Raw genomic sequence first — 1,040,988 nt, 5'->3', positions numbered from 1 at the left:
ATCTAACAAAAGAGCAAGAACTTCTCCTATATTTATCTGGAAGTGGCAGAAAACTATGTATTTTTATACTGAAATTTTGGAAGTTGCAGTGAAGAACTTGATTGACTACTGCTAAGTAAGCCTCTGAAGTTGTTAAATAGGCTTTTATTGGGACAGCAACAAGTGACTTCTATGGAATGTTTTCCTCATTTTTCCAAAAGCAATGCATTCAAACCAAAAGCAGATCATAGGGGTCTTCTAAGTGGCCAGCTTGTTTTTACTTTAACAATTCCAGTTATATGTCTCACTCTAATACTTGTGCAGAGATGAAAAGTTGCTAATATGCCAGAAAACATCAATTTGCTTCCTCTACTTTCCGTTTTAATTGCTGCTTCTTGAAGTGACATTCTCTTGTCCTCAGACCTTCCCCAGCAAATTTTAAAGGCCCTTGAAGGTCTGTCTGCCACATCCTCACAATGATGCATCAGCTTTGTTGCCCTAAGATGTTAAGCAGAATAATCTGTGGATCATTATACATTTTTGATAATGAGCTCTATAGTTTCATAGGTTTGTCTGAAATGATTTTCATAAGTAATGATTTAATAAAATGGAAAAAGATGTTTTGTGAATTTAAAGCCAAGCATATTTTTTATGATGTCCAGACTGGTTTTAGTTTTAGAGTTGACTGAGGACATGTATCATTATAATTCAAATATAATACATAGATTAGTTCAAGGAGAAATGTGTTGGCCTTGCTTATTTTAAAAGTCAGGATAAATCAAGTATATGTAGACAATGGACGGAATAGTTTTCAATGGTTGCAGAATCAACTTGAATACAAGGTTATAACTTCATATAAAAAAAAAACAACAGATACTGGACTTAAAGGGGTTTTCTGAGAGTATATTATTGATGATAAGAATAGGTCATCAATATCAGATCGGTGGGGGTTTTTGTCACTGATGACCTGTTTGAAGAGGTAGTGCCTCCTCACAGCAAGCACTGCCCCACACATTGTACAGAGGCAGTGCATTGTAATGCAGAGGATAGGTCATCAATATTCTACTACTGGAAAATTCCTTTAAATAAGCTACATAAGCCAACCACTCAACCTAATTTTCATTGTAGATACAAGTAGATAAAGCTGATATCATATTTAGGCTTTCACTGACTTTGGATCTGTACAGTAAAACGTGACCATATCCATATAGCTAGCTACAGACCAAGGCCACATTCATGGGTACAACATGTAATAGTGCAAACCCTCTCACCAAATTATAAAACTTCAGCACCAAGCAGGATTTTAGCAGTGCTTACATTACCAAATGTCTTCTCTACAGATGCTTGTTCTATTGTTGCTAACAGGAAGAGTCCTTATGATATTTTGGCTGTGAGTGACATACGTGGCTCCACACTCAAGCATGGGTAAAGGATACATGGGCACATGTAATGGGGAAAAACGGCTTTACTAATAATACATAGGACCACTGGTTTGATGGTTTCAGGCTAGTCTGGGTATCAAGCTTAAAGGAGTTGTCTGGGAATTAAGAAAATGAAAATACTTAAATATAACCTTATTATAAATATATTGCCAAATATATTTAATTAGTTATAATAGCTTGTTTTGTCAGAGAAGCAGTTATTAGAAAAAATATAATGGTCGCCATCCTACTAGTCCACACTAAATCTTGCAAGAAAATTTAGACTAGAACCTTCAGAATCACAGGTGCATATCCATGAAGCAAACATAATACAAAAAACTAAATGGCTGCACACCGTTATATATACACACAATAGAGCTAAGAAATGGGGGTCATTCTAGATAAAAGTGGTACAATACCGACTATAAATAAGTAATGGTAGCTCTTAGTGCACATACGTGTCGGGCCCATCTACCAGGCGTCAAGGTGGCTTCCGCAGATGGGTCCCTAACACTAAATATACTGCCTCACTTTGGACTTACTTAAGCCTACAATATTCAGGGCAGTGTAGGAACCAGCTACAAACGTACTCTGCTTAGAAGTCCCAGGTAGATGGGCGTGTTCATTCTAAAAGAGGTGCTACCCTCAATATATTGCAAGAAAATTTAGACTAGAACCTTCAGAATCACAGATGCATATCCATGAAGCAAACATAATACAAAAAAATAAATGGCTGCACACCGTTATATATACAAACAATAGAGCTAAGAAATGGGGGTCATTCTAGATGGTACAATACCGACTATAAATAAGTAATGCAAGCTCTTAGTGCACATACGTGTCGGGCCCATCTACCAGGCGTCAAGGTGGCTTCCGCAGATGGGTCCCTAACACTAAATATACTGCCTCACTTTGGACTTACTTAAGGCTACAATATTCAGGGCAGTGTAGGAAGCAGCTACAAACGAACTCTGCTCAGAAGTCCCAGGTAGATGGGCATGTCCAGTCTAAAAGAGGTGCTACCCTCAATATATTGCAAGACAATATAGACTAGAACCTTCAGAATCGCAGGTGCATATCCATGAAGCAAACATAATACAAAAAACAAAATGACTGCACACCATTATATATACACACAGTAGAGCTAAGAAATAGGGGTCATTCTAGATAAAAGTCGTACAATACCGACTATAAATAAGTAATGGAAGCTCTTAGCACACATACGTGTCGGGCCCATCTACCAGGTGTCAAGGTGGCTTCCACAGAGGGGTCCCTAACTAGTCCACACAAAACCTGTCCTAATTACACAGGAGGACAAGTTAAAGAGCTGCACCATCTTCCTTTCTTATTTGTCAGGGATTATGATCCTAAATACAGTTTAATATGATCTTCAGATGAATCTCTGTAGGAATGGAGTTCATTAGGAGACATGAAGTACGGAGAGGATATTGAGGATGTAGATAATGAGCAGCAGCACTTATATGCAGTCTCCATTACCGCAGTCTGTCCTGTCCATCCTCTCTGTACTTCATGTCTCCTCATGAACTCCTTTCCTACAGAGATTCAGCTGAAGATCTTATCATCCGTATTCAGGATCATTATCCCTGACAAGCAGAGCAGAGAGGAGGATGAGGCAGATCTTTAGATCAGCGTTGTGAAGTAATTTGTCCTCCTGTGTGATTAGGACAGGTTTTATGTGTGCTAATAGGATGGCGGACAATTTATTTCTCCGAATGATTGCTCCCTAGACAAAATAAACCATTATAGCTAATGAAATGTATTTGGGAATATATTTATAATAAAGTCATATTTAAGTATTTTCATTTTCTTAATTCCCAGAGAATCTCTTTAATGGTTATAACAGTCTCTTTAACAGGGCATAGGCTTAGTCAGATACACAGTCTCTTTAAAGGAAACCTGTCATCAACTTTATGCTGACCTCACTGAGGGCAGCATACAATAGTAACAGAAATGCAGATTTCAGTGCTGTGTCCCTCATGAACTAAAAGTAAATGTTTGCTGAGAACCAGCTTCATAATGATTACAGCACAGGCCTTGAAAAGAGTCAAATCTACCTGAGAAGAATCAATTTTATTCATAATGTCCTGCTCTCCCTGACCATCTGCTGATGATTGGCAGTTCTTTCCTAGAGAGAAAGGGAGAAAACTAGGTAGAAGACTGTCAGTCATCAGCAGGTGGGCAGGAGAGCAAGAATTCATGAATAACCATGACTCTTCTCAGGTGATCGTGACTCTTTTCCAGACCCAGTTTGCAATGTTTGTGATGTTGGTTCTCGGCAACCACTTACTTTTAACTAATAATGAAAGAGCGCTGAAATCAACTCACCTGTCTCTACTTTATACTGCCATAAGTATGGGCAGCATAAAGTTGATGACCTGTTCCCTTTAAGAGGCAACTGAATTACTCTCTGTCTCAACAGTCCTATCTGGAAGACTCCTTCTGGCTCACAGCAATTATGATACATTTTGCTGATTGACCGACCATGGCACTCAGTAATATCATTCTACAGAATCAATTTTTCCAATTAATAGGGCTATTAGAATTAATTAGTCCAATCAACTGGGCTTCTTCATTTGCATAAGTTCTTCTGTAGAATAATTTCGCTCATCTCTACAACTCGCAGGGTATAGAGATGGCCTTGCGGTTCGCCAAGCGGTCGGTTTGCGGCAAACTTTGCTCGTTCGCTGTTCGCCAAACATATGGCGATATTCGTGACCGCCATATTCTTTTACATTGTGAAGAGCTTTGACCCATGACACATCCATCAGGTGGTACAGGACAGCCAATTGAGACATTTCAGCACATGGACACACCCCCTACCTTATAAAAAGACCTGGTCTGGCTGCCATTTTACATTCTGTCTTTTGTCAGTGTAGGGAGAGGTTGCTGTGTGGAGCAGGGACAGACTGTTAGAGTGTTAGTGACACAAATCGCTAGCTAATAGGTCCACAAAAGTCCTTTTAAGGACTGGTATAGGTGTACTATTGATTGGTGTGCAGTATATAGGGGTGTAAAACACTTATAATATACTTTCTAATATGGAAAGCATATTATAGTGGATTTATATAGTGCAGCATTGTGACTGGTGATCGGTTCTGCAGCGATACTACAACTACAAAGAGGGACAAACGCAATTAGAAAAAAGTATTATAAATGGTGTGATAGACCAGTGTCCCCCAAAACGACATATGGAAGCGGGGTGTTATATAAGACTATACTTTTCAAATAGTGTATTTTGGTACTGCAGAAATGTATCCGCTTTCACTGCGTTACCTCTGCTACACACAGTGAGAAAATTCAAAGGAATTTTTTTTTATAACTGGTGTGATAGACCAGTGGCCCCCAAAACCACATATTGAAGCAGTGTGTTATATAATAATATACTTTTTCAAATAGTGTATTTGGGTACTGCTGAAATGTATCCGCTTTCACTGTGTTACCTCTGCTACACACAGTGAGAAAACTTAAGGGAAAACAATTTTTATTACTAGTGTGATTTTAGACCAGTGGCCCCCAAAACGAGATATTGAAGTGGGGTGTTATATAAGAATATACTTTTCAAATAGGGTATTTGGGTACTGCAGAAATTTAGCGACTTTCACTGCGTTACCTCTGCTACACACAGTGAGAAAATTTACAAGACTTTTTTTTTTTTTTTTTTATAACTGGTGTGATAGACCAGTATCCCCCCAAAACGACATATTGAAGTGGGGTGGTATATACCTTCTTCCACATACACTGCGCTTCTCTAGAGATTTTTGTTACTGGGTCATTTAAAAAATGACAGGCAGAGGAAGAGGCAGACCCTTCCGCAGGGGTGGTAGGAGTAGAGCAGGAGAACCAGGCTGGAGTCAAAGTGGGAAGTTGCAGAAGGTGCGTTCAATTACGTCAAAGGACGCACCAGATTTGGTTGAGTGGCTCACTCAGCCTTCCGCTTCTGCACCCTCCTCATCCTCTCTATCTGCACCCTCTTCACTCTCTGCTGTGTGCACCCCAAAGACACCACCACCATATACCCTCCGCTTGAGTCACAGGAATTATTTTCTGATCCATCACAAGACATTTCCGATGCAAAGCCATTCTTGGCATCGGATCAGGAAGAGGAGGTAGCAACAGCCGCCATTCAGCAGTCTGACGACAGTACCCAGATCAGCACAAGGAGGTTGGTCCCTGCTGTTGCTGCCTACTCTGAGATCTCTAATGTTAGTGGTGGGGAAGGTGACGTTGATGATGACGTGTCTATGGACGTAACGTGGGTGCCCACAAGAGAGAAAGAGGAGGGGAGTTCAGAGGGAGAGATGGACCAGCAGATAGGTAGGAGAAGCAGGCCGAACTTACAATGCAGAGGAGGGAAAAACCAGACTGCTAATGTAAAAGGAGTGAGCCATCAACGATGTACGGTCACATCTGGCGCTCCCAGGACGCCGGCACATGGCTCCGCAGTGTGGGCTTTTTTTAATGTGTCAGCTGCTGACAATAGTGTTGCCATCTGCAGCCTTTGCAGTCAACGCATAAGTCGCAGTAAGCCCAACACTCACCTAGGGACGACCGCCTTAAGAAGGCACCTGGCCTCCCATTCAAATTCCTCATGACAGCCCATATCCGCCACCACCCATAACAATTTATGGTCCCTGTCTTCGGTAAATACAGCGGTATAAAAGGCCTTTTATGTACGTTGAATGCCTAATTTTTAGGGCCTGTAATGGCCGACACTTTTTTTATCCTGTGAATGCCTAATGTACCACTAGGAATAGAATAAAAAATGCTTTGCTGTCAGGTGAACGCCTGTCGGCTAATTTTTGGGGCCTGTAATGGACGACACTTACTTCTTTATCCTGTGAATGCCTAATGTACCACCAGCCACAGAATAAAAAATGCTTTGCTGTCAGGTGAACGCCTGTCGGCTAATTTTTGGTGCCTGTAATGGCCGACACTTACTTCTGTATCCTGTCTATGCCTAATGTACCACCAGCCACAGAATACAAATTTATTTGCTGTCAGGGGAATGCCTGTCGGCTAATTTTTGGGGCATGGCCAACACTTACTTCTGTATCCTGTGAATGCCTAATTTTTCTGACTGGAATTGAAAATCAATGGGTCTTTAAACGTTCCTCTCAATTGTGGAAGGGATGCGGACACATTTTAGAGACGTGTGAATGGACCCTATATGTATTTGACATGTATTTACCGGCTGCTGTCCTTTCTGGCTGATTTAGGCCGAGCTATTACACTAAAACCGAGCAATATTACAAAAAAACAAAATACACGTTATAACTATAAAACGATTTATATAACTTATTAGATAAAATAAATAAAATTATGGCAATTTTTCCAAAAGCATGATCATCTCCTGCACCCCCTTCATGGCCTGGCGTTGCTTCTCCTCCATGGCCTTCATACGCTCCTGAATGGCCCGCATATCGTTACGCTGCTCCTTTTTCATTTTGGCCAATTTGGCCTTCAATGTCTTCATTCCTGTTTGAAAAAAAAATATATGAACATTATTTGCAACTCTTATTAAACCTTTATTTTGTGGTGCATCTGAATTTATGATCGCTTGCTATTACACGTTTTTGTGATAAAAATTGTCAAAAAAATCATACAGCTGGTTGTTACAGATGCGGCAAGACCGAATATTTTTCCGTATTTTTTAGTTATTTCTATTTTACACAATAAAAGCATCGTTGAACCAAACACAATTCATGTTTTACTGTCTCCATATTTTGAGAGCTATATTATTGTTTTTATTTGGCGATCTAATGGTAGGGTCTCATTTTTTGCAGAATGAACTGACCGATTGTTACTATTTTGGAGGGCATATGCCTTTTTTGATAACTTGGTGTTGCACTTTTAGTGATGTTAGGTTGAATAAATTAATATTTTCTTTATAATTGTTTCTTTTTTTCTTTTTAAAGTGTTCACTGGAGGGGTTAGATCATAGGATATTTTTATATAGACGGTCAATATGTACACGGCGGTACAAAATATGTCTGTTTGTCTATTGTTTACCTTTTATTTATTTTATTTAAAGTCTTTATACACATTCACGATTTAAATCTCAATATGTTAGTTAGTGATCTTTATGATCATTATATAGTTTATTAGTTAGTGATATTTCAGTACAGTATAATTTTATTTTGTTTGTTAGTTATAGTTCTATTGAGTTTAATATTATTTGTTAAGTTAATGGTTTTAATGTAGATTAAAGAGTTATTATCCAGTGTTCTTTTTTGTATTACTATAGTGTATGTTGTCGCCTCATTGTTGGCCCTTTTAATGTTTATGTGCATGTTATGGATACATAATCATATTGCTATGTGAGCATATTTACCCTCCTGGAGGGGGCTGGTGATCGCCTCCTCTTCCTCCGAGTCCTGAGATGGGGTGGTGCTTGAGGGTATAGCACTTTCCACCTCCTTCACTTCTCCCACATCTGGTGGGGGTAGCTTAATAGGCTGGGAGGGTCCGGCCTCCTACTCCTCTTCCTCCTCAACCTCCATAGCCTCCGCCGATCGCCTTCTCCGAATGGAGGAAATAGGAACTTCTGTGATCACAGAATGTTCAGATTTTAGATAAACCACTCTAAAATCTTAAGAACATTAGATATAAAGAAATTCCAATATGGCGGGATCTATATATAATTGCAGTGGCTGCCAGCTTTATGATGCATAACCCAATCAAAAATTAACAATATGAAAAAAGACATCCCCTCCACAGTGTCTTGATGAAACAATAGGGCAAGAGGAGACTCATGGGATGAGATTATCTCCTCAGTCTATCATAGGATGATCTACTTCTGTACACCAGAGTCGGCTACTTCTTAATTACATCACTTACACAATAGAACAAAGAGACAAATAAATTAACACATTTATTGAGAGTCTCAGAGCAGAGTTACCCCTTATTGCGTTTATGGATTCACACCATGCAACTTTAATGGGGAATAGGAAAGATGTGGCCTATAAACTCAACCCAAAAATCATGGTTTATAGTTCCCTCTAACCCAAATAGGTCAGAATGGGGGTCTCCATAGTCCTGGGTCCATAGCCTGTAGGAAGGAGACTAGCCCTCAGGCTTCTACTGCAGACACAGTGATGGTTCAATCCATCACTTGTCTAGGACAAATCCAACACATCAAATCACCCAAAGAACACCATCCCCACAATGAAACATGGTGGTGGAAGCATCATGCTGTGGGGATGTTTTTCAGCAGCTGGGACTGGGAAACTGGTCAGAGTTTAGGGAAACATTGACAGGGATATTCTTGAGCAAAACCTGTCCCACTGTCACGACCGCTATCCCAGCAGCAGTAGTGTCGCACTAGACGGAGGGGAAGGGGAACCCTTATCTACGGATGGGAAATAGAACGGTCACCCCTGACTAACCCTAAGCTGACACCTGTCTGCCCTGATACCCTAGACTGGGTGTGAACCCGTGCGGCGAGCAGGATGCCTAAGCCCTCAGTCACCCTAACAAGACTAGACTGGGGAAAGGCAGATGGGAGCACTAGTCACCATCACTCAGGTCTAGGAGAACAACAGGGGAAGACAGCAACAAACAAACAATCTATAACATAAATAGACTTATCCAGTCACGAGCAGAGAAGGTGATCCCAAACAACGACAGTCCACGCCAGACAAGAGCTCCACAGCAATACCGTCAAACGATCTCCTTCAAAGGCCACAATAGCACTGGAAGTAAGGACTATATCTGGCAATGACTGCAAGTGAAACTGAAACTAATATAGTAGCTGGGAGTGGCAGACAGGACTCACCTAAGAAGGATGCTTACAAACTCCCAGTCAGGACAAAAAGGTTCACAAGGCAAAACCCGGATGACATACCCTGAACCACGGAGCAAACTCACAAGCTATCGCGAGTAGCAAGTCGCTGCGACCTTCTCCTCCCAGACCTGTCTGGATCAGTCACAGTCATGACAGTACCCCCCTTTCTACGAGGGGCCACCGGACCCTCAAGACCAGGCCTCTCCGGATGGTACCTATGAAAAGCCCAAATGAGTCTGTCCGCCTTTATCTCTGATGCTGGCACCCACATTCTCTCTTCGGGACCATAACCTCTCCAGTGCACCAGGTACTGAAGAGAGCGGCGAACATATCGTGAATCAACAATCTTTTCTACCTGAAACTCAAGACTGCCATCAACAACTACCAGTGAAGGCGGTAGTGGCAATGGTTCAGGAGGTTCTACATATCTCTTAAGCAGAGATCTGTGGAAGACATTATGGATCCTTAGAGTCTGAGGTAGCTCCAGACGAAAAGCCACCGGGTTAATGATCTTAATTACCCTATAAAGGACCAATAAATCTCGGACCTAATTTCCACGAGGGAACCTTCAACTTGATATTTCTGGTAGACAACCACACTAAGTCATTCACCCCAAGGTCCGGACCTTCCGAGCGTTTCTTATCAGCCATACGTTTGTATCTACCACCAATTCTCTTCAAACTTTCTTGCACACTCTGCCACACTGATGAAAGTGAAGACGCAAATCGTTCCTCCTCGGGAATCCCAGACGGCCCCCCTTCACTAAACATACAAAACTGAGGATGGAAACCATACGCACCAAAAAATGGTGACTTATCGGTGGATTCTTGACGACGATTATTAATGGCAAACTCGGCTAACGGTAAATAAGATGACCATTCCTCCTGATTTTCAGAAACAAAGCATCTCAAATATGTCTCTAGGTTTTGATTGGTACGTTCAGTCTGACCGTTGAACTGTGGATGGAAAGATGAAGAAAACGACAAATGAACCCCTAAACGAGAACAAAAAGCTTTCCAAAATTTAGAAACAAATTGGGTACCACGATCCGAAACAATATCGGAAGGGACCCCGTGAAGCTTCACGATGTGGTCAATAAAGACCTGAGCCAGTGTGTTAGCATTAGGCAATGCGGTAAGAGCAATAAAGTGCACCATTTTACTGAATCTGTCAACAACTACAAGAATAACAGTCTTCCCGGCAGATACTGGTAGATCCGTAATGAAATCCATTGATAGGTGCGACCAAGGCCTGTTGGGGATGGCCAGAGGTAAAAGACGCCCTGCCGGACGAGTATGATCTACCTTAGAATGAGCACAGGTAGCACATGCAGACACAAAATTCAACACCTCCTGGCGCCACTTAGGCCACCAGAACCGACGAGACACTAATTCAGAGGTTGCCTTACTACCTGGGTGTCCTGCCAGTGTGGAGTTATGGTGTTCTTTTAGTATCTCCAGGCGTAAATTTTCTGGCACAAACAGTTTACCCGAGGGGCAGGAGGCCGGGGCATCCCCCTAAGCTTCCAACACCCTCCCCTCTAAACCTGAGTGTAATGCGGAGACCACCACCCCCTTTTGCAAAATAGGCTCTGGTACCTCAACATCACCCCCTCCAGGAAAACTTCGAGACAATGCATCTGCCTTAGTATTTTTTGCCCCCGGGCGATAGGTTATTACAAAATTAAACCTAGTAAAAAATAACGACCACCGAGCCTGTCTAGGGGTGAGACGTTTAGCAGACTCCAGATATAATAAGTTTTTGTGATCAGTAATCACCGTGACGGGATGAACCGCCCCCTCCAAAAAATGACGCCACTCCTCAAAGGCCAACTTAATAGCCAAAAGTTCCCTGTTGCCAATATCATAGTTCCTTTCTGCAGTAGACAATTTCTTCGAAAAGAAAGCACACGGACGCCATTCACCAGGGGACGGGCCCTGAGAAAGTACCGCTCCCACCCCCACCTCTGATGCGTCAACCTCTACAATAAAAGGAAGCAAGACATCTGGCTGTACGAGAATAGGGGCCGAGGTGAATCTCTCCTTCAGAGATGTAAAGGCAGTTTTGGCTGCATGTGACCATTTGGAAAAATCTGATCCCTTTCGGGTCATGTCCGTCAGTGGTTTGACCACCAAGGAATAGTTCTTTATAAACTTTCTATAAAAATTGGCAAACCCCAGGAAGCGTTGCAATGCCTTCAGGTTCTCAGGCAGATCCCAGTCCATAATCGCCCGGACTTTCTCTGGATCAATGCAGAAACCTGAATCTGACAACACATACCCCAGAAATGGCAGTTGTTTTACGGCGAACACACATTTCTCTAATTTAGCAAACAATTTGTTGGCCCTTAATATCTGCAGCACTTGTCTCACATGGATCTTATGTGTATCCAGATCCGGAGAATAGACCAGGATGTCATCAAGATATATCACAACAAATATCCCGATAAGGTGACTAAAAATATTGTTGACAAAATGTTGGAACACTGCAGGCGCATTAGTAAGACCAAATGGCATGACCAGATTTTCATAATGCCCTTCCGGAGTATTAAAAGCCGTCTTCCACTCATCCCCCTCTTTGATGCGAACTAGGTTATAGGCTCCTCTGAGATCCATTTTGGAGAACCATTTAGCACCAGCAACCTGATTAAAGAGGTCGGGAATGAGAGGAAGAGGATAGGGATCTCGGATAGTTATCTGGTTTAACTCCCGGAAATCCAGGCAAGGACGCAGGCCCCCCATCTTTCTTTTTAACGAAAAAGAACCCTGCAGCCACGGGTGAAGAAGAGGGTCTGATGTGTCCCTTAGCCAAACTCTCCGAAATATAATCTTTCATAGCCTTCCTCTCCGGGCCGGAAAGATTGTATAACCGGGTTTTAGGTAGTTTTGCCCCAGGTAAAAGATTAATCGGGCAATCATATGAACGATGAGGTGGTAACCCCTGACAACCCTTCTCAGAAAACACATCCATAAAATCTGACAGAAAGGCAGGTAGAGATGTTACAGAGAGTGTAGAGCACCTACTACTCAAGCAGTTGTCCTTACAATGTTCACTCCACTCCACAATCTCCCCGGCCTGCCAATCCACCACTGGATTGTGAGTCACCAGCCAGGGAAGCCCCAATACCATAGGAGCCAGAAGACCGTCCAGGACATAACAAGAGATATGCTCTTTATGGAGGTCCCCTACCTGCAGATGGATATTATGGATGATCTGAGTTAACTTTCTCTGAGTAAGAGGGGAGGAGTCAATGGCAAAAACAGGAATAGTTCTGCGTACCGGTTCCGGAGTAAAACCCAGAGCCTGAGCAAACCGTGAATCCACCAAGTTGACCCCTGCCCCACTGTCCAAAAAGACGGAACAGATCTCAGTCTTATTGCCCGCCTCAACGGTAGCGGAAAACAAAAACTGAGACATGCGTATGGAGGAAACGAAAACGCCCAGACTGTTATCCTCCGCACAATCTGGGGACTCTAGTTTTCCGGCGGCTCCTTTGTTTGTGGTCTCTTGGGTTCTGAGGGACATACTTTTACAAAATGACCCCTCCCCCCACAACAAAAACAAACCTCTGACCTACGGCGGACCTTAGGAGGATTCACCCGTCTAGTGGCGCCCCCTATTTGCATTGGTCCGACTGGATCATAACAAACCGATCCCTGCCCCATAGAAGCCTCTGTAGAATTTAATAGTCTCTCCCTGAGTCGTCTGTCGATTCTTATGGACAGAGACATAGCAGCCTCAAGAGACCCAGGGACCTCGTATACCGCCAGCGCGTCTTTTAATTTTTCAGACAACCCGTGGCAGAACTGACTCCTAAGGGCCGAGTCGTTCCATGATGTATCAGTAGCCCACCTACGGAATTCGGAACAATATAGTTCAGCAGACCGATTCTCTTGCCGAAGTCTACGTAGCTTAGACTCAGCCAGTGAGACCCTGTCCGGGTCATCATATACGAGACCCAGGGCTTCAAAAAACTCCTCCACTGATCGTAAGGCCGGAGAGTCTGATGGTAGGGAGAAAGCCCAAGCCTGCGGATCTCCTTGCAGGAGCGAAATTACAATGCCTACCCGTTGTTCCTCACCGCCGGAGGATCTAGGGCATAACCTGAAGAACAATTTACAAGCTTCTCTGAAGGTTACAAATTGGTCTCTCCCTCCTGAGAACCTATCAGGGAAAGCCACTTTTGGCTCAGGAGTACCCTGGTTTCCCGTGGCAACGGTGGAACCCAAGGATTGCTGCTGCAGCACTGTTGCTTTTAATCCTGCCACGTCAAGGGATAACCCCTGTAATTGATTTGCCAAAACCGTAACCGGATCCATAGTGGAACAGAAAAATACAAAGCAAAACAGCAAGCAAAAAAAAAAAAAAGAAATGTCACTTTTTTTTATTTATTTTTTAAATGGCCAGATATACTGTCACGACCGCTATCCCAGCAGCAGTCGTGTCGCACCAGACGGAGGGGAAGGGGGACCCTTATTTACGGATGGGAAATAGAACGGTCACCCCTGACTAACCCTAAGCTGGCACCTGTCTGCCCTGATACCCTAGACGGGGTGTGAACCCGTGCTGCGAGCAGGATGCCTAAGCCCTCAGTCACCCTAACAAGACTAGACTGGGGAAAGGCAGATGGGAGCACTAGTCACCATCACTCAGGTCTAGGAGAACAACAGGGGAAGACAGCAACAAACAAACAATCTATAACATAAATAGACTTATCCAGTCACGAGCAGAGAAGGTGATCCCAAACAACGACAGTCCACGCCAGACAAGAGCTCCACAGCAATACCGTCAAACGATCTCCTTCAAAGGCCACAATAGCACTGGAAGTAAGGACTATATCTGGCAATGACTGCAAGTGAAACTGAAACTAATATAGTAGCTGGGAGTGGCAGACAGGACTCACCTGAGAAGGATGCCTACAAACTCCCAGTCAGGACAAAAAGGTTCACAAGGCAAAACCCGGATGACATACCCTGAACCACGGAGCAAACTCACAAGCTATCGCGAGTAGCAAGTCGCTGCGACCTTCTCCTCCCAGACCTGTCTGGATCAGTCACAGTCGTGACACCCACTCTGTATGTGATCTGAGGCTAGGACGGAGGTTCACCTTCCAGCAGGACAATGACCCCAAACACACTGCTAAAGCAACACTTGAGTGGTTTAAGTCAAAGCCCAGATCTCAATCCAATAGAAAATCTGTCAGACTTAAAGATTGCTGTTCACAAGCGCAAACCATTCAATTGGATGGAGCAGAATCAGTATTGCAAGGAGGAATGGGCAAAAACCCCAGTGGTAAGATGCGGCAACTGCTCATAGATACTTAACCAAAGTGACTTGAAGCTGTGATTGACGCAAAGAGTGGCTCTACAAAGTATTGACTTTAAGGGGGTGAATAGTTATGCACATTGACCTTTTCTATTATGTTGTCCTATTTTGTGTATGCATAACCATTAACCAATTTAAAAGAACGTCTAAGTTGTGGGCATGTTCTACAAATTACATTAATTTCAGGGGGTGAGGCAACAAAAAAAAGAATGAAGTAAAGGGGGGTGAATACTTTTGCTTAGCACTGTATACATCGCAAAGTGTTGGCAAAACATACAAAAGTTATTTACGTATGTACCTGGGCATTTTTCGACCCAGATTCTTTTTATAAACCGTGGCAGTCTTCTCCATGTATGACCATTTATTTATTTTTAAATGGTCAGACGGCGGGGTTTTACACACGTTTTGCGCCAGATCTCAAATGCCAGTTCCCGCACAATTTGTTGCTTCTCGGCGTGGGATCGGGTGCAGTTCCGGCCACCACCGCTGTACTGTGATACACTTGTATGATCTATACAAGTGTATTACTGTACAGCAGTGGCGACAAGAAGGGCACGGCATCATAGCGAGTTAGCAACCAATGACGCCGTGCGCTCGTCCACTCTGCAGGACAGCAGGACGGGTTTGTACGGTCCGTAGTTCTGAAAAAACACGCCCGTGTGCATGCGGCCTTACTGTTACGACTAGAAGATGGGATTATATTACGACTGTATTTGGGTGGGGTCTGAGCTATCAGATATTGTCCAGCTAAGCAGAGAAGTACCTGTCTAGTGAAGTGACGGTACGGTATGGGGTGTACAGCTGGTTCGCCTCCCCGGGATGCACCCATGGTAACTCTAAATGAACCAGCAAATACTGGCGGTCTGACAAAGAAAGCTTCTCCTGAGTCCTGACCAACAGGACACAAATTATAATCTATAGACTCTGTTTATGAGTGTGGTATATATAGTGTGTCTGTGTGCGCAGTATATAGTGTGTGTGCGTGCGGTATATAGTGTGTCTGGTATATAGGGTGTGTGTGCGGTATAGGGTGTGTGTGCGGTATAGGGTGTGTGTGTGTGCGGTATAGGGTGTGTGTGTGTGTGTGCGGTATAGGGTGTGTGTGTGTGCGGTATATAGTGTGTGTGTGTGTGGTATATAGTGTGTGTGTGTGTGCGTGTGGTATATAGTGTGTGTGTGCAGTATATAGTGTGTGTGGGGTATATAGTGTGTGTGGTATATAGTGTGTGTGTGTGTGTGCGGTATGTAGTGTGCGGCATGACAATGGATGTACAATGTGCATGTTAAATATATTTCTCTGCTGTCCATACAAATATGCTACTAACATAGCGGGTGTGATGTCACAGGAATACTTAGTGCGAAAATCAATAATATCTAGTGAGACCTTATAAATTGTGAAGTTTTGTGCACTTAAGAAAAATTTGAATTGCTGAAGGTCGCACTGGCGATTTTTTTTATAACACTCTTTATGCATATAAAGCGATTGTTCACTACTTTAATGTAAGATTACTTACAGTCACCAGGAGTTCTTCCTTTTTGTCGTTAAACTTTGTTCCAACCATCGCATCCATCTAATTTCTAGTCGGTGCAAACCAGTTGCTGTAGGCCACGCCTTCCTAGCGCATGTGCTCTTGTGATTAATACTTTGCCGAAATTCCGCCGATAAAAAAAGCATGCTTGTCGATCGCAAATTTGCTTAATACTTCTGGTATGTCAGTGTCCATGTTGTGGGACTGTGTGTGCACATCTAGTAAGTATTTTGTGGCTGCAAATATGACCTGGAGGTTTTTCATGTTCTCCTGCCATTAAAATGAATGGGACCCGCCGCGAACCTGCGGTTTGCGAACATTTGAGTGAGTTTGAGCGATTGCTTTCGCGAACCGTCCCATCAGATGTTTGTCCAACACTGACAGGGTATCACTGCCATATGACAGGCTACCTGTGGTGTTACCACTCACAGTATACAGCTTATAGCATCAGTAGTCGGGGTATTTAACTTACAATAATGCAAATATTTCTGAATACCTCACTGACATCTCACAACGGATTAAAGGCACATTACAGCACATCATATACAACATCAATAAAGCATACCAGACATGGCACACTTAAGTGCACGCTACATAGAATGAAACAGCATTTCATATCATATAAATAAGTACATCACCAGTATATTCAGCAGTAGTTCACTTGAGTGATATCATGACTGTAATGGAGTCAATGGTAACTCATAGCAATGGAATAAAACGGCAAAGGATATAAATTATCTTCTTGTAACACTGTGAGGGTACTTCCAACCATCTTATAAAATAATGGCTCAGTACAACTCAAACTGATAATAAGGTCTACTATGTATTAATAGGATCCTAATGAATCTCATTAGATCTCAGATTTAACACAGAGGCTTATAGGTTGTTTTCTTATGTTGAATACTGTACAAATCAAATTGAAAAGGAAAAAACCAATTAGCACGCTCATTAGATTCTATATGAAGATAGTATTGTTTCCTAGAAGCATTACTTAGGGTAGAATAACTCAGACTTACGTGGTGGCACGAAGCAATGTGCAATCACACAATTCCCTCTAAGCTTTACACTCTCAACTTAACTGAAGGCAGAGCTCCATTTAACTATATAATATGACGTCTAAAACCAACTGATGGTTCCAGTGGTAATTGATGCGCAGGATTACATGTTCAAGACATTTCTGAGGGTTTATGGACCCATTTTGTGGTCTCTGCGTGCAACTGTGTGATTCCTTCATGAGCCACTGTATTCCATGTATCGTATTCTCCCCTAAAAATCAAGCTATATAATTCACCGTTTGTTGGAACTTGTCACTGTTTCCCCTCATGGCATCTGCAAAATTTGAAAATCCCCCATGTGCCTCAATTTAAATTTGTAAGCACACTGAGCTTTCGCATGGGCCCCTTGAAGGCTATAGAAACCAGATTCAGAATCTATGTGTATGAGGCCTTAGGCGTGTCATTTTGTGATTTCTATGATAGAAGATGATTTTGTGGAGATTAGATTTCACTTAAAAAATTAAATTAATATATTTTCCTATTTTGGGATGAAACCCTTAATCATTTCTTGACAAGGGCCTTCAAATGCCTCAATTTTAAATGTTGGCATAACACATTCAGGGACATTTATCAAATGTTTTATGCCATGAATTAAGGCATATGCCATATTTGTGGCATAATTTGCTACTTTCCAATTCTCTTGCAGGTTTCTAAGAGTGTCAAGAAAAATGGGTGGGGATTAATGGCATAAGATTTACTAGTGCTTATGCAAGACGCTGGCATAAATCATAGGTCCAATATATGCCAGCTCATAGCTGGTATAGATTAAAATTTCTGGTGCACAGACTGCCTGGAGATGCGCCAAATGTATTTTGAGGTTTTCTAAGATATATAAAAGAGGTTTTATACAAATAAAAACATGGATTTTTATTTTTTTTAAAGGAAACATTTATTTGGTTTATGATTTGCAGAGAGCCCATGGGAAGCCAGTGCAGAGGATGAGAGTGGTAGTGGCGGTGATATTATAATGTGTCATGATGTACTCGCTCAGACCATTACTCCCTGGTTATCTGTGCAGTGAAAAGGATTCAGACCAGAAGTAGTAGAATAATAATTTCTCTTAAGTGCAAAATAGAAGTTGTAGCACATCCAGCAGTAGTTGTATATAGTACTGGGACCTGTGGTATAATATATTGCTGATATTTATCTCCTGAAATTCAGGCTAATAGCTGTAACTGGCACTTGTGGCTGTAGGTGTCCACTGTGTTATGCAGGCTTTTTTTTAGTTGGTCTGGCATGCATGTGATGTAAGGTTATGAGTGTCTGAGTCATAGTCTCTCACCTGCAGCAGGATCTGTATTGCTATAGTTACTTTGACTGTAACTCTGTAGCAGAATATCTGCAGTTTTTGTCTTTGAAGTCTCTCTGGAATAGTGGTCTCCAGGGGCAGACTGGGAACTTAAAGTGGTCCTAGAAAAAAAAACCCACTATAAGTGGCCCCATGCTATAGGCAGTTCCAAATTGACAGAAGGAAGGGTAATATTAGTAGGTGTGGTCAGCAATATCATAGTGAAGAATAATGTCCCCGCCGAACCATATACCACAATGCAGCACAACATATTGCTCCCAAAGCTGTCCCTCTTTGGTGGCCATCAACAGCTACCATTTTCTGCCCTCCTCCCCCAGTTGTCTCTGATTAAGATTTGGAGTAGGGGCTTAGGAAGTGAGATGTGGGCCACAACAGTTGAATTCAGGAGAGCATGTGTGGTCACTGGCTGGATACCAGTACTTGATTCTTACAGCATTAACTTACCACTGACAGCTTATTATGTACCCTTCCAGTAGCAGTAAGGATGGCTTGGGTCGCCCCCTAGGCATAGGCCCACAAGGAAATTCCCTTATCTTGTCTATGGCCAGTCCACCCTTTGAAAAGAACCAAGAGGATGTTGGTTCTGTTCCAAGCTAACAATTCCCTCCTTTGGCAGGAAATAGGACCAGCCCACTTCTACCTAGAGGGGAGGAAAGGAATGGTTAGCCGCATTCTTGATGCCAAACATACCTCAGCTGCTGATATACAGTGCAAACCTTAAATAACATTCACACTGCATGAGTGATCTCACTATGGAGGTATGTGGGAGCTTGGCTGTGAGTTGGATCTTAGCACCTTTCAGACCGTGATCACACACCATAAGTGGTCTAGTGGTAGGAACCCATGCCACACTGAGATAACTTGACGGTGGTGCAAAAGGTCTCCGATGTGTTCCTGACAGGAATACATTGGCTAAAGTCTCAGTTCTTAACATCAGCTTGACGGATTAGCCAGTGTTGTCTGTTGCATATCATTGTGGTTCACCTTTCGCAGTGATCTAAGTACCTAATATTCATGTCAGGAGAGCGGAAAGACCATCTCGAATTCAACCCATTGAGATCTAATACAACTTTACAGAACAACAAAAAAGTCAGAGCGTGTGAATGTCATGTTATGGTGTAAATATATCTTGAACTTTTTTTTTTTATATCAGTTGAACACATTTTCCTACTATTGGGTGGTGTTTATTTTTTATTTTTTTGCCTGAACCTTTCCACACTGTTTTGTCAATTATGACACTATGAACACGGCTGCATTGCTGCTATTATCTCTTAATGATAAGGCCATTGAACTCCTCCACCACCCTTCCAAGATAACTTGTTAGTATATCTGCTTTGATTTTATGTCTCCGTGTTTCTCATTAAAAAATAGATTTGAGATTGAATAACATGTACATTTTTCATCGAAACAGATTTACAGCTCTTCCTGACATAGCACCTGGAACACTGTGTACTGACACCGGAAATCAATGTCTCTGTAGCACAGATCAGTATAGTAGAGCAGTACTGTAGAATATAAATTGCTAGGAAAATGAGAGAGAGAGCACGAGAGAGTGAGAGAGAGAAAGCAGTGTTACTTAGTTACAATTCCTTGGGCTATTGGAATTTCTATCTGGTTGCTATTTTATTGCTTTTTTGCTTACATATTATGAGTGCCCACTTCATCAGTTGCTAATGTACTGCTTGACATTGGTCATAATGAACTAGTATTTTCTGGGTGTAAATATATTCAGCTTTCATGAACTGGGATACTGTGAATGGCATTTTTAGCTACACTGGAAATATTTCATACATCTTGAAACAGAAAATCATGGATATAATGGAATGTCTTACCAGCACGTGTAAGATTGTAGCAGTATAAACAACCTAGCTTTACTGCATAAGGATTGCAAATTTTAGCAATAGATTCATCTCGAAAATAGATATTATTAGGAGGGGTATTCTTTGAGAAAACAAAATACAACTATAGTTGTGTAACCTGGTGCATCTATATTTGTTTTCATGGAATGATTAAATTGGGTTTCATGTACTGTGTGAGGTCATAGTGCTCGAAAACAGCACAGACACACTTAATGATTCGATTTAATGGGTTATCCCTTGAAAGTTATAACTAAGGAGTGAATAGGGCTTTTTAAAACAGTGGTGCCCCCTGTTGCTTCTCCTGTGACTAAAATTCTGTTCACCTTCTCCTGCATTTAGCACTCAGTAGCGTCCCTGCTCACATCCACAAAAAAATAAAGATAAGCAGCACATAAAAAAAATGGCGGGTGCAATCCCTCTCAAGATCCAGTAAAAATTTAAAAGAAAAGTGGATGAATTTTCTGCAACATTTCAGCTCAACTCAAGCTTGGCAAAGGCTCCATTGAGTTGAGCTGAAATGTTGCAGAACCATGGGTGAATAAAGGCATCCACTTTTTTCACTTTAGTTTGGAGTGCTGCCTCTTTTTCCTTTTTTGTATCCTAGAAATATATATCTTTATATCACTCTTTAGACAGTGGAGAATGAAAATGGGGGGGGGGGGGGGGGGGATTGGCAGTGCATGCTAGTGTTATGTATTAGTGGAATCACTGAGCTTGTGTCAGGGCCTATTATCTATGCATAATAGCAACACATTAACAAGTATTGACTACAATGCACTCCTAAGAGATGCAGGTGCTTGATTTGTCCCATGTGACGAGCTGCTGCCTTCTCACAGAAAGGGAAGAGAGAAATTCTCCAGAGAGAAAAATGGGGGGAAATTACACTGGTAAGAAGCATTCTTTGCATTAATATCATTAAAATCATTGTGTGCTTTACTAGTGTTGAGCGCGAATATTCGAATCACAAATTTTAATGGCGAATATCGGCACTTTGAGAATTCACGAATATTTAGAATATAGTGCTACATATTCATATTTGCTACTAGTGTTGATCGCAAATATTCTAATCGCGAATTTTTATCGCGAATACATTACATTGCCGATTTCACAATCAAGTAAATAATGACTGGAAATCACAAATTCTCGAATATTTGGCCAAAAATTCACAAAATATCGCGAGATCGAAGATTGCCTATGCCACTCATCACTATGCTTTACCCCAGATTTTCCCTTTTTTATATATTCAAGTGGTAATCATATCTAGGGGATTGTATTGTTATCTAAAATATATCTTAAGATAATAAACATGTTTAATTGAGTCTATTGGGGCTATTGTCACAATCACTGTGGGTGGGAAACTCCACACTGAACACAGGAGGGAAGGGAAACAGTGACTGGGCCTGGAAACTAGGGAAAAAACTGGTCACCTCCTAGACAACCTTAATCCGGGCCCTGACTACCTATCAATATGAATAGACCTTTTTTGAACAATAATTTTTATTGAAGTTTTTAACAAAGTAGGTTACAAAATGTTTGAGAACACTCACATGTTCAATTGAACACACAAGTGTAAGGCACATACGAATCTTCAAAGAATAGTAGATATTACACAACAGGTAATAAAGAATAATAAGCCATTAGAAAACTAGCAGGTACATGTATAAAAGAGATAAAAAAGATAACGAGAGACCGGTACTTGTATAAAAAGCATAAACCAGTTGGGATAAGGGCCTATAGCCTGATGGAGGCATCAGGAGGAAGTTTACAACTACTATGGTTTAACCAAACATCCCATCTCCTTAAGAATGTAGACTTTGTGTTCCTAGATGACGCCCACAAACCTTCATATAAGCAGCTGTTATCTAACGTTCTGAAAATTCTGTTAATGTTAGGGAGATTTCCAGATTTCCAACAAGCAGCAATTTTTAGACGGGTTATAAATATTGAGTGGCCAGCTATAGACCTAAAGTGACAAGGAAGATCTACTAAACCAACAGATAAAAGAGCCATCTTAGATGAAGGTCCGATAGGATAACCAGCCAGTGAAGAGATGAAATTGAATATTGAAACCCACAGAGCCTTAACTTTAGGACAATCCCACCACAAATGTAAGAAGGAGCCTGGAGCTTGGTCACATCTCCAACATATTGGCGAAATCTCAGGAAAAATTATATTTAAATATACAGGAGTTCTGTACCATCTATATAATATTTTCCTTGCTCCTTCTAAGTGGTCAGAACATTTTGATAATTTGGATACGGTGGTAAAGGCTTCTATCCATTCTGAGTCAGTGAGGGCAGACCCCAACTCCGAATTCCAAAGGTTCAGAGTATGTTGTAGGGGGTTTATGTTTGTTTCTTTTAATATTTGATAACCCTTAGTAATACCTTTGTCCAAATTGTGGGTCATGTATATCCAATTTAGAAAATCTTGATTATTAGTGTTACAAGTAAAGACAGCTGGTGAATTTAGAAGATGTCTAATCCTCAAATATTTGTAAAAATCTGAGTTGGGAATGTTAAAGTCCTTATGTAATTGGATAAATTCAACAAATATACCATCCTTCCATAATTGGTTGACATTAGTAATGCCTGCTTTTATCCAATTATCAAACCGTAGATCTGGGGTGGCCAATTCACAGGTTTTCAGAGGCATTGAGGACAATGAGGTAGGAATTAGCTTATCAGTTCTGGTAACGGAGTGCCAGGATTTAAGTATTGCATTTAAGGTTGCTAAAGGAGGGATATTTTTGAGACCGAAGGCCGCTATAGCGGAAAGACGTAACTTTATGTCATACGAACCTAAAATACTTTTTTCTAGTGAGACCCATTTTTTTGAGGTATCATCTTTGATCAGATATCTCAGTTGGTCCAAGATAGATGCGGTGTGATAATGCTTAATAGAAGGGACATTAAGACCTCCTGTTTTGAGTGGTTTGTTAAGAATAAGAGCTTTCACTCTGGGTTTAAACTTCCCCCATATATGGCGATTGATTAAGGTTTGTAGTTTGGATATATATCCCTTGGGAATGAAGATTGGAATATTGCGGAACATATAAATGATTTTAGGAAGAATGACCATTTTCAAAGCAGCTATTCTACCTAGCCATGAAAGCGAGTCTAACCTTAGGTTACTTAGGGAATCGTTAATTTTATTATATAAAGGCCAGAAATTAACCTTGAATAATTTGTTGGTAGGGTAGGCAAGTTGGATGCCCAAGTATGTCAGGGAATCATCTGCCCAAGGGAATTTGTATGAACTGGAGATAAAGCGTTTGGAAGCTGGGGATAATCCTAAGTCTAGTATTTGTGATTTATTAACGTTTATTTTATAGAAAGATGCTTTACCAAACATGGAAATAATATCATTAATAGCAGTTAATGCAGTGGTTGGATTGGAAGTGATGATCAAGACATCATCTGCAAAGAGACCTATGCGGTGGTCTACATCTCCTACACGTATCCCTTTAATCAGCGGGGAAGACCTAATATGTTCAGCAAATGGTTCCATTGCAAGAGCAAAAATCAGGGGAGACATAGGGCAACCTTGTCTGGTTCCATTCCTGATATCGAATGGAGCAGAAAGAAAACTGGATGAATATATAGAGGCACTGGGATTGGAATATAAGGACATAACTGCAGATAGGAAAAATTCACCAAAACCGAACTTTTTTAAAGTTGCATAAATATAATCCCAGTGAATTCTATCGAACGCCTTCTCCGCATCCAAGGAAAGAAGCAGAGAGGGCGTTCGGGTGGTATGTACCACATCTAATAAGTCTATAAACCTTCTAGTGCCGTCTGATGACTGCCTATTGGGAACAAATCCAATTTGATCATTGGAAATTAAACAAGGCAAAATGCTAGATAGTCTTTTTGCCAATATTTTTGCAAAAATTTTTATATCGGAGTTTAAAAGTGATATGGGTCTGAAGTTAGCTGGTCTATCTGCCGGTTTACCCGGCTTAGGGAGAGTAATGATTAGTGCATTTAACATGTCTTTTGGAATAGATTTTTGTGTTGCAATTAAGTTAAAGGATCTATTCATGAAGGGGTTTAAAATGTGTGAGAAATTCTTATAATACTCATTTGTTAGACCGTCTGGACCAGGGGATTTGTTATTTTTAAGGGAGTAAATTGCCTCAGAAATTTCTGAAAGAGTAATTTTAGAATTGAGGGATTGATTTTGGCTTGGCGTTAGGGAGGGGAGAGAAATATTACTAAGAAAGTCATTGATATATTCGTTAGTGGGTTGTATAGTGTCAGCTGAGTTTCCTAAATTGTATAGATTTGCATAATAGTTGGCAAATTCTTCTGCTATATGTTTGGGATTAAAAAGTTTTTGGCCTTGAGCATCATATAAAAAGGGGATTCTTGTTTTGACTTCTCTCTTTTTAACTCTATTTGCTAGAATTTTTGAAGCTTTGTTGCCTTGTGAATAATGTTCAGATTTAATTTTACGCAGATGAAACTCATGTTTTTCATGCAGGTGCAGGTAGAGGTGATGTCTGGCCGTTTTTAATTTACTGAAGATTTTTGGGTCTAGAGAAGATTTAGATGATTCCTCCAGGGATTTAATGTCAGCTAATAAGGTATCTAAGGCTTTCCTTCTATTTCTTTTTTGGATGGCCGCATGTTTCAGAAGTACCCCTCTGATAAACGCCTTGTGCGCGCTCCATAATGTGGTGTCTGAGACCAGATTATTATCATTAGACCTAAAATATTCTCTCAGGGAGTTTTCCACATCCAAACGAATAGAAGAGTTTTGGAGCAATGAGTTGTTAAGTCTCCATGGAGAGTATACTCTGTTGTTATACAAATCATCTAGTATGAGAGTTACAAATGCATGATCAGACCATGTGATATTTGAGATGGATACCTCTAATACTTTTTGCAATAACCACTTATCCGAAATAAAGAGATCAATTCTAGAGTATGTACTATGCGGGTGTGAAAAAAAGGTGAAGTCCTTTTCATTTGCGTGATGGACCCTCCAAATATCAAGAAGCCCTTCCTGAAAAAAAAAATCTTGAAGATGCGAGTTTTTATGGGAAGGGGGAGGGGCTGGGAGCCTATCCATTGAAGAGTCAGGGCACATGTTAAAATCACCGCAGATTAGTAAGGATCCCTGTTTGGAGTCCTGAGCCAGTTTAACGGTACGCTTAATGAAGTTTATCTGATCAGAGTTGGGAGCATAAATATTCACTAGTGTATATCTAGAGTTATTAACGTCACAAATAATGATAATATATCTACCCTCCTCATCGGAAATTATCTTATGGCACTTAAAGGCTATGGTGTTTTTAAAACCTATAATCACGCCCCTCTTTTTTTTTATTAGCTGGAGAGTAAAAAATGTGCGGGAAGGAGGGGTGACAAAATCTGCGGGAATCTTCCTCATTAAGATGAGACTCTTGAATGCAAATAACGTCAGCTCTCTGTCTTCTCACCTCATTCCAGCATGTGGAACGCTTAAATGGGCTATTGAGGCCTTTAACGTTTGCTGAGAGAATTTTTATACCATTACTAACCATTTGAAGCTATAAAGAACACTGTTAGAGATTCAACCCAGTATAAGTTTAAAACAACAAGTACCAAATAGTAAAGTACCCAAATGATTCCATGAGTTAATTGAGGGGACCGTGGAGTTGAGCTATTGTACTCAGGCAGATGATGAAGTAAAGACAGATCCCTTGTATGTAACCATGTGAAATAATAAGTTAAAGCATAACAAATAAAACAAATAAAAATTAACAATAACATAATAAGGGTCTAACAATGACCACAAAACTGTGATGTCTATCACTTGGTATGAGAGGCGTGAAAGACCAGTGGATTAGGGAATATGAACACTTAGATCAAATATGTGTTCTGAGAGGTAGAGCAACAGGGTGTGGAACCCCGTAAGTCTTGTATAACATAGCAAAAACCTTCAGAGGTTGTAGTTACTGTCCAGGATGGAAATCACGGAGGGTTTCTTCCTACTTTGGTCCATTCAGGCGTTAGGTTGAGGTGTTTTCTATCAGGAGATGACCTATTGAAAGAGGAGTTCTTTTCTTTGTCTTTGGCGCCCTCTGGTGGCACAATAATGTTCCATTTAGTAAAAGCTTCTGACGCTTCCTGAGGAGAAACTAGCACAAATGATGAGTTTTGATATCTCACAATCAATTTGACAGGAAAACCCCATTTGTAGGGGATATTGTTATCCCTTAGCGCTTTGGTGTAGATTTGAAACTCACGCCTCCTGCTTAATGTCGCTGGCGAAAGGTCAGTAAATAGGAGGACATTACAGAATCTTTCAGGGATATCTTTTCTCTTTTTTTGAGCTTCTCTCATCAGGGAATCTTTTAGGTGGTAAAAATGAATCCTAGCAAGAACGTCCCTGGGAACAGAGGCTGGAAGGGCTTTGGGTTTAGGGACCCGGTGTACCCGGTCAATGATTAGTTCTGATCCAGGGGTATCAGGTAGATATGCCACGATAAGATCTGAAACGAATTCTTGTAGCTGAGAGTCCAGAACACTTTCAGGAATGCTTCTAAATCTGATATTATTTCTTCTGGAGCGATCCTCCAGATCAGCAATTTTAAGTTTAATGGCTGCTATATCGTCATCAACCACATTGTAATTATCCACCAGTGAGTTATGTGCTGCAACAAATTCCTCCATTTTTTCTTCTAAATGAGCGGTTCTCTCTCCTATGGCAACTATATCTGCATGTATAACAGAAATTGTCTCTTTAAAGTCGCCATGGATAGATCTTTTCAAATCTGCCAGCATGTCCTGCATTGTGGCTACTGTTAAACCAGGATCCTTGCCTGGCGATGCAGGGTAAGTATCAAGGGGAGGATTATACAAATGCTGTTCACTCACCCTCTTTTGTTTTTTAGGTTCCTGGAATGCTGGAGGGCTGGAGCCTGTTGAAGAAGGGGACCCAGAAGAGTGCTGATCGCATGTCGCTGCAGAGGAGGGACGGAGCTCTCCTTCTGTGTGGCGGGAATCGGCGCCATTTTGAGAAGACCCTGCGGCTGGATGAAAGAACGCCGTCATTTTCTGAGGCTGCGCTCCCTTCTTCTTCCCTCTCGTCATCATCAGCGATGCAGGTAAGGCCAAGGCTGTCCTGGAGCAGGTAAGTGTAAAATTTTCGCTAGGAATCGCTTGCTTTGTGCCGCTGAGCGGGGTTCCACAGACGGAGCTCAGGCACTATGCGTCCTCTCCTCCCGGCATCCGGCCACGCCCCCCATGAATAGACCTTAAAGGGAACCTGTCACCTCGATTTTGGGTATAGAGCCAAGGACATGGGTTGCTAGATGGCCGCTAGCACATCCGCAACACCCAGAGCCCATAGCTCTCTGTGCTTTTATTGTGTAAAAAAAACAATTTGATACATATGCAAATTAACATAAAAGAGTCATATCTTACTTGTGTGACCAGAGAAGAGTCATATTTTCAAGCTCTGACTCATCTCGGGTTACTTTGCATAAGTATCAAATCGGTTTTTATACACAATAAAAGCACACAGAGCTATGGGGACTGGGTATTGCGGATGTGCAAGTGGCCATCTAGCAACCCATGTCCTCAGCTCTATACTCAAAATCCAGGTGACAGGTTCCCTTTAAAGGTTGAAATATTCATAAGCAATATACTTAGGCCCTGATTTCCTTATAAGGCCCTGGAATATGTATAGTACCAGAGAAAACCCATTCCTCCCCAGATGGACGAATGGAAGTCTCTGTCTCAAGCCCAGATACAAACAAGGAATATAACAAACACAAACAAATGCAACACTTAACTTCTGTAGAGATGGAAGAACAGGAACACCAGAGGATCTCACACCAGCTCAGCCAAACCCAAATTAAGCTATCAACCGCATGGTCAGAAGGGTGGGGTGAGACTATAAAGGGTAGAAGTGATGACCACCAAGCAACAGCTGAGAAAAGGGAAGTGGTCATTAACCCTATCAACACTGAATCAAGAGAAATCAAGGAGGCTGTTAGAATCCTCCACGCTCAGCCAATCTCCTTGATTTCCTGACATCAGTCACCTGAGGGACTGAGACAGCTATAGAATTCTAGGCAATGGAGTTGAGGTTCCCTATTTTGGCCAAAGCTTGGTGTATGGCTAGCCATACACATTAGATAGCTATCAGCTGTTTGCTTGTTTTGCCAACAGCTATCTTTCCAGATTCCTGCATATGCATATATGCTAAAGAATTGCATCTATGTATTTATTTCCAAGTCCTCTGATACTGCGCCTTAATAATATTATTATGCAACTGTTATTACATATAATGTGCCTGGTTGTCCAGCAGTTGGTACCGTTTCCGGTAGATAGAGAGCTTTAGATAAAAAAAACTTACTATTTTATTCTCCACCTTTTGGGCAGAAGCGAGCTAGTCCTGCTTCCTACCAAGAGAGGGGTTGCAGCAAGATATAGTTTGTTGAGAGTTGAAAGGAGATGAGACATTTCGCAGTGAGGGTAGTGCCCCCACCTGAAGCAGGAGTCTTCCAGAGGAAACAGCTGGTACAGCACCCCGACTCCAGGCAGTTCATAGACTGAGTATTATAACAGCCAAAGGCACCCCACTCAAGTGTACATGAACTGCTAGAAAGTCTAATAACCAGATGGAAGCCAGAGAGTACAGCATTAAAATGGATTGCCTCTGTGGAGGCAAAATTTGTTGAATGAAGTTGAGCAATACTTTGGTGAATGAATTCAGTATTAATTTCTGCATCTTTAAAAAGATTTAAAATTCTGAATCCGAAGTCGAGTTTGATACAGGCTGGTACCTCAGTACCAAGCCCGACTTCGGATTGCTATTTTAAAATGTTTTTAAAGACGCAGAAGCGATTGCCAAATTCATTAACCGAAGTTTCACAGAAGCAATGCATTTTAATGCTGTACAGAGACAGGTCTCTGTATAGCATTAAAACAACGTGCTTGAGTGAATCAACTTTGGATCTATGATCCGAAGCTTGATTCGCTCAACACTAGTCATCAATATCAGGGGAAGAAGATAGAAAAAAATGCTCCAGCACCGCGATGGATAGTATGAAAATCCCGGTCTTTATTAACACCACAGAAGAGTCAGGTGTATACAGCAATCGAAGACAAACACTGGTGGTCCCCGGTACCCCGGATCTACGCGTTTCGAACTATTGAGTTCTTAGTCATGATCCTAGGTGTCCCCCATGCTCCAAGCCTCAAATACTGTCCGCCCGCCACTATCCCCTCCTAATAGGGCAAATTCATTAACCGAAGTTTCACAGAAGCAATGCATTTTAATGCTGTACAGAGACAGGTCTCTGTATAGCATTAAAACAACGTGCTTGAGTGAATCAACTTTGGATCTATGATCCGAAGCTTGATTCGCTCAACACTAGTCATCAATATCAGGATCTCGGAAACCCATTTAACAATCGACACAAAGGCAAAAGTAGCATGCTAAGATTACTGCCTATTCTTGTTTTATAAATTCTACTTGTTGATGCCAGATTTTCTATGAAAAGGTTTTAGATTTAATTCCAAAATTACTACTTTATAGCCAGAATTAATGGGGCAATTGCAGATAAAATTTGGCTTGGGACGATTTTCATGGGGTACAGGATAGCCATAATTGGACTGTATAGAAAATTCCTTTGTGTGATAAAAATTGGGAAAATTTCAATTAAATATAGATGAAGAGTTAAACACTATTTACTGCTATTGTGTGGGACGCTTTGCATGTAATGATTCTCTTGTTAACACTTAGATTTGACTACTGTAAATCTCTGTACTATAAGATGGATTTTAATTAGAGGATTTAATTTCCACAGTTTGCAGCGTCATTAACACTTCTTGCTAAATGTCCCTTTCTATTGATGCTGTGCAGTAGCCTTGCTGTGCTTCCTAATTTGCATCCTTCTTACCAGTGAAAGCTTTCTATTTAAAAGCAGTATTGGAAATGAATTGAAAAAAATTATTTAAAAAAGAATAATAAAAAAAGGTGTTTTGTGTATCGAGTTAAGATGAATTACCATCTTTAACCCTTTCAAGACCAAGCCATTTTTTATCTTCGAGACCAGGCCTAATTTTGCAAATCACAGATGTGTCTCTTTATGTGCTAATAACTTTGGAATGCTTTTACTTATCCAAGCCATTCGGAGATTGTTTTCTCGTGAAATCTCATACTTGATGTTAGGGGTAAATTTGGGTTGATATGTGTAGTACGCCAGAGGGGGCACTACCATTCTTACATCTAGCTACTGTCTCTAATGGCTAGCAAAGAATGTCATCTATGTATTTATTTCCAGGTCCTCTGATACAATGCCTTAATAATATTGTTATACAACTGTTATTACATATAATGTGCCTGGTTACCCAGCAGATTGCAGTGTTTCTGGCAAAGGGAGAGCTTTAGATAGAATGGAACTTACTATTCCCTTCTTCCCCTTTTGGGCAGAAGCGGGCTAGTTCTGCTTTTTACCAAGGAAAGGGTTGCAGGAAGATATAGTTAGTTAAGAGTTGGGAGGAGATGACACATGTCGCAGTGAGGGGAGTGCCTAGTCCCCTCCTGCAGCAGGAGTCTTCCAGGAGGAAGCAGCTGGTAGAGCACCTGACTCCAGGCAGTTCATAGACTGAGTATTACGAGAGGGTAGGCTCCCCATTCAAAGGTACCTAAACTACTAGAAAGTCCAGTAACCAGATGGAAGACAGAGATGAGCATAGCAGAGAAAGAGAATGCAAGGTATTCAAGTTCACCTGCCAGTTTACCCTTAGCCTGCTGGAGCCAAAACAAGATCAAGCATTGTTTGGATGACACAAGGTTATTGCAAGTGTATTCAATTAAAAAACATTAAACTTCACCAAGTCTGGACTCAACCTGTTCCACCAACTACAACTCCTTTGATGCTAAGGAGCCTAACGAGGGAGTGACAGTACCCAGTGTCACGACCACCCCTGTTTAAATCAGACTTATGACCGCAAGGACGCCCCAGCTGGGAGAAAAGCCAAACCGAGGGTGGACCGTGACAGGGGAGAGATACAGAATTACCCAAACAGTCAATCCTGGACCCCCCTTATTTTATGCTGCCACTAGGTTTGTGAGTGAACAACTCTATAATTGTAGGTATAGGGGTTCGGACCACTTACAGATCAGCCCCGGTACCACCTACAAGCTAACACCAATCGAGTCATAAAACAGTTATGTCTCTAATATCAGTCGACTATAAATCAGGTAGGTCTCTTCAAGGCGTACAAGTACTTTGTTGCAGTGTGGCTTAGAGCGATAAGAGAGAGACAATTTAAAAGATATAAAAATATATTTTACTTTAAGTAAGACAGAAGTGAAACAAACAATGCATACAAAAATTTACAGACAAAGATTACAATAGCAAGCTGAAAAGCATGTGGAAAAAAAAAGGGGATAAAAAGAGAAATTACTATCTTGGACTTTGCCTATGCAAAATCCAGGCACAAAACTTACGTTTTCGGCGATTATGTCCCATTTTGTGGTAGGGTAAGGGGGGTTGGCCCAGGCAATCGCTGGCCAAAGGCTGTGCAGTGGGTATTCCTGAAGGAGAGTTTGGGAGGGCTTGTTCTCCCCTCCCTGCTGCTGGCCAGGCCAGTTTTCCCTAATTTTACAAAATATGTCCCATAACTTTTCCGGCATAATAAATATAAAAAATTGGGTGCTTGTGCTGTCCCCCATGAATTTATGGACGATTCCATGGGTCAAACCACACCTCTCTCCCCTCTAGGTGACTAGTAACCCATTTCCCAGTCTGGAAAGACCCCAGAGCTGCCAAGTTTGGACTCTCCTAGTTCCTCTGGGTGAGAGGTGCATTTTAAGTGTACCTACATTTTTGTGTCATAATTCCACATAGGCCAAATATGCTTTTTGGGGTTCTCAGAGCACGGTTCACATGTCTCTTCTTATGCGTTCCCCCCTCCCAGCAATCTCTGCTTTTGATGTGTAAATTGACCAGGCTGCAAGGAAGGGCCAACTAGCATGTGTTTAACTTTCGTGGTTTCAAAGTGGCCAGGAGAAGCATGGTCTGGTGTTTGTCCATTGAAGCTGTCCGAGGTGTGAGGTGATCTCAGCAGGGTGTGATTAGAGTCTGTGGTCTACAAAGGGCTATAGGAACGGCCATATACGGGTGTCCTGTTCCCTGGCTAGAAGCGGTTCATTTTTTTACAGTCAACCGGATTCTACTCATAAAACAGTTTTATGAATAAGATTTGGATGGGGACGTGACATCGCGTCACACCCAGGTAGGAGCACAGTGACACAACCCTATCAGAGCAACAAAATGCCACTCAGCATTACTCACAGTGGGACCCAATCAGTCCTGGGTGCCGTCTTTTTGTACATCTTATACCATTTATATTATAAAAAAAAAATCCAAAATTTACAGGAAATTTGCAAAAAAATTCAATTTTCTAAATTTGAATTTCTACACATTAAAGACAGGAAGTGATCTTATTAGATTTTGTACTTCAAATTTTATATATATATATATATATATATATATATATATATATATATACTTTATGTTGACATCATTTTGAAAATTACATTTATTAGGATGTTAGGCTTAGAATTTAAGAAGCGGTTTTTCAAATGTTCTATAACAGTTTCAAAACCAACTCTTTCAAGGACTAATACAGCTCTGAAGTCACATCAAGGTCCTTACATAATCAAAACCACCCATTAATGACCCCATTTTAGAAATTACACCCCTCAAATTATTCAAAACTGTGTTTACAAACTATGTTAACTGTGATGAATACCACCCCTCGTGTCCGCTGACGTCAACCACGTCGAGCTCACGAGACCTGGTATGATCACGGGGTTTACCAAAAACGTGAAGCTACGCCCTCCAGAGGAGCACGTAAGGTCAGGCTGGTATAGTTTACACACACACCTCCTGTCCACGCGGGCACAGAGAGGCAACAAGCTGGAAGGGCCTTTTCACTGCCGCAGTGAAAACAGCCCACACTCAGCCCGGGTAACTGCCACCAGTTTCTCGTTTGATATAAGCCCGGTCCGCTAACGGGATTATATAGGGTCAGAAACCAACCCGCGGTAGCTTATAACTAGGCCAAAACACGGACGTGGGGATTCGTGATCGAGATACAAGATAGCACAAGATTAAATTATAGATTTAATCGCTATAAGAGCACACTAGATATAACACACTATACACAGACAATATATATACAGTGGTCTGAGGTTACAGATTACAGGGTATATGGTTACAATAGGATTAAGCAGTGTGAAAGTAAGTTACCAAGTATGATGAGAGTTCCTTGGCGATGTCCTGAGCCGGAGGCCACCCGAGGGGCTGTGTTCTCCTGCTATTTCCTGGGTCCCTCTAAACACATGTGTAGCATGTGACCCCTCTTCAGAAAAAGACGCCCCCTACTTGCTGGCACCAGGCTTTTAACCTGTAGCTGGTCCATCCCCTCCCTGCCTCAGGGAGGGGTCAACTCCCCCTCTTCTGGGCTGACGGTGAATGACCCACAAAACACTTTAGGGGTCATAGCTCCAGACCAGAGGGTCACAGGGAGATGGTTCTGGGACTAATGGACCTGCCTGGGTTCAGGCTACAATTAGAGCCCAAACCTGGTACCGGTAGGTGGCTTCTATGGGGAGATATGGGTATCTCCCTACCCCGACTGGGTACGAGTAAACAAAGACCATGGGACCGTACCTCGTGGCCACCGGGACACAAATATGTATCCGGTTTGCGTCTGCGGTGGCCAGGTGATTCATAATTCCTCATGAGAGGTAGGTGCCAATATGTCTAGGAAATCTCATTGAACCAGGCAAAAGCAGATACCCCCTGCTGGGGGGAGTTTCCTGCAAGATTCAGCTGGCTCCAAACTGGTGCATGGAGGTGTGAACTTTTCCTTGAAGCAGGGCCCTCCTGTGGAGTTCCTTACCTCTGCAATCTGTCAGCACATGGGGGGTGTAAACTTATTTTGCATGTACCCTGAGTCATGCCAAGAGATGCATAAAATTACAATCAGGGCTGGGGGGCTTTGAAGCAGGGAAATCCCTACCTCTGCTGTCTGTCAGCAAATGGGGGGTGTGAGGACATGGCTGACAGTAAATTTTAATCCATATTCCTCACACCTCCCCCTTTTAGAGGGCGCATGGGGGCAGCACATTCCTGTGCTCCCCCGTGCGCCCATCCGCCCCCTCTCCTTGTCGGGATAGCCCATCGGCGTTCCCGTGGTCACGGCCCCTTTTGTGGCGAATGGTCAAGTGATACTGCTGGAGAGCTAGGCTCCAGCGTAGCAGCCTCCCATTCGTCCCGGATACGGTGTTTAACCAACTGAGGGGGTTGTGGTCGGTCTCCACCGTGAAGCGGCGCCCGTATAAATACGGCTGCAACCGTTGCAGTGCCCAGACAATTGCCAGGCACTCCTTCTCCATTGTGGAGTACGCCACCTCCCTCGGCAGGAGCTTCCGACTCAGGTACAGAACAGGGTGTTCCTGGCCCGTAGTGTCAACCTGGCTGAGTACGGCACCGAGGCCGAAATCACTGGCGTCAGTCTGCACTATAAACGGCAGCGTAAAGTCGGCCGCCTGGAGTACAGGGAAGCTCGAGAGGGCGGCCTTCAGCGCTCGGAAGGCCGTCTCGCAGTCGTTCGTCCAATCGACTGCGGAGGGCAGCTTCTTCTTGGTGAGATCCGTCAAGGGCTTCGCCAGGCTACTATAGTGGGGAACGAACCTCCTATAGTACCCTGCGGTGCCCAGGAAGGACATCACCTGTTTCTTGGTCCTGGGGGTGGGCCAGGATGCGATAGCATCCACTTTCCCGGGCTCTGGCTTAAGGGTCCCCCCGCCTACCCGGTGCCCCAGGTAGTGGACCTCGCTCATGCCCAGCTGGCACTTTTCCGGCTTGATGGTCAAGCCTGCCTGGTGGATCCGCCCCAGCACCTGCGTCAGGTGCTGCAGGTGATCCTCCCAGGTGGGACTGAAGACGGCAATGTCATCCAGGTACGCGGCCGCGTACCTTTCGAGTCCCTTAAGCAGCGTGTTGACCATCCGCTGAAAAGTGGCAGGGGCATTCTTCATGCCGAACGGCATCACTGTGGATTCGTACAATCCAAAGGGGGTGATGAAGGCAGAGCGTTCCCGCGCCTCCGGGGTCAGGGGAATCTGCCAGTACCCCCGGCTCAGATCCATGATGGTCAGGTACTGGGCCCCGGCCAACTGATCGAGCAGGTCATCGATGCGTGGCATAGGGTACGCATCGGTGACCGAGACAGCGTTGAGTCCCCTGTAGTCCACGCAGAACCGGGTGGTCCGGTCCTTCTTTGGGACGAGGACCACAGGCGAGGCCCAAGCGCTGTTGGATGCCTGGATGACCCCCAGCTTCAGCATCTCGTCAATCTCCTGGCGCATGTGCTGCTGCACCTCCAAGGAAACCCGATATGCTGAACGCCGGATTGGGGGGTGATCCCTAGTGTCCACGTGATGGACAGCCAACTCTGTCCTTCCGGGCTTGTTGCTGAACAATTCCCGGAAGGGGTGAAGGGTGGCCCACAGCTGGGACCGTTGGTCCGTCAAGAGCTGTTGGCCCACCTCCACATCCTCGATGGACCCACCCGCCTTCACCTGGGTGAGCATGTCCAGGAGGGTTTCCTCCTCCCCCTCCTCGGGGAGGTTGCAGACAGGGAGGGCACATTCCCCCCTCTCATGATGGGCCTTCATCATGTTCACGTGGAAGGCCTTCCGCCTTCCTCGGGCGTGGTCCAGGGTGACCAGGTACGTCACGGCATTGAGGCGCTGATGCACGAGGTACGGGCCTTCCCAGGCCGCCTGAAGCTTGTCCTGAGGTACGGGGACCAGTACCCATACCTTCTGACCCACCTGGTAGGTCCTCTCACAAGCGTTCTGGTCATACCATCGCTTCTGGTCGGCCTGGGCCCGCTCCATATTATCGTGCACCAGCTGCGACAAGGCCTGCATCTTGTTCCGGAAGCGCATGACATACTCGACGACCGACACTCCAGGGGTGACTACCTCTCCCTCCCAGGCCTCTTTCACCAGAGCCAGGGGCCCCCGCACACGTCGCCCGTACAGGAGCTCGAAGGGGGAGAACCCCGTGGAGGCCTGTGGGACCTCTCGGTAAGCAAACAGCAGATGTGGGAGGTACCGCTCCCAGTCACGCCCGTGGGAGTCGACCAACATCCTAAGCATCTGCTTTAAGGTGCCATTAAATCGTTCACACAGGCCGTTTGTCTGTGGGTGGTACGGGCTGGTCACCAGATGTTGCACCTGTGTTTGCTTACAGAGGGACTCCATCAATTGCGACATGAACTGGGTCCCCCGGTCGGTGAGCATTTCCTGGGGAAAGCCCACTCTGGAGAAAATCTCCAGCAAAGCAGTAGCCACCTTGTCGGCCCGAATGGATGACAAGGCTACCGCCTCCGGGTACCGGGTGGCATAGTCTACTACCGTCAATATGAAGCGTTTCCCGGAGCTGCTGGGAATGGACAGCGGTCCAATTAGATCCACAGCCACCCTCCTGAAAGGCTCTTCAATTATGGGCAGCGTTACCAGTGGGGCTTTGGGGCGTCTCCCCGCCTTCCCCACCCGCTGGCAGGTGTCACATGAACGGCAGTAGGCAACCACATCAGCCCCCATCTTTGGCCAGTAGAAATGCTGGGCTAATCTGGCCCTTGTCTTAGCGATCCCTAGGTGTCCAGCCATCGGAATCTCATGCGCCACCTGCAACAACTCCTTCCTGAACTGATAGGGTACCACCAGCTGTTGGTCCCTAGGCCACGCCTCCTGTGAGCCCGGCTGGACCGTGACCCGGTACAGCCGTCCTTGGTCCCAGACCATCCGCTCGAGGTCTGAGTCCGAGGGGGGCTGTTCCGCTTGCTCCTTGAGAGCGTTCAGGCTGGCGTCAGCCGCTAACGCTGCCTGAAACTCCTGACTGGACATGGCCAGAATAGACGAGACTGCCACGTCCCCCGTCAGGTCCCTGGGACCTGTCTCCTGGCCTCCCTCTGACTCGGTAGCCACTTGGTCGGAAGGGGGAAAGCCATCAGACCCCTGAGGGGCCCCTAGGGCCCCAGCACTCACACTGCGCGTGACAGCAGCTATGGCCGCTGCCACTGCTGGTAGTGCCTGCTTTCCCTCGGCTCCTGACCAAGTCGCCAGTCCAGACGGACTAACCTGGCCCTCTGACATCCCAGTGGGGGAGGAACACTGCACTGAGAGTTCACCTGGCAGTCCTACTTCTCCTGGGACAGCCCTGACCTCATTTGCATCCTCCCCCCCTGCAGCTGTCTGCCCCCTGCTTGTCCCCCCAGTCACCACACTGGAGGACAACAGGGTCCAGCAGGCTTGCTGGCTACACCCTGGGGCTTCCGCCCAGCTGACAGGAATGACCCCCTCCCCACTGAGGGGAGAGGCACACATTACATCCCCCACATCCCCATCAACATGCATAATAGGTACATTCACAGTATTATCAGGGGGGGACATCACATCACATTCTGGGGAATCGGACCTTGGGGTGTCAGCGGCCACGTACTTAGACACAAGCCGCCCCAGGTCCGTCCCCAGCAAAACACTGGCGGGGATATTTGCGGATACCCCCACCTCCCTTACCCCTCGACCGGCGCCCCAGTCCAGATAGACCTTGGCGACGGGCAGCGCCGGTTCCACTCCTCCAATCCCGGAGACAGTGAGGGATCTCCCGGGCAGTAAATCATAGGGTGTCACCAGTTCAGGCCGTACCAGTGTCATTTCAGCGCCGGTGTCTCTAAGTCCCATGGCCACGGCCTGGCCCACGGTGACCGGTTGAACATTGTCAAGGGACCTCCCACCACCCCCACCCACACACAACACCGTGGACGGTTTCCGGGTTGATGACTGGGACGGATCCCTCGGGCGCTGGGGACACATGGCTTTGAAGTGTCCTGGCTGCTTACACAGGTGACAAAGTCGGGGTTCCCCCACCGACGTGGAAAGTGCAGCAGGGGCCGGTGCCCACTTGGGCCTAGGGGCAGGGGTAGCAGGTGCAGCGTGCGTCTTACCCCCTCTCCAGCCGACCGGTTTCCGGGCCTCTGAAGTCCTGTTGTTGGTGTATTCATCGGCCAGGGCTGCGGTTGCGGAGGCCCCCTTTGGCTTCCGGTCACGGAGGTACTGCTGGAGATCCTCCGGGCAGTTCCACAAGAACTGTTCTGTGGCGATGAGCTCCTTCAGCTGCTGGACGGTGGAGAGCTCCAATCCTGTGGTCCATTGGTCGACCGCTCTCAGCAAGGCCCGCATGTGATCGGCCCAGCTCTGGGTAGAACCCCGGTGCAAATTCCTGAGCCTTTTCCGGTACGACTCAGGGGTTAAGTTATACTGCCTGACCAGAGCCTGTTTGATGTCCTCATAGCTCAGGATGGTCTCGCTGGGCAGGTACCCGAAGATTTCAAGGGCTTTTCCCCTGAGCCGTGGCGTGAGGAATCTGACCTACTGGTCCTCTGGCAGTTGGTACTGATGGCAGGCTGTCTCAAATGCCAACAAAAAGGTGTCCAGGTCCCCATCTTTGTCCAGTAGGGGAAAGTCCTCCGCCCGCAGTTTGGGAATCCGGACCTCTGGAGACTCACATTGGGCTGGGGAGGGCTGCTGGAATTGAAGCTTCAGCTGGAGCATTTGTAGCTGGTGCTCACGCTCGGCCTGGGCTTGCTCGCGACGTTCTGCAGCCTCTGCTCGCTCGCGACGCTCTGCAGCCTCTGCTTGCTCGCGACGCTCTGCAGCCTCTGCTTGCTCGCGACGCTCTGCAGCTGCCAGTAGGAGCTCAGAGGCTGCCTGGTCTCCAGCCTGGAGACGGTCCATGGCAGCTTGTAGGAGAGCAGCTGAGCCAGCTTGGCTGGGGGGAGGGGCAGGTGGAGCGAGGCCCGCCGCGGACCTCACCTCTGGCGACTGGCTCCTTGGGGAGCTTTGGTTGTGCTCCCCCTCGCCTTCCACCTCCTCTCCGCCCCCATTTAAAGCATCGGCCATCTCCTTCGATTTGCTCCTTGTGATACTGGCCGTCATTGCAACGGATGGTCACTGACACCACTGCAACCTGATGCACACACACCTTATTGTATCTGCCCTCAGACAGTCTAGTGTTGAACTGATCTTAAGACTCCAGCAGCAAGAGCTACTGCTGGTCGTCTTTAGTGTCTGGAAGTATGGGTCTCACACTCACACACACTAGTATCTCGATCCCACTTTGCTGCCACCAATATGTGATGAATACCACCCCTCGTGTCCGCTGACGTCAACCACGTCGAGCTCACGAGACCTGGTATGATCACGGGGTTTACCAAAAACGTGAAGCTACGCCCTCCAGAGGAGCACGTAAGGTCAGGCTGGTATAGTTTACACACACACCTCCTGTCCACGCGGGCACAGAGAGGCAACAAGCTGGAAGGGCCTTTTCACTGCCGCAGTGAAAACAGCCCACACTCAGCCCGGGTAACTGCCACCAGTTTCTCGTTTGATATAAGCCCGGTCCGCTAACGGGATTATATAGGGTCAGAAACCAACCCGCGGTAGCTTATAACTAGGCCAAAACACGGACGTGGGGATTCGTGATCGAGATACAAGATAGCACAAGATTAAATTATAGATTTAATCGCTATAAGAGCACACTAGATATAACACACTATACACAGACAATATATATACAGTGGTCTGAGGTTACAGATTACAGGGTATATGGTTACAATAGGATTAAGCAGTGTGAAAGTAAGTTACCAAGTATGATGAGAGTTCCTTGGCGATGTCCTGAGCCGGAGGCCACCCGAGGGGCTGTGTTCTCCTGCTATTTCCTGGGTCCCTCTAAACACATGTGTAGCATGTGACCCCTCTTCAGAAAAAGACGCCCCCTACTTGCTGGCACCAGGCTTTTAACCTGTAGCTGGTCCATCCCCTCCCTGCCTCAGGGAGGGGTCAACTCCCCCTCTTCTGGGCTGACGGTGAATGACCCACAAAACACTTTAGGGGTCATAGCTCCAGACCAGAGGGTCACAGGGAGATGGTTCTGGGACTAATGGACCTGCCTGGGTTCAGGCTACAATTAGAGCCCAAACCTGGTACCGGTAGGTGGCTTCTATGGGGAGATATGGGTATCTCCCTACCCCGACTGGGTACGAGTAAACAAAGACCATGGGACCGTACCTCGTGGCCACCGGGACACAAATATGTATCCGGTTTGCGTCTGCGGTGGCCAGGTGATTCATAATTCCTCATGAGAGGTAGGTGCCAATATGTCTAGGAAATCTCATTGAACCAGGCAAAAGCAGATACCCCCTGCTGGGGGGAGTTTCCTGCAAGATTCAGCTGGCTCCAAACTGGTGCATGGAGGTGTGAACTTTTCCTTGAAGCAGGGCCCTCCTGTGGAGTTCCTTACCTCTGCAATCTGTCAGCACATGGGGGGTGTAAACTTATTTTGCATGTACCCTGAGTCATGCCAAGAGATGCATAAAATTACAATCAGGGCTGGGGGGCTTTGAAGCAGGGAAATCCCTACCTCTGCTGTCTGTCAGCAAATGGGGGGTGTGAGGACATGGCTGACAGTAAATTTTAATCCATATTCCTCACATTAACCTTTTTGGGTTTTCCACAATAATTAAAGGAAAATGGAGTTAGAATTAAAATTTTTGTGAGTATTTTTATTTTTTTAATCCAATTTTTCCTATAACATAGCAAGGGTTAACAGCAAAGCAAACCTCAATATGTAATATCCTGAATCTTCAGTTTACTAAGGCACCCTATCTAGCTGTATGGGCACACGGCAGGTTTCAGAAGGATAGGAGCAACATATGTTTTTTAGAGAGCAGACTTTGCTGGAATGGTTTTTGGGTGTCGCGTCATATTTGAAGGCACACTAAGGCACCCCTACAGCAAAAACACCCAAAAAGTGACCCCTATTTTGGAAACTACACCCCTCAAAGAAATTATTGAGGGGTTTACTGACCAATTTGACTCCACAGGCGTTTTATAATATTTAGAAACACTGAAAGATTATATTTTTTACAAGAAAAAATTGCTTTAAGCCCACATTTTTCACTTTAACAAGGAATAACAGGAGAAAATACACCCTATAATGTGTTACCCATTTATTCCTGAATATGGCAACACCCCATATGTGGCTGTAAATTGCTGTATGAGTAGATGGCAGAATTCAAAAGAAAAGGAGCAGCATCTGCATTTTCTAACATTGAATTTGCTTAAATTGATTTTAAGGGCACAACTTATTTTTTTTTTTGGTTGACTGAGCTGTGTGAGGGCTCATTTTTTGTGGGATGGGCTGTAGATTTTAATGGTACAATTTTTGGGTACACATCATAAAATCGCTTTTTATATAAAAAAAATATATATATTTGCATCACCAAATCGAAGATCCATAACTTTTTTTTTTTTTTTTTCTGTCAACATAGTTGTATGAGGTTTTATTTTTTGCGGGATTGGCTGTAGTTTTTATTGGTATCATTTTTGGGATGCATAAAACTTTTTGATAACTTTTTATTCAATTGTTTTGGGAGGTGATGCAAAAAACAGCAATTCTGTCTTTTTTTTTTTTTTTTTTACAACGTTCACCATGAGAGATTAGTATCATGATCATTTTATAGATTAGGTTATTGTGGACATGGCAATACCAATTATGTTTAGTTTTTTTTTCTATTTATTTAATCACTTTTAACATTTTTTCTTTCTTTTAATTTTGCACTTTTTTTTTATCAAGTCCCACTTGGATCTTGAAAGTGCAGTGGGGCTGATGGCTGTACTTTACTTTGCAATGCTGATATATGCAAAACTGGATGACTTTGTAAGGCATCTGGTTGATATGGTAACTATCGGGCCACTGCCATCACAGCATGGCAGCCTGAAGGTTGAGATATGGAGCCCCCTCCCTCTAGTAACCCCATGGATACCTCGGGTGGCTGCAGTGGCATCTAAGGGGTTAAACGTGAGAGGATGGTCCCAGCACTGATTTTGCCCATTAAAGTAGATTGTCAAAATACAGCTGACATTCGCTGCTGATGGCAGCAGCTCAGAAATGGAGCCGCCACTATCATATACAGGGGGACCGCACCAGGGGGCAGGGTGGGCACAGATCTGGAGTTAAGTAGCACACATCAGGGGGTTGGGGGCACAGATCGAGGGCACGGCGGGCATAAATCTGGGGCACAGTAACACATCAGGGGAAAGGGCGGGCACAGATCTGAGGGACAGCTGACACAGATCAGGAGGCTTGGTGGGCACAGATCAGGGGGCATGGCGGGCACACAGCAGCCAGAGCCTGAAACCAACATTTTTTACACTCCTATGCTCCAATTGGTTAGTCTGCACAGACTAAACAATCGAAGCGATCATCGGCAAGGGACTATTCTAATTGGTCCCCTGCCGGCATTTCTGGACTGTAGACTGTTCATGACAGCAGCAATGCAGGGATAGAAGTTTTAATCCAAGCGCTTTACAGTCCTTGGATTAAAGAGCTTCCAGAATGTTTATATATATGCTATCTACATGTGCTATGTGCAGATAGGATGTATATATCCATAATAGCCATATTGTAGTCTTGAAAGGATTAATACACTCCTCGACATTGAAATTGCCACATCAAAAAGGACAATTCATAAGGTTATGCAAATTGAGGAAGTAGCAGGTGTTGCTAAGATCTGCAGATGACTGAATTTTCAAACACCTAGCTCTTATCTGTGGCACATGGGACAGGCATAAAAGCCAGATTGAAAGCAAAGTTTTTTAGCCACATGAAACCTAAAAAATCAGCTTAAGTTATGTAGGATGATTGTGCGATGCCTTTTGTCTGTTGATGTGCCAGTTATCATTATTTGTAGCAAACTGAGAGGGACTGAATCTTTGAACTAAAAGACCTTGGTTTATCACTACAGCAGATTGCTGCATGCCAAGGTTCAACGTTGTATGTCTCGGTGGTTGACCAACAATGAACTGAAATTATAGCAATAGGTGCACGTAGGCAAACCTCTGTATGGGCGGATCGTGTGATTAGAAGAATAGCATGTAGTGCTTCATTCTGTACTGGAAATGAAATTGGACATCACACGACAAGTATGGGGTGGGAAATAGTGCCTACACAAACCATCAGAAGGCATATTTTGCACAACATTGAGCTACAGTACAAGGCAGAAGTCCAGCTACAGGTGTTCCATTGACCTCATACAATCGCTCACAAAGGCTATCATAGTGCACAACAAGACAGCAATGGATTCTGGAATAGAGGTCTGTCCTCCTCAATGATGAATCCCGCTTTTGTCTCTGAGGTAATTATAACCAAATGTTGGTCTGGAGATCACATGGGCAATGCCGTGAAGAGACCTCCACAAGAGAACATCACACTGGTCCAACTCCAGTAATTATGGTGTGGAGAGGCATAATATACATTAGCCAGGCACCTCTAGCTTTAGGTAAGGCACACCAACAGCTTAGCATTCCATTAATTTGGTCGTGGAAACACTGGTATGGCTATTTCTCCAAAGTGTGCCACAAGCCATTTTTCAACAGGACAATGCCAGGCCGCATGTTGCTCGTACTATTGTGAGCATTCTACATGGCTACCATTAGTGTTGATCATGAATATTCAAATTGCTAATTTTTAGCGCGAATATCGGCACTTCGAGAATTCGCAAATATCTAGAATATATTGATATATATTTGTAATTTTGAATATTTGAGATTTTTTTTTTTTTTTATCAGTACACATGATCCCTCCCTGCTTATAGCTTGTGGGCCAATGAGAAGGCTGCAATATATTTGAATTTAGGAGTAGTGTTGATTGCGAATTTTCGGAATGCAAATTTTTTGGGCAAATTTTTCAATTGCCGATTTCCACAATCAAGAAAATAATGACTGGAGATAATGAATTTGCGAATACGCAACTATATGGTGAATATTCGCCCAAATATTTGCGAAATATCATGAATTTGAATAATGCCCCTGCCGCTCATCACTAGCTACCATAGCCTGTAGCATCTCTGGACTTGCAAACAGCGCTGCCAACCAACAGGGGATTTTGATGATTTGCATGCTCAGGTGCATTCAGTAAACAAGGACTACAAGTAGCAAGTAGTTTGTAATGTTCATATACTAAGTATGGCAGTAATGCAGTTTGCATTTATTCTTGTTTTCTATGTTTTCATGTGTCTGTGCGTGAAGCAGTGTGCTGCTACTTGTAGTCCTGGTTTGCTTTTGCATTGCAGACATAGCAGCTTGCACCTGAACCCCTTTTTTATACATAGTTTGGAAGTTCTGGTCTAATTCTCTTTTGGATGGTACATTTGGGGGAGTGACTTTCCCTATTTAGATCTTGCACTCCAGCCCATCTACTTAGTGCTTTTAATCATAAGTATATCATAGTTGGATTCTTCATTGCCCTGAATTTTGTAGGCCAAAAGCCCTAGAAAGGCATGTCTTTTATTGTAGGTCCCATTTGTTGGAAGCCACCTTGTCGCTGGTAGATGGGCCTGACATAATTTTTATTATATATGTGTGCAATGAGCTTCTAATTTTCATATAGTAAGTATCGCAGCATGTTCTCAATGTTTGTGTGTATCTTTGTGCATGAAGCAGTGTGCTGCCACTTGTGGTCCTTGTTTGCTTTTGCATTGCAGCCATGGTAGCTTGCACCTAAACTCTCTTTTATATATAAACATATCAAATTCAGACAGAATAGTAGTGGCGTAGTGGCACTACAAATCCCAGAGTTCCTGGATCTGGATCTGAGACACAAATGTATTTGGGTGATCACTGAGAAGCAGCAACAAGTGGTTCTCAGCCATGTAGGTAAAGATACAATTAGTGCATTTAGTCAGCACCTGTGGTACTACTGGGCGCATAAAAATGCAGTCACTCCTTCTGAGTCAGTCAAACGTGGCCAGATGAAGCGTGGACAACGCGAAACGGCCGTCGCCATGTAACCTGCGATTGTTTCTTGTTTTGTATCCCTCCCCTCTGCTTAAATAAAAGGAAATTTTGCAACATTAGGTGAGTGCCGCCGTTCATCTTTATTCTTTTATATATAGTTTGGAGGTGCTGGTCTAACTCTCATGTGCATTCAGTGTGGATACATTCTTCAGACAACAATTAACCCCTTAGTGACCAGCCTGTTTTTGGCCTTACTGACCAAGCGTTTTTCTTCCTTTTTTCATTGTCGCGTTACAAGAGCTATAACTTTTTTATTTTTCCATATACAGTACAGACCAAAAGTTTGGACACACCTTCTCATTCAAAGAGTTTTCTTTATTTTCATGACTATGAAAATTGTAGATTCACACTGAAGGCATCAAAACTATGAATTAACACATGTGGAATTATATACATAACAAAAAAGTGTGAAACAACTGAAAATATGTCATATTCTTCAAAGTAGCCACTTTTTGCTTTGATTACTGCTTTGCACACTCTTGGCATTCTCTTGATGAGCTTCAAGAGGTAGTCACCTGAAATGGCTTTCACTTCACAGGTGTGCCCTGTCAGGTTTAATAAGTGGGATTTCTTGCCTTATAAATGGGGTTGGGACCATCAGTTGCGTTGTGGAGAAGTCAGGTGGATACACAGCTGATAGTCCTACTGAATAGACTGTTAGGATTTGTATTATGGTAAGAAAAAAGCAGCTAAGTAAAGAAAAACGAGTGGCCATCATTACTTTAAGAAATGAAGGTCAGTCTGTCCGAAAAATTTGGAAAACTTTGAAAGTGTCCCCAAGTGCAGTCACTGAAACCATCAAGCGCTACAAAGAAACTGGCTCACATGCGGACAGCCCCAGGAAAGGAAGACCAAGAGTCACCTCTGCTGCGGAGGATAAGTTCATCCGAGTCACCAGCCTCAGAATTCGTAGGTTAACAGCAGCTCAGATTAGAGACCAGGTCAATGCCAAACAGAGTTCTAGCAGCAGACACATCTCTAGAACAACTGTTAAGAGGAGACTGTGTGAATCAGGCCTTCATGGTAGAATATCTGCTAGGAAACCACAAGGACAGGCAACAAGCAGAAGAGACTTGTTTGGGCTAAAGAACACAAGGAATGGACATTAGACCAGTGGAAATCTGTGCTTTGGTCTGATGAGTCCAAATTTGAGATCTTTGGTTCCAACCACAGTGTCTTTGTGCGACGCAGAACAGGTGAACGGATGGACTCTACATGCCTGGTTCCCACCGTGAAGCATGGAGGAGGAGGTGTGATGGTGTGGGGGTGCTTTGCTGGTGACACTGTTGGGGATTTATTCAAAATTGAAGGCATACTGAACCAGCATGGCTACCACAGCATCTTGCAGCGGCATGCTATTCCATCCGGTTTGCGTTTAGTTGGACCATCATTTATTTTCAACAGGACAATGACCCCAAACACACCTCTAGGCTGTGTAAGGGCTATTTGACCATGAAGGAGATGACCTGGCCTCCACAGTCACCGGACCTGAACCCAATCAAGATGGTTTGGGGTGAGCTGGACCAGAGTGAAGGCAAAAGGGCCAACAAGTGCTAACTATCTCTGGGAACTCCTTCAAGACTGTTGGAAGACCATTTCAGGTGACTACCTCTTGAAGCTCATCAAGAGAATGCCAAGAGTGTGCAAAGCAGTAATCAAAGCAAAAGGTAAAAAATACATATAGTTTTTGTACTTTTTTTAAAAAGGATTTTTTTTTTTTTTTTGCATTACCGCTTCCCAAGACCCATAACTTTTTTTTTCTTTCTATGGAGTTCTGTGAGGGCTTGATTTTTGAGGGAAGATTTGTATTTTTCACTTTTTTTTACTATTTAATAGTCCCACAAGGGGACAATAACAGACAGTATTTTGATTGCTTTTAAAATGCAATGCACTATTCCTACAGTGCATAGGAGTGGCAATGCTATTCTAACATTGTCCAGCAGGCTGCACCAGAGAGGCGTAGCCTGCTGGAAATTACTTAAGGCTGGTCTGGGGCCTACATCAGACCCCAGCCAGCCTTCCCATTCGAGGGGTGCTGATGGGGGACAGAGGGAGTCCGCTCCCTCTGTCACCTCTTTACATGCGGCGGGCGCCATTGCCCGTTGCACGTAAAATGTTAAACAGCCTGGATCAACACTCCTGGTGGTCCGGGCTGCACGGAAAACCCTTAGACTGGGCCATCGTAAAAAAAGCGGTGGCCCTGCTTAAGGCCCCTTAGTGTTCGCCGTAAAAACATGCATTGGTGGTCACTAAGGGGTTAATAACCTCATTCATAGCAAGCCAAGGCATGTACAGTATGTGCATGTATTTTTGTGCGCTGCAATCAAACTTGTGACTGTTTTGTCTGTCGAGATGTTTTGAATATGTTGTTTCCTTTTTTATGTTGAAGAGTGTATAAATATTTGCACGGGTAAATTGATATTGTGTTGTAATACTCTAGATTCCTAAAATTGAATACACCAAAGTTATGAGTGCCAATAGGTTGTGCCTTTTAGCGTTCAAAGAGACAATTGGGGTCATTTATCAAGCTGGTGTACAGTTGAACTGGCTTAGTTGCCCATAGAAACCAATCAGATTCCACCTTTCATTTTCCAAAGGAGCTGTCAAAAATGAAAGATGGAATCTGATTGGTTGCTATGGCCAACTAAACCTATATATGTACAACCCCTTTAATACAAAAGTATTGATTCTTACCAGATTATTTGTTTTTTCCCCATCTTCTTATGGACATTTCAATGATGAATATCTTGTATTTCAAAAGTTTTTCAATAGAGTGTTAAAGGAAAGAAGAAATACCACGTGTTGTACGTAGAACAATCTTTGTACATCCATGCCATGTTGTTTTCACATAATTTGTTTTTATATTTTTGCTATGTGTGTACTATATCTCCAAATGGTTTCACAGTGAAAGAATCTTTTCACTGAATTAACAAGTTGCAAATTTTGACCGCCACAGGTTATCAAATAACAAATCTTCCAGCAGGCTGTTACATCAACAAATTTTCACGTTGAGAAGCTTTCATTTGCAGTTGTTTTGGAGCTGTAAAAAAATAGAATGGAAGCTAGGCATTCACTTAGCCAAATGTTATCACCTTACAAATTTACTGAACTGATAAGAATTAGGTTTTATGTCATTCTTATTATCTATCTATCTATCTATCTATCTATCTATCTATCTATCTATCTATCTATCTATCTATCATTGCAGATAAAGCAGCAGCACAGTCAGATGGTGTGAACTGGGTGCAATTCCTCTATGAAGGCAGGCTTCTCCACCGTAAATACGTCCAAAGAACGAGGCAGCACTCCAGAATAGCATTAAAGGGTGAAGACACCAAACTTTAATCCCCAAGCAACGTTTCGGCCTACTCAATAAAGCCTTTGCCAAGCAATACAACAGTGTAATAACAGGGTATATATACCCAAATCACATGATACAAATTAAGTGTCAATGAAAACACATGATGCAAAGGGTACTCGATCACGTGATATCAGATTCAATTACAATAATTATATTAATTCGCTCATTATAGAATTGCATAAAAAACATCAATTGTTAAATACAGTGTAAAAACATAAGTGCTATAAGTATACAATGCTCATCTCATATGCCAGTTATGGATCCCAAGGCCTGCATCATAGTGCAAATGTGCAAAAGTGCTTGGTTCTGGTAATAAAAGGGTTAAGAGACATCATCTATAACAAAAGTATACAGCCATATAGCATAATTATATTAAAATAGCGTCGCTTAACGTTGGTGGTTCAGTGTGAGCGCGAGTATCTGGCGTCCCCGTTTGTACTGTGCGCATCCGCCGAGCCCGACAGTAAGTCCCATCCTTCCCAGCTCGAGCTGCGTAACCACAGTCCCTCGCTCACATGATCTGCGGCGTAGCGACGTGGAACGCATCGTTCGTATCACAGGGAGAGGAGGGAGCGGATCATGTGACTCAGCATCATCCAATCAGTATAGGGGATGTGTCCAGTCGCCATGGCGACACAGAATGTATGTATACACTCCGAAAAAAGACATCAATGGGAGCATCTAGATAATCGCATACACTGTGAACATAAATCCAATCATATCAGATATGTAAGTAAACTTCAAGAAGCTATGGAGTCACGTCTAGTATTGCTAGGGGCAAACATCATGGTGTCCCTGCGTTACACATGAACCCAACTGGTAACCACCAGGATACTAATGGGCAATCAGAGGTTCAAATAGCGTGTCCTTCCATAGTCCCCACATTCAGATGAACACTTACAGATGACAGAGGTGGGATTAACCCTTCCCTCTATACTACCCTGCTGCCTCTATACCGCCATGACCAGCTTCACCCGCACCTACTGTGTCCTTCTCCCATACCATGAAGTATGTAAGCCCTCACGGACAGGGGCCTCTCTCCTTCTGTACCAGTTTGTAACTCATCTTGTTTATGATTAGTGCAATTGTCTGTATTATGTATGTGCACCCCTTATCATATGTACAGCGCTATGGAATGAATGGCGCTTTAATAATAAATAATAATGGTGTAACATAAGGGAGGAGCAATCAGGCTCCATCCACCTTTGCTATATTTGTGACTGTCAAAGTATACACTATGATCAGCCCCGGCAGTCAGTCGATCACCACCACTGTAGACATCAAAACGTCATCTGCACATCCAACATTTTCATCATACGGAATAAAACATACTCCTAGATGTGACCACTGATATCCAGAGTTCCTTCATGTCATAAATAAGGTCATAATTCGCGGGGACAAGGATCCACTTCGCTAGCTGAAAGAAGACAAAGGGCCTGCAGTATACCCCCAAATTCTATGAAAAAAGGAAAAAAGAAAAAATTAGGTCAGTATATATGAAAATAAACACTGCTGCATATTTCCAATATCAGGCTGGACAAATCAGATCCCCCACGTTTACGGAGTCGACTACACCTTTTAATTACACAAGTCCCATCTAAATTTCGTATTCAAACCCTCCGGTTTAAGTATGTGCAACCGATGAATCCATACTAGTTTGCGCTGTTTTAATATCAACTCTCTGTTCCCTCTTCTTTTAAGAAGGGGAATATGATCGATAATCCTAAATTTGAGATCCTTCTCCCTGTGCCCAACATCCGCAAAATGCTTGGACACAGGGAGATCCTTTCTTTTCTGGCGTATTGTATACCTATGTTGGTTGAGCCTAGTCTTTAGATCCAAAGTGGTCTCTCCAACATAAAGGAGGCCACATGGACACAGCAACAGGTATATAACAAATGTAGTTACATGTTAGGTAATGACGGATCTCGAACTGAGTATTCAAGGTGGGGTGCACAAATTTATCTCCTTTCAGCATATAGCTGCAATTGACACAACTTAAACATGGGAAGCATCCATTTCTTTTAGGGCCTATAAATGTCTGAACAAGTGTTTTATCCCCAACCACATCAGCTCTGACCAATTTATCACTCAAGTTGGGGGATCTTCTATACGACATAAGAGGGGGGCAGCAAATTCCTTAACAAGGTTAAAGTTGCTTTTCAATATTGGCCAGTGTTTTTTAATTACCTCTGCTATTTGGTAACTACCTTCTGTGAACGTGGAAATAAACTGTACCCTATCAGAGGTATGTTTATTGGTTAACTCAGAGAGATCAGACCCCAAAGTATCCCGATGTCTCTGGACCAACTTTTTGGGGTAACAAACTTCTGGATCCCTTATGATTTGCTGAACCCAAAGGAATTGACTGCGTGGTAAAGATTTGATCATAGAACGCAGGTGACAACTCTCACACCTTAATAACTTGTTGCAATCAGTTGATTTACTAAAGAGATCAGTCATTAACATGTTATCCTGACTCCTTACCATAGTGTCCAAAAATTAAACCTGTTCAGTGAAATAGGTGAGCGTAAACTGGATCTCAGGGTCCACCCCATTAAGAAAATGGTGAAACTTAGCCAACTCATCCTCAGTGCCATTCCAAATGACAAACACATAATCTATGTATCTCCACCACCCCAGCACATGGCTGAAGTGGTGGGAGACATAGACATGTCCTGCCTCAAGGTCTGACATGAAGATGTTGGCTTAAGTCGGCAACATATTAGAACACATTGTGGTTCCTCGCAATTGCAGGTAGTAGCCATCTTGGAAGGCAAAATAATAGCATTTTACTAAACTAAACTACACCTAGCAGATCAATATTTGTATCTGAAAACCAAACTTTAAGCTTAATATTTCGAAAAAAAAAGTTGCAAATCAACTTCAAGTTGGAACCAATCTATACCAACTGAGGGGCAGTACGATAGACCTTTAGATAAAAGTTCTATCTATTTATCCTTCTATCTATCTATCCACCATCAATTTGCTTTGCCTATGTCATCCATGAAAGGCTGTAGTCAGGTGTGGGATTACAGAGGATACTATCTACAAAATTTTGAGACAGCTTCAGAGGAGCATGGTAGTCCTTTAGGCCTGAGACAACCCTGGACTAGGTAGAACTACAGCTTAGACAGTGAAGGGGAATGTGACAGAAGCCCTGAGACTGGGTGCTGTTTGGAATTTTCCTATTGTTGGTGTGCGTGACGTGACAGTAAAGTGTGATAATTTAATAGCATCTAAAGGGCTTATTACACAGGCCGAGAATTCCACAGATAATCACTAATGATCATTCATAGGAACGCTCGTTATCGACTATCTGGAAGTGTAAACGTGCCGACGATTACCAGATGAATGAGTGAAACGTTCGTTCATTGAGTAACAGATCACTTGTGCAGTCACAATTATCGTTTACACACAGCAGACTGTGCTGTGTAAACAGCATATTCTGCCAGCAAACCACTAGTCAGTATGGAAAAGAGAGATGGCTTTAGCGATTGCTTCTCCCAATACTGTGGAGGAGATTGTTGCAGGTAATAGCAGTGGTCTTCTCCACTGACAAGCAGCCAACTGCTTCCTTCCAGACAATTTGCTGCTGTGTATTCCTGTGTAAAGGAACCTTAAAAGACAAGTGCACAGTGGAGGCCTAAAGTGTGGTACTGTAGGTGTGTTGTGTGGTGTGATGTGATTATGGAGAATACATGAGATACAGTACCCTTGAGAAGTAGGGAAACTGTTATCAGGAGATAAATCCCTTGAGAGCGGGGGGGAGGGGAATCTGGAAAGGAATTACTGCCTCACACTTGACAATGTGATTGGTTGGAAGTGAGATGGTAACATGGTCTGGGTGTGACATGACATGGTAAGAGGCTGAGTGTAGAATGTTCTACAAATCTTCATTTAACTGTTTGTTTGGCATGTTTAAGTAATTGTGCCACTTGTGTGTTGAAACTGATGGAAGCAGAAGGAAAAACCAAAAAGTGGTGCCATTATTTTTCAATAGAAGAGGATTCTTTACGGTAAGAGCAGTGAGACTATGGAACTCTCTGCCTGAGGAGGTAGTGATGGTGAGTACAATAAAGGAATTCAAGAGGGGCCTGGATGTATTTCTGGAGTGTAATAATATTACAGGGTATAGCTACTAGAGAGGGGTCGTTGATCCAGGGAGTTATTCTGATTGCCTGATTGGAGTCGGGAAGGAATTTTTTATTCCCCTAAAGTGAGGAAAATTGGCTTCTACCTCACAGGGTTTTTTTTTTTTTGCCTTCCTCTGGATCAACTTGCAGGATAACAGGCCGAACTGGATGGACAAATGTCTTTTTTCGGCCTTATGTACTATGTTACTATGTAGTTGTGTTTAGTAAACTTCAACTATTTGATTTTATTTGGCCGGCGTTTTTTATTTTTTTTTGGGTTGAGAAGGATCTGAATGTAAAGACCATCAGGAGACCTCAGATGAGGCAAGAGATTGATGGCTTATGACTTTTATTTTTTTGTGACGCTGGACAACCACTTTAACAATATAATTTATTCAAAGGATATTTATATTGTGGTAAATAAGCTCTTATCAATTGCTGCTGTACTATACGCTTAATGATGTTTCAAACTATCTGTTGTTTCCTAATTTAGATATAGAAGAGAATAAAAATGTGGATATATTAAATGTCACTAGGAAAAAATACCTCATGTAAGAGATGTACAAAAATGAAAGCTATTCACCTGTGCCATGATCGCTTCTGCCCACTGCCTGACCCAGACTATAAGGGCTGTTTCACATGAGCGGATGCCGTGCGTGTCATCTGCTGAGTGAAAGCGTGCCAAGCCCCGCACTGGACAGCAGAGACACGGAGCATTCACATGATTGATAATGCTCTGTCCCTCTCTGTGATCTTTTTAATACAAAATCACGGTGACAACTAGTGTTGTTTGCGAATATTCTAATCGCAAATATTTATCGCGAATATTGGCACTTTGAGAATTCGTGAAAATCTAGACTATAGTGCTATATATTCGTAATTGTAAATATTTTTTTTTTTTTTTTCCATCAGTACTACTGCTTCTTGCTTTTGGGCCAATGAGAAGGCTGCATTATCTTTGTCTGAGCTTAGCAACATCCCTTGCAACCTATAGGAAAGTTGCCTACCCCTTACTATATAAGAACATTTTCTGCTGTTTCTTGCAGTTCTGAGAGAGAGAGCAGTGTCATTGCTGTGCTCTGTGCTCTGACATAGTTAGTTAGTTAGTTTGTTAGTTTGTTAGTTAGCTCATAGATATAATACAGATAGTTAGTGGGAGATAGTGTAGTCTAGATAGTGATATAGTGCAGGGTGTTAGGTAGTGTTATAGAAATTACTGTTTCTCTGCTGTCCATACATACATGTTACAGACATAGTCCTGTGATGTCACAGCAATACATAGTGCACCAATCAGTAATATCTACTCAGACCTGACAAAATGTGAAGTTGCATGTATTGCGCAAAAAAAAAAATATGCGCATCATTAGTGCCGATTTGCGCACACGCGAAAATAATGACCCTCATCACTAGTGACAATTTGTGATTTTGTAGTAAAATGGTCACAGAGAGGCACGGTGCATTATCAATCATGTTAATGCTCCGTGTCTCTGCTGTCCAGAGCGTGGCTTGGCTGTCTTTTACGCGGCGGCTGACACGCACGGCATCCGCTCGTGTGAAACAGTCCTAAGGCTTCTTCTCTTACCAGACTTATAGGGTATTTCAGTAGGCAAGAAAGATATTGGATGACCATGAAATGATTAAACAAATAAACTAGCTGATGCTCAAACCACTGAATCCTTGCACTCTACTTCCTCCTCCCATTTCAACATGGCAGGAAATGGCTGGGAATGCTACTTGGCAATCAACTGCTTGAGGTGGGTCATTGCTGTAGTCAGGGGTGTGTTCCTACATAATCTGATTATGTTAGCAGTTATTGGATAGGGTCAGAACTTTGTACAGGCCCCCAACTGGCAGCACTGAAAGGTCCATCTAATATATAAAGCTTAGTGTATGTGTGTGTGTGTGTGTGTGTGTGTGTGTGAATGTCCACTAAAGGAATTCACACCGTCACATTTACAATCACAAAATTTGGCACACAGGTACATCAGGTGTCCGGGAAGGTTTTAGAACAGGTCTCATCTCTCTATGATGTACCATTCTTGAGATATTCCCCAAAAAATGCATTAGCCAATAGAAGCTTGGTCACATGACCCTTATCAGCCAATAGAAGCTAGCAGGTCCTCCAGTCTCCACATACACACAGTTTTACACCAGGTTTCCATAACAACCCAGCCATTTTTATTTTTACTGTTGTAGGTCAGCTTTAAAGGAAATTTGTCACCAGGATAATCGCTATTGAAGTAAAGCCATGGCCAAATAGCACTTAGTACCTTATTTCAAGGTGTGCCTTTGCTCCAGCGATAGATGTTTTTGTCCTCTGAAAATCTATTTATTTGGAATGCAAATGAGCCAGTAAAGTGCCCAGAGGGGTGTCACTCTTGTAGGAAGGAGCCCAGACACGCCCCCTGCCACAATGTGTCCACCCTCAAAAGACAAACTTAAAACCCCACCCCTAGGTCCTGCTAAGTAGTTAGGCCATGCCCCCTATTCCTTAACTGGGATTGAAAAAAATGAAGTTAAAAATCTACTTCTGTAAGCTACAGAGGTGGGAGGGAGGGTGACTTTCTCTCTATAGCTCACACGGGTCAGCGTCCTCCTCGTGTCATTCGGATTCAGCCGCGGTGCCCGCTCTGCTGATCCGATCCAGACTTGATAAATGGGTTTCCAGTACCCCGAAACGCGTTGTCTATGAATAAAGCGAAAAATAGCTAAAACCTAAATATTGCCTACGACCGGTTGTGTTAGTGTGCCCCCTAAGGTCCACACGCTCGATGTAAAGTTCAGCATTTCTTCTCTTCTAGCTCACACTCAGACAGCACAGTGCTGCTGTCTTAGACTGAGCTGTTCACAAGGACATGCCTCCAATCCAGTTAGGCCACGCTCCCTCCCACTTCTCAGCCGACAGGGATTGAAAAAATGAAGTTAAAAATCAACTTCTAGGTCCCTCTAAGCCACGCCCTGATCTGGTTAGACCACACCCCTCCCACTCCTCAGCTTAAAAAGGGATTAAAAAAAATGAGGTTAAAAATGTACTTCTGTCAGCTGCAGGGGTGGTAGGGAATGTGACTTTCTTCCTGCAACTCACACTCAGACAGCAAAGTGCTGCTCTATGAGAGTGAGCTGTTCAAAAGGACATCCTTGTGTCCATCTAGGCCCTACACCAGATGGAGGACAGGGAGTCTGAAAGTCAGACTGTCCGGCCTAAAACTGGACCTCTGGCCACCCTAGAGGCAGACTGCTGTGGAGGTCACAGTTAAGGGGATGGTCCACTATTGAGGTCAGTGTTAAGGGGCAGATTGCTGTAAAGGCCACTGTTAAGAGGGCGGGCCCCTGTGGAGGTCACTGTCAAGGGGGTGGTATGCTGTGAAAGTCACTGTTAAAGGGGAAGGCTGCTGTAAAGGTCAAAGTTAAGGCTGCTGTGGAGGTCCAATTTTAAGGATTGGGGCACTGTGGAGGTTCAGTGTTAAGGGGTGGGGGCTGTGGAGGTCACTGTTAAGGGGGCGGGGTGCTGTAGATGTCACTGTTATATTGGACAGTGTTAATATCTTTTACCGATGCACACAAACATTAAATGAAATAGATTAAATATACCCGTGTGAAGCCGGGTCGTTCAGTTAGCTCAGGCGAAACGCGCGTCGAGGTTTGCGCTCTAAGGGCTCACACTTATGGTTACCATGTCCTCAGGTACGGTTTTCGTTTAGTATTATATTACTGGGCATGTTCACGTTTGGCTCCAGCTGGCATCCACACTAGATCCACATCACTAGTTGTGGGGGGTTTTATAATGATATATAGTGATCTTATCTATTATACTACCTATACTGGATCCTTGCAAGTGTATATATATTTATATTTTCCTTGCTGATGTGAGGTTCATGTATGATCGGTAGTCCCTTTGTTATTGTAATATGGGATTCAGTCTTATGGTGGGCTGTTCACTTATTTAGTTGCAATTTCCCATATGCTTGTACACAGGATTCCGATCATCCATGTGCCAATATTATCTGTACCTGTGGGTTATCCATGCTTAATTGCATGATTGTACATGATTCCATTTTTGTGTACGGCCCTATGGCTCTCTGTATACTGTTTTCCATCCTGTCTTTTCCCGTAATTATTATTTGAGAATAAAGTGATATTTCGATATACATACCCCTTCCACTTGAATTTTTTGTTTATAGATTGGATGATATCAAGTGATGTGTTCTGTTTAGACTAGACAGAGAGGTTTTTTCTTTTGTAGGTTTAATAGTTTATTCATAAACTTCTAGGAGCGATGAAAGAGGAATGACACAATGTACAGTTTTATGGAAATATGTTCCAGAATTATTTTAGGAAGAATTTCCAATAATAGATATGCCAGGGTTGGTGACTAGTCCTCTTTAATTGTTGAGATCACAAATAGCTTTTCAAATAGAAGACCGGAAAGTTACAGATCCCAACCTACCATGCACCTCGTCTAATGTAATGTTATGCAGCTGAGGGTCTTTGAGACTCCCTCAGGCACAAGGTTACAGTTGCAACTGCTACCTTTAACCTCCCCTATGGCTATGTGCCTGATGTGTACTCAGTTATTAACATATAGAACAGGTTATTAATATAATACATACAAAAACCACAAGGAAATAATGTGCACAATCCTATAAAAATCACAATAATGGTTTTATGTGTTTGCAATCCTTTTTTCATAAAGTGTACAGTACAGCATAGGATGCCAGTGCTGACATTTGAAATCTGGACTTCCCTATACAGAGGTAATGTACCATGTCAATTAGAAACAGTGACCTGGTTTTACTGCTCTGTGTGTGTGAGAGGATAAACCAGAGAAGCTAGTGTTGAGTACTTGACATATTCCATATCAGTGAATGTAGAATCTAGGCTTCCTTTTGTTCCGTATCTCCTTCATTTACTGAGCCACATGAAAACTCTTTGCACTATAAGCATTTCTTTTCTCCTTTGATGCCAGAAGGTCAAGGCTAGGGGAACCAACTGCAGAGCCAGTTTCATCTTACTAAGGGGATTATAGCTTGTTAGCCGAGAAGAAGAGTGTGTTCTGAAAATGAACTTCATGCACTTCATAATAGTAGCAGAGTAGAGTACCGTGCAAGATTTATTTCTAGAAGTGTTGAAGTACAGTATGGAAAATCTCCCTCCATGTATACTGGAAGGCATAGCCCAGATGTTTACAACATTATGCAGTTTTATACATTTGGCATTAACTACTATTATAGTTTTTGACCAACAGGTTTATTCCTGTTGCATCATTCTCTCCCGTGTATTAGTTTGCTTGGGGCAGTGTTGTTTGGGAGGAAGTTACTAATTGAATAACCTTCCTTTAAATATTTTTGGTGCTTAATGTAATCTTGCTAGTGATAGTCTAACTTCTGTTTGTATCCAGCAAATCTCTGTATCTTGCAACATATATCTATCATGTAGTTTCTTGACTAGTTGCTTGTCTGTATAGTTTGGTTTTGCCAATTATTCTCTTCCAGTGACACTAACTTACCTGTCCGAGCTCCAGTGCTGCGGTCTGGTGAGACGCATCGTCAGCCCCCGCTACATCCTACCCCGCATGGTGCGCTGCCTAGGCACATTGCCTGGTGAGGCGATGGGTCCATAGCAATAGAGTGCTTGCTCTGTTCCTCCCCGCAGCGGATGCATGCTGAGGGAGATCAATATGTTATCTGGCTTAGGTGTGTCTGGTTTCGCTTTAGACTGAATGACAGCTCAGTCAACATATTCTGGTGCAACTTGTATGTTGGTCCAATGGACCTATTAGGTCCTTATTCAGGGACTTGAAGCCCAATTTAAATCCCATGCTGGCAACACACTTTTCACTCCCTAGCTGTGCTCCCGGTTCTGTTCTGTGTAGGTTTGTTTGGATTGCTTTTTGTATTAACCTCTGCTTGCCTTTGACCACCGTCTGACTTGTAATTTGGTACTGATTTGGTACTCATGTCTTGCATGTAAGGAAAATCCTTCAGAAATTGAGGGACTATAATCTGTTTGCAAAACTGGAGCTGGAAGAAGTTTCTATCCTTGTGTTCATCAGGGACTTCCAGGGCGTATTCTCCAAAGAATTCTTCAGAAGCTTTGTCTCCCTTTCGAGAATACAGGTTATACCATTGAGCTGGTCCCTGGTGCTAAGCTCCCTAAGAGAAGGATTTTAAATCTCTCTGGGCTCTAAAGACTGACAGTGAGAGACTATATTCAGAATAATATAAAGAAAGGGCATTTGTGACCGTCTTTTTCTCCCATAGAGTCTGGCATCTTTTTTACAATAAAATAACCATTTGGAACCTTCCTCTTATTCCTGATATATTCAATCAGATTGTCGGGGCTTAGTGTTTCTCCAAGATCAACTTGAGGGGAGCCTACAATCTGATTAGAATTAGGATAGGGGATGAATGGAAATGAATGCAATGCACTGCAGCGAGCGGTAGCGAGCTGGCCGGCCGGCGCGTCTGACGTCACTTAGTAACGCTCCTGCTTCCTGAAGTGGGAGGAGCGTTACTAAGTGACGTCAGTCACGTGCCGGCCGGCCACCTCGCTGCCGCTAGCTGAGTACAGAGGCCGGACCTGTTAGGAGAGAGATTGTTTCACCCACACACACACACTAGTAAAACACTTTACACGCAAAAGGCAGTTATGTGCGCAGGGCCCCTTTATATATAATCGCTGCATTTTCGGGTCGGCCAAATCGCGGAAAATGGAATTCAACACCCCAGAAGGGCATTTTGAATACCTGGTGATGCCCTTTGGGCTGTATAATGCCCAGCTGTTTTTCAGAACCTAGTTAATTACATATTTCATGAGTTCTTGGGTCATTTTGTAGTGGTATATCTGGACTGCATTTTGGTCTTTTCATCAGATTGGTCATCTCATGTTTTGCATGTAAAGATAGTACTTCAGAAATCGAGGGACTATAATTAAGCAAATGTGAATTTGGGGTTAGAGAGGTCTCCTTCATGGGTTACATTCTTTCACCTCAAAAATTCTGTAGGGACCCTGCTAAGGTACAAACTGTTGTCAATTGGGCCAGGCCTACCTCTCTCAAGGCTCTTCAAAAGCTTCTTGACTTCACCAATTATTACTGAAAATTACAGTATAGGGGGAATTTTTGTGTTGGTGCACATTGTAAGGGTGTATTTGAACTTGCACACATTATAAGGAGGTATTTTTTGTACTGTTGCAGATTATAGGGGTATTTTATCTACTGGCACACATGACAAGGAGAATTATTACTACTCGGAGACATTGGGGAACATGATTACTAGTATGACTTCAACCCGCCACAGCATGGCTGCTCTATGTGGCTATACCCTAAGGCCCATTTCACACAAGCGAGTATTCCGCGGGGGTGAAATGCGTGATGTGAACGCATTGCGTCCGCATTGACTCCGGACCCATTCATTTAAATAGGGATGTGTACATGAGCGTTGTTTTTCACGCATCACTTGTGCATTGCATGAAAATCGCAGCATGTTCTATATTTTGCATTTTTCAGGCAACACTGGCCCCATAGAAGTAAATAGGGCTGCGTGAAAATTGCATCGCATCCACAAACAAGTGCAGAAGTGATGCGTTTTTCACGGATGTTTGCTAAGAGATGTTGCTTGTAAACCTTCAGTTTTTTATCACGCACTTGAAAAACAATGCACATTGCATCCACGTGATAAAAACTGAACAACTGAACGCAATCACTGACAAAACTGACTCACTGAACTTGCTTGCAAAATGATGCGAGTTTCACTGAACGCACCCTGAACGCATCTGGACCTAATCCGTCACGCTCGTGTGAAAGAGGCCTAAGGCTGAGTGGCCTGAGTATACCTTATTAAGGCCTTATTCACACAACCGTTTTTTTTTTTTCGTTTACGGGCCGTTTTTTGCATTCTGTATTCATTTCAATGGTCCTGCAAAAAATATGGAATATACTCCGTATGCATTCTGTTACCGTGTTTCTGTTTTTCAGTTCCATTGAAAAATAGAACATGTCCTATTGTTGCCCGCAAATCACGTTCCGTGGCTCCACTCAAGTCAATGGGTCCGCAAAAAAAACGGAACACATACGGAAATGCATTTGTATGTTTTCCGTATCCTTATACTGTATATGCCATACGGAAAAACGGAACAGAAACAGAAATAAAAAATCTAATGACAGATCTATGAAAAACGGACCGCAAAACAGTGAAAAAGCCATATGGTCTTGTGAAAGAGGCCTTATAGTGATTTGCAGCAAATTAATTCGTAACAAATCAAATTTCTTGGTGAACCTCTACAACATTGCTGACTCAAATTTTTCTAAACTTTGCTCATCTCTAGTGAGAGGTCCCATTCTAACCTCTGGTAATCTGACAAGTTCACTGCAGGACCACATTGCAGTTAATGGGGATCCGGCAGTGAAGTAGAGTATCTTGCAACGCCGTTTCCGTGAAATCCGGCAGGCTGCCCTGTGCCAGAATAGCATGGCAGATCTACAAACGGTGATGTGAACAAGGCCTTTAAGAACACATGCACTGTCAGTGAGGGTGCACCTATACAGAGGGGGGGTTGGGTGGAATAGCTGTTGTCCAAACAAGCAATGCACCACATGGTACATATTTTATCCAATCTACCACTGGATGGAAGATAAAATAAACTTTTTCCGCTATCCCATTAAACACACGCTTTAGCTTACTGGACTAGAAAAAGGTCAAAGAGTCTAGTTTTGCGGAGAGATCCTCAGCGTGCTCCTAAGTGAGAATGACACAGTGCTGTAGAATACTTGTATTAATAGATTGTTCCAATTTGTCACATGACTGCCTCTTCTCCGCCCTATTTGCTAAATGAAGCTTATCCTGTGAATCACTCAATGGGTTCCCATTAAACGGTACAGCTTTCCACTTTGAAATTGCAACATAAAACAGGAGATGCCAATTATCATTCAGCAACTGGTTGTAAACAAATTGGCTTTGCCACTAATTACTCAGACAATCTAATAAAGCGATGTTATCACTGGAGAAAAAAAAAAAGTAAAAGCTTCCCTCCCCAAGACACACAATTAACCGGATTACTTTCAGCAAGCTGGTAAATGTCTGCATTTTATTGTGTCATAATGTGAAATTAGAATGTGTCCTGTTGCCCCCATTGCTTCCCCGCAGCCTGCATTTTACTCTCCCTATTGGAAATCTGTGCTGTCTCTGCTGGTTTTCTTTTCTCTTAATTGTTTTCCCAGTTTACGCTAGTGCTCTGAAAGTTTGTGTTATATAGGACTAGCATTTGCACTACAGAAAATCCTTCCATCTCCAAAAATAGCAAAATTGTATCTTTAAGGTGTTGCCAAAGTTTAACTTAATGGTACTAAAATCTATTATCATTCTCACCATAAACATCAGATACTGTAGCTGTGTATGGCTGACAGCTATTCCTCTTGACCTACCCACATCCATGCATTTCTGACTCAAATCCAAATCCTCGCTCAGATCCAAAAGATGGGGCATGATGAAATTCAATAGCCTTGTCCTTGTCCACTGTGATACACTCTCATACATATGTATTAAGTTGCCCCTGAAAGTCCTTTTAGTGTGTTCAGATTTTTCCTCTTCCATAGGTATCAATGACATTCTGTATCTGCGACCACGCTGCCCATACATGTAGTAGTCAAAGTATCAGTGGCCACTTGTAGTGGTGGATACTTCCTATACATGTACTTAGGTGGTTCAAACAGTACTGATCACATTTCATATTGTCATCATAAAAATTATCCACACAGTTATGAAGAGTTTATAACTTCTTGTAGTCCACCATAGGGTAAAGTAAGTTAAAGGCTTAGGTTAGGTTCACATCTTTAACATTGTTGTCCGGCAGCCAGTTTCAGCAGAGATGCTGGGAATCGGCCAGACACAAACAGTAGCATGCAAAGGTTTCTATCCAGCTGATTGTCGCCATATTTTTTGGATTGCATCCGGATCTCCTCTTGCCCCCAGCTGGCATTCCGTACTCATCAGGCAGTGTATGGAGAATTCTGACAGGCTGTTTTCTCCCCGAACAGCCTGCTGGAATTGCTTTGGAGATGTTAAAGTGAGGGGAAGGAGTTAAAGAGGAGTTGTCACATCTCCTGACATGTCTTGTATCCCCTTGTAATAACAGTTCTAATATATCTATTCTCATTACTCTATGAGATGCCATTCCTTTCTAATTATTACTAGAAATTACTAGCAGTGTTTAATGAAGGTCCAATGAATGGTGTTACCAATTACCACACAGTTTGGGTGTTTGGAAGTACTAAGGTTGTCATCCAGCCCACAGCCATAGAACCCCAAAACTGCAATCAGTCTTCCAAAACCACTCCACATGGTAGGAAGCTAAGGCTTCCCCTAGATTCTTCACCAAAGCCCGTTGTGAGGCTGGATGGACTTTGCTGCTAGAGATCCAGGTTATGTATCAAGCTTCGGTATGGGAGGGAAACACCACACCGAGCATAGGAGGGAAGGGGGGAACAGTTAATCAGGCCTGATAACTAGGGAAGGAAAAATGACACCTCCTAGTGAAAACCCTAATCAAAATCCTGACTGACTACCAGTATAAACAGACCCCAAAGGTAGGTGAGTTCATATGCAGTAATACCCAGAGTCCTATCAAGCCCTGATACTAATGGCAGGGACGAGACTACCTGTTCCTCTAAAAGGAAGGATGAACAGGAGTCTTCTTCAGGCCTAATACAAACAATAGGGAAATGCAACACACAAAACCCAAACAAAATACAAAAGGGAAAGGAAAGACTTAACTTCAAAGGAGCAATGGAAGCACCAGGAACTCAGCCGAGATCCAACCACAATCTATCCAAAGGTACAAACAGAAGCTATAAACCACACAGCATTGTGGGAGAAGCAACTATAAATAGAGAAGTTTAAATTACCCTAATAGCCACACCTGGGGAAAGAAGGTGTGGCAAGCACAATAAAAACACAGACGTCATTTGATCCAAATGGAAAACATGTCAGATCAAACCACGTGTTTCCAGTCTCACTGATCTCCTGGCACCTGTCGCGGGAACATCCGTGACATTATGTCTATGGAGTTTGTAACAGAAAGCTGGTGTGGGCACACTAGTGACAGACCTTTCAGAATAACCATGGAGGTAAAAATAGAAGTCCTCAAGCAGGGTAAAAATATGGCTGCTCAGCATAGCAACACTCAAGATACAGTAATACATAGTGGTTTGGCTGGATGAATTCCTGGCACTGACAATATCCAATCAGTGATCGCAGTGTCACACTGGTAACACTCATCTGCACTTTCAATGAAAACTGCTACCAATTAATTCTTAATTTATAGTAGAAACAATAGAGGAATGGCACAGCATAGAGTAGATTAATAGATGCACCAGCATTGCTATTAAATAGGCAATGCAAGTAGTTACTAAAACAGACACATCAGGAGAGGTTCCAAGTCCTCTTTAAATGAAGTCCATCATCTATTGTGAATGCTCATTGCATTATCTATATAGTTTTTTTCCCTTCATTGTAATTCTGCCTGTAATGACATTGGGGGGGGGGGGGGCTACTTAGAAGTGATTTCTACAGAACATTATCAGCTCATTATGAAGCACAGTGGTCAGAGTGAAAAAAAAGATTTTAGGATTTCTTAACATAGATAGTGACATTGGAAATGTAAGAACGAGTGGCAGAAATTCTTACCTAACCTAACCTTTGGGCTCTCCACTGTCCTGATTTACAGCAGGACAGTCCCTGCTTCCTACTGGAGGGCCTCTTTCCTTGGGCTGTAAGGAGCACATGCTATCCCTGGCTCTTAAAGGGACAGTGGTGCACACTTTAATTCACCACAGCCAATAGCTGGTCACCTTTGGGTATTTGATGCACCTTAACCTATGGGAGGATACCTGAACAATAGGTTATCTAGCTTGCTAGGTTCTAGCAAAGGTGTTCTGTATTCGTTTGTCTGCCTATGTACCAAATTGTGTCTGATTCCTGGATTCTGACCCTCTTCTGCTTGATCTGACCTGTGCCTGATCTCCATATTGACCCATTGCTGCCTGGCTGGACTTCAGACTGTTTATTGGATTGCTTATACTCTGCTTGCCCCTAACCTCAGTCTGTGCCTGGCTACAATTTTGCATAATCCCTTGGCGCCCTGCTCCGGAGTCTCTGACCCCCATGAGTGAGCCACAGAAAGGCTACTCAATGAGGTAGTGGCCTAGTGCATACACTGCAGCAAAGTCTTGGCTTTTGTATACAAATTAAAGGGTGAATACCAGGGGACTGCCAAGATAACACCATGAGGTTTAGCCCAAAGCCAAATCTTTTACTTGACATAGTGGTTCCACACCCACTGCCATAACATCTGATGAGACATTGACTTTAACATACTGTATAAATAGGGAAGCATTTACTAATAGGCATAGCAGACCTAGGGAAAAATCTAGAAATACAAACAGGAATTCATTTAAATTACTACAAATAATTACCTAACAAGTTTGTCTTAAAAAAAAAGTCATGGTGGGAGTCAAAATTAATTACCTAACTAATGTACCATGACTTTGATTATATTGGGAAATAGAAGTTCCTAGAGAAAAAAGAAACTTTTTTTTTTTTTTTTGTGACTAACACATTCTATGACAATGGACACAAATATACTAATGATATAGTAGATCCCACATTTGATTCCTTACTTTCTTTCAGTATCATTTTGTAAATGTAACTTGATTGCCAGATCTTTCCCCCAATGAGAATATCTGGGATTGGATGGGGAAATAGTTCTCCCATTCACAGCAGCGAGCAACCACCTTCACTAAACTATGGATCCAAATTGAAAGAATTAGGAATGATTTACCACAGGGGGATATCCAGTATCTGTATGACTTACATGTCTGTATCTCAGCAAAGGGAGATGCCACCAGTGATATGTGACCCTGCCTCAACATATACCCTGATGCAGAACCCAAAATAAAGGGTGCACCGCCTTAGTGGTGTGATCATTGACCAAGCACCATTTAAAGTTTATACTTTTCCAATCTCAGCTCAGTCACATTAAGGGACATTTATCAAGGCCTATATGCCAGAACTGTTGCTTAAAAAAGTTGTACATTATGGTGCACAGCATGTGTGCACCCTAATTTGAGAATTTTTGGCTTCTCTGCACTTTTCAGAAGTGCTAAGGGGGCATGGATTAGCAGAAGGGGGCATGGCTCTGTGCAGCCGCCGCATTTACTATAGCTTTCCTCAGAAAGTGGCGGAAGTTATAGCTAAAGTCTACACCAGCCTGTAGCTGGCATAGACTTCAGTTTCTGGCGCAGGGCAGAGATGAGCCTGATTTGTTAAGAAATCAGGCGCATCTCACGCCAATGTAGGGAGATCAAAATGGATCCGCCAGTCTTGATATCTCCTCCACTAAGTTTTCCAGGTGTTGTTTTTTTTCCGATACTGTCAAATAATATTTTGATTTTAATTAATATGCTGGATTTCTTCTTCTAGAGAACATATATGTGGAATCTGTATGTTCTCCCTAACAGATAAAGAGACAGATAGCTACCTAGCTAGATAGATAAATGAAGCAAGCAGTTATTAACTAGTTTGTTGCTTTAGGGTAAAATAGAATGCATTTCGAGACGGTAATTCTGCTTTAATTGAAATACTGATAGTATTATTGTGTTATGCAGAAGAAGAGAATCATGTGGTCTCATTTACTGCTTCAGTACCAAGAACAGATTAGATTGAAGGTCAGCTGGAGTTCTGCAAACATCTCATGTCTCTATCGTTTCCTGCTACCAATTCAATTTGTGTTTGGAACAAGTAATGTGTCTTTAGCATCTTCACCGTCTTGATGCTTTCTATATCTCTCCTATGTGTTTATGGCTTTCTCAACAATAAAAGTGTTAATGCAGTAATCATAAAAAAGTATTCAACAGTATTTCCTTTGAAAATATAAAGCATAAATATGGAAGCTATTAGCTCTCAGGATATAAAGTGCTGTGCAAAAAATTAAAACCAATTTTGTACTTGCTTTAATTACTATAATATTCATTTATCTTATACACAGACATATTTATGTACAGAAGTGATTACAAATTTCTGGTTAGATAATGCTCATTAAAACCTATTTTTATGACATTCATAGATATTGTCAGCACCTAGCATGCAGCTATGGATGTACTTGTAACATCTGTATAATGTATAGTTTATCTTTTTTAAGGGTTTGTACATTTGCACTGTTTCTGGCCAACAAATGGAGCAACTGTACCCTTATTGTCATTGGAAAAAGTGCCCTACTATAAAAACTTTTATTTGAAATGTATTCAAAAAGATTATTCTGGTGGTATTGACTATTGGTGTCTTTGGAGCTCTTAATAAACTTCTCACTGTTGTTTGCAACATCATATTGTGTGCTGCTTCTCTATATACAGTTTATGTCAGCCTATGTTGAAAACAAAAAGTAATGTTTTATTTTATTATGTACACCCTTGTGACTATTTTTATTGATTCAGTGCATTTATTTTAAACTAAAAATTTGTTTGGTAAGTTTTTTTTTTTATTCTTAAAGTGTCCACAGCTTCTATACAGACATGAATTTTTTGTTACAGTCGAGTGCAGTCTGATCCAGTAGTAATGCTTCCTTTCATCTGTCGTCTGAGTTGTCTAACATGTATTAGGCATGTTACTAATAAGTAGAGGACAGAAAGTACATGAAAAAATTTGAAAAAAATAATCACCAAAATGTTTTTACAAATTTGTAATTTTTCATGGCTACAGGTCATGTGCCATGAAAAATAATTTCACTGGGTGGAGCCTGGAGATTAAATTCTACCCTTCCAGACCCGGGCCACATGAAAGGTATATTTGTTAGTAAGATCCGGACATTTTTTCTGATAAATGCTTTCTCAATGGGAAAGCATGCTTTAAAATAGGAAGCTGATACAACTTGTACAAGGGGAGATTTTATAATCTATGGGTGCTTTCTTTAAAAGGCAGCATTGCCATAGACTTACCTCCTGACTCTAAAATTGCACACCTGGAGCAGCAATCAAAAAGTTACAGGCCTTTAAGACCTAGAGGTTGTCAAAACTCTCCACAATGGGCTTAAAAAGGTTGTCCGATGTACATGTGCTAAAATAACAAAAGAAACAATTCTTTTCTCCCCTGTTGCCTCCAGAACTACCCCCACAACTAACATCATTTTCTGCAGTGGTGATGTTCTGAACGGACAAATCACTGTGTGGCCAATCACTGGCCTCAACAGTACATAGGACATCACTGCTGAGGCCAGTGATTGGCTGCAGTGATGAGCAACAATATGTACACAAAATGTCACCACCACAGCCAGCCAAAAAAACACAGGCTGGAAAGACTGCCTCACCTAAATCTCATTATATCACTTGATTGGAGAAATACTAATTTCTCTTCCCAGTAAGTATGCTGCTATTCTGCAATGATAGCATGGGTTCACGAGGTAAGTTAGAACCTTTAGGCAGCTTATTACATAATGGTACCACACTCTGGATGTTGTGGGTAGATTTTTAGTTTTTTCCTGACACTTCTAGTGCTTGTTAGAGGTGTGGATGGGTGCCAGGGTCTCTGTACCACATCTGATGAGAGTGTTCTATTATCAGGTCATTTTGGAGGCCTCCAGTGTCAAACATAAATCAGATGTGTTCCTCATCTCTTGCCTTCACTCCTTAGTTCAGGCACATTTACACTCCACCAATGAGCAGAAAATTATCAGGAAGGAAGCATTTTTCTTTCTGATAACTACCTGCTCGTCAGTGAAGATTTACATGAAGCCAGGGTTGGACTGGCCCACCAGAGCACCAGAGGATCCTTCAGTGGGCCCAAGCTTTGGCAATAATGGACCCCTAGTAAAAAAACAGGGCTCTTAAGGTCCTATATATACAGAGGGTGGGTGGGCCCTCAGAATCATTTCTTCTGGAGGGCCCAAGGGACTTTAGTCTGACGCTGCATTCAGCAATGACCTCCACTGTATGAAGATCAGCGATGGCTACTGTTATCACTTATCCTCAAGCAAATTAATTGTTTCCAGAAACAATGAGTGTGATGCACGCACAAAAGATTATTTTACCCGATGAACAAACATTTTGCTAGGTCACCTTTATACACGACGATTATCTGGGACGAGAGCCCACGCTAATGTTAGTTCTATAAGTCGCGCTGTAGAAATCCACCATTAGTTCTATTGAACCTGGCACCCAAGATATGCCCATTTTCTAAAAACTGTTTAATTGGTCCACTCTTTATGACCACAAAATTATTTGCACGCATTCATTGGTTAAACCCTTCTTCTCCTGATGTTAAAATGAAGATTAGGGGGTTAAACCATACAGTACCAATCGCCTAGCGGAACCATCTAGTTAGAATCACATGTCAGGAAATTTGTTTTGTAGTCCCATTTGAAGGACTGGGTCTTGTCTTCCTTTCCCTAGCTAAAATGTAATTTTTGTTTTAAGTCTGCCATATTCTAGGGTTAAGTTTTTCAGGCGCCGATGTCATGGACATTTTAAGTGCTGCTGCTTCCACTTGTGATATCTTTGTTTTGTTATTCATCGCCCATGTTCTCTGAATTGGTTGAAAGGGTTTTGTCCATCTCCTGTGTGCTAATTGCTTTGTTTATAAGCTCACTTTTAGATAATGGTCTAATATCTTTATATGCAAATCAATAAAAAATTGATTAAAAAAGTTCATGTGAAAGCATAATCCATCGGAACACCTAAAGGGGTATTCCGGTTACCATAAATATAACTTATGTTTTAGACTAATTCATCATTAATATATACCTAACATAATGTAAATTTCACATATTTACCGTTCAGCTGTTATAAAAGTATTTTTCTTCCTCTGCCTACCCACTGTGTTTCCTCATAAATTACTATGGCATCGACCTGTAGTTCTAAACCTTTGTTAGGTCGAGCATGCTCAGTGTGTTGCTATCAGTTCTCTATCTGAATGTCTTGTGGAACAAAGGGCGTGTTAGTGTGACGGTGATTGGTGAGTACAGGGGGTGTGACTGGGCTGTGACATCAGGCAGCCAATCAATAAACATCAACACTCATAGCGGGAAAGCTAGGGATTGTGGGGATTGTAGTTTTGTGAGCTCTGGTGATATGTATAGGTATGGGTTCTGGTTGGGGCACAGCTTGCAGCCTTAATGCAGTTTTTCAAACATTAAGTTACTTTACCGGAATACCCCTTTAAAAAGTGCAGTCATCCCCCATCCCCCCCTCCCCCTACACTCCCCTACCTCCCTCTCTTCTCTTTCTCTGTCTTCAATCACTGTCTACTACTGTCTCTTTATCTTTTGTCTAATTTCTTTTTTTTTCCCTTCTTTCTCTGGCCCTCTATTGGGGCTCCTCTTCATAACCTACGCAGAAGGTTTAAGGGAGGACACTTGACTAACTACAGCAGGATAACTTGTATTACCTTTCACCTAAGAGGAATATACGATAACTGTTTGAATTGAAACCCATAACTGATGTCAGCAGTCAACCAAGATGTACTATAAGTGTTATGGGAGAAGATTTATTGACGGCCAATTCTATGTAAACACTGTTAATTTGTATTCTTTTTTCTTGAAAACTGAGAATAAAGAATATTAAAATAAAAAAAAGTGCAGTCATATGGTGAGGTTATGTGACTAAAATGTGTGCTATCACCTCCTACTGCACATAGCCAGCAACCACTAAATATGTTGATAATGCCTTACATACTGTAGATAAGGGTTAGTTGATAAATTAAAGGAACTTTTATCAGTCTCTGTTCCCCTCACTCCAGGGATGTTGCAATAGTGATCCTAGTGGTGTTGTCACGTAGTTGATACAGCCTGTGATTGACTGCAGCAGTTATGTGTTGATATGCTATGTCATTGCTGGAGCTAGGCAAACAAAGACTGGCAGGGGACCATAGAAGTATTGGCATGGGAGTGGCAGCTGTTTGTAAAATATATAGGCAGGGGTGGCCTTTTCAGTGAAATTGCTTCACTTGGCAAACAGCAGTACAACAGTAATGAATACGGACAGTAGACCGGAAAGGTAAAAACTATTTAAACTAATGCTGATATCCACTTGTACTGTTTTGACACCCACAATGATTAAAAGAGAAAACTGGTTTATTCACTGATTTAGGGCAGAACGGATTCGCTTCCTGCACTTCGGCCACCGGGTTTGCTCTGTGCCTTCACACAGGTTTTGGCTGGCTTGCTGGCTAGACATTTCTTCCTGTGCCTATATGGCGTGCGCCCCTTAGTCCTAAAGAACCAGAGCATGCGTATCCTAATCTGATCTGTGCCTGACCTCCATATTTACACTTTGCTGCCTGTCCTGACCTCAGACCATTTACCTATAGCAGGCAATATGCCTGTCCTGACCTAACTACAATTGTGCCTGACCACTCTGTGCTCTGTACTGGTGTCTCTGACCCCTGTGGTTTATCTGTCAGCCCTACAAAGACTACTCCAGGAGTCAGTGGCCTAGTGGTTCCCCTGAAGTGAAATCCCTATCCCTGTACAGGGGTTAATGGGTGAAAACCAGAGGACTGCCAGGATAACACCTTAGAAGTAGCCAAAGGTCAAATCTGTTTGATAATATAGTGTTCTGAACCCACTGCCGTAGCATAGGTGACATAAAATATGACAGCTCAAACTGGAACCATACTCTGGGCCATTAAATTGTGTCACTTAAAAAATCCTGTGCTGGAGGCAACATTGACAATCACAATACATTAGTTAGTGATTTGTATTAACTTTCTCACCATAATAAATGGGCTGCACAGATGAGAAGAGTTCTATACCAAGTGCAGGTTGTCAAGGTTGTGCAGAAGCTCCACACTGTATACAAATGAACCACAATGGTTACAGTGGTAAAATAACTGTATGTGATGTGTATTGCACTGTAATATGTGAAACATTGCTGGCCATTAAGTTTTAGCTGAGTCTGGGCTGAGTCAGGGGTTAGTGTGAGGGTCATGCCACCAGAGTCCCCACAAAAGCTAGCATGTTCTCCTGAGGGGATAAATAGAATTGCAGGAAGATCTCACAGTGATACACAGTCCTACATCCTAATAGCAGCTGAGGCCTTTAGACAAGACAGGTCTGAGACCAACATTACTCAACATGTGTATGATATATCTTAAGGTACTACCTATCAGTGCTGAAGAGCCCGCAGTGTACAGTAACTCAGATGCCCACAGATTGGTAAATACCTGATTCTGGGTTTTTGTCTGTTTGACTGTCTTGTCCTGCGTTTTTCTTGTTCTTCTTTTATGTTGTCACGTCCAGGGTGAAGGGAATACAGGAGGCTGGACCCTATTGATTAAACTAAATATTGAGCTTGCCCTCTTAAGCACTGATAGGTAGTGGAGACATACGGGAAGTGCAGCGCGCAGTACCTTAAGATATATCATACACATTACTTTGATCAGCAGCGGTGTTGATACCTCTGCGGTACCGCAGCGCCAGAAATCATTAGTGTAAGTGCCTGAGGAGTATAATTAAGAATTACTCAACATGTGCCAAGTGTGCTTTGCTAAGGTGACCAACAATATAGTGTACTAAACTCTATGCAATACTGTGTGTTACAAGGACAAGGATTTTGCAGCTGTGAGGGGACAATGTACTGTGTGTGCTTGTGAGGATAGAGATTCCACATTTCAGGAACGCCTGTTAAAAACTGTCCACATTGTTGAAGACTGTGTTAAATGGAAGGAGAAAACATGGTACATGGAGCAGTTCCTTAGGTGTTTGTTGACTGATTGCTCATTATGGCAATGTACCATCAGCGTATTTCCCCTTTAAGGGCAGAGCACCCATAGACAACAGAACTACAACTTAATTGTGTTATTTGACAGTACAAATAGTGCCAACAAATGTAAATAGTAAAAATATATAAATTAAAAATAAAACCCATTTTCTCATATCTATTCATGTCACAAAACCGGATGTATACACATAGGGGAAATATAGACTGTGCTGAAAAAATGCACTGTGGAGAAAATGTTAAAGGAGACAATTGAACCTTTCCAGTATAAGAGCTGCAGCAAATGAGAAATATATCTTAGAAGAAATCTGACAGGCCTATAAATCGCCTGCACTCTGTACCCTCGACAAGTGGCTTATGAACTTGTCCATGAAGGGAAAAGATTGTCCCCCCAGGTCCCTTGTAATGGATAGGTTGTAATTCATAACCGGTCATCCACAGTGGAATGCAGCCAGCAAACAGTAAATAAGAAATGCAGTCGCAGAATGTGGGGGTGGAGGAAGGGGTTACTTTAATATTCCCAAACTTATATTCACCAAGATGAAACAAATAGAAAAACTATGGTAAAAAAGATCCCATACCTGTACAATCTCTGATGATCCATTCCACCAAAAGCAAAGGATCCATTCCATCATGCACAAAGGAAAAAAATTGGCATAAGCATAGTTTGTCAGATATTTTCTTTTAATACTTTTAGTCTTCTTGTATTTACACAGAGTAGCATCATAAACTGGTTGTACATATTGTTTTACAAAATACATTTAAATAACAAAGTTAGCATGGTGCACAGTAGCCTGTCTGCAATCTGCAGGGAAATCCTTTACACTCATGAAAATCCATATAATGGGCTTTTGAGTTGCACAACCACCATTATTTTGCTGTTGTTGTCTCAGTCTATTATGAACCAAATGGTCTCATTTAAAAAAAAATAATACTAAAATCCACATTGCAGTTCCAGTGTTCTTCATCCATACTGTAGTTGTGGTGCTCCGATGGAATACTTGAATTGGACCGGGACATCGAAATGGTCAGCTGGTTACTTCCCATCGTAGCCTATACTGCATTCCAGCGATGAGTATTTATGGTTGTTTTAGTGTTTTATATATTTGCTTGTCATTTACACAATTTCTGCAATTTACCCAAAATGCTTAATGTTCCTTCACATGTTCTGGAACTGGAAAGGAACAAAACAGTCATTTACAACACTGTATCAATGGACTAGAAATTCTGTTCTGTACTGGTAATGGTGGAACAACTCAAGGATTCCAAAATCATTATTACGAGCTGTCAAAAAAGAAAAAAAATATTGCAAACTGGAAAAAGAGTACAGTAATCTTTGGATAGAAACTATCTATTATGCAAACGAGGCAAAAGTTACACCGAACGTATCCTTTCATATTATTTTACCACTATATTGTACTACACAATTGCAATTTTTTTCACCAGGATTTTAAATGAAAACATATAAATAGATACAACCTGCTTTATTAACTAATCCATATAATGTAATCAATGCTTCCAAAAATATAATAATACAGATGCACACAGATTTATAGCACATTCTGCTGTGTAATTTTCCAGTGCCCAAGTCAAGCTAAAAATGACAGAGTAATAATGTTTTTTTTTTTTTTTTTTTTTTTTATGTAGGCTACCTGAACTTAAACTAATTATTTCACAACCTAGTAGCCTCTTATTTTTTAGGGCTCATGTTCACTGACGTCAGGGCTCTGTGTCCATGCTGTGGACCGCAAAAGGTCCGCAATGCATGGGCACCGACCACAGGGGCAGCGGCATGTGGATCGCGGACCCATTCACCCATTCCGCAGCCGATGGGCCGTACTGCAAAAACTTAGTGCATGCACTACTTTTTTGCGGTGTGGCTGCACGTACAGTAAACCCACGGAAGCACACCGTAGTGCTTCCGCGGGCTTCCGATCCATGCCTCCGTTCCACATCTCCTGGATTGCGGACCCATTGAAGTGAATGGGTCTATGATCAGTGATGCGGGATGCACACGGCTGGTACCAGTGTATTGTGGAACCCGTTGTATGCGGGTCGCAAAACGGCCACGGCCGGGCACCGGCTGTGTGCATGAGTCCTTACTAAAATCTGCAGTATTCATTGGGAGATGCAGTATAAAATAGGCCGGTCTGATTGCACAGGTGACTAGATTATTCTCAAAGGCTTTCCTTCACTAGACTGTGACAGTGTCAATTTAATTCATGATCATTCATTTTTAGTATTATTAATAAAGGAGTATTCCCATATTGGACACTGATGGCGTATCACTAGGATATGCCAACAATGTCATATGCATGTGGGTACCACCTCTCGGACCCTATCTCCAGAATGGGACCCCGAAGTGAACAGAGAACATGCCCAGTCATCCTCTGCTCAACGCCATAGGAGTCCAAAAAATAGAGCGCTAGCATAGTGGTGAATAGAAAGGTGGGCACTATCGGACTTCTGAAAGTAGCCAAAGGCACCCACTTGGCTATTTTCAGACCTCCCATAGCAATGAAAGGAGAGCATGCTGTGCCTGAAAGCATGCTCTCCTTCACCTCAGGGGTTCCTGTTCTCTAGATAAGAGTACCTATCTGACATTAAAGGCATAAAGGCAATATGCCTTAAATGTACAAAGAAGTATATATTTAAGGAAAAGTTTTCTTGGCTAATCCTGCACCTGCTGCCAATACTTATACAGGTTGTTACTGGTAAAGCAAACAGTCAAACCACTGACCACCACTGATTAGCAAAATAAGTGAAGGGACTAAGCTGCAGTGTGAGGAACATCTGCACATATGTATGCTCTGCTGTGACTGAGCAATATTATGCCAGGATTTTTATATTGATCATCTATCTTCAGGAAAGGCATTGATTTATTATCGGCAGGATCTGAAACCCCACCATCTGGCCGGTAAGCTCTTTCAAAGTAGCTCCATAAACTGAAGTTGCCACAAAAACTACTGGACATAGATCCATCCATTGTTCAGTAGATGTAGTAAACCATGTTCCCTCTCACTTCATGTATGTAGTTCTGGCATGACTTACAATAGCAGAGCTAGTATGAGACAGCATATTGAAGGAGTTCCGGGGTGTCAGGGTTATCCTGAGGAAAGGTCAATATTAAAACCCCAAATACCCCCTTAGGATATAGCCACATGTTCATGTTTTTTATTTAGTTTTGGAAGACGAAACACCAGTAGTGAATTTAAAAAAAGTGTATCTGCCCTTAATATTTCCTCTTTTTTATCATCCATACCTATTATGGCTTTCAAAACTGAAACTCAAAATACCTAAACATGTGGCTGTACCCTTAAGGTGTGTCGTCGTCCCCCCCCCCCCCCCCCATACTTTGCTTCAATCTGTGATCAATTGATAGGGATTTTGCATTGCAAAGAGTGGAATCCAAAGCATAAATCTGTAGCATAAATTGACAACCTGCAGAAATAAATTCACACCACATCAAATTCCTGTGCACACTTTTTATGCAGTATATGAATAAGATTTGTTTAAGGGGTTATCCCACAAAAAGTAGTACTATTCATTGAATAAGTGATTTCAAAATGAAATATTATTGCAATATACTTGCAATAAAAAATATTGCTAGGCTTTTTGATCTACATGACATATTCCACTATGCTAGTGTCCCTCATGTTTCCCCTGTGACCAAAATGCTGCTCCACCCTCTGTGTTAAGTAGTAGCTCATTATGCTCAGTAGCTTCCCTTTTCTCTTCCTCAGCACCGGTGTAGGTATCTCAGTGCAGCAGTTGACCCATCCCAGACACATCTTATTTATTTGTTCCTACTTCTAAATTCAAAGATGTATAAATCTATATCTCTCTCTAGACTCTAAAGTAGTAAATAAGGGAGTTATTGTATTCTTATAGTGATATTTCTCAGTGGAATCACTGGGGCTGTGTGTGAGCATATTTTTATGGGGGGAAAGAGTAAGGAAGAGTTGACTGCAATGGACTCCTGGATGATGCAGGTGTTTGATAATCAAATGTGATGAGCTGCTGCCTGTCCACAGAAACTGCAGAAACTATAGTAGCAGAGGGGTGAGTAAACAAGCTAAAAAGAGTGAAAATTACACAATTGCACTGGAAAGCAGCATTTTTTGGCCCTGAAGTTGTTAAAATAATGGTGTATATATATATATATATATATATATATATATTCATGAGATAGCCCCTTAAGATCTCATCTACTTTGATGTCAATTTTTTACTTCAATTCTTCAGTAGAAAATTCACATTGCATATTCCTCGGGTCGGCATACCCTAAAGTCTCTGCTGATCAGCTGGTGTCTTAGAGGTTGGACTCTAAGGATTGTCTATCAATGTATATTTGCAGAAACCCCCTTTAAGCATCATAGCTTATGCTTTGGCTATTTCCACAAGAGATGCCACATTAGCCTTGGTATGTAATCATTTATCACTAATGCTGGTTGGTTAGATTTCGCCCTTGAAGAAAATAATGTCCCTTTGCATCTTCCTTTCTCTTAAAAAGAACCTGCCACTTTCAATATGTCATATTTGCTGAAAGCATGTTATAGAGCAGGGGAGCTGAGTACATTAATATGTCGTTTAAATTATTAAAATACAAGTTATATTGAATATGTTCTACAAATCTATAGACCAATCTGCTCAGCTCCGCCTGAGCTTTACCATGCTGTCCACAGATAGGATGAAATGCACAATATTAAATTTTTCCTTTGTCTCTCTTTCTCTCATAGTAGTTTAAGTACATAATCTATATTTGATTTGTATAAATGGTAAATGTATAAAACCATGTCCATACTGAGAATCATTCCTGCCATAGATGAATTATAATTAATACAGTACTTCTGACTGATATCATAATTGTCTGTTAAAATTACAAAATGCTAAAGGTAGTATTAGATATACTGAATTGGAGAGATGTTCCTCAAAGACAAACTAGTTCACCTCTTCTCTAAATGTAAGCTACAACCAGGCAATGTGTGGGTTCTTAATTGGCTTTTAAACTGATTTTATCACACTGCAGGAAATCAACATCTTTTTGAAGAATAAGTGTGCTAGGAAGTAATTGGATGTTATCTGCCAGTTGCATTACACTGCATGTGCCATGTGAAGAGAAGGAATCTGATGTAGCATGCATATTGTAATTGCTGCCATTTAAAGGTAGAGAAGCAATTTGGCAACCCTGAACGCTCCTCCTGTGACACAATGTGTTTAGTGCCCAGTTAAGAGCTAGCACCAATTTTCTTTCATATATTTAATAAAACCCAACAGCAACAATTACAGTACAAGTGCAAGGACAGAGTCATTTGTACAGATCTGCGTCTGACAATTTTAGATTTTCTTGAGCAATCTAAAGAGAAGATTCTAGGACCAGTTAAATCCAACAAGTTTTCTAGTCAATTTTAGAATTGTAAATAGGTCCAGTAAAAAATTGCAAGATTAGGGATCATTCTGCTTTAGAATTACTAGTGGAATGAGAGCAGGTCCCCCAGAGTACAACTGGTTGTGAGCGATCTCGTTATTGGTACCCCCGACAATTAGAGATGAGCGAAGTTCTCTAAAATTTGTTTCAGCTGCTTTGCCGAATAAAAAAAAAATGTTTTGTGACTAATTACTTTGGAACAAAGCACATTTGTTTGTAAGTACTGGGTGCAATGACAGGCCTGCAGTGGCCTCTACGCAGTTAAATGGATGAGGCAAGTATGATTTTTTTATTTTTTTTTCACAGCCATTTCAGCGAAAATTGATTCGTTACCACGAAGCACGAGGAGATTCGGCTTCGAGGTGAATCAAATTCTTCCTGAAATTCAGATAGACTTCCACTTTGTGAACTTCGATTCGCTCAACACTACAATCATCAGTAATTACCAAATGATTAACCTAGCGACTGATTATTAGTCCTCTTTCATACGAACGAAATGGATTGGCTCAGGATGCGTTCAGTGAAACTTGCACCATTTTGCAAGCAAGTTCAGTCAGTTTTTTCTGCAATTGTGTTCAGTTCTTGTTTTTTCCACACAGGTGCAATCCATTTTTAATGCGTTTTTCACTAGCGTGAAAATAAACCTGAAGGTTTACAAACAACATCTCCTAGCAACCATCAGTGAAAAACGCATTGCACCCGGACTGCATCCGGATTACATCCGGATGCAATGCGTTTTCACCGAAGCCCCATCCACTTCTATGGAGCCAGGGCTGCGTGAAAAACGCAGAATATAGAACATGCTGCAATTCTCACGCATCACAGAACTGATGCATGAAAAAAAAATGCTTATCTGCACAGGCCTATTGAAATGAATGGGTTAGGATTAAGTGTGGGTGCTATGCATTCACTTCACGCATCGCACCCTAGAGGAAAAGTTGCTCGTGTGAAAGGGGCCTTGAACCACTGCATGGTGTCAATTCAAAAAAAATTTAAAGGGGTATATCAGTACTGTCCAGTTTATAAAACCTTTTTCATATATCCAAAGAATCCCAAGTTATTAGAAAGGTCTAGGTCAAAGTGGAGAACAGTTATAAAGAGCATCTCTCTTTCTCTTTGTCTCTGGTGAATCTGTTCTCTCCTCCATTAAATAACAAGTCCACTCTTTCGAACAATAGCAGTATAATAATTCTCTATGTGGTCGCGCTGCAAAGAAATTGAACATTTACTAACAGGTTGCCCCACAGATTACAGCTGATTGCTGGGGGTCCCATTAGGGAGACACTTTGTGATTAGGTTATTGTCAAGGAACCTCCTTAAATGATTCTTCTGTTTTACCACCTATTAGCACATATGGACGTGTCTGAGAATCTGGCATTTAGCACAATGCAAATAGTAGTTGTGAACAGTTCACTATTTTGGAAACTTGTTTAAAAAATTCTGGGTCATCATTTTAGGTTGAGGTTGTCCCTCCTATATTACAGAAATAAGTAAATTTAGTAATCCTTCAATATTATTGATGTATTACCTCCAACAATTAAAATCAGTTCTAGACCCACCATTCATCATATTGTTTGCTAGGGATTCTAGATGCTTATTTTTACAAGAAAAATAGCTGGGTCTCCTGCATGACAAAACACTATGTTATAACACAAAATTTTCCATGAACGTTCAGCCGAGAAAGGAATTTTCCAAGCAAATAATGAAATAAGTAAATTATAAGTTAGCTGCAAAAATAACAATAATCCCATGCTACTAGGGAAACAGTTTAAGCCACATAATTTAAAAAATAAAATTACTTTGGTCCCAAAAATATGAAACGAATAAGTACAAAAATATAATAATGATGAATTATTTTTAAATAAGTAATGTTTCAGTTGTAATAATATGGTAGAACATAGCAAGAAAACAGCATTTCTCTGTTCTATGGAGCCTTATACCATGGTATTTAAACATATGCAGTAGTAAAACATGTCATATATTTATAGAAGGAATATGACAAGGTGATATATGAATGACTTAGCACTTCGAAATTAAAGACATAAAAAAAAAGCTTCTGATGAAATGACAATATTGCTTTGGGCAAACACTTGAGACATATTACACTACCCGCCATACAATTTTTATGCATCCTGAACATACACTCACAGTCTGTAGTCTATACGGTATAACCAGAGGAATTGCTGCATGCTTTAGAAGAGGCTTACTAAAGTATAGGGTATTCTATGGCCTTGACAAATCACTCTTCGCTAATCTTCAAAATATGGGTTCTGCTAAATGTAAGACACAGCATTTTCCAGTTATAGATTGACAGGATTGCAAACAAGTGCCATTTCCAAGTCATTAGAAGCAGACAAGGGATGAATTAAGTTATCTGATTTTTCCAATAATAATAAAAAAAGGAAAAATTGAAATGCCAGAATTATAGGATAAAACTGGAGTCTGTACACTGCATTCATTAGTCTTATAATGTCTCTTGGTTTCATACACAGATGTTACTTCCAGTATGTTTCATATTTTCCACTTTGAAGTATACTGGTCTATGGGTTTTGCAGTTTGCCTCTTAGGGTAATTGTTCATCAGTCATTTTTTTACATGAGTTATGGTACTCCTCTTGAAAGTACAGTACATTGAGATTACTATCCAATGGTATCCACACTTTGGAAAGAAGATACATTGTAGGGGAGTATAAAGTATGCCAATGTGAAACTTTGGCCTCTCACAGCGTTTATACCCTTGGACGTTTTCTGCATATTTTCCAGACACTATCGTGTAACCTGCAAAATAAAAGAAAGGAGATTTTTAAATAATATATACACAAAATAATATCTATAAAATATCTCTACTAGGCCTCCTATGCTTTTCAATCTTGTTACCTGTATAAAAAACACCTGTCCACACACTCAATCACTCACACTCCAACCTTTCTACCATGGCCAAGACCAAAGAGCTGCCGAAGGACACCAGGGAGAATATTGTAGACCTGCATAAGGCTGGCATGGGCTATAGGACAGTAGGCAAGCAGCTTGGTGAGATGGCAACAACTGTTGGTGCAATTATTAGAAAATACAAGAGACACAAGATGACTATCAATCTTCCTCGGTCTGGGGCTTTACACAAGATCTTGCCTCGTGGGATAAGGATGATTCTAAGAAAGGTCAGGAATCAGCCTAGAACTACACCCGAGGACCTGGTTAATGACCTGAAGAGAGCTGGGACCACAGTCTCAAAGATTAGTAACACACTATGCCATCATGGATTAAAATCCTGCAGGGCATGCAAGGTCCCCGTGCTCACGCCGACACATGTCCAGGCCCATTTTATTTTACCATTCACATTGACGTATAAGGGCTTGTTTTTTACAGGACAAAATGCACTTTCTAATGGCATCATTTCCGGTCTCATAAAATGCGGCAAAGAATTCCAAATCGGGTGGAATTATAAAAATAACAGCATTTCTCCACAATTTTTTTTTTTTTTACACTATTTCCTATGCCGTAAACCTGACCTTTTACTTTTATTCTCCAGGTCAGTACGATTATGGCGATATCACTTACATATAGTTTTTCTTGCATTTTAATACTTCTTTTCATCTCCATATTCTGACTCCTATAGCTTTTTTTGTAGTTATGTGTACTGAGCCATGTGAGTTCTCATTTTTTGCAGGACGGTCTGTACTTTTAAATTATATCATTTTGGTGTGTGTATGACTTTTTTATCACTTTTATAAAAAAAATTGTGGAAGGTGAAGTGACCCAAAAAACAGCAAGGAGGGCAGAAGCTGCTGCACAATGCATTCGGCTTCCCCGATCTTCTCTGGTTTTAGTGCATTCAGATGCCGTGGTCATATTTGACCACGGCATCTGAAGGGTTAAATACCCATAACTGGCTTTACAGCCAGTCACAGACATTAGTTTAAAACAGCAAGCACTCGGCGGCTATGGCTCCCACTATGCTTGCGAGTGGGCGCCATTTTTAAATGTCTGGCTAGGAATATAAATTTATATTGGGCGGTTTGGAAAGGGTTAACCCAAAAGATCATTAGAATGTCTCTGGCTGTCTCCATCATCAATTGGAAACAAGGTGGCAGCGGTCACATGATTTACCCATGTGACCTCTTTCTCTCCTGTCCCCAGTGAAGTCATCTACTCAAGTGCTGGACACAATCAGTTTCTGTTCAACACCTACAATGTATAGTAGAGGATGCAGCAGTGACAGCCAAGAAAATGGCCACTTGGGTAAATCATATGACCACTGCCATTTTCGTTACTGTGGACTTCAGACATTTTAGAAATATGTTTAGAATGTGGCCAAAGTTCAGGGGTTAGATTATCAGATAAATAAATAAAAATTTACTTGAAATGGTAAGAAACCTCTAGAAAGAGTCTCCAAAATTGCCCAAAAATACTATCTGTTTTATAATCAGTGACATCTCTTAATAAGTCTACTGCATTTTACTATCTGGTTCTGTAAAAATGTTGTGATTTTCCTAGTACTAAATATTGATGGCATATCTTTAGCAACCCTCCCCCCCCCCTCTAATTGTGGCTCCTTCTATGAATGCCAGGAGTAGGACTCCAATCTAATGCTGATGACTAGAGATGGGCGAATCGAATCCCACGAAGTGGAATTTGATCCGAATTTCAGGATAAATTCGATTAGCCTAGAAGCCGAATTTCCTTGTGCTTCGTGTAAGTGAATCGATTTAACTTGAAATAGTATAAAAAAAACAATAAAAAATAAAACTTATCTCCTCCATTTGCTTGCGATGGTCCGCCAGCCTCCATCTTGCTTGAAGATCTCGGCCAAAATCCTGTGCGGTGCGAGATTACATCATCACGCCGGCTGGCGTGATGACATCATACGTCCCCACGCCAGCTGGCGTGATGACGTAATCTTGCGCCGCACAGAATCTCGGCTGAGATCTTTAAGCAAGATGGCGGTGGCCGTCCCGTCGCAAGCAAATGGAGGTGGTAAGTTTGATTTAAAAAAAGTTATTGTTAATTTTACACTCAGATGCCTCGATCATGTATGAACGCGGCATCTGAGGGGTACAATGATGGGGGCCGGTGGTATCTCAGCTCCCTGTCATTGCACCCGCTACTTACCAAAAAATGATGCGCTTTGTGATGAAGTAATTCGTCACTAAGCAAATTTTTCTCAGAAATTCGGCGAATCTGCAGAATTTTACTTTTAAGAAATTTGTGATGACCTATCCTAACAGGTGCCAGATTTTCTGAATTTTTGAAATTTGGAATTCCAGTTAAAATAAACGTCACAATAAGGCCTCATTCAGACGATCATATTTTGGGTCAGCGTATGATCGGCACTTTTTTGGAGATCACACCTGGAAGTCATCTGTGTGCTGTCCACATCCGTGAAGCTCGTATCACAAATTATAGAGCACACCCTATTCTTGGCCATTTTGCTGACAAGAATAGGCATTTTGACAATGCGGCCCCAATGAAATGTGCCAGATGCACGTAGTCGGTATCTGCATTTTTAGGATCAGCGGTTTGTCAACCTCAAAAATGGATATGACCGTGTGAATGTAGCCTTAACGAGAATTGGAGTCTTTATATATGATGCAATTATTCTTCCACTAAAAAGCTGGCAGAACAACAGGAGCAAAGACATGTAACTAGTCCTACTACATGTAATACTAATTAAGTGCATTTAGGCCACTTCTATAATGTGTAGCTCAATTCCCAGACAGGTCTGAAATGTAATGTGTACTGAGGACCAATCACTTCTGTTTAAATTAAACTCATGCTTCTTCTGGCATGAGTGGACTCCTATCAAGTGAATTTTATAAGATAAAGATACATTTAGTAAGATAAAGTAATTGTAAATTAATTAGATGATCCTATTCCTCATACCTCCTCATTAAAAAGAAAATGATAATTGTAATTATAAAAGATAGAAAGGGTACTTCTTTGCTCTGAGAATGAATTTAGAATTGAATAAAAATAAGGGGAAAAATTACTGGCTCTTAAGCTTCATGGTTGTAAAAACTGTTATATGGCTTGAACTTTCAATTCCCCAAACCAATCCCCATTGCTTAATTTATTTATAGGGAATATGTACTTAGTGTAGATTGGGTCCTCAATTTAAGATCCCCATCTACTACCAAGACTGGAGAATGTAAATTTGAGAACATTCTAAATATACATGTATAACATGTATAGCCCACTGATTTCAATAGGAAGTTCGATGCTTTCTTTCTCCCACAGTGCTATGGCAGGGAAATTAAACAATTTGGCTATTTTATATCACTAAATAGTGAAATCCATTTCAACAACAGTCTCTCATCAAAATAAGACATTAGGGACTCCATCAGCTGTCCAAAGAAGCTGTTGGATCTGGAGTACCACATGAGTCTCTCTGAAATCAGTAGTCAGAATATAGACTATAACAGACAGGGATGTGGACTTTGCTGCAGGGAAACAACCAGGCCTGCTATCTCCTGGAATAGTTGTGGTGTAGTTGGCAGCTGACCCATTGGTTTCACCAAAGGATTAGGTAAAAGGCGCAGTCTTAAAGTCCAAGGTCAAGGCAGGCTGAGTATATGCGTATTCCAGATATAGATTTCAAGGTTGGGGCAGTCGACAAAGATCAGAGTAGTTAGTAAGGCAAGGTGCAATACAATAGTCAAACAAGAGAACACACTCTTTAAAACTGGCCATACACATGATATAACTGAGCTAAATTCTTATCTCTCCTGATCATTCCTTACATATGCATGCTTGGTTCAGTAGAGCATGGATATGTAGTGAATGGTGAAGAAGGAGAAAGCTGTTGCCAGAAACATCTATAAAAACCAAAGCATCAGCCAACTGAAATCCAATTTTCCCAGTCCTTATCTTCCCTGATATTTGCTGTCAAGTGGAAATCAGTAGTGCCCACACATATTAGATAGTAGGCCACACATATCAAAACAAAATCCAGCAAGGTCAGCCAAGATAGATCTAATGTGTATGGCCAGCTTAAGGGGTACCTGCAAATCAAATGTAAAACAAATAATGCATGATCAGGTATGTATATTAAGATGATATCATATAGGGATGAGCGAATTTCATATTTTGAAATTCGTTCACGCTTCATTTTGTAGTAAAAGCAGAATTGCAAAATATAAAAGGAAAGACTGGGCACTCCAAAGATACTTGGTTGCTAGTATTTATTGTATTCAAAGTAAAGGATAAAATACAGTGAAGCACATTAAAATAGCATTTCTACCGTAATACTGCTAGCAGCAATCGAAGACATAAAATCTCAGCGTATTGTTGCTAATGTGTGGCGGAGTGCAGTCACTCATGGGGAGTTGTAGCATGGGACATTTGTGACTCACCGCCTAAACCTTAGGAACAATAATCATACAAATAAAGTGGGTCCGTGATATTTGGAAGTTGACATAGCGCTCGCAACAGTAAAAGAACACAATATAACAATTAAAATGTCACAATCTTGCCAATGTTATGATGGTGAATACTAGATAAAGGTTAAAAGTTTGCTGGCCCAAATAGCTCAAAAACTATAATGTCAGGATGTAGCAGAGTTCAAACTCATCTGATACTTGCTCCCGTATGAAGTAGCGATGTACCGCTATTGATCAATTTATGGAAAGGTGAAATAGTCATAGGCAATGTCCTGCTATGTAAGAAAGTTTCGGGGCTAGAGTGTCCCCTTCCTCAGTAGGGGGACACTCTAGCCCCGAAACGCGTCTGGTCTGACCCCCCAAGTATATGTGAGTGCACCACATCGATCACATTAAGGAACAACTCTGAGCCGATTTGAAATCTTGAGCCGATCTTAAACTTCTGCCCGGAAGGTTGGGATATCTCATCTGGATCCAAACAAGCGGGATCGTGTGCAGTAATCAAGCTGCTAACAGGTGACCCACAGCTGAAAACGAGGGATCCACCTGACCGCCGCAAGAAAACCGGGAGTAAGCTCCGATAGACGGCAGAGGCTTTTACCTGGATGTGACAAGCCTCCAATACCTGTAAGAGTGTTCCTTAATCCAAAGTCGGCATAGTGCTGGATCTATTTCTGACCTAAAGCTGGACGCCGCTGGGCCAGTTACATAGCAGGACATTGCCTATGACTATTTCACCTTTCCAAAAATTGATCAATAGCAGTACATACGGGAGCAAGATCAGATGAGTTTGAACTCTGCTACATCCTGACATTATAGTTTTTGAGCTATTTGGGCCAGCGAACTTTTAACCTTTATCTAGTATTCACCATCATAACATTGGCAAGATTGTGACATTTTAATTGTTATATTGTGTTATTTTACTGTTGCGAGCGCTATATCAACTTCCAAGTATCACGGACCCACTTTATTTGTATGATTATTGTTCCTAAGGTTTAGGCGGTGAGTCACAGATGTCCCATGCTACAACTCCCCATGAGTGACTGCTCTCCGCCAAACATTAGCAACAATACGCTGAGATTTTATGTCTTCGATTGCTGCTAGCAGTATTACGGTAGAAATGCTATTTTAATGTGCTTCACTGTATTTTATCCTTCACTTTGAATACAATAAATACTAGCAACCAAGTATCTTTGGAGTGCCCAGTCTTTCCTTTTATATTTCTTATTTCTATTTGAGCAGCGGGGTGACGCAGCGGGGTGACGCTGCGGGACTGAGAGCACCCTTTTGGTGTATCAACCACCCTATGCATCCTACTAATATATTATTAAAAGCAGAATTGCGTTATGGATTCCGTTACCACGGACCATAACATAATTCTATGACGGAATGCATAACAAAATGTCTTTAGAGGCATTCCGTTACTCATTCCGTCATAATAGAAGTCTATGGGCTGCAAAACAGATCCGTCCTGTTTCCATTATGCAGGGGAGTCCTCTCCTGCATAACGAAAATGTGACGAATGCGTTATGCAGGCCATAGAGTTCTATTGTGACGGAATGAATAACGGAATACCTCTAAAGGCATTCTGTTATGCATTCTGTCATAGAATTATGTTATGGTCCATGGTAACAGAATCCATAATGCAATTCTGCTTTTACCACCAAATGAAGTGTGAACGAATTTCATATCATGAAATTTGCTCATCTCTAATATCATACCTATGTTATTTAATTTACTGGAAAAGGGAAAGACAGTATGCATTGCATAATTGAAATCTATTGAAATATTATAATAAGTAAGTAATATTTCAGATACATGACATACACTGATCTGGAGATAGTTGAATGTTAAAATGAACTGTATCCATTCTACTTCCTTTCTCCAGGCATCATTCCCTTTTAACGTAGATTTTTGCATTATTTAAAAAAAAATGTTTTTTCATTTCTATCAGAACATTGCTATATTTTGATTTATGCATAGAATTAATGATGCAGATCTTTTAATGGAATGGTTTACCATCTGGTCAGATGTCTTAGCTAGTCAGATCATAGTGAGAACAAATGTAAAATTAAAATCAACAACGATGCTGCAAGCTCAACGGAACAATCACTTCATTTTATCTGAGTGAGCAATTTTTAACATTTCAAATCAGGTAACACCTCTTCTGCCAGAAGGACCAAAATCAAATTAATATTAAGCTGCTTTCACGATGCACACATAATAGTGTAATGACAACACCCAAGGAGACGGAATATGTCATGCTCTGTTTGCTTATTTTGCATGAAGAAACGGCAGAACTTTGCTTCACCTTTTAGAAGATAAATATTAAACACTTGTCAATGATTATGTTGAAGAAACTATTTACTTATACAAATAGTGGGAAAATGTAGATTTCTGAAGCAACTGGCACTGAAAGGTCCAGAACATAATAGGGACCCACAGTTATCCATCTAGAAACTGCACCATATATCTATCTCTGTAGGGAATGGGACTCCTGCCCCCCATGGAATTCTTGCTGCCTTCGGCTATCACTAGGGGACTCTCACTTTGTAAAATGCATAAAACATAGGTTCTCCAAATACAAAAGGAGATGGGACAAACCAGGACCATGCCCAATCTGTCCAAGAGCAGCATCCTGCTCAAGTGTTGCATCATACTGCAAACTGCAAAAGAAACTGCAAACTATTTATTTCTGTGTAAGGTGTGCCTATACTGTATATGGACTTTCAGTTGGTAACAACAGGCCATATTCATAGCCAATAATAAAATCGGCTGGAGTCACCGTCCGTATAAATAGATGAGTTGGAACATTCTAGACAGACTAAACTAGAGGGAGCGTGGAGTTGGAGTTTAGCCTAGATAGGCCTAGGGAAAGGAAGCACATGTGTGTTGCTGACACTTTAGCTAATTCTGGACCCAGTACCAACCAGAACAGAACCAGAACATCTACAGGAAGCAGACCAGATGCAAGAGGAGGAGGTGTAGAGAAAGACCAGTAGAGATAACTTGTATAAAAAGGACTCTACGGCACTTGTGTTCAGGAGTTGCCTCCGGTGCCTGAGCATACCAAAGCACAGTTTGTTCCACTATGAGAATCTCCACATCCCAGGGTGGATTTCGTGGAAATTAACTGTGATTATCTCAACCTGTTCAAAGAATGAAGAAGAAGCAGTTTGCCTGCTGTGAGGGAGAACTAACCTTCTGGTTGCATTGCATTTATCTAAAGCAGCGATCAGCAACCTCCTGCTTTTTAGCTGTTCAGAAATGACAACTCCAAGAATGCTTCATTCACTTATATGGGAGTTGTAGTTTCACAGCAGCTGATCCCTAATCTAAAGTATTACAACTTATGTCAGGATGCTTAGTTCAGAGTCAGCTGGCAAAGTGGAGATTGAGGAAGATTGCTTTAAGGAGACACTTTCTGGCCTATTGCTACCTGTGCAACTGTGAAACCTGTAACACCTGTGAACATGCATTCTGTGTATCAACTGCTGGTCCATGGAAGATAAGAACTGTCCTTATCTGTTTGCATTTGAATTACTCAATAAAGAACTGTTCTGCTGGATAGCTACCTCCTCACTGCTTCCTGCACTACTATTGCACTGAAAAGTGATAGTTTCATGACCAAGTCCCTGCCTTGCAACTCAAAACCTACAGTACATCACCAGGCAGGAGAACCCCAGAACCAGAGTGTGCCCCAAATGGAAGAAAATGTAAGCCTTTTCCATCACTGAAAGCTGGCCCATTGAGCTTTAGAACTACTACTACACCCATCCAGCCACTGACACTCACTCGCCCCTGCAGCCTGGTCACTAGTTAAGGACCCCTTGACAAGCGACTGAGCTGCTTCTATAATATGAATGACCTTGGCCAAGACAGTTGTCAGTTAGCTTTTCTTGACTCTACATATCCCACATCTCATATCAGCTCAAATCAAGTAACATTTGATTAGTTTTCCAAACAGATAGATTAGATATAACATGAATGCTGCACACAAAAATGCCACACTGCAACCTCCGCCACACTAGACAGAAGTCATTGCGCTGATATTCGAATTTATCCTGTTATAAATCACTTCTATTAATTTACTCTAGAGAAATAGAAGTACGCTGCTGCGTTCTTTTGTCATCAGCACTTTATACTTGGCAAAATATTGAAATCATGCTTAAATTTGACAAATGTAGCAAAACGATGTACTTTATAAAGCTTGATAAACACATATGCCCTTTTACAGTGTCGTGAAATGATTCAATATTTAAAATTCACAAATCTATATGCTCTTCAGGTTTATAGCAAAATCTTTACCGACTTATCCGAGATTGTGCTGATAATTTAAATGAATATGCCAGCTCTCAGGGGACTGATAAAATATGAGACACATTTAGAAGCATTTGTGGGTAGTAATTTTAATGGGATCAGTAACAGAGTTTTCTAAACTTATGAGAAGCATAAAATGATTGTACATCTTTCTTACAGAGCAAGTACATTATTTTGAAGAAATCTTGAATATCCAGACATTGAATGCAACCCATGGTCACTTATGTCAGATAAAATAAATTACAAATTTTGATAGAAATATAATTTAGAAATGTCTTAAAAAAATGAATATTAATTATATTATCTTACAGGTATTTAATTCTAGAGGCAACTCTATGTCATGCAGAGTTCGATAGAAGGATATTTTAAGGACTACACTGCCCCAGATTTACTAATGTGTCTGCGCTTAAATTTGACATAAAAAGGGGCAAAAATTTGTGAAATTTGTCCCAACTAGGGTTTCTACAACTTTTTTCCGACTCGCTTGCTTAGCAAGAAGGGGTGTGACTTCATGGTAAAGGGGCATGGCCTAGGATGGAACTATCAGCTCTAAAATGGTGCCACAATTCTGACATAAAATTCAGTCTCAAAGTAAGCCAGGCATAAAAAACTAGACAAAGTTTCCACATTTATCATCCAGTACAAGCCCCTGTGATAAATCTGGCATGCCTAGACATTCTAAGTTTACCCCTCCTATTGGATTATTAACTTTGTCGCACTCTATTTAATACCTTTAAATACAGTCAGACATTTTTTTTCACTAGAATTTGTAGTAGCTACAAAAATTGCTAGGAAACTCTTACATCTCACTAACATACATTTGGCAGTTAAGTAAGAACCAGACGGCAGATAGAAGGGACTATAAATGTAGAATCAGAAAGCATAGGAGTTGTTTATATTCTGTAACCATAGACACATATGACTAGCAAAGAGCTGTAAACTTAAAATAATAGGATATTTTTTTTTATTTTTTTTTATTAGATTTTAAATTTTTAAGACCTATTGCTTATTTTTTTATTTATTTTAGAGGCAAAGGATCAATATCAATAGGCGGTAATGGTGGCTATAACCCGCAACCTATGACAAGAATGAATCTAAGTTTTAGCAAAACCTCTGCACAATGTTCAACCATAATATAAGCTAAACTTTGCAATTTCTATAATTCCTAAAAGAATCTTCAATATACCACAGAAATATTTTACTTCTCAAGAAAAGACACTACAGTACATCGTTCATACCTAAAAGTTTCCTGTTGTGTTTTTCAAATTATATCTGTGCGGGGCTGCAACTTCCATAAGGCAAGGTGAGAATCTCACCTCACTCAATGCTCTGTGACGACTACAGAGGGGCATCCAGTTGTTAAAGTTGATGGTGTGCCCCGCCGTGAATAAAGAAAGTGTAGTAACTGCTACAATAGCCTTCAAACACAAAACCCTAGCTTTTTCTCACTTTCATGTAGTCTTCCTCTACAACTACTAAAATAACTGTGCTTCTACTCTCTTTCTATTTTCAGTTTATTAATGCCCTCTTGTCGCAGAAGGTCCTATAATATATCTTAATTTATGAGCTGGGATTCATAGTGCTGCTATTAGAGATGAGCAACTTATTCAAAAGTTTGATTCGGATGATTCTGTGAATTTTACAAAAAAATTGTGGGTGCAATGACAGAGAGCTGCAATAGGGCCGCCCCCCATCATTGTACCCCTCAGATGCCGCGTTCGTACATGATCGCGAAATCAAAGTGTAGAAACAATGTGAAATTAACATTTTTAAAAATTACATCAAAATTACTGGTCTATTTGCATGCGATGGGCTGGCCATCGCCATATTGCTTGAAGATCTGATGGCGTCATCACGTCGGCCAACGTGGAGACGGGATTTCAGCCAAGATCTTCAATCAAGATAGCGGCTGGCAACCCATCGCGAGCAAATGGAGGCGGTAAGATTGAATTTTTTAGTTTTTTATACTATTTCAGGTTAAATCGGTTTGCTTACACCAGGGATGCTTAACCTGCGGCCCTCCAGCTGTTGTAAAACTACAACTCCCACCATGCCCTTCTGTAGGCTGAAAGCTGTAGGCTGTCCGGGAATGATGGGAGTTGCAGTTTTTCAACAACTGGAGGACCTCAGGTTGAGCATGCCTGGCTTACACGAAGTACGAGGAAATTCGACTTAGAGGAAAATCGAATCTATCCTGAAATTCAGATCGAATTCCACTTCGTGGGATTCGATTCGCTCATCTCTAGCTACAATCTTGATACACATTGTGTATAGCATGTGTACCTGGAGTATATTTATTGTTCTATTTCTAAGCACAGTACACCTATGCCCTAATAGAGCTTACAGACATAAAGTGTGTTTATCAATTAGTGGCTCTCATTCTGACACACCCGATTCAGCCATGTTTTACAGGAAGTGCCTTCATTTGAATGGATGGTAGGCATGTAATACTATAGTTCCCCATGAAAGAAAATGCATGACTAGACAATCAGTCTTTATCTCCAGGGTTTTTCAAGCTGGATAAGCCCATATAATAAAAAAAAAGTTTTTATGGAAAGCCATAAGTCATCTGTGACACACTAGATAGATAAATTAGTATATGAAAGGTATATACAATCTTTTTTTAAATAAGTAAAATGCAGGTTTCTTTTTTTATGTTAAAAATCTGCAGCCATATTATCTTACATGCTGTCATATGAAGTATAGTCTTCATAAGAAAAATTATTTTTAAATAATTATTACAAAATTCTTAAAGGGGTTGTACAGGATGCTTTGATCCTCCCGCCTGTGAAGGGCCCGCGTATCTTTGGCACCGTAATTACAGCGCTGGAGGTCCGCGGCATACAGGGGGAGCCCTTGTTTCCTTTGTCCTTGTTATGTAAAGTTATCGGCATCTCCCTCCTGCAGGCACACTGGGGGGGGCACCCACGATTGGGGGACATTATTGGCGACATTAGTTATATAAATATATATATACAGTGCTGCCCATAATTATTCATACCCCTGGCAAACTTGGACATAAAGGTACTTTTTTTCAACCAGCAAGTAATGTTTTGACGGGAAATGACATAGGTGTCTCCCAAAAGATAATAAGAACGATGTACAAGAGGCAGCTTTTATTTACATTTGAGCAAAAAGTGTCCAGTCCAAAATTATTTATGCCCTTCACAAACTGTCACAGTTTGTGGGAAAATTAAAAGTTCTATACCATTCCAAATAGTCCAAGCTGTTCGAAAGCATCCTAATTACCCTGATTAATTGGGAACAGCTGTTTTAATCAACTCAACAGGTGAAAAACTGCAGCTCTCTGCAGTTGGTTTGTGGACAGTCATGGCAAAGACAAAGGAGCTCAATGAGGACCTGCAGCTGCTCATTGTGGCTTCTCACAAGTCAGGAAAGGGCTACAGGGCAATTTCTAAATGTTTTCAAGTTCCAGTGGCTACAGTGCAAAGTATGATTAAAAAATACAAGATATTTTGCATTGTGGAAAATCTTAGAGGACGTGGTCGGAAGCCAACAGTGACACCTGTGCTGGCCAGGAGGATAGTTAGAGAGGTGAAAAAGAATCCAAGGTTCACCACCAAGGCCATCCTGGTGAATCTTGGCTCTGCTGGTGGCAATGTCTCAAGGCAGACAATCCAACGGACACGGCAAACTGCTGGGTTCCACGGATGCAGACCAAGGAGGATGCCACTTCTGCAGATAAGGCACACAAAAGCTTGCTTGACCTTTACAAAAGCTCATCTGGACAAAGAAGAAGACTTCTGGTCTTCTGTGTTATGGTCAGATGAAACAAAAATTGAATTGTTTGGTCACAATGATGTTTCCTACATTTGGCGTAAAAAAGAAGAAACCTTCAACCTAAAGAACACCATCCCCACTGTCAAACATGGTGGTGGGAACCTAATGCTTTTGGGGTGTTTTTCAGCCAATGGACCAGGGAACCTAATCACAGTAAACGGCACCCACCATGAAAAAAGAGCAATACATGAGGATTCTCAACAACATCAGGCAGTCTGCAGAGAAACTGTTACGACCAGAGGATGTGGATCCTCTGTGTCAGCTGATAGAGGACTGGGAATTAGTCAAATATTGCTGACTGCTAACTCTCAGAGACAGGACCCTGGTGTCTGCACCTGTTACCTTGAATGCAGCTACCTGCAGTAGTGTGAACAGAGTCCTACAAAGGCAGAATAAAGGAACAGATGGTCTTTACTGGCAGACAGTATTCAAAAGTCACTTGACAGATACAGGCAACACAAAGTTCAGAGCAATATAGCATGCAGATATAAGCAGTCTCATAGGCAGCGCAGGGTCTGTATCCAGGCAGACTTGCAGGAGGAGATGGGCAGATGCATACTCAGGCAGTGCAGATATAAGCAGTCTCGTTGTCAGGCAGAGCAGGGTCTGGATCAAGGCAGACTTACAGGAGGAGATTGGAAGATGCGTAGTCAGGCAGTGCAGAGGTCTATAATCCAGGTGATCCAATAAACAGACAGCAGGAGTAGTCAAATGAAGCGGAGGTCAGAATCCAGGCAATCCAATAAACAGACACAGTGGAATGCTTCAGCGGGAGTCAATAGGTACAACAACCACGCTTAGGCACTTCATGATGAGTGAAGCTGCCTTAAATACAAAATAGTCCCGCCTCCGGGTGGGGATGGTAATCAGGAACCAGCTGCCTACTCCTATAAGAAAGGGAGAGGTGCGCGCGCGCGTGCTATAGCGCATCAGATGACACCTGGCAAAGAGGACGGATGCGGCGGTATGCTGGTGGGCACCTGCGTCTCCTAGAAGGTAAGCCAGTACTGGGACCTTTAATGCTGCAATGTGTAGACAGCGATCTGCCACCCTGCAGTGGAGACGCAGATCCCATACTGACAGAAACTTGGCCTTGGGCACCAGTGGACATTTCAGCATGACAATGACCCAAAACACACAGCAAAAGTGGTGAAGAAATGGTTAGCAGACATCAACATTAATGTTTTGGAGTGGCCCAGCCGGAGTCCAGACTTGAATCCAATTGGGAATCTGTGGAGGGAGCTAAAGATCAGGGTGATGGCAAGAAAAACCTCCAGCCTGAAAGATTAGGAGCTCATTGCTAAAGATGAATGGGCAAAAATACCCGTGGAGACATGCAAAAAGCTGGTCTGCAATTATAGGAAGCGTTTGATTGCTGTAATAGCCAATAAAGGCTTTTCTATTGATTATTGAGAAGGGTATGAATAATTTTGGACTGGACACTTTTTGCTCAAATGTAAATAAAAGCTGTGAAATGTTTTTTTTTTCCCACAATAATGCCTCTTGTACATCGTCTTATTATCTTTTGGGAGACACCTATGTCATTTCCCGTCAAAAGATTACTTGCTGGTTGAATAAAAGTAACTTTAAGTCAAAATTTGCCAGGGGTATGAATAATTATGGACAGCACTGTATATATAAATATATATATATATGTATATTGGGCCCATACAGGCCATACAGGGCCAACATACAGGGAGTGCAGAATTATTAGGCAAATGAGTATTTTGACCACATCATCCTCTTTATGCATGTTGTCTTACTCCAAGCTGTATAGGCTCGAAAGCCTACTACAAATTAAGCATATTAGGTGATGTGCATCTCTGTAATGAGAAGGGGTGTGGTCTAATGACATCAACACCCTATATCAGGTGTGCATAATTATTAGGCAACTTCCTATCCTTTGGCAAAATGGGTCAAAAGAAGGACTTGACAGGCTCAGAAAAGTCAAAAATAGTGAGATATCTTGCAGAGGGATGCAGCACTCTTAAAATTGCAAAGCTTCTGAAGCGTGATCATCGAACAATCAAGCGTTTCATTCAAAATAGTCAACAGGGTCGCAAGAAGCGTGTGGAAAAACCAAGGCGCAAAATAACTGCCCATGAACTGAGAAAAGTCAAGCATGCAGCTGCCAAGATGCCACTTGCCACCAGTTTGGCCATATTTCAGAGCTGCAACATCACTGGAGTGCCCAAAAGCACAAGGTGTGCAATACTCAGAGACATGGCCAAGGTAAGAAAGGCTGAAAGACGACCACCACTGAACAAGACACACAAGCTGAAACGTCAAGACTGGGCCAAGAAATATCTCAAGACTGATTTTTCTAAGGTTTTATGGACTGATGAAATGAGAGTGAGTCTTGATGGGCCAGATGGATGGGCCCGTGGCTGGATTGGTAAAGGGCAGAGAGCTCCAGTCCGACTCAGACGCCAGCAAGGTGGAGGTGGAGTACTGGTTTGGGCTGGTATCATCAAAGATGAGCTTGTGGGGCCTTTTCGGGTTGAGGATGGAGTCAAGCTCAACTCCCAGTCCTATTGCCAGTTTCTGGAAGACACCTTCTTCAAGCAGTGGTACAGGAAGAAGTCTGCATCCTTCAAGAAAAACATGATTTTCATGCAGGACAATGCTCCATCACACGCGTCCAAGTACTCCACAGCGTGGCTGGCAAGAAAGGGTATAAAAAAAGAAAATCTAATGACATGGTCTCCTTGTTCACCTGATCTGAACCCCATTGAGAACCTGTGGTCCATCATCAAATGTGAGATTTACAAGGAGGGAAAACAGTACACCTCTCTGAACAGTGTCTGGGAGGCTGTGGTTGCTGCTGCACACAATGTTGATGGTGAACAGATCAAAACACTGACAGAATCCATGGATGGCAGGCTTTTGAGTGTCCTTGCAAAGAAAGGTGGCTATATTGGTCCCTGATTTGTTTTTGTTTTGTTTTTGAATGTCAGAAATGTATATTTGTGAATGCTGAGATGTTATATTGGTTTCACTGGTAAAAATAAATAATTGAAATGAGAATATATTTGTTTTTTGTTAAGTTGCCTAATAATTATGCACAGTAATAGTCACCTGCACACACAGATATCCCCCTAAAATAGCTAAAACTAAAAACAAACTAAAAACTACTTCCAAAAATATTCAGCTTTGATATTAATGAGTTTTTTTGGGTTCATTGAGAACATGGTTGTTGTTCAATAATAAAATTAATCCTCAAAAATACAACTTGCCTAATAATTCTGCACTCCCTGTATATATATATGTTAGACATATATACATATATATACATTTAAATTTCCCCCTTCCCTCTACAGAAAGCATGAATGATTTATTCCAGAAACAGCATAACAATTGTTCATTTACCCCATGTAAGTGGAAGAATGGGCCTGAGTTGCAATACCCCCACACAACCTGTGAATAGCTTTGGCACTGTTTTCTTTTTTTAATAACTAGCATTGTTTTTTTCTAATCTGGTAAACTCTTTTAAAGTTATAGAAAGGTCTCAATTGACATACTGGAGCTGGGTAGCTGGATGTGCTCACCTCAAGCTCTCATTTCTAAAATAATACTTTTATTTCTATATACCTAAACAAAAACAAATGAAAGCAGCACAGCAGAAAAAACGTAAATGGTGTGCCTGCAGCTATTGAGACAATCCCGTATCCAAAAGTTGCATAAAGAGGAAAATTCTACGGCACTCCTAGGGTTGTGATTAAAAATAGTGTTCTTTTTTTCACCAGCGTGACGTTTCAGTCCACTCACTGGGACTTTTCTCAAGCAGTGATACATAACAATGGTGCTGGGTATATATACATATAGGCTAAACGATATAATTAATATTAATACATCATTATCAGAAAAATCATAAAAACATTTAAAACACAATATAAATTCATGTGATACTCCCTACCAATCCCTAATGTGATGATGTATAATTCTCATTAATATTCACATAACATAATTATAGCCATATACATAAATCCTCCATCAAGTGACATAATTGATATATTAAAAACTCATGTGCACATCTTAATTAAAAACAAAATTGAGAGCATAGCAGATTACTAACCAGCATGGAAACCCCACATGCGTTTGGCATCAAACAAAGCCAACTGCACATGCGTGTAAGTAAAGTAAATAACTTGTGAAGCGCAGGAAGCGGTACTGAGGTGGAACACACACGCGGCTGTCAGCTGACCATCATGTGAGCGCAATCCACCACATGACTGCTCTCCCCGGCATACTTGGGCTCACGTCATTGATCTCCTCTCACTAGAAATGTACATCTTGTGTGCACTACTAGAAACAATTACTTTTAAAGTAAGCTATCATTATATAATATATTACTAGCCAGAGGGAGAGAAAGGAGATGTATGTATATGTGTAAATACGGAGATACCCCCAAGTACCATCACATAATTATATGCAGATAGACATGGGGGATAGCCACATTGGCCGTTCAGTATCCAGAGACTGGACACCAAATCCGACCCATGTAAGCTACCATTCTCCTATAGGAAAATATAGTATCATAGGGGAATAATGGACATCGATACAGGTCATGTACCCCGTCCCTATTTATGCCCCAAACTATTTGCAGACCCCTGATCCAAATCTTAGACCACTGGGCCTGTGATAAATTAATCCCCACAAGAACTAAGTACAAAAGAAATCACATTTTACTCCCAATAATTCTCCCACTGTCTAAAAAGATGTAAAAAAATATAAAAGATATTATCATAACATAGGCACCCACAATAAACATAGGAGACTAACATCAATGTCGTGTGCCATAATTTAAATTAGTATTCCTTTTTCATAAATAATATTCACAGGATCAATGCTGGTTTTACAAGTAATATTTCTGCTGTCCAACAATTCTGCAAGAGAAAATAAAAATATCTTAGTATATTAGTATATTCAAACATCGTATTTATAGCACCATATATCGAATACTACACATTCTATGTAGCGGTCAGAGCGGATTAAAATGCAAAAGTAGATAATTAAGTAAACATCCATGGTTTATTGTCCACATTCAAGCCATGGGGAAGTAATGTATTTAGTTTAGTTATCCACTAAATGTCACGCCTCTTCAAACTGATTGTCCTATTTCCATCTTTACGGGAGATAGGATATGATCCACCAACATATGCTTGAGTTCACTTTCCCTATGTCCATAATCTATGAAGTGTTTTGACACAGGTAGATCCATCCGTCCTTTTCGGATGGTATACCTATGTTTATTCAACCTTGTTTTAAAATCCAAGGTTGTCTCACCCACGTATAATAGTGGACAGGGAGTCCATAGTACATAAATCACGTATGTGGAGTCACATGTTAAAAAAGGATTTAACTATATTTTTGTAAGGAGGATGGATCAGTAAAGATCCCTTTTTGTACATATTTACAGTTGATGCAGTTTAAACATGAAAATCAACTTTTTTTTCGGGTTGAAAGAAATGTCTGTTGTACACTTTTTTGGGGACCAATATCAGCATGAACCAATTTATCACACAGATTCAGTGGTCTGCGGTAGGACATTAATGGCAAATTGCCAAACTCCTCAATATCTTCAAGGCTATTTTAAACAATGGACCAGTGTTTATTAATACTTTTCCTGATATTTGAACTATTTTGGGAAAATGTAGTCACTATAGGGATCCTGTCCTCACGTTGTAATCTATGCTTTTTTTTATAAAGAAGATCTATCAATCGTTTTCATGACTGTCTCTGGGAAATCCACGGTCCTTAAATGTCTGTACCATTGTGTCTAATATCTTGTCCAAACAGTCAACGTCACTAACTATACATTTAGCGTGTAAAAACTGACTAAAAGGTAAAAGTGATTTTACCATAGTTCTTGGATGCACACTATAATAACGTAAAATGGTATTTCTGTCCGTAGGGTTCACATAAACGTCAGTATGTATTACATTACCTTTTAACATAATAAGAACATCCAGAAATTTGATTTCATTCTCTGAATGTTCCAACGTAAATTTGATATCATTATCAATGGTATTTAAAAATAAAAAGAACTCAAGAAGATCTGTTTCTGTACCTGTCCAAATGAGGAAGGTGTCCTCGATGTATAGCCACCACCTCAACACATACTTAAAGTGGTGGGATACATAGACGCACTATTTTTTTGGGGGGGGAATGGAAGAAGGGGATAGAACAGTTCAGAAGGAAAGGTGAAGGGTAAAAAATATACATAAACCTCTCAAATGTATGTATACTAATGCCAGAAGCCTGACTAATAAAACTGGGGAACTGAAATTAGTGATGTGTGAAGAGAACTATGACATAGCGGGAATAACTGAGACATGGCTGGATGATAGCTATGACTGGGCAGTTAATGTGAAAGGTTACAGTCCTAGAAAGGATTGTCAAAACCGGAGAGGGGGAGGGGTCTGCCTTTTTGTAAAGTCCTGTCTAAAGCCCACACTCCTTGAAGATATAAGTAAGGGACATGAACATGTAGAGTCACTGTGGGTAAAGATACATGGAGATAAAAACAATAATAAATTACTAATAGGAGTTTAATATAAACCACCTAATATACCAGAGTCCACAGAAAATCTACTACTAAATGAGATAGACAATCAAATCATAATGAGGTGGTTATTATGGGGGACTTTAACTATCCAGATCTAGACTGGGAAACTAAAAGCTGTATATCCCATAAAGGAAACAGGTTCTTGGAAATAAGCAAAGACAATACCTCTCCCAACTGGTTCAGGACCTGACTAGAGGGACGGCCATACTGGACTTAGTATTAACCAATAGGCCTGACAGAACAACAGACGTGCAGGTTGAGGGACACCTGGGAAATAGTGGCCATAAAGTAATAACCTTCCAATTATCATTCAAAAGAGCGTTTCTACAGAGGAGGAACAAAAATACCAAACTTCAAAAAAGCAAAATTTAGCCAACTAAGAGAGGCCATAGGCCTAACTAACTGGGACAAAGTCTTCAAAAATAAAAATACTGCCACAAAATGGGATATCTTTAAAAGCATCCTAAAATCTCATTGTGAGAGGTACATACCATATGGGAATAAAAGGTTAAGGAACAAAAAGAAACCAATGTGGATAAACAGAACTGTAAAGAAAGCAATAAAAGACAAAAAGAAAGCATATAAATCACTAAAACAGGAGGGTAGCGAGGAAGCACTGAAAAACTATAAGGAAACTATAGGCCGGTAAGTTTAACATCTGTTGTAGGAAAACTGTTGAAGGTTTTCTAAGAGATGCTATCTTAGAGCATCTGAATGGAAATAAGCAAATAACGCCATATCAGCATGGCTTCATGAGGGATCGGTCATGCCAAACTAATTTAATCAGTTTCTATGTGGAGATAAGTTCTAGACTTAACAGTGGATAGATGTCGTATATCTGGACTTCTCTAAAGCATTTGACACTGTACCACATAAAAGGTTAGTATATAAAATGAGAATGTTTGGACTGGGGGAAAATGTCTGTATGTGGGTAAGTAACTGGCTGAGTGATAGAAAACAGAGGGTGGTCATTAACGGTACATACTCAGATTGGGTCACTGTCACTAGTGGGGTACCTCAGAGGTCAGTATTGGGCCCTATTCTCTTCAATATATTTATTAATGATCTTGTAGAAGGCCTGCACAGTAAAATATAAATTTTCGCAGATGACACTAAACTGTGTAAAGTAATTAACACTGAAGAGGACAGTATACTACTACAGAGGGATCTGGATAGATTGGAGGCTTCGGCAGAGAAGTGGCAGATGAGGTTTAACACTGACAAATGTAAAATGATGCACATGGGAAGGAATAATGCAAGTCACCCGTACATACTAAATGGTAAAACACTAGGTAACACTGACATGGAAAAGGATATAGGAATTTTAATAAACAGCAAACTAAGCTGTAAAAACAAGTGTCAGGCAGCTGCTGCCAAGGCCAATAAGACAATGGGCTGAATCAAAAGGGGCATAGATGCTCGTGATAAGAACATAGTCCTACCACTTTACAAGTCGCTAGTCATACCACACATGGAGTACTGTCTACAGTTCTGGGCTTCTGTGAACAAGGCAGATATAGCAGAGCAGGAGAGGGTCCAGAGGAGGGCAACTCTGGAATTGGGCAACTACAGTACCCTGGAAGATTATCAAAATTAGGGTTATTCACTTTAGAAAAAAAGACCACTGAGGGGAGATCTAATTACTATGTATAAATATATCAGGGGTCAGTACAGAGATCTCTCCCATCATCTATTTATCCCCAGGACTGTGACGAGGGGACATCCTCTGCGTCTGGAGGAAAGAAGGTTTGTACACCAACAAAGAAGAGGATTCTTTACCGTAAGAGCAGTGAGACTATGGAACTCTCTGCCTGAGGAGGTGGTGATGGTGAGTACAATAAAGGATTTCAAGAGGGGCCTGGATGTATTTCTGGAGCATAATAATATTACAGGCTATAGCTACTAGAGAGGGGTCGTTGATCCAGGGAGTTATTCTGATTGCCTGATTGGAGTCGGGAAGGAATTTTTTATTCCCCTAAAGTGGGGGAAATTGGCTTCTACCTTACAGGTTTTTTTTTTTGGGCATCCTCTGGATCAACTTGCTGGGTGACAGGCCTAACTGGATGGACAAATGTTTTTTTTTTCGGCCTTATGTACTATGTTATCTACTCAAGACAGGCGATGGCCATGTTCGCGTACGTGGGCGTGACATTTGTCCCCCTCATCTGCATATAGTATTGGTCAGTACTGTGTGTAATAGTGTCAACAAGAAAACCTGACACCCTAAATAATATTGTGAATGTCTACGTGCATTTTTTCCAACTTCCAAACCAAAGTCGTGCCGAATTGAAGTGTATAGGCTTGCAGCATCCAGGGAAGCCAAAATGGCCACTGGTGGAATACTCACTTCACTCAAATTTTTCAAAAAGTCGGCCGAGTCTTGGAAATATGATTTAGCTGTGACCATATAAATACATAAGACTTTATCCAAAAAGATAGAAATATTGCTGATTATAGAACCCCTGCCAGAGACGCTAGTTGCTGGTTAGTTATCTGCTATGCTCTCAATTTTGTTTTAAATTAAGCTGTGCACATGGGTTTTTAATATATCAATTATGTCACTTGATGGAGGATTTATGTATATGGATATAATTATGTTATGTGAATATTAATGAGAATTATGCATCATCACATTAGGGATTGATAGGGAGTATCACATGAATTTATATTGTGTTTTAAATCATGTTTTTTATGAATTTTCTGATAATTATGTATTATTATTAATTATCTAGTTTACCTATTTATATGTACCCAGCACCATTGTAATGTATCACTGCTTGAGAAAAGTCCCATTGAGAGGACTGAAACGTCGCAGTGGTGAATAAAGAACACTATTTTTAATCACAACCCTGGGAGTGCCGTATATATATATATATATATATATTTTTTTTTTTTTATTATTATTGTTTTTTTGCAGTATTGTCTTGCAATTAAGCTTAATAAATGTTTTACTGATACATATAACCTAAACATCTGCCTAAAGGACACTCTTTTTTATATATATTTGGCAAATGAAGTCAATGAGCCAGTTTGCGTTCAGTATATGAAGTCACAGGTATATGTTATTCAGGGGCGTAGCGTGGGGGGGGCCGGAGGGGCCGTTGCCCCGGGCGCCAAATTGCAGGGGGCGCCAGGCATCCGAAATTTCAATGAGGGCTACGGGAGCCTATGGCTCCCGTCCCCTCCGTTATGCCCCATAGGCTTCAGGCCACTAGGCCTGAAGCCTATAAGGCAGTAGAGGCGAGCGACGCAGGACTCGGTCACGATAACCTCACTGTGACCTCCTGCGTCGGGTCTCGCGAGATGACGCGATGACGCGGCGCAGGAAGGCACAGTGAGGCGTTCGTGACCGCCTGCGGCCTGCGGCGGGAACAAGCGGGGATGGAGATAGGTAAGTATTTTTTTTTATGTTAACTTACCTAATTGCAGAGGCTCTGGCGGCAGTATGGGGGGTGGGAAAGGAGAGGAGAAGAGAAGAGAGGACTGGAGCAGAAAGGCTTCACAGGCATTGGCACAGCAATAAGAGGGGCGATTATATTAGCAAAGAGGGGGGCCAGTACATTAATAACAGAGGGGCCAGTACATTAATAACAGAGGGCCAGTACATTAATAACAGAGGGGCCAGTATATTAATAACAGAGGGGCCAGTACATTAATAACAGAGGGGCCAGTACATTAATAACAGAGGGGCCAGTACATTAATAACAGAGGGGCCAGTACATTAATAACAGAGGGGCCAGTACATTAATAAAAGAGGGGCCAGTACATTAATAACAGAGGGGCCAGTACATTAATAACAGAGGGGCCAGTACATTAATAACAGAGGGGCCAGTACATTATTAATAAAAAGAGGGCCATTATATTAATAATAAAGAGGGGGCCAGTACATTATTAATAAAAAGAGGGCCATTATATTAATAATAAAGAGGGGGCCAGTACATTATTATTATTAATGTAATGACCCCCTCTTCATTATTAATGTAATGACCCCCTCTTTATTATTAATATAATGGCCCCCTCTTTATTATTAATGTACTGGCCCCCTTTTTATTATTAATGTACTGGCCCCCTTTTTATTAATAATGTAATGGCCCCTCTTTATTATTAATAATGTACTGGCCCCCTTTTTATTATTAATGTACTGGCCCCCTTTTTATTAATAATGTAATGGCCCCTCTTTATTATTATTAATGTAATGGCCCCCTTTTTATTAATAATGTAATGGCCCCTCTTTATTATTAATGTAATGGCCCCTCTTTATTATTAATATAATGGCCCCCTCTTTATTATTAATGTACTGGCCCCCTTTTTATTATTAATGTACTGGCCCCCTTTTTATTAATAATGTAATGGCCCCTCTTTATTATTAATAATGTAATGGCCCCCTTTTTATTAATAATGTAATGGCCCCTCTTTATTATTAATGTAATGGCCCCTCTTCATTATTAATATAATGACCCCATCTTTGTTATGAATGTAATGACCCCCTCTTTATTATTAATGTAATGACCCCCTCTTTATTATTAATGTAATGACCCCCTCTTTGCTAATATAATGGCCCCCTCTTTGTTATTAAAGAGGGGGCCAGTACATTAATAATAAAGAGGGGGCCAGTACATTAATAATAAAGAGGGGGCCATTATAATATACAGGGGGAATGAAAGCTATCTGTCTGGCTCTAGCTCAGTATTGGGGGGCAGCAGGATGACAGTGTTGAAGGAAGGAGAGCATGATAGTAAAGTGAGGAACCTAAATTTTTTTCGGTGAAACTCTGCAGAGACGAGAAGCGGCTGAAAGAAGTTATCATGGCGGTCTTATCTCTGAATGAAGACGTCGAGGAGAGTCTACATCACAGGAGACGTCACTGGATGTAACAGGTATGGTGCGGTATTCTACTGTAATAATAATGTCCATCCACATATCTGTTTCATGGTAGGGTTGGGGGAGAAGATTGAGAATTTGGCCCACCCTGCCGCATTCTGGCCCCAGACTTCAGGTCACACTGTACGTGTTCAGAATTCTGGGGCCTCACACCCATCTACTACATTATCTGTACTCAGAGAGTTATCTCTGTGTTATCTGAGGTGTAACATAGGACTGCTAGTGATCTACTACAGTATCTGTTAAAAGTGGCGTGCCTGGGGTAGGCGCGGGGGGGGGGGGGGGCGCAATTTTTGGCTTGCCCCGGGTGCTGGCAACCCACGCTACGCCACTGATGTTATTCCTAAGGGGAGTTATCCCATACCCAATTATTTAACTTTTTATTTTTTCTTCATGAGTTTCCCTTATCAACGCTAATGGTTAAATTGCAGATAGGAGAATCCAGTTAACAGTTTCCACAAGTATTTTCAGAAAATAAACCCACAGTGCTAGCAGTCAGCTTACCAGCAGAGCAAAGTACTGTAAGTCAATTATTAGGCTATTCATAGGTATTTTTTCATGAATTAGGTCATAGTTCAAGTTGTTTCCCTCAAATAAGACACATTTTCTTAAATCAATACAGTTTGCTAATGCCATTGCAATAGATATAAGTCATAAAACTTCCAATTAAAGATCCTCACAGTACATAAAATAATTTTAGAACAATCATGTAGCAAAGAACATTGAAAGCCAATAATATTTTGATCAAGATATTTTTGCACTGCGTCCACCTTTTAGACAAGCAGAATCTGTAACCTATAATTCATGTTATAAAAAGAACGCTGTAGCTACAATAGTTTATTACAAAAGCACAGTTACTACTGTACATAAATTATCGGTTCTCAAAATGTCATGTCTATAGACTCTACAACATATAGAAATATACCCTGGACAGCCATAACATTTAAAACCACATGTCCTTTGACCTGCTGAGGACTGCACAAGATCTGTGAAGGTATCTTGTGGTATATGGCATCGAAATGTAAGATCTTAAGTCCTGCAAGTTGTGAGTTTAGACCTCCATGGATCAGAGCTTCTCTTCCAACAAGTTCAATTGGATTAAGATCTGTGGAATTTGGAGGTGCAGTGGAATGCCTGAACTCTTGTTATGGAAATGAGTACTGAAAACTATTGTGGAACCACTATACCGAGTAACTGGTTTGGCTGCATAAATGATAAATTGAACCGATTAACGAATATTTTGCTCATTCATTGGTAGTTCGGCAGCATCTTTTTGTTTACCGAGAGCGAGTGTTCATACAAACTTTCATTCCCCAATAATAGTCTTCCCAATAATAGTCCTGTGTAAATGTGCCTTTACTGTTCATATTTCTGTCATGAGCAATGCTGCTATGAAGAAGACCTTGTATGAATCCCAGTCACCAAGTCTCTACATCTACACAAAACTCCCACTATTTAATCCAGATAAGAAGCAGTTGTTGTATTTGCTCAATTGAATTCACACATGGTTTCCATGACAACACAAAACCTGACAGAAATCAGAACATGACATGTCATCAAATTCTTTCTTCAGTCATCAATCCTCTAACTTCTAGCGATCTTGTCTCAGCATAGAAGTGAAATCCTAAGAACTGATCTTAATAAACATTAATGGTCCCTTTGAATTCCCTTCTGGTCAGTCATATTTAATTAATGCAACATGTCATAAGAGTAATAGTAACAGCCTAATTTATGTATTTAGAGTGGCATTTAATTTTAGCAATACATTAGTTGTAAACTGTTTGAATGGGCTGTATCTTTTTGGAGACCCTTTATATATACCTTACAGTGCACATGAAGGTAATATAAGGTGTCCCCCAGTCAGATCTCTTCTAGCCAGAGCTGTGATATGTGCCAAGAAAGACACCCATTGACATAAATACACAGGTTGCCCCATACATAAAATGGGTTGTCAAAAAGAGACAATCCCCTATGACTATAACTAGAGATGAGCGAATCAAAGCTAACAAAGTGCAATTAGTTTAGAATTTCAGGAAAAATTTGACTCAGCACGAATGTGAATCTTCATGTTTCGTGGCAACGAATCGCATTTTTCCTAAAATGGCGGCTACATGTGTTAGGACTGAGGACAAGGGGCAAGGAACTCTGGGAAGGCGGGATCACCCAGAGTGACATGCCTGCATTCAGCCAATCAGCAGCCAGCCAGCCCTGTGATGTCACAGCCCTATAAATATGGCAGCCATTTATAATTCTGCCCTTTTCCAGACATCAGAGTGAAGGGACAGACGTGTGAAGGCGCTAGGGACAGCAATTGGAAAAACCTCATTGTGGAAAAAAAAAGACAGAAAAACTATTTATAAGTGCAGGGAATTAATAGGGAGGAATCATTTCACAGCATCTTAGTGCAGGGAGAGACGTCAGAAGGCGCTAGGCACAGTGCCATAAAAGCGATTTACAAGTGCAGGGAAAGAATATTTGGGGATCCAAATAGCCATTGGATAGCTCTGTCATTCCAGCTATTTGTTATTGGCTGCAAGTGCTATGTTGAAAAGCCTTTAGTGGCTTATATTTTTGTATCTTTATTATTTTATATCAGTACTACAAGAAAAATGTATATGCATTTCACTTCTGCAGTTATTTCTGTTGAAAGCGTTTAGGGGCGTATTTTAATAAAAAAAGAAAAATATATACGCACTGCACTGTTGCAGTTTTTTCTGGTCAAAGCGTATAGGGTCGCATTCCAGTACAACAAGAAAAATATGTTCTCAGTGCATTTCTTCAGTTAATTCTGGTGAAAGTGTATAGTGGCCTGTTTCAGTCCAACAAGAAAAATATATTCTCAGTTCACTTATTAGTTATTTCTGTTGAGGGCGTATAGCGCAGAGATGGCCTTGAGAGCTTTGAGCGTTCGCGTTCGCGATTCGACGAACATGTGAACATATGGCGATGTCCGCAGCACTATATTCTTTTGCATTGCACCAAACTTTGACCCATGACGCATCCATTATGTGGGACATGACAGCCAATTGAGACGTTTCAGCACATGGACACACCCCCACCCTATAACAGAACCCGACATGGGAGCCATTTTACGTTCTGTATTTTGCCTGTGTAGGGAGAGGTTGCTTTGTGGAGCAGGGACAGGCTGTTAGGGACACCAAATGCTAGCTAATAGGGCCACAAAAATCCTTTGTAGGACTTGTATAGGTGTGATATTGATAGGTATGATATACTGATGGGTGTGATATACTTATAATATACTTTCCAACATAGAAGTGCATTTGTATTGTGCAGCAGTTGTGTGCGGTTCTGCTGCAATACCGCAGCTATATAGAGGGACAAGCGCTATTGGAACAACTATTTGCAACGGGTGTGATATACCTGTTGTGTGCACCCTTTAAAGACACCACCACCACCACCACCATAGCCCCTCCACTCGAGTCAGAGGAATTTCTTTCCCATTTATTCCCAGACCTTACCAATATGCAGCCATTCTTTACATTGGATGAGGAAGAGGAGGTAGCAATGGCTGCCACACAGCGGTCTGACAGTACCCAGATCAGCCCAAGGAGGGTTGTCCCCGCTGTTGCTGCCTACTCTGAGATCTAAAAATGTCAGTGGTGGTGAAGGTGACGATGATGACATGTCGATGGATGTCATGTGGGTGCCCAAAAGAGAGGAAGAGTAGGGGAGTTCAGAGGGAGAGATGGAGCAGCAGAGAGGGAGAAGAAGGAGGAAAAGCAGGCAGAGATTGCAGGGAACAGTAGGCAAAAAGCAGACTGAAAATGTATCTGGAGCGAGCCATCCACCATGCACAGGCACTTCTGGCGCTCCTAGGACTCCGGCACATGGCTCTGCAGTGTTTTTTGGGTTTTTTAACGTTTCAGCTGCTGACAATAGTGTTGCCAACTTGCCATCTGCAGCCTTTGCTGTCAATGCATAAGTCGCGGTAAGCCCAACACTCACCTAGGGACGACCGCCTTAAGAAGGCACCTCATCTCTAATCACGAGCCCAGTGGGAGCAACGCCGTTAGAACTCACAAAGCCAAACTCCCGGCGCTCCACTTCCTGCCTCCTTTCCTTCTCCTCTCTCCTCCCATTTGTCCTCCACTCCACCTTCCACCATGCCATCATCACTTTCATCTGGCAGAAGGCAGGCTTCCATGGCCCAAATGTTTGAGCGCAAAAAGTTGACGACACTGGATAACCCTCTTGCCCAACGTCTGACAGCTGGCTTGTTGGAACTGCTAGCCCACCAATTACTGCAATATAAACTGGTGGACTTGGAGGCCTTTAGCAAATTTGTGGCCATTGACACACTGCAATGGAAGGTTCCCCGGAAGGAAATATTTCTCCCAGATGGGCATCCCTGAACCATATGGCCAAGATAATAGCTGTAGCAAACCCATTAATTCATCCAATAGCTTCAGGTACAGCAAAGGCATAAATCGTATTACTAAAGTGACATTGTTCTATTGTCATAGAATACATTTAAATTATTAATTTAAAAAAATGCAGGCTTAGGCTTAGGCCTCATGCACACAACCGTGGTTTGGGTCCGCATCCGAGCTGAAGTTTCTGCAGGTCGGATGTGGACTAATTCACTTAAATTGGGCCATGTTTTCACAACTAGGGTAAGGAGTAGGGACAGGAGGGATAAGGATGGACAAGGCTTAATAAATGGGTAAACATATGATATAGACTTATTACATGCAAATCGAGATATTTCAAGCCTTTATTTGTTATAATTTGGATGATTATGGCTTATAGCTTATGAAACCCTACAAGTCACAATTTTGAGGTACCCTTTGCTTAGGGGTTGTGGATTAATTAGCTGACTAGAGTGTGACACTTTGAGCCTAGAATATTAAACCTTTTCACAAATTTCTAATTTTAAGCTGCATTAATGCAATTCCTTTTCATTTGCATTACTGAAATAAATTAACTTTTACACGATATTCTAATTTTTCGAGTTTCACCTGTCTTGTCATTGTCTGTAGCTACTAGAGGCCTATTCATGCCAGGCAGGTTCCCCCAGAAGTATCTTGGTCGATCGACACTCTGTCATTGTGTCATCCTTTGGCTTCCTCATGCTGCTGCCGCCTCCACACTCCATCATTGTGCCACTCTGTGGCCTCCTGATTCTGCTGCCACCTCCACACTCTGTCATTGTGCTGCTCTGTGGTCTCCTCCTGATGCTGCTGCTGCCAACTCCAGACTCTGTTCTTGTGCTACTCTGTTGCCTACTCATGTTGCTTCCACCTCCAGACTCGGTCATTGTGCCACTCTGTTGCCTACTCATGCTGCTTTTACCTCCAGACTCGGTCATTGTGCCACTCTGTGGCCTATTCATGGTGCTGCCACCTCCAGACTCGGTTGTTGTGCCACTCTGTGGCCTGCTCATGGTGCTGCCACCTCCAGACTTGGCCGTTGTGGCACTCTGTTGCCTACTCATGCTGCTGCCATCTCCACACTATGTCACCTTGCCACTCTGTAGTATCCTGCTGCTGCTGCCATCCCCACATTATTTCACCTTACCACTCTGTGGTCTCCTCATGCTGCTGCCATATCCACACTATTTTAACTTGCCACTCTGTGGTATCCTGCTGCTCCTGCTGCCATCTCCACATTATGTCACCTTGCCACTCTGTGTTCTCACATGCTTCTGCCATCTCCACATTATGGCACCTTGCCACTCTGTGGTATCCTCATGCTGCTGCCATCTCCACATTATGTCACCTTGCCACTTTGTGTTCTCCTCATGCTGCTGCCATCTCCAAACTATGTCACCTTGCCAGTCTATGGCCTCTTCATGCTGCTGCCATATCCACACTATGTCACCTTGCCACTCTGTGGCTTCCTGATGCTGCCACCAGCTCCAAACTATGTCACCTTGCCACTCTGTGGTTTCCTCATGCTGCTGCCATCTCCACACTATGTCACCTTGCCACTTAGTGGTTTCCTCATGCTGCTGCCATCTCCACACTATGTCGCCTTGCCACTCTGTGGTTTCCGGATGCTGACACCACCTCCAAACTATGTCACCTTGCCACTCTGTGGTTTCCGGATTCTGCCGCCACCTCAAAACTATGTCACCTTGCCACTCGGTGACCTTATCATACTGCTGCCATCTACAGACTCTGTCATTGTGCTGCTCAGTGGCCTTCTCACGATGCTGCTGCTGCATCCACCACCTCCAGACTCTGTCATTGTGCCACTCTCAAAGTTTTTTTTTTTTTTTTTTAGTAATATTGATGGGTAACTGCAAAACTCATTTTTTCTGTATGAACTGAATTAAGTTGTGGCAAAAAAAAAAATTCTTTCAAATTAGATTTTTTAAGAAAAAATGTATTTTGCTGTATGAACCGAATTACGTCTTTTGAGGTCGTGTGACGTCTGAAAGTGTTAGGAAAATATATATTTTTAGACAACAAATATACAAAAATTACATGAAAACAATGACAACCTCCTGATGCTGCCGCCACCTCCAGACTCGGTAATTGTGCCACTCGGTGGCCTCCTCATACTGCCGCCACCTCCATACTCTGTCATTGTGCCACTTGGTGGCCTCCTCATACTGTTGTCAACTTCAGACTCTGTCATTATGCCACTCAATGGCCTCCTCATACTACTGTCAACTCCAGAACCTGTCATTGGGCCACTATGTGGTCTCCTCATGCTGCTTCCACCTCACCACTATGTCATAGGTCCACCCACTCTATGGACTTCTCATGCTGTTCCCACCCTCACCACTTCATGACTGGGCCACTATTTTGCCTTTCAGCCTGGCTGACATCATCATTTATTTGACCTTTCTTCTGATTTGTCAGAAGGAAGAAAAAATTAGACGCACAACGGATCATGTCTATGTAGCAGCTGTAAGGTCTGTATGGTCCCATCAGAATTAGCTTATGATTTGGTAGCCAAAAGCAGGAGTGGGTACAAAACACAGAAAACATGCAAATATTCCATTCACGTGTCATCTCTGTTTTAGATACACTCATGTTTTTTTTTGTTTGTTTTTTGGCATTAGCAATACTAATGGATTATTGAGCAAATTCTGGCCGACTGAAGGCGTATGCTCCACAGACAGGATCAGTTTTTGTGGGTTATTGTTCTAACGGTTCAGAGGAAAGTATCCTGTCTATGTAGCAGCTGTAAGGTCTGTATAGTCCCATCAGAATTGGCTTATGATTTGGTAGCCAAAAGCAGGAGTGGGTACAAAACACAAAAAACATGCAAATATTCCATTCACGTGTCATCTGTTTTTTGTGGGGGAAAGGCAAATTCATCAGTGACGTCAACAATAAATTTCTACTGACACTGTCTCCTCTCTGTCCGTGGGGCTCTACTTGTATAAGCGTTTAATAGAACTGGTTCTGTTGACAATGATGTGGAATCAGCTGGCGACAGTGTAAAAGGAGTGCACTTCTTCTTGGCGCTAACATCGACCTGTAAGGTGGAGTTCATACGTGAGTTATTTGGTCAGTTTTTCCCCCGTGACTGCCTAAATAAGTGAAGTGTGCAGTGATTCTAAGAGCGACGCCTGTCATCTACATGTAATACTGACTCACAGTATTATTTCACTACCAAAGCAGACTCCCAATGCGTGTTACTGCAAGGCACAGTGTTATACACCACTATAACGGCTCTCAGCAGCCAGGAAATTCGCTGCAAATATATTCGTATCAAATCAAATTTTTCCCGAAAAATTTGGCGAACCGCCGAAATTAATTATTACAAAATTTGCTCATCTCTAACTATAACCTTTGACCAACAAATGATTCATCATTAAGAAGATACAGGTCCTTCTCGAAAAATTAGCATATTGTGATAAAGTTCATTATTTTCTGTAATGTACTGATAAACATTAGACTTTCATATATTTTAGATTCATTACACACCAACTGAAGTAGTTCAAGCCTTTTATTGTTTTAATATTGATGATTTTGGCATACAGCTCATGAAAACCCAAATTTCCTATCTCAAAAAATTAGCATATTTCATCCGACCAATAAAAGAAAAGTGTTTTTAATACAAAAAAAGTCAACCTTCAAATAATTATGTTCAGTTATGCACTCAATACTTGGTCGGGAATCCTTTTGCAGAAATGACTGCTTCAATGCGGCGTGGCATGGAGGCAATCAGCCTGTGGCACTGCTGAGGTGTTATGGAGGCCCAGGATGCTTCGATAGCGGCCTTAAAGGGGTTGTCCGGGTTCAGAGCTGAACCCGGACATACCCTTATTTTCACCCCGGCAGCCCCCCTGAGCCTAGCATCGGAGCATCTCATGCTCCGATGCGCTCCCGTGCCCTGCGCTAGATCGCGCAGGGCACGGGCTCTTGTGTTTACAATAACACACTGCCGGGCGGTAACTTCCGCCCAGCAGTGTGTTCGGTGACGTCACCGGCTCTGAGGGGCGGGCTTTAGCTCTGCCCTAGCCGTTTTACTGGCTAGGGCAGAGCCAAATCCCGCCCATCAGTGCCGGTGACGTCACCGGGGTTCCTGTCAGCCACATAGAGAGCCCCGGTACGTCACCGGAACTCTGAAAAATGCCTTTGCCCTGCGCGATTTAGCGCAGGGCAAAGGAGAGCATCGGAGCATGAACTGCTCCGATGCTCCTGTCAGGGGGGCTGCCTGGGTGAAAATGGAGGGCTGTCCAGGTTCAGCTCTGAACCTGGACAACCCCTTTAAGCTCATCCAGAGTGTTGGGTCTTGCGTCTCTCAACTTTCTCTTCCCAATATCTCACAGATTCTCTATGGGGTTCAGGTCAGGAGAGTTGGCAGGCCAATTGAGCACAGTAATACCATGGTCAGTAAACCATTTACCAGTGGTTTTGGCACTGTGAGCAGGTGCCAGGACGTGCTGAAAAATGAAATCTTCATCTCCATAAAGCTTTTCAGCAGATGGAAGCATGAAGTGCTCCAAAATCTCCTAATAGCTAGCTGCATTGACCCTGCCCTTGATAAAACACAGTGGACCAACACCAGCAGCTGTCATGGCACCCCAGACCATCACTGACTGTGGGTACTTGACACTGGACTTCAGGAATTTTGGCATTTCTCTCTCCCCAGTCTTCCTCCAGACTCTGGCACCTTGATTTCCGAATGACATGCAACAGTCCAGTGCTGCTTCTCTGTAGCCCAGGTCAGGCGCTTCTGCCGCTGTTTCTGGTTCAAAAGTGGCTTGACCTGGGGAATGCGGCACCTGTAGCCCATTTCCTGCACATGCCTGTACACGGTGGCTCTGAATGTTTCTACTCCAGACTCAGTCCACTGCTTCCGCAGGTCCCCCAAGGTCTGGAATCGGTCCTTCTCCATAATCTTCCTCAGGGTCCGGTCACCTCTTCTCGTTGTGCAGCGTTTTCTGCCACACTTTTTCCTTCCCACAGACTTCCCACTGAGGTGCCTTGATACAGCACTCTGGGAACAGCCTATTCGTTCAGAAATTTCTTTCTGTGTCTTACCCTCTTGCTTGAGGGTGTCAATGATGGCCTTCTGGACAGCAGTCAGGTCGGCAGTCTTACCCATGATTGCGGTTTTGAGTAATGAACCAGGCTGGGAGTTTTTAAAAGCCTCAGGAATCTTTTGCAGGTGTTTAGAGTTAATTAGTTGATTCAGATGATTAGGTTAATAGCTTGTTTAGAGAACATTTTCATGATATGCTAATTTTTTGAGATAGGAATTTGGGGTTTTCATAAGCTGTATGCCAAAATCATCAATATTAAAACAATAAAAGGCTTGAACTACTTCAGTTGGTGTGTAATGAATCTAAAATATATGAAAGTCTAATGTTTATCAGTACATTACAGAAAATAATGAACTTTATCACAATATGCTAATTTTTTGAGAAGGACCTGTATGCATCTTGGAAGGTATGTTACAGTTTTTCTTCTTGACAACTTTTTTTTTTCCTTTTTGTAACCAAAACTGGCTGATACCTAGCTTTCTTCCAGTAACTTTTGAACAATAGTTTAAAAAATGATATCATACAGCTATATTTTTGATGTGTGCTCTTTTTTATCTCTGTGTAATTCTAACAATAATACTTTTATCTTGCACTTTGCTCAAACACGGTGCATTACTGTGACCACAATATTCAGCTCCTAAAAATCAATGTGATACAAAAAGGAAGGTTAATTGTTAGGGCAACCCCTGGATGATTTCCCTTGAATGGAACAAAAGGTTTTACTGAGAAAATGCATAACAGATTAAAGAAGAAGAAACAACAAAGACCCCTGAACTCCTGCTTGCTGTGTCCCCAACTGACAGTAGTAATTTTGTCTTTGGCTATTTTTTTCTAGAGTTTGTATTTTAGATATTTCTCAGTCATCATCCCAGTGTTGCCCAAATATGTAGTCAAGACATGTTTGCACCAGACTTTTTCAGGTGAAGTATCTTCTGGCCATAGAGTGAAACCACATATGTACATTCTCCTGTAGGGCTTTTCAAATGGTGACCATACCCCTTCAATAGCTGTCAGACAAATGCTTTATGGCCACCAAACTCCATACTTATGTATGCTTAGTTTAGTCCAACATTTATCTATTTTCAGATGCAATAATGGATAAAGCCACTGCTTGACACTTGGTGGTGGTCTTATCCCCTCCCAAAACAAAAGGATCCGACAATCATATTCAGTGTGACCGATCCTTCTTTCCCTGACATTATCTATCAGGGAAGTGTCGGGAGGACCATATACATATTGAATAGTCAGCTGGCTCGGCAGGTTTGGCCAACAATAATCTAATGTTTGGGGGTCTTGACTTTTTTCAAGTCATTAAATGTACTTGTTCAAAAAAAAAAAAATTAAAACATTTGTGTATCCTCACTAGAAATGGTAAATAGCAAAAGTTTCCCTGATCAATAATATACACATAGAATCAGTAAATTAAAGGGGTATTATGGTTTCAGGAAAAACATGAATGACTCCAAGCAGAGATCTTAAAGACCATAAGCAATGGATACACACAGCTTATTGGAAATTGTAAAATTTTCCTTTATACAATAAATAAACATTATTTCCTGAAAACATACTACGATCATAAAAACACTTATAGCCGTGTGCATGAGCCCTTTGCCCATAGTACATTGCTGTTGCCCATACGTCCTCTTGGCTCTTATATACAGTACAATACACACCAGTGTAATACCCATTTACTTACAACTGAATTTCTTAACTACATATAATTTCATTTTTAAACTTAATCTAACTATTTCTATGCTGTAGCATAATATATTTGAATTTGGGAAGCATGTTTATTAATTTTTTATTTTTTTTTTGCTCCAAGGCATTAGTATGTGTCTGTTTTGAAGGAAATGGAAATAAATGTTAAGACTTATTAGGAAAACTCATGCAGCTAGTCAAATTAAGAACAATGATTGCAATATTAAACAACTGATTAACCGTGACACATCAGTCGTTATTTATTTCATCTCACTTAATTGCACCTTGTCCTGGAGGACATCTTGTAAACCCACGTAAAGAACAGTAGACCGTCTCTCTTTGATGAATGTGTGTGTAAATCAAACACTGTAGATTTACTAAGTATCTTTTACAGAGGATGAAAAACTGGCTTGAGAATGAACGTTAAGCATATTGAAATAGCTAAAGTTATAAATCTAGAAATATGATAACTACAATGCGCATAATAACCAAAAAGCCATTCGATTCGCTATCACTCTCCACTTGGCACTATATTAGTCACTGCTTATTTACATTTGCACTTAGTAAATTACCCCTGTTTGTGCAGAAATGTAATGGAAACACGGCAAAAAGTATACTGATATTACCATTTTCTTCACCTCAACATGAACGGAGTTGATGTTCAATGTTGACGCTACAAATATATCTAAAACTGACTATCAATATGTGGAGATCATCTGATCACTGACAGGTCTAATAAATAAGAACATAAGCACATGGGTAATTGGCCACTAGCTGCAAAGCATCATAAATCTTCTTCATAGACAACAATAAAATGGCTACTCTATTACCATACTGTATGCTATATCAGCATTAACAACATGTTGTTGGAAAGCAATAGATGTACCTCTAAAAAATGCAGGACTTTGCCCTGCAATTAAAGTTGTATGTACTACATTCAATAAAACTATTAAGGAAGACTATATCAAATTAGTGCATGGTCTGCCTCCATTACCATTTTGCTATATTTTATTACAAAAATGATGGCACACTCCTACTACTCAACCACAACTATATGGTTTCTATAACTTGTATTTATGAAACAGTCTAAAGCAGCCACATTCAAGAATGTCTACCACCCAGTGCTAAAACTTAGCTGATCTCTTAAATGTTATTATTCTTTTAGTCTGCACAATATTTCACTTGCTAGGGCAGCATCCTTGCCATTTTAATGTGTGGAATTCCCATACATCCTTACAGCATGTCTTCTGCCTATATTGTATTACATGTACAAAGGCAAGTACCAAGGTTTTCTAGGACAGTATTCTCTGGTGGACCCCATAATAAAACAGGGCCCCTGAGCAGAAGACAATCTCATTTGAAGCTGACCTTGGAACCAATAACTGGATCAGGGGTGGACATACCACGTGTGCAGCCTGAGCAGATGTACAAGAACCTACCACCACCATGCTTCCTAATGTCTACTCTATCATATGTAAAGGATTGTTAACTGTTGTCATAGCTTTAATTGGTGAATTAAAACCTGCAAATTTGTATACTATTAAAGCCTCATTCACATGTCAGTGTTCAGTCTGTGATTTCAATGAAAACCAGGTGCGGCTCTAAACACAGAACAGGTACAGATCTTTCCTTTATACCTTATGTCTGTGGAGGCTCCAATCCTGGTTTTGGATCACAATCACTGATGGGAAAACACTGACGTGTGAATGAGTCCTAAGTCCTTCATGCTCAATAATGCCATGAAAGCTAACTAAATAGTCCAGTATAAGAGAGGGTGGGCCCTTGGAGACAGTTCCTCTGGTGGGCCCAAAAAACTTCAGTCTGATACTGTCAAGTAGTTAAAGTTAGAAATCCTTAAATTAGAGCCCCATACAGTTTATAAACCAGCAATATATTTTCTTAATTTGCCTTATTCAATAGAAAGCAAAAGTAACTCGAATTATGTAGTAAGATGTGTATTTTTTCAACACTATGGGCCTCATTTATCAAAAGTGACAGTAAAAATGCCTTGTGTCCTATAGAACCAATCACAGTTCAGCTTTCATTTTTCTACAACAGTTTAAGAAATGAAAACAGAGCTGTGATTGAATAATTTATTGATTGATTGATTGATTGCTAGGGGAAATAAGTCTGTTTTCCTGTCAGAAACGTTTGGTAATTGAGGCTTAATATTTTAAGTTAGGTCTCCAGAAGATCATTTAGTTATATAATTGGAAATATATTTTAAGACACTTTCAAAATACATAGGGGGAGAGTTATCAAAACTGGTGTAATGGAAATCTAGCTTAGTTGCCCATAGCAACCAATCAGATTTCATCTTTCATTTTCCAAAGGAGCTCTGAAAATGGAAAGGTTGAATCTCATTGGTTGCTATGGGCAAGTCAGTTTCCCTTTACACCAGTTTTGATAAATCTTCCTCCATAGACTTTAGAAACATAATGGAAAAATGTATGCATCTCTACTCACTACATGTAATGAAGCGGGGAATAAATCCCTCATTTTTTTGATAATGTAATGAAAAAAGCCATGTATCTCAGGCTAAGGAAGGCATGGTGACAACATCTTATGATGTGAGTCACGGCAACACAAGCTCAATAGCTCCCTATGGAAATCTTGTTGTGTGTCGGTTTTACATTAGAAATTATAATGGAAAAACATTGATACAGTATTTTCTATGTAAACACTAGAAGCACGCATGTTTTGTCACGTACACACTTTTTCATTTAATGTGTAGGAAATTGCATTATTCATAATTGCATGATCACTGTTTGCTTAAGTAGACATACAGTACAATAAAGAATAAGTGAAATGTGTTTGGTAGCTTGAATAAACTAACAATTAGGGGGATGAGAGTTTTCATTACATTACTGTGAAAATCAGGAAGAAACTGAGCAGAATATTAAAAGCCCTTGCCTTGAATAAAATGATTATAATGATAAGGCAGCCCTAACCATGCAATTTTATGCAAACCAAAACCATTATGGGACTGAAACCCTATTAGAGTATTACATGTTGTAAGGAATTGTATACAAATTGCTAAAAATGCAATAATATATTATTTTTAGGAATCAGTTTTGTTTTGATATGACTTATTTTTTTGCTACTTACTATCATACTAAAATGACTCGTATATAAAATCATAACTTGCAAGACGTCAGAGGTGTGCTCCACCTGAGTGCTCAGAGCTTGTTCACCAGATCTTGGACCTATGGACTCAAATCTGGAAAAGTGCAAATGCCTAGGGACCAGCTTTGTTGTCCCTAACCCAGTAGGCTGGAGGGCGTGCTCGTCAACAGGCAGTGTTGCCAGCATCTTATCTTATCCCCATGGCAACCAGGCTGACCAATCAAAGGCAAAGCCACTATGTCTGGCCCAATGATGCCACATGGGTCACATGACTCCTGGCGTCCCATGTGACTTGAAGGCGGTTAATTTTAACAGGCAACTGTTTGTGTTTTGCTGCTCTTCTGTTTTGCTGCTCTGATTACTGATGTCTGCCCAGACCTTGACTTTGCCTTTGCTTAGTGATTTGAACCCTGACATGACCTCTAATATTGGACCCGGGTTGGTATTGTAATTCTCTTGCTTTCTGATTAGGCTCTGTTGTACTCTCCTGGTTTTGACCCAGTCTTTGCTTTTATTTTCTTATGGACTCTCTTGATATTTTTTTGTGCCTGTCTGTCTTTTTTGTGCCTATTTTTTTTTTTTGTCCGTGGTACTCCCCACATACCGCAGCACTTACTGGTGCAGGGGATGTCGTCTAGTTGGGAGTTGTAACCTAGGGCAGATCACCTAAGTCGGTAGGGACTAAGGATTGGTTCACATCAGTGTTGTTGAATTCCGTTACAGGTTCTGTTATAACAGAGTTATAATGGAATTTAACTGAATTCTAGGACGGAATGCAAAACAGAGGCCTTTAAAACACATTACATTTTGCTCCATCCTAATAAATAGGCCTCATGCACACGACCGTTGTGTGCTTTGCAGTCTGCAAATTGCAGATCTGCAAAACACGAATGGCGTCCGTGTGTATTCCGCAATTTGCGGAACTGCACGAACAGCCATTAATATAACTGCCTATTCTTGTCCGCAAAACATGGAGAAGAATAGGACAGGTTATATTTTTTGGGCGGACCATAGAACGGAGCAACGGATGCAGACAGCACACGGAGTGCTGTCCGCATCTTTTGCGGCCCCATTGAAGTGGTCAAAACTGCGGCTCGGCTGCGGACCAAAACAACGGCCGTGTGCATGAGGGGCAGATTACGGTTTCCGTTTGTTCCTGTTATACATAACGGAAAAGATAGTCCTGTCGACAGGATTATTTTTTCCGTCCTGCATAATGGTAACCAGACGGATCCGTTATGCCTGCCCATAGACTTCTCTTATAACGGACCAAAACGGAATGCCTCTTAAAGGCTTCTGTTTTGCATTCCGTCTACGAATTCCGTTATTTTCCGTTATAACTATGTTATAAGGAAAAGCAATAATGGAATGCATAACGGTGATGTGAACCCAGCCTAAGGGGTGCTCTGTTCCTACCAACTGAGACATTTGTCTGCTTAACAATTAAATGCATGCAGTGCTAGATTTATCTCTAGAGGTCATAGGCACAGATTGCATGGCACCTTAGTTTTCACATACTGTGGAGTAGATGGATACATGCAGCCGACGCTTCCTTCCCAACAATTTGCTGCTCATTGCACCATGTAAATGCAGCTTCATACCCATTAAGAAGGCCCCACCTTAAGTGCCATGCCAGAGGCTATAAGCACAGATTGACTGGCACTGTAGAGTTAATTAAGCCTCACCTTCAATCATGTATGTTTTAAAATATTTGTCTGTTATTACAAAATGAAAGAGTACATACCATGCTTCTCACAACATTTAACAACCTGTGCGGCCTCCCCCATGTCCCTCACTGGATGTACTGACTAAAATCAGCCAGAATGTGGCCAATCAATCATCAGTTGTATCATATGAATGAACAATCCAATCAACCACATGCCCAAAGAAACTGAAAGATCAGGTAGAAAGTTTAAAAACGTTTTAGCTGACAATGGCAAAAAAAAAAAATCTAAACTGACAGATCTCAGCTCTGCCATTGACCGTCATGAACAATGGTTGGTCAAAATGGTTCAAATTGTCCATTTCAGCAGAATTTTCCCTTATGTGTATGGGAAGCTTTACTTCCATAGCCCTGAGATTGAATGATTCACAAATAAATACATATTTAAAATTGTATATGAATGTACACAGTTCTTTGCATTCATACAGTATGTAATTTACTCTTCAGTTGACACCTTGCTTTAGGGTCACCTTTAGTCATAAACACATTGAACACACAGATAAATATGGCCTTGAACATAAATGCTTTGTTCAGTTTCAAAGAGCAAGGCATCTATTGTGTATTTCATATTACTAGGTCCCAATGACAGAATGAGATCAACTAAATAGCCAGGGAAAAGGAATTGCATAATGGTTTACCAGAAACTGCAAGAGTTGTATTTTTGTATATAGCAGAGCCTACTGTGAGAGTCCACCTAATTAAAGAAACATAAACCTCGCAGATCCAATCTAATAGGATCACTTAGCCAATATTTCAAAAAAGAGGGAATCTTGAAAAAAAACATGATGCTAAAAAGAGCATGCCATAGCTTAAATGAATAGGTGGTAGATTTTTTGTGAAAATCATCATTTCAACATTTTCCAAGATTACTCATCAGATTTTCTGGTCTTTTGTTCTACATTAATATTATAGGATGGCAAAAGAAAAAAAAAAGGGTTCAATAAAAACAAACCAATGTGTTTTTCATAATTTCATAATGAAAAGGAAGCAAGATATAATCACTTACAGTTGAAGTGATAAGTTTACATGCACTTTAATCACATTCATTAAAAACTCCTGACATTTAATCCTAGTACACATTTCCTCTCTTAGGTCAGTTAGGATCACAACTAAACTGTATTTCGAGAATGTGAAATGTCAGAATAAGACTAGAGGCAATGATTTATTTCACTTTGTATTTCTTTCATCACATTCCTGGTGGCTCAAAAGAAAACATATACCAAGTTAACTGTGCCTTTAAATAACTTGGAAATTTTCAGAAAACAACATCATGATTTTAGAAGCTTCTAATAGGCTAATTGACATCATTTGAGTTATTTGGAGGTATACTTGTGGCAGTATTTTAAGTCCTGAAGGCCCCATGTTTCTCTCTTCAAATAATAATATGCAAGTTTAAACACCATAGAACCATGTAGCCAACAGTCATATTGTTAAGGAAGGATACAAATCTGTCTCCTAGAGATGAATGTACTTTAGGTGAAAAATACAAATCGATCCAAGAAGAACAGCAAACAACCTTGTGAAGATGCTAGAGGAAACAGGTACAACAGTATCTATATCAGCAGAAAAATGTGTCCCATATTGACCTGAACTGAAAGGCATTCAGCAAGGAAGAAGCCACTGCTCCAGAAACACTATAAAAAAGGTCAGGTTATGGTATGACACTGCACATGGGGGGAACAACCTTAATTTTTGGAGATGACACAAAAATGGAACTGTTTGCCACAGTGACCTTTGTTATGTATGGAGCAAAAAGGGGAAAGCTTGCAAAAAAACACTTATTCCAACTGTGAAGCACATGTTGGGATCATCAAGTCACGGGATGCTTTGCTTCAGAAAAGACTAGTGTGTTTCTCAAAATAGATGGTGCCATGAGGATGGAAATTATGAAGATATTAAAGTAACATCTCATGGCATCAGCCAGGAAGATACAGTTTGGGTGCAAATGGGTCTTCAAAATGGACCTCCAGAAAAGTTGTGGCAAAATGGTATAAGGACAACAAAATGAAGGTATTGGAGTGGCCATCACAATGTGAGCAAGAAGGCTTACAGACCTGACTCAGTTATACCAGTTTTATCAGGAAGAAAGGGCCAATATTCCAGCAAATTATTGGGAGGAGACTGTGGAAGGTTAACAGATAAATTTGACCCAGGTTAGACAATTACATTTTATTTTTTGGAGAAATGTCCTCTGGTCTGATGAAGCAAGAATTGAACTGTTTGGCTATAATAATCATTGTTACAGTATGTATGGAGGAAATGAGAGAGGCTTGCAAGCCAAAGAACACCATCCCTGCCAAAATCATGGTGGTGACAGCATCATGTTGTGGGAGTGATTTGCTACAGGATAAGTGATGCACTTCAGAAAGTAGACAACGTCATGAAGAAGGAAAATTTTGTAGAGATATTGAAGAAACACCCCAAGGCATCAAGCAGGAAGTTAAAGGGGTTATCTCATCATGGACAATGAGGGCATATCGCTAAGATATGCCCCCATTGTCTCGTAGGTGTGGGTCCCACCCTGGGACCCGCACCTATATTAAGAACGGAGCCCCGTAAGTGAAGGAGGGCGCACTGTGCATACACAGCCGCCCTCCATACATTTTGTATGGGACCAGCACTCAGCTATTTTCGGCGACTCCATAGATATGAATGGGAGCGGGGGCCTCCCATTCATTTCTATGGGGAGCCAGCTTGGTGGTGGTCAGACCGGAGTCCTCCAGCCACCACCTTGCAGGGCTCTGTTCTCTATATAGGTGCGGAACCCGCACCTATAAGACAATGGGGGCATATCCTAGCGATATGCCCTCATTGTCCATGATGAGACAACCCCTTTAAAGCTTGGGAGCAAATGAGTCTTCCAAATGGACAATGATCCCATGCACACTTCCAAAGTTGTGACAAAATTGCTTAAGGACAAGAAAGCGAAGGCAATGTCATGACCGTCACAATCCCATAGAGAGTACTGTATATTGGTAGAACTGGCAAAGCCTGTGCTAGTAAGAAAGCCTACAAACCTGACTCAATTTAGACAATTTAAAGGTACTGCTACGAAATACCGACCATGTGAATGTAAAGTTCTGAGCCACTATGAATGTAATGAAAGAAGAAGCTGAAATAAATAATTTTCTCTAGTATTATTCTGACATTTTACATTCATGAAATTTAGTAGTGATCCTAAATGGCCTAATGAATTTTTTTTTTTTTTACTAGGATTTAATGTCAGTAACTGGGAAAAACAGAGTTTTAATGGATGTGACTAAGGTGCGTGTTAATGTATGACTTCAACTGTATGTGGAAGTTAAAACTGCAACCCATCACAACATCATACTATAATGTATAAAATATAGAATTTATAGTATAACAATAGGGTGCTTTACAATGTCCTTTTAAGGAGATAGATAACAACAATGTCACTAAGTTCTCACAGAGTTTTAAAAAATCCTCCCAAACACTGCTTAAAACAATTTAAGGTTCCAGAATTCTATTTGTTTTTCTCTGTTCACATTCCCCTCTAAGGTACAGATGTGCTTTACAACTCTTTCTTACCATTTTTTTCTTGATCGATACAGAAAGAAAGAAAAAAAAGAATAAAATAAAGATATATATAAATAAAAAAGCAGATTAAGTGAAACATTTGTCTAGACTCCAACAGCAGCAGAATGTACTCAGGTGCTTCATGAGTCTCTAAAACACGTGTGAAATCTACCTACAACAGCACAAAAATGCATAATAAATGCTGAGTAGGAGCTGGCAATAAGTTGGATTTTTGTAAGAAAAAAATGTTTTGAAGACTTTTCTGCCAGCTTGCTATATAAAAAAAAAAAAAAATTCTAATTTAAAACCAGCAAACTACTTAATAATGCAAAAGATGACATTTAGGTGAGAATGTTTGTTGAGAAAGTTTATTATCTGTCAAAAAAATAAGTGTCAATAATTGTTAAAACAGAACAAGAATTTCAGTGGAATATTTTTGTTCAAGGAGTGATACAATCTTAGGCGTCATACTTCTGGAATATATATTCTTCTTGAGTCTCTTACTAGGGTGATTATACTCAGATAAAAAATGCCAGATTGCTGCAAAACCCGGCATGCAGGTAGATATGTACAGTAAATGATTAAAGGTGTGTTCTGATTACACACTGGGTCTTGCCACAAGAGGGTGTAAAAGTGCTTCCCCCACTGCACTATACTGGTTAGTATACATATTTCTGAGAAATCGTTGACTGCTATATATGCCTCTATGACACACTTTAAGACATTTTTCCCACCTGATAGACTTTGAAAGGTGATGAATTACTGGATTGAGAGAAGAAGGATGGCAATTTCAGCAAACTGCCCACTATCTAAGCCATTCTGACCTAACTGTTACGTTGTGTTGGGAGCAGTGGTTACATGAGGACATGCACACATAGTAAAGAGTCTCCAGATATCCCAGACAGACCACCAGCAGGGAGAAACATGCGATCTTCTGAACTTTGACCACCATCCAGACATCTTCATTGCACACCTCTGTCTCTGCCTAGACCATTCCCAGGTGCTTAGTAGAAGGAAATTTGGTGTCACTGTGCCTTTTTAGGTGAGCTACCATTGACAGCCAGCCACCGTCACCATCATTTGCAGTGGTGTTGTAATTGGAAAACGTGGACTTCCGCAGTCTTGAACCATATTATCTTTTGTGACAGATCCAGCTTCTGTTTGAGATTCCTCATTGGTTGGGTTAGGGGCCTCGTGTTTAGCACTTTAATCCTGCCTTTTTTATATGGAGAGGCACACTGCCTTAACTGCTAGTATGATGATCTGGGACATCACATTTAACAGTCTGTCACCCCCAGTAGTGTTACGAGAGACACTAACATTTCGACGATATGTGCAACACTTACTGCAACCACATGTGTTGCTTCTCACAGCAGGCTTCCGACTGTCATTTTTCAGCAGGATAATGCTCGCCCAGAAGCATTATGAGTGCAGGACCTACAAGCCCAGCTGCAACATCTATGGACAAATTTGCCACAGGATACTATGAAGAACCTGTATGCCTCCATGTCCACATGCCATCTAGTATCCTGGCTAAAGGTGGGCCAACAGGGCACTAGAGCCTCACTTCAATTGTACTATTTTCCCCAATAAACCTATCCTTTTGCTTCTAATATTGTAATCACTTACATATATCATAATTACATTTTAAACATATAAAGTTTCATTCAATTCCAAAAACTCCTTCTTGGTGTGTAATTTTATTTTGTCAATTAGTGTATATACAGGGACCCATGTAGAAACTTCCTTCTATACACGGTATAGCACAAGACTTGGATATGACACATGACTGGCTATGTGCGTATAAAGTCAACACACCTATAAGTACTCTGGTGTGAAAGGACACAGGGTACCTGGCAGGAACACGACTATGTGATGCACAGAGACAAGGGGCAGATTTAATAATGTATTTAGTTCAGTGTATTATTATATGACAAAGAGGTATCTCCAAAGGAAAGAGAATTATCACGCTAAAGCCATCTTGTAGAAATGGCCACCTATGAGTCAAAATCCAACTTTTTAACAAACCTTGGAAAATGCCAACCCAGACATCCATCCATAGACAAGAGTTTTGGGGTACTTGTCTCCCATCAGTATGGAGTAGAATTCTGTCTGGCTAGGTTTAGGGCAAAATTCCATTCTTGACAGTACTAACAATTCCTTGAAAGCCAGTGCATCAAAATTGCCCTTGTGACTAAATTTAATGGAAAAGTAAGTACATTTTTTCATTGATACTTTGTGCTACTCATTCATGAACTTTTTAGCCACTTTTCTAATCAGAAACGTCTTGCAAAACAACCTCCAGTATCTGACGTTGCATTAGTGGAAAAGACTAAAGCACCACTCAGATGGTGCAACAGGATACTGATATAATGGGTTTGACCAAGAAAAGGTATCTATGGATATGAGTGGTGGGTTGTATAAAATCTACATAATGTAGCTTGCATATTTCTGAGCTCTGTAAAATATGGCTAGGAGTACAAGACATTTGTCACTAGATAATCTACCATGGGCAAGCACCACGGTGTCTGGAAGGTGAGGGGTCTTAGCACTGAAATATGGTTCCTCAAACAAATTACACAGTCAGGGTTTTGGCAACAGATATTTCAGTTCCTTTGTTCACAGCTCTGAGAAAAATGTATAAAGCTGGGTGCTGGCCATACACATAACAATCCAGAATGTGGTCCATCAGTCGCCAATGGGATCATTCATACAAACAATCACACCAGCAACATGCCAAAGAGTTGCTTTATTAAAAACAAAGTGTGCAAGCGCAAAGTGACAAATGATTTTAGCCAAATTCAGCTGATTATGCCATATACTTGTACTTTACAACCAACCAGGGCTACAAAAATCTTCAGACATGCCACATGCCATTTCCATATAATTTCCAAAACCAGGCAATCAAAAAGGATGAAATCTGTTATCTTATGTGCATGGACTGCTCTACACTTCACTTAGTGGTGGGACAGGTCATGGTCTGTTGACCTCGATATGTGCCTAGAGGGAGGTCTTTCATTTACAACTGCAGGGAGCATTTGACGTTGCATTTGTATTTTTGTGTTTCTCATACTTGTCATGTACATTATTCAATAAAATAGCAGTTCATTGTAAACGTGCAGTCGCAATGCATGCGGTCAACTACTCCTCAGGATTTCAATCCTATCAGAACATCAACCATTAATAAAGTATCCACCTGCTATTGAAATCCCTTATTTGTGTGCCACCGAATGAAACCTCTACTGATAAACTGCTGAGTAAATAGCACAACAGCTGCCCTGATCTATTGTTACCGATTCCCAGTAATCTGTAGCTCTGGGTATTATAATACCATGAAATCAATGGGCTTAATAATTCCTACCCTAGTGCTGATCAGAGATGTGTCCTATTCCACCCACCCTATTTTTCCATTCTGTTCATGCTGAGGTTATTAAAAACACCACTATTTATACATCCCTGGCAATTCTATGAAATTCAAGAGAACGGGAACATATTTATGTTTTTTCCCCCATAATGCAGGTACAGCTGGCTGGCTGCTCCGAGGAACAATTTGGCAATTTCAGCTGAGAGGTATTCTAGGCTTGTCTTTCTGCCTCCGCTTAATTAGCAACTGGATTCTATTCAACACACACGGAACAATCTTCATTTTATTTTATGGTGTTTGTTTTTATGCAGTTATTCTTTTAGACGTAATTTTTTTTCTATTTTATTCCTGCCTTCTCTGTACTGCAAATAATGACAGGATAATTTCAGACATGTTGATGTCTAATAACCTATTGTGACAGTCGTCTTATTTACATTTTTCTGGCACCATTTTGGATGGTGAGTAATTGATTTGACATTTTATATTGAACACACTTATTTTTATTTGCATTGGAGTAAATATAATAAGCTGAATACCCTGGCTTGCATGTTTATAGAGCCAGTACCATCTTTTGCACATGGGAATTACATTCTAAGACTTAAATAGGCCTTGTCAGACGTATGTTTTAATAACTGCTTGCATTTTCCATAAAATAACAATTGGTAGATCATCATTGCTTATATTTCTATGTTGTGCCATTCTTTTATTATTTCTATAGAAGTTTATGAATGAATTGTCGAAAGGCAGCAATAGGTCTAACTGGGTGTCACCATTTGGGGGTGTACTGATTGGATAGTGTCCGATTGTTCAAAGACACAACCCTAACTGTTGGACCTACATATTGCAGACTTTCAGAAATGCACTCCTTAACGTCTAGAAGTAATAATACAGGAATGATACAACATACACATATAAGAGGATTATCCATTCCATAGGGAATACAAGTAGTTACTAAAAAAAGACACATCAGGAGAGGTGACAGGTCCTTTAAAGCATTCCTCTACATTTTAAGGCCCAACTTAAAGGGATTCTGTCATCAGATTTTACCCCTATAACCTAAAGATATCCTCATGTCCGGACTAAGAAGAAGAATCCTAAACTGGCCTTATTAAAAGTCACTGAGGCTCTATTTGTCCAAAAAACTGGTTTTTATAACCTGCCAATCACTTACTTAAAGGGACACTGACAGGCAAATTCAGCATATTGTGTTATATATCTGACATTACAGGTCAGATACGGCAGTTGGGAGCGGCTGGCTGGGCGCATTTTCAGATGAAACGCCGCCGCGCATTTTCAGATGAAACGCCGCCCCTTGGGCAGATTGGTGAGGAGACAGGCAAGTTATAAAACCTTATATTTCGGTATTTAGAAGGTGGACAGGGGGGATACTTACATGCTTTTAATAGACTGTATAAGACCTGTAATGTCAGATATATAACACAATATGCTGAATTTGCCTGTCAGTGTCCCTTTAAGGTGCCCAAGGGGAGGTCCGTTAATACAGGGTGCCCGTCCGCACCCCTCGCCGCCCGGTGCCCAGCGCCGCCTTCCGTCTTCATCGCTGCCTTCTACAGCTCAGCGCCGCCCCTGCAATCCTCCCGTCCCTTTGCCAGATCCCGCGCCTGCACACTAGGCTCGGCCTGATGCGCCCGTGCGGACTCCTGGCAGCGGCTTCATTGAGCGAAGTGCGCATGCGCCGGCGTGATGCGCACTTCGCTCAACCCTAATATGACCTGCAGATTGGCCGAGCCTAGTGCGCAGGCGCGGGATCTGGCAAAGGGACGGGAGGATTGCAGGGGCGGCTCTGAGCTGTAGAAGGCGGCGATGAAGACGGAAGGCGGCGCTGGGCACCGGACGGCGAGGGGTGCGGACGGGCACCCTGTATTAACGGACCTCCCCTTGGGCACCTTAAGTAAGTTATTGGCAGGTTATAAAAAACTGTTTTTTGGACAAATAGAGCCTCAGTGACTTTTAATAAGGCCAGCTTAGGATTCTTCTTCTTAGTCCGGACATGAGGATATCTTTAGGTTATAGGGGTAAAATCTGATGACAGAATCTCTTTAAATATTAAAAGAGTGCAAGCTGGAACTATCTAATCCCTGAGCAATATTCAAATGCTTCTTGGCTTCTCTACAGTGCATTAAAGCTGTATGGACTGTTTAATGACAATTTGTAGCCTGTTTTCAATAGAAACACAATAGACTGACTAAAGTAATGTTCTGTAGGCTGTTTTGATCTAGGTGTGAGTTGCTCCTATTTTTAGCAGGAGCAGTTCAGCTAATAAGAATATATTACAGAACTCAATGATTTACAGACAGAATTCTTCTCAAAGTCAATCAAATCCCAACTCTGAGAATTATCTGAGACTAAATCGGTAGGACTATATGAAAATCATTTACATAATATCATTAAAGGGCTTTTCCAGGAGGAACATTTTGAAGAACCGCTAAGCAACTTAATGACGTTAGTGGTGACCAATGGTTGGCTGAGCAGGCCTTTCCTCACTTTTACAGCTTGTTGAGTTGAGAAAAGAAATGGAGAGCAGAAATGCCGAAACAGCATTGTGGATCATTGGGTCAAATAATGATTCTATGTTTGTTTTAACCCCTTCTGAACCATTAAAAATCTGACCAGAAAAAACCCTATAGGAATTCACTTTGTGGGACATGTATCATTTGAGACATTTCTATACCAAAAACATGATGTATCTTGTTTGATAAATGTCCCCTTTGTACCTATGAAACCAATCTTCCAAATTAGACTGCAGCTTGCGCCTGAATCAGGGTGATCCATACATAAAGTAACTGTGTAAAATATCCATCAATATAATATTAGCTTAATGCTTTTAGGAATTGTTGGCCGTATGAAAAATATATTTTAAATAAACAAGAACTTCTAAAAAAAGAAGTCTACCTTAGGAATCAGTTTCTTCTACTTTCATGCATTTAAAATTCAGAATATTTAAAAATTTTCTCTAAATATTTTGCTGTTTCGCAAATACAGCTCCCATGCACATCTATGTGTCTCCATGGTTTCAGACTACAAATATTCCTGGGCAGTCAGATCATGCATTCATGTCTTATTCCTTCATTTCTGCTTTGTCAGAATCAGACTTCGTTCTCCTGTTTTAGGCTCCAGTATCTTCAGATTTTCTGCTTAACTGGGAGGAGCCTGCTCTAGTTCTCCTGGGCGTCTCCTTCTCCCAGGCTGTAGAGCTGGCCAATCGCAGCGCTCAGCTCAAAGCCTGAGAGTTTTTTTTTTCTCCCAGGCTATGAGCTGAGCTCTGCGATTGGCCAGCGCTACAGCCTGGGAGAAGGAGACGCCCAGGAGAACTAGAGCAGGCTCCTCCCAGTTGAGCCAAAAATCTGAAGATACCGGAGCCTATACCAGGAGAACAGAGTGGCGCCCAGGGATAATAGTAAGTGCAGGGAGATCCCTGGGCGCCGCTCTCCATGTCAGCATACTTAGTTTATTGTGATGAAAGGTCCTCTTTAAATTTGGGCTATGCACACACAAAATGGTAGAATATTTTTAAGCTAGTGTATTTGCAAAGTTTCTTACATTTTTGTCAAGTACATTGCAATATATGACACATTTCAAGCTAAAATAAAGCACACGCTCAGGTATTTTCTCAGTTTCCAATGTGTTTTGTGTGTCTCTAGACACAGGTAGGCATTTCCTTTTTAGAAAGCCGATGTTGGTTTTCAAGCGTTATACAGTATGAGGTACAGTTGGTCGGCAGGATGTCTAAATACCACGGTGTCCTTTTTCATAACTAGTTCACAGCTATTTTCATTCCTCACACTATAAATAACTGTCTGCACCAAGCTGACTCCTTCAAAGGCGCTTGTGTCCATACTCCATGTTATATAGCTCTCTAAAGATCACAGATCTCCCTTTAATGTAAACCTTTCCAATCTGACAATCTGTTGCCTCACGTTTACTTCAACCCTCATAAAACAGAATCTCTCCATGGCGTTCTGCTCTACAGAGAATCTAAGCCGTTTCACAATAGGTTGACAAGCTGCTTATATATGGCGAGAACAATGAAAATGGATACAAATAGATATATTTAGTTAGTACATAAAGCAAATTATGACAAATATATTCACGTAAATTCTACTAGATGAAAAGTCAGTGTCCCTGTCTATGGTACTGATTCTAAATAGAGATGAGTGAAGTTTAGTGTTGATGCTTTGCCAAATACCAGTTCGGCTCGAGCATCGTTAAGCTTGGCACATGGCGGTACTCGGCCGAGTACCGCATGTGCTCGAGCGCAATGCTCGAGTCTTCTCCCCGCACCTTTCGCGACTGCTAAGCAGCCAATAAACGTGCAGGTAAGTACTGCCCTCACTCTAATGCCAGTAGCCATGTTGGCTACTGGCATTACAGTAATTGGCTGGATGGAACATGTCATCGGGTGCTATATAGCACCTGATGACGCGTGTTTGGCTCATTCTAAGTCAGGAAGAGCTGAGTATAGGAAGGGACAGAGAGTGTAGAAAGTGTAATTGAATATTGTAAGTGTACAAAAATGTTTCAGGGACCCAAAAGTCCTTGTAAGGACTATTGTGTGTGACAGCAGCAATATATTTTTGTAGCGCAACCTGCGCTAAATTTTTCAGTGTTAGGGAGAGCTGTGCATAGGAATGGACAGACAGTGTAGGGAGTGTAATAGGAAGATTTTTAGACAAAAAACTTTTCAGAGACCCAAAAGTCCTTTGAAGGACTATTGTGTGTGACAGCAGGAATATATATTTTTAGTGCATCCTGCGCTTAATACCGCATAGTGGGCCGGTTGGACAGTTAAATTATCAGCGCCACATCTCCTGTTTAAAGTGTGCGCATCCCTAAAATATCAGTGACATCCAGTACAGTTTTTCCATAGATGGTGTCCATTGCGGACTGTTAAAATATTTGTGCCACATCTCCTGTTTAAAGTGTGCGCATCCCTAAAATAACAGTGACACGCAATCCAGTTTTTCCGTAAACGATTTCCGTTGCAGAGTTTTAAATTATCCGCAACACATCTTCTGTTTAAAGTGTGCGCATCCCTAAAATATCAGTGACATCCAGTACACTTTTTTCTGTAGACACTGCGAACTGTGACATTACCTATGGTACTTGTCCTGTATAACGTTTCCTCATCACAAATACTTCTTATAATTTTTTTGCGCATACACTTCCAAATCCTACGCTACTGTACGTGTGATATACTTTCAAGAATATATCACATTTAAAATGAATAAGGCGAGCAGTAGGGGACGGGGAAGTGGCCGCTATGCTGATGGTGCACGCAGAGGCCGTGGAACTGGGCGCGGAGAAACTGTGCCTGCTGCGAGAGCACAAGAAAAACAATCATCCAAGATACCTAACTTCATGTGCTAGTTTGCAGGGTGGCGCAGGACACCAATCTTGAAGTCAGCCTAGTGGGAGCAGGTGGTCGGTTGGATTGAACCATATAATGCTTCCAGTCAGTTATGCACCACCCTGTCTTCCATCAAGTCCAGTTTCAGTAGCCAGGAGTCTGGTCCACACAATCCTCTCCCCGATCCTACTTCCTCCCACCATTTATAGTATAACCAAACAAGTGATCCCACACTCGGATATTTCGAGGAAGCTCTTTTCAGCGCCATTGCTTGATTTGGCCCTCTCACCAAGCACGCTTGAAGAGGGACATGAGAGCTTGTTCCCTGATTCCCAAACTCTTGAGCATCCACAGTCACAAGAACATGACTGTGGTGGACGGCAATTAGAGTTTAATGAGGTGGATCATGATGAGACACAGTTGCCAATGAGTCAACCGGAATTACTGTCTCAAGAGGTTGATAAAGAGGATGAGACACAGTTGGCAATCACTGAGGTTGTGGTTAGGTCAACAAATCAGGAGGATGATCAGAGTGAGGAAGTGCAAGAGGAGGTAGTGGACAATGAGGTCACTGATCCAACCTGGGAAGGTGGCAAGCCAAGCGAAGAGAGCAGTACAGAGGGGGAGGGATCTGGAGCACCGCATCAGGCTGGAAGAGGCAGTGGGGTGGCAAAAGGGAGAAAGCGGGCCACACCAAACATACACCATGCATAAATCTCCCTTGCCAAAGGGTAGATGCTCCGCAGTCTGGCGCTTTCTTGAAGAAAGTGCGGACAACAAAAGAATAGTAGTTTGCAACCTGTGCCATACGAAAATGAGCCGGGGCGTAAACACTAGCAACCTCACCACCACCATCATGATCCGCCACATGGCATCCAAGCACCGTAATAAGTGGGACGAATGCCTAGGTCCACAATCTGTGTCTGCGGGTAACACAACTGCCTCCTTTTCCCCTATGTTACGTGCTGGCCAAACTCCTGCCCTGCATCTGGACCTTTGCAAGCACCATCAGCGACCACATCCACTTCCGTGTCCCAGCGCAGGGTACAAATGTCCTTACCTCAGGACTTTAAATGCAATCAAAAATACCCAGCCACCCACCCACAGGTCATAGCACTAAATGCACAGCTTTCAAAATTACTGGCCCTGGAAATGTTGCCATTTAGGCTAGTGGACACTGAGGCCCCCCGCAGCCTGATGTCGGAGGCCGTCCCGCGTTACACAGTCCCCAGCAACCACTATTTTTCTAGGTGTGCCGTGCTCGCCTTACACCAACATGTGTTCCCTAACATCACATGTCCCCTGACCAACGCAGTTACTGGGAAGGTCCATTTAACCACGGACCCATGGACAAGTGCATTTGGCCAGGGATGCTACATTTCTCTGTCAGCACACTGGATGAATGTTGTGGAGACTGGGAGAGAGTCGTACCCTGGGATGGCAAAGGTGCTACCGATGACATGGATTGCGGGCCCTACATCGATCAGGGATTCCGCCAGCACCTATGTTAGTGGCTCCAACCTCCACTTTTCCTCCTCCGCCTCCTCCTCCACTTCCACTTCTGATTTATCTATGTGCAGCACCAGTCAGTCATCAGTCAATAGCTGGAACCAGTGTAGCACTGCTGTGGGGAAGCGGCAACACGCCGTGCTGAAGCTGATATGCTTAGCGGACAAACAGCACACCGCCGCAGAGGTGTGGCAGGGGATAAGAGACCAGACTGAGCTGTGGCTCTCGCCACTCAACCTAAAACCAGGCGTGGTTGTGTCTGAAAATGGCCATAACTTGGTGACGGCTTTGGAGCTCGACAAGCTTAGACACATCCCATGCCTTCCCCACGTCTACAATCTTGTGGTTCAGTGGTTTCTCAAACCTAGCCCAATTTGCCTGAGCTACTGGTAAAGGTGCGCCGCAAGTCTCCAACAGCTTCAGCTGGTCTGTCAACACTGCAGAAGCTCTTGAAATTGCCAGCTCACCTGCTGTTGTGTGACGTGAGCACGCGTGACGTGAGTACGCGCTGGAACTCCACGTTCCACATGTTGGCCAGGCTTTGTGAGCCACAGAAGGTAGTAGTGGAATACCAGCTGCAACATGGTCGTCGCCTTTCCAGTCAACTTCCACTATTCACAAGCAAGGAGTGGGCAGGGATGTCTGACCTCTGTGAGGTTTTAAGAAACTTTGAGGAATCAACACAGATGGTGAGCAGCGATAACCATCCCACTTCTGTGTCTACTCAATCGATCGCTGCTCACAATTAAGGATGACCCTTTGCAAGTGGAAGAGGTGGAATTGGGGGAAGACATTACACTGGGTAATAGCCAGACCACGCTCAGTTTGTCTTCTCATTGCAAATTGGATGATGAAGAGGAGGAGGAGGAAAGAGCAGGAGATGGTTGCCTCCGCTACAGAAGGTAGTACCCATGGAAGTTTAATTTAATCTGTTCGGCGTGGGTGGGCAGAAGAGGAGGAAAAGGATGAGGAGATTGAAAGTGATCCTCCTGATGATGACAGCAAAGTCTTGCCAGTTGGCACACATGACTGACTTCATGTTAGGCTTCCTTTCCCACGACCAGTGCGTTATAACCATTTTAGACAACACAGATTACTAGTTGTTCACCCTTATGGACCGCCGCTACAAAAATAACTTCTCTTCTCTCATTCCTCTGGTGGAGAGGACAAGCAAAACGGTGCAATACCAGAAGATCCTTGCTGAAAAAGTTCTCCAAAAATTTCCATCTGACAACGCCGGCGGCAGAGTCGTAGTTCCTTGGCCAACCGAGGAGGGGAGACAAGGGGAACACATAGCAGTTCCAACAGAGGCAGGGCAACACTCTCCAAAGCCTGGGACAGTTTCATGACACCCCGCCAGCACTCTCACCCTGATGCGTGGCCTACTGTTACAAGGAGAGAAAAATTTGGGAAGATGGTGAAGGAGTATATAGCAGACCGTGACAGCGTCCTCAACAATCCCTTAGTGCCTTACAACTACTGGGTGTCCAAGCTGGACACGTGGCACAAACTGGAGCTCTAAGCTTTGGAGGTGCTGGCCTGCCCTGCCGCCAGCATTTTGTCTGAACAAATATTTAGTGCTGCTGGTGGCATTAAGTTTATAACAGATAAGCGTATCCGCCTGTCAACTGAAAATGCTGACAGGTTGATTCTTATAAAAATGAACAAGGCCTGGATTAACCATGACTTCTCAACTCCATCAGAGGAAAGCGGCTCAAATCTTTTATAGGTTCAGCTCTCCAGCAGGCCAGCAACTCAAATCTTTTACAGGGTCCGCCCACTAGCAGGCCCGCAACTCAAATCTTTTACAGGGTCAGCTCAAGTGAAGGCCCTCGCATTTAATTTTTTAGAGGGTCAGCTTACCAGCAGGCCATCACCTACAATATTTTACTGGGTCAGCTCACCAGCAGGCTCGTACCTCAAATCTTTCACAGGGTCAGCTAACCAGCAGACCCGCATCTCAAATCTTTTACAGGGTCAGCTCACCAGCAGGCCCGCAACTCAAATATTTTACAGGATCAGTTCACGTGAAGGCTCTCACATTAAATTTTTTAGAGGGTCAGCTCACCAGCAGGCCTTTACCTACCATCTTTTACTGGGTCAGCTCACCAGTAGGCCCGCACCTCAAATCTTTTACAGTCAGTTCACCAGCAGGCCCGCACCTCAAATCTTTTACAGGGTCAGCTCACTAGCAGGCCCGCACCTCAAATCTTTTACAGGGTCATCTCACCAGCAGGCCCGCACCTAAAATCTTTTATAGGGTCAGCTCCCCTGTAGGCCTGCACCTAAAAACTTTTGCAGGGTCAGCTCTCATGCAGGCCTGCACCTAAAATCTTTTACAGGGTCAGCTCACCTGCAAGCCCTGACCTAATTATACCTAATAGGTAATTTGCGCGCATGCTGCCTTGCTTGGATGTGGTAGCCGTAGCTGTTTCTCAGGCTTCCTCTCTGGAATAAAACACTGATTCCTTGTTACCCATAGTTACAATGATTTGTGCTGACAATAACATCGAAAGTTTATAGGCTAGACATCCGAATGGATCGTCGCCATCACGGGGACGTGCGATCGACCCCAGGTTATCTAGAGTCACTAAAGCGACAGCAGGCTCTCACTCATAATGTTTTACATGGTCAGATCAGCAGGCCCTTGCTCGTAATGTTTAATGTATGATGCCCTCCTTTATGTGTAATAAAGGGTGTATTGCAGTGCTGTTTCCTTGAAATTTTTGGCTGCCCTTTCCCTTAGTGCATAGGCTTTATGAGTGTAGGAGTACCTGAACAATTGTACCACAATGTGAATGAGGCCCTCCTTTATGTGATATACAGATTGTATCAGAGTGCCTCTTCCTTGTAATTTTTGGCAGCACTTGCAATTTATATAAGTAAATATATAGGAAAGAATGTTTCCTATCAATTTTTCCTCTAAAATAGATTTTTTATTTGGTTTGGTGAGTATTATTGTCAGTCTGTAAAAGTGGCGTTCTATTCAGACAACATCATTCCCAGCAGCGATCTATGAGTCCAAGATACAGCCAGACATCCTCCCCATGCTGTTCCAGAACCATTTTGGTTGTGTTTCCGTCAATTTCTGACACTTTCCTATGAACTAGGCACCCTCCCCTCTTCAGAGCAGGGAATACCTGGTTTAATGCTCGGGTTCTCCCATTGACTTCCATTATACTCAGGTGCTTGTTTGAGTACCTGAACATTCCTATGTGTTCGGCCCGAGCCCCTGAGCACCCGAGCACTATGGTGCTCGATCAACACTTTCACAAAGAAATTCAATTTGTGACAAATTACTTGAAGCGTCATGAACCACATTCTTTTGTATGTAGTGGGCGCAATGACAGGGAACAGCAATCACACCCCCCTTCCCCCGGCATTGAGGCTACATTTAGGCCTTTCAATAAGTAAATATTAATAATAAGTAAATATTTACCTTATTCGTTGCGGCCATCTTAACTGAAAACACCATGCAAAATTTTGCACAGTGATGTGATGAAGCACGGTTTCTGCAATCAAGATGGCCGTACAGCATCTTCATGCGCAAATGGAGGAGGTGAGTATGTATTTATTTTATTTTTTTGCCACCATTTCAGGAAAAATAGATTTGTTGCTATGAAGAACAAGCAACTGCGACTTTGCAGCAAATCTATTTTTTCCTGAAATTCAGATCGAAGTCAATTCATTTGGCTTTGATTCACTCAACACTAGTGCTGAATCTGCCATGGGGAACTTTGCAGCATCACTATTGTACATAGGGTATGATTGCTCATCTTCATTTAAGTGAATGGGGCTGAACTGTAGTATCGTAAACAGTCAATGGACAAGAGTGGCACTGTTTCTAGAAATAAAACTGCCTATTATAAATATCATATGAATATCATATACAGTGCTGCCTATAATTATTCATACCCCTGGCAAATTTTGACTTAAAGTTACTTTTATTCAACCAGCAAGTAAGTTTTTGACGAGAAATGACATAGGTGTCTCCCAAAAGATAATAAGATAATGTACAAGAGGCATTATTGTGGGGAAAAAAATTCTCGGCTTTTATTTACATTTCAGCAAAAAGTGTCCAGTCCAAAATTATTCATACCCTTCTCAATAATCAATAGAAAAGCCTTTATTGGCTATTACAGCAATCAAATGCTTCCTATAATTGCAGACCAGCTTTTGCATGTCTCCCCAGGTATTTTTGACCATTCATCTTTAGCAATGTGCTCCAAATCTTTTAGGTTGGAGGGTCTTCTTGCCATCACCCTGATCTTTAGCTCCCTTAACAGATTCTCAATTGGATTCAAGTTTGGACTCTGGCTGGGCCACTTCAAAACATTAATGTTGTTGTCTGCTAACCATTTCTTCACCATTTTTGCTGTGTGTTTTGGGTCATTGTCATGCTGAAATGTCCACTGGTGCCGAAGGCCAAGTTTCTCTGCAGACTGCCTGATGTTGTCGTTGAGAATCCTCATGTATTGCTCTTTTTTCATGTTGCCGTTTTTGATTAGGTTCCCTGGTCCATTGGCTGAAAAACACCCCCAATGTATTAGATTCCCGCCACCATGTTTGACAGTGGGGATGGTGTTCTTTGGGTTGAAGGCTTCTCCTTTTTTACGCCAACTGGACACTTTTTCACTCAAATGTAAATGCCTCTTGTATATCGTCTTATTATCTTTTGGGAGACACCTACTGTATGTAATTTCCCTTCAAAAAATGACTTGCTGGTTGAATAAAAGTTACTTTAAGTCAAAATTTGCCAGGGGTAGGAATAATTATAGGCAGCACTGTAATTGTATAATCTAAGGAGATGGGGGAGATTCTCTATGAGCCACAATGGAGAGCTGCTAAAAAGCAGAGCGGCTTGTGATCAGAAGGAGCATCTCCCTACACAGTGAAAGTAAAAGGTAACATTTTTGGCCTCTTTTAAGTTAACAAGGACGAGAATATATAGTACTTGGAGAAGAGTGTCTCTCTTATGGAAAAAATATAGATCTCACAAACTCACATGACTAATTCTGATTTATCAGGATTTGTATGACTCACATAAAACTTATAACTGCCCTCAGCTAAATTAATCATTGGCCCACATTTACAAATAAGTGCATCTAGATTTTGACATACATTGTGCCAAACTGTGGCTCAATTTTGCGTATCTAGGTTGATAGAAATTATCTGTGTCTAGTCCAACAAAGGCGCGTAATAAAAAGGGGTGTCCTATTGTTCCATTTAATGTCTAAGGGACTGACAAAGACAGTTACTCCTGTAGTCTTTGAATGGTGCATGATGGATTTTTGACCACCACTCATTTCAAATGTCTCTGGGTCCACCATGCTAGAGATCGTGAGTTTTACAGCAGTTGGAACCAAACCAATCAAACATTTATCACCTATTCTGAGAATGCTCTGGCATAACACCTCTAATGAAAGTGATTCCTGTTGTTTTTACGACAATCCAATGAGAAAACTTAATTAGCATACCTACTGTATTAAAACAGTCTCACCTTTGTTGTTTTGACTTTGTTCCCAGTACTACAACTCCATCCTGTCAAATCTGGTAGAACTTTGCAGTCTTCTCCCTCTAAACATGGCTGCATTTGACACCACCATTTCTGGATAACTATAGAAGCTGAACAAAAACATTAGTGGTCAGTTGTTAAGAAAATCAAGGAAAGTCTTAAAATAGTTCTCCAGGCTACAGATATTGATGACCCCTCCTAAGGATAGGTCATCAATATCATACAGTGGGGGCAAGGACAGGACTACCACCACAGCAGCTATATCAGCTGCTATGGGGTTTTGCAGCAGGCACAGGGCAAGGGCCTAGGCTCAGGTCTCACCTGGCAGTACACAAATATGCAGTAATGATTACTGTATCAGTGTATACTGGCAATGGAGGCACGGGCGTAATGGATGACAGACACAACAGCTGGGCTGAGCCCCAAATCTTGGACTTGAATCTGCCTCGTGTGTCTGTCATCTATTAGAGCCTGGGTTTTATTTCTTGACCTGTGCTTTCCCTAGCAGCATGTGCAATGCAGTTACCTAATCACACCTGCAAGGGTGAGTAGAAGAGCACATGGGATTAGGATCATCCCTGACTCTACGCTCTCCTGCTCAGCTCAGCAGGTGCAATGATGTCACTGTATCGAGCCTGCTGGGTAGAGCATGATGTGCTTTGTTTATTGGAGGAACGAGACTATGTATTTTTTTTTTTATTAACACAACAGGGGCAAAACTACTGTATGTAGGCACTAAGAAGTAAAAACTACTGTGCTTGGGCACTAATGCGGCATTCTACTGTATAGGTACTAAGGGGGCATGACTACTGTGTGGGGGTACAAAGGAGATCTAAATACTGTAAAGGGGGCTATAGATGCATTCTACTCTGAAGGGGGCACTAAGGGAACATAACTACTGTGTGGGAGCATTAAGGGGGAATAACTACTTTGTGGGGCACTACAGAAACATAAATACTGTGTGGGGAAATAACTACTATGAAGGGGCAACTAAAGGGATAGTCAACTGTGAAGAGGGTACCAAGAGGAATAAATACTGTGTGGGGGAACTGAGGGGGCTTGATTACTGTGTGGCGGCATTATGGGGACATGACTACTGTGTGAGTGCACAAAGGGACCACAAGTACTGTGAATAAAGGGGGCAATTAAGAGAGCATTCTATTGTGGGGGGAAGGATTAAGGGCCCAGGTAGTATACTATAAAGTAAACTCTTGACTCATCCTTCTGTTCAGCACTAGAATGCTTTTTATTTTCATATTTTTTACATGACAAAGTTGGTGAAGGGTTTTATGGTGAGCGTAGTTGGTGTTGACTAGCCGCTGGATGGGGTGTTAAATGAGAACTCAGATGCATTAGCCTGGCAAGGTCACTACAAAGTGTACGGTGCTGTTTGCCTCCAGCTCCATACAGCGTATAGTTTCTGGCTCCATGGCAGCCTGAAACAGCTGATTAGTGGGGGTACGGGTGTCAGACCCCACCGATCTGATATTGATGACTTATCCTGGGGAGAAGTCAACAATATCTGTAGCCCAGAGAACCCTATTAAGTAGTGTATCAAATGTTTGTGATTACACATTTCTTATAAAATTACCATAAAAGAGCATATCATCATTGTGGTCTATTCTCAAGTCAGAGAATTCATGATAACTATTGAAATAAGTTTTTCTTCTACTTCTACCAAGTAACAAACACAACACCCACATACAGTGAATGACACAGGGCTCAGCTGTGAGTGGAGGCAGCAAGGTGAGCGAAGATACGAAAAAAGTGTTGGACCCCTGCTGCACCTGAAAATGAGCGAGCTACAAAGCAAGCAACAAACATGTAATTTTAAACAGCGCAATAACAAGACTTTGGTTTATACTGTATATTCTTTAGTATTACCTTATGAACGATAGAAGATTGCCTTTTACCATTATAAACCTACATTTATAATAACTGTACACATTCTCTTCTTGATCCATTACAATCTGTTTTTCACACCCGACTTTCCAGAAACTGCCCTCACTAAAATAACAAATGACATCCTGACAGCTAAATGCAAGGTTGACTACTCTTTACTGTTTTTTCTCGATCTCTCTGCAGCATTTGGCCTTAAGGATGCCGTTTTCTCTTAGTTTTCTTCCTATGTCTCTGGCCGCTCCTTCAGTGTGCCACTTGCTGGCTCTACTTCCCCTCATCCCCTTTTGCTGTTGGGTCCCTCAGGGTTAAGTCCTAGGTCCTCTTTTCTCTCTACACAGCCCCTACTGGACAGACTATCAGTAGATTTCTTATGGCGATGACAGCCAACTATATATACTTCTTCCCGTGATATCTCCCCTGCTGTACTAGAACACCAGTGACTGTCTGCTGTCTCTAACATCATGTTCTCTTTCTATCTGAAACTGAACCTTTCAAAAACTGAATTTCTGGTGTTTTCTACTAAACTACCTAACCTGATTTCTCCATCTCAGTGTGTGACACTACCATAACAGTTATGCAACACACTGTCTTGGTATTATGTTTGACATTGATCTTTCCTTCACCCACTATATTCAATCACTTGCCCTCTCATGACGCATGCACCCCAAAAATATCTCTAGAATCTTCCCCTTCTTACTGTGGAAACAACAAATACTTTCATTATTTCCTTGATCCATTGGCGTCTCGACTACTGTAACCCATTACTAATTTGTCTCCCCCTCACCAGACTCTCCCCTCTCCAATCTATTCTGATCGCAGCAGCTAGGCTGCTCTATCTGTCCAGCTGATACTCCCAAGCCTCCGCCCTGTGCCAGTCATTGCCCTGGTTACCCATTCAGTACAGGATTCAATGTAAACTGATTATTCTCACCCACAATACTCTCCACAATCAACTATCACTGTCCTGGTCCTAGGTAGCATCAGTGTGAGGATTGCCACTGTGAATGTGTATTGCAGCCAGAGCCACAACTATTCCCATTCTCTGCTCCCACTCACAATTATATCATATACGTAGTTCAAAACAATAAGGTCTTCATGAAAATGAAACATAAACCAATAAATGTAATTACAATATACACAGATGAAGCAGATCGGAGCTTGTTTTTTAAGTAGCGATGAGCGAATCGAATCCCACGAATTGAAATACGATCCGAATTTCAGAATAAATTTGATTTGCCTCGAAGCCAAATTTCCTTGTGCTTTGTGTTAGTGAATCGATTTAACCTGAAATAGTGTAAAAAGTTACCCATACATACTTACCTCCTCCATTTGCTCGCGACGGGCCGCCAGCCGCCATCTTGATTGAAGATCTCAGCCGAAATCCCGTGACGGCCAGCGCTGCGCGAGATTTCGCTCCAGATCTTCAAGCAAGATGGTGGTGGTCAGCCCGTTGCGAGCAAATGGAGGCAGTAAGTTTGATGAACTTTTTTCTTTTAATGTTAATTTGATATTGTTTTTACACTCAGATGCTGCGATCATGTATGAACGTGGCATGGTACAATGATGGGGGCGTCATGCACTTCGTGACAAAGTAATTTGTCGCAAAGCAAATATTTTTGTAAAATTCGGTGAATCAGCCGAATTGAACTTTTTATAAATTCGATGATCTCTATTTTTAAGTATTTTTTTTATGCTACATAACTGCAATGCAATCATTTGATGCAGCTGAACATGAAATCACTAAAAACACAGTGGAATATTATATAGAGTTGTGCCAAATGACAAAATAGCCCAGCTCATTTTTTTTCTCATTGACTTAATAATGCATGTAAAAAAAGCAAAACCAGCAACAGGCATATAGTACTGTTACCGGAAAATGCATTATTGGTAGTCAAGTTGATTGTTAGTATGTTATAGAGATGAGCAAATTTGTAAAAATTTGCTTCAATTTTTCAATGTGTCAATTTATTTTCTTATTGCACCACATTTCCTGAAATACTTATATATATAGTAGTAAAACATTTTTACACACACTCTCTTCTCAAGGGTGATAAGATGTCTAGCAGTGGCTTATGCCCTTCTCCTAGTTGTGAACACATGCATGCTCAGCCAAACCAAATACTTGTGCATAAGAGAATGCACTACTTGTGTATTTAGAGAAGTCAAGAGGAATAGCTTTTGGCTGAAGACTGTGGAAAGTGCATGGCCACCTAAAGAGTGGACAAACTGGTCAACAAATGTTATAATCTAACCATTTCTAAATGGATAGTCGCATTTCAGACAAGTATTTTAATATTACAGCAATCGTACAAGCTTCTATTGAAAAAGAATAGTTTATATTTTCAATGTTGCTACTGCAGGAGTTGGTATTACATGGCAGCTTCTGAAGTGACAGGCAGGCCATATAATGCTGTACAAGAACAGAAGAAGAGACAGTTGTTGCTTGTTAGTGGATCTCTACTACATGATGGAGTTCCCTGCATGGACCCCTCTGTGATATCCATATGCCTTTAATAGGGCACCTCGACAGGGATTGACAAAAAATAATAAATAATAAATAAAATTACTTAAAATACCTGAATATTACTTTATTATAAACACATTCCCAAATAACATGTAATATTTATAATGACTCATTTTCTTTAGGGCAAAATCATCAGAGAAAATAAAATTTCCACTGCTCTATTAGCACACATAAAACCCATCCTAAATCACAGCTGGAAGGATTAGTTCAAAGCAGGGAGCTAAAGAGCTATCTCAACTCTCCTCATGTCTCTGGTTGTCATGAATTACGATCCTACACACAGCTGACTATCACGGATCAGTGAGTGTGGACCCACTGTGTCAACTAACTGGTTTGGCTTTGGGATAAACTCTAAGGGCACTATTCTGGTGCTCCTCTGGTATTTACCCTTTACCCTAATTTTATTTTATGCATTCCCAGAGAATCCCTTTAAGGCTACAAATCAAATGAACTAAGAATAAAGTATCATCACTGGGCATTTTACAAATCACATTGCAGTTCCCAGGGCATTCTTCCAGCTTAACTGGCTTCAAACTCAACCTACTTCTTACTCCCAATGAATAAGCCATGCAAACCAAAGGCACAGATTTGAGGAACTGTTTTACAGATTTGATGTCTATAACACTTTGTCCCCTTTATTCCTGATTTTATAACTTAGAGACCCAAAAGGAATGATTTCTTTAATTTTAGCTGGCTTGGACAAAGTGGTGTTTGTATTAGTTTTATGAGATCATTATTTCCTCCACCTTTTTCCTCACCTCCAACTTTTTCCTGTCCAGTGTTAAAGGTGTATTCCCATCTGAAGATTTATGGCATATATCAATAGGATATGGCATAAATGCCCAAGAGGTGCTTCTCCCATATCTGGGACCCACTCCTATATCGAGACAGGCACATATGCAGGTTTTCCATGGACTACAATGGGACTTCTTCCATGCTGGCTCAGCTAATTTAAGAAGTACCATAATAGCAAATGGAGAGGATGCTGTGCATTTGCAGTATGCTCTTTATTCACTGTGGTGCCCTGTTCTTGAGATAAGAAGTGGGACCTGTACCTATTTGACATTTATAGCATATGCTATAAGTATGCCATAAATGTCTAAATGGGAGAACCCCTTTAAATGCTCTCTTTTACAAAACTTGAATGCAATTGTAGCATGAGACAGCATTGTTATTTTTTTAAAACCTTCAATAAAAAACGAATTGAAAAAAAAGACCAATAAACAACATCCAAAACATTTACCAGCAACCTATGGCCTTGTTATGTCTATCTTATATCATTGTGCCAACAAAGCACCATATTCCCATATTTAGAGAGACAATTCTTTAATGTGAGGCTTACCATCTACACACGATGGAGCTGCTCTTGTAGTTCCCGCCACTTGCCCAGGAAAACACGAGCATTTTACTGTCTGTGACCGTTCCTCAATCTTGTTCTTATTGCAGCATCTGTGAGCAGCAATCACTTCACAAGTGCCCGGTTCCACATGAACTGTAGAAAGAAGATATAAGGAATATTCAGTAGGGTGGCATAATCAGTTTGTATTCCCATGTAACACATTTTCTTATCTACACCATGCCATCCCTACAATATGGGATCTATAGGATTCTTCTGTGTCCACTGTATCCAACCTTACCTTTCTGCAAATTTTATTAAAGTCTCCCACAATACAAGTTGAATACATTATCAGAACGTTATCTAAACCTTCAACCAGTCACAATTCATATCACCACCACTGAGTGGACGCATATAGACTCATATAACTCCCAACAAAGTATTGTAAAAACTTTTTTTTTTCCCAAAGCTGATCATCTCGCACCACACATCTGTCGAGCCAAGAGAAAAGGTAAGGAAGAACACATCTGCATTCAGAGGCTTCTATTTCTATTCTGTTATGTTGAAAGGCTCTTCACTGCAAAGAATAGAGAGCCTGATCACATATCTTGCAAATAAAGATTTGAGGGAATCTTAGTGATCCTAGGGGTCACAGTGTCTAAATTAACACAGACACTAAATGTCAAAAAACATAAAGGGGGTCATTTACAAACAGATATACGCCACTTTTTGGCATATATCTACTGCAGATTGTGGCGCAAAGGCTATTTGCGCCACAATTTGTGACTTTCCCCGCTCAAGGCAGGTCTAATAAAGGAGGCGTGGTGTGGGCCACCAGGTCCATCTCAAGTATCATTTTCTAACCCTGTTTTAGGTGTAGAAAGTGGTTTAAATCTACACCAGCAAGGGAGCTGGCGTAGATTTAGACAGGCGCTGGATATGCAGAAGTTTTGTAGAGGCCGACGCCACTACATACATTCAGCGCATCTACTGCCAACTAAAGGGGTATTAAGACCGGTCACCGATCTTAATAAATCACCATCAAAGTGTGTACACAGACTTACTTCCTTTCATATACAGTGTCGGACTGGGATACCTAAAGCCCACCAGTTAAATTTATTTTGGGGGCCCACCGTACAGATACATTCAAATATAATAAATATTTTAACAAGTTTTTTATATGAACATAGGCTAGTTGAGATGCTCTGCATTGAATATATGTATGTAGAGCAGTAAATCTACTGTGTTATGTGTCACTTGTGCAGGTGGTGGGAAACTAGGGGCCCACCTTGCTCAGGGGCCCACCGGGGGATTCCCTTGTACCCCTGTGGGCCAGTCCGAGCCTGTTCATATATATTCTATGTTAAAGGGGCTTCTGAGAGTTTAAAAAGGTTGTCCGCTCTTTTCATATTGATGACCTATCCTCCAATGAGCTCCACAGCCTCCACACAGCTTTCAAAGAGCAGCACCATTCATTGGATAGCAATTGGCCTGGTAAAGCAGCTCAGCCTCATTCACTTAAATAGGACAGAGCTGCATCTAGGCCATGTGTTCGATGTGACATCACTGGCCTTGGAAGAGGCTGCAGTGCTCATGGGAGAGCAGCAGTCTGATTAGTGGGGCTGTCAGTTGTCAGACCCCTGCCAGTTTGATACTGATGACATATCCTGAGTATAGGCCATTACACACTAGTAAAACCCCTTCAATATTGACCTGATCTACCACAGGATAGTAATAGCATTAAGCTTCAGCTGTGATATTACATAAAGGTTAAATAATACTGCACCATATTGCCCATGAAAATGTAACGTGTTTTGACCACTAGCACTAGCGCATATTTTATTAACCCATTGATCCTTAAGCTGGAATATTTAAAACATACACACGGTCTGTGACATGTTACTGATCCAGGGCCATGAAAATGAAAGATGTTGAACAGTTTTCACATATTCTGCTTTTCACTATGTACAAAGGTTTCCATGTCCTGAAGGAGTATGTGCACGTGGATCAATAACTACTGTTCGCCCACTACATATTTCCTTTTACCAGTTCATTAAAACAGTAGAATATAAAAAAAGGCAGAGTCGTATTTGAAATGCCAGTGGTGTCCGTTACACTGAAATACATATCTTTAAATATGGCAGAGCTATATGGTAATGTAGGCACTTGCCTTGGTAACAATACTGCTACAATTTAATTAGCTTACATAGCGTGTGCATTAATATTATTTTATAATAAATCTTAGACTATTTTTTTAGTGTGTAGCATGTATTAATTGGCATGATATTGCTACATACAACTTACCGAATCCACCATTATTATGTATTATATAGGTATATATATATATGTATTATGTTATCTATTATTATAATGTTTTATATTCTAGATTTTCAATTGAAACAGCAGTTTTCTGAAATGAGGCTATCAAAAAAACATTTACAGGATATGATAAAATAAGGCAGAGTAATAACCATTACATACTCTAAGGTTAATGGTCCATCTTGTAGTCGTTTAGACCCTGTTCATGTTATCGGTCTGTAAAGTCATGATTTATCTAGGATTAAAGAGGACCTGTCCTCACTCTGAATATGTCTGCATTAGTACATTCTTGTATGCCCCAGGAAATAACAATTCTTTGTAATCTTTTCTTATAAGGCCTCTTCTACATGTCCATGATGACATCGGTGACAAGATGGTTAGTGGTTCATCCGCGAAGATGTCCATGAAGAATTAGTATTTGGTCCATTTTTTCTTCTTTTTGTTATCTGTATTTGACATGCATTGTTAGGCTGAAAATTGGTTTCCAGAGCAACTCCTCCAATGGTCCATGACAAATCACTGATACAACATAGATGCCATCCATGCTGTGTCAGTGGTTTTGATAGACTCATAGTCTATAATATGCATGATGGATCCGTAATGGCGGACAAAATAGGGCATGCTTCCGTGGTGTTACCACGAACCCATGGGCAGTGGAGACCTTGGAAAGCACGTATTTGTGATTATGATGTGTGAAAAAGGCCTAACTTTATGTTACTAGAACCTTTTGAATACATTGATAACTGGATGTTAGTATTTGAGTCCATGTTCCTGCACAATTGGACACTACAATCAGTGCTGTGAGTGTAATCACTGATTGGGCAACACCAAATTGACAAGTTATAGATACATTTCTAGTTGGGAAAAAAGAGGAGCACCAAAGTTGCTATTTCATGAGGACAAGTATGTACGAAAAAAAGGATGTGTCAGGAGAGGCTACAGGTCTTCTCTAATGACTTTCATGAGCATAGTCCAGAAATGAGTGAAGGCTCAGGTCATGGTATGGAAGCCTAGCCCTTGGCTTCGATTTTAGATGTACATGATTGGTGAGAAAAACAGGGGTCATAAAATCGAAAGCCTACAGCAGCAGAAATAAAATATACCTGTGGGTATTTATCACCCTACTGGGCATTAGCCTGCCAGTGCCATTATTACAATCACCAATGTCTTCTCATTTATACTGCTGCAGCTATTCTCCTAGGTGGCCACTGAATACATTGTGCAGATAACAATGTGACTATAAATCCTCTTTGTTTTCCTTGAGCAGTATACTAAGTAGCACTTCATAGCACCATCAAGGCTTTCCTGCCGTTTTAGAGGCATTTTTGTAGGTGTGAATATATGATAAAGCATAATTTTACAAGTCAGATATTAAATGAAAACTGGATTCTTCGGTGATAAACTCAGTGCAATTATGAGCTGATTTTATGTTGCTTTTGACCCAGGAGTAAATTCACCCTTCATCTCACTCTCTCTGGCATTCAGATCAGGAAGCATGCCTTCATTTTATGATCTGATCTTCCTGTCATTAAAATTCTTGCAGCGTGTTCCCTCTGTACCATAAAATAATGATGACCTATGATAGCATAAGGAAAGCACAGCAAACAGTGCACACTGCTGGCCTGTTAAGCTATGAATGTACTGATCCACATTACAAATTAGGGTGGAAGTGCACCATCTCATGAAACCTTCAGAAATTACGATATGTAAAGCTTAATTAGTAAATGTCATTTTGGAATAATAGGAAAAAAATGGGAGGATTAAAAATAATAGTATGTCAGACAGCAAGAGCAGTGTAGGAATTGTAAGCGAGGAGGGGGCAATATCCCTCATCTACAGAAATAGGAACATGGAACACAATCATAATCCCCTTGTTCGCTTCAGAAAAGTATAAGAGAACTTCCACATATGATGTGACAGAATTATAAAGTTTGTGCCTCTAAGGGTATGGTCACATGGGGTAGTGTCTGTCCTATATATGTCCTCTCCACTCCTGGTTTTAAAAACTGCATTAGAAAACATGACTCATTTACCATACAAACATGCCCGCATAACTATTTGTCTAGTAACCAAAATGAAAATCATTATAGAGATATCTGATGATGTTATACAAGATGACATACAGTTAAGCATGGAGGCATACAGGTTCCATATTGTATCCTGCAGCACATTTGACCACAGATATTACTGCTGGAACTGTAGATCCTGCACACTTATACATAGGTTACCGAAGCTGGCATTCCAGCTGGTCCCATAAATGCTGAATTGGAGATAAATATGGTGACTGGGAAGACCAAGGTAGTGGGATTCCTGAGAAACCCTTGCTGTGTGTGAGCGAGCATTAACCTGCTGAAAAATGCCAGTAGAAAGCCCTGCTATGAGAGGCAACATTTGTGGCAACAGGATGTCCTTCACATATCGCTGAGCTGTTAGTGTCCCTCGTATCACTGCTAGTGGTGACCGACTGTCCTATGTGGTGGCTGCCCAGATCATCCCACCAGGAGTTGTCAGCCCTGCAATGAGAGGAAACACTAGCAGAACCTAGATTCTTCATGGACACCGATAAGGTTCCAGTCAGTAGCAGTCCAGGTTTCTTGTTTTATGACACCACTGCAAACTAAGATAATGGGGGCTAACTGTCAATAGCAGGACACGTAATAGGCTCTGTGACAACAAATTTCTCTATATAAGCACCTGAAAATAGTCTGAGCAGAGATAAGGTGTGTGTAATGAAGATGTCACCTGTGTCTGGGTGGTGAACAACCAAACTTTGAGACCAATCTGTTCAACATGTGGGCATGCCCTCACATAATCACTGCTCCCAACATCTCCTAACAGCTAGGTCAGAATGGCCTAGATGGTGGGAAATTGGTAGCAAAAAAATCCTGCTTCTTTAAGTCCAGTAATGTGCCCCCTCAAAGTCAGTCAACTGGAAAAAAAAAATCTTTGAACCACATATTGGACACTATATCATCACATGGATCTATGAGAAATCCACAAAGTGTACTTCGATATGAATTTCAGGGAAAATTTGATTTGCCACAAAGCCAAATTTCCTCTTGCTTTGTGGTAGCAAATACATTTTTCCTGGTTTTGGTTGAGCACCAAAGTGCTCTTGTGCTCAAGTAGAACACTTCCCCTCTGAAGAGGGGAGGGTGTCTGGACTCTAGTTCAGCTTAGGAGTCCATGTTCTGGCTCATTATATAGCTATGTCCATATATGGAGTCAGTGCTTGTGGACAGCCAGTATATTTCAATCTAATTTAGCATCTATTTCTGAAAGGTTTCAGGCAGGATTTGAACTCACAACCTTCTATATTACAGCCAAGAATCTTAACCACTACACTATAGAGCTACATGGCCAGTTACACAAAAAAAAAAAAAAAAAAAAAAATGAGACCTCTGCTGTTACTAGGGCTGTGCAACATTTTGCGCCAGATCTTCAATCAAGATGGTGGCGGCCGGCCCGTCACAACAAAATGGATCAGGTAAGTATGATTTTATAAAAAACATAATTATATTTTATACCTAATTATTGCTATTAGATGCCGCAATCATGTATGAACGCGGCATCTGAGGAATACAATGACGGCGAGCTTTATTTGTAAAATTCTGTGAAGCAGCCAAATCGAATTTTTGAATACTTAACTCATCTCTACCTGAATCTAAACAATAGCCTTCTTTTTAAATTAAATTTGTGTAACTGATCCAGAGAAGATTGGCTTATATTAGTCCTATTATTACATCAACTCAGATCACCTTAGAAATTTGGACCTATTCAGATGGGGTAAATAGGGCAGTTATATGGAAGTCCTATATTTTTTCTTGCTCTTTCATGAACTACAGTATAACATGCAACATGGGATCTCCATACCAGAGATCTGCAAGTCAAGTTTAGCTACCATATATTGATACATAAACTTCCAGTCTCGGCTGCCATGGATAGCAAACTAGTGAGTTTTTCATTAATTTTAACCTTATATTTCTCCTACTAATCTGGAGTACCAGCAGGAGGTATGCAATCTCCCTATTCTAGTTCTTTAAAATATTTTTATATGCCATTCACGCAATTTCTCTGTAAATTGCTTTATTCTAGAGTAGTTGGCAACAATTTGCTATATATATTAAATAATTCATACCAATCAATATTTTCCATTATATTCTTTGATGCTGTAGTATATTATAGTGGATTTACTAACGCACACAATACGTACTGCAGAATATCTGCTCCTGCTTTGTCCACATATTATCAATACGTAACCCGATGGCTATTAGTGAACATATATATAAGGCCTCATGCACACGACCGTTGTGTGATTTGCGGTCCACAAATTGTGGATCCACAAAACATGGATGGCGTCCGTGTGCGTTCCGCAATTTGCAGAACGGCGCAAACAGCCATTAATATAACTGCCTAACCTTGTCCGCAAAACGGACAAGAATAGGACAGGTTATATTTTTTGGCGGACCACGGAATAAAGCGACGGATGCGGACAGCACACGGAGTGATCTCCGCGTCTTTTGCGGCCCCATTGAAGTGAATGGGCCAGCATCCAAGCTGCAAAAACTTCAGCTAAGATACGGACCAAAACAAAGTTTGTGTGCATGAGGCCTAACAATACAAATGTGATACTTTCCACTGATGACTTTATTTAACCCTGTCTATTCTGGAGCTTTTGTAAACCACTGTGTGAGGTTATCCGACGACAAGGCTTACTCCTATAAAGCTCTACATTGTTGAAAATTTTTTACCAAACTTCAATTTGTACAAGTAACAGAGACATTTTTTTTCTGCCAATGCAGCTTTCTTTATTAAATTGCCAACATAACCCAGTTATTCCAAGGCTTGTGTGTTATACTACTATTCAACAGATGGTGACTGTCAGCGGGCTTGACTTTATTCAAAAATTTAACATATATATTACTTTTTACATAAGCTAGAATCACAAGTTCAGATTGTAACAGATTCTTTCAATTCTTCCTGTCGCCCCTGGAGTCTGAACTAACTGCTGCCGGCACCTGCTTAGATAATTTGGACTGGTCTTTTAGAGAAAATTCTAATCTACATGTATTATGCTTTCCTCAAGTAAATATTTTATAGCTAATAGATCCTCAGTCCATACCACATGTAATGACAGGATGTTCTCAATATTGCAAAAGCTTTTAAGACCTTAGAACTTGAACAGAAGCGTGTTTCATTGTAGCAGTCTTCGATAAACAAACATTATATCACAATATATTTTTCATAAAACTATACCAAATATGATGAAATGGGTTGTCCTAAGAATTATCATTTAACAAATGAAAAACAAATTAATTTTGTAATTTACTTTCTGTTACAAAAAAGCCCCAGAGAGATATTGCTTTTGCTTCAATATAATGGCGCTTGCGCTCATTAGTGTTCAATTTGTATACTAAAGGTGCACATCCACCTACCGAGCTGAATGAGAAGGTCACACATGCTCAGTTCTATCCTTCAACTGCCACCAGGTGGATCTGCTTTTAGAAGGGCAGATTGATGCCCTTGACAGCTTATGGAACATGACTTCTTCTCGTTGCACTTATTTTCTACGGAGAGAAGAGATTGAGCTGTGTAAGGAGATTCTCACAATGGAGAACCAGCAGTTTGCATAGAAAAAGAGAGAGCCTGAACATACGGCTCTGCTTAGATTCTACAGATCTCAGCTCTGTCCTATTTTACTTAGCGCCTCAATGTGTGGAAGCTCCAGGCTCTCCATCTTCTTGAGTTAGGTAGAGACAGGCTCTTTCTGGAAAGACAGGCTGCGTGAGACATTTGTAAAGTTTCTCTTAGGGCTCATGCATATGATGACCACTGTCTGTTTTGAGGTCTGCTAACACGGATACCAGCCATGTGCTCTCCACGTTGTGTGGAACGGAACGTCCAGGCCATAATAGAACAGTCCTATAATAATGTGAACAAGAATAGTACATGTTCTATATTTTTGCAGATGCCAAGGAATGGACATACAGATGCGGACAGAACACAGTATGCTGCATCTTTTGCAGCCCCATTGAAGTAAAAGGGTCCATATTTGACTTGCAAAAAATGTAGATCGGATGAGTACATAAAATATGTTTGTGTGCAAGAGCCCTTAGACAGCGACATGGAGGCAGCATGAATAAAAGCCCTAACGCTGGGTTCACACCTGAGCGTTTTACAGCGCGTTCCTACGCGCTGTAAAACGCACAACAGGCAAGAACCAATGATTCCCTATGGGAAGGGTTCACACCTGGGCGTTTTACAGCGCGTACGATCGCGCTGTAAAACGCCCGACGCTCAAACAAGTACAGGAGCTTTTTTTGGCGCGTTTGACGCGCGTTTGGGCCATAGACTCTTTGGACAACACTGCTGTCAATCACCCAAACGCACGTCAAACGCGCGTTCACTATTAAAAAAAACATGCATAAAACGCGCGACAGAAACGCGCGTTTGAGAAACGCCTAGGTGTGAACCCAGCGTAAGAGAAAAGTCATACCTATTGGCTGCCAGGCTGAAGAAGATCTAGCAGAACAATCAAAGGGATGAATGGGGGGATCTCTGGAACCATGTGAGGTACAGGGCTGGTTCTAGCTTTGTTATGAGGAGACTCTGCCATCTAGTACAGTTAATAACTTTTTTACATTAATCATGTTATAACGCTTTTAAAAGGAACCTGTCACCTGTGATTAGCTGCCCTCACTGATTTCAGAGGCCTGTCACTTCTCTGCTTGCAGTCAGTGTGTGTATAGTACTGACAGGTTGAACCGTGCAGTGCTCGGCAGTGCAGAAGCTGAGTCCAGTGAGACTGACTGCCCCATCTCTGGACAATTACTAAGAGGTTTCTTTCATCTGGAGGCAGGGGAGAGTGGGGGACTCATTGTACTCCTCTCCCTCGCCGCAATGGCGGGCTCTGCAGGGTTTGACATGTAACTACTAGAAAAGTACTGACTGCCAGCTCATTAGTGACAGACCACTGAAATCCGTGGGTCTTTCGTTACACTCAGTGATGGCCGCATAGTACAAATGACAGGTTAGATTTTTTTTATGTATTTTTTAAACAATACACTTTATTGATTTTTATTATATTTTTATCCCTTCTATAATACATTGCAATATTTTTGTCTAGTATTGTATTATTATCAGTCTTACACTGACAGACAGCTCAAATACATGACAGACCTAGGGCCATTTGTTATGTCCACAAGTGCTTTAGTAGCCAATCGACCCCCGTGAACATGTAGCAGAAGGGTATACTCTCTCAGTATGGACCAGAGCTTCTAAAGGGTTACCAGCCACATGCCAAAAATTTATGGCATGGTGCTGTGAGGACCTGCTTACAACCCCATATTATCGTTCTGTAAAATGGTAATAGCCATTTTGAGTGATTTATGCGGGATTAATCATTTATGTTTCAGATTTGCCAAAATTTGAATTTTTAGCAAAATCTGTAGTGATTTTTTTAATTAGTGTGGAGCGAGCATGCTCGGCCGAACACCAGTTCGGCTTGAGCATCGCAATAATCGGCACATCGCAGTGTTCGGCCCAATACCGCGTGTGCTCGAACGCGATGCTCGAGTCTCCTCCCCGCACATTTGTTGGCTGCTACGCAGCCAATAAACGTGCAGGTAAGTGCAGCCATGTTGGTTACTGGCATTACAGTGACTGGCTGTCCGGAATGTGTCATCAGGGGCTATAAAGCCCCCGGTGACATGTGGTTCGGCTCAGTCTTAGGCTACTTTCACACCTGCGTTTAGGTGCGGATCCGTCTGGTATCTGCACAGACGAATCCGCACCTATAATGCAAACGCTTAGATCCGTTCAGAACGGATCCGTTTGCATTACCATGAACAAAAAAAATTAAAACATTTTTTTGTTTTTTTTTTGTTCATGATAATGCAAACGGATCTGTTTTGACTTTACATTGAAAGTCAATGGGGGACGGATCCGTTCGAAAATTGAGCCATATTGTGTCAACTTCAAACTGCAAGCAGCATTCAGGTGTCCGCCTGCTGAGCGGAGGCCAAACGGTGCCAGACTGAAGCATTCTGAGCGGATCCGCATCCACTCAGAATGCATTGGGGCAGTACGGATGCGTTTGGGGCCGCTTGTGAGAGCCTTCAAACGGAACTCACAAGCGGAGCCCCGAACGCTAGTGTGAAAGTAGCCTAAATCAGGGAGAGCTGTGCTGTAGAAGGGCCAGATAGTGAAGGGAATTAATTTTTTATTTTTTTTTGTTAGGCAGGGTTGGTGATAGAGATGCAAAAGTCCTTTTAAGGACTATTGTTATATCTGGCAGAATTATACATTTTTGAGCGCAACCTGTGCTAAATAGCTTGCAATTGTTTGGCTGCTGCGGACAGCGACATTATCTCCTGTGTAACGTGTGCACAGCCTAAAAACATCTGTGACATCCAGTGTACTTTTTGCGTAGATTGTGTCCACTGCAGACAGTTACAATACTTGCGATACATCTCCTGTATAACGTTTTTGCATCCTAAAAATATCTGACATCCAGTGAACTTTTCCGTAGACGCTGCGGACAGTGACATTACCTGCGCTACATATCCTGTATAACTTTTGCACATGTTAAAAATATCTGTGACATCCAGTGTACTTTTTCTGTAGATGCTGCGGACAGCGATATTATCTGCGCTACATCTCCTGTTTAACGTGTGTGCATCCTAAATATATCTGTGACATCCAGTGTACTTTTTCTGTAGATGCTGCGGACAGCGATATTATCTGCTTTACATCTCCTGTTTAACGTGTGTGCATCCTAAATATATCTGTGACATACAGTGTACTTTTCCCGTAGACGTTGCGGGCAGTGACATTATCTACCCTACATATCCTGTTTAATGTGTGTGCATGCTAAAAATATCTCTGACATCCAGTGTACTTTTTCCGTAAATTATGTCCGCTGTGGACAGTTACATTACCTGCTCAACATCTCCTGTATAACGTTTGCGCATCCTAAAAATATCTGTGACATCCAGTGTACTTTTTCCATAGACTCTGCGGGCAGCGACATTATCTGCGCTACATCTCCTGTTTAACGAGTGTGCATACTAAAAATATCTGTGACATCAAGTGTACTTTTTCCGTAGACGGTGTCCGCTGCGGACAGTTACATTACCTGTACTGCATCTCCTGTATAACGTTTCCTCATCCCAAATATCAGTGACATTGGCTGTCATTTTTTCTTAGCCGCTGGTGACAGCAGCGACATTACTTGCGCTACATCTCCTGTATAATGTAAGCTGCTGGTGACTGCAGCGACATTACCTGCACTACATCTCTTGTATAATATTAGCCGCTGGTGACAGCAGCAACATTACTTGCCCTACATCCTCTGTATAACGTTAGCCGCTGGTGACAGCAGCGACATTACTTGTGCCACATCTCCTGTATAACGTAAGCCGCTGGGGATCCGCATCACCGCAACAGGCTAGAAGAGGCAGTGGGGTGGCAAAAGGGAGCTGGCCACACCAAACAGGCCCGCAATTGTTCCCCGGAGCACCCCCTTGTGGCAATCTCCCTTGCCAAGGGGTAGGTGTTTTCCAGTATGGCGTTTTTTTTTAGGAAAGTGGGACGGTAAAACAATTGTCATTTGCAACCTGTGTCGTACCAAAATGAGCAGGGGTGTGAACACTAGCAACCTCACCACCACCAGCATGATCCGATTATGAGTTATTATGCCCCCAGCAGCACTAAATACCCGCTCTGACAAAACACTGGCGGCAGGGCAGGCCAGCACCTTTCTGATAGGTAGGCCGAACGCCTGGGTCCACAATCAGTGTCTGTCGGTCACACCACTGCCTCCTCTTCCCCTGTTTTACGTGCTGGCAAATCCCCTGTCCAAGATGCAGGCCCGGATGCCTCACGCCCTGCATCTGGACCTTCGCAAGCACCATCAGCTAGCACATCCACTTCTGTGTCCCAGTGCAGCGTACAGATGTCCATACCCCAGGCCTTTGAACGAAAGCGCAAATACCCAGCCACCCACCCACAGGCCAAAGCACTAAATGCGCACCTTTCCAAATTACTGGTCCTAGAAATGTTGCCATTTAGGCTTGTGGACACTGAGGCTTACTGCAGCCTAATGGCGGCGGCCGTCCCTCGTTACTCAGTCCCCAGCCGCCACAATTTTTTCCGGTGTCTCCTGTAAAACGTTTGCGCATCCTAAAAATATCTGTGACATCCAGTGTACTTTTTCCGTAGACTCTGCGGACAGCGACATTATCTGCACTACATCTCCTGTTTAACGTGTGCGCATACTAAAAATATCTGGGACATCCAGTGTACTTTTTCTGTAGATGCTGCGGACAGCGACATTATCTGCGCTACATCTCCTGTTTAACGAGTGTGCATACTAAAAATATCTGTGACATCCAGTGTACTTTTTCCGTAGACGGTGTCCGCTGTGGACAGTTACTTTACCTGCAATACATCTCCTGTATAATGTTTGCGCATCCTACACCAGCATCCTTACACCAGCGTGTGTTCCACAACATCACCCGTGCCCTGACCAACACAGTTATTGGGAAGGTCCCCTTAACGACTGAGACATGGACAAGTGCTTGTGGCCAGGGACGCTACATTTCCCTGACAGCACACTGGGTGAACGTTGTGGAAGTCAGGAGCTAGCCGTACCCTGGGATGACACAGATGCTACCGACACAAAGGATTGTGGGCCATACTTCCATCAGGATTTCCGCCACCACCTACATTAGTGGCTGCAACCCTCCCTTCTCCTCCTCCACCTCTTCCTCCACTTCCACTTCTGAATTGTCATCTTGCAACTGCAGTGGTCAGGACTGGGTTGTTAATGTTCTGTATTTGTCATGACGCCAATTGCAGCATGCACAGGGTACTATCCTAGGGCCCTTCCAAGGTGTTATAACGCACGTCCCAGATTAGGAGTCCCAGATTAGGAATGCCAGAGTGGTATAATGGCCTATAATGTCTCTGTAGGGTAGTGGTAATTGTGTCACTGTGTCTCCTACCTGGGTACGGCTGGACTCCTGGCTCCTGGGTCACTTGCAATAAATTTGAGCGTAGTGATAGTAGGAGTAATAGAGAAATTTTACAGCACAAATTATGTCCAGACCTTTAGATGAAGTTCAAACGTTTCTTTACTTGATATAACTTGTATCCAAGCAGTATACAGCTTTGGTCTCTTGGTCCCAGCAGGTTTTGGCAAGGATTGTCAGGAATGAGTACTTGTGCTTTGAATGTGACCTCAACTGTGTGGGAGACAGACTATCTGAGGAGGGAATAGCTTCTCCTAGGTATCTGGACTTATCTCTCAGATGGATTCTTAGGGGATGCTTTCTTCCTGGAACTCTGGAGGTTGTCTGTAGTTTTCTGCTTCTTCATCCAGCTGAGGCTGAAGGTGCTCAGACTGGGAAAATGACCAAGTATCAGCTGAGACAAAGTCCTTGCTGTCTTCCCTTTGCAGGAGTAAAAACTATATCTGGCTCTAACAGTTTTTTCCCTCCCTTGTTGTAGGAAGACGGAATAGTCCACCTCTCTTCAGAAGGGGGGCAGAATAGAACAGGATTGTTCCATTCTGAACTGCCATAACATTAAAACTATCTCTACCAATAATGTTGCCACCTGCTTGTATACCAGGAAAATTACATGAACACTTACATTAAACATAGCTTTGATGCACATTTCTGGGGAACATAAGCAAAATCAAATCAGATGACAGTATAAAAGCTCTTAGAAGATAGTAGTGAGGTTGAGGAGTGTAGTAACACAAGTCTGGGGTGTTACACAACACCAATCATCCATCAGTCAGTAGCTGGAATCAGTTTTGCACTGCAGAAGGTGAAATAGCAACAGGCTGTGCTGAAACGAATATGTTTAGGTGACAAACAGCACACCGCCGCAGAGCTGTTGCAGGGTATAAGGAACCAGACTGATATGTGGCTCTCGCCACTCAACCAGGCATGGTTGTGTCTGATAATGGCTGTAACTTGGTGGCGGCTTTGGAGCTCAGCAAGCTCACACACATACCATGCCTAGCCCACGAGTTCAACTTAGTGGTTCAGCGGTTTCTTAAAACCTACCCCACTTTGCCTGAGCTACTGGTGAAGGTTCGCCGCGTGTGTGCCCAATTCCAAAAGTTATCTACAGCTGCAGCCGGTCTGGCAACGCTGCAGCAGTGCTTACAATTTCCAGCTCACCAACTGTTGTGCGACAGGAGCACATGCTGGAACTCCACGTTCCACATGGCCAGGCTTTGTGAGCAGCAGAGGGCAGTAGTGGAATACCAGCTGCAACATGGCTGTCACCTTTCCAGTCATCTTCCGCTCTTCACAAGCGACGAGTGGGCATGGATGTTTGACCTCTGTGAGGTTTTACGCAATTTTGAGGAATCAACACAGATGGTGAGCGTTGATGCAATACTAGAAGATCCTTGTGAAAAAATTGCTCTAAATTTCCATCTGACAACGCTGTCAGCAGAGTATGTAGTTCCTTGGGCAAAACCAAGGAGGAGAGACAAGGGGAACACACAGCAGTTCCAACAGAGGCAAGGAAACACTCTCCAAGGCCTGGGACACTGTCCAGTCGGACAGTTTCATGACACCCCGCCAGCACCCTCACCCTGATGCGCGGCCTAGTGTCACAAGGAGAGAAAAGTTTTGGAAGATGGTAAAGGAGTACATAGCAGACCATGTCAGCTCAATGTTCTCAATGATCCCTCTGTGCCTTACAACTATTGGGTGTCCAAGCTGGACAAGTGGCACGAACTGGCGCTCTACGTCTTGGAGGTGCTGGCCTGACCTGCCGCCAGCGATTTGTCAGAGTGGGTATTTAGTGTTGCTGGGGGCATAATAACTGATAAGCGCATCCGACTGTCAACTGAAAATGCTGACCGGTTGACTCTTTTCAAAATTAACAAGGCCTGGATTGCCCCTGACTTCTCTACTCCACCAGAGGAAAGCGGCTGACCATAAAGGCACTTTAAATGTGGCTTTTATGGTGTATTGAATACACTGTATTCCCATGCATCCCTTCCACCACAAAAAAGGGTATATGTTTTAATCTTCCTTTGCTCATCCTCCTCCTCCATCATATCAATATGCTTATTAGGCTACCCTCGCTCCTAATGTTTTAAAGGGTCAGCTCAGCAGCAGGCCCTCAACCATAATTTTTTCCATGGTCAGATCAGCAGCAGGCACTCGCCCCTAATGTTTAAGAGGGTCACCAGGAGGTCATCAATCATAATATTTCAAGGGTGTGTATGATGCCCTCCTTTATGCGTAATAAAGGGTGTATTGGAGTGCCGTTTCCTTGTAATTTTTGGCAGCCCTTTCACTTAGTGCATAGGCTTTATGAGTGTAGAAATCCCACTATCTGCACAATTGTACCACAATGTGAATGAGGCCCTCCTTTATGTGATCAGAGTGCCTCTTCCTTGTAATTGTTGGCAGCACTTGCACTTTATATGCAAGTAAATATATAGGAAAGAATGTTTCCTAACAATTGTTCCACTAAAATCGATTTTATCTTTGGTTTTGTGCATATTATTGTCAGTCTGTTAAAGTGGCGTACTACTAGGACAACATCATTCACAGCAGCGACCTGGGAGTCCAAGATGCATTTCATTGGTGTTTCCATCAATTTCTGATCTTTTACTATGAACCAGGCACCCTCCCCTCTTCAGAGCAGGGAGTTCCTGGTTTAATGCTGGGGTTTTTCCATTGACTTCCATTGTGCTTTTTCAGTAACTTTTCTTTACATACCTTTCATGCGATATATAATATAGCCCTTCACTTGAAGATATGTAAAATAAAGACACAATTTAACTTCCTAGTAAGCGCTCATGCACACAAACGTATTTTCTTTCTGTGTCCATTCCATTTTTTTTTGCAAACCGTATGCGGAACCATTCATTTCAATGGGTCCACAAAAAATAATTAACTCCGTGTGCATTCCTTTTCCGTATGTGTGTTCCGCAAATAAATAGATCATGTCCTATTATTGTCCAGATTATGGACAAGGATAGTACTGTTCTATTAGGGGCCAGCTGTTCCGTTCCGCAAAATACGGAATGCACATGAAAGTCATCCGTATTTTTTGCAGATCTGTAAAATACATACGGTCGTGTGCATGAGCAGTGGTGTCGCCGGGGGGGGGGGGGGGGGGGCAGAGGGGGCCACAGCCCCCCCTACATCATGCTGTGCCCCCCCATGTACCCCCCCAACTAAAATGCCCCTGTTCCCCCCCCCACCAAGTGAGCCGCCGCCGCCGCCAGGCACAAGGAGATGAGCACTTCCATTGCACTCAACTCCATTGTAATCTGCCTGTGCCAGCGGAGGTGCAGGGGAGGGAGAGGTGTGTCCCTTCCCCTTTCTCTGATAGGCTGCCGGCGCACTAGGCCAGCAGCCTATCAGAGGCCGGCGCAGTCGGCGCGATGACGTCATCACGCCGCCTGAGCCTTACAGCGTAGGACACAGGCCAGAAGAGGCCTGCATCGTATCGCTGACACTGAGGTAAGTATGTGTTGTTGTTTTTTATTACAATACTGGCACATGATGATGATGAGGGGGGGGACTTAATACTGGCACATGATGATGATGGGGGGACTTAATACTGGCACATGATGATGATGGGGGGACTTAATACTGGCACATGATGATGGGGGGACTTAATACTGGCACATGATGATGGGGGGACTTAATACTGGCACATGATGATGGGGGGACTTAATACTGGCACATGATGGGGGGCTTAATACTGGAACATGGGGGGGCTTAATATTGGCACATGATGGAGGGGCTTAATACTGGCACGTAATGGGGGCTTATTAATGGCACGTAATGGGGGGGCTTATTACTGGCATGTGATGGGGGCTTATTACTGCTACGTGATGGGGGCTTATTACTGGCACGTGATGGGGGGCTTATTACTGGCACATTGGGGGCTCTTGTACTGGCACGTGATGGGGGCTCTTGTTACTGGCAGTGGCACGTTATTGAGGGCACTTAATACTGGCACATTATTGGTGGGCACTATAGGGGCATCTACTGACTCCACAAAGAAGGGGTGTTTTATATGGGGGGCTCTGTACAGTAGCATTTTATACTGGGACACATTATGGTGGGTACTATGGGGAAGGGGGAGAGGAGTACTATGGAGTCATCTACGGGGGCCCTAAGAAGGGGTATTTTATACTTGCAAATTATGGGGGACACTGAGGGCATCTACTGGGGCATGATATATGGGGCATTTTATACTGGTACATTATGGGGGGCACTAGCAGGAAGGGGGGAGAGGAGGCATTCACTGGGGGCACTATATAGGGGTATTTTATACTGGCACATTATGGGGGACATTAGCTCAACTGGGGGCATAAGGGGGTATTTTTTGCACTGTCACATTATAAGGAGAATTATTTCTACTGGGGGGCATTATGGTGGGTTTTATTACTCCCCCATGGTATGACCCCCTAGTAGCAACACCAGCCTCTCTCTGCTCTGCTAGCCCTCTGAACATCAGCTCCGCCGAGCCCCCGGCCAAGTGTTGAAGTGGTGTCCGAGATCCACAAGGACCAAGCCAAGTAACTGTAAGTGTTCATGTGAAATATGTTTGTTATATATGTACACTCCTGTGAGAGGCGGGGAGGGAGATCTGTGGATGACACTGTTATAGGGAGGGAGATCTGTGGATGACACTGTTATGGAGGTGGAAATGGGGGTGACACTGTCATGGGGTGGATCTGTGGATGACACATATAGCATAAGATGCTATATACGGTATGTGGCATCCACAGATCCCCCCCATAGCAGTGTCATCCACAGATCCCCCTCTATATAAAAGTGTCATCCACAGACAGCTGGACTTTTCTTCCCTGTTGCAGTTTTAGGTATTGGGTAAAGTATCGCAGCATTTCTAAGCGCACTTGTGTAAATGTATCGTTGTTATAGCTGCCCCCCCTAAGTGCATGAGCCCTAAGTCTGCACTTTCTGGCTATGGTTGTATGTTAATTTCCTTAGTTTGGTTTAACAAACATTCAGCCAAGGGAAAAGAATTTTAGATAATGATAGAAACTATTGACTTATATGATAAATAATAAAGGTAACATAATGTAAGTGATCCTTAAGTGTAAGTGGTCATTAAATAACCAGAAATCAGGATGTTGCTCACTTTGCAGTGGTCAGACCGTTCATTCAGACAATGCTTAAAATGTTTAACAACTAATAGAAAAATCAAATAGTTTCACTTGCAATATCTTTCAAAGCCACTTCCTTTCGATTGATGTTCGTTCGACGTAACCAGCCTTTCTCCTAAACCTAAATGTTTGGAGTATTTCTCCATTATAAATCTATCCAGAAATTCTATACATAATATTATCCAACGTCATTTCGAAGCAAAATCTTAATGTGTATCTGTCAGCAGATTTGTACCTATGACACTGGCTGACCTGATGCATGTGGACTTGGCAGCTGAAGGCATCTGTGTTGGTCTCATGTTCATATGTGTCTGCATTGTTGAGAAAAATTATGTTTTTGTATATGCAAATGAACCTTTAGGAGCAACGTTACACTTGGAGTCTCTGCTTTCTCTGCAACTGCTGCGTCTTCTCCACTTTATTGACAGGTCCTGGCAGGGGAATTGTGATCATACCTGGCCCTGACTTCTCCTAAAGTGCAGAGGGCACAGCAGCTGCAGAGAGAGCGGACGCTCTAGGTGTAATGGCAACACCCTTGTTGCTCCTAGAAGCTCATTCGCATATATAAGAACATCATTTTTCTCAGCAATGGAGGCACATATGAATATGTGACCAACACAGATGCCTTCTGCTGCCAAGAGCACATGTAACAGGTCAGCCAGTTTCAAAGGTACAAATCTGCTGACAGATGCCCTTTAAACACTGTTTACAAGTATCATCCCTGGTTAAAACACATTCCTCTCCAAAAGCATTCACCTTTAAAGGCAGGCCATCCTAGTGAGCAATGGGTGAGTGGAAAGCCATCAATTTGTGATTGGTTGGATCCAAACCTGAAACCCCCCATAGATTAGCTGAATGAAGGAAACAATGTGCTGTCCTGGCCCCTTCAATGTCTATCCAAGAACATCAGCTTGTATAGCTGTGTCTGATACTGCTGGGATTTACTTCTTCATTATCCGTTGGAGGTTGCTCCTCTCCCGTGCAGCGTGCAATTTTGGTGAGGTGCTGGCCTGTTTCTTTCTTGGATGATACTGCAAATCAGCCCCATTCACTTGAGCACTTTAGGTCATCAATGTGCGATCAGCGGGACAAGCAAATTACAACCGATCACATATGAATGTTTTTTTGTTTGTTTTTTCACACACTAAAAGTTATGTAATAAAACAAGATTATTATGGGGTGCACATGCCCAATGTTAATGTCACATTATCTGAATATGAGAAGTCAATAGCTTGATTCATTGACCTTTTGCATTTCAGTTGCAACAGATATAATTATTATGCAAAATAGCTTATTTGCACTAAGCATCTTTCATGCTCATTAACTTTGAGAATAACTGGACAAGACTAAAGCGTTCCACAATCTACATGTTGTCGACTGTGGAAATAATATTCAGGTTCTTACTTCTATGCATAGCTATGTAAGTACAGGATTCCTTTAAAAAATAAAGAGAAATAGATTTTTTTTAAACAATAGATATTAATGTTTGATTTTACAAAAAAAATTCTGCGAAAATAAACAAAAATAAAGTGTTGTGGGTATAGTAATAAAATCAATGCATGCTTATATTGATGTACAAACAAGCCTACATTTTTGGAAATGCCACCTGGGTCAAGATTTATAATTGTACAACTGTTTCACAATGCATTTAAAATGTAATTATTTGCATAATCTAAGTTGTATAAGCTTGTTTAAAGGGGTTGTGCAATATTTATTTTTTATTTTTTTGTTTTTATTACAAGCTCCTTTATTCTGTCGAACCTGCAAAGGAAAGATGATTTGCCTGCTTCCCGCTGTTGGCTTGCGATGCTCCATCAATGTCGAGATCTGGTTTGACATCGCCACAGCCAATCACTTCCCTCCCTCGTGTCTGCCTTGTGTCATGACAAATGATCACCTGATGTAAGGAGAGTCGCATACCACTTCAGTCAGTGATTGTTTGCAGGGATGTCAAACTGGATGTTGACACCGATGGAGCCCAGAGGAGCATTCCAGGTTCACAAAAAATCACCAAATAGTCTAGAAAATTGGTTTAACATGAAAAAATGATTTAAGCAATAGGTCATTTTCTGTTGACACATTTCCTTTAAGATTCCATAGATAATAACGGATAAATGAGTTTCTTGTATATGGCTTGAGGATTTAGAATGGAGGTGAATGTGGAATTCTTGTTAATTAGCAGAACCTTATGCTATTTGGGGTCATATGGCACATTGAACTCTGGTATATATAAATAGGTGGAGGTGAAAGAGCTTGTAGTATGATTAATGTAAAAAATGAAAATCAGATACCATATAGTACATGACAATCTCCTTCTAACAAAGCTAGAACCAGCCCCGTACCTAATGTGGATCCAGAGATATCCCCATTCATTGCTCCAATTTTTCTGCTAGATTTATAGCAAGCTTGCAGGGAATTGTCCTTTCTACTGCAGTTGAGGGGGCGGGTTCTTGCTGCTGCAGCTCTCTCCCTATCACAGCTCAGGAGGCAGCTGAAGGAGGAAAATGAGCATGTGCGGCCATCTCAGTAAGTTGGACAAAGAAATAAGAAAAAACAAACAGCAGGTGGCGCTTTATAGATACATTTTATTGAATAACTCAGTGGCTATACAAACTTTTTAAATTTGTGCAATTACAAAAGTATTTAGATCCAGGTGCTGGTTTGAAACGGTAGAATGTGTTTTTGTGGGATAATCCCTTTAAGTAAAATTAAACTTGTAGTTCTTCAATTTAGGGCTTCCTTGTACTGTACATATATGTATATATAAATGCCCCATGCCTTATAATCTCCATCCACAAGGCTCTGCCATGTGCATGACCACTAAGTCTGATTATAAAGCTACACTATGTGCATGAACCCTAAGCCTGAAGATAAGGCTCCACTATGTGCATGACCCCTAAGCCTGATAAGGCTCCACTATGTGCATGACCCCTAAGCCTAAAGAAAAGCTCCACTATGTGCATGACCCATAAGCCTAATAATAAGGCTCCACTATGTGCATGAAACCTAAGCCTGATGATAATTGAGACAGAAAAAACAATGACCAAGTTTGTTCTGCCCAGCAGGGTTAGAAAATCATTACAGTTCACCTTGCTACAGTCAGGGTAATTCAGAAGTGTTTAGTGTGGTTATAGCACCATCTAGCAGTGTTAAATTGTATTACACTGTTTTCTTGTTACAAGACTACTGCATTGTGGATAGTGCATTGCATTGTGGGTTATTGCAAAGCATCCTGGGAAAAAGAAGCCTCCAGGACACAGTACAGAGCTGTCCTATGCATGTCTCCTTCTCAAACACCACTATCCTTGCAAAAAAATATTTGGTAAGCGATATACCTCTGTTTCAGGGATATTGTGTTATGCAATGCTGTTCAGTTAGTTTGTAATTGTTACTCAGGGAGTTATGACTTTTAGATAGGTATGCAATCCTATGTACAGGCAGCCATTTTACAACTGAGTCCGCACAGAGACATTAAGCAGCCAGCAAATGGGCACACAATGTCCACTATCCAGGCATCATAATTCAGGACCAGGTCACAAGAAAGCAGCATTAGCAGGCTTATCTCGCCTGTGCAGAAGCTGAGGCTGCAAACGTAAGGTCTTACTTTGCTGCACAAGAGATGAAACTAAAGAAAAACAGCATGCCTGCTAGCATCACTGGCAAAAAACTTGCTGCAGAGAAAGAAGCAGCAGCTGCAATAGCCAAAGGAAAGTACCTGGAAGCCATGGAGTTCGCCGAATCTAAGAAATATAGCAAAGTACTTGTGCCAGACCTAGATCAACAAGATCCAGAACAGTGCATCTCAGAATATGTCCCTCAGCATCTTAGGACAGACGACAACTACGAGCCAGTATATCAGTCAGCTTATACAGAGTGTCAAAGATCCTACCTTGAACCACAGTACCTCAAGCAGGACGGTATACGACAAATCAATACCAGCCACAACTACCTACAGAACAAAAGCTCAGAAACCCCTAAAAGGTATGGTGATACACCACACACTCAGCATAACAATAGCACACCGGCTAGTATCAGTGCTAACCAGGCTGCCAAGGACATTGCTAAGTTCTTTGCTAAACGGGAGCTGGTTACCAAAGGACTTTAAAGTTCACTGTTCGGCCGAAAACTGCAGGGCATGGCTAGCCTCCTTCCAGAACACTATAAGGGACATAGATCTCTTAGTAAAGTGGAAGCGAGTCTGCTAAACACAAAAAAAGAATCAGAGACATTAGCATGAACTATCCAGGCAAAGGCCTAAAGATGGTGTGGGAAAGACTTGATGAGTATTATGGGTCAATAGAGGCTATAGAAAATGCTTTATATAAGAGAATTGATAATTTTCCCAGAATAGTGGGTAGGAGTTACCAGAAACTCAGTAAACTCAGCGACTTGTTGATAGAGGTATAGGTTGCTCAGGCAGAAGGAGATCTGCCAGGGCTAGCATTCCTGGACACCTCCAGAAGTGTCAATCCGATCATCCAAAAACTCCCTACAGGAGAAGTGGATCACGCATGGTTCCTGTTACAAAAAGGTCATAATGTACCATTCACCCCTTTATGGTGTTTGTAGACTTTGTTGCTCAACAGGCAAGGATCAAAAAATAATCCCAGTTTTTATTTTACTCTGTCATGTCCCACTACTCCTGGTGTCAAACTTCATAAAACTCCAGTGGAAGTCCACAAAACTAATGCCCCCTGCACAAAAAAACACATTCTTTACTAAAATGCATAGCCTTCAGAGAGAAATGTTTGGAAGATTTCCTGAAAGAAAACAACGTCTGCTTCAGGTGCTGCACTACAACATCACACTTCCTCAGGAACTGTAAGGTTAGTGTGACATGCACAGAAGGCAGTAGCACAAAACACAACACAGCTTTACACCCTGGACCACCCTCTCAGGCAGGGTCGGCTGCAGGTTCATGTGGGCCCTTGGGCAATAAAGCCTCAGTGGGCCCCCTTGTGGCATTTTGCACAACACACGAGGCAATAAAACTGCATGTATTATATATGGTGCAAATACAATAAACAGAAGATATATGTGAATCAATCCTTATGCCTGCCTCTCATTATTGATTACCAGAGGACTGTACTAGTAGAGAGTATGGGAGAGAACTACAAGGCTCAGCATGTCCAGCCTGTCATTATTGATTACCACAGGACTGTACTAGGAGGGAGCATAAGAGCAGAGAACTACAAGCCTCAGCATGTCCAGCCTGTCATCATTGATTATCAGAGGACAGTACTGATGGATAGTATAGCAGAGAACTTCTCTTCTATACTATCCATCAGTATTGTCCTCTGGTAATCAGTAATGACAAAGGTTGGACATGCTGAGCCTTATAGTTCTTTGATCTTAAACTCCTTCCCAGTACTGTCCTTTGGTAATCACTAATGACAGACTGGACATGCTGAGCCTTGTAGTTCTCTGAGAGGACAGTACTGGGGAGGAGTATAAGGGCAGATAACTAGGTTCAGCAATAGCATGTCAGTGCAACTAAGGGTCAGCAAAGAGAGAACTACAAGTTTGTGTCTGAAACCGGTTAGTTACCCACACTTCCTTCCCTCACAGCCCAGCTCCGCACCACACACTGCTAAGACCTGCCCCCACATGTGACTGGTCACCTGCTAATAATAAAACTCCTGTTTTCTTCGGCTGCTATGCTGTTTTCTGTTGCTAATCTCCGCCTCTGCCCCTGCTGTGATCCGTCCTCCTCCTCAGGATGTAATCTGTCTGTGCCGTGTAAATTACTGCTGATCCCACTGTACTCACACAGGGATGCTCCGCAGGCCTGGAGAGCCTGTGCAGTGACATAATGCGCAAGCAGTGCAGCAGCAGTATGTCAATGCCTGGAGATGTTTAAAGGGACCGCAGCTGCCACAATTTTGAAGTGAGGAAATGAGTGGGGCCCCTAAGGAACAGACACCGGCCCAGCTTTCAGGTAACATCCCAAGCAGAGGAGCATAACGGAAAGCAGATAGACACTGACATAGACACCCCAATAGTAAGTTCTCAGTGTACAGAGATCTGTAAAGGACTCTTAGGAGGGAAGTCCTGCTTAAAAATGTTGCCTTGTCAGAGTTTTTCCAGTCGGCCACTGAGATAAGGTGATCAAGGTATATGCAATCTTAGATGATCAAAGCAACAGGTCGTTAGCTAAATCCACCTTCTTTGACAACAGCCAACATCGTAGGGCCCAGTTCTCCCTATTCCTTAAGGAGATGTGCTGATACTGTTGAGACGGCGGGGAGGAAAGCAACTGGTCCAAGGTAGAGTCCATGGGTGGTTGGACCTGCTTGACACTGACAACCATACTGGAGTGCAATTACATTCCTGACAACCGTTATGAGATACCAACACCAGAGATAGTGGCATACCCCCCACACACACCGGAAGCATATAGCTCACCTGATACCGGAACTGGACCCAGAAGCCCCGATAGGAAGAGACATACTACAAGTTCACAAGGCTAGAGGACAGATTAACAGTCCCAAAATGCTCCATACGTCCAGATACTTGACCTAGGGTGGGTCATCATAGGAGACGTCTGTCTAGGAGGAGCACACAAGCCGACCTCAGTCAACAGTATGCTCACCAACACACTTGAAAATAGATGTCCTTCCTTTTTCCAGTCATGTCAGAGCAGTTTCCTGATAAAAGAACTGCCAGCGCTTCTGTGTCTTGTCCTTTTGCAGATAACTCCTGTGAAGACCATGCCTGCGATATTGAGCAAGATCACTTAGGATGCACAGTCTTTCACAGGACAACAAGAGAAGACAACAGGATCACAATGTCCATAGAAGATAAGCTGTTCTTGGATATCATGGATCAATGAATAGTAAAAGACGAGTCAAAAATCTGGGTCGCACCTTTACCGTTTAAAACTCCAGAGACAACTCTTACATAACAGCAAAGAACTTGTCTACAGTCGATTCATCTCCCTCAAACACAAACTTCAGAGGACACCAGAGACGAAAGAACATTTATTTACCTTCATGGAAAGAATATTCCAGAACAATCTTGCAGAAATGGCACCCGTGCTTCAAGACTCCGAGAAGTCTTGGTACTTACCCATATTCGGCATGTATCATCCTAAAAAACCAGAGCAGATAAGAGTAGTATTCGGCTTGAGAGCCAGGCGCGAAGGTGTCTCGCTAAACAATGTCTAACTGTCTGGTCCAGACCTCAATAATAGACTTCTGGAGGTACTTCTCCGCTTCCACAAAGATTCAGTAGCATTTATGGCAGATCCACTGCCTCCTTTTCAAGGAAGAACACAGAAACTAATTGAAGTTCTTCTGGTACTGCAACAACCCCAATGAAGACATTGTAGAGTACCGAATGAGGCTGCACTTCTTCGGAAACAGTTCTTTCCCTGCAGTCACTATCTATGGTCTCAGACATTCAGAGATAGTGAAGCAAGTTATGGGTCGGATGTCATGTCCTTTGTGGAAAAAGATTTCTACGTGGATCACTGTTTGAAATCCACACCCATCAACGAGACCGAAATCAGTCTCCTGAAAAGGGCTCAAGAGATATTTGCTCTATCTAGTCTGAGGTTACACAAAATCGCCTCCAACAGCCCTGAGTTAATGGAGGCCGTCTCACCAAAAGACCATTCAAATGATCTAAAAGACTTGGATCTTTGCATCGACTCCCTTCCCATGCAGCGGAGCCCAGGTTTGCTCAGGGATTTAAAGGCAGACACATTCACCTTCCAAATCAGCAAGGAAGAAAAGCCCTCCACAAGCCGAGGAGTCCTATCTCCCATAAATAGCTTGTATGATCCTCTGGGATTTGTAGTGCCTGGTACTATCCAAGGCAAAATGATCTGAACAGACTTCACCACAGAAAAGTCTGATTGAGATTATTTGCTTCCCATGGAGAAAAAAGACCTATGGACAGGTTGGAGGAAGTCTCTCGAAACTTTGACCAGCCTTTATGTGGCATGACCGTATAATTCAGTGCCATCAACTGAAGTCAAGATGCACAATAACATCAGGAATGAATCTAGAAATCTAATAAGTCAAGTTTTACACGGACAGCAAAGTAGTTCTAGGATATATTTGCAACAAAAGCAGACACTTTTACATCTATATCAGCAATTGGGTGCTAAGGATCAGGAAATCCACTTGTCATAAACAGTGGCACTATGTCCTACACAGCATAATCCTGTGGACCACGTGACTAGATCAGTCGCACCGAGCCACATTAAGGACACAACATGGTTTAGGGGTCCTGCATTCCTGTACCGTTCAACGTTTGGCAGTATCTGATCCGACATGTATCTGTTTGGTCACCTTCAGACCACCAACTCAAGTCCCATAGTTTCAACAGGTTCTCCACCTGGATGTTGCTCAGTTGTGCTATAACCTGTGTAGTTCATTTAGCTCAGTCTTACAAGTCAACATTACCTCTGAGACAGAAGCCCTGCAAAGTTTCGCATCACTGCAAACACACCTTTACCAATCTGGAAAGGTCCAAGAATATAATAATTCGCACAAAACCATGTGAATGTTATGCTAAGGAAAAAGACTACCTCATCAAAGGCCAAACAGTCTCCAAGGATAGAGCTTTGAAAAAGTTTGATGCCTCCATTGACCAAAATAGGTTACTAAGAATAAAGGATCCAGTAGTGGCGTCTGTTGACACCAGGGGTGGAGTGTTCTGCCCATCAGGCTTAGAAAATCATTATAGTTTACCTTGCCACAGTCAGGGTAATTCAGAAGTGTTTAGTGTGGTTATATCATCGGCTAGCAGTGTTAAATTGTATTACACTTTGTTTTCTTGTTACAAGACTACTGCATTGAGGATAGTGCATTGCATTGCTGGTTATTGGAAAGCATCCTGGGAAAAAGAAGCCTCCAGGACACAGTACAGAGCTGTCCTGTGCATCTCTCCTTCTCAAACTCCACTATCCTTGCAAAAGCATATCTGGTATCATCTATTCATTCCCAGGACTGTGACTGTGACGAGGGGACATCCTCTGCGTCTGGAGGAAAGAAGGTTTGTACACAAACATAGAAGAGGATTCTTTACGGTAAGAGCAGTGAGACTATGTAACTGTCTGCCTGAGGAGGTGGTGATGGTGAGTACAATAAAGGAATTCAAGAGGGGCCTGGATGTATTTCTGGAGCGTAATAATATTACAGGCTATAGCTACTAGAGAGGGGTCATTGATCCAGGGAGTTATTCTGATTGCCTGATTGGAGTCAGGAAGGAATTGTTTATTCCCCTAAAGTGAGGAAAATTGGCTTCTGCCTCACAGTTTTTTTTTGCCTTCCTCTGGATCAACTTGCAGGATGACAGGCCGAACTGGATGGACAAATGTCTTTTTTCGGCCTTATGTACTATTTTCCTATGTTACCATGGTAAGAGATCTATCTCTGTTTCAAGGATATTGTGTTATGCAGAGCTGTTCAGTTAGCTTGTAATTGAAACTGAGGGAGTTATAACTGTTACCATGCGCCTCCACTGTCAATGTAATGATAAAGTACATGCTATCTTTGTCATGGTCTTACCTCCTTGCTGTTCCCTTCGTTTGACATGTGCTGGCGGCCATCTTGGTTTCTGGGTTTTCTTGTAGCCTCCCACCCTGCGGCTCCTCCTTCCCACTGGGAGGAGCTGGATGCCTAGCTCATATATATAGGAGGTCTGTGGCTTCAGTTCCTTGCTTGGTCCTCCTGTGTTCACGTGCTTCCAAGACTGCTGCTGCTTCTGGTTCCTGATCCTGGCCTCGTCTGACTACCCCGTTGGTTCCTGATTCCGGCTTCGTCTGACTACCCCGTTGGTTCCTGATTCCGGCTTCGTCTGACTACCCCGTTGGTTCCTGTTCCTGGCTTCGTCTGACTACCCTTCTGGTTCCTGACCTCTGTCTCCGCAAGACCCTGCTTCGGTTTAGCCATCCGTTCGGACTTTGCTACGGCTTGCTCTTCAATAAAACCTTCTTATTTTCCACTTATCTCTTGTTGTACGTCTGGTTCATGGTTCCATGACATTAGGACCAAGCCATGAATTCTGACGGTACAGGGCCACCCTCGCTACCTACGCTGGTTGCCAGACTTGATCAGCAGGATCACCTGTTGGGTCGGTTCGCTGTGGCGTTGCAAACCCTGCTTGAACGCACGGCTCATTTAGCTTCCGTTGCCGATGGGTCGGTTGTCGCTCCTGGGCCCGCTCCTACTGCCGCTCCGGTTGTTGCGCCAGAGTCTACCCTGACACCTGTTGCTGCGCCTGTGGTGTTTCAGGGTATGACCGGTTCTGCCCCCCTTCCACAGCGCTTTGGGGGAGAGCCAACTCAGTGCCGAGGTTTCCTTAACCAGGTGGGCATTTACTTCGAGTTGCTGCCACATGCCTTTCCTACTGAGAGATCAAGGGTGGGCTTCTTGATCTCGCTGCTCTCGGACAAGGCCTTGGCCTGGGCCAGCCCTTTATGGGAGAACAACAATCCGGTGGTTGCCGAGTTTTCCGGTTTTGTTGCTTCTCTTCGGAAGGTATTCGATGTGCCGGCTCGTGCTGCCTCTGCTGCGAAGCTCCTTATGTCCATCAGACAGGGTTCACGATCCGTAGCTGAATACGCCATTGAGTTTCGTACCCTGGCAGCAGAGGTGGGCTGGAATAATGAGGCTCTGGTCGCTGCTTTCTCTCATGGTCTCTCGGATGCCTTGAAGGATGAGGTTGCAGCTAAGGACCTACCAGTGGAGCTCGAGTCCCTTATTTCTTTCCTGATTTTGATTGACACCAGACTCAGGGAGAGACCTTCCTTTAAGGAGAGCCTGCGGAGGTCTCCTAACAGATTGGCGCCTACGTTTGCTGTCCCACCCGTGCCTCCCTCTCCTCCCACGCCTCCTGGGGATGACTTGTCTGGGGGTGAACCCATGCAGCGGGGGTTTGCTCGCCTGTCTGAGGGGGAGAGGGTACTCCGGAGACGCGAGGGCCGATGCATGTACTGTGGTCTCGGTGGGCATTTTCGGTTGGCATGTCCGAACCGTCCGGGAGAACGCTCGCACCTGAGGTCCTGTCGGGGGCAGATCTTGGGTGGAGTCTCCTCGTCCCCGGTTTCCCGTGTTGACAAACCACTGATCACGGTTGTCCTCTCCTGGGTCGGGGGCTCGGTGACGACCCAGGCGTTGGTGGACTCTGGTGCTGGTGGTTTGTTCATTGATAGAGTGTTCGTTGCCGCCAATTCCATTCCTCTGCAGCCTCGAGGTTCCCCACTGGCTCTTGAGGCGATAGACGGCAGACCCCTTCTGCCGCCACACGTGACTCATGAGACCCTTCCAGTGGGGATGGCCATTGGTGCCGTTCACAGAGAGTCGGTCTGTCTCCAGGTTATTTCGTCTCCACACTACTCGGTGGTCTTGGGGTACCCCTGGCTCCAGAAGCATAATCCGACTTTCGATTGGAGATCGGTCGAGATCCTCTCGTGGTCACCGCAGTGTGGGGCTAGTTGCATCCATGGGCCTGTCAAGTTGCTGTGTACTTCCTCGGACTCTCTGTTGCCTCCTGAATACGAAGAGTACCGGGATGTATTCGATAAGGTGCGCGCGGTTGCCCTACCTCCGCACCGCCCATACGATTGTGCCATAGAGTTACAATCCGGTGCCGTTCCTCCTCGTGGCAAAGTCTATCCACTGTCGGTAGCGGAGAATGAGGCCATGGAGGAGTACGTGAGGGAGGCGCTTTCACGCGGACACATTCGCAAATCCTCGTCCCCGGCAGGGGCTGGATTTTTCTTTGTGAAAAAGAAGGGCGGCGAGTTGAGGCCTTGCATCGATTACAGGGGTCTCAATCGCATCACGATCAAGAACGCTTACCCGATACCCTTGATTTCCGAGCTGTTCGATCGCCTCAAAGGGGCCACGGTCTTTACCAAACTCGACCTGAGGGCGGCATATAACCTGGTAAGGATCAAGGCGGGCGATGAGTGGAAGACCGCGTTTAACACCAGGACCGGTCATTATGAATCCTTGGTTATGCCCTTTGGGTTGTGCAATGCGCCCGCAGTCTTCCAGGAATTCATCAACGATGTTTTCCGTGACCTGTTGCAGCAGTGTGTGGTGGTCTATTTGGATGACATCTTGGTATATTCTGCATCCATGGAGGCCCACATTCTGGATGTCAGACGAGTGTTGCAACGCTTACGAGAGAACAAGCTGTTCGGTAAGCTTGAGAAATGCGAATTTCACCGATCCCAGGTAACCTTCTTAGGTTACATCATTTCCGCTGAGGGGTTCTCCATGGATCCTGAGAAGGTTTCGGCTGTCTTACAGTGGCCCCAGCCCAGTGGGCTTCGTGCCCTGCAGCGCTTTTTGGGCTTCGCCAATTATTATCGGAAGTTCATCAGGGACTTTTCCATGCTAGCCAAGCCTCTCACGGATCTGACCAGGAAGGGCAGTAATCCTCAGGTCTGGCCGCTCGAGGCCATCCGAGCTTTTGAGGCTCTAAAGTCCGCCTTTGTGTCGGCTCCGATTCTGTCGCATCCCAACCCTGGGTTGCCTTTTGTCCTCGAGGTGGACGCGTCTGAGACGGGAGTAGGCGCCCTCCTGTCTCAGCGTAGAACACCAGAGGGTCCTCTGCTTCCTTGTGGGTTTTACTCCCGGAAACTGTCTTCCGCGGAGTGCAACTATCAGATTGGTGACAGGGAGTTATTGGCCATCGTGCAGGCCCTTAAAGAATGGAGGCACTTGCTCGAGGGCTCGGTGGTTCCGGTTCTCATCCTGACGGACCACAAGAATCTGACCTACCTCTCTGAGGCCAAGAGATTGACACCACGTCAGGCCAGATGGGCTCTGTTCTTGTCACGTTTTAATTACGTGGTCTCCTACCTACCCGGCTCCAAGAACATCAGAGCGGATGCCTTATCACGGCAGTACTCCGAGCTGTCCGGGGAGGAGTCGATTCCGACTACGGTCATACCCCCGAATCAGATCCTGGCCGCTATTCGCACCAGCCTGACTTCTCCTCTGGGTGAGCAGATTTTGGCGGCTCAATCTGGTGCTCCCTCTGGGAGACCCAACGGCAGATGTTTTGTGCCTGAGGAGTTGCGCACTCGGTTGTTGCGAACCTACCATAACTCCAAGGCCGCGGGGCACCCTGGAAAGAATCAGCTGTCCTGGGCGGTTTCACGTCTGTTCTGGTGGCCTTCTCTACGTTCCGACATCGCCGCATATGTAGCGGCATGCTCCGTTTGTGCCCAGAGTAAGTCCCCTCGGCACCTTCCGTTGGGCCTTTTGCAACCCATAGCCACCGGGGAGCGTCCATGGTCACACCTGGGGATGGATTTCATTGTGGACCTCCCTGCATCCCGAGGCCATACGGTCATTCTCATGATTGTGGATCGGTTTTCCAAAATGTGCCACTGTGTTCCTCTCAAGAAGTTACCCTCTGCACAAGAGTTGGCCTCGATTTTTGCCAGGGAGGTCTTCCGGTTGCACGGTTTGCCCAAGGAGATTGTGTCGGATCGGGGGAGTCAGTTTGTGTCCAGGTTCTGGCGCGCCTTTTGCTCCCAGTTGGGGATTCATCTCTCTTTCTCCTCGGCCTACCACCCTCAGTCCAATGGGGCCGCAGAACGATCCAATCAGGCCTTGGAGCAATTCCTTCGTTGCTATGTCTCCGATCACCAAGACAATTGGGTTGACCTCCTGCCTTGGGCTGAGTTTGCCAGGAACACGGCGGTGAACTCTTCCTCTGGGACGTCTCCCTTCATGGCCAATTATGGGTTCCAACCTGCCGTGTTACCGGAGGTATTCTCTCCCCAGGATATTCCGGCTGTGGAGGATCACCTTTCCGTCCTACGTGCTTCTTGGGTACAGATCCAGAGGTCCCTTGAGGTCTCTGCGCAGCGCCAGAAACTCCAGGCTGATCGCAGACGAGCGCCCGCTCCTTCCTACCAGGTCGGAGACCGCGTATGGTTGTCCACCCGCAACCTCAACCTTCGAGTGCCCACTCCCAAGCTGGCGCCTCGCTTTGTTGGTCCCTTCCGAGTGCTTCGCAGGGTAAACCCGGTAGCCTATGCCCTTGCGCTTCCTCCTGGCATGCGGATCTCCAACGTGTTTCATGTCTCCCTGTTGAAGCCACTGGTGTGTAATCGTTTCACTTCCTCGATTCCTCGGCCTCGTCCGGTCCAAGTGGGCAATCGTGAGGAGTATGAGGTGAGCAATATCCTGGACTCACGCCTGGTCCGCGGCCGGGTGCAGTTTTTGGTCCATTGGCGTGGTTATGGTCCAGAGGAGCGTTCCTGGGTTCCCTCCGCAGATGTCCATGCTCCTGTCTTGCTCCGAGCCTTCCACGCACGCTTCCCTCAGAAACCGTTCCTTACTCCGCGGAGGAGGGGCCCTTGAGGGGGAGGTACTGTCATGGTCTTACCTCCTTGCTGTTCCCTTCGTTTGACATGTGCTGGCGGCCATCTTGGTTTCTGGGTTTTCTTGTAGCCTCCCACCCTGCGGCTCCTCCTTCCCACTGGGAGGAGCTGGATGCCTAGCTCATATATATAGGAGGTCTGTGGCTTCAGTTCCTTGCTTGGTCCTCCTGTGTTCACGTGCTTCCAAGACTGCTGCTGCTTCTGGTTCCTGATCCTGGCCTCGTCTGACTACCCCGTTGGTTCCTGATTCCGGCTTCGTCTGACTACCCCGTTGGTTCCTGATTCCGGCTTCGTCTGACTACCCCGTTGGTTCCTGTTCCTGGCTTCGTCTGACTACCCTTCTGGTTCCTGACCTCTGTCTCCGCAAGACCCTGCTTCGGTTTAGCCATCCGTTCGGACTTTGCTACGGCTTGCTCTTCAATAAAACCTTCTTATTTTCCACTTATCTCTTGTTGTACGTCTGGTTCATGGTTCCATGACAATCTTATACTTATACATGCTATTTGTATTCTTGTAGTTTTACCAATCAATCGTATACAATCACATATATACAACCTGTTGACCATTAAACAAGTTAGACTACAAAGAACAGTCCTCTTATTTGGAAGACAGGAATGGTTTATGTTGACTGTCAGACGGCACGTTGTGTGAACGTGTATGACGACAGAACAAAGTTTAAAAAATAAAAATTTTGGTGGATATAGAGGAATACTTTTCATTTGACAAGAGAATATTTACAAAATATTTGGAAAATGATAGCCATTTTAACAATATGCTGTAATTTTATTTTCACTTTCGTCTCCTCCAAAGCATAACTATTGCGCTCATGGTCTGTCACTTATAAATGAATGACGTAATTGAACTATTTCCACAAACAGACGAGTGTGAATTTGTTATAGCAAAAGATGGGCAATTCTTTGTACAATTCTGCTTTCCTTTGGTTTTCCAATATGCATCTCACTACACATGTTGAACCTGCTTAATAGATCTTACTTTCTCTAGTTCTAACAGATATACTGTGAAATATTTAACAAAAATCTATTTGGAAGTGTCTGGGAAGCAGCTTGTAAGACGTCAGATTGCCAACTGATTGCCAGCTAGTCTCTCATGCAGTTAATCAGAAGACGGCATCATTCTTAAGTGACTCCTAAAACGACCAATTTAGAGTTTGCCGGAGGCCATAGCTAGAAGATACATGTTTGATTTGATTTCACATGCCGACCACATGCATGGTGACCTTGTCTGCTGTATGTGTATCATTTTAACATTCTGTTTTTCAGCATAGACTGCCACAGTAGTAAAATGAATGCATTCAGTTAGCACTTAAAAAAGCAGCAATCGTGTGCATGATATCAAAAGAGTCTTGATTTATTAAACATCAAGGAAAGGCATTTTTGATCATATTTTACAAAGATAGATTAATAATTTATGACTGGAAAGCACAGAGAGAGAGAAAGATTCTCCCTTTCTGCAAGAAGGGCTCAAACATTCTGTAATGCTCGAAAATACTTAGATTAAAATTGCATATTTATGTAAGGCAGTGGCATTTGTTCTCAGATAAAGGCAAAGCAGTATTTACCATATAGTGACATTTATACACACAGAGAGGCCTAAAACATTATGTAGATAGATAGCGAGAGACAAAGACAGATAGATACACATACTAATAGAGACATAAGCCTAAACCCATACAGAAAGGATAGGCATGGATGAATAGATAGATAGGAGATTGAAAATAGATTAATAGATGTTAGATAGACAGAGATAGATAGATAGATAGATAGATAGATAGATAGATAGATAATTGAAAATAGATTAATATATGTTAGATAGATAGACAGAGATAGATGATAGATAGATAATAGATAGATAATAGATAAATAGATATACAGAGATAGATAGATAAATAGATATAAGATAGATAGAGAGATAGATAGATAGAGAGATAGATAGATAGATAGATAGATAGGAGATTGAAAATAGATGAATAGATGTTTGATAGATAGACAGAGATAGATAGATAGATAGATAGATAGATAGATAGATAGATAGATAGATAATAGATAGATAGATAATAGATACATAGATAGACATAGATAGATAGATAGGTTGGAGAAACAAACAGACAGATAGACAGATTACATAGATAAATAGATCGATCAATAGATAGATATGAGATAGAGAATAGATAGACAGATAGATACAATTGTAGCATATTTATTTAACCCCTTCTTTTAAGCACTGATAGTGCCTCTAGAAAGTACCCCCATTTTTGGGGGGTAACAATATCATAATCCTTGAATCAGATCTCAGATACTATTTACTTTTGTCTCCAGGTCTTATGAGAACATATTGTAGACTATTTTACCTGGAATTATATTCAAGTCATGTAAAACAAGTGTGATGAGAACAGCACAGTCACCCTGGAGCATCATAATCCTGTATCACAGCTGTAGCCAGAATACAACATCTGGAAGTCATTGGGCGAGCACATGGTTGCTCACTTGGCATGGAACGGCCAGCTCAGTTGTTACAGACTCATTTAAAATCCCTGTCAAAGATGGAATCTTCTCAGTGCATATGGATGACTTCCACGAATATGTGCCGCACACCTGTTCAGATTGCTTCTTGACAAATAAAGCAGAATGCAACTGTCAAACTGCAAGTGAAACTTGGTCACTTAATCCAATAGCATGGATAGAAGAATAAAAGGCCTAGGGCCCACCAGTAAATTTAATTCCGGGGGCCCACTGTATAGCTACATACAAATATTACCTGCCCAAACAGCGTCAGGAAGCTACAAGATGATTGATTATTGGGGTCCTTGCAGTAACTTGGAGAAGACAGGACCTTGGGCCCCTACATATCATCTCAGCCAAACTAAAGCTTCTATAAGGACTGTTTCACACTGGCGTTTACTTAGCCCAGCAGGCTGTTCCAGCAGTGTACACCCGTGAGCTATGATGGAGAGCGGTGTAGATCCGGTCGCAGCAGGGCAAATACGCAGAGAGGCAGACGTAAGAAAAAAACGCTGCTGGAACAACCAGCCGGATTGAGAAAATGCCAGTGTGAAAGTAGCCTAATAATAAACTGCTTACTGGCTAAATAATCTACGCATATATATATATATATATATATATATATATATATTATTTTTTTTTTATAAATCAGAGGGTGGTTGAAGTGCTGTACAATGCCTAGCTACAGTTGCAAGAAAAAGTATGTGAACCCATTGGAATAATATGGATTTCTGCACAAATTGGTCATAAAATGTGATCTGATCTTCATCTAAGTCACAACAATAGACAATCATAGTCTTCTTAAACTAATAACACACAAATAATTAAATGTTACCATGTTTTGTTTTTATTGAACACACCATGTAAACATTCACAGTGCAGGTGGAAAAAGTTTGTGAACCCCTAGACTAAAGACATCTCCAAGAGCTAATTGGAGTGAGGTGTCAGCCAACTGGAGTCCAATCAATGAGATGAGATCGGAGGTGTTGGTTACAGCTGCTCTGCCCTATAAAAAACACACACCAGTTCTGGGTTTGCTTTTCACAAGAAGCATTGCCTGATGTGAATGATGCCTTGCACAAAAGAGCTCTCAGAAGACAAAGACATACGATTAAGAATTGTTGACTTGCATAAAGCTGGAAAGGGTTATAAAAGTATCTCCAAAAGCCTTGCTGTTCATCAGTCCACGGTAAAACAAATTGTCTATAAATGGAGAAAGTCCAGCACTGTTGCTACTCTCCCTAGGAGTGGCCGTCCTGTAAAAATGACTGCAAGAGCACAGCGCAGACTGCTGAATGAGGTGAAGAAGAATCCTAGAGTGTCAGCTAAAGACTTACAAAAATCTCTGGCATATGCTAACATCCCTGTTAGCGAATCTACGATACGTAAGACACTAAAAAGAATAGAATTTAATGAGAGGATACCACAGATGAAGCCACTGCTGTCCAAAAATACCATTGCTGCACATTTACAGTTTGCACAAGATCACCTGGATGTTCAACAACAGAATGGCTTAAACAGAAGAAAATATGCCTTCTGGAGTGGCCCAGTCAGAGTCCTGACCTCAACCCGATTGAGATGCTGTGGCATGACCTCAAGAAAGCGATTCACACCAGACTTTCCAATAATATTGCTGAACTGAAACAGTTCTGTAAAGAGGACTGGTCAAGAATTACTCCTGACCGTTGTGCACGTCTTATCTGCAACTACAGAAAATGTTTGGTTGAAGTTATTGCTGCCAAAGGAGGTTCAACCAGTTATTAAAGCCAAGGTTTCACATACTTTTTCCACCTGCACGGTGAATGTTTACATGTTGTGTTCAATAAAAACATGGTAACATTTAATTATTTGTGTGTTATTAGTTTCAGCAGACTGTGATTGTCTATTGTTGTGACTTAGATGAAGATCAGATCACATTTTATGACCAATTTGTGCAGAAATCAATATCATTTCAAAGGGTTCACATACTTTTTCTTGCAACTGTATATGTAGTGAAGTCTACAGAAAAACGTAAGGGGGTGGGGGACTTGGGGCCCACCTTACTCAGGGGTCCACCGGGGGATTCAACTGCTTCCCTGAGGGTTACGTGGACTAATGACTGTGAAGGCAGCCTGATGCCTTCCACAGGCTTTGTAGCTGCCTTCTATGGAAGCATGTGAGTACTGGTTCTTAGAAACTGGCTACAAAAAAGCAAGATATTTTTTTATTTTTAAAAATGCTTTTACTGTGTGAAAATAATGCTGAGTCCGTAACAACCTGCTCTATAAAAATAGCACATGATCCACCCCTTAGGCGAATGCCATGAAAAATTTTTTTTTGCCAAAACAGCCATTTCTGGTCAACTTACATCACAAAAACTGTAATACCAAGCAATCAAAAATCTGCATATACCCAAAAAATGGTACCAATCAAAACTTCATCTTATCCCACAAAAAATGAGCCCCTATTTAAGACAATTGCTCGAAAAATATAAAATTACGGCTCTCAGAAAATGGCAACACAAAAACAACATATTAGATATATAAAAAATACCACATAATATACCATGAACAGCCATTTTTGTCGCCTCTAGTGTTGATCGAGCACCATAGTGTCGAATATAATGGAAGTCAATGGGAGAACCCGAGCAATAAACCATGCACCCCCTGCTCTGAAGAGGGGAGGGTGCCTGGTTCATAAGAAAAGGTCAGAAATTGATGGAAACATCACCGAAAAAGTTCGAGAACAGCATGAGGAGGATGTCTGGATGCATCTTGGACTCCCAGGTCATTGCTGGCAACCATGTTGTCTGAGTAGTACCAATTTTACAGACTGACAATAATACGCACAAAACCGAAGATAAAATCGATTTTAGAGGAAAAATTGTTAGGAAACATTCTTTCCTGTATATTTACTTGTATATAAAGTGCAAGTGTTGACAAAAATTACAAGGAAGAGGCACTCCGGTACAACCTGTATATCACAGAAAGGAGGGCTTTCATTCACATCGTGGATTTATTCCCATGACCCGCCGAGACAAACAAAAGTCTTTGGGTTCCGGGGGGGTGTATGGTTGCAAAGCTGACAAAGTACACTGTATGTCCCAGAATTTGCTTTGAAGCGCACACGTTGCACTGTAGATGTGGCCCTGGTAAAGTCACTGTCAGAAGCAGACACCAGTCTATGGAAATATTAAATTTGATGTCACAGATACATTTTTTAAGCACACAAGTTACACTGCAGATGTGGCCCTGGTAAGGTGACTGTCATAAGCGGACACAGTCTATGGAAAAATTACATAGTATGTCACAGATACATTTTTGAAGTACACATGTTACACTGCAGATGTGGCCCTGGTAAGGTCACTGTCAGAAGCGGACACCGACATGTGGCATGAATAATTTAACTGTCTGCAGCGGACACTGTCTACGGAAAAAGTATACTGGATGTCAATGATATTTTAGGGATACGCATACTTTAGACAGGAGATGTGGCACGGATAAATTAACTGTCCGCAGCAGACACCATCTACAGAAAAAGTGTACTGGATGCCACTGATATTTTAGGGATGTGCACACTTTACACAGGAGATGTGGCACAAATAATTTAAGTGTTCGCAGCGGCCTATCACACGGTAATTAGCGCAGGATGCGCTAAAAAATATATATTGCTGCTGTCACACAAAATAGTCCTCAAAAGGACTTTTGGGTCTCTGAAAAGTTTTTTGTATAAAAATCTTCCTATTACACGACCTACACTGTCTGTCCCTTCCTATGTATAGCTCTCCCTAAGGCCTCATGCACACGACCGTATTTTGTTTCTGTGTCCACTCAATTTTTTTTGCGGCCAGGATGCGGACCCATTCATTTCAATGTGTGCTGTCCGCATCAGTATGTCCGTTCCGTTGCTCCGCAAAAAAAATTGTGCATGTCCTATTTTTTTCTAGTTTGTGGACAAGGATAGGCATTATTACAATGGATCCGCAAAAAAAACGGATCCGCAAAAAAAAAACAGATGCCATATGGAACATCATCCGTTTTTTTTGCAGATCCGCAATTTGCGGACCGCAAAACACATACGGTCATGTGCATCAGGCCTAACACTGAGCAATTTAGCGCAAGTTGCGCTACAAACATATATTGCTGCTTTCACACACAATAGTCTTACAAGGACTTTTGGGTCTCTGAAACGTTTTTGTACACAAGAATATTCAATTACACTCCCTACACTCTCTGCTCCCTACACTCCCTTCAGCTCTCCCTGACTATGAATGAGCCGAACATGCGTCATCGGGTGCTATATAGCACCCGTTGATCCGTTCCGGCCAGCCAATCACTGTAATGCCAGTAGCCAGTGAGCTGAAGTACTTACCTGCACGTTTATTGGCTGCGGAGAAGACTCGAGCATGGCGCTCAAACACATGTGGTAATCGGCCGAGGATGCTCGATCGTCACCTCACCTTACATTTCCATGGCCAAGTGTTTCTAAATTCCGTAAAAAAAGCTTATGGGATGAAAGTGCTCAGTACACCCCTCAATAAATTCTTTCAGGGGTGTAGTTTCCAAAATGGGTTCACTTTTTGAGTGTTTCCACTGTTAGGGAACATCAGGGTCTCTTCAAACACAAAATGGTGCCCAAATACCATTCTAGCAAAATCTGCCTCCAAAAACCATATGGTGCTCCTTTCCTTCTGACCACTGCCATGTGCCCCTACAGCAGTTTACCACCACATATGGGGTATTTTTGCAAACTACAGAATCAGATTATTGCATATTGAGGGTTAATTTTCTGTTGCAAGAAAAAATTGATTCACATAAAAAATCTGTAAAATAAAACAACTACATTTTGAAATTTCACTTCCATTTTCCTTCTATTCTTGTAAAACTCCTCAAGGGTTAACAAAGTTTATAACATCAGTTTTAAATAATTTGATAACTGAATTGGTGCTTAACCCCTTAAGGACCGAGGATGTACCGGTACGCCCTATTTCCCGAGTCCTTAAGGACCGAGGACGTACCGGTACGTCCTGACTTAAAATCTGAATTCCGGCGCCGCGGGGGTTAATCGAAACGGGATTTCGGCTGAAATCATTCAGCCGGCATCCCGTAACAACGCAGGGGGGGGGTCATTGGACCCCCCCGTATCGGCGATCGCAGAAAACCGCAGGTCAATTCAGACCTGCGGTTTTCTGCGTTTCCGGTCCATTCGGGTGTCCTGTGACCCGATGAACCGGAAAAAGACTGCGATCGGTGGCGTAATTTTACACCACCAATCGCAGTCCGAGGATTTGCAGAGGCGGAGCTGGCCCTGGTGCTGAACGCCGCTGTCCAGGGTGCCGATTGGTGCAGGGGAGAGAGGCGCGAGATTCAAACTTCCTGCGCTCCTCTCTCCCCTCCTCTTCCTGTCCAGCACCCTGACCGTGCAGCATCGTCCAGCACCAGCTCCTGTGTCCCCCTAAATCGGCATCCATCACCCTCCTGCACCCATCGCCACCCAGGTAGGTTAGGGTCAGTGAGGGAGAGGCACCTTTAGGCAGGGATAGAAGGGAAAAGTTAGAAAAAAAAAAAAAAAAAAGCACATTTATTCCAAACTTTTTTTTTTCAACTTTCAGACCCCAGACCCCCCCTGCCACTTGCCCCCCCCCCGCATCCCCCCCACCACCAGCCCCCCCCCCACCCACCAACCCCCTCCCCCCACCACCAGACCCTTCCCCCACCACCACATTTTTTTTTTTCTGCGTGCGCTGACTGGCCGGCACTTTTTAGCGTCCGTCCACTGTTAGCGCATCGCCCACCCCACCACCCCACCGACCGCTGATCAGCGTTGAACCGCTGATCAGCAAGTTTGAACTTTTTTTTTTTTTTTCCTAACACTTGCCCATTTTTTTTGCCTGGACTTTTTAGTACGTGAACACCCGTGCCCCACACACACGCACATAGAATAAAGGTTTACACGCACGCACATACACACGCACACACACACACCCATGGCCCGCCGGGTGTTCTCGGCCGAGGAGGCATATGCCCAGATTGCCTCCGACTCTGAGAGCCCCAGTGAGGATGAGGATGACCCCACGTTCCTTTTGTCATCCGCATCCTCCTCATCATCATCGGATGACGATGAGCCACCAAGGCAGCGGAGACGCCGCCAGGCGGAGCCAGGGGCCACACATGCTAGGGATCCTGTGGCCCACCCTAGTACGAGCCGCCCTGGGGTTCGTACTGGTTTCCCGGCCCACCAAATAAGTTCACCGGAGCCCCCTGCCGATGAACTTAGCTGGTGTCCCCCAGTGGACTTTGAGCCTGAGATTCCGGATTTCGCTGGCAATCCTGGAATCCAGATTCCCACAGTGGGGTTTACTGAAATAGACTTTTTTAGTTTTTTTTTCAGTAACCCACTGGTGAATTTGATGGTGGAGCAGACGAATCTGTACGCCCAACAGTTCGTCGCTCAAAACCCAGGCTCAGTTTTGGCTAGACCCGGTGGCTGGACGCCGGTCAGTGCAGCCGAGATGAGGACATTTTGGGGCCTCGTGCTGCATATGGGTCTAGTCCAAAAACCCAGTGTCAGGCAATACTGGAGTGGGGACGTCCTGTACCAGACCCCACTGTACAGTATGGTCATGACACGTCACCGGTTTGAGGCCATCCGGAAATGTCTGCATTATTCCGATAATGCAGCATGTCCACCCCGAGGTGATCCTGCCTATGACCGGCTGTACAAGATACGGCCGGTCATCGATCACTTTGGGGCCACATTTCAGCAGGCCTACGTACCTGGAAGGGAGGTCGCGGTTGATGAGTCTCTCGTTGCGTTCAAGGGGAGACTCAGTTTCCGCCAATACATTCCCACAAAGCGGGCGAGGTATGGCGTGAAGCTATACAAAATTTGTGAGAGTACCTCAGGGTACACTTACAAATTTCGTGTGTACGAGGGGCGAGATTCCCGGATTCAACCACCAGAATGTCCCCCCACTCTGGGTGTTACCGGGAAACTCGTGTGGGACCTTATGTACCCACTGCTGGATAAGGGTTACCACTTGTACGTGGACAACTTTTATACCAGCATTCCCTTGTTCAGGTCCCTTGCCGCCAGATCCACGTTCGCTTGTGGGACCGTGCGGAAAAATCAACGCGGCCTCCCTGCCTACCCCCTCCAGGTACCTATCCCCAGGGGTGAGACCCGTGCACTTACCAGTGGAAACCTGTTGCTGGTCAGGTATAAGGACAAGAGGGATGTCCTTATGCTGTCCACAATCCACGGTAACAGCACCACCCCAGTCCCTGTGCGAGGTACCGCGGCAACGGTCCTCAAGCCCGATTGTATCGTCGACTACAATCGGTATATAGGAGGAGTTGATCTCTCTGATCAAGTCCTCACGCCATATAACGCCATGCGCAAAATCCGGGCATGGTACAAAAAAGTTGCGGTCTACATGGTGCAGGTTGCCATGTACAACTCTTTTGTACTATCCCGAAGCGCTGGCAGCACAGGGACATTCCTCCAATTCTATGAGGCAGTCCTCAAAGACCTGATCTTTTCGGACCGGGAAAGAGCAGGCCGGAGTACCTCGGGAACTGGAGGCGCCCGGATCGTCCCTGGCCAACACTTTCCAGGTGTGGTCCCCCATACTGGAAAGAAGGGACGAACCCAAAAAAAGTGCAGAGTGTGTCACAAGAGGGGGATACGGAAGGACACCACAACTCAATGTGACACGTGCCCCAATCATCCGGGCCTCTGCATTATCGATTGCTTCAGGGAGTATCACACTTCCATGGAGTACTAAATTTTTATAATCCCCAACAGTTCACTAGAGAACATAAAACACTATGGCTCTCAGACTTTGGAGACACGAAAACAATTTTTCTTTCCCCAAAAAATATTAGTTTTAGTGCAGGCATCCTCAAACTGCGGCCCTCCAGATGTTGTAAAACTATAACTCCCAGCATGCCCAGACAACCTACAGCCATCATCAGGGCATGGTGGGAATTGTAGTTTTACAACATCTGGAGGGCCGCAGTTTTAGGATGCCTGCTTAGTGTCTCCAAAGTCTGAGAGCCATACATATTGGGCATCGTCGCGTGCGTAAAAGTCGTCGCTATAAAAATAACTTTTTACCAAACGCCTCGGATGAACGGTGTTAAAAATATAAAATAAAAACGGTGCCAAAACACCTATTTTTGGGCAAAATTTAAATTTAAATCCATTTTGCCGGTAATAAAGCAAGGGTTAACAGCCAAACAAAACTAAACATTTATTGCCCCAATTCTGTAGTTTGCAGAAACACCCCATATGTGGTCGTAAATGGCTATATAGCCGCACGGCAGGGCATAGAACGAAGGGAACTCCATACGGTTTCTGGAAGGCAGATTTTGATGGACAGTTTTTTTTTTTTACACCATGTCCCATTAGAAGCCCCCCCTGATGTAGCCTAGACTAGAAACTCCAAAAAAGTGACCCCATCTAAGAAACTACACCCCTCAAGGTATTCAAAAATTACTTTACAAACTATGTTAACCCTTTAGGTGTTCCACAAAACTAAATAGCGAATGTAGAAACAATTTTAGAATTAATTTTTTTGTTACATTGCCTCAAAAAAGAGTAATATAGAGCAACCAAAAATCTAATTTACCCCAAAAATTGTCCCAAAACAACAACCACCTTATCCCGTAGTTTCCTAGATGGGGTCACTTTTATGGAGTTTCTACTCTAGGGGTGCATCAGGGGGCTTGAAAGGGTACATGGTGTAAATAAACCAGTCCAGCAAAATCTGCCTTCCAAAAACCGTATGGCGTTCCCCTTCTTCTATGTCCTGCCGTTTAGCCAAACAGTAGTTTACGACCACATTTGGGGTGTTTTTGCAAACTACAGAATCAGGGCAACCCATTTTGAGTTTTGTTTGGCAGTTAACCCTTGTTTTACTCCTGGAAAAAACTGATTATTTTGGAAAATTTTCCAAAAAATAGAAATTTCTAAATTGTTTCTCCATCTGCCATTAACTCTTGTGGAACAGCTAAAGGGTTAACAAAGTTTGTAAACCCAGTTTTGAATACCTTGAGGGGTGTACTTTCTTAGATGGAGTCACTTTTTTGAAATTTCTATTCTAGGGGTGCAACAGGGGGCTTCAAATGGGACATGGTATAAACAAAACCAGTCCTGCAAAATCTGCCTTCCAAAACTCATATGGTGTTCCCCTCCTTCTATGTGCTACCGTTCGGCCAAACAGTAGTTTACGACCACATATGGGGTGTTTTTGCAAACTACAGAATCAGGGCAACCCATTTTGAGTGTTGTTTGGCAGTTAACCCTTGTTTTACTCCTGGAAAAAATTGATTATATTGGAAAATTTTCCCAAAAATTGAAATTTCTAAATTGTGTCTCCATCTGCCATTAACTCTTGTGGAACACCTAAAGGGTTAACAAAGTTTGTAAACCCAGTTTTGAATACCTTGAGGGGTGTACTTTCTTAGATGGAGTCACTTTTTTGAAATTTCTATTCTAGGGGTGCAACAGGGGGCTTCAAATGGGACATGGTATAAACAAAACCAGTCCAGCAAAATCTGCCTTCCAAAACCCATATGGTGTTCCCCTCCTTCTATGTGCTCCCGTTCGGCCAAATAGTAGTTTACGACCACATATGGGGTGTTTCTGTAAACTACAGAATCAGGGCAACCCATTTTGAGTGTTGTTTGGCAGTTAACCCTTGTTTTACTCCTGGAAAAAATTGATTATATTGGAAAATTTTCCAAAAAATAGAAATTTCAAAATTGTTTCTCCATCTGCCATTAACTCTTGTGGAACACCTAAAGGGTTAACAAAGTTTGTAAACCCAGTTTTGAATACCTTGAGGGGTGTACTTTCTTAGATGGAGTCACTTTTTTGAAATTTCTATTCTAGGGGTGCAACAGGGGGCTTCAAATGGGACATGGTATAAACAAAACCAGTCCTGCAAAATCTGCCTTCCAAAACCCATATGGTGTTCCCCTCCTTCTATGTGCTACCGTTCGGCCAAACAGTAGTTTACGACCACATATGGGGTGTTTCTGCAAACTACAGAATCAGGGCAACCCATTTTGAGTGTTGTTTGGCAGTTAACCCTTGTTTTACTCCTGGAAAAAATTGATTATATTGGAAAATTTTCCAAAAAATAGAAATTTCAAAATTGTTTCTCCATCTGCCATCAACTCTTGTGGAAGACCTAAAGGGTTAATAAAGTTTGAAAAAACAGTTTTGAATACCTTGAGGGGTGTAGTTTCTAGAATGGGGTCATTTTTGGGAGGTTTCTATTATCTAAGCCTCACAATATGACTGCAAACCTGAACTGGTCCATAAAAAGTGGGATTTTGAAGATTTCTCAAAAATTTCAAAATTTGCTTCTAAACTTCTAAGCCTTGTAACATCCCCAAAAAATAAAATATCATTCCCAAAATGCTACAAACATGAAGTAGACATATGGGGAATGTAAAGTCATCACAATTTTGGGGGGTATTACTATGTATTACAGAAGTAGAGAAACTGAAACTTTGAAATTTGCTAATTTTTCAAAATTTTTGGTAAAAAATGTATTTTTTTATGCAAAAAAATTAACTTTTTTGATCCAATTTTAGCAGTGTCATGAAGTACAATATGTGACGAAAAAACAATCTCAGAACGGCCTGGGTAAGTCGAAGCGTTTTAAAGTTATGAGCACTTAAAATGACACTGGTCAGGTTTGCAAAAAATGGCCTGGTCCTGAAGGTGAAAATGAGCCTGGTCCTTAAGGGGTTAAAAATGGTTTTGGAAATTTGGAAAGACTTCTAACATCCTAAAAAATAAAATATATAACATTTACAAAATGATGCCAACATAAAGAAGACATATGGGGAACGTTAATTGATAGCTATTTTATGAGCTACTACTATCTGTCTTAAAAGTGGAGAAATTCAAATTTTGAAAATAAATATATGAATAAAGGTAATATACAGTCCTGATCAAAAGATTAAGACCACTTGAAAAATAGCAAAAAAATCATATTTAGCATGGCTGGATCTTAACAAGGTTCCAAGTAGAGCTTCAACATGCAACAAGAAGAAATGGGAGTGAGACAAAAAAAAATATTTGAGCATTCAATTTAATAAAAACAATGAATAAACTGAAACAGGCTGTTTTTCAGCTGATCAAAAGTTTAGGACCACATGCCTTTAAAAGGCCAAATCTGTGCAAAGATGTGGATTCAATGTCATTTTCTGTCAGGTAGTCACACGTTGTGATGGCAAAGGCAAAAAAACTCTCCCTTTTGAACGTGGTTAGGATGTTAAATTACATACGCAGGGTCTCTCACAGCGCGCCATCGCTGCTGAGGTGGGACGCAGTAAGACAGTCATTTGGAATTTCTTAAATTCTTAAATGATCCTGAGAGTTGTGGAACAAAAAAGTCAAATGGAAGACCCAAAAAAATGTCATCAGCACTGAGCCGAAGGATCCAATTGGCTGTCCGTCAAGACACTGGACGATCCTCGACCCAAATTAAGGCCCTTACTGGTGCTGACTGAAGCCCCATAACAATCAGACGGCATCTGAGACTGAAGGGCTTCAAAAACAAAAAACATCTTCAAATACCTTGTCTCCTTGAACGCCACAGAACTGCTCGTTTGGATTTGCAAGAGAGCAGTGGCGTCGCCAGGGGGGGGCCAGAGGGGGCCACGGCCCCCCTTACTTAATGCTGGGCCCCCCCATGTGCCCCCCCAAATAAACTGCGCCCCCCCCCCCCCCCAAAGTGAGCCGCCGCCAGGCACAGGGAGATGAGCGCTTCCATTGCGCTCATCTCCTTACTACTGCCTGTGCCAGCGGCATTCACTTGACTGATCCGAGTTCAGCTCAGTCACAGGCTCTCTCTCACCTCACGCTGCTGGCAGCAGGGACTCAGGGAGCCAGGAGCCTGAGGGAGGGACGGGGAGGAGCGTAATATGATCTCAGAGTGGAAGCTGGCCTCTGCCAGCCCCTCCCCTCCCCGCCCACCAACCAATCACCAACCAGAGCTGAGGGGGCGGGGCAAGCACAGCACACCAGCAGCTCTGACTCGAGTCACACAAGTGCAAGGAGTCTAAGAATAGAAAGGAATCGAATGAGTCACAAGTTAAAAGAATCTAAAGATCCGACTTAGTTTGTGACTCATTCGATTCATTGAGTTAAAAGAGCAGTGAGTCAGAGGGTAGAGCAGGTTACATTACACTGAGGCTGAGGCTGCTTTTGTTGCAACAGATAGGAGAAGTGACAGATGACACAAGAGTTTAGATTACAGGTTGAATTAAGGCTACTTTCACACTAGCGTTCGATCGGATCCGTTCTGAACGGATCCGATCATAATAATGCAGACGGAGGCTCCGTTCAGAACGGATCCGTCTGCATTATATTGGCAAAAAAAAGCTAACTGTGAAATTAGCCTGAGCGGATCCATCCAGACTTTTACATTGAAAGTCAATGGGGGACGGATCCGCTTGAAGATTGAGCCATATTGTGGCATCTTCAAACGGATCCGTCCCCATTGACTTACATTGTAAGTCTGGATGGATCCGCACGCCTCCGCACGGCCAGTGGAGCGGAGGACAAACGGTGCCAGACTGATGCAGTCTGAGCGGATCCGCATCCATTCAGACTGCATCAGGGCTGGACGGAAGAGTTTGGGTCCGCTCGTGAGCCCCTTCAAACGGAGCTCATGAGCGGACAGCCGAACGCTAGTGTGAAAGTAGCCTAAATTAACCCTTTAGAATCAAATTGGCTTCTCAGGAGATATATATGTTAAAGGCATCTCATTCAGTAGCTATATAACTAAGGCCTCTTTCACACTTGCGTTGTCCGGATCCGGCGTGTACTCCACTTGCCGGAGGTACACGCCGGATCCGGAAAAACGCAAGTGTACTGAAAGCATTTGAAGACGGATCCGTCTTCAAAATGCTTTCAGTGTTACTATGGCAGCCAGGACGCTATTAAAGTCCTGGTTGCCATAGTAGGAGCGGGGAGCGGGGGAGCGGTATACTTACAGTCCGTGCGGCTCCCGGGGCGCTCCAGAATGACGTCAGAGCGCCCCATGTGCATGGATGACGTGCCATGCGATCACGTCATCCATGCGCCTGGGGCGCCCTGACGTCACTCTGGAGCGCCCCGGGAGCCGCACGGACGGTAAGTATGCCGCTCCCCCGCTCCCCGCTACACTTTACCATGGCTGCCAGGACTCCCGGCAGCCATGGTAACCATTGAGAAAAAGCTAAACGTCGCATCCGGCAATGCGCTGAAACGACGTTTAGCTTAAGGCTGGATCCGGATCAATGCCTTTCAATGGGCATTAATTCCGGATCCGGCCTTGCGGCAAGTGTTCAGGATTTTTGGCCGGAGCAAAAAATACAGCATGCTGCGGTATTTTCTCCGGCCAAAAAACGTTCTGTTCCGGAACTGAAGAAATCCTGATGCATCCTGAACGGATTTCTCTCCATTCAGAATGCATGGGGATAATCCTGATCAGGATTCTTCCGGCATAGAGCCCAGACGACGGAACTCTATGCCGGATCCGGACAACGCAAGTGTGAAAGGGGCCTAAGGGTGGGTTCACATCACCTTTATGGATTGTACTGTCAGTGTCAGACTGTTGTCACTGTGGGTAACAATGCACAACAGACAACAATTCACATTGCACACCACAGTGACAGCTTCTGACTCCTGAGTCCTCCTGTCCGGCGTCAGCCTCAGCTTCCCTTTACTATAATAAATCACTCTTCCTGACTCACTCAATACTAGTAATCAGAGTTCAGAGAGAGCTGAAGAAGACGAGCCGACTGCACTGAGTCAGCAGCGCAGCAAGTAGTGAGTGAATCGAATGTATCAAGCATCTGCGCATGCGCACCGGCACCTAGAGTCTTCGGTTCACTTGCGAGTCAGCTCAGCAGTCTGACTCACCAAGTGAACCGAAGATCCGATTCATGAATCGGTTCATTTGAATGAGCTGATTCAAATGAACCGATTCACCTAAAAGATCCGAACTTCCCATCACTAATGCGGCGGTGCAGGGGAGGGAGAGGCGTGTCCCTTTCCCTTGCTCTGATAGGCTGCCGGTCTAGTGCCTGCAGCCTATCAGAGGCCGGCGCAGGCGGCGCGATGACGTCATCGCGCCGCCTGAGCCATACAGCGTGGAACACAGGCCAGAAGAGGCCTGCATCGCATCGCTGACACTGAGGTAAGTATAAGTATTTTTTTGTTTTTGTTTTTTTTACAATAGTGATACTTGGGGGGGGGGGGACTTAATAATGGCACATGATGGGGGGCTTACTTAATAATGGCACATTGGGGGGACTTACTTAATAATGGCACATTGGGGGGGACTTACTTAATAATGGCACATGATGGGGGGGACTTAATACTGGCACATGATGGGGGGGGGCCTTAATACTGGCACATGATGGGGGGGACCTAATACTGGCACATGATGGGGGGCTTATTACTGGCACATGATGGGGGGACCTAATACTGGCACATGATGGGGGGCTTATTACTGGCACATGATGGGGGTCTTATTACTGGCACGTAATGGGGGTCTTATTACTGGCACGTAATGAGGGTCTTATTACTGGCACGTAATGGGGGTCTTATTACTGGCACGTAATGGGGGGCTTATTACTGGCACGTAATGGGGGCTTATTACTGGCACATTATTGGTGGGCACTATAGGGGCATCTACTGAGGCAACACAAAGAAAGGGTGTTTTATATGGGGGGCTCTGTACAGTAGCATTTTATACTGGGACACATTATGGCGGGTACTATGGGGAAGGGGGGAGAGGAGTACTATGGAGTCATCTACGGGGGCACTAAGAAGGGGTAATTTATACTTGCAAAATTATGGGGGACATTGAGGGCATCTACTGGGGCATTTTATACTGGTACATTATGGGGGCACTAGGAGGAAGGGGGAGAGGAGCACTATGGGGCATTTACTGGGGGCACTATATAGGGGTATTTTATACTGGCACATTATGGGGGACATTAGCTCAACTGTGGGCATAAGGGGGTATTTTTTGCATTGTCACATTATAAGGAGAATTATTACTACTGGGGGGCATTATGGTGGGCTTTATTACTCCCACATGGTATGACCCCTAGTAGCAGCACCAGCCTCTTCCTGCTCTGCTATTCCTCTGCCTCTTCTCCAAATCCTTATTATGAAATCTTTCTCATAGGATAAAACACAACATCAGCTCCGCCGAGCCCCCGGCCAAAGTGTGGAAGTGGCGACCGAGACCCCAAGGGCCAAGCCAAGTAACTGTAAGTGTTCATGTGAAATATGTTTGTTATACACATATAGCCTACACTGTGCCCCACAATATACAGTATACCGCTACACTGTGCCCCACAATATATAGTATGCCTCTACACTGTGTAGTCTGTTCTATAAGCACCCTTGTTCTGTGGCGGCGGACAGAAAATAATCTGGAAGTGCCCCTCCCGAGACCAGACTCTGATCCGCCACTGGACCGCTCACAGGAGTGTACATTTCTTCTAAACTGTAATCCGTATCCTCTGACCTGCAGAAATCAGCACTCGCTCGATAACAACTAACAGGCAGGACCTGTAGGCTGTAGCCTGGCCCTGTTACCGAAGCTAGAGTGGTGTAAGGTAAGGTACTAGTAGAGATGAGCGGCCGCTTAATCCTGATTTAAAGTTAAAGTTACTGCAGGATATGGATTACGGTTTAGAAATGTCAAATGTACACTCCTGTGAGTGGCGGGGAGGGGGATCTGTGGATGACACTGTTATAGGGAGGGGCATCTGTGGATGACACTTATAGGGAGGGGCATCTGTGGATGACACTGTTATAGGGAGGGGCATCTGTGGATGACACTGTTATAGGGAGGGGGAAATGGGGATGACACTGTCATGAGGTGGATCTGTGGATGACACATATAGCATAAGATGCTATACATTACACGGTATGTGGCATCCACAGATCCCCCATAGCAGTGTCATCCACAGATTCCCCTCTCTATAAAAGTGTCATCCACAGACAGCTGGACTTCTCTTCCCTGTTGCGGTTTTAGGTATTGGGTAAAGTATTGCAGCATTTCTAAGCATACTTGTGTAAATGTATCGTTGTTATAGCTGCCCCCCCTACTTTTATCCTGGCCCCCAGTGTGCCCCCCCAAAATTTGAAAGCTAGAGACGCCACTGCAAGAGAGCACCAAACATGGGACATTCAAAAGTAGAAGAAAGTTTTATTCTCTGATGAGAAAAAATTTAACCTTGATGGTCCTAATGGTTTCCAACGTTACTGGCATGACAAGCAGATCCCACCTGAGATGTTTTCTACACGCCACAGTGAAGGGGGCGCCATAATAGTCTGGGGTGCTTTTTCCTTCAGTGGAACAATGGAACTTCAGGAAGTGCAGGGGCGTCAAACGGCCGCTGGCTATGTCCAGATGTTGCAGAGAGCATTCCTCATGACTGAGGGCCCTCGTCTGTGTGGTAACGACTGGGTTTTTCAACAGGACAACGCTACAGTACACAATGCCCGCAGGACAAGGGACTTCTTCCAGAAGAATAACATCACTCTTTTGGCCCATCCTGCGTGTTCCCCTGATCTAAATCCAATTGAAAACCTTTGGGGATGGATGGCAAGGGAAGTTTACAAAAATGGACAACAGTTCCATACAGTAGATAGCCTTCGTGCGGCCATCTTCACCACTTGGAGAAATGTTCCCACTTACCTCATGGAATCGCTTGCATCAAGCATGCCGAAACAAATTTTTTAAGTGATAAACAATAACGGCGTAGCTACTCATTACTGAGTTCATGTTTGGAAGTTGAATTTCTGTTTTGGGGGGGTTTAGTTTTTTTTGGGGAGGTGTCGTCCTAAACTTTTCAGCTGAAAAACAGCCTGTTTCAGTTTATTCATTGTTTGCATTAAATTGAATGCTCAAAAAATGTTTTTTCTCACTCCCATTTCTTCTTGTTGCATGTTGAAGCTCTACTTGGAACCTTGTTAAGATCCAGCCATGCTAAATATGATTTTTTGCTATTTTTCAAGTGGTCTTAAACTTTTGATCAGGACTGTATATACTCAGATTTACCACTGTCATGAAGTACAATGTGTCACGAGAAAACAATCTTATATTATTAAAAGCTTTCCAAATTTATTACATTATAAAGTGACACATGTCAGATTTGCAAAAAATTGCCTGGTCAGAAAGGTGAAAACAGGTCTGGGGTAGAAAGGGTACCTGACATTATCAAGCTATGCAACTTTTTTATTTTATTTTTCATGTGTGTGTTGGGGAAGGGGTAGCACTGTTGCCTCCAAATCAACACACACATACAAGAACAAGAATCCAGACTGCCTGTTGCCACTAGTAGGGACAATGTGCATAAGATAGATAGATAGATAAACAAATTAATAAATGAAACCTGTCAACAAATGTAGTGCAATCTGCAGACAGCATGTTATACAGTAGGAATGGCTAAGCATATAGTTTTGTGAGAAAAGATTCAGTATAAGTAAAATTTTATATATTGAATAGTGATTAACAGCTGAGTAGGACTACACCACTGGAATCCTAAGCCCCAAATTAGCAGATACTTAAAGGGGTTTTGTCACTTCAGCAAATGACATTTATTATGTAGAGAAAGTTAATACAAGGCACTTACTAATGTATTGTGATTGTTCTTATTGCTTCCTTTGCTGGCTGGATTTATTCTTCTATCACATTATACACTGTTTGTTTCCTGGGGTTATATGACCACCCTGTGATCCATCAGTGGTGGTCATGCTTGCACACTATAGAAAAAAGAGCTGACCTCTGTGAAGGTCGAGACCATGGGAACTCACATAGGCGATGCTTTTTTCTACAGTGTGCAAGCACGGCCACTGCTGATGGATTACAGGTTATAACCATGGAAACAAGCAGTGTATAATGTGATGGAAAAATGAATCCAGTTATCAAAGGAAGAAATATGGATAATAACTAGAGATAAGCAAAGTTTTCAAAAATTCAATTCAAACGATTAACAAAAATTTTTCAAGAAATTTGATTTGTTCCAAATTAATTTGTCATGAAGCGCAATAAATCAGCTACATCCCAGCCTGCATAGATATTGTATCTAGGTGTACATCACTGTACATTGCAGCAACATGCATAGCTAGTCATATATGGTATCGAAACAAATGTGCGTCAGCATGACAGGCAGGTCTAATACAGTATATGGACGTGCAGGCCACCAACAGTCCTAGCTAACCCCTAGCTAAGCCAAAAGAAAAACACGACCACTGGATGACAGTGGCAGCTTTGGCCTGTTGCTGCGGCTGTTGCTACCACCCACCCCTCTTCTTCTGCTTTAACTTCTGATGGCTCCAGCAACATTTTTGCCACTGCCCGTTCCTTTGGTGGGCCCTGGCCCTGTTGGACATACTGTACTGTAACACTAACTTTATATGGATCCTTTAAGCTTCAGATTTCAGTTCCTATACTGTCCCTGCAGTCTCCCTATGCTCTTCCTATGCTCACCCTACAGTGTGTAAAAACTCTTCATACGCTCTCCCTACACTGTCCCTGAACTGTCCCTGCACGCTCCCTATCCAATATTACACAATGAAACTAACACGTAAGAAGCAGACTGGCACTATTGGGACTGCTCTTCATATGCTGCTGTCGGTGCTTGGATCTCTAATCCCACATACTCCTTAGTGGTGCTGTGTGTCTTTAAAGAATCCATATACAATGTGTAGTAGAGCATCACCCGGGAGTAAAAATCTTCTTGCTTTATTGCTTTCTGATCAAACCTTATTGCGGAAGCAATTAAGGGGAGACATGGTGTTACGACACGTATTAATTGCATGTGCAATTATTAACAGTATGTGGATCTTAAATTTTAAAGGGCTGTGACATCACAGGGGCTGGCAAACTGCTGATTGGCTGGCTGCATGGCATTATGGGTGATTTTGCATTCCCGGGCTTCTTACTTTAGCTTTGTAACACGTGTAGCTGCAATTTTAGGGGAAAAAATTATTTGTTACCACGAAGAGCAAGGAAATTCGGATTTGTTGCAAATCAAATCTTTTATTAACTTCGGATCGAATTCCACTTTGATTCACTCAACACTAATAATAACAATACGTTAGTAAGTGCCTTGTATTAACTTTTTCTATATAACAAATGGCATTTGCTGAAGTGACCTAATTCCTTTAAGAGATAAATTCAAGTATTATCAAATCTTTTCCAATAAAACTACATATCAATCTGCTCAACTCGTCCTGCTCTTTAACATGCTGCCTGCAGATTACACAGCATTTTCATTGTGACAGGTTCATGTTAAGATAGATACTACAAGTACATTGCATTAACCAGCAATCAATGACTTAGATGCCCAGCAGAAGAATATTGACCACTGTAACAGTAAAGCTTACTATTGTTTCCGATCAATATGATATTAAAATGAGACATTTGTGCAGTTCCACCTGTTTTTTAAATTTTACACATTACTTTCTAAAAGTTTGCCTTTTAGCCTGGATATCAGACTACTAAAACTTCAGAATAATGATCACAGAGCTGCCATGCATTAAATTTCTATTACACAGGCACGCATGACTAACACATTGATTTAAAATTAATTAAAAAGCAGCCACACAATTGCTAGGCTCAATATCAGCTAAAGCGCTATCATTCTCACCCCTAGTTTAAGTGGCAACCTTCAACTAAGGTCTAAGATCTCTCCAAGGAAGATTCTTCCCTTAAGAAAAAGTAGACTTTTCAGTGTGTAGGAGTTTAGCAGACTGACCCAGGCATGGTGTTCAAGGGCAAACAATGACATTCCAACCAATTAACATGTTAGGTCTGTGGGATGAAAAGATGTAATTGAGAAGATAGACGCAGAGAATGTTAATTACTTGTAACTTTTAGCCATGTATGACCTAGGACACCTAAGATGTAGGACAGTCAGTGATAAATGTTAACAGATATAGCACACTTAACCTAACCATTATGGGTTTTGTTAACCTCTTTAGTGCCAAAAGATAAGATCAAAATACCCATACAGATGGACCCATACAAAATACCCATACAGATCCTTCTCTTTGATATCAGAGATCTATCAAAATAGTCATAGACAAGAAAATGGTATTGGAATTGATGTTAACAAACATGATCTACACATTTAAAGTGCCTTTAAGAGTCATGGACGAAAAACAAAAAAATCACTTTAACTGTTTAACTACGATAGGCGGAGATATCCAAAGTGGCTGAGTGCTAATTCCCACATAATGACTAATACATCCATGATAATCTCATTATCAACATCGGCCTGGACGGTTCGCGAATGCGATCGCGCAAACGCTATCAAATATTTGCGAACCGTAAGTTCACGGCGGGCCCCATTCACTTTAATGGCAGGCGAACCAGAAAAACCTTCAGCTCATATTTGCAGCCACCTAATACTAAGTAGAAATGCAAAAATAGTCCCCCAACATGGACAGTGACATACTAGAGGGGGGTCAATGACAAAAATTCCAACAAAAAATCTTAATCATTTTTATGCGTCTTAAAGGGAAATTCTCTGAAATGTGCCCTGTTGGAGCATAGACAATTTTTATTTTAGGCCACAGGAGTACGGGCCTTAAAAATTAGGCATTCACCTGACATAACAGAAATTGTGATTATGTGGCTCGAGGTACATTATGCGGTCACTGAATAACAATTTTAATATAGCCTACTTTTTTTCCCACTTTTTTTGGGGGGGGGGGCAACTGGTATATCAGACCAATAGAAACTATTTGTTCCAATGTCCTTTGTCACTATCTGTAGCTGAGGTAACGCAGCTAAACCGCAAACAAATGCTGCACTACCTAAATGCACTATATAGAAAGTATATTATTGGTATATAACACCCCTGCTCCAATCAGTTTTTTTTAGGGGGCAACTGGTATATCACACCAGTAGAAATTATTTGTTCCAATAGCGTTTGGCACTATATATACTTTCTATGTTAGTATATTACACCCCTCAGTAAGTCACACCAATCGATAACACACCTATACCAATCCTTAAAAGGACTTTTGTGGCCCTATTAGATAGCGTTTAGTGTCCCTAACAGTCTATTCCTGCTCCACACAGCTACCGCTCCCTACACTGGCAAAAAACTGAATGTAAAATGGCGACCAGATTGAGTTTATTTATAAGGTAGGGGGTATGTCTATGTGCTGAAACGTCTCAATTGGCTGTCCTGTACCACCTGATGAATGTGTCATGGGTCAAAGTTCTTCACAATATAAAAGAATATGGCGCCGGCGGACATTGCGAATGATCAAAGTTTGCCAAAAAACAACCGTCGGGTGAACCGCAAGGCTATCTCTAGCCTTAAAAAGACAGCCAGGAGCATAGAAAAGCCCCCATGCCTGTAATTGGTATCTAACTATTAGGCCAGGCACAAAAAATATTTCCAGTAAAGCTACTTTTTATATAACTAATAGACCTGACAGGACAACAGGTGTGCAGGTTGGGGCGACACCTGGGAAATAGTGACCATAAAAATACCAAACTTCACAAAAGCTAAATTTAGCCAACTAAGAGAGGATATAGGCCTAACTAACTGGGACAGAGTCCTCAAAAATAAAAGTACAGCCACAAAATGGGATATTGTTATAACCATCCTAAAATCAAATTGTGAGAGGTACATACCTTATGGGAATAAAAGGTTAAGGAACAAGAAAAAAAACTATGTGGATAAATAGATTTGTAAAGAAAGCAATACATGACATAAAGAAAGCATTTAAATCACTAAAACAGGAGGGAAGCGAGGAAGCATTGAAAAACTATAAGGAAAAAAATGAATATGTAAAAGACAAATAAAAGCAACCGAACTAGAGACTGAGAGATTAATTGCCAAAGAGTAAAACTAACCCTAAAATGTTCTGCAATTATATAAATAGTAAAAAGTATAATTCTAAAGGTGTCGGCCCTTTACAGTGTAATAAGGGAGGCGGCGGCTGAGGATCCAGCACACGGCGGGTATTTACTATATTTATGTTTCTCCACATGTCACTCTTCCATTTTCCCTGGTTTTGTCCAGGAGTTTCATGCACCTTATAGACAGGTGAATGTGGATGTCTGCTTTTTTCATGCTGTTCGCAGTGTCCCGTATGTGCTGATCCCTCAGCCTCCTCCTTGGTTTTGTGTCCTCCATTTTGTTACGGCTGTTGTCTAAAATAATTATCTATGTACTGTATTGTAATATTTTACCTTTAATAAAGTTTGTATTTACCATTTTTTCACCGAAGTGTGGCGTTGCTATTTGTTTGTGGCTCAGAGTAATTAGGGGGAGTTGCAGACAGCAATGTATTCACTGAAGAAAATAAACTGTCAGATGAAATGCAGAATGTAAAAGTAAATTCCCCATTAAAAGTCCCCTGTCTGACCCAGGAAGAAGTATAGCTGCATCTTAAAAATATTAAAATAGAAAAATCGCCAGGACCAGATGGCATACACCCCCGTATCCTAAGAGAATTAAGTAATGTCATAGCCAGACCCTTATTTCTGATATTTAAGGACTCTATACTGACAGGGTTGGCACATAGCACATGTGGTGCCAATATTTAAAAAGGGTTCAAAAATAGAGCCCGGAAACTATAGGCCGGTAAGTTTAAAATCTGTTGTGGGTAAACTGTTTGAAGGTTTTCTAAGAGATGCTATCTTGGAGTACCTCAATAAAAATAAATACATAACGCCATATAAACTTGGCTTCACAAGTAATCGTCATGTCAAACAAATTTAATCAGTTTCTATGAGGAGGTAAGTTCTAGACTTGACAGCGGCAAATCAATGGATGTTTTATATTTGGACTTCTCCAAAGCATTTGACACTGTACCACATAAAAGGTTAGTATATAACATGAGAATGCTTGGACTGGGAGAAAATGTCTGTATTTGCTAAGTAACTGTCTAAACAATAGATAGGGTGGTTATTAATAGTACACACTCAGATTGGGTCACTATCACTAGTGGGGTACCACAAAGGTCAGTATTGGGTTCTATTCTCTTCAATATATTTATTAATGATCTTGTAGAAGGCTTGCATAGTAAAATATAATTTTTTGAAGATGACATTAAACTGTGTAAAGTAATTAACACGGAAGAGGACAGTATATGGCTGCATATGGATCTGGATAGATTGGAGGCTTGGGCAGAGAAGTGGCAAATGATCTTTAATACTGTCAAATGTTAGGTTATAGACATGGGAAGGAATAATGCAAGTCACCAGTACATACTAAATGGTAAAACATCATCATTATCAAAATTAGGGTTATTCACTTTAGAAAAAAGACGACTGAGGGGAGATCTAATAACTATGTATAAATATATCCGGGGTCAGAACAGAGATCTATCCCATCATCTATGTATCCCCAGGACTGTGACTGTGACAAGGGTTCATCCTCTGCGTCTGGAGGAAAGAAGGTTTGTGCACAAACATAGAAGAGGATTCTTTACGGTAAGAGCAGTGAGACTATGGAACTCTGTGCCTGAGGAGGTGGTAATGGCGAGTTCACTAAAAGAGTTCAAGGGGGGGCCTGGATGCATTTATGGAGTGTAATAATATAACAGGTTATAGTTACTAGAGAGGGGTTGTTGATCCAGTGAGGTATTCGGGAAGGAAGTTTGGCTTCTATCTCACAGTTTTTTTTTTTTTATGTTCCTCTGGATAAACTTGCAGGATATCAGGCTGAACTGGATGGACATATGTCTTTTTTCAGCCTTTTTTTTCAGCCTTATGAACTATATTACTATATATATATATATATATATATATATATATATATATATATATAACAGAAAAAGAATTTGGCGGCACCAGTCTGTTGGCTCAGGTGCTGTGTCCAAAGGATTGAGCTTCCACCTTCTTATATATGTAGAGAATGGGACAGCACTCCAAGACTTGAAAAAAGTAGAAATCTTTATTCACCCATGTGAAAAATAATTGCAACGTTTCAGCTCACAACTGAGCCTTTCTCAAGCTCATATATGGCCTCATATATATATAATGGTTAACTATAACATCTATATCTGGTACTGCTGCAATTATAAGAACCCTTAGAATATAGGTAACCTATTACTTATACCACACTGCACATTGTAAGGGAGAGAGAGACTGAGAAATGTGTATGTGTCTATCTCAGCACATTTTTTAAGGTGGATACAGAAAGGCTATTCAATATAAACAGCAGGTAGTGCTATACTAATGTTAATTCTCTAATATGTGGTGACAGAATTTTTTTAGTCAGTCTAAATATAAAATATGTTTAGAATAATAGGTTAGATTTAACTATACACCATATTTTTTTAACCACTTCCTGACCCATGGCATGCATGTACGGTGTGGGTCAGGTATTTAAAGATGGCTCTCATTCATCTAATAGGTTTCAGATTTTTTACAGACTTTTGACCTCTCTGATGCAGTGGTAAAATGCAACCAGGGCATGTGAGTGGTGAAATCACACCTGCTGCCTAAACAGCTCCCCTGCACAAAGTTCAAGTGAATTGTTGGGTTGCTATGGCAGCCTTCAGTCTTCTGAAGGTCCTAAGGCCTGTCATAGCAAAGTTCCTATGGAGCCCAACCTGTGGCAGGGCTCCATAGGGTCATAGTGAATCTCCCTTAGGCTGCAATGTTAAAGGGGTTGTGCAGCCTGCCTCTATTGATGACCTATCCTCAGGATACAAACAGCCTGCACAATCTCTTTAAATCATTGCAGTCATTGGGAAAAGCAGTCAGACAATCTCATGTTAAAGTGTCCTAGAGGGACTTGAATTAAAAATAAAGGGGACATTTAAAAAAAAAAAATTAAAAATATATATAAAAAATCAAATTACCCCTATGAAAAATAAATGATTAAAAAAATAAAGATTACGAAATCGCCATAACCTAAAATACCCATACTATTAAAGAAATAAACGTATTTATCCCATATGGTGAATACCTTAAAGGAAAAAAAAATCTAAATGGCCAATTCCCTGCTTTTCTGTTGCCATCCCAAATTATTGGATAAAAAGTTATACACACTCCAAAATAGCATCGCTATAAGCTACAGGTCAATTTTTTTATTTAAAAAAAAACCAAGAAAAACAATATAAATATGGTATTATTGTAATCATAATGAACTGGAGAATGAGGGTAATAAATCAGTTTTACTGCATAGAAAATGCCGTAAAAAGTAAACCCATAAACTGTGGCGGAATTGTGTTTTTTTTCCCCAATTCTATTTGGAATTTTTTTCAGCTTCCCACTACATAGTTTGTAATATTCATTGGTGCCATTAGAAAGTGCAACTTCTCATGCAAAAAACAAGCCCTCATATAGTCATATGAAAATAAAATGTATAAAGTTATGGCTTTGGAAATGCAGGGTCAGAAAGGGTTTAAGTGACAAACGGGTTTGGTGATTAAAGGATTAAAAAGTGCACTAACATTTCCCTGAGACCCAGTATTTTGCAGTATAGTGTGCCTGCCATCCAGCTGAACAGGACATTTTTGGCGGAGTATTGTGAGTTGCTGTTTGCCACGGGCTCCAACCAATCAGCATAGCCTGAAAGGGTTCTCTCATCAGTGCTGATTGGCTCACAGCAGATTACATAAATGTACTGATACCAAGCAGGTTATACAACCACCTATGAAACTGGAGCTTTATAATAGGAGTTCCTAGTTGCTTAACCCCTTGTTTCTTTTAGATATACCATACTACACTATACTGGTTTTTCTCTCACAGCAGAGGCACTTAACAGCTCATGTCTAGTAACTAGTATTTTATGACTGAATACTCTTCAACAGAATAAACAGGCAATACTAACTATACCAAGAGGGCAACTGATAATGGGAACGTCTCTGATCTTGTATTTAAGATATGTTTCTGTTCCAGCCAGTAGCATAATGGACAATTCACTCATCCAGTTTATAGCTGCTATGGTCGAAATGCAGTAAGAAAGGATTGTACTGCTTTCAAAGTAACATTACCCAAAGGTCAGCATCACTCAGACTCGGTGCAAAAAGGACAGAACATGAGCACAAGAACAGAAAGTTCCTTTCTGTAAAGTCCTTCATTACAAAATCTTCTAGTTATATTCCCTGTGACACTTTATTGAGTATCATTCTGCTAGAAACATTATAAAAGGTAAGACCTGTTACATAAAATGTATTGATGGGAGGCAGGAAGGCACACAGAGAGCCTGCTACTAGACAATGCCCATAAGATCTATTGGACGTTCTCTGTATAACAGCAGATGAAGTGGCCCTGATCCAAGCTCTGGGTGGCAATTTTCTGTGCAACTAATGGGCTTCTTGAACTCATTTTTCGCTACCATGTTGTGCCTCTCCCATTTGGGGCATGGATCAGCATGTGTTATAGGATGATGTCATCCATAAAAAATGGCTTCACGGAATAGCTAAAAAGATACATCTATTGAACATGGCTGAAAGAGCAATTATTTCTATTTTCCTTAGAGTGCTTTTTTCTAAAAAGGTTTGAAGGTAAAGACAGGTACAGTTTAGAATGGATCGACATATAACATTAGTGTTGGACTGGTGTGCCTAGGGCCCACAGGTAAAATTTATTTTGGGGGCCCAGCGTACAAATACATTCTAATATTGCCTCCTCACACAAGATGCTAAGATGAAAGTATCCCAGCACCTATAATCTTTGAGTGACGATTTCTTTATTCCAGCAGTGGGTAATAAAACATTGATGGCATAATCTTCACACATTCAGTTACAGTCAGTTACAGTCAACGCGTTTCAAACAAATGAATGTTCTTACTCATGACTTCTCCTCTGTCTGCAGTGCTCCACTTGCTTATGAACTTTGTGATTCACCATCCCCCGTATTCTGGGCGGGCGGTTAAGTTCAGGCGTAAACAATAAAGTGGGTAATCGCAGGCAGAGAGGAAAGACCTAATATAGAAAGACCTAATATAGAAACCACTAATATAGAAAAAAATGTATGGTACAAATAAAAAAAGGCATACAAAGAGGGATAGCATAGATTCAGTAGATATTTTAACTGACACAATGTCAATAAATATTATTATCCTATATTGAGTAAAAAAAAAGCAGTGTCTGAACTGTCATCTGGAGCAAATCAACCTCATGTATAATACAATTAAAAACAAATATATAGATACATGGCTATGTGTTAAATACAGTACATTAGGTCTTTCCTTAAATTTATACCCAAGGGGTATCTTGTATTTAATTTCAAGATCCAAAAAGCTTCCCTTTGGAGAGTTAATTTTTGCGATCTCCTCCCCTTGATGGAAGAAAGATACATTTGATTGCATATGCAGAAAAGGTATGCAGACTTCTGTTGTGCGAAGTAATAAAATGTTTTGCAGCGTTCGAAATATTCACATATGCGCTGATAAGTGTTCCAATAATCTCAATTAAAATTTTCGAGTTGTACAACCCACATACAGAAGTCTGCATTCCACACATTCGATCACATAGACCACTCCAGTAGAGTTACAATTGATGTACGATTTAATGGGAAAACTCAAAAAGTCTTGCAAGGGAGGACATAATCGCATGCTCTACAAGGATGACTACTGCATCGTGTGAACCCGGTGTATTTTAACCAAGTCGGTTTGTGTTTAGACCTGGGTAAAAAAGTGAAGAGAGAGGGAGACAGTGAGGTCGCAAGAGACGGAGGTCGTCTTGAGACCACCCTGTGTCCATCTCTCAGCAATTGATATAACATTGGATCTTCGAACAGCAAAGAGATGCATTTTGAGATGGATTCTCGAATTTGATGGAACTGATTGCTGTATGTAAGTACTGTATGTAAGTACTAGAGTCGGTAATTGTTTGGTATTTTTGAAGGTATTGCTGGATGTTTCCAAACAACAGGTCCCTGCGCTTTTTTCTCTGTGCTATTGCTTGTGCCCATTGTATCATCCATGAGGGATAATTTCTGGATGTAAGTTTTAGTTTGGACTATCTCTCCTTTAATACCTGTCAGGGCTAAATCCCAAAAATTAATCAAAACTGCATTGTGTGAACACATAAAGCGAAGGCCATAAGGGTTGCCGCTGAGGTAACTTTTGAATAGGGGTATGGCAGATACAGCGCCGTCCCACATCAAGAGCACAATATTACATGACCTAACCCCTTTAGGTGAATACCGTAAAAAATAAATTAAAACTGTGTAAAAAAACCAATTATGCACCCCAAAATAGTGCCAATCAAACCGTCATCTCATCCTGAAAAAAATGAGCCCCTACACAAGATTAATGTAAATAACAAAAAATAAAAATGGTGCCAAAACAGCTATTTCTTCTTACCTTGCCTCAGAAAATAGTCCAATATAGAGCAACCAAAAATCATATGTACCCTAAAATAGTACCAACAAAACTGCCACCCTATCCCGTAGTTTCCAAAATGGGGTCAATTTTTGGAGTTTCTACTCTAGGGGTGTATCAGGGGGGCTTCAAATGGGACATGGTGTCAAAAAAACTGTCCAGCAAAATCTTTCTTCCAAAAACCGTATGGCATTCCTTTCCTTCTACGCTCTGCCGTGTGCCTGTACAGCAGTTTACAACCACATATGGGGTGTTTCTGTAAACTACAGAATCAGGGCCATAAGTATTGAGTTTTTTTGGGCTGTTAACTTTTGCTTTGTAACTGAAAAAAAATGGATTGAAATGAAAAATCTGGCAAAAAGTGAAATTTTATCTCTGTTTTCCATTAATTCTTGTGGAACACCTAACGGGTTAATAAAGTTAGTAAAATCATTTTTGAATACCTTGTGGGGTGTAGTTTGTAAAATGAGGTCATTTTTGGGTGGTTTCTATTATGTAAAGTGACTTTAGACCTGAACTGGTCCTAAAAAAGTGGGTTTTAGAAATTTTCTGAAAAATTTCAAGATTTGCTTCTAAACTTCTAAGCCTTGTAACGTCCCCAAAAAATAAAATTACATTCCCCAAATGATCCAAACATGAAGTAGACATATGGGGAATGTAAAATAATAACTATTTTTGGAGGTATTACTATGTATTATAAAAGTAGAGAAATTTTAATTTGATAATTTTTCCAAATATTTAGTAAATTTTTTATTTTTTTATAGATAAAAATGATTTTTTTTTAACTCCATTTTACCAGTGTCATGAAGTACAATATGTGATGAAAAAACAATCTCAGAATGGCCTGGATAAGTAAAAGAGTTTTAAAGTTATTCACACATAAACTGACACTGGTCCGATTTGCAAAAAATGGCCTGGTCCTTAAAGTGAAATATGGCCGTGTCCTTAAGGGTTTAAATTGAAATTGAAATGCAAGCCTCCAGCTACCTAAGATTCTATTAACCCCAGGTTCTTAGCCACTTAGAGTCCTATTAACCACAGGCCCTCAGCCACTCAGCATCATACTTTGTACTCCTCCTTGGTTAAAATACTTCTCAAAAATACTAAGAGGAGTATTTTTACTATGCAGGAAAATATTTAGCGTGATCTCTGACTGCTTGTTTCCATGCAATCTCGAGTGTTGGCCTTGCTTGCACACTATAGGAAAATACTCTGTCCTCGCTAGTGGCCAGGACCATTGGAGGCCACATAGGCTGGTGCTTTTTCCTATAGTGTACAAGCAAGGCCATGTAACCATGGAAGCGAGCAGTGTATAATTTGATTGAAAATTCATTCAACCAGCAATGTGGACAATAACAATACATTAGTAAGTGGCTTGTTTTAATGTTATCTACATAATAAATGCTATTTTTTGAAGTGAGACAACCCCTTTAAATACTCCTTTCTAAGCATATATGCTAGACTCAGATGTTGAGGGACTCTGTGCCTGTCAAGAGACAGTCAGTAGGCTCCAATACACATGAGATTAGCAGTTGATTCTGATCTTAGAGAAGGCTTTTGGAAAGCGTTAGAATTAAAAGAAAGAAGTTCTAATATTGATGTTAAAATGTTCATTTTTATGAAAAATCAATCACATTGAATCTTGTATTATATTGCAATAATAATAATAATAATAATAATTAATAATCATGATAATTATCATCATAATTATCACAAAGAAGAAGAATGTAGAATGTATAACCCATTTTTAGTAAAAAAAAGAAAAAGAAAAACAAGGCAGACATGATAGATGTTGCCACTACACAGTTCAACTCAAGCACACAAAGGTTCTGTCATTGAGGATTTCATGCAGTCTAATCTAACACAGAAAGGTTGAAGGTCTCCGAAACCAGAAATCCCTAAGAGTATATTTAATTAATAGGTGGGTCAGCACTTTGAGGGGCCTTTAATTTTTGATTCGACAAGTATTCCCCTGTGATCATGAAGGAATCCTCACTCTTTCTGTTTTCCTAGTCTTTTCTTTATTAGCCATCTCCGAAGGATGTCAGTCAGCTAAAATATTTATTACAGACAGTATAAAGGCATTGTGACAAGAGCAATGTTGAATGGCAAAAGACAGAAATGAAGGTCAGATGTCACCATTTATGAAAAAGGAAAAAAGATGGTTTCATGGAAATAGTAAACATATTCTTCCTTATATAAAAAATGTGCAAACCTTGATGATGAATCTGAGGTAAAAACAAACAGGGGTGTAAAGGTGGCCATACACATTAGTTTATAGTTGAGCAAAACAGACGATTTCAACCAAAATGAACGTTCCTCTGTTGAAATTTAACAATAAAAGATCTTTTTGGCCGACCAATGACAGATCATTATCATTTGAAAAGAAGTTGGCCATATTTAATATTTTCTTCTGATGATGAAAGATCTTTTGTTCAATGAAAGTTTGCTTGTGAACAAAATATGTTTTTTTAAACAACGTTCCCAGAAAGATCTTTTGTTCATCTCCAGGTTTCATTGAATGAAAATGGGCAGTTTGAACAATTGTAGATTCCAATAACGATTAAAATGTGTATGGCCGTGTCTGTGAAATGATTGTTCACCAGATGATTGTTTGTTCAACTGCGGTTCAACCATCAACCAGCTTCTATCTAATGTGTATGGAGAGCCTAACAAGTAACTATGGAAAATTGGTGTTGGGGCTCCAATCCACCCTGACCACCTTAAAAGGAAAGTTAAGGAAAGCTTTTATTTTGGTCTCCATAATGCACACTGTGATGTCACAGTACTGGAATAATGAATACAGTGATGTCACAATACTGGACTAATGCACACAGGGACGTTACAGTAGAGGAATATGGAACACAGTGATATCACAGTACAGGTATAATGCTCACAGGGATTTTATAGTACAGGAATAATGCACCCAGTGATATAATAGAGGCATGTGATGTCACAGGACAGGGACACTGTGATATCATCGCATAGGAGTGACACGCATAAAGTGTGATATCACAGCATAGGAGAAAAACATAAATATGCCACATAAATTAATAATGCAAATTTGAGGTTTTAGTATAGAAATAAAGTAGTCATTTCACAATACAGGATCAAAGCAAATGCTAGTCCTGTAGGATGGGATAGTGCAAACACTCATTTTACGGTAACTATGAGGCTCCATAGCAAAACTTAGAATGGGGTTGTGTTCAGTTTTTCATGTCAGCTTACTTAGATTTCCCTATTAGGGGTATCACCTTAGAACTGGGTCACTTTAGTTTGTGGGTCCCATGATAGTTATACCCATAGGTCCTGGGTATGTCTCTTATCTTTCTAAGTAGAAAATTAGACAACACTTGAACATCCAAGGTTGGGATAGCCTCATACACATCTCAGCCAACTAGAAAAGTGTTAGGATGTTGGTATCTTAGGTGGTCCCTTGAAGATAAGACCTCCCAGAGCAACCTTAATTTACCATTAACCACTTAAGAGCACCAGAGCAATAGGGGGTTTGAAATTAACCATTTGCTAGCCTAGAGAACCATTGAATTTACAATGAACCCTTTTACCAATGTTGTCAATTTTGGCTGACTTTAATCTGATGGGTACAGAACTTTCAGGTTTACCCATATTTTGGCATCATTGTGGTTGTTCACTCTTTATTTTCCCTCACCTCTACTATTACTCATTTAATAATATTGACAACTTTGCTAATTCCTCTTCAATGCTTTCAAAGGGACTAAGCCTTGTTGAACCAGTGATTTGTGAAAATTGATCAATTAAACAGAAACATACAAGCTGGGTAAATGAATCACATGATAAATTGCTAGAGCTACGGGTGCCTTGGCAAGCATTTAAATCTATCATCATCCAATAACACATGGGCATAAGACTGTAATCTTTTTGCACCTTTTTCTTCTTGGCTAATAATCAATATCCCTACTTCCCCAGACGTAATTTATTTGTTATGATAAAAATAGACATATTCTCTTGTTGGATGATCACCCTGGTGATATTCTACATATCACACCTTATCAGTCCCCAATAATATCTGTCTTTCACAATGACTATGCCTGCCCTCAGTTTTTCATCTTGTTTCTATGATAGCTCTATATGTTTTAGTTTTCTCATAATTAGATTTACCCAAGGCTGGTCATGCACATGATAGACCTGTTGGAAGAAAGCTAGTTCAGCCGACAGCTAGCTCTCGCTAGCTCTCTCTCTCTCTCTCTCTCTCTCTCTATATATATTTGCTCAATTAAACATCTATGTGTTGTCAATGGTGAGAGAGGAGTATGTCACTGCCAGACTACTATCAGGACAGCTTATTTTCCCAAGAATAAAAGGATCAGGAGTGTTGAAAATCACTAGACAGATTTTTATTTCTAATACATCTGATGTTGGTGGGAGAGTAAGAGCAGTGATGGCCAGTTCGCAGTGTTCACCAGCGAACACATGCGGGCTGCCATCTTAACTCACAAGTCTGGCGGTGCACAGGTAAGCCCTTACCTGTGCCTGTGCCGCGAGCCGGTCTGAAACAAATGCAGCCACCGGGAGCAGGCAGTTCCGAGAACAGCCGCCGGGGGCCTTCATCCTGCTGTTCTCGGAACTGCCTGCTCCTGGTGACCGCATTTTATTTCAGACCGGCTCGCGGCGCAAGCACAGGTAAGGGCTTACCTGTGCATCGCCGGACTTGTGAGTTAAGATGGCGGCCTGCAGGTGTTTGCTGGCGAACACTGCGAACTGGCCATCACTGGTAAGGAGGCCCTCACACATATAAAAAGGTCAGCCAGTCCTGCCAATGTTCATGTTGGTAGTGTAAAGTACTAGTACTGTGAAAAAGATTTCATTGAGTCAATATTTGGTATGACGACCCTTAGCCTTCAAAACAGCATCAATTATTCTAGCTATACTTGTTTTTGAAGGAACTCGACATGGAGGTTGTCATTTTGGAAAACTAAACACAGATCTTATGTTGATGTAGGCTTGCACAAATCCTTCCGTCTCTTCATGTAATCCCAGACAAACTGTTGATATCAGGACTCTTGAGGGTCATATCATCACTAAGACTTCTTTTTCTTTTTTACACTGAAGAAAGTTCTTATTGACATAATAATTGCTTGTTTTGGATTATTGTTCTGGTGCAGAATAAATTTGGCAGCCAATTAGATGCATCCTTGATGGTACAGCATAACGGATAAGTATCTGCCTATATTTCTCTTCACTGAGGACACCATTAATCCTGACTGAACCCCCAGCTCCAGTTGTTGAAAACTTAGATGCATCATGCTTAATTCCCTTTGAAATCTGAAGTGTTGCTGTCAACTCAGAACTGGCAGAAACCAGACCCACATACACTCATCTACTGTCTGGACAGAAGTTGTCTTTATGGAAGAATTGCAGCCAAAAAAACATAAAATTGATATTGAAACAAGCCCAGCGACTTAACTATGCACAAAAACATAGGAAGTGGAGTGCAGAAAAATGGTAGCAGGTGCTGTGGGCAGATGACATATTTGACTGTAACGGTAAGTAGTTTGTTTGGAACAGGGCTCTAGAGTGGTACAATCTTGAGTGTCTAAAGGCAAAAGTGAACATGGTTTAGGATCCTTGCAGATTTGAGCCCACATTTCAACAAATGAGTTAGAAATTTGGTTAGGATTACTGGTGTCCTCAATGCAAATACATTCATGCAAATACTTATCCATCATGCAATACCATAAGAGACATGTCTGGCTCCAAATTTATTCTGCAGCAGTGAAACAACCCCTCATACAGCCAATGTCATTATTAGCTGTCTTCATAGTAAAGAAGAACAAGGAGTCCTGGAAGTGATAATATAGCACCCATAGAGCCCTGATCTCCACATCATCGAGTCTGTCTTGGATTACATGAAGACTCAGTGCTGAGTTCCTTCAGAAACTGTGTGCAAATGTACCTAGAAGAATTGATGGCAGAGGGTGGTCACACCAAATATTGATTTATTCTAGTTCACTCACTATGTTAATCGATAAAAACATTCTTATTTTGAGGAAAACATACTTACTTTGCAGGATTTTTTCCACACCATCCTAGAACATTTGCATATTACCGTATATGTCTAGCTTTAGTCTCTATTGAATGAACTGCCTCAAATTCTGAAATTGAAACGATGGAAAATTTTATGGCTTCACCTCCTCTCCACCTAGAAGCTATTTTTCATGCCAGTTTATATAAGCCAATTCATTTTGTAGTCCAGTTCATGGGGCTATTGCCAGTGCTACTCTTACATACATATTTGTGTTACCTATGTTATTTTGACAATGTTAAATCAATAGTTGTTATTGGCACTCACGTTTTATGTGTTTTATTAATAACCCCCAACACCCCCCCCCCAAACAAAAAAAACCAAAAAATATTAACCATATGATTTATTGATTGATCACTCTATGTCTCCAGACATTTACCCCCTGTCACACCATATTAAAGGATGTACATAATGTAATCATATATGGGACCTATAACTTTAAACTGAGGTCAAAAATAGGAAAGAAAAGCAGTCTGCCTGTTTCTGTTTATCATCAATGGTCTCCTGCTACGACCTGGTGACTTGTTTATAGATTTTTTATCGACTTTTATTGTTTTCTGCTTTCCTCATAAAAGTGTCACCTTCATTGTGACTTCTGTGACGGATGTCCCTATGATTTCAGAGAAATGACTCCACCGGGAGATCTTGCAATATTTTACAACTAATTTACTGTATCCAACGGGCAAAATCTCTTTTCTTTCATGGGCTTGCAGACAGTAAATAAGCACCTAGTGTGCATAACATAAAATATTTACATCCTCTTGAATATATATATATATATATATATATATATATATATATACACATACATACATATTGCTGAATATTCTGACCTGTCCTGTTTTGCCGTTTGAAGCAGGTGCCATATATAGCATAGATGGCATAGATATGCAATACTAGCTTTCCTGTGTGGGGGTTCACTTGGTCATTTCATACTATTTTACTATGCATGTATCATTGTGCTGGATGGGTGCAGTAGTCTGGTATGGTGACTTTTATGCACCTTTTGTTCCAGACTGGTTATGTATATCCCAGCTGGACTCATGCCTATTGCACTTTAGTTCTGCTTTTGTTCTGTATGTGTTAACCTTTGCCATTTTTTTACATTTTTATATTTTATTATACAACGGTATGTCTCAAATAAAGGATTTATAGATTTATAATGTCATGCATCCAGTGCTATATGTATTTAAAGGAGGTATTTTTTTTTTACTTTCTTTAGACACTTGAGGCTTACTTTCCTACTCTTTAGGCTTCAGAGTAACATTACCTAGGATTAATGTAGGATCTTATTACAAGAAGGATAAACCTTTAATAAAGGATTCTCTAAAATTTTGTTGTACCTGAGCACTGGATATTTTTTATGTTGCATTGTAAATGGCATTATTGAAACATAAGTCAACCCTTACACTCCTGATAAAATCTCTCCCAATGAAAATTATTATGTATATTCATTGTAGTATATACATTAATTTGCATACATACACAAGTGTTACTTATATGACAAGTGTGCTTATAAAATTTGAACTCTACTGTTGCACCTTTATTAGACTTTGTTCACATTTGTGTTTTTTTCTTTTCTGACAGGGTAGCTTTTACAGGAACCCATGGGGGAGACCAACCGTGTTAAAATCCAATAGAATCAGTCAAATTTTGTGGCTTACAATACTGTCACAGTAAACGTATGATGCATTTCTTCTTATCTGGAGGCCTTGGCAATGCAGTGTTGCTGCCAGGGGCAAAACTACCATAGCGGCACACCATGAGACTACTATGGGACCCAAGCCAAGAGGGGGCCCAATCATAGTTGGGATTATCTCCTCTTTCACTGCAGGTGAAAGGAACAACTTTGGAAAAATGGTCCAAGGGTCATTAAAAAAAGTTTAAGCAGAAACCCTTCAGTCCTGTGTGGGGGGCCTGGTTTGATCCTTTCTATGGGGCCCTTACTTCTCTATGTACGCCACTGGTTGCTGCTTATGCTATAACAGCTGAAAACATATAGTTATATGTGGTTTTACTCATATATTCAGGTATGATATCTATTCAATGTACTGGATATGAACATAATTATTTCAAGATCTTCTGGGTTTAGCGGTAATCCGTGGAGCTAGACACTCCATGTTAGAGTAGGTCCCATCTGATAAGAAGCTACCTTAACGTCTGGTAGATGGGCCCGACCTATTTTTGATCAATAATATGCGCTAAGAACTTCTTCCCTGCTTAATAGTAAGTATTGGAGTCATGTATTTGACCCTGTTCACACATTCACCTGTTCACTCAGTCTTAGTGCATTCAGTAGTGTGCTGCTACTTTTTTTGTTTTTCCATTCAGTGTACTGGATATGAACATAATTATTTCTCTATGAAGATCTTCAGTGTTTAGCGGTAATCAGTGGGGACGTCCATCTCGGATTACCGCTGCCTCACTTGCCTCACAGCACCGCCGCAGGGGAAATGAAGCATTGCAAAAACTGCCTATGTAATTCACAGACTTGCTGGGTCCTCAAGTGCATGAAGTAAGCTGAGAATGAGTCCTGGATTCTGGACCGTTCTCTAAAAACTTAGAATTCTCGAATAAAATGTTTGAAGGAAGTTTTATAAACCAAACAACCCCTTTAAAGCATTCCTTAGGAGAGGTCATCGATTTCAGATTGGTGGGGGGTCTGATGCTCTGCATCGTTACCAATTAGCTGCTACCAGAGCGGCAGACAACTAACACAGTGTATGGAGAAGGCCACTTCCATACAATGTGTAGTGGTTATACCAGTATCCTGCTGCTCAGCTCTCATGCATCAGTTCTGGAAAACTAATGAAAATGGGGGGTGGGCAACATTAGGTTTCTGATTTGAAAAATGGTGTAAAAACTTGAGTATATTCTGTTGTGCCAAAGGAAGTGGTACAAAAACTTGATAAATATGGTGTTCAGCTTGAATGCGACTATTTTCAATGTATTTTCTAAAAAAATAAAAAAATAAAGGATACTGTAGCTTAGCCTTTCACATACGTGTATATAATCTGTACCACTGTCCCTAGAAATATTTCTCCATAAAAAGAACAAGCATACATTAGATGCTTCCATCAGTAATTCCCAACATATGTGTCCAATATCAGAAAACTTTTTAGTGTATTGTTTGAATTTTTTTTTTTTATTCCACTATATCGTTAATGAATGTTCCTTCCTGTTAATATTCCTCCTGAATCACGGACGAGGACACATTTAATTGTGTCTGTACTGTTGATCAGCAAAATGTGAATGTGTTGCATTGAATGATTTAGATTAGTTTTCAGTTGGAAGAAGTTCAACTTTTTCATTTGCAGGGGTCAGAGCTTACAGACTAAATATAAGTTGTTATACCTTTACATCACTGTCAAAGACCAATTACCTAAATAAGTGATAGTTTAGTGTACTGGAGCAAGGAAAATTACATATTAATGGCAATACTCACATCTTAAAAGATGAACTGTAAATTTATGACAACATTTAAGATGAAAGAGGTTTGTTTTATAGGAAGACATAATAATCATCTTAATAATGTAACTAACTTCACATGATAGTTATTAGAGTGAATTAATGGCAAATATAAATTACACAGATGACATTTTGGGAAGTAGCACCTACTCAACAAACTGGCATTGATTTATCACAGTCCAGTACCATTATGGTTGTAAAACCAAAGGTAATGTATATAAGCAAAAGTGTCCCCAGCATAATAATTTATCAACTAGCCCTTTTATAGGATAGCCACCATCTTCTACAGACTAAGCTCTGATTTACTCAACCGTCCTCAGTTCAGGAAATAAGGCGCATTTGTCGGCTACATCTCCTGGACAAGCTGAGGTTCTCTGTAGAGATGAGCGAATCTTTCAAGATTCAGTAAGTTTCAGGTTTGCCAAATTTTTCCCAAAAATTGGTTCAGGCACAAGTGGCTAGCATGAGAAAATATTAGCATTCAGATAATAACTGACTGTATCATAAACCACTATGATGCAGTTGTTTGGGTCAGAGGAGCTGAAATCAGTCCAGGTGACATGGTCAACACACAGCTGTGTTTCCCGGACCAAACACAGTCATGTGAATCAGGTCTAATTCACCCACAAAAACTCAACCTTTACCAATCTATCATAAGCAAAGATCAATCAACCCTTTTTTTTCTACATATTTGCATTCCATTCCTTAGTTGGGTGCGGTCTACCTTCCCTGTTCCCTCCCAAGCTCCTATCTTTAAGCAACCTTTTATTTTCAAACTAAAATTAACTACACATGGGAAAGGCATTGTCAAAATATCGGTTTTCCCCCCTTATGAATTATGTTACCTCAGTTGCAGAGTTCTGGTCCCCAATTCTTTCTTCACAAAATGGCCATAAATGTATTGGACTATACTATGGAGATGCTCTCAGCAAATCTTTGACACATTCTCCCCTCCAAATGGTGCTAATTGCTGTGTTCATTCCATCTGTCTCTACCCTGCAGTTATTGGTACTGGTTCAGCTTCTGTAAATGAGGTCTTAGACTTGCTGAGAGGTCCTTTATAGAAAGTCTAAGACTGCAGTGGCCTCTTTGTAAAGAAGGGGTTGAAGACCAGAACTTTGAAACACAGGCACCAGCATTCCCAATTAGAGACTATGGGGTTCAATCATTATGACTGACATTTTAAACACTAGTCTAAATAACCCTGTGTGCTCCGGCCTCTACATAGCTTCTACATAACATCCACCGCCGGTCTAAATGTAAGCCAACTACTCTCACGAGTAGAGTAAAAATAGTGAGGGTAGTCTTATCATATAAATAAAAAAGAGAGAGTTACCTGTTTCAGCAGTGGAAGTTATTGAGGGGCTGGATCGCAGGGGAAGCGCTGTGGGTGCTATCTTATAAAGCATGTATGGGCTAATCCGAGTGCCAATCACGTGATCGGAGCATTACATTATGTTGGTGGCGCAAATGTGCGCTCCACAGCAGTGTCACATGACCCCGTAAGCTAGAAGATGCGTTCCAACTGCTCTAAATGTTGCAGGCAATGTGTCAGGGCAAAATTGATAGAAAGGGTATTAATAGAAAGGGTATTAATAGAAAGGCATATAAGGAGACTATTTGGTTTACTAATGTTAGAAACATCATGTGTAGAGAATATAAGGAAATTGAGCAACACATCATCAGCAAAAAAGATTACATATAAAGAAATTTCATAACAGATGAAAAACAAAAAAATGAACATTAAACAAAATGAATGGGAAAAATGAAGAATATGAAAAAATAAAACAATGGCAATAAAAGAAATAAAATTCATATTACCACCTGGTTAACTAAAATTCATAAGAGACTTGATAATCCCCCCGGGATGCCCAATAGTGGCCTCTAAGACTGGGTCTTTTCTCCTCTGGATATCTACATGGAGAAAATCCTCACATCTCTTAAGTCATTCAAATAATTTCTATTGGATATGACAGGCTTTCTCAATAAACTACGAGAACTTGACAGAGTACCCAATTGTATATTAATGACATTAGATGTGAATAGTCTATACACATCAATCATACACGAGAAGGGCATATGGGCAACAGCCAGATTACTACACAATCATTCCAACTTAAGCAAAATAAACCAAGAGTTCTGCCTCAAGTTACTTAACATCATATTGACATTTTTATTTTTATTTTTGGAGATACCTACTATGGTCATAAGAAGGGGACCGCTATGGGGTCTAATGTGGCCCATCCATATGCTAATGCATACATGATGGCATTCGAAAAAGATTATGTGTATACATACCCTCTATTTCGCCAATATGCCACCACATGGCTTTGCTTTATCGATGACATATTCTGCATATGTAGGAGCCCAATATTCACCATCCATAATTTTGTACAGGATTTGAATAAGATATACACCGAGTTAAGTTTCACTACCCATACCAGTCAAGAAGAAATTAGCTTCCTAGAGACTTGGATCTTTATAACAAGCCTACTGATCGTAACAGCCTCCTCCACTATAATATCTGTCATCCAAAGGCTGCAATGAAATCTTTACCTCGCTTACAATACACACGAGTAAACTGCATTGTTTCTAACAGTGAGACAAAAAAAGACAGATTAAACAACATGACCCAAAAATTTCTCGAAAGGGGTTATCCACAACCCCTTTCGGATACTACTTTACACGACTTAGGGAAAACAGCTCCGTCATAAAGGATTAATAAGAATAACAAAAACAGATTAGCTTGCGTCACTACCTATCATTGTCTAATACCTAAAATCCACCAAGCCTTGAGGAAAAATTGGTCATTACTTGCAAAGACCTATCCAAACATAGAGGAATTCCATCAACCTCCGCTGACATGCTATAAAAGACCATCTAATATTAGGGATAAACTGGTCAAGGCCAACATAGCGAGTTTTGTCAAATTGTCTACACAATCTTTGGAGCCAGCGACAGGGAACATTCCCCTGCTTAAGCTGTGCCCCATTGCTCAAGTGTCATCAAAGGCGAATATGTCATTTATCCATGAACAGGAAAATTCTTTCCCATTAATGGAATCTTCAAGTGTGATTCAAGCGGTGTGGTGTACTTGCTGAAATGCCCATGTGGTCTCGCATATGTTGGTGAGACCACACAACATATTAGAGACCGTGTGAGTAAACATAAATCCACCATCAGACTGAGACATACCATTTTACCAGTCCCACACCACTTTGTGGAGAAAAAAAACAAGTGTTGCAATTACGATTCCAGATATTGGAGCAGGCACATCCTACCAGAAAGGGTGAAAATGGGATACTTCTCTTAAAACAAAGAGAAGCCTACTGGATTCATAAACTTGGAACATTATCTCAAAATGGTCTTAAATGTGAATGCGACTTCTTTATCAATGCATGAACTTGTTAATATTACTCTTAATGTTTACAGATCTTAAAGATACTTTTGTTCCTTTACAGATCTGCTGAATTTATAATCGCATTTGGTGAGGATAAGGATCTTCTTCCCCTTCCCCCCCATTTTTCCCCCTTTCCTCTTCCCTCCCTTTTTCTTTCTTCCTTCCTTCCCATTCTTACATTACCCTTCCCCCTTAGTTAACCAGGTGCTAATATTGATTTTATTTCTATTATTGTCATTGTTTAATTTTTTCATATTCTACATTTTTCCCATTCATTTTGTTTAATGTTCATTTTTTTTTGTTTTTCATCTGTTATGAATTTTATTTATATGTAATCCTTTTGCTTATGATGTGTTGCTCAATTCCCTATATGCTCTACACCTGATGTTTCTAACATTATTAGACCAAATAGTCTCCTTATATGCCTTCTCCACTATTGGTGGTTTATAACCTAATCATTTAATTATGCCCTCACACATTGCCTGCCACATTTAGAGCAGTTCGAACGCATCTTCTAGCTTCCTGGGTCACGTGACGCTGCTGTGGAATGCACATTTGCGCCGCCAACGTCATGTGATGCTCCAATCATGTGATTGGCACTCGGATTAGCCCATACATGCTATATAAGATAGCACTCACAGCGCTCACCCTGCGATCCAGCACCTCAATAACATCCACTACTGAAACAGGTAACTCTCTTTTTTATTTATATGATGCCCTCACTATTTTTACGTTACTCATGCCCTCTATGCAGCACTGTGCTATAACTAGCCTCACATTTTCTTTTCTGTGGCAACTTCCACCCACAATCCTTCCCTCTATGAGAAACTCCCTACACAGGATTTACAAACATTAGGGACTATTCCCCCTACATCCCCTCTACATTATCACCATCATTATGACTTTGGTACATGGCTTTACTTTCGTGGTTTTTTTTGTATTTTATATTATGATTTACTTAATTCATGATACCTTTCCTCATTTTCTGGCTACATAAATATACTGAATGAACTTTATATGATTTTACCATAGATAAATTGACCGCTAAAGAAGGTCCGTGAGGACTGAAACGTCTGGTCATCATTAGTCATTACTAGTGTTGATCGAGCACCAAAGTGCTTGGGTGCTCGAGTAGAACACCTCGGGATGCTCGGGTGCTCTACCGAGCACCCAAGCACAATGGAAGTGAATAGGAGAACCCGAGCATTAATCCAGGCACCCCCTGCTCTGAGGGTATCTGGTTCACATGAAAAGGTCAGAAATTGATGAACACACAACTGAAATAGTTCGGGAACAGCATGTGGAGGATGTCTGGATGCATCTTGGATTCCAGGTCGCTGCTGGGAACGGTGTTGTCTGAGTAGTATGCCGCTTTTACAGACTGACAAAAATACGCACAAAATAGAAGATAAAATCTATTTTAGAGGAAAAATTGTTAGGAAAAATTATTTCCTGTAGATGTACTTGTATATAAAGTGCAAGTGCTGCCAAAAATTACAAGGAAGAGGCACTCTGATACAACCTGTATATCACATAAAGGAGGGCCTCGTTCACATTGTGATACAATTGTTCAGGTAGTGGGACTCCTACACTGATAAAGCCTATGCACTAAGTAAAAAGGCTGACACAAATTACAAGGAACCGGCACTCTAATACACCCTTTATTACACATAAAGGAGGGCATCGTACATACCCTTGAAAAATTATGATTGATGGCCTGCTGGTGACTCTTAAAAGCATTAGGAACAAGGGCCTGCTGGTGACCCTCTAAAACATTAGGGTCGAGGGCTTGCTGCTGATCTGACCATCTAAAACATTAGGGGTGAGGGTCTGCTGCTGAGCTGACCATCTAAAACATTAGGGACAAGGGCCTGCTGCTGATCTGAGCATGGAAAAAAAATATGGTTGAAGGCCTGCTGCTGAGCTGACCATGGAAAAAATTATGGTTGAGGGCCTGCTGCTGAGCTAACCATGGAAAAAATTATGGTTGAGGGCCTGCTGTTGAGCTAACCCTCTAAAACATTAGGAGCGAGGACAGCCTAATAAGCATGTTGATATGATGGAGAGAAGGATGAGAAAAGGAAGATTGAAGCATATACCCTGTTTTGCTGTGGAAAGGGTACATGGGAATACAGTGTATTCAATACACCTTAAAAGCCACATTTAACGTGCCTTTATGTTCAACCGCTTTCCTCTGGTGGAGCACAGAAGTTAGGGGCTATCCAGGCCTTGTTCATTTTGATAAGAGTCAACCGGTCAGCATTTTCAGATGACAGTCGGATGCGCTTATCAGTTATTATGCCCCCAGTAGCGCTAAATACCTGTTCTGACAAAACGCTGGCAGCAGGGCAGGCCAGCACCTCCAAGGCGTAGAGCGCCAGTTCGTGCCACATGTCCAGCTTGGATAGCCAATAGTTGTAAGGCACAGAGGGATCATTGAGGACTCTGAAACGGTCTGCTACATCCTCCTTCACCATCTTCCAAAACTTTTCTCTCCTTGTGACACTAGGCCGCACATCAAGGTGAGCAATTTTTCCACAAGGACCTTCTGGTATTGCACCATTTTGCTAATCCTCTCCACCATAGGAATGAGAGATGAGAAGTTCTCTTTGTAGCGGGGGTCAAGAATGGTGAACAACCAGTAATCGTTGTTGGCCAAAATGCGTATAATGCGAGGGTCACGGGAAAGGCAGCATAACATAAATTCCCATCCATGTGCGCCATAGTCCCAACAAACAAGATTTTGCTGTTCTGATCAGGAGGATGAATCTCATTCTCCTCATACTCTTTCTCCTCTTCTGTCCATCCACGCTGAACAGATGGAATAACCCTGCTGTGGGTACTACCCTCTGTAGCGGAGGCAACCGTCACCTGCACCTCCTCCTCATCATCATCATCCAATTGGCGCTGAGAAGACAAACTGAGGGTTGTCTGGCTATCACCCTGTGTACTGTCTTCCCCCATTTCATCCTCTTCCACATGCAAAGCATCCTCCTTCATTGTGTGCAGCAAGAGTTTCAGTAGACACAAAGTTGCGTAACACCTCACAGAGGTCAGACATCCATGCCCACTCAACGCTTCTGAAGAGCGGAAGCTGACTGTAAAGGTGACGACCATGTTGCAGCTGGTATTCCACTACTGCCCTCTGCTGCTCACAAAGCCTGGAGTTCAGTGAGCTGGCTATTGCAAGCGCTGTTGCATCGTTGCCAGACCGGTGGCATCTGTAGATGACTTTCGGAAATAGGCACACATGCGGCACACTTTCACCAGTAGCTCAGGCAAATTGGGGTAGGTTTTGAGAAACTGCTGAACCACTAAGCTGAACCACCAAGTTACGGCCATTATCAGACACAACCATTTCTGGTACTAGGTTGAGTGGCGAGAGCCACAGCTCAGTCTGGTCCATTATACCCTGCCACAGCTCTTCGGCGGTGTGCTGTTCGTCACCTAAACATATTAGTTTCAGCGTGGCCTGTTGCAGCTTCCCCACTGCAGTGCTACACTGCTTCTAGCTAATGACTGATGACTGACTAGTGCTGCAAGATGAGAATTCAGAGGTGGAAGTGGAGGAGGAGGTGGAGGAGAAGAAGGAGGGCTTACAGCCACTATTGTAGGTGGTGGTGGAAATCCTGATGAAAGTAGGGCCCGCAATCCTTGCCGTCAATAGCACCTGTGCCATCCCAGGGTACGACTCACTCCCGGCCTCCACAATGTTCACACAGTGTGCCATCGGGGAAATGTAGCATCCCTGGCCAAAAGCACTTGTTCATGTGTTAGTCGTTAGGCGGACCTTCCTAATAACTGTGTCCATCAGGTCACGGGTGATGTTACGGGACACATGCTGGTGTAAGGTGGGTATGGCACGCCATTTAGGCCTGTGGACACTGAGGCTTTCCGCAGCCTGATGGAGGCGGCTGGGGACTGAATAACAAGGGACCACCTCCACCATCAGGCTGCGGAAAGCCTCAGTGTCCTCAGTGTCCACAAGCCTAAATGGCAATATTTCCAGAGCCAGCAATTTGAAATGGAGCGCATTTAGTGCTACGGCCTGTGGGTGGGTGGCTGGGTATTTGTGCTTTTGTTCTAAGGCCTGGGGTATGGACATCTGTACGCTGCGCTGGGACACAGAAGTGGATGTGCTAGCTGATGGTGCTTGTGAAGGTCCAGGTGCAGGACAGGAGGCATCCGGGCCTGCATATTGGACAGGGGATTGGCCAGCATGTAACACAGGGGAAGAGGAGGTAGTGGTGTGACCCGCAGATACTGATTGTGGACCCAGGCGTTCGGCCCACCTTTTAGGGTGCTTTGATGCCATGTGGCGGCTCATGCTGGTGGTGGTGAGGTTGCTAGTGTTCACTCCCCTGCTCATCTTGGTATGTCAAAGGTTGCAAATAGCAATTTTTTTATTGTCCGCACTTTCCTCAAAAAAACGCCAGACTACGGAACGTCTACCATTTGGCAAGAGAGATTGCCACAAGGGGGTGCCTTGGGGAACAGTTGTGGGCCTGTTTGGTGTGGCCCGCCTTCTTCCTTTTGCCACCCCACTGTCTCTTCTAGTTTGTTGCGGTGCTGCAGATCCCTCCCCCTCTATACTGCTGTTCTCGCTCGGCTTGCCACCTTCCCAGGTTGAGTCACTGATTTCATCATCCACCATCTCCTCTTCCACTTCCTTGCTCTGGTCATCCTTCTGACTTGTTGACCTAACAACAACCTCACTTATTGACAACTGTGTCTCCTCATCATCATCAACCTCTTGAGACACTAATTGCCGTGTACTTATTGGCAACTGTGTCTCATCATCATGATCCACCTTTGTGAAACACTAATTGCAATTCCCCACCATCATCTTCTTGTGATTTTGGTTGCTCAAGAGTTTGGACATCGGTGCACACAATCTCCTCATGTCCCTCTTCAAGCGTGCTTGGCGTTAGGCCCAAATTAAAGGAATGGCGATGAAAAGAGCTCCTTGGAATATCCGAGTGTGGGATCACTTGTTTGGCAAGACTCTCCATGGTGGGAGGAAGGAGGATCAGGGTGAGGATTCTGTTGACCATACTCTTGGCTACTGGACTTTGTGGAAGACGGGATGGTGCTTAACTGACTGGAAGCATTATCTGCTGCAATCCAACCGACCATCTGGTTGCAATGGTCTGACTTCGAGAGTTCGCCCTGCAAACTGGGACATGAAGCTAGGTATCGTGGATGAGTGTGTTTCTTGTACTCTGGCAGCAGGCGCAGTTTCACCGTGCCCAGGGCCACGGCCTCTGGATGCACCATCAGCAGCACGGCCACTTCCCAGTCCCTTACTGCTTGCCTTCTGCATGTTAAATGGTATATATGCTTGCAAGTATGTCACATGTACAGTAGCACAGGTTTTGTAAGTGTATACACAAATAAATTAAACTGAATGTCACTGCTATTTAGGATGTGCAAACGTTATACAAGAGATATAGCGCAGGTAATGTCGCTGCTGTCAACAGCAGCTAATAAAAAATTACAGGGAATGTCACAGATATTTTTGGGATGTGCAAACGTTATACAGGAGATGTAGCGCAGTTAATGTAACTGTCTGAAGCGGACACCATCTACTGAAAAAGTACACTGGATGTCGCAGATATTTTTAGGCTGCGCACACGTTACACAGGAGATGTAGCGCAGATAATGTTGATGTCTGCAGTGGCCAAACAATTTAGCGCAGGTTGCGCTAAAAATATATATTGCTGCCAGACACAACAATAGTCCTTAAAAGGACTTTTGGATCTCTAACACCAACTCTGCCTAACCAAAAAATAAAATTAAATTCCCTACACTATCTGTCCCTTCTACAGCACAGCTCTCCCTGACTAAGACTGGCCAAACCACCCGATGTCGCGTTCTGGCCAGGAAATCACTGTAATGCCAGTAAGCAACATGGCTACAGCATTACAGTGAGTGGCAGTACTTACCTGTACAATTATTGGCTGCGTAGCATCCAACAAATGTGCGGGCAGGAGACTCGAGCATGGCGCTCGAGCACACGCGGTATTCGGCACACTGGCGTTCGGCTGAGCATGCTTGATCATCATTAGTCATTAACAAAAGAGTGGTTTCTATCATTACCTGCGAAGAATTATGTAACTGGATCATGAACTTTGTATTAATAAATTACCTATAAGTGCAAATGAACAATCTGAGTGCCACAATTTGATACTAAACACTTTTTTATACCTGGCTTGAGCAGGGTATAGTGGCAGATTGTGCTGCAAATAACCTTTGTACCACAATCTGCGACAGATATACACCAGAAAACTGGTATATAAATGACCCCTTATGTATTTGACATGTATTGTAACATTTTAGCTTTGGACTGGAGGGTTGCCTAAATTATTGTCTATAGCCACAATAGTTAGGTTCAGTAGTAAATTAGCCTCTGTGGTCTACATTCTCAGAAGTGATGTCCTTTAACAAATTCAGACAGGAGCAGAAAACATCACAATGGAAAATGCCATCATGCTACAAGGTATGTTGTGTCTGTTACACAAGTCACACGTTGTTTTCACAATGAACTCAGGTTTCAAGTGAATCTGGGTGCCTCAAGTATCAACCAGCTCCTGGAAGAACTGTAAAGACTTTAATGCACCAAAAGTTAGCAATGTTTTTTTGATCTACTAAGAATCTGCTATACTTTATCCTTCTCCTCATAAGCAGTATGGAAGCACAAATTACCTTTTCCAGTGAGTTCTCCACAGGAAGCCCTCACAATCAGCTACACAGAAGAAACGTTTCTAATAGCTTTTCCTACAACTTTAGATTCATAGAATATAATGACACCTTTATGTTTGTATCAATACTTTTAGAATAGTTCTCTCTAAATACCACACGATCTTAAATTACAAGGCAAAACATATAAAAAAGTTGACCCTATTGGAAGCATATGGGTGGGACCAGAGCTTATTTTGTGCAGTACAAAGAGATGTAGGAGATCTTCATTTCATTTTGTTAGCATTTATTTCAAAACTACACTATATGGCCAAAAGTATGTAGACATTGGTCATCACACTTATATGAGCTTGTTGGACTACTCAATTCAAATTTATGATTGTTAAAGTGAAGCCCTTTGCAGCTTCTACTAGATACTCCTCCCACAAGATTTTGAAATGTGCCTATTTTGCCAAAAGAACACAGCAGCCTTCCAATTTATTACAAAAGAGTTAGATAGAGTTTAGGTCATAGTGCTGTACAGGCCAGTCATATTCTTCTAAGCAAATTTTGCAAACCATGTATTCATGGACCCAGCTGTATGTAATGGTCACAGTTATGTTAGACCAGGAAAGAGCCAGACTGTTGTCACAAAGTTGGAAGCAGGCAATTGTTTAAAGAGTCCTTGAAGGCTGTAGGTCCTTTGTTGAGAGTTTGCATGGTCTACCAATTTGTTGCTGAGGTGTTGTTACTCTTAGATACTTCTACTTCACAATAATAGTGTTTACACAAACTCTCTAGTGGCAAAGGTGGAATTCTAGGAGAATGCAACATTTAAAAACGCTGAGCTGTTCAGTACAACCCAAATAAACTAGATATTTATAACACTTATTTATTACTATATTTGGGTTGGGTTTCCATATTCAGTTTTTTCATGCAGTTTTAAAGGAGCAGCTTTGACCTAAAAACTTCATCAAAAACCTGAATGTGGAAACCCAGCCTTATTAAGGCCTCTTTCACACGACCGTTTTTTTTTTCCGTTTTGCGGGCCGTTTTTTGCGGTCCGTATACGGTCCGTATACGGAACCATTCATTTCAATGGTTCCGCAAAAAAAACGGAATGTACTCCGTGTGCATTCCGTTTCTGTATTTCCGTTTTTCCGTTCCGTTTAAAGATAGAACATGTCCTATATTTGGCCGCAAATCACCTTCCGTGGCTCCATTAAAGTCTATGGGTCCGCAAAAAAACGGAATGCATACGGAAATGCATCCGTATGTCTTCCGTATCCGTTCCGTTTTTTGCGGAACCATCTATTGAAAATGTTATGCCCAGCCCAATTTTTTATATGAAATTACTGTATACTGTATTTGCCATACGGAAAAACGGAACGGAACAACGGAACGGAAACGGAACCACAACGGAAGCAAAAAACGGAACAACGGATCCGTGAAAAACGGACCGCAAAACACTGAAATGGACATACTGTCGTGTGAAAGAGGCCTTATACACGTACAGCATATCAGTGGCAATGTTACTTGCACACATATCACCTATGTGAATTTAACCAATTGACCATATTTAGTTAAAATTAGATTCGGCTGACTGGCCACAACCAGGCTTGATTGCAGCAAGCAATCTTTTATCAAAACTTAATTAAATAATGATCTTCACCATAATACTGGGACAGATTCATAGCTACCATAAAGACAGATCATTAATATTTTCTGAATATTAAAACTCATGAATGTTGCTTGCGACTCTCATGAGCCTTAAGGATCAGCTGACCTTGACATAAAAGTTACTATATAAAAATGCATAAAACACAAAACCAATACAACTGTATACACAATAAATAAATAGACACAAATAAACTCAGTAGGATGCACATACCAATGTACTGCATACACATTTATACGATTGCCATCCGTATAGCTGATTCGTTATTTTGTGTTGTGCTTTAGCTGCTATTCTCTTTGTACCATCTCACATGGGTGCTATGGCCTGTCTCCCAATGGACAGAAACAGCATTGTAATGCATCCTGCACTGCCAATTATGCTTCATAAAATATTCAGAGATCTGTGTAGCACTTAGTTTGTGTGCAGAAGTGTATTTTAAAGAACACCATAAAAATAGCTGTCAACCCATAAGCCTGGATAGTCTTACACTTTCCCCTATGGTGCTCTGTAGCATCTAAGCCATCTTTTGAACCTTTGCAGAACAACAGCTCCACTGCTCAGACGATAATGAAATCTTTCTCCGGAAAGGTACAGATTAATTTTCTGGTAATGAAGATAGCAGGTGCAAATTTTTACTGCTTGCATCTTCCATATTAGAGGGTTTAGAAGAATATTCCCTATTAAAGTGCAAGAACACGAGAAGTATTCTACATAATCTGCACAATATACAGATCTGCCTGCATTGCAGGTTTAGTGATAACGCCATAACTGACTACATTACCAACAGGCAATTTACAGAATCCCTAGAAATGAATTAAATTTTAAAGATATATTCAATCCATCATCATGTATCAATTAGCAATGGGTGCATCCTATTGGTTGGACGCTTATTGATCTAACATTAATCACCTACAGTATATCATGTATAGGTGATAAATGTTGATGGCTGTAGTGCTCCTATAAATAGGTTTGACATTTCAATGTTAGATCTCACAATATAAAAAAACTGTCTTTTATTAAAATGTTGCTATGTTTTCTAATTACTGTTACATACTTGCAGTGGTTCCCCCTGGTGTTCTTTTGATTCCCTTCCTGTTTGTCCATCTTTTGTATCCAAAGCCAGTGGGTGTGCATACCCAGTAGATCAGTTACACAAGAATAATTGCCAACATATCCCAGGAAATTTAAGCCTTGCGCCAAGACCACTCCAAAAGAGACAGGGAATTACCCATTATGGAGTAAATTTGACTGTTCACAACTATATAGACCCTCTTGAACACAGATAGCAGAGGGACTCCTACTATTGTTCAGGCTAGTGAATAAAAAACTATGCACTAGAAGCGACACCTTTTCACCAGCACTGTACACATTAGTTGGATGTTCTGACGGTTCACACCAGCTGGCACTAAAACAAGTATCTATCAGTAATATCTAGACACAAAAGAAGTTTTTTTTTTAGATTATTCCTATTAAAAAAATGTTGTATTGCCTGATCTAACTGATAAATGTAATAATCATCAGACAACCCCTTTCAAGTAATTTCCCCCAAAACATACTTATACAACATACTTTGACCACATACTGTGACAAGTCTCCATGATTCCACAATTCAGTCATTATTCTGACCTAAACCAAAATCTTGAGTAATCTTGGGCAGATTGGTTGTTGGGGCCATTCTGCCTGACACCCTCTTGTGAAGAACTGTTATAAGTCACAAGGCAATGTTAGACAATTAAAATGTTATGCAAACAATTCCAAGGAGTCTGCAGTAAAGGAATTGGGTTTTATGCAGTTTTCTTGTACCAATCTAAACCTACATATTAGTATTGTCTTCACCTTTCAATTTACTGATTATATGCTGTAAATATTAACCTAATGCATAATGGTCCATACCACTGTTATCCTGTCATGCTGCAGTGCTGATATATAACTGAGAGTAAGATACTTAACCTGCATGAAGGATCTCATATATTCATATCAGTCCATTGCTCTTCTCCTTTTGGAGACCCCTAGTAGACATAAGGAGTCTTACAGCCAATATTGCCTGGGAAAATGTATGTAAAATTGTTCAAATTCAGAAGAAGGAAATTGCCTTTGTAAAGCAATCTATAGGTAGTTACCATGTAAGTTCAAGGGCCTTGAAACAAGACTAGAGATTTTAGCAACATAACATTCTTCTCCAAAATAAATGGGCATCTCTTCTTCTGGTGTACTCACAATAATTTGGATGAATCTCAGCAGGTCTGCATGCGCCAACCTGAAATGTTCACCAGCTAGGAGTTGGCAATCATTCCAGGTGCAACTTGTGCCATAAATCATCTTAAATCTATCTGGCCATATAGCTCCAAGCATTTTCCACCCAAACCCCATCCACTTACTTTTTTTTTTATATAAATATATCTTTATTGTTTTTTTTTTCCAAATATAAACAAAATAAAACAGATAGCTAATCACAAAAATACACACATGTATCGAATCATTTAAAACAGTATATCGCTTCCATACCAGAGAGCATGCATATGTAGAAGCACATCTATAATAGAATAACTCAATTTTTGCGTCAATTCTCTGGCATGAATGTCAAAACCCAGAAAAAAACCATCCCCCCCCCTCATCATCCCCCCACCCGTCCCGTCTGGCATTGGTGCGGCCACCACGTGGGGCGGCGAGGTCTCCCTACTCCTTTCTGGGGTATTTCTCCGAGCATTTTATCAATTCCATCTAGTGTGGACAGTGCCGATGGAGTTTATTATATAAGAATGCAAGTAGTTTATTAAATTATGGTGAAGTACTAGTCACAGTAGTAGATGGTCAATAGGTTCCAATCAGAGTGTTTCCTCCCGCCATTTCCCCTCTGTATACGCCCATTCATATGGCATTTCTCACCCCACGTCGTTTGATATCCTCGAAGTGTGTTATTCTGGTCATTAAGCTTTGCCATTCATTTATTATAGGAGGTCTATCTTTCACCCACTGTCTCAGAATTATCACCTTGGCCAAAAGAAGTCCCTTCAACCAGTACGCCTGTTCTTTTTTGGTGGTACTATTTTTGTACTCGGAGGGAAAGAGTCCAAGCACAGCTACTTGGATAGTAAAAGGGGGGTTATTCCTACAGTTTACCGCCATGGTCTGGAATATATTGCCCCAAAAGGTCCTAATGGCAGGGCAGTCCCACAGCATGTGTACAAACCCTGCGGCTGCAAAGGAGCATTTCAGGCAGCTAAACTCCTGACCCTTATTACTGTACATTTTGGATAAGAGACTCGGGGTAACGTATAGGCGATGTATTATTTTGAATTGTATCAATCGGTGTTGTCGTGAAAGGGAAGCCTTCTTAATATTTTGGTATATTTCCCGCCACTGTAGGGGGTTACAATCCCCAATGTCCGTCTTCCATTTATCTACACTTTTAAATTTAGTGATGGAGCTTAATTCCTCAATAAATCTCCTATATATTAGTGAAATCTTAACTTTATTACCTACGATGTTGTAACAAAATAATAGAAACCCCTGCGTGAAACTTGTCAAAGGTGTTTTTTTAAGTGTGCTTACTAATGCGTGTTGTAATTGGCAGTATCTATAGTGCTCTAATGCAGTTATTGGTGTCCGTTGTGTCAATTCTCCTATTGATTTAATTTTCCCTTTCGTGTATATATGTGAAATTAATGTGATACCTCTACGAGTCCAATATTCATTTTCGTTAAGTGTCCCGAATTCTATTAACACGGGGTTATCCCATAACGGGGAAAAGTCCAGAATTTGGGGGGCCTGAATAAGTGCCTTAATTTTATTCCAGGATTTCTGTAGCGCGGCCCCAATGGGGCAGCAGTAGTCTGCGCGCTGAAACAGCCCAGTTTCGAGTGTACTAAAAATATTGTTTGCATGCTGTTGGCGTTGACCTAGGATATGGGATAGTAGTGCTCCGTCCCCAGTATTAACACACCATTGTAGCTGTGCACACAGGTAGTAAATTTGGAAGTGGGGTAAGCCTAGGCCACCATTACTTGGCAGCATTCGCAAATATTGTAATTTAATGCGGACCCTCTTTCTGCCCCATATCAGGTCATTTATCAAGCGGTCAATCAAATTGAAAACACTGTCCTCAATCCAAGCTGGACAGGAACTAACCGTGTACAGTATCCAAGGCAACAGAATCATTTTAATTAGCGCAATCCTGTTAATCTGCGAAAGCGGAAGTTTCTGCCATACCCTTATTTTTTTTTTTATCTTCACAACTAAAGGGGTAATGTTTAGCTTATTATAATCCATAATGGTATTACTGATTTTTATCCCAAGGTAATCTAAATGGTCTGTAGGGGCAATGATTCTGATCCTAAGATCATTCAGGGGCGGCATCCGGTTCAGGGGAAAGAGTACAGACTTTGTCCAGTTTATCTCATATCCGGCAATTCTGCCGAATTCCTCTGTTATCCGCATAACATCGGGAACGCTTCTCCATCCGTCATTCAGGTAGAGTAAGACGTCATCTGCGTATAGACAGATCTTCTCATCTGTCCCTCTCCCCCCGAAACCCACTATACCGGTTTCAGCCCGTATTCTGCAGGCGAGGGGTTCCATGAAAATTGAGAAGAGAAGTGGAGAGAGGGGGCATCCCTGACGTGTCCCCCGCTTTAGGGAAACGGCAGGGGTAAGCACCCCATTAACCTTGATTCTGGCTGTTGCTTCACTGTATAGCAATTTAACCCATCCAATAAATTCCTGGCCCAGATTCATCCTATGCATAACGCACCAGAGGAAGGGCCACTCCACCCGATCGAACGCCTTAGCGGCATCCAATGCCAGGATGGAGCGGTCCTCCCCCCCCCCAATCTGAATATTCAGGATGGTCCGGCGTATGTTGGACTGTATCTGTCGCCCGGGGATGAACCCGGTCTGATCTACATGGACCAGGCGGGTTATTACTTTTTTTAGCCTATTGGAGAGAACTTTTGCAACTATTTTATAGTCTGCGTTAAGCAACGATATAGGGCGGTAATCCTCCACTTTATTGCCCATTTTCTCTTTCTTAAGGATCAGTGTGACCGTTGCTTCAGTCAGAGAGGGGGGCAGCCTTCCACATTTGCTAGATTCATTTAGGACCTGTAACAGTCCAGGCAGAAGTATCTCCGCATGGCACTTGTATATGCCAAATGGGAGCCCGTCCGATCCAGGCACCGAGGAACCCCGGGTCTCATGCAAGGCCACCTGTAGCTCCTCCAAAGAGATGGGGGCGCTCAAGGGGGCAGAGTCCGAGTCCGACAGCACCGGGATCCTAACCTGTTCTAAATAGTCATCTATTTCAGTCACTGAATCTGTCACGCTAGATCGATATAAACTGTCAAAGTACTTAACAAACTCTCTCTCCATCTCCACTCCTCCTTCCAATCTACGCCCGTCACCCGTCAGTATTTGTCTAATTCTTTGGGGGGGCTTTTGGTTCGCTATAATGGAAACCAGTAGTTTACTCGGGGTACCTCCCTCACAAAAATCTTTATAGCCCCTAAAGAATAATTGATTCTGCGCTTTTTTCCTCATGAATATGGTGTAGTGATCTTTAGTGGATTTTAACTTAGTGCGCGTATTCGCATCATTCCGTACACGGATACAACCCTCCAGATATGAAATATCTGCCTCCAATTTTTTTTGCTCAGCAAAAAATTCATTTTTTTTCTTTTTTATTCTGGAGAAGTAGAGCCCGCGTATAAATGCCTTCATGGCGTCCCAAACAAAGTGGACATGTGCTGTGCCATTATTCTCTTGCCAAAATTGCGCAAGTTCTCTATCTATCCCTGCAGAGTCATTTAGTATAGTTAACCAATGTTCATTCAATCTAAACGGTCTGCTAATCCCAGCTTGTTGTCCGGTCTTGATCACTAGTAAGATCGGTGAGTGGTCGGATATGCCGTGGACCTCATATGTCATTTTTAAAACGGAATCAAGCATCTGCTCATTAGCCAAGGCCATATCAATCCTGGACATGGCACTATACGCTTTACTAAAGCAAGAGAACACCTGTTTGTTACCATAGAGCCATCGCCAAACATCTATTAATCCTATCTCCTCACAGAACCCGCGAAGTAGGGCGTGTTTTCCCTGCGCACTATTCCGAGCAGCTGAGATTCTATCCAGCGCCGGATCAAGTACGCAGTTAAAATCACCACATATTAATATCGGCGATCGCTCTATGTTATGCATAAAGAGCACCAGCTGTTTTAGGACTGTCATTGTAAACGGAGGCGGGATGTACAGGAAAGCAAGAACGCACTTTCTGCCGTTCCATTGAGCATAGAGGAAGATATATCTCCCGTCTATATCAATCAGCTGGTCCAGCAGAACAAAGTCAATGCTTTGATGTACATACACACTGATCCCTCGGGAGTATGTCGAGAAGCCGGAATGAAACTGATGCGCCGCCCATCTTTTTATTAGATATCCGGGGATATTGGGTGTCGCGTGCGTTTCTAATAGGGCAACTATTGCAGGGAGGTGTCGAATAATCAGATCAAAAACCACAACCCGTTTTATTCTATCGGCCAGTCCACGCACATTCCATATCATAACTCTATTATTAGTCATGTTATGAGTTATAAAGGAGGCGTCCATCGCCCCCCAGGGGCAACCGCACCCATGCCAGAGTCCTCCCCCGCCCACTGCCCACCCACCCCATTTGACCCCCACCCCTCATCCCCCTAACTGGTTCACTGATGCCAAGCATCATTGTAAACCTCTTACATATTCGCCCATCCGTCCATGGGCCGCCCCCTCTGTTCCCACACCCCCTTCATTGGGCAGGTCTCCTGCCACCAAGACCCGACATCTAAACCCTGACAGAATCTAACCATTCTAAAGTTTCTCTAGGTGAATGGAAAAACATTACAGTATCTCTGTACACCACTCTTAGCTTGGCAGGGTATAACATAGAGTATTTGATATTTCCATCCCGTAATCTTGTCTTGATATCAAAATACTCCCTACGTTTGCTTTGAGTATCCTTAGAGAAGTCGGGGTATATCTGTATCTGGTGTCCGTCGAGGGTAGTCTCACCTAAGTCCCTCTTGCGTCGAAGCACCCAATCTCTGTCACTGGAGGATAGTATCCTAATTAAGAGGGCACGAGGGGGGCCACCCGGCGGAGTCTTTTTTGTAGGAATTCTATGTGCTCTCTCCACACATAGTGCAGGAGTATCTCCGTCTAGTCCTAGCATTTCAGTCAGCCATTTTTGTATGTACGCCGCAGGGTTCCCCCCCTCTACCCCCTCAGGGAGGCCCACTATTCTAAGATTATTGCGGCGTGCTCTATCCTCCATATCGGTTAGTCTTGCATTAATCCGTTTATTTTCTTTGTCCAGTTCTTCTATTTTTTTTGTCATCTGTCGCTGTTCTATTTGAACCTTAGATAACCCAGTGTGTACAATTGATATATCGGCCCTAATTTTATTCATATCTTCTCTAATAAGAGTAAGCTCAGTCTGCAGTGTCTGTACGGTGGTGGAGACATCTAAAACTGACTTTTTTTGGTTTTATGCAGTTTTCTTGTACCAATCTAAACCTACATATTAGTATTGTCTTCACCTTTCAATTTACTGATTATATGCTGTAAATATTAACCTAATGCATAATGGTCCATACCACTGTTATCCTGTCATGCTGCAGTGCTGATATATAACTGAGAGTAAGATACTTAACCTGCATGAAGGATCTCATATATTCATATCAGTCCATTGCTCTTCTCCTTTTGGAGACCCCTAGTAGACATAAGGAGTCTTACAGCCAATATTGCCTGGGAAAATGTATGTAAAATTGTTCAAATTCAGAAGAAGGAAATTGCCTTTGTAAAGCAATCTATAGGTAGTTACCATGTAAGTTCAAGGGCCTTGAAACAAGACTAGAGATTTTAGCAACATAACATTCTTCTCCAAAATAAATGGGCATCTCTTCTTCTGGTGTACTCACAATAATTTGGATGAATCTCAGCAGGTCTGCATGCGCCAACCTGAAATGTTCACCAGCTAGGAGTTGGCAATCATTCCAGGTGCAACTTGTGCCATAAATCATCTTAAATCTATCTGGCCATATAGCTCCAAGCATTTTCCACCCAAACCCCATCCACTTACTTTAACAAAAGTGGTAAGAGCTTACCCAGGACATAGTATGAGCACCACACGCAGAAATACATGCACTTACATACCTTGGCATGCCATCAATGAGGTCATTGATTGCCTGGGGAATGTTTTGCTATGCTGAATGCACATTGGCTTCCACACACCAGAATACAGCCTCATCTTTGTGGGTAAGAATTGATTCTTATCTAATTTAATGGATCAGTATATTGGGATCCACTCTCCCTTTTTTATCTGATCTGTATTTTCATTTTGACCTAGCAGGATGAGGCTGTTTTGGGTCTGTGCGGTTATCAGCACAGCCCACCAAATTTACTGTAGCCTCAGAAACTGGGATCATAATTAGTTGGTCCCCTTATGAGTTGGACTAATGTCTAACGAAACACGTTGGGACGTTAACTAGGGACTTAAGGTAATACTTCAATTGGCAACAGGGCCCTCCACCACAGTGTGACAAAGCTGGGCAGTCTCCATTGCTGTGCAGGGACAAGGAAGGCCTGTTAGGTGTCCATGGGCATCTGTGGGCTTCTACTGAGGCTATTCTGGCCTCCACCTTAGGGTATATCCATTGTAGGGTCAGACTTGTTGTAAGAGACCCAGTACTAGTCTCCCCATTATCCCTAGCTCTTGGCTACCAATGGCACAGCGTGTGGTGTTTATCTGTTGCATCTAGGGATTTATCTTGTAATTAGATTAAAAGTTACGTTTTAAGGTATCCATTTACAGTTGTATATTTTGTGTGATTTTATGGTTATCATTTTTTCTATCTGGCAATGACCAATGCATAGTTTGGCTGTGTTTGTAAGCTGAATGCACATTGGCACACAAATCTAAATACATTGCTAGCAGCTGCCTTTGAAATTGCTGATTGTGCTTGATGGGAGACAAGACTGATGATGCTGCTGGTCATGGTAGCACATCTAGGCTATGCACGCTGCTCATACTAGCACTAGCAACATGTGGTCTGGTGCTGTCCTGTTAAACAACGGCTTCTGGAACACTTTGGAGAAATTACTGTACCACTGGTTCTATGACCAAATCAATGCAACGGTGAGCTGTTAGTGTGCCTGAAATAAAGACTGGAGGGGTCCAGCTACTGTACATTATTCCACCCCACACAATAATCTTGGGGATAGGACCAATGTGACATTCCCTTGTGAAGGTCTCTTCACGGCGTTACGCATATGGTTTCCCGAACAATCTCAAGCGATCACTGCATCTGAGACAAAAGTGGAACTCATCACTGAAGAGGATAGATTTCCATTCCAGCCTCCATTGCCATATTGTGGTGCACCATGATTGCCTGTGGGAGTGGTGGCATGAGGTCAATGGTTCATGTGTGGTTGGTCTCAGTTCAAGGACTCTGTCCCTCTCGGTTTGCGACAAGTAGTAATAACTGGCAGGTCGACCAACAGGATGCACTGCACAATCATCCCACATGAGCTGATCTAATTTTGTTAGGTTTTATGTCTCTAAAATACTTGGTGCCCTGAAATTTGGTCATCTGCAGATCTTTGCAACACAAGCTACTATGCATATCCTTACGGCTCGTCCTTGGTGTTGCAATTTCAATGTTATTGAGTGTATTGTGACTTTTCTATGCCAGAAACTATTATAAAACTTCAATAATTTTTTTTATTTTTATTTTGCTGTCAAATTTCACACATCTTGTTAGGAGACAAGATAATGGTTTCAACATACATTTTCATAGATTATGGTAAACTACTGGAACTTGGGCACACTACAAACTGAAGATGAATTCCAAAATATAAAAATCACAGTAACAGCATCATGCTTAACATCTGATTTACCAATAGCTGTCAGTGTTACAATCCAGTCAAATACCAGAACATTGTTTGATGCTTAAAGCCCAATAAATTTAATCTTCTTCTTCTACACTGACCAAAAATATAAATGCAACACTTTCGGTTTTGCTCCCATTTTGCATGAGCTGAACTCAAAGATCAAACAAAATTTCTACATACACAAAAGACTCAGTACTCTACAATTATTGTTTGCAAATCTGTCTAAATCTGTGTTAGTAAGCACTTCTCCTTTGTTGAGAAAATCCATCCCACCTCACAGGTGTGGCATATCAAGGTGCTGATTAGACAGGTTGAATCAATATTCAACCTGGTGTGCCTTCGACTGCCCACAATAAAAGGCCACAGAATCACACAGCACAATGCCACAGATGTCGCAACATTTGAGGAAGCATGCAATTGGCATGCTGACTGCAGAATGTCTACCAGAGCTGTTGCCCGTGCAATGAATGTTCATTTCTCTACCATAAGCCATCTCCAAATGCGTTTCATAGAATTTGTCAGTACATCCAACCGGCCTCACAACCACAGACCACGTGTAACCACACCAGCCCAGGACCTCCACATCCAGCATGTTCACCTCCATGATCGTCTGAGACCAGCCACACGGACTGCTGCAGCAACAATCGGTTTGCATAACCAAAGAATTTCTGCACAAACTGTTAGAAACCGTCTCAGGGAAGCTCGTCTGCATGCTCGTCGTCCTCATTGGGGTCTGAACCTGACTGCAGTTCGTCGTCCTTAACGACTTGAGTGGGCAAATGCCTACATTCGATGGCATCTGGCACGTTGGAGAGGCATTCTGTTCTGTTCACGGATGAGTCACAGTTTTCACTGTTCAAGGCATATGACAGACAGAGTGTGTGGCGTCGTGTGGATGAGCGGTTTGTTGATGTCAATGTTGTGGATTATTTTTTCATAGTAATGGGTCTTTTGTGTATGTAGAAAATGTTTCAGATCTTAGAGTTCAGCTCATGCAAAATGGGAGCAAAACCAAAAGTGTATATAGTCTGTACCGAGTATGCCTTGTTATATTTAGGTTAAGATTTAACTTTTATTTATATCAATAAAATAAATGAAACTGTGGAGTAAAGTGAACTCCTGTGCTATTTTGGGAAGGAGAATAGGGTCTAGATAGATAAGAATAGGCCTACTAACGTTCCTGTAGGGGGCGTATTGTGTATATTGAGGATGAGCCTGATCAGACCAGTAATTCTCCCTATTTACTAACCCTACTTGACCTAGTCTAGTTAGTGAAAGTGCCTCAATGGCTGTAGTCGGGGCACTCGTCCTTAAAAGAACAAGCCCCAGCCCCAGGAACCTCGGGCCTATACTGTGTGTCCCTATACTCTTACCTCTCTAGTAGAAATATTCTGTGTCATCCTCCGACGCGTTTCGCCAGGGAGGAACTTGGCTCTTCAGGGAAAAAAGGATGTTCAGGCGCCAGGAGCAGTGGCTGTGCGCCTGTTTCGATCATGTGGCAGTGGCAATCTTCTAGTGCTATTGCGTCTCTTTTTACGTGCGTCCCGTTGCACCCATATTCAAATTGACCAATCGGTCAGACTGTGGCCTGCGCACTCATTGCTCCCTCCCCCCTTGGTTACCTGTCAGATCTAAGCGGAGATATGCTCAGCCAGGTGCCGCCATCTCAATGGGACGGTCTCGCTGCGCTCCGCTGCTAGCCGGAAGTGACGTGGTACTGGGGCGTGGCTAGTTGTCATGGGGATCTCACACCGTGTCCCCGGCCAGCTCTATGTACAGCAAGATTCTGAAAGTGTTGCATTTACATTTTTGGTCAGTGTATAATCCAGCATTGGCTCCCATGCTCAAAACTCCAGTTGTTGCACCCTAACAAGGAACCCTAAATTACAAATGTCTTAAACAGTTATTGATGTGCTTAAAGAAATTAAAGGGACTTTTTAATGATAGCCTATGACATCAGTGTGTAACTAGTGGGTAACTTACCCTAGGTAACTCCACAAAGCAGCAGACTATAGGGGTGGCAGTGCCTGCTAGAGCACTATTTTACCTCACCTTTACCTTAAAGGGTTTATACACTATAAATTAATTTACATTAAAGGGATTGGCCACTTTCTGGTTATGTTAAACAATATGTTTGCAAAATGGCTATATGACAAAATAATATAGCCTTTGTTGAAATTCTGCATCATCCATATTTCATAAGATGTGCCCACTTGTTTGCCAAGTCTTTTGTGCTGTCCACATGGAAGTCCTGGCCATAAAATAGCTGCTGATGGAGGGTCATGTGACCAGGCAAATTATTATTATTTTTATATTTAAAGCACCGTTAATTCCATGGGCTGTATAGAGATGAGCGAAGTTGCCCAAAAATTTATTGGGCTGCTCCAAAAGTCACAAAGAAATGTGATTCATTATCAATTACTTCATCACGAATCATATTTCATTGTGTGTGGCGAGTGCAGTGACGGGGAATGGCAATCGCGCCGCCCCCTGTCATCGAACCCCTCAGATGCCACATTCAACACTAATCATGGCATTTAACAGTCATATTGAGACCTTTCAGGGGTTTAAAACAAAAAAATACATACTCCCCTCATTCTTATGCTTGCAGAGAGGCCATCACAGGGTTCTTGATTGAAGAAAATTTGAAAAACCTAGCACACTGTTGTGTGACGCCATCACGCTAGCTGGGCACGGTGAAGTTATTAATGATGCCATATGTTCAACTTATGCTGTTTTCACACTCAAACTCCTGAACATTTCCGGATTATCAGATCCAGAGATTTACTGGAGTTGGCCTTTCACACACGTAGCTATCACCCTGAAGATGTTCCATGCTGGGTGTGTTCTCACCACAGAAGAAATGTTTCAGGTCCCTAGGCAAGGACGGGAACTTTCGGCATGGCCCATTGTGATTTTCTGAAACATTTACTGCTGTTTTCACACATGCGCTCACTCGGACATAACCCAGAGTTATGGTACTTTCACGCTAGCGTTAAAGTTTTCTGGTATTGAGTTCCATCACAGGGCTCAATACCGGTAAAAAAACGCTTCAGTTTTATTCTAAAAGCATTCCATTCAGTAAGCATCAGGATGTCTTCAGTTCAGTCCCTCTTACGGTATTTGGCAGGAGAAAATACTGCAGCATGCTGAGTTTTTTTCTCCGGACAAAATTCCGGAACACTTGCATTGAAATGTACTAATGCCGTATCCGGAACCAAGTGCTCTGGAAAAGAAAAAGGAAAGGAAAGAAAACCAAACAAGAACAAACAATACAATTTGTAAGTTTGATCCAGTGGTGAAAGATGGCTCAATTATATTCTAGCTTAAAGTATGTCATGTTGATGGCATGATTTTGTTCTTCAGTATATTCCAGTGTCTAACCAATTAAAGATGTAAGAACATGCCAGCTTGTGCATTTTAACAATTTACACCCTACCAAAAACATTTTTTGTGCTGAGATATACTCATTACTGTATCGTTATAGTAGTCCTTAAGGTTGAGTGTCCTCACCCTTCAGTCCGTTTGTCTTCTGTACTCTGCATTGTTAAAAACCATATGTAGTTTATTCTCCTCTTTACTGCAGCCTCAACAATGAGTGTTGACTGATTTGAACTTTGGAATATAGATCCAAAGTCTATTCATTCTAACACTTCGTTTTAATGCTGTCTGAGACCTGTCTCTGTACAGCAATAAAATGTATTGCCTCCTTTATCTATATCTTTAAAAACATTTTAAATTCAAAGTCAGGTTTGGTACCAAGCTACTGTATCTGCCGGTCCCAAACCCAACTTCGGTTCCTAATTTGAAATGTTTGTAAAGATGTAGAACTGAATACTGAATTCATTCACCAAAGTCTTGCGCAATTTTGGGTAAAATAATTTTTTACTCAACTTAGGCAATAGATTTTTATGCTGTACGGAGACAGGTTTCCGCACAGCATTAAAACGAAGTGTTATAACAAATCGACTTTGGACCTTTGATCGAAGCTCAATTTGCTCAACACTATCAGCAATCACAGAGGGATCCCTGTTGGTGGGCAGACTATGCAATGATTGTTAGTGTCTTCTCTGCTTGTCAGAGCAGTAAGGGAGCAGGCACAGTAGAATGGCACCTGTACCGTAATTTCTATCTTCTCTGCTATTGATAAAAGTGAAGTGTGCATATCTTTAGCTAAAGCATGGGGAAAGACAGAGGATTGAACAACTGAAGCTATGCTACCCACAATCCCTCTATAGAGCTGTGCGGCTGATGGGTTGATAAGATAGAGACACATTCACTGAAAGGTACCATTTCACTTAAAGGGGTTCTGCACTTTGTTTTAACTGATGATCTATCCTCTGGATAGATCATCAGCTTCTGATCGGCGGGGGTCCAACACCCGGGACCCCCGCCGATCAGCTGTTTGAGAAGGCCTTCTCACTGTTTACCGCCGGGCTGGCGGCCCACTGACGTCACGACTAGTATCAACTAGCGTGGGCGGGGCTAAGCTCTGTTCACTTGAATGGAGCTTAGCCGCGCCCACGCTAGTTGATACTAGTCGTCACGTCAGTGGGCCGGCGGCCCGACGGTAAACAGTGAGAAGGCCGCGGCGCTGCTGGAGCGCCGCTGCCTTCTCAAACAGCTGATCGGCGGGGGTCCCAGGTGTTGGACCCCTGATGATCAGAAGCTGATGATCTATCCAGAGGATAGATCATCAGTTAAATGAAAGTGCAGAACCCCTTTAAAGACAATTTGTGTCAGAGGTTACAGAAATGAATTAATTGGATTAACCATATTAATAAAGTGTGAGCTACAATGCCATGAACAGCCACATGCATAGAGAGGCCATTCTATATGGACTTGCAAAGTTTTTATAAAATAATTAAAAACACAAAAAACCCTAGCAGTAATTTATCGACTCCTCTAGACTAAAACTGTGGCTAGAACTGTGCCCACCAGAGGGTCCACCAATAATTGCTTGCAATTTCTTATATTAGCGTCATTGAATATTTCAGACAATTGCGTATATAGTTACGTACTTGTGACTAAAGTTAGTTTTAACATCTTAATATACAGCCTAGTTCTCACAAAATGCTCACATTGCCAAATAAAATACAGAGCAGGTAGAAATCTCTTACTTCAGAGGCTTATTTTACTAAGCACCATATTAAAGTGCCTCTCTTTGTGTGTGCAGCACTGAGTTATTGTAAATGACCAAATAAACATATAATTTCACTCGCTTCTATAAATGGTACACCAAATTGCACAGAATCTCTCGCTTTCACCATGCCCATTAGAGTCAATACAACTGTGCAAGGCAGAATCATTTAAACGGCTGTAGACTAAATTTAGTCTTATTTACCACTATTTCATGGTCATTTTGTCCTAATGAACCATACCTTTCATCCCCGCCTCTAATAATTACGCAATTACCCATCTCCAAAGTATTTTGTAATCAAAACTCTTGAGGCAAACATTGCTTTCTGGTAAAAGCAGTCCCATTTCACATGTAATGAGGCTTCTCTGTAAAGAACCGAGAAACGAGCTACATACCTTTCTGAAAATAATGTATCAGATAGAAATGTAGCATATATGTGTCTATATACTCATACGCACATACTGAATGAAAATAACTGACATAGATGATCTAGATAATATAGATAATAGGTAGTAGACATATGATATGATATAAGGATAGATGGATGGATAGATAGATTACCAGTTCTAGAATCAAACTTCCGTGTTTATTCACACATAAGGCAAAAAACAAAACGTCCCTTTGCAGTCTTGGTGTAAGTTCACACACAATGGAAAGTCCAACAAAAATCACCTTGTTGGCAGTTCTACCTCCAGCAGTCCATGGCAGGCTTTTAGGGGTCCTGTTTCCCCTAAACAAGCCCTCCAGCACGGAACAAGCCTCAGGTTCCAGCACACACATACCTTACTGCTGAGCCCAGCTGCCTATTTAAGGACAGCTAGGTGCTGCCAAAACCCACACTTAAAATCCAGTCTGGTGTTTGACCCCACCTGGCTGCAAATCAGCCCAGTAGCACACGCTGGGAGGAAATTCCTGTTTTCCCAGACCATAACTATCACTGTGTCACAATATACATAAATATAAGATAGATAGATAAATATATAGATAGATAGATAGATAGATAGATAGATAGATAACAGATGGGAGATATATCCTTATGAATTCAGCTATAGATGGAAACTATTCATTTATACACAGCCATCAGGATCAGGTTTGAAGGAGCAGATGTGTTTGTTCCATCGCTTGGTTTTTAATGTATTTTTCTGTTTGCATGGTAAAAAAAAGGTGAAGACATAAGTAGAACAGGAAAGGAATAGAAAAACAAAATTCACTAATCAAATTACTGTGTGGGACCCTCAGGTGCATTAACACTTAAGCCTTTTTTAATTTCCTTGCTCAGGTTCTGAAGAGAAGGAGAGAAATTAAACTCTGTGTGTCAGTGATGTCTAATTACTTCTATAAGTTAACTGAAATGTGAGCCTAACAAATCCATTACTGCGCGCTCATCTATTTATTTTTTGTCTCTTATTTAGTTTTTTCCACCAGACACCTCCAATTAGTAAGGAGATAATGCCTTGCTCTTTGATTCCCTCTCACCACCTTGATACATAATGGATGGAGACGGACGACCCCGCACTTTTAAGCTGCTTAGTCTCATCAGTTTTCAGTTCTTTATTTCCATAGCAACCTAAATGTTGGAAGACGGCACCACTTATACAATTGTGCTGCGACGTCAATAATAAAGCAATCAATTCATTAATCCTGAACAAACTTAAGCCATTTTAGAAGGAAGATTTAAAAAATAGAATTACCCAGTAGTCTCTCGATGACTGACTTACAGTGAAGCTGTCACACTGAAAATGCTGTCCAGTCCAGTGACGTCTTATAGGACAGGGGGGGCTGGAAAATATTCACTATAGCTTGTATTTTATTCATAAATCTCCGCTGATTCTGGACTTTGGAGTGGTCAGTCTTATTCTGTGATTGGCAATGATTTCTATATGCACACACAGGAAAGCTGGCAATCACTAAGACCACACACACAAGTCCTAAGCCCAGAAAGAGTATATTAAATGAAATAAAAGTAATACTTAATACTTAAAGGGACACTTTTATCAGAAAGGGGTATTTTTTAAAGGGCATCAGTGAGCAGATTTGTAACTATGACACTGGCTGACTTGTTACATGTGCACTTGGCAGCTGAAGACATCTGTGTTGGATCCATGTTTAATATGTGCCCGGATTGCTGAGAAAAATGAAGTCTTAATATATGCAAAGGAGCCTCTAACGAGGGAGTTGCCATTACACCTAAAGGCTCTGCTCTCTCTGCAACTGCCACGCCTTCTCCACTTTGACTTTTGTAGAAATCAGGGTGAGGCGTGATCATGTTTACACTGCATTGCCCTTGGTAGGAAGAAGGTTTCTACACAAACATAGAAAAGGATTCTTTACGGTAAGAGCAGTGAGACTATGGAACGCTGTGTCTGAGGAGGTGTGATGGTGAGTACAATAAAGGAATTCAAGAGGGGCCTGGATGTATTTCTGGAGTGTATTAATAATTCAGGCTATAGCTACAAGAAAGGGGTTGTTGATCCAGGGAGTTATTCTGATTGCCTGATCAGAGTCGGGAAGGGATTTTTTTTATCCTAAACTAAGGAAAATTGGTTTCTACTTCATGAGGGGTTTTTTGTTTTTTTTTGCCTTGCTTTATCGACTTTGCAGGATAACAGGCTGAACTGGATGGACAGATGTTTTTTTCACCCTATGATGCTATGTTAATTAAGTGCACTGAGTGCAAGTCCAAGCCCCTCCGTGTACCCTTCCCTCTGCCTGCCACTCTCTCCATTTCTTGATTGACATGGTCAGGTTCTTGCACAGTCATCTTCCTGGCCCTGTCAATCAAGGAGGGGAGTGAGGGGCTAGCAGAGGAAGCTGAGGAGCAAAGGCGGACAAAGTGGCCACTCTTGGTGCTCATTTACATATGGATTAAAAGTAAGTTTTGTCCAGAATGAATAGATCACTAAGTGAAATAAATCATGGCATTCAGCTGAGCTATCCCTACAAGGTATTGTGCCTGGTTTAACAGTGAATGTCCTGCTGACAGATTCTCTTTAACTGGACTCTTCCTTTCATTGATCGGATCGGTCAATGAACACAGGTTTGGCTTCTGAAATTTCCAGTGATTACTGCTGATATGACCAGCCAAACATACTTCCTGCAACAGTTGTCGTAGGGCGAATGTAGAACTACTTGATGCCGAATTAACGTGCATGGGCATGTAGAGCAATTCTTCACTCAGGCTTCTAAAGTGATGTCTGGTAATAGAGAACCTCTCTAGGACTTAATGACTTATGTTCTCATAGCGTATATAAAAAATGGTTATCTTATCCATTTTAACACATTGACTACAATATTATGGCATGTTTACTCTATATAGTGCTGTTGTATTTCTGTATTTCCTAGAATCATTCATATCCATTGTATTCTGAGTGTGTTGAATGTATAATCTTATGCCATATGAGAAGAACATAAAAACTCCATGATAGTGGAAAAGTTAAAATCATATAGAATGTTTCTCACCCTTTGTTATTCCTTTACAATACCGCAGGGTGGATAGCAGTCTGTGACCAACTTAACTTTCTCAGATTCTTTCTCAAGTGCTATCTACTCTGAGGTACAGTAAGGAATAGCGCGAGAGGAGAAATGCTCTAGATGTGTGAAGTCCTGAATATGATGATCTTCCCAGCCTCTGATGGGGTAAACAAAGTGGTAGATGCTTGATTTATCAGATTTCTGGGGCAAATATCTATTTTGCCCCTTTCTGTAATGTAGCCCTGTTGAGATTATCTGCAGGTTTTAGAAATGTCCACTAACCTGGTTTTAAACTTGTAATTTTTTTTTTATTCCATCTAATTATGGATCCAATTTAATGCAGTTGTAGTAATGAGACATGTCCACTCAAGCTAATTTCACACTACTTTCACAAAAGAAAAACATTTAGGTCTGGCTATCGACTATCCGAAGATGCTCTGCTGTTCAATCACAACTACTTAATTAAACAAATCCAATTTGAGAAAGAATACTCAGACCAAATATCAGCTATAACCAAAGGCTCTTCAGTAGACCACAGGCTCAATTAGAGCACAAATGCAGGATCTACTAATGGCAAGCCTTATTAAATTGTAAATGCATTGAAACAAAATATCAAAAGGTTTCATTGCTTACATATAAATTAAAATCAGGTTGAAATTTTTACTGCAGTCCAAATTAAAGAAAAAAATCTATGCAATATTATATTTCCTGTATGATATAAAACTAATTATCAAGACGGTACGGTATAAAACGAGTTGTGCCAAGCTATACCCTAGCCACAAGATACTAGCTGATAGAGGTCCAACCACTAGGTGTCCTGCTCCCCCATCTCAATGGAGTGGCAGATTGAACATGCACGCTGCTGCTCCATTAAATCTCTTTGGATGATAAAGACATAAAATATATATATATACAGACGTGGACAAAATTGTTGGTACCCTTTGGTCAATGAAAGAAAAAGTCACAATGGTCACAGAAATAACTTTAATCTGACAAAAGTAATAATAAATTAAAATTCTATAAATGTTAACCAATGAAAGTCAGACATTGTTTTTCAACCATGCTTCAACAGAATTATGTAAAAAAATAAACTCATGAAACAGGCATGGACAAAAATGATGGTACCCCTAACTTAATATTTTGTTGCGCAACCTTTTGAGGCAATCACTGCAATCAAACGCTTCCTGTAACTGTCAATGAGACATCTGCACCTCTCAGCAGGTATTTTGGCCCACTCCTCATGAGCAAACTGCTCCAGTTGTGTCCGGTTTGAAGGGTGCCTTTTCCAGACTGCATGTTTCAGCTCCTTCCAAAGATGCTCAATAGGATTGAGGTCAGGGCTCATAGAAGGCCACTTTAGAATAGTCCAATTTTTTCCTCTTAGCCATTCTTGGGTGTTTTTAGCGGTGTGTTTTGGGTCATTGTCCTGTTGCAAGACCCATGACCTGCGACTGAGACCAAGCTTTCTGACACTGGCTAGTACATTTCTCTCTAGAATTCCTTGATAGTCTTGAGATTTCATTGTACCCTGCACAGATTCAAGACACCCTGTGCCAGACGCAGCAAAGCAGCCCCAGAACATAACAGAGCCTCCTCCATGTTTCACAGTAGGGACAGTGTTCTTTTCTTGATATGCTTCATTTTTTCGTCTGTGAACATACAGCTGATGTGCCTTGGCAAAAACTTCGATTTTTGTCTCATCTGTCCACAGGACATTCTCCCAGAAGCTTTGTGGCTTGTCAACATGTAGTTTGGCATATTCCAGTCTTGCTTTTTTATGATTCGTTTTCAACAATGGTGTCCTCCTTGGTCGTCTCCCATGTAGTCCACTTTGGCTCAAACAACGACGGATGGTGCGATCTGACACTGATGTTCCTTGAGCATGAAGTTCACCTTGAATCTCTTTAGAAGTCTTTCTAGGCTCTTTTGTTACCATTCGGATTATCCGTCTCTTAGATTTGTCATCAATTTTCCTCCTGCGGCCACGTCCAGGGAGGTTGGCTACAGTCCCATGGATCTTAAACTTATGAATAATATGTGCAACTGTACTCACAGGAACATCTAGTTGCTTGGAGATGGTCTTATAGCCTTTACCTTTAACATGCTTGTCTATAATTTTCTTTCTGATCTCTTGAGACAGCTCTTTCCTTTGCTTCCTCTGGTCCATGTCGAGTGTGGTACACACCATATCACCAAACAACACAGTGATTACCTGGAGCCATATATATAGGCCCAATGGCTGATTACAAGGTTGTAGACACCTGTGATGCTAATTAGTGGACACACCTTGAATTAACATGTCCCTTTGGTCACATTATGTTCTGTGTTTTCTAGGGGTACCATCATTTTTGTCCATGCCTGTTTCATGAGTTTATTTTTTTACATAATTCTGTTGAAGCATGGTTGAAAAACAATGTCTGACTTTCATTGGTTAACATTTATAGAATTTTAATTTATTATTACTTTTGTCAGATTAAAGTTATTTCTGTGACCATTGTGACTTTTTCTTTCATTGACCAAAGGGTACCAACAATTTTGTCCACGTCTGTATATATATATATATATATATATATATATATATATATATATATTATGTATAAATAATGACCCATCAGGACAACTTACTGTATGTCCTTTTACTCTATTAGGAAATATTCATAGAGAGATATTCAGGCATATTGATAGAGTATTAGGGCATATTCACAGGGCATATTCCTCCTCTCAGGAATCCTCTCTCATAGCTCACATGGATGTCAGTGGCTGCAAGTAGGGGTCTCTATGGCAGAGGACTTAGGGAACCCTTCATTACATGATCTTTCATTCCTTTGAATGGATACTGTATAATACACCATGTCCTATGCCATGTGACTATAGGCGACATGTACAGGTGCCAACAGCTACCTTCAGCAGTAACACCTAGGGGGCTTAAAAATACTGCAAACAGCATTTTTTGTCCTACTAAAAGCTGGCATACATGGTGGAAAATGACTTTATCTCCTCCAGATCCCAAATCTAGGGGTGCCTGGTGGTATCCGACTATGCAGGATGTAGTAAACTCCAGCAGTCCTCCACCGGATTAGACTGCCAGTGTTAACAAAGCAGACTTATGCAGTCAGAAGGAAAATCAGATGGCAAAAAAAGGGCAGGATAGCACTGGGGTTGCAAAAGTGGGTATGTCAGCATATTGTGCCCCACCTAACCAGCCAAACCCCATACAAGCAACAGTCCCTGTTTAAAGGTCCATTAAAGTTGCAGTGTAGCCATTAACAATGAAGATCTTCATTAAATGAAAGGCAGCTGTGGGCTAATTGGCAGCACGGATCTACACCGCAACACTGCCGCCACCCACTCACAGCATGGCCGCTTTGTGTGACCTTACCCTAAGGCCTGGATATACCGGATTTATGGCGATTCTTGATTAATTAATTTGTAATAAATCTAATTTCTTGGCAAACTTCTGCAAAGCTGCCAAATCACATTTTTTAAGACCTTGTTCATCTCTAATAGAGAGTGAACTTGGTTACAGAGTCAAAACGCATGCCTAGTGGGCATCCTACTCCTGGAATTTGTAGGGATCCTAGTGTTTGGAAAAAGTCTTTAATCTGAGTTAGATTCAAATTTCTGTCATCATATATACTCATATGTTAGTAGCAAATTTTGACCAAATTATGTGAGCCCACCTGACAACATCATTTAGATGGTTCCCTATGCAAGAGACTCAAAACTTTCTTGGACCTAACCCTACAAAAAGTACTCAGTATAAGTAGGAACCAGCTTTATTCCTGACTAATTACAGAGATCTCATGTCAATAGCCTACTTTTCAGACGACTCTTTGAAATAGCATTTTTCATATTTTGTCTAAGGCTTTTTATTGGAAACCACAATACAGTGTCAAATGTCAATGGAGCCCAAGGGACCAAACTGGGTCCATAACATTCTGTCATAGTATCTCTTGTTTTGCCAGTAAATATAGCGCTACAATTATTTCTGTGAAAGATGACTGAATCTTTGACGGAGGGCACCTGACCGAGTCTCCGATGCAGATGTGAACATACTGTAATTCAGAAAGAGATGGCTCTGAAAAGATCCAGAATTGAAAACCCTGACAGTCACCACTCCCATAATACAGTGCATCAGTTTTCACACAGTTCTAATTTAAAGGAAAAGGCAATGTTCAAATCAATGGCAATGATGTGATCCTGCCTGCAATATGCCATCATGGTTGAGCAGCCTGACAGGAAAACTCACCAATATGTAGTATATGCAAGTGCCAGAGCAAAGTGTAGAGTGAGAAATTCCCCAACCAAGGCCCCCAGAAATTTCTGCAAGTGGAGGCAACCAGTCCTGCTCACATTCATATTAAAATCATTACCAGAGATTCCCTTTGTCCTATACTGTGCACATGCCATGACTAGGAATAGACTTTGGGAATGTGCAGCATTTTTGCAGATGTAATATAGCAATTATTTCCAGCAGATATATCATATTGCACATTGTTAAATATGTCTATGGATGTTTCTTCAAATTTTACACCACCCACCTACTCGATTGAGATTACACAAATTGTGACATTTTAAAAAGCTGCAATTGATAGGTGTGTCTATATCCTGGCGAAGCCATACACTTTCTACTCCATATTTATAAACTTGCGTGCATGGTGCAATTGTCTCGGACTTCTGTCACACGTGGTTGATAAATGTGTCCCACATCCGATAACAAATAATTGTGGAGTAAAATGTGCCAAAAAGGTGCAAAAGCATTGATAAATATGGGCCCTTAAGTTTTATTGAAGCCCTCGGGATTGGTGTCATCTTAAAATGGGGTCTTTGGACAAGAAAGGGTTGTGCTTCACACCTCCAGAGGTTTTGATCTTTTTGCTATAATTTTGATGCTGTCATAACATGCTTTTATCTTATGAAGTTTTTTTTATTTTATTATTATAGATGTTGATACATTCTAATGATGCATAATGGATGACACACATTCTCTATCCATTTGTAAGTGCACACTGCACAGACAACTTTCACCTGAATACAATGTAGAGTTATTCATGGCATATGAATGGGGTCAAAATAATCACATAGAATTATTTATTAAAATAACACTGCTAGAAATATCCCTCATAAAACTCAAAGTACTTAAGCATTTAATAACCCTTTTAGTGTTACAAGCATCATGGCACTCCACTAAGCATGTTGAATATAACACATACCACTATAAAAATGGGGATTATATTTTTATGAAGATTGCCCTTAAAAGCTAACCACATTTCATCCATTATGTAGATGAAAGCATTGAAGCAGAATTGTCCAAAGGGAAAAGTAACATTTTCCAATCACATGTTCTTCCATGGAGCTAAATCATCTAATATGAAAGCAGTGAAATACTGTATGCTAGCATGCTTAAAGGTGTTGTCTGGGATAGTTAAATATGTGGCAGAAAGCAAGGAAAGTGATAACAAAATAAGTAAGACCTGAAAAATCCTCCACGTCTCCAGCACTGCTGCTCAGGTGCTCTCGCCAGTCTCTGTCATTGACCTGTATTGAAGATGTAGTAACTTTTCAAATGTGACCACTGCAGCCAATCCTTGTCCACTGCAGGACAGAAATGAAGAACACAGGAGTAGGAGAGCCATGGCACTGCTTGGACAGGGGGCGTTCCAAGGCTGATTTTGTTTATTACATCCCCTGCTTTTTGAGAAATGTTAAAATGCCCTGCACAACCCCTTTAATGGGTTTCAAAATCTAAATAAACGGTATGCATGAGTTTACATGAAGACATGTAAGCGTGTGTGTGTGCAGTATACAGCATATATACAGTAGGTGTATAAATCTTCCTAGACCTTGATGCCAAAAAAACAGGCCTCAAATTGCAAGGTTAAATGTAAAGTTATGGCTGAAAAAAATTGGCTTAATCCAAAACACACCTCCACCAAAGAAATCATGTATTGGGGAGGAAACCTGATAACCTTACACCTCATAGTCACCCAAACTGGACAACCACTGTTTGCTACCTCTTAACCAGGGGCGTACATACTGCACAGGGGCGCAGTGTTGGAGGGGGCCATGTAGTTAAGCTGTCTATGTGTCCACAGGATTCACAGACAGCTGGTTGCAATGGTGATGAAGCAAAGAACCACATGCTCCCCACTTCACCATTCATCATCACACCATCCAACATGTAGAAGGCCCACCTTACTATCTGACTTCAGTCTCAGGACGTACTGCATCCACAGCTTTATGGAGCAGTGCCTGGGCAGAACGTCCTGAGCTGCATCTGGGATTGCCCCCCCTCCATCCTCCATACAGCTCAGTCCTACTGTGTAGTGGGCAGCGTCATGAAGAGTTTAACACCAGCTCAGCCAGGCCTGTGCTGAGAAACTTCACTGTGTTGTAGCTCCGCCTCCCATCTAGCAATCTCAGTAGCTCCGCCCTGTCTAGTGTTGTGGTAGCCCCACCCACATCTGGTCCTCTCCTAGTGTTTTTGGTGCTTAATGTGTGAGGCCTACAGTAACAGGAGGAAGTGAGTGAGTACCAGAGACTGCCCCAGTGCCCACTGTCTCTGCCAGACACTTAACTTGACTTGGTATGTTATTTTTTTTTACCCCACCCATCGCCCCTGTCCAGTGTCGGACTGGGGTACCTAGGGCCCACCAATAAGATTTATATTGGGGGCCCACCGTACGGATTCATTCAATTATAATAAATAATCTAACACTTTTTTTATATGAACATAAGCTGGTTGAGGTGCTGTACATTGAATATACAGTTAGGTCCATATATATTTGGCACACTGACACAAATTTTGTTTTTATTACCTGCTTACTAAAACATATTCAAGTTATAGTCATATAATGGACACGGACATAAAGTCCAGACTTTTAGCTTTCATTTGAGGGTATCCACAATAAAACTGGATAAAGGGTTTAGGAGCTTTAGCTCCTTTACATGTGGCATCCTGTTTAAAGGGACCAAAAGTAATTGGACAATTTACTCAAAGGCTGTTTCATGGGCAAGTGTGGGCAATTCCTTCATTATTTTATTCTCAATTAAGCACATAAAAGGCCTGGAGTTGATTATAGGTGTGGTGCTTGCATTTTGAATATTTTGCTGAGAAGTAAACATGCAGTCCTTCATCTTGGAAAACAGAAAAAAAAAACATCCAAGAAATTGCTACACTATTAGGAGTGGCAAAATATACAGTTTGGTACATCCTGATAAAGAAAGAAAGCACTGGTGACCTCAACAATGCAAAAAGAACTGGACGCCCATGGAAGACAACAGTGGTGGATGATCGCAGAATAATTACCATGGGGAAGAAAAATAAGAAGGCTAGATTAGACTTTGCTAAAAAAAAAAAATCTTAAAAAAACAGCACACTTCTGGAAGAACATTCTTTGGACAGATGAAACCAAGATCAACCTCTACCACAATGATGGAAAGAAAAAAGTATGGCGAAGGCATGGTACAGCTCATGATCCATAGCATACCACATCATCTGTAAAACACAGTGGAGGCAGTGTGATGGCTTGGAAATGCATGGCTGCCAGTGGCACTGGGCCCCTAGTGTTTATTAATGATGTGACACAGGACAGAAGCAGCCGGGTGAATTCTGGGGTTTTCAGATACATAATGTGTGCTCAAATCCAGCCAAATGCAGCAAAACTGATTGGTCAGCGTTTCATAATTAGATGGATAATGACCCAAAACATAAAGCCAAAGCAAACCAGGAGTTTAATAAAGCAAAGAAGTGGAATATTTCTTGAATGGCCAAATCATTCACCTGATCTGAACCCAATGGAGCATGCATTTCACGTGTCAAAGACTAAACTTCAGACAGAAGGGCTCACAAACAAACAGCAACTAGAAAACCGCCACAGTAAAGGCCCGGCATAGCATTAAAAAGGAGGAAACACAGTGTCTGGTGATGTCCATGAGTTTAAGACCGGTCCGTGTTGTGTAAATGGGTTAAAAGTGTTGCCCAGATACTTAGGGGGTCATTTATTAAGACTGTCGTTTTAGACACCGGTCTTAATAACCCCTAGACTGGAAGTGGTTCTGCTGAAATTATGAAGAGGTGCCCGCCTCTCCATAACTTCAGCGCATCGAGCACCTGTTTAAATGGATATCATCCAGACTGAATCCTGACCCATTCATTTCAATAGGTCTGTGAAAGGAGGCATATATCTGGCAATAACTACTGTGAGGAGAATATATCTGGCCATAACTACTGTGAAGGGGCACATATCTGGCCATAGCTAATGTGAGGGGGCACATATATGGCCATAACTACTGTGAGGGGGCAAATATCTGTCCATAACTACTGTGAGGGGGCATATATCTGGCAATACCAACTGTGAGGGCCACATATCTGTCCATAACTACTGTGAGGGGGCACATAATCTGGCATAACTACTGTGAGGGGGGCACATAATCTGTCACAATTACTTTGAGGGGGCACATAATCTGGCATAACTACTGTGAAGTTGGCACTTATATGGGCAAAAATACTGTGAGGGGGCACATATCTAGCATAATTACTGTGAGGGGGGCACATAATCTGTCACAATTACTTTGAGGGGGCATATAATCTGGCATAACTACTGTGAGGGGGCACATATCTGGCATCATAACTATTGTGAGGGACACATAATTCTGGCATAACTACTGTGAGGGGAAAATAATCTGGCATAACTACTGTGAAGGGGCACATATCTGGGCATAATTACTGTGAGAGGGCACATATCTGGCATAACTTCTGCGAGGGGGTACATATTTGTCCATAGCTACTGTGAAAGGGGACACAATGTGGATATTACTACTGTGTGCTTGCACAAAGGGACAAAAATTACTATGTAAGGGGACATTAATACGCACCACAGTATCTAAAGGGTCTCCACTATCTTTGATGCCCCTGATCACCCCTTCCTCTCCCTGTAGGATTGGGGGAAGATGACAAATTGGGGTCCCTTCTACTGCAACACCTCATTATATTAATCTTTATCTATGGCCTATGTTCATTTCTATATGTGTGGTTGGGGGGCCCAGGCACATTCTTTGCACAGGGGCGCACTGCTGCCTGTGTCCTCCCCTGTTTTTAAACTTAGTATTCTGATGTCTGTTACTTTCAAATTCTATACAGATGTAGCAGAAGTTAACACACAAACTCTTAACTCAAATGTCCTTAACTCAGAGCTATATTTGAAACAAAAGCCATTAAAAAACAATTGAAGGTGTTTGCATTTAGTTTAGATAACACATTCTCATAAAGCATGTGTGTTACCCTCTACTACATCTGTATATTGGGGTGCCGATGTAGCAGTAGCAGCTAAGTCCAGTAACTTAATTACTCCCGAAGGTCCTGCTTCCTCAAAAGAAGACACCAGTATTATAAATGACACGTAGTAGATGGGGCCAACGTAATTCAAGTTACACTTCTGCTATTTAAAACGCAATCTACATCGCACACCAGGTGTGATACAGTTGCCATAAAATCAAAGTGAAACTGTTTTGCAGAACGATAGTCACAAGACAAGATCAAAACATTCCAACCACAATCATGATATATGGGCAACATGGTATCATCATGGATCTAGACAAAGATCCCTTTGCCCATGATTTTAATTGCTGGCAAGAATGTGTGCAGGGATATCCTTCTCCACAATCCTTGGGGATTAACCAAAGAATCATGGAAATTAAATGGTGGGCTAAAATGGAAGGAATGAAGAGTGGGAGAGAAAGAAAGAAAAGGAAAGAAAGAAAGAAAGAAAGAAAGAAAGAAAGAAAGAAAGAAAGAAAGAAAGAAAGAAAGAAAGAAAGAAAGAAGAAAAAGAAAGAAAAAGAAAAAAAAAGAAAGAAAGAAAGAAAAAGAAAGAAAAAGAAAAAAAGAATGAAAGAAAGAAAGAAGGAAAAGAAAAAAAGAAAGAAATAAAGAAAGAAAGAAAGAAAATTTAATTATACATTGTCATACTTTTCCTTAATATCCCCACAATCTTTGGGATACGACAAGAATTAGGGAAATGAGAGTGGGCGAGAAAAAGAGAAAGAAAGAAAGGAAAGGGAGAAAAGAGGAAGGAAGAGTGGGAGAGGACCAAAGAAAGAAGAAAGAGAAAGAAGGAAAGAGTAGGGAGAGAAGAGAGAAGGAAGGGGGAGAAAAGAAGGAATGAAGAGTGGGAGAGAAAGAAGGAGAGAAAGAAAGAAAGAAAGAAAGGGAGAAAAGAAGGAATGAAGAGTGGGAGAGAAAGAAGGAGAGAAAGAAAGAAAGAAAGAAAGGGAGAAAAGAAGGAATGAAGAGTGGGAGAGAAAGAAGGAGAGAAAGAAAGAAAGAAAGAAAGAAAGGAAGAAAGAAAGAAAGAAAGAAAGAAAGAAAGAAATTTTAATTATACATCATACTGTGCCTTTCCATGAAGAAAATTTCATCTCTACTTAGACTCTCAGGTTAGAAATTCTTTCTGGCTCCGGTAAGGTTGCTTGGTAGCATGCAGAGTATGTGCATTTCTGTTTGATAGCTCCTCATTGACTTAATGCATCAGAGACTTTGATATACAACCTGAGCATTCAGTACATTATCAGTAAACAGATGAGCTGCTTAAATGCACTGACTGTGTATGCAGGAAATGTTTGTAACTGAACCAATCTTCCTAGGGATTCCGATGTAATGATTTAGGGTTAAGGCTAAGACGCAGCTGAGAGGATTTGTGTGTGGGATTCTCAGCCTTGCAGAATACTAAAACCTGCTTAAATTGCCTGGCAAACTCCCCACGTCTTGGCTTGTTTAATGTAATCCGCCATGTGCCTATCAAAGTTCAGTTTTAATAACTTGTGAGAGATTTAAAGCTGATACCGCCACATGAGGAGGGCACCCATTTTCCATAGCTCTAGAGCTTCTCCAGTGGGTAAACGTATGTTCTGTGGCGCTTTCACCTTTATCATAAATAAAGATGAGCTGGAAGACAAATTCTATGAAATAAATATTCATCTGCAGCCACTGCCCCTTTTATAGTTACAATGTACAGGACATTATTATACAAGAAGTGGCCATTAATCACATACATGCCAGTCTACTTATTGTATCTGAATAACATAGATTATCGTTATACTGAATGCTTTAGAAAGGGGTACATCATCTACATATGCTATTCCATAGGTATACTGTATTGGTTAATCAAATTGTTAAGTTCTTGTAGCTCAGTTACAATTTTGGAAAAGAAGAGCTCCTATTCACTTAGTGGGAGTAGTGCTGTAGTAACCAGCTCCAGAACAATGGAATGGAGTTATGTAGTTCTGGCGCTGACCACCAGAGTTACAGTAGAACAGCTAATCGGTGGGGTGCCAATAGATAGCAATGCTCTATCCTGAGGACACTGGATACTCTTTCTCATTATGGAGAGAGTCTAGAATTCCCTAGGAGTATTCGATTACTTCTAATGGAAAGGTAGTTTGCATGTCTTTGGGTTTCTGGGAAAGATATTAAAATTATCTTTCATGACAAAAAGGAAAAGAAAGCTAAGCCTCTCTGAAGCTACCGGATAGAAACTCAATAATGAGAATGAGTGCCCAAGAGTACCATTTCTATATCGTTGAAGACCAGAGAAGCAGTTCTTCGTTAAATTAGTTTCAAGAGCATCTGTCACTTGGCAGAACACTTTTTTTTTAGAGAATATTCCTGCCAATGGGGTTATAGTAGATGATGCTGTGGAGGATGTCTGAAATATTCCCCAATTCATAATCCTTGTTTCCTCAACCTCTCAGATGCCCTGGTCAATAGAAATCAAATGCTGTCATGGAAGCTAGGGCTTCCTACCATGTTATGTAGTAAAACATGGCAACAACTATAACGATTTGGTATCACCATAATTACATTGTCCACAGAATAAAGTTATCATGGCATTTTTAATGGAACTATGTTTTATTCCATTCCATCATTCAACATTAAAGGGTGCCATAAAAAATTTCAGCTAACCTCACAATAAACAAGCCCATATGCCATGTTACAAAAAAAAAGGAAGGACTCTTAAAAGATGGGAAGTGCAAAGCAAATATATTGCCTCCATAATTGGCTTGGTCTTGAAAGGACTAAAGTGAGTGTTCATCTTTTCCTAAAATAGTATTTCATTCTCTACTCTTTACATTTCCCCAAATCATCACATAGACATACAGCTAAATGACAAAATTCTGCTTGCTGATGTCACTACGTGGCACTGAGGAGCTCAATGCCTACTGTGTTATTATTGAGATTAATGTGTAAACGGTATGCAGTATGGTTCCTAGTGGTGAATTTGGAGGAGCATGTTTTCTTCATACTGTATGTTCTTGAAAGGTATCTCACCATGATTTCTAAAATATTGTATACCAGTGCTCCCTAACGACTGGCTAGGTAGACATATGTTGTGCGCACACCCCCTGTGTCTCATCATGGGACTCCTGGGTTATAACCATATGTACTCCCAGTTGACATATTTGCAGATGTATCCTTACCATCAGAAGGTACCAATTTGGAGAGTATAATGCTGGTGCCAAATATATCAGCAAATACTTGCCATTTTTAGTTTCTTTTTTTTCATATTTAATGTTTCTTCTCAATTTTTGAGTTGAACGTAGCTCCTGACCATCACTGATAGTTGAATGCGTCCTACAAGGTACAACAGATTTTGGTACCTACTGTAAATTCTACAGCTTAGTCATATATTTCCAAAGCATGATGAATTTCTGACTTTCTATCATTTACGGTGCTGACTAATCCAATTCAGAATAAATATGAAAGTAAAGTGATATGTACTGTGTATGTATTACTGTATTTCATACTGTATTTTATAGTAGGCCAATCTGTGAGCAGTCATTATCCAGCAATGGTATGGTTAATCTTCCATTTAGATTATTGCAAAGTGTTCATGGAACTCGCTAATATAATGTATGCTCCAGGCAAGATAATGTTCTTTTAACGCCTCTGCCATTTCCAAGCAAAATCTAATGTTAGCCATATAAACCAAGATAATTGCAACCCATATCAGATAATTGACCAATAAATAGTGAATGCTACACGAAGATGACCCCTATTACTAATAATGACCTGTTTCAGATCAGCGTCCTCTTTTAGACTATGTGTATGGTCATGCTCCAACAACCTTTAAGGCTACAATGGAGCCCACGTGGAGCCCACAATATGATATAAGGAGTATTATTTGAGGTTCTATATAATAATAACATGCATAAATTTGAGCATTTAGTACGTCTTGACAATTCTATGAATAGGCCCCAAACACTTGATTTTAGTGTCTTATTTGTAGCTAAACTTCATTAGAAAGAGTAATTGTCTCTGATGAAATCTAACAATGACTGTAGCATATTGAAACAGATATTGGCACACCGGGAAGGCGGGGGATTCCTTGGTAGGCGGAGGAGTATTTATTTATCTTGCTTCTCAGGAGAGATAATTATCATAGCTACTAGGTGGCAGTATCGCACAGCGATGCAGTCTCCTACTGGTGTAAATTGTACAGGAGGCCCCGCAGTATCTTCTAAACTTCCTAGGCTGCTGGCAGTGAAGGAGGAGAGAACATGTCTGCCATCCTTCTGCAATCCCTGCTGTCAGAAAACTGTGGTTGCTGGAGAGAAGTACTCTTATGTGGTGCTGGCTGATTTCCCAGGTGTGTGACAGTAGTGAGCTGTAGGAGACTGCAAGGGGGAAATAGGGCATTTATTTATAGTAGACTCAGATCTGTGTATGTGTGCTGCTCTCTGCAGAGTTTAGAGTGGCATTGGGGGGACTCTGCCCAAGGTCCCCCCAATGCCTCTGCTTTAGGTGCACCCATTAGTGCCACAGCTCCAGATGCCCCCCAATGCCCCCACTCTAAATGCATGGCTAATATTGCCTCTTCTCCAGTTTACCTCTACTCCAGGATCCCCACTATTACCCTGCAGAGAAACAATAATTTCTATAACACTACCTAACCAGCTACACTATCACGATCTAACCTACACTGACTATCTCCCACTAACAATCTGTATCATATATATGGCTAACTAACTAACTATCTAATGTAATTGGATAAGCAATGGGATCCAGATGAAAGCACAGAGCACAGCAATGTCACTGCTCTCTCTCAGAACTGCAAAAAATCTGCAGAAAATGGCTGCCGGGGAGGTTCTTATATAGTAAAGGGGTAGGCAACTTTCCTATTGGTTGCAAGGGATGTAGCTAAGCTTTGACAAAGACATTGCAGCCTTCTCATTGGCCCACAAGCAAGAAGCAGTAGTAATGATGAAAAAAATAAAATTCTAGAATATTTGCGATTACAAATATATAGCACTATATTCTACATCTTTGTGAATTCTCAAAGTGCCGATATTCACGATAAAAATTAGCGATTAGAATATTTGCGATCAACACTAATTAGTAAGTACCTTGTATTAAGTTTCTCTATATGATATACGCCAATTGCTGAAGTGAGACAACCCCTTTAACCCCTTTAAGTTTGCTACACTTAATAGGGTTAGGCATAAATGTGTGTGCATTGCGTGTTTCCTATGTGTGATTGGTGTGTGCTCTACATGTTCTATGTATCAGTGGTGTATGTGCAGTATGTGACATATACATCAGTGGCATGTGAGCCATGTATAAGTGTCTTGTGTGCCACATGTGTCCAATGAGTGATTGGCGTGCGCTGCATGTGTCTTGTTTCTGACTGACCTAAGTGCAGGATGTCCATATATGTGTAAATTCTGCCACTTGTATGTTTGAGCATTGTGCTGTGAATGTCTGCCATCATACTTCATCTTTAATATTTCTGTTATCACTGTAAGTGCTCATGAACACGACCATTGGATATTTTGCAGCAAATTGCGGATCCGCAAAACATGGATAAAGGGTGCGTGCATTTTGTTTGTTTTTTGTGGTCCCATTGAAGTAATGTGAACGGTACAGACAAGGAAAATAAAATAAGCTAGTGTGCAGGAGCCCAACGTTGGCCCCCAAAATCAGTTACACTGGAGGGCCCCAAGTACCCCAGTCTGACGCATCTTGGTCAGTACAAGAATGCTTTAGAAAGAACTGTGCTCTCAGTGGAAGTGAAACAGTTACTTTCTACTCAGTCGTTTCTGCCTACGGATTTTGCTAAAGCGTGATGCAATTTAAAGCAGACAAAACCTACTCAATGCAAGTCACGCTCTTCTTACTTCAAATAGCTGAAAATTGTGGCTGTTCTTTCCACCCGATTCTTAAATTTAGGATTTATCACTTTTTCTTGCATCTTGACATAGAAGTAGAGGATGCATAATTTTTATGGAGCAGAAGCACAAGACGGGTTATAGACACAAGTTAAATATGAAAATGCTTCTTAACAGAAAAGTAAACTAAAAAAAAATAAAAAATGCATCTTTTTGAGCGTGACACTTATTTTATGAATTTTTTATGTCTACTTGAAGGAAATCCCAGAAATGTTTCCATCAAAATACATAATATTTCCTTTATGACCAGGGATAAATGGTGACATTGTCCACGTGACGTTGGAGGGTTATACCCATTTCAGACATTGATGGCATATCATTAGGATATACCCCGATGTCAGATAGGTGTAGGTCCTACCTCTAGGACCCGCACCTATCTCCAGAACAGACCCTTAAAGTGTAAGAGAGCACACCGTGCTTGCGCACGTGCACAGTCAGCTATTTTAGTAAGTCCCTTAGAAGCGAATGGAGGATGCACCACTTATACACGGCCACCTTTCAACTCTTCTCTATAGGACAGAGCTCCAATAGAGGTGAATAGAGGATGGACACGCACAGTGAGCACTCCTTTACAATGTGGGCCCATTCTGGAGAAATAAGCTAGTTCCAGTCCCTATCTGACATTTGTGGCATGTGCTAGCAATGTCTGAGATGGGAATACAGTTTAAAGATAGCCACCCACCATATCAGAGGTGTGAGGCTCTAGGATCTACATTTTGTGTGGTTTCTAAGATGTTTGTGTATATTCATGTCTTAATAGAGTGGCATTTATATTTTTTTCTTGTGAGGTGCAGCCTTTTGTGCATGCTTTCTTTGTTTGGTATGTGGCACATAATATTAAGATGGAACTGCAAAAATTCCAACTGATGATAATGAATCTGGCAAAATTGTAATACAGCAGGTTAAGATATCTGCCGACTGTTGTAGTTGTAACCATGGTATTTTTCGGGTCTCAATGAGACTAATTTTATTATCATTAGTTACAATGAGGCACAGCAACATTGCAATATTCTGTTGCCCAGGGGTGGACTGGCAATAGGCCCTACAGAGAAACTTCTTGATGGGTCAATGTCTACACAGATATAAATGTCATCCTAGAACCTCAAATTTTAAAATGTATACATACTTATTATTTTTTTCAGCTTTTTGGTAGGGTTTAAAAAAATATAATAACTTTTTATAATAGAGCATCAGTATATTTATCTAACATTCAATTTTACACATCTACAGCAGGGTAGGACTGGAGTTTCTTGTGCCCACAAGAGGAAACTATTCCCAGGGCCCAAACAACATAACAGCAATAAAGTCTAGTAGATTGTGATTCAAAGAACTAGACCCTAGTGGCAAGTTAGCTGCAAATGTTTTTTTTTCCTGGACCTTTGGAGCCCACTATGGTCTCCGAGCCTGGGCCCACAGGAGGATCCTCTGGTACTTTGGTTGGCCAGTCCAACACTGATCCACAGTGACAACTTCCAAATATGGGAAAGCTCTAGTCTGTAATTTTCACAATGGACACTAGTCAATCGGGTAGGTGAACAAGAGCATGATGTCCTTTACATGTGTCTGTCCTTGGAAAAAACACTGTCCAGGAGGCCTAATGCTTTTCCTTTGTCAGCGTATGTGTGTGTTGCATGGTCTACTTACTTTTGCTCAGCACATATAATGACCAATTGATTTTATTCTACGTTAGAATTGAAATCAATTGGTAGGACAAAAGGTAATACAGAACATAATTAAGTTATAAAATATTTATACAGCATAATGATTCTCGTCAACCCCCACTCTGACTAGATTAGCTCTTGCACAGGAAGATAGCAAGAAGCATTATAATTGTATTTCTTCTAGAATATATTAAGGGAATGTTAGGAATATGCTTAAAACATTGTATATTATTGCACTATTTGGTATACTTAGGCCTCATGCACACGGCCGTTGTTTTGGTCCGCATCACAGCCACAGTTTTGGCGGCTCGGATGCGGACCAATTCACTTCAATGGTGCTGCAAAAGATGTGCTGTCCGCATCCGTTGCTCCATTCCGTAGTCCGCAAAAAAATATATAACCTGTCCTATTCTTGTCCGCGTTTTGCGGACAAGAATAGGCAGCTATATTAATGGCTGTCCGTGCCGTTACGCAAATTGCAGAACGCACATGTACACCATCCGTGTTTTGTGGAACCGTAATTTGCGGACCACAAAACACTCAATGGTCGTGGCATGATGCCTTAGGGGCACATTTATTAAGACTGGCGTATTAAGACCAGCCTATACATAACTTCGACGTATCCATCGCCGATTCTAAATGTAACACAGCTTCCTTACTGTCTTATATTTAGACCATTTTCTACACCTAAACCAGGCATAGAAAATGGTGAATGAGACAGGACTGCCGGCTCGTCCACTTCCCCGCCCATGCCACGCTCTCTTTTTTAGACCTGGCATGAGCGGAGAAGAAGTCGCAGATTCTGCAGCAACATGACGTGCGACAGAATCTGCCAAAGATATACATTGCAAAAGTGGCTCATATCTGTTTGTAAAAGACCCGCTTACTTCATGAAATTTTACTAAATGACATCACATGTTCAGAATTATGCTAAAAGTAGTAGGGCTTTATGATGAATTTTTATACTTCATCGGTATGGGGCAAAATTGCTGTAAAATTAAGACAGTGTTTCTACCCAAGACCCCCACTTATCAGCTCTTTGAGAAGGCACCGATGCTCACAGTAGCGCCGTTGTCCTTCTGGCAGCTCTGTCTGTAGCATCAACCTAGTGTAATTACATGTACTCTATCCATTCAAGTGTGATGATGGGCATTCGAATGAAGAGGAAGCAGCGCTTGCTTGGAGCGCTGCTTCCTTTTCAAACAACTGACCGGTGGGGGTGCTGAGTGTCCCACCCCCGCCTATCAGATATTGATGACCTATCCTGAGGATATAAGTATAAACCTATTCCTAGGTCATCAGTGTAAACAGGATGGACAACCCCTTTCATGTTGATGAGGTCACAAATCAAAGCTTATATAAAATGGAGCAGCTTCCCAGTTAACTCTTACTTTTACTATGACGATCCCTTTAGCGCATCCTTGTTAAGGACTAATGGCTGGTTATTTTTCTTTAGAAACTCAATACTTCTAGAAAACATATAGGGTGAAAAAAAAATCTTACCAGTAAACCATCTTGGAGCTTTTGATTTGCTGATAAGTTTAAGGCCTCATGCACATGACTGTTCTGTTTTTTGCGGTCCACAAACCGCAGATCCACAAAAAACAGAAGCCGCCAGTGTGCCTTCCACAATTTGCGGAACGGAACGAGCGGCCCATTGTAAAAATACCTATTCTTGTCTGCAAAACGGACAAGAATAGGACATGTTCTACTTTTTTGGCGGGGCCATGGAACGGAGCAACAACGGCGGCTCGGATGCGGACCCAAACAACGGCCGTGTGCATGAGGCCTAAGTGTGTGGCAAGCATTACGTACAGCAAGTGGTAGTACTGAGCCCACCCCTCACTAGTCTGGAGTACTTCGACATGTTTGATTTGATTTAAATTAAAGGAGCCCTTCATGGTGATAAATGCCAAGTAAAGTATTAGATTATAATCTACTGATTTATGGACACTTTAGTCTTGTCTATGCAACATAGGATCTAATCATTTTTAGCAAAATGTACAAATTTTGCAGAGGTCAGACTGGTTCATCCTAGATCATGTTTCTTGGAATATATTTAAATGATAGTGATGAGCGGCAGGGGCTATATTCGAATTTGTGATATTTTACGAATATTTGGGCAATATTCATCACATATTATTTTCTTGATTGTGAAAAATTGGCAATGTAATATTCGCGTAATGCGCGCAAAATGCAGGCGTGGCTCACTTTCTTTGCAATTTTCCAAGCTGCTAGAAGTTTTCTGAGACTGGAGAAAATGGTTGGCAGAACATTAACAACGGCTTTATATGCAGATAGAGTGCTCCAATATATTTGCGATTGAGCAAATCGACACTAACGATGCAAATATTTTGGTGCAATACGTGAAACTTACATTTTAGCAGGTCTGCATGTATGTATGGACAGCAGAACCTATCACACTACCTAACACTGCACTGCAACAGCTACAGTATACCAGGATATAACCTACACTCACTATCTTCCACTAACTATCTGTATATATATATATATATATATATATATATATATATATGCTATCTAACTATCTATCTAATGTAGTGTGGAAAGCACACAGCACAGCAATGACACAGCTGTCTCTCTCAGAACTTTAAAAAAACTGTAGAAAATGGCAGCTGGGGAGGTTCTTATATAGTAAGGGGTAGGCAACTTTCCTATTGGTTGCTAGGGATGTTGCTAAGCTCAGACAAAGACATTGCAGCCTTCTCATTGGCACACAAGCCAGAAGGGAGGTTACTGATGAAAAAAAAATCTTCAATCAAATATTCGAAATTGCGAATATATATCACTATATTCGAAATATTCGCGAATACTCAAAGTGCCGATATTATTCTCGATTTGAATATTCATGATCAGCACTATTAAATAATAGAGTGACAGCATATTCATATCAATCTGTATCTGAAAGCCAGTAAAAAGAAAGATTTGTATCCATCTGTTGATTTCAGGTTGTGTGTATTATGAAAAGAACCAGCTCACTGGAATAGAAAATTATGTTCATAGAGCTGAAGAGAAAATAAGGAAGAGAATAATCAGCAATAAAATGGATAATAGATAGAATCACAAAGTGCATTCAAAAGACGGGACATTTTGGAAAAACGATAGTCACATACTTAGTGTTTAAAGGGAATGTGTCATCAGAAAATGACCTATTGTTTAAATTATGTTATCTATTATTATTTATTTAATATTATTTATTATTATTATGTTTAACATATTTTACAGGAATTTATGAGGATGTTGTTTTTAATTTTCCATGCCAATATCTATATTTAAACTAAAAATATAAAATCCTGCCATTTTCACATGGACCACGAAGCCTAATATTAGACGTCACTTATTGGTCTGTACAGATCACTCTACTGCAGTTATCTACTTATCTGTCATTCTGCCTGTAATGATATCAACCCTGTGTATAGATAAGACAGGATCCACCATTCACAGCAGGTTATTGTCAAAGCTCATATATTCTTTCCTTGTACAATGACCACTACGCAGGTCACAGAGAATGCCTAGACAACTGTCCTATAGAAGTCAATGAGGTCCCCTCCTGACCATTGTGTCTATGGACCATGAGGCTGCGGTAAATACATTTTCTTCTAGATGCTGTAAAGAACAGCTCTGGTAGGATGGTAGCCCCCATTATCATGTTCAGGAAATACAGTATAATAAAAATAAAAAAAACTGAAAATAAAGCAGATGAGAAAAATGGTTTTATCTGGTTTTAACTGGCAGATACAATTTTTGATGACACATTTGCTTTAACATTAAATACCGAAAGCAATAAAAATTTATTATTTGAGTAATTTGAATGAGCACCAGGAAAAATGAATACAGCCTATGTTGACTAGGGCTGGGCTGAGGAGGAGATGCGTGAGTCAAGTCATGTAACGCCCCCACCCTGTGCTAGGCATAAAATAATAAATCATTTTTTCCTGAGAGTTCCTTTAGTAATTAAGCCTAATTTAACAAACAAAACTGTATTCTAATTTGTGTGATTTGGTTGTCTTTTTGGTATGTTTTTTTTTTATTTCTTCTTGCCATTCATTAAAGTATGCACCACATTTTTATTCATGGCAGAACATACTGTGGATCAGTTCCAAATGAGAAAATTCTTAAGCATGGATATGAATTTCAGTGTAATTAGAATGAGCTGCTCTCTTTGTATCATAAGTTATGGTTTGCAGCCAAACATGCAATGTAGATGAGTCCGATACCCATCTCTAACCAATTATGACAATGTCAGGTACATTTCTTCAATGCACATCTTGTGGATTGGGTGCTAATGAAGTGTTATTCCATCATGCCTTAATTATGTTAATTCAAATTTGCAAATCAGTATACACAAAATTAACACAAAATAATTAATCCACATTCAGCAAACGCATAGGTTTCAGGATTTGTTAAAGGAAACAAATTAAAGCTGGAGTAGATTTCACATGATATCATTGTTATAGGCTGAAGCTGTTAGCTAAAACTATGGAGAGCGTCTCGCTGTAAATGACAACATCAGCATTCTCCATTAATTGAGCGCAACAGCGTTATCTTTTCTTTTTCTCTGGCATTTCAAAGTGTTACAAACAAAACATGTGGCACCAAAAATTTCTTTCAGTGCTAGACCGTCTAATTAGGCTTGCAGATTTACAATGAATCCTCCTTGGTCTTGTGGCTAATGGACCTTTTACATGGGCAAATGGAGCAGGCAGTGATCGTAAATGAGGACTTTTATTCCCAATCATTGTCCTTTCATTTGATGCATTTAAATGCATAAATCATTGTGGTTGTATGAGAATGATCACTTGTTACTATGATCATTCATTCCCATACAGTTCGATTGATTGTTGGAAACACATCAGGGTAAGGTGCTGCTAAAAAAAACAAAGATTTTTGGCTGCATGAAAGACATGATCACCTGACTCATTAGTTGGATGATTCCCAGCACCTTCCAGGGGTCTCTGAGGTTTTTAAAAAAAACTTTTGATATGTCAGAGAGACATACCAAAAGTTTTGATTAGTCAGGGTCTGAGCGCTGAGCTCTCATAGGTTGCGGATGCACACAGAGGTAACTAGGAGCAGCACACTATATGTGCGGGGTCTGCTCTCCTGAACATAGATGCACAACCGCATAGGTAGGTTTAGAGAAGGGCCTGCCTGACTGAGACCACCTTGGCGTGGGTAGATGGGCACAGATATGTTTTGATCAAAATATATTAGCTGCTCTCAGATTTTATCATTAGACTGAGGGCTTAGTCCATATGTTATGTTTGCATCTATTGCTATAGAAACCCAAAAGAAGAAAACCCTGTAGAGATACACATACATACACAAAATATGACATTTTATTAGATAATTACATACAAATAATTACAAAAACATGATAAGAAATGATCAAAGTAATGAAGCAGCAATACAGGGGATGTTGCAAATGGTAGCTCACTCGCTGACCGGCATGGTAAGAAATCCCAAAATACAAAATAGACTAGGCACAGTGGCCAAGGCAGCAGTGCCAGGGAAAAAGTACCTGTGCACCAGAAATGCCCTGGAATCCTATCTGATGTTCCTGAGTGTCCTATATAAAAAACGTCCACACTAGGTCCCGCAGGAAACCTCAAGTGGGCATACAGGCAACAGTCAAATATAGAGAAAAACACAGATAATACCTGGGTTATGGTGCAAAGCAGGGATCCAATGACCGGTCAGCTGTGAGCGCACCCCGAGGTACGTTTCGCCTAGCTTTCTCAAGGGGCGTATCGATTAGAGCACTCACCCACCTAATATATCCAGAGATTGATTATAATAAATATTGGGGACCTGTGGATGGACCAATGGAATGATTTCCCTTTGTCCTGGCGAGGTCTAGTTGGCCGCGATACTGAGGGCGGTCGACTCACGATCACGTGACTACGATGGTAAGCGGCTACCTCCTGCCAACTAGACCTCGCTCAGGACAAAGGGAAATAATTCCATTGGTCCATCCACAGGTGCCCCATATATATTAGAATCAGTCTCTGGATATATTAGGTGGGTGAGTGCTCTAATAGATGTGCCCCTTGAAAAAAACTAGGCGAAACGTACCTCGGGGTGCGCTCACAGCTGACCGGTAGTTGGATCCCTGCTTTGCACCATAACACAGGTATTATCTGTTTTTCTCTATATTTGACTGTTGCCTGTATGCCCACTTGAGGTTTCCTGCGGGACCTAGTGTGGACGTTTGTTATACAGGGCACTCAGGAACATCAGATAGGATTCCAGGGCATTTCTGGTGCACAGGTACTTTTTACCTGGCACTGCTGCCTTGGCCACTGTGCCTAGTCTATTTTGTATTTTGGGATCTCTTACCATGCCGGTCAGCGAGTGAGCTACCATTTGCAACATCACCTGTATTGCTGCTTAATTACTTTGATCATTTCTTATCATGTTTTTGTAATTATTTGTATGTAATTATCTAAAAAAAAAACATATTTTGTGTATGTATGTGTATCCCTACGGGGTTTTCTTCTTTTGGATTTCTATATGTTGACATGCATCTTACCAACTGGTTGCTGGTTAAATAGGCTGTACTTATATTTATTGCTATAGTGAATTATTTTCCCTGACTTTATAAATGTAGCCATCCATATCCGCATATTTACCATCATATCGTGCATGATGTTTTGTATCTTTTTTCCCCCAGATTTTTATGTCTCTATGATAGATCAAAAGATTTATAAAAACTCTGTGACCCTTTAAAGGAGCAACACATTGGGAACAAACATTTGTATGAAAGTTTGGTAACAGTAATTGGCCCTTGTAATCAAGTGTAATTTCTTATTTTTTATTTTTTTTTATTTATTTTTTTATCAGTGGCTATGGCCTCGGATGCTGGTAAATGCACTGAGAGGTAGTATTTGGGTGTACTCAGGTGTGCCCAATAGCTAACTGTAGGTGAGCCAAGGCCTTTCAATAAAGCTAAAAGGTTATTTCGTTTGGAAGCACAGGTGCTAAAAATACAAGTGTGGTGACCCTGAGGTACCTGAATCAATAATGATGGGATCGATTTTCATGAACTTCACATTTCTTTTCTAATATCTTTAGGCTAATTACCATACCCATTTTGTGACATTGTAGGGCCTGTGGAGAGGAGATCTTTGCACAAGTTATAACTACCCATTCCGAGATTTTTTAACTAATGACCTAACTTTTGGATAGGCCATCAGTATTTGATTGGTGGAGGTCATACAGAACACCCAGGGCCCCCACCCATCAGCGTTTTGAGAAGGCACCAGCGCTCGCAGTAGAGCCACAGCCTTCTCTCAGCTCACCAAGCACAGCGCCGTACATGGTACTCCAATGGGGCTTAGCTTCGCCTAGACATTGTGACCAATGAACATGATGTCACATGGCCTAGGCAAAGCTGCGAGAAGGCTCCAGCACTACTGTGAGCGCACAGTTAATTCTCAAACAGCTAATTTGCAGGGATCCTGGGTGTCGGGCTCCCACTGATCAGATACTGGTGACCTATCCAGAGGATAGGGGATCATTAAAAAAGTATTGGAAAACTGCTTTAACATATCATAACATAAGGAATGCAGCCATACTATGTTGGTCTTGCTCCCTAAAAAGGGGGCCCATAGCCTGTGCCAAACAACTCTAATATACTGCTGTATCTCCACAATAGTTATTCGTTTGTAAACCATTACACCAATAAATACAAAAGTTTGTAGTAATATGCCTAACACACAATTGCGTCATATTATACCTATGTCTCATATCAATCCCTAAATTTATTAGCTCTGAGATGAAGATATATAAAATTTCTATTGATCTTGGTTTGTATTTTCGTAGATTTAAATATTTAATAAGCATAAAACTTTGATGTCTAGACTATTTACAAATCCATAAACTGAGGTGCCGTATGTGAATTCTGTTTTGTGATAAACATCTATTTTTGTTCTGTCTTGGCAACTGCCAGTCTTTCAGCAACTTAAAGATGAAATCATAGATCCCTCTGAAAGATTACAGTTGAAATATTGCAAGTATCATGGTATGTTAAATTGCATATTGTTCTGTCTATTAATGTTCAGTACTATACGAAGTCTCTAGTGCTCGTGGAGGTGTTCAGCAGCATTGTAGACTGTTGAGAGATCTTAAAAAAATATAAAATAATTATGTACTACTATAGTTGATTGGTGATATTGAATGAATTTTCTGCTTATTAAAACTATATGTGACTTAATCAGAGTAGAAAGTCACTACAAAGAGCATCTTCATCTCTGGAGGACCAAGTACATCCATGCAATTCACAAACAGCTCTCCGATTTCAATAAGAACTATGTAATGTCTCATTTTTTTCTTCACATGGTGTGTGGGGGAGATGTTACAGCAGAAATCAGCCATTAGCTACAGTGACAATGTAATCCCCGTCCAACAGAAAGTTTATCATTGGGGACCAGAGCACTATAGCGGAGGGGCACTGAAGCTGCAGGAACATGCCAGGAGGAAGCCGGTATTTTTTATCTGACAATATTTTTAAGAGATAAATTCCCCCAAAAAATTCTTAATAAAGCAACTTAAACATCTCATGCATGTATTTTTAATACATACCATTTTGTAGGGCAACTAAAACACACACTACCATAGTAGAGCTAGAGAGGTAGCAGTAATATTGGGAGGCCTATTACATTTGGGAAAAAAAGGTGTGTGTGTATATATATATATATATATATATATATATATTGTAAGAAGCTACAAGGAATAGTCGTGGATTATAGGAACGTTTCACCGAGGTTCATGGCCTCGGTGGAGTAAAAGACGTTTTTAATGTGTCAGCAGCAGTTGCTGTTTGACACCTTGATACTTAGTATGGCTATAATAACTGATCAGGAACAGCTCTTACTGGGAGTAGTCAAAGTGCTGGGTGGGTGACTACTCCGCATGTTCCAGGCCAGGTTTTCCCAGGCATAAAAACCAGCCAGCACTGCCAGGTTGAGAGGATTACCTCCGTCTGACAGTAGAGCTCAGGAGGTCTGTATGCTATGATCTGAGGGCTGTGTTGGGATCTGCGGCTTGAGCCGGGCTGGAGGGCTCAGACCCCTGTGAGGGCGAACAGGCCGCCTAACGCTTGCCTGTGTACTTGACAAGGCAGAACTTCAAACAGGGTGTGAAGTAACACCCAGGAGAAAATGTGTCTGTTTTGTATATGAACTTTTCATGTGTGTGAACGATCACCAAGCAACTTCCATTTTTGTTTTGCTTTCATGTGTGAATAAAAAACTGATGTTTTGAACCAAGAACTTGTACTTTACCTCTGTGCTGCACCCGCTAATGCTAACTACCAGGGTGAATCCCCACTATATATATATATATATATATATATATATATATATATATATATTTGAAATGAAAGAAATAGTAGAATATTGGAGTGGAAGAAAAATTGAAGATAGAGTGGTGTTTTAAAATATTAATAGGCAAGCCTTATCATTAACAGATTGTCTTGTGAGCACAGAGACCCTGGTCACTGGGCTTATCTAAAATGTCTTTACCTCTGCTTCTCACCAAAGATGACAGGTTGTCAAATACTGGGGTAGATTGTGGCTTTAAATGAGATGACAGCATTGTAGTGTAAGGTTTCTGCAAGACATTGATATAATAAAAGTCCCATACAGTTAGTGGTGACACATTCGTTACAGATTGAACCTTTTCCAGAACAGATGTTCACACTATCCCATAAGAATCCCATAATGAGAAAATTCTGTGCTGTGGTTTGTTAATGGACATAAATTGTTGACAGTAACTAGGGAAAGGTGAAAAATCTGGTTATAATGTTCATGCTTAGTTTAGTAGATGAAGTTCATTTTTTTATGTCCTGCTGTTTAGTGTTCGGTGAAAGCAGATTTCAGAGATCAAAATTGCATGCTTTTTCCATACTATGGTGTTCACAATATACAGATTTGGCTTCTAAATATTACAGATAGACTATGTACGCTCCAGATGCTTAAAGAACCTAATATAGCTATTGCATTTATACAGAAGCATTCATATTATACAAAATACATTCAGGAGAAGGCATGGCATTTCCAGGGCACCAGTCAAAGTTATGTATGGGGGCTCTAATCAGGACAGCCAGGCAGCAATCTATATTTCCATCAGCAGTTCATGGGATGTCCACAACTATATGAGAGTCTTTAGGATGCAGATAAAGTTGAAAGCTGTGCCCGAGGCAAATTCTAGCTTGAAAATTGAAATGTTGCCTCTTCATATCAAATTCTCAATCCAACCCCTCTCCCCAGCCCTACTGTTAAAGTCATATTTTAATTGGACATTACATACAGCACCACATATCTCTTACATTCAGTAATTTCTCCTCTGATGTAGATGTTCTCTTTCTTCATCTTCTTCATTTGGAACAGACCTCCATGATGAATTATTTCAGACACATCTCGTGTCTGCAGTGTTTTCTACACAGATATCTTAGATTCCTCACTTTTTCATCAATCTCGCCCTCCTGATGCCCCAACAGTACTACATACTGCTGCTGTGTCCATTGTGCTTCAAAATAACCCTGAATACTATACTTATCAAATAAACAGATCCCCAAAGTGCTCCCAAAAGTTCCAAAAATAGTCATAATTCTCTCTCAAAGTGCCCTCTTTACTAATAGTGCCCCTTGCTAATGCATTTTGAAGGTGCCTCTATTAGTAGTAGTTCCATCCACATTGTGCTGTATAATAATAATGCCCCCACATAACCCCCATTAGTATAGTTCAGTTATAATATCCCCATATTTATAATGGCTCCTGTAGTGGCCTCAGTATTTATAAAGGCCCCAATATTTAAAATTGCCCCCTGTTGAGGACCCAGGATATATAATGGTCACCAGTATTTTTTATTCCCCCCAGTAGTGCCCCAGTACTTAATGCCCCAGTATTGCCTTCAGTATCTACAATGGCCCTCTATAGTGCCCCCAGAATGTTTAATTTCCCATTAATTCCCCCTGTAATGCTCGCAGTATGTTTAATGCACCCCATTTATTTATAATATCACATCAGTTGTACGAGTATTTTTAATGCCCCCCAGTAGTGCCCCAGTACTTTATGCCCCCAGTAGTGCCCCCAGTGTTTATAAAGGCCTTCTGTAGTGTCCCAGTATGTTTAATGCCTTCTGTAGTTTAATGTCCCCCACTAGGGCCCCCAGTAATTCATGCCCCCGGTATTTATAATTGCCCCCAGTACTTCCACCAGTATTTAAAATGGTCCAAGTATATTTATTTAATGTCCACCAGTAGAGCCCTGGATAATATAATGGCCCACATTTTAGTGTCCCAGCATTCATAAAATCCCCATCCTCTGTCCCCAGTGTTGCCAGGAAAGAAAAATAACTCACCTCACTCCTGCTCCATGCCACCATCTGCAATGCAGACCTGGGCGTGAGTTTCCTGGTGCCCTACACAGTGTCATTGCAACTTCTTATGCCGGGTCTCAGTGACACAATAACGTCACTATGCCCAACTTGAATGCAGGCGAACATGATGTCATTGCACCACCGTAGACTGGAAGGTCACGATAACTGGTTGTGGCGCTGTCTAACTGGCTGTCAGTGTCCCCACATGATTGTGTGGTTTGGTTTGATTTGTGGTAAAAGCCGTCAATGAATACATTTATCAAGTTGTGCCTTTGTAAGCATTCTATTGTTAGCTATGATTTATGAGTTCTATGTTTAAATTCTACAACAGAAAAAGATGCATATCATAGATATTCCCCCTCTACTTGTATAGGACTGCACCTAAATTACTGCCAAACTGTAAACATTTGCTGACAGGTCAGTTGTTTTCATGTGAATCTGACCTTTTTCTTCACTAGAGCCCATGTAGGACCTTTCAAATAATGATAACAGAGTTTACTAGTTAATTGGCTCTGACATGTGACAATTAGAACTCAGCATTGATATTGGCAAAAAGAGGGGAGCAAATAGGAAGCAAGGCCCTGCTCAGGTGACTTAAGGATCAAAAAGATCCTCTGTTAAAGATGACCTGTCACTGCAAGCTGAAGTAGACAGCATATTATAGAGCTTAAGAAGCTGAGCAGGTGAACATATGGTTTTGTGGAAAAAGATTAGGCAAAACTTGTTATTTATTCATTTAAACCTCAGCTCTACCATCCAAGTAGAAAGAAATTGTAGATGAAGACCAAATGTTATACAACACTTCTTCTAATTCATTTAAAATAAAAATGCACATATATTTATATAGAACAATCATACAGTATATGCATGTCAATCTGGTCATACACATTGGATGTACAGTCAGGTCCATAAAAATTGGGACATCAACGCAATTGTAAAATTTTTGGCTCTATACACCACCACAATTGATTTGAAATGAAATGAACAAGATGTGATTTAACTGCAGACTATCAGCTTTTATTTGAGGTTATTTACATCCAAATCAGGTGAACGGTGTAGGAATTACAACAGTTTGCATATGTGCCTCCCACTTGTTAAGGAACCAAAAGTAATTGGAAAATTGGCTTCTCACCTGTTCTATGGCCAGGTGTGTGCTATTCCCTCATTATCCCAATTACAATGAGCAGATAAAAGGTCCAGAGTTCATTTCAAATGTGCTATTTGCATTTGGAATCTGTTGCTGTCAATTCTCAAGATGAGATCCAATTCTCAAGATGAGATCAGTGAAGCAAGCCATCATTAGGCTGAAAAAACAAAACAAAACCATCAGAGAGATAGCAAAAACATTAGGAGTGGCCAAAACAACTGTTTGGAACATTCTTAAAAAGAAGGAACGCACCGGTAAGCTCAGCAACACCAAAAGACCCGGAAGACCACGGAAAACAACTGTGGTGGATGAGCGAAGAATTATTTCCCTGGTGAAGTAAACATTCTTCACAACAGTTGACCAGAAGGACACTCTCCAGGAGGTAGGTGTATGTGTGTCAAAGTCAACAATCAAGAGAAGACTTCACCACAGTGAATACAGAGGGTTCACCACAAGATGTAAACCATTGGTGAGCCTCAAAAACAGGAAGGCCAGATTAGAGTTTGCCAAAAGACATCTAAAAAAGCCTTCACAGTTCTGGAACAACATCCTATGGACAGATGAGACCAAGATCAACTTGTACCAGAGTGAGGGGAAGAGAAGAGTATGGAGAAGGAAAGGAACTGCTCATGATCCTAAGCATACCATTTCATCAGTGAAGCATGGTGGTGGTAGTGTCATGGCGTGGGGATGTATGGCTGCCGGTAGAACTGGTTCTCTTGTATTTATTGATGATGTGACTGCTGACAAAAGCAGCAGGATGAATTCTGAAGTGTTTCAGGCAATATTATCTGCTCATATTCAGCCAAATGCTTCAGAACTCATTGGACGGCCCTTCACAGTGCAGATGGACAATGATCCAAAGCATACTGCAAAAGCAACCAAAGAGGGAAAGAAGTGGAATGTTACGCAATGGCCAAGTCAATCACCTGACCTGAATCCGATTGAGCATGCATTTCACTTGCTGAAGACAAAACTGAAGAAGAATGCCCCAAGAACAAGCAGGAACTGAAGACAGTTGCAGTAGAGGCCTGGCAGAGCATCACCAGGGATGAAACCCAGCGTCTGGTAATGTCTATGCGTTCCAGACTTCAGGCTGTAGTTGAGTGCAAAGGATTTGCAACCAAGTATTAAAAAGTGAAAGTTTTATTTATGATTAGTATTCTGTCCCATTACTTTTGGCTCCTTAACAAGCGGGAGGCACATATGCAAACTGTTGTAATTCCTACACCGTTCACCTGAATTGGATGTAAATATCCTCAAATTAAAGCTGAAAGTCTGCAGTAGGGATGAGCGAACCCGAACTGTATAATTCGGGTTCGTACCGAATTTTGGGGTGTCCGTGACACGGACCCGAACCCGGACATTTTCGTAAAAGTCCGGGTTCGGGTTCGGTGTTCGTCGCTTTCTTGGCGCTTTTGTGACGCTTTCTTGGCGCTTTTTGAAAGGCTGCAAAGCAGCCAATCAACAAGCGTCATACTACTTGCCCCAAGAGGCCATCACAGCCATGCCTACTATTGGCATGGCTGTGATTGGCCAGAGCACCATGTGACCCAGCCTCTATTTAAGCTGGAGTCACATAGCGCCGCCCGTCACTCTGCTCTGATTAGCGTAGGGAGAGGTTGCGGCTGCGACAGTAGGGCGAGATTAGGCAGATTAACTCCTCCAAAGGACTTGATTATTGATCGATCTGCAGCTGTGGGTCATTGAGCTGCTGATACTCAATTGCTCACTGTTTTTAGGCTGCCCAGACCGTTTGTCAGTCACATTTTTCTGGGGTGATCGGCGGCCATTTTGTGTCTTGTGGTGCGCCAGCACAAGCTGCGACCAAGTGCATTTAACCCTCAATGGTGTGGTTGTTTTTTGGCTAAAGCCTACATCAGGGTGAAGCTGTCACACCAAGTGCATTTAACCAGCAATAGTCTGTTTATTTTTTGGCCATATACTACATCAGGGGCAAGCTGCGCCTGTCACAAAGTGCATTTAACCCTCAATGGTGTGGTTGTTTTTTGGCTAAAGCCTACATCAGGGTGAAGCTGTCACACCAAGTGCATTTAACCAGCAATAGTCTGTTTATTTTTTGGCCATATACTACATCAGGGGCAAGCTGCGCCTGTCACCAAGTGCATTTAACCCTCAATGGTGTGGTTGTTTTTTGGCTAAAGCCTACATCAGGGTGAAGCTGTCACACCAAGTGCATTTAACCAGCAATAGTCTGTTTATTTTTTGGCCGTATACTACATCAGGGGCAAGCTGCGCCCGTCACCAAGTGCATTTAACCCTCAGTAGTGTGGTTGGTCAAGCTATCACACCAAGTGCATTTAACCAGCAATAGTCTGTTCATTTTTTGGCCATATACTAAATCAGGGGCAAGCTGCGCCCGTCACCAAGTGCATTTAACCAGCAATAGTCTGTTAATTTTTTGGCCATATACTACATCAGGGGCAAGCTGCGCCCGTCACCAAGTGCATTTAACCCTCAGTAGTGTGGTTGGTCAAGCTATCACACCAAGTGCATTTAACCAGCAATAGTCTGTTCATTTTTTGGCCATATACTAAATCAGGGGCAAGCTGCGCCTGTCACCAAGTGCATTAAACCAGCAATAGTCTGTTCATTTTTTGGCCATATACTACATCAGGGGCAAGCTGCGCCCGTCACCAAGTGCATTTAACCCTCAGTAGTGTGGTTGGTCAAGCTGTGACACCAAGTGCATTTAACCAGCAATAGTCTGTTCATTTTTTGGCCATATACTACATCAGGGGCAAGCTGCGCCCGTCACCAAGTGCATTTAACCCTCAGTAGTGTGGTTGGTCAAGCTATCACACCAAGTGCATTTAACCAGCAATAGTCTGTTCATTTTTTTGGCCATATACTAAATCAGGGGCAAGCTGCGCCTGTCACCAAGTGCATTTAACCCTCAATGGTGTGGTTGTTTTTTGGCTAAAGCCTACATCAGGGTGAAGCTGTCACACCAAGTGCATTTAACCAGCAATTGTGTGGTTATTTTTTGGCCATATCCCAGTCTAATTCTGTCACTAAATCCATACCGGTCACCCAGCGCCTAAATGCTAGGCCTCAAATTTATATCCCGCTAAATCTGTCGTTACCGCTGTACTGTTGTGGCTGGGCAAGTTATTTAGTGTCCGTCAAAGCACATTTTTTGTTCAGGGTTGAAATACAATTCCCAATTTAGCAATTTCATAATTTAGTGGTTTCTGCTATATCAGAGCTATTTAAAATCTATCCCTAAAAGGGTATATAATATTCAAGGTGCACATAGGGTCATTCAGAATAACTTCACACACACGCTACTGTGCATTTCCAAGTCTAATTCTGTTTGTAAATCCATACCGGTCACCCAGCGCCTAAATACTAGGCCTCAAATTTATATCCCGCTAAATCTCTCGTTACCGCTGTCTTGTTGTGGCTGGGAAAGTTATTTAGTGTCCGTCAAAGCACATTTTTTGTTCTGGGTTGAAATACAATTCCCAATTTAGCAATTTCATAATTTAGTGGTTCCTGCTATATCAGAGCTATTTGAAATCTATCCCTAAAAGGGTATATAATATTCAAGGTGCACATAGGGTCATTCAGAATAACTTCACACACACGCTACTGTGCATTTCCAAGTCTAATTCTGTCACTAAATCCATACCGGTCACCCAGCGCCTAAATACTAGGCCTCAAATTTATATCCCGCTAAATCTCTCGTTACCGCTGTACTGTTGTGGCTGGGAAAGTTATTTAGTGTCCGTCAAAGCACATTTTTTGTTCTGGGTTGAAATACAATTCCCAATTTAGCAATTTCATAATTTAGTGGTTCCTGCTATATCAGAGCTATTTGAAATCTATCCCTAAAAGGGTATATAATATTCAAGGTGCACATAGGGTCATTCAGAATAACTTCACACACACGCTACTGTGCATTTCCAAGTCCAATTCTGTTAGTAAATCCATACCGGTCACCCAGCGCCTAAATACTAGGTCTCAAATTTATATCCCGCTGAATTTGAATACAATCCATTGGGTCAAATAATATTTTTGTTGTTGTGGTGAACCATAACAATGAGGAAAACATCTAGTAAGGGACGCGGACGTGGACATGGTCGTGGTGGTGTTAGTGGACCCTCTGGTGCTGGGAGAGGACGTGGCCGTTCTGCCACATCCACACGTCCTAGTGTACCAACTACCTCAGGTCCCAGTAGCCGCCAGAATTTACAGCGATATATGGTGGGGCCCAATGCCGTTCTAAGGATGGTAAGGCCTGAGCAGGTACAGGCATTAGTCAATTGGGTGGCCGACAGTGGATCCAGCACGTTCACATTATCTCCCACCCAGTATTCTGCAGAAAGCGCACAGATGGCGCCTGAAAACCAACCCCATCAGTCTGTCACATCACCCCCATGCATACCAGGGAAACTGTCTCAGCCTCAATTATGCAGCAGTCTCTTATGCTGTTTGAAGACTCCGCTGGCAGGGTTTCCCAAGGGCATCCACCTAGCCCTTCCCCAGCGGTGAAAGACATAGAATGCACTGATGCACAACCACTTATGTTTCCTGATGATGAGGACATGGGAATACCACCTCAGCATGTCTCTGATGATGACGAAACACAGGTGCCAACTGCTGCGTCTTTCTGCAGTGTGCAGACTGAACAGGAGGTCAGGGATCAAGACTGGGTGGAAGACGATGCAGGGGATGATGAGGTCCTAGACCCCACATGGAATGAAGGTCGTGCCACTGACTTTCACAGTTCGGAGGAAGAGGCAGTGGTGAGACCGAGCCAACAGCGTAGCAAAAGAGGGAGCAGTGGGCAAAAGCAGAACACCCGCCGCCAAGAGACTCCACCTGCTACTGACCGCCGCCATCTGGGACCGAGCACCCCAAAGGCAGCTTCAAGGAGTTCCCTGGCATGGCACTTCTTCAAACAATGTGCTGACGACAAGACCCGAGTGGTTTGCACGCTGTGCCATCAGAGCCTGAAGCGAGGCATTAACGTTCTGAACCTGAGCACAACCTGCATGACCAGGCACCTGCATGCAAAGCATGAACTGCAGTGGAGTAAACACCTTAAAACCAAGGAAGTCACTCAGGCTCCCCCTGCTACCTCTTCTGCTGCTGCTGCCTCGGCCTCTTCTGCTGCTGCCGCCTCGGCCTCTTCCTCCGCCTCTGGAGGAACGTTGGCACCTGCCGCCCAGCAAACAGGGGATGTACCACCAACACCACCTCCGTCACCAAGCGTCTCAACCATGTCACACGGCAGCGTTCAGCTCTCCATCTCACAAACATTTGAGAGAAAGCGTAAATTCCCACCTAGCCACCCTCGATCCCTGGCCCTGAATGCCAGCATTTCTAAACTACTGGCCTATGAAATGCTGTCATTTAGGCTGGTGGACACAGACAGCTTCAAACAGCTCATGTCGCTTGCTGTCCCACAGTATGTTGTTCCCAGCCGCCACTACTTCTCCAAGAGAGCCGTGCCTTCCCTGCACAACCAAGTATCCGATAAAATCAAGTGTGCACTGCGCAACGCCATCTGTAGCAAGGTCCACCTAACCACAGATACGTGGACCAGTAAGCACGGCCAGGGACGCTATATCTCCCTAACTGCACACTGGGTAAATGTAGTGGCAGCTGGGCCCCAGGCGGAGAGCTGTTTGGCGCACGTCCTTCCGCCGCCAAGGATCGCAGGGCAACATTCTTTGCCTCCTGTTGCCACCTCCTCCTTCTCGGCTTCCTCCTCCTCTTCTTCCACCTGCTCATCCAGTCAGCCACACACCTTCACCACCAACTTCAGCACAGCCCGGGGTAAACGTCAGCAGGCCATTCTGAAACTCATATGTTTGGGGGACAGGCCCCACACCGCACAGGAGTTGTGGCGGGGTATAGAACAACAGACCGACGAGTGGTTGCTGCCGGTGAGCCTCAAGCCCGGCCTGGTGGTGTGTGATAATGGGCGAAATCTCTTTGCAGCTCTGGGACTAGCCAATTTGACGCACATCCCTTGCTTGGCGCATGTGCTGAATTTGGTGGTGCAGAAGTTCATACACAACTACCCCGACATCTCAGAGCTGCTGCATAAAGTGCGGGCCGTCTGTTCACGCTTCCGGCGTTCACATCCTGCTGCTGCTCGCCTGTCTGCGCTACAGCGTAACTTCGGCCTTCCCGCTCACCGCCTCATATGCGACGTGCCCACCAGGTGGAACTCCACCTTGCACATGCTGGACAGACTGTGCGAGCAGCAGCAGGCCATAGTGGAGTTTCAGCTGCAGCACGCACGGGTCAGTCGCACTACAGAACAGCACCACTTCACCACCAATGACTGGGCCTCCATGCGAGACCTGTGTGCCCTGTTTGCGCTGTTTTGAGTACTCCACCAACATGGCCAGTGGCGATGACGCCGTTATCAGCGTTACAATACCACTTCTATGTCTCCTTGAGAAAACACTTAGGGCGATGATGGAAGAGGAGGTGGCCCAGGAGGAGGAGGAAGAGGGGTCATTTTTAGCACTTTCAGGCCAGTCTCTTCGAAGTGACTCAGAGGGAGGTTTTTGGCAACAGCAGAGGCCAGGTACAAATGTGGCCAGCCAGGGCCCACTACTGGAGGACGAGGAGGACGAGGATGAGGAAGAGGTGGAGGAGGATGAGGATGAAGCATGGTCACAGCGGGGTGGCACCCAACGCAGCTCGGGTCCATCACTGGTGCGTGGCTGGGGGGAAAGGCAGGACGATGACGATACGCCTCCCACAGAGAACAGCTTGTCCTTACCCCTGGGCAGCCTGGCACACATGAGCGACTACATGCTGCAGTGCCTGCGCAATGACAGCAGAGTTGCCCACATTTTAACCTGTGCAGACTACTGGGTTGCCACCCTGCTGGATCCACGCTACAAAGACAATGTGCCCACCTTACTTCCTGCACTGGAGCGTGATAGGAAGATGTGCGAGTACAAGCGCACGTTGGTAGACGCGCTACTGAGAGCATTCTCAAATGTCACAGGGGAACAAGTGGAAGCCCAAGGCCAAGGCAGAGGAGGAGCAAGAGGTCGCCAAGGCAGCTGTGTCAATGCCAGCTCCTCTGAGGGCAGGGTTAGCATGGCAGAGATGTGGAAAACTTTTGTCAACACGCCACAGCTAACTGCACCACCACCTGATACGCAACGTGTTAGCAGGAGGCAACATTTCACTAACATGATGGAACAGTACATGTGCACACCCCTCCACGTACTGACTGATGGTTCGGCCCTATTCAACTTCTGGGTCTCTAAATTGTCCACGTGGCCAGAGCTAGCCTTTTATGCCTTGGAGGTGCTGGCCTGCCCGGCGGCCAGCGTTTTGTCTGAACGTGTATTCAGCACGGCAGGGGGCGTCATTACAGACAAACGCAGCCGCCTGTCTACAGCCAATGTGGACAAGCTGACGTTCATAAAAATGAACCAGGCATGGATCCCACAGAATCTGTCCGTCCCTTGTCCAGATTAGACATTAACTACCTCCCCTTAACCATATATGATTGGACTCCAGGGCACTTCCTCATTCAATCCTATTTTTATTTTCGTTTTACCATTATATTGCGAGGCTACCCAAAGTTGAATGAACCTCTCCTCTGTCTGGGTGCCGGGGCCTAAATATATGCCAATGGACTGTTCCAATGTTGGGTGACGTGAAGCCTGATTCTCTGCTATGACATGCAGACTAATTCTCTGCTGACATGAAGCCAGATCCTCTGTTACGGGACCTCTCTCCTCTGCCTGGGTGCTGGGCCTAAATTTATGAAAATGGACTCTTACAGTGGTGAGTGACGTGAAGCCTGATTCTCTGCTATGATATGAAGACTGATTCTCTGCTGACATGAAGCCAGATTGTTTGTTACGGGACCTCTCTCCTCTGCCTGGGTGCTGGGCCTAAATTTATGAAAATGGACTCTTACAGTGGTGGGTGACGTGAAGCCTGATTCTCTGCTATGACATGAAGACTGATTCTCTGCTGACATGAAGCCAGATTGTCTGTTACGGGACCTCTCTCCTCTGCCTGGGTGCTGGGCCTAAATATATGCCAATGGACTGTTGCAGTGGTGGCTGACGTGAAGCCTGATTCTCTGCTATGACATGAAGACTGATTCTCTGCTGACATGAAGCCAGATTGTCTGTTACGGGACCTCTCTCCTCTGCCTGGGTGCTGGGCCTAAATATATGCCAATGGACTGTTGCAGTGGTGGCTGACGTGAAGCCTCATTCTCTGCTATGACATGCAGACTAATTCTCTGCTGACATGAAGCCAGATTGTCTCTTACGGGACCTCTCTCCTCTGCCTGGGTGCTGGGCCTAAATTTATGACAATGGACTGTTGCAGTGGTGGCTGACGTGAAGCCTGATTCTCTGCTATGACATGAAGACTGATTCTCTGCTGACATGAAGCCAGATTGTCTGTTACGGGACCTCTCTCCTCTGCCTGGGTGCTGGGCCTAAATTTATGAAAATGGACTCTTACAGTGGTGGGTGACGTGAAGCCTGATTCTCTGCTATGACATGAAGACTAATTCTCTGCTGACATGAAGCCAGATTGTCTGTTACGGGACCTCTCTCCTCTGCCTGGGTGCTGGGCCTAAATATATGCCAATGGACTGTTGCAGTGGTGGGTGACGTGAAGCCTGATTCTCTGCTATGACATGAAGACTGATTCTCTGCTGACATGAAGCCAGATTGTCTGTTACGGGACCTCTCTCCTCTGCCTGGGTGCTGGGCCTAAATATATGCCAATGGACTGTTGCAGTGGTGGCTGACGTGAAGCCTCATTCTCTGCTATGACATGCAGACTAATTCTCTGCTGACATGAAGCCAGATTCTCTGTTACGGGACCTCTCTCCTCTGCCTGGGTTCCGGGGCCTAAATATCTGAGAATGGACTGTTCCAGTGGTGGGTGACGGGAAGCCAGATTCTCTGCTATGGGACCTCTCTCCAATTGATTTTGGTTAATTTTTATTTATTTAATTTTTATTTTAATTCATTTCCCTATCCACATTTGTTTGCAGGGGATTTACCTACATGTTGCTGCCTTTTGCAGCCCTCTAGCCCTTTCCTGGGCTGTTTTACAGCCTTTTTAGTGCCGAAAAGTTCGGGTCCCCATTGACTTCAATGGGGTTCGGGACGAAGTTCGGACGGGACGAAGTTCGGATCGGGTTCGGATCCCGAACCCGAACATTTTCGGGAAGTTCGGCCGAACTTCTCGAACCTGAACATCCAGGTGTTTGCTCAACTCTAGTCTGCAGTTAAAGCACATCTTGTTTGTTTTATTTCAAATCCATTGTGGTGGTGCATAGAGCCAAAAATGTTAGAATTGTGTTGATGTCCCAATATTTATGGACCTGACTGTATGTACATGGGTCATGGGGGGAGGCATGCAAGCTTGTTTAGCATAGAAAGGATCGGAAGAAAAAGCTGTTGGCAGAACAAAGGTTTGGCCTACAGTTATCTCAAATGAATAACCAACTTTAGTGCCATTTCTCCTCCACATCTCCAGCACTTGTTGGTAGCAGTGGAGAACAATGTAAACATATCGTAAGATATGGAGTATAATATCACCTATGTAAGAGTTTACTAGCTAGGACCTTTTAGATCATTTGCTTTTCTAGAAGTTTTATAGGGTAACGCAACTATTAATGACCATTCTAAATTATTTCCCAAGTTCCTTTCTCCACTTAAGAACAGTAGGGTAGATAATTTGGACAAGGTTCTAACCTTCTAGCATATTGATAATCCTCTGTATCTTTTGTCAGGATTATTAAAAACATTTTAATACCGAAATCTGTAATGCATGTAAAGAGAAAAACAAAGGAGCGCTATATGTGCAGCTTATTTTCAGTGTACGGATGTAGTAGAGGTAACACACATGCTTTCTGAGACGTGTTATCTAAACTAAATGTATTAAGCAAACATCGTCAATTGCTTTTTAATGGCTTTTGTTTCAAGATAACACGATGAGTAAAGAAATTTGAGTTAGGCTACTTTCACACAAGGGTTTTGTCTTTCCGTTTGTGAGATCCATCATGGTCTCTCACAAGCGGTCCTAAATGGATCAGTTTTGCCCTAATACATTCTGAATGATAAAGGATCCGCTCAGAAGGCATCAGTTTGCCTCCGATTAGTCACCATTCCGCTCTGGAGGCGGACACCAAAAAGCTGCCTGCAGCGTTTTGCTTTCCACTTGACAAAACGGAGCCAAATGTCATGACCCACAATGTAAGTCAATGGGGACGGATCCGTTTTCTCGGACACAATCTGTCACAATAGAAAACGGATCCGTCTCCCATTGACTTTCAATGTTGTTCATGACAGATCCGTCTTGGCTATGCTACAGATAATACAAACGGATCCGTTCATGACAAATGCATGCGGTTGTATTATTGTAACGGATCCACCCAAAACGCGAGTGTGAAAGTAGCATTTGTGTGTTAAAGTTAACCTTGCTACATCTGTAAGGTTTGTCACACTCACCTTATTATGTTGTGCTATCAAGTACACTGGATCCTCTCCAATGGCTCTCCAAATTACTAAAGAGCAGCAAATTATTTATGTTTTTGTTCTTGATGCAAATCAGATTATGTGTTTCGGATCTAAACATGTTGATTTTACCTGACAAACGGAACTGTTCGGCCCCAAAACTCATAGCCTGATTTGTATCAACAAATTAAAACACTCTGAACCCAAAAAAGAACTCTCTGCTCCTTAATGACTATGCCATTGGAGATGATCTGTATTTGTTTAAAAGTAAATTTATGGAAAACTCACTATAGGGGAGATCAATGTCAATGCATCTTAGTTTGTGGCAGACGCTTTTGCACCAACTGTTTGCACTACAATTTTTTTTTTCATTTACTACTTGCTAGACACAAAGCTTTTTTTTTAGCCAACTTTTTGTCTAGTCTTGTCTAGCATTATTTTGTTGCAGTCTTAGACCATTTTTTATGCTTTTTTTGACAAAAAACTATGCCAGCTCCAAGTTGCGATAAAAAGCTTTGTAAAATGTTGATATATGGTTTAAAGCCCTATGGCGCACACAGGGAATTTTTGTGACTCATTGTGATGCATCTTCACTTAACCACTTTCCAAAACAACAGCACAGATTTACACACATTTAACAATCCAAATCATAAATTTGACACAAGCTAAACATGGCACAAACGCACTATTGCGATGCAAAATAAACCCAATGCCTGAGTTGTCAGAGGAGGAGAGGTTGCACTCCACCTGGCTAGCCTGGGACCTGTTGTGCTATGGCAAGATACTCCAGAACAGTGCTAGTTCCTATTAACTTTTGCTACCACAATTTGTAGAAGGCCACATTGTAAAAATATTTTTTACAAGGTTACAGTTGCTTTAAATTTGCTTTTCCAGTGCTGTGCCACCCTGGCATTTATCATTCTTGCTGGTATAGTTGTAATCTAGTAGGCAATAAATCTCTTTAAACACAAATTGAAATGTAAAAAGAAAAAACGGAAAGAGCAGCAAACTAAACATTTTGTTCAGCATTGTGAACAGATCTGTATCTCTTCTCTGCAAATTCTACTCTGCATTCGAGCTCTGTAACTGGAATATCATATTTAGTAAAGGCAAAGATACAGAGGAAGAAGAAATACTTTCACAAATCAAACCTATGGCAAGAGAAATCCTTTTCAGACACATGTCAATGTACAGTACCTGCCATCAAATCCCACGTGGCAAAGTCAAGGCTTATATAATATGCGTGTGGCACTGATGCATATGATGACAAGGACTGGGAAAGTTTGTCAGATGTCAGAAAGACACATGTATAATTCGGTATGTGCCAGATTGTGTTCACAATGAGGAATAGATAAGGCAGATACAAAAATAACTATTTTAGGGTCTTCCAATATGAATAACAGCTAGACAAGTATAGTCACAAGGATCACAAATTGGTTCTAAAGGAAAGATACAGTATGTAGAGACCAAGTATTCCAACCAAAACTGATAGCCAGCTCCGTACACAATGTTACATCTGTGATGTAGATAATCTGATATCATGGGCTCATGTGCATAGGAATTTGGAAGATCAGTTACTTGCACAATATATTGTTATTCATCTTTTCTTAGATTAAAAGACCATTAAATCAAATTAAAAATAATAATAATAATAATAAACTATACAGATAAGAGGAATTTTTGTCAAGCGAAGTTTACAAAATTTCGATTCAGCTGCTTCGTCGAATTTCACAAAGAAATTCACTTAATGACAAATTACTTTGTCACTGAACACTTTTCTTTGTAACTAGTGGGCGCAACAATGGGGAACAGCGATTGCACCGCCTCCAGTCATTGAACCCTTCAGATGCCACGCTCATCACTGATTGCGGCATTTGATATAAACAATTACGGCTTTCAGGGGTTAATTGGTTAAAAAAAAATAATACTCACCTTATCCATCTGAGCACGAAGAGGCCGCCACACCCATCTTGATTTAAGATCCCACGCAAAATCTTGTTTGGTGCATGATGACATCATTACGTTGGTTGGCGATATCTATATACAGTGTCTGTCTATATATTTATACAATATATAGATACAACAGATAGATATACAGGGTTGTCCAAAAATATAGAGACACCTGAATTAATGGTGGTTGGGAATTCCATTATATGTATCATGTATGTGGCATGCTGCTAAGGAGAAGGGGGCAATGTCGGACACAACATTTTGAAAGCTGCCATCTTGGAACCAAGTCTATATTTTCAAATGGGAAATGGTAACTTTGCCATATGTATCTGATCTGATCTGATCTGAGAATTTGATGACAAGAGCAAATCTGTGAGGTACCTTTATAATTGCCAAAGTTATTAACAGTATATGGAGAGGACAGAGATTTATCTGATCTCCTGAGTCGTTGCCGCACCCTAACAGACAACCCAGGCACCATGGCACAGTTGGCAAATTGCTAAACATGTTCTCTGTCGGACCTGTCAAAAGGTGTAACATAATTGCCACAAGCAAAGCAACAATGGCCATTCTGGTGTCCTTCAGCAAGTGCCCACAACGTAGAACCCAGCAGCTGTCACAGGAGAGCGGGGTGAGTCGAAAAACCATTGGGCGGGTAGTAGCTATGCACAAATGGCTCCCATACAAGATCCAAGTCAATGAATCATCTCAATGAGGACGATTCCGATGTTGTGATGAAGTTTTAGAATGGGTGTCACAGCAATTGCAGCAGGACCCACATTTAGGTCCCGTCGCGATTGCTCTCACACCAGTTAGATAGATAAATGTTAAATAGACAAACAAATAAATAGACAGATAGATAGATAGATATTTTGCACAGTGTAACAAAAAAAACAACAACACAATGCTCAGTGTTTTATTCCTTGCAGATTGAACAAATAGCTCTGAGAAATACATTACTAAGCTGCAGAAGCACAAGCAATGTAGAGAACATGCTGCCAGCTGTCCGTGCCCAGTGGACTCTAGTAAGTTGGTTCCCGGGGGCCCTTTGTGGATAGAGTTTTGATGCATGGTCATGAGACAAGACAAGCTGTTCTACCTTGGATACCGTTGTACAGATAACAATATCTTTTTTACAAAGGGAGAGAAATACAAAGCCTGTCAGAATTTTTACTGATTGCCTTTTCCAGAGACTCAAGGGTAAGAGAGGCAGAGATATGGTTCTATATCCTCTATAAAATATACACGGCTGAAGCTTAGATTCTATGACTTCATTGCAATGCAATAAGTACATGAAAATGTTATATGTACCATACCATCTGATTCTGCATACTTTATGCAGGTCACTTAATTATTCCCTGAATCCCTTTTATCTATTTAAATATGTGATAAAAACTGTTGTGTCTTAAATGCTTTAAGACAGTACCTAAAATTGTACCATTAGGCATGCTGAAGTAATGATAAGCAGCACATGTACAATATGCAGAGGCATACATAGTAGGCATCACTGCAGCTTTGGAGACCCAAGAGGACTTATCTCTAATTTGAGGTGAGATGGTAAATTATTACACATCCTATCTACTAAACAGAAGTCAGAAACTAAAAATGTATTTAGCAGCTAGACATGGTCTATAGAGAACTAATTACAGAAACACTCAATAAAAATGCACCGTGTTATGCTTACTGGAGGGTTTGAGGGGAGGACCATGACAAAAGGATGAAGGACTAGAGAGAGAGAGAGAGAATCGAGCACAGATCCTGCAATAAATTCCGTTCCTCATCCTTCAGGATGATAATTGACAGACTGCTATCTCTAAAGAATGCAGTCTAGTTTGGTACCTAAAGAGTTTGTGTCAAGCATGAAAGTTGTCCCCTATCAGCAGGATAGGGGTTAAGTAACTGAGCGGTGGGACTCCTTGGACCCAACTATTCCCAAGATCTATAAGACTGCTGGAGATAGAATGGCAAGCTGACCAGAAAGTGACAATGTTGGCAATAATATTTTTTTTTTCCTTTTTACAGTGCTTACCATGCAAGTTAAATAATGGGATTATTTAACACATGTGGTCATTATGGACATGGCAATACCAAATGTGTTTATCTTTTTTGAACTTTTTTTATTTTTTATTATTAGTCACCTTAGGGGACTTGAATCTGCAATCTTTGGATTGCTTGTACTATTCACATTGTGATTCTTATAGGCACAGGCTAGAGGAGGAATGTGACAACAACCAGGACATGGCAGGCCTAGGGGGCTTCAGAAGGCCACAAACTGTCAGAACATCTACTCAGCGCCCTGTGATTGCATGTATGTGGCCGGGTGAGTCAAGATGGCAGCCCGCATGTGTTCGCAGGCGAACACTGCGAACTGGCCATCTCTGCTGCTGAGGTCACACCCAATCTCCACCCTCAGACCAGGGAAGCACAGGTGAGGGCTGAGAGTGTGCAGAGGAAGGAATCTCCCACCACATATCTCATAAGTCAAGAGACATGACAACAGAGGTTCCCTGGCAACAGCTGACGCTAGCGGTTCCAACTAGGGATGAGCGAACTCGAACTGTATAGTTCGGGTTCGTACCGAATTTTGGGGTGTCCGTGACACGGACCCGAACCCGGACATTTTCGTAAAAGTACGGGTTCGGGTTCGGTGTTCGTCGCTTTCTTCGCGCTTTTGTGACGCTTTCTTGGCGCTTTTTGAAAGGCTGCAAAGCAGCCAATCAACAAGCGTCATACTACTTGCCCCAAGAGGCCATCACAGCCATGCCTACTATTGGCATGGCTGTGATTGGCCAGAGCACCATGTGACCCAGCCTCTATTTAAGCTGGAGTCACATAGCGCCGCCCGTCACTCTGCTCTGATTAGCGTAGGGAGAGGTTGCGGCTGCGACAGTAGGGCGAGATTAGGCAGATTAACTCCTCCAAAGGACTTGATTAACTGATCGATCTGCAGCTGTGGATCATTGAGCTGCTGATCCTCAATTGCTCACTGTTTTTAGGCTGCACAGACCGTTTGTCAGTCTCATTTTTCTGGGGTGATCGGCGGCCATTTTGTGTCTTGTGGTGCGCCAGCACAAGCTGCGACCAAGTGCATTTAACCCTCAATGGTGTGGTTGTTTTTTGGCTAAAGCCTACATCAGGGTGAAGCTGTCACACCAAGTGCATTTAACCAGCAATAGTCTGTTCATTTTTTGGCCATATACAAAATCAGGGGCAAGCTGCGCCTGTCACCAAGTGCATTTAACCCTCAATGGTGTGGTTGTTTTTTGGCTAAAGCCTACATCAGGGTGAAGCTGTCACACCAAGTGCATTTAACCAGCAATAGTCTGTTCATTTTTTGGCCATATACAAAATCAGGGGCAAGCTGCGCCTGTCACCAAGTGCATTTAACCCTCAATGGTGTGGTTGTTTTTTGGCTAAAGCCTACATCAGGGTGAAGCTGTCACACCAAGTGCATTTAACCAGCAATAGTCTGTTCATTTTTTGGCCATATCCCAGTCTAATTCTGTCACTAAATCCATACCGGTCACCCAGCGCCTAAATACTAGGCCTCAAATTTATATCCAGCTAAATCTGTCCCTAGTGCTGTAGCTGGGCGAGTTATTTAGTGTCCGTTCAAGCACATTTCTTGTTCTGGGTTGAAATACAATTCCCAATTTAGCAATTTCATAATTTAGTGGTTCCTGCTATATCAGAGCTATTTGAAATCTATCCCAAAAAGGGTATATAATATTGAAGGTGCACATTGGGTCATTCAGAATAACTTCACACACACCCGCTACTGTGTATTTCCAAGTCTAATTCTGTCACTAAACCCATACCTGTCACCCAGCGCCTAAATACTAGGCCTCAAATTTAAATCCCTCTAAATCTCTCGTTACCCACCGCTGTACTGTTGTTGCTGGGCAAGATATTTAGTGTCCGTCAAAGCACATTTTTTGTTCTGGGTTGAAGTACAATTCCCAATTTAGCAATTTCATAATTTAGTGGTTTCTGCTATATCAGAGCTATTTGAAATCTATCCCTAAAAGGGTATATAATATTGAAGGTGCACATAGGGTCATTCAGAATAACTTCACACACACGCTTCTGTGCATTTCCAAGTCTAATTCTGTCACTAAATCCATACCGGTGACCCAGCGCCTAAGTACTAGGCCTCAAATTTAAATCCCTCTAAATCTCTCGTTACCCACCGCTGTACTGTTGTTGCTGGGCAAGATATTTAGTGTCCGTCAAAGCACATTTTTTGTTCTGGGTTGAAGTACAATTCCCAATTTAGCAATTTCATAATTTAGTGGTTTCTGCTATATCAGAGCTATTTGAAATCTATCCCTAAAAGGGTATATAATATTGAAGGTGCACATAGGGTCATTCAGAATAACTTCACACACACGCTTCTGTGCATTTCCAAGTCTAATTCTGTCACTAAATCCATACCGGTGACCCAGCGCCTAAATACTAGGCCTCAAATTTAAATCCCTCTAAATCTCTCGTTACCCACCGCTGTACTGTTGTTGCTGGGCAAGATATTTAGTGTCCGTCAAAGCACATTTTTTGTTCTGGGTTGAAGTACAATTCCCAATTTAGCAATTTCATAATTTAGTGGTTTCTGCTATATCAGAGCTATTTGAAATCTATCCCTAAAAGGGTATATAATATTGAAGGTGCACATAGGGTCATTCAGAATAACTTCACACACACGCTTCTGTGCATTTCCAAGTCTAATTCTGTCACTAAATCCATACCGGTGACCCAGCGCCTAAATACTAGGCCTCAAATTTAAATCCCTCTAAATCTCTCGTTACCCACCGCTGTACTGTTGTTGCTGGGCAAGATATTTAGTGTCCGTCAAAGCACATTTTTTGTTCTGGGTTGAAGTACAATTCCCAATTTAGCAATTTCATAATTTAGTGGTTCCTGCTATATCAGAGCTATTTGAAATCTATCCCTAAAAGGGTATATAATATTGAAGGTGCACATTGGGTCATTCAGAATAACTTCACACACACCCGCTACTGTGTATTTCCAAGTCTAATTCTGTCACTAAACCCATACCTGTCACCCAGCGCCTAAATACTAGGCCTCAAATTTAAATCCCTCTAAATCTCTCGTTACCCACCGCTGTACTGTTGTTGCTGGGCAAGATATTTAGTGTCCGTCAAAGCACATTTTTTGTTCTGGGTTGAAGTACAATTCCCAATTTAGCAATTTCATAATTTAGTGGTTTCTGCTATATCAGAGCTATTTGAAATCTATCCCTAAAAGGGTATATAATATTGAAGGTGCACATAGGGTCATTCAGAATAACTTCACACACACGCTTCTGTGCATTTCCAAGTCTAATTCTGTCACTAAATCCATACCGGTGACCCAGCGCCTAAATACTAGGCCTCAAATTTAAATCCCTCTAAATCTCTCGTTACCCACCGCTGTACTGTTGTTGCTGGGCAAGATATTTAGTGTCCGTCAAAGCACATTTTTTGTTCTGGGTTGAAGTACAATTCCCAATTTAGCAATTTCATAATTTAGTGGTTTCTGCTATATCAGAGCTATTTGAAATCTATCCCTAAAAGGGTATATAATATTGAAGGTGCACATAGGGTCATTCAGAATAACTTCACACACACGCTTCTGTGCATTTCCAAGTCTAATTCTGTCACTAAATCCATACCGGTGACCCAGCGCCTAAATACTAGGCCTCAAATTTAAATCCCTCTAAATCTCTCGTTACCCACCGCTGTACTGTTGTTGCTGGGCAAGATATTTAGTGTCCGTCAAAGCACATTTTTTGTTCTGGGTTGAAGTACAATTCCCAATTTAGCAATTTCATAATTTAGTGGTTCCTGCTATATCAGAGCTATTTGAAATCTATCCCAAAAAGGGTATATAATATTGAAGGTGCACATTGGGTCATTCAGAATAACTTCACACACACCCGCTACTGTGTATTTCCAAGTCTAATTCTGTCACTAAACCCATACCTGTCACCCAGCGCCTAAATACTAGGCCTCAAATTTAAATCCCTCTAAATCTCTCGTTACCGCTGTACTGTTGTAGCTGGGAAAGTTATTTAGTGCCCGTCAAAGCACATTTTTTGTTCTGGGTTGAAGTACAATTCCCAATTTAGCAATTTCATAATTTAGTGGTTCCTGCTATATCAGAGCTATTTGAAATCTATCCCAAAAAGGGTATATAATATTCAAGGTGCACATTGGGTCATTCAGAATAACTTCACACACACGCTTCTGTGCATTTCCAAGTCTAATTCTGTCACTAAATCCATACCGGTCACCCAGCGCCTAAATACTAGGCCTCAAATTTATATCCCGCTGAATTTGAATACAATACATTGGGCCAAATAATATATTTGTTGTTGTGGTGAACCATAACAATGAGAAAAACATCTAGTAAGGGACGCGGACGTGGACATGGTCGTGGTGGTGTTAGTGGACCCTCTGGTGCTGGGAGAGGACGTGGCCGTTCTGCCACATCCACACGTCCTAGTGTACCAACTACCTCAGGTCCCAGTAGCCGCCAGAATTTACAGCGATATATGGTGGGGCCCAATGCCGTTCTAAGGATGGTAAGGCCTGAGCAGGTACAGGCATTAGTCAATTGGGTGGCCGACAGTGGATCCAGCACGTTCACATTATCTCCCACCCAGTCTTCTGCAGAAAGCGCACAGATGGCGCCTGAAAACCAACCCCATCAGTCTGTCACATCACCCCCATGCATACCAGGGAAACTGTCTCAGCCTCAAGTTATGCAGCAGTCTCTTATGCTGTTTGAAGACTCCGCTGGCAGGGTTTCCCAAGGGCATCCACCTAGCCCTTCCCCAGCGGTGAAAGACATAGAATGCACTGACGCACAACCACTTATGTTTCCTGATGATGAGGACATGGGAATACCACCTCAGCATGTCTCTGATGATGACGAAACACAGGTGCCAACTGCTGCGTCTTTCTGCAGTGTGCAGACTGAACAGGAGGTCAGGGATCAAGACTGGGTGGAAGACGATGCAGGGGACGATGAGGTCCTAGACCCCACATGGAATGAAGGTCGTGCCACTGACTTTCACAGTTCGGAGGAAGAGGCAGTGGTGAGACCGAGCCAACAGCGTAGCAAAAGAGGGAGCAGTGGGCAAAAGCAGAACACCCGCCGCCAAGAGACTCCGCCTGCTACTGACCGCCGCCATCTGGGACCGAGCACCCCAAAGGCAGCTTCAAGGAGTTCCCTGGCATGGCACTTCTTCAAACAATGTGCTGACGACAAGACCCGAGTGGTTTGCACGCTGTGCCATCAGAGCCTGAAGCGAGGCATTAACGTTCTGAACCTGAGCACAACCTGCATGACCAGGCACCTGCATGCAAAGCATGAACTGCAGTGGAGTAAACACCTTAAAACCAAGGAAGTCACTCAGGCTCCCCCTGCTACCTCTTCTGCTGCTGCCGCCTCGGCCTATTCTGCTGCTGCCGCCTCGGCCTCTTCCTCCGCCTCTGGAGGAACGTTGGCACCTGCCGCCCAGCAAACAGGGGATGTACCACCAACACCACCACCACCACCTCCGTCACCAAGCGTCTCAACCATGTCACACGCCAGCGTTCAGCTCTCCATCTCACAAACATTTGATAGAAAGCGTAAATTCCCACCTAGCCACCCTCGATCCCTGGCCCTGAATGCCAGCATTTCTAAACTACTGGCCTATGAAATGCTGTCATTTAGGCTGGTGGACACAGACAGCTTCAAACAGCTCATGTCGCTTGCTGTCCCACAGTATGTTGTTCCCAGCCGGCACTACTTCTCCAAGAGAGCCGTGCCTTCCCTGCACAACCAAGTATCCGATAAAATCAAGTGTGCACTGCGCAACGCCATCTGTAGCAAGGTCCACCTAACCACAGATACGTGGACCAGTAAGCACGGCCAGGGACGCTATATCTCCCTAACTGCACACTGGGTAAATGTAGTGGCAGCTGGGCCCCAGGCGGAGAGCTGTTTGGCGCACGTCCTGCCGCCGCCAAGGATCGCAGGGCAACATTCTTTGCCTCCTGTTGCCACCTCCTCCTTCTCGGCTTCCTCCTCCTCTTCTTCCACCTGCTCATCCAGTCAGCCACACACCTTCACCACCAACTTCAGCACAGCCCGGGGTAAACGTCAGCAGGCCATTCTGAAACTCATATGTTTGGGGGACAGGCCCCACACCGCACAGGAGTTGTGGCGGGGTATTGAACAACAGACCGACGAGTGGTTGCTGCCGGTGAGCCTCAAGCCCGGCCTGGTGGTGTGTGATAATGGGCGAAATCTCGTTGCAGCTCTGGGACTAGCCAATTTGACGCACATCCCTTGCTTGGCGCATGTGCTGAATTTGGTGGTGCAGAAGTTCATTCACAACTACCCCGACATGTCAGAGCTGCTGCATAAAGTGCGGGCCGTCTGTTCGCGCTTCCGGCGTTCACATCCTGCCGCTGCTCGCCTGTCTGCGCTACAGCGTAACTTCGGCCTTCCCGCTCACCGCCTCATATGCGACGTGCCCACCAGGTGGAACTCCACCTTGCACATGCTGGACAGACTGTGCGAGCAGCAGCAGGCCATAGTGGAGTTTCAGCTGCAGCACGCACGGGTCAGTCGCACTACAGAACAGCACCACTTCACCACCAATGACTGGGCCTCCATGCGAGACCTGTGTGCCCTGTTGCGCTGTTTCGAGTACTCCACCAACATGGCCAGTGGCGATGACACCGTTATCAGCGTTACAATACCACTTCTATGTCTCCTTGAGAAAACACTTAGGGCGATGATGGAACAGGAGGTGGCCCAGGAGGAGGAGGAGGAGGATGAGGAAGAGGGGTCATTTTTAGCACTTTCAGGCCAGTCTCTTCGAAGTGACTCAGAGGGAGGTTTTTTGCAACAGCAGAGGCCAGGTACAAATGTGGCCAGCCAGGGCCCACTACTGGAGGACGAGGAGGACGAGGATGAGGAGGAGGTGGAGGAGGATGAGGATGAAGCATGGTCACAGCGGGGTGGCACCCAACGCAGCTCGGGTCCATCACTGGTGCGTGGCTGGGGGGAAAGGCAGGACGATGACGATACGCCTCCCACAGAGGACAGCTTGTCCTTACCCCTGGGCAGCCTGGCACACATGAGCGACTACATGCTGCAGTGCCTGCGCAACGACAGCAGAGTTGCCCACATTTTAACCTGTGCGGACTACTGGGTTGCCACCCTGCTGGATCCACGCTACAAAGACAATGTGCCCACCTTACTTCCTGCACTGGAGCGTGATAGGAAGATGCGCGAGTACAAGCGCACGTTGGTAGACGCGCTACTGAGAGCATTCCCAAATGTCACAGGGGAACAAGTGGAAGCCCAAGGCCAAGGCAGAGGAGGAGCAAGAGGTCGCCAAGGCAGCTGTGTCACGGCCAGCTCCTCTGAGGGCAGGGTTAGCATGGCAGAGATGTGGAAAACTTTTGTCAACACGCCACAGCTAACTGCACCACCACCTGATACGCAACGTGTTAGCAGGAGGCAACATTTCACTAACATGGTGGAACAGTACGTGTGCACACCCCTCCACGTACTGACTGATGGTTCGGCCCCATTCAACTTCTGGGTCTCTAAATTGTCCACGTGGCCAGAGCTAGCCTTTTATGCCTTGGAGGTGCTGGCCTGCCCGGCAGCCAGCGTTTTGTCTGAACGTGTATTCAGCACGGCAGGGGGCGTCATTACAGACAAACGCAGCCGCCTGTCTACAGCCAATGTGGACAAGCTGACGTTCATAAAAATGAACCAGGCATGGATCCCACAGGACCTGTCCGTCCCTTGTCCAGATTAGACATTAACTACCTCCCCATAACCATATATTATTGGACTCCAGGGCACTTCCTCATTCAATCCTATTTTTATTTTCATTTTACCATTATATTGCGATGCTACCCAAAGTTGAATGAACCTCTCCTCTGCCTGTGTGCTAGGCCTAAATATATGCCAATGGACTGTTGCAGTGGTGGCTGACATGAAGCCTGATTCTCTGCTATGACATGCAGACTAATTCTCTGCTGACATGAAGCCAGATTGTCTGTTACGGGACCTCTCTCCTCTGCCTGGGTGCTGGGCCTAAATTTATGACAATGGACTGTTGCAGTGGTGGCTGACGTGAAGCCTGATTCTCTGCTATGACATGCAGACTGATTCTCTGCTGACATGAAGCCAGATCGTCTGTTACGGGACCTCTCTGCTCTGCCTGTGTGCTAGGCCTAAATATATGCCAATGGACTGTTGCAGTGGTGGGTGACGTGAAGCCTCATTCTCTGCTATGACATGCAGACTGATTCTCTGCTGACATGAAGCCAGATTGTCTGTTACGGGACCTCTCTGCTCTGCCTGTGTGCTAGGCCTAAATATATGCCAATGGACTGTTGCAGTGGTGGGTGACGTGAAGCCTCATTCTCTGCTATGACATGCAGACTGATTCTCTGCTGTCATGAAGCCAGATTGTCTGTTACGGGACCTCTCTGCTCTGCCTGTGTGCTAGGCCTAAATATATGCCAATGGACTGTTGCAGTGGTGGGTGACGTGAAGCCTCATTCTCTGCTATGACATGCAGACTGATTCTCTGCTGACATGAAGCCAGATTGTCTGTTACGGGACCTCTCTGCTCTGCCTGTGTGCTAGGCCTAAATATATGCCAATGGACTGTTGCAGTGGTGGGTGACGTGAAGCCTCATTCTCTGCTATGACATGCAGACTGATTCTCTGCTGTCATGAAGCCAGATTGTCTGTTACGGGACCTCTCTGCTCTGCCTGTGTGCTAGGCCTAAATATATGCCAATGGACTGTTGCAGTGGTGGGTGACGTGAAGCCTCATTCTCTGCTATGACATGCAGACTAATTCTCTGCTGACATGAAGACAGATTCTCTGTTACGGGACCTCTCTCCTCTGCCTGTGTGTGTGCTGGGCCTAAATATATGCCAATGGACTGTTGCAGTGGTGGCTGACGTGAAGCCTCATTCTCTGCTATGACATGCAGACTGATTCTCTGCTGACATGAAGCCAGATTCTCTGTTACGGGACCTCTCTCCTCTGCCTGTGTGTGTGCTGGGCCTAAATATATGCCAATGGACTGTTGCAGTGGTGGCTGACGTGAAGCCTCATTCTCTGCTATGACATGCAGACTGATTCTCTGCTGACATGAAGCCAGATTCTCTGTTACGGGACCTCTCTCCTCTGCCTGTGTGTGTGCTGGGCCTAAATATATGCCAATGGACTGTTGCAGTGGTGGCTGACGTGAAGCCTCATTCTCTGCTATGACATGCAGACTGATTCTCTGCTGACATGAAGCCAGATTCTCTGTTACGGGACCTCTCTCCTCTGCCTGTGTGTGTGCTGGGCCTAAATATATGCCAATGGACTGTTGCAGTGGTGGCTGACGTGAAGCCTCATTCTCTGCTATGACATGCAGACTGATTCTCTGCTGACATGAAGCCAGATTCTCTGTTACGGGACCTCTCTCCTCTGCCTGTGTGCTAGGCCTAAATATATGCCAATGGACTGTTGCAGTGGTGGCTGACGTGAAGCCTCATTCTCTGCTATGACATGCAGACTAATTCTCTGCTGACATGAAGACAGATTCTCTGTTACGGGACCTCTCTCCTCTGCCTGGGTGCCGGGGCCTAAATATCTGAGAATGGACTGTTCCAGTGGTGGGTGACGGGAAGCCAGATTCTCTGCTATGGAACCTCTCTCCAATTGATTTTGGTTAATTTTTATTTATTTAATTTTTATTTTAATTAATTTCCCTATCCACATTTGTTTGCAGGGGATTTACCTACATGTTGCTGCCTTTTGCAGCCCTCTAGCCCTTTCCTGGGCTGTTTTACAGCCGTTTTAGTGCCGAAAAGTTCGGGTCCCCATTGACTTCAATGGGGTTCGGGTTCGGGACGAAGTTCGGATCGGGTTCGGATCCCGAACCCGAACATTTCCGGGATGTTCGGCCGAACTTCTCGAACCCGAACATCCAGGTGTTCGCTCAACTCTAGTTCCAACGTCCCAGGACCCCTGACCAGCATTAGCACTGGGAATGACGGAGTCCCGTCTCCCAGCAGTACCAAGATCCAGAGTGGATCTCACAGAGTGACGCACGTGTAAAGCACAAACTTTTACTATCCCTTTGTGGAGACCACCTGGGAGAATGAGAGACATGTCTTTGTGGGGTGGCATGCTTCCGGTGAGACTGCATCTGTCTCCCTGGCTGCTTGAGATCATAGTGTTCTGCTACTGCTGGCACTACTATTGCTTCCACTTTTACTCCTACACACCTTACCCTTTTTACATCCATACTTCACTGCTGCTCCGAAATAAAAGGGAAAACGAGCCACTATTTTTTTTTTCATAACACCATATGTGTTTAAACACTACCTGCCTCTAAAAAGGGACAATTTTTGGAAGCTTTATAATATAAAAAAGCATAGCAAATGTGATGGTGCATTGTGTTTTTAAACATGCTGTTTGTTACCACCATCTACCATGCATTTACCCATAGGTATTTATGTCAGTGTGCATGAACTGGAGCAGAGGATGGAAGTGGTAGTGGCTGACTATATGATCCAACATAGTGGCCTCCTTCAGGCCTTCTCTCTCTGGGGTCAGTGCAGTGAAGGAGTGACACCATTTCTTCCCTCAGACACTCTCTGTAGCTAGGGATCCTGCCTGATGGTAATTCAGGGTGCTCATGATGTTAAAAGTCAATGTGGGTACAAGGCAGGGCATAAAATGCTACAATGACCAGCGTGTGGGTAAGAATGAGTCAATTAACCAGGCTAGCTCTAACACAACAAATGTCATTCTTTACTTGAATGAAAAATAGGCATTGTAGTAGGTCCAACAACAGTCTGTAAACAGTGCAAATTCTCCCCCGATGCCTCTACATGAGTTACCACAATGTTAGAAGAAATGGCCCCCTGGTTACACTTCCTCTTGTTAAAGTCTATCTCAGTAGAATCTCTGGCTAGCAATTGTATTCTATCAATAACGCCTGCAAGCCACACAGCGGCATGCAGGTTCAATAATATGCTCAAGTTGTTACTGAGGTGTGTAGGGTGTCTTAACTTGATACCCCAGCAGGGTCTGGAAAGCTTTATGCTGGTCACCTTGCTGACTGACTCCTCTTATGGCCATGCAGATTCTCCTATCTTGTTATTCTTCTTCTCTTACTGTAGAAGAAACAGAGGATCCCAAGGAGATCTGTTAGTCTCTGGATTCTTGAAACTGCAGGTCTGAGGAGAAGAGCACGTAGTATCTGCTCCCTACCCCATCAAACTCTTGCTACAACTGCCGAGAACTCTCTAGAGCTAGGGGTGGAGCAATCCACCTCTTACTACCTGCTAACAGGACTGAACCAGTATAATTAACCCTGTCTGTGTCTACTTTATGCATAGACATACTGGGAATACATTATATTGCATAAAATAACATTAACTTGTATTATAACACAGTACATTACCAAACAATTGCAGATACTTCTATACTTTAATGTCACTCTGACATTATTTGCTGTCATTGTGTTAAAAATCGTTAAAAAATGAGAGATAATAAAACTATATTAAAATTCAGAGTCCTAGGAGACCTCAGATTGTCAAACACCAATTCCCAGGCCAATTGGAGCATATTTGATTCATGTAGAATCAAATCAGGCACAAATTGAATTTAAAAAATAAATTAAAAAAACTTGACACAAAATCAGACACAAAACAAATTTCGCTCATTTCGAGTCTGGGACAATGAGTTACAGAGAATAGCACAAAATACTACAGGCATGAGGTGGTGTAAGGAGGAACGAAGTTTCTAACATGTCTTGCCACATGTACCAATGCAATATATGTGACAAATTTTAGGCATCTTTAAAATCCCCCTCAACTAATAAGCATATTTTGACAGCATATATTTGAACTCATAAATTCATTAATATATTCTGTATCATGCAAATCTTTTGAGTTTTGCATTACAAAAAAGTTTGAAGAATAAAGTATTTTGCAGAAAATTACAGGAAAAGAGAATTCACGCTCTGAATGATGAAGTAAAATTCTACACAATTAATTATAGTTTGTCTTTCATCCTAAAACACAATAAACATAGGCGTAATTAAAGCAAATTGCACAGAACCTTTACAAAACTCACGCTAATTAATAGCTTGCATGGTTGTACAGAGGAGGAAGAAATCTTTTGTGCAGCGGTGAAAAAGAATCATATCCATGAGGTTCCTGGCATTGTGCAAATAACACCCATTAAATCATTAACCAGCCAGACATGTAAAAAGACACATGTACAACAATGGCATTAAGCAGTCAGTAATACCTTAGCGGGGCTTGCCTTGAATAAACTCATTTACCAGGACACTTGAAAAGTGAATTGTCACTTATGTTTTCCATTCATGTCATGAGAAAATTATTATTCTGTCACTGTTATAGGGTTAGAACAAGAATGGCTTGAATATATAGATAAAAGTTGACATGTAAAGAAAAGAAAAGACAAGGTTGTGAAGACAAATTATATGTTGTTTACAGAAAAAGCTTTAATATGGTTCTCAGTTATCAAAAATAAAAAGTCACGTTTTATGCAGACAACTAAAGCATAGACTACATAACTCACTAAAAGCTTGTCCACATTGAGAACGCAAGTAATGACTTATCATTAAAGGTGTTATCCAGTAAGAAATGTCATTGATTCCCTGCCACTGGTCTCTGCTTCCTGTTCCAAGGTCGACACACAGGAAATGGCAGAAGATGTCTGCCTAGCCAGTCACTGGTTGAGGGTAATGATTGGCTGAGTAGGTAGACATCACTAGACATCAGTTGTGAGTCAAGCCTGGACAATAAAAGACCAAGTCAGCGAGGGCTCGGTAATTGTTAGAATAGCAGTAGTGAGGGATCATGAGGTGATCACTGTTTATACAAGCCTAGATCAAATTACTTCTCCCTCCTGTCCCTCCACTGTTCCTGTCAGAGCCCCGCTCACCCCTCTAACATTGAAGTGATGCTGCTGTGATCACAAACTGTTCAAATTTTAATGTCGTTCCAGTAAAGGTAAAGCTTCTCCCATCTTCAGTGTTGGTCATTCGGTTCTTCAAGTTAATTTCTCTAAGCATTAGACATCCGCACAGAGCTGAGCTTTCATTTATTATCTTGGTTTTATCCTTTCTTTCCTGACCTCTAATATGGCACTTAAAGGGGTTTGCTACTTTTTGTATTATCTACTCAATATTACTGTGTGTAAATCAGGGAAATATTAAACTTCTTAAAGGGAATCTGTCAGCTCCAAAACATCCCGCCCTTCCCAAACTAGAATAAGTGGTGTACAGTGTAAGTGATGCTGAGTCCAGTTATGTAATTTTTTACTTTATACTCAGGGCCGTCTTTAATATTGATTGGGCCCTCTGGATCCCGCCTTCCCACACCTTAGCATGCAATCACGCTCTCCACCACAACACACAAAAAATCCACACATCTGGTAGAGTGAATGACTGTAAATACTTCCAGTTCTGAAGACTCCAGCGGCTCAGGATCAGTGCTCTGGGCAGCTGGGCTCAGGCTGGAAGTGGGCACTGCTCTGCAGGAAGGAGACCAGGGCTCGGCTCACCCTAGTGTTACAGTGCACCCCAGTACCCCACAGTATTCAGTATAGCACCCTATAGTATACAGCACCACACAGTATGCAGTATAGCACCCCACACTATACAGTACCCCACAGTATATAGTAGAGCAGTATAGCAGCCCACAGTATACAACACCTCACTGTATACAGCACCCCAAACTATACACAATACAGCCCCCCACACTATACAGTACAGCAGTATAGCACTTCACACTATACCGCACCTACAGTATACAGTATACAGACCCCCACAGTATACAGTACAGCAGTATAGCCCCCCACACTATACAGGCCCCCCCACTATACAGCTCCCCCCCACTTTACAGGCCCCCCACACTATACAGGCCCCCCCACACTATACAGGCCCCCCACACTATACAGGCCCCCCCACACTATACAGGCCCCCCACAGTATAAAGCCCCCCACAGCATAAAGCCCACCCCACAGTATACAGCCCACCACAGAGTATACAGCCCCAACACAGTATACAGTCCCACACAGTATATAGCCCCACACAGTATACAGCCCCACACAGTATACAGCCCCACACAATATACAGCCCCACACAGTATACAGGCCCCCACACAGCATGCAGCACCCCACTATACAGTAGTTTAAGGTATATTAACATAACAGCCCCTGTCACCTTTTTCTGATGTAATCTTCACACAAAAAAGCTCCACAGTTAACTTCTGCAACACTCCACAGGACCTGTGATGACCTCATAGCCATGTGACCAGTAATTGCTAGGTTACTGGTCACATGGTGATGATGTCATTAAGGTCCTAGATCAAAACTTTAACACAGTACGATTATGATGCCTGGACTCAGTTCCAGCTTGACACCCGGGGCAGTAGCTAGCAGGGCTTAAGAGGCAGCTGTCTTGGGCCCCCCAGGAGCAACTGGGCCCTGGGCAGCTGCCCCTTTTGCCCCTTGGTAAAGACGGCCCTGTTTATACTCACGGGCACTCTGACACTGTGCTCCCCCAAACCAGCAGTAAAATGCACTGAGAGGACTCCTGTGCTCACACGTATATTGGAGAGGACTCAAAGAGGAGTCCTCTCAATGCAATTTACTGCTAGTTTATGGGAGCACAGTATCAAAATGCCAGAGAGTATGAAGATAAGAATTACATAACCAGACTTGGCATTACTTACACTTTACATCACATACTCTAGTTTGCGAAGTGTTTTGGATATGACAGATTCCTTTTAAACAGATTGGCAAGGTTTTCTGATTATTGAAAGCCACACTCAATAAACGGAATCTACGGAGAAAAAGTATAGTGAAAATATTTGTACATTTTTTTGGACCTATTCCTGGTAATGATGAAAAATACTAGCCCTAGTGTCAATGTTTGAGGACATTCACAAATTTTACAGTGTCCATGCTTGAGTTAATTTGATACCTACTTAAATTTCTGCCATATACGCTTCCAGTGTAAAACACAAGTGGTATGTCACAGCTTACCTACATGGGACGCATTGCCATTAATAACTAATTTCCAAGGGAACATGACATTATTGATCAGTTCTAATTCAGGCAAAGAACAAAGGTAGGCGATAAAATTCATAATAATTATTATTGCCCGACTGACTTAAACTCTGTTCATCAATTTGGCAAATGAGTTTCAATGTGGATAAATGTAACGTTATGCATCATAATTTCTGTGCTTCATATGTCCTAGGGGATGTAACCACTGGGGGAGTCCCTTATAGAAAAGGATGTGGGTGTCCTTGTAGATCATAGATTGAATTACAGCATACAATGTCAATCAGCTGCTTCTAAGGCCGCCAGGATATTGTCATGCATTAAACGAGGCATGGACTCGCAGGGCAGGGATGCAATATTATAACTTTACAAAGCGTTGGTGCGGCCTAATTTGGAATATGCAGTTCAGTTCTGGGCACCAATACATAGAAAGGAAGCTCTGCAGCTGGAAAAGTACAGAGGAGAGCGACTAAACTTATAAGGGGCATGGAGGGTCTTAGTTATGAAAAAAGATTACAACACCTAAAGGGTGATACCATGCGATTAATGGAAAGGCAACTATGGGGCAATGAAGGATAACTATTTTCTGCTGAGGCCCCAGCCAATATTTTAGTTCCAGTTAAACCCCAGAAAGTCTATCCTCTTTCCACTGAGAAAGTAGCCTCAGGATGTAATGGATCCTCGACTTTGGAACCTAATGCCTAAATAAAGCTCAAATTGCCTCTCTGCTGCCTTTCCCATAAATGGCTCAGCTATCTGAGATTCCCACATAAGCGTCTGACTCAATGCCTTTCTTGACAGAGTAAATCATCAGGAGCTAGCTTTAAACGTGGTAGTTAAAACTAGCTTTTGACTACCACGCTAAAAGCTAGAGGCTAGACTATCTATGGCTTAACTGGCACTAAAATATTGTCTGGGCCTCAGCAAAACATAGTTATCCTTCATTGCCCCATGGTTGCCTTTCCATTAATTGCACGGTAGCACCCTTTAGGTGTTGTCACTTACACCGGGTCAAAGAATGAATGCACATGATCCGTGCGGTTTGATGTTTTGTTAATCATTTCTTTAGTCAGTCTGGTGATAGCTCCTTTGTGGTCCCCAGCTTGCCATACTAGTTGTGCCACTTTAATGGGACAAATATGATGTATATGTTGGAAGTCCTCTATATGTTTCATAATACAGGGCCTCATCATCTGTCTGATTTTTAAAATTATTGAGGTTTACTGTATCACCCCATCTCTTTTTTATCTTTAATGTGAATTAATAAAGTATACATTTTAGCGCCTCATTCTACAGTGATAGTTTCAATACCAGATTAGAGATGTTTTAACCATCTGTCAGTGGTTGAGTATAAAGGTGCTTTTAGGCTGACTCCACTTACTTCTTTAAAATATAGCGTGAACTATAAGAATACTTACAGGCACAACTAGAACATTAAATGCTAGCTAATTTATTTTTATTTTTTTCACTAGAAGGTCCTTTACTATTGGCCTGTCCTTCACACGAGTTGCTAGCACATGTATACACGCTTATCGTTTGCTAAAGTTGAAGTACCAATAATGAACACGAAATTCATAAAATATCAAAGTATTAAGTGCCTACAGCCACCACTAGAGGTGCTCATTTTATACATACTTATATACATTAGATGTAATGATGAACAATGATAATGTATGTACATGTGGTCAAATAAATCTATGAACAAGATGATGATGATGCTAAATCAGTAAATATTATGCAGAGAATCAGTGGAAGACCATACACCATATTTTTAATTCTTAAAAGGTGTAGTCCATTTTTTTACAATCTTAATTTGTTGGAAAGATCAACAGAACCCAAACTGATTGTCCTTCTGATAGAACCGCTAGTGCTCACCTGTAATGTATGGATGTACAGGATCTTCAAGGAAAGAGACTCTTTGGAGCAAATTTATTGAGACCAGCGTTCTTAATAAAGCCCTGCACTGGCGGTGGATCTTCCAAAGTTATGTAGAGACGCAGGCCTCTACATAACTTCAGCGTATCCAACTCTGCTTCTAGATGTAAGACAACTTCCTAGCTGTCTTACATTTAGACAATTTTTTACACCTAAATCAGGCGTACAAAATGATGAATAAGATGGGCCTGCCGGTCCATCCCTTCCCACTTTTTTAGACCTGGTGTCAGTGGGGAAAAGTTGCAGATTGCGGTGGAAAGGACCTTTGTGCCACAATCTGCGCCAAAATACACCTCATATAGGCGTTCTGTTTCATAAATGACCCCCTTTGCTTTGACTGATAGATGAGAGTTCCAAATTTTGAACCCCTGTCTAATAAAGGAACCCCATGATTATTGTAAAAAAATAATAATAATTCAGACATTATATATAATATATATATATATATAAAACTAGCCCAGTATGTCACATAGATCCAGAGTTTGCAAGATTTAATTCAAGCTAGCAGCTCAGGGGGCAAGTTCTTTCTCATGAGGTGTGTCCTTTCTGCTACAGCTCTCTTCCTGTAACTGTTAGGCCCCTTTTACACAAGCAAGTTTTCCGCGCGGGTGCAATGCGTGACATGAATGCATAGCACTCGCACTGAATCCTGACCCATTCATTGCAATGAGTCTGTGTACATGCAGGGCCGTCTTTACCAAGGGGCAAAAGGGGCAGCTGCCCCGGGTCCAGTTGCTCCTGGGGGGCCCAAGGCAGCTGCCTCTTGAGCCCTGCTAGCCACTGCCCCGGGTGTCAGGCTGTCAGCTACACAGGGGGTGCCGCCATGCCATGCCTGCCGGCACTGAGTCCAGGCAGCGTACTGTGAGAGCTGTGCTCTAGGACCTTAGATGACATCATCACCATGTGACCAGTAACCTATCAATATTACTGGTCACATGGCTATGAGGTCATCACAGGTCCTACCAGGAGTGTTGCAGGAGAAGTTTGCCTTTACTGTGGAGCTTTCTTTGTGAAGATTACATCAGAAAAAGGTGACAGGGGCTGTTATGCTAATATACTGTAAACTACTGTATAGTGGGGTGCTGTATACTGTGTGGGAGCCTGTATACTGTGGGGGGCTGTATACTGTGTGGGGGCCTGTATACTGTGTGGGACTGTATACTGTGGGGGGCCTGTATACTGTGTGGGACTGTATACTGTGGGGGGGCCTGTATACTGTGGGGGCCTGTATACTGTGTGGGGGCCTGTATACTGTGTGGGCCTGTATACTGTGGGGGCCTGTATAGTGTGGGGGGCCTGTATAGTGTGGGGGCCTGTATAGTGTGGGGGCCTGTATAGTGTGGGGGCTGTATACTGTGGGGGCTGTATATTGTGGAGTGCTATACTGCTGTACTGCATACTGTGGGGGCTGTATACTGTGGATGCTGTATAGTGTGGAGTGCTATACTGCTGTACTGTATAGTGTGGGGGCTGTATCGTGTATAGTTTGGGGTGCTGTATACGGTGAGGTGCTATTCTGCTCTACTGTATACTGTGAGGTGTTGTATACTGTGGGCTGCTATACTGCTCTACTATATACTGTGGGGTGCTGTATAGTGTGGGGTGCTTCAGTGAAAAACACATTGCATCCAGAGATGGTTGCAGGAGATGTTGTTTTTCACGCGTGTGAAAAACGCATCAAAATGCATAGCACTTTCCCTTAAAAATACAGAACGCATCAACGCAATGGCAGACAAAACTGACTGAACTTGCTTGCAAAATGGTGCAAGTTTCACTGAATGCATCCTGAACGCATCCGGACCTAATCTGTTACGTTACGTTTGTGTGATAGAGGCCTCACAGCTTAAAACAGTAGGTAGATAAAATCAGCAAGATAGATAAAGAAATAGGGAAAAGAACGAACAGCAGGTGGTGCTATATAGACAAATTTTATTGAACAACTCACTGGCTATACTAAATTTTTACTTACATGCAATTACAAAAGTGTTCAGATCCAGGAGCTGTTTGAAAAATGTAGAATATTTTTAATTGGACAATATCTTTAATGCAGAATTTCTAAGGGTTTTTTCACAGATACTAGTTTTTGCTGTTGTTTTTTCTTTACTTTTGCATGTTAGTGACATTTTTTAGATCTGCAATTTTTTGCAGCAAAAAAGTCAGCTCCAGATGTTAGTGGAAGGTCTAAAGGTAAAACAAACTTTTTTTTTTGTTCATTAAGTGGCATATATTTATATATTTATTTATTTATTTAACTTTCTGGCTTCTTTTCAAAAATGCAGCATGGTGTAGCTCTTGCGTTTTTTTGTTTTTTTTTCCAGGCACTTTCACATTACCTTATCTTTAAGAGAAAAATGGCATCAAGAAAATGCCAACAGGCCCAAAAAAATTATCTGAAAAAATGTAGCAAAAATGTGGCAAAAAAAAGAATGCATTTATTCTGGCATGTTTCTTTAGTGATGAAAAATGCTAGAAAAAATTTGTGTGTGTAGAGACCCTACAAGGTGCTCCCGATTTAACAACATCATTAAGAGTAGTAGTAGTAATAATAATAATAATAATAATAATAATAATACATTTACAAATTTACCATAGGTCATCTTTACTACACACTTTAAAAATAATGAAGTTATGTTCATTTTGATCTTATCTTCTGACTATAATACTTGGCTTAGCATAACTGTCACATTATGGAGAAACAGAAAGAAAGATGATATGTGTCTGATATTGATGCATTTGACAATCCATTGGAAAATCACATAGCCCATCTATCAACTGTCACTGAGTTTTTCACATTAACGAAAATGTAGTGCCTGTCTGTACTGTAACCTTGATTTTTTTTTTTCAAGTCTGCTGACTCCGTCAATAACAATTTGTATAATGATATGTACGCCAGACAATTCTGAAATATATGATGTTATGGTATACTGGATGCTGTTTACAGTGTTTACTGACAGAAGCAAATGTTATGCCAAGGAAAAGTTTCACACTTTGCATACAGATGGTCAGTTTAAAGCATGAAAGGGTTAATTTCACAACGACCATCTGTCAATTTGAGACCCAGCTCCTGCCCAGGTCACATGGCTTTAAATGCATCTTAATGAGTTTTTAAAAAGAAAGAAATCTTTTTGTGAAACGTACAAATTCAATCCCACATTTGTTTTGGTGAAATTGTATTATTTCAGAGCTGCTATCCACTGTAGAAAGGGCAGAATTACTACAGATTGCTTATTATCAGTGAGAATAGGTGCACACCTATTCCCCAGGTAATTACGTGTACATTCAGCCGTTATGAGAAGAAAACTTAAAGTGGAATATACTTTAATAAAAAGTGTTGTGAGTGTGACCCCACTTATTAATCGAATGAGGAGAAGGAAGTGCCCATATAGCCCACTCTGTTTCCTCACTGCTACGAGATGGACTCAGTGGAAAATCTATGGACTCTTGATTCTGTCTCATGCAATGAGGAGAGAGATAGCACGCTATGTGAGTGCATCTCTCTCCTCTTTCTAGAAATTGGCGAGAGTCTCCACCAAATAAAAACTTTTTCAAATGCCACTATGACATATAAAAAGATTTCCAAAAGCTCATGGAAACTCTAAATTGGAACAATTGGAACAATTATTGGAGGTAAGTGTTAATATGAACACTTGTTCCCAATAATTGCCCTGTGTAAAGGTGCCTCTGATCACCTGAACATGCAATTTGAGGGGCTGACTGGCTGGTGTCAGAGGTTTTTCTGCTACTGAGGCCTCATGCACACGACAGTGTTTTTTCACTGTCAGTGATTTGGCCTCAGTGGTCCGTTTCCAATTTTGCTTCAGTTGTGTTTCCTTGTGTCTTCCTTTTTTTTTTTGTCTGACAGGGGAAAAAAAGGAAGGTTAATGAAAAGTGTCATTTTATTGCACCAAGGTCTTGTAGAAAAAAACGGACATGGACACAGATGACATACCAGTTGTGCATCCATTTTTTTTTTGATGGACCCATTGACTTGAATGGGTCCGTCCTCCGTTTTCCACTGACAAGAATAGGACAGGTTATATTTTTTTGACGGACTGGAATCACAGATCACGGACGCGGAGAAAAAACTGAGGACTATCAGTTTTTTTCACAGCTTCAGGCCTCATGCACACGACCGTTGTGTGCATCCGTGTCCATTGTGCCGCTTTCCGTGATTTTCTGCGGACCCATTGACTTTAAATGGGTCAGTTGAAAACTCGTAAAATGCACCGTTGTTCATCCGCATCTGTGATCCGTGTTTCCTATTGGTCAAAAAAATAGGACCTGTCCTATTTTTTTGACGGACAACGGTTCACGGACCCATTCAAGTCAATGGATCCGTGAAAAAACACGGATGCACACAAGATTGACATCCGCGTCCATGATCCGTGGCCGTAGGCTACTTTCATACAGACGGATCCGAAGATCTGTCTGCATAAAAGCTTTTTCAGAGCTGAGTTTTCACTTCGTGAAAACTCAGTTCCGACAGTATATTCTAGCACAGAGGCGTTCCCGTGGTGATGGGGATGCTTCAAGTTAGAATATACTACGAACTGTGAACATGACTGCCCCCTGCTGCCTGGCAGCACCCAATCTCTTACAGGGGGCTGTAATCCGCACAATTAGGGGTTAGGGAGCTGTCATCCGCACCTGAGGGGTTAATTGTGCGTATCATAGCCCCCTGTAAGAGATCAGGGGCTGCCAGGCAGCAGGGGGCAGACCCCCCTCCCTCCCCAGTTTTAATTTCATTGGTGGCCAGTGTGCCCCCCTCCCCCCCTCCCTCCCTCTATTGTATTAATTTCATTGGTGGCCAGTGTGCGTCCCCCGCCCCCCCCCCCTATTGTATTAATTTCATTGGTGGCCAGTGTGCGGCCTCCCCCCGGCCCCCCTCCCTCCCTCTATTGTATTCATTTCATTGGTGGCCAGTGTGCGGCCTCCCCTCCCCCAGATCATTGATGGCAGCGGAGAGTTCCGATCGGAGTCCCAGTTTAATCACTGATTGTAACCATGGAAACCACTCGGCTACTGCAGTCCTGGTTGCCATGGTTACTTAGCAATATTAGAAGCATCATACTTACCTGCTGCTCTTTCTGTGACCGGCCGGGCGCGCCTCCTACTGGTAAGTGACAGATCATTAAGCAATGTGCCTCACAGACCTGTCACTTACCAGTAGGAGGAGCACCCGGCCGGTCACTGCAGTAGCGTCCTGGTTGCCATGGTTACCGATCGGAGCCCCAGCGATTAAACTGGGACTCCGATTGGAACTTTCCACTGCCACCAATGATCGGGGGGGCCAGGGGGAGGCCACACACTGGCCACCAATGAAATGAATACAATAGAGGGAGGCAGGGGGGCCGGGGGGGCCGCACACTGGCCACCAATGAAATTAATACAATAGAGGGAGGGGGGCCGGGGGGGCCGCACACTAGCCACCTATGAAATTAATACAGTAGAGGGAGGGGGGCCACACTGGCCACCAATGAAATTAAAACTGGGGAGGGAGGGGGGTCTGCCCCTGCTGCCTGGCAGCCCCTGATCTCTTACAGGGGCTATGATACGGACAATTAACCCCTCAGGTGCGGCACCTGACTTTACATTGAAAGTCAATGGGGGACGGATCCGTTTGCAATTGCACCATATTGTGTCAACGTCAAATGGATCCGTCCCCATTGACTTGCATTGTAAGTCAGGACAGATCCGTTAGGCTCCGCACGGTCAGGCGGACACCAAAATGACTTTTTCCTTCATGTCCGTGGATCCTACAAAAATCAAGGAAGACCCACGGAAGAAAAAACAGACACGGATCACGGAACTACGGAACCCAAAGTCTGTGTGCATGAGGCCTCATAGAAATGAATGGGACCTCCGCTAAACTGTGAAAAATGACAGAACGGACGCGGATGCACACAACGGTCGTGTGCATGAGGCCTGAATGTGACAGTGGGTGCCTATATTTAATATGGGATGAAAATAGAATGTCTAAGGTACATTGCATATGCATATACAAAGGCAAAGATTAATGCTGAATGCTCATTAATATATGGTCGCAACTATGATAAGCACTAATGAGTTCAATTTAAAGTTCCTGTCAACATCCTACTAATAGGCCTATGAGAAGATATAAACTCTGAGCAACAATTACTGCTTGTCAACTTGTGTGGAATTAATTTCCAGATGAGTCATTCTGGAGCAAAGCCTTCCCTTGTTTCATCTCAAAATGTCTTAATCTCCGATCTGCAGAGACTCTTTGAATACGGAAGCCAAATTAAAAAAATGCTCTGCTAATCAGGACATTTAAAATCCTTTGTCGATAAAGAGGAAGAAAGGAGGGGATAGGTTGGATGTTAAGAGTACACAGAAGTTTCCTGCTGGGTTTTGATGTGGAATAGGTTTTAAGAAAATACTGCAACAAGAACATATCAACTGTTTAACGCATTTCATGCCAAAGCAGACTCCAGAACAAAACAGTAGTCTATGACATTGTAACCTTACTACTCTAGAGTCTGAGGTAGAACCTTGAGACACATCAATATAGGTAGAATAAATGACTCTACCTTAAATAAGAGATATTTATCAAATTTAAGATAATAAGGGGAGGTCCAGCAGTAGACAATTTTCTTGATGATGCTCAGTACATTAAGAAAATAAAAGAAACGATAACCTCAACAATTCTGTTGCACCATTTACTGGGTCCTTGCAGGTCTTTACTTTATGGTCCTGTCTTGATCCACAGAAAATTCTAGTAAATGCCCACAAAAAAAATCATAGAAAAAAAAGATAATAATGCACTAACAAAATAGATGCAAGCATTATATATGGACCAAGCCCTCACTCTGATGTAATACAATCTGAGACTCTTAGCCAATATATTTTGATCAAAATACATCTGTGCCCACCTACCCAGCACCAAGGTGGTCTCAGGTCAGGCGGGTCCTACACTAAACCTACTTATCATTGGGCTTCTATGTTCAGGAGCGCAGACGCCGCACATATGGTGTGCTGCTCCTAGTCACCTCTATGTGCATCAAGCAACCAATGGGAGGAAGAGCAAGCACACCTATATGTATCACCTAATCAAGCATACATTACATAATAAACCAAAAATTACTGAAAAAACTAAGATGAAAACATCCTGCACGGTATGATAAATAAATATGAGGATGTCCCTGGCCACATATGGTGGCCGCACATATGGCGTGCTGCGGAGTCTGCGCTCCTGAACATAGACGCCCAATAGCTTAGGTAGGTTTAGCGTAGGACCCGTCTAACCTGAGACCACCTTGGCGCTGGGTAGGTGGGCACAGATGTGTTTTGATCAAAATATATTGTCTAAGAGTCTCAGATTTAATTACATCAGAGTGAGGGCTTGGTCCATATATAATGCTTGCATCTATTTTGTTAGTGTAGTATTATCTTTTTTTCATGAATGTGGCCAGGGACATCTGCATATTTATTTATCATACCGCGCAGGATGTTTTTATCTTAGTTTTTTTCTGTGATTTTTTTGTTTAAATGCTCACTAAGCCAGTCTTTGGCTGAACAGGTCATCATTCCAGCTAGTGACTGGCTGACTAGACATTTGCAGCATTTCAAATGTATCAAGACAAGCCCAGAGACCAGCGGGGACCTAGTAAGCAAGGGCATGACTATAAGGAGTGCATAGGTAGCAATTACATCTTGGCCCTTTAGCCTTAGTGGGTCCAAATGACCCTCTGCTACATAAGAAGATACCAGTATTCTAAATGGCACATAATAGGTGAGAACTCTGCTACAGATTTTGCTTTAAGGCCACAAAGTTTCAAGTTGCCTCTCTGTCAGTAAGAATTGGCAGAGGCGGCAAAAAAAGTTTTCTAGGCAAACCCTTTAAAGAGAATTTCTCCAATCTTACATCGGCTGTGGTAAAACTGAATTTGCTGTCCTCAACCAATAAGAAAACATAACAAAAGATTTTCTCCAATTCCAAACAGATTAAAGCTCTACAGAAAAACACTGTAAACTGCAATAGCCTGAGATAGCACCAAACCTTCCTAAAGTGTACAGATTAGATAGTACTGTATGTATAGTAATTATTAAATATTAAATTCTGTGGTCCCCCACTCCAAGCACCCGATGCACACACCATATCAACTCCTTCCCCACCATGTTCCTGTAAATGAATCAAGATTACTCACTGTATCAAAAATACTTTATTCTAGGTGGGATTTTATCAAGCCCTGCACTCCAGAAATCTGGCTTCAAACATTGGACGCACTGGAGGTTCCACTGGTGCTCTGGTGGGCTAGTCCAACCCTTTAGGTTTTCTTTTTATCTTCTAATGATTTGGAAAATGTACGTATTCTACTGGATTATTGCTTGGGCATAACACAACAGACACCTGTAAAGGAATACCTACAGAACTGCCTCGGGGCCTTTCATAAACTCTCTAGGCAGTCTATAAACAGCAACCACTACACTGTATATGAATGGCAGCTAATGAAATTGAACTTGTAGTGACTGATATGTAGAATAAAGGATCATTGCCTCATTTACCCAGTTGTGACACTTCAGAGGATTAAAAAGCATAAAAAAGTATTAACATGTTCAATTTCTATAGTGTGAGAATAGATTGCCCAAAGTCAAAGTCTTTAAGTGCTTCTTTTTTGGGCATGTGCATTTGGAAGTTAGACCCTGACAGTCATTCCTAACCTATATCTTTATTGTAACTTTTATAAATTGTCATATATTTAACTTTTGTACAATACTTAATGGCCATTTTGGACTTTTATCTTGTAGGAGTTAATTTTCTTCTAATGGATATTGTTTACCCCATGTTATGCATGATTTTAATTCTCCAGAGTGGAATAAGAGAGCAAAATATCCTCTCAGTAACTTAAAATGGTGTCTGAGAATGAAAAGGAAAAAATAAATAAAAAATATGAATCTAAAGTCCTTGAGTCCTTGAGTGTGAGATTTAATTTACTGGAACATAAAAGAAAAGAAACAGTATCTGAAAGATGAATTATTTTATAGCTTCCATATAAAAGAATTGATTAGAAAGGAGTATCATTTTTATTTATTTCCGACCAGGACAGTCCAGAAAATGTTTTCCAATGCTAGATATAAAGGCATAGCCTGAAATATTGATATTGTGCAAACGGCTCTAATACAATTAAATCCTAATTGCCAATAATTCAGCCGATTCCCAATATCTTGTTTTCTTGCTAATTTTAGATGTACCCAATATGATGGTTTCCTGAGGAACATGTAAACTAATTAAAATATAGATGGACTTCTTATCACAACGTAAAGATTCAATTACACTTTAATAAAGCCATTCTAGCATTTTCTAGGATAATATAAGGCTGTCATGGTCTAAAGACGCAAATGAGGGAGATTTCAGGGTTCTGCACTAAGAAATGACATTTTAATGGAATGGTTCGAAGTTCAGTGACTGGCACTCCATTAAAGTCTATGGGGTTATTGAGGCAAGGGATTATTAATCCAATCAAAAAGCCTTGGCTCTCCCCACAAAATGCCGTAGTGATTTTGTTTCATATTGAAACTGTCTCTGCAGAAAAAAATCTTTAATTTCCGACATTACAAGCACAATAAACAAATAATTTGATATTTAGTTTATCGCATAGCCAATGCAGATTTTGTTAATATGCAAACCTCATAAAGAACATACTGAAACCAAATCTACGTGTCTTACAATATTGTATTATTACAGCTGTTTTGTGAATGACTGTTCTTTCCATGAAAACGAATGAACACTTTAAAGCTACAGGGGGAATGTGGGCTGTCATGTGGGTGTTCATTCTTAGAATAAGAGTTCCTTTTCCTTGTATACTAATCAAAGTTGTACCAAGAGGCAAATATGACAAATAATTATTTATTTGATCAAATAATTTTGTAAAAGTTAGATGAATAGAGGTGTTATATTAATTGTTAACCAAGGTCCTTTTTTTTTTAGCAGTTATATAGGTAAGGCATCCAATGCTACATTGATTTTTGTCTGCAGTGGCCACTAGGGCAATAGTTTTACATACAGAAATGGTAAAATTGGAACAGTATACATCTATATGCAATGATTGCCCTCTAGTGGCAGCAGCTGGCAGTCAGAATATTATTAACTAGTTTCTCTAGTTAAAATCTGTTGTGTGTCTAAATGGAAGACAAAGTAGTTTGTTAAATATGAAATTACATGAAATAATATATAGGATTCGTGCATATGAGTCTGCTATAGTAAATAGAACTGCACTGCTGCTTCCCCTTCCCAGTAGTTTCTAATTTCTAGGCAATCAGATGCATCCTCTTCTTCTGCTTCTTTTTTGCCATCTGCAGGTAGCCATGGCTCTTCTTTTCTAGCTCCCAGATAAGTCAGGTTGCAGTGGCGACCAGCACCTTTGGGTGACTAAACTTGCACCCAATTTAAATTGGATTCTGACCTCACCTAATTACTTGTGGAATAAAGGGGCATTCTGGTTGTAGCAAATTACCCCTATCCACAGGATAAAGGAATAACTATTTGATGGAGGTCCTACTGCTGGGGCCCCCACTGATCATATGAACAGGAACCCTGTAACCCATGGGGTACCCTGGTGCAGCAGGTTGAGCATGCACACTGCCACTCCATTCTTTCACCATTCAGCTATTATTTCAGCTAAAACTCTCATAGAGGGGGAATGCATTTGCATGCTCAGCCTACCACTTCATTCATTTTGGGTGCCCATTTTGGTGTTTTTATGGGGTACCCATTCTCATGATTGGTGAGGATCCCAGCCTTAGGACCCCACCAGTGTAATAGTATCCCTTATCCTGTGGATAGGAGACAACTTGCTATAACCAGAAAACCGCTTTAACAGGTAATTGTTCTCATGTTATTGACCCTTTAACTCAATCTGTTTAACTCCTGGCACCAGCCATAGTTCTGTCTCACCCTCTGGATTGCTGCATCAAATGACCCCTGGTATTCCAAATACGGTGTACATGACATAGTACTAAGCTAGGCACCAAGGAGAAAATAGAGGACTTTTTAAAAGAATCATCTGGCGGCGCGCACACACACACACTTGCATGATCTTTGTGTTGGATACATAAATGTTTGATGCATGATGTTTACTTATTGTGGATGAATGTTAAAGAATATATCCCCCCTCCCCCAACCACACCAGTGGGGTGTGCAACATGTGCATAATATTCCTTTTCGGCCTGATTAGTGAGGATGACATAAGATGAAGCAGATAAATGTAATCACTTTGTAGGGGGTAGGGATGAGCGAACTCGAACTGTATAGTTCGGGTTCGTACCGAATTTTGGGGTGTCCGTGACACGGACCCGAACCCGGACATTTTCGTAAAAGTCCGGGTTCGGGTTCGGTGTTCGTCGCTTTCTTGGCGCTTTTGTGACGCTTTCTTGGCGCTTTTTGAAAGGCTGCAAAGCAGCCAATCAACAAGCGTCATACTACTTGCCCCAAGAGGCCGTCACAGCCATGCCTACTATTGGCATGGCTGTGATTGGCCAGAGCACCATGTGACCCAGCCTCTATTTAAGCTGGAGTCACATAGCGCCGCCCGTCACTCTGCTCTGATTAGCGTAGGGAGAGGTTGCGGATGCGACAGTAGGGCGAGATTAGGCAGATTAACTCCTCCAAAGGACTTCACTTGATTAATCGATCGATCTGCAGCTGTGCATCATTGAGCTGCTGAAATTCAAATGCTCACTCACTGTTTTTAGGCTGCCCAGACCGTTTGTCAGTCACTTTTTTCTGGGGTGATCGGCGGCCATTTTGTGTCTTGTGCGGTGCTGCGACCAAGTGCATCCAAGCTGCGACCAAGTGCATTTAACCCTCAATGGTGTGGTTGTTTTTTGGCTAAAGCCTACATCAGGGTGAAGCTGTCACACCAAGTGCATTTAACCAGCAATAGTCTGTTCATTTTTTTGGCCATATACTAAATCAGGGGCAAGCTGCGCCTGTCACCAAGTGCATTTAACCCTCAATGGTGTGGTTGTTTTTTGGCTAAAGCCTACATCAGGGTGAAGCTGTCACACCAAGTGCATTTAACCAGCAATAGTCTGTTCATTTTTTGGCCATATACTACATCAGGGGCAAGCTGCGCCCGTCACCAAGTGCATTTAACCCTCAGTAGTGTGGTGCGTCAAGCTGTGACACCAAGTGCATTTAACCAGCAATAGTCTGTTCATTTTTTGGCCATATACTAAATCAGGGGCAAGCTGCGCCCGTCACCAAGTGCATTTAACCAGCAATAGTGTGGTTATTTTTTGGCCATATCCCAGTCTAATTCTGTCACTAAATCCATACCGGTCACCCAGCGCCTAAATACTAGGCCTCAAATTTATATCCCGCTAAATCTCTCGTTACCGCTGTCCTGTTGTGGCTGGGAAAGTTATTTAGTGTCCGTCAAAGCACATTTTTTGTTCTGGGTTGAAGTACAATTCCCAATTTAGCAATTTCATAATTTAGTGGTTCCTGCTATATCAGAGCTATTTGAAATCTATCCCTAAAAGGGTATATAATATTCAAGGTGCACATTGGGTCATTCAGAATAACTTCACACACACCCGCTACTGTGTATTTCCAAGTCTAATTCTGTCACTAAACCCATACCTGTCACCCAGCGCCTAAATACTAGGCCTCAAATTTATATCCTGCTAAATCTCTCGTTACCGCTGTCCTGTTGTGGCTGGGAAAGTTATTTAGTGTCCGTCAAAGCACATTTTTTGTTCTGGGTTGAAATACAATTCCCAATTTAGCAATTTCATAATTTAGTGGTTCCTGCTATATCAGAGCTATTTGAAATCTATCCCTAAAAGGGTATATAATATTCAAGGTGCACATTGGGTCATTCAGAATAACTTCACACACACCCGCTACTGTGTATTTCCAAGTCTAATTCTGTCACTAAACCCATACCTGTCACCCAGCGCCTAAATACTAGGCCTCAAATTTATATCCTGCTAAATCTCTCGTTACCGCTGTCCTGTTGTGGCTGGGAAAGTTATTTAGTGTCCGTCAAAGCACATTTTTTGTTCTGGGTTGAAATACAATTCCCAATTTAGCAATTTCATAATTTAGTGGTTTCTGCTATATCAGAGCTATTTGAAATCTATCCCTAAAAGGGTATATAATATTCAAGGTGCACATTGGGTCATTCAGAATAACTTCACACACACCCGCTACTGTGTATTTCTAAGTCTAATTCTGTCACTAAACCCATACCTGTCACCCAGCGCCTAAATACTAGGCCTCAAATTTATATCCTGCTAAATCTCTCGTTAACGCTGTCCTGTTGTGGCTGGGAAAGTTATTTAGTGTCCGTCAAAGCACATTTTTTGTTCTGGGTTTAAATACAATTCCCAATTTAACAATTTCATAATTTAGTGGTTTCTGCTATATCAGAGCTATTTGAAATCTATCCCTAAAAGGGTATATAATATTCAAGGTGCACATTGGGTCATTCAGAATAACTTCACACACACCCGCTACTGTGTATTTCCAAGTCTAATTCTGTCACTAAACCCATACCTGTCACCCAGCGCCTAAATACTAGGCCTCAAATTTATATCCTGCTAAATCTCTCGTTACCGCTGTCCTGTTGTGGCTGGGAAAGTTATTTAGTGTCCGTCAAAGCACATTTTTTGTTCTGGGTTGAAATACAATTCCCAATTTAGCAATTTCATAATTTAGTGGTTTCTGCTATATCAGAGCTATTTTAAATCTATCCCTAAAAGGGTATATAATATTCAAGGTGCACATTGGGTCATTCAGAATAACTTCACACACACCCGCTACTGTGTATTTCTAAGTCTAATTCTGTCACTAAACCCATACCTGTCACCCAGCGCCTAAATACTAGGCCTCAAATTTATATCCTGCTAAATCTCTCGTTAACGCTGTCCTGTTGTGGCTGGGAAAGTTATTTAGTGTCCGTCAAAGCACATTTTTTGTTCTGGGTTTAAATACAATTCCCAATTTAACAATTTCATAATTTAGTGGTTTCTGCTATATCAGAGCTATTTGAAATCTATCCCTAAAAGGGTATATAATATTCAAGGTGCACATTGGGTCATTCAGAATAACTTCACACACACCCGCTTCTGTGCATTTCCAAGTCTAATTCTGTCACTAAATCCATACCGGTCACCAAGCGCCTAAATACTAGGCCTCAAATTTATATCCCGCTGAATTTGAATACAATACATTGGGCCAAATAATATATTTGTTGTTGTGGTGAACCATAACAATGAGAAAAACATCTCGTAAGGGACGCGGACGTGGACATGGTCGTGGTGGTGTTAGTGGACCCTCTGGTGCTGGGAGAGGACGTGGCCGTTCTGCCACATCCACACGTCCTAGTGTACCAACTACCTCAGGTCCCAGTAGCCGCCAGAATTTACAGCGATATATGGTGGGGCCCAATGCCGTTCTAAGGATGGTAAGGCCTGAGCAGGTACAGGCATTAGTCAATTGGGTGGCCGACAGTGGATCCAGCACGTTCACATTATCTCCCACCCAGTCTTCTGCAGAAAGCGCACAGATGGCGCCTGAAAACCAACCCCATCAGTCTGTCACATCACCCCCATGCATACCAGGGAAACTGTCTCAGCCTCAAGTTATGCAGCAGTCTCTTATGCTGTTTGAAGACTCCGCTGGCAGGGTTTCCCAAGGGCATCCACCTAGCCCTTCCCCAGCGGTGAAAGACATAGAATGCACTGACGCACAACCACTTATGTTTCCTGATGATGAGGACATGGGAATACCACCTCAGCATGTCTCTGATGATGACGAAACACAGGTGCCAACTGCTGCGTCTTTCTGCAGTGTGCAGACTGAACAGGAGGTCAGGGATCAAGACTGGGTGGAAGACGATGCAGGGGACGATGAGGTCCTAGACCCCACATGGAATGAAGGTCGTGCCACTGACTTTCACAGTTCGGAGGAAGAGGCAGTGGTGAGACCGAGCCAACAGCGTAGCAAAAGAGGGAGCAGTGGGCAAAAGCAGAACACCCGCCGCCAAGAGACTCCGCCTGCTACTGACCGCCGCCATCTGGGACCGAGCACCCCAAAGGCAGCTTCAAGGAGTTCCCTGGCATGGCACTTCTTCAAACAATGTGCTGACGACAAGACCCGAGTGGTTTGCACGCTGTGCCATCAGAGCCTGAAGCGAGGCATTAACGTTCTGAACCTGAGCACAACCTGCATGACCAGGCACCTGCATGCAAAGCATGAACTGCAGTGGAGTAAACACCTTAAAACCAAGGAAGTCACTCAGGCTCCCCCTGCTACCTCTTCTGCTGCTGCCGCCTCGGCCTATTCTGCTGCTGCCGCCTCGGCCTCTTCCTCCGCCTCTGAAGGAACGTTGGCACCTGCCGCCCAGCAAACAGGGGATGTACCACCAACACCACCACCACCACCTCCGTCACCAAGCGTCTCAACCATGTCACACGCCAGCGTTCAGCTCTCCATCTCACAAACATTTGATAGAAAGCGTAAATTCCCACCTAGCCACCCTCGATCCCTGGCCCTGAATGCCAGCATTTCTAAACTACTGGCCTATGAAATGCTGTCATTTAGGCTGGTGGACACAGACAGCTTCAAACAGCTCATGTCGCTTGCTGTCCCACAGTATGTTGTTCCCAGCCGGCACTACTTCTCCAAGAGAGCCGTGCCTTCCCTGCACAACCAAGTATCCGATAAAATCAAGTGTGCACTGCGCAACGCCATCTGTAGCAAGGTCCACCTAACCACAGATACGTGGACCAGTAAGCACGGCCAGGGACGCTATATCTCCCTAACTGCACACTGGGTAAATGTAGTGGCAGCTGGGCCCCAGGCGGAGAGCTGTTTGGCGCACGTCCTTCCGCCGCCAAGGATCGCAGGGCAACATTCTTTGCCTCCTGTTGCCACCTCCTCCTTCTCGGCTTCCTCCTCCTCTTCTTCCACCTGCTCATCCAGTCAGCCACACACCTTCACCACCAACTTCAGCACAGCCCGGGGTAAACGTCAGCAGGCCATTCTGAAACTCATATGTTTGGGGGACAGGCCCCACACCGCACAGGAGTTGTGGCGGGGTATTGAACAACAGACCGACGAGTGGTTGCTGCCGGTGAGCCTCAAGCCCGGCCTGGTGGTGTGTGATAATGGGCGAAATCTCGTTGCAGCTCTGGGACTAGCCAATTTGACGCACATCCCTTGCTTGGCGCATGTGCTGAATTTGGTGGTGCAGAAGTTCATTCACAACTACCCCGACATGTCAGAGCTGCTGCATAAAGTGCGGGCCGTCTGTTCGCGCTTCCGGCGTTCACATCCTGCTGCTGCTCGCCTGTCTGCGCTACAGCGTAACTTCGGCCTTCCCGCTCACCGCCTCATATGCGACGTGCCCACCAGGTGGAACTCCACCTTGCACATGCTGGACAGACTGTGCGAGCAGCAGCAGGCCATAGTGGAGTTTCAGCTGCAGCACGCACGGGTCAGTCGCACTACAGAACAGCACCACTTCACCACCAATGACTGGGCCTCCATGCGAGACCTGTGTGCCCTGTTGCGCTGTTTCGAGTACTCCACCAACATGGCCAGTGGCGATGACACCGTTATCAGCGTTACAATACCACTTCTATGTCTCCTTGAGAAAACACTTAGGGCGATGATGGAAGAGGAGGTGGCCCAGGAGGAGGAGGAGGAGGAGGAGGAAGAGGGGTCATTTTTAGCACTTTCAGGCCAGTCTCTTCGAAGTGACTCAGAGGGAGGTTTTTGGCAACAGCAGAGGCCAGGTACAAATGTGGCCAGCCAGGGCCCACTACTGGAGGACGAGGAGGACGAGGATGAGGAGGAGGTGGAGGAGGATGAGGATGAAGCATGGTCACAGCGGGGTGGCACCCAACGCAGCTCGGGTCCATCACTGGTGCGTGGCTGGGGGGAAAGGCAGGACGATGACGATACGCCTCCCACAGAGGACAGCTTGTCCTTACCCCTGGGCAGCCTGGCACACATGAGCGACTACATGCTGCAGTGCCTGCGCAACGACAGCAGAGTTGCCCACATTTTAACCTGTGCGGACTACTGGGTTGCCACCCTGCTGGATCCACGCTACAAAGACAATGTGCCCACCTTACTTCCTGCACTGGAGCGTGATAGGAAGATGCGCGAGTACAAGCGCACGTTGGTAGACGCGCTACTGAGAGCATTCCCAAATGTCACAGGGGAACAAGTGGAATCCCAAGGCCAAGGCAGAGGAGGAGCAAGAGGTCGCCAAGGCAGCTGTGTCACGGCCAGCTCCTCTGAGGGCAGGGTTAGCATGGCAGAGATGTGGAAAACTTTTGTCAACACGCCACAGCTAACTGCACCACCACCTGATACGCAACGTGTTAGCAGGAGGCAACATTTCACTAACATGGTGGAACAGTACGTGTGCACACCCCTCCACGTACTGACTGATGGTTCGGCCCCATTCAACTTCTGGGTCTCTAAATTGTCCACGTGGCCAGAGCTAGCCTTTTATGCCTTGGAGGTGCTGGCCTGCCCGGCAGCCAGCGTTTTGTCTGAACGTGTATTCAGCACGGCAGGGGGCGTCATTACAGACAAACGCAGCCGCCTGTCTACAGCCAATGTGGACAAGCTGACGTTCATAAAAATGAACCAGGCATGGATCCCACAGGACCTGTCCGTCCCTTGTCCAGATTAGACATTAACTACCTCCCCATAACCATATATTATTGGACTCCAGGGCACTTCCTCATTCAATCCTATTTTTATTTTCATTTTACCATTATATTGCGAGGCTACCCAAAGTTGAATGAACCTCTCCTCTGCCTGTGTGCTAGGCCTAAATATATGCCAATGGACTGTTGCAGTGGTGGCTGACATGAAGCCTGATTCTCTGCTATGACATGCAGACTAATTCTCTGCTGACATGAAGCCAGATTGTCTGTTACGGGACCTCTCTCCTCTGCCTGGGTGCTGGGCCTAAATTTATGACAATGGACTGTTGCAGTGGTGGCTGACGTGAAGCCTGATTCTCTGCTATGACATGCAGACTGATTCTCTGCTGACATGAAGCCAGATTGTCTGTTACGGGACCTCTCTGCTCTGCCTGTGTGCTAGGCCTAAATATATGCCAATGGACTGTTGCAGTGGTGGGTGACGTGAAGCCTCATTCTCTGCTATGACATGCAGACTGATTCTCTGCTGTCATGAAGCCAGATTGTCTGTTACGGGACCTCTCTGCTCTGCCTGTGTGCTAGGCCTAAATATATGCCAATGGACTGTTGCAGTGGTGGGTGACGTGAAGCCTCATTCTCTGCTATGACATGCAGACTGATTCTCTGCTGACATGAAGCCAGATTGTCTGTTACGGGACCTCTCTGCTCTGCCTGTGTGCTAGGCCTAAATATATGCCAATGGACTGTTGCAGTGGTGGGTGACGTGAAGCCTCATTCTCTGCTATGACATGCAGACTGATTCTCTGCTGTCATGAAGCCAGATTGTCTGTTACGGGACCTCTCTGCTCTGCCTGTGTGCTAGGCCTAAATATATGCCAATGGACTGTTGCAGTGGTGGGTGACGTGAAGCCTCATTCTCTGCTATGACATGCAGACTGATTCTCTGCTGACATGAAGCCAGATCGTCTGTTACGGGACCTCTCTGCTCTGCCTGTGTGCTAGGCCTAAATATATGCCAATGGACTGTTGCAGTGGTGGGTGACGTGAAGCCTCATTCTCTGCTATGACATGCAGACTGATTCTCTGCTGACATGAAGCCAGATTGTCTGTTACGGGACCTCTCTGCTCTGCCTGTGTGCTAGGCCTAAATATATGCCAATGGACTGTTGCAGTGGTGGGTGACGTGAAGCCTCATTCTCTGCTATGACATGCAGACTGATTCTCTGCTGTCATGAAGCCAGATTGTCTGTTACGGGACCTCTCTGCTCTGCCTGTGTGCTAGGCCTAAATATATGCTAATGGACTGTTGCAGTGGTGGGTGACGTGAAGCCTCATTCTCTGCTATGACATGCAGACTGATTCTCTGCTGACATGAAGCCAGATTGTCTGTTACGGGACCTCTCTCCTCTGCCTGTGTGCTAGGCCTAAATATATGCCAATGGACTGTTGCAGTGGTGGCTGACGTGAAGCCTGATTCTCTGCTATGACATGCAGACTAATTCTCTGCTGACATGAAGCCAGATTGTCTGTTACGGGACCTCTCTCCTCTGCCTGGGTGCTGGGCCTAAATTTATGACAATGGACTGTTGCAGTGGTGGCTGACGTGAAGCCTGATTCTCTGCTATGACATGCAGACTGATTCTCTGCTGACATGAAGCCAGATCCTCTGTTACGGGACCTCTCTCCTCTGCCTGGGTGCTGGGCCTAAATTTATGACAATGGACTGTTGCAGTGGTGGCTGACGTGAAGCCTGATTCTCTGCTATGACATGCAGACTGATTCTCTGCTGACATGAAGCCAGATCCTCTGTTACGGGACCTCTCTCCTCTGCCTGGGTGCTGGGCCTAAATTTATGAAAATGGACTCTTACAGTGGTGGGTGACGTGAAGCCTGATTCTCTGCTATGACATGAAGACTGATTCTCTGCTGACATGAAGCCAGATTGTCTGTTACGGGACCTCTCTCCTCTGCCTGGGTGCCGGGGCCTAAATATCTGAGAATGGACTGTTCCAGTGGTGGGTGACGGGAAGCCAGATTCTCTGCTATGGAACCTCTCTCCAATTGATTTTGGTTAATTTTTATTTATTTAATTTTTATTTTAATTAATTTCCCTATCCACATTTGTTTGCAGGGGATTTACCTACATGTTGCTGCCTTTTGCAGCCCTCTAGCCCTTTCCTGGGCTGTTTTACAGCCGTTTTAGTGCCGAAAAGTTCGGGACTAAATGGGGTTTCAATGGGGTTCAATAGTGCCTTCAATGGGGTTCGGGTTCGGGACGAAGTTCGGATCGGGTTCGGATCCCGAACCCGAACATTTCCGGGATGTTCGGCCGAACTTCTCGAACCCGAACATCCAGGTGTTCGCTCAACTCTAGTAGGGGGTCTATACTTTTGAGGATCTGCTGCTTTCTTTCCTGAGTCTCAATAACCATTGCACCCTGGCTTTTTTGGATTTCTAGTTTGCTCTGTCGGAGCTTTGTGCACAGCCCCTGTATGGGGGAATACAATGTTCCTATAGCTATGTACTACAGAGCCATAGGCACTCCATATTCTGTGTGCAGAGTATGCTAATGCTTCTAGTGCAAAATATGAGACATGAAAACAGACTCATACAGTGGTAAAGTATGGCCTCATAGATGAGTGTTGAATTATTTGTACAGAGCCATAATACAGCCATGTGCATGAGCCTTTAGTCTGAATAAATTATATTTCGCTCCCAGTCTAAGCAAGACTTGAACATGAAGTCAGGCAGTAAATCACTAGTAAAGTACTCTACATTTTATACACCAGAGGACCACTTTTAGTTCTATAAAATCATGTCAATGTTCAATAATTTACAAGGGATTATACAGGATTAAGAAAGTGACTATTTTGTACAATTTAAAATGACAATTACAGACTATTCCTATTAACCCTATCCTTACATTTGACATACATGTAAGTAAAGAGCGGCAAGGAGTTCCCAGAATAAGCCGTAGATGTATTAGTGGGTGATTAGGTGGGCACTGGAGATCTGCTCGCATGATCATTGTGGGAACCTGCATGTTACTGAAAGCTGGGATCAGAGATATAGTAATCTCGGCCACTTAGATGACATGGTCAATAGCAACAGTGAATTCTAAGTTGATGACAGAGGAAATGGACTCCCTCAGTATCCCATTGGCCTCACAAAACACAAAGGTGAAGGTGACAATGGTTGCTATGATAAACTATGACTTAGACAGGTCTAACAGGCAAACTCTTGGTGTGAGGCTGGTTTCACACGGGCAGCACGTTTTGGCTCAGGATGCGTTCCGGGTGCATTGCGGCAATCCCACCCGAGTAGGTACCCAATTGCAGTCAGTTATGACTGCAATTGTGTTCCGTTGTTCAGTTTTTATCGCGTGGGTGCAATGCGTTTTGCACGCGCGTGATAAAAAACTGAATGTGGTTCCCAGACCCGAACTTCTTCACTGAAGTTCAGGTTTGGGTTCAAGGTTGTGTAGATGTAATTATTTTCCCTTATAACATGGTTATAAGGGAAAATAATAGCATTCTTTAATAGAGAATGCTTAGTAGAAGGTCAATTGAGGGTTAAAAAATAAAAATAAAATTAACTCACCTCTTCCAATTGATCGCATAGCTGCCGGTCTCCTGTTCTTTCTTCAGGACCTGTCAAAGGACCTGTGGTGACGTTACTGAGCTTATCATATGGTCCAATCACATGGTCCATCACCACGGTGATGGACCATGTGGTTGGACCATGTGATGTGACGTCACCACAGGTCCTTTAGCTGGCAGCTCATGATTAAAGAAGTAAGAAGAGATCAGCAACTACGCGATCAAAAGGAGGAGGTGAGTAATTATTTTTTTTTTTTTTAACCCTCAACCTTCTACTAAGCATACTGTATTAAAGAATGCTATTATTTCCCCTTATAACCATGTTATAAGGGAAAATAATACAGTGAATAGACTGTCATCTTAGCAACCATGCGTGAAAATCACACCGCATCCGCACTTGCTTGTGGATGCTTGCGATTTTCATGCAGCCCCATTCATTTCTATGGGGCCTACATTGCATGATAAACGCACAATATAGAGCATGCTGTGATTTTCACGCAACGCACAAGCGATGCGTAAAAATCACCACTCATGTGCACAGCCCCATAGAAATGAATGGGTCCGGATTCAGTGCGGGTGCAATGCGTTCACCTCACGCATTGCACCCGCGTGGAAATCTCGCCTGTGTGAACCCAGCCTAAAACGGACTAGTACAAGACCCTGCAATATAAAGTATTGCAGTGTATTATACAGGGGTTAAGACATCAGCATTTCTAGTGCCCTAGTGGTCTCAAAAAAAAGAGAAAAAAAATTAATAAAACTTCCTAAATAAATAAAAATTATTGAATAAATGAAATAAATACTTGATATTGCTGCAACGATAATGAAGCATCATATCTATCTCACCACGTGAACACTAGAGAAAATACATGAAAACATGACAAATTGCCATTCTTGTTTACCTCGCCCCCAGAAAACATTAAAAAGATATAAAAATGTTTTATCTCAAAATGGCATAGATGAGGATATCAATCCCTCAACAAGCTACATCTACAGAAAAAAAAAGATATGGCTTACAAAAAGTAGCAACACAAAAAGTTTTTATTGTGTAAAAGTAGTAAAAAAAAATAATATATAAAATTGGTATTGCTGTAATTGTTTTGATCAGCCTAATGAAGCTAGAATGTCCTGCATACAGCACAGTGAACACTTTAAAAACATTAAACACCTTAATAACAATAGTTGGATTGCTGTTTTCTCTATATACTACTTCCCCTAAAATGCTTGCTGCACCCCATATGAATTACTTGAAGGGCATAGATTCCAAATTATTATCTTTTGGGGGTGTTTCTTATGTTTTGGCACCTCAAGGCCTCTGCAAACCTTAAAAAAATCCTAATAAATCAAATGGCCACTCTTTAATTTATGAGCTGCATCTGAGTAAACTAGCACATCATGGGCCTACAACTACAGAATAATAGTAATAAATATGAAGTTGTGTTTCACTAACTCCCACTGTGTTACATAAAAATTGATTAAAATGTTTTGATTAAATGCTGTTTTGTATACTTTCAGTAGAAGCAGTTTCTAAAACAAAGTGATTTATCGGGTGCTCCAATATAAAAGTCTTTCAAAGCCACTGCCACTTTAAAATAAAATACTGGTAAATTTATAAGCCCTATAATGTTCTAAAAAAAATTAAAATTATGTTTAAAAAATGAAGCCAACAGGAAGTGGACATATAGTACAGTAGATGTTAAATGTTAATTAAGAACCATTTTGTGTGGTGTTACTGTCTTACAAGCAGATAGATTGTATTTTTAAAACGTCACATTTTTCAAGATTTTCAATAAATTTTTGTGTCCAGAAAAAATAAACACATTATTTATCGATACCAATGTGCCACATAACATAAAGTACAATATGTCACAAAATTTTAATAACTTGAGGAAAATCATTTAAAATGTATATGTCAGATTTGTCAAATGGTGCCAAAACTAGCTGCAGTGGAAAGGGGTTAGTATATTTTTCCTGGCAGCCTGTCTGGTACTTTAGAGTGTAGGATGGTTTGGCATAGACAGAAGCAGATTATAAACTTAGTGGCCCTATAAAAAATTAAAAGTGGCCTTCATGTTGTAAGACCGTCCAAATTGACAGAAGAGAGGCAACACAAGAATGTGGGACCAACACAAGCAGGCAGTGTCAGCCATACCATAGTGCAGAATACTATCCCAGCAGAACCAAACATGCTGTCCCTGCAGAACCAAATACCATAATTTAGCACAAAACACTGCCCCAGAAGAACCAATTAGTAGTACAAAATACCTCCCCAAAAGCTGCCCCTTTGAGGTATCCAGCACTAACTACAGTGTTCTGTTTTCCACCCGCTCTTCCTCCAGGTTTCTCCCTAAATTAAGATTTTGAGGTGGGAGATGAGAAGGTGAGACATAGACATAGCACTAAGCCAGCCCTACCTCCCACATTCTGCCTGGTCTTCCAGCTCTATCAAACATACAGGAGAATACAGCACTACCTCTCTTTATGACCACTGGTCCAGTCGATACATTACCTCATAGGTTTCAGGGCTAATGGCCTGTGGCCTATAATGGGGAAGTAGGGGTGTGGAGTGGGAAGCCACTGGCTTCAATGCCCTATTGTGGTAATCAACAGTAACATCATCCTGAGGATGGTAATACAGTTGAATTTAGCAGGGCATCTGCAGCCATTGGCCGGTTACATAAGTCTCTGTGGCAACTAATTTTAATTAGCACTGGTCATTATTTACACCACCAGCAGCTGTAAGGGGTGCTTGGGTGGCCCAGTCCATCCCTGGTCAGTCCAATCCTGGGTACAGAGCACTGTGATGGCATTTGGTGGCAAGTTTATTTTCTACTATTCAGGAACATATATTTCTTGACTTGACATATGCTTTGAGTATTGTTTTAGGAATACCCCTTTATTTATGTGATATTGGGGTTATCACACCCTGATGTATATCCCATACTGTCCATAGTCTTCTGTTTCAATGGATGTTATTAATTACTTTTTTCCAGCTGGGTATGTTTATAATCTGATATATCCAGTGTTCAGGGGGATTGTAGGTTTATTAGCTTCCTTATTTGGATACCTGGTGAGGGATTTGGATGTGCTGTGGTCCTGATTCCTATAATGCAGGGCTGGCCAACCTGCGGCTCTCCAGCTATTGCAAAACTACAACTCCCAGCATGCCCAGTCTGCCTACAGCTATCAGCCTACAGTAGGGAATGGTGGGAGTTGTAGTTTTACAACAGCTGGAGAGCCGCAGGTTGGCCAGCCCTGCTATAATGGCTTCCTATGATATGTTTATTGTACTTAATCCATTTTAAGTGATCACTGAGTTATTAAGGAACATCACATGTTCACAAATTACCAATTAATGAGTTGACCTTAGTACAGGCACAAACAGACATTAGAAAACAAGGAAGACTGATGAAGATATCCATGTATATCAAGATGCAGTCATATGAACCTATGATTGCCAGTAATTAGAAATGTGAATTTGGAAAAAAAAATATAAAAAGGTATTCCTATATAAGCATTATTTCTAAAAGCAATATTGAGCTGACTTACATTCATGTAGTTTTCTATAAAAAAAAAACAACAACAAAAAAACAACATATGCTGTATGTTGTGAAGACTCAGGATAGAACATTGTCCATTTGCCAGAATATGCTTGTTTGTAAGCTAAATCAAATGACAAAAGGGGAGCTTCCAGTAAATGTATTATCATTCATAAGAAACATTGAACTACCTAATACACACTGTAGCAGCTGAAGAAACTTGCCAGATACCATATATGTCTATCAATCTTGGTTGGCACAGGAGCTTCTTACAAAACTGGAGCCTGAATAACTACATGAAACACTCAATATATTTCCCAAATTTGTCACAACCTCACAAAACAAAAACTGACACAAAAACCCAGTGAAAATGATTAATCCCTATACTGTATACATATATATATATATATATATATATATATATAACATGTGCACAGTAATAACATATATATATATATATATATATATATATATATATATATATATACATATAAATTTTAAAAATGGCAGCACTCCAGAAAGTAAAAATGCAAAAAATGCTTTATTTACCCATATGGGACATGCAACGTTTCGGCTCTATGCAGGAACCTTTCTCAAGCAATGTGGTGTAGTCCTACGTCTGTAAACAAAATTGCACTGGCATATTCTGTAGATGCAACTTGTTTGTGACTGTTTAAAAAGTCTGAAATCCTGACCTACTTTTCACTCCACTTCTAAAAGGGGTGAGGCTCACTAAATGTCGCAAAAAATATGCAGCTTCATTTACTAAATTTTTACACCACAAAACTGGCATAGAAGACATGATAAATGTGCTTCTTAATATCTAAGAAGCCTTTTAATGTATAAAATATAGCCTCATACCCAAAAACACACATATTAAAAACCAAACCCCGAGATGGTCAGCAATAGCATGGTTAAGCAGACAACCAAAGATTTTATGTACATGACACAGTAACTATCCTCTATGGTTTGTCTGGCTCCTGTCAACAGCTTGTGTGCATTATTGCACCTCTGCCCCATTGTCTCCAATAAAGCCAAGCTACAATACCAGACACACCCTGATAGTCATTCACCGACGTGAATATCACCATCAGCTTTCTCAAGGCGTACTTAGGGTACTTTCACACTAGCGTTTTTCTTTTCCGGCATAGAGTTCCGTCACAGGGGCTCTATACCGAAAAGAACTGATCAGTTTTATCCCCATGCATTCTGAATGGAGAGTAATCCGTTCAGGATGTCTTCCACTAAGTCATTTTGACTAATCAGGCAAAAGAGAAAACCACAGCATGCTACAGTTTTATCTCCGGCGAAAAAAATGGAAGACTTGCCTGAATGCCGGCATTTTTTCCCATAGGAACAAATATTTTTTTTCTCCAATGTATTCACTGAGGAAAATAAATTGTCAGATGACATGCAGAATGCAAAAATAAATTCCCCATTAAAAGTGTCCTGTCTGACCCAGGAAGAAGTACATCAGCGACTTAAAAAGATTAAAATAGACAAATCGCCAGGACCGGATGACATACACCCCCGTATCCTAAAGGAATTAAGTAATGTCATAGCCAGACCCTTATTTCTGATATTTGCAGACTCTATACTCACAGGGAATGTCCCACAGGATTGGCGCATGGCATATGTGGTGCCAATATTCAAAAAGGGGCCAAAAACAGAGCCTGGAAACTATAGGCCGGTAAGTTTAACATCTGTTGTGGGTAAACTGTTTGAAGGTTTTCTGAGAGATGCTATATTAGAGCATCTCAACAGAAATAAGCAAATAACGCCATATCAGCATGGCTTCGTGAGGGATCGGTCATGTCAGACTAATTTAATCAGTTTCTATGAGGAGGTAAGTTCTAGACTTGACAGCTGCGAATCAATGGATGTCATATATCTGGACTTCTCCAAAGCATTTGACACTGTACCACATAAAAGGTTAGTATATAAAATGAGAATGCTCGGACTGGGAGAAAACGTCTGTATGTGGGTAAGTAACTGGCTCAGTGATAGAAAACAGAGGGTGGTTATTAACGGTACACACTCATAATGGGTCACTGTCACTAGTGGGGTACCTCAGGGGTCAGTATTGGGCCCTATTCTCTTCAATATATTTATTAATGATCTTGTAGAAGGCTTGCATAGTAAAGTATCAATTTTCGCAGATGACACTAAACTGTGTAAAGTAATTTACACTGATGAGGACAGTATACTACTACAGAGGGATCTGGATAGACTGGAGGCTTGGGCAGATAAGTGGCAGATGGGGTTTAACACTGATAAATGTAAAGTTATGCACATGGGAAGGAAAAATGCAAGTCAACCGTACATACTAAATGGTAAAACACTCGGTAACACTGACATGGAAAAGGATCTAGGAATTTTAATAAACAGCAAACTAAGCTGCAAAAACCAGTGTCAGGCAGCTGCTGCCAAGGCCAACAAGATAATGGGTTGCATCAGAAGGGGCATAGATTCCCGTGATAAGAACATAGTCCTACCACTTTACAAATCGCTAGTCAGACCACACATGGAGTACTGTGTACAGTTCTGGGCTCCTGTAAACAAGGCAGACATAGCAGAGCTGGAGAAGGTCCAGAGGAGGGCATCTAAAGTAATAACTGGAATGGGGCAACTACAGTACCCTGAAGGATTATCAAAATTAGGGTTATTCACTTTAGAAAAAAGACAACTGAGGGGAGATCTAATTAATATGTATAAATATATCAGGGGTCAGTACAGAGATCTATCCCATCAGCTATTTATCCCCAGGACTGTGACTGTGACGAGGGGACATCCTCTGCGTCTGGAGGAAAGAAGGTTTGTACACAAACATAGAAAAGGATTCTTTACGGTAAAAGCAGTGAGACTATGGAACTCTCTGCCTGAGGAGGTGGTGATGGTGAGTACAATAAAGGAATTCAAGAGGGCCCTGGACGTATTTCTGGAGCTTAATAATATTACAGGCTATAGCTACTAGAGAGAGGTCTTCCTCTGGATCAACTTGCGGGATAACAGGCCGAACTGGATGGACAAATGTCTTTTTTCGGCCTTATGTACTATGTTACTATGTATGTTACTAGGAATGTATTAGTGCCAGATCCGGCATTCAAAATGCGCAGAATGAAGGTGAAGTAAATAAATAAATGCCAGATCCGTTTTGCCTGATGACAATGGAAAGACGGATTTCAATTCATTTTTTTGACTGATCAGGCATTTTTAAGACAGATCAGGATCCTGATCAGTCTTACTAATGCCATCAGTTGGCATACGTTTTGCCGGAACTGCTTGCCGGATCACTCTGACGCAAGTGTGAAAGAGCCCTTAGTTGGTTTGGACTAAGTAGACCATATAGTATATAGTAATAGTGGTTAAAAAAAAACTGATCTGTGACGGAGAGATTCTGCCCTATGCTTACAGCAATATTATTTGTAGGCATGTCAACGGAAATTTTTTATTACCTCGAATAGTGTAAAAAGGCAGTTAACAGCAACAGACAAAAGGAAACTGTTAAATCAAGTGCTCGCTAGTTATGAATTATTAAAGTAATACAGTATTATGTCCATTCTGGAAGGCTTGCTTTTTCCTTGAGCCAGCACTATGGTCTAACAGCTCATCTCTTTCTGCGCTGCCTTTATACATTAATAATGTATTACTTGCATTGTTACGTAGTTTTTAATTCGCCTCAGCTAGTAATAAACATTCACTTGTTTTAAAACTTTCCAATTGCTTGTAAAAATGGCAGCAGAATGCAAACGAGCTTACACCCTTCTGCTTAGAAATCTTGGGACGCAGCCTGCTTCCCTTACTTGTTAAGTCAACCTCCAGCCGCTGATGTGCTTCACAGAATACCAACATTATGCTAAGTCTGCTATTCAATTCCTCTCTGGAGTTGGAAATGAAATGTTCTAAAAACCAGAAGGGCGTTTGCAAATCACATTTTCATTGACTTTTGTATGTACAACTTGAAAGACAAATAAGTCTGCGGCGATTCAGCAAAGCACTGCTGACAATATTGGAACCAATATACTAGACGATGTATGATGCTTTTATTGATATTAAGCTGGGTTTGCTGGCTGTGAGAGTTGTTCCTCCTGATACACTGCGGCAGTATGCCGCGCGCCATGCCGTATAATATATGCCTCATGTTTCTGATTTTCCGCAGGAGTGTTTCAGGCAGCTTAAAAGGGAAGTATTGTCTTTTGTCAAATCACAATGAAATATGCTGTAACAGCAAATTGACTTTTTTATTGAAATTTATGTTAGTACTTCCAGGTCCCTTTCTTTTGAATTAACCATAAATGTATTTATTTATTTCCTGCATCTTTAATATAGCGCCATCTTATACTGCTGCCTTGTACAAAGATTATCACTTTGGCTGGTTTCACATGAGCAATTTCAACACATTGAACTTGTAGCCCGTGTCTGCGGAAGCTCCCGCCCTGACCTCCCAGCACTGCCAGGGTTGCATAGCATTATACTGATTTATGAGGCTATGTAACCCTTACGGTTCTGAAATGTATTGTATAACACTGACATAATGTTATACCATACATTCCAGAACTACAAGTAAATATAATGCTGAGATCCTATCAGTGCCACGAAGGTCAAGACGGTAGCTCTCGCAGATACACGCTGCAAGTTCAATGCGCTGAACTCGCTCGAGCCTTAGCCTATGTGCACACAAAGTATTGTAGAGGCTGAAATTTTTTACATGTATTTCTGGAGATATTAGAGCCTGAAATACAAGCTCTATAGTGTAGTGGTTAATAGAAACGTATATATATTGTGACAACCACCCGCCAATCCCGTTGTACTATGCCACAGTTGCCTTACAGGTCTCGTCCACTAGAGACTTCTGGAGGCGAATCCACTGTGAGCACAGTAGACTTTTAAGATTGGTTGGTGTGCCCATACATGATACAATCGCGATTGTATGTATAATCAGTAAAATTTAATTATCGATTTTGAGCGGGAAATCAACTTAATTTGCTGCCACCACTCTTCCTATTGAATTGGGGCGAAGAGACCCTGGCTAGCTATTCCTAAAGGGAAGAAACGGTTATTTGCAACCTAGCTAACAAATCAACAATTTATAAAAATGAGACAATGTGGTAGTATGTCTCTTCTGTGGACAGAGTTCTTAGCATAGACCAAATAATCAGGTAACAAGGGCAAAACTGGAACGATTAAAGGATAACTGTCACACTTGGACCCTAATTTCAATTTTCATATATGTAGTTACTAATAACATGATATTCCAGAATCAGTTACTATTAGACTGACTTACCCCATATTTAATAAGATTCAGCCCTTAGCAACCAGTCTGCATAAAACTGCAATTTCACTATTCAGTTAAGATGGCCGCCACTGCCCTTACCCTGAGGCTAATCCCGCCTGCCCTCACTAGCCAGTAACAATAGCCCCCCAAAACTGTCAGTAACCAGAGCCCTCCCCCCTAAAGGGTTAATCTCCTGCAGCAGAAAGGGGTCCTCTTACCACATGTTGCTTTCATTTATACACTGAGCAGATGGCAGATCTCCCTTCCCTGGTCGGCGCTGCTTCAACTCTGCATTCTCCAGCTCTGCTGAGTGAGGGAGCGTCTGCCAAGCGCAGGGACAGGGAGAAGTGCACACAGCCCAGGCACTGTTATCAGCTGCTGGGGAGGACCTGGCTTTAATCATTTACTTGAAGTCCCTGGCTGTCTGTAATCTGACCTTGCACGCAGCGTGCTTCTGCGTCCTCCGTCCTTCAACACATAGACGGACCATGCATATCAACCTGATTTTAAGCACAGATACAAATAGGTAGTAGAGGGAAAAAAACTGTGGAATTAAGGGGTAATTGAATACACAGTAAAAAGTTGAAATAGGGCCACCAAGGAGATATTAATCACCACAATCCAATACTCCCCAAAAAAAAAAAGATGACAGTTATACTTTAAGGCTACATGCACACGACAGTTGTTTTTTGCGGTCCTCAAATAGCAGATCCATGTTCCTTTTTTTTTTACATCCACATCCGTTCCATTTGTCTGCAAACTTTGTAGTCTGTGTTTCTGTGTGTCTTCAATTTTTTTTTACAGTCCGCCCAAAAAAACTGAAGGCTGTAATTCTTGAAAGTTAAAATATACAGGTTTCCCAGCAACCATCCGCAAAAAAAAAACTGATGCGGATGACATATGGATGGCTTCCGTTGGTCATCCGCATTTTTTGCGGACCCATTGACTTCAATGGGTCCGCGAAATGTTTATTGCGGACAAGAATAGGACATGCAATACTTTTTTTGCAGACAGGAAACACGGACAGCTGACGTGGAAAATAAATGGTTGACTACACCGCATTTTTAACGGCTCCATAGAAATGCATAGGTAACCATCCGATCAGCCCCAAAAAACAGAATGGACACAGAGAAAAAAAACAGTTGTGTGCATGTAGCCTAAATCGTAAGTTTTATTATAAAAACTATACATTGTAAGTGGCAGGTAAATATACCTGCCAGTCGAACAGATTGGTTGGATAGAAATAAGTAAGAGATGAATCTGTAAGTTCAAAATTACCGTGGTAGAGTCCGATAAAAAGATAGAAGTCTTTGCAAGGAATAATCCAAGATGGCGCGGTGCCCGTGTCCAGCGGGCGGTCGTGATGTTATTCAACTTCAGATGGTAGATCAAGGACCCTGACCTGAGTGGGTAGCTATGTTTTACCCACTCTGTAGCTGGGAGTGGCTATGACACGCACAAGTCCAGCCTTGTGTAATTGGAACAGTGGGCAGTTCTTGCCCCAGATAGAGAAAATTTGGCAGCATCCTTGCTTTGCCAGTTTCTCAGTACACGTAGGTCAAATTAAGAAATATAATTCATATTTATAATCAGTAGAACTTTACAAATCATCTGATACCAAATATGGCTGGAAGACAATACCGTGTGACTGAGAACCTTTATATCTCAAAGCGGAAATTTCCGATTTGCTTGCGGATTTCCTGGAAGGTGTGTTAGAATAACCTGAACACATCTGAAGAGATTGTTCATTTTGTATTTTCCTAACCCATGAAATATGAAATCTATAGATTGGAGGTGACTTTTAGGTCATCCTTCTTCTTGTACCAACCAGCTGTGTGATAAGCTGTGTGATAACTTCAGAGAAGGTCATTCTTCTCTGAAGTTTCTGATGAGGCTTAGGGTGTTAGGACCCCTGCTGTGCTGGGGCCGCTCAGACTATAGAGAGGGCACTTTTATGGGGTTTTGTCAAGACAATATCGGATTGATGGATGCATAACCCGGCATGGGTTCAGGAAGAATCATTGGTAAGGATTTGCTAATTTACCTCTGCTCTGTGAGCTGTAACTGAAAGTTTTAACTCTTTGTGTGAATGAGAGGGCTTTTATGATTTTTGTAATTTTAAAACAAGATGCATTCACAATTTATTTGAGAAGCATCACAGTTAACCTAGTTAACCACTAGACTATAGTGTTGCACAGCTAGTTGTGAAAAAAATAAAAATAAAAAAAAATATATATATATATATATATATATATATATATGTATATGATAGAAATACTACTAGTAAATATTCCTATACAGCAGAAGTCTCATATTTATTTATTTATATATTTATTTACTTATTTTTTTAAGTAACTGGCCATGCAGCTCTACAGTGTAGTGGTTAAGATTCTTGGCTGTAATGTAGAAGGTTGTGAGTTTGAATAGAGGCTAAATTAGATTTAAATACACTGGGTGTACCCAAGCGCTGACTATGGAGTAGATATATATCGACATAGCTATATATGGAGTCAGAGTAGGGACTCCTTAGCCGAACTAGAGTCCCAACACCCTTACCTCTTCAGAGCAAGGATTGCCTGGTTTAATGCTCGGGTTCTCCCATTGACTTCCATTGTGCCCAGGTGCTCTGCAGAGCACCCGAGCATCGGGAAGTGTTCTACTCGAGCACCAGAGCACACAAGCTCTCTGTTGCTCGACCACCACTATTAAGCATCCACAGTCAGAATAAGATGACGGTGGGGAATGGCAATTAGTGTTTCACAAGGTGGATGATGATGATGAGAAACAGTAGTGTCTCAAGAGAATGAGACACAGTTGTCAATAAGTGATGTTGTTGTTAGGTCAACAAGTCAGGATGACCAGAGTGAGGAAGTGGAAGAGGAGTTGGTGGACGATGAAATCACTGACCCAACCTGGGAAGGTGGCAAGCCGAGCAAGGACAGCAGTACAGAGGGGGAGGGATCTACATCACCACAACAGGCTGGAAGAGGCAGTGGGGTGGCAAAAGGGAGAACGTGGGCCACACCAAACAGGCCTGCAACTTTTCCACGGAGTACCCCTTTGTGGAAATCTCCCTTGCCAAGGGGTAGGTGTTCCACAGTACCAAAATGAGCAGGGAGTGAACACTAGCAACCTCACCACTACCCGCATAATCCGCCACATGGCATCAAAGCACCTTAATAGGTAGTTCCACAATCAACGTTTGCGGGTCACACCACTGCCTCCTCTTCAGCTGTGTTACATGCTGGCCAATCCCCTGTCCAAGACGCAGGCCCAGATGCCTCCCGCCCTGCTCCTGGACCTTCGCAAGCGCAATCAGCTAGCACATCCACTTCTGTGTCCCAGTGCAGCGTACAGATGTCCATACCCCAGGCCTTTGAATGAAAGCGCAAATACCCAGCCACCCACCCACAGGCCATAGCACTAAATGCGCATATTTCCAAATTGCTGGCCCTGTAAATGTTGCCATTTAGGCTTGTGGACACTGAGGCTTTCCACAGCCTGATGGCGGTGGCCGTCCCTCATTACTCAGTCCCCATCCGCCACTATTTTTCCCGGTGTGCCGTCCCCGACTTACACCAGCATGTGTCCTGCAACATCACCTGTGCCCTGATCAACGCAGAAATTGGTAAGGTCCACTTAATGACTGACACATGGACAAGTGCTTTTGGTTAGGGACGCTACATTTCCCTGACGGCACACTGGGTGAACGTTGTGGAGGCCGGGAGCGAGTCATACCCTGGGATGGCACAGGTGCTACCGACACTAAGGATTGCGGGCCCTAGTTCGATCAGGGTTTCCGCCAGCACCTACATTAGTGGCTGAAACCCCCCTTCTCCTCCTCCACTTTCAACTCTGAATTTCCATCTTGCAGAACCAGTCAGCCATCAATCAGTAGCTAGAAGCAGTGCAGTACTGCAGTGGGGAAAGGGCAACAGGCTGTGCTGAAACTAATTTGCTTAGGTGACAAACAGCAAACCGCCGCACAGTTGTGGTAGGGTATAAGGGACCAGACTGAGCTGTGGCTCTTGCCACTCAACCTACAACCAGGCATAGTTGAGGCTGATAATGGCGTAACTTGGTTGTGGCTTTGGAGCTCGGCAAGCTCACATCCATACCATGCCTAGCCAACTTGTTAAACTTAGTGGTTCAGCGGTTTCTCAAAACCTACCCCAATTTGCCTGAGCTACTGGTGAAGGTGTGCCACATGTGTACCCATTTCCGAAAGTCATCTACAGCTGCCGCCGGTCTGGCAATGCTGCAGCAGCGCTTGCAATTGCCAGATCACCAACTGTTGTGCGACATGTGCACATGCTGGAACTCCATGTTCGACATGTTGGCCAGGGTTTGTGAGCAGCAGAGGGCAGTAGTGGAATACCAGCTGCAACATGGTCGTCACCTTTCCAGTCAGCTTCCGCTCTTCACAAGCGACGAGTGGGCATAGATGTCTGACCTCTGTGAGGTTTTGCGCAACTTTGAGGAATCAACACAGATGGTGAGCGCTGATGCTGCTATTATAAGCGTAACTATCCCATTTCTGTGTCTACTGAAAGGCTCGCTACTCACAATGAAGGCGGAAGCTTTGCATGTGGAAGAGGTGGAAATGGGGGAAGACAGTACACAGGGTGATAGCCAGACCACCCTCCATTTGTCTACTCAGCGCGAATTGGATGATGAGGAGGAGGAGCAGGAGACGGTTGCCTCCGCTACAGAGGGCAGTACCCATAGCAAGTTTATTCCATCTGTTCAACACACAGCAGTCCCAACAGAGGCAGGGCTCTCCAAGGCCTGGGACAGTTTCATAGAAAACAACATACAATGCAACAGCACTCTGCAAACCAAATAAAGTACAAAAATGATATATATTGCTTATGCTATGCTTATAAATTAGAGATGCTTGGCAAATCATTTTGTACAAAATTATTTGAGCCCGTCTGTCGCACGTCAAGGTGAATTCTGTAAGACGGGAACCTAACACTAAGTTCAACCTGTTAAATGCCATGACAGCGACCATGAAGTTCAGGGAGTGTAGGTTCCGCATGAATGATGGGCCCCTTATGGCTTTTATCATTTTCTGTGCCAAAATGGCCTCCATTGAATCTAGGGACTACAAGTGCCAACATGCATGCAGAGCAAACTAAGCTTTATACTCATGCTAATTTAGAATCAGACCATGAGGAAAACAGGCTAATTAGGAGTGCACGACCAAATAGGAAAGTCATCCACACCTCCAGCACAAAGGCCTGGGACAGTTTCATGACACCCCGCCAGCATCCTCACCTCAAATTTTGGAAGATGGTGAAGGAGTACGTAGCAGACCGTGTCAGCGTCCTCATTGATTCTTCTGTGCCTTACAAATATTGGACATGTGGCACAAACTGGCGCTCTACGCCTTGGAGGTGCTGGCCTGCCCTGCTGCCAGCGTTTTGTCAGGGCGGGTATTTAGTGCTGCTGAGGGCATAATAACTGATAAGCGCATCCACATGTCAACTGAAAATGCTGACAGGTTGACTCTTATCAAAATGAACAAGGCCTGGATTGCCCCGGACTTCTCTACTTCACCAGAGGAAAGTGGCTGAACATAAAGGCACTTTAAATGTGGCTTTTATAGTGTATTGAATAGACTGTATTCCCATGCATTCCTTCCACCACAAAAAAAGGTATATGGTTCAATCTTCCTTTTCTCGCCCTCCTCCTCCTCTATCATATCAATATGCTTATTAAGCTGCCCTCGCTCCTAATGTTTTAGAGGGTTAGCTCAGCAGCAGACCCTCATCCCTAATGTTTTAGAGGGTCACCAGCAGGCCCTCACCCATGTTTTAGATGGTCAGATCAGCAGCAGACCCTCACTCCTAATGTTTTAGAGGGTCACCAGTAGACCCTTGCTCCTAATGTTTTTGAGGGTCACCAGCAGACCATCAATTATAATTTTTCAAGGGTGTGTATGATGCCCTCCTTTATGTGTAATAAAGGGTGTATTGGAGAGCCGTTTCCTTGTAATTTTTGGCAGCCCTTTCACTTAGTCTATAGGCTTCATGAGCGTAGGAGTCCCACTACCTGAAAAATTGTACCACAATGTGAATGAGGCCCTCCTTTATGTGATATACAGGCTGTACCGGAGTGCCTCTTCCTTGTAATGTTTGGCAGCACTTGCACTTTATATACAAGTAAAATATACAAGAAAGAATGTTTCCTAACATTTTTTCCTCTAAAATAGATTTTATCTTCGGTTTTGTGTGTATTATTGTCAGTCTGTAAAAGTGGCGTACTACTCAGAGAAGCATTGACCTGGCAGTTCAAGATGCATCCAGACATCGTCCCCATGGTGTTCCCAAACCATTTCAGTGGTGTTTCATTCAATTTCTGACCTTTTCCTGTGAACCAGACACCCTACCCTAGCATGGGGTGCCTTGTTTAATGCTCTGGTTCTTCCATTGACTTCCATTGTGCTCTGGTGCTCTGTAGAGCACCCAAGCATCCCAAAATGTTCTACTCAAGCATCAGAGCACCCGAGCACTTTGGTGCTCGATCAACACTAGTGGCATACCATTTTGGCTAATAATATGCAGAACTACCACATATTGTGAGCACCAACGGCCTTACCAAAGATCAGATTGTAGCCTCTTCACTAATGTACTTAAATGGGAATTCCTCTATGTGTTATTTTCTGTCTTAACCACTTTAATGCTGCTAAGAGATTTCTTCCTCTGAGCCATGAAGTATAAAAGCTTCCTAAGGGTCATATTATTTTACGGTAATTTGCTGAAAATTTCACTTAACTCTCAAAACCACAACATTCCAGCCGTGACCATTTGTAGAAATGGATAGATGTATATTGCATAACGGCAAATGCATTTTTCTGTCAACTAACAACAATGAAGGCTGCTGTACGTGTTCACTTAATTCTGTCATCTTCATCCCTGATGGCCTCCTATTTCTCTACAGATGTTTGGTCACCACACTGTGTATACATGGTGTAACAGCTATGGATGCCAGAAGTTATTCTATGCAGCACAGAAGCTGTCCATGAAAATAACTAATGTTGAGCAAATCTAAGTATCTGAAATGGACTTCAATCCAAATTTCAGGAAAAATTTGATTTGCCATGAAGCCGAAGATCATGGTAACAAATCAATTTTTACTGAAATGGTGGTGAAAAGAAAAAAATAAACTTACCTAATTCACTTGATCATGGAGAGGTTGTCCGCTCCTGTCTTGATTGAAGACACCACGTAATCACGCTGGCCATGCGCAGTGATGTCAAAAAGTGGGTGAGGTAAGTATATATATATATATTTTTTCTTCTTATTCAAGGTTTTATTAAGTTTTCCAAGGTTAATAGGACAAGAGCAATAAAGTGTATCTGAACATACAGCATATGGTAATCAATCCAGAACAGCCAATATCAATATTCAAAAGGAGAGAACAGCAGGGGGACCACCCCTATATCAAGAACACATTCAGTAAAGAAAGTCCTTAGGGAAAGGAGCAAACAAAGGAGACCACAGGGGAGACACACAAGGAAAAATAAAAAAGGGAAAGGGGAGGGTGGGGAACAGACTATATATATTTATATTTTTTAAACACCGGATTAACCCCTGAGGTTATAAATGTGAGTCTCAGATGCTGCGATCCGCATTGAACGTGGCATCTGAGGGGTTAAATGATGGGGGGGGGGCAGCAAGATTGCCATTCCCTATCATTGCGCCCACTCCATACAATGGAAGGCAATTTGTGACTAAGTAATTTGTAACAAATTAAATTTCTTGACTAAGTTCAGCCAGGCTGCCAAATCAAATTTTTCAAAACTTTGCTCATCTCTAATAAAAACAGTAGGTAGATGGCTTCTGGAGGACTACTAAGGATACAGAATTTACGTTGAAACTACCAGCAAAGAGGCTTATTAAGATGGCGTCTAAAACTTCAGTCTTAACCCTTTAATGACTGGGCCCAAAAAAGGCCTGAATGTCCAGGCAACTTTTTGTGATTTTGTGCACGTGGTGGTTTAGTGAGCATAGCTTTTTTATTTGTTTGACTACCAAAATATTTTTTATTTTATTTTTATTTTTCTTGACACTTTATTGGAATTTTTTTAGATATTTTTTTTTATTATTATTATTTAAAAGTTTTTTTTTTATTATAGCTTTTTGTTTCTTAAATATAAAAAATTACACAAAAATTTATTATTGCAACGGGTTCCCTATTTAGTGATGATCGTTTTCATATATAACATGTATAGGTTTGAGAGAACGGGGCGACTATGGTGACGGTTTCTGTTAGCGACTGCATTTTTATTTTTATTTTTTTTACCTTTTTTTATTTGTATATTTTTTTACTTATATGTTAATTTATTTTTGGCACATAATATGTGTCACAGACGTTCCTGCGACAGGTGGCAGGAGATCGGTGAGACTGGCAACACGTGGTTTGATCTGACATGTTTTCCGTTTGGATCAAATTACGTCTGTGTTGTTTCTGGTGCTTGCCACTCCTTTTTTTCCCAGGTGTGGCTATTATGGTCATTTATGTTCGGTGTGTTGTTTCCCTCCCACACTTAAATGTGAAAATACATCCCCCAGAAGGTCATTAAAAGACCTCTGGAGGACACTGAATTTTATTTTATTTTTTACTATTTTTTTCTGTTTCCACTGTAACTGGTGCATTCACAAGAGCCCTAGTTACAGGGGAAAACAGCCCCCTGTGGGGGCATGACACACAGGCAGAGCTGATCAAGGTCTCTTCAGACCCTGCAGCTCTGCTCCTGCCCCTGTTCCAGACACCCCTGGCGGTCACATGACCACTGGGACTATCAGAGGAAGTGGCTATGCCGCTTCCTGCTCCCTCCACCATGGGCTCGTGCAGCGCTCTCCTGCCGGAACAGGAGAAGGCAGAAGCTATAATAAACCCTCCTGTCTTCTCCTCAGGGTCCCTGTTGTGCCTGCTAGATTGCAGGAGCAAGAGCTTTAATCCCAGCTCTAATCAGTGCTGGGATTAAAGCGCTGTCTGCACGTGTATATACGTGCTATCTGCACAGGCGATGTGCAGATAGGATGTATATACACAGTGGGTAGTCGGGAAGGGGTTAATCTGCCCCATACTCTTTATATAGACCACATGTGAGCTACACACTCACATACACACCAGATATGCACTACATACATTACACACATGCAAGATACACATCCATATACTGTAATACTGTAATACACACTACACACTATATGAATGTTTAGTAACTGTGGACATAGTGTCCAGCAGTTGGGAGACGCATCTTCCCAGGACCTAGACATATGAGGTATTATACATTTTCCATTAGCACAAGTGTGTGGTTGATGCAGTAGATGTCAACCCCTGAGGTCCATATCTACTGCAATAGTCTTGTCAATAGTCTCACCACCACCCCCACCCCGACTGGGTACAGCTTGAAGCAGGGGATGCTATATGTGCCCTATACAGGCCAGCTAACGTTTTTGTGATTGGGAGACCTGGTTCAAAATGTCCAAATACCACTCCTCGCTTGCTCTCTCTCGGGCAAATTTACAGTTGAAAATGTTACAAAATGCTGGATCAAATTCAGATCTTCTGGCACTCATGCCAAGAGCCACACTTATTAGGCATCCTAATGGGATCCTGTCACTATGGAAATGCAGTGCACTCTTCAAACAGCAGGGTATAGAGCAGAAGGAGCTGAGCAAATTAATATATAGTTTATGGAAAAATGGAAAATGTTATTTATTAAAACCTTTATCTCTCTGTGCGTAGGAGCTTTTTTGGCAGCCCTACTTACTGGCAGAGAGCTAAGCCTCTCTGCCTAGTCAAGATGCCAATCACTGAGTAAGACTGCCCGCATGACTCCTAAACATAGAAAAAGCAGAAGTTTTAATTAATAAATGATAAGTTTGATATGTTCAATAAAACTATATTACAATCTGCTCTTCTCATTCTGCTCTATAACACAGTGACTGCAGATTGCTCTGCAGGTTCCCCTTAAACACTTTTAGTACCTTATTCGACAAGTGGGAAGGGATTAGCAGTAAAGGGAACAGTGATGGTCAGTTCGCAGCGAACACATGCGGGCTGCCATCTTTAGTAAGGTAGACTCACCCGTCTGGCGATGCACAGGTAAACTGCCTGCTCCCTGTGACTGCGTTTGATTTCAGACTGGCTCCCGGCACAGGCACAGGTAAGGGCTTACCTGTGCATCACCGGACGGGTGAGTCTACCTTACTAAAGATGGCAGCCCGCATGTGTTCGCTGGCGAACACTGCGAACTGACCATCACTGAAAGGGAATTCTGCTTGGCACAAAAGAGCATGGGAGAGGAAGTGAGAGACAGAAAGAGAGGTGACAATATTCCTTATAATACGCATCTCAGCGGCTGTAGACTGCTGTCTGCTATTGATTCCCGGGGGGGGAGAAACCCTCATCTTATACTAGGTGTGTGTCAGTATGTACTGCAGTAGCTCAGGTATGAAGTATGTTGTTTTGCAGAGGAGACACATCGTAATACACACTGCAGCTGCTGAAGAACCTCTTTTATCAAAATAAAAGGGTGTACTATATGTCAGTCATCAAGTGGTAGGCACACACAGAAAACAATATATTGTATGACAGGCTATTTGTGCAGGAACAGATATGTAATGTGTAAGTACAGCTACTGGAGATGAGCAAAGCATTCAAAATTCGATTTGAATTTAGTTCAGTCAACCAATTTGATTTAAGCCCAAATCATTTCTACCTGAATTGAAAATGGCCTGAAAACATTCCCCCCACCACCCGTCTCTCTCGCACACACACATTTGGTTCCAAAATGAATAGCACATTGTAAGGATGAACACATATTTTCAAATATTTATTTCTACTTAATGGGGCAGATTTAATTCAGTTTAAAATGTAGACAGAGTAAACTCAGACAGGCAGTTAGACAGCGTAAACTCAAGCAGGCAGTTAGACAGAGTAAACTCAGGCAGGCAGTTAGACAGAGTAAACTCAGGCAGGCAGTTAGACAGCGTAAACTCAGGCAGGCAGTTGGACAGAGTAAACTCAGGCAGGCAGTTGGACAGTGTAAACTCAGACAGGCAGTTAGACAGCATATTTTCAGACAGGCAGTTAGACAGTGTAAACTCAGACATGCAGTTAGACAGAGTAAACTCAGACAGGCAGTTAGACAGAGTAAACTCAGGCAGGCAGTTAGACAGAGTAAACTCAGGCAGGCAGTTAGACAGAGTAAACTCAGACAGGCAGTTAGACAGAGTAAACTCAGGCAGGCAATTAGACAGTGTAAACTCAGACATGCAGTTAGACAGAGTAAACTCAGACAGGCAGTTAGACAGAGTAAACTCAGGCAGGCAGTTAGACAGTGTAAACTCAGACAGGCAGTTAGACAGAGTAAACTCAGACAGGCAGTTAGACAGAGTAAACTCAGGCAGGCAGTTAGACAGAGTAAACTCAGGCAGGCAGTTAGACAGAGTAAACTCAGACAGGCAGTTAGACAGAGTAAACTCAGACATGCAGTTAGACAGTGTAAACTCAGACATGCAGTTAGACAGCATACATTCAGACAGGCAGTTAGACAGTGTAAACTCAGACATGCTGTTAGACAGCATACTTTCAGACAGGCAGTTAGACAGTGTAAACTCAGACATGCAGTTAGACAGAGTAAACTCAGACAGGCAGTTAGACAGAGTAAACTCAGACAAGCAGTTAGACAGAGTAAACTCAGGCAGGCAGTTAGACAGAGTAAACTCAGGCAGGCAGTTAGACAGAGTAAACTCAGACAGGCAGTTAGACAGAGTAAACTCAGACATGCAGTTAGATAGTGTAAACTCAGACATGCAGTTAGACAGCATACATTCAGACAGGCAGTTAGACAGTGTAAACTCAGACATGCTGTTAGACAGCATACTTTCAGACAGGCAGTTAGACAGTGTAAACTCAGACATGCAGTTAGACAGAGTAAACTCAGACAGGCAGTTAGACAGAGTAAACTCAGACAAGCAGTTAGACAGAGTAAACTCAGACAGGCAGTTAGACAGAGTAAACTCAGACAGGCAGTTAGACAGAGTAAACTCAGGCAGGCAGTTAGACAGAGTAAACTCAGGCAGGCAGTTAGACAGAGTAAACTCAGACAGGCAGTTACACAGCGTGAACTCAGACAGGCAGTTAGACAGAGTAAACTCAGGCAGGCAGTTAGACAGAGTAAACTCAGACAAGCAGTTAGACAGAGTAAACTCAGACAGGCAGTTAGACAGAGTAAACTCAGACAGGCAGTTAGACAGACTAAACTCAGGCAGGCAGTTAGACAGAGTAAACTCAGGCAGGCAGTTAGACAGAGTAAACTCAGGCAGGCAGTTAGACAGAGTAAACTCAGACAGGCAGTTACACAGCGTGAACTCAGACAGGCAGTTAGACAGAGTAAACTCAGGCAGGCAGTTACACAGCGTGAACTCAGACAGGCAGTTAGACAGAGTAAACTCAGGCAGGCAGTTAGACAGAGTAAACTCAGACAGGCAGTTACACAGCGTGAACTCAGACAGGCAGTTAGACAGAGTAATTTAAGGAAGGCAGTTAAACAGTGTAAACTCAGACAAGCAATTGTACAGCATAAACTCAGACAGGCAGTTACCCTAAACTCAGGGGGGCCAGATTTATCATTACACTTACATCTTAATCCACTTTTACATATGTCCAAAGTCACTTTTGGCTAAGTCAGATTTATTAATGGTCCTTTAATACTTTTCTAAATGTGGTTTGACGGTAGCAGTTTATCCTTCAGTAAGCGGCTTTACAAAAGTTGCACGTCTTTACGAAAAAGTTGCATGTTATATTAAAAAGACTCACAAGATAAGCATTGTCCTCACTGGAGTGAACTTGTGCAAGTTTTTGTGCATTTTCTGTGACTTTTTAAATCGTCGCAATAGTAAATCTGTCTAGAGATTCATTTACATATGAAAACACGCCCACTTTCAGAAAACTGGCGAGCATAGCTGACTTTTTCAGTCCATTATTTTGACTCGAGCTAATGATAAATCTGGCCCACGGAGTCTAGAGATGCACCAACATTTACTAGTTTGGTTGATGCTAGACGAAAAAATTGGTGCATGGCTAGGCACTTTTGTATAATGGTATATCAACTATGGATTGGCTTACTTTATGGCAATATTTTGGTGCAGTTTTTAAGCACATTGACCCCTTCTGCTGAGCTCACTATTTTCGTGCATCTGCTTAAACAAGTCTAAAACTTCATGTTATGCGCCAAAAATGTGCCAAATTTCTGCACATTTTATGATAAGGTCTAGGCACTATCACATTTGTAAATTTGCCCCAATTACTCAACAAGCCTCCAACTCACATTAAAAAAACACAATTGTATTAATGTATAGTATGCAATAGCAATGAAAGTCTCTATTAAAAATAACATCAACAGTCAGTACATACTTGAATGGATTCTGTGGTGTGTTGATGCTGCAGCTATGCGTCCCCATAGGGTTAAAAGGCAGAGGGTGAGAACCAAAACCCATCTGATGGATCTTTGTATCTCTCTTTTACTCATTCTGAAAAACAAGACATAAGAAAAAGGTAATGTTATATTTTATACCAATTTAATCCTACTTAATTACATATCTACCATCTGAAAATCACTCCTGATAAAACTGAAATTAAACACGTTTTCTATTCTTATGTAAATGAAGTTATTCATTGCATGATGAAAAGGTATGCAGCTTACTTTACTAACATAATATTAAACCTGGAGATGAACAAATAATTTCTAAACAAATTGAATTTTACCTGAATTTTCCAAAAATTTCGTTCAAATCTAAATCTAATTTTTTGCCAATTCATTTCAGGGAAATTTATCAAAATGGAGTAAGCCATTTTTTCGACCAGAAGACAGAAAAGTTGAAGAAGGAGGCTCCCATTACACCAGATGCTGACTAAAAATAAAAAATGTAGACCATTTTTAATAAAAAAACTAAAAAGTCCTACAGTGCAGGGTCATTTCAAAAAGACTGTTAGTTACAACTAATAGCCATGAGGTTACCCATAGCATATATGTCGTTGTCACTTCAGGATTACTAATGCTGGCTTGGCTTTAAAGTATTTGAAATGAGTTCCAAATAGTCCTTAAAGACCCAGGAATGTCAACCACAACTTTACAGAATAATTGGAGCACTTTGTAAATCGAATTTCAAAAAATTTGCTTATTACTACCATTTTAGAGATTTTTCTTTTTTGGTCAATGTCGAAAATTCTTAAATACTTAAAGGGAGTCTGTTAGCACTTCTGACCATGCTAAACTGCTGAGAGCACTAGATGGTGGTGGGAAGAGACATACAAACATACCTTTTGTAGAGTTTTTATCACTAGGAGTAGTTTTTTTCTGAATATTTTGCTCCTGAAAGTGCCCAGGATGAATCTTCACTATGAAGTGTTCTCTGCACTAAGCTGCTTCACAACTCTTCCCCTCTGCTCCGAGTTACAGCTGTAGCATTCAACCAGGACACCACTACAGGTGTCACTTAAAGCAGAGGCGAGGTGTTGTGAAGAGGCTTAAAGCAGAGAGCAGAGTGTACTCCACAGTGAAGCTTTTCTTGGGCACTTACAAGAGCAAAATCTTGCAAAATAAAACTTCATATTCACACTAATCCTGATGACAAAAAAAATGTAGGTAGTAGAAATAAACCTGACTGTCTGAGTAGCACATTCTAGCGAAATGGTGCAGCTTGAGAAACATTTGAAGACAGGAGTGGTAGGTTTGGATTATGGAGCATGTCAGATTTCATTACAAGGTAAAAGAAGGAAAAGGCTGCAGACAAGGTGCAGGCTGAGATCGATAAATGCCCAGTGTAGTAAGGCGCAAAGGTACGTTGTTGACGGATGGTATGTGTCACCGAGGTTCCTGGCCTCGGTGAAGTAAGATCCGGTATTTTCAAGTGGCAGTGGTAGCTAGTGCTGGTTGACACATTGATATTTTAGTATGGCTGTAAGCTGATCTGGGCCGGCTCTTACTGGGAGTAGCCAAAGTGCTGGATGGGTGGCTTCTCCCCGCCGGCTCTTTACTGGCCTATATCAAACCCAGCCAGCAGTCTCAGCTGTGTATGGATTACTCCTCTCTGACAGTGGAGCGCTGTCAGTCCCTGTGTGTTTTGGGATCTGAAAACTTGCGCCGTGCCAAAGTGCTGGGAGCCGCATGCTGATAAACAGGCCCCTAAAGCCTGCTGTGGACCACAGGTGGAGAAACTGCAAACAAGGTGAAAGTTTTTGTTCTGTGGACTTTTCATGGTGTGAACAAACATCTAGACTGCAAAAGGTCACTTTCTGTTTTTCCTTATGTGTGAATAAACACCGAACTGTTTAAGTTAAAGACTTTGTGGTTGCCTCTATACTGCGTCCGCTAGCCTGTCTACTAAAGCAAATCCCCACAACAGGTAGAAGAATTGTTAGATCAGTTTTATTTAGGCAACGCATTTCATCACCGCATTGGTGACTTTGTCAGGCCATATGTGATATTGCGCTAAGAAGTGCCCCTATATGAAATTTTTCTCGTTCAAGATTTCAATACGAGATGATAAATTCAGGCTTTATTTACATAAAAATGAACAGTCCCTTTACAAATATTACAAATATTACTAACAGTATCAACGTGCAATATATGTAGAGAGTCTACCAAATACAGCACTATGTCTCAAAATCAAGCTCAGTTCCTAGTCTTAATGCATTGGACTTGACATAATCAAGTGAAATAAAAGATGACAAAAATCTTTGAAATAGTCTGCAGCATCTCCTGACCTAGCTCTTGCTTGCATCTTCCCTGTCAGACGGTCTATTGAATGCCTTCATTAGACATCCACTGGCTGTCACAAAGACACAATATCAAGAAATTAACAGACACAACAAAGGGAGAAATTTCAGCCCTGGCAACCTGAGCAGCCATTAATGTGGAAGTAACTTGCTGTCTTTTACTCATCCCTGCACAATACCAATAATTGTCACTTCCTGATCCTGCTGTGCAGAAAGGACTTATTAACAGGAGCCACTGGGCTACAAAGTCCTTTCTAATGTATTGGTTTCTTATTACCACAACACACCTGGGACTGGGACAAAATGTTCTTGTAACACACGCGGTAACTTCTAGAGAAAAAGCCATGTTGGGAGTTCACAAATATCAAAGTTGAAATGAGTCCACTTGTGTGGGGGCACATGCAAGTATTTTGTTCAGATAACAGTGGATATATCAGTCAATGTGAGGTATGGAAGGACACATTAAAGGGAGTCTGTCACCACAGAATTGAATGTTTTTTCCCCTTGGCAATTCTAGGACTTGTACCTGAGATATTATCATTTTTCATAATATGCAAATGAGAAGTTTGGTGCCATAAAGGCATCACTGTTGCTCTTGTCACACCAAAGCTCCTCTTCATCTAGCACCCAGCAGCTCCTTCTCTGCTTTGAGAAAGCCAGGCAGCGATGTAATCTGACCTGGTCCTGTGTTTCAGCAAAAACGCTTCAGTTACTGATAATACAACCATCTGCATCCGTTATGAACGGATCCGGTTGTATTATCTTTAACATAGCCAAGACGGATCCGTCATGAATTCCATTGAAAGTCAATGGGGGACGGATCCGTTTTCTATTGTGTCAGATTGTGTCACAGTTAAACAGATCCTTCCCATTGACTTGCATTGGGGGTCATGACGGATTTGTCTTGCTCCATATCCCAGGACAGACAGGAAACCACAGCTTGCCGCTGGTATGAGAACGTATTTTCAGTTACGTTTTGTCCCCATTGACAATGAATGGGGACACAATTGAAGTGTTTTTTTTCCAGTATTGAGACCCTATGACAGATCTCAATACCGTAAAATATTAACACTAGTGTGAAAGTAGCCTAAGGGGACTTTCACACTTGCGGCAGATGATTCCGTCGCCGGAACTGCCTACCAGATCCATCAATCTGGACGCAAACGGATGCGGATCCATCTCACAAATGTATTGCAATACTGGATCCGTCTTTCCGGTTGTCATCTGTTTTTAAAGGTCTGCGCATGCCCAGAACACTAAACCGGATTTGTTTTGCCGGAACACTTGGGGCCGGATCCGGCATTAATGCATTAAGGCATTCCGGCAAGTGTTCAGGATTTTTGGCCGGAGAGAAAACTGCAGCATGCTGTGGTATTTTCTCCGGCCAAAAAACGTAAGAGGGACTGAAATGATGCATCCTGATGCATACTGAAAGAATTGCTCTCCATTCAGAATGCATTAGGATAAAACTGATCAGTTTTATTCCGGTATTGAGCTCCTGTGACGGAACTCAATACCGGAAAAAAAAAATGCTAGTGTGAAATTACCCTTAGCACAGAGCTGCAACATAACTAAAGGTAAAAAAAAAAAAAAAAAAAAAAGTGAAAGGGTCTAAAGACTTTCCTAACGTTTTTTTTTTTTTTTTTTCCTCCTAGGTGCCTCCATTCAATTGTTGCAATTCCTGATATTTTCGCCTCCCTATATGCAAATAGATGAACAATCTTAATAGGAATACAAAGTGGGTGCTTTTATATGTCCAGTGGCAACTGGGTGTGAACATCTCTGACACCGTCCAAAGAGAGAGGATAGTATCAGAGCGGCTTCACTAGCAAGAGCATGTAATATCTGCAAGATATCATGTGGTCTCGCTGTCTTTACTTGTCAGAAAGCCAGACCGTATTGACGTCGGCTCACCGGGAAGCAGATGCAGATGTTGATTGAAGATCTCGCGTGAAATCCTGTGCATGGTGATGTATGACGTCACTATGCTGGCTGACGTGATGACGTGATCAGGGGCCGTGCAAGATTTCACAGTGGATCTTCAATCAAGATGGCGGCGGCAGGCTCTTCACAATTAAATAGATGAGGTAAGAATATTTTTTTATTATTTTTTATTACAGATTTAAATATAAAGATGCCGCAATCAACAATGAATGAGTGGTACAGTGACGGCGAGCGGCACAATCACCGTCCCTTGTCATTGCACCCACTATTTACAAAGAAATGCGCTTCACAACAAAGTAATTCATCACAAAGCTAATTTTTTAGCAAAGTTCGGTGAAGCTGAATCAAATTTTCCATATTGCCATTGTTCTTATCCAATGCCTAAATAACCCATGTTTAAAAGCAACTGCTCTTTCTAAGAAAATGAGACAGGGGAGAAACCAATTTAAAGAGGACCTGTCAGCTCTACAAACATATCTATCTTCCCGTCATAGTCCAGCCAATCAGCTAAGAGGGGTGCAATTTATGTTTAGAATCAGAGCTCTAGGGCTGTTCATTCCATGCAGCTTTCCAATTTTCTATGTCAATCACTATCTATATTACAAACCGTTCTTGAGATACTGGAGTTTCTACAGTGAGCCCTCACTTAAATGACACTTTCGGCTCTGAAGAGATTACTTTTCACCAGTCACTTCATTATCATCACAGACAGGATTAAGAAGAAAGGTAACAACTCTGTCATAAAGCTGGAGGCAAATGATCCACCTGTGGAAATTGATTATGGTAGATATTTGTCCCTGCACAATGAACTCTTCTCAGATCACAGAGCATGCCCACAACACTTTTCCATAAAAGTCAATACATCTTTTTCCAGGTGTCTGCTGTAAACCAAATTTCTTCCCTAGTCATCATGTAAGTGAAATAGAATAAAAAACTACAATTAGAAAATAAAAACAGATTTTCAGTGTATAATTTCAATTATCAAAATAAAATAATAAAATAATATATCCCCTTCAATGCTCCTTCTGTTAAGTTATTTTTTTTTCTCTATAAACCTCCTGCTATATTAAATTTATTAATGTGTGAAGAAGTTTCCACATTTACTAAATTATTATTCAAAGGAATATTGTAGAGGCGGGAACAAAAATTGTGAAATAATATTATGGAAGGATTACAATGCCATTACTTTAAAAATGTTATACATTGTTATGTGCAGTGACTTGAAAACTTGGCTTAACCCCTTTAACTAATCTGACATGATGTTTATGGGGCCAGGGCAACAAATACACCACAGCAAAGGGGATTTTGAAGAGAGTGAATATTATTTTAAAAACGTATGAGCCACAGCATTCCTTGTTTTGTGACATTATCAATATAAGCACGAGTTGACATATGTTACTATATGACTGAGATGACTTTGCTCATTCTGTCCCAATCTCTACAGCAAAGCTGACATGTGAGCTCCAGAAAACAGTATTAGCTTACTGTGTCTCCTATAGTATATAGGATACAAACTGGAATAATGTTTTTATGAATAATAGATTTAATAACTTCATTATTTTAATAATTCATGATTTTTATGTTCATACGCTATATATTGGTGCATTGGTCGAGGACCAGAAGTAGAGTTTGTAGCTCCTGGGCCCCAATGCAAAAACTGTAACTGGAGACCCAAACTATGATATGCCAATTCTAATGCTGGTATCATCTTTTACTGCAGAGAAGCCTTGTGACCCCCAGGGATCAAGGCCTGCTACATCTGTACCCCCTATAGTTATGCCCCTGTCCATAGACAATGTACACGTTTAAAGAGGTGTTATGTATTTCTGCATCGCACTACAGCTATACCTACTGATTTAGCTAATCATTTTTTCTACTTTAAGAATCTGACATATTAAAATAATTTTTATTAGGTAAGAAGAACATTAACAGACACAGTCGGGGCGCCCCCTACCAGTTCACAATCATATCCACTCCCTCAGCCAGGATTTTATGCACAACCTTCTACTTCTTTTCTAGCTTTTAAGTCTCCATTTCAGGACAAAAATGTTGAAATCCACACCAATATTATATTAGTACAATGCACATACAGTAGAGCACAGTCTATAGCATTCACCTAAGAATATTGAAGCTTACTACTCCTGTACATTATTATAGGGTTGAGTAAAGCTTAGTAGATACAATGCTTTCTCTGTATAATCAGACCCTTATCACCCTTATCACTGCCCTGAATGATGTTGCTCACATCCGTGCATGGCTTCCTCCTTGTGCTTTTTACATTGATATTAGAAAATACAGATAATAGAAATCCAAGAGACTCATGGGAAAGCCCCACATTGCATTCCTATAAATCACACACAGAATTAGTACTTTATTATTCTGATGTAGTAGACGTCATTGTGAAACATAATTATAAAGATCACATTAAGCATAGTGTGATGATACATGTAAATTGCATTGATATGAGTGTATACTAGAAAATTAACTTATCTCACATCCATATCTCCCCCTCCCCCAGTTTATCACATTCTTTCTTTTACTTGAAAATCTTGATGTATAAAATCCTGGATACATTCAGAAGTGTGTCTTGTAAACGGATTCATTCTTTATATCTCTGTTTTGGCTGCAGATTAGTTGGATGTTGACTATAATCATTCCCAGAAGCCTCTATGAAGTTAAAGGGCTTCTGTCACCCCCCAAAACTCATTTTTCATTTTTGGGCATATTAAAATCCTTACTGAACGACTTTTCCCTATATAGGGCTCTTACCTTGTTCTGTGGCTTGGTTTCACTAAAAATTGAGCTTTTAAAATATGCAAATGACTTAACTACCAGCAAGTAGGGCGGTTACTTGCTAGTAGCCGTCACATCCTCCTTTAAAAAAAACGCCCCCTCCTCCAGTTGATTGACAGGGCCAGCGAGCACTCTCCTCCTCCGGCAGGCCCTGTCTGCAATTCAAATCCCGCGCCTGCACCTTATGTGTCTTCATTTGGCACAGGCGCTCCGAGAGAAGGACGCTCGCTTCCTCAGCACTTCCTCAGTGGGCCTGCGCCGATGACGTCTTCTCTTTCGGGTTTAGAGGTGACGTCATCGGCGCAGGCGCACTGAGGGAATGCTGAGGAAGCGAGCGTCCTTCTCTCAGAGCGCCTGCACCGAATAAAGACACGTAAGGCGCAGGATTTGAATTGCAGACAGGGCCAGCCGGAGGAGGAGAGCGCACGCTGGCCCTGTCAATTAACAGGAGGAGAGGGCGTTTTTTTTTAAGGAGGATGCTGCGGCTACCAGCAAGTAGACGCCCTACTTGCTGGTAGTAAAGTCATTAGCATATTTTAAAAGCTCGATTTTTAGTGAAACCAAACCACAGAACAAGGTAAAAGGCCTATATAGGGAATAGTCGTCCAACAAGGATTTTAATATGCTCAAAAATGAAAAATGAGTTATGGGGGGTGACAGAAGCCTTTTAAAGGCTATGGACACATTTGGGGGCAACATATATATATGATGATGGTGACCACAACTCTTCCTCTTGCTCTTCACTCTCATCTACGGCCTGATCCAGCACTCTTCGCAGGGCACACTCCAGGAAGAAAACAAATAGGATGATGTCGCTGATGGTGCCTTCGGTGCGACTGACTAGGTTTTTCACCTCCTCAAAAGGACGCATGAGCCTACAGGCATTGCGCATGAGCAGGCGGTCGAACATTAGGAGTGTTGAATTCCAACGTGTCGGGCTGTCGAAAATCAAGCGCCTCACTGGCATGTTGTTTCGGCGCTGAATGTCTGAAAAGTGCGCCATGGCCAAGTAGGAACGCCTGAAATGGCCACACACCTTCCTGGCCTGCTTGAGGACGTCCTGTAAGCCTGGGTACTTATGCACAAAGCGTTGTACAATCAGATTACACACATGTGCCATGCACGGCACATGTGTCAACTTGCTCAAATTCAATGCCGCCAACAAATTGCTTCCATTGTCACACACCACTTTGCCGATCTCCAGTTGGTGCGGAGTCAGCCACTGATCCACCTGTGCATTCAGGGCGGACAGGAGTGCTGTTCCGGTGTGACTCTCTGCTTTCAGGCAAGTCAACCCCAAGACGGCGTGACACTGTCGTATCCGGGATGTGGAATAGCCCCTGGGGAGCTGGGGGTGTGCCGTTGATGTGGAGCAAGACGCAGCAGCAGAAGAGGACTCAGTCGAGGAGGTTATGGAAGAGGATGGAGTAGGAGGAGTAGAGGAGGTGGCAGCAGGCCTGCCTGCAAGTCGTGGCGGTGTCACCAACTCCTCTGCAGAGCCACGCATTCCATGCTTGGCAGCCGTGAGCAGGTTTACCCAATGTGCAGTGTAGGTGATATACCTGCCCTGACCGTGCTTTGCAGACCAGGTATCAGTGGTCAGATGGACCCTTGCCCCAACACTGTGTGCCAGACATGCCATGACTTCCTTTTGCACAATCAAGTACAGGTTGGGGATTGCCTATTGTGCAAAGAAATTTCGGCCGGGTACCTTCCACTGCGGTGTCCCAATAGCTACAAATCCTCAGACTCCACCAGCTTGTATGGTAAAAGCTGGCGGGCTAAGAGTTCAGACAAGCCAGCTGTCAGATTGCGGCCAAGGGGGTGACTTTGTGACATTGGCTTCTTACGCTCAAATATGTCCTTGACAGACACCTGACTGTGGGCAGATGAGCAGGAACTGCTCAAGGTGGAGTGGCGGGTGGTTGAGAGAGGGCAAGGAGGACAGCAGTGGTTGACGTGGCTGAAGATGCTGGACCAGGAGGAGGATGGTGGCTTTGAGTTTGTGTGCTGCTTTTACTCATGTGTTGATCCCATAGGTGTTTGTGATGTGAGATCATGTGCCAGTTGTACCTAGGTGGGTGTTGGACTTCCCACTAAGTTTCTTTTGGCACCGTTTGCAAATGGCATCGCTGTTATCAGAGGCAGACACACCAAAAAAATGCCACACTGCTGAGCTTTGCAATGACGGCATTCTGGTGGTGGCAACAGCATGCTTTGATTGACGTGCTGTCTGGCTGACCCCGGGTGCCGATACATGCTGTCTGACTGTGCCACTAGCTCCTTGCGATGACCTCCCCCTGCTTCCAACTCGTCTCCTCCTCCTTTCTGTTTCCCCATCTGAACTTTTACCCATGTGACATCCACGGACACATCGTCATCATCAACCACTTCACTTGTATCTGACAACTCAGCAAAGGAAGCAGCAGCGGGTACAACATCATCATCATCACACCGTACGTCCATGTGTGTAATGCTGCCTGACTGAGACATATCCCTGTTATCTACATCCTCTGGCAATAATGGTTGCACATCACTCATTTCTTCCAACTGATGTGTAAATAACTTCTCTGACAGATCAAGTGAAGCGGCTGTGGTGCTAGTGTTGGTGGTGGCGGCAGGCGGGCGAGTGGTAACTTGAGAGGTGCCCGAAGCTGAGCTGGAGGAGGATGGTGCGTCAAGGTACTGAGCAGAAGCTGTAGAAGATTGGGTGTCCTGTGTTAGCCAGTCAACTATGTCCTCAGAACTTTTCGAGTTCAGGGTACGTGGCCTCTGAACACTGGGCATTAGTCTAGGGCCAAAGGGAATCACAGCACCACGACCACGACGGCTCCTGCGGGGTGGCCTGCCTCTGCCTGTCATTTTTTTTTTTTGATTAGTTAAGTTGTACTGTGCGTGCAAGCTACTGTGACACCAGATATGAATGGCGCTGAAATGACACTATGCACTGCACTGGGCCTTAAACACACAAACACGTGTGTGCAACTGACAGCTAGTTTTTTACAGTCAAAATTGTTGTTTTTCTTTAAATGTAATCAAATGTGACAGATATGAGTTGCGCTGGTGACACAATGCACTTGAAGGGCTGTGAACCTGACACACACGCTGGCAGGCAGGTAACTGCAATTTGATTACACGGGTGGAAAAAAAAGCAGACATGTTCTAGCCCTAAAAATGGCTTTTTGGGGTGCTGTCCTTACATCAGAGATCAGATGAGTCCTTCAGGACTGCAGTGGACACTGAATACACTTGCCTAGCTATCGATTTCCCTATTAAATCAGCAGCAGCTACACTCTCCCTCCTCTCACTAGGAATGCAGCTTCCGAATAAATCTAAAATGGATGCTGTCCAGGAGGTGGGAGGGTCTGCTGCTGATTGGCTGGAATGTGTCTGCTGACTGTGAGGTACAGGGTCAAAGTTTATTCAATTATGATGTATAGGGGCGGACCGAACATCTCATATGTTCGCCTGCTGCGGTGAACGGGAACAAGCTATGTTCGCAGGGAACTGTTCGCCGGCGAAAAGTTCGGGACATCTCTAATAATTATAGGTCAATTCTTATCAAACTGATAAGAATTGAGCGATAATGAGTGTTTATGAGCTGTCAGGAGTTCAGAGCTAATAGCCACACATTCAGCTGTCTGATCAGTTCTCTGACAGGATTTATTGTGAAGGGCGAGCTTGCTAGTCTGTAAGTGCACAGAAAATGAAAACTGTACAGAAAGAGCTGTTGAAATTTTTGAATTAAGACCAATTGCAAAATTGAGTTTTAGCCCAAATTAAGTAGAATGCAATAATAATAAAAAAAAATGGTCTCAAAGATGTCCATAGCCTTTAAAATGTGTTCAGTTAAACTGTCAACATGGTAAAGAAAAGGAAAAGAAAAAAAAAAAAATATATATATATATATATATATATATATATGAAATATTAACCCAATGTAGTGGTCTTCAGCATGTTGCTAGAGATGTAAAGTGGGAGCCAGTAATTCTGTTAGCTGTCAGAATATATATAAATATATATATATATATATATATATATATATATATATATAATCTATTAGGATCCACTTTATTATTTTTTACTAGTGTAAGTAGCAATTTCTTCTTTATCTTCTGGAAGGTTTCTAAAGGATTTACACATAGTTGTTCTATTTAAAGAATCGGTTGATGTAACATATTTGTCATGAAGTTTCGACCGAGTTCCTTCTCCCACGTTATCGTGTATAATAATTTTCCTATCTCAGTTAATGCAGTTACTGTCGTGTATGCAGCAGATAGAATTTTTACGGAGGTATTTGATGAAATTAAAGGGCATCTGTCATCAGATTTGTACCTATGAAAACGGCTGACCTGTTACATGTGAACTTGGCAGCTGAAGGCATCTGTGTTGGTCTCATGTTCATATGTGTCCTCATTGCTGAGAAAAATGATGTTTTAATATATGTAAATGAGCCTCTAGGAGCAACAGGGGTATTGCCATTACACCTATAGGCTCAGTTCTCTCTGCAACTGCCACACCATCTGCACTTTGGCATGACCAGGCAGTGAAAGCATCATAGCACCCGGCCCTGTCAATCAATGTGCAGAGGGTGCGTCAACAACATAGATGCCTTCAGCTGCCAAGTGCACATGCAACAGGTCAGCCAGTTTCACAGGTACAAACCTGCTGACAGATGCCCTTTAAGTTACTTTGAAATAATTAAGATTTTTACTGTAGGAATTGTTAACACCAGGTATGGGATTCAGCCAGTTCCATCAGGTTCTCCAGATCGAGTTGTTAAAGTTACAGCGGCATCTGGAGATCAGCGCTTCTATTCCATAGTTTAGCTCCTTCTTTTTTTTTTTTTTTTTAAGTTGGGTGGTATGTGTGTGTATTGTGTAGTGTAGATCTGGTGTATTTATGTGTATGTGTGTTGCATATATACAGGTGCGGACTGGAAACTTAATGTGGCCCTGGAAAAAATACAAAAAGTGGCCCCATTTTGTAGTCAGATCCAAATTCATGGAGGGCAAAACTAGCAATACCATATTTTGGCACATTATACCACCCCAACAGAGCCAAATACCATAGTCCATCACAAAATACTGTCCCATTAGCACAAAATACATCCCAAAAAGCTTCCACTGGCCAGTCGTGAGGAGGGCTCAGGAGGCCCCCTGGGTATCGGCCCACTGGGAAATTTCCCTGTAAGGTCTATGGCCAATCTGCCCCTGCATATATATGGTGTATACACAGCATAAGTAAATATGTGTCTTTACAATTGGTATTGCAAGTTTTGGACTATACCACCACAGTTTGTTGGCATATCATTTAAGTTATGGTATTCTTAACATCTCTTCTCAAAGTAAAGCTTTAAAGTCATTACAGGGTACCAATTTTTTTTTTTAGATGTACAATAGGTAAGGCTGGAGATAATATAACACCTTAGGTAAAATTAACATATGGATTAAAGGGGTTTTTCCACCTTTATGTACTTACTTTTAAGCCCAGCCTGCTATATCTGTTGAGAAACCATGTTCACCTGCTCCCTGCTGCTTCACTCCATATCCCTGGGTGAATAGCTTTCTTTTGCTCCTTATCCTGTAAACTTCCAGACAGAGGGTCACGTGCGCCTCTGTAGCTAATGACTGAATTCAGTGGTGATATACTGTACACTTCACTACAAAGGCCAGTTATTGGCTGCAGTGGCACATGTGACCCTATCTGTCCAGAAGTTTATAGGATATGGACCAGAAGACCCCAGAAGGGATCCGGCAGGGAGTAGGAGAGTATTGTTTTTTTTCAACAGGTACATACCGATTGGGCTTGAAATTAAAAAAGAGCACAAAGCTGAAAACCCAAAGTTTACCCTTCCTGTCTATGATACCCTTTCACCCTTTTCTTAATATGGAGGACTAAAGTGTGAAAGTTATCTGCCACGGTGAAGATAGGATCTATTGGCAGCATAATTTCCAAGCAGGTAATATATATTTTTTACCCAAATAAATCTTGTAATGTTTTCATGTAATTTGAGTGTTTAACAGAATTTATTGACAGTGTACTAATAAGCGTGCTAGATTGGAGAAAGAGAACTGCACATTGAAGTTTAACATCTACAGTCAGCAAATCATGACTAAATTTTGTAGTCATTACTCAAAAACTATTATACCAGTTTAAAGATTTGCAGTGTCAGCTCAGCACTTCAAAGTTGACAAATCAATTTACCCATCTTTGATAAAAGTCTCATGTTTGAAAATTAATTTGTCTACAGAAATTTTCCCAAACTTGACAAAACAATTCACATAATATAAAGTCAGTATGTGATTATAGGACCTTCCTAACAAACAGGGCTGGAGAAAAGACTTGGTTTGATGTCATCTTAGGAAGTTGAGGTAGATAAAATAGATCAGAAGTAGATATCATAATTAACATTTTGTTGGCATGTGCCAAAAATATACATTATCGGAAGTACTTAGCGCCCATTCCTATATATTTACATTGCATTCACACAATCACCAATGAGGCCAATGTCGTAAAACATCAATGAAGACAACATCAATGTCTGTTAAAGCTAAAAAAAAGATGAGAACAGCTCCCAGTAGTAAGGCTCATCCCACTAAAATTTCATAGCTAAAAAGCAACAAAAAAGAAGCATCTTCTTTTTGTCAGTCTTTGTTCTAATCCCATCAAGTTTTTAAAAATGCAATGTTTTGGGTTATCAGAAGCCTTTTTCAAGTCAAGGAGATGCGACATTAAAAAGATGCTGACTTTTTATTGCTTTTTATCAATGGGATGTAATAATGGCGGTTCCTGGCTGCCGCTGTCCTTTGCACTGTCTGTGTGTGAATTAGGGATTGTATTTGTTGTATGCACTGCTAGGCTTAAACTTCTCTCCGTGAGCTGCTGCATTGCCAGCCCTGACCCCTGTCTGTTTCCTGACTGATTTTTGCCTGTCCTCTCAGTGCCATGCACTGAAGCCTCTGATCCCTATTAACCAACCGGACCAGGATTATTCCAAGAGCTAGAGGCCTGGTGGCTCCATTGCAGAGAAGATTAAAGGGCGAATACCAGGGGACCACCAGGATAATGCCCTTAGGTCTAGCCTAAAGTCAACCAGATTAGTTGGCACAGTGGTTCCACACCCACTGCTGTAAGATGGGAGGTCAATGTAATAGACAGCTGGCCAACCTGCAGCAACCTCAGCGATTAAAGATTTTGAGATATCAGATGTCAAGATTTCAGATGTTTATCCCTAGTAGTGATGAGATCAATAGATATCATCGCATTACAAGGGATAAGGGGCTCCCCTAATTCCCCAATGTTCAGATTAAGGGTCTTAAAGAACAGCCCCTCCAAAGCATTCATTTTAGGCAACTCTCTGTGACTTCAAACTGATATATTTTACCTAAATTGTTGCAAAGTTAAAGCACAGAAAATACATTTGGGGTGCTGCTACTAATATAAAATATATATTTTTTAAATGTCTCTGACAAACATGCACCAAAAATGAGTAAAAACACCACATAAGAATGCATGGTTTGTACATTGTTTTACATCAGCTAACATATGATAGCAATTTTTACCGTAAAGGGGCTATCTCATGGTTACATAGTTACATAGTTACTACTAGTTACATAGTAATATTTTTTTTAAATGTGACTCAATCCGAATAAATTGTAGCGATCGATTCGGGTGAATCGATCGCTACAGATGCCCCACGTGCTGGGATACGAGCGGCTCCACTGTGATCCACCAGACTTGATAAAGGGGTCATGCACCCCGAAACGCGTTGTCCTGAATAAACCAATTTGTTTTCTACCATTGGTTGTGGATTTGCGCCTGTTACTTTGTCCGTTTTTCTTGGACTTTCTTGGTCCACCAAACCAAAGTGTTGGTGTGGCACTATGGATGATCTAGTCTGATGCATCAGGCATTGGTGGGTCGAAATGGAAATCCTGGCTGATCTACGCCTGATTCATGACATGCAGCTATACAGTGTAGTGGTTAAAGTTCTGGGCTGTGATGCAGAAGCTGTGAGTTTAAATCCTGTCACAAACTTTTTCTGAAATAGAGGCTAAACTTAATTTAAACATATATATATATATATATATATATATATATATATATATATTATATATGGAGTCAGAGCAGGGACTCCTAAGCCGCGGACTCACACTGAGGAATTCCCTCACTGTACAACGATCTTCTGCATAGAAATAGAGGCATGCTCGCTCAACACTACATAGGAATAGGATGTCTCTATAGTAGTTCAGTTTGTCTTCCCTCTCAGTGGGTGTAAAAAAGGCCCTCATTTTGGACCGGTAGCGAGGGTCCAACAAGGTGGAGAGCCAGAAGTCATCCCTCTGCTGAATAGTGACAATTTGGCTGTCATTACGCAAGCAAGTAAGCATGCATCAGGCCATTTGTGCAAGTGACTAAGAGGGACTCCCTGTCTCTATCTCCACTGTATACTGCCACAGTGTGTCTGGGTCCTTTGCCTCGTCTTCCTCATTGCCCTGTAGCTCCTCTGTCTGCTCCTCCTCTCCTGTCACCTGTGTAGAAACCTCCTCTCCTGTCACCTGTGTAGAACCCCCCCATTTTGCTACACATTGCTTGTGCTCTAATGTCCTCCTCCTCCAGTTCGGCCCCCACAGGACTCATGTGGCCGTGAGATGTAGTCCATCTCCAGTCCCCTGACCAGCCAGATTTACCAGCATCTGTTGCAGGACATGAAGAAGTGGAATGACATTGTTCATCCCGTAGTCCTGGCGACTGACAAATAGCATGGCATCCTTAAAAGGCCTGAGCAAACGGCAGGTGTCACGCATGAGCTGCCACTGGCTGACATCGTCACTCGATGGAGTACTGCTGGCCGCTTGGATCATCAAGAAATTGTTGATAGCCTTTCTTTGTTCGTATAGTCGGTCCAACATATGGAGGGTGGAATTTAAACGGGTGGAAATATTACATATCATCCTATGTTGGGGGATGCCGCTCTGCCGCTACAGCTCAAGAAGGGTGTGCTTTGTGGTGTACGAGTGGCTGAAGTGCTTGCAAAGTTTCCTGGCAATTTTTAGGATGTCTTGCAGATGGGTTGAAGACTTCAGGAACCGCTTGATAACCAGATTGAAAACGCGTGCCATATAGGGCGCAAGGTTCAGCCCTCCTTAATGCAGCGCTGGCACCATGTTTTTCCCGTTGTCGGTCACCATGGTTCCGATTTTGAGTTGTCACAGAGAAAGCCAGGATTCGATTTCTTGCTGGAGGACACGGAGAAATTCCTCCCCGTGGGACTCCGTTCGCCCAGGCAAACCAGGTGCAGTACAGCATGAGAGTGATGAGAGCACATGGCTTGCATACACTACATGCCTCTAACATAATTCTTGGATCTTTACATGAAAATAATGTATTTGCTGTAAATCGCAAGAGGGACAAAGTTGGAGACTTTGACTTCACAAGAGATACAGAGCAGCAGAGTTCAGTCACCTCTATTTGCTTCCCGCTGTTTACTGCTCCTAAATTAAAATTGGGGCAACCAGCTTCAGCTTCCTATGATGTGTATGCCTACGGAGTCCTTTTGTTATGGCTTTACACAGGGAGCAAGAATGTTACGCAAAATTCTGATGAACCTCCTGATCTTAAGAGACTGGACTCGAAAACAGAGGCTCTCCTGTCATGTCTTGTGTGCTGTGGAGATCGAATGTAGATGGAGCAGATACAAACACATAAATATTTTCAACTTAGTGAAGCTGCTTGATTTAATTGTGAATAGATGGTAAAGGCAAAAGTCTGCTGGTGTGTTGTCATCAGTGTCTTCATTATGTTTACTGCAGGACCCACGATGACGTAATTCGGTCCATACAGCAAAAGGAGGTCTACAATCACCCATCAATTTTCCCCCAAAAAGCCTGTTTCACATAAATTTCACCACTATGTAATTCGGTCCATACAGCAAAAGGAGGTCTACAATTATCCATCAATTTTCTAAAAAAACATGTTTGAAATAAAAAAAAAATCACCAATGAAAGGATAATGGAATTTGATTCATAAACAACAAAGTCTACAATCACCCATCAATTTTCCTAAAAAAAATCCTGTTTCACATAAAAAATTTCACCACTATGTAATTCGGTCCATACAGCAAAAGGAGGTCTACAATCACCTATCAATTTTCCCAAAAAAAGCCTGTTTCACATAAATTTCACCACTACGTAATTTGGTCCATACAGCAAAAGGAGGTCTACAATTATCCATCAATTTTCACAAAAAAAATATGTTTGAAATAAAAGAAATTCACCAATGAAAGGATAATGGAATTTGATTCATAAAGAACAAAGTCTACAATCACCCATCAATTTTCCTAAAAAAGCCTGTTTCACATAAAAAATTTCACCACTACGTAATTCGGTCCATACAGCAAAAGGAGGTCTACAATCACCCATCAATTTTCCTAACAAAAGCCTGTTTCACATAGAAAATTTCACCACTACGTAATTCGGCTCATACAGCAAAAGAAGGTCTACAATCACCCATCAATTTTCCTGAAAAAAACATGTTAGAAATAAAAAATTTCACCAATGAAAGAATAATGGAATTCGGTCCATACAGAACAAAGTCTACAATCACCCATCAATTTTTCCTAAAAAAGCCTGTTTCACATAAAAAATTTCACCACTACGTAATTCGGTCCATACCACAAAAAGGTCTTTACCACATATAAGTGCACCGTTGAACGACAAATAGGCCCTCATTTTTTTTCCACTTTTACACTACACAAGGCTTTTCAACATATAAGTGCAATGCTGAACGGCGAATGTATTTTTCTTTTGCCACTAATACATGGCAAAAAGGGCTTTAGAACATATAACTGCACCGCTGATCGGCAAATATATTTTATTTTGCCACTAATACACGCCACAAAAGGCTTTAGAACAGATAACTGCACCGCTGAATGGCAAATATATTTTTCTTTTTCCGCTAATACACGCCACAAAAGGCTTTAAAACATATAACTGCACCACTGATCGGCAAATATATTTTTCTTTTGCCACTAATACACGCTACAAAAGGCTTTAAAACATATAACTGCACCACTGACTGGCAAATATATTTTTATTTTGCCACTAATACACGCCACAAAAGGCTTTAGAACAGATAACTGCACCACTGAACTGCAAATATATTTTTTTCTTTTTCCACTAAGACATGCCACAAAAGGCTTTAGAACATATAACTGCACCACTGACTAGCAAATATATATATTTTCAACTAATACACGACAAAAAGGGCTTTAGAACATATAGGTGCACCGCTAAACGGCAAATATATTTTACTTTTGCCACTAATACATGACAAAAATGGCTGTAATTTTAGCACTTCACCACACAACTGCTAATAAGCCCTTTTTTCCTACTAATACAAGCCAAAAGATGCTTTTTAATATATATGACTACACCACACAAGGGCAAATAAGAAGTAGAAATATTTCCTTGTAATAAACCCTGTTTCAAACAGCACTTGCACCCCAATAACAAGAATGGTTTGCTGGAATTACAGAGCTGTATACTGGCAATTTGGATCCCCAGTCAGTGCAGCAAGGTATAATAGGACTTTTCCTATTACCCAGGCTGTAACATTCCCTACTAAACCCTGTTCAACATAAATGCGGTGGAATGATTCCTCCCTATCCTTTCTTTTCACCTTGAATAATCTTGCCCTGCACTTGTAAATGTTTTTTTTAGCACAATTTTTTTGTTTTTTCTAACACTGTCCCAGGCACCTGCTGACGTCTCTCCCTGCACTAAGTACATTGGTAAATGGCAGAATCTAAGATGACTGCCGCTATTTAAAGGGCTGGCTGCTGATTGGCTGCATGCATGGCATTATGGGTGATCCCGCCTTCCGAGAGTTCCTTTTTCCATGTCCTCACACGTGCAGCAGCCATTTTAGTAAAAAATATGATTCGTAGCCAAGAAGCGCAAGGAAATTCGGCTTCGGTGCAAATCAAGTTTTTCCTGAAATTCAGATCAAATTCCACTTTGTCAACTTCAATTCGCTCATCTCTAGTTTATACGGTTGAAAAAAGACATAAGTCCATTAAGTTCAAACAAATTTAACCAAGTTCAACCCCAATCAGGGGTCGAGTGGAGGGGGAACGCATGGGAACGGCGTTCCTGCACTTTTTTCATGGCAGGAACGCCGTTCCCTTTCAGCCTCAAGCCAGGAGAACACGGCTGAATCAGATTCACAGGGGGAGACGGAGCGCACTGTGCAGGGCAGGTTAAGGGAGGAGGGGCGGCTTCAGTTGAGAGGAAGCTGTCTGTGCGGTGCCGCTGCCTGCGACTCCTCTCATGGCGCCGCGCCCCCTAATGACATCATCTCCTTCACTACGAGATCATTTAGAATGTCTTTTAGAAAAGTTTGTCCTGGGATTCGAACTCACGACCTCTACACATCAGAGGAAGGCATTTACCCTCACAGCCATGAAAGCTGTCTAGGTAGCTGCTTAAAAAAAAAAAAAAATATATATATATATATATATAAGACTTCTACTTATACCTAGTGTACTGATACCTAGTGTACAACCATACACATGACAGCTGCCCCAACACACCCAGCTCTGCTACATCCATACACAGTGGGCAAAGTTACCTACAGTAGAAGTCTTATATTTTTTTTTTTTAAGTAACAAGCTAGACAGCTTTCATAGCTGTGAGGGCATATGCCTTGCTTCTGCTGTGTAGAGGTCATGAGATCGAATCCCAGGACAAACTTTTCTAAAAGTGTTATTTTTTTTATTTTATTTTTAGTCCGCAGCGACACAAATTACAGCATGCTAGATTTTCTGTGCTTTTTTATTTTTTTTGGGGGGGGGGGGGGTTGCAGTGGATCTTGGGTGAGTTCCCACACTTTTTTTCCCAGGACTTGACCCCTGACCCCAATTATTTATTTTTGTAAATACATCATATAGTGCATGACAATCTTGTTCTAACAAAGCTAGAACCAGCCCTGTACCTCACATGGATTCAGAAATTTCCCCATTAATTGCTCCAATTGTCCTGCTAGATTTATTTCAAGCTGTCAGCTCAGGGGTTATGTTTTTTGTCCAGGATATGTCCTCTCTGCTGCAGCTAGTGACAGTTGAAGGATGGAACTGAGCATGTGCCTCTTTCTCAGTGAGATGGACAAATAAAATAGAAAAAGAACAAACAGTAGGTAGCGCTATACAGATACATTTTATCGAATAACTCAGTAGCTATAATACATTTTTAATTACAAGCAATTCCAAAAGTATTCAGATCCAGGTGCTGGTTTGAAAATTGGACAACCCCTTTAAAAAATGCAGAAAAACACCAGAAAATGTAGCATTTCCCTATGAAATTTTAGTTAATTTAAATTTCTGATGATTTATTTTATGTTTTTATTTAATCTTCACTTGCTGCTATGTGAAATTTACATTAGGGTGGATTTTTTCTCCACATCATGATTCATAGAGCAAATGAAGAAAAGTGCTTTACAGATTTTGTGTTCTTAACCACCCAGGTAGACTGTTGCTTATTTCGAAGGCATAAATAAAGCCTTGTTAATTCAATCTGATTTTGTTTTCACGCAAGATCAATTGTCGTAGTTGATGTTGTTTTTGTTCTGCCTTTGTCATTACTTTGTAACTTGGGTTTTGTTCTAAATAGACCCCAGCGTGTTGTAGGGATCTTTGGCAGCTGAAAGAAAACGCATGTTCACATTCACGATACAAATTTATATTCAGCATTTCTTTTTCTATGCTGTTATAGAATGAAGCTTTCTTATTGTTTACTTTGTAGGAGACGAAGTGATTATTTCAAGGTCAAACCCAGGAAAGATGCATGAATATACAATCAAGTGGAAATGAGATTGATGTTCGAGTCATTCTTAGAAATATTCACATAAGTCTTTTCCAGATATGATATAGCAAATTAAAAATACCTTTTTCTTTGTTTTATTGTCCTAGATACCAAATTATTGGACCCCTTCAGCTATTGCTTCGTCATAATAGAATTTATAACAGGTAGTGAATGCTAAATTTAGTTTGAATACAACCAACTTAAGCTCAACTGCAATACTTATATTACTACTTTAAACGAGTTTTCCTGGATTCCTGTGGTGTTTAACCACATATCCTCATGTACAGAATCTCACAAAAGTGAGTACACCCCTCACATTTCTCTAAATATTTTATACTATTGTTTCATGGGACAACACTGAAAATATATGACACTATGATACAATGAAAAGTAGTCAGTGTACAGCTTGTATAACAGTGTAAATTTAGTGTGCCCTCAAAAGAACTCAACACACAGCCATGTGTTTTAATGTCTAAACCGCTGGCAACAAAATTGTTTATGTATTTTTATTTTGGGGAAAGGGGGGTCTTCATAGGAACCTGTGTATGGCAGCCTTGTATCAATCAGGAGGACCACACCGTCCGACTCCCCCGATCCTCAATAAGGGAAGCTGGTGCATGGTTGAGAGTAAGCCATCCCATTTTTTGAGTTCCCAGATGCCATGGTCACATTTGAGGAAAAACTCTGTAAGGCCTCCAAAGCAAGGGCGTACCTACCATGATTTTAAAAAAAATGAAAGAAAACCTGCCAGCTCTCTAGACAAGTCTGCTTTAGTAACAGCTTCTATTCTCCCTAATATAATGAGCCTGGGGTTTATTTTCTTGTAACTCTACCTAGTGTCGTTAATATGTTATCAATACATTGCCAACTGGGTGTTACCCTTAGGTTTAACACTGTACACTCTGATAGTGTTCATTCGGTGATGACAGTGTCAGACTGTGTATGAACACACCCTTTTGATAAGGGAAAAAGAATGCCCAGATGTCAATTTATTGATACATTTCTAGGAAGATTAACAGAGGTAATGCACAGCAAAAAAAGTTATAAGACAAGATGCTTAAGAAATGTTAATTTGGAAGGAATTCACATATTTACTAAAGCAGACATGTCCTCATTACCTGCAGATGCCACCATGGGGGGTTCATTGCATACTGATCTATACAGTTCTCAATGAGTTCAGTAGTTGCTGTATAAATACATATGCATTAAGTTTCCCTAAATGGTACATGTAACAGAATTGTATTAAGAGAAATAGGAGTTTTTGAGCTCTAGCTACAACCCTTATAAAGACATGTTATGAAATGAATCAGTACAAACCTTTACTTTACAGAAATTTTACAGCTAAATTACAAAACATTATTAAGCATCTTCAGAGCCATTGCCAGGCCACATTTTGGTTTTTGAGGTGCACCTCAAAAACATCTCTAGAATCTGTCCCTTTCTTACTATGGAAACAAAAACTCTCCTTGTGACGATGATCCACTCTTGTCTGGATTACTATAATTCATTACTAATTGGTCTCCCCCTCACTAAACTCTCCTCTCTACAATCTATCCTGAATTTAGCTGTCTAACCACTACTTCGATGCCTCCTCCGTCCTGTGCCAGTCATTGCACTGGTTGCCCATACTATACAGGATTCAATTTAAACGCACAGAGCTCTTTACAGTGTTGCACCACCAATAGCTCCTCACTCATCTGTGTCTGCCACCCTACCCATGGCCTTCGTTCACCCAATGACTTATGACTAACAGCCACCATAATCTCCCAGCTCTAAGATGTCTCCCGAGCTGCACCCATTCTCTGGAATGCCCTACCCCAAGCAATCAGGTTAATTTACAACAGACACAGTTTTAGGAGGGCCTATCACGTTCCCCTAATCTAACTCTTCCCCATACACTCCCCCCTTCCCTTCATCATTATTCTTCTGAACCTGAGCCATCGTCAAATATCCATACCCCATGCACTCAGAAGCACTACAAATATCAGCTGGTGACTGGCTCCTGCAGCTTCATATACACTCACCTAAAGAATTAATAGGAACACCTGTTCTATTTCTCAATAATGCGATTATCTAGTCACAGAGGCGTACATAGGAATCACTGGGCCCCATAGCAAAAATCTGAATTGGGCCCCTTAACCCCGCCCACTACCCACCATGGCCCCTCCCACTTCCTGACTTTGCTCCTCCCATGCCACACCCCCATTAAATAAATTTATACATGACCTACAGAAACTGTTAGGGGTTTCCTGGGGGTGACCTGTCACATGGGATATCTGCTGCAGCCTGCAGGTCTCCTTATTTGGGGTGCCATGTTAGGCTACTTTCACACTTGCGTTCGGGTCTCCGCTTGTGAGTTCTGTTTGAAGGCTCTCACAAGCGGCACCGAACGGATCCGTCCAGCCCTAATGCATTCTGAGTGGATGCGGATCCGCTCAGAATGCATCAGTCTGGCAGCGTTTGTCCTCCGCTCCGCTCAGCAGGCGGACACTTGAACGCTGCTTGCAGCGTTCGGGTGTCCGCCTGGCCGTGCGGAGGCAAACGGATCCGTCCAGACTTACAATGTAAGTCAATGGGGACGGATCCGTTTGAAGTTGACACAATATGGCTCAATTTTCAAACTGATCCGTCCCCCATTGACTTTCAATGTAAAGTCAAAACGGATCCGTTTGCACTATCATGAACAAAAAAAAAAATGTTGTTTTTTTTTTTGTTCATGTTAATGCAAATGGATCCGTTCTGAACGGATCTAAGCGTTTGCATTATAGGTGCGGATCCGTCTGTGCAGACACCAGACGGATCCGCTCTGAACGCAAGCGTGAAAGTAGCCTTAAAGGGAATCTGTCACTAGCAATTTACCCCCAATTTTTTTTTCATGAATCCATGTTTAACAGAGTACCTGTTTTCCATCTGTCTTGTTCTTTTGATTGTGAGTCTTGTCATGTCTTCAAAAAATCGATTCTTATGATATGTAAATGAAGCTGTAAGGAGCCCAGAGGGGCGTTATTCTTTCTCCACGGTGCCCAGGAACGCCCCTCTGAAGTGCCGTGCCCGGCTAAGTTTGAAAACTAATAACGCCTCCAAGTTCATCTAAATCGCCTCCCAGAGGCACGGCTAAGTGCCGCTCTGCGGCAAACACCCCGATCGTCCTCTCGCCGGCATCCCAAATCCCGCGCAGTGCCGTCAGTCATCTTATCATAGCGCAGGCAATCGCCGGCACTGCGCCTGCGCGGGATTTGGGATGCCAGCGAGAGGAGGATCGGATTTGGGAGGCGATTTAGATGAACTTGGAGGCGTTATTAGTTTTCAAATTTAGCCGGGCACGGCACTTCAGAGGGGCGTTCCTGGGCACCGTGGAGAAAGAATAACGCCCCTCTGGCTCCTTACAGCGTCATTTACATATCATAAGAATCGATTTTTTGAAGAAATGACAAGACTCACAATCCAAAGAACAAGACAGATGGAAAAAAGGTACTCATGGATCCATGTTTAATAAAGTACCTTTTTTCCATCTGTGTTCTTCTTTTCCATGTCAGTCTTGTCCTTTCTTCTAAAAATCGATTCTTGCTGTAAGCCGGACTGGAGCCCAGAGGGGCGTTTTTCTTTCTCCACGGTGCCCCTCTGATTAGTGCCGTGCCCGCCTAAATATGAAAACTCTAACGCCTCCATCATTTAGCTGAATCGCCTCCCAGAGGCGCGGCTAAGTCCTAGACACCCGCCCCCCTCCTCAGCGCTGCGCTCTGAAACACCCGATCCTCCTCTCGTCGGCGTCCCAAATCCCGCGCAGGCGCAGTGCCGGCGATTGCCTGCGCCTGCGCTCTGATAATACGGCTGAGGGCAACAGCTTCAACATCGTCACTGGGCTCGGCGCCTGCGCGGGATTTGGGACGCCGACGAGAGGAGGATCGGGTGTTTCAGAGCGCAGCGCTGAGGAGGGGGGCGGGTGTCTAGGACTTAGCCGCGCCTCTGGGAGGCGATTCAGCTAAACATGGGGGGGGGCCCTGGGGAGAAAAGCAGCCGCATAGCCGGCTGCTGGTCATCAGTGGGCGGGGCCTTATCTGCGCTACGGGCCCCCCAGTGCCGCGGGCCCCATAGCAGTGGCATGGTCTGCCTCTATGGGCGGTACGCCACTGTCTAGTCAACCAATCACATGGCAGTTGCTTCAATGCATGTAGGGTTGTGGTCCTGGTCAAGACGATCTCCTGAACTCCAAACTGAATGTCAGAATGGGAAAGAAAGGTGATTTAAGCAATTTTGAGCGTGGCATGGTTATTGGTGCCAGACGAGCCGGTCTGAGTATTTCACAATCTGCTCAGTTACTGGGATTTTCACGCACAACCAATTCTAGGGTTTACAAAGAATGGTGTGAAAAGGGAAAAACATCCAGTATGTGGCAGTCCTGTGGGCGAAAATGCCTTGTTGATGCTAGAGGTCAGAGGAGAATGGGCCGACTGATTCAAGCTGATAGAAGAGCAACGTTGACTGAAATAACCACTCGTTACAACCAAGGTATGCAGCAAAGCATTTGTGAAGCCACAACACGCACAACCTTGAGGCGGATGGGCTACAACAGCAGAAGACCCCACCGGGTACCACTCATCTCCACTACAAATAGGAAAAAGAGGCTACAATTTGCACAAGCTCACCAGAATTAGACTGGAAAAATGTTGCCTGGTCTGATGAGTCTCGATTACTGTTGAGACATTCAAATGGTAGAGTCTGAATTTGGCGTAAACAGAATGAGAACATGTATCCATCATGCCTTGTTACCACTGTGCAGGCTGGTGGTGGTGGTATAATGGTGTGGGGGATGTTTTCTGGGCACACTTTAGGCCCCTTAGTGCCAATTGGCCATCGTTTAAATGCCACGGGCTACCTGAGCATTGTTTCTGACCATGTCTATCCCTTCATGACCACCATGTACTCATCCTCTGATGGCTACTTCCAGTATGGATAATGCACCATGTCACAAAGCTCGAATCATTTCAAATTGGTTTCTTGAACATGACAATGAGTTCACTGTACTAAAATTGCTCCCACAGTCACCAGATCTCAACCCAATAGAGCATCTTTGGGATGTGGTGGAACGGGAGCTTTGTGCCCTGGATGTGCATCCCTAAAATCTCCATCAACTGCAAGATGCTATCCTATCAATATGGGCCAACATTTCTAAAGAATGCTATCAGCACCTTGTTGAATCAATGCCACGTAGAATTAAGGCAGTTCTGAAGGCAAAAGGGGGTCCAACACCGTATTAGTATGGTGTTCCTAATAATTCTTTAGGTGAGTGTATACTCCCCTATCATGTTAAGATGGCTGGACCATTGTACAAAACAAGCACTTGTTATCTTTTGTGTCACCCCTATCTCCTCATAGATTGTCCTCATGGCTCTTGTTTTTATTGTTGACTTGTTTGTTGCTATATTATTTATGACTCTGATTGTAAAGCACTGCAGAATATGTTGGCGCTATATAAATAAAGATTATTATTACACCACGCAAAAAAAATAAAAAAAAATTGTCTGCTACTGGGCAAAAAACATTTGTCCTATACTAAATCGAGTGTGCAGATCACAAATCCGAAGTCAGAATTGCTGTAACACGTTATGAAATTTTGCTATGCATAAGTATGCCTAAATGAATTAAGCACTTGGAGAGCATTGAATAATTTTGAACAGAACGAGTTTTACTCCAACAATTACCTGATCTACATCAACGTTTGCGTAGTAAACAGTGTACAAAAATGTAATGGAATAACAACATTTCAAAAGGTCTTGTTTTTCCTTTTAAAAGTCTTACTTGAGCAAGGCCCAGTACTGTTAAAAGTGCTTCAGGCATCTGCTTTTGCGTTTGCGAACGGTCAGATTTTCCCTTTGCAAAAACCAGCAGTAGTCCCCCATCATGTTGGGATTCCAGCGGCCTTGATACCTGTTCTGCATTGTAGAAATATGTTATGGAACCGCTCTCCATGTTCGTCACTTACGTGTCCCAAATCGGGTATGAAAATGTCAAGATGGGAATGTAAGAAATGCACTTTCAATAACATTCGGCAGCCAAGTTGTTCATATGCTGTACGCATGTTGTCTACTAATTCAGCATAGTTTGCTGCTCGTCTGTTCCCAAGGAAGTTCTGCACTACTAGCACAAATGCATCCCAAGCTGCAAGACACACACGGTTTGTCAAATTATTGCGCTGATCATAAGTAGTGTATTTGCCACATATGTAGCAGAAATTGTCTGGATCGTTAACACATTTGCGTTTATCCGTCTTAAGTTTCAAAACTGATAGCACTATAACAGATCACTTTATAAAAATCTGTCCAGCTTGCCTTATATACTTACTGCTGACATCAGCCTGAGTGCGCCTGGACAGGTCTGGACATGTCCATTGGAATATTTCCAATATAATGCATTAATAATTTAACTAAATAGACTTTGAAATGTTTTGCATGTGAAACTTAAAATCTAGACATGTCGGGCAAATTCCGAGTTAATATTTGGAATCAGCTCGCTCATTTTAGTATAAATCACATGTTTTTTATAGGTGTATTAGTATTAGTAGTAGTAGTAGTATTATTATTAGTATTATTGTAAATTCCAGTATTTCCAGTATTCTAGTGACTGGTTAGTGCGTCACATATCAGAACCAGGTGTTCTCATTTTCAACATAGGTCTGCACTTCCAGAAATAAAGCTTATAATTGAAGAGCTGTTAGCCAAATATAGTTCTTTTATGCTGTGTATTCTGCATCCTGAGCAGGCACATATTGTACTATATTATTGCAAGGGTTTAACTTCATCACAGGTCTCCCGAGGTGACAAGCTATAGTCTGTCAATGGGGTTTCCTGTCATGAATTCTATAGAAATTGAAGCTCCGAGCAGAACAGATGGTCTAGCTACACTAGGATGGCCCAACACTATTGCATCCATATAATTTTATTTTTAATTTTTATTTGATATACTTTTTAACAATGGGGGAAATAATTTTTAAATGGTTATTCCCATCTCAGACATTGGTGGTAATGGTGGAAAGTACACAATTTTCTTATGTGAAGATCCAAATCTGTTGCATCATGTCCTGGAGTTGTCCAGGATTTTAGGAAACTGCATATCAGCAAGAAATGAAATGATATAAAAATGTATTAATACTCACTAATAAGTTTTGACATTAGATCATTCACATGGTTCTTTGGTATTTATCTAAGCCTCCCTACTGAGGACCATCAGACCAGTCGTCCTGGAGCGGCGGGGGATTTAACGAAAAATGGTTATAACTTTGCCAGTTTCAATGTGGACTGTCTCTGAATAGCAATGCATCATATCAGTCACCAGTGTTATTCAAAGATCATGGTGAAGATTACGACAGTGATTCTTCATCCAAATGTACCATTATAAGGTAGGCATAGGACGCCATGTCATGCACCATTACTGGAGATACTGGTGGTAAGGAGCCCATGACCCTTATTGCTGGGGGTTACTATTGCAACAAAGGGATTTTGAGACTTACATATCCAGTATAGTATACTATATACATGTAATTAGGGGATTGAGGGCGAAACTACAAAAGCCAGGTCTACAAAGCAAATACACCCCCCTTCTGCAGATAGTTTAGACTGCCCACACTCGCTATACAACCCCCCACCAACTCAGTAGTTATTTCCTCTAATTACCCCCTCACAGTAAAATGCCTCTTTAGTGACCCCACACAGTATTTATGTACGCTTAGTCCTCCAACAAACTAGTTATGTCCCTGTAGTGCCTCCACATAGCAGTCATACCCCCTTGAAAGTTATGTCCCCTTAGTGGCCCCAAACAGTAGGTATGCCTCCTTAGGGTCACAGTAGTGCTCCTCCTTCACAGAAATTATGCCAACTTAGTGCCCCTTCACAGTTAATATGTCCCTCAGTGCTCCCTTCACAGTAGAGCTCCACCTTTGCGCCCCCTTTATAGTTTTTATGCTCCCTTACTGCCCCTATTCACAGTAGTGTGATGAGAGAGTGCACGGTCGGGGAATTATCCTCTGCCAATTTGCTTTTCTATTAAGCCCTGCAGGTGCCATGATGTCAGTGCATCATGCCTGCTGGGGATAGCACAGGCTGGCATGCTCGGATTAGGCCTGATGGAGGCCTCTGGGCAAAAATTCTGGCGGAGGTCACTGTAATTTAAATATTTTAAAATAGTTGGGTGAATGAGAGTGTTGCTCTTTGTCCAATTTGGTAGTCAGTCCATAGTCTAGTGTAAATGCGGCAGTCATAATCTAGTGTACACACTGACATCAGTCAGTCCATAGTCTGGTGTAAATGCGGCAGTCATAATCTAGTGTACACACTGACATCAGTCAGTCCATAGTCTGGTGTAAATGCGGCAGTCATAATCTAGTGTACACACTGACATCAGTCAGTCCATAGTCTGGTGTAAATGCGGCAGTTATAATCTAGTGTACACACTGACATCAGTCAGTCCATAGTCTGGTGTAAATGCGGCAGTCATAATCTAGTGTACACACTGACATCAGTCGGTCCATAGTCTGGTGTAAACACTGACGTCAGTCATAATCTAGTGTACACACTGACATCAGTCAGTCCATAGTCTGGTGTAAATGCGGCAGTCATAATCTAGTGTACACACTGACATCAGTCAGTCCATAGTCTGGTGTAAATGCGGCAGTCATAATCTAGTGTACACACTGACATCAGTCAGTCCATAGTCTGGTGTAAATGCGGCAGTCATAATCTAGTGTACACACTGACATCAGTCGGTCCATAGTCTGGTGTAAACACTGACGTCAGTCATAATCTAGTGTACACACTGACATCAGTCAGTCCATAGTCTGGTGTAAATGCGGCAGTCATAATCTAGTGTACACACTGACATCAGTCAGTCCATAGTCTGGTGTAAATGCGGCAGTCATAATCTAGTGTACACACTGACATCAGTCAGTCCATAGTCTGGTGTAAATGCGGCAGTCATAATCTAGTGTACACACTGACATCAGTCGGTCCATAGTCTGGTGTAAACACTGACATCAGTCAGTCCATAGTCTTGTGTAAATGCAGCAGTCAATCAGTCCATGGCCTAGTGTAAATGCTGCAGCCAGTCAGGATTGTGTGTGTGTGAGGGGATATGGGCCACAAGGTGGCAGGGGAACTGAAAGTGGCACAGGTGAGAGGGGCAGTGCAGAGGACTCACATTATTTGTCCAGGTCTTTGTGGGTGAGGAGAAGATATAAGGTAGCAGTGCTGTGTAAGAGGTGTTGGGGGGAGACAAATGGTGTGATCTCTGGGGAGAAAAGGTTGAAAAAAAGCCTGCTAGGGGCTCTCTGGAGAAAGGGGCTACAGGAAGACACCAGTAAGTGGGTGAGGGGGTAAAGGATAGACAGTGGGTAGCAGGGGTTCTTACAGGGAGTACAGAGGTATACGGAAAACATAATTCCACTGAATATGCTGCCTGTACTTTTTACAGACAGGCAGCAGCTTCAGAAGAACCCTGACTTCCCTCCCACAGTCATTTTCCAAAAAGCAAAAGAGCATAAGGGGCATTCCTGCGGCCAGTTCTGGTTGGGTGGGGCGGGGCATGGACTGCTGCACACTTTATTTTTTGATTTCATGGCAGCAGGACATCCTGGGCTCACTTCCTGTGTATCTCCAGTATCGGTAGGAGGCAACATCGCTGTACAATGCTGCCACAATAATTATATCTCCTCAAAAACAGGAGAGGTAATTACTGTTTTTAGAGCCAGTGCGCGCCCCTCCTCATTACGTCCCAGTACAGGTATTAGTTTAGCAACATCTGCACGTTCTATGGGAACATCAGTTTGAATGTGCAGATCTGGTGGAGGCCCTTAAATTCTCGGTAGAGATGGAGGCCTGGGTTGTAATGGATAACAGACATCAATTATGACCCAGGCCCCCCTGCCACTGCGGGCCCCTTAGCAGTCACTACGGCTGCTACAGCAGTAATTATGCCCCTTCAGGAATTCTTGCATCTCTGATACATGGAGGCATTCCTATATGGTTGAAGGTAGCGTAGTATTAGTCGAGAATAAGCCTAAGGTGAATTTTACACATATACATTGAGGTGGAAAATTGTATAGCTTTTTGGACATTACTTTTGGAGTATGCAGATGATCAGCAATTTTGCCTTTATTTCCAAGGCTGTAGTTACCTTCAATCATGCAAAACAGCATAAGGAAAAACTGCTTATAAAACAGCTTTCCCTCTGATATATCCTTTCTTCTATAAATGATTCATCTGTAGCTTAATGCAATAAACATCTGTAATCCGAGCGCTTCTTTCATATATATTTAGATTTGGCTCGGTCACCAGGGACAGCTCTGGTTTGTAGAACTTAGTTTTGCAGGGTTTTTTTTGTTTTTATTCCATATTTATTAAATTACTTTTCTGTAACCGAAATGAACAGAGACAATAGTCTCTGGAGTTTAATTTATTGTGCAAAGAAGCCAAAGAACCTTCTCAGTGCATAAAGAATCGGGCGTGGATATCAAAGTGATGGAAATGGATCGTTTTTGTTGCTTTCTGGGATCTGAAGAACGTTTATCCTGCGTGTAACTTTCTATATACAATCAAAATCTTCTGGTATATGGATTAGGCTCAAATGTAAACTGAAAAGAAATCTCAGGGATGTTCAACAGACTGACCATGCTTAATGAATATATAATGCAAAGTGTCCAGTTATTGGGAATCTGTCACCAGGAAATTCACTGTTACACCAAGCACAATGCACTAGCTCAGCTTAATGTAATGATACCATTCCTTTATTCTGAAAAAATAAAAGAAAAAACATTTTCATACATATTCAAATGAGTATTTAAGTGCTCCGAGGGCGGGTCCAAGCCATTCTGTGCACCGTTGCTCCTTCAGCTTCCTCTTAGAATCCTGACCAATCCTTCCTGATTGACAGGGCCAGGCGAGATGAATATGCTGGAACCTGGTCAAGAAGGAGAAGGTGGGGTTGGCAGGGGAAAATGGATAAGTAAGGGTGCACAAAGGGGTTCAGGCCCACCCTTGTTGACTGCTTATGGTGAGTTCACATCACCGTTATGTATTCCGTTATTGTTTTCCGTTATAACAATGGTTATAATGGAAAATAACGGAATCCATAAGACGGAAGTCAAAACAGAAGCCATTAAGAGGCATTCCATTTTGATCCGTCATAATAGAAGTCGATGGGCAGGCATAATAGATCCATCCTGGTTTCCGTTTTGCAAGACGGAAAACAAAGTCCTGTTGTCAAGACTGTTTTTCCATTATGCATAACGGAAATCATACGGATCCGTTATGCTTGCCCATAGACTTCTAGTATGGCAGAAATCAAAACGGAATGCCTCTTAAAGGCTTGAATTTTGCATTCTGTCATAATACAAGTCTATGGGCAGCATAATGGATCCGTCCTGGTTTCCGTTATGCAGGACTTGACTCCTGCGAAATGGAAACCAGGACGGATCCATTATGCTTGCCATAGACTTGTATTATGAAGGATCAAAACAGAATTCCTCTTAAAGGCTTACGTTTTGACTTTCGTCTTATGAACTCTGTTATTTTCCATTATAGCCATGTCATAACGGAAAACAATGACGGAATCCATAACGGTGATGTGAACTCACCCTTATTTGCATATAGATTAGAAGTACTTTTTCGCGAAAATAAAGCAATGGACCGCTAAGTGAAAGGTATCATAACATTCAGCTGGACTAGCCCTACAAGGCATTTGGCAGTGAACTCCTGGTTGTAGACTCCCTTTAAAGAATTATTCAATTCTGATTAGGTATTGACATGTTTCACTAGGATACACAATCACTTTATGATTATGGAGGGTCTGACCCCAAGGACTCGCTTTGAATTCTGAGAATGAAGGAGGTCACAACACTGACCAGTGCTATGGCTCCTTCCCTGTCTATGCTGTGCTTGGGAACTGCAGCACAGCACCTACATTTTCAGAATTGCGTAGGCCCAGATGCTGGACCACCACTAGTCAAAGTGATGGCATATCCCAGTGATATGGCATCACTTTATGAGTTGGGACTATCCCTTTAACAAATTCATAATGAGCAAGCATAGGGTTCCTTAGAAAAAATGCGTAAAGGAGTCCCACTCCACCACAACCCATTGCTCCCCCTCACCATTCCCCCTTCCATTATCCACTGTGATGATGAACTGCACCTCATATATGAACAGTGATGGTCAGTTCGCAGTGTTTGCCAGCAAACACTTGCGGGCTGCCATCTTTAGTAAGGTAGACACACCCATCCGGCGATGCACAGATAAGCCTTTACCTGTGCCTGCGCCGGGAGCCAGTCTGAAATCAAACGCAGTCACAGGGAGCAGGCAGTTCCGAGAACAGCCCGATGAAGGCCCCTGGCAGCTGTTCCCTGTGACTGCGTTTGATTTCAGACCGGCTCCCAGCACTGGCACAGGTAAGGGCTTACCTGTGCATCGCTGGACGGGTGAGTCTACCTTACTAAAGATGGCAGCCCGCATGTGTTTGCTGGCGAACAGTGTGAACTGACCATCACTGTATATGAGTAAAGGTGGGTCTCCATTGCTCATGGCCCCAAAGCAGTTTTTATATATAATATGTAGGACCAGAACAAGATTCAATGTCCAAATGGACACATGACACAAGGGGGTCTAGTCTCTGCATGGCCAGTGATTGGCTGTGGCAATGTCAAACTGGTTGTTGACATCTATGGAGCCTAGCGGAGCAACACAGACCTGGAGGAGAAGGAGTGAGGAGCCGGCGCCCGCAAGCAGGTAAGTCATCTTTTCTTTACAGGTCCGGCCGAGTGGGGGTGTTTGCCAAAAGCTTCCCATTCTTTCACAACCCCTTTAACGACTGTCCACTGTCTTTTGACAGCAGGTAGTCCAGGTCCTCTGTTTGCAGCTACATCTTTTGGCATTAAGGTTGGTTAAGGTGGGTTAATAACAACCTGGGTCTTTAGTGCAGTTCATAGCCGGGGTTGGAGAAAGCTACTATCCCAACTATTAACCCTTTGATCATGCTGTGGTCCATACCACTACATGATCAAAGGGCACTCCTCTCCTTACGTTTAGGTCACTGGGTTTCCCAATGACCAAATCGAAGACTGGAGAAGCCATTCATAGTCAGCCTTGAGGACCGATGAAGGACCCCAGGGCTGTCTGTGCAGTAAGCCTGCTTTTAGGGCATGCTAGTGCTCATAATGAAACAGAGCATAATTTATTAGCATACAGAAATGTGGTAATACATGATATGTAATCCATAATGGGATTTTAAAAAATGTTATAAACAATCGAACAATCTAATAAAAAATGAAATCACAACCCCCCAAAAAGAAAATATTACACTTTTAGTGTTAAATACATTTTATTATGCACACATTAAATAAAAAAAATAAAAAAATAGGTATTGACATAACTTGAAAAATTTAGTTTAGTTATCATGTGAAAAATGAACAGCATAAAAAATTTATTAAAAAGCAATGCCAAAAATATTTTTTTCCTATATTTCAGCAGCACAGAAATTAATTATACTGTAATTTGCATTGTCCCCGAGAATAATTCCAAAAATAATAACATTTATCTCACTCAAAACGAAACCATGTCAATGAATTTATTTTTTTTAAGTTATGGCTGCTGAAATGCAGAGGAAAAATTGTTAAAATTTTGTGGCTCATTAAAGCCTTTTCAGACATTAAGTAGTTAAAGGGGTTGACTTTTTGAAAATATTCTTTATTTTTCAGAACAGAACCTGGATCTGAATAACTTTGTAGATGCATGTAATAAAAAATTAGTATCACCGGTGAGTTAAAGGGCTTATTCGGATGACCGTATATTTGTGCCTGCGTTTGTTCTGCAATTTTGCGGGAATGGAGGCGAACCCATTCATTTCAATGCAGCTGCCAAAGATGAGAACAGCACACCATGTGCTTTCCACATCCGTACTTCTTTTCCGCAGCCCCACAAAAAAGTTAGAACATGTCCTATTCTTGTCCGCAATTGTGGACAAGAATAGGCATTTCTACCGTAGGGCTGGCCGTTTCGTTCCACAAAATGTGAAACACACAGCTGGTATCCGTGTTTTGTTAGCAGACTGCAAAAATGGATATAGTCGTCTGAATGAGCCCTAGTTCAATATAATGTATCTATATAGCGCCACCTGCTGTTTGTTCTTTTCTCTTTCCGCCTTTCTGAGGAGGCAGCACATGCTCAGCTACATCCTTCAACTGTCTCCAGCCAGCAAGTTCGCTCCTCTCTTTAACGGATCTGGCAAGCTGTTCCAGCAGACCAGGTCGACTCCGGCAGACTGGTCTCTGCCAGAAGTGTCTGCCAGATCAGTTAAACAGAGGTGTGAACTTACAGGGAGAGATGTGCAGAAGACACGACACACCCATTGAGAAAGGACACACCCCTTAGCTGTCAGCTGGAAATAGATCTAACAGAACAATTAAGGGAACAGAATGGGGAGATCTCTGGGTCCATGTGAGGTACAGGGCTGGTTCTTGCTTTGTTAGAAAGAGACTGCCATGTGCTATATGATGTCTGATTTCCAGTTTTTACATTCATGATAGGATAACCCCTTTAAGTGGCAGACTTTGCAGCAATAACTAATCCACACTGTAAATAGGCTAAAGTCAGCAGTAAATCTCAGTGACTGCCTATCCCACGTACTCTTCATCTCAGTGCTGGATGGCGGTCTTGAAAGTGTCAGTATCGCTTTTTTTTTAGCGCAGTGTGACTACACATTTGCAGCCACCTCTCGAGACATCACCATGGTCCTAGCTCATGTTAATCAGACACAAGCTATAAATGTTGGTCATATGAACCTTTAAATCCTGAATTTGGATTCATCAATTTATGAATCTTGGCTCCGTGACTATTCTATTACTGCCAATGTAACGTTTCCAATTCTAGACAAAAGGGGTCAAAAGCAATTGTTACCAATTACCACCAAATCTGTGACAGTTAGCTGACGAAGCAGGGATGTGATTGGACGTCGGATTAGAATGTTCTGTCATATACTTACTAATGGCTTATATATAGTTCTTTATTGTAGAAAGGCCTTTCAGACGTCATAGGACAAGATCCGATCCTTTCCTTGACACTAAAAATATGTGTCATGTACAAAGCTCTATTATGGCCACATGCAGAATTCTCTAAGCAAAGCCATACAGCACTACGATACCGGAAATAAAGGCCATGACCATGAGTGGTGGAAATCTATAAAGCCCTATTATACCGGATATCACTGGCGGAAATCTATAAAGCCCTATAATACCGGATATGATTAGCTGAAATCTATAGAGCCCTATTATACCGGATATGAGTGTCAGAAATCTATAGAGCACTATTATACCGGGTATGAGTGTCAGAAATCTATAGAGCACTATTATACCAGAAATGAGGGTCAGAAATCTATAGAGCCCTATTATACCGGTTATGAGTGTCAGAAATCTATAGAGCCCTATTATACCGGGTATGAGTGTCAGAAATCTATAGAGCCCTATTATACCGGTTATGAGTGTCAGAAATCTATAGAGCCCTATTATACCGGGTATGAGTGTCAGAAATCTATAGAGCACTATTATACCGGTTATGAGTGTCAGAAATCTATAGAGCCCTATTATACCGGATATGAGAGGTAGAAATCTATAGAGCACTATTATACCGGGTATGAGTGTCAGAAATCTATAGAGCCCTATTATACCGGGTATGAGTGTCAGAAATCTATAGAGCCCTATTATACCGGGTATGAGTGTCAGAAATCTATAGAGCCCTATTATACCGGGTATGAGTGTCAGAAATCTATAGAGCACTATTATACCGGATATGAGAGGTAGAAATCTATAGAGCACTATTATACCGGATATGAGAGGTAGAAATCTATAGAGCACTATTATACTGGATATGAGAGGTAGAAATCTATAGAGCACTATTATACTGGATATGAGAGGTAGAAATCTCTAGAGCACTATTATACTGGATATGAGAGGTAGAAATCTATAGAGCCCTATTATACCGGATATAAGTGTCAGAAATCTATAGAGCCCTATTATACCAGATATGAGAGGTAGAAATCTATAGAGCACTATTATACAGGATAGGAGAGGTAGAAATCTATAGAGCACTATTATACCGGATATCACTGGCGGAAATCTATAAAGCCCTATAATACCGGATATGATTAGCTGAAATCTATAGAGCCCTATTATACCGGATATGAGTGTCAGAAATCTATAGAGCACTATTATACCGGGTATGAGTGTCAGAAATCTATAGAGCACTATTATACCAGAAATGAGGGTCAGAAATCTATAGAGCCCTATTATACCGGTTATGAGTGTCAGAAATCTATAGAGCCCTATTATACCGGGTATGAGTGTCAGAAATCTATAGAGCCCTATTATACCGGTTATGAGTGTCAGAAATCTATAGAGCCCTATTATACCGGGTATGAGTGTCAGAAATCTATAGAGCACTATTATACCGGTTATGAGTGTCAGAAATCTATAGAGCCCTATTATACCGGATATGAGAGGTAGAAATCTATAGAGCACTATTATACCGGGTATGAGTGTCAGAAATCTATAGAGCCCTATTATACCGGGTATGAGTGTCAGAAATCTATAGAGCCCTATTATACCGGGTATGAGTGTCAGAAATCTATAGAGCACTATTATACCGGATATGAGAGGTAGAAATCTATAGAGCACTATTATACCGGATATGAGAGGTAGAAATCTATAGAGCACTATTATACTGGATATGAGAGGTAGAAATCTATAGAGCCCTATTATACCGGATATAAGTGTCAGAAATCTATAGAGCCCTATTATACCAGATATGAGAGGTAGAAATCTATAGAGCACTATTATACCGGATATGAGTGTCAGAAATCTATAGAGCCCTATTATACCGGATATGAGAGGTAGAAATCTATAGAGCACTATTATACCTTATATGAGTGTCAGAAATCTATAGAGCCCTATTATACCGGGTATGAGTGTCAGAAATCTATAGAGCACTATTATACCGGTTATGAGTGTCAGAAATCTATAGAGCCCTATTATACCGGATATGAGAGGTAGAAATCTATAGAGCACTATTATACCGGATATGAGTGTCAGAAATCTATAGAGCCCTATTATACCGGATATAAGTGTCAGAAATCTATAGAGCCCTATTATACCGGATATGAGAGGTAGAAATCTATAGAGCACTATTATACCGGATATGAGTGTCAGAAATCTATAGAGCCCTATTATACCGGGTATGAGAGGTAGAAATCTATAGAGCACTATTATACAGGATAGGAGAGGTAGAAATCTATAGAGCACTATTATACCGGTTATGAGTGTCAGAAATCTATAGAGCCCTATTATACCGGATATGAGAGGTAGAAATCTATAGAGCACTATTATACCGGATATGAGTGTCAGAAATCTATAGAGCACTATTATACCGGGTATGAGAGGTAGGAATCTCTAGAGCACTATTATACAGGATATAAGTGTCAGAAATCTATAGAGCCCTATTATACTGGATATGAGAGGTAGAAATCTATAAAGCCCTATTATACCGGATATGAGTGTCAGAAATCTATAGAGCACTATTATACCGGATATGAGAGGTAGAAATCTATAGAGCACTATTATACCGGATATGAGTGTCAGAAATCTATAGAGCCCTATTATACCGGATATGAGAGGTAGAAATCTCTAGAGCCCTATTATACCGGATATGAGAGGTAGAAATCTATAGAGCACTATTATACCGGATATGAGTGTCAGAAATCTATAGAGCACTATTATACCGGATATGAGTGTCAGAAATCTATAGAGCACTATTATACCGGATATGAGTGTCAGAAATCTATAGAGCCCTATTATACTGGATATGAGAGGTAGAAATCTCTAGAGCACTATTATACAGGATAGGAGAGGTAGAAATCTATAGAGCACTATTATACCGGATATGAGAGGTAGAAATCTCTAGAGCACTATTATACAGGATACGAGAGGTAGAAATCTATAGAGCACTATTATACTGGATATGAGAGGTAGAAATCTATAGAGCACTATTATACCGGATATGAGTGTCAGAAATCTATAGAGCCCTATTATACCGGATATGAGAGGTAGAAATCTCTAGAGCACTATTATACCGGATATAAGTGTCAGAAATCTATAGAGCACTATTATACAGGATTCGAGAGGTAGAAATCTATAGAGCACTATTATACCGGATATGAGAGGTAGAAATCTATAGAGCACTATTATACCGGATATGAGTATCAGAAATCTATAGAGCACTATTATACCGGATATGAGAGGTAGAAATCTATAGAGCACTATTATACCGGATATGAGTGTCAGAAATCTATAGAGCACTATTATACCGGATATGAGAGGTAGAAATCTATAGGCACTATTATACCGGATATGAGAGGTAGAAATCTATAGAGCACTATTATACCAGATATGAGGGTCAGAAATCTATAGAGCCCTATTATACCGGATATAAGTGTCAGAAATCTATAGAGCCCTATTATACCGGGTATGAGTGGTAGAAATCTATAGAGCCCTATTATACCGGATATGAGTGGTGGAAATCTATAGAGCACTATTATACCGGTTATGAGAGGTAGAAATCTATAGAGCCCTATTATACCGGATATGAGTGGTGGAAATCTATAGAGCACTATTATACCGGATATGAGTGTCAGAAATCTATAGAGCCCTATTATACCAGATATGAGTGTCAGAAATCTATAGAGCACTATTATACCGGATATGAGGGTCAGAAATCTCTAGAGTCCTATGTGCCCCATGTTCTGTGAACTGTGCAGAGGTCATTGTGCAGGGCGGGAGAGTAGATAAGTTATATCCATCACTTGTGACTGATGTTATCTTTCATTGTAATGAGAGGACTTTTGGAAATTGTTCTGTTCTTCTGTACTTCTTGACATATTATTAGGGCTGTTTTACACCAACAGATTATCTGACAGATTTGCTGACCAATCATCGGACATGTGGCCATTTACACACACAGATCTTTTGTTATACACACCAACTATGGATCTGATTGGACAAATATTGGTCAGAAAATCTGTTGGTGTAAATTCACACTTAAGGGTTTATTAGACAGCACGATTTAACTAGAGATTGTCGGGAAGCATTCCTTTCCGGCAATCACCTGCTTGCTAGAGGAGACTGCTTCAATTTCATGCAGCGATCTCCTCCTCAGTATAGGGAGGAGCGATCCTTATACCATCATTCTTCCCCATACTGAAACATTGCTTGCCAGCAGATCCTGATTAGACACCACGATGCAAACAATGATTTTTTAACCTGCTAATAGATTTGGATTGCCTGATGGCCGAGCGTTTCCTTGTTCATCGGGTAATTGGTGGCACTATTAGATGCTAGATGATTGCTAACCCGCATTACTACAAAGGCGCTTTAGCCATTATCAGCAACTGTAATACACCCTTTAGGCTTAGAGGCAGGGTAAAACTGTGTGAGAGAGAGATATAGATAGATAGATAGATAGATACATAGATACATAGATAGATAGAGAGATAGATAGATAGATAGAGAGATAGATAAATAGATAGAGAGATAGATAGATAGATAGATAGATAGATAGATAGATAGATAGATAGAGATAGATAGAGATAGATAGATAGATAGATAGATAGATAGATAGATAGATAGATAGAGAGATAGATAGATAGATAAATAGATAGAGAGATAGATAGATAGATAATAGATAGATAATTTGATGATAGATAGATAGATAATAGATAGATAATTTGATGATAGATAGATAGATCATTTGATGATAGATAATTTGATGATATGCGAACAAGATGTGCTTTAACTGCAGACTGTCAGATTTAATTTGGGGGTATTTACATCCAAATCAGGTGAACGGTGTAAGAATTACAACAGTTTGCATATGTGCCTCCCACTTGTTAATGGACCAAAAGTAATGGGACAATTGGCTTCTCAGCTGTTCCATGGCCAGGTGTGTGTAATTCCCTCATCATCCCAATTACAATGAGCAGATAAAAGGTCCAGAGGTCATTTCAAGTGTGCTATTTGCATTTGGAATCTGTTGCTGTCAACTCTCAAGATGAGATCCAAAGAGCTGTCACTATCAGCGAAGCAAGCCATTATTAGGCTGAAAAAACAAACCCATCAGAGAGATAGCAAAAACATTAGGAGTGGCCAAAACAAGTGTTTGGAACATTCTTAAAAAGAAGGAACACACCGGTGAGCTCAGCAACACCAAAAGACCCGGAAGACCACGGAAAACAACTGTGGTGGATGACCGAATAATTCTTTCCCTGGTGAAGAAAACAGCCTTCACAGCAGTTGTTCAGATGAGGAACACTCTCCAGGAGGAAGGTGTATGTGTGTCAAAGTCAACAATCAGGAGAAGACTTCACCAGAGTGAATACAAAGGGTTCACCACAAGATGTAAACCATTGGTGAGCCTCAAAAACAGAAAGGCCAGATTAGAGTTTGCCAAACAACATCTAAAAAAGCCTTCACAGTTATGGAACAACATCCTATGGACAGATGAGACCAAGATCAACTTGTACCAGAGTGATGGGAAGAGAAGAGTATGGAGAAGGAAAGGAACTGCTCATGATCCTAAGCATACCGCCTCATAAGTGAAGCATGGTGGTGGTAGTGTCATGGCGTGGGCATGTATGGCTGCCAATGGAACTGGTTCTCTTGTATTTATTGATGAAGTGACTGCTGACAAAAGCAGCAGGATGAATTCTGAAGTGTTTCAGGCAATATTATCTGCTCATATTCAGCCAAATGCTTCAGAACTCATTGGACGGCGCTTCACAGTGCAGATGGACAATGACCCAAAGCATACTGCAAAAGCAACCAAAGAGTTTTTTTAAGGGAAAGAACTGGAATGTTATGCAATGGCCAAGTCAATCACCTGACCTGAATCCGATTGAGCATGCATTTCACTTGCTGAAGACAAAACTGAAAGGAAAATGCCCCAAGAACAAGCAGGAACTGAAGACAGTTGCAGTAGAGGCCTTGCAGAGCATTACCAGGGATGAAACCCAGCGTCTGGTGATGTCTATGCGTTCCAGACTTCAGGCTGTAATTGACTGCAAAGGATTTGCAACCAAGTATTAAAAAGTGGAAGTTTGATTTATGATTATTATTCTGTCCCATTACTTTTGGTCCATTAACAAGAGGGAGGCGCATATGCAAACTGTTGTAATTCCTACACCGTTCACCTGATTTGGATGTAAATACCCTCAAATTAAAGCTGACAGTCTGCAGTTAAAGCACATCTTGTTTGTTTTATTTCAAATCCATTGTGGAGGTGTATAGAGCCAAAAATGTTAGTATTGTGTTGATGTCCCAATATTTATGGATCTGACTGTATATAGATAGATAGATAATTTGATAATAGATAGATAAATAGATAGATAGATAGATAATTTGATGATAGATATATAGATAGAGAGATAGATAGATAATTTGATGATAGATATATAAATAGACTGATAATTTGATGATAGATAGATAGATAAATAGATAGATAGATATATTTTTTGACGACTCATTCACTCAAACATCACTCATAGATAATTTGATGATAGATATATAGATAGATAGAGAGATAGATAATTTGATGATAGATAATTTGATGATAGATAATTTGATGATAGATATATAAATAGACTGATAATTTGATGATAGATATATAGATAGATAGATAGATAGATATATTTTTTGACGACTCATTCACTCAAACATCACTCAAAATTCAAAAAAAATATGCTTAACATAAAACAGGTTAATGGCTAGATGATTTTCTGCTGACTGGCGCACATGATTCAGGGCTCACAGTCCTGCCTGTACACCATCCTATCCCTGTCCTGTGCAGTCTAGAATGTTCTAGCTGTACATATATCTGCTGAACCAAAGACAGATCAGATGTTGTCCCCTGCATGCTAATTGTGTGCTTTAGTTTTCAGTAAGGAACGGCTAAGGGAAGGCAGGAGGCTGTGCTCTCAGTAACAAGGAATTATTTCCCCCTGGTGGCTTGAAAGCAAACTTGCGTCTTTCATGTAGTACATCTGTCTGACAGAGAGGTAGATGTGTTTTGCCTTAACAGGGCTTACTGACTCCTCTCTGCAATGGGGCTTATTAAATGAACCCGTCCGTTTGTGTCACTGTGTTTTAGACTGTTGCCTGCTGTATCCAACGCCGCCTCTCTGTGCCGCGTGCTTTTTAATACTACTCAACAGGAATAGCGTACACGTCTTTGATTTTTGTTCTGCTTTTTTATTCGGCTTCATAAAAGCAATGTCCTTAAAAACAAACGTATGATTGCACTTCGGAAGGAGTTAATGGGGTTATTTTATGTTCTAATTTGGTCAATTTTAACATCATTAGGGACGCTGTGATAGAAGCTTTTTCGACAACCGCCTCCCATGTCCTTATCATCAGGGCTGAACTGTAAACGGCGGCATCTCATGCCAAAAGCTGGGCGGAGGGCTCTATATGTGCTCCGTGTACCCACTGGAGTCCAGTCCTGTAATAGCCTGTCAGCGTGATGGCTATTATATAAAAGAAATAGAAAACACAGGAGACCGAAACAATACCAAGACAACACATTAAAGGATTTACTTTACATTTGCCTTTTAAATTTTATCCATCTACAATAACCATAGTGTCCTTGGTAGCCGGCTGTGCGAAGACAGACCTGTCAATGGAGAACGGGACCACATGAAAACAGTATGAATTGCAAAGACTTTTGACTACATGTAGCTTAGTTGAAGAATAGGAATGGTAAAGGTAGGTGACAATTCATAGCCGATTACCCGAACCGCCACCATTTCAACCCGTAATCTCTTTCTGTATGCTGGTAATATTTACTGGTCCCTCAAAATACAATGGCCTCAGGATACAATATTTTCACCATACAATGGTCTTTTATGACCCATCATAAGTTGAAACCAGACTCAGCATACAATGCCTCAGACTTAGATCCAACCAATCAAGGTCACTTCTCTGGTAAAATATCTGCATTAGTTACTAGTTAGCGGCTATTCTTGACTGTTATATCAAGGGGCTTGATGTATCTGTCTTCAGAATGGATCAGAAGAACGGAAAAAGAAAGGCGATGTAAATCCAGCGTTGGGATAGCTGTCTCTTTCAACTCCCCCATACACATACATACTAGTCGAGAGTGCTTGGGTTTTTGGTGGATAACAATTAAATAAATCCAGTGACTGATCCATGACAATACCACACTTCCAACCTTTGTACATGCTTCTTTTTCTTTTTGTTTAAATCTGTTTTTGTGAAATTATATTCTGAGATTTTTGAATTTTTTTTCTTGATGGAGCTGTACTTATTTTTTGTATTATGAACTGTTTTCATTCTGGGGTACCTGCAACTTTTTGATCGCTTTTTCAGTTTTTTTGGTGGGGACAGATGGGATTTGACCCTTTCTGGCATTCACCGTGCATTATAAATAAGACATTTATTTTATAAAATGGCTAATTAAGGCTTGAGTAATATGTGCCCACAGTCACATCACAGGGCACTGATGACTTGACAGAGGGAGCCCCTGCCCTCTGTTTAACCGGACAAATTTGTTCACATACAACCCCTTAACGCTTATGATGTACAGTTCCATCATATAGTTTTTAAGGGGTTAATGGCTAGGATCTGTTGGCTGTCATTTGGGGTCTTAGATGGGGTGTTTCATCTAGAGGCTTTCTGGGAATCTTTATTTGGGGGAATTCTTGTAGATAAAGGGTCATTTACTCCAGCCCTCTTCCATAACTTATTGGAGTGATCTTGGAATTATCGGGGACCACAAATCAGCTTTACATTAGTGTATATATTTATTAGACTTAGTAGAAATGTAATGTAATTCTGCTTTTTTGTCCCACATACTGTAATGCCAAGTTCAATTCAATCTAGTATGGATGGAAAGTGGAGAGAATGACATTTGCCTGTAGGAATCACTGTCCCCACCTTTTGAAAATAAAGTGAGTGTACCCTACATTGTGTCCACAATCTTCCCCTGGAATGTGCAGAAGCCATCCTGGTGCCGGTGCCCTCATCCACCCTCTCCCCACACATCCCAACCACCATATTCCCAAGAACACAGCTGTACGGGTGATGCTAGGGAAGCTTGTCCCCGTCCCCGCCTGCCATTTGCTGCTCCCCCCCGACACCGGATGTTTTCATCCGTGTGCAGGGAGAAGCAGCAGCGGCGATGCGGTAACCGTAGCGGCGCGCGGAGCAGGGTAAGCATATTACCGGTGAGGGACCCGGCACATGTGGGGGGGTTCTTGAAAATGGATAGCCCCTTTAAAGGGGGTAAACATATAAAAGAAAGGACACTTACTGATACCTCATCACTCTTGTTCCAATGCTTACCAAGTCCCTAATAGTCTGTAACCAGTGGTTGGAAATACCTGGAGATGCCTGCTTAGCCAATGAGTTGAGACAGCACCCGAAAGAAAACACCTCTGGAACCCAGGAAGCAATTGTCACGGCCAGTGGTATGTTTTGTGACACTTTCCTTCACTTGGTTGCCCGTGGCAACGTGTGGTGTTGTGTGCATGTGGTGGCAGTGTCTCAGCCCTATGGCTGATCCCCAGGACATGATTGCCCCGCATGCCGTTGCCCGCGGCAACAGGTGAAGTGTGTTTGTTTATGTGTGTATTCCCCTTTAAGTGGCCGTCTTCCCTTGCCTTGTGTTTGAAGGGTTAATTCCCTTCTGTGTGTGTGAACACTGGGTGTGTCTGTGTGACTACTTGGGCCTATAAAGCCTTAGTGAATAGCACTTGTCTGAGGGGTACTTCAGCCATGGTTAGCTGGAGCATCCTTCTGTGTATTCCATCTGCCAGTGGGGGCCACGCTTGTGGTCATAGGTTTATGTGTGATGTTTACTTGATGTTTTCCTTTGTTATTCGGTGCAGCTATGGATCTGGGTTCCTGTGTGTGGATGTGTGTGTGCTGAGCTCATTTTGTATTGTGTGGACTTCAGCTTGCCAGCACAGGGATCCAGTCAGCAAGGCTGTGGCAGGTGGCTGGAACTAGTGCAGTTCACCTGCCATATCCATAGGACTGTTTATGTTCCTCTTTTCCCTGCAGCTTGGCCAGTGAGACTCCTGTTCCTCCGTCTCCAGAAGGAACAGGTCGTCTTACCCTACTCCTAGTTCAGGGACCGGCGGAGGGTGAGTAGGGATCCGAGGTTCCTGAGCATGGGCCCTCCTACCTTCAAGGTCGGCTCATGCAGCTAGGAGTTAGGGTCGGATTAGGGATGCGTTAGGAGGTGACCTGCTCCCTAATTCTCTCGTCCTGGCCGAGCAGCCGTTAACATCTTCTGGCATCGCACGGCTGAGGGTTTTCCCCATCCTCCTCCGTGACAGCAATTCCCTTCTTTTATGTTTTTTTATCCCACTTTCTAAAGAATATTATCCCTCTTTCCTTGGACAACCATTTTCAATGTATTAGTAGGTCCATTGTTTCTATTCTTTAAGTTAAATACTGACTAATTTTTCTGCTTTTATCCGGAGTTGTCCCCTGCTTTGGGGTTTCGATTTTGACCATTTTCTGATGGATTGCTACTGATAGCTAGTGCATAGAACGGACTGTAGCACGGAGCTCAGAATCAAGCAGCCATCTCAGACCGGCGCTGGCTCCCATTTTTCTGCTTTTATGACCAAGGTGATTGTGGTTAATCTTGGCTCGAGCATCAGTTTATTGGTCTTTTATGTGCTTTTTATGTTTGAATGTTTTTTTGTTTGTTATAAAAATACAATAACAGACTGATTAGCATCCCATGAAATTGACCCACATAACTTTCTCCTAAGACAGTGTACGGTGAGAACTTTTACCTTGTGTGGGTTCCAGAGTTTGATTATACTATAGAAATGAAATATGGCCCATTAACAGTAACATATCATGAGTTAAATCGCTACCTACTACAATTTTGTTAGTATAGGTCATTCAAGTTGGCCACGAAAAACAAGATTTTCCATCCTAATTGCACCAAAGCCATTAGAATATTTTTAGTAAGGTCCAGAAAAGGCGAATTGTTTGTCCAGTTCATATGTGAAGTATTTTCCATTATCCATTTTAGAGATTAATGGCACTACTACTAGCAATGGACAGGAAAGGTAATGCGGTTACACCCACAAGGCACAGTTAATTTAATCCTCGCGCTCAATTTAAAGAAATACACCATGAAATCTGACGTGGTACGGGTGTCGTTTAAAAATAAAACAAAAGCATAAAAAACTATACATCCTCTGATATTCTTTCCGATCACCACTAATGATAAATATGAAGTTTAAAAGCCCTACTTTCTTCTCTAGCTTGCTTACATGGATTTATATACACATAAATTTTGGTAACCTTCTGTCACAGACTGCTCCCGATCTGGAAGGTTGTAAATGCTCCATAAATACTGCAAAAATAACCGTACTATTACAGGGCCAGGCCTGTTCATCAAATCCAGCAGAGAAGCCAGCACTGGAGTTTTTTGAAGAATGATTGCAGCTCGTACAGCGCGCACCAGATTTATCCAGTGTTAGACAGCGCCAGCAGCTTGGTACTCCAGAACATTACTTTCCTGTACAAGAGGTCAATTCACTTGGTGTATTTATAATAGTAACTAGAATGGGCCTCTGTTATTAGACACCCTTCTTCCATGTATATTATTCCATGTAAGATATGCTCGTTAAAGGAACTTTGGCTTCGATCTGAGAGATTTCCACTTAATTTGTTATTGGAACATTGACCTGAGCTCTGCATTTATATGCAGGGAATATATTAGTATACACTGGAAACAGGAAAATTCTTTATTTATGATGATAATAGCAATGGAAGTAGGGGGTAGGAAAAAAATATGTTAAATGGAATCTGTCACCAGCGACCTCCCTATTCAACTGTTGGCATAGACACATAGCTGTGGTTCACCTGATTAACATGGTTTTATTTCTTCTGTCAATCTGAGGCTCTGCTCCTGAGTTCGGTTACTTTAGCAAATTAGGCCTTTAGTGCAATGAGGGTGTCTCTGTTGTTCTCATTGAACCCAAACTCTACTCCTTTCTGTGTCCAGTCCCTATCTTACTGCTTTGTCAATGCCTTGCCCCGTCGATTTCATGCTGTCTTCCCCTTCACTGCATGTCGGCCAAGGAAGGCTCTGCTAACAGTGAGTACAAACCACTACTACACCCATCGGACCACAGTAGCCTCGCGTGTTGCCCCTGCGGTCCGGTACGCTGCATATCTATCTATCTATCTGTATCTATTTATCTATCTATCTATCTACTATCTGTATCTATTTATCTACTATCTATCTATCTATCTATCTATCTATCTATCTATCTATCTACTATCTATCTATCTGTTTGTCTATCTATCTTTTTTTTCTATCTCATATCTATCTATGTCCTATCTGTCTACTATTTATTTCCTATCTATCTATCTATCTATCTATCTATCTATCTATCTACTATCTGTATCTATCTATCTACTATCTATCTACTATCTGTATCTGTATCTATTTATCTACTATCTATCTATCTATCTATCTGTATCTATGTATCTACTATCTATCTATCTACTATCTATTTATCTATTTATCTACTATCTATCTACTATATGTATTTATCTATCTATCTATCTACTATGTTTCTATCTATCTGTTTGTCTATCTATCTTTTTTTTTTCTATCTCATATTTATCTATTTTCTATCTCATATCTATCTATCTCCTATCTGTCTACTATTTATTTTCTATCTATCTATATATCATATCTATCTATCTATCCATCTATCCATCTGTTTGTCTATCTATCTTATTTCTTTCTCATATTTATCTATTTTCTATCTCATATCTATCTCTGTCTAAATGCATACACACTGTATATTTCATTTACGCAAGGACCGCTGATTCAAAACATGATTGCTTCATATTGCTCACACCAGGCAAGCAATGCTTGCAGCGGCCAGCAGCAGTACAGGATGCTATGACAGCAGCCTTAGTGTTGCTTTATGTAATGACTATGCTTTCAAATGTGGAATATTACTCTTTCGCTCCCTGGGGCTGATATCTGCGTAAGCAAGAACTATCCCAGTGGCAACAATAGGCTGGTCAATGAATACATCTATATGTACAGATATTACAACCCAATGACAAAATGATACATTTTACCATTCAATGATATTGGATTTCAACACATTTCAAGCAAACTGTTTGCATCTTGTTGCATATTCTTCTATTTCTACATCTCACCACTGGCCATGTTCCTGGGTTTGTGTCTTCTGTGCACTTCTTTACATTTCCTTTCATAAATGAAGCTTAATGATATAGCATTTCCTTTACTTCAAGTAAACGGAATGATAGAAATGCACTCGTTCTGTATGTTTCATTTGCTAGTGCATGGATAGAAAGCTGTATGTAGAAGCTTTAATATTCTTGACAGCTTTGTGGGGACAATAAAGAGACAGGACATGAGAACATGCAGTGGGCTGTCAAAGACCTTCATTTCTTCACCTATAGATGATATAACATTGAGTGGCACATACATAAGATAGCACTCAGAGATTTCATTTAACGTCTCGGAAGTAACCTCCCCCCAATCGGGAGTGAAAGAGAAAATGAGATAGGTGGGAAACATCAAGTCATAGGCGAGTTGCTAACGGGTATTATACATCTGTATCTGGTAGGATTGTCAATGCAAATAGGATCTCAGAAGAAGGATCTTTAACAGGATCTTTGTGTCTAATACGTCCAGTTCAGTTTGTACATAGGAAATCATGAAGCATGTCAGCTCCAACTTAAAATACCAATAAGACCTATCAGATCCAGAGCAGATGTCTGCCCAAGTGTGTTTTAAGGCTTTTTTTCAGGCTAGACAATGAATAATATCAAATGGGTCATTAACCTTTTAAATATTCATGCATGAAGACCTCATTAAAACATTTGTCTGATTAAATTCTATTTTATTGGACAGATCTCATGGAAATACATTATTGAAACTGTGTATTAAGAATTTTTGACATATTGGTTTTCATCCTTTCTTCCAGTGATGAAGACCCTTAAAGGGGTAATCCCATGACTAATGTAAAAAATGAAAATCAGACATCATATAGTACTTGACAATCTCTTTCTAACAAAGCTATAAGCACATGGATCCGGAGATCTCCCCATTCATTGCTCTGCTAGATTTATATAAATCTGAAAGCTCAGGGGGCGTGTCTTCTCTGCTGCAGCTAAGAGGGCGTGTCTCATCTCTCCCTATCACAGCTCAGGAGGCAGTTGAAGGATGAAACTGAGCATGTGCGGCCTTCTCAGTGAGCAGGTTGAAGAAATAATAATAAAAAACAGCAGGTGGCGCTATACAGATACATTTTATTGAATAACTCATTGGCTACGCAAATTTTTTAATTACATGCAATTACAAATGTTTTCAGTTTCAGGTCCTAGTTTGAAAACTGTAGAATATTTTTCACAACCCCTTTAAAATAAATAAGTGACCCAGCTTCATTCACTCAAATGAAACATATTTTCTTCTGCCAGCCACAAGCATGTTTCTGGAAGGAAAGTAATTCCCAGATTTGCTATGGGAATACTTGACTAGCCATGCCTCAGAAAAAGACAGCACAAAACCGCAGGACTTCCATCTCAAGCAATGATTATGTATTCAGCCATCACAACAAGGCAATGTTTCAACTCCGAAGGGCCTCGAGGCTTAACAAAGGCTTTGAGGAGCCGAAATGTTGCCTTGTTACAACCGATGAATATGTAATCATCCTTTGAATTCAAAGTCTTGTGGTTTTGTGCTGTTTTTCGGAGGATTGCCGAGAAAATCACCTACCTTTTCTACCTTTTCTAATTAACATGAGGCCTGGTGCTGCTGCTTTACTCTGTGTTTCATTAGTCATGCCTGTGAGCGAGTACCATTTCCAGTTTTCATTGCCTGATCTTTCAGTGTGTGTTCGGAAACATTTAAACCATTTATACTATGCAGCCTCAGCTAATCCACATATATAGGTTTCATTGAAAGTAAGAAATGTAGCATAATAGTATAACCTAACATACATGCCACAAGGCCAATCTAAGCAGTTGCCATGAGGATTGACGTAATGGACTGCACCAGCTGATGCTGGCCACATGCCCTTTGCAAAGGGCAGCATGACTTCTTCTCTATAAATCATCTGAATTTAAGTCAACAAGGGAAAGAAGAAGCAACCCAAGGGTCAAGATGCTCACCGCTCACAGATGAGGATGAAGAGCAACATGGTCCTCCAGTAACAGCAAGATCCTATGCCATGACTTTTCACCACCAGACCATCTCTTTTCTAAGTACAGTACTCAGTTATTCACAAGTATTTATATAAGGTTAGACTTTGTTTTGGCCAATATCTTTAATCATGCTGTATGGCCTGTTAAGGAGCAGGACATTGTGTATAGGGTAGCAGCCTCCAATAGGTGGCACTTCAGAGGCTGTTTTCTATCTCTGTTAAGAGAGGTTAGGGTACATTCACAGTTGTGGTTCAAATCAGGAAGGCACTTCTTGTAGCCTATTCCGGCATAAATGCTGCTTGTGTGTCCAACAAAAAACGCTGCATACAGCAGTATTTGTACCACCAAAACCCGACATTTATGCTGCCAATATCTGATCCGGCAAAATTCAGTAGGCTGGATCTGATTTTCATATGTCAATGTACCCTAATCTGCATATTGTATTCCTACATTTCCCAGGGAACATTGTCTGACCTATAACAATGCCAACTCTGGTGTTCTTCAAAAGGAGTAACATTTTGCCCAAAGCAGTACTGTTGAGACAAATGTAAAGGGCTCCTTTTGGCACACTTTTGGCTAATGGTAGTCTAAGGGCGGATTCACACATATGCATAAATCTCTAAAATCCTGTAGACCAATAGTAAATAAAAAAATTCACAAAATATTTATTGATCAATTGATATAAAAAAACACATAAACGTACCACACTTTTGACTAATGATAGCACTAGTACACATTTAACTTATGATAGTCTGAGGGTTAATTAGACATACATTATACATTTGGAGAAATTCCCTGAGTATACATAGTTTAGACATAAATCCCCCAAAAATCTAGTGTGGTCTAATAGTAAATAAAAAATGCCCAAAATCTTAAAAAACACATAAAAATTACCATACTAAGAGATAGAAATTTGGAACAGCAGGAATACTTGGTGGGCAGAAGATGCAAACAGCACCCACCTCAAGGTGAAAAAAACAAAACATGCAAATCACATGAATTAAGTAATGCACAACACCTCCATACAAGTGGAGTGGGCTAAAGAGGAATAGCACATCACAAAATACAAAAAGGTAATAACAAGATACCAGAAGAAAAGGGTCTGACATCACTTTTTCAATCTGGACTTAGCCTTATTTACTGTATATTAATAGTACACAAAAAAAGAGGCTAAGACACAATACATTTCTGTTTCGGCATAGCACAAAACAGTGGATAATATTACATTGTAGACATCCATCCTTTACATAACACTCACTGATTTTGGTAACTAAGCTAATTTTTCCTACAATTTCCTTGACCTGTCTGGCATGTACCCACAGCGTAACCATTTTTTTTGCATTTGGCATCCAGAGCGAACCAAGAGCAAGCTGTAACAGACTGTACAATTATTGTGTCACATAGGTCACCTGGCTTCTAGGGTAAAATTACCAAAGCTCCATCTGTTAAAGATTATAGGGACCCAGCACAATAACCATCCACATCGCGTATGTGACTGTCAGCATCGCCCATGGTGTATTGAAACATTAAGACAAGGGACCCATTGGAAAACAATGCAGCTATTATAGTATTCAAATACTATGTTTACTACCTGTGACGTTCCATAGTGATCGTGCCAATGCCAAAAATGGAGAATTACAATATTTCAGAAGTATTCGCATATATTTGTTCCCTTTTTAGAAAGGGGTTTTAATCACAGTAAAAATGCACAATTAGTTGTTCCTTGTCACGGAGGGTGCTTATACAGTCATTTCAAAACACTGACATCGGCTCCTTTAGAATGACTCAGTTGGGCACAGCAGATCACGCCGCGTATATTGACAGAGTTGTGTAGGTGTACACAGATCTTTTTTTTCCCTAATTCTTTAATATTCTGCCAATTTTCACATCGCCAGCGATGGACCTGCTGTGAATTTCTAATCAGAGCTAAATTGTTGCAGTCGAGCAGCATCTAACCTCCCCATGCTGTAAAATTGTTTGCAAAAAAGAAAATGAAGCCTAAAAAGTTTGTTGTTGTTTTATTTTCAATAAAGGTTTTTTTTTTTTTTTTTTTTTTTTTAACAGACACATATTATCCCCCGGCTATCGTCTCCATTTCCGCTCTGCTGTAAGCACAATATACATAGGTGCCACAAATGGTGTGCTAGTATGGGCCACGTATTCTCTGCAAATTATGTATCAGGTTTTATCCTCTGGGACAGCAAGAGAAGCTTACAGTGTCAACTTATAGTGTCAACTATTCGGGGTTAAAGTTGGAATAAATCACGCCACATCTTAGTAAAAGGCAGGTAAAAGTTTCTCTATTCGTGTAATGGATGTCTCTTTTTAAGAGGTTGGTCTCTTTTCATACCAATTATTGTAAAAAGCAATCAAAAGAACACTGTTGGCACCACTGCATGTCAGGTGGAGCAGCAGAACTGTGTTTGGTGTTCATTCTGGTGGTGCTCAGTGGAACAAAGAGAACATAAGTAGAATCTAATAGAAAGAAAAAAATAGATCCACCACTCACCAATCCATAAACTTTTTTTTTATTTTTTTATTTCAATCCATTAAATAACGCTAAGGGGTAGCTCAAGCGGTACTATCATATACAGCTTTTTTTTGTGTGTCTACATATGTGAAACGGCCCTAGGCTGTATCTGATTGCACCGCTTGAGCTACCCCTTAGGGCTGTTTTAATGGACTGAAATAAAAGAAACATACTGCCTGTGAGGAGTTAAATGATCACCTACCAGTTCAAATGTGTTGACCAGTTTGAGAGAAATATGCACTTTATTGAATTTTCTCATTAGGTGTTCAGTGTCCCGAGAGGCAGGCCTCTCGGGATAGCATAGTGATAATGTATACAGTGATATCACAGCACAGTGATAATGTATACAGTGATGTCACAGCATAGTGATAATGTATACAGTGATGTCACAGCACAGTGATAATGTATACAGTGATGTCACAGCACAGTGATAATGTATACAGTGATGTCACAGCACAGTGATAATGTATACAGTGATATCACAGCACAATGATAATGTATACAGTGATATCACAGCATAGTGATAATGTATACAGTGATGTCACAGCACAGTGATAATGTATACAGTGATATCACAGCATAGTGATAATGTATACAGTGATGTCACAGCACAATGATAATGTATACAGTGATATCACAGCACAGTGATATTGTATACAGTGATGTCACAGCATAGTGATAATGTATACAGTGATGTCACAGCACAGTGATAATGTATACAGTGATGTCACAGCACAGTGATAATGTATACAGTGATGTCACAGCACAGTGATAATGTATACAGTGATATCACAGCACAATGATAATGTATACAGTGATATCACAGCATAGTGATAATGTATACAGTGATGTCACAGCACAGTGATAATGTATACAGTGATATCACAGCATAGTGATAATGTATACAGTGATGTCACAGCACAATGATAATGTATACAGTGATATCACAGCACAGTGATATTGTATACAGTGATGTCACAGCATAGTGATAATGTATACAGTGATATCACAGCACAATGATAATGTATACAGTGATATCACAGCATAGTGATAATGTATACAGTGATGTCACAGCACAATGATAATGTATACAGTGATATCACAGCACAGTGATAATGTATACAGTGATATCACAGCATAGTGATAATGTATACAGTGATGTCATAGCACACTTATATTGTATACAGTGATATCACAGCACAGTGATAATGTATACAGTGATATCACAGCACAGTGATAATGTATACAGTGATATCACAGCACAATGATAATGTATACAGTGATATCACAGCATAGTGTTAATGTATACAGTGATGTCATAGCACACTTATAATGTATACAGTGATATCACAGCACAGTGATAATGTATACAGTGATATCACAGCACAGTGATAATGTATACAGTGATATCACAGCACAGTGATAATGTATACAGTGATATCACAGCACAGTGATAATGTATACAGTGATATCACAGCACAGTGATAATGTATATAGTGATGTCACAGCATAGTGATAATGTATACAGTGATATCACAGCATAGTGATAATGTATACAGTGATGTCACAGCACAATGATAATGTATACAGTGATATCACAGCATAGTGATAATGTATACAGTGATATCACAGCATAGTGATAATGTATACAGTGATGTCATAGCACACTTATAATGTATACAGTGATATCACAGCACAGTGATAATGTATACAGTGATATCACAGCACAGTGATAATGTATACAGTGATATCACAGCATAGTGATAATGTATACAGTGATGTCACAGCACAATGATAATGTATACAGTGATGTCACAGCACAGTGATATTGTATATAATGATATCACAGCACAGTGATAATGTACACAGTGATGTCATAGCACAATGATAATGTATACAGTGATATCACAGCATAGTGATAATGTATATAGTGATATCACAGCACAGTGATAATGTACACAGTGATGTCATAGCACACTTATAATGTATACAGTGATGTCACAGCATAGTCGCAGACGAGGGAGGGGGGACCTGGTTGGTCCTCATAGACATGTCGGCAGCTTTTGACACTATCAGTCATCCCATCCTCCTAAATAGATTAAAAGCTGACATCGGAGTAGATAGCCACGGACTTGCCTGGTTTGACTCCTTTCTGAAAAACAGAACTCAGAGAGTCAAACTGGGCTCATTCTTTTCCCCAGTCGAGAAGGTGGAGTGGGGAGTCCCTCAGGGATCTCCCCTCTCACCATTACTCTTTAACATATATGTCCGACCTCTGCTCGCTATTCTGAAGGAGTATAACATCAGCTATGAGTCTTATGCGGACGATACACAGATCCTTTTGAGAGTATCGAAATCCGCTGATGACTACAAGCTCACGCAAGAAGGGCTAAATAAGGCCAGGAACTGGCTAGCACATAACCACCTCAAACTCAACCCGACCAAGACTGAGCTTATTGCACTACATAAAACACCTGAGGCTGCCGCCCAGTCTATCTTTGGGGAAAACGTTGCCATCGCCACACAAGGAAAGAGTCTGGGGATAATCTTGGATCAAGAAATGAGCCTCCGTCCCCAGATTAAAGAAGTAATACGGAAAGCAAACTTCGCCCTATTCCTTCTAAAAAAAGCCCTACCGTTTCTCCCCAACACATGCAGACAGGTCGTGGTGGGAGCTCTAGTCAACTCCCACCTGGACTATGGTAATGCAATGTATGCGGGGCTGCCAGAGAAAGATCTGGGAGCTCTGCAACTCTGTCAAAACAGAGCCATCCGGCTCATCAAGAAACTAGACTGGACAGATTCTGTCACAAAAGCACGCAGGGAACTCCACTGGCTCCCAGTGAAAGAGAGAGTGCAGTTTAAGCTGTGCTGCTTAACACACAAAGCTCTCTACAAAACAGGTCCCATCTACCTGCAAAAAAAGATAACACGTCACCATCCTCCTAGAGAACTGAGATCCACCTCAGCCTCCCTTCTGTCGGTGCCAAGAACCCGCCTCAAGACAAGGGGGGGACAGACGTTTCTCAGTATTGGCCCCCAAGATCTGGAACTCCCTCCCAGAACACATTAGAACAACATCAAACTACCTGGAATTTAGGAAGTTGGTTAAGACCTGGCTTTTTGTGTAGGATGACGTAGGGGCCCACCAATATAGCCGTCGACAAGCGCTTCGATCGGATTGAGTTCCTCTAGAGCGCTATATAAGGACTTAGTAACATAACATAACATAACAGTGATAATGTATACAGTGATGTCACAGCACAGTGATAATGTATACAGTGATATCACAGCCCAGTGATAATGTATACAGTGATGTCACAGCACAGTGATAATGTATACAGTGATATCACAGCCCAGTGATAATATATACAGTGATGTCACAGCACAGTGATAATGTATACAGTGATGTCACAGCACGGTGATAATGTATACAGTGATGTCACAGCACAGTGATATTGTATACAGTGATGTCACAGCACAGTGATAATGTATACAGTGATGTCACAGCACAGTGATAATGTATACAGTGATATCACAGCCCAGTGATAATATATACAGTGATGTCACAGCACAGTGATAATGTATACAGTGATATCACAGCACAATGATAATGTATACAGTGATATCACAGCATAGTGTTAATGTATACAGTGATGTCATAGCACACTTATAATGTATACAGTGATGTCACAGCACAGTGATAATGTATACAGTGATGTCACAGCACAGTGATAATGTACACAGTGATGTCACAGCACAGTGATAATGTATACAGTGATGTCACAGCACAGTGATAATGTTTACAGTGATATCACAGCATAGTGATAATGTATACAGTGATGTCACAGCACAGTGATAATGTATACAGTGATATCACAGCATAGTGATAATGTATACAGTGATGTCACAGCATAGTGATAATGTATACAGTGATGTCACAGCACAGTGATAATGTAAACAAAGATGTCACAGCATAGTGATAATGTATACAGTGATGCCACAGCACAGTGATAATGTATACAGTGATGTCACAGCACAGTGATAATGTATACAGTGATGTCACAGCCCAGAGATAATGTACACAGTGATGTCACAGCACAGTGATAATGTATACAGTGATGTCACAGCACAGTGATAATATATACAGTGATGTCACAACAAGATGATAATGTATACAGTGATGTCACAGCACAGTGATAATGTATACAGTGATGTCACAGCACAGTGATAATGTATACAGTAATGTCACAGCACAGTGATAATGTAAACAGTGATGTCACAGCACAATGATAATGTATACAGTGACCTCACAGCACGGTGATAATGTATACAGTGATGTCACAGCACAGTGATAATGTATACAGTGATGTCACAGCACAGTGATAATGTATACAGTAATGTCACAGCACAGTGATAATGTAAACAGTGATGTCACAGCACAGTGATAATGTATACAGTGATGTCACAGCACAGTGATAATGTATACAGTGATGTCACAGCATAGTGATAATGTATACAGTGATGTCACAGCACAGTGATAATGTATACAGTGATGTCACAGCATAGTGATAATGTATACAGTGATGTCACAGCACAGTGATAATGTATACAGTAATGTCACAGCACAGTGATAATGTAAACAGTGATGTCACAGCACAATGATAATGTATACAGTGACCTCACAGCATAGTGATAATGTATACAGTGATGTCACAGCACAGTGATAATGTATACAGTGATGTCACAGCATAGTGATAATGTATACAGTGATGTCACAGCACAGTGATAATGTATACAGTGATGTCACAGCACAGTGATAATGTATACAGTGATGTCACAGCACAGTGATAATGTAAACAGTGATTTCACAGCACAGTGATAATGTATACAGTGATGTCACAGCACAGTGATAATGTATACAGTGATGTCACAGCACAGTGATAATGTATACAGTGATGTCACAACACGATGATATTGTATACAGTGATGTCACAGCACAGTGATATTGTATACAGTAATGTCACAGCACAGTGATATTGTATACAGTAATGTCACAGCACAGTGATAATGTATACAGTAATGTCACAGCACAGTGATAATGTAAACAGTGATGTCACAGCATAGTAATAATGTATACAGTGATGTCACAGCATAGTGATAATGTATACAGTGATGTCACAGCACAGTGATAATGTATACAGTGATGTCACAGCACAGTGATATTGTATACAGTGATGTCACAGCACAGTGATAATGTATACAGTGATGTCACAGCACAGTGATAATGTATACAGTGATGTCACAGCACAGTGATATTGTATACAGTGATGTCACAGCACAGTGATATTGTATACAGTGATGTCACAGCACAGTGATATTGTATACAGTGATGTCACAGCACAGTGATAATGTATACAGTGATGTCACAGCACAGTGATATTGTATACAGTGATGTCACAGCACAGTGATATTGTATACAGTGATGTCACAGCACAGTGATATTGTATACAGTGATGTCACAGCACAGTGATATTGTATACAGTGATGTCACAGCACAGTGATAATGTATACAGTGATGTCACAGTACAGGAATTATCCAAAACAGTGCCATAAATGAATAATGAACATCATCATGCTATAGCACAAAAATACTGCACATGTAAGAGGTTACTCTGTACAACTGTGACCTCACAGCCAGGGCCAGGACTCTGAAGGAACAACTTTTAGCACAGGAAGCAGTCAAAAAATGGCCCAAGGGTCATTGAAAAGGGTTTAGACAGAAACCCTTCTGTCCTATTGGGTGGGGGGGATGTCTGGTTTGATCCTTGCTACGGGACCATTACTTCTCTATGTATGCCACTGCTCACAGCATATGAAAAAATATATATATATAATGATTCATGATGGTATGCTGCACACATGATCTTATGGTTCAAGGATAATGCACTGACCTGCCAGCATACAGGTAGGTACCAACATTTGCTCTATTTTAATATAAAAATATGGGTTGTATTCACTTTTCCATGACCCTTTCTATATTTATCAGTAACTGCATCTTATGTCGGGAAGGAGCTTTTAGCCCCCAAAGCAACTGCTATGCCTACACCTGCTACAATGGGAAGAATACCACCATGAATTTGAATTTAGAAATGGGAGTACGAGAGAGCCCGTAGCAACCAATCAGATTCAACCTTTTTTCTAAAGGAGCTGTAAAAAATTAAAGGTGGAATCTGATTGGTTGCTATGGGCAACTAAGTCAGTTCTACTTTACACCAGTTTGATAAATTACTCCAATAGTTTTCTTGGATAAGATTCTATATAGCTGTATAACTTGTATTCATTTAAATCTCTTTTTATGCTTAGGAGATATGACGTCCTACCTACTGTTTGATCTTAGGGGCGTTTTAGTCGGTCTTAATAAGGCCCTGCGCTGGCGGTAGACCACGGAAGTTATGTAGAGGCGGCACCCTCTACATAACTAAGGCGGATCCACCACTGCTTCTAAATGTCAGACAGCTTCTTAGCTGTCTTACATTTAGTCAATTTTCTACACCTAAACCAGGCATAAAAAATGGTAAATGAGAAGTCACGCCTACTTTTTTAGACCTAGTGTGAGTCTGGAAAAGTCGTCGATTTCGGCAAAAGGCAATTATATAGGTGTATTTCTGTTTAATAATTGACACCCTAACTATCTATGGTCAGATATGCAGTAAGCTGTCTGTCACTGAGTAGGACCGCCCACGTGACTCCTAAGCACAGAAAGAGCAGAGACTTAAATGAATAAATTGCAGGTTTTACAAAATCTTTTCCCATAATACTCTACAGTACACCAGTCTGCTCAGCTCCTGCTCTTTAGTATGCTGCCTACAAATTTTCTCGAATTCTTCACAAGTTAAAAAATAACCATTATTAAAATATTACTTTAATAAAGACATATGGTTCAACAAAATATAGTAACATGATTGTGAGCTTACCCCCACACAAATTACAGTGCCTATGAAGTTTTTTTTATCATCACTGTGAGGAATATGGATTATTATTTAATGTCAGCCATATTCTCACACCAGCCATCTGCTGTCTGATAGCAGAGGGAGGAGCACGGCAGGGGGTCCTGGCTTCAAACAAGCCACTCTCTTACACATAGCACCTACTCCAGCCAGCCAAGAACCCAGCTAATGAAACAGGAAAAACCTCCCTGCAGGGGGTCTAGGCCATTCCCCAGTTCAATCGAAAGTATTAGACATCATGGAAATGGCGATTCATAAGGAATTCTGAAATTGTCTGTGCATCACATACATAAGTCAGTTATATATGTGTGTCCCTGTGGCCAAGACAGTCAGGAAGTTACTCGTAGTTTGGTAATAGGATGCCACGGAGGAGAGATACACATCCCTCCCTACAGAAACCAAATAACGGTACCATGTTTGGACTCTACCTGTAGCTAGAACCCAGGCGGATCAGCTGGTCCCTGAAACATCTCCCTGTGACCTTCTGGTCTGGAGCTATGAACCCTAAGGGGTTTTGTGGGTCGTTGAGCTGCCAGGGCCAGCAGGGAGGGGGGACCTCTCCCAGAGGTGGAGATGGGAGGGGCCAGCTACAGGTCAAATGTCCCATGCAAGCCAGCGGACGGGTCTTTTCTCTGAAGGGGGTTAACATTGTGCTATGTGTTTAGGGGGACCTGCAAACTGCTGACATCACTGCCTCCCATGTGACTACAGCTAAGAACTCATCACAATCCAAAGGACTCATATACCTAGTAAACTGGCTTTTGTTCTGCTTAACCCTGGTTGTACCCTATCATCTGTATTTGCAACCTCAGACTACTGTATATATTCTTTGTGTGTATAGTGTTCTGTCTAGTGAGCCCTTAAGGCAATTAAATATATAATTTAATCTTGTGCTGTTCTTGTATCTCGATCTCGGATCCCCACATCCATGTTTTGGCATAGTTATATACTACTGCGGGTTGGTTTCTCACCCTATATAATCCCGTTAGAGGACCGGGCTTATATCAAACAAGAAGCTGGTGGTAGTCTTCCCGGGCTGAGGAAGCGCTGTTTCACTGGGGCAGTGAAAAGTCTCCCTTAGCTTGTTGCCTCTCGGTGCCGATGTGGACAGGAGGAGTCTGTGAACACTGTACCAAGCTGACTTTACCTGCTCCTCAGGGAGGATGTAATGTCACGCCTTGGTAATAAGTGACTATACCGTATCTCGCTGGCTTTACCTATTTAACGTCCGGCGGCAGCGAGGTGCGGTATTCATCACAATCACATCTTAGCTAGAGGCTAAATAGTAGACTTTTATGGCTCTAAAAATATTCCAGTTTCTTCAAGGGAGAGATAAAACATGCTGAAAGAAAATGTACCGTCTTGAAAATGAACCCACAAACTAGTGACTAAGGACAATAAAACATGAGAGATAATGATGGTTTCACGGATTGCATTGTAGTCATGTAGGTTTAATGAATTATCATGCAGTGTTATTCCAGAGGAAGGTAATAACAAATTGAGATAGTAGTCAATTGTATAGGATAACTAATTCTTTCAGACTCTAATAAATCCCTGGATCGGGAAGTACATGTAAAATACCCGCAGAATTTTGGGCCTAACAACTGAATGGTGGACAATAAGCTAAATAAGAAGTTGCCCATTTTGTGGAGCTCTCAGTGGTGGCAGGGCCCATTTTGCTTTTATGGCTATGATTTACAGCATATGTAAGCTCTTGTCCACTAGTGACGTTTGATGTGTAAGCTCTATAACCCCTAGTGACGTTTCACTCATAGCTGATGACTGCATCTATTCGTCTACTTGATTACGTGCCCATGTCGCATTAACTTGGAACATTTGGTCACTCCAGCCTATTGTGTATAGAGACCAGGACTAACCCTTTTAATGATTCAACCTTTTCAACATTCTGTGGTAGAGGGTTACATCGTAGCTGTCCATTAGCAAGAAATGGCAGAAGAAAATGTGACTGCACGATTAGACTACACAGTGTTTGTTTGTAGTCTGTTACCATAGAGACACATAGGAGGTCTTCATAGGAGTTAAAGAGATTCTACGGGAATTATTTAAAATGGCTGCCAGCAACCTGGCCTAGAATGTGAGCAGGGTGGGTTGCCACCACTTGAGATTCTGCCTAGAGGGGGTTAAGGGGCAGAGTCTCACTACACACTACACTGCTCTATAATAGATAGTAATTATGAGATCCTACCTATGATATGGCTGAGCAGCCTAACAGGAACACTCATCATTATGTAGTATATGCAAGTGCCAGAACGTTGTGTGTTTTCCTGGAGAACCCCTTTAAAGAAAAACTGCTATTTTAGAGGCATTGGAATAATAGAAAAAAATGTAGCAAAGGTGTTTGAAATAGAGTCTGTTGGATAACCAATGATTCCTAGCACTAGATAGGGCACTTGTGAAAATGTGTGCAGATATGTTTGTGGCCATGTATATTCAACCTGGTGCATGTGTGGTACCCTCCTGGCACTTGCCACCTAATTTGCATGAAGGATTAACGTTCATTTTCACAGCAATGAAGATCCTCTGAATGGCCACATAGGTAAGCTAGTTGTCATTTGGTAGGGAGAAGTCATCCCACAGACTCCCTTTAAAAATCTGTGAATACTCTAATACTTAGCAATGTCAACTAAAGACATAGCAAACCAGTTGCAGGCCTTTTACCAGTCGCTATATAATATTCCCCAGACAACACCGTCAGTAGCACTCCCCAAACTAGATCTTCCCCAGAGTGATTTGCTGGGAGCCCCTTTCACATCTGATGAATTGATTGGAGCTATCAAACAGCTTCCTAATGGCAAAGCTTCGGGCTCCGATGGCCTTCCAGCCCAATATTACCGTACATTCAGTAAATCCCTTCTCCCCCACTTATTAGCAATTTGTAACAAATCTCTCCGAGATCTTCCCTTAACCCTTGACATGACAAAAGCACAAATTTCCATCATTCCTAAAGAAGGAAAGGACCCGGCCCATTGTGCCAATTACTGCCCTATCTTCTTATTGAATTTAGACCTGAAACTTTTGGCCAAAATGTTGGCTAATCGTCTCTCCCCAATTTTGCCTTCATTGATTCATAGAGACCAGACGGGATTCATTTTAGGCAGAGAGGGTAAAGAAAACTCGGCAAGGATTCTCAATGCCATATACCATTCTAAAAAACATTCACACCCCTTAGTCCTTCTCATCACCAATGCCGAAAAGGCCTTCAATGGGATTAGTTGGGAATTCTTACGCCTTATTCTCGTAAAATTTGGCCTCCCTGAATCCTTTATTCAAGCTATTTTCTCCATGTATATCAACACTTCGGCATTGGGTGCTTGTGAATGAGTCTATCTAGCCTAACACGTCAGGGGTGCCCACTATCCCCTCTGGTCTTTGTGATGATTATGGAACCACTACTCCAATCCATCCGTCAGGACAACAGAATTGAGGCTATTAAACTGGGAATTCAAGAACACAAAGTCGCAGCATTTGACGACGAGCTTTTAATACTTACCACTAACCCAATAATCTCCTTACCCCACATTTATGACCAGTTAGAAAGTATCTAATTTTAAAATTAATATGAAAATATCACGTCCTAGGTATGGGATTAAGGGCATCAACCAGAGCCGATCTAGCAACACACTCCCCTTTTAACTGGGATACTCTCTATATAACTTACCCGGGAATAAAAATTGGTACTGATCTCCAAAAACTGTTCCACCTCAATTATATTTCATTATTACAGTCCATGCAAGAACAATTGACTAACTTACAATTCCCAACACTCTCATGGTTTGGCAATAAAAATCTGATTACTTCTTTAGTTCTACTCAGATTAAATTACTTACAACAGGTATTACCTCTACCTATCCCTAATTCCTATTTTCAAACCTTTGCTAAGCAAATCCGAACTTTTATATGGAACCAAAAGAAAGTTTGTATAGCCCTTTCTGTCCTTCAAAGATCCAGGTCTTTTGGTGGTATAAACCTCCACGACCCATCACTTTACAATAAGGCTATTCTATTATCTAGAGTTATGGACTGGTTCAGAGAGACGCCACATAAGTCGTGGATAGAAATTGAGACCTCCTTATCTCATTCGTCCTTTATAGTACTTCTGGTCAATACCCAAAATAACCACACGAATGCAAAAAATACCTGCCCAAATATTAAAGCTACCCTTGAAGCCTGGAAGAAATTCCAAAATTTGGCCTGGAGTATTCCGTTACCCTCCCCCCTTTTTCAACTGAGGGACCAAATTGACCTTGCCTCAATACAGCAGAGACAAAGCCTCCCTATCTCAATTCGCAATTCGAGGATCCCTGTTCTCTCCCTGTTTAATGGAGAGGGTGAGGTAGGAGGTAGAGACTTCCTCCTTTCTCTGTTTCCTGAAGCTAAACCTTACCCATCCATAATTTCCTTCCTTTACTCATGCCTATGTAAATATATCCCATATTAAGCATTACTCAGACCCTTAACATGGTTTGAAAGCCTGATCTGCTCTCAGGCCCTCCCAAAGAAGCTAATCTGACAACTATATAAAAGAACTGGCTCTCCTATTCTTATGCCAAAACCAGCTTTTGTTGGCTCTTAGGAGAGAGATCTGGGAGTTTCTCTCTCCCCGGAAGACCAATTTCCACTTTTTAGAGGGCCCCACACTTCCTCCAGGTGTATCAGAATACAGGAAAATGGGTATAAAATCCTCACGAGGTGGTACAAAACTCCTGACATTACTTGTAGGTACGATGTAACAAGGTTGGATACCTGCTGGCGGTGTGGGGAAGAGAGAGGTAACTTTTACCATGTCTGGTGGACCTGTCCACTAATCCACAAGTGGTGGACGGAGATTTTTAGACACAGTAATCTGGTGTGCAAAACATCGATTTTGCCTTCGCCTAAATTAGCCCTCTTAAACTTATCCCCTTCCCACGCTGACACCGGAGTTCCATTTTTGTTTAAGAAATTACTGATTGCAGCTTGCCTGCTAGTTTCTCAAAATTTGTTGTCACCTGACCTTCCATCAATAGATCAGTGGATAAACAAGGTCGATACGATCTACAGATTTGATGAAATAGCCGCTTGGGAAAACCGTACTCACAATAGATTTTGTGTTCAATGGAAAAGATGGGAAGAATTTAGACAGTTCAATAGAGGACATTGAATGTGCTTTGATCCTTGAGATATGATGAGTACTATCATGTATTGCGCTCAGTGACGATATCTACTCATGTTATTCAAAAATTTGTATGCAGCATATTGTTGTTAATGCTGCAGACTGCACCACAATATATGTATGATATATTAATACTTTCAATAAAGCATTTAAAAAAAATAAAAATAAAAATCTGTGAATACTCTAATACTGTGCCCAGTTGTGTAATATTATCTGTCTAGACAATTATTGTGATCTTATATTGTTCCTAACATTTTTATTGTACTTGACCGTTTGAGCAGTAAATCACAAAACATTATTGCCTGCTTATGGCTTTTGTAAATGGGAATGTGAAGCAGGAATAAGTTATGGACATTCTAACCTACAATGGGAAAGAACAGTGTGTGAATAGAAAGGAAAGTACCTCTCCTGTGGTGGTGTTCAGATTAAAGTTCCTTTTCATAATACAAGAATTCTTCACGGATTAGGTTCTTGAACCGCTCATGATTTCAACATTGTTCTGTATCACCCTGAGGTTTCAAGTACTTCCTACTACAATTGAAATGTCTAAACTCTCATTTTTCTTCTTCTATTATTGCTAGACTTACAGAGGTTTTTCAGATTTTAATATTGATGGCCTACAAGATCAATTTCTGCCTAAGGATCTCTTTTCCCGCTATGCTGCAATGATGTAAACAGCCTCAGCTTCTCCTTATTAAAGGGTTTGGCAGGACCCGTCCAGCTTCTGTCCGCACTCATGATAAGCCCACCCCTTAATAATCTAAATATAATCCCTTCCTATGATGTGCTCAAGCATTCCACCCATTGGCCTTAACTCCACATTACTCCTAAACCATTAGTCCAACATGCTAGCCTTCCTGTCAGTGGCATGCCTAGAGTGTTTGACACCCGGAGTGGGTCCTTTCTCTTCTCCCCCAATACATAAAAAAAATTGCACCCCCTCACAGTAGTATTGCCCTCATTGTGCAACCTTCACAGTAGTTTTGTACAGATGTGTGCCTCCTTCACAGTAGTTATGCCCTCATTGTGCCCCCTTACAGTAGTTATGTCCTCATTGTGCCCCCCTCACAGTAGTTATGCCCTCTATGTGCCCCTTTCACAGTAGTAATGCCCTATCTATGCCAATTTCACAGTAGTAATGCCATATCTGTTCCCCTTTCACAGTAGTAATGTCCTATCTGTGCCCCTTCATAGTTGTAATACCTTCTTTGCGCCCCCTTCACAGTAATAATCCCCACTGTGCCCCTTAATAGTAATAATTCCCATTGTGTCCCCTGCATAGTAATAATCCCCATTGTGCCTGCTTCACAGTAATAATGCCCCTTTATTGTAGTAATGCCCATTGTACTCCCTTCACAGTAATACTGCCCATTGTGCCCCTTAATAGTAATAATGCCTATTGTGCCCCCTTAATATAGTAATAATGACCATTATGCCCCCTTCACAGGAATAATGCCCATTGTGTCCCCTTAATAGTAGTAATGCCCTCTGTGCCCCCTCCATAGTAGAAATCCCCATTGTGTACCCTTAATAGTAGTAATGCCCTTTGTGCCCCCTCCATAGTAGAAATCCCCATTGTGCCCCCTTAATATTAATAATGCCATCTGTGCCTCCTTAATAGTAGTAATGCCCTCTGTGCTCTCTTCATAGTAGTAATGCCCTCTGTGCACTGTGCCTCCTCCATAGTACAAATGTCCATTGGGCCCCCTCCATAGTAGAAATGCCCATTGTGCCCCTTCACATTAGCAATGCCCTCTGTGCCCACTCCAGAGTAGAAATGCCCATTGTGCCCCCTCCAGAGTAGAAATGCCCATTGTGCCCCATCCATATTAGAATGCCTATTGTGCCCCCTCTGTGTTAAAAAATAAATAGAAATTAAACACAGTACCTGGTCACCTTGTCCCATTCCTGAAGCTCACAGTCCTCTCTCCCCTGCAGACACAGATCGCTCTGCAGCACGGTGTGGCTGGAGCTTATGCAGATTCCTGGGCTGCAGGCTCCTCCCACACAGGTAGTTCAATCTGTGTCTGCAGGCTGAATGGTGGAGTCATGGTGGAGGCCCACCCCCAATGCCCCCCCTTCCTTAGCACGCCACTGCTTCCTGTTTCTATTCCAGTAAAAGTTGCATTCTGCAATGACTGCACTCAGTTCCATTGCTCTCCATCTAGTATATCAAGAAACAACATTTAGGTCATCATATACTGTGTAAGTAAAGATAATATAATTTTATACATCTCTTCTCCCCACCCTCCAATGCTTTATTTACAAGAGGTCAGAGGGTGACCACTGCAGCCAATCAATGACCATAGTGGACATGTGCTGAACTAAAATGGCATAAGTGCTTGGCGCTGTGCCATGATGATAGTCGTATGGCATATGACTGCTACTAGATAAGATAGCTGATAGACAGTCTATCAGACGGTCTTTAGTTGCCATGACTTTTTTATGAAAGCCTGAAAAAGCCTTCTAGCAATTATTGAGACATAGCTCTAAAACTGAAATTAAATGGGCCCATTAATGCACCATTTCAGACTGGTCCAGAAGTGGATAGCATTACTAGTGACATTATTCCTCATTTCAAAGGCACTTAGGATAAAAGGATGCATAACACCTCTAAAGTTCTATAAAATGGCACCATTTTATAATATGTGTCACTAAAGCTCTGTATCTTATTTTTCCCTTCATTCAGCCACAGACCTTAAATGGCCACTAACTTCTCATACAGCTTTGCATAAATCAATAGTACAGGTGAATACAAGAAACTTTGCAATATATCTTAGTAGGGAAAATTGTTTTTTTTTTACCACTTATCAGCCACACACACACACACCACCATTTCCAGTCTCAAGATGGAACTTCAAATCACTTCTCTCCCCTACTTGCTTATAGTCACCTGTACAATTGCAGCGCTGGGGTCCTAGGTTCGATTACAACCAAGGATAACTGTCACCGCCAGTTCTGTGAGAAGGTCTGTTAGACGTTCTTCGCTACCTCTTGCATGGCGTTCTTTGTTTTGGTTTCACTTTGTCATCTCCTTTCCTTCTCCCAGCTGTCGCCTATTTACACTAATTGTCTCCCTCTCCCTTTATAATACCTGCTACAAACTGCCTCACTTTGCGGTTTATACTTCTTCCTGGATGAGTTGTTCACTGCTAGATGCTGCTTTTGCTGATTCCTCAGTTAAGTCTGTTTCCTTTATTTGTGTTTCCTTGCTGGCTTGATTCTAGGTGACCCTGACTCCATCCGTATTAAGTGCAGGGAGCCGGTGGTCGTGTCCCCTCACTATTATAGGGTTTTCAGGTGTCACACAGTATTAGGTATGTGGGCATGCAATTGTCTACCATAAAGACCTTTGCATGGGCATAGAAATCAGGGAGAGCTCTAAGGGTTTTATAGGGCTCACCCATATGCTCCTTAGTTTGGGATCAAGCCAGTCGGATGTTTATTTATAAGTTCCAGCTTTCTGCAACACCATCCTTGACAATAACATCTGCATGGAGTTTATATTCTCCCTGTGTTTGTGTGGGTTTTCTTCCAGGTATTCCAGTTAACTCCCACACTCAAAGACATGCTGATAGGGAACTTAAATTGTTAGCCCCACTGGGGACTGTGTGATGCTAATGTCTGTAAAGCTCTGCAGAATTTAGTAGCGCTATATAAATGCATAAAATAAATAAAAATAATAAATACAATTGGTATATGGAAAGTTAAATGAAAGTCTGATGAACACAGAAGAGTGGATTCAGATGTTGTGGTGAGGTATGATTAAAACATCAAATGTATGTGGTTTTGCCATGGATTTAAAAGCAATTGTAGTTGCAGAGAGCTCCCCCTAGTGGTGTCCCCAGCAGCCAGAATTTCACTGTTCTACAATGACTGCTGCTTCCCCTGATGGTCAGACACCCCGGAAGCCTGAACCCTAATGTCAATAGAACCAGTACTGTCCAAAGTAAATTGACATCAGAACCTCAATATCTTGTGTATGGCATTATAAATGTTACCCCCTGACTATTTTACTGAAATATTTTACTTTTTGGAAAACTTTGAGGTTGCACACTGTAGATAAAATTTATTGTAACGTAATGAATATAACATTAATTCTTGGGAACATTTGTCCTTTAACAAACTGCTGTGATTTAACCTAGGAAATTGAACAATAAGTTGAATATATCAATACTGTACGCCTTGCACCACACTGCTGCCACCAGAAGGGGTTAGCAATATATTCTTATATTACTTACTGAAATCAGAAACCGGAACCCAGATGTGTGATGTTTGCTGTTAGTGTAATAGAAATTCACTCAGAGTCATTACACTCTGTAGATTTGATCTTGCTGGGTTTACTGACACAGGGTTAACCAAGCTTGTCAGTATCATGAAGTGCCTTCCTAGTAGAGGTACCTCTTGTCTGTAGTACACTGTGCATACACATTACAAATGCCGCATCACCTGCATAAACATAATATCTGGGGACAGTAGTCCTATAAGATAATTCCCATTATATGCTGTAATTTAATAACACAACTCCCATTTTGTGTAACGTGATACAGAACAGAAGACAAATAGAGAGCACAGGAAATTGGGTTCCAGCTCATTTTATGCTCCTGAGCTTAATTGTAAACTTAATCATTTTGTTGACATAAAGCTGCGGCTGATACACAAGGGGCAACATTAGTGCAAATTACCCAGAGCTGCTGCTAAAGTTGTTGCTACAAAAGTGAGATGGCAGCATGCTACTTAACAACTTTAAGAGATGACTTCCCACTCTTCAAGAAACTCAGAAAATGCATATGGCTCTACTTTCTACAGTTAACTTGATACGACGTATGAAAAAATAGATGTAGCAGACATTAAATTGACTTTGAAAAGCTTTTCTTTCATTGGTTGTCAATGTAATGTTTACTGCTATTGTGCATTTAAAGGGGACCTTTCACGATATAAAAAATGTGAAAAAACTGTTTATGGAATTATGGCCAAAAAGTTCAACCTTGGTTTCATCAGACCATGACACCTTGTTCCACATGCTTTTGGGAGACTTCAGAAGTGTTTTTGCAAAATGCAGCCTGGCTTGGATGTTTTTCTTCATAAGAAAAGGCTTTCGTCTTGCCACTCTACCCATAGCCCAGACATATGAAGAATACTGGAGATTGTTGTCACATGTACCACACAGCCAGTACTTGCCAGATATTCCAGCAGCTCCTTTAATGTTGCTGTAGGCCTCTTGATAGCCTCCCAGACCAGTTTTCTTCTCCTTTTTTAAATCAATTTTGGAGGGACGTCCACTTGATGATGACTGTCTTCACTGTGTTCCATGGTATATCTAATGTCTTGGAAATTCTTTTGTACCCTTCTCCTGACTGATACCTTTTAACAGTGAGATCCCTCTGATGCTTTGGAAGCTCTCTGTGGACCATGGCTTTTGCTGTGGGATGCAGCAAAAGAACATTTCAGGAAAGACCAACTAGAGCAACTGAACTTATGCAACCACATTATTTTTTTTATTTTTTATTTTTTTCCTTCACTCCACCTAAAATATTTCAGTTTGTTTTTCAATTGGGTGTTACAGTTTATAGGTCACATTAAAGGTGGAAAAAGTTATGAAATTATTTAGCTTTGTCTCATTTTTTTACAGCACAGAAACCTGACATTTTAACAGGATTGTGTAGAGTTTTTATATCCACTGTATATGAGAATGGTGTCACAAAAGTGGCAGGAAGAGCTCTTATAAAGTTAATTTGAAATAGTATTTGGAAATAGTTTGGATGTGTCATAGTTAGTGATGATCGAGCAATATCAGTGACATACAGTGTCCTTTTTCCGTAGACGTTGTCCGCTGCGGACAGTGACATTAGCTGTGCCACATCTCCAGTGTAAAGTGTACGCATCCCAAAAATATCTGTGAGATCCAGTGTACTTTCAATAGACGGTGTCCGCTTCTGACAGTGACATTACCAGGGCCACATCTGCAGTGTAACATGTGTGCTTCAAAAATTCATCTGTGACATACAGTGTACTTTTTCCTTAGACGGTGTCCGCTTCTGACAGTGACATTACCAGGGCCACATCTGCAGTGTAATGTGTGCGCTTCAAAAATGTATCTGGGACATACAGTGTACTTTTTTGCGTAGACGCTGCGGACCATGATATTACTGGTGGTACCTCTCCTGTATAACATTTCCTGATCCCAAACACCTGTGACATTCCCTGTAATTTTTCATTAGCTGCTGGTGACAGCATTGACATTATCTGTGGGATATCTCCTATGTGAAGTTTCATCCAAAATACCTTTTTAAATTTGTTTCCGCATACACTTCCAAATCCTACACTACTGTACGTGTGACAGACTTTCAATAATATATAACATTTAATATGAAGAAGGCGAGCAGTAAGGGATGGGTCAGTGGCCGTGATGCTGATGGTGCATGCAGAGGCATTGGCCCTGGGCACAGTGAAACTGTGTCTGCTGCCAGAGCACAAGAAAAACAATTATACCTAGCTTCATGTCCCAGTTCGCAGGGCGGCACAGGACACCACTCTTGAAGTCAGACCAGTGCGACCAGGTGGTCGGTTGGATTGATGCAGATAATGCTTCCAGTCGGTTAAGCACCACCCTGTCTTGCACCAAGTCCAGTCTCAGTAGCCAAGAGTCTGCTCAACCCAATCCTCACCCTGAAACTCCTTCCTCCCACCATGGAGAGTCTGGGCAAGCAAGTGATCCCACACTCGGATATTCAGAGGAGCTCTTTTCAGTGCAAATTCCTTGATTTGGCCCTCTCCCCAAGCACGCTTAAAGAGGGACAGATCTTGTGCCCTGATTCCCAAACTCTGGAGCATCCACAATCACAAGAAGATGACAATGGGGAATGGCAATTACTATTAATGAGGTGGATGATGATGAGACACAGTTGCCAATAACTCAATGGCAATTACTGTCTCAAGAGGTTCATGAAGAGGATGAGACCCAGTTTTCAATCACTGAGGTAGTGGTTGGGTCAACAAGTCAGGAGCAGAGTAAGGAAGTGGAAGAGTAGGTGTGGACAATATAGTTACTCACCCAACATGGGAAGGTGAAAAGCCGAGCGAGGACATCAGTACAGAGGGAGAGGGATCTGCAGCACCGCAACAGGCTGGAAGAGGCAGTGGGGTGGCAAAAGGGAGACGGCGGGCCACACCAAACAGACTCACAACTGTTCCCCAAAGCACACCCTTGCGGAAATCTCCCTTGCTAAGGGGTAGGTGTTCCGCAGTCTGGCGCTTTTTTGAGGAAAGTGCGGACGACGAAAGAATTGTAATTTGCAACCTGTGCAATATAAAAATGAGCAAGGGTGTGAACACTAGCAACCTCACCACCACCAGCATGATCTGCCACATGGCATCAAAGCACCATAATAGGTGGGGTGAATGCCCCTTACACCAACATGTGTCCCGTAACATCACATGTGACCTGACCAATGCAGTTACTGGGAAGGTCCACTTAACCACAGACACATGGACAATTGAATTCGGCCGGGGACGCTACATTTTCCTGATGGCACACTGGGTGAATGTTGTGGAGGCCGGGAGCGAGTCATACCCTGGGATGGCACAGGTGCTACTGACGCCAAGGATTGCGGGCCCTACCTTCTCCTCCTCTGCCTCCTCCTCCACCTCCACCTCTGAATTATCCACATGCAGCACCAGTCATCAGTCGTTAGCTGGAAGCAGTGTAGCACTGCAGTGGGAAGTGGCAACAGGCCGTGCTGAAGCTGATATACTTAGGGGACAAACAGCACACCGCCGGAGAGCTGTGGCAGGGGGTAAGAGACCAGACTGAGCTGTGGCTCACGCCACTCAACCTAGAATCAGGCATGGTTGTGTCTGATAATGGCTGTAACTTGGTGGCGGCTTTGGAGCTCAGCAAGCTCAGACACATCCCATGCCTAGCCCATGTTTAAAACGTAGTGGTTCAGCGGTTTCTCAAAACCTACCCCAATTTGCCTGAGCTACTGGTGAACGTGCGCCACATGTGTGCACATTTCCGCAAGTCATCGACAGCTTCAGCCGGACTGTCAACGCTGCAGCAGTTGTGCGTGAGCACGCGCTGGAACATGACGTTCCACGTGTTGGCCAGGCTTTGTGAGCAGCAGAGGGCAGTAGTGGAATACCAGCTGCAACATGGTCGTCGACCTTTCCAATCAGCTTCTGCTATTCACAAGCGAGGAGTGGGCATGGATGTCTGATCTCTGTGAGGTTTTAAGAAACTTTGAGGAATCAACACAGATGGTGAGCGGAGATAATGCTATTATCAGCGTAACCATCCCACTTCTGTGTCTACTCAAATGCTCGATGATCACAATTCAGGATAAATCTTTGCATGTGGAAGAGGTGGAAATGGGATAAGACATTACACAGGGTGATAGCCACACCACCCTCAGTTCGTCTTCTCAGCGCGAATTGGACGATGAAGAGGAGGAGGAGCAGGAGACAGTTGCCTCCGCTACAGAGGGTAGTATCCATGGAAGTTTAATTCCATCAGTTCAACGTGGGTGGGCAGAAGAGGATGAGGAGATTGAGAGTGATCCTACTGATGATGACAGCGAAGTCATGCCTGTTGGTACTCTGGCACACATGGCTGACTTCATGTTAGGCTGCCTTTCCGGCGACATGCGTGTTATACGCATTTTAGACAACACAGATTAGCTTCTTGACCCCCGCTACAAAGAGAACTTCTAATCTCTCATTCCTCTTATGGAGAGGACGAGCAAAACGGTGTAATACCAGAAAATACTTGTTTAAAAATTGATCCAAAAATTTCCATCTGAAAACGCTGGCGGCAAAGTCCTTAGTTCCTTGGCCAACCGAGGAGGGGAGACAAAGGGAACACACAGTAGTTCCAACAAAGGCAGGGCAACACTCTCCAAAACCTAGGACAGTTTCATAACACCCCACCAGCACCCTCACCCTGATGCGCGTCCTACTGTCACAAGGAGGGAAACATTTTGGAAGATGGTGAAGGAGTACCTAGCACACCGTGCCCTTCGCATTTTATGTTTTACAGGGTCAGCTCAGCTGCAGGCCCTCGTATATAATTTTTTAGAGGGTCAGCTCACCAGCAGGACCTTACCTACAATGTTTTACAGGGTCAGCTCACCAGAAGGCCCTCGCATATAATGTTTTACAGGGTCAGCTCACCAGCAGGCCCTCCCATATAATTTTTTGAGGGTCAGCTCCCCAGCAGGCCTTCACCTACAATCTTTTAGAGAGTCAGCTCACCTTAAGGCCCTCACAAATAATTTTTTAGAGGGTCAGCTCACCAACAGGCCCTTGCCTACAATATTTTACAGGGTCAGCTCACCAGCAGGCCCTTGCATATAATTTTTTAGAGGGTTAGCTCACCAGCAGGCCCACACCTAAAATCTTTTACAGGGTCAGCTCACCAGCGGGCCCGCACCTAAAATCTTTTACAGGGTCAGCTCACCTGCAGGACCTCACCTAATTATACCTAATAGGTAATTTGCGCGCATGATGCCTTTCTTGGATGTGTTAGCCATAGCCATTGATGTTTTGCTTGGATGTGGTAGCCGTAGCCATTTCTCATGCTTCCTTTCCTGAATCGAACCCTGATTCACTGTTACCCATAGTCACCATGGTTTGCGCTGACAATACCATCGAAAGTTGATAGGCCAGACATCCGAATGGATCATCGCTATCATGGGGACATGCGATCGGCCCCAGGTTATCTAGAGTCACCAAAGCGGCAGCAGGCCCTCACCCATGATGTTTTAGATGGTCAGATCAGCAGGCTCTTGCTCCAAATGTTTTTGAGGGTCACCAGCAGGCCATCATTCATAATTTTTCAAGGCTATGTATGATGCCCTTCTTTATGTGTAACAAAGGGTGTATTGGAGTGCCGGTTCCTTCTAATTTTGGCAGCCCTTTCACTTAGTGCATAGGCTTTATGAGTGTAGGAGTCCCACTACATGTTGTTCCACAATTGTACCACAATGTGAATGTGGCCCTCCTTTATGTGATATACAGGTTGTATCGGAGTGCCTCTTCCTTGTAATTTTTGGTAGCACTTGCACTTTATATAAGTAAATATACAGGAAAGAATGTTTTCTAACAATTTTTACTCTAAAATCTTGACTTCCATCATACTCGGGTGCTCGTTAGAGAACCCAAGCATCCCGATGTGTTCAGCCAGTGCACCCTAGCACTTTGGTGCTCGATCAACACTAGTCATAGTCTGATTGTCAGGCATTACACTCAGGCCATATGACCTGTCAGCTACTGAAGTGCTTGGGAGGACAATCACCCGATTATCCATCAGGGTGTAAATAGGGTCCACTAGGGGGTATATGAGGAAAACAAAGGGTCATAGAATTCGTTTTTGACAGGATGTCCACAGTCTGGGACATTTTTGCTTTTTATGTTTGTCATATAGCCTTGAATCCCTCTAACAAACATATTACTTTTTATACTTTTATATAATGTTTACATACTAGTTCAGTGATACCAGTCCAATAAATGCTAAGATGTTGTGGGCAACTTAATATCCTCACACTAGCTGGTCCGGTTTATAGACCAATGACTGTTCATTAGAGTTGAGCGAACACCTGGATGTTCGGGTTCGAGAAGTTCGGCCGAACATCCCGGAAATGTTCGGGTTCGGGATCCGAACCCGATCCGAACTTCGTCCCGAACCCGAACCCCATTGAAGTCAATGGGGACCCGAACTTTTCGGCACTAAAACGGCTGTAAAACAGCCCAGGAAAGGGCTAGAGGGCTGCAAAAGGCAGCAACATGTAGGTAAATCCCCTGCAAACAAATGTGGATAGGGAAATTAATTAAAATAAAAATTAAATAAATAAAAATTAACCAAAATCAATTGGAGAGAGGTTCCATAGCAGAGAATCTGGCTTCCCGTCACCCACCACTGGAACAGTCCATTCTCAGATATTTAGGCCCCGGCACCCAGGCAGAGGAGAGAGGTCCCGTAACAGACAATCTGGCTTCATGTCAGCAGAGAATCAGTCTTCATGTCATAGCAGAGAATCAGGCTTCACGTCACCCACCACTGTAAGAGTCCATTTTCATAAATTTAGGCCCAGCACCCAGGCAGAGGAGAGAGGTCCCGTAACAGACAATCTGGCTTCATGTCAGCAGAGAATCAGTCTTCATATCATAGCAGAGAATCTGGCTTCCCGTTACCCACCACTGGAACAGTCCATTCTCAGATATTTAGGCCCCGGCACCCAGGCAGAGGAGAGAGGTCCCGTAACAGACAATCTGGCTTCATGTCAGCAGAGAATCAGTCTTCATATCATAGCAGAGAATCAGGCTTCACGTCAGCCACCAATGCAACAGTCCATTGTCAGATATTTAGGCCCAGCACCCAGGCAGAGGAGAGAGGTCCCGTAACAGACAATCTGGCTTCATGTCAGCAGAGAATCAGTCTGCATGTCATAGCAGAGAATGAGGCTTCACGTCACCCACCACTGCAACAGTCCATTTTCATAAATTTAGGCCCAGCACCCAGGCAGAGGAGAGAGGTCCCGCAACAGAGGATCTGGCTTCATGTCAGCAGAGAATCAGTCTGCATGTCATAGCAGAGAATCAGGCTTCACGTCAGCCACCACTGCAACAGTCCATTGTCATAAATTCAGGCCCAGCACCCAGGCAGAGGAGAGAGGTCCCGTAACAGACAATCTGGCTTCATGTCACCAGAGAATCAGTCTGCATGTCATAGCAGAGAATGAGGCTTCACGTCAGCCACCACTGCAACAATCCATTGGCATATATTTAGGCCTAGCACACAGGCAGAGGAGAGGTTCATTCAACTTTGGGTAGCCTTGCAATATAATGGTAAAATGAAAATAAAAATAGGATTGAATGAGGAAGTGCCCTGGAGTCCAATAATATATGGTTATGGGGAGGTAGTTAATGTCTAATCTGGACAAGGGACGGACAGGTCCTGTGGGATCCATGCCTGGTTCATTTTTATGAACGTCAGCTTGTCCACATTGGCTGTAGACAGGCGGCTGCGTTTGTCTGTAATGACGCCCCCTGCCGTGCTGAATACACGTTCAGACAAAACGCTGGCTGCCGGGCAGGCCAGCACCTCCAAGGCATAAAAGGCTAGCTCTGGCCACGTGGACAATTTAGAGACCCAGAAGTTGAATGGGGCCGAACCATCAGTCAGTACGTGGAGGGGTGTGCACACGTACTGTTCCACCATGTTAGTGAAATGTTGCCTCCTGCTAACACGTTGCGTATCAGGTGGTGGTGCAGTTAGCTGTGGCGTGTTGACAAAAGTTTTCCACATCTCTGCCATGCTAACCCTGCCCTCAGAGGAGCTGGCCGTGACACAGCTGCCTTGGCGACCTCTTGCTCCTCCTCTGCCTTGGCCTTGGGCTTCCACTTGTTCCCTGTGACATTTGGGAATGCTCTCAGTAGCGCGTCTACCAACGTGCGCTTGTACTCGCGCATCTTCCTATCACGCTCCAGTGCAGGAAGTAAGGTGGGCACATTGTCTTTGTAGCGTGGATCCAGCAGGGTGGCAACCCAGTAGTCCGCACAGGTTAAAATGTGGGCAACTCTGCTGTCGTTGCGCAGGCACTGCAGCATGTAGTCGCTCATGTGTGCCAGGCTGCCCAGGGGTAAGGACAAGCTGTCCTCTGTGGGAGGCGTATCGTCATCGTCCTGCCTTTCCCCCCAGCCACGCACCAGTGATGGACCCGAGCTGCGTTGGGTGCCACCCCGCTGTGACCATGCTTCATCCTCATCCTCCTCCACCTCCTCCTCATCCTCGTCCTCCTCGTCCTCCAGTAGTGGGCCCTGGCTGGCCACATTTGTACCTGGCCTCTGCTGTTGCCAAAAACCTCCCTCTGAGTCACTTCGAAGAGACTGGCCTGAAAGTGCTAAAAATGACCCCTCTTCCTCCTCCTCCTCCTCCTCCTCCTGGGCCACCTCCTCTTCCATCATCGCCCTAAGTGTTTTCTCAAGGAGACATAGAAGTGGTATTGTAACGCTGATAACGGTGTCATCGCCACTGGCCATGTTGGTGGAGTACTCGAAACAGCGCAACAGGGCACACAGGTCTCGCATGGAGGCCCAGTCATTGGTGGTGAAGTGGTGCTGTTCTGTAGTGCGACTGACCCGTGCGTGCTGCAGCTGAAACTCCACTATGGCCTGCTGCTGCTCGCACAGTCTGTCCAGCATGTGCAAGGTGGAGTTCCACCTGGTGGGCACGTCGCATATGAGGCGGTGAGCGGGAAGGCCGAAGTTACGCTGTAGCGCAGACAGGCGAGCAGCGGCAGGATGTGAACGCCGGAAGCGCGAACAGACGGCCCGCACTTTATGCAGCAGCTCTGACATGTCGGGGTAGTTGTGAATGAACTTCTGCACCACCAAATTCAGCACATGCGCCAAGCAAGGGATGTGCGTCAAATTGGCTAGTCCCAGAGCTGCAACGAGATTTCGCCCATTATCACACACCACCAGGCCGGGCTTGAGGCTCACCGGCAGCAACCACTCGTCGGTCTGTTGTTCAATACCCCGCCACAACTCCTGTGCGGTGTGGGGCCTGTCCCCCAAACATATGAGTTTCAGAATGGCCTGCTGACGTTTACCCCGGGCTGTGCTGAAGTTGGTGGTGAAGGTGTGTGGCTGACTGGATGAGCAGGTGGAAGAAGAGGAGGAGGAAGCCGAGAAGGAGGAGGTGGCAACAGGAGGCAAAGAATGTTGCCCTGCGATCCTTGGCGGCGGAAGGACGTGCGCCAAACAGCTCTCCGCCTGGGGCCCAGCTGCCACTACATTTACCCAGTGTGCAGTTAGGGAGATATAGCGTCCCTGGCCGTGCTTACTGGTCCACGTATCTGTGGTTAGGTGGACCTTGCTACAGATGGCGTTGCGCAGTGCACACTTGATTTTATCGGATACTTGGTTGTGCAGGGAAGGCACGGCTCTCTTGGAGAAGTAGTGCCGGCTGGGAACAACATACTGTGGGACAGCAAGCGACATGAGCTGTTTGAAGCTGTCTGTGTCCACCAGCCTAAATGACAGCATTTCATAGGCCAGTAGTTTAGAAATGCTGGCATTCAGGGCCAGGGATCGAGGGTGGCTAGGTGGGAATTTACGCTTTCTATCAAATGTTTGTGAGATGGAGAGCTGAACGCTGGCGTGTGACATGGTTGAGACGCTTGGTGACGGAGGTGGTGGTGGTGGTGTTGGTGGTACATCCCCTGTTTGCTGGGCGGCAGGTGCCAACGTTCCTCCAGAGGCGGAGGAAGAGGCCGAGGCGGCAGCAGCAGAATAGGCCGAGGCGGCAGCAGCAGAAGAGGTAGCAGGGGGAGCCTGAGTGACTTCCTTGGTTTTAAGGTGTTTACTCCACTGCAGTTCATGCTTTGCATGCAGGTGCCTGGTCATGCAGGTTGTGCTCAGGTTCAGAACGTTAATGCCTCGCTTCAGGCTCTGATGGCACAGCGTGCAAACCACTCGGGTCTTGTCGTCAGCACATTGTTTGAAGAAGTGCCATGCCAGGGAACTCCTTGAAGCTGCCTTTGGGGTGCTCGGTCCCAGATGGCGGCGGTCAGTAGCAGGCGGAGTCTCTTGGCGGCGGGTGTTCTGCTTTTGCCCACTGCTCCCTCTTTTGCTACGCTGTTGGCTCGGTCTCACCACTGCCTCTTCCTCCGAACTGTGAAAGTCAGTGGCACGACCTTCATTCCATGTGGGGTCTAGGACCTCATCGTCCCCTGCATCGTCTTCCACCCAGTCTTGATCCCTGACCTCCTGTTCAGTCTGCACACTGCAGAAAGACGCAGCAGTTGGCACCTGTGTTTCGTCATCATCAGAGACATGCTGAGGTGGTATTCCCATGTCCTCATCATCAGGAAACATAAGTGGTTGTGCGTCAGTGCATTCTATGTCTTTCACCGCTGGGGAAGGGCTAGGTGGATGCCCTTGGGAAACCCTGCCAGCGGAGTCTTCAAACAGCATAAGAGACTGCTGCATAACTTGAGGCTGAGACAGTTTCCCTGGTATGCATGGGGGTGATGTGACAGACTGATGGGGTTGGTTTTCAGGCGCCATCTGTGCGCTTTCTGCAGAAGACTGGGTGGGAGATAATGTGAACGTGCTGGATCCACTGTCGGCCACCCAATTGACTAATGCCTGTACCTGCTCAGGCCTTACCATCCTTAGAACGGCATTGGGCCCCACCATATATCGCTGTAAATTCTGGCGGCTACTGGGACCTGAGGTAGTTGGTACACTAGGACGTGTGGATGTGGCAGAACGGCCACGTCCTCTCCCAGCACCAGAGGGTCCACTAACACCACCACGACCATGTCCACGTCCGCGTCCCTTACTAGATGTTTTTCTCATTGTTATGGTTCACCACAACAACAAATATATTATTTGGCCCAATGTATTGTATTCAAATTCAGCGGGATATAAATTTGAGGCCTAGTATTTAGGCGCTGGGTGACCGGTATGGATTTAGTGACAGAATTAGACTTGGAAATGCACAGAAGCGTGTGTGTGAAGTTATTCTGAATGACCCTATGTGCACCTTGAATATTATATACCCTTTTTGGGATAGATTTCAAATAGCTCTGATATAGCAGGAACCACTAAATTATGAAATTGCTAAATTGGGAATTGTATTTCAACCCAGAACAAAAAATGTGCTTTGACGGACACTAAATATCTTGCCCAGCAACAACAGTACAGCGGTAACGAGAGATTTAGCAGGATATAAATTTGAGGCCTAGTATTTAGGCGCTGGGTGACAGGTATGGGTTTAGTGACAGAATTAGACTTGGAAATACACAGTAGCGGGTGTGTGTGAAGTTATTCTGAATGACCCAATGTGCACCTTGAATATTATATACCCTTTTAGGGATAGATTTCAAATAGCTCTGATATAGCAGAAACCACTAAATTATGAAATTGCTAAATTGGGAATTGTATTTCAACCCAGAACAAAAAATGTGCTTTGACGGACACTAAATATCTTGCCCAGCAACAACAGTACAGCGGTAACGAGAGATTTAGCAGGATATAAATTTGAGGCCTAGTATTTAGGCGCTGGGTGACAGGTATGGGTTTAGTGACAGAATTAGACTTGGAAATACACAGTAGCGGGTGTGTGTGAAGTTATTCTGAATGACCCAATGTGCACCTTGAATATTATATACCCTTTTAGGGACAGATTTCAAATAGCTCTGATATAGCAGAAACCACTAAATTATGAAATTGCTAAATTGGGAATTGTATTTCAACCCAGAACAAAAAATGTGCTTTGACGGACACTAAATATGTTGCCCAGCAACAACAGTACAGCGGTAACGAGAGATTTAGCAGGATATAAATTTGAGGCCTAGTATTTAGGCGCTGGGTGACAGGTATGGGTTTAGTGACAGAATTAGACTTGAAAATACACAGTAGCGGGTGTGTGTGAAGTTATTCTGAATGACCCAATGTGCACCTTGAATATTATATACCCTTTTAGGGATAGATTTCAAATAGCTCTGATATAGCAGAAACCACTAAATTATGAAATTGCTAAATTGGGAATTGTACTTCAACCCAGAACAAAAAATGTGCTTTGACGGACACTAAATATCTTTCCAAGCAACAACAGTACAGCGGTAACGAGAGATTTAGCAGGATATAAATTTGAGGCCTAGTATTTAGGCGCTGGGTGACAGGTATGGGTTTAGTGACAGAATTAGACTTGGAAATACACAGTAGCGGGTGTGTGTGAAGTTATTCTGAATGACCCAATGTGCACCTTGAATATTATATACCCTTTTAGGGATAGATTTCAAATAGCTCTGATATAGCAGAAACCACTAAATTATGAAATTGCTAAATTGGGAATTGTATTTCAACCCAGAACAAAAAATGTGCTTTGACGGACACTAAATATGTTGCCCAGCAACAACAGTACAGCGGTAACGAGAGATTTAGCAGGATATAAATTTGAGGCCTAGTATTTAGGCGCTGGGTGACAGGTATGGGTTTAGTGACAGAATTAGACTTGAAAATACACAGTAGCGGGTGTGTGTGAAGTTATTCTGAATGACCCAATGTGCACCTTGAATATTATATACCCTTTTAGGGATAGATTTCAAATAGCTCTGATATAGCAGAAACCACTAAATTATGAAATTGCTAAATTGGGAATTGTACTTCAACCCAGAACAAAAAATGTGCTTTGACGGACACTAAATATCTTTCCAAGCAACAACAGTACAGCGGTAACGAGAGATTTAGCAGGATATAAATTTGAGGCCTAGTATTTAGGCGCTGGGTGACAGGTATGGGTTTAGTGACAGAATTAGACTTGGAAATACACAGTAGCGGGTGTGTGTGAAGTTATTCTGAATGACCCAATGTGCACCTTGAATATTATATACCCTTTTAGGGATAGATTTCAAATAGCTCTGATATAGCAGAAACCACTAAATTATGAAATTGCTAAATTGGGAATTGTACTTCAACCCAGAACAAAAAATGTGCTTTGACGGACACTAAATAACTTTCCCAGCTACAACAGGACAGCGGTAACGAGAGATTTAGCGGGATATAAATTTGAGGCCTAGTATTTAGGCGCTGGGTGACAGGTATGGGTTTAGTGACAGAATTAGACTTGGAAATACACAGTAGCGGGTGTGTGTGAAGTTATTCTGAATGACCCTATGTGCACCTTCAATATGATCTACCCTTTTAGGGATAGATTTCAAATAGCTCTGATATAGCAGAAACCACTAAATTATGAAATTGCTAAATTGGGAATTGTATTTCAACCCAGAAGAAAAAATGTGCTTTGACGGACACTAAATAACTTTCCCAGCTACAACAGGACAGCGGTAACGAGAGATTTAGCAGGATATAAATTTGAGGCCTAGTATTTAGGCGCTGGGTGACAGGTATGGGTTTAGTGACAGAATTAGACTTGAAAATACACAGTAGCGGGTGTGTGTGAAGTTATTCTGAATGACCCAATGTGCACCTTGAATATTATATACCCTTTTAGGGATAGATTTCAAATAGCTCTGATATAGCAGAAACCACTAAATTATGAAATTGCTAAATTGGGAATTGTACTTCAACCCAGAACAAAAAATGTGCTTTGACGGACACTAAATAACTTTCCCAGCTACAACAGGACAGCGGTAACGAGAGATTTAGCGGGATATAAATTTGAGGCCTAGTATTTAGGCGCTGGGTGACCGGTATGGATTTAGTGACAGAATTAGACTGGGATATGGCCAAAAAATAACCACACTATTGCTGGTTAAATGCACTTGGTGACGGGCGCAGCTTGCCCCTGATGTAGTATATGGCCAAAAAATGAACAGACTATTGCTGGTTAAATGCACTTGGTGTCACAGCTTGACCAACCACACTACTGAGGGTTAAATGCACTTGGTGACGGGCGCAGCTTGCCCCTGATGTAGTATATGGCCAAAAAATAAACAGACTATTGCTGGTTAAATGCACTTGGTGTGACAGCTTCACCCTGATGTAGGCTTTAGCCAGAAAACAACCACACCATTGAGGGTTAAATGCACTTGGTGACAGGCGCAGCTTGCCCCTGATTTTGTATATGGCCAAAAAATGAACAGACTATTGCTGGTTAAATGCACTTGGTGTGACAGCTTCACCCTGATGTAGGCTTTAGCCAAAAAACAACCACACCATTGAGGGTTAAATGCACTTGGTGACAGGCGCAGCTTGCCCCTGATTTTGTATATGGCCAAAAAATGAACAGACTATTGCTGGTTAAATGCACTTGGTGTGACAGCTTCACCCTGATGTAGGCTTTAGCCAAAAAACAACCACACCATTGAGGGTTAAATGCACTTGGTGACAGGCGCAGCTTGCCCCTGATTTTGTATATGGCCAAAAAATGAACAGACTATTGCTGGTTAAATGCACTTGGTGTGACAGCTTCACCCTGATGTAGGCTTTAGCCAAAAAACAACCACACCATTGAGGGTTAAATGCACTTGGTGACAGGCGCAGCTTGCCCCTGATTTTGTATATGGCCAAAAAATGAACAGACTATTGCTGGTTAAATGCACTTGGTGTGACAGCTTCACCCTGATGTAGGCTTTAGCCAAAAAACAACCACACCATTGAGGGTTAAATGCACTTGGTCGCAGCTTGTGCTGGCGCACCACAAGACACAAAATGGCCGCCGATCACCCCAGAAAAATGTGACTGACAAACGGTCTGGGCAGCCTAAAAACAGTGAGCAATTGAGGATCAGCAGCTCAATGATCCACAGCTGCAGATCGATCAGTTAATCAAGTCCTTTGGAGGAGTTAATCTGCCTAATCTCGCCCTACTGTCGCAGCCGCAACCTCTCCCTACGCTAATCAGAGCAGAGTGACGGCCGGCGCTATGTGACTCCAGCTTAAATAGAGGCTGGGTCACATGGTGCTCTGGCCAATCACAGCCATGCCAATAGTAGGCATGGCTGTGATGGCCTCTTGGGGCAAGTAGTATGACGCTTGTTGATTGGCTGCTTTGCAGCCTTTCAAAAAGCGCCAAGAAAGCGTCACAAAAGCGCCAAGAAAGCGACGAACACCGAACCCGAACCCGGACTTTTACGAAAATGTCCGGGTTCGGGTCCGTGTCACGGACACCCCAAAATTCGGTACGAACCCGAACTATACAGTTCGAGTTCGCTCATCCCTACTGTTCATATTTATTTTGACACTATATGAATAATTAGTAAAATGATAAATATCCAGCTATCAGTTTGCCATTAGTGTTATTGATATTTGTTGTTTTATTTCGTGTTTGTCGGCCTGTTATAACCTTTCATTAATAATTACATGTAAATCCAGGATTGTCTATGATGAGCGCGATAGAAATAGCTAAGCATACAAATAATGACACACCACTTTCCAGCGTTTCTTCACATGGCTGAATTTGAATTGAGACATCCTGTGACTATTTAATTAACAGTATGGAGTGTACAAAGGTGTGTGTTGCCTACAGAGTTTGATCTAAACCAGTGAAGCTTGGTAACTGAATAGACCTTTACAGTAATTATTTGCAATGCTACATTTATCTTGATCAGTATATTCTCAGAGTATAGCATGGAGGTAGAGAGAGCTTATTATAGGGCACACTATTAGAAAGGGTCTAGGATCTCCAGGGTGATTCTGGAACAGTCGCACAAAGAGTACAGAGAGTAATATATATATATATATATATATATATATATATATACACACACATATATTCGTATGAAGGAACACTCTCAATTGTTGTTGAGTGGAATAAATATATAGAGGCAATGTATTGCAAAAGCATAGGTCTTTATTTAACAATACTAAAAATCTTGTGGTCTAATTGCTATAAAATACAAATATAAATATACAATTAAAATATTCAATTAAAATTTAAATATGGAGGGCCCTCCATGTGTGCAGTGATCGTGCATAGAGTTGAGCGAACACCTGGATGTTCGGGTTCGAGAAGTTCGGCCGAACATCCCGGAAATGTTCGGGTTCGGGATCCGAACCCGATCCGAACTTCGTCCCGAACCCGAACCCCATTGAAGTCAATGGGGACCCGAACTTTTCGGCACTAAAAAGGCTGTAAAACAGCCCAGGAAAGAGCTAGAGGGCTGCAAAAGGCAGCAACATGTAGGTAAATCCCCTGCAAACAAATGTGGATAGGGAAATGAATTAAATTAAAAATTAAATAAATAAAAATTAACCAAAATCAATTGGAGAGAGGTTCCATAGCAGAGAATCTGGCTTCCCGTCACCCACCACTGGAACAGTCCATTCTCAGATATTTAGGCCCCGGCACCCAGGCAGAGGAGAGAGGTCCCGTAACAGAGAATCTGTCTTCATGTCAGCAGAGAATTAGTCTGCATGTCATAGCAGAGAATGAGGCTTCACGTCAGCCACCACTGCAACAGTCCATTGGCATATATTTAGGCCCAGCACCCAGGCAGAGGAGGGAGGTCCCGTAACAGAGAATCTGTCTTCATGTCAGCAGAGAATTAGTCTGCATGTCATAGCAGAGAATGAGGCTTCACGTCAGCCACCACTGCAACAGTCCATTGGCATATATTTAGGCCCAGCACACACACAGGCAGAGGAGAGAGGTCCCGTAACAGAGAATCTGGCTTCATGTCAGCAGAGAATCAGTCTGCATGTCATAGCAGAGAATGAGGCTTCACGTCAGCCACCACTGCAACAGTCCATTGGCATATATTTAGGCCCAGCACACACACAGGCAGAGGAGAGAGGTCCCGTAACAGACAATCTGGCTTCATGTCAGCAGAGAATTAGTCTGCATGTCATAGCAGAGAATCAGGCTTCACGTCACCCACCACTGCAACAGTCCATTGGCATATATTTAGGCCCAGCACCCAGGCAGAGGAGGGAGGTCCCGTAACAGAGAATCTGTCTTCATGTCAGCAGAGAATTAGTCTGCATGTCATAGCAGAGAATGAGGCTTCACGTCAGCCACCACTGCAACAGTCCATTGGCATATATTTAGGCCCAGCACACACACAGGCAGAGGAGAGAGGTCCCGTAACAGAGGATCTGGCTTCATGTCAGCAGAGAATCAGTCTGCATGTCATAGCAGAGAATCAGGCTTCACGTCAGCCACCACTGCAACAGTCCATTGGCATATATTTAGGCCTAGCACACAGGCAGAGGAGAGAGGTCCCGTAACAGACAATCTGGCTTCATGTCAGCAGAGAATCAGTCTGCATGTCATAGCAGAGAATGAGGCTTCACGTCAGCCACCACTGCAACAGTCCATTGTCATATATTTAGGCCCAGCACCCAGGCAGAGGAGAGAGGTCCCGTAACAGACAATCTGGCTTCATGTCAGCAGAGAATTAGTCTGCATGTCATAGCAGAGAATCAGGCTTCATGTCAGCCACCACTGCAACAGTCCATTGGCATATATTTAGGCCTAGCACACAGGCAGAGGAGAGGTTCATTCAACTTTGGGTAGCATCGCAATATAATGGTAAAATGAAAATAAAAATAGGATTGAATGAGGAAGTGCCCTGGAGTCCAATAATATATGGTTATGGGGAGGTAGTTAATGTCTAATCTGGACAAGGGACGGACAGGTCCTGTGGGATCCATGCCTGGTTCATTTTTATGAACGTCAGCTTGTCCACATTGGCTGTAGACAGGCGGCTGCGTTTGTCTGTAATGACGCCCCCTGCCGTGCTGAATACACGTTCAGACAAAACGCTGGCTGCCGGGCAGGCCAGCACCTCCAAGGCATAAAAGGCTAGCTCTGGCCACGTGGACAATTTAGAGACCCAGAAGTTGAATGGGGCCGAACCATCAGTCAGTACGTGGAGGGGTGTGCACACGTACTGTTCCACCATGTTAGTGAAATGTTGCCTCCTGCTAACACGTTGCGTATCAGGTGGTGGTGCAGTTAGCTGTGGCGTGTTGACAAAAGTTTTCCACATCTCTGCCATGCTAACCCTGCCCTCAGAGGAGCTGGCCGTGACACAGCTGCCTTGGCGACCTCTTGCTCCTCCTCTGCCTTGGCCTTGGGCTTCCACTTGTTCCCCTGTGACATTTGGGAATGCTCTCAGTAGCGCGTCTACCAACGTGCGCTTGTACTCGCGCATCTTCCTATCACGCTCCAGTGCAGGAAGTAAGGTGGGCACATTGTCTTTGTAGCGTGGATCCAGCAGGGTGGCAACCCAGTAGTCCGCACAGGTTAAAATGTGGGCAACTCTGCTGTCGTTGCGCAGGCACTGCAGCATGTAGTCGCTCATGTGTGCCAGGCTGCCCAGGGATAAGGACAAGCTGTCCTCTGTGGGAGGCGTATCGTCATCGTCCTGCCTTTCCCCCCAGCCACGCACCAGTGATGGACCCGAGCTGCGTTGGGTGCCACCCCGCTGTGACCATGCTTCATCCTCATCCTCCTCCACCTCCTCCTCATCCTCGTCCTCCTCGTCCTCCAGTAGTGGGCCCTGGCTGGCCACATTTGTACCTGGCCTCTGCTGTTGCCAAAAACCTCCCTCTGAGTCACTTCGAAGAGACTGGCCTGAAAGTGCTAAAAATGACCCCTCTTCCTCCTCCTCCTCCTCCTCCTCCTGGGCCACCTCCTCTTCCATCATCGCCCTAAGTGTTTTCTCAAGGAGACATAGAAGTGGTATTGTAACGCTGATAACGGTGTCATCGCCACTGGCCATGTTGGTGGAGTACTCGAAACAGCGCAACAGGGCACACAGGTCTCGCATGGAGGCCCAGTCATTGGTGGTGAAGTGGTGCTGTTCTGTAGTGCGACTGACCCGTGCGTGCTGCAGCTGAAACTCCACTATGGCCTGCTGCTGCTCGCACAGTCTGTCCAGCATGTGCAAGGTGGAGTTCCACCTGGTGGGCACGTCGCATATGAGGCGGTGAGCGGGAAGGCCGAAGTTACGCTGTAGCGCAGACAGGCGAGCAGCAGCAGGATGTGAACGCCGGAAGCGCGAACAGATGGCCCGCACTTTATGCAGCAGCTCTGACATGTCGGGGTAGTTGTGAATGAACTTCTGCACCACCAAATTCAGCACATGCGCCAAGCAAGGGATGTGCGTCAAATTGGCTAGTCCCAGAGCTGCAACGAGATTTCGCCCATTATCACACACCACCAGGCCGGGCTTGAGGCTCACCGGCAGCAACCACTCGTCGGTCTGTTGTTCTATACCCCGCCACAACTCCTGTGCGGTGTGGGGCCTGTCCCCCAAACATATGAGTTTCAGAATGGCCTGCTGACGTTTACCCCGGGCTGTGCTGAAGTTGGTGGTGAAGGTGTGTGGCTGACTGGATGAGCAGGTGGAAGAAGAGGAGGAGGAAGCCGAGAAGGAGGAGGTGGCAACAGGAGGCAAAGAATGTTGCCCTGCGATCCTTGGCGGCGGAAGGACGTGCGCCAAACAGCTCTCCGCCTGGGGCCCAGCTGCCACTACATTTACCCAGTGTGCAGTTAGGGAGATATAGCGTCCCTGGCCGTGCTTACTGGTCCACGTATCTGTGGTTAGGTGGACCTTGCCACAGATGGCGTTGCGCAGTGCACACTTGATTTTATCGGATACTTGGTTGTGCAGGGAAGGCACGGCTCTCTTGGAGAAGTAGTGCCGGCTGGGAACAACATACTGTGGGACAGCAAGCGACATGAGCTGTTTGAAGCTGTCTGTGTCCACCAGCCTAAATGACAGCATTTCATAGGCCAGTAGTTTAGAAATGCTGGCATTCAGGGCCAGGGATCGAGGGTGGCTAGGTGGGAATTTACGCTTTCTATCAAATGTTTGTGAGATGGAGAGCTGAACGCTGGCGTGTGACATGGTTGAGACGCTTGGTGACGGAGGTGGTGGTGGTGGTGTTGGTGGTACATCCCCTGTTTGCTGGGCGGCAGGTGCCAACGTTCCTCCAGAGGCGGAGGAAGAGGCCGAGGCGGCAGCAGCAGAATAGGCCGAGGCGGCAGCAGCAGAAGAGGTAGCAGGGGGAGCCTGAGTGACTTCCTTGGTTTTAAGGTGTTTACTCCACTGCAGTTCATGCTTTGCATGCAGGTGCCTGGTCATGCAGGTTGTGCTCAGGTTCAGAACGTTAATGCCTCGCTTCAGGCTCTGATGGCACAGCGTGCAAACCACTCGGGTCTTGTCGTCAGCACATTGTTTGAAGAAGTGCCATGCCAGGGAACTCCTTGAAGCTGCCTTTGGGGTGCTCGGTCCCAGATGGCGGCGGTCAGTAGCAGGCGGAGTCTCTTGGCGGCGGGTGTTCTGCTTTTGCCCACTGCTCCCTCTTTTGCTACGCTGTTGGCTCGGTCTCACCACTGCCTCTTCCTCCGAACTGTGAAAGTCAGTGGCACGACCTTCATTCCATGTGGGGTCTAGGACCTCATCGTCCCCTGCATCGTCTTCCACCCAGTCTTGATCCCTGACCTCCTGTTCAGTCTGCACACTGCAGAAAGACGCAGCAGTTGGCACCTGTGTTTCGTCATCATCAGAGACATGCTGAGGTGGTATTCCCATGTCCTCATCATCAGGAAACATAAGTGGTTGTGCGTCAGTGCATTCTATGTCTTTCACCGCTGGGGAAGGGCTAGGTGGATGCCCTTGGGAAACCCTGCCAGCGGAGTCTTCAAACAGCATAAGAGACTGCTGCATAACTTGAGGCTGAGACAGTTTCCCTGGTATGCATGGGGGTGATGTGACAGACTGATGGGGTTGGTTTTCAGGCGCCATCTGTGCGCTTTCTGCAGAAGACTGGGTGGGAGATAATGTGAACGTGCTGGATCCACTGTCGGCCACCCAATTGACTAATGCCTGTACCTGCTCAGGCCTTACCATCCTTAGAACGGCATTGGGCCCCACCATATATCGCTGTAAATTCTGGCGGCTACTGGGACCTGAGGTAGTTGGTACACTAGGACGTGTGGATGTGGCAGAACGGCCACGTCCTCTCCCAGCACCAGAGGGTCCACTAACACCACCACGACCATGTCCACGTCCGCGTCCCTTACTAGATGTTTTTCTCATTGTTATGGTTCACCACAACAACAAATATATTATTTGGCCCAATGTATTGTATTCAAATTCAGCGGGATATAAATTTGAGGCCTAGTATTTAGGCGCTGGGTGACCGGTATGGATTTAGTGACAGAATTAGACTTGGAAATGCACAGAAGCGTGTGTGTGAAGTTATTCTGAATGACCCTATGTGCACCTTCAATATGATCTACCCTTTTAGGGATAGATTTCAAATAGCTCTGATATAGCAGAAACGACTAAATTATGAAATTGCTAAATTGGGAATTGTATTTCAACCCAGAACAAAAAATGTGCTTGAACGGACACTAAATAACTTTCCCAGCCACAACAGGACAGCGGTAACGAGAGATTTAGCGGGATATAAATTTGAGGCCTAGTATTTAGGCGCTGGGTGACAGGTATGGGTTTAGTGACAGAATTAGATTTGGAAATGCACAGTAGCGGGTGTGTGAAGTTATTCTGAATGACCCTATGTGCACCTTGAATATTATATACCCTTTTAGGGATAGATTTCAAATAGCTCTGATATAGCAGAAACCACTAAATTATGAAATTGCTAAATTGGGAATTGTATTTCAACCCAGAACAAGAAATGTGCTTGAACGGACACTAAATAACTCGCCCAGCTACAGCACTAGGGACAGATTTAGCTGGATATAAATTTGAGGCCTAGTATTTAGGCGCTGGGTGACCGGTATGGATTTAGTGACAGAATTAGACTTGGAAATGCACAGAAGCGTGTGTGTGAAGTTATTCTGAATGACCCTATGTGCACCTTGAATATTATATACCCTTTTAGGGATAGATTTCAAATAGCTCTGATATAGCAGAAACCACTAAATTATGAAATTGCTAAATTGGGAATTGTATTTCAACCCAGAACAAAAAATGTGCTTTGACGGACACTAAATAACTTTCCCAGCCACAACAGGACAGCGTTAACGAGAGATTTAGCAGGATATAAATTTGAGGCCTAGTATTTAGGCGCTGGGTGACAGGTATGGGTTTAGTGACAGAATTAGACTTGGAAATACACAGTAGCGGGTGTGTGTGAAGTTATTCTGAATGACCCAATGTGCACCTTGAATATTATATACCCTTTTAGGGATAGATTTCAAATAGCTCTGATATAGCAGAAACCACTAAATTATGAAATTGTTAAATTGGGAATTGTATTTAAACCCAGAACAAAAAATGTGCTTTGACGGACACTAAATAACTTTCCCAGCCACAACAGGACAGCGTTAACGAGAGATTTAGCAGGATATAAATTTGAGGCCTAGTATTTAGGCGCTGGGTGACAGGTATGGGTTTAGTGACAGAATTAGACTTAGAAATACACAGTAGCGGGTGTGTGTGAAGTTATTCTGAATGACCCAATGTGCACCTTGAATATTATATACCCTTTTAGGGATAGATTTCAAATAGCTCTGATATAGCAGAAACCACTAAATTATGAAATTGCTAAATTGGGAATTGTATTTCAACCCAGAACAAGAAATGTGCTTGAACGGACACTAAATAACTCGCCCAGCTACAGCACTAAGGACAGATTTAGCGGGATATAAATTTGAGACCTAGTATTTAGGCGCTGGGTGACAGATATGGGTTTAGTGCCAGAATTAGACTTGGAAATACACAGTAGCGGGTGTGTGTGAAGTTATTCTGAATGACCCAATGTGCACCTTGAATATTATATACCCTTTTAGGGATAGATTTCAAATAGCTCTGATATAGCAGAAACCACTAAATTATGAAATTGCTAAATTGGGAATTGTATTTCAACCCAGAACAAGAAATGTGCTTGAACGGACACTAAATAACTCGCCCAGCTACAGCACTAAGGACAGATTTAGCGGGATATAAATTTGAGGCCTAGTATTTAGGCGCTGGGTGACAGGTATGGGTTTAGTGCCAGAATTAGACTTGGAAATACACAGTAGCGGGTGTGTGTGAAGTTATTCTGAATGACCCAATGTGCACCTTGAATATTATATACCCTTTTAGGGATAGATTTCAAATAGCTCTGATATAGCAGAAACCACTAAATTATGAAATTGCTAAATTGGGAATTGTATTTCAACCCAGAACAAGAAATGTGCTTGAACGGACACTAAATAACTCGCCCAGCTACAGCACTAAGGACAGATTTAGCGGGATATAAATTTGAGGCCTAGTATTTAGGCGCTGGGTGACAGGTATGGGTTTAGTGCCAGAATTAGACTTGGAAATACACAGTAGCGGGTGTGTGTGAAGTTATTCTGAATGACCCAATGTGCACCTTGAATATTATATACCCTTTTAGGGATAGATTTCAAATAGCTCTGATATAGCAGAAACCACTAAATTATGAAATTGCTAAATTGGGAATTGTATTTCAACCCAGAACAAGAAATGTGCTTGAACGGACACTAAATAACTCGCCCAGCTACAGCACTAAGGACAGATTTAGCGGGATATAAATTTGAGGCCTAGTATTTAGGCGCTGGGTGACAGGTATGGGTTTAGTGCCAGAATTAGACTTGGAAATACACAGTAGCGGGTGTGTGTGAAGTTATTCTGAATGACCCAATGTGCACCTTGAATATTATATACCCTTTTAGGGATAGATTTCAAATAGCTCTGATATAGCAGAAACCACTAAATTATGAAATTGCTAAATTGGGAATTGTATTTCAACCCAGAACAAGAAATGTGCTTGAACGGACACTAAATAACTCGCCCAGCTACAGCACTAAGGACAGATTTAGCGGGATATAAATTTGAGGCCTAGTATTTAGGCGCTGGGTGACAGGTATGGGTTTAGTGCCAGAATTAGACTTGGAAATACACAGTAGCGGGTGTGTGTGAAGTTATTCTGAATGACCCAATGTGCACCTTGAATATTATATACCTTTTAGGGATAGATTTCAAATAGCTCTGATATAGCAGAAACCACTAAATTATGAAATTGCTAAATTGGGAATTGTATTTCAACCCAGAACAAGAAATGTGCTTGAACGGACACTAAATAACTCGCCCAGCTACAGCACTAGGGACAGATTTAGCTGGATATAAATTTGAGGCCTAGTATTTAGGCGCTGGGTGACCGGTATGGATTTAGTGACAGAATTAGACTTGGAAATGCACAGAAGCGTGTGTGTGAAGTTATTCTGAATGACCCTATGTGCACCTTGAATATTATATACCCTTTTAGGGATAGATTTCAAATAGCTCTGATATAGCAGAAACCACTAAATTATGAAATTGCTAAATTGGGAATTGTATTTCAATCCAGAACAAGAAATGTGCTTGAACGGACACTAAATAACTCGCCCAGCTACAGCACTAGGGACAGATTTAGCTGGATATAAATTTGAGGCCTAGTATTTAGGCGCTGGGTGACCGGTATGGATTTAGTGACAGAATTAGACTGGGATATGGCCAAAAAATAAACAGACTATTGCTGGTTAAATGCACTTGGTGTGACAGCTTCACCCTGATGTAGGCTTTAGCCAAAAAACAACCACACCATTGAGGGTTAAATGCACTTGGTGACAGGCGCAGCTTGCCCCTGATTTAGTATATGGCCAAAAAATGAACAGACTATTGCTGGTTAAATGCACTTGGTGTGACAGCTTCACCCTGATGTAGGCTTTAGCCAAAAAACAACCACACCATTGAGGGTTAAATGCACTTGGTGACAGGCGCAGCTTGCCCCTGATTTTGTATATGGCCAAAAAATGAACAGACTATTGCTGGTTAAATGCACTTGGTGTGACAGCTTCACCCTGATGTAGGCTTTAGCCAAAAAACAACCACACCATTGAGGGTTAAATGCACTTGGTCGCAGCTTGTGCTGGTGCACCACAAGACACAAAATGGCCGCCGATCACCCCAGAAAAATGTGACTGACAAACGGTCTGTGCAGCCTAAAAACAGTGAGCAATTGAGGATCAGCAGCTCAATGATCCACAGCTGCAGATCGATCAGTTAATCAAGTCCTTTGGAGGAGTTAATCTGCCTAATCTCGCCCTACTGTCGCAGCCGCAACCTCTCCCTACGCTAATCAGAGCAGAGTGACGGGCGGCGCTATGTGACTCCAGCTTAAATAGAGGCTGGGTCACATGGTGCTCTGGCCAATCACAGCCATGCCAATAGTAGGCATGGCTGTGATGGCCTCTTGGGGCAAGTAGTATGACGCTTGTTGATTGGCTGCTTTGCAGCCTTTCAAAAAGCGCCAAGAAAGCGTCACAAAAGCGCGAAGAAAGCGACGAACACCGAACCCGAACCCGGACTTTTACGAAAATGTCCGGGTTCGGGTCCGTGTCACGGACACCCCAAAATTCGGTACGAACCCGAACTATACAGTTCGAGTTCGCTCATCCCTAATCGTGCACTATTGCTGAACCTTGGATGCTACAAGGTGCCTAGTGCATTAAACAAAAGTGCGTAAACGAGAATATATATATATTGTACGCTGGATACACAGGAGGTGATGGTTCAAGAGTGCATAGTGCTGGCTGAATACGCAAAAGTGCTATATGCAAGTAATAAAAGTGCAATGGTAAAGCTAATAAAATAGCTGAAAATGCTGATGTGCTTTAAATGCAATATATGTACGTTCTTGGTGTTTTATTCAATATTTGTGTTCCATATTTTACAATGGGCCCACAGAATCGTTGATAGATTTTACCCTTTTTTTTTACAATATTTATTCCGATGGTAAGATACTCAGTAAGTAATGGTAAGTAATAGAAATCCATGAATTTAAATTACATTGTCATCATGTATACATAGAAAATTGTAAAATTTACTATACAATTTATAATAAAAAGTTAACTTAAAGCGTATGTTATAGAAAGTGCTGATTTAGAGCGTTTGTCATAGGAAACGCAGGTGCGTTTTGGATGCGGTTTCAGCGCGTTTGTTATATTTAGTTAATTACTGCCACCCTATGGTCGCGCCACATTGTCTTTAGTGGGTTGTTTCTACATTAGGTTCTACAGATGTGAAATATCTTAATTTTGTGAGCATTTTTTTCAATTAAATATATTTTAATAATTCCTATGTTTGACTATTGTAAGATCTTTGGGGTGTAGGCTGGAAGAACGTAGAAACCTAGAGGTTTATAGAAGAAGTCCGTAGAGAAGATGAAAGTTGTAGAGATGATGGTGAAAGTGGGAGGAGGGATCTCTTGAAGAGAGGAGATAGAAGTGCTGGTAAAACAGCCGGACCTATATTTCCCATCCCTAAGGGGCACCCCTCCATTATAAGAATCCCAAAATTGAATTCAAAAATTTGTCTTGATTCAGCCCTGGACATGTTGTCTATATGGTTCCCTCCGCTCCAAGGATTGTGAATTTTCTCAAGAGTCATATGTGTTAGTGATGCAGGGTCGCTGTTATGATGCGTCTTGTAATGCTTTGATACTGAATGTTGTTCATATCCCTTATTTTGGTCCTGCCTATATATTGCTTATTGCACAGACTTTCTAACATATATAACATCTGTGGTATTACACTTTAGGCAGTCATCAATTTGGTGACTAATTAAATTTGGTTAGAGTGGACTTCAGTTTTTTTGGGGGGGAAGTTTGTTGTTTTGCAATTGCTACAGCGGACACATCTAAAAAACTCCTTTCAATGAAAACCAATTATTAGATGTTTCCTTCTTCCTTTGTTTTATAGTTGGGGCTATTTTAATTCCTAGATAAGGAGCTTTAGACGATGTGGGGCAACCATAGGGTGGCGGTAATGAACTAAATAAAACAAATGCACCGAAACTGCATCCAAAACGCACCTGCGTTTTCTATGACAAACACTCTAAATCAGCGCTTTCTATAACATACACTCTAAGTTAACTTTTTATAATAGATTTTATAGTAAATTTTACAATTTTCTATGTATACATGATGACAATGTAATTTTAATTTATTGATTTCTGTAACTTACCATTACTTACCAAGTATCTTACCATCGGAATAAATATTGTAAAAATAAGGGTAAAATCTATCAACTATTCTGTGGGCCCATTGTAAAATATGGAACACAAATTTTTAATAAAACACCAAGAACGCACATATATATAATATTTTATTAGCTTTGCCATTGCACTTTTATTATAGCATTTTTTGCATTTTTTATTAATGCATTTTTTCATAGGCGCCAAAACGAACCTATAACAAAAAAAAAATCCAGTCTGGAATTTCAACAAGATGTAATTAATTAATTCAGTAAATAAATTTACCACCCACTCGAAGAAGACTATTTTAAAAACCCCACCAGTTCCAGTATACAACTATAATCCACTTAGGAAGGAGCAGCAATTGGCTCTGAAACGCGTGTGGTAGAAGGAACAGTGAGGGTTATACAAGTCAAGACTATTGGAAATATTCATAATCCACTGCTGGACTATCACAGCTCAAATTAACATATTGCCGCATTTCTTACAGCCCGGAACCAAGAACAAACCACAACTCTATTTTGAGAGTGACCTACCGCCCTAAAACTAAGGACGAATCACGACTGCCTTTGTGAGTGATGTACTGCCCCGCCTTTGTCACGTGGGACGCCACATGAAAGCGCGATTGACCACGTGGGATGCCGCTTAGGCCCTTACAGGGCAAAGAAACAACAGACAATTTGGACGAGTGAAGCGGCACGGAGTGGTAAAGTACTAAACCCCCAATGCGATACAATATAATGTTTTAAATATCAATGATCGCATTGTATACTCCTACAACACTTGAAAAGAAACAGAGTTTGACACATACAGTAATTAAGTACCAAACTTTATATTCAGAGAACAAGCAAGATAATACTAACTTGATCTAATACTTACTTTAGCGAGTCCTGTGTACATTTTATCCTGGTACCAATCATTATAAGACTAACCGTAGCGGGTCCTGTGTGCATTTTATCCTGGTACCAAACTATTTACTCAATGACCAAACATTATAAGATTAACCGTAGCGGGTCCTGTGTGCATTTTATCCTGGTACCGAACTATTTACTCAATAACCAAACATTATAAGACTAACCGTAGCGGGTCCTGTGTGTATTTTTACTTTGTGACATCCAGCGTTGATTAAATCTTAATAACCAAATATTGCAGCAACTGCGGCTCGGATGCGGAAGCAAACCATGGTCGTGTGCATGAGGCCTAACTCTGCATTATTTGAATGAATAATTTAAAAGGTATTCTATGACAATAGCACAATGTAACTTTAGTAATCCGATATATGCCTATGCTACACCTGAAGCTATTGGATGAATTAATGGATTTGCTACAGCTCTTATCTTGCCTATATATTCCATGCTTGCTTTTTACTTTGAATGTCTACAATTAAGATAGCTGTGAGGATCGAATCGTGTCAGAAACTAAAATGATGTGTGTTTAATAATGTGAAATGTACCAATAAAGGAGAAGTTTTTTTACTCGCTGGATCCATCTCCATCTTTTTCAACTTTTGCAAATATGCCTGTCAAGCACATAGTGGTGTACAGGGGGAATGATACAACTGTCCAGGTCGTTCTTTAATTTTGTAGGGTGTCTTAAAAGTACTCCCCCCACAGCAGTAAAGTCTGTATTGCCCACAACGTCGGTTGCCTTAATGAGTCTTTTTGCTCAGCCATGCAGATTCTTAGTTCTCCTTTCTCTTTCTCTTCTCCTTTCTCTTTCTCTCTCGCTCTCTCTCAGTCTCTCTTTCTCTCTCTCTCTGTAGATCTTACAGAAAATTCACACAATTATTTGTTTTTTTGGATGTGAGGCCTGAAAAGATGGTGCATAAGCAACAGCTTCCTTCCTCCATCAAACTCTCCCCTCAAACTTTCCTAGAACACTCTAGAGCTAGGGTGGAGCCAGCCACCACCTGCAACTTCCGGAAAAGGCTGTGTCAGAGTTATTTAACTCTGTCTCTAGCAGTACCATACAGAGGTATGCTGGGAGTATACAAGGCATTGCAATATATAGCATGACATTAAATAACTTTACATTACAAACCATTTGCAGATACCCCTGCTCTGGGGTACTGCACATGTAATATTTCATAGCTGTGTATGATCTGCCCATGCCCCCCTTTATCCTGTTCTTTATATATGATACAGGCCAAATATAACCTGCCTGTACTCTCTCCTCCCTGTTTTACATATATAAAATACCTTATTTCCCCACATTAGTTGCCCCTACCCCCTCATTCCTATAAAATACCTTATGGCCACTTAAAATCTCATTGTAACTTCCTTTATAATACATCATGGCCCATTTAAACTGCCTCTTTTCTACTTCCTACTCATTATGTAATGCAAAATACATTATGGCCATATTCGGTGGTACCTGTGCCTCACATAATCACCACCATGGGCAGATTTATGGCACCCCAGGGGCATAGCCATAGGGGAACTGGCTGCTTTGGGGCCTGAACTCAGAAGGGGACCATCCAGGAGGAGGACTAACAGATTTTGTTGTCATGGCTCCCTCAACAGTATTATAAAATGAGATGGTATACAGAGACACTGTTGGAAATGGGCTGGGTGGTTGCCGGGCCTTGTCTGAGAGAGCAATCTTGGCTAGCCACAGGAGTAGAGGTTGCATGGGAGGAAGAGTTGTGAAGAATTTACTGGGGTGGGGGCGACCCATTCAAAAATTTGCTGCAGGGCCCGGTCATTTTATAGTTACGCCACTGTGGCACCTGTGTGTTTCCTGATACTGGACCTGAGGCTGATGTTGCAGACAGCATTCCAGTGCCACGGCAGAGAAACCTTGGGAAGTGCTTTGTTCCTAGTGATTCCTGTGGCACCAACTCTTCCGGGAGTCTACTAGATCTTCCCTTTTATATGTTATAGAGTGCACTTTAGTTTTGATCTGTTGGTGTTTTGAGCAGGACATGTGGTCCTATCCAAGGTCTATAAATTCACAAAGGTGTAGGACTCATGGTTACCTGGAATATTTAAAGTACGTTTTTTACACAGTATATATTGAGTGTAGAAACCATACGGAATAAAATGGTTCTATAATAATCATGCAAGGCATTTCAATAACTGCTACTTGTTAAAGGTTGTCTTACAGCTTGTCATAAAGCATGGACACGTTGAACTGCTCCCTACAACGTGGTATTGTGCTACCAAGGCTGTCTGCAGACAACAGATTAAACTGCTTGCTATGATAAACCCTGCACCTTGCCGCTTGTGATTGATTGGATGAAATAAATCCATCAGCTTCCTGAAAAGGCAGCCAAGGCTTTAAAATGAATCCTCGACATGTCCAAGTGAAGAAGCCAAAATTTAAAACAACTTGTCTCAGATAATGTAAAAGCTAAAAGAGGAATATAGAACCACTTCAATTTCCATCTGTGTTAAAAGAAAAAAAAATCTGCTGCTATGTTTTACTCATCAAAGTCAAAGAAGGAAGCTCCCAAAGTCAAGTAATAATTTCCGAGTCATACGGCAATAAAAAGGAATATTCTGCCAAGCTATTACAGGTGCCAGCTATCTGGAAATCTTTATCGGGGGCTACTGATATATAGATTTGTCCCAACCATACAGAAAAGCACAAGTTCTTCACTGCAATCAAATGCAGGAAGGTCTACTTACAGCAGACGTTAGACAGGGCTTGCTCCCATCTGAAAAAAATAGGATACAGGGGGCAAGTCCAAGTAATTTTTTTTTTTTGTGCTTTAAGCTGGCCATTCAAATTAGATACCTGCCAACTCAACGGTGGTTTTGGCCACATCCCTCCCCACCTCTTCATACACATATGTATGGCTTTGCTGTCGAGAAAAAAACGATTGTGCATGTTGAAATCCAGCATGTCCAACCATTTTCACTAGCTGTTCCAGGTAGTGTTAGATCAGGCTCATTCTTTGCTCTGTTCTATTATTCCACCATGAGACTTATGAATAAGTTGACAACTGTGTATGAGCAACTGGGGGTGTTTGACTACTCGGTCTGATACAGTGCTGCCAGTACATGAACACACCCTTTGACCAAAGAAATGGTGACACCCAGTTGTAAATGTATTCATAAATTTCTAGGAGAAATAACACACGAATGACACAACACACATAATCAGATTATGCCATCTGAAGCATGAGTCACCAGTATTTAATGCTGGAGTTTTATTGTGGAAGTCATTCTAATTGAGAATGCAATTCTGATGACTAGCGAAATGTCTTCAAGAGAAGATACAAGTCCAGTTACTCTGAATAATGACTTACCGTGACCTGGATGAATGATGAGAATCTTCACAGACATACGGCACAACACAGAAGGGGGAATTCATCACTCCCTTCATGCCAGTTTTCTGGCATAAAAAAGTTGCAATCCTTATGTTTGGAACTTTTTAAATGCGGCTTTTGAAAAAATTGTCGCAAGTGGAGTTTGCGCCGCCCTTGCCATCTTTTTCAAAAGGGGGCAAAGAAAGGGTAGGAGGAGGACTTAGCCAGCAACTGTGACAAATGTATCTTCATTTATGCCTGTTTTCTGGTGAAAATGAATCCAAAAATCAAAATTAGGCACATCCTCCAGCAACGCAGCTAATATCAAGTTTGGCACAGAAAGCACCAGTCTTGAAAATCTCCTCTAGAGTTAAAAGAAAAGATTATCCAGAATTGAAATTGTATGGGAAGTACAGCAACTACTAAATTAGACAAGTCAAAAGTGGTGGCAGGTCGTCTTTGATATCAGCAGTTTTCTCCAGTGTCGGCAATGCTTTCTCTGCAGTGCACACCCTTCCAATGACCTTCCGATGTTCTGTTTGGTCAATGTATATCTCATTTATATGAGTAAGAAGAAAAAACTAATTTCAAATCAACGCAATCTGCAGGAATCTCATTAAAGATCTCATTAAAGATCTTATTTACAGTGATAATGTGATGGTCTAAAATAAGATAATCTTTTGTCTGGCAAGCAAAAATAACTCATCGCAAATCCTTAAGAACCTCCTGTTCTTTTTGTGACTCCTTATCAAACACGAGAGAGGTCACCCTGACTTCATTAACTTTGAGCCAGTGCCTCCATAGAAAACGCCTCCTGTTTTGTACTTAATGTGAAATTAATGTTTTCTCTACAAACAGGGATAGAATTTACTCTTGCTTTTATTAATATGTTATTATACCTTGTAATGACAACACTTCTGGGATTTCTTTCAGAAAGGAACGCCTAATTTATGATTCACATATTAGCTATCTCTACGTTTGTCTGAAGAAGACTAATGAGATTATGTGACTGCAGTGGAGTGACATTTTTATTATTTTTGTATTATTCTTTTCTAAATTGTATGTCTTAATTGCTGAGTCGAGAATTAAATATGATGGAACAAGTCTTGACGAATCCTCTATAGACTTAAATATTATGAAATGATTTTACATGACTCTTTGATGCAATTACAGATGGATCACTCTTATGGAAGCTTAGAACAACACAGAAAGAATAGCCTTATATTTACAGAACATTGCTCGGATACAAAGTGTCTTCTAATTGTGCCGTGGTGGAATTCATGCAACATTTACCAGTTTAATACTGCTGCAGTATGTCGCTATTTAATGTACAGAAACAGTATTTGAGTCATTTTGAACACATTTAAAGGCATAGGCACCAGTAATGTCTTTTAATCACTTTCTCATGATCATATTATTAGTTTACCCCTCCGAGGTAAGTCAGTTTTCTTACTAGCTAACAAGACAGAGGCTCTACTGTAAATATGTCAAAGTGCCCCGAGGGGAAAAAAATGAACAGAAAAGCACCAAGGGTTTGCACTATTTAATGCAAGTCAAATATATAGCTTTAAGAACATTTTTATAGTGTAAAGAGTTAAATAAAGATCACCCAAGATCTACTCTAAAGGGCCCATTTCATAGTTAGAGACCGACTGTTTAGCACAAGTCCCATTCCTAGCAATGACCTGAGGTAAGCCAAGGCCAGCCAGACATTTTCCCCTGCAGGACACATTGTAGTAATGCATTGCAGCCTTTCAGATAAATGTCCATCCATGTAATCAGTGTCGGACTGGCCCACCAGAGTACCAGAGGATCCGATGGAGAGCCCATGCTCTGATACCATAGTGGGTTCAAAGGACCAGGAGAAAGGAAAAGCATTTGGAGATTCCTTTGAGGCTAATCACTTGCCCCTAGGGTCTATTTCTTTGAATCAAAACCTATTAGGCTTTTTTGATGATATATGGGTTGGGCCCCAAGAATACTTTCCTCTGGTGGACCCACAGAACCCTAGTCTGATACTATATCTAATAAGAAAAAGTCCTGTGTCTGCCAGAATGGTAGTTGTTCTAATAGAGCAACTCTCTGTTCTATGTTATAGAGGTAGGCACCAAGACATAGCTCCCTTCTACTGTATGACAACCAGATGCAAAAGATCATATAGACATTAGACATGGTAATTATTTTTGTTTTATCACCCTTCAAAAGTCGTAATTTTTTTGTATCAACACAGCTGTATGAGAGCTTGTGTTTTTTTGCAGGTTTACAGGATGAGTTGTATTTTTAAATGGCGCAATTTTAGAATATTGCATAACTTTTCATTTTAATATATTTGCGATAACCTTATTACGCTGGTCAGTACAAATGCACCATTACACAATTAATCGTGGTTTATTACATCATTTTTTTTTTGGGGGGGGGAGTCACTGCAGTTTTTGATGCAGTTTTTTTTAGCCTAAGTCAGAAGTTTTTTGAGCCAAAGCTAGAAGACCTTCCTTTATATTGTCCACTCCTTTGGAATCCACTTCTGGCTTTGGCTTAAAGACAGCATGAAAAAAAAAAGCTACAAAAGCTGTCATTTCCCCCCCCCCCCCCCCCCAAAAAAAAAAAAAAACACTATTTGTCAAACCACCTGACCTATATATAATTTTTTATGTTATTCTACTTTTAAACTGTATTTATTTATTTATTTCATTTGCGTTGCTACATTCAAAGACCGATAACAATTTTATTTATCCATCAACGTAAATTTTTCATTTTTCATCTCTCCCCTGATGACAGGTTTGATTTCAACATTCCTAATCTTTTTGTTCTAGGGTAGACAAGCCGTCTGCCAGAGGTATCTGGCAGCGGCTTTCTCTCCTCTGCCGTTCACAACACATGCAGTGTTCAGCAGACCGTTATCTCATAAGTATGGCTGACTTAAGGTGCTTTCAACAACTACAAGATTCTTGTCCTGATAGGATCTCATGCAAATACAAAAATATGAGATGTTATGACATCACTGACCAGGCTCTATTGTATAAATCTGCATAACTCATTTCTGCAAAGCCAATTTACCACACTGTCAGTTAAAATCTGCCTGCTTAGAAAAGCACCTTGCTTTTGTCAATATGTCAACACGTCGACATGTCAAACGGCTTCTGAAAAGCCTTATATTACTATGATTTAAAGGCCCTTCTAATTCATGCATTTTATAGATGTCATACAGAGTTATTGATGCATATTAATTTAAAAATATGTATTTGCTTTATGTTAATCTTTGAAATTTATGTCAATCTCGCCCTCTGATCTGTTAAAAGAACACTCGTACATTAGTGTTATGTCTAGTGCAGGGTCTGTCAGGGTGTGTATGTTAAATAACAACTAATAAGAAAAGTCAAGCATCACCCAATCAGGCCTGATGCAAGGTTTAAGAGAGTTATTCATTTTGCCTGGAATATCGCTTTATCTAAACAACAAACATATATATTTATACATATGGAAATATCTATCTAAATAATGTCTATAGCTCTTGCTGCAGCATTGTCCTACATGGGGGTTACTCAATTTAATGTTAATAGTACATAATGTACCACTATGGCATATTACTATCTTCCCACCGCCAGATTCAAACCCTGCCCACATTCCAGACAGTAACGCATCTCAGAACTGCTTAGAAATGCCAGTTGTTAAGCAATGTGCCTAAAACCGCATTATATTTACTGTCCAGCTTTCTGGTAGCATAGTAGTGTTCGCTGTTGTCAGCTTTGCAAAGATAGCCACCACATTGGAAAAGAAAGAATACAATAATATAAGGCGGTTTTTAAAGATCTGGGAGAAAATATTCTTTTAAATGGAATTCAAGTGAACAAAACAAAACAAAAGATACAGCTTTATTAAAGGGTATACATGATCCCTCCCTGCTTCTTGTGGGCCAATGAGAAGGCTGCAGTATATTTGACTTTAGGAGTAGTGTTGTTTGCGAATTTTCGTAATTCTAATTTTTATTGCAAATTTTTCAACTTACAACTATTAGACAAAGAAGATTATAGCACTATATTAGCTAAATTGCTCTATATTTGTTTTGTTTTTTATATTCGCTATATTGCTATATATTCTTGTTTTAGAATATTACAAATATTCAAAACAACAAAGTTATAGCAATATAGCGAATATTTGAAGAAAAAAAACGAATATAGAGCAATTTAGCTAATATAGTGCTATACACGATCATTACCTTGCCGATTTTTTGAGTAAAACAATCGTAAAGTATAACAAATATTCAAATTTGCGATTATTTAACAAATATTCTACAAAATATTCGCGTAATATCGCAAATTCGAATATGACCCCTGCCACTCATCACTAGCCATTACTATGCAGAATGAAAAAAAAAAATAGCAGATGGTTCAGAAAACAAGTATGGGGAACTGAGACAAAACTACAACCAGTTATATGGGGAGTATTTAAAAAGGTAAGAAAGCCAAGAAATATAGAGACACACAAACACAAGTAAACATGGTCAAAAACATTTGGGTTTCAGTCAAAAACTTGGGTATAACTTTCACATATATTGCAAATATAGTTAAGCAAATCAAATCCAACTAAGTAGAATAAGATCCTAATTTCAGGATAACTTTGATTTGTTGCAAAGTCGAATTTCCTCGTGCTTCGAGGTAGCGAATCGATTTAACCTGAAATAGTGTAAGTGGCATCTGAGGGGTACAATGATGGAGCGCAGCGCTATCACAGCTCCCTGTCATTGCACTCACTACTTACCTCATCACGAAGCAAACATTTTTGTAAAATTTGGCGAAGCAGAAAAATTTAATTTTGAAGAAATGTTTTCATCTCTAATTGCAATGTAAAGGTACAGATATGTCTGTCCTTACCTTACCACTGGGCTGGAGATGAGTGGCACAAGATTCTTTAAAATAAAGATCTGGATTGTAGTTACAATTAGAGATGAGTGAATTAATTCTAAACTAATTGGATTTGTCACAACTTTCACGAAAATTCTTTGAAATGAATCGGAAGTTTTGGCAATTCACTTCTGAAAAGTAGCGCAATCCAGCACCCACCATTTTACTCTTAAAATTCAATACACTAGTGAGAGAAACAGGGCAAGAAAGATAAAAACAGAAGATCACAAAGTTTTTTTTTAATTATAGCTTTTTAATAATAGCTATTTCTTAAATATTAAATCTGACACAAAAATTAATTATTGCAATGGGTTCCCTATTTTGTGATGATCATTTTCATATATAACATGTATAGGTTTCAGAGAATGGGGCGACTATGCTGACGGTTTCTGTTAGCGACTGCATTTTTTATAATTTTTTTTATTTATTTATTTAATTTTATTTTTTACTTATATTTAAATTTCTTTTTGGCACATAATATGTCCTCCGAGGAAGTCATTAAAAGACCTCTAGTGGACACTGACTTTTCCTACTGTTTCCACTGTAACTGGGGCAACCACAGGAGCCCCAGTTACAGGGGAAAAAAGCCCCCTGTGGGGCTGATCAGGGTCTCCTTAGAACCTGCAGCTCTGCTCCTGCCCCTGCTCCATACACTCCCGGTGGTCACGTGACCGCCAGGACTTACAGAGGAAGTGGCTATGCCGCTTCCTGCTCCCTCCACCATATGCTGGTTCAGCGCTCTCCTGCCGGCACAGGAGAAGGCAAAAGCGGTAATAAACAGCTCCTGTCTTCATCTCAGGGTCCCTGTTGTGTCTGTCAGCCAGGACCCGACCTGCTCCTGGCTGACACTGCAAAATATTGCGGCATTAAAGCATCGGTAAATGACTCACCACTCTGAGGACCACACTAGGTATACAGCCGGCACTTGTTTGCATGTGGGGTGCGCCATCTTTAAGTATTCCCTGGTGTACTGTGGTAGAGCCTCTGAATCCCAGGCTTTGCTCCGGCGACTGAGCCCGCCCACCACCTCCACCACATGACTCCCACCCACCTACCACAGTTTACCGAAGCTTTAATGCCGCAATATTTTGCAGTGTAACTTGTTATCCTGTACTGGTCCTTGTATCCCAGAAGCCTCCTCTGCCTCTTGATATTCCATCCTTAGAAGGTTTATTATGCACTCCTAGGAGTTCTTTTCCCTCATATCTCTACTATGCACTATTTCATGTTGTCTCAGTCCTATTGAATGGTGTGACGCTTGGGACTAACTGGTGGCAGCCCCTCTGCCGCAGGTGCGCCCCGACTGCCCTGCCACCCAAATCTAGACTTTATATGTAGTTATATGGCTTGCTGCCATAACTGGAAGTAAAAATTTTCTATGCCACAATAGATGTCTCAACGGATGTACTGTTGTACTCTGGGGCAATCGTTTTTTTCCGTTGGCCACAGTGCACACCCCGTACAGTACTAGTACTCTTGTATCTAGCACATTTGCTCCCAGTGCTACTGTATAGAATGGAGCGCCTTGGAATATGTATGGCATATGTGAATTTAACATTACCATATGAAAACGTCCAGAGAGCCCTCTCTCTCTTGTTCATGTTATATTTTTAGCTGTATAATCATGTATTTGTGCACCTATTTATATTATCATGTATTTTTGATCTCTGTGATCACCATATGAATTTTCTCTTTCTGTACATTATGTCTTGTCAGCCTGATGAAGGGCGATTATTACGCCTGAAACGTTGCAACTGACAAACCACCTATTCCGGCTGAAATAACATGAAATAAAATAATTTAATTATCACCAACAAAGGAGTGCTGTCTAAATATTTGTGACACTTACAAGTTCTGGAGGTGGAGCTTTAGAACACAACCCGGACGTGCACCCACCCTCGCCATTCTATGAATAGAGTGCTGTGGCCTATTTTTCTGTAAAAAAATATTTTTGGGGGGTAACAACACATGAAACCATTATAAGAAACTCACAACATAAACATTTAAATTGACTAAAGGGGTTTCCAGGATTTTACTATTGATGGGCTATTCTCAAGTATGCCATCAATAATAGCTTGTTGGGAACCCGACAACCCAAATTCCAGGTGGCACTGTAACTCCAAAGCTCATTCTACTGTGTGGTGAACAACGATGGTTACTGCAGTGTTCCAGTCCTGGGGATTTGCTTGACACCCCTTTAATTAATGCAGTGTAAGGCATTTGAGCCAGAATGTTACCCCATTGGTTGCGTTCTAATTTTTAACAACCTTCTTGTCATATATTAGCATTTTACCTTGGTAAGTGTGTAGCACTAGTCTAATTGGCATACCCACATCATTTTATAACACTTTGTGACATACCAGTAATATTTATGACTACTAAGTAATGCTCAGCTTGCCACTTGCAACCACTGGACACTGGACCATAGCGACACTAGCCATATAATGGAAAAAAAAAACTATCATTATAGCTGTGCATGAATATAAATGTTCTTCTAGAGGTAAGCCTTACTGGTTAGATTTTTTTTTTTATGTGAAATTTGTGCATTTCACTATATCTTTTTGAAATGGCAATGTGATAATTTTGCGGCAGGAGAACAAATGTCACAATGAATTCCTAGCCAAACTTTTGACCACTGCAGTGGAAGTATGACTAAATTTGCTATGCCATTTAGCACCAAAAAAGAAATTGCTAATGAAAACCATCCTTGTATAGGAGTAAATAAAAATTTCCTCGATTGCGCATGCAGTGAAATTTCATCCATATATTTCAGCATTTCATCAAAAGAACATTAAATCAGCGTGACCCCAGTATGTTGTGTTCTTTCACATATATGCTTATGTTTCGTAAAATACTTATAATTTCTCTGTTGATAAGTGCCAGTTCTCTTCTTTTTCTTTTTCACGGTGAATACGAAACCACAGTAAGTAGGATTATATTTGCCTCATAATTACTAGGGATGAGAAAATCGAAGTTGACGAAGTGGAATTCGATTTAAATTTCAGGAAAAATTCGATTTGATACGCGCTCACATTTTTTCCTAAAATGGCTGCTGCATGTGTTAGGACATGGAGCAAGGAACTCTGGGAACTAGGGATCACCCACAATGCCATGCATGCAGCCATTCAACAGCCAGCCAGCCCATGCATGTCACAGCCCTATAAAAAGGCCTCAGCCATCTTGGATTCAGTCATTTTCCAGTGTACTTAGTGCAGGGAGAGACATCCGCAGGCGCTAAGGACAGTGGTAGAAAGGACTTTAAAACTATTTTTTTGCTGTATAGAAGTTCAGGGAAAAGACAGGGAGGAATTATTCCACATTATTGAAGCAGAATAGGGTTCAGTAGGCCTGGGTAAAAGGAACAATCCTATTGCACGTTGCTGCACTGACTGGACACCCAAATTGCCATTATACAGCTCTGTATTTCCATTATACCATTCTTGCTATCGGGCTGCAAGTGCTGTTTGATAAAGCCATTAGCAGGGTTTATTACAAGGAAATGTTTCTATGTCTTATTTGCCCTTGTGTGGTGCAGTTATATGTTTTAAAGCATTTTTGGCTTGTATTAGTGGGAAAAAAAGGGCTTATTAGCCGTTGTGTGGTGAAGTGAGACATTACAGCCCTTTTTGCTGTGTATTAGTGGCAAAAAAAGATATATTATTTGCCGTTCAGCGGTGCAGTTATATGTTCTAAAGCCCTTTTGGCATGTATTAGTGGCACAAAAATATCTATTATTTGGCGTTCAGCAGTGCAGTTATATGTTCTAAAGCACTTTTTGGCGTGTATTAGTGGCACAAAAAAAAGCATTTGCCATTGTGTGATGAAGTGACAATGCCTCCACTGCAGGGAATATTCACAGTACCCCCCAGCAGACCACATGTGCAGGGCACAGCTGTGTCACGCTGTTCTACACCTCGTTTGCCTGGGCGAATGGAGTCACAGAAAGGAGGAAATGCTCCGTGTCCTTCAACAAGAAATCGAATCCTGGCTTTCTCCGCGACAACTCAAAATCAGAACCATGGGGACCGACAGCGGGAAGAACATGGTGTCGGCGCTGCGTCAAGGAGGGCTGAGCGATGTGCCCTGCATGGCACACGTGTTCAATCTTGTTATCAAGTGGTTCCAGAAGTCTTCTACCCATCTGCAAGACTTAAAAATGGCCAGAAAAATGTACATGCACTTAAGCCACTCGTAGACTGCAAAGCACATCCTCCTTGAGCTGCAGCGGCAGAACGACATCCCCCAACATTGGCTGATATCCGACGTTTGCACCGTTGGAATTCTACCCTCCATATGTTGGACCAACTATACGAACAAAGAAAGGCCATAAACGATTTCTTGATGATCCAAGTGGACAAGAGTACTCCCCTGTGTAACTTCATTGTCAACCAGTGGCAGCTCATACGTGACACCTGCCATTTGCTTAGGCCCTTTGAGGAAGCCAAGGACTATGAGATGAACAATGTCATTCCACTGCTTCAGCTTCTGGAACAGATGCTGGTAAATCTGGCTGGTTAGGGGACTGGAAACATGGCGCCTAGATCTTATGGCCACATGAGCCCTGTGAGGGCTGAACTGGAGGAGGAGGTGGACATTAAGGCACAAGCAATGTGTAGCAAAATGGGTGGTTTTTATACCCAGGTGACAGGAGCAGGAGCAACCAGAGGAGCTACAAGGCGATGAGGAAAACAAGGCAGAGGACCCAAACACACCGTGGCAGCATGCATTGGAGATGTAGGTAGGGAGTCACTCAGAGTCACTTGCACAAATGGCCCAATGCATGCTCACTTGCTTGCAAGAGTGACAGCCAAATTGTCAACATTCGGCAGAGGGATGACTTCTGGCTCTTCACCTTGTTGGACCCTCGCTACTAGTCCAAAATGGGGGCCTTTTTACACCCACTGAGAGGGAGGATAAACTGAACTACTAGAGAGACATCCTATGTAGTCAGTTGGTTGCGCCATCGTCCATCCTCTCGCAGGTCTGACCGGGGGGCTCTTTGCGCTCACGTTCCTCTGCCATAGCTGCTGTAGCAGAATGGGGGGTAGGAGGTGTTCCAGCTTCATCAGCAGCAACTTGAGTCTAGAGTCTCTGATGAGCAGCTTTCTTCACCCGCTTAGTAAAGAAACTACTCACCAGTAGCAGCAGCTAGTGGAGAAGGACCTAAACCTGTAGGTGGTGGCATACTTGGACAGCACCCTGCAACCCCACATTGAAGATCCGCTAGACTACTGGGCAGCCAAACTGGATTTGTGGCCGCAACTGACCGAGTTTGCCCTGAAAAAGCTGTCCTGCCCGGGAAGTAGTGTGGCATCAGAGAGGGTGTTTAGTGCGGCTGGGGCAATAGTTACCCCAAAAAGAACTCACCTGTCCACCCAAAATGTGGAGAAACTGACCATTGTCAAGATGAATCAGGTGTGGATCAGCCAGGATTTCCACCCACCAATGCCTGATGTATCAGACTAGATCATCCATGGTGCCACACCAACACTTTGACAAAAGAGACTGGTTTCTTGTGGCTACCTGCCTCAGCTACTATTCTGATGCTGCTACCCGCCTGATGCCACACATCTGATGCCAAGTGCTCCTTCTTTCACCCACCATGTTCAGCTGGTACTGGTATTGGCACCCACCTCCCCACTCTGTCACAGGGTCACTCTGTGGTCTTCTGATGCTGCTGCCACCTACACACTATGTCACCTTGCCACTCTGTGCTCTCCTGATGCTGCTGCCACCTCCACACTATGTCGCCTTGCCACTTTGTGCTCTCCTGATGCTGCTGTCACCTCCACACTATGTCACCTTGCCACTCTGTGGTCTCCTTATGCTGCTGCCACCTACACACTATGTCAACTTGCCACTCTGTGGTATCCTTATGCTGCTGCCACCGCCACACTATGTCATCTGGCCACTCTGTGGTCTCCTGATGATGCTGCTACCTCAACACTATGTCACCTTGCCACTCTGTGGCCTCCTGATGCTGCTGCTTCCACCTCCACACTGTCATGGTGCCACCCTGTGGCCTCCTCCTGATGCTGCTGTCACCACCTCCACACTCTGTCATTGTGCCACTCTGTGGCCTCCTAATGCTGCTGCCACCTCCACACTGTCATTGTGCCACCCCGTGGCCTCCTCCTGATGCTGCTGCTGCCACCTCCACCATCTATCATTGTGCCACTCTGTGAACTCGTGATGCTGCTGCTGCCACCTTCACACTGTCATTGTGCCACCCTGTGGCCTCCTCCTGAAGCTGCCGCTGCTGCCATCTCCACGCTCTGTCATTGTGCAACTCTGTGGCCTTCTGATGCTGATGCCACCTTCACACTGTCATTGTGCCACTCTGTGGCCTCCTCCTGATGCTGCTGCCACCTCCAGACTCTGTTATTGGGCCACTCTGTGGTCTCCTCGTGCTGCTTTCACCTCACCACTTTTTGGAATAGCCACTCTGTGGACTTCTTATGCTGTTCTCACCCTCCCCACTTCATGACTGGGCCACTATTTTGCCTTTCGGCCTGGCTCACATAATCATTTATTTGACCCTTCTTCTGATTTGTCAGAGGGAAGGAAAAATAAGACGCACAACGTATGTAACAGCTATAAGGCCTGCATGACATGGTCCCTATTTTGTATCAGAATTGGCTAATGATTTGGTAGCCAAAAGCAGGAGCGCGTACAAACACAGAAGACATGCAAATATTCCATCTCAGTTTTGGATCCACTCGTTTTTTTTTTCGGCTTTAGCAATACTGATGGATTACTGACCAAATGCTGACCGAGTGAAGGCGGATGCTCCACAGACAGGATCCGTTTTTTGGGAGTTATTGTTCTGACGAATTAGAGGAAGGGCAAATTAATCATTGACGTCAACACAAACTTACTGCTGACACCCCCTCCACTCTGTTTTGGGGGCTCTACTTGTATAAGCATTTAATAGAACAGGTTCTGTAGACATCTATGTGGAATCAGTTTTGGTCCCGTGACTGCCAAAATAAGTGAAGTGTGCAGTGATTCTAAGAGTGACGCCTGTCATCTGCATGTCATACTGACTAACAGTATTGTTTCACTACCACAGCAGACTCCCTATGCGTGTTACTGCAAGGCACAGTGTTCTACACCACTATAAAGGCTCTCTGCAGCCAGGAAATAGCAATTTTTTTTTTATGTTATTCGCCACAAATAAATTCGGATTGAACCAAATTATTTTTTAAAATTCTGCGAACCGGCCGAATCAAATTTTTTTGAAATCTGCTCATCTCTAATAATTACCATAAAAAAAAGCTCAAGAATAATTTCAACATAGATGTGCCTTTGTGTTACATCGGGGAAGGAATAGTATTGGAAACGTTTAAAATAAACACTGAAAAATGTTTATCCAGTCAGCAAAAAGTCAGATTTGCATGTTTTCGATGACTGGAAAAGAAAAGCTGCAAAGGCTGTCACATTTATACAATTATGGCCTTTGAATGGATTAGTTTTTGGCTCCTTCAATAAGCCACTACACTATGAGTCCTCTTATGACAGGATCCTTCTGTCTGTGCAGGAGAATTTAAGACAGCATTATAAATATTAAAAACATATAGTTAATGGTGAGTTAAATGCAAAAAAAAGGGGGTTTTAATATGATAAAACGAGAAATTTGGAAAGTCAAGCAAAATGTTATGGTATATGGATACAGCATGAAGAATTAATTTGCTTGCTAAGTCATCAGGATTAGTTTAACTATATTCTTTGTTGGGTTTTTGTAGTAGACACAATGAAGTCATTATCTCAATGGGTCTTTAATTTTTGGTCTGTTATGAATCACAGTCCCATAGGATGTATTCTGTACCTGGATTTGTGGCTGGTTTATGCTTCTATTGATGGGATGCAGAGCTGTCTTTTGGCATGAATGACTTTTCATTGACTGCACTCAACAACCAAAAGAACATGGAAAATCAACTTTTTAGAGGCATCTCCCATGCTCTTTAGTGTCAGCTGGCAAATAATGGTCTAAATCAGCCTTTTGGATGTCTAAGGTCTCTTGTGTATGATCACATTTAGGGTACAAAAAAACGGTCAGGTTTCTGCATGTGGTTTTCAAAGCCAATATCATATGGATCATAAAATGAGAGAAAGTGTAAAGGACAGATACGACTTCTCTTTTTTGAATTCACTCCTGGCTTCCAGAACTACATGCAGAAACCTGACCATGTGGTCGTACCCTCAGAGTAGTGATATTCAGTGGCACATTAAGATAGCATGACATGACTAAATCAAATATTAAGAATAGAGGTAAGCAACACTGTGTGTTTCAGTTGATTTGCCAATCCACAGATTTTTTTTCAACTCCATATTTTAGCTTTCATTGAATTAAATGAGTTAAGCATTATTCATTCATAGAAAGCTCCACTGGCTGGATTAGGATATCTAGAGCCAACACCAATGAAACATGTGCATCATTAGTTGTTGAATGACTAGTAACTGTACTTGGTTGTTCTGATCAGTCTAAAGAGGCCTTTACACAGGCTGAGATTCTGCCAGATAATGGCTAAGAAGCGTTCATAGCGTTAACACAGTGTAAAGGTGCCGTTGATTACTAGATGAATGAGTGAAATACTTGCCAGAAAGTAACGCTTCCTTCCTGACAATCTAAAGGGACTTTAAGGCTAAGTATATATCTGTAAAGAATAAATCAAGGCAACTGGACGTACTGTGGATTTCTTGAAAAGGTTTCACTCGTTCTTCCAACGAGTGATTGTACAAAAATTCTGGGAATAAATATGTAACTGAATCCACATCTGGTAATTAGACCTAGAATTGGGTCAAAGGTGTTGATTCTATTATCCTAATTGGAGTCAGTAGGTGATAAAGACTTCCCAGAAAAAGGTGTCAAGACAGCATTATACGTTAAGGCATTATAGGTGTCAAGACAGCACTATATTGAATAGAGGTGGGGGGAGGGTTAGACATCTATTGTCTGCCACGCATAATGCTGTCTTGACACCTTTTTCTGGGAAGTCTTTATCACCTACTGACTCCAATTAGGATAATAGAATCAACACCTTTGACCCAATGCTGGGTATAATTACCAGATGTGGATTCAGTTACATATTTATTCCCAGAATTCTTGTACGGTCACTCAGAATTGAGAAAGCTCGTTGGAAGAACAAGTGAAACGTTTTCAAGAAATCCACAGTACGTCCAGTTGCCTTGATTTATTCTTTACAGATATATACCATGACCTGGATAAATGAGAACTTTCACAGACACTTTAAGGCTAAGTAGACACATCAAGGTTTTGATACAGATTTTGGTGCAGATTCAGCATCAACATCTGCATAGAATTGAAAGACAATGCAAATCCCATGAGTGTGAATGATGTTTCCACAAACCCGTTGATCCGCTACTTATTCTGCATAAACTGCACTGAAAAGTTATTAGATTACCTGGTGTGAATGTGTCCCATTTAAGGAGGCTGTTCTCATGCAGATCTGCGGCACTTTGATTAATATCCTGCTGGGTTTACTAACTAAACCCATGCTTTGTTCTGTAATGTTTTACAGGACTTGCTTTGCCTGAAAAACATGGGGAGTGGAGATGTAGGGGGCATGACTACAGCAAATAGAACCGTGTGACAGGCAGAGCAAACCCTGGGAGAAATTACAGAGCAAAACATCCCAGATTGGTTTAGCAAACTCAGCAGGAAGCTGATGAATACAGGAAGTTCTTCATGTAAACATCCTGCCAGGATGCAGCAATATTAATGCTAATAATGATTGAACATATTAACAATGACAACTTATTCTTGAAGAAAGTTCCATAGCCCCACTGCTCTTTCCTATAGATTGGATGCCCTCTGAATTTAGTGTCTTCAGTATAAAAATATCATTAGACATATCTGCATTTCAGTACTGACCTTTAAAGGTGTTGTCTGGGTGTTTAATACTGATCACCTATCTTCAGGATAGGTGATGAATATCAGGCCAGCAGGGTTCCAACACCTGGCACCCCTGCCAATCAGCTGTTGAAGAAGGCCATGGCACTCAGTCTCCACACAGTCCATTTGATAGTGGTACGTGGAATTGCAGCTCAGTCCTATTCACTTGAATGGGACTGAGCAGCGTCTAGGTCTTGTGACTGATGAATGTGATGTCACTGACCTACATACATAGTTTAAAGGTCACTTCTAGTTCATCTTTTTTTCAAAACTAAATAACCAAAGCCTTTGTGGCTACTGCAGCCAACCAATTCTATTACTTTGGTTTCCAAATCTGCTTCACCTCTGCCATATATTTCTTGTACAATAGGGCCCAAACTGTATTCACTATCCCTTGTACAGTCTGACTACAGTAGTTATTTGTATAGCAGTAGAGCAATGTTCTAATTATGGACATCTATACACTTTTGATGCATCCGATAATCTTATTTGTCTTGGTGGCAGCTGCCTGACACTAGTTTCTACAGACCAGTTGTCCACTAATGTCATGAAAAGAACCAATTAAACTATCGGTTTCCCATTGTTACCTGCCAAATGTCTCTTTAGTATTGGCACTTATTTAGTGTTTATGTCTTGCTTTGTCTTACGTCCATCTATGCAAAATAATGGTACCACCTAAGGCAGTCTTTTCATAATAGTCTCATATTTGAATGCCTGGGGAACATAGATGTCAGTAATATGTTGTAGCTTAATATATGCAGGACATTGTTTCAACAGGTCCGTCATTTTCCGCTCACCACAATTTAGTCTTTGACAGTTGAAAAATGCTTGTAATACAATGACAAGGAAACACATTTATCATCCATGGACACATAGTTATGATCAGGCTATTTCAGACATTTCACTTTAGAGCAGCAATAAGTAAATGGAAAACATTTGCAAGCTAATATCTATGTAGGGACATTTCTGTATATGGAACAGACTCTATTTTAGGAACCACAAAAGATGCATTATCTGCTTGCACAGATGTATTATGCTGTATTTGACATATATGGCATCTATGCAATATCGCTCCCCCCCCCGGGAAAAGAAAACCTATATTTATATTATAAAGCAGTTTCATCTTCATGTTATATCTCAAGGTGTTGTACATACAGTATTTGTAATATATTTTATCGTTTCTTCAAGATGTATGGAGCTTTGGGGCTATTTTTCATATGGAGACCAACTTTTCATATTGAGCTATAGATCCAACATTTATAGATTCAATAAGATGCCATATGGTGGCATTATAGGCACCATGTACAGTCAGTGTATCAACTCACTATTCTTGTGGAATTTTAGGTCCATACCAATGGAATTCTGATTAAGATACAGAGCTTGGCAGATCCCCAGTTAAGTATGTAGGCAAGAAGAATAAAAGGTTAAAATGCTACAGCAACAAGACTAATAAAGCACCTAAAGCACATCTGTCAGCAGATTTGTACCTATGAAACTGGCTGACCTTTTGCTTGTGCACTTGGCAGCTGAAGGCATCCTGTGTTGGCGCCATGTTCATATGTGCCTGCATTGCTATAAAAAATGATGTTTTAATATATGCAAAAGAGCCTCTTGGAACAACGGGGCCATTAACTTTACACCTAGAGGCTCAGCTCTCTCTGCAACTGCCACTTTGACAGGGCCAGGTAGTGTAAGACTCATGCACACAAACATATTTTTCCTAATCTGGTCCGCATTTTGTGCAGGTTGGATGCGAACCCATTCGCTTCAGTGGGGCCGCAAAACATGTGGGCAGCATGTGGTGTGTCCGTTCCATTGCACCTGCAAAAATATAGAACATGTCCTATTCTAGTCTGTTTTAAGGACAAGAAGAGGACTGTTCTATACAGGACAGGACGTTTCGCAAAATGCGGAGAGCACACGGTCGTTATCCATGCTTTTCAGATCCACAATTTGCAGATTGCAAAACAAGCTACGGTCATGGGCATGAGCTCTGAACGTGATCACTCCTGGCTGTGACTTCTCCTAAAGTCTGGCACTAGGAATTAATTTTCAGCCGAGATCTGATACTGACGGTTAGATTTCTGCTCCAAATCAATGGGAAAAAAAATGCTTCTATTAAAAAAACAATGCATGGTGGATTGCGGGCAGAAACAGATTGGATTTTGGTGCTGAGCATTCAAGAAAATCCACACTGAAAACATAGCAGGTCTCAATTACACGATTGAGATTTTGCCCCGATTTTGCCCCCAGTAAGGTATAAACAGCATCATAGATGGTCTATAGTAAATACCTTTAAACATCATATGCAAATTCGTAGAATTATGTCAGATATGTTCGAAAGTTTAAACCTCTCTGATTTCTGAGGTCAGCCTGCCTTAGAGACCCAATTATTTATAAAACCAGCTTGCGGAAAAACAATCTTGCAAGAGAAAAGTTGCTGCTAAAAAACTTCTTTAGAGCAAAATATTAGAACAAAGAACATTTGTCTAAACACTGAGAGCACTTTAGTAAGTATGCACAAAATTATTGTCTAGAGCTGGAACTACTATATGGAAGACGGATCTCAGTATCTTTTTCCTCAATCACTAATAGAAATGAAACTAGTCTCCATATTGTAATGTTTAAAAAGCAATAAAGCAAAAAAATATAATAAAATTATAATAGTATTGTTAACATAATTTGTAAACACTTCTTAACGCCATACCAGGATACCACTTTATGTCACATCTTGAACTCAAGATGTAATTTTGAGAAGACGTTCGTATCCCTTGGTAGCATGGTCTCTCCCAATTTATACAGCAATAAGGTGGTATGGAGAGCAATTTGTATTACACAGAGGCATGTGTGAGTGACAGCAAGTGCTAAAAAAGTCATATGACCCAAGACTTGTAATACCTGCCTCCAATTTGCTTTTGCGTAACTATTATAGAGCTGTAATTTGTAAAAAGTTACAAGCAGTTACACAGTCTACTTGCATTGCGGTATATGAAGGCAAAGTCACGAGTTATTTGCAACTGTAATCATTTTGTGTCTCGCATTTCAACCCCACTGGCAAGTAATATGTGTGATCTCACAGTGTGAAATCTTCATGTCAAACAACACATGCGTTCACTCCGAGCCTAATTGTGGAATGAGTAGATATGGCTTGTACAGTACATGCACAAGTACATACAAGATGAATAAAACAAAAAGGTTCTTTTGAAATAAAATCTTCTAACTTCTATCCCATCCCTTGTAACATTATGTAAGTTGTATGGATATTGAATGTATTAATTAAATGGGTACGATCGATAAACTGAAAATATTTCAGTCAAACATAGTGCACCAGAAGCCATGTATTATCACATGCATCAAGAGAATTTTTAGATACTCATGCCAGAATACAGATTCACTGAAGTTTACTAGAAAGTCAAGTAATTGTGGGGCTACCTATGGCAGTCCCATAGAGAATAGAGTGCCAGCATACATGCTGCTCGACCGCCACCCAATTCATTCAGGGGACACCGGACCCCCCGTTCTTACGATTGGTGGAGGACCCAGTGGTCACACCCCTCACTGATCAGACGCTTATCATCTGTCCTCTGAATGGTTGGTAAGTTTAAAACTTGGCACATGCCCCTTTAAGTAGCACATGTGTAATAGCACCTTTCATGATTCAGAACCACAAATGGTTCAAAATGCGTCAGAATGAAAGCTATTTCATGAAAGTGCAATTGCTTTTTTACTCTTTAAGGTGCTGGAGAACATTGACCTGGATAGAGACTGAATAGCTACCTTTGCTATGTGATTGGGCACAAGGCAAAATTCTGGGAAAAAGGGAAAGGCAGAAGTAAGAAATTCAAACTCTCTCATTGCCAGTATTCTGTCACTGGGGAGTGCATAGAATCTATATTAAATCCGATTTTCTGGTAGCCCCTCTCCTCATTGCCTGAGTGATTTGGGTAATAAAAGTACAATGGAAAATTCCTTATACAGCAGTCCTCTAATAAGCCACCAGGATTAAAATTTTATTTTAAGGATTATAAATAGTTAATTAAAAAATATTATAATTTGTTCCTGTTGTTTTTATAATAATTAGAGTAATAATAAATTTTGCCATAGGTAAGTCTATAATTACTACAATTAGCTACATATGAAATCCACATTGTAATGCTTTAGATATTTAAATATTTTATATTATATTACTTTATATATTTATATAATATAAATGTACTTATTATACAAGCCACTGTGCTGCTACATTTAGTTTCCAAGTTCCACCAAGCTCGGCCGGCTCAGCTTCAGGAATTGCATGGACTTAGGTCACAGAATTCTATACATACAGTAATGAATTCCATGTAAAGCCTCTGCTATTGTTGAAGGAGTTTTTACTTTAAACAAGCCCTACTTGTGTTACAAATTGGATGTGGATCTGCTGGGTCATTTCAATAGATTTCACTTTGGGCTACTTCACCCTTTCACCCCTATACAGGGATCTGTACTCCACTGCAGAGGAACCTCCAAAGGGCTACCTCTTGGACTAGTCACTTTTCAAGTAACTGCTGAACCATGGGAGGCAATAGACACCGGTGTGGAGCACCATGGGATGAGGCAAAACTATGGTCAGGTACAAGCCAAGGTCAGGGCAGGCTGAATTTGTTCATTCCGATAAATAGTCCGAGGTCAGGGCAGGCAGTTTGGGATCAGAATGGAGATCAGGCAGAGGTCAGGTCAGGCAGCAAAGGGTCAAATCTAGGAAAGAGGCAGAAGTCTGTATATGGGCAGATGAATGTAGAAACAGCACAACTATGCAATCTAGAACCTATTACTCAGGCACCTTTCCACAGGGGAAAGAGTTTTAAGTACCCCAAGGTAGCCATCCAGTGACTGAGGAAGATAAAGTCACACCTGCTGGCCCTTTAATAACCGGAGGGAATGTGCGCATGTGCCCTACAGGCATTGAGAAGCATTGATGGCATGAAGGAACAGAGAGCTACTCTAGTGGCCATGCGCTCCAGGAAGAAGGTGAGGGAGGTGAGGTCAAGCTGCCAGAAGTTGAGAGCAGCTAAGAAGAGCAGCACTTGTGCCTAGTGACTAGGGAGAGTGGAGCGGCATGGGCCGCCACCATAACTAATTGTTAGAAGCGTCCCCTGAAAATAAACACATAACCGCATATTCCCATTCAGGAATCCCCTGCCCCCAAGCAATCCTCTGTAATCTGAGAGGGAACCTGGCAATAATGTTCAATTTGTCTGCAATGCCATCACAGGGAAAGTAAGGCATTTTACTGGGCTCATTCAAATCAGTGGATTGTTGGTGTAACGAAGGATTTGTCCTTCTGAGATGCTTTTTGTAACTGATGTTTATTCTGGCCAAAAGATAAGGATGCTGAAAAGAGGACCCTCTTCTGTTAATGCAGAATTTCCTAATAAAGTATATAGAATGGGTTTATTACACTGGACATTCTGTTTAATCATGTCCAGAATCTGAGGAGGATTGCATAGCCAGTCATTCCCGATGAGTTGACCTACTTCAGTTGTATTATTGTAGTGGGTTGTAGTGGCTCACTCCTTAGTAGTTACAGGGTGGTGCTGCAAGCTCATATAGAGAGAATTGAGCGGGCACTCATACACTTGGCAACCAAATTGACATATGCAGAAAATATTTATTATTAAATCCCCATAAAATCTCCTATAGGGTTCGAAACGATAGCATTGTAAATTCAATTTTTCCTGGATACGATGCAAGAACTACAGTGAAGAATAAGATTGGTGAATTGGTAATATAATCCAGAAAAGCAGTAAAGAGGGGGGTCTGCTTTTTTTCTCCAGCAATGTGCCATATTTGCTAATGGGATCTGTCTGGTACTGGAGCTCAGTCCCACTGACTTGTAACTGCAATACCAGACCCCTACCTTGGATAATGGTGGCGCCGTTTTCAGAAAAAACTCCTCATGTAAATATCCCAGCAAAGCCCAATGACATCATAAGCAGCTACAAATATGAACACATTCTAAGTTTATGACTTTTTTGCGAGTACAATAAGAAGTAGATATGAGGAAAGGATTACATTTTATATAAATTTGTATAATAGTTACATTAAAATAGAAAAAGGATTCTATAATTTCATGCACATTCATTCCACCCCCTCTAGGGTAGCCAAAATTGTGCATTATAGTTATAGACAAATTACTTTGTCACGAAGCACATTTTTTGTAAGTCGCGGGTGCAATGACAGGTAACTGCGATAGGGCAGCTCCCCATCATTGTATCCCTCAGATGCCGCGTTCATACAAAACTAACCCCCCAAAAAAATGAAATGATACTTACCGCCTCCATTTTTGCTCGCAACGGGCCAGCTGCCGCCATCTTGCTTGAAGATCTTGCGCAAAATCGCACGGCCCGAGATGACGTTGTCACGCCATCCGGCGTGGTGACATCATACATCACCACGCATGGGATTTCAGCTGAGAACTTCAATCAAGATGGCGTGGACGGCCCGTCACGAGCAAATGGAGGCGGTAAGTATGTTTTTTTTTTAGTTTTTTAAAATTATTTTAAGTTAAACCGATTCGCTACCATGAAGCACGAGGAAATTTGGCTTTGCTGTGAATCGAATTTATCCTGAAAGTCGGATTGAATTTGGCTTTTTTGGATTTGATTCAATCATTTCTATATATAGTCATCTGGGCAAATTACTGTATGCCGCTATTTGTCTATGAATTCTGCTTATTCGTCCTCACAGAATATCGCACATCGTCACAACTTTCTTCCTTGTTAACTCTTATATTTAGCTAATAGCAGGTAGGGAATTGGAAATAAAAACTGCTTTATTATAAAATCAGTCATTAATTGCTTTCAGCATGGTAAATGCTGCAGTGCAATGCTATGCTAATGGTTTTCCTCCTTGTTCGTTGTGGTAATCACTCAGGAACTGATTCCCTGTCTGAACGTCTTGGGAGATGATCCAGGGCATTTGTAGTGACTAACCTGAACAAATCTGAGCAATGATATATACTCACATGCTATGATGCAGTATCACACACTTGCTCTTTCTCTGGTAAAGCTCAGCGAGCAGCCTCAGGAGGCCAACACATGTTAGTAAGTAACGTATGCCAGCAATCTGTTAACAAGCGCTCTCTGGCTTAGTATATGGGGAATAAATCCAGTATGTGGCGAAAATACAGCAAGCGACAAAATACAACTCTGAAACAAACAATATAACATAGCGAGACAGAAAGGAGGCCCTAATGTAGGAAAAATGGCAGGAAAAAAATAAATAAAATTCATACTCACCTCATCCATTTGCACGCAAAAGTCCATCGCAGCCATCTTGATTGAAGATCCCGCAAGAAATCTTGTGTGCGTCCACGTTGATGTGTAACATCACCATGCCGGCCAGTGTTATGTCATCACGCACCTCGTACTGGATCTTCAATCAAGATGGCCGTGGCAGACTCTTCATGATCAAATGGATAAGGTTAGTATTTTTTTATTTTTTTAACAGATTAAGCCCGGACAGCCCTCATTTAGCGATGAACACGGCATCTGAGGGGTTCATGAAAATTCCCTGTTATTGCAGACGCTACTCACAAAGAAATGCGCATCTTAATATATATATAGGATTACAATTTTATATTATGGGGCAAAACATTTTTTTTTGTATATTCTTAAAACATTTTAAAAATAAAGAAGCATTGCTCTCACTTCATGGATCCTCTGTCACTGCCATTCCGACGCCTTCCTGGTTCTGGCTTGACACACAGGAAGTAGCAGAAGAGACCTGCACAGCCACTCACTGGCCACAGCAATGAACCATCTAATCCAGTGAATGGCTGAGCAGGCATCTCTAGGCTTGTTCTGAATGTTGTGACAAGAATAGGAAAAGGAGACCAGAAGAGACTCAGTAAGCACTGGGACAACAGAAAGATCAGTGAGGTGAGTAATGCTTTAATTTTTTTTAACCTATTTTGCCTCATATATAAAAAAAATAATCCATCCTGTCTACCCTTTATGATTAATTATGTTTTACAATTGGAAACACTGGTGTTTCTTTTGGTTGTTCAATATCTATTGCAGCTGTATCTACTAAATACATTTCATCTGTTCCTCTGCAATCTCCTGTTTTGGTGGACTCAAGACATTCGTTGGCCATCCCTTGTCTTACATGGATGGCCATGTAATACTACATTTAACAATGTACACTTATACCAGATGTGCTTGGAGCAGAACCAAGTGAGATCAACTCATTGACCCTGAAGCCTAATTTTTTTACTTTGATGAGACAACCTCCTTATAGAGGCTCTATCAGCATGATCAACCCTATTAAATGAGGCATACTGCCTGGTAGGCCTCATCATACTGTCTTTTTGCTAAACAGCTGCAGAGATATATGCATTTGTATTAAAGTTGGAGCACCAGGGAACATGGCTGAATCATTGGAGCACCTTCTCCTTGACTGACAGTGCTAGACATCAGCATGCTGATGGCAGAGCTGTGTTATAGCATGTACATATCATATACACCAGTGTTACTCAATTCCAGTCCTCAGGGCCCACCTGCCAGTCACGATTTGAGAATATTCCACAGAATGAACACCTATGGTAAGTCCTGATGCATGGACACTAATGATATCAGCTGCTCAATACTAAGGAAATCCTAAAAACATGACCGACAAGTGTAGGCTGGAGTTGCGGAACACTTGTACACAACTTACTGTAGACTTACCACATTGAAAAGAGTGGATTTCTATGCTTAGAAAGCTAATATACATATTACTACTTTATCAACAGGCAGAATATGTGATTAGAATGAAACCAGTGATATGTATTAATATGATAATTATAGAAAAAAACATCCTTCACTATGTGATAAAGCTGTAGCTTGGTGTTAAGTGGTTAGCCTTGCATGTTGAGATCCCAGGTTTGAATCTTGGGAGAGATTTTTTTTTTTCTTCATAATATACCTGTATAGAGGAGCTCTGTTTTTTCTTTATAAAGTATATCATTCTGAGTGCAAGCAGCTACTACTAGGGAGGGAGCGCTATCATCATATAGATTTAAACCGCTAGTATTAAACTCAATATTAATAAAGCTGGATTCAGGTTAGTACTGAGAGTAAAGAGGTTTACTCTCATCTCCACAGCTTGCAATGTACTCACATCCACTCCTACTTTCATAATTTACTCGCTCCCGTTCATCTCAGTCTATTTTTGATTATGTGGTATGTCCCCATGGCCCTTGACACTATGTCTGTAAATAGACACTGAATCGCATTGACATGAAGGTTCGTTCAACTCCTACTCAAAAATGTTCTAAATCTAGAGCAACACCATTAGGCTTTGACTATACAGTGTAGAATTGTTGTATCTGGTAAAGAAAAAAAAATTACTGTGTGAACCAAGATAGGAGACCCCATCTCAAGACCTGGTCAGTGGTAACACAGAGATGGTGACTGTCTCCATTAACATTGAATATAATTTATGTCATTCTGTGATCCTTAGTGTTCTTTTTTGCATTTCAGTCACATCTCTCAATAGGGCGCATAATGGCACGCGAACGCTATTACCCAAACTCCCCTGACGAAGCCGCACACGCAGCGAAATATGTTGGGATGGGTAGTGTTTGTTGCTGTATTTTAGGCAGCGAATAGCGGAGGGCAAATATCAATTGTCAGGGAGAGTTTATAGGGACAGTGCGATACATGTGCAGCAAATTGTGTGTGTGACAAGCTGTGTGAATCGATACATGAATTGCTACAGTGTATCAAGATGTGTAGAGTGTAGTGTGTATGTGCTAGTATACAAAGCAGTGATAACTGCAGTAGATTTATACTATCTGCTCTCGCCTCCAGAATATTTTGTTGCTGCCAGCAGCAAAAAAATATATACATTACACACTGTAGGACCAATTAGTGTGTAATAGTAAATACAGGGAGTGCAGAATTATTAGGCAAGTTGTATTTTTGAGGATTCATTTTATTATTGAACAACAACCATGTTCTCAATGAACCCAAAAAACTCATTAATATCAAAGCTGAATATTTTTGGAAGTAGTTTTTAGTTTGTTTTTAGTTTTAGCTATTTTAGGGGGATATCTGTGTGTGCAGGTGACTATTAATGTGCATAATTATTAGGCAACTTAACAAAAAACAAATATATACCCATTTCAATTATTTATTTTTACCAGTGAAACCAATATAACATCTCAACATTCACAAATATACATTTCTGACATTCAAAAACAAAACAAAAACAAATCAGTGACCAATATTGCCACCTTTCTATGCAAGGAAACTCAAAAGCCTGCCATCCATGGATTCTGTCAGTGTTTTGATCTGTTCACCATCAACATTGCGTGCAGCAGCAACCACAGCCTCCCAGACACTGTTCAGAGAGGTGTACTGTTTTCCCTCCTTGTAAATCTCACATTTGATGATGGACCACAGGTTCTCAATGGGGTTCAGATCAGGTGAACAAGGAGGCCATGTCATTAGATTTTCTTCTTTTATACCCTTTCTTGCCAGCCACGCTGTGGAGTACTGGGACGCGTGTGATGGAGCATTGTCCTGCATGAAAATCATGTTTTTCTTGAAGGATGCAGACTTCTTCCTGTACCACTGCTTGAAGAAGGTGTCTTCCAGAAACTGGCAGTAGGACTGGGAGTTGAGCTTGACTCCATCCTCAACCCGAAAAGGCCCCACAAGCTCATCTTTGATGATACCAGCCCAAACCAGTACTCCACCTCCACCTTGCTGGCGTCTGAGTCGGACTGGAGCTCTCTGCCCTTTACTAATCCAGCCACGGGCCTATCCATCTGGCCCATCAAGACTCACTCTCATTTCATCAGTCCATAAAACCTTAGAAAAATCAGTCTTGAGATGTTTCTTGGCCCAGTCTTGACGTTTCAGCTTGTGTGTCTTGTTCAGTGGTGGTCGTCTTTCAGCCTTTCTTACCTTGGCCATGTCTCTGAGTATTGCACACCTTGTGCTTTTGGGCACTTCAGTGATGTTGCAGCTCTGAAATATGGCCAAACTGGTGGCAAGTGGCATCTTGGCAGCTGCACGCTTGACTTTTCTCAGTTCATGGGCAGTTATTTTGCGCCTTGGTTTTTCCACACGCTTCTTGCGACCCTGTGGACTATTTTGAATGAAACGCTTGATTGTTCGATGATCACGCTTCAGAAGCTTTGCAATTTTAAGAGTGCTGCATCCCTCTGCAAGATATCTCACTATTTTTGACTTTTCTGAGCCTGTCAAGTCCTTCTTTTGACCCATTTTGCCAAAGAAAAGGAAGTTGCCTAATAATTATGCACATCTGATATAGGGTGTTGATGTCATTAGACCACACAACTACTCATTACAGAGATGCACATCACCTAATATGCTTAATTGGTAGTAGGCTTTCGAGCCTATACAGCTTGGAGTAAGACAACATGCATAAAGAGGATGATGTGGTCAAAATACTCATTTGCCTAATAATTCAGCTCTCCCTGTATATTACAAAAAGGGATTGATATATGGAGATGATGATATAATATAATAACAACACACAACTCATTAAAAAAAACAGCGTTTATTAACAACACAGTGGTACAATATAAAGTACTGACCCGATTGCTGCCATTATCAGTGAAACAATAAATCTCCCCGGCTATTTCCTGATAGTTTTAATTACATAATTTTTTTTCTATTCTATGTTACATGTTTTAAATAGATCACAATAAAATATGTACAGCAAATGTTTGATACTTGTGCTGTATAGCCATGTTTTATCAATAGAAATGCTGCAAAATACGTACAGTAGTCACTAGTATATGAATGAGGAGGTGCGATTCAGATTCTCTCTACATTATACGAATTTATATTTTGTATCCACTTTCTTCCCACTCTGAGTCAGCACTCCTCCCCATGTGGCACAGGTGCTTTTAATTTAGCAGTAGTCTGCAAAGGGTCAAATAATTCCTACCCCATCTCATTTGAAGTTCCTGAGAAGCTGTGAACAGGTGATCCCTTTGCATCAGTTCACATGCGGCGCTGGACGGTGGCCGCCGCTGCTTCTGTGCCGTGCTGGTGGAGTGATGGGATCCGAGGCCTAGGTGGCTCTGCCTCACGGTGGGGCCGCATTGTGGCTGTTGGATCCCATTGCCTGCTGGTGCGGTGTGGAGGCGCGGTGGTCGCCGCACGGCACTGAGCTATGGATAGAGTAGGTTCCCACTTAACAAGAGGCAACCTTGTCGCGGTAAGTGGGCCTATGCTCTTTGATCAAACTGTATACTAATGCCTATTTTAGGGCACAGCAAATGTTTGATACTTGTGCTGTATAGCCATGTTTTATCAATAGAAATGCTGCAAAATACGTACAGTAGTCATTAGTATAGGAATGAGGAGGTGCGATTCAGATTCTCTCTACATTATACGAACAATAAAATATGTAGTTTTATATATATATATATATAAGTTATGACCCCTAAAGGGATTTTTGGGTTATTTGACCGCTAGTTATTTTGTGAGTATTTATCCCGAGGGTCCCTGCAAGGACCCAGCTGTGTGTTTGATTCCCATTTAGATTCAACCAGAGCAGCTCTAGAAGAACAAACATGTGTTGACCTGAAAAGCAGTTAGAAACCACATCAACTGTTTAACGATAGTGGGTACAGAGGTTGCATTGGCATCTCAGCCGTAGTGCCTGATGGACTCCAATGGTCCCTGGTATACTAAGTGTATACCAGTATTTAATTCCCAAGTACTATAACATCACTGTGTTCATAATTCCTTTAGTGTTAAATCACTATCTTCAAGCTGTATCACAATATGTAATCATGTGTTAGGCTAGTTTCCCATCTGTGGTAAGGTATCCGGCAAGCCTAGCAGGGATCTGACCGGTTTCTGGCATGAGTGCCGAGTTTTGGCTGAGCATAAACTGGTATATGTATCCGTTTTTGTCTAGCCAAAACCTGGCACTTATGCCGGAAGCCAGCCAAATGCTTGCTAGGCCTGTCAGATACCTTAGTCAACGGGGTCTGGCAGTGCATGGCCTGCCTGATGCAGTGAACTCCAGCAGGCTGTTCCTCACTCTGACATCATTGTATGTATTCTGTGCTGTGCAAGTAAAGGGTCTATGTTATAGATTTTGCATTGAGGCAAGTTACGCCTCTGTACCACATTGAAAGTTACTGATGTTCAGTAGGACCTACTGTATTACATAGAGCAAAAGATTGCCTATCCTCAATATGAGATTGGCAGGGGTCTGACTCCCGACACCTCTGCCAATCAGCCTATGTGTGGCACAGTCGCATTCAAGTAAATGGGCATGGGCTGCAATGCCAAGCACAGCCACTATACTATGTATGAGCCATGCTAGGTATTGTCACGACCATGGTCATGGTCGTGACTCCTGTAACCGCAGGCACTTGCCTGCGGTCTTGGTTGTGTTGTCAATCACAGGTGAGGGCTGAAGTATGTTGCCTCACCTGTGGTTGCCGCTGGCAACATTTTTATGTGGCAGCTTGCTGTTTGTATATGCGGTTGCACCTGGCTACCTGTCTTTGTAGGTGTGCCTTTTATGTGTTTGGTGTGCACGAGGTTTAGGTGTGTGCACTGTGACACTTCCCTTCACTGGTGGCTGCCCGTGGCAACGTGTTCTATATTGTACATGTGGTGGCAGTGTCTCGGCCTTTTGGCTGACTCCCAGGACATGGTTGCCGGTGGTAACAGCTCCAGTGTGTTTGTGTGTGTATTCCCCTTTAAGTGGTTTCACTTCCCTGGTTGGTGTTGGAAGGGTTAATTCCCTTTCCTGTGCGTGTCTGTGTGGGTGTGGCCACCGTGGACTATAAAGCCTCTTTGGAGACCTGAAGCTGAGGGGTTCTTCAGACATGCTTTGCTGGAGACATCCTCCTGGTAATTCACCATCTGCCAGTGGGGGCCACCCTTGTGGTCATAAGTTATGTCACACATGATGCTTTGAAGGTGTATTTTTTGTATGCTTGTTTATTGCAGCTTATGGTCCTGTGTTCCTGTGTGTTGTGTGGTGTGTGCTGTGTCCGTGTGTGTCATTTGGACAGCAGCGCGTCTGCATGGGTTCCAGGCTTTGTGTCTGTGGCTGGTAGGTGCATTTACCTGCCATTGCCATAAGTTGTTTATGTTTCCCCTTTATTGTAGCCTGGCCTGTGAGACTCCTGTTTCTCTGTGCCTAGGAGGAACAGGTTGTCTTACCCTCCTCCTAGTTGAGGGCAACCCTGAGGGCTAGTAGGGACTTCAAGGTTCCGGAGTATGAGCCCTCCTACCATCAGGGTCGGCTCATACAGCTAGGAGTCAGGGTCAGAGTTAGGGATATGATAGGAGGTGACCTGCTCCCTGATCTCTGTCCTGGCCTTGCAGCGACTCCATCTTCTAGCATCGCACGGCTGAGGGTTTTCCCCATCCTCAGCCGTGACAGGTATGCTGTGAAGAAGCCGCAAATGCTCGTCTGAGCACTGTCTCTCTTGCAAACAGCTTATCAGTGGGAGTGTTGGGAGCCGAATCACAACTGATCTGATTTTGATGACCTATCCAGAGGATTGGTCATCAATATTCAACTCCTGGAACATCACTTTAATGCAGTTGCTTTATTTTATGCACCTTTAAATTTATGCAAATATTTTTTAGTATCATGATTGTTGTATGTTATTGGTTGGCGGAGGTTTTATATTTCAATATAAACATCAACATTCAATTCAAAAATTGTTTTTTATCTTTCATGAGAAAAGCAAATAAAAATTTAAGCTAGATGCAAAACAAATTATTTGCTGCCAATAGAAAGGTGGAAAGGTTTAGACATCAAATGCATTTTTAATTTGTGATCATCAGCCGTACGGTATTAGCCTGAAAATGTGTTGGATCAACTAAATGCACGGGCTCTAGTCAGCAAAATGCTGCTTTATTGCCATATTAAATAATGCAATAAAAAGGTTCTAAACATACAGTCAGGACACATTATGAATTAAACATTCATCGGTGCTAATTCTAATCCCCTGATGTACTTATCAACTTTTATTGAATTTACAACACAGTGAATAGGCTCATACATGTAATACTTGGTAAACAATGTTTAATTTCAACAAAATGCTTCCATTCACATTTTAAAGTGCATCAACTGGAAAGGCCCATCTAACAAGATACGCTAGTATTTGCAAAAATTACAATTTTTGTTCACATTTGGGTATGGTTTACACTGCTAGTGGATGTGGACCCCTTTACTTCAATGGGGCCGCAAAAGATGCGGACAGCACTCCATGTGCTCTCCGCATCCATTGCTCCGTTCTGTGGCCAAGCAAAAATTATGAGTCAAGTCCTATTCTTGTCCGTTTTGCGGACAAGAATAGGCATTTATATAATGGGTCTCCTGTTCCGTTCCGCAAATTGCGGAAGTCACACTGGCGGTATCCGTGCTTTACGGATATGAAATTTGTGGATGGCAAAACACGGCACGGTCGTGTGAACAAGCCCTCAGGCTAAAATAATCATAATTGATATACATGTAGCTCTTCAAATAAGTAATTAGCAATAATTAACATCTTAAAGTGCTTACAACTACCAGTTGTGTAATTTTTATGACCCCCTACCAGTCAGATATTGATGACCTATCCTGAGGATAGGTCTTCAGTATGAAAAATTGTGGGTACACTTTTTTTTTTACAGAATTTGAGAACAATGGATAACTTTTTATTTAGTTAAATAAAATTATTATGACGCTTCTTTTTTTTTTGGGGGGGGGGGACTGGGGGGATGCTCGACTTTGACAATGGATGTGTGGGGCAGGTTGTTTTCGTTGCAAAAAGAAATCTAAGAAGGGGGATACATTTGCTAAACGTATTATACATGTTTAAATTATATATTAATATATGTGTTGTACTTGTTTTATTTGATGTATACAGGCAGAATAATAATAATTATTATAGCATATGAATAGTATTAAAGGGCTTCTGTCACCCCCAAACACCAATTTTCAGTTTTTTACTTAATATATTTGCTAATGTTTACAGATTCGATATATACCCCTCTTACCTCAGGCTGTGGTGTAATTTCAGTAAAAATCGGAATTTAGTGATATGTAAATTTCTTCACTACCAGCAAGTTGGGCGGACTTGCTGGTAGCCGCCGCATCCTCTGTCTGAAAAAACGCCCCCTCCTCCACTTGATTGACAGGGTCAGCCAGCGTTCTCATGCTCCAGCTGGCCCTGCCTGCAGCTCAAATCCCGCCGAATGATGACGGGTACGGCGCAGGCACTCTGAGAGAAGGACACTCGCTTGGCTGCTCCTTCCTCAGTGCGCCTGCGCCGATGACGTCAGCCCTACACACGTCATCGGCGCAGGCGCACTGAGGAAGGAGCAGCCAAGCGAGCGTCCTTCTCTCAGAGTGCCTGCGCCAAATGACGACCGGTACGGCGCAGGCACGGGATTTGAGCTGCAGGCAGGGCCAGCTGGAGCATGAGAGCGCCGCTGACCCTGTCAATCAAGTGGAGGAGGGGGTGTTTTTTCAGACAGAGGAGGCGGCGGCTACCAGCAAGTCCGCCCAACTTGCTGGTAGTGAAGAAATGTACATATCACTAAAGTCAGATTTTTACTGAGATTACACCACAGCCTGAGGTAAGAGGGGTATATATCGAATCTGTAAACATTAGCAAATATATTAAGTCAAAAACTGAAAATTGGTGTTTGGGTGGTGACAGAAGCCCTTTAATTTGTGTGTCTGTCATATTGAGTAGGAGCTTCTCCAATCTTACTAGCGGTATACAGAAAAGGCAAATAATGTTTGGAAGTTGGCAGGCATCATTGTTGAGGCGTAATTTACTACCGCTGTGTTTATAATGTATACCACTGCTGGGCTGTACATTGACATAGAAATGTGTGCCTGCAGGTAAACCATAGCATGCAATATGTTAGATCTCATCTTCAGAGCTGTTGAGGCTTAATGAGTACACAATAGTCTCTTTCTATTTTTGTCACTGATGATGCATCTAAAAGCATGGGATTTGTATGGATTAGACACAGATATCATGTGTCTGTTTGAGATCAATGCTTTTCTTTCCCCTTTATGGTTTGCCTAGCCACTAGTCACCCTGTTGCTTAATTAGACTGGTCAGTATATAGTCTATATTCTATATTACTATGCTACGAGCATTAAAGTTCTATAACATAAATGTCACCGCCTATGAAAACAGTTTCATAAATAGTACTGCTCCCGCTGAGTCCCGATTGTAAGTTTTACAGTATGTCCATACCCACCCCTGTACCCTTGCAAATGAGTACTTTAATACATTGAAAAGACTTCCGAGCACAAGTTCAGGAGTCCTCTGCATTACACTACGTGTATGCGTTCAAACTTCTTCACAGCTAGCGGATGTATGGACATATAAATTAGAAATTGGGACTCATTAGGATAAGCACTACCCATGTAGTAGCACAAGTAATAGGCTTTTGGATAGGTGACCGATTCCCTTTAAAGAGGACCTGTCACCACTCCTGACATGCCTGTTTTAATATCTTCATGCATTCACCATGTAATAACAATTCTGCTCTTATGGCGCTATGTTGTGCCATTCCTTTATTATTTTAACTAGAAGTAATGACTAGATTTCTAGCATGTCTGCAGTAAGAGTACAGAGGGGTGGTATCAATTTGGGGGGGTCGTACCTGCACAGTCTGAAAATTGCAGCACTGACTGGATAGAGTCAGACTGTAAAGGTACACACCCCGAACTGGTTACCACCCCTTAGTACCCTTTCTGCATACTGCTGGCAGAGTAGAAATAGTAAAAAAAAAAATGGTTTTAACATAGAGCCATAAGAAAATATGCTCCAGAATTGATATTACAGGGGGAATGCATGAAGCTATTAAAGCAGGCATGACAGGAGTGGTGACAGGTCTTCTTTAAGACTGAGTCTATAAAATTAAGAAACATTTCTTATGTTGAAAGTCTTCTGTGTTGTAAAACCTCGACAAAACACCGGTATTTTGAAAAGTCCACCACTAACCAGGTTTTCTATTATCCTTATATACTTTGCATATTGTTCTCTTGTTTGACAGGTCCACCCCTCTGGAATACCATTTATTACTACAATAGTGGATGGTGTCTCAAAGTAGTTTCACTGTAGTTTCCATCTGTTTCATAAAAGTTTATTATAGTCAGCAGTGCATCCTGTGCCCACAAGTGACTTGTCAACTACTGTGATAACAGGTTCGTGGTGTATGAACAAAACGTGCAACATTTTAAAATAGTCTGAAAGAGACACTAAGCTTTCAAAAAACCTTGCATTATCAGTAGTAGTGTGTGTACATGAGGAATAACATTATTTCTGGGGATTATATAACTTGTATCTGGCATTTGATAGCAGTTGTCCTCAGTGCTTGCTGAATATCTAGTTTGCAGTTCTCCCAGAGATGGTGAGTGCAGACTAGCTGCCATCCACGGCACACACAGAAAATAGAGAATAATCTCCTTACTAACTGTCTCAAAGTCACTTAGCAGCCCTAGGATAATGTAAGACATTACAGAGATGTACTCACTTGTTTGGGTGTGAACGGACCACCCAACCTGAGATATAACCTGTGCAGCATTTCTTTGTCAGCACCTGTCTCTGAATTCCTGATCATACCCCCCCCCCCCTCCCCTCTTGCATTTATACGTGTAATATAATAGTCCTGAGATGATCCATCCTGGGTGGGAATAAGTCATTTCTTAAAGTGAAAATCAATTAGTGGTGGTGAAAGGGGAGCCAGTAAACAGCTGATAGCAGGAGAACTACACGTTTCTCATCGAGAAGACACAAAGTTTCTTGTGGTTGATTGTACTATTGATTTATGCAAAGTTGTTTGAAAAGTTAGTGACTATTTAAATATGGTCGACTAGGGAGTTATCATTTAAAATAATTCTTGTCCTTGTTTTAATATTGTCATAAGCAAAATGTTAATTTTAAAGATTTACCCACCTGACGTTCCTAAAAGAGATGAGTGAATCGATTTATACAAATCAATTACCTTCTCTCTAGTTCCTACTGGAACTAGACCTATGCTCTTGGTATTCCCAAACATATTATCTTCACAACTTACCCTCCCATTCACAAAATAGATCCCCTTTCACATCTACTAAGAAGCTATCATTTAAATAGTTGGCTTAGGATCACCCACAGAGTTGATATCGACCCAACTCTCTGCACAAGCAGTAAACCATTACCCTAGACACTATTAAATAATCCATGTCTGCCTGTTTTGATGCTGTAGCCATATCTTTAAGAATCAGAAGGGATCTTTGAGCAGAATACAATATTCCACAAATGTTTCTCTGGTTAGGGTACAAACAGCACTTCTCCTCAGGATGCAGTTCAATCTATTGGATGGCTGACAATATCGATCTTAGCCAATGATTAATCCTTGACAATGCCGAAAGAAAGCCTCAGGATTGTTCTTTGAAATGCTAATTTGTACATGCAGACATCACTGTTCATTTATAGTGGATATAAAAAGTCTACACACCCCTGTTAAAATGTCAGGTTTCTGTGCTGTAAAAAAATGAGACAAAAATAAATCATTTCAGAACTTTTTCCACCTTTAATGCGACCTATAAACTGTACAACTGAATTGAAAAACAAACTGAAATCTTTTAGGCAGAGGGAAGAAAAAATATAAAAATAATAAAAGTGTGCACACCCTTAAACTTTACAAATCGCTAGTCAGACCACACATGGAGTACTGTGTACAGTTCTGGGCTCCTGTAAACAAGGCAGACATAGCAGAGCTGGAGAAGGTCCAGAGGAGGGCAACTAAAGTAATAACTGGAATGGGGCAACTACAGTACCCTGAAAGATTATTAAAATTAGGGCTATTCACTTTAGAAAAAAGACGACTGAGGGAAGATCTAATTATTATGTATAAATATATCAGGGGTCAGTACAGAGATCTATCCCATCAGCTATTTATCCCCAGGACTGTGACTGTGACGAGGGGACATCCTCTGCGTCTGGAGGAAAGAAGGTTTGTACACAAATATAGAAAAGGATTCTTTACAGTAAGAGCAGTGAGACTATGGAACTCTCTGCCTGAGGAGGTGGTGATGGTGAGTACAATAAAGGAATTCAAGAGGGGCCTATATGTATTTCTGGAGCGTAATAATATTACAGGCTATAGCTACTAGAGCGGGGTCGTTGATCCAGGGAGTTATTCTGATTGCCTGATTGGAGTCGGGAAGGAATTTTTTATTCCCCTAAAGTGGGGAAAATTGGCTTCTACCTCACAGTTTTTTTTTTGCCTTCCTCTGGATCAACTTGCAGGATAACATGCCGAACTGGATGGACAAATGTCTTTTTTCGGCCTTATGTACTATGTTACTATGTAATACTTTGTTGAAGCACCTTTTGATTTTATTACAGTCTTTTCGGGTATGAGTCTATCAGCATGGCACATTTTGACTTGGCAAGATTTGCCCACTCTTCTTTGCAAAAACACTCCAAATCTGTCAGATTGCGAGGGCATCTCCTGTGCACAGCCCTCTTCAGATCACCCCACAGATTTTCAATCGGATTCAGGTCTGGGCTCTGGCTGGGCCATTCCAAAACTTGAATCTTCTTTTGGTGAAGCCATTCCTTTGTTGATTTGGATTTATGCTTTGGGTCGTTGTCATGCTGAAAGATGAAGTTCCTCTTCATGTTTAGCTCTCTAGCAAAAGCCTAAAGGTTTTGTGCCAATATTGACTGGTATTTGGAACCGTTCATATTTCCCTCTAGCTTAACTAAGGCCCCAGTTCCAGCTGAAGAAAAACAGCCCCAAAGCATGATGCTGCCACCACCATGCTTCACTGTGGGTATGGTGTGCTTGGTGATGTGCAGTGTTGTTTTTGGGCCAAACATATATAACATGGGCCAAAACATATATAACATGGAATTATGGCCAAAAAGTTCAACCTTGGTTTCATCAGACCATAATACCCTTTCCCACATGCTTTTGGGAGACTTCAGATGTGTTTTTGCAAAATGTAGCCTGACTTGGGTGCTTTTCTTTGTAAGAAAAGGCTTTTGTCTTGTCATTCTACGCTATAGCCCAGACATAAGAAGAATACTGGAGATTGTTGTCACATGTACCACACAGCCAGTACTTGCCAGATATTCCTGCAGTTCATTTAATGTTGCTGTGGGCCTCTTGGTAGCCTCCCAGACCAGTTTTCTTCTCATCTTTTAATCAATTTTGGAGGGACGTCCAGTTCTTGGTAATGTCACTGTTGTGCCACATTTTCTCCACTTGATGATGACTGTCTTCACTGTGTTCCATGGTATATCTAATGCCTTGGAAATTCTTTTGTACCTTTCTCCTGATTGATACCTTTTAACAATGAGATCCCTCTGATGCTTTGGAAGCTCTCTGTAGACCATGGCTTTTGCTGTGGGATACGACTAAGAAAATTTCAGGAAAGACCAACTAGGGCAGCTGAACTTTATTTGAGGTTAATCAGAGGCACTTTAAATGATGGCAGGTGTATGCTGACTCCTATTTAACATGATTTTGAATGTGATTGCTTAATTCTGAACACAGCTACATCCCCAGTTATAAGAGGGTGTGCACACTTATGCAACCACATTTTATTTTTTTTTCTTCCCTCCACCAGTTTGTTTTTCAATTGAGTGGTACAGTTTATAGGTCTCTAATCTAAGAGATTTATAGGTCTCTTTGTCTAATTTTTTTTACAGCACAGAAACCTAACATTTTAACAGGGTGTGTAGACTGTTTATATCCACTGTATGTGATTTGCTGTTTGTGCTTTTGCATGTCTTTGCCGTGATACAACTGTAGTGTTTATGTAGTTCCATGTAAAGCTGCTCTCCTTTGGGTCACTGTGCAACAAAGTTAGCAAAGTCTACAAAAATCTAAATGTCAGTCTGCTCTACAGCTACTTATCATCAAGTGCATGGGCATATAAGAGGTTTAACCCCAGGGCAGCCTCTTTCGTTCTCTGATCTGGTTCACCTCTTCACTGCAGTTCAGTTGGTTATCATTTGGGCACCTGCCCCCGTTCAGAGGCTCCAGCTAATTCTGTGAGATATATTAAAGGTGAACAGAGAGATGCTGTTTGTAAACTGCTTTGGGCAGGATAAAGTAGCATTGAAACAAGTTTTCCTCTGCTAAGAATTTGAGTATCGTACTTTGAACTGAATGTTTTTGATAATTAAAGAGGAGAGGGCACCTTTTGGACCACAAACCTCTTCATAAAGATACCCATGCAAACACTCAGAGCATGTGCACATATATTAGATATGGATGAATCATTTGCAGTTTGCCCTGCTTCTTTTCTTATCCAATAAGCCATATTATTCTTTGTATGCTAACCCATTCTCTGAGGGCTTATGGTTATGGCATATACATGGCAATGATTGCGTAAAGGCATATGGTTATGGCTAGGGATGAGCAAACCCGTGGAAGTTTGGCCGAACCCTAACCTGAACCCTTCACTTTATTATTTTCTGTTATAACATGGTTAGATCGGAAAAAAACGTAATACTTAAAGGGGCTATCCAATGTCTCCAACAGCCCCACATGTGCCGGGCTCCTTACAGGTAATATACTTACCGCGCTCCCTGGGCCGCTCATGGGTCCGCGATGCTAGGGGGGCTCGTCTCTGTCTCAGCCTGCCATTGGCTGCCCCCCCCCCCCGACACTAGATGTTTCATCCGTGTACAGGGAGAAGCAGCAGCGGAGGTGCGGGAACAGGAATTGCGCAGGGAGCAGGGTAAGCATATTGCCTATGAGGGGCCCGGCATATGGGGGGGGGGGGGCATTGGAGACATTGGATGACCTCTTTAAGACTCAATGCTAAAGGGACACCTTTAGAGGCATTTCATTTTGCATTCCTTCATTATAGAAGTCTATGGGAGCATGATGGATCTGTTATGCTGTCCATAGACTTCTGCAAAACAGAAGTCTTAAAGTAATTCATAAATCGCCCGAACCCAAACCTGGATTTCAGTGAAAAAAATTTGGGTTCGCTCATCCCTAGTTATGGAGTGTACATTGCAATGCTGGCATAAAGGTATATTACAGTGCTATAGTGAGTACATGTGCCACTGTCAGATGCCTTTCTGTATGGAGGAGAATACATGTGCAATATGGAATACAGAAGGGTAGTCTTTAACCATTCAATGTCAAGCAATTTATTTTTTCAGTTTTTGCCTATGTGTAAGCAGCCATAATTTTATTTTATTTTTTATTGACATGAAATTAATTTTATGTCAGTACATATCAATTACTTAACAGTTTATATACATTTTTGTGTCTCAAATATAGGAAAAGCGATTTTTGACAATGTTTATTACTTTATTTTTTATACTGTACATATTTCACACTGAATAACATGTTAAAATAGTTTCTCCAGTTATTTCAGTTGTGTGGATACCTAAGAAATGTAGTTTAATAATATATTTTTGTACAATAATCCTTTATTTTTTGTAAGTTTTGGTTTTATTTAAAATTTTTAAATACATGTTTTATTATATTGATTAAAAATTGCATTAACAAAATGCTGTCTTACAAATTTATTTTATGCTTGTAATGTATTTGCATACCCAGTAATCTAATGTGTTATGCTTTATGTGTCTATGGCACAGGCTGTAGTTAGGGCAACACCAGTGTGCCCTAACAGAAGGATTACAGAACTTACAGTCTTAGGGCTCATGCACACGGCCTTTGCCCGCCCGTGGCCGTTTTGCGGCCTGCATGCTGTGGGTCCGCAATGCACGGGAACCGGCCGTGTGCATCCCGCATCACGGATCGCGGACCCATTCACTTCAATGGGTCCCCAATCCAGTCGATGCGGAACGGAGGCATAGATCAGAAGCCAACGGTTCCGTGGGTTTACTGTACATGCCTCCACACCGCAAAAAAGTAGTGCATGCACTACTATTTTGCGGTGCGGACCGTAGGATGTGTATCGCGGACCCGATTCAAGTGAACAGGTCCGCGATCCCCATGCCGCTGCCCCAGTCGGTGCCCATGCTTTGCGGACAGCAATTTACTGTACACAGCACGGGCTCAACCAGCACACCGTCATGTGCATGAGCCCTTAGGGTCCTTTTATGTCCCCAGAGCTGAGGACTTGCCCAGCCTCTGATAACTGTGGAGAAAACCCTTTGATATTGCCATAATCACAGACTGTTGGGAGTGGTGCTACCTCCAATCCTGGCTATAGACCAAATGGCTGCTGTAAGAACCAGAAATGTAAGTTATTGCTCACAGAGCAGGAGTGCTCGTAGAAGAGCTCAGCTCCTTTTAAAACAGAGACGGCAAAAGACAGTGAGACGTCATGAAGGGGTTAACAATAGCCAATGTTGCACTATGTAGGCAAAAAATGCTGGATAGCTTTTTTAACTTCACCATGAAATAGTGCAAACCTCTACAGATGTTCAATGACAGTCGTGCTTGTTGTACTAAGAGAGGAAATTATTAGATACGCAATTATATTTAGGCTTCATGCACACGAACGTTGTGTGTTTTGCGGTCCGCTAATTGCGCATCTGCAAAACACAGATGGCGTCCGTGCGCGTTCTGCAATTTGCGCAAAGCGTGGACAAGAATAGGACATGTTATTTTTCTTTTGCGTGGCCACAGAACGGAGCAACGGATGTGGACAGCACACGTAGTGCTGTCCGCATCTTTTGCGGCCCCATTGAAGTGAATGGGTCTGCATCCGAGCCGCAAAAACGGCGGCTCGAATGCCCACCCAGACAATGGCCGTGTGCTTGAGGCCTGACTGAATATTCTTGTCTGCAAAACAGACAAAAATAGGACAGGTTATATATTTTTTTGCGGACCACGGAATAGAGCACGGAGTGCTGTCCTCATCTTTTGCAGCCCCATTAAAGTGAAATACTGCGGCTCGTGTGCATGAGGCCTTAAGGTGAAGGAGAGAAAGCAATTCACCAGTGTAATGATAGCCCTCCAGTCCAGCATTTTTGCTTTTCATTTCATACATTGAATAGCATCCATTCTGTGATACTTTAGGGCAATACTCAACATAGGGATCAACCATCTACCATACAGTATGCCTGTACAGAAAGTAGCTATCATCTCCCCAGCGTTTAATTGGTGCGCTCATGCTCAATGTAATGCTTTCATTAGCCCCTCGTGCTGTATCGAAGACAAAAGAGCAGAGCTGTGAAAAATGAGTTTGTGAGTGAGGTTGACAGAAGTTAATGAGCAGTTATAAAAATATTATCCGAACACTGATACGCATTTTATTTCCTTTAATGCCCAAGCTTATTTAAAGATGCAACTTCATATAAACAGGCTAACACTTATTTTATTAATCTTCAGTAAATGAGGCCGCCATGGGTATGAGACATCAAACACTCCATAATTATATTTGTCACATAAACAGACAACCAATGTTCTGATATATTATGTATTGCTGAATGCTAACTAGTAGAGATGAGCGAATTGAAGTTGACGAAGTGGAATTCGATCCGAATTTCAGGAAAAATTTGATTTGCACCGAATCCGAATTTCCTCATGCTTCATGGAAACGAATCACAAAAATGGCTGTTCCACATGTGAGAACATGGAGCAAGGAACTCTGGGAAGGTGGGATCACCCATAATGCCATGCATGCAGCCAATCAGCAGCCAGCCAGCCCTGTGATGTCACAACCCTATAAATACCCTCAGCCATCTTGGATTCAGATATTTTCCAGTGTGCTTAGTGCAGGGATAGACGTCAGCAGGTTCTAGGGACAGTGGTAGAAAAGACTATAAAATGTTTAATTTTCTGTATAGAAGTTCAGGGAAAGGATAGGGAGGAATCATTCCACAGTATTGAAGCAGAACAGGGTTCAGTAGGGGAGTTTATAGCCTGGGTAATAGGAACAATCCTATTACACCTTACTGCATCTGGGGATACAAATTGCCATTACACTGCTCTGTAATTTCAGCAAATTGTTCTTGTTATCGGGGTGCAAGTGCTGTTTGATACAGCCATTAACAGTGCTTATTACAAAAAAAATATTTCTATATTTCTATATATATAGTTATATATTCTAAATCATTTTTTTACTTGTATTAGTGGGAAAAAAAGGGCTTATTAGCCGTTGTGAGAAAATCACAGCCCTTTTTGGCGTGTATTAGTGGCAAAAAATATATACAATTTGCCATTCAGCGGTGCAATTATATGTTCTAAAGCCCTTTTTGGCATGTATTAGTGTCAACAAAATATTTATTATTTGCCATTCAGCGGTGCAGTTATATATTCTATGCCTTCCTTGTGTGGTGAAGTGAGAACATTACACACTTTTTGGGGGTGCTTTAATTTCCTTTTTATGTATTTATTTGATATAACAGTATGTCAGACAGAGAAGTGCCAGGCCCTGCACAGGGGAGTGGCAGAGGCCTAAATGTTTCTGGCGCAGGCACAGGTTGCAGCAGATTAATCGGGCGTGGCAGCAGGAGTTGCAGCGAGAGGCCGAAGCTCCCGGTGTCATCTAGTGGTAGTGTCTTGACCAGCAACCCAGCGGTTCTTGAATGGTTGACTCGGTCATCCACTTCATCCCAAGTGACATCAGACACCCCCAGCCAAGAGTTGGTGAGTTAGTCAGACACAACCCTTAGTTGGCATGGCCCGTGAGCAAGCCCTGTGCCCTCACCTGTCCTCAACCTGCCTCTGTCCTTTTCTGTTCCCTCAGCCAGACAAGTATTATATGCTATGGGCTCAGATCCACTATACAGGCGAGGGCGAGCTACTAGAGGACAGTCAGCAGCTACTGGCCAGCCAACATGTGGAGGAGACATCCGTTGCTTCGTCCAGTAGGCGGGCAAGTAGTGATAAAGAGAGTGGTGTGGAAGCTGATGTTCTGCACCTCTTTTGCCTGGGTGAACTTAGTCACACAGGGGACGAATTGCTACATGTCCTTCATCAAGAAATCGAATCCTGGCTTTCTCCGTGACAACTCAAAATTGGAACCATGGTGACCAACAATGGGAAGAACATGGTGTCGGCACTGCATCAAGGTGGGCTGAGCACACATGTTTAATCTGGTTGTCAAGCGGTTCCTGAAGTCATCCACCCATCTGCAAGACATCCTAAAAATGGACAGGAAACTTTGCATGCACTTCAGCCACTCATACACCGCAAAGCACACCCTCCCTGAGCTGCAGCAGCAGAACGGCATCCCTCAACATAGGCTGAAATGCGATGTTTCCACCCGTTGGAATTCCACCCTCCATATGTTGGACCGACTATACATACGCTGAGAGAAAAACCAGGAACGATTTCTTGATGATCCAAGTGGACAGTAGTATTCCTCTGTGTAACTTTGATGTCAGCCAATGGCAGCTCATGTGTGACACCTGCTGTTTGCTCAGGCCCTTTGAATAGGCCACGTTATTTGTCAGTGGCCAGGACTAACAAGGATGAACAATGTAATTCCACTGCTTGGACAGAGGCTGGTAAATCTGACTGGTCAGGGGACTGCAGACGTGGTGCCTAGATCTCACTGCCACATGAGACCTGTGGGGCCTGAACTGGAGGAAGAGGAGGACACTAAAGCTCAAGCAATGTGTATCGAAATGGGTGTTTTTTTATACATAGGTGACAGGAGAGGAGGAGCAGGAGCAGCCAGAGGAGCTACAGGGCGATGAGGATGACAAGGCAGGGGATCTAGACACACCGTGGCAGTATGAAGTGGCGATGGAGGCTTGGAGTCCGTCTGAGTAACTTACACAAATGGCCCAATGCACGATCACTTGCTTGTGTAGTGACAGCCGAATTGTCAACATTCAGCAGAGGGATGACTTCTCGCTCTCCACCTTGTTGGACCCTTACTACCGTTCTAAAATGGGGGCCTTTTTTACACCCGCTGAGAGGGAGGACAAACTGAACTACTATAGAGACATCCTATGTAGGTAGTTCACTGCTGCCTATCTGCGCCATCGTCCATCTTCTCGCAGGTCTTCTGCGCTCACATTTCTCTGCCATGGCTGCTGTGGCAAGGTGTGGGGGGGTAGGAGAAGTTCCAGCTTCATCAGCAGCAACTTGAGTCTAGAGTTGCTGATGAGCAGCTTTCTTCACCCGCCTAGTGAAGAAACTACTCACCAGCAGCAGCAGCTAGACCTGGAGCAGGACCTGAACCAGCAGGTGGTGGCATACTTGGACAGCACCCTGCCACCCCACATTGACTATCCGCTGGACTACTGGGCAGCCAAACTGGATTTGTGGTAGAGTTTGCCATAGAAAAGCTGTCCTGTCAGGCCAGTAGTGTGGCTTCAGAGCGGGTGTTTAGTTCAGCGGGGGCCATACTTACCCAAGGAGAACTCTCCTGTCCACCCAAAATGTGGAGAGACTGACCTTTGTCAAGATGATTCAGGTGTGGATCAGCCAGGATTTTCACCCACCAATGCCTGATGCATCAGACTAGATCATCCATGGTGCCACACCAACAGTTTGACAAAAGAGACTGGTTTCTTCTGGCTACCTGCATCAGCTACTATTCTGATGCTGCCACCTGCCTGATGCCACACATCTGATGCCAATTGCTCCTTCTTTCACCCACCATCTTCATCTGGTACTGGTATTGCCACCCACCTCCCCACTCTGTTAATGGGTCACTCTGTGGTCTCCTGATGCTGCTGCCACCTCGCCACTCAGGTCTCCTGATGCTGCTGCCACCTTCACACTGTCATTGTGCCACTCTGTGGCCTTCTGATGGTGCTGCTGCCACTTCCACAATGTCATTGTGCCTCCTCCTGATGCTGCTACTGCTGCCACCTCCACACTGTCATTGTGCCACTCTGTTGCCTCCGCCTGATGCTGCTACCACCTCCAGACTCTGTCATTGAGCCACTCTGTGGTCCCCTCCTTCTGCTTCCACCTCACTACTATGTCATAGGGGCACTCTGTGGACTTATTATGCTGTTCCCGCCCTTCATGACTGGGCCACTATTTTGCCTTTCGGCCTGGCTGACATCATCATTTATTTGACCCTTCTTTTGATCTGTCAGAAGGAAGGAAAAATCAGATGCACAACGGATCCTTTCTATGTAACAGCTGTAGGGCCTGCATGACATGGTCCCTATTTTGCATCAGACTTGGCTTATCATTCTGGAGCCAAAAGCAGGAGTGGGTACAAAACACAGAAGACATGCAAATATTACATTCACGTGTCATCTCTGTTTTGGATCAACTCCTGTATTTTTTGGCTTTAGCAATGCTGATGGATTACTGACTAACTGCTGACCAAGTGAAGGTGAATGCTTCACAGAGAGGATCAGTTTTTTGGGGGTTATCGTTCTGACGGATCAGAGGAAGGTCAAAATAATCAGTGACGTCAACACTAACTTACTGTCATGGGGCTCTAAATGTATAAGCGTTTAATAGAGTAGATTCTGTAGAAATCTATGTGGAATCAGTGAATTAGTGTGAAAGGAGTGGGGTCTTTCACGCTATAGTAGGATATTGGGCCTCTGCACGGTTCTTTATACCTTGAGCTAACATTGACCTGTAAGGCTGTGTTCACACTTGAGTTATTTGTTCCGTTTTGGTCCCGTAACTGCCCAAATAAGTGAAGTGTGCAGTGATTCTGAGAGCGACCCCTGTCATCTACATGTCATACTGACTTACAGTATTGTTTCACTACTACAGCTGACTCCCTATACGTGTTACTACAAGGCACAGTGTTCTACACTACTATAAATGCTCTCTGCAGCCACAAAATAGCAGTTTTTTAACGTGATTCGCCACAAATAAACTCAGATTGAACTGAATTTTTTCGGAAAATTTGACAAACCGGCAGAACCGAATTTTTGAGAAATTAGCTTATCTTTAATAACTAGTGATGATTTTCATAGCCGTTTTACATATCTGTATAGCTTGTCTGTAGCCATTATATTTATACAGAATTAGGTAATGATGACACCTATTTTTCTATAGTTTCAATTAAACTGCCTATAACAATGACAACACCAGTCTAAACATCCTATTAGGGCATATTGGCTTCATAGAGGGATTCCCCCCACTCTGGAACACTTCTCTCTCCTCATTCTAGCATTTGTGTGAGGTCTCACCACTCACCACTCACACACCCACCGATCAAAATGTTTGATATCTCTCTAAGACAGTTCAAAAGTTTTACCAAAACTCAGCGATCCTTTAAGTGTACCAGTCCAGGGGGCACACCGTTGAGATATTTCAGTGCCCCTGAAGCCCACAGTTATCAGTCCGTTGCTTCACATTCCCCATTAGAGAATAAAAATATTTAACTCTGAACTTCAATAGAAATATATGTGAAAAATGTAGCAAATGTGAATACCTGGCAAGCAGAAGAGGAGATAGTCAGATGAGCATTGGGGTGAATTGCACCAAATTGATAAAACGGGTGCATACCTCTTGATGATGCATTGTGGTGCATTTTGGAATGATCTAAAGTCAGAACATATATTATACTGTATACCTGTTATGAGCAGGCATAGATGTGTGCCAAAATGTAAACCATTTTAGGACTTAACCTGTCAAAACATTTTAGGACATGCTACCTATGGAAATCACAGCAAATGTTTTGCACAATTTTGTATAATGCAATGATGTGAACAATTATTGGTGTATGTTATAACAAAGACGGGTGCGAATACATTTATCAATGTGACTTTTGCTGTGGATTTGTAGTTTGTTATTCTGTGGATTGAGATTGAGTTCAGACCACATTAAGAAGGGACATGTAGCTTTTCTTAATAAACTATGGCATTGAAAGCAATGGGATTTTCTAGTATGCGTCTTCTGAAATAAAGTACCCGAGTGCTGGCTACTTCCTATCATTTGAATGCCAGGGAGATCTAATAATTATGTATAAATATATCCGGGGTCAGTACAGAGATCTCTCCCATCATCTATTTATCCCCTGGACTGTGACTGTGACGAGGGGAGATCTGCGTCTGGAGGAAAGAAGGTTTGTACACAAACATAGAAGAGGATTCTTTATGGTAAGAGCAGTGAGACTATGGAACTCTGTGTCTGAGGAGGTGGTTATGGTGAGTTCACTAACAGAGTTCAAGAGGGGCCTGGATGTATTTCTGGAGTGTAATAATATTACAGGCTATAGCTACTAGAGAGGGATCGTTTGCCTGATTGGAGTCGGGAAGGAATTTTTTCCCCCTTAAGTGGGGTAAATTGGCTTCTACCTAACAGTTTTTTTTTTTTGCCTTCCTCTGGATAAACTTGCAGGATAATAGGCTGAACTGGATTAATATTTTATACATGTTAGCTATAAAAGCTATCATGGTGCACTCTCCTTACTAATCATCCACCTTGCTGCATCAGAGCTGCTATGCCACAAATGCAGTAGCTCCAAGAGACAGCCCTACCCCATGTACATTATGTGAAGGATGAAGTTGTGTACATTGGGGTGGTGCTATTATATAGGAGTAATCATGGAAAAAATGCTGATGCTACAGCGGTGGAGAGGAGAAAGTAGAAAAGGACCTCAAGACCATTTGCAATCCGGGCTGTGAGGGCACATTGAAAAAATAAGTCAATTTAAAGGTGAGCTACATTGCCGTTAAGGTTGATTGTTTACATTAAAAAAAAGTATAAGAAACCCCCCCCCTTTTAGATCCAAAACAATGTTCTGATCAGTTTTTATATTGTACAGTATAATGATATTTCTCACATCCCTTTAACCGAAAAATGTGTCACTTTACAATAATTGATTCTTCTCATTTTAAAATGATTTCTAGAAATTATTAGCGGTTCAGCTGCATGGGAGTAATAAACTAAAAGGCACATAGGTAAAATAAATTGTGGGACTTTTATAGGGTGAAATTCAATAAGCATGACTCTTGTAAATGTATACCTTGACTGAAGACGTGTAAACATTCCTACTACTCAGATTTATGACATTATTGATGTATATCAAATAGTGTTGAGCGAGCATGCTCGGCCAAACACCAGTTCGGCTCGAGCATCGCTATGCTCGGCACATTGTGGAGTTCAGCCGAACACCGGTGGTGCTTGAGAGTTTTTCTCGAGTCAGTGTATTTAAATCTAATTTATCCTCTATTTCTATACAGAAGATCGCTGTACATGTACAGTGAGGGAATTCCTCAGTGTGAGTCTTAGGCTTAGGATTCCATGCTCTGACTCCATATATAGCTATGTCCATATATGGAGTCAGTGCTTGGGGACACCCAGTGTATTTAAATCTAATTTAGCCTGTATTGCAGAAAAGTTTCAATCTGGGATTAAAACACACAACCTTCTGCATTAGAGGCACGGCACTTAACCACTCAGCTATAATGGCTGCATAGCCAGTTACTTAAAAAAAAAGATAATAAATATGAGACTTCTACTGTACTGTACTTCTGCTGAGACCTATACAGTAGAAGTTTCATATTTAATTTTTTTAATGACTGTATATGCAGCTACATGGTGTAGTGGTAAAGTTCTGGGCTATAATGCAGAAGCTGTCAGTTCAAATCCTGTCACAAAGTTTGTCAGGAATAGAGGTTAAATTAGATTTATATATTTTATATATTTATTTGGTAATTGTAATAAATGTATTGCATAAAATAAATGTGTAATTACATATATATATATATATATATATATATATATATAGAGAGAGAGAGAGAGAGAGACGGAGAGAGAGAGAAAAATCAATGCAACAGCACCCTGTGAACTGCAATAATGCCATAGTCACAGTGCTAATGCTACACTAACTTATAAAGTGAGATGCTTGGCAAATGCATCACACTTTATGCAAATCCATTGGAGCCCGTCTGCCGAACGTCAAGGCGATCTCTGTAAGACGGGTCCTAACACTAAATACTACCTGTTATGCACCATAATGGCCACCATAAAGTTCAGGAAGTGTTGGCTGGAGTGGCCGGAATCACTGTTGAAAGTGACGGATTGCTGTTGGCTATCCAGATATTGTCCAGAGAAAAGAAAATTGGTTCCCAGAAAGCTGGGAGAGCTGTTGAACGGAGCTACACACCCTTCATGGCCTCATGGTTGCTGTAAAGACTTGTTCTATGACTTAAGTCACCATTGGATGGATAGCAGACCTGGGTCGGTAAGATCATGCACACACGGACTACAGATTGGCACCTAAAGACGACAGTAAGCCTGTAGTTAGTTAGGGGATTCTGTCTTGCATCAGGCTAAAAGTCTTTGCCATGTTTTTCTGCAAGGAATCCGTTGCCTTAAAGGGACACTGCACAACTGAACACGACAGAATTGTTCACAAATTCAATTCACCCAGTTGTTGCACTCAAGACTGTTATAGAGCTTTATATCTGTGATAAGGTTGTAAGCTGCTGAGCGACACCGCAGGCGAGATCATATCCTGCATCACACACAATTCTTCCTGTTCCGAGGGTAATAATAGTTACGGGAGGCAGTGTTAATTGCGCTGGCCAGTAGGCAAAATGTCTTTTTATCTGATTGATTAAATGTAGAATGGTGTAATGCTTTTCCATGTGATATAGCTACAGGGCATTAAATATTTGTTGTTCCACGGGTGACGACAAACCTTGGGTGTCTCAGAAGGCAAACACCCTGTAATCGGCGTATTATTAGGGGCACTTCTAACAAAAATATTTGTCTTTATTGTGTTTGCTGTGTGACTTACCTGAGCCAGTAGCAATATGTCTGTATATCTCTGCTTCTGTCTCCCTCCAGAAGCTCACTTTTCCTCCCCCCCTCTCCATAGATTTTTATGGGTAGCCTGTAACTTGATTGTTTAATGAGTTGATAGTCATCTTTTTTTCTCAACACAGATTACAGCTGTGAATTGAGGGTGAGCGATCCAGGTGGAGGAAAAGAGGCATTTTTCTCTAATAAGATATAATACACAGTTTCTTATTTTCACTTGTATTGTCAATTTATGCAAAATGTGCCTATTTTAACTTCACCAGCCTTTTCTGTTGAAGGACTGTCCCATGGTTCTATTACTCCTTCTTTAAAGAAAAATGTCATCCCACTGATTTCAAGTTATGTATCCCTATTTTACAAAAATTCAGTTTTTCACAAATGCTCCCTTTCTTAAAATCCAAAGTCTGTATTCTGATGTCATCATGCAAATTTTTGATTTCCACTAGTGTTGAACGAGCACCAAAGTGCTAATGTGCTCGGGTGCTCTGGCTAAACACATTGGTATGCTCGTGTGCTCTACCGAGCACCCAAGCACAATGTAAGTCAATGGGAGAACCCTAGGCACCCCCTGCTCGGAAGAGCAAAAGGGTGTCTGCTTTACAAAAAAAGGTTAGAAATTGATGGAAACCCCATCAAAATGGTTTGAAAACAGCATTAAGAGGATGGCTGGAGTAATAATCTTGTCATAAAACTATGAAACCAATAGATTGAGCTGTTCATGAGTAGTGTAGATTGCAAATTTTTCAAGACAGATTTTTCTCATTTCCATGTGTTACCCATATGCCCATGTATATGCAAATTAGTTTTTACATGACAAAACTGTATAAAAAAGTTATTAAATATTATGTTAGGACAATCAGAAAACTTTTTGTCTCACTAATGATATTGATCTAGGTGCGCAGGTCCACCCAAGCCATCCAAAAGATCTGAAGTAACTTTGAGGCTTACTGGATCTCAGTCAGATGAGAGCTGGTTTGGAATGTCTCATAGTGCACAAGGCTGCCATTGTGAGGTATGTTGACTAAGCCTGTCATCTGTCTCATGGATAGATTGATGGCTTGCATATACCTGGCTTTTGGCATATAGCCTTTGTGTGGTTGTCTATTGTATGTCATAGATGATAGGAGTCCAAGATGCATCCAGCCATCCTCTTTATGCTGTTTACAAACCATTTTGATGGGGTTTTCATCAATTCCTAACCTTTTTTTGTGAACCAGACACCCTCTCTTCTTCAGAGCAGGGGTGGCCTGGTTTGATGCTCAGGTCTCCCATTGACTTTCATTGTATTAAATTGTACTCGAGCACCCACAGTATTCAGCAAAGCACTTGAATGTGCCGAGCATAGCTATGCTTGAGCCGAACAGCAGTTCGGCCGAGCATGCTCACGCAACACTAATTTCCACTACTTCTGCTAGAAGAGAACGCTAGTAAACAGCAAGTCGTCTAACATATCTTTGTTTTATTGTTTCTGTCCATGTACCTCATGTGCTGTGAGACCAATGGATTCACACTTAGATCAAAGGATGAAACTCCATGTACATGAAGCTACACTTAAGGAACATCAATATGCAAAAGACTCCTGTGCTGAGCCAAGCAACCGTAATACAATAACTCTGAGTTGTGCAGTAATATATTTAGCGATAGGTTTATAGGTCTGGAAAATTCACACTTTTAGCTTCAATACTATGTGTTAAAATGTTGGGTGGCATTGATATATTGTTTTAATTATAATATACGGTATTTTATGGAATTGCTAAAATTAACTGGCTTATTAAAAGTCTAATTTGCTATACAGAAGAACTGTAATTGTGTGTTATTACACTGTTACATTATTATTATAATGATATTATCTATGATATGATCATTCCAAACGCAATATTCTGGGACTCACTCTATTCTTGAAAATGTCAAAAGGGGTTTCCCAGCCATTTACAAAAAAAATAATACAGAATACTGTTTTATAATATGTAAATGAACCCCTTGGTGCAATGAGGGTGATGCCATTGCACCTCATTGCAACCAATGTCTCCATTCTCTATCTCATAATGTGCACCCTCACCGCTGTACAAGGATGGACTGCATGGTGGTCTCCATCCATGTACAGCATGTGCACCAAACTTTTTCCTGTAAGACTTCAGGGCCAGGCATCAATATATTTACACTGCCTGGCCTGTCAGGGTTAGCAGTGGGGGGCGCAGCATAGAAGATGGGGAGCAGAGCCTCTGGGTGCACCAAGGTTCAACGGCACAAATAGCTCATTTGCATATTATAAAACAGAGGTTAATGCTAGAAAAATTCTGATAAATGTGCTGACAGATGCCCTTTGAAATAATAAAAGTAATAATCACCTTACTGATCCCCCTCCATTAAGTTCAAAGGCCTTCCATGTCTCCAGCCAGTCTCTGATATAAATAGCAGAGTTTACACTTAAAAACAAAAATAAAAATCATACTTACCTGATCCATTTTCTTGCAATGGGCCGCAATCTTGCTTAAAAATGTGGTGCGAAATCTCGCACATCTCGTGATGAGATCATATGTCGCCGCACACAGGATTTTGTGCGAGATATTCAAGCAAGATGGTGGCGGCCAACCCATTGCAAGCAAATGGATCAGGTAAGTATAATTTTTTAAAAATTTTGTTTACATTATTTGAGGTTTAAATCGATTTGCTATCACGAAGCACGAGCAAATTCGACTTCGCAGCAAATAAAATTTATCCTGAAATTCGCATCAAAGTCCACTTGATTGTGGACTTCGATTCTCTCAAGACTAGTTGTCAACTGTCCATATTAACAAGGAGCAGGAAGTAGCAAGTAGAGACTGAATGGGAGAGGTGGGGATTAGCAAGGAGTATTACTTTTATTATTTTAAAGAGAACGGGACGTCATAAAATAACCAATTTTTATATTTAACATTTTTAAATAATTTTTTATGATGTCATTTTTAATTTTCCATGTCAATATCTATAATTGAAGGGGTATTCCCATCTTAGACAATGGGGGCATATCGCTAGGATATGCCCCCATTGTCAAATAGGTGCTGGGACCCGCACCTATATCGAGAACGGAGCAGGGAGCGCTGTGGCTGGAGGACCCCAGATTTCCCGGGGTCCGTCCACCATCAAGCACTAATCCCCACCTCCCCCATAGAAGTGAATGGGAGCGTGCCACACACTCGCGGCCCATGCTCCCATTCATTTCTATGGGGCAGACGGCAATAGCAGACCCAGCACTCGGCTATTTTTGGCAGCCCCATAGAAATGAATGGAGAGCGGCTGCTCATGCGCAGTTCGCTCTCCTTCACTTTCGGGGCTCCATTCTCAATAAAGGTGTGGGTCCCAGCAGTGGTACCTGCACCTATAAGACAATGGGGGCATATTGTAGTGATATGACCCCATTGTCTGAGATGAGAAAACCCCTTTAAACAAAAACCTGAAAATCCTGCAGTATTCGCACTGGTCACTAAGCCTAAAAATAGGCATCACAGCTTGGTCTATACAGATCACTTTACTGCAGTTACCTGCTTATCTATACATAGAGGTGATATCATTACAAGCAGGATTAGAATGACTGATAAGACTGGATCCACCATTCACAATAGATGATTGTCAGATCTTATCTATTCTTTTCTCATACAATGACCTCTGTACAGGTCACAGAGCATGCCTAGAAAACTCTCCCATAGAAGTCAATGTGGTCTCTTCCTGACCGTTGTGTCTATGGACCATGGGGCTGTCGTAAATACATTTTCCTAATGCTTTCTAGATGCTGTTAAGAACAGATCAGGCAAAATGGCCGCCCTCATAATCATGTTCAGGAATATAGAAGAAATATATCTACAATCAGAAAATAAAAACAGATAAGAAAAAAAGGAGATGAGTCACTATCTGGTTTTAACTGGCAGATTACAGTTTTGGTGACAAATTTCCTTTAAAGCATTCTCAATAGTTTTTAACATACTTAAATTTTAATGAATAAGCACTTTTAGGTTAGCACTGTTGTCTTGCATGACTGCAACTACGGACCTAAATCTAAATGGAACAAAATCTGAAGTCTGAACGTTCTCCATCTACATATGTGGATGTTCTGTTCCCACATTCAAGTAATATACTCATAGGTTGATAGGCTTCCACTGACATTGGTGCTAGTTAGTGTTGTGCGAGCATGCTCGGCTGAACACTAATTTTACTCGAGCATCGCGATGTCTGGCACATCGCGGTGTTCGGCCTAATATCGAGTGTTCTCGAGCGTGATGCTCAAGTCTCCAATAAACGTGCAAGTAAGTGCTGCCATTCACTGTAATGCCGTAGCCATGTTGGCTACTGGCATTAAAGTGATTGGCTGGCCGGAACGCGTCATCGGGAGCTATATAGCACCCAATGACATTTGTTCGGCTCAGTCTTAGTCAGGGAGATCTGGAGAGCAGAAGGGAGAGATAGTGTAGGGAGTGAAATAGGAATATTTTAGCTGGTATACTTGTTATAGACCCAAAAGTCCTTTTAAGGATTATTGTGTATGGCAGCAATATATATTTTTTGTGCAACCTGCGCTAAATTGCTAAAACTCGTTAGAGACCCAAAAGTCCTTTTAAGGACTATAGTTGCATCTGGCAGAAATATATATTTTTAGTGCAACCTGTGCTAAATAGCTTGCAATTGTTTGGCAGCTGCAGACAGCGACATTATCTGTGCTACATCTCCTGTCTAATGTGTGCGCAGCCTAAAAATATCTGTGACATCCAGTGTACTCTTTACGTACACAGTGTCCGCTGCAGACAGTTACATTACTTGCACTACATCTCCTGTATAACGTTTGTCCACCCTAAATATCAGTGATATTAATTCAGTGTAATTTTTTATTAGGCGGTGGTGACAGCAATAATTATTGTGCTATACCTCTTGTATAACGTTTGTGCATCCAAAACATCAGTGACATTCATTCTGTGTAATTTTTTATTAAGCGGTGGTGACAGCGACATTACTTGCGCTATACCTCCTGTATAACGTTTGCGCATCCTAAACATCAGTGATATTCATTCAGTGTAATTTTTTATTAGGCAATGGTGACAGCGACATTACTTGTGCTATACCTCCTGCATAACGTTTATGCATCCTAAACATCAGTGACATTCATTCAGTGTAATTTTTTATTAGCCGGTGGTGACAGCGACATTACTTGCGCTATACCTCCTGTATAACGTTTGCGCATCCTAAACATCAGTGATATTCATTCAGTGTAATTTTTTATTAGGCGGTGGTGACAGCGACATTACTTGCGCTATACCTCCTGTTTAACGTGTGCGCATCCTAAAAATATCTGTGACATTCTGTGTACTTTATTTGAGCATACACTTACAAAACCTGTGCTACTGTAAGTGTAACATATTTGCAAGCATATGCACCATTTAATATGCGCGAGCAGTAAGAGGTGGGGAAGTGGCCATGCTGCTGATAGTGCACCTATACCGAAAATGAACTGAGACTAAACGGGTATATTATCAAAATATAAATATTTTTATTGAATACAGATTACATATATAAAAGAGAGAATATGATGCATCAGATAAAAAAATGTACTACACTTGAGTAGGTATAACAACTTGTACATATAGAGGAAAAAGAAAAAGGGGGAGACAGAGATGAAAAATTAGTCATCTGGCCAATGCTGTGCATACATCTGTGCCCACAATGTGAATGAGGCCCTCCTTTATGTGCTATACAGGTTGTATCGGAGTGCATTTTCCTTTTTGGCAGCACTTGCACTTTACAGTGGGGCAAACATTTTATCTTCAGTTTGGTGCGTATTATTGTTAGTCTGTAAAAGTGGTGTACTACTTGGACAAAGTCGTTCCCAGCAGTGACCTGGGAGTCTAAGATGCATCCAGACATCCTCCCCATGCTGTTCCTGAACCATTTCAGTGGTGTTTCCATCAATTTCTGACCTTTTACTATGAACCAGACATCCTCCTCTCTTTAGAGCAGGGGGTGCCTGGTTTAATGCTCGGGTTCTCCCATTGACTTCCATTGTGCTTGGGTGCTTGGTAGAGCACCCGAGATCCCGAGGTGTTCTACTCAAGCACCTGAGTACCCGAACACTTTGGTGCTCGACCAACACTAGTCCTAGTGTGTAAAGGTATGAGATGTGAGATGGCATATCAGATTGTAAAGCCTAGTGGGGGCACAAACTAACGTGAATAAATATATTTTATATTTTTATATATATATATATATATCTGTGGAAATTCACTTTTAAGTGGTCGTATTTTTTATACAGAGCTCTTCTCATAAAGCTGAGGACATAAAGAACTGTTGGCTTTAAACTGCTCATTCGATTCACATATTGTACTTAAGTGGCCAAGTTGGTGCAATGGGGCTTTACATTTGATTTATATCTTCTTGTACCTAACTTGTCCTACAGTTTCCCTATACTTTATTTGGCAATTGGGAAAAATATGACCAGTAATGAGAGTGTAAAAGTGGAAATGGCTTTACTTTTTTATTAACAACCCCTCCCCTTTCTAAGGAGTGACAGAATTACTACACACTTCACTGAGACACAGCCCTGATGTATGTGCGCACTGTAATTTAAAGGAAATCCATTGAAAACACACAATAGGTATTTGATTTACTGTACTGGTCCTCTAGACAAAAATGGAATTTCGAGGAGAATAAAAGTTTCATGGCATACCTGGTCTAAATCATTATAACTGGGAGTGTCTTCAGGGATAGTCTGTCAAAGTAAATTCTGCTTGAGTTTTGGAAGCTTAGAATATTGCTTGCAGAAGTCCACACAAGCGGAAAGAGCCGAGCAAAATGTCAAACAAAAAAGTGTTAGAAAGTGGGAAAATATATATTCTGGAAAAGGACTATGTGACCTTTTGGGCTGTATGTTTCTCTTCATTCCTGTAGCTCCCTTAGGTTTATGAAAACAAACACTATTAAATAAATTACTACTGAGTAGGATTGCAAGCGGTCTTATTACTAGGAAAGAGTGCAAGCAATCTTCATTAAAAGATGCCCCAAAGGGATAGTAAACTTATTTAAAGGAATAGTCCAGGTAAAATGAAGCGAGGCTCAATAAACACTGCTCACCTGACCTATATAAATTCCTTTACTTACTGCAGATATTTGTACGAGTAATAGTGACCTATACAGATCTGTCTGTCATGTTAATCTATTTCTCAGGGAGTGTATCTTTTCTACTGCAGCTGGTTTCAGGTTAAGGATGGAGCTGAGCATGTGCTTCCATCTCAGTGAGCAGGTCAGAGAAATTGGAAAAAGATCAAACAACAGGTGGTGCTATACATATAGATTTCAGTGAATAACTCACTGGCTATACTAATTTTTTTATTACATGCAATTACAAAAGTAATCAGATCTAGAGACTGGTTTGAAAAATGTAGAATTTTTTTTTTTTTTTTTTTGTGAGACAACCCCATTAATGAAGGGCCTGTTACAGGACCTGATGGTTCTGTATCCTGGCTCATCTATCTCTGCAGTCCCTTCTAGCATTCCAAGAGGGAAAAATGTTGATTGCTTTAAGTACTGTAGGACTATGTAGAACAATTGCTAAAATTGTCTGCAAGTTTTCTGGTGTACAAAAGTCTAAATTGTTTGTGCAAACAGCAATTTGATCAAAAATCTCCAATTTTTTTTTTTTTATGTTTTCTTTCGCTTATCCCTCTTTTGTTAAAAAAAAATAAAAATAATGGATCAGGGCCTTATCTGCCTGACATTTTTACTAAAATATATGCTTAGAACTAAAATACACACCAGCCCATAGCTGCCATAAATTTCAGTTTCAAGATGCAAAATGCAATAGGTTTATTAACTTTCTCCAAAGTACTATTTTTACAATTAGCACAGGAAAAGAACATGACTTAAAATATACCTTTCATATCAAAGTAATGGGTATTAGTACAAAAAGTACCTATCGATTAACGATACGTGACGTAATCCCCTAAGGGAAGATATATTTGATAAAGCAGCAGGGGAAAAGCCCAGGGTCACTCCCTGATGGTGGAGGTTCCCTGTCCCCGTGCCTAATCCTAGAGCATCCCTGTTAAAAACCCTATCAACAAGGGATATAACATACAAGTTAGATGAACAAAGAGATGTTTCGAAGTTATATAAATATATAAATTAAGTTTGGCACACCACAGATAATCGGATACCAATACTTATGCAAGAAAAACACTTCCGTGTGCCGAACTTAATTTATATATTTATATATCTTCGAAACATCTCTTTGTTCATCTAACTTGTATGTTATATCCCTTGTTGATAGGGTTTTTAACAGGGATACTCTAGGATTAGGCACGGGGACAGGGAACCTCCACCATCAGTGACCCTGGGCTGAGGATAGACTAGGGTATTACAGGGATAGCATCCCCTGTGGTCCCCTGATCATCCTCTTTTTTCTTCTTTCTTAGATTTTTTTTCCCCGCTGCTTTATCAAATATATCTTCCCTTAGGGGATTATGTCATGTATCGTTAATCGATAGGTACTTTTTGTACTAATACCCATTACTTTGATATTAAAGGTATATTTTAAGTCACGTTCTTTTCCTGTGCTAAACCTGACCTAATTTGTAACATGATTCGGCTGAATCATTTAAATCTTTTTTTTCTGTGATATATTTTTACAATTAGTCTACAGACTATTGATTTGCCTTATTTTAATATGTGCCTATTTACACTTTAATAGCTGCCAAAACGTGTCGGGGGGCAGTGTTTGAGGGACTTTTAGCACAGAAGTGACGCCAGCATATTAAGGAGGAAATAACTATCAACAAGTGGTAGAAAGAATATAAATTGAGAACTAGAATCAGGAGCCAAGTGCGCGGCTATCAGATTCTTACCACATTTTTACAGCACTAAGGATCACAGTGCTGGAGTATAATCATATAAGGCTTGTAACAATGCGGCAACACAACTGATAATTTTAAAGGAAATAGTTTAATGGTCAAGGGAGGGATTTTACATTTAGCTCAATAAAAGTTATGTTTTATTAAAGTGTAAATAGACACATGTTAAAATAAGGCAAATTAATAGTCAGTAGACGAATTGTAAAAATAGTGTTAAGTGCCTTAACATGTGTTAGGGTCCAAATTATGTGGAAAAAATGTATTTCTCCAAAGGGTACTTTTAATAGGATTGGCTTAAGAAAGTTAAGTCTTTAGTAAGTGTGCCTCATAGACTAAAGGAGTTTTCTGGGAGTTCAATATCGATGGCCTAATCTGGAGATAAGTTATCAATATCTGATTGGCGGGAATCCGACACCTGGCAGTTGTTTTAAGAGGCCACAGCACTCAAAAGAGAGCTGAGGCCTCCTCGCAGCTTACCAAGCAGAGTGCCATACATTGTATAGTGGCTGTACTTGGTATTGCAGCCCAAGCCCATTCACTTGAATGAGATTAAGCTGCAAACAGGAATGTCACAGATGAACAAGAAAAGATGTCCCAGAATCGTTATATTATGGAGATTACCAGTATATACTAAACAGAGATGACAGGTCTTCTATAAAACGAGTTTGATGAAAAGGTGTATGTTCCTATATTGTACTCCTCTCAATCAATTACTACTTCCACTGTAAATAGGGAGTTTGTTAATACTGCATATTGATAGAGGTAAAATTATTTGATATTAAAGCAAGGTAATTTTTTTGAGCTCTGAATAGGTATACTGTACATGCCTACATGGTTTTGTTTCATTCAGTGCTCAAGTTCATTGAAAGGCGAGCAATGATCTGACCGCTCAGCTAAAAAAAAAAAATGATTGTAGCAAGATGTTTAAGCAGCCTGAAAATATAATTAGAAAGAAAATTCACCATAAAAAGCTTAACTTTATGTATTGTTCGCATAGTTGCTTTTTTCTCAATCGTGCAAATAAGAGAGCTGGGCGCGAAAAGTGGCATGTTTCTCAGTATTACAGGGGAAGTATGAACTATGAGATGTTCCTGCATAAGATCACAAACAGCCATTATTCCATCTCTGACCAATAATTCCTTAGAAACTAAGCTCTGAGCTCAAACTATGGAATGCAGTTCCCAATGTAGCAGAATTTTAAACCGTTCAGATGTCAGACCACCATCCATCAGATATTAATGGCCTACCCTGAGACAAGGCCATCATTTAGTGTTGAACGAATCGAAGGGAAACAAACTAATTTTGATCAGAATTTGATTTACCATGAATCCGAATTTCCTCACACATAGTTTTTTTCCCCTAAAATGACAGCTACACATGTTACAAAGTGAAAATAAGAAGCACAGGAATGCGATATAACCCATAAAGCCATGCAGCCAGCCTATCAGCAGACAGCCAGCCCTTGTGATGTCAAAGTGCTAGAAAAGCCTCATCCTGAGCGGTCGTCACCGTTTCACTGTGAGCAGAGCATAAGGAGAGACATAGCAAGCACTAGGGACAGTGTTTTAGTAAGCTTTTAATTGAAGAATATTTGATAGGGACAGTGCAGGGAAAGTGCAGGGAGATTGTAGGGAGATTTTTAGGCACTGTAGGGAGAGCATAGGGAGAGTGCAGGGACAGTGCAGGCTCAGTGTAACCGCCTTGTTCACCTTGCTCACCTGCTGGGCCATTTATTCTTAATCAGTTGCCTGGGCCCTCAAAAGGTACAGGCAGTGACAAAAATGTTGCTGTAGCCGGTATAGGTAGCAGCAGAAGAAGGGGCCAGAGCTGCCACTGTCATTCATCTGTGGTGTTTTGACCAACAATCTAGCTGTACTGAAATGGTTGACTCGCTCTTTAACATCATCTCAAGAGACAACAGATACACAGAGCCAGGAACCGGTGGGTTTCTCTGACACCACACTTAGTTGGCATGGCCCAGGAGCAACCTTTGTGCCCTCACCTGTCCTGAAACTGCTTCTTTCTTTTGCTTATCCTTCTGTTCGGGAAGTATTATATACTGCCTCCGCTTTCCAGCAAGGACGAGCTTAGTGAGGAGGCTCAGCAGCTATAGACTAGCACAGACTTAGAGGAGAGGTCCGCTGCATCCTCTCTTAGACTTGCAAGTAGGAATAATTGGGTGGGAGCACATTTTTCGAGCAGTCAGTGACATGGCCATGAGACTGGTGAGGGTGACATAAGTGAAAAACAGATAGCAGTGGATGATGAAATAGCTGATCACATGTGGGAGCTGAGTGAAGATGGGCATTATTATCAGGGGGTGAGGGTGGCAGTAGGCCTGTGAGGCAGTAAAAGTGGCAGTCTGCCAATGAGCCAGCAGGGTGAAAGCAGTGGGAGATCTGGAGCTTAATGCTCCTGGAGTAGACAATCTGATACTCAGGAACCTATCTGTCAGAAAACCACTAGCAGTGCTCAGGAATGCACCTAACCAGAGTGCCTCTTTCTTGTAATTTTTGGCATCACTTAGTGTAAGGCGGGCATGGCACACCTTAAAAAAAATAGAGGCGGCTGGGGACTGAGTAATGTGGGACGGCTGCCGACATCAGTCTGCGGAAGGCCTCAGTGTCCAGGGCCAGTAATTTGTAAAGCTGAGCATTTAGTGCTATGGCCTGTGGGTGGGTGGCTGGGTATTTGCTCTTGCATTCAAATGGCTGGAGTAAGGACATTTGTATGCTGCGCTGGCACACGGAAGTGGATGTGGTCACTGATGGTGCTTGCGAAGGTTCCATTGCAGTGCGGGAGGTATCAGGCCTGTGTCTTGGACAGGGGAAAAGGAGGCAGTAGTGTGACCCGCAGACACATAAGAGGACCAGGAGTTAGGCCCACCTATTACGGTGCTTTGATGAAATGTGGCGGATCATGCTGGTGGTGGTGAGGTTGCTTGTGTTCATGCCACTGCTTATTTTTGTATGGCACTGGTTGAAAATTACAATTCTTTTGTCGTCCACACTTTCCTAAAAAAAACCCGCCATGCTGCGGAACACCTACCAATTGGCAAGGGAGATTTCTGCAAGGGGGTGATCAGTGGAACAGTTGTGGGCCTGTTTGGTGTGGCCCGCCTTCTCCCTTTTGCCACCCCACTGCCTCTTCCAGCCTGTTGCGGTGCTGCAGATCCCTACCCCTCAGTACTGCTATCCTCGCTCGGCTTTCCACCTTCCCAGGTTAGGTCAGTGACTTCCTCGTCCACCACCTCCTCACTCTGCTCATCCTCCTGATTTGTTGACCTAATCACAACCTCAGTGATTGACAACTGTATCTCATCCTCTTCCTTAATCTTTTAAGACAGTAATTGATTTTGAGTTATTGGCAACTGTGTCTCATCATCATCCACTTTACAATGGAGATGTGGTGTGGATAATTCCACTGTCCGCAGTGGCCTATTAGATCCTATTTAGCACAGGATTTTTTCTAATAAATATCTACCAATAACACTCCCTACACTGTCTTTCCCTTCCTATGCTCAGCTCTCCCTTACTAAGACTGAGCCAAACACATGTCATCGGGTGCTTTATAACACCCGATGACGCGTTCCAGCCAGCTAATCACTGCAATGCTAGTAGCCAACATGGCTTTGGCATTACAGTGCGTGCCAGCACCTCCCTTCATGTTTATTGGCTGCATAGCAGCCAAGAAACATGCGGGGAGGAGACTCAAGCATTGTGCTCGAGCACATGCAGTACTCGGTCGAGTACCGCCATGTGCCGAATATCGAGATGCTCGAGCCCAACTAGTGTTCGGCAGGGCATGCTTGATCAACACTAACCACACTAACCATCACCCATCCTTACAAAAGTCTAACTTGGGGGACCTTCTGAGCTCACTCTCCACTGCCATGACTGCTAGAGGGGGGGGGGGGGGGGGGGCAAAAGCAGCACCAGCTCCATGAGCAGCAATTCTTGAGTCTCTGATGAGACGTCTTTTTCACCCACCTACTGAAGAAACCACCCAGCAGCAGCAGGACGTGGAGCAGAAGTTCCATGAGCCAGTGTTGGTATACTTGAACTGCACCCTGTCACCCCAGATTCAAGATCCCCTAAGACTATTGGGCAGCCAAATTAAATTGGCAAGCTTTCCTGCATGGCCAGTAGTGTGGCATCAGAGAGGGTGTTTAGTGTGGCGGGGGCCATAGTTACCCCAAAGAGAACTTTCCTTTCATCACAAAATGTTGAGAGACTAACCTTTATAAAGATGAATTAGGCGTGGATCAACCAGGATTTCCAGATACTGGTTCCTGATACAACAGACTAGATTATTCTGGCAGTAATGATCTGACTGTAGTATGCTACCACACCGTAATATTGTGACAAATGGCATGTTATTTCTTCCCATGTGCTGCTTCCACTATTCTGGTGCTGTCACCTGCCTGATACCACATGCCTGCTGCCTCTACTGTCGTCTGCTACTACTGTGATCTGCCACTATCTTGTGCTGTTACTGCCAATGCTGTTGCCCCCCACAATCTGTTTCCGAGCCACTATTGTGACTCTTCATGCTGTTTCCACCCTCAACACTCTGTTCTGGGGCCAGTATTCTGACACTTCATGGTGTTGCCATCCTCAGCACTCTGTTACAAGACCTTTAGTGTGCCTGTTTGGCCGTGTTGACATCACAGTTTATTTTTCAGTTATTCTGATCTGTCAAAAAATAACAAAAAAGGGTATTGTTGTTTGAGCGTCCATAAGGTCTCTATCACATGGTCAGTATTTTGCATCAGGATTTGATTATAATTTGGAAGCCAAAAGCAGGAATAGGTCCAAAACACAGAAGACATGCAAATATTTCCATCACATGTTATCTCTGTTTTGGACCCACTCCTGTTTTAGCCTTACCATTAGAGTTGAGAAGACACTTGGATGTTCGGGTTCGACTGGTTCGGCCGAACTTCACAAAAAAATTTGAGTTCGGGAATGGAACTTGACCCGAACCCCATTGAAGTCAATAGGGACCCGAACTTTGGAGCACTAAAATGGCTCTAAAAAAGTCATGGAAAGGGCTAGATGTGGTTAAGAGCATGGCAAGTGCTCTGCAAACAAATGTGGAAATCTTGATCTAGGAGAAGGAGATCCATATGGAGTAGGGGGTTGAGGATGCGGTGGATGTGGCGGTGTAGGTGGAAGCTGCGATGGATGAGGTAGCCAACACTGGTTTTTGGTTTTGTTTTTTTATTTTATTTTATTTATTGTTGTTTAAATTTGGGTAGACCCCAAAACATTGGGAAATTTAACCTTTGATGTAGGCGTGTGCACACATACTGCTCAACCATGTCGCACGTCCCCGTGACGTCCACAATCCAATTGGATATCTTCTCAACTTTTGATGTTCTTTTTTGCGCCTACCATGGTGATCACGGGTAGCTGGGAATCAGGGTTCCAGGCTGGAGAGGAAGACTGAGAAAGGGATAACACATCCAAGGGAGGTCAATGGATGAAATTAAATGTCATCTAGCTGAAATGTGGGACAAATTATTGAAGCAGAAGCTTCCAAGTAAAAGAAAGGGTGCACGGCAATCCACTCCCAGTAGTGACGATAAATAACAGTACCGGACTCTTAAGATGCCCTGTTATTGGGATGATTAATACAAAATTACAGGGAATGTCACTGGGGTATTTTGGATTTGGAAACGTTGGCCAGGAGAGGCCCTGTTGCCGCTTTATTGACTCTAGATAACTTCTGCCTGATTGCACGTCCCAGTGACGTCCACGATCCAATTGGATATCTTCTCTATCAACTTTCAATGTTCTTTTCTGCGCCTACCATGTTGATTATGGTTAGCGGCAAATCAGGGTTCCACGCCAGAGAGGTAGCATGAAAAAGGGATACCACATCCAAGGGAGGCCAATGGCTGAAATGTCATCTAGCGGAAATGTGGGACAAGTTGTTAAAGCGGAAGGATCGAATGAAAGGAGGTGGCGCACGTCAAATAAAGACGAATTTTAGAAATTTAAGTCCCTGTCACCTATGCAGAGCAAGGGTTTTTCATCGGCAAAAATGGGTTAATGTCACCCACCAAAGGAAAAGATGATTTTTTTTTTAATTTCGGTCCCTGTCAACTATGCAGAGTAAAGGTTTATTCACGGCAAAACTGTGTTCATGTCACCTGACAATGTAACAGACGATTTTTTTAAATTTATGTCCCTGTCACCTATGCAGAGCAGGGGTTTATTCACGGCAAAAATTTTAAAATGTCACCCAAGAATGTAACAGACGCTTTTGCACCCTACTCCCTCTTTTGCTGTGCTGGTGCCTCTGTGCAACCAGCGCCTCTTCCTCCGAACTAGACAGGTCACTCGCATGACCATGATTCAATGTGGGGTCTGATTGTGGGGTCTGATGATTCAATGTTTGTACTGTCCTAAATGCAGTGTAGGCCACAAATGTACTTTCTAGTGCAAAACATGAGCATTTGTCACCCAACAATGTAACAGACGAATTTGTGAAATGTATTTCCCTTTACACTATGTAGAGCAGGGGTATAACACAGCCAAAAATTGGTGAATGTCACCCAACAATGTAACAGACAAATTAGTGAAACGTATTTCCTTGTCCACTAGGTAGAGCAGGGGTATATCACAGCCAAAAATTTGTGAATGTCGCCCAACAATGTAACAGACAAATTAGGCGGCTGTGCTTGTCTGTGATAACGCCCCCTGCCATGCTAAACATACATTCAGACAATACACTGGCTGCGGGGCAGGCCAGCACCTCCAATGTGTAAAGGGCAAGCACAGGCCATGTGCCCAATTTGGAGACCCAGAAGTTGAAGGGAGCAGACCCATCATTCAGTATCTGTAGGCGTGTGCACACATCCTGCTCCACTAAGTCGTTCCATATCAGCAGGTGGTGCTGGTTGTTGTGGTGTTCTGACAAAGCTTTTCCACATTTTGTCCATGCTAACCCCGTCTTCTGAGGTGCTGGCGTGCCCCAGCTGCGTTGGCGACCTCTTCCTCCTCCTCTGCCTTCGCCTTGCGCTTCCACTGTGCCCCCGCTGTCAGGTGGGAATGCCACCAGAAGCGCGTCTACCAGCGTGCGCTTGTACTCGCGCATCTTACGATCACGCTCCAGTGACGGCAATAAGGATGGTACATTGTCCTTGTAATGGGGATCCAGCAGCGTGGCCACCCAGTAATCAGCACAAGTTAGAATGTGGCCAACTCTGCGGTCGTTGCGGAGACACTGCAGCATGTAATTGCTCATGTGTGCTAGGCTGCTCAGAGGCAATGACAAGCTGTCCTCTGTGGGAGGCGTATCGTCTGTGTCCTCTGTATCCCCCCAGCCATGCACCAGTGATGGCCATGAGCTGGTTTGGGTGCCACCCTGCTGGGAACATGGTTCCTCGTCCTCCATCTCCTCCTCCTCATCCTCCACCTTGTCATCCTCCAGAACTGTGACCTCGCTGGACATTGACCTAGGCTTAGTTCACACTTCTGTTATTTGGTCAGTTATCTACATCACTTATTATGAGCCAAATTCAGGAGCCAAGCCTACTCTCAGATTCATGAATAGATCTGCACCAGTTCTGTGGTTTTGACCCGCACCTGCTTTGGGCTGACAATAACTGATAAGAATAACTGACCAAATAAGTGAAGCGTGAACTAAGCCTAATACTGACACATAGTCATTCCACAGCGAACATAATGGATTCAAAAGCATGTGTTTGCACTGCCACAACAAGGATTAAAAGAACCCTTTTTTTCTCCAATACTTTATTGGCGCTTCCTCCATATACTTAATTTGTTCCACTAAAGAGTCACTGGGATACCAGAAGGGGCAAACAGCGTTTTTTTTTTTTTTACTTTACTGAAGGCTGCTGTATACTTTTTTTTTTGTTTAGCTAGAGGTTATCTATGAATGCTGGTGCCCTGCATGATGACGCGCATGTTCGTATATGTGACCTGCCTATCACTCTGATGCATAGTAACTGTTCTGCAACTAGAAAGGACTAGTTATGCATGTTGCTGTAATGTACAGTGATGTACACTGAGATACGTTCTACTAAAGTTTAACTGCAGGCCGGGATAGACCTGATTCAGTGCATTTCATGACAAATTAATTTGTAATGAAATACATTTTTGGAAGAAATTTGGTGAAGTGACCAAATATAATTTTTAAGAACTTAGCTCATCTTTACCATTAATAGTAAAATCTTTTACAACCCTTTTAAACCGGGCATCTCCAATACCACTCAATTACCATTTGAAACAGCACAATATTTCTGGCTGAGAACCACCGTGGTTAAAATTATGGATCCCTTTATTCATCTGGTTAACTGGATGTTATACCAGTAAAGCTTCAGCCTTTATTGGAAATGGAATGAAATGTACATTTTAGGGAGTTTGACTGCAATGATCCATATCATTGTATGGGATTGGTGTATATTCTGAGGCATAGTTGTAGTCAGGGGCAGATTGGCCATAGACCCTATAGATAGTTCCCCAGTGAGCCAAAGCCCAGAGGGCCACCCAAGTCCTTCCCTTTGCCACTGGCAGTAATTAACACTGTGAGAATCAGGTACTCACATGCCCTTCTGAATTCATTGCTCACCTTCAAAGCCCCCTGCTCCATATCTTAATCAGTGACAACTGGGGAAGAGGATGAAAAATTGCAGCTTTTGATGGACATTGCAGAGGGACAGCTTTTGGGGCAGTATATTGTACCACACTGTGGTATTTGGTTAGTCTGGGATGGAATTTTGCACTGTAGCATTGCTGACCCTGCCTACTTGTGTTGCCCTGACTTTTGTCAATTTGGACCCACCTACAACATTTGGACCCACCTAGTTTTTATTTTCCATATCCACTTTTAGAATCTAAGTCCCTTTGCTCTCATGATACAACGGAAACTATAAGCAAAAATGATGGGGGCAATTTGCACCCCCTGTCAAATGGCAGGAATGGGTCTTTGCAGATAGGCTCTTTGTTTTAGATGTGACTATGTGCGCCAAAATTTTGATGTTAAATGCTGGCACAAGAAGAAAACATGAATAGGTGACACAATCAGAAAATGCAATAAATCAGGGGCCTCTTTAGACTGTCTGGTCTAAGTTTACAGTGTCTATTGTGGGGATTCACTCTGGTAGGCAGATTAGCAGACGCAGTACAGAGACAAAAACAAAGTCTTTAACTTAAACAGTGCAGTGTTTATTCACACATAAACAAAAACAGTATTGGTGTTCATTCACACCATGGCAAGTCCACAGAACAAAAACATTCACCTTGTCAGCGGTTTTGCCAGCAGCAGTCAACAACAGGCTTTAGTGGCCTGCTTCCCAGCAATGCGACTCTCAGCCCTTTAGCATGGCACACATTCTTAGATCTCAAAACACAGAGACTCCCCAGCTCCCCTGCCAGATGGAGGATAATCCACACCACCTGACAGTGCTGCCTGTGCTTTTATATCCCAAACCAAGACCTGACCTGGAGAGTGTGGAGCAGCCACCCAACCAGCACTTTGGCTACTCCCAGTAAGAGCCATCCTGGATCGGCTTTGCAGCAATAATAAACAGCAAACAGTGTCAATCAGCACTAGCTGCCGCTGACACTTGAAACTACCAGCTCTTACCTCACCAAGGCCAGGAACTTCGGTGACACATACGTTCCGTCAATGACGAACCCTTGCGTCTTCCTACACTATATAATAGATAGTATTAGTTTATGTGCCTCAATGTCTTAAAACTGTATTACACTTACCAATGTTTGGGTAGTTTGACTGCCGATGGATAATAAACATCCACCGGTGGTTGTTTGCACCGGCCTGAACACATAGGCTGGTGCAAGCTGAATGTGGGAGGAACAATTGCTACCAAAGTCATTCTTCCCTCCTTCAGTTCTATTGATTATCGGCAGCACATCCCTGATTGCACAGGGCAATGTGCTGCTGATAATGGGGCATCTTTCAACCTCATGAAAGACAACCATTAGCAAAATAAAGAAAAAAGACAACCAAATAAAAGAAAAAAGACCTATTCTTCATGTTGAAATGATGGACACCTTAACAAAAACCTGATTATAAGTGCTACGGGGCAGAATGGGAACTGAAAGTGGTCCTGGAAAAAAATAAAATAAAAGTAGCCACATGTAGGCAGGTCCAAATTGAAAGAAGGTGGGGCAACAGAAGCAGGCAGGGAAAACAGAAGAAGGCAGGACAACAAAAGTAGGCAGGGCCTGTAATGCCATAGTGCGGCACAAAATACAGCAGAATGAAATATTACAGTGCAACACAACATACTGCCATCCTTCCAGCTGTATTCAACCATATTACCATCATAAAGATGGCATTACAGTAATATTCGGGAGAAGGACCTGCTAGGAACATAAGAACCTGATGCTCCTAGCATTAATTAATACTAGGAGCAGCCATGAGGAGGGCTTGGTGACCCACTGAGCATCGGCCCACCATTACATTTTCCGGTGGGATCTAAAGTTTTTCATTTTTCTTCTATTATAGAGAAGAAATTTCAGAAATGTTAATTGTAGTTGGAACAGGACCTTGTTATGCCATTAGAAGTTGAAAATACCAATCCTGTACAATTCCTTCAATTATTCTGTAAAATGGAATTCTTCTTAGAGTATTTAATCCAGCATAGCTCATTTAAGACATTTCTAAATAAAAAGTGCAGACTTTTCAAGCACAAATTTCATTGTATAGTACAACTTTTTTTTTGCTGTTGACAACTTTAAGTGGTATAATCTGAATGCTAGGTAACTGTAGTTATCAACTCAATTGACTGCAATGAGGATTTTAGTCTGAAACCTCTGTGCTGTCAAATTCTGATTTTTCAGCAAATAGCCATAATTATATGTGCTAAAGTAAAGTGCTCTAGCCCGAATATCTTTTAAAACAATACCTAAAATGTAACATCTACCAAGGGACCAACACTTTTAATCACTCTTTTATGTCAGCTATGAATTAATTCTTAGCAGCAAAAACTCTTTTTGGAAGACTTACGGCTTTAAAACTCAGTTAACCAACAAAGGTATCATCTGTATCTAGCCGCTTGTGTTTTTTCCCCCTCTTTTTGACAAATTGTAGCTTATTATCTCTTGCTATTTCAGTACAATAGAATTGCCGTTGGAAATCGCTTCCAAGCAGCCATTAGCTTTTAGTAGTAATGTTAAAAAGCAGTTGAGCCTTTTTAGTTCAAATTATACTTATTTTAATAAATAAAATGGTAGAATGCAAAATAGAGATTAATGTTCTGATGAATGCTAATCATCGGCATGTAGGCTCAATAAAAAGCAGTTGATGTCCTTTGGAAATGAAAGAAAATCCTTATTACCCTATTCTACTTTGTAATATAAAGACTAAAATGAGTGGTAAACAAAACCATTAAAATGGAAAAAAAAAGTTGGATATATTATACATACTTCCTGTTCAGATGAAAGCAATAAGAGGAAGTATTTGTGGAAATATTAAGTGGCATGTAAGTCACTTCAAAGTAATCATTCAAATACTCTTGTGAAAGAAAAGAAAGAAAGAAAGAAAAAGACGTTCAAAAAGTGTCTTTTTACTCACACATGTGATGCTTCAGTCCTCTTACTGGGACTTTTCTCAAGAGAGATAGATAGATAGATAGATAGATAGATCGATAGATAGATAGATAGATAGATAGATAGATTATAGAAAAGAGATAGAGAGATATACATGAGAGTGACGAGACCCTACTCCTCAGAACAAGATTAAGTTCTCCAATGAGACCAACACCATTGAAACAATATTGACCGTGTGAAAGAGGCTTTATGGATGCTCAAAATACAAGCTTTGTTTTATTTAGTTTTCTGTTCTTCTTATCCGTAATAAAAATAAACAGTGATATGCACACAGCCTTACTGCCACTGCTGCTGCCCCCCCTCCCCACTCTGTCATAGGGCCATTATTGTCACTGGTACTGCCATTGCTGCTCCCTCCCTTCCCACTCTGTCTTTGGGCCACTACTGACATTGGTACTGCCACTGCTGCTGTCCCCCCTCCCCACTCTGTCATAGGGCCACTACTGTCACTGGTACTGCCGTTGCTGCTCCCCTCCCACTCTGTCTTGGGGCCACTACTGACATTGGTACTGCCACTCTCTCCACCCTGTCATCAGGCCACTGTTGTCACTGTTACTGGCACTACTTCTGCTGCTGCCACCCTCCCCACTCTGTCATGGGGCCACTACAGTGATAAATTAGGTCTGACGGTAACATTGACCTGTAGTACTGATGCAGAGTAAATCTACAGCTAACAGAAGGGAATAAAAGGCATGTATTTAGACTACCACAACATGCATTAAAAGAACATTTTTTTTCTCAACTACTTTATTGGCGCTGCCTCCATTTCTCTATTTGGTTCCACTAAGTAGCTATTGCACTGCAGGCGTGTGCATGTTTTTTTTTTCTTTACTGAAGGGTGCTGTACGCTTTTCTGTTTAACAGAAGGTATTCGCTATGAATCTTGGTGCACTGCCCAGTGATGTAGACAGCGATAAATTACACCGGTAATACTGATGGCACAGTACCTACATAACAGATTAACTGTGAAGTGGATACACTCTTCGTTCATTTGCCTTGCAGTTTAAGTTCAAAGCCTTGGGCCACCAAATTGGAGGAATATGATTAGGCAGAGTGACCTGGGTATACCTGATTTATTGTGATTTGTACCGATTAAAATTTCTTGTCGAAGTTCTGCAAATGGTCAAATCGAGTTTTTCAAAACTTTGCTCATCTCTAGTACTTCTCTAGTACTAATGCGGATTTTTTTAAAAGTTATATTTTGTACTAAGTAAAGAGAGACTTTTAAACATTTACTTCTGGCCTGATTCTCAAACTATATTTCCACTGCATAGATCCCAAGAAAGCAATGGCTTGCGAGGGTACACTGTGACACAACACCTCAACAGGGCTACTACGACTCCCATTCTCTGCACCGGCATCTCAGGACCAAAACCCCTGCTCTTTCTATGCTTAGGATTCATATGAATGGTTTGCCTCATACAGGGAAGGCTGCCATTCACTGTGCAGGATCACCCAAATTACTCCTAAGAATAGAAAGCAGATGTCATGTCCGTAGACATGGAAACACACATGGCGAGCCCTAACTGGAACCCAACCCGCTGTCCCTGCCTACTTGCAGTGCAAGCCCTAAGCAGCAAGTCCGCAACTGGTTCGACCTATGGTCATTAAGTGCAAGGAGCAAGTCCAAGCACCTATGGTAAAAACTGCAGGGACCTGTTCACACAGCTGGAACTAAAACAGACAAACACACAGAGAAGGATCATACAGGAATAGGTGAAAGCCAGGAGGACAATACGGTACCAAATCACATGACGGAGGGTAGTCAAAAATAGCCAAGCCAAAGGTCAAAACCAGATAGGTATTAAAGGATAACTGTCACATTTAGACCCTAATTAAAATTTTCATATATGTAGTTACTAATAACATGATATTCCAGAATCAGTTACTATTAGACTGACTTACCCCATATTTAATAAGATTCAGCCCTTAGCAACCAGTCTGCATAAAACTGCAATTTCACTATTCAGTTAAGATGGCCGCCACTGCCCTCACCCTGAGGCTAATGGGTTAATCTCCTGCAGTACAAAGGGGTCCTCTTACCACATGTTGCTTTCATTTATACACTGAGCAGATGGCAGATCTCCCTTCCCTGGTCTGCGCTGCTTCCACTCTGCATTGTCCAAGTCTGCTGAGTGAGGGAGCGTCTGCCAAGAGCAGGGACAGGGAGAAGTGCACACAGCCCAGGCACTGTTATCAGCTGCTGGGAAGGACCTGGCTTTAATCATTTACTTACAATTTACTTACAGTCCCTGGCTTTCAGTAATGTGTCCTTGCATGCAGCCTGCTTCTGCATGCTCCATCCTTCAACACATAGACGGACCATGCCTAGTAACCCTATTTTAAGCACAGGTAAAAGTAGGCAGTATAGGGAACAAAAATGTGGAATTAAGGGGTAATTGAATACACAGTGAAAAGTTTGTATAGGGCCACCAATGAGATATTAATCACCACAATCACAGTTATACTTTAAGGTAAAAATAAATAGACAGAGAAAAGTCAAAGGCAAGCTGAAGTCAAATCCAAAACACGCAAAGAATAGCAAGGGAAAATATATGACTGGCAAGGGTAAATTGCCAACAGGGGATTTAAATAGAGAGATAGTGATGGACGAACATCGGCCGAACGATTCGCAAACGCACGTTCGCGATCAAATATTTGCGAACTGCGCGTTCATGGCGGACCCCATTGACTTTAATGTCAGGCAAACCTAAAAATCCTTCAGGTCATATTTGCAGCCAACACATACTTACTAGAAGTGCACAAATAGTCCCACAACATGGACAGTGACATATCAGAGGGGGATCAATAGCAAAACTTCCCACAAAAAAATATTATTTTTGATCAGGGCCGTTTTTATGCGTCGTAAAGGGAAACTCTAAAAAATGTGCCCTGCTGGAGCCTGGAAAGATTTTTTTTTTAGGCCACGGAAGTACAGGCCCCAAAAATTAGGCATTCACCTGACAGAAAAAAACAAGTGATTATGTTGCTGGAGGTACATTAGGAGGTCACTGGATAACAATTTTACTGTAGGCCAGTGGAGTACAGGCCCCAAAAATTAGGCATCCACCTGACAGAAAAGAAAAAGTGATTATGTGGCTGTCATGGAACCATGAACCAGACGTACAACAAGAGATGAGTGGAAATAAGAAGGCAAAAGTCCAAACGGATGGCTAAACCGAAGCAGGGTCTTGCGAAACCAGGGATCAGGAACCAGAAGGGTAGTCAGACGAAGCCAGGATCAGGAATCAGCAGGGTAGTCAGACGAAGCCAGGATCAGGAATCAGCAGGGTAGTCAGACAAAGCCAGGATCAGGAACCAGAAGCAGCAGCAGTCTTAGAAGCATGTGAGCACAGGAGGACCAAGCAAGGAACTGAAGCCACAGACCTCCTATATATATGAGCTAGGCATCCAGCTCCTCCCAGTGGGAAGGAGGAGCCGCAGGGTGGGAGGCTACAAGAAACCCAGAAACCAAGATGGCCGCCAGCACATGTCAAACGAAGGAGGACAGCAAGGAGGTAAGACCATGACAGTACCTCCCCCTCAAGGGCCCCTCCTCCGCGGAGTAAGAAACGGTTTCTGAGGGAAGCGTGCGTGGAAGGCTCGGAGCAAGGCAGGAGCATGGACATCTGCGGAGGGAACCCAGGAACGCTCCTCTGGACCATAACCACGCCAATGGACCAAAAACTGCACCCGGCCGCGGACCAGGCGTGAGTCCAGGATATTGCTCACCTCATACTCCTCACGATTGCCCACTTGGACCGGACGAGGCCGAGGAATCGAGGAAGTGAAACGATTACACACCAGTGGCTTCAACAGGGAGACATGAAACACGTTGGAGATCCTCATGCCAGGAGGAAGCGCAAGGGCATAGGCTACCGGGTTTACCCTGCGAAGCACTCGGAAGGGACCAACAAAGCGAGGCGCCAGCTTGGGAGTGGGCACTCGAAGGTTGAGGTTGCGGGTGGACAACCATATGCGGTCTCCGACCTGGTAGGAAGGAGCGGGCGCTCGTCTGCGATCAGCCTGGAGTCTCTGGCGCTGCGCAGAGACCTCAAGGGACCTCTGGATCTGTACCCAAGAAGCACGTAGGACGGAAAGGTGATCCTCCACAGCCGGAATATCCTGGGGAGAGAATACCTCCGGTAACACGGCAGGTTGGAACCCATAATTGGCCATGAAGGGAGACGTCCCAGAGGAAGAGTTCACCGCCGTGTTCCTGGCAAACTCAGCCCAAGGCAGGAGGTCAACCCAATTGTCTTGGTGATCGGAGACATAGCAACGAAGGAATTGCTCCAAGGCCTGATTGGATCGTTCTGCGGCCCCATTGGACTGAGGGTGGTAGGCCGAGGAGAAAGAGAGATGAATCCCCAACTGGGAGCAAAAGGCGCGCCAGAACCTGGACACAAACTGACTCCCCCGATCCGACACAATCTCCTTGGGCAAATCGTGCAACCGGAAGACCTCCCTGGCAAAAATCGAGGCCAACTCTTGTGCAGAGGGTAACTTCTTAAGAGGAACACAGTGGCACATTTTGGAAAAACGATCCACTATCATGAGAATGACCGTATGGCCTCGGGATGCAGGGAGGTCCACAATGAAATCCATCCCCAGGTGTGACCATGGACGCTCCCCGGTGGCTATGGGTTGCAAAAGGCCCAACGGAAGGTGCCGAGGGGACTTACTCTGGGCACAAACGGAGCATGCCGCTACATATGCGGCGATGTCGGAACGTAGAGAAGGCCACCAGAACAGACGTGAAACAGCCCAGGACAGCTGATTCTTTCCAGGATGCCCCGCGGCCTTGGAGTTATGGTAGGTTCGCAACAACCGAGTGCGCAACTCCTCAGGCACAAAACACCTGCCGTTGGGTCTCCCAGAGGGAGCACCAGATTGAGCCGCCAAAATCTGCTCACCCAGGGGAGAGGTCAGGCTGGTGCGAATGGCGGCCAGGATCTGATTCGGAGGTATGACCGAAGTCGGAATCGACTCCTCCCCGGACAGCTCGGAGTACTGCCGTGATAAGGCATCCGCTCTGATGTTCTTGGAACCGGGTAGGTAGGAGACCACGTAATTAAAACGTGACAAGAACAGAGCCCATCTGGCCTGACGTGGTGTCAATCTCTTGGCCTCAGAGAGGTAGGTCAGATTCTTGTGGTCCGTCAGGATGAGAACCGGAACCACCGAGCCCTCGAGCAAGTGCCTCCATTCTTTAAGGGCCTGCACGATGGCCAATAACTCCCTGTCACCAATCTGGTAGTTGCACTCCACGGAAGACAGTTTCCGGGAGTAAAACCCACAAGGAAGCAGAGGACCCTCTGGTGTTCTACGCTGAGACAGGAGGGCGCCTACTCCCGTCTCAGACGCGTCCACCTCGAGGACAAACGGCAACCCAGGGTTGGGATGCGACAGAATCGGAGCCGACACAAAGGCGGACTTTAGAGCCTCAAAAGCTCGGATGGCCTCGGGCGGCCAGACCTGGGGATTACTGCCCTTCTTGGTCAGATCCGTGAGAGGCTTGGCTAGCATGGAAAAGTCCCTGATGAACTTCCGATAATAATTGGCGAAGCCCAAAAAGCGCTGCAGGGCACGAAGACCACTGGGCTGGGGCCACTGTAAGACAGCCGAAACCTTCTCAGGATCCATGGAGAACCCCTCAGCGGAAATGATGTAACCTAAGAAGGTTACCTGGGATCGGTGAAATTCGCATTTCTCAAGCTTACCGAACAGCTTGTTCTCTCGTAACCGTTGCAACACTCGTCTGACATCCAGAATGTGGGCCTCCATGGATTCAGAATATACCAAGATGTCATCCAAATAGACCACCACACACTGCTGCAACAGGTCACGGAAAACATCGTTGATGAATTCCTGGAAGACTGCGGGCGCATTGCACAACCCAAAGGGCATAACCAAGTATCATAATGACCGGTCCTGGTGTTAAACGCGGTCTTCCACTCATCGCCGGCCTTGATCCTTACCAGGTTATATGCCGCCCTCAGGTCGGGTTTGGTAAAGACTGTGGCCCCTTTGAGGCGATCGAACAGCTCGGAAATCAAGGGTATCGGGTAAGCGTTCTTGATTGTGATGCGATTGAGACCCCTGTAATCGATGCAAGGCCTCAACTCACCGCCCTTCTTTTTCACAAAGAAAAATCCAGCCCCTGCCGGGGACGAGGATTTGCGAATGTGTCCGCGTGAAAGCGCCTCCCTCACGTACTCCTCCATGGCCTCATTCTCCGCTACCGACAGTGGATAGACTTTGCCACGAGGCGGAACGGCACCAGATTGTAACTCTATGGCACAATCGTATGGGCGGTGCGGAGGTAGGGCAACCGCACGCACCTTATCGAATACATCCCGGTACTCCTCGTATTCAGGAGGCAACAGAGAGTCCGAGGAAGTACACAGCAACTTGACAGGCCCATGGATGCAACTAGCCCCACACTGCGGTGACCACGAGAGGATCTCGGCCGATTTCCAATCGAAAGTCGGATTATGCTTCTGGAGCCAGGGGTACCCCAAGACCACCGAGTAGTGTGGAGACGAAATAACCTGGAGACAGACCGACTCTCTGTGAACGGCACCAATGGCCATCCCCACTGGAAGGGTCTCATGAGTCACGTGTGGCGGCAGAAGGGGTCTGCCGTCTATCGCCTCAAGAGCCAGTGGGAAACCTCGAGGCTGCAGAGGAATGGAATTGGCGGCAGCGAACACACTATCAATGAACAAACCACCAGCACCAGAGTCCACCAACGCCTGGGTCGTCACCGAGCCCCCGACCCAGGAGAGGACAACAGTAATCAGTGGTTTGTCAACACGGGAAACCGGGGACGAGGAGACTCCACCCAAGATCTGCCCCCGACAGGATCTCAGGTGCGAGCGTTTCCCGGACGGTTCGGGCATGCCAACCGAAAATGCCCACCGAGACCACAGTACATGCATCGGCCCTCGCGTCTCCGGAGTACCCTCTCCCCCTCGGACAGGCGAGCAAACCCCAGCTGCATGGGTTCACCCCCAGACAAGTCATCCCCAGGAGGCGTGGGAGGAGAGGGAGGCACGGGTGGGACAGCAAACGTAGGCGCCAATCTGTTAGAAGGCCTCCGCAGGCTCTCCTTAAAGGAAGGTCTCTCCCTGAGTCTGGTGTCAATCAAAATCAGGAAAGAAATAAGAGACTCGAGCTCCACTGGTAGGTCCTTAGCTGCAACCTCATCCTTCAAGGCATCCGAGAGACCATGAGAGAAAGCAGCGACCAGAGCCTCATTATTCCAGCCCACCTCTGCTGCCAGGGTACGAAACTCAATGGCGTATTCAGCTACGGATCGTGAACCCTGTCTGATGGACATAAGGAGCTTCGCAGCAGAGGCAGCACGAGCCGGCACATCGAATACCTTCCAAAGAGAAGCAACAAAACCAGAAAACTCGGCAACCACCGGATTGTTGTTCTCCCATAAAGGGCTGGCCCAGGCCAAGGCCTTGTCCGAGAGCAGCGAGATCAAGAAGCCCACCTTTGATCTCTCAGTAGGAAAGGCATGTGGCAGCAACTCGAAGTAAATGCCCACCTGGTTAAGGAAACCTCGGCACTGAGTTGGCTCTCCCCCAAAGCGCTGTGGAAGGGGGGCAGAACCGGTCATACCCCGAAACACCGCAGGCGCAGCAACAGGTGTCGGGGTAGACTCTGGCGCAACAACCGGAGCGGCAGTAGGAGCGGGCCCAGGAGCGACAACCGACCCATCGGCAACGGAAGCGAAATGAGCCGTGCGTTCAAGCAGGGTTTGCAATGCCACAGCAAACCGACCCAACAGGTGATCCTGCTGATCAAGTCTGGCAACCAGCGTAGGTAGCGAGGATGGCCCTGTACCGTCAGAATTCATGGCTTGGTCCTAATGTCATGGAACCATGAACCAGACGTACAACAAGAGATGAGTGGAAATAAGAAGGCTTTATTGAAAATAAAGCTGTAAGGCAAAAGTCCAAACGGATGGCTAAACCGAAGCAGGGTCTTGCGAAACCAGGGATCAGGAACCAGAAGGGTAGTCAGACGAAGCCAGGATCAGGAATCAGCAGGGTAGTCAGACGAAGCCAGGATCAGGAATCAGCAGGGTAGTCAGACGAAGCCAGGATCAGGAACCAGAAGCAGCAGCAGTCTTAGAAGCATGTGAGCACAGGAGGACCAAGCAAGGAACTGAAGCCACAGACCTCCTATATATATATGAGCTAGGCATCCAGCTCCTCCCAGTGGGAAGGAGGAGCCGCAGAGTGGGAGGCTACAAGAAACCCAGAAACCAAGATGGCCGCCAGCACATGTCAAACGAAGGAGGACAGCAAGGAGGTAAGACCATGACAGTGGCTGGAGGTATAGTAGACGGTCGCTGGATAACAATGTTACTGTAGGCCAGTACAGGCCCCAAAAATTAAGTATTCACCTGACAGAAAAGAACAAGTGATTATGTGGCTGGAAGTACATTAGGCGGTCACTGGATAACAATGTTACTGTAGGCCAGTACAGGCCCCAAAAATTAGGCATTCAGCAGACAGAAAAGAACAAGCGATTATGTGGCTGGAGGTATATTATATGGTCACTGGATAACTATTTTACTGTAGGCCAGCATAGGCCCCCAAAATTAGGCAATCACCTGACAGAAAAGAACAAGTGATTATGTGGCTGGAGGTACATTAAGTGGTCACTGAATATCAATTTTACTGTAGGCCAGTGGAGTACAGGCCCCAAAAATTAGGCATTCAGCTGACAGAAAAGAACTAGTGTTTATGTGGCTGGAGGTAAATTAGACGGTGTGACACAGTGAGAGGCTTTATCTGGGAAAACAGGTATTTTCCTTCCAGCATGTGCTGCTGGGCTGATTTACAGCCTGGTGAACTCAAATATCGGACCAGATTTTAAGTGCAGGTGCAGGTTTTGGCATCACCTGGCTGTTCTTAAAAAGGTTTCTGTGTTAGGATCTGTGAGCCTTGTGTCTGGATAAAGGCTTGCTACCTGTTTGGCGTGAAAACAGGTTGGTGCTGCTATGGTCAAGGACACTTTGAGGCAGAATTGCTGCATGGTGTGAATTACCACCAACACCGCAAGGTGACTTTTTGTTTGATTATGACTGCTTGTTTTGTCACTTGCCAAAAGTGTGAATAAAACACTGAACTGTTTGATCCAAAGAACTTGTTGTTGCCTCTATACTGCGTCCGCTAATTCTGTCTACCAGAGTGAAACCCCACAACAGTCACTGGATAACAATTTTACTGTAGGGCCATTACAGGCACAAAAAATTAAGCATTCACCTGACAGAAAAGAACAAGTGATTATGTGGCTGGAGGTATATTAGACGGTCACTGATTAAAGGGATTCTGTAATGACATTTTAGGCCTATAATCTAAACATATGGCCAGGTCCATACTAATAACCTGAATCCGAAACTGTCCTCATTAAATCTGCCTGTGGCTCTATTAGCACATAAAACAGTTTTTTATAATCTGTCATTCACATACCTAAGGTGCCCAAGGGGACGTTGCTTCATACAGTGTGCCCGGCTGCACCCATCTCCGTCTGGTGCCCAGCGCCGCCTTCCCAGTTGAAATCGCCGCCTTCCTCACCTCAGCGCCGCCTCCGCAATCGTCCGGTCCTTCAGGTTATGCCTAGTGCGCAGGATCTGGCAGAGGGACCGGACGATTGCGGAGGTGGCGCTGAGGTGAGGAAGGCGGCGATTTCAACTGGGAAGGCGGTGGTGGGCACCAGACGGAGATGGGTGCAGCCGGGCACACTGTATGAAGCGATGTCCCCTTGGGCACCTTAGGTAGGTGAATGACAGGTTATAAAAGCCTGTTTTATGTGCTAATAGAGCCACAGGCAGATTTAATAAGGACAGTTTCGGATTCAGGTTATTAGTACGGACCTGGCCATATGTTTAGGTTATAGGCCTAAAATGTAATTACAGAATCCCTTTAAGACTTTTACTGTAGGCCAGTACAGGCCCCAAAAATTAGGCATTCACCTGACAGAAAAGAATAGGTGATTATGTGGCTGGAGGTACATTAGGCGGTCACTGAATAACAATTTTACTGTAGGCAAGTGACGTACAGGCCCCAAAAATTAGGTATTCACCTGACAGAAAAGATCTTTTATGCCGCTGTATATACATAAGAAAAGGACCATACTTTGTTCTGGTTGGTGAAATGTGAGGTAATCCATACTGTCGTGAGCTAGACGAGTGCGCTTATTGGTCACGACACCCCCTGCTGCGCTGAACGTCCTTTTGGACAGGACACTCGACGAAGGGGAAGCCAAGAGTTCCATGGCAAATTGTGCCAGCTCTGGCCACAAGCCTGCACACCGAGTAGTCCAGGGTTTCCTCGCTTCTCAGAGCGTCCACATCGGCCGTTAACACGATGTAGTCGGACACCTGGCGGTCTGGGCATTCCCTGAGGCTGGATCTGGAGGGCAGCTGTCGATGGGTTAGCTGCAAGAATGATCTTATATCTGAAGTGACCAACACATCTTCAAACCGCCCTCTTCTTGCAGGCGCGGTAGGATTGGTAACCGCACCTGTTTCGCTGTGGGTGGAAATTCCTCTGCCAGCGCCCGCAACAGCAGAATGCAGTATCTCTCGCAGCAAGGCCTGAAAATGCTGCATTCTGCCAGCCCTTTGTGATGCTGGTAACATGTCCGCCATTTTGTGTTTGTACCGGGGGTCTAAGTACGTTGCTACCCACTACTGGTCCTTGCCCCTTAATGCTTTTTATACGGAGGTCCCTCTTCAAGCACTGTAGCATGAAGGCCCCCAATTGGACTATATTGGAAGTGGTGGAGCGCCTTGGCTCCAGCTCATTGCCCATTAGAATTTCGTCCTCGGTCTCCTCCCCCCAGCCATGGACAACACCAGGGATCCCTAAAAAGTTTAAAGTCCCTCTCAAAGCCTGCTCTTCTTGCTCCTCCCCTCCCCATCCACCATTTTCCTCTGAATCCTCTTCAGACTCCTGCTGACTTGTCTCTGATGGAGTAGCCCCACCTGGGAATTTATTCAGCATTGCGACTTCCTCATCTTCCAGCTACTGCTCCTCGACAGCTTGATCAATGACACGATGCAATGCATGCTCAATAAAGAAGGTGTAAAATACGATGGCACTGATGGTGCCCTGCCTGCGACAGTTTGCTGATCTCATCAAATGGCTGCAGAAGTCTGCATGTGTCGCAACTGAAAAGAAAACAAGCTCCCCAGAACCTGTCCTGCTGCAGAGTTCGTACAGGTAGTCATTAACGGCACGTTGCTGCTGGAGCAGCCTATCAAGTATATACAAGGAGGAGTTCCAGCGCGTTGGGCTGTCACAAATCAGACATCTGACGGGCAGGTGGTGTTGGCGCTGTACGTCAGCAAGGCGAGCCATGGCCATGTAAGATCTTCTAAAATGACCATAGATTTTCCTGGCCTGCTGCAAGACGTCCTGGACCCTAGGGTATTTGGCAACGAATCACTGCACAACTAAGTTCAGGGCGTGAGCCATTTTGCCCTGTTTAAGTGCGCTCAGCAGATTGGCACCGTTGTAACCCCTTAATCAGTATTTTGTGGAATCAAGTGTATTGCAGCCCACAATCAGTATTTGGTGGAAGCAGGTATATCAAACCCCTTAATCAGTATTTTGTGGAAGCAGGTATACGCAGGCCTCAATCAATATTTGGTGGAAGCAGGTATATCAATCCCCTTAATCAGTATTTTGTGGAAGCAGGTGTTTTGCAGGCCTCAATCAATATTTGGTGGAAGCAGGTATATCACAACTCTCAATTTGTATTTTGTGGAATCAGGTGTATCGCAGGCCTCAATCGATATTTGGTGGAAGCTGGTATATCAAACCCCATAATCATTATTTTGTGGAATCAGGTGTATCGCAGGCCTCAATCAATATTTGGTGGAAGCAGATATATTAATCCCCTTAATCAGTATTTTGTGGAAGCTGGTGTATCGTAAGCCTCAATCAATATTTGGTGGAAGCAGGTATATCAATCCCCTTAATCAGTATTTTGTGGAAGCAGGTATATTGCACCCCTCAATCAGCATTTTGTAGAAGCAGGTGTATCGCAGGCCTCAATCAGTATTTGTTGGAAGCAGGTATATCGCAACCCTCAATCAGTATTTTGTGGAAGCAAGTATGTATTTTAAACCCCTTAATCAGTATTTTGTGGAAGCAGGTATATTGCAGGCCTTAATTAATATTTGGTGGAAGCAGGTATATAAATCCCCTTAATCAGTATTTTGTGGAAGCAGGTGTTTTGCATTGTTCAATCAATATTTGGTGGAAGCAGGTATATCTCACCTCTCAATCAGTATTTTGTTGAAGCAGGTGTATTGCAGGCCTCAATCAGTATTTGGTGGAAGCTGGTATATCAAACCCTTAATCAGTATTTTGTGGAAGCAGGTCTATTGCAGGCCTCAATCAATATTTGGTGGAAGCAGGTATATCAATCCCCTTAATCAGTATTTTGTGGAAGCAGGTATATCGCAGGCCTCAATCAGTATTTGGTGGAAGCAGGTATATCAAACCCCTTAATCAATATTTTGTGGAAGCAGGTATATCAAACCCCTTAATCAATATTTTGTGGAAGCAGGTGTATGCACCCCTCAATCAGTATTTGGTGGAAGCAGGTATATAAAAAACCCTTAATCAGTATTTTGTGGAAGCAGGTATATCGCACCCCTCAATCTGTATTTTGTGAAAGCAGGTATATCGCACCTCTCAATCAGTATTTTGTGGAAGCAGGTATATTACAGGCCTTAATCAGTATTTGATGGAAGCAGGTATATTGCACCCCTCAATCAGAATTTTGTCTAAGCAGGTATATCAAACCCCTTAAACAGTATTTTGTGGAAGCAGGTATATTACACCCCTCAATCAGTTTTTTGGGGGGCAACAGGTATATCACACCCATTGCAAATAGTTGTTTCAATAGTGCTTGTCCCTGCACACAACTGCTGCACAATACAAATGCACTATATACTTTCAATGTTAGAAAGTATATTATAGGTATATTACACCCCCTCAATTAGTTTTTTGGGGAGCAACAGGTATATCACACTTTTTGCAATTAGTTATTCCAATAGCACTTGTCCCTATATATAGCTGCGGTATCGCAGGAGAACTGCACATAACTGCTGCACAATACAAATGCACTATAATATACTTTCTATGTTAGAAAGTATATTATAAGTTTATCACACCCCTCAGTATAACACACCTATCAAAAGCACACCTATACCAGTCTTTAAAAGGACTTTTGTGGCCCAATTAGCTAGCGTTTGGTGTCCCTAACAGTCTGTCCATGCTCCACAAAGCCACCTCTCCCTACACTCCCACCTGATGGATGTGTCATGGGTCAAAGTTCGGCGCAACGCAAAAGAATATGGCGCATATGAACATCGTCATATGTTCGCATGTTTGGTGAATCGTGAACGCGCAAAGTTCACCACAAAACGACTGCCAGGCGAACCGCAAGGCCATCGCTATAGAGTCCTTGGATCAGAACCTGATAGGTCCAGGGACTAGGTGCACTATTGGACCAGAATACAAGTAGTCCTGAGATAGGCGGGTTGAGCAGTCACTCAGGCTGCATCATAAACATACATAGGTGATACTGATAACTCATAACTCTCCCCCAGTGAGCAAGTGCTGGGAAAGGAACAGAGCAAGCTCTTCATGGCTAAGGACACACTCACGTTGCCAGGGGGTATGGCTTAGGTGACACGGGGGCATGGCCTGGACTGTGCATCACAGAGGGTAGCCTGGAATCCCATTTCACTCGCTCAGCCACAGAGCACGTAATTTGAGCCCGGCCAGGTAAGTTAGTGACAGCAGCGATTCCAATTAATTAAGTCATACTAAATCTTTTGCTAGATAGCCATATGAATCTGCTTAGTTTCTGTCGCTCTCTTATAATACTGCACTGAATGTTCTTGAGTGGCTAAATAAGGAGGCTTAAATGTAGTTTGCTACATGTCTTTATTGTTTCTCTCCTCATAAATCTTTTAGCATGGATGGCATAGTCCTGCCATGCAGTGGGTGTAATTGTGCCATACGTGGATGATGACATGGTGGTTAATTTTATAGACTTTATTGCTCCCTTTAAAACAGATAAGAGAACAGAAAATAGGACACTAGACTAATATGTGGCAAATAACATTCTTCAGCACAGAATGCTTTTTAGCTCAGCAGTACTAATGCTTTGTTCACATAGCGCTCCTGAAATAAAGAATGGCACAGCCTTCTGCTTTAATTACCTTATTTTTTCATCCTATTGTCATATTCGGTTTCCTTTCTGAAACAATGCTGTTTCCTATACACATCTACAGAAAGAAATTCTGTTCCGCTCCAGTGCAATCCAGAGAAAGAAACTGGTACATCAGGAAAGACACAGGTCTGCATTGCATCTGCCATGCATAATTTGCTTTGTTCATCAGCTATCTATAATATCGATATTTCCCCTGAGTGCAGCTTGCAAGTACAGCAGAATATTCATGAAGAAAATGGAAATCAATGGGTGAAATCACCTTTCCTCTTTTGCAGCAGGAAATACTCTTAGTGCTATACTCTCCTGTTGCAGACACTTTGCTACATGATACTGGTACTTAATCGCACACTGTAACTGACGCATTAATTGGGGCCAATTTAACAGAATTTAATGATTAGCTGTCCAAGCAGTGTTACTTTAAAGCTTATTACATATATCAACAGATATCTTCTAAGGATACTTGAAGACTTTATTTTGCAGAAGGCAAATCAATACTGAGGACCTTCATACCAGTGCCAATTTATAGGACTGGTACATATTTAATGAAGTTAGAAGATTTTAACCTATTGTATCCAACCACTAACACAACCGGGTAGGTGACTAAAAACAAGTAGAACATAAAGCAGAAATCTAATTTAAAGGGTCACTCGGTTTTTAAAAAACGTTGATATCTCAAAGAAACAGATCAGCCATTTTGATTGGTGGAGGTTTAAGTGCTGAGACCTCCACTGATGGCTAGAACGTAGGGAGAGAGACAATCATAAATCATGCGCTCTCTCCTCTCTGCAGGAGACGAGCTCAATAGAGGTCTATGGACCTGTCTTGATTCAATCCTTTGCAGCAAGGAGAGATAGAACAAAATGCAAGAGCTTCTCTCTCCTCGTTCGTTGGTGGTCTCAGCACTCAGAAGCCCACTGATATGTCTTCATGACAAAAGTTTTTTTGAAAACTCAGTGACCCTTTATTCCCATCTTGTGTTCTTCTGGCAATTGTTCTTTGGGTGTTGGTACTGAAATGAACTGAACTGAAATCCTGAGCTTGTAGAATGCATTCTGAGAAAGCTGCTTGTTCAGTGTCTTTCCCTGATGTGGTAGCAGTGAACAATACTGCAATGCACTATCCCTGGAATGCATGCCACAGGCATAGGATCTCAGTCCAAGAAATGAGAACAGGAAAGACACTCTGGACCCTTCACTGAATCTGAGAGCTGTTGAATCAGGGAGAGATTAATGACATAAAGCCAGCATACTTCCCTGGCCTGGCAACACCCAGTGGACACTTGCCTGCATGGCTTGAGAAAAGATTAAATCTGATTTTTCTTACTATTCTATAGTTCCATATTTTAAAGCCACCTACCTTTTGGTGTTAGTTGCTGCATAGGCTAACAAACTTTTCTTTAATATACAGTACATTGGGATGGATACTAAATGGTTAAACAGTTGAGTCTCCATCTATCAATGTGTCTTCTCATTCTGGGTTCAGTTTGACAGTCGTATGTAAGCCAACTGAATATCTTATTACACATGAAGCATGGCTGTCGGAGGTTATGGCATCAAGACTGGGTAGCCTTAACCACTAAGTGTGCAACTGCTGGTTTATTTCTAGTAATTGGATCAACCAGTCATTAAAATTTGGCCATGAATTAAAGGGCTAATCTTTACTCATATCTAGGTTCTATAATGTATTGCCTATAGAAAATAGCTGGGCAGTAAAGAGCTTTAGGAATTTTGTCAAATAGGAAAAACTAACAGTAAAACCCATTCATATAAGCTATATCAGTCCTGCTGATATAATCTGGCTACAAAGCTGGTCATGAAACCTTGGTGATTTTATTATTCTTTTACTTTTTTACTTTTGTTAAGGCATTTTTCTAGGAGAGGATGACAGATACAATAAATTTGAGTGAATCAATTCAGGATTTGTCCCAAATTTCCCCAAAAATTCAGATTCTAACAAACAAGAATTTCCTTTGATCCTTTTTTGGTGAATCACAGAGAGAGAGAGAGAGAATGAGAGAGAGAATACAGTGATTGAACAGTTCAAGGTTACCACCTTGAACAGTTTGAGGTGGTCTCCCTAATGATAAAGAACAACCCAAAGTCCCTAACAAAGGCTACTCAGCTAACCAGGGCAATTTTCTCCTGAGACACTCAGTTTTATTGTCCTTTTAGATGCAGAACTGACTTCTAGTGGAGTATTATCGAGAGAGAGATTCAAGTTTAATCAATTTGTACCCAAAATGAAATTAATGCATCTCTGTAACAAATAATGGACATTTAACAAAAATGGAAAAAAATCTTTAGCCAAAAATGGACAACCAAGACTCTGTTCACAATTGTATTGAAGTTTCTATTTACCTATAACCTGAACCTCTGAGCCATCACCTGTTTTCTATCAGGAAAGCTGGACTGATCATTGATTGTAGTATGAATGGCCGACCATGTAATGCATGGACGTCTTAGGTGTGTAAGCCATTCAAGCTAATATAGCAGACTGCTAACTATGAATCCCTTTAAATATTTTTTTATGGTCAGTTTTTTTTATTGCTACACTGGAAATAGGAAATTGGTTCTCCTCTCGGACGGCATCATACTGGCTATTTAGTACATGGTTCAATATTTTCTCTACTTATTTTAATTTGAACTTTTCTCAAACTTACTTTTTAAATGACACGTACATGCAATAACACTGTCAGCCATCTAACAAATCATTAGATAATGTAACCCAAGCCACAGTCTTGAAAAGGTTAAAGAGAGTATTGCATTAATACACGTTATCAATTATGCTAGCACAATGCTTTTCAATTTTCTACAGAGGTGCATAAAGTGGATTCATCTCCCTGTAGGAGGTTATTATACAAAATCCTATTCAAGAAATTACTGTTTATTTAGCAATTTAGTACATAGTAATTTTCCAATCTATTCCCATAAGAATGCTTCCGCCTTTTCTCTAACTTTGCATGTTATAGATTTCCCATAGGGATCAATGTAAACTGATATTGGTAGATGTCACAGCACTCTATTACATATTAAGATTCATAGAAACAACCTGCCTGGTTTAACATGCACAGAAAGTACAATATATTTACAAACGGCAGCATACGGATTTTCATAGAGAATTGGAAGAAAGAATATAAGTAAATGCCCTCTTATTTGCTTTACATGTCACAAGTTATAAGGAAAGACAAGACTCTAAGGCATTGGTGACTGTACACTAAAATAGCTGTGAGAAGTGTAATACATAAAATTGTACAGTAAGTGCAAAAATACCTAGAGGTGGTAAAAGAAGAAGATAATCACCAGCATATAGTACAGAGGTGTAAACATCTGTACCCGTACATATGCAAATGTTCCCTCCGGGCTAGGCATGTTACTTGTTCGGTTCCTGGTGTTAATACATCATCATGTCATGGGCTTATGGGGCAACAGAGACCTTGAGAAGTAAAACACAGGGGAATATACTTTTTAGTATTGAAACGGGGTAATCACAGGGTAACCGCAGAGCTGCAATTGCTGTCACACATATCATCACATTGCCATGACAACTGTCAAGATGGCTATTTAAAGCCAAAAAACGGCAATAAATTACCCATGCAATAAGTATAGATGGAGGGCGAGATCATGAGAGTATATGAAAAAGGCATAAAGTAGTGTTGATCGAGCACCAAAGTGTTCGGGTGCTTGAGTAGAACACTTTGGAATGCTCGGGTGCTCAGCAGCACCCGAGCATTAAAACAGGCATCCCTGCTCTGAAGAGGGGAGGGTGTCTGGTTCATAGGAAAAGGTAAATTGATGCAAACAACACCAAAATAGTTCAGGAACAGCATGGGGAGGATGTCTGGATGCAACTTGGACTCCCAGGTCGCTGCTGGGAACGATGTTTTCCGAGTAGTACGCCACTTTTGCAGACTGACGATAATACGCACCAAACCGAAGATACAATCGATTTTAGAGGAAAAATGTATTAGGAAACATTCTTTCCTGTATATTTACTTGTATAAAAAGTGCAAGTGCTGCCAAAAATTACACGGAAAAGGCGCTCCGATATAACCTGTATATCACATAAAGGAGGGCCTCATTTACATTGTGGTACAATTGTTCAGGTAGTGGGCCAGACGGCGTGTGCTTCCTTCGCAGCACCGCCAGCAACCTGTGCACAGAGAGGGGCAAGGATGTAGCCTGCCCTCATCTCCATGGCAGCAGGCGAGCAGCAGGGAAGCTGAGCGCCGATAATGATGATCGGTGCTCGGCTGAGTTGGGCTGCTGTGAGTCACGTGACGCTGGCCATGTCATGTGACTCACCAGCCAGGCCTATTTAAACAGGCAGCCTGCTGGCCCCAGATTGCCTGTGATTAAGGTCTTTATATGCTCCTGTATTCCCGGCATTGTGTTCCTGAATTCTGACCTCGGCTCTGCTCGTTAGACCTCGCTTCTGCTCATACCCTGTTTCTTGTCGTGATCTTCTGGTACTGAATTCTGGCTTGTGTTTGGACTCGCTCTTATTGCTAACTTGTACTGATTTGACTTCCTGGTGTTTGACTTCGGCTAGTTTGACTTGCTTTGTGTTCTGTTTGTCCTGTGTTTTGTTTTCCCCTGCAATTACTTAAGTTAGGGACTGCTGTCCAGTTGCGCTCTGTTACCTAGGACGTATCGTGCAAGTAGGTAGGGGCAGAGGCGTGGGTGGCAGTCAGGCCACCAAAACATTATGCGTGAGAATCTGCTGCTGAGCTGACCCTCTAAAACATTAGGGGTGAGGGCCTGCTGCTGATTTGACCATCTAAAACATTAGGAGTGAGGGTCTGCTGGTGACCCTCTAAAAGATTAGGGGTAAGGGTTTGTTGCTGAGCCGACCCTCTAAAACATTTTTGGGCGAGGGCCTGCTGGTGATCTGACCATCTAAAACATTAGGGGTGAGGGTCTGCTGCTAAGCTGACCCTCTAAAACATTAGGGGCTAGGGCCTGCTGCTGATCTGACCATCTAAAACATTAGGAGTGAGGGTCTGCTGCTGAGCTGACCCTCTAAAACATTAGGGGCGAGGGTCTGCTGCTGATCTGACCATCTAAAACAGGCATGGCCAACCTGAGGCTCTCCAGCTGTTGCAAAACTACAACTCCCAGCATGCTTAGACTGCCTACAGCTATCAGCCTGCAGCAGGGCATGGTGGGGGTTGTAGTTTTACAACAGCTGGAGAGCCTCAGGTTGGCCATGCCTGATCTAAAACATTAGGAGTGAGGGTCTGCTGCTGAGATGACCCTCTAAAACAATAGGGGTGAGGGCCTGATGCTGATCTGACCATCCAAAACATTAAGGGACAGAGGGCAGAGTGGGATCACTGAGGACGCTGATATAGTATGCTACGTACTCCACCATCTTCCAAAACTTTTCCCTCCTTGTGACACTAGGCCGCGCATCAGGGTATGAAACTGTCCCAGGCCTTGGAGAGTGTTGCCCTGCCTCTGTTGTAACTTTTGTGTGTTCCCCTCGTCTCCACTCCTCAGTTGCCCAAAGAACTACAGACTCTGCAGCCAGTGTTGTCAGCTGAAAAGTTTTGGAACAATTTTTCACAAGGACCTTCTGGTATTGCACCATTTTGCTAGTCCTCTCCACAACAGGAATGAGAGATGATATGTTCTCTTTGTTGCGGGGGTCGAGAAGGGTGAATAACCAGTAATCGGTGTTGGCCAAAATGCGTATAACGAGAGGGTCATGGGAAAGGCAGTATAACATAAAGTCAGCCATGTGTGCCAGGTCCAAACAGACAAGACTTTGCTGTCCTCGTCAGAAAGGATGACTCTCAATCTACTCATCCTCTTCCACCTCTTTGGCCCATCCACACTGAACAGATGGAATAAACCTGCTATCAGTACTACCCTCTGTAGTGGATGCAACCGTCTCCAGCTCCTCCTCCTCCTAATCATCATCCAATTCGCACCAAGAAGACGAATGTCGGGTGGACTGGCTATCACCCTCTTCCACATGAAAAGCGTCCGCCTTCATTGTGAGCAGTAAGCGTTTCAGTAGACACAGAAGTGGCATGGTTACGCTGATAATAGCTGCATCGCCGCTCACCATCTGTGTTGATCTCTGAGTTGAGTAAAACTTTGCAGATATCACACATCTATGCCCATTCGTTACTTGTGAAGAGCAGAAGCTGACTGGAAAGGTGACGACCATGTTGCAGCTGGTATTCCACTACTGCCCTCTACTGCTCACAAAGCCTGGCCATCATGTGGAACGTGGAGTTCCAGCGCATGCTTACGTTGCACAACAGTCGGTGAGCTGGCAATTGCAAGCATTGCTGCAGCGTTGCCAGACCGGCGGCAGCTGTAGATTACTTTCGGATATGGGCACACACGCGGCACACCTTCACCAGTATCTCAGGCAAATTGGGGGAAGGTTTGAGAAACCACTGAACTACTAAGTTCAACACGTGGGCTAGGCATGGTTTGTGTGTGAGTTTGCCAAACTCCAAAGCTGCCACCAAGTTACGGCCATTATCAGACACAACCATGCCTGATTGTAGGTTGAGTGTCAAGATCCACAGCTCAGTCTGGTCCCTTATACCCTGCCACAGCTCTGCGGCGGTGTGCTGTTTGTCACCTAAGCAAATTAGTTTCAGCACTGCCTGTTGCCGCTTCCCCACTTCAGTGCTACACTGATTCCAGCTACTGACTGATGGCTGACTGGTGAAGCAAGATGAGAATTCCGAAGTGGAGGAGGAGGTGGAGGAGGAGAAGGGGGGGTTGAAGCCACTAATGTAGGTGGTGGCGGAAATCCTGATGGCGTCGCTAGCTCCTGTGCCATCCCAGGGTACAACTCGCTCCCAACCTCCACAACGTTCACCCAGTGTGCCGTCAGGGAAATGTAGCGTCCCTGGCCAAAAGCACTTGTCCATGTGTCAGTCGTTAAGTGGACCTTTCCAATAACTGCGTTGGTCAGGGCACGGGTGATGTTACGGGACACATGCTGGTGTAAGGCGGGGATGGCACACCTGGAAAAATAGTGGCGGCTGGGGACTGAGTAATGAGGGACCGCCTCCGCCATCAGGCTGCGGAAAGCCTCAGTGTCCTCAAGCCTAAATAGCAACATTTTTAGGGCCAGCAATTTGGAAAGGTGTGCGTTTAGTGCTATGGACTGTGGGTGGGTGGGTGGCTGGATATTTGCGCTTTCGTTCAAAGGCCGCTGCGCTGGGACAAAGAAGTGAATGTGCTAGCTGATGGTGCTGGCGACGGTCCAGGTGCAGGGCAGGAGGCATCTGGGCCTGTGTCTTGGACAGGGGATTGGCCAGCACGTAACGCAGGGGAACAGGAGGCAGTGGTGTGACCTACAGACACTGATTGAGGATCCAGGTATTCGGCCCACCTATTAGGGTGCTTTGATGCCATATAGCGGATTATGCTGGTGGGGGTATAGTTGCTACTGTTCACGCCCCTGCTCATTTTGGTACGGCACATGACAATTCTTTTATCGTCCGCTCTTTCCTCAAAAAAGTGCCAGACTGCGGAACACCTTACCCTTGGCAAGGGAGATTGCCACAAGGGGGTGCTCCAGGAACAGTTGCTGGCCTGTTTGTTGTGGCCCGCCTTCTTCCTTTTGCCACCCCACTGCCTCTTCCAGCCCGTTATGATGATGCGGATCCCTCCCTCTCTGTACTGCTGTCCTCGCTCGGCTTGATACCTTCCCAGGTTGGGTCAGTGATTTCATCGTCCGCCACTTCCTCACTCTGGTCATCCTCCTGACTTGTTGACCTAACAAGAACCTCACTTATTAACAACTGTGTCTCATTTTTATTATGAACCTCTTGAGACACTAATTGCGGTTGACTTATTGGCAACTGTGTCTCATCGTCCACCTTGTGAAACACTAATTGCTGTTCCCCACCATCATCTTTTTCTGACTGTGGATGCTCAAGAGTTTGGAAATTAGTGCACAAGATCCCCTCATGTCCCTCTTCAAGTGGGCTTGGCAAGAGGCCCAAATCAAGAAATGGTGATGAAAAGAGCTCCTCGGAATATCTGAGTGTGGGATCACTTGTTTGGCAAGACTCTCCATGGTGGGAGAAAGGATGATCAGGGTGAGGATTCTGTTGACCACTCTTGTCTACCTAGACTGGACTTTGTGGAAGACAGGGTGGTGCTTAACCGACTGGAAGCATTATCTGCTGCAGTCCAACCGACCACCTGGTCGCATTGGTCTGACTTCGAGAGTGGTGTCCTGCACCGCCCTGCAAACTGGGACATGAAGCTAGGTATCGTGGATGAGTGTGTTTCTTGTGCTCTGGCAGCAGGCACAGATTCACTGTGCCAAGGGCCATGGCCTCTGTGTGCACCATCAGCAGCACAGCCACTTCCCCGTCCCTTACTGCTCGCCTTCTGCATAATAAATGGTATATATGCTTGCAAGTATGTCACACGTACAGTAGCACAGGTTTTGTAAGTGTATACGCAAATAAATTAAACTGAATGTCACAGATATTTATACCCCAACTTTGTCTATAAAGGTGCTGCTACAGTCATAATGAACACTTCTGACTATATGACAGAAACAAACATGGAACTGACAGACACAGACTACTATACAAAATTGAAATCAGACCCGACACAGGAGTACTCTAAAGAACTTAAAAACATTACTGCTGACCAACGTATAATACTGCACGACTTACTACCAGAAACTCCAAGAATAGGAACATTTTACATCCTTCCCAAGATACACAAACTTTGAAATCCAGGAAGACCAATAATCTCATGTGTGGTCACCCCTACTGAGAACATTTCTAGATGGATTGAAAGTGGCCTTAAACCCTTTGTGAGAGATCTGGCCAGGTACCTTCAGGACACAAGTGACCTACTAAATAAACTGTTGTCTGCAATCAGTCCCCTACCAGAGGGAACTATCCTGGCTACCATCCTTATATTCCAATATTTGTCTCCAGGTTGGATTAAAAGCCTGCCAGGTTTTTATGAAAAATAAAGGAATTGGCAATAAATTTGTGGTGGAACTTATAAAATTAATTCTCACCCATAACAAAATTTCATGTTGTGCCCACATATTCCTACAGATGACCAGTACAGCAATGGTAAGAAAATTGCACCACAATGTGTGTTCATAGCCAAGCTTAAATGTGACTTCCTTTCCTTCAGTCCTATTAACGTTACATTCATGATACCATAATGGATTCATCATCTGGACTGAATCTGAACAACTTAAAACATGAACACTTCTATTAGTTTCATCTCACCATCAATGTCACAGTGCGGTTCACTGTGACAGTTGTGGCCGTGTAGGCTGGCTGCATGTCTTTTTGTGTACTGGCTGCAGGCTTTCTCCTGTGCATGCTGGTTGTTTGGGGCTTCGTGCTGGCTGCTTTGTCTTGTTTGGGGCTGCGTGCTGGCTGCTTTGTCTTGTGTGAACTTGCCTGTGAGTGTGCATACTCCCCGTGTCTGCATCTCGGTGCAGTTCTTATCACTGTTGCTGTGTAGGCTGGCTGCAGGCTCTCTTGCATACTGGCTGCAGGCTCACATCTGTGTATGCTGGTTGCTTGGGACTGCGTGCTGGCTGCGGTGTTGTGTGTAAACTGTGGCCTGTGTTTGTGGCTTCCTGTGTCTCTATCTCTGTGGTTCCTGTCACTGGTGCATGCAGGCTGGCTTAATGCGCTGTGTGTACTGGCTGTGGGTTTTTCTATGTATGCTGGCTCTGTGATGCATGCTGGCTGCGTCCTTGTGTGTACAGAGTTTGAGTATGGATGCATTTCTGTTTGTGTCACAGGTTGTTTGTGCTCTGGCCTACTGGCTGTGGGTGACTTAGTGTTTGCTTATTGCCAGGGGCAACGTCCAGTACTGCAGCCTGTGTGTTCACTTCTCTGTTCATGCAGGCTCCCCTCCCTGTTTGGTTCTGGTAGGGTTAACTTCCCCTGGTATGTTCCTAGGTGTGGCTTATTAGGTGTCCTCATTATGCAGCTATAACTATATGTGAGCTGTGGGGCTTTGGGGTCAGTTTGTCTTGTACCTTGCTGGGTGTAGCCACTTGCTTGCTGCTGACCCTTATGTGTGGTATCGCCTGGTAAAGCATTGATGTTGTTATCCTTGTGCATGCCTTGCATGATCTTCTGTAACTGTTCTGTGTCTGAGTCCTCTCTGTTCCATGTTAGCCTAGCAGTGCTCTAACTATGTATAATAGCCTGGCAGTGCTACACTGCTTCTGATCCTGTCTGTTCTATGTCCAGCCTGACAGTTCCTCACTGCTTCTTATCCAGTCTGTTCCATGTCTGTCTTGCAGTGCCTTACTTCTTCTGTTCCTGTGTTTGTCCTGCCTTTGTAAGAGGGCTCCTGGGTTCTCTGGAGGCAGGATCTCTAGCCTGTGTGCAGCTCTGTGTGAGACCGCCATGCTTCTGTTACACATGGGATACAGGCACCTGCTTCTGTGCTGGTTCCAGTTTGTCTTATTGTCTGATCCATGTCCTAAATTTGCTTGTTCTGTTGTCTGTGGTTCTCTGAAGGTGTCGGCCAAGTGTACCGGGACCTTCCAGGAGGTACGACCAGTGAGCCCTCAGCCAAGTTCATCCCCATCACCAGGGGCTCTGTAAAGAACAGGGTTCACTGGCGCTTTGCCCTTTGGGTTTTGCCTCTGGTCTGCCGGTGCATTTGGTTCTGTGGTACAGCTACAACTATTGCCTAACCTGCGTATCTTCACTGTCAAGTTCATTTATTACATGTGTAATAAAGTATTCCTTTGGTTCCTGGTCTGTATCTTGCCTATGTCCTGTTTGCAAGATGTCCCGGGGGCCCACCTTGGACTACTGGAACGTAACAATCAATTTAACACTGAACTGCAACTTTACTGAAATAAACTTTTTAGACAACTTCCTAAAGATACAGAACAATAAAACATAACACAACATACCTCAGATGAGACAGTTTTCACCCCAAACAAATAAAAACTATCTACAGATAACTGTATTTGTTTGAACTCTACAGACAGGGACAGAAGCTTCAAAAATTATGTTTAAATCAGGTATACCATCCAACTACAGTGAAAAACTAAATTTCTAGAGCCACCAAAATACCAAGACGTGAGCTCATATGATAAAAAAAACTAAACAAGAAAACCATTGGATACCTCTAGAAATCATCTACAACCCAAATCTGGAGATTCTGAGGAAGGTTGCCTGGAGACTATATCTAATAGTACAAAAAGATGACCATTTGAAATTAATATGTCCAGAAAGAGATGGCCTTGCAGTTTGCCCGGCGGTCGTTTCGCAGCAGACTTTGCTTGTTCGCTATTCGCCGAACGGGCGAACATATAGCGATATTTGCACCCACCATATTCTTTTACATTGTGAAGAACTTTGACCCATGACACATCCATCAGGTGGTACAGGACAGCCAATTGAGACGTTTCAGCACATGGACATACCCCCTACCTTATAAATAAACTTGATCTGGCCGCCATTTTACATTCAGTGTTTTGCCAGTGTAGGGAGAGGTTGCAGTGTGTAGCAGGGACAGACTGTTAGGGACACAAATCACTAGCTAATATTGCCACAAAAGTCCTTTTAAGGACTGGTATAGGTGTGCTATCGATAGGTGTGACTTACTGACGGATGTAATATACTTATAATATACTTTCTAGAATAGAAAGTATATTATAGTGCAATTGTATTGTGCAGCAGTTGTGTGCCGTTCTGCTGCGATACTGCAGCCACACAGAGTGCCAAACGCTATTGGAACTAATAATTTCTACTGGTGTGATTTACCAGTGGCTCCACAAAAAAAAAACTGATTGAAGCAGGGGTGTTATATACCAATAATATACTTTATATATAGTGCATTTGTATTGTGCAGCATTTGTCTGCAGTTTTGCTGCGTTACCACATCTACACAGAGTGAAAAACACTATTTCTACTGGTGTGATTCACCAGTTGCCCCCCAAAAAACTGATTGAAGCAGGGGTGGGCACACGTCCGTGGAACCCTGCTGCCGCCACAGTACAGTAGTACACTGGTATGATCTATACAAGTGCATTACTGTACTGCGGCGGCAGCAGGAAGCGCACAGTGTCATAGCAACCAATGACGCCGGTATCACACGGTCCCTGTTCCACGGACGTGTGCATGAGGCTTTACTTATATTTATCTGCTTCACAGCATTTGTCTCATCTATCTCACTATTTCTTCAAGGGTGTAGCTACAGGGGAAGCTTTGGGGTTCCAAACCTACAAGGGGTCCCGCCCTCAACAGTAGTATACAATGACATTATATACAGTGACACTATAGGAAATGGATGAAGCGCCTGCTGGGCCTTGTCTGAGAGCTCAGGCTTCACTAGCCACAGGAGTGGGGGGTTGCACGTGAGTTTCAAAGTAGTTGCTGGGGGCCCCATTGAAAAATTTGCTGTGGGGCCCAGCCAGTTCTAGTTACGCCACTGATTTCTATGTATTGCTATGTGTAAATATATGAATCTTCAGATACTGTCTTATAACATGCCAGAAGAAGAGACCTGAGTAGTCTCAAAAGATTGCAATTTTGTCATCATCCTCTTCTGTTAACCATTAAAAGGTTTCAACCACTAACTAACCTCATTTTTCTATATACCATTTATCTTTAGGCAGACACCTTTCAGGAATTGTCCTAAATATGTTCAATGGACTAGTGGCAAGTTGACCAAAAAAGCATTACTCAAACACAGGTAAAAGATGCACACATTACGTAGATCGCCCAATCCTTATATATTGAATATGTATTCTATCTGCTGTGAAATAGGTTTGAACTGACTGAAACCTCCTCTGCAGCAGCTGCCTTTACATACATATGGTTTTATAAAAAGCTCAAGGCAATGTTTTGTCAGGATTTCCCAACATGAAATCATGCCAGCACTTCGCTGCACAACATAATGAGATAGGATAGTCCCAGGGCAGCAACTATGGGCGCTGACAGAATGCTACATTTCACTAAGCTATCCGAACCTACCATTTATGTAGTTGTGCCCATGAAATAGAAGCTGATAAAGCACAGCACGCAATGATATAGCTCGTATACATGGGGAAATATGCATTAATATATACAGCATATGTAAGGAGTCATACACACTATAGCTACACTATAGATTGGTGACATCCCAGGAACAGGAAAGCAAACATAGGAGGTTCCAGAGCTCTGCTACATAAGATGATACTAGTATTATAAAGGGTACATGGTAGGGTTTTTTAGCATGAGTGAGGATTTCTTTTAAACCATGGGAGTCATTTATTAATTCCGTCATTTTAAACTCTGGTCTTAATAAGCCCTTTAGCTGGTGGTGGATCTGCAGAAGTTATGTAGAGGTGTCGTATCCACTGCCGGTCTAAAGGTAAGACTTAAATTTAGACCATTTTCTATGCTTAAAACAGAAGCAGAAAATGATGAATGAGACGGCTCTGCCGCCCCCTCCCTGCCCACTCCATGCCCCACTTTTTGGACCTGGTGTGAGCGGGAAAAAGTCACAGATTGCAGCTCAAATAACCTGCACCAGAAATACGCCTAATATAGATGTATTTCTGATAGCAAATGACCCTCAATTATTTTATTATTTTGGACAAATGTTAAAGGTTTGCAAAAGAAAAATATATAAACGCCATTCAAAAATGTGTTATTTGCAGTGGCGTTTCAAGATAGTTTCCTACCACTTTTTGGTCCCTTGCCATTTGTTTCAAATCACAGCCTGCTCTGAGAGTGGCATGGTTGTTTTCCTAAAGACTTAAAAAATAAAAGATCTGAAAAAAAAAAAGGAAACAAAACGCAAATCGTGTGTTGTGACTAAAAGAATGTCACCCCAAAAAGTTTGCTCAAAAATACATGAATTTATTTATTTTTGCAAACCAAAAAAGCTTGCCAAAAAAGACATAGGTGACAGCCCCTTAACATCTTCGTTGAGGAATATTCATGTCATTCAGTTCCGGCAGGTATTTCTATCAGAAAGCAATATTTGTTTCCATTTCCTTTGAAAAAGGGTTAACATTTCTTGTTTGGCTGGTCACATGATCAGACAATGCAATATTCCTTTTTTTTTTATTTTTTATATTAGCCACATACACAATAGCATTTCCACCTCCGTGTATATCTACCAGAAAAGCAATTTAGAACTAGCACAAGGCAGAGAATGCAACGTGGACAGAATTTTATGGATTATTAACCAACTCCAGGCCAGCTCCGTGAAAATTACCGCATTCCCTTTACAAGGTTAACATATGGCCTAGGGTGCTATAAATTCGGCAATCTGTTTACCAGGCTGAACAGTACCTGTGGAGCACTGATTGCAATGCTTTGCTAATCTGTCACTATGCAAACTCAGGTTTCTCTGCCTTTAATGACCTATCACTAACTGGAGTCTGGGGAATTTAAGATGCACGCCAGCACTCTGCCGGCTTTGTATAATTCATTTATTTTATTGCTTTGCTTGTATTTTTCTTTTTGAGACTTTTTTTTTTTTGCCAGAAGAAAACAAAACCGTGTGATTCATCCTGTGAAAATTAGACTATTTTTCATTGGCTCTTAAAGTGTCTGAGCCGACTGCTACTTTGCATTGAGCAAATATACAAAATAATGATTTTGTGCTAAAATTATAGAAGAAAGCGGCTTCTGGTAGGACAAACAGCTAAGCAGAGCTGTATTATTTCTCAAAAAGGAAATTATGCAATGATAGGACATTAGAAATACTGCCAAATCAGTTTATACTCTGCAAGGGTTTCCTTACCACGGCTTCAAGTGTTAAAGGGAATCTGTCACCATGAAATTCTCTGGTAAACCAGGCACATCGCCCTGTAGGGCTAGCTCAGCTGAATTTCATGATACATTTCACTTAGTGAGCCATTGCTTCATTCTGGAGAATGAAAGGAACAGTTAAGTGCACTGTGGGCCGACCCAAGAAACTGATTGCCCCCTTGCTCCTCCTGCTTCCTCTGCCAGCCCTTCACTCTCTTTCTTGATTGATTGGTCCAGGTTCCTGCATTGTCATCTCACCTGGTCTTGTCAATCAGGAAGCAGAGGGAGGGGCTGGCAGAGGAAGCAGTAGAGTCAAAGGTTTACCAAGTGGCTTGGGCCCACCTTTAGTGCACTTAACTGCTCATTTGCATATGCATTAAAAGTACATTTTTCTCCAGAATGAAGCAATGGATCACTAAGTGGAATGTATCATTGGATAAAGCTTAGCTAGCCCTACAAAACACTGTGCCTCTTTTCTGTTGACTGATTCCCTTTAAATGAAATGTGTCACCAAAATGTTTTCTGCCAGTTAAAACCAGTTAGTAATTAATTTATTCTGTTTTCTGAACATGATTATGGGGGCGGCCATCTTGCCTGGGCTGTTAACAGCATTTAAAAACATTAAAAAAAAAGCTTTACGGCAGCACCATACGCCATAGACACAATGGCCAGGAGGGGACCTCATTGACTTCTAGGGGAGAGTTGTCTACGCATGCTCTGTGACCTGTGCAGAGGTCATCGTACAAGGAAAGACTAGATAAGCTCTGACAATCATCTATTGTGAATGGTGGATCCTGTCTTATCTGTCACTCTAATCCCGCCTGTAATGATATCACCTCTGTGTATAGATAAGGAGTTAACTGCTGTAAAGTGATCCGTACAGACCAAGATGTGGTGCTTATTATTATATTATATATTATTAGGCTTAAAGACCAGTGCAAAAACTGCAGAAATTATAGATATTGACATGGGAAATTAAAAATAAAATCATCAAAAATTCTTTAAAAATATGTTAAATATGATTTAAACCATAGGTCATTTTCTGATTTCCTTTAAACATACAGTAGTTTTAATGTGTTGGGATATATTACTCTTGTCATGAATCCAGATTTCATAACTGTTTAATCAACCAATCACGGCACAGCTTAAATTTTTCAACAGCAGAATACAAAATCAAAGCCGTGCTGTGATTGATTCTAAAACATTTTTTTTGTTTTAAATAGTGCTATAAATTTCCCATGTAGTCCACCAGATTATTAGTAAGGAGTCTTTTTTTTCTCCTTTTCTATGCCAAACCTGGACAATAGTGAGGGGATACAGGAAAAAGTAGATATTTTTTTTTGCATTTTTAGTAATAGAAATGAGAAAACTAGATCACTAAGTTCAAGGTTTGGGATGGACTAAAGTTATTTCTGATGAAAGGTGACAATGAAAGAATTGAGAACTGAAGCTGAAGTCTATTAGTATCCTGTGTGTACTGTAAGTCTAAAAAGGCAGTCAGTCGGGTGGAGAGCGGTATTTTGGCTCTCCGGAGGCCCAAATACTAAATTAGTTGTCTGCACTTATGGTTAAGGTTCTTTTACACAGATGTGCCAGGCTATTATCGGGAACAAACCAGACGCTCCTAATAATTGCCTGATTGTCAGCGGAGATGAGGGCTGTAATTTTACATGCGACAATCACCTCTGCTTCATGGGGACAAGTGATCAATACAATGAACACTTGTCGAACACGTGTAGAAAATCATTGTTTCTGGGCAACAGATTGTTCTTTAGATAGTACGATCTGCTGCACAGGAAAGATGATTTTTGGTGCTGGCAGAATGACACAATCACCCGATGAATAAATGTCTAGGGTTTTGGAGAATCTCCTTACAGGAAGAAAATTATTATGTGAGCCATATTTTTACATGGACAGAATAAAAGTAGACTGATAAAATTTTAGGCAAATCAAAATTAGTGGCGACTCTACAGGGATCACTGCTGTGTTTTTGTGGGAGACATCCGCATCAGAACTGGGAGGAGGGAACATATGTGTAGGGCTGTGAAGAGAAACTTATTTTATGATATGCTGGCAATTTTATTCTGTTTGTGAGTATAATAAAATCACTGATTTTAACTATATCGAAGGAACCTCACTATTGTGTGATTTTTGATACTCTACAGAGGAGCCCATAGTGGTCCGGTTACACCAATATATGGAGTATTGATGTCCTGTATCGGACTATGTGGATGATGCAACAAAGGATAAAGTGTCAACGGTGTAGCAAGCAGCGCAGTTCCAATAACCTTGTATGGTACCTTTTGTGTGAACATACTCACTTCTGGGACCAACTACAATTAAGCTACGTGATTGCAACTTTTTATTGTGATCTTTGATCATACTTGTAAGGCTGAAAAGACAGCATGAACAACACCAAGCTATCAAGTACAACCTCCTCTTCACTTAAATGGGGAACATGAGGCCCCCGTTCTCGTGATGTGTAGAAGCACCAGCTGTCAGACCACCACCAACTACTTATCCTCTATTCCATTGATACGGCATAAGTGTTTGCTTAATAAGCTACATATTCCAATTTGGTCCTCAAGGACTCATCTTGAGGACCATAGCTATGAAGAGAACAGGAGGACTACTAGTTTTATTGCTTTTATCTCATCCATGCGATTTATAAAACCTATTTGCATTTGCTGTTTATACCGTTATAAAGCTTGGCACACACACACATTAGATTAAAGTTGGTTGTACCCACCAATTTTGATGAGACCGGTCAACCATCTAATGGGTTCCCCAATGGCAGATGGCAGAAGAAAGAAGGATCAGGCTATTGGATTTTAAAATGTCCATTGCTTTTGCTATTAGGGGACAGTAAGACACCATAATTTGTAACATGGATGCTCAGTGTGGCTGTGTATGGATGGTCAGGATGATTATGGTCTGCTGAAGAAACCTTCTACTGACAGCTATTTAAAGTGTATGATCAGCCTTAGTCTAATATCTTTTTCTTACATACTGTACATGTACTGTACATACATATTTGTCTATGAAGTAGGCAGTGGATTTTGATCGCCTTCTTCTGCTGTAGCCTTATTGAATGTGCTCTCCATTTTGTGAAGCTAGAAAATAGCATTCACTTTATTTTCATGGCGTTTTCTATCACCATATTAATTCATATACTGCAATTCTGGTCTTCCGCCTCTTAAAAGAGACCCGCTAAGACTTAATTAACTTATCAGTGATTTATTTAATTCCTCTTTGTGCTGTTCTGTACGTATTATTTTAGCACTCCTTTGACTAAACTGCCATCTTCTAACAGATCAATGCAGCATATTCCTGATAAAAATGTGCTTTTCCTTCGGTATTACTTTATCAGATTTTTTCGCATCGGTTTCAGACGCTTTGATTAATGATCCTATATTTCTGACTTATTTAGCAAAGTCTCTTGGCTTCACAACCATAAATTACTGCAGTCAGGCTGTAACCTTTACTATATAGATTTAGCTGTTCTTAGCAATTTTTTGGAAGCCCTCGTGAGTATGGAGTCTAATGAGAGGAAGAAACTGTGAAATACTTTTCCATGCATTGGCCTTGCCATATTGGCTGGATTACTAAGGTGATGAGAAATTTGTCACAATCTTACAGCCGTATTGGAAATCTTGCAGTAATTGTGCCACCTGCCCTATTTGGTCACTGTCACAAGAAGTAGGGCAAGCTCCTCGATCAATCAGGCTTATTCTATGAAGAATGGCCAAGAGAACAAGAGATATTAGATGTATTAGATTTGTTAGTAGCTAATAAAAGCACAAAATATTGTAGTACGGGTAATAACAATATATTTAACCACATTAAAAGGCAATACAAGCAGGACAAAGTGGTACTATGAAGACAATGTGAGAATAAGAACCCATATGCATCACAACTCTACGAGCCACTGAAATATAATTATTTGATAAGGTATTTTCCCATAAAACTGTTGCTGTACAGTACCATATGGAGGTCTCAATGAAGCAACAGACAAAGTGCCTACGGCTCTGTGATATAGAGCCACATTAATTGCATGCCCCTCTGTACAGGCTTCATGCATATGGTTCTGCAACATGCAAAAGGCCCTGAAGTTGAGTAGTCACATATATCACTAATTTAACCTCATGGAGACATTCGCTGAACATGTCGGGAGGAGGTAGAGGCTTTAAACATGGTGCCTGCTAAAAAGCTGACTGCTGTGTTGTATATGAGACACCTGCCAGCAGTGATGGAGACAACTCAGATCATGGACATTTCATCCCTGATATAATGTAGTCAATTATAACCAAGGCATCTGAGGGAAGGGGCTCCCTGTGGTGATGATTACTCCCTCTGCAATGAGATCAGGGGAGCAGTTTGGTTGCAATGGCAGACTGGGGCCCTTGTAAGGTCCCCAGATATGTCATTGAAAAGTTCCTATTTATCCCGATCTTACAATAGACAGCAATACTATGTGATTGCAGTCTATGGTATCAGTGATCTAATGATAGCGTGTTCAAGGCTCCAAGGAGGAATTAAATATGAAGTTTAAAAGTTTCAAAAATCAGTTCACCTCCCAAAAAATAATAGAATGATTAAAAAAATGATAATAAAACCCCAAAATGATAATAAAAAAGTACAACTCACTCCACAAAAAATAGCCCTCACACAGCTCCATAGACAAAAATATAAAAAAAAGTCATAGCTGTCATAATACAGCGACACAAAAATACTTTTTTCAAAGCTTTTTATTTTCTGTAAAGTGTTAAAACATTAGAAAAAAACTATATCAATTTGGTATTGCTTTAATCATGTTGACCTATAGAATAAAGCTAATCTGTCATTTTTACTTCTCAGTGAACACTGTAAATACAAAACCTTTAAACAATGATGGAATAGCATTTTTTTCTAATTCCACCCCATTAATATTTTTTTTCAGCTTCATAAAGTATTAGATGCCATTGAACAGTACAACTTGTCCCACAAAAACAAATCATCAAATAGCTAAGTGTTCAGAAAAGTTAACAAAGTCATGGCTCTTGGAAGTTCCGTGGGAACGAAAATGAAACATAAAAAATTGTTTTTAGGTACCTAACAGTTAAAAGTGATCCACTTTATAGCAGAACACATTCCTATAAACATGACATGCCCATACAGAGTATTATATAATGTATATACATGTAATTTGACTAACTGAGAAAATGAGCATAGCATTAGCACTAGTATATTTTCTATAGTGAGTATGACGCTTTTGTATTTACTTCGTTATTTGTGCTTGCTCTTGTGCTTTCAGCCATGGTGATGTGCACCTGCACACTGGGATGTGCTGACTAACCCACTTTTTTTCTTAACTGAGCAAATGTCTGAGAGTGGAGCAAATGATCTGTTTTTGGTTCAGCTGGCGATTTGGTCCTCAGGCTCAGGATGCCCTCTAGTGACCAGAGTCCATGTTTCTTGATAATTTAGGTGTCAATAGAGAACAATTTTTGTTGGTTTATGCTATTGCTGTACCTCAGTACAGGGGGTATCTGCACATAGTTTGTTATTTAATGCAAAGTACACCAAGCAAGGGGCAGGAGTAAGCTGGTCCTACTTCCTGACTAAAAATTGAGTACAGCAGACTTTACTGCTTGTGAGGCATTACAGTTAAGACACCTGTCACACTTAACCACGTCCAGGCCAGATGTGCCTCTGAAGACCTGTATTCACCAGTGGACGCTACAGACATAATTGCCAGACTACAGTCGCCAGCCAGAGATTCTAGTGAAAGAGACTTTTGCAATATAGCATACCATTATTTGCCACTTTGCCAACCTCCATACCTCGCTATTTGTGTACAGTTGGAACTGTGTTTTTCTATAATTGGATGTACTACAATTCCTATTCTGCACTACAGTAAAAAGACTATTCTTCTAACTCTGGCCTAGTTTCCTGACTCCTACACCACATTCTGGTGATTACACTCTACACACTCTGCCTTTTAACCATCCAAATACCTAAGTCCAACTACCATCAGGCAGGAGCCCCAGAACCAGGGTGTGTCCCTCGGGAAAAAAAGGATGCTCCCTCTTTATGCTAAACTGGCCCTAGGGAGCAACAGTGAGAGGACAGGCACTGTGACTGTAGCCGGAGCCACTACCACTCCTATCCTCTGTTCTAACTCTTTATGGGCCACTGTGCAGTACGCAGCCCTGCATGGTGAGCAACGGTGAGGTCACAGGGGCAGTTAACAGACCGAAGGTTGCTATTGTTACTCACAGTTTTTATATACCCTGGGCAGGCGTACATCAGTGATGGAGAGGCTGGCACATGGATCCTCTGGGGCACTCTCTGTGTATAGGGACCAGGCCGGGTGAGGTGCCCTGGATGTTGCAGGTTTAGTGTGCCGGTGGCAAGATCCCTCTAAGTTCGTGACACCAGTGCCGGTAAAGGTGGCTCACCGGTTTGTTGTAGGAATAATTGAGGAACACAAGTTGCAGTGAACCAGAACTTCCTTTTTACTGAACAGTTTAACTATTTACAGTCTTTAGTCAGTTCCACATGTAACAGGTTGTGACAGGCAGGCTTATATATAAACGGCAGGCAAAGTCCTTGCAAGATACTCAGAGGGAATAACACTTACAGATCAGGCTGTATTTTCCTCAGTTCCTGTCTGGCTTTCTCCAAGGCCTGTATGCCCTATTGCTGGCTTTATCCTTGGATAGGAAAATCTTCCTCTGGTATATGTCTCCTTGCTGTGGAATATCCTTCTGCCCTTCAGCTCTCTGTTTGGTTGGATAAAACTTAGCTCTGCACTGTACTTTTAAAGGAACTTGGTTTCTCAGGAGGCAACTTCTTCCCCTGGATGCAAACTAGGAGCCTGGGCTATCCAGCTGCATGTTGGAACTGAACTTCAGCTCCTCTCTAGCTAAAATGCTAGCTTAACTCCCTTCTGAACTGACCCTTTCCTGTCCTGGACCTGACTATATATGCTAGGGGGTTCTCTAGCTCCCTCTACTGTCTAGGAGGAGGAACTACCCTTAACAGGCCTGGTACAGGAGATAACAGGAAAAATACACATAAAAACATCATATAAAATGCAATGGCCCTGTTCCACAAAAGGTGGGGAACAACGTGGCCCAATTGACCCTTGTGTAGTGCCCACATTTACCTAGTGGGACACTACAACTCTACTATGACAGCACGTATCTACCAAAAATATCTAAAACACTGGTACTACTTCTACCTACACATACCTAATGTTACAAGCTAGTGCTGAAAAGGTTAATCAACATTCAGGAATAAACAACGAAGCAGAATGATTTTCCCTATATGTGGGTAACAAATAAGCACATTTGTCCACTTTCATAGCGTTTCTTAATGAAAAGCTGAACCTCTTCTCTTCCGTTACGTAAGCCACAATAACCCATCAAGGCGAAGGAAACTATTCTGCTGCTTGCACTGATTTAATGCATATCTATCTTATATGCTCTTTGAGTGCGCTGAAGAAAGCCTTATCTATAAAAAATGTGGAAACACCCTAGAGAGCCACAGAAGATTCTGCCAAAGTACGATTCTAGCTCTGCTGGCCTGCAGTATTAATTTTTCATAAGCATCCTGCATTACAGGCTGGAAGTTTGCTTACCCTACACAACATGACAATGCTGGCCTGTGAGTTTTCCTGAGAAGTCATTTTAAGCACTGGCTGAGTCGCCAATCGTGACTACTGAAACATATGTCACTTTGCAATTACCATTATCCTCTATTTTACTCCATCTTCTCTTGATCGCTGTTTACAAGTGCTTGTTTCTTATCATTCTGGAAAGAAGATATGACTATTGTCAGTGTGACCAGATATAGTATGACGAAGTATGCCCCTTCCTTTCTGTGCTGTAAATGCTACTGCACCATCTAGAGGTGTTGTACAGTACTAAAATGATAGGATGCAGCAGATAATCAGCTTGGCCATTATACATTAATTTTTAATACAGTATAAACTTCCCGTCTATGGGTCAGTTTAGGACATTTCCACCCAGATATAAATGGTCACTCCAGAATGTTTTATTTTATTTTCAGCATAACTCTATGATAATAGCTGGTCACGTAGGGTCCAAACGCAGCAGGATTAGCAAATTACAGGGGAAAAGTAATACACCCAACCCTTGTTTTTCACTCTCCAGCCCTTATTTTATTTCATTTTATGTTATTTTTTAACTCAGATCATAAGTATAGGGATAAATGGCTACTTTTAAATGGCATCTTCAGTGCAGTGTCAGACTAAGGGCTCATGCACACGACCGTATGGCTTTTTCAGTGTTTTACAGTCCTTTTTTTATGGATCCGTTGTTCCATTTTTTTCTTTCCGTTGTGCTTCCATTTACTTTCAGTTTTTCCGTTCCGTTTTTCCGTATGCCATATACATTATACAGTAATTACATAGAAAAATTTGGGCTGGGCATAACATTTTCAATAGATGGTTCCGCAAAAACGGAACAGATGCGGAAGACATACGGATGCATTTCCATATGTGTTCAGTTTTTTTTTCAGACCCATTGACTTGAATAGAGACAAGCACCGTGATTTGCGGACAAGAATAGGACATGTTCTATCTTTTCACGGTACGGAAATACTGAAACGGAATGCACACGGAGACACTTCAGTTTTTTTGCTGAACCGTTTAAATGAATGGTTCAGTATATGTACCGCATACTGAACTAAAAAAAACGGCCGGTATACTGAACACAAAATACTGTCATGTGCATGAGCCCTAAGGAAAAGTTTCTGAGGATCCAACATCCATCTATAAAGAGCATGTGCTTGTCCATTGTTAATTGCATATTTCTTGATATTATGGCACACATAAAATATATCTATAAGGTCTAATCGTGGCAAGTGATTTGGTCCAAAGTCAACTTCAAATGGAGTCGTCTTTTGCTTGATCTTTGTGGCCGAAAATTGTATCAGAGACTTGGCCAACCAAAGGATCCTCTAGTACTCTGCTGGGCCAGTCAAACCCTGAGGGAAAGAAGGTGGCAGGCAATTTTGCAACCAGAACAACAAGTCTGATCCAATCTGACTTTTTTGCCACAGTTGGAAGACTGTCAGCAACTTATAGGACATAGGGAAGCATTGAGACTGCTTCAGGGTCATAGTAATGCTGCAATTTGATCAAATGTTTTTGAGAAGCCATAGACTTAATCATAAGGTTCACATTAGGCAAACTGTATTTACTGTATCCAATCAGTGATACACTAAATGATACAAGATGCCCGACGGCCCTTTACATGGACAGACTCTGTAAGCAATTATTAGACCAAGCCGTTCATTCCCAATAATTGCCTGTGAGAGTTGCATTTACGCAGTAGCGATCGCTCATCCCTATAGGATGATCTGCTGTCCAGAAATGATGATTTTGATGTCTGCATCAACAATGTTTTCACTTGGGTGATCGCCAGTGCCTTTACACATGGCAATTGTTGGGAACGGGTGTTGCTAGGAATGCTCATTCCTGATAGTTGCTGCAATCATCAACCCATGTAAAGGGGCCTTTACATTTTAGAGCCTTTATTGCTCTATTACCTAACCATAAACAGTCATATCTCCTTTTTCCATTGTGTTGCAAACAGTAGCATCACAATTGAAATTGCACAGCTATAACTAAGAAGGTGGCAAGATTGCAAGAAATAATGTTATTATGGTTGACAGTGTTCTTTCACTTTAAAAATTAATGTATTTTAGTTTTTATACTCTATATTACATATCAATATTAGGGCTCATTCACACAACCGTATGAGTCACTTCTCATCCATTCTGCAATTTAGCAGAATGGGTGCAGACCATTTCATTTCAATGGGGTTGCAAAAGATGCGGACAGCACACGGTGTGCTGTCCGCATCAATAGTTCCATTCCGCGGCCCCGCAAAAAATATAGAGCATGTCCTATTCTTGTCCGCAATCACGGACAAGAATATGCATTTCTACAATGGGCTGCCTGTTCCGTTCAGCAAATTACGGAATGCACACAACTTCTTTGAAGTGCAGACTTGTATGGCGGAGGTCCTTAAGTGGGGTTTTCCGTCTTCAGGGGCCTTTTTAACAGACCACCATCTTCCCCCACATTGCCAGATCTGCAGAGGGAAGTATACTTACAGTAAATGCTCCCAGCTGCTGTGTTCCACCTCCCTCGCCCAATAAGTCACTTAAAAGGGTTGTTTGGGTTCAGAGCTGAACCCGGACATACCCATAATATTACCCAGGCAGTGTCCCTGATGTTAGCATCGGAGCATTTCATACTGTGTGTTTGGTAACGTCACAGGCTCTGATGCGCGGGCTTTAGCACTGCCCCTAGCCGTTTTACAGGCTAGGGCAGCCCTAAAGCCCGCCCATCAGTGCCGGTGACATCACCGGCTCACTGCTGGGTGGAAGCCTCCTGCCTGGCAGCCCTATGGAGAGCCCGGTACGTCACCGGAACTCCAGAAAATACCTTTGACCTGCACAATTTAGTGCAGGGCAAAGGAGAGCATCGGAGCATGAAATGCTTTGATGCTCAAGTCAGGGGGCTTCCTGGGTGAAAATGGGGATATGTCCTGGTTCAGCTCTAAACCCTGACAACCCCTTTAATGCTTTGAGCAGTGATTGACTTCATTGGCCATCAAACTGCATTTTGACACATGGGGAGTTGTCATGCCCGGCTCTGACTATGTGCGGAGGTCGGCCAGAATAGCAGAACGTGTTTAGTGTTTGTTTTGGAGTCGTGCTGGATCCGCCTCCCTCAGGTGCACTGGGTGGGGTCATTAGTTTAAATGGCTCTCAATTCCAGTGCTCTGAGCGGGTTATAGAAATCAGTCTGGCCTAGAAAGCAAGCAAGGAAGGAAGGAAGGTTTTCTGTCCCAGCTCTAATAAGATAAGTGTGGTTTCTGTTCTTATTGTTTGCTGTTTTAGTCGTGTTGGTATCTTCTCTCCCTTCCAGGTTCTGTGAGAGCAGGCTGCTCCTATTTCCCCTTTTCACCATCTCAGGGAATTTAGGGTGAATTAGCCCAGGCACGAGGACACAGCATTCCTACCACCAAGTTCTGCCTGTGGGCTGAGCAGTGCAGGGAGAGACGTCAGGGATTAGCTAGGAGGTGACCCTTCCCCTGCTTCTCGCTGAGAGCCTGGTTGTTGGTTTTTCTGTGTGTCTGAGTGCTTGTCCGCCGTGACAGGAGTGGAGTGTTGAAGTGGTGGCGAGGGAGCAATGGAGCTGGAATCCAGCAGCAAAAAGAGCATGGAAATATGCTTCCTTCTCCATGGAGGGGGGGCTGCCTGAAAGTCCCCTGAAGTTGGACAACCCCTTTTAGGATTTGATAATTATATCATCTGAATCAACAGCCCATGATAAAAGGTTGCATTAGACATGATACATTTTGTACAATGACCGTAGCATTAGGATAATATAATTATTGAAAAGGTTGGGATGTGGTAAGAGACAGGAAAACTGGGATGACTAGGTGATAGAGGAAAGAGAGAAAAAATAGGGGAAGAAAAAAGAAGTGCCTCAAACCTTCCCCTTTTGTCATTAAGGTATGCTACTCTTCAGTAAACTACTTTATTCTGAAATAACAGTTAACAGCCCCATAACACTGAGCTGTGTGTGAAGGTGAAAATATTAACAAGCGTGTTACAAAAAGGTGATTTTGACACACACATTTGGTATGTTTCAGATTTATTTAAGTGTAACTTTTTCCTTTTGCACAACACTGGATAATTATACAGAACAGTGTTAATGAGAAGAATTTGTAATATTATGCCGCTATTTACCAGAAACAGGGAAATATCCTCAGGTAATTACTATTAATGATACTTAAAATGGTTGTCCTGTTTCTGGAGGAAACCTGACAGCATCTGCCTGCAGTAAAGAATAGATCATTACTTACCCAACATATCCTGCGTCGTCACTCTGGCTCTCCCAGCAGGGCCCTGCTTATGCAGCTGCAGAAGTGATTTCATGTTGACAACATGTGACCACTACATCCAATCTCTGGCCTCTTTGGAGCACTGCTGTGGCCAGTCATTGGCTGCAGAGGTCACATGTTGTTGAGGTGATGTCACCACTACAGCTGGGTAAATATCAGTTTCATTCATCTGAATCACATTGTTTTCGCAGCAAATTTATGGGTTTCTGCAAGTCCATTCCAATGAACATTTCTACAGCAAATCTTCCCATTGTTAATTTACTGTAAGACTATGTTCACATCTAGAGATCACAAAGAAATTTGATTACGAATCACAAATTATCACAAATCACATTCCATTGTATGTAGCACGGAGAATGACAGGGAATGGAGATCATGCCACCCCCTGTCATTGAACCCCTCAGATACTGTGTTCAAGGTTGATTGCCACATCTGACAACCACATTGAGGCATTTCAGGGGTTAATCAGGGTTTAAAAACAAAAGAATACATACTCACCTCATCCAATTGTTCGCGGAGAGGCTGTCTCGGCCATCTTGATAGAAGAAAACGCTCCAAATCTTGTGCATGCTGATGTGTGACATCCCTACATCATCATGCTGGCCGGGTGCGGTGACGTCATCAGTAATGGTCAGCATGATGACTTGATCACTTTAGTGCGAGCGAGATTTGGCGTGTTTTCTTTAATCAGGATGGCTGCAAAGGCTTCTCCGTGAGAAAATGGATGAGGTGAGTATGTATTCTTTTTGTTTTTACCGCCATTTCAGGAAAAATGTACTTGTTACCACGAAGCACAAATAAATTTGGCTTTGTGATGAATCTAATTTTTCCCGAAATTCATATCCAAGTCCACTTTATTAACTTTGATTCGCTCAACTCTATTAACATCTCCGGCAGTCAAATCTGGTAATCTGTTCCAGCAGAGGAATAGACTACTAGAGGTACTTTATCCAGCATATTACCACCACATGCCTGATACAGTAACACCAGTAGTCTGTTCCTCTGCTGGAACAGACTCCCGGATTTCCATGCTGGACATGTAAACATAGCCAAATGGTGCATTAAGGCTGGGTTCAGACCTGAGCGTTTTACAGCACGTTCCTACGCGCTGTAAAACGCTCAACAGGCAAGAACCAATGATTCCCTATAGGGATGGTTCTCACCTGAGCGTTTTACAGCGCGTACGATCGCGCTGTAAAACACCCGACGCCCCAAGAAGTACATGAGCTTCTTTGGGGCGTCTTGTCGCGCGTTCCCGTACATAGACTTCAGCGGGAACGCGCGACAATGGGCGTTCGCTTGTCTCTGTATGCGCGATTGCAAATGCCCGTACAATCGCGCATACAGAGCGCTCCATCGCGAACGCTCAGGTCTGAACCCAGTGTCAGATGCTGCCAGGAGCAGCCGATTGTCATGAGGCGTTTCTTCCACACAATTGGCTGCTTGTTAAGTTAGCTTCTGCTACGCATAGGCTCTCATTTTAAATGGTATACCTTTCTTAGAAAGCATAAAAGTATACAGAAAAAAGGTCTGCTGATGAACACTCTTTTGGCCTCCGTCAGGTGAATAGGTGCCTATGTACATGCTTGAGGTACGTTCCGGGAGCTTTCTCAACACATTTGACAATCAGACACTGCACCCCAGTAAAATATGTTCTTTTGTAATTTCTTGCTGCTTATATTCATTAGTGTCTTAAGACAGTTGCAATAAATTACAATTTATTTGACTATTGGCAAGGTTTTCAGACACAAACAATTGCAGTTAATATTAAACATTGTCAATTTCTAGCCGAAATTCAGTTACAATGGATTTTCCAGGGTTTAGCTGGGATTGCTGTATCTTCATGGGGTCATGTTCAATGAAAAAGAAATCCTTCACATGTATAGACTTGAAAGGGATTGTAGATGATGCTAAATAAGACTAAGGGACACTTAGAAATATTATTGATTTTGGGTAGCTTTACTTGCTCTAGCACAATGCGGCTTAGGCAGGATGCTGAAAAAGACCAGTCCTGTATTGAGACTTACTAGAAGTACTCTATGGCAGTGTTTCCCAACCAGTGTGCCTCCAGCTGTTGCCAAAGGCTGTCCAGGCACGCTGGGAGTTGTAGTTTTGCAACAGCTAGAGGCACACTGGTTGGGAAACACTGCTCTATGGTATGAAGACATTAGCAATGTTCCAAGGGAAAGGAATATGTCAAGAGTTATCTCCCAAGGAAGAGGATCATCTTGTCAGCACCACCTCTTGGAAGTGGCTCCTTATGAGTAATTCCAGTAAGTCTTAATACAGGACTGGTCTCTCTAAGGAGATTCAGCACCCTGCCTAAGCTGCATTTAAGGCATGGCACCGAGCCAGCCAGATTCCTACTCTGAATTGATGGAGGGCAAGCACCCTGAAACATCTATCTACAGCTAGTTGGAACGTCAGATTTTGATAGGGAATCACTGACTTTGGTGCTGGTGAGATGGTCCTATTCTTTGGGAGATACCTTTTTGTACACCCCAGTGCAATGAAAATTACCAGTCTCAGCTGCTGCCCACTTCCTGGTCCTAGCTGGACACCCAGGAAATGCCAGGAAAGGCTCATTCAGCCAATCACAGCCTGAGGCAGGTTAACAGTGATTGGGGAAAGAGGCATCTCCAGCATTTCATGTGTATCAAAATAGAAGCATCTGTAATGGATTGGTAAGCTTCAAAAGAGCATTGGCAGGGGATGAGTGAGGATAAGTATGGTTCTTTTTTATGTTTAACATACTATGAGCCATATATAAAAAATGTAAAATAGTTGGACAATCCCTTTAATGAAATACTATGGTTCTGCTGCATTAATTAATAAAATGTACATTTTAAATAGAAAGAACTACTGAGATTTTTGTACCATGTGGCTGTCACTGAGATAATAGATTACTGTGCTATTGCTCTTGCTTGTCTGTTCTGACCTCAACATTAGTATCAGGAAATTGTTTGAAATTACGCACATGTTATGAGCATTCGGTGTTGCTTTATTTTGAAGGCATAAAAACTGTATCTATCATTGAAGCAAGGTTTGCAAAATCTCAAGGCCTGTAAATCTGGTAGACTCCACCATTGGTGGGTATGAACTGGCACAAGGTGTTACCTATACCGGTCACGTACCCATTTACAGTGATTTTGGAGCAAATTAAATATTTTACTTTTTTTTTACTTAAACTAAGACTGCAAAATAAACACTCTGGAAATAAAGTTATGGTTGTGAGATGCAAATCCATCAAAATATTTCCCTATCCTAAGTGCAAATGGGTATAATTTAACATAAACATTTTATCCATACGTCTCAACAATGGTGCTTTGTCAGTCAACAAGTAATCTTAATATACAAGTATGCATTTCATTAAGATTAAACAAGGCTTTTGACATGTTCATGTGCATATAATTGGATTTGACGCACTCTATACATCAAGTTTTGACAAACACAAAGGCAAGTAAATTTCATAACAACATATGGTGCTAAAACTGAGAAGATTTAGTAGTACCTTAATATAAAATGGAAAGCTTCATCACTGGTTTCTGGAAGGATTGTTACACCGGCTATAAAGGAGCCCCATAATACAAGTTTAACTACATGGCCATTGTTGATGGTATTGGTGCTGTGAGGTGTAAACCTATGCTTTAGTTTATATTCACTCAAGAGAAGCAAGAAACTGTACTCTACTTAGGAACTTAGTTATCATTGAGTGATCTGTAATTCACAGGAAGAGCCCAGGAAAAATCCATAAAGCTCCAGACCATACAAATAGGTTCAAAACATTAGGTACACCCTGGAGACCAAGAATCTAATTTATGCAACTTCTCTTATTTCCTTGATTTACACTTGAACACCTCCTGTCTGCTTTACAAATAGAGATGACGGGACATACACAATTCATATTTTACCTTCACAAAAGTGTGTAAATAAACACACTGAACAAAAATATAAACGCAACACTTTCGGTTTTTCTCCAATTTTGCATGAGCTGAACTCAAAGATCTGAAACATTTTCTACATACACAAAAGACCCATTACTCTCTAATATTGTTCACAAATCTGTGTTAGTGAGCACTTCCTTCGCCAAGATAATCCATCCCACCTCACACCTGTGCAATATTCATGCTGTCTAATCAGCACCTTGATATGCCACACCTGTGAGGTGGGATGGATTATCTCGGCAAAGGAGAAGTGCTCACTAACACAGATTTAGACAGATTTGTGAACAATATTAGAGAGTAATGGGTCTTTTGTGTATGTAGAAAATGTTTCAGATCTTTGAGTTCAGCTCATGCAGTAAACAGTAGTTCAATTTTCTTTGGGCAACCAAAGCCATAGGATAACAGATAAACAAATTGATCAGCCAGTATTAATCAGTCTCCATTTGCTAATTATTTATCATATTTTGGTAGAACACCCAAGTAACGTTAATTAGTCTCCATTTGCTAATCATTTATCAGGTTTTGGTAGAACACCCAAGTAATGTTAACCTTAAAAAATTGGTATATGGCCAACAGACATGCCAATAGCTCTATAAATGTTAAATTGTTGACAGATTCTCTGATAATCAGCAGAGACTGCACAACGAACATCTACTGTGTAATTAGCACAAAATCCCTTAAAGAAGGTCTCCAGCAATTTTTTTTAATTTTTTTTTTGCCTATTAGTTCGTCTAAATCCACCTCAACTCACACATCAGACCTCAGACCTACTGATGCAGCTTCAGCCTGTCTCTCCTGCCACCTGTCTGTGATAGATCTTACAAGAAGGAAGAAAGCAGTGTGAAGCTACAAGTAATAGAACTACATTAGAGATTCTGCACACAACTCACAGATAATAAAGACAGTGTGAGTCAGGGGAGTTTTAAAACACTGCAGCTAATAATGGTATGGATCCACCTACTGTATTGTTGCATTCCTTGTCTCTTAAAGGGGTTGTACACTTTTTTATATTACCTATCCTCAGTAGGCGGGGATTGGGTGGAGGAACGACTCCTGGCACCCCAGCCAATCAGCTGCTTGAAGAGATTGCAGCGCTCATATGAGCACTGCCTTCTCTTCTTTGCGTACCTGCTTAACCGCAGGGGTGAGCAGATGTAATTACATTTCAGTTATCCCATTTACTTTAATGTAACTGCTCCTTTGAATGGGACGGATGAAATGTAATTACTCCTGCTCATCGCTTCGGTTGTGATGACAAGCAGGTAAACAATGAAGAGAAAACAGCACTTGCAAGAAGGCTGCATTCTCTTCAAACAGATGATCTGTTGGGGTGGCAGAAGTTAGTAAATGTCCCCCTATTTGTAGATAATATACACTAATTATCCTCATAGGCCTGTCTGTACACCATTAGCGAATACACCCAGGAGTGAAGAATGACAACAATAGCTAAATATGTAATTAGCATATACACATATTTAACAATTGACCCCCCAACTTGTTAAGAACTTTAAAACTGTGTAAACATCAAGGGGTCATTTATCATTTAAGGTTGTTTTTGTGTCAGTTTTAAGTCTGGCTTTGTGTGCCTTAACCAAATTTCTGAGATTGTGTCTTTGGGGTTTCATAAACTGTAAGCCATAATCCTTCAAATTATACCAAATAAAAGCTTGAAATATCTCGCTCTGCATGTAATGAGTCTATCTCATATGTTAGTTTCACTTTTTAAGTTGCCATTACTGAAATAAATGAACTGTTCACGATATTCTAATTTTTCGAGTTTCATCTGTATGTGGTGTGAATGTAATGTAGTTTACACCTTTAGATGTAAAAGAAGAACTGGGGTTTTCAGTTGTGACTTTTTCGCAAAAGTTGAAGATAGTAAATGAGCTGTAATCCAGGTCTAATCTCACTTTAGACATAGACCATTGTGAAAAGTGGTGAGGATCATTAAAAATTTCACAGTTGCTATGAAAATATAGCAGTTGCCATGACTTGCAAATTTTTCTTAACGCTACAAAAATGAGATATCTGCTTTCATAAATGACCCCCCAAATCCGCATACATTTTTAACAACTAGCATTATCAACCTACACAATTAAGATAATTTTTTACGCCATATCTCCATTGTTGATGTATTTCCAAACACTGTAAAATAGCGTTCATACTATGTACGCTGACTGCTTCATGTGATGGAGAAATCTTCTCTCTCCCTCAGCCAAGCCCTTGTCCTACACGGCAGAATACAGCTAACGTAGGCATGGTATCACCTCTGATTGCTCTGGGCTTTTGAGTCCTTAAACATGAGATTAAAAGCATCCTAGTTTTATTCCGTTATTTATGTTCTGTTCTGACTTTTACATTTACGGCTGATCATTAATTTAGCCAACATGGCCATCGTAGCAGCTTCAAAGCAGCAGTACTAGATAATTTGTAAATAATTTAGGAGGCAGTTAGAGCAAACAAACATCAACATGTCCCCTGCTCCATCTGATTTCTAGTCCATTTCCAAGGTGAAAAAGGAAATGGGAAACTATTCTTTTTTTTTTCACTACAATTAATTTATTTTTTTCAATTTGTGTTACAATCAGTCGGATCAAGTTTAATCAGTGAAGCCGAAAGCCTTTCATTGTGAATAGACACATTGAAAAGACCTTGGAATAGGTGAGGAATCATGTTTTCATTGCAAGGTCTCAAATGTTTTATGATTTACTAAGCATTGGCCGCGCTTTCATGTAGTTTTGCACAATTCTATTTAGCCACTTTTTAGTTACAACACTTCCTGGGAAAGTTGGGTGACAAACTATATGTCCAGCCTACAAGGATTAGCATATAGCTGCCAAAATAGGGACAGGCAAATCTGTCTGCCTAGGGTGGTTGTACATTCCATTTCCCAGCTGATATATATACTGTATATGTCCCCCACTGGGGCTCTCTCTGTGAGCCAGGTCAGGACAGCAGCTCCTTAAGACAGGTCTCTTCACGTATCAACCCCTTCAATAATTAGCAAATATGATGTTCAAGACTCTATAAAAGCTGAAACCCAGTTCACATGATGCCTGCTATACTGGTTGCCACTCAGCTATCCCATAAGCAGACAAATAATATAGCCATTTGTGACATATTGCTAGGGTATGCCACCAATGTCAGATAGGTGGCTATCCACCTCTGGGACCCACATATTTTTTGTGAACCGGACCCCCAAAGCGAATGGATAGCAGTTGTGCATGCTCAGCTTCCCTCTGTTTATTTCTATTGGACTGCCGAAAATAGCCGAGCATTGGCTATCTCCAGTGTTCCCATAGAAGTGAATGGAGCAGTGGCCACACTTGAGTGGTGCGCTCTCCATTCACATCTATGGGACTGCCATAAATACAGTAGCTGAGCTCACTCGTTCAGCTATTTTCAGAACCCCCATAGAAATGAATAGGGAGCATGCGGCGCATGAGCAGTGCACTCTACTTCTCTTTGGATGATATAAATCCCAGAATGAGGATATAAGTCCCAGATGAAACAACCCCTTTAAGATTTTGGGGGAAATTCACTGGTGTAAAGTAGAACTGGCTTAGTTGCCCATAGAAACCAATGGGATTCCACCTTTCATTTTTCAGAGCTCCTTTGATTTGAATCTGATTGGTTGCTATGGGCAACAACGCCAGTTCTACGTTACACCACTGTGATAAATCTTCCCCTTTATGTTTAGGTTTATTTTAATTTAAAAGAAGTGGGTGTAAATGTGTGATGGTGCTCTGTGTGGGAAACTATTGTTCTATTCCATATAATCTTCTCTTCAAAGAATAAAATGCTACAGCTTTGGAAAAAATCTGAAACGCTGTTGATTACAATTAGATGGCATTATTGGTTATTCATTTCATGAAAATTGTATATTTATTTTTATTGATTTACTTCAAAATTATATTGTTTCAGTATTTTCAGGAGCCACCTGAACTTTGTTATTTTCAAAGAATTTATTGGACTTTAGGATTATCTTGTCAAGAGCTACAGTCTACATTTTTACTAGCTGTACAAAGAACGTCATCTGCATGCAACAGTAAGGGCTTTTTCACACGAGCGGATTCCATGCGTGAAATCCGCTGCGTGAAAGAGAGCCAAGCCCCGCACTGGACAGCAGAGACACGGAGCAGTAACATGATTGATAATGCTCTTTGCCTCTCTGTGACCTTTTTACTACAAAATCACGGTGACAATTTTATCTCACTGTGATTTTGTAGAAAAAAGATCACAGAAAGGCCTCATGCACACGACCGTTGTGTACATCCGTGGCCGTTGTGCCGTTTTTGTTTTTTTCGCAGACCCATTGACTTTCAATGGCTCCGTGGAAAAATCGGAAAATGCACCGTTTGGCACCCGCATCCGTGATCCGTGTTTCCTGGCCGTGAAAAAAATAGGACCTGTCCTATTTTTTTCACGGCCAACGGTTCACGGACCCATTCAAGTCAATGGGTCAGTGAAAAATCACGGATGCACACAAGATTGTCATCCGCGTCCGTGATCCGTGTCAGTGATCCGTGTCCGTTTTTTCCTATCATTTCAATGGCAAACTTGACTTAGATTTTTTTTTTTTTCATTTTTCATGTCCGTGGATCCTCCAAAAATCAAGGAAGATCCTCGGACGAAAAAACGGTCGTGTGCACGAGGCCAAAGGCAAAGAGCATTATCCATCATGTTACTGCTCCGTGTCTCTGCTGTCCAGAGCAGGGCTTGGCTCTCTTTCACGCAGCGGATCCACGCACGGGATCTGCTCATGTGAAAGATTCCTAATGCCTGTGGCATACATGTGAATCTGAATGGTAACTATTAAAGGGGGTTTCTCAGTTCAACAAATTAAATTTATCATGTAGCCAAACTAAAAGGGGTTGTCTGGGTTCAGCGGTGAACCCAGACATACCGAAATTTTCACCCAGGCAGCCCCCCTCATATGAGCATCGGCGCATGGCTCCGATGCTCCCCTTTGCCCTGGCCTGTATCGTGCAGAGAAAATACTTTTTATGGAGATCTGGTGACGTACCAGGCTCTCCATAGGTACTGCTTGGTGGAGGCTTCTGTGCAGCAGTGAGCCCAGTGACGACACTAGCACTAATGGACCGGCTTTAGCAGTACCCTAGCCTATAAATACCAAATAGCAGTCCCCTAACCTGCCCATCAGAGCCGGTGACGTCACCGGGAACACTGCTGGGCAGAAGCCTCCCCCTACCAGTTTGCAAATATAAACAAAGAAGCCCTTGCCCTGCACGATCGGGCAAGGGAGAGCATCAGAGCATGAAATGCTCCAATGTTCATATGAGAGGGCCTGCAGGTAACCCCTTTAATACAAGGCACTTACTAATGTATTGTGATTGTCCATATTGCCTGCTTTACTGGCTTGATTAGTTTTTCCACTGCATTATGCACTACTCGTTTACAGGGGTTACGACCACCCTGCAATCGAGCATTGGTGGCCATGCTTGCACACTATAGGAAAAAGCACAGGCCTCTCTGGTGGCTGGGACTATGGGAGCGCACAAAGGCACCACAAGCAGCATCTCCCATTCCAACCACCTCATATGTGTGCTGCATCAGTGGCTGTAACCCATGGGAACAAGCATGTGTATAATGTGATGGAAAAATTCATCAAGTCAGCAAAGGAGGCAATATGGACAATAACAATGCATTAGTAAGTTCCTTTTACTAACTTTATCTAAATGATAAACGCTATTTATCATTTAGCATAATAAATGTGAAGTTCCACATTAAATACCATAAAAGCAATAATAGTATATAACAGGATACATAATAGGACTATCATTATGTATTGTACTGTAAATACTCAGACTACCTCTATCTGCTTGTACTGAGCATTATGAGAGGTCCACTACAGTCATGGTCCTACCACTAACAAGACATTCTGCAAATCTGTTTCCACTATCACAGGGTCTAATTCTTAGATATTCAATATCAATGGCACCGCGCTTACCTAAATCCATTGCGGTACACTTGCTACACGTTGGAGCAGTCACAGACTAGTTGGCTGAACGCTGCGGTAACCTCCGAAGAAGGAACTGCCGTACCTGTCTCCCAATGCTCGTTCCGTGGCTGCTTACTCCTGTAGACTGTAGTTGAAGGTAATACAGGGTAATTGGTTGGAGTTATCTGTTTCACGGTGCGTGCCCCGGCCGGTGGCACAATGCCGTTTCTACAACTAGTACAGGAAGTGGTCACACACTGTACTAGTTGTACAGTGGACCACTTCCTGTAGTAGTTGTAGAAACGGCATTGTGCCACCGGCCGGGGCACGCACCGTGAAGCAGATAACTCCAACCAATTACCCTGTATTACCTTCAACTACAGTCTACAGGAGTAAGCAGCCACGGAACGAGCATTGGGAGACAGGTACGGCAGTTGCTTCTTAGGAGGTTACGGCAGCGTTCAGTCTGTCACTGCTCCAGCATGTAGCAAGTGTACCGCAGTGGATTGGGGTAAGCGCAGTGCCATTGATATTGAGTTTTTACTTTGACATTTGATAGCAGTTTGTGCGATTCTGCTGTGGCACTGCAGCTATTAATATAGAGGGGAGAGAAAGCGCCAGGGTTATTACTTTCTGTTTAATTCCTAGATATATCTTCTTTCAAGATATACACAGTAATAAACCCTAAAAGAAGCATCTATTGTGCAAATAAGCTAACATAATCAATACCGAGTCCTTTGCATTTGAGGAGGCCAAACAAGCGTGAATTCATATCACACATATAAAAAATGCTGAAAAGGCTGATAATAATATTCAAATTTCAATTCTGCATCTTTTAGTCCATTACAGCCTAAAACAGTATTTTGTAATCCTTCTCTGTTTTCATAGCCAAGCTGTTCTCTTGAGTGTGTTGGTCATGCAAGGCAGCAGTTGGAATCCTAGTTACACCTGCACTTTTCGCTATCACTTTTCAAGGTCACTTCTGCTCCAGCTTTCATGACATTTTTTTATTTTACCATTTCACAAATTATCCACACACCTGCTAAAGGTATACTCTGCCTAGAATTGTTATTCTTTTTCAAACTTACTTGAAATTTAAAGTAAAACTAAATGAGATAATCTTATATTATATATGGTATTATACAATTTAGTCAAAAATTAATTGTGGTAAAACAAGTCATGTTTCAGTCTCCCTGAGATGTAACAAATGCCACTGCAATGATTCACTTTCCTCTAAGTAAGGCTCTGGTGCCTGAATCACATTAAAACCATACTAAACCTAAGGGAAACTTCTAAAAACGCTGCTAATGACATTCTTGCATATAAATGAACAGTAGATATTCTCAGATATGAGCAAAGTGATGATCATGGGCAGATATTTTCTTGGATTTTCTAGCAGTAATCCTCTAGGACACTATGTTTACTCTGTCCCAGCCTTAAATGTTTGTCATCAGGTCAACCCCTCTTGGAAATGAATGCTGGCCTGCTACACAAATGAACGCCACAAGAAAGATTTCTGAAATCCCGAATGATCAGCCGCAATAACTGGGGCAGTAAATGGCCAACTATGTCATTCAGTATAGGTGGAGTCCACCAAAGCAAGAGCTTCTCTCAGCTGGTTAATAATAGAAGTTTCTTACTGGGAGGCCTCCCTCTACAACATCTATATGCCCTACTAACAGAAAGAGGTTCTAGTGGTAAGATAACCCCTTTACATGGCTGTTTAAGGGGAACAAAGGGTCATAATCAAATATACAGAAATTTGAGATAACATGGACATACAGTAGTGTCCCTAGTGTTCAAGAAATCCTTCTTTCTCGTTGAGATGCTTATTCACTAGGCCTAACCTTTAGGTAAAGGTTCACCTACACGAGCTGAGCAAATCATATTTTACTGTCTTTATTTTGCCATTTTTCATTTTAATTTAAGACTTTTGCTTAAGTGACATGCTACACGGACCAGTACGATGGTATCTGGTTCTTCATCTTGTAGTCAAAAAAAGTTGCATTAGAAGCAAATTCTACACAACTCAGTTTCTGCTTCCAAACTCCATCAGTTGCTGTGGGTACTATAAAGCTGTAAAGTTTCCGTTTACCTGACAGTTTTACTTCTGGCTGAAAACAGCCCTGAAGCTATTAAGGAACTCCTCATTATCAGACCTAGAGAACAGCTTAGCCTTGTACTTCTAACTTCACCATATGTACTGTGATAAATAGCAAAATATAGCACTGGCTGCTATAACCTAATTAACAGATGAGGAACGCATCAATGTCTTCCACTATGCCATATTTGTGTTCAGGGTTAAACTGTCAATCTTTCCTTTTTGTCACAAAGCCAGAGGATTCCCATTGGGATTGTGTAAATCTTGGCCTTGCTAAAAGATAACGAGCAAAGGCTCATTCTCCACAGGTATGAGAGGCCTGTGATGCACTTTCTTTGACAGGAATTATTATATTGAGGCTACAGAGTGGTTTTTGACAGAATTCTCCTCATAAAGACAACAGCAAAAATACATAGTACCAAGTACCAAGATTATAGAACCAGAATTATCCTTTAAAGGGTTGACTACATGGTGTGTATAACTACATCCAAGTTATACTAGACAAATTGCCGATTATTGAGACCAAGACCTACGGTAGATTGCATTAACTTTCCTTGAGTTTCAGGCCTTAACATGGAAAACGAAAGACGTACAGATTTGTTTCTACTAGTTGACTAATTGTGAGCTGTTCCACAAAGCTCCCACCATGCCTTTCATATGTTCACATCTCACCATGCAAGGCAAGACAGATATACATGGACCTTACACAGGGACATAGACATCAACATACACAGATATACACACAAAGATAGCCAGATACAACTACATAAGCCTTGGCAATGTAAAGGGCTGTGGGATCTGTCGCAGTCTTAAAATTAACCCTTCACACTGCAGAAACAGTAGCGTAATAATCATATATTGGTTTATTTGAACAATTTTATTTCTAAAAAAAAAATCTGAGCTTGGATATAGATAGACAAAAAGACAGACACACACATTTTATATATATATGTTAGTTGTATTGCTTGCTTGTATCTACTCTATATAAATATATATATATTTTTTTTAAATAAAAAAACTAAATGACAGCTCCAGTACAGTTTGTGCTCCACCAAAGCATTTGCATTTCTTTTTAATTGGATAAGTGCTTTCACTAAGACTGGCTCCATGAAAATGCGAAAGGCGTTTTAATATAACACAGTCAAGAGCCAGAGGCATAATACATTACTATACCAAGAATTTTACATACAATATGCAGGACATCAAAGTACCTGAACTGCATACCACATACACCGTATCATCAGAAATCCAGCTGATGTGCCTAAAAGCCATGCATAAAATGCTTCGTTTGGATTTTTGTATACAATGAAACCTCAGCTAGCTAGCTCATTCACACAATTAACCAGACGCTTTGATTCCTGAACAAGGAGAATACAGAGGAGCATGAAAGTAGTATTACAGGCGAAGCATAGAGGCAAACTTTATGTAGTAGATGCTGATTCTCCCTCCATTCTCCCCTCCAGATCATTAACATGTCTGAATGATTGATTACAGAAAATAAATTGCTCTTCAGATGATTGGAAAAAAATATATATAAGGGGACTGGGGGGCCTAGGCGGGTTCCTTGGAATTTTAATTTTCATAATTTTTTCCATCAGTACCACCACGCTGTATCTTAAATATGTACCAGACAGACACCTGTGTCTGATTAACACACTGATTCCAATCATAAATCAAGCAGAAGTTGAAATGTTTCTCCTCAGCAGCTGCAATCACATAGAGGGGATTAGAGCTGGATGTGACCTACCTGTGCTCTTTCTTTAAAATCAATATCCATCAAAGGACCCCAGTTATGTTTCCATGTTCACGGAAGGGTACATCTTCCTCTCAAACCGAACTCAACAAACTTATTCTTCAAGCCCAAGGTTGCAATCCCTCATCCATTAGCTATCCAACAGAAAGGGACAAAGAGGAAGAAAGAAAAAAAAAAGAATGCAGGTGACCAAAATGGGTTCTCCACAGGAACTCCTGGTTACACCTCCCAACTGCTTTCTATGCTTTGCAGAAAATCAGACTTTCCCTCTAATCCAAAGTGGAGTGTAGATGAGGTCCACAGGTAAAGCAGACAGGTACCTGGCTGCTCCTCAGATGGGGACTGCGTGTGTGAGCAGAGGAGTTCCAGAGATGCTAATTCAGAAAATGTTGTCTGGTCCGCCTGCACTGTAATTTGAAAGAGATGCAGCCTGTGGTACCACAGAGAAATGCATTAGGCTTTGACTTCATTGGCAGCCTTAGCTTAAGCAGAATCCTCAGGGACTGGGAAGGAGGTAGGATGGGATGTGAGGGCTGTGGAAGAGGCACAGTGTCCCCTAGTGCCAGCTCTAGTTACAGCATGGACGTTCTGTTAAATACAGTAGCATGCTGTAGTGTGAGATACCGGCAGTGTGCATGGTTTGCTAGGCAATATCTGACTAACAACATGTAGGAGTAGCAGCAGTAGTCGTAGGACATGTCTGTACGTGACCTATATTCTAAGATAAGTATCTTTTCTGATACAATAAAGGCACGGTACAATAATGATAATAATAATTAGGGATGAGCGAATTTCATATTTTGAAGTTCGTGTGCGAGTTCGTGTTGTGGTATTTACTGAATTGCATTATGGATTCCGTTATCACGGACCATAGCGCAATTCCATGACGGAATGCATAACGGAATGCCTTGAGAGGCATTCTGTTATTCATTCCGTCTTAATAGAAGTCTAGGAGTCCTCTCCTGGATAACGTAAACCGGAAGGATCCGTTATGCAGCCCATAGACTTCTATTATGACGGAATGAATAATGGAATGTCTCTAAAGGCATTCCGTAATGCATTCCGTCATGGAATTGTGTTATCGTCCGTGGTAACGGAATCCATAACGCAATTCAGTAAATACCACAACTCGAACCCGCACACGAAGTTCAAAATATGAAATTCGTTCATCCTAATAATAATAATAATAATCTTTATTTATATAGCGCCAACATATTCCGCAGCGCTTTACAGGTACAGAGTCATAAATAACATAGCGTCAACAATTAAAACAAGAGGCATGAGGGACCTGTTCACAAGAGCTTACACTCTATGAGGAGATAGGGGATACGTTATAAATATATGGAGAATGTATTGTTCCCCAGCTATTTGCAGTATGTAATGCAGTACTATAGGTAAAAGTTAGGGGATGATGATCAGTAACATGTTAAAATCCCACAGATGGTAACAATGATTTGTGTATGAATAGGTAACAGCTGTGTGTTCTGGAAATTATAGAGTTAATAAATACCTCGCCCCGCAGACGGGTATATCTGCTCTTGGGCTCATTAGTTTAGTGTTATAGTTCTTTCTTACTACACCGAACACAGACATTTTCATCATTGATTGCTTTGGCAATTATCATTGTAGCTGTTAAAGTTCCAATATTATACATATTGGGGTAGATTTATCAAAATTGTTGTAAAGAAGAACTGGCTTAGTTGCCCGTAGCATCCAATCAGATTCCACCTTTCTTTTTTCAGAACTCCTTCAAAGATGGAATCTGATTGGTTGCTATGGGCAACTAAGCCAGATTTCCTTTACACCATATTGATAAATCTCCCTCAACATGTTCTCTAAAACATCCATGTAATGCCTTTACCATCTGTGACGCTGTCCGCGATCCAGCTGTGTTTGATCCGTGGCTCTGTGAATTTAGAGCTTGTTCACACGACCGTGAGGACTCCGTGCCCGTGCTGCAGGCCGTATACAGCAGTTCTGCAATACACGGGTCACCAGCCATGTGCATTCCGCATTCACTTGAATAGGTCCGCAAATCCAGAGATGCGGAACGTAACGGAAGCACGGAACGGAACCCCACGGAAACACTACGGAGTGCTTCCATGGGGTTCCGTTCCGTGCTTCCGCACCGCAAAAAGATAGAACTTGCTCTATATTTTTGCGGAACAGACAGATCACGGACCCATTCAAGTGACTGGGTCTGTGATCCTTATAGGGCTTCCCCACGGTCAGTGCCCGTGCATTGCGGACCACAATTTGCGGTCCACAGCATGGGCAGCACAGGGTCATGTGAACAAGCCCTTAGGCTGAAAAATTGGTTTACAGAGCATCTTATAGCAAAGATCTGTGAAAACCACAGACCAAACACGGATGGCATTCATGTTGTGAACAAGATTTTTTCCGACTTATAGACCATAATGTGTGTGACGGATCACAGACAAAATAGGGAATGCTTCCATGGTGCCACCAAGGACACACGGTCTGTGGAAAACTGCTGATGTGCGGATATGGTACATGCTTTAAAGTCTGGGGGGGGATTTATCATGAGGGGAATATTTCAGTTTTGCTTGAGTCTGTGTTGGTGTACTTTATGTCACATTTATCAAATGTTGCACTTTGTTTTAAAAAAATTGCACTTTTGTCTAGAAAAGCTACTCCAGTTTTGCTCTTCCACCCTCCTACTGGAGTGAGATTGCGACTATTTTAAAATTCTCAGTCATAAATCTGAAGTGAACCTCATTAACATTGTAACCACATATAACCCATATTTCAAAACTGGATTGAGTGGTGTAAAAACGCAAAACAGTTTTGCAAATGAGTCCATAAAGTCATAAGCCCCATTTTGCTTCCTTCTTTCAGCAGACAGAATTCTGGAGTGAAGGCGTGATAAATGAGGTCCTATGAGTATGTGTGCTGTCCATGGAGACCACAGAAGGACACGTTAGTAATAGACGTGTGAGAGAGATGTATTGCACCATTATCAGACTGCGCTTCTAACATCCAGAGCCCCCGCTCCTGATGGTACACCAAATCAAACTCAAGTAGAACAACATGGGGTCTGTGTGTTATATCTGGACTACTGACACTTAAGGGAAGATTGATTAAAACTGGTGTAAAAGTTTTTATCTATAGCAACCATCAGATTGATCCTTTTAAAGGAGATCTAAAAAAATGAAAGGTGGAATCTGATTGGTTGCTATGGGCAACTAAGCCAGTTTTCCTTTACACCAGTTTTGATAAATCTCCCCATCAGTGATTTGCCCATTTTTTTTGTGGTTTAAGTTGTAAATTATGGAATATGTCATATTTGTGCAATTATTTGCAACTTTTCACTGCTCTTGCCACTCACCTACTGCTCATAGTAAGGGCTCGTTTACACGACCATTGCCCCTCTGTGCCCCTGCAGTGGACAACAAATTTCGGTCTGCAATGCACGGGCACCGACCGTGGGCCAGTGCATGCGGATCGCGGAGCCATTCACTTAAATGGGTCCGCAATCCATCCGTTCTGCAAAAAGATAGAGCAAGTTCCATCTTTTTGCGGTGCCGTAGGGTTCCGTTCCGTGCTTCCGTTCCACACCGCATCTCCGGATTTGCGGACCCATTCAAGTGAATAGGTCCGTATCTGTGATGCCGGTGCCTCGTGTATTGCGGACCTGCCGTATGCGGGCCACAATACCACAATGAAGGGACAACAGTCGTGTGAACGAGCCCTTAGGCCTCCTGCACACAAACTTTTTTTATTTTTCTGTTTATGTTCTGATTTTTGTGTTCTGTATACGGACCGTATACTTAACCATTCATTTTAATGGATCCGCAAAAAAAATGGAAGGTACTCCATATGCCTTCCGTTTCCGTATTTCCGTTTCGTTAAAACATAGAACATGTTCTATTATTGCCCGCAAATAACGATCCGTGGCTCAATTCAAGTTAATAAGTCTGCAAAAAAAAACTGAATGCATTCAGAATGCATCCATATGTCTTCTGTATCTGTTCCGTTTTTGCGGAACTATCTATTGAAAATTTTATGCCCAGCCCCATTTTTTTTAATGTACTTACTGTGTAAACATTATTGTATGCTTCCGTTTCCATTTGTGATCTGCAAAAAATGGATTCACAAACGGAAACCAAACGGTACAGAAAAATGGAACGGAGGTGGAAACACTACTGAAACAAAAAACTGAAAAATGGATCTGTGAAAAACGGACCGCAAAATACTGAAAGACCATACGGTCGTGTGCTGGAGGCCTTAGGCTAGGTCTACACGACGACATTTGTCGCGCGACATTTTGTTGCACCAATGTCGCGCGACAATTTTTATACTGGCAGTCTATGGTGTCGCACTGCAACATGCGACATGCTGCGACTGCGACGCGACAGTCGCAGAAAATCCATTCAGGATGGATTTTTCTGCGACTGTCGCGTCGCAGTCGCAACATGTCGCATGTTGCAGTGCGACACCATAGACTGCCATTATAAAAATTGTCGCGCGACATTAGTGCAACAAAATGTCGCGCAACAACTGTTGTGCCCTATCTGTCGCGCGACTTTTTGTCGCGCGACAAATGTCGTCGTGTAGACCTAGCCTTAGGCATAGATTTCCTTTCTGGCTGAATGATGTATTTTTATCTCAAAACGGGTCCCCCTGACCTCCTCCTGTCTGGAATCGGTGGCCAGAGGTTGTAAGGACTATAGAGCATGATGTGCTACACTGTTTCCATAGCTTCCATAAAACAGTGGTGGCCCCCACATCCAGATGGGACAGGGTTGGGGGAGGGCCATTCTAAAGATAAGTGTGGTTTTGGGGGCATATGCCATAAATGATTCAAATTGGAATATAATCTATGACTGCAACCTGATAGAGGAGCTAGTCCAGATCCAAAACACAGTGTTTGAATAAGCACAGATAAGGCTCCATACTCATCTGCGTTGGAGGTTCTATTTGGGATTCAATTAAAATCAAAGAAGGATAAAATAGCAAAATGTGCTGTTTTATTCCATTTTACACATTAAAAGCAGCAGGATTTTTTTCTAATGTTTTAAATAAAGAAAATGTTATTTCTTAAATGTTCCACTTTTACAAATAACTGCAGATGATATAATAAACATATTGATAGTATAATAAAGCAGTAATGATTTAAATTATTTTCCATTTAGCAATAATTATTTATTAATGTATACACAAGAAACAGTATTCTTAGTCAAATGTAAAAGAAAAATCACACTGGACAATAAAGCAGCTTCAAAAGTAGTTATTTGCATCACCTTGTGGTCATACATGGTAATGCAGCCTGGTGGATTCCAGGTGCCTGCAATTTTCCTGCAATCTGTCTGCAGATTTGTACCTATTTAGATAGCTGACATGTTGCATGTGCGCTTGGCAGCTGAAGTTTTGATATATGCAAAAGAGCCTCTAGAAGTAACAGGGGTGTTGCCATCACACCTCGAATCTGCGCTCTTTCTGTAACTGCCATGTCCTCTGCACTTTGATTGACAGGGCCAATCAGTGCAAGTGTCATCACGCCTGCCCTTGTCAATCAAAGTGGAGAGGGCACTGAAGTTGCAGAGAGATCAGAGCCTCTAAATGTAACGGCAATGCCCCATTTCTTCTAGAGGTTCATTTGCATATATGAAAACATTATTTTTCTTAGCAATGTAGGCACATATGAACATGGAACCAACACAGATGCCTTCAGCTGCCAAGTGCACCTGTAACAGGTCAGCCAGTTTCATAGGTACAAATCTGCTGACAGATGTCCTTTAATATGTTCTTTGTGGGATCTTAAAGAGATTCTTCAGGATTTTGCTACTGATTGCCTATCCTCAGGATAGGCCATCAGTATCTGATCAGCGAGGGTGCCTCAAGTAGGTGTCAAAACTACACAGCTCTGTCCACTGTGTAGTAGAGTTGGTCACTGCAATCGAAACAGTGCTGCAGTGGTCACCTCCCTCACTGCACAATAGATGGAGTTTTGTTGAAAACTTTGAGCACAGGAGCTACCCCAAAAAAGCTGATCGAACATATATTGATGGCCTATCCTGAGTATAGGACATCAATATTAAAGTCCTGATCAACCCCTTTAAGGTTACCAAAAGTGTTTTGTGAATCCTAGCAGGAAATCTCAAGACATATATTCATAGATATTGATTGCAAGAAATGGATTTATCTTTAAAAACACATTACTCTACACCGATTTTCCAGGGGATAAATCATGCAACTAACTACTCTCAAGTCCAGTAAATTCTTCCATGTTACAGATAATCAAAAATGTAAACCTCTACTCCATTGATTCTCTAAGATGTGAGCAAACAAATGACTCTCTAACCTGGTAAATCAATTCTACCGTTTCTACTCTATAATAAAAGCAGCTTTTGTTTTTTAACTATGAAAAAAGATTGCTCCTTCAAGAATAAGAAAGATAATAAATAACTAGTAACTTTTATAGGAATTGCTGCTTAAACAGTCTTAAGATAAGTTAATACCGCAGAAAAATTGTGTGATTCTTTTTTCATGTAACAGTCACAGGAAAAATGTGAAGTATCCCAACTGTAAAACAATCATGAGAAGAAAAATCCCAGACAACCTTGGACGATCATGGTTGGAATACTTGCACTTTGACCAGCAATTTGACCACAATTATTGCTTTGAAGCCCTGGGGCTACAGTTAGCCAGTTGAAAGGCAATCAGTCAGCAGTTTTCTGGTGTCCTAAGGGTAATATAAACTAGTGACAGATCTCCTTACAAAATATAGACTGACTTCCTTTAATAGACTCAACCATTTTGCTAAGATGTTTTTTCTATTCAATGGCTCTAGTGCATGCAGATGAGTCCTGAATATTCATGAGCTTCTGAGTTTCTCCTCCCCTGCTGTTAATTCAGTTGGAGGAAAATCAGTTCATGAATATCAGGACTCATTGGCATCAGTTGGAGCTGTCAAAACCTAGCAACATAAAACTAGTGACAGATTCCCTTTAAAACAAAATGGAGGATATTTATCAGAACTAGTTTAAAGGAAAAAAAATAGATTAGCTTCCTATAGCAACCAATCAGATTCCACCTTTCATTTTCTAAGAAAGCGCTGAGAAATCAAAGGTGGATTCTGGTTGGTTGCTATGGGCTAGTAAGTTTTTCTTTACACCAGTTTGAATACATTTTCCCGAATGAATCTCTTAACTGGAGTATTTGTTTTTGTATTAAATTAGCCGTGGAAATTAGATTGTGAGCTCTACAAGAGATAGGAAAATGTGAATACTTTCTCAGTATTGCTCTGAAGATTATTATACGATAGATAGATAGATAGATACCTTTACATACTTAAAGGTTTTGATAATGTCCTCCCTTTCCCTTGTTTGCTAAATAGCCAGCTAGATAGGCAGAAAGACAATAGGATACGCCTGAAATTTTGAGAAGAGAAATATACTTGTAAATACATGTGACAAAGTTCTTGTTTCGTGTTAATTTATTTTTTCCTTTCCTCTTTTTCTCCCCCTTTTCCTTTCCCCTTTTTCCTTTCTTTTTCTTTAGTTAACAGGTTCTTCTACAGAATCATATATAGTTTTAAATGTCATGAAATAAAATTCAGTGTGATAAGATTATTTTGCCTATTTAGTTACTAACACAGCCTGATAAAATAAAGGTACTAACACCTACCAAAGTTTTAATGATCAATATGTCATATATAGATTTAAGGTGATTATTAGTAGATCGTCTGAGTTATAAGGTTTCATTAATTGAAAGATAAAAATTACCTGTTGAAATCAGGTTAAGTTGGTTTGTAGTCAAAAGGGTATTTAATTCAAAATGTACTCTACTAATACAATGGATGTAACTTTGATCCGTGATTATGGAAGGGTATCTTGTATTTAGAACCTGTTTCCTTAGGCCTCATGCACACGACGGTTGTGTGCATCCGCGGCCATTGTTCCGTTTTCCGTTTTTTTTCTGTGGACCCATTGACTTTCAATGGGTCTGTGGAAAAATCTGAAAATGCACCGTTTGGCATCCGCGTCCGTGATCCGTGTTTCCAGTCCGTGAAAAAAATGTGACCTGTCCTATTTTTTTCACGGACAACGGTTCACGGACCCATTCAAGTCAATTGGTCCGTGAAAAATCACGGCTGCACACAAGATTGTCATCCGCGTCCGTGATCCGTGTCCGTTTTTTCCTATAATTTCAAAGGCAAACTTGACTTAGATTTTTTTTTCATTTTTAATGTCCGTGGATCCTCCAAAAATCAAGGAAGAACCACGGAAGAAAAAACGGACACAGATCACGGAACAACGGAAACCGTTTTTGCGGACTGCAAAAAAAAAGTCCGTGTGCATGAGGCCTCATACCCATGTTTTATATTAATGTTGTAAATTTATTTTTTGAAAAATTCAATAAACTTAAATTTACAAGAAAGACAATCAACTTACACATCTGGTGGGAGTTTGTGCCAGGCTTCAACTACTGTAAAAATATTCCTAACATTGGTTCTAACCCCTTCCGCCAACTAATTTTAGAATATGTCCCCTTGTTCTTGTGTTAAGTTGTTTTTTTTATTATTAAACACAGTTCCTTTCTTAACCTTATTTATGCCTTTAACATACTTGAAGGCTTTTATAATGTTCCCCCCTTTCCCTTCTTTGCTATATAACTAGATAGCTAGATAGCTACAATACCTTAAAAAGGATTCATACCCCTTGAACTTTTCCAAATTTTTTTTCATGTTACACCCACAAATGTAAGTGTATTTTATTGAGATTTTCTGTGATAGAGAAACAAAAAGTAGAAAGTACAGTATGTGTGAAGTGAAAAGAAAATAATACATGGCTTTAAAAAAAAATTATAAATAAAATCAGAATTTTTTTGTGCGTTTGTGTTCAGCCTCTTGTACTCTGATAAACCTAAATAAAATTAAGTGTGACCAATTGCCTTCATGAGTCACCTAATTAGAAAATAGAGTCCACCTGTGTGTAATTTATTCTCAGTATAACTACAGCTATTCTTTGAAGTCCTCAGAAGTTTGTTAGAGAAAATGAGTGATCAAACAGCATCATGAAAACCAAGGAACACACCAGACAGGTCAGGGATAAAGTTGTGGAGCAGGACTAGAACCCTAAACATACAGACTGATTTACAATGGAATGGTTTAGATCAAAGCATATCCATTTGTTCGAACGGCACAGTCAAATTCCAGAACTAAATGCCATTGAGAATCTGTGTCAAGACTTGAAAATTGCTGCTCACATATGCTCTCCACCCAATCTGACTGAGCTTCTTTTGAAAAAAAGAATTGGCAAAAATGTTGGCCTCTAGACGTGCAAAGCTGGTAGAGACATGCCCAAAAAGACTTGCAGCTGTAATTGCAGTGAAAGGTGGTCCTACAAAGTACTGACTCAGGGGGGCTGAATACAAAAAGACACTTAGCTTTCCAGGTTTTTATTTATACAATTTTTTTTATTAAAAACCATGCATCATTTTCTTTCACTTCAGACATACTTGCTACTTTGTGCTGGTCCATTACATTAAACTCCAATAAAATAAGTTTAAGCTTGTGTGTGATGTGAAAAAATTTGGTGAAGTTCAAAGGGTATGAATAATTTTTGAAGTCCCGATAGATAGATGTTGAACAGGTAGACAATGGCTTCAATGTGCACAAGCACGTACATATAGGTGCAGAATCACTCCAATATGAATCTCTTTTAAGGCTAAAAGTCCTTCGCCACTGTCTCAGCTGCTTCCTCAGTAGTGATGAGCAGCAGAGGCCATATTCGAATTTGCGATATTTCGCGAATATTTTTTAAAATATTCGTCGAATATTTGAAAATTCGAAAATTCGCGATGTTTTTAACTCGAAAAATCGGCAAGGTAATGATTGTGTAATATGCAAATTTTCGTAATTTGAATTTTCGGATTCTAATTTTTATTGCGAATTTTTCAACTTACAACTATTAGACAAAGAAGATTATAGCACTATATTAGCTAAATTGCTCTATATTCGATTTTTTTTGAATATTCGCTATATTGCTATAACTTACTTTTTTTGAATATTCGTAATATTCTAAAACAAGAATATATAGCAATAAAGCGAATATTCAAAAAAACGAATATAGAGCAATTTAGCTAATATAGTGCTATAATCTTCTTTGTCTGATAGTTGTAATTTTTTTCTCATCTGAAGTTCAGATTGGAAAAAAATAACAACTATAAAAAAAAAGATTATAGCACTATATCAGCTAAATTGCTATATATTCGTTTTTTTCGAATATTCACTATATTGCTATAACTTCGTTTTTTCGAATATTCGTAATATTCTAAAACAAGAATATATAGCAATATAGCGAATATTCGAAAAAACAAATATAGAGCAAAATTCGCAAACACTATATTCGCAAAAGTATATTGCAACAATCTTATTGGCCCACAAGCTAGAAGCAGGGAGGGATCATGTGTACTGATAAAAAAAAAAAATAAATCAAATCAAGGGGCGTGAAGTAGGATGACAAGAGAGACTGGTACCACATGCACAACGGAACTAAACAGATTACTTTGTGCCAGGAGGTGCACAACACAAACAAGAGCCGATACAGACATTAAAGGGTAACTGTCATATGTTTTTTTATTTGCAGTTTATTAGAACTAGGCATGTATACCTGAGTTAGGCTGTCAATGAATGTCTAAAGAGCTGTTCTGTCCCTTTCCACTGCTCCCTTAAAAGACTGTTGCTATCCCTTGTCTGTCTTTTTTTTTGTATAAACAGAAGACAGAGGGGCGGCCACTCCACACTGCATGGCTGCATTAGGCTTCAGAGTGAGGAGGCGTATCTCTCAGTAATCCAATCTGATTGGCTGACAGTGAGCTGCTGGCTACAGCAAGTGTGTATGGGAAGTGAGGGAAAGCATTTTTGGCTTCAGAGAACTGGTAGAGGAGCCATCTTATGAAGGTTGTCATATTGTAAATGTTTAAACAGCCGTAACTAAGGGAAAAACCCAAGGAAAACAGTGGTATGTGAAGAAACTAAAGATTGCTTTATGCATAATGCTGCTGCAGCAGTCACATATGCTAAAATTGATTTTCTTTTAATGAAAACATGACAGTTACCCTTTAAGTAGCATGCACCAGAAGGTAGTGAGAGGCACTGTGCGTTGCCCAGGCACCCAGACAGAGATACAAACACTGGACTCAGAAGACAGCTGAGCGGAAGTGTGTGTGTGTGTGTGTGTGTGTGGGGGGGGGGGGGGGTAGAGCTAGCTAAAATCATGAGCCTTATAAAACATGTGCTTTTACAAAGCTTCTGAACATCACTGGAGCCTTCAGAGTTTCTGAAAGTGTGATTTATCCCTCCTTATCTGTTTTGTGAGCTCCAGAGCTTAAAACAAACATAGTATGATGTAAAGGAAGTGAGGTCACCGCATGCAGTACTATTAGAAGTGACTCGCCCCCTGCTTTGCTTCTGAGAGATACAGACGTGGACAAAATTGTTGGTACCCTTTGGTCAATGAAAGAAAAAGTCACAATGGTCACAGAAATAACTTTAATCTGACAAAAGTAATAATAAATTAAAATTCTATAAATGTTAACCAATGAAAGTCAGACATTGTTTTTCAACCATGCTTCAACAGAATTATGTAAAAAAATAAACTCATGAAACAGGCATGGACAAAAATGATGGTACCCCTAACTTAATATTTTGTTGCGCAACCTTTTGAGGCAATCACTGCAATCAAACGCTTCCTGTAACTGTCAATGAGACATCTGCACCTCTCAGCAGGTATTTTGGCCCACTCCTCATGAGCAAACTGCTCCAGTTGTGTCCGGTTTGAAGGGTGCCTTTTCCAGACTGCATGTTTCAGCTCCTTCCAAAGATGCTCAATAGGATTGAGGTCAGGGCTCATAGAAGGCCACTTTAGAATAGTCCAATTTTTTCCTCTTAGCCATTCTTGGGTGTTTTTAGCGGTGTGTTTTGGGTCATTGTCCTGTTGCAAGACCCATGACCTGCGACTGAGACCAAGCTTTCTGACACTGGCTAGTACATTTCTCTCTAGAATTCCTTGATAGTCTTGAGATTTCATTGTACCCTGCACAGATTCAAGACACCCTGTGCCAGACGCAGCAAAGCAGCCCCAGAACATAACAGAGCCTCCTCCATGTTTCACAGTAGGGACAGTGTTCTTTTCTTGATATGCTTCATTTTTTCGTCTGTGAACATACAGCTGATGTGCCTTGGCAAAAACTTCGATTTTTGTCTCATCTGTCCACAGGACATTCTCCCAGAAGCTTTGTGGCTTGTCAACATGTAGTTTGGCATATTCCAGTCTTGCTTTTTTATGATTCGTTTTCAACAATGGTGTCCTCCTTGGTCGTCTCCCATGTAGTCCACTTTGGCTCAAACAACGACGGATGGTGCGATCTGACACTGATGTTCCTTGAGCATGAAGTTCACCTTGAATCTCTTTAGAAGTCTTTCTAGGCTCTTTTGTTACCATTCGGATTATCCGTCTCTTAGATTTGTCATCAATTTTCCTCCTGCGGCCACGTCCAGGGAGGTTGGCTACAGTCCCATGGATCTTAAACTTATGAATAATATGTGCAACTGTACTCACAGGAACATCTAGTTGCTTGGAGATGGTCTTATAGCCTTTACCTTTAACATGCTTGTCTATAATTTTCTTTCTGATCTCTTGAGACAGCTCTTTCCTTTGCTTCCTCTGGTCCATGTCGAGTGTGGTACACACCATATCACCAAACAACACAGTGATTACCTGGAGCCATATATATAGGCCCAATGGCTGATTACAAGGTTGTAGACACCTGTGATGCTAATTAGTGGACACACCTTGAATTAACATGTCCCTTTGGTCACATTATGTTCTGTGTTTTCTAGGGGTACCATCATTTTTGTCCATGCCTGTTTCATGAGTTTATTTTTTTACATAATTCTGTTGAAGCATGGTTGAAAAACAATGTCTGACTTTCATTGGTTAACATTTATAGAATTTTAATTTATTATTACTTTTGTCAGATTAAAGTTATTTCTGTGACCATTGTGACTTTTTCTTTCATTGACCAAAGGGTACCAACAATTTTGTCCACGTCTGTATGCATCTAGCTGTGTAGATGAATAATACTACTAAAATGGTACCCCAAACAGAACTATTCTTTCAAAGTTATGATTGTACAGAGAAGCACAGCCATTATGCAAACTTTTTTGAAAACTCAGGTATGCTTTAAGTGGGAGAAATAATATTTTTTGTGCCACCGTTTGGAGTTCTATAAATTGTGTGGTATGGTGTTCTTTACATAGCTTTGTTTTTCTTATACTGCCCACATTTTAATCTAAATAACCAGTTTAATTAATTGGTTAGTACCTAAAAAAGGTAAGTTTTTATTCAATGTAGCAAAATAAAATGCACTACTAAATAATACTAAATACTATAAAGCAATACTAAATAATTGCTATTTTTTTTATTTTTTAGGTGACCATATTGTATATAATTATTTTTAGGACACATTCTTGACCATTAGAAGCATCACTACCCTGGTGCGTTCTATTGGTTTGTCCGATCTACTAGTGCAATGCCTTGCTTACTTGTGAAAATGCTCATGCCCTACCATTGTGTTTTGCATTTGTCTCACCTACCACCAATGTGGCTACTGCTAATGGTTTGATTACTACACTTACAAATTAGGGCCGAATATAATTTTTTTCCAGGGTCACTTTAAGTTCCCAATCCACTCATAATATGTCTTTCTGTGAGTTGGACACCAACTGATCTAATATTGATAACCTAGCTTGTCAACATTTAGTTCCTGAAAAAAGCCTTTTAAGGGATTATTTCAGGTCACAAAGCAAAAGGGCAGCATTCAGGTTACTTAGTTGTAAGAAAATATTTCAGGTGACTGCGCAGAAGAGAGCTTGTATTTGTGTTTTAGTTCATTATAACAGAACACTACAGGTGATATTAATATAGGTATTGAGGAGACTGGGTATAATGTGAGACTTATCACATGAACAACCCAAAGAACAGGTGAGAAATGTATGATTGTTAAGGGGCTTTCCCTTGAATTCCCACCCTGAGTCCACTGTGTGAACAGCAGTAATGTGAATGCCCTCCGTTCACCTTCGTGAGATAGCCGAGCGCTGCACTCAGCAGTAAAGATGAGCGGCAGTAGCAATATTCGATTTTGTGATATTTAGCAAATATATAGATGAATATTCGTCATATATTCGCTAATTCACAAATTTGCTATCTTCGTACACTAATATTCATGTAATGCACATGTGAAAGGGGCGTGGTCTAATTCCGGAACTATTTTCAAATTACCTGAAGTTTTTAGAAGATTGGAAAATATGGTGGGAAGCAATTTCTGCGACAGTGAGACAGAACTAGTGATCCCTGTAAGTATTTTGACATTACAGCAGTGTATTTGATTACATTTTACATGCATGTCAGACCAGTCGCTTTATATGCAGATAGAGTGTTATAAAATATTCGTGATTGCGAAAATCGCAACTTATGATCTATTTTTTTTTTTTTTTTTCGCTATACATATGACTTCACTTTTTATCAGGTCTAAGTAGATATTACTGATTGGTGCACTAAGTATTGTTGTGACATAACAACACTATGTCAATAGCATGTATGTATGGACAGCAGAGAAATATCTCTCACATGCACATTGCACATCCATTATCCTGCAACACACTATATACCCCCCCACACACACAGACACACACAGAGTCTATAGATTAGAGTTGGTGTCCTGTTAGTCAGGACTCAGGAGAAGCTTTATTTGTATTACCACCAGTATTTGCTGGTTTATTTAGAGTTACCCAGGGTACACCAGCTTTACACCCCATACCGTACCGTCACTTCACTAGACAGGTACATCTCTGCTCAGCTGGCCAATATCCGATTGCTCAGACCCCACATGCCACACCGGTGACAGGTTTTAGAAGGTCTGAAAGATTATCTGCACATTAGTGATCTGACAACCTCTTTTGGTTTTGGTTTCACTTTGTCTGTGTGTTGCTGGTATGTCCACACCTCCTGTTCAGGTGTGGATCATGTGACCTTTACCTCCCCCTATTTAGTCTGACTTTACCCATCACTCCTTGCTCTGGATAGCTTCATTTGTTTTTTGGAAGAGCTGGAGTGTGGTTCTAGTTGAAGTCCTGTTCATCCATCATCCATCAGCCTCAGAAGTGAAGTGTTCCGTTTATTGTATTTTGTATTGCCCCCCACCTTTGTTGTTTACTAGGCCTCAGCGAGACGCTGGTTCCTTCACCAGGGAAGGAGCGGGTAGTCTCTGCCCTGTCATTACCATTAGGGCATCCGAGGACCACCAGGGTTTTCTAGAGTCCTGTGTATGGGCATCTCTCCCTTCGAAAGGTGCCCATACGGATAGGAGTTAGGGCCAGGAGCAGAGTTTTATAGGTGGTGACCCTTTTCCTTCCCTAGTGGTGAGACCTAGTGTCTTTTCCCTTCCTTCTTGTTGTCTTTTGGTGTTCTCCCCTACTACATCCGTGACATTATCCAGAGCCAATACCGCCATTTTTTGTTCTGATCTGTGCAACTATGGATGCTATGACTACACTGGTCGAACAGCTGCAGAATCTGACTTTGGAGGTAGCAGACCTCCGTGCGATGGTTTTGCAGATTTAGAGTCCACAGGCTGCTGGTTCCGGTGGTGGGTTCTAGGCCTGCCCTGAACCGAAGGTAGCTCTCCCGGACAGGTTTTCCGGGGGTAGTGACAATTTCATCTGGTTCAGGGAGTCATGTAAATTATACTTTAGGCTGCATCCATGCTCTTCTGGTGATGAGTGTCAACGTGTGGGTATGATTATTTCATTGCTTAAAGAGAATGCCCAATCTTGGGCTTTTTCTCTGCCGACCAGATCACCGTCCCTCCAGTCGGTAGATGAATTCTTTAGAGCCTTGAGTCTTATCTATGATGACCCTGATTGGATCTCTCAGGCCGAGACCAAGTTACGGGGTTTGTGGCAGGGAGAACGTTCTGCGGAGACCTATTGCTCTGAATTTAGAAGATGGGCTACGGACACAGAGTGGAACGATTCTGTTCTCCATAGCCAATTCTGCCAGGGTCTCTCTGAGAGACTGCAGGACGCATTGGCTTTTCATGAAAATCCTGAGTCATTGGAAGCAGCTATGTCCCTTGCTGTACGTCTTGATAGATGCCTGAGGGAGAGATCTAGTGGTCCTCACCTTCAGGACGTACTGTCCAATAAGGGTACTGCTTCCTTTGAAACTTATGGTGGAGAGACACGAGTGGTTGTGCCTTGTGATGAGCCTATGCAGTTAGGAGGAGCTACTCCTGGAACTACTGGCAAAAGCTTGGGTCATGTGAATGGAGTCTGCTTTTGTTGTGGCAAGAAGGGACATTTTGTGAATATTTGTCCGTACTTGCAGCATCAAGGTGTAAACAAAAAGAAAAAAAAAAGTTTAATCCCCAAATTACTATTGGTAGTGTGGGTGGGGAGCAAGAAAACCTACTTTTGTCTTTTACTGGTAGTACCTGTCACGGATGATCCGCGAGAATATTGAACTGTCCTCCCAATATTATCAATATTACTCTGCCTTATTGAACAGTATTGAACAGTAGGTCTATTAAACAGTAATTATTTCCCTAGGCCCCAGAACCTACAATTTGATTATTCAGAGCGTCTCCTTCTGTCCTTCTGTTGTACCCAGAGAACAACATGGTCCTTTTGTTCAAGTCAGTCAATAGATGCCCAGCAGATAACGCAATTACAGCTGGCTTCCTCAGGTTGACAAAAGAACTTCCCTGTCTGAAGAGATATCACAGCTAGGTGTGAAGACTGCACCTGGGGGGGGAGACATTTGGTGTCGCTGCCATAAGGGGTCTGTAAGCTAGCTTGCGGCAGACAGGCCGGCACCAAGGTTTCCCAGATTGTAACATGAATCTGAGATATGATTTTTACCTTTTTAAGAGAGACCATGCATCTTACGGACGTAAAAATTACATCATCGTGTCACTCAGAATTCACTGGACGTTTACATAGGACAAACATAACTCTAAGCTGTACCCAGGTAAAGTTATGGTGTTACCCCATCATAGAACCAGTTATAATAGTAATATTTGGTATCCCTGAACTCCATATTTTGTGGGGAATGTGAATATGTGCTTGTTACTTGTGTACAGCGGAGACATCCCACGATATGGCACATGCCATATTTCAGAACTGACATTCACCTCAGGAATACAGCCTGCCCAGCAGGCGGACTCTCAATTCCCTGCCTTGATTCTAGGACCCTTTATAACAAAGACCTAGAATCTGCTAAAGGAGTTCTCCACTTTTAACAACACCTAAAGAGGGCCTCAGCCAGAGAACCTGTGGGCTGTAGGCATATTACACTGGACAAAGGCTTCTTGGACTTTACCCCTGCAACGGACTATTTCACCAACGGACATCTTTTCTGCGGAAACTAAGTATTTTCTTTCTTTTCTCTCTTTTTGTTTATTGGACTATACTTTCCTTGATTATTGTGTTAATAATTACTGTGCATCGTGATAATTTGTATTGTATATAGATATATAATCAATGACCTCCAAGTCATTTCTCTAGCCATATGCCTGTTTTCAAACACTGCAAAAACTTACCCTAGCCTCTCCGAAGGGAAAGCTACTCGGTTGTGTTATCTAGATAGTGGGGTCCTTGCTCCCATAAATTGCAAGGTGGTGGCAGTTAAACTACCCTGTGTGTAGTTCCGGTCCCGTTCGTCACACGCTTACTTGTGGTTGGTCGGCGGTCCACTCCCTGCGCTTTCAGCCTATCGACTGTACGGACTCAAGTTAGACTGTCGGTGTGCTGAAAGTGGCTGGGAGGCCTGTTTGCGGATTGACCACTAGGGGCGCTGTGGCGGTTTTGTGACGTATTGTGGCCGCAGCGGTCGCAGTTCGTCACAGTACCCATTTTTTTCTGTCTGCCGAGGTGGCACTAGAGTCCAAAACTGTGAAAATCAAAGCATTTATCGACAGTGGGGCAGGAGTTAACTTGATTGATGGACAGTTTGTACGCATTCACGGGTTGACTACTAATGCATTAGAGAATAGTATTTCTGTCTTTGCAATTGACTCAGCACCTCTCGCTCAAAAATGCCTGTCACAGGTAGTGAATGACATTCATTTAAGAGTGGGTGATTTGAATCAGGAATCTATCTCCTGTTATGTGTTGGAGGGTCTGCCTGCTCCGTTGGTGTTGGGCTTACCATGGTTAAGCAAACATAACCGTAACATCGATTATCAAGCGAGACAGATTCTCGATTGGAGTGATTTTTGCATGGACAACTGTCTTAATGCATCGTTCTCTATGGTTACCACTAAAACTGTACCCTCGTTTATTTCTGAATTTTCTGATGTGTTTTCTGAGAGTGGTAATCAGGAGTTGCCTCCGCACCGGGAGTATGACTGTCCCGTCAATCTTATTCCCGGAGCTAAATTGCCCAAATCTCGGTTGTATAATCTTTCGGAACCCGAAAGAAAGGCTATGCGAGAGTATATCACCGAGAGTTTGGCAAGGGGACATATTAGACCATCCAAGTCCCCAGTGGCTGCTGGATTTTTCTTTGTACAGAAAAAGGATGGTACCCTGAGACCATGTCTGGACTTCCGTGAGCTCAATCGTATTACCGTCCGTGACCTTTACCCCCTTCCTTTGATTCCGGATTTGTTTATTCAGATTGTTGGTGCCAAAGTGTTCTCTAAATTGGATCTGAGGGGGGCATATGATCTGGTAAGGATCAAGGAGGGGGATGAGTGGAAGACCACATTTAATACCCCTGAGCGTAATTTTGAAAACCTGGTCATGCCCTTTGGGTTAACCAATGCTCCTGCGGTTTTTCAACACTTTGTCAATTACATCTTTCATCATCTGGTGGGGAGGTTTATCGTTGTATACCTTGATGACATACTAATTTATTCGCCTAATATGGAGACTTATTAGGATCATGTGAGACAGGTGTTACAGATCCTAAGAGAGAATAATTTGTATGCTAAGATGGGAAAGTGTGTATTTGCTGTACAGGAAGTGCAATTTCTGGGTTACCTGCTCTCATCCTCAGGTTTTCGTATGGACCGCGAGAAGGTCTGTGCCGTGTTGGACTGGAATCGACCCGAAAATCTGAAAGTGCTTATGCAATTTTGGGGTTTACCAACTACTATCGTAAATTTATCTTGAACTATTCATCGGTTGTTAAACCTTTAACAGACATGACTAGGAAGGGTGCTGATATTTCTATCTGGTCTGGTGCGGAATTACAGGCCTTTTCTGCTCTAAAAGAATGTTTTGCTTCGGCCCCGATTCTGGTGCAACCGGACGTGTCTAAGCCATTTATTGTTGAGGTTGACGTGTCTGAGGTAGGGGTAGGAGCAATATTGTCGCAGGGTCCTTCACCCAGAAAATGGCGCCCATGTGCATTTTTCTCTAAAAAACTCTTGACTGCTGAAAATAATTATGATGTGGGGAATAGGGAATTGTTGGCCATTAAGTTGGCGTTCGAGGAATGGTGGCATTGGTTGGAAGGAACAATTCATCCTATTACAGTAATTACGGATCACAAGAATCTGGCCTACTTGGAGTTGGCTAAGCGACTGAACCCAAGGCAGGCCAGATAGTCATTGTTTTTCACCAGATTTAACTTCATCTTTATTTACCGCCTTGGGGTTAAGAACGTCAAGGCGGATGCTTTGTCACGTAGCTTTCCTGGGGGGGGGGGTGAATCTTATGATGATAGTCCCATTTTATCTGAAGGGGTGGTTATATCCGCTCTTTATCCTGATCTCGAGGCCAGGCTGTTGGATGCACAGGAGGATGCTGAATTATGTCACAAGGTGTTCGAGGAACATCACTGTACAGTGATCGACTGTCGATCTCATCTCTTGCAGATTCTGGTGGCCGGGGTTGCTTAAGTGTATTAAGGACTATGTGTCAGCCTGTGTTACCTGTGCATGTGCTAAGGTGACACATACTTGGCCTTCCGGATCTCTGCTTCCATTGCCTATCCCGTGCAGACCTTGGACCCATTTGTCCATGGATTTTATCACGGATTTACAGAATTCTTCGGGAAAGATTCTGGTGGATGTCAATCGTTTTAGTAAAATGGCACACTTTATTGCATTACCTAGTCTACCCAATGCTAAAACTCTTGTGCAAGTGTTTGTCGACAACATCGTGAAACTACATGGCATTCCCTCTGATGTGGTGTCCGATAGAGGGACTCAGTTTGTTTCCAGATTCTGGAGAGCGTTCTGTACTCGTCTGGGTGTACAATTGTCCTTCTATTTGTTTTTTCATCCTCAGTCGAACGGACAGACGGAGCGCACTTATCAGAATCTGGAGACTTACTTGAGATGTTTTGTTTCAGAGATTCAGGAAGAGTGGTCTTCATTTTTGTTGTTAGCTAAGTTTGCTATAAATAACCGTAGACAGGAATCCACTGGTAAGTCGCCGTTTTTTGGGGCATATGGGTTCCATCCACAGTTTGGTACATTTTCTGGTGCTCATAATTTTGGCATTCCTGAGGAGGAACGATTTTCTTCTTCTTTGTCTTCTATTTGGCGGAAAATCCCAAAAAAAATGGAAAAGATGGGCAACAGGTATAAGCGTGCGGCTGAAACGGCTGAAACGTATGAGTGGTCCGGACCTGAGAGTGGGTGATTTTGTGTGGCTGTCTACAAGAAACATTAAACTTAAGGTACCTTCTTGGAAGTTGGGACCAAGATTTATTGGTCCATATAAGATCACTGCCATTGTTAACCCTATAGTCTTTTGTCTTGAACTTCCTCAGGCATTGAAAATCCATAAAGTTTTTCATAAATCATTGTTAAAGAAATGTGTTGAACCTGTTAAGCCGTCCTCCTTGCCTCCCGCTACTGTCATGGTGGACGGAAATTTAGAATTTCAGATCAGCAGGATTGTGGACTCCCGAGTTCTCCTGAGATCCCTCCAGTATCTCATTCATTGGAGAGGGTACGGACCAGAGGAGAGGATGTGGGTTCCAGAGACTGATGTAAATGCTAGTCGTCTGTTGAGAGCATTCCACAGAGCTCATCCTGATAAGGCCGGTCCTGGGTGCCCGGAGGTCACCCGTAGATAGCGGGCGGGGGGGGGGGGGTGACCTCCGGGTGACAGGTTTTAGGAGGTCTGAAAGATTATCTGCACATTAGTGATCTGACAGCCTCTTTTGGTTTTGGTTTCACTTTGTCTGTGTGTTGCTGGTATGTCCACACCTCCTGTTCAGGTGTGGATCATGTGACCTTTACCTCCCCCTATTTAGTCTGACTTTACCCATCACTCCTTGCTCTGGATAGCTTCATTTGGTTTTTGGAAGAGCTGGAGTGTGGTTCTAGTTGAAGTCCTGTTCTTCCATCAGCCTCAGAAGTGAAGTGTTCCATTTATTGTATTTTGTATTTCCCCCCACCTTTGATGTTTACTAGGCCTCAGTGAGACGCTGGTTCCTTCACCAGGGAAGGAGCGGGTAGTCTTTGCCCTGTCATTACCATTAGGGCATCCGAGGGCCACCAGGGTTTTCTAGGTTCCTGTGTATAGGCATCTCTACCATCAAGAGGTGCCCATACGGATAGGAGTTAGGGCCAGGAGCAGGGTTTTATAGGTGGTGACACTTTTTCTTCCCTAGCGGTGAGGCCTAGTGTCTTTTCCCTTCCTTCTTGTTGTCTTTTGGTGTTCTCCTCTACTACATCCGTGACACCACACACATACATTCTCAATACAATCCGATCTTATAACGGTAACATTAAATCTAACATTTCCCGTTCAAAGACTTAAATACTTTTTGATGTTTTGTTGAGGACATTATTTTCAATACTTGTATTTAAAAAAATTGGGATTATATGCTTGTGTCTTTATCCTGCAGCGCATGTTGGTGCGGGGCTATCACCGCACCCGTGTCCAGGCAGAAAAGCGGAGGATCATGAGGGAGACCAGGACCGAGCTGAAAGAAAAATTCAAGATCAATCCTCCTAGGATGGCCGTCTTGAAAAAATTATCCGATCTGAAGCGGAGGCACATTGGCTGGATCACAGAGATCCGTGACCGCACATGCCCAGGTACAATGCTTACATTACTTTTGTTTCTCTTGCCAACACTCTGTAATGTATATATACAGTTAGGAAAATAAGTATTTCATCCCTTTACAAATGATTACTGCCAGCTAGCCCAATCGTTCTTATCCCGAAGCCTGAGGGATCATTACGTTTCTGTAATGATTTCCGGAAGCTAAATGAGATTTCAAAGTTTGACGCCTATCCCATGCCGCGAGTAGACGAGTTAATAGAGCGAATGGGTAAAGCCAGGTATTTCTCGGTGATAGATCTCACAAAAGGGTACTGGCAGGTACCTTTACCAATGACAGCAAAAGAGAAGACCACCTTTGTCACGCCGGAGGGGCTGTTCTATTATAAAGTGTTGCCCTTCGGTTGCACGGCGCTCCAGCCACGTTTGAACAGCTGATGGATATCGTCCTGTGACCACATCTCCAGTTTCCCTCAGCATATTTTGGTGATATCATCATATTTAGCCAGGACTGGGAAAGTCACTTATCGAAGGTTCAAGCAGTGATAGACTCACTCAGGAAGGCAGGATTGACCGCCAACCCAAAAAAGTGCTCAGTGGGCCTGGAAGAAGCATGTTATATGGGTTATGTCATTGGATGCGGAGTCATTAAGCCCCAAGTAAATAAGATTGAGGCGATTCGAAGCTGGCCTAGACCCATTATGACCAGGCAGCTGCGGTCGTTTATAGGGATGGTAGGGTATTATATGTGGTTCATCCCACATTTCGCCACTTTAGCTGCCCCATTGACAGGACTCCTGAAAGGTAGAAAGTCAGTAATGGTTCGCTGGGATGAGCAGGCAGAAGAGGCGTTCTCCTGTTTAAAGTCGGCCCTATGCTGGTCCCCAGTTCTGGTGACGCCCGACTTCGGACAGGAATTTATAGTTCAGACGGACGCCTCTGGAGTAGACCTCGTGGCAGTACTCTCCCAGGAAGTCAACGGTGAAGAACACCCTGTTGGTTTCCTGAGCCGCAAGCTCACCCTGGCGGAAACCCTGTACAGCGTAGTAGAAAGAGAATGCCTCGCTATCAAGTGGGCACTTGAATCTCTCAGGTATTACCTGTTGGGGAGAAGGTTCCGTCTGGTGACCGACCATTCCCCTCTCCGGTGAATGAGCCAGGCCAAGGAGGGGAGTGCTCGGGTCACCAGACGGTTCTTGTCCTGACAAAATTTTAAGTTCAGGGTTGACCACAGGGCAGGTCGCCTGAAAGGGAACGCCGATGCCCTGTCCCAGGTACACTGATATATGTGTGTTTACCCAGGTAGGATTGAACAGGGTCATCAAGCCTTCAGGAGTGAACAAAGGGGGGGATATGTAGGGGAGTATCTGGAGTGGTAGTGGACAGAAGATACGTGCCACCGGGTGTTGTGGCCCCGGTGGAGTAAGAGCTGGGTCTTTTGTGTTTTTTCAGCAGTGAGTGCTGTTCACACAGAGGTCCGGGACGGCTCTTACTGGGAACAGGCAAAAAGCAGGGTGGGTGTCTGTTCCCTAGACCACCACTGGTTGACGGGGGGGGGGACGCCGTACCCCTGTTCAGACGGTTTTCGGTTGTTGGTGTCAGTCTACACTGATCCGGGCAGGTTGGTTTCTCTGGCCCTAGTCGGGTAGTGAAGGAGTTATTCCTTCACTATGCTCGGTGGGTGTGGTCTTCCTGCTAGACCCAGAGCTTGTGAATATAGGTTTGGTGTTCACTGACTGCGGGGGCTGATGTAGTGCGGTCTCCTGTCTCCCTGCAGGAAGCTGTATGGGAGGCTGATCAGTAGGTCGGGCTGAGCTCTGTAGTCTGCTTCATCTAACAAAGACTGCACAACTGATGCAGGCGCAGAGAAGGACCAAAAGAGGGGATCCTGTGGCCAGAGCCAATCCCTTGTCCAGGCCGACACGTGACCTGCCTACCTTACATGAACTTGGACGAACCTGCCCCACGACAAGGTGTAGTACCGATCATTGGTGGGAGAGACTGTGTGAACAGGCACCGAGACGCCTGCAGCGTTTGGGGCTCTGTTGTGGGAGGTGGGGTTTCTGAACATTGCTCTTGTGTGACCTGCACAGTTTTTGATGTGACGCACTGGAGTGAATAAAAGAGCACAGTTTGGTTACAAAGCCTGTCTCCTGAGCCTCTGTACTGCCACCGCTACCACCGGCCTACCAGAGCAAAACCCCCACAATAAATAAATATATATAATAAATAAAGGATCAGTAAATTAATCTAGAAAGGCATGATTAAAAAAAGGTAATCAACATATAAATATATCAATAAATTAGTTAATTCATTAATCTGTAAATAATTAAGTAAATAAATAAATATATACATGATTACATACATAAAAATAATAAAAAACAATTTAGCTTTGGAGGGAGAGACAAGGAGAGGGACTGACAAGGAACCCTTCAGCGCCGACGGCGGGGGCCAAGAAGTCGCCGCCGATCTAGGACTTGTTCATTTTGATAAATGTAAGTTTGTCCACGGAGTCAGTGGACAGAAGGTTCCGCTTGTCAGTGACTCCCCCACCTGCCGCGCTGAATGTCCGCTCAAACAGTACGCTGGAGGGGGGGCAAGACAGTAGTTCCAGTGCATACTGAGCGCTGCTGGTGGCGCTGCTGCTATGACCACCCTTTATCTGTTCCCACTCCCACCAGTGGTTTACTCTCATGTGCTGGGTAAGGGCAGTGTTACCCAGCCGAGCAACAAACCTCCCTCTCCTCACCCTGACATGGCAGAGCTGACAGATGGCAGTTATCACATCTTTTGCTGCCAGGGTGAAGTAAGCCCAAACAGGCCACTTATGCACTGACCTTCTGTCAGATGGGGTGGGGCTGACTTGTGCCTGTTTGGGCTCGGTGCAAACAGGTGGAGCTAGCTGCTGCTTCTGCCTCCTCCTGCAGCCATGACCAGTGGAGACCCTGACACTGGGCTCACTGGTGACCTGGCGCACTGTTTCCCTCGGGTGCCTACCTTCTGTCACGACCCTGGGTCTTGGTCGTGACTCCTTGGGAGCCGCATGCAGTTACCCGCGGTTTTGGTGTTGTGACAACCGCAGCTGGGGGCACTTAGTGGTTTACCTCAGGTGCGGTTGCCGCGGATAACACGCATGCGTGCGGTTGCCCTTGGCAACGTGTTTTATGTGCACTCCCTTTGTGTGTTTGTTGTGCACGAGGTTGTGTTGGTTGTATGCACTTGGACACCTCCCTTCACCTGCGGTTGTCCGCGGCAACGTCTGGTGTTGTGGGCATGTGGTGGCAGGGTCTCGGCCTGCTGGTTGTTCTTCAGGACACGGCTGCCACGCATGCCGTTGCCAGCGGTAACAGGTGAGTGAGTGTGTGTGCTATTTCCCTTTAAGTGTGTGTTTTCCCTTCTGTGGTGTAGGAAGGGTTAACTCCCTTCCCAGTGTGTCTGTGAGTCACTGGGTGTGTCTGACCGTGGGTGTGGCCACTTGGCCTATAAAGCCTCAGTCCCTGGCTGGGTTCAGTAGGTTGCTCTCAGCCATGCTGGCTGGAGCAGCCGCCTGTCTCCTCCATCTGCCTGGTGGGGGCCATCCTTCTGGTCATAAACCTTTGTTACCTTGTCTGATGTTATGTTTATGTGTATGTGGTTGCTGGTTTGTTGCACCTTATGGTTCCCTGGTTCCCCGTGTGATGTATGGTGTGTGCTGTTGTCTTTTCTGTTGTTGTAGACAGACAGCACTTTTGCATGGGTTCCGGGCTGTGTGTTTGTGGCAGGTAGGTGAGGTTGTAGTTCCTCATACCTGCCACTGCCATAAGTTGTATTGGATTCCCCTTATTACCAGCTTGGCCTTTCTAGGCTCCTGTTCCTCCGTGTTCTGGAGGAACAGGTAGTCTATCCAGCTCCTAGCCTAGGGACCTGCGGAGGGATAGTAGGGACCCGAGGTTCCTGCGCATGGGTCCTTCTACCTTAAAGGTCGGCCCATGCAGGTTAGGAGTTAGGGTCAGATCAGGCAGACTTTAGGAGGTGACCTGCTCCCTGATCCTGTGGTCCTGGCCTTGCAGCGACCAAACATCTTTGGGTACCGCACGGCTGGGGGTTTCCCCCACCACCAGCCGTGACACCTTCCTCATCAGTGCTGCTGTCACCCTCCTCTTTGCCCCCTGATATGTCAGACCCAATGCCAACCTGTTGTGGACTGAGGGGAACAGCAGACGTGAAGCCCCTAACCTGGCTCTGCTGTCCCCTTGCTGATGCCTGGGTCTGACTAGGTTTAGGGGTTCTGTTGCTGAAACCACCCACACCAGTTGGAAGGGATGTCACTGGGGTACTGATGGGCAGTACCCCCTCCTCCTCCTCCATCCCTTCCAAAACGCCCTGACTATACTGACCAAGATCTAGCTCACTCTCCTGCATTACCTCCCCCAAGATGTCCCTTTCACTGTTTCTGTCAAACAGCATCAGGGTCGATTCTTGGGGGCTTGGGGCTTGTCTTGCAGGAGGCAGTGAGCTGTTGCTGCTGAGAAGCGGGGAAGAGGACTCTATACAACTGGTCTGGGTCACGAATGACACCTCGGCGTCCTGCAATGAAATAGGGCGACTGCCACACCCAAAGGAATCACGTATGAGGCGGACACCACTGCCATCTGCGCCCGACCCTCCGTGGGTAGAGGCTCGGCACCATGCTGGCAGCGGTTGAGCACTGGAACCAAGTCCCCTACCACGACCACGGCTGCCTGCACGCACATGTGCATTCATTATGAATATGTGGGTTTATATATACCCTCCCAAAAAATTAAATAAAGAGTGAATTTGGACAAACTTTATTGTGGTGGGGACAATGGGGCAATAATGAAATATACAATAAACCAAAAAACAGTAAAACTATATTTTTTTCTCCCCAAAAAAAACACGAAAGGCACTAACTAAAGCCTAAAACACTGAGACTAAAAGACTTTTTTTGTGTATTTTTTTTTCACTAACAAAAGACTAAAACGTTAATTACTACACAAACTAAAGACAAAAAAAACAAAAGACGCAGACAATAACTAAAGGCTAAAACACTGAGACTAAAAGACTTTTTTTTTCACTGACAAAAGGCAAAAACATTAATCACATTCACTACACAAACTTGACACTAAAACACCCACTAAGACTAAGAAACTTTTTTTTTTTTTTTTACAGACAGACAAAACAGACAGCTAAACCCTACACTATCCTCTAACCCTATCTAACCTAAAGTACACCCTGCCCTGGAGACTATCAGCTAAACTATTGCCTATTACTCACACTAACTATATGGATTATATATTTAAGCTAACTTACTCTACAACCTAGACTACACCCAGCACTGGACCCTATCAGCTAAACTAAATTATTCCCTAACTAACCTACACTATCTAGCACTATCTGTATTTTATATTTCAGCTAACTAACTCTATAACCTACACTACACCCTGCACTGGACCCTATCAGCTATCCAACTACACTATTCCCTAATTACTATCTAACACTAACCTCCGCACCTGGAGAATGACTGTGCCATCAATCTTATTCCCGGAGCAAAATTTCCCAAATCTTGGTTGTATAGTCTTTTGGAACCCAAAAGAGAGGCCATGCGAGACTATATCACCGAGAGTTTGGCAAGGGACATATTAGACCATCCAGGTCCCCAGTGGCTGCTGGATTTTTCTTTGTAAAGAAAAAGGATGGTACCCTGAGGCCATGTCTGATCTAACGTGAGCTCAATCGTATTACCGTCTGTGATCCTTACCCCCTTCCTTTGATTCCGGATTTGTTTAGTCAGATTGTCGGTACCAAGGTGTTCTCTAAATTGGATCTGAGAGGGGCATATAATTTGGTAAGGATCAAGGAGGGGGATGAGTAGAAGACCGCATTTAATACCCCTGAGGGTCATTTTGAAAACCTGGTCATGCCCGTTGGGTTAACCAATGCTCCAGCAGTTTTTCAACACTTTGTCAATGATATCTTTCATCATCTGGTGGGGAGGTTTGTAGTTGTATACATTGATGACAAACTAATTTATTCGCCTAATATGGAGACTCATCAGGATCATGTGAGATAGGTGCTACAGATCCTAAGAGAGAATAAGTTGTATGCTAAGATGGAAAAGTGTGTATTTGCTGAACAGGAAGTGCACTTTCTGGGTTACCTGCTCTCATCCTCAGGTTTTCGTATGGATCCCGAGAAGCTCTGAGCCACGTTGGACTGGGATCGACCTGAAAATCTGAAGGCGCTTATGCTGTTTTGGGGGTTTACCAACTACTACCGTAAATTTATCTTGAACTATTCAACGGTGGTTAATCCTTTAACAGACTTGACTAGGAAGGGTGCTGATATTTATATCTGGTCTGATGCGGCATTACAGGCCTTTTCTGTTGTGAAAGAATGTTTTGCTTCGGCCCCTATTCTGGTGCAACCGGACGTGTCTCAGCCATTTATTGTAGAGGTTGACGCGTCCAAGGTATGGGTAGGAGCAATCTTGTTGCAGGGTCCTTCACCCAGTGAATGGCGCCCATGTGCACTTTTCTCTAAAAAACTTTTGACTGCTGAAAGGAATTATGATGTGGGGAATAGGGAATTACTGGCCATTAAGTTGGCGTTCGAGGAATGGCAGCATTGATTGGAAGGAGCAATTCATCCTATTACGGTAATTACGGATCACAAGAATCAGGCCTACATGGAGTCGGCTAAGCGACTGAACCCAAGGCAAGCCAGATGGTAATTTTTTTTCACCAGATTTAACATCATCGTCACTTACCGCCCTGGGGTTAAGAATGGGGTTAAGAATGTCAAGGCGGATGCTTTGTCGCGTAGCTTTCCTGGGGGGGTGAGTCTAATGACCCTAGTCCCATTTTATCTGAAGGGGTAGTCATATCCGCTCTTTATCCTGATCTCAAGGCCAAGGTGTTGGAGGCACAGAAGGATGCTCCGGATTCTTGTCTCCCGGGGAAATTATTTGTTCCCTCCAAATTACATCACAAGGTGCTTGCTGCGCATCCTGGGAGCAAATAGACTGTCGATCTGATCTCTTGCAGATTCTGGTGGCTGGGGTTGCGTAAGTGTGTTGAGGACCATGTGTCAGCCTGTGGTACCTGTGCACGTGCTAAGGTGACACATACTCGGCCTTCCAGATCTCTGCTTCCATTGCACATCCCGTCCAGACCTTTATTACAGATTTACCAAACTCTTCGGGAAAAAACGTGATTCAGGTGGTTGGTTGTCAATCGTTCTAGTAAAATGGCACACTTTATTGCATTACCTAGTCTACCCAATGCTAAAATTCTTGCACAGGTGTTTATTGACAACATCATAAAACTACATGGCATTCCCTCTGATGTGGTGTCTGATAGAGGGACTCAGTTTGTTTCCAGATCCTGGAAAGCGTTCTGTACTCGTCTGTGTGTTCAATTGTCCTTCTCTTTGGCCTTTCATCCTCAGTCGAACGGACGGTCGAAGTGCACTAATCAGAATCTTGAGACTTACTTGAGATGTTTTGTTTCAGAGAATCAGAAAGAGTGGTCTTCATTTTTATCGTTAGCTGAGTTTGCTATAAATAATTGTAGACATGAATCCACTGATAATTCACAGTTTTTTGGGGCATATGGGTTCCATCCACAGTTTGATACATTTTCTGTTGCTCAAAATTCCAGCCTTCCTGAGGAGGAACGATTTTCTTCTTCTTTGTCTTCTATTTGGCGGAAAATCCAAAATAACCTGAAAAAGATGGCCAACAGGTATAAGTGTGCGGCTGACAGGAGGCATATGAGTAGTCCGGACCTGAGAGGTGGTGATTCTGCGTCGTTGTCTACAAGAAACATTAAACTTAAGGTACCTTCTTGGAAGTTGGGCAAAAGATTTATTGGTCCATATAAGATCACTGCCATTGTTAACCCTGTAGCCTTCCGTCTTGAACTTCCTCAGGCTTTGAAAATCCATAACATATTTCATAAATAGTTGTTAAAGAAATGTGTCGTACCTGTTGAGCCATCCTCCTTACCTTCCGCTCCTGTCATGGTGGACGGCAATTCAGAATTTTAGATCAGCAGGATTGTGGACTCCTATGTTCTCCGGAGATCCCTCCAGTATCTCGTTCATTGGAGAGGGTACGGACCAGGGGAGAGGATGTGGGTTCCAGCGAATGATGTTAATGCTAGTCACCTGGTGAGAGCATTTCACAGAGCTCATCCTGATCAGGGTGGTCCTGGGTGCCCGGAGGTCACCCGTAGAAGCTGGGTACTGTCACACCTCTGACAGGTTAGAAGTAGAGTTGAGCGAACCCGAACTGTAAAGTTCGGGTTCATACCGAACTTTAGCTTTTTTTGGACACGGACCCGAACATTTACGTAAAAGTTCGGGTTCGGTATTCAGTGATTTATATGGCGCTTTTTGAAAGGCTACAAAGCAGCCAATTAACAAGCATTTAACTGTGTGCCCTTAGAAGCCATCACAGCCATGCCTACTATTGGCATGGCTGTGATTGGCCAACTGCAGCATCTGACCCAGGCTCTATATAAGGCTGAGTCACGTAGCGCTGCACGTCACTCTGCTATTCTTCGTGTAGGGAGAGGATGCTGCTGCTATCAGGGACAGATCAGGGATAAATACTAAGAAGAACTGCCTTATAACTCAGAGATCTCAATGTGTTTTGTTAGTGCAGTGTACAGTTTTTTTAAGCCTGCACTGAGCCAACTTCTGTTGAAAACACGTATTTTTTTTTACTTCAGTTTGTCACTATGAATACCTAATCGGCAGCCATTTTATGCAGACATGCTGGTGCAGCACTATCTATCTGCATGTCTGCTAGTCCAGAAATACAGCTTTTTTGCTAACTGTGCTTAAATTATATATATTTTTTCATATACTGGTCATCTTTGATTACACGTGCATAGGTGACAGTCACATTTAGGCCACAAATACGGCCATTCGTTTACTGCGGTCTAAATAAACCGTGTGTTCATATACTGCTCATTTTGAATTTAACGTACATAGAATATAGTCACATTTAGGCCACAAATACAGCCATTAGTTTACTGCAGTTTAAATAAACTGTGTGTTCATATACTGCTCATTTTGAATTTAACGTACATAGAATACAGTCACATTTAGGCCACAAATACGGCCATTTGTTTACTGCGGTTGAAATAAACCGTGTGTTCATATGCTGGTCATCTTTGATTACACGTGCATAGGTGACAGTCACATTTAGGCCACAAATACGGCCATTCGTTTACTGCGGTTGAAATAAACCGTGTGTTTATATACTGCTCATTTTGAATTTAACGTACATAGAATACAGTCACATTTTGGCCGCAAATACGACTATTCGTTTTCTTGCGGTTTAAATAAACTGTGTGTTCATATACTGATAATTTTGGATTTAACGTACATCGAATACAGTCACATTTAGGCCACAAATACCGCTGTCATATAGAGTTTAGAAAAAAATAATTAAGTGCAATACCCTACATCAGGGTTTATATTGGCGGTTAATTATTTTTAACATAACCAATTTTTACTTTGCTTTGTGAACGCTAACTGTGAGTCAAACATCTAATAATGGACGCGGTCATGGTCGCGGTGGTGGTGTTGGTGGAGCCTCTGGTGTAGGGAGAGGACGTGGCTGTTCAGCCACAGCTACACTTCCTACTGAACCTACTACCTCAGGTCTCAGTAGCCGCCAGAATCTACAGCGATATTTGGTCGGGCCTAATGCCGTTCTAAGGATGGTAAGGCCTAAGCAAGTACAGGCGCTAGTCAATTGGGTGGCCAACAGTGGATCCAGCATGTTCACATTATCTCTCACCCAGTCTTCTGCAGAAAGCGCACAGATGGCACCTGAAACCCATGCCCATCAGTCTGTCACATCACCCTCGTGCATATCGGGGAACCTGTCTGAGCCTCAAGTCATGCAGCAGTCTCTTATGCTGTTTAAAGACTCTGCTGGCATGGTTTCCCAAGGGCATCCACCTAGCCCTTCCCCAGGGGTGGAAGACATAGAATGCACTGACGCACAACCACTTATGTTTCCTGATGAGGACATGGGAATACCACCTCAGCACGTCTCTGATGATGATGAAACACAGGTGCCAACTGCGTCGTCTTTCTGCAGTGTGCAGACCGAAAAGGAGGTCAGGGAGGAAGACTGGGTGGAAGACGATGAAGGGGATGATGAGGTCCTAAACCCCACATGGAATGAAGGTTGTGCCACTGGCTTTCAGAGTTCGGAGGAAGAGGCAGTGGTGAGACCGAGCCAACAGCGTAGCAAAAGCGGGAGCAGGGTGCAAAAGCAGAGCAGCCGTCGCCGAAACAGTTTGCCTGCTACTGGCCACCGCCACCAGGGAACGAGCACACCAAGGGCAGCATCAAGGAGTTCCCTGGCATGGCACTTCTTCACACAATGTGCTCACAACAAGACCCGAGTGGTTTGCACGCTGTGCCATCAGAGCCTGAAGCGAGGCATTATCGTTCTGAACCTTAGCACAACCTGCATGACCAGGCATCTACATGCGAGACACGGGCTGCAGTGGAGTAAGCACCTTCAAAACCAAGAAAGGGCTCAGGCCCCTCTTGCTCCCTCTTCTGCTGCTGCCTCGGCCACTTCCTTCGCCTCTGGAGGAACGTTGGTAACTGCCGCCCAGCAAACAGAGGATGTGCCACCAACAACACCACCTCCGTCACCAAGCATCTCCACCATGTCACACGGAAGCATTCAGCTCTCCATCTCACAAACCTTTGAGAGAAAGCGTAAATTCCCACCTAGCCACCCTCAATCCCTGAATGCAAGCATTTCTAAACTACTGGCCTTTGAAATGCTGTCATTCTGGCTAGTGGAGACGGACAGCTTCAAACAGCTCATGTCGCTTGCTGTCCCACAGTACGTCGTGCCCTCCCTGCACAACCAAGTATCGGATAAAATCAAGTGTGCACTGCGCAACGCCATCTGTGGCAAGGTCCACCTAACCACAGATACGTGGACCAGTAAGCACGGCCAGGAACGCTATATCTCCCTAACTGCACACTGGGTAAATGTAGTGGCGGCTGGGCCACAGGCGGATAGCTGTTTGGCGCACACCCTTCTGCCGCCAAGGATCGCAGGGCGTCATTCTTTGCCTCCTGTTGCCTCCTCTTCCTACTCTGCTTCCTCCTCCTCTTCTACCACCTCCTCATCCAGTCAGCGTCAGACTTTCACCACCAACTTCAGCACAGCCAGTGGTAAATGTCAGCAGGCCGTTTTGAAACTGATTTGTTTGGGGGACAGGCCCCACACCGCGCAGGAGTTGTGGCGGGGTATAGAACAACAGACCGACGAGTGGTTGCTGCCAGTAAGCCTCAAGCCTGGCTTGGTGGTGTTTGATAATGGGCAAAATCTCGTTGCAGCTCTGGGACTAGCCGGTTTGACGCACATCCCTTGTCTGGCACATGTGCTGAATTTGGTGGTGCAGAAATTCATTCAAATCTACCCCGACATGTCAGAGCTGCTGCGTAAAGTGCGGGCCGTCTGTGAGCGCTTCCGGCGTTCTCATCCTGCCGCCGCTCGGCTGTCTGCTCTACAGTGTAACTTCGGCCTTCCTGCTTACCGCCTCATATGCGACGTGCCCACCAGGTGGAACTCCACCTTGCACATGCTGGAGAGACTGTGCGAGCAGCAGCAGGCCATAGTGGAGTTTCAGCTGCAGCACGCACGGGTGAGTCGCACTGCGGAACAGCACCACTTCACCACCAATAACTGAGCCTTCATGCAAGACCTGTGTGCCCTGTTGCGCTGTTTCGAGTACTCCACCATGGCATTGGTGATGACGCCGTTATCAGCCTTACAATACCACTTATATGTCTCCTTGAGAAAACACTTAGGGCGATGATGGAAGAGCATGTGGACCAGGAGGAGGAAGAGGGGTCATCTCTAACACTTTCTGGCCAGTCTTTTAGAAGTGGCTCAGAAAGAGGACTTTTACAACAGCAGAGACCAGGTACAAATTTAGCCAGCCAGGGCCCACTACTGGAGGATGAGGAGGAGGATGGGGATGAAGCATGTTCACAGCGGGGTGGCAGCCAACGCAGCTCGGGCCAATCACTGGTGCGTGGCTGGGGGGATACGGAGGACGCAGACGATACACCTCCCACAGAGGACAGCTTGTCCTTACCTCTGGGCAGCCTGGCACACATGAGCGACTACATGCTGCAGTGCCTGCGCAACGACAGCAGAGTTGCCCACATTTTAACATGTGCTGACTACTGGATGGCCACCCTACTGGATCCCTGTTACAAAGTGCCGTCCTAAATTCCCTTACTGGAGTGTGATCGGAAGATGCGCGACTACAGGCGCACACTGGTAGACGAGCTCCTGAGAGCATTCTATTGCTGCCTCCACCTACAACACCACATTCACTGCCTCCTCATCCTCCGACTCCATATCCACCTCCTTCTCTGAGTTGCAGGTTAATAATTTGTAATTTTTAGTTATTTTATTTTAAGTTATTTCCCTATCCACATTTGTTTGTAGAGCAGTTGCCATGCTCTTAAGCACATTTTACTGCCTTTTACATCCCTCTAGCCTTTTCAAGGACCATTTTAGAGCCATTTTAATGCCAAAAATTGCCCTAAATTGAAAAAAATCTTATTTTCAATTGTCGGGTGACATTTTAAATTTTTTGGCGTATACAAACCCCTGCTGTGCCTGGGTGACAGGGGCCTAAATCTCTCAAAATCGTCTGTTCTATTGCTGGGTGACATGAACCCCCTTTTGCCGTGAATGAACCCCTGCTGTGCCTGGGTGACAAGGGCCTCAATCTCTCAAAATCGTCTGTTCTATTGCGGGGTGACATGAACCCCCTTTTGCCGTGAATGAACCCCTGCTGTGCCTGGGTGACAGGGGCCTAAATCTCTCAAAATCATTTGTTCTATTGCTGGTTGACATGAACCCCCTTTTGCCGTGAATGAACCCCTGCTGTGCCTGGGTGACAGGGGCCTAAATCTCTCAAAATCGTTTGTTCTATTGCTGGTTGACATGAACCCCCTTTTCCCGTGAATGAACCCCTGCTCTGCCTAGTTGACATGGGCCTAAATCTCTCAAAATCCTTTTTCTATTGCTGGGTGACATGAACCCTCTTTTCCTGTGAATGAACCCCTGCTGTGCCTGGTTGACAGGGGCCTAAATCTCTCAAAATCGTCTGTTCTATTGCTGGGTGACATGAACCCCCTTTTGCCATGAATGAACCCCTGCTGTGCCTGGTTGACATGGGTCTAAATCTATCAAAATCGTCTGTTCTATTGCTGGGTGACATGAACCCCCTTTTCCCGTGAATGAACCCCTGCTGTGCCTGGCTGACAGGGGCCTAAATCTCTCAAAATCCTCAGTTCTATTGCTGGGTGACATGAACCCCCTTTTGCCATGAATGAACCCCTGCTGTGCCTGGGTGACAGGGGCCTAAATCTCTCAAAATCGTCTGTTCTATTGCTGGGTGACATGAACCCCCTTTTGCCGTGAATGAACCCCTGCTGTGCCTGGGTGACAAGGGCCTAAATCTCTCAAAATCCTCTGTTCTATTGCTGGGTGACATGAACCCCCTTTTGCCGCGAATGAACCCCTGCTGTGCCTGGTTGACATGGGCCTCGTTCTCTCAAAATCCTCTGTTCTATTGCTGGGTGAAATGACCCCCCTTTTGCCGTGAATGAACCCCTGCTCTGCATTGCTGACAGGGAACTAAATTTAGTGAAAACATCTGTTACTGATCTTAAGATGTGTGACTACAAGCACACACTGCTGATGGCATTCCCACCTGACAGCAGGGGCACAGTGGAAGCACAAGGCGAAGGCAGAGGAGGAGGAAGAGGTCACCAACGCAGCTAGGGCACCGCCAGCACCGGAGAAGGCAGGGTTAGCATGGCAAAAATGTGGAAAAGCTTTGTCAGCCTTGGAGGTGCTGACCTGCCCTGCAGCCAGTGTATAGTGTGAACGTGTGTTTAGCACGGCAGAGAGCATTATCACAGGCCGCAGCCAATGTGGACAAGCTTACGTTTATTAAAATGAACCAGGCATGGATCCCACAGGACTTGTCCGTACCTTGTGCAGAAAAGACATTTATACCAGCCTTAACCATCCATTCTTGTACTCAAGTGCACTTATTCTTTGTTTTATTTTGTTATATGTCCCAATATTTTGGGGGATACCCCAATTTAAAAATAAAAAACAACATAAATCAGTGTTGGCTACCCATTTCTTCCTTCACCGCCGCTTCCACCTACACTGCCACGTTAACCTACACCGCCACATCCACCTATCCACCGCCTCATCAACCTCCTACTCTTAGATCCAGATTTTTATTTTTTATTTTTCTGTATTTTATGTTATTTTAAGTCATTTCCCTATCCACATTTGTTTGCAGAACAATTGCCATTCTCTTAAGCACATGCCTTTTGCAGCCCTCTAGCCCTTTCCAGGACTATTTTACAGCCATTTTAGTGGCCAAAAGTTCGGGTCTCCATCAACTTCAATGGTGTTTGGGTTCGGGGTCAAGTTCGGCTCCCGAACCCGAACTTTTTTTTTCAATTTCGGCCTAACCTGCCAAACCCGAACATCCAGGTGTCCGCTCAACTCTAGTTAGAAGGTCTAAAAGACTGACTGCACATGAGTGATCTAACAGCCTCTTTTGGTTTCACTTTGTCTGTGTGTTGCTGGTATGTCCACACCTCCTGCTCTGGTGTGGATCATGTAACCTGTTTCTCTCTCTATTTAGTCTGACTTTACTCATTACTCCTTGCTCTGGATAACTTAATTTGGTTTTGGAAGAGCTGCAGTTTGGTTCTTGTTAAAGTCCTGTTCATCCATCATCCTCAGAAGTTGTGTTTAGCTTGTTGTGTTTTTTATCCCCACCCCTGGTTGTTTACTAGGCCTCAGCAGAAAGAAGAAAGAGGAAAGACACTAGGCCTCACCGCTAGGGAAGGAAAAGGGTCACCACCACCTATAAAACCCTGCTCCTGGCATTAACTCCTATCCGTATGGGCACCTCTCAATGGTAGAGATGCCCATGCACAGGAACCTGGAAAACCCTGGTAACTATAGTATGCCATAAAGGTAATGACAGGGAAGAGACAACCCGTTCCTTCCCTGGTGGTGCACTGCACAATGTCATCTGTGGCAAGGTCCACATAACCACCGATATGTGGACCAGTAAGCACTAGCAGGGACGTTATATTTCACTTACTGCACACTGGGTAAATGCAGTGGTGGCTGGGCCTGAGGCGGATAGCAGTTTGACGCATGTCTTTCCACCACTGAGGATTGCAGGATGTTTCTCTTTGCCTCCTGTTGCCTCCTCCTCCTAATCAGCTTCCTCCTCAACCAGTTAGCTTAACATCTTCACCACCAACTTCAGCACAGCCAGGGGTAAACGACAGCAGGCTGTTTTGAAACTCATCTGTTTGGGGGAAAAACCCCACACCACGCAGAAGCTGTGGACGGGCATGGAACAATAAACCGATGAGTGGTTGGTGCCACTGAGCCTCAAGCCCGGCCTGGTGGTGTGCGATAAATGGCAAAATCTCATAGCAGCTTTGGGCCTAGCCGGTTTGAAACACATCCCTTCCCTGGCACATGCTGAATTTGGTAGTGCAGAGGTTCCTGAAAAATTACCCCGCTGCTGCTCGCCTGTCTGCGCTGCAGCGTAACTTCAGCCTTCCTGCTAACCGCCTCATATGCGACGTGCCCAAAAGGTCGAACTCCACCTTGCACATGCTGGAGAGACTGTGCAAGCAACAGCAGGCGATAGTGGAGTTTCAGCTACAGCACACACAGGTGTGTCGCTCTGCGGAACAGCACCACTTCATCACCAACGAGTGGGCCTCCAAGAGGGACGTGTGTGCCGTGTTGCGCTGTTTCGAGTACTCCACCAACATGGCCAGTGCCGATGACGCAGTCTTCAGCGTTACTATCCTACTTTTATGTCTCCTTGAAAAAAACACTTCGGTAGATGATAGAAGAGGATGTGGCAAGCACAAGAGGAAGAGGAGGAGGAAGAGGGATCATTTCCACGGTTATCATGCCAGTCATTCACAAGTGGTTTGGAGGGTGGGTTCCTGCACCAACAGAGGCCATGTACACAATTGTCCAGCCACGGCACAGTTCTAGGGGATGAGGAGGAGGAGGATGATGATGAGGAGGATCCGTGTTCACAGTAGGTTGGCACCCAAAGCAGCTCATGGGCATCACTAGTGTGGGGGGGGGGAGGGATACAGAGGACACAGACAAAACACCTTCCACAGAGGACAGCTTGTCGTTGCCTCTGGGCAGCATGGCACACATGAGCAACTACATGCTGCAGTGCCTGCGCAATGACCGTTGAGTTGCCCACATTCTAACCAGTGCTGATTACTGAGTGGCCACTCTACTTGATCCCCGCTACAATGACAACGTGCCATCCTTAATTCCATCACTGGAGTGTGATCGGAAGATGTGTGAGTACTAGCGCATGCTGGTAGACACGCTGCTGATGGCATTCCCATCTGACACCAGGGGCTCAGTGGAAGCACAAGGTGAAGGCAGAGGAGAAGGAAGATGTCGCCAACACAGCTGGGGCATCGCCAGCACCTCAGAAAGGAGGGTTAGCATGGCCGAAATGTGAAAAAGCTTTGTCAGCATGCCACAACAACCAGCACCACCAGCTGATATGGAACGTCTTAGCAGGAGGCAGCATTTCAGCAACATCGTGGAACAGTACGTGTGCACACGCCTAAACGTACTGACTGCTGGGTCTGCCCCATTCAACTTCTGGGTCTCTAAATTGGGCACATAGTCTGAGCTTGCCCTTTACGCCTTGGAGGTGCTGGCCTGCCCTGCGGCCAGTGTATTGTCTGAACATGTCTGATCACATACAATCGCAGCCGCCTGTCTACAGCCAATGTGGACAAGCTCACATTTATTAAAATGAATCAGGCATGGATCCTACAGGACTTGTCCATACCTTCTACAGAATAGACAAGTATACTGGCCACACCCAGCTATTGTTATTCTCCAGAGCACTTTCTCTTTGTTTTGGGGTCTTTAAAAATGTATATATTTTAAAAAAAAACTACAAAAATAGTGTTGGCTACCTCCTCCTCCACCACCTACACCGCGAAAGGTCCATTGCCTCCTCAAACTCTTTTTTTTTATTCTATGTTATTTTAATTAATTTCCCTATCCACATGTGGTTGCAGGGCAATTTTCCTGCTCTTACCACTATTTTGCTTCCTTTTGCAGCACTCTAGCCCTTTCTATGACTTTTTTTAGAGCCATTTTAGTTCGGGTCCCCATTGACGTCAATGGGGTTCCGGTTCGGGGTCAAGTTCGGGTCCCGAACCCTGAGGCGAAGTTTGGCCGAACCCGGCGAACCCCAACATACAGGTGTTCGCTCAACCTTAATTACACACAGAGTGAACTATTTCAAGCTTTTATTTATTTTAATGTTGATGAATATGGCTTACACCAAATGAAAACCCAAACTTAGTGTCTAAGAAAATTAGAATATTGTGAAAAAATTTAATATTGTAGCCTCATTGTGTCACACTTTGATCAACAAAAAACATCTGCAAAGGTTTCCTAAGCCTTTAAATAGTCCCTCAGTCTGGTTTAGTAGGCTACACAATCATGGGGAAGACTGCAGACCTGACAGTTGTCCAGGAGACAGTCTTTGACACCCTCCACAAGATGGGTAAACCACAAAAGGTCATTGCTAAAGAAACTGGCTGTTCACAGACTGCTTTATCCAAGCATAGTAATGAAAAAGTTGAGTGGAAAGAAAAAGTGTAGGAGAAAAAGGCACTCAAACAACAGGGATAACCGTAGCCTTGAAAGGATTATTAAGAAACGGCCTTTCAAGAATTTGGGGGATATTCACAAGGAGTGGACTGCGGCTATAGTCAATGCTTCAAAAACCACCACACACAGGCATATCCAGGATATGGGTTACAATGGCTGTTTTTCTTGTGTCAAGGCACTAATGACCCAGAGACAACATCAGAAGCATACCTGGAAGAAGGAGAAAAAGGACTGGACTGTTGCTCAGTGGTCCAAAGTCCTGTTTTCAGATGAAAGTAAATGTTTTATTTCATTTGGAAATCAAGGTCCCAGATTCTTGAGGAAAAGCGAAGAGGCACACAATCTAAGTTGCTTGAGGTCCAGTGTGAAGTTTCCACAGTCAGTGATGGTTTGGACAGCCATGTCATATGCTGGTGTTGGACCACTGTTTTATGTCAAGTTCATAGTCAGCACAGCCATCTACCAGGAAATTTTTGAGCACTTCATGCTTCCCTCTGCTGACAAACTTTATGGAGATGCTGATTCCATAACACCTCAGCAGTGCCATAGGCTGATCTCCTCCATGCCATGCCATGTTGATGCAGTAATTCATGCAAAAGGAGCCAAGACCAAGTATTGAGTGCATATACTGTACTGTACATACATATAAGTAGGCCAACATATACTGTATGTATTAAAATCATTTTTAAATTATTCTTATAAAATATTAAAATTTTCACGTGTGAAGGCATCCTAACACTTGCATAGACTCTGCATGCACTCTAGACACATAACACATGCACACACTCTTTGCATTATCTCTAGACATGTAGCGGCATTTGTGCCTGTTTTTAGTCGACAAAAAATGCTGTTTTAAACATTCTAAATATGTTAGTCGCATGTGTACCTGTTTTGAAGGCGATGCACCTCATTCAACGATTTTGAATTTTTAGACTAATTGAGGAGTTGTCAAATTTTTGCTACTTTTTTCAGTCTATTAATGCAGGTGTGCATTTTCTACGACTGAATTAGGCACAAACAGTTTTGAGTGGTAAAGTGCATTAAAAGTTACACTTTCAGGGAGAGATACAACTTTTCTCCATACGGGTGTGACTATTTTTCATGCCCAAATAAATTAGACCAGGCTAAGTGAATATGAACTTGTCTAAGGGCTCATGTGCCAGCAGTGCTCGTATTGAGGCCTGCACATCAGCTGTGTGCGCACTGTATCATCACAGAGGCTTCCATGGTATTTTGGTCCGTGCCTATATTTTTTCGTGGTGCAGACAGATCACAGACCCATTCAAGTTGAATGGGTCTGCATCCGCCAGTGGCGGCCACAAGAACGGTGCATGTGCATTGGGGACCGCAATTTGCATGAGCCTTAACTGAAAAAGAACCACCAGAGGTCAATTAAAATAGCAATACACTTAAGGCTATTGCACACATGCAAATTGCGGTCTGCAATGCACGGGCACCCACCATGGGGCAGCCGCATGCGGATCCTAGACCCATTTACTTGAATGGGGTCCGCAATCCGCATCCGACGGTTCACACCGCAAAAAATAGTGCATGCACTACTTTTTTGCAGTGCGAGGCACTTACAGTGAACCCACGAAAGCACTCCATAGTGCTTCTGTGGGTTTCCAATCCTCATCTCCCGGATTGCGGGCCCATTCAAGTGAATGGGTCCGCGATCCGTGATGCGGGATGCACACGCCCAGTGCCTGTGTATTGCAGACCCGCCGTATGCGGGCCGCATTACGGCCACGGCCGGGCAACAGCTGTATGCATGAGCCCTTAGTCTAATTCATCAACTGCTGTGAGACTTTTAATAAATACTAGGCAAAAGACAACTGAATCAAATACGCCAGTATAATTTTAGGCATACACTCCATGTAGCTGGCCAGCTAAGACCTTTCCTAGGTTGCTAATATAGCTTGTATGTTTATACAGCTAGACCTGGCAATAACCTTAATACAGTTCCTATGTTTGTGTGTTAAAAACAAAAGCAGTTATTTACAGTGACGTCATGTTTAGATGTCATATAACTGTTATATATATTGTGTTCACAGAAGCAAAAAAGATAGTATGCCTTTAAGATTCATAATATGAATGTGAGGTAAGCTCAATGACACAGCAGAAACAACAGAAAGCATAGAGTTAAACTGTTGTTGCTGGGCAGGAGTCTAGACCAATCACAGCCAGCCTCACAAACAGCAGGAGTTTTTACTAATCACAGCCATCCTCACACACAGCCTGTGTGGGAAATTCCCCTAGCAGGAGCTGCTAGAATCATTACACACATAGGAGAGAAGCTGAACAGACATTCACTCCACTAAGAGCTGTTTTATGGAAGCAGAGAGGCCAAAATAGTTCCACCAATTGCAAATTACAAAGTTCACAATCCAAACTCAAATTCCATATTGCAATCCAAATAGCATACAACCAAAGTTGAAGTTAATAAAAAAGTTATTTCAAGCATTTGGTGTACTCTTTAATCCTACTGTTTCTATAGAATGGCGCTAGAGGAATTACAGAGTTATAGACAGTCTGGTTAGACTAAAAAGTCAGAGATATCAGAATTCTTCTAATGCCTTCAAAAGGCACTTCATAGTGCTGCGCCTGCCACACTCCAGACATATAAAACATGCACACACTATCAGTATCTACACTCCACACTTACACACACTATGCACACACCCACTGCATACAATCAAGCTAGCACACATCCATTTTCTGCAGGAAACATGGAGATATTCCTACTTAATATGATCTGTCTCCCACATCACAATACTTTCACTCTCCTGCTGTTGCTTCCTCCCTATGCACTAAGAGGAAGCAAATTATTAGTGGATGCAGGCCAAGTGACAAGCACAACCAACACTCCAACCCCCCCATGATGTGCAGATGCGCCGACGACCGTGACGGCATCAGAAGAGACTCGGGTGCTGGGGAGCGAGGTAAGAACAATTTGTGTGAGGGGCCCAGCCATTTGGGGAGCATTATATGTCTTGGATAGCCCCTTTAAGAAAGAAATCTTCAGCAGCTGGGAAGCCGTTGTAGATTTTATTCTCTTACATGGCCAGGGGGAGGATGCGCCAAATCTATGAGAGACTTATGCCTCTTTGTAAATTTGATGCATCCACCGGTCTTAATAAATGTCTCCCATACTTAATTTTTTTCCTGACCTCAGAGGGGGCTCCTTGGGGAAATGGGGTCTTGGGCAATTGACCTGTTTGCTCTCGCCCTAACACTGGCCCTTTATGGCATTGTGGTACAATATAATGTGAGAGTTCCAGAAGTTTGGAAGTTCTACTTTTAAGAAACAAATGTTTATCTAGAATTAAGTATTCATGGTCCTAACACAATAGAAATAGAGGAATTTTTGACCACTTCCAGGTCATTCTGTGCACTGATCTTTCTTCTAGCACTTGCATCCAGTGTCATAGTTGCTACAGTCATCTTATTTGCATTTACTGACATTTTGTACACAACTGTGACTATTTCAACACTATTTAGACATAGCAGGATCTAAATCAACCATATCATTTTGCTGGTACCAGCTGTGGCTGCCAGTGCTTAGTTGGCAATCTCCATGTGTTTAAATGACATCTCACGTACTAAAAATCAGGGCAAATGTATAATTATTCTTGGGTATGAGTGACATTAGGTAGCTATTATATCATGATTAATCTTCCTAGCAAAAAACAAAAACAGGATATCTCAGTGGAACAACAAGAAATGAAGAGTTCATATAGTTTATTGCATATCAGAATGTATTATACCAGAGGCTGAAGATAAAGGGTTGTCTAGCCACATATATAAAAATACAAAACACTCAGAATAGAGTACAATGATTAAACATGTTATACAAACCTTAAAGGGGTTGTGCAGGCAGTATATATTGATGACCTATCCTTAGTCAGCACATCCCAGCATACATACATCCCAGCATACACCAGCAAGAGGCTCCATCATGTTCCCTGATGCTGAGAGCACATGAGGTAGAAGGGGGCCTTCAGCCACATTAATCCCGACAAAGCAGCTGGCCCTGATGAAGTTCCTGGAAAAGTCCTAAAAAACTGTGCTAAAAAGCTGAAAACAGTGTTTGCCAGTATATTTAACAGCTCACTAGAGCAGGCCATTGTCCCCACTTGCCTGAAGTCCTCCACAATTGTCCCAATTCCAAAACAGGCCAGGGTGAAGACCTTAAGTGATTATCGCCCGGTGGCTCTCACTCCTATTGCTATGAAGTGCTTTGAACAACTTGTCCTCAGGCACATGAAGAGCGAAGATCTGCACCTCCATGGACCAATACCAGTTTGCTTACAGAGCACATAGGTCAACTGAGGATGCTGTCTCACTTACCCTTCACACTGCGCTGTCACACCTGGAGCAGAGAGACAGCTATGTGCGGATGCTGTTCATTGATTACAGCTCGGCCTTTAACACCATCCCTCCCAACAAGTTGGCAACGAAACTGAACAACTTGGGTCTCAGCTCACACCTGTGCAACTGGATACTGGATTTTCTTACAAAAAAGACCACAAATCGTACGCATGGGCAAGCACTTTTGTTCATCCTTAACACTAAACACTGGGGTACCGCAAGGCTGTGTGTTGAGCCCTCTCCTTTACTCCCTCTTCACAAATGACTGTAAACCTATTCACAATACAAATACCATTATAAAATTTGCAGATGACACGACCGTGATAGGCCTAATCTCCAACAATGATGAAACAGCCTATAGGAAAGAGGTTGAGAACCTAGAGAGATGGAGTAAGAACAACAACCTCATACTCAATACCAAGAAAACAAAGGAGATAATTCTGGATTTTAGGAAGAAGAAACTAAATGGACACCATGCCATTAGCATTAATGGTGGAAACGTGCAGATAGTTCAAAGTTTCAGATTCTTGGGAGTTCATATTAGTCAGGACCTGTCATGGATAAAAAACACAACAGAAATTGCCAAAAAAGGCCTTCAGAGGCTTTATTTTCTGAGGAGTCTGAAGAAAGCACAACTCCCAAAACAGCTGCTTGTCAATTTTTACAGGTGCACCATAGAATCTGTTCTCACATACTGCATTACAGTGTGGTACTCCGGCTGCTCTTCTGTGGACAAGAAGACCCTCAAGCGCATCATCAGAATGGCTGGCAGAATCACTGGTACTCAGTTACCATCACTGGATGACATCTTCACTGCTCGCTGCAGCAACAGGGCAAAAATTATCTGCGGGGATCCAACTCACCCTGGCCACAGCCTTTTCACTTCCCTACCCTCTGGTAGGCGTCTTAGAGCCCTACATGCCCGCACCACTAGGCTACTTGCCAAGTATCTCGCACTTATAGTGTAGCACTTGTAATTGTTATGCAATTTTGTACTTTATATTGCAGTTTATTGTCACATTGCATGTTTTTGTCTTTCAATGTTGTTCCCTGCCATAGCAATGTGCTCCTGCGGTTTGGTATGTGCTGACTGACCCCCTTTTTTGTTTTTTCTTTGCAGTTTGTACTGGAGGTGTGGCTGCCTCCTCAGTCATGCACTCCTGACCACCCTGTCTGCCCTATAGGCTGATTTTAATTAGTGTTAGTACTTAGTCAGGCCTGCTCCCCCTCACTCACTGAAGCCATGGCACCAGGAGTGAGATAGTTTGTGGACTCTCACTGCAGTCCTTGGTAGCCGTTTGGCGCCGGTGGTGTTGTGGAGTGGGCCTGCTGTGTAACCTACACTCCCTGAAGTGTATGGTAGCCGTCATGGGCATGGCACCTAACAGGTAGAATACAATGTAGGAATGTGGAACCTACACTCCCTGAAGTGTATGGTAGCCGTCATGGCACCTAACAGGTAGAATTTAGCGTAGGAACCCGTCTAACAGAGATCGCCTTGACGTTCGGCAGACGGGCTCAAATAATTTTGTACAAAACGATTTGCCAAGTATCTCGCACTTATAGTGTAGCACTTGTTATTATTACGCAATTTTGTACTTTATATTGCAGTTTATTGTCGCATTGCATGTTTTTGTCTTTCAATGTTGTTCCCTGCCATACCAATGTGCTCCTGCGGTTTGGTATGTGCTGACTGACCCCCTTTTTGGGTTTTTCTTTGAATGGGGCTGAGCTGCAACTAGGGTATGTGACCGATGTACATCACATGGCCTAGGAAGAGGCCACAAGGCCTCTTTTAACAGCTGATAAGCGGGTGTCCTGGTTTTTGGACCCCCGCCAATCTGATATTGATGACTTAAGCCTCCGTGTCCGTACTCAAATCTGTGAGCAGGTGGTCAGTGATGCATCCGTGAAGCTGTCTGTAAAGGATCCGTATTGGGTCTCTGTGTCTGTTTTTTGCTGTCCGCATCCGTTTCACTGACACTGATCAGCTGAAAAAAAAATTCAAAGCATCTTTTCTTAATGATCCGTGAAATACAGATGCAACAATGATCGCATCCGGACAAAATAGAGCATGCATCCGTGCTAAAAACACTGACCCACGGACCGTGCTAAAACACTAAATCTGAATACACATATTAAAATGAATGGGGACGTATGCTGTCCGTGGAGAACACGTACAGCACAAGTCCGTGAAACACTGACGTGTGAATGAGGCTTTATCCTGAGGATAGGTCATCAATATTAATTCCTTGAAAAATCCATTAAATTTTGCTGGATTTTTAACCCTTGGAAGATTATTAGGGAATTTTATTAAGGGTGCCTGGACATGGTGCAGACTTAGGGCTTGTTCACACGACTGTGTGAAGCCTGTGCCAATGCTGTGGACCGCAAATTGCCCAGCTGCATGGGGATCGCGGAACCCATTCACTTGAATAGGTCCACGATCCTTCCGTTCCGCAAAAAGATAGAGCATGTTTTATCTTTTTGCGGTGCGGATGCACGGAACGGAACCCGAGGAAGCACTCCGTAGTGCTTCTGTAGTGTTTCGTTCCGTGCTTCCATTCCTCATCTCCAGATTTGTGGACCCGTTATAGTGAATGGGTCTGCATCCGTGATGTGGAATGCACACGGAACGGTGCCTGTGTACTGCGAATCCGCAAATGAGATCCACAATACGGCAACGAGCAGCACACGTTCATGTCAACGAGCCTTTATGTGCAGAAAATCCTCATGAAATCTGCACCAAAACCGCACAAAAAAACACACATAAATCCGTACCATGTATTCTATTTTTAAGCATTCTTTGTGCAAGTTTTGGTGTGGATTTTATGCGGATTTTCCCAAAATCTCACTCTTCCATTGAAAAGAGTAAAATCTGCACAAGAAAAATGCAACAACACTTTGCATGCTGCAGATTTCAAAACCTGCATGGCAGATCAATTTCCACGCATGTCTAATCTCATTCACTTTGCTGGTCCTGTATTACTCTGTGTTTTTTCATACGAAAATCAGCGAATAAAAATCGCACATAATCTGCATCATGTGAAGGTACCGTAAAAGCCGAATTGCATATTAGTGTATATTGTGGACAGCATGAAACAAGGGTGAAAACAGTTTTGTTGCCATATTGCTGGGATCAGAAAGCTTCGGCACTCCAACTGTTTCTGAAACTACAACTCCCAGAATCCTCCTTTCACAGAGCGTAAAAAAAAAACTGCAGAGCAAGTGTGCATGCTGGGAGTTGTAGTTTTACAGCAGCTGGAGTGCCGAATGTTGCTGACCACTGCCATAGAAGTTATACCCTCACCTATCCGGGTCACTTTTTGACATTTATTAAAAGTTTTATTTGCGGGGGCGGAGCTAGCGCCAGACTGTGATGGCCGCATAGTTAGGAGCTCTCCGATCTAAATCCTGCACAGCACAAGCTACGCAAACGAGCAGACGTGACGATGGTCAAGATTGGTCACCCAAGGGCTGGAGATAATCCTAGCACCCCTAAACCTCCGAACAGCAGCGGAGACATGGACAAATTCATAAAAAAGGCAGCCGCCACAGTAGCGGCCAGAGAACCTAAGATGGCGCCGGCTTCCTCACATAGAGCGCATGAACGCCCCGCTGACATGTCTGATGGAGAAAGTGATACAGAGGACTCACACTGCAAGACGGCACTCTCGATCACCCGTCGCTTCCTAAAACAGTCACTAAGCAAAGCTATGGAGCCGGTGTTGACCGAATTAACAGCTCTCCGCCAAGATGTCCACCATATAGGGGACAGAGTCGGGGCCTTGGAATCACGGCAAACGGCAGTCCTTGAACATCAATCTGCCACGGCCATCTCTTTACAAAAATGCCGCTCTTACCTGAATGATCTCCACAGTGCAGTGGAAGACCAGGAGAATAGGGGGCGCAGAAACAACCTGCGCTACAGAGGAGTTCCTGAAGGGATTGAAGCAGCTGACATCCCTGCGGCGGTGACGGAGATCTGCACCTCCATCTTGGGCCTGGACCTGGCCCCAAGCCCAAACCCTCGGAGCCACCCAGGGACATTATTTGCAGATTCCTCAACTATCAAACCAAAACAGCGGTCCTGGAAGCTGCAAGAAACATCACCGACCTGACCTATGAGGGAGCTCCGATAGCTGTCTATCAAGATCTGGCCCCCTCCACGCTGAAGAAAAGGAGAAACCTGAAGCCCCTAACGGATTGGCTTAGGGCCAAGAAAACGCCATATAGATGGACCTTTCCTTTCGGAATGTCATTTTTCTACGAGGGGCGGCGTCTTACTGTTACAGCATACACCGATTTGACTGGAGTATACGATCACCTCCAGATATCTCCACTACCAATTGAAAACTGGGAACTTTATCAGGATCTTACGGATTTACCAGAGGTCCCGAAGATCGCTCCTTTTGAGCCTCCGCGCACCCCAAGATCCCAGAAGAATAAGCGCAAGACCACCCAGATGACGCCATAGACCCTGGTTGTCTAACTTTAGTTTGAATGTCAGAAACATCTCAAATGCCTATGTCCCCTTTCCTGATTCATTTCTCACTTCTTTTCACTTCTGGATGCTAATGGGATTAGCAGTTAGATGACTCTACTCATCCCGAACTCCTCTTGCTCCTCTTTCCTATTTCCATATCTCCCCCCTCTCTCTTTCCTTTCCTTTTCCTTCTCTATCATATCGCCACATAAATCTCATTGTCACTCTGTCATTATGCCTCATGATTGGGGCTGCTTCTAAGTGCTGTGAGGGTCACAACTGGGTTGATACACCATTTCCCCCCTTGCGATCCTTACCCCGCTTTATCAAACGACCCATACAGATGGGCCTTGTTGCTTGAAAGTTAATTTAATGGTTTTTTGTTCTGTTATTTACTTTTGGTTAAAGGTACTTATTCACTATATCCTTTCCTGCATGACGACACAGAAGATTCCTCTGGCTCCTGACTCACTCCCCCAGATCAGCCTAATCAATTGCACCCATCAATGCTTACCTGGACAGGGGACCTGGCTTCCTCAAGGTAATTACTTTTATAACAGACAGTATGGCTGATCTCACATTTGCGTCTTTCATTGTTAAGGGCTTTAACTCCCCTTCTAAGAGGAGTCAGATCTTCACATTGCTACACAAATCCGGGGCCAGTGTCCTTCTTCTCCAGGAAACCCATTTCAAATTTGACCACTACCCCAACCTCTCTTTCTCTAATTACCCACTGTGGTACCATTGTGGGGGTAACTCTGCGGCGTCTGGGGGGGTGAGTATTGGATTCCAGAGGAAAATTCCCTTTAAATATATTTCCCATCTCCAAGATCCAGAAGGGAGGTATATTTTAGTTAAAGGCTCTATTGGTCCCCAAACCTACACTATCATTAATATATATGCTCCCAACACAGGGCAACATACTTGGTATGCAAAAGTTTTCCCGCTAATGGAATCCTATGCTGAGGGTCTGATAGTAGTTGGAGGAGATTTAAACGCCACTCTAAACCCATTCTTGGACTCCTCCTCCAGCAGATCAGCCCTGTCTCTTAGATCCCTTCGCTTCATACAAGACGGTTTTCGGAATCTACACCTTTTGGATGCATGGCGTGTTTTCAACCCAGACGTGAAAGATTACACGTTTTACTCTCACCCCCACAATTCCTATCATAGACTGGACTACCTCTTTGTATCCAAGGAACATCTCCAGCTATGTCATGAGCCCAAAATAGGATCCATCCTCTTATCGGATCACGCCCCTATTTTTCTATCAATCTCAGCCCCTATACCGAATCCCAGTAAATTTAGATGGCGTCTTAATGAGTCCCTTCTAGACAATCAGGATATTAGGGAAAAGATTTCTGGGCTCCTTAAGGAATACTTCTCCATTAATAACCTCCCTGAGGTTTCAGAACAGTCACTGTGGGATGCCCACAAACCTTTTATTAGGGGACACCTCATTAGCCTTGGAGCCTTCTTAAAAAAGGAAAGAAATAAAAAAATAGACTCCTTAATTAGTAAGATATTCTCCTTAGAGAAAATGCATAAAAAATCCCTCTCAGAGTCACAATTTGCTGAGCTTTCGTCTCTAAAAGCAGAATTGAAATCCCTTATGCACCAATCCACTGCTAAATATTTCTTAAACTCACAACATAAATTTTTCGCACATGTAGACAAGGCGTCTAAATTTATGATGCGTAGAATAAGAGACAGGCGATCCGCAAACTATATACATCAAATAGAGTCCCCCCAAGGCGAGTCCCTCTATTCCTCAAAACTAATTGTCACTCAATTCCGTGCTTTTTATGAGTCACTTTATAACCTCCCCCCAACTCTGAACCCAGAAACTCACTCGGACCTTCTCAACTCCTTTTTGGAGTCAATCTCTCTGCCCAAACTCTCCCCCGAACAAAAGCTCAATCTGGCATCCCAATTTACATTAGAGGAATTAACCTCGGCTCTAAAGCAATCTCCCCAGGGCAAAAGCCCAGGCCCAGACGGGTTCCCAGTCTACTACTATAAAACGTACCAACAAACAGTCCTCCCTCATCTGCTCTCGGTCTGTAATTCAGCTCTAAAGGGAAAACAGCTTTCTAGAGATATGACGATGGCCCACATAACCTTGATCCCCAAAGAGGGGAAAAACCCTAAACACTGTGCAAGCTATAGACCCATATCACTCCTTAATATAGATCTTAAATTGCTAGCGAAAATGTTAGCAAATCGCCTTGCCACCTTTCTTCCCTCGCTTGTGCATGGGGACCAGGTGGGCTTTGTCAGAGGTAGAGAGGGTAGGGACAATACGACTAGGGTCCTAAATGCGATTTTTTTATTCTGCCCACCACTCTAAACCACTACTTCTTTTGAGCACGGATGCGGAAAAAGCATTCGACCGAATTAGCTGGGAATACCTGAAGCAGGTACTGTCTGGTTTTGGCCTGCCTGGTCCCTTTGCACAAGCCACCTTTGCAATGTATGCCCAAGCGTCAGCCTCAGTACTGATTAACGGGGACTTAACGGATCCTTTTAGGACAAAAAATCGCACCCGCCAGGGATGCCCTCTGTTGCCCCTGCTGTTTGTATTAGCTTTGGAGCCTCTCCTTATCAGACTGAGAGCAGATCAGGACATCCATGGTGTGACATTGGGAGGTCATGATCATAAACTTGCGGCCTTTGCTGACGACATTATGATCATGACTTCTAACCCGAGCACCTCTCTTCCCATAATCCAAAATTATCTGGATACATGCAGCCTCTTATCTAATTTTAAGATAAATAAGCAAAAATCCCTAGTAAAATGTATAAAGATATCACAACATAGTCAACTGAGCCTTAAAAAGCACTCTCCATTTGATTGGTCATCTCCCTACCTCACTTACTTAGGAATTAAAATAAGCTCCAACCCTTCTGAACTCTTCGCTCTCAACTATCTACCCCTACTACAATCCATAACTGCTGAAATAAATAGACTAAATATCCCTACTATTTCCTGGTTTGGCCGTAAAAACCTCTTGGTTTCATTAATACTCCCTCGCCTTACTTACCTCCAACAGGTTTTGCCTATACCGGTTCCTAAATCGTACTATATTTCACTTAGGAAACTCTTCAGCTCGTTCATTTGGAGCCAAAAGAAACCAAGACTCTCCTATTCCCTTCTATCTCACCCCAATCATACAGGAGGCATAGCTTTTCCGGACCCTGAGCTTTACGGCAGAGCTGTTCTGCTGTCTAGAGCAGTGGAATGGCTTAGAACTTCTAATCTTAAATCCTGGGTGGCAATGGAACAGGAATTGGTGAAACAACCCTCCCGCTCACTGTTGTTGGGAACTCCCAGAATAAATAATCTCCCTTCCTCCCCTTCTCCGTTAATCCAAGCTACCCTTCAGGCGTGGAAATACCTTCAATCCACACATTGTGGGATACCCTTTCCATCTCCGCTTCTCTCGGTAGGAGATGTTATAGGCACCTCCCTCCCAGTGATAAGAGATTGCACTCCACGCGTTATCAGGGAATCAAACATCTCTATCTTTACACTTCTTCAACATGATAGCCCCCCTCCCACTATAAGTGAGATTCAAACAAAACTAAATCTCCATCACAAGCTTTTGCCGTCCGTAATATACTTACAATCGTTCATCTCGCAGTATATCACGGGCAGAGACCAGCTTCGACCCCTAGTATGGGCGGAATCTATCATCAGTCACCCCACCCCCCCAAAAAGCTAATTTCACAGTTATATAGTAAACTTAATACTCTTCCGTTACTTGTCAAGCCCGCCTTCATCAGCAGATGGGAAAAGGATCTAGCCGTAAATCTTTCAATAGCTGACTTGCCTAAACTACTATTGGCACCACACATGTCCTCCCGCTGTGTTCGCATACAAGAGAATGGGTACAAACTTTTAACAAGGTGGTACAAAACTCCTGATGTGACTTCCCTTTATTTGAGCACAGCGACAGATGAATGCTGGAGATGCCTGGGAGACAAGGGGAAATTTTTCCACATATGGTGGTCCTGTCCTATAATCAATAAGTGGTGGAAGGACATCTTCGACCTCTGCAACCAAATCTGCCACACCAATATACCGCTATCCCCTTCTTTAGCACTACTCAACCTGAACACCCAAACAACCCCTCCTCACCCTCCACTGCTCTTCAGACAACTTCTAATTGCCGCCAGACTGTTGGTCCCTAAGCTATGGCTAACAACCTCTACCCCTCCCTTGGAACAGTGGAAATTGAAAGTTGACCAACTGTATAGGTTTGAGGAGATCTCCTCCTGGGAGACACGCACCCATAGTAACTTTTGTAAACGCTGGATAATGTGGTCAGAGTATCGACACTCCAAATGAGAGGCTGTTTCTCACTAATGTTCATCTCACCTCTGTTCATTAATGTTGAAGATAATATAGTGTCTATCCTGGAATACAACTCTATTGCAAATCATACTATCACCAGAGCTCTTGTACGACTTAAATGCGACTATTGTCTTCTTAGTTGAATGCCTGTAAGCTATGTGATAATGCCTCTTGTAACTTTGAAATCTCTTCAAATGTACTAATCTTCGTCATGCTTGACGTCCAAGATACCTATATATGTACCTTGTTATGTTCTATTTTATTAAAATAAAAAATTTTAATAAAAAAAAAAGTTTTATTTGCATGTTAATTGAAGAGAGAACTTTCTTTTAAAAACCATATGTGTTTTGCCCAAATTGCTTGAAATCTTTTGCCATTTTCCCCTCATTTTAAGCTGAGTTCACATCACCATTTATCTTTCCTTACATCTGACCTTTCAGAAGAAAAGAGAAAGCAGGACTTTTTTTTCATCTAAAATAACAGATCTCAGACGGATGCCAAATGTGCATATCTGAGCATAATGGATCCATGTATTTATTTTTTCTGTTCCTCTGACGGATCAGAAGAATGGAAAAAATGCACATTAAAAACCCATCCTAAATTTTTACATGAATAAAAAGATATAACTTGATAGATGATTAAAAAATTATGTAACAGAACCGGACATTGAAATTTCATAAGTATAATAAATTTCACTCCCAGTATCCCCCATTTTTTGGGGCGGAGAGCCTCTTTTAATGTGCTAATCTATCTGAAAGCACACACAATATAATGATATTTCATTACAGTTTATTGAAATAAAAATGCTTATATAACAGATTATTTTAAAGCTTTTATAAACTGAAAATATTAGTGGAGAACCGGTGGCACGTTGTGTCCTATTATTAGCTTTTTTGTCTGAATTGCTCCTCACCACATATATTAGATATGTTTCAACCTGTCAGTAAAATTTTTGTGGTTGGCTTTTTTATACGCCGTCTAAGTGGAACAGCACCTTTATTAAATGCGTGACGAGAAGGTGATAGCACAAAGATGACAGGTTTAGAATCAGAAAGTGGGCTATAAACTGAGAAAATGCCATTCATTGCAAGCAAAGGAGCAAAATCGAGATAAGGATCCACTTACAGTGATACTCCCATAATCCCATAACGCTGCAGAATGAGAATGACAACATTTTACCAAGGATGACAAATGCAGCCTGTGAAACTGCAGATGTGTTTATCATGGAAAAGCGAGTTGTAATACAGACTACAAGGTCCTCCGTGTTGTCCCAGGGCACAGCTACAGAACAGCAGGGAGATAAGAAGACCAGAGGTGCCTGAATAATTTAGTATCCACTGTAAAGATAAGTTCATAGCGAATACACTCTAAATAGATGGGTATTACAAGCCTAGGAAGATATGTGACCGCTTTACAGTGATTCACCTGCATCTCTGATAAACCTTCATTTATATGCAAGGGAATTACACCTATGACCATTTCTTTTAACATGGCTCAGTGCAGGGCCATAATGAGCAACTCAGTCGGCGCTCATTTAAAGAGACTTTAAGACTTTAAGCGGCGCTTGTACATACTAATTGAAACAAATAGTATTTACAGGTCTGGCTGACAATTACAGGTGCAGTCTGGATCCCGCTGCCAGGGTTGCATCGTGTACAGGCTGCCTTATACAGGTCAATGGAAACTGCATGGCGAACAAATGCTAGTTACTAGAATTGTTCAAACCCCTTACGATTTAATGTCAGCAGCACATTCTCTTTTTACGCAATAAGATGTGCTGATGGCTGCAAGCATCGTTAGGCTTGCAGAAAAGAAAAAAAAAACATCCAATAATCCAACAAACGGATAATCAATGCGATGGGATGATAATATGCCAAACAAACTTTACTAGTCACTGGGCCATTAATATATGCATTGACCCAGTGGATCACTGCTAAAAGTTCATTGTTTTTCAAGAGTAGGGATGAGCGAACTTGTGTTTTACAAGTTCGAGTTCGGGGTTCGGGTTTTATTACAATTCTGTTATGGATTCCGATGCCATGGGCCATAATCGAATTCTATGACGGAATGCATAACGGAATTCCATTTTACATTCCATCATAATAGAAGTCTATGGGCCACATAACAGATTCGTCTGGTTTCCGTTATGCAGGAGTCCTTGAATGAAGTGAGTACTTGCATTACACTGCACTCCCAGGTGTCGGACCCCCCACCGATCAGATATTGAAGACCTATCCTGACGATAGATCATCAATATTACCGGACCCCCCACCAATCAGATACTAATGACCTATCCTGGTGATGGGTCATGTCATGGTAAAATTTTTGTATGATCCCTAACCATGTTCCAAATCTCACAATTTATTGTAGGGGCAAAAGAATGAGAAGACATGACTCCTTGTGGTATTTGAGTCTTGCACTTCTTGTTCAAATGGCAGAAGACTATTTTTATTAGCAAAAAAAATGGGTGTTTTCTTTACAGCCTAAAAATACAAATGAGCCAATAGGATTGTGACGTGTTTTAACAAAGAGTAATGTATACATCCTCATAGCATGCATCTGGACGCAATTAGGGCACTCTACTATGGGAAAATCAGAGCCAAGGAATTCCTTTGTCTAGATTCATGAAGTCTCCTCTGTAGTCATCTCGCTTTTATTCCAAGTATTGCAACCTAGGTATATACAAGATTTAATTATGGTTAAAAATTCCAACTATACCAGTCACCAAAATGTTACTCCCCTAAAACTTTTAGGCAACACAACTTTAGATGTCTTTGGATGTGTACTGAGTCTAAGGCCTCCTGCACACGACAGTATTTTTTAACGGGCCGCAAAAAGTGGTTCCGTTGTTCCGTGATCTGTGCCCATTTTTTCTTCCGTTGTGCTTCCTTGTGTCCGTGTTACCGTTTTTTTTGCGGACCGTCAGAAAACTTGGCCTGGTGAAAATTTTTTAATTTTAATAACTCCACCCAGGATACTGGTATAAATCAAAGGCACCTGAGTATGCATTTGTGGCCATTTTCTGTAGTGTTTCCAGAGTACAGAGGTTATTTTGGCTGCTTCTCTTTGCTGTTTCACCATGTCTGATTCCTAGGAAGAGGTCTTAGTGCATTGGCTCGTTTCTCGGCAATGGGGTCCGCGCCCTCCTTTGTTGACTGAGGAACCGAGTAGAAGGCGACGATTTTGGGTCCATCCGATAGTTTTCCAACGGTTCCGGAAAGGACACTTCCATACCCTCTACGAAGATCTGCACCTGCATCCTGCGAAGTTCTATTCCTTCTGTCGGATGTCAGTGCCTACATTTGATCGCTTGCTGTCGTCTCTACGTACTGTCCTTACCTTTATGGACACCAATATGAGGCACAGCATTACTCCTGAGGAAAGGCTCATCGTCACGTTGAGGTAAGCAGTATAGTACTTGTAAAGTTTCACCAGTAATGTGCACTGCTTGTGTCACGAGGAACATGTGCTAGCAAATGGCTGCTGTTAGACATGTGCTAATGTTTGCAGAACTTACGTGTCTTTCTCCTTCTCTTTTTTTATTTCATTTGTTTGTGGGTGTTTTGTTATCCCGTTAATCCCTGGCACAGAACATGCCTAAATTTTTTTTTTTGGGCTTGCTTTTGGGCAAGTTTCAAACTTGTGTTTAGCTATCGGCCTCCAGAGAATCCATGAAGACTCTGCACTCGCCAGTAGTTTGTTTAAAATGTTGTTTGGTTCAGTCAGTCAGCCATGTACAGCAAGCTGTGACCTGCCTGTCTGAGTGATTAATTTCCTATCTTTCTGGAATTACTGGTATTTTTTTTTAAGGTTTTTTTTATCGTAAAGAATTTGGTCCCTCAGTCAGGATCTCTATCTGCATGCCCCACCCTGAGCAAAGTCTATATACCGTTCTGTACCCTATTTTGTAGGATTGTGCTGCTGCGAACCCCTGAGATGTCCAGCTAACCATTTCATCATGCCTAATGTTCACAATATTTCGAACTGGCACAACACTCTCCGCATTTATAAAGGGGCTAAACACAGCTTATGTAATTTAGTTGTGGTAGTACTGCCCACAGCCCAATAGCTGTTAGTTTTTAGCTCAGATACACCTTTTTATTTCGGGTTATTACTCAACCAAGGACATAGGGCAGTGATGGTGAGGCGTTATCAGACTGAGTTGGCAATGTTCTAGCCAGATCCGTAGCATTTTTTACCAATTTTCTACTCAGCAAATTTGCATGAATACTGTATTACAATATAGTTTAACGTCATTGCAGTTTAGCATTTAACTTTATTTTCAGGCTTCCAATCAGTGCTGCCGGTAGTAAGCATAATGTGCCCTGTTCTGATGAATGTTTTGTAAACTCAATGGTGTTTAGTTGTAAATAGAGTTGAGCGAACACCTGGATGTTCGGGTTCGAGAAGTTCGGCCGAACATCCCGGAAATGTTCGGGTTCGGGATCCGAACCCGATCCGAACTTCGTCCCGAACCCGAACCCCATTGAAGTCAATGGGGACCCGAACTTTTCGGCACTAAAAAGGCTGTAAAACAGCCCAGGAAAGAGCTAGAGGGCTGCAAAAGGCAGCAACATGTAGGTAAATCCCCTGCAAACAAATGTGGATAGGGAAATGAATTAAAATAAAAATTAAATAAATAAAAATTAACCAAAATCAATTGGAGAGAGGTTCCATAGCAGAGAATCTGGCTTCCCGTCACCCACCACTGGAACAGTCCATTCTCAGATATTTAGGCCCCGGCACCCAGGCAGAGGAGAGAGGTCCCGTAACAGAGAATCTGTCTTCATGTCAGCAGAGAATTAGTCTGCATGTCATAGCAGAGAATGAGGCTTCACGTCAGCCACCACTGCAACAGTCCATTGGCATATATTTAGGCCCAGCACCCAGGCAGAGGAGGGAGGTCCCGTAACAGAGAATCTGTCTTCATGTCAGCAGAGAATTAGTCTGCATGTCATAGCAGAGAATGAGGCTTCACGTCAGCCACCACTGCAACAGTCCATTGGCATATATTTAGGCCCAGCACACACACAGGCAGAGGAGAGAGGTCCCGTAACAGACAATCTGGCTTCATGTCAGCAGAGAATTAGTCTGCATGTCATAGCAGAGAATGAGGCTTCACGTCAGCCACCACTGCAACAGTCCATTGGCATATATTTAGGCCCAGCACACACACAGGCAGAGGAGAGAGGTCCCGTAACAGAGAATCTGTCTTCATGTCAGCAGAGAATTAGTCTGCATGTCATAGCAGAGAATGAGGCTTCACGTCAGCCACCACTGCAACAGTCCATTGGCATATATTTAGGCCCAGCACACACACAGGCAGAGGAGAGAGGTCCCGTAACAGAGAATCTGTCTTCATGTCAGCAGAGAATCAGTCTTCATATCATAGCAGAGAATCAGGCTTCACGTCACCCACCACTGTAAGAGTCAATTTTCATAAATTTAGGCCCAGAACCCAGGCAGAGGAGAAAGGTCCCGTAACAGACAATCTGGCTTCATGTCAGCAGAGAATCAGTCTTCATATCATAGCAGAGAATCAGGCTTCACGTCACCCACCACTGTAAGAGTCAATTTTCATAAATTTAGGCCCAGAACCCAGGCAGAGGAGAAAGGTCCCGTAACAGACAATCTGGCTTCATGTCAGCAGAGAATCAGTCTTCATATCATAGCAGAGAATCAGGCTTCACGTCACCCACCACTGTAAGAGTCAATTTTCATAAATTTAGGCCCAGAACCCAGGCAGAGGAGAAAGGTCCCGTAACAGACAATCTGGCTTCATGTCAGCAGAGAATCAGTCTTCATATCATAGCAGAGAATCAGGCTTCACGTCACCCACCACTGTAAGAGTCAATTTTCATAAATTTAGGCCCAGAACCCAGGTAGAGGAGAAAGGTCCCGTAACAGACAATCTGGCTTCATGACAGCAGAGAATCAGTCTGCATGTCATAGCAGAGAATCAGGCTTCACGTCAGCCACCACTGCAACAGTCCATTGTCATAAATTTAGGCCCAGCACCCAGGCAGAGGAGAGAGGTCCCGTAACAGAGGATCTGGCTTCATGTCAGCAGAGAATCAGTCTGCATGTCATAGCAGAGAATGAGGCTTCACGTCAGCCACCACTGCAACAGTCCATTGGCATATATTTAGGCCCAGCACACACACAGGCAGAGGAGAGAGGTCCCGTAACAGAGAATCTGTCTTCATGTCAGCAGAGAATCAGTCTTCATATCATAGCAGAGAATCAGGCTTCACGTCACCCACCACTGTAAGAGTCAATTTTCATAAATTTAGGCCCAGAACCCAGGCAGAGGAGAAAGGTCCCGTAACAGACAATCTGGCTTCATGTCAGCAGAGAATCAGTCTTCATATCATAGCAGAGAATCAGGCTTCACGTCACCCACCACTGTAAGAGTCAATTTTCATAAATTTAGGCCCAGAACCCAGGCAGAGGAGAAAGGTCCCGTAACAGACAATCTGGCTTCATGTCAGCAGAGAATCAGTCTTCATATCATAGCAGAGAATCAGGCTTCACGTCACCCACCACTGTAAGAGTCAATTTTCATAAATTTAGGCCCAGAACCCAGGCAGAGGAGAAAGGTCCCGTAACAGACAATCTGGCTTCATGTCAGCAGAGAATCAGTCTTCATATCATAGCAGAGAATCAGGCTTCACGTCACCCACCACTGTAAGAGTCAATTTTCATAAATTTAGGCCCAGAACCCAGGCAGAGGAGAAAGGTCCCGTAACAGACAATCTGGCTTCATGTCAGCAGAGAATCAGTCTTCATATCATAGCAGAGAATCAGGCTTCACGTCACCCACCACTGTAAGAGTCAATTTTCATAAATTTAGGCCCAGAACCCAGGCAGAGGAGAAAGGTCCCGTAACAGACAATCTGGCTTCATGTCAGCAGAGAATTAGTCTGCATGTCATAGCAGAGAATGAGGCTTCACGTCACCCACCACTGCAACAGTCCATTGGCATATATTCAGGCCCAGCACCCAGGCAGAGGAGAGAGGTCCCGTAACAGAGGATCTGGCTTCATGTCAGCAGAGAATCAGTCTGCATGTCATAGCAGAGAATCAGGCTTCACGTCAGCCACCACTGCAACAGTCCATTGTCATAAATTTAGGCCCAGCACCCAGGCAGAGGAGAGAGGTCCCGTAACAGAGGATCTGGCTTCATGTCAGCAGAGAATCAGTCTGCATGTCATAGCAGAGAATCAGGCTTCACGTCAGCCACCACTGCAACAGTCCATTGTCATAAATTTAGGCCCAGCACCCAGGCAGAGGAGAGAGGTCCCGTAACAGACAATCTGGCTTCATGTCAGCAGAGAATTAGTCTGCATGTCATAGCAGAGAATCAGGCTTCATGTCAGCCACCACTGCAACAGTCCATTGGCATATATTTAGGCCTAGCACACAGGCAGAGGAGAGGTTCATTCAACTTTGGGTAGCATCGCAATATAATGGTAAAATGAAAATAAAAATAGGATTGAATGAGGAAGTGCCCTGGAGTCCAATAATATATGGTTATGGGGAGGTAGTTAATGTCTAATCTGGACAAGGGACGGACAGGTCCTGTGGGATCCATGCCTGGTTCATTTTTATGAACGTCAGCTTGTCCACATTGGCTGTAGACAGGCGGCTGCGTTTGTCTGTAATGACGCCCCCTGCCGTGCTGAATACACGTTCAGACAAAACGCTGGCTGCCGGGCAGGCCAGCACCTCCAAGGCATAAAAGGCTAGCTCTGGCCACGTGGACAATTTAGAGACCCAGAAGTTGAATGGGGCCGAACCATCAGTCAGTACGTGGAGGGGTGTGCACACGTACTGTTCCACCATGTTAGTGAAATGTTGCCTCCTGCTAACACGTTGCGTATCAGGTGGTGGTGCAGTTAGCTGTGGCGTGTTGACAAAAGTTTTCCACATCTCTGCCATGCTAACCCTGCCCTCAGAGGAGCTGGCCGTGACACAGCTGCCTTGGCGACCTCTTGCTCCTCCTCTGCCTTGGCCTTGGGCTTCCACTTGTTCCCCTGTGACATTTGGGAATGCTCTCAGTAGCGCGTCTACCAACGTGCGCTTGTACTCGCGCATCTTCCTATCACGCTCCAGTGCAGGAAGTAAGGTGGGCACATTGTCTTTGTAGCGTGGATCCAGCAGGGTGGCAACCCAGTAGTCCGCACAGGTTAAAATGTGGGCAACTCTGCTGTCGTTGCGCAGGCACTGCAGCATGTAGTCGCTCATGTGTGCCAGGCTGCCCAGGGGTAAGGACAAGCTGTCCTCTGTGGGAGGCGTATCGTCATCGTCCTGCCTTTCCCCCCAGCCACGCACCAGTGATGGACCCGAGCTGCGTTGGGTGCCACCCCGCTGTGACCATGCTTCATCCTCATCCTCCTCCACCTCCTCCTCATCCTCGTCCTCCTCGTCCTCCAGTAGTGGGCCCTGGCTGGCCACATTTGTACCTGGCCTCTGCTGTTGCAAAAAACCTCCCTCTGAGTCACTTCGAAGAGACTGGCCTGAAAGTGCTAAAAATGACCCCTCTTCCTCATCCTCCTCCTCCTCCTCCTGGGCCACCTCCTGTTCCATCATCGCCCTAAGTGTTTTCTCAAGGAGACATAGAAGTGGTATTGTAACGCTGATAACGGTGTCATCGCCACTGGCCATGTTGGTGGAGTACTCGAAACAGCGCAACAGGGCACACAGGTCTCGCATGGAGGCCCAGTCATTGGTGGTGAAGTGGTGCTGTTCTGTAGTGCGACTGACCCGTGCGTGCTGCAGCTGAAACTCCACTATGGCCTGCTGCTGCTCGCACAGTCTGTCCAGCATGTGCAAGGTGGAGTTCCACCTGGTGGGCACGTCGCATATGAGGCGGTGAGCGGGAAGGCCGAAGTTACGCTGTAGCGCAGACAGGCGAGCAGCGGCAGGATGTGAACGCCGGAAGCGCGAACAGACGGCCCGCACTTTATGCAGCAGCTCTGACATGTCGGGGTAGTTGTGAATGAACTTCTGCACCACCAAATTCAGCACATGCGCCAAGCAAGGGATGTGCGTCAAATTGGCTAGTCCCAGAGCTGCAACGAGATTTCGCCCATTATCACACACCACCAGGCCGGGCTTGAGGCTCACCGGCAGCAACCACTCGTCGGTCTGTTGTTCTATACCCCGCCACAACTCCTGTGCGGTGTGGGGCCTGTCCCCCAAACATATGAGTTTCAGAATGGCCTGCTGACGTTTACCCCGGGCTGTGCTGAAGTTGGTGGTGAAGGTGTGTGGCTGACTGGATGAGCAGGTGGAAGAAGAGGAGGAGGAAGCCGAGAAGGAGGAGGTGGCAACAGGAGGCAAAGAATGTTGCCCTGCGATCCTTGGCGGCGGAAGGACGTGCGCCAAACAGCTCTCCGCCTGGGGCCCAGCTGCCACTACATTTACCCAGTGTGCAGTTAGGGAGATATAGCGTCCCTGGCCGTGCTTACTGGTCCACGTATCTGTGGTTAGGTGGACCTTGCCACAGATGGCGTTGCGCAGTGCACACTTGATTTTATCGGATACTTGGTTGTGCAGGGAAGGCACGGCTCTCTTGGAGAAGTAGTGCCGGCTGGGAACAACATACTGTGGGACAGCAAGCGACATGAGCTGTTTGAAGCTGTCTGTGTCCACCAGCCTAAATGACAGCATTTCATAGGCCAGTAGTTTAGAAATGCTGGCATTCAGGGCCAGGGATCGAGGGTGGCTAGGTGGGAATTTACGCTTTCTATCAAATGTTTGTGAGATGGAGAGCTGAACGCTGGCGTGTGACATGGTTGAGACGCTTGGTGACGGAGGTGGTGGTGGTGGTGTTGGTGGTACATCCCCTGTTTGCTGGGCGGCAGGTGCCAACGTTCCTCCAGAGGCGGAGGAAGAGGCCGAGGCGGCAGCAGCAGAATAGGCCGAGGCGGCAGCAGCAGAAGAGGTAGCAGGGGGAGCCTGAGTGACTTCCTTGGTTTTAAGGTGTTTACTCCACTGCAGTTCATGCTTTGCATGCAGGTGCCTGGTCATGCAGGTTGTGCTCAGGTTCAGAACGTTAATGCCTCGCTTCAGGCTCTGATGGCACAGCGTGCAAACCACTCGGGTCTTGTCGTCAGCACATTGTTTGAAGAAGTGCCATGCCAGGGAACTCCTTGAAGCTGCCTTTGGGGTGCTCGGTCCCAGATGGCGGCGGTCAGTAGCAGGCGGAGTCTCTTGGCGGCGGGTGTTCTGCTTTTGCCCACTGCTCCCTCTTTTGCTACGCTGTTGGCTCGGTCTCACCACTGCCTCTTCCTCCGAACTGTGAAAGTCAGTGGCACGACCTTCATTCCATGTGGGGTCTAGGACCTCATCGTCCCCTGCATCGTCTTCCACCCAGTCTTGATCCCTGACCTCCTGTTCAGTCTGCACACTGCAGAAAGACGCAGCAGTTGGCACCTGTGTTTCGTCATCATCAGAGACATGCTGAGGTGGTATTCCCATGTCCTCATCATCAGGAAACATAAGTGGTTGTGCGTCAGTGCATTCTATGTCTTTCACCGCTGGGGAAGGGCTAGGTGGATGCCCTTGGGAAACCCTGCCAGCGGAGTCTTCAAACAGCATAAGAGACTGCTGCATAACTTGAGGCTGAGACAGTTTCCCTGGTATGCATGGGGGTGATGTGACAGACTGATGGGGTTGGTTTTCAGGCGCCATCTGTGCGCTTTCTGCAGAAGACTGGGTGGGAGATAATGTGAACGTGCTGGATCCACTGTCGGCCACCCAATTGACTAATGCCTGTACCTGCTCAGGCCTTACCATCCTTAGAACGGCATTGGGCCCCACCATATATCGCTGTAAATTCTGGCGGCTACTGGGACCTGAGGTAGTTGGTACACTAGGACGTGTGGATGTGGCAGAACGGCCACGTCCTCTCCCAGCACCAGAGGGTCCACTAACACCACCACGACCATGTCCACGTCCGCGTCCCTTACTAGATGTTTTTCTCATTGTTATGGTTCACCACAACAACAAATATATTATTTGGCCCAATGTATTGTATTCAAATTCAGCGGGATATAAATTTGAGGCCTAGTATTTAGGCGCTGGGTGACCGGTATGGATTTAGTGACAGAATTAGACTTGGAAATGCACAGAAGCGTGTGTGTGAAGTTATTCTGAATGACCCTATGTGCACCTTCAATATTATATACCCTTTTAGGGATAGATTTCAAATAGCTCTGATATAGCAGAAACCACTAAATTATGAAATTGCTAAATTGGGAATTGTACTTCAACCCAGAACAAAAAATGTGCTTTGACGGACACTAAATATCTTGCCCAGCAACAACAGTACAGCGGTGGGTAACGAGAGATTTAGAGGGATTTAAATTTGAGGCCTAGTATTTAGGCGCTGGGTGACAGGTATGGGTTTAGTGACAGAATTAGACTTGGAAATACACAGTAGCGGGTGTGTGTGAAGTTATTCTGAATGACCCAATGTGCACCTTCAATATTATATACCCTTTTAGGGATAGATTTCAAATAGCTCTGATATAGCAGAAACCACTAAATTATGAAATTGCTAAATTGGGAATTGTACTTCAACCCAGAACAAAAAATGTGCTTTGACGGACACTAAATATCTTGCCCAGCAACAACAGTACAGCGGTGGGTAACGAGAGATTTAGAGGGATTTAAATTTGAGGCCTAGTATTTAGGCGCTGGGTGACAGGTATGGGTTTAGTGACAGAATTAGACTTGGAAATACACAGTAGCGGGTGTGTGTGAAGTTATTCTGAATGACCCAATGTGCACCTTCAATATTATATACCCTTTTAGGGATAGATTTCAAATAGCTCTGATATAGCAGAAACCACTAAATTATGAAATTGCTAAATTGGGAATTGTACTTCAACCCAGAACAAAAAATGTGCTTTGACGGACACTAAATATCTTGCCCAGCAACAACAGTACAGCGGTGGGTAACGAGAGATTTAGAGGGATTTAAATTTGAGGCCTAGTATTTAGGCGCTGGGTCACCGGTATGGATTTAGTGACAGAATTAGACTTGGAAATGCACAGAAGCGTGTGTGTGAAGTTATTCTGAATGACCCTATGTGCACCTTCAATATTATATACCCTTTTAGGGATAGATTTCAAATAGCTCTGATATAGCAGAAACCACTAAATTATGAAATTGCTAAATTGGGAATTGTACTTCAACCCAGAACAAAAAATGTGCTTTGACGGACACTAAATATCTTGCCCAGCAACAACAGTACAGCGGTGGGTAACGAGAGATTTAGAGGGATTTAAATTTGAGGCCTAGTATTTAGGCGCTGGGTCACCGGTATGGATTTAGTGACAGAATTAGACTTGGAAATGCACAGAAGCGTGTGTGTGAAGTTATTCTGAATGACCCTATGTGCACCTTCAATATTATATACCCTTTTAGGGATAGATTTCAAATAGCTCTGATATAGCAGAAACCACTAAATTATGAAATTGCTAAATTGGGAATTGTACTTCAACCCAGAACAAAAAATGTGCTTTGACGGACACTAAATATCTTGCCCAGCAACAACAGTACAGCGGTGGGTAACGAGAGATTTAGAGGGATTTAAATTTGAGGCCTAGTATTTAGGCGCTGGGTCACCGGTATGGATTTAGTGACAGAATTAGACTTGGAAATGCACAGAAGCGTGTGTGTGAAGTTATTCTGAATGACCCTATGTGCACCTTCAATATTATATACCCTTTTAGGGATAGATTTCAAATAGCTCTGATATAGCAGAAACCACTAAATTATGAAATTGCTAAATTGGGAATTGTACTTCAACCCAGAACAAAAAATGTGCTTTGACGGACACTAAATATCTTGCCCAGCAACAACAGTACAGCGGTGGGTAACGAGAGATTTAGAGGGATTTAAATTTGAGGCCTAGTATTTAGGCGCTGGGTCACCGGTATGGATTTAGTGACAGAATTAGACTTGGAAATGCACAGAAGCGTGTGTGTGAAGTTATTCTGAATGACCCTATGTGCACCTTCAATATTATATACCCTTTTAGGGATAGATTTCAAATAGCTCTGATATAGCAGAAACCACTAAATTATGAAATTGCTAAATTGGGAATTGTACTTCAACCCAGAACAAAAAATGTGCTTTGACGGACACTAAATATCTTGCCCAGCAACAACAGTACAGCGGTGGGTAACGAGAGATTTAGAGGGATTTAAATTTGAGGCCTAGTATTTAGGCGCTGGGTCACCGGTATGGATTTAGTGACAGAATTAGACTTGGAAATGCACAGAAGCGTGTGTGTGAAGTTATTCTGAATGACCCTATGTGCACCTTCAATATTATATACCCTTTTAGGGATAGATTTCAAATAGCTCTGATATAGCAGAAACCACTAAATTATGAAATTGCTAAATTGGGAATTGTACTTCAACCCAGAACAAAAAATGTGCTTTGACGGACACTAAATATCTTGCCCAGCAACAACAGTACAGCGGTGGGTAACGAGAGATTTAGAGGGATTTAAATTTGAGGCCTAGTATTTAGGCGCTGGGTCACCGGTATGGATTTAGTGACAGAATTAGACTTGGAAATGCACAGAAGCGTGTGTGTGAAGTTATTCTGAATGACCCTATGTGCACCTTCAATATTATATACCCTTTTTGGGATAGATTTCAAATAGCTCTGATATAGCAGGAACCACTAAATTATGAAATTGCTAAATTGGGAATTGTATTTCAACCCAGAACAAGAAATGTGCTTGAACGGACACTAAATAACTCGCCCAGCTACAGCACTAGGGACAGATTTAGCTGGATATAAATTTGAGGCCTAGTATTTAGGCGCTGGGTGACCGGTATGGATTTAGTGACAGAATTAGACTGGGATATGGCCAAAAAATAAACAGACTATTGCTGGTTAAATGCACTTGGTGTGACAGCTTCACCCTGATGTAGGCTTTAGCCAAAAAACAACCACACCATTGAGGGTTAAATGCACTTGGTGACAGGCGCAGCTTGCCCCTGATTTTGTATATGGCCAAAAAATGAACAGACTATTGCTGGTTAAATGCACTTGGTGTGACAGCTTCACCCTGATGTAGGCTTTAGCCAAAAAACAACCACACCATTGAGGGTTAAATGCACTTGGTGACAGGCGCAGCTTGCCCCTGATTTTGTATATGGCCAAAAAATGAACAGACTATTGCTGGTTAAATGCACTTGGTGTCACAGCTTCACCCTGATGTAGGCTTTAGCCAAAAAACAACCACACCATTGAGGGTTAAATGCACTTGGTGACAGGCGCAGCTTGCCCCTGATTTTGTATATGGCCAAAAAATGAACAGACTATTGCTGGATAAATGCACTTGGTGTGACAGCTTCACCCTGATGTAGGCTTTAGCCAAAAAACAACCACACCATTGAGGGTTAAATGCACTTGGTCGCAGCTTGTGCTGGCGCACCACAAGACACAAAATGGCCGCCGATCACCCCAGAAAAATGAGACTGACAAACGGTCTGTGCAGCCTAAAAACAGTGAGCAATTGAGGATCAGCAGCTCAATGATCCACAGCTGCAGATCGATCAGTTAATCAAGTCCTTTGGAGGAGTTAATCTGCCTAATCTCGCCCTACTGTCGCAGCCGCAACCTCTCCCTACGCTAATCAGAGCAGAGTGACGGGCGGCGCTATGTGACTCCAGCTTAAATAGAGGCTGGGTCACATGGTGCTCTGGCCAATCACAGCCATGCCAATAGTAGGCATGGCTGTGATGGCCTCTTGGGGCAAGTAGTATGACGCTTGTTGATTGGCTGCTTTGCAGCCTTTCAAAAAGCGCCAAGAAAGCGTCACAAAAGCGCGAAGAAAGCGACGAACACCGAACCCGAACCCGGACTTTTACGAAAATGTCCGGGTTCGGGTCCGTGTCACGGACACCCCAAAATTCGGTACGAACCCGAACTATACAGTTCGAGTTCGCTCATCCCTAGTTGTAAACCATAGTCTTTTCAATGGGTGTGGGTGCCCACACAGTGGGCCTTGAGTACCGCCTCTGGCAGCCGTCCCATAGGTTCACCACCACTAGACATAGGGTGTTTACAATCATGGTGTGTATACAACATTATGCTTGAATCTTGAATCTGTTTTCCCTTATTTTCGCAGTTTACTGATTTTTTTTTTCTCAACAGATTCCTTGCCTCTGGGAACTCATTTGCATCACTGCATTTTGAGTTTCTGTTAGGAACCTCGACGATCTCGAGTATTGTACAACACACTTGCCATGTCAAGTGGCAGCAACTCCGAGAGATGGTGATGCCGCAGCCCAAGGTGGACGATTGGGTTCGGATCACAGAGGGCTTCCAAAATTCGGCGCAGTTTCCAAACTGCATCGGGGCAATGGATGGCAAGCACATCCGTGTGAAGAAGCCGCCACACTCAGGGAGCCGTTTCTTCAATTATAAACAATATTTTTTGGTAGTGCTGATGGCTGTTGCTGACAGTAACTACCGGTTTATAATGGTTGATATCGGGGCCTATGGAAGCACTGCGGATGCTCGCATCTTTAGTGCTTCTAGAATGGGTGAGCGGCTTCGTGCAAACCAGCTTGCCCTGCCCGAGTCCAGAAGACTGCCCGGATATGCAGGTCCGCCGGCGCCATGTGTCATTGTGGCGGATGAAGGGTTTGCATTGACTCCACATGTTATGCGGCCCTTTCCAAAGCGTGGTTTGGATGTCAGGAGGCGTATATTCAACTACCGGTTGACTCGTGCCCGTCGGTATGTTGAGTGCACTTTCGGAATACTCTCTAGCAAGTGGAGGGTGTTTATGTCATCCATACAGATGGCTCCGGAGAATGCTACCCTGGTGATTCAAGCTTGTGTTGTTCTACACAACTTCACCAGGATTCACAAGGCTTCCTCTTCTGTTGACATGGAAGATCTTCCTACGTTTTCAGATTTGGGTTTGGAAAGGACCCTGCATAGACGACCTGGGACTGCAGGGATTGCAGTTCGGGAACTCTATGCAGACTACTTTTCAAGTCCAGAGGGGTCCGTGCCGTGGCAGAGGGACGCTATTCATGGCAGTTTTTGAAATCTTCTGGGCTCTTTAGTTTTTTTTTATTTTCTAGATAGTTTCCTGAAATTTAGTGTTGTAGTTGAGTGTAGGGACTCGCAAGATTATGAGGACCCTTGACGTGGGCTTGCGGGCTGAGATTTTTTGGACATGCCATAATTTAATCTGCATATCAAGAAATATAAATGATGAGTTTGTCTAAATTTGAATTGACTTTTTCATCATTATATTACTATTATATAGTCCAATTTTTTTTCGAATACCTCTAATTGAAAAGATCCTATAATAAAGATGTTGTTTTTCAAAATAAAGTGTTGCTTTTGGCGTTATAGTGAGTTTTGGTGGTTTCTTACATTTCATTAAATTTTCACTTATAATGTTTAGTGGAGTGTGCTTTAAAAACAACAGACGACTGGTTTTCTCCCAAATCAGATTTATGAAAAAAAATGGGAGCAACATTGTAATCATGAAGAGAAAAAATTCAACAATTTTAAAGCAATATATAACGTGCACCATACATAGACAGAATACAAAATTATAAATTAAGTAGGTCCTGGGTGAAAGAACCCGGGCCAAACGAGGACTGTGGCCTTACATGTGCCTGTTGTTGGGGCACAGTTGGCAACCTGGGCGGGTATAGGGGCTGTCCCGCCTGCTGCATTGGGCCCTGGGGTAGGCCGTACAGGGGTTGAGTTGGGTATGAAGGCCCTTGTGTGGTTTGGGGTGGAAACTGAAAGGAGCCAGGCCTTGGCTGCTGCGCGGCATTCTCCAACTCCAGCTTCATGGTATTCAGACGCCCCAGAATGTCACCGTGATTGGGGATGGCGAACATTTTAATCATGACCGCTACTGAAGCAATGCACTCGTGATTCTCCAAAGGAGCCACATGCTTCAGTAGCGGTCCCAATCCACGGAGCAGCTTCTCCTCCACGCCATCACTCCTCCTCTGGGCCAGAAAATCGATGACTCGGGCATCAATTACTTCCCGACTCTCTGGCACAGAGGTAGAGGGAGGGACGTGGCGGCGACATCTGGGCTGGGGTTGGACAATCCGCGGTGGACTGGCTAGTGGTTGGGGGGACTGGCTCAGGGTGGAGTCCTCTGGGTCCTCAGCCGGCGTGGGAGCAGGACTTGTGGCGGGGGAGAAAACCGCAAGGGTCTCACTCCCAGATGTCTCCGAATCTGCCGAGGGATCCAGACTGTCCACAGTACTGAAATGGATTTCCCAAAAAAAAGTACATTAGATTTCTGGCTTTATTAAATTTAAAAGTACACAGACTATATTAGTTAGAAACTGGCGTATGTCTCCAAATTAGATGCAGAGTGGTAGCATAGATCAGACATTTGATTTTAATTACTCACTACTAGCTTAGAGGTGAACAGTGCAAAATCAAATTTAATAGCATTTTACATCTAACGGTAGCAGAAGTCTTATAAAGGCATAATGTTACTGAAAATGGAAAACATTGTTTGCCGTTTGGAGCTGTCCAACAACAGAAGAGGATTCAACATTCAAGGGCCAAAACCAGTGCCAACGGCATCTCGTCTGTATGTGACCCGCTACCACCATCCAAAGTATCAAGCGGAAAATAGATCCTAGTATACGATCATTTACTAAGAATGAACATGTACCAGCCCTCAATTGACCATGGTGAGAGTAGTACTTTTAATCCTGCTGGTCAACCGTAGTTGGAACATCATTATAATCCATTTTCTTTGGATCCCGTTTTTTGACATTTTCTATGTGCAAGGAAAGGAATCAATGTTATCTTTGGTTCAGTACCATTTAAGCAATATAAATGACCATACCAATACCTAAGGGGTTCCAATTTCAAATACATACCAAAGTAAGGGAATCGGTCTGTATTGAACCAAAGTCGCATTGTCCCAAATCCAAAATATGAAATAAATATTCTGCCCTCCAACAGGAGGCTTTCGGCAAGCTATGGTAAATAGTAAACCAATCCTTGGAATAGGTTCAAACAAATCGATTGGTGTGTGACTTATAGCCGGCAAACTAGATGATCTACTGTATGAGGAAATAAAGCGTGCAGTGTGCACGTGTCATCTCCCTTCTCCTATATCTTGTTCATATTGCAAACCTCTATGTCCCTAGACGGACAATAAATTGATTGTATACGAACAAAACAGAGAGGGGAGGCGCAATCTGCACACTACACGTGTCGTTTCAGCAAACAGATCATAAGCGGTGGGCCCTGGTTTAACCACACCCCAGAAATAATGTAGACAAACAACACCAGGCATGTACAAACTGTTGCACACCAGCAGATGCACAACTACAACTCCAAACAGGACTGGTTAGTTTACAGCTATTCTGCCATGCTGCGAGTTTCCGTTGTTATAGAGCTGGATGTAGTCAGTTATGACATGGCTGCACTACAGAAAGTATAGATCTACAATACAAGAACACAACTGGATCCTTTAGTTTCTTGTTCAGTTTTACTCGTCTACAAACTACCGAAAGTGTGCCCTAAAAAAACATTCATAGTAAAACAAGAAAACTACTTACGGCCTCAAATCCATTACTGGCCTTAAGAACTGCAGCTGGGCAGTGTAAATATAGACCCGTTTCTTGGAGGTTCCCTCCCCACTCCAGCCTTTGCTGGTAACCTCCCGCCGGAATTGGTCCCGGCAACTCGCCCATCGGGTTTTTGTTTGCTTGACTGTTTAAAAATGAAATTAAAGACAATTGTGAGGTTCTATATTTTTATCGGGTAACGAAAATTTGAAGAAAAAAAAAAACTATAAAAAGGGAAAAGGAAAAATGCGCAAAATAAGCAAAAATGGAAACAGCACATGATACCGTCCAGCAGGTGTGTGGATGCAAGCCATTAGGACTAATAAACTTTACAATATGTGAAGGTGACAACTGTAAGATGCGCAATTACAAGGAAAAAAGTACCCAGACGTGATTATACATGAGTACTGTATGCTGTTGCAAAGGGAAGGACAGCCATTTAAAGATGGAAATGGAATTTAATACACGTCTCTTTAATAAACCAGGTACAGGGCTTTAGGATAAATGAGGCTGTACCACAAAGAAAACACTATGGTGCCCTCTGGAAATTACAAACTACATATTTGGGCCACACAGAGGGAAATGACAGCACAAACTACATTGCTATCACTTACCTAATTCAGCACGACCTCGGCTATCTGCTTTGGCCCATTCATGCTTTCGCAGGCTCCGGGCCACTTGCTCCCACGAGGCATCCTTTTTTACACGGTCGCAATAGGAGTTGGCACGGATGTCCCAAAGTTCTGGCCTCTCCTGGACCAGGGTAATTAGTTTTTCGACGTTCCACCTTGGCATGGTTGCTGGCAAAATATGGTAAAATGGCTGCCTCACCACACACCAGCTTGTCAGCACAGGAGGCTAGAAATTAGCATATCCTGTGACCATATACTTCCTGTATCTATTTTTTTTTAGAATTTATTGGCACAAGTTTTGGCAGACAATTTGCCCATGTCTGAAGTATGAAATAAAATGGGCGCTGACACGGGCGCGGCCGCGGATGACAAACGGGTGTGCAACCGCGTTTTTCACGGCCCCATTGACTTGTTTCATGGGCAGGAAACACGGGTCACGGGCGCGGGTGAAAAAACGGTGCAGTAGCCGAGTTTTCAACGGACCCATTGAAAGTCAATGGGACCGCAGAAAAAAACGCTCAACTGAACAACGGCCACGGGTGCACACAACGGTCGTGTGCATGAGGCCTAAGACTGGTAACAGAACCATAGTGGCTTATACTCAGAAACTCTGCGGCTAAAACGGGCAATAATGGCACATCATTTATTGTGTAGTTAAGTCTGAATAAAGTTAACTTTTGTTTTAAGACGCAGTCATTTCTAAATGGTGCCATGGTAATAAGGCATCTATTCTGTCATTCTTGGATTCTACCTGTTACTCCAGGTTACAACTGCATTCCTTTATCTTTATTGTTTCCATGACTGTTTTTATGTTCTGTTTAGATGATGGCGTTTTCAATTTTTTAGCTGAATGGGATTCTTATTTAGGTTCCCTAATTGAGAAAGCAAAAAGAACATCAAAGAAGATAAGGCTTTTACGGTGGTATACCAACATCGTTCAGTCTAGCCAATTACTGAAGGCAGTAACTCTGCCAGCCATTAATGTCTGCTTCTCTGCTGATTAATTATTCGAGGTGTGCACCGCTATTTGCTGAGCTTTACAGTATAACACTAATTATAAATTAATATATTGGCCATTACATGCTAAGGAAATGTAGAAAGCTAATGCATTCTAGCAAGACGGCTGTTTTAGAACAGCTGTATCTTATTTTTATCCCATTTGTTTTCATTTTTTGCTTAGTTGTCCTTCTGCCAGGACTGCACTGTATGTCTGTATATACACGATTTCAGACTGGGTATATCAGTTCTGCTTTCATTGTAAATTAACAGAAGCTTGGAGATTGAAATAAATTGATCTCATCTGCATGTAGAAAATGAATCAGTTGTATTTGATGATCCCAGGGTATACCCTTTTGTTCCCCCAGTATTATAAACTGCTCCCTTTACTACCACAGTATTATAAAATACCCCCTTTGTGCCCCCAGTATTAACAAACAGCCCATTGTGGCCCCAGTATTATGTAATATTCACTTTTTTGCCTCCAGTATTATCAAATGCCCCCAGTAATATGAAATACCTTCTTTGTGCTACCAGTATTATAAAATGCCCATTTTGTTCCCCCAGTATTATAAAATGCCCCCTTTATGACCCCAGTGTTATAAAATACCCTCTTAGTGCCCCCAGTATTCTAAAATACCCCTTGTGGCCCAAGTATTATACAATACCCCATTTTTTGCCTCCAGTATTATCAAATGCCCCCAGTATTATGAAATACCTTCTTTGTGGCCCGAATACCTTCTTTGTGGCCACTGCACACTCCGGGACACTTACTCCTTACTGCAGGCAGGAAGACCTTTGCTCCCACCTGGATCATGTGATGTCATCACTAGTGATGAGTGAAGTTTTTTCAAAAATTTGATTTGGCTGCTTCGTCAAACTTTCACAAGAAATTTGATTTGTTATGATATACTACAGTGATATACTACACAGTAGTAAGGAAACATACAGTATATAGTATATATTTAGTAGTGAGGACACATGCAGTGTATAAGATTAGGGTTGAGCGAACCCGCGGAAGTTCGGGTTCGCCGGGTTTGGACGAACTTCAGATCAGGACCCGAACTTGACCCGAAATTCATCCCGAACCCGGACGCCATTTTAAGTCAATGGGGACCCGAACTTCACTTTAATTTTTTTCCGTTATAACATGGTTATAACGGAAAATAATAGCATTCTTAAAACAGAATGCTAAATAAAATGTCTATTGAGGGTTAAAAAAAAAAAACTCACCTCATCCACTTGATCGCGCAGCTGGTATCTTCTTTTCTTCAGGACCTGCGGTGACATCACCGCGCTCACCACGTGGTGAGCACGATGATGTCACCGCAGGTCCTGCTGAATGAAGATAGAAGGTCCTCGGCATGATCAAGTGCATTAGGTGAATTTTATTTTATTTTTTTAACCCTCAAATAGACATTTTATTTAGCATTCTGTTTTAAGATTGCTATTATTTTCCATTATAACCATTTTATAACGGAAAATAATAAAATCCCCATAACAGTGAAGTTCGGGTTCGCTCAACTCTATATAGGATATATTCACTAGTGAGGACACATGCAGTATATACTATAAAGTCAGTAGTGAGGACAGACACAGTATATAGTCAGTAGTGAGGACACATGCAATATTTAGTATACAGTCAGTAGTGAGGACCCACAGTATATAGTCAAAAATTAGGACACATGTGCAGTAACCCAGACCTGGGGGTACTACAGTTGTAAAGTTATGCAATATATTGTTATATATTTTTGTTATTTGGCCATATCTACCAGTAAGGATGTGGATGGCAATGGTTGGCCAGAAACAGGGCTACCCATCCCATTTCTCCCCTCTTTGTAGGAGTCCTGCTTCCTGCCAGGAGGCAGAGTTCCTTTTGAGAAAGAGAGGAGAGGAAGCACACTGCTGAGCTTTTGTTTCTAAGAAGGTTTCTAGAGAGAACAACAATACAAGTCCTCAAGTAAACCCTTACATAGTCAGACAGCAGAGTGACCCGCTCACACCTGCATCAATGACACTGCTGTGAGGTGAGGGACTACAGCTAAGACATCCATCACCCTCACTACTACCAGGCCAGCACAATACTACATATAAATTTCAGCCATCCAATGTACTTCCATATTCCTTACTGGTGCCAGAAAATTGCACTTAGTAAAAGAGATTTTTATACGTTTACTCCTGACCTCATTCTTTAAAGCTACATTTCCACAGCACTGATCCCCAAGGAGCAACAGCCTGATGGAGTACACCATGACACAAAATTTCATCAGGGCCACTACAACTCCAATTCATCTACATCTACATATAGTATATAGTCAGTAGTGAGGACACATACAGTATGCACCTTGTCTCCACTTTACATTCCTGCAGTCTTGTCCTTGGCACTTCTCTCTTGCTCTGCCCCTTTTTCTGATCCTACTATCCTCTCCTTTCCCCATCCTTCAGCAGAACAGCACAGATTCATGTTTTGCCGCCACTTCCCTCTCTGGCTTGCCGAAGATACAGATGCTTGCAAGGGGTTGGTGCCAGCTGAAATTTCCTCCTGGCTTTGATTGTGCTTGCTACTACGATTGCTCTTCTATACAGTGCTGCATCATAGTAGCGCAGCACTGACAGAGGAGATAGACTAGGAGTGGGGTATTCCAGGCCCCTTGCTGCCTTGTATGTAACTGTAAGCAATCTGGGCCCCTACTGGTTCGGGTTACAGCTGCTTTGGCAGTAGTTACATCCCTGGTAATGCAGATCTTCTCACTTTGCAGTGGGCCATTATATATGGGGATAGGGGGAATTCCTATAAATATAATGCACACACTTTAAGGTTCCACTTTGTTCAGACTTCAGATACTTTTTTTTTTGTATAAATTATTAAAGCGAGCCTCCGGTTCAAGAAGAAAAAATCCCATTAACTGGGAAATGCACAGAACACTTACCTGGTGACCTCCTTTTTATCTTTTTGGCTGCAGATCACTTAATTCCTAAGCTCCTCTACTGCCATACAAGATAGCTGCTCCTTTTCTCTGACTAAGGCCTCATGAACACGACCGTTGTTGTGTTCCGTTCCGCAAAATGGGGTTCCGTTGTTCCGTGATCCGTTTCCGTTTTTTGTTCCGTTGTGTTTCCGCGTGTCTTCCTTTTTTTTTGGCGGACCGTCAAAAAAAAAGGGTAATTTTAATTTCTCCACCCAGGATACTGGTATATATGGTAGTCACCTGAGTTAGGTTTGGTGGCCATTTTCTGTAGTCTTTACAGGGTACAAAGGTTTGTTTGGTTGCTTGTCTTTGCTGTTTTACCATGGCGGATGACTCAGAAGAAGATTAGTTTTGTTGGACGAGGAACCTAGTAGAAGGCAGCGTTTTTGGGTCCTTCCGATTGTTTTACAATGCTACCGGAAAGGACACTATCATACCCTCCACCAAGATCTTTGGCAGCATCCAGAGAAGTTTTTTTCCTTCTGTCGGATGTCAGTGTCTACATTTGATCGCTTGCTGTCGTCTTTACGTACTGTCCTTACCTTCATGGACACCAATATGAGGTGCAGCATTTCTCCAGAGGAAAGGCCCATCACCACGTTGAGGTAAGCAATATCTTACTTATAGTTTAAACAGTAATGTGCACTGCTTCTTGCAGGATAAATATGTTTCTGGAAATGGCTGGTGTCACACATGTGCTAATGTTTCGTGAAGTAACCTTTTTTTGTACTTAATGTTTGACCCAAATATTATGCTCTCTTTTTTTTTTTTTTTTTTTTTTTTAGCCCTGACCCAGGTCGTCCAGGACCCTGCATAGACGACCTGGGACTGCAGGCATTGCAGTTCGGGAACTCTATGCAGACTACTTTTACAGCCCAGAGGGGTCCTTGCCATGGCAGAGGGACGCTATTCGTGGCAGTTTTTGAATTCTTCTGGGCTCTTTAGTTTTTAATTATTTTGTAGATAGATTAAGTTAATTTATTGTGGTAGTTGAGTGTAGGGACTTGCAAGAGAATGAGGACCCTTGACGTGGGCTTGCGGGCTGAGGTTTTTTGGCCATCACATAGTTAAAAGTAAATATCAATACTAATGATGTTTTCCACAAAAATGTCAACGACATTAACATCATTAATATTTAGCGTAATGGTCCAAAAATTTTTCTAATACCTCATGTTCCCATTATACCAAAATACAGATTATGTTCCTCCAAATAAAAATGTATGTACATTGTGAACTGGTGTGAGTCTATATGTGTTTATGAAATGTGTTGAAGAACTGTAAAAGTTTGGAGTTTTAAAAAAATTCACACAAGCCAATGTAAATTTTGAGATCGGAATTTTCTTTAAGAAACAAACATGTAATGAAATAAAGGATACACATACAACAACAATCAAAAAAATTCACATTTTCCGAGCATATGACATTAAAGATCAAAAAGGTCTTGTGTAAACGAGCCATGCCTATAAGATGATTGTGGCCGTACATGGCAGTGCAGTGGATGGGAAGACAGCACTAAATCCTCCGGGGTACTCTCTATTGCAGGGAACACCAGCCAGATGGAAGTTGAGGTGCCCTTGATGGTATAGGTTTTTAAGGTGCTTTGGTGGCTGGGCCCCTGTGTTCATGATGCCAGCACCGTAAGGTGCAAATGTTGAGTGGAGTAGTAGTAATGAAGAGTCAGTTGTTGTAAAACAATTCCAACCTTTACTTGAATCAACAGTCTCAAGCCAGATGTTACAGTCCATCAATAAAGTGCATTCATATGGCATAATTGATGACTCAGAAATAAGTTCATTTGTATTCCACTTATCAGGTTTAGACAATTGTCAGTTGAGGAGTTTTCTTTAGGATTGACGCTTTGCAGGCAAGGCTTCTTATAATAGTACTAAGCTTAATCTATAGCACTCTGGTACTAAATATCCTGGTGTCGGTTTACTTTGAGCTATCCTTGTGGCAGGCATAAGTCTTCTGCTACATTATTTGCAGGATGCTCTCCTAAAAAGGTTTAGGTTTTCCACTATATCCCAGAAGGCTTCTAGTGAATAAGGACAATTCTGCTCACTAATTATCCATTTGTGTCCAGGCACTTGCAAAGTTACTCTCAGGCACTTGTGCTGATGAGGTCCATAAGCTAGATTCAGCTGTAACCCTCCCTAGGCTTACTTCACATTTAGACATAGACTCACTGTCTGGTGCTTGGTTGCTATGTTTGTCTTCTCCAGGCTTGATCAGGGCCCAGAGGAAAGGAAAATAGCTACATGTTGATTTAGGCCTGTTTCTCTCCTCCATGAACTTGCTTCTCCTCTCTCACTCTGACTCTAACATAACATTCTGCTCTAGGCTCGACACACCCAAGGCTATATATAGTGTAGTGCCCGCACCACCTAGGGCTAATGGGTGAAATGACATTGCCAGCCTGATAATACAAAATATTATACATTAGATAAATACATAAATAAACAAATGTTTAAAGTGTCCCATTTACACACTGATGTGGGACGCTACATATCTTCATGTTGACTTATAACTTCAGTCATAGTGTTATATATATGTCACCCTATGGCATAACAATGGCAATAATACTCGCCATTTTAATGGAATCTTATACATATATTGTAGCACCAATCTAGTCCATTATATACAAGTATAAGAAAGTACGCAGCACGTAATGCTTCCAGCCATAACATACTGTTTGTGCAGTATTAAAATGAATTGCTTCTAGGCATTGGCAACATTGCAACAGAGAAGTGACAAATGTAATGCAACACAACAAACCTACCTTGTTTGGAATATTTTGGAATATTTTGATACGTAAAGGCTGGAAAAATAAAGCACAAGGCAGGATATTTGTCTTAGCAATTTCACAATGGCCAAAGTGGGAGCAAACAGTGGAAGCCTATCTGGATACACCTGACTAGAGATTAAGCCAAGTGAAAGTTGGAGTTAAGATACTAGAGATGTGGGTAGGTACATGTTAAGTGCCTCCGATTTGGTGAAGTTTACCCTGAAGGGAGAATTTGGAGAGCACAGTTTCAGAAAAGGAGGTTTTCCGAACAGAGAAGGATGCAGGAGAAGATAGTTTACCCCAGGAGCTATATAAAAAGAGTTGTATCATCTGTGTTTCTTGTAAGTTTATAATTAGGGATGAGCGAACTCGAACTGTATAGTTCGGGTTCGTACCGAATTTTGGGGTGTCCGTGACACGGACCCGAACCCGGACATTTTCGTAAAAGTCCGGGTTCGGGTTCGGTGTTCGTCGCTTTCTTCGCGCTTTTGTGACGCTTTCTTGGCGCTTTTTGAAAGGCTGCAAAGCAGCCAATCAACAAGCGTCATACTACTTGCCCCAAGAGGCCATCACAGCCATGCCTACTATTGGCATGGCTGTGATTGGCCAGAGCACCATGTGACCCAGCCTCTATTTAAGCTGGAGTCACATAGCGCCGCCCGTCACTCTGCTCTGATTAGCGTAGGGAGAGGTTGCGGCTGCGACAGTAGGGCGAGATTAGGCAGATTAACTCCTCCAAAGGACTTGATTAACTGATCGATCTGCAGCTGTGGATCATTGAGCTGCTGATCCTCAATTGCTCACTGTTTTTAGGCTGCCCAGACCGTTTGTCAGTCACATTTTTCTGGGGTGATCGGCGGCCATTTTGTGTCTTGTGGTGCGCCAGCACAAGCTGCGACCAAGTGCATTTAACCCTCAATGGTGTGGTTGTTTTTTGGCTAAAGCCTACATCAGGGTGAAGCTGTCACACCAAGTGCATTTAACCAGCAATAGTCTGTTTATTTTTTGGCCATATACTACATCAGGGGCAAGCTGCGCCTGTCACCAAGTGCATTTAACCCTCAATGGTGCGTTTGTTTTTTGGCTAAAGCCTACATCAGGGTGAAGCTGTCACACCAAGTGCATTTAACCAGCAATAGTCTGTTTATTTTTTGGCCATATACTACATCAGGGGCAAGCTGCGCCCGTCACCAAGTGCATTTAACCCTCAGTAGTGTGGTTGGTCAAGCTATCACACCAAGTGCATTTAACCAGCAATAGTCTGTTCATTTTTTGGCCATATACTAAATCAGGGGCAAGCTGCGCCCGTCACCAAGTGCATTCAACCAGCAATAGTCTGTTCATTTTTTGGCCATATACTACATCAGGGGCAAGCTGCGCCCGTCACCAAGTGCATTTAACCCTCAGTAGTGTGGTTGGTCAAGCTGTGACACCAAGTGCATTTAACCAGCAATAGTCTGTTCATTTTTTGGCCATATACTACATCAGGGGCAAGCTGCGCCCATCACCAAGTGCATTTAACCAGCAATAGTGTGGTTATTTTTTGGCCATATCCCAGTCTAATTCTGTCACTAAATCCATACCGGTCACCCAGCGCCTAAATACTAGGCCTCAAATTTATATCCCGCTAAATCTCTCGTTACCGCTGTCCTGTTGTGGCTGGGAAAGTTATTTAGTGTCCGTCAAAGCACATTTTTTGTTCTGGGTTGAAATACAATTCCCAATTTAGCAATTTAAAAATTTAGTGGTTTCTGCTGTATCAGAGCTATTTGAAATCTATCCCTAAAAGGGTATATAATATTCAAGGTGCACATAGGGTCATTCAGAATAACTTCACACACCCGCTACTGTGCATTTCCAAGTCTAATTCTGTCACTAAACCCATACCTGTCACCCAGCGCCTAAATACTAGGCCTCAAATTCATATCCAGCTAAATCTGTCGTTAGTGCTGTAGCTGGGCGAGTTATTTAGTGTCCGTTCAAGCACATTTCTTGTTCTGGGTTGAAATACAATTCCCAATTTAGCAATTTCATAATTTAGTGGTTTCTGCTATATCAGAGCTATTTGAAATCTATCCCTAAAAGGGTAGATCATATTGAAGGTGCACATAGGGACATTCAGAATAACTTCACACACCCGCTACTGTGCATTTCCAAGTCTAATTCTGTCACTAAACCCATACCTGTCACCCAGCGCCTAAATACTAGGCCTCAAATTTATATCCAGCTAAATCTGTCCTTAGTGCTGTAGCTGGGCGAGTTATTTAGTGTCCGTTCAAGCACATTTCTTGTTCTGGGTTGAAATACAATTCCCAATTTAGCAATTTCATAATTTAGTGGTTTCTGCTATATCAGAGCTATTTGAAATCTATCCCTAAAAGGGTATATAATATTCAAGGTGCACATTGGGTCATTCAGAATAACTTCACACACACCCGCTACTGTGTATTTCCAAGTCTAATTCTGTCACTAAACCCATACCTGTCACCCAGCGCCTAAATACTAGGCCTCAAATTTATATCCTGCTAAATCTCTCGTTAACGCTGTCCTGTTGTGGCTGGGAAAGTTATTTAGTGTCCGTCAAAGCACATTTTTTGTTCTGGGTTGAAATACAATTCCCAATTTAGCAATTTCATAATTTAGTGGTTTCTGCTATATCAGAGCTATTTGAAATCTATCCCTAAAAGGGTATATAATATTCAAGGTGCACATTGGGTCATTCAGAATAACTTCACACACACCCGCTACTGTGTATTTCTAAGTCTAATTCTGTCACTAAACCCATACCTGTCACCCAGCGCCTAAATACTAGGCCTCAAATTTATATCCTGCTAAATCTCTCGTTAACGCTGTCCTGTTGTGGCTGGGAAAGTTATTTAGTGTCCGTCAAAGCACATTTTTTGTTCTGGGTTGAAATACAATTCCCAATTTAGCAATTTCATAATTTAGTGGTTTCTGCTATATCAGAGCTATTTGAAATCTATCCCTAAAAGGGTATATAATATTCAAGGTGCACATTGGGTCATTCAGAATAACTTCACACACACCCGCTACTGTGTATTTCCAAGTCTAATTCTGTCACTAAACCCATACCTGTCACCCAGCGCCTAAATACTAGGCCTCAAATTTATATCCTGCTAAATCTCTCGTTAACGCTGTCCTGTTGTGGCTGGGAAAGTTATTTAGTGTCCGTCAAAGCACATTTTTTGTTCTGGGTTGAAATACAATTCCCAATTTAGCAATTTCATAATTTAGTGGTTTCTGCTATATCAGAGCTATTTGAAATCTATCCCTAAAAGGGTATATAATATTCAAGGTGCACATTGGGTCATTCAGAATAACTTCACACACACCCGCTACTGTGTATTTCTAAGTCTAATTCTGTCACTAAACCCATACCTGTCACCCAGCGCCTAAATACTAGGCCTCAAATTTATATCCAGCTAAATCTGTCCTTAGTGCTGTAGCTGGGCGAGTTATTTAGTGTCCGTTCAAGCACATTTCTTGTTCTGGGTTGAAATACAATTCCCAATTTAGCAATTTCATAATTTAGTGGTTTCTGCTATATCAGAGCTATTTGAAATCTATCCCTAAAAGGGTATATAATATTCAAGGTGCACATTGGGTCATTCAGAATAACTTCACACACACCCGCTACTGTGTATTTCCAAGTCTAATTCTGTCACTAAACCCATACCTGTCACCCAGCGCCTAAATACTAGGCCTCAAATTTATATCCTGCTAAATCTCTCGTTAACGCTGTCCTGTTGTGGCTGGGAAAGTTATTTAGTGTCCGTCAAAGCACATTTTTTGTTCTGGGTTGAAATACAATTCCCAATTTAGCAATTTCATAATTTAGTGGTTTCTGCTATATCAGAGCTATTTGAAATCTATCCCTAAAAGGGTATATAATATTCAAGGTGCACATTGGGTCATTCAGAATAACTTCACACACACACGCTTCTGTGCATTTCCAAGTCTAATTCTGTCACTAAATCCATACCGGTCACCCAGCGCCTAAATACTAGGCCTCAAATTTATATCCCGCTGAATTTGAATACAATACATTGGGCCAAATAATATATTTGTTGTTGTGGTGAACCATAACAATGAGAAAAACATCTAGTAAGGGACGCGGACGTGGACATGGTCGTGGTGGTGTTAGTGGACCCTCTGGTGCTGGGAGAGGACGTGGCCGTTCTGCCACATCCACACGTCCTAGTGTACCAACTACCTCAGGTCCCAGTAGCCGCCAGAATTTACAGCGATATATGGTGGGGCCCAATGCCGTTCTAAGGATGGTAAGGCCTGAGCAGGTACAGGCATTAGTCAATTGGGTGGCCGACAGTGGATCCAGCACGTTCACATTATCTCCCACCCAGTCTTCTGCAGAAAGCGCACAGATGGCGCCTGAAAACCAACCCCATCAGTCTGTCACATCACCCCCATGCATACCAGGGAAACTGTCTCAGCCTCAAGTTATGCAGCAGTCTCTTATGCTGTTTGAAGACTCCGCTGGCAGGGTTTCCCAAGGGCATCCACCTAGCCCTTCCCCAGCGGTGAAAGACATAGAATGCACTGACGCACAACCACTTATGTTTCCTGATGATGAGGACATGGGAATACCACCTCAGCATGTCTCTGATGATGACGAAACACAGGTGCCAACTGCTGCGTCTTTCTGCAGTGTGCAGACTGAACAGGAGGTCAGGGATCAGGACTGGGTGGAAGACGATGCAGGGGACGATGAGGTCCTAGACCCCACATGGAATGAAGGTCGTGCCACTGACTTTCACAGTTCGGAGGAAGAGGCAGTGGTGAGACCGAGCCAACAGCGTAGCAAAAGAGGGAGCAGTGGGCAAAAGCAGAACACCCGCCGCCAAGAGACTCCGCCTGCTACTGACCGCCGCCATCTGGGACCGAGCACCCCAAAGGCAGCTTCAAGGAGTTCCCTGGCATGGCACTTCTTCAAACAATGTGCTGACGACAAGACCCGAGTGGTTTGCACGCTGTGCCATCAGAGCCTGAAGCGAGGCATTAACGTTCTGAACCTGAGCACAACCTGCATGACCAGGCACCTGCATGCAAAGCATGAACTGCAGTGGAGTAAACACCTTAAAACCAAGGAAGTCACTCAGGCTCCCCCTGCTACCTCTTCTGCTGCTGCCGCCTCGGCCTATTCTGCTGCTGCCGCCTCGGCCTCTTCCTCCGCCTCTGGAGGAACGTTGGCACCTGCCGCCCAGCAAACAGGGGATGTACCACCAACACCACCACCACCACCTCCGTCACCAAGCGTCTCAACCATGTCACACGCCAGCGTTCAGCTCTCCATCTCACAAACATTTGATAGAAAGCGTAAATTCCCACCTAGCCACCCTCGATCCCTGGCCCTGAATGCCAGCATTTCTAAACTACTGGCCTATGAAATGCTGTCATTTAGGCTGGTGGACACAGACAGCTTCAAACAGCTCATGTCGCTTGCTGTCCCACAGTATGTTGTTCCCAGCCGGCACTACTTCTCCAAGAGAGCCGTGCCTTCCCTGCACAACCAAGTATCCGATAAAATCAAGTGTGCACTGCGCAACGCCATCTGTAGCAAGGTCCACCTAACCACAGATACGTGGACCAGTAAGCACGGCCAGGGACGCTATATCTCCCTAACTGCACACTGGGTAAATGTAGTGGCAGCTGGGCCCCAGGCGGAGAGCTGTTTGGCGCACGTCCTTCCACCGCCAAGGATCGCAGGGCAACATTCTTTGCCTCCTGTTGCCACCTCCTCCTTCTCGGCTTCCTCCTCCTCTTCTTCCACCTGCTCATCCAGTCAGCCACACACCTTCACCACCAACTTCAGCACAGCCCGGGGTAAACGTCAGCAGGCCATTCTGAAACTCATATGTTTGGGGGACAGGCCCCACACCGCACAGGAGTTGTGGCGGGGTATTGAACAACAGACCGACGAGTGGTTGCTGCCGGTGAGCCTCAAGCCCGGCCTGGTGGTGTGTGATAATGGGCGAAATCTCGTTGCAGCTCTGGGACTAGCCAATTTGACGCACATCCCTTGCTTGGCGCATGTGCTGAATTTGGTGGTGCAGAAGTTCATTCACAACTACCCCGACATGTCAGAGCTGCTGCATAAAGTGCGGGCCGTCTGTTCGCGCTTCCGGCGTTCACATCCTGCTGCTGCTCGCCTGTCTGCGCTACAGCGTAACTTCGGCCTTCCCGCTCACCGCCTCATATGCGACGTGCCCACCAGGTGGAACTCCACCTTGCACATGCTGGACAGACTGTGCGAGCAGCAGCAGGCCATAGTGGAGTTTCAGCTGCAGCACGCACGGGTCAGTCGCACTACAGAACAGCACCACTTCACCACCAATGACTGGGCCTCCATGCGAGACCTGTGTGCCCTGTTGCGCTGTTTCGAGTACTCCACCAACATGGCCAGTGGCGATGACACCGTTATCAGCGTTACAATACCACTTCTATGTCTCCTTGAGAAAACACTTAGGGCGATGATGGAAGAGGAGGTGGCCCAGGAGGAGGAGGAGGAGGAGGAAGAGGGGTCATTTTTAGCACTTTCAGGCCAGTCTCTTCGAAGTGACTCAGAGGGAGGTTTTTGGCAACAGCAGAGGCCAGGTACAAATGTGGCCAGCCAGGGCCCACTACTGGAGGACGAGGAGGACGAGGATGAGGAGGAGGATGAGGATGAAGCATGGTCACAGCGGGGTGGCACCCAACGCAGCTCGGGTCCATCACTGGTGCGTGGCTGGGGGGAAAGGCAGGACGATGACGATACGCCTCCCACAGAGGACAGCTTGTCCTTACCCCTGGGCAGCCTGGCACACATGAGCGACTACATGCTGCAGTGCCTGCGCAACGACAGCAGAGTTGCCCACATTTTAACCTGTGCGGACTACTGGGTTGCCACCCTGCTGGATCCACGCTACAAAGACAATGTGCCCACCTTACTTCCTGCACTGGAGCGTGATAGGAAGATGCGCGAGTACAAGCGCACGTTGGTAGACGCGCTACTGAGAGCATTCCCAAATGTCACAGGGGAACAAGTGGAAGCCCAAGGCCAAGGCAGAGGAGGAGCAAGAGGTCGCCAAGGCAGCTGTGTCACGGCCAGCTCCTCTGAGGGCAGGGTTAGCATGGCAGAGATGTGGAAAACTTTTGTCAACACGCCACAGCTAACTGCACCACCACCTGATACGCAACGTGTTAGCAGGAGGCAACATTTCACTAACATGGTGGAACAGTACGTGTGCACACCAATCCACGTACTGACTGATGGTTCGGCCCCATTCAACTTCTGGGTCTCTAAATTGTCCACGTGGCCAGAGCTAGCCTTTTATGCCTTGGAGGTGCTGGCCTGCCCGGCAGCCAGCGTTTTGTCTGAACGTGTATTCAGCACGGCAGGGGGCGTCATTACAGACAAACGCAGCCGCCTGTCTACAGCCAATGTGGACAAGCTGACGTTCATAAAAATGAACCAGGCATGGATCCCACAGGACCTGTCCGTCCCTTGTCCAGATTAGACATTAACTACCTCCCCATAACCATATATTATTGGACTCCAGGGCACTTCCTCATTCAATCCTATTTTTATTTTCATTTTACCATTATATTGCGAGGCTACCCAAAGTTGAATGAACCTCTCCTCTGCCTGTGTGCTAGGCCTAAATATATGCCAATGGACTGTTGCAGTGGTGGCTGACATGAAGCCTGATTCTCTGCTATGACATGCAGACTAATTCTCTGCTGACATGAAGCCAGATTGTCTGTTACGGGACCTCTCTCCTCTGCCTGGGTGCTGGGCCTAAATTTATGACAATGGACTGTTGCAGTGGTGGCTGACGTGAAGCCTGATTCTCTGCTATGACATGCAGACTGATTCTCTGCTGACATGAAGCCAGATTGTCTGTTACGGGACCTCTCTGCTCTGCCTGTGTGCTAGGCCTAAATATATGCCAATGGACTGTTGCAGTGGTGGGTGACGTGAAGCCTCATTCTCTGCTATGACATGCAGACTGATTCTCTGCTGACATGAAGCCAGATCGTCTGTTACGGGACCTCTCTGCTCTGCCTGTGTGCTAGGCCTAAATATATGCCAATGGACTGTTGCAGTGGTGGGTGACGTGAAGCCTCATTCTCTGCTATGACATGCAGACTGATTCTCTGCTGTCATGAAGCCAGATTGTCTGTTACGGGACCTCTCTGCTCTGCCTGTGTGCTAGGCCTAAATATATGCCAATGGACTGTTGCAGTGGTGGGTGACGTGAAGCCTCATTCTCTGCTATGACATGCAGACTGATTCTCTGCTGACATGAAGCCAGATTGTCTGTTACGGGACCTCTCTCCTCTGCCTGTGTGCTAGGCCTAAATATATGCCAATGGACTGTTGCAGTGGTGGCTGACGTGAAGCCTCATTCTCTGCTATGACATGCAGACTAATTCTCTGCTGACATGAAGCCAGATCCTCTGTTACGGGACCTCTCTCCTCTGCCTGGGTGCTGGGCCTAAATTTATGACAATGGACTGTTGCAGTGGTGGGTGACGTGAAGCCTCATTCTCTGCTATGACATGCAGACTGATTCTCTGCTGACATGAAGCCAGATCGTCTGTTACGGGACCTCTCTGCTCTGCCTGTGTGCTAGGCCTAAATATATGCCAATGGACTGTTGCAGTGGTGGGTGACGTGAAGCCTCATTCTCTGCTATGACATGCAGACTGATTCTCTGCTGTCATGAAGCCAGATTGTCTGTTACGGGACCTCTCTGCTCTGCCTGTGTGCTAGGCCTAAATATATGCCAATGGACTGTTGCAGTGGTGGGTGACGTGAAGCCTCATTCTCTGCTATGACATGCAGACTGATTCTCTGCTGACATGAAGCCAGATTGTCTGTTACGGGACCTCTCTCCTCTGCCTGTGTGCTAGGCCTAAATATATGCCAATGGACTGTTGCAGTGGTGGCTGACGTGAAGCCTCATTCTCTGCTATGACATGCAGACTAATTCTCTGCTGACATGAAGACAGATTCTCTGTTACGGGACCTCTCTCCTCTGCCTGTGTGTGTGCTGGGCCTAAATATATGCCAATGGACTGTTGCAGTGGTGGCTGACGTGAAGCCTCATTCTCTGCTATGACATGCAGACTGATTCTCTGCTGACATGAAGCCAGATTCTCTGTTACGGGACCTCTCTCCTCTGCCTGTGTGTGTGCTGGGCCTAAATATATGCCAATGGACTGTTGCAGTGGTGGCTGACGTGAAGCCTCATTCTCTGCTATGACATGCAGACTGATTCTCTGCTGACATGAAGCCAGATTCTCTGTTACGGGACCTCTCTCCTCTGCCTGTGTGTGTGCTGGGCCTAAATATATGCCAATGGACTGTTGCAGTGGTGGCTGACGTGAAGCCTCATTCTCTGCTATGACATGCAGACTAATTCTCTGCTGACATGAAGACAGATTCTCTGTTACGGGACCTCCCTCCTCTGCCTGGGTGCTGGGCCTAAATATATGCCAATGGACTGTTGCAGTGGTGGCTGACGTGAAGCCTCATTCTCTGCTATGACATGCAGACTAATTCTCTGCTGACATGAAGACAGATTCTCTGTTACGGGACCTCTCTCCTCTGCCTGGGTGCCGGGGCCTAAATATCTGAGAATGGACTGTTCCAGTGGTGGGTGACGGGAAGCCAGATTCTCTGCTATGGAACCTCTCTCCAATTGATTTTGGTTAATTTTTATTTATTTAATTTTTATTTTAATTCATTTCCCTATCCACATTTGTTTGCAGGGGATTTACCTACATGTTGCTGCCTTTTGCAGCCCTCTAGCTCTTTTCTGGGCTGTTTTACAGCCTTTTTAGTGCCGAAAAGTTCGGGTCCCCATTGACTTCAATGGGGTTCGGGTTCGGGACGAAGTTCGGATCGGGTTCGGATCCCGAACCCGAACATTTCCGGGATGTTCGGCCGAACTTCTCGAACCCGAACATCCAGGTGTTCGCTCAACTCTATTTATAATATTTTGCAGCAACTCTTTGCCCCGTTGTATGACCGAGACGGTTTTCATTTTCCTATTAAAAGAAAATAGCGACCCATTAAATATGGAGGCCTACCATCCCATTTCTTCATTAAATACAGACTACAAAATGATTGTCAAAAATTTTTACGACTAGGTTTGCTGTGGCGATCCAAACATTAATCTGTAAGGTCTAAACATAATTCATGCCTGGCAAGCTTACTACCCAAAATATTAGAAGGCCCACAAAATAATGGTGTCCTTATCTTTGATGTGGTCAGAGCTTTTGACTGTGTTGAGTGGGATTACATGTGGGCGGTTCTGGAAAGATTTGAGATGGAAGAATAATTTATCCCTTGGGTAAAGCTGCCATATAGGAATGCACATGCCACAGTAAATATTAATAGCAAGGCCTCTCCATTATTTATTTTACAGTGAAGTACTCGGCAGGGATGCCCTTGATCACCTTTGTTGTTTGCCTTCAAAATAGAGCCTTTGGCTACTGTTATTAGCAAAATAAGGGATATAGGGGGAGATTTATCAAACTGGTGAAGAGTAGAACTGGCTTAGTTGCCCATAGAAACCAATCAGATTCCACCCTTCATTTTTCACAGCTCCTTCGGAAAATGAATGGTGGAATCTGATTGGTTGCTATGGGCAACTAAGCAAATTCTACTTTACACAAGTTTGATAAATTTCTCTCATAGTTGTGTTTGGAATAGGGAATTTACAATCTAAGATCCTGCTATAGGCAGATGATTTGTTATTATTTCTTAGAAAAATTTCTTAATCATTGCTTGAGATTAAAATTATTGAACAGCATAAGAATTATGCATGAAATCAACTGGGAAAAATCAGCAATATTGATAATAGAACAACAGAAATATTGTGAGTTTTATTTTTATTACTGTTCCAATTCTTAAAAAAATTCAATATTTGGGGATTACTGTATCGAAGGACACTAGTGATTTTATTGTATTAAATAGCTTCCAATAGCTATAGAAAATGTCTTTAGGCGAATAAGAATATCCATGGCTGCTTGGATACAGCTTGTTAAAATGTTAATTGTTTCCCAATGTCTTAATTTTCTGCAATATTGTCCCATAATTATACCGGTTAAGTACTTTGATATAATTAACACTATAATTAGTCAGTTTATTTGGAATAGTAATTGATCTACAATAAAATTGGATGCAACAATGGAATAGAAGTGCAAGTTTTGGAGAGGAAAGAATATAGTAGCTTCTTCACAGGGAAAATTGCTAGGAATAGATTAAAGTTTGAAGAGTTTTTTTCTCACTCCTATCTGGGGTAGTGCATAAAATGGGGACATATTGGTTCAAAGAGATTAAACAAGACAATGGAGTAGAGGATACATTTATTTACTACTATTAACAGGTTCAGCAAGCTTTTGCAGCACAATGAAATAAAGATTCACCTACATTAGCAAAACATTAATTATATGACACACTATTTTTAATAAGTATAAAAAATATATTATCTAGATACATTTTTGGCAGTTCTAATTATGTCAGTGAAAAGTTTTGTTAAATAGAGAAGAATGTTAAATTCTCTCTTACCAGAAACTTGGAAAAATGTTTTGCAGATGATTACAGTAACCATCAGGGAAAATATATTCAGATTATCTCAATTACTCCTATTTCATGATGTGTATTACACACCTAAACTGTAAATTAAATCACAGATTAGATTACTTTTGTTCTAGGTGTAGAAATGTTAAAACTGCTCCTGTACATATGAGGTGGTGCTGCCCAGGCGTCATATTTTTGGGAAAAGATATAGTGGAAATATTTTTTTTTTATATTGCTATTCCAGCATATCTAATAAATACTGTTTTGTACTCTAGTATAGGAAAAGGAAAATAAGAAAATCAGATTATGGCATAAAGAGTGCTACAAATAACGAAAATAACTATTACTAAAGAGTTGAGTACATCAACCCCTTCAAGATTTGAAGTTTGGGTAAGCGCAACTAATATTCTTGTAATTTTGGAAAAACTATATTATTAAGACAAGACACAATTAATGAAGCATTGCTCTATTTGGTCCTCTTATGAAGCAAAGTATGGAAAAAAGAGTCATGGGATGGTGGGTGGATTGTTGCGGCTTATGAATATGTGAATTTAATGAAAAGTCAATTTCTAAACATTTATCCCCCTGCTGACCACCCAACATAAACATACGTTGAAATTCTCATAGACTCCAAAGCTAAAGCATTGGAGTCTATGAGTCTATGAGATTGCTGTAATGATTGCTTGTTCAAGTTCCCTAGGGTAACCATAAAAAAAGTGTAGAAAAGAATAATATAAAGAAAAATTGCCTGAAGTAAATAATGCCTCACACAAAAGAGCTCTCAGAAGACCTACGATTAAGAATTGTTGACTTGCATAAAGCTGGAAAGGGTTATAAAAGTATCTCCAAAAGCCTTGCTGTTCATCAGTCCATGGTAAGACAAATTGTCTATAAATGGACAAAGTTCAGCACAGCACAGACTGCACAATGAGTTGAAGAAGAATCCTAGAGTGTCAGCTAAAGACTTACAAAAGTCTCTGGCATATGCTAACATCCCTGTTAGCGAATCTACAATACGTAAAACACTAAACAAGAATGCTTTTCATGGGAGGATATCACAGAGGAAGCTACTGCTGTCCAAAAAAAACCATTGCTGCACGTTTACAGTTTGCACAAGAGCACCTGGATGTTCCACAACAGTCCGGGCAAAATATTCTGTGGACAGATGAAACCAAAGTTGAGTTGTTTGGAAGAAACACACACTATATCTGGAGAAAAAGAGGCACAGCACACCAACATCAAAACCTCATCCCAACTGTGAAGTATAGTGATGGGGGCATCATAGTTTGGGGCTGCTTTGCTGTGTCAGGGCCTGGATGGATTGCTATCATAAAAGGAAAAATGAATTCCCAAGTTTATCAAGACATTTTCCAGGAGAACTTAAGGCCATCTGTCCACCAGCTGAAGCTCAACAGAAGATGGGTGCTGCAACAGGACAACGACCCAAAGCATAGAAGTAAATCAACAACAGAAAGGCTTTACCAGGTTGAGATGCTGTGGCATGACCTCAAGAAAGCGATTCAAACCAGACATCCCAAGAATATTGCTGAACTGAAACAGTTCTGTAAAGAGGAATGGTCAAGAATAACTCCTGACCGTTGTGCACATCTGATCTGCAACTCATGGAAACATTTGGTCGAAGTTATTGCTGCCAAAGGAGGTTCAACCAGTAATTAAATCCAAGAGTTTACATATTTTATCCACCTGCACTGTGAATGTTTACATGGTGTCTTCAATAAAAACAGGGTAACATTTAATTATTTGTGTGTTATTAGTTTAAGCAGACTGTGATTTTATGACCAATTTGTGCAGAAATCCATATCATTCCAAAGGGTTAACATACATTTTCTTGCAATTGTATATAAAGTACAGACCAAAAGTTTGGACACACCTTCTTATTCAAAGAGTTTTCTTTATTTTCATGACTATGATAATTGTAAATTCACACTGAATGCATCAAAACTATGAATTAACACATGTGGAATTATATACATAACAAAAATGTGTGAAACAACTTAAAATATGTCATATTCTAGGTTCTTCAAAGTAACCACCTTTTGCTTTGATTACTGCTTTGCACACTCTTGGCATTCTCTTGATGAGCTTGAAGAGGTAGTCACCTGAAATGGTCTTCCAACAGTCTTGAAGGAGTTCCAGAGATGGTTAGCACTTTTTGGCCCTTTTGCCTTCACTCTGTGGTCCAGCTCACCCCAAACCATCTCGATTGGGTTCAAGTCTGGTGACTGTGGAGGCCAGGTCATCTGGCGCAGCACCCCATCACTCTCCTTCATGGTCAAATAGCCCTTACACAGCCTGGAGGTGTGTTTGGGATCATTGTCCTGTTGAAAAATAAATGATGGTCCAACTAAACGCAAACCGGATGGAATAGCATGCCGCTGCAAGATGCTGTGGTAGCCATGCTGGTTCAGTATGCCTTCAATTTTGAATAAATCCCCAAAAGTATCACCAGCAAAGCACCCCACACCATCACACCTCCTCCTCCATGCTTCACGGTGGGAACCAGGCATGTAGAGTCCATCCGTTCACCTTTTCTGCGTTGCACAATGACACGGTTGTTGGAACCAAAGATCTCAAATTTGGACTTATCAGACCAAAGCACATATTTCCACTGGTCTAATGTCCATTCCTTGTGTTCTTTAGCCCAAACAAGTCTCTTCTGCTTGTTACCTGTCCTTAGCAGTGGTTTCCTAGCAGATATTCTACCATGAAGGCCTGATTCACACAGTCTACTCTTAACAGTTGTTCTAGAGATGTGTCTGCTGCTAGAACTCTGTGGGGCATTGACCTGGTCTCTAATCTGAGCTGCTGTTAACCTGCGATTTCTGAGGCTGGTGACTCGGATGAACTTATCCTCCGCAGCAGAGGTGACTCTTGGTCTTCCTTTCCTAGGGGCGGTCCGCACGTGAGCCAGTTTCTTTGTAGCGCTTGATGGTTTTTGTGACTGCACTTGGGGACACTTTCAAAGTTTTCCCAATTTTTCGGACTGACTGACCTTCATTTCTCAAAGTAATGATGGCCACTCGTTTTTCTTTACTTAGCTGCTTTTTTCTTGCCATAATACAAATTCTAACAGTCTATTCAGTAGGACTATCAGCTGTGTATCCACCTGACTTCTCCACAACGCAACTGATGGTCCCAACACCATTTATAAGGCAAGAAATACCACTTATTTAACCTGACAGGGCACACCTGTCAAGTGAAAACCATTTCAGGTGACTACCTCTTGAAGCTCATCAAGAGAATGCCAAGAGTGTGCAAAGCAGTAATCAAAGCAAAAGGTGGCTACTTTGAAGAACCTAGAATATGACATATTTTCAGTTGTTTCACACTTTTTTGTTATGTATATAATTCCACATGTGTTAATTTATAGTTTTGATGCCTTCAGTGTGAATAGTCATGAAAATAAAGAAAACTCTTTGAATGAGAAGGTGTGTCCAAACTTTTGGTCTGTTCTGTATATATATATATATATACATATATATAGTGGGGACTTGCGCTGGTAGACAGGATTAGCAGTTCAGTGTTTTATTCACACGTTAGGCAAATGACAAAACAAACAGTCATATTCAAACAAAAAGTCACCTTGCGGTGTTGGTGGTAATTCACACCATGCAGCAATTCTGCCTCAAAGAGTCCTTGCTGATAGCAGCACCAAGCTGTTTTCACGCCAAACATGTAGAAAGCCTTCATCCAAGATTCCTTCCTCTTGGGACCAAGAGGAGGGAATCTAGACAAAAAATTATTACAATCTGAAGCCCGGTGGATTGATAGATTAAACACCATGAGTCCTTATGGACTGAATGAAGGCTTCTCATTCGCAGCATTCATTTAGCATAAATTCATATACATGTAAAAAGGAAACCTAATATACCTTAGGATATACAGGTCCTTCTAAAAAAATTAGCATATTGTGATAAAGTTCATTATTTTCTGTAATTTACTGATAAACATTAGACTTTCATATATTTTAGATTCATTACACACCAACTGAAGTAGTTCAAGCCTTTTATTGTTTTAATATTGATGATTTTGGCATACAGCTCATGAAAACCCAAATTTCCTATCTCAAAAAATTAGCATATTTCATCCGACCAATAAAAGAAAAGTGTTTTTAATGCAAAAAAAGTCAACCTTCAAATAATTATGTTCAGTTATGCACTCAATACTTGGTCGGGAATCATTTTGCAGAAATGACTGCTTCAATGCGGCGTGGCATGGAGGCCCAGGATGCTTCGATAGCGGCCTTAAGCTTATCCAGAGTGTTGGGTCTTGCGTCTCTCAACTTTCTCTTCCCAATATCCCACAGATTCTCTATGGGGTTCAGGTTAGGAGAGTTGGCAGGCCAATTGAGCACAGTAATACCATGGTCAGTAAACCATTTACCAGTGGTTTTGGCACTGTGAGCAGGTGCCAGGTCGTGCTGAAAAATGAAATCTTCATCTCCATAAAGCTTTTCAGCAGATGGAAGCATGAAGTGCTCCAAAATCTCCTGCTAGCTAGCTGCATTGACCCTGCCCTTGATAAAACACAGTGGACCAACACCAGCAGCTGACATGGCACCCCAGACCATCACTGACTGTGGGTACTTGACACTGGACTTCAGGCATTTTGGCATTTCCCTCTCCCCAGTCTTCCTCCAGACTCTGGCACCTTGATTTCCGAATGACATGCAACAGTCCAGTCCTGCTTCTCTGTAGCCCAGGTCAGGCGCTTCTGCCGCTGTTTCTGGTTCAAAAGTGGCTTGACCTGGGGAATGCGGCACCTGTAGCCCATTTCCTGCACACGCATGTACACGGTGGCTCTGGATGTTTCTACTCCAGACTCAGTCCACTGCTTCTGCAGGTCCCCCAAGGTCTAGAATCGGTCCTTCTCCACAATCTTCCTCAGGGTCCGGTCACCTCTTCTCGTTGTGCAGCGTTTTCTGCCACACTTTTTCCTTCCCACAGACTTCCCACTGGGGTGCCTTGATACAGCACTCTGGGAACAGCCTATTCATTCAGAAATGTCTTTCTGTGTCTTACCCTCTTGCTTGAGGGTGTCAATGATGGCCTTCTGGACAGCAGTCAGGTCGGCAGTCTTACCCATGATTGCGGTTTTGAGTAATGAACCAGGCTGGGAGTTTTTAAAAGCCTCAGGAATCTTTTGCAGGTCTTTAGAGTTAATTAGTTGATTCGGATGATTAGGTTAATAGCTCGTTTAGAGAACCTTTTCATGATATGCTAATTTTTTGAGATAGGAATTTTGGGTTTTCATGAGCTGTATGCCAAAATCATCAATATTAAAACAATAAAAGGCTTATACTACTTCAGTTGGTGTGTAATGAATCTAAAATATATGAAAGTCTAATGTTTATCAGTACATTACAGAAAATAATGAACTTTATCACAATATGCTAATTTTTTGAGAAGGACCTGTATATATATTTATTGAAATAAACTAAAATATAAGGAATAAAAGGAAGAATTTTAGAAAGGAATCATGGTCAATTGCCATCCAGTCTGTTACTATATATAGGTTTGCTAGTAATCAATTAATTCATGTAAAAAAGATACATTAAACAAGCCTGGTGTGGGTTTTAGATCATAAGTGTCTGAGTTGGGACTGTGACCCTCATATTTAATTAGTATGAGAGTATGCCTCTTTAAATAGAGTGGGCGAATTTCTCCTGTAGAATACTAAATGCAACAGAATTTGCATGCGCACTGAGATCGTGACTCTGAGACTGTTATTTTCATATGCTTATTACATAGCATGTTAGTATGTCTCTTTAATGTGAATGGATGAATCTCTCTTGAATAATATTTAATTTAATAGAAATTGCATGCGTAATAAGACTGTGATTAAGACTCTATAGATTTGCCAACTAAGTATGTGGGCATGCGCAGTAAGGGTAAACTGTGAGAGAGCGATATGGAGATCGGAGCACATGCGCCCAGACTTAACATCTGGAGGGAGGTGATGTGGAGCTGTGGACGCATGCGTCTGGACTTAGTATCGGGACGGAGAAATCATCCCTGTCAGACACTCACCGGAACCCGAAAAGGTAGGTGGAATGATTTTGCAAGCCCACACCCAGGAACATATCCGTCATAAACACTGACGAATCCGCTTTTGACAGACAGTGGATTGCAATTGGCCAGATTATGTGACTATCAACCGATCAGCTGCAATTCATTGGCAACAAGGGACAGGAAAGAACCACCCACACGATATATAAAGGCCGACTTGCAGAGCGATCGTGTTGATAGTAGCTCCATAGCCCCTGAAGACGCCACATCCGTGGTGAAACATGTCGGGGGAGCTGCAAGTCTAGGTTTTAGATCAGTGTAGTGTGCATTGTGATCGGTCCCTGGTGCGCTGCAGACACTGGGTGCAACCGATTTCAACAGTTTACTCGTTCCTAAAGAGGAATTTAGGGATAGAGTTACATGTACTCTATTCACTCCGGTGCAGGGCTGACAGAAAATAACATCTTGTCACAATCCTAATAGACCGGAGGAGGGAAATTTAATAGGATTCTATTCCTCAGGATCTAGATACACTATGGGAAAGACTGCAAATATAAGCAGAAACCAGTAACAAAACAAGTGTATACTGTCACCATGCACTAGAACACTGTAATTTTAAATACCTTTTCTTTTCTATCTTCCCGTTCTTTTTTAACGAATATCTAATAAATGTTATATTTTATAATTTGACCTTAAACGGGAAACCATTAGCCGTTTGGCTATCTGAACCTTATAAGCCTTCATCCAGACACAATGCTCCCAGATCCCAACACAGAGACTCAGCTGCTGAACCCAGCAGTTTGATGACTCTTCGCCCAATGACATACCCCAGTTACTTAGTCTCGTCTAACCCTATCACGCATTTTTGGGGTTAGCGGTTAGGCCAGCTTTCCGAAGGGAGTCCACTACAGCCTGCACTTTGGGTAGGTGACTTTCCTAGTCGGTACTGTGGATGACAATATCGTCCAGGTAAGCCGAAGCGTACCGACGATGTGGACGAAGCACAATGTCCATTTGTCGGTGAAAAGTGGCAGGGGTACCATGCAGACCAAAGGGTAAGACCTTATATTCATACAGCCCCTTTAGGCATGATGAAGGCAGTTTTCTTTTTGGCCACCTCCATTAAGGGCACCTACTAGTGCTTGTGAGGTCCAAAACAGAAAAATACCAGGCTTTTCATAACCTCTCGATGAGCTCATCCATTCAGGATACGCATCAAATTTGGAAACCTTATTAAGTTTTCGAAAGTCGTTACAAAATTGCAACGTCCCATTCGGCTTGGGTATCAATACTTTAGGGCTGGCCCACTCACTTTTTGACTCCTCATTGATGTTTAGCTGCAACATTAGCTGCACCTCCTCCAATATGGCTTGTCGCCGAACCTCGGGCACCCGGTATGTTTAATCAGACTTTTGCCTGAGGATCAGTGACAATGTCATGCTGGATTATGGAAGTGTGTCCAGGGAAGTCCGAGAACACATCCGTGTTCCGACTAACGAACTCCCTGGCCTCCTGAGTCTGTTTAGAGGAGAGGCTGTCAGCAATTTTTTATGTGGCAGCCGCCTCTCTTGCATCAGACAGAGGGGCCGGTACCTCTTCTCCTAGAAAACCAGGCGGCGGTCTTCTATACAGGTTTCCCTATCTTTCCACGTTTTGAGTAAATTCACATGGTAAACCTGCTCCGGCTTTCGCCGCCCTGGCTGGTGTACCTTGTAGTTTACATCTCCAATTTTCTCGAGTACCTTATAGGGCCCCTGCCACCTAGCCAGGAACTTACTGTCCACGGTTTGCACCAGAATCAAAACCCGATCACCTGGGTTAAAGATCCGGACCCGAGCCTGACGATTATAGACCCGACTCTGGGCTCGCTGAGCTGCATTTATATGCTCCCTAGCAAGAGGAAACACTGTCTCTATCCGATTTTGCATCTGGGTAACGTACTCAATGACACTTTTATGTGGAGTGGGTTGTTATTCCTACGCCTCTTTGGCCACGTCCAAGAGATCGTGAGGGTGTCTGCCATATAGCAGTTCGAAGGGTGAGAATCCAGTAGAGGCCTGGGGTACCTCTCGCACTGCGAACATGAGATAGGGCAGAAGGAGATCACAGTCCTTCCCATCTTTAGACACTACCTTTTTCAAAATATTTTTTAATGTTTGGTTAAACTATTCTACCAGACCGTCCGTTTGTGGATGGTAAACGGATGTCCGTACTTGCTTTATGTGCAGCAACTTACAGAGTTCCCTCATCACCTTAGACATAAAAGGGATCCCTTGGTCGGTCAGAACCTCTTTAGTTAGTCCTACTCAGGAAAACATCTCCATTTACTCCTAAGCTATGAGTTTGGATGAGGTATGTCACAGTGTCACCGCCCCGGGTACCGAGTGGCGTAGTCTAGATGAGTTGATGCCCTCTGGCGGACTTCCGTACTGGGCCTATGAGGTCCATAGCTATTCGGTCAAACGGTACTTTGATTATCTGGAGCGGTACTAGGGGACTATGGAAATGTGGCTGGGGTCTAGTTATCTGACAGGTCAGGCAAGACTTACAAAACTCTTCCACTTCTTTGAATATGCTGGGCCAGTAAAACTGCTGTAGAATACGATCCACATTTTTCTGCAGCACCAGGTGACCCCCGAGAACATGTTGGTGGGCTAGATCTACAAACCGGATTCCAAAGAAGTTGGGACACTAAACAAATTGTGAATAAAAACTGAATGCAATGATGTAGAGATGGCAAATGTCAATATTTTATTTGTAATAGAACGTAGATGACAGATCAAACGTTTAATCCGAGTAAATGTATCATTTTAAAGGAAAAATACGCTGATTCAAATTTTCACGGTGTCAACAAATCCCAAAAAAGTTGGGACAAGTAGCAATAAGAGGCTGGAAAAAGTAAATTTGAGCATAACGAAGAGCTGGAAGACCAATTAACACTAATTAGGTCAATTGACAACATGATTGCGTATAAAAATAGCTTCTCAGAGTGGCAGTGTCTCTCAGAAGCCAAGATGGGTAGAGGATCACCAATTCCCACAATGTTGCACAGAAAGATAGTGGAGCAATATCAGAAAGGTGTTACCCAGCGAAAAATTGCAAAGACTTTGCATCTATCGTCATCAACTGTGCATAACATCATCCGAAGATTCAGAGAATCTGGAACAATCTCTGTGCGTAAGGGTCAAGGCCGTAAAACCAAACTGGATGCCCGTGATCTCCGGGCCCTTAAACGACACTGCACCACAAACAGGAATGCTACTGTAAAGGAAATCACAGAATGGGCTCAGGAATACTTCCAGAAACCATTGTCAGTGAACACAATCCACCGTGCCATCCGCCGTTGCCAGCTGAAACTCTACAGTGCAAAGAAGAAGCCATTTCTAAGCAAGATCCACAAGCTCAGGCATTTTCACTGGGCCAGGGATCATTTAAAATGGAGTGTGGCAAAATGGAAGACTGTTCTGTGGTCAGACGAGTCACGATTCAAAGTTTTTTTTGAAAATCTGGGACGCCATGTCATCCGGACCAAAGAGGACAAGGACAACCCAAGTTGTTATCAACACTCAGTTCAGAAGACTGCATCTCTGATGGTATGGGGTTGCATGAGTGTGTGTGACATGGGCAGCTTGCATGTCTGGAAAGGCACCATCAATGCAGGAAAATATATTCAGGTTCTAGAACAACATATGCTCCCATCCAGACGTCATCCCTTTCAGGGAAGACCCTGCATTTTTCAACAAGATAATGCCAGACCACATTCTGCATCAATCACAACATCATGGCTGCGTAGGAGAAGGATCCGGGTACTGAAATGGCCAGTCTGCAGTCCAGATCTTTCACCTATAGAGAACATTTGGTGCATCATAAAGAGGAAGGTGCAACGAAGAAGGCCCAAGACGATTGAACAGTTAGAGGCCTGTATTTGACAAGAATGGGAGAGCATTCCTATTTCTAAACTTGAGAAACTAGTGTCCTCGGTCCCCAGACGTCTGTTGAGTGTTGTAAGAAGAAGGGGAGATGCCACACAGTGGTGAAAATGGCCTTGTCCCAACTTTTTGGGGATTTGTTGACACCATGAAATTCTGATTCAACATATTTTTCCCTTTTTTCCCTTTCCCATTTTTCCCTTTTCTCAGTTTAAACTTTTGTTCCGTGATTTATGTTCTGAATAAAATATTAGAAGTTGGCACCTCCACATCATTGCATTCAGTTTTTATTCACGATTTGTATAGTGTCCTACCTTTTTTGGAATCCGGTTTGTAACACAAGCTTGTGATAAGCCATGGGGACCACCAACTGTTCAATAGGTTCACCCCGTAGTTGGTTTACCTGATACAACATATCTTGATGAACCACAAATCAGGGAAACACTGACTCTGCCCCAGGTTGTTGTGGTTTACCATCTACATTTTCCCAGGCGTGGTATAGGGTTGGGTCCTGACATTGGGCAGTACCAAAATTATCCCCGGAGACATTGAGGTCTGCCAATTCAGGACCCAGCGTCAAGTCCTTCACGTCTCCCACCATCACACTTAGCGGGGTTGTCTCCCCCTCTTCCACCGAAGTGGTGGTCACCCCTACCACTGGCCCTTCAGTCTGAGGTTCCCAGGGTTTTGGTCTCCCCCCTGAGCCGGGCCACTCTGTTAGGGCTACCCCTGTCTCATTGGTTTCAGTCACTCTCATAGCAGGCCACAATGCCGGGAAGCCCAGGAAGTCTCTCCCTATTATGAGTTCATAATGTAAATTGGTGGGGATGGCCACCTCATGGGTCCACCAGCCAGCCACCATGGACAGAGACACCAGGGCGGTGGGATAGTACTTTAAGTATCCATAAATGCACACAACCCCAACTTTTAGGCCAGTATACTCGGCGGGCTCCACCAGGGAAGCTCTTACCAGGGACACCAGACTCCCTGAATCCAGCAGAGCTACCGCCAAAGTGTCTCCCACTTCCACCTGGCACAGGTGGCTATTGTCTATAGTCTCTAGGGTACCTGTTGCACACAACTTCCTGGCATGCAAGGAGTAGCGGTAGCCATAGTTACTATCCATTGGTTCGCCCCGATGTGGACAGTCGCCCCTTATGTGGCCAGGCTCCTGACACCGCCAGCAGACTATCGGGGCTAGGTCTGTAGGGGGGTATATCCCAGGCGTGTTTTGCTGGCACCAGTCGCCGGGTCTGGTGTGGACATTTCCGGGGTTTGACTGTCCCCTCCCAAAAGAACCCACCAGTAGAGTCCTGGTAGTCTCATAGCGCTCCACCAGGTCAACCATCTGAAGGGCATTACCAGGAGACACCTGGCCGATCTAGTTCTGGAGAGGGTACGGCAAAGCTCTCCAGAATACATCAGCCAACAGACAGTCCAGCATAGCAGTGGAACTCAGTATGTCAGGCTGCAGCCATTTTTGCTACCGGTGTAACAGATAATAATACTGAGGTCTTGCGGGTTCAGCTGGGTTAAACTCCCACTGATGCACCCGCTGGGCCCGACCAACACATTCACCCCCAGTCTTGCTAGAATCTCACCCATTACTGTTGTGTAATCGGCTTCTTGATCTTCTGGTAAGTCGAAAAACACCTGCTGGGGTCCGATGCCAGGAACGGAGCGACGACCTCAGCTCACTGATATCGGGGTAGTCTCTCTCTCACAGCCACCTTCTTGAACACCGCCAGATAGGTCTCAATGTCGTCATCTTAGGGATCGCTGCACGGACTGCTTTTTGGGCATGGTGGACAGTCTGGGATGCTCCTGCCGCTTGCAAAGCCATCACATGTTGCAATAGCAGATGGCTGGTTTCCTGCTGCTGCTTATTAGCCTCCTGTCGTTGCAGGTTAGCCTCCATGAGGGCTTTTACTACAGCTTCCATTTTTTCGAGAGACACGGGTTGTAATCTCGCTGGTTTGATGTAAGACATACAACCGTGCCCGGAAAACCACAAATATTTTGGCCTTCACGCCAGCCTCACTGCACGTGCCCGCATCCCCCACCAATTGTGGGGACTCGCTCTGGTAGACAGGATTGGCGGATGCAGTATAGAGGTAACAACAAGTTCTTTGGATTAAACAGTTCAGTGTTTTATTCACACATTAGTCAAGTGACAAACAAAAAGTCACCTTGCGGTGTTGGTGGTAATTCACAACATGCGGCAATTCTGCCTCAAAGAGTCCTTGCTGATAGCAGCACCAACCTGTTTTCACGCCAAACAGGTAACAAGCCTTCATCCAGACACAAGGCTCCCAGATCCCAACACAGAGACTCAGCTGCTGAGCCCAGCTGCCTATTTAAGGACAGCCAGGTGCTGCCAAAAGCCTGACCAGCACTTAAACTCCGGGTATTTGCCCAGCCGCACATGTTGCGAGGAAAATACCTGCCTTCCTAAACAAACCAACAAACCCCTCGCTGTGTCACTATATATACATATATGTATATATATAGAGAGAAATAAAGAATTCCGCAGAACATCCAATTTGTAGAAAAGTAGAAAAAGGCTTTATTCACCAGACATGCGACGTTTCAATCCTCTCAATGGGATTTTTCTCAAGAGGATTGAAACGTCGCATGTCTGGTGAATAAAGCCTTTTTCTACTTTTCTGCAAATTGGATGTGCTGCGGAATTCTTTATTTCTACATTTTTAAGGTGGATCGCCCCCACAGCCGCTGGCACTCCGACTGCACCTTGTTGATAGTGGTGCTGCCCACGCCATCTTTATTTGTATATATATATATATATATATATATACAGACGTGGACAAAATTGTTGGTACCCTTTGGTCAATGAAAGAAAAAGTCACAATGGTCACAGAAATAACTTTAATCTGACAAAAGTAATAATAAATTAAAATTCTATAAATGTTAACCAATGAAAGTCAGACATTGTTTTTCAACCATGCTTCAACAGAATTATGTAAAAAAATAAACTCATGAAACAGGCATGGACAAAAATGATGGTACCCCTAGAAAACACAGAACATAATGTGACCAAAGGGACATGTTAATTCAAGGTGTGTCCACTAATTAGCATCACAGGTGTCTACAACCTTGTAATCAGCCATTGGGCCTATATATATGGCTCCAGGTAATCACTGTGTTGTTTGGTGATATGGTGTGTACCACACTCGACATGGACCAGAGGAAGCAAAGGAAAGAGCTGTCTCAAGAGATCAGAAAGAAAATTATAGACAAGCATGTTAAAGGTAAAGGCTATAAGACCATCTCCAAGCAACTAGATGTTCCTGTGAGTACAGTTGCACATATTATTCATAAGTTTAAGATCCATGGGACTGTAGCCAACCTCCCTGGACGTGGCCGCAGGAGGAAAATTGATGACAAATCTAAGAGACGGATAATCCGAATGGTAACAAAAGAGCCTAGAAAGACTTCTAAAGAGATTCAAGGTGAACTTCATGCTCAAGGAACATCAGTGTCAGATCGCACCATCCGTCGTTGTTTGAGCCAAAGTGGACTACATGGGAGACGACCAAGGAGGACACCATTGTTGAAAACGAATCATAAAAAAGCAAGACTGGAATATGCCAAACTACATGTTGACAAGCCACAAAGCTTCTGGGAGAATGTCCTGTGGACAGATGAGACAAAAATCGAAGTTTTTGCCAAGGCACATCAGCTGTATGTTCACAGACGAAAAAATGAAGCATATCAAGAAAAGAACACTGTCCCTACTGTGAAACATGGAGGAGGCTCTGTTATGTTCTGGGGCTGCTTTGCTGCGTCTGGCACAGGGTGTCTTGAATCTGTGCAGGGTACAATGAAATCTCAAGACTATCAAGGAATTCTAGAGAGAAATGTACTAGCCAGTGTCAGAAAGCTTGGTCTCAGTCGCAGGTCATGGGTCTTGCAACAGGACAATGACCCAAAACACACCGCTAAAAACACCCAAGAATGGCTAAGAGGAAAAAATTGGACTATTCTAAAGTGGCCTTCTATGAGCCCTGACCTCAATCCTATTGAGCATCTTTGGAAGGAGCTGAAACATGCAGTCTGGAAAAGGCACCCTTCAAACCGGACACAACTGGAGCAGTTTGCTCATGAGGAGTGGGCCAAAATACCTGCTGAGAGGTGCAGATGTCTCATTGACAGTTACAGGAAGCGTTTGATTGCAGTGATTGCCTCAAAAGGTTGCGCAACAAAATATTAAGTTAGGGGTACCATCATTTTTGTCCATGCCTGTTTCATGAGTTTATTTTTTTACATAATTCTGTTGAAGCATGGTTGAAAAACAATGTCTGACTTTCATTGGTTAACATTTATAGAATTTTAATTTATTATTACTTTTGTCAGATTAAAGTTATTTCTGTGACCATTGTGACTTTTTCTTTCATTGACCAAAGGGTACCAACAATTTTGTCCACGTCTGTATATTAATGAAATCGCCCCTCACCACTCCTGACATGCCTGTTTTAGTACATATTTGCATTCCCCATGTAATAACTATTCAGGAGCATCTATTCTTATGATTCTTTGTCCTACCATTCCTTTAATATTTCTACTAGAAGTTATGAATGAATTGCGAGCAGCCTGCAGAAAGGAGACAGAGGGGTGTTAACCAGATAGGGTGATTTCCCTGCACAGACTCACTCTATCCAGTAATATTGATTCAGGGGTGCGCTATACCTGCTTCCACAAAATACTGATTAAGGGGTTTGACATACCTGTTTCTACCAAATATTGATTAAGGCCTGCAATATATCTGCTTCCACAAACTACTGATTAAGGGGTTTGATATACCTGCTTCCACCAAATATTGATTGAAGCCTGCAATATACCTGTTGCCCCAAATAAAAAGGGTGGTGCGATATAACTGTTGTGGCCAAAAAATAATTGAGGGATGTGATATGCCTGCTTCCACAAAATACTGATTAGGGGTTTGATACACTTGCTTCCACCAAATATTAATTGAAGCCTGCAATATACCTGCTTCCACAAAATACTGATTAAGTGGTTCAATAGACCTGTTTCCACCAAATATTGATTGAGGCCTGCGATACACCTGTCTCCACAAAATACTGATTGAGGGGTGCGATATACCTGCTTTCATAAAATACTGATTAAGGCGTTTGATATGCCTGCTTCCACCAAATATTGATTGAGGCCTACTATATACCTGCTTCCACAAATACTGCTATTCTCTAGGGACTTAGGCACGGGGTCATTTTGAAAATGACAATTCTTGAGAAAACAGTTTGAGTGGCACTGCTATCTTTCCCCTTTTCAATACCGGTAAATGTCACTATTATTGCACGGGGTGTACAGGTGTACTAACTGATGGTGCTCTGCCCTTCAGTGATATAATACCAACAAATAAAAAGAAAATGTTCAGGAGGCACTCACCAATCAGTGCAACAGGCTTTTTTAATCCTCAGGTGGATCACTGGGTGCATCAAAAGCTGAATACATGAGTGGTTGTAGCTGAGTACATCAGAGGCTGGATACATCAATAACTGAATACATCAGAATGCTGAGTACATGTATATAGCTGAGTACACATATAGCTGGATTAAAAAGCTGAGTACATATATAGTATGGCATGGGACGGACTTACATACAGACATGCAGTGGGTAAGGTTCGACGACGACCGTTTCAGTGCTTCATCTGGCCCGTAGCATAACAGTGCGTCCACGCCAGTTATTTAAGCATCGGCTCCGGCGTCTCACAACTATGACGTCATCCGCTGTGCCACAAACTGACGTCGCCCTGGAGTCGGTGCTTCATAGTGTGATAAAACACAAATATAAAAACTGTAAATCTCTTACTAACATATTAGGTGGTTATAGAAACACTTGCCAATCTATTTTATCATTTGGGCCTAGCGGGCCAATTGCGCCCATGTGCAGTATCCATTTATTTTCTCTCCTTAATAATTTGCGGTGCCTGTCTCCTCCCTGAGGGAGGTTCTGTACCGTTTCTATGCCCGCGAATTTCAGTACATTGACATCTCCATTATGTATGGAATTTACATGTTCTATTGCACGTGGGCAACCCTTGCCTGAACTTATGGATAATACATGTTCCCTATCCTTTCATTTAGGTTTCTAACGGTTTTGACGACGTAGAATCTGCCGCATGTGCAGATTAATAAATAAACAACAAACTTGGTTTTACAAGTAATAAGTGTTTTTACCCTATATTGGACACCTCCAAATAATAGGGTTTCCCATTGAGGGTTAAATTTGCAACATATGCAGTCTCCACAGCGACGGTTACCCTTGGGTTTCCACCCGTCTAACCAAGTTTTTGTCTCCTCCCTAAAGCGACTGTGTACTATCTTATCTTTGAGCGTGTGGCACCTCCTAAATGAAATGATAGGGCGAATCCCCCTCACATTAGTTAAATTGTCATCTCCTTCCAGAATGTCCCAATTGCTGCATATTACTTTTTTAATCTGTTCTGCCATGGGACTACATTTGAAGCAGAAGACAATTGGCTGTGTGTCTTCCTGTTTTTGTTTCTGTGTAGCCCTATTAGTATCATCCATTTGTGTTACTTTTAAACAAACTGATTGGATATCCTCTAGCTAAGAGGCGTTTTTCTTAAAATCTGAGGCCTGTTTTATATAATCCTCCTCTGTTCTATTTATGCGCCTCAATCTTAAAAATTGGCCATAGGGGACTGCTTTCTTGATGCTGAAAGGATGGAAGCTTGAATACTGTAGGAGTGAATTAGTGACAGTGGGTTTTCGATATCCGTCTGTCACCAAATCACCATCCCTCACTGTGATAAGCACATCCAAAAATTCCAACTTTAGGCCTCCAAATTTGCAAGTGAATATCATGTTCATACTATTTTCTTTGTTTAAGTAATCGACAAAGTCAACAAAATCCTTCTCTGAACCTGACCAAATGATGAACACGTCATCTATGAATCTTAAATACGTGTACATATAAGGGAGAAATCTATTTACAGCTGAGTATATAAATGTATCTTCTAGTCTAGCTAAATACAGGTTGGCAAAGGTGCATGAAATGAGAGTGCACATCGCAGTGCCAAATTTGTTTGTACCACTAGTCCCTAAACTGAAAGGCATTATTTTTCAAGATGAAGCTACAAAAAAATGCACTCTTATCGGTATTGCTTAGAATCTCCATTATGGCCCTAATGCCTTCATCCTGGGGTATACGTGTGTACAAACGCTCTACATCCAGGGATACTAGATGAAACCCATCACGCCACTAGACATTATCCAGTGCCCGTTATAGGGAATCAGTGTCCCTGAGATGTGATGGTGCTGTCCCTACCATTGGTCTCAATAGCCTGTCTATATACCTGGACAAAAGCTCAGTCACTGACCCAATCCCCGAGACAATAGGTCTCCCAGGGGGGTGGGTCAGTAACTTATGGACCTTTGGAACAAAGTACCAACTAGACTTTTTTAGGAAGAGAGGAAGGAGCCTTTCTGCTGATTTACACTTCATACTGGGTGTATTTAAACATAAGACTTCTGTATTTTATATGTAGGGTCAGTCTCTTCAGTTTCTCATACACCTCAACATTTTCCAACTGTCTGCACGCTTCAAGTACGTAGTATTTCTTAGTCATTACCACTACATTTCCCCCCTTGTCCGCCAGCTTAACCACCAGATTGTTTTGAGATTGTAGCCACTTCAGTGCTTTTTATTCTCCCTTATCTATATTTTTGGGTGCTTGGGGGTAAATTAAGGCTTTAACCCCGTCCGGCACTTTACGTTGTAAAATTTCTAGTCTACAACCGGCGGGCAAGGGGGGACAAAAAGTGGAAACAACTTCTCCCCTGAAACTCTCCTGTTTTTGCGCCTGTACGGGTGCTTCTAATGATGTATCTGCCATCCATTCCAAGACTGATATTTCAGCTGGATTGAAACCGGCAGTCACTGTGAACCCCAAGGGTCCTATGGCTGCCCGTGTCTCTCCTTCCATATTAATTAGCGTATTTTAAGCACATTCCTAAACATTTTGTTTAGGTTTAGCTTTCTTATGGCTTTGAACAGATCAATTTCAAAAGTGACCTGGTCAAACTGCTCCACCAGACTGTAATTGAGTCCCCTGTTGAGGACTCTTTCACAGTCCAGTGATAGCACGGAGCCGTCAAGTTGATTACCAAATTGGACATGATGGTATTTTCTCCTATCGTCTCCAAGAGACTTGCTTTTTTTTGTGTCCTTGTCTTTCCTTTGTCTTTCCATGCCATACTATATATGTACTCAGCTTTTGAATCCAGCTATATGTGTACTCAGCTATATACATGTACATATCAGCGTTCTGATGTATTCAGTTATTGATGTATCCAGCCGATGATGTATTCAGCTACAACCACTCATGTATTCAGCTTTTGATGTAGCCAGCGATCCACCTGAGGATTAAAAAAGCCTGTTGCACTGATTGGTGAGTGCCGCCTGAACATTTTATTTTTATTTGTTGTCATTTTGAAAATGACAGGCAGAGGAAGAGGCAGGCCTTTCCGCAGGGGTGGAAGTGGTCGGGCAAGTGCACCAGACCGGAGCCTAAGTGCGAAGTTGGAGAAGGTGCGTGTGATCACTTCAAAGGGTGAATCATAGTTGGTTGAGTGGCTGACTCAGCCTTTCGCTTCTGCACCCTCCTCATCCTCTGTATATGCACCCTCCTGACTCTCTGCTGTGTGCACCCCGAAATTCACCACCACCAGTAAAGCCCCTCCACTCGAGTCAGAGGAATTATTTTCCCATCCATTCCCAGACCTTACCGTTGTGCAGCCATTTTTGAGGAAGATGAGGTAGCAACGGCCGCCACCCAGCGGTCTGACGACAGTACCCAGATCAGTCCAAGGAAGGAAGTCCCCACTCTTGCTGCCTACTCCGAGATCTCAAATGTCAGTGGTGGTGAAGGTAACAATGATGATGTGTCAATGGACATCACGTGCGTGCCCACAAGATAGGAAGAGGAGGGGAGTTCAGAGGGAGAGACAGAGCAGCAGAGAAGGAGGAGAAGCAGGCAGAGCTTGCAGGGCACAGTAGGCAAAAATCAGACTGCATGTATCTAGAGCAAGCCATTCACCATGCACGACATCTGGCGCTCCCAGGACGACGGCATATGATTCCGCAGAGTAGGCTTTTTTAACGTGTCAGCTGCTGACAATAGTGCTGCTATCTGCAGTCTGTGCTGTCAACGCATAAGTCGCGGTAAGCCCAACACTCACCTAAGGAAGACCGCCTAAAGAAGGCCCTGTCCTCCCAATGCAGAGCCCAGTGGGAGCAATGCCATCAGAACCCACAAAGCCACACTCCTGGAGCTCCACATCTTGCCTTTTCTTCTACTTCTCTTTCCTCCCATTTGTCCCCCACTCCATCTTCCACCGTGATGTCATCGCATTCATCTGGCAGAAAGCAGGCTTCCGTGCCCCAAATGTTCGACCGTAAAAAGTTGATGACGCCGGATAACACTCCTGACCGTTGTCTTGTCGGAACTGCTAGCCTGACAACTACTGCCATATAAACTGATAAACTTGGAGGCCTTTAGAAATTTTTTGTGGCCATTAGCACACTGCAATGGAAAGTCTGCAGAAGGAAATATTTCTCCCAGAAGGGCATCCCAGAGCTTGGCAAGTGAATGTATCTCTTGCACACAGTGTCGGTGCCAAGATACATCTGACCACCGACACGCGGTCTAGCAAACACGGGCAGGGAAGGTACATAACTTTTACTACCCACTGGGTAAACCTTCTGACGGCCATCAAGCATGTAACCCGTGGCACCCATGTGGATTTGGTGTTACCGCCACGGCCTGCCTCTTCTTCTCCTCCACTTACGCCATCCTCCGTCTCCCGCTCGGCTGACTACTCTGGCCATTTTAGAAGATCTTACACGGCCATGGCTCGCCTTGCTGACGTTGCAACACCATTTGCCCGTCAGACTTCTGATTTGCCCTTCAGACGCGCTGGAACTCCACCTTGTATATGCTTGACAGGCTGCTCCAGCAGAAACGTTCCGTTAACGACTACCTGTACGAACTTGGGCAGGGAAGGTACATAACTTTTACTGCCAACTGAGTGAACATTGTGATAGTCGTCAAGCATGTATCCCGTGGCTCCGGTGTGGTTTTTGTGTTACCGCAAAGGATTGCATGCAGGCCTGCCTCTTCTTCTCCTCCTCTTACTCCATCCTCTGTTTCCTATTCGGCTGACTCCTCCTTTTCCACTGCTACCGCCTCTTCCACTGCACCCCCTAATCTCCCCAGAACATATTCCACGTGTCAGGTGAGACCTTGCCATGCTGTGCTGCGGCTGTTGTGCCTGGAAACCAAGAGCCACACCGGTCCTGCACTGCTTTCAGCTCTACGGTCACAGGTCGATTAGTGGCTAACCCAGCTCAATTTGACAGTTGGTAAAGTGGTGTGCGACAACGGTGCCAATCTGCAGAGCGGGCTGAAACAAGGCAAAATGACACACATGCCGTGAACTTAGTCGTGCAGCGATTGGTTGCCAAATACCCGGGGGTTCAGGACGTCTAGCGACAGGCCAGGAAAATCTCTGGCCATTTTAGAAGATCTTACATAGTCATGGCGCGCCTGACTGATGTTCAGTGGTGACACCACTTGCCCGTCAGACGTCTGATTTGTGACAGCCCGATGCGGTGGAACTGCACCTTGTATATGTTTGATAGGCTTCTCCAGCAGCAACGTGCCGTTAATGACTACCTGTACGAACTTTGCAGCAGGATAGGATTTGGGGAGCTTGGTTTCTTTTCACGGCGCCAGTGGCTGCTCATGTGCAATGCATGCAGACTTCTGCGGCCATTTGATAATATCACTAAACTGGTCAGTCGCACCCAGGGCGCCATCAGTGACATTGTACCTTACTTCTTCTTTCTGGAGCATGCATTGTGTCGTGTCATTGATCAAGACGTCAAAGAGCAGGAGCTGGAAGATGAGGAAGTCGCAATGCTGAATGAATTCACAGGTGGGGCTACTCCATCTGAGACAAGTCAGCAGGAGTCTGAAGAGGAGTCAGAGGAGAATGGTGGCTGGGAGGAGGAGAAGGAGCAACAAAAGCAGGGTTTGAGGGGGACTTTTAACTTTTCGGGGATCCCTGGTGTTGTCAGTGGCTGGGGGAGGAGTCCGAGGGCGACATTCTCCTGGGCGATGAGCAGGAGCCAGGGCGCTGCACCACTTCCAATTTAGTGAAAATGAGGGCCTTCATGCTCCATTGTTTTAAGATGGACCCCCGTATAAAAAGAATAAAGGGTAAGGACCAATACTGGGTGGCAACGTACTTAGACCCTGGTACAAACACAAAATGGCAGACATGTTACCAGCATCACAGAGGGCTGTCAGAATCCAGCATTTCCAGGCCTTGCTGTGAGAGATGCTGCATTCTGCTGTTGTGGGCGCTGGCAGAGGAATTTCCACCCACAAACAGATGTGGGTACCAATCCTACCGCGCCTGCAAGAAGAGGGCGGTTTGAAGATGTGTTGGTCCAGCCTCAGGGAACGCCTAGACCGATGTGGACACTGAGAAGCAAGGAACCCCTTGACTACTGGGTGTGCAGGAATGACCTGTGGCCAGAGCTGGCACAATTTGCCATGGAACTCTTAGCTTGCCCCTCGTCAAGTGTTCTGTTCGAAAGGACGTTCAGCGCAGCAGGGGGGATCGTGACCGATAAGCACACTCACCTAGCTCACGACAGTGTGGACTACCTCATATTTCTAAAAATGAATGAGGCATGGATCTCGAAGGAATTCAACACCTATGACGACCATCTATGACGACCACGTGTACTTTAATTTCCTCATGCCAGCCCACACATATCCGCCACAACTCAGAACAAAGAATGGTCCTTGTCTTATGTATATACAATGGCATAAAAGGCCTTTTCTGTCAGATGAATGCCTAATTTTTGGGACCTGTACTGGCCTACTTTCAAATTTTCATCCAGTGACCACCTCATGTATCTCCAGCCACATCATTACAAGTTCTTTTCTGTCAGGTGAATGCCTAATTATTGGGGCCTAAACTCCAGTAGCCTACAGTCAAAATGTTATCAGGTGACCGCCTATTGTACCTCCAGCCACATAATCACAAGTTCCTTTTTGTCAGGTTAATGTCTAATTTTTGGGGCCTGTACTGGCCTACAGAATTTTTGGGGGACAGTGATAAGAGTAAAATTTTTATCCATTGACCGCCTAATGTACCTTCAGCCAGATAATCACAAGTTATTTTCTGTCAGGTGAATGCTTAATTTTTGGGGCCTGTACTGGACTACAGTAAATTTTTTATCCAATGACCGCCTAATGTACCTCCAGCCACATAATCATACGTTTTTTTCTGTCAGGTGAAAGCCTAATTTTTGGGGCCTGTACTCCCATTGCCTAAAATAAAATCTCTCTAGGCTCTAGCAGGGCACATTTTTTAGGGTTTGCCTTTAAGACGCATAACAGTGGCCCTGATTAAAATACATATTTTTTGTGGGAATTTTTGCCAATGATCCCCCTCTGGTGTGTCACTGTCCATGCTGTGAGACTATTTGTGCACTTCTAATAAGTATTTGGTGACTGGAAATATTAATTTATTATTAGGTTTTTTCAGGTTCGCCTGCCATTAAAGTCAATGGGTCCCGCCGCAAACGCGCGGTTCACAAACATTTGATTGCAAACGCGCGTTTACGACCGTCCCGCCCGATGTTTGTCCATCACTAGTGACAGGTCCTCTTTAAAATATTAAAATATTTATCCTATACAACAGTGATGGCCAACCTACGGCTCTACAGCTGTTGTAAAACTACAATTCCCACCATGCCCTGCTGTAGGCTCATAGCTGTAGGCAGTCTGGGCATTCTGAGAGTTGTAGTTTTGCAACAGCTTGAGATCCACTGGTTGGCCATTCCTGCCATACAGCAAGTAATGGAACTTGGAAAAACCCAATAAAAATTCATTTTTAAAGAACAAAACAACAAAATCGATCATTCACCATTTGTTGGTTACTTCATCTCCCCCCAAAAAATATAATAAAAAGTTATCAAAAAAGTTATAAACACTCCTAAACAGTATTAATAAAAACTATTGTTCGCCCCCCCCCCCCCCCAAAAAAAAAAAAAAAAGAGCTCTCATGCATCTCAATAGACATACAAATTTAAAAAGTTATGGGGTAAAAAAGTTAATATGACCATGCAAAGAAAAAAATTGTTTTTTGCAAAGTTTTTATTTTTTATTTCCTTTATACAAACATGGTATCACTGTAATCATATTACTGATATAGGAATTTTTTCCACACTTCCCACTACAATATAAGGTCCCATTAGAAAGTAGAACTTGCCCCACAAAGAATAAGCCCTCATGATATAGCTATGTGAATAGAAAAATAAAAAAGTTATAGCTCTGGGAATGTTGGGAGTAAAAAATCAAAATGAAACTGTTATGGTCCTGAAGGGTTAATGAAAAGTCACAGAAAAAAAAAACAACAGAAGATCATCACCATAGTCTATGACTTTACATTCAGAATATTCAACCTTCACACTAGTGATGTTTGGGTTAACTTAGATTCTCTGCAGAAAGGGTTCAAGGGTCAAGACAAAAATCAGTAGTGAAAAGGGATAGATCCGGGGAGTATGGGTGGGGATAGCTGAGGGCCATGGGAGTTAGAAAAAATCCAGTTTAGCATTTGAGTGCCAAAACTTATATAGTACAAGGTCTTAGTGCATATTCATAAAGTTAAATTATACAATTCAGACTGCCTGTCGCCAACACCAGGGTGAGCATATACAGTACAGACCAAAAGTTTGGACACACCTTCTCATTCAAAGAGTTTTCTTTATTTTCATGACTATGAAAATTGTAGATTCACACTGAATGCATCAAAACTATAAATTAATACATGTGGAATTATATACATAACAAAAAAGTGTGAAACAACTGAAAATATGTCATATTATAGGTTCTTCAAAGTAGCCACCTTTTGCTTTGATTACTGCTTTGCGCACTTTTGGCATTCTCTTGATGAGCTTCAAGAGGTAGTCACCTGAAATGGTCTTCCAACATGGTCTTGAAGGAGTTCCCAGAGATGCTTAGCCCTTGTTGGCCCTTTTGCCTTCACTCTGCTCGATTGGGTTCAGGTCTGGTGACTGTGGAGGCCAGGTCATCTGACGCAGCACCCCATCACTCTCCTTCATGGTCAAATAGCCCTTACACAGACTGGAGGTGTGTTTGGGGTCATTGTCCTATTGAAAAATAGATGATGGTTCAACTAAACGCAACCCAGATGGAATAGCATGCCGCTGCAAGATGCTGTGGTAGCCATGCTGGTTCAGTATGCCTTCAATTTTGAATAAATCCCCAACAGTGTCACCAGCAAAGCACCCCCACACCATCACACCTCCTCCTCCATGCTTCACCGGGGGAACCAGGCATGTAGAGTCCATCCGTTCACCTTTTCTGCGTTGCACAAAGACACGGTGGTTGGAACCAAAGATCTCAAATTTGCACTCATCAGACCAAAGCACAGATTTCCACTGGTCTAATGTCCATTACTTGTGTTCTTTAGCCCAAACAAGTCTCTTCTGCTTGTTGCCTGTCCTTAGCAGTGGTTTCTTAGCAGATATTCTACCATGAAGGCCTGATTCACACAGTCTCCTCTTAACAGTTGTTCTAGAGATGTGTCTGCTGCTAGAACTCTGTGTGGCATTGACCTGGTCTCTAATCTGAGCTGCTGTTAACCTGCGATTTCTGAGGCTGGTGACTTGGATGAACTTATCCTCCGCAGCAAAGGTGACTCTTGGTCTTCCTTTCCTGGGGCGGTCCGCATGTGAGCCAGATTCTATGTAGCGCTTGATGTTTTTTGTGACTGCACTTGGGGACACTTTCAAAGTTTTCCCAATTTTTTGGACTGACTGACCTTCATTTCTTAAAGTAATGATGGCCACTCGTTTTTCTTTACTTAGCTTAGCTCTTGCCATAATACAAATTCTAACAGTCTATTCAGTAGGACTATCAGCTGTGTATCCACCTGACTTCTCCACAACGCAACTGATGGTCCCAACCCCATTTATAAGGCAAGAAATCTCACTTATTTAACCTGACAGGGCACACCTGTCAAGTGAAAACCATTTCAGGTGATGACCTCTTGAAGCTCATCAAGAGAATGCCAAGAGTGTGCAAAGCAGTAATCAAAGCAAAATGTGGCTACTTTGAAGAACCTAGAATATGACATATTTTCAGTTGTTTCACACTTTTTTGTTATGTATATAATTCCACATGTGTTAATTCATAGTTTTGATGCCTTCAGTGTGAATCTACAATTTTCATAGTCAAACTTTTGGTCTGTACTGTATATACATATATATTTTCCATATAGATCTACTGTCTTGTGCTTACAGATTCTATTTTATAGAGTGACTGTACTTTCACTAAATTTAATTTAATTTAATAGAGAATGGTGTAGCTAGCCAATTCCTAAATCACTTTAGAAAAAAATAAATCTGTCTGCATTCATCAACCTGAAAAAAAGCTGTAAAGTCATGGACACTAGGGGTCTCACTTCCAGATATGGATGGAGCTAGCAAGCAGCATTCACCGTAGTGTCACAGCCTCATCAAGCACCTGATCGGTGGAGGGTGCCAGGAGTCAGACCCCTACTGATCTCATATTGATGACCTTTCCTGAGCATATGTGGCTGTCATGGCCCATAAAAGGTAGGAACTAGTGTTAGGGACCACTCATGAAGGCGACCTTGACGTGGTGAGTGGCTTATTACGCTTTGGCCAAAATGTACACCAATGCCTTATTCAACATCCAGCATAAAGGCAGGGCAGAGTGCTGGTTGCAGTGTGCGATTGCATTTTGTGTTTTTACATTTATATCTCTATTTCGCCACAGCAATCTGCACCTGCTAGGGGTTGTGCGGGCTGAAATTTTCCATATTTTTCTCTTTGTAGCACGTATTGGAGGCGTGGCGATCTCCAAGCAGTCAAGCACACCTGTCCAGTTAATCTTCCCCCTGGAGGCTGGTTTTAAAGTCAGTATAAAACTGAGTCTGCTTATACAGCACCTACCAGTAGCCATTAGGCTCCAGGAGAAGTATAAAGTGGGCTCAGCATGCATGTGAGTACTTGCATCCCTGGATCCGATGAAAGCTGTAATGGCACCGGACGGGGTTAAAAGCAGAGTGTGCTTGGCGTGCATGCTGTACCTGCGCTCCCTGGACTTTATGTGGCTGTCATGGCCCATAAAAGGTAGGAACTAGTGTTAGGGACTAGGGATGAGCGAACTCGAACTGTATAGTTCGGGTTCGTACCGAATTTTGGGGTGTCCGTGACACGGACCCGAACCCGGACATTTTCGTAAAAGTCCGGGTTCGGGTTCGGTGTTCGTCGCTTTCTTCGCGCTTTTGTGACGCTTTCTTGGCGCTTTTTGAAAGGCTGCAAAGCAGCCAATCAACAAGCGTCATACTACTTGCCCCAAGAGGCCATCACAGCCATGCCTACTATTGGCATGGCTGTGATTGGCCAGAGCACCATGTGACCCAGCCTCTATTTAAGCTGGAGTCACATAGCGCCGCCCGTCACTCTGCTCTGATTAGCGTAGGGAGAGGTTGCGGCTGCGACAGTAGGGCGAGATTAGGCAGATTAACTCCTCCAAAGGACTTGATTAACTGATCGATCTGCAGCTGTGGATCATTGAGCTGCTGATCCTCAATTGCTCACTGTTTTTAGGCTGCACAGACCGTTTGTCAGTCACATTTTTCTGGGGTGATCGGCGGCCATTTTGTGTCTTATGGTGCGCCAGCACAAGCTGCGACCAAGTGCATTTAACCCTCAATGGTGTGGTTGTTTTTTGGCTAAAGCCTACATCAGGGTGAAGCTGTCACACCAAGTGCATTTAACCAGCAATAGTCTGTTCATTTTTTGGCCATATACAAAATCAGGGGCAAGCTGCGCCTGTCACCAAGTGCATTTAACCCTCAATGGTGTGGTTGTTTTTTGGCTAAAGCCTACATCAGGGTGAAGCTGTCACACCAAGTGCATTTAACCAGCAATAGTCTGTTCATTTTTTGGCCATATACTAAATCATGGGCAAGCTGCGCCTGTCACCAAGTGCATTTAACCCTCAATGGTGTGGTTGTTTTTTGGCTAAAGCCTACATCAGGGTGAAGCTGTCACACCAAGTGCATTTAACCAGCAATAGTCTGTTTATTTTTTGGCCATATCCCAGTCTAATTCTGTCACTAAATCCATACCGGTCACCCAGCGCCTAAATACTAGGCCTCAAATTTATATCCAGCTAAATCTGTCCCTAGTGCTGTAGCTGGGCGAGTTATTTAGTGTCCGTTCAAGCACATTTCTTGTTCTGGGTTGAAATACAATTCCCAATTTAGCAATTTCATAATTTAGTGGTTTCTGCTATATCAGAGCTATTTGAAATCTATCCCTAAAAGGGTATATAATATTCAAGGTGCACATTGGGTCATTCAGAATAACTTCACACACACCCGCTACTGTGTATTTCCAAGTCTAATTCTGTCACTAAACCCATACCTGTCACGCAGCGCCTAAATACTAGGCCTCAAATTTATATCCAGCTAAATCTGTCCCTAGTGCTGTAGCTGGGCGAGTTATTTAGTGTCCGTTCAAGCACATTTCTTGTTCTGGGTTGAAATACAATTCCCAATTTAGCAATTTCATAATTTAGTGGTTTCTGCTATATCAGAGCTATTTGAAATCTATCCCTAAAAGGGTATATAATATTCAAGGTGCACATTGGGTCATTCAGAATAACTTCACACACACCCGCTACTGTGTATTTCCAAGTCTAATTCTGGCACTAAACCCATACCTGTCACCCAGCGCCTAAATACTAGGCCTCAAATTTATATCCCGCTAAATCTGTCCTTAGTGCTGTAGCTGGGCGAGTTATTTAGTGTCCGTTCAAGCACATTTCTTGTTCTGGGTTGAAATACAATTCCCAATTTAGCAATTTCATAATTTAGTGGTTTCTGCTATATCAGAGCTATTTGAAATCTATCCCTAAAAGGGTATATAATATTCAAGGTGCACATTGGGTCATTCAGAATAACTTCACACACACCCGCTACTGTGTATTTCCAAGTCTAATTCTGGCACTAAACCCATACCTGTCACCCAGCGCCTAAATACTAGGCCTCAAATTTATATCCCGCTAAATCTGTCCTTAGTGCTGTAGCTGGGCGAGTTATTTAGTGTCCGTTCAAGCACATTTCTTGTTCTGGGTTGAAATACAATTCCCAATTTAGCAATTTCATAATTTAGTGGTTTCTGCTATATCAGAGCTATTTGAAATCTATCCCTAAAAGGGTATATAATATTCAAGGTGCACATTGGGTCATTCAGAATAACTTCACACACACCCGCTACTGTGTATTTCCAAGTCTAATTCTGGCACTAAACCCATACCTGTCACCCAGCGCCTAAATACTAGGCCTCAAATTTATATCCCGCTAAATCTGTCCTTAGTGCTGTAGCTGGGCGAGTTATTTAGTGTCCGTTCAAGCACATTTCTTGTTCTGGGTTGAAATACAATTCCCAATTTAGCAATTTCATAATTTAGTGGTTTCTGCTATATCAGAGCTATTTGAAATCTATCCCTAAAAGGGTATATAATATTCAAGGTGCACATTGGGTCATTCAGAATAACTTCACACACACCCGCTACTGTGTATTTCCAAGTCTAATTCTGGCACTAAACCCATACCTGTCACCCAGCGCCTAAATACTAGGCCTCAAATTTATATCCCGCTAAATCTGTCCTTAGTGCTGTAGCTGGGCGAGTTATTTAGTGTCCGTTCAAGCACATTTCTTGTTCTGGGTTGAAATACAATTCCCAATTTAGCAATTTCATAATTTAGTGGTTTCTGCTATATCAGAGCTATTTGAAATCTATCCCTAAAAGGGTATATAATATTCAAGGTGCACATAGGGTCATTCAGAATAACTTCACACACACGCTTCTGTGCATTTCCAAGTCTAATTCTGTCACTAAATCCATACCGGTCACCCAGCGCCTAAATACTAGGCCTCAAATTTATATCCAGCTAAATCTGTCCCTAGTGCTGTAGCTGGGCGAGTTATTTAGTGTCCGTTCAAGCACATTTCTTGTTCTGGGTTGAAATACAATTCCCAATTTAGCAATTTCATAATTTAGTGGTTTCTGCTATATCAGAGCTATTTGAAATCTATCCCTAAAAGGGTATATAATATTCAAGGTGCACATTGGGTCATTCAGAATAACTTCACACACACCCGCTACTGTGTATTTCCAAGTCTAATTCTGGCACTAAACCCATACCTGTCACCCAGCGCCTAAATACTAGGTCTCAAATTTATATCCCGCTAAATCTGTCCTTAGTGCTGTAGCTGGGCGAGTTATTTAGTGTCCGTTCAAGCACATTTCTTGTTCTGGGTTGAAATACAATTCCCAATTTAGCAATTTCATAATTTAGTGGTTTCTGCTATATCAGAGCTATTTGAAATCTATCCCTAAAAGGGTATATAATATTCAAGGTGCACATTGGGTCATTCAGAATAACTTCACACACACCCGCTACTGTGTATTTCTAAGTCTAATTCTGTCACTAAACCCATACCTGTCACCCAGCGCCTAAATACTAGGCCTCAAATTTATATCCTGCTAAATCTCTCGTTAACGCTGTCCTGTTGTGGCTGGGAAAGTTATTTAGTGTCCGTCAAAGCACATTTTTTGTTCTGGGTTGAAATACAATTCCCAATTTAGCAATTTCATAATTTAGTGGTTTCTGCTATATCAGAGCTATTTGAAATCTATCCCTAAAAGGGTATATAATATTCAAGGTGCACATAGGGTCATTCAGAATAACTTCACACACACGCTTCTGTGCATTTCCAAGTCTAATTCTGTCACTAAATCCATACCGGTCACCCAGCGCCTAAATACTAGGCCTCAAATTTATATCCAGCTAAATCTGTCCCTAGTGCTGTAGCTGGGCGAGTTATTTAGTGTCCGTTCAAGCACATTTCTTGTTCTGGGTTGAAATACAATTCCCAATTTAGCAATTTCATAATTTAGTGGTTTCTGCTATATCAGAGCTATTTGAAATCTATCCCTAAAAGGGTATATAATATTCAAGGTGCACATAGGGTCATTCAGAATAACTTCACACACCCGCTACTGTGCATTTCCAAATCTAATTCTGTCACTAAACCCATACCTGTCACCCAGCGCCTAAATACTAGGCCTCAAATTTATATCCCGCTAAATCTCTCGTTACCGCTGTCCTGTTGTGGCTGGGAAAGTTATTTAGTGTCCGTCAAAGCACATTTTTTGTTCTGGGTTGAAATACAATTCCCAATTTAGCAATTTCATAATTTAGTCGTTTCTGCTATATCAGAGCTATTTGAAATCTATCCCTAAAAGGGTAGATCATATTGAAGGTGCACATAGGGTCATTCAGAATAACTTCACACACACGCTTCTGTGCATTTCCAAGTCTAATTCTGTCACTAAATCCATACCGGTCACCCAGCGCCTAAATACTAGGCCTCAAATTTATATCCCGCTGAATTTGAATACAATACATTGGGCCAAATAATATATTTGTTGTTGTGGTGAACCATAACAATGAGAAAAACATCTAGTAAGGGACGCGGACGTGGACATGGTCGTGGTGGTGTTAGTGGACCCTCTGGTGCTGGGAGAGGACGTGGCCGTTCTGCCACATCCACACGTCCTAGTGTACCAACTACCTCAGGTCCCAGTAGCCGCCAGAATTTACAGCGATATATGGTGGGGCCCAATGCCGTTCTAAGGATGGTAAGGCCTGAGCAGGTACAGGCATTAGTCAATTGGGTGGCCGACAGTGGATCCAGCACGTTCACATTATCTCCCACCCAGTCTTCTGCAGAAAGCGCACAGATGGCGCCTGAAAACCAACCCCATCAGTCTGTCACATCACCCCCATGCATACCAGGGAAACTGTCTCAGCCTCAAGTTATGCAGCAGTCTCTTATGCTGTTTGAAGACTCCGCTGGCAGGGTTTCCCAAGGGCATCCACCTAGCCCTTCCCCAGCGGTGAAAGACATAGAATGCACTGACGCACAACCACTTATGTTTCCTGATGATGAGGACATGGGAATACCACCTCAGCATGTCTCTGATGATGACGAAACACAGGTGCCAACTGCTGCGTCTTTCTGCAGTGTGCAGACTGAACAGGAGGTCAGGGATCAAGACTGGGTGGAAGACGATGCAGGGGACGATGAGGTCCTAGACCCCACATGGAATGAAGGTCGTGCCACTGACTTTCACAGTTCGGAGGAAGAGGCAGTGGTGAGACCGAGCCAACAGCGTAGCAAAAGAGGGAGCAGTGGGCAAAAGCAGAACACCCGCCGCCAAGAGACTCCGCCTGCTACTGACCGCCGCCATCTGGGACCGAGCACCCCAAAGGCAGCTTCAAGGAGTTCCCTGGCATGGCACTTCTTCAAACAATGTGCTGACGACAAGACCCGAGTGGTTTGCACGCTGTGCCATCAGAGCCTGAAGCGAGGCATTAACGTTCTGAACCTGAGCACAACCTGCATGACCAGGCACCTGCATGCAAAGCATGAACTGCAGTGGAGTAAACACCTTAAAACCAAGGAAGTCACTCAGGCTCCCCCTGCTACCTCTTCTGCTGCTGCCGCCTCGGCCTATTCTGCTGCTGCCGCCTCGGCCTCTTCCTCCGCCTCTGGAGGAACGTTGGCACCTGCCGCCCAGCAAACAGGGGATGTACCACCAACACCACCACCACCACCTCCGTCACCAAGCGTCTCAACCATGTCACACGCCAGCGTTCAGCTCTCCATCTCACAAACATTTGATAGAAAGCGTAAATTCCCACCTAGCCACCCTCGATCCCTGGCCCTGAATGCCAGCATTTCTAAACTACTGGCCTATGAAATGCTGTCATTTAGGCTTGTGGACACAGACAGCTTCAAACAGCTCATGTCGCTTGCTGTCCCACAGTATGTTGTTCCCAGCCGGCACTACTTCTCCAAGAGAGCCGTGCCTTCCCTGCACAACCAAGTATCCGATAAAATCAAGTGTGCACTGCGCAACGCCATCTGTGGCAAGGTCCACCTAACCACAGATACGTGGACCAGTAAGCACGGCCAGGGACGCTATATCTCCCTAACTGCACACTGGGTAAATGTAGTGGCAGCTGGGCCCCAGGCGGAGAGCTGTTTGGCGCACGTCCTTCCGCCGCCAAGGATCGCAGGGCAACATTCTTTGCCTCCTGTTGCCACCTCCTCCTTCTCGGCTTCCTCCTCCTCTTCTTCCACCTGCTCATCCAGTCAGCCACACACCTTCACCACCAACTTCAGCACAGCCCGGGGTAAACGTCAGCAGGCCATTCTGAAACTCATATGTTTGGGGGACAGGCCCCACACCGCACAGGAGTTGTGGCGGGGTATAGAACAACAGACCGACGAGTGGTTGCTGCCGGTGAGCCTCAAGCCCGGCCTGGTGGTGTGTGATAATGGGCGAAATCTCGTTGCAGCTCTGGGACTAGCCAATTTGACGCACATCCCTTGCTTGGCGCATGTGCTGAATTTGGTGGTGCAGAAGTTCATTCACAACTACCCCGACATGTCAGAGCTGCTGCATAAAGTGCGGGCCGTCTGTTCGCGCTTCCGGCGTTCACATCCTGCTGCTGCTCGCCTGTCTGCGCTACAGCGTAACTTCGGCCTTCCCGCTCACCGCCTCATATGCGACGTGCCCACCAGGTGGAACTCCACCTTGCACATGCTGGACAGACTGTGCGAGCAGCAGCAGGCCATAGTGGAGTTTCAGCTGCAGCACGCACGGGTCAGTCGCACTACAGAACAGCACCACTTCACCACCAATGACTGGGCCTCCATGCGAGACCTGTGTGCCCTGTTGCGCTGTTTCGAGTACTCCACCAACATGGCCAGTGGCGATGACACCGTTATCAGCGTTACAATACCACTTCTATGTCTCCTTGAGAAAACACTTAGGGCGATGATGGAAGAGGAGGTGGCCCAGGAGGAGGAGGAGGAGGAGGAGGAAGAGGGGTCATTTTTAGCACTTTCAGGCCAGTCTCTTCGAAGTGACTCAGAGGGAGGTTTTTGGCAACAGCAGAGGCCAGGTACAAATGTGGCCAGCCAGGGCCCACTACTGGAGGACGAGGAGGACGAGGATGAGGAGGAGGTGGAGGAGGATGAGGATGAAGCATGGTCACAGCGGGGTGGCACCCAACGCAGCTCGGGTCCATCACTGGTGCGTGGCTGGGGGGAAAGGCAGGACGATGACGATACGCCTCCCACAGAGGACAGCTTGTCCTTATCCCTGGGCAGCCTGGCACACATGAGCGACTACATGCTGCAGTGCCTGCGCAACGACAGCAGAGTTGCCCACATTTTAACCTGTGCGGACTACTGGGTTGCCACCCTGCTGGATCCACGCTACAAAGACAATGTGCCCACCTTACTTCCTGCACTGGAGCGTGATAGGAAGATGCGCGAGTACAAGCGCACGTTGGTAGACGCGCTACTGAGAGCATTCCCAAATGTCACAGGGGAACAAGTGGAAGCCCAAGGCCAAGGCAGAGGAGGAGCAAGAGGTCGCCAAGGCAGCTGTGTCACGGCCAGCTCCTCTGAGGGCAGGGTTAGCATGGCAGAGATGTGGAAAACTTTTGTCAACACGCCACAGCTAACTGCACCACCACCTGATACGCAACGTGTTAGCAGGAGGCAACATTTCACTAACATGGTGGAACAGTACGTGTGCACACCCCTCCACGTACTGACTGATGGTTCGGCCCCATTCAACTTCTGGGTCTCTAAATTGTCCACGTGGCCAGAGCTAGCCTTTTATGCCTTGGAGGTGCTGGCCTGCCCGGCAGCCAGCGTTTTGTCTGAACGTGTATTCAGCACGGCAGGGGGCGTCATTACAGACAAACGCAGCCGCCTGTCTACAGCCAATGTGGACAAGCTGACGTTCATAAAAATGAACCAGGCATGGATCCCACAGGACCTGTCCGTCCCTTGTCCAGATTAGACATTAACTACCTCCCCATAACCATATATTATTGGACTCCAGGGCACTTCCTCATTCAATCCTATTTTTATTTTCATTTTACCATTATATTGCGATGCTACCCAAAGTTGAATGAACCTCTCCTCTGCCTGTGTGCTAGGCCTAAATATATGCCAATGGACTGTTGCAGTGGTGGCTGACATGAAGCCTGATTCTCTGCTATGACATGCAGACTAATTCTCTGCTGACATGAAGCCAGATTGTCTGTTACGGGACCTCCCTCCTCTGCCTGGGTGCTGGGCCTAAATTTATGACAATGGACTGTTGCAGTGGTGGCTGACGTGAAGCCTCATTCTCTGCTATGACATGCAGACTGATTCTCTGCTGACATGAAGCCAGATTGTCTGTTACGGGACCTCTCTCCTCTGCCTGTGTGCTAGGCCTAAATATATGCCAATGGACTGTTGCAGTGGTGGCTGACGTGAAGCCTGATTCTCTGCTATGACATGCAGACTGATTCTCTGCTGACATGAAGCCAGATCCTCTGTTACGGGACCTCTCTCCTCTGCCTGTGTGTGTGCTGGGCCTAAATATATGCCAATGGACTGTTGCAGTGGTGGCTGACGTGAAGCCTCATTCTCTGCTATGACATGCAGACTAATTCTCTGCTGACATGAAGACAGATTCTCTGTTACGGGACCTCCCTCCTCTGCCTGGGTGCTGGGCCTAAATATATGCCAATGGACTGTTGCAGTGTTGGGTGACGTGAAGCCTCATTCTCTGCTATGACATGCAGACTAATTCTCTGCTGACATGAAGCCAGATTGTCTGTTACGGGACCTCTCTCCTCTGCCTGTGTGTGTGCTGGGCCTAAATATATGCCAATGGACTGTTGCAGTGGTGGCTGACGTGAAGCCTCATTCTCTGCTATGACATGCAGACTAATTCTCTGCTGACATGAAGACAGATTCTCTGTTACGGGACCTCTCTCCTCTGCCTGTGTGTGTGCTGGGCCTAAATATATGCCAATGGACTGTTGCAGTGGTGGCTGACGTGAAGCCTCATTCTCTGCTATGACATGCAGACTAATTCTCTGCTGACATGAAGACAGATTCTCTGTTACGGGACCTCCCTCCTCTGCCTGGGTGCTGGGCCTAAATATATGCCAATGGACTGTTGCAGTGGTGGGTGACGTGAAGCCTGATTCTCTGCTATGACATGCAGACTAATTCTCTGCTGACATGAAGACAGATTCTCTGTTACGGGACCTCTCTCCTCTGCCTGTGTGTGTGCTGGGCCTAAATATATGCCAATGGACTGTTGCAGTGGTGGCTGACGTGAAGCCTCATTCTCTGCTATGACATGCAGACTAATTCTCTGCTGACATGAAGACAGATTCTCTGTTACGGGACCTCCCTCCTCTGCCTGGGTGCTGGGCCTAAATATATGCCAATGGACTGTTGCAGTGGTGGCTGACGTGAAGCCTCATTCTCTGCTATGACATGCAGACTGATTCTCTGCTGACATGAAGCCAGATCGTCTGTTACGGGACCTCTCTGCTCTGCCTGTGTGCTAGGCCTAAATATATGCCAATGGACTGTTGCAGTGGTGGGTGACGTGAAGCCTCATTCTCTGCTATGACATGCAGACTGATTCTCTGCTGTCATGAAGCCAGATTGTCTGTTACGGGACCTCTCTGCTCTGCCTGTGTGCTAGGCCTAAATATATGCCAATGGACTGTTGCAGTGGTGGGTGACGTGAAGCCTCATTCTCTGCTATGACATGCAGACTAATTCTCTGCTGACATGAAGACAGATTCTCTGTTACGGGACCTCCCTCCTCTGCCTGGGTGCTGGGCCTAAATATATGCCAATGGACTGTTGCAGTGGTGGGTGACGTGAAGCCTCATTCTCTGCTATGACATGCAGACTAATTCTCTGCTGACATGAAGACAGATTCTCTGTTACGGGACCTCTCTCCTCTGCCTGTGTGTGTGCTGGGCCTAAATATATGCCAATGGACTGTTGCAGTGGTGGCTGACGTGAAGCCTCATTCTCTGCTATGACATGCAGACTGATTCTCTGCTGACATGAAGCCAGATCGTCTGTTACGGGACCTCTCTGCTCTGCCTGTGTGCTAGGCCTAAATATATGCCAATGGACTGTTGCAGTGGTGGGTGACGTGAAGCCTCATTCTCTGCTATGACATGCAGACTGATTCTCTGCTGTCATGAAGCCAGATTGTCTGTTACGGGACCTCTCTGCTCTGCCTGTGTGCTAGGCCTAAATATATGCCAATGGACTGTTGCAGTGGTGGGTGACGTGAAGCCTCATTCTCTGCTATGACATGCAGACTAATTCTCTGCTGACATGAAGACAGATTCTCTGTTACGGGACCTCCCTCCTCTGCCTGGGTGCTGGGCCTAAATATATGCCAATGGACTGTTGCAGTGGTGGGTGACGTGAAGCCTCATTCTCTGCTATGACATGCAGACTAATTCTCTGCTGACATGAAGCCAGATTGTCTGTTACGGGACCTCTCTCCTCTGCCTGTGTGTGTGCTGGGCCTAAATATATGCCAATGGACTGTTGCAGTGGTGGCTGACGTGAAGCCTCATTCTCTGCTATGACATGCAGACTAATTCTCTGCTGACATGAAGACAGATTCTCTGTTACGGGACCTCCCTCCTCTGCCTGGGTGCTGGGCCTAAATATATGCCAATGGACTGTTGCAGTGGTGGGTGACGTGAAGCCTGATTCTCTGCTATGACATGCAGACTAATTCTCTGCTGACATGAAGACAGATTCTCTGTTACGGGACCTCTCTCCTCTGCCTGTGTGTGTGCTGGGCCTAAATATATGCCAATGGACTGTTGCAGTGGTGGCTGACGTGAAGCCTCATTCTCTGCTATGACATGCAGACTAATTCTCTGCTGACATGAAGACAGATTCTCTGTTACGGGACCTCCCTCCTCTGCCTGGGTGCTGGGCCTAAATATATGCCAATGGACTGTTGCAGTGGTGGCTGACGTGAAGCCTCATTCTCTGCTATGACATGCAGACTGATTCTCTGCTGACATGAAGCCAGATCGTCTGTTACGGGACCTCTCTGCTCTGCCTGTGTGCTAGGCCTAAATATATGCCAATGGACTGTTGCAGTGGTGGGTGACGTGAAGCCTCATTCTCTGCTATGACATGCAGACTGATTCTCTGCTGTCATGAAGCCAGATTGTCTGTTACGGGACCTCTCTGCTCTGCCTGTGTGCTAGGCCTAAATATATGCCAATGGACTGTTGCAGTGGTGGGTGACGTGAAGCCTCATTCTCTGCTATGACATGCAGACTAATTCTCTGCTGACATGAAGACAGATTCTCTGTTACGGGACCTCCCTCCTCTGCCTGGGTGCTGGGCCTAAATATATGCCAATGGACTGTTGCAGTGGTGGGTGACGTGAAGCCTCATTCTCTGCTATGACATGCAGACTAATTCTCTGCTGACATGAAGCCAGATTGTCTGTTACGGGACCTCTCTCCTCTGCCTGTGTGTGTGCTGGGCCTAAATATATGCCAATGGACTGTTGCAGTGGTGGCTGACGTGAAGCCTCATTCTCTGCTATGACATGCAGACTAATTCTCTGCTGACATGAAGACAGATTCTCTGTTACGGGACCTCCCTCCTCTGCCTGGGTGCTGGGCCTAAATATATGCCAATGGACTGTTGCAGTGGTGGGTGACGTGAAGCCTGATTCTCTGCTATGACATGCAGACTAATTCTCTGCTGACATGAAGACAGATTCTCTGTTACGGGACCTCTCTCCTCTGCCTGTGTGTGTGCTGGGCCTAAATATATGCCAATGGACTGTTGCAGTGGTGGCTGACGTGAAGCCTCATTCTCTGCTATGACATGCAGACTAATTCTCTGCTGACATGAAGACAGATTCTCTGTTACGGGACCTCCCTCCTCTGCCTGGGTGCTGGGCCTAAATATATGCCAATGGACTGTTGCAGTGGTGGCTGACGTGAAGCCTCATTCTCTGCTATGACATGCAGACTGATTCTCTGCTGACATGAAGCCAGATCGTCTGTTACGGGACCTCTCTGCTCTGCCTGTGTGCTAGGCCTAAATATATGCCAATGGACTGTTGCAGTGGTGGGTGACGTGAAGCCTCATTCTCTGCTATGACATGCAGACTGATTCTCTGCTGTCATGAAGCCAGATTGTCTGTTACGGGACCTCTCTGCTCTGCCTGTGTGCTAGGCCTAAATATATGCCAATGGACTGTTGCAGTGGTGGGTGACGTGAAGCCTCATTCTCTGCTATGACATGCAGACTGATTCTCTGCTGTCATGAAGCCAGATTGTCTGTTACGGGACCTCTCTGCTCTGCCTGTGTGCTAGGCCTAAATATATGCCAATGGACTGTTGCAGTGGTGGGTGACGTGAAGCCTCATTCTCTGCTATGACATGCAGACTGATTCTCTGCTGACATGAAGCCAGATTGTCTGTTACGGGACCTCTCTCCTCTGCCTGTGTGCTAGGCCTAAATATATGCCAATGGACTGTTGCAGTGGTGGCTGACGTGAAGCCTCATTCTCTGCTATGACATGCAGACTAATTCTCTGCTGACATGAAGCCAGATTGTCTGTTACGGGACCTCTCTCCTCTGCCTGGGTGCTGGGCCTAAATTTATGACAATGGACTGTTGCAGTGGTGGCTGACGTGAAGCCTGATTCTCTGCTATGACATGCAGACTGATTCTCTGCTGACATGAAGCCAGATCCTCTGTTACGGGACCTCTCTCCTCTGCCTGTGTGTGTGCTGGGCCTAAATATATGCCAATGGACTGTTGCAGTGGTGGCTGACGTGAAGCCTCATTCTCTGCTATGACATGCAGACTGATTCTCTGCTGACATGAAGCCAGATTCTCTGTTACGGGACCTCTCTCCTCTGCCTGTGTGTGTGCTGGGCCTAAATATATGCCAATGGACTGTTGCAGTGGTGGCTGACGTGAAGCCTCATTCTCTGCTATGACATGCAGACTAATTCTCTGCTGACATGAAGACAGATTCTCTGTTACGGGACCTCCCTCCTCTGCCTGGGTGCTGGGCCTAAATATATGCCAATGGACTGTTGCAGTGGTGGCTGACGTGAAGCCTCATTCTCTGCTATGACATGCAGACTAATTCTCTGCTGACATGAAGACAGATTCTCTGTTACGGGACCTCTCTCCTCTGCCTGGGTGCCGGGGCCTAAATATCTGAGAATGGACTGTTCCAGTGGTGGGTGACGGGAAGCCAGATTCTCTGCTATGGAACCTCTCTCCAATTGATTTTGGTTAATTTTTATTTATTTAATTTTTAATTTAATTCATTTCCCTATCCACATTTGTTTGCAGGGGATTTACCTACATGTTGCTGCCTTTTGCAGCCCTCTAGCTCTTTCCTGGGCTGTTTTACAGCCTTTTTAGTGCCGAAAAGTTCGGGTCCCCATTGACTTCAATGGGGTTCGGGTTCGGGACGAAGTTCGGATCGGGTTCGGATCCCGAACCCGAACATTTCCGGGATGTTCGGCCGAACTTCTCGAACCCGAACATCCAGGTGTTCGCTCAACTCTATTAGGGACCACTCATGAAGGCGACCTTGACGTGGTGAGTGGCTTATTACGCTTTGGCCAAAATGTACACCAATGCCTTATTCAACATCCAGCATAAAGGCAGGGCAGAGTGCTGGTTGCAGTGTGCGATTGCATTTTGTGTTTTTACATTTATATCTCTATTTCGCCACAGCAATCTGCACCTGCTAGGGGTTGTGCGGGCTGAAATTTTCCATATTTTTCTCTTTGTAGTACGTATTGGAGGCGTGGCGATCTCCAAGCAGTCAAGCACACCTGTCCAGTTAATCTGCCCCCCTGGAGGCTGGTTTTAAAGTCAGTATAAAACTGAGTCTGCTTATACAGCACCTACCAGTAGCCATTAGGCTCCAGAAGAAGTATAAAGTGGGCTCAGCATGCATGTGAGTACTTGCATCCCTGGATCCGATGAAAGCTGTAATGGCACCGGACGGGGTTAAAAGCAGAGTGTGCTTGGCGTGCATGCTGTACCTGCGCTCCCTGGACTTTATGTGGCTGTCATGGCCCATAAAAGGTAGGAACTAGTGTTAGGGACCACTCATGAAGGCGACCTTGACGTGGTGAGTGGCTTATTACGCTTTGGCCAAAATGTACACCAATGCCTTATTCAACATCCAGCATAAAGGCAGGGCAGAGTGCTGGTTGCAGTGTGCGATTGCATTTTGTGTTTTTACATCTTTCCTGAGCATAACTCATCAAAATTAAACTCCCGGACAATCCCTTTAACTGTGAGACACTACCCTAGATATATTTAAATACAGATATGGCGTGTGAGTGCCCTGTTATTAATGTCCTTGCATCTCTGGCTTCACATTGCAGCTCAGCAGACTGATTATATTAATTCACTATCCGGACAGTAATCTCAACAATCGTCCTTGTTTCAAAGAGGTGTCAGATTGCCATCAACATAAAACATTTACCATTAAAATGTCACCCAGAAACAAAGCAGAATTGAAGATATGAGGCTGAGATGTGACATTTCACATCTTACCAACTCCTCTACGGATGTATCCCAATGCAGAACTACAGCAATGTTATTACCTTGGTTGGAAATACCATCAAGCGCTTGTGAGGATCTAACCGCATGCTGACTCTTTAGGAAAATCAATGCATAGAAAACCAGTTAATGCATTTATTTTTTTCTCTCCTTTCATATGTCTCTGAAAAGGCCAAGGCTGTATTTTTTTTATTGTTGCTAAAAGCAAAAACAAAATCGGCTTAACCAATTAATTCCTGGAGCAGAAAATGCAGAGACACAGCAAAACTTCAAGCTATTGTGAGGCAGTAAAACTGTATGATGTATTTGAAAAGCAAAGCAAATAATAAATCAGCAGAAGACTTTTCTTTTTATGTACTCTACGATTGTCCATGTAGCTATATATCCACTCTTTTTATGGAGTTACAGACTACTACAAAAGATCAGCCACTAAATTTCCCTAAAATTGTTAGTCATTTCTTTGAATTTTATAATGTGCTAGTCTGTTTCAAATTTACTGATATAACTCCTCCATCATTACCAAAACTGCGACCAAAACCTGCCTGTATGTCGTGATATAGGTCAATGTGGTGACTTTTTGGTTATCCAAAGTTAAGCTGCTTTAAGTAAAGTAAGCTGTTAAGTAAACTCTGATTACACATTCAGGTTTTTTATGCAGTTTTATGTACAGGACTCAATCACCCCTGTATATGCCCTCCATTTATCATTTATTATTCATTCCTGACCTTGGATGCAAAAACTACATAAAAAAAATTGAGTGTGGACAACCAGCCTTAAAGGGTTTATCCAAGACTATAAAAATGTCCCCCATATGCTGCTCCCTGTGTCGAGGGGGGAGGTAAGCAGCCAATGGCATGCAGGTATGGGGGCAAGCCTCCCGGCATATGAAGGATATTTTTATAATCTTGGATAACCCCTTTAAAGTGAAGACCTACTCATGAATACCATTTGTTTTTACTCTAAATAGGTCAAAATATTTCTTATTCATTTCATATCTTTTCAGATAGATCTTTTTTATGATAGAAATCTCCAAATATTCTGCATATTCATAAAATAAAAATATACAATTCTGACTGCCTGCAGCCAACACCAGGGGAAGCATATACACTCACTTAAAGAATTATTAGGAACACCTGTTCTATTTCTATTTAATGTGATTATCTAGTCAACCAATCACATGGCAGTTGCTCCAATTCATGTAGGGTTGTGGTCCTGGTCAAGACAATCTCCTGAACTCCAAACTGAATGTCAGAATGGGAAAGAAAGGTGATTTAAGCAATTTTGAGCGTGGCATGGTTGTTGGTGCCAGACAGGCCGGTCTGAGTATTTCACAATCTGCTCAGTTACTGGGATTTTCACGCACAACCATTTCTAGGGTTTACAAAGAATGGTGTGAAAAGGGAAAAACATCCAGTATGTGGCAGTCCTGTGGGCGAAAATGCCTTGTTGATGCTAGAGGTCAGAGGAGAATGGGCCGACTGATTCAAGCTGATAGAAGAGCAACGTTGACTGAAATAACCACTCGTTACAACCGAGGTATGCAGCAAAGCATTTGTGAAGCCACAACACGCACAACCTTGAGGCGGATGGGCTACAACAGCAGAAGACCCCACCGGGTACCACTCATCTCCACTACAAATAGAAAAAGAGGCTACAATTTGCACAAGCTCACCAAAATTGGACTGTTGAAGAGTTGAAAAATGTTGCCTGGTCTGATTTCTGTTGAGACGTTCAAATGGTGTAAATTTGGTGTAAACAGAATGAGAACATGTATCCATCATGCCTTGTTACCACTGTGCAGGCTGGTGGTGGTGGTGTAATGGTGTGGGGGATGTTTTCTGGGCACACTTTAGGCCCCTCGTGCCCTGGATGTGCATCCCTCAAATCTCCATCAACTGCAAGATGCTATCCTATCAATATAGGCCAACATTTCTAAAGAATGCTATCAGCACCTTGTTGAATCAATGCTACGTAGAATTAAGGCAGTTCTGAAGGCAAAAGGGGGTCCAACACCGTATTAGTATGGTGTTCCTAATAATTCTTTAGGTGTGTATATATATATACATAATTATTTTCCATATAGATCTACTGTCTTGTGCTTACAGATTCTATTTCATAGAGGGACTGTACTTTCACACAATTTCATTTCATTTAATAGAGACTGGTGTAGCTAGCAAATTCCTAAATCACTTTATAAAAAAAAAAAAATCTGGCTGCATTCATCCACCTGAATTTTTTTTGTAAAGTCATGGCCACTAAGGGTCTCACTTTCACCTAATTTTCAGTCCACTGCCTGTTGTCAGGCAAGATCCGTCTCTAGCAACAAAAAACAAGTGGAGATAATATACCAAAATATCAATTTATTATCACATATAAAATATGGGGAAGGCACGGGATGATGAACAGAATACAGAGAAGAGAAGGGCAGTATGCACACTGCATATACATCTATATCCATGCAACAATAAGCATGGATCGCACACAGGTAAACGTGGTGAGAAGTCAAGGACAGCCAGGACTATATGCTAGTGCCCAAGTCTGGGCTATATATTCAAAGAAGAAAACCAATCATCACTGGATGTCCATGAATGGCACCACAACGTCCAAGGGTCATAAGCGATCAAGACAGACAAATATAGTAAAAGATAATGAAAAATAATAACTCAAGTCAAGTCTACCGCTAGATCCCAGGGTATAGCAATATATTGAAGGGCATCATAGAGGCCTAATATGGATATAATGGAAAACCATATAAAAATATAGGGCAATGCTATACCTTGCGCTTAGGGTTCAGTATCCTCCTGCATTCATTATGGCTTCAGGTACGTCCTATGTATAGTATTGCCCTATATTTTTATATGGTTTTCCATTATATCCATATTAGGCCTCTATGATGCCCTTCAATATATTGCTATACCCTGGGATCTAGCGGTAGACTTGACTTGAGTTATTATTTTTCATTATCTTTTACTATATTTGTCTGTCTTGATCGCTTATGACCCTTGGACGTTGTGGTGCCATTCATGGACATCCAGTGATGATTGGTTTTCTTCTTTGAATATATAGCCCAGACTTGGGCACTAGCATATAGTCCTGGCTGTCCTTGACTTCTCACCACGTTTACCTGTGTGCGATCCATGCTTATTGTTGCATGGATATAGATGTATATGCAGTGTGCATACTGCCCTTCGCTTATTCTGTTCATCATCCCGTGCCTTCCCCATATTTTATATGTGATAATAAATTGATATTTTGGTATATTATCTCCACTTGTTTTTTGTTGCTATGCTATATACTGTATAGGTGGAATGTTTTACTGTCTAGGTTGACAGGGAGGTGTTTGTAGGTTTACAAGATCCGTCTCTAGTCACTGAGACACAGAAAACAGGAAATAGGAGCGTGTCCAATCTAGCTGACATCCTGAGCCTGATAAAAGAACTGCTTCTATATTGCCTCTGAAGGTCACAGGAGCACCCTGTATTTCTGAAAATGTGTGATTTCCCTGTCTTGATCTGTTCTGTGAGCTCCTGAGCTGAAAACAAACATAGTGAGAAGTAAGAGAAAGGATGTCACAGCAGTACAGTGCTGGCATATTCCACAGAAGGAAGATGTCCCCTGCTTGAGAGAGAAATGCATCTAGCTGTGCAGCTGAAACATGGAATACTATGGCTGAAAATTACATTAGGGAAGCCCCAAAAAGACATGTTCCTTCACAGTTATGATTACACAAAGAAGAACAGTCATCATGCAAACTTTTTTTTTTTTCAAGTAGCATGCAACAAATTACACAGGATTGTAGTTGATTTAGATTCCAGTTACTAATTCTGTAGAGTCCCTTTAAATAAAATGCTGATCTTGATGAAAAATATCCATTGCCTTCAGTAGCTCTTTCTGGTGTAAGGGATTATGTAGCAGATCAGTTCTCTTTGTGGCTTACCCAGTCACTCCGCAGTAGGCACATAAGAATAAAGTGACACATTTATCAATTCTCTTATACCGCACTTGTTTTGTGGGAAAAAAAAGTCCCAGATTATTTTGCAGACCATACAGACATTTTAAGCTTCTCAACACATTTGAAAAGTGGATTGAAAAAGGTTGGGGCCTCCCCCAACTCACAGGATTTACTATGTACCAAAAACTGATGGAAATGATAACAAAAATCGACACTGCGGTAGCTCTTAGTTGGCATAGATTTCAGTTACTCATACACAAAAACCAGAAGATAGTAATATCGTAACATAGTCTGTAAGGCAGAAAAAAGACATCTGTCGTTCCAGTTCAGCCTATTATCCTGCAAGTTGATCCAGAGGAAGATTTATTAAGAGGCCGGTGACTATTAAGTTTGGCACATCTTACTCCAGCACAATTTATACAAAGACTGGCGTAGGAAAACCCTCTCAAATTCTGGGTGCAGCGGGCCTCAGACAGTTTTTTTGTCATCCACAAGGAGTAACACAGGGGGAGATTTATCTAGACCAGCATAGGGTACACAAGCTTGCTGAAAGAAGTCACTGCCAATAAGAAACATCATTGGTCTCAGGTAGGTAATGTATAGGAAAGTGATATCCACATAAATGCCAGGACTTACGTTTCCCCAGAAGACCATTGCCCAGAGCATCACAATGCCTCTGCTGATTTGATTTTTTCCAACAGTGTATCCTAATACCACTTCTTCCCCACACATAAGCTATACACTCACCCATCCACATTACGTAAAGAAAACATTTATCAGACTAGGCCATCTTCCATTGCTCCATGGTTCAGGTCTGATGCTCTTGGGCCCATTTTAAGCTTTTTTGGTGGTGTACAGGACAGCGCCATATGCAGCACAAAGCAATGCACTATGTGTTCTGACAGCTTTATATCATAGACAGAATTATCTTTTTTTAGTTTCTCAAGTCCATCTCATGTCCTTCCTTATACCAATTTTGGTAGGCGTTATATCATCAGCCTGTGCCTGCCACTGTTCCATTTTCCCGAGTAGGCATGGTTGCTGCTTTGCTCACCTTTGTTCTCTTGCTCTGGTGCCTGGACCCGCCGGCTTATTTCTGCAACTTTGTAGCAGATATATCCACCTGTTCTTCTCTGCAGGCCATAGCCCGCTGTCACGGGACGCCGAGGCGCTCGTTCTCCTCAGCGCCTTCTCTGAGCAGGAGCGAGGACGTGCACAGGGTCCTCATCTCCTAGGTGATAGGGGGCGGGACGGACCAGATCTCTCCTCCACGCGGTCGGTGACCAGGGGAGGTCTGAGCACTGAGCTTGGCACTGGTGCTCAGCTGTATTCACTAGTGTGGGTCATGTGGCGCTGGCCATGTCATATGACCCCAGCTAGTCAGTATTTAACAGGCAGCCTGCTGGCCACAGGTTGCCTGTTAATTAGGTTCTGTGTGATTTTGTTACCTGGCATACCCACCTGTTCATGTGTTCCCTGACGATCCTCTGCCTGCTGCTCCTGTACTGCGATGTTCTCCTGGTATTCTGACGCCGGCTTTCATCTGACGATTCTTTGCAGACTCCTGTTGTACTTTATTACTCTCCTGGTATTTGACCTCGTCTTCTCCTGACTATTCTCTGCTTATCCTTTTGTACTGCGTTGCTCTCTTGGTATTGACCCGGTCCGTTCACTATCCGCTATTTGTCTTGTCTGTCCTCCAAGCACGTATTCTAAGCTAGGGACTGCCGTCCAGTTGTCCCCTGTCATCAGGACTTGCGAGTCAAGTAGGCAGGGTCAGGGGTGAGGGTGGAGCGCAGTGGTCACTATCCTTCCCCCTGTGTGTGTGTGTGTGTGTGTGTGTGTGTGTACGTGACCGTTACACCTGCTACTTGCTGGCAAGGCCTCTCTCCTAATGCACAAAAGTCATGGCTGGTCACCTTAGATACTTAAGACACCTTTCCCTATAGAAGAGTGCCTGAGCAATATGTTCCTAGCTTGCGAGTGACTGCAAAGGTGTGCTGTATACATCTGTCTGCCAATGTACTGACTTCTGCCAATTTCCTGGATATTTACTCTCCCCTGCCTGTCCTGACCTGTGCTTGACCTCTGTATTAACATTTCACTGCCTGCCCTGACCTTTGACTGTTAATCACATTTCTCTTACTCTGCTTTCCCTCATCCTGGTCTTTCCCTGACTATAGTTTTGCCTGATTCCATGCATTGGTAACTCTGGATCCCCATGGGTCAGCTTTCAATGTTACAGAGACTATTCTGCCAGGTAGAAGCTTGGTCATTCCCCTGTAGCAAAGTCGAAATCAGGGATCATCAACCTTTTCAGACGTAGTGCCAATTAAAAAACAAATAAAAAGTTAAAGCGCTCGATGTGCCGGGCAATACAGGAAAGTCATATAATACAAACTGTATGTGATATAAACCAAATTATCAGTTTAACTGACCATTCAGTGTGATCCCTGACTTTCTTAGATTTGTTTCATACGAGGAGACTTTGATCTAGACACAGGTCCCTCTGCAGTAAACCTACTTCGTGAGGGGCAGAGGACACCATTCATATGTGAGATTTGTTCACATAAATGCGTCAACTCAAAGACTGACATGCAAATGTAATCTTCTTTCAAATGTCAAGTTTCTCTAGAAGTTATTTCTAACACATGAAAAGGGACTGTGGGTGAGATTTATCAAAACTGGTGTAAAGTAGAACTGACTTAGTCACCAATAGCAACCAATCAGATTCCACCTTTCAGTTTTCAGAGCTCCTTTGTAAAATGAAAGGTGTAATCTAGTTGGTTGCTATGGGCAACAAAGCCAGTTCTATTTTACACCAGTTTTGATAAATCTCCCCATGTGTTTTCTTTGGATGTTTCAAGTGATGTACGTAACTTTTCACTGCTCCTTTGAATCCACCTAAGGGACAATATATGGGACACCAGTATATCAGGGATCCCTCCACCAACCATGCACTTACTGACTGTGGTGGGGAGGACAGCCCTCACTCAGTCATTTTAAGTGAGGGCTCACCATTGTTAGTAAGTGCATGGTTGGTGGAGGGGCCCCCCATATACTGGTGTCCAATACACTGACCACCCCCCTTACCCCCCAGTAACAATCAGAGCTTAGCCCCATGCAGGCTCACCATCCTCCTCCACAGTTGTCAGAATCTTGCATCCCATCATCCAAACATGCCCCCCCCCCAGCAATCATAAAGAGGTTCACACCCCCCCCCCCCCCCAAAGCAATCACATGCAGGCTAACCATCCACCCCATCCCCCAAAATAGTCCAAAGCTTGCTTCCCATCTTCCCACATTTCTAAACAGCAGGCATACCATTCTCTCCCACCCCCCAAAATTGTCACAAGTTTGCTCCCAATTGTTCCACCATCCCCCCTGACCCCCAAATTAGTCACTATGCTCCTTTACCTTATCCCCAAGCTCACCAGCTTCCTTTAATCTGCCTGCTCCAAGGTAAAAGATAACAGCAGCAGAGCTGCTCAGCCAGCCATGAGGTAGCAACAGAATGCATTTGGGTAGCTGGTGAACCCAAAAGTGTGAGGATCAGGCCTAGGAGACGTGCCCTGCATGGCACGTCTCACATTTCTTCATTTATTAAAGGCACAACGAGGTGTATCGCAGCACTATACAGCCAGCCAGCCCGTGTGGTAGCAAAGTCTACTCTGCTGGCTGGCGTGGTGGAAACTTCAGGGGCAGCGGGCCTGCCACGTCTGACATTAATTTGTTTATTAAAGGTGCAGCCACCACAAATTGCAGTGGTGTGCCAGTAAAAAGCAGCCTGCGTTCAAGCTTTGGCACGCGTGCCGGGGGGTTGCCGACCCCTGGTCTAGATCCTTGTACAAGAGTAAAAGGTGAAAAACAGGGTGCTGTCAGGATAACGCCCTTAGAAGTAACCCAAAGTCAAATCTGTTGGTTGACAATGTGGTTCTATGTCCACTGATGTAACAGTAGGTACCAACTACTGCATATCTGGAACACCTGTTGGCTAGGAGATGCTGTGACCCAGTTGTCTAGCCATCATAATTTGGCCTTTATCAAAGTCCTTGAATCCTCAGATCTTTCCTATTCTTTCCTTTTTTCCTGCTTCCGATATGTTCAAGAACTGTTTATTTGGTGCCTATTTTACTAATTAGTGTTATTTACTTAGGGTACTTTCACACTTGCAGCAGAGGATTCCGGGAGGCAGTTCCGTCTGACAAATGCATTTAAATACCGGATCCGTCTCTCCGGTGTCATCTGGAAAAACTGATTCGGTATTTATTTATTTTTGGCATTTTTAAAGGTCTGCACATGCGCAGACAGGAAAACCGGGTCTATTTTGCCGGAACACTTAATGCCAGATCCAGCACTAATACAATTCAATGGAAATTAATGCCGGATCCCGCATTCCGACAAGTGTTCAGGATTTTTGGCCGGAGAGAAAACTGCAGCATGCTGCTGTATTTTCTCCGGCCAAAAAACATAAGAGGGACTGAACTGATGCATCCTGATGCATACTGAACAGAATGATTTCTATTCAGAATGCATTAGGATAAAACTGATCAGTTTTTTCCCGGTATTGAGCTCCTGTGACGGAACTCAACACCGAAAAGGAAAAGCTTTATTGTTAAAGTACCCTTAACCTGTTAGTTGTTTTAGCCTGCCAGTGCCCGGGAGCAGGATCCACATTGAAATCACTGCTATTTTGTACAGTAGCGACAACAGTTAAAACATTTACCGAAATCAATGCGGAGTTGACTTAATGCATAGAACCTCTAATTTTTATTCAAGATCAGGGACTAAGCATACCTCAGTCCCTACTGAGTTTTTATACTCAGCAGCTGCTTTGAATTAAAAGAAATTAAATGGCTAATTGTTTTTCAAGGCCTTGGAGTCCCAATGAGATCAAACAGAGGCAGATGAGATGCTAAATATAAAAGTAATTTGCAATGATTTAGGTGATACCTTATAATGTTTAGCATTTTATCCTCTCACCAGATGTTGGTATAATGTCTCCTTTTATCGTAAACCATTTTAAAATGCCATTAATAACTTGTAACTGACCTCGCAAATAAGTGTTTGATTTGATAATCAATAATTATATAATCTGATACAGAGGTGGAGGAGGATTATAAAAGAGATATTTATAGTTTGAAAATCTGAAGGAGGAACAGGTTTCTGTAACCTCTAATTATGGACTACATGTAATAAAGGACTGCTGAGGAGATTGTGTGAGTAATACAAAATTTCTAACAGTTGGTAGTTAGAGATGGCCTTGTGGTTCACCTGGCGAACTTTGCTCGTTCGCTATTCACCGAACATGCAAACATATGGCGATGTTTGCATGCGCCATATTCTTTTGAATTGCGCCGAACTTTGACCCATGACACATCAATCAGGTGGGACAGGACAGTCAATTGAGACGTTTCAACACATGGACACACCCCCTACCCTATAAATAAACCCGATCTGGCCGCTATTTTACATTCAGTCTTTTGCCAGTTTAGGATGAGGTTGCTTTGTGGAGCAGGGACAGACTGTTAGGGACACCAAATGCTAGTTAATAGGGCCACAAAAGTCCTTTTAAGGACTGGTATAGGTGTTCTATTGATAGGTGTGATATACTGAGGGGTGTGATATACTTATAATATACTTTCTAACATAGAAAGTATATTATAGTGCATTTGTATTGTGCATGAGTTGTGTGCGGTTCTGCTGCAATATCGCAGCTATATAGAAGGACAAACGCTATTGGAATAACTAATTGCAACTGGTGTGATATACCTGTTGCCCCGAAAAAAACTGATTGAGGGGTGTGATATACCTATAATATACTTTCTAACATATAAAGTATATTATAGTGCATTTGTATTGTGCAACACTTGTGTGCAGTCCTGCTGCAATACCACAGCTATATAGAGGGACAAGCGATATACCTGTTGCCCCCAAAAAAACTGATTGAGGTGTGCGATATACCTGCTTCCACAAAATACAAATTAAGGGGTTTGATATACCTGCTTCCACAAAATACTAATTGAGGGATGCAATATATTCCACCAAATATTGATTTAGGCGTTCTATATACCTGTTTCCACAAAATACTGATTGACAGGTGCAATATACCTGCTTCCACCACATATTGATTCAGGGGTTCTATATACCTGTTTCAAAAAAATACTGATTGAGGGACGTGATATACATGCTTCTATAAAATACTGATTAAGAGGTTCTATATACCTGCATCCACAAAATACTGATTGAGGGGTGCAATATACCTGCTTCCACCAAATATTGATTTCGGTGTTCTATATACCTGTTTCCACAAAATACTGATAGAGGCGTGCGATATAACTGCATCTACAAAATACTGATAAAGGAGTTCTATATACCTTCTTCCACAAAATACTGATTGAGGGGTGTGATATACCAGCTTACACCAAATACTAATTGAGGCCTGCGATATACCTGCTTCCACAAATACTGCTTTTCTCTAGGGACTTTGGCACAGGGTCATTTTTAAAATGACAGGCAGAGGAAGAGGCAGGCCGTTCCGCAGGGGTGGTAGGGGTCGGGCAGGTGCACTAGGCAGGAGCCTAAGTAGGAAGTTGGAGAAGGTGCGTGCTATTATGTCAAAGGACGCACCAGCGTTGATTGAGTTGCCCACCCAGCCTTCTGCTTCGGAACCCTCCTCATCCTCTGTATCTGCACCCTCCTCATTCTCTGCTGTGTGCACCCCCAAAGACACCACCACCACTACCACCATAGCCCCTCTACTCGAGTCAGAGGAATTATTTTCAACTCCATTCCCAGACCTTACAGATGCACAGCCATTCTCGGCATTGGATGAGGAAGAGAAGGTAGCAATGGCTGCCACCCAGCGGTCTGACAACAGTACCCAGATCAGCCCAAGGAGGGTGGTCCCCACTGTTGCTGCCTACTCTGAGATCTCAAATGTCAGTGGTGGGAAAGGTGACAATGATGACGTGTCGATGGACATCAAGTGGGTGCCCACAAGAGAGGAAGAAGAGAGGAGTTCAGAGGGAGAGACGAAGAAGCAGATAGGGAGGAAAAGGAGGAGAAGCAGGCAAAACTCATAGTGCACAAGAGGCAAAAAGCAGATTGCAAATGTATCTATAGCGAGCCATCCACCATGCACAGTCACATCTTGCGCTCCCAGGATGCCGGCACATGGCTCTGCAGTGTGAGCTTTTTTTAACGTGTCAGCTGCTGAGTATTGCCAAGCGCAGCCTGTGCTGTCAACGCATAAGTCGCGGTAAGCCCAACATTCACCTAGGGACGACCGCCGTCAGAAGGCACCTGGCCTCCCATCACCGAGACCAGTGGGAGCAACACCATCAGAACCACCAAAGCCAAACTCCCGTCGCTCCACGTCCTGCCTCTTCTCCTTCTCCTCCCATTTGTCCTCCAATCCACCTCCACCGTGCCGTCGCTGCATTCATCTGGCAAAAGGCAGGCTTTCATGGCCCAAATGTTCGAACGTAAAAAGTTGATGACCCCCGAATAACCCTCTTGTCCAACGGCTGACCACCGGCTTGTCGGAACTGCTAGCCTGCCAAATACTACCATATAAACTGGTGGACTTGAAGGCCTTTAGAAAATTTGTGGCCGTTGGCACATTGCAATGGAAGGTCTCCCGAAGAAATTATTTCTCCCAGAAGGGCATCCCAGAGCTATATGGCCATGTTCTGCGGCAAGTGAATGTATCTTTGGCACACAGTGTTGGTGCTAAGATACTTCTGACCATTGACATGTGGTCTAGCAAACACGGGCAGGGAAGGTATATAATTTTTACTACTCACTGGGTGAACCTTCTGTTGGCCTACAAGTATGTAACCCATGGCACCTGTGTGGATTTGGTGTTACCACCACGGATTGCATGCAGGCCTGCCTCTTCTTCTCCTCCTCTTACTCCATCCTCTCCTCCTCGACTGACTCCTCCTTTTTCACTGCTAGCGCCTCTTCCGCTGCACCGCCTAAGCTCCCCAGAACCTATTTGATGTGCCAGGTGAGATGTTGCCATGCTGTGCTGTGGCTGTTGTGCCCTGGAAGACAAGAGCCACACCGGTCAGCTCTGCAGTTGCAGGCCATTCAGTGGCTAACCCCGCTCAATTGGACAGTTGGTAAAGTGGTGTGCGACAACGGTGCCAATCTGCTGAGCGTGCTGAAACAGTGCAAAATGCGTCCTGAACTTAGTCATGAAGCGATTTGTTGTCAAATACCCCGGGGTCCAGGACGTCTTGCTGCAGGCCAGGAAAATATCTGGCCATTTTAGAAGATCTTACTCGGCCATGGCTCGCCTTGCTGACGTTGTGACCCCACTTGCCCATAAGACGTCTGATTTGTGACTGCCAGACGCGCTGGAACTCCACTTTGTATATACTTGATAGGCTGCTCCAGCAGAAACGTGCCGTTAACGACTACCTGTACGAACTCTGCAGCAGGACAGGTTCTGGGGAGCTTGTTTTTTTTTCACCACGCCAGTGGCTGCTCATGCGCGACGCATGCAGACTTCTGCGGCCATTTTATGAGCTCATCAAACTGGTCAGTCGCAGCCAGGGCTCCATCAGTGATATCATGCCTTACACCTTCTTTCTGGAGCGTGCATTTCATCGTTTCATTGATCAAGTCGTCGAGGAGCAGGAGCAGGAAGATGAGGAAGACGCAATGTTAATGCATTCCTATGGGGGGGCTACTCCATCTGAGACAAGTCAGCAGGAGTCTGAGGAGGATGGTGTGTGGGGGGAGGAGGAGGAGGAGGAGCAAGAAGAGCAGGCTTAAAACTTTTCTGGGATCCCTGATGTTGTCCATGGATGGTAGGAGTAGACCGAGGACGACATTCTCCTGAGCGATGAGCAGGAGCCAGGCCACTCCACCGCTTCCAATTTAGTGCAAATGGGGGCCTTCGTGCTCCAGTTTTTGAAGAGGGACCCCTGTACAAAAAAATCATAAAGGGCAAGGACCAGTACTGGGTGGCAACGTACTTAGACCCCGATACAAAAACAAAATGGCAGACATGTTACCAGCATCACAGAGAACTGTCAGAATCCAGTATTTCCAGGCCTTGTTTTGAGAGATGCTGCATTCTGCTGTTGCGGGCGCTGGCAGAGGAGTTTCCACCAACAGAAAAGCAGTTGCGAGTACCAATCCTGCAGCACATGCAAGAAGATTGCGGTTTTAAGATGTGTTGGTCACTTCGGATATGAGATTATTCTTGCAGCCCACCCATTGAGAGCCGCTTCCGTATCTAGCCTCAGGGAACGCCTAGACCGTCATTGGCTTAACGGCTGATGTGGATGCTCTGAGAAGAGAGGAACCCCTTGACTACTGGGTGTGCAGGCTTGACCTGTGGTCAGAGCTGGCACAATTTGCCATGGAACTCTTCGCTTGCCCTCGTCGAGTGTCCTGTCCGAACGGACATTCAGCACAGCAGCGGGGATTGTGACCGATAAGTGCACTCGCCTAGCTCACGACAGTGTGAACTACCTCACATTTATAAAAATGAATGAGGCATGGAGGAATTCAACACCTGTGATGACCACTTGTAATTGAATTTCCTCATGCCAACCCACACATATCCACCACAACCCAGAACAAAGAATTGTCCTTGTCTTATGTATATACAGCGGCATACAAGGCCTTTTCTGTCAGGTGAATGAATAATTTTTGGGGCCTATACTCCAGTGACTGCCTAATGTACCTCCAGACACATAATCACTAGTTCTTTTCTGTCAAGTGAATGCCTAATTTTTGGGGCCTGTACTGGCCTACAGTAAAATTGTTATCCACTGACTGTCTAATATACCTCCAGCATCATAGTCACTTGTTCTTTTCTGTGAGGTGAATGCCTAATTTTTGGGGCCTGTACTCCACTGGTCTACAGTAAAATTGTTATTCAGTAAATGCCTAATTGTCACCGCCAGACATTTGAGAAGGTCTGACAGACGTTCTTCAGAACCTCCTGCTTGAGGTTCTTTTGTTTTGCTTTCGTTTTGTCATCTCGTTTCCCTCTCTTGCACTGATTGCATCCCTTTAAATCCCCTCCCATACTGCATCACTTTGCGGTTTATACAACTTCCTGGAGTGTGAGAATGCTGGATGCTACAAACTGATGCTTCTACAGATAAGTCTGTTCATTCATTTGTGTTTTCCTGTTTGCTTGATCCTAGGTGACCCTGACTCCCTCCATATTAAGTGTAGGGAGCCGGTGGTCGTGTCCCCTCACTATTATAGGGTGTTCAGGTGTCATACAGTCGAGGCACGAGGGCATGCAATTTTCATAGAGATCATCATAGAGATCTTTGCATGGGCTGAGAAGACAGGGAGAGTTTCAGGGCTTAAATAGGGGTCACCCTTTTGTTCCTTAGTTTCGGATCAAGCCAGTCGGATCCTTATTTGTAACTTCTTGTTTTCTGTTACACCATCCGTGACACTAATGTGCCTCCAGCCACATAATCACTTGTTCTTTTCTGAATTTCCTCATGCCAGCCCACACATATCCACCACCACCCAGAACAAATAATGTTCCCTTTCTTATGTAAATGCAGCCTTTTCTTTCCTAATGTTTGGGACCTCGGAGGAATTCAACACCTTTAACGACCACGTGTTATCGAATTTCAACTATTATCATTTGGGGTTTTTCAAGAGGGGGGATTTTGTTAGTCATGTTTTTAATCCAATTTTATATTTTTTGTTCTTTTAAACATACAGTATGTAATTGACATGTATTTGTATTGGCCTGCAGTAAAATTGATATTCAATGACTATCTAATATACCTCTAGCCACATAATCGCTTGATGTTTTCTGTCCGGTGAATTAATAATTTTTGGGGCCTGTAGTCCACTGGCCTTTAGTAAAATTGATATCCATTGACCATCTAATATACCTCCAGTCACATTATCAATTGTTCTTTTCTGTACAGTGAATGAATAATTTTTGGGGCCTGTAGTTCACTGGCCTGCAGTAAAATTGACATCCATTGACCGTCTAATATACCTCCGGCCACATAATCACTTGATCTTTTATGTACGGTGAATGCATACATTTTGGGGCCTGTAATCTAACTGGCCAACAGTAAAATTGTTATACGGTGACCGCCTAATCACTTGATCTTTTCTGTATGGTGAATGCCTAATTGTTGGGGCCTCGGAGGAATTCAACACTTGTGACCACGTGTCATCGAATGCAACCTATTATCATTGGGGGTTTATTCAAGAGGGAGGATTTTGTTAGCCTTGTTTTTAATCAAATTTTTTTATTTTTAGTTCTTTTAAACATATGTATTTGACATATATTTGTACTGGCCTGCAGTAAAATTAATATCCAATCACTGTCTAATGTACCTCCAGCCACATAAAATCACTTGTTCTTTTCTGTACATTGAATGAATAATTTTTGGGTCCTGTACTACACTGGCCTGAAGTAAAATTTATATCTAATGACCGTTTAATATACCTCCAGCCACATAATCACTTGATGTTTTCTGTCCGGTGAATGCCTAATGTTTGGGGCCTGTACTCCCGTGGCCTAAAATAAAAAAAAACTAGGCTCCAGCATGGCACATTTTTGAGAGTTTCCCTTTAAGACGCACAAAAAAAATACATTTTTTTTGTGGGAATTTTTGCTATTGACCCCCCTCTGGGATCCACTGTCCATGTTGTGGTATGATTTGTGCACTTCTTGTAAGTATTTGGTTGCTGCAAATATGAACTGAAGGTTTTTCAGGTTCACCTGCCATTAAAGTGAATGGGGCCCGCCATGAACTTGCAGTTTGCGAACATTTGATCGCGTTCTCGAATTGTCCCAGCCAATGTTCGTCGATCACTACTTTTAAGCTGCACCAGTTCTCTGGATTTCCTTACCCCAAGAAATTAGGTTAAATCACAATATACACAGTTTTAGGTGCTCCCTAAAACATATCTTATTAGGGTGGCCTATCACATTGCCTGATCTAACTCCTCTCCACATATAGCCTATTTATCACTATTTCCTGAACCTGATAATCCACCAAACTCTCCACCGCACCCATGCACCCAAAAGCACTACAGATATTGGTCGGTGACTGGTTCATGCAACTTTATATCTACTCCCCTATTTCCCCAAGATGGCTGGACCATTTTATTTATTTATTTAGCATAGATTCCCCTTATGCTGCCAAAACAGCACTGACCCATTGTAGCATGGAGTCCAAAAGACCTCTGAAGGTGTCCTGCTGTATTTGGCAACAAAAGGTTCGCAGCAGATCCTTTTAGTCCATTAAGTTGCATGGTGGGACTTCCATAAATTTCACTTATCTACTGTACCACAAATGTTAGACTTTCCATTTATTTCTGTTTCCACACAGTTCCAATTCTTTTATTTTTTTACGTGGAGGTGACTTTGGAGTCTGACAGCATTCCTCCTGCTCCTCTTCCTTGAAGCTCCACAGAAGGATTTTAGTGGAGTCCTCTAAACCTTCACTGCCCCTTCCTAGTGGGGAGCCTTCATTTTTCCTAAAAAGTAGCAAGAAAACCCCACCACACCTTACAGCAGATACTCAAGAGAATCTTCCTGTTGATGACTTGTGTGAGAGCAGTTAGTGTTTGTACCGCCCTGAGGAGGAGGTTGAGGAGGAGGCTGAAAATCCAAGGCATAGCTGTGTTGGTGCTGATAGTAGTAGCGCCCTTAGCCATGTAGGGGGCAATGACAGTGGCAGCCATAGAACCCACCATGATATCCCACAATGTGATAGAAATGGCAGGGAGGATGAGGACTGCAATGACAAATGTGTGCTGGAGGCGGCAACATTAGAGTGGGAGGGTTGTGACATCAATAAATAGCGGAGGCCAATTATCTCCCAAAGAACAGTCAGGGCCATATCTACTTCAAGATTTGGTGACGCTGCTGACAAAGTGGGTGGGTTAGGCCCAACACATGAGCTAAGCCGAGCTCAGCTGCCACTAGCTCTGCGTGAGTGTCTCCAATCTGGCAATTTTACTCCACGCTGCCTGAAATCAAAAGCATTGTCCTGTGGAAGTTCAGCAAGAACAAATTAAGACGTGGGCAGGCAAACAAAACCGTAGGCACCACAGCTCTATTGATCCACATAAAGCGGCATCACCCCATCTCGTCGGCAAGCAATGGTGGCAGTCAGCTACCGCAACAGGAGATCCCTCCTTTTTTCGATTCCCCTTTCGGCAGCCAGGCCGCATCCATTGGCAGTATAGTGTCTTTCACATCATCATCATTCCTTTCTGCTTCTCCCACTCAGACTCCTCCTCCTCTGCTCCATCGTCACCCATCAATAACGAAATGCGTGGCCAGGAAACATCTATACCAGCAATCTGCTGGTGTGCAAGCTTAATTCTTGCTTGGCCAAGTTTCTGGCGGTGCAGTTGCTGCCATACCATTTAGTCAAGTCTGCTGCTTTTAGGGAGCCACCATTATTTCTACCAAAAAGCCACCTGTGCCTTGTACTCTCACATGGCAGAGAACGTAGACCTGCTTCCTGCAATTCTCACTCTGCGGCAAGGTTCACGCCACAGTGGACACCTGGAGCAGCTCTTACGGGCAGGGACAGTAAAGGTCTTTCACGGCCCAACTAAGGCAGTTTCTTTTTGCCAGCCTGGCTCCCACACCAGGCACTTATCCACCTCCTCCACCTTCTTTTACATGGCCTGGGCTAGAGTAGCCACAGAGGTGACACCCTGCTGACTACAACTAGGAAAGGTGGTCAGCGACAATAGCTGCAACATCCTGATCGTCTTGAGCCTGAGGGAAATAACACAAGCTCCCTGCATGGTACACATTAACAACCTAGTGGCACTACACCTTCTAAATAAGAGCACTCACTTGTGTGAGGTTCTTTAATGTCCAGGAGACTGTCCTCGTATTTCAGCCATTCTTACATGGCAATTAACACTCTCCTTGACTTGCAACAACCGAACGGCCTGCCGCTACTCTGCTTAATCCACGACTTGCCAACTCACTGGAATTCAACATTGCACATGCCGGAGCATCTGTACAAGCGAAAAGCCGTGAACTACTTTGTCATGCACCAGACTGCCTCGGCAGCAGGGACCATATGTTGCTTTGGGGTTAGGCAGTGTCAGTTCTTTCGACACGCCTATCAGGTGCTGAAGCCCTTTAAAGAGACCTCAAAGTTTGTTAGCAGGCACAACTCCGGCATGAACAATATCACCCCCCTCATATTTATCTCAGAACAGACTCTGACAATCATACGGCAGGGGACTGTACTGTATGCTCTCGCTCTCTTGTTTACGCAGTGACAAGCGTATCATGACATCAAGCAGTCTGATGATTACTGAATATCCATCCTTTTAGACCATCACCGTCAAAGCAAAATGGGGGAATGTTTTCCTCCACCAGAAAGGGAGGCAAATTTACATTATTACAAGGAAACACTGAGTATGCAGCTTGCCATAGCTATTGACAAGCAGACATCTGCCACCAGTGTGTCTGAAAGAGGGGCACCTCTCCATCCCCTGCAGAGTCACCCCCTCCTGCCGCCCTCAGCGGCAGAAGCTGCAGCAGCCATTTCAGTCTCCTCAACATGATGGAGCAGTTTTTCCATATGCAGTGTCAGGCTAAGGCCAGTCAGCAAGCCCACAGTACCAGTCTCAATGCTCAGGTTCAGACCTACTTACAATATGTCCAGTCTCTGATGCATACTCTGTTCCCTGACCCCATGGTTTTCTGGGCAGGCAGACTGGAACAGTGGCCCGAAGTGGCACAACACGCTTTCTTCTTCTTTCTTGCCTAGCCTCCAGTGTCATCTCAGAGTGGGTTTTCAGTGCTGTGGGAGGCGTGGTGACACCGAAACGGACCAAGTTGTCATCCGCCAGTGTCCAAAACATTACTTCTGTCAAAATGAACCAACCCTGGATTTGTGAGGACTTTCATACTCCTCCAGCTGAGGCTGATGGATATTTCTGGCCTTGCTGACGGTGCTCCATCTTGCCACAGTTGCTGCCTGCCTTCCTTCATCATGCCACCACCATCAACTCTATTCCTAAAGTGTTTAACTGGAATGTTCCTACTTAGTCTCACAGTTCCTACTCTTCTGCTTCAAGGGGAGTCCCTACAGAGCATAGCTGATCCTTAGTGTAGATACTTAATTGTAAAAGGAAACATTTTAAATACTAAGTAGAGATGAGCAAACCTGTCGAAGTTCGGTTCAGTTCATGTTCGCCAAATTTAAAAAAAAAATTTGTTCAGACCTGAATCGGTTCAGACCGAGCCAGATTGGCTCCAATCGCCTTGGAAATTGGTATATAACACCCAATGGTCTCCTGAGACCATTTTTAAGAAAACATGCTATCTCTTTTCATCATTTAAAAAAAATTTTTTTAGCTTTTTCTACCCCACCCCAAGATCTTGAACGCAATGCCAGCAATAGTAAATAGTGTCTGAGTGACACTGACATATCTAGCTATGAGTTAACACATGTTTGACGGCGCTAACAAACACATGTGTGATGTCACATATGTTATGCTTTTTCCTATTCCAAAGCTTACAGACCTTGTCCCTTATCGGGGGCAGATGATGTTTAAACACGTACAGTATTATGGGATAAAAAAATAATAATAATATTAAAAGTAGCTTGTTGGGGGTTCAAGTGTCCAAAATGTATTCCTTGACAGGGTCAGAATGCCTGCCCATACAACTTGCACAAGTGTTAGGCCTCTTTCACACTTGCGTTGTCCGGATCCGGCGTGTACTCCACTTGCCGGAATTACACGCCGGATCCGGAAAAACGCAAGTGTACTGAAAGCATTTGAAGACGGATCCGTCTTCAAAATGCTTTCAGTGTTACTATGGCACCCAGGACGCTATTAAAGTCCTGGTTGCCATAGTAGTAGTGGGGAGCGGGGGAGCAGCATACTTACCATCCGTGCGGCTCCCGGGGCGCTCCAGAATGACGTCAGAGCGCCCCATGCGCATGGATGACGTGTCCATGTGATCACGTGATCCATGCGCTTGGGGCGCCCTGACGTCACTCTGGAGCGCCCCGGGAGCCGCACGGACGGTAAGTATGCTGCTCCCCGCTCCCCACTGCACTTTACCATGGCTGCCAGGACTTTAGCGTCCCGGCAGCCATGGTAACCATTGAGAAAAAGCTAAACGTCGCATCCGGCAATGCGCCGAAACGACGTTTAGCTTAAGGCCGGATCCGGATCAATGCCTTTCATTGGGCATTCATTCCGGATCCGGCCTTGCGGCAAGTGTTCCGGATTTTTGGCCGGAGCAAAAAGCGCAGCATGCTGCGCTATTTGCTGCGGCCAAAAAACGTTCCGTTCTGGAACTGAAGACATCCTGATGCATCCTGAAGGACGGACTGTCCATTCAGAATGCATTAGGAAAATCCTGATCAGTATTCTTCCGGCATAGAGCCCCGACGACGGAACTCTATGCCGGAAGACTATAACGCAGGTGTGAAAGAGCCCTTAATTGTCACAAGGAAAAAGTGTCTCATTGTGAAGAAAGACCTCTATTTTCAAAGACTTGTCAAAAGCTGCGGAATGTTGTGTACACAGTGTTTCCTGGTAATAACATAATTTGGCCTCCCTTTCTGTGGGAGGCAAACATTCCTCCATTTTGTTTTGATAGCAAGGGTCTAAAAATCTGGCTATTCAGTAATCATCAGACTGCTTGATGGAATGATGCGTCTGTCACTGCATAAGCAAGTGAGTGTACAGGTTGCCATCATGGCCAGCATGCCCGAGGAGCTAGTTTTTTCTGGCTCTGTCCCCCCACTGAGGGACTGGGTGTCATGGCCGGTACCATCATCATCATCATCATCATCATCCTCTTGCCTCTCCATCTGCACAACACAGCTTTCTGCTGCTCATACAGATACTCAAGCATGTGCAATTTTGAATTCCAGCAAGTTTGAAAGTTGTGGATTAAGCAATGTAGTGGCAGGCTGTGCTGTCGCTGCAAGTGGGATGTTTACTACTTGATGTACTTCATCAACTGCTCACCCCTGTGGGTACTCTCGCCTAGGCCAATCAGCTCCAACATGATGCGCTGCTGCTGTGAATGGGTTAGTGTCCATGTAAGAGGAGGTGGATAAGTGACTGGTGTGAGAGCCAGGCCGACACAATCGTGGGGATTGTGTCTGGCTTCATTGACGGTGTGCTGCCTCGCCACTGCTGCAAAAAACATTGACCCAGTGGGCCATGAAAGACATATACTGTCCCTGCCTGTAAGAGCTGCTCCAGGTGTCTACTATGGCTTGAATCTTGCCGCAAAGTGAGAATCACAGGGAGAGGCCCACATTGTCAGCCATATGAGAGTACATGGCATAGATGGCTTTTTTTGCAGGAATAATGGTGGCTAGGTATCTTCCAGTAAGACTGAGTACATAGCATCATCTCTCTAAAGGCAGCAGAATCGACTAAATGGTACGATAGCTACTGCACCACCAGCAACTTGGTTAGGTGCGAATTAAGCTTGTGCAACAGTGATTTGCTGGGCATGTACAGTTGTTTCCTGGCCATGCATTCCATTATCGATGGGGAGGAGAAGCATAAAGGGATGATGATGATGTGAAAGATACTGTACTGCCTGTGGATGTGGCCTGGCTTCTGCAAGGGGGACAGAGAGAAGGAGGGATCTCTTGTTATGGCAGCTGGCTGCCACTATTGCTTGCCCATAGGATGGGGTGATGCCGCTTCATGTGGTTCAATAGAGCTGTGGTGCCTACATTTGTGCTTGCCTGCCCACATTTTAATTTGTTCTTTCAGTGCTTGCACCAGGCAATGCTTTAGTCTTTCGACAGCATGCATAAAAACTGCCAGATGGGAGGTACTCATGCAGATTTAGTGGCAGCCATGTTTGGCATAGCTCTGGCACGTTTGGGGCATAACCCACCTACTTTGTCAGCATCATCCCTAGATACCGAAGCAGAAATGGCCCTGGCTGATATTCGGGAGGTATGTCGCCTCTACTCTTTATTGCTGCCACCACCACCCAACTCCTCTACTGTTGCTTCCTCCTCAGTATCCAGATACGGCTCTGAGGTCCTGCCCAAGATACAATCATCATCAAAGTCCTTATCCTCCCTGCCACTTTTAGCAGACTCTGAGATCACAGTGAGCTACCCTGCTCTGCATTTGCCCCAACTGCTACTATTGCTTCCGCCACCACCAATAGCATTGCTATGGGTGCCACTGCTACCACCACCAACAAAGTTATGCAAGGGGTCTGCAGCCTCTTCCTTCCTCCTCACTGCAGTACAAATGCTGACTGCTCTCACACAAGTCATCAACAGGGAGACTCTCTTAGCTATCTGCTGTAGGATGTGGTGGAGTTTTCTTGCCAAGGAAAAAGGAAGGCATCTCACTAGGAAACGGCAGTAAAGACTGAGAGGACTCCACTGAAAGCCTTCTCTGGGACTGCACGTATGAGGAGCAGAAGGAACACTGTGACACCTGGCTACATGGCACAGTGTCAGACTCAGAAGTCACCTCCACATCATCATGCTGTGACTGAGAGGAGGAGTGAGCCATCCAATCCACAATCTCATCCTCTTTCTCGTCAATGATAATGTTGCACTTTTGCAAAACCAACAGGGACAACTGCAGCCTGCTACTACTACTACTTGTGGCCGGACAGCTGGTGCTGCTACTACCCACATTCTGGACCTTGGTCCTCCATTTGGAACCCTTCCAAATCCCTGATATTTTTGGGCCTAAATGTACAGATACACACAAAGTGTTTTGACATTTAAAGACTGGGGGTATAATATGATTTCCTTCCCTTTCCGCAAATATACTGAAGACACTGCTACTGGCATTTAACATTGCAAATAATGCTGGTGCCACTAACAGATTTGGACTTAAAGCCTGTCTTTTGACCATTAAAATATGCAGATTCAGAAAAATCTGTGTAAAATACAAGTTGTCAACCTACTATGCAATTATTTATTCCCACTCCCCCAACACACCAACAACTGAAGAGCTGGGAGATGCACCAATACAGATTTCAGCCCAGTTTTTCAAGTTATCACTCAGACATTGAAACTTTCCTCTAAACTGTGTATTGTAGGACACATATATGAGATTTTTCTAAACTTCAACCAAAAAATATATATTTTAACTGTGTGGAGATGCATTCGATACAGATTTCTGCCTAATATTTCACATTATCACTAAGAGATATAATCATCCGCTACCCTGTGTATTTGTAAGAACCTCGTATGTGGAGATACACCAACATGGATTTTGGCTTAGTATTTCATGTTATAACTCAGAAATATAATTGTCCTCTACCCCTTCTATTGTAAGACACACTAATATGATATTTCTCTAAACTTCAACAAAAAATAAATACATTCTATTGTGTAGAGATGCACCACATATTTAAGCCTAGTATTTCCTTTTATCATTCAGAGATATAATCATTTGCTACCCTGTGTATTTTTCTAAACTTCAACAAAAAAATAAAAATCAACTGTGTGGAGATGCACTAACACGTATTTCAGCCTAGTATTTCACATTACCACTCAGATATATAATCATACATTAATCATATGCTATTTTCCCAACAAAAGAAGACATTTCAACTGTATGAAGATGCACCAACACAGATTTCTGCCTAGTATTTCATGTTATCACTCAGACAAATAATCGTCTGCCACCCTGTGTATTGTAAGACACACTAATATGCTATTTTTCTAAACTTAAAAAATAAATATAAAAATTAACTGTCTAGAGATGCGCTAGCTCTACCTCTTCCCTACTCATTTTTCCTACATACAGATCCATAGACTCAAATTGGCTCTATCAATGCTTAGAGTATCTTTTTATTTCAGACCATTCTTTAAATGTCATTTGAGCTGCACATATTATAGAGTGTGTCTGACTGCGTCTCCATCCTCCTCTCCCTTTTCATACAAGACATCCCACCTAAACCATGGACATGGTGACTTAATGACACCCTGCTAGAACATAAAAATAATAATGTACTTTTAGAGAAAAAAAATAAGAATTTTTTGCCCTTAACTATGCCCTCTAAATCTCCAAGTTCTGGGAAACCCATAAGGCATTCATGCGGTGAGTTGATTGCCCTGGGCTCAAGGGTCAAACCTCAGATGACCATTAAGATGGAGTTATTGTTGCTGCAGATTTCTACTCTAGACCAATTACATAAAAACTCGATATAATGCAGGACAGAATGATCTCAAATCTCTATATCATCAGTTGAGAGATTTGTTAACTTTTAAAGCAGCTAAAATCTTACAATCTGTGAAGTTCAAGTTCTATGCCCATGAAGACAAAGGTTAGAAATTTCTATCCAACATGATTTGGAGCCATAGGAGCAATACTTTCATCTCTACTATGAAGACTGAGGAGGGGCATAGAGTTACCACATTTCCCTTAATTGCCTTGTGATTCCATTAATTCTACACCTCCCTATACAATCTGTATAACCCTCAAATGGAAAATAATTCAAATAACCCTTTCATAAAGTAATCTAATTTATTTATTTCTAAACACTATAGAAGTTCCAACTCTAACGTACTCAGATAAAACTCTTTTAATAGCCCTTTTATTATGGAGGATGATAAAAAAGGTTCTTACTGATATACGAATTTGAAAAAGTCCTGGTGTTCCCATTTCTTATTATAAAAAAAACTCAGTGAGCAACTGCTACCTCACTTTCTGAAGGCAATTTATTTCTAAGTGGATTTGCTCTTCCCTCAATCCCTTGTTGCTTATATTATGATTCTCCTGAAGGAAGGTAAAGGTCCTAAACAATGTGAGAGTTACAGACCCATTTTCCTATTGAACAATGACATCAAATTGTAAGCTAAACTCCTTAGCAAACACATAGCCTTACTCCTCCTTCGAATGATTGAGAAGGAGCAAGTGGGATTTGTCCAGGGAAGAGAGGGTAGGTATAATTTGAGTAGTCTTACATGTTGTTTATCACATGAAAAAAGAAAGCTATGTCTGTTGCTGAGAAGGCCTTTGACACAGTCTTTAATGAAAAAAGATTGAGGGAGATTGTGGAGTCCGCACACCTTAGTATAATGGTGGGTGCTCGCAGAGGACTTAAGTCGCAGGATATATAGAGATAATCCACGGCACACCAATGTCTTTTGCTTTGCAAATTTATTATTGGTACAAAAAGGTATTCATAAATTTTGTCAATATATGACTGGTCGCGCCATCATAATAATATGAGCATAAATCACATATCTTTGTAGGCCATAATGTGTCCCAACGTTTCGGTCCTGTCAAAGACCTTTCTCAAGGGATCTGTAAAGGAGTATAAATATAACGGTTTTATTGGCGTCTACATGTTGCAAACACAATATACTGTTGACATATGGTGAAGGAGGAAACGATATGGAAATAGGACGAATTGTACACATGTACATATATGTGTGCATATCTGCTCACACACACATATATGTACATACACATATATAAACATACATACAGGTCTCAGATTCTAACAATAGTAAAAAAAGAGAGTAGGAGGTAGGTAAAGTAAGAGGGATACAGGACAGGTAGGGCAAATGCTGTCTCTGATAAGGGAGGACATAATGATCAGGACTGGGCTATAGCATGAACCATAACTAATCGATGGGGCATAAAATTGAATAAAGACTCTAAATAGATTAGGTTAGTGTAGTAAGCATCTAAAGAAATATCTGTGAATAAATCAAGCAGCGGATTGAATATGAGTATCTCGTGCATGAACATATAGCATGAATAGCATAAATATATAGCATATGGACTCACCATGGCCGGGTAGCAAACGGCTTAGTGCAGGCGCTATGTATCTCTCCGTTTGTTTGCATTTTAAACTAAGGAGCCGGAAGTCATGTGGGCGCTCTGCTCTGTGTCCGGGTTCAGCCGGTCACATGATCGTCAGTGACGTGATGTGAGCCGCGTGACCGTGGGCCGTAGTATGCGCATGCGCACTGGGTACTGGGACAGAAATAGAAGATAGCTTTGTGCTGGGGATATATAACATATTGTATCTTGGAAAACGGGAATAATAGGCTGGGGATCGGTCTGCTAATTGATTTAAGAGGAGGAAGAAAAGTTGTAAAGAAGGATATTGAGGATATTTCAAAATAAGAAGTATATAGTTCTATGCTAGCGCTTTAAGAGTGGGGAAAGTTATCTCAGGTGAAAAAGAGGTGGGGGGGGTTACATACATCTATAGATGGAATAGTTTAAAGTATGATTAGACAATTGCTTCGATTCTCGTCATGCTAGAGTGTAAGGAATGAAAAAATGATAAAGAGAACAAAAGACAAAAAACAAAAAACAAGAGGCGAATAATCACATTATATGGTTTTAGATTTTGTGGATAAGTGTCTCAGCATATAGGTATCTATATATACTATAATCTTATACTACATATGATCTATGATGACAGGGAGGGGTGGAAGAAGGGATGGAAGAGGGGAAGAAAGGGAAGGGAAAAAAGGGGGGGAAGGGAAGAGACAGCATTTGCCCTACCTGTCCTGTATCCCTCTTACTTTACCTACCTCCAACTCTCTTTTTTTACTATTGTTAGAATCTGAGACCTGTATGTATGTTTATATATGTGTATGTACATATATGTGTGTGTGCGCAGATATGCGCATGCACACATATAAGTACATGTGTACAATTCGTCCTATTTCCATATCGTTTCCTCCTTCACCATATGTCAACAGTATATTGTGTTTGCAACATGTAGACGCCAATAAAACCGTTATATTTATACTCCTTTACAGATCCCTTGAGACAGGACCGAAACGTTGGGACACATTATGGCCTACAAAGATATGTGATTTATGCTCATATTATTATGATGGCGCGACCAGTCATATATTGACAAAATTTATGAATACCTTTTTGTACCAATAATAAATTTGCAAAGCAAAAGACATTGGTGTGCCGTGGATTATCTCTATATATTTAATGAAAAAAGGACTTAAAGAGGACCTTTCATCGGTCCAAATATTGTGAACTAAGTATCATGACATATACAGCGGCGCCCAGGGATCTCACTGCACTTACTATTATCCCTGGGCGCTGCTCCGTTCTCCCATTATGTCCTCCGGTATGTTTCGGGGACTTAGTTATAGTAGGAGGAGACTGCCCTTGTTCTGCTGGGCGTCTCCTTCTCCTAGGCTGTAGAGCTGCCCAATCACATCGCAGAGCTCACAGCCTGGTAGAAAAAACTCCCAGGCTGTGAGCTTTGCGCTGAGATTGGCCAGCGCTACAGCCTAGGAGAAGGAGACTCCCAGCAGGACAAGTGTAGACTCCGCCTACTATAACCAAGTCCCCTAAGTCTCTGCCTACTATAACCAGTCCCCGAACCGACCGGAGGACATAACGGGAGAACGGAGCGGTGCCCAGGGATAATAGTAAGTGCAGTGAGATCACTGGGCGCTGCTGTATATGTCATGATACTTAGTTCACAATGTTTGGACTGATGAAAGGTCCTCTTTAATCTTCCCTTTGCCTTTGACCTTGGCCTTATTTCCCCTTTATTATTTTCCCTCTGTTAAAGTGTAAGTGAAGGGCACCCTATCGGAGACATTTAATATTAACAGTGGCACAAGGAAGATCTGTCCTCGCTCTCTACCACTTTATTTATTTTAACCTTGGAGACTCTATTACTTAACCCCTTAAGGACACATGACGTACCGGTACGTCATGAGTTTAAAATGCGATTGCGGCACTGCGGGGTTAATCGGAACAGGAGGCCCGCTCATATAATTCAGCGGGCATCCTGTCACAATGCCGGGGGAGGTCATATAACGCTCCCGTATCGGCGATCGCAGCAAACAGCAGGTCAATCCGCAGGACAATTCAGACCTGCGGTTTGCAGCGCTTTCTGCAGTTTCTGATCCCCGCAGTCCCTGACCGCGGGGATCAGAAACTATAAAATGCCCAAAATAAAGATTTTTTCACCCCCCTGCACCCCTGAATGATTTTATGCCGGCAGGTGGTACAGGGGGGGGGGTTGCAGGTGGTGCAGGAGGCGGGCGGTGGGGCAGGTGGGATCGCGATCCCCCGCCCGCCTCCTCTTGAATATTCATTGGTGTCCAGTGGGTATACCAGAGTGTCAGCACATTGCTGACAATTTGGTATAAACGGCTGACATCTGTGGTGTGATGTCAGCCGTTTAACCCTTTCCATACCGCGGTCAATACCGCTGTATGGAAAGGGTTAACAGTCAGGGAGTTCCCTCTCCCATCGGGGGGCTGCTGTGCCTTTGCAGCCCCCAGACAGGATGGGGTCACAGAGAGAGGGAGCCCCCCTCCTTCCCCTTCCCCGTCTGCTCAGTTGTGGTTCTCAGGCATCCTGCTGTCCATGGTGCTGAACAGATCTGTGCTAAAGGCATAGATCTGTTCAGACAAAGTGTAAGTAAAATACAGTACAATACTCTATATAGTGTACTGTACTGTATTAAACAGACATCAGACCCACTGGATCTTCAAGAACCAAATGGGTCTGGGTCCAAAAATTTTTAAAAAAGTGAGAAAAGTAAAGATAAAAAAAACACATTTATCACTGAATAAAACTTAAAAAAATAAAATACACTAGGTATCGCAGCATCCGTAAAGACCTGATCTATAAAACAGTAATGTTACTTTCCCCACACGGTGAATGCCATAAAAATAAAAAAATAAAAACTATGAGGAAATTGAAATTTTGCCCACCTTACTTTGCAAAAAAGTAATAAAAGTGATAAAAAAAGTTGCATGTACGCCAAAATAGTACCAATCAAACCGTCATCTCATCCCACAAAAATCATACCCTAACCAAGATAATCGCCAAAAAACTGAAAAAACTATGGCTCTTAGACTATGGAAACACTAAAATATGATTTTTTTTGGTTTCAAAAATGAAATCAATGTGTAAAACTTACATAAATAAAAAAATTGTATACATACTAGGTATTGCCACGTCCGTGACAACCTGCTCTATAAAAATACCACATGATCTAACCTGTAAGATGAATGCTGTAAATAACAACAACAAAAAACGTTGCCAAAAAAAGCTATTTCTTGTCATCTTGTTTCACAAAAAATGTAATATAGAGCAACCAAAAATCATATGTACCCTAAACTAGTGCTAACAAAACTTCCACCCTATCCCATAGTTTCTAAAATGGGGGTCACTTTTTTGGAGTTTCTACTCTAGGGGGGCTTCAAATGGGACATGGTGTCCAAAAAAACAGTCTAGCAAAATCTGCTTTCCAAAAACCGTATGGCATTCCTTTCCTTCTGTGCCCTGCCGTGTGCCCATACAGCAGTTTACGACCACATATGGGGTGTTTCTGTAAACTACAGAATCAGGGCCATAAATAATGAGTTTTGTTTGGCTGTTAACCCTTGCTTTTTAACTGGGAAAAAATGAATATTAAAATGGAAAATCTACCAAAAAAGTGAAATTTTGAAATTGTATCTCTATTTTCCATAAAATCTTGTGCAACACCTAAAGGGTTAACAGAGTTTGTAAAATCAGTTTTGAATACCTTGAGGGGTGCAATTTCTTAGATGGGGTCACTTTTATGAAGTTTCTACTCTAGGGGTGCATCAGGGGGGCTTGAAATGGGACATGGTGTAAAAAAAAAACAGTCCAGCAAAATCTTCCTTCCAAAACCCATACGGCGCACCTTTCACTCTACGCCCTACTGTGTGCCCGTACAATAGTTTACAGCCACATATGGGGTGTTTCTGCAAACTACAGAATCAGGGCAATAAATAAAGCATTTTGTTGGGCTGTTAACCCTTGCTTTGTTCCTGGAAAAAAAAAAAAAAAATGGAAAATTTGCCCAAAAATCTAAATTCAGAAATTATATCACCATTTGCCATTAATTCTTGTGGAACACTTAAAGGGTTAACGACAGTTGTAGAATCAGTTTTGAATACCTTGAGGGGTGAAGTTTCTAGAATGGGGTCAATTTTGGGCGGTTTCTATTATGTAAGCCTCACAAAGTGACTTCCGACCTGAACTGGTCCCTAAAAAGTGGGTTTTTGAAAATTTCTGAAAAAAATTCTAGATTTTCTTCTAAACTTCTAAGCCTTGTAACATCCCCCAAAAATAAAATATAATTCCAAAATTGATCCAAACATGAAGTAGACATATGGGGAATGTAAAGTAATAACTTTTTTTTGTAGGTATTAATATGTATTATAGAAGTAAGGAAATTGAAACTTGTAAATTTGCAATTTTTCACAAATTTTTTGTAAATTTTGTATTTTTTATAAATAAAAAATATATTATTTTTTTTTACTTCATTTTACCAGTGTCATGAAGTACAATATGTGACCAAAAAACTATCTCAGAATGGCCTGGATAAGTCAAAGTGTTTTAAAGTTATCACACAAGTGACACTGGTCAGATTTGGAAAAAAATGGCCTGGTCCTTAAGGTGAAATAAGGCTGTGTCCTTAAGGGGTTAACGGGGTTATTCCATGAATAATGTAAAAAATGAAAATCAGAGATCATATAGTACATAACAACCTATTTCTAACAAAGCTAGAACCAGCCATGTACCTCACATGGATCCAGAGATTTCCCAATTCATTGTTCTGCTAGATTTTTATCAAGCTGTGTTATGCATTTTCATAAGTGTACAATGTATCTGATGATACTATATTCAATATGGATGATCATTGCCTTTAACACCATGTGATCAGCAAAAAACCAAGATGGGTTCATGGCAAGTTCGATGTGTTAAAAGTAAATATATAGAGAGCATTATACCTCGTATTATTGTTTAGAGACATGGATTTATCTACACTGGTTTCTGTAAACATGCCTGTCTGAGGAACAATGGGTGTTTCATGGCTAAACCATGATCTGATAAGAGACGTCCATAAAACACATCTGGTGTGGAATAGATATCTATTCATATATATATATATTTATATATTCCTGTGTGCATTTATTTAGCGTTTGAACTTGTTAATGATTCATATATACTATGCAATATTAATGTATTATAACCAAATATTATTATTGTATCTTTATACTGTATGTATCTCATTGAGAGGATATATTCTAGGGGATATAGAGAGCGTTTAAGTTGAATTTTCCTAAATAGGGTCTATTCAGAGGAGCTGATGTTATTTCAAACATCATTACTCAATAGCTGAGACAGTTAAGGTATACAAACCAGGGATTATGGTTCTCTTATCTGACCATAAATAAGATGGTATGTTAACTGTCAAGCTGGATCCGTGATGTCTGTGAAAGTGATTCTAAAGTGTCAAAGAAGAATACTTCCTAATTGATTTAAGGTGGAAAAGGTCAAAGTTTAAGTGGTGTAATACAGCAATATATATGTGTTAATTCTTAAAATATAAAAAATTGTTATGTGATACAACAGTGCCATCAAGTGGTAGATGGGCAGAAGTTTCTAAGGAATGCCAATTAAATGACATCATCCCCAATTTTTAACATACGTCACACCCACCTTATCTAATTGGAAATCCCTAATCCAAGAGGGGATGGGCATAAATAAGGATTAGAATATCTGATCCAGTTTTTGGAGATCAGGGGCACTTGAGATTCATTCATCAGCATCACTTCACACGTCAGGAACATACCACAGGACGGGACAGATCTAAATCTTGGAAAGCTGGGTCCCTTCTAAAAGCTCTTTATACCAAAGCCAGGGGTAATGTATAATTTATTTCATTTGCAGTAATTATAAATCGCTCCAATTGGCATATAGTTGAGACCCCATTATTAGTGGGTCAACAGTGTTAAAACAATAATTTTATGGGAAATTTTAATGAACGTGCACATCATTAGAATTCCTATAATATTGCTATCAGAGTGGGATCTCTGATCAGATTTTATTATCCGTAGTTAGGCCAACGGGCATATTTATAAGGTGTCTCTTACTGCCATATTCTTTGGTTGAGCATAAGGGATTTTCCACAGATTCATTTCTATTGTTTTTTTTTGTTGTTGCATTATAATATTTTGATAACCAGTACACTAATTGTTAATAATTTGATAAAAGAAAAAAGTAGTATTGTATTGTACTTGGTGTAGTAAATTAAGTGAGTCCGGCGTAAACAGTGAAGCGCCATCTTGTGGTCAATTTTGATATTATCCTTGTATTTATTTGTATGCCATTTAAACTGCATGTATTTATAATAAATTATATTTTATATAATTAATTGCACCCTGTTTCATTATCTGCACAAATTAACTTTAGATTTCATCAATAAAAGAACTGGCGTTTATATGTCCGCCAATTACATTTTTCTTTTTTTTATATTTCATAAAAATATGAAATCATAATTTTTATGATTTCATATCTTATATGGAATAAATACCCGACAGCTGATAGCTCAAGGATAGTGTCTTCTCTACTGCAGCTAAGGGTGTGGGTCTCAGGTCTCCCTATTACAATTCAGGAGGCAGTTGAAGGATGAGCATATGCGGCCTCTTCAGTGAGCAGGTCAAAGAAATAAAAAGAAATAGATAAACAGCAGGTGGTGCTATACAGATACAGTTTATTGAACAACTTAGTGGCTATACTACATTTTTAATTACATGCAAGTACAAAAGTATTCAGATCCAGGTGTTGATTTGAAAACTGTAGAATTTTTTTGTGGGACAATCCCTTTAAGTTACGCCAGTCTGAATGCATTTGGTGATTACAGGTATGTCCTTGTACACATAAAACAGTAGCCTTTGCAGATGACCTGCTCCTCATTATCACAAACTCAATGCAGGCCTTCCATTAAGCCTTTCTTTATTTTGAAGAATATGGACAGATTTATAATTTCAAAATTAATTGTGATAAATCAGAAGTCCTAAATGTGTCTTTTCCCTGACTCCATTTCAAATGTCATGGCTTCCTCTCCTTTCAAATGGCCCCCCATTGCTATGAAGTCTTTAGGCATAATGAACCAGGCAAACTTTGCACTTTTAATTCAATTAAACTATGTTCTTTCATTTACTAAGGTTAAATCCTTTTTGACTAGTCTTAATCGACCATATTTATCTTGGTTACGTAGACAAAAACGTATAAACCACCTAAGTACTTCTAGAGGTATTACCGTATTTTTCACTTTATAAGATGCACCTGTTGATAGGACGCACCCCCAGGTTTTAAAGGAGGAAAATAAGATTTTTTTATTTTTTATCAGACCTCATATCAGATCCTCATATCAGACCCCCATATCAGAGCCTCAGATCAGACCCCCATATCAGAGCCTCAGATCAGACTCCGATATCAAATCCTCAGATCTGACCTCCAAGACATTACATGAGACCCCCATATCAGGACATTACATGAGACCCCCATATCAGGACATTAAATGAGAACCCCATATCAGGACTTTACATGAGACCTTCATATAAGACACTCATCAGAATCCCATCAGACCTTCTTTAGACCTCACATCAGCCCTCTACTTCAGACCCCCATCAGACCTCAGATCAGACCTTAAAATAAAAAAACTTCTCTTACCTCTCCTGTGCCGCGGCTCCGCTCTGGGTCCAGCGGTCTCTTTAGAAGTCAAGCTCACTTGTCTTCTCTGGCCAGCACTGCACAGTCACCTGACTTCATGCAGCGTCAGGTCATAGTGTGCGCACTACGTCCTGATGCTGTACGCGGTCAAGACAATACACCCATGGTCCCAGGGGAAGTGAGTACTGGAAGCGCTAGCAGCGCTTTACTCCCCTCTCCCGACACCTAGTGCATCCTAGTGAGCGCTTCCATAATTGAAGTGCTCACTAGTATTCCCTTTATAAGACGCACAACCATTCCCCCCCCCCCACTTTTTTGGGGGGGGAGTGCATCTTATAAAGCAAAAAGTATGGTATATACAGTATGTGCCCTCCCTATCATTTTACCTCATAGCTATTGCTCTAATTTTTTTGGCTCAATAAATAACCCAGACTGGTGTATGCCTTGTTAACTCAGAGAGCTAAACAGGGTGGAATATCCTTACCTGACTAATTTCCAGGCCATCCAGTTGGAGAGATGTACCCAGCTCACCAGCGCAGATGTAATTGTCTTACATGTGTACATAGAGAGGTTGCTGATGGGACAAAACTTTGCATACCTCTTCTGGGTGAAGGATCCCAGTCCAGTAAGAAGCTAATTGACAGTGATTTAATAAAGAGTATGTAGATTTACTGTTATCAGACAAAGGCCCTTAACCTCTGACAGGGATGGCCAACCTGAGGCTCTCCAGCTGTTGCAAAACTACAACTCCCAGGATGCTCAGACTGCCTACAGCTAGCAGCCTACAGCAGGGCATGGCGAGAGTTGTAGTTTTACAGCATCTGGAGAACAGTAGATTGGCCATCCCTGACCTAGGATATGAGTTACTATCCCCATTAGCTCCTTTAGTTTTATTGCTACAATTTTTTAGCATAATATTACTCATTTATCTGAACTTATCTTCTTTGTCCACTGTTAGAGCTTCCGACATGGTGAGAATCACAGCCACTGACGATTTTCAGTGCATTTAATTCATTGAATGTCATTCAACACACTGACTTTGCGATTACATGCCGGATAAGATGCACCTTGCTCTTATCCTTTCCCTACCTGGTTAAATAAATACTTGTAGATTGTAAGCCCTCATGGGTGGGGCCCTCTCTCCTTCTGTACCAGTCAGTTTGTAACTCCTCTTGTTTATGCTTAGTGCAATTTTCTGAATTATGTATGTATACCTGTGAGGAATATGGATTAATAATTACTGTTATCCATGTCCTCATACCCACCATTTGCTGAAAGATGGCAGAGAAAATCAAGTTCCACAGGGGGGCCTTGCTTCAAAGCCACAGCCAGATAGCAGAAAACTCCTAGCAGGCCACATTTGGTTACATCCAGTCAGACAGCACGGATCCTGCAGGAAAACCCCCAGTAGGAGGTATCACCTCTTGCCAGGATCAATGATACCTCCCAGACATGTTGGCACCTACATTTCATAAGGAATTATGAATCGCCCGGCCACGATGAACATGCCCATGGTTTTTGCTTGAGGGTGGGATGCCAGGGAAGGGAGATGTCCATATCTCCCCACAGAAACCCAATAATGCCACCATGTTTGGACTCTAGTTGTAGCCAGAACCCAGGCAGATCCGTTGGTCCCAGAACCATCTCCCTGTGACCTTCTGGACTGGAGCTATAAACCCTAAAGGGTTTTGTGGGTCATTTGCAGCCAGTCCAGCAGAGGGGGGTGGACACCTCCCAAAGGCTGGGAGGGGAGGGGTCAGCTAAAGGTTAAAAGGCTTGTGCCAGAAAGTGGGCGTGTCTTTTCTCTGAAAGGGGGTCACATTGTGCAATGTGTATAGAGGGACCTGCAACCGGCTGACATCACTGCCTCCAACGTGAATACAGCTAAGAACTCATCAACTGCCTCCGACGTGAATACAGCTAAGAACTCATCACTACCCAACTCATGTATCTGGTAAACTGACTTATTGTTCTGCTTAACCCTGTTGTACCTACTGTATATCACCTGTATCTGTAACCTTAGACCACTGTATATATTCTTAGTGTATATTGTGTCATCTAGTGTGCCCTTGAGGCGATTACATATATAATTGAATCTTCTGCTATCTTCTATCTGGATCACAAATCCCCACGTCTGTGTTTCGTTCTAGTTATAAGTTACCGCGGGTTGGTTTCTCACCCTATATAATCCCGTTAGCGGACTGGGTTTATATCAATCGAGAAGCTGGTGGCAGATACCCGGGCTGAGATGGCGCTGTTTTCATTGCGGCAGTGAAAAGGCTCTCTCAGCTTGTTGCCTCTCTGTGCCCACGTGGGCAGGAGGTATCTCTGTAAACTGTACCAAGCTGACCTTACCTGCTTCTCTGGAGGGCTTAACGTCATGCTTTGGTAACCCGTGTCCATACTGCATCTCGTGAGCTCGACGCAGGCAATGTCAAGCGGGCACGAGGGGTGGTATTCGTCACAATACCCATTTTCATATTCATTTTCATGGAATGAATGGCGCATTAATAATAATAAACAAATAAAAATAAAAAATAATAATAATTATAATAATACAAAATGTTTATCCATCTTCTACAGATATTTACTTATAGATCAGGCTTCCTCCAAACCACATTATCTGACTCCCTGGGAAAAGGTACTACAGATGTGTCTGTTATATGTGGAAGACCAGAGGTTTGTACTGAATCAGTCACATGGCTTCTCCAGATTTATTTGAGTTCAAGAAAACTCATTTAAAACTCTATCCTGATGGTATAGGACACCAGCATTCCTTTTCCACTTGAATCTGATATCTTCTGATCTGTGCTGAAGATGTAATGCTGACACAAGCAGTATGACTCATATATGGTGGTCCTGTGTTTTAATTAAACTGGGATGAGGTGGGAACCACAGTAAAAAAAAAAAAAAAAGTTTATTCCACCAAAATTAAACCTACTGGTTCCTTAATTTTACTATGGCTGACTTGGAGTAACTCCACTCCCTTTCATAAAAATCTGTTAATATGTTGTATGTTAACCATAACAAAGTTACTTGTCCCCATGAAGTGATGAGATATCCCTTCACCTACTATTTCCATGTGGTTCTGTCACATTGACCAGCTTTGTCACTTGGCATTTTTTTTTTTTTTTTTTATCATGGCAATTATGTCTGGAGTTCTCGACCAGGAAACTGGAAATATTAATCGACACTTGGCGTTAGTTTGCATTGTGGTATGGTATACACCTTTGCCTTTAAACTATGCTGGGGAGTTTATACCCCCTCTTCATGACATTTTGATTGCTGGAAATGACACCATACCTACTCCACCCATTTAATTTGTGTCTGCTGTTTTGTTATTTCATACTTTTTTGCACTGACACAGGAACTTACCTCATTATTGGATGCAGAACGTCTAACTGGCATCATACATACTTATGAGTTGGATGAAATATTTCCAGCTATAATCCCTTGACTGTATATGCCCTTTCTCATTATTGCTTTACGCCAGACGCTTTCTTGGATTATGTATCTTCCTGCAACATAGAGATGTAAAATTAAAAAATCCCAACTTGTCTCACATAAAACGAGCCTTTTCATGGCTATGTCAATAGAAACATTTATTTTAAAAAAGTTATGGATTTTGAAATGTGAAGATTAAAAGATGAAAAAAAAAATCACCATATCTTAAGTACCAAACTGGTGTGGGTTCTTAAAGGAGTTGCCCAGGACAGCATTGCAGTTACTACAAAATGTAGCTGTGTAGTTCTGGTGTCAGGACTACATGGTCACATCATCATAGATCTGACACTGATGACCTATTTAAAGTATAGATTATTAAGTGTAGATTATTATTAAAATCCTGTACAAGGGGTTTGAATAAATTATCTGCCCTTTGGCTATATGAAAATCAATGATGTTATGGAAGCAAGGACTTCAGATGTTTAAACAAGGGGCAGATTAATGTAGGCCATCGCTGTGCCAGAATTATGGCTTCTGGTGTACCAAAAAACGTACCCAAACGCTGTGTGCAACATTTATTTTCTGTTTTAGACACTTTTTGCATCTTGCTAGATATTTTCCAAAAGTATTTAAAAAGGGAGGCACGAAAGTGAGTCATAACATTGACAGGTTGATTCACGGACTGCATCAAATTTTTTTTGCAAAATACTGGTCTACGTCATCCAAGAGGTGGGGTGAAGAAAAGTGTCTAACATGTGCCAAGGTGTACCAAAAAAAGTTTCAGTGATGTGTTCAGTGCATCTTCAGCCTATCTCCTATAGGTTTATTGGCAGGGCTTCTCTTTTTGGTGCACCTGACTTCCCCTGCATCCTAAGGTCAGGACAGTCAGAGGAACTGGGCAGCATTATGGTGAAGCAATGGTGCATTAATCTAAGAATCCCTTTACATGGTGTACCATAGACCTTATTTAAATAAAAATAAAAAGAAGCATTTATCATGATTCGGGCGATGGATTTTCACAACAAAGGTACAGTTATGTTTCAGGGTATTGATCTTATTGTAGTATGCTAACTTTGTAAATGATCTTGGAGGTGACAAACTTCCATTAATCATAGACCACATTGTATGAAGGCAAATGGTTTAGTTATAAAACATCCACATAGGTCATTAGATGGTTATGTTTTCGGCTAAATAGTTAACATCATTGTGAAACAGTCAGTGATGGAGATTGTTATTCCATGTTTGTTCTAGGTAGATTGAGAACAAGGAGTAGCTGGCATATACCTTCAAGACAAAAAAAACACCTAGTTAACAGAGTGAAGTGAAGGCTTACAATACAAAATGTGCACTGGTACTGATAGAAACATCCCTCAATCTTGACAAGGCCGCCTGGCTCTCCATTTGGAATAATTTTGGGCACAAGGGGCTACTGATATAGATAGAGACATTATTTCCTCACTGGGAACAGTGACAAGCTCCATTCACAGTTCAATCAATTTTTGTATTGAGAATATTGGAATATTACCAACACAACTCTCTGAAGCTTGCCAACAAAGCTTTAAATATTGAAACACCTGTTTCTTTTACATTATAGAAAATTATGTTATCAACAGATCCCTCTTTTATTATCAGATGTCAGATGGAGGAGGGGATTTCATTAAAGATAGCCTACTTTGGACTGTAAACTCTGTAACTTCCAAAGCTTTGGCAGCAAAGCAACATCAAGCTTAAAACCGCAGGGTCATTTTTCTTGTTATGTAGTAATAATGAGTAAATTATAAGTCATAATTCCTTGAGAAAGTAGTTTCTTTATAGCACCTAATTACAGGGTCAGAATGGCCTAAACAAATAAAAGACGCACATTCATCTTACCGATCCCCTAGAACTCCCATTAGTGATACTTACTGAATCCCCTGCCGATCTTTACCTATTAGTCCCTCTTAACATGGAAATATGACTGCTCAGTCAATCCCTGAATGAGGAATGTCTCAACTGTGTCAAAAGGGATCAGACAGTAAAGACTGATGGGTAGATTATGAGGTGAGTATGATGTCTTTTGCTTTTTAAACTTTTTATTCTGACTCTTTTAAAAAAAAAGAATTAAAAAAATACAGGCCAGGCAACCCCTTAAAGGCCTTAGAGTTCTGTGGGCCCTATGACAGTACATACTGAATCATATTAGTAAGTGATTCTCTACATAGCTTATGAAGAAACTTAGATGGGAGAGGTACAGGGGCAGGTAGTTCCTGGTAGCAACAGAGGGTATCAGTGGACTTACCAGATCAGAGCCATACAGCTGTTCCATATATCTGTTCAATGTAAAATCTCCTCAAAAGACAAGGGTGTACTACCTCCGTTTGGAAAATAAAAAGTTCAGTCTCCAGAGTTGTCAAGGCTTCTTTTCTATAAGAACTAGTCTACCTCAGAACATGGTCACAGCAGAAACAGTGAACCATAAAAAAAAAAAAAAAGACAGATTAATTCTTGAAATTAAATAATATTAATGCTTATGACAATATCTAGAAGTCTGGGTCTCACTCCGCTTTCATAAAATTTACATCCCCACCCTTCCTTTGGTTGAACTTGATGGACTCGACATTACCTTTTGTTCAATCGAAAGATCAAGCATCACCTTCTTGAGGTAGCTGATAGGAAAAGATTTTGCCTTAAAGGGGTTCTCTAGGAATTAAGAAAATGACAATACTTAAATATTACTTTATTATAAATATATTCTCAAATACCTTTCATTAGTTATAATGGCTCATTTTGTCTGGGCAGCAATAGTCAGAGGAAACAAAATGGCCGCTGTCCCATTAGTTCACACAAAACCTGTCCTGATCACACATGAAGACAAGTTGCTTTACAACACTGAGCTAAAAAGCTGCCTCCTCCTCCTCCTCTCTACCTGTCAGAGATTATGATGCTGAATACAGATGACAAGAATTTTAGCTGAAAATCTGGGGAATTTAGTTTATGGGGAGACATGAAGTACAGAGAGGATGGACAGAACAGGACAGACTGTGGTAATGGAGACTGTAAACAAGTGCTGCTACTCATTAGCCACACCTCACCCTCCTCTCATGTCTCCTGATCATCTCCATTCTCACAGAGATTCACCTGTATTCAGGATCATGATTCCTGACAAGCAGAGCAGAAATGAGGACGAGACAGCACTATGGCTCATTGTGGTGAAGTAACTTGTCTTCCTGTATGATTAGGACAGGTTTTGTGTGTACTAATGGGACAGGAGCCATTTTTATTTCTCCTAATGATTGCTCCCTAGACAAAACAAGCCATTCTAAGTAATGAAAGGTATTTGTGAATACGTTTATTATATAATAATATTTAAGCATTTTCATCAAGTTCTTTGATGAGGGAGAAAAAGCAGGTCATCTGCTTTCAATGATATTGAAAGCGCAACAAGTGTCTCTTACATTAGTTCCATGCAATCCTCTACTGGTCCAATAGTACATGGAATTCTCACTTTTTTGGGGGTACTATAAAATGTTACTCCTTTACATGCCTCAAAAATAAGGCAGATTCTGATATTTTAGATTTCCTTGAAAAGGCTAGAATCCCAAAACTGTCATAGTAAGCTAGAAACTCTTTAGAGACCCCTTTAAGTTTAGAACAATTAGAAACATAAATTATTACAATGACCAATGAGAACTCTCCAGGAGTAGATGAATTACGAACTGAGATATATAAAAGACACAAGGATGTTTTGCTTCCTTAAATTACTGGAAGTTTTCCAGTTCTCTTTTGAACAAGGAGTTGTGCCACCATCCATGCAGCAAGCCATAATTATCGCATTGCCCATACCAGGTTAAGATCCAATGTTACCTGAATCGTATCAATCAATCTTCTTCTTTCAGCAGATGATAAAATCTTGGATAAGGCCCTGGCTATTCGACTAACTAAGGTTATATTAGAAAAAAGAGGAATAATCCAGCTTCATCTTCAACTTGGAAGCTTTATTAATAACATAGTGCATTAAAAACCATACAGACAGTCCATGTCAACGCGTTCCGGATCTCCTTAATGCTGATCCTTAATCATGACCACAAAGAGACTGTGTTCACACAGGATGTTTATATGGTGGGTAACTGCAGGCATCATCAGGTGACCGCAATTAACCTAGTCACACCCTCTTCTGGCCATCAAGACATTCAACCTTGTAAAAATAGCTAAAAAACAGCTAAAATATATATATATATATATATATATATATATATATATATATATATATATCTATATATATATATATACTAGGTCAATAATGAAGAATCACATCATGTCTTCGATTCAGACCTTTTGGGATACTAGATTCCATGCAAAAGATCCAGTATGATTCTCTATTAAGAAGCTTACTTCTGCAGTCTCCACCCCACACGTGGGTATTAACCCTCTCTAATCCCTGAACCTGCATACCTGCGATATCGCCTCCATGTGTTGCTGCGTAATGTGCACTAACTGCATAGACATTCCTAGTCCTGACATAGGGAATGTCCGAAATATGTCTACAGATTCTGGTTTTTAACATGTTTCAGATTGTAAGAGCTCTGGTTGGCATATAAAAAAATGTGGCTGCCTGTTGAAATAACTTTACAGCATGTACAAACCTTGTGCCCACATTTGAAATTCCCCTTATATGTTAACCAGGTAGGTGGACTTTGTTTAATATCTAAAAAAAGGGAAGGACTTACTTTTTGGGCCAGTGTTGGAGCTCTACGTGCTATACACTTAATACCAGAACACACTATATCCTTCCATTGATCTTTGTATTCTAGAATGAAGAGGTGTTTTTTAATAATTTGTCAGATACGCAAATATTCCAGGCTATAGCCTGTCACAAAAGCCGGGGCAGAAAGATAACTCGAACTGCAAGTTTTTTTTTTTATATATATATATAAATGACTAGAATGAATCAATTCTGCTCTGGTTTTTGTAAGGGCTACTTGCCTGGTTTATTAATAAAGTTGCCACGTTGAAGATGAAGCTGGATTATTCCTCTTTTTTCTATGATAAGAATCTTTCCGTCCGGTTCCTGACGGCAATCTGTGCTTCCATGAGCACTCACAAACAGGTGAGCACACCCAACCCCTATTTACTTGGACTTTCAGTATTGGGAACCAGGTGTGGAGCTCCCAGCGGAGCAGGTTTACCTTGTACCAGCTGTATTTATTGGCTGGGATATCTCATATAGTGCTTGATCCATATATATTTATAACCATACAGGATTTTTTTTATCATGTCACATACCTCTTTAAGAGTTATTGAAGATTGTCAAGACCGACTTAAAAAAATGAACAAAATTTTTGATTCGGATAACAAAGATTCCCAAGATGCATTAGATCTAAAAATTCACATAACATCTCTAGAGAAGCTTCTAGTGAAAGAAATGTGCACCTGGTGGGACCTTACCACATTGCAAAAATATGTGGACAAATGTATAGTTCCCCGGGGTCTACGCTTACGAAAAAAAACAACTACTGTTTATTCAGATACTTTCACTTCACAGTGGCAGAATATACTGTCGGACTGTTCTCTTAAACTTATGGATCTCATCATTTCACATGAAGTGGAAGCTCTCTCAAATATGAGGGAAGAGATTAAGGCTATACAAGATTCTATTGTTCCTTATTCACACATGCAGGCTTTCATGGATATGGATGACAAAGTGCAGGAGAATCAAGGTTGAAAATATCCTTATCTCTGTTAAACAAGAAAAGTTCAACCGAGATCTTCAGGACTATAAAAGTCATTCAGTCTATATATAAACTGACAATAAAACAAACACTCCACGATCTATAATGAAGAGATCTAACTGATACCAGAATAGAAATAAAAATGCTAAAGTTGTATTCAGCTCGACAGATACAGAATCTTCCCATTCTGCCACGGATATTCTGTCTAATACCTGTGTGGCTAGAGGAATATTCACATCAAGTATGTCTGCAAGCGGTAACGTCGATCCTGTGGTGAGATCAAAAAATGCAGTGGAGGGTGCAAGCATAATAAAAAGCGGATGCTATCCACCCCGAAACAAGATCAAGTAGATAACCTACAGGTGGTGAATTTGTCTTCAAAAAATCTAACACAACCGCAAATAGATGTATTGGCCCATGGACTTTCGCTTGCTATTGATTTTATTGCAAGAAATCTTGATTTTTATCCGATTCAATCCAGCACTTCGAACTTGGATCGATTTCAGGAACAGGTGGAACGGGATTTATTCAATCTCAATGCGTCTTTGAAAACATCTAATGTGAACATGTCTTTATATAATCTTACATTCGTGGAACAACGGGCCCTGCGTGATCTGGAGGGAATGGAGGATATTGTAGTTAAACAGGCTGATAAGGGGGGGCCGGTGGTAGTCCTGGACAAGCTAATCTATAAAAAACAAAATATATGTTAGATGATTCAAACACCTATTTAAAACTTGTGCAGGACCCCACCCCTCTTTATCAGCAACAACTCCTCTCTATCCTTTGCTCAGGCCTAGATGGGGGTTATATAGATCAAAAATAAATTTATTACATATTTTTCCCCATCCAGTGGTTCCCATTTTCCACTCTTTGCCAAAACTGCATAAGGGAGGCTTTCCACCAAAGATGCATCCGATTGTCTCAGGAATCGGTTCTTTCACTGAGAGACTATCAGCTTGGGTAGATAGCATATTGCAATCCATGGGCCAAACTATTCCCGGTTTCCTGTTGGACACAAAAACCGTATAATTTTTTTTTCTGGATTTTACTTGGAGACCGGAATATAGTTGGATCACGGCAGATGTTACTTCATCTTGCCCTAAGACGGTTTCTCAGTGTCTATTCTGATTATTCTGCGACTTTTCGGGACTACATATGTTAAGCGGTATTATTCTTGTTGGAACATAATGTATTTGCATTTAATCATCAGATGTATTTGCAACGTACTGGGGTTTCAATGGATGTGAAATTTTCCCCATCAATGGCAAACGTATACATGGACTGGTGGAAGCACCAATATTTATTCTCTGATGGTAATGTATGGGGTTCCTCGATTTGGTGGTATGGCCGGTACATTGACGACCTACTATTTGTGTGGTCTGGCGATGTGGCGGCCGTACCACGGTTTGGAGATTACCTCAACCGCAATACTTGTAACCTTAATTTCGTCTTAAACCACAGTAGCTGCAGCATCCCCTATCTTGATCTTATACTTTTGGGTGATACTGAGAGCTCCATGGTAAGTATGTGTACTTACCGGAAGGAGACATCAGGTAACACTACCCTCCTTGCCACATCTTGCCATCCTTGACACGTCATAAAAAATATACCCAAGGGAATACGGCCTCGGAGAAGTTTTACCTACATTCTCAACAAAGATATTTGCGCACGGTAACAAATGAAACTAGACAACTACGTGCATAAACTCAGAGACGCCTCAGGCTCCCTGACTTACGACCCCATTCAAAACGCAACGCAATTTAGAAATTTCTACGAAGCTCTCTACAACATTGACCCCCTCAACAGGTTACCAAATACAATGAACTTAGCTCACCAATTACTTCAAACCCCCTTTACAAAGGAGGAACTTGCGGAGGTTATTGGACAGGACATTCCCTGAAAGGGAAAAGTCCAAACCCAGACGACCTCCCAACCCCTTATTACTCAGCTTTCCGTAGCACCCTGATCCCAAACTTTACTCCCTGTCTATAATGCGGCTTTACTTAACAAACTTTTTTCGGCAGATATGACCAAAGCTCATATAATTCTCATTCCAAAAGAGGGAAAAGACCATATCCAATGCCCAAACTTCAGACCCATTTCCCTCCTTAACCTAGACTTAAAATTCCTAGCTAAAATGCTAGCAAACAAATTAGCAAAAATACTCCCTTCCCTTATACATAGAGACCAGGTGGGCTTTATCAAAGGTAGGGAGGGGAAAGATAACACTGGCAGAGTCCTGAATATTATACATTACGTTAAAAAAATATCCCTCCCCTTAGTTCTTCTCAGCACTGACGGGGAGAAGGCCTTTGATAGAGTCAACTGGTCTTTCATGAAACAGGCCCTCTCATCCGAAAACTTCCCGTGCTCTTTTTTGTATGCTATTAATGCCATGCACCTCAATGCCTCCACCTCTATCTCAGTCAACAGTACAATATTGTCCCCTTTTAATATTAGGAACTGCACTAGACAGGGACGCCCCCTGTCTCCTCTTCTTTTTGTATTAACCCTGGAACCCCTTCTACAGACTATTAGAAAGGACAAAGCTATCAAAGGTATCACTTTAGGGGATCAGGAACACAAAACATCTGCCTTCGCGGTTGATTTACTAGTCATGATTAGCAACCCAGAATCAGCTCTCCCCAGGATTTACCAACACCTTGAAAATTATGGTCTCCACTAAGGTTAATCACAAGAAATCACTAGTCATTAGCTCTGGTCTACCTGCCATTACTAAAAAACATTTAGCTCAATTATCCCCTTTCAATTGGTCAGCCCCACACCTGACGTATTTAGAGATTAAGATTAGCGCCGATCCATCTCAATTGTTTTCACTGAACTACAGTCCCTTCCTAGTGGATATTACAAAGTCACTCAACAACTTAGATCTGCCAATAGTCTCATGGTTTGGCAGGAAAAATATTTTAGCTTCATTAATCCTCCCCAATTTAACATATTTACAACAGGTTCTCCCTATCCCAGTCCCCCTCCTTTTTTGCAATAAAGTAAGATCCCTCTTCATTTCCTATATATGGAATAACAAGAAACCCTGCATCTCAAACAAAACAATGAACAGAGCAAAGAAATGGGGCGGTATTGCTCTCCCTGATCCCACTCCTGGGCTCCAGATTTAGGGCCTTTCTGCTCGGCCACAAGACAGTTCAACCATTACCGCCTTTCTCCTCCCCCTTAATGAAAGCAACTATTTCCGCTTGGAAATGGCTTTGAGACACTCAACACCTAATACCATTTCCCTCTCAAATACTTCAAGTCAGAGACGCAATAAACGTTGCCCCTAGTGCCCTGATAGACAGTGTAAAGGGTTGCCTTAAAAACTCCACAATTCCACTAAGAGACCTTACTGGTGACTTCCACCTGATTTCTAACATCAAACTACAAGACTTTTCTCATCCATGTGTCTGTCTGGAAAGTCTATTTCACAATGCTCAGACCCCAACTAAAATAAATTCCCAGCTTTATAATAGATCTTGATCTCACCTCACATGACATCAAGATGCGTTAGAATGCAGGAGAACAGTTACAAAGTGGTCGCCAGATGGTATAAGACCCCAGATAAAACTTGCCTATATTCCGCGTCTGCCTCTGATACATGTTGGAGGTGTTCAAAAACTAGAGGATCCTTCCTAAATATATGGTGGGAATGCCCTCCCTTACTTGATTGGTGGAAGCAGATTTTCGGCCTATGCAACCAAATTTGCGAGGCCTCTTTGCAACCTCAACCCGAGATTGCTCTCTTGAACCTATACACTACATCTTGTAAGATCCCAAAGCTTGGCCTCTTCAAACTGTTGGTTAACGCAGCCAGATTTCTAATTCCCCATCACTGGCTTTCGTCAGATATTCCCTCTATTGAGCATTGGTTCGCTAGAGTTTATCAGATTTACAGACTGGAGGAAATTTCCTTCTGGGAAATGAGATCAATCCACTAGTTCAATTCCATCTGGCTTGCATGGAAGAATCACAGGGGTTTTGGGATGTGATCTATTCTTTAGGAAGTCAACCTCCACCTTATCTATCTATACTTACAGCCTCCCTTCAACCATACTAACAGATTTGTTATATTTGGGCTCTTTAACGTATGGGCAGGAAGCTGACTCTCTCCGGAAACAATCCAGAACTTTCTTCAATAGGACCTATTGACTTATACGTATCTCGTGGCCAACCATGATTCATACTTTTTGTTAACTTGCTTATTAACCACTTAAGGACCACAGGTTTATACCCCCCTAGTGACCAGGCCCTTTTTTACAAATCGGCACTCCACAAATTTAGCAGTTTATTGCTCAGTCATGCAACTTACCACCCAAATGAATTTTACCTCCTTTTCTTCTCACTAATAGAGCTTTAATTTGGAAGTATTTCATTGCTGCTGACATTTTTACTTTTTTTGTTATTAATTGAAATTTAACGATTTTTTTGCAAAAAAATGACATTTTTCACTTTCAGTTGTAAAATTTTGCAAAAAAAAAACGACATCCATATATAAATTTTTCGCTAAATTTATTGTTCTACATGTCTTTGATAAAAAAAAATGTTTGGGTAAAAAAAAATGGTTTGGGTAAAAGTTATAGCGTTTACAAACTATGGTACAAAAATGTGAATTTCCGCTTTTTGAAACAGCTCTGACTTTCTGAGCACCTGTCATGTTTCCTGAGGTTCTACAATGCCCAGACAATAGAAAAACCCCACAAATGACCCCATTTCGGAAAGTAGACACCCTAAGGTATTCGCTGATGGGCATAGTGAGCTCATAGAAGTTTTTATTTTTTGTCACAAGTTAGCGGAAAATGATGATTTATTTTTTATTTTATTTTTTTCTTACAAAGTCTCATATTCCACTAACTTGTGATAAAAAATATAAAATTCTAGGAACTCGCCATGCCCCTCACGAAATACCTTGGGGTGCCTTCTTTCCAAAATGGGGTCAATTGTGGGGTAGTTATACTGCCCTGGCAATTTAGGGGACCATATGCGTGAGAAGTAGTTTGAAATCAAAATCTGTAAAAAATGGCCTGCGAAATCCGAAAGGTGCTCTTTGGAATGTGTGCCCCTTTGCCCACCTAGGCTATTTCTCTCACCCAGCATGGGTATATGTAAAATGACACCCCAAAACACATTCCCCAACTTCTCCTGAGTACAGCGATACCAGATGTGTGACACTTTTTGGCAGCCTAGGTGGGCAAAGGGGCACACATTCCAAAGAGCACCTTTAGGATTTCACCAGCCATTTTTTACAGATTTTGATTTTAAACTACTTCTCACACATTTGGGCCCCTAAATTGCCAGGGCAGTATAACTACCCCACAAGTGACCCCATTTTGGAAAGAAGACACCCCAAGGTATTCCATGAGGGGCATGGCGAGTTCCTAGAATTTTATATTTTTTGTCGCAAGTTAGTGGAATATGAGACTTTGTAAGGAAAAAAATTAAAATAAAAAATCATCATTTTCCGCTAACTTGTGACAAAAAATAAAAAATTCTAGGAACTCGCCATGCCCCTCACGGAATACCTTGGGGTGTCTTCTTTCCAAAATGGGGTCACTTGTGGGGTAGTTATACTGCCCTGGCAATTTAGGGGCCCATATGTGTGAGAAGTAGTGTGAAATCAAAATCTGTAAAAAATGGCCTGCGAAATCCGAAAGGTGCTCTTTGGAATGTGTGCCCCTTTGCCCACCTAGGCTGAAAAAAAGTGTCACACATCTGGTATCGCCGTACTCGGGAGAAGTTGGGGAATGTGTTTTGGGGTGTCATTTTACATATACCCATGCTGGGTGAGATAAATATCTTGGTCAAATGCCAACTTTGTATAAAAAAATGGGAAATGTTGTCTTTTGCCAAGATATTTCTCTCACCCAGCATGGGTATATGTAAAATGACACCCCAAAACACATTCCCCAACTTCTCCTGAGTACGGCGATACCAGATGTGTGACACTTTTTGGCAGCCTAGGTGGGCAAAGGGGCACACATTCCAAAGAGCACCTTTAGGATTTCACCAGCCATTTTTTACAGATTTTGATTTCAAACTACTTCTCACGCATATGGGCCCCTAAATTGCCAGGGCAGTATAACTACGCCACAAGTGACCCCATTTTGGAAAGAAGACACCCCAAGGTATTCCGTGAGGGGCATGGCGAGTTCCTAGAATTTTTTATTTTTTCTCGCAAGTTAGTGAAATATGAGACTTTGTAAGGAAAAAAGAGAAAAACTTGTGACAAAAAAAAAAAAATTCTAGGAACTCGCCATGCCCCTCACGGAATACCTTGGGGTGTCTTCTTTCCAAAATGGGGTCACTTGTGGCATAGTTATACTGCCCTGGCAATTTAGGGGCCCAAATGTGTGAGAAGTACCTTGCAATCAAAATGTGTAAAAAATGGCCTGCAAAATCTGAAAGGTGCACTTTGGAATATGTGCCCCTTTGCCCACCTTGGCAGCAAAAAAGTGTGACACATCTGGTATCGCCGTACTCAGGAGAAGTTGGGGAATGTGTTTTAGGGTGTCATTTTACATATACCCATGCTGGATGAGAGAAATATCTTGGCAAAAGACAACTTTTCCCATTTTTTTATACAAAGTTGGCATTTGACCAAGATATTTTTCTCACCCAGCATGGGTATATGTAAAATGACACCCCAAAACACATTCCCCAACTTCTCCTGAGTACGGCGATACCAGATGTGTGACACTTTTTTGCTGCCAAGGTGGGCAAAGGGGCACATATTCCCAAGTGCACCTTTTGGATTTCACCGGTCATTTTTTACACATTTTGATTGCAAAGTTCTTCTCACACATTTGGGCCCCTAAATTGCCAGGGCAGTATAACTACCCCACAAGTGACCCCATTTTGGAAAGAAAACACCCCAAGGTATTCTGTGAGGGGCATGGTGAGTTCTTAGAATTTTTTTATTTTTTGTCGCAAGTTAGTGGAATATGAGACTTTGTAAGAAAAAAATAAAAATAAAAAATCATCATCATTTTCCGCTAACTTGTGACAAAAAATAAAAAGTTCTATGAACTCACTATGCCCATCAGCGAATACCTTAGGGTGTCTACTTTCCGAAATGGGGTCATTTGTGGGGGTTTTCTACTGTCTGGGCATTGTAGAACCTCAGGAATCATGACAGGTGCTCAGAAAGTCAGAGCTGTTTCAAAAAGCGGAAATTCACATTTTTGTACCATAGTTTGTAAATGCTATAACTTTTACCCAAACCATTTTTTTTTTTTTCAAAGACATGTAGAACAATAAATTTTGCGAAAAATTTATATATGGATGTCGTTTTTTTTGCAAAATTTTACAGCTGAAAGTGAAAAATGTCATTTTTTTGCAAAAAAATCGTTACATTTTGATTAATAACAAAAAAAGTTAAAATGTCAGCAGCAATAAAATACCACCAAATGAAAGCTCCATTAGTGAGAAGAAAAGGAGGTAAAATTCATTTGGGTGGTAAGTTGCATGACCGAGCGATAAACGGTGAAAGGAGTGTAGTGCCGAAGTGTAAAAAGTGCTCTGGTCATGAAGGGGGTTTCAGCTAGCGGGGCTGAAGTGGTTAAAGCCTTATGTCCAACCCATTGTACCCTCCTCTTTGCCTCCTCCTCCGATTCTGGTTGATGGTAAACTTGAATTTCAGGTCTCTAGGATTGTGGATTCTCGTGTTGTCCGCGGTTCTCTCCAGTACCTCGTTCATTGGGAGGGTTATGGCCCTGAGGAGAGGATGTGGGTCCCAGTGACGGACATCAAGGCCACTCGTCTCATCAGGGCTTTCCATAGGTCCCATCCTGAGAAGGTGGGCTCTGAGTGTCTGGAGTCCACTCGTAGAAGGAGGAGTACTGTCACCGCCAGACATCTGAGAAGCTCTGACAGACATTCTTCAGAACCTCCTGCTTGAGGTTCTTTTGTTTTGCTTTCATTTTGTCATCTCGTTTCCCTCTTTCAGCTGTCATCTAGTTGCACTGATTGCATCCCTTTAAATCCCCTCCCATACTGCATCACTTTGCGGTTTATACAACTTCCTGGAGTGTGTACATGCTGGATGCTAGAACTGATGCTTCTACAGATAAGTCTGTTCATTCATTTGTGTTTTCCTGTTTGCTTGATCCTAGGTGACCCTGACTCCCTCCGTATTAAGTGTAGGGAGCCGGTGGTCATGTCCCCTCACTATTATAGGGTGTTCAGGTGTCATACAGTCGAGGCACGAGGGCATGCAATTTTCTATCATAGAGATCTTTGCATGGGCTGAGAAGACAGGGGGAGTTTCAGGGCTTAAATAGGGGTCACCCTTTTGTTCCTTAGTATCGGATGAAGCCAGTCGGATCCTTATTTGTAACGTTTTCTGTTATTACACCATCCGTGACATTATCACAGTGAAACTGTATCATCCTTTTCCGAAAATGATCCCCCCACAGCAAAACCGCCCAAACAATAGGGAATATCTCTAATAAAGTCAAATTTCATACCCAGCAGCGCTCAAACTACTTGACCGGCCAACATCCAGCACACCATTGACCTCCACAGAACACCCCAAAACTGGAACCACCCGCAGCGTCAGTAAAAAGTTTGAAATCAAACAAATTAACAACCTCCCCCATGAATAACGAGCGACCGTTATACCGTTCCAGAAAAGAACTCCAGACTTTCAAGTCCGCTCGCAATTATTTTCCCAGCCGGATGTAATGATTTGAGAAAATTACCTCCGCGGTTGCTATTCCCTGCAAATCTTCCAATTTATCCAACGGTAATCTACACACCATCTATTCCGAATCAATCACAATCCCTAAGAAACTCAAACCCGTAACCGGACCCACAGTTTTCTCCACCGCCAATGTAACCCCAAAAGAATCAAAAAGCAAAGTTAATGTTTCTAACAACAATGAACAAGCCCGAATGAACAAATCATCCAGGTAATAAATCAGAGATGCACAACCTTACGAGTCCATGACAGCCCACTCCAGAAACAAACTAAACGTTTTGAAATAGGTGCACGACCATGGGTAAGCAACGATCAACAACAAAAAAAAACCTTCCCAAAAACAACCCAACAAATGCTGACACTCCGGGTGCACGGGCAATAACCTGAACACCGCCTCGATGTCCGTTTTCGCTAACAGCGCACCTTTCCAAAAACGCTTCACCCAAGAAACCGCCGCGTCAAATTAAGTATACACCACCGAACATAATGCGGGGTCGATACCGTCATTGACTGAAGAGCCCTTCGGAAATGACAGGTGATGAATAAAGTGAAACTTATTTGCCTCCTTCCTGGGGACCACCCCCAGCAGTGACACCCGCAGATCCATAAACAGCGGCTCCTGAAATGGACCCGCCATCCGCCCCAGCAAAACTTCCATATTTCGTTTCTCTGTCACAACCTCCGGATGCTCCCTAGCCGACCGCAAATTCTTTCTTAATAACATGCCCCCCCCCCCCCAAAGAAAAAAAAAACTCGGAACCCCCCCCCCCCCCACAAATCAAAGCCGCTGCTTCCTTATCAGGGCACCTAGCAAGATAAGGCTCCATCTTTTCCAACCGCACCGGCATCACCCCCTTTGCTATTAGCATCCCCCCTTTCTGCCTCCCGCCTCTAAAGCATCTCGCCGCACTATGGCTCCCCCCACAGCCCGAGCATTCGTGCTTAAATTTACTTTTAACCCTTAATCGACAGCTTCCTTTGTTAAAAGCAAAGCACAAGCCCTTTGCTGATGCCGTTGCCATGTTAAAGGACCCCCCACTGCCGGCCTCACCTCGAAAGTGCTGCACCGATCGATCAGGTCCCGTCATTTTTAACCACAAGGCTATGTCCTTGTGGTCCTACCTAATTTCCCGACGCACCGCCTTCCGCTGCCAAAATTGCTTGTCATACCACAGCCCGAATACCCGATACCCTATATATTTTTTTCCCTCGTCCTTTCGCACCCTATCCAATTGGAACATTTCAAGGGAAGGCAGAGAGAATAACTCCACATATTCCCCTTTCCAGATCCGCTCCAGAACCTCAGACTTCAAATGCGCCCCCAATGGCCCCTCAAAACAAATGTAAACCTCCCCTTTGGCCTCATCATCCAACCGCCCAGTATCCACTTCTGCCTCCCCCCCGCCTGCATATGCACCGATACCCCAATACCCAGTAACCCCCGCTGAGGCTCCACCACTGACCCAGAACCTCCCAGCAAAGCCTGTACCCCCACGCTTGTAACGGTGATCCTCCTCCCATTACCCAGCTCGCCACTAAACCAGACAAACCCCCAAAAAACTGCCCCAGACCCCTGCTTAAATCCAATTGGGGCCCACTGCCCCCCCCCCCTGGCCCCCAAACCCTGCACTACCTGAGCTAACGGTCCCCACAAAAGCTCACTTGGCTGCTTGGGTGCTGTATTCCCATCAGCCATGACTCCTGAATACAGACATTCTCTCCTCTGGGGTATGTCATCGGATCCTGCAGCTACCAGCACTTCACCCTGTCCCCTGGAAGTCCTGGGACCAGGGATGCCGAAGTCAAACAGCTCCACAGCCGGATCCAAGGGGCGGAGATTCTATCTTCACTCTGCCTCCTAGCAGAGCTGGGACCGGAGGACAGTTAAGACCCTCTTTCAGAAACAGACTCCCGGCTGTGGCGACTGCTCTCTTCACCCTGTCCCCTGACCCCACGCAGGCCAGGAACGCCCATGTTAACCTCCTCGCTGCCAGTCGCACAGGGGGTGGGGCTTCCCATCACATTCAGCGCCGAGGGCCTGCTGTTTCCTTCCTACGTGAAGGGTCCAGAGAAGGGCTCCTGGCGCGGCGCTGAGCCCGAGGGGGAGGAAGAAGGGCTATAGCACCACAGGAGCGCCACAGGGCCTCTCCCACCATGGCTGGAGCACAGATGGCTGAGGCACAACAGGAGCCTCAGCCACCCCCCTCAGCAGCCTCTGCACTTGCTCCTGGGCCCATTCTGAGCCACGCACCTCCACTGCCGCCCGTAACTGACGAATCGCCGCTTCAAGCTGCTCCATCGCTCCAACAGGTACTCCCAGCTTCTCTTCAGTAACCAAAATGGCTACCGTCTTTCACCTCCCTAATGCATTTAATACCTTCACTCCTCCCCCCTCCCGCAACTGAACCAATCCGGATCCTCCTGCATTACCCCTCCTTTTCCTATAACCAATCCCTCTTCCAGCTCACCAATCTAAGACCCCCCGGGGCTCCCTAAACCAAACCCCCATGTCATATTGGCCTCCCCTTATGGGCTCTGCCCCAGTCCAGCCATTGCCTTATCTTGCACTTATCAACATTAAATTTTAGTTGCCAGATTTTTGACCATTTCTCTAGTCTTCCTAAATGATTTTCCATTTGGTGTATCCCTCCAGTTACATCAACCCTGTTACAAATCTTTGTGCCATCTGCAAAAAGACACACCTTACCATCGAGGCCTTCTGAAATTTTGTGATAAAAATATTAAACAATATGGCTCCCTGAACAGATCCCTGAGGTACCCCACTGGTAACAAGACTATGGTCTGAATATACTCCATTGACTACCACCCTCTGTTGTCTGTCCCTCAGCCACTACCTAATCCATTCAACAATATTGGACTCCAAGCTTAAAGACTGCAGTTTATTGAAAAGGCTTCTATGTGGGACAGTATCAAAAGCCTTACTAAAGTCTAGATAAGTGATGTCTACTGCACCTCCGCCATCTATTGTTTTAATCCCCAATCAAAAAAAAAAATCAATAAGATTAGCTTGACATGATCTCCCTGAAGTAAACCCATGCTGTTTTTCATCTTTCAATCCATGGGATTTTAGATGTTCCACAATCCTCTCCTTAAGTATGGTTTCCATTAATTTTCGCAATATTGATGTCAGGCTTACTGGCCTATAGTTGCCCGATTCCTCCCTACTACCTTTCTTGTGAATAGACACAATATTTGCCAATTTCCAATCTTCTGGGACGACTCCTGTTACCAATGATTGGTTAAATAAATCTGTTAATGGTTTTGCTAGTACACCGCTAAGCTCTTTTAATAGCTTTGGGTGTATCCCATCAGGCCCCTGTGACTTATTTGTATTAATTTTAGACAGCTGACTTAGAACCTCTTCCTCTGTAAAGACACATGCATCAAAAGATTCATTAGTCTTCCTCCCTAACTGAGGTCCTTTTCCTTCATTTTCCTTTGTAAAAACTGAACAGAAGTATTTATTGAGGCAGTCAGCTAGTTTTCTATCTTCTTCCATATACCTTCCTTCTTCTTTTGTAATTTGGTAATTCTTTGTTTTAATTTCCTTTTTTCATTTATGTATCTGTATCTGAAGAATGTCTTATCACCTTTTTTCACTGACTGAGCTAATTCCTCTTCTGCCTGCGCTTTAGAAGCTCTTATAACTTGTTTGGCCTCTCTCTGCTTAATCTTATAAATTTCCCTGTCATCCTCATTTTTTTTTAATAATTACTAAATGCTTTTTTTTTGTTTTTAATTATTTTGGCCACTTCTGAAGTTGATTTGGTCAAGCACTGTCTCTGTAAGTATTCAAATGGCTCTGTGGAGAAAAAAATTTGGAGATGCTATTGGAGCCATTAATTTGCCAGTAGGATCAATTTTTTTTAATCAAAATCTGTTAGACTTTATTCACGGTATGGGGATTGGTCACCAAGAATAATTTCATCTGGCAGGGTCAAATAACCCCAGTCCAACCCTGACTTTCAAATGCCATCATTACATTCATACATATTAAAGGGGTTCTCCGGGAATTAAGAAAATGAAAATATTTAAATATTACTTTATTCTAAATAGATTCCCAAATACTTTTCATTAGTTATAATGGCTGGTTTTGTCTAGGGAGCAATCATCAGGGGAAATAAAATGGCTGCCATCCTATTAGTACACACAGAACCTGTCATAATCAGACAGGAGGACACGTTACTTCACAACACTGAGATAAACAGCTGCCTTATCCTCCTCTCTGCTCTGTTTGTCAGGGATTATGATCCTGAATTCAGATGATAAGATCTTCAGGTGAATTTCCTTAGGAATGGAGTTCATGAGGAGACATGAAGTACAGAGAGGATGGTGGGGATGTGGCTAATGAGCAGCAGCTGTTGTATGCAGTCTCCATTACCACAGCCACAAATTACCACAGCCTGTCCTGTCCGTCCTCTCTGCATTTCATGTCTCCTTGTGTCCCCATCCCACAGAGATTTAGCTGAGGATCATATTAAACTGTATTCAGGATCATAATCCCTGAAAAGTAGATAAGAGATTAGGATGAGGCAGCTCTTTAGCTCAGTGTTGTGAAGTAACTTGTCCTCCTGTTTTAGTAGGACAGGTATTGTGTAAACTAATGGGACAGCGGCCATTTTATTTCTCCTAATGAATGCTCTTTATACAAAAAGAGCCATTATAACAAAATAAAGGTATTTGGGAATTTATCTCTTATATATATAAATGAGTTTCTGTCTGTCTGTGTCACGGATGGTGTTGCAGAAAGCTGGAACTTATAAATAAACATCCGACTGGCTTGATCCCAAACTAAGGCGCATATGGGTGAGCCCTATAAAACCCCTAGAGCTCTCCCTGACTGCTATGCCCATGCAAAGGTCTTTGTGGTAGACGATTGCATGTCCACGTACCTCATACTATGTGACACCTGAAAACCCTATAATAGTGAGGGGACACGACCACCAGCTCCCTGCACTTAATACGGACGGAGTCAGGGTCACCTAGAATCAAGCTAGCAAGGAAACACAAATAAAGGAAACCGACTTATCTGAGGAAGCAGCATCCAGCAGTGAACACAATCCAGGAAGAAGTATAAACCGCAAAGTGAGGCAGTATGGGAGGGAATATAAAGGGAGACAATTAGTGTAAATAGGTGACAGCTGAGAGAAGGAAAGGAGATGACAAAGTGAAACTTCATGCAGGTAGAGAGGAACATCTAACAGACCTTCTCACAGAAGTGGTGGTGACAGTCTGTCTCTAGACGTCTGTCTGGATGTTCTTTATGCGTGACCAAACGACTGGACCGATCTTCACCAAATTTGGCACACAGGTACATCAGGTGTCCGGGAAGGTTTTAGACCGGGTCTCAGCTCTCTAGGACATACCGTTTCTGAGATATTCCCAAAAAAATGACCCACATTAGCCAAAACAAAGCCTGCAAATCTTTCTCTTCAAATCTCAACTGCCATAAACACAGTTTTACTCCAGGTTTCCATAACAACTTAGTAAAATTTCTTTACTGCATAAAGGGGTGGGCACTGTGGAGGTCACTGTATTAAAAGGGCGGGCACAGTGGAGGTCACTGTTATTAAAGGGGCGGCACTGTGGAGGTCACAGTTATTAAAGGGGTGGGCGCTATGAAGGTCCCTGTTAAAGGGGCGGGCACTGTGAAAGTCACTGTTAAAAGGGCAGGTTACTGTGAAAGTCACTGTTAAAGGGGCGGTCACTGTGAAAGTCACTGCTAAAGGGGCGGTCACTGTAAAAGTCACTGTTAAAGGGGCAGTCATTGTAACATTCACTGTTAAAGGGGCGGTCACTGTGAAAGTCACTGTTAAATGGGCAGTCACTGTTAAAGTGGTGGTCACTGTAAAAGTCACTGTTAAAAGGGCGGTCACCGTGAAAGTCACTGTTAAAGGGGCGGTCACTGTAAAAATCACTGTTAAAGGGGCGGTCACTGTGAAAGTCACTGTTAAAGGGGCAGGTCACTGTGAAAGTCACTGTTAAAGGAGCGGTCACTGTGAAAGTCACTGTTAAACGGGTGGCCACTGTGAAAGTAACTGTTAAAGGGGCGGTCACTGTTAAAGGGACGGCCACTGTGAAAGTCACTGTTAAAGGGGCGGTCACTGTGAAAGTCACTATTTCACCTTACGGACATGGCCATTTTTTGCTAATCTGACCAGTGTCACTTTAAGTGCTGATAACTTTAAAACGCTTTGACTTATCCAGGCCATTCTGAGATTGTTTTTTCGTCACATATTGTACTTCATGACACTAGTAAAATAAAGTAAAAAAAACAACATTTTTTTGTTATTACTTTACATTCCCCATATGTCTACTTCATGTTTGGATAATTTTGGGAATTATATTTTATTTTTTGTGGATGTTACAAGGCTTAGAAGTTTAGAAGCAAATCTTGAAATTTTTCAGAAATTTTCAAAAACCCAATTTTTAGGGACCAGTTCAGGTCTGAAGTCACTTTGCGAGGCTTACATAATAGAAACCACCCAAAAATGATCCCATTCTAGAAACTACACCCCTTAAGGTATTTAAAACTGATTTTACAAACGTTGTTAACCCTTTAGGTGTTCCACAAGAATTAATGGAATATAAAGATACAATTTCAAAATTTAACTTTTTGGGCAGATTTTCCATTTTATTAATTGTTTTCCAGTTACAAAGCAAGGGTTAACAGCCAAACCAAACTCAATATTTATGGCCCTGATTCTGTAGTTTACAGAAACACCTCATATGTGGTCATAAATCGCTGTACATGCACACGGCAGGGCGCAGAAGGAAAGGAATGTCATACGGTTTTTGGAAGGCAGGTTTTGCTGGACTGTTTTTTTTTACACCATGTCCCATTTGAAGCCCCCCTGATGCACCCCTAGAGTAGAAACTCCATAAAAGTGACCCCATCTAAGAAACTACACCTCTCAGGGTATTCAAAACTGATTTTACAAACGTTGTTAACCCTTTAGATGTTCCACAAGAATTAATGTAAAATAGAGATACAATTTCAAAATTTTACTTTTTGGGCAGATTTTCCATTTTAATAATTTTTTTCCAGTTACAAAGCAAGGGTTAACAGCAAAACCAAACTCAATATTTATGGCCCTGATTCTGTAGTTTACAGAAACACCCCATATGTGGTCATAAACTACTGTACGGGCACACAGCAGGGCGCAGAAGCACACGGCAGGGCACAGAAGGAAAGGAATGCCATGCGGTTTTTGGAAGGCAGATTTTGCTGGACTGGTTTTTTTGACACCATGTCCCATTTGAAGCCCCCTTGATGCAACCCTAGAGTAGAAACTCCATAAAAGTGACCACATCTAAGAAACTACACCCCTCAAGGTATTCAAAACTGATTTTACAAACATTGTTAACCCTTTAGGTGTTCCACAAGAGTTATTGGCAAATGGAGATGAAATTTCAGAATTTAAATTTTTTGGCAAATTTTCAATTTTAATCCATTTTTCCCAGTAATAAAGCAAGGGTTAACAGCCAAACAAAACTCAATATTTATGGCCCTGATTCTGTAGTTTACAGAAACACCCCATATGTGGTCGTAAACAGCTGTATGGGCACACGGCAGGGTGCAGAAGGAAAGAAATGCCATACGGTTTTTGGAAGGCAGATTTTGCTGGACTGTTTTTTTTTACATGTCCCATTTGAAGCCCCCCTGATGCACCCCTAGAGTAGAAACTCCCCAAAAATGGCCCCATTTTAGAAACTATGGGATAGCGTGGCAGTATTGTTGGTACTAGTTTAGGGTACATATGATTTTTGGTTGCTCTATATTGCACTTTTTGTGAGGCAAGATAACAAGAAATAGCTGTTTTGACACTGTTTTTATGTTTTGTTATTTACAACATTCATCTGACAGGTTACGTCATGTCATATTTTTATAGACTAGGTTGTCACAGATGCGGCGATACCTAATATGTATACTTTTTTTGAGATATTCCCCAAAAATGACCTGCATTAGCCAATAGAAGCCAGCAAGCTTCACTTAAAGGGTTTCTGTCATGGGAAAAATCGTTATGTAGCTGACTGACATTAGCGATGTGCTAATGTCAGCAGTACATAACAGTATGTTTATTAACTCTCTGCCTGCCACCGTTCTCTTAAAAAAATTACTTTTATAATATGCTAATGAAGCCTCTAGGTGCTATAAGTGCGTTGCTGCAGCACCTAGAGGCTTGGACTACTCGCCTTTTGACACGCCCACGTCCACTTGATTGACGTCCTTCTTTTCCGCATCGTCCTCATAAATCCCGCGCCTGCACCGTCCTGTTTAGTATTCGGCAATTCAAAAATCGGGGGCACATCAAAATTAGGATGAGAGTGCCGGCACACGGTATAAAACGCACTATGTAATTCAAAAGAAAAAAGAATACCAAGATAATAGCCGCACATCTAAAAAAGTGTCAAATTTATTTAGGACAACAGACACGACAAAGAATAAATTAAAAACATTGTATACAATGTATCTGGGCCATGTAAACTGATCATATGCACATGCCCTCCTGACTCACCACAATACCATAAGCAATCCCCCACAAATACAAATAAACAGAGAAGTAAAGTGCATGTAATCCATCAACAATAAAATTATTGGAGAGCTGTAATACTTATCATTTAAGATGACATGTTGGGGGTATGCGTGGTGGTCAGGAAACAAGCCCAACGTGTATCGCCAGGCTCTGCTGGCTTCCTCAGGGGTGCTGTTTAGTATTCGGCGCAGGCGCAGTGAGTAAAGGACACTTGGCTGCTGCCAGCTTTCTCACTGCGCCTGCGCAGGGGAGATGGGGACACTATTAAACAGACAGCCGCTGTGGAGTTCACTGTTAAAGTAGCGGGCACTGTGGAGGTCACTGTTAAAGGCGCAGGTACTGTGGAGGTCACTGTTAATGGGGCGGTCACTACTAAAGGGACAGGCACTGTGGAAGTGACTGTTAAAGGGGCGGGTACTGTGGAGGTCACTGTTAAAGCGGCGGTCATTGTTTAAGGGGCGGGCATTGTGGAGGTCACTGTTAAAGGGGCGGGCACTGTGAAGGTCACTATTAAAGGGCGGGCACTGTGGATATCACTGTTAAAGGTGCAGCCACTATGAAGGTCACTGTTAAAGAGGTGGTCAATGTTAAAGGGGTGGGCTCTGTTGAGGTCATTGTAAAAGGGGAGAGCACTGTGAAGGTCACTTTTAAAAGGGGCGGGCACTGTGACAGTCACTGATAAAGGGGCGAGCACTGTGGAAGTCACTGTTAAAGGGGCGGGCACTGTGAAAGTCACTGGTTAAAGGGGCGGCCACTATGAAGGCAACTGTTAAAGGGGTGGTCACTGTTAAATGGGCAGGCACTGTGGAGGTCACTGTTAAAGGGGAGGTCACTGTTAAAGGGGTAGGCACTGTGGAGGTCACTGTTAAAGGGGTAGGCACTGTGGAAGTCACTGTAAAAAGGGCGGACACTGTGCAGGTCACTGTTAAAGATGAGGTCACTGTTAAAGGGGTGGACAATGTGAAGATCATTGTTAAAGGGGTGGGCACTGTGGAGTTCACTGTTAAAGGGGCGGCCACTACGAAGGTCACTGTTTAAGGGATGGTCAATGTTAAAGGGGTGGGCACTGTGGGGGTCACTGTTAAAGGGGTTGGCATTGTTAAAGGGGCGGGCACTATCGATGTCACTGTTAAAGGGGCGGACACTGTGGAGGTCACTATTAAAGGTGCGGTCTCTGTTAAAGGGTTGGGCACTGTGGAGGTCACTGTTAAAGGGGCAGGCACTGTGCAGGTCACTGTTAAAGATGCGGTCACTGTTAAAGGGGGGGACAATGTGAAGATCATTGTTAAAGGGGTGGGCACTTTGGAGTTCAATGTAAAAGGGGCGGCCACTATGGAGGTCAATGTTAAAGGCGTGAGCACTGTGGAGGACACTGTTAAAGGGACGGGCGCTGTGGAGGTCAATGTTGAGAGGACGGGCACTGTGAAGGTCATTGTTAACCACTTCAGCCCCGCTAGCTGAAACCCCCTTCATGACCAGAGCACTTTTTACACTTCGGCACTACACTACTTTCACCGTTTATAGCTCGGTCATGCAACTTACCACCCAAATGAATTTTACCTCCTTTTCTTCTCACTAATAGAGCTTTCATTTGGTGGTATTTTATTGCTGCTGACATTTTTACTTTTTTTGTTATTAATCGAAATGTAACGATTTTTTTGCAAATAAATGACATTTTTCACTTTCAGCTGTAAAATTTTGCAAAAAAAATGACATCCATATATAATTTTTTCGCTAAATTTATAGTTCTACATGTCTTTGATAAAAAAAAATGTTTGGGCAAAAAAAACATGGTTTGGGTAAAAGTTATAGCGTTTACAAACTATGGTACAAAAATGTGAATTTCCGCTTTTTGAAGCAGCTCTGACTTTCTGAGCACCTGTCATGTTTCCTGAGGTTCTACAATGCCCAGACAGTAGAAAACCCCCACAAATGACCCCATTTCGGAAAGTAGACACCCTAAGGTATTCGCTGATGGGCATAGTGAGTTCATAGAACTTTTTATTTTTTGTCACAAGTTAGCGGAAAATGATGATGATTTTTTATTTTATTTTTTTCTTACAAAGTCTCATATTCCACTAACTTGCGACAAAAAATAAAAAATTCTAGGAACTCGCCATGCCCCTCACGGAATACCTTGGGGTGTCTTCTTTCCAAAATGGGGTCACTTGTGGGGTAGTTATACTGCCCTGGCAATTTAGGGGCCCAAATGTGTGAGAAGAACTTTGCAATCGAAATGTGTAAAAAATGACCGGTGAAATCCGAAAGGTGCACTTTGGAATATGTGCCCCTTTGCCCACCTTGGCTGCAAAAAAGTGTCACACATCTGGTATCGCCGTACTCAGGAGAAGTTGGGGAATGTGTTTTGGGGTGTCATTTTACATATACCCATGCTGGGTGAGAGAAATATCTTGGCAAAAGACAACTTTTCCAATTTTTTTATACAAAGTTGGCATTTGACCAAGATATTTTTCTCACCCAGCATGGGTATATGTAAAATGACACACCAAAACACATTCCCAACTTCTCCTGAGTACGGCGATACCAGATGTGTGACACTTTTTTGCAGCCAAGGTGGGCAAAGGGGCACATATTCCAAAGTGCACCTTTCGGATTTCGCAGGCCATTTTTTACACATTTTGATTGCAAAGGTACTTCTCACACATTTGGGCCCCTAAATTGCCAGGGCAGTATAACTACCCCACAAGTGACCCCATTTTGGAAAGAAGACACCCCAAGGTATTCCGTGAGGGGCACTGGCGAGTTCCTAGAATTTTTTATTTTTTGTCGCAAGTTAGTGGAATATGAGACTTTGTAAGGAAAAAAGAAAAAAAATAGAAAAATCATCATTTTCCGCTAACTTGTGACAAAAAATAAAAAATTCTAGGAACTCGCCGTGCCCCTCACGGAATACCTTGGGGTGTCTTCTTTCCAAAATGGGGTCACTTGTGGCGTAGTTATACTGCCCTGGCAATTTAGGGGCCCAAATGTGTGAAGAAGTACCTTGCAATCAAAATGTGTAAAAAATGGCCTGCGAAATCCGAAAGGTGCACTTTGGAATATGTGCCCCTTTGCCCACCTTGGCTGCAAAAAAGTGTCACACATCTGGTATCGCCGTACTCAGGAGAAGTTGGGGAATGTGTTTTGGGGTGTCATTTTACATATAACCATGCTGGGTGAGAGAAATATCTTGGCAAAAGATAACTTTTCCCATTTTTTATACAAAGTTGGCATTTGACCAAGATATTTTTCTCACCCAGCATGGGTATATGTAAAATGACACCCCAAAACACATTGCCCAACTTCTCCTGAGTACGGCGATACCAGATGTGTGACACTTTTTTGCAGCCTAGATGCGCAAAGGTGCCCAAATTCCTTTTAGGAGGGCATTTTTAGACATTTGGATCCCAGACTTCTTCTCACACTTTCGGGCCCCTAAAAGCCAGGGCAGTATAAATACCCCACATGTGACCCCACTTTGGAAAGAAGACACCCCAAGGTATTCAATGAGGGGCCTGGCGAGTTCCTAGAATTTTTTATTTTTTTTGCATAAGTTAGCGGATATATGATTTTTTTTTGTTTTTTTCTCACAAAGTCTCACTTTCCGCTAACTTAGGACAAAAATTTCAATCTTTCATGGACTCAATATGCCCCTCACGGAATACCTTGGGGTGTCTTCTTTCCGAAATGGGGTCACATGTGGGGTATTTATACTGCCCTGGCTTTTTAGGGGCCCTAAAGCGTGAGAAGAAGTCTGGAATATAAATGTATAAAAAAAAATCCGCCTTTGGATTCCGTGAGGGGTATGGTGAGTTCATGTGAGATTTTATTTTTTGACACGAGTTAGTGGAATATGAGACTTAGTAAGAAAAAACAAAAACAAAAACAAACAAAAAATTTCCGCTAACTTGTGCCAAAAAAATGTCTGAATGGAGCCTTAAAGGGGGGGTGATCAATGACAGGGGGGTGATCAATGACAGAGGGGTGATCACCCATATAGACTCCCGGATCACCCCCCTGTCATTGATCACCCCCCTGGTAAGGCTCCATTCAGACGTCCGTATTATTTTTACGGATCCATGGATCGGATCCGCAAAACACATGCGGACGTCTGAATGGAGCCTTACAGGGGGGTGATCAATGACAGGGGGGTGATCAATGACAGGGGGGTGATCACCCATATAGACTCCCTGATCACCCCCCTGTCATTGATCACCCCCCTGTAAGGCTCCATTCAGACGTCCGTATGATTTTTACGGATACATGGATCGGATCCGCAAAACACATGCGGACGTCTTAATGGAGCCTTACAGGGGGGTTATCAATGACAGGGGGTGATCAGGGAGTGTATATGGGTGATCACCCGCCTGTCATTGATCACCCCCCTGTAAGGCTCCATTCAGAAGTCCGCATGTGTTTTGCGGATCCGATCCATGTATCCATGGATCCGTAAAAATCATGCGGACGTCTGAATGGAGCCTTACAGGGGGGTGATCAATGACAGGGGGGTGATCAATGACAGGGGGTGATCAGGGAGTGTATATGGGTGATCACCCGCCTGTCATTGATCACCCCCCTGTAAGGCTCCATTCAGACGTCCGCATGTGTTTTGCGGATCCGATCCATGTATCCATGGATCCGTAAAAATCATGCGGACGTCTGAATGGAGCCTTACAGGGGGGTGATCAATGACAGGGGGGTGATCAATGACAGGGGGTGATCAGGGAGTGTATATGGGTGATCACCCGCCTGTCATTGATCACCCCCCTGTAAGGCTCCATTCCGACGTCCGCATGTGTTTTGCGGACCCGATCCATGTATCCATGGATCCGTAAAAATCATGCGGACGTTTGAATGGAGCCTTACAGGGGGGTGATCAATGACAGGGGGGTGATCAATGACAGGGGGTGATCAGGGAGTGTATATGGGTGATCACCCGCCTGTCATTGATCACCCCCCTGTAAGGCTCCATTCAGACGTTCGCATGTGTTTTGCGGATCCGATCCATGTATCCGTGGATCCGTAAAAATCATACGGACGTCTGAATGGAGCCTGACAGGGGGGTGATCAATGACAGGGGGGTGATCAGGGAGTTTATATGGGGTGATCATGGGTGATCAGGGGTTCATAAAGGGTTAATAAGTGACGGGGGGGTGTAGTGTAGTGTAGTGTTTGGTGCGACTTTACTGACCTACCTGTGTCCTCTGGTGGTCGATCCTAACAAAAGGGACCACCAGAGGACCAGGTAGGAGGTATATTAGACGCTGTTATAAAAACAGCGTCTAATATACCTGTTAGGGGTTAAAAAATTCGGATCTCCAGCCTGCCAGCGAGCGATCGCCGCTGGCAGGCTGGAGATCCACTCGCTTACCTTCCGTTCCGATGAGCGCGCGCGCCTGTGTGCGCGCGTACACAGGAAATCCCGGCCCTCGCGAGATGACGCATATATGCATGACTCTGCGCAGGGCTGCCACCTCCGGACCGCACATTTGCGTTAGGCGGTCCGGAGGTGGTTAAAGGGACGGTTACTGTAGAGGTCACTGTTATGGGGGATACTGTTGATATCGGTTTACGACACATGGAAACATGAAATGAAATAGATTAAATATACTCGTGCGAAGCCGGGTCCTTCTGCTAATTTATGATAAATTAATATTTAAGCATTTTAATTTTCTTATTTGCTGGAGAACAACTTTAAGTTTAATATCATATTGTTAAGATATATGTAGTTAAGATTAGAGATGACCTTGTGATTCGCCCAGCGGTCATTTCGCTGTGAACTTTGCGCATTTGTGATTTGCCGAACATGCAAACAAATGGCGATGTCTACTGGCGCCATATTCTTTCGCATTGCGCCAAACTTTGACCCATGACACATCCATCAAGTGGGACAGGAAAGCTAATTGAGACGTTTCAGCACATGGACACACCCCCACCCCATCACAGAACCCGATCTAGCAGCCATTTTACATTCTGTTTTTTGCCAATGTAGGGAGAGGTTGCTTTGTGGAGCAGGGACAGGCTGTTAGTCCTTTTAGGGACTTGTATAGGTGTGCTATCGATAGGTCTGATATATTGAGGGGTATAATATACTTATAATATACTTTCTAACACTTTCTATGTTAGAAAGTATATTATAAGGCATTTGTATTGTGCAGCAGTTGGGTGCGGTTCTGCTGCCATACCGCAGCTATATAGATGGACAAGCGCTATTGGAACAATTAATTGCAACGGGTGTTATATACCTGTTGCCCCCAAAAAAACTGATTAAGGGGTGTGATATACCTATAATACACTTTCTAACATAGAAAGTATATAGTGCATTTATATTGTGCCCCCCAAAAAAACTGATTGAGGGGTGCAATATACCTGTTGCCCCAAATAAACAGGGTGGTGTGATATAACTGTTGTGGCCCAAAAAAATAATAATTGAGGGGTGTGATATACCTGCTTCCACAAAATACTGATTAAGGGGTTTGATAAACCTGCTTCCAAAAAATATTGATTGAGGCCTGCAATATACCTGCTTCCCCAAATTGCTGATTAAGCGGATTAATATACCTGCTTCCACAAAATACTGATTGATGGCTGCTATATACCTGTTTCCACAAAATACTGATTAAGGGGATTGAAATACCTGCTTCCAACAAACATTGATTGAGGCCTGCGAGATACCTGCTTCCACAAAATACTGATTAAGGGGATTGATATGCCTGCTCCCAAAAAATACTGATGGAGGGCTGCGATATACCTGCTTCCACAAAATACTGTTTAAGGGGATTGATATACCTGCTTCAACCAAATATTGATTGAGGCCTGCGATAAACCTGCTTCCACAAAATACTGATTAACTGGCTTGATATACCTGTTTCCACCAAATATTGATTGAGGCCTGCAATATATTGTACCTGCTTCAAAAAATACTGCTCTTCTCTAGGGACTTAGGCATAAGGTCATTTTAAAAATAACAGGCAGAGGAAGAGGCAGGCTGTTCCATAAGGGTGGTAGGGGTCGGGCAGGTGCACCATGCCGAAGCCTAAGTGGAAAATTGGAGAAGGCACGTGCGATTATTTCAAAGGATGCACCAGAGTTGGTTTAGTGGCTCAATCAGCCTTTCCCTTCTGCACCCTCCTCATCCTATGTATCTGCACCCTCCTCACTCTCTGCTGTGTGCACCCCCAAAGACATCACCACCATAGCCCCTCCAGTCGAGTCAGAGGAATTATTTTCCCATACATTCCCAGACCTTTTTTTTGTAGTGTTTATTTATAGCCATTCCCAGACCTAAGTGAAGCGCAGCCATTCTTGTCGTCGGATGAGGAAGAGGAGGTAGCAATGGCCGCCACCCAGCGGTCTGACGACACTACCGAGATCAGCCCAAGTAGGGTGGTCCCCACTGTTGCTGCCTACTCTGAGATCTCTAATGTCAGTGGTGGTGAAGGTGACGATGATGACGTGTCGATGGACGTCACATGGGTGCCCACAAGAGAGGAAGAGGAGGTGAGTCCAAGGGGAGAGACGGAGCAGCAAAGAGGGAGGAGAAGGAGGAGAAGCAGGCAGAGCTCGCAGGGCACAGGAGTCAAAAAGTAGACTGTAAATGTATCTGAAGCAAGCCATCCACCATGTAAGGTCACTCCTGGCGCTCCCAGGATGCCGGCACATGGCTCTGCAATGTGGGCTTTTTTTAACGTGTCAGCTGCTGACAATAGTGTTGCCATCTGCAGCCTGTGCTGTCAACGAATAAGTAGCGGTAAGCCGAACACTCACCTAGGTACGACCACCTTAAAGGGGTTGTCCGAGTTATTTTTATTGATGACCTATCCTCAGGATAGGTCATCAATATCAGATCAGCGAGGGTCCGACACCCGGCACCCCCTCCGATCAGCTGTTTGAAGAGAAGGTGCGCGCCGTGCCAGCGCTGCCTCCTCTTCACTGTTTACCTTCTAGCCGTTGCATCTGCAGTGGTGAGCAGGTGTAATTACACCCAAGCTGTCCCATTCATTTCAATAGGAAGGCTTGGGTGTAATTACACCTGCTCACCACTGCAGATGCAACGGCTAGAAGGTAAACAGTGAAGAGGAGGCAGCGCTTACACCGCGCACGCCTTCTCTTGAAACAGCTGATCGGAGGGGGTGCCGGGTGTCGGACCCCCGCCAATCTGATATTGATGACTTATCCTGAGGATAGGTCATCAATAAATATAACTTGGACAACCCCTTTAAGAAGACACCTGACCTCTCATCACCGAGCCCAGGGGGACAAATGCCGTTAGAACCCATAAAGCCACACACCCGGCGCTTCACGTCCTGGCTCTTCTTCTCCTCTCTTCTCCTATTTTTCCTCCACTGCACCTTCCAACGTGCCGTCGATGCGTTCATCTGGCACAAGGCAGGTTTCCGTGGCCCAAATGTTTGAGCGTAAAAAGTTGATGACGTCGGATAACTTTCTTGCCCAACGGCTGACCGCTAGCTTGTCGGATCTGCTAGCCCGCCAACTACTGCCTTATAAACTGGTGGATGCGGAGGCCTTTAGAAAATTTGTGGCCATTGGCACAGTGGCAAGTGAATATATCTCTGACACGCAGTGTCGGTGCCAAGATACATCTGACCACTGTAGAAAGGCAAAAGGGTCCGTCATTGATGGAAGGTACGTGTCACCACGGTTCCTTGCCTCGGGGAGATAGGAACCAGTAATTTTGTGTGTCAGCGGCAGCTAGTGCTCGCTGACACTGTTTTTACTTAGTGTGGCTGTAAAGCCGATCCAGGACGGTTCTTATTGGGAGCAGTCATAGAGCAGGGTGGGTGGCTGTTCCCCACGTTCTAGGCCAGGTTTTGGGCTAGAATTTAAAAACCCGGCCAGCAGCTCAGCTGGGTGTGGAATGATCCTCCAGGTGATAGTGGAGCTGTGAAAGCTCTGTGTTTGGGGGCTGAGGAGTTCTGCCATGCTGCAAGGCTGAGAGCTGCATGAGAGCGAGCAGCCTGCCGGGAGTCAGGCTCCCTAAAGCCTGCTGTGAACTGCCAGGTGACATGTTCTGTTCTGTGGACTCTTGCTGTGTGAATTAAAACAAGGACTTTTGCTGTGTGAATTAACCCCAGGACCCTACAAAGTATTGTTTTTCTTTTCTTCCTTTTTGTGTGAATAAACACTGAACTTTTGCGTTTCAACCGTTGTCTTGCCTCTGTATTGCGTCCGCTTACCCTGCCTACCAGAGCAAATCCCTACACCACAGACACATGGTCTAGCAAACACTGGCAGGGGAGGTACATAACTTTGACTGCCCACTGGGCAAACCTTCTGATGGCCGTCAAGCATGTAACCCGTGGCTCCCATGTGGATTTGGTTTTTGCCACGGATTGCATGCAGGCCTGCCTCTTCTTCTCCTCCTCCTACTCCATCCTCCGTCTCCTCCTTGGCTGACTCCTTCTTTTCCACTGCTACTGCTTCTTCTTCTGCGCCTCCCAAGCTCCCTTGAACCTATTCGATGTGCCAGGTGAGACATTGCCATGCTATGCTGCAGCTGTTGTACCTGGAAGGCCGATCAGTTGCTAACCCTGCTCAATTTGTCAGTTGGTAAAAATTTTAGCCAGTGACCACCTAATGTACCTCTAGTCACATCACCACAAGTTATTTTCTGTCAGGTGAATGCCTAGTTTTTGGGGCCTGTACTGGCCTACAGTAAAATTTGTATCCAGTGAGCTCCTAATGTACCTCCAGCCACATCATCACAAGTTCTTTTCTGTCAGGTGAATGCCTAGTTTTTGAGGCCTGTACTGGCCTACAGTAAAAATATTATCCAGTGGACCGCTTAATGTACCTCCAGCCACATCATCACAAGTTCTTTTCTGTCAGGTGAATGCCTAATTTTTGGGGCCTGTACGGGACTACAGTAAAATTTGTATCCAGTGACCGCCTAGTGTACCTCCAGCCACATCATCACACGTTCTTTTCTGTCAGGTGAATGCCTAATTTTTGGTGCCTGTACTCCTGTGGCCTAAAATAAAAAATGTCTAGGCTCCAGCAGGGCACATTTTTGAGAGTTTCCCTTTAAGACGCATAAAAATGGCCCCTGATTAAAATACATATTTTTTGTGTTAATTGTTGCCAATGATCCTCATCTGGTATGTCACTGTCTATGTTGTGGGACTATTTGTGCACCTATAGTAAGTATTTGTTGGCTGCAATTAAAGTCAATGGGGCCCGTCGCGAACGCCCCGGCCGATGTTCATTCATCACTAGTTAAGATCAGTATTCATAAAAAAAAAAGGAAAATGTAGCAATTGAACCAAGATGGACACTCACCATATCAATGATAATTATGTCAATTTAGCATAATTGGAGGAATATTTATAAATATATTCCAAAAGTTTCATTTAACAATGATCCAAGTTTTGTTTGCACATCAATTATTCAGCTAATGTCTTAAAAGAAATGGAAAGACAGATGGATTTATGCCCAAGGTGTCATCTCGCTTAGAAATGTCCTCAAGGAAGGATGTTATTAAGTAATTAGAAGAAACATTTCAGCCAGGTAAACCCCCCGCCCCCCCCCCCCCCCTTTTTGTCCCATGATATCAGTAGTTGCTTTTTTGTCACTCAAAATGTTATTGTTCAGTATTGGCTTTCCAGCAACTCTTCCAGAGTTAATCTTAGGGAAACAAACATAGTAATGTTCTGTTTTTTATTAATTCAGAATACACAGCTTAAAAAAAAAAAAAAATGTATGCAACTTTGGTACCCAGTATGGAAAATGTTGTTTTTTCCTATTATATAAATTATGTCTATATATGCATGAAATTTTGAAAATTAAATTGTGAAACCCCCCCCCCCCCACAAAAATATAAAAATTAATTTACTAAATAAATGACATGGACAGCTCAACTGCTTTTGAGTTATTAATTTAGATGGACTATATTTGTTTTTATTTGTTTTTAATTCTAATTTAGATAACAATGAGACCACATTTTATAACTAACCAAAGCAGAAAGCCAAGTAATTTTGAATGGTTCACTTACGTGTTCTTGCAACTGTAGATTGAAAAGAAAGAAAACCTTCAGCCACCTCTAAGGGGACTAGGTGGGCTTACTGCATACTTATCATTGAGTTTGATGCATTTAGCTTCTAAGCTCCCCTTCGTGTTATGTTTTAAATTTATGTCTGAGCTTTGGATTCATTTATCATATAAAAATATAAACAGTAAAAATTATGTTTATTTTCATCCCACCTGACAAATAACTTTTTTTAAAGTTTCTTGGAATATTATATGCAACATTTAATGCTTCCTTTTTAAAATACAAAATATTCTGCAAAAAAAGAAACATATATGACGACGGAAAACTGAAAAAAAAAATATAGCTCTGAAAGGGCAGGGATAAAAACAAGAATGTGAAAAAATTTAAAGGGTTTTCTAAGATGCTTTTACTGATGACCTAGGTCATTAGTATCTGATTAGTGGGGGTCTGGCACCTGGGACTCCCACCGATCAGTAGTATAAGAAGGCATCGGCACTCACAGTAGTGACTTTGGCCTACTCACAACTATCCCTAGGCAATGTGACGTCATGTTTATCGGACACATGCCCTAGGCGCAGCTCTGCCCCATTCAAGTGAATGGGGCTGAGCTGTGATATCAAGCACAGCCACTATCAAATGGATGATGCTGAACTTGGTGACCGGAGAGAAGTCTATGATGCTCACGGAGCGCTGCTGCCTTCTTAAAACAGCTGATCGGTGGAGTACCAGGTGTTGGACCCATACTGATCAGATACTGATGACCTATCCAGAGAAAATTGCTGTTTTGGGAAAGGGTTAATAGATCCTATAAGGAAGCCAGCAGTGTTGGCCTCAGTAGTGGGTCTGGAAGATCCATTTGTATGATCAGCTGCAACATATAAATGCACGAATGTAGGCTATATTATATTGCAACAACATTACAGTTTAGATAAATATTCTAAAAGAACAAAAATGTACAAAATGACTAAAGCTACATTGGTACTAACAACCTTTTATTTTACATCATTACAATTTACAAATTCAGTGAGGCTCATTCACCTAATATTCACAAAAAAAATTCAAGATGAAAAAACACACGTAGCGCAAAAAATAATCACTTTACGTTTCCATTTACGGGTCTGCATTTTTCTACTACTATTTCTTGTCCTTGATTACCCCAAATGAAATAAACCATTCTATTTCCAGAACCTGCCTTGTGTACATTCCTATGTGACGCTACAGTTTGTCATTGTGTAGAGGTGAGAAACATTGAACTCCGTTAACTAAAGAGTTCATGCTCAGACTTTTATGTTTACTACATAAAAGTTTATTGTGCAGGCACAAAAACAGATTTCTGTTTAGTATATCTTCATGGTTACTTCGGATACTATTCCACTATTTTCCTCTAGGGTCTGTGTGCCACAGTCTTATTCACATGAATGACAAAATGACAGTGTCTTGAAGATAAAAATATGGAAATATGAATTTATACATACACATATTTTGTTTGTGCCAGGATTAGCACTTGTGTATAGTAGTCATCATTGGCCCAAGGACGACATGCTCTGCAGAATGCAGTGAAATAACAATTCCATCAGAAAGTGGTATTTTGTTAAACTCGGTATTCATAGAAAACAAATTGTTTAAGAATTTGTTTCTCTTTTTTTTTTTTTTTTTTGGCAGTACTATGCCATTGAAAATGAAATACAAAATATTATCCTTTTGCAACAATCAGCAGATGATAAGACCAAGATAACATTGTCAGTTTACTGCTGCTGTAAGGTGAACATATTATTAGAAGGGTAATTCTTGTGATAATAGTAGGTGTAGAATTGGGATAATAGTATGACAGCATTATTGTTCTCTTGATAGGCCTAAATAAAGATTCTTACAGAGAATTATTGCATTAATTAGCGTAATATGTGATGCTCTAATTGAGTCACTGCTTGGGACTCGCTTTGGTTGCAGTTGTGTTGACTGAAAAAGTTAAGCAAGACTGTTTGTCCAAACAAGAAGGAAGCTAAAGTGGTTTTCCTGGCTACAGATCATTAATATCAGATTGATTCGACTCTCTGCACCCACCACTGATCAGCAGTTTGAAGGGACTGTGATGCTCATGCACTGCTACTACAAAGTAGACGGCATACATATAAACACTAGAGAGAATACAACGTCCGCATGAGCACCACAGGTATAATATTTGTGCATTATTGTTCCTGTATTGTGGGTCGAACACGAACCTCCTGTAGTTAATAAGAAAATGAGTAAGAGCACCATAACTCTGGTTCTGATGAACTGCAGAAGATTTGGGTGTTGTATACATAATAAGATACAAAAAAGAGCCCGTCTGAAAAGCGGCTGAATAGTTTTATTTTTGTTTTGTTTTTTAACTGCTGTATTTGAAAACAATCGTTTATGGTGACAGTTAATGACTTAAAATTCCTTTTTTGACTGATGAAAATAATTTCTATCTATCAGAAGTATATTAGATTCCTCTCTAGTAAAAATCTTTATCACTGTTTCTGTGGAGTGTAACTGGTATCAGTAGAAAATGACTAGATATGAGCAAATTTTTCAAAAAGGGGCCAAAACTGACCAAATAACTCAAGTGTGAACTCAGCCTTACAGGTCAATGCTAGCGTCAAGAAGAAGCGCACTCCTTTTATACCGTCGGCAGCTGACTGCACATAGATGTCTACAGAACCTGTTCTATTAAATGCTTATACAAGTAGAGCCCCCCCCCCCCCCCCGTCAGAGTGGAGAGGGTGTCAGCAGTAAGTTTGTGTTGACATCACTTATTAATTTGCCCTTCCTCTGATCCGTCAGAACAATTAACCACAAAAAACGTATCCTGTCTGTGGAGCATCTGTCTTCACTCAGTCAGCATTTGCTCAATAATTCATCTGTTTTGCTAAAGCCAAAAAAACAGGACTGTATCTAAAACAGAGATGACACGTGAACGGAATATTTGACTGTCTTCTGTGTTTTGTACCCACTCTTGCTTTTGGCTACCAAAAAATTCTGATGGTACCATACAAGCCTTACAGCTGCTACACAGACAGGATCTGTTGTGTGTCTCATGTTTCCTTCCTTCTGACAGATCAGAAGAAGAGTCAAACAAATGATGATGTCAGCCAGGCCGAAAGGCAAAACAGTGGCCAAGTCATGAAGTGAGGAGGGTGGAAACAGCATGAGAAGACCACTGAGTCGCCCAATGACAGGGTCTGGAGGTTGCGGCAGCATTAGGAGGCCACATAGTGGCGCAATGGCAAAGCCTGGAGGTGGTGGCAGCATGAGGAGACCACAGAGTGGCACAATGACAGTGTGGAGGTGGCGGCAGCATCAGGAGGCCACAGAGTGGCACAATGACAGAGTCTGGAGGTGGCAGCAGCAGCAGTAGCAGCATCAGGAGAAGACCAACGAGTGGCACAATGACAGAGTCTGGAGTTTGCAGCAGTATGAGGAGGCCACCGAGTGGCATAATGACAGAGTATGGAGTTGGCAGCAGTATGAGGAGGCCACTGAGTGGCAAAATGACCAAGTGTTGATGTGGCAGCAGCATGAGGAAGTCACAGAGTGGCACAATGACAGAGTGTGGAGGTGTCAGCAGTATGAGGAGGCCAGAGAGTGGTACAATGACAGAGTCTGGAGGTGGCAGCAGTATAAGGAAGCCACCGAGTGGCACAATGACAGAGCCTGGAGGGGGCAGCAGCAGCAGTAGCAGCATCAGCAGAAGGCCACCGAGTGGCACAATGACAGAGTGTGGTGGTCGCAGCAGTATGAGGAGGCCACCGAGTGGCACAATGACAGAGTGTGGCGGTCACAGCAGTATGAGGAGGCCACCGAGTGGCACAATGACAGAGACTGGAGGTGGCAGCAGTATGAAGAAGCCACTGAGTGGCACAATGACAGAGTTTGGAGGTGGTGGCAGCAGCAGTAGCAGCCTCAGAAGAAGGCCACCAAATGGCACAATGACAGATTGTGGAGGTGTCAGCAGTATGAGGAGGCCACAGAGTGGCACAATGATCGAGTGTGGAGGTGGCAGCAGTATGAGGAAGCCACCAAGTGGCACAATGACAGGGTCTGGAGGTGGCCGCAGCATCAGTAGTAGGCCACTGAATGGCACAATTACAGAGTCTGGAGGTGGCATCAGCAGCAGCATCATTAGGAGGCTACAGAGTGGCACAATGACTGAGTATGGAGGTGGCAGCAGCATCAGGAGACCACAGAGTGGCAAGGTGACATAGTGTGGAGGTGGCAGCAGCATGAGGAGGCCACAGAGTGGCACAACAACCAGAGATTGCAGAGGTGGCAGCATCAGGGGGCCACAGAGTGGCACGATGACGAGAGATTGTGGACGTGGCAGCAGCATGAGAAGGCCACAGAGTGGCCACTTTGTCTATTCATTTATAGGGAATGTGGGACAGAACAGAAGGTTAAAATTTCTCAACTTTATAAAGTGTTGCTTAAAACACGATTTAATAATACACGTTCTCCAGCATAAAATGCTTGGCAAATTGATTGTTTGTGAATTTCCCTTGAAGATTGGGATAATATATTGGCAAATGTATGCTTACTTTCTTAAAATTTTAATATAGTTTTGGTTCAATTGAATATTCAATATTTAATAAATAAATTTAATAATAAAAATTAAGTGTTGCCTAAGACAGGAGAGAATCCGTCGGTCTTCAGTTTATTCGACGACGTGGTTACGATGGAGAAATCATTCCAAAAAATGATTTCTCTCCACCTGAAGACGAATCCTGTCAAGATTAATGCAAGTGCGGTATTGGCTGCTCATCGACCCAGATACTTCCGGGGAACCTGCCTGGCATGAACAGGCCTCTAGTAGCTACAGACAATAAGAAGACAAAGCGTCAAGATAGCTTTGAGCCTGGAAGAGCCGCAAAGTTCATCAAGTTGCGTCACTAAAGATTTTACCAAATATAACTGCAGCGCTAACCGCTGAATACATTTTGTTTTTCGACCGAAATACTTCAACAAAGATTTTACCCCATATACCTGCAGCTCTGACCACTGAATAAATTTTGTTTTTCGATCTAAATACTTCAATAAAGATTTTACCGAATATAACTGCAGCACGGACCACTGAATAAATTTTGTTTTTCAACCGAAATACTTCAATAAAGATTTTACTGCATATACCCGCAGCACTGACCACTGAATAAATTTAGTTTTTCGGTCTAAATACTTCAATAAAGATTTTACCGCATATAACCGAAGTGCTGACCACTGAATAAATTTAGTTTTTCAACCAAAATACTTCAATAAAGATTTTACCGCATATAACCGCAGCGCTAAACGCTGAATAAAATTAGTTTTTCAACCAAAATATGTCAATAAAGATTTTACCACATATAACCGCAGCGATGAATGCTGAATAAAATAAGTTTTTCAACCAAAATACATCCCAAAAGGTTCTACCACATATAACTTTGACCGAAATATGTCAATAAAAATGTTGCCACGTATAATGGAGCACAGAGATGGAGAGGATCTTCGGATTCCCCCCCACTATATGGATGTCTCAGAAATGAACCGCTGCTCCCTCCAGCAGCTCTTTGGAAGGTCATGGAGGGTCCAGGTCATCCAGCATCTATTCACACCACTGAAGGATTATTTGTGTAGAAGCCACACGGGGCCCCCACGCTGCAGATTTATCATTGGGACATCATGGAGATTTTACCGCATATAACACAGTGCTAAACGCTGAATAAATTTTGTTTTTAGACCAAAATACTTCAATAAAGATTTTACCACATAAAACCGCCGCCGACGTGAACTGAGAATGTATTTTTCTTTTTGTACTGAAATAGGCCACTAAACTCTTTCAAGACATATAACCCACGTGAACTGAGAATTTATTTTTTCTTTTTGTACTGAAATAGGCCACTAAAAGCTTTCAAGACATATTGTCACACACACAGGGGGTGGGTAAGTGACCACTGAGCTCAACCCCCACCCCTATCCCTGCCTACTTGCCTCGCAAGTCCTAGTGACAAGGGACAACTGGTCGACAAACTCATAATTAGAATAAGTGCAGGGAAGACAGACAAGACATACAACAGAGAAGTCAAATGAGCCGATTCAGACCCAATAGAGCAGCAAGGTACCAAAGGAGCAAGCGGAGGATTGTCAGGAGAAGCCAAAGTCAAAACCAGGAGGGAACGTCAAGACCAAGGGATAAGACAGACAAGTAGTCACAACACGAGCAGGAGACCAACAAACCAGGTAAGTATAATCACAGGAAGACCTCAATAACAGGCAATCTGTGGCCAGCAGATTGCCTGTTTAAATAGGGCGCTAGTGGAGTCATGTGACGTGGCAAGCGTCACATGACTCCTGAGTTCCAATACAGCCGAGCGCCGAGTGAGCAGCTCAGCACTTAGCCTTAGTGTGGTTACCATGGGAACGGGCGACGCCGGGCGCGCTCATAACTCGGGAGCGCCCGGCCGTCCTCGCCTCCTGGAACCCCGCACAGAGCGCTTTGTGACACATATAAATGCTGTAAACCGATGTGAACTTTGTGAATGTATTTTTCTTTTTGTACTGAAATAGGCCACTAAACGCTTTCAAGACATAACCGCCACCAAAGTAAACTAAAAATGTATTTTTCTTTTTGTACTGAAATACGAAAGAACACATATAACCGCCACACTGACTGACTGCTACTGCCGCTACTTCCGTGAACCCCTGCACCACTACTTCCTGGATAGGTAGGTTGCTGCGAAGCAGGTGGTCTACCCTGTGCACATTTTGCTCCCGAACTCCCACAGCTGCTACCCTGATGACTCCCAGCCATGCTTTCAACACATATAACCGCAGAAGTGAACTGAGGACATATTTTTATTTTTGTACTGAAATAGGCCAGTAAACTTTATTAGCAGAAATAAGTGCACCAGTGAAGTGTGTATATTTCTTTCTATAATGAAATAGGCCACTAAATGTGTTTGCCACAAATAAGAGCACCAGTGAAGTGTGTATATTTTTTCTTTCTGTACTGAAATAGGCCACTAAACGCTTTTGCCACAAATAAGTGTACCAGTGAAGTGCATATATTTTTTTCTTTCTATAAAGAAATAGGCCACTAACCTCTTTTGCCACAAATAAGCATCTTTCTGTACGCTTTCAACATATATAACATTTTCAGCAAAAATAAATGCACCAGTGAAGTGCGTATATATTTTTCTTTATGTATTGAAATAGTCCAGTAAACGCTTTCAAGACATACAACTGCAGAAGTGAACTGAGAATATATTTTTCTTTTTGTACTGAAATAGGCCAGTAAACGTTTTTAGCAGAAATAAATGTACCAGTGGAGTGTGCATATATTTTTTTTATTTTCTATAATTAATTAGGCTACTGAACGCTTTTGCCACAAATAAGTGCACCAGTGAAGTGTATATATATTTTTCTTTCTGTACTGAAATAGGCTATTAAATGCTTTTGCCACAAATAAATGCACCAGTAAAGTGCATTTTTCTTTCTATGATAAAAGAGGCCACTAAACCCTTTTGCCACAAATAACAGCACCAGTGAAGTGTGCATATATTTTATTTCTGTACTGAAATAGGCCCGTAAACCCTTTTGCCACAAATAAGTGCACCAGTGAAGTGTGTATATTTTTTTCTTTCTTTAATTAAATAGGCCACTAAACCCTTTTACCACAAATAAGTGCACCAGTGAAGTGCCTATATTTCTTTCTTTCTATTTGAAATAGGCCATTAAACCCTTTTGCCACAAATAAGTGTACATGTGAAGTGCGTATATTTTTTTCTTTCTATAATGAAATAGGCCACTAAACGCTTTTGCCACAAATAAGTTCACCAGTGAAGTGTGTATATATTTTTCTTTCTGTATTGAAATAGGTCACTAAACTCTTTTGCCACAAATAAGTGCACCACTGAAGTGTGTATATTTTTTTCTTTCTTTAATTAAATAGGCCACTAAACCCTTTTGCCACAAATAAGTGCACCAGTGAATTGCGCATATTTATTTATTTCCATAATGAAATAGGCCACTAAACCCTTTTGACACAAATAAGTGCACCAGTTAAGTGTGTATATTTTTTTCTTTCTATAATTAACATAGTAACATAGTACATAAGGCCCAAAAAATTTTAGATTGCATAATAATATATTGGCAGTTTACTTATACCTATTGGGCCCATATATATCTATGTATCAACTATAAGTCGGCTGAGATGTATGTGAATCACCACTAAGTCGCTCTGAATACCGGACCTTGGCAATATAATCTGTATTGGATAGATACACTACAGACACGTCTCTCTATATGTTACAATTAGAGGCCAGCCGTAACCAGGTACTTAACCATGAAAGTAATTAAAGTGAATCTATGCTACTTTAATGTGAGTTGGAGGCTCATGCATATTATATAATTTCACAGGTGGCTGTTACTATAGGAAGATATTGGGTATATTACCCACGTCTGTGATACGCAAGTAGACAATTTTCTACCAATGTCATATACTATCAATCTAAATATCATTTAAATATTAAGGCGCTATTTATATCCTTATCATTTTGTATGTAATTTGTCCCCTGAAGAACCCAACGACAACAAGGGTGAAATGCGTTGGAGCGAGGAGGTTATCAATCTAGATGGCTTCCTAATGTTCTTGTATTTAAGAGATATAGGTGTCACCAATTTTGGTTGACGCTAAACACTCTACTATATTAGAGGGTGTTTTTTTGTGCTATTTGATAATTGACAATGAGCATCTATGTTTACAACTAGGAGATGAATTGACTATCACATAACCTATCTCTGGATCTCTGTTTTAGAATTAATACTTTTCTATAGTATATCTGTTTTTGTTTTTTATATATATCAGCCATCAGGGACATCCCTAATCAGGGCCATCCTAGGGTATCCAGGAGGTTCCTGATACACGATCACCCCTATCGGGGCGGCTATTCCGTTTATAGGCAGGGCATGAATAGTGAGAAGGTCAGCTATAGGGAGAGAGCCCATAGCTTATTACTAGGCCCCACCCCTGTCATACACTAACTCAGTGCTATTGCTCCATTATTTGTGTTTGTTTATTATTTTGTTCTATGTTGGGTGTATATTTTAGATAACATTGAAAGCTAAGTTTTAAAGGATAACTGTCACACTTAGACACTAATTTAAATTTTCATATATGTAGTTACTAATAACATGATATTCCAGAATCAGTTACTATTAGACTGACTTACCCCATATTTAATAAGATTCAGCCCTTAGCAACCAGTCTGCATAAAACTGCAATTTCACTATTCAGTTAAGATGGCCACCACTGCCCTCACCCTGAGCTTAATCCCGCCTGTATCACGATCGGCGTGACTATCACATACGTGACACAGAGGGAGGGAAAGAGGAAGGCCCTGCCCAAGTGAGAGGGAAGGTGGTGACCCCTGACTCACCTTGCGGCTGGCACCTGGCTGCCCTGACGTCCCTAGACGGGTTCCTCACCCGTACGCCGATCACGTGCCTAAAACCCTGGCTTTCCCTAAGATGAGCCCTAGATAGTGAACAGGGCGGTGGGAACACTAGTCCGCACCACTAGCTCTAAAGGAAAACACCAAGGGGAGGACAGACAATACAGACTCAACATATAATCCCAGGTGGGCGACAACAGGAGACAACAAAAAGCCCAACAGGGATCCGGAGGGTAGCACTCTGGAACAACAACCAGGATTCACAGCTCCAGTGGGTCAGTATAGAAGTCCAGGCAGGAAGCTCTATAACTGGCAACTAGTGAAGTGTGAGAGGAGAATATAAGGAGGTTGGGAGTGGCAGACAAGAAACAGCTGAGGAGGAGAAGCTACGGATCCCTGAGTGAGACAAAAAGGATTGCAAGGCAAACACAGAAAACAATCACTAAGAAACAACGTGATCTTTAGACATAGAGCGCGCAGCCACCCGCTGCGACTTCCTGACCCCGGGTATAACGGAGTCAGACGTGGCTCTTGACACCCTCGTGACAGCCTGCCCTCACTAGCCAGTAACAATAGCCCACCAAAAGTGTCAGTAACCAGAGCACTCCCCCTAAAGGGTTAATCTCCTGCAGCACAAAGAGGTTCTCTTACCACATGTTGCTTTCATTTATACACTGAGCAGATGGCAGATCTCCCTTCCCTGCTCTGCGCTGCTTCGACTCTGCATTGTCCCACTCTGCTGAGTGAGGGAGCGTCTGCCAAGTTCAGGGACAGGGAGAAGTGCACACAGCCCAGGCACTGTTATCAGCTGCTGGGGAGGACCTGGCTTTAATCATTTACTTACAGTCCCTGGCTGTCTGTAATCTGAGCTTGCACGCTGCGTGCTTCTGCGTCCTCCATCCTTCAACACATAGAAGGACCCTGCCTAGCAACGTGATTTTAAGTACAGGTAAAAGTAGGCAGTACAGGGAACAAAACTGTGGAATTAAGGGGTAATTGAGTACACAGTGAAAAGTTGTACTGTGATATAGGTTGTACTGTGATACTTGTTCACAGGAGCCCAGATCTGTACACAGTACTCCATGTGTGGCCTGACTAGCGATTTGTAAAATGGTAGGACTTTGTTCTTATCATGGGCATCTATGCCCGTTTTGATGCAACCCATTATCTTATTGGCCTTGGCAGCAGATGTCTGACACTGGTTTTTGCAGCTTAGTTTGCTGTTTATTAAAATTCCTAGATCCTTTTCCATGTCAGTGTTACCGAGTGTTTTACCATTTAGTATGTACGGGTGACTTGCATTTTTCCTTCCCATGTGCATAACTTTACATTTGTCAGTGTTAATCCTCATCTGCCACTTACCTGCCCAAGCCTCCAATTTTTCCAGATCCCTCTGTAGTAGTATACTGTCCTCTTCAGTGTTAATTACTTTACACAGTTTAGTGTCATCTGCGAAAATTGATATTTTACTATGCAAGCCTTCTACAAGATCATTAATAAGTATATTGAAGAGAATAGGGCCCAATACTGACCCCTGAGGTACTCCACTAATGATAGTGACCTAATATGAGTGTGTACCGCTAATAACCACCCTCTGTTTCCTATCACTCAGCCAGTTACTTACCCACATACAGACATTTTCTCCCAGTCCGAGCATTCTCATTTTATATACTAACCTTTTATGTGGTACAGTGTCAAATGCTTTGGAGAAGTCCAGATATACGACTTCCATTGATTTACCGCTGTCTAGAACTTACCTCCTCATAGAAACTGATTAAATTAGTTTGTCATGACCGATCCCTTATGAAGCCATGCTGATATGGCGTAATTTGCTTATTTCCGTTGAGAAGCTCTAAGATAGCATCTCTTAGAAAACCTTCAAACAGTTTACCCACAACAGATGTTAAACTTACTGGCCTATAGTTTCCAGGCTCTGTTTTTGGACCCTTTTTGAATATTGGCACCACATTTGCTATGCGCCAATCCTGTGGGACATTCCCTGTCAGTATAGAGTCTGCAAATATCAGAAATAAGGTTCTGGCTATGACATTACTTAATTCCCTTAGGATACAGTGGTGTATGCCATCCGGTCCTGGCGATTTGTCTATTTTAATCTTTTTAAGTCGCTGTTGTACTTCTTCCTGGGTCAGACAGGACATTTTTAATGGGGAATTTATTTTTACATTCAGCATTTTATCTGTCATTTTATTTTCCTCAGTGAATATTTAACAGCTTTGCTTTCTGCTCATCGCTCTCTGCGACTCCCCCCTCATTACTCTTTAAAGGACCGACACCTTCAGATTTATACTTTTTAACATTTATATAATTGAAGAAAATTTTAGGGTTAGTTTTACTCTCTTTGGCAATTAATCTCTCGTTCTCTAGTTTGGCCGCTTTTATTAGTTTTTTACATGTTCTATTTTTTCCTTATAGTTTTTCAGTGCTTCCGTGCTACCCTCCTGTTTTAGTGATTTATATGCTTTCTTTTTGTCATTTATTTATTTAAATAGGCCACTAAATGCTTTTGCTACAAATAAGTGCACAGTGAAGTGATTTTTTTTTCTTTCTGTACGCTTTCAACACATATAACCACTGATGTGAACTGAGAATATATTTTTCTTTTTGTACTGAAACAGGCCAGTAAATGCTTTCAGCATAAATAAATGCACCAGTGAGGTGCGTATATATTTTTCTTTCTGTACTGAAATAGGCCAGTAAATGCTTTCAAGACATATAACTGCAGACGTGAACTGAGAATATATTTTTATTTTTGTACTGAAATAGGCCAGTAAAAGCGTTTTACAGAAAAAATGCACCAGTGAAGTGTGCATATATTTTTCTTTCTGTACTGAAATAGGCCAGTAAACCCTTTTTCTACAAATAACTGCATCAGTCAAGTGTGTATATTTTTTTCTTTCTATGATGAAATAGGCCACTGAACACTTTTGCCACAAATAAGTGCACCAGTGAAGTGAGGATATATATATATATATATATATATATTTTTTTTTATATATTTGTTTCTATAATGAAATAGGCTACTAAACCCTTTTGCAAGTGAAGTGCGTATATTTTTTTCTTTCTGTATGCTTTTAGCACATATAACTGCAGAAGTGAACTGCGTATATATTTTTCTTGTTTGAAAAGATATAAGCCACTAAAGGCATTTCAACATTACACTTGCACCCCAAGAACAAATTGCTGGAAGGACAGAGCTGTATAATGGCTATTTGGATCCCCAAATAATCTTTCCCTGCACTTGTAAATCACTTTTCTAGCACTGTCCCTAGCGCCTTCTAACATCTCTCCCTGCACTAAGATGCTGTGCAATGATTCCTCCCTATCCTTTCCCTGCACTTTTAAATTGCTTTTATGGCTTTGTGCCTAGCGCTTTCTGACGTCTTTCCCTGCACTAAGATGCTGTGAAATGATTCCTCCCTATCCTTTACCTGCACTTATAAATTGTTTTTTCATTTTTCTTTTCACAATAAGGTTTTTCCAATTGCTGTCCCTAGTGCCTTCTCACATCTGTCCCTACACCTTGAAAATGTCTCACTCTAAGATGGCCGCTGTATTTATATGGCTGTGACATCACTGGGCTGGCTGGCTGCTCATTGGTAGAGATGTCGCGAACATAAAATTTTCAGTTCGCGAATGTCGAACTCGAATTTAGGCAGATGTTCGTGAATGGGCGAACCGCCATAGACTTCAATAGGCAGGCGAATTTTAAAACCCACAGGGACTCTTTCTGGCCACAATAGTGTTGTTTCAAGGGGACTAACACCTGGACTGTGGCATGCCAGAGGGGCATCCATGGCAAAACTCCCATGGAAAATTACTTAGTTGACGCAGAGTTGGGTTTTAATCCATAAAGGTCATAAATAACCTAGCATTCCTTAATTGTTTGGAATAACGTGCAAACATCCAGTGTGTGTATAAGATCAGGTATGATGTTGTATCGATCAGGTAGTGTAAGGGTTACGCCCGCTTCACAGTGACAGACCAAACTCTCACAGACCAAACTCCCCGTTTAACGCACCTCAAACAACCGCAAACAGTCCATTTGCACAACCGCAAACTCCCCATTTGCACAAGGTTGGATACCAAGCTAGCCATGTCCCATTCCTTGTTTTCATTGACGTCATTGAAGGTCTCTTCCTCCACCCAGCCACGTATAACACCAAGGGTCCCCGAAAGGTGACAACAAGCCCCCTGGGACGCCTGCTGTGGTTGGTCTTCCACCTCCTCAAAGCCACCTTCCTCCTCTAACTCCTCTTCTTCAGACCCCTCTCTCTGCGTTGCCGCAGGTCCAGCAATCGACGACGACAAGGCTGCTTTTGGTGGTGATGGTGACCACAACTCTTCCTCTTCATGCTCATCCACGGCCTGATTCAGCACTCTTCGCAGGGCATGCTCCAGGAAGAAAACAAATAGGATGATGTCGCTGATGGTGCCTTCGGTGCGACTGACTAGGTTTTTCACCTCCTCAAAAGGACGCATGAGCCGACAGGCATTGCGCATGCGTGTCCAGTAACGTGGCAAAAAAATACCCACCTCTGCAGAGGCTGTCCTAGCACCCCGGTCATACAAATACTCGTTGATGGCTTTTTCTTGTTGGAGCAGGCGGTCGAACATTAGGAGTGTTGAATTCCAACGTGTCGGGCTGTCACAAATCAAGCACCTCACTGGCATGTTGTTTCGCTGCTGAATATCTGAAAAGTGCGTCATGACCATGTAGAAATGCCTGAAATGGCCACACACCTTCCTGGCCTGCTTGAGGACGTCCTGTAAGCCTGGGTACATATGCACAAAGTGTTGTACGATCAGATTCAACACATGTGCCATGCACGGCACATGTGTCAACTTGCCCAAATTCAATGCCGCCAACAAATTGCTTTCGTTGTCACACACCACTTTGCCGATCTGGAATAGCCTCTGGGGAGCTGGGGGGGTGCAGTTGATGTGGAGCAAGACGCAGCAGCAGAAGAAGCGGGTGGTTGAGAGGGGGCAAGGAGGACAGCAGTGGTTGACGTGGCTGAAGATGCTGGACCAGGAAGAGGATGGTGACTTTGAGTTTGTGTGCTGCTTGTACTCATCATGTGTTGATCCCATAGGCATTTGTGATGTGAGATCATGTGCCTTCACAAAGCAGTTGTACCTAGGTGGGTGTTGGACTTCCCACAACTCAGTTTCTTTTGGCACAGGTTGCAAATGGCATCGCTGTTATCAGATGAAGACACACAAAAAAGATGCCACACTGCTGAGCTTTGTAACGACGGCATTCTGGTGGTGGCACCAGCATGCGTTGATTGGCGTGCTGTCTGGCTGACCCCGGGTGCCGATACATGCTGTCTAACTGTGCCACTAGCTCCTTGCGATGACCTCCCCCTGCTTCCAACTCATTTCCTCCTCCTCTCTGTCTCCCCATCTGAACTTTCCCCCTGTTCTTCTTCTCTTCGAGCAGGCACCCACGTGACATCCACGGACACATCGTCATCATCAACCGCTTCACTTGTATCTGACAACTCAACAAAGGAAGCAGCAGCGGGTACAACATCATCATCATCACACCGTCCATGTGTGTAATGCTGCCTGACTGAGACATATTCCTGTTATCTACATCCTCTGGCAATAATGGTTGCGCATCACTTATTTCATCCAACTGATGTGTAATAACTGACCAATCAAGTGAAGCGGCTGTGGTGCTAGTGTTGGTGGTGGCGGCGGGCTGGCGAGTGGTAACTTGAGAGGTGCCCGAAGCTGAGCTGGAGGAGGATGGTGCGTCAAGGTTCAGAGCGGAAGCTGTAGAAGATTGGGTGTCCTGTGTAAGCCAGTCAACTATGTCCTCAGAACTATTCAAGTTCAGGGAACGTGGCCTCTGAACACTGGGCATTATTCTAGGGCCAAAGGAAATCACAGCACCATGACCATGACGGCCCCTTCGGGGTGGCCTGCCTCTGCCTGTTATTTTTTTTTAGATTAGTGGTACTATGCGTGCAAGGTACTGTGCCACCCGATATGAGTGGTGGGCACTGGCAGTGGGCACAGTACAGTCTGTGGGCCTGACGCACACTGGCAGGCAACTGCAATTATATTGCAGAGAAAAAATGTAATGACTTTTTTATCTGTAAGGTACTGTGCCACCTGATATGAGTGGTGGGCAGTGGGCACAGTACAGTCTGTGGGCGTGACACACACTGGCAGGCAATTGCAATTATATTACAGAGAAAGAATGAAATTACTTTTTTTATCTGCAAGGTACTGTGCCACCCGATATGAGTGTTGGGCACTGACAGTGGGCACAGTACAGTCTGTGGGCCTGACACACACTGGCAGGCAACTGCAATTATATTACAGAGAAAAAATTAAATTACTATTTTATATGCAAGGTACTGTGCCACCCGATATGAGTGGTGGGCAGTGGGCACAGTACAGTCAGTGGGCCTGACACACACTGGCAGGCAACTGCAATTATATTACAGAGAAAAAAAAACTTTTTTATCTGCAAGGTACTGTGCCACCCGATATGAGTGGTTGGCAGTGGGCACAGTACAGTCTGTGGGCCTGGCACTCACTGGCAGGCAACTGCAATTATATTACAGAGAAAAAATTAAAAGACTATTTTATCTGCAAGGTACTGTGCCACCTGATATGAGTGGTGGGCACTGGCAGTGGGCACAGTACAGTCTGTGGGCCTGACACACACTCGCAGGCAACTGCAATTATATCACAGAGAAAAAATTAAATGACAATTTTATCTGCAAGGTACTGTGCCACCCGATATGATTGGTTGGCAGTGGGCACAGTACAGTCTGTGGGCCTGACACTCACTGGCAGGCAACTGCAATTATATTACAGAGAAAAAATTAAATTACTTTTTTATCTGCAAGGTACTATGCCACCTGGTATGAGCGGTGGGCACTGGCAGTGGGCACAGTACAGTCTGTGGGCCTGACACACACTCGCAGGCAACTGCAAGTATATTACAGAGAAAAAATGTAATGACTTTTTTATCTGCAAGGTACTGTGCCACCCGATATGAGTGGTGGGCAGTGGGCACAGTACAGTCTGTAGGCCTGACACAAACTGGCAGGCAACTGAAATTATAAATCAGAGAAAAAATGAAATTACTTTTTTATCTTCAAGGTACTGTGCCACCCGATATGAGTGGTGGGCACTGTACAGTCTGTGGGCCTGACACACACTGGCAGGCAACTGCAATTATATTACAGAGAAAAAATTAAATGACTTTTTTATCTGCAAGGTACTGTGCCACCCGATATGAGTGGTGGGCAATGGGCACAGTACAGTCTGTGGGCGTGACACACACTGGCAGGCAACTGCAATTATATTACAGAGAAAAAATTGCATTACTTTTTTATCTGCAAGGTACTGTGCCACCCGATATGAGTGGTGGGCAGTGGGTACAGTGCAGTCTGTGGGCCTGACACTCACTGGCAGGCAACTGCAATTATATTACAGAGAAAAAAATGTATGACTTTTTTATCTGCCAGGTACTGTGCCACCCGATATGAGTGGCGGGCACTTGCAGTGGGCACAGTACAGTCAGTGGGTCTGACACACACGGGCAGGCAACTGCTATATATATATATATATATTAAAAAAAATATAAATAAATCAGACTGATGTACAAACCGGATTCCAAAAAAGTTGGGACACTAAACAAATTGTGAATAAAAAATGAATGCAATGATGTGGAGATGGCAAATGTCAATATTTCATTTGTAATAGAACGTAGATGACAGATCAAACGTTTAATCCGAGTAAATGTATCATTTTAAAGGAAAAATACGTTGATTCAAATTTTCACGGTGTCAACAAATCCCCAAAAAGTTGGGACAAGTAGCAATAAGAGGCTGGAAAAAGTAAATTTGAGCATAACGAAGAGCTAGAAGACCAATTAACACTAATTAGGTCAATTGGCAACATGATTGGGTATAAAAAGAGCTTCTCAGAGTGGCAGTGTCTCTCAGAAGCCAAGATGGGTAGAGGATCACCAATTCCCACAATGTTGCGCAGAAAGATAGTGGAGCAATATCAGAAAGGTGTTACCCAGCGAAAAATTGCAAATACTTTGCATCTATCATCATCAACTGTGCATAACATCATCCGAAGATTCAGAGAATCTGGAACAATCTCTGTGCGTAAGGGTCAAGGCCGTAAAACCATACTTGATGCCCGTGATCTCCGGGCCCTTAAACGACACTGCACCACAAACAGGAATGCTACTGTAAAGGAAATCACAGAATGGGCTCAGGAATACTTCCAGAAACCATTGTCAGTGAACACAATCCACCGTGCCATCCGCCGTTGCCAGCTGAAACTCTACAGTGCAAAGAAGAAGCCATTTCTAAGCAAGATCCACAAGCTCAGGCGTTTTCACTGGGCCAGGGATCATTTAAAATGGAGTGTGGCAAAATGGAAGACTGTTCTGTGGTCAGACGAGTCACGATTCGAAGTTCTTTTTGGAAATCTGGGACGCCATGTCATCCGGACCGAAAAGGACAAGGACAACCCAAGTTGTTATCAATGCTCTGTTCAGAAGCCTGCATCTTTGATGGTATGGGGTTGCATGAGTGCGTGTGGCATGGGCAGCTTGCATGTCTGGAAAGGCACCATCAATGCAGAAAAATATATTCAGGTTCTAGAACAACATATGCTCCCATCCAGACGTCATCTCTTTCAGGGAAGACCCTGTTTTTTTTAAACAAGATAATGCCAGACCACATTCTGCATCAATCACAACATCATGGCTGCGTAGGAGAAGGATCTGGGTACTGAAATGGCCAGATCTTTCACCTATAGAGAACATTTGGTGCATCATAAAGAGGAAGGTGCAACAAAGAAGGCCCAAGACGATTGAACAGTTAGAGGCCTGTATTAGACAAGAATTGGAGAGTATTTCTATTTCTAAACTTGAGAAACTGGTCTCCTCGGTCCCCAGACGTCTGTTGAGTGTTGTAAGAAGAAGGGGAGATGCCACATAGTGGTGAAAATGGCCTTGTCCCAACTTTTTGGGGATTTGTTGACACCATGAAATTCTGATTCAACATATTTTTCCCTTAAAATGGTACATTTTCTCAGTTTAAACTTTTGTTCCGTGATTTATGTTCTATTCTGAATAAAATATTAGAAGTTGGCACCGTCACATCATTGCATTCAGTTTTTATGATTTGTATAGTGTCCCAACTTTTTGGGAATCCGGTTTGTACAATCCCTAAAAAGGGCTTTTTGGGGTGCTGTCAGGACGCTGTCCTTTCAGCAGATGAGTCTTTGAGGACTGGAGTGGACACAGAACACTGGCCTAGCTAACGATTTCCCTATTAATTCAGCAGCAGCACTCTCCTTGCTCTAACTAACACTGCAGCTTCAGAATGAATCTAAGATGGATGCTTTCGTTGCTTTTTTATAGGAGGTGGGAGGGTCTGGGAGTCAGGGCATGCTGATTGGCTGGAATGTGTCTGCTGACTGTGAGGTACAGGGTCAAAGTTTGCTCAATGATGACATATAGGGGGCGGACCGAACATCGCGAACAAGCAATTTTTGGACATCTCTACTGATTGGCTGCATGAATGGCATTATGGGTCAGCCAACCTTCCCAGAGTTCCTTGCCCCATGTCTTCACACGTGTAGCCGCCATTTTAGAAAAAATGGCGCAGAAATTCTCATACTTTATTGACATTTTTGTGTTTATGGTGTGTTTGTGCAACTTATTTGATGATCTTAAATCTTGTAAATCTCTGAGCATGGTGTCAATAAATATCCTAATTAGGTGCAGAGTAGTGCTTAGATGAGCAAGTGCTCATCTTCACACTCCTTTTCTTGAGGAAAATAGACCCTCCTATGTGTGACAACCTGAGAGTAAGTATGGTCTGATAATATGCATGGAAATTCATGTTACCCTCCCCCCAGGACCATGTACAGTTACATGAAAGAATCTAGGGGGGAGATTTATCAATTTTGGCACAATTTGCACCGTAACTAACTTTTAGAGCTAGAGAAAGTCGTTAAAGTCAAGACCAAATTTATGAAATGTTGTAGAAAGCATAATAAATTAAATATAGAGCAGATTTTTAAGACTTTGACGGAAATTGTAACATTTTCCAACAATTGTCACATTTTAATGCCAATTTGTGGGAGAAGAGCAGGAAGTATTGAATATGGCCAAGTCTGCAGGAACATATAACTTTTTTAACAAAAAGTTTAGTTACAAAGTGTGACTGTTCATGAGTTTACATTTGTCTGTGGCATGTTTACAGCAATGCCTATATTTGATCCTTGTCTCTGAGAACACATTCAATTGGATGGTCCTAATGCCATTTTATTACCCACACCCACTTTTTTCAGCAGATTTCCATTTTGGTATGTATCCTTCTTTATGGAGTGAATACTGATGTTGATAGGTGATACATTTGTTGCAGACTGTATAGCTTGTAATTTTGGCGCATTTTATACTTTTTTGGTGCACATTGATTGATAAAAATCCACCTATGTCTCTCCTCGGTGCAGCCTGTCAGCATGTCCCGCACTAGCCCCACCTTTCCTTCCCCACGGGGGCTGACATTATAGTCAGCTAAAGGTGAGAGGCTGTTTTCTCCTGGAACATCATGGACTGCGTAGCAGCTACAGATGTGAGACAGGCATTTTTTTAAAGATGACAATATAAGCTTTAAAATAAGACCAAGATCATGAGTTACAGTCCTTAACCACTTCAACCCCGCTAGCTGAAACCCCCTTCATGACCAGGCCACTTTTTACACTTCTGCACTACACTACTTTCACCGTTTATCGCTCGGTCATGCAACTTACCACCCAAATGAATTTTACCTCCTTTTCTTCTCACTAATAGAGCTTTCATTTGGTGGTATTTCATTGCTGCTGACATTTTTACTTTTTTTGTTATTAATCGAAATATAACGATTTTTTTGCAAAAAAATTACATTTTTCACTTTCAGCTGTAAAATTTTGCAAAAAAAACGACATCCATATATAAATTTTTCGCTAAATTTATTGTTCTACATGTCTTTGATAAAAAAAAAAGTTATAGCGTATACAAACTATGGTACAAAAATGTGAATTTCCGCTTTTTGAAGCAGCTCTGACTTTCTGAGCACCTGTCATGTTTCCTGAGGTTCTACAATGCCCAGACAGTAGAAAACCCCCACAAATTACCCTATTTCAGAAAGTAGACACCCTAAGATATTCGCTGATGGGCATAGTGAGTTCACAGAACTTTTTATTTTTTGTCACAAGTTAGCGGAAAATTATGATTTATTTTTTATTTTATTTTTTTCTTACAAAGTCTCATATTCCACTAACTTGCGACAAAAAATTAAAAATTCTAGGAACTCGCCATGCCCCTCACGGAATACCTTGGGGTGTCTTCTTTCCAAAATGGGGTCACTTGTGGCATAGTTATACTGCCCTGGCAATTTAGGGGCCCATATGTGTTAGAAGTAGTTTGCAATCAAAATCTGTAAAAAATGACCGGTGAAATCCGAAAGGTGCACTTTGGAATGTAGGACCTTTGCCCACCTAGGCTGCAAAAAAGTGTCACACATGTGGTATCGCCGTACTCAGGAGAAGTTGGGGAATGTGTTTTGGGGTGTCATTTTACATATACCCATGCTGGGTGAGAGAAATATCTTGGCAAAAGACAACTTTTCCAATTTTTTTATACAAAGTTGGCATTTGACCAAGATATTTATCTCACCCAGCATGGGTATATGTAGAATGACACCCCAAAACACATTTCCCAACTTCTCCTGAGTACGGCGATACCACATGTGTGACACTTTTTTGCAGCCAAGGTGGGCAAAGGGGCACATATTCCAAAGTGCACCTTTCGGATTTCGCTGACCATTTTTTACACATTTTGATTGCAAAGTACTTCTCACACATTTGGGCCCCTAAATTGCCAGGGCAGTATAACTACGCCACAAGTGACCCCATTTTGGAAAGAAGACACCCCAAGGTATTCCGTGAGGGGCATGGCGAGTTCCTAGAATTTTTTATTTTTTGTCACAAGTTAGCGGAAAATTATGATTTATTTTTTTTTCCTTACAAAGTCTCATATTCCACTAACTTGCGACAAAAAATAAAAAATTCTAGGAACTCGCCATGCCCCTCATGGAATGCCTTGGGGTGTCTTCTTTCCAAAATGGGGTCACTAGTGGCGTAGTTATACTGCCCTGGCAATTTAGGGGCCCATATGTGTGAGAAGTTTTTTGCAATCAAAATGTTTAAAAAATGGCCTGCGAAATCCGAAAGGTGCTCTTTGGAATGTGTGCCCCTTTGCCCACCTAGGCTGCAATAAAGTGTCACACATCTGGTATGGCCATACTCAGGAGAAGTTGGGGAATGTGTTTTGGGGTGTCATTTTACATATACCCATGCTGGTTTTACATTCCCCAACTTCTCCTGAGTACGGCGATACCACATGTGTGACACTTTTTTGCAGCCTAGATGCGCAAAGGTGCCCAAATTCCTTTTAGGAGGGCATTTTTAGACATTTGGATCCCAGACTTCTTCTCACGCTTTAGGGCCCCTAAAAAGCCAGGGCAGTATAAATATGTGACCCCATTTGACCCCATGTGACCCCATTTTGGAAAGAAGACACCCCAAGGTATTCAATGAGGGGCCTGGCGAGTTCATAGAATTTATTTTTTTTGGCATAAGTTAGCGGAAATTGATATTTTTTTTTTTCTCACAAAGTCTCACTTTCCGCTAATTTGGGACAAAAAATTTAATCTTTCATGGACTCAATATGCCCCTCAGTGAATACCTTGGGGTGTCTTCTTTCCAAAATGGGGTCAGTTGTGGGGTGTTTGTACTGCTCTGGCATTTGAGGGTCTCCGCAATCATTACATGTATGGCCAGCATTAGGAGTTTCTGCTATTCTCCTTATATTGAGCATACAGGTAATTAGATTTTTTTTTTCCGTTCAGCCTCTGGGCTGAAAGAAAAAAATGAACGGCACAGATTTCTTCATTCGCATCGATCAATGTGGATGAAAAAATCTCTGCCCAAAAAAAAAAAGGAGGGGAAAGGCGTCTGCCAGGACATAGGAGCTCCGCCCAACATCCATACCCACTTAGCTCGTATGCCCTGGCAAACCAGATTTCTCCATTCACATCAATCGATGTGGATGAATAAATCATTGCCCGGATTTATTTTTATTTTTTTATATACAAAGTGTTTGCCAAAGCATAGGAACGCCGCCTCCTCCTCAGCTCGTATGCCTTGGCAAACGTATCTTTTACTGCAGAGTAGAAATCTCATCTTGCAGCGCCGCATACACCGACTTGCGTGTAATCTGACAGCAGCGCAATGCTTCTGTCAGAATGCACATCAGTGCTGCAGCTAGTCGATCGGTTGGTCCACCTGGAAGGTAAAAAAAAAAAAAAAACAGGCCGCAACGCAATAATTTTATTAACTTTGGAACAGAACATATAAACTTTAACTTTTTGAACTAAACATTAACCTTTTTGCTTACTGGTGTTTTTTTTTTTTTTTTTTTTTACCTTTATAGAACAAACCTCTCCTTCCCCATGCGTCAATGTGCAAAGCGCAAATCGCCCAAAGATGTGGCGAAGTGCGTTATGCACTTTGTCCCAGGTGAAAGGAGACGTTTGCAGCAGCTGTGAGTGAATGGGCCCTAATAGCCCTGTGTGCCTGTCCTGGTGAGATGTGATCCCTATGCTAGGTGTACCTGTGTGCATAGGGCAGGGTGGTCAGGACAGTCAGGACAGATATAGCGGGTGTCACGCCTTATTCCACTCCTGCTACAGACACGACATCTTTTTCGGGGTGACGGTTGGGTTGAGGTACCAGGAACGACATTGGGGAAATGTCGCTCGTGTAGACGGCTAACTACACTGGTGGATGGGGCCACGGAACCTCCTGGGTACAGGAGGTTCTCGATGATCTCTTCCTGAAATTTGAGGAAGGATCCAGTTCTCCCAGCCTTACTGTAGAGAACAAAACTATTATACAGAGTCAATTGAATCAAATATACAGACACCTTCTTATACCAGCGTCTGGTTCTGCGGGAAACTAAATACGGAGACAACATCTGGTCATTGAAGTCCACCCCTCCCATGTGAAGGTTATAGTCGTGGACTGAGAGGGGCTTTTCAATGACTCGGGTTGCTCGCTCAATTTGTATTGTCGTGTCTGCGTGAATGGAGGAGAGCATGTAAACGTCACGCTTGTCTCTCCATTTCACCACGAGCAGTTCTTCGTTACACAATGCAGCCCTCTGCCCCCTTGCAAGACGAGTGGTAACGAGCCGTTGGGGGAAGCCCGCGCGACTAGTTCGCGCGGTGCCACAGGCGCCAATCTGTTCTAGAAACAAATGCCTAAAGAGGGCCACACTTGTGTAGAAATTGTCCACATAAAGATGGTACCCCTTGCCGAATAAGGGTGACACCAAGTCCCAGACTGTCTTCCCACTGCTCCCCAGGTAGTCAGGGCAACCGACCGGCTCCAGGGTCTGATCTTTTCCCTCATAAATCCGAAATTTGTGGGTATAGCCTGTGGCCCTTTCACAGAGCCTATACAATTTGACCCCATACCAGGCGCGCTTGCTTGGGATGTATTGTTTGAAGCCAAGGCACCCGGTAAAATGTATTAGGGACTCGTCTACGCAGATGTTTTGCTCTGGGGTATACAATCCTGCAAATTTCTGGTTGAAATGGTCTATGAGGGGCCGAATTTTGTGGAGCCGGTCAAAAGCTGGGTGGCCTCTGGGACGGGAGGCGGTGTTGTCGCTAAAGTGCAGGAAACGCAGGATGGCCTCAAAACCTGCCCTGGACATAGCAGCAGAGAACATGGGCATGTGATGAATTGGGTTCGTGGACCAATATGACCGCAATTCATGCTTTTTAGTTAGACCCATGTTAAGGAGAAGGCCCAGAAAAATTTTAATTTCGGAAACTTGGACTGGTTTCCACCGGAAAGGCTGGGCATAATAGCTTCCCGGGTTGGCGGTTATAAATTGTGTGGCATACCTGTTTGTTTCGGCCACGACTATGTCTAAGAGCTCCGCAGTCAAGAACAGCTCAAAAAATCCCAGGGCCGAACCGATCTGAGCTGTCTCAACCCGAACTCCAGACTGGGCGGTGAAAGGGGGAACTACAGGTGCGGCTGAAGTTGGGGACTGCCAATCAGGATTTGCCAGCACCTCTGGGATTCTAGGGACTCTATGGGCCCGTCTTTGCGGTGGCTGCGACGGGGTCACTACTGCTCATGCCACCGTACCAGCTTCAACTGCCCTTCTGGTGCTCGCCACTTCACCAGGTTGTACGGCAGTGCTGGTACTAGGTCCAGGGAGGGCTGTGCTGCTGGTGTATGCCTCACCACATAATCTGACAGCGCCAGCCCCACTCTGCTGCTCTTGAAGCGGATCCTGCGCAACCTGTGGTCTAGCGACACGGGGCCGGGTACGCCTGGTGCTATCAGGGACCTCAGCCTCCTCGTCCGAACTTTGGGTCAGAGAGCCACTGCTTTCTACAGGTTCGTATTCTGACCCGCTAGATTCATCAGATGAGGGTTCCCATTCCTCATCCGACTGGGTCAGAAGCCTGTAGGCCTCTTCAGAAGAATACCCCCTGTTTGACATTTGGGCAACTAAATTTAGGGGTATTCCCTGAGACTACGCAAGAAAAAAAAGCAAGCCTGTCTTACAAATGGGAGGCTAGCGAAGTACCGGAGGCCGCTGCGGTTAATAAAAAATATCAAAACGGATTTTTTTATCGCCGCAGCGCGTGTAAAGTGAATGTGCAGTGATCAAAAAAAAAATATTTTTTGTCACTGCGGTGGGGCGGGTGTGGGCGATCGCACGTGTGGGCGACTGATCAGGCCTGATCGGGCAAACACTGCGTTTTGGGTGGAGGGCGAACTAAAGTGACACTAATACTATTATAGATCTGAACGTGATCTGTTTTGATCACTTCCAGATACTATAAAAGTACAAATGCTGATTAGCGATACGCTAATCAGCGAATCAGTGACTGCGGTGCGGTGGGCTGGGCGCTAACCGATCCCTAAACTACCTAACCAAGGGGCCTAAACTATCCTAAAACCTAACGGTCAATACTAGTGAAAAAAAAAAGTGACAGTTTACACTGATCACTTTTTTCCTTTCACTAGTGATTGACAGGGGCGATCAAAGGGGGTGATGAAAGGGTTAATTGGGGTGCAGGGGGTGATCTGGGGCTAAAGTGTGGTGTTGGTGCTTCTCACTGTGAAGCCTGCTCCTCTGCTGGATCCAACTGACGAAAAGGACCAGCAGAGGAGCAGGGCAGCCATATAACAGATCATATTTACTAATATGATCTGCTATGTGGTTTCTGATTGTTTTTTTTTTTAAATCATCAGTTTGCCAGCCGCGATCATTGGCTGGCAAGCTGATGACGCGACCCCCCTTGACGAAATGCCGGCCCGAACTGCACATGCGCGGGCCGGCAAAGCGCGTCATCTCGCGTCTCGCGAGATGACGCGTATATCCGTGACTCTGCGCAGCGCTGCCGCCTCCGGACCGCACATCTGCGTTAGGCGGTCCGGAGGTGGTTAAAGAGTGAGAGCTGCACAGGTGTATGTAGCTTTCAGTGGGGCCTATTTCTAACTGCTGCAATTAGTGATATATCTCTGCTAGTCATAAAAAAACAGAGATTTTAATTTATAAATTTACTGCTTAGAGTGACTCTTTTACCATAAAACTATATATCAAACGGTTCAGCTCCTTAGTAACATAGTACATAAGGCCGAAAAAAGACATTTGTCCATCCAGTTTGGCCTGTTATCCTGCAAGTTGATCCAGAGGAAGGCAAAAAATAAACCTGTGAGGTAGAAGCCAATTTTCCCCACTTTAGGGGAATAAAAAATTCCTTCCCGACTCCAATCAGGCAATCAGAATAAATCCCTGGATCAACGACCCCTCTCTAGTAGCTATAGCCTGTAATATTATTACGCTCCAGAAATACATCCAGGCACCTCTTGAATTCCTTTATGGTACTCACCATCTCCACCTCCACAGGCAGAGAGTTCCATAGTCTCACTGCTCTTACCGTAAAGAATCCTTTTCTATGTTTGTGTACAAACCTTCTTTCCTCCAGACGCAGAGGATGTCCCCTCGTCACAGTCACAGTCCTGGGGATAAATAGCTGATGGGATAGATCTCTGTACTGACCCCTGATATATTTATACATATTAATTAGATCTCCCCTCAGTCGTCTTTTTTCTAAAGTTAATAGCCCTAATTTTAATAATCTTTCAGGGTACTGTAGTTGCCCCATTCCAGTTATTATTTTAGATTCCCTCCTCTGGACCTTCTCCAGCTCTGCTATGTCTGCCTTGTTTACAGGAGCCCAGAACTGTACACAGTACTCCATGTGTGGTCTGACTAGCGATTTGTAAAGTGGTAGGACTATGTTCTTATCACGGGAATCTATGCCCCTTCTGATGCAACCCATTATCTTATTGGCCTTGGCAGCAGCGTCCTGACAGTGGTTTTTGCAGCTTAGTTTGCTGTTTATTAAAATTCCTAGATCCTTTTCCATGTCAGTGTTACCGAGTGTTTTACCATTTAGTATGTACGGGTGACTTGCATTTTTCCTTCCCATATGCATAATTTTACATTTATCAGTGTTAAACCTCATCTGCCACTTATCTGCCCAAGCCTCCAATCTATCCAGATCCCTCTGTAGTAGTATACTGTCCTCATCAGTGTAAATAACTTTACACAGTTTAGTGTCATCTGCGAAAATTGATACTTTACTATGCAAGCCTTCTACAAGATCATTAATAAATATATTGAAGAGAATAGGGCCCAATACTGACCCCTGAGGTACCCCACTAGTGACAGTAACCCAATCTGAGTGTGTACCACTAATAACCACCCTCTGTTTTCTATCCCTCAGCCAGTTACTTACCCACATACAGACGTTTTCTCCCAGTCCGAGCATTCTCATTTAATGTACTAGCCTTTTATGTTGTACAGTGTCAAATGCTTTGGAGAAGTCCAGATATACGACATCCATTGATTCGCAGCTGTCAAGTCTAGAACTTACCTCCTCATAGAAACGAATTAAATTACTTTGACATGACCAATCCCTCACGAAGCCATGCTGATATGCTCTATAATATGCTGTCTGTACATTGCACTGCATTTCATGGTTACGGGTTCTCTTTATGTTCATTGTGTGCAATATAATCTATTATAAGGCATCTCTGTGGTTAAATAATACTGTACTTTTAATAGTCGCTATAGCTCTATTTCTGATCAGTGCCATTATGATACATTGCCATGTAATCAACTCTACAGCTGGATTTTTTTTTTATATATAATACATGAAAAGAAGTAAAATCAATAGCTCAGCTGAAAGCTGTGTGCAGGGACTCAACAAGGGACCACATGAAGACAAGAGATGCACACTGTGATTCAGGTTGGATGCCTTCATTGATCACAGGCTGGTCAGCAAGGAGCCAGCTCCACATTCTTAAGTCCTTGTTTCCTCTGATGTTTAAAAAACTTCTTCAACACTGGGAGGTTCTATTAAAGGACATGTGCAATTGTATTAAAGCTGCTTAACCAGGTGCATATAAACTATATTGTCAAAGAACCGCTAAGGAACTTAAAAGGAATGTTATGTAAGATTAATTTATTTTAGTATTTCTGCAGACATAAAACTTACTTAAAGGGGTTGTCCAGGATTTTGATATTGATGACCTATTCTCAGGATAGGCCATCAATATCAGATCCACAGAAGTTTCACCTCAATGAAAGCAGTGCTTCAGTTACCAGCTCCCCTACTACACAATGAAAAGAGCTATGTAGTTCTGGTGCTGACTTCCAGCCCCATTGACTGCTTCCACTGACTACTGAGGATAGACCATCAATATCAAAATGCTAGACAATCCCTTTAAGGACTTTTCACAAAGGCCAATAATCAGATAAATTGATGTTTTATGAATGTTCATTAATGATCACTGCCCCATGTAAACAGCCCACTGATCAGCTGACAAATAAGCAAACTGAAATTTTTCATCTAATAACATAATTTATGCGGCCATAAAAATCATTATTTGTAGGAAGAATACTTTGCTTCGTATAACCCGAAATGTACTGCTGATAATAAATTGTATATGCCCTAAAAATTTTATAAAGGATAGTTTGATCACTGTGGTTTGCTCAATGTCAATGAATGCTGATCAGCTTATCATTGATTGCCACACGTTATGAGCAGGAAACCTGGCAATGTAAATGCACCTGGAATAGACTTCAATCTTTAATTCTGTGTGCACAGGAAAGTTGGTGAGGTGTTCATACAGTAGCATCGCTATGGAAGTAATATTCTTTGCACTGAATTGACTGGGAGTAGTCACACAATAGGGAGCTGAAGAAGGAGCACTCTGTCACATACAGTAGTAGAGTGAGGAAGCAACATTTTAAATTACCTTATGGACACTTTGGATATGACAGAGTTTGTTAGAGCAGGGTTTGTCAGAATACACTTATTTCAGAATATTTCCTGTATAACATCCTTAATTTAGGTACTTTACAATGATCACAGTATAGAGGGAAAGGAATGTCTGCAATTGTGATTTCAGATGCCATTTGAAGTTAGAATTATAATTTTTATAAAGCTCAGTTAGCCTCTTTAAAATGTACCTAAACATTTATTTTATTTCCCATAATAAAATAGAAAAGGCAAAAAGAGTGAACTTTATAATATATTTTATTATCGAAAGGTTCTTGTTTCTGCAGTTACCCACCACCCTCCCACTACCACTGGAAGTTGTACACAGGAGATATCAGCTTACAGGAGACAGAGATCAGACAGAGCTGTGAGAGATTAATTATCTCACCCAAGAGATTGATAATGTTTTATCTAATAAACCGGCTCAGGGGTGAGATACATCTCTCAGTAGTTGCTATAGCCATGTCTGACCTCCTACTGCTCTTACTCCACTTTGTCTGCCTCAGCTGCTCATCCTCCTCCTCACCCAATCGTTCTGCATATACACTAATGGGCTGTGTACAAATTTACAGACTTCTATGTACAGATTTAATCATTCACTTTAGAGACATTGATTAGTGCGGGGGTGGGTGGGTGGGAATAAGTAGGCACTTTCCTTTAATAAAATATACTACAAAGTTCACTATTACCACAAACTATTGATTTAGAAAAAAAATATGAAAATAAAAGTTTAGGTACACTTTAGCACAACCAAGACTCTAAATTATTCCAGACCCAGGCTAGACATCTAGAATTTATGAGCAGCAGTACCTAGAGTCACAGAGTAGTTGTTACCACTGAAATGGAGCAAGGATCAAAGAGTGGTGAGTGATATTGAGCATGCTTGATTGGATTGGATTGGATGTGCCAAATAACCATCAGCTAACATAAACACAGCACTGTTTGTGGGACAGTGCCTGGGACATGAATTTGAAAACACTCCCCTTAAAAAATAGGGAATCCCTACAAATTTAGGACTGTTAGCAGGTACGGTAGAGATTGGAATGATTGGTCTAACACATACGAGAGCTTGAGAAGAAGTGATGTTGCACATCAAACAACTGAGAATGAATTGCCCAAAGCATATGAGATCTATGAAAGCATTTGCCAAGTACATACTGTACCTTATAAGTTATCTACCCCAGCATGTTCTGTCAGTGTTAGAGAGCATGTTAAGACATGTCTGGATATGCAACACACACAGTAGCAGTTCAGTCTGATGAAGGCACTGGAAGTGATAGGATGGCAAGTGCAGTGCAGTGTGTGTCTACAAAGAAAGTTAGGGATTTGGAGCTTTGTTCTGTGATTAAAATCCTCACAAAGGAAGAAAAGAAACCTAAATAAATCCATGAAAGGATGATTGCTGTATATGGTAATGATGCAGCTTCCTACTACCAAGTACAATTTTGGGCTAAGCAGTTTAAATGGGGTAAGGAATCAATTGAAGATGACACTGTCTCACATAAAAGACTTATCAATAAATTGCAGTGTTTGAGCTTGGACTCCCATATTGTTGAATGGATTAGACAGTGGCTGAGGGACAGACAACAGAGGGTTGCAGTCAATAGAGTATATTCAGACCATGGTCCTGTTACCGGTGGGGTACCTCAGGGATCTGTTCTGGGACCCATATTGTTTAATATCTTTATCAGCGAAATTGCAGAAGGCCTCGATGGTAAGGTGTGTCTTTTTGCTGATGACACAAAGATTTGTTACAGGGTTGATGTTCCTGGAGGGATACACCAAATGGAAAAGGATTTAGGAAAACTAGAGGAATGGTCAAAAATCTGGCAACTAAAATTTAATGCTGATAAGTGCAAGATAATGCACCTGGGGTGTAAAAACCCAAGAGCAGAATATAAAATCAGTGATACAGTCCTAACCTCAGTATCTGAGGAAAGGGGTCATGTAATGCAAGGCACCAACAAACAGACCAGTGATGAAAGCAAAAAGGTGTTTATTCACCAGAAACATAAACGTCCAGGACACTTGCTTGTAACAAGGAATAATAACAAAAAAACAGGCAAGGAGATTCCAGGAATAGTCCCAACCAGTGCTGAATGATGCTGTGCACTTGGCAGTCGAGTCACTCCAGATCTTGGGTCCGCTGTAAAGGACAAAGTTCCTGGCAGTCTTCAGTCACTAGGAGTTGTGACCTATACCTGGTTGAGGGAAAATAACAGTGGGCACTGATCACCCTGAGAGACCTCCTTTTAAATGCCTGCTGACCAATCCCAGGGTGCCAAGTGTCCACTACCATAGGTGAACAAATTGCCCTGCACCTGAGTACAAGGCCTAAGGCAATCACAAGTTGATTAACCCATGGCTGGCTCCCTAATCCACTTTGCTCTTGTGAGTCAGTATAATATGCGCCACTGGTCGACGAAGTGCATAAGAAGCGCGTACTCGCGACCGTGTATCCCTTTGCGAACCTGCCCTCGTGCGTACGCACGGACGCATGATTGACTCAGCGCGAGTATGCGAGCGCGTGTACCCAGATGCGGAGACGGAAGTCGCAGGATACACCGGAGACAACCCTGGCCGCGGCGTCTTGTCACTCGCCTGGCCACTCTGTCCCCGGGACTCCGACGGTCCTCCCCTCCGATGTCCACGCGAACGCATCTCCGCACTGGCTCGCAAAGGGGTCAGCGCTGGTGCATCAGAGACACGCATAACCTGTCCCGCAACTCCACGAGGACCCCTCTTGGTTCCCCTGGAGTGCAAAGCAGGTGAGGATCTTACATTACCCCCCCCCCCCCCTCGAGGAGGCGGCTCTGAAGACTCCAAGCAAGCTTTCCCCAGATTATCCCGGTGAAAGGCTGCCACCAACTCATCCGCATGCACCTGGCGAGCAGGTATCCAACATCTCTCCTCTGGACCAAAACCCTTCCAGTCCACCAAGTATTGAAGAGACCTTTGGACAAAACGAGAGTCCAAAATTCTGTTCACTTCGAACTCCGGTACCCCTTGGACCTCCAGTGGGGATGGGGTCTGAATGAAGGGAGCGGAGTCGGCTGCCGATTTGAGAAGTGAAACATGAAAGGTGTTCACTCCTCGGATCGATGGTGGAAGAGCAACCTTGTACGTAACTCGGTTGATCTTTTGTGTCACTGGGTATGGGCCAATGAATCGAGGACCCAACTTGGAAGATGCCTGACGCAGCGGAATGTTCCGGGTGGAGACCCACACCTGATCTCCCACCTTAAACTTTTGCTCTACGGTGCGATGACGATCAGCAAATTTCTTCTGTTGCGCCACCGCACTGCGGAGATTCCGCTGGGCCGACGACCAAATGGGACGTCTATCCTTGAACCACTGATCCACCACCGGTGAGTCAGTGGAGGGTCCGGCCAAAGAAGAGAGTCTTGGATCCCTGCCCCCCACGCACCTGAACGGAGACATCTTAGTGGAAGCATGCTCAGAGTTATTATAAGCCACCTCCGCAAAGAATAGATACGCTGCCCATTCCTCCTGGCAGTCTGACACGAAGCACCGGAGATATTGCTCCAGGGTCTGGTTAGTCCTTTCTGTCTGACCGTTGGTCTCTGGGTGAAAACCAGAAGAAAAAGACAAATTAATACCCAATCGGGAGCAGAAAGAACGCCAGAAGCGGGAGATGAATTGCACTCCTCTGTCTGAAACAATGTCATCCGGCGCTCCGTGTAATCGAAAGACATGATTCAAGAACAGATCTGCCAATTCTCTGGCCGAGGGCAATCCAGGGAGTGGGATAAAATGGGCCATTTTACTAAAACGGTCCACCACTACCCAGATTACCGTACTTCCAAAGGACCTTGGCAAATCTGTGATGAAATCCATGGAAATGTGAGTCCATGGAGCCTGGGGAATAGGCAGTGGGAGTAAAGTCCCAGAAGGGGCAGACTGGGACGGTTTACATCTGGCGCAAACAGTACATGCCTGGATATAGGCCTTAACATCCACGGACATGTTGGGCCACCACACGTGACGTTTAACAAGGGCAAGTGTTTTTTTAACACCCAAATGCCCGGCAGACTTTGAGTCATGAAGCTGTCGGATGACCTCCAATCGAAGGTTAATGGGTACGAACCATCGACCCTCGGGTTTGTCAGGTGGACTCTCTGCCTGTGAGGGCTCAAGAAGAGAGGACAAGTCCTCCATTACTTCTGCGGCCCCCAGGGCAGCAAGAAAACATTTAGTTGGGAGAATGGTTTCTGGCTCAGAGTCCAGGACGGAAGCAGCCTCAGGGAAGCAGCGGGACAGGGCATCTGCCTTCACGTTTTTGGAACCTGGTTTATAAGTGAGGCGGAAATTGAAGCGGGTGAAAAACAATGCCCACCTGGCTTGTCGGGAGTTGAGTCTTTTGGCACTCTCTAGATACTCCAAATTTTTGTGGTCAGTGTAAACCGTGATGGGATGTTCTGCACCCTCTAGCCAATGTCTCCACTCTTGAAAAGCCAATCTTACTCCCAGAAGCTCTCTATTGCCGATATCATAATTATACTCGGCTGGAGAGAGCTTCCGAGAGAAGAAGGCACAGGGATGTAACCTCTCGGGGTCCCCAGAATACTGTGAGAGAACTGCCCCTACGCCGACCTTTGAGGCATCGACCTCGAGAACAAAAGGTCTGGAGGTGTCTGGATGAGTAAGAATTGGTGCCGTGCAAAAGGCCTGTTTCAGCGTCTCAAAGGCTCTGACTGCCTCTCTCGTCCACTTAGAAGGATTAGCTCCCTTCTTAGTGAGGTTGGTGAGAGGTACTACTATCGCAGAAAAATTCTTAATAAACTTGCGGTAGAAGTTGGCAAAGCCTAAGAAACGCTGCAACCCCTTAAGATCCTTAGGTTGAGGCCAATCCAAGACAGCAGAAAGTTTGGATGGGTCCATAGCCAATCCCTTTTCTGAGATAATGTACCCCAGGAAAGGCAACTCCTTCACCTCAAACAGACACTTCTCAAGTTTGGCATAGAGGCGGTTCTCCCTCAGCTTCTGGAAAACCTGACACACGTGTCTCCGATGAGAGACCAGATCCGAGGAGTAGATTAGTATGTCATCTAGATAGACAACAACACATCTAAGAAATCTCTGAGAACATCGTTGATGAACTCCTGGAAGACCGCGGGAGCATTACAGAGACCGAAAGGCATCACGAGATACTCGTAATGCCCGTCTCTGGTATTAAATGCGGTCTTCCATTCGTCACCCTCTTTAATGCGAACTAAATTATAAGCACCCCTTAAATCGAGTTTGGTGAATACTCGGGCCCCTGCCACCTGAGAAAACAGATCATCAATCAGAGGCAGTGGATACCGATTCTTCACCGTAATCCGATTAAGGGCACGATAATCGATGCAAGGTCTCAAGCCTCCATCCTTCTTCTCCACAAAGAAGAATCCAGCTCCAGCAGGGGAAGTGGATGGACGAATGAAATTCTTCTCAAGGTTCTCTTTAATATACTCCCGCTGAGCCTGAACCTCAGGCCCAGTGAGATTATAAAGATGCCCTCGTGGTGGCATGGTGCCTGGCAACAGGTCTATAGGACAATCATATGACCTGTGGGGAGGTAATACATCAGCCCCCTGAGGACTGAACACATCTCGGAAATTATGATACTGCTGTGGTAAGGTACTTAATACTTCCATGGAGGCTAGTGACAGGTCGGGACGAATGCACTTAGTAAGGCATTCCGTACTCCACTGACAGATAAGACCCGAGCGCCAGTCCACTACTGGATTATGGAGCCTTAACCAACGGAGACCCAAAATCACGGGAGTGGATGGCATGTCAAGGACAAAAAGGCTTAAGGTCTCCCGATGATCAGCCCCCACCGTTACCTGTATTCCCGGAGTCATCCACACTGCACGACCATCCCGGACCGCATCCGAAAGTCCCAAACGGAAGCGATGGCGTAGGGCTGCGTCGCCCCAGGTGGTGAAAGCTGCCCATCGCCTGAATTCTGCAGCGTATTCTTCAGCTGGGCGGCGGCCTTGTTGAATATGCTCAAGATTGGTCTCTGCGATGCGAGTACGATCCGGGTCATCGTAAATCACAGCCATAGCCTCGAAGAAGGCATCCACTGACGAAAAAGCTGTATAGTCTTGAGGCAAGTTAAATGCCCAACGTTGGGGGTCTCCACGTAGCAGTGACATTACAATCCCAATTCTCTGCCTGAGAGTGCCAGAAGCCATCGGTCGTAACTGGTAATAAAGGAGACAGGAGTCCCTGAAGTTTAAGAACTCCTGTCGCTCTCCTGTGAAGGGGTCAGGCAGAGGGATCTTAGGTTCTGTTTGATGCCTTGCGATAGTGACGGGTAGTGCTGAGGCTCCCTGAATAAGCTGCTGAACCTCCTCCATCACAGTTGCTCTCGGATTTGCGCTGCAGCGGCTGCTGGTATATTTGGGCGTCGTTGGAACAGCAGGTTAACGGCTCCCGTTAATTCATTCAGCTGCTGCTGGATCTTGTCCATGGCAACTGTTAGTTGGGCCCACTGTTCTGTAATGCAAGGCACCAACAAACAGACCAGTGATGAAAGCAAAAAGGTGTTTATTCACCAGAAACATAAACGTCCAGGACACTTGCTGGTAACAAGGAATAATAACAAAAAACCAGGCAAGGAGATTCCAGGAATAGTCCCAACCAGTGCTGAATGATGCTGTGCACTTGGCAGTCGAGTCACTCCAGATCTTGGGTCCGCTGTAAAGGACAAAGTTCCTGGCAGTCTTCAGTCACTATGAGTTGTGACCTATACCTGGTTGAGGGAAAATAACAGTGGGCACTGATCACCCTGAGAGACCTCCTTTTAAATGCCTGCTGACCAATCCCAGGGTGCCAAGTGTCCACTACCATAGGTGAACAAATTGCCCTGCACCTGAGTACAAGGCCTAAGGCAATCACAAGTTGATTAACCCATGGCTGGCTCCCTAATCCACTTTGCTCTTGTGAGTCAGTATAATATGCGCCACTGGTCGACGAAGTGCATAAGAAGCGCATACTCGCGACCGTGTATCCCTTTGCGAACCTGCCCTCGTGCGTACGCATGGACGCATGATTGACTCAGCGCGAGTATGCGAGCGCGTGGACCGAGATGCGGAAACGGAAGTCGCAGGAGACACCGGAGACAACCCTGGCCGCGGCGTCTTGTCACTCGCCTGGCCACTCTGTCCCCGGGACTCCGACGGTCCTCCCCTCCGATGTCCACGCGAACGCATCTCCGCACTGGCTCGCAAAGGGGTCAGCGCTGGTGCATCAGAGACACGCATAACCTGTCCCGCAACTCCACGAGGACCCCTCTTGGTTCCCCTGGAGTGCAAAGCAGGTGAGGATCTTACAGGTCATTATTTCAGAAGACTTAAAGGTAGGCAGACAATGTCATAGAGCAGCAGGAAATGCTAGCAGAATGCTAGGGTGTATAGGGAGAGGCATTACCAGTAGAAAGAGGGAGGTGCTCATACCGCTCTACAGAGCACTAGTGAGACCTCATTTGGTGTATTGTGCGCAGTACTGGAGACCATATCTCCAGAAGGATATTGATACTTTGGAGATAGTTCAGAGAAGTGCTACTAAACTAGTACATGGATTGCAGGATCAAACTTACCAGGAAAGATTAAAGGACCTTAACATGTATAGCTTGGAAGAAAGATAAGACAGGGGATATGATAGAAACTTTTAAATACATAAAGAGAATCAACACGGTAAAAGAGGAGAGAATTTAAAAAAAAAGAAAAACTGCTACAAGAGGACATAGTTTTAAATTAGAGGGGCAAAGGTTTAAAAGTAATATCAGGAAGTATTACTTTACAGAGAGAGTAGTGGATGCATGGAATAGCCTTCCTGCAGAAGTGGTAGCTGTAAATACAGTGAAGGAGTTTAAGCATGCATGGGATAGGCATAAGGCCATCCTTGATATAAGAGGGCCAGGGGCTATTCATAGTATTCAGTATATTGGGCAGACTAGATGGGCCAAATAGTTCTTATCTGCCGACACATTCTATGTTTCTATGACTTGTTGAAACATCTTCAGAGGAAATATGCCATAAAGTGGAGGCCATGATTTTGGAAGATCATTGGGTCAAAGTTAGTGTTATCATGCATGATGTTTTGATGATATCAAAGGTCAGTTCCTGGTGGGTGCCAGGAATGTTGCCGCTTGAGCAAAAATCTTGTCACCAGCAATTTATGCTTAGAGAAAATCCGCAAAACTTCTATTCTCAAATTATTACGTTTGATGGGGAGTCTTGGGACTTAAAGAAGAGTCCATGCAATGGAAGCACAAAAGGTGACAAACTCCAAATATTTTTTTTTGTACAGCAGTCAGCTGGAAAGATTATGGAAATAGTTGGAATAGAGAAGGTGTTTTATTACTAGAATTCATGCCATACAAGACAACAATTACTGGAGACACTTATGATTCAACAATGAAGGCATTACATGAGACAATCAAAGAGAAATGCCGTAGGAAGTTTTGTCGGCAGGTGTGTTGCTGCTTCACGACAATGTGTCAGCTCACAAGTCTAGCAAATCACAAGCTGCTATCTAGGAATGTGGCTTCATGGTGCTGAAAGGGGTCTTACCATCACATACAATGGGGGTATATTGCTAGGATATGCCCCCATTGTCTGATAGGTGCGGGTCCTGCCTACAACAAGAACAGAGCGGGGAAATGAATGGAGGGAGCACTGCGCACTGGCTCAGCTATTTCCCATATAACTGAATGGGTGCAGGGGCCACTCATGCGCGTTGCACTCCCATTCACTTGCATGGGAGTAGCATGGAGCAGCGCTTGGTGGTGGACGGATCGATTAAGGATCTCCATTAAATCCAAATAATGCAGGTCTATACCTCTCCTGATGCCAGACGGCTTCCAATAAATACAATGAGAGCAGGCTACAGCTTTAGGCCTCATGCACACGGCCGTTGTTTTGGTCTGCATCCGACCCGTAGTTTTGGCGGCTCGGCTGCAGTCCCATTCACTTCAATGGGGCTACAAAAGATGTGCACAGCACTCCGCGTGCTGTACGCATCCGTTGCTCCATTCTGTGGCCCCACGAAAAAAAATATAGCCTATCCTATTCTTGTCCGTGCTTTGCAGACAAGAATATTATTATTATTATTATTTATTATCAAAGCGCCATTCATTCCATAGCGCTGTACATATGAGAAGAGGTATACATACATAATACAGACAATTGCACTAATCATAAACAAGACAAGTTACAAACTGGTACAGAAGGAGAGAGAGCCCTGCCCGTGAGGGCTTACAATCTACATGGTATGGGAGAAGGACACAGTAGGTGCGGGTGAAGTTGGTCATGGCGGTATAGAGGCAGCAGGGTCACTGGTTGTAGGCTTGTCTTAAGAGGTGGGTTTTCAGGTTTCTTTTGAAGGATTCCAGTGTATGTGAGATTCTGATATGTTGGGGTAGTGAGTTCCAGAGTATGGGGGATGTACGGGAGAAATCTTGTAGTCGATTGTGGGAAGAGGCAATAAGAGGAGAGGAGAAAAGGACGTCTTGTGAGGATCAGAGAGTGCGTGTGGGGGTATATCGGGAAAGTAGCTCAGAGATGTAGGGAGGGGATAGGTTATGGACAGCATTGTATTTACTTGCTTGTACTTTGAAGTGAATTCGCTGGGCAATGGGGAGCCAGTGAAGGGATTGGCAGAGGGGAGAGGCAGAGGAGTAAAAGGGTGAGAGGTGGATTAGTCGGGCAGCAGAGTTGAGACTAGATAGGAGGGGTGCGAGAGTGCTAGATGGAAGGCCACAGAGGAGAGTTGCAGTAGTCTAGGCGGGAGATGATGAGGGCATGTACAAGCATTTTCGCAGATTCAAAGTTAAGAAAAGCACGGATGCGGGAGATGTTTTTGAGTTGGAGGCGGCAGGTGGTGGAAAGGACTTGGATGTGTGGTCTGAAGGATAGGGCAGAATCCAAGGTCACTCCAAGCCAGCGGACTTCGTTGACTGGGGAGAGTGTGCAGCCATTGATCGTGATAGAAAGGTCTGTTGGGGGGTTGAGCAAGATGGGGGAAAGATTACGAATTCTGTTTTATCCATGTTAAGTTTTAGAAAGCGAAAGGTGAAGAAGGATGATATAGAAGATAGACATTGTGGGATTCTTGATAGTAAGGTGGTGATGTCTGGACCACAGAGGTAGATTTGTGTCGTCAGCATAGGAGTGATACTGAAAGCCATGGGACTCTATGAGCTGTCCCAGGCCAAAAGTGTAGATAGAGAAGAGCAGGGGTACTAGGACAGAGCCTTGCGGGACACCAACAGAGAGGGAATGAGATGAGGAGGTAGTGCAAAGTCGGAGACGCTAAACGTCCGGTCTGTGAGGTATGGTTTGATCCAAGAGACGGCTAGGTCAGTTATGCCAAGGGATGAGAGAGTTTGCAACAGAAGGGAGTGGTCAACAGTGTCGAAGGCAGAGGACAGATCAAGGAGAATAAGGACAGAGTATTGTTTCTTGGTTTTGGCTGTCAGTAGGTCATTGGTGACTTTGGTGAGGGCAGTCTCAGTCGAGTGGTGGGGTTGGAAGCAAGATTGTAGGCGGTCAAGGAGGGAGCAGGAGGAGAGGTGAGAGGGCAGTTCAGAATGAACATGTTGTTCAAGTAGCTTTGAGGCATACAGAGGAAGTGATATGGGTCGATAACTGGACAAAGAAGATGTGTCAAGTGAAGGCTTTTTGAGGATGGTTCTAATGGTAGCATGTTTAAAAGCAGAGGGGAAGACACCAGAGGTTAGTGATAGGTTGAAGAGATGAGTTAGGGCTGGGATAAACACTGTGGTGAGGTTAGGGATGAGGTGGGATGGGATTGGGTCAAGTGCACAAGTGGTGAGATGTGATCTGGAGAGTAGAATGGAGAGTTTGTCTTCTGTAATGGTGGAGAAGCGGGTTTTGGGAGAAGAGGACGGAACAGTTGTGTAGAGGGTCTGTGAGGACTGTGTAGTGAAGCTTTCTCTGATGTTGACTATCTTTTGTTTGAAATATTTTGCAAAGTCCTCAGCTGAGAAGAGAGGAGAGGGTGGGGACGCTGGGGGACGGAGAAGGGCGTTAAAAGTGCTAAAAAGTTGTTTAGGGCTGTGGGCCAGGAAAGATATGAGAGATGAGAAGTAGGCCTGTTTTGGATCAGAGAGTGAGGATTTGAATATGAGGAGGGATTGCTTGTATGTGGTGAAATGATCTATATAATGGGATTTCTTCCATCGCCGCTCAGCAGCCCTGGAAGCTTGTCTGAGTTTTTTGGTCAGGTTGGTGTGCCAGGGTTGTCTGTTAATTTTTCGGGTTTTGTTTTGTGTGAGGGGGGCAACAATGTCCAGAGCTGTACTTATTGTGGTGTTATATAGGGTGGTGGCAGCATCTGGGTCTTGGAGGGAACAGATGGTAGAGAGTGGGAGAAAAGAGTCAGAAAACAAGTGAAAGATGTTTAACCACTTCAGCCCCGCTAGCTGAAACCCCCTTCATGACCAGAGCACTTTTTACACTTCGGCACTACACTACTTTCACCGTTTATCGCTCGGTCATGCAACTTACCACCCAAATGAATTTTACCTCCTTTTCTTCTCACTAATGGAGCTTTCATTGGGTGGTATTTTATTGCTGCTGACATTTTAACTTTTTTTGTTATTAATCGAAATGTAACGATTTTTTGCAAAAAAATGACATTTTTCACTTTCAGCTGTAAAAATTTGCAAAAAAAACGACATCCATATATAAATTTTTCGCTAACTTTATAGTTCTACATGTCTTTGATAAAAAAAAATGGTTTGGGTAAAAGTTATAGCGTTTACAAACTATGGTACAAAAATGTGAATTTCCGCTTTTTGAAGCAGCTCTGACTTTCTGAGCACCTGTCATGATTCCTGAGGTTCTACAATGCCCAGACAGTAGAAAAACCCCACAAATGACCCCATTTCGGAAAGTAGACACCCTAAGGTATTCGCCGATGGGCATAGTGAGTTCATAGAACTTTTTATTTTTTGTCACAAGTTAGCGGAAAATGATGATGATTTTTTATTTTTTATTTTTTTCTTACAAAGTCTCATATTCCACTAACTTGCGACAAAAAATAAAAAATTCTAGGAACTCGCCATGCCCCTCACGGAATACCTTGGGGTGTTTTCTTTCCAAAATGGGGTCACTTGTGGGGTAGTTATACTGCCCTGGCAATTTAGGGGCCCAAATGTGTGAGAAGAACTTTGCAATCGAAATGTGTAAAAAATGACCGGTGAAATCCGAAAGGTGCACTTTGGAATATGTGCCCCTTTGCCAACCTTGGCTGCAAAAAAGTTTCACACATCTGGTATCGTCATATTCAGGAGAAGTTGGGGAATGTGTTTTGGGGTGTCATTTTACATATACCCATGCTGGGTGAGAAAAATATCTTGGTCAAATGCCAACTTTGTATAAAAAAATTGGAAAAGTTGTCTTTTGCCAAGATATTTCTCTCACCCAGCATGGGTATATGTAAAATGACACCCCAAAAAACATTCCCCAACTTCTCCTGAGTACGGCGATACCACATGTGTGACACTTTTTTGCAGCCAAGGTGGGCAAAGGGGCACATATTCCAAAGTGCACCTTTCGGATTTCACCGGTCATTTTTTACACATTTTGATTGCAAAGTTCTTCTCACACATTTGGGCCCCTAAATTGCCAGGGCAGTATAACTACCCCACAAGTGACCCCATTTTGGAAATAAGACACCCCAAGGTATTCCGTGAGGGGCACGGCGAGTTCCTAGAATTTTTTATTTTTTGTCGCAAGTTAGTGGAATATGAGACTTTGTAAGGAAAAAAGAAAAAAAAAGAAAAATCATCATTTTCCGCTAACTTGTGACAAAAAATAAAAAATTCTAGGAACTCGCCGTGCCCCTCACGGAATACCTTGGGGTGTCTTCTTTCCAAAATGGGGTCACTTGTGGCGTAGTTATACTGCCCTGGCAATTTAGGGGCCCAAATGTGTGAGAAGAACTTTGCAATCGAAATGTGTAAAAAATGACCGGTGAAATCCAAAAGGTGCTCTTTGGAATATGTGCCCCTTTGACCACCTTGGCTGCAAAAAAGTGTCACACATCTGGTATCGACGTACTCAGGAGAAGTTGGGGAATGTGTTTTGGGGTGTCATTTTACATATACCCATGCTGGGTGAGAGAAATATCTTGGCAAAAGAAAACTTTTCCCATTTTTTTATACAAAGTTGGCATTTGACCAAGATATTTTTCTCACCCAGCATGGGTATATGTAAAATGACACCCCAAAACACATTGCCCAACTTCTCCTGAGTACGGCGATACCACATGTGTGACACTTTTTTGCAGCCTAGATGCGCAAAGGGGCCCAAATTCCTTTTAGGAGGGCATTTTTAGACATTTGGATCCCAGACTTCTTCTCACACTTTCGGGCCCCTAAAAAGCCAGGGCAGTATAAATACCCCACATGTGACCCCACTTTGGAAAGAAGACACCCCAAGGTATTCAATGAGGGGCCTGGCGAGTTCCTAGAAATTTTTTATTTTTTTGCATAAGTTAGCGGATATTGATTTTTTTTGTTTTTTTCTCACAAAGTCTCACTTTCCGCTAACTTAGGACAAAAATTTCAATCTTTCATGGACTCAATATGCCTCTCACGGAATACCTTGGGGTGTCTTCTTTCCGAAATGGGGTCACATGTGGGGTATTTATACTGCCCTGGCTTTTTAGGGGCCCTAAAGCGTGAGAAGAAGTCTGGAATATAAATGTCTAAAAATGTTTACACATTTGGATTCCGTGAGGGGCATGGTAAGTTCATGTGAGATTTTATTTTTTGACACAAGTTAGTGGAATATGAGACTTAGTAAGAAAAAACAAAAACAAAAACAAACAAAAAATTTCCGCTAACTTGGGCCAAAAAAATGTCTGAATGGAGCCTTACAGGGGGTGATCAATGACAGGGGGGTGATCAATGACAGGGGGGTGATCACCCATATAGACTCCCTGATCACCCCCCTGTCATTGATCACCCCCCTGGTAAGGCTCCATTCAGACGTCCGTATAATTTTTACGGATCCATGGATCAGATCCACAAAACACATGCGGACATCTGAATGGAGCCTTACAGGGGGGTGATCAATGACAGGGGGGTGATCAATGACAGGGGGGTGATCACCCATATAGACTCCCTGATCACCCCCCTGTCACTGATCACCCCCCCTGTAAGGCTCCATTCAGATGTCCGCATGATTTTTACGGATCCATGGATACATGGATCGGATCCACAAAACACATGCGGACGTCTGAATGGAGCCTTACAGGGGGGTGATCAATGACAGGGGGTGATCAGGGTGATCACCCCCCTGTCACTGATCACCCCCCCTGTAAGGCTCCATTCAGACGTCCGCATGATTTTTACGGATCCATGGATACATGGATCGGATCCACAAAACACATGTGGACGTCTGAATGGAGCCTTACAGGGGGGTTATCAATGACAGGGGGTGATCAGGGTGATCACCCCCCTGTCACTGATCACCCCCCCTGTAAGGCTCCATTCAGACGTCCGCATGATTTTTACGGATCCATGGATACATGGATCGGATCCACAAAACACATGCGGGCGTCTGAATGGAGCCTTACAGGGGGGTGATCAATGACAGGGGGTGATCAGGGTGATCACCCCCCTGTCACTGATCACCCCCCCTGTAAGGCTCCATTCAGATGTCCGCATGATTTTTACGGATCCATGGATACATGGATCGGATCCACAAAACACCTGCGGACATCTGAATGGAGCCTTACAGGGGGGTTATCAATGACGGGGGTGATCACCCCCCTGTCACTGATCACCCCCCCTGTAAGGCTCCATTCAGATGTCCGCATGATTTTTACGGATCCATGGATACATGGATCGGATCCACAAAACACATGCGGACGTCTGAATGGAGCCTTACAGGGGGGTGATCAATGACAGGGGGTGATCAATGACAGGGGGGTGATCAGGGAGTGTATATGGGTGATCACCCGCCTGTCATTGATCACCCCCCTGTAAGGCTCCATTCAGACGTCCGCATGTGTTTTGCGGATCCGATACATGTATCCATGGATCCGTAAAAATCATGCGGACGTCTGAATGGAGCCTTACAGGGGGGTGATAAATGACAGGGGGGTGATCAATGACAGGGGGTGATCAATGACAGGGGGTGATCAGGGAGTTTATATGGGGTGATTATGGGTGATCAGGGGTTCATTCAGATGTCCGCATGATTTTTACGGATCCATGGATACATGGATCGGATCCACAAAACACATGCGGACGTCTGAATGGAGCCTTACAGGGGGGTGATCAATGACAGGGGGGTGATCAGGGAGTGTATATGGGTGATCACCCGCCTGTCATTGATCACCCCCCTGTAAGGCTCCATTCAGACGTCCGTATGCGTTTTGCGGATCCGATCCATGTATCCGTGGATCCGTAAAAATCATACGGACGTCTGAACGGAGCCTGACAGGGGGGTGATCAATGACAGGGGGGTGATCAATGACAGGGGGGTGATCAGGGAGTTTAAATGGGGTGATTATGGGTGATCAGGGGTTCATAAAGGGTTAATAAGTGACGGGGGGGGGGGGGGTGTAGTGTAGTGTAGTGTTTGGTGCGACTTTACTGACCTACCTGTGTCCTCTGGTGGTCGATCCTAACAAAAGGGACCAGGTAGGAGGTATATTAGACGCTGTTATGAAAACAGCGTCTAATATACCTGTTAGGGGTTAAAAAATTCGAATCTCCAGCCTGCCAGCGAGCGATCGCCGCTGGCAGGCTGGAGATCCACTCGCTTACCTTCCGTTCCTGTGAGCGCGCGCGCCTGTGTGCGCGCGTTCACAGGAAATCTCGCGTCTTGCGAGATGACGCATATATGCGTCCAGGAGGAGTAAAGCAACCACCTCCCGGACGCATATCTGCGTACAGCGGTCAGGAGGTGGTTAAGGTTCCTGAGGGGGTGTGTTAGTGTGTGGACCAGGGGAGCAGCAGAAGAGACCAGTGAAGAGAAGGTGAGTAGGTTGTGGTCGGATAGGTGGAGAGGCAAATTAGAAATGTTAGATAGGGAGCAAAGGCGGGTAAAGATAAGATCCAAAGTGTGACCATCTCTGTGGGTGGGAGCTGAAGACCACTGTGATAGGCCGAAGGAGGAAAAGAGCGATAGGAGTTTAGAGGCGGCCGAGTGGCAGGTGTCAATAGGGATTTTGAAGTCAACCATGATTATAGTGGGGATGTCGGCAGAAAGAAAGTGTAGTAGCAAGATGTTAAAGTGGTCAAGAAAGATGGTGGCTGGGCCTGGGGGGCGGTAAATGACGGCTACTTGAAGGTTGGAGGGAGAGTAGATGCGAACAGAGTGTACTTCAAATGAGGTAAGCGTAATGGAGGGTGGCAGTGGAGTTAGGCTGTAGGAGCAGGTTGTCTGATACGAGAAGACCAACTCCTCCACCATGTTTGCAGCCGGGCGGGTGGTGTGAGTGAATTGAAATCCACTATATGAGAGTGCAGCAGGAGAGGAGGTGTCAGAGGGTGTCAGCCATGTTTCTGTGAGACCAAGAAAGGAAAGGTTTTGAGAGATGAAAAGTTCATGAATGTATGTTTGTTACAGACAGAGCGTGCGTTCCTCTACGTATTGGGATGTAGAGGTGATAGTGGGGATTTTCTGAGGGGGACCTGGATTTGGAGAGATATTACCAGCAGTAAGGAGAAGCAGAGAAAGTGTTAATAGGTGAGAAAAGGAGAGGGCAGGAGGTATCTGTGTGTGTTTGAAAAGGAAGTGTTTTTTGTTGCCAAACAGGTTTGTGCAAGCTGTCAGATGAGAAGGTAAGATGGAGGAAGAGATGAATAGTTCCTTGCTGGGTGAATGGACGTGGGGGTATTTCAGGAGGTTGTGGAGAAGTGGGAAGAGTGAGAGGAAAAATTGAAACATTGTTTGCATTAACTATGTCTGTAATTACCCGTGGTCCCCTTCTGGTATAATTCAGTCTGTGCACTTAAGAGTTGCACTTGGGAGATGTTGCATTTGGAAAGGCCAATGGCCAGACTGTCATCGGATTCCGAGACACTGGTGCAGATGTCACCTTGGTCCGTTCACATCTTGAAACGGAAAAAGATATCCTTCCAGGAAAGTACCTCACTCTGACTGGAGTTGGGGGCACTCGCACTCATGTGGCCCAAGCCCAAGTCACCATCGATTGGGGAATGGGACGTCAAAAGCAAGTTGTTGGGGTCCTGGATGATATTCCTGTCGCCACAGTGCTTGGCACTGATTTAGGCCCCCTTGTTCCTTGATTATCTGGTTTATGCTAAGAACTCTGTCATCAGAGGACACACACTACCACATTGTCTTATTTTTCTAAATTGTTAATTGGTTAGCTAGGTTGCAAATAACAGTTTCTTCCCTTTAGGATTAGCTAGTACGACGAGATTGGCGGGTGGTTTGTCACATTGGTGGCAGCAGTGGGATAGCAGAACCCAAAACCAGGCAGAAGTCAGCTTTTGGGAGATCAGAGCACAAAGAACTGACAAGTGCAGCTTTTTGTGCAATCAGAACAATAGGACAGCGGTTACTTAGTATCCTGTCCTGCGGAACTTGAGTTCCAGGCGCAAAACGGTACACATTGATAGCGAATAGATTGGTATACATTTTCCCACCTTTTCTTTGCTATATCCTATTCTTTTACTCTTCTTTTCTGAATTTCAGATTCAGTTTCAAATTACCTAAGTTGGTCTATCGCCGACTTACAAGCCTTATGTGAGTCGCAAGGCATTGCTATTCATAACAAAAATCGATCACAGCTGATCGAAGCTTTGACGGAGAGAGACGGCCAATCGATGGAGGATTCCAATCCTGTGCGGAAGGCTTCACTGCCCCTTCGTTCAACGTCACCCAGCACCGCCAGCTATGGGAGTGCTGATGTTGCAACTTCAGCTCCGGGTGATGTGGATACCCTGGATTACACTATGTCCACAGCTCCTGCTAACCCTTGACTAAGTTCCTTGAATAACACTCTTTTTTTCCCTGGAATTGCCTTCCTAACCTCACTGACTTGGATCGGCCAATGGGTAACAAACGGCCGGCGAGAGAAGCAGAGGCTGACTTAGGTTGGACCTATCTCCAAAATTACCTATCCAATCTTTTTAAGAGAATCCTTAAAGAAATCAAACCTCTACTATCAACCAAAGACTTCTCAAAATTGAACAGAATACCCCCGCGACCGGACAACACACCGGACACAGGAAGACTATTGGGGACAATTTACTTGAAACCACCAAGAACTTCATACGCAATAAAATAGACAGTTTTTTCCTTACTTTTTACACCAAATTAGGCCTCATACCGAGGGGCCTGAGACTTTCTCTCAAACCCACGTTTTTTAGTGACACTGATTTTTTTAAGGACTGGTTGGGAATTAGCAATGAATGCTCTGTGGGTTTTATGAAAATACTAACAGAAAAAAGAAAACGGATCTGCAGAGACCTGGCAAATCGCCTGAAAAAATTAGATACACATGCTTTTTAGTAACTCATCAACCAACAGACAGACACCAACATTCCTCCCAAAATGTGAAACACTAAGAAGAATTGAATACAGTGAAGTAAGAGTGAAATGCTAGAAATTACTAAGGGACCTTTCAGATTATTACAAGAATACAGTCCGGACATGGGAAAGAAGATTCAAGTCCAGACCCATGAACAACTTAATTCCCGCCGCATACACATCCCAACAAGATTTTTTGAACACTAACAAATACTCTAATACCATTCATTCCTCATTCTACCTCCCAAGGCCCCAAGGTTTAATAGATTACCTTACACTCTACCAAACAGAAGACCACAATTCACTAGAACATTCTACAATAAAAATATCCACTACCCCCCTTCCTCCATTAACCAACAATCCCCCTTCACTTCAAACTCAAAATCCCACCCTCGACTAATGAACCAGCCATCCATACGATACACTACTCCACACAGGTGCCATTCCCTGAAACCTACTATATCCTCCCCTGTGACAGACAGGGTTCCCCACCATTCCTCCTTAACTGAGCTGATAAAACCCCACACTACAGGGGTAACCATCGCCAATATATCTGGTACTGTGTACTTAGAGGATCTATCCCTCTACTCCACACTTAACATAGCCATCATAATCCTCTCTTCCATTCCTGTAGTTGACGTACACTCCATAACATCTCCAGTAATCAATAATGCCATTTCCCCTACGAGTCCACCTACCATAACAGTTTCACCCGAACATACCCCGAAAGACCCTCTCCTCAACATCTCTACTTATTGATCTTCTACCACCCACTGTAAGATTTTTTTAGCCCTACCTTCCAACCTATCAGACAGTACTTTTTTAGAAAAGCTTTCACTCATAACCACCGTACCACATCCCCCACCACCAGCTCGAAAAACTCTGTCCAGCATTCAAATGCTCAGCCCGTTTTACACCCCCAAGGCATCCCCATCCGTGAAGCCTCCACTGATCATAAAAAAACTAAAAATCACTCACTTTTGCAGAGGATGCAGAGGAAGGGGATCTAGTAAAGGTGGTGGAATCGTCATCATGGACCACGACTATTTCATGGCTGAAGCAAGTAGAATACTATCCGATCTCAAATACTATAGGGTACTTGATATTGATCCCACTGGGATTTTAATAAAATCCCATACAGAACTCATTGATTCTGTGTACACACTCGGTACCATCGACAAAACATTTTAACACCAAATCCATCCATATCCCATTTTTATTTTCTACCCAAGATCCAAAAATCCGTTGACAACCCCCTAGGAAGACCCATCATATCTGGCATTGACTCGCTTACATCAAATCTCTCAGCATATGTTGACAAATTTCTGCAAAAACATGTGCTACTACTTCCATCTTATCTGAGAGACACCTCCCACCGTATTGATCTTCTAGATTTATTCCAATGGCAAAAGGGGTTCCTATTGATTACTTTAGATGTATCCTTCTTATACAGCAACATCAAACACGAGCTAGGTATCCCAGCCATAAAACACTTCCTTGAGACTGATCCCACAATGCCCATTCTTCAAAAATCATTAATTTTGAGAACTATCAAATTCATACTACACCACAACTACTTTATTTTCAATGAGGTCTTCTATATTCAGAAAAAGGGAACCGCGATGGGGACAAAATTTGTCCCCTCATACGCTAACCTCTTCATGGGGCTTTTTGAAGAGCCACACAGCCTACTATCCCACCCTAACATAAGGTTTTTTTGTTGCTATATCGATGACATCATCTTTATCTGGGAGGGGCAGTGCCCATTAACTTTAATTGTTCATTGAAAAACTCAATACCAATGATTGGGGACTCACCTTCAGCCTAGAATACAGCCCTACTGAAGCTTTCTTTCTTGACATACATCTCACTTCAACATCTGACAGAATCACTACGAAAACCCATTTTAAGAAAGTTGACGCAAGCAGCTATTTAGATTACACCAGCTGTCAGCACTTAAATAGATGGAAAATAAACATCCCATATAGTCAGATGAAAAGGATCAGGAGGAATTGCTCTGACAATTCCACTATGAAACAACAACTCCAGTCCTTCCAATATAGGTTCAGAGAAAAGGGCTATCTGAAAAAACTCATCAGCGATTCTATGCAAATAACATGAAGGAGAGCCAAAATGATGTGTTAAAACCAAAATTGGCAGACCCCCAAAAAAACAAAAAGCCTGAAAGACCAATTTAATCTGATCACTAGATATAATGCAAAACACACAGAGATCAGGCAGGTACTTATGAAACATTAGGGGATACTCAGAAAATACCCCATTTTGAAAGATACAATACCCAGTGTCTCTTAGATTACCTTCAGAAGAGCACAAACTTTGAAAAACTTCATCGCACCTTCCTGCCCCAAGGTCGAAAACAATAATAAACATACACATTCCTCCCTGAGGGTAAACGTTACTGTCACAAAAGTGGCTTTTAAATGTAGAATTATAAGATGTAAGTGTTGCGATATGATCACCCACAATAGAAAAGATGTCAATATTCCCTCTTCTAAGAAAATATTCACCTTAAAACATGAGATGAACTGTGGCACTAGGAATGTCATTTATTTGTCACAATGTTCATGTAATTTACAGTACGTGGGCAAAACAACCTAAACCCTCCGAGAGAGAATGAATGAGCATCGCTCTAATACGGAGTACGGCACTTTTCAGAACACCACAACAAAAATCCCTGTCACCTGAAAGTGACCCACCTGAAGTGGATCCCACACTCTTACCAACAGTTATGTAGGAAGAAGATGTACTGGATTTACCAGTTGAACACCCCATCTCCTTTCGAATTAAATGAATCCCTAGAATATGTAAACTACTAGTCGATAATAGCTCCCCATCGAAAATGCCAAAACTAAGCCGACATCTTATATATATATTTTTATATGTACATCCTAATTCTTGGCAGTAGTATGTATTTATATTCATAGTCATACTATACAATACACTGAATTTTATTTTTATTTTTATAGCTAAATATTTATATTCATATACAAGGCTGACATCTTATATTTATATATTTATGCATATATATATATATACGTATATGTATAATATGTATTTAGATTTAGATTATACAATACATTGGATTTATTTTTATATCTATATATTTTAATACATTTTTAAAATGTTCTTAAGGGTGATCAATTTCCATCAACCAAGAATTACATTATATATATTATATTTTTATTAATTTACATCTTTATATATCTATATTTATATTTTTTTTTATGTGTTCTCAATGGTGATCAATTCCCATCAGTCGAAAACCACCCTACTGATCAATCTACATATACCTTTATGGATTTTACGTATTTTTTGTTTTGAACATTTATGTACAACCATAACAAAAATGATGCTGATACTTCATATATTTATGCACATTTAAATACGTTTTAGATATGTATATACATTTTTGTTTGGTCTAAATCCTAAGGTCCCCCCCTCTCCTTTTATTTCCCAAATCTTTGTTATTATACCAATACAAATTCCCTAAAGCGTTGTATTGCATTGAGACTCGATTATTCATTAATTTTTTATCAGTACTTTTATTTATTTATTTATTCATTTTATATTTTATATTCTCATTATTTTATCTTTTTTATTATTTTTATTTATTTATTATTATTCTAACAACCATTATTCCATTATCTCACCATTTTTCCAAAGTTCCCCATTTGTACATTGAACATTTACTCAAACATTGATCTATATACCCATCCATTCTTGGTTATACTTATATTTTCATCCTTTTATAAACTTATCCTTTTCACACCCTGTAGTACACCCCACTACAGTACAAATAGACTATAATTAAAACTCCACTGCTTTTCTCTTCCTTTTCACACCGGCAATCCGATGTGCTCCCTGCTCCGTGCGTCCCACGCCTGCATTCCACCCGATCCAGTCCCGTGTGCGCGAACCAGCACAGACCGCACTTTTAGGAAACTTTCTCCCCCACCACCCTTCCCTTCACTCACCCCCCTGTCGCCACTATAATAACCATATTCTTCAACATTCCTCCCAATTATTACAATCATTGGATATAGTAAAGAAGGATGCATGCGTTCCACTTTGAAATGCATCCCCAAAAGTGACTTCTCTGCCCATTCCTCCTGCCATTTTTGGCGGGCAACCAAGTTATTATAAATATTCCTCAATGTATTATTCTTGTCTTTTAATATTCTTTAACTATTGTGACTGCTCTTGATAAAGGGGGATGAAATAATACCCCGAAATGCTTTGAGCCTGTGATATCAATAATGGATAGAAGTACCAGATGTGGAACTGCCGTTCTTCCTAAGACACTAAGAACGATCCAGACGAGGGAGGTTTGTTTTTGTGGGTGTCTTCAGCTTATCCCACAAAACACCTCCCTGGGAAAGTTTATAGTGATTTTAATACTTTTAACATTTCATTGGATTTCAGGTGGTAACACATCTATTTTTATATACAACTGTTGATATATATATACATATATATATATATATATATATATATATATCCTTGTTTATATTACCATTGTCGGTCCCCACCTGCCTTCACGTATTGTAAACACTGAACAAATTAGCGGGTTGGCGCCTACATCGTGGTTTCTCCTTTTTTCCTCTCTGATATTGCAAAAATGTACAGTACAGACCAAAAGTTTGGACACACCTTCTCATTCAAACAAAACTATGAATTAACACATGTGGAATTATATACATAGCAAAAAAAGTATGAAACAACTGAAAATATGTCAAATTCTAGGTTCTTCAAAATAACCACCTTTTGCTTTGATTACTGCTTTGCACACTCTTGGCATTCTCATGTTGAGCTTCAAGAGGTAGTCACCTGAAAAGATTTTCACTTCACAGGTGTGCCCTGTCAGGTTTAATAAGTGGGATTTCTTGCCTTTATAAATGGGGTTGGGACCATCAGTTGCGTTGTGAAGAAGTCAAGTGGATACACAGCTGATAGTCCTACTGAATAGACTGTTAGCTGCTTTTTTCTTGCCATAATACTAATTCTAAGTAAAAAAAAAAAATAGTGGCCATCATTACTTTAAGAAATGAAGGTCAGTCAGTCCGAAAAATTGGGAAAACTTTGAAAGTATCCCCAAGTGCAGTCAAAAAAAACATCAAGCGCTACAAAGAAACTGGCTCACATGCAGACCGCCCCAGGAAAGGAAGACCAAGAGTCACCTCTGCTGCGGAGGATAAGTTTATCCGAGTCACCAGCCTCAGAAATCGCAGGTTAACAGCAGCTCAGATTAGAGACCAGGTCAATGCCACACAGAGTTCTAGCAGCAGACACTTCTCTAGAACAACTGTTAAGAGAAGACTGTGTGAATCAGGCCTTCATGGTAGAATATCTGCTAGGAAACCACTGCTAAGGACAGGCAACAAGCAGAAGAGACTTGTTTGGGCTAAAGAACACAAGGAATGGACATTAGACCAGTGGAAATTTGTGCTTTGGTCTGATGAGTCCAAATTTTAGATCTTTGGTTCCAACCACCGTGTCTTTGTACGACGCAGAAAAGGTGAACGTATGGACTCTACATGCCTGGTTCCCACCGTGAAGCATGGAGGAGGAGGTGTGACGGTGTGGGGGTGCTTTGCTGGTGACACTGTAGGGGATTTATTCAAAATTGAAGGCATACTGAACCAGCATGGCTACCACAGCATCTTGCAGCAGCATGCTGTTCCATCCAGTTTGCGTTTAGTTGGACCATCATTTATGTTTCAACAGGACAATGACCCCAAACACACCTCCAGGCTGTGTAAGAGCTATTTGACCATGAAGGAGAGTGATAGGGTGCTGCGCCAGATGACCTGGCCTCCACAGTCACCAGACCTGAACCCAATCGAGATGGTTTGCGGTGAGCTGGACCGCAGAGTGAAGGCAAAAGGGCCAACAAGTGCTAAGCATCTCTGGGAACTCCTTCAAGACTGTTGGAAGACCATTTCAGGTGACTACCTCTTGAAGCTCATCAAAAGAATGCCAAGAGTGTGCAAAGCAGTAATCAAAGCAAAAGGTGGCTACTTTGAAGAACCTAGAATATGACATATTTTCTGCTTTTTTGTTATGTATATAATTCCACATGTGTTAATTCATAGTTTTGATGCCTTCAGTGGCGCCCTGTGGTTATTCTCTGACCTCCCTGGCTTCTTTCCAGGAAGTTCCTTGACTAACACTCTCTCATTTTTTCTGGAATTGTCTTCCTCTCCTCACTGATTTTAAAAGAGTGCCGTGTTTAATGTCACTGAGCTCGTCAGCAGGACCCATACTACTGAAAATTTTTGTTTATGGAGATTGCATGGCTCTCTTGTTTTATGTACCACTTTGCAATGGGTGTATTTGAAATGCTTGAATTCAAGGGAGATTCTTATACTTTTGCCCATACTGTATACGGTGTATAGTAGTAAACTTTAGGGCTTATGAGCACCCTGGAGAGCTGCAAAAAGATTATTCTGCTACACAGAGGTTTGGGTTTAGATAGCTGTTGACCAAATGAAAGTTCAGCAAACAGCTATCTTTCTTGACTCTCCCACATATACATGAGCAATTGGCCTGGAAGAGAGTGTAAGTGCTCTGAATGAAGGGGGGGGGGGAATAAACCACTGTTAGATACATATGATGTTGGCTTAGCTCCCCTGAGAACAAAAAGATCAGGCATGTTGATATCCAACAGCCTGATCCTTCTTTACCCCAACATCTGCTGTCAAAGGGAAATCTGGGACACATCCATACATATCAGATAGTCATCTAGTCCCTTGTAAATCAGAGGATTTGGACTAAATTAATCTAGCGTGCATAATGAGCTTTGTTCATATGTAAAAAGAAAAATGTTAGGGTTAATTTATCAAGACTGTCTTGATAACCCACTGCGCCTTTGAAGGCTCTGCTTTAAGGGAACCTGTCTCTGGATTTTGGGTATAGAGCTGAGGACATGGGCTGCTAGATCACTGCTAGCACATCCGCAATATCCAGTCCCCATAGTTCTCTGTGTTTTTATTGTGTCAAAAAAAGATTTTTATAGATATGTAAGTTATCCTTAGATGAGTCCTGTCTCCTCCATGCGTGAAAGATGAGTCCAGCGTTCTCTGACTCTGAACCCAGCCACGCCCACTGTGAAGGAGCCTAGCACCGCCCCGCATCCTCCGAATCTCCTCCTTGCTCCCCGACGTCACAAAGCTAGAGCGCCGTAATCTCGCGATGCGCGAGCTAGCACATGCGCAGTTTAATCCCTGAGGCTGATGCCAGCACAGGGAAGGAATACTATGCCAACACTGCACATGCGCTAGCTCGCGAGATTACGGTGCTCTAGCCTTGTGACGTCGGGGAGCAAGGAGGAGATTTGGAGTATGCGGGGTGGTGCTGGGTTCCTTCACAGTGGGAGTGGCTGGGCTCCGGAAACATTAGTAACAGCTCCTTGGGCTTCTTACTTGCCTAATTTACATATATATATAAAATTGTTCTTTTGACACAATAAAAGCACAGAGAGCTATTGGGACTAGGTATTGCGGATGTGCTAGCGGCGATCTAGCAGCCCATGTCCTCAGCTTTATATCCAAAATCCAGGTGACAGGTTCCCTTTAATTTATGATACACCTCATCATAAATTAAGTGAATCAATCCTCCGGCTTGTAGCTAGTGTAGATTTCAGTTATCATTTAAGTCAGAAAACTGGTATAAATTAATATAAATATGCTCCACCATGTCCCCTTTTTGGAAAGTTTTGGGGGGTAGCGCAGAAATGCCACTTGCAACTTTTTTTACGTATAGGTGGAATTATAAAATTCCCCCAATATGTTTGCTTCAGAAATGTTGCTATTATCATAATACTAATAATAGTCTTCTGGTTGATTTGGTTTTTCCCTGTACATTAATGCTAAAGTTTACTAGTAAAATAGGACTGTGTTACAGTTGCCTGCAAAGGAGATAGATAGGAGTGCCAGCATACAAGGAAGATTGTGAAGGAGCAGCAGTGCATAATGAATATTGTGGGGTTCCTGGTGGATGGACCTTCACTGATCATTTTTAATGGGGAGAAAAATGCTTTAATGTAGCCCTGTGTGAAACTGATCATGAACTTTTTTTGTTATCTGCCAATAAAGTGAAAAGACCATACTGGTATTTAAAATTTTCTTTCAACTTTAAAGGGCATCTGTCAGCAAATTTGTACCTATGAAAATGGCTGGCTTGTTGCATATGCGCTTGGCAGCTGAAGGCATCTGTGTTGGTCCCATGATTGAAAATGAAGTTTTAATATATGCCAATGAGCCTCTAGGAGCAATGGGGGCATTGCCGTTACACCTAAAGGCTCCACTCTCTCTGCAACTGCTGCATCCACTGTACTTTGATTGACAGGTCCATGCAATGAAAACATCAAAACCCCTGGCCCTGTCAGTCATAGTGCAGAGGGTGCAGGGAGAGAGCTGAGCTTCTATGAGTAAAGACAATGCCCTGCTGCTCCTAGAGGCTTATTTGCATATATTAAAACTTCATTTTCCTAAGCAATACGGGCACGTATGAAGATGGGACCAACACAGATACCTTCAGCTGCCAAACGCGCAAGTAACAGGTCAGCCAGTTTCATAGGTAAAAATCTGATTACAAATGCCCTTTAAAGAGTTTAAAGGGTTTTCTGACTTATGTGAAAACCTCTCCAGGGTCTCTAAATATAATAAAATAATAAAAGAACACACTTACCACTTAAACACCATTTGATAAGTATCTCTGGTTTTTGTTTGCAGGCTGCGGCAGTGACCTACTTGTTTATAGAGAATCACTGCCCTCAGTGGTATGAATGGTCGCTTACAAGCTAATATTTCATATACAATAAACATGGTGCTTAGCTATATCATTTTGCCTAGTCTGCTTGTATTCAACATATCGTTACTTGTGGACTGTGCTTATACTCTGACATTTCTGATGCTTTAGATAATACCATGGATTTATCTCCACTGTCAATGGTGAAGGTTAAAAGGTTGCATAAGCAAATCAGAGCATATTTTCTTTCTTTTTTTTTTATTGCCAAGCAAAATCTCAGCTACCACATATCCATAGCTATATAATTAGCCAGTGCTAAATGTCCCACATTTGATGAGTCAATTCCATGTGCCATGATTTACACTCCTGTGATTTAGCACGATTTGATATTAAAACAAAGGCTCTAAAAAATGCATTAAGACTAAATTAGCTGGAGCCAGGGAGTGGGTTGTGATACCTACCTCTCACTGCAGACATGCCATCTGCTTCCCTGAGTGTCATTGCCTTTATCTTCTCACCATTCATTCCAGATATAGCAATTTCCAACAGTAATGTCCCTCCTGCCACATTTGCCTGGGAATTAAATAAACAGAATAATGGGTCAATTGCCGCTCTCCAATTTGAGAAGCCAGTTTAATAGCTTTGGAAAAAAAAGCACATGGACCATATGCGGCAGCAAAAATATAATGGCTTGGATGTGGAGCGCATGCACAAATGTCGAGGGGGAAAGGATACAAGGATGAGATTGCTTGCCTGAAAAAAAAACTCATAAGAACTAATGATAGAACACATAAAGGATATGCTTATGCTAATATTCTCCAAGCAGAATATTGCTTTTTTCTAAATAAGTCTTACCATATAGACATTAATTAGGCAATGTTTCCTTTTCCTGGAATGCAGTCGGTTTGACATTATTAGACCTTATGGCAACAATGTCTAGTTTCATTTTTCCTCATTTTAAAGCAATACATTATAAATCAGAGCTGCTCGTACATAAATGCATCCAGGAAAGTGTCTATGATAAGCTATGTGGAAGTATTTTATGGCGGATTTATAGAAGAAGAATTTGTGTGGGGAGATTGGCATCAGTTCTCAATAATGCAATCACAAATTATGGCTGAAACAATTTCACACTCTGTCAAATGCTCATAAATGTGCAAACATATAAAGCATCTGGGGCTCAAGATTTTAGGAGAGAATTTAGGAAAATCAAAGAACATAATTTACAGCATAGCAAATGACCAAGGTGACATGCACAGTTATCTTTTGTGATGTCATATTACTTTGTACATGTCTAATGTATTGGCTTTATTGCCAGAAATCTCAGTGCATAGAGAAAGACGTGTGCTCTATGAAGTAGAAAGAGAAATCATCAGGTGTAAAGAAATGTGAATATCAGTAGTACTCTACCTTTTAACCAAAGGGTACACATCTAAAAAGAAAAAAATTGGGAGAATTCGGGAGGTACTATTTCTCCTTATGCTGAGCGCCTAGTAGACATAAGGAGTTTTATAGGCGAGACAATGCTCCTCTGGGTTTTGGGGAAAAAGATAAGTTAAATTAGCTCCCTTTCCAAAAGGAAAAGCACGTTGAGACTCTGATTCCACTAGATGTAAGGTAGCTATCCTATAAGTGAATGTTTAACCTTTCAAACAGGCCTTGAGAGGTTAAACATAATTTTTTTTGAACGCCCTAGGAACGTGCTTTCTACACCCATGCATCAAAATCATGCAGCATGCCATACAAAAATGTGCACTACTGTAGGTCGCTGTCCATCGCAGGCCCTCTACTTTCCTTATCCCTCCGGGCCAGAAGGCTCCTGCAAGGGACTGGGACAAGTGGCAAGCCTCAGCCGAAGCTAAGGGTATGCCGGTCTGGGCCACCCAAGGTGTCAGCCGGAGCTTAAAAAAACTAGGTCTGCACTCTCCCCGGAAGAAGATCCCAACGGGTTTTGTAGGGGGATGAGGAACCTGATGGCCATACACCCCTCTAGACCTCAGGTTGTTGCCCATAAGGGCACTGCAACCCTGAAAATCCTAGTGAACAAACAAATGTGGATAGTGAACATACAGTGAACATTAAAAATAAAGTGAATGTGCACCATTACGGCCCAGACATTTGACGGAATTATACAAATTTCTCATCTTTTCTGGTCCGAAGCCGAGTAAAGAGAGCTGTGTGCTCAAATGTGCCATCACTCAGTTGGTATCCGACCCCCAATGAGTTCAGGCACCCCAGGGTCACCACTCCTAGGGCACTTCTGCACTTTGGGCTTTCATAACAACCCAACCCCTGGCTTTGATCCAGCAGAACCCTTGGCTAAACTTGTATAATAGCTAAGCCAGCATTTTATCTGCAGACAGTTGTTTAGGAGTGACCGCCTCTCATCAGTGCAGAAAACAGAGACTGGCTTAGCTTAGTAAGAGGACTAGTCACAATTCAGCGATACTATTTCTTCTTAATGAAAGGCCTTGGTCGGGATTCGAGGATACTATTTCTTCTTGGAGAGTGCCTAGTAAGTGTAAGGAGTCTCATAAACCAGGCAACGCTCCTCTGAGTTTCTGGGTAAAATATATGCAAATTGCCTCTTTTTCTAAAAGAAAAAGAAAGCAGAGCCTCTGATGCCACCAGATGTAAGGTAGCTATCCTTACATATTGGGAAGAGGAAGACATTTCATAGTGTAACTCTAGTCCCACCTGTCAGGCCTCATATACATATGTTATATGCTACCATTTTGTTTTGTTGGTTTTCATATACACTAACTGCATCAAAAAATCCTCTATATACTCTGTATAAAATTAGATGCATACACAGGTATAGTATGTTCCCATAGACTTCTATGGATCTCATATTCATAGTTACTTATCTTGTAAGTTATATGAAGTCACATTATCCTTATGAACATGATCCCTTAAGTTAGGTGTGGAATTTACCACTACACAAACCAAGCAAATGCTTGGGACCCAGAGATCAGGGGGCCCTCTGCTGGCCCCAAGTGGTTGGTAGAAAAAGAAAACAACTAAAGTGGCAGACAAACTGCCTGTGCAGTCAGATCAGCTTCACTAGAGAACCCTTTCCAGCTGTAGTGCAATATGAGAAATGCCCAGGCTGCACTGCTACAGTGCTGAGAGTGGGACATAGCGATTTGCCAGAGCTGAGCTTAACAGTGTGATGGAGATGAGAATAATGGTGTGATAGAGCACAACTTAGAGGTTCAATATGGACCACCAGACAAAACTTGACTTGGGGCGCCCAAAATGCCTATGCCATCTAGTAGCGATTCTTTGGCAGGGAACTGTACCCCAACCATGGTTGAAAACTGCAGTAGGAAATGTGCTTTACAGAACATTGCCATAAAAATGGAAGACTTGAGCCATGTTTAATGCTTTTCTGCAACATTAAAACAGATTTAAGCAAACTGAGTGAGCAACTTACAGTATAATGGTTGTATAAAATTTATTATCAACCTGATTCATGCTGTGGTTTGGCCATGGGATGATGCGTTTCTAATGTGTCAGGGAGTTGGAAATGATTTTAACTAGTCTTTTGGGTTAATTTGGGGCATTTTATGTCTTGCCTTTTCCTTTCATAAAGTACCCTTCTTATTACACTATGGATAATTGTGCCCAATTGTGTTTTATTACATCTACGCTTTGGCTGATCAATAACCAAAGACAAACTTATTGAAGTTGAATCAGTCTTCAATGCAAATAAATACATAAAGAAGTAGATAAAGGAATGAAATTAATTCCTGATGTTTTACTGTTATATTTTTATGAATGAAATTTAGAGCAACACCTAGAAACGTGGCAAATATAGTTCACAGTTTCATAGCAAGGAATGGAGAGGACACTGCACATGTGTGGTCTGCTCGCTGTTCATGGCAGGGCCCTGTTTTTGAGACAGAACCCATGTTTATTTAGGACATGTCCCAATGATATGGCATAAATGTCCTAGAGGGGACAATCCCTTTAAGGGCACCGAGGGTCACTGTGTCCACTCTTGCTCCTCCTGCTTCTTCAGTCACCTCTTAGCTCTTCTTCTTGATTGACAAGGCCAGGCAAGCTGACTATGCAGGAGCATGGCAATATGCAGGTTAGGAATGCATACAAATACTATGAGATAGTTTTTATTTATTTTTCACTGGAGTTTGTTCTCTAGTTTTTAGTACCGTTTACAGTATTTTTACTTTAATTACAGCACTAATTCAACCTAACCAATGGCTTTTTGCCTTTTTACACCAGTCTAGGATTGGGTCAATTATCAGGAATAATCATTCATATGAAATCATTCCAGATAACTTGGCAATGTAAAGGTGATGTCAGTTAACCAACCAATGATTATAATGCTTGTTTTATCGGGTGATTTGTATCTTTCATGCGGCACAGCCACGTTGCCCTGTTTGAAGATGTGGTGATAGAGGGATCCAGATATTAAAATTATTGTTAGGAGTAGGCAACCCCTCCCTTTTCATTTCTGTAGGGGGTCATCACCTCTTCCATGTCCGTTCCAGAAATAGGTCAGGAGATTGTAGCAATAAAAACCAGTAAGATGGAACAACTTCACAGAATCAAGAGACCCCTATCATAAAATGTGAAGATGTCATGTACAGTAACAGTGTTATACAGACCAGAACCGTTAGAGGAGTGAGGAAAAGGCTTGTGTCCTTTCCACCGAGGTCACACATGAAACCCTATCTTACAACACATATCAAAGAAATACGTGGACAAATCCATATTTGAGCAATGTGCTTCCTCCTGATAACTCAGGCAATGTATATGCTTTTACTGTATCAAAGTCAGCTCAGTAGATGCCAGCTCAGTAACAGAGAGCAAATCCAGCTATCCAGGGCCGGTGCAAGGATTTTTGCCACCCTAGGCAAAGATCCATTTTGCCGCCCCCTCATGTTACTCACTCACTGACAGACAGACACTCACTGAATGATGTACACAGACACTCACTGACAGACATACACAGACACTCACTGAATGATGTACACAGACACTCACTGACAGACATACACAGACACTCAATGACAGACACACATACATTTACAGACAGAAAGACAGACATACATACACTCACTCACTGACATAAATATACAGGCAGACACTCAGTCAAACACCTAAACACTCAACTCCCTGGGGTCCAGTGTGGTGCAGCTCCTCAGTCCTCCAGCGTGCCGTTTAGTATGCCGGGGCCGGAATGACGTCATATTCCGACATCACAGAGGGCGTGCGAGGGAGGAGTGGGGAGCTGCTAGAACAGCCTCCCTTGCCGCCCGCCTTCTCTCCTCCGGCAATTTACTGCTAGAGCAGGCACCTTTCATCAGGGTAAGTAGATGCCTGCTCTGCCATATTTAAGAAGGACCTCCACCTCCTGGCCCCCCTTGTAAAGGCGCTGGGGGCGGCTCAAGAGCCGCTCGCCCAGGGCTGCAGCCCCAGTCAGGGGAGCCCATTTGTTTCACCGGCCCTGCAGCTATCCAGCCATTACCTCCGCCATGTTTATTATGCACATGTGCGGGACATTCAGACGGAGTGGATGGAGGTAATATGAAATTGCTACTGTGAATACCCAAAAAGATCTTTCAATAGTTAGAAGCAGACTTGGTTTCTAGCAAGTGGTCACAACCATTACCATACTCCCTGGCCTCCTCTGACATCACAGGTGGGGGGGGGGGGTGATGGGGGGGGAAGACACTGACCTTTTTTAACACATGCATGGAGAAAAGCAAACTGTCATTTCTTTGGGGATCACTAGCTTGATGGACTGACTGATGTTTCTGCTTTCCCAGGCAACCGGACTTAACTGCCGCATAACATATTAAGTTCTGTTTTTATCCCTTTTATTTTCCAAACTGTTATTTTGCACTGTATGTACACGTCTCTATATTTTATGTTATATTTTCTATGTTAACCCCATTGTTTGTAAGCACTGTTCTTTTTTTATATTAAAACCACTTTAATAAGAGCCTTCTTGTGTTCTAACAATTCCATAACCTTAGAATAAGTGTTACCTAGATTTATTTATTAACCCTGTCAATGCTAGCAGTTGTAGAGAGTAGTTAGGTGTTATTTCATGCAAGGTGTCTCGCCATCCTGCTATGACGAGTGGTGGCAGCTAAGATTGATTAGTTTCAGATGATAGAGTGTTGACTGAGGGAGGTTTAGCGTGACCCTGCAGACTCCCCTCCTGAATCTAAGTCCCCAATCCTGACAAAAGACATGCAAGTGAATGGGAGATAAACAATCATAATAGCACTAATTGTCTTGTATATCATTGACACTCACTACTGGCCTGGCATCAGGCCATGTACACGGCCCCTTTGTCTAACAAACTGATAATCTATTAACTATCAACTTCATCTTTGTAATCATAGCTGATCAGTGGCCTCGAAAGTACCAGTTTTGAACATAATGCAAAAATGTTCTTTTTGTTTTAAAAATGTAGACCGAGTATATTCACTGAGGTGTTCAAGGATAGTATCTCCAGAATGTTAACCTTCATGACTATGGTTTTATTACATACAGTGCTTGAATGCTGCCAATTCTACTGTATTAGTTATTATGCTGACGAACTGGCTGTTACATTACGACTCTGTACAACATTCCTGATAACTTACATTTCCAGCACATCTCAGAGCTTGTTCTATTACTGTTATTAAGGTCACATTCTCATGAGTTGTATTAGTACCAGATTTTCATAGGTGAGGGTCATCCAGTCTTTATGTTTGGCTAACGGTCCGGCTACATGGCGACATGTGTTAAGCTAAAAAATGGTACAGCTACATGGCAACATTGTCGCAGAAAAGTTGCACAACTGTTTTGTAATGATAGTCAATGGTGTTGCAACATGTACAAACTGGATTCCCAAAAAGTTGGGACACTAAACAAATTGTGAATAAAAACTGAATGCAATGATGTGGAGATGGTAAATGTCAATATTTTATTTGTAATAGAACGTAGATGACAGATCAAACGTTTAATCCGAGTAAATGTATAATTCTAAAGGAAAAATAAGTTGATTCAAATTTTCACGGTGTCAACAAATCCCCAAAAAGTTGGGACAAGTAGCAATAAGAGGCTGGAAAAAGCAAATTTGAGCATAACGAAGAGCTGGAAGACCAATTAACACTAATTAGGTCAATTGGCAACATGATTGGGTATAAAAAGAGCTTCTCAGAGTGGCAGTGTCTCTCAGAAGCCAAGATGGGTAGAGGATCACCAATTCCCACAATGTTGCGCAGAAAGATAGTGGAGCAATATCAGAAAGGTGTTACCCAGCGAAAAATTGCAAAGACTTTGCATCTATCATCATCAACTGTGCATAACATCATCTGAAGATTCAGAGAATCTGGAACAATCTCTGTGCGTAAGGGTCAAGGCCGTAAAACCATACTGGATGCCCGTGATCTCCGGGCCCTTAAACGACACTGCACCACAAACAGGAATGCTACTGTAAAGGAAATCACAGAATGGGCTCAGGAATACTTCCAGAAACCATTGTCAGTGAACACAATCCACCGTGCCATCTGCCGTTGCCAGCTGAAACTCTACAGTGCAAAAAAGAAGCCATTTCTAAGCAAGATCCACAAGCTCAGGCGTTTTCACTGGGCCAGGGATCATTTAAAATGGAGTGTGGCAAAATGGAAGACTGTTCTGTGGTCAGACGAGTCACGATTCAAAGTTTTTTTTGGAAATCTGGGACGCCATGTCATCCGGACCAAAGAGGACAAGGACAACCCAAGTTGTTATCAACGCTTAGTTCAGAAGCCTGCATCTTTGATGGTATGGGGTTGTATGAGTGCGTGTGGCATGGGCAGCTTGCATGTCTGGAAAGGCACCATCAATGCAGAACAACATATGCTCCCATCCAGACGTCATCTCTTTCAGGGAAGACCCTGCATTTTTCAACAAGATAATGCCAGACCACATTCTGCATCAATCACAACATCATGGCTGCGTAGGAGAAGGATCCGGGTACTGAAATGGCCAGTCTGCAGTCCAGATCTTTCACCTATAGAGAACATTTGGCGCATCATAAAGAGGAAGGTGCAACAAAGAAGGCCCAAGACGATTGAACAGTTAGAGGCCTGTATTAGACAAGAATGGGAGAGCATTCCTGTTTCTAAACTTGAGAAACTGGTCTCCTCGGTCTCCAGACGTCTGTTGAGTATTGTAAGAAGAAGGGGAGATGCCACACAGTGGTGAAAATGGCCTTGTCCCAACTTTTTGGGGATTTGTTGACACCATGAAATTCTGATTCAACATATTTTTCCTTTAAAATGGTACATTTTCTCAGTTTAAACTTTTGTTCCGTGATTTATGTTCTATTCTGAATAAAATATTAGAAGTTGGCACCTCCACATCATTGCATTCAGTTTTTATTCACGGTTTGTATAGTGTCCCAACTTTTTTGGAATCCGGTTTGTAACTAGTGATGGACGAACATCAGCCGGGATGGTTCGCGAACGATCAAATGTTCGCGAACCGCAAGTTCGTGGCGGGCCCCATCGACTTTAATAGCAGGTGAACCTGAAAAACCTTCAGGTCATATTTGCAGCCACCAAATACTTACTAGAGGTGCACAAATAGTCCCACAACATGGACAGTGACATACCAGAGAGGGATCATTGGCAAAAATTTTAATCAGGGGCCATTTTTATGCGTCTTAAAGGGAAACTGTCAAAAATGTGCCCTGCTGGAGCCTAGAATTTTTTTTATTTTAGGCCACGGGAGTACAGTCCCTAAAAATTAGGCATTCACCTGACAAAAAAAAAATTGTGATGATGTGGCTGGAGGTACATTAAGTGGTCAATGGAAAAAAAAATATTACTTTCTATATAGTGCATTTGGGTAGTGCAGCACTTGTGTGTGGTTCTGCTGATTGAGGCAGGGCTGTGATATAGCTTCTTCCACAAATTCTACTCTTCTATAGGGACTTTTCCACAGGGTCATTTTGAAAATGACAGGAAGAGGAAGGCCATTCCGCAGATGTGGTAGGGGTTGGGCAGGAGCACCAGGCCAGCCGGAGCCAAAGTGGGAAGTTGCAGAAGGTGCGTGCGATTCTGTCAAAGGACGCCCCAGAGTTGGTTGAGTGGCTCACTCAGCCTTCAGCTTCTTCACCCTCCTCATCTTCTGTATCTGCACCCACTTCACTCTCTGCTGTGTGCACCCCCAAAGACACCACCACCACCACCATATCCCCTCCGCTCGAGTCAGAGGAATTATTTTCCCATCCATTCCAAGACCTTACCTGCTAAAAAATTGATATCCAATGACCATGTAATCTACCTCCAGCCACATACTTACTTGTGCTTTTCGCTACGGTGAATGAATAATTGTTGGGGCCTTGGAGGAATTTAACACCAGTGAAGACCATGTGTTATCAAATTTCAACTATTATCATTAGGGTATTTTTCAAGAGGGGGTATTTCGTTAGCCATGTTTTTAATCCAATTTTATATTTTTAGTTCTTTTAAACATATGTATTTGACCTGTATTTGTACTGGCCTGCAGTAAAATTGATATCCATTGACTGTGTAATATACCTCCGCCACATAATCACTTGATCTTTTCTGTCCGGTGAATGACTAATGTTTGGGGCCTGTAGTCCAGTGGCCTACAGTAAAATTTTTATCTATTGAACGTATAATGTACCTCGAGCCACATAATCAGAATTTCTTTTATGTCAGGTGAATGCCTATTTTTTAAGGCCAGTACTCCCGTGGCCTAAAATAAAAAATTTCTAGACTCAAACAGGGCACATTTCAAAGAATTTCCCTTTAAGACGCATAAAAATGTCCCCTGATTAAGATACATATTTTTTGTTGGAATTTTTGTCATTGATCCCCCTATAGTATGTCACTGTCTATGTTGTGGGACTATTTGTGCACTTCTACTAAGTATTTTGTGGCTGCAAATATGAGCTGAAGGTTTTTCAGATTCGCCATTAAAGTGAATAGAGCCTGCCGCAAACTTGCGGTTTGCGAATATTTGATCGCATTAGAGTAATCGTGTTCGTGAATCGTCCCGGCCGATGTTGATCCATCACTAATAGGCATTCACCTGACAGAAAAGGCCTTTTATGCTGCTGTATATGTATAAGACAAGGACCATTCTTTGTTCTGGGTGGAGGTGGATATCTATGGTCTGGCATGCGGAAATTCAATTACACGTGGTTGTCATAGGTATTGAATTCCTCCGAGATCCATGCCACATTCATTTTTAGAAATGTGAGGATATCACAGTCGTGAGATAGGCGAGTGCGCATATCGGTCACAATTCCCCCTGCTGCGCTGAACGTCCTTTCGGACAGGACACTCGATAAGAGGCAAGCCGAGAGTTCCATGGCAAATTGTGACAGCTCTGGTCACAGGTTAAGCCTGCACACCCAGTAGTCCAGGGGTTCCTTGCTTCTCAGAGCGTCCACATCGGCCATCGACCCGATGTAGTCGGACACCTGTCGGTCTATGCGTTCCCTGATGCTGGATTGGGAGGGTGGCTGTCGATGGGTTGGCTGCAACAATGATTTCATATCTGAAGTGACCAACATATCTTCAAACTGCTCTCTTCTTGTAGGCGCGGTAGGATTGTTACTCGCAGAATACAGCATCTTTTGAAAAAACAAGGCCTGGAAATGCTGCATTCTGACAGCCCTCTGTGATGCTGGTAACATGTCCGCCATTTTGTGTTTGTACCAGGGGTCTAAGTACGTTGACACCTAGTACTGGTCCTTGCCCTTTATGCTTTTTATACGTGGGTCCCTCTTCAAACACTGGAGCATGAAGGCCCCCATTTGCACTAAATTAAAAGTGGTGGAGCGCCCTGGCTCCTACTCATTGCACAGGACAATGTGGTCCTCTGTCTCTTCCCCCCAGCCACGGACAACACTAGGGATTGCCCTCAAAGCCTGCTCTTCTTGATCCTCCTCCTCTTCCCCGCCGCACCATCCTCCTCTGACTTCTCTTCAGACTCCTGCTGATTTGTGTCAGATGGAGGAGCCCCCCCTGGGAATTGATTCAGCACTGCTACTTCCTCATCTTCTAGCTCCTGCTCCTCGACGGCAATGATATGATGCAATGCACACTACAGAAAGAAGGCGTAAGGTACGAAGTGACTGATTGTGTCCTGGCTGCGACTGACCAGTTTGGTGATCTCATCAAATTGCCGCATGAAGTCTGCATGCATCGCGCATGAGCAGTCACTGGAGCGGTGAAAAGAAACTAAGCTCCCCAGAACCTTTCCCACCGCAGAGTGCGTACAGGTAGTCGTAAACTGCACGGTTCTGTTAGAACAGCCTATCAAGCATATACAAGGTGGAGTTCCAGCGCGTCGGAATGTCACAAATTAGACGTCTGACAGGCAAGTGGTGTCGCCGCTGAATGTCAGCCACAAATTGCTGCATGACTAAGTTCATAATGTGTGCCATGCACGGCACGTGTGTCATTTTGCCCTGTTTCAGCGCGCTCAGCAGATTGTCACCGTTGTCGCACACCACTTTACCAACTGTCAAATTGAGTGGGGTTAGCCACTGATCGGCCTGTGACCCCAGAGCTTAAAGCAGTGCAGGACTGGTGTGGCTCTTGGCTTCCAGGCACAATAGCCGCAGCACAGCATGGCAACGTCTCACCTGGGACATCAAATAGGTTCTGGGGAGCTTGCGACAGCATGGTGGAAGGTGGAGTAGAGGTCAAATGGGAGGAGATAGGAGAAGAGGCAGGATGTGGAGCGCAAACGTCCCTAGGTGAGGTGAGTGTTGGGCTTACCACGACTTAGGCATTGAAAGCACATGCTGCAGATGGTAACACTTTTGTCAGCAGCTGACACGTTAAAAAAAGCCCACACTGCGGAGCCATGTGCATGGTGGATGTGTTGCTCCAGATACATTTGCAGTCTGCTTTTTTGCCTACTGTGCCCTGCGAGCTCTACCTGCTTCTTCTCCTCTCTCTGCTGCTCTGTCTCTTCCTCTGAATTCACCTCCTCTTCCTCTCTATTGGGCACCCATGTGAAGTCTATCGACACGTCATCATCGTCATATTGACCACCACTGACATTTGAGATCTCGGAGTAGGCAGCAACAGCAAGGACCTCCCTCCTTGGGCTGGTCTGGGTACTGTCATCAGACCACTGGGTGGCGGCAGCTGCTACCTCCTCTTTCTCAACCGATGTCAAGAATGACTACGCATTGGTAAGGTCTGGGAATGGATGGTAAAATAATTCCTCTGACTCGAGTGGAGGGGCTATGGTGGTGGTGGTGGTGTTTTAGGGGTGCACACAGCAGAGAGTGATGAGGGTGCAGATACAGAGGATGAGGAGGGTGCAGAAGCGGAAGGCTGAGTGAGCCAATCAACCAACTCTAGTGCGCCCTTTGAAGTAATTGCACACGGCTTCTCCAACTTTCCACCTAGGCGTTAGCCTGGTACACCTGCCCAACCCCTAACACTCCTGCGCAACGGCCTGCCTCTTGCTCTGCCTGTCATTTTCAAAATGACCCTGTGACTAAGTCCATAGAGAAGAGCAGTATTTGTGGAAGCAGGTATATCGCAGGCCTCAATAAATATTTGTTGGAATCAGATATATCAAACCCCTTAATCAATATTTTGTTGAAGCAGGTATATTGCAAGCCTCAATCAATATTTAGTGGAAGCAGGTATATCAAACCCCTTAATCAGTATTTTGTGGAAGCAGGTATATCGCAGGCCTCAATCAATATTTGGTGGAAACAGATATATCAAACCCCTTAATCAGTATTTTGTGGAAGCAGGTATATCATAGGCCTCAATCAATATTTGGTGGAAACCGGTATATCAAAACCCTTAATCAGTATTTTGTGGAAGCAGGTATATCGCAGGCCTCAATCAATTTTTGGTTGAAGCAGGTATATCGAACCTCTTAATTAGTATTTTATGGAAGCAGTTATAGCGCAGGCCTCATCAATATTTGGTGGAAACAGGAATATCGAACCCCATAATCAATATTTTGTGGAAGCAAGTATATCATAAACCTCAATCAATATTTTGTAGAAACAGGTGTATCAAACCCCTTAATCAATATTATGTGGAAGCAGGTATATCGCACCCCTTAACCGCTTGCCGTCATGGTAACGCCGATAGGCGTCCAGACGGCAGCGCTCTCAGGTCTCAGCGACGCCTATTGGCGTAATCTTGTGAGACCTGAGATTTCCTTGCGCAGTTCACAAGTTGAACTATAGCCTGCCAGCGCTGATCATTGGCTGGCAGGCTGTAGATTTTTTTAAATAACCAATCAAATAGGTATATCAGACGCTATTTTGTAAATAGCGTCTAATATACCTGCTACCTGCTCCTCTGGTGGTCCCTTTTGCTTGGATCGACCACCAGAGGACACAGGCAGCTCTGTAAGTAGCCCCAACACCACACACAGATTACACCCCCCCTGTCACTTATTAACCCCTTATTAATCCCTGATCACCCCATATAGACTCCCTGGTCACCCCCCTGTCATTTATCACCCCCCTGTAAGGGTCCCTTTTCACCGTCAGTTACTTAGCTACTTGTTAGGTAGTTAGCGCCCAGCCCACCACACCGCAGTCACTTATTAGTCTATCTAGTACTATATAGTATCTGTAAGTGATCAAGACTGATCGCAATCAGATCTAAATCAGTACATTAGGGTCACCTTAGGCTCTAAAAAAAACACAGTGTTCACCCGATCAGGCCTGATCTTGTGCCCACACTTGCGTTCAGTCCGCCCCATCTCAGTGACATAATAATTTTTTTTCTGATTACTGCAAAAACACAGTAAAATTGCTGCTGCGCTATAAAGATCACTTTTGAGCTTTCTGTATCTTTATTAGCATTTTTACTAGTCAGGTGTGCTCTTTTTCCTGGATAGTCTTAGAGGAAGACCCCCTAAATTTAGTTAGCCCAAAATGTCAAAAAAGGCGTATTCCACTGAAGAGGCCTACAGGATTCTGGCCCTGATGGATGAAAGCGATGGGGACGCCTCACCACGCTGAATCCAGTGGTTTAGACTATGAACCTGTAGACAGCAGTGGCACTCTAACCGCTAGTGAAGATGACGAGGTTGAGGTCCTGCTATGGTCAGGCGTACCCGACCCCATGTCAGTGTTCTGCATACCCTGCGTGATGAGCCTCATTTGCAGCAGAGTGGTGCTAGCGCTGATCTTTATTATGGTGCGGCATACACCAGCAGCGCAGCACATCCTGGACCTTCTACGAACACTGCCATATTCCCTGGTGAGGTGGCGAGCACCAGAAGGGCAGTTCAAGCTGGTATGGTGGCACGTACAGTAACTCCCCCGTCGCAGCCACCACGTTCACAGGCCCGTAGAGCCCTTAGTCTCCCAGAGGCGCTGGCAAACCCAAATTGGCAATCCCCTGCTTCCGCCGCACCCGTATTTCCCCCTTTCACCGCCCAATCTGGAGTTCGCGTGGAGACAGCTCATTTAGGATCAGCCCTTGATTTTTTTAGCTGTTCTTCACCGCGGATCTCTATGACTTTGTTGTGGCAGAAACCAACTGCTACGCCACACAGTATATAACCGCCAATCCGGAAAGCTTCTATGCGCAGCCTTTCCGGTGGAAACCAGTCACAGTTTCCGAATTTAAAATATTTTTGGGCCTTATCCTCAGCATGGGTCTAACTAAAAGAAATGTATTGCAGTCCTATTGGTCTAAAGACCCAATACATTACATGTCCATGTTCTCTGCTGCTATGTCCAGGGCACGTTTTGAGGTCATCATGCACTTTATGCATTTCACTGACAATAAAACCTGTCATCCAAGAGGCCACCCTGCTTATGACCGGCTCCACAAAATTTGGCCCCTCATAGACCGTTTGTTATCCAGGTTTGCAGATGTGTATACCCCCAATCAGAACATCTGCATAGACGAGTCCCTTGTACATTTTACCAGGCGCCTTGGCATCAAACAGTACATCCCCAGCAAGCACGCCCGGTATGGGGTCAAACTGTATAAGCTCTGTGAAAGGGCCACAGGCTATACATATTGTTTTAGGGTCTATGAGGGAAAAGACTCAAAACTGGAGCCGGTCGGATGCCCTGACTACCTGGGGAGCAGTGGCAAGATTGTCTGGGACTTGGTGTCACCCTTACTCCACAAGGGGTACCACTTATACGTGGACAATTTTTACACAAGCGTGGCCCTCTTTCGGCACTTACATATAGTCGGAATTCAATGCTGTGGCACCGCGTGACCTAGTCGCCAGGGCTTCCCCCACCCAACGGCTCGTTAATACCCGACTTGCACGGGGGGAGAGGGCTGCCTTGTGTGACCAAGAACTGCTCGCAGTGAAGTGGAGGGACAAGAGGGACGTTTACCTTCTGTCCACCATTCACGCAGACACGACAGTACAAATTGAAAGGGCAACTGGAGTCATTGAGAAACCCCTCTCTGTCCACGACTATAACCTTCACATGGGAGGGGTGGACTTCAATGACCAGATGTTGGCTCCCTATTTAGTGTCTCACCGCACCAGACGCTGGTATAAGAAGGTGTCTGATTACTTAATTCAATTGGCTGTCTATAATAGTTTTGTTCTCTACTGTAAGGCTGGGAGAACGGGATCCTTCCTAAAATTCCAGGAAGAGATCATTTTGGAACTCCTGTATCCAGGAGGGTCCGTGCCCCAAGTCCCTGATGTAGTTAGCCATCTACATGACAGACACTTCCCGAGTGTCTATCCTGGTACCCCAACTCAGCGTTCCCCAAGAAAAAGATGTTGTGTCTGTAGCAGGGCTGGAATAAGGCGTGACACCACCGTTTTTTTTCCTGACTGTCCTGACCAGCCTTCCCTATGCATAGGGGACTGTTTCCGCAAGTACCACACACAGGTACACTATTAGTGTAGGGATCGTGTGACAAAGAACAGGCACGCAGGGGTCTTAGGGCCCTTTCACACAGAGCTGCTACAAACCTCTCCTTTCACCTGGGACAAAGTGCATAATGTACTTCGCCACATCTCTGGGCGATTTGCGCTTTGCACATTGTCCCATGGGGAAGGAGAGTTTTGTCCTCTAAAGGTAAAAAATAAAATAAAAAAATCACAGGTAAGCAAAAAAGTTAATGTTTAGTTTCAAATGTTATATAAAGTTTATAAAAGTTGATGTTAATGAATTTATTGCGTTGCTGCCTGTTTTATTTTAGCTTCTAGGTGGACCAAGCGATCAATCAGCTGCAGCACTGATGTGCATTCTGACAGAAGCATTGCGCTGCTGTCAGATTACACAAAGTCGGTGTATGCAGCGCTGCAAGACGAGATTTCTCCTCTGCAGTAAAAAAAGATACGTTTGCCGAAGCTTATGAGCTGAGGGGCAGTGTTCATATGCTTTGGCAAACACTTTGTATATAAAAAAAATAATAATTCTGGCAATGATTTATTCATCCACATCGATTGATGTGAATGGAGAAATCGGGTTTGCCAGGGCATAAGAGCTGAAGTGGGTTTGGATGTTGGGAGGAGCTCCTATGTCCTGGCAGACGCCTTTCCCCATTTTTTGGCAGAGATTTTTTCATCTACATTGATCGATGCGAATGAAGAAATCTGTGCCGTTCATTTTTTCTTTCAGCCCAGAGGCTGAGCAGAAAAAAAAATTTCATTAACCGTATGCTCAATATGAGGAGAATAGCAGAAACTCCTAATGCTGGCCATACATGTAATGATTGTGGAGACCCTCAAATGCCATGGCAGTATAAACACCCCACAAATGACCACATTTTGGAAAGAAGACACCCCAAGGTATTCGCTGAGGGGCATATTGAGTCCATGAAAGATTGAACTTTTTGTCACAAGTTAGCGGAAAGGGAGACTTTGTGAGAAAAAAATAATCTTCTATGAACTCGCCATGCCCCTCACGGAATACCTTGGGGTGTCTTCTTTCCAAAATGGGGTCACTTGTGGGGTATTTATACTACCCTGGCATTTTAGGGGCCCTAAAGCATGAGAAGTAGTTTGGAATCCAAATGCGTAAAAATGCCCTGTGAAATCCTAAAGGTACTCATTGGAATATGGGCCTCTTTGTGCACCTAGGCTGCAAAAAAGTGTCACACATGTGGTATCGCCGTACTCAGAAGAAGTAGGGCAATGTGTTTTGGGGTGTATTTTTACATATACCCATACTGTGTGTGAGAAATATCTCTGTAAATGATAGCTTTTTAATTTTTTTTTATACAAAGTTGTCAATTTACAGAGATATTTCTCTCCCCCAGCATGGGTATATGTAAAAATACACCTCAAAACACATTGTCCTACTTCTTCTGAGTAGGGCGATACCACATGTGTGATGCTTTTTTGCAGCCTTGGTGCGTAAAGGGGCCGAAAGTCCAACGAGTACCTTTAGGCTTTACAGGGTTGCTCACGATTTAGCGCCGCCTAAAATGCCAGAACAGTAAACACACCCCACAAATGACCCCATTTCGGAAAGTAGACACCACAAGGTATTCACTGAGGGGCATAGTGAGTCCGTCGGAGATTTTTAGCAGAAAGTTAGCAGAAATGGAAACTTTATTATTATTTTTTGTACCATAGTTTGTAAATGCTATAACTTTTGGCAAACCGATAAATATACACTTATTGGATTTTTTTTTTATCAAAGACATGTAGCACAAGAAATTCTGAAACAAACTTGTATAGAAGTGTAATTATATTTGAAAAATTTTACCAGAAAGTTAAAAATACACTTTTTTTGAGAAAATTGCGGTCTATTTTGATTAATATCAGAAAAATCATAGCAGCAATCAAATACCACCAAAAGAAAGCTGTATTTGTGAGAAGAAAAGGAGGTAAAATTAATTTGGGTGCCAAGTTGCATGACCGAGCAATAAACCGTTAAAATTGTGAAGTGCCGATTTGTAAAAAAAGGGCCTGTTCACTGGGGGGGGGGGGGGTATAAACCTGTGGTCCTTAAGTGGTTAATCAATATTTGGTGAAAACAGGTATATCGAACCCCTTAATCAGTATTTTGTGGAAGCAGGTATGCTGTAGGCCTCAATCAATATTTGGTAGAAACATGTACAGTCGTGGCCAAAAGTTTTGAGAATTACATAAATATTGGAAATTGGAAAAGTTGCTGCTTAAGTTTTTATAATAGCAATTTACATATACTCCAGAATGTTATGAAGAGTGATCAGATGAATTGACTAGTCCTTCTTTGCCATGAAAATTAACTTAATTCCCAAAAAAACTTTCCACTGCATTTCATTGCTGTCATTAAAGGACCTGCTGAGATCATTTCAGTAATCGTACTTGTTAACTCAGGTGAGAATGTTGATGAGCACAAGGCTAGAGATCATTATGTCAGGCTTATTGGGTTAAAATGGCAGACTTGACCTGTTAAAAGGAGGGTGATGATTGAAATCATTGTTCTTCCATTGTTAACCATGGTGACCTGCAAAGAAATGCGTACAGCCATCATTGCGTTGCATAACAATGGCTTCACAGGCAAGAATATTGTAGCTACTAAGATTGCACCTCAATCAACAATGTATAGGATCATCAAGAACTTCAAGGAAAGAGGTTCAATTATTGTTAATAAGGCTTCAGGGCATCCAAGAAAGTCCAGCAAGCACAAGGATTGTCTCCTAAAGAGGATTCAGCTGCGGGATCGGAGTGCCACCAGTGCAGAGCTTGCTCAGGAATGGCAGTAGGCAGGTGTGAGCGCATCTGCACTCACAGTGAGGCGAAGCCTTTTGGAATATGGCCTGGTATCAAGAAGGGCAGCAAAGTAGCCACTTCTCTCCAAAAAAATCAGGGACAGATTGATCTTCTGCAGGAAATATGGTGAATGGACTGCTGAGGACTGGGGCAAAGTCATATTCTCCGATGAAGCCTCTTTCTGATTGTTTGGGGCATCAGGAAAAAGGCTTGTCCGGAGAAGAAAAGGTGAGCGCTACCATCAGTCCTGGGTCATGCCAACAGTAAAGCATCCTGAGACCATTCATGTGTGGGGTTGCTTCTCATCCAAGGGAGTGGACTCACTCACAATTTTGCCCAAAAACACAGCCATGAATAAAGAATGGTACCAAAACACCCTCCAACAGCAACTTCTTCCAACAATCCAACAACAGTTTGGTGAAGAACAATGCATTTTCCAGCACGATGGAGCACCGTGCCATAAGACAAAAGTGATAACTAAGTGGCTTGGGGACCAAAACGTTGACATTTTGGGTCCATGGCCTGGAAACTCCCCAGATCTTAATCCCAATGAGAACTTGTGGTAAATCCTCAAGAGGCGGGTGGACAAACAAAAACGCACTAATTCTGACAAACTCCAAGAAGTGATTATGAAAGAATGGGTTGCTATCAGTCAGGAATTGGCCCAGAAGTTGATTGAGAGCATGCCCAGTCGAATTGCAGAGGTCTTGAAAAAGAAGGGCCAACACTGCAAATACTGACTCTGCATAAATGTCATGTAATTGTCGATAAAAGCCTTTGAAACGTATGAAGTGCGTGTAATTATATTTCACTACATCACAGAAACAACTGAAACAAAGATCTGAAAGCAGTTTAGCAGCAAACTTTGTGAAAACTAATATTTGTGTCATTCTCAAAACTTTTGGCCACGACTGTACATTGAACCCCTTAATCAGTATTTTTGGGAAACAGGTATATCGCAGCCCTCAATTATTTTTTAGTGGAAGCAGGTATATCAAACTCCTTAATCGGTATTTTGTGGAAGCAGGTATATTGTAGCCCTCAATCAATATTTAGTGGAAACTGGTCAATCGAACACCTTAATCGTTATTTTGTGGAAGCAGGTATATCGCAGGCCTCAATCAATATTTTGTGGAAACAAGTATATCAAACCCCATAATAAGTATTGTGTGGAAGCAGGTATATCGCAGCCCTCATTCAGTATGTTATGGAAGCAGGTATATAAAATTCCTTAATCTGTATTTTGTGGAAGCAGATATATTGAACCCCTCAATCAGCATTTGGTGGAAACAGGTATATCGAAACCCCTTATAAGTATTTTGTGGAAGCAGGCATATCGCAGGCCTCAATCAATTTTTGGTGGAAACAGGTATATCGAACCCCTTTATCAGTATTTTGTGGAAGCAGGTATATCGCAGGCATCAATTAATATTTGGTGGAAGCAGGTATATCAAACCCCTTAATCAGTATTTTGTGGAAGCAGGTATATTACATATATTACAGACCTCAATCAATATTGGGTGGAAACAGGTATATCAAACCCCTTTATCAGTATTTTGTGGAAGCAGGCATATCGTAGGCCTTAATCAGTATTTTGTTGAAGCAGGTATATCAATCCCCTTAATCTGTATTTTGTGGAAGAAGGCATATCGCAGGACTCAATCAATATTTGGTGGAATCGGGTTTTTCAAACTTCTTAATCAGTATTTTGTGGAAGAAGGCATATCGCAGACCTCAATCAATATTTAGTGGAAACAGGTATATTGAACCCTTTATTCAGTATTTTGTGGAAGCAGGTATATCGTAGGCCTTAACCAATATTTGGTAGAAGCAGGTATATCAAACCCCTTAATCAATATTTGGTAGAATCAGGTATATCGAACCCCTTAATCAGTATTTTGTTGAAGTAGGTATATTGCAGCTCTCAATCAATATTTGGTGGAAACAGGTATATCACACCTCTCAATCAATGTTTGGTGGAAGCAGGTATATCGAACCCCTTAATCAGTATTTTGTGCAAGCATGTATGTCACACTCCACAATTATTTTTTTTTGCCACAACAGTTATATTACATCACCCTGTTTATTTGGGGCAATAGGTATATGTCGCAGCCCTCAATCAGTATTTTGTGGAAGAATGTATATCACACCCCTCAATCAGTATTTTGGGGGGCAACAGGAATAGTGACGGATGAACGCGATTTCGTTAACGCAATTAAATGTTTGCGAACCGCAAGTTCCCGGCGGGTCCCATTAATTTTTAATGGCAGGCGAACCTAAAAAACCTTCAGCTCATATTTGCAGCCAAGAAATAATTACTAGACGTGCACAAATAGTCCCACAACATCGACAGTGACATACCAGATGTATAATTCTAATTTTCGATCTCCATTCATTCTTTTTTTTTCAATGCAAAATATCGGCCATATAATTTTCGCGTACGTGCATGCGCAAATGCACTATACAGTAGCCAAATGCACTATAAATAAAGTATATTGGTATATAACACCCCGCTTCAATCAGTTTTTTGGGGGGACGACTGGTATATCACACTAGTGGAAAGTATTTGTTCCAATAACGCTTGTCCCTCTATATACCTGCAGTATCGCAGCAGAACTGCACACAACTGCACACAATACAAATGCACTATAATATACTTTCTAACATAGAAAGTATATTATAACATTGTACAAGGAAGGCAATCCGAATATACATAAAGATAAAACGTAACCTTTAATAATGTTACTATGAGGGCCTATTCACACGTCCATAAGTGTTTTGCGGATCCGCAATACACGGACACCGGCAATGTGCATTCCGCAATTTGTGGACCGCACATCGCCAGCACTATAATAGAAAATGCCTAATCTTGTCTGCAGTTGCGGACAAAAATAGGACGGAAGTGCGGATCTGCAAATGCGGATGTGGACAGCAAATTATGGCCCCATTGAAAATGAATGGGTCTGCACCGGTTCCGCAAAAATGCCTCAAAATGAAAATAAATTTAATTATTAAAGTTAAGCAAAAAGCATAGATGTGGTAGGCAATAACAAGTGCTCAGTGACAATAAATCAGGTGCTTGGCGGCACCAAATCAGAAACCATATGTCCTACCACAATCCGGGGGGTTCCAGTGCACATCCATGAATCCCGGAGGGAAAGCAAAAAACATATATCCCTGGGCTAGATGATGATGTGGTATTGAAGGACAGGGTGGGCAAAGAACTGTCCCTGATATTGCCCTACAGTGGGGTGCTATTCTTGCCCTGATAGCCTAACCACAGAACACCCGAGCTGATAAGCGCGACCCGGTCCGGAACCTTACCCTATATAAACTGGCCCTAGTAAGCCCCTAGCCCCTAGGCCCCTGACTTCCAGGTGATCACTATATAGATCTATGTGTTTTTGACTCATTATATTATAAGAATATTGCATCCCCTGTGTATCACACCTATCGATAGCACACCTATACCAGTCCTTAAAATGACTTTTGTGGCCCTATTAGCTAGCGTTTGGTGCTCCACACAGCAACGTCTCCCTACACTGGCAAAACACTGAATGTAAAATGGCGGCCATATCAGTTTTATTTATAAGGTAGGGGGTATGTCTATGTGCTGAAACGTCTCAATTGGCTGTCCTGTACCACCTGATGGATGTGTCATGGGTCAAAGTTCTTCATAATGTAAAAGAATATGGCGGGCGCAAAGTTCTCCACATGTTCGCATGTTCAGCGAATCACAAACACGCAAAGTTTGCTGCGAAACGACCGCCAGGCGAACCGCAAGGCTATCGCTGAACAGGAATATCAAACCCGTTGCATTTAGTTGTTTCAATATTGTTTATCCCTCTTTATAGCTGCCATGTCGCAGCAGAAGCGTACACAACTTCTGCACAATACAAATACACTATAATATACTTTCTATGTTAGAAAGTATATTATAAGCATATCACACCCCTCAGTATATCACACCTATCAATAGCACACCTATTCCAGTCCTTAAAAGGACTTTTGTGGCCCTATTAGCTAAAGTTTGGTGTCCCTAACAGCCTGTCCCTGCTCCACAAAGCAACCTCTCCCTACACTGGCAAAACATAGAATGTAAAATGGCTGCTACATCGGGTTCGTTTATAGGATGGGGTGTATTCATGTGTCTCAATTTTCTGTCCTGTCCTACCTGATGGATGTGTCATGGGTCAAACTTCGGCGCAATGCAAAAGAATATGGCGCCGGCTGACATCGCAATTTGTTTGCATTTCCGGTCGAATTGCAAACACGCAAAGTTCACCGCAAAATGACCGCCGGGAGAACCGCAAAGCCATCTCTACATGTGACAAGCCGTTAAAAAACTGATGACGACACCATTGGCTATCTGTCACGGATGGTGTTGCAGAAAGCTGGAACTTATAAATAAACATCCGACTGGCTTGATCCCAAACTAAGAAGCATATGGGTGAGCCCTATAAAACCCCTAGAGCTCTCCCTGACTGCTATGCCCATGCAAAGGTCTTTATGGTAGACGATTGCATGTCCACGTACCTCATACTATGTGACACATGAAAACCCTATAATAGTGAGGGGACACAACCACCGGCTCCCTGCACTTAATACGGATGGAGTCAGGGTCACCTAGAATCAAGCCAGCAAGGAAACACAAATAAAGGAAACAGACTTATCTGAGGAATCAGCAGAAGCAGCATCCAGCAGTGAACACAATCCAAGAAGAAGTATAAACCGCAAAGTGAGGCAGTATGGGAGGGAATATAAAGGGAGACAATTAGTGTAAATAGGTGACAGCTGGGAGAAGGAAAAGAGATGACAAAGTAAAACCAAAACAAAGAACTTCATGCAGGTAGAGAAGAACATCTAACAGACCTTCTCGCCAAAGTGGCGGTGACAGTACCCCTCCCTCTACGGGTGGACTCCGGACACTCAGAGCCCACCTTCTCAGGATGAGACCTATGGAAAGCACTGATAAGACGATTGGCCTTAATGTCCGCCACTGGGACCCACATCCTCTCCTCAGGACTATAACCCTCCCAATGAACGAGGTACTAGAGAGAACCGTGGATAATGCGAGAATCCACAATCCTAGAGACCTGAAATTCAAGATTACCATCAACAACAATCGGAGGAGGAGGCAAAGAGGAGGGTACAGTGGGTTGGACATAAGGTTTAAATAGGGACCTGTGAAAAACATTATGGATCTTCCAAGTCTGAGGAAGATCAAGACGGAAGGCAACGGGATTGATGATTGACAAGATCTTGTAAGGCCCAATAAACTTAGAACCCAACTTCCAGGAGGGAACCTTCAGTTTGATATTCTTTGTAGACAACCACACCAGATCACCCACATTCAGGTCCGGACCAGGCACACGTCTCTGATCCGCCACACGCTTATATCTCTCACTCATCCTCTTCAGATTACCCTGAATCTTTTGCCAAATAAATGACAAAGACGAGGAAAATCTCTCCTCATCAGGTAAACCAGAAGACCCCTCTCCAGAGAATGTCCCAAACTGTGGACGAAACCCATATGCACCAAAAAATGGTGACTTATCAGAGGACTCCTGGCGATGGTTATTTAAAAAAAACTCAGCAAGGGACAAAAAAGAACACCAATCCTCCTGATTCTCCGCCACAAAACAGCGCAGATATGTCTCCAGATTCTGAGTGACGCGTTCGGTCTGACCATTCGACTGCGGGTGAAAAGCAGAACAGAAGGCCTTCCAGAATCTGGAAACAAATTGCGTGCCCCTATCAGAGACGATGTCTGAAGGAATGCCATGCAATTTAACAATGTGATCAACAAACGCTTGCGCCAGTGTCTTAGCATTGGGTAACCCAGGAAAGGGAATGAAATGTGCCATTTTGCTAAAACAGTCCACTACTACCAGAATCACAGTCTTCCCCGAGGAACGAGGCAGGTCCGTAATGAAGTCCATGGACAGATGCATCCAAGGATGGGAAGGAATGGTTAACGGGAGGAGAGAACCGGATGGCCATGAATGAGGGACCTTGGCACGAGCGCAGGTCTCGCAGGCTGCCACAAAACCCTCAACCGTCTTACGAAGAGCCGGCCACCAGAATCTCTGAGCAATGAGAACCACTGTGGCTCTGCTCCCCTTGTGCCCAGCAAGGACAGTATCGTGGTCGTCCTTAAAAACCTTGTGTCGTAAAGCGAGAGGCACAAATATCCTCCCGGGGGACAAAGATCAAGAGCCTCTGCTTGGGCTGCCTGAACCTCTGCCTCCAAATCAGGAAAAAGAGCAGAGACGACCTCCCCTTCAGCCAAAATGGGACTCGGGTCTTCAAAGTTCCCCCCTCCCGGAAAACAATATGACAGGGCATCCGCCTTCACATTTTTAACCCCAGGGCAGAACATAACAACAAAATTAAACCTAGAAAAGAACAAAGACCATCTGGCCTGTCTCAGGTTCAGACGCTTGGCCGATTCCAAGTAGGCCAGATTCTTATGGTCTGTAAACACGGTAATAGGGTGTCTGGCTCCCTCTAACCAATGGTGCCATTCCTCAAAGGCTAATTTGATGGCCAACAACACCCTATCTCCCACATCGTAATTTCTCTCTGCAGAGGAGTTTCCTTGAGAAAAAGGCACATGGTCGCCGTTTGGCAGGAGAGGGACCCTGAGATAAGACTGCACCCACACCCACCTCAGAAGCGTCCACCTCAACAATAAAAGGTAAAGAGACATCAGATTGTACAAAAATGGGGGCGGAAGCAAAACTCTCTTTGATACTAGAAAAGGCTTTAACCTCCTCAGGACCGCCGCACGCAGGATTGCGTCCTGGCGGTGGCCCTGTTGTTCCTCCTGGACGCGCCGATGCGTCCTCTCGCGAGACAAGAGATTTTGAGCAGAGCCGGCCCGCACATGCGCAGTGCAGGCCGGGAATCGTTGCATCAGAAGTTCGTCACCAGCCTGCCAGTCAATGATCATCGCTGGCAGGTTGGTGACTTTTAAAAAATCGAATCAGAAGCCATTTAACACATTATATTTATAAATATAATGTGTTAAATGGCTTCTGTGCTCCCCTGCTGGTTCCTTTTCGTCGGTTGGTCCCAGCAGAGGAGCACAGATAACTGGGAGTACACCAAACACTACACACTTAGCCCCAGATCACCCCCCATCACCCCAATTAACCCCTTGATCACCCCTGTCAATCACTAGTGAAAGGGAAAAAAGTGATCAGTGTAAACTGTCACTTTTTCTTTCACCAGTATTGACGGTTAGGTTTTAGGTGAGTTTAGGCCCCTTTGGTAGGTAGTTAGCATCGGTTAGCTCCCAGCCCACCGCACCGCAGTCACTGATTCGCTGATTAGCGTATCACTAATCAGCATTTGTACTGTTATAGTATATGTAAGTGATCAGAACTGATCACAGTCAGATCTATAATAGTATTAGTGTCACCTTAGCTCGCCCTCCACCCAAAAGGCAGTGTTTGCCCGATCAGGCCTGATCGGTCGCCCACACGTGCGTTCACCCACGCCCGCCCCGCCGCAGTGACAAATTTTTAATATTTTTTTTGTCACTGCACAATCACTTCACAAGTGAAAAAAAATCAGTTTTGATATTTTTTATCAATCGCAGCGGCTTCCTGTACTTCGCTAGTAGGGATGAGCGAACTCGAACTGTATAGTTCGGGTTCGTACCGAATTTTGGGGTGTCCGTGACACGGACCCGAACCCGGACATTTTCGTAAAAGTCCGGGTTCGGGTTCGGTGTTCGTCGCTTTCTTCGCGCTTTTGTGACGCTTTCTTGGCGCTTTTTGAAAGGCTGCAAAGCAGCCAATCAACAAGCGTCATACTACTTGCCCCAAGAGGCCATCACAGCCATGCCTACTATTGGCATGGCTGTGATTGGCCAGAGCACCATGTGACCCAGCCTCTATTTAAGCTGGAGTCACATAGCGCCGCCCGTCACTCTGCTCTGATTAGCGTAGGGAGAGGTTGCGGCTGCGACAGTAGGGCGAGATTAGGCAGATTAACTCCTCCAAAGGACTTGATTAACTGATCGATCTGCAGCTGTGGATCATTGAGCTGCTGATCCTCAATTGCTCACTGTTTTTAGGCTGCACAGACCGTTTGTCAGTCTCATTTTTCTGGGGTGATCGGCGGCCATTTTGTGTCTTGTGGTGCGCCAGCACAAGCTGCGACCAAGTGCATTTAACCCTCAATGGTGTGGTTGTTTTTTGGCTAAAGCCTACATCAGGGTGAAGCTGTCACACCAAGTGCATTTATCCAGCAATAGTCTGTTCATTTTTTGGCCATATACAAAATCAGGGGCAAGCTGCGCCTGTCACCAAGTGCATTTAACCCTCAATGGTGTGGTTGTTTTTTGGCTAAAGCCTACATCAGGGTGAAGCTGTGACACCAAGTGCATTTAACCAGCAATAGTCTGTTCATTTTTTGGCCATATACAAAATCAGGGGCAAGCTGCGCCTGTCACCAAGTGCATTTAACCCTCAATGGTGTGGTTGTTTTTTGGCTAAAGCCTACATCAGGGTGAAGCTGTCACACCAAGTGCATTTAACCAGCAATAGTCTGTTCATTTTTTGGCCATATACAAAATCAGGGGCAAGCTGCGCCTGTCACCAAGTGCATTTAACCCTCAATGGTGTGGTTGTTTTTTGGCTAAAGCCTACATCAGGGTGAAGCTGTCACACCAAGTGCATTTAACCAGCAATAGTCTGTTTATTTTTTGGCCATATCCCAGTCTAATTCTGTCACTAAATCCATACCGGTCACCCAGCGCCTAAATACTAGGCCTCAAATTTATATCCAGCTAAATCTGTCCCTAGTGCTGTAGCTGGGCGAGTTATTTAGTGTCCGTTCAAGCACATTTCTTGTTCTGGGTTGAAATACAATTCCCAATTTAGCAATTTCATAATTTAGTGGTTCCTGCTATATCAGAGCTATTTGAAATCTATCCCAAAAAGGGTATATAATATTGAAGGTGCACATTGGGTCATTCAGAATAACTTCACACACACCCGCTACTGTGTATTTCCAAGTCTAATTCTGTCACTAAACCCATACCTGTCACCCAGCGCCTAAATACTAGGCCTCAAATTTAAATCCCTCTAAATCTCTCGTTACCCACCGCTGTACTGTTGTTGCTGGGCAAGATATTTAGTGTCCGTCAAAGCACATTTTTTGTTCTGGGTTGAAGTACAATTCCCAATTTAGCAATTTCATAATTTAGTGGTTTCTGCTATATCAGAGCTATTTGAAATCTATCCCTAAAAGGGTATATAATATTGAAGGTGCACATAGGGTCATTCAGAATAACTTCACACACACGCTTCTGTGCATTTCCAAGTCTAATTCTGTCACTAAATCCATACCGGTGACCCAGCGCCTAAATACTAGGCCTCAAATTTAAATCCCTCTAAATCTCTCGTTACCCACCGCTGTACTGTTGTTGCTGGGCAAGATATTTAGTGTCCGTCAAAGCACATTTTTTGTTCTGGGTTGAAGTACAATTCCCAATTTAGCAATTTCATAATTTAGTGGTTTCTGCTATATCAGAGCTATTTGAAATCTATCCCTAAAAGGGTATATAATATTGAAGGTGCACATAGGGTCATTCAGAATAACTTCACACACACGCTTCTGTGCATTTCCAAGTCTAATTCTGTCACTAAATCCATACCGGTGACCCAGCGCCTAAATACTAGGCCTCAAATTTAAATCCCTCTAAATCTCTCGTTACCCACCGCTGTACTGTTGTTGCTGGGCAAGATATTTAGTGTCCGTCAAAGCACATTTTTTGTTCTGGGTTGAAGTACAATTCCCAATTTAGCAATTTCATAATTTAGTGGTTTCTGCTATATCAGAGCTATTTGAAATCTATCCCTAAAAGGGTATATAATATTGAAGGTGCACATAGGGTCATTCAGAATAACTTCACACACACGCTTCTGTGCATTTCCAAGTCTAATTCTGTCACTAAATCCATACCGGTGACCCAGCGCCTAAATACTAGGCCTCAAATTTAAATCCCTCTAAATCTCTCGTTACCCACCGCTGTACTGTTGTTGCTGGGCAAGATATTTAGTGTCCGTCAAAGCACATTTTTTGTTCTGGGTTGAAGTACAATTCCCAATTTAGCAATTTCATAATTTAGTGGTTTCTGCTATATCAGAGCTATTTGAAATCTATCCCTAAAAGGGTATATAATATTGAAGGTGCACATAGGGTCATTCAGAATAACTTCACACACACGCTTCTGTGCATTTCCAAGTCTAATTCTGTCACTAAATCCATACCGGTGACCCAGCGCCTAAATACTAGGCCTCAAATTTAAATCCCTCTAAATCTCTCGTTACCCACCGCTGTACTGTTGTTGCTGGGCAAGATATTTAGTGTCCGTCAAAGCACATTTTTTGTTCTGGGTTGAAGTACAATTCCCAATTTAGCAATTTCATAATTTAGTGGTTTCTGCTATATCAGAGCTATTTGAAATCTATCCCTAAAAGGGTATATAATATTGAAGGTGCACATAGGGTCATTCAGAATAACTTCACACACACGCTTCTGTGCATTTCCAAGTCTAATTCTGTCACTAAATCCATACCGGTGACCCAGCGCCTAAATACTAGGCCTCAAATTTAAATCCCTCTAAATCTCTCGTTACCCACCGCTGTACTGTTGTTGCTGGGCAAGATATTTAGTGTCCGTCAAAGCACATTTTTTGTTCTGGGTTGAAGTACAATTCCCAATTTAGCAATTTCATAATTTAGTGGTTTCTGCTATATCAGAGCTATTTGAAATCTATCCCTAAAAGGGTATATAATATTGAAGGTGCACATAGGGTCATTCAGAATAACTTCACACACACGCTTCTGTGCATTTCCAAGTCTAATTCTGTCACTAAATCCATACCGGTGACCCAGCGCCTAAATACTAGGCCTCAAATTTAAATCCCTCTAAATCTCTCGTTACCCACCGCTGTACTGTTGTTGCTGGGCAAGATATTTAGTGTCCGTCAAAGCACATTTTTTGTTCTGGGTTGAAGTACAATTCCCAATTTAGCAATTTCATAATTTAGTGGTTTCTGCTATATCAGAGCTATTTGAAATCTATCCCTAAAAGGGTATATAATATTGAAGGTGCACATAGGGTCATTCAGAATAACTTCACACACACGCTTCTGTGCATTTCCAAGTCTAATTCTGTCACTAAATCCATACCGGTGACCCAGCGCCTAAATACTAGGCCTCAAATTTAAATCCCTCTAAATCTCTCGTTACCCACCGCTGTACTGTTGTTGCTGGGCAAGATATTTAGTGTCCGTCAAAGCACATTTTTTGTTCTGGGTTGAAGTACAATTCCCAATTTAGCAATTTCATAATTTAGTGGTTTCTGCTATATCAGAGCTATTTGAAATCTATCCCTAAAAGGGTATATAATATTGAAGGTGCACATTGGGTCATTCAGAATAACTTCACACACACCCGCTACTGTGTATTTCCAAGTCTAATTCTGTCACTAAACCCATACCTGTCACCCAGCGCCTAAATACTAGGCCTCAAATTTAAATCCCTCTAAATCTCTCGTTACCCACCGCTGTACTGTTGTTGCTGGGCAAGATATTTAGTGTCCGTCAAAGCACATTTTTTGTTCTGGGTTGAAGTACAATTCCCAATTTAGCAATTTCATAATTTAGTGGTTTCTGCTATATCAGAGCTATTTGAAATCTATCCCTAAAAGGGTATATAATATTGAAGGTGCACATAGGGTCATTCAGAATAACTTCACACACACGCTTCTGTGCATTTCCAAGTCTAATTCTGTCACTAAATCCATACCGGTGACCCAGCGCCTAAATACTAGGCCTCAAATTTAAATCCCTCTAAATCTCTCGTTACCCACCGCTGTACTGTTGTTGCTGGGCAAGATATTTAGTGTCCGTCAAAGCACATTTTTTGTTCTGGGTTGAAGTACAATTCCCAATTTAGCAATTTCATAATTTAGTGGTTTCTGCTATATCAGAGCTATTTGAAATCTATCCCTAAAAGGGTATATAATATTGAAGGTGCACATTGGGTCATTCAGAATAACTTCACACACACCCGCTACTGTGTATTTCCAAGTCTAATTCTGTCACTAAACCCATACCTGTCACCCAGCGCCTAAATACTAGGCCTCAAATTTAAATCCCTCTAAATCTCTCGTTACCCACCGCTGTACTGTTGTTGCTGGGCAAGATATTTAGTGTCCGTCAAAGCACATTTTTTGTTCTGGGTTGAAGTACAATTCCCAATTTAGCAATTTCATAATTTAGTGGTTTCTGCTATATCAGAGCTATTTGAAATCTATCCCTAAAAGGGTATATAATATTGAAGGTGCACATAGGGTCATTCAGAATAACTTCACACACACGCTTCTGTGCATTTCCAAGTCTAATTCTGTCACTAAATCCATACCGGTCACCCAGCGCCTAAATACTAGGCCTCAAATTTATATCCCGCTGAATTTGAATACAATACATTGGGCCAAATAATATATTTGTTGTTGTGGTGAACCATAACAATGAGAAAAACATCTAGTAAGGGACGCGGACGTGGACATGGTCGTGGTGGTGTTAGTGGACCCTCTGGTGCTGGGAGAGGACGTGGCCGTTCTGCCACATCCACACGTCCTAGTGTACCAACTACCTCAGGTCCCAGTAGCCGCCAGAATTTACAGCGATATATGGTGGGGCCCAATGCCGTTCTAAGGATGGTAAGGCCTGAGCAGGTACAGGCATTAGTCAATTGGGTGGCCGACAGTGGATCCAGCACGTTCACATTATCTCCCACCCAGTCTTCTGCAGAAAGCGCACAGATGGCGCCTGAAAACCAACCCCATCAGTCTGTCACATCACCCCCATGCATACCAGGGAAACTGTCTCAGCCTCAAGTTATGCAGCAGTCTCTTATGCTGTTTGAAGACTCCGCTGGCAGGGTTTCCCAAGGGCATCCACCTAGCCCTTCCCCAGCGGTGAAAGACATAGAATGCACTGACGCACAACCACTTATGTTTCCTGATGATGAGGACATGGGAATACCACCTCAGCATGTCTCTGATGATGACGAAACACAGGTGCCAACTGCTGCGTCTTTCTGCAGTGTGCAGACTGAACAGGAGGTCAGGGATCAAGACTGGGTGGAAGACGATGCAGGGGACGATGAGGTCCTAGACCCCACATGGAATGAAGGTCGTGCCACTGACTTTCACAGTTCGGAGGAAGAGGCAGTGGTGAGACCGAGCCAACAGCGTAGCAAAAGAGGGAGCAGTGGGCAAAAGCAGAACACCCGCCGCCAAGAGACTCCGCCTGCTACTGACCGCCGCCATCTGGGACCGAGCACCCCAAAGGCAGCTTCAAGGAGTTCCCTGGCATGGCACTTCTTCAAACAATGTGCTGACGACAAGACCCGAGTGGTTTGCACGCTGTGCCATCAGAGCCTGAAGCGAGGCATTAACGTTCTGAACCTGAGCACAACCTGCATGACCAGGCACCTGCATGCAAAGCATGAACTGCAGTGGAGTAAACACCTTAAAACCAAGGAAGTCACTCAGGCTCCCCCTGCTACCTCTTCTGCTGCTGCCGCCTCGGCCTATTCTGCTGCTGCCGCCTCGGCCTCTTCCTCCGCCTCTGGAGGAACGTTGGCACCTGCCGCCCAGCAAACAGGGGATGTACCACCAACACCACCACCACCACCTCCGTCACCAAGCGTCTCAACCATGTCACACGCCAGCGTTCAGCTCTCCATCTCACAAACATTTGATAGAAAGCGTAAATTCCCACCTAGCCACCCTCGATCCCTGGCCCTGAATGCCAGCATTTCTAAACTACTGGCCTATGAAATGCTGTCATTTAGGCTGGTGGACACAGACAGCTTCAAACAGCTCATGTCGCTTGCTGTCCCACAGTATGTTGTTCCCAGCCGGCACTACTTCTCCAAGAGAGCCGTGCCTTCCCTGCACAACCAAGTATCCGATAAAATCAAGTGTGCACTGCGCAACGCCATCTGTGGCAAGGTCCACCTAACCACAGATACGTGGACCAGTAAGCACGGCCAGGGACGCTATATCTCCCTAACTGCACACTGGGTAAATGTAGTGGCAGCTGGGCCCCAGGCGGAGAGCTGTTTGGCGCACGTCCTTCCGCCGCCAAGGATCGCAGGGCAACATTCTTTGCCTCCTGTTGCCACCTCCTCCTTCTCGGCTTCCTCCTCCTCTTCTTCCACCTGCTCATCCAGTCAGCCACACACCTTCACCACCAACTTCAGCACAGCCCGGGGTAAACGTCAGCAGGCCATTCTGAAACTCATATGTTTGGGGGACAGGCCCCACACCGCACAGGAGTTGTGGCGGGGTATAGAACAACAGACCGACGAGTGGTTGCTGCCGGTGAGCCTCAAGCCCGGCCTGGTGGTGTGTGATAATGGGCGAAATCTCGTTGCAGCTCTGGGACTAGCCAATTTGACGCACATCCCTTGCTTGGCGCATGTGCTGAATTTGGTGGTGCAGAAGTTCATTCACAACTACCCCGACATGTCAGAGCTGCTGCATAAAGTGCGGGCCGTCTGTTCGCGCTTCCGGCGTTCACATCCTGCCGCTGCTCGCCTGTCTGCGCTACAGCGTAACTTCGGCCTTCCCGCTCACCGCCTCATATGCGACGTGCCCACCAGGTGGAACTCCACCTTGCACATGCTGGACAGACTGTGCGAGCAGCAGCAGGCCATAGTGGAGTTTCAGCTGCAGCACGCACGGGTCAGTCGCACTACAGAACAGCACCACTTCACCACCAATGACTGGGCCTCCATGCGAGACCTGTGTGCCCTGTTGCGCTGTTTCGAGTACTCCACCAACATGGCCAGTGGCGATGACACCGTTATCAGCGTTACAATACCACTTCTATGTCTCCTTGAGAAAACACTTAGGGCGATGATGGAACAGGAGGTGGCCCAGGAGGAGGAGGAGGAGGATGAGGAAGAGGGGTCATTTTTAGCACTTTCAGGCCAGTCTCTTCGAAGTGACTCAGAGGGAGGTTTTTTGCAACAGCAGAGGCCAGGTACAAATGTGGCCAGCCAGGGCCCACTACTGGAGGACGAGGAGGACGAGGATGAGGAGGAGGTGGAGGAGGATGAGGATGAAGCATGGTCACAGCGGGGTGGCACCCAACGCAGCTCGGGTCCATCACTGGTGCGTGGCTGGGGGGAAAGGCAGGGCGATGACGATACGCCTCCCACAGAGGACAGCTTGTCCTTACCCCTGGGCAGCCTGGCACACATGAGCGACTACATGCTGCAGTGCCTGCGCAACGACAGCAGAGTTGCCCACATTTTAACCTGTGCGGACTACTGGGTTGCCACCCTGCTGGATCCACGCTACAAAGACAATGTGCCCACCTTACTTCCTGCACTGGAGCGTGATAGGAAGATGCGCGAGTACAAGCGCACGTTGGTAGACGCGCTACTGAGAGCATTCCCAAATGTCACAGGGGAACAAGTGGAAGCCCAAGGCCAAGGCAGAGGAGGAGCAAGAGGTCGCCAAGGCAGCTGTGTCACGGCCAGCTCCTCTGAGGGCAGGGTTAGCATGGCAGAGATGTGGAAAACTTTTGTCAACACGCCACAGCTAACTGCACCACCACCTGATACGCAACGTGTTAGCAGGAGGCAACATTTCACTAACATGGTGGAACAGTACGTGTGCACACCCCTCCACGTACTGACTGATGGTTCGGCCCCATTCAACTTCTGGGTCTCTAAATTGTCCACGTGGCCAGAGCTAGCCTTTTATGCCTTGGAGGTGCTGGCCTGCCCGGCAGCCAGCGTTTTGTCTGAACGTGTATTCAGCACGGCAGGGGGCGTCATTACAGACAAACGCAGCCGCCTGTCTACAGCCAATGTGGACAAGCTGACGTTCATAAAAATGAACCAGGCATGGATCCCACAGGACCTGTCCGTCCCTTGTCCAGATTAGACATTAACTACCTCCCCATAACCATATATTATTGGACTCCAGGGCACTTCCTCATTCAATCCTATTTTTATTTTCATTTTACCATTATATTGCGATGCTACCCAAAGTTGAATGAACCTCTCCTCTGCCTGTGTGCTAGGCCTAAATATATGCCAATGGACTGTTGCAGTGGTGGCTGACATGAAGCCTGATTCTCTGCTATGACATGCAGACTAATTCTCTGCTGACATGAAGCCAGATTGTCTGTTACGGGACCTCTCTCCTCTGCCTGGGTGCTGGGCCTAAATTTATGACAATGGACTGTTGCAGTGGTGGCTGACGTGAAGCCTGATTCTCTGCTATGACATGCAGACTGATTCTCTGCTGACATGAAGCCAGATCCTCTGTTACGGGACCTCTCTCCTCTGCCTGGGTGCTGGGCCTAAATTTATGACAATGGACTGTTGCAGTGGTGGCTGACGTGAAGCCTGATTCTCTGCTATGACATGCAGACTGATTCTCTGCTGACATGAAGCCAGATCCTCTGTTACGGGACCTCTCTCCTCTGCCTGGGTGCTGGGCCTGAATATATGCCAATGGACTGTTGCAGTGGTGGGTGACGTGAAGCCTCATTCTCTGCTATGACATGCAGACTAATTCTCTGCTGACATGAAGCCAGATTGTCTGTTACGGGACCTTTCTCCTCTGCCTGGGTTCTGGGCCTAAATTTATGAAAATTGACTCTTACAGTGGTGGGTGACGTGAAGCCTGATTCTCTGCTATGATATGAAGACTGATTCTCTGCTGACATGAAGCCAGATTGTCTGTTACGGGACCTTTCTCCTCTGCCTGGGTTCTGGGCCTAAATTTATGAAAATTGACTCTTACAGTGGTGGGTGACGTGAAGCCTGATTCTCTGCTATGATATGAAGACTGATTCTCTGCTGACATGAAGCCAGATTGTCTGTTACGGGACCTTTCTCCTCTGCCTGGGTTCTGGGCCTAAATTTATGAAAATTGACTCTTACAGTGGTGGGTGACGTGAAGCCTGATTCTCTGCTATGATATGAAGACTGATTCTCTGCTGACATGAAGCCAGATTGTCTGTTACGGGACCTTTCTCCTCTGCCTGGGTTCTGGGCCTAAATTTATGAAAATTGACTCTTACAGTGGTGGGTGACGTGAAGCCTGATTCTCTGCTATGATATGAAGACTGATTCTCTGCTGACATGAAGACAGATTCTCTGTTACGGGACCTCTCTCCTCTGCCTGTGTGTGTGCTGGGCCTAAATATATGCCAATGGACTGTTGCAGTGGTGGCTGACGTGAAGCCTCATTCTCTGCTATGACATGCAGACTAATTCTCTGCTGACATGAAGACAGATTCTCTGTTACGGGACCTCTCTCCTCTGCCTGTGTGTGTGCTGGGCCTAAATATATGCCAATGGACTGTTGCAGTGGTGGCTGACGTGAAGCCTCATTCTCTGCTATGACATGCAGACTAATTCTCTGCTGACATGAAGCCATATTGTCTGTTACGGGACCTCTCTCCTCTGCCTGTGTGTGTGCTGGGCCTAAATATATGCCAATGGACTGTTGCAGTGGTGGCTGACGTGAAGCCTCATTCTCTGCTATGACATGCAGACTAATTCTCTGCTGACATGAAGACAGATTCTCTGTTACGGGACCTCCCTCCTCTGCCTGGGTGCTGGGCCTAAATATATGCCAATGGACTGTTGCAGTGGTGGCTGACGTGAAGCCTCATTCTCTGCTATGACATGCAGACTAATTCTCTGCTGACATGAAGACAGATTCTCTGTTACGGGACCTCTCTCCTCTGCCTGGGTGCCGGGGCCTAAATATCTGAGAATGGACTGTTCCAGTGGTGGGTGACGGGAAGCCAGATTCTCTGCTATGGAACCTCTCTCCAATTGATTTTGGTTAATTTTTATTTATTTAATTTTTATTTTAATTAATTTCCCTATCCACATTTGTTTGCAGGGGATTTACCTACATGTTGCTGCCTTTTGCAGCCCTCTAGCTCTTTCCTGGGCTGTTTTACAGCCTTTTTAGTGCCGAAAAGTTCGGGTCCCCATTGACTTCAATGGGGTTCGGGTTCGGGACGAAGTTCGGATCGGGTTCGGATCCCGAACCCGAACATTTCCGGGATGTTCGGCCGAACTTCTCGAACCCGAACATCCAGGTGTTCGCTCAACTCTATTCGCTAGCCTTCCATTTGTAAGACAGGCTTGCTTTTTTTCTTGGGTAGTCTCAGGGAATACCCCTAAATTTAGTTGACCAAATGGCAAGTAAGGGGTATTCTTCTGAAGAGGCCTATAGGCTTCTGACCCAGTCGGATAAGGAATGGGAACCCTCATCTGACGAATCCAGCGGGTCAGAATACAAATCTGTAGAAAGCAGTGGCAGTCTGACCAAAAGTTCGGACGATGAGGTTGAGGTCCCTGATACCACCAGGCGTACCGGGCCCCGTGTTGCTAGACCACAGGTTGTGCAGGATCCGCTTCAATGGCAGCAGAGTGGGGCTGGCGCTGTAGGATTACATGGTGAGGCATACACCAGCAGCGCAGCCCATCCTGGACCTAGTACTAGCACTGCTGTAGAACATGGTGAAGTGTTGAGCACCAGAAGGGCAGTTGAAGCTGGTACGGTGGCACGTGCATTAGTTCCCCCATCGCAGTTACCGCACAGACAGGCCCGTAGAGCCCCTAGAGTCCCTGAGGTGATGGCAAACCCTGATAGGCAGCCCCCCACTTCAGCCGCACCAGTAGTTCTCCCTTTCACCGCCCAGTCTGGAGTTCAGGTTGAGACAGCTCAGATCGGATCGGCACTGTTTTTTTTTTAGCTGTTCTTGACTGAGGAGCTCTTGGACTTAGTCGTGGCAGAAACAAACCGGTATGCCACTCAATTTATAGCCGCCAACCCGGGAAGCTTTTATGCCCAGTCTTTCCGGTGGAAACCCGTCCAAGTTTCCGAATTTAAAACTTTTCTGGGCCTTACTCAACATGGGCCTGACAAAAAAGCATGAATTGCGGTCATATTGGTCCACGAACCCAATTCCTCACATGCCCATGTTCTCTGCTGCCATGTCCAGGACACAATTTGAGACCATCCTGCATTTCCTGCACTTTAGTGACAACAGCAACTCTCGTCCCAGAGGCCACCCAGCTTTTGACCGGCTCCATAAAATTCGGCCCCTCATAGACCACTTTAACACCAAATTTGCAGATTTGTATACACCTGAGCAAAACATCTGCATAAACGAGTCCCTTATGCATTTTACTGGGCGCCTTGGCTTCAAACAATACATCCCAAGCAAGCGCGCCCGGTATGGGGTCAAATTGTATAAGCTCTGTGAAAGGGCCACATGCTATACGCACAAATTTCGAGTCTATGAGGATAAAGATCAGACCCTGGAGCCGGTCGGTTGCCCTGACTACCTGGAGAGCAGTGGGAAGACAGTCTGGAACTTGGCAAGGGGTACCATCTTTATGTGGACAATTTTTACACAAGTGTGCCCCTCTTCAGGCATTTGTTTTTAGAATAGATTGGCTGCTGTGGCACCGCGCGACCTAGTCGCCAGGGCTTCCCCCAACGGCTCGTTACCACCCGTCTTGCAAGGGGGGAGAGGGCTGCCTTGTGTAACGAAGAACTGCTTGCGGTGAAATGGAGAGACAAACGTGACGTTTACATGCTCTCCTTCATTCACACAGACAAGACAATCGAAATTGAACGAGCAACTGGAGTCATTGAAAAGCCCCTCTGTGTCCACAACTATAATTCGCTCATGGGAGGGGTGGACTTCAATGACCAGATGTTGGCTCCTTATTTACTTTCCCGCAGGACCAGACGCTGGTATAAGAAGGTGTCTGTATATTTAATTCAATTGGCACTGTACAATAGTTTTGTTCTCTACAGTAAGGCTGGGAGAACAAGATCCTTCCTCAAATTTAAGGAAGAGATCATCGATAACCTCCTGTATCCAGGAGGTTCCGTGGCCCCAACCACCAGTGTAGTGAGCCGTCTACACGAGCGACATTTCCCTAATGTCGTTGCTGGTACCTCAAACCAAGCGCCACCCCGAAAAAAATGTTGTGTCTGTAGCAGGAGTGGAATAAGGCGTGACACCTGCTATTTCTGTCCTGACCACCCTGCCCTATGGTTAGGGGAGTGTTTCCGGAAGTACCACACACAGGTACACTATTAGTATAGGGATTGCGTCACACAGGACAGTCACACAGGGCTCTTAGGGCCCTTTCACTCACAGCTGCTGCAAACCTCTTCTTTCACCTGGGACAAAGTGCATAATGTACTTCGCCACATCTCTGCACATTGTCCCATGAGGAAGGAGAGGTTTGTCTTATAAAGGTTAAAAAAAAAAAAAAAATCACAGGTAAGCAAAAAAGTTAATGTTCCAAAAGTTCAATAAAGTTTTTAAAAGTTAATGTTCTGTTTCAAATGTTATATAAATTTATTGCGTTGCGGCCTGGTTTTTTTTTTGTTTTGTTTTTTTACCTTCTAGAAGGACCAACCGATCGACCAGCTTCAGCACTGATGTGCATTCTGACAGAAGCATTGCGCTGCTGTCAGATTACACAAAAGTCGGTGCATGCGGCGCTGCAAGACGAGATTTCTCCTCTGCAGTAAAAAATATATGTTTGCCAAGGCTTATGAGCTGAGGGGCGGTGTTCATATGCTTTGGCAAACACTTTGTATTTAAAAATAAATAAATAAAAATATTCCGGCAATGATTTATTCATTTACATCGATTGATGTGAATGGAGAAATCGAGTTTGCCAGGGCATACGAGCTGAAGTGGGTTTGGATGTTGGGCGGAGCTCCTTTGTCCTGGCAGACGCCTTTCCCCTCCTTTTTTTTTGCACATTTTTTGGCAGAGATTTTTTCATCCACATTGATCAATGCGAATGAAGAAATCTGTGCTGTTCATTTTTTTTTTTCAGCCCAGAGGCTGAACGGAAAAAAAAATCTCATTACCCATATGCTCAATGTAAGGAGAATAGCAGAAACTCCTAATGCTGGCCACACATGTAATGATTTCGGAGACCCTCAAATGCCAGGGCAGTGCAAACACCCCACAAATGACCCCATTTTGGAAAGAAGACACCCCAAGGTATTCGCTGAGGGGCATATTGAGTCCATGAAAGATTGAACTTTTTGTCACAAGTTAGTGGAATATGAGACTTTGTAAGAAAAAATAAAATAAAATCATTTTCCGCTAACTTGTGCCCCCAAAAAAAAATATTCTAGGAACTCACCATGCCCCTCACGGAATAACTTGGGGTACCTTCTTTCCAAAATGGGGTCACTTGTGGGGTATTTATACTGCCCTGGCATTTTAGGGACCCTTAAGTGTGAGAAGTAGTTTGGAATCCAAATGTGTAACCTAGGCTGCAAAAAAGTGTCACACATGTGATATCGCTGTACTCAGGAGAAGTAGGGCAATGTGTTTTGGGGTGTATTTTTACCACATATACCCATGCTGGGTGAGAGAAATATCTCTGTCAAATGACAACTTTGTATAAAAAAAATCTGAAAAGTTGTCTTTTAGAGAGCTATTTCTCTCACCCAGCATGGGTATATGTAAAAGGACACCCCAAAACACATTGTCCTACTTCCCCTGAGTACGGCAATACCAAATGTGTGACACTTTTTTGCAGCCAAGATGCGCAAAGGGGCCCAAATTCCAATGAGTACTTTCAGGCATTTTTACGTATTTGGATTCCAAACTACTTCTCAGGCTTTAAGGCCCCTAAAATGCCAGGGCAGTATAAATACCCCACATGTGACCCCATTTTGGAAAGAAGACACCCCAAGATATTCCATGAGGAGTATGGTTAGTTCATGTAAAATTTTATTTTTTGTCACAAGTTAGTGTAATATGAGACTTTATTTTATTTATTTATTTATTTTTTCTTACTATCATTTTCCGCTAACTTGTGACAAAAAATAAAAACTTCCATGAACTCACTATGCCCATCAGCGAATACCTTAGGGTGTCTACTTTCCGAAATGGGGTCATTTGTGGGGAGTTTCTACTGTCTGGGAATTGTAGAACCTCAGGAAACATGACAGGTGCTCAGAAAGTCAGAGCTGCTTCAAAATGCGGAAATTCATATTTTTGTACCATAGTTTGTAAACGCTATAACTTTTGTGCAAACCAATAAATATACACTTATTGCAATTTTTTTTATCAAAGACATGTAGAACAATAAATTTAGAGAAAAATGTATATAGAAATGTAGTTTTATTTGAACGAGGCTGGTCTCTCATGAAAAGCAAATGCATGTTTCAATCTTTCCGAAAGACCATGGCAAAATTTTCTTCGGAGTGCAGCATCATTCCAACCAGTATCAGCTGCCCATCTCCGGAATTCTGAACAATATATCTCTTCGGACTGTTTACCCTGGCATAAAAGACGCAGTTTAGATTCAGCCAGAGCAATACGATCCCGGTCATCATAAATCTGCCCCAGGGCTACAAAAAATTCATCCACCAATCGGAGGGGCCGTGCCCCGACCGACAGCTGAAAGGCCCAAGACTGAGCGTTATCCCTAAGCAGCAAGATGATGATCCCCACCCTCTGCTTCTCATCACCAGAGGAATGGGGAAGTAGGCGAAAATGGAGTTTGCAAGACTCTCTAAAGCAAACAAAATTCTCAGTATACCCGGAGAACGTATCCGGAAGCGAGATCTTAGGCTCGGAACAAACTCCATAAACGCCAGCAGAACCAGTCACCTGAAACTGAGACACAGTTTTACGGAGATCTGCTACCTCCAGCGAAAGACCCTGCATGCGGTCAATCACGGCTGAAACCGGATCCATGCTTAAGACGGTTAGGGCGGTTTATAATGTCACGGATGGTGTTGCAGAAAGCTGGAACTTATAAATAAACATCCGACTGGCTTGATCCCAAACTAAGGAGCATATGGGTGAGCCCTATAAAACCCCTAGAGCTCTCCCTGACTGCTATGCCCATGCAAAGGTCTTTATGGTAGACGATTGCATGTCCACGTACCTCATACTATGTGACACCTGAAAACCCTATAATAGTGAGGGGACACGGCCACCGGCTCCCTGCACTTAATACGGACGGAGTCAGGGTCACCTAGAATCAAGCCAGCAAGGAAACACAAATAAAGGAAACAGACTTATCTGAGGAATCAGCAGAAGCAGCATCCAGCAGTGAACACAATCCAAGAAGAAGCATAAACCGCAAAGTGAGGCAGTATGGGAGGGAATATAAAGGGAGACAATTAGTGTAAATAGGTGACAGCTGGGAGAAGGAAAGGAGATGACAAAGTGAAACCAAAACAAAGAACTTCATGCAGGTAGAGAAGACCATCTAACAGACCTTCTCGCCGAAGGGGCGGTGACACTATCATTGCGACAACATTGACTATCATTTCCAAAAATTTCACAGGACAAATGTCGCCATGTAGCTGTACCCTTTTTTGCTACTTGATGTTGTGCAACACATTGCATTGTAGCCTGATTCTTAAAGTTAGTTAAATAAATAGCTTCCAAAGTAATTCAGTTCTGGGAGGCAGATCCCTAGGGCTTATGCTACAACAAACAGATCCAGGATAAAGTAATAAACTCTGCATACATACATATGTCTCAATGACCACTCAAATTTGCAATGAAAAAATAGTCTTATATTGAGTGGTCTTCTCAAAGAAGACAGCCAGAATGCATAATACATGGTGGCACTGAAAATCTGTCATGATTATTCTGGTTAAATTTTTGTCAGAATTAATCTGGACAGTTTTTCTGTATACTGTAAACCACGGCTTCTCGATCTAATTCTACTGGGGTCTCACCAGCAGCAACATACTTATCAGAACAAAATATGCAATGTATTCTGGTATATTTCAGTTCTGTTGTTATGGTATATTTTATGGACTCAGACATTATTTTCATTTCCCTCTGCTGGAATGTTTCAGGTAGGTGTCTTGGTGGTTTTTCAAAAGACACTGCTCTTCTGGTCAGGGGCAGACAGGCCATAGACCCTACAGTGAAATCTCCCGGTGGGCTGGTGCCATGGGGGTCATCTGAGTCCATCTTATGGTCGCCATCCAGGTACATAAAGATTTGATGCTCTCAACATTTATTTATGTAGAGTACTTGTCTACGGCCGCAGGTGCTCTCCTGAATTCAACTGTATTGCCATCACAGTAACAATGATACAGTTCCATACTGTCACCGCCAGTTCTGTGAGAAGGTCTGGCAGACGTTCTACTCTACATCTTGTATGATGTTCTTTGTTATTGTTTCACTTTCTCATCTCCTTTCCTTCCGTTAGGTGTCACTTATTTAGACTAATTGTCTTCCTTTATATTCCCTCCCATACTGCCTCACTTTGCGGTTTATACTACTTCCTGGATGAAGTGTTCACTGCTAGAGGCTGCTTCTGCTGTTTGCTCAGATAAGTCCTTTACTTTATTGTGTTTCCTTGCTGGCTTGAATCTAGGTGACCCTGACTCCGTCCGTATTAAGTGCAGGGAGCCGGTGGTCTTGTCCCCTCACTATTATAGGGTTTTCAGGTGTCACACAGACTTAGGTACGTGGGCATGCAATCGTCTACCATCGAGATCCTTGCATGTGCATAGCAGTCAGGGAGAGCTCTTAGGGTTTTATAGGGCTCACCTATAAGCTCCTTAGTTTGGGATCAAGCCAGTCACTCGTTTATTCATAAGTTCCAGCTATCTGCAAACTTCACCCGTGACACATACTGTGGCGTGGGTAGCAGTATTTTGTGCTGCACTACGATATTTGGTTCTGCTGGAGTGGTATTTTGTTCTGCAATATGGTATTTGCTGGCCCTGCCTACTTCTGTTGTCCTTGCCTACATATGTTTGCCTGCCTTCTGCCATTTTGGACACACCTACAACATAGAGCCATTTAAAAAAATAATAATTCCAGGGCCACTTTAAGCTCTCAGTCCACTCCTGCTTTTGGTGCTCATCTCTGGGGTTTAACCAGATCACAAAAACACAAGGTCCAGATGATTCCCTGTTTTTCTATCTTTTTAAAAACACACATTACAACCATGAGCCAAATTCAAGTAACGAACTAAAGAGTAAGCCTGACCATGTGCACTAGTATTACATATCACACACCACAAGGTAGGATAAGTTGCGTACATGTTTAACTATCAGGGTAACACAAGATAGCCTCTATGTAAAATCCTAATTGCAGTTTATATAAAAAGTGCTAATTGCAAAAACGTCAGAAACAAAGCTCAGCCACATATTAGTTTGGCCAACAGCATCATCTAGGGGTGGTTGGTGAAAGTGATTAACAGTTATTTAACATCTGGCCAATCAGAAACAATATAAGAAGAAATTGACAACACATCGCCTACATACTGGCACCCAACATATTGATTACATGTGAGTGTTGTAATTTCATAATTGTTTTCACACCAAAACTGTTTTCACTTACACAATTCAAACACCCTCCATCATTGGTCATTTTGGAAGCACTGCTCTGGGAAGCAAGTAATCAGACCTGCAACTAATCATAAATTAGGCATGTTAAACCATCAGACAACAGCACCGATAGTTTAATAATGGCTATTACTGGCTACATGGATGTGCTGTTCCCAGCATAAATGAAGCAGGTAATATTAAACTTCCTCTCTAATATAGCTCCCCTTATGCAGGCTACATTTTTCATTATGCCCTGGGTTTACAGAGACAGAGGGGCCATGGTCTTGTTAAACTGTACTTGATGTGCCTACGTAAGGGTATCAAGGGTATCAAGTGATAGATCAGCGGCGTAGAACTTCTGTACCATAACTCACTCTTCAGAATGTTTCTTCCTGTCTGCATTTACAAGCAGGAATCAGGGGAGAGCAGTGTGAAGCTGTATATCATAGGATACACTGGAGATTCTGCACATAGCACTAACAGACAGTATGGAGAGTGCGAGGAAAGGGTTTTATAACTCTGCATCTAATCATCGTTGGGACTTAAAGGGAACCTGTCACCGGGATTTTGTGTATAGAGCTGAGGACATGGGTTGCTAGATGGCCGCTAGCACATCCACAATACCCAGTCCCCATAGCTCTGTGCGCTTTTATTGTGTAAAAAAAACGATTTTATACATATGCAAATTAACCTGAGATGAGTCCTGTATGTGAGATGAGTCAGGGACAGGACTCATATCAGGTTAATTTGCATATGTATCAAATCGGTTTTTATACACAATAAAAGCACACAGAGCTATGGGGACTGGGTATTGCGGATGTGCTAGTGGCCATCTAGCAACCCATGTCCTCAGCTCTATGCACAAAATCCCGGTGACAGGTTCCCTTTAACTATTATATAACTGCACTCTTAGTCTCCTAGATAGGACAGAAATTATATTTTCATCAGAACTTTATGCATGGAGGGACATACAGGGGAACATGGAGGGTGGAGAATATCCAAAGAATAATTGGCAAAATATCCACACATGCAATGCTGATAGTGATCTATCCCCAATGTATTTGCAGAAGGAGCCTTCTAACAAATAGGAATTGTCTATAGCAGAGAACACCTCTAATTTCTCTATGATTCAGAGTTATCACAGTAATGCAAAAAAAGGTCCAAGGGTGGGGATACTTTTTATAGATATCTCTGAATATAAATATGGTACTCTGTCTTGTATCTGAACCCTTTACAAAGCTCAGAGAAAACATCACAGCAATTTCATTAAACTTAGCCTGTGGTTTAGCAGTTCATTAATAGACTATTACATCAAACACAGTGTGCCCCTCTATTGTAGAGCACAGGCTTTTATTATAAATAGAAGCTGTCAATATAAAATGCTTTCATAATGCTGTATGGAATGACTACCCGAGTGTTAAAATCCATTTCCATCAATCACAGGCTGCCAATCACATTTATAGATCATGATCTCAGAATTCCTCAGGAAGCAAGAGCTAATTATCTACAAGTCCTAGAAGGAATACAGCTAGCACAAGACTGTAGTCACCTTGAACCTCACCGGCCAGAGCACTAAATCCACAGAGACCTGTATCAGATTGAGATGGACTGCAAGCAATAAGTTAGCGTGCAGTGACTGAAATGGAGGAAAAAATGATTAACTATAAGAAATGTTTATTTTTTACAGCCCTGAGATGACAGGTCACTGTAGTTTCTTAAATAACATGAGGAGTAGATGTCCAGGGCCCGCTGTGCAGACTTGTCATGCAGATTGCTTACTGTGAAATACTTTTCACGCCTATTTTAGATGACAGAAGGTTAATGGCATTCATAATCACTATCTGAAATTATTTTAATGGATCACCCATTTTCTCCTGTGTTTAAAGGGTTTTCTGAGAATATAACCTCTTAGTGACCATCCCTTACTGACCAAGCGTTTTTCTTCCATTTTTTCATTGTCGCCTTCCAGGAGCTATAACTTTTCTTTATTTTTCCGTCTATTTAGCTGTATGTGGACTTGTTTTTTTGCGGGACAAGTTGTAGTTGGTGCAATTAATGGTACACATAACTTTCTAATTAACTTTTATTAGGGAGATGGGAAAAACAGCAATACTGCCACTGCGTTTTTACATTATAAATTTTATGTTGTAAATTTTTCGGTATAAATAACATAATATCTTTATTCTCTGAGTCAGTATGATTACTGTGATACCAAATATATCTTTTTTTTATGTTTTACTACTTCTCTGCAAAACCCCTTTTTTTTAAAGAAAAAAGTTTTTGCATTGCCACTTCCAATAACGTTTAAATTTTTCTTGGAGTTGTGTGAGGCAAAATCACAAAAATATAGTGGCAAACATGGGGGAACTGCTCAAACCCCAAACACTGTAGCATGTTTCTCATTGGGGGAGCAGTCCCACCGCATGTGAACCACAGAAATATAGTGGCAAACATGGGGGAACTGCTCAAACCCCAAACACTGTAGCGTGTTTTCTCATTGGGAGAGCAATCCCACCGCATGTGGACCGCAACAAACGAACATCCCCAGCAAATAATGCGTACAATGGAGGATGCCGGCGCGGTCCACATGCACCACAAAGGCATCCTACACAAAACGGAGCAATGTGTGGATGAAAATATAATTATATAAATCACAGAAGAAAATGCACCAAACGGATATGCTACTGACTATACTAGCTAGTCATACAAGCAGATATTAAAAGCTAAGACTTTTGCCACTATATTCCTGTCAGGAACATATCGGAGCCCATCATGCACCACGGAGTTGTGTGAGGGCTTTATTTTTGCGGGACGACTTGCATTTTTCATTGGTATCATATTGGAGTAAATGGCGCTTTTTGGTCGCTTGTTATGTTTTTTCGGTGGCAACTAGAAATAAATTAGCAATTCTGCCAAACATATTGGGGAGATTTTGTATTTTTTTCATTGAAAAGCGTATTTTTAATAGAAAAAAAAGCTTAATTTTTTATGGGATTTTTTTATTGAATAAATGTTTTTTATTAACTTTTTTTTACCACTTAATAGTCCCACAAGGGGACTATAACAGACAGCTTTTTGATTGATTTTAAAAAGCAATACTTAGAATGGGCTACCGTAGTAGCCTAGGCCCCCTTAGTGACTGCCGTAAAAAGGCGTATGGGTGGTCACTAAAGGGTTAAGCCTTTCAGCTCCGTAGAACTTTCCATTTTTGCATTTTTGTTTTTTATTCCCTGCATTCCTGAATCCATAACTTTTTTTTTATTTTTCCATTCATATAGCTGTATGGGCTTGTTTTTTTGCATTTTCTAATGCCACCATTTAATATTGCGTACAAATTAGTGGGAAGCTGGAAAGAAATTGGGGTGAAAATGGTAAAAAAGAAAAGCAATCCCACCACTATTTTATGGGTTTTGTTTTTACGGCAGTCCCTGTGCGGTAAAACTGACACCTTCATTGTGCAGGTCAGTACAATTACAATACAACATTTCTATAGCTTTTTTAATACTGAAAAAAAAAAAAGTTTGAAAGAATAGTTTTTTGTTTTTTTTATTGCCATATTTTGACCCCATAATTTTTTTTATAGTTATGTCTACAGAGATGTGTAAGGGCTAATTTTTTTTTTGTGAATCTGCAGTTTTTATTGATACCATTTTGGAATGTGATCACTTTTCATAGAATTTTTTGGGGAGGTCAATTGACAATAAATTGGTCAATCAGCCATTTTGATATAATTTTTTTTCAGTTGCATTAGCATTGAAGTCTATAAGAAATATGCTATTTTCCTATGGAGCCATGTCAGCAGCCTTGTACCCTAAGGGGGGGGAGCAAAGGCTTCCGCAGGGAATGAACAACGCCCTCAATCGCTGCTAGGGGGAAATATTTCTACCCCAAGAGCACAGCACACGTGTGTTCAGAGCTCATAAGCCATGGTCACATTTGACCGCAACATCTGAAGGGTTAAATGTCTGCAATCTGCATTATTACCGATCCTAGACATTAGCCCCAGCTGTCTTGTGTATGAAACAGCAGGCAACCGGCGGATATGGTGCTCGCTGCACTCCAGAACGAGTGACATCTTTAAAGAGATGACTTCTGCCATACATGTAGGGGTGAATACGGATGACCTAACCTAAGCATAGGTTATCAGTATCTGATCGGTGGGAATGTGACTCTCAGCACTCCCATGATCAGCTGTTTTAAGAGACCACAGAGCTCCTTTAGGGCCGCAGCCTATTCCTAGGCCAATAATGTAGGTGTTGTCAGGAACCAAGTAAGAATACTTCTGTAATTTGGAATGTGATGAAGCATGTCTCCATGTGGTACAATATGGGCCCATAGTCTTAGCAGGCAGTGGGTGCTATAATTATAGACCCATATGCAGAGAGCCCTTAAAGATCTGCAGCAGACGATGGGAGCAGTAGTGGCTCGGTTTACAATCACAGTGGCTACCTGATGGTACAGAGGTAGTAGAGTTAACACACATGGTTTATGAGACGTGTTATCTAAACTAAATGCTTTTAAGCAAACACTTTCAATTGCTTTTCAATAACTTTTGTTTCAAGATAAAGTCAAGAAATTTGAGTTAAGAGTGTGTGTGTTTACCCTGCTACATCTGTAGCTAGGATGCCCTTGATGTTAGGTGTTTGGAAGGGTGCATAGCAGGGCATACAGTGTGCAATGGCCATCATTTAGTGTAGGAGTCAGAAAACCAGGCCAGAGTTAGAAGAATAGATGCCTCTCTTTACCATAGTGCAAAATAGAGTACAAGTAGTAGTACATCCAATTATAACAGTGGCTGTAATGTCTACTGTGGGACACGGAAGCACCCAGGAATTTAGTCTAGGGGGCATCTGAAAAGAAAAAAAATGTGGTGCGTGTTGCGTAAAAAAATTGTCCCCACCCATTGTTATAAACACCTCCTCCACATGTAATAGGCCACTCCCAACAAACACTGTGCAGCTGAAATTATATTGTTGAGAATGAAGGCAAGAGTCTCACCCTCATCCTCCACAGATGCACTGTACTCAATATTCAGGGCCCTGACATAAAGCAACTGTACTCAAAGTCACACTGCCCCCCAGTAGCTCCGTGGCAGGAGCTTTTAGCAGTTTCACTTCCTCCCTCCTAGTCCTGAAGGCATCAAAAGAGCAGTTGAGGAAGAGCTGCGCGATATTGAAGGTGAGTAGGTCTGGGTGGAGGCCCGTGTGTAAGTCTGGGGGGAACCCCGGCTCTACACATCCTATGGAGAGGGGAGGGCCTGCCCTGGCTGCACTGCCTTATTCACATTATACAAAAAACAACAGCAGTCTACAGCGAGAAAGCTCCTCCGCTCTCCTCCCTCCCCAGATCCTGCTCAAGGTTTGTGGTTCCCCTCACCATCCGCCATCCGCCACCCGCCCGTGGCCTGCTGCCCCCCTCAGCTGTCCTCACCAGGCTGAAGCCCCCTGCCCCATTTGCAGTCACCACCATACTCATAGCTACCCAGGTCTGAATCCTCCTTTTGCAAATGGCAGGGGAAGGAGCCGGAGCATCTTCTCTCCTACATAGCGCCACATACCTCTTAAATCTAGTGATGTTACCTTTGATGTAGATGTTCTCTTTCCTCATCTTCTCCATTCTGACCAGACCACCATGATGATTTTTTAGCCATCTCTCATTTTTGCAGAGATTGACAAACAGGCATTAGTTTCTCACTTTTCCATCATCTTCACATCTTCTGAACACCCTTTCCTGCCACCCCAAAAACTGTGCTTCCCAATACAATACTGCAGAAAGAGTCCCCCTGAAAATGCCAATACCACACAGATAGTGTCCCCTTCAACAATTATTGGCACTCAGTGTTCTAAAAAAAATGAACTGTGCCCAGTAAATAGTGTCCCGGACACTAATAGTATAAACATAATATCCCTCAAAAATAATCGTGCTATGCTGATTCTGTGCCAGGGTTGCCCACCAAATTAGCAGTGCTCCCAAAAATCCCACCAATATAAATAATTCTCTGCCAGAGCACACTTAGTTGTAATAATGCCCCCATAGTGCCCATACTAGTAATTGTGTTCCTCATGGGCCACCCAGTAGTTGTAAAGCTCACCATAATGCCCCCCAGTAGTAATAATTTTCCTTATAATATTACAGTACAAGAAATACCCCTGCTTAGTGCCCACAGTTGAGCTAATGTCCCCTTAATGTATGCCAGTATAAAATACCCCTATATAGTGCCCCAGTAAATTCCCCCATAGTGCTCCTCCCCCCTTTACCATAGTGCCCCCTATAATGTGCCAGTATAAAATACCCCATCTTAGTGCCCCAGCACATGCCTCCATTGTGCTATTCTCCCCCTTCCCCATAATGACCCCCATAATATGCGAGTAAAAAATGCCCCTTCTTAGTGCCCACAGCAGATGCCCCTATAGTACTCCTCTCCCCCATAATGTGCCAGTAAAAATGCCCCTTCTTAATGCCCCCCATAATGTGTCAGTAAAAAAATCACACTTATTAGTGCCACCGGATGCCCCCATAATGTGCCAGTAAAAAATCCCCCATCTTAGTGCCACTAGATGCCCCTATAGTGCTCCTCTCCCCATATTGCCCCTATAATGTGCCAGTAAAAAAATGTCCCTTTAGAGCCCCCAGATGCCCCCATAGTGCTCCTCTCCCACATAGTGACACATTAAGGCAGGGCACCAAGTAATGCCCCATAGTGCCCCCCATAATGTGCCAGTAAGAAATGCCCCAAGATGAACTCCCATAATGTCCCCCCAAAAATGGGCCAGTAGGAAATGCTCCCAGATGCCCCCCAAAATGGCCCAGAAATGTCCCCAGGTGCCCCTATAGTGCCCCCCAAAAATGGGCTAGTAATAAATGCCCCCATATGCCCATAACCTCCATGGGGCTGGCAGCCATGCGATGCAGGGCTCTTCCGACCTGTGTCCCGCGTTGTGTGCTTCCTAGCTCAGATGGCATGATGATGATGACATCATTACGCCACCTGAGTCGGCCTCTGATAGGCTGCAGGCACTAGTGCCTGCAGCCTATTAGAAGAACGGGGAATGGAGACGCCTCTCCCTCCCTTGCCCCGCCGCAGCACAGCTATCTGTATCGCCGTCCTGAGAACGGCGATACAGATAAATATGGAGATGAGCACTTCTACAATGGAAGTGCTAATCTCCTACTGCCCACTGCCACCACTGCTGCCGCAATTAGATCCAGGTCCGCGCCGCCTGAGGCGATCAGCGGTGCAGCCATGAGTGATAAAAAAAAAAAAAAGAATGGCTCTAGGTGGGTTCCAGACCCGTTGAACCACCCCCCATCCTGTCGGAGTGCCCCTGCTGTGAGATACAGGGTTTTGATGGTACATCTGGCCAGGATATGTCCAAGTGTGATGTCTTAATACTGTCCCTCCACTGGAGTATGGTCTGAATGGCTGTGCTCACAGATTACTTTACTGACTCCCATGCTTGGCCCTGCAGATTCCAAGTTCTCCTTACGTTCTACCTTTCTTGCGGTGACAGAAACATTAACTTTCTCAGAGATTGGTTGGTCTCTGGATCCTGAAGCCTAAGAATAAGAAGCACATGGACTTTCTTCCTCCTCCTCAAGCACTCACTTTAGTTTCCTCCAAGATTAGGGTTGGGTGCAGCCCACATCTAACCTCCTATGAGGGCTGAGCCAGGGTTTGGTAACCCTGGGTTTGCAATCCATACATACTATACTGGATCCGATACACAACATGGTAATATAACACATTACATAGGTGAACAATTGAACTCCATGCAGTTATGCTCTTTTTGGATTCAACCTAGACATCTAGTCTCTCAATTCAATTTGGTAGGCGTTTCCCAAACTGTATAGCATGGTAAAAAGGAAGCGCACAATAGGGTAGTATGTACCAGATGATATAACTAATGAACAGAACAATAAATGGAGGTTCACCTTAGAGGGTTGTGCTAAATAAGCACAACCCTATTGTAGACTGGTATGTGGATCTGTATCCAGACGCCGGGTATGCTGCCACAGGATAGACCCTTCAGATCAAGATGCCCAATCTCTCAAAGGGAAGAAGTAGTATAAAACTGGAACACTGCTAGGCACAAAGAACCCCAGCCAGGACAGATGAGAAATGAAACAATTCTTCTTTTTATTAAATTGAATGCATCAAGGATAAAACAACGCGTTTAAGGGATACTCAAATCCCGTTCATCAGGTTACAAAGCTTGATAGTGGGTTACAGGCTAATTAAGTATATATACACAAAATTTTTCCAAAAAGACGCATCTGGGGCCCGTCCAATAGTAGTAGGAACGCCCGCAGGTGTCTCCACATTTGCATTTCACATTACACTCAGAACTTATATGTTTGCAGAAAGAGAAATGGGACTTAAGATAAACACTGGGATAGGAACATAAACTTGTTTCATCACTTATATTACAAATAAAAATAATCATAGATATTTAAAAATGAAGTGGGACATTGTCCCAGAGTTTCTCGTCGTTTTTCCAGGTCATGTGATCACGTCCACGTGACCTGTTGCTTAGGAACGGTGACGTCAGATTCAGCTCTCTCCGGCAGAGTTGTGGTCACGTGATCGCTGAGCTTGTGCTCATGTGACCCGTTTCCATAGTACCCTGGAGCTTACAGGGAGAACTTGTTAGTGCCTGGATGCAGGAAGAAAGCTGGGGCACGGAGGAGAAGGGGGAGTGGTCAGAAGACCAATGACTTAAATAAAAATGCCGATATCGGGCGTGAATGACAAATTTATGTCAAAGGATAGGGAGTACAATTAACCACTACTGTAGGGTATGAAAAATGCTGCATGATCACATAAGAGAAAGGAGAATAAGGATTTAAGACCCTTACTTACATTCAAGATGGTATATAATATACAAGAAGTATACAAGAATCCATATACAAAGACATACATATAGGAGTACTTGTACCTGAACTGGGATGAAATAAATAACATAAAGTATACATACAAGAGTGCATTTAAAAAAAAACTAGATACAGAAATGACTAATAAAAGGTTATACATTGCAAAGCCTATAAAGGCAATAAAAACAATGATAAAAGATATACGGTATATAAAATATATGCGTCTAATCCATACGGTATATAGTTTATAGTAAATACAATTGATATACTATATGTACTGTATATATTTTAAAATGCAATAAATATTATATAAATTATACAAAATGTTTTTTTGTTTTTTTTCCAACAAGCTTTGGGAGTTGGTTGAAAGCAATTAATGGATATTGACCAGTGTGGTAATGGGGTAAGGTAGAGAAGCATGGTGTTTCAAGAGAAAGGTGTTTATGAGATTCAGATATTGATCTCAAACGCTTCATTTAGACCAGGGCTGGCCAACCTGTGGCTCTCCAGCATGCCTAGACTGCTTACAGCTATCAGCCTACAGCAGGGCATGGTGGGAATTGTAGTTTTACAACAGCTGGAGAGCCGCAGGTTGGCCAGTCCTGATTTAGACCTTATGGGTTAAGACTGTTAAGTGTATAGATCCAGTACATCTTGCGGCGTCTGATGTGGTCAAGACTCTTGCGTTGGTGTACTGGAATTTGCTCAGTGGGAGTTATTTCAAACCCTGATATACTGGCCCCGTGATATTCAGTAGTGTGTCGTGATACACTATGCTTCAGGAATTTCTTTTTGATACTTGACCGATGTTTATTAAGTCTGTTATATAAAGTTTGTATTGTGCATCCCACATATTGTAGGCCGCAGGGGCATTCGAGAATGTAAATCACATAGGTGGAATTTCAGTCCTGTGTACCTAATATTAAAGATTCACGGTTCGTTTTATTCTTCAAAAAAGTTGTTTGCCTGATGGTTTTGCAGCACAAACATGTAGACTGCCCGCACTTTACACTGTCTCTGTGCTGGACGTTACCGCAGCTCCTTCCAGTGTTAATAGTGTTTTTCAGCTTGCTTGGGGCTAGAATATTTCTCAAAGTGTGTGCCCTTCTAAACATGAGACCAGGTGCCCCTGGGATGATTTTATTTAGAATTGGATATTTTTTTAAGAATGTGCCAATGTTTGGCTAAAACAGATTTAACAAGATTGTGATTCTGGCTATAGGTGGTAATAAAATTCAGATAGTGGAAGGTCTCATAGGTAATCGGTATTGATCTTGGAAATAAGCACTCAGATTGTGTCAATGCTGATGCACGTTTGTGTGCCTCAGTGACCACGCCATCGTGGTACCCTTTCTCATGAAATCTTGAATATAGAGTTTCACTTTGTGGTCTGAAATCTTCCCGAGTGCAGTTCCGCCTGATCCTTTTGAACTGGCTAAACTGAATATTCAGTTTCTATTTTTTGTAGTGTGTGCTTTTAAAATTCAGATAGCTATAGCTATCAACTTTCTTAAAGAAAGTGGGAGTCAGGATGTCATTCCCTTGAGAAAATATCTCAAGATCCAAGTATTCTGTTCTGGTCTGGTGGTATGCTCCTGTAAATACTATGCCCTACCATAATTATTGAGGTGTGAGATGAAGTTTTGTATGGTTATTTTGTCTCCCTTCTAGATGAAGATCAGATCATTGATGCATCTTCAGAAAATGATTTCATTGATCATTTTCCTCCCATCTGATGTTCCTTACTTTCTTAATGAGGGCCGTAGAATCTTTAATATCTGATTTGAGGTTAACCACATATTCCTGTAAAAAGACGTTGATATAGTGGTATAGATTTCGAGTAAGTGATGATACCCCAGAGGTGATAGGTCTTCCTGGGGGATTCTTGAGATTTTTATGGATCTTTGGGAGGTGGAAGAAGGTGGATAAAGTTTAATCTGTGACCAGTATATATTCTCTTTTTTATTTAGGATTTGATCAGCTGATCAGATAATACTCAGTGTCAGATAGAATTCAAAGTGCCTCTTTGACATAATCACCTCTGTTTTGTATAACTTTGCCACCCCCTTTGACCGCACTGCGGATTGTTATGTCCTTATTCGATTGGAGTTTTTTCATCGCTGTTTTCTCAAGCGGTTTGAGGCTATGTTTAGGTATAGTACCTTTGACGGAAATCATCCAATACCACAGAATAAAAGTTGTCGATAAAATTTCCTTTGTGATGTGTGGGGTAGAAGTTAGAGGGTGGTTTGAGACCAGATGATAGACCGATAGGGGGAAATTTGTCTTGATGCCCTGATGTTGGTCTTGATGCCCTGATTGAAGGATAAAACTTACCAGGAAAGATTAAAGGACCTTAACATGTATAAAAACCGACCAGAAGGAGTGGGTCAATAGAGAACAAAAAACGCTTATAGTACCAAGGTAATCCAAAAATAACATAATTTTATTAGAAAATCACAGCAAGACATGATTGACACAAGTCACAAAAAAACATTTAACACAGGCCACAATACATGAACATATTAAAAACCAAGAGGACCGATGGTGGACTGCTGGTATGTATTAATAAATAGTGATGTCCCAAATAGTTCGCCGGCGAATAGTTCCTGGCGAACATTGCTTGTTCGCGTTCGCCGCTGCGGGCGAACATATGCAATCTTCAGTCCGCCCCCTATACATCATCATTGAGTAAACTTTGACCCTGTACCTCATAGTCAGCAGACACATTCCAGCCACATTCCCTCCCTCCCAGACTCTCCCACCTCCTGGACAGCATCCATTTTAGATTCATTCGGAAGCTGCATTCACAGTGAGAGGAGGGACAGAGCTGCTGCTGCTGATTCAATAGGGAAAGCGTTAGCTAGGGCATTGTTCTGTGTCCACAGACTCATCTGCTGTAAGGACAGCGTCCTGGCAGCACCCCAAAAAGCCCTTTTCAGGGCTGGTACATCAGTGGTTTTTTTAATTTTTAATATATATATATATATATTGCAGTTGCCTGGCGGCCCGTGTGTGAGAGGCTGCAGGCTCAGTCACAGACAGCACGTGCACACCATTCATACAGGGTGTGACAGAAAATACCTTGCAGATGAAAGAAAATTATATTTAATATTTTTCTGTGACATAATCACATTTGCAAGTCCCTGTGTGTCAGGCCCACACAGACTGTATTGTGGCCACTGGCTAGTGGCTAGGCCTCCACTCATACCGTTACAGGGTGTCATTCACTCAAATACCTACAGATAAAAAAAATTATATTTTACATTTTTCTGTGATATAATCACATTTGCAAGCCCGTGTGTGTCAGGCCCACACAGACTGTATTGTGGCCACTGGCTAGGCCTCCACTCATACTGTTACAGGGTGTCATTCACTCAAATACCTTGCAGATAAAAAAAATTATATTTTAAATTTTTCTGTGATATAATCACATTTGCAAGCCCGTGTGTGTCAGGCCCACACAGACTGTATTGTGGCCACTGGCTAGGCCTCCACTCATACCATTACAGGGTGTCATTCACTCAAATACCTTGCAAATAAAAAAATTCAATTTAAAATGTTTCTGTGATATCATCACATTTGCAAGCCCGTGTGTGTCAGGCCCACATAGACTGTATTGAGGCCACTGGCTAGGCCTCCACTCATACCGTTACAGGGTGTCATTCACTCAAATATCTTGCAGATAAAAAAAATTCCATTTAAATTTTTTCTGTGATATAATCAAATTTGCAAGCCCGTGTGTGTCAGGCCCACACAGACTGTATTGTGGCCACTGGCTAGTGGCTAGGCCTCCACTCATACCATTACAGGGTGTCATTCACTCAAATACCTTGCAGATAAAAAAAATTATATTTTACATTTTTCTGTGATATAATCACATTTGCAAGCCCGTGTGTGTCAGGCCCACACAGACTGTATTGTGGCCACTGGCTAGGCCTCCACTCAACCGTTACAGGGTGTCATTCACTGAAATACCTTGCAAATAGAAAAAAATTATATTTACAATTTTTCTGTGATATAATCACATTTGCAAGCCCGTGTGTGTCAGGCCCACACAGACTGTACTGTTCCCACTGCCCACCACTTATATAGGTTGGCACAGTACCTTGCACGCATAGTACCACTTCACATAAAAAAAAATAATGACAGGCAGAGGCAGGCCACCCCGCAGGGGCCGTCGTGGTCGTGGTGCTGTGATTTCCACTGGCCCTGGAATAATGCCCAGTGTTCAGAGGCCACGTACCCTGAACCCCAAAAATTCAGAGAAAATAGTTGACTGGCTTACACAGGACACCCAATCTTCAACAGCTTCCGCTAAGAACCTTGACGCACCATCCTCCTCCAGATCAGCTTTGGTCACCTGCTCTCAAGCTGCCACTCTCCCGCCCACCACCACCACCACCACCACCACTACCACCACAGCCACCACAGCCGCCTCACTTGATCCCTCAGGGGAGTTATTTACACATCAGTTGGATGAAATTAGTGATGCGCAACCATTATTGCCAGGGGATGTAGATAACAGGGATATGTCTCAGTCAGGCAGCATTACACACATGGATGTACAGTGTGATGATGATGATGATGTTGTACCCGCTGCTGCTTCCTTTGCTGAGGTGTCAGATACAAGTGAAGCGGTTGATTATGACAATGTGTCCATGGATGCCACGTGGGTGCCTGCTCGAAGAGAAGAAGAAGAGGGGGAAAGTTCAGAAGGGGAGACAGAGAGAAGGAGGAGACAAGTTGGAAGCAGGGGGAGGTCGTTGAAAGGAGCTAGTGGCACAGTCAGACAGCATGTATTGGCACCCGGGGTCAGCCAGACAGCACGCCAATCAACTCATGCTGTTGCCACCACCAGAATGCCGTCATTGCAAAGCTCAGCAGTGTGGCATTTTTTTTGTGCGTCTGCCTCTGACAACAGCAATGCCATTTGCAACCTGCACCAAAAGAAACTGAGTCGTGGGAAATCCAACATCCACCTAGGTACAACTGCTTTGCGAAGGCACATGATCGCACATCACAAACACCTATGGGATCAACACATGATGACGAGTAGAAGCAGCACACAAGCTCAAAGCCACCATCCTCCTCCTGGTCCAGCGTCTTCAGCTACGTCAACCACTGCTGTCCTCCTTTCCCCCTCTCAACCACCCGCCACTCCGCCTCTCACCTTCAGCAGTTCCATCTCATCTGCCCACAGAATGACTCGACCGACAGGTAGCAGACTACCTCGCCTTAACTGCAGATATCGACACTCTGAGGAGCGATGAACCCCTTGACTACTGGGTCTGCAGGCTTGACCTGTGGCCTGAACTATCCCAGTTTGCGATAGAACTTCTGGCCTGCCCCGCTTCAAGTGTCCTGTCAGAAAGGACCTTCAGTGCAGCAGGAGGCATTGTCACTGACAAAAGAAGTCGCCTCGGTCAAAAAAGTGTTGATTACCTCACCTTCATTAAGATGAATGAGGCATGGATCCCGAAGGGACTGACAGTGGGGGATACGTTTGACTAACAAAAGGCCCGATGACATGCCTTGGCCTCAAAATGGTCCCCACGCTGCTGTATTTAATGTCTGCATACCGGATGACTTTCGTGAATTCTCCGCCACCAACTAGGGTTCAAGCCGCAATGTTTTAGTCACCTTTCTGCCTGGAAAACATCGGCTGCAACAATACCCAATTTTTCAGGCATGTGTACATGCCTAATTTTTCTGGCATCTAGTGCTGCACTGTGGCTGCAAAAACAAAACAAAAAAAAGGCACATACATGTGTCAATTCCCCTTTGTGATCGTATACCTTGTTGTGGTGAAGGGGCTTGCGTATCACAATGAAGCGATCATCACCTCTATGAGTGTGTTGGCAATGTTGCCACACCCCAGATAAGGCCGTTGCTTCATTATGATCAGACTAAAAGCGATCAGCTGGATAATTTTTCATAGAAAAAACATTATTTTTCTTTTTTTTTGTTGTATGGGTTTTAATACATAAAACTATTAAGAGACTTTATTATGATTTTTTTAGTAGAAATAATGCAGACAATTAAAAAAATCCCCATCAATTCCAATACAAAGCAAGTACAGAGCTCAGAACAAGGTTACCCCTTGAAAAGCTAAACGCGCAACGTGCGTTGGGGAGCGGACCAGTGGTGCTCCTGCGCGGTATACTAAAGCTGGTTGGTCAGTATTTTCTATGTGCCTATTACATTTCTAGTCACCATATTGCATCAGTCAGCCTTTTGTGGTGTGTATTTCCACCCCCAAATTTTGGTATCTGTTGTACAATATATGCATATGGGTTGTACTATGTAGTTTGGAGCCATAGTGGTTAGGTGTAATACACCTTTTTACTGATGACCAATCAAGATTATTGCACGTGCACTTTATTAATACATACCAGCAGTCCACCATCGGTCCTCTTGGTTTTTAATATATTCATGTATTGTGACCTATGTTAAATGTTTTTTTGTGACTTGTGTCAATCATGTCTTTTATTTTTGGATTACCTTGATACTATAAGTGTTTTTTGTACTCTATTGACCCACTCCTTCTGGTCGGTTTTCATGCTATAATCAGGGGTGGGCCCTGAACTTATTTTGGGCTATATATAGGTTCCTTAACATGTATAGCTTGGAAGAAAGATGAGACAGAGGGGATATGATAGAAACTTTTAAATACATAAAGGGAATCAACAAGGTAAAAGAGGAGAGAATATTTATAAGAAGAAAAACTGCTACAAGAGAACATTAGAGGGGGAAAAGGTTTAAAAGTAATATCAGGAAGTATTACTTTACTGAGAGAGTAGTGGATGATGGAATAGCCTTCCTGCAGAAGTGGTAGCTGCAAATACAGTGAAGGAGTTTAAGCATGCATGGGATAGGCATAAGGCCATCCTTCATATAAGATAGGGCCAAGGGCTATTCATAGTATTCAGTATATTGGGCAGACTAGATGGGCCAAATCATTCTTATCTGCCGACACATTCTATGTTTCTATTTTTCTATGTTTCTATGTTTTTGGTTGCATAGTTTGTGTCTCTTTAGCCGAATTCTCCATGATTTTGAAGTGCCTTTTAATCGTCAGTTTTTTTAATGAAATTGTTGAGATCTAAGAATAGATCAAAATCATTTATTTTAGATGTGGGGCAAAAAGAGAGCCCTTTTGCTAAGTTTGGAAACTTCATTCTGGGTTAGCTTGTAAAGTGGAGATCTAGTCTCTCAAAGCTTTCTTGGTATCGCTGCACTACTCATTAAATTTACCATTGCTTAATTGCTGCCTCTCCAAAACTAGCTTCTTTTGGTGACACTCAACAGTGAGATGTCTCAAAGTCCACCTGTTGGCATTTAAAATACAAGCTGAAACAGGATAGCCTGTTCACACAGTATGAAAAATAATCTAAAAATTCAGCAAGGTTTCCATACTGATATTTGATGCAGATGTATTGTAAACATCTTTTTTGTGTGGTCTTGTGAAGTTTATTTTTTTTTAAACCAGCCAAATTCATGCCAATAAGGACTTGAAACACCACTCATCCCCCTATCATGCAGCGGTTTGAAGCTGCTGTACCTATTACCAATAAAGAGAAGAATTTCTTCTCCATATTAAAAAGCAAAAAAATTCAAAATTATACTATGTAGGAGAAAGCTATTTATTTGCATCTATACTATATGAAAAAGTTTCACAATGTGGCATTTGTGTTTCCCATGTGTTTTGTTTTACAAGAAGAAGAGAGGTACAGCCAATGCAGACATTACTGGGTGCACCCTATTAATGAACTGCACCCCAGAGGGGTCCATTAAGTTTAACATAATCAGTTTAGAGTGATTCTATTTGTATCCTTTTCCCAACATCTGCTGTGTATGTATGGTTAATAAAGGAAACAGTTTGATTGCTATGGCAAACCAAGATCTTCTAAAATCTCCTAGGCCTGCCCCAAAGTGGCAGTGCTTTTAAAATAGTTATTTAACCATAGACTGCTATGCTGTTTCATTGCACTCTCTGCTAACTGATGTGCATGTTCAAATACACTAGGGAAACTAAAAGTAAAGTTTAAAGAAGGGGGCGTATTTAACCCCTTCCTGATCTTCCAGAAGCCATAACTTTTTTGTTTTTAATTAAATTTTGTGATTTACATACCTGTGGGAGGGCTTGTGTTTGGCAAGTCAAGATGTACTTTCTAATGACACCATTTAATATTGCATATGATGTGGGAAGCTGAAAAAAATGTTTCCCATGTGGTAAAAATGACATTAATTTATTTCTGTGGTTCAGTACAATTATAGACATATAATTTTTTATTGTTTTTCTTGAGTTTTAATACTTAAAAAAATACAAAAAAATAAAACTTCTAATAAATAAAATTCTGATCCCCATAATATTTAGAAGGAGCTGTGTGAGGGCTTTTTTGTGCAGTTACACAGTACATAAGGCCTAAAAAAGACATTTGTCCATCCAGTTTGGCCTGTCATCCTGCAAGTTGATCCAGAGGAAGGCAAAAAAAAAAAAAAACTGTGAGGTAGAAGCCAATTTTACCCACTTTAGGGGAATATAAAATTCCTTCCCGACTCCAATCAAGCAATCAGAATAACTCCCTGGATCAACGACCCATCTCTAGTAGCTATAGCCTGTAATATTATTACACTCTAGAAATACATCCAGGCCCCTCTTGAATTCCTTTATTGTACTCACCATCACCACCTCCTCAGGCAGAGAGTTCCATAGTCTCACTGCTCTTACCGTAAAGAATCCTCTTCTATGTTTGTGTACAAACCTTCTTTCTTACAGACGCAGAGGATGTCCCTTTGTCACAGTCACAGTCCTGGGGATAAATAGATGATGAGATTGATCTCTGTACTGACCCCTGATATATTTATACATAGTAATTAGATCTCCCCTCAGTCGTCTTTTTTCTAAAGTGAATAACCCTAATTTTGATAATCTTTCAGGGTACTGTAGTTGCCCCATTCCAGTTATTAATTTAGTTGCCCTCCTCTGGACCCTCTCCAGCTCTGCTATGTATGCCTTGTTCACAGGAGCCCAGAAGTTTACACAGTACTCCATGTGTGGTCTGACTAGCGATTTGTAAAGTGGTAGGACTATGTTCTTATCACGGGCATCTATGCCCCTTTTGTTGCAACCCATTATCTTATTGGCCTTGGCAGCAGCTGCCTGACACTGGTTTTTGCAGCTTAGTTTGCTGTTTATTAAAATTCCTAGATCCTTTTCCAAGTCAGTGTTATCGAGTGTTTTACCATTTAGTATGTACGGGTGACTTTCATTATTCCTTCCCATGTGCATAACTTTACATTTGTGTTAAACCTCATCTGCCACTTATCTGCCCAAGCCTCCAATCTATCCAGATCCCTCTGTAGTAGTATACTGTCCTCATCAGTGTTAATTACTTTACACAGTTTAGTGTCATCTGCAAAAATTAATATTTTACTATGCAAGGCTTCTACAAGATCATTAATAAACATATTGAAGAGAATAGGGCCCAATACTGACCCCTAAGGTACCCCACTAGTGACAGTGACCCAATCTGAGTGTGTACCGTTAATCAGCCAGTTACTTACCCACAGTGATCAAAAATTTTCAGTGATATCATTTTGGGGTGTGTATGACTTTTTGATCACTTTTTATTCAGTTTGCCATTTAGATTTTTTTCACCATATGCCTGTCACGGTCCCTCCTGGTACAGATATCAGGAGATCAAGGAGACTGGCGGAGCGTGGAGGAATATAACAGCCTCTTTGATTACTCTTGATTCAGTGTTGTTGTAAATGACCACATCCCTTGTTTCAGGTGTAGCTTAGTAGTCATTACTACTACCCTATTTAGTCTTACCCCACCCTTCTGACTGTGCAGTAAGATAGCTTCATTTGGTTTTGCAAGAGCTGGTGTGTTGTCTTCTCTGGAGTTTCTGCTCGTCCATCTCATTAAAGAAGTTAAGTTTTGCATTTGTTTGTGTTTTGTTTTCCCTTCCTTGTTGGTTGTTATTAGGCCTCAGGGAGATGCTTGTTTCTTCATCTGGGAAGGAACGGGTTGTCTCAGCCCTGCCAATATCCATTGGGCTCTTTAGGGTCTCCAGGGTCCCAGGTTACAGGGTATGGCATTCCTACCTTCAAGGGGTGCCCATGCTGTTAGTATTCAGGGCCGGGGTAGGGTTCTCTAGGAGGTGACCATTTCCTTTCCCTAGCATTGAGGCCTAGTGGCTTTCCCTTTCCCTCCTGGTTGTCAGTGTTGTGTTTCCTCCTATACCTCATCCGTGCCAATGCCGTTCACCATACAGGATAAATACTTTTATGAAAAATGATCTATATTTTTATTTCATATTTTCATTTTTAAAATGGCAAAAAGAGGGTGATTAGAATTTTTAAAAACTTTAGTCACCTTTTTTAACAATTATTTTTTGTCTTCCTGGGGGACTGTAAAATGCATTGTTTGATCACTGTTTCTATACACTGCAGTGATTAACCACAAGCAGGGCTTTACAGGAACTTCACTATGACAGGCCTCAGAGCCTTCAGAAGGCACAAGACTGCCATAGCAATTGAACAGATCTTGTGATCTTGTTGCAGGAGGGGGGGGCATTTGGGCACCGGGAGTGCAGCACAATTAACCATGGCATCTGAGGGGTTAAAAGTCCCCGATCGGCATTATCCCCAATTGACATTATTACCACAGCACTCTACAAGTAGGTATCTGCTATGTAAAACAGCAGGCACTCAGTGGTTATGGCCACCTTTAAAGACCTGACATCTGCCGTACAGCAGATGTCAGGAAGGGGTTAAATATATATAAACGATAAAAACATCAAAAATTAAAATAACATCTTTTAACAAGCAAAGATGAAACAAAATATAACTATTGTTTCACCACAGCTGAATACGCACCAGAAGAAAATAAATCAAAATGTCTGAATTGCCATTTTGTGTTCACTTTGCCTCCCCCAAAACATTGAAAATAATTGTTCGGAAATGTATGCATACCTAGAAAATGGTATCCATAAAAACATCTCACCCCACAAAAGAGCCATAACACAGCTGTAGATGGAAATATAAAAATATATGGGTGCCAGAACATGGCAATCAAGGAACCTTTTTTATGTGTATTTTTTAAGAATCAAAACATAACAAAACCTAAATTTCATATGTCTAATATCGTGTTGATCCGGATAATAATGGTAATTTGTCAAAACAGCTGATTTGATTATTATGGCACTATGAGTGTAAACATCATGCAAAGTGATATAAACTATGAAAAGGCTGCAGTGCTCTCAAAAACATTGTAGTCCCTTTAAACAGCTGATCAGTGGGGGTGTTGCAGTGATCTATCACTGCTAAAGGGTTAATGCTGTTATATTCTGTTTGCCTATGTTAAAAAGTTAACTGTGATTTTGTGATTCATCAAGGCTGTGTATAGGAGAAAGTTTTTAATCTGGCAGCCTCAGTAACTAGTTCCCGAAGTAGTGGGCTGGTCACATTTCCCCTGACTAGTTAGGGAGTTCTAGCAAGATCTGTTTTGGTGTGCTCTACCAAATAGGCCAAAAAAGAACTCTTCTTCGGGGGACACCATCCCTGGGAGTGAATGCTGCCAGGAAATGCAGCTTTACTAAGAAACAACCATTGAGGAAAAAAAATTGCATATATATATATATATAGTGTTGGGCGTGAATATTCGAATAGCAAATATTAATCGTGAATATTGGCACTTTGAGAATTTGCAAATATTTAGAATATAGTGATATATATTCGTAATTTCGGATAATCTAGATTGTTTTTTTCACAGTACACATGATCCCTCCCTGCTTCTAGCTTGAGGGTCAATGAGAAGGCTGCAATAGCTCTGTCATAGCTTAGCAACATCCCTAGCAACCAATAGGAAAGTTCCCTGCCCCTTATTATATAAGTACCTCCCCAGCAGCCCTTGTATGCAGTATTTTGCAGATCTGAGAGAGACAGCAGTGTCATTGCTGTGCTCTGTGCTTTCCTGTGTCATTGCATTAGATAGTTAGTTAGTTAGTTAGTTTATATATAATACAGATAGTTAGTGGGAGATAGTCAGTGTAGGTTAGATAGTGAGATAGTGTAGTCCATACTTACAGTGGATATAAAAAGTCTACACACCCCTGTTAAAATGTCAGGTTTCTGTGATGTAAAAAAATGAGACAAAGATAAATTATTTCAGAACTTTTTCCACCTTTAATGTGACCTATAAACTGTACAACTCAATTGAAAAACAAACTGAAATCTTTTAGGTGGAGGGAAGAAAAAATATAAAAATAAAATAATATGGTTGCATAAGTGTGCACACCCTTAAACAAATACTTTGTTGAAGCACCTTTTGATTTTATTACAGCACTCAGTCTTTTTGGGTATGAGTCTATCAGCATGGCACATTTTGACTTGGCAAGTTTTGCCCACTCTTCTTGGCAAAAACACTCAAAATCTGTCAGATTGCGAGGGCATCTCCTGTGCACAGCCCTCTTCAGATCACCCCACAGATTTTCAATCGGATTCAGGTCTGGGCTTTGGCTAGGCCATTGCAAAACTTTAATCTTCTTCTGGTGAAGCCATTCCTTTGTTTATTTGGATGTATGCTTTGGGTCGTTGTCATGCTGAAAGATGAAGTTCCTCTTCGTGTTCAGCTTTCTAGCAGAAGCCTGAAGGTTTTGTGCCAATATTGACTGGTATTTGGAACTGTTCATAATTCCCTCTAGCTTAACTAATGCCCCATTTCCAGCTGGGGAAAAAACTGCCTCAAAGCATGATGCTGCCACCACCATGCTTCACTGTGGGTATGGTGTTCTTTTGGTGATGTACAGTGTTGTTTTTGCTCCAAACATATATTTTGGAATTATGGGCAAAAGGTTCAACCTTGGTTTCATCAGACCATAACACCTTTTCCCACATGCTTTTGGGAGACGTCAGATGTGTTTTTGCAAAATGTAGCCTGGCTTGGATGTTTTTCTTCGTAAGAAAAGGCTTTCGTCTTGCCACTCTACCCCATAGCCCAGACATATGAAGAATATGGGAGATTGTTGTCACATGTACCACACAGCCAGTACTTGCTAGATATTCCTGCAGCTCCTTTAATATTGCTGTAGGCCTCTTGGTAGCCTCCCAGACCAGTTTTCTTCTCGTCTTTTCATCAATTTTGGAGGGACATCCAGTTCTTGATAATGTCAATGTTGTGCCATATTTTCTCCACTTGATGATGACTGTCTTCACTGTGTTCCATTGTACATCTAATTTCTTGGAAATTATTTTGTACCCTTCTCATGACTGATGCCTTTAAACAATGATATCCCTCTGATGCTTTGGAAGCTCTCTGTGGACCATGGCTTTTGCTGTGGGATGCAACTAAGAAAATTTCAGGAAAGACCAACTAGAGCAGCTGAACTTTATTTGGGGTTAATCAGAGGCCATTTAAATGATGGGAGGTGTATGCGGATTCCTATTTAGCATGATTTTGAATGTGATTGCTTAATTCTGAACACAGCTACATCCCCAGTTATAAGAGGGTGTACACAGAAACCTGACATTTTAACAGGGGTGTGTAGACTTTTTATATCCACTGTACATGCTACATATATAGTGCTGTATGTATGTATGTATGCTACATACATACATAGTGTTGTGATGTCACAAGTTCACAACAATACTTGGTGCACCAATCACTAATAAGTAGTCAGACCTGTTAAAATGTGAAGTTGCATGTATTGTGCAAAAATATTTGCATCATTAGTGTCGATTTCGCAATCGCAAATATATTGGAGCACTCTATCTGCATATAAAGCTATTGTAATGTTCTGCCATGCCAACCATTTCTCAAGAAACTTCTAGCAGCTTGAAAAATGTATCTATAGTGACCCACGTATTTTGTGCGTATTACGCGAATATTACATTGCCTATTTTTCGTAATCAAGAAAATAATCTCAAAGTCGTGAATTCTCGTATATATGACGAATATTCTACCAAATATTTGCAAAATATTTAAATTCAAATATTGCCCCTGCCGCTCATCACTACATATATACAGATGGTTTAAGACGATAAGATCATGCATGTACTACACAGTAAAAGTAACACACATTGGTTTTGGACTTTACTGTCTGTGGACTGGGTAAATTGCTTCTGGCACCCACCACACTTCTGAGATGGATTGGACACTTCTCAGGAGTGCCGCATGCAGGATTGCGTCCTGGCGGCGGCCCTGTTGTTCCTCCTGGACGCGCCGATGCGTCCTCTTGCGAGAGGCGAGATTTCCTGTGAACGCAATTGCGGACAAGAATAGGACATGTTCTATAGGCTCTACAAAAAACGCAGTGTTCGCCCGATCTTGTGTGCACACTTGCGTTCAGTCTGCCCCACCGCAGTGACAGAAATTTTTTGTTTCTAATCACTGCAAAAACACCGTAAAATCGGTGCGGCGCTATAAAGATCACTTTTGAGGGGCATGGCGAGTTCATAGAAGATTTTTTTTTGGCACAAGTTAGCGGAATTTTATTTTTATTTTTCTTACAAAGTCTCATATTCCACTAACTTGTGACAAAAAATAAAATCTCACATGAACTCACCATACCCTTCACGGAATACAAATGCGTAAATTTTTTTTAGACATTTATATTCCAGACTTCTTCTCACGCTTTAGGGCCCCTAAAATGCCAGGGCAGTATAAATACCCCATAAGTGACCCCATTTTGGAAAGAAGACACCCCAAGGTATTCTGTGAGGGGCATGGCGAGTTCCTATAATATTTTTTATTTTTTTGGGCACAAGTTAGCGGAAAATGTTTTTTGTTTTTTTTTCTCTTACAAAATCATTTTCCGCTAACTTGTGCCAAAAAACAAAAATTCTAGGAACTCGCCATGCCCCTCACAGAATACCTTGGGGTGTCTTTTTTCCAAAATGGGGTCACATGTGGGGTATTTATACTGCCCTGGCATTTTAGGGGCCCTAAAGCGTGAGAAGAAGTCTGGAATCCAAATGCCTAAAAATGCCCTCCTAAAAGGTACTCTTGGAATTGGGCCCCTTTGCGCACCTAGCCGGCAAAAAAGTGTCACACATGTGGTATCGCCGTACTCGGGAGAAGTAGGGCAACGTGTTTTGGGGTGTATTCTTACATAAACCCATACTGTGTGTGAGAAATATCTCTGTAAATGACAACTTAAAAAAAAAAGGTGTACACAGTTGTCAATTTACAGAGATATTTTTCTCACCCAGCATGGGTATATGTAAAAATACACCCCAAAACACATAGCCCTACTTCTCCTGAGTACGGCGATACCACATGTGTGACACTTTTTTGCAGCCTAAGTGCGTAAAGGGGCCGAAAGTCCAACGAGTACCTTTAGGCTTTACAGGGTTGTTCACAATTTAGCCGTGAGGGGTATGGTGAGTTAATGTAAATTATAATTTTTTTGTCAGAAGTTAGTGGAATATGAGACTTTGTAAAAAAAAATATATATATATATTTTCCGCTAACTTGTGACAAAAAATAAAAACTTCCATGAACTCACTATGCCCATTAGCGAATACCTTAGGATGTCTACTTTCCGAAATGGGGTCATTTGTGGGGTGTTTCTACTGTCTGGGCATTGTAGAACCTCAGAAAACATGACAGGTGCTCAGAAAGTCAAAGTGCGTAAATTCAAATTTTTGCACCATAGTTTGTAAACACTATAACTTTTACCCAAACCAATAAATATACACTTATTGCATTTTTTTATCAAAGACATGTAGAACAATAAATTTAGAGAAAATTTTATATAGAAATGTAGTTTTAATAGAAAAATTTTACAACAGAAAGTGAAAAATTTTGTTTTTTTGCAAAAAATGCAGTCAATTTTGATTAATATAAAAAAAAGTTAAAATGTCAGCAGCAATGAAATACCACCAAATGAAAGCTCTATGAGTGAGAAGAAAAGGAGGCAAAAATCATTTGGGTAGTAAGTTGTATGACCAAGCAATAAACCGTGAAAATAGTGTAGTGCAGAATTGTAAAAAGTGGTCTGTTCATTAAGGGGGTTTAAGCTAGGGGGCTGAAGTGGTTAAGGACTATACCCAACAGCTAGGAACTGCAAACAGTTCACTGAGGGTTTGCACCCTGCCAACCATCCACCATCAAAGGCACCCCAGCTTCACCAGACAGAAGCCCCAAGCCCAGGTTATGCCATGAGAAAAAGAAAGGGTGCGTCTAACCATTCACTTTCTGTATATCACAGGAGAATGCTGATGCCAGGTTTAGCCGCCGTGAGGACTGCAACCATCTTCATTGCTTCAGCCACCACGCTCCACACTCTCCATCCCTGCACCTCCCCCTGCAGGCTGTGCGCTGCAGTGTCAAGAGTTTGAAGTTCACTGTTCCAATACTGCTGGCTGGTTCTTAAAGTAGACCCCCTTAATATTTTTTTTATTCTCTGACCTGCTAGAAATGTACATGATGTAACCTGTAGTGAATGTAATCTTCTCATCACTGACTGTATTTGTGAGTTATCCTCATTCTTCTAATTTTTTGCTGTGTCATGTGACCAACTCTCTAATCTCCAACTGACACAGCACAGGAAGTCAGTTACTTCTCTGTTCATTACTATAAGACTGACATTGAGATTTTAATAGAAATACATAGAGAAACTGACCTCCTGTCCACACATAAGATGTGTCATTTGGAGAGTCTGATTGCTGGTCACATGACACAGGTGAGACGCATAAGGGAGGTATAACTCCCAAATACAGCCACTGGTAAGAAATTTACATTCACTACAAATTACATCATGTATCTTTCTAGCAGGTCAGAGAATTTTTTTTTTTTTGCGGGGGTTCTTCTTTAAGATTGGCCATGGATGATCTAACTTTGTAACCCTTAATGTATTTGATTTATGGCTTTGCAGACAAATTCTATAATTTTGTCAAGATACCAGCAAAAGCCTTTGACCATCCCGATGAAATGTTGGCAGACTACTTACATAAGGAAGATACAGTGCAAACATGAAAAGCTGCTCATCAAGTTGTGATGAGCTTTTGATATAACCTTTTTTTCAGGTGTTGCCCATCTTTGCCATCTTTACTAAATAATGTATAACTAGAGAAACAGAAAGGAGATAAGCAAATGATAAACATATATACAGTAGATGCATATTTTAATACTTAGCAATGCAGAGTTGTAGTAATGGTAATGCAGTGCCCCAATAGTCCACTGCAAAGGTTAATTATTGCTAAAAGGGTTAATGATTTTATTTCATGCACTGTGTATTCCACATGGCTGCATATGGGCAAGCAAATAGTTAACATCTGGCAGCCTTCTGGCATAGTTGCCAGGGTCATGTGCTGTTCATGGCACTCTCTGGTTAGTATTGTCTAGTTTAGAGTTAAGTATGGCTCAGGTTGTGGGTAAAGCTACAGCTTGTGGCCCTGGCAGAAGCTGACAGGAAAAACAACATTCCTGTGGAGTGAGAAGCTGCTAGAACAAAACCATTTATGGTAGAAGAACCCCTGAGGGAAAGAAAACAGACATCTACAGACTGTTTAGGATTTTAAGGAACTGCGCATGATAGCAAAGATAATTCTTATTTAAGGCTATGGACTTTACTGCTTGTGTAAAAGGTATTTTGCTTTTGTGCCCACCACACTTATATAACAGATTGGCCATCCATTTGAAGATCTGAACCCTGGTGATATGGGCTTGTACTGCATCACCCATCATCTGTAGTAAAGATACTAGGGGAGATTTATCAAACTGATGTAAAGTAAAACTGGCTTAGTTGGCCATGGCAACCAATCAGATTCTACCTTTAATTATCCAAAGGAGCAATAAAAAATAAAAGGTAGAATCTGATTGGTTGCTATAGGCAATTAAGCCAGTTGTACTTTACACCAGTTTGATTATTCTCCCCCACTGTTCTTTGTTATCACTAAACTAGGCTGGCTCATAGTCTCCACCGTTCGCCTGTCCTCACTCTACCTGATCTACTGCCTTGCACCCTGCCAAACATCCACCATTTAGAGCAACCCAACTACCACCAAGCAGGAGTCACAGGGTTGTATTTCCATTTACTGTGCACAGCCCGGGGAGTACCAGATGGAAGATTGCCACCATGAACTATGAGTACTACCACCATCATAGCCACTACTAAAGATGAGTGAATTGAAGCTGACAAAGTGGTATTTAATCCTAATTTCAGGAAAAAAATTATCGCACTTCTTGGTAACAAATCGCATTTTTTCCTAAAAAGGCTGATGCATGTGTGAGGACATGGAGAAAGGAACTCTGGGAAAGCAGGATCCCTCACAATGCCATGCATGCAGCCAATCAGCAGCCAATCAGCAGCCAGCCAGCCCTGTGATGTCACAGCCCTATTAATAGTGTAAGCCATCTTAGATTCTGCCATTTACCAGTGTACTTAGTGCAGGGAGAGATGTCTGCAGGCGCTAGGGACAGTGTTAGAAAAAAAACTTCATTGTGCTAAAAAAAAATATTTACAAGTTCAGGGAAAGATTAGTCAAGGTGTAGGGAAAGGATAGGGAGGAATCATTCCACAGCATTTATGTTGAAAAGGATTCAGTGGGGGAGGTTACAGACTGGGTAATAGGAACATTCCTATTACACCTTGCAGCACTAACTGGAGATCCAAATTGCCATTATACAGCTCTGTAATTCCAGCAAACCGTTCTTATTAGGGTGCAAGTGCTGACTGATACAGGCATTAACAGGGTTTATTACAAGGCAATATTTATATGTCTTAATTGCCCTTGCGCTGTGCAGTTATATGCTCTAAAGCATTTTTTGGCTTGTATTAGTGGGAAAAAAGGGATTATTAGCCATTGTGTGGTGCTAAAATTACAGCCCTTTTTGTCATGTATTAGTGGCAAATGTAAAATATATTTGCCGTTCAGTGGTGCAGTTATCTGTTCTAAAGCCTTTTGTGACGTGTATTAGCAGAAAAACTAAAAATATATTTGCCGCTCAGCGGTGCAGTTATCTTTTCTAAAGCATTTTGTGATGTGTATTAGCAGAAAAAGAAAAAAAAAATATTTCCCGCTTAGAGGTGCAGTTATATATTCTAAAGCCCTGTCTGCTATGTATTAGTGACAAAAGAAAAATATATTCACAGTTCAGAGTTGCACTTATATGTTAAAAAGCCTGGTGTAGTGGAAAAGTTTAAAAATAAGGGCCTATTTGCTGTTCAGCGGTGCAGTTATATGTGTTAAAGCCTTTTTTGCGGTATGGACCGAATAACATAGTGGTGAAATTTTTTACATGAAACAGGCTTTATTTGGGAACATTGATGGATGATTGTAAACCTCCTTTTGCTGTATTGACCAAATTACGTCGTTGTGGGTCCTGCGATAAACATAATGAAGACGCTAATGACAACACATCAGGATACTTTTGTCACGGAAGGTAAGATAAGGGAAGGAAACAAAACACAGCAAAGCAAACAAAACAACTGACTAGGCCCAAAAAGCTAGGGAACAAAGGGGTCACCTCCTAGCAATTCCTAGAACACTTTTCCTCAGCTGCTATGCCCATGTGCATATCTCGGAGGTAGACATGCACATGCCCACGTGCCTAAGACTAAAACACACTGAACCAAACCCTCAGTTGTAGGAAAGAGGGAAAGAGACACCCAGCTCCCTCTATAACCAAAGGAGCTAGCGTCTCCCTAGATGCCGAGTCAAAACAGACACAGAAGGAAAAATGACTTATCTAGAGATGTGCAGGTGCAGACGATCCACCAAACTTCAGAGCTCACCCAAGGCAGAACTATAACCCTCAAAGACTATAGGGAGAAAGAGGAATAAATAGCCTCACCAATTACCTAAAGAACAACACCTGGGAGGAGGTGGGATTCTGCTCAAACCCACAACAAAACAAACTGTCAGATCAAGTCACATGCAGCAATTCTGACAGAACAGAACACCCACAGGGCAGGGTGTGACAGTACCCCCCTCTACGGGTGACCTCCGGACACCCAGGACCAACTTTATCAGGTGTGCCCTGTGAAAGGCCTTCACAAGGTGGCTAGCATTAACATCGGTAGTCGGAACCCACATTCTTTTATCGGGACCGTATCCCCTCCAATGCACCAGGTACTGAAGGGAACCCCGAAGAACACGTGAGTTGAGAATTCTAGAGATCTGAAACTCCTGATTACCATCAACCAAAACAGGAGGAGGAGGCAAAGGAGATGGTTCCGCAGGTTCCACATAGTTCTTCAACAAGGACCTGTGAAACACTTTATGGATCTTCCTGGCCTGCAGACGTTCCAGACGAAACGCCACTGGATTGACAATGACTGAGATTTTGTAAGGGCCAATAAATATTGGACCCAATTTCTAAGAGGGTACCTTCAGCTTAATGTTCTTAGTGGACAACTACACCAAATCACCCACACACAGGTCCGGACTAGTCATACGTCTCTTGTCAGCCATCCGTTTATATTTTTCACCCATTTTTTTTCAAATTAACTTGAATCTTCCGTCAGATAGATGACAAAGAGGAAGACATTCTCTCCTCTTCTAGTATCCCAAAAGATTCGGTCCCAGAAAAAGTACCAAACTGAGGGTGAAAACCATATGCACCAAAAAATTGTGACTTATCAGTTGACTTCTGCCTACGGTTATTCAAGGCAAACTCAGCTAAAGACAAGAACGAGGACCACTCATCCTGATTTTCAGCGACAAAACACCTCAAATAGGTCTCTAGGTTTTGGCTAGTGCTCTCAGTTTGACCATTCGACTGAGGATGAAAAGCCAAAGAGAAAGACAGCTGAATACCCAGATGAGAACAAAACGCCCTCCAAAACCTGGACACAAATTATGTTCCCCTATCAGATACCACATCAGAGGGAATGCCATGTAATTTCACAATTTTATCAATAAAACTCTGAGCAAAAGTTTTTGCATTGGGCAAACCTGATAATGGTACAAAGTGAGCCATCTTACTGAAGCGGTCCACCACCACCAAAATCACAGTTTTCCCAGAGGAACTTGGCAAATCAGTAATGAAGTCCATGGACAAATGCGAGATGGGATGTGTGGCGAAACCAACCTCGCCACGGTGTTTTGGAGGGGGCTGTTTGCTAGCCGCCTGCCCTGGGATTATGGTCCCTTAAGTTATTGGGTCTTAAGGCACTTGGGACTGAGCCCTCTGTCCCTGGATTGCATCCTCTGCCTTACTTGCTTGGATGAAGCACATGGTGAGAACAATAGATAGCGGCCATTTTAACTCACAGACACTGTTCTGACTTTTCCACACGGTGCTATCTTGCCTGTATTTGGTGCACAGAGACATCATTCAGTAGTTTGAAACTACCAAACAGGGGACACATTTATTAGTGACTATTTTCTGTATAACTTGTATATTTTCAGTGTAACTGGCATAAAACTGTATTTCTCTGCCTTTGATAATTATATTCGTCATTGTGTTCAATAGTCATCATCGGCAGAGGGGAGGATTTTGTGTGGGTGTGTTTCTATTGTCCCATTGTGTGTTTAAATGGTGATGTCTGTCTTGTTGTCTCCACATGTGTATTGGCGATCTCCCTTTTGTCCTGAGAGATAATTGGATTGTCTTCGGTCGTCTCCGGGACAGAGGGGAGGAAACCATGATGCATTGTGGGGATGTGTTGTATCTGCAACAAACTGTAATAAAAACCAGGCTGGGTGTGCCAGCACATCAGAGCACTGCTTGACCCTCAACACGGAGCCTTGTCTCGTTATTGGGGGGATTCCCTGTATGCTGTTGGAGACTGATTGCCAGGAGTGTAAGCTGACTGATACGCTTTTCCTGTTCGTCTGCTGACAGCTATTGTGAGGTTCCAGTTTGGAGTGCTATTTTGTATCCAGTTCGGGAGGTTGGTGTTCTGCAGTAGCTGTGCCTGTCTCTCGGAAAGGGGCATATCGCCTAAACGGATCTTAACCCCTTGTCTGCTGAAACGGTCCGTTACAGGATGGAAAAAGGAAGAAGAGATCCTGATGGCCGAGTGTGAGACACCTTTGCGCGTGCACAGGTCTCACAAGCTGCTACATAACCCTCAACAGCTTTACACAACCCTGGCCACCAGAATCTCCGGGAAATAAGATCTACAGTGGAACTACTTCCAGGATGTCCCGCAAGGACAGTATCATGATGTTCCTTGAACACCTTGTATTGCAGTTCAGAAGGAACAAACAACTTTCAAAAGAAGATTGGCACACTCATACATGCGGAGCCCCACAGAATTTGAACAATTTATTATAGCTGTACTTGGTTAAAATATGATAAAATGATAAAATACAATAAAATACCTTTGAATAAAATATATAAAAAAGAATTAAACAGTAAATACAGTTGTTGCTATATTGTTCTGATTTACTTATTACGGATACTGGTGATATCCGAAATAAGTATAAATGCCCTGATTATGGCTTGGTTGCACGTATATTGTGGCTGTAGCTAGTGAACCTGTTAGTTCTAATCACTAGTGACTATCTGCTGATTGCAACAGTAAACACCAACATACATATGTGACACTTCTTATCTGCGTAGTCCATACACTTCCCAAATGGTCTGTAATCAATTCCTCATGAGAATCCTCTCATGGGCTTTCATTTAAATTTTCGAAAGTTTCTGAAATTATTTTCGCAATTGACCGAAAGAGAAATTTTTTTCGAAAGATTTTTCTGCGCAGACTTTGGTTTATCTTGGCATTCGAAAAAACAACATCACAGAGTCATAGTAAAAAATTGCATGTGAAGATTTTCTGTAGACAGAAACTGTGCTGGTATTTTTCGCAGGATATGCGGAGTTATAGTCAAATACCAATAACCCACAACTGTGGGCTTACCTTTCCTTTTTATTCAGCTGTTTTTTTTTCAAGTATTTGGTTCCGATTGCAGGCCGTGTCCCTGTCTTTACTATGTCGGTATTTCAATACTCTATATTTCGCAGGGGATATGTTCCCAATGATCACTTTCAGCTGATTAGAGGTAGGTGTGTGCAAAGACTTCTTTCTTGAATCCTCGATATCCTTTGTTGTAAACAGTGCACTGTTTAATCGGGTTCAAGTCAACTTGCCTGGAGGACAAGAATCAAGTGCCTCCTCTTGAGCCCCCAATACTTCCGTCTCCAGCTTGGTGTAAAGAGCAGAAACCACCACCCCATCAGCCAAAATCGGAGCGGGATCCTCCGAATCTCCCCCTCCTGGAAAGCTACGTGACAAACATCTGTTGTGACGTTTTTATTCCCAGGGCGATAGGTGACCACAAAATTGAATCTGGTAAAAAACAATGACCATATAGTCTGCCTAGGATTCAAATGCTTTGCAGACTGCAGGTAAGCCAGATTCTTATGGTCAGTAAATACCGTAATCAGATGAGTAGCCCCTTCTAGACAATGACGCCACTCTTCAAAGGCCAATTTGATGGCCAACAACTCTTTATTCCCAACATCATAATTTCTATCAGCGGCCGAGAGTTTCTTGGAGAGAAAAAAGCACACGGGCGCCATTTGCTAGAAGAGGGACCCTGCGACAAAACTGCTCCGACTCCCACTTCTGACATGTCAACCTCTACAATGAAGAGTTGAGACACATAGGAGACTTAGATGGTCTAATATGTCCCTTTGCCAAACTTTCGGCAATATACTCCCGCATAGCTACTCTTTCGGGTTGAGAACGATTATACAACCTAGATTTTGGCAATTTTGCTCCAGGGATAAGATTGACAGGACAATCATACTCTCGGTGAGGGGACAACTCCTGAGCTCCACCCTCCGAGAATAAATCTGAAAAATCGGAAAGAAACTGCGGCAACACCTTAGTGGACACCCCCGAAATAGAGGCACTAAGACAGTTGTTCATACAAAATGCACTCCAATTACTGATTTGTCTTGTTTGCCAGTCAATGATAGGGTTATGTTTTATCAACCATGGCAAACCCAGAACCATAGGAGCAGGGAATCCTTTCATAACAAAATAAGAAATTAACTCAACATGAGAATCACCCACCCTCAAATATCCTGAACAAGTTTGACTTTTTTGCGAGAGGGGGGCGGAATCTATAGCAAACACTGATATCTCTTTGCTTAATGCGCTAGTTTTAAAACCATGACTTTGAAGAAATTAAAAATCAATAAAATTAACCCCTGCGCCACTGTCAACAAATACCTTTAACTCTAAATTTCCAGAGCCTAGTGCCACCATGGCAGGCAGGAGGAATCAGGTACTGCAGGTAGGATACGAATATGCCTGCTCTGACTCCCCATTCACACTACCAAGAGTAATGGAGTTTTTTTTTTCCTTTGAAGGAACCCCCTATTTTTTTTTTCATTACCACTTCGAGGTTTAATAAAAGGGCACACATTAACGAAATGACCTTCTTTACCACATAAGTAACACAGTCTATTCAGCTTCCTAAAATTCCTATTACCAGAGCAAAAAGTAACCTGACCCAATTGCATAGGCTCCTCTCCAGTCCCTGATTAAAGTGTCATAGTACCCCGAGGGACAGGAGGGACTGATTTTCCACCAGACAGCACCCCTTGCCCGAGGGGAACCTTGCACCTCTCCTTAAAGGGGTTGTCCGGGTTCAGAGCTGAACCCGGACATACCCTTATTTTCACCCCGGCAGCCCTCCTGAGCCTGGCATCGGAGCATCTCATGCTCCGATGCGCTCCCGTGCCCTGCGCTAGATCGCGCAGGGCACGGGCTCTTGTGTTTTCAATAACACACTGCCGGGCGGTAACTTCCGCCCAGCAGTGTGTTCGGTGACGTCACCGGCTCTGAGGGGCGGGCTTTAGCTCTGCCCTAGCCGTTTTACTGGCTAGGGCAGAGCCAAATCCCGCCCATCAGTGCCGGTGACGTCACCGGGCTGCCTGTCAGCCCCATAGAGAGCCCGGTATGTCACCGGAACTCAGAAAAATGCCTTTGCCCTGCGCGATTTAGCGCAGGGCAAAGGAGAGCATCGGAGCATGAACTGCTCCGATGCTCATGTCAGGGGGGCTGTCGGGGTGAAAATGGAGGGATGTCCGGGTTCAGCTCTGAACCTGGACAACCCCTTTAAGACGTCTATCAATCCGTACGGCCAAAGACATGGCTGCCTCCAAAGAATCAGGATTTTCATGAAATGCAAGGGCATCTTTTAATCTCTCAGATAGCCTCTGACAGAACTGACTACAGAGTGCAGGATCATTCCACTCTGAGTCAGTTGCCTATCTTCTAAATTCAGCACAATACGACTCTGCTGTACATTCTCTCTGGCACAAGCTGTGCAACTTAGATTCAGCCATAGAGACCCGGTCTGGGTCATCATAAATCAGGCCCAGGGCTCTGAAAAAATCATCCACCGACCTGAGGGACTGTAAACCGGTCAGCAGAGAAAAAGCCCAAGACTGAGCGTCACCTTTTAGCAGAGAAATAATAATCCCTCCTCTTTGGTTTTTGCCTCCAGATGAAATCGGACGCAGACGAAAAAAACAATTTACAGGACTCCCTGAACAGAACAAAGATATCACTTTCCCCAGAAAACCTATCAGCTAGAGCAACCTTAGGTTCCAGGCAGACCTGGTTTCCCCCGACGGTACCAGACGCCAATGTACTCTGACACTGCGCAACCGAATTGCGGAGGTCAGCTACCTCCAAAGACAATCCCTGCATGCGATCAACCAAAGCATCAATAGCTTCCATTTTGCAAACAGCAAGGGAAAAATGATGGTAAGAAAACAACTGACTAGGCCCAAAAAGCTAGGGAACAAAGGGGTCACCTCCTAGCAATCAATAAAACACTTTCCCTCAGCTGCTATGCCCATGTGCATATCTCGGAGGTAGACATGCACATGCCCACGTACCTAAGACTAAAACACGCTGAACCAAACCCTCAGTTGTAGGGAAGAGGGAAATAGACACCCAGCTCCCTCTATAACCAAAGGAGCTAGCGTCTCCCTAGAGGCCGAGTCAAAACAGACACAGAAGGAAAAATGACTTATCTAGAGATGTGCAGGAGCAGACGATCCACCAAGCTTCAGAGCTCACCCAAGGCAGAACTATAACCCGCAAAGACTATAGGGAGAGAGAGGAATAAATAGCCTCACCAATTACCTAAAGAACAACACCTGGGAGGAGGTGGGATTCTGCTCAAACCCACAACAAAACAAACTGTCAGATCAAGTCATGTGCAGCAATTCTGACAGATCTCCTAAGAACACCCACAGGGCAGGGCATGACAACTTTGCTTTTACCATCTATTTACAATTAAATCCAGCAGCTTCAGTAAGTTGAAAATATTCATGTGTTTTTATCTGCTCCGTCTGCATTCCATCTCCACAGCACAAGACATGACAGGAGAACATCTGCTTTGGAGTCCAAGTCCAGTTTCTTAAGATCAGGACTTCCATCAGAATTGTGCGTAACATTCCCTTTGCAAAGACATAACAAAAGGACTCCATAGGCAAAAGAAAAATAAATTCGCTGTTCAGAGTTTCACTTATATGTTGAAAAGCTTTGTTTAGTGCAAAAGTGGAAAAAAAGAGCCTATTTACCGTTCAGCGGTGCAGTTATATGTGGTAAAGCCCTTTTTGCGCTATGGACCGAACTACGTGGAGGTGACATTTTTTATGTGAAACAGGCTTTTTATTTGGGAAAATTGTTGAGTGAATGTACACCTCATTTTGTTGTATGGGCCGAATTACGTAATAGTGAAATTTTGAATTTCAAACATGTTTTTTTTTTTTTTGATGGGTGATTGTACACCTCCTTTTGTTGTATGGGCCGAATTACGTAATAGTGAAATTTTTAATTTCAAACATGTTTTTTTCTGGAAAATTGATGGTTGACTGTACACCCAAAACAAAATCACTGAAATATAGTGGCAAATTTGGGGGAACTGCTCAAACCTCAAACAATATAGTGTGTTTCTCTTCGAGGGAGCAGTCCCACCGCATGTGGACTGCAGCAAACAACCATCACTAGCAAAAAATGTGTACAATGGAGGATGCCGGCGCGGTCCAAATGCACCACAATGGCATCCTACACAAAACGGAGCATTGTGCAGATGAAAATATAATTATGTAAATCACAGAAAAAATGCACCAAACAGATATGCCACTGACTATACTAGCTAGTCATACAAGCAGATATTAAAAGCTGAGACTTTTGCCAATATATTCCTGTCAGGAACACATCGGAGCCCATCATGCACCAGGTCACGGTCTCTCAGCATGGCAAGGGCCCTACCACTACGCTAACTATGGTGCGAACAAGATTGGCCGATATGGAGGAGAGAGGACAGAGCACGCCGAAATAATCTTAGAATAGTGGGCCTCCCAGAGGGGGTAGAGGGGGGGAACCCTGCAGCGTTTATGCAAAAATGGTTGATTGAAATGCTGGGATCCTGTGGAGATACTCCTGCACTTTGCGTAGAGAGAGCGCACAGAATCCCTGCAAAAAAGACTCCGCCGGGTGGCCCCCCTCGCGCCCTCTTAATTAGGATACTATTGACTAGTGATAGAGACTGGGTTCTCCGACGCAAGCGGGAATTAGCAGAGACAACTCTTGATGGCCATATGATACAGATATATCCCGACTTCTCCAAAGACACTCAGAATAAGCGTAGGGAGTACTTTGATATTAAAAAAAGATTACGGGATGGAAACATTAAATATTCTATGCTATACCCGGCTAAGCTAAGAGTGGTATACAGAGACACTGTAATGTTTTTCTATTCACCTAGAGAAACCTTAGAGTGGTTAGATACTGTTAGGGATTAGACTTCGAGCTCTGATTGACATGGCAGGAGGCTGATCCAACGAAGGGGATGGGGGAATAATAGGGGCGGCCCATGGACGGATGGGCGAAATGTAAGAGGTTTACAAGATGCTTCGCATCAGTGAACCAGTAAGGGGGATACGAAGGGGTGGGTGCCAAGTGGGCGGGGTGGGTGGTAGGTGGGGGTGGATCCTGGTCTGGGCGCGGTTGCCTGCGGGGGGCGATGGACGCCTCCTTTATAACTCATAACATGATTAATAATAGAGTTATGATATGGAATGTGCGTGGGCTGGCTGATAGAACGAAACGGGTAGTGGTTTTTGATTTGATTAATCGTCACCTTCCTGCAGTAGTGGCCCTATTAGAAACGCATGCTACACCAAATATTCCAGAATATCTAACAAAGAGATGGGCAGGGCATCAGTTCCACTCTGGCTTTTCGCCATATTCCCGCGGGATCAGTGTGTATGTACATCAAAGTATTGACTTTATCCCGCTGGACCAGTTGATTGATAGAGATGGGAGATTCATCTTCCTCTATGCTCAATGGAACGGCAGAAAGTGTGTCCTGGCCTTTTTGTACATTCCGCCACCATTCACAATGACAGTTCTAAAGCAACTCGCGCTCTTTCTGCATAATAGAGAGCGGTCTCCGGTATTAATATGTGGCGATTTTAACTGCGTACTGGACCCGGCGCTAGATAGAATTTCAGCTGCCCGGAAAAGTGCACAGGGAAAGCACGCCCTACTTCGAGGGTTTTGCGAGGAGATAGGATTAACAGATGTTTGGAGATGGCTCTATGGTAATAAACAGGCGTTCTCTTGTTTTAGCAAAGCGTATAGTGCTATGTCCAGGATTGATATTGCCTTGGCCAATGGTGAGATGCTTGACTCTATTCTAAAAATGACATATGAGATTCACGGCATCTCTGACCATTCACCAATTCTATTGGTGATGAAGACCGGACAACAAGCCGGTATTAGTAGGTCGTTCAGATTGAATGAACACTGGCTAACTATATTAAATGACTCTGTAGGGATTGATAAAGAACTTACACAATTTTGGCAAGAAAACATCGGTACCGCACATGTTTATTATGTCTGGGACGCCATGAAGGCATTCATGCGCGGGATATACTTCTCCAGAATAAAAAAGAAAAAAATTTTTTTTTTGAGGAGCAAAGAAAGCTGGAGGTAAATATTGCATATCTGGAGGGCTGTATCCGAATACAGAATGATGCAAGTACACGCACCAAGTTAAAATCTGCCAAAGATCAATACACTACTTTTATGAGGGAAAAAGCTCAGAACCAACTATTCTTCATGGGATATAAAGATTTTTGTGAGGGTGGCACTCCGGGTAAGCTATTGGTCTCTATCATTGCGAATCAAAAACCCCCTCAAAAAATCCGACAATTACTGACAGGTGATGGGCGTAGGTTGGAAGGAGGAGTGGAGATGGAGGGAGAGTTTTTTAAATACTTTGATAATTTGTATCGCTCTGGTGTGGCGGATGCAGGACCTCAGATAGACGATTTTCTAGAACAGGTTAAGATCCCGGTACTGTCGGACTCGGACTCGGCCCCCTTGAGCGCCCCCATTTCTCTGGGGGAGCTACAGGCGGCCTTGCAAGAGACCCGGGGTTCCTCGGTGCCCGAATCGGATGGGCTCCCGTTTGGCATATACAAATGCCACGCGGGGGTACTCCTGCCCGGATTATTACAGGTCCTGAATAGATCTAGTGAATGTGGAAAGCTGCCCCCGTCCATGACTGAGGCAACAGTCACACTGATCCTTAAGAAAGGAAAAAACGGCAATAAGGTTGAGGACTATCGCCCTATATCACTGCTTAACGCGGACTATAAAGTGATCGCAAAAGTTCTCTCCAACAGGCTAAAAAAAGTAATAACCCGTTTGGTCCATGTAGACCAGACCGGATTTATCCCTGAGCGACAGATACAGACCAATATACGTCGGACCATTCTTAATATCCAGATTGGAGGGGGGGAGGACCGCTCCATCCTGTCACTAGACGCCGCCAAGGCGTTTGATCGGGTGGAGTGGCCCTTCCTCTGGCGTGTTATGCATAGGATGAATTTGGGCCAGGAATTTATAGGATGGGTTAAATTGCTATACAGTGAAGCAACTGCCAGAATTAAGGTTAATGGGGTACTCACCCCTGCCGTTTCCCTAAAGCGGGGGACGCGTCAGGCGTGCCCCCTCTCTCCGCTCCTCTTTTCAATCTTTATGGAACCCTTCGCCTGCAGGATACGCGCAGAATCTGGTATAGTGGGCTTTGGGGGGAGAGGGACGGATGGTAAGATCTGCTTATATGCAGACGACGTGTTACTCTACCTGAATGATGGATGGAGAAGTGTCCCCGATGTTATACGGATAACAGAGGAATTCGGTAGAGTTGCCGGTTATGCGATAAATTGGGCAAATTCTGTACTCTTCCCCCTGAATCGGATGCCTCCCCCGAATGACCTACGGGTCAGAATTATTGCTCCAACAGATCATTTAGATTATCTTGGGATAAAAATTAGTAACACCATTAGGGACTACAACAAGTTAAATATTATCCCTCTAGTTGGGAAGATAAAAGAAAAAATAAGGATTTGGCAGAAACTTCCACTTTCGCAGATAAATAGGATTGCGCTGATTAAAATGATTTTGCTGCCTTGGATATTGTATATGGTTAGCTCTTGCCCAGCTTGGATTGAGGACAGTGTTTTCAATCTGATTGATCGCTTGATAAACGACCTGATATGGGGCAGAAAAAGGGTTCGCATTAAATTACAATACTTGCGAATGTCGGCTAGTAATGGAGGCCTAGGCCTGCCCTACTTTCAAATATACTATTTGTGTGCACAATTACAATGGTGCGTTAGTACCAGGGATGGAGCATTACTATCCCATATTCTAGGGCAACGACAACAACACACATATAATATATTCAATATACTTGAAACCGGAACTTTCCAGCGCGCGGATTATTCTTGCCCCATTGGGGCCGCGCTACAGAAAGTCTGGAATAAGATCAAGACACTGACTCTGGCGCCGCAAATTCTGGACTTCTCCCCGCTATGGGATAATCCTGTGCTAACAGAACTCTTGACACTTAATGAAAATGAATATTGGACTCGAAGAGGTATCACATTATTCTCACACATATATACGAAAGGGAAAATTAAATCAATAAGGGAACTGATTCAACAGACACCAATAACTGCATTAGAGCACTATAGATACTTCCAATTACAACACGCATTAGCATGCACGCTTAAAAAAATACCTTTTATAACAGCCACCCAGGGGTTTTTATTATTTTGCTACAATATAGTTGGGAATAAAGTTAACATTTCACTAATCTATAGGAGATTTATTGAGGAATTAAGTATAACCACTAAATTTAAAAGTGTAGATAAATGGAAGGCGGACATAGGGGAATGTAACCCTTCACAATGGCGGGAAATATATCAAAACATCAAGAAGGCTTCCCCTTCACGACAACACCGATTGTTACAATTTAAAATAATACACCGTTTATATGTCACCCCGAGCCTCTTATCCAAAATGTATAGCAATAAGGGTTTAGAATTTAGCTGTTTGAAATGCTCCCTTGTAGCCGCCGGGCTTGTACACATGCTGTGGGACTGTCCTGTGATTAGGACTTTTTGGGATAGTATATTCCAGACAATGGCGGCACAAAACAGAAATAGCCCCCCCTTAACTATTCAAGTAGTTGTGCTCGGGCTTTTTCCCCCCGAGTACAAAAAAAAACCCACCAAAAATGAACAGGCCTATTGGTTGAAGGGTTTTCTATTGGCCAAGGTAATAATCCTGAGACAGTGGGTGAAAGATAGACCTCCAACAATTAACGAATGGCAAATCTTAATGACAAGAATAACAGACTTTGAGAGTATGAAACGTCGTGGGGTGAGCTATGCTACCGAAATGGGTGTATAGAGAGCGGATATGGCGAGAAGAAATATTCAGACTGGAACTGATGACCCCCCACCAGCTGTGGTTATACTCCAGCATTAATTATAAATAAATAAATCTGCCTCACATCCTTAGATAATAAACATTACCAGCACGGTCCACACTAATTGGACCTGATACTACAGAAGCTTTGAGAAATACTTAAGATGGGGGCAAGAGTGCTCCATCTCCCCTCGGGGCTGCCGCACCAGGCCAGGTGTGATGGGTGGGCGGGTGATAAGGGGGTGGGGGAGTGGGCTTTTTCAGTGCTTTGGGGGTAGGGCTTTTGAGCTTTGATACATGTGTCAAAGAAATGATATTAATGTCAGGATAACTTTGGATATAGATGTTCTTATATACATGTATGTCGTTATAGTATGGAAGTGACACATTGTTTTAAATGTATTGACATATGTAGTGTTATATGTGTTCATTTTCTATGACTTGGCATTTGTTTTATATTGCCCCTACTTTGGGAAAAAAATAATAATAAAGACTTAAATATTAAATACAAAACTATGGTGTGAACACGGTCTGAAGGTGATGAAATCCAGCTCACAGCCAAGCTTCCACACAACCACATAGCAGGACAACTAATGCAATGTGAATAAAGCAAGACCGTAAGCCACACCCATATCAGACCGTGTGATGGAGGCTACCAGGTGCAAAAGAATGTTTAAATGCCAGGTAAAGGCACATTCAATACATATAAAACAAAATCACATGAGCCTTGTGGGGGGTGAACTGGAGGAGGAGGAGAAGGACATTGGAGCACAAGCAATGTGTAGCGAAATGGGTGATTTTTCTACACAGGTGACAGGAGAGGAGGAGTAGGAGCAGCCGGAGGAGCTAAAGAGCGATGATGAAGACGAGGCAGAGGACCCAGACACACCGTTGCAATATGCAGTTGAGATGGAAGCAGGGAGCTCCTCTGAGCCACTTGTGCAAATGGCCCACTGCATGCTCACTTGCTTGTGTAGTGACTGCCAAATTGTCACCATTAGGCAGAAGGATGACTTCTGGCTCTCCATCTTGTTGGACCTTTGCTACCAGTCAAAAATGGTCGCCTTTTTTACACCCACGAGAGGGAGGACAAACTTAACAACTATTGAGATATCCTATGCAAGGCCGTCTTTAATATTGATTGGACCATGGGCAAAAATTTACTTGGGCCCCCTGGATCCTGCCTTCCCACACCCTAGCATGCAATCACGCCCTCCACCACAACACACAACCCCCACTTCTTCACCCACCCAGCACCCTTACTGTATAGGGTAACAAATAAATATAGGGTAGTAATATATATATATACAGTACAGACCAAAAGTTTGGACACACCTTCTCATTCAAAGAGTTTTCTTTATTTTCACGACTATAAAAATTGTAGATTCACACTGAAGGCATCAAAACTATGAATTAACACATTTGGAATTATATACATAACAAAAAAGTGTGAAACAACTGAAAATATGTCATATTCTAGGTTCTTCAAAGTAGCCACCTTTTGCTTTGATTACTGCTTTGCACACTCTTGGCATTCTCTTGATGAGTTTCAAGAGGTAGTCACCTGAAATGGTTTTCACTTCACAGGTGTGCCCTGTCAGGTTTAATAAGTGGGATTTCTTGCCTTATAAATGGGGTTGGGACCATCAGTTGCATTGTGGAGAAGTCAGGTGGATACACAGCTGATAGTCCTACTGAATAGACTGTTAGAATTTGTATTATGGCAAGAAAAAAGCAGCTAAGTAAAGAAAAACGAGTGGCCATCATTACTTTAAGAAATTAAGGTCAGTCAGTCCGAAAAATTGGGAAAACTTTGAAAGTGTCCCCAAGTGCAGTCACAAAAACCATCAAGCACTACAAAGAAACTGTCTCACATGCAGACCGCCCCAGGAAAGAAGTCACCTCTGCTGCGGAGGATAAGTTCATCCGAGTCACCAGGTTAACAGCAGCTCAGATTAGAGACCAGGTCGATGCCACACAGAGTTCTAGCAGCAGACACATCTCTAGAACAACTGTTAAGAGTAGACTGTGTGAATCAGGCCTTCATGGTAGAATATCTGTTAGGAAACCACTGCTAAGGACAGGCAACAAGCAGAAGAGACTTGTTTGGGCTAAATAACACAAGGAATGGACATTAGACCAGTGGAAATCTGTGCTTTGGTGTGATGAGTCCAAATTTTAGATCTTTGGTTCCAACCACCGTGTCTTTGTGCGACGCAGAAAAGGTGAACGGATGGACTTTACATGCCTGGTTCCCACCGTGAAGCATGGAGGAGGAGGTGTGATGGTGTGGGGGTGCTTTGCTGGTGACACTGTTGGGGATTTATTCAAAATTGAAGGCATACTGAACCAGCATGGCTACCACAGCATCTTGCAGCGGCATGCTATTCCATCCGGTTTGCGTTTAGTTGGACCATCATTTATTTTTCAACAGGACAATGACCCCAAACACACCTCCAGGCTGTGTAAGGGCTATTTGACCATGAAGGAGAGTGATGGGGTGCTGCGCCAGATGACCTGGCTTCCACAGTCACCGGACTTGAACTCAATCGAGATGGTTTGGGGTGAGCTGGACCGCAGAGTGAAGGCAAAAGGGCCAACAAGTGCTAAGCATCTCTGGGAGACTGTTGGAATACCATTTCAGGTGACTACCTCTTGAAGCTCATCAAGAGAATGCCAAGAGTGTGCAAAGCAGTAATCAAAGCAAAAGGTGGTTACTTTGAAGAACCTAGAATATGACATATTTTCAGTTGTTTCACACTTTTTGGTTATGTATATAATTCCACATGTGTTAATTCATAGTTTGGATGCCGTCAGTGTGAATCTACAATTTCTATAGTCATGAAAATAAAGAAAACTCTTTGAATGAGACGGTGTGTCCAAACTTTTGGTCTGTACTGTATATATATATATATATATAATATAGCTTACAGTGAATTCTTGTAAATACTTACAGTTCTGAATTCTCCAGCAGGCTCAAGATCAGTGCTCTGGGCAGCTTGGCTCAAGGCTGGAAGTGGGCACCGCTCTGAAGTTCAGAAAGGAGACCGAGGCTCGGCTCATCCTAGCGTTGCAGTGACGTCAGGTCGCACGGCATACACAAAGGGAAGGGGAGGTCAGGAGGAGGAGCAAGTAAGTCCTTCACTATGATATTTTACGATGATTTCATTGAATTTGTGGGCAGTGGCTAGCGGGGCTCAAGAGGCAGCTGCCCTATTTGCCCAGCGTTAAAGACGGCCCTGATGGGGGATCTGTGGATGATACTGTTATGGTGGATCTGTGGATGATGTAATGTTATGGGGGATCTGTGGATGACATACTATTATGGGGGCATCTGTGGATGACAATGTTATGGTGATCTGTGGATGACTCTGTTATGGGGGCATCTGTGGATGACAAACTGTTATGGCGGATCTGTGGATGACGCACTGTTATGGGGGCAACTTTGGATGACTCACTGTTATGGGGGCACATGTTGATGATGCACTGTTATGGGGGCATCTGTGGATGATGCACTGTTATGGGGGCATCTATGGATGACACTGTTATGAGGGGATCTGTGGATGACATTGCTATGGAGGGGATCTGTGGATGACACATACACTCACCTAAATAATTATTAGGAACACCTGTTCTATTTCTCATTAATGCGATTATCTAGTCAACCAATCACATGGCAGTTGCTTCGATGCATGTAGGGTTGTGGTCCTGGTCAAGACAATCTCCTGAACTCCAAACTGAATGTCAGAATGGGAAAGAAAGGTGATTTAAGCTATTTTGAGCGTGGCATGGTTGTTGGTGCCAGACGGGCCGGTCTGAGTATTTCACAATCTGCTCAGTTACTGGGATTTTCACGCACAACCATTTCTAGGGTTTACAAAGAATGGTGTGAAAAGGGAAAAACATCCAGTATGCGGCAGTCCTGTGGGCGAAAATGCCTTGTTGATGCTAGAGGTCAGAGGAGAATGGGCCGACTGATTCAAGCTGATAGAAGAGCAACGTTGACTGAAATAACCACTCGTTACAACCAAGGTATGCAGCAAAGCATTTGTGAAGCCACAACACGCACAACCTTGAGGAGGATGGGCTACAACAGCAGAAGACCCCACCGGGGACCACTCCTCTCCACTACAAATAGGAAAAAGAGGCTACAATTTGCACAAGCTCACCAAAATTGGACTGTTGAAGACTGGAAAAATATTGCCTGGTCTGATGAGTCTCGATTTCTGTTGAGACATTCAAATGGTAGAGTCCGAATTTGGCGTAAACAGAATGAGAACATGTATCCATCATGCCTTGTTACCACTGTGCAGGCTGGTGGTGGTGGTGTAATGGTGTGGGGGATGTTTTCTGGGCACACTTTAGGCCCCTTAGTGCCAATTGGCCATTGTTTAAATGCCACGGGCTACCTGAGCATTGTTTCTGACCGTACCCATCCTCTGATGGCTACTTCCAGCAGGATAATGCACCATGTCGCAAAGCTTGAATCATTTCAAATTGGTTTCTTGAACATGACAATGAGTTCACTGTACTAAATTGGCCCCACAGTCACCAGATCTCAACCCAATAGACCATCTTTGGGATGTGGTGGAACAGGAGCTTCATGCCCTGGATGTGCATCCCTCAAATCTCCATCAACTGCAAGATGCTATCCTATCAATATGGGCCAACATTTCTAAAGAAAGCTATCAGCACCTTGTTGAATCAATGCCACGTAAATTAAGACAGTTCTGAAGGCAAAAGGGGGTCCAACACCTTATTAGTATGGTGTTCCTAATAATTCTTTAGGTGAGTGTATATAGCGCTTATGCTATATACAGTTGCAAGAAAAAGTATGTGAACTCTTTGGAATTATATGGAATTCTGCACAAATTGGTCATAAAAGGGAATACTTGCAGGGTAGAAGTAGTAGTGGTAGAAAGTAGTAGTGGTGATGGTAGTGGCAGTAGAACAGTTCCTGCAGCTTCTCCATGATGCTGGCATAAATTAACCACTTCACAGGAAGCATACACCCTTTTTGAGCTGTGCAATTAATTTCAAAATATAATTTTCTGCCTATGATTGTTGGAGACCAGAAATCGACTGGAATGGTAAAACACCCTAAAAATGATTAAAACAGTAGGCGTGGTGGACTGGATGTATCATGCATATAAATAAGTCAGCAACCAAACTTAGGACCCAAATGAAATCACATAACCCTTAGAGATTAGTATCCACAATATACATAGAGCAGACCTCAAGTGGGGATCAAATCATGAAGACAAAATAGGCCACTTTTTCATGATCCTAACACACATTTTGCCATCAGTTTTCTCCAGGGATACTTTCTAATCATGCTGGACCTTGTGGTGAGACATGCATTAACGATGATAAACATTAATGTTCTTTCTAGAATTACAACTGTCTACAACAACAAGATTGCCCCTCCACTCTGAAAGAAAAAAAGCCAATCTCTCAGATATTCTGGTCATTGCTATTATACGCCTGCATTTATCCCAACGATTCTATTCATGTAACAGATAATAGGCCAATACAAAGCAATACTTACAAAATGACCCATATCTATGTTAATACATTACTGTGCCTTGGAGAAGAAATGTGAGAAAATATTGTAATTAGCATAACATTTGCATCTATTCTTCTTACTGTATGTGCCAAGAAGAATAAACAGCCTTCAAAATAGGAATGGCATTAAAAGGGGCCCAGATTTCTAAAACGTAAGATTAGAACTCCTATCTGGTGGTGTTAATGTACGCTGCTAAGTTTCTCAGCTGACAAAATTTCCATTACCATTACAATATGAAATATTCAGCAGACAGCTGTAAACAAATCTGAATACATAAAAGACATAACCCGTCAATGTTTAATAGATTAATGGAAAGTGCAAAATGCAATCAAACTTTACTAATTATTAGAAACTGCTTCTCTTTGTTGTGCTGACATGGAAGTAGATACAGGAATTTACTCTCATGCACAATAGTTTACCCTAAGGGCTCATGCACACAAACATATTTTTGTGCCACATCCGATCCGCAATTTTTGTGAATTCAACGGGGCAGCAAAAGATGCGCACAGCACACCATGTACTGTCCACATCCATATGTCCGTTCCGTGACCCAGCAAAAAAAAAATAGAACGTCTTATTCTTGTCTGGATAGAACTGTTCTATTATAGGTCGGATAGTCCGATAAGCAAAACTTAACTGGTTACAGCTGTGTGAATGAGCTCTAACGCTTTCACACAGTCAGGGTTTGGTGAGTGATTTCCATCAGTGATTGTGAGCCAAAACCAGGAGTGGTGTCTACGCAAAGACAGAGTATACTGGAAAGATGTTTATACATAAGCAAAGGAGCAATCACCTAGAGGCTCAGCTCTCTCTGCAACTGCTGCACGCTCTGTACTTTGATTGACAGGGCTAGGTGTCATGACATTTTCACTGCTAGGCCATGTCATTCAAAGTGAAGAGGATGCAGCAGTTCAGAGAGAGCAGAACCTCTAGGTGTAATGACAACGCATAGAGGCTCATTTACTGATATTAAAACACAATTTTTCACAGCAATGCGGGCACATATGAGCATGGATGGCACAGATACCTTCAGCTACCAAGCGCACATGTAACAGGTCAGCCAGTGTCATAGGTACAAATCTGCTGACAGATGCCCTTTAACCACTTCAGCCCAGGGCCGGTGCAAGGATTTTTGCCAACACAAGCGAAGCTAAATTTTGGCGCCCCCCCATGGCACATTATCGACCCCCCCCCAGCCCGGATGGCCCTGGCCACGTCCATTATCACATCATTACCACCTCTGCTCTGGCGCTAGTTTGTGTGACCGTGACATAATGGAGGGAGGGGGGCCATGCTTTGCACTCATGGGCGCTCATCTCATCATTTTTAATTCATTTTAAATCAAATTATCATATTAATTATTATAAAATACCATTCAAAATTCAATTGGGACTTAACCTAACAAGTCCTGACCTGTCTGTCCTGACCACGTCTGCTGCTGCTGGCTGCCAGTGTGCGTCTGATCTGAATCATCTGATCTAATCTTGCTGACGGCTGCCTGTGTCTGACTGACTCAGACACAATCAGTCAGCTCGGGTCTCGTCTATTGTACCTGCGCTACCCGCCGCCGCAGCGCCGCTCACACACCAGTCAGACTCAGGCCCCCGTGGCAGGCAGCCTGAGCCTATGTTAAAGTGTTGTGTAATGTTGCCGTGACTACGAGCGCCGCGGCCGCCAGCCGGCACACGCAGGCTGGGGGTAGGGCAGGTGGACGGACGGCGGCACAAGTAAGTGCTAAAAAAAAAAAAAAAAAAAAAAAAAAAAGGCATTCATTCTTCCGCCCTGCGCAGGGCGCGCCCTAAGGCAGCCGCTTGGTCTGCCTTATGGTAGCGCCGGCCCTGCTTCAGCCCCGCTAGGTAAAACCCCCTTCATGACCAGAGCACTTTTTACACTTCGGCACTACACTCCTTTCACCGTTTATCGCTCGGTCATGCAACTTACCACCCAAATGAATTTTACCTCCTTTTCTTCTCACTAATGGAGCTTTCATTTGGTGGTATTTTATTGCTGCTGACATTTTTACTTTTTTTGTTATTAATCAAAATGTAACAATTTTTTTGCAAAAAAATGACATTTTTCACTTTCAGCTGTAAAATTTTGCAAAAAAAACGACATCCATATATAAATTTTTCGCCAAATTTATTGTTCTACATGTCTTTGATAAAAAAAAAATGTTTGGGCAAAAAAAAAAAATGGTTTGGGTAAAAGTTATAGCATTTACAAACTATGGTACAAAAATGTGAATTTCCGCTTTTTGAAACAGCTCTGACTTTCTGAGCACCTGTCATGATTCCTGAGGTTCTACAATGCCCAAACAGTAGAAAACCCCCACAAATGACCCCATTTCGGAAAGTAGACACCCTAAGGTATTCGCTGATGGGCATAGTGAGCTCATAGAAGTTTTTATTTTTTGTCACAAGTTAGCGGAAAATGATGATGATTTTTATTTTTTTTATTTTTCTTACAAAGTCTCATATTCCACTAACTTGCGACAAAAAAAAAAAAATTCTAGGAACTCACCATGCCCCTCACAGAATACCTTGGGGTGTCTTCTTTCCAAAATGGGGTCACTTGTGGGGTAGTTATACTGCCCTGGCAATTTAGGGGCCCAAATGTGTGAGAAGAACTTTGCAATCAAAATGTGTAAAAAATGACCGGTGAAATCCAAAAGGTGCACTTTGGAATATGTGCCCCTTTGCCCACCTTGGCAGCAAAAAAGTGTGACACATCTGGTATCGCCGTACTCAGGAGAAGTTGGGGAATGTGTTTTGGGGTGTCATTTTACATATACCCATGCTGGGTGAGAAAAATATCTTGGTCAAATGCCAACTTTGTATAAAAAAATGGGAAAAGTTGTCTTTTGCCAAGATAATTCTCTCATCCAGCATGGGTATATGTAAAATGACACCCCAAAACACATTCCCCAACTTCTCCTGAGTACGGCGATACCAGATGTGTCACACTTTTTTGCTGCCAAGGTGGGCAAAGGGGCACATATTCCAAAGTGCACCTTTCAGATTTTGCAGGCCATTTTTTACACATTTTGATTGCAAGGTACTTCTCACACATTTGGGCCCCTAAATTGCCAGGGCAGTATAACTACGCCACAAGTGACCCCATTTTGGAAAGAAGACACCCCAAGGTATTCCGTGAGGGGCATGGCGAGTTCCTAGAATTTTTTATTTTTTGTCACAAGTTAGCGGAAAATGATGATTTTTTTTTCTTCTCTTTTTTCCTTACAAAGTCTCATATTCCACTAACTTGCGACAAAAAATAAAAAATTCTAGGAACTCGCCGTGCCCCTCACGGAATACCTTGGGGTGTCTTCTTTCCAAAATGGAGTCACTTGTGGCGTAGTTATACTGCCCTGGCAATTTAGGGGCCCAAATGTGTAAGAAGTACCTTGCAATCAAAATCTGTAAAAAATGGCCTGTGAAATCCGAAAGGTGCACTTTGGAATGTGTGCCCCTTTGCCCACCTTGGCTGCAAAAAAGTGTCACACATCTGGTATCGCCGTACTCAGGAGAAGTTGGGGAATGTGTTTTGGGGTGCCATTTTACATATAACCATGCTGGGTGAGAGAAATATCTTGGCAAAAGACAACTTTTCCCATTTTTTTATACAAAGTTGGCATTTGACCAAGATATTTCTCTCACCCAGCATGGGTATATGTAAAATGACACCCCAAAACACATTCCCCAACTTCTCCTGAGTACGGCGATACCAGATGTGTGACACTTTTTTGCAGCCTAGATGCGCAAAGGGGCCCAAATTCCTTTTAGGAGGGCATTTTTAGACATTTGGATCCCAGACTTCTTCTCACACTTTCGGGCCCCTAAAAAGCCAGGGCAGTATAAATACCCCACATGTGACCCCACTTTGGAAAGAAGACACCCCAAGGTATTCAATGAGGGGCCTGGCGAGTTCCTAGAAATTTTTTATTTTTTGCATAAGTTAGCGGAAATTGATTTTTTTTGTTTTTTTCTCACAAAGTCTCACTTTCCGCTAACTTAGGACAAAAATTTCAATCTTTCATGGACTCAATATTCCCCTCAGCGAATACCTTGGGGTGTCTTCTTTCCGAAATGGGGTCACATGTGGGGTATTTATACTGCCCTGGCTTTTTAGGGGCCCTAAAGCGTGAGAAGAAGTCTGGAATATAAATGTCTAAAAATGTTTACGCATTTGGATTCCGTGAGGGGTATGGTGAGTTCATGGGAGATTTTATTTTTTGACACAAGTTAGTAGAATATGAGACTTAGTAAGAAAAAACAAAAAAAAAAAAAAAATTTCGCTAACTTGTGCCAAAAAAAATGTCTGAATGGAGCCTTACAGGGGGGGGGTGATCAATGACAGGGGGGGTGATCAATGACAGGGGGGTGATCACCCATATAGACTCCCGGATCACCCCCCTGTCATTGATCACCCCCCTGGTAAGGCTCCATTCAGACGTCCGTATAATTTTTACGGATCCATGGATCGGATCCGCAAAACACATGCGGACGTTTGAATGGAGCCTTACAGGGGGGTTATCAATGACAGGGGGTGATCAGGGTGATCAGGGTGATCACCCCCCTGTCACTGATCACCCCCCCTGTAAGGCTCCATTCAGACATCCGCATGATTTTTTACGGATCCATGGATACATGGATCGGATCCACAAAAAACATGCAGACGTCTGAATGGAGCCTTACAGGGGGGTTATCAATGACAGGGGGTGATCAGGGTGATCAGGGTGATCACCCCCCTGTCACTGATCACCCCCCCTGTAAGGCTCCATTCAGACATCCGCATGATTTTTTACGGATCCATGGATACATGGATCGGATCCACAAAAAACATGCGGACGTCTGAATGGAGCCTTACAGGGGGGTTATCAATGACAGGGGGTGATCAGGGTGATCACCCCCCTGTCACTGATCACCCCCCCTGTAAGGCTCCATTCAGACATCCGCATGATTTTTTACGAATCCATGGATACATGGATCGGATCCACAAAAAACATGCGGACGTCTGAATGGAGCCTTACAGGGGGGTTATCAATGACAGGGGGTGATCAGGGTGATCACCCCCCTGTCACTGATCACCCCCCCTGTAAGGCTCCATTCAGACATCCGCATGATTTTTTACGGATCCATGGATACATGGATCGGATCCACAAAAAACATGCGGACGTCTGAATGGAGCCTTACAGGGGGGTTATCAATGACAGGGGGTGATCAGGGTGATCACCCCCCTGTCACTGATCACCCCCCCCGTAAGGCTCCATTCAGACATCCGCATGATTTTTTACGGATCCATGGATACATGGATCGGATCCACAAAAAACATGCGGACGTCTGAATGGAGCCTTACAGGGGGGTTATCAATGACAGGGGGTGATCAGGGTGATCAGGGTGATCACCCCCCTGTCACTGATCACCCCCCCTATAAGGCTCCATTCAGACATCCGCATGATTTTTTACGGATCCATGGATACATGGATCGGATCCACAAAAAACATGCGGACGTCTGAATGGAGCCTTACATGGGGGTTATCAATGACAGGGGGTGATCAGGGTGATCAGGGTGATCACCCCCCTATCACTGATCACCCCCCCTGTAAGGCTCCATTCAGACATCCGCATGATTTTTTACGGATCCATGGATACATGGATCGGATCCACAAAAAACATGCGGACGTCTGAATGGAGCCTTACAGGGGGGTGATCAATGACAGGGGGGTGATCAGGGAGTGTATATGGGTGATCACCCGCCTGTCATTGATCACCCCCTGTAAGGCTCCATTCAGACGTCCGCATGTGTTTTGCGGATCCGATCCATGTATCCATGGATCCGTAAAAATCATGCGGACGTCTGAATGGAGCCTTACAGGGGGGTTATCAATGACAGGGGGTGATCAGGGTGATCACCCCCCTGTCACTGATCACCCCCCCTATAAGGCTCCATTCAGACATCCGCATGATTTTTTACGGATCCATGGATACATGGATCGGATCCACAAAAAACATGCGGACGTCTGAATGGAGCCTTACAGGGGGGTGATCAATGACAGGGGGGTGATCAGGGAGTGTATATGGGTGATCACCCGCCTGTCATTGATCACCCCCTGTAAGGCTCCATTCAGACGTCCGCATGTGTTTTGCGGATCCGATCCATGTATCCATGGATCCGTAAAAATCATGCGGACGTCTGAATGGAGCCTTACAGGGGGGTGATCAATGACAGGGGGTGATCAGGGAGTGTATATGGGTGATCACCCCCCTGTAAGGCTCCATTCAGACGTCCGCATGTGTTTTGCGGATCTGATCCATGTATCCATGGATCCGTAAAAATCATGCGGACGTCTGAATGGAGCCTTACAGGGGGGTGATCAATGACAGGGGGGTGATCAATGACAGGGGGTGATCAGGGAGTGTATATGGGTGATCACCCGCCTGTCATTGATCACCCCCCTGTAAGGCTCCATTTAGACGTCCGTATGCGTTTTGCGGATCCGATCCATGTATCCGTGGATCCGTAAAAATCATACGGACGTGTGAACGGAGCCTGACAGGGGGTTGATCAATGACAGGGCGGTGATCAATGACAGGGGGGTGATCAGGGAGTTTATATGGGGTGATCATGGGTGATCAGGGGTTTATAAGGGGTTGATAAGTGACCGGGGGGGGGTGTAGTGTAGTGTAGTGTAGTGTGGTGTTTGGTGCGACTGTACTGACCTACCTGAGTCCTCTGGTGGTCGATCCTAACAAAAGGGACCACCAGAGGACCAGGTAGGAGGTATATTAGACGCTGTTATGAAAACAGCGTCTAATATACCTGTTAGGGGTTAAAAAATTCGGATCTCCAGCCTGCCAGCGAACGATCGCCGCTGGCATGCTGGAGATCCACTCGCTTACCTTCCGTTCCTGTGAGCGCGCGCGCCTGTGTGCGCGCGTTCACAGGAAATCTCGCGTCTCGCGAGATGACGCATATATGCGTGACTGTGCGCCAGCCTGCCACCTCCGGAACGCACATGTGCGTTAGGCGGTCCGGAGGTGGTTAAAGTGGTTTCCGAGTGTTAATCTTAAATAGTGATGACCTATACTCATAAGTGAGCAGTGATCTGAAGACAAGTGTGAAAGAGGCAATTGTGGGTGCGGATGGTGAGGATGTTGAAACCTTATGGGAAGAAGTTCAAAGGGATATAAACACAGATTTTTTTTATAATAATTAGAGATGAGCGAATCAAAGCTAATGAAGTGGAATTAGATCCGAATTTCATGTAAAATTCAATTTGCAACGAATGCAAATTTCCTCGGGCTTTGTGGTAACGAATCGCAATTTTTTCTAAAATAGCAGCTAAAATGGTGGCTACACGTGTGAGGCCATGGGGCAAGGAACTCTGGGAAGGCAGGGTGACCCACAATGCCATGCATGCAGCCAAACAGCAGCCAGCCAGCCCTGTGTCCCAGCCCTATAAAAATATAGGATTCATCCTGGATTCAGACATTTCCCAGCATTCTGTGCAGGGACAGACATGAGAAGGCAATAGAAACAGCAATAGGAAAAACCTCAATGTGAAAAAAAAAACTGTAAAAATTATTTATAAGTGCAGGGAAAGGATAGGGAGGAATCATTTCACAGCATCTTAGTGCAGGGAGAGACATCAGAAGGCATATATATACGCACTTCACTGTTGCAGTTATTTGTGGTGAAAGCTTTTAGTTTCCTATTTTAGTACAAAAAAATATATATATTCTCAGTTCACTTCTGCAGTTAAATGTGTTGAAAGGGTTTAGTGGCCTAGTTCAGTACAAAAAGAAAAATATAAACGCACTTCACTGTAGCAGTTATATGTGGTGAAAGCGTTTTGTGGCCTATTTCAGTACAGAAAGAAAAATATATACGCACTTCACTGTTGCAGTCTATATACAAACTACAAATTGGCATGGTAATGAATAGCAGGGAGTGCTCAACCCCATATGCTGTGGTGCATCTATACCGGGGGGGGGGGGGGGGGGGGCAGATCCTGCACTTGTGGTCCACTGCTGATGCTAATCCCAAGCTTAAATACATACAATGGAGTATGCCCACAGCAGACCACAAGTACCATAATATACATCCTACACAGGATAGCAATTGTGTGGATGTGATAAACAATAAAACAAAATAACAAAAACTTTTACAAAGACAGGTGCACTCTGCAGTCTTACTAAACCCTCATTCTGATGTAAAATTGAGAGATTAACCAACATATCCTACTGTTGAGGACATGTCTGAGCACGAGAACCATGCAAAGGTTTCTCAAGTAGCTCGGGACCTAACACTAAACCTACCTGTGCCGTACAGGCAATACCAGGAGCCAGTGGGCAAATTACAGGAGCGCAAGGTCCGACTCACAGCAAACTCCCAGTTATCTCCAGCATGCAGCCATGCTTACAATGGGAGGAGGGAGAGAGCTCTGAGCCCCAACCAAGACTGGCTGATATAGCCCAGGCCTCACATGTGCACCAGAATGTTGCCTGTAGATGGAAATAAAGGCAAATTCTCAGTTTTTGCACCTCCAAACAATTCTATATAAGAACTAAAAATTGGCGTGGTAATAAAAAGCAGGAAGTGCTCAACCCCATATGCAATGGTGCATCTATACCGGGGGGAAGATCCTGCACTTGTTGTCCGCTGCTAATGGCAATCCCCAGCAAAAATGCATACTATAGACATCCTACACAGGATAGCAAATGTGTGGATGTGATAAACAACAAAACAAAATCTGGAGGAGACATCCGCCACTTCCTCTGCTAGGCGGGCAAGTAGTGATGAGGAGAGTGGATTGGGACGTGGTGTTGTGAGCGGTCAGGCTCCTGACCCAGAGACCATTGAGGAGGACATAAGTGACGTGCAGACACTACTCGATGATGATGAAGCCAATCGAACTTTGGAGTCAGGTACAGAAGAGGCTTCATCATCATCAGAAGAAGAGGGTGGCAACTTGCCTGTGTGGCAGTGGCCGAGCCAGCAAGGTGGTATCATGGCAGGGTGGCAGCAGTGGGAGGTCAGGAGCCAAACGTGCCTGGGATAGACCACCTGCTTCGCAGCAGCCTACCTTCCCAGCAAGTAGTGGTGCAGGGGTTCATGAAGGCAACGGCAGTAGCAGTCAGTTAGTGCAGACTGTTGGGGGGAAAATCACCTACTTGGCGGTGTGGCAGTTTTCTGTTAAGCCACCGGAGGAGGTTAACATGGCCATATGTAGAATATGTGGGCAAAGGGGGAAGAGTGTCCAAAGTGGCAATGTTGGCACCATGGCCCTGCATCAACATATGCAGCGTCACCATTAAGTGGCCTGGAAAAATCATAGCTCCGATGTGGTGGTTCAGCCTGCCGCAGCTATTGCTACATCAGCCAGTGGCACGCACCCTCTTTCAGGCAGTCAAGGCTCCACCACCTCAGCCAAAGGGAGCTGTTTGTCATTCACATCTTCTGCTGGTCCAGATACTCCTGCTCCTCCTCCTCATCAGTCATTCTGTCAGAAATCGATCACCGAAGCAATTGCCAAGAGACAGCAGTATGTGTGCACTCATCCAATGGCGCAGAATCTGAATGTGCTCCTGGCCAAGTTGCTGGTGCTGCAGTGCCTTCCTTTCCAAGTGGTGGACTCAGAGTACATATGGCTTGCGCAGAGCCGAGGTGGAGAGTCCCAAGCTGTCATTTCTTTGCGAAAAAGGTAGCACCAGCACAAATATGTAGAACAGAAAGTGGGCCAGTCGTTGAGCCTGTCAGTGTCTACCAAAGTGGACGGCAGTGCCGATGTGTGGAGCTGTAACCCCAGTCAGGGAAAATACATGTCCTTTACGGACCACTGGGTGAATGTGGTTCCTGCACAGCCACACCAGCAACTTGGACCAGGTCACGCCACTTCCACCTTCAAGTTGTCACGCCGTTGGTCATGCAACAATGTCTGCCTCTGCCTCCTCATCCTCCACTATGTCCTCAGCCTCTACTGCAGGGACAAGTCACAGTGCCCCTTCAGCATACCACATTGGCAGGGCACGACGGTGTCATGCTGTTCTGCACCTCGTTTGCCTTGGCAAATGGAGTCACACAGGGGAGGAACTGCTCCATGTCCTTCAGCAATGAATGACATCATTCCACTGCTTTATGGTCAGGGGACTGGAGACGTGGTGCCTAGATCTCACGTCCACATGAGCCCTGTGGGGGCTGAACTGCAAGAGGAGGTTGAGGAGGAGGAGGACATTGGAGCACAGGCAATGTGTAGCGAAATGGGTGGTTTTTCTACTCAGCAGACAAGAGAGGAGGAGCAGGAGTAGACAGAGGAGCTACAGAGCGATGAGGAAGATGAGACAGATGACCCAGACACGCTGTGACAGTACGCAGTGGCAATGGAGGCAGGGAGTTCCTCCGAGTCACTTGCACAAATGGCCCAGTGCATGCTCACTTGCGTAGTGACAGCTAAATTGTCACTATTCAGCAGAGGGATGACTTCTGGCTCTCCACCTTGTTGGTCCCTCGCTACCAGTCCAAAATGGGGGCTTTTTTATACCCATTGAGAGGGAGGACAAACTGAACTTCTACAGAAACATCGTATGTAGTCAGTTTCCCGCTGCCTATCTGCGCCATTGTCCATCCTCTCACGGGTCTGACCGGGGGGGTGGCCCTCTGCGCTCACGTTCCACTGCCATGGATGCTGGGGAGTGGTGGGGTGGCAGGAGCAGTACCAGCTCCATCAGCTGCAGCTTGAGTCTACAGTCGCTGATGAGTAACTTTCCTCACCCGCATAGTGAAGAAACTACTCACCAGCAGGTGGACCTGAAGCAGGACCTGAACCAGCAGGTGGTGGCATATTTGGAGAGCACCCTGCCAACCCACATTGAAGATCCGCTGGACTACTGGGCAGCCAAATTTGATTTGTGGCCGCAACCAGCAGAGTTTGTCCTGCCCGGCCAGTAGTGTGGCATCATAGAGGGTGTTTAGTGCGGCCTGGCCCATAGTTCAAAAATACAACCAGTCGCAAGACTGAAAATCCCTGTAGGGGTGCTACTTATTGAAATTTAAAAGATATAGCTTTATTAGATCATTTAAAACATGGTTACAAATGAACCAAATACCCATACACTTAAAACTATCAAGTGATGGTGCTGAATACACTAGGTTGCTATTTGATACTTTTTCCCTCAACAAAGTAACACTGAGGGGAAAGGAGGAGATGGTGAGTGAAGCGGGGTGATTGTAGCTCAAAGTGTGCAGTTTTGATTCACAGGACGGAGATGTACACCTATTTTGGAAACACTTAGACCTGGGCCCAGGTCATAGCTGTATATTCCTATCTCCAATTCACACAATCCTGTGTGTCACTTATCACTGCCACTATTACTACAACTCACACACATCCAAGAGTATATTACTCATATTGCGATCTCCATATATACTTATACATGCACCTATTAAACACTACCAGCTGCCTAAAATGAATGCACCTAACACTAGTCCCCACCCGACATGTTTCGCCGCAATGCGGCTTTGTCAGGGATTAGGGGTTTTAGCGTCGGCACGCTGAGGAAACAGAAGCTTTATTAGCTAAGTCACGCCCCTGTTTGGCCGCGGTGAAAATCCTATTGGCCGCGGCTACAAAGGGGGTGTGTCAACGGTGGAGAGTACCTGGGCAACTAGTGATGACCCCATAGCTAGGCGTCCCCCGCCGAATCCACTTCCTGATGCCTACTGATTGCGTGGCAGTGTGCGTCATAGGCTCACCTCCTCCATGTCATAAAAATAGGAGGGGCCCCGCAAGGCTCACGTCAGTAAGTAAACAAAGAAGGGAAAGTAGATATCTTTTGGGTATGAAGAAGGGAGGCAGACGGAGAAGAATTAAATTATTCCTGCTGGTTTTTAAATCAGATTTATATGTATCCATATTTTTATTTTAATAGCCAGATTAGTTGTTTTATTACCAAACACTGAATCCATTTGTAGCTTATAAGGTACCACATAGTTTTGCCTTCCACTATTGTCAATATTACTCAGAATCCAACAATATTTGTTCCTCATTTGTTGAATATAAGCTCATAATACAACCTATGACGATTTTTTTATATATTATTTACTTTTACATTTATTTTATTCACATTTTTACATAAAGATACATTTATGGCAGTGATATCATTTAGCAGATTTTCTCTAATCCACAACTAGCACTATTATCCAATATATTTATAAGAAGGCAGAGTAAGAAAAACCTTCATTAAGTCCATATGGAGCATTACTTAATAGTCTATAAATCTATTTGGCCTCTTCCTTTAAAAGCTTGAGGTCCAAATTACCACATCTGGGGCCCAATTTGACTTGGGATAGACCCCAGAACTTCAGAACGTCAATTTTACCATTATGGGCATATGAAATATATCTATATAATGATGTATCTTTTTTTGTATTAATTGCACTAATGTGACCCGATATTCGTCTCCTCAATTCCTGGACTGTCTTACCGACATATAACTTTGGACACGTGCATGAAGCTATATAAACTATTCCGCTGCTCTTGCAATTGAACCATTCTCGAATTTCGTATTCTCTTCCATCAGCTGGATTGGAGAATTTTTTAATTCTAGGTAGAAACCTACAGAAAGTGCACCCACCACATGGATAGGACCCTATCACCTTTGACTTTAACCACATACAATTTTCCTGTCCAATTTTACGGAGGAAACTATCCACCAATTGATCTTTTAAGCTTGGTCCCCGTCTAAAGGTCACACTTGGATGAGGTGGAAGCACCCGGCGTAGGTCTGGATCACTGGTAAGTATTTTCCAATATTTCCTCAAAATATATAAAAAATCTGGTATAACAGATATCGTAATTCGAAAAAAAGCAATACCCTCAGTAGAATGTCAAATACAGACACAAAGTGGCCAGCCCTCAAACAGTGGTGGTCCATCATTATTTTCATCGGTATTATCAGATGGTCATCAATTTTTCACCGGGGGGAGAAAAATTCCCAGTATAAATATGCTAGTGAGTGCAACCACTGCTACTATGACAGGGATAGAGCAATCATTGAATGCAGATCCCAAAATAAGTGGACCATCCCTGGCATCGCCTGGGGGTCAACCTTCGACAATTCCATCTGCCATTCCCCCAATAGCCCCCCTTTTTTTAGGCCAATCAGGGGTGCAGTTGAGGGATAGGGAGAAGTAGGCCTATTCAATAAAGTGACACAACAGAAAGCAAAGCCTGGTAAGGTGGAGATAACTGATGTACAGTTCCAGGGTGAATTTTCATTTTGTGGCCCTTCTGGGAATTTGGTGATCTCTGCTAGGTCAACGACCACACAGGTTATAAATTTGTCCTCCAGAACTCTGTCACAGTCACAAATTGATGTTTTGTGTAGGGGCCTTACATTTACACCAGTGCCTCAGTGTGATAAAATAATTTGGGTGAAAGATATCAATCTCTTTGCACGTAAACTTGCACTTCACAAACAGCACTTAAGGGGTTGTCAAAGTTATATTTATTGATGACCTATCCTCAGGATAGGTCATCAATATCAGATCGGCCGGGGTCCGACACCTGGCACCCCTGCCTATCAGCTGTTTGAAGAAGAGACTCGCACGGTGTCAGCGCTGCCTCCTCTTCACTGTTTACCTTCCAGCCGTTGCATCTGCAGTGGTGAGCAGGTGTAATTACACCCGAGCCTTCCCATTCATTTCAATAGGAAGGCTTGGGTGTAATTTTTGTCGATTTGGTCCCTGAAGAAATTAGAACGGTTAAAATAAATAAATGTGGTGGTTCCACTAATCTAAACAGCGAAGAATTATCTGCCTTAGAATTTTTAAAGAAAGGTGACGAGATTGTAATTAAGTCAAGTGATAAGGGGTGGAAACATAGTAATACAAAATAGGAACGACTATGACCTAATGGTTGAAAAATTACTAAATACTAAATCAATTACTAAAGGTCTATGAGATCTTGGATGAAAATCCTACAAACAGGTACCTCGCTGATCTGCATGTGATTTTAAAAGAGGCTAGGGATGGTTATTTGATTTCTAAAGAGGAATATGACTTCCTATATAATAAACATCCGACCATCGCAACTTTTTATGCACTTCCGAAAGTGCATAAAAATAAGGTCCCAATACCAGGTAGACCAATTGTATCTGGGAATAATGCATTAACTCAACCTGCTAGTGAATACGTTGACACTATACTAAGGCACTTTGTTACAGGGCTTCCATCTCACATAAAGGACACAAACAGTGTTTTGTTAAAAATAGCTAATGTCACATTGTCTAATTCAACCTTCTTAGCAAGCCTCGATGTCGAGGCCTCATATACTAATATTGAGCACAATTTAGGGATTGAAGCGGTTAGGTCCTTTCTATGCACGAAAAGCACGTCTTTTCATGCACATAATGAGTTTGTACTGTGATTAATGATGTTTGTTTTGACGCACAATAATTTTTTATGTAACGGGACTTTTTTTCACCAGATTAAAGGGACCGCGATGGGCACGCCTTGTGCACCGACTTTCGCGAATCTATTTCTTGGGTGGTAGGAGGACACTATCGTTTTTTCTGAGGCACTGGAACCCTACATGAAGTACATCAGTCACTGGGGCAGATTTATCGATGATGTCTTGCTGTTCTGGGAGGGGGAGCATTTTCTTGAATTTGTGGAGAGACTTAATTCAAATGATGTTGGTATGCATTTCACCTTCGAAATCCATCCAAATCAAATACATTTCTTGGATTTAAAAATACAGAAGGGTGAGTCCGGACAGATTCAGATGTATATCTATCGCAAACCCACATCAACAAATAGTTTTCTTCATTTTTCGAGCTGGCACCCAACTGCCCTCAAAAATGGTATCCCGTTTGGGCAGTATTTACCCAAACGGGATATATATACAGCAAGACAATCCGATGTATAGGTACTTTTGATGGCCATCATCACCTAATGACAAATATTTTGAGGAAATATTGGAGAATACTTACCAGTGATCCAGACCTACGCCGGGTGCTTCCACCTCATCCAAGTGTGACCTTTAGATGGGTACCAAGCTTAAAAGATCAATTGGTGCATAGTTTCCTCCCTAAAACTGGACAGGAAAATTGTATGTGGTTAAAATCAAAGGTGATAGGGTCCTATCCATGTGGTGGGTGCACTTTCTGTAGGTTTCTACCTAGAATTAAAAAATTCTCCAATCCAGCTGATGGAAGAGAATACGAAATTCAAGAATGGTTCAATTGCAAGAGCAGCGGAATAGTTTACATAGCTTCATGCACGTGTCCAAAGTTATATGTCGGTAAGACAGTCCAGGAATTGAGGAGACAAATATCGGGTCACATTAGTGCAATTAATACAAAAAAAGATACATCATTATATAGACATATTTCGTAAGTTCATAATGGTAGAATTGACGTTCTGAAGTTCTGGGGTCTATCCCAAGTCAAATTGGGCCCCAGATGTGGTAATTTGGACCTCAAGCTTTTAAAGGAAGAGGCCAAATGGATTTATAGACTATTTAGGCTACTTTCACACTTGCGCTTGATCGGATCCGTTCTGAACGGATCCGATTATATTAATGCAGACGGAGGCTCCGTTCAGTACGGATCCGTCTGCATTAATAACTTAGAAAAATTTCTAAGTGCGCAAGATGCCTGAGCGGATCCGTTCAGACTTTCAATGTAAAGTCAATGGGGGACGGATCCGCTTGAAGATTGAGCCATATGGTGTCATCTTCAAGCGGATCCGTTCCCATTGACTTACATTGTAAGTCTGAACGGATCCGCTCGCCTCCGCACGGCCAGGCGGACAGCTGAACGCTGCAAGCAGCGTTCAGCTGTCCGCCTGTCCGTGCAGAGGCGAGCGGAGCGGAGGCTGAACGCCGCCAGACTGATGCAGTCTGAGCGGATCCGCTCCATTCAGACTGCATCAGGGCTGGACGGAGGCGTTCGGGTCCGCTCGTGAGCGCCTTCAAACGGAGCTCACGAACGGACCTATGAACGCTAGTGTGAAAGTAGCCTAAGTAAGGCTCCATATGGACTTAATGAAGGTTTTTCTTACTCTGCCTTCTTATAAATATATTGGATAATTGTGCTAGTTGTGGATTAGAGAAAATCTGCTAAATGATATCACTGCCATAAATGTATCTTTATGTAAAAATGTGAATAAAATAAATGTAAAAGTAAATAATATATAAAAAAAATCGTCATAGGTTGTATTATGAGCTTATATTCAACAAATGAGGAACAAATATTGTTGGATTCTGAGTAATATTGACAATAATGGAAGGCAAAACTATGTGGTACCTTATAAGCTACAAATGGATTCAGTGTTTGGTAATAAAACAACTAATCTGGCTATTAAAATAAAAATATGGATACATATAAATCTGATTTAAAAACCAGCAGGAATAATTTAATTCTTCTCCGTTTGCCTCCCTTCTTCATACCCAAAAGATATCTACTTTTCCTTCTTTGTTTACTTACTGACGTGAGCCTTGCAGGGCCCCTCCTATTTTTATGACATGGAGGAGGTGGGCCTATGACGCACACTGCCACGCAATCAGTAGGCATCAGGAAGTGGATTCGGCGGGGGACGCCTAGCTATGAGGTCATCACTAGTTGCCCAGGTACTCTCCACCGCTGACACACCCCCTTTGTAGCCGCGGCCAATAGGATTTTCACCGCGGCCAAACAGGGGCGTGACTTAGCTAATAAAGCTTCTGTTTCCTCAGGCGCATTCATTTTAGGCAGCTGGTAGTGTTTAATAGGTGCATGTATAAGTATATATGGAGATCCCAATATGAGTAATATACTCTTGCATGTGTGTGAGTTGTATTAATAGTGGCAGTGATAAGTGACACACAGGATCGTGCGAATTGGAGATAGGAATATACAGCTATGACCTGGGCCCAGGTCTAAGTGTTCCCAAAATAGGGGTACATCTCTGTCCTGTGAATCAAAACTGGACACTTGGAGCTACAATCACCCACCTTCCCTCACCATCTCCTTCTTTCCCCTCAGTGTTACTTTGTTGAGGGAAAAAGTATCAAATAGCAACCTAGTGTATTCAGCACCATCACTTGATAGTTTTAAGTGTATGGGTATTTGGTTCATTTGTAACCATGTTTTAAATGACCTAATAAAGCTATATCTTTTAAATTTCAATAAGTAGCACCCCGACAGGAATTTTCGGTCTTGCGACCGGTTGTATTTGTGAGGTTTACCTCCCGACGGTCTCTACTAGGGCCCATCCAGTAGTATCTGGCCCATAGTTAACCCAAGGAGAATTTGCCTGTCCACCCAAAATGTGGAGAGACTGACCTTTGTTAAGATGAATCAGTCATGGATCAGCCAGGATTTCCACCCACCAATTCCTGATGCATCTGATTAGATCATCCATGCCGCCTCACCCAAACCTTGAAAAAAGAGACCAGTTTCTTCTGGCTACCTGCCTCAGCTACTACTCTAATGCTGCCACCCACCTGATGCCACACATCTGATGCCAAGTGCTCCTTCTTTCACCCACCTTCGTCAGTAGTGTTGAGCGCGAATATTCGAATAACGAATATTTTTATCGAATATCGCAACTTCGAGAATTAGCAAATATTTTGAATATAGTGCTATATATTCGCTATATCGAATATTCGTGAATTTTAAACATCTGAAAAAACATGATCACTCACTGCTTCTTGCTTGTGGGCCAATGAGTCATCCAATTATCTCCAGGATAGAGAGGAGAGATTTTACTGTTCATGTGGGAGTGTGTTATATCTTACTGTATATTGATTGGTGACTGTATTTTGTATGCCTGTTCCCCACAAGGGCCCCGTGTGAGTAAACCCTTGCCGGACGTTAACCTTACTACATCTGGACGGATTAGCAGCATTACTGTATATATACATTACAGAGTGTTGTAGAGAGAGGGACCAAATTCATCTAAGCATTGTACATGGGCATAATCTTGAACTGTACTCCACTACTCGATCTTACTTTAGCCTCTTGATGTCACACCATTTTTTTGCATGGCTGATATTTCATGCTGCACTCCATATTTGGCATATAACTCTGATTGAAGAGACAGTACTATCTCCATTTTGTCCTTTTTTTTGTGGTCCGGTCATATCCCCGGAGAAGAAATTGCTGATGGATAAAGATGAAAGCATATATTCAAAACATTTTTAGTATACCACATATTAAAAATATATCCGGAAAAAAAAAACATTGAAAGCCAAATTTAAATTTTCATGTTACTGTTAAGAATCCTGATTATATTGAGATTCTATGTGTGTGGGCTCTGACAAATCAGATATTGCCCAAGTAAACAGAGATGTACCTGTCTTGATAAGGCACGGTACCGTATGTATAGCTGGGTCACCTCGCCGCGGTGCACCCTGTGTAACGCAAAATGAACCGGTAAAACCTTACATTCAGACTAAGAAAGCTCTTGGTCCAAAAAAAGAATCTCTATATATTTTGTGTAATCGAGATGATAGAAAAAATCAGCGGCACATATTGTGTGTGTGTTATATAGTGTGTGGTATATATATAGTGGCAGGAAAATGTATGTGCTATGTGCATGTGATAGAGTTTTTTTATGAACCATACATAGATGCTACTAACATTGTGCACCGACGAAACAAGAATGCTAATTTCACCAATTCGCAATATATACTGTAACCAGTTAAATTGACTTTCATACAAAACATAATAAATAATCGGATCAATATAGATAATAATCGCATCTACAAATATTTCAGAATTTGTGATCTACAGAACAATCATTGTGTTGCATGCAATATGTACAAAAACAACATATATGCTTTAAGAGAATATTACTTAGGGTACTTTCACACTAGTGTTTTTCTTTTCCGGCATAGAGTTCAGTCACAGGGGCTCTATACCGGAAAATAACTGATCAGGCATATGCCCATGCATTCTGAATGGCGAGTAATCCGTTCAGTTTGCATCAGGATGTCTTCAGTTCAGTCATTTTGACTGATCAGGCAAAAGAGAAAACTGCAGCATGCTACGGTTTTATCTCCGGCGAAAAAAACTGAAGACTTGCCTGAATGCCGGATCTGGCATTTTTTTCCTATAGGAAATTAGTGCCGGATCCGGCATTCAGAGTACCGGAATGCCGGATCCGTCCTCCCGTCCTTGCGGTCTGCGCATGCGCAGACTGAAAAAAAGGTGAAAAAAATAAATGCCGGATCCGTTTTGCAAGATGACACCAGAAAGACGGATCTGGCATTTCAATGCATTTTTTCGACTGATCAGGCATTTTTAAGACTGATCAGGATCCTGATCAGTCTTACAAATGCCATCAGTTGGCATACATTTTGCCTTATCCGGCAGGCAGTTCCGGCGACGGAACTGCTTGCCGGATCTCTCTGCTGCAAGTGTGAAAGTACCCTTATAGTTAATATGATGTCGTTTTCATCTTTCTCAAATATGTGTCTGAACTTTGACGTACTTCCAGTAGCCATTGTAGTGATGAATGTTTGATGAAGGGTAGTTCACACTGGTCACAGTCACTGGGAGGTTCTAATACTGTAAATTCCGTCATACGCATGTGAATATTATAAAAAAAATATATATCAAAATCACGATTTTGATTATTCCACCCGGCCGTTGCCGTACTGGTGCTTCTTCCTGCTTGGCCTGCCTGACCGAGGTAATCGTCTAAGCCCGTCTAGCCAAATTTTATTTTTAGCAAACTATTAGAGATCGGCTGAATATTGCCATATATTCTTTTTATTGGAATATCCACGAATATTCGGAAAAAAACTAATATATAGCGAATAAATTCATTATTTAATCAACTTTGGCATACACGCGTCACCATCACCATGAGATCATGAAAACTCAGATCCGATGGTATATTCTAACCCACAGGCGTTCCCATGGTGACGGGGACACTTGTCGGGGAGCAGTACACATTGAAAAAATATATACGAATATTCCAAATATATTCGCTTTATTGCTATAACTTAGTTTTTTAGAATATTCGTCATATTCTAAAAAAACAAGTTATGTAATTTAGCTAATATAGTGCTATAATCTTTTTTTATAGTACATTTTTTTTGTCTCTTCTGAACTTCATTTTTGGAAATAATGTACACTATTAAAAAAAAAATACTACAGCACTATATTAGATAAATTGCAGTCTATATGTTTATATTATGAATATTCGCTATATTGCTATAACTTCGTTTTTTCAAATATTCGTAATATTAAAAAAATCAAAGTTATAGCAATATAGCGAATATTCGTAAAATACACATATAGACTGCAATTTAGCTAATATAGTGCTATAGTATTTTTTTAATAGTGTCAATTTTTTCCAAAAATGAAGTTCAAAGGAGACAAAAAAATTAGACTATAAAAAAATTATAGCACTATATTAGCTAAATTAGTCTATATGTGTATTTTACTAATATTCGCTATATTGCTATTACTTTGTTTTTTAGAATATTCGTAATATTCTAAAAAACTAAGTTATAGCAATACAGCGAATATTCGTAAAATACACATATTAGCCATAGCCATAGCCAACCAATAGGAAAGTTGCCTTATACAGTTAAAAGAAAATAGCAATACGCGAATAATTAAATCACATATTATTCGAGATAAATAGAATAATGACGACTATTCGATCTAGACGAATATAAACGAATATTCAATCGAATATTCGCGAAAATGTCGCGAAATCGAATATGGCACCTCCCACTCATCACTATTCGTCAGCGGGTACTGGTATTGCCACCCACCGCCCCACTCTGTCACCGGCTCACTTTGTGGTCTCCTGATTCTGCTGCTGCCATCTCCACACTATGTCACCTTCACACTCTGTGGTCTCCTGATGCTGCTGCTGCTGCCATCTCCACACTATGTCACCTTGCCACTCTGTGGTATCCTGATGCTGCTGCCATTTACACACTGTCACCTTGCCACTCTTTGGTATCCTGATGTTGCTGCTGCTTCCATCTCCACACTAAGTAACCTTGCCACTCTGTGGTTTCCTCCTGATGCTGCTGCTGTCGCCTCCTCCAGACTAGGTCATTGGGCCACTCTGCGGTCTCCTCATGCTGCTGCCACCTCCAGACTCAATCATTGTGCCACTCAGTGGCCTCCTCATACTACTAAGGCCTCCTGCACACGAACGTTGTGTGCATCCGTGGCCGTTGTGCCATTTTCCATTTTTTTTCACGGACCCATTGACTTTCAATGGGTCCGTGGAAAAATCGGAAAATGCACCGTTTGGCAGCCGCATCCGTGAGCCGTGTTTCCTGGCCGTGAAAAAAATATGACCTGTCCTATTTTTTTCACGGCCAACGGTTCACGGGCCCATTCAAGTCAATGGGTCCGTGAAAGAACACGGATGCACACAAGATTGGCATCCGTGTCCGTGATCCGTGGCCGTAGGTTAGTTTCATACAGACGGATCCGAAGATCCGTCTGCATAAAAGCTTTTTCAGAGCTGAGTTTTCACTTCGTGAAAACTCAGATCCGACAGTATATTCTAACACAGAAGCGTTCCCATGGTGATGGGACGCTTCTAGTTAGAATACACTACAAACTGTGTACAAGACTGCCCCCTGCTGCCTGGCAGCACCCGATCTCTTACAGGGGGATATGATAGTGCGGCACCTGAAGGGGTTAATTGTACTATCATATCCCCCTGTAAGAGATCAGGGCTGCCAGGCAGCAGGGGGCAGACCCCCCCCCTCCCCAGTTTGAATATCATTGTGCGGCCCCCCCCCTCCCCTGTTGTTAACTCGTTGGTGGCCAGTGTGCGCACCCCCCTCCCTCCCTCTATTGTTTTAATACATTGGGGCCAGTGTGCGCGCGCCCCCCCAACCCCCCCCCTCCCTCCCTCTATTGTTTTAATACATTGGGGCCAGTGTGCGCACCCCCCAACCCCCCCCCTCCCTCCCTCTATTGTAATAATAGCATTGGGGCCAGTGTGCCCCCCCCCCCCCACCCCGATCATCGGTGGCAGCGGAGTAGAAGATTTTCATACTTACCTGGCTGCTGGCTGCTGCGATGTCTGCGTCCGGCCGGGAGCTCCTCCTACTGGTAAGTGACAGCAATGCGCCGCACAGACCTGTCACTTACCAGTAGGAGGAGCTCCCGGCCGGACACAGAGATCGCAGCAGCCAGCAGCCAGGTAAGTATGAATCTTCTACTCCGCTGCCACCGATGATCGGGGGGGGGGGGCACACTGGCCCCAATGCTATTATTACAATAGAGGGAGGGAGGGGGGGCGGGGGTTGGGGGGGCGCGCACACTGGCCCCAATGCTATTATTACAATAGAGGGAGGGAGGGGGGGGGGGGTTGGGGGGGGCGCGCACACTGGCCCCAATGCTATTATTACAATAGAGGGAGGGAGGGGGGTGCGCACACTGGCCACCAACGAGTTAACAATAGGGGAGGGGGGGCCCACTGGCCACCAATGAGTTAAAAACAGGGGGGGGGGGGTCTGCCCCCTGCTGCCTGGCAGCACCTGCCAGGCAGCAGGGGACAGTCATGTACACAGTTTTTTTGTATATTCTAACCTGAAGCGTCTCCATCACCATGGGAACGCCTCTGTGTTAGAATATACTGTCGGAAATGAGTTTCACGATGTAGCTCATATCCGACAGTATATTCTAACATAGAGGCGTTCCCATGGTGATGGGGACGCTACAAGTTAAAATATACCATCGGATTGGAGAAAACTCCAATCCGATGGTATAACAGAACTCCAGACTTTACATTGAAAGTCAATGGGGACGGATCCGTTTGAAATGGCACCATATTGTGTCAACATCAAACGGATCCGTCCCCATTGACTTGCATTGTAATTCAGGACGGATCCGTTTGGCTCCGCACGGCCAGGCGGACACCAAAATTTTTTTTTTTTCATGTCCGTGGATCCTCCAAAAATCAAGGAAGACCCACGGACGGAAAAACGGTCACGGATCACGGACCTACGGACCCCGTTTTTGCGGACCGTGTAAAAAAACGTTCGTGTGCAGGAGGCCTAACAAGTATATAGAAATCCGCAGCACTATCCAGCTGAATGAACAAATCCGGTTACTTTATTTAAACCAGCAGCATAATAACAGCAATGTTTCGACTACCTCTAGTTTTTGTCTGTAGTGCTGCTTATTCTGCATTGATCTCCTCATACTGCTGCCACTTCCAGACTCAGCCATTGTGCCACTTAGTGGCCTCTTCATACTGCTGACATCTCAAGACTCTGTCATTGTGCCACTCGGTGGCCTCCTAATACTGCTGCCACCTCAATACTCTGTCATTGTGCCATTCGGTGGCCTCCTCATACTGCTGCCACCTCCAGACTCGGTCATTGTGCCATTTAGTGGCCTCCTCATACTGCCGACATCTCAAGACTCTGTCATTGTGCCACTCGGTGGCCTCCTCATACTGTCATCACCTCCAGACTCTGTCATTCTGCCACTCGGTGGCCTCCTCATACTGCTGCCACCTCTAGACTCTGTAATTGTGCCATTTGGTGGCCTCCTCATACTGCTGCCACCTCCAGACTCGGCCATTGTGCCACTCAGTGGCCTCCTCATCCTACTGACATCTCAAGACTCTGTCATTGAGCCACTCGGTGGCCTCCTCATACTGCTGCCACCTCAATACTCTGTAATTGTGCCACTCGGTGGCCTCCTCATACTGCCGTCACCTCCAGACTCTGTCATTGTGCCATTCGGTGGCCTCCTCATACTGCTGCCACCTCCAGACTCGGTCATTGTGCCACTCAGTGGCCTCCTCATACTGCTGACATCTCAAGACTCTGTCATTGTGCCACTCGGTGGCCTCCTCATACTGCCATCACCTCCAGACTCTGTTATTCTGCCACTCGGTGGCCTCCTCATACTGCTGCCACCTCAAGAGTCTGCAATTGTGCCACTTGGTGGCCTCCTCATACTGCTGCCACCTCTAGACTCTGTAATTGTGCCACTCGGTGGCCTCCTCATACTGCTTCCAACTCCAGACTCTGTCATTGTGCCACTCGGTGGCCTTCTTCTGATGCTGCCAACTCCAGACTCTGTCATTGTGACACTCAGTGGACTTCTCCTGATGCCCCCACCTCCAGAGTCTGTCATTGTGACACTCGGTGGCCTCCTCATACTGCACAAAAATCTATACCAAAAGAAACAAAAGGCTGCTCACTAGTGTTGGGCGAGCATGCTCGGCCGAATACCATTTTGTTCGGCCAAACACTGCGTGTGCTCGAGCGCGATTCTTGAGTCTCCTCCACGCACATTTGTTGGCTGCTACGCAGCCAATAAACATGCATTAAAGTATTGGCATCCTAAATATCAGTGATATTCAGCGCAATTGTTTGGCCTCTGCTGACAGCGACATTACCTGCGCTACATCTCCTGTGTAACGTTTTCACATCCTAAATATCTGTGTCATTCAGTGTCATTTTTTTGCCGCTGGTAACAGCAACATTACCTGCGCTACATCTCCTGTGTAACATTTGCGCATCCTAAATATCTTTGACATTCAGTGTCATTTTTTTGCTGCTGGTGGCAGCGACATTTCCTGTGCTACATCTCCTGTATAATGTTTGCGCATCCTAAATATCAGTGACATTCAGTTCGATTTTTTTGCTGCTGGTGACAGCAACATTATCTATGCTACATCTCCGTATAATGTTTGCACATCCTAAATATCTATGACATTCAGTATAATTTTTTTTCGCCGCTGGTGACAGCGAAATTACCTGCGCTAAATCTCCTGTGTAACGTTTTCACATCCTAAATATCTGTGACATTCAGTGTAATTTATTTGTGCATACACTTACAAAACCTGCACTTCTGTACGCACATACTTTCAAGCATATATACAATTTATTTTTGCTCAAGGCGATCAGTATGGGACGGGGAAGTGGCCGTGCGGCTAATAGTGCACGCAGAGGCGTGGCCCTAGGCGCAGTGAAACTGTGCCTGCTGCCAGAGCACAAGAAAACACACTCATCCACGATACCTAGCTTTATGTCCTAATTTGCAGGGCGGCGCAGGACACCACTCTCGAAGTCACACCAGTGCAACCAGGTGGTCGGTTGGATTGCAGCAGATAATGCTTCCCGTCGGTTAAGCACCACCCTGTCTTCCACAAAGTCCCGTCTCAGTAGCCAAGATTCTGATCAACAGAATCCTCACCCTGATCCTCCTTCCTCCCACCATGGAGAGTCTTGGCAATCAAGTGATCCCACACTCGGATATTCCGAGCAGCTCTTTTCATCACTATTCCTTTATTTAGCCCTCTCGCCAAGCCCGCTTGAAGAGGGACATAAGGAGATCTTGTGCACTGATTCCTAAACTCTTCAGCATCCACAGTCAGAAAAAGATGACAGTGGGGAACGGCAATTAGTGTTTCATGAGGTGGAAGATGATGATCAGACACAGTTGACACTAAGCCAACGGCAATTAGTGTCTTAAGAGGTTCATGATGAGGATGAGACACAGTTGTCAATAAGTGAGGTTCTTATTACATCAACAAGTCAGGAGGATGATCAGAGTGAGGAAGTGGAAGGTGGTGGAAGACGAAATCACTGACCCAACCTGGGAAGATGGCAAGCTGAACAAGAACAGCAGTACAGAGAGGGAGGGATCCGCAGCACCACAACAGGCTGGAAGAAATATTGAAAAAAGGAGCGTAAATTGGGGTGAGGATGAAATGATGGGTTGGGGCAGGTAGAAAAATGATGGCAGGTGGACAAGGATGGTGGGACTAAGGGGGAAAAGAAAGTGGAGAGGGGGTGGGGGGGAAATAGGAGGGGGGGAAGGTGAAGGTAGTGGGGTAGCGGAGGAGGAGGAGGTGGGGGGATTTCAGGCATCAGGGAGTAGCAAAGAAGAAACCAAGAGAAGAGCCAAAATCGAGAGGCTGCTCACACTACAGGACTCTGAAAAGATTCACTTTAATTTTTATTCCCCTCATGTATATTCTTCTGAAGCCCCTATTCCCCTCAAACTTGTTATTCATATCCTATATACTATTCCGATATACATATCCCACTAATACAGGGGTTAAGTGTGCTAAGTCCAGGAGAGCGATGGTTGGTGACCCGCATTAGTGTTCCACGCCTCCCTCTGACTCCCTTCTGTATCCGGTGCGTGGCTGCTGCCCCATAGCGCTACATACAGACTCTCTCTCTACCCCCCCCCCCCCCCCGCTCTTATATCTGACCACAAGAATCGGTGAGTGGTCGAGTATGATTAATATTGAGTAGCCCTTTCTTTCATTTAGAACTATTCTTTTCATATATAGAAAAACAAGTGCATTCCACTGTGGAACGAGTCACTTCCGGTATTGGAAGTGACATTATTCGTGCACCTCCTGGCGCTCTTTTATTATTTCCACACCTGTCGGACATATATGTGTAAATAAAACCCTGTTTGTTGTACATTTTGCATTATTGCTCCTGAGGAAGGGGTCTACAATAACCCCAAAACGCGTTGAGCTGACCTATTTATTAAAAGATACCTTGCTTAATAGTTGGAGTCCATCGGGTCATCTATTCGCAGGACTGCAAGGATATCTAACATTCTACAGGAGATCTCGGCGAGGGGGGGTTCATGGCGTCAAATGTCTTGAGCTTTAGCTTGCGCCACTCCCTTGGTGAAGTGAGTAAAAACGTATATGGATGCACGCTTTTTATTGTAGCACAATATTGTGTTAGTAATATATACATTGTTTTTACACATTGTTTTTATTTATTATGTGCATCCATAGAACAACTGTGTAACAGCACCTCATTTTCATCCTATTTTCACAATATCAATTCTGATTAGTATTTCATAGATCAAACGTCCACATCACCATTTGCTATCTGGCGCTCCACTGATCTTTTCATTCACAGACTGGAAGAGGCAATGGGGTGGAAAAAGAGAGAAGGCAGGCCACACCAAACAGGCCCAGAACTGTTCCCCAGAGCACCCCTTTGCGGCAATCTCCCTTGCCAAGAGGTAGGTTTTCCGCAGTCTGGAGTTTTTTGAGAAAAGTGCGGACGATAAAAGAATTGTCATTTGCAACCTGTGCCATACCAAAATGAGCAGGGGTGTGAACAATTGCGGCCTCACCACCACCAGCATGATCTGTCACATGGCATCAAAGCATCCAAATAGGTGAGCCGAATGCCTCAGTACACAATCACTGTCTGTGGGTCACACCACTACCTTCTTATCCCCTGTGTTATGTGCTGGCCAATCCCCTGTCCAAGATGCAGGCCCTGATGCCTCCCAACCTGCACCTGGACCTTCGTAAGCACCATAATTTAGCACATCCACTTCTGTGTCCCAGTGCAGCATACAGATGTCCATACCCCAGGCCTTTAAACAAAAAGCACAAATACCCAGCCACCCACCTACAGGCCATAGCACTTAAGGCGCACCTTTCCAAATTGCTGGCCCTGGAAATGTTGCCATTTAGGCTTGTGGATACTAAGGTTTTCCGCAACCTGATGGCGGTGGCCATTCCTCGATACTCAGTCCACAGCCAGCACTTTTTTTTTTTTTTCCAGTGTGCCGTCCCCACCGTACACCAGCATGTGTCCCGTAACATCACCCGTGCCCTGACCAACACAGTTATTGGGAAGGTCTACTTAATGACTGACACATGGACAAGAGCTTTTGGCCAGGGATGCAACATTTCCCTGACGGCGCACTGGGTGAACGTTGTGGAGGCCGGGAGCGAGTCGTACTCTGGGATGGCACAGGTGCTACCAACGCCAAGGATTGCAGGCAAGGATTGCAGGCCCTACTTCCATCAGGATTTCTGCCACTGCCTATATTAGTGGCTGCAACCCCCCCCCCCCCCCCCTTCTCCTCCTCCACTTCCAGTAGCACTGCAGTGGCGAAGCGGCAACAGGCTGTGCTAAAATAATTTGCTTAAGTGACAAACAGCACCCCGCCACAGAGCTGTGACAGGGTATAAGGGACCAAACTGAGCTATGGCTCTCACCACTCAAACTACAACTAGGCATTGTTGTGTCTGTTAATGGCCGTAACTTGGTGGTGGTGGCTTTGGAGCTCGGCAAGCTCACACAAATGCCATGCCTAGCCAAAGTGTTCAACTTAGTGGTTCTGCGGTTTCTCAAAACGTACCCCAATTTGCCTGAGCTACTGGTGAAGTTGCGCCGCATGTGTGTCACTTTCCGAAAGTGATCTACAGCTGCCGCCGGTCTGGCAACACTGCAGCAGCGCTTGCAATTGCTAACTCACCGACTGTTGTTCCACATGAACAGCAGAGGGCAGTACTGGAATACCAGCTGCAACATGGTCATCACCTTTCCAGTCAACTTCCGCTCTTCACAAGCGACGAGTGGGCATGGATGTCTGACCTCTGTGAGGTTTTACGCACCTTTGAGGAATCAACACAGATGGTGAGTGGCGATGCCACTATTATCAGCGTAACCATCCCACTTCTGTGTCTACTGAAACACTCGCTGCTCACAATGAAGGCGGATGCTTTTCATGTGGAAGAGGTGGAAATGGGGGAAGACAGTACACAGGGTTATAGCCAGACCACCCTCAGTTCGTCTTCTCGGCACAAATTGGATGATGATGGAGGAGGAGGAGCAGGAGACGGTTGCCTCCGCTAAAGAGGGTAGTACCCATAGTAGGTTTATCCATCTGTTCAGAGTGAATGGGCAGAAGAGGAGGAAGAAGATGAGGAGATTGAGAGTCATCCTCCTGATGAGGACAGCGAAGTCTTGTCTGTTGGGACTCTGGCACACATGGCTGACTTTATGTTATGCTGCCTTTCCCGTAACCCGCGCGTTATATGCATTTTGGCCAACACCGATTACTGGTTGTTCACCCCTCGTGACCCCCACTGCAAAGAGAACTCATCTCTCATTCCTGTGGTGAAGAGGACTAGCCAAATGGTGCAATACCAGAGAGTCCTTGTGGAAAAATTGCTCCAAAAATTTCCAGCTGACTACGCTGGCGGCAGAGTACGTAGTTCCTTGAGTACGTAGTTCCTTGGGCAACCAAGGAGGGGAGACGAGGGTAACACACAGCAGTTCCAACAGAGGCAGAGCAACACTCTCCAAGGCCTGGGACAGTTTTATGATACACTGCCAGCACCCTCTCCCTGATTTGCGGCCTAGTGTCACAAGGAGGGAAAAGTTTTGGAAGATGGTGAAGGAGTATGTAGCAGACCGTGACAGCGTCCACAGTGGACCTCTGTACCTTACAACTATTGGGTGTCCAAGCTGGACCCATGGCACTAATTGGCGCTCTACTCCTTGGAGGTGCTGGTCTGCCCTGCCACCAGCATTTTATCAGAGCAGGTATTTAGTGCTGCTGAGGGCATAATAACTGATAAGCGCATACGCCTGTCAACTGAAAATGCTGACAAGTTGACTCTTATCAAAATGAACAAGGAGTGGATTGACCCTAACTAGAGTTGAGCGAATCCGAACTGTAAAGTTCAGGTTCGTACCGAACGTTATGTTTTTTGGTACACGGATCCGAACCCGGACTTTTTTACTGAAGTCCGGATTCGGGTTCAGTGTTCGGGTTATTTTATTCTAATACAGAGGCGTTCCCATGGTGATGGGGATGCTTGAAGTTAAAATATACCATCGGATTGGAGAAAACTCAGATCCGATGGTATATTCTAACACAAAGACCTTCCCATGGTGATAGAGATGCTTGAAGTTAAAATATACCATCAGATTGGAGAAACATGTGATGGGGGCACACCTCTGACAGAGCGACACCTGAGGGGTTAATTGCACGGCGGCAGCTCCCTGTCAGAGGGTCAGGTGCCGGTAATGTTTCTACAATGTTTGCATTGGCGGGCAGTGCGCCCTCCCCCCTCCTTCCCCAGTATTAAAATCATTGTTAGGCAGTGCACCCTCCCCCCCCTCCCCGGTATTAAAATCATTGGTGGGTAGTGCGCCCCCCCCTTCTCCGGTATAAAAATTGTTGGTGGGCAGAGAGCCCTCCCCCCATCATTGGTGGCAGCTGCAGTTCCGATCGATTACCATGGCAGCCAGGATGCTACTGAAGTCCTGTCTGCCATGTTCAGTAGAGATGGCCTTGCGGCTCGCCCAGTGGTCCGTTCGCGACGAACTTTGCTTGTTCGCTGTTCTCTGAACATGCGAACATATGGCGATATTCGCGACCGCCATATTATTTTACATTGTAAAGAGCTTTGACCCATGACACATCCATCAGGTGGTACAGGACAGCCAATTGAGACATTTCAGCAGATGGACACACCCCCTACCTTATAAATAGACCTGATCTGGCTGCCATTTTACATTCTGTCTTTTGTCAGTGTAGGGACAGATTGCTATGTGGAGCAGGGAGAGGCTGTTACAGTGTTAGGGACACAAATCGCTAGCTAATAGGTCCACAAAAGTCTTTTTAAGGACTGGCATGGCATAGGTGTACTATTGTTTGGTGTGCAGTATATAGGGGTGTAATACACCTTTAATATACTTTCTAATATAGAAAGCATATTATAGTGGATTTGCATAGTGCAGCATTGTGACTGGTGATCGGTTCTGCAGCGATACTACAACTACAAAGAGTGACAATACGCAGTATTAGAACTGGTGTGAGAGACCATAAACAATTTATATAACCTATTAGAATTATATTTTACATTTTTATGGCAACTTTTCCAATAGCAGGATCATCTCCTGCACCCCCTTCATGGCCTGGCGTTGCCTCTCCTCCATGGCCTTCATGCGCTCCTGAAAGGCCTGCATATTGTTATGCATTTTGGTCAATTTGGCCTTTAATGTCTTCAGTACTGTTTGAAAAAAAATATATGAACATTATTTGCAATTCTTATTAAACCTTTAAACCTTTTGTGGTGCATCTGACTTTATGATCGCTTGCTATTACACCTTTTTGTGATAAAAGTTGCCCCTAAAAATGCCTTTTTTGAGAGTTTAAAATTTTTGTTTTGAAAGGTGTCCACCTGAGGGGTTAGTTGGTATAATATTTGAGAGCCATATTATTGTTTTTATTTGGCGATTATCTAATTTAAGGGTCTTATTTTTGGCTGAATGAAATGACTGATTATTACTATTTTGGGGGGCATATGCCTTTTTTGATAGCTTGGTGTTGCACTTTTATTGCTGTTACGTGACTGAATTAGTATTTTTTTTAAAATAGTTTATTTTTTTATTTTTACAGTGTTCATCTAAGGGTATAGATCACAGGATATTTTTTATAGAGACAGTCGATATGTACACGGCGGTACTAAATATGTTTTTTGTCTATTTTCTTTACTTTTTTTATTTAAAGTTGTTATACACATTGACGATAAATACATTTATTAGTTAGTGATATTTCAGTACAGTATAATTTTATTTTGTTTGTTAGTTAGTGATAGTTCTATAGAGTTTAATATTATTTATTTGTTAAGTTAATGGTTTTAATGTGTTCTTTTTTGTATTACTATAGTGTATGTTGTTGCCTCATTGTTGGCCCTTTTAATGTTTATGTACATGTTATGGATACATAATCATATTGCTATGTGCACATATTTACCCTCCTTGCGGGGGATGGTGATCAATTCCTCTTCCTTCGAGTCCTGAGATGGTGCGGTGCTGGAGGGTCCAGCACTTTCCACCTCCACCTCTTTAACTTCTCTCACATCTGGTGTGTGTGGCTCAATAGGCTGGGAGGGTCTGGCCTCCTCCTCCTCTTCCTCCTCAACTTCCACCACCTCCACGGCCTCCGTCGATCGCTTTCTCCGTATGGAGGGAATAGGAACTTCTGTAATCACAGAATGTTCAGATTTTATATAAACAACTCCGAAATCTTAACAACATTAGATATAAAGAAATTCAAATATGGAGGGATCTATATATAATTGCAGTGGCTGTCAGCTTTATGACGCATAACTCAATAAAAAATGAACAGCATGCAAAAAGACATCCCCTCCACAGTGTCTTGATGAAACAATAGGGAGAGAGGAGACCCATGGGATGGGATTATCTCCTGAGTGTATCATAGGATGATCTACTTCTCTACACCAGAGTCGGCTACTTCTTAATCCCATCACTAAGACAATAGAACAAAGAGACAAATAAACTAACACATTCATTGGGAGTCTCAGAGCAGAGTTAACCCTTATTACGTTTATGGATTCACACCATGCAACTTTAATGGGGAATAGGATATATCAAAAAATAATAGTTTATAGTTCTCTCTAACCCAAATAGGTCAGAGTGGGGGTCTCCATAGTCCTGGGTCAATAGCCCATAGGAAGCCCTCAGGCTTCTACTGCAGACACAGTGATGGTTCAATCCGTCTCTTGTCTGGCACAAAGCCAACACATCACATCACCCAAAGAACACCATCCCCACAATGAAACATGGTGGTGGCAGCATCATGCTGTGGGGATGTTTTTCAGCATCCGGGACTGGGAAACTGATCAAAGTTGAGGGAAACATGGACAGGGATATTCTTGAACAAAACCTGTACCACTCTGTGCGTGATTTGAGGCTAGTACGGAGGTTCACCTTCCAGCAGGATAATGCCCCCAAATACACTGCTAAAGCAACACTTCAGCGGTTTAAGGGGAAACATGTAAATCTGTTGGAATGGCCGAGTCACAGCCCAGATCTCAATCCATTACAAAATTTGTGGTCAGACTTAAAGATTGCTGTTCACAAGCGCAAACCATCCAATTGTAAGGAGCTGAATCCGTTTTGCAAGAAGAAATGGGCAAAAATCCCAGTGGTAAGATGTGACAAACTCATAGAGACTTATCCAAAGCGACTTGGAGCTGTGATTGCCGCAAAAGGTGGCTCTACAAAGTATTGACTTTAGAGGGGGGGGGAATAGTTATGCACATTGACATTTTCTATTATTTTTTCCTATTTTTTGTATGCTTTACAATTTACCAATTTAAAAAAAGGTCTAAGTTGTGGGCATGTTCTACAAATTAAATGATGCAAATCCTCAAACAATCCATGTTAATTCAAGGGGGTGAGACAACAAAACAAAGTCAAAGGGGGGGGGGGGGTGAATACTTTTGCTTAGCACTGTATACATTACAGAGTGTTGGCAAAACATACAAAAGTTATTTACGCATGTACCTGGGCATTTTTTGCCCCGGATTCTTTTTATAAACCTTGGCGGTCTTCGCTTCATGTCTGACCATTTTTTTATAAAGGCCAGAGGGCGGTGTTTTACACCCGTTTAGCGCCAGATCTCATAGGCCAGCTCCCGCCCAATTCGCTGCTTCTCGGCGTGGGACTGGGCACGGTCATATCCCTGTCCCAACATCCGCTACAAGATAAAAATGCAAGCATATAATCCCAATTTTTAACAATAATAGTAAATAATAATAGTAAAAGTAATTTACTCAAGTAAACTGCAAAAAGTCCTTAATGCTTTGAAGTGAAAATATTAGATTTAGGACGCCTGCACACGGGCGTGTTTTTTCACAACTACGGACCGTACAAACCAGTCCTGCAGAGTGGACGAGCGCACAACGTCCTTGGTTGCTATGACGACGTGCGCTTCTGGCCACCACCGCTGTACTGTGATACACTTGTATGATCTATACAAGTGTATTAATGTACAGCGGTAGCAACCAATGACGACGTGTGCTCATCCACTCTGCAGGACAGCAGCCTGGGTTTTTACGTAGTTGTGAAAAAACACGCACGTGTGCATGCGGCCTTACTGTTTTGGTTAGAAGATGGAATTGTATTAAGACTGTATGTAGGTGGGGTCTGAGCTATCAGATATTGTCCAGCTAAGCAGAGATGTACCTGTCTAGTGAAGTGACGGTACGGTATGGGGTGTACAGCTGGTTCGCCTCCCCGGAATGCACCCTGGGTAACTCTAAATGAACCTGAAAATACTGACGGTCTGACAAAGAAAGCTTCTCCTGAGTTCTGACCAGGATACAAACTATAATCTATAGACTCTGTGCATGTGTGCGGTATATAGTGTGTCTGTGCGGTATATAGTGTGTCTGTGCGGTATATAGTGTGTGTCTGTGTGTTTGCGGTATATAGTGTGTGTGTGCGGTATATAGTGTGAGTGTGGTATATAGTGTGTGTGCGGTATATAGTGTGTATGTGCGGTATATAGTGTGTGTGGTATATAGTGTGTGTGCGGTATATAGTGTGTGTGTGTGTGTGTGCGGTATATAGTGTGCGGCATGACAATGGATGTACAATGTGCATGTTAAATCTATTTCTCTGCTGTCCATACAAATATGCTACTAACATAGTGGATGTGATGTCACAGGAATACTTAGTGCAAAAATCAATAATATCTAGTGAGACCTTATAAAATGTGAAGTTTGGTGCACTTAAGAAAAATTAGAATAGCAGAAGTTCGCACTGGCGATTTTTTGATAATACTCTATGCATATAAAGCAATTGTTCAGACATGCTGGTGAAATGTAATCAAATACACTACTTTAATGTAAGATTACTTACAGTCACCAGGAGTTCTTCCTCTTCGTCGCTGAAATTCATTCCAACCATCGCATCCATCTAATTTCTAGTCGGTGCAAACCAGTTGCTGTAGGCCACGCCTTCCTAGCGCATGTGCTCTTGCGATTAATACTTTGCAGAAATGTTGCCGATACAAAAAGAATGCTTGTCGAACACAGATTCGCTTAATACTTCTGGTATGTCAGTGTCCATGTTGTGGGACTATGTGTGCGCATCTACTAAGTATTTTGTGGCTGCAAATATGACCTGGAGGTCTTTCACGTTCGCCTGCCATTAAAATGAATGAGACCCGCTGCGAACCTGAGGTTCGCGAACATTTGAGCGAGTTCAAGCGATTGCGTTTGCAAACCGTCCCATCAGATATTTGTCCATCACTAATGTTCAGTTATTCAGCAGGATTATACTTACATGCACTGTGGCCACTTGGCGCCCCTTCTTGTAACTCACAGGTCTGTGCAGCGCATTGCTTATGATCGGAACTGCCGCTGCCACCAATGATGGGGGGGAGGGCGCACTGCCCACCAATGATTTTAATACTGGGGAGAGGGGGCGCACTGCCCACCAATGATTTTAATACCAGGTAGGGGAAGGGGAGGGCGCACTGCCCACCAATGATTTTAATACCGGGGAGGGGGGGAAGGGTGCACTGCTCACCAATGATTTTAATACTGGGGAGGGGGGAAAGCGCACTGCCCACCAATCCAAACATTATAGAAACATTCCCAGCACCCGACCTCTCAAAGGGAGCTGCCGCCCGCACAATTAACCCCTCAGATGCCGCGGATGGCAGCACCCTTTCAGAGGTGCGACCCCATCACCATTGAAACGCCCCTGGTTTAGAATATACAATCGGATCGGAGTTTTCTCCAATCCGATGGTATATTTTAGCTTCAAGCGTCCCCATCACCATGGGAACGCCTCTGTGTTAGAATATACCATCGGAACTGCCAATCTGATTGTATATTTTAACTTCAAGAGTCCCCATCACCATGGGAATGCCTCTGTGTTAGAATATACCATCGGATATGAGTTTTCACTCAGATCTGAAAAAGCTAATAGTATTATTTTCCGTTATAACCATGTTACAACAGAAAATAATAAAGTGAAGTTTGGGTCCCCATTTACTTTAATGGGGTCCGGGTTCGGGGTCAAGTTCGGGTCCCAAACCCAAACTTTGACCTGAAGTACGCCGCGAACCCGGCGAACCCGAACATCCAGGTATCCGCTCAACTCTACCCCTAACTTCTCTACTCCACCAGTGGAAATCGGCTGAACTCAAAGACACTTTAAATGTGGCTTTTATAGTGTATTGAATACACTGTATTCCCATGTACCCCTTCCACCACAAAAAGGGTATATGGTTCAATTTTCTTTTTCTCGTGTTTTAGAGAGTCAGCTCAGCAGCAGACCCTTACCCCTAATGTTTTAGATGGTCATATCAGCAGCAGGCCCTTGCCCCTAATGTTTTAGAGGGTCAGATCAGCAGCAGGGCCTCGATCCTAATGTTTTAGAGGGTCAGCTGTGTAATAAAGGGTGTATTGGAGAGCCGTTTCCTTGTAATTTTTGGCAGCACTTGCACTTTATATACAAGTAAATATACAGGAAAGAATGTTACCATAAGGGGCGACATCCACCAGAGGAGGGCACGATGGCATTAATTCATACTGTTCCAAAAATTCATCCAAAGTTATATAAAGTGAAAGTGCAATGAAAGACCGTAACAAAAGAAATACAGAGACAGAATCAATTACCCATACTGTGCCTCCTCCGAGATGGCGTCAACTCCAAAGCGTGTTTTGGCGAACACCCAGTCGACCATAATATAATTATATTCCCCCTAAACTATAAGAAGAAAACTGTGTCAGTCAGAGAAAAAACACTGAATTTTAAAAAGGCTAATTTCCCTGGGTTGAGGGCAGCATTCCAGGGCATAAACTGGGAGCAGCTACGGTCACAAAATAATACTAAGGATAAATGCGAGAGCTTTAAATCCACAGTAATTGCACTAAAAAATTTATTACTATAGGTAACAAGTAAAAATGGCTAAAATTAAACACCCCATGGCTTACAGCTACTTTAAAAAGGGCAATAAATGACAAAAAAGGGCATTCTGTAAAATGGAGATACAAATTTGCAAAAATACAAAACAAACAGCAGGTGGCAAAAGAGAGCAAAACAAATACCAACAATTCTTTATATACATAAATGCTAAAAAAAAAACAAGGTCTGAGCAGGTAGGTTCCCCTAAATAATGGTAAAGGGGGGTTAGTCACTGAAGATAAGGAAACTAAATGTTTTTTTAGCTCTGTATATACAAAAGAAGAGAAGGGAGCTGATATGTTCCTCTGGATCAACTTGCAGGATGACAGGCCGAACTGGATGGACAAATGTCTTTTTTCGGCCTTATCTACTATGTTACCATGTTACTATCTGTGGTGCTGGGGCTGTTAGTACATACAGTAATATACTCACTTGGCTAACTATTGATATGATCCAAGTTAAGTTCAAAAAAGTAAATGTGAACAAGGCTCCAGGTCCAGGTGGGTTACATCCAAGAGTTCTTAAAGAGATCAGTTCAATCATTGATGTGACCCTATTTATAATTTTTTAATATTTCCTAGGTACTGGTACTGTAATGGGGAGCAGGCGACGCACTCTCTCCCTGCAGCACCGCCAGCATTCCATTCGTGAAGATGAGTGAGGACACGGCCTTGTCTCCATGGTAACAAGGGCGGAGAAGATCTGGCCGCGCACGCCTCTTCAGCGTGGCCAGTGTCCTTCATCCCCTAGACAACGAGCAGGGGGGAACTGAGCGCCGATGTCAATGAGTCGACACTCAGGTGTATTGATGTGCTGGCCACGTCACGTGACCCATTAATTAGACCTATTTAAAGAGGTAACCTGCTGGCTACAGGTTGCCTGTGACTGGTCTTGTTCCCTCACTAGAGTTCTCTGCATGTGTGACTACTTTTGTTTGACCTCGGCTTGTATTTGATTTCGATCTTGTGGTACCCCTTGTACTGACGCGACCTCTTGGCTCCTGACCTTGGCTTGTATTGACTTTGATCTTGAATTACCCCTTTGTGCCCTTGTTACCTCCTGGGTCTAGACCTTGGCTTCCATTGGTTTCAGTTGTGGTTTTACCCAGCCTGGGAAGCTTATTGTTTTTGTGTTTTCTGTCCTTGTCTTTAGTTTTCTCCCCTTGTTGTTTCCTCCTTTTAGGCCCATGCACGTACGTGAGCTAGGAAATGCCTCCCAGTTGTACCCCGTCGGTTAGGACGAACCGTGCAAATAGGTAGGGATAGGGGAGTGGGTGGTGTTTAGGGCTGCACTTATCGCTACCTTTTCGTGACAGGTGCAGTGCCAAGTGATTGGCAAATGTGGTGCTTATATCAAAAATGGATCTAGGTCCTCTACAGGTAATTATAGACCAGTTATTTAACTTCTGTTGTGGGGAAAATGTTTGAAGGACTGTTAAGGGACTATATATAGGAGTATGTGACTGTAAATAATATTATAAAGTGATAACCAGCATAGGTTTACCAAGGACAGAAGTTGTCAGACTAACATGATTTGTTTTTATGAGGAGGTGAGTAGTAACCTGGACAGAGGGGCGGCTGTGGATGTAGTGTTTCTGGATTTTGAAAAGGCTTTTGATACTGTGCCTCATAGACGTTTAATAATTAAAGTAAGGTCTTTAGGCTTGGAAAATATCACCTGTAATTGGATTGAAAACTGAAGGACCATGTCCAGAGAGTTGTGGTCAATGATTCCTATTTAGAATGGTGTACCCCAAGGTTCAGTGCTGGGTCCTCTATTATTAAATTTATTTATTAATGATATCGAGGACAGGATTAATAGCACCATTTCTATTTTTACATATGACACTAAGCTATGCAGTACTGTGCAGTCTATAGAAGATGTCCATTAAATACAAGTTGACTAGAACACTCTGTGTGATGTGGCATCAACTTGGAAAAATGAGTATCAATGTGGATATTTATGCATCTTGGTAGTAATAATATCTGTGCTTCATACTGTACGTCCTAGGAGATGTAACACTGGGAGAGTCACTTGTATAGAAGAATTTAGGTGTCCTTGTATATGTAGATTAAATAACAACATACAATGTCAATCAACTGCTTCTAAGGCCACCAGGATATTGTCATGTATTAAACGAGGCATGGACTTGCGGGGCAGGGATGTAATATTACAACTTTACAAAGCGTTGGTGCAGCCTCATCTGGAATATGCACTTCAGTTCTGGGTACCAGTCCATAGAAAGGACTCTCTGCAGCTGGAAAAAGTACAGAGGAGAGTGACTAAACTGATAGGGGGCTTGGAGGGTCTTAGTTATGAAGAAAGATTCAAATAGTTAAATTTATTCAGTCTTAAGAAGAGACGTCTAAGAGGGGAATGATTAACCTATACAAATATATAAATGAACGGTGAAAAACTGTTCCATATAAAATGCCCTCAAAAGACAAGGGGGCACTGTCTCTGACTGGAGAAGATACAGTTCAGTCTCCAGAAGTGTCAAAGCTTCTTTACTGTAAGAACTGTGAATCTGTGGAACAGACTTCCTCAGGACGTGGTCACAGCAGGAACAGTGGACAGGACTTAGATGAATTATTTAAAGTAAATTACATTAATGCTTATGAAATAGGTGGGGACGCGAATTCCTTCTGGGATTCGCGTCCCCACCTATCCCTTGGTTGAACTTGATGGACTTATGTCTTTTTATAACCGTATTAATGTAATTATGAAAGATCATCATTATTTTATCAGTGGGTGTCCGACCCCTGGCACCTGGCAAAGATCAGCTGTTTGAAGAGACTTTCGCCGATTATCTGTTGAGACCAGGGGCCTCTGAGTGTGCAGCGACCTGTTCCTAGGCTGGTGATGTCACATTCATTGGTCACATGGCCTAAGTTCAGCTCAGACCCATTCAAGTGAATGAGACTTTGCTACAATGCAAAACACAACTGCTATATAATGGATGGTGCCGTACTTGGTAAGCTGTGAGTGGACCACAGCACTCACTAGAGTGCTACAGCTTCTTCAAACAGTTGATTGGCATGGGTGCCCGCATTGGAACCCTATCAATCACATACTGATGACCTTCCCTAAGGATAGGTCATCAGTATTAAACACAAAAAAAAAAACTTTAAGACTACTACTAAGAAATCACCCATTACATACAATATCCTGTTATTTTATCTGTTCTTTAATAGAGATATACAGTAGGTTTCCCTACTGCAGCAGCTCAATGATTAATGGTTGTTCACTGTTCAGCCGCAGACACAAAGGACACAACATAGGAAACTGTTTTAGTACAAAGTCCTGACAGAAGCAGCACTGAGATAGGATGAATGTTTCACTGTAAACCCTCTTCATTGATTTTCATTCTAAACAAGAAAACACAGATACATTTTACTTAAATAAAAAGTCCAACAAATATTCTAAAGTGGACTGTTTATCCACATAGCCGTATGTCTGAAGGATGAACAGCTTGGGTTAAAGGGGTTTTCAGCTACAGACGTGGACAAAATTGTTGGTACCCTTTGGTCAATGAAAGAAAAAGTCACAATGGTCACAGAAATAACTTTAATCTGACAAAAGTAATAATAAATTAAAATTCTATAAATGTTAACCAATGAAAGTCAGACATTGTTTTTCAACCATGCTTCAACAGAATTATGTAAAAAAATAAACTCATGAAACAGGCATGGACAAAAATGATGGTACCCCTAACTTAATATTTTGTTGCGCAACCTTTTGAGGCAATCACTGCAATCAAACGCTTCCTGTAACTGTCAATGAGACATCTGCACCTCTCAGCAGGTATTTTGGCCCACTCCTCATGAGCAAACTGCTCCAGTTGTGTCCGGTTTGAAGGGTGCCTTTTCCAGACTGCATGTTTCAGCTCCTTCCAAAGATGCTCAATAGGATTGAGGTCAGGGCTCATAGAAGGCCACTTTAGAATAGTCCAATTTTTTCCTCTTAGCCATTCTTGGGTGTTTTTAGCGGTGTGTTTTGGGTCATTGTCCTGTTGCAAGACCCATGACCTGCGACTGAGACCAAGCTTTCTGACACTGGCTAGTACATTTCTCTCTAGAATTCCTTGATAGTCTTGAGATTTCATTGTACCCTGCACAGATTCAAGACACCCTGTGCCAGACGCAGCAAAGCAGCCCCAGAACATAACAGAGCCTCCTCCATGTTTCACAGTAGGGACAGTGTTCTTTTCTTGATATGCTTCATTTTTTCGTCTGTGAACATACAGCTGATGTGCCTTGGCAAAAACTTCGATTTTTGTCTCATCTGTCCACAGGACATTCTCCCAGAAGCTTTGTGGCTTGTCAACATGTAGTTTGGCATATTCCAGTCTTGCTTTTTTATGATTCGTTTTCAACAATGGTGTCCTCCTTGGTCGTCTCCCATGTAGTCCACTTTGGCTCAAACAACGACGGATGGTGCGATCTGACACTGATGTTCCTTGAGCATGAAGTTCACCTTGAATCTCTTTAGAAGTCTTTCTAGGCTCTTTTGTTACCATTCGGATTATCCGTCTCTTAGATTTGTCATCAATTTTCCTCCTGCGGCCACGTCCAGGGAGGTTGGCTACAGTCCCATGGATCTTAAACTTATGAATAATATGTGCAACTGTACTCACAGGAACATCTAGTTGCTTGGAGATGGTCTTATAGCCTTTACCTTTAACATGCTTGTTTATAATTTTCTTTCTGATCTCTTGAGACAGCTCTTTCCTTTGCTTCCTCTGGTCCATGTCGAGTGTGGTACACACCATATCACCAAACAACACAGTGATTACCTGGAGCCATATATATAGGCCCAATGGCTGATTACAAGGTTGTAGACACCTGTGATGCTAATTAGTGGACACACCTTGAATTAACATGTCCCTTTGGTCACATTATGTTCTGTGTTTTCTAGGGGTACCATCATTTTTGTCCATGCCTGTTTCATGAGTTTATTTTTTTACATAATTCTGTTGAAGCATGGTTGAAAAACAATGTCTGACTTTCATTGGTTAACATTTATAGAATTTTAATTTATTATTACTTTTGTCAGATTAAAGTTATTTCTGTGACCATTGTGACTTTTTCTTTCATTGACCAAAGGGTACCAACAATTTTGTCCACGTCTGTATTTTCAACGGCTCCATAGAAATGAAGGGAGGGCTGCTGCGCATACGCAGAGCGCCCTCTACCACTTTCAGGGCTCAAGTCTCAGGGTAGGTGGGACCCGCACCTATCAGACAATGGAGGGATATCTTGTCTAAACCTTCAGATTAACTTTATTAAAAACTATTGTACATGTGATTAAATGCATTTTGTAGTGTATTATTTTTTTTACTTTTTCTTACAAAATAGGCACCTGAAGTTCATGTGCCTATTGGTCTTTGCAATCTGTACACTGTCAATGCTGTATGGGAGTATGGAGTCCATTGGGGCCGCAATGAGCATTGCACAGGAAGGAGCACCCACAGGCAGGAGTGATGTGCTATGCAAGCTTTCTACGCCCTGCTAAAAGCCTGTACTAATGTGGTCTGCAGGCTTTTAGCAGAGCAGAGCTAGCACAGGGCAGGAGCTTGCATAGACATCGCTCCTCCTGCCTGAACCTGCTCTACTAAAGCCTGACATAGAACATCTAGGATTGGTGATGTGTGCTTTTGCCTGTGCAGCGCTCCATGTGGCCCCAATGGAATTCACACTTCCATATAGTGCTGACATGCCAAATTGAAAAGCACAATAGGCACCTTACAAGGAAAAGTAAAATAATAAATCATTAAAGTACATTACAAACATTATTTCCATCAAATTTAGAATAGGTTTTAATAAAGTTTATCTCCAGGTTCAGGTACTCTTAAAGCAAGTTTATTTTTTATTCCAAGGCCTTCATTGATTCAGGAGCTGTTTGATCAGGACTAGGGATGAGCGAACCCGAACTGTATAGTTCGGGTTCGTACCGAATTTTGGGGTGTCCGTGACCCGGACATTTTCGTAAAAGTCCGGGTTCGGGTTCGGTGTTCGTCGCTTTCTTGGCGCTTTTTGAAAGGCTGCAAAGCAGCCAATCAACAAGCGTCATACTACTTGCCCCGAGAGGCCATCACAGCCATGCCTACTATTGGCATGGCTGTGATTAGCCAGAGCACCATGTGACCCAGCCTCCATTTAAGCTGGAGTCACATAGCGCCGCCCGTCACTCTGCTCTGATCAGCATAGGGAGAGGTTGCGGCTGCGACAGTAGGGCGAGATTAGGCAGATTAACTTCTCCAAAGGACTTGATTAATTGATCGATCTGCAGCTGTGGATCATTGAGCTGCTGATACTCAATTGCTCACTGTTTTTAGGCTGCCCAGACCGTTTGTCAGTCACTTTTTTCTGGGGTGATCGGCGGCCATTTTGTGTCTTGTGGTGTGCCAGCACAAGCTGCGACCAAGTGCATTTAACCCTAAATGGTGTGGTTGTTTTTTCGCTAATTCCTACATCAGTGTGAAGCTGTCACACCAAGTGCATTTAACCAACAATAGTATGGTTATTTTTTGGACATATACTACATCAGGGGCAAGCTGCGCCTGTCACCAAGTGCATTTAACCCTCAATGGTGTGGTTGTTTTTTGGCTAAATCCTACATCAGGGTGAAGCTGTCACACCAAGTGCATTTAACCAGCAATAGTCTGTTTATTTTTTGGCCATATACTACATCAGGGGCAAGCTGCGCCTGTCACCAAGTGCATTTAATCCTCAGTAGTGTAGTTGGTCAAGCTGTCACACCAAGTGCATTTAACCATCAATAGTGTGGTTATTTTTTGGCCATATCCCAGTCTAATTCTGTCAGTAAACCTATACCTGTCACCCAGCGCCTAAATACTAGGCCTCAAATTTATATCCTGCTAAATCTGTCGTTACTGCTGTACTGTTGTGGCTGGGCAAGTTATTTAGTGTCCGTCAAAGCACATTTTTTGTTCTGGGTTGAAATACAATTCCCAATTTAGCAATTTCCTAATTTAGTGGTTTCTGCTGTATCAGGGCTATTTGAAATCTATCCCTAAAAAGGGTACATCATATTCAAGGTGCACATAGGGTCATTCAGAATAACTTCACACACCCGCTACTGTGCATTTCCAAGTCTAATTCTGTCAGTAAACCTATACCTGTCACCCAGCGCCTATATACTAGGCCTCAAATTTATATCCAGCTAAATCTGTCGTTACTGCTGTAGCTGGTCAAGTTATTTAGTGTCCGTCAAAGCACAGTTTTTGTTCTGGGTTGAAATACAATTCCCAATTTAGCAATTTCATAATTTAGTGGTTTCTGCTGTATCAGAGCTATTTGAAATCTATCCCTAAAAGGGTATATAATATTCAAGGTGCACATAGGGTCATTCAGAATAACTTCACACACCCGCTACTGTGCATTTCCAAGTCTAATTCTGTCAGTAAACCTATACCTGTCACCCAGCGCCTAAATACTAGGCCTCAAATTTATATCCTGCTAAATCTGTGGTTATTGCTGTGGCTGGGCAAGTTATTTAGTGTCCGTCAAAGCACATTTTTTGTTCTGGGTTGAAATACAATTCCCAATTTAGCAATTTCCTAATTTAGTGGTTTCTGCTGTATCAGGGCTATTTGAAATCTATCCCTAAAAGGGTATTTCATATTCAAGGTGCACATAGGGTCATTCAGAATAACTTCACACACCCGCTACTGTGCATTTCCAAGTCTAATTCTGTCAGTAAACCTATACCTGTCACCCAGCGCCTATATACTAGGCCTCAAATTTATATCCAGCTAAATCTGTCGTTACTGCTGTAGCTGGTCAAGTTATTTAGTGTCCGTCAAAGCACAGTTTTTGTTCTGGGTTGAAATACAATTCCCAATTTAGCAATTTCATAATTTAGTGGTTTCTGCTGTATCAGAGCTATTTGAAATCTATCCCTAAAAGGGTATATAATATTCAAGGTGCTGATAGGGTCATTCAGAATAACTTCACACACCCGCTACTGTGCATTTCCAAGTCTAATTCTGTCAGTAAACCTATACCTGTCACCCAGCGCCTAAATACTAGGCCTCAAATTTATATCCTGCTAAATCTGTCGTTACTGCTGTACTGTTGTGGCTGGGCAAGTTATTTAGTGTCCGTCAAAGCACATTTTTTGTTCTGGGTTGAAATACAATTCGCAATTTAGCAATTTCCTAATTTAGTGGTTTCTGCTGTATCAGGGCTATTTGAAATCTATCCCTAAAAGGGTATATCATATTCAAGGTGCACATAGGGTCATTCAGAATAACTTCACACACCCGCTACTGTGCATTTCCAAGTCTAATTCTGTCAGTAAACCTATACCTGTCACCCAGCGCCTATATATTAGACCTCAAATTTATATCCAGCTAAATCTGTCGTTACTGCTGTAGCTGGTCAAGTTATTTAGTGTCCGTCAAAGCACAGTTTTTGTTCTGGGTTGAAATACAATTCCCAATTTAGCAATTTCCTAATTTAGTGGTTTCTGCTGTATCAGGGCTATTTGAAATCTATCCCTAAAAGGGTATATCATATTCAAGGTGCACATAGGGTCATTCAGAATAACTTCACACACCCGCTACTGTGCATTTCCAAGTCTAATTCTGTCAGTAAACCTATACCTGTCACCCAGCGCCTATATATTAGACCTCAAATATAGATCCAGCTAAATCTGTCGTTACTGCTGTAGCTGGTCAAGTTATTTAGTGTCCGTCAAAGCACAGTTTTTGTTCTGGGTTGAAATACAATTCCCAATTTAGCAATTTCATAATTTAGCGGTTTCTGCTGTATCAGAGCTATTTGAAATCTATCCCTAAAAGGGTATATAATATTCAAGGTGCTGATAGGGTCATTCAGAATAACTTCACACACCCGCTACTGTGCATTTCCAAGTCTAATTCTGTCAGTAAACCTATACCTGTCAACCAGCGCCTAAATACTAGGCCTCAAATTTATATCCTGCTAAATCTGTGGTTATTGCTGTGGCTGGGCAAGTTATTTAGTGTCCGTCCAAGCACAGTTTTTGTTCTGGGTTGAAATACAATTCCCAATTTAGCAATTTCCTAATTTAGTGGTTTCTGCTGTATCAGGCCTACTTTAAATACATCCCTAAAAGGGTATATCAGAATCAAGGTGCTGATAGGGTCATTCTCAATGACTTCACACACATGCTACTGTGCATATCCCAGTCTAATTCTGTCCGTAAAACGTATACCTGTCACCCAGCGCCTAAATACTAGGCCTCAAATTTATATCCTGCTAAATCTGTCGTTACTGCTGTACTGTTGTGGCTGGGCAAGTTATTTAGTGTCCGTCAAAGCACAGTTTTTGTTCTGGGTTGAAAAACAATTCCCAATTTAGCAATTTCCTAATTTAGTGGTTTCTGCTGTATCAGGCCTACTTTAAATACATCCCTAAAAGGGTATATCAGAATCAAGGTGATGATAGGGTCGTTCTCAATAACTTCACACACACGCTACTGTGCATATCCCAGTCTAATTCTGTCCATAAAACGTATACCTGTCACCCAGCGCCTAAATACTAGGCCTCAAATTTATATCCTGCTAAATCTGTCGTTACTGCTGTACTGTTGTGGCTCGGCAAGTTATTTAGTGTCCGTCAAAGCACAGTTTTTGTTCTGGGTTGAAATACAATTCCCAATTTAGCAATTTCCTAATTTAGAGGTTTTTTGCTGTATCAGACCTACTTTAAATACATCCCTAAAAGGGTATATCAGAATCAAGGTGCTGATAGGGTCATTCTCAATAACTTCACACACACGCTACTGTGCATATCCCAGTCTAATTCTGTCCGTAAAACGTATACCTGTCACCCAGCGCCTAAATACTAGGCCTCAAATTCATAGTCAGCTAAATCGGTGGTTACTGCTGTGCCTGTATTAGTGTAATATGGTACCTAAATAGATAGCCAGATAGTGTTAGGTGTCTGTAAAAAAAGGCCTGAATTTGAATTCAATACTTTGGGCCAAATAATATTTTTGTTGTTGTGGTGAACGATAACAATGAGGAAAACATCTAGTAAGGGACGCGGACGTGGACATGGTCGTGGTGGTGTTAGTTGACCCTCTGGTGCTGGGAGAGGACGTGGCCGTTCTGCCACATCCACACGTCCTAGTGTACCAACTACCTCAGGTCCCAGTAGCCGCCAGAATTTACAGCGATATATGGTGGGGCCCAATGCCGTTCTAAGGATGGTAAGGCCTGAGCAGGTACAGGCATTAGTCAATTGGGTGGCCGACAGTGGATCCAGCACGTTCACATTATCTCCCACCCAGTCTTCTGCAGAAAGCACACAGATGGCGCCTGAAAACCAACCCCATCAGTCTGTCACATCAGCCCCATGCATATCAGGGATATCAGGGAAACTGTCTGAGCCTCAAGTTATGCAGCAGTCTCTTATGCTGTTTGAAGACTCTGCTGGCAGGGTTTCCCAAGGGCATCCACCTATCCCTTCCCCAGCGGTGGAAGACATAGAATGCACTGACGCACAACCACTTATGTTTCCTGATGATGAGGACATGGGAATACCACCTCAGCAAGTCTCTGATGATGATGAAACACAGGTGCCAACTGCTGCGTCTTTCTGCAGTGTGCAGACTGAACAGGAGGTCAGGGATCAAGACTGGGTGGAAGACGATGCAGGGGACGATGAGGTCCTAGACCCCACATGGAATGAAGGTCGTGCCACTGACTTTCACAGTTCGGAGGAAGAGGCATTGGTGAGACCGAGCCAACAGCGTAGCAAAAAAGGGAGCAGTGGGCAAAAGCAGAACACCCGCCGCCAAGAGACTCCGCCTGCTACTGACCGCCGCCATCTGGGACCGAGCACCCCAAAGGCAGCTTCAAGGAGTTCCCTGGCATGGCACTTCTTCAAACAATGTGTTGACGACAAGACCCGAGTGGTTTGCACGCTGTGCCATCAGAGCCCGAAGCGAGGCATTAACGTTCTGAACCTTAGCACAACCTGCATGACCAGGCACCTGCATGCAAAGAATGAACTGCAGTGGAGTAAACACCTTAAAAACAAGGAAGTCACTCAGGCTCCCCCTGCTACCTCTTCTGCTGCTGCCGCCTCGGCCTCGGCCTCTTCCTCCGCCTCTGGAGGAACGTTGGCACCTGCCGCCCAGCAAACAGGGGATGTACCACCAACACCACCACCACATTTGAGAGAAAGTGTAAATTCCCACCTAGCCACCCTCGATCCCTGGCCCTGAATGCCAGCATTTCTAAACTACTGGCCTATGAAATGCTGTCATTTAGGCTGGTGGACACAGACAGCTTCAAACAGCTCATGTCGCTTGCTGTCCCACAGTATGTTGTTCCCAGCCGCCACTACTTCTCCAAGAGAGCCGTGCCTTCCCTGCACAACCAAGTATCCAATAAAATCAAGTGTGCACTGCGCAACGCCATCTGTAGCAAGGTCCACCTAACCACAGATACGTGGACCAGTAAGCACGGCCAGGGACGCTATATCTCCCTAACTGCACACTGGGTAAATGTAGTGGCAGCTGGGCCCCAGGCGGAGAGCTGTTTGGCGCACGTCCTTCCGCCGCCAAGAATCGCAGGGCAACATTCTTTGCCTCCTGTTGCCACCTCCTCCTTCTCGGCTTCCTCCTCCTCTTCTTCCACCTGCTCATCCAGTCAGCCACACACCTTCACCACCAACTTCAGCACAGCCCGGGGTAAACGTCAGCAGGCCATTCTGAAACTCATATGTTTGGGGGACAGGCCCCACACCGCACAGGAGTTGTGGCGTGATATAGAACAACAGACCGACGAGTGGTTGCTGCCGGTGAGCCTCAAGCCCGGCCTGGTGGTGTGCGATAATGGGCGAAATCTCGTTGCAGCTCTGGGACTAGCCAGTTTGACGCACATCCCTTGCCTGGCGCATGTGCTGAATTTGGTGGTGCAGAAGTGTTCGCGCTTCCGGTGTTCACATCCTGCCACTGCTCGCCTGTCTGCGCTACAGCGTAACTTCGGCCTTCCCGCTCACCGCCTCATATGCGACGTGCCCACCAGGTGGAACTCCACCTTGCACATGCTGGACAGACTGTGCGAGCAGCAGCAGGCCATAGTGGAGTTTCAGCTGCAGCACGCACGGGTCAGTCGCACTGCGGAACAGCAACACTTCACCACCAATGACTGGGCCTCCATGCGAGACCTGTGTGCCCTGTTGCGCTGTTTCGAGTACTCCACCAACATGGCCAGTGGCGATGACGACGTTATCAGCGTTACAATACCACTTCTATGTCTCCTTGAGAAAACACTTAGGGCGATGATGGAAGAGGAGGTGGCCCAGGAGGAGGAGGAGGAGGAGGAAGAGGGGTCATTTTTAGCACTTTCAGGCCAGTCTCTTCAAAGTGACTCAGAGGGAGGTTTTTTGCAACAGCAGAGGCCAGGTAAAAGTGTGGCCAGCCAGGGCCCACTACTGGAGGACGAGGAGGACGAGGATGAGGTGGAGGAGGATGAGGATGAAGCATGGTCACAGCGGGGTGGCACCCAACGCAGCTCGGGCCCATCACTGGTGCGTGGCTGGGGGGAAAGGCAGGACGATGACGATACGCCTCCCACAGAGGACAGCTTGTCCTTACCCCTGGGCAGCCTGGCACACATGAGCGACTACATGCTGCAGTGCCTGCGCAACGACAGCAGAGTTGCCCACATTTTAACGTGTGCGGACTACTGGGTTGCCACCCTGCTGGATCCACGGTACAAAGACAATGCGCCCACCTTACTTCCTGCACTGGAGTGTAATAGGAAGATGCACGAGTACAAGCGCACGTTGGTAGACGCGCTACAGAGAGCATTCCCAAATGTCACAGGGGAACAAGTGGAAGCCCAAGGCCAAGGCAGAGGGGGAGCACGAGGTCGCCAAGGCAGCTGTGTCACGGCCAGCTCCTCTGAGGGCAGGGTTAGCATGGCAGAGATGTGGAAAAGTTTTGTCAACACTCCACAGCTAACTGCACCACCACCTGATACGCAACATGTTAGCAGGAGGCAACATTTCACTAACATGGTGGAACAGTACGTGTGCACACCCCTCCACGTACTGACTGATGGTTCGGCCCCATTCAACTTCTGGATCTCTAAATTGTCCACGTGGCCAGAGCTAGCCTTTTATGGAGGTGCTGGCCTGCCCGGCGGCCAGCGTTTTGTCTGAACGTGTATTCAGCACGGCAGGGGGCGTCATTACAGACAAACGCAGCCGCCTGTCTACAGCCAATGTGGACAAGCTGACGTTCATAAAAATGAACCGGGCATGGATCCCACAGGAACTGTCCATCCCTTGTGCAGATTAGACATTAACTACCTCCCCTTAACCATATATTATTGTACTCCAGGGCACTTCCTCATTCAATCCTATTTTTATTTTCATTTTACCATTATATTGCGAGGCTACCAAAAGTTGAATGAACCTCTCCTCTGTCTGGGTGCCGGGGCCTAAATATATGCCAATGGACTGTTCCAATGTTGGGTGACGTGAAGCCTGATTCTCTGCTATGACATGCAGACTGATTCTCTGCTGACATGAAGACTGATTCTCTGTTATGGGACCTCTCTCCTCTGCCTGGGTGCTGGGCCTAAATATATGCCAATGGACTGTTGCATTGGTGGCTGACGTGAAGCCTGATTCTCTGCTATGATATGCAGACTAATTCTCTGCTGACATGAAGACAGATTCTCTGTTACGGGACCTCTCTCCTCTGCCTGTGTGCTGGGCCTAAATATATGCCAATGGACTGTTGCAGTGAAGGCTGACGTGAAGCCTGATTCTCTGCTATGACATGCAGACTGATTCTCTGCTGACATGAAGACAGATTCTCTGTTACGGGACCTCTCTCCTCTGCCTGTGTGCTGGGCCTAAATATATGACAATGGACTGTTGCAGTGGTGGCTGACGTGAAGCCTGATTCTCTGCTATGACATGCAGACTGATTCTCTGCTGACATGAAGCCAGATCCTCTGTTACGGGACCTCGCTCCTCTGCCTGGGTGCTGGGCCTAAATATATGACAATGGACTGTTGCAGTGGTGGCTGACGTGAAGCCTGATTCTCTGCTATGACATGAAGACTGATTCTCTGGTGACATGAAGCCAGATTCTGTGTTATGGGACCTCTCTCCTCTGCCTGGGTGCCGGGGACTAAATTTATGACAATGGACTGTTACAGTGGTGGGTGACGTGAAGCCTGATTCTCTGCTATGATATGAAGACTGATTCTCTGCTGACATGAAGCCAGATTCTGTGTTATGGGACCTCTCTCCTCTGACTGGGTGCCAGGGCCTAAATTTATGACAATGGACTGTTACAGTGGTGGGTGACGTGAAGCCTGATTCTCTGCTATGACATGCAGACTGATTCTCTGCTGACATGAAGACAGATTCTCTGTTACGGGACCTCTCTCCTCTGCCTGGGTGCTGGGCCTAAATATATGCCAATGGACTGTTGCAGTGATGGCTGACGTGAAGCCTGATTCTCTGCTATGACATGCAGACTGATTCTCTGCTGACATGAAGCCAGATCCTCTGTTACGGGACCTCTCTCCTCTGCCTGGGTGCTGGGCCTAAATATATGACAATGAACTGTTGCAGTGGTGGCTGACGTGAAGCCTGATTCTCTGCTATGACATGAAGACTGATTCTCTGGTGACATGAATCCAGATTCTGTGTTATGGGACCTCTCTCCTCTGCCTGGGTGCCGGGGACTAAATTTATGACAATGGACTGTTACAGTGGTGGGTGACGTGAAGCCTGATTCTCTGCTATGATATGAAGACTGATTCTCTGCTGACATGAAGCCAGATTCTGTGTTATGGGACCTCTCTCCTCTGACTGGGTGCCAGGGCCTAAATTTATGACAATGGACTGTTACAGTGGTGGGTGACGTGAAGCCTGATTCTCTGCTATGACATGCAGACTGATTCTCTGCTGACATGAAGACAGATTCTCTGTTACGGGACCTCTCTCCTCTGCCTGGGTGCTGGGCCTAAATATATGCCAATGGACTGTTGCAGTGATGGCTGACGTGAAGCCTGATTCTCTGCTATGACATGCAGACTGATTCTCTGCTGACATGAAGCCAGATCCTCTGTTACGGGACCTCTCTCCTCTGCCTGGGTGCTGGGCCTAAATATATGACAATGAACTGTTGCAGTGGTGGCTGACGTGAAGCCTGATTCTCTGCTATGACATGAAGACTGATTCTCTGGTGACATGAATCCAGATTCTGTGTTATGGGACCTCTCTCCTCTGCCTGGGTGCCGGGGCCTAAATTTATGACAATGGACTGTTACAGTGGTGGGTGACGTGAAGCCTGATTCTCTGCTATGACATGCAGACTGATTCTCTGCTGACATGAAGACAGATTCTGTGTTATGGGACCTCTCTCCTCTGCCTGGGTGCTGGGCCTAAATATCTGACAATGGACTGTTGCAGTGGTGGCTGACGTGAAGCCTGATTCTCTGCTATGACATGCAGACTGATTCTCTGCTGACATGAAGACAGATTCTGTGTTATGGGACCTCTCTCCTCTGCCTGGGTGCTGGGCCTAAATATCTGACAATGGACTGTTGCAGTGGTGGCTGACGTGAAGCCTGATTCTCTGCTATGACATGCAGACTGATTCTCTGCTGACATGAAGACAGATTCTGTGTTATGGGACCTCTCTCCTCTGCCTGGGTGCTGGGCCTAAATATCTGACAATGGACTGTTGCAGTAGTCGCTGACGTGAAGCCTGATTCTCTGCTGTGACATGCAGACTGATTCTCTGCTGACATGAAGACAGATTCTGTGTTATGGGACCTCTCTCCTCTGCCTGGGTGCTGGGCCTAAATATCTGACAATGGACTGTTGCAGTGGTGCCTGACGTGAAGCCTGATTCTCTGCTATGACATGCAAACTGATTCTCTGGTGACATGAAGCCAGATTCTGTGTTATGGGACCTCTCTCCTCTGCCTGGGTGCCGGGGCCTAAATTTATGATAATGGACTGTTACAGTGATGGGTGACGTGAAGCCTGATTCTCAGCTATGATATGAAGACTAATTATCTGCTGACATGATGCCAGATTCTGTGTTATGGGACCTCTCTCCTCTGCCTGGGTGCTGGGCCTAAATATCTGACAATGGACTGTTGCAGTGGTGGCTGACGTGAAGGACTGATACTCTGCTATGACATGCAGACTGATTCTCTGCTGACATGAAGACAGATTCTGTGTTATGGGACCTCTCTCCTCTGCCTGGGTGCTGGGCCTAAATATCTGACAATGGACTGTTGCAGTGGTGGCTGACGTGAAGGACTGATACTCTGCTATGACATGCAGACTGATTCTCTGCTGACATGAAGCCAGATTCTGTGTTATGGGACCTCTCTCCTCTGCCTGGGTGCTGGGCCTAAATATCTGACAATGGACTGTTGCAGTGGTGGCTGACGTGAAGCCTGATTCTCTGCTATGACATGCAGACTGATTCTCTGCTGACATGAAGACAGATTCTGTGTTATGGGACCTCTCTCCTCTGCCTGGGTGCCGGGGCCTAAATTTATGATAATGGACTGTTACAGTGGTGGGTGATATGAAGACTGATTATCTGCTGACATGAAGACAGATTCTGTGTTATGGGACCTCTCTCCTCTGCCTGGGTGCCGGGGCCTAAATTTATGATAATGGAATGTTACAGTGGTGGGTGACGTGAAGCCTGATTCTCTGCTATGATATGAAGACTGATTATCTGCTAGCATGAAGCCAGATTCTGTGTTATGGGACCTCTCTCCTCTGCCTGGGTGCCGGGGCCTAAATTTATGATAATGGACTGTTACAGTGGTGGGTGACGTGAAGCCTGATTCTATGCTATGACATGAAGACTGATTCTCGGGTGACATGAAGACATATTCTGTGTTATGGGACCTCTCTCCTCTGCCTGGGTGCCGGGGCCTAAATTTATGATAATAGACTGTTACAGTGGTGGGTGACGTGAAGCCTGATTCTCTGCTATGACATGAAGACTGATTATCTGCTGACATGAAGACAGATTCTGTGTTATGGGACCTCTCTCCTCTGCCTGGGTGCCGGGGCCTAAATTTATGATAATGGAATGTTACAGTGGTGGGTGACGTGAAGCCTGATTCTCTGCTATGATATGAAGACTGATTATCTGCTAGCATGAAGCCAGATTCTGTGTTATGGGACCTCTCTCCTCTGCCTGGGTGCCGGGGCCTAAATTTATGATAATAGACTGTTACAGTGGTGGGTGACGTGAAGCCTGATTCTCTGCTATGATATGAAGACTGATTATCTGCTGACATGAAGACAGATTCTGTGTTATGGGACCTCTCTCCTCTGCCTGGGTGCCGGGGCCTAAATTTATGATAATGGAATGTTACAGTGGTGGGTGACGTGAAGCCTGATTCTCTGCTATAATATGAAGACTGATTATATGCTAGCATGAAGCCAGATTCTGTGTTATGGGACCTCTCTCCTCTGCCTGGGTGCCGGGGCCTAAATTTATGATAATGGACTGTTACAGTGGTTGGTGACGTGAAGCCTGATTCTATGCTATGACATGAAGACTGATTCTCGGGTGACATGAAGCCAGATTCTGTGTTATGGGACCTCTCTCCTCTGCCTGGGTGCTGGGCCTAAATATCTGACAATGGACTGTTGCAGTGGTGGCTGACGTGAAGCCTGATTCTCTGCTATGACATGCAGACTGATTCTCTGCTGACATGAAGACAGATTCTGTGTTATGGGACCTCTGTCCTCTGCCTGGGTGCTGGGCCTAAATATCTGACAATGGACTGTTGCAGTGGTGGCTGACGTGAAGCCTGATTCTCTGCTATGACATGCAGACTGATTCTCTGCTGACATGAAGCCAGATTCTGTGTTATGGGACCTCTCTCCTCTGCCTGGGTGCCGGGGCCTAAATTTATGACAATGGAATGTTACAGTGGTGGGTGACGTGAAGCCTGATTCTCTGCTATGATATGAAGACTGATTATCTGCTAACATGAAGCCAGATTCTGCGTTATGGGACCTCTCTCCTCTGCCTGGGTGCCAGGGCCTAAATTTATGACAATGGACTGTTACAGTGGTGGCTGACGTGAAGCCTGATTCTCTGCTATGACATGCAGACTGATTCTCTGCTGACATGAAGCCAGATTCTCTGTTATGGGACCTCTCTCCTCTGCCTGGTTGCCGGGGCCTAAATATCGGAGAATGGACTGTTCCAGTGGTGGGTGACGTGTAGCCAGATTCTCTGCTATGGGACCTCTCTCCAATTGATATTGGTTAATTTTTATTTATTTTATTTTTATTTTTATTCATTTCCCTATCCACATTTTTTTGCAGGGGATTTACCTACATGTTGCTGCCTTTTGCAGCCCTCTAGCCCTTTCCTTGGCTGTTTTACAGCCTTTTTAGTGCCGAAAAGTTCGGGTCCCCATTGACTTCAATGGGGTTCGGGTTCGGGACGAAGTTCGGATCGGGTTCGGATCCCGAACCCGAACATTTCCGGGAAGTTCGGCCGAACTTCTCGAACCCGAACATCCAGGTGTCTGCTCAACTCTAATCAGGACTAGAGTTAAGCGAACACCTGGATGTTCGGGTTCGAGAAGTTCGGCCGAACATCCCGGAAATGTTCGGGTTCGGGATCCGAACCCGATCCGAACTTCGTCCCGAACCCGAAGCCCATTGAAGTCAATGGGGACCCGAACTTTTCGGCACTAAAACGGCTGTAAAACAGCCCAGGAAAGGGCTAGAGGGCTGCAAAAGGCAGCAACATGTAGGTAAATCCCCTGCAAACAAATGTGGATAGGGAAATTAATTAAAATAAAAATTAAATAAATAAAAATTAACCAAAATCAATTGGAGAGAGGTTCCATAGCAGAGAATCTGGCTTCCCGTCACCCACCACTGGAACAGTCCATTCTCAGATATTTAGGCCCCGGCACCCAGGCAGAGGAGAGAGGTCCCGTAACAGACAATCTGGCTTCATGTCAGCAGAGAATCAGTCTTCATGTCATAGCAGAGAATCAGGCTTCACGTCACCCACCACTGTAAGAGTCCATTTTCATAAATTTAGGCCCAGCACCCAGGCAGAGGAGAGAGGTCCCGTAACAGACAATCTGGCTTCATGTCAGCAGAGAATCAGTCTTCATATCATAGCAGAGAATCTGGCTTCCCGTTACCCACCACTGGAACAGTCCATTCTCAGATATTTAGGCCCCGGCACCCAGGCAGAGGAGAGAGGTCCCGTAACAGACAATCTGGCTTCATGTCAGCAGAGAATCAGTCTTCATATCATAGCAGAGAATCAGGCTTCACGTCAGCCACCACTGCAACAGTCCATTGTCATAAATTCAGGCCCAGCACCCAGGCAGAGGAGAGAGGTCCCGTAACAGACAATCTGGCTTCATGTCAGCAGAGAATCAGTCTGCATGTCATAGCAGAGAATGAGGCTTCACGTCACCCACCACTGCAACAGTCCATTTTCATAAATTTAGGCCCAGCACCCAGGCAGAGGAGAGAGGTCCCGTAACAGAGGATCTGGCTTCATGTCACCAGAGAATCAGTCTGCATGTCATAGCAGAGAATCAGGCTTCACGTAACCCACCACTGCAACAGTCCATTTTCATAAATTTAGGCCCAGCACCCAGGCAGAGGAGAGAGGTCCCGTAACAGAGGATCTGGCTTCATGTCACCAGAGAATCAGTCTGCATGTCATAGCAGAGAATCAGGCTTCACGTCAGCCACCACTGCAACAATCCATTGGCATATATTTAGGCCTAGCACACAGGCAGAGGAGAGAGGTCCCGTAACAGACAATCTGGCTTCATGTCAGCAGAGAATCAGTCTTCATATCATAGCAGAGAATCAGGCTTCACGTCAGCCACCAATGCAACAGTCCATTGTCAGATATTTAGGCCCAGCACCCAGGCAGAGGAGAGAGGTCCCGTAACAGAGGATCTGGCTTCATGTCAGCAGAGAATCAGTCTTCATGTCATAGCAGAGAATCAGGCTTCACGTCACCCACCACTGTAAGAGTCCATTTTCATAAATTTAGGCCCAGCACCCAGGCAGAGGAGAGAGGTCCCGTAACAGACGATCTGGCTTCATGTCAGCAGAGAATCAGTCTGCATGTCATAGCAGAGAATGAGGCTTCACGTCACCCACCACTGCAACAGTCCATTTTCATAAATTTAGGCCCAGCACCCAGGCAGAGGAGAAAGGTCCCGTAACAGAGGATCTGGCTTCATGTCACCAGAGAATCAGTCTGCATGTCATAGCAGAGAATCAGGCTTCACGTCAGCCACCACTGCAACAATCCATTGGCATATATTTAGGCCTAGCACACAGGCAGAGGAGAGAGGTCCCGTAACAGACAATCTGGCTTCATGTCAGCAGAGAATCAGTCTTCATATCATAGCAGAGAATCAGGCTTCACGTCAGCCACCAATGCAACAGTCCATTGTCAGATATTTAGGCCCAGCACCCAGGCAGAGGAGAGAGGTCACGTAACAGAGGATCTGGCTTCATGTCAGCAGAGAATCAGTCTTCATGTCATAGCAGAGAATCAGGCTTCACGTCACCCACCACTGCAACAGTCTATTTTCATAAATTTAGGCCCAGCACCCAGGCAGAGGAGAGAGGTCCCGTAACAGAGGATCTGGCTTCATGTCAGCAGAGAATCAGTCTTCATGTCATAGCAGAGAATCAGGCTTCACGTCAGCCACCACTGCAACAGTCCATTGTCATAAATTCAGGCCCAGCACCCAGGCAGAGGAGAGAGGTCCCGTAACAGACAATCTGGCTTCATGTCACCAGAGAATCAGTCTGCATGTCATAGCAGAGAATGAGGCTTCACGTCAGCCACCACTGCAACAATCCATTGGCATATATTTAGGCCTAGCACACAGGCAGAGGAGAGGTTCATTCAACTTTGGGTAGCCTTGCAATATAATGGTAAAATGAAAATAAAAATAGGATTGAATGAGGAAGTGCCCTGGAGTCCAATAATATATGGTTATGGGGAGGTAGTTAATGTCTAATCTGGACAAGGGACGGACAGGTCCTGTGGGATCCATGCCTGGTTCATTTTTATGAACGTCAGCTTGTCCACATTGGCTGTAGACAGGCGGCTGCGTTTGTCTGTAATGACGCCCCCTGCCGTGCTGAATACACGTTCAGACAAAACGCTGGCTGCCGGGCAGGCCAGCACCTCCAAGGCATAAAAGGCTAGCTCTGGCCACGTGGACAATTTAGAGACCCAGAAGTTGAATGGGGCCGAACCATCAGTCAGTATGTGGAGGGGTGTGCACACGTACTGTTCCACCATGTTAGTGAAATGTTGCCTCCTGCTAACACGTTGCGTATCAGGTGGTGGTGCAGTTAGCTGTGGCGTGTTGACAAAAGTTTTCCACATCTCTGCCATGCTAACCCTGCCCTCAGAGGAGCTGGCCGTGACACAGCTGCCTTGGCGACCTCTTGCTCCTCCTCTGCCTTGGCCTTGGGCTTCCACTTGTTCCCCTGTGACATTTGGGAATGCTCTCAGTAGCGCGTCTACCAACGTGCGCTTGTACTCGCGCATCTTCCTATCACGCTCCAGTGCAGGAAGTAAGGTGGGCACATTGTCTTTGTAGCGTGGATCCAGCAGGGTGGCAACCCAGTAGTCCGCACAGGTTAAAATGTGGGCAACTCTGCTGTCGTTGCGCAGGCACTGCAGCATGTAGTCGCTCATGTGTGCCAGGCTGCCCAGGGGTAAGGACAAGCTGTCCTCTGTGGGAGGCGTATCGTCATCGTCCTGCCTTTCCCCCCAGCCACGCACCAGTGATGGACCCGAGCTGCGTTGGGTGCCACCCCGCTGTGACCATGCTTCATCCTCATCCTCCTCCACCTCCTCCTCATCCTCGTCCTCCTCGTCCTCCAGTAGTGGGCCCTGGCTGGCCACATTTGTACCTGGCCTCTGCTGTTGCCAAAAACCTCCCTCTGAGTCACTTCGAAGAGACTGGCCTGAAAGTGCTAAAAATGACCCCTCTTCCTCCTCCTCCTCCTCCTCCTCCTGGGCCACCTCCTCTTCCATCATCGCCCTAAGTGTTTTCTCAAGGAGACATAGAAGTGGTATTGTAACGCTGATAACGGTGTCATCGCCACTGGCCATGTTGGTGGAGTACTCGAAACAGCGCAACAGGGCACACAGGTCTCGCATGGAGGCCCAGTCATTGGTGGTGAAGTGGTGCTGTTCTGTAGTGCGACTGACCCGTGCGTGCTGCAGCTGAAACTCCACTATGGCCTGCTGCTGCTCGCACAGTCTGTCCAGCATGTGCAAGGTGGAGTTCCACCTGGTGGGCACGTCGCATATGAGGCGGTGAGCGGGAAGGCCGAAGTTACGCTGTAGCGCAGACAGGCGAGCAGCGGCAGGATGTGAACGCCGGAAGCGCGAACAGACGGCCCGCACTTTATGCAGCAGCTCTGACATGTCGGGGTAGTTGTGAATGAACTTCTGCACCACCAAATTCAGCACATGCGCCAAGCAAGGGATGTGCGTCAAATTGGCTAGTCCCAGAGCTGCAACGAGATTTCGCCCATTATCACACACCACCAGGCCGGGCTTGAGGCTCACCGGCAGCAACCACTCGTCGGTCTGTTGTTCAATACCCCGCCACAACTCCTGTGCGGTGTGGGGCCTGTCCCCCAAACATATGAGTTTCAGAATGGCCTGCTGACGTTTACCCCGGGCTGTGCTGAAGTTGGTGGTGAAGGTGTGTGGCTGACTGGATGAGCAGGTGGAAGAAGAGGAGGAGGAAGCCGAGAAGGAGGAGGTGGCAACAGGAGGCAAAGAATGTTGCCCTGCGATCCTTGGCGGCGGAAGGACGTGCGCCAAACAGCTCTCCGCCTGGGGCCCAGCTGCCACTACATTTACCCAGTGTGCAGTTAGGGAGATATAGCGTCCCTGGCCGTGCTTACTGGTCCACGTATCTGTGGTTAGGTGGACCTTGCTACAGATGGCGTTGCGCAGTGCACACTTGATTTTATCGGATACTTGGTTGTGCAGGGAAGGCACGGCTCTCTTGGAGAAGTAGTGGCGGCTGGGAACAACATACTGTGGGACAGCAAGCGACATGAGCTGTTTGAAGCTGTCTGTGTCCACCAGCCTAAATGACAGCATTTCATAGGCCAGTAGTTTAGAAATGCTGGCATTCAGGGCCAGGGATCGAGGGTGGCTAGGTGGGAATTTACGCTTTCTATCAAATGTTTGTGAGATGGAGAGCTGAACGCTGGCGTGTGACATGGTTGAGACGCTTGGTGACGGAGGTGGTGGTGGTGGTGTTGGTGGTACATCCCCTGTTTGCTGGGCGGCAGGTGCCAACGTTCCTCCAGAGGCGGAGGAAGAGGCCGAGGCGGCAGCAGCAGAATAGGCCGAGGCGGCAGCAGCAGAAGAGGTAGCAGGGGGAGCCTGAGTGACTTCCTTGGTTTTAAGGTGTTTACTCCACTGCAGTTCATGCTTTGCATGCAGGTGCCTGGTCATGCAGGTTGTGCTCAGGTTCAGAACGTTAATGCCTCGCTTCAGGCTCTGATGGCACAGCGTGCAAACCACTCGGGTCTTGTCGTCAGCACATTGTTTGAAGAAGTGCCATGCCAGGGAACTCCTTGAAGCTGCCTTTGGGGTGCTCGGTCCCAGATGGCGGCGGTCAGTAGCAGGCGGAGTCTCTTGGCGGCGGGTGTTCTGCTTTTGCCCACTGCTCCCTCTTTTGCTACGCTGTTGGCTCGGTCTCACCACTGCCTCTTCCTCCGAACTGTGAAAGTCAGTGGCACGACCTTCATTCCATGTGGGGTCTAGGACCTCATCGTCCCCTGCATCGTCTTCCACCCAGTCTTGATCCCTGACCTCCTGTTCAGTCTGCACACTGCAGAAAGACGCATCAGTTGGCACCTGTGTTTCGTCATCATCAGAGACATGCTGAGGTGGTATTCCCATGTCCTCATCATCAGGAAACATAAGTGGTTGTGCGTCAGTGCATTCTATGTCTTTCACCGCTGGGGAAGGGCTAGGTGGATGCCCTTGGGAAACCCTGCCAGCGGAGTCTTCAAACAGCATAAGAGACTGCTGCATAACTTGAGGCTGAGACAGTTTCCCTGGTATGCATGGGGGTGATGTGACAGACTGATGGGGTTGGTTTTCAGGCGCCATCTGTGCGCTTTCTGCAGAAGACTGGGTGGGAGATAATGTGAACGTGCTGGATCCACTGTCGGCCACCCAATTGACTAATGCCTGTACCTGCTCAGGCCTTACCATCCTTAGAACGGCATTGGGCCCCACCATATATCGCTGTAAATTCTGGCGGCTACTGGGACCTGAGGTAGTTGGTACACTAGGACGTGTGGATGTGGCAGAACGGCCACGTCCTCTCCCAGCACCAGAGGGTCCACTAACACCACCACGACCATGTCCACGTCCGCGTCCCTTACTAGATGTTTTTCTCATTGTTATGGTTCACCACAACAACAAATATATTATTTGGCCCAATGTATTGTATTCAAATTCAGCGGGATATAAATTTGAGGCCTAGTATTTAGGCGCTGGGTGACCGGTATGGATTTAGTGACAGAATTAGACTTGGAAATGCACAGAAGCGTGTGTGTGAAGTTATTCTGAATGACCCTATGTGCACCTTGAATATTATATACCCTTTTTGGGATAGATTTCAAATAGCTCTGATATAGCAGGAACCACTAAATTATGAAATTGCTAAATTGGGAATTGTATTTCAACCCAGAACAAAAAATGTGCTTTGACGGACACTAAATATCTTGCCCAGCAACAACAGTACAGCGGTAACGAGAGATTTAGCAGGATATAAATTTGAGGCCTAGTATTTAGGCGCTGGGTGACAGGTATGGGTTTAGTGACAGAATTAGACTTGGAAATACACAGTAGAGGGTGTGTGTGAAGTTATTCTGAATGACCCTATGTGCACCTTGAATATTATATACCCTTTTTGGGATAGATTTCAAATAGCTCTGATATAGCAGGAACCACTAAATTATGAAATTGCTAAATTGGGAATTGTATTTCAACCCAGAACAAAAAATGTGCTTTGACGGACACTAAATATCTTGCCCAGCAACAACAGTACAGCGGTAACGAGAGATTTAGCAGGATATAAATTTGAGGCCTAGTATTTAGGCGCTGGGTGACAGGTATGGGTTTAGTGACAGAATTAGACTTGGAAATACACAGTAGAGGGTGTGTGTGAAGTTATTCTGAATGACCCTATGTGCACCTTGAATATTATATACCCTTTTTGGGATAGATTTCAAATAGCTCTGATATAGCAGGAACCACTAAATTATGAAATTGCTAAATTGGGAATTGTATTTCAACCCAGAACAAAAAATGTGCTTTGACGGACACTAAATATCTTTCCAAGCAACAACAGTACAGCGGTAACGAGAGATTTAGCAGGATATAAATTTGAGGCCTAGTATTTAGGCGCTGGGTGACAGGTATGGGTTTAGTGACAGAATTAGACTTGGAAATACACAGTAGCGGGTGTGTGTGAAGTTATTCTGAATGACCCAATGTGCACCTTGAATATTATATACCCTTTTAGGGATAGATTTCAAATAGCTCTGATATAGCAGAAACCACTAAATTATGAAATTGCTAAATTGGGAATTGTATTTCAACCCAGAACAAAAAATGTGCTTTGACGGACACTAAATAACTTTCCCAGCTACAACAGGACAGCGGTAACGAGAGATTTAGCAGGATATAAATTTGAGGCCTAGTATTTAGGCGCTGGGTGACAGGTATGGGTTTAGTGACAGAATTAGACTTGGAAATACACAGTAGCGGGTGTGTGTGAAGTTATTCTGAATGACCCTATGTGCACCTTCAATATGATCTACCCTTTTAGGGATAGATTTCAAATAGCTCTGATATAGCAGAAACCACTAAATTATGAAATTGCTAAATTGGGAATTGTATTTCAACCCAGAACAAAAAATGTGCTTTGACGGACACTAAATAACTTTCCCAGCTACAACAGGACAGCGGTAACGAGAGATTTAGCAGGATATAAATTTGAGGCCTAGTATTTAGGCGCTGGGTGACAGGTATGGGTTTAGTGACAGAATTAGACTTGGAAATACACAGTAGCGGGTGTGTGTGAAGTTATTCTGAATGACCCTATGTGCACCTTCAATATGATCTACCCTTTTAGGGATAGATTTCAAATAGCTCTGATATAGCAGAAACCACTAAATTATGAAATTGCTAAATTGGGAATTGTATTTCAACCCAGAACAAAAAATGTGCTTTGACGGACACTAAATAACTTTCCCAGCTACAACAGGACAGCGGTAACGAGAGATTTAGCAGGATATAAATTTGAGGCCTAGTATTTAGGCGCTGGGTGACAGGTATGGGTTTAGTGACAGAATTAGACTTGGAAATACACAGTAGCGGGTGTGTGTGAAGTTATTCTGAATGACCCAATGTGCACCTTGAATATTATATACCCTTTTAGGGATAGATTTCAAATAGCTCTGATATAGCAGAAACCACTAAATTATGAAATTGCTAAATTGGGAATTGTATTTCAACCCAGAACAAAAAATGTGCTTTGACGGACACTAAATAACTTTCCCAGCTACAACAGGACAGCGGTAACGAGAGATTTAGCAGGATATAAATTTGAGGCCTAGTATTTAGGCGCTGGGTGACAGGTATGGGTTTAGTGACAGAATTAGACTTGGAAATACACAGTAGCGGGTGTGTGTGAAGTTATTCTGAATGACCCAATGTGCACCTTGAATATTATATACCCTTTTAGGGATAGATTTCAAATAGCTCTGATATAGCAGAAACCACTAAATTATGAAATTGCTAAATTGGGAATTGTACTTCAACCCAGAACAAAAAATGTGCTTTGACGGACACTAAATAACTTTCCCAGCTACAACAGGACAGCGGTAACGAGAGATTTAGCAGGATATAAATTTGAGGCCTAGTATTTAGGCGCTGGGTGACAGGTATGGGTTTAGTGACAGAATTAGACTTGGAAATACACAGTAGCGGGTGTGTGTGAAGTTATTCTGAATGACCCTATGTGCACCTTCAATATGATCTACCCTTTTAGGGATAGATTTCAAATAGCTCTGATATAGCAGAAACCACTAAATTATGAAATTGCTAAATTGGGAATTGTATTTCAACCCAGAACAAAAAATGTGCTTTGACGGACACTAAATAACTTTCCCAGCTACAACAGGACAGCGGTAACGAGAGATTTAGCAGGATATAAATTTGAGGCCTAGTATTTAGGCGCTGGGTGACAGGTATGGGTTTAGTGACAGAATTAGACTTGGAAATACACAGTAGCGGGTGTGTGTGAAGTTATTCTGAATGACCCAATGTGCACCTTGAATATTATATACCCTTTTAGGGATAGATTTCAAATAGCTCTGATATAGCAGAAACCACTAAATTATGAAATTGCTAAATTGGGAATTGTATTTCAACCCAGAACAAAAAATGTGCTTTGACGGACACTAAATAACTTTCCCAGCTACAACAGGACAGCGGTAACGAGAGATTTAGCAGGATATAAATTTGAGGCCTAGTATTTAGGCGCTGGGTGACAGGTATGGGTTTAGTGACAGAATTAGACTTGGAAATACACAGTAGCGGGTGTGTGTGAAGTTATTCTGAATGACCCAATGTGCACCTTGAATATTATATACCCTTTTAGGGATAGATTTCAAATAGCTCTGATATAGCAGAAACCACTAAATTATGAAATTGCTAAATTGGGAATTGTACTTCAACCCAGAACAAAAAATGTGCTTTGACGGACACTAAATAACTTTCCCAGCTACAACAGGACAGCGGTAACGAGAGATTTAGCAGGATATAAATTTGAGGCCTAGTATTTAGGCGCTGGGTGACAGGTATGGGTTTAGTGACAGAATTAGACTTGGAAATACACAGTAGCGGGTGTGTGTGAAGTTATTCTGAATGACCCAATGTGCACCTTGAATATTATATACCCTTTTAGGGATAGATTTCAAATAGCTCTGATATAGCAGAAACCACTAAATTATGAAATTGCTAAATTGGGAATTGTACTTCAACCCAGAACAAAAAATGTGCTTTGACGGACACTAAATAACTTTCCCAGCTACAACAGGACAGCGGTAACGAGAGATTTAGCAGGATATAAATTTGAGGCCTAGTATTTAGGCGCTGGGTGACAGGTATGGGTTTAGTGACAGAATTAGACTTGAAAATACACAGTAGCGGGTGTGTGTGAAGTTATTCTGAATGACCCAATGTGCACCTTGAATATTATATACCCTTTTAGGGATAGATTTCAAATAGCTCTGATATAGCAGAAACCACTAAATTATGAAATTGCTAAATTGGGAATTGTACTTCAACCCAGAACAAAAAATGTGCTTTGACGGACACTAAATAACTTTCCCAGCTACAACAGGACAGCGGTAACGAGAGATTTAGCGGGATATAAATTTGAGGCCTAGTATTTAGGCGCTGGGTGACCGGTATGGATTTAGTGACAGAATTAGACTGGGATATGGCCAAAAAATAACCACACTATTGCTGGTTAAATGCACTTGGTGACGGGCGCAGCTTGCCCCTGATGTAGTATATGGCCAAAAAATGAACAGACTATTGCTGGTTAAATGCACTTGGTGTCACAGCTTGACCAACCACACTACTGAGGGTTAAATGCACTTGGTGACGGGCGCAGCTTGCCCCTGATGTAGTATATGGCCAAAAAATAAACAGACTATTGCTGGTTAAATGCACTTGGTGTGACAGCTTCACCCTGATGTAGGCTTTAGCCAGAAAACAACCACACCATTGAGGGTTAAATGCACTTGGTGACAGGCGCAGCTTGCCCCTGATTTTGTATATGGCCAAAAAATGAACAGACTATTGCTGGTTAAATGCACTTGGTGTGACAGCTTCACCCTGATGTAGGCTTTAGCCAAAAAACAACCACACCATTGAGGGTTAAATGCACTTGGTGACAGGCGCAGCTTGCCCCTGATTTTGTATATGGCCAAAAAATGAACAGACTATTGCTGGTTAAATGCACTTGGTGTGACAGCTTCACCCTGATGTAGGCTTTAGCCAAAAAACAACCACACCATTGAGGGTTAAATGCACTTGGTGACAGGCGCAGCTTGCCCCTGATTTTGTATATGGCCAAAAAATGAACAGACTATTGCTGGTTAAATGCACTTGGTGTGACAGCTTCACCCTGATGTAGGCTTTAGCCAAAAAACAACCACACCATTGAGGGTTAAATGCACTTGGTGACAGGCGCAGCTTGCCCCTGATTTTGTATATGGCCAAAAAATGAACAGACTATTGCTGGTTAAATGCACTTGGTGTGACAGCTTCACCCTGATGTAGGCTTTAGCCAAAAAACAACCACACCATTGAGGGTTAAATGCACTTGGTCGCAGCTTGTGCTGGCGCACCACAAGACACAAAATGGCCGCCGATCACCCCAGAAAAATGTGACTGACAAACGGTCTGGGCAGCCTAAAAACAGTGAGCAATTGAGGATCAGCAGCTCAATGATCCACAGCTGCAGATCGATCAGTTAATCAAGTCCTTTGGAGGAGTTAATCTGCCTAATCTCGCCCTACTGTCGCAGCCGCAACCTCTCCCTACGCTAATCAGAGCAGAGTGACGGGCGGCGCTATGTGACTCCAGCTTAAATAGAGGCTGGGTCACATGGTGCTCTGGCCAATCACAGCCATGCCAATAGTAGGCATGGCTGTGATGGCCTCTTGGGGCAAGTAGTATGACGCTTGTTGATTGGCTGCTTTGCAGCCTTTCAAAAAGCGCCAAGAAAGCGTCACAAAAGCGCCAAGAAAGCGACGAACACCGAACCCGAACCCGGACTTTTACGAAAATGTCCGGGTTCGGGTCCGTGTCACGGACACCCCAAAATTCGGTACGAACCCGAACTATACAGTTCGAGTTCGCTCATCCCTAATCAGGACCTAAAAACTGAAGGTCCTTTTACACAGACTGATGTGTCAGGCAATTATAATTATCAGAAACAATTCTGGTAGTTCTACAGTTACACCACTGTCTAGTTACCATTTTCACTGATCACATCGGACTACATTGTCCATATTCACACCGTGCTGCAGCTGTGTTAATTTTAAAAAATAGTCAAAGAAATACTGGGCACTCTCGCAATATATGTAACCACACGATTTATTAATAACAGTGTATATATACTTTAAGAACAATACGAATACATAACTAACATATCTGAAAACATCCTAATACCATAAAAATACGGATTGAACTATATACGAATAAAATATCTAAAACTGTGAAGATACAAAAAGTTCTGTGCATCAACACTAATATCCTAAGGGTTCGGCAAGTAAGTTTTCCTGCTCAATTTATATCCCCATCAATACAGTTAGATTGGGGAGGGACTGATCGTTGGAAAATAAGCCCCACTGTTAGAATTCTTATCCAATGTGATCGCAGTAAAGCCACAGCTTCGGATACAGTGGTTTACTAGTGCGGCGTCCCGCTGTACTCACTGTTCTGCTGTAATAGGATGGCTGTATCTACGGAAATCTCCACTTGGATTAATACGCTTGTTTTTTCCAATTCGGACCTTTAGTACACTTGTCCCGTTCCCCTCACTCTTGTGCGCCGCTCCGTAGATGTACGAGCCGGCGCTTACTGAGTCTGCAGGATCCCCTCTTTTCGTGCTGGACCTCGTTTGTAAATGGGTGCACGTGTTGCACTCCAGCTGTAGTCCTGTTAGCAGTGTGCGTGGGGTCCTGAATTGATTGGGGTAAATTCCGGGTCTCTGTAGTGCTTTAGCGTAAATTTCCAATGTCCATTTGGGGGATCTTGGCACCAAACGCATTTCGGGGTCTGTTCTCACCCCTTCCTCAGTGGTAATAAGTCCCCCTTCACATTCTCCTTATAAAGCCATTGTTAATTGGGTTATTTTCATCTCCTGTGTAATTAGTTTTAACTCCACAAAGCCTGGTGTAAATTCTCCAGTGCCGATGGTTCCATATAGTTTCATTATTGAGCACATCATGTGGATAAAGACTCAGATTATCAAACCCAACTGTAATTATAAACAAATTGGACAATAACCACAGCATCAACTTTCATTTAAATACATGGATATATAAAGTCAAGCACATTTTCCTTCATGCAATCTTGTATACACCTACCCAAAATAAACCGCATTCCTTCTAGCGGTATTAGTGTGATTTTCATTATACACACCTCTTTGTAAAATGTCCTCTATATATAAATAACCACTACTGTCTTTCCCTATATTTATCACAATTATACATTATGGATACTAGAGTAACTTTGAAATAAAAACTTTATTGTATAAAAAATATTTAAAATATATTTTTTCTTCCCATAATTTTTTTTTTCTATATTTGTTTCTTAATTTTTTTTTTATATGTTTATTTAGAGGTATTGATTTTGTTCCTATTCACACATTATTATAAGTATTAATTTATAATAGGTAAATCATATAGGGGTACGCAGCTGATATATGGCGAGTCTCGGATCTTCTATCGAAAGACTGATGGAGGTAAGCCGCGAGCGACCCGCCCCCCCCCCAGACTGAGTACACTGGGAAGGATCCCGTCGCCCGCGGCCGGCCCCCATCCATCTCACAGGCATCCGAATAACTCGAACTCCGCATTCAGACCCTGTGGCACTAGTGTGTTTAGTTCATATATCCTCTGCGTCTCCAGCCTCGACATTTTACTGATATGATCTCCCCCTCTCCATTCTTTGTTCACCTTATCAATAGCAGCAAATTTTATGCCAGATGGATTTTGGTTGTGTGTCACCTTAAAATGTTTGGACAATACGTGTGTCTCCAATCCTTTTTTAATGTTGGCTACATGTTCAGACAGGCTTTTTTTAAAGTTCTTTTAGTCCTCCCTATATATTTTTTCCCACATGGGCATTCTACAATAAATATCACGTTCTCGGAGCTACAGGTTAAGCAGTCCTTTATCACATGTCTGTGCTGATTGGTTGCTGATATCACTTCTTCTGTTTTGCGCGGAAATGAGGTAATTTTACAGATTTAGAATCCCTCCATGTGGATCCAATTTTGTATGGAGGGTGCACTTTTTTTCTTTTTAATTGTGGGTGCCACCTTATTTGCCAAACTCGGAGCTTTAGTAAAGGTGATGCGGGGATTTGCGGGAATCAGTGAGCCTATTATTTTTTCTTTCTTCAAAATATGCCAATACTTACAGATTATACCCTGAATTTTTCTATATTCATTACTGAATGGGAGTATAATTCGTATTTGGTCATTTTTGGCTTCTTTATCTTCCGCTTTTTTGACAACAAAAAATTCATCCCTTTGCATCTCTCTTACTTTGTCTAGGGATCCCTCAGGGTACTCTTTTTCCCTGAATGCCTCCATCATTGTTATCACCTCTTTTTCAAATTGTTCCTCCACTGTGCAGTTTCGTGGAGGAACAATTTGAAAAAGAGGCTGTAAAAAAACACAAAACGAGGACTTCCGGTTCCGGCGCTCGTATGTGAGGCAGCAAGGGACAAGAGCTCCGCACCAGAGATCCGATCACATAGCCACTGCAGCTTCCAGAGGGGTGCAAACCCCACTCACCTATTCCATATCTCCACCGGAGTGGATGGAGAAGTTCCTGACCAGAAGTGGCGCAAGTGTAGGAAGCCCGGCACATCGCAGGCACACAAAGCGCAGCGTTGGGGAAGACAAGATGGCGGGCGCGGCAGATCGCATCATGCGCTCAGCTCGATCTTCATCTCAACCCCTTCCCCCATAACTTCGATGGCCATTGAACCGGTGGTGGACACGGACAATACTAATCATGAGCCTGAGATACTGCAAGGGCTGGGGATTGGCTGCAAGGTATTGGCTGTGGAAATAGAAAAGCTCCTGGCCCCAGATATTAAATCCGCGCTTGAGGCCACTGTGGAAACCACGTTGGCGCAACTACAGGCGGATGTTTCCCTACACTCGTCCCGAATTTCAGAGCTGGAGCAAAACATCAGCTCGCTTGAAAATAACCTGGGTCATTCCCAGAAACAGCTACAGGCAGTGCTCAAATCTACCGCGGGGCTCCGAGACAAAGTAGAGGACCTTGAAAACAGATCCCGACGCAATGAAAACTTGAGTGAGGGATTACTATAATATTACCACAATGGTCAAAATCATTACTTGGAATGTTAAAGGTCTGCGCTCACTTCATAAGAGGCTGATGGTTTTATGTCATTTGAAAAAAATTGCATGCAGATATTGCTTTATTACAGGAAACGCATCTTGGGGCAACAGATTTTGTGAGAATGCAAAACTTATGGGTGGGAGAAGTGATAGGGTCCCCGTCTGACGGGAAAAAGGCCGGTGTACTCATACTGTTACATAAAAAGCTGCAATATAAAGTACTGACGACAGACACGGATAAAAGTGGGAGTTTGGTTATCCTGACTATAGAGACCCCCTGCAGGGAAGATGTAAATTTACAATGTGTACGCCCCGAATGCGCAGGCGGGTTCTTTGGAAATCTAGAAAGGCTCATCTTGCAGGATACCACAACTTAGTGCTGGTGGGAGAAGATTTTAATAAGGTGCATTCGGTCTCTGAGGACAGAAAACGAACCAGGACTGATATGGCGGCTAGGTTGGAGGCATCACCCCTGCTCCCTACCATGCTAGAAACCACTAAATTGACAGATATCTGGCGTCACTACAATCCCATGGAACGGGAATATACGCACTTCTCTCACTCGCAATGTGCTTGGTCCCGGATAGACTATTTCTTGGGATCCAGTCTATTGACCGCCAAGGTGCGAGGGGTGGAGGTAGGGGAGATGGTAATCTCCGACTGAGAGAAGATAGCCCGAGAGGCCAGGATTTCTTATGGTGTTTGTCGGGGTATTTGGCCACAGACAAAACTTTCCAATCTAAACTACTGGGATGGTGGTGGGAATATAAGGACACCAATGGACAGCACCAAGATAATCCATCCCTGTTCTGGGACACAGCTAAGGCCATACTACAGGGAAATATTATTTCCTATACCACGACTCAAAAAAAAGAAACACGCTCCAAGTTCTTAGAGGCTACAAATAACTTGAGGACACTCTATACTGCATTCCAGCAGAACCCCACAGAGGTCCAAAAAACTAAATGGGTAACGGCTAAACATAACTATGATCACTATGCAGAAAAACTGGAGAGTATCCATGCAGATCACTCTTCAGCCTATTTCTTTAAATTTGGGAATAAGTCAGGTAGATTACTGGCCAGGCTTGCGCAGGGGAAGAGGCCCCAATTGCCACCCCCCAGACTTAAGACAGCGAATGGAGAGCTAAGCAGTGACCCGAAGGTCACATTGGAGATTTTTAGGGATTACTAGGAACAACTGTATGCTCAGGACCCTTGTGACATTCGGGAGGGGACTACTTTCTTGGACTCAGTCTCTCTGCTGTCTGTTGGGGAGCCTGACCTGTTAGCGTTAAATGCTCCCATTACGGAGCAGGAAATCTTATCAGTCATAAAATCCTTACACAATGGGATGACCCCGGGGCCTGATGTATTCCCAGCGGAATTTTATAAATCGCTGGGTTCAGCGGTGGTGCCTAGCCTACTACTGTTGTTTAATTCTATCATCCAAACACAGACCGTGATGCCTTCGGGCAACCTGGCACATATTAAATTGCTACCTAAACAGGATAAAGACCCCACGCTTCCGGGATCTTATAGGCCAATTTCTCTGATAAATCAGGATCTAAAGATCCTGGCGAAGATAATGGCGAATAGGCTAGCAAATATCATGCCCAAATTGATTCGTCCACACCAAGTTGGATTTGTGAAAGGCCAGTCAGCAACAATTAATATTCGAATAATCTTGGCGGTCCAGGATTGGCTCCTCAGGAGGCGGCAGATAGACGAGGCTGGAGGGGAGGCTCTTTTGGCTTTGGATGCCGAAAAAGCTTTCGACAACGTTAATTGGCAATGGTTAGGTCTGTTGCTAGATAGGATGGGGATCCAGGGTCCCTTTAGGGCGTTCGTCCAGGCGATTTATACCGCCCTACAGGCAAGAATCTGCCTTCCAGGGTTTTTATCGACCCCGTTCGCTCTCCAGAAGGGAACAAGACAGGGGTGCCCGCTTTCCCCGCTTTTGTTCAATATAGCACTGGAACCACTAGCACTGCACTTAGTTGGATCAGGGGTTTATGAGGGAATAAAGGTGGGGACTAGGGAAATTAAATTGACATGCTTTGCGGACGATATGTTGTTGTTCCTAAAAGACCCTGCCAAGGACCTGACAAAAGTGTTAGACTCCCTGAGTAAAGTGCGGACGTTCATGGGCTATAGGATCAATGTGGCCAAATGCCAGCTGTTGCACATAGGAGGTGGACCGGGAATGAGACACGACTGTGACTTGATTACGGTGGCGCGTGACTATATAAAGTACTTGGGAATTAAAATCGGCAAGCGTCCGGCTATGATGCATAGGTTAACTTATGACCCGTTGATAACAAAAATTGTTCGGGAACTGCAGAGATGGCAGGAACTCCCGTTGACATTATTAGGGAGGGTGAACCTCATTAAAATGACAATTTGTCAGCGCACTTTCGATATATTCGAGACTGGGTGTGGGGAACATCTAATTATGCTGATAGGTGTTACGACCAGAGGATGTGGATCCTCTGTGTCAGCTGATAGAGGACTGGAATTAGTCCAATATCGCTGACTGCTGACTCTCAGAGACAGGACCCTGGTGTCTGCACCTGTTACCTTGAATGCAGCTACCTGCAGTAGTGTGAACAGAGTCCAACAAAGGCAGAATAAAGTAACAGATGGTCTTTACTGGCAGACAGTATTCAAAAGGTCACTTGACAGATACAGGCTACACAAAGTTCAGAGCAATATAGCATGCAGATATAAGCAGTCTCAGAGGCAGCGCAGGGTCTGGATCCAGGCAGACTTTACATGGGCAGATGCATAATCAGGCAGTGCAGATATAAGCAGTCTCATAGGCAGCACAGGGTCTGGATCCAGGCAGACTTACAGGAAGAGATGGACAGATGCGTTGTCAGGCAGTGCAGAAGTCTATAATCCAGGAGGTCCAATAAACAGACGGCAGGCAGATGCGTAGTCAAATGAAGCGGAGGTCAGAATCCAGGAAATCCAATAAACAGACACAGTGGAGTGCTTCAGCGGGAGTCAAGAGGTACAACAACCACGCTTGGGCACTTCATGATGAGTGAAGCTGCCTTAAATACAAATAGTCCCGCCTCCGGGTGGGGATGGTAATCAGGAACCAGCTGCCTACTCCTATAAGAAAGGGAGAGGTGCGCGCGCGCGTGCTATAGCTCATCAGATGACACCTGGCAAAGAGGACGGATGCGACGGTATGCTGGCGGGCACCTGCGTCTCCTACCAGGTAAGCCAGTACTGGGACCCATAGTGCTGCAATGTGTAGACAGCGATCTGCCACCCTGCAGTGGAGATGCAGATCCCATACTGACAATAGGGAACTGGAGCAAGAACTAGTAGCGTCCCCTTGATCTACACGCTCTATTGCATACGAAAATTTCATTGCTCCCAGAGATAGCTAAGCATGCCTCCATACTCAGGGACTCGATAGCTATGTGGAAACATGTCAAGAAGTTATATTGGCTTCCAATTTACATCTCAGCCTATATGCCTCTATGGTCTCTCCCGTCTTTCCCTCAGGGGAGAACTAATAAACTGTTCCAGGAATGGCGTCAAAAAGGTGTGGTGACTCTAGGAAACTTATTGGACACTGACAGACTGAAGTTACTGTCTTGGCAAGATGTACAGACCAAATACTCTATACCTTTACATCAATACCTGCAGTATTTACAGGTGAAGGCATTCTGCGCAGCCCAATTAACAGCACTGGGCACTGAGGCGGCCATAACTAGATTTGCAGGTCTGATGGGCCAGGCGAATAATATGGATTCTATCTCTGTTTTATATAGAAAACTGATGAATACCAAGTTGGAGGGGGTTGCGCAGACGGTCTTTAGAGAATTGGAGAAACAGTTAGCTGATGATAAACTTACCTTTAAAATACAAGAAGGGATGGATAAAATAAGGATTGCCATCAGTAGTGAACATTGGAGAGAAACCCAATTTAGAATAATTCATAGGGCAACTTGTGCCTACAGTTTATCTTATGACAACGCGCCGGCGCACTATCTGAGACATTGCCCCAAGTGTGACATGTACAAAGCTGATCTCTTACATGGGATTTGGGGATGTGCTAACTTAAGACTATTTTGGGAGCAAGTATGTAAATACGTCAAAGATACCTGGGGGATTGAAGTCAAAGATGTACCCCAACAATGTGTGTTTCAATTCATCCCCAGGGATCAGGAGGAGGCTGACTCACCCATAGTGGGCTCCAAAGGGCCACACGTCCTGCTGCTTGTGGCAAAGAAATGCATATTGAGAAAATGGCTAAAGCCCCAGGTGCCTACACTGGATGAGGTCATTGACACTATGAAAGTACTTATGTATATGGATAGACTGGATGCGGAACGTAGTAAGGAAAGAGTCACACAGACCTTTATTCATAAATGGAGACCATTTATTGAGCATTCACTCACCACATATGAGATACAAGAGGTTATGAAACCATTTGTGGATACTACCTGGTATATGAAAGCACACTTGGCCGGCAGACTGGGCAAACTGTTAGTGTGATCCGAAATATTTGGACTATCGGTGGTGCTATTTGTTAAATTTGTTGTTTAGGGAGGGGTAATTGGGAGGAGGGGGGGTTCAAGGGCAGCGGAATGGGGATCTGGGTATTACACCAATATGCAACTAAATGGACTGGCTTAATTGTCTCTCCTACTATCAAAGACTTCATATTAATATTCTAGTAAAAGACCATTGTTAACACGGTGTACCGGATCTTAACTCGCTTTTCTTGTGGGGATGGGGAGGTCGGGTTGGGTTAAAAAAAAAAAAAAAAAAAAAAAAGGGATCTAGGCACTATCTTGTCTAAACTGCAATATATTTTGTCTTGCATCTCTGAATTGTACATGCCATGTATCTTTAACCGACAATCATTGTATGTGTTTCCTTAAATCTTGTTATCTCTTTCTACTGCCTGATCTGAATAAAATTTTTAAATAAAAAACTTTTTATGGATTTTTTTGCTATGTGTTTTTGATGACTTTTTAATGCTGTTTTAATTAATGTTATTATTACATTATAATCAGGTTACACTGCACTGTTGAGGATAAGAACAAGCTAATATTCCCAAATGTGTCTGTTATCTCATAACATCAGAATATAAATTGTGCACAATAAAAAAATGTAAAAAAGAATTCTGGCCAACGCTAAAAAAAATTAAATTAATAGCATTTTTTCCAATGCTACGACAAACAATGTGCATGTGTAGGCACTGAGTGATAAGCGAGTGTCCTCAATATGACTCAGTGATTGATCTTCAGTATAGTTCATCTAGGAACATTGATCAGCCCATCTGCTGCATAGCAGATGAAAAGGATTGTGTGAAAGATGTCTTGTGCTTTTTCTACTCAGATTGTATTAATCTGATATTTATTTGCCATTTTCCGGCACAGTCATTAGAGCCTTGTTTGTACAATGCAGCATGCCAGTCACACAAAATATAGGGCATCTGAAGTGGGATCCATTGTTAGCATAAGAAAATAGAGCAAAAGTATTACTCTGATGCTCAAAATGGGTTGGTATAATATTAGATTCTAAAGTAGCATCAGCAACCTTCAGCACTCCAGTTGCTGTGTACCTACAACTCCCAGCATGCACACATACTTGGCTCACTCCTACACAAGTGAATAAAGTATTCTGGGAGTGCTGGAGGTTGTTGATCTCTAGCGGAACTGTAGGAGGAGGGAAAACCATGTAAAGTGTCTTGACTGCAGCCTATAAATGCTATTGGCAACCAGAAGTTTTTGGAGATCCTTGTAAGTGATAATTAATGGAGAAATGAAACATTTGATAAGTCATAAAACCAAACATGGTGGAACCATTAATTTGATCCTCATCAGTATTCATTTCAATTGTGTATGATGATGTGGATGTCTAAAGAATTTAATAAAATTATTTTGGTCACCTTTAGTGTTTAGCGATTCGAAGCATCTGAAGGAGAAGTTCCGAAGTTTAGGAAAATTTTTATTCAGCTGCACATGTTACAAAGTGAAAGTAAGAAGCCCGGGAACGAGATATGACCCATACTGCCGTGCAGCCAGCCAATCCAGCAGTAGTCATCCCCTGTGATGTCACAGCCCTATAAAACCCTGATCCCGCACGGTCTCCACCATAGTCTTGTGAGCTCAGCTTAGGGATAGATGTAGCAAGCACTCATGCACTAGGGACAGTGGTGCTGCATTGATCCAGATGCCATGTTTGATCAATCTACCATGTTCAGCTATCTGGCCTTAACCCTAATAATTGTAAAAGTAAAATACCACTAGGTTCATAGTAGGGAGAGATCCTGGACCTTATGGAGGTATCCTCATGGGATTATGGTCATCCCTGTTGTGGATCCCTCAATTGTATTGCTTTGAGGAAGGTTTTCCAGCCTAAATGTTGTGTACAATCTCTGGTACCATCGGAGGACAGGGGCCACTGCATACACGCTACGGCTCTCTCAATCGCCGCCAAGGGGAACCATAGCACTCCCAGATAACCACAGCATCTGGAGGGTTAAAAGTCTACAACCAAAGTCACAACCATAAAATAGTGACAGAAATGCTGATTTCAGCGGTGTGTCACTCATGAGCTAAAAGTAAGTGGTTGCTGAGAACATGCATCATAATCATTGCAGCACAGGCCTCAAAAAGAGTCAAATCTACTTGAGAAGATCATGGCTATTCATAATCTCCTGCACTCTCACCTATCTGCTGAGGATTGGCGGTTCTCTTTTAGAAAGAAAGGGAGAAAACTAGGTAGAAGCCTATTAATCATCAGCAGGTGGCCAAGGATAGCAGGAATTCATGAATAGCCATGACTCTACTCAGGTGGCCATGACTCTTTTCCTGACCCAGTCTGCAATGATTGTGATGTTGGTTTTCGGCAACCACTTAGGCCTCTTTCACACTTGCGTTGTCCGGATCCGGCGTGTACTCCACTTGCCGGAATTACATGCCGGATCCGGAAAAACGCAAGTGTACGGAAAGCATTTGAAGACGGATCCGTCTTCAAAATGCTTTCAGTGTTACTATGGCAGCCAGGACGCTATTAAAGTCCTGGTTGCCATAGTAGTAGTGGGGAGCAAGGGAGTGGCATACTTACAGTCCGTGCGGTTCCTGGGGCGCTCCAGAGTGACGTCAGAGCTCCCCATGTGCATGGATGACGTGTCCATGCGATCACGTGATCCATGCGCTTGGGGCGCCCTGACGTCACTCTGGAGCGCCCCGGGAGCCGCACGGATGGTAAGTATGCTGCTCCCCCGCTACACTTTACCATGGCTGCCAGGACTTTAGCGTCCCGGCAGCCATGGTAACCATTCAGAAAAAGCTAAACGTCGGATCAATGCCTTTCATCGGGCATTAATTTCGGATCCAGCCTTGCGGCAAGTCTTCAGGATTTTTGGCCGGAGCAAAAAGTGCAGCATGCTGCGGTATTTTCTACGGCCAAAAAACGTTCCGTTCCGGAACTGAAGACATCCTGATGCATCCTGAACGGATTTCACTCCATTCAGAATGCATTAGGATAATCCTGATCAGGATTCTTCCGGCATAGAGCCCCGACGACGGAACTCTATGCCGGAAGACAAGAACGCAAGTGTGAAAGAGCCCTTACTTTTAACTTTCAAATGACAGACCGCTGAAATCAACTCACTTGTCTCTACTTTATGCTGCCGTTAGTATGGGCAGCATAAAGTTGATGACAGGTTGCCTTTAAGATGCTTTAAAATAAAAGCAAATCAACAATTGCCTTCCCCTTTATATAACTTCGGTGGATTCACCGCCAGTGCATAGGTTATTAAGACCTGCGTCTAAAATGACCCCCTTGGTCCCACAGCGGATTCATTCCGGAACCACTGAGGACCTTTACTATACCTATGATGTTGCTACAATGTCTCAAGATATGAATAGATTTATAGGTCATAAGATGGACCTCAGATGATTTCACATTGTACTGGTGCAGTTCACTGTGACAGTTGTGCAGTGTAGGTTGGCTGCATGCCCTCTCGCGTACTGGCTGCAGGCTGACACCTGTGTATGCTGGTTGCTTGGGGCTGCGTGCTGGCTGTGGTTTTGTGTGTCAACTGTGACCTGTGTTTGTTACTTCCCATGTCTGCATCTCTGTGGTTCCTGTCACTGGTGCCATGCTGGCTGGCTGCATGTGCTTTGTGTACTGGCTGTGGGTGATCCCATGTATGCTGGTTCTGCGATGCATGCTGGCTGCAGCCTTGTGTGTGAACAAGGTCTGAGTATGGATGCAGTGGGCGGTTCTGTCACACCTAGTTGCTGTGTATGCTGGTTGTCATTTTGGGTGTGTTGGCTGCAGCATTCTGTGTCTGTTGTGAACTGTTGCTTGTGATTGTATGGTTGGTGCTTCTGGTAAGCCTGGTTCTGATGTAGTTAACATTCCCTGGTCTGTTCTTGGGTGTGGCTTATCAGGTTCCCTGCAGCTATATATATCTATGAGCTGTGGGGCTTGTGGTCAGTTTGTCTTGTGCCTTACTGGGTGTAGCCCTTTCTGCTGATCCAGTTTTTTTTTTGCCATCTGCCCTTCTGTGTGGTGTTGCCTGGTAAAGCATTGATGTTATTCCCTTGTCTGATCTTCTGTACCTGTTCTGTGATGTTGTTTCCTTGTCCATGCCTTGCCTGATCTTCTGTACCTGTTCTGTGTCTGGGTCCATTCTGTTCCATGTTTAGCCTAGCAGTGCTCTAACTGTGTCTCATAGCTTGGCTAAACTGTTTCTGATCCTTCCTGCCTTTAGTTCTCCTGGGTTCTCTAGAGAGAGTATCTCTAGTTTGTGTGCAGCTCTGCCTGAAACCGCCATGCTTCCATTCCTCATGGGGTCCAAGCACCTGCTTCTGTGCTGGTTTCCATTTGTCTTGTTGTCTGATCCATGTCCTGTGTTTGCTTGTAGTGTTGAACGTGAATATTTGATTAGCGAATATTAATCGCAAATATCTAAACTTCGCTAATTTGTGAATATTTCTAATATAGTACAATATAATTGCTATATCGAATATTCATCATTTTTTAACATCCGAAAACATGATTCCTTCCTGCTTCTTTCTTGTGGGTCAATGAGTTATACTAGAGAATATTTAGTACCGATTTTTTTCACATAATATAAACCATAATGAAAAATTCAAAGTCAGTACGGAATGGTAGCTCTGACCGGGAGCAGCAACATCAGCAGCAGGAGGACCAAGAGGTCATGGTCCCCGGCAGCCCTGAAGAGTCACAGCGAGCTGTGCTCTTCCCCATGGCTTCCCATATGCTGTGATGCCTCAGGAGGGACCACCAGATCAGGAAAATAAAGGAGAGGGATGAGTTTTGGTTGGCCACCCTTTTAGACCCTCGCTGCAAGGGGAAGCATGAGCAGTTCATCCCAGCCAGCCGGAGGCAGGCCCGTATTGAAAAATTGTGGACCTGTCTGGTCCACTGGCTGGAGGAGGCAAACCCTCGACCTCCAGTTCTCCCCACCCATCTCACCCAGCAGGGTGAGATAAGGCTGTTCTACCAGTCTGCGCAACCCAGTACCAGCAGTAGCATCAGTCACCACCAGCGGCTGGCCCGCCTGGTGGCAGACTACATGGGGTCCGTTGGTGCTTCGCACAGCATGAGCACCAACGACCCCATGGAGTACTGGGTTGCCAGGCTGGACACCTGCCGTGAGCTCGCTCAGTATGCGCTGTAGTTACTTTCTTGCCCCCCCCCCAGCATACTGTCTGAGCGGACATTCAGCATGGCAGGTGGGGTGACGGGGTCACCGACAAGAGGACCCATCTGTCCACTGACTCCGTAGAGAGACTCGCATTTATCAAAATGAATGAGTCCTAGATCGGCAGTGACTTCTTGGTCCCTGCTGTCGGTTCAGGGCGCTGAAGGGTCCCTTGTCCATCCTTCTCCTTTGCTCTCCCTCCAAAAATCCATTGTTTTTTAATGAAAATTCTATATTTTTAAATTATTTATTTACTTATTACCGTATTATTTTTTATTCCATCTATATTTATTGTAAATTTTTAATCATGTATTTATCCATGTATTATTTGATTTATTTATGAATTGTTAAATATTTGAATCATGTAATGTCTAATTGTCTTTGTATATTTATGAATTTTTTCAAATCATGTTTTTCGTGATTCCTTGATTTATTTATTTTTATATTAGGAAATAAGTGCATGTAATTTTTACAAATCATGTTTCATTTTATTATTTTTCTATTGTACGATTGTTGAGTACTTTGTGTATATATTTATTGATTACTGTTTTCCAAATATTATTCGTAATATATTTTTTAATTTTTTTTACCTTTTAATAATTTTAATTTTTTCCACTACCTTTTTAAAATGTAACGAGCTTGCCCTATAACACTTTACATATAAGGCACACCAATTCTGTAGCAGACCACTGCATTAACGCAGCCTGACTCACCTTGTTTTGATTCCTCTGAGCCAGAGGGCGATATGACTGTGAGGGTTTATCAGTGGTTCTGTTGTCCTCCGTTTGTTTGTGAGGAGGGATGTGTACCACAGGTCGACAAACCCATACACGATCGGCGCTGCTCACACCCAGCGCTAAGGACATGGGCACGACCACACCGTCCTCTGATCGTCAGAGGCCAGAAGTCAGTGAAGAAGTCGCTTGCCCTGGGCCACATGTGTTAGTGTCCCCGTCTCCGCCACCTGGATCAGTTCACTTTTCCCTGGTTCATGACTCTGTCATGGTCCCTGTCTACTGGCATTGTTCTTCGTCAGTTGCCTCTAGTGCACAGCCTGGTTCATCTATTGCCGGTCATGCAGCAGAATAAGGCTTTATGGATCTTCCAAGTCTGAGGAAGATCAAGACGGTAGGCAACAGGATTGATGACAGACAAGATTTTGTAAGGCCCAATAAACTTAGGACCCAACTTCCAGGAGGGAACCTTCAATTTTATATTCTTAGTAGACAACCACACCAGATCACCAACATTCAGGTCCGGACCAGGCACACGTCTCTTATCTGCCACACGCTTATATCTCTCACTCATGCTCTTTAGATTATCCTGAATCTTTTGCCAAATAGATGACTGAAAGGGATTTTCATAATCTTACTTTTGATACATCACAGATTAGACATATATTATACAAGCCTCCTGTCTTGTGAAATGCAGCACATCGAATTAGCACATATTACACCCTGCCAGTGCTGGACACAATAGCAGCCTTCCTGACCAAAAGGCTATTTAACATCTCACCTCACATACATTGACAGGAACCTGTGATTTCCTATTTAACTTGTTAGCATGGAGAGAAAAACCTGTTCAATGTAAAATAACCCTTTCATGTATTGTATATAGCAGATGTCAGCATTGTTTAGCAAAGTTTCAACTGTATATTCACAAACACATGTTTCCCAATGCCTGCTGAGTTCTGAGGATTGGTGCAATTGGATCTGGAAGGACACTATGTTCCCACCCCCAACAAGCCCTATAAACTATGTGCTGGGAGAATAAAGATTTCAGATATTGACAACCTATGTTGAGTCAGGGCTGTCTTATCTCTCTGATCAGAAGCAAAGGGGATATTCGTTGCACAGGGAAAATATTCACGGGTTGGAGGTCTGAAGCCTCATAATATAACCATCATAAACCTGCCTAGAAAAATAGCTAACAGTTTGGTGTCAGAAGTGGGATCCGCCAAAGCAGTATCGGGTAAGTGATTCTATATTTAAGATATATATTATTACTGCCCTATACTGTAAGAGTGAATTATTTGAACCTGGTAAGCGCTTCTGATAAGCGTCTCCCAGGAATCTGATATTCCTAAAGTAATAGAGGGATCTGAAATCCCAGAGGAATCTGATATTCCTAAAATAATAGAGGGATCTGAAGTCCCGCAGGAATCTGATATTCCTGAAGAAAAAAATGGGGTCTGTATTCCCCTAGTTTGAAAAACAGTATTGTGTGCAACGAATATCCTTTGCTAAACTTGTATATAGCTGTATAGTTGCTTAAGCATTTTTAGTCGTTATATATATGTATAAGGTTGAATTTTACTGTATAGACTGTGTATAGATTATGTATAGATTGTATGTGAGTTCATGCTGAAATTGAAGGTATAAAATTGGCCATCAATAGTTTAAAAATCTGCCATAGATTCAGGAGTAATATGAGCCTGAATTAGAAGTAATACCATCCAGAATAGTTTAAAATCTGCCATAAATTCAGGAGTAGTTATGAACCTGAATTAGAAGAAATAGGATAAAAAAAACACATAAACTGATAAGCATAAGGTTTATCAGTAAGTATTTTCGCACTGAACACAAACATAATTATCCTTAGATAAACCTTCAAATTCAGCTGATCTCACTGTATATTTTAGCTAAAAAAAAAAAAATTAAAAAAAAAATGGGCAATTCTTATGGTAAGAAGGATCCCATAAAGAAACAATTTTAAAATTTGGAACTGAAAATCATGTACCCTGAGTCTGCTGCAAATCTCTATGGTGAAACAGTCTCCTAAAAATGAATTGGGGGAAAGTCTAAAAAATGTTTGTCCAGAGGTGTTTAGGTCCATTTTATACTGATCCTTGGGTTGATAATATGTGTAAATGGACAGAAGGAATGAAATGTACTGACCCGTTCCCAAGAGAAGGGTCTTTTTCAGACTTTCATATGGCCATGATCAAGGGCCTATGTCTGAATGACATAGACACTTTTCCATGGTACAAAGGAGACCCTCATTGGAATAAAATGTATATGAAAACTTGTGGCCAAGCATGGCTATCTGTGCAGAAATTTTGGACTGACTTGTGCAGTTCAAATACAAAACAACAAATTAGAATCCCCATTGTGACTCCAACTCCTGTCCCACCCCCATATGTGCCATTGTATCCCGTAGCAACAAAATTAACAACAGAATCAGATGATGAGATGTGCGCACACTTGACTCTACCACAGGTTCCTGGCGGGCATCAAAGATTCACGGGATGAGCAAAGACGCTAAGGGTCTATGCTCAAAGGGAGGAGTAGTATGGGCAGACCTTTCCCAGCCCCATGGACAATGTGTCATGGAACCATGAACCAGACGTACAACAAGAGATAAGTGGAAAATAAGAAGGTTTTATTGAAGAGCAAGCCGTAAGCAAAGTCCAAACGGATGGCTAAACCGAAGCAGGGTCTTGCGGAGACAGAGGTCAGGAACCAGAAGGGTAGTCAGACGAAGCCAGGATCAGGAACCAACGGGGTAGTCAGACGAAGCCGGAATCAGGAACCAACGGGGTAGTCAGACGAGGCCAGGATCAGGAACCAGAAGCAGCAGCAGTCTTGGAAGCATGTGAACACAGGAGGACCAAGCAAGGAACTGAAGCCACAGACCTCCTATATATATGAGCTAGGCATCCAGCTCCTCCCAGTGGGAAGGAGGAGCCGCAGGGTGGGAGGCTACAAGAAAACCCAGAAACCAAGATGGCCGCCAGCACATGTCAAACGAAGGGAACAGCAAGGAGGTAAGACCATGACAGTACCTCCCCCTCAAGGGCCCCTCCTCCGCGGAGTAAGGAACGGTTTCTGAGGGAAGCGTGCGTGGAAGGCTCGGAGCAAGACAGGAGCATGGACATCTGCGGAGGGAACCCAGGAACGCTCCTCTGGACCATAACCACACCAATGGACCAAAAACTGCACCCGGCCGCGGACCAGGCGTGAGTCCAGGATATTGCTCACCTCATACTCCTCACGATTGCCCACTTGGACCGGACGAGGCCGAGGAATCGAGGAAGTGAAACGATTACACACCAGTGGCTTCAACAGGGAGACATGAAACACGTTGGAGATCCGCATGCCAGGAGGAAGCGCAAGGGCATAGGCTACCGGGTTTACCCTGCGAAGCACTCGGAAGGGACCAACAAAGCGAGGCGCCAGCTTGGGAGTGGGCACTCGAAGGTTGAGGTTGCGGGTGGACAACCATACGCGGTCTCCGACCTGGTAGGAAGGAGCGGGCGCTCGTCTGCGATCAGCCTGGAGTTTCTGGCGCTGCGCAGAGACCTCAAGGGACCTCTGGATCTGTACCCAAGAAGCACGTAGGACGGAAAGGTGATCCTCCACAGCCGGAATATCCTGGGGAGAGAATACCTCCGGTAACACGGCAGGTTGGAACCCATAATTGGCCATGAAGGGAGACGTCCCAGAGGAAGAGTTCACCGCCGTGTTCCTGGCAAACTCAGCCCAAGGCAGGAGGTCAACCCAATTGTCTTGGTGATCGGAGACATAGCAACGAAGGAATTGCTCCAAGGCCTGATTGGATCGTTCTGCGGCCCCATTGGACTGAGGGTGGTAGGCCGAGGAGAAAGAGAGATGAATCCCCAACTGGGAGCAAAAGGCGCGCCAGAACCTGGACACAAACTGACTCCCCCGATCCGACACAATCTCCTTGGGCAAACCGTGCAACCGGAAGACCTCCCTGGCAAAAATCGAGGCCAACTCTTGTGCAGAGGGTAACTTCTTGAGAGGAACACAGTGGCACATTTTGGAAAACCGATCCACTATCATGAGAATGACCGTATGGCCTCGGGATGCAGGGAGGTCCACAATGAAATCCATCCCCAGGTGTGACCATGGACGCTCCCCGGTGGCTATGGGTTGCAAAAGGCCCAACGGAAGGTGCCGAGGGGACTTACTCTGGGCACAAACGGAGCATGCCGCTACATATGCGGCGATGTCGGAACGTAGGGAAGGCCACCAGAACAGACGTGAAACAGCCCAGGACAGCTGATTCTTTCCAGGATGCCCCGCGGCCTTGGAGTTATGGTAGGTTCGCAACAACCGAGTGCGCAACTCCTCAGGCACAAAACACCTGCCGTTGGGTCTCCCAGAGGGAGCACCAGATTGAGCCGCCAAAATCTGCTCACCCAGGGGAGAGGTCAGGCTGGTGCGAATGGCGGCCAGGATCTGATTCGGAGGTATGACCGAAGTCGGAATCGACTCCTCCCCGGACAGCTCGGAGTACTGCCGTGATAAGGCATCCGCTCTGATGTTCTTGGAACCGGGTAGGTAGGAGACCACGTAATTAAAACGTGACAAGAACAGAGCCCATCTGGCCTGACGTGGTGTCAATCTCTTGGCCTCAGAGAGGTAGGTCAGATTCTTGTGGTCCGTCAGGATGAGAACCGGAACCACCGAGCCCTCGAGCAAGTGCCTCCATTCTTTAAGGGCCTGCACGATGGCCAATAACTCCCTGTCACCAATCTGATAGTTGCACTCCGCGGAAGACAGTTTCCGGGAGTAAAACCCACAAGGAAGCAGAGGACCCTCCGGTGTTCTACGCTGAGACAGGAGGGCGCCTACTCCCGTCTCAGACGCGTCCACCTCAAGGACAAACGGCAACCCAGGGTTGGGATGCGACAGAATCGGAGCCGACACAAAGGCGGACTTTAGAGCCTCAAAAGCTCGGATGGCCTCGGGCGGCCAGACCTGGGGATTGCTGCCCTTCCTGGTCAGATCCGTGAGAGGCTTGGCTAGCATGGAAAAGTCCCTGATGAACTTCCGATAATAATTGGCGAAGCCCAAAAAGCGCTGCAGGGCACGAAGACCACTGGGCTGGGGCCACTGTAAGACAGCCGAAACCTTCTCAGGATCCATGGAGAACCCCTCAGCGGAAATGATGTAACCTAAGAAGGTTACCTGGGATCGGTGAAATTCGCATTTCTCAAGCTTACCGAACAGCTTGTTCTCTCGTAACCGTTGCAACACTCGTCTGACATCCAGAACGTGGGCCTCCATGGATTCAGAATATACCAAGATGTCATCCAAATAGACCACCACACACTGCTGCAACAGGTCACGGAAAACATCGTTGATGAATTCCTGGAAGACTGCGGGCGCATTGCACAACCCAAAGGGCATAACCAAGGATTCATAATGACCGGTCCTGGTGTTAAACGCGGTCTTCCACTCATCGCCCGCCTTGATCCTTACCAGGTTATATGCCGCCCTCAGGTCGAGTTTGGTAAAGACCGTGGCCCCTTTGAGGCGATCGAACAGCTCGGAAATCAAGGGTATCGGGTAAGCGTTCTTTATCGTGATGCGATTGAGACCCCTGTAATCGATGCAAGGCCTCAATTCACCGCCCTTCTTTTTCACAAAGAAAAATCCAGCCCCTGCCGGGGACGAGGATTTGCGAATGTGTCCGCGTGAAAGCGCCTCCCTCACGTACTCCTCCATGGCCTCATTCTCCGCTACCGACAGTGGATAGACTTTGCCACGAGGAGGAACGGCACCAGATTGTAACTCTATGGCACAATCGTATGGGCGGTGCGGAGGTAGGGCAACCGCACGCACCTTATCGAATACATCCCGGTACTCCTCGTATTCAGGAGGCAACAGAGAGTCCGAGGAAGTACTCAGCAACTTGACAGGCCCATGGATGCAACTAGCCCCACACTGCGGTGACCACGAGAGGATCTCGGCCGATTTCCAATCGAAAGTCGGATTATGCTTCTGGAGCCAGGGGTACCCCAAGACCACCGAGTAGTGTGGAGACGAAATAACCTGGAGACAGACCGACTCTCTGTGAACGGCACCAATGGCCATCCCCACTGGAAGGGTCTCATGAGTCACGTGTGGCGGCAGAAGGGGTCTGCCGTCTATCGCCTCAAGAGCCAGTGGGGAACCTCGAGGCTGCAGAGGAATGGAATTGGCGGCAGCGAACACACTATCAATGAACAAACCACCAGCACCAGAGTCCACCAACGCCTGGGTCGTCACCGAGCCCCCGACCCAGGAGAGGACAACAGTAATCAGTGGTTTGTCAACACGGGAAACCGGGGACGAGGAGACTCCACCCAAGATCTGCCCCCGACAGGATCTCAGGTGCGAGCGTTTCCCGGACGGTTCGGGCATGCCAACCGAAAATGCCCACCGAGACCACAGTACATGCATCGGCCCTCGCGTCTCCGGAGTACCCTCTCCCCCTCGGACAGGCGAGCAAACCCCAGCTGCATGGGTTCACCCCCAGACAAGTCATCCCCAGGAGGCGTGGGAGGAGAGGGAGGCACGGGTGGGACAGCAAACGTAGGCGCCAATCTGTTAGAAGGCCTCCGCAGGCTCTCCTTAAAGGAAGGTCTCTCCCTGAGTCTGGTGTCAATCAAAATCAGGAAAGAAATAAGAGACTCGAGCTCCACTGGTAGGTCCTTAGCTGCAACCTCATCCTTCAAGGCATCCGAGAGACCATGAGAGAAAGCAGCGACCAGAGCCTCATTATTCCAGCCCACCTCTGCTGCCAGGGTACGAAACTCAATGGCGTATTCAGCTACGGATCGTGAACCCTGTCTGATGGACATAAGGAGCTTCGCAGCAGAGGCAGCACGAGCCGGCACATCGAATACCTTCCGAAGAGAAGCAACAAAACCGGAAAACTCGGCAACCACCGGATTGTTGTTCTCCCATAAAGGGCTGGCCCAGGCCAAGGCCTTGTCCGAGAGCAGCGAGATCAAGAAGCCCACCTTTGATCTCTCAGTAGGAAAGGCATGTGGCAGCAACTCGAAGTAAATGCCCACCTGGTTAAGGAAACCTCGGCACTGAGTTGGCTCTCCCCCAAAGCGCTGTGGAAGGGGGGCAGAACCGGTCATACCCTGAAACACCACAGGCGCAGCAACAGGTGTCAGGGTAGACTCTGGCGCAACAACCGGAGCGGCAGTAGGAGCGTGCCCAGGAGCGACAACCGACCCATCGGCAACGGAAGCTAAATGAGCCGTGCGTTCAAGCAGGGTTTGCAACGCCACAGCGAACCGACCCAACAGGTGATCCTGCTGATCAAGTCTGGCAACCAGCGTAGGTAGCGAGGGTGGCCCTGTACCGTCAGAATTCATGGCTTGGTCCTAATGTCATGGAACCATGAACCAGACGTACAACAAGAGATAAGTGGAAAATAAGAAGGTTTTATTGAAGAGCAAGCCGTAAGCAAAGTCCAAACGGATGGCTAAACCGAAGCAGGGTCTTGCGGAGACAGAGGTCAGGAACCAGAAGGGTAGTCAGACGAAGCCAGGATCAGGAACCAACGGGGTAGTCAGACGAAGCCGGAATCAGGAACCAACGGGGTAGTCAGACGAGGCCAGGATCAGGAACCAGAAGCAGCAGCAGTCTTGGAAGCATGTGAACACAGGAGGACCAAGCAAGGAACTGAAGCCACAGACCTCCTATATATATGAGCTAGGCATCCAGCTCCTCCCAGTGGGAAGGAGGAGCCGCAGGGTGGGAGGCTACAAGAAAACCCAGAAACCAAGATGGCCGCCAGCACATGTCAAACGAAGGGAACAGCAAGGAGGTAAGACCATGACACAATGAGTCCATTAATTCTGATGCCTAGATACTTGCAGCAGATACAAGAGGAATATATGACCAAACTGATTGAAAAAATAAAAACATTGATTATGATGATATTTCGCTTTTGTTTCCCTTGCCAACAGGTGCACCAACCCAACCCTCGTCTTAGAGGAAAAGATGGCACTGGATTATCTTTTAGCTTCTAAGGGGGGGTTTCTGTGAGTTTATAGGAGAGGACTGCAGATACCAGGGATAAAGTCCAGGCCCATATAGATCAGGTCACTGTAATTCAGGGCCTAGATAGTGCTATTATTAATGAGAGATAGAATCCTTTCACAGCTTTGGGTGGTTTTGGAGATTTCCTGTTTTCCATAGGTAACTGGTTGAAGGAAATAGGAGTATATATCCTCATGTTGTTGTTTTCTCTTTATCATGTATATCCTGGTGAGATGCTCCTGCTGTTTGATCGATCGGATCGCCCAGTCACGTGCGGATAATCACATCCTCATCGCAGCTCCCAGATACACCACGGATCAACCTATGTCTTTGATGGAAAGGATGTCCAACTAAACGTTCATCGCCACGCCACACCTTACCACATCAGGGCTCAGAGTCAACTCCCTGAAGAATCGAACCGAAGGATAGAGCATCATCATGGAGGCAATAACACCCAAGGAGCACCACAATCGACGACGGCAAGCTGAGGAAACCGAAGATTCAGCAAGAGATTCAAAGAACACAGGGGACATATTGCAGAGAGGAGGGAACTGTCGTGGAAAGTTTTATTAAGCATAGGATGACTATGGTAGACTTTCTTTTTGGCTTAGGAATGGTATGTAGGTCTATAGATCAGCACTCTGGTTCCTGCTACCCATGTGAAAGCCGCCACCGTTGGTTTGAGAGGGATCTAATGGCTGCTGGCTCTGAGAGCAATGTTCTTAGTGAAAGCTACCAGCGGGTCCTCATCAGCAACGGTGGGGTATGGCACGCTGATGCCAGTCTCACTGAACCATGGGCGCCCCAACATGAAACATTGGTTGGTGAGACTGGTGTCCATGTGAATGCTATATCACCTTTCTTGGTCGACTCTGTTTTAAAAGACCTTCCTCAGGGACTGATCCCCCCTTTCGGAACCATGTCTAACAGAGATTCACTGTGGGTTAGTAGCATCTTAGTACCATATTGAATAGATGCTGTCCGATTAAGGCCACATTTGTTTAAAAAAAGGGCTGATTCATTTGGGAGCATTTGCGCATGTTCTGGGTGTGGTGGTGGATGGTGAGTGTTTGAGCGCCACCCACCGGCACTCTCAGGAAATGTGCGAATGTATACCTTCCAGGTCTAAAAAGAATTTCTATTGGTCAAGGCATAAGGTGGAATGTACCTGCATATCTGCAACTTTACTGGGCAGCCATGTGCCATAGAGGGCGGGGTTAGCCCAGTAAAAGGTCTAACCCGAATATCCTATCTATGTGTAGAACTTACATGCCTTATGTTTTTTCTTACTTTTCTTTCTTCTCTCTTTTCACTATGCAGGAGATTTTTTCCTACTGTGCGCCAAATTACACAGAAGGTTTTTTTCATCTCCTTCATAGTCTTTAGTGTCTTCATGTGACACACACACACATATATATATATATACATACATACATACATACATGCATACATATATACACACAAACACACACACACACACACACACAGCCTTAGATGGAGAAAAACATACAGTGATCCCGTTTTTATATATATATATATATAAAAGTTGGGATCAATGGTTGGATTGAAAGGGATTTTCATAATCTTACTTTTGATACATCACAGATTAGACATATATTATACAAGCCTCCTGTCTTGTGAAATGCAGCACATCGAATTAGCACATATCACACCCTGCCAGTGCTGGACACAATAGCAGCCTTCCTGACCAAAAGGCTATTTAACATCTCACCTCACATACATTGACAGGAACCTGTGATTTCCTATTTAACTTGTTAGCATGGAGAGAAAAACCTGTTCAATGTAAAATAACCCTTTCATGTATTGTATATAGCAGATGTCAGCATTGTTTAGCAAAGTTTCAACTGTATATTCACAAACACATGTTTCCCAATGCCTGCTGAGTTCTGAGGATTGGTGCAATTGGATCTGGAAGGACACTATGTTCCCACCCCCAACAAGCCCTATAAACTATGTGCTGGGAGAATAAAGATTTCAGATATTGACAACCTATGTTGAGTCAGGGCTGTCTTATCTCTCTGATCAGAAGCAAAGGGGATATTCGTTGCACAGGGAAAATATTCACGGGTTGGAGGTCTGAAGCCTCATAATATAACCATCATAAACCTGCCTAGAAAAATAGCTAACAATGACAAAGACGAGGAGAATCTGTCCTCATCAAGTAAACCAGAAGACCCCTCTCCCGAGAATGTCCCAAACTGCGGATGAAACCCATATGCACCAAAAAATGGGGACTTATCAGAGGACTCCTGACGACGGTTATTTAAAGCAAACTCAGCAAGGAACAAAAAAGAACACCAATCCTCCTGATTCTCCGCCACAAAACAGCGCAGATATGTCTCCAGATTCTGATTGACGCGCTCTGTCTGGCCATTCGACTGCGGGTGGAAAGCAGAAGAGAATGACAACCGAACCCCCAAGCGAGAACAGAAAGCCTTCCAGAATCTGGAAACAAACTGCGTGCCCCTATCAGAGACTATGTCCGAAGGAATACCATGCAATTTGACAATGTGATCAATAAATGCCTGCGCCAGCGTCTTAGCATTGGGCAAGCCAGGAAAAGGGATGAAATGCACCATTTTGCTAAAACGGTCCCTCACCACCAGAATCACAGTCTTCCCCGAGGAACGAGGCAGGTCCGTTATGAAGTCCATGGACAGATGTGTCCATAGACTGGAAGGAATGGGTAAGGGAAGGAGAGGACCTGATGGCCGTGAATGAGGGACTTTGGCACGAGCGCAGGTCTCGCAGGCTGCCACAAAACCCTCAACCGACTTACGAAGTGCCGGCCACCAGAATCTCCGAGCGATGAGATCCACTGTGGCTCTTGCCCCCGGGTGCCCAGCAAGGACCGTATCGTGGTGTTCCTTAAAAATCTTTTGTCTTAAAGCGAGAGGCACAAACAACCTCCCAGGAGGACAAAGATCAGGAGCCTCTGACTGGGCTACCTGCACCTCTACCTCCAATTCAGGAAAAAGAGCAGAGACCACCACACCTTCAGCCAAAATGGGACCCGGGTCTTCAAAATTCCCACCTCCCGGAAAACAACGTGACAGGGCACCTGCCTTCACATTCTTAACCCCAGGGCGGAACGTGACAGCAAAATTAAACCTTGAAAAGAACAAAGACCATCTGGCCTGTCTCGGGTTCAGACGCTTGGCTGACTCCAAGTAGGCCAGATTTTTATGGTCAGTAAACATGGTAATAGGGTGTCTGGCTCCCTCTAGCCAATGGCGCCATTCCTCAAAAGCCAACTTGATGGCCAACAACTCCCTATCTCCCACATCGTAATTTCTCTCTGCGGAGGAGAGTTTCTTGGAGAAAAAGGCACACGGTCGCCATTTGGCAGGAGAGGAACCCTGAGACAAGACTGCACCCACACCCACCTCAGAAGCATCAACCTCAACTATGAAGGGTAGAGAAATATCAGGTTTTACCAAGATGGGAGCGGAAGCAAAACTCTCCTTGATATTAGAAAAGGCCTTACGCACCTCTACCGACCAGGAAGAAAAATCTACCCCCTTTCTGGTCATATCAGTGAGTGGTTTAACAACAGAGGAATAATTCAAAATAAACTTCCTGTAATAATTGGCAAAGCCAAAAAAACGCATCAGCGCCTTCTGATTCTCAGGAAGCTCCCACTCAAGCACAGCGCGGACCTTCTCGGGGTCCATGCGAAAACCAGAAGCGGAGAGAAGAAACCCCAGAAATTGAATCAAGACCTGACGTAAGTGTTCCTTATGAGTTTTGAAATCAGGAGAAAAAATCAAAATGTCATCTAGATACACTAATACAAATTTCCCCATTAAATTATAAAAAATGCTGTTCACAAAATGCTGAAAGACGGCTGGAGCATTCATCAAACCAAAAGGCATAACCAAATTCTCAAAATGGCCCTCAGGGGTATTGAAGGCCGTCTTCCATTCGTCTCCTTCTTTGACCCTGACCAGGTTGTATGCTCCTCTTAGATCTAATTTGGAAAAAACTTTAGCCCCAACAATCTGGTTAAACAGGTCCGGGATCAGAGGAAGCGGATAAGGGTCACGAATTGTGATACTGTTCAGCTCCCTGAAATCCAGACAAGGTCTTAAAGAACCATCTTTTTTCTTAACAAAGAAAAAACCAGCGGCAACAGGTGACTCCGAGGGTCGTATGTGTCCCTTTCTCAGACTCTCAGAGATATAAGCACACATAGCAACCCTTTCAGGTTGGGAGAGATTGTATAAACGAGATTTAGGCAGCTTGGCGCCTGGGATGAGATTAATAGGGCAATCGTACTCCCTGTGCGGGGGCAAATCCTGAACTCCACTCTCAGAGAAGACATCCGAAAATTCAGAGAGTAAAGATGGTACAGTCTTAGTAGAAACCTCAGAAACAGATGTCGTGAGGCAATTCTCTCTGCAAAAGTCAGTCCAACCATTTATTTGCCTCGCTTGCCAATCAATGGTGGGGTATATGTTTAGTGAGCCAGGGTAGCCCCAACACTAGAGGAGTAGGCAATCCGCTAAGGACAAAACATGACACATCCTCAACATGAGCATCACTCACAATTAAACGGATATTGTAAACTATGCCCTTTAATGATTTCTGAGAAAGTGGAGCGGAATCAATAGCAAAAACAGGAATATCCTTTCCCAAAGTGCATACCTGGAAACCATGAGTTATCACAAATTGATTATCAATGAGATTGACAGCTGCTCCACTATCTACAAAAATCTCACAAAAAATGTTATTGCTCTCTAGCGCCACCCTGGCAGGTAGGACAAAACGGGAACTACAAGCAAACGGAAAACCTTCAATTTCCTCATCAACCTTGCCAATAGTAACAGATGGAACGTCTTTAGAGGATTTTTTTCTTTTTGTTTCTTTATTACTCTCAAAAAACTGCCTGAATCTCCTAGAGGGACCAACATTTGCCAAATGATTTATACCTCCACAACAGAAACAAACCTTCTTATGAGAGCTGAATCCTCTATTGTCAGAGGCAAGCAAGCCCAGCTGCATGGGCCCCTGCTCAGAAGGGATTGAGAGCGACTGAGACCCCTGTGCACTGAATGAGACCGCCGCACTGTCCTTGGACTGAGTATGACAGGAAGGAGTGATCTCTCCTCTCTCTCTAAGACGCCTGTCCATACGAACGGCCCGAGACATGGCAGAGTCCAAGGAGGTAGGTCTCTCAAGAAAGGCAAATGCATCTTTCAATCCCTCTGAAAGACCATGGCAAAATTGACTTCGGAGTGCAGCATCATTCCAACCAGTATCAGCTGCCCATCTCCAAAATTCTGAGTAGTATATCTCTGTGGATTGTTTACCCTGACATACTGTAAAAGACATAGTCTAGACTCATCATATATCTGACCCAGGGCTAAAATGAATTCATCCACTGAACGGAGGGGCCGTGCCCCCACCGGCAGCGAAAAAGCCCAGGACTGAGCGTTATCCCTGAGCAGCGAGATGATGATCCCTACCCTCCGCTCCTCATAACCAGAGGAATGGTGAAGTAGGCGAAAATGGAGTTTGCAAGCCTCTCTAAAACGAACAAAATTCTCACTACCCCCGGAGAACGTATCCGGGAGCAAGATCTTAGGCTCAGAACAAACTCCATGAACGCAAGCTGAACCGGTCACCTGAAACGGAGAAAGAGTCTTACGGAGATCTGCTACCTCCAATGAAAGACCCTGCATGCGTTCAGTCAAAAGTGAAACCGGATCCATGCTTGAGACGGTTTTGGCGGTTTATAATGTCACGGAAGGTGTACAGAAAACTAGAAGACACAAAATGAAGATCCGACTGACTGGATCCAAAACTAAGGAACAAAAGGGAGAGCCCTGCATCAGACCTGGCTCTCTCCCTAACTGCTCAGCCTATGTGAAAATCCCAATGGTAGATGATCGCATATCCTCGTACCTCGACTGTATAACACCTGAACACCCTATAATAGTGAGGGGACACGACCACCGGCTCCCTACACTTGATACGGAGGGAGTCAGGGTCACCAGGGATCTAGCAAACAGGAAAACACAAATGAACGAATATAACTTATCTGTAGAAGACTCAGTAGTAGGATGAGCATGCACACACTCCAGGAAGTAATATAAACCGCAAAGTGATGCAGTATGGGAAGGGATTTAAAGGGATGCAATCAGTGCAACTACATGACAGCTGAGAGAGGCTAACGAGATGAGAAAATGAAAGCAAAACAAAAGGAACCTCAAGGAGAAGGTTCTGAAGGACGTCTGTCAGAGCTTCTCAGATGTCTGGTGGTGACACTTACATGATTATAGTTTGTTTTGGCGGTAGATTTTTAAGCCTTAAATTGTAGCTTTACTACAATGGCTTTGGTACACTAAAAAAATTTAATACGTGATTTCAATAAGATAATAGGTCTGAGCCACCTCTTAGGGAATTAATGCATGTGTTATTATATTTCTGCTCTGTATTAATTTTCTTTTTATTTCTTAAACAACCATGTTGAAACACATATCTTCTGCTTGGGTAAAAAATGTTTGCCATTTAGAAAAAGGTCAAATCATTGGTAATTATCTTGCATAGAGCAAACAATGAAAGCGATTGACATGAGTCCTAAAATTGGTGTAATGCATTTTCTAAACACTGTTAAAAACTTAAAGACTAGAAGGGACACATAAAAAGCAGAATATTTAAGATAGCAACAACAACAGTCCAACTCAGGGCTATGTTTACTAGTGAAAGTAAGTGCTTTTTTTTAAAAAGCACAATGCAAAGGGAACTCAAGACATTGGGACTGAACAGTTGTGTACCCTTATGAAAAACAATTAATAGTGATGGAAATCTTAAAAAAAAAAAAAAGTTAATATGCTAGGGAGCATAAAGATCGGACTCAGGAGCAATGGAAGACTGTTATGTTGTCAGATGATTCTAGATTTACCATGTTCAAGAGTTATGGGCTTAGCAAGAAGAGAGGCAGATGAAGTATTTCACCCATAATGCCTAGTGCCTACTGTAAAAGTCTGTGGGGGCAGTGCTATAATCTGGGGTTGCTGCAGTTGGTCAAGTCTATGTCCAGCAACAGTATGTTTTCAAAAAATGAGGTCACATGAGTAATTGAACAGATCGAGTGACCAGTTTATTAATACATCAATGCATTTTTTCTTCCATGATGGCAGGGGCAAAGCTCAAGATGACAATGCCATTGTGCATCGTGTATAAATTGTGAAATAGTGGTTCAGGGAGCTTGAGACATAATTTTAACCCAGGTACAAACCAGAGTCCAGACCTTCACCACTTTAGGCCCCCTTTTTTTTTTAAATAGCAGTGTACTTACCAGCTATTTTCTGCCGTTATTTTGCATAGTTATGAGTCGAAAATTATGACTCATAACTTACGAGTGTTACCTGTACAAACTGAATGTCATGTCGTGCGTAGTCAACCAGCATGGATCACTTTTTCTACTTTGCACTTAAAAGTATAGAGTTAGGAATTCTCTTAACATGGTTTGCATGCTTCATATTCACGCATGTGCTCTGTTAATTATGTATTGTCAATATTTAGACACTTAAATATGTATATAAATAATATTTTTTTTAAATAGAATCATGCGTTGTTTGGCTTCATTCACAAAATTATTTTACTTTATTTTATTTTATTATGTTTTATTTTAAAATAAGTTGGGTTTGGTGTGGCCGTGTTGTGGTTCACACTGTAGCAAGTTGTGGACTGCATGTGGCCTTCCCTTGTCAAAAGGTCTTGTGCAGTAAACATTGTACAGGACTGATTGATGAACCTAATAAAAAAAATTGTATTTTATTTGTTTCTTTTTAATTTAGATACGGATTTAGGTTCGAACAGTGTTGTCTGTTGTCCTGGGAGGGATGGCTGACTTCCGTGTTGACCAATCTACATGGGTTGGGTGTGACTGGCATTATACTCATCCTTGTGGAAATCAGGTTTTGTGAATGAAGCCTGATTGACACATGTATATATGGATAGGTACTTTTATATTTTATGTTAATTATTGACAATTAAGTAATGATAATTTGCACATGATAAGTATATATAGACACAGGTTAAACATTTTCAGTAAAAACTGTATACTATATAATGTTCTGAAAGCCATGTCACCAATTACAGAATTCTTATACTCAGAGTCATGTAATCACATTTTTCGGTCTGTTTGGCGGAAGCAATGCTCCGACATTCACAATTTAGAAAAATGGGCGCTATTAAGGATCCGTGCTGGTTAGTTCTTACCCCACGCCTTTACATTTTTGCATATTGTTACTAATCATTTTTTTTTTTGGGATGGGGGGTAACCAGCATTAATTCAAAATAAATGTATTATTTGTCACTCTTTTAATTAATAAAAACGATTTGGTTCTTAATCTGTTCACTAATTGGATACTAATATAAAAAAAATTATATTAGAACAAAAATTATTAGTATTATGTTTGAAAATGTATGAATCATTTTAATTTATGTCAATATAAAACATAATGTATTTATGTCCAAAATAGCTAATATTTAATCATGTACCTTGCTGTATTTGATTGTCTGAATAAAAAAAAAATATATTGGATTACTATTTAATAAACACATTTCTTTTTTAATTTACACTTACCGCTACAAACTAATAACATTTTGCTGTCTGTTCCTGCAGAGTGAGTCAGTGCTATGTGTAGACCTTAAACTACAACGTTAACTAACCATCTGCCTGCTGCTTTGTCAACATGATTCAGAGATTGGTGTAGGCCTTATAAACCACCGTTAACAATAACTGCTGCTATTATCCTGATCCTTAATGATTATGTGTAGGCCATATACTCCACCATTATCAATGACTACTGCTATTATCAAGATCCTTGGGAGTTATGTGTAGGCCTAATACTGCCCCTTTTCTATGTACCTGCAACTGCTGTTTGTCAGGATACTGATGAGTTTGGGATGGAGTATAGGGGCCTTACTGTAACCTAATGTTTAGAAATTAAAAATAAACCTTCAATTTAAAAAATAAAAACAATCACACAATATAAGTTAACTATTCAACCGTTCTAATTATATAAAACAAAAAAATAGTTAAATTAACAATTCCAATTAGGGAAATTATTTCAGTTTGTCGTGGAGGTTTAAGGCCCCTTTCACACGAGCGAGTTTTCCGTGCGGGTGCAATGCGTTACGTGAACGCATAGCACCCGCACTGAATCCTGACCCATTCATTTCAATGAGGCTGTGTACATGAGCATTGTTTTTCCCGCATCAGTTCTGCGTTGCGTGAAAATCGCAGCATGTTCTATATTCTGCGTTTTTCACGCAGCCCTGGCTCCATAGAAGTGAATGCTTTTTTCACTGATGGTTGCTAATGTTGTTTGTAAACCTTCAGTTTTTTAGCACGCACGTGAAAAACGCATCAAAACGCATTGCACCTGCGCAGAAAAAACTGAACAACTGAACGCAATTGCAGACAAAACTGACTGAACTTGCTTGCAACATAGAGCGAGTTTCACTGAACGCACCCTGAATGCATCCGGACCTAATCAGTCACGCTCGTGTGAAAGAAGCCTTACAGTTCCTCCACAGCCTTGTTGTGTCGCTCCTCCAATAGAACCATTCTGTGGGAGAATTGGAGCTTTATCTCCCGCAGTTTGCGATTGTGGAGCTCCCGGAAATCCTTTTGGTGATCCCGCTGAAGGGCCAACATTTTTTTATTTTTATTTCTTTTAACCCATAGGGACACAGCCTTATTTCGCCTTAAGGACCAGGCCATTTGTTTAAAATCTGACCAGTGTCACTTTAAGTGGTGATAACTTTAAAACGCTTTGACTTATCCAGGCCGTTCTGAGATTGTTTTTTTTTTTCGTCACATATTGTACTTCATGACACTGGAAAAATGAAGTCAAAATTATTATTTTTTTGCATAAAAAATACCTAATTTACCAAAAATTTAGAAAAATTAGCAAATTTCAAAGTTTCAGTTTCTCTACTTCTGTAATACCCCCAAAAATTGTGATGACTTTACAATCCCCATATGTCTACTTCATGTTTGAATTATTTTGGAAATTATATTTTATTTTTGGGGGATGTTACAAGGCTTAGAAGTTTAGAAGCAAATCTTGAGATTTTTCAGAAATCCAATTTTTAGGGACCACTACAGGTCTGAAGTCACTTTGCGAGGCTTACATAATAGAAACCACCCAAAAATGACCCCATTCTATAAACTACACCCCTCAAGGTATTCAAAACTGATTTTACAAACTTAATTAACCCTTTAGGTGTTGCACAAGAGTTATTGGTAAATGGGGATGAAATTTGAAAATTTCTTTTTTTTTGCCTAATTTTCCATTTTAACCCATTTTTTCCATTAACAAAGCAAGGGTTAACAGCCAAACAAGACTGTATCTTTATTGCCCTGACTCTACCGTTTACAGAAACACCCCATATGTAGCCATAAATTACTGTACGGCTACACAGCGGGGCGTAGAGTGAAAGGTGCGCCGTTTGGTTTTTGGAAGGCAGATTTTGCTGGACTGGTTTATTTACACCATGTCCCATTTGAAGCCCCCCTAATGCACCCCTAGAGTAGAAACTCCATAAAAGTGACCCTTTTTGGCACAGTTTTTTGTTGTTGTTATTTACAACATTCATCTGACAGGTTAAATTATGTGGTAATTTTATAGAGCAGGTTGTCACGGACGAAGCGATACCTAATATGTATACAATATGTATACTTTTTTTTTATTTATGTAAGTTTTACACAATGATTTCATTTTTCAAACAAAAAAAATGTTTCCATAGTCCAAGAGCCATAGTTTTTTTCAGTTTTTGGGCGATTATCTTAAAGGGGTTGTCCCACTTCATAAAATAGGTTTTATCTAATCTATTTACCCCCACACAACATATCTTCCTATCCATGTTATTATCCAAAAGCTACCTTTCATTCAAAAAATCATGTAAAGCGATTCCTTTGTTGTTTTCTGTATCCCATGGATACGGCCTCTTTCGTCCGGCCGCATCGCTGTGCCGCGCCTGCGCACAACAGCTGAACAAGTACTCGGGCCGCCTCTCCATTCTTACAAGTACGCACACACCCGCGCATGCGCAAATACAGCAGGCGGGTGCCGGAATCAAATAGCCGGCACCCGGCCCTTTATGACAGGGAGCGGGACCTTAGGGGTTAACTGCCGCTGATCGCAGCCCCCTATCATAGAGGTCGGGTGCCGGCTATTTCACTCCAGCACCCACCTCCTGCATTTGTATTAACATTGGTGGCGCAGTGCGCCCCCCCCCCCCCCCCAGTATAATATACATTGAGTGCGGCCACCCCCCCCCCCAGTATAATATACATTGAGTGCGGCCACCCCCCCCCCCAGTATAATATACATTGAGTGCGGCCCCCTCCCAGTATAATAAACATTGGTGGCGCAGTGGGAAGTGCCAATGAGGGTTAAAAAAATAAATAAAAAATTAACTCACCTCCTCCAATTGATCGCATAGATGCCAGTCTTCTGTTCTTTCTTTAGGATCTGTGAAAGGACCTTTGGTGACATCACTGTGGTCATCACATGGTACATCATATGATCCATCACCATGGTAATGGACCATGTGATTAGCTCAGTGACGTCACCACAGGTCCTGAAGCAAGAACAGGAGACCGGCAGCTGCGCGATCAATAGGTGGAGGTGAGTTAATTTTTTATTTATTTTTTTAACCCTCATTGGCACTTCCCACTGCGCCACCAATGTTTATTATACTGGGAGGGGGCCGCACTCAATGTATATTATACTGGGGGGGGTGGCCGCACTCAATGTATATTATACTGGGGGGGTGGCCGGCCGCACTCAATGTATATTATACTATGGGGGGGGTGGCCGCATTCAATGTATATTATACTGGGGGGAGGGGCGCACTCAATGTATATTATACTGGGGGGGAGGGGCGCACTCAATGTATATTATACTGGGGGGGGTGGCCGCACTCAATGTATATTATACTGGGGGGGCGCACTCAATGTATATTATACTGGGGGGGCGCACTAAATGTATATTATACTGGGGGGGTGGCCGCACTCAATGTATATTATACTGGGGGGGGTGGCCGGCCGCACTCAATGTATATTATACTAAGGGGGGGGTGGCCGCACTCAATGTATATTATACTGGGGGGGGAGGGGCGCACTCAATGTATATTATACTGGGGGGGGAGGGGCGCACTCAATGTATATTATACTGGGGGGGTGGCCGCACTCAATGTATATTATACTGGGGGGGGCGCAATCAATGTATATTATACTGGGGGGGCGCACTAAATGTATATTATACTGGGGGGGCCGCACTCAATGTTTATTATACTGGGGGGGGCGGGACCTCACATACGGCTCCATGTGGATGACTCATCCACATGAACGAGCACGCAAGGACTGAGCTCTCAGGGTGAGTCATGAGGAGGCGTGGCCAGCCTTCACTCAACTACAGGAGCCGAACCAGGAAGTTATCAGGACATCTACTGCTGGTAAGATTAAAAAAGCAAAGTGGGACAACCCCTTTAAGTAGGGGCTCATTTTTTGCGGGATGAGATGACGGTTTGATTGGCACTATTTTGGGGTGCATATAACTTTTTGATCGCTTGCTATTACACTTTTTGTGACGTAGGATGACAAAAAATTGCTTTTTTTACACGGTTTTTATTTTTTATTTTTTTACGGTGGTCATCTGAGGGGTTAGATCATGTGATATTTTTATAGAGCCGGTCGGTACAGATGCAGCTATACCTAATATGTATACTTTTTTTTATTTATGTAAGTTTTACACAATGATTTCATTTTTGAAACAAAAAAAAATCATGTTTTAGTGTTTCCATAGTCTAAGAGCCATAGTTTTTTCCGTTTTTGGGCGATTATCTTGGGTAGGGTTTGATTTTTGCGGGATGAGATGACAGTTTGATTGTTACAATTTTGGCGTACATGCGACTTCTTTGATCACTTTTATTACCTTTTTTTGGGAAGTAAAGTGGGCAAAATTTCAATTTCATCATAGTTTTTTATTTTTTATTTTTATGGCGTTCACCATTCGGGTAAAGTAACATGACCGTTTTATAGATCAGGTCGTTACGGACGCGGAGATACCAAACATGTGTAGGGAATTTTTTTTTTTTCATTTTTAATCAGTGATAAATGTGTTTTTTGATTTTAACTTTTTTTTTCACTTTTTTTTTACTTTTTTTTTACCCAGACCCACTTGGTTCTTGAAGATCCAGTGGGTCTGATGTCTGTATAATACAGTACAGTACACTATATATAGTACTGTACTGTATTTTACTTACACTTTGTCTGAACAGATCTATGCCTTTAGCACAGATCTGCACTATGGACAGCAGAATGCCTGAGAAACTTCGCCACAACTTCGCAGACGGGGAAGGGTAAGGACGGGGGCTGTCTGGGGGCTCTCTCCCTCTCCATCGGGGGGCTGCAAAGGCACAGCTTTTCCCCGATGGGAGAGGGAGGGATCTCCCTGTGCTGTTAACCTTTTCCATACAGCGGTCCGTACGGACCGCGGTATGGAAAGGGTTAAACGGCTGACATTGCATCACAGATGTCAGCCGTTTATACCAGGGTGTCAGCAATGTGCTGACACCCTGGTATACCCACTTGCCACCAACGATTATTCAAGGGGCGGGAGGGGATCGCCTCACCGCCCGCCTTCCGCACCGCCCGCAACCCTCCCCCTGCACCTCCCACCACCATAAAATCATTCAGGGGTGCAGGGGGGGTGAAACATATATATTTTGGGCATTATAAAGTTTCTGCGGGGATCAGAAACTGCAAAAAGTGCATCAAACCGCAGGTCTGAATTGACCTGCGGTTTGTTGCGATCGACGACATGGAGGGGTCACGGGACACCCCCGCGCATTTAGCCTAGGTGCCTGCACAATGATTTGAGCAGGCACCTTGTTCCGATCACTGCCGGCCGGGCGGCAGTGATCGGAAAAACACATGACGTACCGGTACGTCATGTGTCCTTAAAAGGTTAATACTGTTATAAAAAAAAATGAAAAAATGGGTTATTTAATTTGTTAACAGATTAATGCAATTTAGTGAATATTGTATAAAGCTGTTGACTAATGGTGATTGTAGTAGAAACATAGACTGTGAAGAATAACTTTTTCAGAGGTTTTGTCTACATAAAATCAGATTGTTGGATGTCTAACCTCCCATTAGGCCAGGAATATTTGGTATTGAGGTCATAATTTACATCTGTTATTTGAGTTGTATCAGACATTTTGAATTATTGGTATGAATGATAGGGCTCTTGTGATGATTTTAATTTTAAAATCGGACGATTTTTAGAAATTATTTGCTCAACGAGATTGAAAAGTCTCACAACTATAAACTAATTAATTTATCTACATCATAACCATTATCTTAACTACTAAATAACACTAGACTGTAATGAAGTATTCTAAAATAAACAACTACCTATATTTAATTCATTGAGATGTAAATAGTATTCTATCATATTTAGCAACACCAACAAATCGTAAATGTAAACTGTGCTCACAGTGGATTCACCTCCATTAGTCTTTACTCTCGAGAGAACGAGCCATGTATGGCAACTGTGGCAAAGTACGACGGGATTGGTGGGTGGTTGGCACAATAGTGTGCTTGTTACACCTTAATTGTTGCCATAATTATAAAAATTTATATTTGACCACTATTACATTTTGAAACTAAGGATTGATATTGCTGTGTGCACTGTTGTAGCCCAAAGGGGAGAATCAGGGATGCTTAGTATGTCTCAATGGGAATGTATGCCTCAGTGAGATAATTTACGTTAATCAGTACGCCTGTAACATTACGTAGGTTTCTGGGGTTTTGTCTTTAATGTGGATTTTGGGTCTGGTTTTTAAAAGTGAACAGAGACATTGGGTGGGACAGGTCTCACCCGTACTCAATCCTGGGTTCTCATAACAATGTGGTTAAAAGGGCTGTCAAGATGCAGTGTGGACAGGCGATCCATACCCAGAACAATCTGAGAAAGGAACCAGACCTCTGACAGACTGTAAAGAGTGTTGCGATAGTACTGTTTTGTTACCCTGCTTGCAATGAACTGTAAGTGTGGGACTTTATGTTACCCAATATGACTAAACTGATACGTGTGTGTGTGTGTGTGTGTGAATGAGTTAAAACAGCAACAGCACATATTTACCCTCCTTGTGTGGAGTGGTCATTAGTCCTTCCTCCTCCTCTTCCTCCTCGTCCTCCTCATGAAAAACTTCGGGGGATGAAGCGAGTTGGAGTGAATGTCCACCCTGTTGTTCCTCCCTTAACTCCCCCTCCTGTGGTGGGGTAGGGGCATTTGGTTACCCTGAGGGTCCTGCCTGCTCCTCTTCTTCCTCAGACGCAGAGACCTCCCACGAATCCCTTCTGGAAGTCCTGCGTCTGACCGAGGGAAGGTAAACGCCTATAATAACAAATTAGACTGATAAAAGAAATAAAAAATCACAAAGCATAAATGTACATAAGCATTACATTACTTTTGTATCTTTCACCAACACTCAGTAATCATTGTACCTGGACAGTTTTAGTCCCAGATCTGGCAGATTCGTTCCAGATGCCTCCGCTTGAGGTCGGACCATTGTTTTAAAATGGCCAGCCGCCTGTGCTGTCCGCTGTGATCCCGCCTCAGCTCAAATCGGATACAACGGACTATTGTTTTTTTTTTGTTCACAGGAGTGGGTCTCGTGCTGCAACATGCGCTGCAGAATAAAAAAAAATGAAGCATTTAATCCCAAATATTTAATAAACTAACATTATGTGACTTTAACATTAGCGGCAGGGGAGTACGTCAGGCTATTCCCGGAAGGTGAACAGCCTGTCGGATCCATCCTGCTGCTAGTTCACATATGCCCCCAGACAGTGGCGTAGCTAGAAATGACTGGGCCCCACAGCAAATTTTTGAATGTGGACACCCTACCCCAGTAATCTTTTTACAACCCATTCCTTTCATGCTGCCCGATTCCTGTGGCTAGTAAAGATCGCTCTCTCAGACAATGCCAGCCAGCTGTTCCATCCGTTTTCTACACTGTCTATACTGTCACTATATATAATTTCATTGTGTAATACTGCTGAGGGGACCCTAACAAAATCTTTTAGTCCTCCTCCTCCTCGAAGGGCCCCTTCTGGGTCAGGGCCCTAAAGCAGCTGCTTCCCCTGCATCCCCTGTAGCTACTCCCCTGCCGCCAGAATGACGATCCGTCCACATTTGCTATAAGGCAGCACACGGCGAGATGCAGTCTAACTGAAAGCTCTGCATGCTGTAGTTTAAGTCCGGGAAACCGCTCGCCGTGCGCTGCCTTGATGCCGCCTTAACTTACCCATAGCCACCACCATGTCATCATCATCTCCACCACCAAACCAAAAATTATTATATATATATATTATTGAAATATTAGATTTAAAGTTAATGTTAAGTTATAACATCTGATTGTATTGAAATTGTATGTGTGTGGGGTATAAGCTATTGGATATTGGCCATCTGAGGAGAGGTGTACCTGTCTAGTGATGTGACAGCATTGTATGGGGTGTAAAGCTGATTCGCCTCCCCATGGTGCACCCTGGGTAACGCTAAATGAATCAGCAAATACTGAATGTCAAACATTGCTTCTCCTGACCAACAGGACAATTATTAGAATCTTTAGACTAGGCATCCTCACACTGCGGCCCTCCAGCAAAATGCCGCCCTCTAGCTGTGGCAAAAATACAACTCCCATCAATCCATGACAGTCTACAGCTATCATCCTATAGAAGGGCATCATGGGAGTTTTAGTTTGACAACAGCTGGAGGGCCGCAGTTTTAGGATGCCTGCTATAGACTGTGTGTGTGTGTGTGTGTTGGGGGTGGGGGGTGGTCGGAGGGGGTGTGCATTTGAGGAGGGGTTTGGTTGTATGTAGTGTGGGTATATTGTGTGAGGCAGGAAATTAGATGTGCCATGTGCATCTGATATATATTTGTCTGCTATACATACATAATGACATGTCGGCCACATGTATGTATGGATAGCATATACAGTCATGTGAAAAAATTAGGACACCCTTTGAAAGCATGTGGTTTTTTGTAACATTTTTAATAAAAGGTTATTTCATCTCCGTTTCAACAATACAGAGAGATTAAAGTAATCCAACTAAACAAAGAAAACTGAAGAAAAGTCTTTTCAAGATCTTCTGTAAATGTCATTCTACAAAAATGCCTATTCTAACTGAGGAAAAAGATAGGACACCCTCACATGTATTCCCTCTTAAATTGGCTCAGATCTCACACAGGTATATCACACCAGGTGCACATAATTAGTAGATCGTTACTCTGCATGTTGAATGAGGCTTGCCCTATTTAAACCTCAGACATTTAGTTTGGTGTGCTCCTGACTGTTGAAGTGAGAGTGAGCACCATGGTGAGAGCAAAAGAGCTGTCAGAGGACTTCAGAAAAAAGATTGTAGCAGCCTATGAGTCTGGGAAGGGATTTAAAAAGATCTCAAAAGATTTTGAAATCAGCCATTCCACTGTCCGGAAGATAGTCTACAAGTGGAGGGCTTTCAAAACAACTGCCAACATGCCCAGGACTGGTCGCCCCAGCAAGTTCACCCCAAGAGCAGACCGCAAGATGCTAAAAGAGGTCTCCAAAAACCCTAAAGTGTCATCTCGAGAACTACAGCAGGCTCTGGCTACTGTTGATGTAGAAGTACATGCCTCTACAATCAGAAAGAGACTGTACAAGTTTAACTTGCATGGGAGGTGTGCAAGGAGGAAACCTTTGCTTTCCAAGAGAAACATCGAGGCCAGACTGACATTTGCCAGAGATAAAGTTGACAAAGACCAGGACTTCTGGAATAATGTTCTTTGGACAGATGAGTCCAAAATTGAATTATTTGGACACAACAGCAGAGGACATGTTTGGCGTAAACCAAACACAGCATTCCAAGAAAAGAACCTCATACCAACTGTGAAGCATGGAGGTGGAAGTGTCATGGTTTGGGGCTGCTTTGCTGCAGCAGGACCTGGTCAGCTCACCATCATAGAATCCACGATGAATTCTACTGTGTATCAGAAGGTGCTTGAAGAACATGTGAGACCATCAGTTAGAAAATTAAAGCTGAAGCGGAACTGGACCATGCAACATGACAATGACCCAAAACATACTAGTAAATCAACCAAAGATTGGCTGAAAAAGAAGAAATGGAGAGTCCTGGAATGGCCAAGTCAAAGTCCAGATTTGAATCCCATTGAGATGCTGTGGGGTGACTTGAAAAGGGCTGTACGTGCAAGAAACCCCTCAAACATCTCACAGCTGAAAAAGTTCTGCATTGAGGAGTGGGGTAAAATTTCCTCAGACCGATGTCGAAGACTGGTAGATGGCTACAAGAACCGTCTCACTGCAGTTATTTCAGCCAAAGGAGGTAACACTCGCTATTAGGGGCAAGGGTGTCCTATCTTTTTCCTCAGTTAGAATAGGCATTTTTGTAGAATGACATTTACAGAAGATCTTGAAAAGACTTTTCTTCAGTTTTCTTTGTTTAGTCGGATTACTTTAATCTCTCTGTATTGTTGAAACGGAGATGAAATAACCTTTTATTAAAAATGTTACAAAAAACCACATGCTTTCAAAGGGTGTCCTAATTTTTTCACATGACTGTAAATATATATCAGATGCCAGTGAGATAGTGCTTTGATGTCAGACCAACCATTTATTATGATATTGAAAATGCTTAACTATCTATTTTAGTAATACAAATTGTAACGGCATACAAGGGAATGCTCCAAACTCCGAACGGAACCTCACGAATAGCTGCTAGCAGACGAATAGGAAAAGCACCCAAGCCGCTTATACTCCTAGCAATCAGTCTCTAACAGCATATAGTGAATCCCCCCAAGAACGAGACGAGGCTCCGTGTTGAGGGTCAAGCAGTGGACAGCCAGAGCTGTGTGTTTATTGTTCTTATATAACATTAGTACCACCCACAGGGTTTTGTAAAAACAACCAATAAACACGTACAATACAGTAAAACACTCCCACACAAAATTCTCCCCTCTGCCTGTGATACAATTACCTTACACAATGGGTTGATGTAATTATCACAGGCAGGAGAATACACAATGTCTTCTGTCCTGTAGACAACCGAGGAGTCATTCAATTATCTCTCAGGACAAAGGGAAATCGCCAATACACACGTGGAGACAATAGGACAGACATCACTACTCAAATATACAATGTCCCAACCATTACAGTAAACAGACATTTAACATATCCCCAGATGGCTTGGATCTGAGCGCTCAATATATCCAAACAGCGCTCAGATGCCACAAACACAAGCAAATCGCCATGGGGTTTAAGTTTAGCATGGGCTGATGAGAGGGCCCATAATCCTGGGGCAAGAGGCTGGCAACCAGGCTTCTCCACAACCCAGTATCGGACCTTCTGCCGGTCAGTGCCCTTGTTAGTCCAGCAGCCCACCCACAAAATAGAAACAGCAGTACAGCCCACCCACAATAAATGGTTACTACACCTGAGCAAGGGATAAACTTGTCCATGTCCATGTGCCTCACTACAGCTGTGTGGGGGACTGGCTTGGTGGGTTGCTGAGTGGGCAGAGACCAGCGGTACTTTGCCCTGGTGCCAGCGCTACCACGGAAAAAGCCTGGTTGTAGCCTGGTTGGTGGAGGGGGAGACCGACTGTCTCCCCTTTAGATAAACCACCATGCTGCTGTGGGGGGACCGACTGTCTCCCCTTTGGCTAAACAGCCCTGTTGCTGGGGGACAGGACCGACTGTCCCTACCCCCTGTACTGTGAGTGCAGAGACCATGGTCCCATCTGCGCGGTTGTGGGGCTTATGTCTCCCCCTGGTACGTTAAGCTGCCACTGGGGAATGGAGACGGGGCTCCCAATTCCCAACAAATCCTTCTGTTGCTGTGGGATGGAGACTGGGCTCTCAATTTCCAATAGATCACATTGCCGCTGGGGGACAAGACCAACTGTCTCTGCCCCCTCTAACTCAGCCTGCCGCTGGGGAATGGAGACTGTGCTCCCAATTCCCTGCAGGAGCATTGGAGAGACATCTGTCCCACCTCCACCGGCCACCTGGGGTTCTTCCCAGTAAATCTCCACAATATCTGCCCAGCTGAATGGGTCTGGATCCGGGTCTGTCATTTTGCTGTCTTGCTGAGCCTTCCCAATGGAGTGGAAGAGATCTTGGTAGTCCTGCTCCAGTTCCTACGCCAGGGTTGCTAGGTGAGCCAGGTCTTTCTCTACCTCATGGGGGTCATCCAATCCTGCCTAGCCTCCCTCTCATAGAAAATGTCCTGAAGTCTGGACTGTGAAGGGCTCCCGAAGTCAGGCTCTGCAAAGGACTCCCATAACAAGCCAGGACCATCAAACTCCTCTCCCTCTGACTTGTCATGCTCAGCTGTCCAGGGTATATACTGTGCCATATACCACCAGAGCGCCTGGTAGGCATCCTCCAGCCATAGCTCCTGCCATACCCGGTGCTCTAGTTCCTTCACCCATTCCTCCAGGGGTTGCTCTCCCAGGAAGGGCATCCACATAGCCACTTGCTTCTGCAATTGCTGCTCTTCACTGGGGAGACTCTCGCCTCGCTGATATTGTATATTATCCAGGGCCTGGTACCAGATGCCTTTCCTTAATGCATCCCGGCAATCAAGGTCTTCCTCATCATACTCCACTGCTGGTTCCATCCCACTGCTGCCACCAATTGTAACGGCATACAAGGGAATGCTCCAAACTCCGAACGGAACCTCACGAATAGCTGCTAGCAGACAAATAGGATTTTATCTTGTATGAGTAGATGTTAATGATTAGGGGAAATAAATATTGTTTTTAAATGTCAACAATACTTGTTTCCACAAATCATTTATATCTAATCAAAGTATGTGACATGCGAATTTAAATAAAATAGTTTTCACATACAAGAATATTTCCGAAAAACTTTAATTCCATAAACCTACATAAGAATATTAGTAATATAATAGTAAACAAGCGTGTGAGATATATTAGCTGCAATGTTCATTTACTTACTATGAGGAGGATCTCTTCCTCCACTTGTGTGAATTTGCTTGCCACCATCTTTCAATTCACATCCACAAGTCAACTCAATAATACACTTTTTTCAAGATGAAACCGGTTCCTACAAGGAGTGACGACCATATGCGTATATGAACATTTCATTGCCGTTTCCACAATGTGTATGTGTATATTCGCTATATTGCTATAATGAATATTCATAAAATATAAATAAATAACGAAGATAAGGAATATAGCACTATATTCTATATATTCGTTAATTCTAGCAAGCCAATAGGAAATTTGCCTATGGACAGCTCTAAGTTGGATTCGCAATGCGATAATATTAGTTTGCCTATTTTTGCAATAAAAAGAATAACGACTCAGTATTCTATTTAATTGCAAAAAAAAGGCAAAGTAATATTCTCGCATTGCAAATCCAACTTAGAGCTGTCCATAGGCAACTTTCCTATTGGCTTGCTAGAATTAACGAATATAGAGATTATAGCGCTATATTCGTTATCTTCCTTAATTCTAGATAGCCAACCAATAGGAAAGTTGCCTTTTACATTACATTTAAACTCGCAATTTGCGAATAATTAAATCACATATTATTTGCGATAAATAGAATAATGACAAATATTTGATTTAGACTAATATAATACGAATATTCAATCGAATATTCACTAAATATTGCAAAATCGAATATGGCACCTCCCGCTCATCACTATTTGCATGGTTTCCAGTTTCGTTTGCTATTACGCTGGTGCTTGCAGGTAGGGGCCAAGGTAACTGGAACCTTCCTGGAGGTGTGACCAGTAAGCCCTTGGCCCAGTTCATCCCCACCACCAGGGACTCTGTGAAGAACATGGCTTACTGGCTCTTCCCCCTCCTCGATTTTACCCTGGTCTGCCGGCTCACTTGATTTTGTGGTAGAGCTACCACTATTGCCTAACCTACATATGTTTCTTTATTACATGTGTAATAAAAGTATTCTGTTGGTACCTGGTCTGAATCTGCCTGTGTCCTGTTTGCGATACGTTCCGTAGGTCTGCCCGTGCCCCCGGAACGTGACACACATCAAGGCTGCTTACTATATTAGTCACAAAGATCATATGGTGGTCACTGGATGACCTATAGGAGTTAGGGCCCTTGCACTCGACCGTATGCCCTCCAAGACATACGGTCCATGAGCGGGCCATATGTCCAGGAGCGGCATTGAGCATGCGCATGGAAGCACACAGCATTATAGATTACAATGATGCTGTGCACGTCAGGCTACCCGCAGGACTATTGTCCCGCACTCATAAGATCATATGCCGGTGGCCAGCCGGTGGCCCGACGTGCACAGCATCATTGTAATCTATGATGATGTGTGCTCCCGTGCGCACGATCAATGCCGCTCCGGCACATATGGCCCACTCACGGACCGTATGTATCAGAGGGGATACGGTTGTGTGCAAGGGCCCTTAGAGTGCTGAGTCCTAGCAGATACCTAGATCAGTTCTGTAATGTTTGCAGAGAAGTTTATTTTCCTCTGTAGGCTAGTATGTCAGCCTTAGTTACAGGAAAAATCGGAAACCTGTTATATCAATGTAACAATACAATGCTGTTCCCCCCCCCCATGTGTGGAAAAGGTAGAAAATGCAGTATACAATTCCAAATTGGTATATAGAGCTATAGAAAAGCATCTCCACGTGCTTATATACACAAACATACAGTTACAGCTAATTAGAAAGTAAAATTAGAACTACCGATTAGGAATGTCATATCCAACCAGTGTCTGAGTTTTGTTGGCTAGACATTGCCTGTCACAAGCTACAAACATTATCCATCTTTTTTAGAAACAAAATTATTGAAATAATTTATCTTATAGACAATGAGCTGTCAGGATGTTTTAAGAGTGGGAGCTATTGACTGCTGGGTACTGTCCTGGAAAGAGTTGTGCTTAGAGAAGGGTCTCTATGTTGGCTGTCAATTAGACCTTTATAAGTGATTTATAGCCCTGCCTGTTCCTCTTTGACTTCTTCCAGTAAAGGAGACAGCTCCCTACCACCTTGCCATGTTTTTTTCTTGTTATATTGTTTATTTTTGTATATTTCATTGACATACATGTCTTTACAGATGTCACAGCTGGAGGTGAGGGCAGACCTTGAAGAATCCAAGAGAAGATGAAGTCACCTGACCGGACAACTAGCATGTGCTCACCGTGACATCATTGATGAGGCACGCGGGGTGATCTTCAGTGATAGTTACAAATTGTTGGGCAAGGTCCTTCATGCTTCAATAAAGCTGTGGCCCTCCCATGTTTATAACATACTTCAGTGTTGGGTTCAGGACAGTCCCTCAGAGCAGGTGTTATTAGTCCCAGCAGTCAATTAATAATGCTAAAAATGCAAACTAGTTGGATTTTCCAGTTTTATATGAATAAACTGAATTGTTTAATTAGCTTTTTTTATATGTAATGATTACCTTATCTTTATATGTATTTTTTTTTTTTCATATTTTGGGATGACCTTTTTGAGTTTCAGAATCGATTACTAGTTTTCCATAGAGTTGTAGTATCAAGTTACAATGGTACTCCTGAAACTAATACTGTAACTTGGAGCAGCAGGTATATGCAGAGAAGGGGAAATCCAGAGTTGTTGCAGCTGTATAAAGAATTAAAGGCGAGTTCTATAGTTCAGTTGCTGCAGGTATTGTTAACTTAAAAGGTTCATCAGCTATAGGGCATGACCTGAAGAAGCAAGGTACTAATTGAAGGAGCATGGCACTAAAATATGGCCAATTTTAGGCTTTGTGTGGATATGTGCTTTGATGCATAAGAATATTTTTGAAGAGGACCTGTTGGCTCTCCTGGCATGTCTGTTTAGTAAATATTTGTATTATCCCAAAAAAAAATACCAATTCTGAAATATCTTCTCTTATAATGCTTTACTTTTCCAGTTTGCCTGCCTATCACATTTAAAATAGGTTTTTCAAATAGTAGAGTTTTTCAAATAGAAGGAAACTTGACTGAGAATATAATCTTTTCTAATACTGTATATTTCCCCAGTCGTCTCCATGACAGCACACACTGAGATTGACTTCCTCAGATAGGACACGAAAAAGCACAGAGAGGTTAAAAACCCTGCCCCTACCCCTCATCGCCAGTGTATTTAAGTTGGACCCCAATTTCCTCCCAAAGGTACAGTCCTGATCAAAAGTTTAAGACCACTTGAAAAATGGCAAAAAATCATATTTTACATTGTTGGATCTTAACAAGGTTCCAAGAAGAGCTTCAACATGCAACAAGAAGAAATGAGAGTGAGACAAAACATTTTTGAGCATTCAATTAATTGTAAATAACGATTAAACTGAAACAGGCTGTTTTTCAGCTGATCCAAATTTTAAGACCACTTGCCTTTAAAAGGCCAAATCTGTGCAAAGATGTGGATTCATTGTCATTTTCTGTCAGCTAGTCACATGTTGTGATGGCAAAGGCAAAAAAACTCTCCCTTTTTGAACGTGGTCGGGTTGTTGAAATGCATAAGCAGGTCTCTCACAGCGCGCCATCGCTGCTGAGGTGGGACGCAGTGATCCTGAGGGTTATGGAACAAAACAGTCAAG

At 43.0% G+C, this 1,040,988-nt stretch overlaps 1 protein-coding gene across 1 annotated transcript; it reads right to left on the bottom strand.

Annotated features, from left to right (window-relative positions):
• Window positions 1–80,375: 80,375 nt before the first annotated feature.
• Window positions 80,376–579,614, bottom strand: TAFA3 (TAFA chemokine like family member 3). The gene is made up of 5 exons (XM_044287162.1): window positions 579,269–579,614; window positions 353,916–354,031; window positions 145,938–146,087; window positions 140,155–140,279; window positions 80,376–80,692 (listed from the first exon to the last, which is right to left on the bottom strand). The coding sequence occupies exons 2-5, from the start codon at window positions 354,028–354,030 to the stop codon at window positions 80,681–80,683; spliced, it is 402 nt and encodes a 133-aa protein (XP_044143097.1). The 5' UTR covers window position 354,031; window positions 579,269–579,614; the 3' UTR covers window positions 80,376–80,680.
• Window positions 579,615–1,040,988: the final 461,374 nt, after the last annotated feature.

Source organism: Bufo gargarizans, chromosome 3 (assembly GCF_014858855.1).
Source record: "Bufo gargarizans isolate SCDJY-AF-19 chromosome 3, ASM1485885v1, whole genome shotgun sequence".
Classification (NCBI taxonomy): Eukaryota; Metazoa; Chordata; class Amphibia; order Anura; family Bufonidae; genus Bufo; species Bufo gargarizans.
The sequence above is the reverse complement of the archived record's forward strand: the minus strand, read 5'-3'. Positions and strand labels throughout refer to the sequence as shown.

Bases quoted from the DNA above. Each gene is read 5' to 3' on its own strand.
- TAFA3 (XM_044287162.1), bottom strand. From the start codon at position 354,030: ATGAGTAAAAGAGAGATACAAAGATCCATCAGATGGGTTTTGGTTCTC. The intron at 146,088-353,915 runs GTATGTACTGAC...TTCTTTCTACAG, and splicing joins ACACCACAGAATCCATTCAA to TTCATGTGGAACCGGGCACT. The intron at 140,280-145,937 runs GTAAGCCTCACA...GTTTTTGTTCAG, and splicing joins AGCTCCATCGTGTGTAGATG to CTTCTATAGTTATCCAGAAA.